This window comes from Ceratotherium simum, chromosome 32 (assembly GCF_057802395.1).
Source record: "Ceratotherium simum simum isolate JZ-2026a chromosome 32, ASM5780239v1, whole genome shotgun sequence".
Classification (NCBI taxonomy): domain Eukaryota; kingdom Metazoa; phylum Chordata; class Mammalia; order Perissodactyla; family Rhinocerotidae; genus Ceratotherium; species Ceratotherium simum.
The window spans coordinates 15,073,425-16,196,963 of NC_141931.1; the positions used below are offsets into that span (position 1 = coordinate 15,073,425).

The window sequence follows — 1,123,539 nt, forward strand, 5'->3', positions numbered from 1 at the left end:
AGAACTTCCCTAATACCTGGACAGCAATGGTAGGTGCACTCAGAAACTAGCTTCAGAGTAGTGGTTTTCTTTGTTAATTATTCCTTTTGTTTGTTTTGTTAGTTCTTTTGTTATTTTTGGTTTTGATTTGCTTTTGGAGTAAATAATGGCAAAAATCTGAATCAGGATGTAAGAAATCTTTTGCTGTAAGAACAGGCGATAACTTCAATTTGCCCATATAACAGGTGCATGGGAGGCCATGTTTATATAGTATAGTATACTAGCCACACGAGGTGGGGGGAATTATAGTAGTAATGCACATCTAATTTATGTATCTTTGTTAGTACTTACCAAAGTCTAGGTTAGAATATGGATAGCTATGCTTATTTCTCAGTTCCCATTTCTGAATTATAAGCTCCTTGAGGTCATATTGAGTGCTTGAGTTGTTTGTTATCTGATGGTCCTAATTCATATCTTACATATTATAAGTGCTGCTGCAAAATATTAGTAGGCTCTAATTAGTTAATTTCAGACTTAATAATTATACACTACAAATTATTTAATGTTGTCACTAAAATAAGCATTGTTAACATTCAAAAGCAATCAATGTTTGTTATGGAACATTCAGCATATTTAGAATATAGTGTAAGCCATAATAAGAAATAAAAAATTTTCAGAGCCTCACAAATAAGAGATGTATTTGTTCATTCAACAATAGTTCGCACTACCAGGGGTTAGGCAGGTCCTGTTCCAGGTGTGGGTGAAATGGATGAAGAATTCTGATGAGCCCCTGCATTCACAGAGCCTGTGTTTCATTGGTGGGAGATAGATAACAAAGAAAACAAACATATAAACAAAACTCAAAACAGCTGGAATGAGCATGTTCTGGCATAAATGTTCTAAAGTGGAAAGAACTAGATGTGTATGAAGCTTTTGTGGCTGGAAAAGGTGAGCAGAGGTTGAGAATAGTATATGCAGATGCTCATGCAGGCCATTGTTAAGAAGTTGAGTTTTTACTTTATGTACAATAGGAAGCCACTGAAAGCTTTTGGGTAAGGAGCTTATATGGCTTTACCGAAAAGGTAAAAAAAAAAAAAAACCCAGCAAGGAAAAACCACATCAAATCACACTGGCAAACTGGATGCTATAAGAACGATAGGTCAAAACTGGAAGAAAAGAGACCCAATAAGGAGGCCATTGCAATAATACATCTACCCAAGAGATGACAGTGGCTTATATTTAGGGGACAGCAGAGGAAAAAGAGAGAAGATGATAGATTCAAGATGTGTTCTGGAACTAAAACTAAGAGGACTTGCTGATCGAATGGACGTGGGGAGGAATCAAGAATGACCCTAGGATTTTTATTTGAATCACTAGGTAGACAACAGGTCTGTTTACTGAGATGGCAAGGACCAAAGGGCAAACAGTGTAGAAGAGACCTCTACTTGCCACACAGTGCCAATTCTCTCCTTCATCCTTGGTGACAGAATTCAGATTTTATTAAAGATGGAAAGGGCCCAGCTAAAATCCATTTTTGCCTTTCTTTCCTTGCAGCTAGGTATATACACATCGGCTGGGTTCTGGTCAATGAGATTTAACTGGAAATATTGTGTGAGATTTCTGGAAGGTTGTTTCAAGCTCAGTGATGTTCTCTTTTCACCCTTTTATCTTTCCCCTGTCTTCCTTCTTGAAACCTGGGCATTGTGCGTGGCAGGCCAAGACTACCATGGATACTGAAGTGATTTGAGGGTGGAAGCACCTGCCAAGATGGTGAATCAGAAATGTAAAAGGAAACCTGATGACCAGGGAGGCTTCATAGCAGCTCTGAATGTAGACCTTCAGACCTCTTTCATATGAGAGAGAGAAAATTTATATTTTTAAACCACTATCATTGATAGTTTTCTTTATTTGCTGCTGAATTTAATCTCCACTGATACCAACTATCTTTAGGAGAGTGGTGGAAAATCAAGAAGTATGTTTTGAAATGCTAATTTGAGATGCTTATTAGATATCCAAATGGGAGTGTCAAGTAAACAAGTGGATATAGAAATCTAGTCCTAAAATGAGAGACCTGGACTGAAGATACACATTTGGGAGATAACGAGTGAGTTAAAGCCATGGGACTGATAAGATCATGTAGGAAGAACGTGCAGGTAGAAAAGAGAAAAGGGCCCAGCACTGAGCCCTGGGGCACCCAACATTTAGGTATCAGCACAAGAGAGGGAGCCGGAGAATGAGGCTGAGAAAAGGAGTCCAGTGAGGTAGTAAGAGAATTCAAAGACTGTAGTTTCATAGCAGCAAAGAAAGAAAAATATACCAAGATTAGGGAGTTGTCAACTCTACTGAATGAACTGAGGACAGAATTGAACTGAATAAGGAAAGAAATTGTCTGTAGGATTGGCTAACATGGAAAACATTTTATCTTTGACAAGAACAGTTTCAGTGGGATGGGGGAGGGGGACTGGAGCCTGGATTGGAGAGAGGCAGAAGGAGTGCATGCGAGGGCTTTAGTTTCCTACAATGTGGAAAAATACATATCTTGGAAAGCCTCCCAACAGAAAACTTAGAAATGCTAGACAAAGTATAACAAACACCTTCTTAAACGTATAGCTAAGCTGCAAGAAACTAAGGAGAATCCCAAGGTGTAGACAATGAAGGGGGCTGAAGGGGGACTTAGAAACCAGAAGGATGAGCTGAAACTAAAACTGTGTAGTTACCCTTGAGTAATTTGCCAATCACCTTTTAAATTTTTTTCTTAAACCTTGAATACATACAAAAATATTTATTAAGTATTTGTAATGTATGAAAATAATCACAATAAAATGAACACTTACAAGCACCTTTAAAGGCTCCTTTCTGTCCCTTATAATTCACCCATTTCCTGAATATTTTATTACTACCTTCATGTTCTTTATAGTTTTATCAAATTGTGACCCCAAACAAGTAACTGTTTATAACTTGTTCATAGCAAGTTTCATTCTATATTTAAATGAATTCACAGTCTTTATGTTCTTCTGCAACTTGGTGTTTTTTCGGCTTAATAGTATTTTTCTGACGTTTATCAACATTGTTACATGAAGCCATAATTCAGTAACTGATGATGAAAGTAACACTGCAGAGCTGTGGGGAAAAGATGGTTTTGTCAAAAAATGTGTAGGCCAATTGCAAAATAAAAATGAAACTTAGCCCCTACCTCACCCAACTCACAACAAACAGGATGGTGGGTTCAAGAGCTAAACGTAAAAGGTAAAACAATCAAGGATCTAAAAGATAACACAGGAGAAAATCTTCATAACATCAGGGTACAGATACATTAAATTAGATGCAAAAACCACTAGCCATAAAGGAAAAGATTAATAAAGAGGACCACATTAAAATTAGAAATTTTGTTCATCAAAAGATTACTAAGAGAGTAAAAGAGTAGAGAAAGTATTGCAACACATATATCCAACAATGAGTTTGTAATGAAGAACATTCAAAGAATTTTTACAAATCAATAAGAAAAGAGTCTGACAACCCCATAGAAAAATTAGCAAGAAATCTGATTAAGAGCTTCGTAGGAGAGTTTAACTAAATGGCCAAAAATCATAAGAAAAGGTCTTGACTTCATTAGTCATTAGGAAAATGCAAATTAAAAGCATGTGTGGTACACAACAGAATGACTGCAATTTAAAATGACAATTCCAAATGTTGGAGAGGATGTGGAGCAACAGAAACTGTCACGCTGGTGTGATAATACATTGATACAGAAACTTCAGAAAGTTCATTGGCAGTTTGTATTAAAGCTAAGCATACATTTACCCTCATATATTATGTTTCCATTCTTAGGTACATACCTAGCAAAAATGCATATATATCAAGAAGATGTCCAAGAATGTTCATAGCAGCATTATTCATATAACCCCAAACCATCCAAACTAGAAAGAGATCAAAATGTCTACAAACAGTAGAACGGATAAATAATTTTTAGTACATCCATATAGCCAATACTTTACCACAATGAAAACTGCTGCAAAATGCAGCAAAATGAATGAATTTCACAAATACAATGTTGAACAAAAAGCAAGACACAAAAGAATACAAATTTATAATTCGATTTATTTAAAAAAGTACAATAACACACATATGGTATGAGAAGTCAAAAGAGTAGTTACCTTTGGGACAAAGGCAGGGGTAATGAGCGGCAGAAACCACGAGGGAGGTTTCCGAGGGACTGGTGATGTTCCATATTTTGATCTGAGTGCTCTTTATATGGGTTGTCTCATTCATTTCTGCAATTCTATCAACTTAGCATAGGTTCAAATATTATAGGTGTTCCTCAAATATGTTTGTTGAATAAGTTTTGTTGAATTTAAGGTGGGAGGCCTCATCAATGAGATTACAGCTGTTATATTATTTCAGCACTCCATAACATATACCCTCTATCGAAACCAAGAAACCAAAAGTGGTTAGATTGTGCTTTACATACCCTTTTTAAAGCAAGGAAATGTGGGTCAACCATATATATTCTCAAATTTTAAATATTTAAATTAGTAAATTCATAATTTCTGGAAAATTTCTTATTCAGATTATTTTTTCTCTGACCACTTCAGATAAACTAGGTAGTGGGAGTAAAAACATATACATCGGTCACTAAATTGGTTTCTACTGGGGGATAAGCAAGAACTAAACGATTTTTATGGAATTTCATGAATGCAATGTTCAAGTTAACCCTGAAAGTTGTAAAAGGTGTCAGGAGAGAAAAATAGGAAAGCTTAAAAATGTCCCTAAAATAATAAGGCTTCCAACTTCGCACTAACAGTTTCTAAAGAATAAATTGGAATTCTGAGGAACTGTTACAACATAACAAATGAGAGTTAAAGTATTTCCTTCTTCTATACCCTCTCAGAAAAAGAAACAAACAGAAAAGATTAACACTTCCTCAAGAACTACTAAGCTATAAAAATTCAGAACATTTCAAATTTATGAAATATTAAAGCCAGGAAGTATTGCACATGAAAAAAAATTATAATAATCTTTCATCTCCATAGTAAAAGAAGAAGATGGATTTCAAAAGGAAGGGGAAAAAACAAGTTTGCACTTTTATGCTTTCTTTCCCTATAACTAAATTTTAGGTTTTCTACTTGCAGGCAAAGAGTGGATTCTCTTCTGTATGATAAGGGTAAGGAAGAAGGACATCATCTGACCCTTCAATCATACTTCGAAGTAGACTCAGATTGTAGTAGTACTCTATAAACATTCAAACATATAAAGAGGCTGTTAAGAAATATCTCGCTGAGATTTAACAAAACTAATGCTCTCTAGCTACAGACCACTCTTCCAGCTCCACGCAGCCACCTCCATGAGGGTGCTCCTATTCAGAGGAACCAGGGGAGAGAGTGTAAATGATTTAGTTCAGTGTGATCATTAAACCCATTGAAAAATAATTCAAAGCACATGTTTTATCAATGGGTATCTATATTGTAATTTACTATTGTTAGTATTACTATGGAATGCACACTGTGAGAGGCAGCTAAGCCTCATACAATTTCTAGAGCTGGATTGAGTGTGAATCCTGCCTCCACCACTTATAATCTGTGACTTTGGGCAAGTTGTTCAACAACGTTAACTGTGAAAAGGTATTAAGACTGTATCTACCTCATAGGTCTATTGGGATCGTGATGGTTGATTTTATGTGTCAACTTGACTTGCCACAGGGTACCAAGATTAAATATTACTTCTGGGTGTGCCTGTGAGGATATTTCTGGATGAGATTAGCATTTGAATTGGTAAACTCAGTAAAGCAGACTATCCTCCCCAATGTGGGTAGGCATCATCCAACCCACTAAGGACCTGATTAGAACAAGAGGCAGAGGAAGGGGGAATTTAGCTCTTTTTGTCCGGCCTTACTGCTGTAGCTGGAACATCTCATCTCATCTTCTCTTGCCCTTCGACTAGGTTTACATCATCGGCTTCCCTATTTCTCAGGCCTTCGGAATTGAACTAAATTATACCACCACTTTTCCTCAGTTTCTAGCTTGCAGACAGCAAATCATGGGAATTCTCATCCTCCATACTGAATGATCCAATTCTTCATGATATACATATTATGAAACAGAACCAAATAGGAAATATGTACCTGGAGAACCCTGACTAACACAGGGGTTAATGAGCTAACACATGTGAAAAAAAATGCTTAGCATTGAGGCACCTAGACAGTCCTTGGTAAATGTTAATTACCATCATTATTTTTATTACTATTACTTTGTAACTTAGAGAGTAGGAACAGCTCAAAGACTTATAAACTTTGCCCTAAGAAAGGACAGACAAATTATAACTAACTGGATTTAAGAAATCAAAACATATCCTGGAAACTAGGGCTGTCGTGGGGGTTGAGTGTGGAAGAAAGAATCAGTATTCAGGAAGGCTTTCTCCATCACTTCCTGGTCTTTACGGGAGATATTCTACTAGCATGGAGGCATTCCCAACTCTTTCTTGTGCATAGTGAGAAAATAAATGGGAAACCTCAGTGAGAAGTCTCTACTTGTGAGACTGAGAGGTAACGCCTTGAGAGATGCATGATGATGATGAGAGAGCAATGGGGCAGAGGACCCAGGTGAGGCCACTGGGGGGAAACCGGGCCACACGTTCTGAGTCTGGCATCCCTCTAACAACTTTAGGGACTTTTAACAACATTTTGTCAAACTTACACAATGTCCTCTGCACCCTGTCCCCCGTCCCCCAGCCCCAGGTGATGGCAGATGCCTCAGGCCTTTCACTGGTAGGGTAGCAATGGGATTTAAGGCCAACCTCAGTATCTGCTTGAGTTCCTGACTCTACTATGCAACTTTTGCCAAAGACTTCAGGTTAAGGACTTGTGGTAGGAAAAAATACCTCATCAGGAGGAAAACTGCAAAGTGTGTAGACTTAACGAAGTTTGCCTTTCAGTAAAAGTAGTGGCAAACGGGGAATTTGGGCAATTTGTTTCTGAGCACTTGGGGCACAATACTCTCTTTGGTTATATATTACTGAAAGGACTTATAACCAGTGGACGGTGAAGGGTAGAGGTCTAGCCCAGTATCTGTTAAAGGTCTCCCTTTTTGGTTCAAAATGTCAGAACACCTTGTGAATATTTAAAAGGAAACACCCCTCTTGGATACAGATTCAAATAAATGACCTTATTGTAGAACAGTGAATTCTTCTTTGCCAGTATCCTGTCTCCCTTCTCCCTGCTTCCCATATACTTCCAGGTTCTCTTGTATACACTAATCTGTGCCGCTGTTTTAAGTAGAGTATGTATATAAATATACATTTTTTTTTGCTGGCTGGGTCGAGAAGGGAAACATGGGGTAAAAACAATTTATCTTTTTTAAAAAATTGTAAATTAACTCAATTTTCTAAGCTTCCTTTCTCCTTTTCTGTTTGTATTGATATAGAACTTGTTTTGTCAATTGAGTCAGTTGTGGTGAGACTGTTAAACCATATGAATAGACTGTTGCCAAACAGTCTTGAAAAAACAAGTATTTGTTCAACATATGAAAGCACATTTGCACAAACACCTCTCTATCAAATAACTGAGCAAATTCCTAAAATCTATAGCGGGATGTATGTTTTACATCAAGTTTACAACAAAACAACAGCAAAAAACCTAAAATGTATTGTACACCAGACACCATGCTTAGCGTGGATGTAGACACAAAGACAGGCAAAGACCTGTACTCTAGGTATGTCATAATAAAGTGAAGAAGTTAGGGGACAAGAGGTGTTTTCATTCCTGCTATTTAAAGCTGTGAACTTGGGCCATCTGCTTAATCCCTCTGGGTGGGCTTCCCTTTCACACAACAGGGTTGAACTGACTCACCTCTGTGGTTGTTTCTACCCTTAAAATCAATCTAACCAGAATGGTCTAATGTATGCACAGGAAATTTAGCCAATAATGTCAAAATACAAAGAATGTCAAGTGTGTGATGAGTATTATTGCTTCTATGAGAGTTCAGAGAAAAGAGTTCACTGCAGGCTGCGTGTTGGAGGGAAGGATTCCTGGAGGAGGCAGGGCTTCAGCTGGATATTGAAGATGGACAACCAGTAAAGACAGGATAGAGAGTTTTAATGGGTAAACATGGCGGTGTGATTGTGGGTGATAAAGACTGGAGACAATAACATGGAAAGAAAGTTTTGTTGATAGTTAGCACAAGATAAGTTGGGGGAAATACACTGCAGTTTGGCTATAATTCATCCATTCCCCACTTTTCTGTGAAAAATCTCAAACAAACAAACTAAGAAACATGCAGTGTTCTGTGGAATGGACTCATTCTGGTAATGGTATTAATTGTTTATTTTTGTAATTTTCTAATTATATTATGTATTTAACAGAATATGAAACTGAAAAATCAGATTTTATAATATTTTCTATTTTATATTTCTTCATACAGTAAATAAAATGCTCATTTTGTATTAATAAACTCCCTTAAAGTACTGGATAATATTAAATATCAAATGAAAACAACTAATAATAATTTTGTAATATATTATTGGTCTGTCATTCAACAAATATTCATTTGGCACCTACTATGTGCCAGGCTCTGTGGTAGGTGCTGGGACAGATACAAATAATAAATGCTCTCTGAATAGAATAAGAAACAGTGGTTTTGGAACCAAGAATAACTCAGTCAACAATAAAAACATAAATAGGTCTGTCTGATAACTGAAGAATATTGCAGTTTATATGGACTTCACCCCAAAGAAACCTGAAAGATATTTTTTACCTTGAATTATTAACCTTGAGTCTGTCTTGATACATAACTGTCAATTGCATTCAACAAATACATTTTCATAATTGTCAATGCAGACTATTTAAATTATATTGATTATTCCTAGCTTATAGAGGTGACCAAGCTTATCATAAACTATTTCAAAATATCCATTTATTAGAAGGAAAGGAATAAAAACTTTGGAAGTCTCATAAATGTCTATGAGTTCCCTTTTCCTTAACTACAAAATAAAAAGTTGGTGATAGAATTCTAACATCACTTCCTGTGAGAAAATTTTGTATCATGAATTTCACAGGGCATAAACCCAATCCCACCAATTTTCATAGTGTTTTTGGATTTTCCTCATAAAAACAAAAATGACAGCAGCAGGCACGCACAAGGCTAGCTGCCCCCCTTCTCAGGGAAGAATCTGTTAAAGGTGATAGACTCTAATGAAGACATGATCCTTCCACTTGGCCCCTACAACCCTTTCCTGCCCCACTTCTCAAGGACTTTGATTCTGTAATTAATTTCTCTCAATCAACAAAAATGTCCATCAGTTTTCTCCTACAAGTGACTAAATGTTCAAATTCTAATTATTTAACCAACGTGTTTAATGTCAGCATTAATAATGGTGGTTACTTGTGTGTGGGTGGGAGAGGATGGGGTCGGGAAGATGAGAGAAAGGGATGCAGACTTGGCAGGGAGGGAACAGAGATGGGAGAGAGACTTCTCACTATATGTCTTTTAATGCTTTTTGGTGTTTCAATCACATAATTGTAGCCCATTAACAAAAAACTAAACAAATATCTAACAAGAGCAACAGTAACAATAACATAACTGGAAAGAAAAAAATTGCTTCTTCAATCTCTATAGGATTATTAGAGTGGAGCTATGTAAGAGTTGTAAGATGGAGCAAAAGTTGCTGGTTATGTATACGTAAATTAAACAAGATACTTCACTTGTGGACTTTTTCCATAAAATATTTAGCTTACACATTTTTTAAATTTCTGCTTATCATGTTTTTAAATATTTACTTACTTGCCAGATTAACATGAGCCATCTTTCCCCATGCCAAATGCCTCAGACCATGTTGCTGTCATTCTTTATATCTACAGGAAGAACACCAACAGCATTTCTCCCAGCTTGAATTAAGGTTATATATTGCACTGCATACTTAACTGCTGTCTGGATGCTGATGCCAGCTGGAGCGGAGCTAGTGGCACTCATGGGTCGGGCTGGGCCGGGCCCGGCAGGGGCTGGCGGGGGCAGGTGGATGGGCCTGCTTGGCCACCCGGCCCGACAATGGATCAGGCTCCTGGGCCCATGGGCCTCGGGCCCTGAGGACACGAGGTTCTCTCATGTGACTGCTGCCACCTCCCTGGCACCGGCACCCTAGGTGCCGTGCACAAGAGCTGCCTGGAGAGGTGGCTTTCCGCGTCCAGCCCCAGCTACGGCGAACTGTCCCTCACACAGCATGCAGTACAGAAGCGACCCCAGCCCCTCACAGACTGGCTGAAGGACCCAGGGCCTCGCACAGAGAAGCGGAAGTTGTGCTGCGTGCCACCTGGTGTACTTCCGGTTCATCACGCAGCTGGCCGCCATCTTGGAAGGCTGTCCCTGTGTGGGGCCCACGACCAGCTCCGGCTCCAGGGCTCATCGCCGTCAACCTTGTCCTCTTCAGCTTCTACGACCTCTGGATGCTGGTCTCCTTCCGCCGCCATTGGCGGCTGTACTCCAAGTGCAGAGGGACCAACCAGAAACTGCGCTCGAAAAGTCGGAACGCTGTGGCTCAGAGGGCACCCAGCGCTTCCTGCTGGCGGCTGGACTCCTGAAGGAAGTGGCAGAGGAGATGCCAGGAGGCCAAGCTGGCAGGCCCGGAGGCAGCTGGTGATGCCCCGGAGTTTGGGAGGACAGAACTTCCCGGCCTTCTCTGCACGCCCCGAACGCCTCTTAGGCCAAAAGACGCCAAGCAGAGCCTATTCTGTGATCCCCTGTGAAGATATATTCACATCTTTTTTTTTTTTTTTTGCGCACTGTTGTACGTGAGGAGGACAGATGGACGTGGTCCTGAGCTTTGGACGGAGCAGGCACCCTGATCTCGTTCTGAGGTCCACTTGGCCCCCTCCAGGCCAGCAGCCGGGGCCATAGGTGAGTCGAGGGCGCTCACTGGGCTGCGAGGTTCCGCAAGCTTCCTGTGCTTCTCTGCACTTGGCAGGTTTGCTTTCCTGGCACCCTTGACTTTCTCAAGTTACACCTCAAAACCCACTCCGAATAAATAAAAGGACCCCTTTCTGGACAAAAAAAGTGTTCAGAGTCAAGAGCGACCGTACATCACTCAATATGATTTTAGGTGTGATAATTCGCGAAGAAAGTCAACATTTTTCAAGGGTTTTCTATTTAAAAACAAGTTCTCTTTCAATGTTTTCTTAAAGAAGGGAGGAGTCCTTCTCATCTTCTTGTTACGTATTGCTTTTCTAGTAAAGAAAACGTTTTAAGAACTTTTGCCATTCCTGGATTCAAAGAAAAGAGCTAGATAAAAATCACTGGGTTTCCGTGGCTGCTCTACTATCTTACTTCTCTAGAAAGTCTTCCATATGAAACTTCAAATACATTACATTTGTAGTATTATCCTTATTTTATGGATAGGGCAACAAAGGCTGAAGAGGCTAAGGGGCTCATCCGTGATCAGTAGGGAAATAAGTTCTCAGAATGGGCCCTCCCTCAGGCACTTTCCTGATGACATCTAACCGCAGGATAGAGAGAATGGTTTATGCAAATGTGGAAATGAATTCATCTACAAAGAGTTAATCAGTGCTCTTATTATTTGAGAGGTTTTACTACTCAAATATAGCGTTGCCCCACAGCCTCTGTTCAAGCTGAATCCTGTGGCTGGTATGTCTTCTCTCTAGTCAGAATTTTCCATTAGGCACCACAGAACAGTGTTTGGACACTATGAGTTTTCCAAGAGTCTAACAAAATGTCAGAAAATGGGAAAAATATACTGTGCTAATTATGTGGAAAAACGTCACAAATTGAATTAAACATTTAATTCATTGTCTACAAAATGTAGCATTGCAGCATCTTGTCAAATGCAATCCAACTTATATGATTATGTATAAATTATAAAGTACACTTTAATGTCTGATATGGGCACATTTTAAACATGTTTGATGTGACATTAAGTGCTTCAGAAAGCATCTAGAGCTTCCGAAGGACCTCTTCCCCAGGCCTACCTGGAGACCACTATTCATCTGTCAAATGCCAGCTCAAGTGCCACTTCCTCTGAGAGGCTCTTTATTATTCTGCATTTTTGCTTCCTCTAGACTAAAGAGGTAAGCACTTGTTTCTCTGTGTCCTGATGATGATTTGTTCATATTACTATTGCAATAGTTTGTTATAGTTTTTGATTGTTTGTTTGTTGGCTGGTTGGTATGCTTTAACATACTACCTGGATTCTTAATTTATCAAGGGCAGGGACCACGTATTACTCATCTCTGTATTGTAAGTATTGAGAAGAGTACAGGTAATATGGTAGGTGCCCTGCCATTGTTCACTGATTTAAATTCCTTTTCTGTGCAGATGCCAGAGCATCTCAAATCCTACAAGTACACTTTTACATTTTTGAGGGTCCACATATGCTTATTATAAAATGCACATAATCTGGGGATTTATATTGGAGTGTTTTCCTGGGGTCTTTTTGCCTACCTAATAGTTTTTCCTAGGACTAGGCAGACACAGAATGTTAGAATCATATTTGATCATTTAACTTTTCCTCAAAGGATGATGGCTGGCCTGAAACTTCCCAAAAGTGTCTCTCTCCTTCATTCTCTTTTTCTGTTTCTTCTCTCCATCGTAATATTTTTTTTTCTTTTTACTCCTTCCATTTTGGACCTGTCAATAAAAGGTTTTACCTGGAATCAATTTTATTGAGGGTTATTTGTATAAAACTTCAAAGACTCAATATTTTCTTTCATATAAATACCTTTTCATAATTTACTCATACTTCCAGGATGTTTGTTTTTTTTTTTTAGTGGAAGGGAAAAAAGCGAGAGACAGAGCATGCTTATCCTCATTCTTAGTATTTTTATGCTTATCCATTCTTGATTAATTACAATGATATGCTGCAGATGTCCAGCATAAACTAAATCATTTAATGTGTAATTATACCTTTTAGATGAATCCCAGATCTATTGCTGTTATTTTCCATGGACTGAAGCAGTTGTGTGCCTGAACAGAATTAAGTTTGCATCATCCTGTGCTGTGGGATATTATCTCATGGAAGACAAAAGTGAAATAGAAACTAGCTTGAGGGGAAATTGTTCTTATAATAGCAAAAGTAGCACTTTGGGAATGCTTTGAGGTTCCTTCAAAACAGGAAACTGCCAAATGCCACTATTAACCTATGTAAAAAATAAACTCCATTTTACAGATGATAAAACTGACTGTTCACATGATAGTGAGTAATATTGCCACTAGAGGAGTAGGTTTTCAAGAAATATTGTATCATGGACTTGGTAACAAAATACTGTTCATACGCTTTAACTTTCTTCATATAACAAGAATACTTATCTTTTAAACACAAGAAAAAAAATTTAGTGTTGAAGGGATAGAAGGATAAAAAGAAAAGAAAAGTGAATAGTATATTTTTTTGCTTCACTTTAAACTTCATATTGGCATAGAGCTAATAAGATGTGTGTTTTTCTATAAGGGTAACTATTATTCAAGACAGCACTTAATATATGTGGCTGAATTTTTAGAGGTAACTGTAACCTTTTAAAAATTTGGTTTAATGTTGTAGCAGCATCAGAATTTCAACACTAGCTGAAAAAAATCAATATCATCTATAATATATTCGAATTATTTAATTGAATTGTGCACTTAACACCTTCATTTGGTTGTAGGTTTTGAACCTTTGTCTCCCACTTGGAGATGTTTTTTTAATGAGATGATAAACTACTGAAGTAGTTTCAAGGTCAAAAAGATTGTGCATCAGAGCTGCTTTCCAAATGCAGTGTTTCATGGAGCTGTTTTATTGAGGTCCATGGTAAGTTCTAGAACAGAAGGATGAATGTTGAAGCCACTGAGTGGCAGATTCAATATAGCAGAGCTGTAGGTTAAGAGTCAGAGCCAGACTTGCAAGATCAGTTTCATAACTATACTTTGTGACTGACTTTAGGCAGGCAAGTCATAAGCCTTATAAAATGGGGACAATAATACCTGCTTCAAAGAATGACTTTATGAATTTGATAAAATGATATGTGGGAAGGCACTTTGAAAAGTGCAAAATTACACAGATCTCAAATTCTTTTTAGGTTTTCTCCTGCTCTACTACCTAAAGTATCAAACTTGACCTAAATTTGAAGTATTTTGTTAACCTACAAAAATGTTCCTTGAAGCACTTCTTTGGACTTAACTTCAAATACATTATATACTCTCTCTGGATGATTTAATTCGTTTATAGTAATCCAAGTAACTTCAAAAATAAATAGCAACATAGCTATCATTTATTGAGGCACCGTGTATATCTCATTTAATCGTCCACTAAAAACTTATGAAGTAGCTAGTATTATCTGCATTTTAAAAATGAAATTAAAATAACTTGTTCAAGAAAACCAGTATGTAAATTTTGTTTTCACCTTTATGTTGGTCTGGAGCTGCAGACTCTTATTACTTACTGTTTATTAGAATTTTTACTGGGATATCTAGGTTACTCATGTTTAATATATTTAAATCTAAACTCATTATTTTATTTTCCTTCTCAGATCAATTCTCTCTCTTGCATCCCTTAATTTAATTAGTCATATCAGTATCTACTTAGTTTCCCAAGCCAGAAACCTAGGGTCATTTTACATTCTTCCTTTTCCCTAAACCACTGTAGCCTAATAGTCGGGAAATTGCCAATTATACCATAAAAGTGTGTCTCAAAATCTTTCTATCCATGCAGTCATGTTTTTAGTCCAAATCCAAATAATTGTCCATATGACAGCCTTTACATTGGTCTCACTGCCACCAGTTATTCCCTGTCCAAAACCATCTATCACATTGAAACCAGAGTTATTTTCCTAAAATAATAATAATAAAAGTGTGGTCATGCCATTTCCTTGCTGAAATAACCACCATGGGTTTTCTGGCCAATATAGGCTAGAATCCAAACTCCTTATCAAAACATAATGTCCTTTATTAATTTGCCTTGACTTCTGTTTCTGGTCTTATTTCCTGCTTCCATATCATGTATCTCATGCCTCACCCTCATTAAACTCTTCTAGAAATTATCCAGTGTTTCTCTATTTCTGTGCTTTTGTTCTGGCTTTTACGTCACTGGACTTTCCTAATATTTCTTGCCTTAAAAACTCTCATTCATTCTTCAGACTAAGCTTACACTATCTCTTTTATTAAATCTTTCTTTAGTTCTCTGTCTACATGTATGTTTCTCCTGGTAGACTAACATCTTCTAGAAGATAAGACTCAAGATTTATTCCCCTACTCCCAGACAGCTACAGTACAGAGCATCATATACAGAAATATTTAATAAGTTTTGCTAAATAAGTGATTGAATTAATAGTCTATTTCTGAATACACTGGAAATTCAAAGGGCGATCAAAAGCATAGTTTATGTTAATAAAGTCTGGGCATATTTGTACTCAATAATATTCTTTATATATAGAAAGCTTAGGACGATTTTGTTATTTCCTTTTCTCACATTCCACTTTCTAAGCTGCACATGTTGTAGATTTACAATCTACAAAGTAGGAGAGTTAGACGATTGCTACTTTGTAGGAAAAATAAAAACAAATTATAGTTTAGGATATAGAAAGTCTCAAGAAAATGTCACTCCCAACCTAACAATGAAAAAAGCAACACAACCTACAAAGTTGTAATTTTTTTCAGCCTATTAGAAAGCTGAAGCTTCAAGGTAAACCAAGTCAACTGAAGTCCTTAGTTGTCTCTCGAAGGACAATGAGGACAAAAACTATTCCATCTTGACAGAATACAGGAGAAAGAAGTGGCCACCATACAAGCAGGTAAGAAGAAATCAGGTGATAGACTTCCAAACGACAGCATGAGGAGCTGTGCTGCCAAGATTCCTAGTGAAACTGGCAAAAATTATTAACAAAACAAAACAAAAACGATAACAACCACTTAAAAACCTCTGGAAATGGTCCCAAGGGCAAACAGCAAATGAAGAGACATCTATTCAAGAACATCTATGAAATTTCAGTGATAAACGTGAGAGTCTGTAGTATTTGAACCAAGACCACTGCCTTCCTTCCCCTCCCCGCTCAGTGAAGCAGAGACTATTGTACATTCTGCCTCCAAGAACACAGGGTTCCCTTTCCTCTCAGCTCCCAGAGGGAGGGCTTTCTTCCCAGGAGGAGCATGGGATCAGTGTTTCCCATTTTTGCTCTCAGCTACCTGTTACCGAGGCTAAGTCCTGTGTAAGTGCAATTGAGAGGTGGGGGCTCCCTTCTCCTGCTCAGCCCCCATTCATGGAACAGAGACTCTACCTTGGGTGCAGCACACTGAAATACTGGGGCCCTGATCCCTCTTGCCCCAACTGGGGAGGTGGTGGTTTCTCACTAGGAGAGTAAAGCCACGAAGACTCCTGCTCCCAACCCACCAAATGAGTTCCTAGAGCAGGGTGTCACTCAGAGAGAAAGTTGCCATTTTCTTCACCCATAATTTCAGAACATTTGCTCAGAGAACTTTTCTGGGAGGAGAAACAAGTCAAAAAATAGATTGGTATTAATTTCCTTCCCAGGAACTGACTTTATTTGCAACAGAGTGAAGAAATTCCATCCTAAAGGAACTCTCAAAAATAGTAGAGGTTTTGGTGAAGGCAATTGGGAGGAGATTCAAGCAACAGGCTAAACTGCAGGTCAGCTAGTTTGAAGAAGTGAACTGAGGAATAATACAGCTGGGAGGAGTCCTCCTGGCATCAGAACAAAAATCAAAGGCTTATCTCAGAAACTTCCTTCAAAGGAGTCACATTTCATTGGATTAATTTGTGGAACAATATATGCCCAGGGCATTATTTTAAAAAATAGAGCGATGAGCTGGTAATTGGTATAGTTTAACAGTTAGGGGTAATCAGGGAAAAGAGGTGAAAAGAGTCCTACTAGTACCACCATCATCCTAGTGTGACTGTGGGCATACCCAAAGTTATACCACCCAGAAGAACAGCATCAGAAGCTGACAGTGAGAGTGAGGGAAAATGGACTTCACTAAAATAATCCAGTCAGTCACTAGACAAACAAGTACTCAGAGTTGCTACAATATAAAATGGGTGTTATGTAAAATGTCCAGTTTCCAGCAAATAAATTATGAGACATAAAAAAACAGGAAAGTGTGACCCAGTCACTGGAAAAAAAATCAGGCAACAGCCTATGAGAGAGACTAGATGTCATATATATATCTGAAAAAGACTTTAAAGTAGCTATTATCAACATATTCACAGAACTAAATGAAACCATGATTGAAGAAGTTAAACAAGGTATGAGGACAATGTCACATCAAACAGATGATAGCAATAAAGAGGTAGAAATTCTTATTTTTTTAAATGGAAATTATGGAGTTGAAAAGTACAACTAAAATAAAACATTCACTAGAGGGGCTCAGTGTTAGATTCGAACTGATGGAAGAAAGAATAAGGAAACTAGAAGATAGAGCAGTAGAAATATGCAAGCTGAAGAACGGAAAGAAAAAAGAATGGAGGAAAATCATGAGAGCGTCAGAGTAATGTGGGAGAACATTAAGGATACCAACATACATGTAATGGGAGTACCAGAAGAAGAGGAGGGAGAGAAAGGAGCAGAAAAAATATGCAAAATAAATAAATAATGATGAAAACTTCCCAAATGTATTGAAAAACAATATTATACACACTCAAGATACTAAATGAACTCCAAGAAGGATAAACTCAAAGAGAGCCACAAACAGACATGTCATAGTACAAATGCTGAAAGTTGCAGACAAGGAGAAAATCTTGAAAATAGCAAGAGAAAAACTACTCATCACTTAAAAAGGAACTTCAATGAGATTGAAAACAGACTTCTTGGCAGAAAGAGTGGAGGCCAGAATGCAATGAAATACCATATTCAAAATGCTTAAAGAAAAACCTCTCAACCAAGAATCCTATATCCAGAAACACTGTCTTTCAAAAATGAAGTTCAAATAAAGACTTTTCCAAATAAACAAAAACTGAGAGAAATTTGTTTTTGGCAAATCTACTTTATATGAAACACTAAAGGTAGTTCTTTAAGCTAAAAGCCAGTGACCCAAGATGGTAATTTGAATACATGCAAAAAATGGAGTACCAGTGAAGGTAACTATGTAACTATAATAGATATAAAGAGTAACTCAAAAAATGTAGTGAAAAAAATCATTAAAGAAATTAAAATACTACGTTAGAAAATATTCACTTAATGCAAAAGAAAACAGTACAGGAGGAATAGAAGAAGAAAAAAGACATGAAACAGAAAAATAGAAAAAATAGAAAAATGGCAGATGTAAATCTATCTTGATAATCAGTAATTACATTAAATGTAAATGAATTAAACTTTCCAGTGAAAAGGTAGAGATTCTCAGATTGGATTTAAAAAACTGATTCCACTATATACCATCTATAGGAGACACACTTTAGATTCAAATATACAAACAGATTGAATTAAAAGGATGGAAAGAGAGCTATCAAACAAATAGCAACCACAAGAAAGGTGGAATGGCTATATAAATATCAAATATAATAAATTTCAAAATAAAAAGTGTTACTAGGGATAAAGAGGGACATTTTTACTGATAAAAGGGTCGATCTGTCAGCAGGATATAATGATTTTAAACATACATGCACTCAATAACAAAGTACTAAAATACATAAAGAAAAAACTGACAAATACAGAGAGAAATAGACAATTCAACAATAATAATCAAAGACTTGAATATTGCATTTTCAGTAATGGATAGAAAAACTAGACAGAAGGTCAGCAAATAAATAAAGACTTGAACCACACTACAAACTATCTAGACCTAACAGACATATATAGTACACCCTCTAAAACAAAGATAGAATATACATTCTTCTCAAGTGTACACAGAACATTCTCCAGGGTAGACCACCTGCTAGGCCATAAAACAAATCTCAATATCCTTAAAAGGATAGAAATAATGTGAAGTATGTTTTTTGACCACAATGGAATGAAATTAGAAACCAATAGCAGGAAAAATTTAGGAGCTCATATATATGTGGAAATTAAGCAACACACTCCTAAATAACCAATGGATCAAAGAAGAAATCAAAAGAGAAATAAGAAAATACTCTGAGATAAATAAGAATAAAGACAACATACTAAAACTTATTGGATGAGACTAAAACATTGCTTAGAGATAAATTTATAGTAATAAATGCCTATACTAAGAAGAAAGAAGGATTGCAAATCAATAACCTAAACTTTCACCTTTAGACACTGAAAAAGAAAAGCAAACTAAACCTAAAGCAAGCAGAAATAATAAAGTAGTAAGGATTAGAGCAGAAATTAACTAGAGAACAGACAAACAATAGAGAAAAATCAATGAAACCAAAAAGCTGGTTCTTTGAAAAGATTGATAAAATTGACAAATCTTTAGCTAGATTCACCCAGAAACAAAGAGACAAGACTCAAATTACTAGAATCAGAAATGAAAGAGAGGACATTACTACTGATCCTACAGAAATAAAAAAGATTTTGGTAGAATACTATATATACTTGTATACTAACAAATTAATTTAGATGAAACGGACAAATTCCTAGAAATGCACAGACTACTGAAACTGACTGCAGAAAAAATAAGCAGTACAACTGGACCTATAACACATGAAGAGATTGAAGAAGTAATTTTTTAAAAAAATCCACAGAAAAAGCCCAGATGGCTTTGCCACTGAATTTTACCAAACATTTAAAGCAGAATTAAATCTAACTATTCACAAACTCTTCTAAAATTTAGAAGAGGGGACACTCCCCAACTCTTTCTATGAGGCCAATATTACTCTAATATCAAAATCAGACAAGGATATCATAAGAAAAGAAAAAGACAGACCAATATCTCTTATGAATATAGTCACAAAACCCCTCAACAAAATACTAGCAAACCAAATCCAGCAATATAAAAAATAATTATACACCATGACCAAATGTTATTTATCCCAAGAACACAAGGCAGTTTCAACATTTGAAAATCAATCAATATAATATATTACATCAATGTGATAAAAAACAAAAATCACATGATCATCTCAATAGGTGCAGAAAAGGCATTTGACAGAAGCCAATCCTTTGGACGATAAAGGCACTCAACAAACCAGGAATAGAAAGGATCATCCTCAACTTGACTAATGGCATCTGTTGAATAAACACCCCTAATATCACACTTAATGGTGAAAACCTGGATGCTTTTCCCCTAAGATCAGAAAAACATAAGGATGTCCTCTGTCATCATTTCTATTCAGATTGTACTGGAGGTTTCAGTCAGGGCCATCAGGCAAGCAAAAGAAATAAAAGGCATCCAGATTGGAAAGGAAGAATTAAATTATCTCTATTTGCAGATGACGTCATTTTGTATATAGAAAATCCTAAAGAATTTACTAAAAAGAATTAATAAATAACAAGACAAACAATTGAACTAAAAGAAACAATTAGAACTAATAAACAAGTGTAGTTAAGTTTGCAGGATACATGATCAATATACAAACATCAACTGTATTTCAGTCAACTTGCAATGAACAATCTGAAAATGAAATTTTAAAAAACCTCATTTATGTTAGTATCAGAAAGAATAAAATACTTAGGAACGAATTTAACAAAGGAAGTACTAAACTTATACTCTGAAAACTACAAGGCAAAGGTAAAAGAAATTAAAGAAGATGTAATAATTGGAAAATTTCATGCTTATGGATCAAATACTTAAAAATTTTATGATGGCAATACTCCCCAAACTGATCTACAGATGCAACACAATCCCCAACAAAATTCCAGTTGACTTTTTTATAGAAATTAATGAGCTGATTCCAAAATTCATATGGCATTTCAAGGCATCAAGAATAGCCAAAATAATTTTGAAATTAACAAAGTTGGAGGACTCACACTTCTCTATTTCAAAAGTAACTACAAAGCTTGAGTAACCAAGACAGTGTGGTATGGGCACAAGGATAGATATATAGATCAATGGAATATAATTCAGAATCCAGATATAAACCTTCACATCTATGGTCAGCTGCTTTTCAACAATGGTGCCAAGACCATTCAATGAAAAAGCAATCATCTCTTCAGCAAAAATGGCTGAGACAACCAGATATCCACATGCAAAAGAATGAATTTGGTTCCCTTCCTCACACCATATACAATAATTTACACAAAATTTATTAAAGCCTAATTTTAAGAGCTTAAGCTATAAAACTCTGAGAGGAAAACGTAGAGGTAAATCTTCATGACTTTGGATTTGGCAGTGGATTCTTAGATACAACAGTAGGAGTAACAAAACAAGAAATAAATATATTGAATTTCATCAAAATTAAAAACTTTTGTGTTTCTAAGGACACCATCTAGAAAGTGAAAAGACAACCCTAGAATGGCTAAAAATATTTGCAAATCATGCAGATGTTGCAGAACATGAGGGTGAATTGGGAATACTGAGAAAAGACCTCTAGTACCTCAGGCCCCATTCTAAACACAAGGTACCAATAGCCAATTGCTCTAGGTATTTGAAGTCTGTGGCTAACAGAAGATTATGAGTAGCAACAAAACCCAAACAAGCCAAACTCCTGATTAGAATAACAACCTCACACGCTAGAAGCATGACTAAAGAAAAGGTATACTCATTTTCAGGCATAAATACTATTTACTTCAGTCTCTACTGTTTGACATAATGATATTCAGCATTCAATAAAAACTATCAGACAAGAAAAGCAAGAAAAACCAATCCATAACTAAGAGATAAAGTAGTAATCAGAAGATCCAGTTTCAAAATGACCCAGATGTTGACATGATCTGATACAGAATTTAAAATAATTATAATTAATAAAGATCTTGTAGAAAAAGTGGACAACATGTATGAGCAGATGGGGGATTTCAGCACACTGGAAGAAACTATTTTTTAAATGTCAAATGAGAATACTAAAAAGCAAAACATACATCATCAAGATGAAGGATTCCTCCAATGGCCTCATCAGCAGACCAAGCGCAGCTGAGGAAAAAATAAATAAATTTGCAGGTAAATCAATGGAATGTATCCAAAATGAAACTCAAGATAAAAACCATAGGGAAGAAAATAACCCAGAACAGAACAGAGCACCCAAGAGCTTCAGGACAATATCAAATGGTCTAACACACATGAAATTGGAGTCTCAAAAGAAGGAGAGAGAGAGAATGAGACAGAATCAGAATATGAAGAGATAATGGCCCCAGATTTTTCCAAAATTTATGGGAAAAAAAAGTCACAGATCCATGATCTTGAAGAACCTTAGCAGGATTAATTTCCCAAAATACACCTATACACATCATAGTCAAATAGCTAAAACTCAGTGATAAAAAGAAAAATTTGGAAAGTAAATAGAAAAATAAATTACATAGAAAGGAACAAAGATAATAATTTCACTAGACTTCTCATTCAAAATTATACAACCCAGAAAACAGAGTAACATCTTTAAAGTAATGAAAGAAAAATCTTTCAACACAGACTTTGATACTCAGCACAAATATCTTTAAAAATGAATGCAAAATAAAGACTTTTTTCAGGCAAACAAAAACTAAGAGAATTTATTGCCTCAGGCTTATGCTAAAAGAAATGTTAAAGGAAGTTCTTTAGAGGAATATGATATCAGATGGAAATTGAGACCTACCAAGAGAAATAGTGTAGTGGAAAGGGTAAAAATAATGTTAAATATAATAGACATTTTTCATAATTTTAATTGCTTTAAAAGTTAATGCAGAAGTAGTAACAAAGCATTGTGGAGTTTTGACATATACAAATGTAAAAAGTATGACAAAAACAGCATATAGGATTAAGAGGGAGGAAATGGAAGAATATTATTGGAGAGTTCTTACACTATACGTGAAATGATATTTGAAGGTTGATTGTGATAAGTTAATGATGTATATTGTAAACTCTATAGCAATCCCATAAAAAATAATAACTTACCTATATGATACAGGAAATCTTTACAATAAAATGTGCTATAATTTAAAAATACATTTCTGGGCCAGCCCGGTGGCACAAGCGGTTAAGTGCGTGCGCTCCCCTGTGGCGGCCCGGATGCAGATCCTGGGTGCACACCCACGCACCGCTTGTGAGGCCATGCTGTGTCCCACATAAAGTGGAGGAAGATGGGCACGGATGTTAGCCCAGGGCCGGTCTTCCTCAGCAAAAAGAGGAGGATTGGCAGATGTTAGCTCAGGGCTGATCTTCCTCACACACACACGCGCAAAAGAAATCATAAAAAAATATAAAATAAAATAAAAAATACACATTGTTAATTAATGAAGACCTGATGCTCTCTTCTTATGAAACATTTGTTATAAATTGAAAATACAAATGTTTTAATGTAAATCTTTAATCCTAAAATCAGTAAACTTTATCTTTTTTCATGCTGTATTCTTTCTACAAATTAAATATAAAATAACTAGGATTAATATAGTAAAAAATCTATGGAAAAGGTGGACAATATTTTGTTCTACTATTTATACCCACAGCACTATCAAACATGGTAGTAGAAGTTTAAAAGTATTTCGTTCTAAACAGCAAGCAATCAGATGAGGTCTTCTACTTTCCATTCCTTAGTATGGTAGGAAAAATAATAAACTTACACTATAAAATCAGCATCCAGGCATCATGTTTCCAAATATACCACCGAAAATCTACAGACAATGTGAAGAGCCCCAGGCAATAAGAGGAATTTTAAATGTAGAACCTTTAATGGGAGAAAGAACACTGTTCTTAATACTTTGTACTTCATTTTTACTTACACTGATATTTTGGATCCCAAAGACAGGGAAAATAGAATATTTGTCTTTTCAGTTGCCATAAAACACATTTAGTTTTAATAAATCATAAAAAGGAAGTTGAGCTTTTAATCCTAATATAAGCTTTCCTATTTTTTTCGACTTTCAAATTATAGTTATTGCTGTAATAATTGATAGAAACACATTAAACACTGGCCATTTTCTTGCATTAATTGAACTACATTCATTCAAATCTTTGGCTGGGTGATGATTTTATGCTCTGCATGGGAATGAGGAGCCACTAGGCTGGTTTTCTGAAATCCCTTTCTATCCCCCTTTCTTTCTTTTCAGTTCTGCCTCTAGATGCTGCAGTAGATCAAAGCTTTTCAAAAGCAGCAACTTGCTCATTGTCTTTCGAGTCATGGTATGATAGAGAGTGACGAAGAGGAACAAGAATGTTTGGAACAGCTACAATAGTATCTATTATGCATCAATCATAGAAGGATGAGCTGAATTGTGTGGAATTGATATGTGCCTATTGTCGAAGGTTTTTCTGTAACATCAGATAGAAATAATCATTCTGAGGCAGGTTTTCCTGGGAAAGATATCCTCTCTCTTTTGGACGTGCATTTTCAGTGTGGTAGGTGGTTTTGCAGTTAATGTAAGGCACATCAAATGAGTAATTCAATTTCAAAGAATTGATTTTAATTACTGTGGCAATACTAAATGATCAAGCATTGAAATGTATAATACTAATCACTGAACTGGCACTTCTTTGAATTAGAAATTGTCTATTTTCATATTTATATCTGGCAAGCAGCTTAAGTGTGGAGAAATGCAAATACTTCAGGGACTGCAAATGGGTATCTGCCAAATAGGTATCCATTAAGAGCGAAATGTCTAGTGCTCTTGAGAATCTTGAAATTCGTTTTTAGAAATCTCTAGGTCATAAAAATCCTACTTGGCACACACATAATTTGTCTTGTCTCCATACATAGGACTCAGGCGACTTTGCACCATTTTCTTCTCCTAACATTTATAATTTTAAATGAAAATGTTAAATAATTTATTCTAAATTTTTAGTATAATATGCCTGATTATGATGTCCTTCATCGAATGTCCTTCAAAAAGTGAAATTCCAAGGTCTTTTACTAACAAAAAATTTCCAGGGCATTTATTTTTGTAGGAAAATGTAAACATTTATTAAAAACTAGAGGGATTTTTGTAGCTTTATAGGCACTACAAAAAACATACATTTTCTAATAGGCACATAATTGAGAATGTGTATTAACCAATTTTAGATTAAAAAGGAAAAAAATCTGTGAGAAGTTGCTCTTAAGCTTCTCTGTAAGTTCCTTAATATTTTTTACATGTGGGGGAAAGACCTGCCTTCTAGACTGTTGGAGTGGATCTTCTCAAATAGCAGAGCTCCATGAAGCCAAGAACTATACAGACATAGAGGAGGTGACCTAAGAATTTGACCACTGGGAGCACTCCCTGTCTTAGCACAGCTGGGCAGGTGTGGAGAGGTGACTTCTTTCCATGATGGCCATAGTAAAGCTGTCTTAATTAGACTTGGATAGACTAAAGAAAGGGTAGCAAAAGAAAGGATTTAGCCTCAATCTTATGATTTGACACAAACCAGAATGATATGATCTCTCTCTCTCTCTCTCTCTCTCTATATATATATACACACACACATATCCATATATACCCATCTATATCTATACTATATTTATCTACATCTACATCTATATCTATATTGTTCTTGAGATCTCTAACTTGTATCTATAGTTTGTCCCATCACTACAAAGCTCTCTATTGAATTGCACATTGTCTAGACATAAGGACTTTTCCTTTCTCTCCATAAAAGGTAACACCTGTGTATAGACATGAGCTAGAAATATACATAGGCTTTAGTATGCTACTCACCTACCCGGACAGAATTAATGTCATTTAAATGAATACATTTCCTACTTACTACAGCTGGAAAATCATTACTAATTTGCAGGCACACTGACATAAATTATTATTATTCTTGATATTAATGTGATTATAATGTCGACTTCTATCATAAGTCTGCTTTAATTTGGTATTAAGTACTCTCGAGTTCTTGAAAATTGTTGCTATGTGCAGATTAACGATGAATAATATTGAGACCTTTATTTTATTTGTTTCCAAGTTTGAAACAGTTCAGTACTTTACACATTTGCATCTGAAACAAAAGTAAGGCCCTGTAACTTGATTTCTGAGGAATAACATATCTCCAAATCTTCCACAGAATGTTAGGAAAGTCAGAGTTTAGTGGAATTGTGTTCTTTGGGAACAAATACAATTTGGCAAAGTTAAGTGGAATCCTGTTCTACTAGATCAAATCTATGTAAAGTTTGGTAAATAAATATTTATTGTGATTCTTCATGCTTGATTTTAAAAGCGGTTTTAATAACTTCACTAAGTCATTGTTATTTAACCTTCTATGGGTGTTCATTTCTAAAATAGTTTCTAATGATATTTGCTTTTATCTTTCCTGCTCTTATAGTCTGTTCTTGTATCACGGAATGCTTTCTAAGAATCTATAAAAATAATGATATTTTCATGTTACTTTAATGGTTTTTTTGAAAACTTAACTTTTAATTGATATGATTAATCCCTAATAATGGACAGCATGTGGAATGTATCTGTAAAGAAGAATGAAGGAATTATTAGAAACCTGAAGGGAGAAATTTCCTAATCCATTCTTGGTCTGCTATCACAGGTCACTGTCTAAATAAAGATCTGAACTTTATATTCTTATTCTATTATATTCTCAACCAATTCTTAATATGTTTCCCATACCTATTATCTATGAGCTAATAATGTCACAAAAAATCTTTGCGGGTCCCATGTAACAGCCCTGTCATGGACTGAATGTTTGTATCCTCCAGAATTCACATGCTGAAGCATTAACCATATGTGATGGTATTTGAAGATTGTGCTTTGGGAAATAATTAAGTTTACATGAGGTTGTGAGGGTGGGGCCGTCATAGTGGGATGAGTGCTTTTAGAAGAAGAGACTCCAGAGAGCTCACTTCCACTGCTCTCTCCCCTCACACGAAGGGTTTATGTGAACACACAGGGAGAAGTCAGCTGCCTGTAAGCCAAGAGAAGAGGCCTCAGAATGGAAGATACCTTGCCAGCACCTTGATCTTGGACTTCTCAGCCTCTAGAACTGTAAGAAATAAATTTCCGTCTTTTAAGCCATCCAGTCTAAGATATTTTTGTTATGGCAGCTCGAACGGTCTAAGGAAAGCCCGTTTATGCTGCAGCTGGTTTTCTTTGGTTGTTAGCCACAGAAACTGACCCTGACCAGCTTAAGCAAGATAAAGGGATGTATTGGAAGGAGACCAGGGAGCTCTCAAAATTAAAGAAAAAACACAACAACCAAAACATGTGAAAGATTTAAAGAGTGTCTTTGAATATTATAGTAGTAGGAGTAAGGTCACCATCTTTCCAAGTATTTCCATAAGATGCCTCAGTCCAACCACCTTCCATTCTCATGTGTATTTGCTTAAGGTGCTCCCATCATAGAGAACTTAATTGGCCTGCTAAAAGTTAGTAAAATTTCATCCAAGATGAAGTCAAAATTATATTTTTCTTTGCTATCTTCTGGTTTTGTTAACAGCATACTGCAGGTATTATAATTGAAAAGGGGAATGATGGTTTAGAATAGCTTAAATAGCATAGAAATCTGTTCCTAGAAGATTTGAAACAATTTCCTTTGAAGCCATCTTTGCTTTTTATTTTCTCAATTCCTCTATGGTTATTATGCCATGTTTTCTGTCATCTCTTGAATCAATTTTTGTAATTGGAATTTCCCTAGAAATTCATTAATTTTATCCAGATTTTCAAATATCTTAGCATTCAAGAACACAAATTACTAATTTTTTATAGTGAAGGAATTTTATTTTTTCAGTTCTATTAAAATATAATTGATATATATCACTGTATTAGTTTAAAGTGTATAATATAATGAATTGATATATGTATATATTGTGAAATGATCACCACAATAAGTTAACATCACATCACATAGTTACATTTTTTTTTTCTTGTGATGAGAACTTTAAAAATTTACTCTCTTAGCTACTGTCAAATACACAATATAGTATTACAAACTAGAGTCACCATGCTGTACATTACATCGCCAAAACTTATTTATTTTCTAACTGGAAGTTTGTAGCTTTTGACTACCTTTATCTATTTCTCCCACCCTCCACCACCCACCTCTGGTAGCTACTAATCTGTTTTCTGTTTCTGTGAGATTGGTTTTTTTAGATTTCACATATAAGTGAGATCATTCAGTATTTATCTTTCTCTGTCTGATATTTCACTTAGCGTAATGCCCTCAGGGTCCATCCATGTTGTCGCAAATGGCAGGATTTTGTCTTTTTTTATGGCTGAGTAGTATTCTATTGTGTGTGTATATATATATATCTCACACCCTCTACCACCCGCAGATTGTATCTGAGGAAGCCCAGGTGTTGGACTTACTAGACAAAGACAAAGTGATTTTAAATATGTTGAAAGAGCTGAAAGAAACCATGTGTAAATAACTAAAGGAAAGTATGAGAATGATGTCTCATCAAATAGAGAATATCAATAAAGAGATAAAAATTATAAAATAGGACCAAATTGAAATTATGGAGATGATAAGTACAATAACTGCAATGAAAACTTCCCCAGCGGGGCTCAGCAGCAGATTCAAGCATGCAAAAGAAAGAAGTAGTGCAATTAAAGATAGGACAATTATCCACTATCAGAAACAAAGAAAAAAGAATGAGGAAAAATGAACAGACCTCCCAGACCTATGGGATACCATCAAGTACACCAACACAAACATATGGGAGGTCTAGAAGGAGAAGGAAAAGAGAAAAGGAGCAGAAAGAATATATGAAGAAACATGGGCGAAATTTCTCAAATTTGATAAAAAACAATATACACATCCACAAAGCTTAAGAAACTGTAAAACTCTTAGGAGAAAACATAGGTGTAAATCTTCTTGACCTTGCAATTGGCAAGAGATTCTTAGATGTTACATCAAAGCACAAACCACCACAGGGAAAAAATAGAAACATTGGACTTCATCATAATAAAAATTTTGTGCATCAAAGGATACTATTAATAAAGTGAAAATACAATCCACAGAAAATATTTGCAAATCATATATCTGATAATAGTCTAATATCCAGAAATACAAAAGACTCATTCAACAATAAAAAAAGTTCATTAAGAAATGGGCAAAATATTTGAATAAGTAATTCACCAAGGAAGATATACAAATGGCCAAGGAGCACATAAAAAGATGCCAAACATTATTAGTTGTTAAGCAAATCCAGATTAAAACCACAAGATACCACTTCATAGCCACTAGGGTGGCTATAATAAAATACATGGACAATAACAAATCTTTGTGAAGATGTGGAGATATTGGGACCCTCATACATTGATGCAACCTCTATGGAAAACAGTTTGGCAGTACCTGAAAAAGTTAAACATAGTTACTATATAATCCAGCAGTTATACTCTTGTATACACATAAGAGGATTGAAAGCATATGTTCACACAAAAACCTGTACATGAATGTTTATAGCAGTTCTATTCATAGTAGCCAAAAGTTAAAACAATCCTGATATCTGTCAACAGATGAATGGATAAACAGATGTGGTATATCCATACAATGGAATATTATTCCACAATGAAAAGTAATAAAGCACTCATACATGCTACATGATGGATAATTTTGAAAACATTATCCTAAGTAAAAGAAGCCAGATGTAAAAAGTCACATATCATATGATCCCGTTTATATTAAGTGTCCACAATAGGCAAATCTACAGAGACAGAAAGTAGGTTGGTGATTGCCAGTGGATGTGGTAAGAGGGGAATTGGGAATGACTGCTAACAGTATGAGATTTCTTTTGGGGGTTATAGAAATATTCTGGAATTAGATAGTGGTAATGGGTGCATAACATTTGAATATACTAGAAATCTTTGAATTTTACAATTTAAAATAGTGAATTTTATGGTATATGAATTATATCTCAATTAAAAACATTTAAAAATGCATAGTTCATGAATTATCACAAATATCATACTCACGTAACCTAACTCAAAAAAAGTAGGGCATTGTCAATATTGCATATCTCCTTTCATAGTTTTACCATCTGGACTTGCATACCTAATAATAATTCCTAACATATATGATATTTTTGCACTACCCTCTTTTACCCATATTATGCTTGTGAGATTCATCAATGTTGTTGCAGGTAGCTGTAGTTTGTTCAGCTTCATTGTTATATATTTTTCTATTTTATTACTATGATACATGTTATTATGTATATATATATGTAAACACACACACGATTGAGAGAGATTTGGAATTTTTCCTATTACAAATAATGCAGCAATCATCATTCTTGTATATGTTTCTCGGTGCACATATGTATGCAGTTTTGTTGACTGCATGTTTTACTGGATACGTATGTCTATTGGATGAATGTATGCATGCAATTCCTAAAGGGGATTAATTGCTGGGTTATGGGGTATGCATATGCTCAGCTTTAGTAGATAATGACAAACAAGTTTACACCATCACCAGCAAGTTTGGAGGGTCCAGTTGCTTCATTTCCTTGGTATTGTCAACACTTTGTATAGGCAGCATCCTTGCTATTTGCTCTTGTCTTAGCTCTGGCAGCCATAACAAAATATCATAGACTGGGTGGCTTAAACAACAGAAATTTATTTTTTACAGTTCTGGAGGCTGGGAAGTCCAAGATCTAGGTGCCTACAAGGAAAGTTTCATTCTGAGGCCTCTTCTCTTGGCTTGTAGGCAGCTGGCATCTTGCTGGGTGCTCACATGATCTCTTGTTTGTGTGCTTATGAGAGGAAAGAGAGAGCAAGCTCTCTTGGTGTCTCTTCCTAGGAGGTCACTAATCCCACCATGTGGGCCCCATACTCGTGACCTCATACCTAATGGTCTCCCAAAGGCCTCATCTCCAGATAACATCACATCAAGGGTTAGAGTTTCAACATATGAGTTGGGGGAGAGGGACACAAACACTCAGTCCATAACAGCAACATTTGGTATTGTCTGTCTTTTTAAATTTTAGCCATTCTGTCTGGATGGTGGTAGTAAACATTAGTAGTATATATTAACCTAATATCTAGTGGTACATTTAATTTGGATTTGCCTGATGACTTATAAGGTTGAGGATTTATTCATATGTTTATTGACTCATTTTCTTTTGTGAAGTTCATGTTCAAGTTGCTTGCCAATTTTTCTGTTGCTTTTTTGTTATGGATTTGTAGGGTTTTAAAATACATTGGATATATGAGTACTTTGTTGGTTTTGTGTGTTGCAAATAACTTCTCCACTCTGGTTTTCTTCTTTACTGTCTCTTAATGGTATATTCTGTTGAACAGAAGTTTCTACATTTAATGTCCAATTTATCAATCTTTTTTTATGATTTTTTTGATTGTTTAAGAAGTCTTTCCTTTCATAGAGATAATAATCAAATTTTTCTGTATATTCTAGGTCAGTCTAGGAGGTTTATTATTCTGCCTTTCACCTTTACATATACAATAAAATCCACCTAGAATTGATTTTAATGTAAAGTATATAGTGGGAGTCAGATTTCACTTATTTTTCTAAATGGAAACAAAAATTTCAGCCCTTCATTGAAAATGCCCTCCTTTTTACTCTGTTCCGCAGTGCCGCATGGGTAAATCAGGTACCCATATATATGTGTACCTATTTCTGGGATCTCTATTCTGTCTCATTGGTCTGTCTATCTTTATGCTAACACAACAATGCACTAATTATTCTAACTTTATATATGATATCCAGTAAAGAAGTTCTCATACCATATTCTCTCAGAGTTTCTTGGCTAAATTTGGCACATTGCATTTCCATATAAATCAGCTCTCAGGTCTTAAACATATGGCAGGAATTTGATAGGGATTAACTTTACAGATCAATTTGGGAAAAACTGAATACTGTATATCTCTCTTTATGCCTACTTTAATATCTCTCAATATTTTAGGTCATATACGTTTTTGTAAGATTTATTCCAATGTATTTATTTTTTAATTTATTATAAATAATTTCATTTAAAATAATTTATTTTCTCTTTGTTCCAGATACATAGGTATTCAATTGAACATTGTATATTAATCTTATATCTAACAAACTTGTTAAAATAATTTTAATAATTAACCTAGAGAATATTCTAAATTTTCTGTGTACACAATCATACTATCTGTAAGTAATGACAGTATTATTTTTTTCATTTCCAATACTTATATTTTTAATTTCTTTTTTCATGTCTTATTTTCTCATTAGGATCACCAGTAAACAGTTCAAATATTTTGAAAAAAGTGGTAATAGTAGCCATTCATAGCTCATTCCTAATATCAAATTGAAATCAATATTCCACCATTAAGTATAGTTGTGAGCTTTTTGTAGCTGCATTTTATCACATTAGGAAAGTTCTCTTCTCTTCTAAGTTTTCTAAGATATTTTTATTATAAACAGATGTTGTATTTACCAAATAATTTTTATGCATCTATTAAAATGATCGTGTGCTTTTTTTTCTCATTCTGTTAATGATTGATTTCTAAAATTAAACCAAACTTACATTCATGGAATAAATGTGAAAACAATAATATAGTATATTCATAGTATTTATATATTATGTATATTTAGTACTTCACATCTGTGTTTATGAGTAACATTGACCTAAAATTTTGCTTTATTGTGATGTCTTTGTCAGGCTTTGTGTCAAAATTATGCTATCCTTATAAAATGTTGGGAAGTATTACCTCTTTTCCGGTTCTCTTGAAGTGTTCGTATAAGTTTGGCATTATTTATTTTTTAAATGTATTATAATATTTGCTGGTGAATCTTATGAACCTAGAGTTTTGTTTGAAGGAAAATTATTAAGTATGGATGAGTTACTTTAATTGTTATGGGACTACTTAGGTCTTCTGTTTCTTCTTATGCTTGTTTTAGAAAATTGTATTTTCCAAGAATTTATTTATTTCCTCCAAAGTTTGATATTTTGGTATTTTTGATCATTAAGTTTTTTGTTTTTGGTTTTTATAATATCTTCATTATCCTCTTACTGTTTGTAGGCTCTGTGATGATTATACCATTTCCATTTCTGACATTGGCTATTTGTGCATTCATTTTTTTCTTTGATTTGTTTCTTTAGGTGTTTATTTTAATTTTATGATTTATTTCACCACAGGTTTATATTTTTTGTTTCATCAGGGGTGTATCACTCTTTTTAAAGAACCAACATTTAGTTTTATTGATTCACTTCATTTTATATATATTTTGTACTTTATTAATTTCTCACTTTATATACTTGAAGAAACTGGAGTGCTCACAAGGTAGAGAAAAGTTTTGAGGCCAGCACCTAGGGGAGGATAGAGGACACATTATCTGCAGTGTTTGTTATTCAGCTCTCTCACTGTCTCACTGCCTGGTCTCACTTCTTGCACTGTAAATATTTCTTAAATATTTCTTTATAAATATTTGTTGAACAAATTAATGATAAGTATAATTATCTCACAATGACTGATTTTTTTCTTTAGTCATTAGTTTCTGGTTAGTAATAGATTAAATGGTTACTTAATATCTGTTGTGAAAAAAAAAAACTGGATAAAGAAACTAGGTTTGTTATTCTTGATCTCTTATATTGGTATTTCTTTATTGGCCCCAAGTTATCTTACACTGACTGCAAATAATTATGCTAATTTCCTGAGCTGATTTCTTAGTAACACAACTCTGGACAAATATTATAAAACTCCAAGGAAGTTGTCTCAATAGGGGCCAGAACCAGGCCTAAATAATAAAATGTTTTAAAAATTAGACAACTAGAAAGCTCTTTATTATTGCTTCCACATTCTGGAGAAGAAAATGTGCTCTTTGGAGCACTTCACTCTCTCAGAATGTTTAATGACATGTATTAGTCTGAATTTTTAAGTGGATCCTTAAGTATTATAATCATTTATTTATTTATTTTCATGCATACTTTAACTGATTCATAGTTATAGAGTTCTTTAATTCAAGATATGGTATGTACCCAGTTTCACTGAAATTTTACAAAGTGGGTGCTTGTAGAAAGCAGTGCCTTTCAACTTGTAATTTTTTTTTTTCCTTTGGTGAGGAAGATGAGCTCTGAGCTAACATCTGTTGCCAATCCTCCTCTTTTTGCTGAGGAAGATTGGCCCTAGGCTAACATCTGTGCCCATCTTCCTCTACTTTGTATGGGATGCCGCCACAGCATGGCTTGACAAGCGGTGCGTTGGTCCACACCTGGGATCCGAACCTGAGAACCCCGGGCTGTTAAAGCGGAGCGTGCCGCCAGGCCAGCCCCTCTACTTGTAACTATTTAAAGAACAGGATCTTGAGTTTGATGATTACTGATTTTAGATATTAACCCTTGCATTGGTTTTTTAGAAACATTAGCAATGAAATGCAAAGCATTTTGCAAATTGATACAAAGAAAAGCATAATAACATTAAGACTCGCAAAACTGTCATTGGTTTGACAGTGAAAGATATACTTGAAATCTTATTTTTTAAAAGGCTTTTTGGAAAAGACCTCATATTCTTTTTATGGATTTTCTCATTTTTATTTTTAAGAATGAAGTTTTAGACTACTTATTGCAAAAGACATTGCCATGAATACAGTAGTTGGTTTATCTAAAGTACATGCCCTTAAGTGCTAGACACAGGCAGTTATTATTTAAAGGACTCATGAATCTTCAGTTCTTGGTGTGATAAATGTGAAAAATGATTGACAGTCAAGAAGATGAAAAGGGAAAAGCAAATTCTTACACAGATTTTTCAAGATGCCATTAAATATAGAAAAAGAAATAGACAAAGATGATATGGGTATAATAGAATGGTATATGACATTTATATGTCAAGAAAACACTATTAAAATGTACTTCTTTATCACATATATTTGCTGGTTTGTCTTATTTGTAATTAATTATTATAATGCTAAAATTAGTTGATTCTAGTTAAAATACACATACTGGGAAATATTTTTAGTGGTTATTAGATTTAGAGAGATTACTGCTGTGCTATTTATAGCAAAACATTTCAACACTTTTCTAAGCCAGTGCTGTCTGAGAGAACTTTATGTGATAATGGAAACATTCTCTGCGTTGTCCAATACGGTGGAGAGTAGCCACATGTGGCTGTTGAGGACATGGAATGTGGCTAGTGCAACTGAGGAAATGCACTTTTTATTATTACATTTAATTTCAATTCAATTAAATTTCACATTAAATAACCACATGTGACCGACTGCCATAGTATACACTAGGCTATTTACATTTATATGAGTTAAAACATGGAAAATATTTAGAACAGTATTTGCATCTAATTAGTACTTATAAGCATTTGTTGTTGCTGCTGTTATTAATGTAGCTATTGTTATTAATATTATTATATGCTTAAAGTATATTTTGGGAAATAGGAGGTTGGTCACATTAATCCAGTTAACAAATATTGTCTTAAATATTTGCAATAGAAGCTCTAAGAATCTGTCAGCAATACTCATTGGGATCCATTCTCCTGCTTTAAACAAAAAAAACAAAATCAATGGATTCTCAGTCCAGTGAGAAATTTGGGATGTTTCCATGACTTAAAACTAAGTTATACAATTTGTGAACTCAGTATACTTGTTGTCCCTTCTTCTTCTGCCTATTCTTAAAATCAAAATGGTGCAAGTTTGGACTTATATCAAAAAGTTTTCAGAGAAAGAAAGATGCAAATGAAAATAAATTTCTCATTTCTGAATCTCACATTAAATTATGAAAATAACATAACCACATACCTCTTCTACTTATTATATAACAAAAATCAGTTTCATTCTTTTAGTTTCATAGAATTGCCATATATATTTATAAAACCTCACAAAATGTTTGATTTAAACATTTTAGGGGGCATATAACTTGCACCTGAAAAAAAATTTAAATACTCTTAAGAGTACTGCAATTTCTAGTTCTTATTGATTTTCTGTCATTACTCACAATCTAGAGCTACCTATATGTCATGAATTCCCTCAGTATTCCTATGAAACAAGCCAATTTAAGTTGTATAATCATTTCTATTATCTCTTTTGTAAGAAATTGTTCTTTTCCTACATTCTTCATGTAGTGGCTTCGAGATGTTTACTAAGACCGTATCTGAATTTTAATTCACTGCTTCTTTAAGAATCCTGTAAGCTTAGGCAAAGATCCTGAATGTATTTGGATGATAGTTTTAAGCTAAAATAAATGCAACTTTCAAAAAGGCATATGTCCCACAATGCCAGCAGACAGACATAAACAACAAAAACCACAGATCCTCTCTTATGTGAGTTTTTCTGGGATCAGAAATTTTGGTGTCAATAGGAAAGCAGCAATTAGAAAAAGATAGTCATAGAGAACAAAATTAGAATGCAATTAATGGGATTCAAAAAATTAACTCAGATAAAATTTGAGATTAATTTATTGCAAGGTTAATGAAAAATATTTTTCTCCCGTCTGTACTCTCACAAAAGACAATAATATATTGCTAGTGAAACTTACATCGTCTACAACTGACCTTACGTTGAACTCAGAAATGTCCCAAATGATCATGTGATAGTGACTCCTAATCTTTTCTTCCTCTCTCCAAACTCTTTGAGAACAGAGGCTGGGATAGAATTGCTAATCACATTCTATCTGATCCACTAGATTGCAGGGAACATTATCACAAGAGAGAGGAACATTTCCCTTATTATTATTTAGAGCAGATGCTGACTGTTGCCTGCCTAATAGCTATGTCCCCTTCTTCGTCCTACCTGTACTCCAATTTTGTTCAAGTAGCTACCCTCATCTACTTGACATTAAGCTTCACAAGTCTGTTCTCAGCCCAGGGGTATAGTGAAGGGTGTCAGCCAGTCATGGTGGTCTCATCACATTTAAAGGGATTGGCTTGGCATGGCCTCCATGTCTACTCTGGAAGATAAGAAGAATACTGTTGCAGGGAGTGCATCCTGGGAAGGGTTTTCTCATTGGTAAAAAGTGACACAATGAGAAATGGGCCCTTCTCTGCCTCTGAACTTTATTGTGAACAAGATAATATTACAGCTAGTGTAGCCATCATCTAACCTGTAGGGGAGCCAGCCTGAGAACATAGCCTAGGAATTGAAACTTGTAAACAATCAGAGTCCTTGCTGAAGGCACGGAGCTGTTACAGTAACCAAACAGGTGGTGCCCTATTTCTCAATTTCCTGATTTGTGAGACAATAACTGCCACATTATTTAAACCATTTGAGTAGGGAGTTTTCAGTTTCCTGCAGCCCAAAGCTTCTTAACTCATATATTTTAACATTATTTTGTATCTATATAAAGATGGGTGTTAAATGATTATTTTAATGAAGGCAAGTTTAGGATGATAATTTATCATATTTTTTCCAAAATGCAGAAATAACTTTTACTTATGGTTATGTTGATTAGGATTACTATGATTTGTCCATTCCTGCTAGTGTGTATATTGTCAGTTCACCTTTGTTTCTAAGTTCTACGGCATGCAAATAAGCATTAAAACTTCTTTATATTTGGATTTGAAACAGTTTGATTAGTCTTCTAAAAAAAAACCATGATAAAATCAAAGGAAAACAAGAAACATAAGTAGAACATTTTATTAAAATATTCAGATATACAGTAAAGATAAGGTTCTGATTCAGATTCCATGAAAATATTCAGTATATCAGTAAGAAAATTTATTCATAAGTGTAATAATAGCACTAGTATTCTGAATCCCTTCTAGTTTTACTGTTACATAGTTTCTATCAGATTTCATGGACTAGAATTTTCTATAAACTACACATACTAGATCATACTTGATCTTGATGGTACTGTTTGAGATGATTAGATATGGTCTCCAGGCTTCCTGATGTTGTGCCATATACTGGATTTGAGAAGGAATATACAGAACTCTAAAGAAAAACACATTGAAAAGGTTAAAAATTTAGGCATTAAAATAAGAGACTTCTTTCCAGATCATGCAGAATGCAGCAAGTTTTTAATGGATTTCCACCAGAGTAATAGTTAAAGCATCCCCGACACTCTCTCTAACACCTATAGTACACACTGCCTGAACCACTGACACAGGCCTAGTCTCAGTGTGTGCCCCAAGTCCTCTGGACACAGGAGCCACTGCCTCATCCTCACATTTGGTGGGATGGGAGAATACAGTGGCCAGTGTCTTGACTGTCTCTTTCTGTGATGCTGGTTTCTCTAAGCCTACTGTATTTGATTATAGTTAGGTTAAACAAAACAAAACAAAACAAACAAACAAAAAGATAAGTAGCCCTCGCTTGGAAGAATTATGTTTTGCAGAATATATTAGAAAATCTAAAATGTGGAAAGTTCTAAAAGACAAACAACCTGATTTCTTCAACAAATAAATTGCAACGACAAAATAAGAGAGAGAAAATGGAACCTAGAGATTAAAAGAAACTTAAGAGACAGTCTACCAATTTAGATGCATGTACCTTATATGGATCCTGATTTTAAAAATACATTGACAACAACCTCCTCAACAAAAAGTATAAAACCGCCTACTTATTTATGAGACAGTTGGGGTTGGTTGAACTCTGACTGAATATTTGATGGTATCAAGGAATTATTATTAAATGTTTACATGTGATACTGTGGTTATATTTTTTAAAAGTTCTTATCTCTTAATGATACAACTGGAGTCTTTACAGGTAAGATTAAATGATATCTGAGATTTGCTTAAAAACTCTGACACCAAGAGTGAACCCTACTGTAAACTATGGACTCTGGGTGATAATGATGAGTCAATGTAGGTTCATCACTTCTAACAAATATACCACTCTAGTGTAAGATGTTGATAATGGGGGAGGCTATGCATGTGTGGGGGCAGGGGATATATGGAAACTCTCTGTACCTTCCATTCAGTTTTGCTGTGAACCTAAAACTGCTCTAAAAAAAATAAAGTCTATTTAAAAAAACACCACCAGGAACTCTGGTAGGTGGAGGGAATGAGTGGCAGTAGAGGTGTTGTTCAAGTTGGCTGATGGGTACATGGTGGTGCATTATACTGTTCTCAATTTCTGTATCAGAATATGAGAATTTTCTCTCAGAGTGTTTAGAAGAGTATTTTGGAGAAGTCTATTTGTCTGTTATAATGCCAGGGAAGGTACACTTTGTTTAATTAATACCAAGTTGTTTGTTTCTGAAACAGTAGGAATCAAAATAGCAACAGAGGTCAAGAGGTATAACAAGATTTCTTCTATAGCCATTCTTAATGGCAGGAAAAAAGAATGTGAAAGAGGAATAAATTTTTTTATTAGAATAGAAAATAAAAATAAATTGCTTCCAAGGTTCTCTAGAGTCATCAATTGCACTGCCATATGCATACATAGTAGAAAGTGTCTTGAAAGCACCTTCAAAGGTGGGGCTTTGATATGGACCTCCTCTTGTGCACCAGAGAAGCCATCTTCTCAGTAGAAAGTAAAGGATGCACAACACCTTCCTAGCAACTTTTTAATTACTACAAGTTTATGAATTATTAATATAAAAGATGCCAAATTTAAAACATTACATTTTAATTCCTCACAGCATTTGTATCTTTCAGATACTAAAGTTTAAACTAAGCTAAAGATAAAAAGATTAAATTTTCTTTTCTTTAGTAAAAATGAAAATAGGTTTATATTACACCTTCCTACTTTGCCAAAAAGATACATTAAATTTGATTTCTTAAATATGCATTTGTTTATTTATTATCCATTAAGTAAGGCTACATTTTCATTTTTACTCTAGGTCTTGATTGACTTGACGAGTCATCTAAACTAATTCTCTCTGTACTCTGGGAAATATGTTACTTCTTGTATTCATTCATACCAAAACAATACTAAAAGTGTGTATGACATCATCATCAAAGAAAACACAGAAATAAAAAAGTCAAGGATTGTGTTAGACTTCAACCACATCACCAAGGCTCCAAAATTACTAGAAACAATTTGATCTGACACCTTGTTACTCTTTTTCAATAAGAGTAACAACTGTTTATGGCCTATTTTCATTAAAAAAATAATAGGGGAAAATTAAAACTTGAGTTTTCTATATGTTCACTTTGACAAGGGACTGAATCTGATATAATATTTCTAAAATCAGATGTAAGGAAGCTTTCATAGATAGGAAGCGATGTGTCATGGGTATCCTATTTTATACCCAAATGAATGCTCATATTACCTACTTAAGAAAGAGATGAGAGAAATTTTACTTGCCATTTTCTCTCTAGCCTACTTCTTTCACACTGATAACGAGTAGCCCTATGGCCAAGAAAAATGTAGTGCACTTTAATTTCTCTTTTCTTCTTCTAAGTTATTAGGTAATAGCCCTCACTGCCACACCTAAATTTAAAGAGAACACAGCATGCTATCTTCCTTTTTGTCTTTGAGAATAAAATATGAAGGACAGTCAATGAATAGTTACTGTGAGTAGCTGACTAACAGGTTAAACTGACATTTTCCAGATTTGTCAGCTCTCTTTGAGTATGAACAGTGATCACAAAGCCATTTAACAGTGAACTGATTTTACAAGCAGATTGAAACTGTCCTGGAATGGAAAATTCTCATCACACATTTAGAGCGACTGAAATTCCTTTCCACCCTCAAATGGAAGAACTCCAGCAAAACATTCCTCTTAGCCATGATATGGAAACATGTCCAGACAACACTGAGGTTGTGTGTGTGTGTGTGTGTGTATGTTTGTATTTCTGCTTCTGAAACAGTACAGTTCACTATTTCCACTTACCTCTGTTTTCTCTGGGTTGCTCCGATTTCCATAAACTGGATTAACAAATGCACACCGAACACTTCCTTTAGTTTTACTTAAATCACAAAGGGCCATAGGAAAAAAAAAAGTAAGTATTGAAATGTACCACAGTACATTTTCAGGTAGAAATCTTTGAGAGAGACATTGTCTAGCCAGCATATTTATTTTTATGACTGTATTACCATAAGTAAAGACTTTTTTGCAGGACACAAAAGCAACCAAATTCTTGAAAGCAAAGGTAATTTGACCTTTAAATATTTAGATCCAAATAAACACAGGCTAATAAAAAAGTGGCATAAATTAGTCTTAAAATTGATTTCTTAAAATATTAAATAATACAAGGGGTACAATGTCGGAAAGAAAAATGTAATAGAAGACTGAACTGGTTAAAAGGAAAGGCCACTTTGAAGTCCCTTAGACTTGAAACGTGCCAAACCACCACACCCTAAGGACTATTTTCCATGACAGTGTCTGTCATATAGATCTATAGCACATGAGTCATAGTCTTTAACATCTTCAACAGCGAATTTAAATAAGAATGTTTTGAAGAGTTCTTTATGCTAGTGTTTCCTTTCATGAATCATAGACATGTCTTTGATAATCTCATGTATTAGTCTAGATCTGCATAATTTACTTTAACTGGGCCCCTAATTGATCATTTTCTTTTTATGCTTTAATTACTTGAGAGTCCATAGACTAATTAGAATACAACTAACCTTAGAATAGTTGGTCACAACTGATGAAGAAAAAAATGCCCATCGCAGGAACAAAAATAACATAACCAGATAACTAAATACACCCTATTAAAGACATAAGGAAGGATCCCATACATGCATACACACACATACACACACACACACACACACACACACACACAATGGAGAAGGGAAGATTCTCCATCATGGAAGGATGATTGCCAGTATCTTGAGGGCAACGAGGGGGAAAAAAATATACAATGCAAGAATACTTTTGCCTAATCAGAGTATAATGACAATAAGCTTATCAATAATATTTCCTTGAATCCTAAAACAAAAGGTAGTAAAGAGGAAGCTCACTGATTTGCTTTTGAAAACAAATTGTCAGAGGTATGACCTCTTATTTCCACTGCCAAACCACGTGTTCCTCTTCTAAAAAGTTAACAGTATTAGTGATCCCAACAGCATAATCTGGGTAATTGTGGCTGGCAACACATTCTGCCTATGGATTCAGCGTCTTCTAAAATTTGTGACCTCCACTGTTTCTATGCAATTGGCTTACATACTCAATAGCTTAACTAGTTCACCCTCACTGACTCTACATTTTGGTTATCCATGAAGATGGCCATACGGCTATTTTTATGGTTTATTTTTTGGGAAAAAAAAAAACATAGATATACTCTTAAATGATGAGGCAACAAGTATCTGTTAATTCCTTCACCACTAATTAAATACTTATGAGTTGTTCCAATTAAATTGAATATGTGATGTTTGATTCTTTGCCTTTTCTTCCTCCAAGACTAGTCAATGTTAAGTTCTCAGAGTAGTAAGCTCAGTAAACGGTATAGTTAGGGCATGAGCCTAGGTAGGGCTGCTCTCAAAGTTGATACTGGGTAGGGAGTAAAGGGCAGTTTTGAAATGTGTCAACATGTCAAAGCAAAGGCTGGTACAGGAGAGACTGAACATGGAGGTAGGGAATATCAAAACAAAATGGAAATTAGGAACTAGGTAAAGATGGGACAACCACAGGCACCGATAGCTCTGAAAAATTAATCTTGGCTGAAATCAGACATGAAATCAAGAAGCTCCAAGCGGAGCATGCTGAACTTGAGCATTAGGATAAAAAATGCTACGTTTAACTTATTGTATTTGTCAACAGGCAGATGGCTCTTAAGGAGCTGAGGTTTCAGAGAGTCTAACCATCTCAAGGAATCAGCAAGGAATTGACTTAAAAGTTCAGAGTAGAGGAAAAAAAGCTACATGGATCACATGATTTTTCCACAAAACTTATCATGCATTCACTTATATTATTATTAAATTCCTGCTACATCCAATATGTGCAGGCACTGTATAACGTGGCATTCTGAGTGGGCTAAAGAGAGATATGTCAGTGCCAAACTAGGATAATTTTGATGGGACTTTCCAATTTAACTTTAATGAGCATATGCATACCTCTCAAGGAATTCACTTCATGGCTTATTAACTAATGAAATTGTTTTGGTGTTGATTAAAAACACGGAAGTGTTTATAATAGATATCTGACATTATTGTAACTAGTCAATGAAGAAAAACAAAAAGAATAAAACAAAAACTCATCTATGTTGCATCCAGTAAACATGACTTTGAGGTAAATGTTTATCTTATATACTTTTAACAGCATTTTTGAATTATAATTCACACATCATGCAATTCACCCATTAAAAATATATAATTTGGTGCTTTTTCAGTAATATTAATTTTATTAATTTCATTATTAATTTTAAAAATTGTGATAAAATATGTATAACATAAAATTTGCCATTTTAACCATTTTTAACCATACAATTCAGTGGCATTCATTACGTTCATAGGATTGTGCAACTGTCATCACTATCTATTTCCAAGACATTTTCATCACCACCAGTAGAAACTCCGTAGCCATTAAAAAATACCTCCCCATTCTTCCCTTCCTCCAGCTCCTGGTAACCTCTAATTTACTTTCAGTCTCTATAAATTTACCTATTCTAGATAATTTGTATGAGTGGAATCATACAATATTTATCTTTCTGTGTCTCACTTATTTCACTTTGATTAATCTTTTCAAGATTCATCCATACTGTAGCACGTATAAGAACTTCAGTCATTTTTATGGCTGAATAATGTTCCATTGTATGCATATGCTACATTTGTTTATTCATTCATCTGATGACGGACACTTGAGTTGTTTCCACCTTTTGGCTATTGTGAATAATGCTGTTGTGAACACTGGCATATAAGTATTTATCTGAGTTCCCATTTCAATTCCTTTGGGTATATAACTAGGAGTGGAATTGCTGGGTCATATGGTAATTCTATTTCAGCTTTTAGAGAAAACACCAAACTATTTTCCATAGCAGCTGTACCATTTTACATTCCCACCAATAACGTATGAGGGTTTCTATTTCTCCACATCCTCACCAACACTGGTTATTTTCTGTTTTATTACTATTACCATCCTAATAGGTGTGAAGTGGTATCTAATTGTAGTTTTGATTCATATTTCCCTAATAACTAATGATGTTGGGCATCTTCTCATGTGCTTATTGGCCATTTATATATCTTTGAAGAAACGTCTACTCAAGTCTGCTTATTTTTTTAATTGGGTTGTTTGTCATTCAGTTGTAAGAGTTTTTATATATTCTTGGTATTATACTCTTATCAGATACATGATTTCAAATATTTTCTCTCATTCTGTAGTTTGTCTTTTCACTTTCTTGATAGTGTCCTTTGATGCATGAAAGTTTTTGATGAAGTCCAATTTATCTATTTTTTCTTTTGTTTTTTGTGCTTTTGGCATCATGTCTAAGAATGCATTGCCAAATTCCAGGTCATGAAGATTTACTCCTATGTTTTCTTCTAAAAGTTTTATGGTTTTAGCTCTTATATTTAGGTCTTTGATCCATCTTGAGTTAATTTTTGTGCCTGGTATGTAACTTCATTCTTTTGTATGTGGAATTCTAGTTGTTCCAGTACCATCTGTTGAAGAGACTGTTATTTTCCCATTGAGTGGACTTGGTACTCTTGTCAAAAGTCAATTGGTCATAGATGTATGGGTTTATGTTTGGATTCTCAATTCTAGTCCATTGCTCTATATGTACATTCATATGTCAATACCATACTCTTTTGTTTGCTGTAGCTTTGTAGTAAGTTTTGAAATCAGGAAGTGTGAGTTCTCCAACTTTGTCCATTATCAAGATTGTTTTGGCTCTTTGGTGTCCTTGCAATTCCATATGAATTTGAGTATCAGTTTCCCATTTCTACAAAAAAGGCTGTTAGAGTTTTAACAGGAATTGCATTGAGAATCTGTAGATCTCTTTGAGTAGTATTGACATCTTGACAATATTAAGTCTTCCCATTCATGAACTCGAGATGTCTTCTCATTTATTTAGGTATTCTTTAATTTCTTTCAGTAATTTTAAGTGTTGAAATCCGTCACATCCCTTGTTAAGTTTATTCCCAGGCATTTTATTCTTTTAGATACTATTATCAATGTGGTTGCTTTCTTAATTTCTTTTTCTGATTGCTCATTGCTGGTATTTAGGAGCACAACTGATTTTTGTGTGTTGATCTTGTATCTTGCAACTTTGCTGAAATCATTTATTAGCTCTAGTAGTTTTCTTTATTCTTTGGGATTTTCTATATATACATGATCATGTCATTTATAAATAGAGATAGTTTTCTTTCTTCCTTTACAATTTGGATTCTTTTTTTAAATTTCTTTTTCTTGTCTTATTGCTCTGGTTAAGGTTTCTTATTGATAAACACATTTATCTCTAGCTTGGTGGGGCCACAAAACCTTCACTAGTATAAAACTAAATTGTAATACTAGTGTATGGGAAAATTATTATGGCAATGTTTGGACAGTTTTAGGATAGAGTCTGATCACCACTTAATATGAACATCTTTAGACTAGATAAGTGAATAAACTTTTACCTAGGTTGAAAGAAAAACAAAGAGACAGTGAGCATAGGTATTACTTTGAATATTAAACAGTTGTCAGGAGGGTGACAAAGAAAGAATGACAGGACAATGCCTGAGTTATTTCTACTGACAGGTCTATACTTCAAAATAAATATCTATTTACACACATTGTATATTTATTAATTAATAATTTTAATCCACTTTTATAATTTGTTTTACTAAGTGTGTCCTATTAATTTATTTACTAAATTAATTGCTGTTTTTGGCTATCAATGGGTTATTTAATTTCTTTTTGTTTACAACAAGATATGTTTTTCTCTAATTTACTAGTATGTCATTTTGTGTGTCTGAGAAACTGGTCAGGCTTCTTAGTCAAATCCACCACACACCTAGTCCCCACTGCCATCTCATGGGAGTAAAGCTGTCACAATGTGTTCATATTTAAAGATAGGCTTAGAAAATGCTCAGAGAAAAAATGAGCTCAAAACTTTAGTACAAATTATAAAAGTAAGAGTGAATGTCATTTGAGAGAGCTGTGCATGATGAGTCCTCTTACATCTAGGTGGATTGTATTATAAAACTCTACTCTAAAATTGTCTACTAAAAAGTATGGAGAACTACACTTTCTGAAATTGGGGTAAAGGGATAAACATGATAATTTATTTACCAAAAGATATTTGCTGTGCATGTGTGTGTGGAGGAATATGCTCTTATGCTTCCACTAATGAAATGATTTCTATATATTGTTTTTGAATGCTAAAGAATATTCTAAGATCCAAGAAATGACCGTCCTGAGTTAAGTGCCTGAAGGAAAATGATGCTGTACAATGTAGTGACTCAGTCTTTAAGAAAGTAGAATGATATAGAATGTTGATTATGTTATGTATCATCTTTCATATTTATTTAAATTTATCCAACTTTTCTAGGGCACATACTATGTACTAAACACTGTGCTAGGTCCTGGGCTTACAAAGTTGATCAGTATATGGCTCCTGCCTCTAGAACTTCTTTTGGAGGGTAGCAGCTATTGGGTTTCTGTCTCTTAAATGAAATTACATGTTTATAAAGTGCCTACCACAAGAAGATGCCCACTAATAGTTGAGTGCTATTCTGTTTACCTTCTTTTCTTGTTCTTTCCTTCTTTTGTCATTTGTAGCTTCTTTTAAACTTCCTATTTCTTTCTCCTGACCCCAAAGCCTGCGATCAATGAAGGGACATTGGAATAAAGAAAAAGAATAAGGAAGTGTCAAAATTAGTAATAATAACAATCACTGTAGTACTGTCTATTTTTAAAAATAGGTTTATTAATTTAGAGCTAAAAGGATTTTTGCAATCCTCTTGTTCATACCTTTTTTACAGATAGGGCAACTGAGATTCTTCCCCCACTAGTGTAAAAGTCCTCTGGAGGATAAGGACATTGTCTGGTTTAGTCTTCTCTCTATCACAGCACCTACTACAGTACCTACTGCAGTGAGAATCAACTGAACGTTTATAGAAAGAATAACTTTATGAATATGTATAGTCCGAAGACTTAATGATGGAGCAGAATCCACTAACCCTCTCTGTTCTCTGTTCCCCCATGCCCACTCCCAACAGTAAACTTCATCAATACCCAGAGAGAACAGACATTCATTTTTACTCTTGTTATCATGGAACCACATTTGTATTTAGCTTTCTGTTCCACTTAGCCCAGGACTTTAAGTACGCCAGTAGCCTACTTTTGCCCTCTGTCTCTTTCCATTCTTTTTTCACTTGGTTAAGTGCCAACCCAGAGTAGAATACAATAGGTGTGGCCCTTCATCTCTTTCTATTTCACAAAAACTGAAAAAGTCATATGATTGGAGAAAAAATAATCTGGTATAAATAACCTATTTTACAATAGTTGAAAAATAAAGGTCTGTATTCTTCATATCTGATGTGTATTTCTGAAAAATGAAACATATGAAACATCCATGTATATAAATATCAGGGTCTTGAAATGAATTTTCAGGCTATGAAGTATTTGATTTGTTACTACTGAGGAAAAATATTTTCTCGCCATAAAAGTACATGTGATATATTTTTTTAAAAAAGGGTCCATCTAAATTATGAAATACAATAATTTCACTGGAAGTGGAATTTGTTTATTCTGAGAGTCATGCCTATTACATAAATTTTGCCTAGCCTGATTAATGGTGAATCTGGGGTGTCCTACAGAAGTAAATCTCAATTCTACTCTCCCCATTTCCAACTCTGTCATTTTAAACTCTATCAGTTAGCTTTCTCCAAATGTTTCCAGGCCTCAGACTTTGTATGAAGCCTTTCTGAGTGTGCTAATCTTTCAGATAAAAGGAAAATATATTACAAAATCCTAATAAAAATAAAATATTTTTCGGTTTTCACTTTTACTCATATCTCTTTTTCATATTCATTAAACATATTTATCTCTGTGAAGAAGATATCTTTTTAGAAATGTCTGTTTTTTTGTTTTTTTGGTTTTTTTTTTTGAGGGAGATCAGCCCTGAGCTAACATCTGTGCTAATCCTCCTCTTTTTGCTGAGGAAGACTGGCTCTGAGCTAACATCTATTGCCAATCCTCCTCCTTTTTTTTTTTCCTTCCCCAAAGCCTCAGTAGATAGTTGTATGCCATAGTTGCACATCCCTCTAGTTGCTGTATGTGGGACGCGGCCTCAGCATGGCCGGAGAAGCGGAGCGTCTGTGCGCGCCCGGGATCAGAACCTGGGCCGCCAGTAGCGGAGCGCGCACACCTAACTGCTGAGCCACCAGGCCGGCCCCTCTGTTTGTTTTTTAAACAGAGTAGTAATAATTTTTTTCTCAGTCTCATTATAAAAATTAATAAGTGATGCTCTCTTTTTTTTTTTTTTTGGCTTCCTGATTTTAGAACCTAGGGAAATGAGTTTTTCTGTTTGTTCATTTTTTTAACTTGCAGTAATAGGAAGAGATGGGTGCACTGTTTCCTATATAATTTTCAGTGCCACATGATTCACGTGTATCATCTTTCTTTTCTCAAAACCTTAGATAAGTTTTATTTTACACTTAGTCTCTGATCATTTCCAGTCCAAATTTTAGCCTGTTTGAATAGACTATTTTTAAGAAGAGTTACCACAAATTTTAAAATTTAGACACTATTTTGCTCTTTTTAACAGGACAGATTTATGGCAGTTTGCAAAGATAAGTACAATAGAAGAACATAAAACAAATAAGAAGTAGGTGGGAAGTTGGAGAAAGGGATTCTGAGAGCTAGAAAATAGAGTTGAGGCAGAGGTCGGGAGATGGACAGTACATAGATGGGTATCACGAGAGTCTATATATTTATTAAATGTAGGATGCAACTTTTGACTTTAAGATTCTCAAATTCTTGAAGTTATATTTGTTGAAGCAGGACCATCAGTTACATTTGTTACACTTTCAAAAAGAAACAAACCAGGTGCTTAGAAGCACATCTCCAACTCAGCAGAGAAGACATAGATTGCACACCTCCTGTTACCCAAAGTAACAAGTCCCCAACACGTTATTTTAGGAAAAGCCACAATGAGTTTCACTAGGTTGTTTCAACTAATATCTTTCAAAATGTTACATTGAAACAATGCCAAAGTTTGCTTCAGTAAAAACTCTCTGGGAGAAGGTGGCAGCAAGGAGGGGGATGGATTTTATGGAACCCTTGAAACACAACAGTGCCTTAGAGAATTTGATTTGGGGGGCAGTTTCGTATGTTTGTGTTTATCATAAAAAAGTCAACACCATGGTTACAATTTGTAGTGCATAATTATGGTGTGGCACATTAAATCTGTTATAAGAATCTGTAGGTAGAATAAAATTCCATAACATCATGAGGCATTATAAGAAACAATAAATTGAGTCTATTCAATCAACCTTTTCTCATTGAATGTATACTCCCATAAAATGCTGTATTATCTGACTACTGCTAAAGAAAATAGGGAAGAAATCCTAAGGAGTAGTAACTGGAAATTTCAGCTATATAATGGTCTCTACCTCTGGCAAGATGATGACTTTTTTTTTTTTTTTTTTTTTTGGTCAAGAAGTAAAACAATCTGGAAAAAAAAGGAAAGAAAGAAAAGAAGCAAGCCAATTTGAAAAAAAGCAGGGATAAATTAGGAGGGACTCTCCATGAGCTCAAGTTTTCATTTCCAAGTCTTTAAGGAACAAGCTGAACCAAATGTTTGGGTGAAAAAGTTCAGAGAGAATTGGGTTTGCAAACATAACAAGAAATGCCACAAAAGGGAGAGGAAAAGATTAATCATCCTGGGTCACACAACCAAACAACTGGGACACCAAATTTTGCTAAACTCATTCACATGATACAGCAGCTGCCATATTTTTCTCCTACTCTTTTCAGGCAGGAAATAAATATCACCGACCACAAAACCTGTCAGTGTTTAATGCGATCTTGCTGTGGCAGAGTGTTTAAATGGGAACATTCCCAGGAATATGGATGCAATTAGTATGAATAAAGCCGACCCAGGTTCCTGTAGCTTAACCTTAAGGAGACCTCATGCTGCCAATGGGAGTGCAGTCTCCTCTCAGCTTCTCCTCCTCTGAGTGCAGTGTTAGCACATTCACAACTGCCTAACGTGAACCAGATGCAGAGCAGGAGAGTCCCTTTGGAAATACATTTGATAGCGCACTTTGAAATTTTTCTTGAGCTAGTAAAATTACTAGGCATCCATCTTTTGGAAATAATTAGAGAGGAAGACAAAGATTTATATCGAAAGAGGCTCATCACAAATTATCATTAATAATGAAAAATTAGATACAACCTGTTGTCTAATAATGGAATGGTCAAATGATGATACATATACTTGAAAGAGCGTTGGCTAGCCCTTTCAAGTAATGCTTTAAAGAATATTTAGTGGTATAAGGGCAGCATTTCTCAAAGTGTGGTCTGTGGACTGCTGGAGGTCCTAAGACACTTTAGGGGCTGTCCAAATTCAAAACTATTTTCATCATAATAATAAGACCCATGGGTAAAAGATTCATTCAAAGTGCAAGCTAGATGAATTAATTTTTATTATAACAGACTTTTTCACTGTGTTGATATTTGCACCAATGGTGCAAATGCAATGGTGGATAAAAACTGCTGGTCCTTTAGCAGGAATCAAGACAATGCTATCAAATTGTACATTGTATTCTTCACCACCATGTGCTTGCGGGAAATTTTTTAACAAGTCAGCTTCCTTTAAAAATGACCTTGAGGAAGCAGCAAAATTTATTAATTATATTAAATCTCAACTCTTCAGTGCAAGTCTTTTTAATATTGTGGGAAGTATGCATAAAGCATAAAGCACTTTTCTGCCATATCAAAGTACATATTGTCTTGCAGAAAAGCACTGTGAGATTGAGTTGCATGCTAAACTGACCACGTTTTCATTGAGTAACATTTTTATTTGAAAGAATGACAGACAAATTATGGTTATTCAGACTAGGGAAATTGGCAGACATTTTCTTAAAAATGAATGAAGCAAGGCTGTTACCATCAAAGAAAACACCTGACGGTATCTCTTGCCAATGATAAAATTCACACTTTAAAACAAAAATTAGAACTTTGAAAAACTTTTGCCCCCCAGAAGCACAACGTCTTCCCAATCCTTTAAAAACTTGTCTGATGAGATTTTTTTTGTTATATTGCATATTGAAATGTTTCAACATTTGACAAGCTGCATCACTCACCAGACCAATATTTTCTAAATGAAAAATGCATGATGTTAACAAAATCACATATGGGTAAATGATGCATTCAAAGTGCAAGATAGACCAATGAATTTTTAATGTAACAATAGAGAAATTTTATTGATACAGTTTCCAATTCCACATTACAGCTACACTTTAAAAAACTACCACAATGTCAAATTTTGGTGTAGTATCAAAATATCCATGATTACCTGAAAAGCTATGAAAATATACCTCTTTTCAAAATATATATCTGTGTGAGGTTAATTTTCTTTATTATACTTCAACAAAACAGTATAGTGGGGCCGGCCCGTGGTTTAGTGGTTGGGTGCGCACCCTCCGCTACTGGTGGCCTGGGGTTCGCATCCCGGCGCGCACCGATGCATCGCTTCTCTGGCCATGCTGAGGCCGTGTCCCACAAGCAGCAACTAGAAGGATGTGCAACTATGACATACAACTATCTACTGGGGCTTTGGGGGAAAAAAGGAGGAGGATTGGCAATAGATGTTAGCTCAGAGCCGGTCTTCCTCAGCAAAAAGAGGAGGATTAGCATGGATGTTAGCTCAGGGCTGATCTTCCTCACACACACGCACAAAAAAACAGTATAGCAAAGGTTTTAATGCAAAGTCGATATGATTATATGGTGCCAGCCCTCACTAAAATTTCATTTTAGTGTGAGTATCTTTGTACTACTCAGCACTGGGGCATCAAATATGAGTAACACTCATTTACCTGGCCAACATATACTTTTCTTTAATAAATTTTTGCTAGCCAACTCTTTTGAAAGTATTTCCTTTCTTTTCTTTTCTCCTATGAATGTGATACCTCAAAATCCTACAGTTGGTAAAGGTCATTTTTCATAAAATGGTATTTATATTTTATATATATTTATATTACATATTTTTATATAAAATATATTTTCATAATCTGTTATGTTTGTTAACATATAGATTTATTATTATTTTTAGATGAATTAATAAATACAATTATAAATATTTCTTAGTTTTAATTTTTAATATGATAAATTTTGATAGTCATAACATTAAAAAAATCTCTTTGAGGTTCTCAATAATTTTTAAAGGTATAAAAGTATCTTAAGAGCAAAAAATTTGAGAATGAACAGTATAGGGAAATAAAGATAAAAAAATTTCATAGGCAGCAATTCAAATTTCAAGATGAAAAGCCTGTTGATGTGTGTGCATGTTGATAAAATGTTGGAAGAAGATACATCAAAATGGTAACAGTATGTATGTCTGGGTGGTGACATTAAATATAATTTGAAATTCTTTTCTGGCGCTTTGTTGTATTTCCCAAATTCTATTCATTAGGTTGTTGTGTATCAGGATCCTAGAGTAGGGGTGATTGTTTTACAATTTGGAAAAGATCATGAGGTGTTTCCCCTGCTTGAGCTCCTCACCTCCACCCTGCCCCAGCTCCTTGCAAGTCATCTGCCTAAAAGATAAGATCCACATCTCTCATGATCTTCACTTTTCCCATCTTTCCTAACTCCCCTTTTTTAGCATTTCTTCTCAAAATCTATCTGCCAACCCTGCTGCCCTACTTACAGTTTTTGGATAGGACATGTTTTTCCATAAGTCCTGCTTTGCTCTTAAATGCCCTCCTCATTGGCCGGAAACCTTTGCTAGCTCTGGAGCCAGATAAACCCCTTCTCTTCTTTGTACTCCACTGTGCATTGTGCATTTTACTATCAGCACATGTAATGCTTTCCTTAATTGGAATGAAATATTTTTCCATGTAAATTGCTCTATATGAAAACTCACTCTAATTTCCTTATTGAATTCTCTTAGACACATAATCTCTTTGGTTAAAAACTGATTGCAAGGGGCCGGCCCCGTGGCGAAGCGGTGAAGTGCGTGTGCTCTGCTGCTCGTGGCCCCGGTTCGGATCCTGGGAGTGCACTGACGAACCGCTTGTCACGTCATGCTGTGGCGGCATCCCATACAAAGTGGAGGAAGATGGGCATGGATGTTAGCTCAGGGCCAGTCTTCCTCAGCAAAAATAGGAGGATTGGCATGGATGTTAGCTCAGGGCTGATCTTCCTCACAAAATAAATAAATAAATAAATAAAAACTGATTGCAATATTGAAGTTAATTATCAGTCTTCGTGATTTCCCGTAGCAATCACATAGCAACTTCTTTGCTTCTTTCTAAGTCTTTTGACAGTTTGAAGTTGACCACCCTATGTAAGAGTCTGTCTAGTTGCATTTATTTATTTACATTCATGTCTCTCCCACTTGAATGTTAACTTCCTATTGCCAGAGCTAAAGTCTTTATTTTATAATTTATTCAGGAAACATTACTTGAGTCCCAAGTATGTGCCATGTACTCTATTACAGAGCTACTCAGAGTGTGATTTATGTATGATTCTGGTCTTATTCTGTTTATCGTTCCATGGTGAGATAAATACAAAATTGAGAATAAGTGTTTAGAAACATTTGTAGCAATTTGACAGAGTAAATTTATGTCTGTTGATGCTAAGAATAAGAAATTTGGACTAGCATTTTATGTGTCTTTTAGTTACATTTTTCCAATGATTCTTACAAAAGCATTGGTATGTGATGGATTGAAAACAAAACAAAACAGAGCTGGTCCTTCACCACACATAATTTGAATGACTGTTCTACTAACACTGAGTGTTCAGATATGAGTAAATACTCATTTGCCTGGCTGACCTCTACTTTTCATTCAATAACTTTTTGTTAGCTACCTCTTCTGAAAATATTCTTTCTCTTCCCTTCTCCTTATGAATGTGATACCTCAAAGTCCCACAGTTGGATGGGGCCAAGTACTATATAACTTTCTCCTATCAGAATCAAATATTTTTTCATGTAAATTGTTGTATATGAAAACTCACTCTAATTTCCTTATTGAATTCTCTTAGACACATATCTGTTTGATTGAAACTGATTGCAATGTTGAAGTTAATTATCAATCTTTGTGATTTCCCTTAACAATCACCTAGCAACTTGCTTCTATCTAAATCTTTTTAGAAAATTTAAAGTTGACAACACTATATGAGAATATGTCTAGAAAAATAAACAATTCATTATGACTCATGAATATTCACAAATTCCTTTAAATATACCACATTTTGGATTTATTAATACATTTAGTTAAAGTTTTCTTGAATCTATGAATAAGTTCAGCTTATAATGGTTAAAAATTAATAAAATCACATTTTCTTGTAGTGATTTTGAAACAACCTATTTCAAAAACATAATGAGAAATTGTAAGCACACGCAAGCACATAATTAGCATTCTACGCAGATTTCTTAAAAATAATCATTCCCTGCTGATCCTCAGTAAATTTCCCCCCATTTTTTCTTACCAGACCTATGTTTTATTGACACTAAGCATGCCATCTCTGTCACAGCTTGCGCCTTTATACAAGTTGCTCCATCTTCCTGGGGTGCTCTTCCTCCTTTCATCTGGTGGATTTCAATCCATGAATTCAGACGTGAGGGATGCAGTGCATCCTCACTAAATCCTTCAGCCTCCCTACCGTTTTCTCCCCCCTCTGAAGCAAAGTCAGCCTCTCCTTTACCCCTGTTTCTCCAGTGCTTTGTAGGAAGCAACTGCATGTGCTTAATATATACTTATTGAGGAATTGCTTTTATTTGCTTTTCTATGTGCCTTCACCACCCAAGTGTAAATTATTATTTATTTTTATATTCCCAGCACCTAGCACAGTGCCTGGCAAATAATATGTGCTTAATAAATGTTTGCCAACAAATACATGAATGAATCACTAAGAGTTTCCGATTTATGTGTTTCTTTTTTAAAAAGATGAAAATAAGCTTATGAAAATAAGGTCTTTTAGATTCTGTTGTCATTCTGTCCTTTGAGTCATTAACGAGCTAGAAATTCCAAAACAATAAACAGATTGTGGAACTTGTAGGAATGTCCTTAAGGACACTTTTAAGGAGAAGTTGTGTGAAAGATGATTTGAAAGCAGAAAAGTCTATCAGGAAGACGGCAAAGCAGTTATTGAAGGAAAATTATGAAGCTGCTCGCATCCTCACTACTTCCAAATTCCCTACCCTCTAGTAACGCTAATAAAGAACAACATTTAGAGTTCTGATTCTCCAGTCAAAGGTGCTGAATGTGTTTGCTGCATACCTTGGTAGAGCTATACGATTTACTAATAATACGCACCTCACTTACCTTTACTACCTTAATTCCTTCCTCATTTAAACAGGTTACCTCTTTCAAGCAGCAACTCTGATTTTCCTACAGCACTTTCATCTACTCTGATTGCTTGGATACGAGGAAACAAATGCTGCATAGAAATACATCTGGGACTGAAATGCTCTCTTCTTGCTATGCAAGATTTATCGTGAACAGAGAGAACATGATGAAAAGTGCCTTGAATCCTGCCCTGGGCACTATTTCTGCCGAACAGTCACCTGTATTAATATGGTGAAATGGCTATCAAATAGTTAGATCAAATAATTAGACCATGAGGCTGTTATAAAGTAAAGTGCTCTTTATAATTTTTGCACAGATTTTATTTCCTAGACTATTTGGAGTGTGTGTCCAATGACAATAGATTTGATACAACTTGGGATAGTTAGCAACAACAACACACACATGGACACATCAATGAAACTTGCATTATTCAAGACTTATATTCCCGATACACTGCCTGTAAACTGATTTGATATTGTCAAATAATATCTTAAATGATCAGGGAATTGCTTATTTAAAGAACCACTAGATATTTAGTAAAAATAGAAAGTAATTTTGAAATTCATGTGAAATTTCTAATTCTGTTCTTTAGATAAATATAAATATTACTTCCTTGAAAAGAGTTCATCTATACATTCATTTGTAAATGACTTCTCTAAGAAAAATAAAATGAAAGTAATATTATCCTTTTAGGTAAAATTGGTAATTAGATTACTAATTAGGTTGATTAGGTTGTCAGATGCCAGGCACCGTTTTTAGAAACTTCAGAGCAAAATCTGTCACACATACTGATACCCAAATTAAGTGGTCTAGTGTGAGGACAATATTGGGAGAGCAAACATAGTCAGTCTTTTAATTTTTTGATGCTCAATTTCTTCCGTGGATTAGGAATGCTTGTACTTGTAGGTGTTTAGTACTCGCTAATGTCCTTCATAATATTCTAGGATTTAAGCTTCTGATTATGGACTGATTTTGCAGCCCATCATGGACCCAATAATGACTCTGCCAAGGGTCATACTTGTAGGCATCATTTGGGATTCCTTTATTTGCTTTCAGCTTCCACGGAATGAAATGAACGTCATTCAAGTTGGATGGAAATTCTTCAAGAATACCCAACAATGATATCCCAACTTTCAGTCACCTGCAAGGATTCTAGTATGAATAAATTCTGGAGCATTAAGGCCAAGTAATATATTGCTCTGGAATATAAAATGTTCATTTGGGCTCCGACATCCTATTATAGACAGGATGAGAAATTCAATTTAACAAATATTTACTGAGATGAATTCCTAAATGCTATTTGTTGAGCTTAGGGATATAAATATGAATAGGACAAGGATCCTGCCATCAAGAACTCACAGTTTGTTATGGGAGACATCAAACTGAAAGTTAATGTGATGAGTGGAAAACAAGGCTGAGAAAAAAGTGATTTGGAAGCTCAGAGGTAGGAGTGGTTACTTCTGTCCCAGGTGACCTGGGAAGATTCACAGAGGACACCACTTTTGTGGTTAGCCTTTGGGAAAGTCTTCCCTTTTTTCTTTTTTGTAGTGAAGGAAGAAGTAAACCCAGCATTTCTGGAAATTTGTTTTATCTTCTTTGACCAATAAGTCTTGGCCATTATAGTCTGGAAAGATGGCAGTTGGCATAACTCATTCTATGTCTTGGGCATATTCAGCCCACAGAGCCTGAATTTCAAGACTTTGATATATTATTGTAAATCTACAGATCCCAGCCATCTGATTTTTCATCTGCCCAATGTGTTATTTATGATATGTACACCATGTGTTAGGCAAGGTGCAGCATAAACAAACCATGCTGTCCCTGCTTCCCAGAGATTTATCAGCAAATAGAATTACAACTGAGTCCCAGACATTGTTTTTAACCATCAGTCAGTCTTGTGGTCAAGACCACCATACAGATAGATTTGCCAAGAATCTGGTCTAATATTGAATTCTAAGTTAAGCACTTGTTTATTTTTTAAAACAAGCATTAACTGTCTCAGGGAACTGTAATGCAAAGATAAAGGTAGGACACCATTCAGTCAGATAAAAGGCATCCTAATAGCTGAAAGGCTTAATGCAGTTATATTACAACTAGGGAATAACTCAAGGCCCAGAGAAGCAAGCTCGATATTCTGTTTGAATCATGCAATTTTGGAGCTGGGAGAGAATTTTAAAATAATTAATTTATCAAGTTCCCATTATGTAGTAACATTATGTATTATGTATTATGTAACATAGGTTATAAGAAAGATTCATTTAGGCAACATAAACATTTAAATTTTATAGTTATGTTTGATATTAAAGGTATAATGAAAATATATAAATGGCACATCAAATCCATGATTTCATGAATATTATTGCTTAGGAGAGGGCTGAGTAAAACAAAAGTCTATTTAAAAATCAATCAATCAATAAATAATAATAAACCTAATATATAGTTATGCCCTAAATTGTGGGGGGTGGCCTATAAATGATAGAAGTTTGGGAAAAATCAATTTAGTTCAACTTCCTCATTTTATATATAAGAAAATGTATAATATCAAAATAGTTTTTTTCCCTTATTGCCCAAAACTGTCTTTCTTCCTGGGTTTTTAGATCTCTGTTAGTGGCATGATCAACCACGCAGTCACCTAAGTATAATACCCTCGAATCAACTTTGACACTTGCTTTCCTCTCACCTCCTCTATTAATGTCAGTCACCACTGCTCAGGTTCAAATTCTCATGGTCTCTCATCTAAACCTCTTGAACAGGCTTATGTCCTATAGACTGCCAATCTCTTTCTTAATCTTTTCTAATCTATTCTCATGCTCTGCATTCTTTTTTTAAACACAGATATGATCTTGTCATTCTTCTGCTTAAAAACACTTTCCTGGCTTGTATCAGTTAAGGCCCTAGCAGGAAATAGCTGACATAGTCAAAATGGGAAATTTGAGGAGTGTTTGATAAAGTGACAACTTGCAAAGGAATGGCTAGAAGGTAGAGAAACCATAAGGGTGGAGCAGTCAGCTGGGCCAATGACATCAGGCCTGTTACCAAGGTAGGCTGGAAGGAGGAAGAGGAAGGGGTATGGGAGAAGGTAGCTGTAGTGAGTGTAGGGGCTCCCGACAGACTTCTAGCAGCCAACTGGAACTTCACTGCAGGGAGGAGCCAGGGTCATAAACACCTGGCCCCCCTCTGTTCAAGATGACCCACTTTGGCCAAACAACATAAAATCAGATGTCAATGCAATCCTTAAAGGTCAAGTCTCCAGATCCACCTTCTACCCTTCTTCTTGTTTTGTGGAGAAGGATGGAAGGTGGATCTGGGGGAAAGACAGAAGATAGCCAGCACTCAGCCCTATATATATATTTTTTGGAATGAATTGGAATCTCCTTAGTAGGCATTCAAAACCCTTAACCACCTCTCTACAACATACTTTTCCAAGAGTAATTTATTGCTTTTCCTCCTATATTCCATAGTGATGTGAGTCATTTTTGAAACCATGAGTTTCCACATTTTCTTTTATTTTCCTCAACTCCATTTCCTCATCTCTGCCTGGTTTCTTTATCCTTCAAGTCTCAATACAAATGCTACTTCCCTTTTGCAGCCCTCTTAATCCATCCATCCAAATTGCTGGCTCCCCAGAATATATCACCTTCATGTGATATATCAAGATTTGCCCTGTCCATCACTCACTCCACTCTGAATAAGAGCAGCTCTGACTTTATGAAATCCTTGGCCACAGGGTAGGGAGTGGTACTCTTATGAGATGAGCAGAAATGTGACTAGTTTGGGACAAATACTCTTTTTCCTTTGAGTCCTCTCTTATGGGTGTTTTCTACCATTTCAGGACAAGAACACATAGGTGAGGATTAAGGGAAAAGTATCAGGGAACAGGCTGCATAGGCTTCTCTTGAAAATGAAGAAAAGGAAAAAGGAGGAGGAGGAATCATCACAAGTGGTCTAATCCCATTTCTAAGGGGAAGATTTCAAAACCTTGTTCTCAATTTCCCTTTTCTAGCTCAAAGTAAACATTTAGCAGGATTGGCAGAGCATGGCCACCATATGCACAGGAGACTGAGAGTGCAGACTTAGGTTCACAGAACTTAACAGCTGTACTTTTTGTGGGCAGATGCACATGTGGAAAGAGCAAAGGTATGCAAGTACTATGAAGGTACCCTGGTCATTGCCACTAATGGAATTCCAGTTTTCTGAGGCTAAGTATTCATTTCTGGGACCACGGCAGGCTCATCAGTGAGACTTTAGCTGCAAAAGCAGCTGAATGCCTTGAGGCATAGAGTAAGTGAGGTTTTGATTTTTGCTGAGGATAAATATTCATTACTGGGCCCAGGTTAGGCCTATTCAGGGATCTCAAACTTAGAAGAACAGCTGAACTTCTGCCTCCAAAGCTCCACAATATTATACAAGAGTTTGGTAGAGAGAATGTAATATTATAGGGATAGATATTTTATTTGTGGGCAGGGCCACTCATTCAAGAATCTCAAAGAACAAGAACATCTGTAACTCCCACGGGGCAATAGGCAGCTGGTCCAGCTTTTGGGATCTTAATAATCTTCTTTCTTAACACAAATATAGACAAAAATCATTCTCTCCTTTCATTTTATCCCCAAAGTATTTTGGTTCACATTTCTACCATTACACTCATCGTAGTCAACCATGTATTATAATTGAGTACGAGTCAGAGAGCAGGGGTATCATCTTATATATCTTTGAGCTCTTTCAAGGCTACCACATAGGAAGTCTTAATAAATGTTTGTGGACTTGAATCACGAGGCATTCCCAAGATCATATTCAGGTCTTATAATTTCCTACTCAGCAATCTTTCTACTGTTGCACCCACTTACTTACAATCCTATGCAATTATTTAGAAAATTTTCGGATCTAAACTTTAAAAAAAATTCTTCACATAGACATATTATTTCTCAGCATAACTAAATGAAATATGTTTATTTTTAACTTTTGTTAGTGTATTTATTAAACTAACACAATCTTTCAAGAGTAAGTGCCATAATGCAGGGTAATAAAAAGAAATTTATTGCCAGTTTTCCCCAGGCAAAGATGATATAATCTAAAGTAGGAAAGCAGTGGGTATTACGTGGCTTTAGGTAAGGTAAGAATAAATAGTTCACTATTTATTTATATCCTTTAATCTTGATTTCTCGGTATAGGTTTGATCATCACATCTACTTTCTAATACTACAAACAACTGTAGAAGGTTGCCATATTTGTTACTTCCCCTAAAGTGTCGAGTAAAAATATGGTGGATTTTGGACCATGGGTTTAGGTGTAGTGGATACCTTCCAGAGACCTTTCATGATGACCCCCATGCCCACCACTACAGTGCCTCATATGGGGTCCCTGCAGCCATGTTTGTACTATTGACCCTGCCCCATATCTCACCCATAGTTAATTTGACCAGAAATGGGATCTTGACCCAAGTGGGCTAATCAGAAGGTCTTCCTTTGGAATATGGAATGGGGACAAAAAGACAAAGATTTAGTCTCTCCACATGTCTGGAGACAAAATGAGTAACTAATATCCATCTCTAGGCAGCATCATTTTAAGTACACAGGGAGTAGAGGAAATATTTCTTCAGAGAAAATCACCAAGCAGAGAAGCAAAAAGAAGCAGAGACAAGAGGCAGAGGAAAAATACTGCTGGGTCCAGGCCTTCCTGAGGCCCAACCTCATTTATTCCTACCCTTGAGCTCTGAGAGACGTGTATTTTTATACTGAATTCTTTATTTTGATTAAGCCAGCTTGAGATGCTCTCTTCCTCTGCAATCAAAGTGTCCTCACTAATACATTAGGTGGCAAGTAGCTAACAGAAGGGTCACAGAATGTATAATAAAATCCAGGAACCAAATCTCTAAAAACAACTTTAATAGGCTCGTTGCTGTGCTTAGTATTGTGTGTGCATGTAGTGCTCCATCCTATGTTTTTAAAAAATTAATAAAAAAAGTTTCAAGTCACTAAAGGGCCTCTTATGCTACAGATTCTTTTTATAAAATATAATGAGAAATCTTAAGGTTAAGGTTTATTTAGAAAGGGTGATGAATTTCCTGCTTACATTAATTCCTGTGTATTTCAAAGTTTTGGTATTATTTTCAAGGTGAGTCACTGTTATTTCATTTAACCATCTCTTGGCCAAACTTTCTAACTTGTTTTAGAGCTTAAATGATTTCATGCAAAAAGACGTTTTAAAAAATTTAACGTGCAACGTTTTATTTAAATGTAATCAGTAGACATAAGAAATGTTTTTGGTGATATTCAGAAGTATTGATAATATTCAATAAAGTACAGATAGTCTTCAGTAGTCATGCATTGGGTACCAATTATGCATTCAATGCTAGATACTGGGGATGTCAAGAAAAGGACTAGTTAATATGGAAATAGTTAAGTAATAGCACTACGTAATAGTGCTATAACTGTCTTCTTGAGGACAACATTCTGACAACTCAGTGACTAACCCTGAAGGGATGCCAGGAAATTTTTGTATCAAAAATATATGCCAGGCAGAGGGTGTGAAAAGCCATGTGTTTTGAGGGAATAGTGAGACTTTTCCCAAGGGTGAGGTGTGGAAGGGTGGGGATGGTGGAAAATTAAACTTGGTACAGTGGTCTTTAAACATTGCCACTTGAATTCTCCCTAAAATACTTCAGAGAAACTATGCATCTCCTTTTACATTTTTAAGTTAATATCTAAAATTTTTACTATAAGTTTAGTGGTTATGAAGGATAAAATTTTTGAAATATTTTAGATTTAGCTCCTTAAAATTATGGAATTTATCTAGCATCTAACCTAAATAAGAAAGCTAGTCCTGCTGTCTATGCAATCAGCAAAATCAAACTTAATTTTCAGAAAAAGACTGACTTCATTGTTCAACTCAAATAGATATGTTGAAAGGTGTTCCAGGGCAATCATCTCAATTAATTGTGATTTCAACTTCTAAGTGGGAAAGAAGAGCGAGAGGGAGAGAAGAGGGGAGGGAAAGAGGAGGAGGAGGGGGAGAAAGAGGGAGAAACTTGGCAAAGATTTATCTCCAGCTCTTTTTTCAATATTGCTTATCTCAAATCTCTTCTTTTGCTACATGAGTCTCTTTTTGGGGGGCTGCGTTCTCAGATTATCCCTCTAGTTGGCCCCCAAGAGGGGATTCCCCTGCCTTCTCCCTTGTAATTTATTTTGGTAAAATGCAGGATAGGTGTGTGGTAAAGAGGACACCTGTGAAAGAAGAAATGAGAAAGGAGAAGCAGCAGGCCGAATGCACCTTCCGCAATCAGAAGAGAATATATGAGATTTCAGCATCTGCAAAAGGATCCCTTGAGACCCTTTGTGCCATATGCCCTTGAGAAGTCTCTGAGGCCTCGGGGTAAGCATCCTTCAGTCTAAAGACCCCTACTAGAGGGAAAGGTGGTAGCTCAGGGTTTGGTCTGCCCCACATTTGGGCCGAGGCCAGTCTGATTCCTTTGAGGGGCTCCTCTCTTCTGCCCCACTAGTGAGAACTTCATCACTGTGGCCTCTGGAGCAGAGTGTGCAGTGACTGATTCAGGGATCATTAACAGGACTGAGAGTACCATCTTGGGTGGTATTTGTTTGGGGCAGTAAGAGGGAATTAAGACCTTTTGTTTTGAGATTTTGGAAATCATAAGTGAAGGTACTAGGGAGAGGGAAGAGGACAGGAAGGGGAATCAGAGGGTCAGAGACAGAGATACTGTCTTGGAGCGCAAGCCTTGGCTCTCACCCGCCTCTGCTGGGGAGTAGAGACTATGACTTGGGTGACTGATTGATTGAGGCATCTCAAGAAGGTGGTTTAAAAACATGAGAGTGCTTCTTTTTGTTTTTGCAATCATTTATTTATACTATGTTCTATCAACCTTCCTTCCTGGTCCAGTTCACATATCTTGGACAAATTTCATAATTTTATGGTCACCTTTAATGATTAAAAGTTAGTTTTTAATGGTTAAAACTTAGTCCAATCCATTTTAAAGCTACCAGATAATATTAGATTCTAACCTCTGTTTTTCTCCTGATTTTTCCCCATTTTAGACTTGAGGTTTGATCATGGCTGCTGCTTGGAGTAGAGAGGAGGGTGAGGGTCATGGTCTGGCTCTGAAACACCTCCACCCCCACCCTTTTTCAAGGCTTAGCTCTGTGGTGTGGATACAGAGAAGAGGGGGAAATGGGAGGCTGGAAACTTCTTACGTAACTAGTCACCTGTCATTGGTATGGAGGCACCCCCCACTGCACAAGGGGTTAGTGTAGTTCTGACTTTAGTGGACTTTTCTTTTGCTGTGGCCTCCATGGTGATTGTGTATGGATTTCTTGTATGTAAGTGTTTGCGTGTGTGTGTTTGTGTGTGTACATCAACTTAATTTGGGCCCCTTCTATTATTGAATATCTTTTAAAAGAAAGGCAGTGTCAACCTTCAGCCCTGCCCCCAATGCCCTTTCCAGGAGGGGCATCACCTCACCTGAACTGGCAGCTGCCTGAATAACTCTACAACTCCAGTTTATCTCTGTTTTCTGTGCTTCTTCAAACGGACTGGAGAAGGAAACTCTAGGTTCTCTTCCATACCTTCAGAGCGTCATGCATAATTGAGATAATTCCCACCCTACCTCCTGCCCTCCTTTTGTTTCCAGGTACATTGTGCCACAGTCCTTTTAAGCCCAGCTGATACAGGATGCTCCTACGGCCATCCACTTTCAGAACGTTAATCAAAAATTGTCTTTATGTCTGTCTGCAAAGGGCACACATGTCAAATACTTCTAAGAAATTTTCTCTACATTCTGCTCTGATGCCGCACCAGACAGCAGATTTTTCACCTTTTTTCTAGGCATCACCAATCTTAACTAGTGATTCTGTTGGGGCCCTTCTATCATTTGACTTTGGGTAGTGCTGGTGGTGGTATATTCCTCTCTTTCCCTGGGAAAGAGTTCAAAACTGCTCACCCCAAATACTGCATTCCTCTAAAGACAATGATTTCAAGAACCCTTTCTCCTCTTTTCTTTCCAGTTCTTTCCTTGTATAGACTGGAGAGATGAAAGATTGGGTGATGGCAAGAGAGATGGCTCTGCTTCCTTTGGCAAGCCTCAGGGGATTGTGTCTGACCCCAATTATTGGTGGTCTCTGGCAGTTCATTAAAATGTGTGGTACTTGGGGCTACTTATTTAAGGAGTGTAGCCAATTTCACTCAATTTCTTGTGAATCTTGTGCAAGAGGGGTTGTTATTGTCATATTAGAGTTCTGGTTGCTCTGGTAGGATGATAAAAGCAGCTATATCTAAGATTTCCATCTCAAATAATGAAGTTACCCTTTATTCCTGGGACTTCAAAGGTAGGTTCCAGGATATGGAAATGATGGGCACTAATAGCTCATATGTTAAAATCAATGTATCTAGAAAAAAATTCTGTGGAAAATGCTAGCAAATGGTTGAAAGCATGGAAGGATCTAGAACTTGGAAAAGAATTTCAGTAAGAGAGGGAGATGGTCTGAAGCCATTAACATATAGAAGACATTTGAGACCTTGGAAATGAAAAACATCTCCCATGGAGAATTTGTAGAGTGGGAAGGGAAGCAGGTATAGAGGCAAACGTGGGGAATATCAGTAAGGGATGAGAAGAAGGAGAGAAGAAGAGACTAAAAATTTTTTTAAAAAGGCAGAGAGACAGAAGGAAGCATCAGAGAAGATGGACAAAGAAATTGGGAAAGGGAAAATAGAAATAGAGTTTAGCAAAGAAGGTGAAGAGTGGAGAGGAAGGTAAAGTATAAAATTGAAGAAGAATGACAGAAATGGAAGAAAGAAAGGATAGGTGGCTCTGTCAGGTTGTGACATAGTACCACCAACATTTGCCTGAGAGGTCTCTCACCAGCTCCAATGGTATAGGCTGTCCACCACGAATTTGGAGAAGGTGTGAAATTCAGAGTCTTTCTGAGTTCTCTTGCTGGTTGTGTTAATATGACAATTTGTTTGTATATTGTGATGGTTAATTTTATGTGTCAACTTGGCTAGGCTAAGGTGCCCAGTGGTTTGCTCAAACACTAGTCTAAATATTGCTGTGAAAGTATTTTTAGATATGATTAGCATTTACAATCAGCCAACTTTAAGTAAAGAGGATTACCCTCCATAATGTGAATGGGCCTCATTCAGTTGTTTGAAGGCTTTACAAGTAAAGACAGGTTTCTGGAAGAAGAAAGAATTCTGCCTCAAGACTGCAACGTAGAAACCCTACCTGTGTTTCCAGCCTGACAGCTTGCCTGGCAGATTTTGGACTCAAGACTGCACCATCAATTCTTACTTGAATTTCCAGCCTGCCAGCCTGCCCCACAAGTTCCAAGCTTGCCAGCTCTCACAAGTGCATGAGCCAATTCCTTAAAATAAATCTCTCTCTCTCAATATATTATATTAATATTATCAATTATATTATAAATGTAAAGTAATTATTTCATTAATATTAATAAATATAATTTGTATAATTAATATTATATAATATATATTAATATAGACTATTAATATATCTTATTTCTCTTTATATAGAGAGATATATGTTAATCTTAAGATTTCTTAATATATTAATGTATGGTAACCTATTATTAATATATCAATATGTTTTCATCTAATACAATATTTGAATATAATATTTATATAAAATTAATAAGGCATTAATATGTTATGTAGTAATATTATGTTAATATATTATAAAACATGTTATATAAAATATTAAGATTTTAAAGATATATGTATTAAAAATATATATACAGAGAGAGAGAAACAGTAGGATATCTATCTGCTTGTCTGTCTGTCGTCTCTCTCTCTTTCTCTCTCTCTCACTGTTTCTGTTCTCTGGGAACCCTGACTAATACATGTGTATATTCTAGCACAGAACCAGAATTTCACTTAGTAGCTTTGTGCCTGTTTTCACCAGAAGATTATAAACTCTCTTAAATCCAGACTGCTTCTTATTCACATTTGTATCTATGTTGTCTGGCATATTTTAGGCATGTAAGAAATAATTAAAGAATTAATAGATGAGTAAGATGTTAATAGTAATGGATTAAAATGTCATATCTTTTTTCTAATGAACACCATAGTTTTATAACAACTTTGCCTTAATTGATGATATCAAGATTGGTGTCTGCTCATTAACGTGATTGCAGGAGAATTCATCAAGTGGGAATCACACACAAGTTGGCACCAAGGAAAATGCCATTATCCAGTGCTCTGTGACACATTGGCATTGCCCCAGATCTAAATCTGTGACCACAATTTCATTAAATCTTGTTCTGAGCCCTTATCTTGTTCAGTTCTTGCAGAAGTCAATCCCTTTGATTGTTGGGGTGACCTGTATCCCATGCAGGTGATGGGAAAATGGGTATTGGGTAGGAAGATCCCCGGATCCTGAAGGGCACTGTGGACTGTGGGGTCCTCTTAGTTATGCAGGAGCCCAGCCTGCAGTTCCTTCAGGTACAGTGTTCTGTGCATTGTCCTCTGTTCTGTTCTGTGCTTGTCCTCTGTTCTGTGCATTGCTTAGCACATGGAAGTCTTGGCCTGGAACGTCGGTGCTTAGAGCAAAACCTCCCTGGACAAGCCAGGAAAGTATGGCTTTTGCAGTTCTGCTGCCTTTCCTGGACACCACCAGAAACTCGGACATCCATCCCCTCATTCTTTTTAATCTGTGGAGAATGCCATGTTCTCTTTTTTGATGTCATCAAAAATGCTCCTAACATAACCTAGAAAGTAAACTTAAGGCTTTTTACTAAAAAAGGAAGAGCGATTATCCTTAAGTAGCTCCTACTTTCTGCCCAGAAAAATAAATCCATAAAGTACGGAAACACTAAAGTTACCTGCATGTAATATGGGGTGAAAGGAAAATATAGCAAATGAACTGTTTCAGAAAATTGGTCTGCCACAGTATATTTTATTCAGCAATCAAAGGCATCACTTACCTTCCTGGCAGTTTTCTGTTTGCAAGAAAACACAAGACCGCAACTGTAATATGAATCATCAGGCAAGCTAATCCAATGCCCAGGAGAGTCCATATATCTGGAATTTCAAACCAATGAAAAAGATAAATATGCAGTGAAAAATATTAAAGACTCAAAAATCAAGTGATTTGTTTAGTTACCACGTCACCTACCATTCTGAGTATATGTGAAATCTGCAGTAGGAGGGTTAACATTGATGTGGCATCGATTTCCTTTCCATCCTTGTCCACATCTGGAAATGAGATAAAATGTGATCGTTGGAAAAAAAAAAGGAAATGGAAACATATTTTAGCAGTATTGTCATGGAATAAAATGATGAATGCCAATAAACAATGAGATACCAGGAATGTGGGTAACTTGGATAAGAAACCAAAAATGTTAAACCAAACAAAAACAAAATTAAATTTTATTATTTTCACATTATTGTCTAAGATGATGCTTTTTCAATATTTATCCCCTTCTTGACTTTATCTATAAAGTGGGAACCTAGGCTCTTTTCTTGTTTTCAAAAATTGAGTCACTTTTCATCAGTGTCCAATGTTACTTCAGTTTATTCATCATTAGTCTCAAACTCAAAGCTAGCATATTTTTTCTTTTTTATTGAGTTAACAACAACAACAACAAACACACAGATACAGAGAAAGATTGGTGGTTACCAGAGGGGAAGGAGGAGGCTGGCACATTTTTTAATAGTGAATGGATTTAAGTTCTTTCAGATACTGATGGAGAATATTTAAATTATAGATTAACATAAATATAAATCAGAGAGCATATTTATTTCTTACTACAAAAGGATGATCCTTTAGGAGCATAGATTTGGAATCAGGTTAATAATCTCATTGGATGTACCAGCAATCCTACTAGGATTTCATTAGCTTTGCTTTATTTAGGAACATACATAACGAAGCTTGTAATACTGGGAGAATTCCCTATGATATGGATGGCCTTCGGAAAGTTCAGAAATGGGGACTAGCTTGTGCCTCAAAGGGAGATGAGGCTTATTTCTAAGCAGTAATGTGTTAGAATTTTTCTAGTATAGTATGTGTTTGCATATAGGTATGAAATCTTATGTGCACATTCCTGTTTATCAGAAATAACAGGATACAAATTAAGAAGGATTTGGTTGAATTTCCTGCCAAGTTCACGGTACATGCTACAAAATAGGATTAGAAACTAGCTTTTGAATAGTGTGTTTAAAAGCTGTGTCTTAGAAGCAATGCTTCTTCAGCACATGGTTATTGTATTTATTCTCAATCTCTTGAATTTGAAAATTTGAATGCTCAATAGCAATTCCTTCACCAAAGCAATAGCTTCTTTAAATATAAAAAGTTTTGAGGTTCCAGGAGGTCCATAAGGATGCCTTCTTTCCTAAGTAAATATTCTTTCAAAAGTAGAAATTTAAGACAATTTGATTGTTTTGATGTCTCTGAAATTAAGGTTAAAATAAATTGTTGAAGATTAGAGTATTTGGTTTTGATTCTCACAATTCTTAAGATGTATTCTTTGTCCGTCCTCAGTTGACAGCGTGAATCTACATGTCAGTCTTTCACATGTGCATACACTGCTGTGGCCTAGAGAGAGAGGACACATTTTTTTCATTCTGGGCAATTTTCGCTCCTTTAGATTTTGACAGTGCCACTTCACTGGCATCAGGACTACAGTAATCTTCACCTTAGGCAAATTGTAGGTATTTGAATATGCCTATTAAGATAAATTCCAGTGGAAAGTATCTTGGAATACCAGTTAAAAAAGTAATGGGGCAAAACCCAAACCATATGGAGAAACAGTATGAATGCTATCTGTCTGTCTGTCTGTCTATCTATCTATCTTTCTATCTATCATCTGTCTATCTTCCATTTATCTGTGTATACATATTTATATATATAAAACGTGGTGATGAACAAATAGAGCATTGAGTGACCTTTTCTTTTGACGGTTCTTTGGGGAATTCAACTATACTGAAAAAATTTTGATGTAAATTTTATAGAAAATAGGTATAGATGCTATGGGTAAAAAGAAAAATAAAGACAGGCAACTTGTTTAGTTGATAAAAGTTTACCTGTAAAAATAAAAATAATAGGAAATAACCTTCCTTCCAATAGGTGCATAAATACATATCACTGAATTTTTGTTTATTTATTATTTTACCAAAGAACAATTATGTTAAAGAATAGATCAAGGTGATATAATCCTATCAGCTAACATGACAAAGTAATAGGAAGGAATGCATTTTAAGGATCAAAATCCGTTTCAAAATATGCTTAATTTTAATCACTTTTGGCCAGAAATTTTTGAATTTAAAAAGTATGAAGGAAATCTTGAGTTAGATATTTACACTACAAAATCCTTCAAAGAGGTTGATTGTTTTAGAGGAAACTGAGTATACTACGCCAAAATAGTTCCACTTAAGTCTATTTTGTGCATCAATCTGCCACCTTGAAACAAAATATTTTCTATACATATTTTCAAGAGGGCTTATCTTCTGTGAATTTTAATAGATTTCACTTAATTTTAAATATGAGTAGAAATTACTGAAAATTTAAAATTATACAGTAAAATCTGTGATTCAAAAAATTCCAGCCAATTAATCTGAATATTAAAGAATAAATTGTTCCTTGAAGTAGAAATTGCAATTTCTACACCAAACCAATTCTCAAAGCATCACTTCCTTCTCAATTATTTGATGTTTGTTAGATTAAAAATAATACATGCTGGGGCCGGCCCGGTGGTGCAAGTGGTTAAGTGCGCGCACTCCGCTGTGGCGGCCCGGAGTTCGCCGGTTCGGATCCCAGGTGCGCACGGATGCACCGCTCGGCAAGCCATGCTGTGGTGGCATCCTATATAAAGTGGAGGAAGATGGGCATGGATGTTAGCCCAGGGCCAGTCTTCCTCAGCAAAAAAGAGGAGGGTTGGCAGATGTTAGCACAGGGCTGATCTCCTCACACACACAAAAAATAATAATAATCATACATGCTGGGTCCAGCCTGGTGGCATAGTGGTTAAGTTTGTGTGCTTTGCTTCAGTGGCCTGGGGTTCGCGGGTTTGGATCCTGGCCGTGGACCTACGCACTGCTTATCAAGCTATGCTATGGCAGGCGTCCCACAGAGGAAGATGGGCACGGATGTTAGCCCAGGGCCAATCTTCCTCAGCAAAAAAGAGGAAGATTGGCAACATGTTAGCTCTGGGCTAATCTTCCTCACCAAAAAAAAAATAATAATAATCATAATAATACATGCTTAAAGTAATAAGTGAAGTTATGCCAAAATGTATGTTAAAACACAACCTTTTGCAATTTTGCAAAAAAACCCCCACAGTCTCCATTTGCAATTCCATCCTCTTGGTGTAACTAATATAACAGCCAAGTATGTCTTCTTCCCCTCCTTTCACCTTCTCACACACACACACACGCACGCACATACATATGCATCTATGGGTTTTATGGGTGTGTTTGCTGTAAAAGAAGCATCTACATCTCTCTGTAACTGGATTTGACTTTCAACAATGCATCATGGACTTCCGTAAGGTAAGCTGTGTATAGAAACAACTCATACAGACATTCAATTTTCAGAAATTAACATATTATGTATACATTTTTTAGTTCAATCCTTTTCCTGTTGTTGCTTTCTTCCCTCTTCTTAATCCCTTTCCGCCCCAATATACAGGATGGATGTGGAACAGGGGAAACAAAAAACGTTTGTTGGGTTGCAGAAAGAAGCGTGTAAGAATATTTAAATACATTTTCATCTTTCTTTGTCATATTAAAGCTCCTCTACGGATAATTCAGTGTTCAAAGTTATTGTAGCATTCTGATCCCTAGACTCTGTTAAAATCTCCCTGAATGAGGTGGGTCCACAACCCCTGTTAAACTTAACAAAAGGGAAGAAAATCACTTGTTTTTATTCAGAAAGCACCCATAAGCAAAAGGCATATCAGCAAAATCTGATTTATTTTAAGCTAATATGGGGCTGTGTGTTTTATCATATATGTAATGAGGATAAGCCTAATATTGGAGCATTTCAGCCTTATTTTTGGAACTATGGAAGTTTAAACTACTACCCAATGATAGTGCATATTGTGATTGCCTCCCCCAAATTCATTTAACCATCCATGCTCCTTCCCTTCCCTCCGCCAAATCATAAACATTTCTATGGTTTGGTTAGAATGAACCCCAACCCGACTCTAGGGTTATCTCATTCCCCTGATGTAGCGTTTTGCCTCAGGACCCTGTCCATCACCATATGGCAGTCCTAATCAATAGGCATTGGTTCATAGATAGACATGGACATAAGTTTTTCCAGTAAGAATTTTGTCACCAAGGTGTACATTTTGATGGATGTTTGTGGTAACAGACATCCTCTCTCCAATGCTGATGTGAAAAAGGAAGCAAGTAGCCTTGTTAAATTCAGGAAGTTCTCTTGCTACCGTTTTGCTACAAAAGCTAGCCTGAGGATAAAACAAACTGACAGGAAGACAGAGCCTAGGAAATCATTGGGAAATGGAGGGACAAACTTAATGGCATTTGCAAACTTCTCAATCAGTTCATGTTGCAAGCCTGCTCTGCATTTAGACTTCTTAGTTACACAAGCCAATAAATTCCTTTATCATTTGAGCCAGTGTGAGTTGGGTCTTCTATTACTAGCATGCACACAAAACTAGTTTTTCTACTTTTCCATTTTGATCCCTGAAGTTCTCCTCATTAAATAAATAATGCCTTATTCATAAAATATTTATTGAATGTCTACTATGTACAAAGTACTCTACTAGATATATAAAGGATGGACAAGACATCTTTGAGAATTTTTAGGAGCATAAACTTAAAGAAGAAATAAAAATCACACAAAAATAACTAAGATACAAAGTAGAAAATAAAATATATGAAATATAAGAAAGATTAAAAAAAGTGTCAAAAGAGAGGATGAAAGAATTGCTTCAAGAATCTTTATTTTTCTAAACCCAGAAAGAGAAAAATGTACAATCTCAACTAGACATGTATGGGACAGGTGATATATTAAATTATATTTATTCCAAAGAATGAAATGTTTATATATATATGTATTATATAACAATGTTTCATAAATCATCTCTACCTGATGGAATCTGAAAAGATACGTTCAAATTATGTTCAAACTGTTAATGGGAGCCTAAACTAACCTCTAGATTTCCCAATTGTTACTGCAGTATATTTTCTCAGCCATACTTACTCTAATCTCATAGTTTTTAAGGATGTAGAAGGAAAATCTCCTCAGAAGCAGCAAGCATTTTGAATATATTCCAGATTAGATTTATAATTTAGCATTATAGCAGTAGACTTATTTTTCTTTTTATTAGGCATTTTCACAGTGACATGTTATGATAATTAAAATCATGTATTATCGCTTTTGTTTATAGGAGTCAGTATCATTCTACATTTACATTCTATGCTTCAGAAAACTACAATATATTAAGCTCAATAGGAATTATGATTGAACACTTGCTATGTGCTAAACAGTATTCTAAATGCTTTAATATATCATTTATAATACAATACTGTTACAAGATAGGAATTATTTCCCCATCTCATAGTTGAGGAAACAAAGGCTCAGCAAGGTTGAACAGTAAGTCACCAGGGGTACATTCTGAATGAGATTTTAAACTCTGTCTCTTTGGCTCTTCCAGCGATGCTCTGTTCACTAAATGGTTTTCCTTCTCACAGTCTTCCTAAAATTGGAATATAGTTGTTTATAATGGTAGTTAACTTTACTATTTTTGTTAGGAGAGAAACACTAGGAGAAATTTCTCATCTTAATGGCCTGAAAATGTCCATTTATCACATTAAGCTTTACCCTGGAAACATCTTTAGGTATAGAGGAGGCAGAGGTGGTGCTGGGAAAAGAGTAAGTAATAGAGTTAGGAAACCTGGATTTTAGGCTGGATTCTGCCATTTTCTAGCTATGTGGATTTGGAAGAGTCAAATCACTTTTGTTTCCTATTTATAAACAGTAATGATTACAACTCACCCCACAGAATGTGTATGAGAATTAAATAAAACAATGCACATGAAGGTACATTGTTAACTGTAGAATGTTACCTCCGCCAAGCTGTTTGATACCCAGTCTTTTGCTTTCTAATATAAATCGTGATCATGACTGTTCCCTGCTGCCGTAATGCCCACGTGCCCTAAGAGACTGGCCCTCCAGGGAGCTGGCATCCCATCCTTGCCTGAGCATGGGTTAAGACTTATGCAGCAGTGAAAAGGCATTGCCACAGCTTCTATTTTCATGGCTAATTAATTATTCCATTTAAAAACCATTTTTACATCTGAGCATGCCTGGAAGTTCTTGATCCAGTTACACAGGTAGGGGAGGAAAGAGCAGGTGTTGAAGATGCTCACTGCCTGCCATGAACGTCGCTCTCCCCCACATCCCCTGCAGTTTCTACCTGCAGGAAGTACTCCAAGGGAGGAGACAGTAGTGCTGTCCCAACTCAGCATGAAAGCATCATCTCAGACCAAGCGTTTTCTGGGCCCCATGCTGAGCCTGTGCCCGCAGAAGGGGAGTAGGATGATTGAGGTAAGCCCTGAAGGAGCCATCCTTACTGTCATGGGTGAATGCATTTTAACAGAAAACGAGAAAGCAGGAGAAGCCACTAAATAATCTCTGAGCCACAAAGCTCTGAAATTCCACATTGAGTACCAGTGAGTAATTTGCTTGGACTAATTTCCTCCTTGACTAATTAGCTGCAGCATATTTTATAACATTTAGAAGTATTAGGGCGAGCCCACCCGAAAGAGAAAGATAAACGTCCCACTCCCTCCGTGCATAAGGGCCTATTTTCTTAACAAAACAGGAGAAAGAGAGAAATAAAATATAATTAGACTCTTTCAGCCAGAGCCAATACTCTAATCTTTCCTAAATTCTAACAGGTCTTCTGCTATTAGTAGGTTATAACTGAGGAGTTATGAAATAACTTATTTCTGGGTGCGCTTGGTAACACCCCTTCATCACTCAATGACACCTGGGACAAAAGCTCCTCCCCTCCTTACTGTCATCTGTGTGCCGGCCCCAGCTCATTTGTCTCATTGCCAGGAAAAACAAATGAGGAGCCACACATTTTCTAAGCATATGTTCATGGATTGATTTGGTGAGAACCGGCAGATGGTTTACTCTGTTTTTAAAAACTACGTGAGTTGTTCAAATAAGTTTAAAGTAATAAAAGGGCAAATTAAGTGCTAATGCGGAGGCATGGTTATTTCATAAAAATGTTTATTTGCATATTCAAATTTAGAAGAGATTATAAATGTAAATTAGCTGACCTGATCCAATACTTTTCGCTGGTTCAGGATAATGGAGAGAACACATTTGGTTGCATTTTTCCTACCAGCTGTGAAACTAAAGGGAATCGTAATCCTATTTTGAAATACGACATTCCAAGCATCAGAAAGGGATAAGAATTTTACATTAATAAGAGATGTATAGGCTAAAAACAATTTCTGAATTCTCATATCAATTCCTCCACTTTGTCATCTCAATCACCAAAGTTCCATCAATTTTTCTCCTAAATATCTCTAACATACTACCTTCTGCCCCATCCTGTTTCGGCAAATGGCCCTCATCTCTCTAATAGTGTAACAGGCTCCTAAGTGGATTTCCTGCCTCCAAATTGATGTCACATTGTATAACTTCCCAGATTCAAACCCTTTACTACTTTCTCACAGCTTTCAGAATCCTGTCCAGATGAAGTGGGGTTACACAGAGGCTCTTTTCTGATATGGCCTCTTGATGGCACAGATGGTTTGGTCTCAATTCTCCTTTTGCTCACAAACCCTTTACTCATATTCGAAGCCCCTTTTCTTGAGAGATATACTCTTTCACACTCTAGAACTTTCCAAAACATCTATTCTCATTGGCTAGAAGATGGCTTCACTCCCTAACAAGCTGGCTAACACATATTTATTCTTACGGACACAGACCAAGTAACATTTACCCCGGAAGGCTTCCTTTATGCCTCTGCCTGACTTAAATGTACCATGTTTGGTCCCATGGCACTCTGTAAACTCCTATGACAGCACTGAGCGCGCAGTACTGCAATTGTCAGTTGCCTTATAAAGCTTTCTAGACTATCAATTATTGAAGGGAAGGGCTATACCTGTTATACTCTTGTATGTTCCAATTAGCAGAATCTTGCTAATAGATATTTGCTGAAAATATTTGTTATTGTCACAATAATGGTAGTTAACATGTGGATAATGTGTTACAGTTACCAAAGCACTTTTATTTTGTACATATATTATCTCATTTCATCATTAAAACAGTTATTTACTATTTTAGCATGTATCAGAATCACCTGGAAGGTTTGTTAAAACACAGATTGCTAGGCCCATCCCCAGTTTCTGATTCAGTAGGTCTGGGGTGACCCACAAATTTCATTTGTAACGATTTCTCAGGTGATGCTGACTCTGCTGGTCTGGGGCCACACTTTGATAACCCCTGCCTTAGGACATCCCAGTGAGGTGAGGTGTTATTATTACCAATTTACAGAAGAGAAATTGAAGCTCAGAGAGCAATGTCTTTGTAAGTGGTGAATTCAGGTCTCGAAACTGCTTAGCTTGTGTTCTTGTCGTTGTACTGTCTGAATGTTTGTGAAATACTATATTCCCTTTCCTCACAAAAAGCAGTGTATGTATTATCAGATTCTGTCTTTAGGGGATGATCATTTGAAAATGCAAATCCCATGCTCTTGTGTGGCTTTTATTGCAATTTTTGCTTGAATTGGTAGTCAAGTTGCACAGAATTGCAAATGTAGGAAGGAGGCACATTCATACATTATTTCAAACTGTTACAGCACCATAGAAACAACTTTAATTACTTCAGAGTGGAAACAAAGCAGATAAAAAGTGTTCTTCTGTTTCCCTTTTGTTCAGACAGGTTGCTGTGGTGTTTTAGCTGATGAGATACTAAAAAATTAAAAGAGAAAAGTCGTAAGTTGATGTTTTGAGCTTTCTACTTCTTTTTTTTCAGGTGTTATAAAGTGATATTTCCCTGGAGTTGAATGGAAAAATAAAAAAGGAAGAAGAAATAGCAAGGAAACCAAATAATTCACAAACTGGGCAATTGAAAATTGGCTGCAAGTCAATAGAAACTAGTCTTGTTCTAAGCTGAAGAAGGCAAAGGCATTAAATTTTTGCTGTGGAGTATAGTACCAGCAAGAAATAGGTTTTTGAAATTTTTCTTCTGTCATCGTATGAAGTATGAAAGAATTTTCCTTTAAAATATGGATTCTGACTTAGTTCCAGCAAGAACTTATTCATGTTTTCTCTCCTTCACACTTAAATACACACAAAAAACACACATGTAAGCACAAAATGGTAAGGCTGAAAGAAAGAATAAGCAATGAATCGCTGGGTTCAGGAAAGGAAGGTCCACTAACCACAGTACCCACAAAGGCCAGGGTGAGAATCCATGGGTGTCTAAGACTCACTTTGACCTTTTGGTAAAGTAACAAGGCTCTTTACTTGCTCAGTAAAAAACAAGGAATCATCTAATGACTTTCCATCAAACTGAGAAACAAGTCTGAACTCTGCACTCTTTGTTCATGTGTATTTATTGAGGGCCTTCGGTTCGCTAGGTCTTGTTCTAGGTGCATCAAAGTCTATTAGACTATATGCTGTCTGACCTCTAAATTCACTCACTCGCAATATGGTAACGCTCTTCCCTAAACACACTAAGCTTGTTTGTGCGTCAGGGACTTCATGTTTTCTGCCTTTTTTGACTGTTAAGCAGTTTGCCCAAATCTTGGAATAGCTTGCACTTTCATGGAATTGTGATCTTGGCTCAAATTACACCCTCTCAGAGAGGCCTTAATCAATAAGTCTGTCTAAAATATATCACTGCCATCGTCTCTTCCCCATCCCTTTCTAGCAATCTGCCTACCCTAATTATTTTTCTTCATTGCATTTGTTTCTACCCCAATTTTATGCATACATGCACATGCATCTACATGTACAGATATAAAATAAATTTGTATATATATTGTAAAATATATATACATTACATATATATAAATATTTAAAATATATTTGTAAGTATAAATATTAATTTGTAAATATATATAGATTACATATAATGTATATAAAATAAATTTGTGATGGAGTGTACTTACAGAAACCTAGATGGTATAGCCTACTATACACGTAAGCTGTATGGTACTAATCTTATGGGAACACCATTGTATATGTGGCCTGTCATTGAGCAAAACATCATATGGCATATAACTGTAAAATAAGCACGTATTGGTGCAAAACTATAAAATACATATTTTCATTTGATTCACATCGCATATTTATATTAATTCAAAGGTTTTTTAAAATATAGATTTAAAAAATTTATTCAAGTAATTGTTGCACTATAGGTTCCATATTGTGTACCATACATTATGTACTAAAATATCCTTTTAAAAAACATTGTCTTATCTTGAAATAAAGATTTTATACTTGATTCATGCATTTAAAAATATTTATTGAGGGCTATGTGCTAGGTCCTAAGTGTTGGGATAACAGCACAACAGACAAAGTCCTGCCCTCATGGAGTATACATTTTATTGGTGGAGAAAGACAATATGCAAATATATAAGTAACTAGGTTTATGGTGGAATCAGAGAGGTTGCAGTGCCAATGAAGGACCAAGTTAGAGATAGCGAGTTTGGACAACTCTTTTGAGAAGTGTTACTATGAAATGGAGAAGATGAATTTGTTGGGAGCTGGAATAGAATGTAGGAACAAGTGAGGGTTGTCTTGCCTTCCTTTTTTAAAGGTATAGCTGTAAGAGCATAGTTGTTGATAATTCAGTAGATAAGGAGAGGTTGGTATCTAATAAAGACAGAAAGACTGAGGTAGGAGAAATTCTTGGGATGAGGAGAACAAATGGGTTCCAGAGCCCATGGGGGACCACGGTCTTTTCTGAGAGAAGACATGGAACATGAGAATGTGTCATTTGCTGATGGAATGACTTGGGAGTTCTCTGATAATGAATCTTTTAAAGAACTTGGAGGGTAGTTGGCAGAGATGATACTGTGGGGTGGCGGGCTTGAGGAGGAAAGGAAGAAGCATAAAATTAGAGTAATTTCTGGCTCTCAGAAAGCACTCAATCTAGAAACATAAAGGCATTTTCACACAGTGCTGAGTGCCCATTTGATGTCATAAATGTGTGTATGTTTTGTGTGTGTGTGTATGTGTGTGTGTGTGTGTGTGAACAGGGGGCTCTTTGCTATATTTATATTTTCATTAAAATATTATATGCATATTGTTCGAAAACTCAAGTTGTGCTAGAAGTCTTAGCTCCTAGGACAAATACTTTCAGTTTCTTTAATTGTTTTTTCTAATGTGAACCTCCACCACATGTGTGGTGTTTTTTAGTTTATCTGCTTGACTGTTATAGTTAAAAATTTCACTGCATCCTATAACCAACAGCTCCTTACTCACTGTCTCTTAGAGGCCTCCCTTCACCACTCAATATAATTAAACCCATATTCTGAGTTTATGATATTATCACTATGTAAATACTGCTGAGCCAATACTGTGCAAAGATTAACCATCCATTTACTTTTTTTGCTTCTTTTCTGGAGTTAATTATCCAATTTGTCTTAATTTGCTAAATTTTTTATGCTTTATGGCTAATTCTTAAACTCTCCAACCACTTCTCAATACAATTTTCTACCAGATTAACATAGGAGATAAACTATTAGTCTCTTTCTCTTTTTGAGACTTCCCAAGGCCCCCGTCCTTGTGCCAGCCTGGACCGCTTGCTCCCCAGGCCTGCTCTTCGTGAACTTCAGCCTGTGTCCTGGAGACCACTTGTCCTCTCCCTCAGTTTCCTCCCTCATTTTGCCACAGTGTGTGTGAGATGTTAATTTTTTGAGATCTTTTGTTTGAAATACTACACACATATTCAATTTTTAGTTTTGTTGGCTTTTGGGCTCAGGTTTGAAAATCACATACTCTAATAAACCAGAAGCTTTATTATCTTCTAGCTATCTCCATTATCTCCTAGCTTCCAGTATGTCTCTGATTATTCCTCATTCTTTGTGTGTGAACTGTCACATTCACGGTTAGTGTCGTCATCCCAGGTTTTATGAAATTTCCCCTTGGAGAGTATTTGTATGGTTCTTTTTTCATTCACTCTACCTGACACTTCATCAGTCTGGGGAAGTTTTTTGTATTATTCCTTTGACAGTTCTCTCCCTGCTCTATTTTCTCTGTTCTTTCTTTCTGGAACTCTTATTATTTGGATATTGAACCTCCTGAATTGATCCTTAAATTTACTTATTTGTATCACATATTTTCCTTGTCTTTATATTCTATTTTTTCAGAGAATGCTCTGATTTTATCTTCCAACATTTTTATTAATGTTTAAAAATTGCGAAAGTTATATATTAAATTTCCTAAAGCTCTTTTTTCTCTAATTATTTCTTTTTCATAGATGCCAAGTATAACACATTTCCTAACTCTCTGGGCACATTAAATAGAATTAAACATTTTTTTGCAGATCTCTGCATTGTTTTTGTTTCATATGAGTTCTATTTTTCTATTTGAAGTTGATGATTTATTAGTTTTATCTGTCTTTCATATTAGTGTCTTTCCTCCACATTTGGTTATTCTTAGCTTTTTAGGAGTATTTAAGAGTAAAGCCCCAAAAAGATGATCACTGGGTCTCTGACATGGGCCTAACTGGTTGACTGATGGGGGCCACATTTTTAAGGCAACAAGCCTCCTTTTCTTGGTGTTGCCCTATCATAGAATTTGTAGGTCTTTATTCTGGCATTCAGCCTCTCCATTGAGAAAGACTTCAGTCTTTCCCTTTGTGGTGGGAGTTTGGCATGGGGAAGATATAACATTAACTGCTGGTGTTCTGGGAGCTGTGAAGGCAAATGAAAAGGAAAATAGGGTTTTCTACATTAAACATACAAACAGGCAATTCTTGGAGCAGAACCGCATGTCTACTGTCTACTAACCTGCTCTTCCTTTGTCCACAGTCTTTGGCACAATTTCACTGGAGAATAAAGCTCCAGAATGGGTAGGTGCAGTTGAAGTTTAGATATCTAAGAACTCCTTATAGAGTTTCAACAAATTATTTTCCAGCCTAGTGCTCCATTCTACCATTGAGGTACTCAGCACCTCTAACCATTGGGCCTTCTAGGGTGTCTGTAGAGTGAATGCTCTCATGCCTTATTGGAAGCCCTTTCTGCAGGTGCTTAGGTTTCAGCTTGTGCCACTTAGATAAGTTACCCTCCACTTGTATCTTATCTTCTAAAATGTGATCAGCTTCTCTTGCCTTCTGTTGTCTATTCTTTGTTGCTTTGCCCTTATAGATTTATATTGCTTTTATTCTTTCTTGTTGTTATTTTAGTTAGTCTGTAAAGGAGACAGGGTAAATGCATATGTTCAACCTATCAGCTTTTATAATTTCCTTCATCTACATTTAGCTGCTCTGGTGTTTTCATAGAAAAGACAGGTAGTTGGGTTCATTCAGAAGTGGAGTGTTTCCCAAAAATATGCTTCAGAAAGAAATGTGAAAGGGAGTTGACAATATTACCCAGATAATATTTTTAATAATGGACCACAGAATTTAAGTTTGGTAAGAATGGAACTAAAAACATGATGAAGATGATGAAGAATGTAAAAACTAGTTTGGAGTCAACGGTTTGGGAATCTGACAAAGAACGGAGAACATCACAGTGAATATACTAGATAGATGACATGGTCTGGAAGTATAGGGCATTCTAGTCAGAAAGAGTGTTATCTGAAATCTAAATAATGTATCTGTAGGGGGTGACAATGTTCAGAATATGACCATGAGAATGAATAGATCTGCAAGTGTAGAAGAAAAGCTAACTGAGGAGAAGTCAGAGAATTGAAAGGGCCAAGAGTATTTTGATGATATACTCACTGACCCTTAGGTCATTAAGAATGATTACAGGAATGCAAATGAATACAGCTGAAAGCCAATATCAATAAATACAGGAAGACAGATGCCAGGATCAATGAGGAGTGGCAAACAGTAGAGCCAGATAGCACAGTCCTCAAGGGGCAGCCTGTTTTCTGTTATGGCAAGGAGATAAAGGAAACCATTCAAGAAGATGTTGAGGCTATGGGAAAGTTTGTTGACCAGGCATTTGGAGATCAGGGGACAGAAGGAAAGAGTCTGGGGAAATGAAGAGAGGTGGGGGCTTCACTTAGATTAGCAAATGTATTTTACAAAACGGGATTAAAAATCCTTGGTCATAATAGATGGTCTAGAAAGAAAAATGTAGAAAAGTTAAAGTTTAAGCTAAGGCCCTGAGTGCCTAAGTTTTGGTAGGGTTCAGGGCAGCTGCTCCATTCAGTAGTGTACGATGATGTGATGCCTTGGGGGAGGAAGGGAATTAATATAATCAATCCTAAATAGGTACCTGCTTATCTGCCAAGACTCTCAGTAATGGCCTTTGGATTAAATCTAAATGCTTGATGATATGTGAATAATTAATATTATTTAAAAATAATTTTTTGTAATGAAATGCAAAAAAAATGTTTATGATAAAATGAAAAGTACAAAAAGAAGCATTCCAATAGTACACAGACAGTATGATCTTAATTTTAAAAGTAAAGATACATCAACATATTAATTTTGATTATTTCTGAGGTTTTCTCTTTGATGCACTTCTGAATTTTAAAATTTTCAGTAAAAAATATGTTAAAATATTACTTTTTTATAAGAAAGGAACAAGAAAAAGCTTTAAAAATATATCACAATACCATCAATTGAATCTTTTACTTAGATGTGGGCTTACTTTTCTAAGAAAAAGTTACTGTACGAAACCTTCAGATTAATAAACCAGTAGACTTTGAGATACACAAAGGCCAGGACACTTTCATCCTAAAACTGAATTAAGACTTTAAGCCAATGATTTCCAAACTCATCATCAGCATCACTAAGAAAGCTATTTAAAAAAGCAAACAAAAAAAGACATCTCCTGGCCCCACCTGAGAATTCCTGAAGTGGGGGATCTTTCTGATGATTAGGCAGCATTTTGGAACTGCTTTCATAAAACAATATGAAATGAAAATTATATTAGATCTAATTTATCATTAAATTAAGAATCTAATTAGCAGGTAAATTGAAGTAATCGACATGTTTTTTCTTTTTTAAATTTAGAACTAGAGTCTCAGATGGAGTAAAGTCATTCCATTTTACTCCTCCAGCTAATAATAAGAAAAAACCCTGGACAAAATATGCATGTCACCTTCCAGAAGATTCTGCAAGGAAAAGAAAAGAAGCTGACTGGCTAGGGACCTCAAGAATGGAGGAAACCCCTGGGAGTGAGGTCCCTGTTGCTTTTTTCTTGTTTCTGATATATCCCTGCCTGAGCAGTAGAAAAGGCTGCAACCCATAAACACCCATAGGTGTAGTCAACAAAGCTTGTGCAGAGCCTGCCCTCTGCATCCACACAACTGGTCAAAGGTCGCCCAGCAGAACAGAAACCTTTCAATCATACTGACCTGTTGTCCAGACCAATACCAGAGAAGAAATCTGCCATTTCCCCATCCTAAAGGGTGAATTTTTCCAAAAGAGTCTGAAAGCAGTTCATCTTTCTCTCAGATTAAGAGTTTGAGGACCATTGTCTTTCTGAGGGTTGGAGGAGCCCTATGGGGGCTGCATGTAATCCTTACTTTGCAACCTGGGTTCTGCTCTCTCTTCTGAGATCCCGTTAAAAGTCCTGCTCGAGGGGCTGGCCCAGTGGTGCAGCGGTTAAGTGCATGCGCTCCGCTTTGGCGGCCCGGGGTACCCCGGTTCGGATCCCGGGCGAGCACCGACACACCGCTTGTCAAGCCATGCTGTGGCAGGCGTCCCATATAAAGTGGAGGAAGATGGGCACGGGTGTTAGCCCAGGGCTAATCTTCCTCAGCAAAAAAGAGGAGGATTGGCATTGGATGTTAGCTCAGAGCTGATCTTCCTCACAAAACAAAAAAAGTCCTGCTATGTGGTCACTGAGCCCAGCCACGATCATGCTCCTCTCCAGTGGGCTAACCTCTCACGGTAGATGAACAGTCTTTGAAAGTCTTCACCTTGGCTTTTTCTAGAGCAGCCTAGTCACCTCCTCAACCCACTGATCTGCAAACTAAGGGCTATCACCAAGAGTTCTCTGAATAATTTTGACCCATTTTCTTTGCCCTTCCTGCTTTTGTGATGGAGGTGACTTGAGTGACAGGCAAAGCCTCACCTGATGAGCCATAATCAGGAGTCATGTTTTACTAAGTTATACACATAACTGCCCCAAATAGTGCTAAAACACGAGCAGTTGGAAATTTTAAAACCTGACTTTTCTCTTTCTTTGGATAACTGGATGACGTTGAGTAAATCATTTAAACTCCTAACACCTTTGTCTGCAAATATTCACAGTATACTTTTAAGTCTCAGAAATACTATGACTACATAACTGCTTTAAGAGTGGGAAAATATTTTGAGTTCTTCAAAAAGAATGATACTATATAAATGCAACAATGTTTGATTTTGTTCAATGATGAGTGACGAATAAAAGGATTATTTCTCTCTTTGCTTTTTTGCTTCTGCAACCTGCTATTCTGAAATGTACTTGGTGTGCCTTGTCATTCCCCTTCAAAGAGCAGGTTAGGTAGAGACCAATGAATACTTCCATCTTAAAGGTCCTTTCATTTCCATTCAAGCCTCCATTTTGCCGTATGCACTTTGCTTCAAATGGTAAGTTAATCAACATGTGTTCAATTATAAATGCAATATAATGGTGGTATTGAATAGTACCGAATCGATAGCAAAAATACATGATAAAGGCTTGTCCACTTAATTTTTTTCTCCCTAGGACTTAGAACAGTATGTACTAATTATACTCTTTCATATTAAAGTAGTCTGTGATTGTATTAACAGATGCTACATTTTTTGGATACATTAAAAAAAAGGAAAGAGTGAAGGAATGAGCGTTACATTGAACCCATTTGTATGTTGGAAAGTCAAGTCAAAACCTCAAATTTTCTGTCTGAAGCACATATTTTGTCCATCTTGGTGCCAGCCATAGTGTTTATTAATATATGCATCATGGTTTCTCACAGTAGCAAGTGAGACTGTTTTCATTAGTTTGCTCTCTGTGATTATATTGTTGTTAACGTTAATTTGTCATTTGTTTTCCTTTTCACCAAGGAAAAATTAAGTGTGTTAGGAATGATAACATTGGAGTAACAGAAGTATCTACCACCTTGTCCCACATGGAAACAAAAGAACCTGGGGAAAGACAGTTTAATAAGAAAGTCCGATTGTAAAACAGTTCTTTAAAGAACTATGACCACTGTAGCTAGTTAGGTTTCTCTTTGTGAAAATGTAAGGAAGTAGAAAAACCTTCTAGAATTAATGCCACTATTTTGACAGCATGCTGTTTTGTTTGATTGGATGCTTGTGGGAGAAAGTATTCAGTGCTTTCAAGTGATTCCAATTCCTGTGGACTCTCAAAAACAAAACAAAAACAGAACTTTTTTTCACATGGAGAAAGGTGAAGGTAGCTTATAAAATAATTTGGGCATTTTGAAATGATACCTGACTACTGTAAATACGCCTAGTATCTCGTTCTTCCATTTTCAAACACTCATTATGCATATATAATCACTTTTTAAGAGTGTGTTTTCTCTCCTAACCTCTGAGGCCCATGAAGGCAGCAGTAATGTCTGTCTTGTTCCGTGCTTTTTCTCAGCCTGAGACAAGAGGTGCTTTGTGGTCATTCAGTATGCACGGTTTGAATTAAACTGTGCCGAATGCTTAAAACTTCTTGTATGGATATCTCTGATGACTCAGAAAAAGAAGAACACTCAGAAACCCAAAACTAAGATTGATGTTCCACCTGTTGCCAGAGACTGGGAGAAATTTCTTCAAATAACAAATCATGCAGATTAAGACAAACATACCCAAGCTTCGACATCTTGTATAAGCAGACTTTAATTTTAAGTTCAGAGTCTGTGCCTAGGAGAGAACAAAGGGTCATTTTGCTACTGCTAAGATGTGCTTTCCCTTAATTGTCTTTTCAGTGGGGGAAAGCTTTGGAAAGCAAGATGAGCTAAAGGTATTGATGGGGGCACATTATGTCCTGTGAGATAAAGTCCCCACAGCTCAAGTCACTGAAGGTGGGGATGGAGTCAGGGAGAAAATCCTCACACGAGCTCAGGCTATTCATTGTACCTTACACAATTCAGTGTCTGTTATTCATCAATTCAGTGGATCCAAGGGCTAATTAGCAGAGATAGGAGATTCTCCACTTTAGCACATAGAGTGGAGCTAAAAATGGGACTGTTTGTGCCCATCAACATACTCACTGTTTGATTTGAGATGGACTTCAAATCACCTGGGCATAAGTAGAGGGGAAACATGGGCACCTTATATACTTTGTTTATTGACCTCAATATATAAGGAAAAATAAATATGCCACCTTAAAAATTATGTTAGGAAAAGCTGAAAAGAACTTTATCCTAAAGATCCAGAGAATGATCTACTGTAAGAAAAAATACTTTCTATGAAGAAGACAATGGCTGAAGAGAGAAGAAAATGAAATGAATAAGAACAGGAATAAGATAAGGAAGATTATGTGGAAATTTAAAACAACAGAGTTAAAAAAATTAAAATATATTTTGGAGGTAATGCATATAGAAATAAACATTTCAAAAAATAGTTTATTGATGAAGAGAATAAACTTGAGAATCTCATCCAATATGTAGAAGATAAAGGTAATTACTTAATTTATTTGTGCTTTGGTTTCGTCATCTGTAAAATACATTAACATAAGAACATCTATCTCTTAGGGCTTAAATCACTTAATATATGTCAAAGTGCTCATAAATATACCTACTACATATTAAGCTTTCTATGAATATTAGCTATTATTAGCATACAGTGCTAATTATTAGAAACATAAAGGCTAAAGCAACTGACATATTGATAAAAAGTTAATCAATAGAGTAAATGCCAAATGAAATAGATAGGAAAGAGCTCCCATCCTAAAATAACACTGATGGCTAAAGAGCAAAAAGTAGGAAAATACATAGACTAGTCATTTTTACGGTCAGTTCTGCAAATAGGCAGTTTTCTACTTTGCCAATTAAAACGCTTACAAGATATCAAACCATTTGCCTTCCTAAGTAAACATTTGGCTCAATTGATTTTTCATTTCTTCATTTAAAAAATCATGATTGGGCCGGCCCTGTGGCTTGGTGGTTAAGTGCGCGCGCTGCGATGCTGGTGGCCCGGGTTCGGATCCCGGGTGCGCATCGAGGCACCACTTCTCCGTTCATCCTGAGGCCGAGTCCCGCATACAGCAACTAGAAGGATGTGCAGCTACGACATACAACTATCCACTGGGGCTTTGGGGGGAAAAAAATAAAATAAATAAAATCTTTAAAAAATCATGATTGTTTTTAGTGGCGTTCCTCTAACAAAATCAGTGCAGCCATATGATTACTTTCAGAGGTAAACCACCAAGAGAGACTTAGAGTGTTTTTCAACTGTGGCCAACACTACAGTGAAAAATAAATGCTATGAAATTAGAGGCTGTGCCAAGTACCATGGTTGGTAAATAGGAAAGAGTGGTAAAAATTCACACTGAAAGGGCCCTTTTTGCTCTTCTGGTCCACGTCCCTGCCCTTACCACCATACAAGGAAATTGGAGATCAGAGAAGTTAATGCATCAGAGAGAAATGACCCAGTGTGTGAGTGAGGAGCCATCAGAGCCCTTAACTATTGACCTTCAGAATCAAGATCTCTCTAATATGCCAAACTGCTCTGTGTTTTAATTAGCCTCTGTTTGAAAATGGAATACAAAGAGAATAAAATTTCCCTGACATACCTAACACTCATTGCAGTTCATTACACTCCTACCTCTCAGAATTAATAGTATCTGTGATGTTTGTACTCAAGTTTTGTTGTGAACTGGCTAGAATATCGATGATGTATATAATAGATCCTTGAAAACTGACCATACGCATATAAGATAGCACTATTATTTTGATTACGCATATGATTCTCAAATCTATTTTGATCTTTTGTAAAAAATCTAATATTCTATACTTTACCTGAGTATCAAAATAGAGCACTCACACCCCATAGTGTGAACTTTGTTGTTATGCCATTGAGTGAATTCCAACTCCTAGTGACCCTGTGTAGAGCAGAGTTGAACCCTGCCTGGTTTTTTGCATCATCCTCTCGCCTTCCAGTGCTCTATCAGAAAATGCTCCACTGCTATTCATAGGTTTTTCATGGCGAGTTTTTTTCGGAAGTGGGTGGCCAAGTCCTTCTCCCTAGTCTGTCTTACTCTGGAAGCTCCACTGAAACCTGTCCACCATAAGTGACCCTGCTGGTATTTGAAATACCAGTGTCATAGCTTTCAGCATCACAGCAACACACAGCCACAACAGTATGACACCCGAGAGACAGGTGGTGTGGTTCGCTGACCGGGAAACGAACCCAGGCTGCAGCAGTGAGAGTGCCAAATCTTAACCACTAGACCACCAAGTGTGAGCTTAGTCAACAAATATTAGCTGAGCCCCATGAGAGGAGCAGAACAGATACCAAAAAGTATAAAAAATAGCCTCTTCTCTTTCAAAACCTACCATCCATTTGATGCCTTATATCTAATAATAGAGTTTTCAAAGAACTTCTATACACATTATTTTACTCAGTTCTCAGAATAGCCCCATGGAGCAGCCAAGGCAAACACTGTCATCCCATTTTAAAGATAGAGAAATCAATGCTTATAGAAGTCTCACAGCAATTATAGCAGGAGACAAGAGCGCTTAGTGAAGTTCTTAGTGAGGGGATCATGGAGGTTTTTAATGATTCATGACTTGTACATTTTGAAATTAGTGGTATATTTAGCCAATTATTGAATAAGTGTGTATATAATCAGTAATACTTGGCTCCTCTTTCTTAATTTCTTTATTTCTAAAATAAAAAAAAAAAATAACTATACTTTACTGTCCTTGCCATTGTTTCTTGGTTCCTAGGCAGGGCTCCTCCTTGGCTAGGTTTGCCAGATCACCAGATACAGGGGCCCCTAACGTGGACACTGGACTGGGTTTCTTCTGGTAAGCCACTTTCACTGGGTTCTTCTGGTAAGCCACTCCGAACTCTGCACTCTTAAGAAAGAGAAAAGCAAAGGCCTGAGGATTGTGTGAGAGAATGTACATTGTGAGGATGTGGAAGAAGGAAATTAATTCAATGAAGAACACAAATCCAATTAGTGTAAAGGCCAAATCAGTGCACAAGGCAGAAGCTGAAGGCAGGTCAAAGAGAAAAAGGAGTGGATTAGATGATCCAGGGTGGCTGAACTACTGTGCCAGTGCACCAAGATATAAAGGGTCGAGGAAGGGAAAGACTGTGAAAGAACAAGGATGGCGGGTTTAACCTACAAATGGAAATTTGATAGTGGAAGGTAGTCAGTGCTCAAAAACATCACCAACCATTTTGGCCAAGCTTTATTTCACCCATATCTATATTGGTATAACACATTGATTCAGCAGCAACTCTCCTCTTAGATCCTATAAATTAAAAAAAAGAAAATATTTGGAGAGAGAGTTCGCAATAGAAAAGAACAGCAAGTGTTTGTAAGTGAGGAAAGCCAATTGAGCGGAAAAGATTGAGGATGTCATAAAGAGAAGAGTCCCAAGGGAACATATTTCATGAAGACGAGGTCAAGAGCGGTATTGGGCAATTTGATGGACAACTCTAAAGAATAAATTGTTGTCTGCTGTAAAATCGTCACGCTACTCATAACGCAGGTATACAGTTTGGAAACATTTCCTAGAACGCCAATTTTCTATCTATTTGGGAAATTTTTATAAGATTACATAGAGGCTACAGATAAACAAATGCATAGGGCTGAAGGTTAGTTTGGGTCAGACAGAAAAAACAAAGTTCACCATGTGAAATATTGCTGGAGTTTTCTGGACCACAACAGCAAAAGGAATACTGAGAATCAATGATGACAATTTAGCAAGAAGTAATTGGCCCTTAATATTATTCTAAATTCTATTTAATAAAGGAAAACATTTATTTATAGAATTAGAAATTGGAAAGTTTAGGTGAATATATCTGATTATTTTTCTCAGAAAACATTAATTATAAGAACAATATATTGGAAATTGTGAACAATATCAAATAAAGCATTTTAAGATACTTATTCTTACACTTCTATTTCTGCATAGATTACATCATGTTCACCACTCAAATACTAATTACAACCCATCACCACACACATGTACCGAATTATCCCTTTCACCCTCCTCCCTCCCCCCTTCCCCTCTGGTAACCACCAATCCAATCTCTGTCCCTATGTGTTTGTTTATTGTTGTTATTATCTACTACTTAATGAAGGAAATAGAAGTATAATGATGTACACCTGAAATTTTTATAATGTTATAAACCAATGTTACTGCAATAAACAAAAAATTAAAAAAATAACAAAATAAAAAATAAATAAGATACTTATTCTTTTATAGATATTTTTCAAATATGAGGTTATAAATGGTTAGCATAATTAAACACAAAAATGAACTGGAACCCACAAACACCCCAAGATGTATCAGGTCTAATATATCTGGGTCAAGAGTTCAGATACTCTGGTGTTTGATAAGCTTCACCCCTACACTATGAGGTAGCTTCTATTACAGGCTACAATTTACACATGAGAATATTGAAGAGCATGTAACTAACTTGCCCAAGCTCATGCATCTAGGTAGCACCAGAGCCAGGATATCAACTCAGAAACCCTGAATCCCAAATTCTATATACTTAGTCATGACACCCTACTGTCTGAAATCAAGATCGTACACAATTAAGGTAAGTGTATGGCCCTCTAGTAGAGCAGAGATGTGTGGAAACTGTGAGAAGGTAAATCAGAGATGTGGTAATAGGTCTTCCTATTAGAGTCACTACCTACCTTAAAAATTAAGTATTTATCCTACTGGTATTTTTTTTCGGCAAATGGATTTTTCATATGTCTAGATATATCTCACATAGCAATCATTCTATCTCAGTTAAGTGTAATGGGAATAATTTTGGATAACACTGTTGTTTTATCTCCACAAATATTCACAACTTCCTGGGATCTATAGGTTCTCTGATATCAACTGTAACTTCAAACCGTCAATAGTTACATTGAAGAAAGTCTAGCTCAGAATGCTAAATAATACAGAGAAATTGGGCCAGATATGGTCTATGAAATCACTTCTTTCTTCCTGAGTACAAAAGGGCAAACTCCTAGAAACAGACCATTCTCCCAATCTTACTGTAGAAATTTAAAAACTGTTCAATTTGCATTTCACTTTTAAAATTAATTTAACCAGAGACTGTGGGAGAACAACAAACCCCCCTCCCCAAACTGATGCCTATTTTTTTTTTTGATCTCAAATGCACTTCCTATAACTTTTGCACCTTTATTCTGTCTAAAAATTCTCACTATCTGTGATTTTTATCCCATAGAACAGGGCCAAGTATTAACCAATTGCATCATGTTTCCTGCTCTCTAAAATGAGTCTTTAGTTTCACATAAATTCTGTGATTAATTTAAAGTTATTATCAGAGGAAAAAGACTGATCCCTTTCTGTTAAATAAACAGGAAAAACTGGCAGTTCTTTGCTCTTTACCGAATGCAAATACCTCAAATCTTCATAAGACTTTTATGTAGCAGGTGGGGAAGGAAGCTGCAAAAGTCCATAAATATTCAAGGACTCAGCCCCAGCACACTGCTGTGCCTGTCTTTTACATTTCTTTCTTGCATCTAATTCTCTTGATAGTCACTTCCTGATTTCCTCTCTGTACGTGGATATTTTCAGCCTCAATTTTCACGCTGTCTCATTTTCTATTTTACTATAATGCAGCGACAAAGGTAGTTTCTTTCAGAAACTTTGTTCCCTAACTTCTTTTTCCTTAAAGAACATTGAATTTTAGATTCAACCAAAAGTTATTTGTTTGCAACTGGAAGTAAGTGAAAGCAGAGAAATGCAGCCATTTATTACAGCAGAGGTTTCCTTTCCAAAATATAGTGAGTACACGAAACTGCAGTATTCAATATGACTCTCCTTTTGGGTTCATCTATGTAGAGGTATGGATCATGGTCATTTGTCCCAGCCAAAGACAGCCTTTGTATCTGTTTTCACTGGTGCTTACCTTATAAATCAGCAAAGCACTGATAAAATTAAACGGGCCTTCACTTAAGGGCTTGAATGGTGACTATGTTTGGTGAAACGTCTTATGCTACACATCTTGTTAATAAGATGCATAAAAAAACAAATTTCTTTTTGATAAAATTTTTTCTTTTCCTTTTATTAATCTTGGTTTGGTTTTTATCCATCAGAATTTTTTGTTTCCACTCGAGGGAGTCTGCCATGGGAAGCATTACTCCTGCCAGGCGGATGGCAGTGCATGTAGGAGGTGATAAATCATTTTGTTATTTCAAGAAAATCACAAAGTCATCTGTTCTCACAGGAGACAATATTATGCTATACAGTCTATGGCTGCCTATTTTGTTTGTTTGTTTTTGTTTTTAGCGAGGAAGATTGGCACAGATGTTAGCTCAGGGAAAATCTTTCTCAAGCAAAAAGAGGAAGATTGGCAACAGATGTTAGCTCAGAGCCACATCTGTGCCAGTCTTCCTCTATTTTGTATGCAGGTTGCCACCACAGCATGGCTGGATGAGTGGTGTAGGTCCGTGCCCGGGATCCAAACCCATGAACCCGGGCCGCCAAAGCAGAGCATGCTGAACTTAACCTCTATGCCACCAGGCTGGCCCCTATGGCTGCCTATTCTTAATGCTGTACATGTCGTGAAGCCACTCAGTATATCAATGATAACCCTGCTCATTGTTAACAAAGAGCTTAATTAAACTTTTAATATGTGATTTAGTTCCACTTGGATTTACCCATCTGGGCGACTACGGGAATCTAGGATCCTTTCTTAGCAGCAAAGGGGTACTCAAATCATTTCTCCATCAAAGCTTCAAAAAAATAGAGGAGGGAGGAAAGACCTAAACAATATTTGTTTCCTTTCTATAATCCATAGAAGTCTTTCTTGTTCCACTCATTATAAAGTTAATTAGTTAATTAATTAATTAATTCAACCTTGGAATAAGTGTGAGAGCTGTAATGGTGAAAAAGAAGCAACGTTTATCCTCAGTTACTTGGTACCTCGGTTAATCAAGACGTACATGGGTTTAAGGGAACAACGTTCATAATTTGTAGAACATCCAAAAGGAGTCACAGCAAAATAGAGTGAAGTCTTTAGACAACTGAAAACTTTATCTTGCACAAATTCACATATATATTCATAACGACAATTAGGAGCCACAAGCAATGGTGTAGAATTCAAACTTTTTTATTAATAATGAATAAATTATATTAAAATGGACCACCTAAGAATAACTTAGATGTTATTCTGAAATTTAGATAGACTATTCAGAAGATGCCTTTGAATTATCTGCATAGAAGTAAAGGGGAACAAAGTCCCTGAAAAGCACTAAGAAAAAATTAGAAATGAACAAGAAAAACTTGAATAGAAGAGGGCAAATGAAATTTAATCTCTTTCTCAAGAATTCCTTTCTGCTACCTGTTTTTTTTTCTTGCTTTTAAAACTACAGAAAATGCAACTTTGATATGAGGAAAAAGTTATATCCAGTAATTGTTTAGGTTTATTCTTGCTAGGGATCCAGAGGATGCTTTGCATTTTTAAACTGAAAGTAATTTTCAGTACTCCCATTTTTAAGAAAGAGCACTAGCTTCTAATATTTACCCCATAGTTATTATTTTTGAAACACTTACTGTATGTATATCCCATGTTCCTTCCCAGTCCACTGAGACTGCTTTCTAATTAAGGTTGCTGATAGCATTCTAGTTGTTCACACATGGACATTTTCCATGCCTGACCTTCCTGGGCTCCTCACCTTCTGACAGTTCAGATGACCCTGGTTGAAGTTCTCTAGGATACTCTGGTTGAATCCTCCCTAGGATTTCATGACACTAACTTTCCCAGTTATCTTCCTTACTCAGATTCTTCTTTATATCCCTTTCTGCACTCTGCTCATTCTTTGCATTTATATACTGATGACTCCAAAATAAGACTTCTATTTCTAAATGTTAAGAGCTACCTGCTTAGGCAGTATACAATGTGATTGATAAACATTATCTAGTTCTTTACATTTATGAACCCTAGAGGTAGAAGTTATTCCAATTTTATAGTTGAAAAACAGAGGCTCACAGAGTTTAAGTAACTTGCCTAGATCCTACAGCTTGTAAGTGGTAGAGGGGTGACTCAAATCAAAGACAGTCCGACCAAGAGCTTCAGCCCCGGCCACCACGCTACACTGCTTCCAATCAACAGTCCCATATAAATGCCAGACACTCACATTGAACTTTCCAAGTGATATCTCCGTGTGGATATTCTACAGGTGCTTTGGGGTCCATATATCCAAGGTTGAATTCAACATCGTCCTGCAAAACCTTCTAACATATCTGCCTCTCTTATGTCAGAGACTGTTATTCCTAGCAACCTAGTTGTACGAACCAGCAACCTGAGTGTAATCTTAAGCCATTCATTTTCACTCATCCCTATATCTGATCAGTTTTCAAGTCTTGCTGACTTTTCTTTCACATATTTTCATTTTTGTATCTTCTTCTTTGTTCCCACAGTCATAGCCTTCATCCCAGATCTCATCTTTCTTTGTCTTAATTTGATTCCAGTAGCTTCCTAACTGATCCTTCTTGCTTCGGTGTAGTATTGACCTACACCTCATTCCCAGAGCATCCTCCATTGTGCATAGTGATTTTTATAACATTCAGATCCAAGAATGTCCCTCCCCATCTGTCCCAGGATAAGACTTACTCTCTTTATTGTGACATACATGAACTTTCGTGATTTGGATGTTATCTACCTTCCTTGCCTCTCTCACATGTGTCACGTACTTGAGCAGCACATTTGTGAAATATATCTTTGCACATTTGGTTCCTTCTTCATAGAATATTTAACTCTTTGCCCATTAAGTAAACATCTATTTATTTTTCAAGATTCACCTCGAAAGCATTTTATATAAGAAGTGAGAGGCTGAGCCCACATCACATTATAGAACTTGAGCACTTTACATACTTGCTTTTCCGATTTCCATGGCAGCTAAAATGTCAGCATATGACTTAGGCTCTCCCAAGGAGAGGCTCTCACCATAGACTTTGAATTTGGAGCTGGTGATGATGCATCATGGGCCTCCTCACTGGTAGTGCTGGCGGTTTCATCAGTTGTGAGTTTCTGGGACAATATTGTGGGATAGTGCCACAAGCTTAGCACTAGTGTTCTGTGGCAGCCACGGTGATGCTCCTTCACCATCAGTTGTGGGACATAAATTTGGTCGCTGTTCCTGGCTTCATAGCCGCTGAGCATTGTTTTCCAGCCCTCCAAGTGTTTCTGTGGATTATGCAATAGTTAAAAAATAAATTCCTTTCTACTTAAATCCACCAGTCATTTCTGTTGCTTGCAACTAAGAGCATTGATTGTCATGACCAGGCATGATTAAGCAAGCCCTACTTTGTGATCATAGCATTCTTTTTGCAGGGCTATTGTGCACATCTCTCATTATATTGTGGCTCTATTCCCCATCTGTCTTTCCCACTATATTAATCATTCTGAAGCTAGGATAATTGCCTTCTTTATGTTTCTATCCACATCCTATCACAGGTCTTGGTGTATAATAGTAAGTATAATAGCTCAGTAAGTGTTTGTTTGTTTGTTTTGAATGAGGAAACTATTTAATGAATAACTAAATAACTGTGATTCTGAGGTAGTCTGCTTTTCCACATTATGCTTTTTCTCCTTCAAGTAATGACCTTCTTTTAAAATCTAACAATGAAGCCTTAATAGGCTTAATCTACCTACACTGAATCTGATGATTTAAAGTATTTTCTAAAGACACATAGTTGAGAGATCAAATTATACTCCTGTGTTTAACTGGTAAAAAATGTTTCTGCAGTTTTGTAAGGTATAGGTCACCATAGGACATCCCAAAATATTCAAGGATGTCCCATTCCCAATCAGTTTTACTAACTAATCAACAGTTAACTAGAAACATCAATTTCCTAACCATGATCATTAACTAAAAAATTACTCTAAAACAATATATAAACTGTTTGGACTTGTGACCATTTAATTCACCCAAAATATTCCATTTGGGTCAAGAACAGAGACTATTCTGTGATATGGACAATGGGTTCTAGAGGTGATGGGGAGATTGGTTTTCTACTGACCACTCAGTACACTTAAAAACAGCACTCAGTGCATTCTGACGTTCCCAACACTCTACCACTGTTGGATAGATAGTCAGGCTGAACTGACACCAATTCTCACTCTCAGTAGGAACTGCTGCTGCAGATTTAACCTAATGGGAGACACAGGAGGCAGCTTGTGGAGGCCCAGGGGAGGCTCAGCTGACTTAAAAGATGCACATGAACTGGTTGGAAATCTGGAATGTTAAGAAATACCAAGAGGCTATTATAGAGACATTAGTTGAGGCTGCAATATAATTTTATTGACTTTACAACCATGTGTTACAATGATAAATTTCTGTGTCTATCTCCACCACAGTCTTCCTTGAGGATAAGAACTTTATTGGACTTTACCATTCACCTTCACGTCTCTAAGGATAAGCACTGTGCTTGGCACATTTTTACAAGTAAATAAGTCTTGACAGGATAAAGCCCATGTGCCAATTCCGCTTTCAAGCAGTTTAAAAGCTGCTTTCTGCAAGTCAACTCAAATTTTTCTATTACCCTGTGTGATGGTTTAAAGAGACTATTCAATAATATCCACTTTACCGTTTCCAATGACTTCTATATTGCCTTAGTCAGTTTCTCTTCTTTGTTTCTTCTAAGAGATGCTAAACAATACTCTGCTATGGTTTTGTAACGTGTTTAAAATTTAACAGTACCATGATCCGAGTTGACAACAATAACTAATAAACACATGTAAACTTAAAATTTTAATTAATGCTAATAGATGTGATAATGTTATTTATTAAACATAATAAACATCTAAAATATTTAATTGATTTTCAAAACTAATGTCTTTCTCAAATTCAAATACCAATATAGGGCTAACCAGATGAAAAGCAGAGAACCCAAAGAATGAAATGCTCAAAGCCATTTTTGTAAGAAATCTCTATCACAAGGTTTTTGAAGTAAAAATAGACAATATGAATTGGCCCTTGTGAATCTTGAGCCTAAATTGGCTCACAATCCTGCCTTTGCTTACTGCTAGTATTGTGACTTGAGATAAATTACTTCACTTCTTTAAATTTCAATTTTCTCATCCATAAAATGAGGATATCTATAGTATTACTTCATAGATTCATAGAGTAGTTTTGAGGATTAATTAAGATAATGCATAAAAAGTGCCCAGCAAATTGCCTGGCACTGAAAAACTTTTAAAAAATTATACCACCTAAATCATATAGATAACCTCCATGGAAACAAAAATGGGTCTACTCTTTGAGTGGAAGATAAAAACATATATTATCAGAAGTGTATTTTATAAAAATTCATGTAGAAAGGATTTTTATCACTCTTACTACAACATTAATAATAACGATAAGAGTACCTACTCTAGACGGAAGGCTTACTATTTAGAAAGAGCTATGACCAAATTCCTGTTGGCAATAAAGTATCAAAATATAGCTAGGAATACACAAAGGTATTCACCATCTACTTATATTGTTCATTTTTTTAAATAGAAAAGCAAATCAAACTTTTACTTCAGTTAGCCTGACTAGGCTTATCGGTTTTATTGATCTTTACAAAGAACCAGGTTTTGGTTTCATTGATTTTCTCTATCGAGTTCCTGTTTTCAAACTCATTGATTTCTGCTCTCATTCTTATTATTTCTTTTCTTCTACTTACTTTGGATTTAATTTGCTCTTCTTTTCCTAGTTTCCTAAGTTGGAAAGTTATATTATTGGTTTTAGATCTCCTTTCTTTTCTAATATATTCATCCAATGCTATAATTTCCCTCTAAGCACTGCCTTCACAAATTTTGATGTTATATTTTCATTTAGTATAAAATATTTTTCAATTTCTCTTGAGATTCCTTCTTTGACCCACGTGTTATTTAGAAGCATGTTGTTTAATCTCCATGTATTTTGGGATTTTCCAGTTATCTTTCTGTTATTGATTTCTAGTTTAAATCCATTGTGGTCTGAGAGTAGACATTGTATGATTTCTATTCTTTTCAATTTGTTAAGTTGTGTTTTATGGCCCAGAGTGTGGTCTGTCTTGGTGAATGTTCCATGTGAGCCTGAGAAGAATGTGTATTCTACTGTTGTTGGATGAAGTAGTCCATAGATGTCAATTACATGCAGTTTATAATTAATCCAGATTAATGGTGTTGTTGAGTTCAACTATGTCCTTCTGATTTTCTGCCTGCTGGTTCTATCCATTTCTGATAGAGAGGTACTGAAGTCTCCAACTATAATAGTGGATTCACCTATTTCTCCTTGCAGCCCAATCAGTTTTTGCCTCATATATTTTGACACTCTGTTAGGTGCATAATACATTAAGGATTGTTATGTCTTCTTGGAGAATTGACCCATTTATCAATATATAATTCCTTTCTTTATCCCTGATAACTCTTCTTGCTCTGAATGAAGTCTGCTGTATCAAAAATTAATATAGCTACTCCTGCTCTCTTTTGAATAGTGTTAGCATGGTATGTTATTCTCCATGCATTTCACTTTTAATCTATATGTGTCTTTATATTTAAAGTGGGTTTCTTGCAGACAACATATAGTTGGGTCTTGTTTTTTGATTCAGTCTGACAATCTCTATTTTTTAATTGTTGCATTTAGATCATTGACATTCAAAGTGATTATTGACATAGTTGGATTAATATCCACCGTATTTGTTACTGTTTTCTATTTGTTGCCCTTATTTTTTGTCCCCTTATTTTTGTCTTCTACACTTTTCTTGCCTTTTTAGTTGAACAGTTAAATGATTCCCTTTTCTCTCATTTTTTACCATATTGGTTATACCTCTTTTTAAATTTCTGTTAGTGTTTGTCCCGAAGTTTGCAGTATCCATTTACAGCTAATCCAAGTTCACATTCAAATAACACTATACTACTTCATTGGTAGTGTACCTTATAATAACAAAATAATCCTAATTCTCCCCTCCTGTCCCTTGTATCATTACTGTCATTTATTTCACTTATATATGTTATATATATATATATATATATATATATATATATATATATATATATATACAGTCATATGTCGCTTAACAATGGGGATACATACTGAGAACTGCATCATTAGGTGATTTTGTCCTGTGTGAACATGATAGAGTGTACTTACACAAACCTACATGGTATAGCCTACTACATACCTAGGCTATATGGTACTAATTTTATGGGACCACCATCATATATGCAGTCTATCAGTGACCGAAACATCATTTTGGAGCACATGACTATATATATATATATATTTGAATACATTGTTGCTATTATTATTTTGAACAAACTGTTATCTGTTAGATCAAGTGAGAATAAGAAAAAAGTTTTTATTTTACCTTCACTTGTACTTTCTTTGATGCTCTTCCTTACTTTGTGTAGATCCTAGCTTCTGGGCTATATTATTTTCCTTTTCTCTAAAGACCTTTTAACATTTCTTACAAGGTACATCTACTGGCAACAAATTCCCTCAAGTTTTGTTTGTTTGAGAAAGGCTTTATTTCTCCTTCACTTTTGAAGGATAATTTCACGGGGTACAGAATTCTAGTTGGTGGTTTTTTTCTCTCAACACTAAATAATTCACTCTACTGTTTTCTTGCTTGCATAGTTTCTGAGAAGAAGTCAGATGTAATTCTTATCTTTGTTCTTCTATAGATAAGGTATTTTTTTTCCTTCTAGTTTCTTTCAGGATTCTTTCTTGGTCTTTGATTTTCTGTAGTTTGAAAGTGATATGCCTAGGTGTACTTTTTTTGGCATTTATTCTGCTTAGAGTTCTCTAAGCTTACTGGATCTATGGTCTGGTGTTTGATATTAATTTGGGGAAATTCTCAGCCATTATATATCTTCTCCTTCAAGCTATGTGTATGTTACACCTTTTGTTGTCATCCCACAGTCCGTGGATATTCTGTTCTGTTTTTTTGAGTCTTTGTTTTCTTTGCTTTTCAGTTTTGAAAGTCTCCACTGATTATCCTCTAGCTCAGAGATTCTTTCCAGTTTACTAATGAGCCCATCAAAGGCATTTTTCATTTCTGTTGCATTATTTTTTTTGTTTCTAGCACTTCTTTTTGATTCTTTCTTAAGATTTCCATCTCTCTACTTACATTGCCCATGTGTTCTTGCATATTGCCTACTTTATGCATTAGAGCCCTTAGCATATTAATCAGAGTTGTTTTAAATTCTTGGTCTGATAATTCCAACATCCCTGCCATGTCTGGTTCTGATGCATGCTATATCTCTTCAAATTGTGTATTTTGCCTTTTGGTATGCCATGTAATTTTTTCTTAATAGCCAGACATGATCTACTGGGTTAAAGGAACTACTGTAAATAGGCCTTTAGTAACGTGGTAGTGAGGTGTATGGGGTTGGGAAGCCCCTATGATTATGTCTTAGTCTTTTAGTGAGCCTATACCTCTGGACTGTGAACTTCACAAGCGTTTCTGCTTTCTTTTCCTCCCTCAAGTGGGATAGGATGGCTAGAAGGAGCTGGAGTTAGGTATTTCCCTTCCCTCAGATCAGTTAGGTTCTGGTTAACCAGTTTCCCCTGAGGGTAGGCCTTCTTATGAAGAACAGAGTGCTCTAAAGTATTTCAAAATATTTCCTTTTCCCCTCCCCCTGCTGGAAGCATGAGGGGCGTTTTCCCAATATTTGTGGTGGGAACCTTGTTGAGCTCCTGGAGGTAAATCTCACAATATTGTGTGTGTGTAGGGGGCCCATGATGGGATCCCCCTGGAGTTTTCAACTCTCAGACTTCTTCACACTGAGCCTCCAGCAATCTGTCAATTAAAGTTCAGGTTTTCCTAGGCCAGCACTGGTTCCTGCAGTGGTTTCTGTTCTGTTCAACAGAAAAGTTGTTCACTTTATAAAACAAGGCCACGTTTTAAAAGGAAAAGAAAATTGGGGAGAAACTGGATCCGTATTTAACATAGCAAAACTGTGCTTTTCCTTATTTACATGAGCTACAAAACTTGCATTTAGTCAACAAAGAAAACGCAAATGAAGGAAAACCAGCATTTGTTTTTGTAGGAAAAAAGATATGCTGTTATTTAACATATGCTACTCTGAGTAACCCTCTACTGCCTGTATTTGCCTGTGTCTCCAATCTTGGGAGCAGCAGTTGGCCCTGTGTCCTCCCCTCTCCTTTGTCTCCAAGAAGAATTGCTGATTTTTCAGTCTGTTTAGCATTTTACTTGTTTTGACCTAGTCCATCTCAAATTTTTAACTTAGTATAGGTTCCAAATATGTGTTCTGCAGTTGTTGGGTGTAGTGTTCTATAATTATCATTTAGGTGAAGTTGGTTGATAGTGTTATTCAGATAATCATTAGACTTACTAAACTTTGTCTACTTGTTCTATCATTTACTGAGTGAATGGTGCTTAAAATCTTCAACTATGATTGTGAATTTGTCTATTTCTCCCTTTAGTTTAGCCACTCTTTGCTTCACGAATTCTGAAACTTTGGTATTAGTTGTACATGTATTTAGATCAATGAGTCTTCTTAGTTATTTTCCCCTTTTATCATCATGAATGTCCCTCTTTATTTCTTATAGCACTTTTTGTCTTAAAATCTGCTTTATCTGATATTAGTAGAGCCTTGCCAGCTTTCTCATTCTTAGAGATTACCTAGTATATTCCTTCCTATTCAGTTATTTTCAACCTATTTGTGTCTTTACAATTAGTGAGTATCTCTTGTAGACAGGATACAGTTAGTTTTTTATCCATTCTGAGAATATTCCTTCTTTTAGTATTTAGTCCATTTACATTTAATATGATTTAATGTAATCATTGATATTGTTCTTTGTTTTCCATTCATTCCTTCTTTTTTTTTTTCCCTTGGTTTTGTTTTCTTTTTGGTTCTTCATGCTTCTCTCCTGTTTTTGGATTCTTTGGGTTAATTGAACATTTTTTGGTTGTCCATTTTATTTCATCCATTGACTTCTCAACTACACTGTTTTTTTTTTTTTGGTGAGGAAGATTAGCCCTGAGCTAATGTCTGTTGCCAATCCTTCCATTTTTGCTGAGGAAGATTGGCCCTGGGCTAACATCCACACCCATCTTCCGCTACTTTATATGTGGGACACCTGCCACAGCATGGCTTGATAAGCGGTGCATAGGTCCACACCTAGGATCCAAACCTCTGAGCCCCTGGGCCGCCAAAGCGGAGAGGGCAAACTTAACCATTATGCCACCAGGCTGGCCCCTTAGCTACATTGTTTTTATTGTTTTAGTAGTAGCTCTAGGGCTACAAATGTGCATCCTTAACTTAATAATTTCTAATTAGGAAGGCTTCACACTTCTCCTTCCCACTTAAACTTCCAATTTCCCACTTCACAAATGTAATATATTCACAACAGTGTAAGTCTGGTTACCCATCTTACCTGGTCCTTTTACTGTTGTTATTTCTCTCACTCTACAGATTTCTTATTTCCTACCTTACAGTCTTACTGTTTTGCTTTAAACAGTTGATTTTTAAGGAAAAAAACATTGTTTTTTTGCATTTACTACTTATTTGTCATTCCTCATGCTCTTGTTTTTTGCCTATAGATGCAAGTTTCCATGTCATATAATTTCTCTTCAGCCTAAATTATATTCTTTTGCATTTTTTATAGTACATGGCAGCTGTTGACAAATTTTCTTAGCGCTTGTTTATCCGAAAATGTATTGTATTTGACCTCTGCTTTGAATGACACTTTTACTGAACAGTTTCTTTTTCTTTATTCACTTTAGATTTTGGTCCGTTGTCTTTTTGTTTCTATTGCTTCTGATAGGAAGTCAACTTTCATTAGTAATACTGTTTCTCTGTATATTAATGTGTCATTTTTTTCTGTAGCGACTTTTAAGATTTTTTTCTTTTCTCTTTAAGTTTGTTTTTCAGCAGTTTTACTATGATGTGTCTAGATGTGATTTTCTTCATATTTATCTTACTTGGGATTTGCTGAGTTTCTTGAATCTATAAATTGATGGTTTTCACTAAATTTCATGATTTTTTGGTTTTATGTCCTTAAATAATTTTATGATCACTTATTCTCTTCTTCTGGGACTCTTATTATAAATATGTTAAACCATTTCATATGTCATACTATCTAACAAGTCACTAAGGCTCTTTTTATTTTATTTGTCAATCTGTTTTTTTCTCCAGGTTTTCAGATAGGATCATTTCTATCCTCAAGGTCACTGAATCTTTCTTCTGCAACCTCTAATCTTCTCTTAATCCCATCCAGGGAATTTTCATTTCAATTATTGGACTTTTCAGTTTTAGGATTTCCATTTTGTTCTTTTTTCATAGTTTGCATTTCTCTATTGAGATGCCATGTCTGTTTACAAATTAAGACCATATTTTCCTTTAATTCCTTCAACATATATATGATAGCTACATTAAAGTCTTCATTAAATGAAACAACTGTAATATTTGGGTGTTGGTTTCTAGTGATTACTTTTTCCCTTGACTAGGGGTTACCTCTTTCTTCGTCTTTGTGTATCTGTATACTGGATGTTGTTGATTATATATTGTAGAGACTCTGGTCATCTCCCTCTGAAGAGTATTGATTTTTTTTATCTAGAAGATGACTCAATTATTGGTTGATTACCTTGAAACTTGTGAAGTCTTCATTTTAAGCTGTGTTAGGGCTGATCTATAGAAAGCCTAAGGAGTTCCCCATGTTCCTCTAACTTGACATGACTCAACCTTCAAACTTCCTTTCCTTGGCACATTTGCCAACGTTTGGTTTTAGGATTTGTTAGGACGGTCTAGATTAGGCCGTATTCTAGGATGTCGTCCTTAATCCTAAAATCAGGCTTTATCTCCTATCTGATTTTATGTGCCTCAAATGAATGCCAGTGGTGCTAACAAGGTGTCAATGAGGTCTTTCCACTGTGGCTGAGTTGGATTCCCAGCACCACATCCAGCATCACTTGACCTCTAGAATTTCTCTTCTATTTTTGGCCCCATAACCACTGTTCTCTGGTAACCCTTGAGTCGTTTCACACTGTGCATGTAGAGTCTAACTTTCACAGACTTCTGGACCTCTCCTCCTCATAGCCTCCTCCTATCTGGTGCCCTGCTTTGCAACTTCCAATAGCTTCAGCTGCCCTAATCATCATGTGCTGCTTAGACACCTGCTTTCTGTGCCACAGCTGTGAAATTATGTCCAGGCAGAGAGTTTATGAAATCATGGGGCTTACCTCATGGGTTTTCCTTCTCTCGGGGATTGCAGACTTGTGCTGCCTGTTAGCCCAATGTTTGAAAATATTTCATCATATATTTTGCCCAGTTTTTTCATTGTTTACAATGAGATGTCTGGTATCGGTTACTCCATAAAAGAGAGAAGCAAAAGTCCTAATATTTTACATAATTGATTAAATATTCCATTTAGTCTACTTCCTGCTAGTCTTTTTGATACATAGATATCTATATCCCAAGCTAAATCCTTCTTGCTTTACCAGTTCCACAACTTACTTGAATTTCCCTATGTAAATTAAATAACTATAAAAATTATATATTTGGTCTTTGTCCCCATTTCCCGACACAGAGTTTCTAAAACCCTTGGAATTTCCTGAGTAACAGGGTTGATAGGAGCGTCTTTTGGCATTCATAACAAACCTCTTTCAACCATATCTGAGTTTATGCTAATGAGATGACTCTTGGTGGGTCCCTAGATAGCTTCAGCATGGAGAATGGTTGCCAGAGGAACCAAAAGAACCAACCATGTGATTAGAGATTTGCAACTTTCAGCCCTGTCCCTGAACTTTAGGGGAGGGGAGAGGGACTGGACATTGAGTTCAAACACCAATGACCAATGATTTCATTACTCATGCCTATGTAATAGAACCTTGATAAAAACTCCTAAATGATGGGGTTTGGAGAGCTTCTGAGTTGGTGAACACATGGAGGTGCTAGAAAGGTGGCATACTAAGAGAAAGCATGGAAGCTCCATGCCCCTCTCCCATACCTTGTCCAATGCATATCTTCCATTTGGCTGAGCTGTATCCTTTATAATAAACTGGTTATAGTAAGAAAAGTGATTTCCTTAGTTCTGTGAGCTGTTTTAGCAAATTATTGAACATGAGGGGGTGGATGTGGGAAGGCCCAATTTATAGCTGGTTGGTCAGAAGCATGGGAGGCCCAGCACTTGTGATTGGTATCTGAAGTGGGGGCAGTCTTGTGGGACTCAGCCCTTTAATTTGTGTGATCTGATGCTAATTCCAGCTAGATAGTGTTAGAATTGAATTGCATTGTGTGAAACCTAGTTGGTGTTCTGAGAGTTGGAGAATTGGTTGGTGTGATGAAAATACCCACATAGTTGTGTCAGAAGTGTTGTGAGTAAAAACGGTTCAGATCTGGTTTACTTGGGACAGTCTTGGCTAATTTGTCCTGCCTAAGTTGTTCCCGTTTTCACATTCAAACGTGTTCCAGTTAGAATAAATTATATGGTCACTTTACTTACCTATTATCCCTGCTCAAGAGCAACACAATCCATAATAGTGACCTTCCTACGGAAAGCTTAATTGCCACGTACTCCCAAGGAGACTGTGCATGTGAAACTCCTTTAGGTTGGTTTTATTCAAACAGGTTAGTATAAAAGTGGTATGCTAAGGAGTATGCAAAACATGATGGAAATGTCATACCTAATTTTGGGACATCAATTAAACTCATAGAGTTTTTAGAAACATTATTATGTAGAGAGAAATACATACATAACATGGTATACATTGCAAAATTTGCTAACTTTTTAAAGATAAAGCTGAAAACTATCAGGAAATGTCACACTTGCAGTCAATTGCCTCAAACTGCCCCCCTAAACTTCTCCAGGGATGTGCATTTGTTTTTTTCTGCTTCTAGAGCTCTTTTGGTGAAAAAAAAGTTTGAGGAACACTTACTTCTAGGTCAACTGAGCACATTTTTCAAATCTCACCCAGCTTTTAAAAATTTTCTCTGTGCCTTTCCTCTGTCTGCCCAATCACCTCTCATAGGTCTTTCATCAGTCAGTGCTCAGCAGAGCTGTTACAACTTTTCTGTTAAGGACTACATCTATATCCAGCACATTTTATGTCTTAAACAGCAAAGCAATGCAAATTTCTGTCACTTTTACTCCTGAATCAGGAATAGTGAAAGGCTGTACAATAGGTTAGCTCTTTCAACACACAAAACAACTTTATTAAAAAAATGTGTTATTATTATTTGCTTTATTATTTGTTAAAGCACACATGTGTCAAACAGTGTCCTGAGTGCCAGAGACATAGACATAAACAGCACTCAGCCCTGTTATTGAGAAACTAACAGAGAAAGCTTTAAAACCTCCTTTAAATCTAAAATATTTTATATTCTACAAATATTTTGGGTCACTGGTTAACCAAAAGTTGGAAACAATGTAGTAGATGAGACAGTGGAATGAGTTTTCCTATTAATAATCCCAGCCAGCAGTCACATGCCAGTACCCTCCCTAATGACCTGCTGAAAAAGGAAATAGTAACCTTTGGATGTGTCTCAGAGAAAATAAAAAAAAAGAAGCAACAATGCCATGTTTTAAAAAGAAAAGAAAATTGGGGGGAAACTGAATCCATATTTAACATAGCAAAACTGTGTTTTTCCTTATTCACATGAGCTATAAAACTTGGATTTAGTCAACGAAGAAAATGTAAATGAAGGAAAACCAGAATTTGCTTTTGTAGTAAAAAAGATATGCTGTTATTTAACATACGATTTAGGAGTTAAGAAAATAATTTGACTCCTACCCATTTCTTATATACTGAATTCAAAGATCATTGTCTAAGATTTTACAAGATATAATGACACTATTAAACAACAAAAAAGAAAATTATCTAATAATGTCTTTCAATTAGAATTGACACATAGCTTATTCCAAGTTCTAATCAGTACCAGATAATTGTTTATATACCGCTATCAAAATATAACTAATTTTTACAGGATCTGTTACTTACCCAAAATGGACAATGAATAGCTTTATGAATTGTTGCTTTTTATATATGCACCAAGAGGCTAATTATGAGGGCTAATAGTTAAGAGAATGTTATTTATAGTCAGACAGACTGGGTTTACATTCCAACTTTGATGCTTATTAGCTGCATGACTTTGGGAAAGATATGTTTGATCCTCAGGTTCATCATCTGAAAACAACATCTTCATGGATTTTTTTTCTTAAAATTAAAGGAGACAGTAGTACCTGACCCATAGTGTTAAAAAATGATAGCCATTTATATTATTAGATGATATACTGTCTACTAACACAATTGTTTTGATCTCATCACGGGATCTTGTTATGAGATAATATCTTCTTAGAAGATGGTAGTCTTTAAGATGATCCTCAATTCAGTATTCCATCTTATTGCTTAGAATCAGATGCTGTCTTGCTTGTAAGCATAAAGTCATATAGGCATATATTTACATAAGTATAAATGACTCCCCATCACTGCACACGATCCGATTGAATGAACTGCTTCTTCTTGTCCGTCTCTGATGCCCATGAGCAAAGCATTTGGAGGCACGAGAGCCTACAACAAAGCAGACTGATAGGGCACTTGTAGTGAGCATCTGCTGGCCCTTCTTGATACAAACTTCAATGTCTCTTTCAAATGAATAATGATAAGGTTTCTTTACCTGATCAGGTACCTAAAATGAGTTCAGGAAGACCTCACAGTGTCCCTGGTTCCTGTACTTTGGGGATCTATAAGCCTGTAGAGCACTACCTTTAAGTTTTCTCCCTTCTTAAAATCAACAGTTTGGAGGGGAAGTGTTCAGTCAGGCAGAAACTAGTCAATCTGGTTTATTGAGGAGGGTTCATTAAAGGGAATTTTTATAAATGAAGGTAAGGCTTAGGCAAAGCCACAAGGGATGGAGCAGTATGTCAGTAAAGTGACAGTAGGAAGCTGAAGAGGAAGAGGAGAGAGCTCTTTCCTGAGCTCAGAATAGAGCTGTAGGGGAGGAGGAGGGGTCCCTGTCAGAAGCTATGTCTTGGAATGATACAGACAACCTGCAATGGCCCAGGAGGGAGGGGACCAGGGAAAATACTCTCATTCGCCTTCTACCCTCTGATCTCTACCAGCGCATCCCACTGGCGCAATTCAATTAGAAGCCAAAGGGCAAGGGAGCCTGTTGATACAGTCCGGGAAGGTCAGCATCCCAGGCACAGAGCGTGGGAACCGAGGGTGGAGAATAGATATGGGGGCCAAACAGAATATATGCTGCGAGGCGGGGACAGAATTGGCAGTATTTCTGGTGTTCACACGGCATACTAATAAATAAGCCTCTTTTAAAAAAATCCCAAGGTCAAATATTTAATGTGATCTGCTGGTGGGGTCAGGAGCTAAAATTAGAAGAATAAGTACTGATTTTTCCCCTCTATTGTCAGAATTAATATGAGCTTCCATTGTAAAAATATATTAAAATTACTGCACAGTTTAGTCAAGTACAACTCTGGTTAACTGAATAAATAATAAGCATAGTTTTATTCACGTATGCTTAAACAATTTTTATTTTACCCAGAATTTGTTGCACTGGTTGGTATGCGAAATTTTTCCTACAGTGGAGAAAATATACAACGGAAATGCAAAGGCAAGCTGGACTTGATCATTATCCACAAGAGGGTGATAAGACAGCTATGTTCAAACTCACTACCAAATTACTACAGCCACAAAGTCATAATATGAATCAAGTTCAATGAGAGCCTGAAGAAGAGAGAGATTTCTGAAGCCAATGGTAATACCTTTGCTTGCCTACGTTTGTCTGAGACCATGCCCTGAAGCCTATCAGAAACATTATCTCTCATGGTCTCCCTCTAACCTCACAACCTCATTCCCTCTCTTAGTAATACATGGATGCCAGTAATCTTTGATTCTTTCACTCTAGGCTCTAAAACTTGAGACATCTAACCTAGAACTTCAAATTTTAAAAATCCCATATCTTCTCATAGGAATGTTACCTAAATTGAACTTGACAATTTCTATGCAGGTTATGTTTTTGTTCTTAGATCTTTCTAAACTATTCAGAGTATTGCTCCTTGTCTTAGGAATAGGTTTGTCCAGTTGGATGATATGAGTATTTACTGTACCGATGATTTTTTTTTTTTTTTTTTTTTTGGTGAGGAAGATTGGAGCGAACACCTGTTGCCAGTCTTCCTCTCTTTTGTATGTGGGGTGCCGCCATAGCATGGCTTGACGAGTGGTGTAAGTCCACACCTGGGATCTGAACCCGTGGACCCGGGCCACCGAAGTGGAGCATGTGAACTTAAACACTACACCACCAGGCCGGCCTCGTACAGTACTGATGATTTTGATCTTTTTCCCCCACCATTCTATTCCATAAATTTCTAGCTTGTTTTTATATTATTTTACTTTTTAAACAATCTTTTACTGAGGAATGGGAAGTAACAGTGTAAGAGAGTCAAATATGCAGGTAGGCTGAGTTTTAAGTAAAGAAACTCAATATTCTTGGTTGGTTAGGTTAGCATTTCATAAGTATTTTCTGTGCCTCTAAATGGATTTTAAAAGTAGGGGCACAGAGTCCCAGTCAAAAATTTGCCCCCTCATTTTGCTAACTCTGGAGATCACAGAGTCTAACATACCTTCACAGAAAAGATTAACCACTAAGACAATTCAATAGATTTGTCTGGAATAGTCTGTTGTCCTGTTTCCACATTGACTCTCTCCAATATAGGGAGATGTATAAACAAACAAACAAAAGATGGTTTTGCTGACATAACCCTTAAAAACAAAGTATGTTAGGAAGTTTCGATAAATTTAGTTTGGAGGTGAGTTTGAAATATATCATTTGAAGACACCTTTTAAAAATACTCCCCAAATGACCAAGATTAGTTTTAATTTTGAGCAAAAGTATGTGTTAATATTTACTTCACTCAAAAATAATCTCTAATTCCTACCATTATGAGCTATTTTTTATTACCAGTAATAAAAGAACAGGGTTTAGGTGTATGGACTGTAACACAATTTGGTTCATCTAACCTATATGAGTGTTGAATTTACATTTTAACTCTGGGGAAGTCATGTCTAGTGGTTGGGAAATATTTGTAAAGTGCACGTGTAATTAAATTTAGACTGCTTGCACCAACATTAAAAATCAGCTAATGAGCTTGCATAAACGACAGGCAAACTCATATTAGATTGTAAATAGAGGAACATAGCTACAATGCTAATTCTCTCCTAATAAAGGATTTTCACTCCAAGAATGTAGCAAATGGTTTCTATCATTCCTTGAAGGTCTTACTTTTTCTATAATTTGTTGGATCTTGTAACCTGTAATGGAGAACCAGAACACCACAACCAAAATGTTCTAAACAAAGTCTAACATTGTACTGGGGAAAAAACATTTGTTCAACAAAATTATTAATCTGCCTCAAGACGATGTCTTTTGCTTGTAAGAACCATACTCTCTCATAAAGTATTATCGACTACCATTTCCTTTTATTATTTCAGATTGTACTTTTTCCCTTTGCATGTAAAGCCTTTGTCTGATGATCAAAAGGCAGTGAGTACACATATAATTATTGCTCGGTACTCTGATATGCATAGTTTACTTATAATATCTTTAGTGTTATTCATTATTCACTTTAACCATTTTATCTAACAATAAGATTTTGAATGTTAAGTCTAGAATGCCATTATGTATTATTTGGTGTTTATCAGATTCATAACACTACATATGCCATCATATAAAAACATAACCTACCATCATAGAGCCTATACTACATTAAATATACCTTTGGGATATTTAAGTCTGATAATTTTAGCCTTTTTCTCTCATTTAAGCCTATTTTTTCTTCCATGGAACCATTAATAAAAATGAACATCCAAGATAAATAAATACAGATGGCATTAAGATGATAATAATATGAATAGAAAGCAATTTCTGGATGATTTCTAGTTGGATATGAAAACCAAATGAAAACCATGTAGTACTAAATTTTTTTCAAAGACAAAACCCCATTATTCTGACAAATTTCTTCTCTGTTCTCTTTTTCTTTTCATTTGAAAAACAAAAAAAATTATATAATTTCCACATCTCAGCTATTTTGCTGTGTAATAGCATGAATACAGTTATTTCTGGATTGTGTAGAAAGGGGAAGGGAGGAAATTAGATAAGTTCAAGAAATGAAATAAAAGGAACTTTTTAACCACAGGGTAACAGTGACCCAGAGAGATACAAATTAGAATTAGATGCCATTGGACACCACATTTTCCAAAATAGTCTAGTGCTATGAGACTCCACAAAATATTTGATACAGAATGTAGTTAGAGTAGAAAGGAACATTAATAAAATGTTCAGTGTTCAATTTCAATTGCATTTTTTGAAAGACCCTGTAGACATTTATTTATTTAAAAAAATTAAAACATATTTTCTTTTCCTCCTCGTTCTGCTTTTTCAGGTTTGGAGACACTCTTGGATACTGCGATAGGAATGCAGGGAATAGCAGCTGAGGAATGGAACCCAATGAGGCAGTACCCCTGGTGGGCATCCCATTCAATGAGGAGTCACTGCAATACATATACGTTGGGGAGAAGGGAGGTGACAAACTAATTTCAATTTAATTTGCCCAGCTTTGTTGTGGAAATAACCTCCATCTCCACTCCCACTACTCCTGAAAAAATCCCATATATTATGATATATGTGATATACAGACACAAACCACACATTGACTCTTTAGGGCAATAGCAACTCTGAAGTTTAGTTAATGGCAACTCAAACTACATCTTGTCTTGTTGAAAACATTGAAATTGTATGCTGAAAATGATACAGGGGTTAGCTTCTGGCCAGAGGCACATGCATTGCAAATATGATCAGAGACGACACTAATGTTCAATCTTTATACATTCATACTCTCTTATTTAATTCCCTCTGCCAATAAAATAATTTGTATCTGTCATTCCTTACGCTGATTTATGGTGGAAGACTAGAGATGTATGGTAAGGTTCCTGGTGCACTAAAGGAATGGAACACTGAGATTTAAGTGACTCCTTCAGGGATACTGTGGAGAGTCCAACTCTGATTTTGAAACTCTGATATATATAAATTTGTTTATTTCCCAAAACGTATGGTGTGAGCTGAGAAAAAGTTGCTTTAAAGGGTATGGGAACATCCATGTGTGGTGGGGATCAAAGAGATGGGCCTGTTGATTTTGAGCTCCTTCATTTCAGCCATTTTCCTAATAAAAGATAGGAAGATTGAGATAGATAGAGATTGACTATTTCCAGCCAGTGTTCTAGACGCAAATATGCACATGAGTTTTGTCCATCTGATGTATACAGTTGAACCCTACTTGGTGGTACAATGGATCCTTCTTAGAAATACAAGCACAGTATCAAGACTAAATGTTTTTCTTTGCTTTATAATTTTTTTTTGGAGGAGAAAAATGTTACACATTTATATCATCTCTATCTGTCTCCATATTTGAACTTCTAGACCATTCTTCACCTATATTTCCTAACTCTTACTTTCTGTTTAGTTGTATGTCTTACGGAGCTCTGAACGCTTTCTTTTTTTTCTTTTTTCCTCAGATAAAGCAAAATTTAAGAATTTAGTTTTCATGAGGCTTCAATTAAAAAGAAAATAAAATCTATCCTGGTTACTCTGGTCACCCACATGACAAAAGGGAAGTTAAACTGTTTGCTGACATGTCTCTTACGGTTTGAGTCTGGGCTTCCTTCACTAGGAGTCTTGCCAAACGCTTAGCTTCCACAGACAATCTTTTGTGGGAGGTGACCTCATTGGAATCTGAGAGCAAAGGCTAAAAAAAATGCCATAATAATTGCAAACAAACCCCAGCTCTGGTGAAGGATTGCTTGGTTCACATTCCTGAAGTAGCTGGAAATATACTTTCCGGATAGTTTAATGGAATAGTAGGTCTCTTCTCTTGAAAACAACTCTTCTTCCAGACATTCAAGTTCCCGCTTACCGTACCGCCATTTTCCAAGTTCTTCAAAAAGCTTAGAGTCATCTTTGATTCTTCCTTCTTCTTTATCATCCCTCATTCATATTGAATTAATCAAGTTCTAAAATCTCTTTTCCAAAATTAATTTTCTGCTACTCTCTTAATGCAATATCACTTTACTTGTAAACTAACAGTGTGCCCGTAGCTTTTATGGTTAATTTCAGTCTCTAAGCCTTCTCTCCACTTTCATCCCCACCCCAATTTGTTTTGTCCTGTGCCTTTAACACACTTGACATGTTTTCATAATCTATGGAGAGAAACCAATAAGGAAAAAAAAGTGTCCTTCTGTATGTGATCTTATTCACTGCCTTTTTTAAACACCTACTTTACAGATCGTTGGCATTCCGTTTGTTGATCTGTTAGGTCTAAAGCTTTTGCCATCTCTCCTGAATTCTTTGATCTGTTATGTGATGCTCTCTAAGCACCAAGTGGTTCCTCTCTGGGAAAGTGATCTCCAACTTGTTTTGGAGACTGCGTCTACTTCCAGGCATACCAGTACTATGACTTAACCCCACGTGCCCCTCCATCATGTGGCTGGTATGTTTGCTGATTCATTTCTTATTTCTGTAAAGGGAAAAGGACCTTAACCTTCCAAAAACAGAGTTTTGACCATATGACTGATGTGGTTATACACCATTGACTCTGATTCTGGAATCAGGTAGACCCAATATCCAGTTTTGTCACTCACTAACACAGGGGCAAGCTGCAGAACCTCTCTATGACTAAGTTACTTTATCTGATAACAATTGATAAATTCAGTTTGTGAATATTTCACTTTTGATGTTTGCCTTTGTATTTAGAAGCGAAATTTGCCTACACATCCTGTGTTCTGTCCTTATCCATTGTTGGTATCAACATTATCCTAAGTCTCATAAAATGAGTAGAAGTTCTCTTTTCTTAAATAGTTGGTACAAAACAGGAATTATTGTCCCATGAAGATGTGGTAAGTTCTTCTCTTCTTCTTCTTCTTCTTTTTTTTTTTTTTGGTGAGGAAGATTGGCCCTGAGCTAATATCTGTTGCCGACCTTCCTCTTTTTGCTTGAGGAAGATTGTCCTTGAGTTAACACCTGTGCCAATCTTCCTCTATTTTTTGCATGTGGGACACTGCCACAGCATGGCTTGATGAGTGGTGTGTAGGTCTGCACCCAGGATCTGATCCCATGAACCCTGGGCTGCCAAAGCAGAGCATGGGAACTTAACCACTATGCCACCAGGTGGCCCCAGTAAGTTCATTTTTAAAATCATCAGATATGGGAGTTTGCTCTTTAATTATTTGTTAAATTAACTTAATATGTTTTCTTCGGTTTTCTAAATGTATGATATATTTCCCGTTAAAAGAAAAAGAACTTATCTGATGTCAATGGCCATTTGATAGGGAGACTTTGTGTATCAATTTATCTAAGGTGATTATTTTTGTTTCTTCATAAGTTATTTTTTGTAATTTAATTTTACCAGATAATTATCAATTTTATGTAGTTTAAAAATTTATTAAAAACATAGTAATCTCATACTTTAAAAAATATCTACTCTGTCTGTACATATATCCATTTTTTTCAGTCATGGAAATAAATTTTCCTTGTAATTTGGTCAATTTTTGCTATATATATTTTGATGCTGTGTTGTTATGTGCATTTAAGTTCATGAGGAATTGTTCTTTTATCCACCTTTATACCTATAATTTTTTTCCTTTTCATCTCTATTTTAAATGAATGTTTGCCTCATTTTTACTTTTTTTTTACTGTTACATTAGCTTTATTTTTATTAGTTTTTCTTGGATATATTTTCCCACCAATTTCTCTTCAAACTTTCTTTATGTATCTCTTAAAGCAGCATATAAGTGGATATTTTTTAAACCATTAATATAATAGATGCCATTAAGTACATAATTTTCATCTGTTTAAATGTATTGTGATTACTGATGTTTTCATATTTCTATTATTTAATTTTGTGCTTCCTATTTTACTGTTGCTTTTATTTGTTCCCTTTTTTCTCCTCATGGTTTCATTTCATTGGTAGATTGCTATTTATTTTCTCCCCTCTTTTTATTCTGTTAATATTGGAAGTTATACATATTATTTTTATTCTTTGGTGATACTCTTTAAATTTTAAAATATTTTCAGAACTTTATAAGCAGAGACTAGAACAGATATTTGTACACGCATGTTCATAGCAGCATTATTCACAATAGTTAAAAGGTGTAAGTAACCCAAGTGTCCATTGATGGATGAATGAATAAACACAATGTGGAATATACATACAATGGAATATTAATCAGTCTTAAAAAGGAAGGAAATTTGGACATATGCTACAATATGGATGAACCTTCAGGACATTATGCTAAATGAAATAAGCCAGCCACAAAAGAATGAATACTGCCTGATTCCACTTATAGGGCACCTAGAGTAGTTAAATTCATAGAGACAGAAAGTAGAATGGTGGTTGCCAAGGGCTGGGGAGGGTTGGGGAGTTATTGTTTAATGGGCACAGACTTTCACTTTTATAAGATCAAAAGTGTTCTAAAGATGGATGGTGGTGGTGGGCCGGCCTTGTGGCTTAGCGGTTAAGCGCACGTGCTCCGCTACTGGCGGCCCGGGTTCGGATCCCTGGCGTGGACTGATGCACTGCCTCTCCGGCCATGTTGAGGCCACGTCCCACATACAGCAACTAGAAGGATGTGCAACTATGACATACAATTATCTACTGGGGCTTTGGGGAAAAAAAAGGAAGAGGATTGGCAATAGATGTTAGCGCAGAGCCAGTCTTCCTCAGCAAAAAGAGGAGGATTAGCACGGATGTTAGCTCAGGGCTGATCTTCCTCACACACACACACAAAAAAGATGGATGGTGGTGATGGTTGCACAACAAAGTGAATGTACTTAATGCTACTTAACTCTACATGTAAAAATGGTAAATTTTATGCCATATATATTTTATCATAGTAAAATAATGAAAAAATATATTCATAACTAATATTTCTGAAACAAATCCTAAAGTAATTTAGAATGTCTATATTCTTCTGAAATGAAAAAGGAATTCAGCACATATTACTACCCTCTGAACTCTGTCTTTCCTTTTTTCAAGTTATTCCTTTCCAGATTTTAGTTCTGACTTTTTTAAGACAAATTTTAAAAATGAGTATTACTATTATTATTTTTTTGTGTGAGGAAGACTAGCCCTGAGCTAATACCTGTTGCCAATCCTCTTTTTGCTGAGGAAGATTGGCCCTGGGCTAACATCCATGCCCACCTTCCTCTACTTTACATGTGGGACGCTGCCACAGCATGGCTTGATAAGCAGCGCGCATGTCTGCACCCGGGATCTGAACCTGTGAACTCCAGGCCACCAGAAGTGGAGCAAGTGAACTTAACCACTACACCACTGGGCTGGCCTCAAAAAAATGAGTTTTATTTTTAAAGCTAATAGTTAATAAATTTTTAGAGGAGTTTTCCAATTTCTTTAATCATCATTGTTTGGTGAATCCTCACTTTCCCTTTGTACAAACTTTTCTTTTTGCTTAAGTACTTACTAAGGAATTATTTCTTTTACAGGAAAGTCTATGGGTAATAAATATTGCTAATCTCTGTATGACTGACAATGTGTTCATTTCACCCTCACACTTTATTTGAAATAGTTTACCAGGGCATGAAATTCCAGTTTGACAATTGTGTTTCCTCAGCATTTTCCCTGTTGTCATCTGGTATCTATAGTTCTGAGAGAATTCCATAGTCAATTTAATTGCTAAAACTTCTTAAGTACTTTGTATATTTTCTTCTGAACGTTTTTAAAATATTCTCTTTCCTCTGATATCCTGAAATTTTTCTACGACACATTAAGGTGTAGATTTTAGTCTTTTGTTCTGTTGTGCACACATCCATGCATGTGTATATAGCATTTTATGTGCTAAATTTGAAGTCATGATTTTATTTAAAACAGAAATATTCTCAACCACTTTATTCTTTCATTATTGCTTTTCTAATATTCTATTTTTCTGCGTTTCTAGAAATCATAGTGGCATATATTGAAGCTCGTCAACCTTTCATATATCATAACTATTCTTTCATATTTAAAAATTTTTTTTTTCTGTCTTGTATTCTGAGTCAATTTCTCAATAATATCTTACAATTTATAAATTCTGTCTTCAACTGTGTTCAACTTAGAATTGAATTTTATTTTAAATTTCCATGACTAGTTTTCAGCTTAATTTTTCTTGAATCATAGCTGCCTTTTTACTTCAAAAAAAAAAAAAAAAGAAACTTCTTTTGCTTTTTTATGGATTGTATTTCTTCCCTTAGGTTTTTGAGGATCTTTAATATACCTACCTAAAACTTATTTTAAATTGCTTTTTTCTTTTTATTTCTCTAGGAATATATTTCCCAATTGTTGATTTTGCTTACCGTCTCTCTTATTATTAGATTTTCTTCTTGGCTTAAAGCTTTATTTTGTGAGCTCACTCTCATTTGGAGTTCTTTCTCATGATTGTCCCCTGTGCAGTGACTTTAGATTTCTTAGATTCTCCTCCATTCCTCAATCAAGTTTTTTATTGTTTCAAGGCTCCTATGCTGTCATGGTACTAGAGATCTCAAATATGTAGTTCTTACTTCCATAGGTGGCTTGGTCCAAGTACTAGTTGCAAGGCAATCTGTGCTCCTTGCTATGACAGACATTCACCTTTAGAAAGGGTGCAGATCAAAGCTACAATTGCAGTTTTTTATCTTAATTTCATGGGGGTAGAATCTTGCTTGCGGACCTCATTTCGTGCATTCCTCCTCTAAGCTGGAAGTACTTCTCATGCTGATTCTTCTATAGGAGTCGAATGTCCAGCCGATTTTGCCTTTTTTTTTATAGTCCTAGAGCCAAATAGGTTTCTAGTATCAAACTCTTCTACGTTTTTATAGGTTATTTATAGCATATTATTATTATTTTTTAATTATTTTTTTTTTGAGGAAGATTGGCCCTGCGCTAACATCTGTTGTCAATCTTCCTCTTTTTTTCTTTTTTCTCCCCAAAGCCCCTGTACATAGTTGTATATCATAGTTGTAGAGTTGTAGCTCTTCTATATGGGATGCTGCCTCAGCATGGCTTGAGGAGGAGCCGAAGTAGAATGTGTGAACTTAACCACTACGCCACCAGGCCGGCCCATATAGCATAGTATTCTTTATAGCTGCGTGGTCATATTTGAGGACCTCTGGTCTAGTTCATCCTGCTCACTGTGCAGATGAGTTCTGTGGAAGACACTTCTGGGGAACTAGCCCATATTCATTCTCTCCTTTTTCTTGACCAAAAGAACCCTGAAAAAAATGCTCAGCTGGGGGCCGGCCCGGTGGCACAGGCGGTTAAGTGCGCACGCTCCGCTGCGGTGGCCCAGGGTTCACAGGTTCGGATCCCGGGGGCTCACCGAGGCACCGCTTGGCAAGCCATGCTGTGGTGGCGTCCCATATAAAGTGGAGGAAGATGGGCACGGATGTAAGCCCAGCAAAAAAAGAGGAGGATTGGCATGGATATTAGCTCTGGGCCGATCTTCCTCACAAAAAAAAATGCTCAGCTGAAAAACTATTTAACCTGTACATTGCACAAGCATAACTCTTGGAATATAATGAAAATAAAGTCCATTTTCTCTTCCATGGTCTTTAAATCTGCAACACCTAAATAAAATTCCAATAGACCTCATGACTTTCCTGCTCAGTTTAGGTAAATCAGCAATGTGATGGTTACACTAAGTGACAAAAATCAGTTTCATTTTGGTGAGTTGAACGCTCAATCTTATGTAATAATAAAAACGCCAAACTTTAAGTTGCATTTCTTGCCCTCCCTTAGCAGGGGCAAGCTTTAGGAGGACTGACCACAATCTGAGAATAGATGACTTGGCATTTTCTTCTTCCCTCAGCTCCTCCTCTCCCAAATGCTTTCAGTCCATCTGGACACGGAGTCTGGGGAAGGCAAGGGGAAAGTGGATAAAGAACATTCTTATCTGAGTTGTGCTTCCAGTTCTCTGAGCCTAGCAAGTGTTTAAAGGAGAATCTGTGGAATTTTCATAAGGGCTTTTTTGGAGTCTCTTTATTCTGGGTTCCCCTCAATTTCTGGCAAAACCATTTTGGGGAGAACTTTTACAAAAACCACCAGGCTGAGATTATTAATATGAGTAGAACATTCTGTCTCCAGGACTTGCATACTTTTGACCTACTTCTAAGGGGAGGCATGTGGTTGTTTTCCAACGCCCCAGCTACTGTTTCCCTCTGCCTTGCCATTGTAAGCCAACAGCCACAGCCAACCACCTTTAGATATCTCATGTGCGTGACAAACGCCAGTCCTACGAGCTCTTACAACGTCAGTGCTCTCTTGAGGAATACAGTGGGACTCAGCATGGCCAAGAAATCTTCATAAGTCCACTCCCTCAAAATTCTTCTCTCAACACTTTTAATAGCCTCAATGTTGCATAAGGGGTCTAAAAATCACAATCTTTCATAAGCTAATAACCTGATTGATCATTACACCTTAAAAATCTCCACTGACTATCTTGTCACAGTATGTTTCTTAGGAAATGAGATACATGTGGAAATTGTTAGGTGGGACTTCTGGTTAAGCCCCTTTTTCGCTTCTGCCCTAGCTTTTTTTGAGTTGTCTGGAAAAGGGAATATGATGTAGTACTGGGCCCAGAAGATAATGCGAGGAGAATCACAGATTTGGTTTTGGCATCCTTGAACAAGTAAAACAATGCCAGTAATCATTTATCTCTAGAATTTTTATTATATGAAAAATAATTTTTCCTTAGGTTTTTAAGTCAGTGTAGCTGGATGGGCTTTTTTTGTGTGTGTGTGTGAGGAAGATTAGCCCTGAGCTAACATCTGTTGCTAATCCTCCTCTTTTTGCTAAGGAAGATTGGCCCTGGGCTAATATCTGTGCCCATCTTCCTCTACTTTACATATGGGATGCCGCCACCGCATGGCTTGATAAGCAGTGCGTAGGTCCGTGCCCAGGATCTGAACCCGTGAACCCTGGGCCGCCAAAGCGGAGCGCGTGAACCTAACCATTACGCCACTGGGCCAGCCCTGGATGGGCTTTTTAAGTGGTACATATACTAAAATAGAGAGAGGTTAAGAGATTTACTAAGGTCACTCTGCAGGCCCAGACCCCCTTCTATTCTGCGGCCTGGGAGAAAAACTGCTATGGATTACATCTTATCTATGTTCCTCTGTTGGCTTTCTGTTAGATTTCGCCAATGGGAGAGAGAAGCTGGAGTTTGGAGGGTGTGGGGAGAGAGAATTTGGATACATTTTGTCTCTCTTCCAGCTTCTCTACCTCGGCAGTAGCTGCGTCCTTCCCCAACTACCACTCCTGCTATGAGGCCCTTCCGCACAGCTCCAGCTCTCACTGGGAACTGGTTATCCACCATCTACCCCTCATCCCTTCAATTTAGGTTTTCTACTCTTGCTAGTCTCTTGAAGTCTCCACATTCCTTCTTGTTTCATACCCTTGCTGACACCTTCATTAAAGTAAGTAGTCACTTCTTGGAAGTTTTGTTATTTGAGCCATCTGGGGTGAATTCTTTCTCTGCTCCATCTCTGACTGACACTGCTATGTAATTATTAGGTATAGTCAAGGCAGATCTTCTAATTCCAAGTCCAGCCTTCCCTCCCTTCCACCTCACAATATTTCATATACTTGATATTCAATGAGTGACTAATTGTTTTATATACTGTGATGTTTTACCATAAAAACAAAGAAACGTAGGCAAAATACTTGTCAATATAGATATACATTTGTTCACTAGGGTGATTTATCCTAGTGAACAATATACTATGAAAAGAATACATTATATACCATTCATCAACATATATCTTTTTTACGTATATAATTTATATTCCCTCAATATAATAAAAACTATAACCACAAGAAAAGGACAATGCATTATAATTTACATTGCTACAGAGAAAATTCTTATAAATCATTTTTAATTCCAACAAAATAGAAAAGAATAATATATGTAAAGCCTCATTTCCTACATGAGTGGCTTTATTCAAGCTAAACACATTCTCATTCTGACACTCTAACAAGAAAACAGTTTTTCACTTTTTATCTACCAAATAAAAAATATAATTGTTAAAAAATATTCTTATTCCAAAATTAGAATTCCCCTTATATATTCAAAAAGCATGCCACATTAGTCCTCGACATTGTTAGATGGTAGTGACACTAAAATGAAAAGATTTGCTGTGAAGTGATCTTACATACTTTCATTCTGGATCCCCAAGCAATAAATTCAAAAGGGATATATTTCTCTTTATTTAATACCAAAATGCATGTTCTTTCCTTTTATCTTTTTTCTTGTTGCTCCTGTGGTATTTGCTCCGATGCATTTGTGTGGTTGATCATTGCCCCACACATAAGGAGTGAAAATGCGCAAGCAGTTCTATCAACACTCTCACCATAATTCCTAGAAAATTATGTTTCCATACTGTGTGTTACATTTTCCAGTGTTCATGTATGTGACTTGCAGAATTCTTTATTTTTCAATACATAGTAAACAGAAGGATAATATGGACCTAGAGACTTAGAGATTATATAAAATCTAGCCACTGATCATGAATAGTTATAATTTAATCTTAAACTTGGAGACAAACAATTTCCCTTACCTTCTCATTCCTCCTGGTAAAAATAAGGAAAATAAACTAAGTCTTTCTATGAAGGATACAAAGGGATGCCCTCCATCTCAGAGTTACAGATGGACAGCAGATTAAGGCAATGACAAACATAAACTGGGGCTTTCAGAGGATAAGAAAAGTCCCACGGGGGTTTCAAAATTAAAATGCATTGAACTACTTAGATCTGTCAACATTTCACTAGTAAGACGGATAAGTTCAAAAAGTCCTACCTCATTTGCTAGATTTTGCTTCTGTAAGGCAGAGATCAGCCACCTAGCAACAGCACAAAAGATTCTACTCTGACATAGTTAAACTCATGCTGACTGAGCAGGAAGAAAAGCTATGTAGGATCAGGGCAGAGCTGGATGGCCTGCAGTTCCAGTGCCACTAGGGAGCCTGGTTTGGGAAATTGTGAAATTCAGTCTGAGGAATGACTTTTGTCAGTGTTCTTCAAAACTCAGGTCTCTGAGCGCCTCCACTGGGCTGTCTCTCTCTCTCCCATTCAGTAGCGTGCACTGGACACATACACACACATCACGCACAGCAAAGGAGGAAAAGATGTCATTTCCAATCAACTGCTACCCCATTAAAGCTCGGTTGTGCACACGCTAGGAAAACTGATAAAGTAAAAACTGTGTAGATTAAGAAGAAACATTTTCCTATGCAGCTATTTTTGGATTGGTGAAGTAGCGAGCTTTTTCAAGTTCCTGCTCCTTATAACATAGACAGCTATCTCTTGCTCTCTCTTTTAAAGCAAGTCCTTTGGCATTAGATACTGCCCCAGAAATAACCCACCACTTTTCTTCCAGGAGGAGAGAAATATCTACTTAACAGTCAGGTCATACCAGAGACTTTGGAAAATATCTGGATCACAAATCCCTGTCAGCAATGACCAGTGAACGAAATCTGGGCCATGTCCTTCCTTGGAGAATGCCCTCCCTGGATGAGTCAACAGGTTATTCGAGAGGCACTTACATCAAATTGTCAAAGCAATGAAGTTTTCAGCTGTGAAAGCTTATGGCTGGCATGGAAAGTCTAAGAACAATTTAACAGCTAAGTGTACAAACACATCACAAGGCTTTCTTTCTGGGAAAGGGGCAGAGAATGAGAATTAGGTATTACTGTGCTTTTCATCTTCATGACTCTTTTGGCATACGTGATGGGAGAAGAATCCAGCTTTGGGAGGGAAAGGGGAGGGAGGCTTGGTGAGAGAGGTTATTTGCTTCATCTTCAATCGCATTCCTCGTCTGTCTGGCTTGTTTGGCTCTGCACGAGGCAGAAAGTGTGTAATGCTTCCTGACAACAGGGGAGGACAACCGAGGGACAGGCACGTTCCTCTCGGAGACACTGTGAAAAGCAGCCCATTGGCTCTGCCTTTTACTGTAAGAGATGTTGCTATTTTTTAAATATTGCAAACGTTTTTAAGATCTTTTTTAAAAAATGCTTTTCTAAGTTACAAAAGCAGTACCTGTTAAAATAAAAATGCAGAAACTAAAATATGGAATTGCCCTTCCCCCAAAGCCAATCTCCTTGAGAGAGCACTTAGAATTCTTAATACTTTGATGTAGACTTGTTTTTCATTTTTACATACACACATTTACATACCTTCTCCCCGTGCATAGGATTTCAGTTTGCATATTATTTTGAAATTTGCACTTTTCACCTAACAATAGAGATACTTTTCTATGTCAGGATTTATAATCTTCCATTTTTAAAAATTGTTTCATAATATCCCATTACACTATTTTGCACCTTGTTGGTTTTCAAAATAGGATTACAGAATACCAAAATCAACACGTTTATCCATTTATTTCTTGTTAATTTGTCAGTAGGCTAGATTCCTAGGATTGAGGTTGCTGAGTTAAAGAGTGTGAATATTAAAAACTTGAATAGATATTGCCACTTTGTCTTTCCTAAAAGCTTTTTTCCCCCCAAATGTTGTATATTTAGTTTTCGTAACATGTAAGTTATATTCCTATAACCTGTGTATAAAAGGGCCAGTATTATCACAAATAGTGGATATTACTAAACTTTTTTTCACTTTGATAGGTAAAACCGGGATTTCAATGGTTCACTTTGCATTTAGTAACTTATGAGGTTGATATTTTTTCAGATATGTGTTGACCATTTATATTCCTTTTTCTATGAATAGTATTTGTCTAGTTATCTATTGCATAATTTTTATTGCTTTGAGGGAACACTATATATATTATAGCTAATCCCCGTCTGTAGTGTATACTGTATATCTTTCCTGTGACCTGCTTTTTTTAAAAAAATTTTCTTTAGGGTGTCTTTCACCATACTGCAATTTTAATTCTGTTTAAGAACCATCCGTGTGTTCAAATCTTCAAATCTGTTCATCTTTTCTTTTATGGCTTCTAGTAAGCTTATAAATGATTTCCATACTTCAAAATTTTAAAACATTCCCCTATTTTATATTTTCTTTGAGAATTTTTATAATTTTTCCCTGTTTATACCTTTAATAAATCTGGAATTAATTTCTTGTATATAATGCCAATAATAATTTACATTTTAAATAAATGGCTAATTTTTGTCCTAATCTCAATTATTAAATAGCCCAACCCATCCATTCTCATCAACTTGCAATGCCACCTGTTTTATACTAATTTCAGATAGCTACATTAACCTATTTGTAGACTCTTTATTCTGTTCCAATAGTCTGTCTATTTCTGTTCTAACTCCACAATATTTATTACCATGACTTTATAGCAAGCTTTAATATCAAGTACAGAAAATATCAATCTCTAATTTTAACTTTAAATTTATTTTTCCAGGTGAACATTAAAATCCATTTGTCTATTTCAAAAACAAACAAAAATCTAGAACACTAAAAATGTTCTTTGGGTAATTGTCATTTGTACAATATTGAATATTGCTAATTCTAGAAAGTAAGTTCATCCATTTTTTTTTGTATCCAGTTAATCAGATCTTTGAGTGTCCTTCATTTGAGCTTTTTAGTTTCCTTTATGTAGGTCTTAAACATTTACTAAGTGTAGGGCTATATATTTTATAATAATTGCTGCTATTTCAGAATGGAGCTCTTTTCCTATTATCTTGTTCAATTATTGTTCCTACTGGTGAAAAGGAAATTTATCTAGCCTTGCATATCTATCTTGTATCCATCTACCTTGCTGAACACTTTTTATCATTCTAATAGTGTCACAGTTAATTTGCTTGAATTTCCTAGGCTGTAAGTATTTGCAATAATATTTGTGTTTCTCCTTTTTCAATATGTTTAACTCTTACCTCTTTTTTCCCTGTTTCTTTGGCTAAAACCTCTTGAGCAAATAGACTAATCCCAGTGCTAGCAGACTTTTATTTTTCTTATTCCTGGCTTTAAGGGAAAATGCTTTCAGTTTTTAAAATAGATATACACATTTAAATTTTTGGAAGGGAGGGACTATATCTTTGACTTTTAAAATTTCTACTATGTCATTCAATCTACTCAACTTTAATATTTCTTCTTGGGCCAATTTTGGTGATTTATATTTTCCTATAAAACTGTCTCCTCCATGTGTTAGATTTGAAAAAAATACACCTGCATGGCCTCTCAAGCTTAGTGAATAAAATATATCTAGAAGCCCTCCTCTTTAAATTGGCTTTTTAAAACTTTAAAATGATTTTCAATTACAAAACATTCAAGTGTTATTATGAATATGTTTGTTAGTCCTTAGCACTTGAGTATTATGTTTGAAAAAATAACAACAGAGGCCACGATCTTAAATGTTTATGATTTGTCCTGTGTTCCACCTAGTAAAGAACTATTGTTGGTTGCTATGGAGATGATTTCGATGATGTTAAACAAGAAACTGGCAAACAGATTACTAGTGCTTCCCACTTAGATACAACATTTTAAAAACATTCCTAAGTAAATAAAACAATTATGAATTACACATTTTAGCAATACAGAACATCTTTTGAATTCATAGCTCCATCATGGCAGAGAACGTTGGTTTCTTAGTGAATGTGCATTTTCCTCCTCTTCCTTAGAAAGAGGTTAGGTAATTTATTCATAGTCATGGAGTCAGTAAGTGGTGGAGGGAGCTCACATCCAAACCCAGGTTTACCTGTTTTTAGAGTCTTATCTCTGTCCTCTTTTGTACACTGCAACAAAGTATGACTCATGCCTGTGGGTTCAGGGAAAGTTCTAGAGAGGACTTTACCTGAGTTGGGGCATAAAAGATGAATCTGGAGTTTTTCAGGTCGTCAAGGTGGAAAAGTGTAAAAGGGGAAAAAAGGAACAACATGAACATTCATCAGAGTAAAAGTGTGTGAAAGAGCAGCAAACCGCCAAATGCAAATAAGGCTTGTTCTAGATTTTCCACAGGCATTTGATTCAAATCTATATTCATAGAATCATGCAAGCCTAGAATCATGAGCCACCTAGTCAAATCTCCAAAGAGGCAATATACCACAGTGGTTGATAACCTAAGAGTATAGTCCCTGGTCAAAAGATTTAGGTTTGAATCTGAACTCCACTACTTTCTTGCTCTTTGTCTCTGGGAAATGACTTAATTTCACCGAGTATCATCTCCTTACCTGAGAAATGAGACACACTATCATTTGCCCTCTAGGTTTATATGAAAGCCAAAGGCATGTCAAACACTTAAGAGGTGCCTGACATGTAATATTAACAACACTTTTCAGATTTTTAACATTTGAGTCAAATGGAAGAAAACCTACAGAATAGTTCCAGTGACTATAACTACATTTTTTTCATTTTCTTTTAGCCTGCACCAGGCAACACCTTTCCTACACCTGGCCAAGGGACACCCCTTAACTGCTGTATATTCCAGTTGTACTCCATTGTGTGCATGCGCCATAGTCCATCAACCATTCTCCCATATGTGGTTCCCAATATTTTGAAATTATAAAAATGCTACAGTGAGTAAACTTGTGGACATGTATCCTACATAGTGTTGGAGTTGTACCAAGAGTATAAATTCTAGAAATGGAATTGTTAGGTCAAAAAGTAAATGAATATGTAGTTTTGTTAGATATTGCCAAATTCACCTCCATAAAAATTATACCAGTTTACATTTCCAATAGCAAAGTGCTTGTTTCTTCACATCCTTACCAACAAAATATGTTGCTCATTGGAGAGGTGGGAAATAGCATCTTAGTACAGTTTTAATTTGCCTTTCTCTTATGAATGAAGTTGAAATTTTTCGTATGTTTAAGCATAATTTCATATTTTTTTAAAATAATCATTGCCCATTTTTAAATATGATGTTTGGGCTTTCCCCATATTTTTGTGTGTGTGTATGTGTGAGGAAGATCAGCCCTGAGCTAACATCCGATGCCAATCCTCCTCTTTTTTGCTGAGCAAGATTGGCCCTGGGCTAACATCCATGCCCATCTTCCTCTACTTTGCATGGGATGCTGCCACAGCATGGCTTGACAAGCGGTGAATTGGTGCACGCCCAGGATCCGAACCTATGAACCCTGGGCTGCCGAAGTGGAGCGTGCACACTTAACTGCTACGCCACCGAACTGGCCCATTTCCCCATATTTTAAAATAGTTCTTTAAGTATCAGGGATATTTGTTCTTTTCTGAGATATATGATATAAGCATTTTCTCTCAAATTGCCATTTGTCTTTTGATATTGCTTATGGTGTTTTTTGTGCCATGCAAAACATTCCTTTTAAACAAAATTTTATGTAGCCAAATTTATCATTATTGATAAATAATTAAATAATAATAAATAAAATAAATAAAATAAAATAATAAAAATTAACTCCAAATGGATTAAAGACTTGAATGTAAGACCTGAAACTGTGAAAGTTCTAGAAGAAAACATAGGCAGTACGCTCTTCGACATCAGTCTTAGCAACATCTTTTCAAACACCACGTCTGACCGGGCAAGAGAAACAATAGAAAAAATAAACAAATGGGACTACATCAAACTAAAAAGCTTCTGCACAGCAAAGGAAACCATCAACAAAACGAAAAGACAACCTAACAATTGGGAGAAGATATTTGCAAACCATACATCTGATAAGGGCTTAATCTCCAAAATATATAAAGAACTCATGCATCTCAACAACAAAAAAACTACCAACCCAATTAAAAAATGGGCAAAAGACCTGAACAGACATTTCTCCAAAGAAGATATACAGATGGCCAACAGACACATGAAAAGATGTTCAAAATCACTAACTATCAGGGAAATGCAAATCAAAACTACAATGAGATATCACCTGACGCCCGTCAGAATGGCTATAATTAACAAGACAGGAAACATGTGTTGGAGAGGTTGTGGAGAGAAGGGAACTCTCATACACTGCTGGTGGGAGTGCAAACTGGTGCAGCCACTATGGAAAACAGTATGGAGATTCCTCAAAAATTTAAGGATAGAACTACCATATGATCCAGCTATTCCACTGCTGGGTATTTATCCAAAGAACTTGAAAACACCAATGCATAAAGATACATGCACCCCTGTGTTCATTGCAGCGTTATTCACAATAGCCAAGACTTGGAAGCAACCTAAGTGCCCATCAAGGGACGAATGGATAAAGAAGATGTGGTATATATACACAATGGAATACTACTCAGCCATAAGGAACAATGAAATCCAGCCATTTGTGACAACATGGATGGACATTGAGAGTATTATGCAAAGTGAAATAAGTCAGAGAGAGAAGGTCAAATACCGTGTGATCTCACTCATTAAGTAGTAGATAATAACAACAACAAAGAAACACATAGAGACAGAGATTGGATTGGTGGTTACAGAGGGGAAGGGGGGAGGGAGGAGGGGGAAAGGGATAATTAGGCACGTGTGTGTGGTAATGGATTGTAATTAGTATTTGGGTGGTGAACATGAGAACATGATGTAATCCATGCAGAAATAGAAGTATAATGATTTACACCTGAAATTTATATAATGTTATAAACCAACGTTACCACAATAAACAAAAAATTAAAATAAATAAATAAATAAATCATGCCTGGAAAACACCCTGAAAAAAAAAAAGAACAAAAAAAAAGAAGAAAGCTTTTTCCTACATCCAGATTATAGAGAAATTCACTGTGTATTTTTCTAGTGTGTGTATGTTTTCACTTTGAGTTCTGATCCACCTGAGTTAGTTTTTGTGTGTGTATCATGTGAGATATGGTTCTAATTTTATCTTTTCCCAAATAGCTAAGTAGTTGCCCCAGCACTTCTTTTTAAAAAGTCCATCCTTGGGACCAGCCCCCTGGCCTACTGGTTAAGCTTGGCATACTTCGCTTTGGCAGCCTGCGTTTGCGGGTTCAGATCCCAGGCACAGACCTACACCACCCATCAGCCATGCTGTGGTGGCGACCCACATATAAAATAGAGGAAGGTTGGCACAGATGTTGGCTCAGGGCTAGTCTTCCTCAACCAAAAAGCAGAGGAAGATTGGCAACAGATGTTAGGGCTAATCTTCCTCACTCAGGGCTAATCTTCCTTAGCAAAAAAAAATAAATAAATAAAAAGTCCATCTTTGTCCATGATTTGAGATGCCACATTTATAATTTACTAAATTTTCATATGCATTTGGATATATTTCTAGACTTTCTACTCTATTTCACTAATCTGAAGTGTCGATACTGGATGTGAGGGTGATCTGGCTGCAACATCTGTCACCCCATTGATCGCCAAGGTTGAAATGTCAATACTGTCTATTCAAGTACCTGTAACACATTGTTTTAATAATAAGAGCTTTATTCTATTTATGCTAGTAGCTCCTTATAGCTTGTCTTTTTCCACGTTTAACTAGCTAGTTCCATGTTTACTTCCCCATATGAACTTTAATATCGAATTATTCACCCCCACAAAAACTTCTGGGTATTTTTGTTGGGATTGTGTTAAATTTATAATTAACCTAGGGAGAACTAAGATCTTTATGAAGTTGAGTCAGCTATCCAGGAAGGGAAATGTCTCTCTACTTGTTCAAGTCTGTTGGGATTGTTTTTACCATATGTTTGCTTTTATTTCATTAAATTTATTCCTAAATATTTTATCTTTTTGTTTTTATTGTGAATTGGGTTTCTTTTTCTCCTCTAATTTTGTTTGTGTATATAGACTATTGATTTCTGAATGCTAATTTTATATCCTCCAACCTTACTTACGGAATTTTTAATTTTTGAATTAATTTTCTGGTGTTTTTTAGGTAACTATCATGATAATTTAACTTCTTTTCAAATCTCATGCTTCTGTTTTTTTTTTGGTCAAATTGCATTGCCTCCTTTCTCCCATATGATATTAAATATCAGTGAAGATAGTGGTCATGGTTGTCTTGTTCCTAATCTTAATGGAAATGCCTTTTGTGATTCTCTATTAAGTAAGATGCTGAATTTAGGAACAAGAAATTTATATTTTGTCATATTAAGGAAGTATCAATTGGATACCAATTCATATTTTCCTTAGTATTTTTTTTTTTGAATGGATATTGAATTTTGTCAAAGACTTTTTTACAACTCTGAAGACAATCACAATAAGTTTCTTTGTTTCTTTGCTTTCAGAAGTCTAATGCTCGATTAATCCCTATTCCTTATGCTTTGGTCTTTTTCCATAGAGGCCATGAGGATATTTCTCTTTATTTTAAAGTCTAATATTTTTACTAGGATATGTCTTGGAGTTGCTGGTTTTGTGTCAAACTTCCCCGGTAATTGTTGGCCCTTTCATTATGTAGTCTTCTTTCATTTCTGAAAGTTTTCTTGGATCATAGTTTTAAATATTAGTTCTGCTCCATTGTTTCGTTCTCCTCTTTAGGGACTCAAATTATATGCATGTCCTTTATCTTCCACTTCAACTACTTTCTCTTTGACTCTTTTTACTTTATCTCATTTTCATTCCTTTGGTTATTTTCCCATCTTTGTTCAAAATTCCTTAATAAATTTAATATGAATCTATCCTCCCTGGGGAGAATTGTAACTTAGTCTTTCTTTTTTATTTCATTTCTTTCCCGGGTTCAATCAATTCATATTTGATTTCTTACTGTTTTCTTGTACCTTTGTACTTAGACTTTGAATTTCTCAATTAAGATTTTTTTCCATATCCCTAAAAATGCTTTTTCTGACAATATTTAATTTAGTTTGGAGTTGAGTTTTGAAAATACTTGGAGTATTTTCTTTTTTGCTCCATGGTTTTTTTTTTTTTTTTGGTGGGGGTAAGGAGAGTGTTCAAAAGCTAAATTTTATTTTAAACAATGGCTTTGTATAGATGGAACTTGCATTTCTCTCTTCATTTCAAGCCTAGGGTTGGGGATTTGAGGTAGTTTACAAGATTCCTAGTTTAAGAGCACCCTCTTCTGTCATTTTAGCAAAGTAGAGTTTCTTTAATGAATGATATTTTTTTTTTTTGGTAGCCATTCTGTCCTACAAACTGGAGAGTAATTTCTTTTTAGTATAATGAGCATATCATATGCTCACTCAATATACTTCTTGCTGCCTACGTAGAAAGTACTCAATAGTTCCTTTGTGATTGGTAGTTTGGGTTATGGTGAGGTCATTTATTCATATCTCAATACATTTAAGAACATATTTAAAAGTACTGATACTTTTCCTTGAACTTTTAGGACTTTCCATTTGTATTCATTCACTCATTCTTCATTCATTGTATTATTCAAATAGCTCTTACAATGCCAGGTATGTATTAGGTACTAGTCATGAAAAGGTATAGAAAACATGACCTTTATTTTCTAAGACAATGATCTCCAAAAGAGTTTTTGAAAAACTTTGTAGTCCCTTTAAGTCAAATTAAAAAATTTTCACCTTAACATTAAGCAACTGCAAAGGATACACTCTCCAGGCTACTGTAAATGAAACTCTTACACCATTTTTTTAAATGTAGACATTGAAATGTAAATACTACAGTGATTGGCTACACATCATCTACCAACAAAAAATATAGGAAACAGTTCATCTTTAATACTTAGAAATGTTAATTGTTCCTTTTCCTCCTTAAACTAATATTTTGATTTCTCTTTCCAACATATTTTTATCCTAATTTAATATCTTTTATACCTTAAAGCCTATGATTATGTTTTCAAACTTTTCTGCCACAAAATATGAACGTATTTATTTTTAATTTTTCAATGACCTTAGTTATCCAAGAGTAATCCTTACAAATAAAACTAGGAAAAATTGGGCCAACCAAATTTTGATAGTCACAAAGAATAAAGTTTTACTGAAAATGTATTTCTTAATAGCATAAATAGGGCAGGTTTTCAATAGGTAGGTAGTAAAATAACTACTTATGAAATAACATGATGAGGGAAGCAATAGAGGAACCCAGAAGGAGGAATGAGCCATTCTCCCTGGTTGGTCTGGAAAAGGCTTCCTAGAGAAAACGCCATTTATATCGGATCCAAAGGATTAAAAGGCATCCTTTGGGCAAATAAGGTAGAAAAAGAAAACCGTAGGCAGGACAGTGAGTGTAAAGCTTGGAGAAAGAGAAGAATATGGCCTGTCCAGGCAACAGGTCCTTTTGGACATGTTAAATTTGTGATGCCTATTAGATATCCAAATGAAATCTGGTATCTTGTTGGCAATTGAATTTAAGAATGTGGAGTTCAGTGGGATAGGTTTGGGCCGCTGATAAGTTGTATTCAAAGTCTATAAATTAACCCAGGCTTAGATGAGATCATGTAATAAGTGAGGGTAGGCAGAAAAGAGAAGAATTTCAAGCCCTGGGGACTGGAGCTCTACAATATTCAGACATCAGGGGAAAGAGAAGGAACCAGTAAAGGAGAGTGCAAGGGATGCCCAGTGACACCCCAGAAACCACGTAAAGAGAAAGATTGATACGCTCTCAAATACTGCCACGTTGAGAAGGTGAGAAATGAGAAATTACCATTTTTAATGCCCTTTAAATTCCAGATTAAAGTGCCTTTCTAAGATAAGGCCTTCCTAGAAATGGTATTTAAAATTTCCAAAAGATATTTTTTTTCTTTTGTCATCACTCTAGTTTTAATTTCTCGTTTTAATAGATTAAATTGGCTGAGCAAAAACTTCTAGGATTTTTATTAGGGTGTTCTTTTTAGTTAAATACCTGATTATTTTGTTAATGTGTTCCATGGATATAAGGAAATAACATATATTCTTTGTTTGTTTTAAACAAAAGATGTGAATGTATATATATATTTTTATATAAATAACATTATATATATAACATATAAAATACAGTAACATGTAATATATATAAAATAACCTCTACACTTTGTTGTTTTAAACAAAGTGATATGAATATATATACATATGTACATATTTTTATTTTTGTTTTGTTTTAAATTTTTTTTACATTAAATATTCAGAATATCTAGGAATTTTTGCCATCTCTATTTTGTCACCATATTGTTTGATGCATAGAGATTTTCCCCACTGTAACTTTTTAGAGTGTGTCATTTTATTTTATTTTATTTTTTTTAATTTTTTGTTTATTGCAGTAACATTGGTTTACAACATTGTATAAATTTTAGGTGTACATCATTATACTTCTATTTCTGCATAGATTACATCATGTTCACCACCCAAATACTAATTACAACCCATCACCACACACATGTGCCGAATTAGCCCTTTCCCCCTCCCCTCTCCCCCCTTCCCCTCTGGTAACCACCAATCCAATCTCTGTCTCTGTGTGTTTCTTTATTGTTGTTATTATCTACTACTTAATGAAGGAAATCATACAGTGTGTCATTTTAATTTAACAATATAGCCTTTTAAAAATGTGCTCATACTATAATTTTGTGTTTTTTTGATAACGAGGTCACTACTCTTTATTTTTATTTTCATTTGCCAAACTTTTTGGTTCTTACCTTTTGTTTCAGTTCTTCTTCTAGATATATTTCTTGTTTAAAATCAAATATATATGAAATATAAATATATATGAAATAAATATATATTAAAATTATTTATGTAATTATAAGTGTATATAATTATATATGTATTTTAATTTGATACTGCTTCCTATTTCAATCTTTTAGCCTTGCTCACTTGATTTTCTTGTAACCTCTTTCCTGCCCTCCATATTAATTTGAGTGTATATTACATAACTCAGTCTATTTTTCTAACAAACAAATTGATATATCAAAATAATATAATAATCAAGCCTCGTTACATGAGGGATAATTTTCCTCTTTTGGCTCATGGTTTGCTTCTTCAGCCCTTAAACATGCCAAGCTATTGGTGTTTCTCAAGTAATGGAAAACCATGGCTCACCTAGTAGTTTCTACTCTTGTGGATAATTATAAAGTCCCAGCAACCCAAAATGACATTCTTATAGTCTCTCTTCTCTGAGATTATAGGTGAAACTTGAAGGTCCTTTCTCAAGCCACCTTAGATCCCAAAAGAAATCCAAAGGCTTTGATGATAGGCCTCCTCAGGGAATGATGAAATTTTTGTATTCACAATGGCCTGGATGAGAGGTAGGCTTTGGTCTTCTGTCCTTAATTCCTTGGGTGACAAAGACCAAGAACCCCCACTCCTGGGAATGAGAGAGTAGGGCTTGACATAAAGCCAACATCTCCCCACAGTGCCCTATATGTACTCCACACCTCTGTATTCTAAAGCATCTTCATTTAACCTTGAGTCCAAAAATGAATAACTGTATGTGACAAATGAACTGGACACTAAATTTAATTAGAAATGAATCTGACACTAAGTGCAATTGGAAATCATTTATATTGTTATTTGGCATTTCAGTAAGACATGTTATGCTTCAAATAAGGAATTGTGCAAGGATAAGCCAAAGGATGGCTATTGCAAGATTGTTTGTGAAAGCAAATATTTAAGAACCAAACAACCATTAGTAGTATTAACGAGGTTAATTAAATGATGACACACTCATACCTTAAATATTGTACACAACATAGTGTAAAAAAGAATGATATAATAATACTGATGGCTAGCATTCCTATAATATTTTTTATGTGTCAGGTACTATGCAGAGTGTCTTATATGTATTTACCCCTTTAAATCTCACAACTACCCTATGAAGTTGAAACACAGGCAGATTGAGGCACTCACCCAATAATATACATCCAGTAAGTGGTGGATCTAAAGTCATATGTACTGATGTGGAAGAACAACATGATATTTCACGAAGAGGAAAAAAAAAAAACCAAGGTACAAAGTGCATGTGTAAAGTATAATTCACATTTCTGTAAGAAACAAATGTGCGCTTGTGTGTGTACATGTGTTTGTGAAAGAAAAAACATCTTCAAATGGATATAAAGCAAACTACTAAAGAGTGGGATTTGGATGTTGGGATTTCTACCTTTGCCTGATACACTACTGTATGTTTTTTATAAAATTATTCCAATACACATATATTACTTTTGCAGTTCACAACTTTAAAGAAATAAAAATTTGAATGAAGAGACTACCACATCATAATATGAAAAAAATTCAAATGTCATTTTTTTCAGTCTAATATTGTATAGCACTAATTCCAAACATTTATTTATATTGATGGTAAGTACAGTTATTTAACTATTTGAGAAGTATTATTTACTATCAAAAATAATACATTAAAATATTTGATTGACTTTCCAGTTAGTGAATTCCTCCCTACATTTTGCTACATTGATTTCCTGTCTTGAGTCCATTGCCCTCTCAATCCTCCGGTCACATCTTCTCCCCCACATTAGAGTTTGCTCATTTGAGAGAAACAAGTTTTGGACGTCACCATCTGGATTTCAATTTTTGAAGTTTATTTAAGTACATGAGGATGTTTCCAAGAACACAAAACTCTTTGCTTGCTCAGCTGAGACCAGCCATAGTCCGAGAGCTTTCTTATCTATCAGTGTTAGAGAAGACAAAAATTCAAACTTTACTGTAAACAGTTGACACTAAATAACATTATCCACTCAGCTGACATTCAATAAAGTTTATTTATGGCATCATTCTCATTTTCTTTCAGATTTTAGAAATTAATGTTATGCATCTCATCTTTCCATCGAGTTATAGTTTGTGATAAATCAATTTCCATGGAAACTGATATAAGGAAAAGTATAATTTTGTTGAGACGCTGTGAAATAAATTATGTAATGAATTTGAGAGACAAAACACTTTGAGAATTAATAATTCAGTTTCAACAATGTTAAAACGGGGTCATAAAAATTTTTGTTGTTTTAATTGGTAGAAGTTTTTGCTTTTTTTAGGGATAAATAACTTTTCCTAAAACATGAGTGTTGACTCAGAAGGATATAAGGATTTAAACAACTATTAATCAGTGTTTTCCAGATACTTCTCTGTGTTTTGTTATGACTTGAGTATCAACCTGCAATCAGTTTTGTAATAAGCAAAGTAATATATCCATTGGTATGCTAGATTCAAAAGTCATAAACATAAATATAATGGAATATGCATCATTTCCTTTGGAATTTATGAAACTGTTTTGCACAATTCCCTAAAGGGTGAGAGAAAAAAATCAAGCAATCTTTGATATGCAATATAAATAATTCCCAAAAGAAATCACAAGGACTATTTTTGTTTATTTTTGCTTTAAGTATGCAAATATATTCCTTATCTGTACCTTAACTTTAACTACTCATAAACATCCATTGCATAAACCAGAAAAAGGTCTTATTCATGAATTAATTTTATCCTTTGTTGTTAGAACAGAGAAATATGGAATTTTAAATAAAAAACGAGAAAGGAAATACAGACACTAAGTTCATCTGAAATAGGATGATACTCATATAAAAAATCTTTTTAGAACCTGATATGAATATTAAAAACAAGAAATAATGAGCATTATTAAAACTATATATCCCATACAATATAAAATATTGAAAGACATAAAATCATGTTAAATAATTGATATTTTTCGAAAATACACTCACGTCTTCCTTTCTCTTATTCAGACGCATAAATGTAAATAGTGCCTTATCCACTATTTTTACCTTAATAACCACATGTTCATTGATGTTGTATTATATCAGCCTCAAGAAAAATCAGTACACCAACTGCAATAAATATTAAAAAAATAGCCAATGCTCCTTACCGACACATAGGACCGTTTTTCTCCACTACACAAGTCCCACCATTTCTGCAGTAATCTATTGGACACTCTAAAAAGAAGCATCACAAAAATCACAGTTAATTATGAATATTATTGGAAGAAGGAGGACATATTACTGTTACTCATTGCATTAAATCTAATTCCTGAGAGTAAATTGTTTCCTAGTTGCTAAAAGCACGATAATTCTCCTAGGCTACTTTACTGTACCAACACATTTGTTCAGTGGCTCCTGCTGCCCCGGATGTGTTCATTGTCTTCACATGCCCAAGTGGTTGACCACAAGAGAAGACTTTCTTCTCCCCTGGATTAGGTACAGTCTTCTTATTTAGAATATGTCTACATGACATATATGTAATAATACTGAAATTTTTTCTTTACTGAAACATTTCTTCAGTTCCACACAGTAGTCACTATGTCATGGCAGACAAATGCTTTGCATGAGTGGCCTTGTCTTTTTGATAAAATGTCACTCATGTGCATGTGCATGTTCTACCTCTGTGTTGCTGACAGATGTCAGCATGGCTCAAATTGATCCTCGTTGCCCTGGCCCTGCTTTTTTGCTGCTTGTCTCATTCTCTAGTTGTAGGTTAGCATGACATTTATTTTCAGAGGTGGTTTGTTTAGGGGTTAAAAAGAAGCCTAATATTTTCATGTAGTTATGACTGTGGAAGTGGTTAATGCTTTCAGTTCTTCGTAATGCTTTCCTTGTGTCCTCACTAAACAATCCTGATCCATTAAGGCCTGTCAATTTCCCTACTCGCTTAATCCCCAAGTTGGTCTTCTTGGTTTTTATAACACCTCCTGTCTTGCAGGATACCATTCTTGATGGAAATCTCCACTGCTGCTAATTTTTAATTCAACACACCTATTCTGAGCACTTAGTCAATGTCTGGCACTGGGCTAGGCACTGGATTTGTAATGGTAAATAATATAGGAAGTTTACATAGTTGTTAAGGCCACAGGCATCGGAGCTAGACCACTCTGGAATCTCAACTCCACTTATTGGCTGTGTAATATAGTGTAAGGCGGTTACTCTCTCTGTGCCTCAGGTTCCTCTCTGTCACGTAGGGTTAAAAACAGTACCTGTCTCATAGGACTGTTGAGAATGTTAGAACACCCAATTCATAGTACGTGTTTAAGAAATGTTGAGCTGTGTGTACAGTGATGGATGGTAATTAGTCTTTCGGTGGTGAACATGATGTAGTCTATACAGAAATCAAAATTTAATGATGTAAACCTGAAATTTATATAATGTTATAAGTGGATGTTACCTCAATAAAAGAAAAGAAGAAATGTTGACCTAAAATGTTGATACAGGTGCAGTCTCTGCTTTCATTGACCTGCCAGCCTCATGGAGGATGCAAAAAAGTGACTGGGGCATTAAAATACAGTATTAAAAGTCATCTAATTTGGGATGGATATAACAAGGGTGATGAGAGCACCAAGGAGACCACACAAGTCAAATCTGGGGAATAAGGAAAAGCTTTCCAGAAGAGAATCAGTAGCCATTTATTTGAGCAGTAGTGTGTGTGTGCGTGTGTGTGTGTGTTTGTGTGTGAGTGTGTGTAAAGGTCAGCATAAAGACCAGGAGGCCCAAGAAGAGAGCGTGGTTTATTTGAGGAATTGAAGGAAGTTCAGCCTGCTTGGATTGTTAATAGTAAGAAGAAAGTATGAGAGGAGGTCAGAGACAAGCAAGGGCCAGATCATATAGGCTCAAGCAAGAAGTTTAAACTTTAACCTAGGAGGCCAGGATTTTAAGAAGGTAAGTGGTGTGCTTCATGCTTTAGAAAGATAATCTTGGATCCAGTGTGTAAAGTCAACAGAAGAGCTAAGACTAAAATTTGGGAGCACAGTTAAGAGTCTTTTGTAATAATCCAGTAAGAAATGATGGTTGCCTGAACGAAAAGGGTGGGGTGGGAGGTTGAGAGTTGTGGGAATCTATGGCATATTTAAATGTTGGGATTGAAATATTTTAGGTGATTATTTGGAAGAGTCAAGGATGATGTTCAGATTTTTGGCTAGGCCACTGGCTAGTTGGCGGTTTCATTCACTGAGTTGGGGAATTTATGGGGGAGGAAGATGATACTGTGTTTTAGATATAAGGGACATCCAAGTGGAAGTGTTCGGTGGGCAGGATTTGCAAGTCTGAAGCCCAGATGAAATACAGGCTAGATATGTGGATTTGAGGAATCAGATTCCTTCCTTTGCCTTCCAGATATCATCACTTTTCAAGCTTGTTCCTCAAATCATTTGGAGATCGTTGTGTGAGGTGCTACGGGGTCACAGAGATACAGTCCCTATCTTTACAGGAGCAGACTGACCTTAGCAGAGAGAGAGAAACGATTCACTTGGGCAGAGAAAGGATGATGATGATGAAGGATAGTAGAAAAGTAAAGAGAAGAAACAAATTTTATGCAGGCAATATCCATTGAAAGAAAACTTTGGAGGAAAGAGCAGCTAGAGAGAGATCGTCAAGCCAGTCATTGAATGTTCAGAAGTGGATGGAAAAAGGCATCAGGGAAGGAGGAGGGTTGCCATGTGGGAACAAACCTGAACTATACCATATGTCTGGTATCCTTTTCATTTTCAAAAGTTTTCAGCGATTTGCTTTCCTAGAAGTATATTTCCCATCTTGCCTTCCCTTACTCCTCCCTATGTAACTAATCACAACAGGGCAGTTGGGTCCTGAAGATGAGAGTAGAGAGCGACACTCCTCAGGCATTGGGGGCATGCTCAGCTGAACAGAACAGATGGGAAATTTCCTTCACAAACAAGGAATTAGTGTGTTTGACTAAAAATAGCCCACCAATATAATAAAGCATAAATAGATACAAATCTTGTTAGATAAACATTTTTATGGTTATTTTTGGTCTTATGTACAATTTTAGTCTTCCTCAAATAAGAGTTTTGTTTTAGGAAAAAACCAGCAGAGTCAGATACTGTAGAGAATCAAAATGCACACAGCTGCACATTTTTTTTCTGGGGTCATTAATATTTACTTTGATTGTCGAGAGTAAGGCATAGGCTTGTTTTACATCAGAATGATTCTGTGGGAATCTAAATATGTATTTTCTTGCACTGGATAGTGGAGCACGGTGGAAAGTACACAGGAATTTGTGGGAACAAAGAGTGAATCCCGGTGTTTTGGAAGACAGATTTGTGGACTATATCTGTGAGAAATTTTTCTAAGTTTCTGCCTTAGACCCAGGTTCTTTATCCAGAAGATGGACAGACACAGTACAAAGTATTTTCAGCTTTAATTTACTCAGAACAATTTAGAGCAGGGAGCAGATGAAATGGGAAAGGGGATGGATACCACTAGTTAGTAATGAAGAGACTAAATATTTCCAGTAGATAAGTAGAAAGTTCCCTAGACGGGAACTAGGAATCCATGGGGGTGATGTTAGAATTAGCGCAAGTTCCCAGGCTCTTTAGCCACATTAAAGTCTCACTGCCTTGTACCCTCTTGCCTTGGTTATTATGACCACATGTCTGCAGGCCAACACAGCTCACAACCGTCTGTGAAGAAATATCATTCTGGAAAGAATTCACAATCAATCTCACTCTGGTGTATCACTTTGGACAAGCAGGAACACACATATAAGCTGGACAAGTGATCAATATAAAAACAAAACTCAATTTTAGGCTTAATTCTAAATAATTTGCAACTAGGCAACTATCTTCCCCCACCACCACTCCCATGTTTATAGAGACTTGAGAAGTGACAGCTATTACACGGTGGATTGTTGGGAAGAATGATAATCACATGAGTCCTTGTTTTCCCTCCGCGACACCTGGCTTAGTTAATAAGTTGTGTGTCTTTGGGCTAGGTACTTCAAGGACAGGGTTCTTCATGTGAGGTTTGTATCACCTTCCTTATAGAGCTGCTGGGAGGATAAAATTAAATTTATTTATAACATTTCTACACTAGGGAATGATATGCATAAAGTATTAAATAATTGTCCTCATCCATCTCTGTATACATGAGGGTTCTTTGAATTTTCCACAAAACCTAATTTCCATGACCATTGCTCTCTCCATTTTCTTCTCTTTTTCTTTTTCCCTCTAGCATGAGGATCACCATCTATTGAAGATCTGTTCTATGTCAGAGACTGTCCTAAGAGTTTTACCAGTGTTACCTCATTTAATCCTCATAACATTATGTGGTATATCCCTTACTTATCTTCATTTTACAGAGGAGGAAAGTGGTTAATATAATTTGCTCTAGTTAATAGCAAGGAAGAAGCAGAGATTAACTAAATCCTGGTCTTCTTTCTCCAAAGCCTGTTAGTCTAAAAACATCAAATGATCTGCTTTTTGATTCAGAATTTCTAAAATCCCTTGCAGTTCTTGATATTATGGGATCATGAACCCCTTTAAATCATATGGTGTTTATGCACTGTCATGGATTATATATACATATACACAGTAAACTGCATGTAGTTTCAGGAGCTTTACGGATTGTAAGAATCCACCAGAAAGCTTGTGAAACCACGCTCCCGGTGGGCAAAGATTCTTCTCTTTATCTTGAAATCCCAGGACAGGGACTGCAGGAGAGATTAACCATGGCTCAGAAACTTGAAATAGCTCCACAGTCCTTGCATGGGAAGTTTTTGTGGTTTGTTTTGGCTTAGTTTTTAAAACCTTCTGAAACTTTATTAAGCTATATATTATTATTATTATTATACTTATATTAAGTTATATTCATAATATCCCATCCTATAATTTTATATTTTTAGTTCCTTTTTCTAATTCTCCTTCAAATGGGATGATTATCCTAATTATAGTATCACTTCAACATAACTTTTATTAACCTCTACTACTGCAAGATGATGGGAAAAAAATTTCAATTTAAATTAAGCCAGACAAATTCTGTTCAATAATTTTCTGTTGCATAAGCGACCAAAACTCGAAAATAATATGCGTTTCTAATGTAACTTGGGAACGGACAGGCCTGGTTGAAAGATACTTAACCTACACTTCTGCTCTGCCAGGGCTTCATGTTCTTGTTGATGAGTTAAACTTCTAGGTGAGGGGAGACCAGATGCTCACCATCTGTTGTGTGACTGCTGGGAGAATTCCTGGATGCTGTAAGGATTGAGCTCATAAAAGTCTGTGAAATGCTGACCTTAAAGGAATATGACGTTTGGAAAGAAAGAGGAAGGCATAATGTGCACTGACACATCTTAGCATGGATTAGGCTTAAAGGCATTCTTAAAAACAGAAGCATTGACTTTATCCTATTTGATTGGCAAACTAAAAAGCACATAAAATATAAATAGAGAACACATAGTATAACATGGATTTTATTTCTGAAAACGGTTTTGCTAGTTCTTTATTTTGCTTTAACCCAATAGCTGTGGTAGTATGACCTATACTTTGTAAATGAACTGTAAATGAATTGGTGAGTGACCAAAATAGATACGACAACAAAAATGTGTTCTATGTTATTACCGACAGGTTGTCTATCACTCAGTATGAATGGCAGGTCTTCTGTTTTCCTGACCATATTTTTAAAGGTAGAATATGTCAAAGCAGACAATAAATCATAACATGTTATAATGTATTTGTTCTCAGATAGAACTATTCTGAAGAAAATCTCACTTTTATGTAAATAAATTTGGGTACTGGACATAAATGCTGTGTCTTAATAGTTTCAAAGACCAGAATTATTTCATTAATATCTTTCTTACTCTTGCTTTTGGGTATCTAATCTGATGTATAAGCATGCCTAGTAGAGAAATAATGCCAAAGAGCATTAATCTTTGCGTATTTTATGTGACCAGATTTGCTCACTTCTTGATTTCCTTTTGTATTCATGAAAGTCAATGCTGTGTGAGTATTCCTTTTCAGCAGCATAAAAAATAAGATATTTTAAATAACTACAATTTGATTATAATTATCATGGTTTTGTCACATCTCATAATGCTCTTCTCTCTTGAAAGATACAAAGGATATATTCTTACCTAGTTTTGATATGAAATATATCCAATTTATTTATAAAATATAAGATTAAATATCTTTTATCACCAATTTATGTTATCTTTCAGTTGTGACAAATTTATATTGCCCTTAACTATTATTTTATACTTCTCCTGCATGAAATAAAAATTCATTTACTCAGGAGAGATGTTAACAATGGACTATAATAAATTAGGGGATTTTAAAGTAGTTTTGATAAAAGTATAATCACAAATAGACATTATCAGCTCTCATAAATGTTCCAGGGTAAGAAGAAAGAAAAATGTTTAAAAATCAATCAAAGTTTAATAAATTGACTTTTAAACATGACTAGATCATGCAGATAGGGAGCTCTTATCAAGAAGTGGGAAAAAATTAAAATTTTTAAAAAATTAATAACATTAGATTGTGTAGGATTTCCTTATTATAGAAACCAAGCAATTTGCATAGAAGAGACCAATAATCTTAAGTTATATTGCATTAAATTAAAATTAAGTGTTTGATTTCTCTTTACCTCATGAACATAGTTTATATAGAATAAGCAGGAGTTTCATTATATTATATACTTGTAAACTTTTTATAAATGTAGCAGATAATGTTAATATTTTTCCTGCCCCCAAATCAGTAATATAAATTCAATTATTCCATGTTTTCCATTATTTAGAATTTAAAGTTTTAATATTTTATTGCCTGCGGGTTAAGTCACTGGCTTATATTACAAAGACTATTTGAATGGAAATGGAGTACCTGAGCAGCTGGACTCATCAAGTTGGAAATCCATGCAATTGGCAAAACCATCACAACGCCAGTGAGCTGGGATACAGCTGTTGGAGGAGGGGCACATCAAAGCTCCATTAGAACAGCTCTCATTGGCTGAAAAAAAGAATAATGATCCTAGTTACCAGGATGTCCTTTTTCTTAGTGAATTTCTTCTAATAAAATAATAAGACAGTTTATTGTTAATTTCCCCTCATTTTTCTAGTCATATTTAAATTATATACTATAGTTGTTTTTGAAGGAAGTTTCAATTTATTACATTGAAACTTTCTTCAAAAAGAAGTTTGCTGATAGAATCATTTCCCAGGTGTGCAGTATGTAGTATTATATATGTAAGGAAATACGTTGTACTTACTAGAATTGATTTTAGATTAGGAGTCAACTTTTACTTCAAGGCACACCTCTGTGCTTCTGTTGTTCCTCTAAGTCCCCTGATACTATGTGCAATTGAACTGACAGGGATTATAACTTGTTTAAATGTTCATCAATTTCCAACTGGGTTTTAAGTCAGGGGTAAACATGGGATCACCTGTTAGATCTGGGTGATGATGTAGGTCACTACAGCTCAATGTACTATGGCTATGTGCCTTTATAGCATTGTGTTAATGCATGATGTAGGTATTTTACTAATTTTAGAGACTCTTGTTGGGCTGACTTCAAGCGACAAGCATAAGTCTTGCTCATAAGACTTTGGTTGTTTCAGAAAAATGCCTTTACTGATGACCATCAAGAGTACTGACAGTTGGATAGCAATCTAGTTCTGCAATGTACTCAACCTCCCTTGGATGTTTCTCTCAGTTCCAAAACTGTATTCTTGTGTTCCTCCCTCTCATTCTCTAGTCTTTTTAGGATTACAACTTCCTATAAAGCAATAAGCTATGTCTCAGACCCCTTTTACGAGTTAGGGCTGAACCAGAATCCCTCATTCCTGGCTGCCATCATGTGTCTCTAGTCTCCTGATTGCTTGAGAACCTGGAAACCTGCAGGCCTGGGTTTCAGGTCTGATCTCTATTCTCTGGTTCTACTCTGGTTTTTTTCTATGCCGATATTTATCATGTCTTTGAGCCTTTTTATGTGACAGCTCTTCTATCTAGCATTGCTATGTGTTTGGAGTAGAGGAAAAGTGTCAAAGCATGAACCCACTGCACATCTTGTCAGGAATTCTGGATATATTTCAGAAGCACTAAATAATAATGATATTGGTCTACCTTGTTTCTCTAACCCTGTTCCTTTGAGTCCTAGGGTTCTGCAGAGATATATCGAAGGCAACGGTGAATAGCCAGGGCTTTCTGGTGTTTAACCCAAGTTCAACAAGAACAGCTCTGCTTTTTTCTGATTTACTTAATTGTGTCATATACAATATCTTATTTGAACATTTTAATCCAAACCTGTTGCTAAAAATTTACAAAGGATTGATCTGGGAAGTTACTTCTACTAGAATAAAGACAATTAAGTTCAAACTCCTCAAGATAAATGGATAATTTAGAAGACCCGGGAATAAAGATCCCTGTGTATGGGTCTTATACAGATTTTGTCAGTTATGCCACAAATTTTTCTTTTCTTCAATTATATTTATGGGCTGGAAGGAATTGTTTATTTGAGTTATCATAGGTTGTTGACATAATTTAGTTTGAGTACTGCCTATCAAACTTTATTTTCACATTGGACATACAAATAATGCTTTTAAGAGTATGTATTTCCATTGACTAAACATGCTAGCTTGGACAAATTAAAGTGATGCTCTTCATTCAGCAATCCTTCCTAAGGTGCTAGAACATCAATTCACACCAACAAATATTATTGAGCTGCCACTATATGTAAGACACTATGCTTGGCACTTCAACTGGAGAGCGCAGGGGAGAAATTTAAAAAAAGAATGACCAGAACATATACAACAACAAAAGCAAGAGAGCAATACAGGAGTGGTTAACAGTTCAAAATAATAAGAAAAGAAATGCCATAAGGCCAGACTTAGTTGGAAAAGCATTGGTATAGATAAATACTGTACAAACAAGAGGTTCCTTTAGCGTACAAAGATCTATAAAGGCTGAAAGTAAGAGTAGAGTCTTGAAATATGTTTTAAATTTTAATTTCTTCAGAGAAAAGCCATTTAGCTGAGTGGGAACAAATCTATAGATGAGGAATCAATAATGTTGATATTGGAACAGTGAGTAAAACCATGTGCCTTTGACTAGGGAATTTGTGTAAGGAGGTAGTGCAGATAAACCTATGAAACACGACTGAAACCAGATTGTAGAAATGGCTTGGGTCTTAGGAGAAGAGAGGATTTTTAAGCTTTTCCAAAGGGTTAAATAATTTTAGGATATACATTGACAAGATAAATCATATTGTAACTAAGTGAACAAGGAAACAGAATAATATTCCGATTTTCATAAGATGAAGAGATGTTTGTAAAAAATGAGTATGTATGTATATACATGCATCTATATATCCATGTATATATGTGTGTGTGTATGTGTTACTTATTTTTTGTCATCATTGTTTTTCATTGCAAGGGGCTGAGAGATCATATAAGATGATCATTTTAAGGTTTTAAATAATAATAACAATATGTTGAAATTTGTATACAAAGATGATAGATTCTACTCATCTGCTTGTAAAGCGTTATTGTGAACCCTTCTTCTCTTGGAAATGCAAATCCATCCATATTCCTTCACCCATTTTCCAGTGTGACTGATAGCTTATTTTCAAGTTGACTTTACCATGGAGAGTTCTAACTTGGATATAAATCCTCAACTTTGGCCCAAATAACATTGAAACACATAAAAGATATGTAAGAAAATAAATGGTTTAAATTTATTAAAAGTTTTACTTTTTCCTTTTTATAGAAAGTTAACAGTTTAGACAGTTAAAAATTGGCCTTTTACTTGATGAAATTTGAAACTAAAATCTTAGTCCCTGTGGCATTTTAAGTAGTATAACATTAAAGTTAACGGATATTTATCAATTTCCTTTTAAAATTAGGTGGCAAATAAATTATGAATGCAATTAACATTTACTGACACCCATAGAGCAAAGGACTTGTACTGAATGTAGGAAAACAAATTGAATCATTACTTTCTTTTTCTCCTCCATTACTAATACATATACAACAAAGGAAAATTCCAAAATTAGTCCGCATAAACTATATATATATAAAATTTATAGGAAACTCAGATTTCAAAATGTTTTCCTAGACAATATCTACTTTTGCCATATTCTCTTTCAAGTGCTATGGTTTAATGTCTATAAAAACACTTATTTCAACTATCATCATCCTAGAGAAATATTCTTTCTTACCAAAATAAGCTATGTAACACAGAGCATTTTGTGGCTTTTAGCACATTCACTCAGGTAGATGATACATTAAAGATAAACAATTCATGAATTGTTCATTGGAGTTACTTCCCTAAAGCAAAATTCATTTTATAGATTATGGTTGCTGCATAAGAAATATATACAAAAGTAAAACATGTATGACTGGATATGTATCCATTTACTCTTAAAATGAAAACTCATGTATGCAGCAGATCAACATTTCTAACATCAGAGTAACTATGGTCTTGTGCCATGAGGATGAAGGCTACAAGCCCTTCAAGGCATACGCACATCTGGCATTGAGCAGGATGGATACTTACTTTATCCTTGAACTTAATCTAGTTACTGTTCTTATTGCAGTATCTTAGCAGTTTGGATAATTTTTAAGAAAACTATAAAAATAATTTAATGGGGAAAGGATAACAATGTATTATGTATGTACTATACACTTTACCATATTCATTTAATCCTCCAATACCTCTGTAAAATAGACTTAATCAACACAATTTTAATATTAAATAAACTGAGGAATGCTTTTGCAATAAGGCGAGCTGTCAAATGTAGAGGGATGATCTTTACACTATCATTGAGAAGCACAAAGGAAAGGGCCAGCCTTGATGGCCTAGTGGTTAAAGTTTGGCACACTCTGCTTTGGTGTCCGAGTTCAGTTCCCGGGCACAGAACCACACCACTTGTCTGTTGGTGGCCATACTGTGGCAGCAGCTCACATAACACATAAAAAAAGAGGAAGAATGGCGACAGATGTTAGCTCAGGGTGAATCTTCCTCAGCAAAAAAAAAAGAAAAGCAAAGCACATAGGACACTGAGATCATAGCTAACATATTTAAAGGCCAATAGTAAAAATGTTGATGATAAAGGTTGATCCACAAATCTTAGCAGATGACCCATTCTAAATCTTCAGAAGTGGCACTGAACTTCATAGGACATACTGAATACTACTGGAATAAATTAAAGTTAGTAAGTAAACTATCCACTTCCTTATCTGTTTTTCACAGTTGTATCCATCATTGATGGAGAGCTTCCATGTGCCTCTGCTGATCCAGTCTCTACCTTCTCTACCTGCTCTGGGCCCTGGGAGGCTGAACTGGAAGGAAACATCAATATGCTTCTTTGCCTTCTACCTTACGGTTGGGTTTGGCTGATGAGCAGCAGGAGATTAATGTGGGGGAAGAGGCTGTGAGATTACCATAGGTCAGCTGCTCCTCTTAACTAAATGCTGCACCTTTTATCAAGTGGCCGTCTTTGGTTTCAGGTTCAGGCAACTGTTGCCTCCTCTTACACCCTTTGGTCTATGGGTGATAAAAGCCCCCACTCTTACGTTCCCTGTGGTTTCCATATTCATACTATTTCCCTAATAGATAATCCTTTTATTAAAATATATTCTCAAATTATATGATATCAATGCACTATCTATTTCTTGCCAGGATATTAACTAATATAACATCTGACGAAATTGTGAAATCTCCTTGGTGAATAGATTTCTATCAGAGGAATGCCAATGAGAAGAATATTCCTAGTTTTCTACTATTTTCCCATATAGTTAAACCATACTTATTTTTTCACTTTTTTTGGGAAAAGGAATATTTTTGGTAACAGAAATATCACTTCAGTTTATTTAAAAAAACATGATTCCAATGGAAGACAACATCAAATATGAATTATTTTTAAATGTTGAACTCATCCAAGGTTTGTCTAAACATTCTGGTCACTGAAACATTCATTTTTATTTGGAGGAATAAAAAGTCTTCAAATGTTAATTGCTATTGATTTCCCTGCCTAAAATTGTAAGCATCTCAGACCCCTTATTCCTACAACATTTAAACATGTGCCAGCCTCTCAAACCAAATCAACCAAACAAACCTCTTATTTTGTCCTACGTCTCACTCTAAATGCCAACTTTTTGAAAGAGTCGTCTTCAACTGATTTCTCTCTTGGCCATTTCCCGTTTTCTCTACCAAAGATTGACTTCACAATTCTGCCCTCCCACTACACAGGAAGTTCTCTCTCCAAGATCACTCAATACCACTTTTTGCTTTTACCAAGCTATATATTTTAGGCCTAATCTTACATGATCTCTCAGAGACATTCCAACCTGTGAAGACCCTCCGATACTTAAGGCTCTCTACCTCTGATTTGAGACCATCCCTCTCTCTTTGCTACCCGCCTATGACCACATCTCAGTGTCTTTCAATGTTTGGTTTTTCTTAACTGTCCTTTAGTTGTTCCTTAGGATTCTGTCTACCACCCTATCTTTTTCCTCTCTCTATTATCTCATCTACACCTACAGCTTCAATCATCAAGTACTGAGGGCCATGCATCTTTATACACTTTGCTTTACCTCTCTCCTGAGCTCCAGATCCATTTCTAAACACATTCTGAACCTTTCCCTGTGGATATGGCACAGATACCACAAACACAACACGTCTAAAAATGAAGCCATGATCTTCCCCTAAGACGTCCTTCTCCCCCTATTTTCCCCAGCTCAGGAAATGTCACATTAGCTATCCTGTTGCCCCAAGTAGAAACTTGGAAAGTATTCTTGATTACTTTCTCTTCCTCTTCCCCTGAATGTTTCTTAAATCTATTCATAATCTTTACGTCACATCATCATCTAATCAATCCCTTTATATTTCAACTGCAACATCGCCTAACCAGCCCCTCTTCTTCACTCTAATCCATTCCATGTATTACTTAAACAGTTGTGTATCACTGGCCTGATGGGTTAGGACCTTCAAGACCTAGTCCTTGCTTATCTCTCCAGGTTTATTTCTCACCACAAACTCCACTCTAGTTATACAAAATATGCTTCAGGTCAAACAACTTTTTCTCTATTCTTGGGACATTCTTCGCTGGAATCAAGCATCTCTACATTACTTGCCTAATAACTACTTGTCTTTCCAAATTTGGCTCTGCAATCACTTCTCTTGTTAAAGTTTCAGACTGCCTAGCACCATAGTTAGGGAGTACTCTAGGTATTTAATAATACTGTGTTTATCTCTGTCACAGAACTTATCACATGGTATTCCCAACTATTACTTACTAATCTCCTTCAGTAATATATAATATATCTACAACTTGAGCTGCTGCAATGTCATATTTATCTGTATCATCGACATCCAATACAATGTATGGCAAAGATTATGTTCTTAACGAAGGTTTGTGAATGAGTGAATGAATGTGAGTTTACAAAATACCATTCTAAATCAATAGGTGAGCCCAGAAAAAATTATGCCTTCAATTGTTTGGTAAATTGTCATCAGTGGATGCTTTTATCCTAATTTGGCTCTAGCATTTTGTCCATAGTTTATTTTCACACAATTTTCTCTACAGAGTCATAATGCAATTAAATATTTTAGAGATGGATAGAAGCAATTCTCACATGATACCAGTCTATTCCTAATGTGGACTTATTTCCCTTTAGGAGCAGAACTTCACATATTACTAACTCATCAAACACCAATTTTCCAACAAAAATGTCTAAAAGTATAAGGATACACTACTTTCCCAAACTTCTCTTTAAATAGCATTGTTATTTGAAGTCAAACATCATATGACTACATTGAACTTAATATGATTTCTATCAGCCAAATTACATTAGAACCGTGATGGGAACAGAGATGAGTAATTTGGCAGGCTTTCTCTTCTTCATTCACATCCATTTGTTTACCTTGCCTCTAAGAAAGTATTATAGGACCTGACAATTTGGCTTTTCACAGAAAGAATATTCAAGTGGGAAATGATAGGGAGCAAGAAAGTGAATCTCTAAGCCTAAACCAGGAAGAGAAGTTCACGGATTTAAGGCTAAAACTTTTAAACATACAAAAGCCATCTTCCTTTTTCTTCATTCATCTTCACTCCTTTTCCAATAGTTATCATAATTCCGGATGCCCACACTAAACAGTGCGCTGAAATAGCCTTATATTCTTTTCAATGTTTCCTTCTTACGGTTACATTCCAAACTGCTCCAAAAAATGTGGTCATTAAGATATGGCTTACGGAGCCCCATCACTGCAGCCCTCACCCAAAAATATAATATACATAGTATACTATAACGTCAAACCAAGCAAACAAATAATTAAAAATACGTGAGTGGTGCTTTGACTCCACCGTGATTATGTGCTCACCTTAAAGATATGTGTAATTAACTTCTTAACTAACACTCTTCCTTCCCTATCTGACAGACTAATTATAATAAAATTGAAAGTACAGAATGCAGGGCTGGGAGGTTATATGTATTCTCTCAAACTCTCACAGCCCTGTAAGCTAGGTTTTACATAGATGATGAGACTGACTCAAATAGCTTTCCCAAGATTGCTCAAGTAATAAGTGACAAGGATGAGATTCAAACCCATGCCCCTCGGATTTACCATTCCATGAACTCTTAACGTAACATCTACCCAGGTAGCTGTCCAGATCCAACCCCTAATACATCTATTCATTATAATGGATATTTGCCCATAACCCTTTGCTTGAGCCATCTTCACAAACATTTATGGCAGAAAAAAATTAAAATTACACATCTTCAATCCATTTCCACAAATATCTGTTAAGATGCTAACAATTACTTAAAATCATCCCCTATATGAGGGATCCAGATGTAAATAAAAAAGGAAATCAGATAAGTTTAATAAAGATTAGTGTGACTACAAACAGAATGTTTCCAGAAATGCTAAGCAAGGGCTACATGCTTTGTTTAGTAACATAACACGAACAACTATGTTATTGATGATACAATCATGGTAAGACTGTAGAGAACTTTGTTTTATCTGTCAAGTTCTCTCTATCATTTCCAAACAGCGTTTCTTCCCTGGCACACCGAGTTAGCGAAAATAACTCACAGCAGCTGGATTCATCTTCATTAAAGTGACAGTCGGGCACTCCATCACATAGCAGGAGGGATGGGATACACTCGTTGGTAGAGCACTGGAACTCCATTTTACTGCAGAGCTGAGGAGGGGGGCTGAGAGAACAATCTATTTCATCAGATCCGTCTATACAATCTTCCTGCCCATTACACTTCCCTGAGAGAGGGACACACTGGAGTGTGTAGACACAAGAAAATTGATCAGCTTCACAAGGTGACAGCTGTGTTGTGACAGGACCTAAAAAGAGAGCAAGTCAAGTCATTTTGGCATTTGGAGAGTTATCTCTCTGTCCACTGTTGAAACATTATAGGATACATTTATTCTTGGATAAACATGAAATATTTTAGTAATTTAAGTCAATTAATTTCCAATTAGGAATAATATAAACTCTATAAAACATACAAACATGATTGGAGAATATGCTTTATTGTATTAACCTCAGAAACAACATTCTTAAAAAGGGCATCATTGTCATGAAAAATGACACTTTCAAATTAAAGAAGAAATTTTGATTCATGTGTCTTAAATTTGACCACTAAATCCAATTTTCCTTGAGAGTAAAGATACTTTTACACAGTAAGTTAGGTACTTCAGAAAGCTGCACTCACAATTTTAGAATTCAAGGGAATTGTTATTATATCACTATACAGTTTATTAACTGTCTCTTAGTGGCCTCCACTTGGAGAATTTGGCTCCTGAGACGCTGGTCAAGGTTGAGTCACGGAAGCGGAGGTCTGCTATGGTTTTGTTGCTCTCCCCTTTGCCCTTGGGTCTTGATTACAACTCAAAGGCCACGTGCTGCCATATCTAAAGTGCAGATGAAATCACAGTTTAAGCCAGGATATTGCACTAGCAGGAATCTTGAAGATAATGTGGTTCAAACCCAACCAACTCATTTTACAGATGAAGACACTGAGGTCCATAAATTTTGAGTGTCCAAAGATTTGATGCCAAACTTTTAACACCTGAAACCATTCTGCAGCAATGGTTTAAGTCAACTTTAAGTCAAAACTTAAAGCATGAGCAAAGAGGGTTGACTAACTGCTGTTTCTAGAGGTCAGAGAATATATGTAAATACACAAGACTGTACTAATTTGCTGGAACATGAGTGGAACTGTTCTTATTCTCCATATTGTCTCTGTGACAGTTGTTGATGGGCTTATCAGTATATTAAGGGGAACAAAATAGTGGAGACCAGTTGAGGAATAGTTTATTTTGCGTTCTTTACATTTTTAAACTACTTTTATTTATGGATTGTATGAGACTGATACATCTAGAATATATTTAGACTCAAACTCTATGATCAAAGCCACGTATCTGAGACCTACATGGTGGTGCTTAGGGAGTCTTTGTTCGTGGAAACCAGCATATTTAACTGTGAGAGGGGTAAACACTGAGACGTTAGGGCCATGTTTTCGTCTAAGTCCCTAAGATCACAGCAGCACATGCAACTGCAGTGTAAACATTCTAACTTCAAACTTAGAAAGTAAATTGGATTTAAATTTATATATATATATATATATATTTTTTTTTTTTTGACTAACCCTGGTCAAATAAATAGTTTCTCTTCATTCTTTTCATCACATTAATCTCACATTTAAGGAAGGGCAGACAACCTTAATTTTATTTTTTTCTAAAATATTTTATGCACTAAACTTTTATCTTTATGAACTCACCAAAAGTTGCCAAGGTTGAATAAACTTTCTGCATGTGATGAAAATCTAGAACCAACTTCAGTGATACACCTACTACTTAGCTAAGTTACTAACCTTTTCTGAGAAATCATGAAGGAAATAATTTTCTCTATTCCAAGACAAGCACAAATTCCTTATGTTTCTGACCTTACTCAAAATACGTTGTGTTTTCTTATATTAGATATGCAAAAATAAAATTCTCTGTTTTATTTGGAGGTGGCAATTCCATTAAATTCCAGAATCGTTTACATCAAAAGGTATTCAGAACTCACTTGTCCTAGGCCATTCTTTACAAGAAAGCTGGTGAGCTTGTACCACCTATAATGAATTCTGTCTGGACTGCCCCAATTTTTCTATCAAGATGAAGGCATTCGTGCCCCCAGTTGCCAGGAGCTACCAGGTGACAGCTTCCCGCTGTCTAGCTCCATGAATTTTCCTCTAAAGTTACACACTCTCCAGGAACAGCTCCATGCATTGACTGCTGAACTGGGGACAAGATGGCCCAGGACCTGTGCCTCAATTTGGGACATCTGTGAAAGGGTCAGTGGGGCTCCAGAGCTCCCCATGGCATCAGCTGAGGCCCCCTATTGCACCTGCATCACAGCTCAACTCTCTCTCTGCCCAATCCTGCTTCCCTCACTTCACAGAGTGTGTTCTTGGGAGAATTTCCAATAAACCTCTACATGGGAATCTATGCCTCAGAGTCCACTTCCCTGGGAACCCAACCTAAGATACTATCCAACCATCAGAATGTATCTTGTTTTGAATTAAGTCCCCCCTGAATCACTTCTCAAATTTTCCACTGAAATATTTCTAATGTAAGAGGAACATGAACTTGTACCCCAAAGGAGAGTCTAAGTCAGCTCTTAGCCAGAAGCAGTTCTCCATAAGCTCAACATTTAAGTCTCTTGTTTTATCTAATGAAAATTCTGTATTCTAATACATCCAAGCTTTTTAATATAAAAAGGCTTCCTCTAGGTATTCAAATAAAATGAATACTTCTGGAAAATGCACTATGTTTATGTTCTGAATTGAATGCATTCTGCTGCGTACCCTCTTTGAGAAGTTAAGAAGGTTTTCGTAAAAATTTAATATCAATGTATTGATCTAGTGTCATCCGTGGAGTTACTTATTACAGACAATGTTCTTGCCATATAATCCTGTAAAAAATGAACAATATTAATTGTTGTTTTTTATAACCTGAAAAATCTTAACACCACCTTAAATGCATATTACTAAGAGAAAAAAGTCAATCTGAGAAGGCTACATATTGTCTGATTCCAACTACATGATATTCTGGAAAAGGCAAAACTCTAGATACAGTAAAAAGATCAGTGGCTTCCAGGGACTAGGGGAAGAAAGAGAGGGATAGGTGGAGCACAGGGGACGTTTAGAGCAGTGAAACTATCTGTCCGACGCTGTAATGGTGGATACATGCCACGCTATAGACTGAATGTTTGTGACCCCCAAATTTCGCATTTTGAAACCTAACCAATGTGATGGTATTTGGAGGTGGGGCTTTGGGAGGTGATTAGGTCATGAGGGTGGAGCCCTCATGAATGAGATTAGCGCCCTTATAAAAGTGGCTGGAGAAAGCTCCCTTGCTCCTGCCACCTGTGAGGACACAGCGAGAACGCACCATCTATGAGGAAGCAGTTTTTCGCCAGACACTGAATCTACCAGCAGCTTGATCTTGAACGTCCCAGCCTCTAAAAATGTGACAAATAAACATTTGTTGTTTGTAAGCCACCCAGTCTAAGATTTTCTGTTATAGCAGACTGAACAGATTAAGACATGTGTTATACATTTGTCAAAACGCAAAAAACTTATAATACCAAGAGTGAACCCTAATGTAAACCAGGGACTTTGGGTGATAGTGATGTGTCAATGTTGGTTCATTGATTGTATCCAATATACCATCCTGGTGCTGAAATATTGATCATGGGGGAGGCTATGGGTGTGGAGGGAGATGGGTACACAGGAATGAGGGAGATGGGTATACAGGAACTCTCTGTAATTTCCACTTAATTTTGCTGCGAACTTAATACTGCTCTAAACATAAAGTGTATATATATATATGTGCGTACATGTGTATATATATGTGTGTGTGTGTGTGTGTGCGCGTGTGTGCATTTGTAAATCTCAGTACCAATATCCCTGAGAACTTATATTCTAGCCTGTCACTGATATTTGATGCTTTTCTTTTGAAATTTCTATGTTCTAGTTTCTCTAAATCCCTTTTAAAATACAACATTTAAAATACACAACGCTTTAATAAATGGAGTATACATTGGTCAAGCCCATTTCTTACCACGCCCAGTGAGCTGCTTAGTGAGGTTGTGTAAAACCAATGGCATTGAGGTGCAAGGGCAGTGAATGCACAAGGAAAATTGTGCCAGATCAGTCCTAACCCTAGTTAACTTCCTTGGAAATACATATTGTTCATTTACATGAGGGAGTTACTCCGTGGCAGAGTGTAGCATGATCAGGTCGAAATTAAAACCTACATCAGGGCAGCAAACTGAAATAGCACAGTCAGTGTTGATAGTGTCATTTTCATATACCCCAAAGAGTACAGCTAGAATAGAAAGGATGAAAGAAAGTAAGAAAGAGAGACAGAGGGACACTCAGAAATGTTGGTGTCTGTAACAGAAGGAGAGAGAGAAGGAGGAAAGAAAGACACCAAGAAAATGCAGATTCATTTTGACAATACAATTTATTATATAACTTAAAGGTGTTTTGTTGTTGTTGTTAAGTCGATATTTCTTAGGCTATATCTGATTAGGGGTATCGTGTAGACCTGATGCTAGGGGCAGAAAGAAGAAAGATACTTCTATGAAATCTTAGTACATTTACACACACACACACACACACACACATACACACTAATATATTATATAGTAGCTTTAGGGGAATGTTTCTCAAATGGATCACAAGTCTCAAGTGCGTTAGAATCAACAATACAGTGTATTTCATGTTGTACTTTGCAATTCACTTACTCTGTATGCTGGAGCTGATACAAGCCTGTACCAACAACAAGTTAGGCTGACTCACTTGTATCCAACTAAATGTGCTTCTTCCAGTGGAGAAAAAGGGTGTGGATTTATAGCTATCTTCCGGAAATTGTACATCAGTCACTGCTCTCTTGTCTATATTGCACAAGTCCCATGACAAGCAGGGGAGCATTAGTGCTCATGTGTTTCAACAGAATATTGGTTAATAAATGTTGCTTTAGAGTATAGGAGATTTGTATGCAAGTTAGTTTTGAGAAAAGTGATTCTGAAACCAACAGAAAATCCCACAATCAAAGCTATGATGGTGCCATCAAGAATTTGCAGTTGCATCACGGCAACAGCATCTCACCAGGTCTTTACCCACTTTTTTGGCAGAGCTGTGATCTCACATTGAGTTTGGACATTCCAAGTCAGAGCTGGAGAAGTTCTAACTTCCCTTTGAGACTACAGTGACATCTGAATGTCCAGCAGAGTTAATGGCACAAAGTATGTGTTCAATAAATATTTCCTTAATTGATGAATAATTAATCAATGGTTTAAATAGTACTTTTACTTTCCCTGATAATTAGTATGATGTTAAATAACCAAAATGAATATAACCAAAATGAATAAAATAAAGAATGCATCAATTAATTGACTATTTCCATTGATTTAATAAATCACAAAAGTAATAGAGCAGACCAGAAAAATAGAAACTGGAAAGCTCTTTAAAAAAGTAACTCTCTGATGCAGTTGAATATAAATCTATAGTTTAGTAACTAAAGTTATCATTCATTCATATGGATGCTGTGGGTTTATACCAATTGTTTCAGAAGTTTGGCGGAATTTTATGTAAAGGATTTTTGCAAACAATGCTATATATAAATGTGTAAGAATAAATCTGCCCTTTTTGTTTTATAATAAATCTTAAGGAAGGGAAAAGGAAAATGTTTCAGAAAAAACTCCACCTGGGATAAAGGGTTTAGGAATTGTTAACTAACTTTCACCTTTCCGGTAACCAAGACGTTCTTCTGATTACCACATTCTACTTCATTTTGTGCTATGTAGACAGTCACAATTCCTGACATTATGGGTGTTTCTTTGTCTTCCTACATGATGTTGAGTTCCATTGTTCACTTAGCCTGGGAAGCAGCTGAAATATCTTTCTTATAGCAAGAAAAATTACTTCATACTGATAATTTACAGTGATATACAATATAACGTTCTCATGAATTTCATATAAGTTCAATAAAAGCCTGAGGTGTCTAAGGATAATCTGATGGATTTTTATCTTTATGATTAATATGTTTAGTGAAAGCAAAATTGATTGCCTGTTTTGAAAGGAAAAAAATATGTACAAGGGACTTCAGTTTTGAAGAGCAGGAATTAAGCTCTTGCCAAATATTGTCATACTCAATGACATAAATGGTAAAATGCTCATTGTAAAATATAATACATCAATTATAAATAAGCAATTGTTTGTCTCTGGCAGGTATTTCTTCAACAACATTCAAAAATATCACAAAAAGCTATTGAGAGGAGAAGATGGTCACTTTTTAACTTTAATTCCTAAGAACTCCAGGTTTGAGGTTTTTTGAATTATTATTTTATGTTTATATTTTCAAGTCCCTTCATAAAGTATAAAAACAGTTATTTCTTTTTTAATTTAAAAAATTGTCATTTCTGGGGCTGGCCTGGTGGCAAAGTGGTTAAGTTCGTGCCCTCTGCTTTGGCGGCCCAGGGTTCACAGGTTCGGATCCTCGGCATGGACCTACGTACCTCTTATCAAGCCATGCTGTGGCAGGGTCCCACATAAAATAGAGGAAGATGGGAGTAGATGTTAGCTCAGGGCCAATCTTCCTCAGCAAAAAGGGGAGGATTGGCGACAGATGTTAGCTCAGAGCTAATCTTCCTCACCAAAAAATAAATAAATAAATAGTCATTTCTAATGTGGAGTCATAAGAGAATCATTTTCTTCTTATTATTAAATTTCAACATCTAGTAGCTTAAATATTCCTGGAAAGATGGAATCTGACCTTGTTTGGACAAACGGCAATAGAAAAGTCTTGGTACACATAGAGAAGTGTGGGGAGCATGTGGACTAGATGACGAGTCAGGAAGGCTTGTTTGACTTGTCAGAAGGGCTCTGCAGAAGAGAAAAGTCAAAATTCTGACAGAAGGGATAAAAGTAGAGGAAATCTAAAAGTTTCCAGAAGTTGGATCCAATGCGGAAGCTGATAAGTAGCAGAGAACAGATGCCAAATAGAAAGTGATAATTATTTTCAAAGTGAATACCTGCAGCTAGTCAAGGCTAAAGCTAAAATAAATACAGGAGAGAGCTGACGGAAAGTAAGAATTTATGCAGGCACTCATATACGCATATATGCGCATTTGTGCCAATATTGTGTGTATGCACACGTACACACACACACACACAGGCAGCTTATTTGGAACCATGAAGCTGTTCACTAGTAATAGAAAGATTGGAGGAGAGAGGCTGAGCAGTGGACATTGGGCAGTGTAAGTCGGAGAAAACACAAGATTGTGGTGGAGGGGCGAGTGCCCTAATATCAGAGTTCTGTCTCTCCCAGCACGTACAGAGACTGCAGACTTCAAAGAAAATCAAGAATATATTTACCGGATCAGGGAAAATTAGGAGCTGAACAAACAGCACGTAGTAAGAGGCCCTCGAAGAGTTATCACTTTTACTCAGCATCAATATTTGCCACGATGATAGTGAACTCCTTCCTAAATAAAAATAGCGATACCACTGCAAATGGCTGAAATTACATAAATGAAGAATTTTCTGCCTTCGCATAACTCAAAATAATCTAAAACTTATGTGAATGTGGAAACATATATAAAAAATATGAAATGTTAGAGTGGTTGCTGGTCATTTCTTTCTTGTCATGAGGCCTGGAACCCAGAGAGACCCCAGTGGATTACAGATTCATTTCTATTTTATCATTTCCAGATGGTGCTATATGGTTCCTCGTCTGACATATCTGTGCTGGTGTGGCCTCTATTATATGCAATGTTGGACCAGGTTACGTACTTGGCCTAATTTAATGCTATTGTTCACTGATAGCTCTATCCCATATTAACTACAACTTTATTTAATAGTTAAAGAATTCTCTAATTGCTGAACTCTGGATTTCTAACTTTAGGGACAATATTATTAAATACATTCCTCTTTTAATTCGTGCTTCACATTGCTTCCAGTATACATTTCCCAAAAGAAGAATCCTGCTCAAAAGTGGTTTTCCTGTAAGGCTACAGGATTAAGCCCACTGTCCTTACAGGATTAAGTGCTACTGTCCTGTTGGTAATCCATGATGTGACACCTGATGTTCTACACCCCCCCCCACCAAAACCTAAAACTGCAGAGGAAATAATGAATATTTCAAATATGACAGTGTTATACTCTTTGCTGGTTGGGATGGGGCCAGGAAAAAAAATGTCATTGTCAATCCTGTGGGTGGGAAGGCTTTTACTTACAGAAATTGTGAGTGGGTATTTTGGCACCAATCAATTATTAGATCTTTGTCTTAGTGTAGAAGGCTTGAGAATAAAGAGTGTGAAGCAATCTCTCCATCACACACCACAAATATATACATTTAAAGGAAATCAAAAGAGTTTTAGGCAATCTGTCTGTGAGGGAGTATTGTTCAACACATCTCAGGAAAGTCAAAGGACAGATAGATGATTTACTGAGGCGGGCAGTAGGGAAGGCCACTTAGGAGTCAAATATAAGTCTATGGTTGTCTTTCAGAGACCTCCCAGCTGTAATGTCTCGACTACCTCTATTATCCAACAAAACAGAGAAAGCGGCTGCAATACCATAACTTCCAGTTAACAGAGCATTGGCACTAAAGACACAAAGGACAAATTTGGCACAAAGGACAAATATAGCTATGCTTAATGGAATCAATATTACTTTTGAAGAATATGAATAAGTAGCTTTAACTAAAGGTTGGAGTGTTGCATATGAATGCATTATTATTATCATTTTTAAAACCACATAGTTTTTAAGACTAATTTCTGCCTTTCTAATAAAAGAATTAAAAGTGGTTATTTTAGTGTTTGGGTTGTCTTGACCCATATGGAATCCTACAGGAGGCATGCCTAACATTACATTCATTACATTATAATCAGACAGAGCAGAAAGTGCAAAGGGCAGGGTCTGGATGTTTTGGAACTTGGACTGACCTCCTAATTGATCAGTCATATGCTCCATCCAGCAGGGACCACCCAGCCAGGCATCATTCCTTTGGACTCCTTTATAGCAAAACCTGCTTATCTCTCTAACCTCATGTTTTCTATTTTGAGCAAGTTTATATTCGCAAAAATGATAACTCATACATATAAACCCATTTACTCTTTGTTAAGCCAAGAAACTTGTTTTCTATTTTCCCACTTCAACTATTTCCACAAAGAGTAACCAGTCTTTTCTGGGTAAAATGTTCTCATATGTCAATAAGATGCTATCAGAAACGCTGGTCATTCTGTTGAAGTCACTTGTTTTTCAATTAAAAAAATATTTTCTTAAAACAGATTTTTTTGTGAAGCAGCATCACTTTCTTATTCTATTTCTCAGGCAACAAACAAACAAGGTTGTTTCCATAAAGTCTGGATGTTTCCCAGATAACAACATACATTCCAAGGAATCAGGAAACCCATAATAAAAGTAGACTCTAACAACCCAAGAGAACAAAACAAGGCCAGATTGACCTTGGCTATGAAAAGCTCCCAGAATCTCTCAGACACGCTTGGCCTGGTAAAACATTTGGCCTGCTGAGTACTTCTGAGGGAAAAGAAAAGAATCAGCAAAGGTGATGATAATTTCCAAAACTGACTAGGAATTTAGGAATTGATTATTGTTTACATACGGTAGGGAAATTACTAAGTCACCATACCATGTTTTATTTTATATATACATTATATTCCATATATGTTCAAGTATATATGACGTATATTTTACATACTCTCTCTATATAAATATATATGTTTATATGATAAATATCATTGTTCGCATAATAGTATTCACTTTTCAGACAGAGTGTTGGGACAATGATTTGTGGTTTATCTTCAGATCCAGTATGAGGCACTAGTCAAATCTAGCCTAACTTAGTATGATTTATACTGGGACTGATTTTTCCACGGTTGTCGTTTGGATTTATCCCCTCTAATTCAACAAAATTCCACCCAGCCTGATGACTAGCAGGAAATCAAGTAAGAACCACCTCACAGTGTAACAGTCAAGCTTCTCCACATGTAATCAAGAGGGAATCCAGGTCTTGCTATCAAAAGCCTGCTTGGTATTAGCTTTTAATGCCATTTTCTGGTTCTTGTGTTTTTTCTTTCAAATCTAATATCCCTTCCAGGAGTAAAGAGGAATTATCCCATCCTTTGACAAACTGTGAGGACTTCATGACCCGCAATAATAGATTTAAAACCTAATAATCTTCCACAAGCCAATAAGTAAATCAGGATTGACTGGTAATCATTTTCTTTAGCCTTTTGGACATTCATCACTATTCATTTTAATATGAGGCCCATGGATCGCTAACTGAAAATTATAAAAATGACTGATGCATTAAAACCATGTTTTAAATAATTTATCTACAATTGCTATAATGTCACTTCTGATATAAAGTGGATATCTACTCTGTATCATATACCGACTTGAAATTTATTTTATATTTTTTCTCAATCAATCTAAAAGTTAAAGATCACTCATTTTCACTAAAATTTTTTACAAAACACAGTAATGACAGTGGGGACTTTTCGATGTAGGGGAACTAAAAATGACAGAAATCAAGCTCTACATATCACAAAATACCATGGAAGATATGTTACAGGAGAACAGCAAACTTAAGGCTAAGAGAATCTGGAACAGAGCTTGGCTTCCTGTGGAGAGCATTAAGGATAAATTCTTGAAGAGGCAGGGTGTCTTTTTCTCTGCCCTTGAAAGTGGAGAAGGATTTACACAAGAGGAGATAAGAGGCAGGGCGTTCCCAGACAGAGAAGCCTTAGGACTAGAATGATGGAAATGAGAATATGGGCATGACTGGAGAAAGGCAAGACGTCCTATTTTAAGGGATCATTTCACAGGCAGATAAGACATGAGTTGTCCTAAAGGGTAAGAGACTTATTTAGTAGGCAATTAAGAGCCTCTTAGTATTTTTCTTCTTCTTTAGAACCTGTATGAATTTGTGTATTTTGATTAGTTTCCCTTTTATTTGCTCTCTCACCATTAGAGTAGAGATAGGGAATTTATTGTTGCTAGTCAGCTTTATAATTTGGTCCATATGTTTCAGAGTATTAAGTTTGATTATGATTTTTAAAAAAGAAGAGGAACGGTCATCGCTCAGAGATGGATGATGTGGAAATTAGATATAAAAGAGTAACTAATCAGACTTTGAAGTACGAACACATGACTTGGGTTTGGTCAATGGTATGCTTCCAACTGGCTCTTTTAATTTTGAAAGAGTGACACAGGGACAATTAGAAATTACTCATAGTGAAGGCTGGGGAGTAGATAGCCCAGCTTCCGAAGTAAGTATTCAAAGCCAGCAGAATTAGCCAGTTTTAGGTTCCAATTTAGTCAATCTTACTTGCTTCCCACTAATTTTTTTTTGTCTTAGATTCTCAGTTTTACACTTGATTTTTGGAGCTATCCAATATCATTTCAATAAACATATTTTCTGCTTAAGTTAGCCCAAGTCAGAATCCATTGCTTGCAATAAAAACTCTTTTTTGTTATTATAGTGAATAAGAAAGATGCAAAGTCTACTTTTCTGAAACTCACCCTATAATAGGGACTAAAAGATTAATTTAGTATTTATATCAGAGATTCTGATGAGTAATAAGAAGGCCTTGAATTAGAGTTTGAGCAGTAAAATAGAACTGAGACGGGAAAAAATAAGGCAAAATATATAGAATTCGCTGCCTGAGGTGTGTTTAGAGTAAGAAAATGGAGGAGAAAAAAAACTGGTTTCAAAGTGGATATTTAGAAAAAGATACAAAGGCACTGAAAAATTAATGACAACTCCTTATTGTTATTCATAACCAAAAGGTTTCTGAAGCTTTTTTTTCATCATACAAAAGGTATAAATATCCTTATAAAGGAAACTTATTATAAAGTTTTCAGTAGCAATATTCTTGATCCATAATGCTGAGTAATGTGCTCATTCTTTGTCTTGAAGCACAGCCTTAGTTTTCCTCCACTGCCCAGCTGGGAGAGAGGCGATGCCATTAACCCTGAGGCTCAGTCCTCTGTCTGTATGTGTGCTGCAGCCTGTTGTACCAGTTCACCAGAGCCGACTGTGTGCATCTCTTCCCAATTCCACCTTCAGTGATGTCACTCTGGAAACCTGAAGTCAACCATGCTGGGAGTACTTACACCAAGGAAATAGCCAAATGCTACAAATCAGGGCTTTTTTCTTTTTTTTTTGAGAGCTAGTTCACCAGCACACTACTCAATATTTCTCATGATTATTCATCGGTGGTTCAAGAAATTGCTTCTGTCTACTTGATGCTGCCTTCAAGTCAAATGAAATTGTCTTAGAACCACAGTTCTTGGAGCTGAGAGAATTTCAAATACAGTTTATACTACTTTAAACTTCCAGGTATGCATCATTATCCCAATATTTCCCTAGATTGTAAACTCCTGGAGAGCTAGTGATATTATTGTATTCATGTCTGTCCTTCCAATCCAAATCCAGGGCAGCTCACAGTAGATTCTTAATAAACAGTGACTGAATGAAGGGCAGACTTACTCAAGTTCATAAAAAAACATCGGTAGTAAGAAGTCTTCTGTGTCTAATTGCAATGACATTTCTGCTTCTACCTGTCTGTCCCAACTCCTAGATCCCTTTTAACTCCTTGCTTATTCTCTCTGGAGACTCTCCCTCTCTGTGCCTTCCTGATCCTCTTCTACAAGTACAGCCCTATATGATCATAAAATGGCAGAGTTGGAAAGGACTTAAGAGATCATCTATTTCATCTCTCTAATGACAAAACATGGTCTAAGGAATTAATATATACAATCTCAAAAATATACAAGTATTTAGTGGCACAGTCATGATTTAGAATCATGTCTCCAAAATTTTAGTCCAGTTGTCATCCTTCCACCACTCATTACAGCCACACAGAACCTGTTAGACAATTCACTAATATACTCTCTCTCTTTCCCCTCAAATGAGGGTTTGAGAACAAGAGTGAAAGCAGAGTTCATTGGTGGTACTAAAAGGAGATACCATATAAATTCAGTTGATGACAACTTTTATTTATTCATCTATTCATTTAACATATTTCTTTCTCTATTCATGGGACATATTTTTTTGAGTGTCTACTTTATAACAGAAACTCTTCTAGGCACATGGAACACATCACTGAAGATGATATAAGTGATGAAGATGATGAAGACAGATAAACATCTCCACCTTTAGATAATTTGCATTCAGGAGAATTCACCTGTCCTGGAAACGTTCCAGAGTAATACCTGCTGTTCAAGTCCAGAGATGTGAGACAAGAAGGAGAATCTCTATTCAAGAATGAGGTGAGAGCTATTGTTGTTTAGCAGTGATAATATAAACAAGGAAAACTTGTAGTTGCCTATTCCCCTTGAATTCCTTATGAATTTCATCCTTTATTTTGTTTAGCACCTTCTAGTTGCTGTCATTTTATATTTATCAAGTCAAGATAAAAAGACGCCCTAGGATAATATTTCTTTTCTTTGGAATCTGCATCACTCCCTGAAGATCTATTTTCTTTCAATTCAACGAAAAGAATCCAGTTGGAATTAATCCCTAAAACTGGAGTTTTCTCAGCTTTTGAACACATAGCAGCATCTCTTGTCATTTACCGTGTATTTATATAATAGACCATCAGAAGACTCAGTATATTTCAATTAGGAATGTTAATCAGTAGAAGATAAGATGTTTTAGGTTACTTAAGAATTATTCTTAGGTTTTTCTAAATGATTCCTCATTTTCCTGTAATAGTTACGCTACTCTTTTAGGAAAGGCACATTTCCTAAATCTTGACAATAATCATTTCATGGATGAGAAAAATCAAGACAAATGGGTAGTAAGTGGTTTAAAAATGATTTGAACCCAGTTCTTGATTATAAAGTAGACCTCATTGTTCCCTGCTGTATTAGTTTCCTAGGGCTGCCCTAACAAAGTACCACAAACTAGATAGCTTGAAATAACAGACATTTATTCTCTCATAGTTCTGCAGGCCAGAAATCTGAATTTAAGTTGTTGAAATGGCTGTGTTCTCTCTGAAGGCTCTGGGGAGAACCTAGTGAATTCCTTTCTCTTAGCTTCTGGTGTTGCTGGCAATCCCTGTCATTCCTTAGCTCATAGATGCATCACTTCAATCTCTGCCTCCTTCATCACATAGTGTTCTCCCTGTGTGTCTGTTTCTCTGTCTCTTCCCTTCTTATAAGGACACGGGTCATATTGTATTAAAGGCCAACCCTACTCCAACATGACTTCATGTTAACTTACATCTTAATTACGTCTGCAAAGACCTTATTTCCAAATAAGGTCACGTTCTGAGGTTCTGGAAAGGACGTGGATTTTGGGGGCACACTAGTCACCCAGAACACCAGTAAACTCCTATGCCGAGACAGTTTGCTTCCTACCTATCACTCCGCATCCAGTTGTGTCTACTGGTATTTGTCCTCTTATTAGACTTCTGACAAAACTATGTAGATATGCACCATATCTTCAAGCATCTTATAATTTGTCACCCACTGTTGTTTCAAATACTTTACAACACCCTATATAGTTTTAAGAGCAGCAGTGTCCTACTAGCCCTGTAAAATGTTTCTTCATCATGGAGAAAAATGTGATCTTTCTTCTTTCAAATTATAGAAGAAAAATAGAAAACACCTTCACTCTTCGAAACACATAGCTAAAGAAAACAGACTCTATAAAAATAAATACATTTCTCTGTTGACTCAGAATTGCTGGAGATGCTTTATTGCATCGAGGATGTCTCCATTTAGAAAATGCTGCCCTGGGAAACCTCAAGTAATTAAAGGGAGGATAGAGAAGTAATAATGAAGAAAGTAAAGATTGGTGGGGGTGGAGGAGGGGCTTCCATGATAGGGTGATCTTCTAAACGGAAAGGAAACTAGATAACTTGTAACGACAAATGCTCTGGTTCTATACTCCTTTGTATGATGGGAGAGTATGTTTTTTTCAGTGGAGGGTGGGGTGGGTGGTTAAAACAACAATAAACTTATCATCAGGTTGAAATGGAAGCAGAGAGTTAGCTGTTTCTAATCTTAGGATGTTAATCTGGACATGACAAAAAAAATCTAGTATGCTAAATGTAAAAATCCAGATGTCTTAGTATATAGAGAATATTATCCAATTAATCTAGCTGCCTTAGTTCATTTAATCTAGACTGAGTTAACTAAGGAAATATAGAAAAAGCTAGTGGTTTTGTTGGTATAGAATTTTTCACATTCTTTGAGGGCTGAATGGAGAACAACACACATAAATGAATACTGGAAAAATCTATTTCAACTTCTTTCTCTTGCTCTGTTCAATAAACATTCATTGTAGCAAGTCCTGCACTGCCAGAATTTTTGTATTTTTTTACTACTAGTTTTCGCTAGAAAACTGTGTCCCATTCTGGGCATTTTCATTCAATAAAAATAGAAAATTTGAAGAGAAATTTATTGAAATTTGATCCATTTTAAACTTTATGTGAAATTAATGCTTCCTTTATCCAGCACTACTGGAAAATTAAGTTTTCCTTGCTAAGTGCTAACACTTAAAAGATCATTTTTACTAAGTGTTTCTGAGGCAAAAATATATTATTGCTATTTTTTTCCTTCTTGAAAGCTTTAAAAATTCTATATGAGGAGTGACATTAGAAAGATAGCAGAATAGGAGGTTCCCACCTCACATCCCTCTCATGCCAAACAACAATCTGACAGCCATCCATGGACAAAATTGCCTTTGTGGGAGCTGTAGGATCCAGGTAGAGGCTGTGAAACCCTGGTGAAGCCTAAGACCAAGAAGAGTCGCTTCGAGAAGGCAGACCCATGCCCTGGCGGCAGGCTTACTGATTGTGGTTCCAGCTACAAACCAAAAGTAGCCCCGTTCCTCAATGGACTCATGTCCAGCCCTGGGTGGCTGCAGTCCTGCAACCAGTCGCATCTTCCAAGAGACCTGGGAGAAGCCATGCCCACCTGTACCCCTAGTAACAGGCCTACTGACCTTGGACTCAGCTGCGGTCCCTGAAGCAGCCCTGTGACCCAGCTCCAGCCCTGCTTTACTGCAGTCGAGTCAGTCCTGCCCACACAGGAACCCAGCAACACCCATCTTTGCCTCTGGAAGCAGGCCCACCAACATCAGTCCCCTGTGGACCCTGAAGCTGTCCTGTGACTCAGTTTCAGCACTGCTCTGCTGCAGTCCGAGGTTCATCCTGCTTGCCTAGGAAGCAGCGGGAGTCATGCCTGTCTGTGCCCCTGGTCACAAGCCCATTGACCTCAGTCTGACCGTGGCCCCTGAGGCAGCCCTGTGACCTGGCTTGAGCCCTGCTCTTCCACAGTCTGGAGGCAGATCTGACCCTTAGGGACCTGGCGAGTGCCACATGTATCAACATGCCCAGCAACATCTGAGGCCAGTTCTGCTGGCCTCAGAACTGACTGCAAATCCTGAAGCAGCCCTGTGGCCTGGATACAGCCCTACTCTACCATGGTCCTGGAGGCAGTCCTGCACACCCAGGGGCCCACCCAGAGATCTGATGGGAGACACACCATCCACGCCCCCAGTAACAGGCCCACCAATCTCAGATCCAACTGCAGATCTTGAAGAAGCCCGGTGACCCAGCTACAGCCCTGCTCTACAATGGTCATGGAGGCAGTCCTGCATACCCTGGGACCCACCAGGGACCCAGCAGGGGGCTACTCAGGGACACAGTGGGAGCCACACATATCTGCATGCCCGGTAACAGGCCTGCAATCTGCAGATTCAATTGTGGATTCAGTAGCGGTCCCATGACTTGGCTCAAGCCCTACCAGATTGTGGTCCCGAAGGCAGTCTCATCTTTCTGGGAATACAGTGGAGCCACACCCACTGCACCACTGGTCTTAGGCCTGCTAATAGTTGACCCAACTGTGGACCTGGCAGCAGCCATGTGACTTAGCTCTAGCCCTGCTTGACTGTGATCCTGAAGGTAGTCCTATCAGTCCAGGGACCCAGCAGGAGAATGCTTTTACCTGCCAAACTGGTCTGTAAAGACAGGATGAGATGTTTCCTCCTTAAAATGCACGGACATCAACACAAAGCTACGTGGATCATGAAGAATCAGGCAAACATGACACCACCAAAGGAAACAAATAAATCTTCAGTAACTGACCAGAAAGAAATGCATATATACAAATTACCTGACAAAGAATTCAAAATATACTCATGTGCCACGTAATGATGTTTTGGTCAATGACAGACCACATATACAACAGTGGTCCCATGAGATTATAATGGAGCTGAAAAATTCCTATCACCTACTAACATCATAACTTTGTACAAGAGAAAAGGCAGGAGAAAAGAAAATGGCAGGGGAAGAAAAATCCTCAAGAAAATTCACAGTAAATGGTGTAGCAGAAACTTTTATAGACCTCCACAAGCTCCTTAAAAAGTTTGAAAACATGGACCCCAACATTAAGAGGTTTTCATTAACAGAGAAGAATGTTTATGGTGCATTATCTGCTTACAAGCAAATCTATGATGAGAAAAAGAAACAAACCAAGCAAACCACCATGGACATATTTCTGAAAAGAGTGACACCTCCTTAAGAAAAGCCTCAGGTAGGTCCTTCAGGAGGCATTCCAGAGGAAGGCATGTTATCATAGGAGACGTCAACTCCATGCATGTTATTGCCCCTGAAGACAAGATGGGGAGGTGGAAGACAGTGATATTGTGTAGGCCTAGGCTAATGTGTGTGTTTGTGTCCTACATTTTAACAAAAAAGTTTTAAAAGTAAAAAAACAATAAAAATTTTTAAAAATTGTAAAAAGCTTATAGAATAAGGATATAAAGAAATAAAATATTTTTTCAGCTATACAATGTGTACTATATTTTTTTAAAAATTAAAAAGTTTTTCAAGTAAAAAAGTTATAATAAGCTAAGATTAATTTATTATTGAAGAAAGAAAAATATTTTTAAATGAAATTTAGTGTAGGCTAAGTGTATAGTGTTTATAAAGTCTATAACAGAGTGTAGTAATGTCCTCGGCCTTCACATTCACTCACCACTCATTCACCAACTTACCCAGAGCAACTTCCAGTCCTGCAAGCTCCATTCCTGGTAAGTGCCCTATACGGCTCTACTATTTATTATCTTTTATATCTGTATTTTTACTGCACCTTTTCTATGTTTAGATACATAAATATTTACTATTGTGTTACAGTTGTCTACGGTATGCAGTACAGTAACATGCTGTGCAGGTTATAGCCTAGGAGCAATAAGCTATACCATATAGCCTAGGTGTGTAGTAGGCTATACCATCTAGGTTTGTGTAAGTACACTCTATGATGTTTGCACAATGATGAAAATGCCTAATACACATTTTGCAGAATGTATCCCCATCACTAAATGATGCATAAGTGTAATTGATTTAAGGAAGCTCTGTGAGCCACAACAGAATACATAGAGACAACTCAACAAAATCAGAAATACAATGCATGAACAAAATGAGAGGTTCAACATAAATCATAGAAAGGAACCAATAGAAAAAAAAGAACTAAACAGAAATTCTGAGGTTTAAGAATATAAAAAATGAAATGAAAAAAATGCAATAGAGAGCTTCAATTACAGAAATGATCAATCAGGAGAAAGAATCTGTGAAATTGAAGACAAGTCATTTCAATTATCCAGTAAGTAGAGAGAAAAAAAGAGAATGAAAAAGAATGATGAAAGCCTATGGGATTTACGGTATATTACCAAATGAATCAATGTATACACTACATGATTCCCAGAAGGAGAAGAGAGTGAGAAAGGAGCAAAAATCTTATTTAAAGAAATAATGGCTGAAAATTTCCCAAATCTTGGGAAGGATATAGAAATCCAGGTTCATAAATTTCAAAAATCTCCAAATATGATCAACTCAAAGAAGACTACCCAGAGACACATTATAATTAAATCATCAAAAGTCAAAGACAAACAAAGGATTTTGAAAACAGCAAGAGCAAAATCACTTGTCACATACAAGGGAACCTCCATAAGGCAACAAGCAGATTTCTCAGCCAAATCTTTGCAGGCTGGGAGAGAGTTGGATGATATATTCAGCAGAAGAATACACATTTTTCTCAAGTACACATGGAACATTCTTCAGGACAGATCATATGTTAGGCCACAAAACAAATTCAAAAGATTGAAATTCCAAGTATTTTTTCCAAACACAATGGAATGAAACTAGAAATCAATAACCGTAAGAAAACAGGACAATTCACAAATACTTGGAAACCAAACAACACACTCTTGAATCATTGGGTCAAAGAGGAAATCAAAAGAGAATTTAAAAAATATCTTGAGACAGACAAAAATGAAAACACAATGTACCAAAAATTATAGGATTGAGCAAAAGCAATACTAAGAGGGAAGTGTAGCAATAAATGCCCACATTAAGGAAGAAGAGCAATCTCAAATCAACAACCTAACTTTAATCCTTAAGAAACTAGAAAAAGAAAACAAACTAAGACAAAGTTAGCAGAAGAAAGGAAATAATAAAGATTAGAGCAGAAATAAATCAAATAGAGAATAGAAAATCAATTTTAAATGATCAACAAAACTAACAGTTGGTGTTTATAAAAAAATAAACACGATTGACAAACTCTTAGCTGCACTTAATAGGAAAAAAATGAGGAGACTCAAATAAAATCAGAAATGAAAGAGGAGACATTACAATGTATGACTCAGATATAAAAGGGACTATTATAAACAATTATATGCCAACAAATTGTATAATCTAGAAAAAGTGGATGAATTTCTGGAAATATACAAGGTATCAAAACTGAATCAAGAAGAAATAGAAAGCCTGAACAGACCAGTAACAAAGAAGGAGATTTAATCAGTCATCAAAAACCTCCCCTAAAAGAAAAGTTCAGGACCAGATGGCTTCATAGGTGAATTTTCCAAACATTCGAAGAAGAACTTATACCAACCCTTTTTACACACTTTCAAAAAATAGAAGAGGAAACACTTTCAAATTTATTTTATGAGGCCAGCATAACCCTGTTATCAGAACCAGACAAAGACACCACAAGAAAAGAAAACTGTAGGTCAATATCCCTAATGAACATAGATGCAGAAAATCCTCAATAAATTACTAGAAAACTGACTTCAACAGCACATTAAAAGGGTCATATACCATGACCAGGTTGGATTTATCCCTAGGATGCAAGGGTGGTTCAATATACACAAATTTATCAATGTGATAAACCACATTAACAAATTATAAGAAAAAATCCACATGATCATCTCAACAGATGCCCAAAAATCATTTGACAAAGTTTCACATCCATTCAAGATTAATACTCTCAACAAAATAGACATAGAAGAAACTTATCTCGACACAATAAAGGCTATGTACGAAAAGCCCACACAGTTAACATCATAATCTATGAGGAAAAATGGAAAACTTTCCTGCTAAGATCTGGCACAAGGCAAAGATACCCACTCTCAACACTTCTATTCAACATAGTACTTACTGGAAGTCCTAGGCAGAGCAATTAGACAAGAAAAAGAAATAAAAGGCACCCAAACTGGAAAGGAAGAAGTAAAATTACATTATTTGCAGATGGCATAATTAGACATATAGAAAACCCTAAAGACCCCACAAAAAAACTTTTAGGACTAATAAATGAATTCAGTCAAGTTGCAGTATGCAAAATCAACATACAAAAATCAGTTCCATTTCTGTACAAGAACAATGAACTATCTGAAAAGGAAATTAGAAAAACCATCTCATTCACAATAGCAACAAAAAGAATGAAATATTTAGGAATAAACTTAACCAAAGAGGCGAAAGACTTGTACACTGAAAATTGATGAAGAAAATTAAAGAAGACACAGATAATGGAAAGATATCCTGTGTTTACGGATTGGAATAATTAGTATTTTTAAAATGTCCATACTGCTCAAGATGATCTACAGATTCAATGTAATCTCTGTTAAAATCTCAAAGGCATTCTTTACAGAAATGGAAAAAGAAATCCTAAAATTCACAAGGATCCACAGAAGAATAGCCAAAATAATCATGAGCAAGAAGAATAAAGCTGGAGGCATCACATTCCCTGATTTCAAAATATCTTACAAAGCTACAGTAATTAAAAATAGTATGATAGTGGTATAAAAACAGACATATAGACCAATGGAACAGAATAGAGAGCTCAGAAATAAATCCATGCATCTCACCACACACACAAAAAACTGTAATTATGTGGATGATGGATATGTTCATCAGCTTGATTGTGGTAATCATTTCACAAAGTATATGTATATTAAACCATCACATTGTACACCTTAAATATATAAAATTTTTGTCAAGTATACTTCAATAAAGCTGGAAAAAAATTCTGCGTGAGTTTGTTGGCTGTGTTCTGGCAACTGGAAGAAAAATGCTAATACATAACTAATTCTAATGACTCATTCTCACATGGTATAAAGTTTTTACCCTAGCACAGTTATAGAAAAATCAGATGACTGAACTACTGTTAAGATGAGCTCACCCGTAAAGGTTAATCTACCTGATGTTTCCTAACCTTGGCAAGTAAAAAGAGCTAATGTGTAATCTGTTTTCACATTTCTAGAAGAGTTTCCAAAACTGTTATTTATTTTAATAGCTATTTGAAAAAATGCATGATTGAAAATAACAAAACAGTCTATGCTATAGCTCCCATATTAATTCTTACAAATAATTTCAGTTATGGAAAGGTTAAAACAATTAGTCCAAAAATATCTAATTCCCGACTGTACGTATCATGATTTTATAACTTTTTTAAATAAAGTAACGTTATTATTTTTTCCCAATTACAAACAATACAGTTCTGAGCATTCATTTGTAAAAACAGAAAAAATACCAAGAAACAAATAAAAATCATTCATATTTCTATTTCTCAGAGACAGATATTATTATATTTTTAATGTTTTTACAGCTTTATAGACAGATACCTTTTATATACATAACTTATTAAAATTGGTTTCATACCTTTCTGTATCATTTCTCTACATTTAGCAATACATGCTTGTATATTTTATGTCTTTTATTGGCGATACATTTTACAGTCACCAAAATATTATGAATATTGTCTATTCTATGGCACATTTTTTCCATGGTTGAATCATCTACTCAGAGCACTCTTCCAGCTTTTCCATCATAGTAACACAAAAATCAGAGAAGAGGGTATTAGTACTAGCCCTAATGGATCAAAATTTCTTTAAAGCTTTATGCTTATCCTTGGCATTCCAGTCTACAAGTAGCTTTGTGTTTACTCCAAATGTCACATAATACTTATGCACCTTTTCTCTCCCAAACTTCAAGTAAATCCAATGAAGTTGTATCAGGTTGTCTGGTATTGCACCCCACCTGGCATGTCACTATGGGGGTCTGCCTATCCCAGTTTGAGAAACACTGGCTTAATTGATGGTTTTCTAAAAGCACCTTCCTGAATCAACAGTGAAGCATTGCTGTAAAAATGGGCGGTTGGTGGAGGCACTTGATATTACATAAAGTTACAAAAAGAAGACAGTTCACAGTTCAATGGCAAAGGTTTTACTGGTTTTTTAAATCATCCTTGGCAGTAGATTCTGTTCTATAACATAGTGGCAAGAACCAGCTTATATTTAGGCAAATGTTAGTATTGCTGCTCACACAATCAGTTATAATTGTTATTCTTATTATTTAAAATAATAGTAATTTTTCAGCCCAAATTTCAGAGTCCTTGTGTTAGGCTCTGGGGATGAAAGAGACAAGCTCTTCTTTCTCTTGAGGAGCTCAAAATTAGTGGGAAATTATGTGTATATGTATATATACCTGTACGTGTGTGTGTGTGACCAGAGCTAAGAACAAGTGGTGAAAGGAAAGAAACCGAAGATGTAGGACAGAGAATACTTGGATGGAACAATAACTGGGAGAAGTTGAGACAGGAAACGACCAAGAACAGACGTTTACTCTTAGAAACGTGTGGGTTTTTTTTCCTGAGGCTAATGGTGACAAGAAGAGTTCTGTTGTAGATGCAGGCACATTTGGAGGTGGAAAAGAGAAAGTTAAGGGAGTTTATCACACAAGGGCTCTATTTTCTAGTCAAACAATATAAGAACAACGGCAGAGTGAAGAGCATTCAAGGGAGTGGCTGGAGGATTTGAGGACTGTCCTAGCAAAGCAGGGCCAGGGAATGGGAAACACGTGTCTCGGACCCTTGAGTTCCTAGCTAAGGTAACAAACCAAAATTATTAGTGGTCCCAATAAGCATGACCAGCAGCAGCTTGGAAAATACAAATGCTTACAGTAACTCAATTTCAAAGATAGATAGAGCCATTATGACCAAACATGAGCTGGATACTTGTATTTATTCTCAGGGATAGTCTGACAAATAAACATGTTACTACATGCAAAGTACTTAGCAGAGTGCCTGGCACATAATTAGGACCAAAAATTTATGTAAAAATGAAAACATAGGACGTAGAATTCAAAGTGCTGATTGAGAATGGAATTGAGGTGTTAGATCATTATATCTGGGATTTTATGGAAAAAAGTATTAAGAGGCTGTTTTATGAGAAAAAGCAGGAAGCATTAAGTATCTAGAATTATATTTTTTCTTTTTAATTATGTTGGAAAACAAGTGTAAGAGGAGTAATCAAGAAGTAGAGAACATAACGATTAGATGAGATTTTCAACTCTAAATTTTCAGAGGAGATGATAAGGTCCAGAAGGTGACTATGAGAGTTGGTTAATGAGGAAAAATATTTATGAAGGTGACTAGCCTCAAAGAAGTCAATGTTTTATATAGGCTGAATCACTTGGAAGTTGAGATTGCCCACTATTTAGGATACAGAGGAAAACCATGAGAAGAATAAGAACACACATGTATGGCCTTGAAAGAGAAGAAACTTTTTAATAAGGCTGTAAGAACAAAATTTTGAAAGAGGCATCAAGTAGCTAGAAAGACAATGACCCTACTATCTAACATTGAAAATGTGAAGACTTTATAAGACAAAATATAGCCACTTAAGTAGAAGCATCTTACGCAGCAGAAATGCAGATTTCAGTTAAGAGCATGATTTCTTAGAAAAGGAGTTAATGACAAGGCTTTTGTTTTCCTTATGCAATAGAATGAGAATTCTAGATTGTAGAGTAGAAACAGTTAGCAAAAAGGAAATAAATGGCCATGGAGGGGCAAAGCTAACATGGATGGAAAAGACAGTCTGGAAAATGATAAGTGAGCAGAGGGATCTTTATCTTGTGCAGTTATTGCAAACATTTGGAAATAAAAAACGTAGCCAATAAAGCTATATTAATGGAACTAAATTGCCTCGGGTTTCTTAAAGAACTTCAAAGTAATTTTGTTGCCTGGAGGGCATGAAAATTTCACGGTAAAGTTTCACAGGCAGAAAAACTTTACCTCCTACAACATATAATGCTCTTTCTTCAACGTATGAGTAGGATTGGACCTGGAAAACAACGCAGTTCCTCAGACATTCCCAGTTCTTCTATATTTAGATATTAAAAACAGTACTTGTACATCCCATTTTCTGAAGGAATCACTTACCTCCAAATACACATTCTGGAGTAAAGGAGATGTCATCAAGGGCAATAAAGATGTCCTCATTTCCAGCCAAATCAGCTTCAAATGCCACCTTAAATGGACTGTTACTGGAGAGAGGTGCATGTGCGTACCTCCAACCAGTTCTTTTATTGCCAATCACTGACAATACCAGGATGTTTAGTCCAGATTCCTCAATGATATACACCTAATAATGGGGAAAAAACAAAAGAGAGAAAAAGCAACTCTTTATGGTTTGCATGTTAAGAGGTATATGGGCATCTAAGTTGTTCATGAAAGAATGAAGTCTGGCAGTGTGACAGCTCAACACCTTGACTATAATATTTTCTATATGTACAAACTGTGGTGATAAAGTGAGACTATGGGTGTTATATTTTATTTGGTTAATTAGACTTTGTCATATCAATTTCTGTGTATGAAATTCGACAGGGTCAAAAATTTTCACCATCTCAAGCATCTAAAAAGATGGAGGAGGTGTACAACCAGAAATTTTCTTTGCTAAAGAACTTCATCTGGACGAGATCAGGCATGTTCAGGGTGGTACGGCCATGGACCATACTACCTAAAGCAATCTATAGATTCAGTGCAATTCCAATCAAAATTCCAAGACATTCTTCATGGAAATAGAACAAGGAATCCTAAAATTTATAGCTAAAGCAATCCTGAGAAAAAACAAAGCTAGCGGCATCACAATCCAGGACTTCAAAATATACTACAAAGCTATAGTAATCAAAACAGCGTGGTACTGGCACAGAAACAGACACACAGATAGATGGAACAGAACTGAAAGCCCAGAAATAAAACCACACACTTATGGACAGTTAATCTTCAACAAAGGAGCCAAGAACTTACAATGGAGAAAGGAAATTCTCTTCAATAAATAGTGTTCAGAAAACTGGACAGCCACATGCAAAAGAATGAAAGTAGACCATTATCTTGCACCATACACAAAAATTAACTCAAAATGGATTAAAGACTTGAATGTAAGACCTGAAACCATAAAACTCCTAAAAGAAAATATAGGCAGTACACTCTTTGACATCGAATACCATGTCTACTCAGGCAAGGGAAACAAAAGAAAAAATTAACAAATGGGACTACATCAGACTAAAAAGCTTCTGCAAGGCAAAGGAAACCATGAACAAAATGAAAAGACAACCCACCAACTGGGAGAAAATATTTGCAAATCATATATCCAACAAGGGGTTAATTTCTAAAATACATAAAGAACTCATACAACTCAACAACAAAAAAACAAACAGCCCAATCAAAAAATGGGCAGAGGATGTGACCAAACATTTCTCCAAAGAAAATATACAGATGGCCAACAGACACGTGAAACGATGTTCAACATCACTTTTAGAGAAATGCAAATCAAAACTACACTGAGATATCACCTTACACCTGTCAGAATGGCTATAATTACCAAGACAAAAACAACAAATGTTGGAGAGAATGTGGAGAAAAGGGAACCCTCATGCACTGCTGGCCGGAATGCTGACTGGTGCAGCCACTATGGAAAACAGTATGGAGATTTTTCAAAATATTAAAAATATAAATACCATATGATCCACCTATCCCACTACTGGGTATTTATCCAAAGAACTTGAACTCAATGATCCAAAGAGATTTATGCATCCTAAGTTCACTATAGCATTATTCACAATAGCTAAGATATGGAAGCAACCCAACTGCCCTTCTGTGGATGAATGGATAAAGAATATGTGGTATATATATACAAGGGAATACTACTCAGCCATAAAAAAGCAAAATCATCCTATTTGCAACAACATGGATGGTCCTTGAGGGTATGATGTTAAGTGAAATAAGCCAGACAGAGAAGACAAATACTACATGATTTCACTCATATGTGGAAGATAAACAAATACATGGATAAAGTGAACAGATTAGTGGTTACCAGAGGGGAAGGGGGTTGGAGGGTGGGTGAAAGGGGTAAAGGGGCACACATGTATGGTTAGGGATAAAAATTAGACTACTGGTGGTGAGCATGATGAAGTCTATTGAGAAATTGATAAATAATAATGTACACCCAAAATTATACAATGTTATAAACCATTATGATCTTAATAAAATTACTGAAAAAAAAAAAGAACTTCACCCATGTCTGACTAAGGTTGTGTTACTGGAGATAAAGACAATCCTCATAATAAATGAATATGAGAGTACACAAGTCATTTCAGAAAGCAAAGTAATGTGCAGAAAATATTTAATATTTTGACAGACAGAACATCTTCCTGAATTAACTAACATCAATATTCAGAACTTTTTAAAGTGCAAGGGCTAATAGATTCAACATACAAGAAGTGAAATAGAAATAGAGTTAGCTTTGAAACCAACCACGATGCAAGTTCTAATTATTTTTTTAAACAGTAAAACCAATTCAAAACAAAATAAAAACTGCCATTTCCTAATGCTCTTCACAAAAATCTATATTTAAACAACAAAAAAGGTAAAATTGAAAAGATATTTTTTTATATTCTCTTTTTGCACCAAACTTTTACAGTTATCATTTCCCTAGATGCTATAAATACGCATATATATGGCTTATAATGTACTTCAGCAATCACTTACACAACCCTTTCTTTTGCATAAGAAAAATAAGACCTAGAGAAAAGAAAACACTTGGATAGTAATTTTATTCCATTGCAATAGTCTTTTTGTCCAATGACATTTCTCTCTACTGAGAAATCTTACTTTCTCACTTTTTTCTTAGCGTCAAAATTTATCTACAGATAATTTATCTAGTAAAAATTTATCCAAAATTTATTCTATCATATGGAGATGATAATACTACTCATCCTGTTACATACAATATTATATTGACATTCCAGAAATATTACTGAGAACCACCAAATAATCCAAACCCAGAAATTAAGCATATTGCCAATGTTTCTACTACAAAAAGTCCAAGGTTGAGTCAGAAATTCAACTGTTCATGGAAGTTAAACAAAACACCAAAAATAAATCAAGACAATAGATAAAAGAAAAATAGAAAAACTTTCTCAGAGTGTGGAAACCTGAAAAGTGAGACTTTAACACCAATATCTTGGATAAGCACATACTTCCTAAGCAAAAATCACTTTTTATATTGATTTTTCAATAAATGAAATAAACTAAGTTTCAATACACACGGAATTTGTGTCGGTTGAGTGTTTCCAGTCTCACACATGAGCAAGCACTTATCCCAAAGAGTCTTTAGCTCCAAGATTTGATGGATACTTAAGTTTTCAAATTCATGCAAATTTTCTCCATTTAAAAAAAAATTAAAATAAAAAGCTATGAAGTCTCCAATTCAACTTGATAACAGAATAACTCTACAAAATCAAACTAAATTTAGCTCTCCATTTTGCATAAATTCTGAGTTACAACACAAAAATTTAAAAGGGAATAGCTTTATTGTATTTATTTTGTAATTCTTTTTCTGATAAAATCAGTTCAGAAAACCAAAGTACGTGAAAATATAACCCAATACTTTCTGGGGTTTTTTTTTCCCCCAAATCTTAGCATATATGTGTTTTATTTATTAATGTATCCATTTTTATTGTTTTTACACTTCATCTTATTCTCTGCTTTCAGTCTTTTCAATCTTCAATCAATTCTACATGCTCCTGCCAAATCCCCTTTCCTTTCATTCTCTTTTTACTCTTCTTCTCAAAACCCTACCATGTCATGCCATGCTCTTCCTCGGTCCCATCATGAGCATTAATTCTCCAATAGATGTCTACCTATCTTATACCACTATTTCACTCTATTACAGTCCAAATTAAATCTCGTCAACTTCACTCACTCACTACTTAATTTCAATGAAACTTTTGACAAGTTCATGAGTTGTTTCAATAGTAGCATGTATTTATAATACCACCAATGTGTTAAATTGAACAATTGCTTGTTAAGTCAATGTTTCTGTAGCCACAATGGCCAGAGGAAAAACTAGGAGGATCATTTAAAGGCTCCATTTAATGCTGGGTTTTACTTATGGCCAATTGGAAACCCACTAAAGGCTAAAATTATAGTATGTATCTTGTCTTTCAATAGAAATAATATTCATTGTCTCCTGAGAGTTTTTTGTGATAACTCTCAGCAAAAGATTTATTTAAAAAATGTTTAAAACATCTATTACTTTGAAAAAGTAAAATGGCTAATATCCTAAAAAATATATACACAATTAATTTTAAGTTGCTAAGAGAGTAGATCTTAAAAGTTCTCATCACAAGAAAAAAATTTTATAACTATGTGTGGTGATGGTTAACTAGACTTACTGTGGTGATCATTTCACAATATATACAAATACCGAATCATGACACTGTACACCTGAAACTAATATGGTACATGTCAATTCTACCTCAATAAAAAAATTCTAATTTTATTTGTTTCTAATTTTGTATTCCATTACATACATTTTACTGAAAAGCAATTCATGTTGCAGTAATAACTTATTATTTGAAATAGCTTTCTGAAAAATCGACTGCTGGATGAATAATTGGGCTACTTCTATTTTGATATTCTAAATTTTGGGTGAATACATATCCTTAATATAATAATTGTCAATAATTGTCATATATTATGAAACAATTATTTTTACCCTGATTTTTATCATAAAAATAATATGGATTTGAAGAATATATAAATAAACATAATATATTATAATGAAGTTTATATATTATAATCAAGGTTACATTATATTCAAAGCTGATAATATAATCAAAGGCTGGAAAAACTTGAAAAATTGCTAAATCAAAATAGAGTCAGAATAAAATAATATTATATAAATACAAATATTATATTATCCAGTAAAATTTATATTAAGTTTTTTGAGGAAACAACTCAGCATTTATTTAGAATGAATATTCTTTTGGAGGAAAACATTCAACAAAAGATATGAAGAGGTAGTAGAAAATATGAGTGTTAATTATTAAATTCCAGGATAGTATGGATATTAGAGATCAGCTACTTCAATAATATCCATGTATCTAGGTTATCCAGGTGAAAAAGTGAAAGAAATCGATTAGTAGCTTTTCCTGAAGTTCCTCTCCTGCAGCTAGTCAGAAGCTCCATGTACCTACAACATTGAAGGCAATTCACTAGTCCTGATTTAGAGACTCTGAATGGACACTTCTGGATATCAGAAACACCTTATCCATTTCATTATGTATTTATCTCATTAAAGTTAGTGGGTGAACTGCATCAGTCAGAGGAACCTTGGCTTTACTTGGTCCCCAGATATTCTCACCTGTTCTGCTAGGAGTCTGCTCTTTAATCACCACTGATAGGGCAAAGCAATGAACTGAGCTACACTTAATCCTTAGCAGTGTACAGGTTCTCATGGTTTCATGTGAAAACACTCAAATTTTATATAAAAAGAAAGGAGAAGTCAAAAATAATAGAAAGGTAAATTTTCCTCAAAAAGAAGAGGTTATGGGTTTTAAGCTAATTTAACAAAGGATAGACATAACTACAATGTTGCCCATATGAATAAAAATTTAGCACATTCATATATATTATGTTATATGAACCCTAGTACATGTGTGGGTGTAGAGTAAGACTACTGACTGCCCTGTACAGATCTGGAATTAGAGATATGGAGAGAGATTAAATGATTCATTACATGTATACAGAACAGAATTCCAGTCTCCAGTATGGCATGTAGGGAGCTTGGAAGTTCTCACTCTGTTCCTCACAACAAGAAAAAAGCTGAATGAACTGAAAACAAACAACTTTTCTTAGATCCATTGGAGAATTGAGGTCACAGGACAATAATGATTACTACCCCCTAAACTGGAGAGAGACATAAGTGGACTCTGAGAATCAGAACTTACCAGAGCAGAAGCCCAGGGACAGAAACCCCTATAGAAACTGGTAGTGTGGTAGGAAAATCTAAACTGTAGTTGATGAATTGCTGGAAGCTCACTGTGGACAAATTTCAAAGTTAAACATTCTCAGAGGGATCCCATACTTTTGTGAGTTTGACCTTCAGGAGCACTATCAGGTTCTCATAGTGAAAATCAGAGAAAAATCCCCTCAAATTATTGGCAGGAGGAGGGAAAAAGTAGCTACTTTGAAATAGACGCAGAGTATTCTGTTCTTCTTAACAAGACCTGACTTCAAGACAAGCTATTTAAAGAGAGCCCAATTTACTGGGGTTTAGCAGAGCCTAACCCAATTGGAGGAAGGAAAATACCCAACTCTAGCCCTTGGTAGCTTTCCATGTAGGGGAAGAGAAATAACCAATCCCAGCCACCTCTAGCCTTCCTGTCTTACCTAAGGAGGGGAAAAAAAAAAAAAAAACTGAGAGGCAATTGTGAAAGATACAACCTAGGAGTACTAAAGGACTCACTAAAAGACTGAGATCTAATCATAGGCCTGTAGAAAGGTTTCCCTCACCACACAACTTAACAACACATAAGTAGGCTTCTGTGTAATAAGAGGGAAATACAACTGAAAGAACAGCATGTTTCAGACATTATTTAGGAAGAAATTTCTATGGAAAGCCAAAGACAACAGAGAAGATTAAAAAAAAAAAATAAGACAACAGCGGAAATTATAGCTTCTAATATCTATAGTTATAGCAAAGAGTAAACACAGACTAACCTGTAGCCAGATGAACATAAAACTCCACATTAAAGGCCTAATTCTTTCTACTCAGTACATCATGTCAGGCTGTCAAAAAAATTACAAGGCATACTAAAAGACAAAAAATGCAGTTTGAAAAGACAGGGCATGCATCAGAACCAGATTAAATATGGTAGAGATATTAGAATTATCAGACAGTAAATTTAATACAGCTATGATTCATAAGGTAAGGGTTGTAATGGGAAAAGTGGACAATACGCAGGAACAGATGGATAACGTAAACAGAGAGATGGAAACTCTAAGAAAGAATCAAAAGGAAATGCTAAAAATAAAACAAAACGCTTTAACAGAAATGAAGCATGCCTTTGATGGACTCATCAATAGACTGGCTACAGCAGACAAAAGAATCAGTGAGCTTGAAGATATATCAATAGAAACTTTCAAATCTGAAATGGAAAGATAAAAAAGACTGAAAAAATGGAATAAACTATCCAAGAACTGTGGGATGGTTACATGCATAATGTGAATACTAGAAGGAAAAGAAAGAGAGAAAGAAAAAAAGAAATATTTAAAGTGACAATGAATGATAATTTTCTAAAATTAATGATAGATACCAAACCACAGATCCTGGAAGATCTGAGAACACCAAGCAGGAAAAATACCAGCACTGGTATTTATCTACACTCAGGCTTATGATATTCAAATTGTAGAGAATCAAAGACAAAGAGAAAATCTTGAAAAAAGCCAGAGGAAAAAAACACCTTACTTACAGAGGAGCAGGAATAAGAATATATCAGACTTTTCTTCAGAAACCATGCAAATAAGAAGACAGAGAAATGAAATATTTAAAGTGCCGAAAGAAAAAAACTCCAACCTGGAATTCTGTATCCAGCAAAATTATCCATCAAAATAAAGGAGAAATAAAGATTTTCTCAGACAAACAAAAGTTGAAGAAATTTTTTGCTAGTAGACCTGCCTTGCAAGTAAAGTTAAGGAAGTTCTTCAGAGAGAAGAAAAATATCGGTCGGAAAATCAAATATACATAAAGAAAAGAAGAGTGTTAGAGAAGGAATAAATAAAGGTAAATAAAATATTTTATTTTTTCTTATTATTAAGTGATCTAACACGTAACAATTTGTTCAAAATAATAATAGCAAAAATGTATTCAGTGATTTTATTTTGGGGGTTAGTGAAGTAAATGGCAGCATACTATAAGAGATGGGAAGGAGGAATTGAGAATACTCCTGGTATAAGTTACTTGCCCTACACAGAAGTGGTACAGTGTTACTTGAAAGTGAACTTGGATTATTTGTAAATGCGTATTGCAAACTCATGGGCCAACAATAAAAAAAGGTTTAAAAAGAAGTATAATTGATAGGAGAGGAGAAAAAAGGAATCATAAAATGCTCAATTAAAACAAAAAAGGCAAAAAAGAGTGGAGAACAACAACAAAAAAGAAAGATCAACAAATGTAAAACAGTAACAAATATGCTAGATATTAATTCAAGTACCAATAATTACTTTAAATGTCAGTTTTCTAAACACATCAATTAAAAAAGATTGTCAGTGTGGATTAAAAAACAACACCCAACTATATGTTGTCTAAAACAAACCCAAGTTAAATGTAAAGGCACAGATGGATTAAAAGTAAAGAGCTGGAGAAATATATACAATGCTAACATTAACGGAAAGAAAGCTGGGAAAGATATACTAATTTTGGACAAAGCAGATTTCAGAGAAAGGAAAATTATCAGGGATAAAGAGGGTATTACACAATGAGAAAGTGGTCAATTCTCTAAGAAGGCACAGCAATCCTGAATGTGTAAGCACCTAACAACAGAACATCAAATACTTGAGGCAAAAACTGGTAGAACTACAAGGAGAAATAGATGAATCCACTCTTATAGTTGGAGACATGAAAATCCTTCTATCAGTAATTGACAGATCAGGAGGCAGCAAATCAGTAAGGTCATAGTTGAACTGAACAGCATAAATCAACTAGATCTAATTTACATTTATAGAATACTTCATCCAGCCACAGCAGAATACACATTCTTCTCAAAGTCACAGCGAACACTCACCAAGACTGACGACATTCTGGGCCATAAAATACACTGTAGTAAATTTAAAAGAATAGAAATCATATAACGTATGCTCTCAGATCATAATAGAATTTAACTGGAAGTCAATAACAAGAATATTGCTGGAAAACTCCAAAATACTTTGAGATTATACAACATACTTCTTAATAAAACATGGGTTAAATAAGAAGTCATGAGAAAAATTAGAAGTATTTCAAACTAGATGAAAAAAAAAATACAACTAATCAAAATCTGTGGGATGCAACGAAGTAGTGCTTAGAGGGAAATTTTATAGAATTAAATGCATATAATAGAACGTAAGAAAGATCTAAAAATCAATAATCTAAGCTGGTTCTTTGAAAAGAGCAACAAAATTGCTAAACCTCTAGCCAGGTTATCTAAGGAAAAAAAGAGAGACACCACAAATATAAACATCAGAAATGAAAGAGGAGCCATCACTAGTGATCCCCTGAAAGGATAATAAAGGATTATTATTAACAACTCTATGCCCATAAATTTGATAATCTAGATGAAACTGACCAATTCCTGGAAAGGTACATCTACCAAGATGCACTCAAGTAGAAATAGATAAACTGAATAGCCTATATGTATTAATGAAATTGTATCAATTATTAATGACTTTCCAAAACAGAAAGAACCCCCAGGCCCAAATGGGTTCACTGGTGAATTCTACCACACATTTAAGGAAGAAATTATACCAATTCCCTACAATTATATTCAGAAAACTGAAGCAAAGGGAACATTTCCAAATTCATTCTATAAGGCCAGCTTTACCCCAATATCAAAACCACACAAAGATATTACTAGAAAGGATAACTACAGACCAATATCTCACGTGAACATAGATAAAAAAACTCTCAACGAAATATTAGCAAATTGAATCCAACAATGTATAAAAGTTATACACAACCACCAGGTGGGATTTATTCCAGGTATGCTAGGTTGGCAAACATTGGAAAATCAGATTAATGTAATCAATCATATCAGCAAGATATAGCGGAAACTTCATGTAATTATATTGATAGATGCAGAAAAAGTTTATAATGAAATCCAACATCCTTTCATGATAACAACTCTTAGGAAATTAGGAATAGGAAGCCAACTTCCTCAACTTGATAAAGAACATCTACAAAGATGCTATAGCTATCCTCATTCTTAATGATGAGAAACTAGATACTTTCTTGACAAGATCAGGAACAAGCAAGGTGTCTGTTCTCACTGCTTCTATTCAATATTGTGCTGGCAGTCCTAGCTAGTGCAATAAGAGAAGAAAAGGAAATTAGAAGTATACTGATTGTGAAGAAATAAAAATGCCTTTGTTTGCAAGTGAAATGACTGTTTATGTAGAAAATCCCAAAGAATCAACAAAGAAAAAACCTCCTGAAGCTAATAAGTGATTTATAGAGAGGTTGCAGGAACAAAAGTTAATACACAAAAGTCAACTATTTTCTTATATTCCAGCAATGAACAATTGGACTTCAAATTAAAAACACAAAACTATTTATATTAGCACCAAAAGAGAAATATATTTGTATAAATATAACCAAAAATTACATGATCTATATGAACAACACTACAAAACTGATGGAAAAAATCAAAGATCTAAATGGAATACTACTCAGCCATAAAAAAAGACAAAATCGTCCCATTTGCAACAACATGGATAGGCCTGGAGCGTATTATGTTAAGTGAAATAAGCCAGAAAGAGAAAGACAAACACTGTATGATCTCACTCATATGTGGAATATAAACCAACACATGGACAGAGAAAACTGGACCGTGGTTACCAGGGGCAGTGGGGGTGGGGGGTGGGCACAAGGGGTGAAGGGAGTCATATATACGGTGATGGACAAACAAAAATGTACAACCCAAAATTTCACAATGTTAGAAACCATTAAAACATCAATAAAAAAAAAATCAAAGATCTAAATAAATGGATGATATTCCATGAGGAAGACTCAATGTGCTCAAGGTGTAAGTTCTTCCCAACTTGATGTATGGGTTCAGTTCAATCCCAGTCAAAATGTCAGCAAGTTATTTCAAGTCTATTGACAAAATCATTCTAAAGTGTATAAGGAAAGACAAAAGACCCAAAATAGACAACACAGTATTGAAGGAGAAGAACAAAGTCAGAGGACTGACACTATGTGACTGCAAGACATTATATAAAACTACAGTAATCGAGACAGTGCACTATTGGTGAAAGAATAGACAAATTGATCAACAGAACTGAATAGAGAGCCTGAAAATAGACCCACATAGACATAGTCAACTGATCTTTGATAAAGGAACATAGGCAATTCAATAAGGAAGGTTAGTCTTTTCAACAAATGGTACTGGAACAACTAGATCTACATGCAAAATAAGATTCTAGACACAGAGCTTCCATGTTTCACCAAAATTAACTCAAAATGGTTCATAGACCTAAATGTTAACTTCAAAACTATAAAACTTGTAGAAGACAACATAGGAGAGAATCTAGGTGACCTTGGATTTTGCGATGACTTTTTAGATACAAAACCACAATCATGAACCATGAATGCAAAAATTGGTAAGTTGGGCTTCACTGAAATTAAAAACTTCTGCTCTGTAAAAGACACTGTTATGACAATAAAAAGAACTCAGAGACTGGAGAAAATATTTTAAAACACTTATCTGATAAAGGACTGGTATCCAAAATACACAAAGAACTTTTAAAACTCAAAAATAAGAAAGCAAATGACCCAATTAAACAAGGGGCAAAAGATCTGAAAAGATACCTCACCAAAGAAGCAATATAGACGGCAAATAAGCATAGGATATGATGCTCAACATCATATGTTATCAGGAAAATGCAAATTAAAACACCTATTGGAATGGCTGAAATCCAAATCACTGAGAACACCAAATGCCCCCGAGGAGCCATAGGACCTCTTTATTGTTGCTGGTGGGAATGCAAACCAGTACAGTCACTTTAGAAGACAATTTTGCAGTTTCTCACAAAACTAAACATACTCTTACCATATGATCCGGCAGTTGTGCTCCTTGGTATTTACCCAAAGGAGTCAAAAACTTATATCTACACAAAAACCTGCACATGAATGTTTATAGTAGCTTTATTTATAACTCTCAAAACTTGGAAGCAATCAAGAGTTTCTTCAATGGGTGAATGGATAAACAAATTTTGGTACATCCATACAATGGAATCTTATTCAATGATAAAAGAAAAATGAGCTATCAAGCCACAAAAAGACATGAGGGAATTTACGTGTATATTTCTAAGTGAAAGAAGCCAATCTATGGCCAAGCTATGAAACTTCTAGAAGATAACATACGAGAAAATCAAGGTGACCTTAGGTTTCCCTTTTTATTTTAAATAAGAGATCAATTAATGGATAATAGTATGGGACAGACTGAGAAGATGCTATGGCTTATAGTGATGAGCTTCCCAGGAATAGAACAACAGACACAGGAGTGGTCCAGACAGACAGTGGGACAAGGAAACAAAGCCAAATGGGTAAGAGGCCCAAGCTCAGCCTTAGCTGCTGTGTCTGGGCCTCAGATCAGGCTCTGCCCTGGGGACCTGGGGGATGAGCAAGGCTGACAGGGGCCTCAGTTTTCGTAGAGCCCCCTCTCCTCACTCTTTCCTGTCCCTCATCAGCAGGCTGGAATCTTTTGCAGGTGGTATTTCTGGGGCTAGGGAATGGTTGGTCTGGGGGTGAGGGGGCAGGGGGTCAAGGCTCTTGGATGCTGCCTGGGGAGATAGGGGCCTGGGTGGTGGGGGTACAGCAGCAGCTCTGGGGGGAATCTGGTCAGGCACCTGGGTGGGGCACCGCTCGGCAGGACCCCTGTGTCCACGGCAGGCCCCCACCCTACCCACCACTCCAACATGGTGCAATAAATAACATTTCAAGTGTGATTCTAACCATATGAGTTTCTGGAAAAGGCTAAATTGTAAACACACTAAAAATGATCAGTGGTTGCCAGGCGTATGGGGAAGGTAGGGACAGACGAATAGGTTGAGCAAAAGGGATTTTTAGGGCAGTGAAGCTATTCTATATGATACTGTGGATCCGTGTCATTATACATTTGAGAAAACTCATGGAATGTACAACACAAAGAGTGAACCCTAATGTAAACTATGGACTAGTTAATAATAAAACGTTAATATCGGCTCACCAGTTGTAACAAACGTACCACAGTAATGCAAGATGTTAATAACACTGGAAACTTGGAGGGTGGATATGAGGGGATATATGGGAACTGTCTGTGCATTCTGCTCAATTTTTCTGTAAACCTAACTGTTCAAAAAAATAAAGTCTATTAATCTAAAAAAATTTATTTAAGAAAACCCCAAATACACACAGAACAGAATGATGGAGCTAGTATGAAATTTTCCTTATTGCTTTGATTCACTCAATTGCCTATTTCACTGGAAAAACACAAATGTCTCATTCATTTCAATGCCAGTTAAAATAATTATTCAAATGGTCGCTTGGTCCTCTAAACACATTTACTCACTCTCCCTTTCCTCCCTTCCTTCTTTCCATCACACTTTCTATTTCTAATTTGGACATTTAAGAAAGTCAAGTGGCACACCATCTCTAACTTTGCCAATGTCAAGTATTTTCTCCAACCCCTCTTAAGAGACCAAGCATCTTTGCCTGATCAGAGGCAAGAATTACAAAAGTACCAGGTACATTAAGCTATCAAATTAGGCACTTAAGAAATAAGTTGGTAACAGCAATTTTCTAGAACTGGGCTCCACAACACAGGTAATAAGAATGTCCTCACAGTGGTATAAAAGTTTCTTTAGGGGCTGGCTCTGTGGCTTAGCGGTTAAGTGCACGCGGTCCGCTACTGGTGGCCCCTGGTTCGGATCCCGGGTGCGCACAGACGCACCGCTTCTCCGGCCATGCTGAGGCGTCGTCCCACATACAGCAGCTAGAAGGATGTGCAACTATGACATACAGCTGTCTATTGGGGCTTTGGGGAAAAAAAAGGAGGAGGATTGGCAATAGATGTTAGCTCAGAGCTGGTCTTCCTCAGCAAGAGGAGGATTAGCACGGATGTTAGCTCAGAGATGATCTTCCTCACAAAAAAAAAAAAAGTTTCTTTAGGATTTCTCTCCTCTCCCCCTTTCTTTCATGTCTTACTATTCTTTCACTCCCTGTGCTCTAGCCACAAAGCTCCCTTTCCAATCCTCCTGAACACCAAGGACACTTCCAATTTGGGGCTTTGCACTGTTATTTCTCTCTGCCTGAAATGTTCTCCCATCCTGGCCCCCATGGCTCACAACCTCACCTCCTTCAAGTGTTGGCTCAAAGCTTACATTCTTAAGGCGGGCCCCCCTGACCACACCCAGCTCTACCAATCCTCTTACTCTGCTCTACTTTGTTACATAGTCTTTAAAAAGACTACCCAACTTATTCATCACCTTTCCTGTTTACTGTCTGTTTCCCCATTGTAACATAAATTCTGTCAGGGCAGGGAGTTGGTCTGTTTTGTTTGCTCGTGTATGCCTAGAACACTGCCAGGTACATAATTGGTGGTCATTTGCTAAAGAAGGGAAAAGTTAAAGATTAAGAACTTTAGGGTTTGAAAGGATCTTGGAAATTTTCTAGTCGAAAACTTCATAGGGGACTAGAGATCAAGTGACTCGCCAGCCAATGATGGCAGCAGAAGTAGAATCTCATTCTTCTCACTGTGCAATTTCTACTTTGGCAAATTCATCACTTTATTTGAAAAAGAAATTTATCTACTTATCGGCATTATTCACGTCCTGCCATGAGAGCTAGTAATGCTCTAATAACTATGTTTACAAATAATTCACACGAAAACATCACCACACTGGGTTTGGATGTCACTGAGTTATAAATAAGCTATAGTGTCTTAAAATAAGGACTTCACCATAGGTAAGTAGAGGAATGGGTGATCATTTAAAAAAAATGCTTAGAACAATCAGAATTTGAATTGAAGAACAATCTACATTTCAGCTCTGTCTTTAAAGTTGGAAGAAACAGACCACTCTTTTTTCTTTGCCTTTCTCATTTGAGATGGGAGATAGAGAATCCCAGTTTACTCTCTAACACCTTGAAGCAAATTAAGTGAGTTCACATGAAACCAAAGTACAAACTGTACAGGACTGTCCAAAGTTGGCTGCTGATTATTTGTGGTAGAGGGAGGCATTTCTGGTCATCTCTATCATATTTAACATAAAACTTTCCTTCGGTGTCTAATCTACCTAGCAATAAGAAGGCTGAACAGTGTTCTGGTCAGGGGCTAGGACCCGGATTCCAATTCTAGCTCTGCCAATACTAATTGGATGTCTTAGGCTAAATTATTTAATCTCTTTAAACTTCAATTTCTCCTCTGTTAAATGGAAGACATATTAATTCCTACCTGATAGGTCTGTTATTAGATTTAAATGAAAATAATGCATATAAAGTAAGTATCAACACTAAGTACATTTCGTTTTTACTATTATTCACGTGTTTGCTATCTCATATCATATACCACCTATTCTGAGAAAAGAGTCAATAGGATGAGTCATGTTAATGAGAATAACTGGGCCATTTCATCATGAGGATCTGACACTCTTGTGGGATTTAAATAACTATTTCAGGGTGTAATTTCAGGTTTTTCAGACTTTTTACAAAAGCATTGCTAGGGTCCTTGTAAATAAGGAGAATGAGAACCAGAGAGCTTTAAAAACTTTGTAAGTTTTCAGTCACTAGTCACTTCAAAAGCTGGGTCTGGGACACAGGTTTCCTGTTTTCCAGTCAAATTGCCTTTCCTGAACATCGCTGGTCTTTGATAAACATCATTGGCTGTACCAGAGGAGGCAGAACTGAGACAAATCACAGCTACTATGCTTGTGGAAATTGAAATGGCTGATTTGTATTTAGCTCTACAACATTAATAACCTCATATTCTTTGAAAGAGACAGACTATTTAGGAGTAATCAGAAATAAAGTGCCAACCAAATGCGTCTTAATAGCAGAACGACCTGTGTAGCATTCAACGTTAGCCTGTTAGTTTTTTCTCCTAACAAATACACTGTACAGATCACCTTCAAAATGCCTACAAAACACCTTCCCTCAAAGGGGAGGAAAATTTAGACTGTAAAACAGCAAATAGAAAAAAAAAAAAAATGGAACCAGGAGTTGATTCACTTTTCTTTCAGTGTGTTCTACAAAATTGTAAATATTTGGAAAAATGGTTTCTGGTTCTGATGGCTTACTGAAAACACAAGTTTACCTATTCTCCTCAAGAATGTTCCACTGCAAAGACAGGAAAAATAGTGAAATAAATTCACAGAAAAACTGGAAAATCAGGAACACAGCTACCAACATACAAAAATAGTAAGGACTTTCTGGAAGTTTATAACCAAATGGAAACTGTTTGATGAAAATACATAAACAAAACTGAGGAACTTGCAAACACCTACAGGTGAAAGAAAAGACCAACAAAAAAAGTGACTGTTACCAGCAGAATTCCGGAATAACTCAGAGATGGAGAACATAAAGAAGGAGCTATGCAAGTGTCACCAGCTAGTAATTCATCAAAGAACTCCAAAAAGGCCAAGTTGGTCACTTGTGTTAGGAGTTGCTGATTCTAGCATTCATACCTAGAACACACAGAGTGACTCAACATTGCTGAAGTGGGAGATCTGACACAGGAGTGTCCACGAGTGGGCACTGAGACCAAAGAGGTGAGGTGGTGTCCCTTGTACCTCATTCAACAGATAAACAAGTTACCAGTACATCAGAAATGTAAGTCCACTAGAAAACACAGCTCCTCCTTTACACTAGAGCACCATAAAACCAGAGACCTTGAATCAGAATCATATTCACTGTTAAGAGAATGAAATTTCTTACTTGGTCAGAGGCAATAATAAAATACATATAGTAATATATTCAATCTAGAATCATCCACATATATGAATGGAAAACCAATCATAAATAACCAGATGGTTGAGGAAAATTCTAAAAGAGGGACATTAAATTGAACAGAATACTGAACACCACGAGGAATATTGCTAATAGAATAAATGGGAAAATAAGGAAAGAAATACAATTAATTTCCTTGAGAGACTGGGGAGTCCATCATATCTATCAAATAGAACAGGCTAACATGAAAAAGAAGCTTTCAGCGTTCTTGGAAATTAACATGATTGCTGAAATAAAACTCCCAGAGGTGAACTGAACAGCAGAATCGATACAGATTGAATTCCAAGAAGTGAACTGGAAAACTGAACCAAGCCATCCATAGTGCCAGAGGACCAAGAGATGAGAACTTGGAGAATATATGTTAGGGAATATCAAACAAAGATAGATCCAGAAGTTTCCACGTGTGTCTAATAGGTTTTTAAGAAGGAGATAATCAACAAATTACAGATGAAAATCTCCCTGAGGTGAAAAATGATGAGGGCCCATCAAATTTCCAGAGGAACTTATGAACTCCAGAGATAAAAAGAATATTTTACCCACTTCCAGAGAGAAAAGTAGGATACATAAAAATCCTGAAGGAGAAATGATCAGACAGACATCTGTCTTCTACAAGGCCGATAGATAATGGATGTTAGTATACAATGTAACAATGCCTTCAATTATTTAAGGAAAAATAATTTTGAACCTAGAAGTTCATACCTAATCAAACTATCTTTCCAATATGGGTACGTGATGTTTTTTTCAGTCAGTCGGGAACTCAAATAGCTTAGCACTTATGCAGTATTTCTGAAATGTATATGAGCAAAACATGTTGTTACAGGCTGAATGTGCCCCCCGCCCTCAAAGTTCATATGTTGAACACTAAACCCCAGTACTTTAAAATGTGACTGTATTTGGGGATGGGGCCTTTAAAGAGGTGACTAAATTAAAATGAGGCCATTATGGTGGAGCCTAATCCAATCTTGCTGGTGTCCTCATAAGAAGAAGAAATTTGAACATAGGAAGACGTACCAGGGATGTGCACACCCAGAGGAAAGACCACATAAGGACATGGTGAGAAGGAAGCCATCTGCAAGCCAAGGAGAGAGGACTCAGAAGAAATCAAACCTGCCAGCACCTTGATTTTGGACCACTAGCCTCCAGAACTGTGAAAAAATAAATTTCTGTTGTTTAAGCTACCCAGTCTGTGGTATTTTGTTATGGCAGCCTGAGCAAACTAATACACATATCAAACAAAAAGGATCTAATGTAGCAGACTGTATACGAATTAATAAAGAGTAGTGAGCAGAGATAACTGTAAAACATGTAACTTTACTTGATAATTATATACCAGTGAAATTTAAGGCATTTTTAGAATATGACTGCCAAGAAAGTAGATGAATTATTTACATCCCAATTCTAATGTTCCAGCCAATTTTAATAAGTCATAGAGTTGTTTGAGAGGATGAGCCAAGTCAACAAAATCTTGCCAAAGGTCTTCTTTTATTTGAGGGGTGGGTAGGTTAGAAGTATGCAATTAATTTTCAACGATAATGGATAAACATTTTAAATGGATTTACTAAAAATTAAGTGTTCACTTTAGAAAAAGAGACACAGCAATTAAAATTTACAAATACTGGGAATAAGCAAGAACAAAGGATATCCAATCCACCCAACTAAAGACAGAGGTGAAGGGGAAAATAATGAAACAGGAAAAAAGACAAATAGAAAACACACAAAAATAGATCTATATTATGATGAAACAGTAACCACAACACATGTGAAAGGACTGAATCGATTTATAAAAAACAGAAGCTCAAATTACGGGAAAAAAATAATCCAGCCATATGCTGTTTATAACTGACATAATTAACGCCAAGTATCATGGAATACTTAAAGGGACGGGTAAGCCACTAATGAAAGTATTTCAAAAATGGTAAGAACGTCCATATTATTAACAGATAAGATTTCATGGAAAGTATAAAGAGGGATATTTAATATTGATAAAAGTTATAATTCCCCAAGCAGATATAACCGTCTTGAATCTTTATGCATTCAACAATGTGGCTTTGAAATATTAAGGATATTACATCCTTAATATTCAGGATAAGACTGAGACTGATAAAAACAAAAAGACAAACTGAGACTTTTATAATTATCTTGGAGGAATTGAAAACACCTTTTTCCTAAATTGACAAATTAAGTAGATAACAGTGAGAAAGGGTGTAGAGGATTATGATTTATCTCTGTGTTTCTATCATCTCTCTATGCATCTATCTATCTTTGTATCCAACTGAGAAGCAATCATTCTTTCACACATATGTAGAAAATTTTCAAATGCATATATGAATTTAAGTGTGATAATGAAAGCATGTCAAATCAACAGAGGGAGGGCACAGTGCTGAATCAATGGTGTTGGAAGAACTGGCTTGCTATTTGGAAAAAAATCATGAGTTTCTAACCTCTCACCATACATACGCAAAATGAATTATAAGTGGATTAATTAGTTAAATCTAGAAATTAAAATTATATAATAACTAAAACAAATAAGAATATTTTGCTATTTTATGACAGGAAAGAGCTTCCTAACTAAGCATTAAAGCCGGAATCTATAAGGAAAATAGAGATTGACAGATTTCATGAAATAAAAATGTAAAAGAAAAGTTGCTTTAACTAATTTGTTAATTTTTTTTTTTTTTTTTGAGAAGTCATATTCAGCTTGGGACCCAGACTTCTAAGCAAAGCTGATTTTTGGTTCTTTCTCAAGGTGACTTTGCACCTAGTCCGCTTGTAGGCAGGTGTAAGAAATACCTTCTTCTGCAAATTCCCACATCGCTGTCTTAAAACTGTGACTTGATTTTAATTTTTAGCAGTATAACTCTTCACCTTGAGGTCACTTTTCTTTTTCTGCTTTTATTACATTCTAAAGGGAAAGTCTATTTTGAAGGTCAAATTAGATTAGCTCCTTCTCTTGAGTGTCAACCTTTGCATTTCATGTAGTGCCTTCCCATCCTGCCTAATTTGTAATTTAATAGCAACTTATAGCAGTATTTTTGCCATTCTATGGTTTATTTTTCTATTGTCTGTAATAGAAGGTACACAGCACATCTCAGCATAGTTTTTTCTACCTGCACTATCAAAATATCTCTTTGCTGTCAAGTTCTACACACCCACCTTTGCTAAGCTTTTAACATAAGCCTGTGATTCTTACTATGTGATAGATGATGTTTGTGTGTTTGACACACTCTCCAAGGTGTAGCCAGGTGCGGGGTCCTGGGCGTCATGCAAACCACCTAGCAAAATGCCTGGCACGCCAGACACAACCTTACCTTTCTCTTCTATTCAATAGGACCTATCAGATTAAAATGCGGGACACTGAGGTTATACAAGGAGGATCTTGAATCTATTCTCAAAAAGGGAGGAAATCACTAAAACATATGTTGGTTCATTTTAACTATTGTTACCGCATATTACTTGTGTCACATCTTATAAATGATTACGATGCACCGGTGTGTGTGACACGCTGAGAACTGCAGCCACAGTACATTGCTTTCCATATTTCTGCTTAAAATAGTATGAAATGCTCAATTTTAGAGTATAAACTAGGTCTTTGCAAGTCTGAGTAGAGGGCAGAAATTTGCTAAGTATGCTCCACACAGCTCCTACACATATCTCTCTACATTTTATGCAGCGGATATTTGCATATATTATTATTTCCTCTGTTAAACACAATCTAGTGTTATTTTCCAAAGCTGCCATTGATAAGCAGTGTGCCGCCACTTGTGAAAACAATGACCATAAATTTCAGCATAAACAGGAATGAAAGAGACCCGGTTAGTCTGGAACATCAGTTAAAATGTGCGTCTAAAAAAGAATAAAATTATAGATGGAATACCGATAGTGCTTCTCAACAACTTTCATAATAACATAATATCATAAAAGGTCATTTTTAAATTAAGCATTAATAATAAAGAGAAATAATAAAATAAAATAATCTGATGTGTACATTGCCTTGAGGATATGCTATACAAACTAGTAGGTATTTAATTTTTGAAAATATATTTTTGTAAATATAAGTATATATTAAAGTTTTTTGAATATTTTTTCCCTTTTGAAAGTTAACATTTTTTCCTCATTTCTCTTTTTACTCAACATATGCCTGTAAGAATTTCTGCTGCACAAGTGATAACTACGGAATGGGCCAGGTCCTCGTCTAGGTGGTAACATCTCATGGTAATAACTAGAGCCTTTTGGGCAACTCATTAACAGAGGTTATCATTTTGTAAGTTATTACTTCACTGCACTACATGGTAACCTAGTGCCTTGATTAAGTGAATATAACTCTAAAATCTCTATTACTGGGAACTGTTTATGTACCATACTTCATTGTTTCATGATTCAATTATTCATCATTATCATATGATTATACGTGGGTGGTGAGGGTAGTTGCTGATTGGGGTATCAAATGTCCTTTCTAGGGCCTCTCAAAGTACCCAACCATTGCTGATGCAGTGTGCCATCTGCCCCATGCCCCAGAGGGTCCACGGTCATTCCGCATTTAAGAAACAAGGCTGAATTGGGGTGAGGCTCTTTTCATTCTCTGCCAAACTTCTTATTCTGAAGCTCAGGGTCTGGGGGCATCACAGGGAATAAATAGAATTTCCTCTTGCATCAGCCCCGAAAGGTCCGACTCTTCTAACAGGACAGCTGTAAGTCTAATGACAAACTCGAGAGGATTCCAAAACTGATCAGAGGAGGCCTCAATCAGTGTGGTAAAGAGGATGCAGTCTCGGTGGCTCTTATCCTTGGACTGCTCGTTCAAAAGTTAATCATTAGAAGTCACAGAACAAAAGGATTAAATGCTATGTTACATAGGCAATTATAGGTAAAACAAATACCTATAGCATCCTCCGCACCATCTCACACACGCTATACATTTGAGAACACACCTGACCTACTTAAATAACCATTATGCCATTTTTGTTGTTTGTAAAATTTGCAATTCAAACCAAATTTATATGAAAACAACAACACACAGAACACTTGCAGAATACCTTTTAAAGAACTAGATTTCAAATAACTATTGGTAAAAAGTAAAAGAGAATTTTGAATAATAAAAATATAAAAATAAAATGTGCCATTAAAATAACCATCTATTTCTGAGGGCAGGAAAGCACAGTAAGTTAAAACTATAGACTAGAGCCAGCAGATGTGGGGACACCCAGGCCTGCCACCTCCTAGCTCTATGACCTTGAACAAGTTCCTGAAGCTTTCTCTATCTCATTTTCCCCATCTCTTAGAACGTAGATAATGTCAGTGCTTGCTTCATTGGATGGTGTGAGGATTACGTCTATCAATATATGAAAAAGACTCCAAACAGTGTATGGCGTATAGTAACCATCTGATCCAATTCTCAGGTTTTTTTCTCTGCTCTTACTATCTTCCTAAATATCACACTAAAACAAAACAAAACAAAACTCGCAAGCACTGTGTCACAACAACAATGACTTCCTGAATGGAACATTGACATGCTAAATTCCATAGGTTTTAGCAGAAATTATTTAGGTCTAAAAACTCCTAACTCTAAGATAGAGACTATTTCAACATGGTAGTCTAATTGTTCTGAAATACGAACAATAGGCTTCCAGAAGCCCATTTAGGTATGTTAATTTGTCTGTTATCACTGAACGAATTTTTAGAAAGTTGCTCATTTTTTTCCAAGCAATTAGAAATTTCTATAAATTACAAAAAAAAATGTTATGAAAAGCATTAATTATAAAAGCTACCTATTCACTTCCTTTTTATGTCTTTAAAAAATGAGTCTGGAGTAATAAAAGGTTATTAGTCACTTTTAGCCAGCCCTGGCAGTCTAGTGGTTAAGATTCGGTGCTCTCACGGATGAGGCCTGGGTTCCTTTCCAGCTCAGGGAACCCCACCGCCCGTCTGTCAGTGTCATACCATGGTGGCTGCATGTTGCTGGGATGCTGACAGCTCTGCCACCAGGATTTCAAATACCAGCAGGGTCACCCATGGACAGGTGACCCATGACACCCGTGGACAGGTTTCAGTGGAGCTTCCAGACTAAGACAGACTAGGAAGAAAGATCTGGCCACCCACTTCCGAAAAATTGGCCATGAAAACCCTGTGAATAGCAGTGGAGCATTGCCTGATACAGTGCCAGAAGTGAGAAGACGGCTCAAAAAGACCGGGCAGGGTTCTGCTCTGCTGGACACAGAGTCACCAGGAGTTGGAATCCACTCAACAGCACTAAAGACAAAGTCATTTCTAGAGAAATTATCTTGTTCTGTGCTAAACTTGACCTCTTTTCATGGACATTAAATAACTCACCTGAGTTAGCATTAAATAATGGAACAAGCCGGAAGCTAGGAATCTGAACCACCAGAACTAAACAATCTCATGGCAAATTAATCTGGTTCAATTGGAGGTCTTTTGGCAATGTGGATCAAAAAGTGACCAGGACCATTTTAAGGAGTGCTTTTAATTTTATATGTAGATAGGTAATTGAAAGACAGAAAGAAACTGATCTAGAAAATAATGTTACGTATTAGTACTGCTCTGTAATTTCCTGAGCCTTTGAATCAAAGGATACTGATGCCTGTATGAACATTTTATTATTCTGAATATTATCATTTACTATTATGAGTATTATTCATTTACTATTAGGCTTCCCAGCTCCTATAAAACATTTGCCTTCTTATACAGGATACTTTGCCAACTTTGCAGGCTGGGATAAATCTGTTTGGCTTTTATCCTAAAAAATAATAGGAAATTCATAGTTGAATTTCACTTTGATCTCCCCAAGTGTACAAGGCTTCTTTCACTGCTTTAGCTTTACATGATGCCCTTCATTAATATACTAATAATATTAAAGCGTGCTTTATTTGGAAAATAATCTTAATACGCCAGTGAATATCTAAGTCTTGTTCATTATTTGTAGAAATTGTTTTCCAGTTTATCCTTATACTCCACTTTAAATCAAGCCACATCCTCTCTGTTCTGGACTCCTGGAAATCATCTGCCTGTTTCACCTCCACTTCTGGCTTCCTCCTAGCCACCATTCCTTTTCCATATAGCAGCCAGACAGATCTTTTAAATTTTCCAATGAGGTTATATTATTCCACAATTTAATACTCTCTGTTATGGACTGAATTTGTTCCCCTCAAATTCACATGTTAAAGCCCTAATCTCCAGTGTTTTGGTTTTTGGAGTTGGGGCCTTTGGGAGGTAATTAGGTCACGAGGCTGGAGCACCCATCAAGGGGATTAGCGTCCTTATAAGAAGAGATACAAGAGAGATGATCTCTCTCTCTCTGCCAGCTGAGCACACAACGAGAACACAGCCATCTACAAACCAGGAACAGGGTCCACACCAGAAACCAAATTGGCCAGTACTTTGATCTTGATCTCCTCAGCCTCCAGAACTGTGAGAAATTAATTTCTGTTGTTTAAGCCACCCAGTCCACAGTAATTTGTCATAGCAGCCTAAGCTGACTAAGACCCTCATCAATGACTTCCCATTGTTCTTAGAATAAAATCTAATCTCCTTACTCTCTCTACAAGGCCCTACATGTCCTGGCTCCTGCCTATCTGATTTCTCCCTCTCTCGCTTGTTTTGTTCCAGCTACACTGGCCTTCAAACACATTCCACCTTCGAGCTTTTTCATTAGCTTGTTCCCTCTGCCTAGAACATTCTTACTCCAGATATTCACAAGGCTGGCTCCTTCTTGTTTTTTAAATCTAAATACAAACATCATCTTTCTCAGAGAGAATTCTTTACCATTCAATATAAAATAATTCTCTCAGCAGACCATGAGTGAGTATTTATCACAGAAAATTGTTTTATTTGCTCCAGAGTATTGTATCATAAATTGAAATTTTCATATTTGTGGTTTTTTTAAATTTGTTTTCTATCTTCTCCAACTAGAGGGTAAGTTTTTCATCGGTTAATGTAAGGGGGACGAATTTAAACTCACTGGTATTCACTTAAAATTTTTTATTGTTTTACAAGTTAATATCTTCAAAAGATTTGTGTTTTTTGGGGGGTGGGCACTTACATTAGACAGGGCCAAGTTAGAAAGTATAAACTACTCTAACATATTTCAGACAGAGGAACTTTAATATAGGGAATTGGTTACAAAGTTTATGGAAGAGATGAGAAATCACCAAGGAAACAGTGAGGCATCCCATAGATGAGTAAGCGCAGGAAGCTGTTTTCACCCCTCAACTAGAAGATGAAAGGGAGGTAGTCACGGAAGCCGAGTTGCTGGAAGATAGAGTTTGGCAGGCGAACTTGGTGGAGGCAGGGTTTATCTGGGGGAAACTGAGTCATAGATGAGATGCAGTTAGAAGCTCAGCCCAAAAAGACAGAGAGAGAGGAGGAGGAAGGTTTGCCTCCTCTTCCTGTCCTCAGGTCTTTGGCCGGTGCCTTCCATTGGCTAAACCTATCCAGGAAGGCAGAGAGCAAAGGCGCCTGGGAAGTGTAGTTCTCTGGGATACAGAACAGAGCACAGGGGCAGGGAATGCATAGCCCTTCATACAATTTCATAAAATTTGCGCTGACAAGGAAGCACACTACCACAGTCTATAATCTGAAATCTCTTCGGAATGCCTTGCTGTTTTTATTGCCTCCTAGACCCTCTACTATGAAACTTCACCTTAGGTATTTTCTTTGCCATATCCTTTCTAAAGGATTTACGTAATCAGTGTAAGAAATAGTTTCAGATTAGCATAATTATAATCTCCCATGTGTTCCAGAACTATATTTGCTATTTATTAACTTGAGAAGTCATCTGTTTATGGCACATCTTAGAGCAGTGCCTCTCAGTCTGTTCAAATATGAAGACCCTTTAGAAATACATATTTTTCTTATTAGAAAGGTAATACATGTTGAATATAGAAAAATTATAAAATAAATAAGAGTAAAAAGTAATGAAAAAAATCTTTTCATTTTACCATCTAGAGATAATGAATCTAACCATGTTAATGTGTATTCTTCCATATATGTCTTTTCTCTCATAGATATATATATACACATACACGTATATGTATACACATACACACACATACAGATATAGATACCTATATAAAGAAATAGATATAGATACACACATATTAATACATTCAAAATTAGATATATATTTTAAATGGCATAAATATTTTAATACATATTTCTTAATATCTACTTCTGTTATTAATGAATCATAAACACTTCTCTATCACTAATTATTCACTCACAGAATTAATTTTTCCATAGTGTTTCATTGTAAGAGTGAATGTACTATATTTCACCAATTCCTAATATTTGGCATTCAGCTAGTTTCAAATATTTACTATTATAAACAATAACGAGATGAAAACCTTATAAATAAAACATTGTGCACATCTATCTTTATTTTCTTATAATATATTTTTAGATGTAGAATGTTTTGGTAAATAATATAAACATTATAAAGCTTTTAATTGCCAAAATGTTCTTCATAATTGCATGTCAATAGTAATGAATATCTATTTCTTCACACCCATACCACCAGTGGATGTTATCATTTATTTTATTCTTTTTTTTATTTTATTTTAATTTTTATTGAGGTAACATTAGTTTATAACATTATATAAATTTCAGGTGTACATCATTATATTTTGATTTCTCTCTAGATTACATCATGTTCACCACTCAAATACTAATTACAATCCATTACCACACACATGTGCCTAATCATCCCTTTCACCCTCCTCTGGTAACCCTTCCGCCTCCCCTCTGGTAACCACCAATCCAATCTCTGTTTCTATGCATTTGTTGTTGTTTTTATCTTCTACTTATGAGAGAGATCATACAGTATGTGACCTTCTCTCTGTGACTTATTTCACTTTATTTTTTTGTGTGTGTGAGGAAGATCAGCCTTGAGCTAACATCTGCCAATCCTCCTCTTTTTGCTGAGGAAGACTGGCCCTGGGCTAATATCCGTGCCCATCTTCCTCCACTTTATATGGGACGCCGCCACAGCGTGGCTTGACAAGTGGTGCCTCGGTGCGTGCCCGATCCAAACCCCGGGCCACCACAGGGAGTGCGTGCACTTAACCACTATACCACCTGGCTGGCTCCTTTATTTTATTCTTTTAAAATATCTTTTTAATATAAAAAAATAACAGGTTCTTCCTCATCACAAATCCAGATAATATTAGTTGGACTTTTGGTGTCAGTTACTTTAGAAAATACTTGCACAAATGTGAGTTCTCAGACCCCTTCTAAAAAGTGGTCTGTCTACCAAACTTGCCCATGCCATAACTACTGACAATTCTTTAAAATGCAATACATCAGTTGAAAACTCCTGCCCTAAAGATGTAGTAAAATATGGCACTGTTATACCCAAATTAGAAATTATAAGAAAGAAAAAAGGTGAAAGAATAGCATGTAACTGGAAAGCCTCCATTTAACAGGTAGGGAGAATGGGTTTCCACTTCATTAGTTCATTTACATATAAAAATATTGCACACTCAGGAAAGTTTTCAGTCTGGAAATAATTCAAGATTTTCCAGGGCAATAGTTGAGAAAGTGAGACTTGTCCCATTTACTGTGATCCATCAGTGACATAGGATACATGACGAAAACAGTTTCTTCTGGGTTTCTATAAAAATTAGGACTTTTTCAGTAGCAATTAACAAAAGGAGAATTTTACTGGCTCAGGCAAAGTAGGATCGAGGATTTAGACAGAGCAGGCCCCATTTTGTTTCTTCCTCTTTCTTTAGTTCTGAGTCCCTCGGTGTGTCAGCTTCTCTCTCAGACAATCTCTCTCCCCTTGTTAGGAAAGATGGCCTCCAAAAGCCCCAAATCTAGTTTACATTCTTAATGACTTGTAATACAGAGGAAAGAGAAATCCTCCCATAATCTGCATCAAATGCTGGCTGACTATGATTGGCCCTGCTTGGGTTACCTATGAAGGAAGTAAAAGAAAGCCACGGTGACAGTTGAACCTACCAAGACAATTTGGAGTAGGAGAGGGCAATTCCTCTATTAAAAAAACAGATATCAGGCTCACTACCAATTCCCCTCCACTAGCCTTTCCAGTAGACCTCTCTGAAGGCTGCCTAGAGTGTACAAGCATTGCTACACTCAACTGCTGCCCTCTAGTTAGAAAAACCAGTAATCACCAAAAGCAAGCTATCAGAAATCAAGACTTGAGGCCAACATTTCTATTTCAAAGACTGTTTACAGAAACATGGCTAAAAGCAGTGGGCCGTTTAACTGGGTAACTGAAGCAGGTGACTGTCTTAGTTAGGATCTAACATACAAATTTAGGGGGACAAAACATTCAGTCTATAGCCCTGACTGACCTGCTGGTGAACAGCTAAAGGATATAAGGATGCTGTTTTTGAATTAGGAAAGCAACATTTTGTTAACAAGTGACTGAAATCTGCTTGCTTTCTGTTGAAAGGTCTGATGGCCTTTCCGTTGGTATTTGCTTCCATGAGTAACATATAGCCATTGACTAGTGTTCTCCTCAATTGTAGCAATCTGTGTTTAAAAATGTCAGTAGAACTAATGTGTTGTGGAATCTCTTTAAGGCCAGTGGTTATAAATTACTCTGGATGAAAGTTAACGTAAGCAATAGGCTAATCTACTGAATATTCACATGTTGTATGTAAAAACAAGGAAAAAGATTCCAAAATTTTCACATGATCTTCATTTACTCAGATGTTTCCAACCTGTTAAAAATGAATCTCTTTCTCTGTTGTTTTTATGGGCCTTTCTTTAGGAAAACAGATGTTCATGTAGAATCAGTATAAATTCTCCATTTTCTTTACATGCTTATATTTTTACTTGATAAGAGCTCTCTTTTCTATCAATGCCCAGAATTGATAAGGCCTTTTTCCTTCTCTCCTTTCCCCACGTTTCTCCTTAGGCTTCTTTGGTGAACTGCAGAAAACCTGAGAAAGAATGCTGGGTAAGGGATATCAGATTTTTGAACTCAGATTTTTTTTTTTTTAATAATTTTATTTATTTATTTGTTCCCCCAAAGCCCCAGTAGATAGTTGTATGTCATAGTTGCACATCATTCTAGTTGCTGTATGTGGGACATGGCCTCAGCATAGCCGGAGAAGCGGTGCGTCGGTGTGCACCCGGGATCCGAACCCGGGCCGCCAGCAGCGGAGCACGCGCACTCAACCGCTAAGCCACGGGGCCAGCCCTGAACTCAGATTTTTTGCTAATTGTGTCATCATGGGAAAGTTACTAAGCCGCTTTGAGTCTCAGTTTCTTTATTGTAAAGTTGGGGATAATACACTATCTCATCAGGTGAATGTGAGAATTAAAACTGATAACACATACAAAGTTTATAATACATGACCCGAAAGATAAGAATCACTCAATAATAGCTGTTATTATTTACAAGGGACAATGTTTGACATAAAGTAAAAAATTCTAATTGTGTTTATTCAGACCACAAGTGATTGTATAACCTCAAGGTAATAACACTAGGAGCTGTGTTCTGATATACAATCTTTTAATTAGAAATCAGGAATTCAAAATTGGTTCATGAAGGTTGAACAGCTCATTGATCTTTCACACAATGAGAAGTGTAAATGCAGCAACATGTTTCTTTAAAGATATTTGTGTTTAATGCAGATTCTTGTCTTAAATTAGTTAAAAATGGAACAGGCATGTTGTTTTCAGAGTGAGCTGATATATGCCTAAAATCTTTAATTTGCTTTGCCCTCACTTTAGGGAAGAAAATTCTCCTTATCATTATCCCTCCCATCACATTTCTTTGTTGTCCCTGTCTAAGTTGTTGTTAGAAGATACATGTACAGCCAGCCCTGATGGCCTAGTGGTTAAAGTTTGGCATTCTCACTGCTTCAGCAGCCCAGGTTCGTTTCCCAGTCACGGAACCACACCCACCTGTCTGTCAGTTGCCATACTATGGCAGCGGCTCACACATGAGAACTAGAAGGACTTACAACTAGGATATACAACCATGCACTGGGGCTTTGGGGAGTAAAAAAAAAAAAAAAAGAGGAAGATTGGCAACAGATGTTAGCTCAAGGCAAACCTTTCCTTGCAAAAAAAAAAAAGAAGAAAATACATGTAGAATCTGCCCCTACTCTTTTATCTCTAGATAATCTTTTAAATAGCATGCAACATAATTGAATTCAGGTGGCAGGATGAATGAGATAAATCTTGAAGAAGATTAAGATGAATGACAGCACTGCTTGCCCAAGTCCCATTGCCCCAGGAAGAAACAAGAAATTAATGGAATCAGCATTGGTTTTGTGTGACTAACAACAACAAAAAAAAGTTTAAACCCATGCTGTGAACATTTCAGTGAAACACAAAGCTGTTTTCCTTCTGTACCTTTAATATCCCCATACTCCTTGGATCGACCATGTAAAACCAGAACCGGACAGTGCACATTCCAAGGCTTGCTGGGAAGTATTGGGAAGTAGTGACTCTTGCAGTGAATCCTTCTTCAGGGCCAGATGAGTTGACGTACAGGAAATGCCTGCCACTACCTTGAAATAGATGAATGCAACTTTTTCAGTGCAATGAAATGTTTTATCACATGAAGCAGAATGTATTTAAACCATGTAAAAATTTCACTTTTTTCCCCAAACACACACACACACACAATTAAACACAATTCATTTTCTTTTTGTGAGTCATATATCAATAAAATTTAATTCTTTTGAGCCAAGAAAAAAGAGTGTCACTATGATTATGTGATTCACACAACTCACCTGGGTATGTGACTGGTGCATAAAGTGATCAAATACTTGTGTTGACTCTGAAAGTGTATTCCTTTTCTCCTAATTTGCTTAAACCTATCTATCAATTTCAAGTAAATAAAATACTTTGTATGCTGAGAGTAGAGCAGGTATGCAGGGTATTTGGGGCTGATTGATATTGTATCTCATTTTCAGTTGCTCTGATTCCCACATTGAACAAAGTAGTGAATGGCGATAACTGCAAAGTGAAATGTAATTCTGAAAGTCACCACATTATTTTTTCTGAGCAAGAGATAACTTCTATTCTCCTCAACCGCATTAGTATGTGAAAGATCTCTCCATTTAAACACAATTGCATTTTTTTTCTGCAGACATCATTAAAATTCACTATAGCTACTATACCCTACATGGTTTTTATTGAGAGAGAATGAAAAAAATATATATATGTAAACACTTTCTTAGGTTAAATATTTGTTTGTAGTTCTAAATTGAAGCTATTAAAATATTTTCTAATTAAAAATATTATTTTTTCCTGTGGCATTTGAGTATTGTTACTGAGATATATGTTTTTAAATCATTAATTGTGTGTCAAGAGTACCAGAAGCTTCTTTTATGAAGCCTTCCTTTTTTTTTCTTTTTTTTTTTTGTGAGGAAAATTGCCACCTGAGCTAACATCTGTTGCCAATCTTCCTCTTTTTGCTGAGAAAGATTAGCTTTGAGCTAACATCTGTGCCCATCTTCCTCTATTTTGTACATGGGTCACCCCCTCAGCATGGCTTGATGAGCGGTGCATTAGGTCCGTGCCCGGGATCCAAACCTGCAAATCCAGGGTCGCTGAAGCAAAGCACACGAACTTAACCACTACGCCACCGGGGCAGCCCTTAAGCCTTCCTTATTAAGAGCTCGTTGTCAGGTAAATTTAGTACCCTCCAATGAATTGGTATATGTGTTACCTTTATCTCCTCCAGCATTTAATTCTTCAATGCAAGGAATATTCATGAACTAGACAGAGTTGAAAACAGAAGTGGCCAGAGTAAATTGCAACAGAGAGTTAGGTGATCACATCGCACAAAGTAATGGCCTGGCTTTTTGCCTTTTCATGTTTCTAAAGAACATTATTTCAATAAATGGATTATTGATAAATACAAACAGATGATAAATAAAGATAGAAATAAATAAATCCTGGTTATAGTCCTCATAGATCCTAAATAGATATGAGATTTTAAGGGATTATTTGATCTTATATCCGTTTTTAAAAAATTAATAGACTTCATTTTTTAGAGCAGTTTTAAGTTTAAAAGAAGTTGAGAGGGCAGTACAGAGAGTTTCATACACCCCCTCACACTCCACACCACACACAATTTGCCTATTATTAACCCCTTGCATTAGTGTTGTACAGTTGTTACAATTAATAAGGCAATATTGATGCAACTAAAGTCCATAGTTTACATTAGAGTTTACTCTTTCCCTGGTACATTCCATGGGTTCTGACAAATGTATAATGACCTCTATCCACCATTATAGTATCATGCAGAATAGCTTCACTGCTCTAAATCCCCTGTGGTCTATCTCTTCATCTTTTCCTCCCCCTCCTCCGCCCCACCCCAAACCTCTGGCAACCACTGATCTTTTTACTGTCTCCATTGCTTTGCCTTTTCCAGAATGTCATATAGTTGGAATCATACAGTATGTAGCCTTTTTAGATGAGCTTCTTTCACTTAGCATTATACATTTAAGCTTCTTCCATATCTTTTCATGGCTCGACAGCTCATTTCTTGCTATCACTGAATAACATTCCCTTGAATGGATCTACCAAGGTTTGTTAATCTAGTCACCCATGAAGGACATTTTGGTTTCTTCTAAGCTTTAGCAATTATGAGCAAAGCTCTTATAAGCATCAGTGTGCAAGTTTTTGTGTGGACATAAGTTTTCAACTCCATTGTGTACATACCAAGTAGCACACCTGCTGGATCTTATGGTAAGAGTATGTTTAGTTTTATAAGAAACTGCCAAACTGTCCTCCAAAGTTAGCTGTACCATTTTGCACTCCCACCAGCAACATATGAGAGTTCCTATTCCTCCTCATCCTCAGCAGCATTTGGTGTTGTCAGTGTTTTGGATTTTTGCCATTGTAATAGATATGTAGTGGTTTCTCATTTTCTTTTAATCTGCATTTCTATGATGACATATGATGTTGAGTATTTTTTCATATACTTATTTGCCATCTGTATAGTTGTTTGGTAAGTCATCTGTTCTGATCTTTTGTCCATTTTAATTGGGTTGTTTGTTTTCTTATTAAGTTTTAGGAGTTCTTTTTATATTTTGGGCACTATTCTTTTATCAGATATGTGTTTGCAAAGATTTTCTCCCAGCCTGTGGCTTGTCTTTTATTTTTCTTAACAGTTTTTTATGCAGGACAGAAGTTTTTAATTTTAATGAAGTCCAACTTACCAATTTTTTCCCATTCATGACTCATGGTTTTGGTGTTGTATCTGAAAACTTTTCACCAAACCCAAAGTCACCTAAATGTTCTCCTATTTTTGTCTTCTAGGAGTTTTATAGTTTTACATTTTACATTTAGGTTTATGATATATTCTGAGTTAACTTTCCTGAAAAGTTTAAACTCTGTGTCTAGATTTTTTTTTTTTTTTTTTTGGCTTATAGCTGTCCAGTTGTTCCAGCACCATTTGTTGAAAAGACAATCCTTTCTCCATTGACTTGCCTTTGTTTCTTTGTCAAATATCAGTTAAACATATTTGTCTGGTTCTATTTCTGGGCTCTCTATTCTGTTCCATTGGTCTGTCTATTGCTTTGCCAATATCACACTGTCTTGATTACTATAGCCATAAAGTAAGTCTTAAAGTAGGTACTGTAAATCCCTTGACTTTGTTCTTGTACTTCAATATTGTATTGGCTATTCTGGGTCTTTTGCCTCTCCCTATAAACTTTAGAATCAGTTTGTTGATATCTATAAAATAACATGCTCGGATTTTGATTGGAATTGCAATGGACATCAAGCTGGGAAGAACTGAAATCTTCAAAATATTGAGACTTCCTGTCCATATACACAGAATATCTTGCCATTTATTTAGATCTTTGATTTCTCTCATCAGAGTTTTGTATTCTTGCTCATATAGACCTTGTACTTATTTATTTAGATTTATACCTATTTCTCTCTTTCTTTGGCGCTAATGTAAATGTTACTGTGTTTTTAATTTCAAATTCCAATTGTTCATTGCTGGTATATAATAAAGCAATTGGCTTTGTATATTACCCTTGTATCCTGCAACATCGCTCTCATTGCTTATTAGTTTCAAGAGATTTTTGTTGCATCATTGAGGTTTTCTACATAATTACTCATATTGTCTGTGAACAAAGACAGTTATATGTCTTCCTTCCAAACATCAAGGAAAATAACCAAGGAACATGAATGTGAATTATTGCAGCAATACTTTCCTCAATATAAAAGAGTAGTAGTGGAAACAACTTGAAAAATTTCCCGCTGCATCAGTGAACTGTCTTCTATCCTCATTGTTCTATGAAATATATTGTATGCTAGCAAATATTGGATGAGGAAAATTGTACAAAATGTTTTAATTCAGCCATGGAAAAGTCTTCCAAGTTTTCTTTCACATTTCTTTCCAAGAATGTCACTTATTTATTTTCTTATTTAGAAAATAAAGACATATATGTGGCATGCACAACCAAGATACACTAGACTCCATCTGTGAAATCGGCTAAGAATTGTGGCTTATTCATTAATAATATGCATTTTTTAGATCCATGCTTTGATAAAATAAGAACATCTAGGTTTTCTCTCATCTTATTGCCTTTTACATCCTTGAGGATTTGCAATGCATTTAGACTACACTTTATCAGACAAGCTTTAAAACATTACAAGTAGCTATAATAACGTTTCTTATATAGTTAAGACTTAATTGAAAGTATGGAATCTATTCATCCTATATTGGATGTAAAGAAATAGCTTTGGCTCAGTTTCAAATAAGGTAAATTAATGTTAAGTATGTTTGTACAAAACTATTTTATATTTCAGAGCTCAGCTCTTAAACAGTATGACATACATGATGAAAACTAATGTACTTCTATCTCAAAAGCAGGTCATATTTAACTCAGACTTTAAATATATCTCTTTCCATGCTGTAGTGCTAACCTAAGGTTGAAAGTCAAATATTTAGAGCAGTGGGAAAAGAAGTAATTGTGTTCATAGACACAAATTTAACTCGTTTCACAAAGTTAGGAATTTTGATTTAAAACCTTCTATTTTAGTAAATGTATTCTTCTAACTGCATAAATACATTAAAACTTCACTAATGTAAATGTTTATTTAGAAGACTTTTAATCATATGATATTTAGCTTTAAAAGGTAAGTTTTAAGTTTGTACAGCACCTGAATTCAGTCTAATCAAGTTCTCTATTCATAGTCATTGCCTATAAGCTAATGTGACTCAGGCCACGAGTCCTTAGTGTCCCAGTAACTTTTTCACAGCACCCCAGCTGGGAAGCAATATTTGAATTTTATTTATGAAGTACGTAAGTCCAAACAACTTAATACGTATTAATATTCTAACAACATTGCAGGCATTTGAAAAACTAATACACACAATTGGAAAAAAATAATTTATTTCATTCCTAAATAGCCACAATTAAACTTTCTATGAGATTAGCTGCCTGTTGGGCCCTGCACAATTCCCAAGCCTTAAAATTGGTTGAACACCACCACCTCCATTTCCTAGTCCACATTTACTTTACCCAGGACCTACGTTTTTCACAGCAACTGCTGAAAACCAGCTTAGCAAAGATATGACATCACTGAAAAGAATGTAGGACAATCTAATGTCTGCATTTTAGGGCTGTATCGTGAAACTCAATGTAAAAAAATTATAATTCACTGGGGATGATTATAATCTATCATTTTCTGCAGCATATTTATTTCAGTACAAGACAAACAATGTTATGTAAGGCTCCACATCAAAGCTAGCAATTTCAATGATTAGGAGACTCTGGGTGAGTTTTACAAGTCTATCCCGCCTTGCCTCTTCTAATTTGCATATTCAATTTTGGTCTTAGGAAATCCTACAGTCAAACACAGAAATCAGAAGGTCAATTCCTGGCTGATATATTAATGCAGGTAAATGTGAAATTTTATCCATTTAAACATTTAAGAGTGCAAAACTATGATTGGCAATTTAGAAGCCACCATTGCAAATTTGGTCTTTGGGAATTTATAACTCTGGAACTCTAGCAAATCTACATTTGACTTTGTAAGGGGAATAGACTTGTTGCAATGTCATATGTTTTCTTGAGAATCATAAAGGTGAAAAGTTGCTTAGCCTCTTGAAATTATTAATAGAAATAAATGAATTATCCAGGAACTATGTACTGTATCACAAGTTTATAAAAGCTTACATTGAATTACCTTTTCAGAGATAGACTCATGCTTTATCTAGCAAGCTCAGACTAGACCCACTTTCAAACATTTATAAACTTTCAGTTGCTTCATTGAGAACTACCTATTTATATCTAGCAAAATCCTTGGGGAAGGTCAATCTAGCCTTCCACACAAAGTTCAGAATTTGTTAAAGCAGATAATAAAGCTTAAAATCTCAACTGCCACAACATATTTACAATTTAACGGTAAATCATTAAACCACTTCACTTCATTTACATGTGACTCTGTGGAATGATTAACAACATTCATGGGTCAGATTTTTATAGAAGCAGAATTTTTTGTTTGTTGGTTTGATTTTGGACTATTTTACAGCTTTCTATTGGCCATTTTAAAAGTTCCTTAACTCACACATGTTAGAGTAGAATGCACTCAAGTAAGTTTGTAAAATCTATCATACTTTAATTAAATACAACCAGATGTAGTACTCTGGAACATGGGCATTTATTAAATATGTCTGAATTTTATCTCTCCCCACACTGTTCGATATTTTCTGTACACTTTCAGCTTAATACTTTAATTTTGCTTGTACAGGTTTTATGATTACAAGTTCTTAAGGTTCTTAGGACACACATTTTATATTTCACATCTTAATTAGTTAAAATCAGGCACTGAATAGAAGTTTCTCATTGACATTCATTTTTTGAAGAATTGCACACATTGCCGAAAATTGGGGTCACTTAGTGTCAAATAGTGCAAATTCAGCATCAAAGTGTACTTTGTTCAAATCACCATTGTTACTTGACATTAGAGTCCAAAATATATCAGCTACATTCAGAACCTACCACTCTGATCACGGGCATTCTTTTTTTACTTTTGTGTCGGCAGAAGGAAAGATTCTAATTTGTCTTTTAGATGTTATTAGCTACAATCTTGAGTTTTTGAAAATGTTTCGTTGAGTTATTATGCCATAAGGTAATAAATTTGACATTTCTTTTTTAAAATGACAGTTAATACTTTTAAAAGAAAGCAATATTTTTACAGCTCTTGTTCCCTCAGAAGAATCATATTCACTTGCACTAGGGTCAAATCATGAAAGACAATTTCCCACTTCAAGTAATCTGAATGCACTCCCTGCTTTAAATTGTAGGCAATTTTAGTCTCTTTTTCTTGTTCATAAAATAAGGCTGCCTAATAGTTTTTTTTAAATGGGATGCAATATGCCTTTCTTTTGAAATAGCAAAATGCTCCCTTCTTCAGTCAGACTTAGCTGAGCTCTACATCCTCTATAATTTCTGCCTGTCCCTCCCTCTAAAATAGAAGGGCACAAAATGACTATCAGTTGAAATGCCCTCAATCTCTTTTTGTACTTTCATTTTTTCCCCCGGATTTTCAAGGTGCTGGCTATTTGTGTCTGTAAGTTTTAAAGGCTGTGAAATGTAAACATGCTCAGACAGAGAACAAAAGTTTCCTCCAAGTTCTCAAGATGGCAACCACAGATACAGTGCCTCTGAAGTCAAATGAAATTTTCTCATGGTATTTGATAGACATGTCTATCATTACATCATTTCTATTTGATTTTTGAAGGGCTGTACAATGAATGGATTTGGCCTTTCTTTATTTCTATCTTTTTCAACAGTTTATTCTTTAGGCATTATTTGCTTTTGAAAATAATTATTACCTATTTAAAAAAACCACTTTTCAGCAGAATGCCTCATTTTAATACTATTTACTATGACCAAATACAGCGCTATAAAGTTTTCCCTTTAGTAGGCCTTGATCTTATATAAAAATGAAGCTTCTTGCTGTGACATGCCAACATAGAGTAGATTCATCTTATTTCGAAAGCTTCTAATTTGCTCAGCAGCAAGTATATCTCAATCACATGAAGATGATATATGAATGGAATTAGTTGGCATTTACTATAAGTTGAGGTAAAGACAAGGATTCTGAAGCTCTTAATCCTTATGCTGGAAGAACCCCGAAGAACCTCTTTATGTGTCATTTTTTTGTCAAGATGCCTTTGGAAACATGCATTGGCTTAATAACATTTCTGTAACTTGATTTCATTTGCCAAATTGAGATTAAAAAGGGAACATGTTGCCTAGTCATGTAGGAAGAAAGAACTAAGAAAATAAATTGTAAACCATTTTCTTTAGGTAAGTGATAAGATCTTTGTTTACATTTCAGATCTATTTTACCCGAAAGAATGTGGAAAGCAAATAAGAACAGAAGAATATTTATTTTTATCGAAACAGAAAATCATATTATCAGATTCTTTTAATGAATATGTAATGAGCAGGAACTGAGGGCAAGGTTGCCCACTGGTTAAGCCTGCAGGCACTGGAGCTATAGGCTCTGATTCAAATCCTGATTCGGCCACTGGTTAGGTACGTGACTTTGGGCAGCCTATTTAAATTCTCTAGGACTAGAGGCAATAAGAGATAATTATAGTAGGTATTTTAGCCTCATGGGGTTGTGGTACAGATTAAATGATATACTACATGTAAAGTGCTTAGAACACAGTTGCAAATTAGTGCTACTCTCCTGGGAAATTGAGAGAATAGATATAGAGATGAGTCTAGCAGTAGAAATAAGGCAATCAATCACAAGCTATTGATTGGATAACTACTATATAGAAGGCACCATGTCTTGCATTTGGATGTTAGGGACATGGGCAAGTTATGGCTGGGAAAATATGAAATAGACCCAAAAGAATCTGACGGCAAAAGCTAACAACATGTATTATTTAGAAGACAGGCTCTCGGTCAGACTATCTGGATTGTAATCCAAACTCTGATACTTGCAAGTTTTATGACTTTGGGCAAATCACGAAATCCCCACTGTGTCTGACATTCATTATCTACCAAATGAGAATGATGATGATGATGATGATAATAATATACACAGGTTGTTGGGTTATTGTGAGCATATAATACCAAATATTGATGTAGATCGTAAATACTATGTAGTTCCACAGATAAAAGATGGCTTAGATTTGGTGGATGAGGAAAGACTATAAAAGATGTGTCACTATATAAGGATATTAAAGAATATAGTGCAGATGGTAGCAGACAAAGAAAGTCGTATAGGAGTGGCAAAAGACTATCCTAAAAAACACAAGGGGAGGAGACTTCTGGTTTCCAGTCCAACATGCAAAGCGCTTGGAAGGCATCAGTCTTATCTTCACAACAACAAAAAAAGCTAACAAACTAAAGTTAAAAAGTCTTCTTAGGGTCTGGCCCGGTGGCACAGCTGTTAAGAGCACACGGTGCGCTTTGGTGGCCTCGGGTCAGGTTTGGATCCCAGGGGCGCACCGATGCACCACTTGTCAAGCCACGCTGTGGCAGCATCCCATATAAAGTAGAGGAAGATGGGCACGGATGTTAGCCCAGGGCCAATCTTCCTCAGCAAAAGGAGGAGGAAGATAGAAATGGATAGGTTTAATGGTTCATGATTTTACTGGCATCGGATGTTAGCTCAGGGCTGATCTTCCTCACACACACACACAAAAATGTCTTCTTAGATCCTTCAGAGAAGAGAGGCCACAAGGCAACTGCTGACCCCAAATTGGAGAGACAGGCAGGCAGATACGGAGAATCACAACTTAGTGGAGCAGAACCCCCGGGGAAGGAATTACTGCTGGGGCCAGTCCTGGGCGAGGAAAATGTAAACTGTAATTAACAGATTGCTGGAGGCTCAGTGTGGAAAAGCTTGGGAGATAGAAACTCCAGGGAGATCAGTTTTAGGGGCACCCCAAAATTTTACCTCCAGGAGCCTTACCAAGTTCTCACAGTGAAGACTGGAGAAAAATTCCCCCTGTTTCTTTCCAGGGGAGAAGAAAAGTAGCCATTTTGAAGTTTGCCTATTTTTCTTAACAAGTCTAGATTTCCTATCTCACCTAAGGGGTAGGGAGATGTGAGAAGCACCTGAGAAGGTGACAGTGAAGGGCACAGGCTGACTAAAAGACTGTGATCAAGTCACAAGATTGTAGACTGCTCCCATTCTTCTGACCTTACCAGTGAATACCTTTCCACCTTAGCACCATATCCATAGGGCTCATATGTATTAGCGAGGAACTGCAACAAAAGGAACTCCATCTCTCAGACCTTATTTAAGAAGTCTCTAGGGAAATCAAAATACAACAAGGGAAACAAAAACAAGGACCCCAGAGGAGATTTTACCTTCTGACACCTACACCTACAGAAAACATTAAACACAACCTTATCCTGAGCCAGATAAACAAAAAACCTCACACTAAAGGCTTGTTTACCTTGGTTCCTTTTAACAAATACATCATGTTCACTATCAACAAAAAATTACAAGTCATACTAAAACATATTTGGGGAACAAGGACACAGAGTTTGTAGAAGAATAACATAAGAATTGAAATCAGAAATGCAATTTGGGGAAGAACATAGGAAGCCCTTAATGCCAAACTAAAAGGCAATGAAGAGCCTCTGATGATTTGGAGGACCAGGAGTCACCACTTAGGAATATTAATCCGGCATCAATGTGAAGAGTGGCCTGGTTTAGGAGAATATTTGCATGGAGATGAGTTGCCTCGACATTGCAATCTCCCAGGAGTAAATTAAGATGACAGAATTGCACATGCAAAGAAAGGAGAACATATAAATTGAGAAGGAAGAGCTGATAGAATTTGAAATTGAGAGAGAATTAACTGTGTTAATGATGATAATGTCAATAACAGAAACTGTAGGATCAGGAGGAGGAGATTCTTTCTGAAAGGAAGGTAAGTATGAGTCTGGATATGTTCTTGGAGATACTGGCAATTACCCAGCTGGCAACTGAAAATATCGGACTAGGATATGGAAATAAGGGCTGCATACATGCAACAGTTAACAAATGTTGAACACTGAGAGAATAAAAACTCTGAGCAAGCAAAACCTGTAGGAAGAGATGTAAAAGGGTCAAAGTCAGAATATTTGGTAAGACTCACATTTAGGTCTTAGAAGGAGGAAGAAAAACCATCAAAGACAAACATAACATTAGGACAAAAGAATCACAGATGAAAACCTTCAAGAAGGTGTGGATTGATCAGCAGTGTCAAATTCAACATAATAAGAAGAATCATGTCATTATGATTATGTAATCAATCAAGTCCTCCAGAGAGCTAGAATATAACTTCCATGAGAGTAGGGACAGTATTTGATAAACAATTATCTCTACAGTGTCTGGATCAGTGACCAAGAGTGGGGACCAACAATTATTTGTTGAAGTAATAATATTTTTGCAGAAGACAGTGTAGGGAACCAAAAAAAGGTGTGTGTAGTGAGGGAAAGGATACAAACAAAGTGTGGGGAATGGTAATTTGAGATAAAAGAATAAAAACAACAATACTTAGAAGGGAAGCAAGATTAAGGTTAGGTCTTTTTTTTTTTTGTCAAAGCAAGAGAGAATTGTGATGCTTGAAGGCAAAAAGTATGATATAGTGATAAAGAGGCAGTTTAAGGACACAAAAAAAGAGTAAATAGAAGGAGGCAAGGTTTTGAGAAGATAGAAATGGATAGGTTTAATGGTTCATGATTTTACTGAGAAATAAGGTCCATAAATAACTATGAATTTGGTAAATTCCTTTTAGAGAAACTATGATGCTCGGATACTTGTAAAATGATGGAATAATTAACTTGAAAGATTTTCAGATTCTTTATTCAGGGTTTAATGTTGTCCTAAGAATTCTAAAAAAAAAAAAATGGTTCACTAGCACTATTTTCACTGAATCCCATGTCTCACAGATAATATCTTTTGGCATTTCAAAAAAAGAAAGCATCTTCCGGGTCCTACTTGAAACAATTATCAAGTATTCTTGGAAGTATTTTAAATGAATGTAGACAAATAAACCGAGATAATGGAAAGAAAAACAGAAATTAAGATTATGTTTCTCCCCAGAGAGAGAAGAATTTGATATAAATCGGTTGGGGTATTGATTCAAATCACACATGTGAATGACTGGAAGGGCTTCATGGTTTGAGACTAGCATTGCTTTTTGGCAGCAAAATGGAAATCATTGTCTGATCTTGCAAATTTTTGAAGAAATAGAAAGGCATTATAGATGAGCTGGGTTTGTTTTTGTCTAAACATCACCAAAGTAGAGCCAACCCTCTGTCTCAGAGAAAAATAAAGGACACAGGAATGACCCTGGTCTAAACATTCACTATGATTTCACGAGAAGAAATGCTTTTATTCTAATTCTGGTTAACAAACAAATGATGTGTCATTTATTGTCTTTTTACAGTGAGAAAATGAAATCTACAAGACATATTCTGAGGTTGCCAGAAAACTCTCTTGGTTTCCTTTCTTGGTATTTTTGTGTATTTGGAGTGGAATATTTGTATTTCTAGAAAGTAACACAAGACAAGGAGAAAATAGAAATACTATTCAACTGTCAGAAGAAAATGGAAATTAAGGTAAACAAGAAATGTAGAAAAAACATACTTGTTTGTTTTGAGCCATTTGATATTGATAAGATGCCACCTTTTTAATATAGCAAAAAAATGCTAGCAATTCTTACATTTTTGTGTTTTAGTAGAGAAACTATAAATTATTTATCATTAAATTATCATAAAATTTATACATTTCAGGAAGTTTTGAAAAAGTCATATTAACTTATAGAGAATGATGGTTACTAATATAGGCTTTTGCTTCAGACAGACAGGGTCCCAATGCCTAGATTCTGTAAATGCTTCTGCGTGGCTGGAGGCAAGTTATTTACCCTCTTTGTACATCAACTTCCTCTTCTATAAAATCCTCAAGACAGTTGTGAGCATTAAACAAGAAAGTTGCATAAAATCAGGCTCAGGGGGATTGGCATTCAATGAATAGTAGCTACATAGAGTCGCATCAGTTTTTGACAATAAGACTTGTTCTATTTAGTTAGATATAACAATTCTCTATTTTTAGTAGCATATTATTCCTTAAAAAATAAACAATAACAACTAAAAAACCCTCTTCATTTGTACCGTGTGAAAGTAGACCATTTAGCAGTCTTTCATTCCAAACTATTTAATTAATTGCTGAATTAATATATTTAGAAAATATCAGAGCGAAATTATTTTTAAAAGATGATGTTAGTTTATCAGAAGATATAATAAAGTCATAAAAATATTAGTTATGCTATTTATTATTACTCATTTTATACTAACATTTTATGTCATTCTCCTGATAAAATCTCCTTTTATCTAGTGCACATATGTTTTGGTGGCATAATAGAAGAGAAGTCAAGGGCAAAGAAAAAGGAGGCACAAATTGGGGAAAATGAGAAAAAAATACCAACATTCATAACGTACTTACATGCTATCATGAATAACTTCACGTAACGAAGAAAAATATTGGCAATGAAAGAAAATTAGAATAATCACATAAATATTTTGTAGTTTTGCTAAACATCAAGGGGATCTATCTAGGGCAAGTCAAAGAAATGAACAGCTCTAAAGATTAAGTAGAACAGAGAAAGCTTTTAAAATAATCTGCGATAAATTCGTACGTGGTTACAAAAGGAGATCCCACATCATACCAGATCAGATTATGAGGATATGCTGTCTAGATACGCTTTAACAATTAATTAGACAGATATTAGATATGCTGTCTAACTCATTGTTAAAGCAGAGTATTCAAAGCAAATCAATGGTCCAGATGGCAGTGCCTGCCATGCTGATGGTCCTAGTTGTGGTGATGGTGGTGGTAGTGTGTAAGAGTCATGATGTAGTGATTGCCACAAAATTCAACCCAATTATGTAGTAAGGCAAAGTTCTAATCAAGAAGCTTCAGAATAGGACTGTCTGCTAGTGAAACAACTAAACATTTTACTAAGGAAAGCATCATTCTGCTAATCAGAATTATTGCAATATATTACTTATGAAAAATATTTAAGGCCATTACCTGAAAATGTAAATCCTATAAGAATTAATACAAAATGTATACATATAGATCTGGAATGGTTTTGTATAATTACTTACGGAGATAAGCCCTGCCATCACAGATGTATTATCACACGTTTGTAAATATTGTCCAAGAGGTCAGAGACTCTGCAATTTCATAATAACAATAAAATCTCAACTTTGAACTTTAACTATATATTAGAAAAAGAAAAACATATAAAAAATAAATTAAAGAAAATATAGAAATAAAGAATGACATTACTTCTTCTCTTCGAAAATTATGAAACAAGGTACTATCATATTTGAGCCATAATTCAGAAAGTGGTATTTTTGGACATAGAAATTGCTGATATCATAAGAAGACTACATGTTAATGTCGAATTGTTAGGATGTACTTTGTTAATATACATAATGTAATATTATGAAGATAATATATCAGATTAGGTTAAAGTATTATCATTATGCCACTTTGCTTTTTGTAAGTTTTTTTTTTTAAAGTACTTTTGCTTCAAGTGGATTGGAAGTTAAATAGATCACCTATGCAGTTCCTAGCAGCAAGTGTGTGAATTCATAAGCAAAAGACTGCCCATCTTCAAAAATATCCAGAGATGGGTACTTCTTGGTATTTCCTTAGTCTTTTCCAGTGTTTTATCCACTTCATAGACAAGAGTGTCTTCCCTTTGTGTGCTGTGATATAGAATAGGGCTATCCAATAGAAACATACTGTGAGCCACATCTGTAGTCTTGGAATTTTTAGTAGTCACATTTAAAAGAGTAAAAAGAAATAGGTTAATTTTTAGTAATATATTTTATTTAACCCAATATATCTAAAATGTTACCTTCTCAATATTTAATCAGTCTACAATTTATTATTGAGATTTTTTTTATAAATCCAATGTGTAATTTACTCTTATAGCATACCTTAATTTGGACCAGCCACAGTTCAAGAGCTCAATAGTTCCACGTGGCTAGTGGCTGTCACATTGGACAGTGTAGGCTACAGAAGGAAGTCTTTTGAGTCAGAGAGTTTGATATTCCAATCCCTCTGCTCTGTCACCCCTGTGACTTGGTCAAGTGTTTTAACCTTTTTAAGAATTTAGTAGCTTCTACATCACAATGTTTTAAAGGGATTAAATGAGATAACATATGCAAATCTTCTTTTATAGTTTCTGTCTCAGGACACATTTAACAGATGTTAGTTCTCTTCCTCTAAATTGCTCTGAAATTCCTCCTTATTTTGTTTGGGGAAAAAAAATCCTTTTGTTTGGGATTTAAGTGAATGGATAAGAAGGGCAACTATTTAACACCCATCCACAACCCTTCATAAAACTGGAAACAGTAATGCAGGCCCCCCACACTAGTGGCTACACATGAAAATTTCTTTAATTGACAGCCCCCCACCCCACCCCACCCCGCAACTCCTAAGCCACGCCCCCCTGGTTCCTGGCTCCTGACTGATCCTTCTTTTACTGCTCTACTTTTCCTTTTCTTCCCATAGCCTTATCAACTTCCAACAAAGTATGCACATTTTATTTATAATGCTTGATATTGGTTTTCTATCCTTCTCTACTACACTGTCAGCCACATGGCAGCAGAGATCCTTCTCTGATTTGTTCTACACGTATCCCAAGTACCTAGAATAGTGGTTAGCAAAAGACAGGCTCCACAAATATTTGCTGATTGAATGAATGAGTGAAAAAACATCTTTTCCCCATGCCAATGTATATCATTTCATTTACATGTCACTCATCTACAAAAACTCTTCCGTTTAGTGACATATTTTTAAAGTGGTGGCTGAAGCATCACACAGATCACAGATGCTGCCCTTTAACATTCTTTTCAGACTTTAATGTCATTATTGCTACCAGTAGTAGTAGTACATTAGTAATCAACTCCCCTTCAAGTATCCAAAAAACATACTGTTTCAAACAGTAATCTGTTCTGAACTGGTATCATAATAAATTCCAATGTATTATTTAAGGATCAGATAAAATAAAAGAAGGATTTACAAATCACATTCTTTGATATGTCTCAGTATCATTTGAAAATCTGGTGAAGAGATTATTTATTATGATTCTTACTATTGCTTTCATGTCTGCACTTCTCCTTTGTGGACAACTCCCTGGGTGTTTTCAAATATCCAGTTCTTATCCCATGCTACATGTCATACTGGCAGGATTTTTTCACTTGACTTAAATCACATTCATATTCTGTGGGAACCATTTTTTAAACCTCTTTATTTTGGAAAATTTCAAATTTATACCAAAGTAGAAAGAATAGTATAATGAACTCTCGTCTATCCAAAACCCAGCTTCAGAAATTTCAACCCATGGTCATGGTCAGTTTTGTTTCCTCTTGTTTCCTTATGTTCTTCCTTATTTCCCACCCACATTCTCAATAGCACTAGGTTATTTGAACATAATCCCGGATATCAAATGATATCACATTTAATACTTCAGTATATATTTCTACAAGTGTAGTACTCCTTTTTTTATAACTAATGTATTACACTTAAAAATTAAGTATATTTCCTTATTATAATTAAATATTTAGTCAATAAAATCATATTTTATATTAAGATGTATTAATATAGGTATATATATTGGCATATATACATAGGCATACAGTCATGAGTCACTTAAAAACAGTGATATGTTCTGAGAAATGTGTCATTAGGAGACTTTATTGTTGGTTGAACATCATAGGGTGTACTTACACAAACCTAGATGGTACAGCCTACTACATAGCTAGGCTATATGCTACTAATCTTATGGGACCATTGTCGTATGTGTGCTCCGTTGTTGACTGAGATATCGTTATGCAGTGCATGACTGTATATATATATATATATATTCCCAACTTTTTATATCATGTGGCACGTAAAAATGATTATGGTCATATGGCACGCTGGGGTAAATGGAGGGAGATGACTGCGGCTCGTTTCCAAATCAAAATCTTCCACCTGTGCATCTGATTGGCAGGTTTCATCCTAAGCACATGAGAAGTGGGGTGAGGTGGGGCTCATAAGGCTCGACAGTCAACAAATACAGCAACAATTTTCTAAAAAGCAGTGAGAAAATATGAGAAATGTCCACTACGCTGAGTTATCTATTTCCTCCAGGGATAACTGTTCTCTTTTCACATCCTTATCTTTCTCTTTCATGATATTGACTGTCTTTAATTGCTCGGTGATTCTTGGTTATCCATTGAAACTTTTGAATGAAGGCCCTTGTTGCTTAGTATAGGTAACAGGAAAGAATTTCCACTGCTGTTGTAATAGAACCGTTTTCCCGGCTGACTTCTCCTTTGGGGGGATGAAGAGCAGGTGCTGTATAGGTGGGCTGGGCACATAGACATGCAGGCTTCCCTACAGGGCAGTAGTTCTCAACCTTGGCTACACATTAGAATCTTATGGGGAGTTCTTAAAAATCTTGATGCCCAGGCCAAAATCGGGGGCAATTATATCAGAATCTTTGCGAGTAGATTCCAGATTTTAATAATTTTTAAACTCCTCAGATGATTCTGATATGTAGCCAAGTTTGAGAACCACTGTTCTTGGTTGTTAGGCCAAGGGGTAGGCAGGCAGGCAAACTGCAACACTGTAATTTTTATTCTTGGACAGATTTATCTTTCTTTATTTCTCTCTGCAAACCTATGGGGTTAATCCCGTGTAATCCCGAGCATGACTCTGCCTCTTTTTCAGGCTGTGATTATCCCATGATAATCCCTTCCCAGGCAGATGTCCAATTTTCTTTAGACAGCAGTTCTCTTATTTTATCCTAAGAGGAAAAAGCCACCTCTGTGAGCAGTTGTGTTCACAAGCAGTGGCCATGGGAGGGGAGCGTGAGGAGTGGGGTTAAGTTCTCAACTATCCCAGGTGTTGAGTGCTGTTTTTCAGTGAGTTACTCTGAAGAATTCTTCATAACCTTTCTTGGTATTTGTATTAGTCAGCTTGGGATGCCATAATAAAATACCACAGACTGGGTGGCTTAAACAGCAGAAAATTATTTTCTCACAGTTTTGGAAGCTAGAAGTCCAAGAGTGAGGTGCTGGCAGGGTTGGTTTCTCCTGAGGCTTCTCTCCTTGGCTTGCAGACAGCCTTCTTCTTGCTGTCTAGGAATCTCTCATCTGTCAGTCAGCAGAAAGCAGGGCTATCCACCCCTATCTTCGGAGGCTGTCTATCTTCCATCAATCCCATTTAGGCCAATCAGGCAGGCACCCTCCACAACCTTGTCAATTGCCCCAGCCCATCAGCCTTCCTTGAGGGAAAAAAAAAAGGACTCACATGGCCTTTCCTCTGTGTGTGGATGTCCCTGGTGTCTCCTCCTCTTCTTATAAGGACACTAGTCCTCCTGGATTAGGGCCCCACCATTATGACCTCATTTAACCTTAATTACCTCTTTAAAGGCCCTAATTCCACATGCAGTCACAGACTGCATTGGGGGCTAGGGGCTTCAACATCTAAATTTGGGGGGACTGGGTTCAGTCCATAACAGTATTTTTGACTTTGATCTTAGAATGTTGTGTAGCTTCCTTGGGAGGATCTATAGTGAACCATGTTTCCCTGGGCTGGGCTTTCTGCTGTTTTTACACCATTCATTCTGATCCCATTTGCTTTTCTCGTTTCCTTCTGGACTATCTCAAAAAGTTCTGGTCGAATGATTAGAATTTTTAAAAATGTGTTATAGTACAGTTATTATCTCTTTTTGTGTGTGAGTGTGTGTGCACAAGTGTGTGTGTGTACGTGTGTGTGTGTGTGAATAAGATTACCAGAGTGGTCTGGTAAACACGTGAGCGAGGCTTGGATTTTGTATATCTAACTCCATATCTCTGCCCAAGCCCCAACCCTTCCAAGCAAATGAATATGAGGGTCTCCGTCTATCAGAGACCAGGGTGAGAGGGTGATACAACCTAGAATGAAATAGAGGTTAAGTGGCCCCAAATATGCAGGTTAAGGAGATTCAGGCAGAAGCTGTATATACAGACGGGGCATGCTATAGTGATGACCTGGGAAAGGGCCTGGATTAGGGTCCGTGCACCAGGGGTTCAGTTCTGGCTTTGTTACTCATTATACAGACTCAGAGAAGTCATTTAGCTTTTCTTGTTCCTCATCTCTAACATAGGAATAATAATACGTGTCCTGTCTGCCCAACAGGAAGTACAGTTATCATCTGCCTAGCCTGCAGGGCTCTGTCAACCAAATATCAAGCACGTTATATTTATTGAACACTTAATGTTTTAAACTGTATTATACACATTAGAGCATTAGAATCACTCAGATCATTTGGGGGTATTTTTTGACCTTGGGCTGTGAATACAGAATTGCACAATCTTATATAAGCATGTGCGTTAGCTCAGGCAGCATATTCCATTCCAGTTACTTTACAAACATCTAGTTAATTCATACCCTCAGTTCCCAACACATTGTGTGTGGAATTTAAGGCACTCAGGAAATGCTTGTTGCATTAATTAATCCAAAAGACTTCGCTGTTAATAAATACAGATGGAGACAGATCCAAGAACATGAAACTGTACAAGTATTTATCAAGAGCTAGCAATCTTAAATGCTGGAGGAAATATAAGAATAGCAAAAGATGTGACTCCCGTCCTACCATAGTTTGTAGTCTAATTGTGGAGATAGTCAATTATACCATTAAAAAGCAAATAAAGTTATGAAGGAAGGGAAAAAAAGAGTAGCCTTTTGCATTGTACCTTTATTAATTCATGTCAGGCAAATATCACTCCTGCCATTAAATCCCATATATACTAAGGCTGAACACTATTCACATGCAGACTAGAGAGCGGATTAATGTTTGTAATTTCTCTCTACAACTTCGCCAATGGCTCCAAAAAGACTCACAAATAGGCCTGTGATGGGCATTGAAAATGTCCTCTTTATGTATCTGATTCTTCATCTTGGTAACAATAAGTGAAAAGAACCATAAATACAGCTTTAATTAACAGTGAGGTTGTGATGCTTAGAAATAGACCAAAGGCTCTTTGAATCTGTTGGCCTTCTCATAAAGAAGTTTGTTTTTCTCAGAGGGTCAAAATTAATTAATGTCCTTACATTTTACTTAGCAGCCTATTGTCTCAGAGATGCCTAAACAAAGTTCAATGAGCCGTTTTAGTGTATCAAGGATGATATAATCAGGCTGCTTTGAAGAGAGCACTCTGTAAAAATGTACTGTCTCAAGTAGTGATGAACAGGGAGGATAATAAAGTATTCTGTCAGAATGATTACTTTTCATTATCTGTGGATAACATTACTTGTATACAATATTGCATAAATAACCAGATTTGAAACTTTTTCATGTGGTCTTTAATGAACTTGCACAAGCTATAAAAGTTCAAAAAAGAAAACAAATACTGTCATTAATAGTCTTTAATTGTTCCACTAAAATGTGTCAATTGATCACTCGTGTTTGTCTTTTTGAACAATGGAACCTTTCTCATGTCCGTTGATAAATACTTTTTTACCTTTTCCTACACTGAGCCTACAGTACTTTGTGTACCACTGGTAACATTATACCGGCAGACCTACTCTGTGAGTTTCATATACTGTCTTAAGATAAGGAAAGATTGCTGCAGGTGTAATCTAAAGAACTCACAGGCATCTGTATCTAGATATTACTGTCTGGATCTTAGCAGCAAAAATGAAAATCTGCTTATTTCTCATAATTTCCCAAGGAAGAGAAACATATCTTTATCCTCAGGAATTATCATAAAAGTAATAAAGTTCCATCTAAATGTATATTCATTGTTGTGATGTTTATTATAGTGAAAGTGTTAGGAAATAATTTGAGTTTACCATTAGGTAATCTTATAAATTATGATATATCCAAAAAGTAGAATACTATGCTATAACTAAAGCTATGTTGCTAAAAATATTTTGTAACATATAAACTTGTTCACACTATATTTTCTACATTACTAGATCAAGTAGAAACCTACTTTTACTTGGAAATATATCCGTTAAGAAAGAATGGCAGCTACACAAATACAAAGCTTATAGGTGGTTATATCACTTATACCACTGGGATTACTAGAGAAGTTTTTCTTTTTCTGTTTATTTGTATTTTAAACATTTTAGAAAAAGTGATAATCCTTAGTAATGTAAAACTGATGAAAAGAAATATTAAAGAAAAAGTAAATATTAAGAGAGTGAAAAGTGGTAAAACTTAAAAATATCCACCACATTTTCCACAAACACATAAATGTGCTACCATCATGTATATTAGATCTTCTTTTCAGTGCAATTACTGGATTTAGTTACTTATTTTCGGATTTATTCTCCCTCTCCTCTACTCCAACCTTACCACGCATCCAACTAATCTATGTTAATAAACAAGTATGTATCCTTTACATCCTTTTCTCCACGCTCACATAGTTATTCATAGAAATATCTACGTACAGATTTATTCATATGCACGAATACAGGGGCATTAGTCATTCTTTGTTTTAGAAAAGTTGGATCATCCTATATAATCATTTTGCATATTGCTTTATTCCTTGAACAATACTATTTGGAAATCCCTACAAATCTAAACTCTCTCTTTTTTGTGGCTGCATAATATTGCATGCTGTGGATTCAACAAGTTACAGTGGACTCCAGGCTGTTTCTCTAGGTTCTCAGCAGGGGGTGATTTTGGCCTCCAGGGCATAGTTGGCAATTTCTAAAGACATTTTGAGTTGTCAAGACTAGGAGAGTAGTGTTAGCGGCATCTAGTGGGTAGAGACCAGGGATACTGCCAAACATCCCACAGTGCACAGGACAGCCCCACAATTCATTCAATTATGCCCAGGTTGAGATACCCACCAGGCATACTCTGATCTCAGGGCATTTGACACTGGCCGTCCCTGTGGCTGGAACACTCTTTCCTTAGGTATCCACATGGCTCACCCCTTCACCTCCTTCAAGTCTTTTTCAAATGGCATTTTCTCAATGTAGCCTATTTTGATCAACCCATTTAAGTGGCAATCCTCCTCCAACTCCAATGCGCACACCCATCCATTGGCCTTCCAAATCCTACCTACTCTACTCTTTTCTTTCTTTCCCCTCAACTTCTAATAAGCCATATAATTTATTTCCTGATCGTGTTTATTCATGATCATTTCCCTCCTTGCAGAAGGTGAACTCCACTGTGGCAACAATTTTTGTCTGTTTTATTCACCCATGTATTCCCAGGAATACTAGGACAGTGCCTAGCATTCAGTAAGCAAATAAATAAAGGAATCAAGGAACAAATAAATGATTTATGAATGATGGGCATTCATTTTATTTTCCATTTTTTCAACTACAAACAATGATGAAGTAAATGTCCTTATACACATGTGCTTATGTGTTGTTCTTTTTATTTGCTACGGCCAGAATGCTTTCCAAAATGGAAAATTTCCCATAACCATGTATGAGTATCCTTCTCCCGCCCCCCAATGCCATCTCTCAGCCACATGTAGGTGGCTTTTGAAAATCTTTTCCTGTCTTTTTCCTTTTTATATATTAAATCCTCCCAATTACTGACCTCAGTGTCTTGATTTTTCTATCCTGTTCTATTAACCTATAATCTAGTATCACTAACTTCATGTTTTTTAAGGAAAAAAAACACTTGGTGAACAAAGGAGAAAATATAACTTGGCAGGTCAAAAGGACTAAAAATACTCAATTTCAAGATGAATTAGAGAAAACTTTAAAATAAGAATGGCACCCACACTGTAATGGAACATCATGACATTTTCAATCTGCCTGGAATATATACATAATAAAAGTGTTGTTCTCTTTCCACTAGTCATAAAATGGCTGAGCCAATCTTGTATACTTTTCGTATGAAAAGTTATTTTAATTCCATATAATCTTGTTCTTTTTCATTGTGCCTATGCTTCCATTGTTTTGAGTAATATTGTATTAGTTAGGGTTCTCCAGAGAAACAGAACTAATAGGATATGCATAAATATAGAAAGACATTTATTATATGGAATTTGGCTCATGTAATTATGGAGGCTGTCAAGCCCAAAATCTGCAGTGTGGGCCAGCAAGCTAGAGAACTAGGAGAGCCAAAGGTGCAGATGAAGTCTGAAGACAATCTGTTGGGGAATTACTTCTTGCTTGGGAAGGTCAGTCGGTTCTGTTCTATTCAGGCCATCAACTGATTGGACGAGCCCCCACACATTATGGAGGGCAGTCTGCTCAAAGTTAACCAATATAAATGTTAGCCTCATGCAAAAACATCCTCCAAGCTGACACATAAAATTAACTATCGCAAATATCTTAGGTTATCCCTAAGAAAAGTTGGAAAAGTTTTATCCCTAAGAAAAGTTATCTCTAAAAAGAGTTATTTTTTATCCCTAGGAAAACTTAGATTCCTAAGAAAAGAAAAGTACTGAGTAGGCAAGACTTCAGGGTAAAAATAAATAAGATTACAAGCTTACCAATACTCTGACTCTATTAACTGTAAAATCATGAAAGATTGTATTCATCTCATATCACAGGGCAGGAAGCAAAACTTGTCAAGACTTTGTTGATGCTCATTCTCATCACCACTTACCTTTTACATCTTTCTCCCTGCCCTTCAGAGGGACTGGAATGAAATTGGTGGCCAGCTACTGGCCGTTGTGGCATCATGAGAACTCTTATTGTTGATAATTGTATACCTTTGCCTATTGCATGCGTTAATCTGAATGACCCCTACCTATTCCTTCCCCAATTGTCCTTAAGGACCCCTTCGGGGTAGAGTAAACACAATCTGTGAGTCTCTTAAAATATGAGTCACGGATTTCCCTATAGCAAACGTCAGTTCTGGGTCTCTTCAATAATTCAGGCATCAAAATAGAAGGGATTAACTGTCTGTTTATAAAGCCTTTTGTGCTCTCCCGCCACACAGATGTAAGGAATGCACTCTGATATTCACTCAAAAAGTTAAAGAAGATTCCTAGCCCAGTGGATTACTTGGTCTGGGTATCTCTACTAGATTTACCTGGTGTATGATCAGAGTCTGGACTCAATGCTTCAGCGGAAATTCTGCTGCTGGTGGCCCAGTCTAAGTCATCTTGAGAGTCTTGAGTGAGATTACAGGCGGTGGTCCAGTTTCCTGAAGTTGTTTCAAAATTGCAGCTTCCTGTTGTGCTTGTATACTGGCCTAAGGAAACAAAAATACTAACAGAATGTTCTAGAAATGTATATTGCACTTATTATGCTACATTTTCAATTATATTTGCATATTCTAGTTATTTATTAATAAATTTAAAGAACCAGGACATTCGCACCCATTGGTAATATCAATTGTACATCATAGCTTTTTTAATCACGAGGTCTAGAAGCAGTGCATGAATATTGTCATTTATCCATTAAGGAGTTATATGGATTGACTAATAATATTTATAGATGATAGATAAAACTGTCTACACATGAACAATAAATATAATGTTATGAATACAGATAATTCAGGTCAAATAAGTCAACAGCTTCAGTTGTCTGGATGTTTAGTTCAGTCCCTCTGTTCACTCTGGTGTTTGAATAGCATAGTCCATTAGGGAGGCAAAGCCATTAACTAAAGAAAAGATGCCTTTGGGGGAAGTAAACAGTATAGGACAAACCATCTCGGCGCACATACCAATCACCCATGTGCAACATTTCAGAGCTAGTGACTAAATAATAAAAGAAGTCTTCTAAAAGTGTTGATTGATAACTCATTAAAAATTAAGTTATTCACAATGAGAAAAATACTAGATAATAACTGAATGTCTACTACCAACTCATCTGTGAAAATTGCCATCATAACACCCTGATATCTGTTTTCATTTTTCTTTAATTTTTTTTGCACAGCAGTTATTATTTTTGAGCATTCACTGTAAAAATTGACTGTGTTGTGCAGACACAATGAATTATTGGGTGATTTAATCAGTATGAATCAACTGAGATTGTCATTTCTCTTTAGAAAGATGACGTTTGTGTTGTTTTTAACATTTCTTCTCCAGATGATTTCTAGTTCATAACTTTTTCTTAACATAAAACTAATATTGGCACATAGAAACTTCATCAGAAGAAAAACTTGCTGTTAAAATGGATGCCAAACATATAGCAAACAAAGCTTTAATATTTTTATAGAAAATTTTCTGGATCCCTGCGAGTATTTTCATAAAATATTAGCATTTCACTTCTCATGCATGATTGCATCTTATCCCTAAAAACTGGAATCATTTTTAATTATGTATATTTATTTCATTCATTCTACATGACTTATAATTCATTGATTATTATATGCTTACTTATGGGCTCTGTATATCCTTTTTTAATACTTATTATGCCAGCATTATGTGATACAGATAGGTTTACATTATTTGGATAAAAGTGAGAAATTCAGTTCTCCAGATGTTTAGCTAACACAGCTACGAACATGCATAACCTTCCAGTATATATACAAGACAGCCATTGTGTGTTCTTTAGAATGATGTCACACACAGGTTCTGAACTATTGTATTTCTGTGTAACTGACTCCTTTACACATAGGCCCTACAATTATCCTACAACCTTTTCCATTCTTTGTGACCAGCCTTGTCCTTCCTGTTCCACCTTATTTAACATACGACTTTAGCTGTGACTCTAAAGATATCTATACAATCAGGATAAATTCTCTCATATTTCATTCTCTCTACCTAAAATTACATCACTTTTTCTTTTCTCTTTTCTAGGGCTGATCTCAGCTTATGATCTCAACTCTTCATCAAACACTGCTATTAGCATTCCACAGCTTCATTTATTTCAAAGTTACACAACTTTTCCACACCCTTCAATCTCACATTTTCTACTAATTCCTTTCTTATAACCTGCAGAAATAGCCAAGGTGTCCCTCTTGATTTAAAATATATATATATATATATATATTTGCTTAAATTTCTCACTCTATATAATTTCACTCATCCTTTCCATGGCCTTTCACACTTTGATGCAGATGGCCCACAAATCTACAGCCATCATGAAATGCAGGTGTTTATCTTCAAATGCTTGCTGAACTTGGAATATGCAACTGTTACCTCAAACCAACAAGCCTAAAACAAACTCATCATTCACTTTTCCAAATGGGTTCTTCTCTCTGAGATTATTGATTAATTTCATAGCATGAATCTTCTCTCTCTTTTTAAAGATTCAACCTTTGGAGTTATCTTTGGTTCTACATTCTTCATTTCCATATCCAATCTATCACCAATACCTGTAGGTTCTCCCTTTGAGAACATGTTTAATTCTTTGCAGTTCCATAGCCCCTGTCCCAGTTCCATTGGTTCAAGCCCCTGGTTTATTTTAAGAGTTTCTTTTTAAGTGTAGCCTTCATCCTATCAACCTTACAAACCCAAAGCACATTAATCATCTGTAAGATTGTTCTTGCATTATTTCTCTTGCTCAAAATATTCAGATTTTTGCATTGTTTGAAAATACTCTCCAAAATCTCTGGACTTGCATACAATAACCTTTCCTTCTATGCAAAGTGTTTTTTAGGCTAAAATCTGTCTCATCCTCCAAATTCTCTCTACTCCAACCAAATTTTTCAGAAAATTACCTCTTGAACAAAACTGACTTTTTTTCCAACTTTTATATTTAGGACTACTTCTCTCTTTCTTTTTTGAATGTTTCTGTAGCAGTTGGCACTCATTTGTCAGTTCATTCCTTCCCACTCTTGTTCAGGACAGAACTGCAATTTTATCTGAGTATTCACCTTCTTTCACTCTGACATGTGTTTCAAGGGTGAAACAGCCTCCTCCTTAGCTCCAGATGTGGCTCATGGTTTACCTAAGCAATTGTGATGCAATGTTCTCTCTGTCCTTGTCTTGATTATAGGCATAGGTCCTGGGATGCAATTCTAGACAATGAGACTTACTGGGAAAAAGGCACCCAGAAAAAGTTTTCCTTGTCCTTAAAACTAAACCAAAAAGAAGAAAATCTATTTGTCCTTTTTCCAGGATATCATTGCAAAGAAGTGTTGCTTGAGACCGAAGAGATTATGTGGGGAGCTGACTTTGTAAGAAAGTCAGTTACCTGAAGATGACACAGCATAAAGAAGAAAGGAGTCCAAACAGTTCTATACTTTGGATGACAAAAGTGACTAAATTAACCAACTCTAGAGTGCCCTTGCTTTCGGACTTCTAGCTATTTGAGATAATACATTTTCCTTATTGTCTGTATCAGTTAGAAAGGCATTTGGGTTCCAAGTAACTGAAAACCCAAATAATAGTAGTTTAAACAGACAGGAATTAATTTATCTCAATTAACAGTAAGTCAGGAAGTTGTCAGTTTAAGGTTGGCATTGTGGTTCAACCGTGCATTTGTGAAGCACATATTTCCCATCTTTCTGTCATCTTGTCATCCTCATGCTCATTCCTGGTTACAAGGTGACTTCATTCGTGGGTACAAGGTTACATGGTTACAAGGTGCTGTACTTCCCAGTATCACAAATATTCAAGGCATTGAAAGAAAGGAAGAGGAAAGGAGGAGGAATTTCTCTATTCTGGTGCTTTTACTTTCTGAAAGAGATACCTTCTCAAAATTTCCACGTATATCTATTGGCCTCTGGTGGTCACAATGAAGTTTGGAGAAGACGGTATTTGCAACTGGTCACAATGCTGCCCCAAATAAAATCAGAGTTCTGTTTTTAAGGGACAAAAAAAAAAATTGGATAGGCAACTAGCAGAGACTATCATGCTGTCTAAACTGGTCGAGGTTGGAATTTCTGCTACAAGTATCTTAATATATCTTCTCTATTCTATCTAGCAAATCATACTCTTCCTTGAACGTCCAACTTATGTCCTATCTCTCCCTTTCCAGACCATGTCAGTTCTCAGAGCCTGTGTGTGTGTGTCTGTGTGTGTGTGTTTTATGGCACTTAACAACAAATATGGTTATTACATTCATTCAGAAATCCATCACATCTTTATTTTATATTGTCCTCTTAATTATTGTTTGCCACTGAATTATTGTAAACATTTTCACGTGATCAGGTATTATTATTGAACTGCATTATATACACTATAAGTGGTTTCATACTTAATTATTGAACAATGGATGATATGAAGACTTTGAAATATTTCTTGATGATGAATATTAGTATTTTCAAAATGGCTATTGATTTAGAAATAATATTTTCCAAATTGTGATCTTTATCATGATCCCTTGAATGGATTTTCAGGCATTACTAACACTCTTTTTAAACAACTGACATGTTCCCAGCAGTATAATATTAAGCCATATAGTTGTATGGTCAGTGTAAATATTGATCAACTACCTTATATTTTTTAAGAGATGGCTCCTCAATTATTATTTTTTTTTTTTAAAGATTTTATTTATTTATTTTTTCCCCCCAAAGCCCCAGTAGATAGTTGTGTGTCACAGCTGCACATCCTTCTAGTTGCTGTATGTGGGACGCGGCCTCAGCATGGCCGGAGAAGCAGCGCGTCGGTGCGTGCCCGGGATCCGAACCCGGGTCGCCAGCAGTGGAGCGCGCTCACTTAACCACCAAGCCACGGGGCCGGCCCTTAATTCCTCACATCCACATATCCACCTTATTTTGCCATGCCATAATGCATAACACAGGAATATTAAATAGTTTCTCCTCACTGTAAAATGGCTTCTTGGAGTGCTGCATTGAGAAGGATTTTGAAGGATCTGGGTAAGTGGAAAAGAATGACATGACTGAATAATGGTGTTTGTCACTGTGAGGGGCAGGAGAGAAAGTGCCCACCCACATGCTGTACATCCCTAGCCTAGAACACAAGGCACACAATACATGTTTTAGGTATAATTTCCTCCCATGAAAGAAAAGAGCACAGGGCCAGCCCCGTGGCTTAGCGGTTAAGTGTGCGTGCTCTGCTGCTGGCGGCCCGGGTTCGATCCTGGGTGCGCACCAACGCACCGCTTCTCCGGCCATGCTGAGGCCGCGTCCCACATACAGCAACTAGAAGGATGTGCAGCTATGACATACAACTGTCTACTGGGGCTTTGGGGGAAAAAAATAAATAAATAAAATTTAAAAAAAAGAAAGAAAAGAGCACATACTCTACTTAACTGTTTCTAAAAATAATTGGTCTCATTTATTATAAGCCATGTATTTTTGCAACAGGAGGTAGAGATGCAAACGAAAATTTTATCTTTGCTCATCACCTACAGTAAAAATTTAGTCAAGAGGAATAGCCGCATTTATTTTCTGCTGAGTATAAAGGACATATAAATAAGACATTCACTATGACTAAACATTTCAAGAGAATATAAAAATAATGAAATGGGAGAAGCTAACATTATTAATCCTAGAAGACCGAACAAATATACTCTTTATATTGTTTCATTTAATTCTCAAAGCACTCTATAGGATGAATGTTATTCAATCTACTACATAGATGAGGAAAGTGAGTCTCTAAAAATTTAAATAGTTGCTCAACAAATGAGGGGCAAAGTCAAAGTGAAGACTTGGGTTTAATAACGCCAAAGGTCAATTCTTTTGTTACATATCTCCAAAGGTCATTTTGAAAAGGTTGTAATTTATTCCATTATCCACAATAGATTATCTGACTTCAGGCAGGAATCCAGCCCTGATGCCTCCAATGTATCCAAATGACCATCAATATGAAATATTGATGAAGTCAGTTTGCAGAATCAATGAGCCACCTGTATATCTATGTGTGCTGTGTAGTGTTCCTTTCGGATATGAACAAAATGTATCAAGAGGTTTTAAGAAAAGTGACTATTTCATTTGTCAACATACCGCTTTTATTTTAATAAATTCAAATACTTCTTGCAGTTGTCCATCAAAGTTGTGGGTGACACTAACAGATGTGAGTATGTAATTGACTTCAGTTCCTGAAAATCAAAACTGCCTTTGCGTGTTTTCACATCAATACCTCAAATAGCTGTGGGAAAAATAAAAACCATATAAGGCAGCCTGAGAAGAAAAATGAGTGAAGCAAAAAGAACATGGGCAGCATTTGCATTTGAAAAACCGAAATATCCATACCTCTTTCTAATGTTTGTAAGCCTGTTTTTATAATGTGTATACAGATGTGCACACACACACAGGTTATTCTTCATATGATAGCACTTGTTATACTTTAAAATTAACCAGGAATCCTTTCATTTACTAGTAAGTTGTTTAAAAAGCAAAGAATATTATAATTTCATACATTTTCCCCCTAGTTTTTTTTCCACAGTAGAAAGTGAATTTTTAAAGCCTAAGACAATGTCTTGTTCATTTTTATATATCCAATGTTTAGAAAGTTGTTCCTAGCCCACACTAGGAATAGGAACAAATGGCAGAGTATAATTTTTATGTAAATATTTTCAATATATGTACATCTTTACATGACAGGAAGATAATTTACTCACTGTAATAACTTTTCTATCTGCCTGTGACAGCTGCCCTTTCCCCCCACTGGATTATGTATGTCAATGTCATCATATTCAAAGTATTTTTCCTTTAGAACCTTTATAAATTTGGTCAAATTTTTAATGTTTTACTGGCGATTATTAAATGCTCTACTTGTTATGTCTTGTGGGGACAAGTGGTGATTTCACAAATGTTTCAGAGCATTGTTTTAGAACTCCATTGAAATCAATTCCTTACAGTCAGTATCAAAAAATATATTTTTTGGTGCACTTAAAAGAAGCTAGAAATAACACCACGAAGTGTTATTCAATGTATATAAATTTCATTTGAGAATACATATATTATAAAGGAAATACATAATATTTTATAAAATTAAGATTATAATACTGTAGAGTTCATGCTATAGTTTAAAAAGTATCAATCATTTTTGCTTCCTTTTACACTTTGATATAAAATTAAAATATGGCATGAATGTTGAGAACATTATGCTAAGTAAAATAAGCCATCTACAAAAAGACAAATACTGTATGATTCTACTTATATGAGATGCCTAGAGTCACCAAATTCATAGAAACAGAAAGTAGAATGGTGGCTGTCAGGGGCTGAGAGGTGGAGAAAATGGAAGCTTATTGTTTAATGGGTACAGAGTTTCAATTTTGCAAGATAAAAAAAGTTCTGGGGATAAATGATGGTGATGGCTACACAACAAAGCGAATGTACTTAATGCCACTCAACTGTTCAGTTAAAAAAGTTAAAATGGTAATTTTTTTTTGGTGAGGAAGATTAGTCCTGAGCTAACATCCGATGCCAATCCTCCTTTTTTTGCTGAGGAAGACTGGCCCTGGGCTAACATCCGTGCCCATCTTCCTCTACTTTATATGGGACGCCGCCACAGCATGGCTTGACAAGCAGTGCATCAGTGTTCGGCCGGAATCCGAACCTGTGAACCCGGGGCCGCCAAAGCAGAGTGAGCGCACTTAGCTGTTACGCCACCAGGCCAGCCCCTAAAATGGTAAATTTTATGGTATGTATATTTTGCCACAATTTAAAAAAATAATAAATGCCAAAAAAATAAAATTAACACTTTAGAAGCATCATCACTATAAGATCCTGAGGAATAAAAATGATATTGAGCTAAAAATAAAACCTTCAACGTGACTTGGATGGTATTCCTCCCCATGAATGTGTGGCATTTTCCCATTGAGAGGTGGAGTCTATTCTCTTTCTCTAAATCTAGGCTACACTTTGTTATTTGCGTGACCATTAGGAAGAGCCAGGAGGGACATTCTGGAACCTCTGAGGCTAAGTCTTACTATTTTTTCTTAGGCTTTTGGACTGCTTGCTCTTGGAGCATGCACTTGGTAAAAGCCAATCCCACGCAAGACATCTGACTATCCTGTGACAGCCATGTCTTGGAAAGCCCAAGCCACATGGATTGCCCTGGAGGACGAGATTCCATGTTGAGCCAGATAGAAAAACCAAAGAGTACCAATGTGCCAAATATGGAGAGGCAAAGCCCTCTTGGAAGTGATCCTCCAGTTCCAGTCATACTGGTTTGAGCCATGTAGATCAGACACAAACTACCTAGCTGATTCCTTCCTGAATTACTGACCCACAGAATTGTGAGCAAAGTGAAATTTGTTGAGGCCACTAAATTTTGGAGTGGGTTGTTATGTGGCAAATACTAACTGCAACAGGTAGCCTGTGTGGTATCAAGATTCCATATAAATGCTTATCAGTAAGATATATGAAAAAAAATACTTTGGATTTAAATACATGCTTATGTTTTAAAATTACATACTTGGTTTTATATGTGACTTTAAAAAATCACTTGACTTAAAGGTTAAATAAAAAACCAATGTGGCTCGTCTAGTTCTCTTTTGTAATTGATAAAATCAATCATTAAACTAACATTTATTCAAAATGCTCATTTTTAGTCTCATCTATAAAATCAACCATTTATTTCTGGAAAAGGCTTGGAAACAGTAATGAAAACCAGTGAAGAAATATAGACTGCTAGTTCAGTTTCTGACAATTTTAATTCTGACTCCACACACAGTTCTATACCATGATATGATGGAAAATTTCTGTAATATAATTTGCTGTAGATTTGTTGCAGTTTTTAGTATGAGGATAAAAAGGATGAGAAGGCTGCCATTTGGATATTTGTATAGAGAAGTTGGAAAATGTTTTGGCTATTCTAAATCTACTCTAGTGTATGAAAAGAACATTTCTCAGTTATCGATGCCAATATGTTCCTCTACAAATAAAGTGGAAATCTGTGCTGAACTGGCAAGATTAGAACAGACAAATATACTTACCACAGTGAGCTTCATCAGACCTATCAGAGCAGTCTGGTTTATAGTCACAGACAAGATGGGATGCGATACACTTCTTGTTGTGGCACAAGAAATCAGTGGCTTCTGGGCAAACCTCAGAAGTCTCTCCGACTGGGGAAAATACAAAATAACAAATAAAAGCATTACTTTATAATATTTTCATTAAATTTGAATACTCCTTTTAGTCATTTTATAGATTCTGTACTATTAAATAAGTTAGTGATTTTAATAGTTGTCCAAGGTAGACTTCTAGACAACTCCCCCTCTCTTAGTCCCACCTCCAATTGTTCAGCAAGTTGTATAGATTGTACTTTCAAAACATCTTTTAATCAGTGAAGGGCTGACCATTCTCTATTACATAAACTCAAATTCCTAATCAAGCACCTACAGTCAACTCTATCCTATGACTGGGGGTTTTGCAAATAGGCCACTTGCTCGCCATTCTTGCATTTGTTCACATAGGCTGCTTCCTTTCCCTGCGTTGATCATTCACTCTTGTGCTCCTGGTGGTCTGCTCAACTTCAAGATTCAAAGAAACAGCTTCTCTCTCTACCCTTGTCTTGCCTTACTCTTTGTCATCCAAGATCCAGGTTGGACACTCCCTGTTTCATGCCACCTACGAACCTTTTATTCCTATATTAAATGCTTACCGCCTCGTATAAGAGCTGTTTACATGTCTGTCCATGCAGACTCCAAGTCTCTTAGAAACAGAAGTTTTTGCTGTGTTTTCTTGGGCCTAAAACAGCACTAATATAGAGCTTGTGCTTTACAAATAATAATTGAAGGCATAATGGCTTCATCTAAAGGGGACTTAGAAAAGTGAATTGACCTAGAATTTTCAAAGCGATTTGCATATGTGAATATCATTTCAACTGATACGAAGTCTAATGATAACACTTCACAGCTTCAAAGTGATATACATTAAAGATCTAAAACTTTTTTATCAAATTCAACAAATTAAACAAAGCTCAGCAATTCCTTTGATACATAGGTTATTATAGATTCAGGCTGGTGTACCTGAGGTGGGGGTAAGTTACTCAAGGTCAGGCAGTATTTCCGTGAAGGAAAATAGTAACACTCTAGAGATTTCCATAGTATTTCCATAGTCTTTGAATCATCCCATAATATAATAGCTAAAACCTGAATAATTTCCAGAAATAATTTGCCAGTAAAATGTAGTCTAAATATGGAGATTGAAGAGAGGGCATCTAAGACAACAGCAAATATTTCAACTATGGGCATCGGTAAGATGAAGAATTAAAAGGCCAAATTCATTGAGTGATTTAGAATCTTTTCCACATAATTTTAATTAACACTAGTGAGAATTAACAGTTAACCCAGGGCAATATGTGGACATTATTTCGTATGCAAGTCTATGCATTGGAGATTATTTTATTTTTCTCTGTCATGGGCTGTGGAGCCATATAATTATTCCACAGAGGAAATGTGTTTTGACTTATAATCTATAATTGGTTCTTTAGTTTTTTTAAATATGGCTAAAATAGACTACATCTCTAAAGGAGGTTTATTTCCTTAACAATATAGAATAGCAAAGACATGAAGAGAAATCAAGTCAGTGCTTTGAATTGCGGTAAACCAAGAAATGACTAGAATTTCTATGGTATTTGACTTGCTCCAAGAAAAAATAAAAAGAGCCTACAATTCTAAGAGAAGTAGATCTTCTTTAAGGCAAGAATATAGTGGTCAGACTGTTGTTAGAAAAACATCATGGTAAATAGAAAATGTGGATTATTTTTGTGAGAGTGTCTTCGAGGTGTTCAGCCATTTCTAATTTCTTCAGTTCAGTCAAAATGATAAAAGCAGTACCTATTAACCTGGTTGACAAATATGTGAAATAAAAGATAATCTCACACATTCTATAGCTAATGATATAAGAATGGAAAGAACATTGGTGCTCATAATAGAGTTGAAGGTAATCTGGCTGACAGAATATAGCATATGAAAAAGACTAGATTAAATATTTATTTTAGTTTAAAAAAAAGGTTGACAGAGACCTAAAGATCTAAAACTAAACCATGATAAATTGAAAAATCCTAGAAAGAAAAAAAGGCCTGCAAAATAATGTAGCCATAAGAAATGAATATTTAATCCAATAAAAGCATGAGGTATATATAGGACTAATCCACTATGGATTGGAACAAACTGTCACCAACCTGAAAGTGACCCAATTGAAAACCGGCTTTATTCTGCTTTGAAACAGAATTTACAGTAAAGAAGTCCTAGACCCCATGAATTTCTATTTAGATTAAAATAGTTTTGTACACAGGGTTCATTATGCAGAACTAGATATGATCATTCTGTAAATTATATTTGCAGGCAAACACGTGTTTTGTCATCTTCACGTGATGATATTTAATATGCTCTGAGATTTCAGACAGTAAATGTCATGTGGGCCCACATTTTTTAAGCACCTTCAATTTTCATGCAGAATACACTAACCCATGAAGGACATAAAAGACATAATGGGCACACTCCCCACCTTTGAAGATGAGGTTATTTAGTTGGTAACGTCATGTTTCCTTAGGATCCTCTTCATTGTGACAGTTTCTCAGATTTTCTGTTTTTGATGACTTACAATTTCTGTTTTCATGACTGGTCAAGTATTTTTTAGACTACCTTTCTACTGGAATTTGTCTGATTTTTTCCCCTCATGATTAGATAGGATTATGGGTTTTAGAGAGGAAGACTACAAAAGTAAAGAGTTATTTCCATCACGTCATGACAAGGGTACATAGTATGGACCTGACTTGGCACTGTCATGTTGACCTTGTTCATCTGGTTGAGGTAGTGCTTGTCATGTTTCTCCAGTGCAAAGTTACTTTTTTTCTATCCCTTTCCATATTATATTCTTTGTAAGGAAGTCACTATGTGCAGACCGCACCTATGGAGTGATGATCTATGATCCCCTCGAGGGCAGAGAATCTACAAAAATTATTTGAAATTCTTACGCGTGGGAGATTTGTCTTTTCTCTCCATTTACTTATTCAGTAACTTATTTATATCAATATGGACTCAAGGATATTTATTTTATAATTCGAGTCATAATACAATGCTACTTTATTTTGTTGCTCAAATTTTTCCATCTTTGTCCAAGGGGGGCTCTTTCAGTTGGCTCCTATGTTCCTTTGACATACCTCTATCAATGTAATTTTTTTTTGGGGGGGGCACACTATTTACCTTATTTTCCAGCACCATAAGTTGCTTCAGGTTCATCTCATATATTTCCTGCCCCAGTCCTGCAATCAGCCATCAGCCATTTCTCCAAGGAGCCTTGGTTCCTTTTACTGGAGAATGCTCTCAGAGACCAAGATCTGGGTAGTAGGTTTCTCCTTGCTGCTGGGGTATCATTGTTTCTATGCTGTGATAACTTGAAAAGTCATGCCATTTTTCAATTATGGAAAATTATCATTATTATAGTGTCTTTCGCTGAGTCTCTGTTCTCTACTTCTAGAACTCCTATTAGAAAAGTATTGGATTTACTCATTCTATCCTCAATGTATCTTAATAATCTCTGTTCCATACTTTTTTCTCCTTACATTGCTGTGTTGCATTCTGGTGAATAAGCTCACATTTATTTGATGATTTATTCTTCAGTTGTGTCTTTAATTTGTCTGTTTAACTTTTCCATTGATATTTATTTTCAGTTATAATTTTATCCATTTCTTTTTTATTTAGTATTCTGCTTATTTTTTTTTTTTTTTTCATGCTTTCCTTTTTCTGTATTATGAGCCCAATAGCAAGCATATGGTCCCAACACATAAATTTACACTGGCTTCTGCATTGTCCATGAAGTTTCAATGGTTCTAGTAGTTTTAATATTAATTGTGGTTTGGGAGTTCTCATTCTCATCATGGACTATTCTCTACGTGGTATGGCACAAGTTAGGGTTTTGGGTTTGTGCTGGTAGCTCCTGTTTTGTTTGTTTGTTTGTTTTTCTTTCATTTTTTTCAAGCCCTGGACAGACAACAAATTTCTTTGAGGATTCCCTGGAAAGAACCAGGCTTTGTGCAAAGCATTCATGTCTAGCTCTCCTGTTCTCATATAGGATTAAATCATCCAGTCCTCAGATACCATATTCTATGTCCATGCCCCCAAATCCTTTAGGCCACTGGGAAGTTAGCTTCCACCTATGATCTGTGTTTTGATTCCCCCCTTTTGGTTCTGGGACTGGTAGATTTTCTTTCCCTCTTTAAATTTCAGTTCAGAGTTTCAATAAATCTTTTCTAAAAATATTTTTATGTTTGTAGTAAGTGGGAAGCAAATCCCATGACATGATTTTGTTAATTCTCCTATAGTCTAATTTTCAACATAAATTTAATATTTAAAATCTGTTAGTATCTTGTATCATGAATTCTAAAAATAACCCAAGAAAGCCCCATAAAACAATTTTCTCCAAATAATGCTCCTTATTTAACATAAACTTTATGCTACTTGCATTTTGTCCTATAGTGGATCTACACTGAAATTGGCATATACCACTCTCTTTATCTTGTGTTCATATGAAAGTAAATGTACATGAGCATCTGGGTGCATTCATTGAAACGGAAACATTGAGATGTATTTGTAGTGGCTAGAAGAGAACTTTTACCTAAACATAGTTTCTTTTTACTTGTTAATATATGGATTTTCCTTGTTATTTCTGTTTTGTTGATAAAATATCTTTGGATAGTTTTTATTGTAGGTATGTTTCAAAAGTTTTATCTAGTGAAAGTTTACTTCTAGTTAAATGTGGTAATAGTGGACAGTAAATATTGACTGTGAATGGGCAGTCCAAGTACATGGACCAACGTAACAATCTGAGCCCCCATTTTTATAAAAGCTCTGTAACCTTAGGTAAGTCATTTAATATTGATCTCTAAATGAAAATAATAATAATCACTCTCTCATACAAAGTACTATATATGTTTACATCTAGTGATGTCATCAAGTTAGAATCTTTATTTATTCATCTTAGAAATATATCTTGAACAACTGTGACACCATGGTGGATATTGTAATGGTTCTTACCTTCAAAGAATTTATAATCTGGCAATAAAAACTTATTAGTAAAACAGTATGTTTAGTGCTATCATTTAAGATATTTATGGCTTGCTGTCAGAGGAAAATTAAAAGTAGCCCTAGCTGGTACTGGTATGTTAATAAATATTTAATGTATATTCAGTTGATGGCCTTTCAATGTACCTATCATCTTAGTAGTCATTTATCCAATTGGAAAGATAGACCAGACCACTCAACTGAGAGGAAGCAGTTCTTTTATGAATTTCCTTTATAAAACTACATTCTTCTCAGTTTCCTTATCAAGTAAGTTTGGCAACATATTGCAAATATGGAAGATTCAAATTTATTTGAAAGAAGGGCAACATTTGGGGTCAAAAAAGGAAAATAGGCTCAAGAAAAAATATTTTGGAAAAGATCATCGCCCCAAATCTTCCTTCACAGACGAACTACTTACGTCACTTGAGTGCTCTCTTGTTCTAGAAATACCACCAAGGGCAAGTTTGCAAATAAAAGGACATCTTAACACTGCTGACGACCAGTATTTTCAAATGTCCAGAAAATAACAACAATACCTTTCATATTTTCTATTCAACATGAGCCTCTAAAGCTATCTCATGTTAGAAAAATTGCTTGGTTTTCAGAAGGTCAATGCACATATCAGACAATTGATAACAACACATCTGAAACTGTAACCTCAGTGATCTCTGTGACAGCAAAGTTCAGTGTGTGTCAGAATTATCAGAAGTGTTATCAAAGTCACTGGACTATGTCTTAGTGCACAGCAAGAGCTGAGGGAAATACAAAAATGTGATCCACTTGTAATACACAGAGGCAAGGAGCATTAATAATGGACAATACCCTGAAGATCAACTGTTCACGTTTTTAAACAAAAAGGTGATTTTATCAACTGTTTATATATTTGTTTGAGAAAAAAATTAGATGTGCCAACCTCTTTTTTCAGACATGAAACACATATTTTTATCTTTAATTTTTTAGATCGGAACATATTTTAAATACCCAGTTTTCTTTATGGATTCTCCATGTAATTTAAGGACAATAGATTGCTGAACAGGCTATATACACGTCAAATCATTAGTTTGAAGGTTTAGACAAAAAACATTTTTAGAACAGCTAGGAAGAAGGAAGAGGAAATAAGAAGAAAGTAAGACACCACCAACAAAACTCAGAACTGATAAACCTGACAAAGACCACTATGCTTTTACGCCTGAAGAAACATTTGTAGTGGTTTGGTGATTTAGAACAGTCCTCAACCACTCCTCACCTCTTCAATTCCTAATACTCCACTAAAAGGACCCTTGCGCAGTAATCTTAATTTCGTAGCTACCATTTTAAAAGAAATCTCAACCCTTTCCATTCTGGACTTTACTGCTGCATCTGACATGCCAAAAATGCCTTCCTTTTTGTAACCCTCAATTCTTTTAGCTTCTTGGCATCATATTGCTACTTCTCTGCCACCTCTTAACCTTCCTTCTCCTCTCTTGACTCCTTTTCCAGTCCAGGCCATTAAGTGCTAGAGAGAAAATTGTGACCTTGATTCATTTTCCTTTGCTCTTCCTTGGGTGTCATATTTACTGTCATGATTTTATCTGCCATCTGGGGACTGATGACCTGATATCTATGCCTCAATCTGTATCTTTTCCTGTGTTTAGACACTTATGATACATTTTCTGTTGGATTTCTCTACAACATATCAGACATACTACACAAGACAAACAACGCGTACACTTTCTTCTCTTTTTTGCCTCCTACTTTATCTTCGTTTGCTTCTTGCCTCACAATAAACCTCACAATGCCCATCTGTGTATGGTCCACAGAAGCATAACATCTTTTCTCACCTATTTTTGCCTTTACTCACGTTATCACACCCTCATTCTTCCTTAGCCGTGTGGTGGAGATGGCTGGCTATTTACAACGTACTCTCACATTTCTGTAGTGTACAGTTTTTGCTGGGTAGTGACTGCTCAGACAGACACTTTATTTCTCAACTCCATCTGCAACTAGGTGGGGCCATAAGCATGTGTTCTAACTGGTGGAATGTGAGGAGAAGTGATATGCACATTTCCAGATGAGACCAAACAAGATAGAAAAGCGATGATCACTAGAGTGTACTTCAAAGGCCAGAGACTGAAAATCTGCCTGGGTCCCTGAATAAATGCATGAGGAAAGCTGCCCCCCCACCAATCTGTTTACCTGCTAGCTACTATAAAGTGGATAAGAAGTGAACATCTTAAATTGTGATACATTTTTGGATCTACTTGTTATAGGAGTAGCCTAGCCTAATATAACCAAATACAATGATGATTATGATGATGATGGTGACTCTGACTCTTATGAAGAATTGGTTACATGTCTCATGCTGTTTAAGCACATTACATATATTAACTTGTTTAATTCTAAACATAGTTCCAGGAGGCAGGTACTGTAATTTTTATTACGTAAATTACTAAAGTTCACACAGCTACTCAATAGCAAAGCCAGAATTCATGCTTTGAGTGTACAGCCTTTACTCTTAACCAATAAACCCCACACTTCCTCTCATCCTGCTCAAATGTCCAATCTTATAAGCCACAAGTTAAGTGTTATTTCTTCCAAGGCTCATCTATCCAACCAGCTCTCTTGGTGCCCTGGATAATTTCAATTATAGCACATGGAATTAAAATACAGTACAATGATACATTTTCTGTTGGATGTATCTACTATACAACAGACAAACTAAATATGCTCCTTCTGAAAAAAAAAAAGGAAGAATCCTTAAAGGAAGGAACTATATTATATTTATTGCTACATCCATAATACACAGCACAGATCCCAGGCATCTTTTGGTGATTAAGTAATATTTGCTGAACTGTGTTTAAATTTAGTAAAACTGCCTGGACTTTACCACTGCAATCAGAATAGGTGGCTGTTCAAACATAAAATAAATTCTAAACATGCTATGAGTACTAAGGATTAAGGATTGCATTTAATGAATTTAAAATACAGTGGGAAAAATCATTCCACAAAACTTTGCAGTTAAAAATGCTTATAAGAAAACCATCAACTACTGAAAATTACTGAGAGGATAAATAGGCTGTGTGATAATTATCATCACTGTCTAAGGTAATTTCTGAGATGCAATATATTCTGTGACTTTGATAGTCTATATAAACACAGCAAATGATGTAATTTATTGGTTGCCACACAGACAAGAAGGCCCGTGGTGTGTGATGACGTGAGGCAGAAAGCAAAGATAATCTAAAGAGACATGGGCCAAAGCAACATAGAGTGTTGAGATAATAAATGCTCTTCTTGAAGAAGACAAATTTGGTACGAGACATAAAATTGTAAGGAAAGAAAAACAAAATCACCCAAGGAAATTGTGATCATCATTAACAAGTGACTCTTCATTAAGGATGCTTGTCTACATACTGGATTCCAGTTCTAACTTGAAGAAGATCCATGATGGATGGAAGATGTTGTGTTTAGACCTAATTAAAATTTTTGAATTTCTATAGGGGAGTGTACACTTTGCTCAAGGTTTCTCTGTGCCCCACTGGAGGTGAAATTTGCCCACTGAAGCACCAATGTCATATATATCTAATAGGGAATGGCAAAAGGAGGCAGATTCAATTGCTTATTTAGCTTTTATCTCAGAATACGATTTCCTTTTCCTTTGTTCAGGTAACTTTTGCTTAGAATGTATACTGAAGTATTTGCTGACTGGTTAAAAATATTAATACACAGCAGGGATATATGCTTATTTAAATATATTATGTAATAAATAATTGATTCATTTTGACCAAATTGAAAACAACTATTTTTATATATCTCACCAACCAAGTTAGCAATTATTGTGCTTGTTTATTTCTTTCTTTCACAATCACTATGAAGTGATAGAAGAATCACTGAACGCAGAATCAATAAGCCTTATTTCTGTTCCCACATTTGTAAAACCTCCAAGTAACCTGGATTGAAATCACTCCAACAGTCTAGATTGCTAAGGTCTTCCACTCTAAAATTCTACGGAGGTTGAATATTATCCTGAAGACACTTTCTTAGTTAGTTCACTGAAAATTCTCTGGTTGTTTTTTAAAAATATAAATGCAAGTACAAAAATGCTGCAACAAGTAATCTAATATTATCATTTTCAGCTATCTAAACCACATTTCTCTTATGAGGAAAAATGTAAGATCAAAATTCCATTAAATTGTTGGGCATTCAAGAGTTAAAAATTACTCTAGTAGAGGGTCTCAAGCTATAGACATCCCCACTCCAGCACGTATATACTTGTATTGATCCCATATAAATAAGATGTGGGAATAACTGGAAAAAACAAAACATTAACACTTTTCAGTACAAAATAATTTTTTCAGTACAAAAATATTTTTCAGTACAAAAAAATAATTAGACGAAGAACTTAGGTTAATGAGATGAAGAGTTTGGAAGTGCATATTGAAATATAGAGACATATTTCTGAAGTGTACACACCCCCAAGCATGGGTCATGAATCTTCTGTTTAATGTGTAAGAACATATCACATGGATAAAAAACATGACAGTTAGAGCTTTGTAAAATAAGTGCTGTTATATGTGGCCTGGACTGATGTTCAAAATAAATACAAGATGAATGTGTTTCCTGGTTCAATGTGATTGCTCAGGCTATGGCTGTAGGTCCACCTCTAACATGCACAGTGTCTGGGGTAGACTCTCCAGTCTGTAGGTACAATCCCACCCTCATCTCCATAGTCATCACTTAGCTACCCCTGGAGCACAGGGTATGCATATCAGCAGTGCACTCTATCCGTGAGAGGACAGAACTGGGGCAGTGCCCTGCAAAGCCTCTGAAGCTGGCTTGCAGCTACATAATCAGAGCAATCTAAGATCCCAGATTTAGAACAGGGATCATGGGCTCCAAGCGGGCATGTCGTTTTAGCTCTTAACAGACTCCTCGCCAAGTAAGGAGGAGTGTAGCCTGAGGAGGGACATAAGGACCTCTAATACTCATTACCCAGAATCTTAAGGTGGCACTGCATGGCTGATTGACCTAAGGATAGACAGCTGATTAAAGATAGGTCTCAATTATTCCAGATTTTCGGGGCACAGGTGTCTAATGGGCACTTCACTGGAGCAAATTTACGTGAGCCCTGTTGCTTAGGTCCTTGGAGCTTATGCTTCCCAAGGATGGCTCACACAATTATTTCTTCAATTCTCTGATCCACCTCAGAATCTTTAACAAAAATGACCTTGATCTAAGGTAGGTAAAATTGGTTTCTAGTACATACACTAAAAAAGGATATAAGCTGCTAATTGCATCTATTATTGCTCTATCTTGGCCCCCCTCTAGAAGTAGGAGGGCTACAACAATAATCAATGATATGCGTAATAAAGAAAAACAATCCCACGTTAAAAGAAATACATGGCCTTCCTAAACATACAAGGTTCTGGAACCTCTTTGATGTTAATATCACTAATGGGCTTTAATGAAGAATAAGAGATTTTGAAATGCTGAGCAATCTGATTCAGACTTTTTAATTAGCCCGACTTGTCTATTATTTATGTAGTAAGGTCACGCTGCAAGATACTTTTACATAATTTTCAATTTACGCGCAAATTTCAGGGTCAAACAATGATCAAATTATGTTTTTCTGTATAAAATGAATATAAATAAGTCTAATCACAGTATAATATTATCTTTGACCCTTTCCACTGAACTCTCTCACATTTGTGAGATACATAAAAATTTAATCTATACTGTATTTTCGGTACAGTATTTCATCAGATCTTCAAAATTTAACAGGTTTACTGTGGACTGAAGATGATTATTGAAACTGGGACTTAAGATAAATATTTAGATGTACTTTGTAATTGTTAACAAATAGTTTAGACACAACAAAGAAAATTTAAAATATTTTTTAACAAAATTTTAAAATCCCCCTGAGTAAAATTTGTAACAACTGTATGATTTGGTTAAATTAATTAATCTTTCTGAGACTCAGATTCCTCATGTGACAAATGAAGATACTGAAGTTCCTATATGAATAATAGAGCTGTATGAACATTAAATGAGATAATGTATGTTAAGTTTTCAGTACATGCTTGACATTTAATAAATGTTCTATTAATGTTATTTTTTCCCATTTTTTCTTGATTCTTAACTACTTGCTCTCTCAGAAGCTTAGTTTCTTTATCTATAAAATGGCTTCTTATAAAATTTAGCTAAGATAAAATATATAAAGCTGGTAAAACTACTTGATTTATAGCTGTTGAAAGTCCTAATTCTCTTTTGCGTTCATCCGAGGCCAAGCATTCTTTCTACAACAAAATGTTGCTTTGAGAAAATATTAATAATATTTTATATTATCATTTACTTTCTAAATAGAGTTAGAAAATGATACCAGTAGTACTAGATAATATTAATTGTTGACTTACAACAGGCTGGGTACTGTTAGGTAAAACATAATATTTAAATTGCTTAATATGTTGCATAAGTTATTTTAAAGACAAGCTCACCAAATAGCACATTATGTCTTAAAGAATAAAGCAGGATGAACATCTTGGGAAAAGATGTACATTTTAAGTGACAAAACATTCAAAAAATGATGGTCTAATTTTCCATAATATACATTAAAATTATTTCAAAACACCTTTGTATCAATAGTGTATTTTACATTTTTAAATATGGGTAGAAAACCATTTTCTAACTTCCATTTTTGGCTGTATGAGATTTTAGTCACCCTATTAAGGCCATCTGAGAGGAAATATCTATGATGTATAATAAAATATTGAAATATATTTTTAATTGCAAGACTCTTCAAAGCCAGAAACGAAATGAATTTAGCCAACTGGAAATTTCTGCTGAAATCAGGAGACAACTTCATTGGCTTAGGGCCTACCCAGGGCAGGGAAATTATTGGAGGCTCCTACACAGAACTGAAACCAATAGGCTTAAACCTGCTGCATTCCAGTAAATGAGAAATAAATCTGTCTCTCAGAAGTGGTGGAAATATATATATATATATATCACCTGCATCTAAAATTTAAATGGAATAACCAATGCTAAACAGAGCCAAGATACTCCTGAGAAAGAAGATCAGAATCAAGAGACTATATACTTCAGATAACAAAACTTATTTAAACATTGTAATAAATAAGATGGTGTGGAATGGTGGTAAAGAGATAGACTAATAGACCATAGGAACATAACAGAAGACCTAGAACTGAGCCTCGTGTGTTTAGAAACTTGATCTTTGGAAGACTTGGCACACAGATCGGAAGGGAAAGAATGGACCAATCATATTTCAGCAATCTTCAGGTTGCATTATGGGTATGTCAAGATTTTGCAAGAGGGGTAAAGGCATATAGTTTTAAGGAAATCAATTTCTATATGTCCATTTTCAAATATTAAGCTTCCTAAAATTGATTGAATTTGAATTGAATATTTCTGGATCTCCTTTGCACACTCTGCCTCATACCCAGACTCCACACTTTGTAGAAGACAGAGCTTTGCATCTTTCCCTCTATTTGACATTCAAAAATATGTATGGGCAAATTGTGGCAGTAGAAATACGACATTTTTAGCTCATTTAAAGTCTCACTTCTTTTACTCTCTGACTATTTTCAAAGAATGATTCACCCAGATGGAAGTTTCATGGAATTGAAGGAAAAAAATTAGTGTGGAACCATTTATCACACAATGTTATTTGCTACCAATGCATTCATAACTAAAAATAAAGCTATGTTTTTAAATTCAGAAAGGTGAAGATATAAGTACAGATATAAATAAGTTTGATATTTTCAAGCTCTCATCAAAGTTGTCTTTGGAAGTTTGATACAAAATAGCAGTGCTCACAGTGAAAGCCAGGGAAGCACGCACATTATAGAAAAATGACAGTACTGATGTACTGTTAGCAGGTACTGGTTAAATGTTCATTCCAACACCTCAGAAAACTGATTCCTTGTAATGACATCGCTCTGCCTGATGAATGAATATGATAGTAGAAGCCACTGTTCAACAGATTGTGTCCAAAATTATGATAGATTAAAAAAAAAATCTATGCTTTAGAGTAAAGAAAATTATGTTACTACTGAGATTATAACAAGCAAATAAAAGCTTGCTGAAATCTGAACACTATTAGACACATATATTTGGATTAATATTGGGAATAGGGTGTATTTATAAATGTTTATATATTTGTATTTACATTTATAATTATATTTTCTGATGTAACTGCTGAATGCCTAAGCTGAAGGGTGTCCTTATTGCTCATATTCATCTCTTTACTTATTTAAAAAATATTTGCTTAAAATTCAACAGCAAAAAACACACAATCTGATCAAAAATGTGCAAACGACTTGAATAGATATTTCTCAAAAGAAGATATACAAATGGCCAATAAGCACGTGAAAAGATGCTCATCATCACTAATGCAAAACTAGGGAAATGCAAATCAAAACCAAAATGAAATACCACCTCATATCCGTTAGGATAGCTACTATAAAAACAAAGACCAAAAAAACAGAAAATAACAGATTTTGGTGAGAATGTAGAGAGAGAAATTGGAATGCTTGTGCACTGTTGGTGGGAATGTAAAATAATGCTTTCACCATGAATAACAGTATGGCGGCCCTCAAAAAATTAAAAATAGAATTACCATATGATCTAGCAATTCTACTTGTGGACGCATACCTAAAAGAATTGAAAGCAATTGAAAGCAGGGACTTGAAGAGATATTTGTACACCCATGTTCACAGCAGCATTATTCACCATAGCCAAAAGGTGGAAACAACCCAAGTGACCACTGACAGATAAATGGATAAACAAAATGTGGTATAAACATACAATGGAATACTATTCAGCCTTAAAAAGGAAAGAAATTCTGATATATGGTACAACACGGATGAACTTGGAGGATATTATGCTAAGTGAAGTAAGCCAGTCACAAAAGGACAAATACTATATGATTCCACTTATATGAGGTACCTGGTATGGTCAAATTCATAGAGATGGAAAGTAGAATGGTGGTTGCCAGGGGCTGGGGGTAGAGGGAAATGAGAAGAATTAAGAGAATTCTAATTAACCATTAAGAAATAAACAACTAAAATGAATCCAGGATATTCCCTCAGTGCAAAGCACAACAGATTAAAAAAGAAAATAAAATGTACCAGTATGTTGTAAAGAAAAAGAAAAAAACCCACAACCTTATGATGAATTTTTTTGATAGAGGACTTGGGAAGAAGAAATAACCAAAATATAAAGCATAATTAATTAAAGTAGACAAAATCTGTATGGTGATGAAGAAGTATGGTTCAAGGACATTTAAATATAAGCACTAAAATATAATGATGGATAATGGAAAATCATGAAGAATACTTAATTTCAGGGTGTTTCTTAAGCTTAATGACAAAGGCAAAACGATAAAGTAAAACCTTGATTAAATTAAATCAAATGGATCAAAATGTTCTCACTGAAAGTATTATAAACAATAAGAAAAGACAATGAAAGAGAGAAAAACATATTTACAACATATCTTATGAAAGCAGGTTTATATAATTCGTCAAGAAGGAGCACATCCAAATCAATACAACAGGGTAAACACCTTCATAGAAATTTTTGGCAAGGAAATGAAGGGGCGACTCTCAAAAGAAGAAATATGAATGACCAATATAACAAGCATACTGGTTAAAAAAGATTTAACCTCATTATTAATCATAGTTGTAATCTAAAACATTATATTATTTCATCTACTAAATTAGGAAAAGTTTCCTTGTAAAAAACTTAATGAAAACCAGTGTTGGTGACGATTTAAAGAAATAGATAAATTAATTTAACTAAACTAAAAAGGGAATCTTGATGGAAGAGGTGGGGGTTTAAGAAAGGTTTAAGGTGTTGAATTATGGAGACAGGGAAAGATGCCCAAACATTGAGCAGGACCAAGCAACAAGCACCTTAACAGACAGGATGTGGAGAAACAGAGCAAAGAACACTGGGTGAAGGGTTTGCCAGTGGAAATGTACATTTTATTTTTATTTTTTTTGTGTGTGTGAGGAGATCAGCCCTGTGCTAACATCTGCCAATCCTCCTCCCTTTTTTGCTGAGGAAGACTGGCCCTGGGCTAACATCCGTGTCCATCTTCCTCCACTTTATATGGGACGCTGCCACAGCATGGCTTGCCAAGCAGTGCGTTGGTGCGCACCTGGGATCCAAACCGGCGTACCCCGGGCCGCCGCAGTGGACCGCGCACACTTAACTGCTTGGGCCACCGGGCTGGCCCCAGAAATGTACATTTTTATGCTCATTCTTAATTGACAATATACATTAAAGTCATAATTTTGTATACTCCTAGGCTGAGAAATTACCTAATAGAAACTTGTGGTGGGTTATTAGTTCTCTAAAAAAATATCCATTCTCTTCCTCTTCCTTAGTTCTGAATAAATGCATTTCCTAGATTTCTTTATGGTTTGACCATACAACAAAATTTTGGCTAGTTACTTATAAGTCTAATTGATGTGCAACAGCTTCAAGGAAACTTTTATTTTATTTTATTTATTTTTGCTGAGGAAGATTCACCCTGCACTAACAATCTGTTGCCAGTCTACTTCTTTTTGCTGAGGAAGATTCACCCTGAGCTAACATTTGTTGCCAATCTTCCTCTTTTTGCGCGTGAGCCACTGGCACAGCATGGCCACTGACGAGTGGTATAGGTCTGCACCCAGGAACCAAACCCAGGCCACTGAAGCAGAGTGTGCCAAATTTAACCACTAAGGCAACCATGCTAGCCCAAGGAAACCTTTTAAAAGACAGCTGGCATGTGGTCTTTGCCTCTTTCCCCACCTTATTTTTTTCCTGCCGGCTGGATGGTAGACATAATGACTGGAGCTAAAGCACCCATCCTGACCTATCAACTCCCCCACGATATTTCATACACCCATCTCCCCCTCTCTATTCCTACTGCAACACTCTAGGTCAAGTCATTACTTTTTACTGACACCATTAGACTAGCCATCTGGTGGAATAATTGACTCATCTGTGTAATATCCTTCAATACTTGTTTGTGGTGGTATTATATTAATATTTGTTGAATGAATACTATTCTAAGAATATATTTTCAATGAGCCAATAGTGGACTTGTTTACCCCTCTCCCTTCGTCTGATGACTCCTCCTCATCCATATGGTCACCAACGCATGTTTGTATAACATGTCCCTGCCATCAGACTACATTTAACTGGTCTGAGGGTGGCCATATGACCTAAGATAGGTCAATTGGAGTCCTCTACCAGAGAATTTAGAAATATAACTAACGGGTTTCTTCAACAGTGTGTTAAGGCTCTTGAATCCTGTGGTGTAGTCAGGTTTTCTGCCTCTGTACGGTGAAGCAGAGAAAGCTAGTTCCACAGAGAGAGGGGACTGAAACACTGCAGAGAGAAGCAGTTAAAAGAGATAAGAAGCACAGAAGGATCACAGCCCAAGTTCCCTCTTTTCAATCTCTGGTGTTAGAACCTTCCTGAAGCTGGACTGTGTTCCTAATCTTGGGTTTCCTGAAATTCCTTGAATCCTTAAGTAAACTCCCTTTATGTTTGATGCTATTGGCAATTAAACCCAATTAACCTAGAGATTTCCCAGAAATTATCAAGAGAATGCATAAAGACCAAAAGACCAAAAGTGAAGAAACCCGTCCACATTTGGTTTCTTTTGTTGAGTTTCTTCCTGACCTTTTAATCAAGAATTTAAACACTATGTTTCCCGACTCCTCTGAGGCAACTTTCCAAACAATTTGTGTGATTCATTTTGTTCAAATCCTCAGAGAATCCTTTCTGTGTTAAACATCCTCATTTCCTCCGAAAAGGAGATCATGTATGCACTGGGTCTAATTTGACCTTGGCATTCACTAGATTTTCAACATACATGAGTTTCCTTCTACTGTCTTGATTATCACGCATCCCAAGGAGGTTTCTATAAAACAATGAAGTTTGTATGCGACTGATCAGTGGGGAAATTAGGTCAATACAACACAGAAGTTGTGTTGCTTCCCACATGATTTTTCCCACTACAATAATGTCTTGTGTTATCAAGGCACAGCAGATGAAAACGAAGTACAGTAACACAGCTGAGCCCAGAGAGCCATGGAGGGAGGCAGGGCTGTTGAGTTTGCATTTCACCCAGTGTTCCTCACTCTGTTTCTCCACATGCTCTCTTTTGGGAGTGCTTATTTGTTGTATGGTTTTTCCAGTCTTTGGTCACTTTTCCCTTGTCTCCATAATTCAATAGCCTTAAAATTTTTTTATACCACCCTTCCATTAAGACTCCTTGCCTCCCACCCAATCCCCCTTTTTAGGTAAAGTAATACATTTACTGAAAAGTTCCTCTATTTATTAGGATTTTTAAATGCTTTAAACTGTGCCAGTATTTTTATTATGGTTGCTTTTGTTTATATTAGTGTTGTATAACTTAGTTACCTGCGCTTATAGTGTCTTGCCCCAACTGTATTTTCTCATAAGCCCTTTTCTTGTGTGATTATTCCAAGTATGAGGTTTTTCAGAAACTCATATATGCCTCTGAGTGTACGTGTGTGTGTGTGTGTGTGTGTGTGTGTGTGTGTGTGTGCGTGCATGTTCCATCAAATATAATAGATAAGAAAATTGGTTTCTGGCCCTGGCTTAATATTTGTGCATCTATAAATACCTGTAGATTTTTAGCAAAACCTATTTCTTTATGTCTGATCCAACTGGATATAAATTTCTTGAGTTCCACATCTACTTATTGTAATTATACTTGTAGCTTCTATATATTATATATATTTGTTTCAGGACTGAAGAGTATATCTTTTAACTATAATGGAAACTGTAATGGAAAATGGAAAACATATATCATGAGTGTAAAATGGAAATCTTATTGATAAACATTAATATTCATTTTGAATAGAAAGTAATTAGTAAAATATAGTTCAGTAAAAATTGAAATGCAATATTGTCACAAATTCTCTATGCAATGATCTTACTGACCCAGATATTAAGTGTGGAAATGTTCATTGTAATTGAAACAAATTTTAATTAGAAATTACATGAACTGAGGATAATGTTAGTATTCAGATTTACAGTAGCCTTCATTCGAACCTAGGGATATTTCAAGAGCTATTTAAGGCTTACTAATATGTATGCTCAAGTAATCACTTTTTTCTTAATATTATGAATGAACCAAGTTATATCATTGTGTTTGTATTATAATCAAGTATAATCACATTAATTACAATATTCAGTTTATCATTATGATATGATTATAATTACATCTTTAAATGTAGAACATTTTGACACTGAAATGCTAATTTTATTGAAAGATAAGTAATATCTGACATTTTCTTGGTATGTAACAAATGGTTGATTTAAATACAATGTTAAAGTAATTAGATCCATGTGTTAAAGTAATTAGATCCATCCATGGCTTTGATTTTTTAATTTAAAATAGTTGATTAAGGATATAATAAACTCAATTACATAGTCTACTGTTTAAAATATGGGTATGGCACCAGGAATAGGAATCTATTCCCTGATTTTACAGGAAACAAAGAACTTCGCTCTAAGGCTTAATGAAGAATAACGTTGTCCATTGACCATGACAATGAGGCCTCTCTCCTGAGGCCTGTCTCAAACCAATCCAATCAATAACACAAAGTGAGGGCTATAGCTGCTGATGACTGGAAGCAGAGGGTTGATGCCACAAGGACTCTCTCCACCTCTTGGTTCTGAATTTTGTTTAGTGTCAACTTTATTCTCCTGACTAGTTTCCCCACAAGTCTGGAGCCAGGGATGCTGGAAGCTCTTTCTTTCTCTTTTATCGAGGTAACATTGGTTTGTAACGTTACATAAATTTCAGATGTACATCATTACATTTTGATTTCTGTATAGGCGACATCATGTTCACCACCCTAAGACTAATTACCATCCATCATCATACACATAGGCACTTTTACACCCTTCGCCCTCCCCTCTGGTAACCACCAATCTAATCTCTATATCTATGTGTTTGTTGTTGTTATCTTCCACATGAGTGAAATCATATGGCATTTTGGCTTTTTCTGTCTGACTTGAAATCAAAATTACAATGAGATATCACCTCATGCCTGTCGGAATGGCTATAATTAAAAAGACAATAAATAACAAGTACTGGAGCGTATGTGGAGAAAAGAGAACCCTCACACACTGCTGGTGGGAATGTAAAAGGTCCAGACACTATGGAAAACAATATGGAGATTCCTCAAAAAATTAAGAATAGAGCTACGATATAATCCAGCTATTCCACTTCTGGGTATTTATCCAAAGAACATGAAAACACAAATTTGAAAAGATATTTGCACTCCTATGTTCACTTCAGCATTATTCGCAATAGCCAAGACTTGGAAACAACCTAGTGCCCATCAATGGATGAATGGATAAAGAAGATGTGGTACATATGTACAATGGAATACTATTCAGTTCTTAACGTATTTAGAGTATTAGAATCTGAAACGTAAACATACTTCTGTCTCACATCTTCAGTTTGAAAAAACCTGCCAAGGATTGATATCTTGGTTGTAATTTCCTGTTGTTCATTAATTAAGCAACCACAATCCTCACAATGTGACCTAAAAGACAACAAATGTATTTGCTTCCAAGGTTACAGTGCTGGACAACCCAATGCCAAATACAACTCTATGTATGTATAGTATGACTCTATAATAGCCCTAACTAAATAATACTCATCTATGTAATCTAGGAAATTGCATGGTGTGTTAGGACTGACTAGATGATACGACAATTGAAAAATAACAGCCAAATCTCAAAACACCATATTTTTTGTCACCCACTATACATATGTAAAACAAGTTAGCAGAGGAACTTTGTTCTACAAATTTAGGGGAGCAGGCAGATGTAGACACACCATCTGGAAAATGAGGCGTCCTCTGCCACAGCAGCAGAAGGGAGACTTGGAGGGCTGTACACCAGCTTAAAATGCTTCGCCCTGGGAGTGACACTTGTTACTTCCTTGCGGCACATTGGTCAGATCTTCTTCACACGGATCCATTTACCCAAAAGGGACTGGGACACATGGGGAAAAAATGGGTATCTTACAAATAGTAAATATCTCTACCACATACAATAGGTTTAAAAAGTTTATAGTATTTGTTTATAAATCAATGAATTGATATCTTCCCTGTTGATGAAGAATCAACATTTTTGGATAAATAAAAATCAGTTACCTTTCTTTGACTGAAAAGTCAGAATGATTAACTTTTGCATCAATATATGGTATATATTTAGTAAAATATGCGTTTATATACTTGATTGATATGTAATTTGGAAGAGGAAATAGAATCAAGATATATATTATAGCAAAATATAAACATGACAATATATTTTGTTGATAAAAGATATTTGCAGAAATTTAAAGTGGCTACTACAAATAAGTCTATTTTTTCACTTGAGAACCATTGAGTTTTCCACCCAGCCAATAGATAAAGTTTAATTTCAAGTAGCGGGTTTAATTTAAAGACATGAATTAGCTTTGTATAAAGAGAACATTTAACAAATTATGTCAATTCTTGGCAGAAAATTTTAGCTTTAGTTACAAAAGCTGCATTGCAGTTTACAAAGAAACCTAGAATAAAAATAGTCAAACAGAATTAGATAAAGAAACTGCTGCGACCTGGATCCGGTTCAAGTTCTAGAACATTCGTACATAAGGTTTCTTTTCTTTTCCCTCCCTCCCTTTATTGAAAAATTTTCTGAACCCAAAATAAATTAACTCTGTAACAATGCAGTTCAGTAGAATATTAAAATTTTTAAAATAGGATTTACAATGTTTTAAAGGATTCCAACTAGTATGACTAGAACACTCCACTGTTAGGAACACTCATAGATCTGATATTACTTGTTTTCTTTCAGGAGCATTTGAAAGCATCAATAAACTAGATATGGCAGGTGTTGTGTGACTGCTTTGCCCTTAGGGTATTCATCATGATTTTAGTAGCAGTCTACGCTGTTATGTCTAAATACGGCTAAGTTTCTGTGCCATTAAGCATCAATAAGGAAATCACCCTGGCTGGTGCTATTTAGTGCAACCTCTGCGTGCCTCAATTTTCCAGGGTTGTACTGAGGATTAAATCAAATATGATTGTGATGACGATGATGATAATCATATCTAACATTTATTGAGTAGTTACCATTAAGAGATAGTGTTCAAAGCTCTTAGCACATATTAACTTGTTAAATCCTCACAATTACCCTATTAGGTAGGTTCTATTTTTATGGTCATAAAGAAACTGAGGCACAGAGTTGATAAGTACTTATTCAAGGTCACACAGCAAATAAGTGGCAGGGTCAGGATTTAAACCTAGGAAGTGTGAATCTAGATTCTGCTTGTTTAACACCTGTGCTGTGAGAAGATCCCCAGCACAGAGCAGGCATTTCTGATGACAAAGCTCTGCATGATGAAGCCCATCGTATCTCCCTACCCTTAGTCCCTTCTGCTCCAGCAACGTGCTCCCCTCCTAGTAAATGTGCCTCAATGGTCCTGAGGCCTGGAGTGCTCCTCCCTGAGATGTTTGCATGGTTGCCTCTTCTTTCACTTAAGCCTTTGCTCACCTTTGTTCAATATTCCAAGAGACTATTTCTGACCACTCTAATCAGGGTAATAATTCTCCATCACTGTTTCTCGCTATACCATTCATAACACCTATCACCACATGATATAATCTTACATCTAACTTCATTTATTATCTGCATCTGCCACCAGAATGTAAGTCAAGGCAGGCAGGAACTTATTCTGTTCTGAATTTTCACACAGATAACAAGACTTGAATAAGTGTATTCTATTAATCCATGTCTGTCTGTCCATCCATCCATTCATCCATCCATATACCCATTCATCCACCATTTAGCCACTTTTACAATATACAGTACTACATATTATCTAGCTATTAGTTCTTAAAAATAAAAGTCTCTTTTATGGGGCTGGCCCCGTGGTGTAGTGCTTAAGTTTGGCATGCTCCGCTTTGGTGGCCTGGGGTTCACGGGTTTGGTTCCTGGGTGTGGACCTACACCACTCATCCAGCCATGCTGTGCTGGTGACCCACATACAAAACAGAGGAAGATTGGCACAGATGTTAGCTCAGAGCACATCTTCCTTACCAAAAATAAATAAATAAGTAAAATAAAAATAAAAGCCTCTTTTAATTATTTCATTAGGGTGAGATGTTTCATTATTACTATTTTTTTCTACTCACTACCATATTCTTTTTTTCCTCTTTTGAACACTTACTTAAAAAAAAAACTGTAAGAGATCTAAATGCAACACTTGGCATGCTCATACGTTGAGCAGAAATACAGCTTTTCATCTAAACTAAGTGAAGAAGGTAAGTTTTGAAGTCAAATTCTACAGGGTTCTGTTTATAGATTTATGTAGCCATGAGCTTTATGTAGAGCAATCACTGTTTTGTGATCTCCCAAGTTCAATTTGAATCCAGACTGATGCTGCGCTGAAATCATTATCATCAAGCTACTATTTTCACTCCAGAACAATTACTGTTTAAAGGACACTTAGGAGTCATACATACAATTTTTAAGAGGAAAAAAATGAAAGTGGTTATAATAAAAAAGAAAGTCTTTTCAGATTATGTGTGAAGACAATGTACTAGACATCTAAAATTATAATGATGCTGGCTTCTCTCATTTTATTCCCAAGGTATTTCCTTCCTTTCACATTTAGGATTATTTGAGGAGCATGATGTATTTTGCTCTGTATGAATTTAGAGAGAGACAGAGTAGCTACTATGCTACTGTCTACTTAGAAGATTTTATTGACTTCTGGAAGCATTTTATATTCCCTAAATTATTGCTTCCTTTTCTCTGAACTGAAAACTGGTCACCATTCAACTGGATCTTCTAGATTTTTCAGTGGGAAAGGCAACATCTTATACATTTATTGGCTCCCACCCTGAGGTACCAGGTTTACCAGTGTCTTGGAGACAGTTCACAGAGCAATCCTAGAAATATAAGACACAGGGGTGTCACATGGGGAAGGAGAGGAAATGCTGGGAGTCAAGAAAGGAGCATTGAAAGGGGAAACGGAAAATCAATAAAGCCAAATACTGTGTAACACACTCATTTCAGCCCTGCTCTGAGGAGATGTGCACAGTAAGTTGCACAGAGCTTTCCACAGCCTAGGCAATCGATAAATGTTTGCTGAACATGTGAACAGAACAGAACCAGGTCTTAAGCATTGATATAAAAAGTATTGTGCTTAAAACAATGTCAAGTTTTTGCTGTTGTTGTTCCTTTATACTTTTGGCCAACAAATATTCAGTGATTACTATATTCCATGTATTCTTCAAAGCACTTTGTACCAAGTAAATGATTTAATCTTCTTAAGAGCTCTATGAGATGGAAGCAGTATTATTACCATTTTATAGCTGAGAAAAAGGAGACAAAGGAAGGTTATATAATTTGCCTAAAACCACAGAGCAGATAGCAAGTGGGTAAGCTAGGATTTGCACACAATGGTCTTATTGCAGAACTGGGCTTCCAACCACTGATATAAATGCTACTTAGTATTAATAGTAAACTCAATAAGTATCAGCTGGATTATTGTACTTAATAAATGATTGCACATAATAAATAATATTCTGACTGAAAATTCAATAACTATTTAAACTTAGAATTATACTTTTATGATTGTAATGATGAAATATTCCATTCTTTTCTTTTTTTTTTTTTGCTGAGGAAAACCAGCTCTGAGCTAACATCTATTGCCAAGCCTCCTCCTTTTTTTTCCCCCAAAGCCCCAGTAGATAGTTGTATGTCATAGTTGCACATCCTTCTAGTTGCTGTATGTGGGACGCGGCCTCAGCATGGCCAGAGAAGCAGTGCGTCAGTGTGTGCCTGGGATCTGAACCCAGGCCGCCAGGAGCGGAGCGCGCGCACTCAACCACTAAGCCACGGGGCCGGCCCCAATTGCATTCTTTTCTATATGAATTTTCTTCCTACTTCTCTGTTCTATAGAATGGTGGTTGCATTTTATAAGATTTTTGTACAAACCACTTTTAAATCAACTTGAACTTAAAAAGAGGAGATATAAAATACATAATCCATCACTTATTTTTCTATGAATAAGCTACTTGCTTCCTTGTTAATTTGTCCAAAATGGAGATATGCTTCTTAATGTGAGCCTGGATAGACCAAAGAATATGCCTATTCTTTTGCTTTATTTTTCTTTTTAGAAAAATACAATAAATTTGATAACAAAGATATCACCATGATGTATTCAGAATGCAAAGAAATAAAAAAGAATATGTCTTGTTTCACGTTGGTCATGTACTAAATATTATCTAATAAATTGAGTTGTAAGTTTTTGAACAGAAAGTAAAAAAACATGAAGCTCAAATAGTTTTCTTATTTGCAGGTAAAGCAGATAGCACCAAATATATATATCTCACATATATCCTCTATCTTCTTCCACTTTCACTCTTAACCATTTTAAACTTTGTTCTCAATTATTCTGAAATTTTAAAAATATGCATAGTTCCCAGAGCTGTCAGATAGTCCCAGGAAAATCTCAGAGACTGTCTATCATGATCCTGTCATTTTGCAAATGAGGAAACTGAGACTCTAAAATGACATGACCAAAGTTAGATGATTAGGGTCAAACCCCTGAAAAGGGTTATAAGTCTGTAGAAGCTGTATCAATCTATAAAAAATATGGTGACTTGCTTTTTGAGATTTCTTGGCTCCATGCCCCTCCTCCACGTTGATGTGAGTCTTCTTCTTCTTTCATCTGTCCCCAGTCTACTCAATTTTGATTCCACTCCCAGTAGTGTTTTTGTTTGATCATTTTTTGTTTTGTTTTATTCATTTATTGGCTCAGGAAGATTGGCCTTGAGCTAACATCTGTTGCCAATCTTCTTCTTTTTTGCTTGAGGAAGATTGTCCCTGAGCTAACGTCTGTGCCAGTCTTCCTCTATTTTGTACATGAGACTCCACCACAGCATGGCTTGATGAGCAGTGTGTAGGTCTGTGCCCAGGATCCAAACCTTTCAACCTCGGGCGCCGAAGCAGAACACGTGAACTTAACCACTATGCCACCGGGCTGGCCCTTGTTTTGTTTTGTTTTTTTTTAATGCAGGCTGCTGTCCTGTGAAGGAGTCTTGGTAGATCCATTTTGAGAGTGCATGGCATCTAGATTGCTCCAGCCCCATAGACCTTACCCCAGACCCCTTGGACCCACTTATTCTCTAAGTGGGTAAAACCCCTCCCAGTTTTAGCTGCCATTATCAAACTGCCTGACTGCATTTTCCAGTGAATCTCTGTGTGCTGTTCCATGATTCTCCTGACTTCTCTTTCACAGACATAAATACTACACAGGTCTTGTGGCTATTGGCAGTTTGTCCCCATTAGCCTGTATATTGGTTTTTTGGGGATGTATCTTCACTTAATTTTGTTGCACATGTTTGTTTTCCATGGCTCATTGACTTTGGTAACTAGGTGCTCTGACTCTTTTGATGTGAGGACTTGGGAAAATCCAAAAGCTGTTCTGCCACCACCACCACCATCACCACTACCATCTTTCCAGAATTCTCCCTCATTTCTTTTTTCTTTTTAACAGTTTTATTGATTTATAATTTATAATTTACATACCATTAAGTTCACCCATATAAAGCTTACAATTTAGTGGTGTTAATATACTTATGGAGTTGTGCAACAATCACCAATCAATTTTCATGACCCCATAAAGAAACCCCATATTCGTTAGCAGTCACCCCCCACCCCCAATTCCTTCAGCTCTAAGTAACTACTAATCTACTACTATCTCTACACATCTGCCTATTCTGGAGATTTCCTATAAATAGTATCATACAATACATGGTCTTTTGTGATCAGCAGGATGTGACTGAGAAATAAATATTAAGTCATTTTTAATTTCCTCATCTCAAATGGGAAACAGCAGCAATTCCATGACAGATTTTATGGTGACCTCTTTGCATATGATTTGAAGTTGGTTTCCTCATGCAGGGCAATAAAACATTTGAGAATTAATAAGAATGCTGATAATTGTAATAATAAAATGTAAAACATAAATTTTACTATGTGCCAAGACTATTCTAAGCACTTCATATATATTAACATATTTAATATTCACATATTTAATATGATGGAAGTACTATTATTATCAACCCCGTTTTATTGATGAGGAAACTAAGGAAAGGCGAAATAAAAACACTCACTCGAGCTAGTCAGTGGCAGAGCCAGATTCACACTCAGGTAGTTTGACTCAAGACTCCTTGTTCTTAATCACTATTTTATAGTGACTCTCTGATTTTTAGGTGTTTTGTCAAATACGATTCTCTTCTTCTCAGTAGGCTATAGTAGAAAACAACTTAGGGTAACTCATACTCTAAGCTCCTCCTCATCACCCATATTTCGTAGCACTCATATTTTATTGGCATATAATTTAAAATTAAGAAGGAAAAAATCATTATCTTTTAGCTCCATACACAATCTTTCAAAATTTCTCATAATGCTTTTCTTTTGCTTTCTATCTATCTTAACTAAAATATAATTTTAAAATCATTATTTGTAGCAAGCTGGGCTATTAAAAACCAATGGCTATTTTTCCTAAATATATTTGATATACAATTGACCATATTTAACTATAATTGACCACAATTTGCCTTTTTATTTTGACGACATAGAAAAAACTATAGACTTAAAAGTAGTTTATCACTAAATATATTAAAATATTACTCAGTAAACTGAGCGTTGGATTGAGTTGAACAAAATTAATTATAATCATGTAAATTCTCACAGGGTTTTAAGATAAGGAGGGGGGAGAAACATTGCAAAGTCCTACACGAAACCTGGCAATGTTGGAATAATAACTCTCAGTTTTCTTCTGTCCTGAATCAACCCACCTAGGAATCATTCGGCTTCCCCTGAGAAGAAAGGAATCTCTCTTGTCTAATGAAAGCTTCTTTCTTTCTAAAAGCTTAGAAAAAAGTTTTGAAGAATTTTTCCTTTTTAAGTTGCCAGAATCATTTCTAGATTGAGTGGCTATCTATAAGAGAAATTTAGCATATGACGAGGAAAGGTACTAGAAAAGAGTTGAAGAAGCACATTCTCACTTCTAAAATACCTTCTCATGATTTTATGTTCAGAACCCCATTTTCTGTTGTCCAGGCACCCTCTCCCAAACATCTCCAAGATCAAATACTGTCTCCTCCTTGACATTGATACTTGGAGCTCTGTGCTCCCTGGACCATCTGGGATGCAAGAATGCTGACTCGATGTAACATATATAAGGTGGCTGAGTAGCATCCACCTTTCCTGGAAACAAAGTGGAGAAAATAAAACTCTAAAGGATTAACTTCTAAGCAGAATCCTTTGAAGCAGCCCTGGTAATAAAAAGAGCAGATGCTGTAACATCATCAAAAACCAAAGTCACATTTTTGAACCGCCTCAGTGAAGTGATATTTTAATATAAGAGCAATGATATGATTAAATAGCATTCAAGTTTAGCTCTCCATCTTAGGGGCTTGCCTCCAAGTGACTCAGTGTAGAAAATCACAGAAGGCATATCTTGCATTGGCAGTATATATCACACAGTACCATTTTGGAAATCAGATGGAATAATTCCTCAGAAGGAACCCGGCCAGTTGTGAAATAGTACAAATGTATTTATAATTATTTTTGACATTTTCTGGGTAATTTTGTAGAGAATATCGAAGTATAGTCAAACTTCAAATTTAGAAGCAGGATAAATGACAGCAATTCTTTTAAGTTACTGTTCACTTGCTAGAGTAGCATTTTAAATCCCCTAAGCATAGCTCTCAACTCAAGTTCTGCTTGAATTGTACCTGGTTGAACCTATTTCTCACATATTCACTAACTGCCAGCTTTCTATCCCTTTTTTACTGGGTCGTATTTATTAATTTATATTAGACAAATGTATATAAATATTAGGCTTACACTTTAAATTGTGTTGAAAAATAAATTCAAAGGAGAACGCTTCTACATGTGGAATGGGGATGGTATGGAAGAAAGAGAGAAATTACTTGTGCATTTGAAGGATGGAGAAGCTATTATCTCCTAACTAGTAACTGTAAGTTCAACAATTATACAATCATCTCTTGCAATCGATTTTTAAGTATATACAAAATACATAATAGCAGAACATTTTGAAAGGTAAAATGGCTAGATTATAAATGTGCTTCCAAATGGATGCGCTTTCCAGAAACTCACCAGTCTCGCAATTTTCAAATTCAATGTCATCAATTGCAGCTCCTCCTCCTAGATCCCTTGTTCTGATACCTTGAAATATAACTTCAAAATTCCTTAGCTTTCCTAGCAGGATGACAGCCTTTTGCCAATGGCCACCAGAGTTCTGCTGGCTTTCTTGCCATACTTTTGATAGTCCTTTCTCTGTCTGAAAGCAAAGAAATTTGCATTAGGGAAATCATTAAACACAAAAGAAGAAGAAGAAAACAACAACCATTTAGAACAGAAACATTTGATCAGTGAAAACTGATTCAAGAAAAATTGGAATTCTGATCATTTTCATGTCGTGCTTTATCTCATCAAAACAAAGGCATATTATTCTTCTAAAGTATTTCTCGAAAGCAATACTAGCAGAAGTAGCAATAAACTTGTCTTGTATTTTCAGAGTCACCATTATTAGAAAGTGTTCTACTCAGTTAAATCCACCTCTCCTTGCATGTACACAAAATTCCCCATATCTGATGGGATCTGAACAGTTTACAGAAGCCCTGGGTTTATAGCTCTGAATACCCCTCGCCACCTCCTATTCATATTTTGTAATTATTGAGTTTGCCTCTTTCTTTAAAGAGCTGGAATAACTTACATAAGGAAAGAAGAGAGAGATGAAAGGAGGAGTATGTGTGAGAAATCACTTATCCCTAATGGATATAATAAAGGATTGTGGAGTGAATTGAGCACGGAGGGAAAGTGCTAATTTCTAAATTCAGTCCAATTTCAAAAATTCTATTATTCTATTATTTTGACTATTAAAAAATTCTCTTATAATATGATTAATATATGTGCATCAACTATATTTCTATACTAAATTCTTCAATTGCAAAGGAAAATTTAATTTTTCTAAAAAAACTTATGTAAATATCTCCTCTGAATGGCTGAGGTTGGTCTACCAGTAGTACAGTATTATAATATATGAATAGTCCCAGTACAACATAACATGACATGATGTATAACATAATCCTAATGACCAAATAAAAATGACACCTACAGTAAGACAAAATATAAGCCATTTGAGCACAAGGACAAGGCTTAGATTGTACACATTGTTCTTTGCTATTCCGGGCCTAGGTCCTCCTGAGAATTAGATGTTTTAATAAATCATGATGATGGATACACAGCAAGAAAGGTAAATAAATAAATATAGCATTATGTTTATGGTTAGCCCCAAATAATTAATATCTCAGGGTGCAGTATTGTGTTTTCATGATGAATTCAGAAGAAAAACTTTGTCTCTGAAACTCGTAATCAAATCAGTAGAATAGAGGGAGGTATGTAGTGGAATGGCATCCAGAAAATCAAGTAAGATGTTCCAACAGATTTATAGCATACAACTGTGAAATACATAATCTAAAGATATTTCTTTAAATATAGGTTAAAGAAAAAAAAAACAAATGTTTGAAGAGGGGATCCAAAGGAGTTACACATTCATAGGTTCATGCTTTTAGGGAACTAATATTAATAAATATGGCTGATGTCTTGTTCTGCTGAGGGAGGCACAGATAATCAAGTGGTTCTTCCTCTGCTGAATTACAGAGAGAAAGTGCTACTTTGTATCAGTTAATCTAAGATTAACTTTGCAAAACAACTAATAGTATATAGATAGATCTTTGAACATCCTTTCCAAAACAACAACAGCAACAAACCTTACACTCAGAGATTCATGTAACGTCTGCATTGAAGGGTATGGGAAATTCACGCCTAATTAATGGAGTTTCATATTTCTCTGATCACTAAAGAAGAGAAGCCTTTTTCAAGGTTAGTCTTTGACGCTCAGTGATGTCTTAGTGACTTGAAATCAAAGGAACGATTAGTTAAATTAAAGAGTAAAGTAGAGAGCATCTGTCTGACACATAGCAATATAACAGGCATGGATATAGACAAAGTCTGTCTTAATTTACACACTTAATTCACTTTGTTAATTTTTCCTATTCATCTGCTTCTGCAGTTTATAAAGCCGCTCATTAACTGTGTCAAGCCTCCAAAGAGTTTTCAACAAATACCATCAAAGAAGGTTGTGTGATCACTCTAATCAATAAAATGAGAACCATTTCTTAAATCTTACAACTGGGCTTCTAATAAAAAGCAGATTTGAATAATAAATTCATTGTGATTTTATTTGTAGGAAAAGAAAATGAGGGTGAATTCTTTTGTAAACCAACCATGGATCAACCTAATGATGGGTTACTGTAGAATATCACTCTAATATATTTGCTATTGTTCCACTTTGGATATAACATGTCAAATCTTATCTCCATAATTATCAAAAGTATTCATCCAAATGTGCGATGGAGATTTATTTATTTATTGACTTGTCCATCCAGTCGTTCATTTGTTTAGCAAACATTTGATGCTCATATAGTGCCACATACTACGTTAGACACCAGGAATAAAGAGGTAAAAATAAAGGGAGCCTACCCTGTGATGGTAATAATTATGAGAGTCATAAAAGTAAATTATAATAAAATTCCTATGGAAATATAAAACAGAGCAACTTTTTAAAAAGTTGTTATATATCAATCCCCCAATTTTAGCTCCACATACATTGTTGCTTTATTTGTTTACTTAATATTCTGATTTAAATTCTTTCAAAATTGAGAAAGAGAAAAATATCTCACTTCCAACTCATGCCTTTGCCACCACCAAAGCATATCTCTTGTATTCATGTGGACATTAAATTCAAGAACCCAAGGCAATAAACATACAAAAAGTGATTAACCACAATAGTAATAGTAAAAAATAGACATTAACACAAGAATGGTTAAATTATAGAAATTGAAAAAACACTGTCTTCTTGTAATTTAACCTTTTACCCAACATTGAATTGATTTCCCATGTATTGTGCATATTGATCCTTTATCGCATATTTGTTTTGGCAATGTGTTTGTCTTCGTAATTTAGGACAGTCTTTCCCTTCTGGGTCATGTAAAGAAAAACAATAAGAAATACTAAAAAGATAAAGCCACTTCAAGTTGTAGACATATATACATTTTTATTTTTTTAATTTTTATTTATTGTAGTAACATTGGTTTATAACATTGTATAAATTTCAGATGCACATCATTATACTTCTATTTCTGCATAGATTACATCATGTTCAGCACCCAAATACTAATTACAACCCATCACCACACACATGTGCCGAATTATCCCTTTCGCCCTTTCCCCTCTGGTAACCACCAATCCAATATCTGTCTCTATGTGTTTGTTTGTTGTTGTTATTATCTACTACTTAATGAGGGAGATCATATGGTATTTGACTTTCTCCCTCTGACTTATTTCACTTTGCATAATACCCTCAATGTCTAATATGGTTCTAAATCAATGTAAATGAAATAATTAAGGCATAAATATTATAAATGCGGGAGAGTAAAGACGTGTAAAGTGAAGTAAATTTTCTACATTTGAGTTGATTAAGTCTTAATGTTGCATTTTAATAGGTCACTTTTCATCCTCAATAATTTTTTGTTCTTTTGGCTTTCTCATACATTGATTCTTCCAAATGAATCTTAGAACAATTTAATGAATAACTGAAATATTTAAACATCGAAGTATTTTACCCTGAGATATCATTTATCTTTCGACTTGTTCAGGTCTCTTTTTATACCACTTGCTAAAATTTTATAGTTTTTTTAAAATAAATAAGTTACATACTTATTATAAAATTTATTTCTAGATATATTGCAATGCTTGTTACAATGGTGAATAAGATACTTCATTATTCTTTTCTGACTATTGATAATATAAAGAAATAATCAGATTGTCAGGATGGTGAACTAGCAATGGCTGGTGGATCCCTCACCCATTATTGATCCCGAAAAACTACAGAAACTACTGGGAAGGATGGCTTTGAGGAATAGCAAATGAAAACAAAGAAAGAAAGAAAGAAGCAGAAACTGAGAAACACCTGGAAGTCTATAGTTGTCTTGAACACCACTACCTTGAGTGGGGGGTGTGGCACTTTGGAGAAAGGGCAGCTGGAAATAGCAACAAGAATGTAGGTGGTAGGAGAGCTCCTGTACAGTCATCTTTCTTCCCCCTTGCTTGGAACAATGACTTCCAGACTATACAGAAATCACTAACTCAATTTCAGGCTGTAATATCTGTGAGATGTCAAGGCAGTTAAAAACCTTACTTAAGTGAAGAGGTGATGAGTCAACACTTCCTACCCAAGTCCCCTTAAAATTCTCAGGGACATGAATGATAATCTACAGAGTTTGCCGCCTACACTGGTGCTTCCCAATATTTAAATGCTCAAATAAGAACTCAAAAGAGAAAAGACACTGCCTAGTGGCAACTAATGGAAATGATCAATAGTTGTTCTGTGGGCCTCTCTGCCATGAGGCTCACCCTTCACATTTCCTTAAACTCACCTGACGGACACAGGCAAAGGGCTGGCCTTCTACTTTTTCCTAAATTGCCAGAGAGAGCAGGTCACACTACTATGGATGCATGAGTTCACAGGCCAAACTAAGATCTAAGAGGCCAAATAATTGTTAAAAGATGACAATAAACTGAACAACATATAACATCTAAAGCAGAATTTTAAAAACAGATGGAATCAGAGTTTTAAAAGGCTTCAGGCATATACTTAAGAATACAAGCAAAGGTATAGCAATATAAAGTAAAAAGAAGAAACCATAAAAGTAACTAAATAGAAATATTAGGTATAAAAAATATAATATATTGCATAAAGAACTAAATAGGTGTAAAAAAAAAAAGCAGGATGGTTACAAGTGAAGAATGAATTAATGAGTGGAAAGATCAGATTTTGAAACCCTCAGAAGGAGCAGGAAAAATGAAAAGAGTAGAAAATATAAAAGAAAATCTAGAGGATATTTTAAGGATATAAATAGAAAGGCCTACATATATATGAAAGGAATTCTAGAAAGATTAACAAAAGGAGAAGTGAAAATATTTGAAAAAATAATAAAATGATATTTCAGAAGTAAGAAAAGACTGAAAGAGATAATAGAATGACAAAAAAGATAGAAAGACAAAGGCACTTATGTATATTATAGTAAAATTTAAGAACATCAAAGAAAAAAAAGTTAAAAGCTTCCAGAAAAAGAAAAGGTCTAGAACTCGATGGATATCAGACTTCTTCATAGCAACCCCGGATACAAGAAGACAATAAACTAATACCTTGCATGTGTTAAAGGAAATTAACTTTGAACCTTGAATTCTATATCCAGTGATATTGTCATTCAAATATAAGGGCATAATAAAATTATTATCAGGTACACAAGACCTCAAATTTTGACATAAAAAATACCTTATCATAAATACTGGAGAAGGTGTTAAAATAAGAAAAGAAACCTAAGAGAATTCTGTAAGAGATATAGAGAGTAATAGTAGTCTTAAAATATAAAAGCTGAGTAAAAAGAATAGAGAAAGTTATAACAAATAATCCAGAACTAAAAATATAGACAATGTTAACATCATCAGTTCTTAGAGTAGTGGAAAGGAGCATAGGAGAAAGGAAAAGAGGGAAATAAAATTGTCATGAGAGCATTATAAATTGCTTGTCTAGTTAAGGAGAAGAAATTAATTTTGGTAAATAAACATCAGTATGGATTTTAAGTTAAAGGCAAAAACCATCATAAAAACAAAAATCAAATGTAAAACTTGAAAAAATATGAAACAGAATAGCAGTAATAGGCCTTACCATAAGCAACAATAGAAATATAAATAGGTTAAAGACTAATAATTAGAACATAAAAATAACTCCCAAAGTCAATAGAAAAATGACAGAAAACCAGAAAAAAAAGTGTAAGAGATATGCACAAACATTTTACATAAGGAGAAACTTAAAAAGAGCAAAAAGCATGTAAGGAGATGCTCAGACTTACCAGCAATCAGGCAACAGGTGGATGGACAGGTAAAATGTGATGAGTACACGCCACAGAGCATTTTGCAGCAGTAGGAAATAATCAACTGGACATATATATCAAAATAAAGATGGATGTTTAAGATGCAGATTGAGGGGAAAAAGTAATGAACAGAAAGCAAGTTATGACACACTCAAAACAACAGCACACATTTTGAAATACAGACAATAAATAAATTAAAAATAGACAAAACTATCAATTATTATATACTTATATTGTCCTTGGCTAATGTACTGGGCTCTAAATAGTTTTACTAATTTTTCAGTTTATGGTATTAGGATTTCTAATTAGACAATCATATTGTCTTTTTATTACATGGGTTTTATTTGTTCCCTGCTTTTATCTATTTCCTCCTTGGTGAGGAGGAAAGGGACATTCTTATTTAACTGGTAGTGAGTTTCAGTAATCCAAGAAGAAAAAAAATCTTGGATGGATGATGGTGATGGTTGCACGACCATGTGAATGTAATAAATGCCACTGAACTGTGCACTTAAAACCATTAAGATGATAAATTTTATGTTATGTATTTTTATTGTAATTCAATTTTTTAAATCACTTTAAGGACTCCTGTTGAGATATATTTAAAAGCAGAAAGAAAAGTGTTCTTAAAAAGAAGTTAACAATGATAAAGGGGTCAATTCTGCAAGAAGATGTACAATTCTTAACGTGTATGTGCCTAACAACAGAGCATCAAACTACATGAGGCAAAACCTAATAGAACTGCAGGGAGAAATAGATGAATTCACTATCGTACTTGGAGATTTCAACATCCCCTGTCAGATGGACAGATAGAGCAGGCAGAAAATCAGTAAGGACATAGTTGACTCAACACCATCAGTCAACTGGCTATAATTGACATCTATAGACTACTTCATCCAACAACAGCAGAATACACATTCTTCTCAAGCTCACATGGAACATTCACCAAGACAGACAACGTTCTGTGCCATAAAACACACCTTAACAAATTGAAAAGAATAGAAATCATGTAATGTCTGCTTTCGGACCACAGTGGAATTAAACTAGAAATCAGTTAACAGAAAGATAACTGGAAAATCCCCAAATACACGAAGATTAAACAGCATACTTCTTAATTATACATGTCAAAGAAGAAATCTCAAGAGAAATTTTAAAATATTTTGAACTAAATGAAAATGAAAGCAAAACATTAAAATTTGTACAATATAGTGAAAGTAGTGCTTACAGGGAAACGTATAACCCTGAATGCATATATTACAGAAGAAAAAAGATCTAAAGTCAATAATCTAAGTTTATACCTAGGAAACTAGTAAAAGAAGAACAAATTAAGTCCAGAGAAAGCAGCAGAAAAGAACAAAGATTAGAGCAGAAATCAATGAAATTGAAAACAGGAAATAAATAGAGAAAAATCTATGAAACCCAAAGATGGTTCTTTGAAAAGATCAATAAAATTGATAAGCCCTAGCCATGTGTACTAACTAAAAAGAGAAAATACACAAATTACTAATATCAGAAATGAAAGAAGGGACATCACTATAGAGGGCATGAAAATTAAAAAGATAATAAAGGAATACTCTAAACAATTCTATGCCCACAAATTTGATAACCTAGATGAAATGGACCAATTCCTTGAATGACACAATCTGCCAAAACTCATACAAAAAGAAATAAATGATCTTAATAGGCTTATATCTATTAAAGAAATTGAGTCAATACCCTTCCAAAACTGAAAGACCAAGCCCAGTTGAGTTCATTAATGAATTTTACCAACCATTTAAGGAAAAAATTATACCAATTCCCTACAACCTCTTTCAGATGTTAGAAGCAAAGGGAATAATTCCTAACTTATAGAGGCCAGCACTATCCTAATACCCAAACCAGAAAAAGACATCACAAAGAAAGAAAACTACAGACCAACATCTCTCATATCCTCAACAAAAAATTGGCAAATTGAATCCAAAAACATAATATAAAAAGAATTATACACCACAACCAAGTGGGATTTATCCTAGGCATGCAACGCTGATTCAATTTTTGAAAATCAACTATGTAATCCATCACATCAACAAACTAAAAAGAAAAAAATCATATAATCATATCAATAGATGAAGAATAAGCCTTTGCAAAATCCAACACCCATTCATGATAAAAACTTTAGTAAACCAGGAATAGAGGGAACCTTTCTCAACTTGATAAACACTATCTACAAAAGAAATCTACAGGTAATGTCATATTTAATGGAAGCTTTCCCACTAAGATTAAATATAAAACAAAGTAGTCCACTTTCACCATTCTAGTCAACATCATGCTGGAAGTCCTTGCTAATGCAAGAAGGCAATTAGGGCTAATGAAATAGAGGGTATATTGCAAATCTTTGTACCTTCCTCTTAATTTGGTTGCAAACCTAAAACTGCTCTAAAAAAAATAAAGCCTTTTACAAAAAAGAAACCACCAAAAATCTTAAAAATCTTAAGGAAGGAATGGGTAATTTGAGAACATGAAGGATTGGGGGATATTAAAAAAAATGATTTCAGCAAAAAAAATTCAAAACTGAACCAAACTATAGAATTGAGTCTTCTACAAGCCAAATATGTGACATGAAAGATGAAGTGGAGTTATTATCTCAAAATACAGTATTCGTAATACTGATGTGCCTCAGGCTCTGAAGTCAGACTGTCAAGTCTAAACCTGAGCTCTGCCCCTACCAGCAGTTATTTCATCTATTAAATGGAGAGTAAATGTGCTTATCTCGTAGAGTTGTTGGAGGATTAAAAGAAGTAATGTTAACAGAGCACCTACATTAGTTGTTGATGTTATAGTCTAATAAAGTACACTATAACGGTAAACGCAATATTACATTATATTGTGATGTTTATTAACAAAATGCAAAAATGAAAAATGCAAAAATGCAAAGAAATGAATATTGTGAGTGAAAAGACAAAGAGATGTGACTAGATTTAGAAAAATCCATATTTAAATACAGGAGTTCCATTAAAAAAGGGGGAAATAGATTGAGGAGGAGTAATAATCAGAAAAAACAATAAAAGAAAATGTCTGAGATAAAAACAACTCAAAACTTTTTTTTTTTTTTTTTTGCTTGAGGAAGACTGGCCCTGAGCTAACATCTGTGCCAATCTTTCTCCATTTTGCATGTGGAAGGCCACCACAGCATGGTTTGATGAGTGGTGTGTAGGTTGCGCCCAGGATCAAACCCGCGAACCTGGGCCGCCAAAGCAGAATGCGCCGAACTTAACCACACTATGGGTCTGGCCCTCTCAAAATTTTAAGATTAAAGCACATTCTGGTGAAATCTCTAAACTCCAAGTTTAAGAAAAAACATCTCAAGCTTCCAGAAATAGGAAGTACTTTACTCACAAAGAATGAGAATTACATTGGTATCAGGATCCTCTCAACCAAAACATTAAATATAGAAAACAGTGGAACAAAATTTTCAGGCTTCTGAGAGAAACAAAGCAAAAGCAAAACAAAACAAAGGACAAACAAATAAAAAATGATGATCCTAGAAGCTGGACCTATGCCAATATATCATTTCTGTGTTAACTACAAAGATATAAGCACAGTATTGTGGTCTTGTCCTTTTGAGGTTCTTGTCATGGAACTGTCTAGAACAAATCACACTCCCTTTGCCAATGTTCATAGCACCTTCAATGTTTGAAGAATCACTATATTCACTCCAGAATATTCCTCTAGAATATAATTGTCACCACATTCTGGAAAAGCCCAAATTGCAGAGATGGTAAACAGATCAGTGGTTGCCAGTGGTTCAGAAGTGTGGGAAGGAAATTGAATAGGTAGAGCACAGGGGATTTTTTAGGGCATCGAAGCTTTACTGTATAATATTATAATGGTAAATGCAAGACACTGAGCATTTATCAAAAATCATGGAACTTTACAGCATAGAGTAAACTTAACGTATGCAAATAAAAAAATTAGGAGGTTGAAATACCCCAGGAAGCAATGCAAAATGTGACAAAACAATCTGAACGTATTACAAATATATGAAACAGTCTGACTTAGGGGATGGAGGAACAAGGTGCTGACCTAAGTGAACTTGGAAACGAGTGGAGTGTGTAAGACTAAAGGCAAAAGGAACTTCACATAAGCACTGTATTCTAGTTGGTAAAGTTGTTTCCCATGAGCGTACGGGTTAACATTTCTAAACCACTATACATGTATACTACGATTGAACAATTAATTAAATGCATACAGGATGGTGGGAGCCAAGTTTTTCACTGCTGGAATGAGAGGTTACTGATAAGGGGAGAAAGCTAGAAAAGTTTATGTGATAATGGATTATAGTAGGAGACAGTATAAACTTGTATTTAGATTAATACAGATACAGATAGTTACGCACAGAAATATGTATAGTTCTGAGTATATACACAAGTTAGTATACACACACATATCTCCCAGCTCTGTCCGCTGAGAGACCCTACAAGCAACAAGACCGCATTCACAAGGAGCACACCTAGTGCCCAGATCTGGTTTCTAATACCATTTCTCAACAAAAGGAACCACATCTCCTTAGAGAAATGGCTGATTCTAGGACTGGCTCAGAAAATATACGTGAGCCTGGAGCATCTTATAGCATCAGAAAGTGAGAAAGTGTTTAAATACATAAAGAAATACCCACAATGATGGGGGTATGTCAAAGGGTCACAGGAGTTCGCAATACCCAAAGCCAGAGCTACCTGAGCAACAAAATATACAAAGTAGTATTGGATTATAAGTCACAGTACTAAATAAATATCAATGGGTCCATACCAATATAAACAAACGGTTGAATAAATAAATAAACGAGAATAGACAAATCTGTCCTGCTTAAAAGTTCCAAATAATTAATGCAGATACTCCACTCTTAAGAAGGGACATCATTACTTCTCACTCCTTCAGTGTGAGCTGCACGTAGCGACGTTCTTCCAAAGTTACCATATGAAAAGGGGGGAAAAGAGTAACCTCACAGTGGAGAAAACTACAAACACTACCTCAGCCAGGTGATCAAGATTAATATCACAGTAATATCTGATTTCGATAGTATGTACCTTTGATATAATATGATAAGAATGGCATTTTACCTGTGTGGTCTTACTCCCCAAAACACAGTTTTATCATGAGAAAATCATCAGGTTAAATGCTGACTGATGGACATTTTACAAAATACCTGACCAATACTCCTCAAAACCATCAAGGTCACAAAAAAACAAGGAAACTGACAAACTGTTACAACCAGGAGGAGGCTAAGAAGGCATGACAGAACAGAAAACAATAGAAAAATGATATTAGGGAAACACTGAGGAAATCTGAATTAAGTATGAACTTCAGTTACTAATAATGTACAATATTGGTTCATTAATTGTGACAAATGTGCCATACTAATGTAAGATATTAATAATAGAGGAAACTGGGGTGTGGAGTATACAGGACCTCTCTGTATTATCTTCGGAATAATTACATAAATCTAAAACTATTCTAAAATAAAACAGATTAATAGACAATTTTAAAGATCTGCTTTCTCTATATTTCATATATGATTATATCTATATGTATTAATATATATTAATTATTTTATGTAATTATCTCTTTATATATAGCTCTCTTTCTTTCACGTAATTCCCATGAGTAACTAGAATTTATCAAATCAAATCTGAGAAGGCCAGAAAAAAAATAACTATAAAAACCTTTTGACCTTTACTTATTTTTAAGATAATAGAGACAGCATAGCTTTCAAATATTCCAATTAAATGAAACTTTCTTTTTGTATCTGGTACATCCATGAATTTTTGTTGCTGTTATTTTTTTTTTCAAATTTCATCAATTAAAAAAAATTAAAACATTTAAACAAACATAATGCTCATAAAAGATTGAGCACATAAATGATACATAAAAAGATGAAATGCCATACAGGATCACTTTGAACCTAAAAAAACAACAAAAGAAAACTGATTTAATACATTTTTGGCTCTAATCACTGGCAAAGCAGCCTAGTTTTGTCTTCTGCCTCTGGACAAGATTAAAACATTGACTTTTTGAAGCCACATGATGATTTTACTGGTATTAAAAGCTTCCATAATTATAGTAAGATATTTTTAAAATATCTTTTAAGGGATGGAAAGACATGGCTAGAATTTAGAATAAAATATCTGTATCTAGCAGATAAGTATATATAATTCTAGAAACCATCTAAAATATTCAGTATTTAAAAAATTAAATACTAGAAATTTCTTTAAAATTGCAAGCATATTAAAATGTTTATAATTTATATATAGGTTAATGCTATTTTGAATTTTCAAAAAATAGAATGAAATCAAGTGTAGGCTATTTTAAATTTGCATAAAATCTCTCCCACGGAAATATCTTGCAAACAGCTATTATACTTGGAGTAAGATCTTTAGTCAATGGGAAGTTTCCCAACCTGAGAGAATAATTTTAAGGGTTAGATCAATATACTCATTGGGTAGACACGTGTGGTTTTAGATGTACATTCTGTGAAATCATTTTAAACAGATAGAATATCATCACATTTCTTGCTATGATAATGTTCCTTTAAATCCAAAACATTTATTTCCTGACAATTTTCTTACAAAATTTAGGCAACTGATGTGGGCCTCTTAGGTGAAGTAGACAGCTTAATGCAAAGTATAGAGATCAATGAAGATGAATTTGTATAATTCTTATAATTATGTTCATTTTTACTATACCAATGTTTCTGTTTTCCAGGGTTTCCAACTATAGAATCATACACTCATTTACATCATATAAGATAGAAGTTTTAGTTTCTCTTTCATTCGTACAAACACATAAATCTGATACAGATATACCCATATACGTATATATGTGTTTTTGCCATATCGCAGCTGGTGTAAGACCTTCAGGGATCTTCTTTTGGGATTAGGAGCCACATCTTAACACGATCTAGAGAAGTTCATGCATTGTTTACCCTCTGTTTATAGAGTGGTCACAAAGTACCCATGCATGACTTTCATTTGAGCCTTTCCATTTGCCACACAAATGTTAATATTTTTCTCCGTGTTCACAGGGTCATTTTCTTCCACATTCATCGTGGGAATAAAACAATACATGACAGCTGTCTTTAGCTCTTCAAATATAGTTAGTAGAGTTAAGGAATTTCCCTCCCACAATGGCTTAAAGCGAATTGTCATAAGTTGTTGGGTCTGGACATCAAGGGTGCCACAGCATATCTGATCCATGACCGTTTCTGTCATCCACTGAATGTGTGACTACAATATTCTTTAACCAGGAAAGCCAGAGGTGCTGGCGCAACATCTTGTGGGATAGCTGTTGCATGGACACATCTATGGTAATGGTAGACTAAATGGTGTCTGAATAAGCAGTGTGTATGTTCAACAAGCAGTATGACTGACATGCTATTAAACAAAATTTGGCCCTATCAAGTGATCTTATGAAATCAATGTCCATATTATAACATCAGGAGGTGGCTACTTCTCAATTAGCAGACAACACAATCTCACGTGAAAGGCGCTCAGTGGCCCTCTGCCCAACATCATTTCCTGCCAGGCTTCTCTTCATCCCTCCTGCTCCAGCCACACTCATCCTCCTTCAGTTCTCCAGTGGCCCAACCTTCTTCCTATCTCAGCACATTTATATGAAATGTTCTTTTTATTTCCCCCTTTCGACCTAGTTAATTCCCAGTTTCATTGGAATCATCACTTCCTCATGCAGCATTCATTGATCTCAACTATGTCATACCTCCCCACCAGAGACCCTGAGAGCACTGTGTACTGCTCCTTCATAGCACTTATTACACTTGTAATTATATATAGTCTTCGCTAGTGTGATGACTTGATAACTATTTGTTTCTCCCATTAGAAAAACAGAATATAATGCTGGGCAAAATCTGATAAATAGTACCTAGCACAGGGCCTTGCATATAGTAAAGCCCTCAACAAATAATTACAAATGGAATGCATATGTCTATGTATACATATTTGTGTGAAGAGGAAATAAAAGTGCATCACATAATTGAGACTAAATGTGTACTAATATAATGATTGTAATCTGAAAGTGTATTTATTATGCAGTATCCAAAATAATCCAATTTTCCTTTCAAACTGTTGGCAGGGGCCTAGGATATTGGGAGTTTGGGGAAAAAGAGAAGACCATATCAGGAATGCAATTACTGGAATTATGGAAAGCAATATCAAGTCATTATCTTTTTCTCTTCAAATGTCACCTTGAAGAAGCTTTCCCAGGACCTTCAGGTTCCATTCCCACTTATATCACATCACCCTCCTTTAATGTTTATAGCACCTTTCACTTCTCTTCTTTCCAATATCATCTTGTGTGTCTTTTCTTTTCTTTTTTTTTTTTGAGGAAGATTGGCCCTGCGTTAACATCTGTTGCCAATCTTCCTCTTTTTTCTTCCCAAAGCCCCAGGACATAGGTGTGTATCATAGTTGTAGAGTTGTAGCTCTTCTATGTGGGACGCCACCTCAGCATGGCCTGATGAGCAGTGAGTAGGTCTGCACCCAGGATCCGAACTGGCGAACCCTGGGCCACCGAAGCAGAATGCACTAACTTAACCGCTATGCCACCGGGTTGGCCCCCATCCTCTTGTGTTTTAATTATTTCACTAACTGTTCATTGTCTATCTTTTCCACCACAATTTAAAGTCCATGAGGATGAAAGCTTTCTCCATCTTATTCACCTCTGGATCTCCCATGTCTGAAACAGACCTTGGCATAGTGTAGGTACTAAAAAGAAATTTGTTTAACCAATGAATGCATATTGAATTTCAAGTTCATGAATTAAGATGTTGCATGGAACTGTTAGTACTGGCTGCAAATTGGCTCAAAGCTTCCCTAAAAAATTTCTACTGGATTTCAGATTCTTTCTCTGATATGGGTAAAAACTAATTTTAATGGGTTTAAATTGCATAATTTATTGTAATAAACATTTAAAAACTCATTAAAAGGTATGTTCTCTAAAGAGTGAGTTGCTACACTCATACAGATAAATTCCTGAGACATACTATAATTGTTCTAATCTTAGGTGATATAAAAAGGAGTAAACATTATCTATAATAAGGAAAAGCCATGGAGCTCACTGTTCTGACAATGTTACGTTCAGAATGACTCTTGAAAGGTCTTTACTATACTTTCTTTATAGAAAAGGCTCACTAACCCAATTAAAATTCCCAATCTATGATATTCAAGGTGATTTCCTACTTAGTGGTTGATGGCTGGTTTCTTCTGTCTTTCACACTACATTTGGTTCCTGAAGGAGAAAAGCATTCATATGGTTGAATATAGAAGAACAATGGGAAAAAATAAAAATGAGAAATCCTTAGGAAGCATCTGACATGAAGAATAATAAGAGGCAGCAAGGCCTGAAGGAAAACGCCAGTCATGAATGATTATACCTGTCCCTCGGCACGCTGCAGTTCACGAGGGTTGATAACCATTCAATGCAAACAGAAGAACAGCATTTTATGACAAAATTATTGAACATAGCTCACTCTTCTTTCTCAAGGCGAGGGGAATAATGAGAGAGAAAGTAAAACAAAGATATGTGTGTGAAACAGCAAATGTGGACAAATGAATGGCAAACTTCAAGCTAAGATCCTTGGACAAATTTTTCTTCCCAAAGGGACACCGGTATACATTGTTTATAAAGTGTCAATAAAAATCTTTCAGTAGAGTATTAAAAGAAATGGTCTCAATGCAAAATCCTCTGAAAGCCAATACTGTCTAATAGTAGACACAAAATAAAAGGTATAAAGGTGCTACTACTCAGAAAATGATATACTAAGTATGTATAAAGAATAGAAGAATTTTATTCCTCAAATAAACCATTGGCTTCATCAAAATAGAAACACTGTTTGGTGTTTGAGTCAAGTCAAAAATATCCAAACTTTTACTCTCAAAATATATTAATGAAATAAAAAGATACTTTGAAAAAAGAATTACAAACCTAAAATAAAGAGGAAGAGACAATACTAGTATGAGATTAAGTCAATAACAAAAAAGGTAAGTCTAGCCATCAATTCACATAGGATAGGAATTATGTAGGAAAAACAATGGTTTATTAATTAAAGATTAGAACCCCAACATGACAAAATTTATTCATTTTTCTACTTGCTCGACCCATGTGTTGAGCATTAAGTCTAAGTCAGGAACCCTTCTACTTGCTGGTAAAATGTTATGATGATGGAAAAAAAATTTTAAATTAAACTTATTTTACATAAACTCAAAGGAGGCATATTTAACTTGCTCACTACATTTTAATATTCTCTAATGCAGGTGAGGACAAATAATGAAATCTGAATAGATATGATTTATATGAAAGTTGTATTTTAATTTAAATCAATTATTATTAGGTATCTTTTATATGCCATTGAGTTGAGTGTCAAGAAGAAAAAGAAGTTGTGACTTAGTAAGATTACAAATAAATAGGAACAAAAGCACCATATGATTATTATACTTGAGTGTGACCAAATTCCATTATATTACAGAAAAAAGGTATAGTACTTTGGTGGAGCTGTGGTGAAATGAAGGGCTTGTGTGAGATTAGGAAGGTGTAATAAAGGGTGGAACATTTGAATTGGACTTTGAAAACTGAACAGTTTATCACCAAGTGCATGAAGTAAATGAGGACGTTCCAAGCAAAGAAAATCACACAATTAAAGGAATGGGTATGGAAGGGTTTGAATATTTTGGAAGCCCTGAATAGTCTGATGTGGTTAAAATATTAAAAGTGAGTTAAAGACTCCGAGGAGTCAAGAGTAGACATACAGACCAAGGCCATATTATGGAAAGTGTCTTTAACTCCATTCTGAGGATTTAAAACTCAATCTTATAGCCAATGGGAAGCTACTGACAATTGTCAAGTAAGAGAATAACTAGACCAGATCTGCTTTACAAAGATCTGATCTTTAATACAAAGAGGTGAAGATACTAGGCAGGATGGATTGATGGGAATTAATCCTGGAGGAATGGAGGAAAGAAACAGATGCAATTACACAAGTAGGTTGGGGTAGCATAGGGGTCTTCAAATAGGTATGAAATTTGGGGAGCAAAGGCTGAGAGGCCTGGGAGTAGGCATTGCTTTAGAATGAATGGGAGACTTGGGGTGCTGCATTGAAGATCTAGTTGAAATTGGATATCACAAATTTATAATGGAACTGAATCAATACATGTACATGGCTTTCTCAGTAGCACAAAATCAAGAACTAGAAATCAGATAAAGCTTGTTGAAAATATGGAGGTAAAATGTGTAGGGCAGAAATCAGAAAATTTGGGGCTACAGCATTTATCAGAAGAAGTCACACGCTTGGAGCCCAGGCTCTGGATACAGACTGACTCCAAATCTAGTTACATCACTTGCTAGTGGTGACTTTGGGCAAGTCACTCAATTTATTTTGGCCTATTTTCCCTTAGCTATAAAATGAAGACAATAGCAATACTCATTCACAGTGCTTTATTTCAAACCTTTGTGATCTATGTGTTTTATTGTGTTTTTTTTGTGAGGAAGATTAGCCCTGAGCTAACAACCATTGCCAATCCTCCTCCTTTTGCTGAGGAAGATTGGCCTTGGGCTAACATCGGTGCCCATCTTCCTGTACTTTATATGGGACGCCGCGACAGCATGGCCTGACAAGTGGTGCTTCGCTCTGCACCCGGCATCCGACCCTGCGAACCCCGGGCCGCTGAAGCAGATCACGCGCACTTAACTGCTACACCACTGGGCCAGCCCCTCAAATGTATTTTTTAATTCAGAATTTTTCAAATTTTAGAAAGATATTATGGTACACATACCATATATTAGGCGCATACCCAGCAAGTTTGTAGTATCAATTTCAGAATAAAATATGTGGATTCTTCTGAAGTAAAATCTATGCCTCTTTATGTTCAATGAAAAATATAAGACTACAAATAGCCTCATGTCAGTCTGTGTCAGGTTTTGAGGTCAAGTGAGTGAAAAAAATTTTTTTTTAATTTTCAGCCTTTTTAGATTTTGAATTTACGGATAGGGCAGCATATGGACCTGTAGCACCTAATACATAAGGTTGTGATGATTAAAAGGGATAATATATGTAAAAGATTTGAAGAACACCTGGCACATGGATTTGAAGCATGGAGTAGCTCTTTTGATGGGGATAATGGTGGTGATCTTGATGGAGAAGGAGAACTTGAGGTCATCACGAAATAGAAAAGAATGTTTAGTAATTTGAGAAATAAAATGACAGAAGGTAGTATTCAGACATTAGAACTTCAGAGTTAAAGAATCAGACTTAGAGCAATTTCAAGTAGTGATTTTTGAGCAGTTGCCTAGGTTGGAGTGTGAAGAGAAAGGAAAAGAGAAGGCAGGTAAACATATGCTTGTGCTTTCTAAAGAAGGAGTACCTTCGATGAAATTAATCAAACATGTAACACGCAGTGAAAGCTAGGTAAAATTTAGAGACCAGCCACTCGCCTCTTAATCGCCAGCACTTCATCTCCCAAAGCCTCTCTCCCCACTCCAAGAAGACATGAAGGTAGTCAGGGAAAGTGATATTGAGTCAAACTGTTCTTTATTCTGTCCACAAGGTGGGGACGGTGACCTAGAACAGTTGACGGTGGTCAGGGCTTCTGGACAGGTGAGAAGAAAGACGCCAAGTATTCACAGTTCCTGATGGTTCTAGTTCAGGAAATTATTGCATGTAACTTGATATCTGGTCTGCTTGCATATGTGTGTATATATATACATAGTTATACATAGTACACATATATATCTCATTGAAATGAACTCCTTCACGGGAAATTCCATCTTATTTCTCTGTGCTCCTCCATCAAAGATGTATAGTACAATATGACCTAAATAGAAGAGGCTCAATAAAGTGTAAAATAATTGAACCTCTTTTGGCTTCCATGTGTGTAGACACTATATATAAATTACCACAATATTAACAGTAATAGCTATAATTATACTAGGGTCTTAGATGCAATCTATATAATGCTAATAACTCTGAAAAGTACCTATTATTATTCCATTTGATAAATAAGAAAACTGAGGCTGGGTCGTCAGGAAACTTGAAGATGAGAACACATAGCAAGAAATATAAAAACAGAGCAGAGATTGAACCCAGATTTGTCTGACTCTAATGTCCACACTGCCACCCACTACCTGGAACCGAAGAGCTACGCTAACAAGAGCCCCTAGGCAAGACACAGTTTAAGCCTCTGCAAAGCCAAATGCAATATTTCTCTTTAAAAAGGTAATAACACTTGCTCTATAATTTATTATCTGGACATTTTAACTGCTGAAAGCCAGGGTAAGAACTAAAAAATGAAAGTTTGATTTGGTTTAGCCTTTCAATTTATTATGTATATAAAAAATATGAGAGCCATGCTCATTAAGTCTTAATATCACAAAAGAGCAGTGCGTGTCCCTTAAAGCTTTGGGCAAGAACACTGAGACCCAAATTCCCGCCCATGAGCAGTGGATTAATTACTCAGCAATAACTGACAAGAAGTTTACTGAGGGCAATAATACTAGATGGAGGGAATAATTATTGCATTTATTTCATGTCCTTGTTCCAAGGATTAAAAATGGAGATACTAGAGTAGAACAAGATAAAACAAGTGATAGAACTGTGGTTAAGAGAAAAGTCATGTGGTAAAAGTTAGCTGAATCCGAGTACACTGACCTAGATGCCGGCCATAGACAGTCCTCAGAACCATATTCATTAGTGAAAAAAAGCTGCAAGTACACACACAAACACACAGTTGAAAAGAGGAAGGTAATTAGAAAAATATTAGGAGAACATATTAAAAAGAATTAAAAGGACATAAAGCTCTAGCCATAGATTTGAGATGCCAAAGTTTCTTCTTATTTATCAAAGACTGAAAATTCCAAAACTACATGTGGGCTTAGCAGGAAAAAAGATCGTGACCAATTAGTGATGTCTTCCATGAGACTCAGTTGGGAGGAGAGTGCTGCCTTTTGTAGGTATTTCCCATCCCTTCAACTACATGGTAGGGGATGAATTAAAATCGCTCACTACTGTCAAACCTGATTCATATATATTTACTTTATTTTGAGGTGACTGGAGTAGAATGGAAACAACCCAGCTCTCTGCTAACTAGACATGTTTTTTAACCACTGTGGGCCTCATTTTCCTCATCTGAAAAATGAAAATTGTCATGTTTACCTTTCAGGCTTTTGTGAGGCTTAGAGATCAAGCATTTAAAGCTTCTAACGTGAGGCCTGGCATATAGAAGACATTAACATTTTACCAAGATATTCTCATACATAAACATTTACTTCAAAATAAATAGCCCAAACTCTACTATCACGGCTAAGAATAAGGAAAAGACTGATTTTTAAAGACTAATAAAAAGGGCTGAGGTTTACTTCATCTTGTCATTTAATAGCTATTTAAGGGCACATCACCAGTGTCTTGGAAAGCCACTGTGCCAGGTAACAAGATAGGGAAGACATGGCCCCCAATCATTTTTTAATGACATGATTAAATATGTAACTACAACATTTAAAAAGACAAATCCAAAAATAATTCATGACAACCATTAATATGCTTTTTGGAAAGTGGTCTGCCTGTTCCAATCCTATCCTCTTCCCCTTAGTTTTATTTTTCTCTTTATTTCACTCTTTGAATCTCTTGATATTCAGTTTTAAAGATCCTCCCTTTGTCAGCTAGAACTCCAGAATTCTCTGGTCCCTGATGTTAATCTGGTTGCTGGTATCTGCTGCCAAGCAAACTCAGCTCAGAATTTTATCGCTTTTGGACAAAGGTCATTTCAAGACTAAGAGAGCAAGAACTCACGTGATTTTTAAAGAAAATGTTAATACTTAACACCAAACACAATTAGAGGAGTTTCTGAATACAAAAGCAGGTAACAGTGAATTGTCCATTTCACAAAACCATTTAATTTGTTGTAATTAAAACACTGTAACATTGAAAATGACTTTAGCTTTGATTTTTGAAATATTCCACGTAGAGACAGATCTCTTGATAAGGTATATTTCTGTGTAGAACACTCGGTAATGCCTCTTTTTCAGTATTGTTTGAGTTGAAATGAGTTAAGATTATGTTAAGGAACAATTGGCATAATTTCAGAAATATGAGCTGGATTTCCAAAGTCTTGGTTTAATTCATTTAATTAAATATATATTCTAAAAAAAGTTTCCCTTTTTTTTGTTTTATTTTAGGCTGTACATGTTATATCCATCTCTTTGATTGGTTTCATTCATATTTTTACATGTCATCCCTGTTAGATTAATACCCAATATAAATGATCCATATGACATAATCATCTCACTTCATTCTTGTTATATTTGTCAGCCTCTTCCCATGTCACACGGTGTCCATTGTTATAATGGCTGTCCTTACGCTGATTGAAATCAGATTCCCTGCTGCATCCTGGCCTTCATGAACAGCAGAAGGAAGTGCTTCAGGGTGAGACGAAGCTGCCAAACATACAAGCCTCACTTCAGCTTTGTTAATAGGCTCTGGGCATCGTATGGCAAGGGAACACACAACCTTCCTCCCAGGGCCTCAATCCCTTGATTTTTCCTCTCTTCATTCTTGGCAGTAGGGTCCGTTGTCTTATCTCTTTCTACACATGACTGCCTGTCTTTGGGGTCCCTCAATACTCTGATATTCTTCCATGGACACTCAAAGTGCCACCTGTACTATACTTCTTGCTGCAGGAAGACTCATGGCTTAATGCATTTAGTTTAAACTTTGGCATCATCATTTGCATAGAGTACTTCATTGTATGGTGTTTGTTTGTTTTCCATCATTTTTGCATCATATTAACTTTAAAGCCTGTTATCCCTAAATCATGGTCACTTGAGTTAAAATAAATGACCTTAAAGACAGTAGAAATAATTATTATGATTTTTGTTCATAGAGTAGTAGTAAATTTCTGTCCCCAAAGAAACAAATTTAGAGTAAAACTTAGTAAATAGGATTGCATTTTACTATGGAATGTTGCGAGTGTACATTTTCTAGGTCTGTCCTCTGTTGGGACAACATAAACAATTACAACCCTATAAAATCTTCTAAGCCAGGCTTAGCTGAACCTCATATAGCAATTATTAGGCTTCACAAAACTTCTTCAATTGGAATGAGTACATTGTTTTGGTTGAATCTCAGTCTTTCATTCTAAGGGGCATCTTCCAACCTGACAGCATAACCCAGGCAGCCATGAGTACAGAGAGCACTGCAAAGGCTTGAGAAGCTCAATGGGGGCTTCTTTGGTTAGGAGAAGATTTGTTATGATCACTACAAGTGAGAGCAGAGCCTGTGTGGAATTGCCCTAATAATGATGGAATTGCCCTGAAGTGGGACAGAGTCCAGACCCAAACTACTTCTCTTGGGGGCATACTTGAAGCACAAGAGTGAAGAATGAAAATCCTATCATTATTCCACACTTTGCACTTCTCATAGAAATTTCCAACCCCATTAATGAGGCTTCATAAACTTCCCACATTGAAGGCAAATGGAAACTCCGACGAATAAACTCCAGGAAAGAATTCTAGACAGAAAACGAAATCTGGCTTAGAAGACCATATAATGTAGTGGTTATTTTATTGTTCCAATAAACCATAGATCCAGAGTATTCTACATCTCATCATTAGATACAAAAATGCAATTCTCATTTGTTAAATTTTACTCTAAATCTATATCTCTGGAGCCAGAAAGCAATTACCACTCTATCCACAAATATTATGGGGTAATAATTATCTTTCTCATTCTTAAATTCTCTCAGGCATATTGTCTCATAAGCCTTCAGGTTTTATTTCATGACCTCCAAATATTGTAGGTTTTCTGGTTTTTGCGTATGTGTTCCCATGTTTATTTTCTGTATACAGCTTTTTTAACATCTAAAAGATATTTATCTTGCTAATACTTTCATTATTGTTTGTTTTAAATTCATTTCTCATACATTGATTACTATGTTCTGGCATAAGGGTATTTTATTGATCATAAAATTGCAAATATATTGCATAGTGGAATTCCATCTCAGGGCTTCATAGTCAAATTTACTAAACAGTATTATTGCCAACACGAGGTTAGAAAAGAATATAAATGGGACAGAGCTCACATAGAAGCAGTAAGACTTCTTTAAAGGTTAAAGAAATGGATTTTCCTTTGCAAAATTTCTTCCTGGAAGAAATGCTGTTTTTCTACACCAGTATTTTTATCAGTCTTCTGGAGGATTTTGTTCATTACTGGAATCATTCACTGTTCATTGTTGTGTTTTAATTATTTTTTGTTGCACCATCAAAGGCAATTTGCTACAGATGGGTCCAGTCATATGCTCCTTCCATCCTTCTTCTTGGCACAAACACACTAACTTTGGCTCCAGCCTTTGAAATCCCTGTACCTAAGCCAAGCTCTCAACATGTCTTTCAAGTTGAGGGTTTTAACCCTGTCCTGGGCAAAAAAGCAAAAAGGTACAATAATAGCCTGTCTTTGAAGATTAGAGAGGGATGTGATGAATTATCAAAATCTTCTTTACGGACTACTGACAAACCAGCACTCTGATAGTGGAAAAGACATAAATGATATTTTTAACCATATTAATTTGACTGGAATATACTGGATATGTTAACTAGAGCAGCAATTAATTGTTACTGCATTTGGTCAAATTTGCAATAATAAAATATGTTTCTTTCTTATACCCTTCAGCGTGTAAAGCCTTTAAACATTCTCTAACACTAGAGTAATTATCCAGGAGCACATTAATTATAGGACTTCGATGTCTGTAATTTCTTGTACTTATTTCACTGTTGCCTCTAACCAAAAATTAAAAGCGTCCTCATTTAAGATTGCCTATCTTGTTCTAAAATGACCTTAGGTGAATTAGGTATTATTTGTTATTCCCTATTTAAGTTAGTGTGTTTCTTCACACATTTCCAAAGCCAGCATTATAATGTCAGTGCTTAGAACCTGAGTGTATCAGAGAGACAGTGTTCAAATCCTGGTTCTCATTAGCAAAGTTTCTGGAACACAGTGTGTGACAAATTTTAGTTTTAAAACACACACATACATAATGCACGTGCACACATACACAGAGACATCAGAAACATCTATGGTGACGGGAAAAGATAACAAGAGGTATTATTGTTTTGACAGATTTGAAAAGGGAGCCCTTTGAAGCAGTTGACAATACAGCAAGATCTTTCCCATTAGCTAAGCCTCTGTGCCCCACATATTCTTGGTAAGATTGATCTTTATCAATCTTTGAGAACTCACAATGGACCAGTGGACAGAGCCATTCTGCAATTATAACAGAGGGCACTCAGGTGAGTTATGTGAACAAAATCAAAATGAATGAAAGCTCAAAAAAGAAAAGTAGCCCTGTTTTGGAAGACGAAATGTACACATCTGATACCAGTGGTGAAGATGATTTCACAGCCCTGCACAGTTTGTAGTCTCTCATAGGAGGGATGTTGTGAGCCCCTGGTAATCCCACCATCTCGTCTGCACTACATTTATTGCTTATATTTCCATCCATAAAAATTTCTACAAAGAAAATGTATCCTTTTATTTTATAATATTGCTATCTAGCATGGAGGGCAAAGGGAGTAGTGCAGAGAAGATTCTAAGAGAGACAACAATAGGGCTTGAAAAATAACATGCTCCCTCCTCTAGTTGAAACTTGATTAAATGACTTGTAACCCAGACCATGATTCACCGATGAGCATTAGTTGAATATAGGATGACTTTAAGAGGACACTTATTCCTCTCTTCTTCATATTTCATGGAGGGAACGGTGATTCCACAAATGAGATACCAGAGAAACAAATACGTGTTTGCTCCTCTTTATGAAGATAACTTTTATCTTCCCACTTAAAAGAGGGCAGTGAAAGTAACACTTTAGTTTATATCTTCTTTTTATTTTTTCCTTTCCTAATAGCAGTATTGTATTTAGTCCATTGATCCATCAAATAAATATTTATCATGCCTGACCCTAAGCCTGTGAATAAGGAAAGTTCACTGCCTTAAAGAGCTCAGAGTCTACTGGAGAAGATAGCTATAAAATACAATACTAAAACTACTACAATTGAAGTATGAACAAAATGCAAAGTCTACTCTTTTTGGCCGGAATATTTCATAGAAGTGGTGGAATTGAATTGATTTTGAAGACGAAGAGGGATTTTTCCATTTGAAATAAGGAAGATCATTCTAGAAGGACCATGTATAAAATCATGAAATTGTAAAGGAACATGCGTTGTTAAGGGAAATTAAGTATTAACAGACCAGAGTGCCTGGAGTACAGACCATGTGGGAGTCAGGTGGCAGGGAGGTGTGAAAAGAAAGCAGTTAGCTGGAGAAGGTTATGCATGTTGAAACTGTTTGAGTGCATCCTCTAGGGTTATAGGAATCCACCAAATGATTTTGAACAATGAAATGAAATGAGCATGTATGTGTTTCAGAATCCTACTTTTTGCGACAGTATAGATAGCATAGATTTACAAGGAGGCAAAGTAGATAAAGAGCACTGTCCTAGGTTCTAAGAGAGATGTGAAGATAGAATGTAGGGAGACAATCTACATGATGAGGACCTGAGCTAAGATGTTGGCTATAAAAAGGGAGGAAATTATGAAAGGTTGATGGATTAAACTGATAGAAAATCATGATTGACTGACTTTGAGAATTGAAATATACATTTTTTTCTTACATTGGTGGATAAGGAGGTATCTTCTCCAAGTGACTCTGAAAAGAAACTTTTGATTGTGTTTAAAGTATAGAACATGACATTTTCATTTTGTAGTAATTTCAGTAATCAGAAATGTATCTAATGAAAGTCATGTGACCATAACAGTGTAGCTACCGTCCTGCTACGGAATTATGCTCAGTCATAGTAAACAACTTGGACATCATGGAAGACACTAGAAACAAACATTTGTTACAATTTTACTATATATCAGGCATCACAATGGATGCTGGAGCTTACTCAAAGATGAACAAAACCTTAACTCTAATCTCCAAAAAGCTTACACTGAAATTCCAAGGAAACTATAAAACATACCTTAAAAAATGGTGGATTAGGTTAAAAAACATAATATTTTAATTTCTTTCTTTAGTTTAGAATCTTCTAAACCATGGCATTTATGTTTGAAAGCAATATGTATGTATGTGGGTGTGGAGAGGTGCTATGTATTTTCTCTATCTATCTATACTATCTAGCTAGCTAGGTATCTGGGTAGCTAGTTGAATATGTCTATCTCCTAAGCACAGATATAAAGATAGTTTATCAGAGTTATTTATGGAGATCCACATTTATCCTAAGACTTTATATTCTTTGTGATGAAAATACTCATATGGGTTCATGAATATAAAGAAAATTGTCAACCCCTGGGGGTAGGGGTCTATGTATGTGTTCAGTATTATAAGCCTAGTGCCAGGCACATTATAGGTATTCTGTAAACATTTATTGAAAGATAAGGAAACAATATTTCTACTACATCACATATATACATGATGTGATATATACCTATGTACAGACACTCTGAATTGAGATCTCTACACTCTACATTGTGGTGAAGGAATGAGTAAAAATAGCACTCAATAACTGCTCTGGGCGTACACAAAAATGAATGATGTTAGTCTAGGAAAAACATATTTTATTCATTTGAGAATATTCATTAAAGCATATTTTATCCATTTAAAAATGTCACGTATTCTTAAGATATAGTTTTAGAGATTTCTGCTTGTGTAAATTATTATAGTAAGGTTAATTAACAACTTTACTTAGAAATAAATTTGTTCCACTGCCTAGAGTTAAGACTGCATTTGTTTTGCAGGGTTTATTTGTCCTGCCATATTGATAGATTAACTGAATTCAATGAGTATTAAGGACCAAATAGTTCCTTCTCATTGTGTTATGTGTCATAACAAATATAAAAGGGTAAAATTCAGTTTTAAAACTCTAAGTATTTACAACCACTCTGGGGAAGATAAGTCATGTACACCTGAAGGTATTATAAAGATAAGGAAACTTAAAAGCATGCACCAAAATCCAAGTTTAATTCAAATATGTTAAACTTATTGGAAATCCAATTTATAAGCAGTTTGATGTGAGACAAGAAACAAAACAGTGGACATTTAAAGCTATATGAAAGGACAAGATAACATAAGGAGACATAAAGAGAAAAAATAAGGAGGCGAGGATTCCATCCTGAGGTAACCAATATTTTACAAGTTGAGCAGAGACAGAACAGTTGGAAAAGAACCTGAAAAAGAAAAGATGGAGAAGTTAGAGGAAAACCAGGAAGGTATAATATCCCATAAGCTAAGAAAAGAAAAAGAAAGTGTTTCTAAGAAGGAATGGCCACAGATGTCGAGTGCTGCTGAGCAGCCAAGCAATTTGGGCACAGAAAAGTGTTAATTGGCTCTTGTGAGATGAAACTGGTAACCTTTCCAACAGAAGATTCAGTGGAGTTTTGAGGGGTGAATACGAGTTGGTTGAGGAGTGAATACAAGTGGAAGAAGTGACAGCAAGAATAACTTTTCTAGAATTTTTAAGGTGAAGGCAAGCCAAGTAAAGAGATGGTAACTGAAGTAAGAAATGAGATAGGTATAGGATTTTTAAAAGACGTTTCCATGCTGATTTGCTGATGTAGTGAGCAGGTGAGAGTGAAAACACAGGAGAAATGGCATCATAGGATGCAAGCATAGAAGAAAGACAGATTACAATCCAGAACACATACAGATGGTAACTGGAGAGGAATCATATGAGACAAGGATGGAAATGTTGATTGGTGCCAAACTGCTGAGAGTAATATGCAAGGATTACAGGGTTGATTTTTTTTTCCCCAGCTGGGATGATGAACTGCTAAATATATGAGCAAATGAGAGCTGTTAGAATTTACATCAATGAACATTAAAGTGGTGGTGGTTTTCAGGATGTCCCTGTGGCAGCCTCCGAAATGGCCCCCATCTGCACCTTCTGGTATTTACTGAGTTCTAGCCAGAGGCATCTTTTTGTAGTCCCTTCTCACATTGAATAGTGTCGCCTGTATAACCAACAGGTAATTGTGGAAATGATAGTGTGTGGCTTCTGAGGCTAGGTTGTAAAAGACGTTATGACTTCTGACTTGTTTCCTTGGGCAAATTAGTGGACAAGCAACATGTGTTTTCTTACAAACATATAAATAGTTTGTTTGTAGCCAGAAACAAACCACAGATCTTCCCTTGCTAAGATTATGTTATTTTTCCTTAAAAGCCCATTTCATTTGGTAAATAAATATTTGAGTGCCTCTCTTGATCAAGCCCAATTCTTGATGCTTGGAATCCATCTGTGAACAAATATACAAAAGTCTCTGACCACTTCAAAAAAAGTTTAGTGACCAGAGATCATAAGACCATGAGCGCACTCTTTCCTATCAGCAGTATTACATAGCCAAGGTTTTTCACTTCTTAAAATTCTTATATTACCCCAATTAAATATGAAAACTATCTTGGGATCTTTTTAAAAAATAATTATCATGTGGAAGTCTGCAGAAATTATGTGTTCTCTAGGATCTATTTCTTAAAAGAGCAAATTTATGAATTAAAAAAAAAATCCAACCATTAAAATGGCCTGGTAATTTTTCATGTTCTATTAAAAAATATCCTGCTTTTCTGTCTGGTCTACATGTAAAAATGGCATAGTTGATTGCCATTTATCATGTTTAAATATGCTAATTAACTTAATTAGCCTGAAGGCAGTATAATAATACATTATTTATGAAAATACAAATCACCTTAACTAACAGATTCTCACAAATTAGAGGGATTATATCTTTAAACTATTAATTTTGTCTAATAACTCAGAAGTAGGGAATCTCAATATCATTAACTATTTTTTGAAAAGTTCACATAACCAACCTTCATTTAAATGAATACAAATCTTATAGCGATCCAAAGGTATGATCAATGTCCAAATAGAAAAATCCTTTTATGGCTGTGTCTTACTAGGACGCGTGCTTAACTGACTGGCAGTCTATCTGGGTGGCTGTTAAGGCTCTTATCATCCCTGCCCACAACCTGCATATCTGTCCATCTCCTGCTGGGTATCCTTAAGTTTAGCTGTTTGATTCAGTAGACTGGGTGAGACACCCCTTCTTGCCCACAAGACCTGATGTGGAGGACTTCTGTCCATTCCAATCCTACTTCTTTGGTTTTAAAGATATGATGCTATTTTTGGTAAGAGTCCATAGTGCTCCTTGACCAATTCCTTAGGGCAGGTCACTAGAATCTCCAAAATGTCTTAAGTTTATACCCCTGGAGATGGGGAAGTGCCAGGAGTCTGAGTTTCCTAGGGAGGGACACCTGCCAATCAAAGGGCAGTGACATCAGTGTGAAGATCTGGGACTTTGAGCTCAGATATCTTCTGCTTGAAAACTGAGGTCTAACCAGAGACACAAAGTAAAACAAACAAATATGTAAGAGTAAAAAGGAGAAGACTGATGAGTCAGAAAAGATTTTCCACTGGGGGAGAAAACAAAAAAATAAAGACAATATAACAAAGTAAGATAGAGAAAATTATTCCAAGAGAAAAGAAGAAGGAAATTTAACCATGAAGGACTAGGGCCGGCGGTCAGTTAGAAAAGTTTGGTGTTTTCAAATAAAAACATTTGCTTCAATTACAATTCAAATAAATAAAATGCTTCTAATTGTTGGTGTGAGCAATATATACCAATACCAAGGGAAAAAAGTTAAAAGTGTTGAAATAAAATTAAATAAACAGAAAAGTACAATAAATGTTCCAGGACCTTGCGATTGCCCATGAATTCCCTTTGTTTTCCACATCTCTCCATTTACTTCATTACTCCCCAAATAAATATAATTTTTCTCAATTGCTAACATCCAAAAGTAAATCTAAAAACACATTTTACTCACCACATGTTTTCCATTTGGTTTAGTTATCTCTAATTCAACACATTTAAAAATGATTCTATTTACTGAAGATTATTTTGTCTGTCCCATGTGCTTAATTCTATGTTTTGGTGTCTAAAAGAAAGAAAAAGATGTTTTCTATACCTATTATTTTAATTTTAGATGTACAACTACATGATGGCTTCAATAGGGTTTTATACACTAGGTTGAGAAACAAACCGTGATTTACAACATTGTTTCTAAGTAAAAATGTATTGCAAGTTCCAACCAGCTGATTTACTGATGGTCTTTTGGAAAATAAATCATTTGTACATTTGGAGCTGCCTAGAATCAATATGAGACCTGAAGTGTTTGGCTTGTAATAAAGAGTTACAGTGTACTCAACATGCTTCTGTTTTTTAATATATTTATGTAGAAAGCTAGGCCATTTATAAATTTTCTCAAAAATTTCATAAGTACCCCAACTGTCCAGAAAATTGCTAGCCTATAGAGTTCTTGGAGGAATAGGTGATTCTGGAGAACCTGATTATGATACTGATTATCAATAGCCGTCATTAAGACCTCCTTACACTTCCTCTATAGACTGAAACTTAATTATTTCATCCTTTTCCACAACTTTAATACATTTCTGAGAGTAATTACCAAATTTTCATCTCCAACTCCAACATCGTTCTGGCCACAGCTGCACCATTCAAATTACAAGCTGCATGTCATATAAGCACTAAAACACAACCTAAAACTAATTCATCATCTTCCTCCCCCAAATTGGGTTGATCCCCTTGCCTGGCTTCCCTATTCTTCCTACTTGTCATTTTTACCCCCATCACTCAAATTAAAAATTTAGGATTTTTATACCTCTCTTTACCTGGCTTCCCAATTACAAGTCACGAACCACTTATTTAACAAAGTGTTTTTAAAAATTTATCACATATTTCCCTTCCTATTTGTGACAAAATGGTTTATCAATTATTACTTTATCACAGTTTTAAATTACACCTGAACAGACTATATCCTTTTTCCCCCTCTAGTGCATCCCATGTGCTACCATTAGAACAACAACCTTCTAGAAAAGGAGTAGAGATTATCTGTCCAGAAGTCTAATTACTGAACCCAGTATATTACCATATGAAGGTCTGTAGGGTCTAGAACTAGGAGACCTTTATTGAAAAAAACTACTAAATGATGTACTACATTTAAAAGGAAATTGAACTCAGAGGGAAGGAGTAAAAAGCTACGATGAGGAAAGAAATTGGTAAATACACTATTTAACAATAGAAACCTACTGGGCCCAGCCCAGTGGTGCAGTGGTTAAGTTCACGTGCTCTGCTTTGGCAGCATGGGGTTTGCAGGTTTGGATCCCGGGTGTGGACCTACACACTGCTCATCAAGCCATGCTGTGGCAGCGTCCCATATACAAAACAGAGGAAGATGGGCACAGATGTTAGCTCATGGACAATCTTCGTCACCACAAACAAACAAACAAACAAATCTACTGGCTTTGTGGTGGGGTAGAAAAACAAGAAGAAACTAGAGAATAATAACCCAGTAGATGGGTGTAGAGGTTGGGGATATAAATTAACGTTTTCTAAAAGTTTTATATATTTCATGATTAAAAAAGAAATAGTCCAATTAAATTGAGCTCACTAAATAAATAGAAATTTAGTATATAATTTTCAAAGAACAGATCAAAAATTGTGAATAAAGAGAATCTCTCAAAATCAAACTAATCGAAAGCAGGAAATTGGCAAAAGAAGCATAGAGCAAGCATAGTAAACTGAGTATTATTATTGAAGCATTAGTGTGCTTTCTCTGAGTACACAAATCTGTCCATGTCTCAGACCTAAATTTGAAGTAGTGTTGCAAAATGATAAAAAGTTAAAGGCATTTTGCAAAATTCCAATGCAAAATTATTAATAGCTCCCAAATTTCAAAACTATTTAACAGTAGTTCATTGTTATCAAGGGCTAGGAGGTCAGAGAGACTTAAAATCTTTGAGTCTCGGTTTCTCATTTGTAAAATGGAGTAGTTAACTGTTTCCTAATACTTTTAAGAGAATTACAATACATCATGTACATGATGTGCCTGTACACAGAAGGTACACCATAATTGGTATTTACCACCCGTTTCTTTTCAAAGATTTCAATCCATGTATATCAAGTGAGTTCAATTTGTAAGAATAAAATTATCTTCTAAAATATATCATACAGGAATGACTTCTTTTCTTTTTCTATAAAATGAAATGTTTGATCTACATAGTAGTAACTTTTAATTTACTCAATGCATTGTGTCTGCACCTAACCTTACTTTAAGAGAGAATAGTGACACACAAACCATGGAATTCCCTGGACGATGAGTATGATTGTTCTGGAGAAAGATGGCAAGACATAAGCTTCAGAGTAGAAATGACATGATCATTCTTTGGCTTTATGGTGGCTGACTCAGCCTCTTGGTGGCTCATTTCCCACATTGGTTTGTCATTTTTCACAGTGAGTTCATCATTTGCAGGAGGTTGTGTGTTTCAGTTGTGAGTGCGTCCCTACAGGCTTCAAGTGCAGCCCTAAATGTTTCAGTTGTCCTACATTTGTTTTAATGCTAATTTCTTAGCTCAGTATTTCTCCATCATGCAGATAGTATACAGAGGATTTCTCAATGAGGCATTTTACAAATCTGGGTTTTCGAGTTATTTCAGAGACTTTTTAGCCCCACAAAAGACTCCTGAAAGGCAAATTTATTTGTTGCTTTTCCTTGCAGGTTGGTGAAGTTTTTCTAGTACGCTTTTTATTGATTATTGATTGATGCAATTTATTCAAGGTAATTTATGGGAGCCCAAACCCATATGCCCTTCTTTAAAAGAGTGGATTCCATTTTAAACCTTTTTTTTTTTTTTTTTTTGTGAGGAGGATCAGCCCTGAGCTAACATCTGCCAATATTCCTCTTTTTTTGCTGAGGAAGATTGGCTCTGGGCTAACATGTGTGCCCATCTTCCTCCACTTTATATGGGATGCCGCCACAGCATGGCCTGACAAGTGGTGCGTCGGTGCGCACCGGGATCCAAACCGACAAACCCCAGGCCGCCGCAGTGGAGTGTGCGCACTTAACCGCTTGCGCCACCAGGCCAGCCCCTTAAATTTTTTAATACAGTCATGTATTATACAATTTACTTACACAAAGATCAATGTAAAATAAAGATATTAGAAAACATGTGTATACTCACTTCTCCCAAAACACTCATACTTTCTTTTACATTCTTTAACATAGTCCTATAATTCAACAGTACAATTTTCTCATACCAAACTCCAAATCACTGTTATGCTTAGAGAATTCAAAGAAAGCACTTAGTGTCCCTTGGTGGTTTGCCTGCTAGATGTTGAGTGAAGGCTGTGTGTGGAATTCATTAAACCTCTAAGTCCTACAAGTTGAGAGGCAGCCTGAGGTGATGGTTAGGACCTTGAATCCTCAAGCTGAACTGTCTGGATTTATACTCCAGGTCAACCACTTAGTAACTTGAGCAAGTTAATGAGTACTCTGTAACGTAGTTATCTCATCTGAATAAGAGCTTAATAATAACACCCTTTTCATAAAGTTATTATAAGGATTAAATGAGATCACATATTTAGTTAAAAGAGTGTTTAGTTAGTAGGAAGATATGAGTAAGACTTAGCTACCACACACTGTTCCATTGATCAACTGCATATTGCATACATTTATCAGTTTCCTATTATGTGTTAGGTAGTGTTTGGACAATATTAATATTAGAGAACACTGGGTTAATGCCAGCTGCTGCTCCTGCTACTAGTTTTAGAACTAGGTAATCTATTCACAAACACATATATTTTATTTATTTTTTTATTTATTTTTTTTCTTTTTTCTTTTCAAATGCACATGGAACATTCTCCAGGATTGATCACATATTAGGCCACAAAACAAGTCTCCATAAATTTAAGAAGATTGAAATAATACCAAGCATCTTTTCTGACCACAACGGTATGAAACTAGAAATCAACTATAGGAAGAAAATCAGAAAAGCCACAAATACAGGGAGATTAAACAAAATGCTACTGAACAACGATTGGCTTAACGAAGAAATCAAAGAAGAAATCAAAAAATACCTGGAGACAAATGAAAATGAAAATACGACATGCCAGAATTTATGGGATACAGCAAAAGCGGTTCTAAGAGGGAAGTTTATAGCAATACAGGCCTATCTCAATAAACAAGAAAAATCTCAAATAAACAATCTAACAATGCACCTAAAGGAACTGGAAAAAGAAGAACAAACAAAGCCCAAAATCAGTAGAAGAAGGGAAATAATACAAATAAGAGCAGAAATAAATGAAATAGAGACCAAAAACAATAGAAAAAATTAATAAAACCAAGAGCTGGTTCTTTGAAAAGATCAACAAAATAGACAAACCTTTAGCTAGACTCACCAAGAAAAAAAGAGAGAAGGCACAAATAAGGAAAATCAGAAATGAAAGAGGAGAGGTTACAACAGACACCTCAGAAATACAAAAGATTATAAGAGAATACTATGAAAAACTATATGCCAACCAATTCGACAATCTGGAAGAAATGGATAAATTCTTAGAATCATACAACCTTCCAAAACTGGATCAAGAACACATATATTTTAAATTATTCTCCTCATATCTTTACTTAGCTGAAAAGGGTAAGACGATGCAGTCTAAATAATATCTTCTTATAAGCCTGCATTTTATTTATTTATTTTTTTTAAATTTTTTGTTTATTGCAGTAACATTGGTTTATGACATTGTAAAAATTTCAGGTGTACATCATTGTACTTCTATTTCTGCATAGATTACATCATGTTCACCACCAAAATACTAATTACAACCCATCACCACACACATGTACCCAATTATCCTTTCACCCTCCTCCCTCCCCCCTTTCCCTCTGGTAACCACCAATCCAATCTCTGTCTCTATGTGTTTGTTTATTGTTGTTATTATCTACTACTTAATGAAGGAAATCATATGGTATTTGACCTTCTCCCTCTGACTTATTTCACTTTGCATTATACCCTCTATGTCCATCCATGTTGTCACAAATGGCTGGATTGCATCATTTCTTATGGCTGAGTAGTATTCCATTGTGTATATGTACCACAGTTTCTTTATCCATTCGTCCCTTGATGGGCAATTAGGTTGCTTCCAAGTCTTGGCTATTGTGAATAATGCTGCAATGAACACAGGGGTGCATGTACCTTTACAAATTGGTGTTTTCAAGTTCTTTGGATAAATACCCAACAGTGGAATAGCCGGATCATATGGTAGTTCTATCCTTGATTTTTTGAGGAATCTCCATACTGTTTTCCATAGTGGCTGCACCAGTTTGCACTCCCACCAGCAGTGTATGAGAGTTCCCTTCTCTCCACATCCTCTCCAACACATGTTGTTTCCTGTCTTGTTAATTATAGCCATTCTGACGGGCGTGAGGTGATATCTCATTGTAGTTTTGATTTGCATTTCCCTGATAGTTAGTGATTTTGAACATCTTTTCATGTGTCTATTGGCCATCTGTATATTTTCTTTGGAGAAATGTCTGTTCAGGTCTTTTGCCCATTTTTTAATTGGTTTGGTAGTTTTTTTGTTGTTGAGATGCATGAGTTCTTTATATATTTTGGAGATTAAGCCCTTATCAGAAGTATGGTTTGCAAATATCTTCTCCCAATTGTTAGGTTGTCTTTTCGTTTTGTTGATGGTTTCTTTTGCTGTGCAGAAGCTTTTTAGCTTGATGTAGTCCCATTTGTTTATTTTTGCTATTGTTTCTCTTGCCCGGTCAGACGTGGTGTTTGAAAAGATGTTGCTAAGACCGAGGTCGAAGAGCGTACTCCCTATGTTTTCTTCTAGAAGTTTCACAGTTTCAGGTCTTACATTCAAGTCTTTAATCCATTTGGAGTTAATTTTTGTGTATGGTGTAAGGTAAGGGTCTACTTTCAGTTTTTTGCATGTGGCTATCCAGTTTTCCCAACACCATTTGTTGAAGAGACTTTCTTTTCCCCATTGTATGTTCTTGGCTCCTTTGTCAAAGATTAGCTGTCCATAGATGTGTGGGTTTACTTCTGGGCTTTCGATTCTATTCCATTGATCTGTGTGTCTGTTTTTGTGCCAGTACCATGCTGTTTTGGTTACTATAGCTTTGTAGTATATTTTGAAATCAGGGAGTGTGATACCTCCAGCTTTGTTCTTTTTTCTCAGGATTCTTTTAGCTATTCGCAGTCTTTTGTTGTTCCATAGAAATTTTAGGATTCTTTGTTCTATTTCTGTGAAAAATGTTGTTGGAACTTTGATAGGGATTGCATTGAATCTATAGATGGCTTTAGGAAGTATGGACATCTGAACTATGTTAATTCTTCCAATCCAAGAGCACGGAATATCTTTCCATTTTTTGTGTCTTCTTCAATTTCTTTCAGAAATGTTTTATAGTTTTCAGTGTACAGATCTTTCACCTCTTTGGTTAAGTTTATTCCTAGGTATTTTATTCTTTTTGTTGCAATTGTAAATGGGATGGTATTCTGAATTTCTCTTTCTGCTACTTCGTTGTTAGTGTACAGAAATGCAACTGATTTTTGTATGTTGATTTTGTATCCTGCAACTTTCCCATATTCGTTTATTACTTCTAAAAGTTTTCTGGTGGATTCTTTAGGGTTTTCTACATATAAAATCATGTCATCTGCAAATAGTGACAGTTTCACTTCTTCCTTTCTGATTTGGATCCCTTTTATTTCTTTCTCTTGCCTGATTGCTCTGGCTAGGACTTCCAGTACTATGTTAAATAGGAGTGGTGAGTGGGCATCCTTGTCTGGTTCCTGTTCTTAGAGGGATAGCTTTCAGTTTTTCACCACTGAGGATGATATTAGCTGTGGGTTTCTCATATATGGTCTTTATTATGTTGAGATACTTTCCTTCTATACACAATTTATTCAGAGTTTTTATCATAAATGGATGCTGTATCTTGTCAAATGCTTTCTCTGCATCTATTGAGATGATCATGTGATTATTATTCTTCATTTTATTAATGTGGTGTATTACGTTGATTGATTTGCGAATGTTAAACCATCCCTGCATCCCTGGAATAAATCCCACTTGATCATGGTGTATAATCTTTTTAACATATTGTTGTATGCGATTTGCTAGTATTTTGTTGAGGATTTTTGCATCGATGTTAATCAGTGATATTGGCCTGTAATTTTCTTTTTTTGTGTGTTGTCCTTGTCTGGTTTTGGTATCAGGGTAATGTCGGCTTCGTAGAATGAGTTAGGGAGCTTCCCCCCTTCCTCAATTTTTTGGAAGAATTTGAGAAGGACAGGTATTAAGTCTACTTTGAATGTTTGGTAGAATTCACCAGGGAAGCCGTCTGGTCCTGGACTTTTATTTTTGGGGAGGTTTGTGATTACCGTTTCGATCTCCTTACTGGTGATTGGTCTATTCAAATTCTCTACTTCTTCTTGATCCAGTTTTGGAAGGTTGTATGATTCTAAGAATTTATCCATTTCTTCCAGATTGTCGAATTGGTTGGCATATAGCTTTTCATAGTATTCTCTTATAATCTTTTGTATTTCTGAGGTGTCTGTTGTAACCTCTCCTCTTTCATTTCTGATTTTACCTATTTGTGACTTCTCTCTTTTTTTCTTGGTTGGTCTAGCTAAAGACTTGTCAATTTTGTTATCTTTTCAAAGAACCAGCTCTTGGTTTTATTAATTTTTTCTATTTTTTTTTGGTCTCTATTTCATTTATTTCTGCTCTGATTTTTATTATTTCCCTTCTACTGATTTTGGGCTTGGTTTGTTCTTCTTTTTCCAGTTCCTTTAGGTGCATTGTTAGATTGTTTATTTGAGATTTTTCTTGTTTGTTGAGATAGGCCTGTATCACTATAAACTTCCCTCTTAGAACTGCTTTTGCTGTATCCCATAAATTCTGGCATGTCGTATCTTCATTTTCATTTGTCTCCAGGTATTTTTTGATTTCTTCTTTGATTTCTTCGTTAACCCAGTCGTTGTTCAGTAGCATTTTGTTTAATCTCCACATATTTGTGGCTTTTCTGATGTTCCTCCTATAGTTGATTTCTAGTTTCATACTGTTGTGGTCAGAAAAGATGCTTGGTATTATTTCAATCTTCTTAAATTTATGGAGACTTGTTTTGTGGCCTAATATGTGATCAGTCCTGGAGAATGTTCCATGTGCATTTGAAAAGAACGTGTATTCTTCGGTTTTTGGATGGAATGCTCTGTATATATCTACTAGGTCCATCTGTTCTAGTGTGTCGTTTAAGGCCAATGTTTCCTTATTGATCTTCTGTTTGGATGATCTACCCGTTGGTGTAAGTGGAGTGTTAAAGTCCCCTACTATTATTGTGTTACTTTCTATTTCTGTTTTTATGTCTATTAATAATTTTGCTTTATATATTTAGGTGCACCTACATTGGGTGCGTAGATATTTACAAGTGTTATATCCTCTTGTTGGATTGTTCCCTTGATCATTATGTAATGCCCTTCTTTGTCTCTTTTTACAGTTTTTGTTTTAAAGTCTATTTTGTCTGATATGAGTACTGCTACCCCAGCTTTCTTTTCATTGCCATTTGCGTGGAGTATCTTTTTCCATCCCTTCACTTTCAGTTTGTGAGTGTCTTTAGGTCTGAAATGTGTCTCTTGTATGCAGCATATATATGGGTCTTGTTTTTTTATCCAGTCAGCCACCCTATGCCTTTTAATTGGAGCATTTAGTCCATTGACGTTTAAAGTTGCTATTGATAAGTATGTACTTACTGCCATTTTTTTTTTTTTAATTTTTTGTTTATTGCAGTAACATTGGTTTATAACATTGTAAAAATTTCAGGTGTACATCATTGTACCTCTATTTCTGCATAGATTACATCATGTTCACCAACAAAATACTAATTACATACCCATCACCACACACATGTACCCACTATCCCTTTCACCCTCCTCCCCCCTTCCCCTCTGGTAACCACCAATCCAATCTCTGTCCCTATGTGTTTGTTTATTGTTGTTATTATCTACTACTTACTGAAGGAAATCATACGGTATTTGACCTTCTCCCTCTGACTTATTTCACTTTGCATCATGCTCCTCAATGTCCATCCATGTTGTCACAAATGGCTGGATTTCATCAAGTTTCTTATGGCTGAGTAGTATTCCATTGTGTATATATACCACAGCTTTTTATCCATTCGTCCCTTGATGGGCACTTAGGTTGCTTCCAAGTCTTGGCTATCGTGAATAAGGCTGCAATGAACACAGGGGTGCATGTACCTTTGCAAATTGGTGTTTTCAAGTTCTTTGGATAAATACCCAACAGTGGAATAGCCGGATCATATGGTAGTTCTATCGTTGATTTTTTGAGGAATCTCCATACTGTTTTCCATAGTGGCTGCACCAGTTTGCACTCCCACCACCAGTGTATGAGAGTTCCTTCTCTCACAACCTCTCCAACACATGTTGTTTCCTGTCTTGTTAATTATAGCCATTCTGACGGGCGTGAGGTGATATCTCATTGTAGTTTTGATTTGCATTTCCCTGATAGTTAGTGATTTTGAACATCTTTTCATGTGTCTGTTGGCCATCTGTATATCTTCTTTGGAGAAATGTCTGTTCAGGTCTTTTGCCCATTTTTTAATTGGTTTGGTAGTTTTTTTGTTGTTGAGATGCATGAGTTCTTTATATATTTTGGAGATTAAGCCCTTATCAGATGTATGGTTTGCAAATATCTTCTCCCAATTGTAAGGTTGTCTTTTCGTTTTGTTGATGGTTTCCTTTGCTGTGCAGAAGCTTTTTAGTTTGATGTAGTCCCATTTGTTTATTTTTTCTATTGTTTCTCTTGCCCGGTCAGACGTGGTGTTTGAAAAGATGTTGCTAAGACTGATGTCGAAGAGCGTACTGCCTATGTTTTCTTCTAGAACTTTCACAGTTTCAGGTCTTACATTCAAGTCTTTAATCCATTTGGAGTTAATTTTTGTGTATGGTGTAAGGTAAGAGTCTACTTTCATTTTTTTGCATATGGCTATCCAGTTTTCCCAACACCATTTGTTGAAGAGACTTTCTTTCCCCATTGTATGTTCTTGGCTCCTTTGTCAAAGATTAGCTGTCCATAGATGTGTGGGTTTATTTCTGGGCTTTCGATTCTATTCCATTGATCTGTGTGTCTGTTTTTGTGCCAGTACCATGCTGTTTTGGTTACTATAGCTTTGTAGTATATTTTGAAATCAGGGAGTGTGATACCTCCAGCTTTGTTCTTTTTTCTCAGGATTCCTTTAGCTATTCGGGGTCTTCTGCTGTTCCATATGAATTTTAGGATTCTTTGTTCTATTTCTGTGAAAAATGTTGTTGGAACTTTGATAGGGATTGCATTGAATCTATAGATGGCTTTAGGAAGTATGGACATCTTAACTATGTTAATTCTTCCAATCCAAGAGCACGGAATATTTTTCCATTTCTTTGTGTCTTCTTCAATTTCTTTCAGAAATGTTTTATAGTTTTCGGTGTACAGATCTTTCACCTCTTTGGTTAAGTTTATTCCTAGGGTATTTTATTCTTTTGTTGCAATTGTAAATGGGATGGTATTCTGAATTTCTCTTTCTGCTACTTCGTTGTTAGTGTACAGAAATGCAACTGATTTTTGTATGTTGATTTTGTATCCTGCAACTTTCCCATATTCGTTTATTACTTCTAAAAGTTTTCTGGTGGATTCTTTAGGGTTTTCTATATATTAAATCATGTCATCTGCAAATAGTGACAGTTTCACTTCTTCCTTTCTGATTTGGATCCTTTATTTCTTTCTCTTGCCTGATTGCTCTGGCTAGACTTCCAATACTATGTTAAATAGGAGTGGTGACAGTGGGGCATCCTTGTCTGGTCTCCTGTTCTTAGAGGGATAGCTTTCAGTTTTCCCTCATTGAGGATGATATTAGCTGTGGGTTTCTCATATATGGTCTTTATTATGTTGAGGTACTTTCCTTCTATACCCATTTTATTCAGAGTTTTTATCATAAATGGATGCTGGATCTTGTCAAATGCTTTCTCTGCATCTATTGAGATGATCATGTGATTTTTGTTCTTCATTTTATTAATGTGGTGTATTACGTTGATTGATTTGCGAATGTTAAACCATCCCTGCATACCTGGAATAAATCCCACTTGATCATGGTGTATATACTGCCATTTTTTAACTTTTTTTTTTTCTCAGTGTTTTAGTAGGCCTTCTCTGTTCCTTTCTTCTTCTATACAGAATTGATGGTCACTTTAGTTTGACCTCTGTCTGAAAGCTGTACTCTTAACTCCCCTCCTCCCTCCTTTTATGTTTTTGATATCATATCTGACCTCTTTTTTGTGTATTTGTATCCATTACATTCTAATCATGGAAATAGATAATTTTTCCTAATTGTGGTCTTCTCTTTCCCCCTTAAATCAGTCCCTTTAACATTTCTTGTCGCACTGGTTTCTTGGTGACAAACTCCTTTAATTTTTGCTTATCTGGGAAAATTTTGATCTCTCCTTCCATTTTGAATTATAACCTTGCTGGGTAGAGTATTATTGGCTGTAAGTTTTTTCCTTTTAGCACTTTAAATATATCATGCCATTCTCTTCTAGCCTGTAAGGTTTCTGCTGAGAAGTCAGCTGATAGCCTTATGGGGTTTCCTTTGTATGTAACTTGACATTCTCTTGCAGCTTTTAGGATTCTCTATCGTTAATTCTGGACATTTTGATTATGAGGTGTCTTGGTGTGGGCCTCTTTGGGTTTATCTTGTTTGGGGCTCTCTGTGCTTCCTGTACCTGGATGTCTGTTTCCTTCCTTAGGTTAGGGAAGTTTTCATCTATTATTTCTTGAAATAGATTCTCTGCCCCCTTGTCTCGCTCTTCTCCTTCCGGGACAACTATAACACAGATGTTAGTGTGCTTGATGTTGTCCCAGAGGTCCCTTAGACTGTCCTCACTCTTTTTAATTCCTTTCTCTTTTATCTGCTCAGCTTGGGTAATTTCTTCTAGTCTTTCGTCCAGCTCACAGATGTGTTCTTCTGTATCCTCTACACTGCTTTTGAGTCCCTCTAATGAATTTTTCATTTCCAGTATTGTATTCTACATTTCTGTTTGGTTCTTTTTTATATCTTCCATTTCTTTGTTGACATTCTCACTGAGTTCATCTATTCTTCTCCCCAGATCAGTAAACATCCTTAACACTCTTAGTTTGAACTCTCTGTCAGGTAGGTTGCTCATTTCTGTTTCACTTAGTTCCTTTTCTGGGGTTTTGTCCTGTTCCCTTACTTGGAATGTATTCTTTTGCCTCCTCATTTTGCCTCTTTCCCTGTGCTTGTGTCTACACATTAGGTAGGTCAGCTATGTCTCCTGCTCTTGGATAGGTGACCTTATGTAAGTGATGCCTTAGGAGGCTTCCAGTTTGCTTCCCTCAGTTCTAAATGTTCCACGGGTGACCCCTATGTGGGCTACGTGTGTCCTTCTGTTGTGGCCTGTTTGCTCTCCCTGTAGGCGCCCAGGGAGGCTGAGTTATGCTCCTGGCCAGCTGTTGTAATGCTCAGCTGCTTGTAGTTGTTGTAGGCCCTTCAGTCTCTTTATCATGTGTGGGGAGCCCATCACAGTTGGCTGCAAGTTCTAATACCACATTTGTGTTGCAGTATTTCTTTTAAGTGAGTAGGCCCCCAGCGTGGCAGGTTGTTAGGCTCAGGGCCTTACAATTGCTGTAAGCCTCTAGCCTATTAGGTCTCTTGTCAGCTCTCTGAGGATTGCAGCTGGGTGGGGCTGGCCTCAGGCACAGGAGCACCCAATCGTTTCAGGCTTTGGAAGGTGGGGCTAACCTCCTACGTGGGTCTTTGAGAAGCACAAGTCTTCTGCAGCTGACAAACCCTGCTGCCCACAGGTCCACACACACAGTCAACACAGTCCTGCCCCGTGTGAGCACCCCGACCTCCCAAGCGGACCCAGTCTCTCCACGGCGGGACCCCACACACTCTGCCACCACCCCACACTCTCCACCCTCTCCTTGTGCACGTCCTGCCCCACTGAATTCGGCTCAGTTGGCAGGCTGCAGAGAATCCAGTCACCAATCTATGCAGGCCCACACGTTGCCTGAGGGCTTGTTGTTGGGTGGGGCCAGTCTCTAGGGTGGGCTGCCTGCCCTGGCTGGGCTGGATTAAATTGGCTCAGACCCTGGGGCAGACCCTGGGCTAGTAGGCCTCAGGGAGAACTCCAATGGCATCTGTGTCAGCACGCCCACACCCCCACACCAGGCCACAACAATGGCCACCGCCAATGTCCCAGTCCCTGGAGAGGTCTCACCCCTCACCGAGATGCACTCAGGGCCTGTTAGGTGAGTCTCTTGTCACCAAAGCACTGTGCACCTTTCTTTCTGGTGATTTTAGGATGCTTTCTGGAACGGGTGAGTTTGTGCGCGGGCCCTTTAAGAGCCAGTTTTAGTTTCTTTGTGAACTGGGTTTTCTGGGGGTGCTCCCCAATGTTTTAGTAGCAGGCACAGTCAGATATTATGTCGCTGGTGTCGATTGTGCTGGGTCCACAAAATGCCCACAGCGGGGGCGCTCCCCGGCTCAGGGCCCCACGCCTCCAGGGAGGCTGCGTACCTGTGAGCTGCTCCCGGCGGCCGTGACGCTGGCGGCTTGTGAAGGAGGTGTTGTTTCTCTCCAGAAGGGAGTCTCTGCCTCTTCCACCTCAGCTAGGACTGTCCGTTGTTGCAGGAGTTCCTCTTATCCAGTTTTCAGTTCTGTCTCAGGGGTAATTTTTCCACGAGTAGTTGTAAATTGGCTGTGTCCATGGGAGGAGGTGAGTTCCGAGTCTGCCTACGCCGCCATCTTGACTCCGCCCCTGGGCTAAGCCTGCATTTCATACATTGAGAGTTGGTCCACACATCATCATAGATGATTGCCTACAGCATACTTGAAAAACTTCCTTCTTCCACTTGCCTAAGCAGGTGACCCAATATTCAACTTCTTCTTAATCAAAAAACTGTCCAACTTGATATCACACTAAATCATGTATTCATTAACAATACTTTTCTGAAAATGAAATTGTAGCACATTTACCAAAAAAGTCCAATTAAGAGAGAGCTAATAAAATTAACCTGTAAAAAAGTCCTTGTGATCAAAAATAACTTATCAAGAGAGGCTGTGTTGCTAGGAAACATTTACACCAAGAAGATTCTCTTTTTCAATGTTCTTTTACACAAATTCAATTTTTGGTAGAGTGGGTGTCCCAGTCTGTAACCTTTGAACTATCCCACAAGCTAAATGAAATTCTTAGAATATTAAATGAATGCCCTATTTGCTGCTGCTATGCAATATTTATTCCCAATTGGGCCTGGCTTAAAGTAGGTCCTCACTAAACACAAGGAAGGAAGGAAGGAGGGAAGGGAGGGAGGGATGAAGGGAGGGAGGGAAGGAAAGCAGTTCACTATCTTCAGTCTGCTCCCTTTCTCCCTGAATCTATTGCCTGGGTTATTTCCTGAAGTGTACAATGTTCACACTTAGCTAATAAATGTAATTTCGATTTCTGAAGGTCGAGAGCTAGGCCTGTGCTGTGCAATTCTTTTGATTTGAAATTCTTTTGATTTGACTACAGCTTCATCCCAAAGTGCAAATTATTTCACCTAAAATCTTAAAGTAGTGAGAAAAGTGTCTGTTTTCTACACTTGACATTCACGAGGACTGCTTTGAGGTTCTTTTATAGTGATTTTTAATGAGGTAAAAAAAATTCTAAACTGAACTTGGGTACAAAATATCAAACACCATTTGTCATACCACCAGCTAAAATCTAAAACTTGGCCTGGGATAACATAGACAATACAAAAAGCAGAGAGTATGAAAATAATACATTTGGAAATAAGAATTGCTGAAATAAGGGTTAACTTGACAAGAAACTTGAAGTAGACAGGGATATTATCTATGTATTAATTACGGCACACGGCTTGTAACAGACACAGAGCAAGCTACCAATTAACAAAAAGCTGGAATACCACAGGCTAAGATTATTATGGTGTCCATTTTGTGATAATATCTTGAACTATAGATTCTACAAAGCTAAATATAATGTCATAACTGAGAAGATGGAAACACGTTCAGATTGTACAACTTGCAGAGTAAGTTTAGCTGCATATAAGATAAAACAAAATCACCACTAGGATTTGAATTTAGCGCTTACAATTATTTTTAATTAAACTTCTTATTTTGAGATAACTGTAGATTCACATACAGTTTTAAGAAATAATAGAGAGATCCCAAGATACCCTTTACCCAGTCCCCCTAGTGGAAACATCTTGTAAAATTATGGTACAATATCATCCCAGGATATTGACATCAATACAGAGCATTTCTGTCACCACAAGGATCACTCTTATCCCTCCAGCTGTCCTTTTATAACTACACCCCTTCTCTCCCACCTCCATCCCCTCCTTAACACTTAGCAACCACTAATCTATTATTCATTTTTCATAATTTTATTGTTTCAATAATGTTATATAAATGGAATCATACAGTTTATAAACTTTGGGGATCATCTTTTTTCACTTAGCATAATTCTCTCGAGATACATCCAGGCTGTTGCATGCATCAGTTTTTGTTCCTTTTTATTGCTAAGGTAGTATTCCACGGTATGGATTTACCACAGTTCATTTAACCCACTGAAGGACACACGGGTTATTTCTAGTTTTTGGCTATTACAAATAATGCTGCTACAAGCATTTGTGTGTGTGTACAAGTTTGTGTGTGAACATAAGTCTTCCCTTCTCTGGGATGAACACCTGGGAGTTCAACGACTAGATCATATGGTAGTTTCATGCTTATTTATTTTTTATTTGTTTGTTTTTGAGAAACTGCCAAACTGTTTTCCAGAGTGATGGTACCATTTTATAGTCTTCTCAGCAAAGTATGAATGACCCAGTGTCTCTACATCCTTCTCAGCATTTGGTGTTGATATTCTTTATCTATTTTTATTTTAGCCTTTCTGATAGGTATGTAGCGATATTTCATTGTGGATTTAACTGATATTTCTCTAATAGCTAATAATGTTGAAAACCCTTCCACAATTTTTTTTTGCCTTTGGTATATTCTCTTCAGTGAAATGTCTCTTCATGTCTTCTGACTGTTATTTAATTGGATAGTTTGTTTAATTTTTTGATTATTAATACATTTCACTAGTGTATGATTTCCATCGTTTGAACATACCACGTTTTTTTGTGTGTGTGAGGAAGATCAGCCCTGAGCTAACATCCATGCCAATCCTCCTCTTTTTGCTGAGGAAGACCAGCCTTGAGCTAACATCCATTGCCAATCCTCCTCCTTTTTTTTTCTTCCCTTTTTCTCCCCAAAGCCCCAGTAGATAGTTGCATGTCATAGTTGCACATCCTTCTAGCTGCTGTATGTGGGACCCGGCCTCAGCATGGCCAGACAAGCGGTGTGTCAGTGCGCGCCCGGGATCCAAACCCGGGCCGCCAGTAGCAGAGCGCGCGACCTCAACTGCCAAGCCACGGGGCCAGCCCTACCACATGTTTTTAAATGAAGTATGCATTAGAAGGACGGAACATGTGATTCCTTGAAAAGATTCAAAGGAGGGTCAAACTGAAGCAAAGGAATGAGGCTAGGAACTAGAACATGCTTAAGGTGGGAATCCATGTGTGCAAGTGTCATATTTGATTTTCCTTTTGTTCTATGGGAATAGCCATCTTCAGTCATACTCCTATTGACTGATATTTGGGTTGATCCTAGCTTAGAGCTTTTACAAACTCTCTGCTTTGAATTTTTTTTTCATGACTCTTGAACAGACAAGCAAATACTTTTCTAGAAAATATACAAAGGAGGAACATAGCTGGGTCACAGGATTTGTGCAGCTTCAATTTCACTTCCTACTGCCAAGTTATTTCCCAAGATCATTACACCAATTTACACTCCCACCAAGAGTGTACAAAATCTTTCATTGCTTACTCTACATTCTCGGCAATACTTGGTATCACCGTTTTAATTTTTGCTCAACAATTGGGTATAAAATAATATCTGCTTGTAGTTTTGATCTGCATTATCCCTATTACTACAGGGGCAGAGCATCTTTTCATATGTTTAGTGGCCATTTGTACTTTGTCTAAGATGGAAAGCCTATTTATGTCTTTTGCTCATTTGTCTATTCTTATTTATTTATTTATTTTTAATTTTTGTTTATTGCAGTAACATGGGTTTATAACAGTGTATAAATTTCAGGTGTACATCATTGTACTTCTATTTCTGCATAGATTACATCATGTTCACCACCCAAATACTAATTACAACCCATCACCACACACATGCCAAATTATCCCTTTCACCCTCATCCCTCCCCCCTTCCCCTCTGGTAACCACCAATCCAATCTCTGTCTCTATGTGTTTGTTTGTTGTTGTTATTATCTACTACTTAATGAAGGAAATCATATGGTATTTGACCTTCTCCCTCTGACTTATGTCACTTTGCATAGTACCCTCAGTGTCCATCCATGTTGTCACAAATGGCTGGATTTCCTCGTTTCTTATGGCTGAGTAGTATTCCATTGTGTATATATACCACAGCTTCTTTATCCATTCGTTCCTTGATGGGCACTTAGGTTGCTTCCAAGTCGTGGCTATTGTGAATAACGCTGCAATGAACATGGGGTGTCATTTGTCTATTCTTTAGCAATTTTTAGGAGTTTTTTAATTTACCTCTAGAGGAAATAGGGTATCGAGGTTAAAAGTAAAGATTCTGGAGCTTAAATTTTGAGATTTAATCCAGGCTCATGTGAAGCTAGATTCTAAGATTAGTGTATAATCTAGACCAGAGGTGGAGACGTGAGTCTTCTTCAGGAAGAGAGACGCTTCCTCATTTAAGATAGGAAGCAAAGCTATACACGATTCTGGAGGTGGAAGGTGGACACAAGAGTTACACGTGGAAAACTAAAATATCATCTAAAATCATAGTAATCATTAGATTATCCTCCTCATATTTAGTGCCATTATGGAGAACTGGCACTCAGATAACAAAGTATGGGCATTGTATTTTTTCTCACTACAGAGCTACTAAATGAGTTGTCTGTAGCACTTTGTCACGTTAATGCTCTTCTATCTGCGAGATACGGTGATTATTTGAACATTTGTCATATGAGAGAAGTCTGGGAATAATGTTTTTTTAATGGAATATGTCGACATATCTCAATGCCCTTCCTTTACCTTAAAAACAAACATCTTAGTTTTACCTGGGTATTTATTTGTCATGAATAATCCACCTCATGACAGCATTCAGCTTTTCTAACGTTATCTCCTAAATGACAGACATCCTCAGCCAGGTTATGGGAGGCAAACAATAACAGCTTGTGCTCTAAGCTTAACGCTTGACAGAATCTCACCACGGCTCAGCTATCAGTGAACACAGGCGCAAAGTTCTACGCACACGCATCCAAACAGACAATGTGTGAGAATAAACACAGATAATGAGTTCTGGCATCAAAGAGAAGGACACTTAAATAGAAACACAAATAGAACTCCCTTTTAGAAAAGTGATGGATCACATATTTTTGGATGATATATATATTAATACAGTTTAATTTATTTTTAAGCAAAGAACAAAAATAAATATTCTGAATTTTGCCTTTTCTCCCTTTCCTATGTTCACTTTTCATTAGGAATTAATTAAAAAATGACCTAAAACTTACTAAATGCTTTCTAGCCCCCAAAGCACGCTCCTATCCATTATTATAGCATTTGAATGATCCTAACACTACTTTAGCTCATATTATGACCATCATTTTATATAGAGAGAGATGGCAACTTATAGAAGTTGACTGATTTGCCCAAGGTCACGAACAATAAGTGGTAGAGATGGGATCCAAGTCTGAGTCTCTCTCTCTGGCTACACATCCAGTGATCTTTTGTCACATCAAAAAGCCCACTGTGATATTCTGTTGTCTAAATATCTCACACTTTGGCAAATGAACTGATATGGGTCAGGGCGCCTTTTAATAGCTCCGGCAAATAGGAGGAAAATGCATCCAAAGTCAAGATCCATTGCTATGTTTAGGGGAGGGTGTTATCTGAAACTGGAGTCTATCTATACATTGGAAAGACACACCTTGTGATTCCTTGAAAGGCTCAAAGAAAGATCAAAAGTGAAGCAAAGGAGTAAGACTAGGAACTAATTTTGTTGCCCTTCCTATGTTCTAAACTTCTAATTAGATCCAAACCTTCTGTAAAATCTATGACATACGTAACATAAGCCTTATGTTGATGGATTTATTTTTTTGAATTAATAGATGGAATCAAAGGGGAATGTGGTTTTCTTCCTTTGTTGAAAACAGCAAGGTGATTGTAGCAGAGATGAAACCCAGAGTCTCAAAGTCCCAGATAGCAACTAGAACAGAATGGTCAATGGCCAAAAATATTGTTGAGAGTTGCAGGTAAAAGTACACAATGCTGAGAAGCAGCTTCCTGGTAAACAACTTATGGTGGATATAAAAATAATCTCAGAAATACTAGATAATGGTGACTCTTCAAAGGGGAAGAGAAGATGGACCTTCTTGTTGGATATAAATTTCTATAAAAGTAATGATTTTGTTCCTATAGCTCCTTCTACATTCTACTAGTAGTTCTCACTCCCTTAATCAAAAATAATGATGATGTTTCAAGTATTCCTACCAAATACAGAAATATTAAGAAAATTAGAGTAATGTGAATATATGCAAAAGACTACCAATGCCCCATCTCGAATCTCAATTATTTTCACAAGTTTTGCCTTTCACAGGATTGACTTTTTGTTGTCATTATGAAATACCTACTGAGTAAAATGCTAATTATCTTCATGAATACATATATAGTCATTTTATTTACTTGGATATATTCATAGGAAATTATAAGGAAAAATTAGTAAGTTTGCTTTCTCTGTGCATAGAATTTCATATATTTTCAAAGCGATTATCATATATGACAAGGTACAAATGGACTGAGTACTGTGTCTTTATAATAATTCTGATCCTAGCAATTCACACTGAAGTTATGCAATTTAACAGAACTTTTCTGAAGTGATAACTTAAAAAAAATTAAGTAATTTACATTATGTTTGTGCAAAATAAAATATAATATGGAGCTATCACTTCCCTGGAGATCTAGGAAAACAAAATGAATCTGCAGTAATCTATCAAGCATTCTGAGCCATGCACTGCCATTTATTTGGCTCTAGTTCACTGTCTGGCTATGTTTGCATTCATAAAATTTTCTTAGACATTTAATAGTGTCTAAGATACTCAGAAAAAGACCTTATATTGGGCTAGATAGTTTGGAAGGAAACAACAGGGAGATTTACAAGAAAGCAGGATATATCAGAAACTTCTAATAGGAAACAGAAGGTACTACATCTTAGCTACAAACAAATCATCCAGAAAATAAATTATCTAGAACTCCAGGTCAACACTGTGCCTTTAATTGTTTTACAAAGTATAAAAATGTTTTTCAAGTACTGAGATATCTGTTTAAAGGACTGTATGAGTTTTTTACTGATGTTTATTACTGAGTGGATAGAGTAGTAATAAAAAAGCATAAACGCACTCTAAAATTACCACTAACTGTATATCTGTAAAAATAAAACTGTTCACAATCTCTGTACATCTAAGTAAACAAAGTAAATTGCAAAAAAATTTCGTTTATACATTCCCATCATATTTTGTGCTCAAATGTGAAAAGAAAATAAAAAGGAAAAATTTTCCTCTACTTTGACTATTCCTGTGTCTTAATTTATATTCTGTTTAGACATTTTCTAAAAAAAAAAACCTCAAAAGGAACAAAGTTGCTTTGCAAAAGCTTAACTTGCCTAATACCATTTGAAGTATCATTTTCTGCTTTTCAATTTATGTTTGTGTATGTGTGTATGTTCTTTTGACTAAAAAGAAAAATAAGCTCCAATTCTAACGAAGCTAAGAAAGTCATAAATTTCAACATCCTACCTTAAAATTTAGAGCTTTTCTCAAAAATGATTTAAATGAAAACCTGAAAAAGTAAGTCTTCCTCCTCTAAAATAAGTAATTTTCTTACCATTCTCTCATCATTCAGAAGCCATATGCACCTCTAATTTCGGTGAGATTTTATTTGCTGAATGACCCCCAGTGAAGTCAAAGAGTCAAGATAACTCATTAAAAATATGACCCCTGAAATCCTTAGAGCTCATGAATGCTGATGAAAAGAAATCCATGAATTCACAGAAAATATTATTTTATCCTTCTTTTTAACCTCAAGTCTCTATGTCACCTCAATTGCTAGCACTCAGAATAATGATCCCTCAGCTCATAAAACTGAAGAACTAAGTACGCTCTCTTGCTACCAGCAGGTTAGCATAAAAGAGGACAAAGCGATATACAACGATCATCTGCGGGATATAGTAAATGGCACATCTTCAATGGAAAATAAAATTTATCAGTCTTTGTAACCCATAACAAAGTCTTCAATGAGTCATTCACGGAACTGCGAGTGTTAAAGCCTTGATACATATGGTCTGATCCATAAAGTAAATCCATAAATAGATGGTCTAATTCATAATAGAACAATAATTCAGCCAAGTCCACTCAATATCTTTCTATGTTTCCATTCTTGAGAGAGTAATATCAACCACAATACGATATAGGGTTTTAAATTAGGACTGCAAAAGTGGTGGGATTTTATATTGAATGTAGAATCTGTCTAGACTGCATAGGTAATTCCATCTTCAGGTCCTACGCAAAAGTTTTCCCCAAATCTTCCATTTTGTAAATTCTTTTTATTATATGCTTACGTATTTTTTTCCCTGTTTATATTTAAGCTCCTTAAGATATTGAGAATCTGCCTTATTTTTACTAACAAGCATTTTGTGTACCTACAATGAGCCTCCATTCATCATGGAGGAGACAAAAATAAATTGTACCTGTATCCTACCTTCAAGATAGTAGTAGAAAATGACAAGTGCCAGAAGAATGTAGAAAAAGATATGGATTTTAAAAAGTCATAGATAAGAGCATAGAAGATAAACGTGTATGGATAACACGGTTATATTTGCTCACTGAAAAATATTTAAAGAGAAAAACTAAGTTTAGCAATGGTGTTAAGTTGGAAAGCTTGCCCTTGAAAAAAATGAAGAATGATGTCCCTCACAAGAGGAAAAGGATACCTGGAACACCACGGATGGGACTTGTAGGAGATGCAAGTATGAGGATATAATATACATTTTTAATGGGGCCAAAAATCTTAGATATCACAATGGCTTGTGGCCTTCCAAAGCTCAAGATCACCCAGAAAAATTTTATTCTTCAATATTTGATTAATCTTGTTGGGGGTTTTTTTGTATCACATGAGCACACTGACATGGAGTGTTTGAAAATTATATAAAATGTATGCAAGATCAATGCTACAAAATGTTGGCAAAAAGATGGCTCTGATTAAAGAAACTTCTCTTGATTGATTGCTCAATCTTAAAGTCAGATCACAACAAGGCGCTATTGTGTGCCTATTGGCTGCCATTGACTGTCTTGTCATGCTGTGTGTGCTTGATCTTAACTGATTTTGTGGATGACTTGGGCTATAAGAACTAAATTAAAAATTTATATTTTTAAATTTAATTCTACAAAAATTATTCAACCCATCATGTCAATTGCTAAAAAGAAAATAATGTCAACAACGTCTGAATGAATATCTAGCAGCTAAGTTGAAATTTTTCTCATATCAAGCAGAAGTTAAGTTCATTAAAAAATAATCTTTTAAACTTCTTCTTCTTCTTCTTTTTTTTGTGAGGAAGATCAGCCCTGAGCTAACATCCATGCCAATCCTCCTCTTTTTGCTGAGGAAGACCGGTCCTGAGCTAACATGTATTGCCAATCCTCCTTCTTTTTTTTCCCTTTTACTCCCCAAAGCCCCAGTAGATAGTTGTAGGTCATAGTTGCACATCCTTCGAGTTGCTGTATGTGGGATGTGGCCTCAGCATGGCCAGACATGCAGACATGTGTCGGTGTGCACCCGAGATCTGAACTCGGGCCACCAGCAGCAGAGCGCACGCACTTAACCGCTAAGCCACGGGGCCGCCCCAAAAGTAATCTTTAAGAATTAAATTTTTCTATTGTTTTTCTTTTGCTGTTCAAAGTGCAATTTTGAATTATTTTTAAATTTGATTACACTGCTATTACTAGTGTTTATACAAATTACTAATTTGCCTTTATAATTTGTTACAATTTATTTAATGTAAGTACAAGTTAATAACTGTGGTTATAAAGTTAAAGCTAAAGATAAGTTGGTAAGTCAGAAACAACTGAAAATTACAAAAACAACAAAAGTAAGTAATACTCTGTTAAATACCAAAAATAGCTTCACAGTATCAGCTATACAAATGCATGATGTAAACTGCAAAGAGTTAAATAAATGCTTACTTTATTATTTTCACTAACATTATATATTTAATTACTATATGATAATTGGTAAATTCAAGGTCCACTAAATACATCTTATGCTTCTCTATCTTCAAGTGTTCTCTCACTTGAAATGCCCTCCCTTCTTTCCTCTATTTATCCAAATTCTTCTTATCTCTCAAGATCCGGTTCGAATTTCTCATATTTCTTCTAAACACTTTCAGTCCATAAATATTTTAACAGCTGTTAAATTCCTAGATATTAAATGGTTTGTTCAACATAGTCGGCATTTAATTATGTACGGCCTGCACCTCCACTCATTCAATTGGAAAATCTACTATATGTTATGCTGCATGTTAGAAACAGGACAGTGAACAGAGCAGATGCAGTCTCTGTGTCATGAAAGCTCCCTAGCCATTGGAGAAAGAACTGTATACATACACAGTCATCATGCAGTGTAGCAGGGCCACGAGACAAAGAATCAGTGGTATGGGAACACAATGCCACTCAATTTGGATCCACCCCATAAACCTCAGAAAGGTTCTGTTCCAGGAATGCAGCACAGGAAGTCATAAATCACCTTCTCAGAAAGAGAATAACTTTAGAAAGAGGACAATGAAATATCGAAGACCATTCAGGGTCTAATGGGAGAGCTCTGTTTCTGATAGAAAGACGGAGTGCCACGCTATTGCTTTTTGCAAGCAGTTAAGTCCACTCTAAACCCACAGGCTCCATGACAGCAAGCAGTGTATTTTGTAGAAGCTCACTAAAGATTTGTTTGAATGCATGCATTGAAGCAAGGGTGGAAGGAGTTGGGACTGAGCTGGCAACTCAGTACTTGCAGAGGAGAGTGTAGTCCATAGATTGTATACTGTCTATGTATACAGTTCTATTCTCCAATGACTAGGGATTGCTAGTTAGCAATAGACAGTCTAGGTTAGTGCGCAGTAGATCCCAAACGGCTCAGCTTTTCTTTCTTTATATCTTTCACATAATTCCATCCACAGTAGTGGAATCACAGCAGAATTTGCCAAACAGCTTATTTGACAAAATTCGTAGATTATTAGAAAATATTCCTGGCTTCTTTAGAAGATGTAGAGAGAAGCACTAATCTAGAAAATGCAAATTTAAGCCTAAATATTTCTTCATTGTTAAAAAATAGGTTTTAAACATTTGTTTTAACTAAAATTGACCAAAGATTTCAAATAGGATTGTTTCATATACTCATTTCTCCCAGACATAAGAATGCTAATATTATTGCCATTTTAATTGTTTACTTTGATAATACATATGAGGGTGAATCACATGGGTATTCTCTACTCCAACTCCATGATCTATAATTAGTAAACACAGATCACCAATCTTGTAGCAGCCTCTGAGTCAGGGATGTGAGTCAGTTAGAACGATCAGTCCACAGAGAAGCAATTCTAACCTATTCTGGTAGAGGCAAGTGAAAACTTCACAGGTAATTAACAGAGCAGCTGTTAAAAACAAATTGATGAGAACTTAATGAGTTCCACAAAGAGTTACTATTATGTGCAGAAGAGTATTATAATTTCCAGGCAATGTCCTAAAAAATGAGAAAAGAAAAAAGAAATGTTTTGTCATGAAAAATTCGTTTGAAACAGTTAAAATGCCATTATTACCAGAAAATAAGCAAAAGTTGAATTGAAATTTACTGTCACTCAGGATTCCTACGTAAGGCAGTTCTGTACACAATTGTGCCTATGAATTTCCTGTGGGCACATGAATGGTAACCAGGTGAAGCTATTGGCCAATTATATCTTAAACTAGGGAAGTTAGAATATTGTTTTTCTTCTCTTCCTTGTCTGATTTTATAATAGATAAAAAGTCAACAGCTGTGACTACTTATGACATTTGCAGAGACACCTTGAATCTGGGTGACAAATCTCTCAATGTATTAATCCACTAGCAGTTAGTTTGGAAGTTGCTGACTCTACTTGGCTGCAGGCCTGGTGTCTAGCGGCTGACATAGCTTTGCTGTGGCAGCTCCTAAGCCCATTTACACTTAGCCTGCTCTGAGCTTGGTTCAGACAGAACGTTATCCTCAGTGCTTTTACGTTCCAATTATTGGGAACTGGAGGTACTTTTTCATGCAAAAAATCCTACTCATATATGACGCATTGATTTTTCGTAATAAATAGATAAATGCAAACATTGAATATACAAGACAGAAACCCTTATATAAAATAGATACCTTTATAAAATTAAAAATACTCAAGGTCCCTTATATATAGAATGTTGGTTTTTAAGAGGGTTGTAACATGGGGGAAATACATCTTTATATTTACAAACTTCAACTAAATTTGGTATTTCCTTCAATTGTGAATACAAGCAACGAATCATAGGTATTAGTAGTACCCGAAACTCTCTCACCAATAATAATAACAGATGTTTTAATATCACGTTACAGTTATGTAGTGTGACTTTCTCAAAAATATCAATTATGCTTTTCGCCTTTTTGAAATAATGGTAGCTATTTCATCTTCCATTAGATCTTGTCATTTAACATACATTTATTAAGTTGCAATTTTGGATTTTTAAAATTATTTTAATAATTGACATTACTTTATTTCATTTGTAATTCTAGTATTTTATTTTATACATTTATAACAGTGTTCTGAGAAGTATTTCAGAGGTTTATCAGATGCCAAAAAGATCTGTGACACATACACAGACACACATACAAACACACATACACAAACACACACACACACACATGCACACAAGATTAAGAACCCCTAATATTGAAGAATTCTGTGTTTAATTTAGAATGTGTCAGTTTTCAAAGATCGAAAAATTGTCACGGACCAAGTCTGATCATACAGAAAAGCCACGAGCAAGACAGAGAGAGATGAAGAGAGGAAGACTCTGAAAGAACAGATGTTTGCAACAGTTTTAAAGATTTCAAGTTTGGGGCTGGCCTGTGGCTTAGTGGTTGGGTTTGTGTGCTCTGCTTCCGTGGCCCAGGGCTTGAGGGTTCGGATCCTGGGCGCAGACCTACGCACCGCTTGTCAAGCCACACTGTGGCAGGCATCCCACATATCAAAAGTAGAGGAAGATGGGCATGGATATTAGCCCAAGGCCAATCTTCCTCAGCAAAAAGAGGAGGATTGGCAACAGATGTTAGCTCAGGGCTAATCGTCCTCACAAACACACACAAAAGATTTCATGTTTGAATAATAATTAGCATAATTAATTAAGAGATTTCATCTAGCTAGTTTTATTCTTATAAAAATCAAATTACATTGTTTCTAATTCACTTTCCTCACCAACATTAAAACACAGCTATTAAATATGATTTTGAAATTTTTGAATTATATCAGATATAATGGAGAGTGATTTAGATAAACATAGTTACTTACTAGATATTGACAAATTAAGTTAGAAAACAAAAAATAACTGCAGAAATTGCAAAACACGAGTAGTCACCTCTCCTCTCTAACACCTGTGGAACAGGCCTGTGGATTTATTAATATGTAGAGATGGAACTCTCTAATTTGTATGATTTCAGAGCCACTGGAAAACTGTGATGGCCAGTAGTATCTCTGCCTCCTGGGTATGAGAATGTTTTAAATTCTAATAGCAGAAGTTGAACGTAGTGGTTAAGAACATGGATTTTGGAGTTAGAATTGGCTTTTAATCCTGATTATACCACTTACTACTTATGTGACCTGGGTCTCAATTTCCTGGTCTGCAAAACTAGGTCAAAATATCTACCTTGCAAATTCATTTTAAAGATTAAATGAGTTACTATATGTAAAAGACTTAGCACACTGTAGGGAAAAAAGGAATCAGTCAAGAACTGGAAGCTTGTCACAGGAGTAGTAGCAGTAGTGGGAGCAGAAATGTGAAAATAGAGGTAAAATAGCAGCAATTGCAGCCATAATAACATTCTTTAGAGCTGATCACACGATGCTCTTGAAAAGCAAAACCTCTTGAGATCAATTAAACTAAATAATGCTGCAGTGTTATTTAGTGTTATAAGATGCTAACATGCATCTTAACAGAAATCTTTTCTTCACGACAGAAGGGACTTCAGGGCACTGGGTACTTAGGGGTCCCAGTGGGTAGCAGCAGAGGCACCTGAACGAGGTAAAGGATGTGGGGAAAGAGGAGAGAAGTTCAAAAGAAAAATCGCACTTAGTCAAAAATGCACCCAGAACGAACACTGCCATGTTCTCCAAGACAACGAAAAGAAACCTTTATTTTAAATAAATAAGGGCATTGTGATCTTGTGGCAACTAATTTAATAAAACTCTGGGTCCGTTGATGTCTTGCGTGGCTATAGCTTGGAATGAAAAGATCAACTTTTCTCCCTTGATTGGGTCAAGGTCAATAACATGATATAGCCAAAATTACGCAGATTGCACAGGTGCTGAAATAATTCCTAACAAGCCAATAAAGTTCCAGCACTAAAAGTTTAGTTTAATTGATTTACAGTCCAAAATCCACATGATAACCTTTGAAAAATCAATTTTCTATATCCAGATTCTATGTATCCTCTCTCCATATACTCTACAACCTTTTCTCTGAAATAACAAATAAAATGTCAACAATCTGACTAAAATAGCATCAGATATTCAATAAGCTGAAGAGATCAAAATATGCCTAAATCTGAAAATCTGCCCAACACATTCTAACAGTTAGGCACTCGTAGTCTTAGCAATTAGTTGTAAATCTTCTCAGATTAGGACTGTGGTGAGAGCGAGGTTGGGGGGGGGTAGTGGTGGGTTGGGAAGGATAGAGAATGCTCACTTTTGTCAGTTGACCCTTATACACAACTGAGGCTCATTGTTCACTGGATTGAGGGTAAAAGCAGACCCAGAACAGCCAGTCTTCTAAGAAGGCAAAGGAATCTGGCCTTTCACTTGTTGATTTGACATTTTCCACTGCCTATTGAACAAAATCCGTATTTCCATGTTGAATATGATCTTTAGATAGAATTTCCAGGAAGTCAAGTATGAGAGCTCTAAATTAGAAATCAGAAGAATTGGATTAATAGCCTAACTTTTTTCTTAAAATACTATGTGAGCTGGGGCAAGAAATATAACCTCATAATCTTAGTTCCTTCATCTGTAAAATGAATAGCTTAGATTAAATATATTTTGAAGGACCTCACCAGCTCTAAAATTCTCTGAATCACTAAGCGAGACAAAGCAATGAACTAATTTAATTACAGTCTTTCAACATAACTAGGTTGCTCCTGAAATACATTATTTTTCCCCAGTTCTGGCTTGAATATATTATGTTTTCCATTAGTACATTATAATGGATAGCCCTGAATGCCTTCAGTCAAATAGACTCAAATTCCCTATAGCATGCAGTCATCTTGATTAAAATATCAACAGTTTATTACAGATGGAGTAGTTCCAAAACAGGATAATGCTCTTCAGGTAGCAGGTGTTCCTGCATTTTATTCAAATGGCTAGCTGAAAAGATGAAAAGGTCTTTTGTTTCTTGTTGAGGCTAGATAGAATTTTACCTATGAAAACAAACTGTTCAACACAAGTAAATTTAAAGATGCACCCCAAATCTTTTTTAGGATACTAAAATCTACATATTACTCATCATTAATTAACCCCATCAGAAAACAAGTGACTAGGAAAATAAGTAAAATTGATACCGGCTCAAGACAAGGTTGACATAAGGGAAGCCATGTTGTAGACAAGAAAAACTCTGTTGTAACTTTGAATGACCTCTGACAAACTAACCCAGCTGGATCTGCACCCTCCAGGAGATCTAACCGCTCTGTAGATTTTACGACTCCTGCTTGTGCATGTACCTCCCAGCTGTGACAAGACGATAACTTCGTTTTTTTGAGTTCCTTAGGAATGGGATGACCCCCGAACAGAGAGTCTATGCTGATAGCCTATCAGTGAAAACTGAAAGATCTGGTGTGGCATTCCCAGTCTGTAACACCAGAAGGTCAGCATTCCTAACCCCCTCCCCAGTAACACAATGGCCTATATAACTACTGTAAGATTCATGCCCCCTTAAGATGGTTCTTTTGGACATGTGTCGGCCATCTTCCCTCTGGCTGGCAAGCTGTAATAAAAAAGTCCTTTTTCTCCTACCACCTTCCCTCTCGACTATTGGCATGTCTTGCAGTGAGCAGAAGGCCTCACACTGGGCAGTAACAAAATTAAATATATTTGTAAAAACAAGTTAACTTTTATGTTGTAGAACCCATATTCTACCCCTGTGCACTTGTTTCACTTCTTATTTACATCTTGGATGGTCTGAAAAGCAATAGATTTAAATTTAATGAGAGGTTTAATACTGAATGTAAATGGGTTAAAAGGTAGGTAAAAATGATAAATGTTATCAAAAATAACTACACAATTTTAAAAATGAATTATCGATAAATTTGGAAAAAGACATGGCCCATATATTTTAATTTAGATTATCAACATCCAATCTTCCTCCATAGAAAGACAGAAAACAAACAGATTGTGTAACATTCTAATCCTAATTCTTATAATACCTGAGTTCAAGTCCTAGCTCATCCACTTACTTACAACTTTAGACTTACTACTTAGCCCATCTGAGCTTTGACTGATTCACCCATAGAATGAGGGCAGTGGAAAGATAGAGATCACAACCAGTTCCCTGGACTGAATCCCACTCACAAAGTGTCTGGCTTGGGCCAAGCAGCGAGTGGTAGCTAATGATCCTTCTACCTGGTAAACTCTTCAATCTCATTAAAATCTAGTTGTATTTTAAAAAGTAGTTATTTCTCTTAAAAAGTTCTCTTAAAAAGTACTTCATTTTATTGTGTGTGTTTCCATTTACAACCAAACCAAACTCCAAAGGAAAGAAAAAAATTAACGTTAATTTCTCAATAAAATATTTTTTTCCATCTTCTTGTAATTCACCCATTACTTTGATTTAAGACACAAAGATTACATTTGTTTCAATCACATCTCTTTAGTGAAAAGTAGTTCTCATGTGACTGAAAGCAAGAAATATAAAAGAAAAGTATAATATATACAATATGTAAAATGGTACTGCTCTTTGCTAAACGTTTCCTAAAACAGTAGCTTTGTTTTGTTGGGGTTTCCCTGAATTCACTCCTTTATTGCAGGAGTAGTTTAAGAATCACACATACTACCAGATGGGAAGGGGGTGGGAGGAGGGCAAAAGGGGTAAAGGGGCACACGTGTACGGTGATGGCTGGAAACTAGACTTTTGGTGGTGAACACGATGCAGTCTATACAGAAGCCAAAATATAATGATGTACACCTGAAATTTACAGTGTTATAAACCAATGTGACCTCAAAAAAATAATTAAAGGAAAAAAATAAGAATCACCCCAATTCATTCTCAGAACTATTATTCATTTTGTTTTCCTAAAAAAGAAAACGATCCCAAGCAATGACTATAGATCTCAGTACAATAGAATCTTCATTTCACTATTAGAGTGGAACATTCATCATTATCAGTGAGGAACACTTGTGGATGGGGTTAGGGGATGAATACATGAGTTTTGGAGGTAAACATACCTGGATTCAAATTCCCAGTCTGTTACGGACTGGCTATGCAGCCATAGGATGGTTAGGTTACTTCTATGAGACTTCTTTACCCCACCGTTAGTAAAATAGGGCCCACATTATTTAACTCAGAGGGTTGGGCTAAGAATTATGGGAAATAGTATGTGTTGATGTTCAATCAATGGTATATAGTTGGTGCTCAATAAATGGTATCTCTTAGTAGGTATTATTGTGATTGTGATCTGCAATCAATACTACCCTTTAAAACTATATGGTTATTAAATTATTGTACAATGGTTGCATGCCTGTTGCATCTGATTGCATGTATATATTTCAGATTTAGATTACAAATTCTCCAGACTCGACTTTAATGTCATGCATGTAATGCATAACAGCCATTCCTTCACAAGGACTGTCCCAAACAAGGGTTGTCCTGAGCCCAGCAGTGTCCTCTGGGAGGACATCCCTCCTTTCCTGCAGTCCCTTCATCCAGAGTCCCTTCTCTGAAGAGCTGAGAGGGACATAAAGACTAAAACCTCAAGGCTTGCTCTCAAGATTTTATAAACTATCTGTTGAAATAGAATAAGTATAAATGAACAGCCAGTGAACAGGAAGAATTTCTGGAGCTGGGAGGGACACTCAGAGAACGAATAATCATAGTGGGCAAAGGTGGTCAAGGAAAGTTTTGTGACAGGCTGAATCTACCAGATTGTGTGGGACTTGTTATGGAGGGAAAAGAGGGAAACACAGAAGGATGCGCTCCTGAGAATAGGCAGGGGAGACTGAGCTGGGGGCAACACATGCGTAAATTGGGACCATTTTAAAAGATGAGGAGAAAAGAAAAATAAATAAAAGGCAGAATCCTTGTCCCTATTGTGTTTGCCATCTGGCCAGGAGGCTTTCAAACTAATGAGCAGGGTAAACTCCAGCATGATTCCACACAGAGAGAAGCCTAAGTATTTTGTAATCATGATCAAAAATATGTATCATATTAACCGCCAAAATAAAATGATTGCCCTAAAATTTACAAATATCACATCGATATATATTATGAAAGATTTCTCTCCTTCACAATAAACGTCACTAAATAATAATAGGGGGCCGGCTCCGTGGCTTAGCGGTTAAGTGCGCGCGCTCTGATGCTGGCGGCCCGGGTTCGGATCCCGGGAGCGCCCCGAGGCACCACTTCTCCGTCCAACGCGAGGCCGAGTCCCACGTACAGCAACTAGAAGGATGTGAACCTATGACATACAACTATCTACTGGGGCTTTGGGGGGAAAAAAACTGAATAAATAAAATCTTTAAAAAAAAAAATAATAATAATAATAGGCATATACTTTTAAAATGAGTGTTTTTTTAAAAAAATACAGTAGGAAGACAGGTCTTTAAAAATGCTATTAAATGTCCACAGGAATCAGTTGGAGAAACCACAGGAATTCAACATGACTTGGTAGGAAGACTTACATCTCAAAATAGTTTAATTTTACATTTTACAGTTTGCTATTATAAGGGAGGTGAAATGTTAATATGAATGAAACAAATAATAAAAGCAAAGTCCACAGAGCAGTACCAAACCCTTCACATGGTACTTACCATATAATCAAGGATCACATTCAATAGAATACTAGCAAAACACTCCTGTGAGAACTTTGAACATTATATTTCAGTAAGTTTCCATATTTAAATATAAGAATAAATCACTGTGGTATTTGCTGCACGTATTTCATTAGGCAGACTTTTCTGCATTATTATAGAAGAGTCCTAAATTACAAAGTTAACTCAGGTTTCAGATAAAACATGCACTAGGCAGCCATTAGCCATTCAGACACACGAGCTCTTTGGTATTCTGGTCTGACATCTCCATCAGTGCTAAGGCACCTCACCCAAGCTCACGTGTGAGAAAACAGCAGTGGCCTCTAGAGCAGGTTTTTAAAGCAAGCTTTCTTGGAATTCTAAGTAGATTCTTGAAATGAACACACACACACAGAAACACACACACACATCACACTCATCTCCCTTTTGCTGCTGTTTTAACTTGTCAAAGAGGAAAGGTATACGAACCAAGTCTCATTAATATTAATACATACTTTGTTATTTTGCTTCCCGAACATTGTCACTTTGTTAAACTAAATTAAAGCCCTGACAGAAACATCCAATTAATCCTCAGTAAGAAAATGCATTACTATGTCACAGTTAATAAGCATTTCAGTGTAATCACACCCAGATCATTCTCCTGAGCGGTTCAGTCCTTTGCATAGTGTGCTTAGAACCAGAATGTCAGATATTAGTTCCCTTAATGATTGCTCATACATGAGTTCAAACGGATGGTCGCTCTCCTTTCAGATGTATAAATAATCTTTTTTTTTTTTTTTTTTTTTTTTTACTGAGAAGGATAGGGAGGGAAATACCTCAACAGAAAGAAGAAATTTACTTCTTAGACTAATTGTTATCATAAAAGGAGTCTCTGGGATTCTGTTATAACCAAAAGGTGTGATGTTGAGCTCAAAGCTGGTACCCAGGCCTAGCTTGCCAAACCCCATAGAGCATCTGAACCAGAAGCAGCATCCGTCTCTGAAGAAAGGAGGCTTCCTCTGGCCCAGTTAGCAGAGTTGTAATAAACTCCCTTTGGCCATGTGCTGTCTGCAGGAAACTTCACTAAGCTCAGAGGCATCACAGGCGAAGATCCTACCTTAATAAGAATCTGAATGGACCCTGCGGCTTTGGCAGATATGAAATACCAGAAGCTCATGGTGCAGACAGCGCTGGATTCTTGCCACACAGCACTCTTGAGGTGTGCTTCCTCGCCCCAAAGGCCCACTGGAGTAGCCTCCAGATATAAGAAGTGCCCTAGGAACAGGGAAGGGATTCAGACAGGACAGAAAGAACAATGAGGGAATTATTTTAGCTTTTCCATCTCAGTTAGGGTTTTTAATTACATTTCATATGATCTGAGCTGCCAAAGGCATTTCTATTTGAAACGGAAAAGAAATCTAATAGTCTTGCCTCTAGCTCACTGACAGAACAATTTCCAACTGTCTGTGCTTTTAGCAAAGGACTTCACAGTATGCAGATTAACTGATCTGTAGGGATATTGATGCCATTGAATCAACAAGATAGATATAGAAATCATTTAATGGACTCCCCACACTATCTAGTTATTGTAAAACAATGCAAAGATTGCCTATGAAATCTATATAAAGGAATAGGGAGAGGTTTCAAAAATTTAGTTATCTGGTGAGTGCGTAAACTACTGAGAATTTTAATATGCAGCATGAAAGGAAAGATACTGAGTTTATATCTGTGCATCCAAATATTCAAAACACTTTCAGTATGTAGAGCTGAATGTTTAAATGGGACGTAGACCTTCCTTTCTCTAGCTTGGTCAGTCTGTCTCAGAGAGCTTTGTTTTTAATAGGCCTGTGGAATTTCAATATTTAGACACCTTTTTCCTATTCTGTAGCATCCAGGAATTCAGGGTCCCTTATTATTCTGCTAATGTCCTCTGTTCCTTGACCAATGAGTTTGAGACTTGACTTCAGCTACTTACTGCAAAAATGAGCCATGCCCACCACCTTTAACATATGTGATCTTATAGTTGTGTCTGCACAGCCCCTCTACAGGTTTCAAACTGCTTTTGCTTCATACACATCATCTCATTTGGTCCCTACAATCCCTGGTTAGTACACAAGGCAGATTTTATTATCTCCATTTGCCAGATGAGAAATTTGAGAATCTGAAAATTTAAATGACTTGCTAATGATCAAATGGTTGGCAGAATTCAGGATTATTGATTACAAGTGTGTGTCTTTTAGGAAAGGTGCCTGATGGCAGCATACATTATCATCTATCTACAATTATCCGAGTAATATTAGATTTTGATTATTCACTGTTATGGGTTTAATTGTGTTCTCCAAAAGATGTTGAAGTCTTAACCCCAGTCCCTGTAAATGTGATCTTATTTGGAAATAGAGTTTTTGCCAAAATCAGGTTAAGATGAGGTGATTAGGGGTGGGCCCTAATCCAACAAGACTGTGTCCTAATAAAAAGAGGAAATTTGGACACAGAGACAGACAGGCATAGAGGGAAGAGAATGTAAACACACGAGGAGAAGGCCATCTACAAGTCAAGGAATGTCTGAGGCTACCTGAAGCTAGGAGAGAGGTGCAGAACAGATCATTCTCCCTCACAGCCCTCAAAAGGAACTAGTCCTGCTAACCCTTTGATTTCAGACTTCCAGCCTCCAAAACTGTGAGACAATAAATGCCTGTTGTTTAAGCCACTGAGTCTGTGGCACTTAGGTTATAGCATTTCCGGAAGACAAATACACTCAATAAATGTTTGATTTACTTGCTGTGGCACCACGGTGGTCTCTCTGGAGCTCTCCGGTTGCTGTCAGGGAAGACAACGTGATCCTCACGGTGAAGATGATTAGAGCAACTGTAACAACCTAATAACCTACCATTTTCATTTCCAAGTGTGTGGTCTTTGGGAGGCCTTAGGCTTTGATGAGAGCCAAGCCCCAAAATCCAATCAAAGTCTTCAGCCAGGGAGTTTTGCCAGCCACACCAGCCTTCCTCAAAAGTGCAGGAGCTACCACAGTCATTTTCATCAGTATAATCTCCACAGTCATCTACAAAATTACAGCTTTGCTCTTGTCTATAACATTCACCATTCTGACATTCCCGATAGCCAAGCGGGCAGTAACCTAAAAAATAGGGAAAAAACAAAAAAAGAATGAAGGAACACTAGTAACACATTAGTGAGGTTAAAAGGCAGGAAGAGGAGATTCACTTTAATATACTAGAAAGAAACATGGTATTCTTAGCGGTCTGAGGTACCTGACCCCACTCTCTCTCCCTTAATCCCCTCCAGAGTTCTGGCCTGTAGATCACTCACAAAGATCACTCAAATGAAAAAAAAAAAAAATGAAGTATCATTATATGGATCTAGGAAGTCTTCTCAAATACAGCATTTCTTGTAAGCTATGTTTAAGGATATAAATTAGATCTGAAAGCCAAAGTGAGGCTTTCTATTTTTCATCCTGAAACAAAATCTTTAGGGTACTAAGAGCTTATGTATTATGGGGCATTTGGAAGTACATTCCATTAGCATCCATGCACTCTAGTATTTATCAAAAACCAAACATATATATGATACTGTGTCAGAAGCAGGGGCATGAATATATAAGTAATATCCAACTTTCCAACAGATTTTTCTCCAAAATACATATTTACTTGCCAATTGTTTGGAATTATAAAAGCAATTTCTCTCCAAAGCAATGTCAACCATAAAGATTATTTTTACAAAACTTAAGATAAAGAGCAATGCTTTTCAAGATCTGAGTTTGAACTCTGATGCTGATACTTATCAGTTATGTGACTTGGATAATACCTACACTGTATGAGCTTTAGTTTTCCTACCTAAAAAGAGAAAAAATAATAGTAAAACCTAGAGAAGTTAAGCTAATTAAAGAGACTATTACTTATATCACCAGTGCCTAGAGCAGTGCCTGGCCCTTAATAGATGATTAACAAATATTAGTCAAATAAATGAATGAGTAAAATAAAGTGCTTTGGAAATGATAAAGCAGTTCAATATGCACATCCAAGGTATCAGTATTATATCGCTCCAATATTACAATAGAACATAACACCATGGTTAATAATACTACAGTAGGAAAAGTTGTTTGGAGATCCCGCTTGGGATATCAGCTCCACACTTGCTCTGTGACACTATAGTATCAGAAATTTTCTTTCTTCCCATCTTCCCCATCTGCCAGGTAGAGGAGCTGATAATATCACCCCATACTTCACTTCTAGATGGTAGCTTCCATGGCCTGAGGCAAGTTGTCTGGTGGTTGAGGATTGGTGAGGATTAGGAGTAGGAAATGATTCAGAGATTTACTGGAAGGTGCTCAGGGGGCTAGAAACTCCTGCTACTAAAATCTCATATAGAAGCTTTTGTGTCCTGGATTACTCTCACATTTGAGAAAATAGATGGGTAAGAGGAAAGAAATGGGAGGAGATGAATGGAACACCATGTAGAAACCACTGGAGAGAAGACTGGTGTTCTAAAGGCTCCAAGTCATTTTGTGCACTAAACTGGTTGTTCTTGGATTGCTTGTTCAAGATTGCCTAATTAAATGGCCTTTATACTTGCAAAGCCTTTGAAAATAAGTTTCAGCCATGCATTTTGCCTCTAACAAAACTTGCTTGTCTGGGTTAATTGCTAACATTTTCCTTTCTTGCAGTGTGAGATTAAATTATTTTTATTTAGGTGCCCAGTTCAGTTTTAGCAGATTGGGGGTAAGACAAAAGACCTTTAATGTTTCAATTACAGAGCTTTACTCAGAATCATAACATTAAAGCATTTTTGAGCCACAAAAATGGAGATCACTTACATTAACCCTCTCATTTATAGATGAGAAAATTGAGGATTATAGATATTAAATGACTTGCTGACTTTTCGAGAGCAGAGATGCAATTTGGACCCATGTCTGTTTTCTACAGAATTATTTTTCAAATCCACTGACTTGAAAAGAAGAGCAGTGATATATCAGGTCAACTATCACGAGACACCAGACCATCAAGGATTAGAAATGGTGTTGCTGAGTACCAGATGCATTATTTCTCACGGGACTGTTGAGAACCTGAGAAATTAGTAGATCATTTAATTTTATACAAGTTGGCATTTGTATTGATTTGTCAATTCCAATTTGTTTGAGGAGTAAAAACAAAACTGATTCTTAAGATGCTTTTCCCCAACGCAACTATATCAAGCTAAAATTTGATTCTTTTAAAACAAACAAGAAAATAATTTGGACGTGCTTCTAAATGGAAACACAATATAGACCCCAATATATTACACAGTCAATATAGCTAATATTTTAGAATAACCATAATAATTGAATTTTACATTTCTCAAATATAAATAGCTGCATAATTAAAAAATACAATAACTCAAATCTTACACAAGATTAATTTTGAAGAGAAAGCTCTTTACATCAGTAAAGAAAATCCCACTGCTAGAATGCATTCTACCCATAAAATAACACACAACAGCATTTTTTGATAAATATCAAGGGAAATTATCAGCTAATGTCATCTACCTATTTCCAAATTATTTTCCATGCCTATTGTTTTGTCCAAAGAAATCAGCTACCTAAGAAGAGGGTGTATATCTTTAAGTGATTTTGCTATTAAAGCTCTTGTGAAATCCTGTAACTTTGATTTTTACCAAAAAAAAAGTATTGTTTAAATTAAGCAGTGACTCTCTTGGTGGGAAGTTTAGTTTTGTAAAAAAGAACAAGTTATAAAAGTTAAAAACCTCCACCGTGACGCCAGCCCTGTGGTGTCGTGGTTAGGTTTGGCATGCTCTGCTTCCGCAGCCCAGGTTTCGTGGGCTTGAATTCCAGGAGCAGACCTACACCACTCGTCAGCCATGCTGTGGTGGCAGCCCATATACAAAGTCGAGCAAGATTGGCACAGATGTTAGCTCAGGCTAATCTTCCTCAAGCCAAAAAGAAAAGAGGAAGACTGGCAATGGATGTTAGCTCAGGGCGAATATTCCTCAGTAAAAAAACCCCAAAAATAAAAAACCTCCAACGTAAATCTTAAGAGACATCTGAAACAACATCCTGAAATCCAAACTCTGATTCTTTCCCTTCAAGCTTTCCCATTGAACAGCTTTCTTCATCTGTGTTAATGGCAAATGTATAACTCTAGTTACTCAGAGAAGAAAAATCCTATAAGGATCTCTGTGTAGTAGAGTCTGACTCCATTTTTTGATGCTTGACTTGATGGCTGACAGCTCCTCTCCTTGTGTTCCACTTCTGGGAAAGCGGATAAGAAAACAAAGGCACTCTCCCCGTTGGCAGGAGGTTCAAACCATGCAAGCCCCTACCTGCTCATAAGAATCCTCACCCTGGTCCCACCCACTAACCACCATCAAACTCTAAGCCAGTTTCCTTTCCTTGCTCTCTAAAATTACTTTTTGGCATGACTGGGAGCTACCCTGATCTCCCAGAAAGCCTCATTATGTGAGTAATAGACATTTTCAAACCCTCTTAGTGTGTATATGGTGTCATCAGTCTTAACATTGAAACCAAATTTTGGATGGAGGTCCATCTTATAATTGAAGATATTCCCTAGCCCTAGGAGCTGTAATAATAATATATATAATTTTTCTCTCATAACTCATATAATCTTTCAATGAATACTGTCAATTGTCAATCCTACCATTAGAATATAACTCATCACCTCTATGGTAATTATTTTGATCTGAGCCACTATCATTTTGTGTGATTTTACTGTAGTGCCTTCCTTCCTGATCTCTGTGTCCTACCCTTACCCTGTATGGTCCATTAAATAATAAAGAATCTTGGTGATATTTTAATATAAATTGAATGTCACTCCTCTGCCCCAAACTCTATAATATTTAAATATTAGTCCTCATTACAAGGAACCAGGTCTTCTTGGGAAAATGGTCTGTTGAGGTAAGGAAAAGAAAGTTCAAGATGGACCAGGAAATTTTTGTTTTTTAAAAGAAAATAATGAAGTGCTCAAAAATTTAGGGCATTATAATGAAAAGTTTAAAGAGCCAGCTTTTAGAGGAACTTACTGGCCAAATCAGACACAATTTGAGCACCAATATAAGTAATGAGAGGACTTTTGCTCCTAGCATATACACAGTAAGAAAGGGTGAGAAAACATAAAATTATCCTTTAGCCATAAACAACTAGAGACATGGGCAAAATACATGAAGCAAAGTATCCAGACACTGAACAACAGGAAGTACAGGATTGTGATCCCTTAGAGAAAGATAAAAAAGGCACATTCCATGATCACCCCAGATTTCTGCTTGGAGGCATTTTCTAGACTGTGGCTCCAAAGGGTCTGCTCAGCAGAAAACAGGGTTGCACTGAGTGGAGGAGACAGAGTCTGGGACAGCTAGAATTTGCAAGAGCGGGTGATGGAGGAAAGGGAGCTATGTAGAGAAAGAGATCACAAGATATGCTTAAGTCTTTGGCTGAATTCTAATTTTCATATTTTTAGGGTAACATCTACAAAGGGAGACAGAGAACAGCAATAACAATAATCAGGAGCAAAAAGCTAAAAAATCACCAAAGTTCACAGAGGGCCAGATATCTTTGAGTTTCTATCAGCCAGAGTGAAGAGTCTTTGGCGAATAAACAGGGCATTCAGTAAGAACTCCAGAAAGGGTACACTTCAGTAACGGGGCAAAGTAACTCTAGAAGGAAGTAGACTCTAGATCATAAATCGGCAAACTACAGTCTCAGGACCAAATCTGGCCTACCACCTGTTTAAGTAAATAACGTTTTATTGGGACTTAGCCATGCTTGTTTACATATTATATCTATGGTTACTTTCACACTAAAATGGCAGTGGAGTAGTTGCAGTCAAGACCATATGGCCTGCAAAGCTGAACGTATTCACCCTCTAAACATATTCTTCTCTTAACCTCAACTTGTTTTTAAACTAGATTGCTTTAAAAAGAAGACTAAAGTTTCCCTTACGTTTAAAAAAAATGCAGAAAAAATTTGCTGACTTTTATCCTAAACCTGTCTTTAAAAAAACTTACAAATAAGCCTTAAAAGGGCCAAACAGAACTGTGAGCAACTTAAGTGCCTTCTAGAACAAAGTTCAATGCTTTTTCAAGGAATATACCAAACTTCAGCTCTCAGCCACACGGAGTTCACAATGTCCAGCATCAAATTAAAAATTACTAGCATGTGAAGAAGCAGGAAAATGTGATCTATAACCAGGAGAAAAGTTAGTCAATAGAAGCAAATATAGACACAACAGAGAAGATGGAATTACGAGACAAAGAAGTTAAAGCAGCTATGATAAATGTGCTCAATGTGTTCCTCTACAATTCTACAAAATCTACAAAAAGCTGTGTGTACTAACAAGTAAGTTCAGCAAGATTATATTATCATCAATATACAAAAATCAATTACATTTCCACATGATATAAATAAACAACTGGAATCTGAAATTAAAAAATAAAAACCCGGTAAAATAGCATTTCAAAACATGAAATTCTAGGGATAAATTTAACAAAATACATGCTTGAACTTTGCAATGACAACTACAAAACATTGATAGGAAAAGAGACCCTAAATAAATGGAGCTGTATATCAAGTTTACCGATCATAAAACTCAGTATTGTTAAGAATTCAATTCTTTTCAAATTTATCTATAATTTCAATATAATCCCAATCAAAATTTCAACAGGATTCTGTAGAAATTAACAAACTGATTCTAAGATGTATATGGAAATGCGAAGCACCTAGATTAGCTAAAAAGTTGGCAGACTTACAGTACCTGGTTACAATACATACTATAAAGCTATAATAATTAACACTGTGTGGTACAGACTTATGTATATACAGATTGATCAGTGGATCAGATATATAGTTCAGAAATAGACTCACAAACATATGATCAACTGACTTCCAAAAAAGGTGACAAGTTAGTGTATAGTATTTTCACCAAAAATGCTTAAACTAAATCTAACTAGGAGAAATCAACAAACATAAATTAAGGGATCTACAAAATAAAAGGCCTATACTTCTCAAAGATGTCAATGTCAAAAAAGACAAAGAAAGGCTGAGTAATTATTGTAGATTAAAGAAATCTAAAAATATATGAAAACTACCATGATCCCTGATTGGATCCTGAACCAGTTAAAAAACAAAAAATTACATAAACGACATTTTAGGGGCAATTGGTTAAGTCTGAATGAGGCTTATAAATTGGATAATAATATTGTATCAATGTCAAATTTCCTGATTTGATCATTATACATGTAAGTGAATGTCCTCTATTTTACAAAACAGACTACGAATTATTTAGAGGTAAAAGGGCATAACGATGTCTGCAACTAATTCTGAAATGATTCAGAAGAAAGTAAGATTATACTTAAAACAAACGGGCAAGCAGATAATAATCTGTGTATCTGTATGAAATTTATGTATAAGTTCTCTGTATAGTTCTTGCAATGTATCTGTGAAATGGAAACTATTACAAAATTATTAAAAGTATAAAATTTTGAATGTTAAAAAAATAAAATCCTCCAATGGCATCCCATCTCACTCCAAGTAAAAGCCAAAGTCCCTAAAGTGAACTACAAGTGTTCTACAATCTTGTTCTTATTTTCTCTCTTTTATCATCACCCTCTAGCCAAAAGACTACCAGGCACACATCTGTCGTTGAACAAGTTGGGTTTATTATTTGTTGCAGTGATGGAGAACAAATACCATAGGGAACCACGGGGCAGTTTAGTAAGATGGTGTTAGAAATTACTTATCACAGGATTAGAGCTTTGGCTAGGTTATTTTGGGGAGGGTCCAAGGAAGTGGAGTTTTGCTTCAGATTGGGTGCTGTCAGGAGGCAGGGATAATTCTATGATTGGGTATCTTAATAATTTTTATCTAACAAAGTGAAGACTAGAATAGGCTAAAGTTATAATTGGTTAGAAACAGCTTTCACCCACATGAGTCAAGATAGGGGAATGTTTGTCATTCTTTTGGCTGAGACAATGTTTGTGTTTTGTCTGGTTCAGGAACAATTACAAAGTGATCTTGTTTTTATCTTGACCCACTGTGGTCCCAGAGTGGCTTTGTCTGACACTGATGCTCTGTGAAACTGTTTATGTTCAACAGGAGAACCACCAGCTCATTTAGGAACATCAAGGCCTAGCTGAGAGTACCAGGCCAGGTCCCAGATGTCAGGGGTTGCTTTTCTTTTTCTCACTTTGCAATTCTATTTATGTGGCAAGAGAGTTCAGTGGAGCAGCTAACTCTTCTAGGTGATCTGAGGATAGAAAATAGAACCCTTCTGGTTATTTTCTTTGCAGTAGATGAAAAATGGCAGACCAGTTGCTTTGGGAGATCTTGAAACATTGGAAAGGCCTTCATATTTGTTATTTTTCAAGCCTCTTGGTTTTTTCCCTTAGTAATTTGTAGCAAAAACTTGAAAATATGAAGGTGCTGTGAGATCTACTTTAATGTTAGCATAGAAGGAGATAACATATGAAAGGAAATTCCTTAAAATAGATGACAGTAGCCTTAAGGAAATGACAAAAAAAAAAAAAAAAAAAACAGGTAGAAGAATTGTGATTTGCATTAAGGAAAAATGGAAAACATGGAAGGAAGTCTAGGCAGAAAAGAAGCCTTCGGGCTTTAAGGAGAAAAGCCTAACAGTGGTTCCAACTGGCTTGCGACTGCAGTATGGCTGAGGCTGTAGCTCAGAGAACAGCAGCTGTCTGTGTTTTTGTGTTTCCAGGGCAATGCTTACTAGCCCTAGGCTGAGCCCTCAACTGGGAACAAATTGCAAATTGGTTCAAATACTGTTCCTGCAGCCTGCATCTCCTTCATTCCAAATAGTAGCAATCCAAATATTCAAAGAGCACTTTCTGCATTCTTGATCTGCATAACAAAATTACACTGTTAGCGCTTATGTTCATTCAAAAAGATATTTCCTGAAAGAATGGTTTAATCTTCAATTTTTTTCATTACTCAATTTTTGTGTGTGTGTGTGAGGAGATCAGCCCTGTGCTAACATCTGCCCATCCTCCTCTTTTTTTTTTTTTTTTTTTTTTTGCTGAGGAAGACTGGCCCTGGGCTATCACCCATGTCCATCTTCCTCCACTTTACCTGGGATGCCGCCACAGCATGGCTTGCCAAGCAGTATGTTGGTGCACGCCTGGGATCTGAACTGGCGAACTGCAGGCCGCTGCAGCAGAGCGCGCACACTTAACTGCCTGCGCCACCAGGCCGGCCCCTAATTACCCAATTTTAATACTTAACATTTAAGAAATGTTATGGTAACATTACATGCTAACATTCAACTAATTCTAACTATATATTGGAAAAGCACTCAAATGAGAAATCCAATGGTACCTGTAAAAATAAATACTCCTTAATGATTCTGACTTCGAGGAAATTTCTGATGTCTTGGGGGTGAACAATTTGTATACCTTGAGTATCTAGTGTATCATATTTAGAAAGGTAAGGTAGTGAGGTTGATCATTAAAAATAATTATTTTCTGAAGTTTTAAGTGCAACTATCAGGAATAACATGAAGACAGTATAGTGAGTTATTTTTGTTGTCAAGAAATGTAAAATATAATAATCTTTCATTGTCTTCCATTGTACCTGATAGAGGCTTTGCGTACTGAAGGAGAATTGATTTTGTCTAAGACATCACGAATGGAGCTGCTGCCATGAGACAGATCTGGAGCTGGAAGTATGATCTAGGGATAAATCTCAAGATCAAAATCACTTTAGGAAAATTATATTTTGTACTTTTATGCAGTCAAATTTGTCAATCTTTCCTTTTATGGTTTTTGACAATCCAATGTTAAATAAAATTTTCTCATATTTTTTCTAGTACTGTATGATTTCATCTTTTCTTTTTTAAAGATTTTAAACATTTGATGCACTTGAAATTTACTTTGGCATGTGGAATGAACGATAAGATTTCTAAAGTGAAAAAGAGGAATATATACACATGCACAACATACACACACACTGGTGTATTTATTGAGTCTCTCTGGCAAGACACATAAGAAATTAACAGTTCCTCTGGAAATAAAAGCATAAAGACAGAAGTCAAAAGAAAATGATTTTTTAACCTATGCCCCTTTTTGGCAATACTATGTGCGTGTATTTTAAACAAATATTTGCTTTATTTAAAAAGTAATAACAGGAGGCTAGAACAAAGACCTGCACACCGCAGGAACTCCTCCCAGGATAAAGAAAAGGTTGAAATAGTAAAGTTATAGTTTGGGAATCCAAAACAGGCTGAAGCTTCTTCGATGAGTATTAATCTGGAATGAGTGACAGGAATGTTGACAGTTTTCTGGACACCATGGTTTATGAGTAGAAGACTGAACACTCTCTACTCCAGATGGGTGTGGAGGAAATGTTGACATTAAGGGGAACCAAATTTCAGTCTGGAAAAGGAGATATAAGGAATTAAACGCTGTGTGGAGATACCTAACATCTATTCCAAATTTACAGTTGAGTATGAGTTGGGAAAAGTAGAGCAAAAAGAGAAGGTGAGTGGTGATAAAAGAGAATTTAGGAGAAGTCCAGTAGTCATCCTTGATCCTTGTTTCTCCATCATTTCCCATATTCAATCAATCGTTAACACCTTCCAATTTTACTTTCTAAACATCTCTTAAATCATCCACTTCTCTCAAGAGACACTCATCTTTCTCCTTGACTAATGAAATAGCTTCCTAATTGATTGCTCTGCATCTACTCTTGTCCTCCTGAAATTCATATCCTACATTGTAAGCAGAGTGATGTTTTCAAACTGCAAATTTGAAAGTCTTTAATGGCTTCCTATCGCGGTTAGGGTAAAGATCAAATTTGTTAACATGATGTAGAATCAACTCAAAGGCTACTCACCTTTCTAGCCTCATGTCTTATCATGCTCCCCCTCAACTCCCCACCACAAACCTACTAGCCTTCTTGCAGCCCCTCCTACCAGATACTTTACACATGTTGGGGCACCTGCCTCTAGAACTCTCTCTTTGAAAATCTTGCAGATTTCAGTTCAATCTCCACTTCTTGCAAGAAGCCTTGATTGGTCAACTCCCTCTATTATACCCTCTTGTCATATCAGGCAGCTCTTCCTCACAGGACTTTAATAATAGTATTGTACTTGTCTGCATGGTTATTTGCATAATGACTCTTTCCTCCGACAGGCTGTAGGGTCCGGGGCGGGGGAAAGAAACTGTCATGTAATTAGAAAGTTATATATTTGCTGGATAAACAAAAGAATGAATGAACAAATGAATAATTGGACTGAATAAAGCAAGGAGGACGGCACATAGTGAGTGAGTGAGAGTTTTCTAGGAGATTGTTGACGACTTGAAGATGAGTTGACATTTTGGTTGTCGAGGATGACAGGGATAGGGCTATGATTGAACTGATGAACTTTGACATACCAAGACTGAGGGTATTAGAGAAGGACAGTCAATCACCTGTAACCTATTTACTGTGAAGAAAAAGACAAACGTTTCTGGATTTCTTTCTTTCATTTGGATAGTGACAGCAGCTATTCAGTTTGTTCAAAATACACGTTTCCAATACTTTAAGCCAAGATTTCCCTATTATGTCTATAGAAAGAATTCTATAGCCACAATACCAATTTAATACTACCTTTACATAATTTGATCCTACAACAAAGCAATTTCCATTTGTAAACTTTGCTGACCTGGTTAAAACAAATTCTGTGTAATAAAACGGAGGCAATTATCTAATTCAAAGGGGAAAATAAAACAGACCATTTAAGCTAAATTCTATTAATAAGAAGTAAAACAAATCCACAGTATTTGTATGCCTAAACATAACTCTCAATTGTGCGGTATGCTATGTTTAAAATTAATTGGAATAAACTATGTTTGAATTTGTTTTAATTTACATATTTTTGGCTTTGTATATATTATTCATAGTGAGTAGAGTGCATTATTTATATTATTATCTAGTATGATACTAATTTATAATACTAATTGTATTAGTATAAAATACTAATATATATATATATTAATTATTAGCATCAAATGTATAAATACATTTGTAGGACATTAACATGTATTGTTTTATATTGCCCTCATCTCAATTCCCAGGGAGATGCAGAGACCAGGATCCTTTTGTGTACATGAGAAAATTGAGCTTGAGAGAAGTGTAAATGGCTTCAAAGTCTATAAATCAGCCAAGACATATTATCACAGCATATCATGCATTGGCAAATATTGACTATGCTGCTGTACTCAACTGTTCTCTCTGGAGAAGAATAATTCTGAATTTTCCTTGAAATTTACTGATGAGTAACCATGTATATGGCATATTTATAAAGAGAAAGGGGACTAGTTTTGAATTACTTAGAACAAGTTGAGAACTGGATGGAACACTGCAGGAATTGAAGTAATGAAAGTAATCAAAGGTAAACACAAATCATTTCCTCCTGACATTTTTTTAAAAAATACAAGAAAAAACTTAAGTGAATAACAGACAATTGATGTAAAAAAATATTTTTTTCTCTGACTGTCTGCTGCATAATCAAAAGGCCAAATAATTTTGATGAATATGTGCAAATGCCAGATAGTTTTAGCACTATAAATTCCACTTTTGGTGACAGAAGGCTAATTGCAGGAAGCAAAATAGTTAGCTATGTCACCGCATTAAGGTCAATTCACAGAACTTCAGTGATCTAAAGTCTGGTCTTAAATCAGCTCCTTTAACCTTTCTGTATAAAAATTATTCCATTACTGAAATAGTTATTACAACTGACCTCACTTACAAGGTGTTTTGAAATATAAATAAATGATTATAAGAGGTTTTGGAAAAAAAATGAATCAGTCCTTAAATAACTATATGAAAACAAATTCAGGTGAACATTTGCTTTGGTTAAAAAAATGAAACATTCATTAATAATTATCACTTTCATTATCATAGCTTTTCATTTCATTCCATATCATATGAAAGCATATCATATCATATTTCATTATCAGATATCAAATTAATTAAATGTCAACCAAGACCAGATATTTTATGCATACTATCTCTAACTCTCACAATATTGAAAAATAAATATTAGCTTGATTTTATACCAATATTAATTAACTTGTGCAAATTCACATTGCTGGCATATGGCAGAGTGGGAATTTAGACCCAAATGGATCAAACACTGAAGTTTGTGTTCTTTAACATTATAGCTCATTGCATAAAATCCTAGCCCAAACAGAAAAACTAAGAAATAACAAGAAGCAAAAGACTACGTTTCTCTTCTGATGGAGTTTATAAATAACAACCATGCCATACAGTTATAAATGTTCACTAATAATACAATCCAACATATGGTGGGAGAACTGAATGATATAAGTAAATGCTATGAAATATTGGTGACACCAGGAGATGTGGCACTGGGGTCACCAATGATGTCTCCACAGAGGAGTTGGGTACTAAACTGCGTTAAAAAAAACAGTAGGATTCACGGCAGAAATACAGAGGATAGGAAATGTCTTTCTAGCAATTGACAAGTGGCGTGAATAATAAGGAGAGTCATTAGTCACTTTCTGTTCGTGGATAAAAATTAAATCAATCTTGTTTGAGATGCAAACTAATATTTTTATGGCACATGATAATTTACAAAGCACTTTCATATGTGTGTGCATGTGTAGAAATATACACACATACACACATGTATACATACACATGTGTGTGTATGATCATACTTGTTCTGCATCAAACTTTAAAAGCAACCATGTAGAGAATAAACTAGTCAATACTGGAGCCGGAACTCAAAATCCATGTCCTCTCACTCCAAAATTACATACACAATTAGTGGAGACATGATCATATCCAGTACTCAGGTATCTGCTTCATGGTCAAAAATTTCCTCACTCCCCGTCTTCAGTGGGATTTAGTCTAAACTCCTGAGCACATCATTCAAAGACATTCACAAGCCAGTCTCAGTCCATCTTTCTGGCATCATTATTTCAAGCCCTCACTACCTCACATCTACCTTTCATTCACACCAGGTATCTGTCCATTCCTATAAACACACAGGGACCTTTACATATTTGAGTCATCGACCATGTTCTTCCTAGCTTTAGGTATATCTTTCTCTCTCTATTAAAAGGCTACTATTCCATCAGATCCAACTAATGAAACTTTACCAGATCCCTCATTCTTTAGGGAAAAACAATAAAGAAACTGGGTGTGGTAGCCTGAATAATGAACCATCAAAAATGTTCCTACCCAGGGGCAGACTCAGTGGCATAGTGGTTAAGGTTGCATGCTCTGCTTCAGCAGCCTGGGGTTCGTGGGTTTGGATCCCGGGTGTGGACCTACACACTACTCATCAAGCTATGCTGTGGCAGCGTCCTACCAACAAAATAGAGGAAGATTGGGACAGATGTTAGCTCAGGGACAATCTTCCTCAACAACAACAAAAAGTTCTTACCCAAATCTCTGGAACCTGTGACTACGTTACTTTACATGGACAAAAAAACATAGACGTGATTCTGGCAGAAGGATTTTGGGATGGGATTAGCATACTGGATTATCCAGGTGGGCCTAATATAATCACATAAGTCCTTAAAAGTGAAAGAGAGAGAGGCAGAAAACTGAAAAAGAGGCAGGAAAGCTTCAAGTTATGAGCAGGACTTGACCCATTATTACTGACTTTGAAGATGGAGCAAGGGGGCCACTAGCCAAGGAACGTGGGTGGCCTCTAAAAGCTGACAGCCAGCAAGGAAATGGGGACATCAGCCCTACAACCGCAAGGAGCTGAATTCTGCCAACAACCTGCAAGAACAAAGAGACATATTCTCTCCAAGAGCCTCCAGAAAGGAATGTATCCCTACAGACACTGTGACTTTCACTCAGTGAGACCCTTGGCAGACTTCTGACCTCAGAGCTGTGAGATAATAAATCTGTGTTCTTTCAAAGCCACTAAATTTGGGTATTTTGTCATGGCGACCATATAAAACAATACAGTGGGGCGTGGATGTTGTAATTAGGCAAATTTGAGTGTGAATCCCACTTCTCTTTATGCGATTTTGGGTAAGTCATGTTTTCATCGCAGTACATCATTTGTAAAAGGAAGATAATCTTACACAAAAAAAATGCATCTAAAATGCCAAACAGTGCCCTGGTACACCGTACATAGTAGACTATCAATAAATTATGGCTATTATTATTATTACCAATATTATTTTAATTATTATTTATTTCTTTTTTGGAGATCCTCGTAACACTTATGTTTATCACAATTCTATAACATATAGTATGATTGTTTTATAATTATTCATTTACAAAGATGTCTCTCCTATTAAACTGTAAGCTTCTTAACAGAAAAGCAAGAGGCTATGGTATTTATCTTTGCATCTCTAGAGACTAGAATATTATCACATATATAGTATCCACTCAATAAATGCACATTGACTGAACCAAAGTGGAATACCCATCTAAGAAGTTTGAACTCGATCTTTTAGCATAGGAAAGCTACTCAGTAATTCTCAGTAGAGGAGTGACGTCGTCAGAGTATTGTTCTAGGAAGTTTAAACTTTTTTTTTTGTTTTTTTTTTGTGAGGAAGATCAGCACTGAGCTAACATCCATGCCAATCCTTCTCTTTTTTTGCTGAGGAAGACTGGCCCTGGGCTAACATCCGTGCCCATCTTCCTCTACTTTATATGGGATGCCACCACAGCACGGCCTGACAAGCGGTGCATCGGTGCGTGCCAGGGATCTGAACCTGGGCTGCCAGCAGCGAAGCGCACACTCTTAACCTCTACGCCATGGGGCCGGCCCCAAGTTTAATCTTTTTCAACTGGAAAATGAATGGAAATTGGGAGTGACTGGAGGCAGTGAGTCTAGTTAGGTCTCAGCCAGTTTCTTTCATTTGAGATTTGACATATTAGGAAATGGACAAAGAGAAGTGAAGTGACTTACTTAAGGCTGTATTTTTAACTCTGAGGAGACAAAAGGCTAAAACTCATTTAAAAAAAATTCAAGTTCAATATTTTTTCCACGATAGCATTGCTACTCGTGGTTCAGAGTCTGGTGATGAACTTAATGTAGAACCCTAAAAAGCAATAACATCTGCCAGACAGCATCCACTTTCAAAGTATAATGGGAAATTAACTAGGGATAGTCTCCCCTGGTCCAGTTTAATTTCCAAGGAAGCACTGATTCTGAGGGTTAAAGCTGGGCATAAAATCACGTGAAGTTATTCCTGTGAGTCTATGCCCATAATAGTTTCTGGTTACATTAGATCTCATAAGACTTAATAATATTACAAATAATGAAGAACCAAGTATAAGAATAATTACTGGAGGCATTAGCTATATATAGGGATCATTCAGCCTAATAGAATTCTTTGAATCAAGGAAACACACCTCTCCGGAGCCAACACAGTGTCCATTCTCTCTATGTATCTGATTGAGACAAAGAGACCATGGGGATCTGCACCAGGACACGTAAGAATTCACCACTCATTATCTATGTTCAAACCTGAGTCAATGAGCCATCTAAACATTCTAATAACAATAAGGCGAACTGTTGTATGGCCTTATGATTGTTTTTAGAACAACCAAACCAGGACTTAAATAAACTAGCTATGTTTCACATATATTGAGGCAAGATATAAAATAAAAATATTCCTTAAAAAAACTTAAGATTCAATTTAAATTCAGCAATAATAAATTATAAATTCTTTTAAAATATATATCTTGAACTGGGGGACAATTCTCACAAGGCCTGGCATGGAAAGATGTGGAATGTAACATCTGATCCTGCCCTCTATGAGCTTAAAGTCTTCCTAGTAAAATGAGACATCATACATGAAACATAAAATAAACAATAAAGACTGTGGTCTGCTGATTACCGGTCTAAGGCAAGAGTAATAGTCTTTCAGAGTAGTTATTGGGGCTGGATGGCTGCTGCCACCCAGTGGACACCATCAGCTTTTAGTTTGACCAAACCATCAACAAACAAGTCCAAGCATCCTGAAGAAATCCCTGGAAGCAAGGTCCCAAGGTAATCAAAGGCTTCCCCTGTTATTGATCAAGGGGGAAGTGAAAGGCTTTAAAGATGTGCCTGTGACCTTTGTGCATAAGGAAGACATAACTGAAGCACTGGATGGGCTACCCTCTTGAATATACCATCTGCCTCTAAAAAGAGAAGACTGTTGAACCTTTCCAACTCTGTATTTAACACCTGAGTGGTTCCCAACCCAAGATGGGAATATCTGGGCACAATGTTACCTGGAAATCCTGTGAAAAGTACTTGGTCTCCAAAAGTTCCCAGCAGCAGGTCAGTATCTTGTTTTTCAAATGAATGTATTGGGTAGACCTATTGAGGAGGCAGTGAGTCCAATATCTAAAGGAAACCTCCAAACAGAAGCTGCCTCCCTTTGCCAGAAGCTCCAATCAGTGTAGTTACCAGTAGTAGATACCTGTAGTTCAGGGAGGGCCTTGGGGAATTTAGGCCCCAAGAGGAATGCTGCTGAGCCAGGCTGTTGCACTGCCTCTAACACTGCTTGCTGTTCAAGACTTCAGCTAAATTTGGCACATTTTCTGGTCAACTTATACAAAATCTCTTGATAAGGCAAATATTGTCTCTAATACCCAAACAGTCTGATTAGGTGCTGGACTTCCCTTTTGGTAGTGGGGGCCATAGGGCAAGTAAATTTTCCTTTCCTGTCTCAGGGATCAATCTTTGAGCCTCAGCCTGTATTGCTCCTCAGAATGTGACTTGGGTGTCAAGAATTGCGAAGGGTCTGAAATTTTACCCTAATTGCAAGCTAATAAGTTAGCCTGTCATAGTTTTACAGATACTATTAGAAAACACAAGACTCCTGGGTCAGAGATGAAGGACAGTGTATTATTCACAATAATAGGAGTGGCCAGAGTATCATCACTTTTTGTGTGTCTTAGTTCCCTGAATTTCAATTTCCACAGGGTGATGTGAAGAAGAGTATACGGTACCTATACAAATAGTGGGTTGCATTGCAGGAGAAGAACTCTGAACATAAGGAACCCAAATCTTTTATTAATGGGTAGTAAGCACCCCTGCCCTTAGATCTAGAGAGAGAAACTATCTCTACATTCCAAGGCTATTAGCAAACCTGAACTTTGCTTTGGAGCAAGACAATGTTTGTATCTTCCAAGGCCGTTTATTATAAACATCCACGAAAAGATAGTTCAAAGCAAAGAGCAGTGAGTGCCTTGTTTTGCAAACTGTGCAGAAATGCAAGAGATCCATGGAGAATTGTCTCCCAATATTGAGTGGTTGGTCTCTAATATCTCAACAGGATTAATGATCATTCCTGGGATCTCATGTGAGTTAGTATCAGCTCTAAAGCCATTGTCATCTATTTTTTTTGAGGCCTATCAGCATTATATCATCAATGTAATGGAGCCAATTATTCTGTAAGGGAGAGGGGTGATTTTTCTATGTTTCAGTCCATCCATTGATGACTGAATTCTCCACTGAATAGGAGAATTCAAACACTCTTGAGTTAGTGTGGTAACTGTGTGTTGGAGGCCCAAGGAGATGATGGCAAATTGATCTTGATCTGGTGCCAAAAGGATCAAGACAAAGACATTAGCAATGGCCACGGTGGTAGAACAGGTTCTCTCAGTTGTACATTTGATTCAGTTACAGTCACAATGTGTGGAATATCTGAGGCTACAGGAGCCACACTAAATTCAGTTCGTGAGAGTCAACAGTACACTTTTGACTAGCCACACAGGGTTGATATATTGAGATATTGCATCTTTCAACAAAGTAGCTCTGCTGTCTTCAAGTCGTTAACGAAAGCTGTGATCTCCTTTTCTCCTCCTGGATTGCTATACTGTTTTTTATATAACATGGGAAGCCTATTTGGTGGTCTGTTGGGCACTAGTCCCACTACTGCATCCCTACAAGATGCTCTTTGCAATCAGCAAAGTCTCACTGGGACTTGAAGAGCATTCGCAGGACAAGCAGGTAAAACACCAATGCCAATTACACGTTCAGCAGCATCTACAGTGGAAGACAAGAGTCTGAACCATCTTACCCAAATGGTTGCAGTTACTTCCCTTCTTGATTTTACTCTATGTCCAAATCCAGCCAATTGATGCCTGGCTCTCACCTCTCAAGAGAACCTGATATTCAAAGAGCATAAACGTTTGTATCTCTTACTTTTTGCCCCTACCCCGTTGTACTTTCATTGGAATGTAAGGCTTTCCGTTTCACCCGGAGATGGGAAACCTGAGGCCCATCCTTGTTCTCTCTTTTCCTTAAAGGCTGTCAAATCAGGATACTGGGGTCCAGGGTCAGATAGCCGAGGAGCTGAAGGGGTAATTTGTTCTAAGAACCACACCCTTGACTTAGTTTTTCCAGTAAAGGAAGATTTATCTCTACGGAAGAATTTGGTCCTATAGAGGTACCTTCTGTTTCAACCAGTTGCATAACTGCCTGATTGGCTTGGATTGCAGACTTTGCCTAGTTTAGGAAAAAATCTATGTTTATCCTGGGCATCTTTTTTTTTTTTTTTTTTTTAAGATTGGCCCTGAGCTAACATCTGTTGCCAATCTTCCTCCTTTTTTCCCTTTTTCTCCCCAAAGCCCCAGTAGATAGTTGTGTGTCATAGTTGTACATCCTTTTAGTTGCTCTATGTGGGATGCCACCTCAGCATGGCTTGATGGGCAGTGCGCAGGTCTGCACCCAGGATCTGAACCGGCAAACCCTGGGCAGATGAAGTGGAGCGTGCAAACTTAAACACTACACCCTCAGGCTGGCCCCTCCTGGGCATCTTTTGGCTCAAAATGATCATAGCTTCCTATAGAAGGCCTCCTGGTACAAACAGCAAATTTAGTGGAGTCCTCCATATTGGAGAGTAGAGTGGGTGGAGCATATCTTAAAACTTAGTCATTCTCAGTGTGAAGGACTCATGACCAGGACTGTCATTCTGCCAAATGATGCATCCAGAATGAAGCAGCTCTGACTAGCATCCTCTGTGGGATTTCATGGAATTTTACTGGGCTTGGAGAAATGTCCCTGTATTAGCTATAATATAGTCATAGAAACAGAAATTCAAACTAGCAAGCTTTGTTGTGGGGCAGATTATGTCCCCAAATGAAGCATGAGGTCATATGTGAGATGGCCTAGGTGCTGCCATTCGCCCTCTAAGAGCATAACCTTTCTCACTGCTTCTTCTCACAGAGGCACCAGCCAAGGCTCTAGCAGCTCTGCAATCTATTGTCTAATGTGGTCCTGGATTTCCTTTCTCTTTCTCTAATTACAGACTAGCATTTCAGTAGTACTAAAGCATGTTGACATCCAGTGATGGCTCTACATGTGCCACATCCGAGACAGCCAAGACCCAGGGCTCCACTCCTTTTGTAACAAACAGCCAGTTCCTCTCCCTCAGGGAGAGTCATATGAGACTGTCATATGAGAGTCACTTTATGGTCACCTTGACCTACTTAATTGCCTTTGTGACTAGCTACAGAGACTGTTCAACATCAATGGACAGTTTGGCACACTCAGCAAGAACATGAGTAGGGCTCACGGCAGACTTTCTCTCCCAACAATAGATTAAAACTGAGGAGTAGTGATTGAATTATTTGTAGAAATAATGGTAAAATGAAGTCAACTACTATCATATGATGCATGCAGTGATAAATCCTACTTTTCTGGATTTTAATACTACATATTGTAATAAAGTTGATAAACTTTGAGATGTCAAAGTAAAGCCAATATAAACAGACATCTGTAAACTTGAAAAATTCCTAAATTTTTAGTTAATAATAAGTTGATTTAATGGCACTGCTTTTTAATAAAGGATACAAAGTTAACACCAACATTAACTTAAGAATATATGAATTTGCTCTTTGCCTGAGGAGATAACCAATCACTATGTATGTGAGATGTGTTCATTAGACTCCCTGCTCACATGAAGTCCAACCCCAACACCCTTCTTGCCACCAAGAAACATGAAAAATAAACAAAAACCAGAAAGAAACCTCTTTTGTCCCCTTCCCACGTTTACTTCATAAGACAACTTAAACATACCCATCATCTAAGCCTCTTGTTCATATTACCTTAAGAAATACCCTCTCTGCTTCAAATGTTTACCATGGCACTCTAAATACTTAAGTTGAACTGCAATCTGATCCTAAGAACATTCACAATTTTGATGAGAATTGCTTGTATATGAATAGTTTGGTCTTGGAGCAGTCAGAATGTATATCGAAAATGAATAAAATAAAACAATAAACACTAGTCAAGCTATCACAAAATATTTTAAGTGGTGCCATAGACACCTAGAAATCCACTTTGAGAGCTGTGCATTTCATTCGACCAGCAAAGACAGCTAGGGAATCTTATGATTTATTTAGATGTGCTTCCAGAGCAATTCTCCAAGTCGTAAGGGCCATGATTCCAGTTTTACTATCCACATAAAGCATGTCTTATTTAAAGAGAAGAAGAGAGAGAAGGAGGGAAGAAGAGAGAGAAACGAGGAAGAATGAGTTTATTTTAAAAATTTATTCTTAGCTCTTTATTACTGAAAAAAACAATATTAACAACCAGGAATAAGGGTGACATAGTACACTACACCCTCATCAACTGTAGTCTCCCAGTCCCCTTTTTTCCGTAGCTTTTGTAGTTAAAGTTTTGATGTTTGGTGTATTTTACGGTTCCTAGTTCTCCAGGCACATGAGGCTTAATGCTATTTTCTGTTATGTACTCACTAAAGAGAAATATTTATCCTTGATAAACATGCCCATCATTTAAAGGTTCTTTCAGAGAAGGAAATGAATGACGGCATAACATCAAACAGGTATTTACATGGAAGCCTATTGACTGGATTTAGTGTATAAGCCAAACCACGCTGTGGTTAGTTTGTAAAAAAGAATTCCTGAGTACTCTTTCTGTTGCATCAAGTCACAGAGGAGCAATTCATTTAGTGTGACACTTCCTGTCGTATTCCTTTAGTGTTAGTTGTCTCTGGGCTGTGCACTCACTCGACGGGACAGCAAAAGAAAGTGCTCTTACTCCCAACAACGGATAGTAGAAAGTAGTCAGGAAACAATTTATTTTCACAAGTGACTGGAATTAACAGAATTTAGGTGAAACCGACACCTATTTAAAACTGATTGAAAGATGCATGAGAGCAGCACCTATTGTGATCATTTTGATAGGCTGTATTTTCATTTCAATTCAGTTCAAAACGTTTTTGAGCTGCCCTTGTGATTTCTTCTTTGATGTTGATTTATTTAGAGAAGGGGGACTTAATTTTGTGTATTTGGAATCTTCCAGATGTGATATTAATGCCTAATTAAATGCCATGGTGTTTAGAGAACATACTCTGTATGATTTCCATTCATTTAAATTTATTGAGACTAGTTTTAGGGTTCAGCATCTGGTTGAATGTTCTCTGTACACTTGAAATCTGTTTTTGCTACAGCTGCAGATAAGTTTTCTATTGTCATGCTATAGATTTCCACAAATTTGGCAGCTTACACAATATCCATTTATTATCTCAAAGTTCCGGTTGTTAGAAATCAGGACAGGCTATACTGGGTTCTCTGCTTAAGGTCTCACAAGGCTGAAATCGAGGTACTGGTCAGGCTGGGCTCTTATGTGGAGACTTTGGGGAAAATATTCTTGGAAACTGCGTCAGGTTGTCGGCAGAGTCCAGTTACTTGCAACTGTAGCTGAGGTCCCAGGCTCCTCGCTGGTTGTCAGTCAGGGACTGCTCTTCTGCTCCTAGAAGCCGCCTGAACGCCTTCTCAAGAGGCCTCCTTTTTTCTCAAAGCCAACAACGACTTCGACCCACCAGCCAGAGAAAATGCTCTGCTTTCAAAGAGCTCACCTGAGTTGGGCTCAGGGGGATAGTCTCCTTAAGGTAAACTGACTTGAGACTTTCATCACATAGGCAAAACACCTGGATTAGTGTTTGATTGAAGAAACAGGGAACAGGAATCTTGGTGAGGGGGTGGGAGGACATCATTAGAATTCTGCCAGTGACACTCTGGGTGAAGTGTCCTATCAATGTGAATTATAACAAAATGGTTGAGGTTTTTCAAAACTTCTATATCTTTACTGATTTTTCTCTCTTCTTGTTCTCTCAGTTACTGAGAACAGAACACTAAAATCTCCTAGTACAACTGTCCTTTTTCTATTTCTCCTTTCAGTTTTGTCAGTTTTTCCTTCATATGTTTTGAAACTTTGCTGCTGAGTACATACACTTTTACGAATGTGTGCTTTTTTCATGAGTTGACGCTTTTATGATCATGAAATTTCCCTTTTTATTCCTGGTAATGTTTCTTGTTTTGAAATCTATTTTATATGAAATTATTATAGCCATTCCAGCTTTCTTGTTATTAATGTTTGCATGCTATCTCCTTTTCTATTCTCCTTTTTTTAAAAGTTTTTGTTTCTTTATTTTTAAAGTGAGTTTCTTACAGCAGCATGTATTTGAGTCTTGCTTTTTAATCCAATATCTGCCTCTTAATTGAAATATTTAGAGTATTTAAAATTATTAGTGATTGTATTTAAATCTCCCTTACTAGTAATTGTTTTCTATTTGCCTCATGGATTCTTTATTCCTTGTCTTTCCCACTCTTTCCTTAGCTTCTATTTTGTATTTTTTACATTATACCGGCATTATTTTGCATTTTATATCTTGCATTAACTTTCTATTTGTTCTAACTGCCCTTCATTCCTTTTTCTTCTCCTTTTTATATCCTCTTTTGAGTAGTTTTTAGTAAGTTACTTTATCACCTCTTTTGGCTTATTAGTTTACTAACTTTTATTTTGGGGGATTCCTCTGATTTAAAATACGTATCTTTAACTTATAATAGTCTACTCTCAACTAATATTATCTCTGTTCAGAATATAAAGTAAGAATCTTACCAAAGAATGCTTCCTTATCCACACCCTCCCTCGTGCTTCTGTTGTCATACATTTTACTACTTTATTGTTGTTTTTGTAAATCCCACAATACATTGTAGATATTATTCCTTTAAACAGTCAATTATCTTTTTCTTTTTCTTTTTTTTTTTTTGAGGAAGATTAGCCCTGAGCTAACATCTGTTGCCAATCCTCCTCTTTTTGCTGAGGAAGATTGGCCCTGGGCTAACATCCATGCCCATCTTCCTCTACTTTATATGTGGGATGCCTGCCACAGAATGGCTTGATAAGTGGTGTGTATGTCTGCGCCCAGGATTCGGACCTGTAAACTCTGGGCTACTGAAGCAGAGAGTGCGAACTTAACCACTGCGCCACCAGGCTGACCCCATAAACAGTCAATTATCTTTTAAAGGCTTTTTAATGAGAAGAATATGCCATATTTATCCATATATTTAGCATTTCTGGTGTTCTTCACTTCTTGTTTAGATCTGACTTTCTAGATGATATCATTTCCTTCCACCTGTAGAAATCCCATGAACAACTCCTGTAAGTGCATGTAGGGTGAAGAAGAATCCTCTCAGCTTCTAAAAAAGTTTCAGTTTCATTTTGATGGCTGATTTTACAATCATCTCTTACATTGTTTCAGCAATTTGATTACTTATGTCTTAGTGGCTTTCTTTTTATTTAACCTTCTTAGCATCCACTAAGATTCCTGAATCAGTGGGTATATAGAATTCATCAAATATGTGGACATTGTGGACTTTTCTTCAAATTATTTTCTACCATCCCCTTCATTCTAGGATTCAACCTACCTGTTGATACCCTTGATATTGTCTTGTAGGTCACTAAAGCTCTGCTTATTTATTTTTTAATTTTATTCTCTCTTTCTGCTTTAATTTAGATTATTCCTATTGCAATGTCTTCAAGTTCACTGATCTTTTGTTCTTCAGTATCTAACCTTCTGTTAATCCTACCTATTGAACTTTTTATTTCATATCCTCTTCATTTATTATGTTTCATTTATTTTTTTCTATATATAGTCCATCTTTTCCTTATTATGTTCATGTTTTTCTTTAAAACTTTGATCATATTTATAATTAATGTCTTAAATTCCTTCTCTATTAATAATTCTATTATTTCTGTCTTTTTTGAGTACTTCTATTGATTAATTCTTCTTGTTATTGTTCCTTTTTTTGTGATTTTTTTTTTTTGCCACATCTAGCAAGTTTTGATTGGATCATAGGCATTAAAAATGGAACTTAATTGAGTGTCTCACTGTTTCTTTCATTTAAAGAGTCTGGCCTTGAGAGTGACATTGGCAAGATGGCAAAATAGGAAGTCCTAGCCCTTGTTACCTCACAGAAACACCAATTTAACAATCATATATGGACCAAAATACCTTTATGAGAAGTCTAGAACTCAGTTAAGTAGTTGTAGTACTCCAGACAAGCACAAAACAGACAACAGCCATGCTGAAATGGATAAGAAGAACAACTTCACTTTACTAGCATCAGCCCCTCACCAAAGCTGGCACAGTTCAGTACCAAGAGAGATTGCTTCAGCCTGCAATTTCTTCCTTGGGGTAAAGAGAGAGTGAAGCATGCATACAATGTTCTGGATTTTAGTGCACTGCCTGAGGGACTACTTCCTATCTCAGCTCACATGGAGCATTAATGGAATCGGCATAGTTTTGATGTCTGGAGGTGGCTAAAAACAAAGAAATGGGGCAGGCAGCTGGCAGCATGACTGTAAGACTGGGAGAAGGTGCGCAACCTTGTGGCTTCTCCCCTAGGAGGCAGGGAAAGAGAGGAGCTTGTCTCCAATATCCCGTCCTTTCAATGCACTGCCTTATGGACCAGTTTCTGTCTTACCTCACCTGCAGTGCTGAGGGAATTGGCATACTTTGGATGCCTGGGGGCAGCTAAGAATAAAGTAAAGGGGTGGGTAGCTTACTGCACCCAGCTTGGCTCTGCAAGGTTGAGAGAAGCGGCAAAACTGTGAGGCTTTTCCCCTCGGCAGAAAGGAGAGGAGTAGAGCATGCCCCCAACATCCTATCCTTTCAGCGCACAGTCCTAGGGACTGGTTTCTATCTCACCTCACCTGAAATGCTGATGGAACTAGCGTGGTTTGGCGGAGGCAGATAAAAACAAAGGAAAAGGGGCTGGCAGCTTACTGTGCCCAGCGTGGCTTTGCAAGATGGGGAGAAGTTGCAGAGCTCAAGGCTTCCCCACAAGGAAGGAGCGAGAGGAGTGGAGCATGCTTCCAATGTTCCAGCCCACAATACAGCAGTAAGGCACCAGAAGGAGCAAGAGATTACGGGATCCTAAAAAAAAAGAAACCAGAACATCCCTCTATTTAGCAATTTACACTCATAAGGCCAGAGAATACAATTCGTAGAAAAGATTTGAGAAGCTCCTAAGATCTCTAGGTGGACTCACTGTTGAAGGTCTTTCCCTATTGGAGCCAGACTATAACACTGGGAGAGGTGGCTGTTTCTTCCAATGAAACCAATACAAAGCTACAAGGAACAGGAAGATTCAAAGAAACATGATACAAACAAAGGAATAAAATAAATCTCCACTAACTGACCCTAAAGAAATGGAAATGTATGAATTGCTTGACAAAAAATTAAAAATAATTATCTTGAAGTGCAGTGAGTTATAAGAGAACATAGATAGACAACCAAATGAAATCAGGAAAATGATACACGAACAAAATGAGAACATCAGCAAAGAGACAGAAACTATACAAAGGAACCAAACAGAAATTCTGGAGCTGAAGAATGCAATAATGGACTGAAAAATTCAATAGGGAGCTGCAGCAGCAGACTTGATCAAGGAGAAAATCAGCAAACTCAGAGAGAGGTCATTTGCAATTATCTAGTCAGAGGAGCAAAAAGAAAAATAATGAAAAAGAGTGAAGGAAACCTAAGGGATATATGGGACAACCAACAAATGAACCAACATATGCATTATGGAAACCCTACCAGGAGAGGACTGGGAGAAAGGGGCAGAAAGCTTCTATAAAGAAATAATGGGTGGGGCTGGCCCAGTGGCGTAGTGGTTAAGTTTGCATGCTCCACTTCGGTGGCCCAGGCTTCCCAGACTCGGATCCTGTGCGCAGAATGACGCACCTCTTGTCAAGCCATGCTGCAGCGGTGTCCCATATAAAGTAGAGGAAGATGGCCATGGAAGTTAGCCCTGGGCCAATCTTTCTCAGCAAAAAGAGGAAGGGTGGCAATGGATGTTAGCTCAGGGCTAATCTTCCTCACAAGAAAAAAAGAAAAGAAAAGAAATGATGGCTGAAAATTTGACAAATCTAGGGAAACAAATGGATATTCAGATTCATGAAATGCGAAAGACTCTGACGAGGATCAATCAAGAAAAATCTACACTGAGACACAATATAAACAAATTGGCACAATTTAAAGACAAAGAGAATTTTGAAAGCTTCAAGGGGAAAAAATATCATCATATACAAGGGACCTCCCATAAGATTATCAGACTATTTCTTGGCAGAAACCTTGCAGGCCAGAAGGGAGTAGGATGATATATCCAAAGTGCTGAAAGAAAAAAACCGCCACTCAAGAATACAAGATCTGGCAAATATGAAGGACAGATACAGACATTCCCAGACAAACAAAAGGCGAGAGAAGTCATCACCACCAGAACAGCTGTACAGGAAATGCTAATTGGAATTTTTCAAGTTAAATTGACAGGATGATAAACAGCAACATAAAAGCATATGCAAGTATACAATTCACTTGTAAAGTAAATATATAAGGAGATATAGAATACTGTAATTCTATAATGGTGTATGTAAATCACTTTTAATTCTAATACAAAAGTTAAAAGACAAAGTATTTAGAATAACTATAACTACAAAAATGTGTTAAAGATACACAATATAAAAAGATGTAAACTGCAACATCAATAACATAATGTGTGTGTGCAAGGAAGGAGTAAAAGTGTAGAGTTTTTGTACACGATTGAAATTATCAGTTTAAAATAGACTATTATAGCTATTATTTATGTAAGCCTCATGGCAACCACAAAAAATTACCTATAGAAGATACACAAACGAAAAGAGGAAGGAATCAGAGATAGCATTACAAAAAACCAACAAATCATAAAGGAAGGCAGCAAGAGAGGAAAAGAGGGACAAAAGAACTAAAAGACAGAAAACGATTAACAAAATGGCAATAGCTAGTCCTTACCTATCAATAATTACTTTAAACATAAATGGATTAAAATGCCCAATCAGAAGACACAGTAGCTGAATGAATAAAAAAATAACATCCAACTATATGCTGCCTATAAGAGACTCAGTTTAGATTTAAGGACATACATAGGTTGAAAGTGAAGGGAAGAAAAAGAATATTCCATGCAAATGGTAACCAAAAGAGAGCAGAGGTGGCTATACTTATACCAGACAAATGGACTTTGAGTCTATTTGTCATAAGATATAAAGGTCTTTATATAATGTTAAAAGGGGCAATTCATCAAGAATATATAACTATAAATATATGTGCCCCCAACATCAGAGCACTTAAATATATAAAGCAAACATTGACAGATGTGAAGGGAGAAACAGACAACAATACAATAATAGTAGGAGACGTCAATATCCCACTTACAATAATGGACAGAACATCCAGACAGAAAATCAATAAAGAGCAAATTTGAGCAACACTATAGAGCAAATGGGCCTACAGACATACACAGAACATCCCATGCAATAGCAGCATAGAATACATGTTCTTCTCACGGACACACAAAACATTCTCCAAGATAGATCCACGTTAGGTCACAAAACAAGTCAACAAATTTAAAAATTTAAATCATACCAAGTATCTTTTCTGACCACAATGAAATGAAACTAGAAATCAATAACAGAAAGAAAGCTAGAAAATTATCTAATATGTGGAATTTAACACATTCTTGAACAACCAGGGGGCAAAGAAGAAATTAAAAAAGGAAATTAGAAAATATCTTGAGACAAATGAAAATAAAAACATAACATACCAAAATTTGCGATGTAGCACAAGTAGTACCAAGAAAGCAGTTTATAGTCATAAATGGCTACATTAAAAAAACACAAAAAAATTTCAAACAACCTAACTTTATACCTCAAGAAACCAGAAAAAGAACAAACTAAGCCAGAATAAGCAGAAGGTTGAGAGCAGAAATAAACAAAAGAGTCTAGAAAGGCAATATAAAGGATCAAAGAAACTAAGAGTTGTTTTTTTTTAAAAAAGATAAACAAAGTTGACAAATTCTTAGCTAGACTAAAAAGAGAAAAGACAAATCAAATCAGAAATGAAAGAGGAGACATTACAACAAATACCACAAAAATATAAAAGATGATAAGGGACTACTACGAACAATTATACGCCAACAAATTGGATAATCTAGAAGAAATGGATAAATTCCTAGAAACATACAACCTACCAAGACTAAATCATGAAGAAATAGAAAATCTGAACAGACCAATTACTGGTAAGGAGATTGAATTAGTAATCAAAAACCTCCCAACAAAGAAAAGCCCAGGACAGATGAATTCACTGGTGATTTCTCTCAAACACTTAAAGAATTATCATTAATCCTTCTCAAACTCTTCTAAAAAATTGAATAGAAGGAAATACTTCCAAACTCATTTTATGAGGCCAGCATTACCCTGATAGCAAAACCAGAAAAAGATACTATTAGAATAGAAAACTACAGGCCAATACCCTTGATGAATGTATATGCAAAAATCTTCAACAACATATTAGCAAATCAAATTCAGCAGCACATTAAAAGGATCACATACCATGACCAAGTGGAGTTTCTCCCTGTAATGCAACAACGGTTCAAATTATGCAAATAAATTAATGTGATATCCCACATTAACAGAATGAACACAAAAATCACATGATCATCTCATTAGATGAAGAAAAATCATTTGACAAAATTCAACATCTGTTCATGATAAAAACTCTTAACAAATTATATAGAGAAGGAATGTACCTCAACATAATAACTGGTATATACGACAAGCCCACAGCTAACATCATACCCAATGGCGAAAAAGTAAAAGCTTTTCCTTAAGATCAGGAACAAGGCAAGGATGCGTGCTTTCACCACTTCTGTTCAACATAGTACATCTCGGTTTTCAGATAACATCATCTTCTATGTAGAAAACCCTAAAGACTCCACAAAAAAACTGTTAGGAATTAATAAACAAATTCAGTAAAGTTGCAGGATACAAAATCAACACACAAAAATGAGTTGTGGTTCTATAATCTAACAACAAACTATCTGAAAAGGAATTTAAGAGACAATCTCATTTACAATAGCATCAAAAAGAATTCAATTCTTAGGAATAAACTAACCAAGGAGGTGATAGACTTGTACACTGAACATTATAAAACATTTATGAAGAAAATTTAAAAGACACAAATAAATGGAAAGATATCCCTTGTTCACGGAGTGCAAGAATTAATATTGTTAAAACGTCCACACTACCCAAAGCAACACACAGATTCAAAGCAATACCTATCCAAATCCCAATGCCATTTTTCACAGAAAAATTAATCCCAAAATTCAAATGAAGCACAAAAGACTACAAATAGCCAAAGCAATATTGAGAAAGAGGAACAAAGCTGGTGGCACCACACTTTCTGATTTCAAAATATATGACAAAGTTACAGTAATAAAAACAGCATAGTACCGGCATAATGACAAACATATAGGCCAACGGGACACAACAGAGAGTCCAGAAATAAACCCAGCATATATGTTCAACAGACTTTCGACAAGGGAGCCAAGAATACACAATGGGGAAAAGATAGTCTCTTCATCAAATGGTGCTGGGAAAACTGGATATCCACATTAAAAAACAATGAAATTAGGCCCTTGTCTTATACTATACACAAAAATCAAGTCAAAGTGAATTAACGATTAAACATAAGGCTTAAATATATAAAACTCCTAGAAGAAAGCATGGGTGAAAATCTTCATGACATTGATCTGGGCAATGGCTTTTTGGATCTGACGCCAAAAGCTCAAGCAATAATAGCAAAAATAGACAGGTGGGACTACATCAAACTGAAAATCCAATGCACAGCAAAGGAAACAATCAGCAGAGTGAAAAGGGAACTAACAGAATCAAAGTATAGTTGTCCCTTGGTATCCGCAGTGTATTGGTTCCAGGAACTCCCAAGGACACCAAAATCCTTGGATGCTCAAATCCCTTATATTAAATGAGGTAGTACAATTAACACAGTCAGCCCTCCATATCTGTGGATACAGACACGGATGTGAAACCAGCAGATACAGAGGGAGGACGGTATTTGCAAGCCACATATCTGATAAGAAGTTAATATCCAAAATATATAAGAAACTCCTACAAATCAATTGCAATAAAACAACCTGATTTATTGCAATAAATTTATTTATTGCAATAAAATACATTTTATTGCAAAATTTATTTATTGCAATAAAATAACCTGATTAAAAAATGGGCAAAGGACTTGAATAGACATTTCTCCAAAGAAGACATACAAGGGCCACAAGTATTGAAAACATGCTCAACAACACTAATCCAAGAAATGCAAATCAAAACCAAAATGAGATCACCTCACACTTGTTAGGATGGCCATTGTCAGAAAAAAAAAGATAAGTGTTGGTGAGGAAAAAAGTTCCTTTTTTCCTACCAGACACTGGTAATATGCACTTCCTCAATTGAGAAGGCCTGTCAATTTTATGAGTCTTTTCAAAGAACCAGCTTTTTTGGCCTTGTTGATTTTCTCCATAGGTTATTTGATTTCTATCTCATTAGTTTCTGCTACTATTATTTCCCTAACTCTTCTTCCTTGGGCTTAATTTGTTGTTATTTGTCTAGCTTATTGACATAGATATTTATATAATTTATTTTTAGACTTTTCCCTTTCTAATATCCTTGTTGAATATATGCATTTATAGCTCTATGTTTTCTTCTAAACATCAATTTGTCTGTGTAACACAAGATTTTAAATGTCATGTTTTTATCACCCAGTTTAAAACATTTCATAATTTTCATTGTAATTTTTTTTTGATCTACAATATGTTAGAAGGATAATGCTTAATTTCCAGAATTTAGGAATGTTCTAGTTACTTCATCTTATTTCTTTTTAGTTTAAGTAATCAAACATACTTTACATGAATTTTATTATTTGAAATTTGTTAGACTTACAGTAAAGATCAGCATGTTACCAATTTTGATAAATGTGCCATAGGTACATAATGTAGACTACATATTCAGATATGTTGGGTTCAGTGCTGTATATTTGTCAATTAGGTCAAGGTTTTTGCTCTTTTTTTTTTTTTGGTGAGGAAGATTGGCCCTAAACTAACATCTGTTGCCAATCCTCCTCTTTTTGCTTGAGAAAGATTGTCACTGAGCTAACATCTGTGCCAATCTTCCTCTACTTTATATATGGGACGCTGCTGCAGTGTGGCTAGATCAGTGGTGCGTAGGTCTGCACCTGTGATCTGAACCAGTGAACCCCAGGCTGCCCAAGTGGAGCGACAAACTTAAGCACTATGCTACCTGGCAGGCCCCAAGGTCAAGTTTTCAAATAATATTGTTCTGATCTTCTTTATGCTGCTTTTTTCTTTTATATCTATCAGATATGAGAGAAAGCGTTAAAGCCTTTTTACTATCATTGTCAATTTTCCTTTCATTATCTCAATTTTTGCTCCATATATTTTAAAGCTAGTGAGGTACATTCAAACTTAAAATTGCTTTGTTGGGCCGGCCCCGTGGCTTAGCGGTTAAGTGCGCGCGCTCCCCTACTGGCCGCCCGGGTTCGGATCCCGGGCGTGCACCGACACACCGCTTCTCTGGCCATGCTGAGGCCGTGTCCCACATACAGCAGCTAGAAGGATGTGCAACTATGACATACAACTATCTACTGGGGCTTTGGGGGGAAAAAATAAATAAATAAAATCTAAAAAAAAAAAAAAATTGCTTTGTCATCCTGAGAAATTTATTATTTTATCAATATAAAATAATCCTATTTATCTCTAATTAAGCTTTTTGCCTTAAAAATTACTTAGTTTGATATTCATAGGTACAGCAGTTATTTACTTAATTTTTCTAAACATTTTTCTTAATATTTGCATGGTATGTTTTCCATTATTGTATTATCAAATTATCTCTGTTTTTATGGCTAAGATGTATCTCTGGTAAGAAGCATATATTTGGTTTTATTTTCTTCTTTTTCTTTTAATTTAGTCTGACAATCTTTGACTCTCAATTGCACCAATGACTTCATGCTTCTCTAATGTAATTTCTGATATATTTGGGTTTATATCAACCAACTTATTATCATTTTCTCATTTGTTTTATATTTCCTTTTTTCCTTTATTGTCTTTTTGGGATTAATCATTTTTTATCATTATTTCCCCTCCACTTGCCTATTAATCATAAATTGTTTCATTATTATTACTACAACATACATCTTTGACATGTTACAATCCATATAATGCTATCATCTTAGGACAGTTTAATCTATTTATATTGTTCCCTTCTTTATATGCTTTTATTTCACAGGCATATAATTCCACATATGTTCAAAAATAATAAGAAAGTATTGTTTTTGTTGTATGTCATTATTCATTTTAATTACCAAATTCACACTTCTATTGCCCTTCGTTCCTTTGTGTGTTTCTGTGTTTCTGTCTTCTGCCTGAAGAAGTCTGTTTAATACTTTCTTAGTCTAGGTCTGCTGGCATCAAATTCCCCCAATTGTTGTTTGACTAGAAATGTTTTATTTGCCTTCACCTTAGAGGGATATTTTTTACTTTGTATAGATTTATAAGTTGCAGTTGAATTTTAACAATGTGATTCCATTAGTAGTTCTTTTCCCTGCACCTGACATGGATCTTATGCAATTTTCTGCATGTTGCTTTCCACAGATATTTTCTACTAACTTATACTTCAATGCATTGTATCCCCTCTTCATCTGTGTTCTTAATTTAATTGTTAAATTTTAAATGTATAATTTCCATCTGATTTTTTTTTACCAGATTCTGGCTATCTAGTGTAACCCTTCATCTGGTCATCTATACTCTTGAACATAAAGAGTTACCTTAAATCTGTATCTGATAACTCCAAAAACTAAACCCTCTCTAGGTCTTTATTTTGCCTATTTCTTATTCTTCTTCATTGGTTTGCCTTGTTACTTTATGAACTGCTGGACCCCATGGCTGAAAAACGGTAGAGAGTCTAGATGATATCTTCTATCATAGAAGATCTACCCTACCCTCTGGTTAAAAGAATCAGGGTCCAATCAAGAACCTGGCATCATTGAATTCCCAAGTTTGTCTTTCCAGCCATAATATTGCCAAAGTCTCAGATAGCTTCTCTGCCTTTAGCTGCAGGTCTATATGCAGATTCTCTCTTGCCCAGTTCCAAGAATTGAGAAATGTTATGAAGGGAAAACCAGCTTGTAGCACGTAAGCTCACCTATTTGTGATTCCCTTCTCTCCGAAATCTTGTCTTCTCAAATTCCAGTTTATTTGACAGCTCTCCAACACTTTCAGATAGATTTAAATTTTTTCCAGGCTAAGAACATTTTAGTTGTTCTTAGTAGGCGTATTGGTTTACTATAAGCTATTCCATCATAGCTAGACACAAACATCCTCTTCCTATTATTTCTGAAATTATTGTTTTTCCTCCTGTATCATCTCTGTTGATTCTTTCTGGAATTCATTTTAGGCGTCATTCCAATTTCCTAATTGTATCCTTTATATTTTTTATTATTTAATAATTTAACTGTTTACCTTTTTTTTTTTTGCTGAGGAAGATTTGCCCTGAGCCAACATCTGTTGCCAATCTTACTCTTTTTTCCTTTTTGCTTGAGGACAATTAGCCCTGAGCTAACATCTGTGCCAATCTTCACTTTGTATGTGGGTCGCCAACACAGCATGGCTGATGAGTGGTGTCGTTCCACGCCAGGGATCTGAACCCCCGAACCCGGGCCACCTAAGCGGAGCACACCGAACTTAACCACTACACCGTGGGGCTGGCCCCTGTTTACTCTTTTATTGCTGATAAATGTATTGGCTTTTTTCCTCAAATGTACCAGTTACGTTTTCTGCTTTTATTGCATTTTTAATTTGGAAAATTCTTAAAGAATTTTTTTGCTGTTATAGATGATTTCAAGCATATACTAAAATAGAAAGAATAGTATAATGAGACCTACATACAGACCACTTATTTTTTTTTTTACATGCTGCTGCTGATTTTGTTTAATTGAGGTATAATTGACATACAATATTATATTAACTTCAGGTGTACTACCCATCATTTACTTTTAACAATAATCAATTAATATTATTTCGCCTATACCCTTACCACTTTTCTTCAATACCAGATTATTTTAAAGTGAATCCCCAACATATCACTTCATCCCTACGTATTTTGGTATGTATCTCTCAAAGATAAGAACATTAAAAAATAACTCATACAATTTCTCCATCTAAGAATAAGATTAATATTGTAGTAACAGCAGGCAATATTTATCAATGTTTAAATTTCCTTGATTGTTCCATTACATTCTTTATCTTTTTTTGTCTTTGCTTCTTTGAACCATGGTATTAATGAGATTTTTCATTGCAACTAATTGATATTACTCATAAGTATTATTTCAATTTATCATTTCTCCCTCAATATTTTCTATTTTCATTTATTTGAGGATACCATGTTATTTGTCCCACAAAATTTCCCCAGTCTAGATTTGATATCCATGTGATGGTGTTTAATTTTCCCATCATCTGCTGTGTTCTGTAAACCGATCGTTAGATACTGATCATTGGTCAGATTCAGTTTCAATTATTAGCAAGAATATTTTGTAGGTGGTGTGTACTTCTACCCCGACGCACGTCATGTCTACTCGCCTCTATTTTTATGATATTAGCTGCCATTGATCATCATTGTTTAGATATATTAAGGGGTTTCACATTCTACGATTTCTTTTCATTTATTAACTGCAATACTTTTGTAAAGAGGAACTTTCCCTAATTAAGTATTTGATTACCACATGGTACAGATTGCATAGAGAAGATAGGATAAATGATTCTCTCTCTTTACTTAATAGTTTTGAACTAATGAGGTGGTTCCCTAGTATCCTCCAAAGGTCTCTCACACATACACACAAGCACACACACTATTATTGGTATATCAATTACCTAAATCAGTAATGATATATATTACTGTAATTAAGTACTCGGATTTAAAACCTTTGATATGTTTCAGGCATTGTAGTTGTTATACATACTGGTGCTTAAATTGTCTCAACTCTAACTAGTGGATCTTTACTAAAGTTTCTCCTGAGTCATTTTGACATGACTCTAAAAATCTTTGTTTGGATAATTTCATAGGACAAATTGTTTAGGCTCATCTTGTGCTTTTCCTGTTCCATCTCCAGAATCAGCCACTTCCCCAAGAAACCCTGGTTCTCTCTCAGTGGGAAATTGCATTTAGTGCACACAATCTGTGCCCTAGGGATTAGTAGACTTTCTTAATCTCAAATTTCTCTACTTCATTCCTGCCTAGCCCTGGTTTCATTGATTAAACGTTCTCTTAAATTTTGCTGAGAACTTGAATCAGAACCTTTACAAGATTATTGTTTCTTTAAAAAATACTATGTCATAAGACAATGTGGTAGTTTGTGTTCTTCCAGAAGGCGACTCAAGATAAGAATTTACATTGGAGTAGTTTATTTGAGATAATATTTGAGAGAGAAAGAAAACACCACTAAGGGAGCAGGGGAATAAAAAGGAAAGGTAGGCAGCCAATTAAGATGCATAATCAAGCTATTTGCCAGTGTGGGTAATAGGAAGTCATTCCCATTGAAGAATCTGGGGGCAAGTTCAGAGCATGTATCTGAGATATCTGGCCTCCTCCATCACATGGGGGCAAGAAAGCAAGGTATTTACACACCTGCTCACATCAGGCATGGGTTCAGACGGCTGGGCAGCCAGGCATTGATTTCCTGGCACTGTCTACCTGACCAAGTCAGCTTCTGTGGCTAGAGGAAGCTCACAGGCAAAGCAGTGTAGGTTCTGGCATTTGGAAGTCATACTCTGAAGTGGAAGGACAAGGGGATGTGGAGGGGGCACTGGCAGGGTCTACTCTAGATTCCTCGGTGTTATGTAATTCTTTGGAGTAGTGGACTCTTTTTCACGTGTCCTTTAATTTTAGCTCTCTCAGGAAGACATTCTAGATTATTGGCTAATAGAAAATGCCTTGTAGGCAGATATTGGTTTCAGTGTACCCTTGGGTGATTTAATTCATCTCTGAGATTGCTGAACGGTACCTACCTCATAGGGTTGATACTAAGATCAAATGAGAGAATGTTCATCTCAGAGACGGGCACAGAGTAAAGAGTCGATGGTTATTTGGCCATATTCCAATTCTTGTAGAGGGAAGTATAAGGATGTTCATACTGGGCGTTGTGATAGATTCTGTCAGAAACTGCATGGGTCCCTGGTTGATTTTTTAATGAATGATCCAGCAGCCTTGGGTAATGACAGCGTGTCAGCAGAGCTGGGGGCACAGGAAAAAGGGAGAGAGCTGATTTTTGAGCTGGTCTAGCTTAGAGCTTCACCTCTGTGCTGTAGAGGTTTTATTTCGTATTTTGCTTGTTGCTTATTTGGGTCTCCCCCACCCCCATGCTTGACATGGTAACTGAAATTACTTGTGGCCCTGTATTTTGGCCAGGTATGATTGTCAAAATTAATCATAAGCACCGCTGCACAGCCTCTCGTGTCCCATCGACACAAGCCCTCTAAATACCCCCATTGCCTCCTCTGTTCCAGCACCTTCCTCTAGAAATTAGCGGCTGTTAGTAGGTTTCTTCTGGAGTCTCTTCCACTTATGTCCTAGAGAAGGTGGTGTTGTTCACATGTGGAGGGCATGGGCTGAGCTACCCCTTTCTTCAGATGCTCCTCTCTGAAGTACATCTAGGAGAAATTCCTCAGCAAGTCTGGTATGGACACTCTGCCTGTATCCAGTTTCCAATGCTCACGTAGAGTCCTAGTCCCCCTGCCACCCATTCATATTATAGTGGCCATGGCAATAGCACCTGAAGAAGTCTTCCTTTGTGATTTTTTAAACCCATTACTTTAAAACATATTAATCAGTGCTATATAATTTTGTACCTAATTCTTCTCTGCTTATTTTCATATTTAGGACTTATCTTTCCAACATTTCTGCAAGTTCTTTGAAGGCCAGGGCATGAAGTTATTTTCCGTTTATCAAAGTCAAGCATAGAAGTGTTTGTAAAGATAGTTGTCAATGAATATTTCATTGATTATATTATGTATTCTTTTTGTCATTGAGGATAGGAGTTCAGCTACATTTAGCTGAGGTACAATACGCTCTCTTTGTTCCTCTAGAAAATATGACATATGTGTGCCTTATTTACCATTAACCCTACAGTCCCCATAGAACAGTTCATTTAACACAAAAAAGCTACAATAAATGGATCTAGCAATAAATACCTATCTAAATTGGTTTGCTATTCTAGTACTCATAATAAATAGTAGATTGAATATCACTATTATTTGATTTCAACATTTTGCAGATGCCATGTCAAACTATTGTACAAACATATTGGAAATCAACTTTGCTTAAGATGCTCTACAAAGTTATTATCGAATTACGTAATACTGTCAATTGTAAAAATCTTTACTGCACTGTCATTTATTATAGTCGAAAATGGCAATAACATACGGTATGTTTTCGTTCCTTCCTTCCTTCTTTCCCTCCCTCCCTCCTTCTCTCCTTTCTTCCCTCCTTCTTTCCTTCCTCCCCCCTGCTTCCAGATTAGACTGAAATCCTGAATTGAACTACCAATACATCTCTCTTTAAGACAAAAAATATGTTAAGAAATATATGTTGGGGGGCCGGACCCGTGGCTCAGCGGTTAAGTGCGCAAGCTCCGCTACTGGGGGCCCGGGTTCGGATCCCGGGCGCGCACCGACGCACCGCTTCTCTGGCCATGCTGAGGCCCTGTCCCACATACAGCAACTAGAAAGATGTGCAACTATGATATACAACTATCTACTGGGGCTTTGGGGGGGAAAAAAAAAAGGAGGAGGATTGGCAATAGATGTTAGCTCAGGGCCGGTCTTCCTCAGCAAAAAGAGGAGGATTAGCACGGATGTTAGCTCAGGGCTGATCTCCCTCACAAAAAAAAAAAAAAAAAAAAAAAAAAAAGTAGTATACATTGGATATATGTTATATATGTTAAGCCTTAGAGCAGTAGAATTCTCACAAACAAAATAGTCCTAATTAAAAGAGACGCCAACGGACACAGTTAGCACTAAAGACCGTTTAAACAAAGGACTGTTCAAAAGTAAAGATTCCTCCTGGCGAAGAAAAAAATGTATGGTGCTTCATGTCTCTGCATCCTGTTTCAATACCACCATCATTAACATAAACTTGAATATTACTTTGGAAGATAATTATGTGTAAAAATATCTGGGCCATAAAATCCACATTGGCTTTTCTACATATACCAGTGTGTTTGAGGATTCTTAGCTTCCCCTTTCATTTCCCAATAAGATTAGCTTATGAGAATTAGAAATAACTACTTCTATTAAGCACCATGATCCCTGGTAAAGACTCCCCAAAAAAGGAACTAACCAGATATTAATTATGCGTTGTGGGTTTTTTTTTTTTCCCTGCGTCTCACTAACTTTGTATCGGTGTCTTTAAGATCTCAGCACATGAGTAAGTTCTTGTTTTTGCACCTAGAGCAAAATGTGTATCTTAACATCTTTATATTCAATGCCACGAACATTATTTTTTGCCCATTTTCTTTACTTTCCATTTTTCAGACTATATTTTTGTATTTATGCACATTTTTCTGGCAAAGGAATTCTTAACTTTAACTTGTGACAGTAATCCCACGTTTATTGAACTTAGTAATAAGAGAAACCAGGCAGTAAGAGTAACTTTATGTGATTGAACTCATTCTATCATTCCTGCAGCAAACATTGATTTAGGCCTACTGTTTGTTCAAAACAATATTAAGCACAGTGGTTAAAAGTACAAAACATTCTATTTTAAAACTAGATTTCTCTAGTATATTGAGGATTACAACAGGAATTATTTTTGTCTACAGCATCTTGTTTACACTCAGCCATAAATATTTCTGATAGCTTTTTTAATCTGTCATGTCTGTTAGGAGACTGAATCATATGACTACATTTGAGTGGTCATGCTACACAGCCCTGCGTGGATGCAAAATATTTACTTGATGGCCTCCCTGAAAGGCTCAGTTTATTGTAGAAAAATAAAAGAAAACAGCTATAAAATTTGGCTGCCTCTTGAGTCCCTGGTAATTAAATCCCCATGCGTATGTTTTGTACGGAGTGTTGGCTGTTTTCAGCTTATTCTTGTGGCTTTCATTTCAGGTTTCCAGTCAATTTTTTCTGTCCTTTCGGTTTGGCGTGCCTTCATTAGGCAAATAATCCAGGCGAAAACGTTGTTCTGTAAGTGTGTTTATGCTTCTGTCATCTGTTAAAGGTCAATGTTTACGAAATTGTTCAATCCTTTTTTTTTTTTTAAATTTGTGTAACTTCCTGTTACATCTGTGTGCCTTATATACAAAGCAAGTCTGTGAGTAAGAAGCCACACATACATGAGCATCATGAAGAGAGTGAAATTAGCAAAAGTTTTTGGTAGAATACGCTTGGAGCAGAATTGTGGTTTTGCATCTGTTTTACCTCTCTTAATCTGTTTAACACTCAGTAAAATGTCTTGGGTAAAGCTGTAACCTACCAGCGTGTTTGTAAGGGCTAATCAAGGTAAATTTTCCAGTAATGTTGGTGATGTAGTTACCTATATTTTTTCTGCTCCTTTTCTTCTCACACCATTCATGTTGGGGAGGGTACATGTCTGTTATGACATAAGCCAGATTGCTCCAATCTAGTTGTCTATAAGGTCTCCAGATTTCTGGGGCCACTATTTCCTCTAGTATTTAGAAAAGAGACTAGATTAAGCTTCCATCCCATGTACAGTGGAAAATCCAGAGCTCTCCTCAACATTTCTCTGGATCATAAACATTTGTAATTAGTGGTTCCTCCCTACTGGTAAAATTATAATACTGACTACTTTGTTTGTTAAGCCAGAAACCGAAGATTTCTCTTGATTGCATCCCAGGTTCTACCAATCTCTATGTCCAGTTGCTTCTACCACCTAAATATCTCTTTAATTCATTTCTCAACGTAGTGGGCACTGATCAACTACTCTCTGACCTATTGTGTTAAAGAAAAATATCCAATACATGGGAATAAAACACAAAAGAGGACTGTATGTCCTTTCAGTATCATAGTGGGGCATTAACAGGCCCATCCAAAGATTATTTGATTTTCTAGGATAATGTACCATTTTCGGCTTTGCTATTTACTATTAAGGGATAAGACTGCAGGAAATTACATGGTAACTTGTAGACTTGTGACCACTAGAGATAGAGATAATTTCTGTCAAAAAAAATAGCTCCATAGGTTAGAGTTCTTTTCTTATAGGACATTAACCAGATTTGTCTCTAACTTTAAAACGAAAAAAAAAGACTCTATTCAGTTCCTCAAATGCTGTTTGAATCCATTTTAAGATCTTGCCAAGTTGCTCATTTATTAACTGGTTAAATAATTCTGACATTTATTCCTTCTATATTTCCATGCAAGTTGAGTTTTTAACTTTTGAAAATTATACTGTGATGACTGTAACTATCTTTGTTGCTCATTTTAGTCTGGGTTTCCACACTGTTGCTGGAGTGATATATCTAAGAAGCAAATCTCATCATGATGGCTGTTCCTTAAGACACTCCCATGGTCTTCTGTAGTCCTTATGATTATATGACTTACAATTTGGCTTCTGTCCGTCTTTTCTTTGTCTTATATACTTTTGTATTATTGTATTAGCTAGAATTTCCAGCACAATGTTGAAAGGGAGTAGTGAGAGAGGAGATCCTTGCCTTGTTCTTGATCTTAGCAGGAAAGCTTCTATTTTCTCATCCTTAATTATGATATTAGCTGTAGGTTTTTTGTAGATGTTTTTTATCAAGCTGAGGAAGTTCCCTTCTATTCCTAGTTTTGAGAGCTCTTATCACAAATGGGTGTAGGATTCTGTCAAATGTTTTTTCTGCATCTATTGATATGATCATGTGACTTTTCTTTTTAGCTTGTCGATGTGATGGATTATATTAATTGATTTTTGAATGTTGAACCAGTCTTGCATACCTGGGATAAATTCTACTTGGTCGTGGTGCATAATTCTCTTTATATATCATTGGATTCTAATATTTGCTAATATTTTGTTGAGGACTTTTACATTTATGTTCATGAGAGACATTGGTCTTTAGTTGTCTTTTCTTTGTAATGTCTTTGTGTTGTAATGTTCTTTTCCTGTAATGTCTTTGTGTTGTGTTGATATTAGGGCAATGCTGGCCTCACAGAATGAGTGGGGAAGTATTCCCTCTACTTCTGTATTCTGGAAGAGATTGCAAAGAATTGGTATAATTTCTTCCTTAAATGTTTGGTAGAATTCACCAGTGAAGCCCTCTGGTCCTGGTGCTTTCTGTTTTGGAAAGTTATTAATTATTGATTCAATTTATTTAATATATAAGCCTATTCAGATTGTCTATTTCTTCCTGTGTGAGTTTTGGAAGATTGTGTCTTTCAAGGAATTAGTCCATTTCCTCTAAGTTATCAAATTTGTGGGAATAGAGTTGTTCATAATATTCCTTTATTATCCTTTTCATGTCCATGGGATCTGTAGTGATGTCCCCTCTTTCATTTCTGATAATAGTAATTGCTACCAAAAGATTTAATAACATGTACTATGTCCTATAAACAAGTTTGTTTCTGAAAAGTGGTAAGAATCTATTATTGAGGAAATAGTATAAATTCTTTTCACTTTCGGAGAAACACTGAGTATCACTGAGTGGTAGAGGATGAAAATCTTCTACCTGATGGAATTTTATCATACAAGCCTCTAGATTGTTAGACATTCAAGTGAACCAGAGGCTCCTCCTCCCTGAACCTTCTGGTCAATTGAGATTGAGGGTTCCCTGAATTTATAATAACTCCCAGAGCAGACCAGAAAAGTTTATGGAAAGCACAAAGTACGTAAAAAGAGCAAAACCAGCATTAAGACCTTTATCTGAATTAAACAGCAGATGAAAATCCCAAGTTATTACTTCCTCAGTCTTATGTTAAACTCAAACATGACAAATGAAACTTTCTTACAAAAATCAGAGAGTTGTTAAAATTAAGAGACATAAATAAGAAAATATATCATCTAGGTTGTGATCATATAAACCTTAGCAGACAAGCCGGGAATAAAACCACTCAGCTATTCTGACTTTATGCCAACACATCTTTTATACTCTCTACTTTTCTCTTTTCCTGTGTCTCTCTCTCTCTCAAACAGAGAGACACACACAAATTTCAATCTGTCAAATAATATCTGATGTCCTATATCACACTATTGTACAAGTCTATAAGGCCTATTTTGAACATCAAACTTTACTTTCATCTATTTTTACAGATACTTAGGAAAATATATAAAAACAATACATTGTGAAAACTATCTTCATTTATTTGGATTTTTTTTTAACGTAGTAAGATCTAAGCCTCAACTATTTTCCTTAATTGTTAAAATCAGGGAGCATTTAAAAGAATAGATGCATTCTTGACATTAAGGGCAGTATTTTTAAGTTCAATCATCTATAAGCTATTTCTCAAAAAGTACACACACTTGAATATATACACGTACAAGATTTCTAGTATTTGTGATAATGTTTTAATAGATACCAGAAAATTCAGTTTAAAACCTCACTCAATTGAAAACATATGTTTTCCCCTGAACTCTTGCATTGCTTTTTGTTCCATAACATTAACAATAACCCTATTTTTAAGTGAGGTAACAATGAAAATTATAGAAAACAAAATACACTATGTATCTATAAGGAAAGCTACTTGGAGATAAAACATTTGGCTAACATGCCTGCAAGAGATCTAGTAACTAATTGACTCCTGTGAAAAGAAATTTATTGCAAGAATTTGCTCAGCATTCTCTCCTTCAGACTAGGTGCATTCATCATCTCCTTGGGAAATATGTAAATGATATTTACATATCTTCAATCTTTAATTTAATAGTATTAAAGTAACACAGTCATGGTATAATCTATATTGTATTGTTATAAATACTTTATTAAGATAAAATGGCTATGAATCCTAATATGTATCTGATATTATTTCTTTCATTAGCTCTGATTTCACATACATTAGTCCTTGAGATAAAAATGAAAGAGATTTTATACAGGAAAATTTAAACCAGATAAGAAGTGAAGTTGGAGCCAATTCTTCTTTCCTTTGATCATGTTCTTTCTGTTCCCTTAATTTTTTTTTTTTTCAAATGGTTGACAGTGGTAAAACCACTGGATAATATCCAGCTTTGGTATTAGAAAACATTTTAGAAAATATGAAATTATAATATTACAATTTATATAATCATATAATTTATGTAATATATAAGCTTAATTATTTACAACATAGTCATATATCCTATTTTGCCACTATACTATAAATTTACATGTGTATTTATTTCTGGGAACTTAGTAAATAACAAAATCCCATTCATAGTGGACAGGAAAGAAAAAGAAAAAGCAGAAAACTTTTTCCCAAGTTACTAATAAGAGGGGAGCACCACTGTTGAAAATCTACATCTTTCATATAAAACTCATGTGATGAAGGTTCTCTTTCCAAGAAATATAATGTGAAAGGTCTTTTGAGGTTCATGTCCAAACTAATAGATAATAATTTTATGAGTCATAGGAATAAATGTGTGGGAACAAAAAAATCATTTGTGCAGTGCCTGGAGATTAAGGCATAATGAGTTGTTAGGTTATAAGAAATCTGGTACATTACATTGTACAATATTATATTTTAAGTAGCTGAAACTGTACAGGGCTTGGGCAATGAAAGACACAGAAGTAATAAGCCAAGCTGTTGCAAGGAAACTAGATATTTGGTGGCAGCTGGGTCAGAAATCAATGATATTGGACACTCATCATAGAGAATCTTTTCCAAAGAACTAGAGGATTCACAAACCAAGAAACTCACAAGATTCAAGGCAATATTCTTTCTCTCTAGGAATGACTGCTCTGTACTGACCATACATGTGTAGGTGTGTGTGAGACCATCCTTGCGGTGTTGTGCAAGGTGTCTTGGCAAGAGGGAATTGGCCTAGTGCTTGATGGGCAATTGACAGGAAAATACTACTGCTGTAGTAGAGTATATCCGTTGGTTGTAGAGAATAAATTTCTCCTATGTAAATTCAAGGTCAAAATTTGAAGTAATGTTACTGGTTATATATGATGATTAAAATAAAGCAAAACAAAACCCAACTATCGCACGGCTTGCATTTAACTTTTCCATACTTTCTATCACATTCTGAAACCTCAAACAGTCCCACTGGGGTGGGGAAAGGATTCTTAACAACATGAAGCCAAACTATCATGATCTGTCTTTACCTCTTTTCTCTTAATCTAAACTTTCCCCATAAATGAACTTACTTTCTCACGCATGGTTTCAAGTACCATTGATATGGAGCTGACTCTAATTAAAATCTGTAGCCATCTTGTCTTTCCTGAGCTTTAGGCTCCCTATATCTAAGTGCTTAACATATTTCTCCACCCGAATGACCCTTAGATATCTAAAATTCAACATGTCTAGAACTCCCCATGTCCCTCAGCAACCACTTATTAAATTCTACAAAGGGGCCCAAGAGAAATCATAGGTTCATTATGCTCAATTCTCACTTGTCCATAGCCACCAATCTGTGTTATTTATACTTAACACTTCTCAAAAATATCCCTTCATCCTATCACACTACCTCAATTCAGACATCTATTACCTTTCATCTGGAATACTTTACTAGCCTTTTCCTTTCCTTTAATTTATACATGTTGTTATCCCCTTATATTTTTCTAATTAACAAATAAATTATATCACCCCCACCTTCCTAAAAAGTTTTATTGCACCCAAAGGTTTAAAAGCTCCATCGACCCCAAAGATGAATGTTCACACTCATTTACATGTCATTTAAGACCTGTTAACAACTGTATCCAAACTATCATTCCCAGGTCTCAGAGCAAACATGGGGGCACTTGCCATTACCCAAACACGTTCCCTTTCTGCATCCATATCTCTGAGCATTCCTTTCTTTCATTGTGGCATGACCTCCTTCACTTTTCTACTGCCCATTCTTCAAGTTTCAGTTCAGATATCACCTCTTCTGTGACACTTTACTAACCGCTCAGAGAGAAGTACTTCTTCCTTCTCTGTAGTCCCATGGTATATTGACCACACAACTTCCGCTTCACTAAACGCATTGAATTTAAATTAATTATTTTAATTACCTTAGTCCCCAACACATTATATGTGCCAAAAATGCTTTGAATGAATAAACAAAGAAATGAAAGAGTGACTGAACAAACAGTGTTTCAGTGTTGAAGAGAGAAACAGGAGACCTAGATTTCAGTCATAGATTTACTGCTAACTAGATGTGCAATCTTGGAAAAGTCATTGAAATGCTGTAGGACTCAGTTTTATTATCTCCGATATGCAAGACTTTTTAGGTTAGGTAATTTCTTAAGTCATTTGTGTCTCAATCAAAATATTATTTTATTCCATATCTTAAATCAGGAGATAAATGATTCATCATAATCTCATGTCAGTATCTTTCTCTAAGCGTATGAGTGACTCACTCTTTTACTCTATATGAGTTTGAAACCTGTTGGACCAGAGAGAAATGTAGTATGGTGGAAGAAAATGTTTAATTTTCATTAATCTAATGTATCTTATTTACTGGGATTCTATTTCATGTGACTACCCTAGTCTCATGATCAAAATCAGGTTTATAACATGTTTTATTCATTTATTTATTTTTCTGTCATTTCCTACTTTTATTTTTATTTTCTTTAATTGTGGTAACATTGCTTTATAACATGTATAAATTTCAGGTGTACGTCATTATATTTCTATTTCTGCACAGTTTAGATCATGTTCACCACCCAAATACTAATTACAATCCATATGTTTTAGATATTAGTTACATTTCTAGTCTTTTGGAAAAAGACTCATAGTTTTTCCTTTTTTCATTTCTTAATAAACGCTATTCTCCTTAGGCTGAGGAGTTAAGCTTTCAGAATGGTGTTATTTGTACATTCAATAAGAAGCCACATGAATTTAACTTCAACTCATAAGGATGTGTTTGGCACTTTTCTAGGCCTGGGGAGCTTCCTCAGAAGCTTGCTGTGGAATAGAGAAACAAGCAAATATGAATATTAAATAAAAATCTGATTATTAAAATGACAATTGTTTAGTGCTTGTTATATGCCAAGCAGAAGACAGACTAGAGAAATATGATATTGAAGAAAGAGGGGGAAAGTAAGAGGCTAAGACTGATTGGATCAAGGCAGGTATATTAGTCACAATTCTCCAGAGAACCAATAGGATGGATGGATGGATCGATCGATCGATAGATAGACAGACAGGCTGAAGAGAAGATTTATTATAGGAACTGGCTTACTTGGTTATGGAGGCCAAGAAGTCTTACAGGCTGCCATCTGCAAGCCAGAGAACCAGGAAAGTCAGTGGTGTAATTGAGCTCAAGTCCAAAGGTCTGAGCACCTGGAGGCCAGGTGTAAGTCCTAGTCTGAGTGTGAAGGCTCAAGAACCAGGAGCACTCATGTCCCCGGGCAGGAGAAGATGGATGTCTCAGCTCAAGTAGAGAGAGAACGAATTCGCTCTTCATCTGCTTTTTTGTTCTATTTGGACCCTCAAAAGATTGGATGGTACCCACTCACATTGGGGAGGGCCATCTGCTTTACTAGGTTCACCCGTTCAAATGCAAATCTCTTCCAGAAACATCCTCACAGACACACCCAGAAATAATGTTTTACCAGCTATCTGGGCAGCTGTTAGCCAGGTCAAGTTGACACATAAAATTAACTACCACATTAAGGTGTGGTAGAATGGTCAAGACAAAGAGCCCTGGAATAGGAACACCTGGGTTTGGAAATCAACCTGACTAGCTGCATAATTAAGACAAAGTTACTTAACTTTCTTAATTTTCAGTTTCCTCATCAGACAATTGGGATTAATGATAAATCCTACCTTAGAAAGATCTTGCAATGATTAAAGAAGGTTATACAATTATGCATGTAAAAGCTTAGCACAGTACCTAGCACACTATAAGTACTTAAAATTGCCTTTCTAGTTATTTATATTATTGCTATTGACACTGAAAGAGCACAAATTCTAACGCCCTTGAAATAACAGAAGAAAAAATGCATAAAAATAGAAGGATCACTCTCTATAAGTAGAAAAAGACAATAAAGATACCATCATCAGAATATATTTTGAAGAATCCTTGAAAGATCAAAAACAGGATCTGATGAATAAAGAATCAAACTGAACAAAGAAAATAACTTATGTAGAAAATATCTGGTGTAGAAATAGGGTGACAGAATAAAATAAGTCGACTGTTCTTAGCTGTGTTCTTATTTTTGAGATCGAGAATCCCTGTCTGCATACCTGTGGTTGCAGATGCTGCAGGTGTAGCTCTCCAGTGATTGTAAGGATGTGTAAGATGTACTGTCTGAGTGATGTGCTGATATTTTACAGAAGTGACATAGGTCTGAAACCCACAAGTGGGACTTTTATTTCCAGGAAATTATATAGACTTCAGATTCTGAAAACCTACTGCTATACAGCATCTAAAAGTGATTATTAAATATGAAGTTTAAAATTAAGTAAATTAAAAACATGCACACACACAGACCCATTTTTACAATGAGATGAGCCTTTAAGCATGTAAATGGAACCCACTGAGGTCAGGAAAAGAACAGGAAGAAAATCCAGCAGTGAGGCTCTAAATACACGGAGGAAATATAGAGAACCATGTGGACTACAGCAGTGTTTCCCAAACTTTCCTCCTCATGTCACATGCAAAAATTAATGTTATTTGTTTGCTGTGATAAATAGTTGAGGCTGCTTAATGTTGGAAGCAACCAGCCTGGATGCTGTGGCTCTCCCAGTGCAATGGACTGGAATGTTTGTGTCCCCCCAAAATTCATATGTTGAAGCCCTAATTCCAATGTGATGGTATTTGTGGGTGGGCCTTTGGGAAGTTATTAGGTCATGTAGGTAGAGCCCTCATGAATAAGATTAGGGCCCTAAAAGAAGGGGCCAGAGTGCCAGCTAGTTCTCTTTCAGTCATGTGAGGACACGGCAAGATGATGGCTTTCTGTAAACCAGGAAGAGGGCTCTCACCAGAATTCAACCATGCTGGCACCCTGATCTGGGACTTCTAACCTCCAGAAATATGAGAAATAAATGTTTGTTTTTATATGAAAATAAATTTTGTGTAAGCCAACCAGTTTATGGTATTTTGTTATAGCAGCCAGAGTTGACTAAGACACCCAGTCTCATTCTGGCTAACCTGATGGTTGAGGGGATCAATGGCTCAGCATGCTCTAACCTAATCAGAATGCACCCATGTACCATGAAGGACCAGTTGGGAAGCTTCAGCCTACAGCTTTGTAGTGAAGGAGACTAGAGTCAAACTTGGACCTTTGTAGCTGCAGGGAGCTATAAAAGAGACAAAAGCACATAAAGTTGGGGCCATGAAGAGCTCTACCCCAAAAGAATATACAAATTGTTTTTAAAAAGTAGGAAATCATTATGTTTTTTGGACTTTGATCCAGATGGAAGTAAAAGTAAAATTCCTTGAAAATTAATTGATATTAGCTATGCCTTATATAGGTATTTTTGACTGCCTATACTATTTGGCCAGTCCTTCAGAACAATAAGCTGAGAACCATATTTGAAACCACACCTGTCCCTGTGCTAACCCCAGGTGCCCGGCTGAAGTCAAATCATATCTCCTTGGAGAAACACACACTAAACTTAAGTCTCAAAGAAATCACACAAGTGACATTCTAACAAATATTAGTCTACAATCAAAATTCACAAAACATTTCATAAGCCAGTGTGAGCAGAAACAATCACCAACCATCTGAAATAGGTTCACAAAGACTCCAAAATAAATGTTACTAAAAACAGAATACGAGAGAAATGTATTTAATATATTTAAAAATAAAAGAGGAGATAGGAAACATGACTATCCAAAATGCCCAGGTAGTTGTTTAGATAAAATTTATAAAATCTAAATTTAAAATTCAGTAGAAAGACTAAATAGAAGATTAGACAGAGATAAAATAAAAATTAGAGATAGGAATATAAATCTGAAGAAATTATCTAGAATGAAGCAAGAGACAAGAAAGTGGAAATAAGAAACACAGTTTAACAGATAGGAATGTTAGAGTGAGAAAGCCTGGCAACGTCTAATCAAAATTCCAGAAGGAAAGGTGAACTAAATAAAAACAAATAAAAAGACATTTAGTGTTAAACACATCCTCATAAAACTGTAGCACACCCAAAGAGAAGATCTTAAAACAACTGAGAGAAAATATGTATTACTTACTTAGTAATAATAATAATGAACACTCAACAGCAACAACAGAATCTTGAAAAGAGTGAAATAACATCTTCAAACACTGAGAGAAAATAATCGTCACTCTAGAATTGCATGCCCATTAAACTGCCTTCGAGAATGAGGGCTTTTTAAAGACATTCTTCAGTAAATAAAAATTGTAAGTTTATTACCAAAACACCCCTAGTTAAAGAATTGCTAAAAAATATTTTCAGGAAGAAGTCAAATGATTCTAGAAGGAAACTCTGAGAAGATGGAAGAAATGTAGAGTAAAGAAAATGGTACAGTGAGGGTAAATATTAGAAAACAGTGACAACAGTAATGTCAAATTTTGATGTAAACATATCAAAATAGAAATAAAGCACTTGAAAACAACTACCTGTGAGTAGATAGAAAGAAAACTGGCGTTAAGCATTTTAAGTTTTATGTAATATTCTGAAGGATGAGAGAGATATCAAATTGTTTTAAACCTTATTATATTATGTATGCACATTAAAATTCTAGGATAAAGTCTAAATAAAAATGTATATTTTCCAAAAAAGGGAGGGATAAAAAGTAGTGTAAAGTAAAACTTAAATCGTTTTTTAAAAAAATAAAAATCTAAGCAATAAGCAAAACAAAACAATTCCTATACCTCCCATAGGTACGGGAAATGTTTGAATTCCATCCCATCAGAGTAGAGAAAATAAGTAGACCTCTAGGGAAGAAATACTTCCAAGGATAAAGAGAGCATTTTACAATGACAAAGGGTCATTTAATCAAGAAAACCTAACAATCCTAAGTGTATATGCACCTAATTACATAAAACAAAAAACTAACAGAACCAAAAGGAGAAACAGACACATTCACAATTTTAGTTGGGAATGCTACCACCTCTCTTCCAGTATTGACAGAACAAGTTTAAGGATATAGAAGACTTGAACTCATTATCAAGTAAATTGACTTAGTTAACATTCATAGAACACTACACCACAGGAGAAGAATACACATTTTTTTCAAGGGCATACTGCACTGTCACCAAGATGGACCATATCCAGGGCCATAAAAAATTTAAAGGAATGAAATCACACAGAGTATGTTCTCTTAAATAAATTCGAAGGAATGAAATGCAGAGTATGTTCCCTTAGAACAACAGAATTAAATTAGAAATCAGGGGGCCAGCACAGTGGATTGGTTAAGTGTGCATGCTCCGCTGCGGCAGCCCGGGGTTCGCAGGTTCGGATCCCGGGCGTGCACTGATGCACCACTTGTCAACCCATGCTGTAGCAGCGTCCCATATAAAGTAGAGGAAGATGGGCATGGATGTTAGCCTAGGGCCAGTCTTTCTCAGCAAAAAGAGGAGGATTGGCGACAGATGTTAGCTCAGGGCTGATCTTTCTCACAAAAGAAAAAAAAAAAAAAGAAATCAATAACAGATATCTGGAAAATCCAGCAAATATTTGAAATCAAACAACATACTTGTAAATAAGCCATGGATCAAGGAAGAAACACACAGATAATTAGAATATATTTTGAACTGAATGAAAATGAATACAGCATATCAAAATTGATAGGATACAGCTAAGAAGCAGTGCAGGTAAATATACAGCTTTAAATGTTTATATTAGAAAAATTTAAAAGGTCTAAAATCAATTGTCTAACTTTCTACCTTAAGAAGCTACATGGGGCCGGCCCCGTGGCACAAGCGGTTAAGTGCGCGCTCTGCTTTGGCGGCCCGGGGTTCGCAGGTTCGGAGCCCGGGCGCACACTGACGCACCGCTTGGCAAGCCATGCTGTGGCGGCGTCCCATATAAAGTGGAGGAAGATGGACACAGATGTTAGCCCAGGGCCAGTCTTCCTCAGCAAAAAAGAGGAGGATTGGCAGATGTTAGCTCAGGGCCGATCTTCCTCACCAAAAAAAAAGCAGCAGCAGCAGCTACAAAAAGAAAAGCAAATTTAACCTGAAGGAAGTAAGAGGAAGGAAATAATAAAACTAAGAGGAAATATCAGTGAAAGACAAAACAAACAACAGTGAAAAAGATCAGTGAAACTAAAAGCCATTTCTCTGTTAAATATCAGTAAATTGATAAAACTCCATTTACACTGATTAAAAAAATAAAAAGACAGATTACTAATATAAGAAATGAAAAAAGAGATACATTGCATGTTTTATAGACATTGAAAGGATAATAAAGGATTATATGAACATGTTTATAACAATAAATTTGACAATTTCGGTGAAATAAATTCCTTCAAACAAATTACCAAGTCTAACTCAAGAAGTAACAGAAGAGATGAATAGTCTACAATCTGTTAAATAAATAGAATCCATAATTAACAACCTTCCCACCCTCCCACAAAGAAGACTCTAGGACAAAATTTAGCTGGTGAATTCTACCACACTTTTAAGGAAGAAAGAATACCCATCCAAGACACAACACTCTTCCCTCAGAGAGGGAGCACTTCTACATGCATTTTATGAAGTCCATACTACTCTAATACCAAAAGCAGAAAAAGACATGACAAGAAAAGAAAACAATAGCTCAATATTGCTCATGAACATAGGAATATTTTAAATAAATTAGCAAATAAAATCCAGTGATATAAAGAAGATACAATACTTAATGAAAATGTTTATGTCAGGATGCAAGGAACTTGTTTGACTATCAGTTAATACAAATAACCATATAAACAAAGGGGAAAAAACACCAAGTCTTCTCAATAGATGCAGGGAAAAAATTGACCATGTCAAATATCTGGCACATAGAAGAGCTAAACTGTACATCTTCTTTTTTGTTTTTGTTTTTTTGTGTGAGGAAGATCAGCCCTGAGCTAACATCCATGCTAATTCTCCTCTTTTTTGTTTTTTTTTGCTGAGGAAGACTGGCTCTGAGCTAACATCTATTGCCAGTCTTCCTCCTTTTTTTCCCCAAAGCCCCAGTAGATAGTTGTATGTCATAGTTGCACACCCTTCTAGTTGCTGTATGTGGGACACGGCCTGAGCATGGCCAGAGAAGCAGTGCGTCAGTGCGCGCCCGGGATCCGAACCAGGGCCGCCAGCAGCGGAGCGTGCACTTAACCGCTAAGCCACGGGGCCAGCCCTAAACTGTACATCTTCTGATGACAGGCTTTGTGTTCTTTCAACTCCGCCAGAACACCATGGGCTCTCATTTTTTTCATCCCTTTGCCTGTGCAAATCAGTACTCTTTTCCATGGCACTATAGATATACTGATACAAAGCATCTGCTGATAAAGTGGTATAAAGGAAGTCTAGAAAACACATTCGGTCAAGCAAATCCACTTTTACCAGTGGATTCCATTTCATCCTCACCATCATTGTAATTATCATCATAAAGTGTATCTGATAAATTATAATGGAGAAATCTTTTATCTTTGATGAGGCTTTGTGAAAAATTAAGAATAGAACTACCACATGATCCAGCTATTCCAATTTTGGGTATTTATATAAAGAACATGAAAACACTAATTTGAGAAGATATATGCACCCCTATGTTCATCGTAGCATTATTCAAAATAGCTGAGACTTGGAAACAACAAAAGTGCCCATCAAGGGACGAATGGATAAAGAAGATGTGGTATATATACACAATGGAATACTACTCAGCCATAAAAAGATGAAATCCTGCCATCTGCGACAACATGGGTGGACTTTGAGGGCATTATGCCAAGTGAAATAAGTCAGATGGAGAAAGCCAAATACTGTATGATTTCACCCGTATGTGGAAGATAAAAACAACAACAACAAACAAACATAGACACAGAGAATAGGTTGGTGGTTACCAGAGGGAAGGAAGGAGGGGGCAGTATGCAAGGGGTGAAAGGGCACATAAGGACAGTGACAGATGGCAATTAGACTTTGGATGGTGAACATGATGTAATCAACACAGAAACTGAAATATAATGATGTACACCTGAAATTTATATAATATTATAAACCCATGTTACCACAATAAAAAATTAAATACATAAAAATGAATTAATTCCTTCCTTCATTAAGTCAATACATATTATTCAAGCTTCAATATGGTTCTATTTCAAGATACACAGGTGGCTTCCAATACAGAGTAAAATCTAGTGCTTGACCTCTAGGAATTTGAAGTTTAGTGTGAAAAAACCATGCACATTCAAAAACCTAAATAATTACACTTTTCTACTAAAGTGTGTAAGGTGTGGTAGGGACAGAAAGTGTCAATTCAATTAACTTTTAAAACCTGTATATCAAGTTTACTTTTATTATGAAATCCCTGATGATTCTTAGGTTGACAACATGGAGAAAATTGTGAATTAAATTGTATTGGGATTTCAGTGTTGGTAATTACCAATAATGTCACAGAGCTGGGCAAATCACTGCATAGAGTATTTACAAATCCACTCAAAGGAAATTACGTATCAATATTTATCAACTTAGGATTATTAATTTGTCTACAGATTGCTGGCAATACAAACAAAAGATGCAGAAATCATAATCTACTATTTCTTGGAATCACCACATTTAAATTATACTTGATACTTTCCTTTATCACATAGGTTCATAGTAACAAACTTGGCCCTAATTCATCAACAGTCAAGTGATGCATGGTGACTCATCAGTTGCATAACAATAATAATAACAAAACAATAATTACAACTAACATCTATAAAGAATTTACCAATTGCTAGTCACCTTCATAAATGTTTTACATATCTTATTCAATTTTCACAACAAACCTATTGGGTAGATCTGCATATTAACCCAATTTTACAGGTGAAAAAACTGATGAACAGAGAGTTAAGTACCTTGCTAAACATCACACAGCTAGTAAGGAGCACAGCTGAGATGTGAATCCACGTAATTTGGTTCCAAAATCCGTATTCTTAACCACTACGCGTATTGCTACTTGCTTAAAAGCATGAAATGTATTTTAGTAAGAAATTTTTAGTTCATTAAACATGTACTTGTTAATTTTTACTTAATGCATAAAAATCACCAGTGTATCTTTTAATTTTTTCCTTATTTGCTTTAAACAATAAAATGTCAAACCATCTTTTTATTTCTGAAATGACCTTGAGTTTTCTCTCCATTTTGGAAAAGTTAACAAACAAGTTATGTAGAAATGGCAAAGAAATTAAAGTGCTTGAACAATTGTTTTGGACTCAAACATTGTGCATAGTTTTGTTTATGCCTCAACATGAAATTTGACAATATGTTATACTTTGCAATTGACTATTTTGAACCAACAGAGAATCATGTTTTAAGAATAATAGAACATAATGTTTTATTTATCTTACCACGGCAATCTTCTCCTTATAACTTAAAATTTGAAAAGAAAGTCCATCTGCCATTAGTTTTTTCCTGATAAATCAACTTGGGCAGTCTTTTCATAAGAACAAAATGAGTTCCTCACTTTTAAAATAAGGTCACTTGACTAGGATAATATATCAACCCCTGGCTTTCAAATGTTTTTATTTCCAATTGTTTGTTCAGATAGTGCCCTAAAGAAAGTCAAAGAATATCCACCAAGCTGCCGTAGAGGAAGCAAGGTTGTGGTGACGCGAGACCTTCTCTTTTGACATTCTTTTGCCCCTTGTCGCATGTAATTGCTTCTTAAGGGGCTCCTCAGATAAGCAGGAACTCAGGGTAATACAACCTGAAAACCATTGTAATTAACCACACAATCATTAGCCCAGATTAAGTCAAGGTAGAAATTGGTGGAAATGAAATATGGAACAGTTACATTTTGAAAGAGATGAGGACAAAGACAAGAAAGAGATCTTCTTAAAATGCTTGGTAGAATATTCCAGTGAATCATCAGTGCCTGGAGATTTCATTTTTGGGAGCTTTTTAATCGTGAATTCAAGTTCTTTAATGGTTACAGGACTGACCATTCAGATTTTCTATTTCATCTCGGTTGAGTTTTGCTAGTTCATGGCTTTCAAGGAATTGGTTTGTGTATCTTCTTATAACCAGGAAATGAAACTTCTGACATCTATACCAATGGTTCTCAACCATGTTATGTATCAAATAACCAGTGTGTCTTTTTAAAAATATAGATAGCTAGGCTGTGCCTCAGGCCTTCCAACTTAGTAAGGGGACACAGGGGTGGGGGCAGTGTGGACAGAATGTCTGTATTTTTACAAGCCTTTGCAAGTGATCTTGGTATATCAACATGGTTAAGAACTATTATCTTAAAGTCCATTATACCTTTCTACGATTACAGTCTTCTCTTCTCCCAAGTTTCCCTGCCTCCCTCACTATAATAGAGAAATTCTTTCTTTGTAATAAACATTATACTAGATCAAGCTACACCATCCTATATCTGTGTATATCAGCTGTCTTTTTTTTATTCCTCTAGAGTTGCTATTGATGAATTTCATGTTGGCATACACTGAGAAACATTTAAAAACCTGAGATATTAAAGTTATCCATTGTTAGGAAGGTTGAAAGCATGCCAAGGGAACACACTATCAGATCCTGAACTAAGGTAAGTTGCATTTCTATTGAACTGGTTATTGGTTATGGCTCTGAATGTTATACCATCATAATTTTCTTTTCCCTTTGGTCAATAAGAAGCTTATAATAAAATTTCTGGTCTACCTGTGGAAACTGTACCTGTAGAAACTGTGCAGGGCTATAAGGCATGAATTTCTCTTTGTGATTCTTACTCCACAATGTGTTATTTTCTGACTGTGGCAAGGACTACTGTTTGTCCTCTGTATCTGTCCTTTACTTCTGTTTTATAATTTTCAGCTGGATACACGGCTGCCCAGAAAAGAATCAATTTCTCAGAAACATTTAGTGTGATCATGTGACTCATTTCTTACCAATATCATATAACCCCAAGTGTTCTGTGCAACCTCCAAAAAGGTTCCTAAGAGAACAGCTGGCACGCACCTCTTAGCCATCTTCTATACCTCTTCGTCCATCATTTCCTTTACCTCTTCATCCATCTCACCAGCACCATCTTGGATCATGAAGATTGAGACTGTGAAGGATTGTCTCAATGTAGGGCAGTGAGTTGCAAGAATCTTGAGTCCATAAACCCTTAGTCAAAATCATATATACATTTATACTTATGTATGTATATATGTGTGTGCACATACACTTAAATACGTTATTTAAATGCTTCCTGAAATCACTTATGAAATAAGATGCGACACTAAATAAAAACACATAACTGCCTCAAAAAATTTGCATAGAGCTTTAGAAAATATGCTAACTAGGTTTGTGATAGTGTGCAGAAAACAGCCCATCGCCTTTATGTTGGGTTTTGCACTAATCATCAAATCTGTAATGTGACCATTTATCATGAAGAATATTACATTGAAATTTATAATTTATCTGAAATAGGCTATAATATTAATATAAATTAAAATCTGAACTGTATACTCTAGCAAGATTATATAATTTAATTTCTAGTATACTAAAATATTCTCCATATTACAAAAAAATAGATTTCTACATCACTATTGTACCATGCATACAGTCTAAATAACTAAAGTGTTTAAAAAATAGCAGTGAGTGTTTACACATGCAGTCTAAGTCATTGAAAACATTTAAAAAGTAGCTAACGCATGCACATATTTAAATGAGCTTTCTTTGGAAAGGCAATAAAGATGTCAAAATTAAAGTCCCTTCACAAATAGCTTCTCAAACAATTTCCCAGTACAAACAAGAATTTATGCGAAGTGAGCAATAAAGAATTGCTTTTCATTCAGTTCAATTGCTTTTGCACTATCCAACGTCAAGGAGAAACAACTAGTCAAAAATTGTTTTGAATTGATAAATGTGTGTTCTTGTATATTCATTGCAAATCTAACCAATAGAAAATTCTGATTTTTCAATTTCCATGCTGACCTATCTTTTCATTCTGATGTCTGGGTCATTGCCACAAAATAGTGCGAAAACTGCCAAAGCTTCTTGGCTAATTGACCTTTATAATTTTAAGGAAAACACTGTGAATAATGTTCAGCCTACAGATCCAAGGGCAATTCAAAGAGAGGAATAGTATATATAAAAGTGTGAGAAACTTACATAAGAAGGCATTTCCTTAAAAAGTTTTATAGAAATCTTTTCCCTCATGCTTTACCTAGTCATTCTGTTTTTTGGGGTTTTTTTTTGGTATTTAGTACTTGCTAAAGTGCAAGAAGGACACCTTCTAAAAAAAAATAAGATCAACTTTTATCTTTCTGATCTGTCTACTGAAATAGTATAAATTTTAGCAATAGTTTATATTTTTCCAAAAAGTGTAAATTCACATTTTCTACGAATTTTAATATTTAAAAGCCCGCTTGAGGATAATGGTTTGGCCAGGGGAATTTAATTCACAAGAATATTCATTTTTTCATCATTAATGATCTTACTGAGATTATTTATGACGACTATAATGACAGTGAAAAATATACGGCCTGACTGGTAATCCCAGTATCAAGAAACCTGATTATTTTTTTAAAACGAGACGACCAGCTTATCTATTCATTATACATAACCTCTCTTATCTAGATAAATTTTCCTTTAAATTAATTTTCATTTTTATTAAAATAATACATGTAGGGAGTTTTAAAATTTGAGTACTACTCCAAGGAGCCCATGTCTCTCCCACATTAACTCTATTGCTATATTTTGGATAAATTCATTTTTAACTTTTTTATCTATTTTGCCTGATATTTTCTGCATGTGTCTATTTAAAGACAGAATTCTTGTAACTACTCCCTTCTCCAACACATATAATTTTCTCCCCTCATACATCCAAAAGTTGTTATAATTTTTGGTTAAATTCTTACTCAGTGTTCATATTATTATAACAATATAAATATTTTCTTTGACTTAACCACGTATATATTTAAGTTTATTATATTTAAGTTCTTATATAATTATTATTCTCCCTATACTTAATTATTTCCTATTTTTGTTTCACTTGATCGTATAATTGAGATGTAAAACTCCTCTAAATATAGTCAAATCTATGATGTAATTGTCCACTTGTACGTTTTCTTAAAGATGTTGCTTCTACCTCCTTACTCAACCTCGGATGATTGCCTTGTGGACCCCCTATATACCCATATCTTTGGGAATTCCCTTTGCCTTTCATTAATTTACTTAGGAAATAATGATTGAGCTCCAACTATGTGCCAGGCAGTCAACAAAGCAATTTAAAAAATGTCTGCCACCATGCAACTTAAATTTCTGTGAGAGGAAACATAAAATAAATATATACACACAAATGATATATATACTATGAAAGATGAGGTAATTGTAAGAAAAATTACAAGAAAAAAGTTACAGAACAATACTTTTCATTAATATATATGCAAAAATCCTCAACAAAAATTTATCAGCTAAAATCTAGCAATATATATACAGGATAACATACTCTAATCAAGTGGGGTTAATTCCAAGAATGTAAGTCTTGCTCAAGATTTGAAAATCAGTTAATGTAATATCCACAGTTAGATATTAAAGGACATATGTCACATGATTTTCTTAATAGATTCAGAAAGAGCATTTGACAAAATTTAATATCCAATTATGATTAAATCTCTTAGAAAATTAGGAATAGAAGGAAACTTCTTCAGACTGATAAAGAACACTACATTAAAAATGTATAGCTAACATCATACTTAACGGAGAAAGACAGAACGATTCCCCCTAAAATCAGAAGCTAGGCAAAATGTATCTGCCCACCACTTATTCAGCAAGAAAAATAAAGGCTTGAAGTTTGGAAAGGAAGAATAACACTGTCTTTTGTCACATGTGCCATGATTTTAAGTCCTAAAGATTTTATGAAAAGGTGACTAATAGAACTACTATGTGAATTTTGCAAAGCCATAAGATATAAAACTATTGTACAAAGATCAATTGTAGTTTTATATACTAGCAATGAACCTCTGTAAAATAAGATAAAACAGTACCACTAACAACAGCACTGAAAAAGAAAAAGTTGAAGATAATGTTTCAAAAAATGAACAAGACCTATAGAATTCAACTACAAAGCAGTACTGAGAGAAATTAAAGAATACTTGAATAATTGGAGAAATATGTCATGCCCATGGATAAGAAAATTCAGTATCATTCACACAACAATCCTCCCCATATTGACAGATAACAATGCTATCACCATCAATATCTCAGTAGACTTTAACATTTATGTAAAAATGTATAGGACATATAATAGGTAGTAAGATTAGATAGATAGATCAATAGAAGAGAACAAAGTACCAGTTTTAGATCTACCCTTATATGATTAATTTTTAACAAAAGCTTCCAGGCAATCAATAGGTATACAAGAGTCATTTCAACAAATCATGTTGAAACACTGTACATGATATTAACTCACGATGAACCAGAGACCTAAATATGAAAGCTAGGGCTCTAAAACTTATGAGAAAATATAGAAGAATCTCTTTGTGACCTTGAATAAGGAAAGATTCCTTAGAGAGGCACGGAAAGCAGCAACCATTATAGAAAAATTGATAAATTGGACATTTGTCACCATTAGAAGACATCTAAGGAAAAAGGACATTCATTGGAAAAAAAATATTTGCAATACATATGTATGCTGATACTTGTATCCTGAGTATATAACAAATATCTGTAACTCAACATTAAACATGTAAGTGGATAAAAAATGGAAAAAATGGGGGCCAGCCTGGTGACACAGCGGTTAAGTGCGCGCGCTCCGCTGCAGCGGCCCAGGGTTCACAGGTTCGGATCCCTGGCACGCACCGACGCACCGCTTGTCAAGCCATGCTGTGGCGGCGTCCTATATAAAGTAGAGGAAGATGGGCACAGATGTTAGCCCAGGGCCAGTCTTCCTCAAGAAAAAAGGGGAGGATTGGCATCAGATGTTAGCTCAGAGCTGGTCCTCCTCACAAAAAAAAAAAAAAAAAAAAAAAAAGGAAAAGCTTAAATAGACACTCCAGAGAGGAATATATACACATGACCAACAAGCATAAATAAAAACCATCAGGGAAAAATAAACTGAAACCACAATGAGGTATTATTTCATACCCACTAGAATTGCTAAGATTAAAAAGATGGACAACCCAAATATTGGGGAAGATGAGCAGCAACTGGCAATCTCATACATGGCTGGCGGTATATAAAATGATACAATCATTTTTGAAAATTGTTTGGTTGTTTCTTACAAAGTGAGACATACATCCATCCTACGACCAGGCAATTGCAGTCCTAGGTATTTACAAGGAGAAAACATTTCCACAAAGAGATACGTACACAGATTTTCATGGCAGCTTACTTCACAATACCCAATCATTTGAAACAACTCATATGTTCATCAACAGAATGAAGAAACACATTGTAATAAACTCACACAATAGAATACTATTCATCCATAAAAAGAAACAAATTAGTGATACACTCAACAATATGGATAAGTTCCAACAACCTTATGCTGAGCAAAAGGAGCCAGACACATCATAGATGGGAGGCTCATGACAGGCAAATCTAATATATGGTGATAAACATCAGATCATTGGTTGCCTCTGACCCAAAGGATGGGAGGCAGTATTACCAAGAAAGGGAACAAGGAAAATTTCTGGGATGATAGAAATGTTCCATATTTTGATGTGGTTTGGGTTACACTAGTGTATGCATTTGTCAAAGTTCATTGTATTACACACTGAAAATCTTCACATTTTACTATATCTATATTATACTTCATTTTAAAAAAGGAAATGAAAGGCTAAAATGAGAAGATCCAACATAAGTCTTACCAGAGATCCAGAGGCGAGAAAAGATTGAACGGGGGAAAAGCAATATTCAAAGACAAAGGCTTAAAATATTTCAGAATTCACGGACCACATCAATCCCCAGATTCAGCATGTTCACTGAATATCAAGCAGGATAAATGAAAAGAAGCCTACCTTAATTCACATGATTTAGTGGAATAACAGAGAAAAAGAGAAAATCTTAAGAGCAGAGGGGAAAAAGAACATTACTTATGAAGTAACGGCAATTAGACTAAGAGCTAATTTCTTGATCACAACAGAAGCCAAGAGATGGTGGGAAAATGTCCATCAAAAGTATCTAACAGAAAAGAATTGCCCAACTAAACCTGTATATCCAGTATAACTATTTTTCAAACATTATGTTGAAATTAAAGCATTTAAGTAGAATTTCTTATCAAAAGATCGTCATTAAAGGAACTTCTTATAAATAAATATATTTCAGGAAGCAAGCAAATAATCCCAAGAAGGAATATTAGAGATATAAGTAGAAACAAATTAGCAAAACAGAATCTAAAAAATTTTAAGCCTTTTTCCTTTATTAAAATCTTTTTTGATAAAAAGATTTCAAAGACAGAACATGTATATTTTGACACAAAATTTTATATTAGCAATTTTAGAATTTTAAATGATATTCTTATTAGACAATTTTATTTTGGTTATTTACCCTTATGTCTGTTAAAGCAGACAAGGTACATGGGAAAGACCAAATATAGGTTAAAATAAAAGCACATGTATATCCTAATTCCCAATATTCTTTCCAGAAAATGAAAGAAATGCCTCATGTGGAAAGAATCATAAATTGAATAAAGGACATTTTCTTGGAACAAAGATATGGTTAAAAATTAAAGTTTTTTAAACTGCATACCTCTCCACTGTTACATAAGTAGGGTACAGCCAATTGGCATTTCAAGTCAAGCTGAAATTTTCCAACATGTTAAATTCATTGGGACATGAAATATATTTGGTTTCATGCAATCATATTTTTCTTCCAAGAGAAATGTAATCTGCATTATTTTACTTACACACACCCATTCAAAATAGCTTATCATACAACCTTTCTGGATTTTTATTTTGAGCCCCCAAAATATATTTTGGGGGCTCAAACAGTAAAAATAGTGTAATTTTAACTTGATAACCAAGATAATGCCCATAATGTTGTAATTTCTAACTTTGCTTATAATATAAATATTTCAGTAAGAATCAAGTTTATGAAAAACACAAACATATACATTATGTAAGAGATTAAAAATGTAGTGTTTTGTTTTTTAGAGTTCCTAAGAACCAAATTGTAAATGTGAAAGAACATATTTAAGATACAAAAGTATATTTCTGAGAATTAAGCAATGACATCACTATTACCAGTCATTTAACTAGAAGTAAGATAATAATTATAAGCTGGTGTGTCAGTACTAAAATTTAAATCATTTTGGTAGTTATTCACCAAACATAGTGTAAGGTGCTACCTGTGCAAGGTTCACAGAACCTAGTTAATTTCACACTTGACTTTCATCACTATGACCGTAACACTTGATCCAAAAACAAGTGATTTCCAGTTTCCAATTCTTTCTTATGCTCTCATACAGAAAATGGTTTTCCTTTCCTTCTCATGCTCATAGTTTTTTTTTACTTCTGCACCCCTTCCAAAGCCTTTCCATCATCCCTATGATTGTGTTTGTAAACCAACTCCTCCATATTCTCCTCCAATTCTCTCTATATTACAGCCAGAGTGGTTCTTTCTAATTGGAAGTCATATCACGTCACTCTTCTGAAAACCTTGCAGTGGTTCTCCATTTCACTCAGCGGAAAAGCCAAAGTCCTTACAGTAACCTGCAAAACTTGCCTCCCCAATACATCTCTAATCTCCTATCCCACTACCTTCTTCCACCTCTAATTCTTCTCCAGCTATACTGGCCTTTTTTTTGTTTGCTGAGGAAGATTCGCCCTGAGCTAACATCTGTGCCAATCTTCCTCTACTTTATATGTGGGTCACCATATATAAAGCATAGTTGATGAGTGGTATAGGTCCACTCCCCAGGATCCAAACTCACAAACCCAGGTCACTGAAGCTGACTGTGCCAATTTAACCACTAGGCCATAGGGCTGGTACCTACTCTGGCTTCTTTTTATTTTGTGAGGAAGATCAGCCCTGAGCTAACATCCAATGCCAATCCTCCTCTTTTTTTTGCTGAGGAAGATTGGCTCTGGGCTAACATCCGTGCCCATCTTCCTCTACTTTATATGGGACCCCGCCAGAGCATGGCTTGACAAGCAGTGTGTTGGTGTGCGCCCGTGATCCGAACCAGCGAACCCCAGGCTTCGGAAGTGGAGTGCTCGCACCTAACCACTGCTCCACCGGGCGGGACCCTGGCCTCTTTTTATACAGGTCAGATATGCCCTGTCTTGGGAACATTCACCTTCCTATGCTTGGAATGCTCTTTGATATCTGATTGGCTAATTTGAAGCCTCCTTGAAGTCTTTTTGCTCAAATAACATTATTATGTTAATTTTTCAGTGTCTGTGTTTATCTGTATTATTTACATAATCCGATTAGATTTAGAAGTGAGGATCTGTTACCACTAGAAAAAAGGTCCTAGCAGTCCCCAGTACTCAGTTATAATTTACACATTACCTGTAGTTACCTGGAAAGAAGTAGCCATCTGTTAAAGGCAAAGCCTTAGAAGGCCAGGTGGTGGTTTCCACAGGACAGTGTGAAAGGCATAAGAAATTCAGGCACAACAGGAGTGAGTTGGCTGCCTTGGAGTTTATAACCAGATAGTTTACAAAAAGAAATAATTGGGTCACAACTTTCAATTCTTGGTTCAAGTCCTGGTCAGAGACTCAAGGCGTTGCTATGATGGCCCTAAAGAAACCTTTTTTTGTTTGTAGGCACAAGGCTGATGGAGGCAAAATTCAGATGCAGTGTTTGATTTGCCAGATTGCAGAATTACAATAGAGATTGAAATCAAGCCTGGCGGGCAAGGTCTTTTAAGTGAAATATGATGCACTGGCTGGGAAGAAGTTGGATCTTTAGAATCAGAAAGGCACATTTAGAAAATTCAGACAACTACAAGGGATCCAAACAATAAAACCAAACTTTTGGTACCAAATGCTGAGATCAGTCAGGGTTTAAATGCAGAGCTAAGCAACCGTGAGCTGCTGTCCCAGCTCTCTGGTGTTTGGGGAACCAGACTCCTTCTATCTTGTTGTTTGCTGAAGAGGCGATTCTTCAACCTCGTGAACTAAGATTAGAGCTTTAGCTCCTGCTATCACCTCCACATCCCAGCCAGTGGGAAGGACAGAAGGGAGAAGGAGGGAATGTCTCTTCTCTTTAATTGTACAACCTATAGATTGCATGTAGCATCTGTTCACATTCTATTGGATAAAATTTAGTCTCATGGTCCTCATTTGCTGCAAGGGAAACTGAGAAATGTGGTTTTGTTGCTGTTGTTGTTGTTTTCAACTCAAGACGGATTGAGAAGGTCAACATATAAAAAGCAATTATATTTCTATATACCAGTAATAGAAACAAATAAAATTTTTAAAAGATACTATTTGAAAAATATCATTTGCCATTATATCTAAAATGTTATATAAGATGCTCTTTCTATAAAAACTACAAAATATTTCTAAGAAAAATTCAAGATGACCTAAATAAATGCACCTACCCTTACCATATACAAGGTTAATATTTTAAAAATCAATTGCTTTCTATATCCCAGCAACAAAAAACAGAAAATGAAATTTTAATAAGATACCACTTACAAAAAATTATGATTTCATTAGCATAAAAATATTAAATATCCTTACCATAAAACTACATTATTGAATCTTTCAACCTACGGAAATAACATGTTTTCCCATTTATTGCAGCACAGAAATGGATAGCTATGTGCCTATTTAAATAGTGGGAGTTTTATTACTGCAAGAAGAAGAAGAAAATGGCTATTGCAGAACAAATAGCAGACTACCACACCTCCAATATTGGGTGGTTCAATAAAAAATGACATCTTGTTGGGGCCAGCCTGGTGGCACAACAGTTAAGTGCACGCACTCCGCTTCGGCGGCCGGGGGTTTGTAGGTTTGGATCCCAGGCGCACACCAATGCATCGCTTGTCAAGCCATACTGTGGCAGCGTGCCATATAAAGTAGAGGAATATGGGCACAAATGTTAGCCCAGGGCCAATCTTCCTCGCAAAAAGGAGGAGGATTGGCATCAGATGTCAGCAGTGCTGATCTTCCTCACACACACACACAAAAAAAGACACTTTGTTTAGATACCAGTGCTCACTTCTATGTACTGTAGTCAATTTGTACAATAATCATACTGTGGTAAAGCAGTATGAAAAAACAAATTTTAAATAAAAAATTCATTGGTTACCTTAACAACTAACGAGATATTTTAAATTGATACTATGCCAATATTAGCTAATGTACAATATGATTAACCATATGCAACATTATCACTACTTTCTACTAAAACATTCTATAATTTTAAGTAAGATGAGATGATGTCATGTATTTTCAATTGATGCATGGGATAAATAATGTAGGAGGAGCTAGTGAATAAATATTTATAAAACTGCTTACGATGTTATAGTACATCTGAAACTAATTTTAAATATTCTAAGCATACTGGCTAGCGTTTCCTGAAATGTTCTTTATAGAAGTTGTATAGAATTTTATACACTATCTGTTCTATAATATCTGAAATTGGCAGAAGAAAAATTTGTGAAATATAGTCACCACCAGCAAGAGAGAAATCTGGGGCATGAGAAAGAGGAGAGCTGGGCAGACACAGCTGCCAGAGTGAGGAAATGTTACTTCTCCTCGGAACAAACGTACAAAAAAGAATGGTTCCAGAAAAATTATTGTATTAAAGGAGAAAGGAGAGGCTGTGGAGTTAGTTATGCTGTTAGTTATTATATCTATGAACAGAAGACAGCTATTTTTACAATAGCCCAAAGTAGCAAGAAAGACACAGAGCTTTCCACTTTAAAAGCCCTAGTCCATCCCTGGCCATTCAAATCTGAACTCTCATAAGTCCAAGTGCTGGATAACCATATCCCCCATCGTGTCCCATTGAAAACTTCAACTAAGTATAGCCTCTTCCTACATACTGTTAGTAATGTGTTCCTGAAAACCAGATGTTCTGTTTTGAAATGCTATATCCATAGCCAATTTCCCATTATTTAAATGGGAAAATTATAATGCATTACACATTTACCCATTTATCTCCAACTAAGTTTTAAAAATGCAAATGAAACACAGTAAAATACCAATAAAGGTATTATGTTGATCACTGCATTTGCAAGAGCTGTAAATTCTTTTAAGCCAGTGATGTCTATCAGTTTAATTAGCTGCTCTTTTGAGTCTTCATTGTTGTCTTCCTTAGACTAATATTATATGTTTACATGAACGAATTTAGTAGTAAATCCCTCAGCAAGATATTCTAAGAGCTCTTCAGCTATTTTTTTAATCAACCTTTTCAAAGCCAGCTCTCCTTTGTCAAAACGTTGCATTCTCGTATCTTCTCTTACATTGTAATTTCTTTGTTTCACTTGCTTTGCTTTCCTCTCCACAATTTTCTGCAACACTTTCTCAATGTCTAGGGGCATTCGTTGTTCAAATTAGAAAAGGCATGACTACATGTGAGAGACGCTGATGAAACATACTCAGAATAAGCGCACAATGAAATAATGGCTCACGGTGCATTTGCTGCTGTGATGCTCCTCACCATAGCAACGTCCATGATGAACGTCCTCTATTGCCACTGCACGAAATTTTCAAAACATCTTTGTCTACCAGTTGTATCTGAAATGGGGCTTGAGATTTTTCCTGTACGATATAGTGCTTAAACAGTATTCCAGTGAGTCTGAGGTGATGTAAATATATTTTGCAATATAATATTAGCCTCCCCCCAACAAAAACCAGAGGAAGAAGAGAAACAGGCATTCTAGGAATTTACGTCTTAAATGGTAAGTGGTGTTCTACTGGGAAAGATTATTGTGGAAAACAATCTGAGGAGATTGCCTGTATATTTAAAAAGGAATTTCTTTCCTCTTGCCAAGTCATACTCGACCAAATCCTCAAGTTCTGTGAATTTCAGTACTATTTCTTTCTTTTCCATTGCTTATTATGAATAATAAATGAAAGCAGCATATTTAGCAATTAGACCTCTTGGGGCTTTTGTGAGAGCAATTTCTTTGAAGGGAACGGGCGGGGAGAAGAGACCTGACCCTTGCTTTGAGCAATAAATGGAACATGATGAAGGAAAAACAGCAAGTAGGCAATGCCTTTAAGAAATTTCAATTTATGCATAGTTTAATTTCATAATCTCCCCAGCAGGGAAGAGGACTGGCAGAAAAAAGGGAAATGACATTAACGGAACACCAACTACTGTTTAAAACATACTATATATTATTATCGCAATTATTTTCATATCACTCAGAAGTAGATTCCAATAGTTCCCTTTTTACAGACAAGAAAGATAAGAATTAGAGAAGTTACGTACAGCGGGCGATATTATATAGGTAGTAAGCAGTGCAAAGATTCAAGTTCATGTCTTTAAACTTCAAACACATGCACTTTGCAGTAAACATTGTGTAGCGTTCATTAAAATATAGAGCCAAGTACAATCAGCCAGATTTCCCTAACTCGGGACTCCAACTGAACTGCTATGCCAGCATTCTCATTAGTAGGTAGCAGGCTTTTAAACTACTGCCAAATATTTCAGAGAAATGAGTGACCTCAAAGAGGAGCTAATCTATTCAGCCCCTACTTCCTCACATACATTTTTTTAAGCAAAAGTCCATTACCACGTTACACCCCAAAACATATTTGTTGTATAACTCATATTTGGAAATAACCGTGGGGATTTAACACATACACACACAAGACTGATCCCTGCCCTTGTTATACGTAGAATTTTTATTAAATATCTGCTTATAATATAGAGAGTATGATGATAGTGGCTGTATTTGCATATGGACACTTAGAAGAGGAATCTTGGTTGTCTTTTTCTTATTAAAATTCATTAAACAATTACTTTTATCCATCATCATTTGGCAATTAACAAAATTGCCATCGAAATAAGCTCTTAAAATATAACTTCTAGATACTTAATGATTTAATAGTACTTTTGCTAATAAAGCCCTGGGTCTTATTTGACTAATTAGAATCACTGATTCCAGATTCAATTCAATTGCATCTTGCTAAATATATATGTTTTGCCTCCTCTTTTCTATTTTAAGCTGCTTTGATGGACTTGTTAGCCCACACACATGAATATAGATGAAAAGTCTGCGTGAACTAGAGTCATTTCCAAAAGTTTAATGGACGTAGCCACTGTTTGTGGAACACAGTGCCATTTACTCTCCTTCAGTTTGTGAAAGTTCCAAGTTAAGTGTTTTTGCAGCAATGAGAAATTAAGAATCATTAAACCAAATCATTTCAAAGATACACACATGTACACTATTCATGACACATCAAAAATATTTCATTATAGAGGTTTTCAATAAATGATAAGATTGAATGATTATTATGCAATGGAAAATAATTATATGCTTGCGATCTCTGCAAGAAAAATAAGTTTGCCAAAACAAATGGTAGAAATATGTTCTTAATAAAATGCAAACAGGAATGTTAGTAGAGATGCCCAAAATATACGATACTGTAAAATGAGACAATTTTTATTGAATAAATGCCTACCATATACCAGACTTTAGGCAAATTATATAGGCTCTCTTCATTCTTAACAGCCTAAGAACCTAAGAAATAGGTTATAGTCTCTCTGCTTTGTAGATGAGAAAACTGAGTCTCAGAGAAGTTGTGAAACACATAGCTAGTAACAAGGGAGCTAATATCAGTGTCTAGTCCACTAGAACATGGTACCTTTGCTTTCGCATTTGGCCTTGACGTACATTTTTGTGCTTCTATTTAAATAAGAATATAACTGCAATTCTTGGGAATTCACAGATTTCGTCCCGACTAATGGAACCCCATTGTCAGGGACAGACCCAAAAGCGCCCTACAGTATTCACCTCATCTCCTGTGCTGTCTGCTAGGGTAGCCACTGGCCATGAGTGGCTACTGAGCAATTGAAATGAGGCTAATCCAAATTGAGATGTGCTGTGAGTGTAAAATATACACTAGATTTAAAGACTAAGTGTGAAAACAAGAATGTAGAATATCTAATTAATATTTTTATATTGCTTTTATGTTGAAATAATATTTTGGATATATTAAGTTAATGAAAACATATTATTAAACTAACTTCACATTTTTTAACATAACTACTAGAAAATGTAAAATTACACATGTGGATTACTTTTGTGACTTTCATCATACTGCTATTAGATGTCCATGATATCACTGAACTCTTTTGTACCAGCTTTCAGGAAGATCAAAGAAAGCAGTTTGGCTTTTATTTGTTCAGAAAAAAAAATATATATACATACACATAACTATACATGTATATATGCACATACATACATATATACATGTATACATATACACACATACAGCCTTCCTTTAAAATGTCAGAGTCCTCTGAACTCACGATGAAGTCACAGTTTTTCAGAATCATTTCACAGTTTGAGTCTAAACAAAGTTGAGCTTTCCACTTTTACCAAGAGAAAAGCGTATACTTTTAGTTTCTGGAGGCAGTTCAAGGTAATCAAGTAGTTTATAGGAATGTTAACTCCATATGAATTTAATTTTCATCGGCTGCATTTGAATGTAAGCATCACAGCTGAGATAGCTATGAAAACATTAAATTATTTTACCTCAATTTTCGGGACGCTCCTAGTAATATAATTAAAGTCATTTGGTTTTTTTTTTCTTGGGGGAATCTTTCTATTGCACCTATTGCATGCTTTCAATGTATGTTCATTTTGGGAACACATTAACACAAACTCACATTCAAGGTGGTCACAGTTTCCTTTGTAATGTTATCTCGGATACTCACTACACGGGGTGCCTGCTTCAGCCAAATTACGCACCCACGGTCCACCTCTGCAGTCTGCAGGACCCCATCTCTGTCTCATGCCTGGGCCTGCCCATAGTGCTCTCTCTACCACATTCACTATTTGATCCTGCTGTGCTCACACTTGGCCTCCTTGTCCTGCAAACTGAAGGGATCTTTCCTTCCTACGAGCCCCAAGTGTGGTTCCAAACTCTTGTGCATCCTGTAAAGAAGTCTCAAATTAGATACCCTCAATTGGATGTTTTCTTTACCTTCTCTGCATTCTCATAAAGTTTTGTATATTTCTGCTGACACTTAATTATAGCCTACCTAATATTAGAGTTATTTGAGATACTTTTCCTATTTCCCTTCACCCTATTTAGATATTCTTAAGAGCAGAGATTCTCTTATTTTTTATTAATCAAAATTGAAATACAATACATTAAATATCATAAGGACATAAGAAGAACTCTAGTGTTATTGCTATGTGCCCTTAATTTGATAATTCATATATAATTTGTACCACTTAATAGATACTTTTTAATTTTCCTTGGGAAGATTTTTTTAAAAAATAACTTTATTCAAGATTTCACAGATTTAAGAACTTATCCCCAATAAGATTGTTTTATTCCTCTTGCATCCCACTTTGTAGTTGTTCAATAAAGTTTGAACTGGTTCAACATTGTGCTCCCTCACTATTTGGATGCTATAAGATTATTTTTTATTATGATCAAAAAATTACTATTCATAAGACCAGACCTGTACATGAGCTAATATAGCTGCCATCCAAACATGCTACACAGAATGGAATGGAAAGGTTTTTTTCAAGGAAATAGATTAGTCTGAGTTATCTGAAATGCTTTTGCCTTAAATGCACACAAGTATATTTATCCCTCAACACAGTCTTGAAATGTTTGTTTTCCTCTCTACTATTCCACATAGTGCTAGAAACATGTCAGGCAAAGAGCCTGTTTACTTGTCAACCGGGAAACATTTATCTGGAAACTTCCTCTTAGCCAAATTAAAATAATCCCTTTGAAATGCATGGGGAAGAAAAGGCAGAAATGGCAATGTTCCCCATTCCACCCAACATGTTAAAAGCCAGAACAAACAAATTAGTTCATCCTTTCTGAAGCACTTTTGTTTTCATTAATTATGAGATTCAATTTAGATTTCAAAAGAACCACACTTTGGTTTTCTACACTAAACTCATAGTTTAAATATTAATATGTCATATTATCAATTGACAAAATTTGCTCTTTTGTCATTTTAATAATGTATGCCGCATTTATTTTCATCTCATATCTCTAATATATTATATGGATTAATGATGCTTGCTATTTCCACTTGTTACAACATTGTCACTGTGTGTATTACATTGAACATCTACCAACTCAACATTCTAATATAATTCTTTAAACAAATAACCAAAAAATACTTTAGGTTAAAAGAGTATATGGACATAGTCAATCATCTAAACTATTTAAATATTTAAACTCAACCATTCAAATTGGAATGTCCCTCAGGCTGAAAGAATACAGTAAATAGCATAACCACAGTACTACTTAATAAAAATTGAATAAGTCTGTTTTTGATGTTCTTATATTTTTATTAAGAGTGAATTGATATTTATTAAGGATTTAATTCTGAAGCCAGACTACAAACAAAGGCATCTTCTCTTATTTTATTGATCTAAGAAGAAGCTAACTAAACAGAGAACTCAGGAACTTGTAAATATACCGAAGATTGGAGAAAATCTGAAAGAGAATTTTATGAGCAAAGGCTTAAAAGATAAGTTTTTAGATTCAAAAGTTTTTTTCTTTATGAAAGCAATACATTACTAGGTGTTTTATGTCATTTCTTTTCCATTTCCTTCCTTCCCACCTTCCACTCTGTAAAAACACCAAACAAACACAAATTAAAACATACCTGTTGGAAGAGGCACGGCTACTTCTTCCTTCATGGAGTGATGGGCTGATAGACAACTCTTTGTAAGCACAATGTCATCTAGCGCAATATCACCACCGTGGCCTTTCCCAACTCTACCTTCAAATTTGAGTTGGAAGTCCTCATCACTGGACAATGATAGTTCTTTGCGATGCCAGAAATTGCCTTGTTCTACAGTGAGGTTAAATAAGACCTTCGTTTGATTTGAGACTGATACCTGAATCAAGATGAGTGCCCCAATGCCATTTCCATACATGTGATAATGAAAAATTATCTGTAACCAAGAATAGGAATATTATAATTAGTACAATTAATTCCATCCTATTTTCAATTATACCATATTGCCCTCTCCTTTATTTACAGATTCCAGAAGGAAAATTAGATCTATATGTTCTACTGCTCTGCGAGTACTCTAACACTGAGTGAAATTAAGCCAGCCTTAAATCATATGTTGAAGCATACGGAAGATAATACAAGAAGGATCAAATAGAAATTTATTTGAAAAAATGAGCAGAGTTTCTTTCTGTGACTTCTAAAAGCATGATTCCTCAATAAACTCTTAAAGTCCACTCAAAGGAATAAAATAACATTAAAAAGTGATTCATTAAATAAGGACTTTTCATGATTAAGAAATAGCAAGGACTAAAGATGATCATTTTCAATCTCATGAAACTTAAATCATTTTCTTCAAAATAGCAGAGTATTCTATTGCTTACTCCATCATATTCTTGCACTTGAAACACATTTTCAGTTCTACAAGATTCTCAAGGCTCCTCTATATATAGCAAAACCACCAGAACAGCAATTACCCCAAATTTTACTTGAATTGCTAGAAACATACTTTAGAAGAGCAGCCCTGGGAGTTTTTGCTCTGAATAAAAATTAATAAAAGTATTTTCAGGGATAACAATTCAATGTTTCAAAGACAGAGTTTACCAGATTGTTAGTGATTGTTATGCAGAAGGGGAAAGACAGGGAAAATTCTAGGAGAAATAACAGTACAGGTTAGGAGCAACAGGAATTCAGAGCATTTTTCAACTTTTGTCTTGTCATTTGTATGAATGAGGGAAAACAGTAATGGTGGGTGATCTTCACACAGGAAAAAGACATTTCGGAAAGACTAGCAGTCATGGATATTATACTCTAGAAAAAGAAAAAAGGAACATGTTTAAAGGGTAAAGAATGTGATTAAACAGTTTATGCAATGCACACTTTAGAGAGCATCAAGAATAGGTAAGCCGTGTGAAGTGACGTTACTCAAATTTCCTAGCTGATGAAACTTTCAGGTATTATTCTACGACCCAAAAATGTTTCTTCCATTGATTAACCAATTAATGTTGGAAAACATGAGCTCTATGACCACTGTGATGTATCTGGGGACTGGTGAAACCTAGATTACTGAGTGGAGCAAGAAACAAAAGGGCCTGGGGCAGCCTCTTGCACAGCATCAACAAACACGTGAGGAAATGATCTGATGGGCATAGCACACATCTGTTTGGCTCCCTTGCAGTCACAGACACAGTCTGCCCAGTGTTCTGCCTTGTTTTATCTTCTTATTTGTGCAGCAAACATGAGGCATATATATATATTTTTTTTTTTGCTGAGCAAGATTTGCTCTGAGCTAACATCCATCGCCAATCCTCCTCTTTTCGCTTGAAGAAGATTCGCCCTAAGCCAACATCCTTTGCAAACCTTTCTCTGTTTTGTATGTGGGCCACTGCCACAGCATGGCCACCGACCAGCAGTGTAGGTCCATGCCCAGGAACTGAACCTAGGCCACCGAAGTGGAGCACACCAAACTTAACCACTAGGCCACTGGGGCTGTCCCAAGGCATATGTTTTACGTCACAGTAAATACTTCCTTATCTTTTTGAGGCGATTTTCTGAATGATACCATCAGGTTAACAGGCAAACAAACATATAAACACCTCCATTTCTACAGAGAACACTTGATGACAGCATAACCGAATCACAGGGCAACCTGAGTGAATAAAAATCTACGAAGTATTGAATTCTTCTAAAGAGGCATTTTTACTGGAAATTTTAGAGTCACTCAGAGGTTTGATCTCTTCCCTCATCAGTCTTTGTCTGCGTCCCTCTCACCGCCCATCTCTCAAAAGGAAGAAAAATCTCCAATTTGATTTTTTCTGCTTGAAGGTATTCCACAAGGTCAAGTGACAGAGAGGATTTTCATGAAAATTTGAGCGGTCACTCTGCTTACCTGATAAACATATTTTTTATATGAGAGACCCAATCATTCCCAGCATGACCTTTCCTTACATCTTTGTATTCAATCTATATCATAAATATTCAGAAAATGAGTCATTCATCATTAATTTTTTGACATTTCTTCTAGGCATACTTCATTATTCTCACACAGATGTTTAAAACAGTAGGGACTACAGTTCTGGGACCAAGGAAAAACAGAGATGGATGAAATCCTTAGTTACAGTATGAAAAAAAGTCTCTTGAACATTTTCAGAGGAAGTGTCTAAATAGAAAAGCTTAGAAGTCAGCTGGAATTTTATATATTTCATGTTTAATTTTTAATTAGCTTTCTTAGAACTAATTCACAATTTTCAGAATATCCATGGATATATATAGAGAGATTTTACATAGATTCAACATATGTAAAATCTGGTGTGTTTGGGCTTTATTTTTGAGAAAGTATCAAATAATTTGGAAGACAGCAAAAACAGACAAAATATATTTGATTAATACTCAGTTTTTTTCCAAATTAATTAAAATTTAATGTAATTCTGTATGATTTTTACATCCCTTCTGGACTGCTGGCTGACTTATGGCTTAAAACTCTGATCTGATCATGTCACTTTCTTGCAGAAAATCCTATCAAATGTGCCTGAGGAGATAAGAGAGATGAGATCACTCACTGAGAGTTAAACTATGAAATCAACTTAACGTGAGACAGAAAAACTCCTAAGACAAACTGAGAGTTTAACATGTCTTAAGACTGTGACTGTGCTAGGATGTGACAGCTGGTCAGTATGAAACAGAAAAACAAGCATCTGTGTAGGTACAGGTACAATTGGGCAGCCTTTGAGCAAAGATTTGACACGTCTCCTTTCGGGGGTTAGGGCTCTCTCTTGTGGAGACAGGTACACAAGAATATTATAATTTTTATTTTATTTTATTTTATTTTGGTGAGGAAGATCAGCCCTGAGCTAACATCCATTGCCAATCCTCCTCCTTTTTTTTTTTGCCCCAAAGCCCCAGTAGATAGCTGTATGTCATAGTTGCACATCCTTCTAGTTGCTGTATGTGGGACGCGGCCTCAGCATGGCCGGAGAAGCGGTGCGTCGGTGCGCGCACGGGATCTGAACCCGGGCCGCCAGTAGCGGAGCGCGTGCACTTAATCGCTAAGCCACGGGGCCGGCCCAGAATATTATAATTTGAAGATAATAAAGATATAAATTATGTTTTTATCTCCCAGTCTGATTCTTTGATCAGCTAGCATCTTTCTGGACGTAATTTACTTTCTCTTCAGTGCTCAAACTTTGGGGAACACACCAGTCAGAATACATGTATTCAGATCTTATGGAGATTGCATTTCTCAGTGTAAATATAAATAAATGGCACATTTATTTATGTATCAACCTCTCATAAGCAAGATTCTTGTGAAGTCATCTTTGACTGCTTCATTTATGTTATATGTAAAGCTGAATTTAGTTCCCAGCCTAGCTGACTCAAATCCTTTGTGGAATAAAAATAATCAAGCAAACAATAAATAAAGGAAAGTGGGAGACCCCACCAATACATAGTCATCATATGAGGGTGTTTGTCCCAAAAATCCATACAGCCTTATCTACACTTTTAATACTCTACAAACATTTTCTTCAAATTTCCACAGAATAAAAATCAAACCATCTTCTCTTCCTGCCTATTTTTAGGGCCAAGTTCAGTCCTTCCTTTTCCATGAAGACTTCTTCAACGTTTTATTGTGGCTCCAATTACCTCTAACATTAATTCTTGGAAATATTTAACTATATACCACTTGTTGTTGTTTAATTTTTTTTTTCTGATGGTGAAATTCCTATAATTCCAATAATTCCAAACTTCTTGAGTGGAAGCAACTGGTATTTTACTTCTTTTGTATTATCCATGGTATGGATAATAACCATGAAATTTTCTAATGGTTTCCAAAATTCCAATATCTATAGAATTTACCCATAGGATAAATTCTTCCAAGAGTTCTAACAATCCTTCCCTTTTATCCTTACTTCAGCTTTTCCCTCCCCAACATGTCCCAAGTTGAATAAATTCAAACTCATCTTTGGTCTGGTCCTGGCCATCCCATTTTCTGTATTTGACTCTGTCTATCAGAAGTTGCTCGTAATATATCTGTTTTTTTCATACCTTGCAGTCTTTGCTTCTTCTACTTATAACTGGGCTTGAAATTCTGGCTGTTCTCATGGGCTGCTGAAGGAACAAGCTCTTTATAAAGATGTAATGACCAGATGAATTTCGCAAGGTGTGATCAGCAGCTGGCTCTGTGCCTGTGGTGGGGATGCTGCTAGGTTTCAGATTCCAGTCAAAGTCGTCATCCTGCTCCTGCTCCCAGGAACAAAGATCAAATTCAAAATCACAGCGCCCACTGGAGGTACCTGGAAAACATTTCCCAATTTATGGTAGAGAGAAAAAGGAAATTAGCTAACTTTAAGGCATGCAATCCAAAATTACAGTGATCTTGCCGTATCATGCAGTATTCAAAACTTTACAGTATTACCCTGACAGCAACATTAAAATAAAATGTTTTAGTTTGTTACACACAGCTATTTCCATGGCTTATGTAAGTTTATTTCTCCACAAATAAACTGGTCCCAGTCTCAAAAATCAATGAGAAAATATTTTAGCATTACACACATTTCCTCCTCCAAACACATATTTGATGAACATAATTTATTTCTTCTCTCTTCTCATCTTAGCTTCTCAGGTCTTGGTAGGGAATTTAGAAAGTTTATTATTCTGCAAAACAGTTTGGCTTGGGAAATGCTGCCTAAAGCAAAAATTATTAGTCATTGTAATTATTTTTTAAACACATCCTCACTTTCGAGATAAGGAAATTGTGTAACAAAAGTAAGGTAAAAAGTATAATAATTTGAATTAATTTTTATTATAATACGTTGTAGAAATTAAATATGTTAAGTTGAATTAAATACCAACCATCTCCCAGGTGTTTTTAAAATATTTTATCACTAACATTGCTTAAGTTTCTTTTTTCCATTTCCAGGATACTAAGAATTATTGAGTTCACTTATATCCTTACTGATTTTCTGCCCACTGAATCTATCCATTTCTGATAGAGGCGTGTGGAAAACTCAAGCTATGAGAGTGGATTCATCTATTCTCCTTGCAATTCTATTAGTTTTTGTCTCATGTAGTTTGACATTCTGCTGTTAGGCACATACACATTAGGGCTTGTCATGCCTTCTTGAAGAATTGACCCCTTTATCGTTATGCAATGCCCTTATTTATTCCTGATAACATTCCTTCCTTTGAAGTCTGCTCCGTCTGAAATTAATATAGCTACTCCTGCTTTCTTTTGTTTAGGTTAAGCATGGTACCTATTTCTCCATTGATTTGCCTTTAATCTATAAATGTCTTTATATTTAAAATGGGTTTCTTGCAGACAACATACAGTTGGGTCTTGTTTTTTGATCCATTCCAACACCTCTGTCTTTTAAGTGGTGCATTTCGACCACTGATGTTTAAAGGGATTACGGAGATAGCTGGATTAATATTGACCATGTGTGTTACTGTTTCCTCCCTCTTGCCCTTGTTCTTTGTTCCTATTCTTGTCTTCTGCTATTTTTCCGCCTTTTGTGGTTTTCATTGAGCATTTTATATGACTCCAGTTTCTCTCCTTTCTTAGCATCAGTTACACTTCTTACACTTCTTTTCTTTACTTTTTTTAGTGGTTGCCCTAGAGTTTACATTTTACATTTACGAATACTCCAAGCTCACATTCAAGTAAGACTATACCCCTTCATGGGTGTTGTGAGTACCTTATAATAACAAAATGATACTAATTCTTCCCTCCCATCCCTTGTATCATTGCTGCCATTCATTTCACTTATATATGAGCATACAGAAGCATACATGATTGGATACATTGTTGGTGTTTTTATTTTGAACAAAATGTTATCAATTAGACAATTAAGAATAAGAAAAATAAAAGTTTTCATTTTACCTTCGCTTATTCCTTCTTCAAGTTCTCCTTCCTTTATGCAGATCTGAGTTTCTGACCTATATTATTTTCCCTCTCTCTACAAAACTTCTTTTAACATTTCTTGCAAGGTAGGACTACTTGCAAAAATTCCCTCAATTTTTGTTTGTCTGAGAAAGTCTTTATTTCTTCTTCACTTTTGAAGGATAATTTTGCAGGATACAGAATTCTGGGTTGGTGGGTTTTTCCCTCTACACTTATTTTCTTTTTTTGTGAGGAAGATTAGCCCTGAGCTAACATCCGATGCCAATCCTCCTCTTTTTGCTGAGGAAGATTGGCCCTGGGCTAACATCCATGCCCATCTTCCTCTACTTTATATGGGACGTTGCCACAGCATGGCTTGACAAGCAGTACGTCAGTCCACGCCAGAGTCCAAACCTACAAACCCCAGGTGGCGGAAGCAGAGCACACGAACTTAGTCACTACACCACTGGGCTGGCCCCAACTCCCCCTCCCTCAACACTTTGAACGTTTCATTCCATTCTCTTCTTGCCTGCATGGTTTCTGAGGACAAGTCAGATGTAATTCTTACCTTTGTTCCTCTACAGGTAAGGTATTTTTTTCCTCTGCCTTCTTTCAGGATTTTTCTTTACTTTAGGTATTCCCATTACCCATATGTCACACCTTTAGTAGTTGTCCTAAAGACCTGAGACATTCTGTTCTGTTTCTCTCAGTCTTTGTTCTCTTTGCCTTTCAGTTTTGGAGGTTTCTATTGGTCTGTCCTCCAGGACACATGTCTTTCCTCAGCTGTGTCCAGGCTACAAACAACCCCATCAAAGGCACTCTTCATTTCTGTTACAGTGTTTTTGATCTCTAGCATTTCTTTTTGGTTCTTTCTTAGTATTTGCACCTCTCTACCTACACTGCCCATCTGTTTTTCATGCTGCCTACTTTATCCATTAGAGGGCTTAGCATATTAATTATAGTTGTTCTAAATTCCTCATCTGATAATTCCGACATGCCTAGCGTGTCTGGTTCTGATGCTTGCTCCGTCTCTTCAAATTATGTTTTTTGCCTTTCAGTATGCCTTGTAATTTTTTCTTGATAGCAGACATTATGTACTGGGTAAAAGAAACTGCTGTAAATAGGCCGTTAATAATGTAGGGTGAGGGGAAGTATTCTACAGTTTTACGGTTAGGTCGCAGTCTTTTTGTGAGCCTATGCTTCTGGACTATGAACTTCACAAGTGTATCTCAGTTTCTATCTCCCCTCTTTAGTGGAACAGGATGGCTAGAGGGAGCTAGCATTGGGTATTTCCCATCCACCAGGTCAGTTAGGTTCTGATAACACCCTTCCAGTTTGGGCTTCAGTTAACTAGTTTCTCCTAAGGGCAGGCCTTGTTAAGTAGAACAGAGTGCTCTGGTATATTTCAAAATGGTTCCTTTTTCCCTCTTCCTGCTGGAAGAATGAGGGGACTTTTCTCCAATGTTTACTGGGGAACCTGTTTGAACTCCTGGAGGTAAATCTCACAATACTCTGGGGGTCTTTCTATGACTGGATCTCACTGGACTCTTTAACTCTCGGACATGGCCACACTGAGCCTCCAGCAATTCATCCATTACAATTACAGTTCAGGTTTTCCTAACCCAGCGCTGGTTCCTGCAGTGGTTTCTGCTCGTGAGTCTCTGCTCCGGTAAGCTATGACAACCTGTGTTCACCTGTCTGTCTCTCCAATCTTGAGGGCAGCTGTTTTCTCTGTGTCCTCCTCTCTCTTACGGATCCAAAAAGAGTTGTTGACTTTTCAGCTTTTTTCTTGTTATTAGGACAACAAGTGGTTGGTGACTTCCAAGGTCCTCACACACAGAATCGGATAGTAGGAATCTTTTTATAATTCCACTAGTAAGTTATAAAATTAACAATGTTAGTGAAGATGTTATAAAACCTGAGCATGTGTTATTAAGTGCTCATACCTTATAAAATTATATGTTTAGGATACTTTTCATATTCTTTATTTTTTAAGTAAATATGCATAATTCAGCATAAAACTAATGAATGATTAATTTAACCATAAGTTATAAAATATTCTATTTAGAATTCTTTGATAACAATAATTCTTTTTTTGTGTGTGTGAGGAAGATCAGCCCCGTGCTAACATCTGCCAATCCTCCTCTTTTTTTGCTGAGGAAGACTGGCCCTGGGCTAACATCCATGCCTATCTTCCTCCACTTTATATGGGACGCCGCCACTGCATGGCTTGCCAAGCGGTGCGTCAGTGCGCGCCCGGGATCCAAACTGGTGAACCCCAGGCCGCCGCAGTGGAGCGTGCGCACTTAACCACTTGCGCCACCAGGCCGGCCCCTACAATAAATCTTTATTCAGTTCCATTTGAATACTACAACTGAAAATGAAAATCTGTAAAATCAAAATTATATGTGAGATGGTGTCCAAAATCTAAAAATACTTGAGAAGAACCAAAGTTGCAACATGTCAGTATGTATTTAAAGATTTCTCTCTTAAAGAAAGCTCATTTGAATAATTGCTCAAATATTTTTAGGCAATTATATCTAAATGAGAGTAGAAATGATTCTGCCACCAAAACTCTCAGGTACCTGCTCTTCAGTGCCAAAGGAAGGCAGGTAAACGTCCTGGCAGAACCACAGCAATTTCTGGACAAAGAATCTGTTCCTATTATATAGGACTCTTGAAGACTCTCTAAATTGTGCTAGGCATCAAAACTTTGTTTTTACTTTGTGGAGACATTCTTATAGTTAGCGCAGGTCATATAGAATTGTCTAAATAACAAAACAAATTCTATGCTCTTTGTTCATTATTTCTATACCATTTTTGGAGTGAAGACTACTAAGATGAAAGTTAACTTTATCTAACTCCTGGCACGGAACTTGCCCAACAATGAAGAATGCCTTAAAATAATCATATGTAGTTTTTGAAAGAACTAAAAAATGGTAAATTTAAGAAACCCTCAGGACTAATATGCTCTTTAAAATAGTTGAATTTAACTGTCAGGCTAATGCTGACTTCTAATATTTTCAATGATAGAGAAAATTTTTCTGTCATAATTTCTGTCACCATATAAACAGGATGACATTTTCTACCCACTTGATAATTCAGTTTTGAAATAACATTTGAAACTTATTTTGGTAATTTACTTTTTCCTAGAACAGACTGTAATACTTATAACCTCTTTTAGTTCAGAATACTAAAGTTCTCTTAAGCATCCTTTCACAGAGAGGGCTGGGAAGTAAATCTCACTAAAATAATAAGGAACCCAAACTCAGCATCTTGTTTAGAATCTGAACTGTTGTCTTGGTTAAGAACTATAAAATGAAGTAACTAATTCAGTTGCCCTTGTGTCGGAAAATTTAGCAGCCCACGAGGACCAGATTACCATACAGACCAGAATCTAGAAAGGCCATTTGTATAAGGGAACGATGTGTGCAGTTAAAAAACAGATTTGATTTGCTTAAAAAAATCATACAAATACTGCTACATGACTCTATAATGTAAATTATCTTTTGCTTTTGATATTTACTATAGTTTTGAAGATATATTTCCTTGGAAAGTTTAATTCTAAAATATCAGTGGGGAAAACACAACAGGCAGGCATAAGTTGTTTGAATTTCATATCACTGTGGTGAGAGGGAACAACTTATAATTTCATATCCCACTATTCCCCATAGGTGCCAGGTGAGAAAAGCAGCAAACAGCCTTCTGTGCAGATGCGAATTCCTGGCATTTCATGGAGCAATTAATGCTGGTGCCAGACAGGTGTGCCATCAGGAAGAAAACGAACAGCTTTGTCTACAGCTGTATCATCAATCAAGCCAGTTGCTACCTTTCTAAATGCTACAATTTTTCCATCAATCAATATCTTTATAAGTATACAATATCTGTTTCATTTTAAAAGGACTTATTTTTGAAAGAACACACCCTAATTCCATTTAAGATCCTATAATCAAATTCCTAAAATTAAGATCTCACTATTCTTTTCATTTATTCATTCAATGTAAGTATATTGAGCATATTCTAACAATAAAGCACATTTAGGAAAATGGAAAAGTGACTGGAAAGGGGGCTACAGCGCATTGAAGATAACATGTGTCAGAGCCTGAGCATTCTCCTGATAACGTTATTTCATTTAATTCCCACATCATCTCTATATGATAGTTATTATGCTTATTTTGGTTGATGAGAAAGCTGGAGTTCAGAGTTAAAGTACTTGGCTTAGTGTTACACTGTAAGTAGCAGAGCTACGAGGTGAAGAATGAAGTGACAGGGCCCCTGTACCACTACTCCCCTTGATAATGTGGTGTGCAGTGGTCGGGGGTGGGGCTGCAATAAAATAAATCGACAACTACTACAGGATAAGAAGATGTAGGTGTCTATAAGGAAGAGCTCTTCCTCTGTGGGCAGGCAGCTACACGAAGATGGCAGTCATCCAGTTTGGCTTGATTCTTCTTGAGGTAGCATGGTGCAGTTCCTCACTTCTTTAATTGTTCATCTAAATATGAATGTCCTATGGATGTCAATTTATCATCCAAAGGGAGAAGGTTCTGAGTCAAATAAATATGATGAATCCTATAAATCATACCCCTCTTTGGGAGATTTAAAAATATACTAACATATTAAAGGATCAGAATTTCCACAATATAGAAACTATTTCTTTATACAACAAAGTATATTTCCAACTTATTTGACTAAGGAACTTATTTATTTACTTACTTATTTAGTAGAACTCTGAATATCTTGTAGATTACTACTCTAGTGATGCACAGGACAAGTTTTACAAACCCTGATATTAAAACAAACAAGCAAAAAGCATAATTAGAGAAGTTAGTTTCCAGTTCTGAGAGGGGCACTTAGCGGTGTGGCTTGGAGATTTTATTAGTTTCTTATGGCTGCTGTAACACAGCATGACAAAGGGTAGCTTTAAACAACAGAAACTTATTCACTCACAGTTGCTAAGGCTAGAAGCCTGAAATCAAGGTGTCAGCAGGGCCCTGCTCTCCGTGAGGGCTCCAGGGGAGAATCCTTCCTTCCATCTTTGTAGCTTCTGTTGTTTACTGGCAATCTGAGCGTTCCTTGGCTTGTAGACACATCCCTTCAATCATATGGCATTCTCCTTGTGTGTCCTCAAATCATCTTCCCTCTAGGTGTCTGTGTCCATATCTCCTTCTTCTCAAAAGGATGCCAGTCATTGGGTTAGGGTCCACCTTAATCCAGTGTGACGTCATTTTAACTCATTATATCTGCAATGACTCTATTTCCAGCTAAGGTCACATTCACAGGTTCTAGGTGGACATGAGTTTTGGGGGGTACTGGACCAACCCAGCACTGGAATATCTACTGTTTTTTAAGGTAAATTTCTTGGGCTTTTGAGGTATAAAATCCTATCATTAGAAAGTATTTCGTTATTTTATTTCATTTTATGTCCTACATATTGACCAGAACCACAAAAAGAGTATTAAATAATAATATTAGCAGTAGATATTCTTGACATGATCTTGATTTTAATGAAAATACTTCCATTGTTTCCTTCTTTAATTTGATAGATCATCTTTAACATGTTAAAGTAATATCATTCTATATATAAGAAATGGTTGTTAAATTTAACCAAATATTTTCAGTACCTATCAGCTTGTTATGATTTATTTTCAGTGATTTCCTTGGTTACATTAACAGTTTGTTACTTTAAAACATTATTAAAATGTTGTAAGATCCTCATCTCACAGTGTATAATTATTATATTACTGAATTTAATTTGCTAGCATTTTAAGTTTCTGCACATTTATATTCAGAGGGAGTTAGAACTATGGTTTTCTTACTTTTTCTAATTTTTGGAGGCTTCATTATCAGTGACATATTAGCTTCATAAAATAAATTCTATCATTTCAGATGATTGAATAGTTTCTTTGGGCATTATCAGTTCACTAAAATTTGATAGAATTCAGCAGTATCTATCCCAGGAGACAAAATTGGACGACATTTGTTGATATCCTTATTTGATAGTTAATGGTTTATTCAGGTTTTCTGCTTTGTTAGTTAATTTTGGTAATTTTTCTCCTAGAAAATTAACAGTTTCTTTGACATTTTCAAATAATCACAGAGTCTCCATATGCTTATTATTTCCCCTTTAGCAAGTCAACATTTATGTAATTATGTTTTTCCTCCTTTTTTAAAACTAAAAATTGGTGGAGTTTTGTCTATTTTGTCTACTTTTAAAAATAACATACTCTTGTATTTATCATTTCAATTGTTTTTCTTTTTTCCAAATTAGTAACTCTTTCTCCAGATTTTCTTAATATTACATTATTTTTTGAAATAATTTCAAGCTTACAGAAAAGTTGCAAGAATAGTATATCTCCCATCTTCTCTTTAAACAAATTCACAAATGTTTGTGTTTTCCCCATTGCCCTATCTGTATATGAATATGCATATCTACATATGCATTTTTCAGAAGCATTTGAAATTATATTGGAGATATTGTGCCATTTTATGCACAAACACTTTCATGTTTGTTTCCTATAAACAAGGATGTTTAACTACAGCAAAATCACAAAACCAGAAAATTTGACAATAATATAATACCAGTATCCAATCCACAGTCCATATTTATATCTGTCAATTCTTCTGCTTACATCCTTGATAGCTATGTTTCCCCCTGGTGCAGGATCAAATCCATTATCACACATTGCATTTAGTTTTCATGAATCTTTAGTCTCTTATATGCAAGAGTTCGTCATCCTGTCTTTTCCTCCTTAGTCTCGCTATATTACATGAGGACAAGCCAGTTATCTCAGAAAGGACTTGAATTTGGGTTTGAGGAATCCTTAGGATTAGATTCAGGTCATGCATTTTAGCAGGAATATTACAGAATAATCATGGATCCTTCTCAGTCCACCGTATCAGGAGGCATGATATTGATTTCTCCTAAAATCCTTGATGTTTACTTTGAACAACTGGTTAAGGTAGAGTCAGTCACATCTCTCCACCATAAAGTAATTATTTTTTCTTAAATAATTATTAATTTTTATGCAAATATATGTGACTATGAAAACATGCTGCCCTCATCAAACATTCAGCAACTAGTTGTAGTTCCCACTGATGATTTTTCTTTCTTTCCTTTCTTCCTTCCTTCCTTTCTTCCTTCATGGTAAGGACACTTAACATGAGATCAACCCTCAACAAATTTTAAGTCTGCAATGCAGTATCGTTAACTATAGGCACCTGTTGTACAGCAAATCTCTAGAACTTTTTCATCTTGCATAACTGAAACTTTATACCCATTGAACAGCAACTTCCCATTTCCCCCTGTCCCTAGCTCCTGGCAACCACCACTGTACTCTCTGCTTCTATGAGTCTGACTATTTTAGATACCTCATATAAGTGGAATCATATGGTATCTGTCCTTCTGTAACTGGCTTATTTCATTTAGCATATTCCAGGTTCATCCATGTTGTCATATATGGCAGGTTTTCCTTTTTTATGGCTGAATAATATTCCATTGCATGTATATACCACCTCTTCTTTATCCTTTCATCCATCAATGTACATTTAGATTGTTTCCATATCTTGGCTATTGTGAATAATGCTGCAATGTACAGGGGAGTGCAGCTATCTCTTCAAGATCCTGATTCCAATTCTTTTGGATACACACCCAGAAGTGGGATTGCTGGTTCATGTGGTCCACTGATGATTTTCTAACATCTCCATTCCATATAAGTTGATTTTCTACTGTGAAAAAGAGTTTTGCCTTTCCCCTTTTTGTTTACTTGTTTATGCATTTATATTACTACAGCCTCCTAGATTTGTATTTCATCCAAAGTGTTATAATCTATTATGATTATGTATTCTGGTTATAAAATTATTCCATATTAGGCTAATAGGAGCCCCTATAAACTGTCTTCTATGAACTTTTCAAATGTGCTTACCATTCGTTGATCACATCCTTTTTTCTTGCACAACAAAATGTTCCAAACTCCACTTGTATTTTGTCTCTTCTCCAGACTTGATATCCGCCTTTGCTCTAAAGAGCCCTGATTCTTTTTAGTGGAGAATGATATTTTAAATATCAAGATCATTTTTAGTAACATGTCATTGCTCCTAGGCCTTCTCAGTGGACAGAGCTATGAAATATATATATATATATGTATGCGTACACATGTGTCCATATATATTTCTATGTCTGTTTGTCTATCTATCTGTCTGTCTACTATCCATCCAACCATCCATCCATCCATCCATCCATCCATCCAACTAGCTACCTACCCACATATTCATCTATCCATCCACCCATCCATCCATCCACCATGAATTTATATGGATACCACCAATTTTAATCCAACATCACATTTTCCTATTTGTCACTCTAACCTACAACAGAAATAGCTTAGCACCAATTTTAATCAATCTTTGTATTTAACTGCTCAAATCTAGAATATGCAGAAGACATTCTAATCAGAAGTGCCAACCTACATCACTATTAAAAGCAAGCCAACTAATTAGAACTTGATATTTGTTCATAGTTTTTTAAGGTAAAATTTAAATAAAGTGCATGTGTCACAATCTGATGTTTTGACAAATGCATGCACAAAAACCACAAATGTAGAACACTTACATCACCCTAGAAAGTTCTCTCATGTTCCTTTCCATTGTATGTCTGTATATTCAGCATATACCTGTCCATTTCTACAAAGAGACTTTATGGGATTTCAGATAGGATCATATTGAATCTATAAGTAAAACTGGGAAGAAATCGCATGTTAATGATATTGGGTCTTCCAGTTTATGAACATGGTAAATCTCTCCATTTATTTAGGTCTTTCCTAAATTCTCTTGACAATATTTTGCAGTTTCTAGTGTAGAGGTCTTGCACATCTTTTATTAAATGTATTCCCAAGTACTTTATTTTTTTGACAGTATTATAAATAAAATTATTTTCTAATTTTAATTTCTATCTCTTTGCTAATTTGTACAATTGATTTCTGTCTATTGCCCTTGTATCCTGCAACCTTACAAAATTTACTTAAGAGTTCTAATAGTTGCCTTATAGATTGCTTAGAATTTTTTATGTAGACAACTGATTAATTTATATGCCTTTATACTTTTTCTTTTCAACTCTATATGCTTGTCTTTTCTTACCTTATTGCACAAACTAGGACTTTCAGGACAATTGTTAAATAAAAGGGGGGCTTTTGGACTACCTTACCTTGTTTCAAGTCTTAAGGTGAAATAATTCAATATTTCACATTTACGTGTGATATTAACTATATGTTCTTCACAGCTCTCCTTTCTCAGTTTGAGGAAGCTCCCTTTTATTCCTAGTTTACATCAAGTTTTATCATGAAGGAGTGTTGAATTTTATCCATGCCTTTCCTGCACCTAAATGAGAAGATCATGTGATTTTCTTCTCTATTCTGTTAAGGTGGTAAGTTACATTATTTGATTTTTGAACATTAAGTCAAACATATTTCTAGATAAAAAGTATTGTTAAAGATTTCACATCGATGTTCACGGGGGATATTGGTCTCTAAATTTCTTTTGTTGTAGTTGCTGGTCTGGATTGGTATTGGCATTATAGTGGCATCCTAAAGACAATTGGGAAGTACTCCCTTTTCCTTATATCCTGAAAGAGTCTGTGTAAGTTGATATTATTTCATGCTTAAAGCTTAATAGATTTCACCAATGAAGCCATCTGAGGTTAAAGTTGGGTTCGTGGAAAATGTTGTATTATGAATTCAATGTCTGTAATAGATATAGCTTATTAAGATTTGTTTCAATTATAAGTTGTTTTTAAAGGTATTTGCTCATTTCTTCCAAGCTGTTGAATTTTTTTAGAATAAAGTTATTATTCACAATAGTTATTCCTCAGTATTATTTTAATGTCAGTAGAGATTGTGGTGATATTTGCTCTTTCATTCCTGACATTAGTAAGTTATATTTTCTCCCTTTAATTTTGATCAGTTTAGTTATGGATTTATTAAATTTATTAATCTTTCAGAGAAACAATTTTTGGCCTTTTTAATATTCTCCTATTGTTTAATATTTACTCTTTTTTATTTTTTTCTTCCGCATAATTGCTTCATGTTTAATTTCTTTGTTTTTCAATCTTCCTAAGTTGGAAATTCAGATAATTGATTTTAAATCTTCTTCATTTGTAATATAAATAATTAATACTATGTATTTCCTTTTAACCACTGATTTAGCAATAATTGTAACCATATTTTATTCATCATGAATTTTAATTATCATTCATTTTGAAATACTTTCATTTCTCTTGTGATTTCTTCTTTGGATGCATGAGTTATTTTTCTGTCACTGTCAAAAAGTTGTAGATTTTATAAATATATATTATTACTATTCATATATAACATTTATGGTGTGATCAGATAACATACACTGTAATATTTAGTCCTTTGATATTTATTAAGATTTTTTATATTTATTGAGACATTGCCCCAGCATGTGGTAATTTTTGCTGAACATTCCACTCACATTTGAAAACAATTTGTAGACTGAGGATCTAGGGTGTGGTTTTCTCTAAACAGCTAAATTAGCTCAAGGTGGTTCCTAGTGTAATTCAGATTTCTTATATTCTTAACGAATAGTCTGCCTAGTTCTAAGAATTAATAACAGAGAGGTAATCAAATCTCTGACTATAATTGTGAATTTTTCTATTTTTACTTTAATTCTGTCAGGCATTTTGAAGCTCTGTTACACATACACATTTCCGATTGTTATATTTTCTTGATAAACTTGCTGCTTTATCATAATGAAATGTCCCTCTATCAATTGTAATATTTTTTCCAAAAGTCTATTTTTGTATTAATTTACACACTATGTATATGATATGTTTGCTGTTTTCAAGAGAAATGTTTTATTTTTTGGTTTATTTATTTGTTTGTTTATTTATTTATATTTTTGCTGAGGAAGATTCGTCCTGAACTAACATCTGTTGCCAATCCTCCTCTTTTTGCTTGAGGAAGATTTGCCCTGAGCTAACTAAGATTGGCTATCTGTGCCAATCTTCCCCTACTTTGTATGTGGGTTGCCACTACAGCATGGCCGCCGATGAACCGTGTAGGTCTGTGCCTGGGAACCGAAGCAGAGCGTGCCTAACTGAACCACTAGGCCATGGGGCTAGACCCTCAAGAGAAATATTTTAAATATAAAGTCACAGATAGGTTGAAAGTAAAAGGTTGGAAAAACATACACCAAATTGTTGCATCATGCTTTTTAAAATCCAATCAGAAATCTCCACATTTTAATTGGTGTGGTTAGGCTAGTTACATTCGATATAATTAATGTAATGGCAAGATTTACGTCTTTCATTTTATTATTTTTTTTATATGTCCCATTTCTTTTTTATTATTCTCTACCTTCTTTTCTGCATTCTTTTGACTATTTTTAGTTCTTCATTTTAATTCCTCTGTTAAGTTTTCAACTGTATGTCTTTACATTATATTTTAGTGGCTGGTCTGGTGATTGTATATGCATACTTAACTATCACAGTCTAGAGTTAATATTGTTCTTTGTGCCAAATTTAGGGACCTTGGTACAGTTTAATTCCACTCACCTACTCTTTGTGCTATTTTTGTCATATCTAACTACATATGATATAAAAGGTGCAAAGTATGCATGTTTTCTTTTAAAAAGTCATATATCTTCTAAAGAAGTTAATAGAAGAAAAGAGAAAATGTAGTCTTGTATATTTACCCACACAATTATCATTTCTAGTTCTCTTCCTTCCTTCTGAGGATTCAAGTTTCAATCTGGTGTCATTTACTTGCAGCTTGAAACACGTTCTTTAACATTTTTTTATAGTGCATGCTGATGTAAAATTACATCTCTCATTTTTCATTTATCTAAAAATGTCTTCATTTTTGAAGGATATTTTCACTAGATACAAAACTCTGCGTAGACTCCCCTCTGTGGGGGGAGGTCCTCCCTCCCCCTATTTTAGCATGTTAAATATATTCTTCCAATATCTTTGGGCCTATATATTTTTTTTTTTCTGATGAGAAGTATGCTATCATTGTTCCATTTTGTATAAATTGTTTTTTATTTTTATGGTGCCTTTCAAGATTTTCTCTTTATTTTTTATTTTTATCAGTTGAATTAGGAGGTTCTGAGGTATACTGTTTTTCATTTTCTTTATCCTGACAATCCTGATCATTTTAAGTAGATATTTTCCAAAAATTGGAAATTTTTTGATAGTTATTTGTTCAGATATTTTTCTGCCTCAAGTTTTCCCCTCTCCTTGTGTTGTTTTTTTTTTACACGTACATAAGAATGTTTCATGTTCTCTGGATCACTAAGGCTCTCATCAGTTTATTTTCATTTTTTTCTCTTCTTAACTAATTTCCAGTTAGTAGATCTGTCTTCAAGTTCAGTGATCTTTCTTCTCTTCCTCTAATCCGCCTTTTAAGTCCATCCAGAAAATTTTATTTCAGATATTGCACTTTTTTTTTTTTTTTCATTGCAGTAACATTGGTTTATAACATTGCAAAAATTTCAGGTGTACATCATTGTACTTCTATTTCTGCATGGACTACATCATGTTCACCATATGATCCAGCTATTCCACTGTTGGGTATTTATCCAAAGAACTTGAAAACACCAATTTGCAAAGGTACATGCACCCCTGTGTTCATTGCAGCCTTATTCACAATAGCCAAGACTTGGAAGCAACCTAAGTGCCCATCAAGGGACGAATGGATAAAGAAGCTGTGGTATATATACACAATGGTATACTACTCAGCCATAAGAAATGACGAAATCCAGCCATTTGTGACAACATGGATGGACATTGAGGGTATAATGCAAAGCGAAATAAGTCAGAGGGAGAAGGCCAAATACCGTATGATTTCCTTCATTAAGTAGTAGATAATAACAACAATAAACAAACACATAGGGACAGAGATTGGATTGGTGGTTACCAGAGGGGAAGGGGGGAGGGTGGAGGGTGAAAGGGATAATTCGGTACATGTGTGTGGTGATGGGTATTATTGCACTTTTTAATTCTCGAAATTCCCTTTGGTTCTTTTTCCTCCTCCTCCTTCATCTTCAGTTTTATTTCTTTGCTGAGATCCTCTATATATATTTCTTCATTATCGCTATATTTTTCTTTAACTCCTCAAACACATTTGTAATACCTGCTTTAAATCCCTTGTTTACTAAACCTAAGTTTTCCCTCATCTTGGGCTCAATTTCTATTGATTGTTTTTTTTTTTCCTCTCAAATGTGTGTCAAAGTTTCCTGTTTCTTGACATGTGTAATTTGCTTTTTACTTGTATGCTAGAATTGTAGATGATACATTGCAGCAAATTATCGTGTTCCTTAGAAGTGTGTTATAGTTTTTTCTAGCAATTAAATTCCTGTCAGATCTTTTTGGTCCATTCAGCCTTAGTTTTATTATTTGTTAGGTTAGGTGCAATAAAATTTTCAACTTAATTCTAGTTTATGCTCCTTATTCATAATTTAGGGTCGTCTTGTGGTCTCATTCGAATGCTTGAAGTATTGGTACCACATTTCAACTCTGGATGTGCTGGAACTTTAATGTGTCCTCAAATTTCATGGTTCTGGAAAAACTACTTAGTCCTCAGTCCTGCAGCATGTCATCTCTCTGTATGGAGCCTCACTCTGTGCCCATACAGCCTAACTCTTATCCAAACACTTGTGATTAATCCCCACAAAATCTCCTAGGGCAGCCACTTTGCCCCGTTCCCTTATCCCAGATACTCAGCCACTTCGGCAGTCAGGAATTCTAATCTCTCTCTTGGCTTAGTGACCCTGCTCCTATTTTAGGGCTCTACCTCTGCTCCGTGGTAGAAAAATTTCCTCATGCAGAAATCTGTGGCAATCCTGGGGCAATCATGGAGTTCACTTTTTGTATTCCCGCCTACCAAGGATCACAGTTCTATGCTGCCTGTTGTATAATGCTTAAAAAGATTTGCTGCATATATTACATCCAAATCTATAGTTGTTTTTGACAAAGGATAAGACCAGTACCAGCTTTTCTGCCATAGATGGAAGCATAAGTCTCCCACAACATTATTTTATGTTCTAACGTCTTATGTTTTCTGATTCTTTTATTATTAACCTGTTTCAATAATAAGCATTCCTAATATACACACACACACACAAATACACACAAACACACATACACAAGCATTTGTGAGATAGATATAGATACACACCCCTCACGGCAAAAGTATGCATTCATCTCATATGTTATGATAATTAAACTTTTCATATTTATTTATTTATTCATTTATTTACTTATTTTTATAGCATAGGGACCACGGAGCACTTTCAGGCTCTGCGTGATGGAGTTCCAGACAGGACATGCATGATCCCTTTTATTTCTTCTTCCTTTCTTATCTCTAGGAAATCCCACCTTGACTTTTTTTTTTTTTGAGGAAGATCAGCCCTGAGCTAACATCCATGCTAATCCTCCTCTTTTTGCTGAGGAAGACCGGCTCTGAGCTAACATATATTGCCAATCCTCCTCCTTTTTCTCCCCCAAAGCCCCAGTAGATAGTTGTATGTCGTAGTTGCACATCCTTCTAGTTGCTGTAGGTGGGATGCGGCCTCAGCATGGCCGGAGAAGCGGTGCGTCGGTGCGCACCCGGGATCCAAACTCGGGCCCCCAGTAGCGGAGCACACGTACTTAACCACTAAGCCACGGGGCTGGCCCCTCATATTTAGTTTTTTAATTGTCACTTAAATATACTTTTTTATTGTGGTAAATTAAATACATTTTTATTTCTCTTTTATTCAGTATTTATTTAAAAGAGTATAAAATTATGTATCTGACTGCCTTGGCATTTTAGCATAAACTTTTTAATTAATATTTAGTTTTACTGGTCTACATAACTTCTATATGCAACGTATTAAATTAATTGTTTCCTAAATTGTGACAGTTTGTAAATGTACTAAATATAATTGAAAGAAATATTTTAAATTTTTAGGTTCAGAGTTCCATACATAGGTATTAATCTAATGTTATTTATCATATTTTTCAAATATCATGCCTTTGAAAATTAATTAATTAATGCATTTATTTATTTTTGTTTATCTGATCAGCAAAAACTGATAGAGGTATTTTGAAATATGATTCAACAATTGGATTTTCAAATTTTTCTTGTTATAATACTAACAGTTTTGTTTTATATATTTGGTTATCTTATTTGAGGTAGAAAGCTTCAAATTTATATCTTTATCTTTATTCTCGATTTCACCTTTTAATGTTCAATAATTTTGATTCGGAAATTAATGTTGAATTGACTACTCTTTCATTGAATCATAAATCTCTGTCCATGTTTTTAAGCTATTTACATCAATATCTACACTTATTAAATGTTCACTAACAATACTCTTTTTATATCATGATTTACTGATCAAGTTCTTAATTTTAATTTATCTCAATTTTAAGTAGCTTAAATACTTTTAATTTTATGAAAGTGATATTTTTTATATGTAGACTATTATTTATATTACATATGTCCCATTGTCTCATTCATCACCAATTATGCATAGTATTAATTTTCATCCTCCATCATATCTATTATTTCCTCTCAGTCTTTTCATCTCATGGAACATTTCTTCTTTGTCCTGAGAAAGATTTCCAGGTTTGTACTCCTTGGCCACAATTCACTCTTCCATAATGTCATTCAGGCTTATTTTTCATTTAAGATTATAATTGTTTTTCTTATAATTCTTCCTTATCTTATTCAATTTCAGCTTAATATTTTTTCTTCCTTTTCTCTTTTACTGCCATCTACTCATATTTCACACAATCTTTAATTTTTTATATGTTTAATATTCATGACATATATTTAATTTATCTGGGTTACTGTAATAAATACATTTCAGAAAAATTACATCCCTCTGATGTTCCTAATTTTTGTTGTTCCTTCACTAGCCCCCATTTAGATAATATCTCAAAGCTGATTTTGTCAATAGAGTATGAGGCCTTCCTTTGCCTCATTCAATATTATTAGTTGGTTTGTAGAAGCCTTTTCTCAGAAGTATACCTGGAGGTCATGAACTGTTCATATTCCAATTTATAGTTCACAGTAGATTATAATTAGTGTAACCTTTTATAATAAAGCAGAAATATTTCTCACCTCACTTCCTTGTCCTATGACTCTTTAATAAACAGAACACAAAACAATCATAACAGCAACAACTCAACAGACCAAGAAACCTATACTTATCAACTTGCACCAATTCCTAGGATCTTCTTGACTCTGTGCCTACCCTATACTTGCACTTCAACTGCCAATGTTCATCCTTGTTATTCCTGTATGAGCCAAAACACAGCTTCTGGACATATTTTATATAATCTTGTCTCTTACTTCAGGGAAGAAATTTTTGGGAGGATGAAAGAAATTATAAATAGATCTCCTTTTGTTAAAATTATAAGAGAAAAACTGACTCAAGTTAGATACTAGTTTATGTTACTTTAAAAAAACTTGTTATCTTTATATCGACCAATGAAATTCAAAAGCAATGTATAGATATATAATTTTATTTTCACTTTTGTATAGGTAGAGAAAGCACATTTGATTTTTTAAAACATATTTAATTGAAGGCAGATATTTGGAGGGTATGAACCATGCAAGTAGATTGTCTTTTTATGCTGATTATATTAGTTTGGATGGGCTCAATGACTGGTAGAAACTATGATAATTAAATTTTAATATGACTAAATGGCAAATCCTGTCTTTCAGTTTAAAATGTAAATGGTTGAGATAGGTGCAGTACTAGGTGAGTGTAGGTGGGGGATATTAACACCAATACATGTGAAAAGTAATTTCCAAACCTATATTTCCATCACTTTCTGAAAACAACACATATTGATTACCAATTACACTCTTGTTATTACATTTGACAGAGATTTCCCAGTACTTATTTTATTTGATGTTTGCACATTTGACAATGTTGCCTACTTCTTCCTTTTAGAATTATAATTTTCTTTGTCTTCTATGACACCAAGATCTGTTTATTTTTTTTCTTTTCCTTCTAGTTAGTCTCTTTCTGTCTCCTTTGTAAGCATCTTCCTCTTAAATATTGGTGTTATTCAAGGTTTGATTCTATATTTCTTCTGTTCCCAGTGTATGTATCCTTCCTCTGTGATATCATCCACTTAATGGTTTTGATTACCATTATACATTGATGGTTCTCAATTCTATGTCTCCTGCAAAAATGCCTTTCCCAAGCTTAAGACCTACTGAACATATCTCCATTTGGAAGATCCATAGATACCTCAAACTCAATAAGTAAAGTGAAATCATGTCCTTTAAAACCTCCTCATCCTCTTGCTTCGTTAATTAAGAAGAATGAATGAAACTGCCAGTTAATCACTTGTCCAACCTAGAAATCCTCCACAGTCAATTAATCATGGAATCCATAGATTTTTCCTTCCAAATATTTATTCACTCCTCTCTGTCTTCACTGAATGCCCTTGATACCATTATCTCCTGAGGGGAATACTGAAATAGTCTGCTGACTGATCCCCCATCCCCAAAATTATCTCATCTACACTCAGACTGATTTTTCTAAAATCCAAATTTGGTTATATTACTCTTCTGTTTAAAATCCTAAAAAGGCTCTCTGTTACTCCAAGTTAAAGCACACATTTCTTCATATGGACTACCAGGTACCCCTGCTTACCTCTTTGGACTCATTTCTAGCTAGTGTCCACTCTCAAACCAAATGCTTCAGACATGCTAAGCTTTCTGTCCCACAAACTCACCATGATGCTTCTTTCCTCTCGGGCTTTGCTACCACTTTTGTAATTTCTACCATCTGAAACCTTCTTTACTTATTCTTTATTAAACCAACTCTCTATTCATTCTTCTTAGACATGGTCAACAAAAGACTAAGTAAAAGAACAAGAACTAAACTGCTAAAATTCTAAGGCTAAATGAATCTGTTATGGTAGGCCAAACAAAAAAAAGGGAGACAGTATTGTGATGGTCTAACCATCATTACAGTACTATGGTATTTTCTGAATATTTTATTCCCATGCTTAAGGGAAAATTTGAGACTTGAAACCATCCAATGAAAGGAAGACTAGATAATAGGAGCCTAGAACTATGATATTAGGGAATTCAAGAATACTTACACTGACAGCATGACTACAAACAGGAGAGAGGGGAATCTGAAAATATATGCAGAATCAATGGTATCTGTTTCTAATACTTGAAGTTTTGTGTATCATGAAGACGTACAAGTGTTAAGAAATATTATCATCAAAAACCCAAACTATGCAACTATAGAAACACTGATTCAATATTAGGAAGAACATCTTTATATCAAGGATGCCTGACAGTTGAAAAGGCTTTCTATGTGAGACAGTGTCTTCTCTCATGAAAGTGTTCAAGCAGGAGTTAGGTGCTTCTTCCTTCCCACCTCGACTATCTACCAGGTCAGGGAAGTTATAGAAATGATTCTTTTATTGGTTGGAGATTCATTCATCAGTTCATTCAATAGCAATTTAGTAGATGTTAGGGCTAATTCATCACTAAACATGTCCTAGTGGAGTTCTCTCACATTTTAATAGGATGTGAAAAGTGCTAGGATAGAGATAAAAATTTTGTGATTAGTTGTTATTGAGTAAAAGTGAATCTTTCACAGACATCTTAGTGTTAGATCCCTGTTTCAAAGAGCTTGGCTAACTTCTTTTATCCTCTCTAACTCCATGATTCTTTGATTTTGTAATTCAATTGCTTGAACTTTACCTCATATTTTTACTAATTGTTTACATTATATTTATAAAAGGGTTAGTAGCTACAACTATTATTTCTCAATGTTTCTTCTTTATTTAATTAATTGATATTTTCAATAAAAATGAATATTAAAGAAAAGAGAGAGAAGACACAAGTTACCTATAGCAGGAATAAAACAGGGGATATCACAGACCCTGTGGATATCAAAGGATGATACGAAAATACTACAAACAACTCTACATGCAGAAATTTGACAACTTAAATAAAATAGATCTACTCCTTGCAAAGGACAAACTTACCAAATACAAAATAATGTGAGTAGCATATAACTATTAAGCAAACTGAACTCACAATTTAAAAATTCCTGAAAAAGAAATCTCCAGGTTCAGATGGTCTCACTGGAGATTTCTACCAAATCTTTAAGGTATACAGATCAGAAAGGAAGACTTAAAACTGTCTCAATTTTTAGATGACATGATTGTCTACAAGGAAAATCTAAGGAATGTACTATTAAACTCTGAGAACTAATAAATGAGTCAGCAAGGTCTCAGGACACAAGATCAACATACCAACCTAATTATACTTATGTATTCCTGCAATGAATACATAGAAACCAAAAATTTAAACATAATACCATTTATAGTGCTTAAAACAATGAAATACTCAGGTGTAAATTCTATAAAATATGTATAGGACTTGTATGCTGAAGTCTACATAACACCGATGAAAGAAATCAAAGAAAATCTAAATAATAGAGAGATAGACTGTACTCATGGATTGGAAGACTTGATATAATAAGGTTGTTACTTCTCCTAAATTAATGATATACATGTTTAATGAAATTCTTATCAAAATTATATCAATATTTTTAATAAATTAGGACATAATTTGTCTAAAATTTATGTGGAAAGTCAAAGGAACTGGAATAACTAAAACAATTTTGAAAAAGAAGTATAAATTGGAAGGAATCACTCTACTCTATTTTTCAAGATTTATTATGTAGCTTTAGTTCTCAAGACTGTGATAGTGGTGGAGGAACAGACCCTTGGATCAGTATAAGAGAATACACAACACAGAAATAGCTTCAGACAAGTACAACCACCTAATTTTTGACAAAAGTACAAAAGCAGTTAAATGAAGGAGGACAGTCTTGTTAATGGTGTTGGTGAAACTGGATAGCTATGGGCAAAAAAAAAAAAAAAAAAAAAAAAAAATCTGGACCTAAACCTCACCTTATACAAAAATTAACAAAATGGATCATAGACTTAAATGTAAAATATAATACTATACAACTTTTAGAAGAAAAAATATCAAAGAAAATCTGGGACCTAGGACTTGGTGAAGTGTTTTTAGACATGATATCAAAAGCATGATCTCTAAAAAGAAAGATCAATAAATCGGACTTCATCAAAAGCAAAAATGTTTGCTCTTTCCCTGTTAAAAGAATGAAAAGACAATGTAAAGTCTGGGAGAAAATAGTTACTACTCACATATCTGTCAAAGGATTTATATCTATAATTTATAAGAACTCTCAAACTCAATGGTTAAAAAAAACCTAATTAAAAAATGGGCAAAAGACATGAAGAAACATTTCACCAAAGAGAATAAACAGATGGCAAAAAAACACATGAGATGTTCAACGTCACTAGCTACCAGGGAAATGCCAATTCAGGCCATGATGACATATTACTCCACACCTATAAGAACAGCAAAAATAAAAAAAAAAAAGTTACAATACCAAATGCTCACGAGAATGTAGAGAAACTGGATCTCTCATACATTGTTGGTGGTACTATAAAAGAGCACAGCCACTCTGGAAAATAGTACCATGGTATGCTATATCCATACCAGAGAACACGACTCAGCAATAAAAAGGAACAAATGATTTATATGCATAACATCTTGATGGATATCAAGGGGATGATGCTAAATGAAAAAAAGTCTCAGAAGGTCACATTCTGCACGGTTCCATTTATATAATTTTCTCAAAATGACAAACTATAGAGATGGAGAACAAAGCAGTGGTTTCCTAAGGTCAGGGCTGGTGGGAGCAAGTGTAACTCAAAAGGAGTCCTCAAGGGAGATCTTTTTGGAGATAGAATATCTTGATTGTAATAATGATTTCATTAATTTACACATGTAATAAAATATCATAGAACTGTACACACATATTGAACCAATGTCAGTTTTCTGATTTTGATATTATACTACAGTTACACAAGATGTAACCACTGAGGGAAGCTGCATGAAGAGCACACAGGATTTCTCTGTATTATCTTTGTAACTTCCTATGAATCTATTATCATTTCAAAATTCAAAGTTAAAAAATTAATGTCATTTATCAATTATTATTAGATGACGTCATTAGGAATTTATGATCAAGTGATTTCCTTTGCATTTCCTTATTCTATGAAGTAACAATAATAAACTCTATAAACACCACTCTCTAAACTGTTTCACGGAACAATTCCTTCATCAAGAGTATATTTATTTCCATACAAAAAGGATTTTGGGGGTAATTTGGAAAAATCCTAATTATAATATAAACTTTTTGAAAATTCACAATGCACAAATTGATCCAGAGAAGGTCTTCACACATAATTTTTTCTTCCCTGATAACTAGCTGATTTCATAATTTGGAAAATATTATCGTAACACATATCACTTAAAACACTTAGTGAGAGCAAGGACTAGTGCTGATAATTTTGGAAAGTCAGTGAAAGCTTTCTGAGCTCCAGTCACTCAGCTACAGGTTGCAATAATGAATTCCTGAAGCTTAGGAGAGCTGACCCCTCACAGGAAGCCTGGTTTATTAAAGTTGTGATACCTGACCTACTTTCTAACACAATCTCCCAAAGAAAACAAAAGCTACTCACAGTCCAAGATTTATAAAGTCTCTGAAAGCACGCTAGTGGTTTTCAAGGTGATGTATTGCTTTTATGAAAGCCCATGTTGGGATTAATATTTAGATATGACTAAATTATATCCCTTCACCCCTCCAAAAGCACTTCGCACTTATTCTCACTCTCCTTCGTAATGTGAATGTTTGTGTACCTATCTCTTTTATTAGACTAGGAGATCTGCAATTATTCAGGTAATATCCTGTTTTTCTTTGTTTTTGCTCCGGGACCACTTATATTGGAACTTATCATGTTTATCACAATAAATAAGTGAAAAGGAAATGTCATGTATGTAAGTGTTAACTACAAAATGCTTCATTAGGTTTTATATGATTACTGACTAAGAATGAAGTAATTTGTCTAGGTCAGTAGTTTTCAGTGACCAGGACGATGGATGCTAGTGCACGGTGGCCCTCCCACAGGGACACTCTACTCTACACTTTTAAATTCATTTTTGCCACCACTGAAGCCAAATTCTGATATGCTAAAACGTTTCAGATGGAGCATTGAGTTGGATATGGTAGCGAGTAATATATGTAATAATTTTACTGTGATTAGAAAGTAACATATATATCATAGCATCAAACCATAGCCCCTCTCCCCCAAAATTCACCTGTTTACTTAAAAATGAGAGAATTCTGCCATAGCAAATGAGAGAGGGCAGTCAGGATATAAAGAAGTCAACTCAAAAAATGAAATAAAAAAGTCCTGGAGGATAACTGTGTAGAGAAATTATAGTTATGCATTTCTAGAAACCAAAGGACATTGTTACTGACCTGGTGATAATATAGAAAGAACTGTGTTTTAACTATTGCTGTCTGTTTAACTGTTTCTTTAAGCTTTTTTTTAATTCATTCAAATATACTAGATATCACTTGGCTTGACCTATTATTGGTTTTCATCCTTTATCCAGACGTCAATTTTTCAGTGAGAAATTCTCTGACAACCCTATTTAATACTCTTACCACTACTCCAAGCATTTTCTTTCCCACTTTCCCTATCTTATCACTATGAAATATATTGTGTTATTTTACCTATTGTTTTATGTTTGTGTCCTCATCCAAACAGAAGCTCCATGAGAGCAGAAAATTGGTCTGTATGGTTCACTGCATTATCCCAGTAACTAGAACAAAGCCTGGCACATAATAGATACTCAAATTTAAAAAGATTTCTCAAAATCTCCAATAAGTATATCAGGCAATCAAATACATACATAGCCATTACACCTTGACTTGAGTATAACTGAATCAATTAAATCCATAACGAAAATACATAATGATTTTTTAAAAATTTAAAACACAAATTATTGCCAAAGTCTAGAATTCTGATATATTTGTATATGTCAATAAAGAAGTAAAGAAGAAAATAATAGCTCTCCCTTCTCACCAGAAAACCTTTTCAAAATTCTGTATTGTTTAGATTAATGCTTCTCAAATTTTAATGCACATATTAATCACTTGAGGATCTTGAGAAAATGCAGTTTATGATTCTGTAAGTCTTGGGTGGGTGTTGAATTCTGATTAAAAATACTGTTTGTCCATGGACCAAGATTTGAATAGCTGAGTTTAGATAATTTTTCAGCAGTGTTAAATTGCACATTGATATGACATAAAAAAATGTTATTTTGAAGAACATTTCACACAGTAAGAAAAAAATGCATTTAAAAATATTTGTAATGACTTTAGTAATGCTGCTATTAAGTAATTGAGTATAAGAGTGTGGTTTACTGTTTATCAAATATTCTCTCACCAAGAGGGAACCCTAATGAAAATTACAACTGTGGGTAATAATGATGTCTCAACGTAGATTTATTGATGGTAACAATGTATCATTCTGGTGGGGGACACTGATAGTGGAGAGGCTGTGTGTGTATGGGAGCTCAGTTCTGCTGTGAACCTAAAATTGCTTTTAAAAACAAAGTCTGTTAAAAATAAAATTAAAGGGGCTGGTCCGGTGGCATAGCGGTTAAGTTCGCATGCTCTGCTTCGGCGGCCCGGGGTTTCACAGGTTCGGATCCTGGGCGCACGCCGACGCACCGCTTGTCAAGCCATGCTGTGGTGACGTCCCATATAAAGTAGAGGAAGATGGGCACAGATGGTAGCCCAGGGCCAATCTTCCTCGGCATAAAGAGGAGGATCGGCAATGGATATTAGCTGAGGGCTAGTCGTCTTCACACACACACAAAATAAATAAATTAAATTAAAAAGGCAACCTACAGAATGAAAAAAATAATTGCAAATGATATATCATATATTTGATAAGGGCTTAATATCCAGAATATATAAATAACTCCTACAACTCAACAACAAAAAAACCAAACAATCCTATAAAGAGATGGGCAAAGGACTTCAATGGATATTTCTCCCAAGAAGAAACACAAATAGCCAATAAGCACAAGAAAACATGCCAAAAATGATTAATCATTAGGGAAAGGCAAGTCAAAACCACAATGAGATTCCACTTCATATGCACTAGGATGTCTATAACAAAAAAAATAAATAAATAAAATGGAAAGTAACAAGTGTAGGCTAAGTCCCAGACAGCCTTCAAGAATTTGCTTAAATATCTTTCATCCAGGCCTATTCTTATCATGCTCCTTAATATTTTCATTTGCCCTCCCTCTATTTATGATCTCCCTTAGTTTATTCTATATTTTTCATAGCACTTATCATCTTTTAACAAACTATGTAACTTCATATATATGTGTTTGTGTGTGTGTTGTATGTGAGCATAGAGAGAGAGGGAGAATATTTTCTGTTTAACTCAAGAGAATGAGGAATAGGATCTTTGTTTCTTTTACTAATGTATACTAGGTGTCTCAAACACTGCTTGACATGTAATTGCTTAATAAATATGTGTTAAATCAATTTAATATGTCTGTCTTCTCAATTTCTCTTGATCATTCTTGACAGGGTTTTGAAAATTTTATCAGTCTTTTCAAGTCTTCTCTATCTTACATTTGTGTTCTATTTCATTAATTTCCACTATTAGCTAATTAGTTTCTAATATAAGGATTTAAGTCTATAAATTTTTATCTAAGTACTAGCTTTGCCAATTCCTATAAGTTTTTAATGCATTATTTTTATTATTATTTAAAACATTTTCTAATTTTACTATGATTTTTCTTTGGTGGGGAGGCATCTGTTATTAAAAGTATCTTTCTCCTAACCAACAAATATTTTCTAGCTTTTGACTTACAATTGATTTCCAGCCTAAGTCAACAGACATAATCTACGTCACTTTAATCTATTTAAAATTATTGAAATTTGCTTAGTGTTTAATAATATAATCTCTCTTTTCTTTGGTAAATGTTCTGTTGTGCTTGAAAAGAATAGATAGCTGCAGTTGGTAAATACAGATTTAGATATGCCTATTAGGTTCAAATTACTTCATAATTATGTTAATCAAATATCCTGCATCCTTACTAATCACAGTGCAAAATTAAATTATTTTGAGTATGCCTGAGATACCTTAATTGTGTATCAACAATAAATATGCTAATTAGAATGTATAGGAAAACAAAAAAAAACAGTTGTTTTCCAAAGGAGCCTCTATATCAATGGCAAAGATATGTTCAAACAGAATTTTAGAGTTCTCAGATACACAAATCACTTTCTTCTTTGACTATGTCCTATATTTTAGGCATGTTATTTATTTTATAAAGCAAAAATAACATTTTAATTTTTCTGCCAGATTGTGCTTTCAGAATCTATATTGATCTACAGAAAATTAAAGCAGCAGGTACTGTTGTTTTATAAAAGATTATTTTCTTCTCCTCCATTAGAAATAGTCTATGTCTTTAAAAAGAGTTGAATTTTTTTTCATTCTTTCTGCTATTCCTAGGTGGCATATTTCTACTTAAGGATATTTCAGAAATTTTCTTAGAGCCGTGATACATATCTTTACTTAGAATTCTCAAAAAAAAAAAAAAAAATCCCAAAGATGGTAGAACTTTAGCCAAAATTCTCAGCTGATTTTCAGCCAAACTTCTGAAATCAGTTGCCATGGTGATTTAAACAATTTTTTCTTCCTATTGTTCTGGGTCTAATTACAGCATCAAAGTTTACAGTACATGCAGGATAATAATACCACTCATAAATCATATAGCAGATTCTAGCCATTCTATAACTAAAATGTAACATTTAAGACCAGTAGCATGGAAATACAGTTGAATTTTTAATAATACATAATAAAAATAAGCAATGCTGTATAAAAAGTAACCGCGCTCATATAATGAGAACCAATATCAAAATGTGGGTTTCTTTTAAGGTTTATTCTAACTTTTTGTTTGTTTGTTTATTTGTTCTAAGGAGCTGAAAAAGTTTTCTTCTTCTCTTGTAATATCTAGAACTAATTCACCTTCTTCCTCCAGTCTCACTGATAAGAGTAAGCCCACTCAAAACTTAAAGTGATTTGACAATCAGTTCACCAAAATGCACCTTCTGGAACAACTTTCCCTCCAAAGGCTTATTATTACTTCTGCCTTTATTTTCTGTACAAAAGAATGATGAAGACGTAAGTTTTACTACATTTCTGCCCCTCTGAGTATCTCAGCATCCTTTTCTAAAGACAGATAGAGGATTCTTAGAAATACTAACAACATTAGAACCTAAATACAAAGAATTCAAGGAAAATTTAGCCAGAAATAAATTTATACTTTAAGTCCTGAAAAATTTCATTATTTTGGAATGGAGATACATTGGCAACATTACAAATAAAATTCAAAAGCAAAATATCTGCTCTGTTTGACTGTTAACCTCATAAGATTTGTGTGATGTTCATAAGAAAATGGCAAGGAAGAAATGTAAAAGCATCTGATGCAGAAAGTAACTAAAAACGCAGCAGAAAATATTCATGAAGTGAAGATAAAAATTAATGCAGAATTCAAGATTAGAGAGATAGTTTTGCTTGATTTACATATGATAATGGTCATTATAAAAATAATTCACAATTGAAGGAACAAATCATTACATGATGTAAGTAGGTTTCTATATCTATAATGTTTTTTTTTTAAGATTCAGTTTTACACAGAGGTGGTATGGTAGCTTGCGCGAAGCAGTGAATCATAAGTCAAAGTACTTGAGTTCTAGGATCAGCTCTGTCAGTACCAGTTTATGAACTTGGACAAAATCTTAGCCACTCTTGTTGTTAGCCTCATCGTGGGATACACTAATAATATCTGTCCCACATACCCCTCGGGGCTTCTGTAAAGATCAAGTGGAGATTAGTAGATAAAAGGGCTTTGAAAGTTAAAAGTTCTGTATAAATGTGAGCTCTTATTATACTGAAGTTGTCCTTGATATTCCACATTTGGTTTCAAGAGGCAAAAAAAATCAATCTTAATATTCTAGCTCAGAAATTATTACTAGTAATAGTGGAATAATTTGTCAACCTTCATTTTGACAATTTGTATTCACCTCATTTGCAATGAAATGAGGTTACAATTGGACAGTGTTGCACAGTTTTACAGACTTACCCGAATGAGAACATATGGCCCATTTAGCTAAGGGTATTTGAATAGGTGCTGTTTATTATAAGTTGATCTCCTGCAACAATATTACATAGCTGACATGTATCTCCTTTAGGAAATCACTTTGTCTATTTTACACATTATCTGGGGATTTATTTTTTGCTTTTTTTAATAGCTTATCACATCTCATAATTTACACAAAGAAATAACAACCTTCTGAAATGTGTCAAAGCGTAAAGGTTTGTCAACCTTGCATGAATTGACTTTGATGAATGTTTTGCTTGTCTTTTTTCCAAAAATTTCTTTCCTATGGAAAATATTTGTTTCCAGTCTGTTTGTCTTTGAAGACATCTATTTTCCAATTTATCTGCAATTACTTCACACACACACACACAAAGCCATCAACTAGTTTTAAATGACTTATGATTCTAAACTAAGTATTGAGAGGGAGAAAGAAATGGATTTAAATAGTTAAATCTCCTTATTTGCCTCCGCTCCTGAGCTATACATACTCTGCATGTTTCAGCAGTTAACACACCCCATAGAGCAAGGTTGTGGGAGATAAAGGCACAAAGTTAGGAAACAGAATACTTCCACTTACCGCAAATGAAAGTTGACTCATCTGAATTATCAGCACAATCGTTCACAAAATCACACAGTTTGTCCTTTGCAATGCAGTGCTTGTTAGCACATGTGAATTCTTGAGCAGTACACTTTCTGTCTGGGCTAAGGAGGGGGGAACAATCTTGAAAGGAAATATCATCCACTGCTACATCTCCCATGTAACTAATACCACGTTTTGCCCTGAAGACTATCTAAAAGAAAAAAGAAAAAGAAAGAAACAAAAGCTAATTTCAGCTGAGCTGTCCATCAAGAATTCAAAACTTGGGGCAAACATGAAATATAGGACACCAACCTGAATCTGATAAAATGCCTCCATAATAAAACTGACTCAGAAAGCTTGAGGGTTACCTAAGATCTGTACCATCCTCAAACCTAAGAATGTGGGAGTGATAACACCACTGCATCTTGTCTAGATTTTTAGGATAGGTGTCCTAGAAAATTGGCAGGAGTCACTAACCCATCACTGCTGCCTCTACAGCTCTCAGACCCAAAACCAGACCAGCTCGTTTCTTAGAGCTTCATCACACGTGGAAGCAGGAGGCCAATCAGGCGGCAGAATGTACGAAGAGAAAGACGATGCAAGGCAATTCTTTACTTTATTTTGACCAATTCTTTCCATTCCTCAGATCTGTCCACTCCAACTATTTGAAAGTGAAAAGGTATCAGACCTCAATACCATGAGTTTTTTAAATTGGCCACGTCTTTGGAATTGAAATGATTTTGAATGTCTTTGATTAATGTATGTAATGAACAAATTCTCATGTGTGCCATTGTTTGACAGTGAGATCCCACTTGAATTAGAAGTGATGAAAAATAATAACAGGGGTCACTAAAGTTTTCAGAAATTCCAACTTCAATATGTAATTTTGGAATAACAATGGCTATTCCAATGCTTGGAATAACAGTGAACAATGTTTCATAGAACATAAATAGTCATATATTGTTTAGTTTCAAATTTCTAAGTGAAACTAATTCAGACTGTTTCTATTAAATTTCTCTGCAGGCCAAATACATATTTGTGTGTTAACCTAAGAAATGTTCATATATTTTAAAGTAAATTTAGAACAATTAGAGATGAGTTAACAAGAAATACAGATTTGCCTCAGTGATTTTATACAAAATATTTATTGTTCAAACTCCCAAACACCTTTTGACCAAATCTAAACAATTATTTTTTTGAAAGAATTAGTTTTTCTTTAAGATATGTTATGGTTTATACTATTGTGTAAAAACCGAGGTGTTTTCCTTTTAAGATGAGAGGATAGAATAATTGAAAATCATGCCTCTCACATTGTCAAAAAAAATACAATTTCTATGTAAATTTATATATCAAATTTACATAAAAGGAATTAATTGTTGCTCTTCATAGCAGACATGCTAGAAAAGAAAGTAAATTAGTAAGATAGAGTAAGAGCTTGGAAGTGATTAAGAAGAGGTGAAACTAGAAAGAATTATAAGGATTACAACATTTTTTATAAGGAAAATTGAGCCCAAGAAAAACATTGATACACAAATTGAAAAAGGTACTCTATCATCTGCACATCTAAAAATTTACATATGTGATGTAGTGCTCTGTAGATAAGAAAACAGATAACTCAGGGAGTGTTTCATTACTAATTTTTTTATCTGCTATCCTATAGACACAATCTCAGTTGCCTGCCACATCTCAATGATCAAATCCTCACTTATATCCCAAAGCTTCAAACAATGTTGGTTGAGATTCCATAGACTTTAATATTGAATGTGATGAAACTTTTTTTAAAAGAGCAATTACGATATATATTTTTTTCCAGTAGAATAAAAGCATGGTCAATTATTTGGGAAAATTGGGGAAGCAATATGTCATAGCAGTTAAATTATGGACTCATAGATGACCTGCTTGTATTTAATGCCTGTCTCTGCCATTTTGTAGTAAAAAACTAGGGAAAGTTACCTAACTTCTAGGTCTTTCTGTATTCTAATCTATAAAATGGAGATAATGATAGTATGTGCCTCATACAGTTATTGTGAAAACTAAAGGAGTAAATATTTCAAATTTATAGAATAGTACTTAGCACTTAGCACATGCTATGTATGTGATTGCTCTAGCTATAAAAATTATTATAATTAAATATGCTGTTTAAATTTAGGGTTCCAAAATAAAACAGTGAAAAGTACCCAGTGCTGCTTCAGCATATAATTTCTAAAAATATCTTATACTTTTACTCAAAGGTTAGAGGCACTCATCTTTCTGAGGCTAAAGGGAATGACATTGTAAAACTGGAAGCATCATCAACAGTATGCTTGGCTCATGGCTCTATCTCCAGTGCATAGAAATATGCTTTGCACATAATAGGTGCTTAATAAGTTTCTACTGAAGGAATGAATCACATAAAACATAAAATATTCATAAGCCATTAATATTTAGTTTTAAGATTCAAACAACATGAGTATATGTCTCTTCAATCAAACTTCAATATGTGAAAAATTATTTCAGAAAGGCTAAATTAATAATTGATTCCTCTTGTTTAAATCCTCTTTAATGTTGTTTTGAACATGATTTTACTATACAAATATTCTACTTGCCCAGAACTAGTTAAGAATTCATTGCCTAGGGTGGAAGCATATGTCTGGCAGCAGCAAAACCTTCTATATGTTCTCTGAGGATGCTTCTTGCTTTACTTAAAAGATCCAGGAGGTTGAACAGGTGGAATCATTTTAATAATAAATTTCATATTGTGCAAGATCATTAAACTGTTGTCTAATATTTACTTCTTCAAGTTGAATTTATTTCTTATCCATTTCCTAAGTTATCTACAAATGACTCATAAGAAAACTGGATTCCAGTGAGAGGCTGAAAATATATAGGATTTATTACACTTATCATTCCAAGAAATTGGGGATAATGTATCCACGCCTTTATACAACTGTGTTTATGACTATGCTTCCACTGGAGTTGAGAGGGGCTGATCTATCAGACATAGCACATGATTGCAGATATTGTTACTGAATATTAACAGCAAAATTGGCTACTTCTGCTGCATATACAGAAGACTGGAAACATAATAATTAGCAAAGATATTATATCTTCTACGTAGAGATAAGTGGTTCTAAATTCATGGAATTAAGCCCTGTGCAGTTAAGACTAAAAAAAAAAAATTTCTCTAACATAAATGGGTCTAGATTCTCATTCTCCTTATCCAATCTTAACAAATTTTAATAGCTGAGCCTCATATTCCAAGAAAACCCCCCTTGAACATAAAAGTAAAACAAAACAAAAACCCATGTACATCCATGGAGCTCTTGTTTTCTTGATAATCCATAAAAAATAAAATCCATACCAAGTATCTTGGCACATAATTATTTTCAGTTTAAACACTTTAATCTACATACTACTTGTTCTTTTCTTTAACTGTTAGATATGTATAGGTCTTACTCTCCTAATACTATTGTAATCTACGTGAAGACAAATACAGCACCACAGTTTTGTGCCTCCTCAAAATATTTTTTAATTAAGTCAGTCTATTATCTCTAGTAAGGTTCAACAATACAATGTGCTTTCAAAAGTCTGTCTTTTTATTCAGGTGTGAAATAAATTAATGTAATTACTCTACAGTCTCTGAGAATATATTTGTAAAATAGAGGGAGGTGTTCTTCATATGTGGGAGTGATCGGAGTGGAGCATGGTTGTCATTAAAATTAAATGTTCCTAGAAGTAAGGTTGTCTAATCAGGAGAAATTAGGACATTCTGAAATTATAAATATTTTATAGAAAATGCTATATGGAGTGGTAAGAATTCATACGACACATCAGAAAGAAAATGGAAGGAAAAGAAGACTATGAGAGAAGGAAATAAATAAGGATTAAAGAAAAACAATCAACAAAACTCCTTCATCACCCAACTACTTGGATTACAAACCTGTATAAGTGAATGAATGCCTAAAAACACTTCTACTTTTTTCCACCGTGAGCCTTGCTGTCCACTTTGAGCCCACAATTTAGAAGTAATATTGTCTTTCTTGCTGAGTACCTGCAGAGATAAATTAAGTAAGAAGTGCTGAAATATTTTGTCTTGATAAATTTTAAACATGTAGAATTTTCCCAGTGATTTCTTTTAATTTTAATATCAACATGAAGTCCCTGAGAGAGAAACTGAGACATTTTTCATTAGATGTCTTTGTTTCCTATGCAGCACTGAGTCCCCAGGGTACCTCACAAGCTTTGTGTAATAAAGACGTGCATAAATATCTGTCAGTCAAGTCTGGGCACCATTTAATTAAGAACTCCTAACTACAGTCACTTTTTAAAATCTGATAGCAGTAACAATTGGAATTTTATATATTAAGTAATATTCATGTGGTTGAATGAAAAGCACAGAACTACTTACTAAAACACTCATTTGAGAATGAACTTCCTCATCCTCTTGGGTTCATTGGGGGCAGTGATGTTACAATGGGAGCCCGTTCAGTTTTAACAGCACACACAGGTGACATGAGTTGGCTCCTACTCATGCTGCGCCAGTAACAGATCCCTATCCAACAGCCTTGAAACCAACAAATTCTCACCAATACTGTATCCTCATTCTAAAGGAAAATTCAGATTAGTCTCAGCAGGCGGATTATCATGGCTCTTCATTTAGAATGCTAGAAAATGAGCCATCAAGAAAAGAACTGAAGAGAATAGGCAAGAGCAGAACAACTCCATTTTTTAAAATAACTGACTTAGACGGTTTATTTAATTATTTTGCAACATTACTTTTTACAAAGACAATTTGTACAAGCAAAGAATTATTCGGGTAAAGGGTCTGTGAAAGTTTTGACTTTTGAAAGTAAAGGTAACTTTTAACGGTTTCATTATCTGTTTTTTTAAATTAAATTCAAATGGTTATTATGATAGAATTAGAGTTTCTAGTGTCATATAAAAAGTAATATGTGGCTAGCAAAAGTATCACCAAATCCTTGGTCCATAAAATTAAGTTAAATTAACATATTGAAGTCAAGAAAATATAATTTATAAAAGAAATAAAAACCATTTCTTAAGGATACTAAAAAGAATAGGAAATAGACCTTCTTTGTATGAATACCACTGTACATACAAATCACTAAGGAAAATGTGTTCATGTGATATATTAATGCAACACTTAGTGTTACTTTTATTCACAAAAATAAGAATCATGTGTATTACCATTTCAATTATTTGATAATTACTTATAACATTTTAATACTGTTTTATAATTTTTAATCTACTAATACAAAATCTTATTCTGAAAAAAATGAAAGCATATTTCAGATAATTAATCAATCACAAAATGTTCCAGGTAAACAATTCTCATTTTTTCTGATGAAAACCCTGCAGTAAGCTGTATTGAGTGCTTTGCCTAAAACCATTTTTAAAAAGTCAATGTAAAATAAACGATAAATTATAGCTTCAATCCATAAGACTATTTGAATGCTTTTAGAGTATTAAACAGGCACACATACATATATACAAACAAGTTTAGTGTTAAATTGTTGGTAAGAAGTCTCGCCTATAATAAAGAGGTCAATTCTTTTAAAATTGATCATAAATTTAACATATTTCCAATTAAAAACACTAACAACATTTTTGAATTAAGATGCATTTATCTAAAATTTATTTGGAAGAATTAATATTTAATATGGCCAGGAAAATCCTAGAATAAAACAGTAATAAAATGAGGTGAAAGGCACTTAATATTAAAATACAATCAAGCTACTGGGAAAGAAGTGGTTAAACAGCTGGTCTCCAGTCTCTTTCTCTCTCTTTATGGGAGAAAAAGAGCAGGTGACCCAAGTGTAACCTCATTGCAAATACGGTAAACCTGGAATTCTTGGTAAACAAATTAATGATGTTTGACAGGAGGAGAGTCCTTATCTATGGCTATTTTCAGCAAGATATCCCTGTTCTAAAATTGCTCATGGTAAACAATTCCAGAATTTTAGGATTTATTTTTCAGACATGTCTTCCCAGAAAATGTTACATAAGCTATGAAACTGAGTATAAATGGAGATGCTTCAAAACTGAGTTGACTTCTTCTGTGTAAATGATGTGTCTGTGCATATTACTTACAAACCTTATGTATTATATAAGGCATGTCCAATGTGGGAAAACAGTATCTAGGGATCTGCATTCAGATTCCAGATCTCTCTCTGTTTTGCCTGTATAACTTGGTCTTCTAAAAGAAACCAGGACCCACTGGAGAAATAGTTAACACCAGGGATGGAAATTAGTGTGGAACATCTTGGCCAGAAAGGAAGGAAATGCTCAAAGCCTGATGTGGTTGTCAAAGAGACACGGAAGTCAGCTTAAAGAGACTCCTATGACTAAATCCGGGACAATTTAAGAACCAACCAATAATAATAGTAATATATGACAACAAATTGAATACAATAGGAACCCATGAGTCCACACTGATATAAATCAGTACATGGGATCAATAAATGGAGAGATAATGTTTTGTTTTGCTTTTTACAGTAGAAAACTGACCTACACATGTAGACGGAATAATGAAGTTAGAAAATCACAAGGCAATCATCGTAGTAAAATTAATTCCATCAAAAATACTAAAGGAATCAAAAACTAGTGGATAAAATTGAGTTGAGATCAGGATTTTACACACTCTAAAAATATCTCTTCACAAAATATTTATTGATAACAAAGGGAGCAAAAGTACTGAGACTGATAGACATTATGTACTAACTGATGGGATGCAATAAAAAGAACACAATATTGGTGATATTACAGAAAAAAAAAGCTTAACATTGAACAAATCCAAATTGAGGCATATTCTACAAAATTATTTGCTTATAATCTTTTAAAATATAAAAGTCATAAAAGTCTAGGGAAGATTAAAGAATTATTCCAGTTTGAAAGACACTATAAAGAAATAGCAATTGGGTGTAATATGTCATCCTGTACTGAATTTTTCCTAGAAAAAATGCTACTGAGACAATGGGCAAAAGATAGGGTCTCTGAGTGAAGAGTATATTGGAGTTGTCTGTGAGATTCTTGCAACAGTTCAAAACAGTTCAAACAGTAAATTTGAAACAGTTTAATTTTTTTTTTTTTTTTTACAAAGAAACCATTTTAAAAAGACTACTGGAGAATGTAGAGCCACTTCCATCAAAGAGAACAAGTATGCACATTCAAATATCACCAAAGTGTGTATAATTCATATGATTGTGCTATTCTCAGAACATTGACACTGAAACCTACAGGAAACATTTCAAGTATAAAATGGTATGACACAGAAGCTGTAACCTCAGACTAAAGACAATAATTATAAATTGAATAGTAAAAGAAAAATGCTATTAGACATTCAGGTCCAATTCTGCTAAAGCTTTTTTTCAATCATACCATTTTGAAACTAGTGAAGTGTTGATAATTGTTAATTTTCATTTATTAGCAGACTATATTTTAATACTAAATTATGCAGTATGAATTTTTATAGAGCAAATTCAGAAAATACAATTGCCTAAGCAGTACCTGGAGAGAACCAACCGTGGCACCATTCATATGAACCCAGAACACCAGGGTACATTTTGGTCCTGTGCGTGAAATAACAGGAGCGAGGATGTCAGCTATATCACCAAAGTGTCCATTTGAGCTATCAGCATACAGGTACCAGCCATCCGTAGTATTTCTGGGGAAAGTGCAATGTGTTTATTAGATTTTAAAAGAAGAAAATCATAAAATACAACAGTTTGCCATTGACTATATTCTATTGTTCTATAATTTTTCCTAAAAGTATAACGATATTTTATAGCATAAAACTCATAACCTTTAGCAGAAATAATTCTACTATTTTGATTTTGAGTCCATGTATCAATTGGTACAATGTATACAAATTATGGTAAAGGCTGAAATTACCAGGTCTAATCTGTAATAACTTGGTTGATTTTTTTTTTTTTGCAATGATATTGCTAATACCCTCATCAGCTTTGCAGAGTTTATTTTCATGTGGGTAAAATGAGACCCTGAAGCACTGAATACCTTTAGAAGAGGCATAAAAAGAACAAAAAATATACATCAATAATTAAAGCATGAAAAAGAGAAAGGAAAACTGGCCTGAGGTTTTACTTCTACGAGCCTTCTATGAAAAGGCTTTCAGGTTCAAATTTATTCTCTCTCTATTGATTTAGGTCAGCTTTACCCAACATATTTTAATAAGCTAGTAGATAATTTTTAAAGTGTGTCTTCTCTTTCCTAGCCTCAAATTACAGAGGAAACATAATAATGTAAACAACTAAACAGCAAACTAATCTTGGCATAAGGGACAGAGTTTATGCCTCACTTAATTATCATTCAAACAAGAGATAATAAAACATTAATGGCATGCTAAGTAACACGCAGGTTTTTGAAGTATTAAATAAAGAAGTGATTCCTCACAATTTGGGCATTCCGGAACTCTTTCTTTGATTAATTAGATTTCTTACCACTAAATAGGATACTATACTAAATACTATAGAGTTTAAACTTGCTGCTTATTAAAACCATTTTTATTTTGAAAGTTTTATCAATTTTTTCAGGAAAAAAATAAGAATCATTAATAACAGATAGATGTAGAGAAAGAAGTATTCATTCGTCACCACGTACTTATTGAGTCAATCTTTCCAGTACTGCCAGCGGCCGTCCAAGGCCCTGGGCATGTGATTGTGAGCAAAACACATGACAGGGTTTGGCACCTGGCTTCATCATTTACTAGGTGGGCAACATTAGGTAGGTTATTTAACCTCTCTAAACATATTAGTTTCTCCGTTTATAAAATGGGATAGTTACATGTATGTCTTAATAGAAATTAGAAATAAAATAAGACAAACTTCTAAGACAGTACTCAGCCCATCTTATATATTAAATACATGGTAGTTGTGAGCTGCAGTTATGTTTATGTCATTAGTTGTTGCTAATGGAACAGAGTTTAGTGTCTGCAAACCACAGAAGGAAGGTATGAATTAAGATCGTTTTAAGAGGCAGAATTATTATATTAATTTGTCTGAATTGTGTCCCAATGAGTAAGCACTTCCAGCTTTGTCCCTTGTGTGCTTAATAACCCAGGATTCCAAAGTTACCAAGAACAAAGATGACTATATGGCCACCTATACATTCAGGTATACAGAGTCAACAGAGAGAATAGTCAATAGAAAAGAATATGCACATTTTTATATGTGTATGATTTATCTAATTTGTAAATCTTTTCTTAAAGCAACTGTCAAGATTATTTGTAATTTCGTTATAATTTATCACAGAATTATTTCAATGTATCTAAATGTCCTCCATTAAATTGAGCTCTGCTTCTGAGATATAGCTTGAATTGTCTATTCTTCTCCAATTTTAATGCCACCGCCTTAAGTCAAACTCTTGTCATCTCTTACCTAGAATAATAAGCCTCCTAAGTTGTCTTCCCAGTTCTGTTGATTCATTCTATCTATTCTTTCACCCATCACTTCTAAAAAATGGAAATTGGATTATATTACATCCCAAAACCACTTCTTTTTTGTTTTTTAATTTTTAATTTATTTTAATTTTTCCCCGAAAGCCCCAGTAGATAGTTGTATGTCATAGCTGCACATCCTTCTAGTTGCTGTATGTGTGACGTGGCCTCAGCATGGCTGGACAAGTGGTGCGTCGGTGCACGCCCGGGATCCGAACCCGGGCCGCCAGTAGCGGAGCGCGCGCACTTAACCGTTAAGCCACGGGGTCGGCCCCCGAAACCACTTCTTAAAAGCTGCTCAAGTTTTCCCAATAGACTTAAGGATATAATAAAAATATTTAATATGCCCTCAAATCTCTACATAACCTTGTCCCGCCTCCCAATGGGAATGGCAGTGGGGAAGAGATGTGCCCAATTTGCTCTTACGAACCAGTGCAATCTGATTCCAGCATACCACTGTGTATATGAATTCTAAAACTCACTATTATAAAGACATAAATTCTTCACAAATTGGTCTACAGATTCATTAAGATCCAACAAAATTTCAATAGACATTTTTTCCCAGAAATTGACAAACTGATTCTAAGTTTCATAGAGAAATCCAAAAGACTAAGGATAGCCAATTTTATTGTGAAGGAGAACAAAGTTTGAGAACTTACTCTACCAGATATCAAGATGCATTATAAGGGTAAAATAATCAAGGCAGAGTGGTATTGGAGTGAAGATGACAAATGGGCCAGAGAAACAAAAGAAATAATCTTGAAACAGATCCATATACATCTGGATACCTGATGTACGAAAAATTTAGCTCTTCAGAGTAGCGAAGGAAAGGACAATCTTTTCAATAAATTGACTGAATAAATTAAGTAGCCATGTGGGGAAAAAATGAGCCTTGACTCCTATTTCACAGCATTCAAAAATAATGAATTCCTTGGGGCCAGCCCTGCGGCCTCGTGGTTAAGTTCAGTACGCTCCCCTTCGGCAGCCCAGGTTCAGTTCAGGGTTGCAGGCCTACGCCGTTCATCAGTGGCCATGCTGTAACGGGGACCCACCAACAAAATAGAGGAAGATTGGCAATGGATGTTAGCTCAGGTCAAATCTTCCTCAAACAAAAAGAGGAAGATTGGTGACGATGTTAACGCAGGGTGAAACTTCCTCAGCAAAAAATAAATACATAAATAAATTCCAGGTAGATTATACCTGGAATGTGGAAGGTAAAACAATAAAGCTTGTCTAAGATAATGTTTTCTTGATGTGGGAGCCATAAAAAATTTTTAACAATATATAAAAATTATTACCCACAAAGGGAAATATTGAAAAATGGGACTGTATTCAAATTAAGGATTTCTGTTTATCATAGATAGCAATATGATGATTAAAAGGCCAACCAGTGAATGGGAAAAAACATTTGTATCACATTTAATGAATATAACACTTTTTGATTCCCGACTATATACTATGCACTATGTCAGACCTTCAGTAGTGTGTGTGTGTATGTGTGTGTGTATATATAAAGTTAATAGATCTGGAGATCAAGGAGAAATAAGGGACTAAAGGTCACAACCTTGGCAACGTTGAAAGCATCTAATCAATGGTTCTTTAACTGGAGATCCCTGTATTAATTTTGCAGAAACTACACAAGGAAAAAATACTAATGCTTAATTTCCCCACTCTAATACAATTTGAGGAAACTCAGTCACAAAGATAAATATGAAATAAACTATTAAGTAATTCTTTATAATTGTATGTCCCTGAAATATCCCCTCATCTGCAAGGAAAAGGAAAAAAGGGAGATATGTCAAGACATCAATTTGGAGAATGCAAAGCACAAAAGTGAATTTGTGTTTTTACGTCCTACTATAAACACAGTACCAGTGTACCAGTATATCATTTGGTCACTAGTCTCATATGCATTAAAAGGGGGCACATGATGTATGTATGATTCCTAAAGGAAAAATGAAGAATTACACAAACACTTGCCTGTGTCTGGGATGAGATTATTCAAGCATATACCTGCAAAGGAAATCAACTACCCTCCTGAGATGAAGACAGCAGTAATGATCACACCTAACAATGCTGTCACCCATAAAACATCAGCATCTCTCTACTAGCCTTCAAATTGTCTTTTCTCATACAGGGCAGGAAGTAGGATGTTTTATTGCAACATACCTTTTCTAACAAAACATATCACAAATCACAGTAGTAAAGGTTTAAAGAAAGTAGTGTTACACAGCCAGGTGTTGCAAAAGTAAAGATTCCGGGTAATGATGTAAAGTCATTAAAAAAGTCGTTATAAAAGTGATCGGATCTACAGTCCATGCAATTTCAAAGAAAGTCACCTAGGCCTCATAGGATAATCAGTTTCTAAAATCTTACTATCATACAGATTAAGCAAAAGATACTGACATTTCCCCCCCTTATTTGAGAATCTCCTAGGTATTCACCTAATTAAACTAGTAAGAAAAAAAAAATACTCTTGTATGGACAAATCAAAATATTTTTGAGTCAGGTCAACTGACCTTTGATCCTGTACATCTACAGTATGAGAGCCATATTCTCTAGGCTTATTCTTTGTGTTGAGATACACCCTCTGACTCATTACGATATTGTAGGCTGTTTTAACATACTTGATGGGATATGATCTACTAAAAGTTGTCATGAACTTTATTAGCTTCATGAGCAGCAGAAAATATAAAGTGTTCAATAGTATAATTCTTCTAATGGTTTCCACAGTATTACCCCAGTATCTGTAGTAAACCATCCTTGCTGTGTGGAACTGCTCCCCACCCCTCCCACCAACTTCACTGCATGAGAGGCACAAAGTCCCTGGCCCTACAAAGGAGTAGGCTTCTTACTCAAGCCAGACCAATCAGAGTCCTTGTGTGGGATTTTTAGAATATAAGTTAAAGGGAAAAGGAACATTCCTTCTTGGGTGTCACATCTCCTTACTAGCTGAATCCCCAAGGTTTGAAACTAGCTCTGTCTGACTCCAAAGCTCCACACATGCCCTCTACTCTGTGCTTTACTATTATAGAAGAGACCAAAAAAAATCTTCTATTTGACGTTTTTGGTCCTTTCTAAAATACACATCTGATCCAAAGTGATCATATCCACATCTGATACAAAGTGAGGCCTTTGAACTAAACTATATGTTATTGGACTACAAGTAAATAAGAAGCTTCAGTAGACTGTACATCGATTCACTACACACACTGCCCGGATCAGCTGACATTGTTTTTTTCACAGCAAGATTCTCTTTTTTAAGTTTTTTTATTGAGGTAACATTTGTTCATAATAATATATAAATTTCAGGTGTACATCAATATATTTCCATTTCTGTGTAGGCTACATCATGTTCACCACCCAAAGACTAATTACCATCTGTTAATATACACGTGTGCCCTATTTCCTTGATAAGGGAAGCAGTGAGTTAATCTGCATTCTGGTGCAAGCTCTTCATCTTGGCATGTATTTGTAACTAACAGTTCACAGACTGGCATTTTATACTGCACTGGTATGTAACTGAAGTCAGAGGATTTTTTCTGTAGAGGCCATATAGTAAACATTTTAGGCTTTGTGGGTCATACAAACTCTGTTCCAACCATTCAGTTCTGTCTTTGTAGCATGAAAGCAACCATGGATTGCTGAATGGATGGGTATAGCCATGTTCCAATAAAACTACATTTACAAAAATAGGCATCAGGCCAGAAACAGCCCACAGGCCATAGTTTGCTTACCCCTGTTCTACGGATAAAGTCTCAACTCATCAGGAACTGAAGAGTGACTTTCTATACCAATAGCTGGCGTCAACTTTCATATTACTTTACTCAGAAACCCAGGTTTATTCCCATTGTATGTGTTTATGCAATTACTCGAATATATCATATACTTCCTTTTCTCTGTGTCTCCATTATATTGGTCTTTCTTCTGGGAACACTTATAACCTCTGCTCTTAGTCTTCCTCTATACTACTTTGATTTATCCTCCACAACATATCGCAAATAGGTTTCTAAGCCTTCTTAGATTCCTAGACTCACAATTTCATAGCATTTTATACATAACTTGTTAAATACATTCTTCATATTAGATTTTCATTCATTGAATATGAAGCTGTATGCCCCATGAGACCGCAAACATATCAAGGCACAAATTTTAACTTATTTATTACAATATCTAGAACGACTTGTAGAGCGACTTAAACTCAATTGGTACTCAATAAATATTTGCTGAATCTATTGCTAAATAAAAGTGGTAGAGAATTCGTGCTTTTCTATCTGAAAAATCTCCTTTACAAATACAAGCCATTTCAATTTTGAAAAAGGGCATATAATTTTAGCACAGTACTTTTGGATTTCTCATTCCTAGTCTCAAGAAATAAAAATGAAGTAACTACATTTGTTGAAATTTTACTTAACCACCTGGGGGTTTGACCAACCCCAAATTCAATAACAAAGGTATCAAAGCCAACTATTTTAATTAAGAGCACCCACAGTTCCTGTTTCAACATTGTGTGACATTCACTGGAGAACAACTCTTTGTGAGGCAAGTAGAAACATATTAAAAAAAATAAAATCTTATAAATTAAAAAGGCTAAGAAATTACACAATGTAGTTGTATTTATTTATCTTCTAACTCCAAAACAGGATTTTAAAAGGCTCACTAAAGTAAGTATATTCTTTGTAAAATAGATTTTAGGCCAAAGAAACACTGGCTTCTGAGATGTATAAAATAAAATAGTGGAGGTTTATAGATCAGCCTTTAAATTAGGAAGCCTTCAAACTAGGGAGTATTAAATAAGAGTTTGTCATTTAATACTCCCAATTAACCCGAGAAGGCAGGATTATAATCATTACTACTTCATAGATGAGATAACTAAAATTAAATTATTTGCCCGTAGTAATTCCTTTGGTGAGTATTGAATGTCTGGACTTAGATCCATCTCCCCATGTTTTACATTCTGATATAGTTCCCCTCTAAGTGTGGTGTCTGAACCAACAGCATCAGCATCACCTGGGGACTTGTTTTAAATGCCAATTCTTGGGCCATATCTCAAACCTAGTGAATCAGGATATCTGGGGGAGGCCTCAGCAATCTGTTTAACAAACTCTCCAGTTTATCCTGGTGCATGCTGACGTTTGCGACACACAGCTCCAAACCACTTACATTAACAGTTAAAATGGTATTTACAATTCCAAGTTGCTAAATCAAGAGGCTAATCCAAAAGGAATACCTAGAAAAATAGACAATCAAGCTTTATTCTTCTTCCCAAAATAAACGATCTGAGGAAAATAAATAACTATGTGATTAAAAATTTTTTTGACTTTTTCTTTTGCTGAGGAAGATTTGCCCTGAGTTAACATCTGTCAGCTATATTTCCTCTATTTTGTATGTGCGTCACTGCCACACTGAGGCTGCCGATGAGTGGTGTAGGTCCACACCCAGGAATCGAAACCAGGCTGCCAAAGTGGAGCGTGCAAAACTTAGCCACTAGGCCACTGGGCCAATCCCTTGACACTAGTTTTTAAACACCTCATTTCCATTACATGCTGTGTAGAAAATAGGTCCCATCTTCCAGTAAAAAAAGAAAAAAAAAAAGCTAGTTGCTGGAGGTATGGGTTGGATTTCTTTTTTTTTTTTAGATTTTATTTATTTATTTTTTCCCCCCAAAGCCCCAGTAGATAGTTGTATGTCATAGCTGCACATCCTTCTAGTTGCTGTATGTGGGACTCGGCCTCAGGATGGACGGAGAAGTGGTGCCTCGGTGCGCGCCCGGGATCCGAACCCGGGCCACCAGCATCGGAGCACGCACACTTAACCACCAAGCCACAGGGCCGGCCCTGGGTTGGATTTCTTAGTTAAGTGTATTTGAGAAACACAATGCACAACACCAGAGGTACCATTACACACACACACACACACACAGAATTTGATAAAAATAGCTCTTCTGGAGTTGTGTAACTAATTGTTTGTTATACTCTCTCTTTTTTTAACTCACACATTCCTAATGTATTTGACCAAAAAAAATGTCTGGCACATGATAAGCACTCAATAAATATTTGCCAAGTGAGTGAATGAAAAAAACTAATGACTTGTTTTTCAGAATCACTTGATAAAAAATGCCTTCTAATAAAAATTTTTGACCTAACTTTCAAAACAAATTAGAATAATTGAAATTTTGCAGAATTTTAAAGTAATTTTAAATATTAAAAAATACTTCATAGTTATCAAAAATGATATATTGAAGCATGAGTTTATTCACATGATACTGTGAATCAGAACTCTATTTGTTTCAGACAGAACAGACTTCAAAGCAAAGAAAGTTATCACGGATAAAGAAGGGTACCAAGTAGTGACAAAGAGGTCAATGGTCCAAGAAGACATAACAATCTTTAATGTATATGAGTCTAACAGCAGAGCATCAAACTATGTGAGGCAAAATCTAATAGAATTGCAAAGTCACATAGATGCATCCACTCTCACAGAGAATTCAACCACACTCTACCAGAAATGAACACATACAGCAGGCAGATGATTGGTAAGAACATAGTTGAACTCAACATCATCAATTAATTAAATATAACTGACGTATATAGACTACTTCATCCAACACCAGCAGAATACACATTCTTCTCAAGCTCACTTGGAATATTCACATCTAATAAGAACTATTAACCGAAATGTACAAAGAATTCTTAAAACTCAACAATAATAAAATAAACAACCCAATTAAGAAACAAGGCAAAGATCTGAACAGACACCTCACCAAAGAAGATATACAGATGGCAAATAAGCATATGAAAAGATGTTCCACGTCATATGTCATCAGGGAAATTCAAATTAAAACGACAATAAGATACAGCTACACATCTATTAGAAGGGCCAAAATCCAGAACACTGACAACACCAAATGCTGGTGAGGATGTGGAGCAACAGGAACTCTCATTCATTGCTGGTGGGAATATAAATGGTACAGCCACTTTGGAAGATAGTTCAGCAGTTTCTTACAAAATGAAACATACTTTACCATACAATCCAGAAACTGTGCTCCTTGGTATTTACCCAAAGGAGTTGAAGCTTATGTCTACACAAAAACCTGCACATGGATGTTTATAGCAGCTTTATTGATAATTGCCAAAACTTGGAAGCAACCAAGATGCCCTTCAGTAGGTGAATGGATAAATAAACTGTGGTACATTCAACAACGGAATATTATTCAGTGCTAAAAAGAAATGAGCCATCAGCCTTAAAAAGACATGGAGTAACGTTAAATGCATATTTGAAAATATGTGATAGAAGCCAATTTGAAAAGGCTACATACTGTATGATTCCAACTACACAACATTCTGGAAAAGGCAAAACTATGGAGACAGAAAAAGGTCAGTAGTTGCCAGGGTTTGGGTGGGGAGAAGGGAGTAATGAATATGCAGAACACAGAGAGGTTTTAGGGAAATGAAAATACTCTATTTGATACCATAATGCCAGATACGTGTCATTATACATTTGTCTAAATCCATAGAACGTATAACACCAAGAGTGAACCATAATGTAAAATATGAACTTAGGATGCTTTTGATACATCATTGTAGGTTCATCAATTTTAACAAATGTACCAGGATTAATTCTAGAGAGTAGAGCAGGGTTCATCTAGCAGATAAAGGAAGAATCTATATACAGATACAGAGGCCAATACAAAACAAGGCTTGATATATCACAGATGCATTATAAATAGAAATGAGGTGAAAGACACAAAATGCTTGACAAGTTTCAATCTGTTACACAAATGATATAGTAATTACTTTATTGATTTCAATGTCAGGCAAAAATGAGTTAAAAGAGAATTCTTAATATTTCCTGAAACGATACAATCCAGTCATGTTTGTAGGAAATACCTTTATTTATTAAACTGACCTGATCTTTAAAAAATTTCTTTTCAGAACTGATCTCAAAGGCTATTTATTTTAACTTTTACTTGTAACCTAATTGGAATTTTGAAAGTTCCATTTAATGCAACTAGCAAAGTGGATTCTGCTCATTAGGCTACAGATTCATGATTTTATTCAATTTTATGAAATGGACTTATAAAATTATGTAATTGTGAAATTCCTACTAAGTATAAATAGATATAAGATACAGCCAAAATTTATTTTAATAAGTTATATAGATGAAATCCTGGTAATAGAAAGGATTAAAATGGTTATACACTCCTTCTCCCCAGAGACAACAATTAAAAATATTGTATAAAATATATAAAGTCAACTTTAAAAACATAAACTTAAAAATTTCCAAAGCAGACAAAAATCAAAGGAAAGCTTAATACAAACACATACATACACAAATCTGAAACTTAAAATGATAAGAATAGTGAGTTTGTGACTTTTTGGTCTGAGAAAATTGACAATCTCCCTTACCATTTGGCTATGCTTGCAGAAAATGACACAACTACAGTCTAACTAGCTACAGGTACCACAGATCAGAGTTCAGCTGAAAATTTAAAGGAGAAATCCTGGAAAGTATAAGTACAGCAGATGGAATGAGACTGAAATTCAGAGAATAAACTGCTCACATCCCTGACTGACAGCTAAACTACACAGGTTCAGGGAAACAATAGGAAGCATGCAAAAATGAAGGCAAAGACCAGAGAAAAATCTATGCTCAAAGAGCCAAATCTGCAAAGTTGAAATTTTTCTTAACTGAATACATTTTCAACCATATGTAACTCATCCAGCAGAGGAAGAAAGCTTTAAGCCCTTGTGGACTTGAAGTTTTAGAAAACAGAGTCTGAAACTGACAGAGCAGAGATAAAGAAGGAATTCCTAGAAGGAAGGGAACCACAGAGAAGATGAGCTCGATCTCTGTCCAAATCCTTGGCTGATCACCAAACTGCACAAAAAAGCAACAGTGGAAAGCCATAAGAACAGAGCAGAGAGATTAGCAGCTGCATACGGCATAGGAGGTAAAGCTCACCATTTGAATGCAAGCAAATTAACTCCTTACTAGAACAAGAAACAAAAATCTTCCGATGAACATGAAGGAATCCAAAGTCACTAAAACCTATTAACAACAATATCCATTTTTCAATGAAAAACTGCTGGACATGCAGAGAATGTGTAGTGTAATCATTATGAACTAAAAAATAAACAGCCAATAGAAACGCACTCCAAGTGAGGGAAGATGTTGGATGTATCAAAGATTTTATAGCACCTATCATGGATACATTCAAAGAATTAAAGGAAAATGTTCAACAAATTGAAGAAAATTATGGTACCAATGAATGTACAGATAATCTCAAGAGTAAAATGGGAACTCTAAAATAAATAACCAAATGGAAATTCAGAGGCCAAAAACTACAATAGTTGAAATTAAAAAATAAAATGCTACAGGGGCTCAACAATAGATTGGATGTTGCTGAAGAGAAATCAGTGAATGTGACAATACATCAGTAGAAATTATCAACTCCAAAAACAGAAAGACAAAAGATTGACAAAAATTGCCACCACCTCAGATACCTGTAACTCAATATGAAACAATCCAATATAAAAATGGCTGAAATAATGGCTGAAAACTTCCCAAGTTTGGTGGAAAACAATGTACAGACCCTAGGAAGCTCAACAATAGAAACGTCATAGTCAATCTATTGTAAGCCAAAGATAAAGAGAAAATCTAGTCAACAGACAAAAGGAAATGACATATTTGATACAGAGAAACATCAATATGAATAACAATAGATATCTCATCCGAAATGATTGAAGATATTGAAATGATAGGTCCAAAGTGCAGATGGAAAACAAACAAAAAAGAATTCTATATCCAGTGAAGCTCTCTTTCAAAATTGAAGGGGAAATAAAGACACTTTCAGATTGAAAAAAGAGGAAGAATCATTTGCCAGCAAACTTTCACTACAAGAAATGCTAAAAGAAGTTCTTCATGAAGACTGAAGAAACAACATAAGCTAGGAATTAAGAGTTTTTGAAATGATAAATATGTTTTAAAACGTAAAATTATATGTATATATAATTTTTATAGATTTTATTTATATATAAATATATATTTTAAATTATATATGTAATGTATATATGTGTGTGCATTCCTTTTTTCTCTTAGTCCTGCTAAAAGACATATGACTTAGCAAAGCAAAAATAATAACACTGTTTCAAAAGGTCTATAATTTATATTGACATAATATATATGACAACAATAGCACTAAGAATAAGTGGGAGTAAATAGAAATAAATAGTACCAACTCCCTACATTTTCCCTTGAATAATTCAATATTAACACTAGGTACATTGGGATAAATCCAAGATGTTTATTGTAATCCCAAAGCAATCATTAAAAATTGCAAAAGAGATATAGCTAGAAGGAAAAAGAAGAAAGTCAAACAGAATGGTAAAATTTTTGAATAAAAAAAAGAAGACAGGAAAGATAGAAAGAGGGAATTTAAAAAACTGAGACAAATAAAAGAGCAAATAGCCTAATTAAAAACATAAATATAAGCATATCAATAATTACATTAAATGTAAATGGAATAAACATACCATCAAAAGACAGAGATTGTTGGATAGAATAAAAAAGCAAGAAACAACTACATGTTGTCTACGAAAGACACATTTTAAATACAAAGACAAATGTAGACTGAAAATAAGTAGCCGGAAAAGGAATACTGCAACCTATAAGCACAAGAAAGCTAAAGTGATTAAATTAATACCAGATATAACAGAATTTGAGACAGAAGGTGCTACTAAAAACGAAGAGGGAGGCTCCAGTGTCAAGATGGTGGCATAGGCAGACTCTGAACTCACCTCCTCCCACAGACACAACAAATTTACAACTACTCTTGGAACAATTACACCTAAGAGAGAACTGAAAACTGGACATAGAGGACCTCCACAACAAGGGATGGTGCTGACTGAGGTAGAAGAGGCAGAAATTCCTTTCTGGAGAGAAAAAAGCCATCTTCTAGTCGCAAGACTTCACGGCTGGCTGGGAGCCACCATAAGGTATGAAGCCTTCCCCTGAGGAGCGAGGGATATGAACAGGGGAGCACAATAAGTAGCTTTTGGAATCAGCACAACCAAGACAAGTGTCATAATGCCTGGCTTTGCTGGCCATTAACTACAACAGGGAATATCCCCCAGAAAAGCTATGGGACATAAGGGGAAAGAAAAGCCTGCTCTTAAACGGCCCACACACACATTCATCCATTTTGGAAAGCAACCTAAAATCACCAGAAAGAAAGGTCCCAGGGCTTTGGTTTAAAGAGACTCACCTGATAGGCTCTGGGAGCATCTTGGTGAGAGGTGAGGCCTCCCCAGGGACTGAGACATTGGCGGCAGCCATTATTATGACCTAGTACAGACATGCTAACACAGACGTCTGCTGTGCCATTGGAGTTCTTCCCCTGGCCTGTTAGGGTAGAGGTCTGCCCCACCCACTAGAGCACCAATTTAATCCAGCTCAGCCAGGGCAGACAGCCCACCCTAGGGACTGGTCCCCCCCAACAGCAAGCCCTTAGGCAACTTCTTGGCCTGAATAGGCAAGGTGCCGGGAATCTCTGCAGCTGGGTGAGTGGGTCCTCCTCTGTGGGGAAGGGCATACACAAAGGGCAGGCCTACACTGGTGGAGTGTATGGGGCCTCTACAGCAGGGCAACTGGGTCTGCTTCAGTTGGTTGAGGTGCATGCACTGGGCAGGACTGTGTTGATGGTGTGTGTGGTCCTGTAGGCAGTGGGGCCTGTCAGCTGCAGCAGAATTGAGCTTCTCAAACAGCCACATAGGGGATCAGCCCCACCTTCCAAAGCCTGAAACAATTGGGTGCTCCCATACCTGGGGCTGGCCCCACTCAGCTGCAACCCTGAGAGAGCTGACAACAGCCTTGCAGGCCAGAAGCCTACAGCAATTGTAAGCCCCTGAGGCTAGCAACCAGTGACACTGGTGGCCTACACCATTAACAGAAAAACTGCAATAGAATGTGCTATTAGACCTTACAGCCAACTGTGCTGGGACTCCCCACCCCCAATAAAGTGACTGAAAGGACTATAGCAGCCACACACAGCTGAGCATTACAATCAGCCAGCCAGTGGGACAGCCTAGCCCCCGGACACCTGTAGTAAGATCAACCCTGCCATAATAGAAGGATACATGTAGCCCACACAGGGGACGTTCCTGGAACATTTGGAACTGGTGACGAGAGGGAAGAACATTGCTGGGTCTCATAAGGCATCTCTTATATATGGCCACCTCTCTAAGAGTGGGAGATGTAGCTGACCTACCTAATACATAGATATAAGTACAGACAAAGAGGCAAAATAAGGAGACAAAAGAATATATTCCAAGTAAGGGAACAGGACAAAACCCCAGAAAAAGAACTAAACAAAACAGAAATAAAACAATCTACCTGACAAAGAGTTCAAACAAAGATTCATAAGGATGCTCGCTGATCTTGGGAGAATGAATGAACTCAGTGAGAACATCAACAAAGAGTTGGAAAATATAAAAAAGAACCATTCAGAAATGAAGAATACAATACTGGAAATGAAAAATTCACTAGAGGGACTCAGTAGCAGAGTAGATGATACAGAAGAACGGATCAGCGAGCTGGATGAAAGACTACAAGAAATCACCCAAGCTGAACAGATAAAAGAAAAAAGAATTAAAAAGAATGAGGACAGTCTAAGAGACCTCTAGGACAACATCAAGTGCACTAACATCTGTGTTATAGGTGTCCCAGAAGGAGAGAGAGACAAAGGGGCAGAGAATCTATTTGAAGAAATAATAGCTGAAAACCTTCCCAAGCTAAGGAAAGAAACAGACATCCAGGTACAGGAAGCACAGAAAGCACCAAACAAGACGAACTCAAGAGGCCCACACCAAGACACATTATAATTAAAATGACAAGAATTAAAGATAAAGAGAGAATCCTAAAATCCATCAGAGAAAGGCAACAAGTTACATACAAAGGAAACCCCATAAGGCTATCAGCTGAGTTCTCAGCAGAAACCTTACAGGCTAGAAGGGAGTGGCATGATATATTTAAGGAGCTGAAAGGAAAAAACCTACAGCCAAGAATACTCTACCCAGCAAGGTTATCATTCAGAATGGAAGGAGAGATAAAGAGTTTCCCAGACAAGCAAAAACTAAAGGAGTTTATCACCAAGAAACCAGCCTTAAAAGAAATGCAAAAGGGACTTATTTAAGTGGAAAAGAGAAGACCACAAATAGCAACAAGAAAATTATCAAAAAAAAGAAAAGCAATAAAATCACTGGTAAAGCAAATATACCATAAAGGTAGCCGATCAACCACCTATGAAGCTAATATGAAGGTCAAAAGACAAAAGTACTAAAATTACCTATTTCTATGATAAGAGGGTAATGGATACACATGCACAAAAAAGAGAGATTAGATATGACACCAAAAACATAAAATGTGGGAGGAGGGGAGTAAAAGAGTAGAGCTTTTAGCAAGCAGTCAAACTAAAGAGACTATCAACTTAATATAGAGTGTTATATATGTAGGTTATTATGTACGACCCTCATGGAAATCACAAACCAGAAAACTATAATAAATACACAAAAAACTAAGAGAAAGGAACCCAAACAAAATACTAAAGAAAACAATCAAACCACAAGGGAAGGGAGCAAGAGAAGAAGAAAGGAACAGAGAAGAACTACTAAAACACTCAGGAAAAAAGTAACAAAATGGTAATAAGTACAGTCTTATCAATAGCTACTTTAAATGTCAATAGACTAAATGCTCCAATCAAAAGGCATAGGGTGGCTGATTGGATAAAAACAACACCCATATGTGTGCTGCAGACAAGAGACACACTTCAGAACTAAAGACACTCACAAACTGAAATGAAGGGATGGAAAAAGATACCTCATGAAAATGGCAATGAAAAGAAAGCTGCGGTAGCAATATTTATCTCAGACAAAATAGACTAAAAGCAAAACTGTAACAAGAGACAAAGAAGGGCATTACATAATGATAAAGGGTACATCCAACAAGAGGATATAACATTTGTCAATAGCTATGCACTCAACATAGGAGCACCTAAATATATAAAGCAATTATTAACAGACATAAAAGGAGAAATAGACAGCAACACAATAATAGTAGAGAACTTTAATACTCCACTTACACCAATGGCTAGATCATCCAAATAGAAGATCAATAAGGAAACATTGGCCTTAAATGACACATTAGACCAGATGGACTTAGTAGATATGTACAGAACATTCCATCCCAAAGCCAGAGAATACACATTCTTTTCCAATGCACAAGGAACATTCTCCAGGATGGATCTCACATTAGGCCACAAAACAAGTCTCCATAAATTTAAGAAGATTGAAATAATACCAAGCATCTGCTGACCACAACAGTACTAAACCAGATCAACTACAAGAAGAAAATTGGAAAAGCCACAAATATGTGGAGATTAAAAAAATGCTACTGAACAACGATTGGGTCAATGAAGAAATAAAAAAATACTTGGAGACAAATGAAAATGAAAATATGACATGCCAATATTTATGGGATACAGCAAAAGCGATTCTAGGAGTGAAGTTCATAGCAATACAGGCCTACTTCAACAAAGAAGAAAAATCTCAAGTAAAAAATCCAACAGTGCACCTAAAGGAACTGGAAAAAGAAGAACTTGGCTCAAAATCAGTAGAAGGAAGGAAGTAATAAAAATGAGAGCAGAAATAAATGAAATAGAGACTAAAAAAGCAATAGAAAAAAAAACAATAAAACTAAGAGCTGGTTCTTCGAAAAGATAAACAAAATTGACAAGCCTTTAGCTAGACTCACCAAAAAAAAAAGGAGATAAGGCCCAAATAAATAAAATTAGAAATGAAAGTGGAGAAATTACAATGGACACCTCAGAAATACAAAAGATTATAAGAGAATACTATGAAAAGCTATATGCCAACAAATTGGATAATCTAGAAGAAATGGATAAATTTTTAGAACTACACAACCTTCTAAAACTGAAGCAAGAAGAAATAGGCAATTTGAACAGACCAATCACCAGTAAGCACTGGAAACAGTAATCAAAAACCTCCCAAAAAATAAAAGTCCAGGACCAGACAGCATCCCTGGTGAATTCTACCAAACGTTCAAAGAAGACTTAATACCTACCCTTCTCAAACTCTTCCAAAAAATTGAAGAGGAGGGGAAGCTACCTAACTCATCTTCTGAAGCCAGCATTACCCTGATACCAAAACCAGACACGGACAAGACTAAAAAAGAAAATTACAGGCCAATATCACTGATGAACATCGATGCAAAAATCCTCAACAAAATACTAGCAAATCGAATACAACAATAATTTATAAAGATCATACACAGGCCTGGTGGCTCAAGTAGTTATGTGTGCATGCTCCACTTCAGCAGTTCAGGGTTCGCTGGTTCAGATCCTAGGCATGCAGTGACATACCGCTTGTCAGGCCATGCTGTGGCAGCATCTCATATAAAGCAGAGGAAGATGGACATGGATGTTAGCTCAGGGCCAATCTTCCTCAACAAAAAAAAGAGGAGGATTGGCATCGGATGTTAGCTCAGGGCTAATCTTCCTCATACACACACAAAAAAGATCATATGCCATGATCAAGTGGGATTTATTCCAGGGATGCAGGGATTGCTCAACGTCCGCAAACTAGTTAACGTGTTAAACCACATTAACAAAATGAAGAATAAAAATCACATGATCATCTCAATAGAAGCAGAGAAAGCGTTTGACAAGATACAGCACCCATTTATGATAAAACACCTGAATAAAATTGGTATAGAAGGAAAGTACCTCCACATAATAATGGAAATATATGACAAACCCACAGCTAATATCATTCTCAATGGAGAAAAACTGAAAGTTCTCTCTCTAAGAAAAGGAACCAGACAAGGATGCCCACTGTCACCACTCTTATTTAACATAATATTGGAAGTCCTAGCCAGAGCAATCAGGCAAAAAAAACTAAATAAAAGGCATCCAAATTGGAAAGAAAGAAGTAAACTGTCACTGTTTGCTGGTGACATGATTTTATATATAGGAAATCCTAAAGAATCCACCAAAAAACTTTTAGAAATAATAAATGAATACAGTAAAGTTGCAGGATACAAAATCAACATATAAAATCAGTTGCATTTCTATACACTAACAAAGAAGTAGCAGAAAGTTAAATTAAGAATACAACCCCATTTCCAATCTCAACGAAAAGAATACAATACCTAGGAATAAACTTAACTGAAGAGTTGAAAGACATGTACACTGAAAAGTGTAAAATGTTGTTGAAAGAAGTAGAAGACCTAAAGAAATGGAAAAATATCCCATGCTCTTGGATTTGAAGAATTAACATAGTTAAAATGTGCATACTTCCAAAGCAATCTACAGATTCAATGCAATCTCTATCAAAGTTCTGATGACATTTTTTACAGAAATAGAACAAAGAATCCTGAAATTTATATGGAACAACAAAAGACCCTGAATAGCCAAACCAATCCTGAGAAAAAAGAATAAAGCTGGAGGTATCACACTCTCTGACTTCAAAATAAACTACAAAGCTATAGTAATCAAAACAGCATGGTATTGGCACAAAAACAGATACATAGATCAATGGAACAGAATTGAAAGCCCAGAAATAAACCCATGCATCTATGGGCAGCTAATTTTCCACAAGGGAACAAAGAACATAAAATGGAGAAAGGCAAGTCTCTTCAATAAATGGTGCTGGGAAAACTGGACAGTCACATGCAAAAGAACGAAAGTAGACCATTATCATACACCATATATAAAAATTAACTCAAAATGGATTAAGACTTGAATGTAAGACCTGAAACGATGAAAAATCTAGAAGAAAACATAGGCAGTATGCTCTTTAATATCAGTCTTAGCAGCATATTTTCAAGTACCATGTCTGACTGGGCAAGGGAAACAATAGAAAAAATAAACAAGTGGGACTACATCAAACTAAAAAGCTTCTGCACAGCAAAGGAAACCACCAGCAAAATGAAAAGACAACCTAACAATTGGGAGAAGATATTTGCAAACCATATATCTGATAAGAGATTAATCTCTACAATATATAAAGAATTCATACATCTCAACAACAAAAAAACTAACAACCCAATTAAAAAACGGGCAAAAGATCTGAACAGACATTTCTCCAAGGAAGATATACAAATGGCCTACAGGTACATGAAAAGATGTTCAACATCACTAATTATCAGGGAAATGCAAATCCAAAAGACAATGAGATATCACCTCATGCCCCTCAGAATGGCTAAAATTAATAAGACAGGAAATGGTGAGTGTTGGAGAGGATGTGTGGAGAAAAGGAAACTTGCATACATTGCTGGTAGGAGTGCAAACTGGTTCAGCCTCTATGAAAAAGAGTATGGAGGTTCCTCAAAAAATTAAGAATGGAACTACCATATGATCTAGCTATTCCTCTGCTGGATATTTATCCAGAGAATGTGAAAACACAAATACGTAAAGATATATACACCCCTATGGTCACTGTAGCATTATTCACAATAGCCAAGACTTGGAAGCAACCTAGGTGCCCATCAAGGGATGAATGGATAAAGAAGATGTGATATATATACACAATGGAATACTACTCAGCCATAAAAAGGACAAAATCTGGCCATTTGTGACAACATGGCTGGACCTTAAGGGTATTACGCTAAGCGAAATAAGCCAGAGTGTGAAAGTCAAATACCATATGATCTCACTGATAAAGAAAAGGTAAAAACAATAACAAAGAAAGACGTAAAGACAGAGATTGGATTGGTGGTTACCAGAGGGAAAGGAGGGAGGGAGGAGGGTGAAAGGGGTGGTCAGGCACATGTGTATGGTGATGGACGGTAATTAGTCTTTGGGTGGTGACCATGATGGAATCTACACAGAAATTGAAATATCATGATGTACACCTGAAATTTATATAATGTTATAAACCATTGTTACTACAATAAAAAAGAAAAACAAAGAGGGATACCTTATAACTATAAAAATTTGAATATATTAGAAACATATATCAAATAGAAATAAGTATGTTATTAACACAGAATTTTAAAATACATGAAATCAAAACTGACAGAAGTTAAGGAAGAGACAACTCCACAATCATAGTTTCAGACGTTAACAATCTTTGTCAGTAATCGCTACCAAAAGTGGATATTAGAATCAGTAAGAATAGGATAGGCTCCAGTCAAGATGGTGGTGTAGGCAGACTCGGAACTCACCTCCTCCCGTGGACACAGCCAATTTACAGCTACTCGTGGAAAAATTACTCCTGAGACAGAACTGAAAACTGGATGAGAGGAACTCCTACAACCACGGACAATCCTAACTGAGGTGGAAGAGGCAGAGACTCCCTTCTGGAGAGGAAAAACGCCGCCTTCGCAAGCCGCCAGCGTCACGGCCGCCGGGAGCAGCGCACAGGTACGCAGCCCTCCCTGGAGGCGCGGGGTCCTGAGCTGGGGAGCGCCCCCGCTGTTGGCATTTTGTGGACCCAGCACAATCGAGACCAGCGGCATAATATCTGACTTTGCCTGCTACTAAAACACTGGGGAGTACCCCCAGAAAACCCGGTTGACAAAGAAACTAAAACCGGCTCTTAAAGGGCCCGCTCGCAAACTCACCCATTTCAGAAAGAATCCTAAAATCACCAGAAAGAAAGGTGCACAGTGCTGTGGTGAAAAGAGACTCACCTAATAGGCCCCGAGTGCATCTCAGTGAGGGGTGAGACCTCTCCAGGGACTGGGACATTGGCGGTGGCCATTGTTGTGGCCTGGTGTGGGCGTGCTGACACAGACGCCATTGGAGTTCTTCCTGAGGCCTGCTAGCCCAGGGTCTGCCCCACCCGCTAGAGCGCCCATTTAATACAGCTCTGCCAGGGCAGGCAGCCCACCCTAGAGACTGGCCCCACCCAACAACGAGCCCTCAGGCAACTTGTGGGCCTGCATAGATTGGTGACTGGATTCTCTGCAGCCTGGCAACTGAGCCGACTTGAGTGGGGCAGGGCATGCACAAGGAGCAGGTGGAGAGTGTGGGGCAGTGGCGGAGTGTGTGCGGCTCCCACCGTGGAGAGACTGTGTCCGCTTCAGGAGGTCGGGGCGATCACACGGGGCAGGACTGTGTTGACTGTGTGTGTGGACCTGTGGGCGGCAGGGCTTGTCAGCTGCAGAAGACTTGTGCTTCTCAAAGACCCACATAGGGGGTTTGCCCCACCTTCCAAAGCCTGAAACAATTGGGTGCTCCTGTGCCTGAGGCCAGCCCCACCCAGCTGCAATCCTCAGAGAGCTCACAAGAGACCTAAAGGCTGGAGGCTTATAGCAATTGTAAGGCCCTGAGCCCAACAACCTGCCATGCTGGGGGCCTACTCACTTAAAAGAAATACTGCAACACAAATGTGGTATTAGAACTTGCAGCCAACTGTGCTGGGGCTCCCCACACCTGATAAAGAGACTGAAGGGCCCACAACAACTACAAGCAGCTGAGCATTACAACAGCTGGCCAGGAGCATAACTCAGCCTCCCTGGGCGCCTACAGGGAGAGCAAACAGGTCACAACAGAAGGACACACGTAGCCCACACAGGGGTCACCCCTGGAACATGGAGAACTGAGGGAAGCACACTGGAAGCCTCCTAAGGCATCACTTACATAAGGTCACTTATCCAAGAGCAGGAGACGTAGCTGACCTACCTAATACACAGACACAAGCACAGGGAAAGAGGCAAAAGGAGGAGGCAAAGGAATACAGTCCAACTAAGGGAACAGGACAAAACCCCAGAAAAGGAACTAAGTGAAACAGAAGTGAGCAACCTACCCGACAGAGAGTTCAAACAAAGAGTGTTAAGGATGCTCACTGATCTGGGGAGAAGAATAGATGAACTCAGTGAGAATGTCAACAAAGAAATGGAAGATATAAAAAAGAACCAATCAGAAATGAAGACTACAATACTGGAAATGAAAAATTCACTCGAGGGTCTCAAAAGCAGAGTAGAGGATACAGAAGAACGGATCTGTGAGCTGGATGAAAGACTAGAAGAAATTACCCAAGCTGAACAGGTAAAAGAGAAAAGAATTAAAAAGAGTGACGAAAGTCTAAGCGACCTCTGGGACAACATCAAACACACTAACATCCATGTTATAGGTGTCCTGGAAGGAGAAGAGCGAGACAAGGGGGCAGAGAATCTATTTCAAGAAATAATAGATGAAAACGTCCCTAACCTAAGGAAGGAAACAGACATCCAGGTACAGGAAGCACAGAGAGCCCCAAACAAGATAAACCCAAAGAGGCCCACACCAAGACACATCATAATCAAAATGTCCAGAATTAAAGATAAAGAGAGAATCCTAAAAGCCGCAAGAGAAAGTCAAGTTACATACAAAGGAAACCCCATAAGGCTATCAGCTGACTTCTCAGCAGAAACCTTACAGGCTAGAAGAGAATGGCACGATATATTTAAAGTGCTAAAAGGAAAAAACTTACAGCCAAGAATACTCTAACCAGCAAGGTTACCATTCAAAATGGAAGGAGAGATCAAAATTTTCCCAGATAAGCAAAAATTAAAGGAGTTCGTCTCTAAGAAACCAGTGCTACAAGAAATGTTAAAGGGATTGATTTAAGGGGAAAAGAGAAGACCACAAATAGGAAAAATTATCTATTTCCATGATAAGAACGTAATGGATACAAACGCACAAAAAAGAGGTTAGATATGATATCAAAAACATAAAAGGAGGGAGAAGGGGAGTTAAGAGTACAGCTTTCAGACAGAGGTCAAACTAAAGTGACCATCAATTCTGTATAGAAGAAGAAAGAAACAGAGAAGGACTACTAAAACACTGAGAAAAAAAAAAAAGTTAAAAAACAGCAGTAAGTACATACTTATCAATAGCTACTTTAAATGTCAATGGACTAAATGCTCCAATTAAAAGGCATAGGGTGGCTGACTGGATAAAAAAACAAGACCCGTATATAGGCTGCATACAAGAGACACACTTCAGACCTAAAGACACTCACAAACTGAAAGTGAAGGGATGGAAAAAGATACTCCACGCAAATGGCAATGAAAAGAAAGCTGGGGTAGCAGTACTCATATCAGACAAAATAGACTTTAAAACAAAAACTGTAAAAAGAGACAAAGAAGGGCATTACATAATGATCAAGGGAACAATCCAACAAGAGGATATAACACTTGTAAATATCTACACACCCAATGTAGGTGCACCTAAATATATAAAGCAATTATTAACAGACATAAAAACAGAAATAGACAGTAACACAATAATAGTAGGGGACTTTAACACTCCACTTACACCAACGGATAGATCATCCAAACAGAAGATCAATAAGGAAACATTGGCCTTAAACGACACACTAGAACAGATGGACCTAGTAGATATATACAGAGCATTCCAGCCAAAAACCGAAGAATACACGTTCTTTTCAAATGCACATGGAACATTCTCCAGGATTGATCAGATATTAGGCCACAAAACAAGTCTCCATAAATTTAAGAAGATTGAAATAATACCAAGCATCTTTTCTGACCACAACAGTATGAAACTAGAAATCAACTATAGGAAGAAAATCAGAAAAGCCACAAATACATGGAGATTAAACAAAATGCTACTGAACAACGACTGAGTTAATGAAGAAATCAAAGAAAAAATGAAAAAATACTTGGAGACAAATGAAAATGAAAATACGACATGCCAGAATTTATGGGATACAGCAAAAGCGGTTCAAAGAGGGAAGTTTATAGCAATAGAGGCCTATCTCAACAAACAAGAAAAATCTGAAATAAACAATCTAACAATGCACCTAAAGGAACTGGAAAAAGAAGAACAAACCAAGCCCAAAATCAGTAGAAGAAGGGAAATAATAAAAATCAGAGCAGAAATAAATGAAATAGAGACCAAAAAAACAATAGAAAAAATTAATAAAACCAAGAGCTGGTTCTTTGAAAAGATCAACAAAATTGACAAACCTTTAGCTAGACTCACCAAGAAAAAAAGAGAGAAGGCACAAATAAGTAAAATCAGAAATGAAAGAGGAGAGGTTACAAGAGACACCTCAGAAATACAAAGATTAAAAGAGAATACTATGAAAAGCTATATGCCAACCAATTCGACAATCTGGAAGAAATGGATAAATTCTTAGAATCATACAACCTTCCAAAACTGGATCAAGAAGAAGTAGAGAATTTGAATAGACCAATCACCAGTAAGGAGATCAAAACAGTAATCACAAACCTCCCCAAAAATAAAAGTCAGGACCAGACGGCTTCCCTGGTGAATTCTACCAAACATTCAAAGAAGACTTAATACCTATCCTTCTCAAACTCTTCCAAAAAATTGAGGAGGGGGGGGAAGCTCCCTAACTCATTCTAAGAAGCTGACATTACCCTGATACCAAAACCAGACAAGGACAACACACAAAAAGAAAATTACAGGCCAATATCACGGATGAACATCGATGCAAAAATCCTCAACAAAATACTAGCAAATCACATACAACAATACGTTAAAAAGATTATACACCATGATCAAGTGCGATTTATTCCAGGGATGCACGGATGGTTTAACATTCACAAATCAATCAACGTGATACACCACATTAATAAAATGAAGAATAAAAATCACATGATCATCTCAATAGATGCAGAGAAAGCATTTGACAAGATACAGCATCCATTTATGATAAAAACTCTGAATAAAATGGGTCTAGAAGGAAAATACCTCAACATAATAAAGACCATATATGACAAACCCACAGCTAATATCATCCTCAATGGTGAAAAACTGAAAGCTATCCCTCTAAGAACAGGAACCAGACAAGGATGCCCACTCTCACCACTCCTATTTAACATAGTAGTGGAAGTCCTAGCCAGAGCAATCAGGCAAGAGAAAGAAATAAAAGGGATCCAGATTGGAAAGGAAGAAGTGAAACTGTCACTATTTGCAGATGACATGATTTTATATATAGAAAACCCTAAAGAATCCACCAGAAAACTTTTAGAAATAATAAACGAGTATGGTAAAGTTGCAGGATACAAAATCAACATACAAAAATCAGTTGCATTTCTGTACACTAACAACAAAGTAGCAGAAAGAGAAATTAAGAATACCATCCCATTTACAATCGCAACAAAAAGAATAAAATATCTAGGAATAAACTTAACCAAAGAGGTGAAAGATCTGTACACCGAAAACTATAAAACATTGTTGAAAGAAATTGAAGAAGACACAAAGAAATGGAAAGATATTCCATGCTCTTGGATTGGAAGAATTAACATAGTTAAGATGTCCATACTTCCTAAAGCCATCTATAGATTCAATGCAATCCCTATCAAAGTTCCAACAACATTTTTCACAGAAATAGAACAAAGAATCCTAAAATTTATATGGAACAACAAAAGACCCCGAACAGCTAAAGGAATCCTGAGAAAAAAGAACAAAGCTGGAGGTATCACACTCCCTGATTTCAAAATATACTACAAAGCTATAGTAACCAAAACAGCATGGTACTGGCACAAAAACAGACACACAGATCAATGGAATAGAATCGAAAGCCCAGAAATAAACCCACACATCTATGGACAGCTAATCTTTGACAAAAGAGCCAAGAACATACAATGGGGAAAAGGAAGTCTCTTCAACAAATGGTGTTGGGAAAACTGGACAGCCACATGCAAAAAAATGAAAGTAGACCCTTACCTTACACCATACACAAAAATTAACTCCAAATGGATTAAAGACTTGAATGTAAGACATGAAACTATGAAACTTCTAGAAGAAAACATAGGCAGTACGCTCTTCGACATCGGTCTTAGCAACATCTTTTTAAACACCATGTCTGACCGGGCAAGAGAAACAATAGAAAAAGTAAACAAATGGGACTACATCAAACTAAAAAGCTTCTGCACAGCAAAGGAAACCATCAACAAAACGAAAAGATAACCTTACAATTGGGAGAAGATATTTGCAAACCATACTTCTGATAAGGGCTTAATCTCCAAAATATATAAAGAACTCATGCATCTCAACAACAAAAAAAAACTACCAACCCAATTAAAAAATGGGCAAAAGACCTGAACAGACATTTCTCCAAAGAAGATATACAGATGGCCAATAGACACATGAAAAGATGTTCAAAATCACTAACTATCAGGGAAATGCAAATCAAAACTACAATGAGATATCACCTCACGCCTGTCAGAATGGCTATAATTAACAAGACAGGAAACAACATGTGTTGGAGAGGATGTGGTGAGAAGGGAACTCTCATACACTGCTGGTGGGAGTGCAAACTGGTGCAGCCACTATGGAAAACAGTATGGAGAGTCCTCAAAAAATCAAGGATAGAACTACCATATGATTCGGCTATTCCACTGTTGGGTATTTATCCAAAGAACTTGAAAACACCAATTTGTAAAGGTACATGCACCCCTGTGTTCATTGCAGCGTTATTCACAATAGCCAAGACTTGGAAGCAACCTAAGTGCCCATCAAGGGATGAATGGATAAAGAAGATGTGGTATATATACACAATGGAATACTACTCAGCCATAAGAAACGATGAAATCCAGGCATTTGTGACAACATGGATGGACATTGAGGGTATCATGCAAAGTGAAATAAGTCTGAGGGAGAAGGTCAAATACCGTATGATTTCCTTCATTAAGTAGTAGATAATAACAACAATAAACAAACACATAGGGACAGAGATTGGATTGGTGGTTACCAGAGGGGAAGGGGGGAGGGAGGAGGGTGAAAGGGATAATTCGGTACATGTGTGTGGTGATGGGTTGTAATTAGTATTTGGGTGGTGAACATGATGTAATCTATGCAGAAATAGAAGTATAGTGATGTACACCTGAAATTTTTACAATGTTATAAACCAATGTTACTGCAATAAACAAAAAATTAAAAAATAAAAAATAATAAAATAAAATAAAATTTCAAGAAAGCAAAAAAAAAATATTATGATAAAGAAATACTAAATATGATGAGAATGAGATTTCTTTACAAAATGGTATAGCAATACTAGGGCTGGGTACAGTTTTCTTATACACAGTGAGATCAAAACGGTAGCAAGGAAAAAAGAGTTAAAAATATCAAAAATCCAAAGACCAGGATAGAGAATTCGGATGGCAATCAAGACAATAGAGCCAAAATCTATAAAAATGAGGGAAAGACACATCATCACTTAAAGACACAAAGTGCAAGAAGGCCAGTGAGAATCTGTGCTTATTCACATGAGAGAAATAAAATGTAAAAAGAAATCGAAAAATGAAAATGAATTCAGCTGAAAAGAAAATAAATACATGAGGATTTGGATAATATCATCCAAATACCAAGAATGACAAATTGAGTAGCTTCTGTACAGTCTTCTTATACATGACTTACACTCATCATACTATGTACAGTATACAATTATGCTGAAAGAGAATTTTTTTATAGTCTTTGGGAACAACAGGGAAATGTTAAGGCAGCTCTTGTACCCGCTCTTAGAAGGAAGGCTAAGAATGCTAAACTCAGTTCAACCCTCATGAGTTTCAACTTTAGGACAGTAGGATACAGCAACTGTTGGTGCCCTGTCTTTGAACCCTCCTGCCCTTGTTGAAAGCTGTCAGAAGACAGAACTCCTACTGAAGAGAAAAAACGTTCAAAATAGAAACTTATAAGATAGCTATCATGAAAAAGGCGCTGTGGACAGACTTTAATATTCAATCCAAATAAATATCAGAGAGCTATGCTTATAAATTAAAAACAATGTATACTTGACAATTAACACACTAAGCAATTTAAAAAGAGTATAGAAAAGAGAAAGTAGAGGATGCTACATTTTCATTTTCATTGAAAATTGGTAGTAAAATGCAAGCTATTGGCCAGGATAGTAAACATCAGTCCAAGAAAAGACTGTAGAAGATGTCAAGACAGCACTCAAGTTTTTCACTCTGTGGAATTTGGGAGCTAGTTAGCGAAGAGAGGAATTAGAATAAGTGACCTACAGTAGTTTGCAAGGGATTAATGAAAAAAATGGAGAAAGAGGAAAACCATATACTGAGGATTTGGGCATAAAATTTCTCTGGGATAATTAAAATCTAGAAACAAACAAATTGATAAGTATCAAGAGAAGAATTTGCCATGGTCCTAGCTGTTACCTGTTAAATGTTTGTGCTTTAACAAAGCCAGCAGGGGAGTAATCTTATCCCCATTTTAGAGATGGGATAATTGAAGCCTAGAGAAATCAGTAACCAGCTCAGCTGTGCTCAGCAGAGACGCTGTCTCTGATAAGTTAGAGACAGCGTCTGAACACAAGCCATCTAGTGTCCTAAAGGTTATGTACTTTGCCACTATGCCACACTACTACAACACTTCTTATTTTGTTGATATAAAGAAAATTTCCCAACTAGTAAATGAAAAATAATAAAAAATGTTTACAGACAATGCTAAATGTACTAGTATCCTGAATTCTTAAGAGAGGATCATTAAATATTAGAGAAATTTAGTTGATGTCACAGTAAAAGCAATAAAAAGCCTTGGGCTTAAAATGACTCCATAAATGCATCCATTTTGAATGATATTTTGTTAATAATATGTAGTATATACTAACAATGTACTATACTAACAAATATATGTTTGTATACTAACAAATATATGTAACAAAAACAAATGTTAATAAAAATAAATAAATATTAATAAAAAAATCAGTAAGAATATATATAATCTGAATTAAACTATCTACCATCTTAAATTAATTGAGATTTATAGGACATTATATGCAAATTCATAATACACATTATTTTGAAGGGCACATGGAACAGTTACTAACATATGTTGGGCCATAAAAAGTCTGAATAGATTTCAAAAGACTGAAATTTTACAAAATATCATCTTAGAACACTTTAAATAAGGAATAAAAAAAAGTAAAACTTCTAGAAAAAACCTAGAAATGTGGCAATTAAACAACTTATTTCTAAAACATGAATGAGTGAAAGAGAAAATCACAGAGGAAATTATATGATATTTTAAACTGAAGGATGATGAAAATAAAGCACACCAAAGTTTGTGGGATAAAGCTAAAACAGTATTTAAAGAGAAATTTGTATCATTAGACGCTTTCACAGAAAAGAAGGTCACGACAGCACAACGGTGAGATCGGAAGTTCTAGCCCTTGATCCCTCACGGAGACCAAAAACCAACCAAAAAATTGACTGAAAGTAAACTTATTGGAGCTCTAAAACATAGAAAGGTCTACAGCACCAAACAAACGCCCAGTCAAGAAAAAGCCACATTCAAAATGTTAGGAAATTTTGTGGCATTTTTGCTTACGCTGGGCCACATTCTAACCTGTTTGGGGCCTACCTGAAGGATTGGTCTCTCTATCACCAAACTCAGTCAGGTTGGAAAAAAGTGGTGTAACTTGAACCTGAGGCAGGGAGAAACAGCACGTACTGCCTAGGAAAGCTGTAAAGAGACTAAGAGTTGCAGATGCCTGGGACAAAAGATTACACATGGAGACAGACATGCAATAGATCATCCAAGAGCCTAAGGAGAACCTGAGGGAGGATCCTTAAGACTTTTAAAAGCATCTGTATATACGGGGAATCAAAACAACAACACACAGGCTCAGGCAAGATGCATGCTCAGAGAAGAACTGAGAAAACCTTAAGCTTTCTCCTGGGGCTGATCTCAAGCCTCAGAACATGCCCAACTAACTAGCAAAGACTTCCCTAACACAGAGCCATTCTGCAAATGGCTGCTTTTTCACACGCCCAATTTTCAACAAAAAATATCACAAGGCATAAAGAAACATAAGAAAAGGACTGTAAGAGAATATGCCAACACACTGGATTGCCCAGATGAAACAGGCAACCTACCAAGATTGAATCATGAAGAAATGGGAAATTTGAACAGACTTATAACAAGGAAGGAGATGAATCAGTAATCAAAAACCTCCCTACAAAAAAAAAATCAGGACCAGATTTCATTGTCTACCAAATATTTAAAGAAGAACTAACACGAATCTTTCTCAAACTCTTTCACAAAATTGAAGAGGCAAGAACACTTCCTAACCTACTCTGAGGCCAGTATTACCCTGATAGGAAAGATAGACAAAGACACAAAGAAACAAAAAAACTACAGACCAATATGCCTGATGAATAAAGATGCAAAAATCCTCATCAAAATACTAGCAAGCAGAATACAGTAGCCAAATATATATACACCATGATCAAGTGAGATTAATTTGTAGATTGCTGGGATGGTTTAGCATACTAAAATCAATTAGTACCACCCACCACATTAATAGAATTAAGGAAAATAGCCACATAATCATCTCAATTGAGGCAGAAAATGCATTTGACAAAATTCAACTCTTTCATGATGAAAACACTCAATAAACTAGGAATAGAAGTAAACTACCTAACATAATAAAGGCCATACATAAAAACCCACAGTTAACATCATACTCAATATTGAAAAACTGAAAGCTTTTTCTCTAAGATCAGGAACAAGACAAGGATGATCACTTTCACCATTGCTATTTAACATGTTATTAGAAGTTCCCAACCAGAGGAATCAGGCAAGAAAAAGAAATAAAAGGCATCCAAATTGGAAAGAAGGTAGTAAAATTATCTGTTTGCAGACAACGTGATCTTACGTTTGGGAAAAACTAAAGATTCCACACAAAAAAATCCTATTAGAACTAATAGACGAATTTTGCAAAGTTGCAGAATACAAAATCAACATGCAAAAGTCAGTTGTGTTTTAACAGTAACAGTGAACAATCCAAAAGGAAATTATGAAAACTATTCCATTTACAATCACACTAAAATACTTAGGAATAAACTTAACCAAAGAGGTAAAAGACTTATACACTGAAAACTATAAAACATTTCTGAAAAAATCTCAAGAACACAAATTAATGGAAATACATCCCCAGTTCATTATTGGAAGTCTTAATGTTGTTAAGATGTCAGTATTAGCCAAAGCAACAGAGTCATTGCAATCTCTACCAAAATCCCAATGATGTTTTTTACAGAAATAAATAAATCCATTCTAAAATTCACATGGAATCTCAAGGGACTCTGAACAGCCAAAATGATTTTGAAAAAGAAGAAGAAAGTTGGAGGACTCACACTTTTTGATATCAAAGCTTAAGATTAAGCTACAGTAATCAAAACAGTGTAGTACTGGCATCAAGACAAACATAGAAACCATTGGAATAGAACAGAGAGCCCAGAAATAAACTTTCCATATGTGGTCAAAGGATTTTCAGCAAGAGTACCCAGACTAGTCAATGGGGAAAGGACAGTCTTTTCAACAAATGGTGCTGGGAAAACCGGATATCCATATGCAAAATCATGAAGTTGGACCTTTATATCACACGCAGATATTAATTGAAACTAAGTCAAAGCCCTAGATGTACAAGCTATAAAATTGTCAGAAGAAAACCTAGGGGAAAAGCCTCCTGACATTGAATTTGGCAACAATTTCTTGGAGATGACACCAAACACAAAGGCAACAAAAGAAAAAATATATAAACTGTACTACATCAAAATTACAGCTTTTGTGCATCAATGGACACTATCAACAGAGTGAAAAGTCAACCTTAAATCTGAGAAAATATTTGCAAATCATATCCTAAGAGATTAATATCCAGAATATATAAAGAACTCCTACAACTCCACAACAAAAAACAAAAACCAAATTCAAAGTGGGCAAAAGACTTGAATAGACATGCAAATTACCAACAAGCACATAAAAATGGTCACTGTGCTAGCATTGGGGAAATGCAAATTAAACCCACAATGTGATATCACTTCACACCCACTAGGATGGCTATTATAGAACAACAACAACAACAAAAATAGAAAATAAATGTTGTCAGGATGTAGAGAAAAGGAATGCTTGTTATATAAGTAAAATTTTATGTTACATATATTTTACCCCAATAAAACAATTCAAAAAAGATTCATTTGAATAGGAAGCAAATTCAAGTTATTACATTTTTGAAGAAAAGCATTAGTTCTATTCACATCCAATATTTAATATCTTCCAATACTTTGCTTTACTTCTGTTACCATTATTACATAAAGAAAACAAAGACTTTTTATCTTAAACATCATATATATAAAAACACCCTAAAATCCCCTCTAATTTACATGGTATATCTTACCAACATTATCATTTCCTATAGGTTTCATGACATGAAAAATATGAGAAGCACAGCTATATTCAAGCCTCTTTTCCTATTGGTTGGCTAGTTAACTTAGTTGTAGGAATAGAGGAACTGAAAGTCAATGGAGAAACGGCAGTGAGCAGAAAGATAGTGCTCTGTTTCCAAAAATTAGTGTCTGTAATGGAGAGACAAGAACTGCTTGGAGATACCTTCCTGTGAAAAGCAGTTTTGCTTATTCTATAATCTAAAATCAGCACAAGCCTGCTAGCTTAGGAGCTGAAAGAAATGTACAAGCAGTGTATGTTAACAGGCAATAGGCTTGTCAGGTGTAAATGACAATCATAAGTAGGCAAATGAGTCAAGGTTTTCCAGTCAGATTCTGACTCCTTCAATGTTACCAGGGTCTGAAAAAAATTGAGAAAGTGTCCTATGCTCAAAATTTAAATGATTCCTGTATTTGAATATCCACGTCGGGAAATGCCTTTCCAGATGTTAAAGGTTATGCTGTGTTAGATTTTAAACACTTCCACTCTTGCACCATTTTTTTTTAAAGCCGCACTGTGCTGAACTAGAGATTAAATTAGTAATAGAGCATGAGTAAGTAACAGCTATGAAGTCTAAAACTACCTACTCTACCGTCATACACAGAACTCTGGCCCTCAGATTTATATATTCATTGAGAGAGCAGATAAGTTGGTCCTAGTTCTTAACCTCCTCATGATCACATTTATGTGAGAGGATTCACCTTGTGCCATTTCTTCCCTGTGCTTTGCCACCAGAGTTCAACAGCAGTACTTGAATACCTTGTATACTTTGTTAAGGCTGATCATGAATTATCACTCTTTGACCTTTACATTATTTTACAGCTTTGCTCATCAGCAATTGCTGTTATTGGTTATTTATAGCATTGCTGGTCTATGATGGAGAGGCCAATCTAAATTCTGAATATATAAAAGATGCAGATCATGTTGGAAGTATTTTAAAATGTAAACAAATATCACCATAGTATTTTCTGGCTCATTCTCTGTTTTTCTAATAGTATAAGTACAGAATGTTACAACTGGAATCCATACTAAGACAATGCTAGTAATGAAAGGGAAATGGTACAAGCTATAACAGTTAAGCACTGTTAAAAGAGAAATCTTTTTTGATTTAAACATGAACAGTGAATGGGTCTAGTCCAGGATAATTTAGGAGCATATTTTTCCATTTCATAAAAAGTATATCATGTCCTTTCATTTTACACTAGGCTTTGAAATATGATGATTCTATTGACTGCAACTATCGGATGTTCATATTTATATGTTTTTGAAATTTTGTTGATAAAAATTAAATTACTGAATTTAATTTAAAAATAATTTAATAATAAATAAAAATTTATAAAATCATTTATTTTTTAAAAATCTACTTTTTCTAATTAACTCACTAAAACCTTTCCCTGAATACTATTTTGTGTTCATGACATTCTAGCCAACAATACTAATGTGTTTGCTTAGAAAACTTTGTGTCCAATTTAAAAGACACTGAAAAGTAATCCCTGGAAGGAAATTTAGATCTCTACTTTAAAAAGAATATGAGAAAATTTAACTTCATTTCTTTATTTATTTTTTTTGTGAGGAAGACCAGCCCTGAGCTAACATCTATTGCCAATTCTCCTCCTTTTTTCTCCCCCCTTTTCTCCCCAAAGCCCCAGTAGATAGTTGTATGTCATGGTTGCACATCCTTGTAGTTGCTGTATGTGGGACGCTGCCTCAGCATGGCCAGACAAGCGGTGTGTCGGTGTGCGCCCGGGATCTGAACCCAGGCCACCAGTAGCGGAGCACATGCACTTGACTGCTAAGCCACGGGGTCGGCCCAAGAAAATTTAATTTTAAACCTAGTGATTTCCCCAAAGAAATTCTAGCTCAAGACATTTTTCTGTGACTTTCTTCTATTTTACAAGAAACTTCATACATCTCATGTAAAATATATCCAAAGTTAATAAAGTAAAATATCCGCGCATATGAGTTAAGAACATAATTTATAAAGAAATAATCCATGAAAGCATTAAAATTCTATCTATAGCACCTTAGAAAAGAGAACTAATTTTATCCTCAAAATTTTATTATTGTCACCAATCTCCTTTGGCTTTGCCTTCAGCTTCTCTTTATCTTTTAAGAACACTTCTCTTTTGGTACAAATATTAAATATTTCAACTTTGTTGTCTTTTCATCATTCATGATGCCCCTCTTTTCTCACACTCACCTGAGATGAGATCAGCACTATACTAGGTGTTGACTAAAACAGTCAAATTAGCACCCTTTCCCTTGAGAGACTTACAGTATCATGAAGGAGTTAGACAAGTAAATTGATATTGATGGTATTCTGGGACTTGTGCTGTAATACAGATAATACCCAGAGAAGAAATATTTGAATTAGACTGGAGAAAGCAATCAGGGAATGTTTCCCAGAAGAGTTGACTTTCAACTAAGTTTGGAAAGATGGTTAGGAGATTGTTGAACGGGCACCATGGCATGAGATAGAGTCATATTTATAGAATAAATAGATTTGTTGGATGGATGGGAGAGTGGGCTGATGATGAGGCCAAAATAAGAAGGCTGAGCCAGAAAATAATAGATCTGGATGGATGTGTTAACTAATCCTACTGTGGTAATCATTTTGCAATATATGCATATATAGAAGCACTACTTTTACACTTTAAACTTACACAATGTCATATGTCAATTATTTCTCAATAAAGCTGGAAACAAAAAAAGATCTTAAGACCAAGTTAAGGAGATGAAGGACATCTACTTAGAGGTCTACTAGCACCTTAAACTAAAGAACAAAAAAATAAAATCAATCAGGCATCTTTTTCTGTTTCCACAGAAAGTTCCTAATTGGACTTCTGCCAATCCAGATTTCCAAGTTAAAAATTAATAGTGCTTTTTAGTTTTTCACCTGGCATTTCCAATTAATCATCAATTGTATCACGTTTACACTGTACACATATCACATCAACTTACATAGTCTTTCTATCGTCCTTCCTAATTTTAATCCCTACTCATCACTTGCTCAGAATATTTCAACGAGAGAGCTCCCATGCACAAAGTGATGCACTACTCCAATCAGTCCCTGTTACCAATAACTTCTGTAAGAAAGGAAATCCTCGCATAGCCTTCCCTTCATCAACTGTCTCTTTTCCATCACTCCACTGTTTGCATAATAGCCTCAGCTCTGAAGGTCTCTATAGAATGCATCACCCAGGTTCCTTTAGCTTCTGACTTCTGATTAGATTTGTCTAACGTAAGACACTAGCAGGAGATTGGAAGGTGAGAGGAAAGAACGTTCAGGGTAGTTATTCCCACAACCCCAATCCCTTCCCTCTCTGCCTCACCATGGTTCTGGCAGGAAGCTATACTCTTAAAGCCTTTTCTACCTTGGGGCAATGCCTCTTCTATAGCTCCAGCTTTCCCTAGATTCCTATAACCCAGTCTCCTTCCTTTGTCCCTTCAGGTTTAGGGATAGTAAGGGCTTCCTTCTGTGGCTAGTCTTTGGGTGCAGCACCAACCCTGCCCATGACCAGGTTGACATCATAGAGGCGAACAGTATACCTGGCAGTATTTGTCCTGCTGTAACTACTGGCTTAAAACTCATTTTTCCTATTATACTGTGAGCCCTTTGAGGGTAGAGGGGTGTTTTTTTCTATCTCAAGAATCTCAGGTTTTAGTACAATGTTTGGAATAAAAGATCCCAGCTAATGTAAATTTCCAAATTCAGAGAAAGAAAGAGATGCAATTCAATCTTAATAAAGGAATTATTTTGCACTAAGAATGTGATAAATCAAGGACAGCTGAAGTAAGAAGGCAGTGCAATAGGTTAATACTGTATGGGGCAAGACTGGTTTTGTTGGTTTTAGAACGTTAAAAGAATGATGCTACACTTTGTAATCTGGATTTTGAGCTTGTACAAGTCAGCATTATGAAAGACAAATGAATTGGAAATTATAAGGTTTAAGGTTTTTCTATTACCATAAATCTAAATTTAACAGTTGTTATATCATTGCTAAGTGAACCAGAATTTCTTTTGATTTTGCTTGCCAAATGGATTTCAGGAGAGGTAGATTCTGACAGAAGAGATGTGTGGGACATAAAATTTTCTTTAGTGAAGAGATGGCAATCAGAATAGAACTTGAGCTTTCTCCAATGTGGTGACTTTGACATTTTGATTAGAGCCTTCAAAGAAGAACAGTCCCCAATACTTAACGATCTATAATGTCTATTATTTTCTCTGGTTCATTTTTATTAAAAAACAGAAGGAATTTTTACCAAAACATATCTATTTATATTTTTGGCTATATTTATATCTGGTCATATTTATGTCTCTTAAATTGATTTATTACATGTGGGATTCTATATAGTATACCCAAATAGTGGTACTATGGACCACTATTGTTAAAAGTACTATGGACCACTATTGCTAAGTATTACGGACTGTTATTGTTAAAATCTATGGAAAGTTTCATGGATTCAGTTGTCAAAGTCATTCAGTACATAAATACTAATGCTATGAATCATGTCCAGTTTATGGAACCACTGAAAGAAATAGAGGGCAATGAATTTAATGATTGTATGTTCTTTGCCAAAACTTGTTGCGAATAGTGGAAGAATTCTATAAAGATTTAATGTACTGTTAACTCCAGTTCAAGATTTTCTTGAAACAAAGGGAATGTTTACCAAATAACCAATAATCAAAGAAAAAACTGGCAGTATGATTTACTTTTTCTGACCTATATTACTATCACACTGCATATGAACAAGCTAAATTTGAAACTTCAAGAAATAAAAAAAGTTTAGTTGTAACTTTGTGATTACATCATAAAGGTGACAAGTACAATAATTTATGTTGAAACTGAAGCTTTTCATAATACAAATCAAGAATAGTGACATTCTATGCTTTTCAATATAAATCAACATGCAGGTTAATTTAAATACAGTTGTAGCATTGTTTCAATTGTCTACAAATCCACAAGAAAAAATTGAAGAATGTTTTGCTGACATTGATGAATTTAGAGTTGTTTTTCAGTTTCTGATATAGTCATTTGAAATTGATGTTAGTAACGCTAAGTTGATGAAAGGATTTGAACCAGTTTCTTAATATGATGTGAATATGAAAGGAAAATACTATTTTGATATTGGACCCTTAAGTACATTTGGAACAACATGAATCATACTTTTTCCAACTTAAATTTTATAAAGTCTAGATAGAGAACAACTATTTCCAATGGAAATTCAGTGCTCAAATTGCAACGTGGAATGTAAAATTCACTCTGGATATTGAAGATTGATTATAAAAAAGGCACACAAAATGTCTCAATTTTATATTGAGTACATGTTGAAATGAAAAGTTTGTATACATTGAGTTAAATAAATATTTTGTTAGAAATAATCTCATCTATTTTTATTTTCGTGTAATGTGGCTACTAAAAACTTTTAGAATTACATGTGTGGCTTGCAGTATTTCTATTGCACAGCACTAATATAGAATTCTACATATGTGAATTAGTTCACTTGTTAATTCTATTGTTAATTTTTCTATATATTTACTGATTTTTGTCTGTTTAATCTCTTTCCAAGAGAGGTGTGTTGAAATCTCCCTTTCAATTGGGGATCTATTTATATCTGTGTCTTCTGGTCATTCTGTGAATTTTTATTTTTATATTTAAGGATAAACTATAAGAGATACACAAACTTAGAACCGTAATCTATGTTTGGTGGAATGAGCGTTTTATCATTATAAAATGACCTTCTATCTCTAACAGTGTTTTGAACCTAATGTTAGTACTGTTATACTAGCTTTCTTGTTTTGGTCTTGGTATGGCATGATATTTTTTTTTATTTTACCATACTATTTCCAAACTTGCTGAGGCTTTTTTATTTAATATGTTTGTCTTGTAAGCACCATATGGTTGGGTTTGTTTTGTTTGTGTCGCCTTTTAGCCAGTCTGACTATCTTTGTCTTTGACTTTAGTATTTAGTTCAAACATATTTAATCTATGTGTTGCTACTTTAGGGTTTAATTCTACCTTCTTATCATTTTTACCTCTTTGTTTCAACAGTTTTGCATTTCTCATTCCTCTTTTCATTCCTTCCACTGAGTTAGCCAGAATGTTTTTTTATTCCACTTTCCCCTCTATTCTATTAGCTTGTTACAAAATCTTTTATTTTTAACATCCTTTTAGAGATTAAAACATGTATCCTTGATTTAACGGAGTCTAAAAAAATTCATTTCTCGTGTATGGAATATGGGAGTCTAAAATAAATTCACCCCGTCCAGCCTTTTCTTTTTTTTTGCTGTGGAAGTTTCGCCCTGCGCTAACATCTGTTGCCAATCTTCCTCTTTTTTGCTGAGCAAGATTCACCCCAAGCTAACGTCTGTTTCCAATCAGCATGGCTGCTGACAGACAAGCGGTGTAGGTTCGCACCTAGGAACTGAACCCAGGCCACTGAAGCAGAGCGTGCGGAACTTAACCACTAAGCCATCGGGTCTGGCCCCTGCTTATTTTTGATAATAGCCTTATTGAAATATAATTCACAAACCATAAAGTTCACCCTTATCAAATACACAATTCAGGGGATTTTTAGTATATTCACAGAGTTGTGAATCTATCAAAGCTACTTAATTCCAGAACATCACCCCAAAAATTAACCTCCTATCCATTAGCATTCATTTCACATTCCACCTTCCCCCATTTTTGGTAACCACTAATCTACCTACTCTCTCTATGGATTTGCCCATTCTGGACATTTCATATCAATGGAATCATAAAATATGCGGCCTTCTGTTTGTCTTTTACTCAGCATGTTTTCAAGGTTCATCCACATTGTATATAACAGAACCTCGTTCCATTTTGTGGCTGAAGTTGATATACCACTTGTTGTTTATTCACTCATAACCTCATGGACATTGGGTGGTTACCACACTTTAGCTATTTTTAATAATGATGTTATGAAAATTCATGAACAACTTTTTGTGTGAACATATATTTTCAATTCCTTTGCTATATACCTATGAGTGGAACTGCTGAGTCATATGGTTATTCTTTTTGACTTTAGGAACTGCCAGACAGTTTTCCACATCTGCTATATCATTTTACATTACCACTAGCAATATATGTTCCAATTTCTCCACATCCTTACCAATACTTAATATTCGATTATTATTATTATTACTGCCATCCTAGTGGGTGTGAAGTGGTATCATATTGTGGTTTTAATTTACATTTCCTAATAACTAATGATGTTGAGCATCTTTCATGTGATTTTTGGCCATTTGTATATCTTCTTCAGAAAAACATATATTTAAAAACTTCTCCCATTTTTAAAGTGGGTTATCTGTCTTTTTATTATTTAGTTATGCAAATTCTTTATGTATTCTTATATAATCCGGGTATTAGGCCCTTACCAGTCACATGATTTGAAAACATTTTCTCCCATTATGAGTGTTGTCTTTTCATTTTCTTGATTGTGTCATTTGAAGGATAAATGTTATAATTTTTGATGAAGTTCAATTTATTATTTCCTTGATTGCTTGTGCTCTTGATGTCATAACTTAAAAGGGCTGCCTGATTCAAGGTCATGCAAATTTTCACCTTTCTTTCTAAGAGTTTGATGGTCTTAGCTGTTACATTTAAGACTTTGACCTAGTTTGGGTTAGTTTTTGTATATGGTATGAGGTAGGGGTCCAACTTTATTTTTTTGCATGTGAACATCCTGTTGTCCAGCAACATTTGTTGAAGAGACTATTCTATCTCCATTGACTAGGCTTAGCACCCTTGTTGAAAATCAGCTGGCCATAAGTGAATGGGTATATTTCTGGGTTCTGAATTCTACTCTATTGGTCTATATGTGTATCCTTATTTGTGTACCACACTGTCTTTACTATAGCTTTGTAGTAAGTTTTGAAATTGGAAATTGTGAGTCTCCCAACTTGAATTTTCTTTTTGAAGATGTTTTAGCTCTTTAGGATTTCTTTCATTTCCATATAAATTTTAGGAGCAGCTTGTCAATTTCTGCAAAATCCAGGCGAAATTTTGATAGAGATTGCATTGAATCTGCATATCAATTTGAGGAATATTGCCACCAAAACAATGTTAAGTCTTCCCATACATATATACAGGGTGTATTTCCATTAATTTAGGTCTCTCTAATTTCTTCAAGGACATTTTGTAATTTTCAGTCTGTAAGCCTTACACATCTTTGTTAAATTTATTCCTAAGTATTTTATTCTTTTTGATGCTATTGTAAATGGAATCGTTTCCTTAATTTCCTTTTTTTGAATTGTTCATTACAAGTGTATATAAATACAACCAATTTATATATGTTAATCTTGTATCCTGCAACTATGCTCAACAAATTTATTCTAACAGTTTGTTTTTGTGTGAGTGTGAATTCCTTAGATTTTTCTATATATACAAGATCATGTCATTTGTGAATAGATATACAGTAGTCCCCCCTTATCCATGGGGGATACATTCCAAGACCCCAGTAGGTGCCTGAAACCACAGATAGTACTGAACTCTATACATACTATGTTTTTACCTAGTCATACATACCTATGATAAATTTTAATTTCTAAATTAGGCACATTAAGAGATGAACAACAATAACTAATAATAAAATACAATAAGTATAACAAATACTGTAATAAGAGTCATATGAATGTAGTCTCTCTCTCTCTCAAAATATCTTATTGTACTGTACTCACCCTTCTTATGATGATGTGAGATGATACAATGCCTATGTGATGAGGTGAACGATGTAGGCATTGTGACGTAGTGTTAGGTACTACTGACCTGATGATGTGTCAGGAGGAGGATCATCAAGCCATGATGATGTTGATGGTTGGATTTCAGAAGCAGATAATGTCAATGGTTGGGGATCAAATAAAGGGATGATTCACAAGACAGAGCAGGATGGTGTGAGATTTCATCATACTACTCAGAATGGCACACAATTTAAAACTTATGAATTGTTTATTTCTGGAATTTTCCGTGTAATATTTTTGGACTTTGGTTAACTGCAGGTAACTCAAACCATAGAAAGCAAAACCACTGATAAGGGGGGACTACAGTAGTTTTACATCTTTCTTTCCAATCTGGAGACTTTTATATAGTTTTCTTGCCTAATTGCACTGGCTAGAACCTCTAGAACAATATTGAATAGAATACATCCTTGTCTTATTCCTGACCTTAGAGGAAAGCAAGCAGTCATTCATAATTAAACATGATTGTAGCTATGTGTTTTTGTATTACCCTGTATCAGGGTGAGGAAGTTTCCTTCTGTTCCTAGTTTGTTGAGTGTTTTTATCCTGAAAAAGGGTTGAATTTTGTCAAATGCTATTTCTACATTTATTGAGATTATCATGTGATTTTGTCCTTTATTCATAAGATATATAATATTAATTGATTTTTGTATGTTAAAACAATTTTACATTCCTGGGGCAAATTCTCCTTGTTTATGATTATAATCTTTTCTATATGTTGCTTGGTCTATTTGCTAGTTTTCTTGAATATTTTTGCCTTTATATTCATAAGAAATATTGCTCTGTAGTTTTCTTGTTTTGTGATGTCTTTGATTTTGGTATCAGGGTAATACCAGCCACACAGAATGAATTAGGAAGTGTTTCTTCCTTTCTATTTTTTAAAAAAATTTGGCAGTAACTGGTGTTAATTCTTCTTCAAATTTTGCTGAAGTTTACCAGTAAGTACTCCGGGTCCGGGCTTTGCTTTATGGGAAATTTTTTTGATTACCAATTTAATTTCTTTTCTTGTTATAGGTCTATTCAGATTTTCCATTTTTCATTGAGTCAATTTCAGTAGTCTGTGTGTTTCTAGAAATCTGCCCATTTCATTTAGGTTATCTAATTTGTTGCCACACAGTTGTTCATAATATTACCTTAAAATAATTTTTTATTTCTGTAAGGTTAGTGGTAATCTCCCTTCTGTCCATTCTCATTTTAATAACTTGAGTCTTCTCTCTTTTTTCTTGGTCAGTCTAGCTAAAGGTTTGTCCATTCTGTTGATCTTTTCAATGAGTTAAGTTCTGGTTTTACTGATTTTCTTTATTATTTTTCTATTCTCTATTTCATTTATTTCTACTCTAATGTTTATTGTACCCTTCTTTCTGCTTGCTTTGGGTTTAGTTTGCTCTTCTTTTCCTAGTTTCTTAAAGCAAATGGTTAGATCATTATTGAAATTATTCTTCTTTCTCAATATAGGCATTTAGAGCTAGACATTTCCCTAAGCACTGCTTTTGCCATATCTCATAACTTTTGGTGTATTGTGGGGGCTTTTTGTATTCACATATTTTAAAGTACTTTCTAATTTCCTCATGATTTCTTCTTTGACTCACTGATTCTTTAGGAACATGTTTTAATTTCTAATTATTTGTGAATCTTTCAAATTTCCTTTTGTTATTGATTTCTAATTTTATTTCACTGTGGTGAGAGAACATACTTTGCACGATTCAATCCCTTTAAATTTATTGCCTCCAACTATTGCTACTGAATTGTCGTTTTCTCCCTTCAATTCTATAAGTTTTTGCTTCATGTATATCAGGCTCTGTTATTAGGTGCATATATAAATAGTTTAATTGTTATAATATCTTGATGGATTGACTACCCATTCAATTATCATAAAACATCCTTCTTTATCTCTAACAGAAAATTTTTGTCTTAAAGTCTATTTTGTCTGATATTATTTTAGTACTCTTGCTCTCTTTGGGGTATTGTTTACATGGTATATCTTTTTCCATCATTTTACCTTTTTGTATATCTGAATCTAAAGTGTATCTCTTATACACAACATATAGTTAGATCATGCTTTTTTTAAAACCATTGTTCCAATCTCTGCCTTTTGATTGGAGTGTTTATACAATTTACATTTAAAATAATGACTGATAATGTAAGATTTATGTCTATACTTTTGCTATTTGTTTTCTGTATGTCTTATTTTTTTTTAGTTTTCTAAACTTCTATATTTTGTTAAATAGTTATTTTCTAGTATACCAGTTTAATTGTCTTGTTCTTTATTTTCCTAAATATTTTTATATTTTTGCACTCTTTGCTTAGCAGTTGATTTGGGGATTGCAATTAACATTAGATATTAAAATAATGTCAGCTAAATACCCACTTAATCTGAGTTATATACAAAACTTTGCTTCAATATAGCTCTTTTTCTTCCCACCTTCTATGTACTAATACTGCCATTCACATTATATCTTTATCTCTTTTAGCCCATCAACACAATTTTATAATTATTGCTTTTTGTATCTCTTTTACCTCAAATAGGAGAAGAAAAAATTATAAACAAGCATACATTATACTGTATTTTATACATACCTATGCTTTTACCTTTATTGGTGTTCTTTATTTCTTCATATGGACTCAAGTTACCGTCTAGCGTCCCTTTATTCCAGGCTGAAAGACTCTGTTTGGTATTCTTTTAGAAATGGTCTGCTAGCAATGGATTCTCTCAGTTTTTGTTTATCTAGCAACGGCTTAATTTCTCATTTGTTATTAAAGGATGGTTTTGCTCGGTAATACATGGTTGAGAATCTTTCAGCATGTTTTATATATCATTACGCTGCCTTCTGGCCTCCATGGTTTCTGATAAGAAGTGAGTTGTTAATCTTATTAAAGATCCCAAAACATGATGAGCCACTTTTCTCTTGCTGCTTTCAAGATTCTTTCTTTGCCTTCTCCTTTCAATAGTTTGACGACGATGTGTCTTGGGGTGGAATTCTTTGAGCTTATTCTACTTAAAGTTCTTTAAGTTCTTTGATGTGCAGATTCATATTTCTCATCAATTTGGAAATTTTTCAGCCATTATTTCTTCAAATATTATTTATGCCCATTCCTCTCTCTCCCCTCCTCTGGGATTCCTATTATGTTTATGTTGGTGTGCTTAATTAGGTATCTCACAGGTCTGCCTTAAGTTTGCTGACTTTTTCTTTTGCCAGTTCAAATTTGCTGTTGATCCCTTCTAGGGAACTTTTCATTTTACTTATTGAACTTTCAACTCCATAATATCTATTTGGTTCTTTTTAATAAGTTCTATTTCATTGATATTTTATATTTGATAAGACATCTCTCTCTTTTAATTCTTCAGACATGGTTTCTTTTAGTTCTTTGAACATATATATAACAGCTGATTTAAAATCTTTTTCTAGTAAGTTCAATGTCTGGGCTTCCTGAAGGAAAGTTTCTTTTGATTGCTTTATTTTCCTGTGTGTGAGCCATACTTTCCTATTTTTTGCGTGTTTCTTAACTTTTTGTTTAAAACTGGACATTTTGAATAATGTGGAAACTCAGGAAATCATACCTCTTCCCCTAGGCTTTGCTGTTGCTTCTGTTTGCAGTCATTTTGTTGGTATTTGTTTTTAAGTAACATCATGGAGCAATTCTTTAGAATCTTTATTCATTGGTGTGTGCAGTCACTGAAATCAGCCTGGTTAGCTTTGTGGTCACCTAATCATTGGATAGAGATGTCCTTAAATGCATTGAACCAAAACAGCTTCTAGCCTTTGCCAAGAGGCTCTGTATATGTTTTGGGGCATGCTTACAATGCTCTAGTAACCAGTTTATTTGCCTTTGCTTCCACTTCCTGTTTCTACAGGGCCTTCTCAGGTATTTTCTGGGCATGCACACAGCCTTGTGCGTATGCATGGCCCTCTAGATTCCCAGGAATATTGCAGATCATTTCAAAGCCCCCTATGGACCTCATTCCCCTGGTTTCTTTTTTGAGTCTTTTGGTCAGCCTCTTGTTTGCCACAATTTGTAATAGTCTCAGGTAACCTCTAATAATTGCAGCTAATTATTTTCAACAACTGCCTCAAGAATAAGGCTGTTCACACAGAGCAAGCTCTGAGTCAGGTCAAATGAAGAGAAGCCCTGGGAAGGGAATTTTTCAGCAAGCTGTCAGTCAAACAGTAATAATTATCTGGGGATTGAGTTTTTAGGGAGATCCAAACCTTTTCTGCCCCTCAAGTCTCTACTAAACTGTCAGTTTTCACAGCAACAGAGATTGTAAGGCTGTGGGTTTTCAAGTTGATTGTGGATTTGAATAGATTAGGATGGGATTAGGGCATTAGTTAGTTTTCAGAGTTCTGAAAAATTTATTCAATGGTTTTTGCCAGTTCGTATGAAGAAGCAGATTCCCAGAGGTGCTTATCATGCCATTCTGGAAGTGCTCCCTACTCCTGGTTTTTTTGGGGGGGGTTGGGGGGAGGAAGATTAGCTCTGAGCTAACATCTGATGCCAATCCTCCTCTGTTTGCCGAGCAAGATCGTCCCTGCGCTAACATCTGTGCCCATCTTCCTCTACTTTATATGGGATGCTGCCACAGCATGGCTTGATGAGCGGTGCGTCGGTGTGAGCCTGGGATCCGAACCAGCAATCTCTTGGGCCGCGGCAGCAGAGCGCGCGCACTTAACCGCTGTGCCACTGGGCCAGCCACCTTACTCCTGCTTTTTATGCTATTAATTTTGTGTATTTTAATTATTATTTATATATAATAAGGCTATAAACATTATTACTTTATATAGCCAATATTCACTTAAATTAATTCATACATTTATCTTTCAGCTTTTCATTCATTAATGCATTTCCTTATTTCCATCTAGGATTGTTTTCCTTTTGGCTGTAGAATTTCCCTTATTATTTCCTTTAGTGTGACTCTGCTGGTGACAAATTCTCTTGGTTTGTCTGCAAATGTTTTTATTTTGTTTTCGTTTTTGAAGAATATTTTTACTGAGTGTAGAATTCTAGGTTTATCCTGTTTTCTTCTGTTTTTACACATTGTGCCTGGAACTAGGCAGAGCATCTGAGGCTCTGGATGATATCTTCCTCCAGAGAGGATAAATATTTACTTCCAGCAGGCAAAATATCTAGCAGCAAATCACCTTCCTTCAAATGTGGAGAGAACTGATGGGAGCTGGGCTTCCTAAAGGAAAGCTAAAAGCTCTGTACTTCTTGTTAACCTCCCAGCCTCCCATGCTGCCCAGCATCTCAGCCTCTCTTCTAAGACACTATTTACTTTTCTTTCCCTTTTCTGGTCCTGCTACAGTGAAGGAAGATACTCTTCAAGGTTCTACAGCCATGCTCTTCTCTTACAGCTGAGTGGTTGCATTACTCCTTTGGCATCCATGATTTTCCATAGTCACGGAGAACACACACACTCTTGATGGTCTGCATTTCTCAGTACAATAGAATGTTCCCTCTCAGATATTTTCCTTTCTTGTCTTTCTTATCTGTTGTGTTGCAAGTCATCTCCTTCTCCTGAGATCCTCATTTCTGTTTTTGGCACCACCACTCCTCCAGTCACCAAGACACTGATCTAGGAATCAAACATTTCCCTGCCAACCACTGCTCCAAGTTATTACGTTTTTATATAATGAAACTAATGTTTATCATTCCTCCATGCTGTGTATAACCACCACTTTATTGTTGCTTAGTGAAATTCTGTGCAGCCCTTTAAGGCCAGCTCAAAAATTACTCTTCTCATAATACTTTTTTTCTTTGTGCATTATCAAGCCTCCCACCTCTGTTCCCAGATAACATTGCACCTTCTTTATGGTCCTTTTAGTCTGTTTTAAATGATACCTAATTTTTTAAATTTGTCTTACCTGTACTTCTAAATTTTAAAATCCTGAAAGTCCTTCTGTTACTTGCATAAAGTATTTCTCATAACTGGCAGGCAAAATATCTCTTAAATTGCATTTAAACGTGTCTCCAAAAGTAACATTTCTTAGGGAATATAAAATGACGTTATGAATATAGTTTATACATCTATGAAGCTGTGTATGTAGTCACTACATTCTTATAAAAATTTGACTAAATAGAGACAATTCTGAAAAACAGCAATGATGATAGTTTTTAAAACCTAGAATCTGAACCCAAACCTTATTATCCCAGAAATTGCATTAATTGTACTGTTATGTCCACAAAAAAAAATCTAAATACTTTTAGTTGGCTAAAGAAAATATCATGTATATAAACTCTCTTTTAATCTTATGATTGTAGAATTTTAAGAACTCTTTTTAATTATTTTATGCTGAATAATAATAATGAGAAAATTGGAATTACTTCATAGAGATGAAAACAATTATAAGTAAATAATAAACTATTCCAATTAAAACAAAGTTCACAGGGGGCCGGCCCGGTGGCGCAAGCGGTTAAGTGCGTGCACTCTGCTGCAGAGGCCCAGGGTTCGGCGGTTTGGATCCCGGGCACGCACTGACGCACTGCTGGGCAAGCCAAGCTGTGGCAGCATCCCATAGAAAGTGGAGGAAGATGGGCACAGATGTTAGCCCAGGGCCAGTCTTCCTCAGCAAAAAAAAGAGGAGGATTGGCAGATGTTAGCACAGGGCTGATCTCCTCACAAAAAAATAAATAAATAAAACAAAGTTCACAGAACTAGTATATTTCTAATGAGACCATTATTACTTGCACTTCCTTAATTTAATTTTTATTATTTTTTAAATCTCAGCTTGTTCTCAAAATGTAATGCTATTTGCAAAAATATATATATAGTGTAACAACATAAACTAAAAGGTACACACGCACACACACACACGTATATATGAGAGAAGAGCAAAATAAAATAGGGGTTGAGACACTAAATGGAGCCATGGGTAAAACTAGATCACAAAACGCATTCTATACGTTTCACAGAATCACTAACATTAGATTAAAAATTTGATTCTAAGCTCTCTATGAGCCAATATGAACAGGGAAGTGCAATCAGTAATATAATTCAGAGCCTCAAGAAAGCACAAAACTAAACCAATTGTTCAGTAAAATTCTAACATGTGCTCTTAAACTGGAAACTAATTTCTCACAAAGGCCTTCATAAAGGAAACAAGGTATAATTTAATTAACAATTACTTCAGTCACAAGTTTACAAGAAATAATGAAAGACTTCCACAGGACTATTTTATTTAGCAAATACTGGTATATATCAATTCAATAAATCAATACATGGATAACCAATAAGATAGTTAACTGCACCCTTTTATAAACCAATCCTAACTTATCATGATATCATAATGTTGGCTCTTGGCAAATATCAGTAGCCAGGTCTTTATAGTGAGCATATGTTTAAAGCCAATTTCTGTTAATTCTTAAACGCTGAGGGAAAGCCAATAAAAATTCCAAATAATCTTAAATTCTTTCTGAAAGGTTTCAGCGCAAGATGATGAAGATCTCAATATTTGTCTCGATTGGAAAAATCATGCCAAAGCCTGCTTGTTCCTCACATCAAATACCCAACTAGGAAAGTCAGATTCTCAATTTGCCAAGTAAGAAACTATAAAAGCATTTCAGAAGAAAAAAATAACTTGAAATTTAAAAGAACTGTAATTCTGGGGAAGAAAAAGTTATCTTTGTGGGAAAAAGGTATAAAAAAAGAGTCCAGTCATGCGGATGCATACCCAAGAAGCTGATAACGGTGACAAATTCATCAAAGAAAGAAGGCCATTTTTCAGAGCCATTTCTGTATGAGAATCAAGGCGAGAAATACTCCCTGGAGCTTGTGTTCTGGGCCTGGATGTCACTGTCGTTTAACAGTGCCTCCAGGTAATTTCAACGTGCTGCCAATTTTGAGAACCAGATCTTGGCTAAACAAATGGTCCTCAAAGTGTGGTTCCCACCAGCAGCATCAGCACCACCTGGGAACTTGTTAAAAATGTAAAGAGTCCACCCCAGACCTACTTAATCAGAAATTCTGGAGTGAGCCCAAGATTCCTGTGTTTAAACAAGCTCTCCAGGTGATTCTGATGCATGCTTGAGAACCACGGGACTAAAACAATCCCCGGCAAAGCAGAATGAGATTACCTGGATTGGTTTATACCAACAAAATGTGGGTTCTGGACATTAAGAAAGAAGGCAGGCAAGAATGGTTTGGGGCGTTGGACATTTCTTGGTTATTGTTTTCTCTCCAGGTTGCCACCACTAAAAGCACTTCACCTATCTTCTCTTCCTGTTCATTCAGAATTATTCATAGAGTACCAGTTTTCTGTCTCTCCTCCTGTGGCATAAAACTGCAATCAAGTCATGTCATAAATCTTTCAAATGCCTGGCTTTTAAGCAAGAGAGATTCATAAGAAGATGTAGAATGGTGTTTAAGAGCACAGACTTTAGCGTCTGTGAGATTGGGATTTAAAGGTTCAAGCTCTCAAGCTTACAAAATGGTGTGCTCATAGGCAAGCTGGTTAACATCTTTAAACCTTGGTTTGTTTGTTTGTAAAACAGGAACAATTGTACCACCTCCAAAAGTTCACTGGGAGGATTTAATGTGATGATGTATGAAAGGCATCCACACAAAGGCTATCACATAATAAACACCCAATATGTATTGCTTTCATTTCTAAGACACTTCATTACATGAAAGCCACCACTGTTCATTTATCAGACCTCACTGTTAGTTTTGTGTAGCCAGAGAGGACATGCTGGAGAACACATACCTACTTAAATATCAGAATTTACTTAAATTACAAACTTGGCATTTTCCCCCATTTTCATTCACAGCATTCACTTAACTGTTTAGGTATTATTCTTTGAAATAGGCAAATTAAAGGTTTTAAGCATGAAAAATAAATATAATTTATTTTTATTCTATTTAAAATTTACTACTGATAAATAAATCATCTGAAGTCTCTAAAGAAAAATGATTTAAAGAGGAAATAATTGAACTAAAATAGTACCCTTCTATTAGCCAATACCTTTAGATTATCTATGAATTGGTAAGCACATTTGTGTTAACACCTATTATGTGCAAGATTATGCATTGGTTTTTTTTTGTGTGTGTGAGGAAGATTAGCCCTGAGCTAACATCTGTTGCCAATCCTCTTCTTTTGGCTGAGGAAGATTGGCTCTGGGCTAACATGCATGCCCATCTTCCTGTACTTTATATGGGAGGCCGCCACAGCATGGCTTGACAAGAGGTGCATCTGTCCACACCCGGGATCCAAATCTGTGAACCCCGTGCCACCAAAAGTGGAGCACGCGGACTTAACCCCCACACCACTGGGCCGGCCCCATGCATGGTTTTTTAATAATTACATTTAATGTATTTTTATACATGCTTTTAAAATAAACAATATGGATTCAATCTATGGAAAGAGATGTATTCATTTGTGCGCGAAAAGATAATAGTTATTCTGTGTTCTTTATTATGTGAAACACTGAAGGCAAGCTTCCATCCTTTGGTTGTTGGGCCTTTAAAACAGCACAAAAATATAAACAAACCTTTTTTTTTAATAAACTATTTTTAGTCTGATCTGGCCTCCTTGATAAATAAGGCGAAACTACTTTTCTTGGATAAGGTCGTGAAGAACTTGAAGAACGTGATTTCTAGATAGCAACCTTACTGAAACAAACCCATGAGATCAAGGAACTATATTTTGAATTTCATTATGACTGCAGCTCTAAAAGATAGACTTTGTAAGATCAATGTAAATAGTACTTGGGAGAAAAAGTCTGTGCCAAATAGGATGACTAAATGAAAACTACCTTTACTCCCAGTTTATGGTTTAATTTGAGTATCATATAAACATTCAGGAATAATTTATGTTCTTAATGTCAGAGATATTTGGAGGCTGCATTAAAGTCATATCATTCTGCAAATAAATATCATTTTAATGTGTTAAACACAGGCATCAGATTTAAGCAAAAACCTTCACACCATACAAAAAAAATGCACTAGCCTCCATTACTCGTATTTCTATGCCTACTGAATGAATACAATGTAGGAGAAAATGTGGGAGATAATAGAGCCTTCTTTTCTACTCTACTAAAGCTCACTGTATATTTTTTATACAGAGCCTTGTGTAGACTTTGTTAACTTTTTTCAATTTAGTACCTCAAAATCCACAGAAAAGTTTAAGTTCAATTTAGTGAATTTCTTTTAAATGGACAGAAGTTTAAAAACCCACTTTTATGGTAATCCCTGGCGACTGAAAATATTAAAATAAATTAATAACGTTTATAATGAAGGTTAAAATGTCAAATTGAAAGTAGAACTAAATCAAGCAGGTGTGGCTAAAGAATGTTTCTATTAGAATAAAATTACCTAAGAGGTTTGAATGCAGATTACGGTAAAAGATGCATTTAGCTAACTAGGAAGGCATTTTATAAATTAAACTCAAAAGAAGCATTTTCAAAGCACTTTTCTTAAGTGCTGAGATCTAGTAAAGACATGAAAGGAAAAATATTAAGTTTAGAGGATTCTGAGACTTAAAACCTAGTAGGAGAAATAAAATAAACCCAGATGGATATAAGCAGAAAACGCCATTGACAGAATTAACGCTAAATATCTGGGCAGTGAGCCATAAAATATATTAGTGAAAGAAATTATAACTCTAAAGTCAGAAAAAGAGTTCTCTCTTTCCATCTCAACCACCCTTTCTCTCCACTTGCAGATATAGCTTACTTGACAAACATTCTAAAACTTAAATGACACCATTTCCTTTCTGACATCTTGATCACAGCAAAATATGACCTCCAACATCCCCAGCGACTTCTAGTTAAGGTTCTCATCCGACTTAATTCTGATATAAACACTTAGCAGTCTTAAACCTTAATATAATGACATTGCTTTGGGAGATCTATCGAGTTATTTTCTAGACATATTCTGCCCATAATATTTTTTTCACGCTATCTCCCACTGCCATCAAAGATATGATGCCAACCTCAGAAACAAAGTTACTTTTACTTTCCCTAGAGTGATAACTTGTCTTCATCTTTTCTCAGCAGCACCCTTTATTTTTGTGAATTTCCTCTAGTCCCTTTTAGAGACCCATGCTCTTCTCATTATGCTTGATAGTAATTCATAGCATATTGGGGGTGGAATATATGTTACAAACAAAGCATAAAATTCTTCTCTAATACCCTAAAAGAGGCAATCATTCATCATCAATGGTAAACAAAATGGCATTGCCTCTGCCCTCCCAAGCCTGTGGTCCAGGGAAGACACACATGGTCTTTACTTTCCAGAGATACTGTTTCTCTATAGTTCATGTCAATAAAACCCCTTCAATAATTTCAACTAATTTTCTTACTTGCAGCTTTCTTTCTTTCTCAATCCTGTCTACATATGGATACTAGAATTAATTTTTAATGCACTTCTATTATCTTCTGACTCATTTGCAGAAAGAACATGAAATGGTTCCTGTATGCCCCACTCCCTCCAAAGCCCAGCCAATATTAAACTCCTTAACATAGTATTTCAGGCTCTCTACAATTTGATCCACTATATCCTTCCAATCTTGTATCATAACACAAGAACTAACATTTAATGTTGCTTTATGAGACATGTACTTTGATCATTGTTTTGCATACATTTTCTTACTTGTGGCTGACAATAACCAGATGAGATGTGTACTCTTACGGCATTTTTTTCAGACGAAGAAACAAATGCAGAGAGTTTACACCATCACCTAAATCCACATACCTAGTGAATGCTGGATCTGGGGTTAAACCTAGTGTTATTTGATTTCAGAACTTGGGCACTGTAAGCTAAATAATGGCCCCCAAAGATATCAGGTCCTAATCCCTGGAACCTGTAAAACTTGTTACCTTATATGGCATAGCCTATGCAGATGTGATTAAATTGACAATCTTAAAATGTAATGATTATCCTAGATTATCTGGATGGACCTTAAATGCAGTCACAAGTCTCACACGAGTGAGGCAGAGGGATATTTGACACAGACAGGAGAGGAAGAGGCAATGTGACCATAGAGGCAGAGAGTGCAGTGACGTGGCCACCAACGAAGGAATGGCAGCAACCACCAGGAACTGAAGAGGCAAAGAATAGATTCTCCCTTAGAGCCTTTGGAGGGGGAGAAGCCCTGCCAATACCTTGATTGGCCCAGTAATACTGATTTCAGAATTTTGGTCTGTGGAACTGAGGGAAAATTAATTTCTATTGTTTAAAGCCATCAAATTTGTGATAATTTGTTACAGTAGCTATAGGAAGCTAGTACAGGCACTGGAACCCTACTCTACTCCGCTGCCCATAGGCAAATCCCCTGGTTCCCAAATCAAAATCGATTTGATGGGGCCGGCCCAGTGGCGCAGAGGTTAAGTGCGCACACTCCACTGCGGCAGCCCGGGGTTCGTAGGTTCGGATCCCGGGCGGACACGACGCACCGCTTGTTAAGCCATGCTGTGGCGGCGTCGCATATAAAGTGGAGGAAGATGGGCACAGATTTTAGCCCAGGGCCGATCTCCCTTAGCAAAAAGAGGAGGATTGGCAATGGATGTTAGCTCAGGGCTGGTCTTCCTCACAAAAACAAACAAACAAAAAATCAATTTGAGTAGGAATTAGAGAGTGATGGCCACAGGACCGGGTTCAAGGGCATTACTTCCAAGTCTGTAGCGGCCTGGATAGAGAAAGCAAACAATCCAACCCTGAAGGAAATGGGTGCCCAAAGGCTGGAAATACTCTTCAAAAACAAGGCACCAAGTTAGAGTCAAAGAAGTGTCAAAGAAGACTTAGGCTGAGGATAACCCTAAAAACCTGTGTAGGCTTCATTTTCACATACTGAAAGAAAAGTTGGTTCTTGAACTTTGCAGGGCTAATCCCGCAGGATGGAGATAACTGGTTGTGGCTGAAGGGAGAGATACCATGTAAAGCAGACTAGTAAGACAGGTTGGATGAATATAGTCACATGGATTCACTGCTGGGTGAGCAACCACAAGCAGGAGCATGGTTTAATGAAATAGCAACATAAAAGCAGATCCCTAGCTACACGTGACAGTGACAGAGCTTTGTCTTTGACTGATTCTACTCAAAATAGTCATCAATAAGTGTTAGAAACAGAAAAACACCAGGATCAGGATGGAGATTTTGTCACCTAGGGCTATACATCTTTCAGCGACAAAAGATAGTTAATTAAGCCAGATCGAATCTATTAAAAAGTGTTAAATAAATGATTCATTATTAAGGAAAAAGAATTTTTTTCTCATAACGTTCACCAAAATAAATTGTCAGGTGAATTTAAGACATAATTGCAAAACACTGAAACTGTGAATTTTATAAAAATTTGGTATAGAGAAGGCCTTTCTAAGAACTACAAAAAGGTAGTGACATCAGCAAGATGGTGGGATAAATCATTCTTGTCCTGCTCAGAGAAAGACCAACTAGCAACTATGCATAGACAAGATTCCTATGTGAGAATCCCAGAACCAGGGGTGACGCTAAAACACCCCCACTGAACCACAAAAAACAACGAAAAATGCATTTGAAGGGCAAGAGGAGTGGTTTCACTTTGACCCAAGCACCTCTCTCCAAGGCTAGCACAGCACGGCACTGAGACGGTCCCCCTGGGCCTATGGTTTCCCCACTGGGAAAAAAGATCCCAAGATGAGCATACAGCATCCCTAGTGTTATGGGCACTTCCCAGGAGGCCCACTTAGGTTTCGCCTCATGGGGATCACTGGGGGAGTAAGAGGGGCTAGACTGCCAGGGATCAGTTAGAGATGGAGAAGGGAAGAGGAGCTGACAGCAACTAATGCAGAGATCACTGTGAACCACGTTCCTGCTGGCAGCAAGGCCTGAGCAGAGATCGCAGCCAGTGGCTCCTCCCATTTGCAGAGCCAAGATGATGACCCCATCTGACCAGAAAGCTCAATTAGCCAGGTTTGGCTCTGGGTCCCCAGCCAAAGGGCCTTACCAGTGATAGAGCCCATTTAATGGCTCACCCAGACAAGGATGCAAGTTAGCATCCCTGCCCAAATGTAGAGCATAGCCTCTGGCCCCACTTGACCAGGGAGACCTACCAGTGTACCCTGGGCAGTCCCATAGCCCAGGCTATGACCCCACCTGGGTAGGAAGCCAAGCCAGTTGCTCTGTCCAACTGTTTAGCATAGCCTCCAGCCCTGCCTGAACAGTAACCATGAGCAGCCTCAGAATCCAGCATACGTCTGGACACGGAGCACAACCTATGGCCCTGCTCAGCAGTGGAGACCAGTCATGGCCCTGCCCATTGCCGAGCATAGCCTGAGGTCCCATCCAATCCCAGGTCCTTGATGGTGGCCTAAGCTAAATGCTGAGTCAAGCCAGTGGCACCATCTAGATGGGGAGCACAACCTGGGGCCTCACCCAACCAGGGCCAACTTCAGAAGCCAGCCTGCAGCCCTGCCCAACAGCAGAGTTCAACCAGCAGCACTAATGTGCCAAGGAATGTAGCCTGTGACCCTGGCCAACCAGAGGGGATTGCCGAGCCCAGCTAGTGGTCCCACCTGACTATGGAGCCAAACCAGCAGCCCCACCTGATGAGAGAGCCCAACCAGCAGCCCACTTGAATAGCAAGAGCCAAGCCAGCAGGCTCAGCCAACCACACAGCTCATCCAGCAGCACCCCCACCTCAGAGAATAGGTAGCAGCCTCACCCAACTAGAGGTGCTGACAGCAAGCCCTTCCTGCCTGTGGTCACTACCATCTAACCCATCCAGAGCCCCAAACTGAGCTGAGTATTATCAGTTTAAAATAGGATGTTATAACTATAAGACAGTTTATGTAAGCTTCATGGTAACAACAGAGGAAAAATCTGTAGTAGATAAACAATACATAGACATATAGGAATCAAAGCACACCACCACAATAAGTCATCAAATCACAAAAGAAGACAGCAAGAGGAAGATAACAGAATAAAGGATCTATAAAACAGTCAGAAAACAATTAACCAAAATGGCAACAGTAAGTCCATATCTATCAATAATTACTTTAAACATAAATGGATTAAATTCTCCAATCAAAAGACATAGAATGGCTGAATGGTTAAAAGACAAGAAACAAGATCCAATGATATTCTGCCTACAAGAGACTCACTATAGTTTTAAAGACACACATAGCCTGGAAGTGAAGAGGTGGAAAAGACATTCCACACAAATGGTAACCAAAAGAGAGCAGGGGTAGCTATACTTATATCAGAAAAAGTAGATTTTAAGTTAAAAATAGTCACAAGAAACAAAGAAGGTCACTGTATAATGATAAAGGGATCAATTCATAAGGAAGATTTAACAATTGTAAATATTTATGCACCCAACATCAGAGCACCTACACATATAAAGCAAATAATAACAGAACTATAAGAAGAAATAAACAGCAATATAACAATAGTGAGGACTTTAATACCCCACTGTCAACAATGGATAGATCACCTAGAGAGAAAATCAATAATTAAACAGTAGATTTGAACAACACTATAGAGCAAATGGACATAGCAGACATATACAGAACATTCCATCCAACAACAGCAGAACACACATTCTTTTCAAGTGCACATGGAACATTCTCCAGAATAGATCATATGTTAGGCTTCAAAACAGTCTTAACAAATTAAAGAAGATTGAAATTATATCATGTATCTTTTCTGACCACAGTGGTATGAAACTAGATATCAATAATAGGAGGAAAGTTGGGAAATTCACAAATATGTGGAAATTAAACACATACACCTGAACAAACAATGGATCAAAGAAGAAATCAAATGGGAAATCAAAAAATATCTTGAGACAAATGACAATGGAAATACAACACACCAAAATTTATGGGAAGCATTAAAAGCAATTTTAAGAGGCAAGTTTATAGCCATAAACATCTACCTTCAAAAAAAGAGAAAGATCTTAACCCACCTTTATACCTCAAGGAATAGGGGAAAAAAGAACAAACTAAGCTCAAAGTTAGCAGAAGGAAGGAAATAATAAAGATTAGAGCAGAAATAAATGAAATATAGAATAGAAAAACAATAGAAGAAATAAATGAAATACAGAATAGAAAAACAATACAAAAGACCAACAAAACTAAGAGTTGGTTTTTTGAAAAGATAAACAAAATTGACAAACCTTTCACTAAACTAACCAAGAAAAAGAAGAGAGAGGACTCAAATGAATAAAATCATCAATGAAAGAGAAGACATTACAAGTGATACCACAAGATTCCTAAGGATCAGAAGAGCCTACTATGAACAATTATATTCCAACAAATTGGATAACCTCGAAAAATGGATAAATATCTAGAAACATACAACCTACAAAGACTGAATCTGGAAGAAATAAAAAATCTGAACAGACCAATAATGAGTAAGAGATTGAAACAGTAATCAAAAGCCTCCTAAAACAGAAACATCCAGGACCAGATAGTTTCACTGGTGAATTCTACCAAATGAATTTAAAAAAGAATTAACACCAATCCTTCTGAAACTCCCCCAAAAAACTAAAGAGGAAGGAATACTCCCAAACTCCTCATTTTATGAGGCTAGCATTACCCTGACACCAAAGCCAGATGAGGACACAAAAGACAAGAAAACTACAGGTCAGTATCCCTGACGAATATAAATTGAAAAATTCTCAACAAAATATTAACAAATCAAATTAACAGCACATTTATAGGATCGTACGCCATAATTAAGTGGGATTTACCCCTGGGATGCAAGGATGGTTCAACATATGCAAGTCAATAAATGTGATACACGCATCAATATAATGAAGGATAAAAATCACATGATCCTCATAATAGATGCAGAAAAGCAGTTGACAAAATTCAACATCCTTTCATGATAAAAACTCTCAATAAATTGGGTACAAGCGGAACATAACTCTACATAATAAAGCCCATATATAATAATACTACAGTCAACATAATATCCCATGCTTATGGGATTGGAATAATTAATATTGTTAAAATGTCCATACTACCCAAAGCAATCTACAGATTCAATGAAATTCCTATCAAAATTCCAATGGCATTTTTCACAGAAATAGAAAACACAATCCTAAAATTCTATAGAGATATAAAAGACTCCGAATAGTCAAAGCAATAATGAGAAAGAAGAACAAAGCTAAAGGCATCATACTTCCTGATTTCAAACCATATTACAAAGCTATAGTAATCAAAACAGTATGGAACTTGCATGAAAACAGATGTATAAATCAATGAAACAGAATCGAGAGCCCAGAAATAAACCCACGCGTATATAGATAAAGGATCCAAGTTTACTCAATGGAGAAACAATAGTCTCTTCAATAAATGGTGTTGGGAAAATTGGATATTCACATGAAAAAGAATGAAGCAGATCCCTATCTTTCACCACTCACAAAAATTAACTCAAAATGGATTAGATTTGGACCTAACAACTGATTCTATAAAACTACTAAAAGAAAACATGGGGGAAAAGCTCCTTGATACTGGTCTTGGTAATGATTTTTTGGATACGAGACCAAAAGCACAGGAAATAAAAGCAAAAATAAACAAGTGGGACTACATCAAACTAAAAAAGCTTCTTCAAAGCAAAAGAAACTGTCAACAAAATGAAAAGGCAACCTACAGAATGTGAGAAAATATTTGCAGACCGTATATCTGATAAGGTGTTAATTTCCAAAATACATGAGGAAATTCTACAACTCAATAACAAAAAAACAAATAACCCAATTAAAAAACGGGCAAAGTACCTGAATAGACATTTTTCCAAAGAAGACATTCAAAAGGCCAACAGATACATAAAATTGTGCTCAATATCTCTAACCCTCAGGGAAATGCAAATCAAAACCACAGTGAGATATCAGCACACATCTGTCAGAATGGCTATCATCAAGAAGAGAAGAGATGATAAGTGCTGGCGAGGATGTGGAGAAAAGGAAACCCTTGTGCACTGTTGGTGGGAATGTATTTTGGTATAATCATTATGAAAACAGTGTGAAGGCCCCTCAAAAAATTAAAAATAGAACTATCAAATGATCCAGCAATCTCACTTCTGGGTATATATCCAAAAGAAATGAAATCAGGATCTCAAAGAGATATCTGCACCCTCATGTTCATCGTAGCATTATTCACAATAGCCAAGACATGTAAAGAACCTAAGTGTCCACCAACAGATGAATGGATAAAGAAAACATGACATGTATATATATATATATATATATAAAATAGAATATTAGTCAGTCATAGAAACAGGAACCCCTGCCATTTTTAACAACAGGGATGAATCTTGAAGGCATTATGCTAAGTGAAATAAGTCAGACAGAGAAAGACAAATACTGTATGATGTTACTTATATGTGGAATCTACAAAAGCCAAACTCATAGAAACGGATAGCAGAATAGTGGTTGCCAGGGGCAGGGGGTAGGGGAATGGAGGAAATGGTTATAAGATGAATAGGTTCTCAGGATATAATATATAGTATGGTGACTATAGTTAATAATAATGTGTTGTGTACTTGAAAGTTGCTGAGAGTAAATCTTAAATGTTCTCACCACACATACACAAAAAAGGTAACTATGTGAGGTGATGGATGTGTTAACTAACCTCATTGTAGTAATCATTTCACAGTATATACATATAACAAATCATCACATTGTACCTTAAACTTACACGATGTTATATGTCATTTATATCTCAGTAAACCTGTGGAAAAAATATCATTGGGGGAAAAAAAAGAATAATAAAAAGATGAACTATAAAGGATGTAGTTGGTAGACATTACTACGTACAACCAAAGAATTTTGAGACGTGAAAATATGATAAATGGTAACAAAAGGCCAATAAAAATTTGGAAAAAATCTTTGCATCATTCATAACAGATAAGAAAATTAACTCAACGTTTTAAAAGATCTTATAAATCAATAAGAAAAAAAAAAAAAAGCACTACAAATTGAAAACCGAAGAGCACAAACAGGAAACACACACACACAGACACACACACACACACACAGAAATACACCTGGACAAGGCACAAAGAAAAAAACAGATTACCTTCCTCAGCATTAAAGAAATGAAAAAATACACAATTAGCTGCTACTTTAACCTATCAAATTTGAAAATATGAAACAATAATTAAATACTCAGTGTTTGGCAAACATACAGAAAAATAGACACCCTCATGTACTGCTTGCAAAAATGATACATTTTGGAGAGTGATTTCAAATTATGTCAAATGTTTTAAAATATAAATAATAATTAATATAAAAATTCTACTTTGCATTCTTTTTACTCTCAGGACAGAATCTGCAATGTGTGCAAAGCTGTATACTATTCAGTGAAGACCTATTAAATTTGTGTATAATCAAAAGCATCCCATAAATCAAATAGTGAGGAACTGAATTGGTGAATTATGGTGCATCCATTTAATGCAAGGCTACTGGCCCATTAAAAAATATTGATAAATAGTTGCTTACAGAATGTATATAAAATTAAATGTAGATGAGAAAACAATATGGTTAATATGAACCAATTTTTATTAAAAATAGATATGCATATATGTACAGTGCTTGTATCACGGTGGTAGAATTACGGTTGATGTTATCGTTTATCTTTCTTATCTATATTTAAATGTTTTCCTACAATAAAAATGAATTTCTTCTTTTGTGGTAAGAGAAAAGGATTTTTGTAGCAATAAGAAAGTTAAAAAGTTCTTAAAGGAATCGGTATATGGTCTTTGCCCATAGTATTATTTTAGTTCATTTGTATTATCCAATAAAATTCAAAGTTAGAGAATCCCTTCAGGTATTATTAAAAATAGATACAGAACCAAGATAGACCTGTAGACCTGAATAGCTTGTTATCTGAGCCTGCACAGCGGACTTCTCTTTCAGCAAGTAACCTTTCTACTGGGCGTTACACATCTACTCAGGCGTCTGCTGGTTCTGTGTCTGATTAAGCTTTCTACTCTCACAGAGTAGGTGCTCAGGAATTACATGCCTAACATAAGAATGAATTCTATGCCTAGTCACGGCTACCTCTGCACTTTCCAGGCCGTAAAGATCTTTGATTTGAGTAATTGGTGTATCTGCAAAATCACTACGTCAGAAGATCATACTGATGTTGTAAAAATGAGGCATATGTGACATTGTATGTTCATATGTTCAAGTCCTTGTCTTAACATAGAAGCTAAATCTAATTTATCTTTACTTAGTTGAATTTACTTATATTTTTTTCCTCTAGATTTTGTATAACTGTAACAATTCTGTGCAGGAGTTGGAATACAAATATATTTACTTCATTTTAATATGGTTAAGGGGAAGGCACATTTAAAAATGCTATAATAAAAATGAGCTTTTAATTTTTGAATGCAGTTGTAAACATGATATAAAAGTTATTATTTTACTACTAAACAGTGGTCTTTGGTAACATAATGTAAAATCATATACCGTACTATGAATATATTCTTAAAACTTTACCTTGCATAGCAAATGTACTACCTAACCACTGCATATAAATTATTTTACGTAAGTTTTGCAAGTGTTATTTTCACCACAGATTTCTCTTAAATTCTATGTTTTCAAGCCACTGTAATTAATTTTTTAAATTGCTTATCAAGCTAAAATATACTGGAATAAAAATAAAATAAAAATAAAATAAAAGTGATTTAATTCACTTAAAATAATTTATTGATATGTTTGCAAATTCAAAGAATAGATGCTTAACTCAAGGACAGTCTAAAATAAAGCAAACTTTCTTATGTTTTAGAGGTACTATTATAGCTAATATTCAGTTCTGTAGCAACACTGCCAGAAATGCCGCTTCTCACCAGTATTAAAAGAGTTAAGAGAAAATTACTACAGTTAATTTAGATTTTGACTGTTTGCACTCCTACTTTAATTTCAGCAAAACTGTTTCTAAAGCCTCATGTTTAACCATTATTCTAGATTTATAAAACTAGATCTTTTAGAAATTATATTGAGAGAGTGTTAAGACATCTAAATTGGCCCATAAAATATTGGCTTATTTTCTTACCAGGGAAGGCTCTGAGAAAGCAATAATTCTGGTATTTAATGTCTAAGAGACTAAAGCTTTGAAAATTGTTATTGTTGCAAAGCAGAAAACATTAAAATATTTTCAGTTTTCCTGAAGCTTTTATCCACCTTTATACTCAGCACTTAGATACATTACGATATGCACAGTTATGTCACAGAGACAGTTTGCATTATTTATGTGGCTTTTAGTTTATAATAATGTCAAGCCTGTACGAATGCATAATACAGAGAGGAATGTAGGTGCATTTGCCACAGCGGGGGCTGTAACTCATTTCCACCTGAAAGAAAATGATCAGTATTATGAAATAAAAAGAAAAATCTAAGAAAAAGTACCTTTACTTTACAAATAAGCAACACTCTTAAGAAATTTTGTTCTACCTAATCAGCATTTTGAATGAGATGGCTCACATTCAACTAGTTTCTCAATAATCAGTAAGCAAATCCTAACATCCAATATATTTTAAAATATCTATCTTTTCCAGATGATCATGTGATTGGTACATCTGGTTTTGATCCGACAGAAAGACTGGGGTCATTTTGATTCGAGTTAAGAGAAGAGAACATGTAGGCAAAAAGGTTTGAGAAAAAAATGTTGGATATTATACCATGAATGAGGCAATGTAGAGGGTGTCTTGAAACTACATATCTTTTAGATTAACTCAGGGTAACGAGTGTTCTCCCAGACTATTTCTTAACTATAATGGTGACTTTACAACACACAAATTTTATTTTATTTTTAAGTGCAATTACCTTAGAACAATTTTGTTTGTCTGTTTCTTGGTTTGTCCTGAAACATTTTGTACCAATTTTTTTTTTCATTAGTCACTGGATTTAGAAAAAACCAAATCTACTCTGATCAAAATTGGAATTAGGGGGTGAGAAAGCCACCCTCTGTCTTTCAGCAATACCTTCCCCACTTCTACTGTGGAGGCATCTAAAGGTGAGGTTCTAGAACCATCTAGGAATTATACTAAAAATATAGATTCCCAGCTCTTTTCCCTGAGATTTTGATCCACATGTTTCAGAATCTGCATTTAAATATATTGCATATACATAAATTTTTAGTGGTCTTTGATCCACATTTTGAGAAACTTCCCTGAGGCTTCTATGAGCACAGTTAGAAACCATTAACCTAGGATATGCATATGTATTCCACTAGACAACATCCTATATGAAGAATGAAGCGTATAGGACTTAATTTTGCCTGAGGGGATGACTTCATCCTCCTAAGAAATCTTAATATTAAACCTTATTTAACCAGTAGATGAACATTTAGTCAAATAAAATGAATTTGAGGGCCAAGGACTCAAAACTTTGTTCTCTTTGGCTTCCAGTAGTAAAAATGGACAAATTGGGTCAAACAAAGGCTTTTCCTATGAGATAAAAATAATCATAAAATGTATGGTACCTAGCTGGCAACCAATTTACGTACTATAGTAAAATTGCCTGGGCTAAGAGACTTGGCCAATTAAATTGATTGTGGAGGTCAGAGTACAGGATTCTGAGAGGTTATAAAATTACAAACTAGAAGGAATCATTACACAACACTTGCAAACCTACAATATTCTAAACATATTTAAATTTAAATTAGCTGCAAAGCTCAGATGTTAGGTGATCCAAGTATCTTGACTTGATAAGCAAATAACAATTTTTTTAAAAAAATTCTCAGCTGAGTAGGCTTAATGTTTTGGCAAATTCCCTAGTAGGTCCTGGAGTATGAATGGGTATACACTCATTTTTCTCCTATTATTTTTCCAGATTATGTTTCTTATTCCAAAATACTAAGAAAATAACTTGAATACTAAATGTTCTCTCTCACTGCATAAGTTAAAGGAAATGGAAATTTCATCCAAACTCAATCTCAAAAGAACATGCTAATTGCAACTGATGATATTTATATTGAATGGATTTTATTTTTCACTGGACTGTAGTTGAGAACAATATTTATTTCTATATGTGTTGATTTCAATCCCAGGAAAAAAAACCATGCCAGGTGCCCTTAGCTGGGCCCTGCTGAGCAGGATGAAGGGAAAATCCACTCACCAAGCCCCATGCTAAGGCCATGGCTGCATAGAAAAAGCCCTAGAAAAAGAGATCACTTTTTCTAATTCATATAAAAATATTGAATGAACTAGCTGTAAGAAGTGTTGTTACCCTCCCACAAACAAACAAGTAAAAAATGAAGATGTAACCCTTATTTTAGACCACAGTCCTTTAGATGCAAGGACTAGTCCATTAAAGTGCGAACACAAAAGGAGAGACTGTCACTTGGAATACCTCTTTATTTAGCTTTTACCATTTCACTTTCATGATGAAAAACACATGTTATGACCTTATCTAAGACTCAACTATACAATGAAAACTTCCCTACATATTCTAACACCACCGTGACTTTTCTAGACTTTTTATTGCTTCGTTAAGTGTATGAAGTAAGAGAATATTTTGAAATACATTAATGTGCTTTTCTTTTACACTTGCTTATGAATAATCTTTACCAACCTGAGCCAGAAGAAATCTTTGCCTTAGGGAGAAGTGGGATCATGTAATGTGAAGAGAAAGAAAGAATTGGCGTAGAACTTTTTGATTTTCAAAATTGGTCTTGAAAACTATTTCAGACACAGTGGTCTTAAAAACCTGGCTTTAAATTTCTGTAGCCAGACATCTGAGGGTGAAAAGCATTTTCTAAATTGGAAAAGCTTCCCTTTAAATATAAAAAACAAAATCTGGAAAACTGAACTTGGAATTTTACTATAAACCATAGAGTAGGATATATGATGCGTAAGAACTATTTCTTACCACAAAGTAAAAAATGTCAAATGCTTCTTGGCTGAGGAAGGAGCCTAGAGAGAAGGGAAGAGGAAGGCTAGAGGAGATGTAAGCTCAGGGATGGCTCTCTTCTCCACAATCCATTGTCATGTAGAGCACATCTATTAAACATTATCTGAATATTAAGTATTCTTATCTAAAATATACTTAATTTTTTGCCTTGTAGCTTATAATTATAAAGCATAAATATATTGATCCTAATCATCAACAAATAATTATTGAGACCTCTTATAGACCAGTCACTAAGAAATAATGCAGTAAGTTGGGAAATCACAGACTCTGCAATTTGTCAGGGAATTTGCAGTCTGTTGGAGCAGTGGGAGTAGGGGGAGAGACAAACAAGTTAAAAGCCAATTATATTACTGGGCTTATAATGCGTTGTCATATTTCTCTTTACACCTTTGCTATTTAGAAGTGAGATTCTAGTCTGCCTTTTTCTTTACGGAAATATAGATTATTAATGAGGTGTAGTCTATTTGCATGAGCCACAGAAGCTTTCTGAAATTACCCTTTGCTTTTTTTAGGAGTCAGAAGGAGCCCAGGGAAAATTTGTATACTGAAATTTCAAAAATTACTTGCCATCTCTCAAATGTGATCCAAACAGAGCAGTATTAATATCTGGTACCCTATATACTTTGGGCAATTTGGTGGCTAATGTTTAAATCAAATGATGGTAAAACTGGAACCATTTAAATAGAACAAAAACAACAACAAAAGAGAGTTCAGAAAAATGGGGTGAAAAAGTCATCCCAGGAAAGGAAAATCATTGTACGCTAAAGATACTGTGACTCTCTTTCAGTACAAGGTCATGTCGGTCAAGGCAATGATGGACTGGACAGTGGATACACTGTTAGTTCTCTTTGCAGCAGCCGCCATAGAAGCTGGGAGTCATGAAGTTCTAACTGTGGAGAGGTGTGAGGGCATAAAGGTTTTGAAAAGATTTCCTGTAATATAAATGGGGATTCCTTTGTTGTCTTCAGTAACATTTCCTTGAAATAATTAAAAGGAAGGATAGGATCTTATAGGACAGTGAGTACTCAATATATTTGTGGACTACAAAACAGGGAAAAGGTATGAGTTATTGAACTTTGAAGGAAGAGAAAAGACCAAAATAAATGATGATAAAGAGCAAATATTGGAAGAAGCAAGGAGCTGGAAAAGGAGGAAAAGGAGAAAAGGGATTTGGTGGAGGGAAGAGTAAATAGATAATTTTAAAATAACATATTAACAGTGCTTTCCAATGAGTGTCGAAATTACAAAACACTTTACTTACTTATGCTATTCTCTAGTTTCTGTGACTTTCACAAGAGCATTCACTCCTTTTTAATTAATTTATTTTATTATTATTATTTATTTTTGCTAGGAAAGATTTGCCCTAAGCTAACATCTGTTGCCAATCTTCCTCTTTTTTTTTTTGCTCCCCAAAGCCCCAGCACATAGTTGTATACTCTAGTTGTAGGTCCTTCTAGTTCTTGTATGTGAGCCGCTGCCACTGCATGGCTACTGACAGATGAGTGGGGTGGTTCCACACCTGGGAACCGGACCAGGGCTGCCGAAGCAGAGCGTGCCAAACTTTAACCACTAGGCCATCAGGGCTGGATCTCACTCTTTTTTTTTTTTTTTTTAACTTTTTTTTTTTGTGTGAAGAAGATCAGCCCTGAGCTAACATCTGTGCTAATCCTCCTCTTTTTGCTGAGGAAGACTGGCTCTGAGCTAACATCTATTGCCAATCCTCCCCCCCTTTTTTCCCCCAAAGCCCCAGTAGATAGTTGTATGTCATAGCTGCACATCCTTCTAGTTGCTGTATGTGGGACGCAGCCTCAGCATGGCCAGAGAAGCAGTGCGTTGGTGCGCGCCCGGGATCCGAACCCGGGCCGCCAGTAGCGGAGTGCGCGCACTTAACCGCTAAGCCACGGGGCCGGCCCTCACTCCTTTTTTAATTGAATATTTTTTTCAATTTTATATGAAAGAATACACTTAGCCCTCTTATTCTGTAACTTAAACATTCATCTTTACAACAGCACTGGCCTGGGGTAAGGGTAGTGGGGCAGGAATTTGGGGATTGCTTAAGAAACAGTTCCTAAGAGATATATTCAAAATATGTGGTCACTTACTTTGTATGATCCACCAATGGCCTGTGGTTCTCTTCCCCATGATGAATACTGGATCCATTACCGAGTTCCCACCTGAATGTGTTTGAATCTTGAATTAAATTTTCTGGAATTGGCTGATACCATCTACACAGGCTTCCTGTTTCAAAGCTGCAAACTTCCATAGCTTGAATAGGATGGAACAAAGACAAGATGAGTTAATCACAATAAATGTATCAATAAATGGCAATTTCTATCTACAGCAGCACTTTCTTACTCTTGTTTTTTTTTTTTTTTTTAGTTATAATCTAACTTTTCAGCATAATTAAAATAATTAAGCAAATGGTTTGTATAATCACTAAAAGAGTTTTAAAGAAATCTGGGTGTATTATATTCAAACATTTATAGTAACTGAAATATTGGAATAAATGTATAGACTAAAAAATCTGCTTTTATAAGGAAGTGGGATTTTAATTAGCTCCTAAAGCAGCAATTTAAGCATCGCCAGTCTCTTCTGACATAACACTTACACTGCTTGCATGATCTCCAAGTTTAAATAAGTCTGTCCTTTTTCCACAATAATATTACAAAGCTAAACTTTAGCTCAGCTCTGATGGTTTTATTCCAAATTCCTTAATTTCAAAGCAACAAGATTTACAATAATTTTTATATTGGACCTCTTTCCTTGAAAGTTTCCAATATTCTTGTAATGATTGCATTCTAATATCACACAAAATTATAAGTCCAGTAATTTTTTAAATACATAGATTGTGTGTGAAAATGCTCTCTCTCACATACACTCTCTCTCTCTCTCTGAATGTGTTCATGTGTCTATCTGTCTGTCTTAAATCCTCCATGGATTGAAGGAAAGATTCAATTCAATGAGTTCTTGTGTATACTACAAAAATCCTGGTGTGCACTCTAGCTTTTAAATGGCATAAACAGTGATGGCATACCACTACCACCATTTAGAAACTTGTGTTCATGATTTAATGTAAAATTTGAGATGGAAACACTCTATCAAAAAAAAAGTTATTTTAATCATGACGTTCAGGTGTCTTATTTAATCTCTGATATTAATATTGATCATATAATTATATGTATCTTATAAAGGATTTAGGATTCAATAGAATCCTATTCTTTATTGTTAAAAAAAATAAGAATTGTAGACTTAAAAAAAAAACAATTGGAGGGTATAAAGTTTCAGCCAAGCAAGATGAATAAACTCTAGAGATCTGCTGTACAACATTATACTTACAGTCAACAATAAGGTATTGTACACTTTGTTAAGAGGGTAGGTATCACGTTGTATTATCACCACAATAAAAAAATTAGAAACTTATACTGTAAGACCGAAGATGACAGGCAGATTTATCATAATATTTATCTTACAATGAGATAGTAGAGGCAAGATCACACAATTTGCTCAAATAAAATGGTGATAATTTAACTTACATTTATTAAAAGATAAATAAATATCTTTGTGATTTAAAAATAATAATTTAATAGTAGACATGCATTCAGGACATTTAAAAAACTTATCACAACTTCCCATCCAATCATAAATGACATCACTAAAATTGCAAAGTTGAACTAAAAAGAAAGTCAGTATTCACTAAAGTGTAATTCAATAATTACACTCATTAGGTGTAATTAACTAGACTGTGTGTAAACTTTTACAAACACTCAGCTTACATATGATCACGAGAGAGGATCTTAGTCTCTTCCCATGAGAAAGACTGAATACCCCAACATCATTATCATTCCTTATATTATCTGCCATCTGTGATGCACGGTATATATATATATATCCCTGGCCAACTTGAGTTAATTACTGTCCCATCTCATTCACAGAGTGAGTCAGCTTTGATTTTATGAGTTTTTTGGTCTACATTAGTTAGTTAATTTATTTTATATTTGTATATTAAGATGCATTTTTTCTGGGTTAAAATAATAAATATTAACTTTGATTTTTTTAAGTTGTAGAATTTCTTGACAAGGCTGACAAGGTAAGACAAATTAGTGTCACTACACTCTGTATTATCTGTATGTTCTGAACCCTTAATATTATCAAGATATTTGAGAAATATATAGTACAGTAAATTCACATATAGCTCAATAAAGAGCAGAGAAGAGAAAACATCACAAAGTGTTCACTCCTATTTGTCCTGTGCTTTGCCCATTCAGACACAGATTAATTTTTCTCCTCTCAGACTGTATCTTTGGTTGAGAAGTTCACTTTTAAATTAAATAATTTGCCTTTGATCCATTCTGGAAAAGCCGTGGACTGGCAGATGCCAATAAATGAAAACTATCTTTAACAGGACACAGATGTTGACAGGCCTGTGTGCATTAGAATTGGTTTGCTTATGAACTCTGAATATCCGACATAGCATTCACTTTACATGTGCATTTTGGCAATGGCAAAATTTGAACGAATTCATCTAATTTGAGGGTATTATAATGCTTCTTCCCTAAATATTCCTATTTCATGAGTGTGAGGAGTAGAACAGAGACAAACAGGGGGATGGATAGAAGAGCTAGTAAATCATAGTCCTGGCGCCAAGTCAGGTCCATGAAAACAAGTGTTTTGAATCCAAAACATTAATTTAAAGACACATACCTCATGTTGGGCATGACAGAAGAATGCATGCTGACACTTCTACTATAATTTTCTGTACAAATAGCTTTTATGTTAAGAAATTGCTCTAAGCCAAGTTGAAAATTTCTAACTAGGACACCAGCCTTGCTACTTAGAGATTATGCTAGTATTTTCTTATCTTTTTTATGCCTATATTTAATACAAAACTTAGGAATTCACCTACCGCAGGATGATTCATCTGATTTGTCAGGGCAGTCATATCTAAAATCACATTTCTGCATTTTCTCAACACAGTGACCACCAGACCTGCAAACAAATTCATTGTCTGTACAGTTGCGTGGAGGTAATGTTACTGTAACTGAAGTTTCCGGTGGAGTTGGGAGGTCCACTGGCAAATTACCTTAACAAGAAAAAAAATACAGGTATCATTTACCAGATTTTCCATTTTTTAAAGATTTTACATAAAAAACTCTTCTATGAATGATTCACATTCAATATTATAAAGAATACTTGATAGTATTTGCTAATCTGCTGAACTTCTTTATGTAAGCAGGTAAGTTGGGGTTCTTGCTCTTAGCAATGGCAAATAGTTCTGGATATCTTTGATTATAAAAATAAGTGAAGGTACAGAGGGAAATTGTTGAAAAATTATTCACAGCTCACTGAATAAAAGGAAGGCTGAAAGGACTTGGAAGATCAGCAGGAGCCAAGGGAGTTCCAGATGCTGGCATCAGGAACCAGAGTCAAGATCTGGTTAGGCGCCGGCCCCGTGGCTTAGCAGTTAAGTGCGTGCACTCTGCTACTGGCGGCCCGGGTTTGGATCCTGGGCGTGCACCGACGCACTGCTTGTCTGGCCATGCTGAGGCAGCATCCCACATACAGCAACTAGAAGGATGTGTGACTATGACATACAACTATCTACTGGGGCTTTGGGGAGAAAAAGGGAAAAAAAGGAGGAGGATTGGCAATAGATGTTAGCTCAGGGCCAGTCTTCCTCAGCAAAAAGAGAAGGATTGACATGGATGTTAGCTCAGGGCTGATCTTCCTCACAAAAAAAAAAAAAAAAAGAATCACTGCTAAAAAAAAAAAAAGATCTGGTTAAACCTTCTAGTCCACTAGATAAATAAACATTGTTCTTTCACTGCTACAATGAATCGGACATCTCCTCATCTGCGTGCCACATATCCTCATATATTCAAAATTCAAGGTTTCAAGAGAGACCCAAGCCAGAAATATTCATCTAGAAGTATTTAAATAATTAAGATAATCATTTCTGAAATTACAGAGTTTAGAAGAAAGTCATAAAAGTTAATTTATACAGTAAGTTATTCAATATACATTTATTAACAACATCCCTGTGTCATGTACATGGTAGGTGAAAGGTATTTAAAGCCAAATATGCCATCACCGCCATAAAATAGTTTACAGACGAGTCGATAAGGCAGTTAAGTAAATCTTTCATTACAGTTTCGTGGGATAAGTTTATAATAGAGATTATAACTCCATAGAAGAAGGACACCTATCCTTTTACTCTTGGATTCATAGCACAATTCACAGATCATGGCGGGTACACTATCATTGTGAAATGAGTGAATACATACACAGATGGATGGAAAGATAGATGGATAGGTGGATGGATGGATAACAAAGTAAATGAATGAATATATGGAAAAATGGAAGATTGTACAGAGTATTAAGAGAACACAGGAAAAGCAATATCAGATGAGAGATGGGGAAGACTGCCTGCCAGGGTGATGTTTAAACTAAGTTTTTAGTTTCAAAGGATGACGGGTTGCTGGCTAGATGAAGAAGAGTACAAGGTCTTTTTAGGCAATGAGAAAATACATGTGTGAAGGGAGGGAAATATATTGGTCCATTTTTTTTTGTTATACTGTAAGAGTCTGGCATGGAGAATATCTTGTGATATAGTATGAATGCGTGTGATGGAGTTACTAGATATGGGACTAGAGAGTAGACAGTTACCAGATCATAAAGAGCTAAAGTGGGACCAATTTAGGAGTTTGAAATAAATACAAAAAGCTGTGGAGAAATGCCAAGATATAAAATTTCCACTTCAAGAAATACTTTTCTGGCATTAGTGTGGGGAATGACTTGCAGGTGGCTCCGACATGGAGCAGAGCGAACACTTAAGCTTTTACTTTAATTCCAGGCAGCTAATAAACCAAAGCATAGATGGTTTGTAGGGTGGAAAGCAAAGACCTGAGCAATGTTAAACATCCAGTATCTAGAGGACTAGGGATTTGGGTGCTGTTGAGAATTTGAGGAAAGTCCAATAAATAGTACTTGATTTCTTAGCTCAAGTTTTGAAGCAAATTAAGAACTAAGAGTGAAGTGTATGGCAGATAGTAGATCAAAATATCGACTTTTTATGATGAAGTTGATACTGAAGAAAATGATCTATATCTGTAGACAAGTGGTCTTTTAAAGCATGAAACTCAGAAACAAACAGACTCTCTAAGTTACAACCTGTGCTGGAAGCTTTCAACCCTCTTTGTATGGAAGCCTACCATTGTGAACTCCAGCAAGGAGGTGTTGAGTAGATCTCCTGCATCCTTCGGCGTACTAGCTCCAAAAAGAAAAGACGATACTAAGGGAAGAGTATGCACGCTCAGGCTCTCGCTGCAAACTCAATAATCCATTGTTGTTTTTCCATAATTTACATTAGGGTTCACTCTTGGTGTTTTACTTTCTATGGGTTTTAACAAATGTATACTGCTAAGTTTCCACCATTATAGATCATACAGAATAATTTCACTGCACTAAAAATCCTCTGTGCTCTGTCTATCCATTCCTCCCTCCCCCAAGTCCCTGGCAAACATTGATCCTTTTATGTCTCCACGGTGTTTCCTTTTCCAGAATGCCATATTGTAGTTGGAATCATACAGTATGTGGCCTTCTCAGATTGGCTTCTTCCACTTAGTAATATGCACTTTAGTTTATTCCACATCTTTTCAGCTTCTTTTCAACACTACATAATATTCATTGTCTGGATATACCACTGTTTATTTATCCACTTTCATACTGAAGGGCATTTTGGTTGATGGGCATCTTTTCATATGCTTATTGCCATCTGTATATCTACTTTGATGAGATGTCTTCAGATTTTTTGCCCGTTTTTTAATCTGGTTGTTGATTTTCTTACTGTTGAGCTTAAAGAGTTCTTTGTATATGTTGGACAACAGTCTTTTGTTAGATATGTCTTTTGCAAATATTTTCTCCCAGTCTGTGGCTTGTCTTCTCCCTCTCTTGACAATGACTTTCATAGATCAGAAGCTTTTAATTTTAATGAAGCCCAATTTACCAATTATTTCTTTCATGGATCGTGTTTTTGGTGTAGTATCTAAAAAGTTATCAATATAATCGAGGTTATCAAGATTTTCTCCTGTGCTATCTTAGGAGTTTTATAGCTTTGCGTTTTATATTTAGGTCGATAATCTATTTTGAGGTCATTTTTATGAAGGGTGTAAAGTTTGTCTCTAGATTCACTTTTTTTGCATGTGGATGTCTAATTATTCCAGGACCAATTTTTGTAAAGACTATCTTTTCTCCATTGTGTTGCCTTTACTCTTTTGTCAAATATCAGTTGACTATATTTATGTGGGTCTATTTTTGACCCTCTGTTATCTTCCAATGATCTATTTCTATATTCTTTTAGCAATACTACATTGTCTTGATTACGGTAGCTTTATAATAAGTCTTGATGTCAGGTAGCATGAATTCTCTGACTCCGTTCTCTTTCAATATTGTGTGGGATATTCTGGGTCTTTTGCCTCTCTATATACCCTATAGAATTAGTTTGTCTATATTCACAAAGTAACTTGCTTGGATTTTTATTGGGATTGCATTAAATCCATAGGTCAAGTTAGAAAGAACTAACATCCTGACAACAGGGAGTCTTCCCTCATGCATGTTTTTGTATCCTTATCTCGAACAAATATTTTGTATTTAAGATATACACTACTATTTTGTGTCTTAGAAAATTTTATATAAATAGTATTCTTCATACTTCTTTTGAACTTGCAATTTTTGCTCAACATATTTTTCAGATTTATCTCTACTGACACATGCAGAATTAATTCATTCAATTTCACTGCTTTAGGGTATTCAATTGAATGAATACCCAGAGTTAAATATTTATTGTATGAATAGTCTGTAGCTGGTGTATCTCTTCTCAAGCAGGATAGTAGGATTATTTATACACCTGTCTTATTTTAAAGTATGCTACAATGGACATCTTTGTACATTTCTCTTTGTGAACACATGCCAGAGTATTTTCAAGACAAGGCACCTTGAAATAAAATTGCACAGTTATAGGGTATGTGACTAGTCAACTTAAGTAACTGTTTTCAAAAGTGGTTTTACCCATTTCAACCCAAAAATGTGTACATTTGTCATATTCTCATACTCCAGCCAACACATGACATTATCAGATTTTGTAAATGTTTGCCACTGTAATGGGACTGATATAATAATTCCTTGATATTTTAACTTGTATTTCCTTAATTATTGAGACTTATTTTTTAATTTTAGGGGCCACTCAGGTATCTTACTCTAGCTTTTGAGTAATGTTCACACCCTCTGCTCTTTTTTTCTATTGAATTCATTGTCTTTTTTTAATTAATTTACAGGTTTGTATCCTACATACTCTATACTAATCCTCTGTCATTTATCTAGGTGACAAATATGTTCTCTTTTCATTTTGTATGTTGTCTTTCAAAATAAAAAATTCTAATTTTAATGTTTTTTAAATTTATTAATCATTTCCTTTATGGTTTGTGATTTAAAGTTTCACTGAAAAAAATTCTTCCTTGTTCCAATATCATAAACACATTTTCTATAATTTTCATAAATTTTGATAGTTTTACTTTTCACATTTAGGTCTTTACTACTTCTGGACTTTAGTGTTATCTATCGTCTATAAGAATCTAAATTCAACTTTTTTCATATGAATGGCCAATTTTTGATCTATTAATCTATTGAGCAACTGAAACTTTTCTCACTTATGTTTTATTATGAAATGTATTATACATATATAAGAATGGATATAAAATATATGCCCAGTTTAAAGAATAATAATAATAAAAAGAGTTGCCATAAGTCTACCATCTAGCTTATGAAATTAAAATTCACAGTTTTGTACCTCTGTGGTTTCCCTGCTGATTCCATACCCTCATTGCCATCTCTCCAGGTTAGCAGTACACTGAATTTTGTGTTTTTCATTTCTTTCCTTTCATTTGCTTTTATCTTTTTTCTCATTTGCATATATACCAAATAATCTCTCATAGTGGCTACTTATTACATTATGTGATTAAATGAGTTAACATTGTGAAATTCTTAGAATAGTGACTGTATACATGGAACACCATGCAGGCCCTTGTTAAATAAATAAAATGTTGTTTAGATTTGAAATTTAGATTTATGGACTCATTCTGTATATAATCTTCTACAATTTGATTTTTGTCTCAAAATTGTGCATTCATCCCTCCATGTTAATGTATGTTCTAGTACGGCTATTTTGACTGCTGTATAATATTTCACTTTATGAATATATGTTATTTAACTGTTCTACCATCACTGGTTTTTGAGTTGATTCTGTTTGAAGTTTTGTTTGTTTGTTTTGTACATTTCTCCTGATGTATCTAGGAGTGAAATTGCTTGGTCACAGAGCATGCACAACTTTAACTTTACTAGATAATGCCAAACTGTTCTCTAAAGTGACTGCATCAATTTTTACACTTCTCAACAGTGAATAAATATTCTGGTCATATTACATACTCATCATCCATTGGTATAGCTACACTTACCCATGTGTTTCACATTTTCTCTGCTGTCTATTCCTCATTTGCATCTCAGCCCTTGTTGAGCTTGTTTTGTCTCTTTCTGATGTTCACATTTGCATAGTTCATTGGTAAGAGTCTGATGAAGTAAAATCATTTTTTATTTGTTTGTGGATGTTATCCTCCGAATGCCTTTGTTCACCCTCATTCCTGAGTTTTGCTTTGCTCTGGACTAACAGTTATTATTTCTCAAAACTTTGAAAATAGTATTCAACTGTCTTCTGACTTCCATTATTCCTGTTGTGAAGTCAGCTGTCAGTCTAATTATAGTTCTTTTTAATTGTATTTTAATCTCTGGCTGTTTTTAACATAATCTTCTCTTTTTGTTGTTGTTTTCCTAATTCATTTCCATAAGTCTAGACCTGGATTTTTTCTCATTATAATATTTTGCATGAGGTCCACTAGGTTTCTTAAATTCATGCCCGATGTTAATTCTTAGCCAATATATCTTTGAAAATTTCTTCTCCTCCATTTTCTTTATTCTCTCCCTGGAACTCCATTGGCTTTTATGATCTATCCCTCGAGTAATTCTACCTCACCCATTTTCCCTCATTATATCTATATGCTGCACTCTGAAATTCCTTTGTAGCTATTTTCCAGTTGACTAATCACAAAACTGATGTCTTTCAGCTATTTGATTCATCCACTCAGATTTTTATTTCATTGATTTTATTTATCACTTCAAGAAAGCCAATTTTATTTTTTTCAAAATTTTCTCTTTTTTTTTAACCATGTCATGCTATTTTCTTAGGGTTTGGAATCCTTTAATATTTCTAATTATTTGTTTATTAGTTTTCTATGTTTGCATAACAAATTTCCATGAACCTTAGAAGTTTAAACTAATAAACGCTTACTATCTCACACAATTTCTGTGAACCTGAAATTCAGAAGCTTAGTTTGGTGGTTCTGATTTAGGGTCTCACTAGTTTGCCATCAAGATGTCAGCCAAGGCTGCAATCATCTGAAGGCTTGACTGAGGCTGGGGGATCTGCTTCCAAGGAGACTTGTTCACATGCCTGGGAAGTTAGTGCTACTGGTAGGAGGTCTCAGTTCCTGAATTTTCTCCATAGGTCTGCTTGAGTATCCTCTTGACCTGGTGTCTGGCTTCCCCCAGAGTGAGTGATCCAAGAGAAGACAGCAGAAGCCTAGCTTTGGAAATCACAAACAGTCATTGACACGTGGGTCATTAGTTACAAGGTCAGTCCTACTCAATGGGGGAGGAGGCTGGTACACAGGGCATGAATTCCAAGAAGTAGGGATCATTGGAGGCTATTTAGGAGGCTGGCCACTATAATTTGCTGTGCTTGATTTTTCTGTGAGAATCATTTATCACCTAGTTTGTAGAAGAGTCCATCTAGATCAACTTTGAGTTGTTTCTTTTGGAACCCCATTGGCACCCCTTCCCAGGGATGGTATATCCCTCTCGCCCTCCTTTCCCTTTTCCTTCTTCTCATCCATCCCGTGTTCTGTTACTCCCTAGCTCTGGCAGTCACATTATGTTTTCTGTTCTATTTTTCCATACTCTCTTTGTTTCTCTCACCTGGGAATTTCTCTTTTTTAAGCTCAGCTTGACATTTAAATGAATGAATGTTATACTATATTTGACATCTCTAAGTATATGTCGTGTTATAGTTTTCAGATCATCTTGTCTGCTGTATTATTAAAACCAGCAGTCTTAACTGCATCTTTGGCCCCGGTTTCAATATAAATTAGGAAAGAGTCTCCCTTAAGAAGAAACCATGGACATGAATGGATGTCTTAGAAAAAGGGGTTGATGAGTTGATACTCAGCAAAAATAGAGACAACTCATTATCTATCTCAGAAATGATCCAGGAATGATAGGTAAAAGGACCACTACAGTCATGTGCCACATAACAATATTTCAGTCAATGATAGACTGCGTATTCGATGGTGATCCCATAGATTAGTACCATATAGCCTAGGTGTGTGGTGGGCTATACCATCTAGGTTTGTGTAAGTACTGTAGGGGAGGAAGAAATTTTCCTCTACCTTCTAGGTTCTTCTACCTGGTCTAAGAATTAAATTGACATGAGACAGATTAAAAGGAGAAAAACAAAAGTTTGATAACATGTATACATGGGAGAAACTCAGGAAAACCAAGTAACTTGCCAAAATGGACAAAGCCCTCACCTTAAATACCATCCTCACCTAAAGACAAAAGAAGATGTTGGGGGTGGGGAGTCAGGGACTTCAAAGGGAATGAAGGCAGGTCACAGGTGAAAAGGATCAAATATATGGAAAACAAATGTTTGGCCACACAGAAACAGAAGAAAACAGAGGGGAGCCCAACAAATAGGCTTTTCTAGGTTCCTCCCTGTTTACCCCCTAGTTCATATTATGCTAAGGTGATAGTTCACTTCCTGAGACAGGTTTTTTTATTTGAATTCTTTTGGGCAGTTAAGGGGGAGATAACAAGAAAAACCTTTTGATTCTTTTGTTTCTTAAACATAATCAGCCTAAAATAATCCTCATGTTAAAGAGGCACAATTTGGGGTGGCCAATTTTGTTTGTTTTACATTCTGTCATGTTCACACAATGACAAAATCACCAAATGATGTATTTCTCAAAATGTATCCCTGTCATTAAGCGATGCGTGACTGTACTCTAAAAATGTAATTGTAAGATTCTGAAATTCTTTGTTCTTTCTTCATTACTCTTTGTTATTCCACCAGAATGAGTAAATCTTAAAAACCAAATAAGTCCAATATGTTTGTATTTTAGAGCACCAAAAGAGCAAACTGAGAAAAGTATTTCTTACTCTGGACTAAAACTTTGGAAATGGTGGTGTTTGTAACATGGAAGATGGAGTTGTAGCTGATTCCTTGGGAATTGCCTTGTAGAAATAAAACAGAGCCCAGAAACATGGTGATGCCAAGACATTGTTTAGAGACTAAGGCATGGCAAGGACTGCAAGGTTCCTGACACACACTCCAGTCCTCAAAGATTAGACTTTCATCTAAGAAACATGAAGTCAACTTGTTTTACTTCACAATGACTTAGAGCAGTATTTCCTAAAGTACCATCTTCTTAAATCAGGTGATACTAAAAATGACTTCATGCATTATATAGATAAATTTTATTTTATAAAAAAATATGAATTGTGAATAATTTTAATGGTAAAATATACCTAGAACAATAAGTGAGTCTTAAATCAGTTTGAGCTGCTATAACAGAATACCATAGACTGGATGGCTTAAACAATAAACATTTATTTCTCACAATTCTGGAGGCTGGAAGTCCAAGATCAGGGTGCCAGCATGATAGGATTCTTGGTGAGGGCTTCTTAACATGGACTTCCTTGGTGTGTGCACACAAAGAGAGATCTCATGTCTCTTCCTCTTCTTATTAGGGTATTAATCTCATCATGAAGGTGGCACCTTCATGACCTAATCTAACCCTAATTACCTCCCAAAGATACCACCTCCAAATGGCATTATATTGGGGATTAGGGCTTCAACATATGAATATTGGGGAACACAAACATTCAGTCCATAGCAAAGCTTAGAATTGTTTTTGCCTATAATTGCATTGAATGGCTAAAATTGGTAGCGATGATAGAGTTAAATCTCTTTGAACAAAAAATACTAAAAGCTTTGCAAATGAAACAAAATTGCAAAGGTGAAATGCAAATAACTGAAGTTTGCACTCACTAAGAAGCAGAGATTAGTCTGATCTTCTTCCACAGCCTTGAGCCATAGGGAAACCAACCCACCTATACACCTGTCATCTTAAGTAGATGACTCAGACTCCAGATGGACTCAGTACTCTAACTCCTCGCTCTGTGAACTCCTTGTAACAAATATGATATAATTCATCCTACACTAATATAATCTTTCTGACAAAACAGATTTTCCAGCTTGTTTTATACTAGACTTCCTTCCCTTCAGCCATTCCCATACTGGTAATTAGGCAAATAAAATCAATATTTTAACATTTCTACTCCTTGATAAATTATTACCAGCTTTAGACATATCATAACTGTATGAATTACTTGTCTAATATGCATAGCTGTCCTTTATTCATCTCCAGGTAACAATGCCTATGTTTTTCCTGTGACTTCTGATGTCAAGAAATAGACTTAATTTAAAAATCTAAAAGTCTACTCAAAGTTTAAACGTAATAAATCTTCAGAAAATTGAAAAATTTTAAATGTCTATAGCTCCAAGGGAAAAGTGTAGATTTTTGCTGTTGCACTTAATGCAATAACAGAGTTATATCCACAAGCTGAAACAATTACATTCAGCATGATCGTACTGAAGTGTCTGTGTTAGCTCTACTTTCTACGAGAGTAGGTTTTACTAAAATATAGCTGTTCTTTGTACATGATTTATAACAACTGTGATACAGCTGTTTGCTACATATTATACACAGTGCCTTTTTTTCCCTATCCCAACAGCAAATCAGCTCTTTTGAAATATTATTACTTAAACACATGCATTCAATGAAATTTTCCAGGTAGCACAGGTATTTTCCATCTTTACAGGCTTTGCACTATGTTTGAAAGTGACTACAAATAGACTGAAGTAGCAGTTGTACAATTTTCAAGCTAAAATCTAAGTATTTTAACAGCCTTATCCATTTTGAGTATTTAGCATTTCCCTCAATTAAAAGATGACAAAATTTTAAAGTTTTAACTTTAAAACAGGTTAAGTTAGTTATTTGTCTAAGTTTGTTTTCTAGAAACACAATAAAAATACTAAGTTGGAGGGACATAGGCTTTTGCCAATTTTTTTCCTACATATATGCTAAGCCACTTTGCAAGACTACACCAAAGACGCTAAAACCAGGATATTTAAGATTGTAATCGCCAAGTCTCAAATTTCTTGATTTTTGCCTTGAAGACGTCTATTAAACTTCAAATATTTCAGATAATTTTGTATTTCCTTCAGAGTCTATATTTCCTTTAGAAAAATATGGAAGAAAGAAGAACCTCAAAACAAAGTGCTTTCCTGTACTGCATCATTCTCTGACAAATATAACGGACACACCAAATAGCTTAATACTATAAGGTGAAAAGCTGCAGGTGACATCTTCAAAGTGAAGACAAAGCACCCTCACTTTTCCCCTTGCCTTTTTATTCACACTGAAACAAACATTACTCTTTGCAGAAAGAATAGAGACCTGAACAGCATTTATAAATAAAGCCGGTGAGATATTGAGGCTAATGAGGATGGATGCCAAAAATTCAATCAACTCAGTCACTTTAACAACAACAAAAACCATTTGGTGGGTGGGGGAGGACATCATAAAATTGCTGTTAAGCATCTTGTAAATAGTTACCATACTGTATCAACTTTAAGCCATCATCAGTTACAAGATATGCCACTGACTTAGTAACAACTTTCCTGGGAAAAATAAAACTCTAATACCTTGGATACTAATATTTATTCTAAAAATTAATAATTTGAGTAGCTAATAATTTTAATATGCATGCTGAATTCTGAAATTTTAAAATAGGATGAAAAGTGCATAGGCAATTTTTTTTCAGATTGCAAACAGTATGTCATGATGCCATGTAGTCATGACTTTATTTTTCCAAATAACCCATCTATCTCACCAAAAATCCTTGAGGCAAGAAAGAAAACTGTCATATGTGTTCTGTTGGAGGGAACATACTGCTTGCTTTTCTCACGTAGGATGGAAAGAATAATGTGAAACAGATACTTCCTCTGGGATACTTGTTTTTAAGTCTGAATATCTGGCAACACTCCTTACTTAATAATCTCCTCTGAAGGTCTGAGTCAAGGTGAGAGGAAAGCTATTGAACCTTGCCATCATTCTCCATCATTATCTACTCTGGGAATGGACAACATCATACACTGATGCAAAGAATCATAGAATTCTACTGTATGGCTAAGTTTACCTACTTCCCCTAGAAATGTAATTAATCTTCCCTAAAAAGTCTTTTCTCTCCTGGATTAGTTTTAAAATAAGAATCCAGGGCCCAGCCCGGTGGCGCAAGCGGTTAAGTGCGTGCATTCTGCTGCGGCGGCCCGGGTTCGCAGGTTCGGATCCCAGGCGTGCACTGATGCACTGCTTGTGGAGCCATGCTGTGACGGCGTCCCATATAAAGTAGAGGAAGATGGGCACAGATGTTAGCTCAGGGCCAGTCTTCCTCAGAAAAAAAAAAGAGGAGGATTGGCATCAGATGTTAGCTCAGGGCTGATCTTCCTCACCAAAAAATAAATAAATAAAATAAGAATCCATATCATCAAAGCATTAAAACAAAGGAAGTATGATCCAAAATTGAGAATGGGATTTGAAAATTAAGTTAGAAACAATTAGAAGTTAGAAAATGAGGAAGAGTTGACCTGGAAGAGCTAATAATGATGTTCTAGGACAAAGCAAAAAGAAATTAGAAATTAAGTCTATGGCATAAAGACTATTGAGGAAAAATTAATAAAAGCTTGCAGTTAAAAAGCTTACCCTTCCAGTCAACACTGTTTTGAACCAGGGTCAAGGCAGAAGTAATGGAAAAACCAGAATAGATATGAGAAATATTTTGGAGTTGGAGTCAGCAGGATTTGCAGATGGGCAAATTTAAGGGGAGAGTCAAAGATGACTGTGGAATTTCAATCTCAGGTTGCTAAGAATACTGATGTCATTAAAAGGAACAAGGAATGCATGGGGGAAAGAGAGATTGATTTTGAGGTAATAGGTAAAAATGAAATTACTCCACTTTAGTCACTTTTAGCATAATATAAAAATTACAGATAAGGTACAAATCTGCTTGTTGGAGATTAGGTCAATGTTTTCTGTTTGTGTATATATGTTTTTCAGTGTTTATTAGTTTTGTTTTGTTTTAGCCAAAAAGGAAACATGCTGTAGATAAATAATCAGTTTATATTAAAAGCAAATCAACATCTGTAAGTGAACCTAGATGCATTGATCCCACCTCAGCTAACATGATGTCATGAAAAGAAATTGACTGATAATCATCAAGAGCAATATTTTTATTAAGAGCCAATTTTTACTTTTATTTTCATCTTGTGACAAGATTACATTAAATTCCTGTATGAAACCTATGGCCACAACAGACTTTGTGGCTTCAACCCAACGTTTCTTTTGTTATGAAGCCAACATTAAAACCACACAGTTCAGACACTTTTTAGAATTCCATATTTTTCTTCCAAAACTTGAACCAGAAAATCAGGACTAATGGTCTGTAACTGATATTTCACATCTCTGCCTTTGTTTCTGGCAGCTCTTCTCCCTCCAACTTGGAACCATCAGCCACAGAATGTGTTTAGCTGGATAATTGGAGCAGCAACAGTATAAATGGTGACTTGTGCTGCCTTTCTGTACTTTTTTTTTTTTTTTTGGTCTTCTCTGCCACTCGGATCACAGTGATTCTCCCTAAGCTCAGAGTGGAAGGCGATTTGGGAAAAGCTCTGGCCATTGAAATCAGACAAGCTTAGATAAAAGTCCTATTCCCGCTCTCAATTGTGTATTCTCCTCCAGGTCACTTATGCTCCTTAAGTTTAATTTTTCACACTTGTAAAATGGAAATTGTATTCTCTTCCTTGTGAAGTTAGTGTATTTTATGAGCAGAATAATAACAATGGTTAACATGGTCTAAGAAGCAGACATTGTATTCTGCCACTTTATAGCTAGGTAACCCTGGGCAGGTGTCTCCTTCTCAGTTTGCTCCATAATGTTGGGAAAACAAAGGCATCAATTCTTTTCAACATTCAACATCTATTCACCAACAATGGACCAGGTACTATTCTAGACTCTTCAAATGTGATCGGATTATACGAGACAATACATAGAGTGGTAGTTGGTATGATTGTGCCCATTTATCAGCTCCCTCTCATGTAAGGATTTTCTGTATTCCCTACCCTTGCCAAGTTCCCTGTCCATGGAGCATACTTCCCTGCCCTATTGTTAGGTTTGACCACATGGCTCACTCTGACCAATGGACATGAGCAGACATGATACATACCATGTCCCAATAGAAGCTTTAAATGTGCTTTCTTTTTCCAACCCTCTGCCCTGACAACAGAATGTGTCAGGTAGGGACTTGGTCCTTCAGCTTTGGTCCCAGATAGGACACACGGAACAGAGATACAGAGCTTGGGGCTACACAGAATTATAAGGAGCTCTGAACAAGAAATATATATTTTTGCTATTATTGTTCTATGCCAACCCACACACTTAAGACCAAGAAATAAATGCTTGTGGTTGTAAGTCACTGAGATTTGGCTTCCAAGTAAAGCTGACTGACACATAACATAGTAGCTTGCATATAGACATACTTAAAGTTTTAGCAATAATAATAACTAAAATATATAACACAAGTATATAAAACATTTAAAAAGATATAGACATCACTCCATCTATCCACTCATCCATCCAACAAATATCTATTAAGTACTACTAAGTACCACATACTATTCAAGCTGCTGGAGACAAGGCAGTGAGCAGGTAAAATCTCTGCTCTTATGCAGTTAACATTACAGTGGGAAAAATGGAAATTTAACTATAAGGGGGATAGGCATTATGGAGAAAAAATAACTCAGGGAAAGAAGATAGAAAATATCAGATAAGGAAGAGACTGTGTGTGTGTGTGTGCGCACGCGCGTGTGCATGTAGTGTAGTGTTCAGAGAAGGCTTCTCTAAATAAGAAACTTTTGAGCAGAGGCATAAATGCGTTGGAGCGCTCCAGGATTAGCCGAGAGGCCTTATGGTTGAGAGAAGTCAATTAGAGGCACACTTGTGGAAGGTGAAGTCAGAGAAGTATGAGAGGATCAGTCATGTATTCCTTGGAGCCCATTGGAAGAAGTTTGACTTTTGCTCTGAATGAGATAAGATGTCCTGGAAAAACTCTGATGATAGGGTGACATAATCTTATCTAAGTTTGAAAAGGATCATTCTGGCTGCTGTTTTGAGAATAGATTCAATGGTTCAAGGGCAGAAGCAGAGAGATTATTTAAAAAGCAGTTGCAATAATCCATGTACAGACAACGGTGGCTTGGGGAGAGCAGTGAGGGCACTAAGACATAGTGGACTCTGGATATATCTGAAGCTGGTGGCTGACAAGCTTTGTTAATGAAGAATCAGCAACTAGAAATAAACTGTCATTTACTGAGATACGGCGGCGTGGAGGAATGGCAAGATTGTGGGGCAACTGGTAATGAAGAACTTACTTTTAGAAATTGAGAGGTAAGGGTAAACTTGTTCAATTCTGATTTCCTTCTTGCTGGCCTTCCAGAGAGGGACTGGCTTTCTACAGAGTTCCATGGAAACCACTACACAGAGTGGTTAAGGTAATTAATCTTGCCAGAACGATGAGGTGGAGGGTCAGAGCTGCACCACCCAGCTACGAGGGAAAGAGCTGGAATCCAGCCCTCTGATTATGCCTGGGGAGAGGCTGGTGCTCTTCAGACCAACAACGCTATGGTGACAGAGCAGGGCTGAAGGTTAAGTTTTCAGCATATGAGAGTGCTCTCTACATGGAGTATTGCAATTGCTTTTTAAATTACCCAGTCCCTGGTCTCTGATTACTCCAGAAAGGAGATTGTGTCCCCCTTGTCATGCAATTTAATAGCCTCCAGCCTCAGTGCCAGAATCATCCTCCAAGAACGTGATATCCAGTCCTACTAGATCACTATGCACTGCCCGGGATGTTTCCCCTAGGGTGTGTTTGTTTTAGGTTATTTTCCGTTGTTACCTTTGAGATGCCTATTAGATAACCAAGTTGAGATGCTGAGTAGGTGGTTAGTATGTAAGTCTGGAGTTTAAGAGAAAGGTTGAAAATGGAGAGATAAATCTAGGAAACATGTGTTACTGTTTTAATTGAAAGAAATCTATAATATGGAGAGGAAATGGTTGAAAACAATCCTTAAGAATATTTAAAGTGCAGCCTGAGAATAAAACATCACTGAAGGTAACTGAGAGGTTAATAAAGTCTCCAAAACAATGTAATTATAAGGCAAACAGTTGGTTATTATAACTCTCAAATACAATGAAATTACAGTTTAACTTCAGACATGATTTCCTAATATTTCCCATGTGATGAGAGGTAAACACGACTGATCCAAACCTCTTTGCCATGTTTGCAAAGATTTGAAGACTAACTATTAGCAAAGATTTACAACAATTGTTTCCAGGGTTATTACATTTGAAAGAATAGAATTGAGAGTATTTCCAGCACAATTTTGGATGACATCTGTGCTGTTACAGGAGGTGCAATCAAGAAATATTGATTTCTTTGGCAGTTTTTTCAAGTAAACAAGTTTGAAAATACTCATATACTGAAATATTCTTCCTTACCAGGGTAGAGGGTACAGTCCATAAATGACAAATCATCAATTGCAATGTCGCCAGTGAAGCCATCTCCCACTGAAGCCTCCACCAAAATCTAAGAAAAATATAAGAAATTGGCTGTCATTGTGAAGGGAATTAATTTATGGAATCTCATGGTTGAAAAGGAATTCAGAATTTACCTAAAGAGAACTCTCTTCTGAAACATTAAAAAATACTTTGCAATAGTCTCCATAAGTAGGCATCCTGTCTGGACCTGAATATTTCCAGTAATAGGAAGTTCCATACTTTATTGGGCCCATTAGACCTATGAAGCCCATTCTCTTTACGGTGAATTTTGATTTTCTGAAATGTCAATATTTCAGATTGATATCTACTTCCCTATAACTTTCAACCATTAGTTCTAGACTTGCCCAGTTTTCTTCTGATCCTTAAAGCATTTGAAGGCAAATTATTGTCCACTTTCCCACCTTTACCTTGGTAGTTCGTCTGTTTCCAAGGTTAAACCTCTTCATCCTTTGAGAAATCCAATTTGATGCCAGAGGTGCTTACTAGAATCTACATTGAAGAGCTTTAAAATTTTTCTCACCCACCAACCTTATTCTGTAACACTTTGTGAAACTGGCTAATCGTTATTAGATCTTCAGTACCACATTAATCACAGTGCACTCAGATGACATCTGTGCTGTTAACTGGAGCTACAATTCCACGAAAACTCCAGTAAAATATGAAATACTGACAAAGCACTCTAGGATATGGCAGATTGTGATTAAGGCTAAGATTTACTATAATAGAATTAATCATGATGAATTATTTTAATACTTATGCAAATATGTTGCATACTTACTAGGAATCCTGCTATAATTGAATAATGAAGAACTTGAAGCAAACTCAAACTTAAAAAATATGTTCTTTTTTTCTACTATTTTATGAACATAGGTTTCAGTTTCATTTATCCTCACAAATGCTATAGGTGGGAGTTGAAATTTTATTTCATTTTTCAAATTCTATCTTCCATTAAAAGTTCTGTTATACTTTATTTATTGATGGCCTAGTTAAAGAAGAGAAAGTTTTAAAAGGTCAAATTACTGACCTCAAGCCTCTTGACATCTTCCTCCAACTTTCTAGTCTTTCTTGAGAACTACCAGAATTTTCTCCCTGATTTGTCATTAAGAAAATTAATCAACTTGGGAAAGATTTATGCATCTAACTAATGGGCAAATGTAGTCCACCTAATATTTCCTGAGAAACATTTAATGGTGCTGTACAATATCCTGCTGCTTTACAATGGACCACTCCAAATATAAAATGCATTCTTCTTTTCACCACCAGCACGATTCAAAGAAATAGCATAGGCAAAGAAAACAAAAATGCAGAAAGAATACTCAGAACAAAACCACACAATTATTCTAATAAACAAAAGCCAGCAGTCAGAATTTGGCAGAACATACTGTAAGAAAATACCTTTTGTTTCATAGAAAAAAAGACTGCACTTGGGTGAACAATAGGAAAAAGTCATAAGCAATGACTAATAAATTCCTTAGATCAATATGTGTCTATCCTACTGCAATACGACATAGAACATGCTAACAAAAGGCTCATAAGATGCAAGAAAAAAAAAAACTCAGATAAATAAGAACAAACACGGCTACACCACTCATGATCATGTTAGTTTATTAATGAGAAGGGATATAAAAGCAACATCAGAATCCCAACATTTATGGAAAGCATAGTTATTGTATATATAAATATCTGTATGCTAACTTTAGGGATATATTTACAGATACACAGCTCCACTCTAGGTGTGTAAACTCAACTGTTCCACAGTATTCCTTTTGTTGTCTTTATGTAGTCACAAATTAAAGAATTCATCATTTCTGAAAATTACAACTTTTCTCATTTTGGGCCACACCAGGTAACCAACATTTCCAAGTGGATGTTGTCTACACAAGGCTTATTTGTATTGGAATTTACTTCATGTTACATGATAAGCATTTTGATATTGCTTCTATCAGCATTCAATGCCAATGGGAAGACAGAAATAATCAAGACAGAAGATAGCTGGGTCTTGAGCTAAGACACAATTTAATCATAATTTTTACCAAAATATCTTCAATTTCTAAACCTTCTAAATGTTAGCATGCTTGAGAAATAATGAACAATAGTTTCATGTTGAGATACTAAAAATATCAATTTGTATATATAATTGCAGTCGCAGCCTCTTTTGAATATTTAATTAAGCTAGTCATTTAAAAAAAAAAGTCTACTTGATAACAAATCACATCTTGAGAAAAAGTTATGAATGTTAAGGTTTAATTCTACTTTTGTCCTATATTTAATTTAGCCTTGCAAAGAGCTTTGCAAATTATCCCAAGAAATTAGTCCTAAGAAAATAGTCACCAAAAAAAGCAAATCAAAGTGTCTCTATTCTGGAAAATTCACTATCATTTCTGGTGTTTTTCCCAGAATAAATGGAAGGACATTAAAACACAAACGTTATTGCATGCAAGGCAGCACTGCCATTCTGGAAATTAGGGAAGCCAAATTTTACTCCTAAGTTTCATTAGTACTTTACTGAATGACTTAAGGGCAATTGAAAATCCCAGTTTGGTCTAAATGACCTGCATTATCTGTAGAGGCCAATTCTACTTAGACTAGAACTATCATTGACTTGGAAATTTTACAAAGTAATCCAGCTCCTCTGAGTTGTTCTTTTCATGGGCTGCTGCATGCTTCAAAGAAAGATGGAGTGAACTTAACTACATTGAACTTTCAGTTCTAATATAACCAAAGACTCAAATATTAATAAAGCTTTGGAGGCTTGCCTGAACTCATTTTCCTCAATATTTAGGAAACTGAATTATTGACCAAAATGTTTAAATGATATGGGAACTACTGTCATCATATATATGCAAGACACAATTTAATCATAATTTTTACCAAAATATCTTCAATTTCCCAACATATATGTTGTAGGCTCTATTAAGTCATAAGAAAGAAAAAATGGAAGTAATTCAACTGACACCTACTTTAACTATCTTGTATTTGGAAAAAAAAATAAAGTTCCAGCATAATATATCAATTTTTAATATAATGTATCTTCAGAAAGACTCAAAAAAAAGGAATTCTTGTTTAAAATATATAAAAAAGCACATATCCTATGCAGAGCAACTGGAACTCCAGAGCATTGCTGATAGGAATCCAAAATGGTTCAGTCACTTTGGAAAACGGTTTAGCAGTTTCTTATAAAATTAAACATACACTTTCATATAATGCAGCAATCCTATACGTAGGTATTTGTTTACCCAAGAGAAATGAAGACATGTCTAAACAACAACCTCCTCACAAAGTTTATAGAAGCTTTACTTAGGAACTCCAAAAGCTGGAAACAATCCAAATATCCCTCAACTGGTAAACAGAAAAGCACCTTGTGGTAGATCTATACAATGAAACACCGCTCAGCAATAAACCGAAACAAACTAATGATTCATGCCACAGCATCTGTGAATCTCAGAAGCATTATACTTTTGAAAGTAAAAGAAGCCAGATGCAAAAGGCTACATACTTTATCAATCCATTTATATAACATTCTAGAAAAGGCAGAACTATAGGGAAAGAAATCAGACTAATGCTGCTAGGGGCTGGGGGAAAGGAAGGGAATTGACAACATAGAGGAAGGGGCATCTGGGGGGATGATGGAAATATTTTCTCTTAGCTGTGGCAGTGGTTACATGATTGCATAAGTTTGTTGAATGTCGTAGAGCCACTCACCTAAATAGGATGAATTTTACTTATATAAATTATATCTCAATAAACAAATAAAAAACGTTCATTCTATACTTATTGCCATAAATCATCGATATCTCGACTATTACTTTTACTGTTTTCTAAATTGCTAGTTTATTGTATGGCATTTTATAATTAGCATATACTAATCTCAGGTATCTCAATGTAGTTTTCAATTTGGCTATGAAAAATCTTCTCTTGCTATCCACTAATAATTTTCCAGAGAGCAAATATTTATGTTTTCTCTCTTTTTTTGTTTTTTGGTGAAGAAGATTCACCCAGAGCTAACATCTGTTGCCAATCTTCCTCTTTTTCCTTGAGGAAGACTTACCCTGAGCTAACATCCATGCCAATCTTCCTCTATTTTGTATGTGGGTTGCTGCCTCAGCATGGCTGATGAGTGGTGTAGGTATGTGTCCAGGATCCGAACTGCAAACTCAGGCCACCAAAGCGGAGTGTGCCAAACTTAACCACTAAGCCACGGGGCCGGCCCCCTATGTTTTCTCTTATACTTCTTAATGGTGCCCACTTATTTTCATTTAGTATTCCCATAATTTAAAATGTAGAAAAGAAAAAAATGAAGAGAAAAACTGTCTTTTAGCCTGTTTTTACAACTGACTAAAAGCTGAAGTCGTCAAACTCCTACAAACGCATTTGGATAACTATCCATTATTTTACCACATAACGTACAATTTCAGCGGCTCCTAGAAAGTCAACTAAGAATCTCAACCTTTCTAGGCTAGTACTTAGGGAAATATTTGCTAGATTCGACATAAAAAGGTTTTTAATCACCTTTGGAAATTTTTATATAACCCTGAAACCAGGCTCTATGAAATAATACTCAAATTTTTGTCTGACAAATTCTATGTTTCTAACTCTCTGTCTCTGGCCATATCACACACAAAAAAGTGCAGAATAACTAGAGTTTTCCAATTATTATACTACACATATGAAAACCATTTATCATTAAAACTGGGCCATAAAAACCATATCTAAACTGTGCATACATTGAGCACAAAAATGGATAATAAAAGTAAAATTGTGGCACTAGTAGAGATGAAATAAAATGCTGGGACAAATAAGTAGGGCAAGTACTACAAAAGAATTACTTAAAAGAAAAAATCTGATGTCTACCTCATCTGAGTTCCTATTTTGAGAAAAAAATCATGGCAAAATTTTTGTTGATCTTTTGGCATTCTGGTGTATTTCTTCTTAGCTAATGTCAGGCTTTATAATATATGCCTTGCAAAGAATTTTGATTCTCAATGAGTGTCTACTTTGGCATTGTGCCCAGTGTTTCCATGGTTACCAAGGAGGAAAAAAAAAAAATGTCATCCCTTTCTCCCAGTTTCTCACCATCTAGGACAGAAAAGACTAAACTGTGACAACCTGGCTCCCTGGAGTTTAGTTTAACCCAGTCGGTGCTTTCAAGTAGAATAGGTTGCCAAATATTTTAAAAGCAGGATATTTCAAAACAAGATCTTGTCCCTCAGTTGCCGTAGTCTCCGTTACTCCCTATTATCACCTAACCCTAAGGTTGAGTGCCAGGTGCCATTTATTATTTGACACTTGACCTACTTCTCTCTATTCCTGTCCCTTGCCTGGTCCCCATAGGCATCTGGGTTTGCAGTTCCTTGGCATATTGGGTTAGAAACCGTGAAGGCTCTGAGACTTTACCCTACTCACAAGCTAACAAGTTAACCTACCACTATTTCATATACGTATACTGACAGAAGACACTAGATCTTTGATTTAGAGAGACAGCCAAAAGCATCAGCCAGAGAAATACCTTCCATTGGTTCCCTAATTCCCACAGGGCAACATGATGAGGGCCAGATGTTTTCCTGCATGTCCAGTGGGTTGCACCATAGAAGAGGAACCCCGACATTAGGAGACTCTAGCTGATTTAGGCTGCTGGCACATCTGTTCATCTTCCCGGGGAAAGAGAGAGAGAGAAAGGTGGGAAGGAGGGAGAGAGGGTACTTACTCTGGAATGTAAGCAAATGTCTCAGAGGGCTATTCAAACATACCCTTTGCTTAGAGGCTGAACTATGCAAAACACAAGAAATCCACGGAGAATTGTCTCCCAACAGTGCAATTGGATGGTGCTACATGGCTGATATATTTAATTAGTGGAATCACTATGAGCCCTTAAGGTATGTGTAAATTGAAATGAGTATATCAATTCAGCTTCCCTTCTCTTATATAATACCACATTTTATACTATTCTGAACTGAATGAGTGTAATTTATTAGAGTCTTTCAGAGATGGCCGCCCACTTGCTGCTAGCCTAGCTCGTTTTCCACCCACAAAATCTTTTCCCATCAGGGGTTCTGCTGTGTTGATGGTAGAGATCTTTTTTAAAATCAAGGAGGGGGGATGTGGTTGAGTCATTCAAAATTTTATTCACATTTCTTTATTTATATAGAATTCTTTCTGTTATTCTTCTTGAGTGAAAGAGACAGAAACCTAAAAAAAAAAAAAAAAAAATCTCTAGGTATTCAGGTTACATGAGATTGATTTGCTTTCCATGGTTTTTAAAGGGTTGGGAAACCACAACAGTTATTTCAGCTACATTTCTATGTCATTTAGAGGTAGAAGAAGGGCCAAATTTGGGGTAAGTTTTTTTTACCTCTCCAATATATAACAGAGCCTTTCTGGAATTTGTCTAAGTGGATTTTAAAAGGGATGAATGTTGATCAATTTGAAACTAATTTGCTACTTGAAACTCTGCAAACTCACATGCTATTTTAAAGCATCCTCTGGGGACTCATATACCATGTAACCCATTTCACATCTCATCTGTTATTTTTTTTTTTTTTTTTAAAGATTTTATTTATTTTATTTTTTTCCCCCCAAAGCCCCAGTGGACAGCTGTGTGTCGTAGCTGCACATCCTTCTAGTTGCTGCATGTGGGACTCGGCCTCAGGATGAACGGAGAAGTGGTGCCTCGATGCGCACCCGGGATCCGAACCCGGGCCGCCAGCATCGCAGCGCGCGCACTTAACCACCAAGCCACAGGGCCGGCCCTCATCTGTTATTTGAATGAGAACAAATAGTTCTCAATTTCTCCAGTCCTAAGAATTTATATGGAACCTATTTGATTGGAGGTTACAAAGCAGCATAACTAAAAAAAGCCTGATCGATATTAGAGAGAGAAAAGCAAAGAGGTTTTAGAATATTGATTAAAAAATTCAGAAAATTGTGTTTTTATCTTTTAAAAAACTGAGGCAATAAGGATTAATAAGATTTTAATAGAATACAAGGTAATACTGTCCAGAGGATTGGTTCACACATGCCAAAGTTAAATTCCTATTTAAGACACATAGTTCTAAAATTCTTCAATGTTATTTTTTTTCAATCAACAGATTCATTTTTTATCCTCCACACCATTAAAGATAATATTTCAAGAAAAGGTAGTGGAATTGTAGTTTATTATTTTAATATACAATAAGTCATTTTACAAAAATAATCACATGTCCCTCATTCTACTTGTGAAAGGAGGCTCCAAATATACCCCTACTTCTATGTGGCAACTTAAAACTGATCCTAAAGCAAAAAAATACAGGTCATAGATTTAAACTCAAACATTTTTAACCCACATTTATCTTTTGCTCTAGATCAATATTCCATAATACTCATCCAGTAGTTATTGTGAATTAAAAATACCATTTAGATGTTACTTCCTCAGAGAAGCCTCCCTTGAGCACTTAAGCTGAAGCTATTTTCCTTTACAAACATCTCATAACTTTTAATTAGATCGGTTTTTGTGCATTTTAATGTTTGTCTGTCTCCTCTAGGAGACTTTAGGACAATATCCACGAGGCTCACTGAGGGACGCACAGCGCTGTATACATAGCACCTAGCACAGTGATGAGCACATAGAAGGCACTCACATATTTTAAGGAAAAGTAAAATTTCTAATTTCAACTGAACCTATTGATGTTACTCTTGATATCATACCATATTTCTCACATATTTCACATGGCACACGATTATCAAATAAACCAACAGGTACAAAATACATTGAGTTTTTCCCAGTATTTCACATTACACATCTAAACTGGTGACAAATCCTGCTTCTTTTTTCTTTTACATTTCCCTGTGTCTTTCTCTTCCTTACACAGCCTTTGTTTCCAGATTTTAATTCAATTTCTACCTATACTTATACGGTTTTGATACCCTCTTCCTCCTTTTTCCATTCCTAAATTGACTGAAATCTACATTTCCAGATCCTTCCCTTTAATCTCCAGCTATTTCTCAAGCATCACTTTTTATCTAGAATAATATAAATTTCATTTTCTAGAGGGATTTCTTTTAAATGATCTATATGTATTTGATAGCTGTATCAGTTGTAGGCAGTCTTGCAACATTTTTTAAAAAATCCATAATTTAGGCACTGAATGGGGTCTTCAAGAGCATTTAGAATTCAAAACCCTTATTTTCCATGTGAATAAGTGAGGCCCAGAAAGCTTAAATAATTCACCCATAGGTCTACAGATAGACTCTGTTGTTAAAATGATATCCAAAACATTCAAAAAAGAGTCTATACCAGTGATGTCAGCAAAATGGCAGCAAAAGACATTCCTCCTTTTAATCGCCCCTTTTAAATTAATGAATTAAACATCAATAAATGAACAAGAGCACCTTTGTGGAGGTTTCTGGCCTTTGCACCGTACTCCAAGGGACCCAAGAAGAATCTCACTCACCAGTGTAGCTGGTAGGCGGTAGACAAGCCTCCATACAGGCTGCTGAATCAGAGGAGCCAGAGAAACTGCCTGGACCCCTCTCACTGCTGTGGAGAAAGGATAGGGTGAGTGCTAAACTGGGGAGGCATTCACCCAAGAGAGAGAATTTGGAGAAATTCAGCCCTTCCAAAGGGAGAATCCAACACACTGTTGGAGAAAAAGGAAAAAAAAAAGAAGAAAAATATGTTTGGTTGCAGTGGAGGTACGTTTGGTCGCAGAAGAGGGGTAAGAGAAACTTTCCTGGTACTGCCCCACCCCCAAGAAGGTACTGATCAGGGGTGATTTGTCTGACAGAGGCAATTTCTCCAATGAGGAAAGAGGAGGCAGTGAGAGAGGACCTGGCTCACCCAGCTGGATAGGATGCAACTGGAGAACCCCATTTCTCTCCACCAGCACCCAAAGTACTAAAGTGAGAGCTCTACAACTGGGGGGAGGGGAAGGATATTGAGAAAGAGGCAGATAAGAATTTCAAATGGCCTTGAAGGGATTGTGCTCAGCAAAAAGTCCACCCACCTGCCTCTGGGAGTGCCACCTATGGGGATTTCCCTGCCAGATCCACAGGTGTCCCAAACTCACCAAGTGCTAGACTCATACTTCCCCACAATCTGCTGACGGCTCCTTATGCACACTCCTGAGTGCATCTGCAAGAGCCAGCTCCAGTGGACAGCGAGCATGCTCAGAAAATAGGCCATGGTTGGCAAGCAGGGGAGAAATCACTCATTTGAGCTAAGTGCCACCTTTCGGAATACAAGAGAAAGGTTTCTAATAGCCAGCCTAGTGAATTGTAAGAACCAAAGAAAACATAAAAGCTTAGTTAAGGAGATGTCTGCTATTTCAAATGTGAAAGCAGAAGTGTATAGCTACAAACAATATGAAAAATCAAGGAAATATGGTAGCACAAAAAGAAAATGACAATTCTCCAGCAACTGAACTCAAAAGCATAGAATACTATGATCTAACTGATAAAGAATTCAAAATAGTTGTTATGAAGAAATTCAATGAGCTACAAGAAAACTCAGACATTTCAATAAAATCAGGAGTAAATTTAATTAACAGAGGGAGTTCTTTACTAAAGAGACTGAAATTATAAAAAAGAGCCAAACAGAAATTCTAGAGCTGAAGAATTTAATAAATGAGATGAAGAATGAAATAGAGAGCATCTGTAGCAGGGCAGACCAGATAAAATAAAGAATAAATGACTTGAACGACAGGAATATAGAAATACAGTCATACGCTGCTTAATGACATTTTGGTCAATGATGGACTACACATATGATGGTGGTCCCATAAGACTAATACCATATAGCCTAGGTGTATAGTAGGCTAGACCATCTAGGTTTGCGTAAGTACTGTAGGAGAGGAAGAAATTTTCCTCTACTCTTCTAGGTTCTTCTGCTTGGTCTAAGAATTAAATTGACATGAGACAGATTAACAGAAGAAAAATAAACAAAAGTTTAATAATATATATAGATGGGAGAACCCCAGGAAAACCAAGCAACTTGCCAAATATCTTAAATACCTTAAATGCAATCCTTAGCTAAATACAAAAGAAGATGTTGGGGGTGGAGAGTGTCAGGGACTTCAAAGGGAAGGAAGGCAGTTCACAGGTAGGTGAAAAGGAGCAAATGTCTGGAAAACCAATGTTTGGCCACACAGAAACAGAAGATCACAGAGGGGAGCCCAACAAACAGGCTGTTCTAGGTTCCTCCCTGTCTACCACCTAGTTCATGTTATGCAAAGGTGATAGCTTGCTTCCTGAGACAGGTATTTTTTTATCTGAATTCTTTTAGGCAGTTAAGGAGGAGATAACAAGAAAAACTTTTTGATTCTTTTGTTTCTTAAACATAATCAACCTAAAATAATCCTCAGGTTAAAGAGACACATTTTGGGGTGGCAAATTTTGTTCACCTGACACTCTATGATGTTGGCACAATGACGAAATCACCTAACAATGCATTTTTCAGAACTTATCTGTGTCATTAAGTGACACATGACTGTAATACAGTTAGTAGAGGAGAGGAAACTAAGATTTAAAAAGAGCGCAGAAAACCTACAAGAGCTATTGGATTCCGTCAGAAAAGCAAATGTCTGAATAATTGAGAGTTCCAGAAAGAGAAGAGAGAGAGAAGAGAACAGAAAGTTTATTTAAAAAAATAGTAGCTGAGAACTTTCCAAATCTGGAGGAAGAATTGGACACTCAAGTCCACGAAGCTAATAGAACATCCTATTATCTCAATGCAAAAAGACCTTCTCCAAGACACATTATAATGAAACTGTCAAAAATCAATGATAAAGAAAGAATCTTAAAGGCAATCAAGGAAAACAAGAAAATAATCTACAAAGGAACCCCTATTGGACTATCAGCAGATTTCTCAGCAGAAACTCTGCAGGCCAGGAGACAGTGGAATGACGTATTCAAAATGTCAAAAGATAAAGATTCCCAGCCAAGAATACTTAGCCAGCAAAGTTATTCTTTAGATATAAAGGCTTTCCCAGACACGCAAAAACTGAGGGAGTTCACTACCACTAGACCTGCCTTGCAGGAAATGCTGACAGGAATTCTTCAAGCTGAAATGAAAAGATGCTAATCAGTGACATGAAAATACATGAAAGTACAACACACTGGTAAATGTGAAAAATAGACAACCAGAATTAGAAAATTGTAACTCTATATTAAGATGGTGTGTTAACCACTCAATTATAGTATAAAAGGTAAAGGAAAAGAATGGTAAAAATTGGTATATCTATTATAAACTGTTGCATTACAAATGCATGATACAAAAAGAGGTAAATTGTAACATCGATAATATAAAAGAGTGGAGCCTTTATAAGTGTTTGAAGATAAGCTGCTATTAGCCTAAAATTGACTATTTTATGCAATTTACAAGGTACCCACAAAGCAAAAAACTAGAGTAAAGCCAAAAACAAAGAAAGGGGAAACAGAGGAGACCATACAGAAATTATATCCAACATTAGAAGAAACGCTAATTATTGATGCAATAGACGTGTTAGTTAATGCTACAATGGCAATCGTATTGCAATATAAATGTATCAAATCAATATGTCGTACACTTTAAACTTACCCAATGTTTTATGTCAATTATATCTCAATAAAACAAAATAATCTTTTAGTCTAAAAGAATATGGACCAAAAAAGTCCAATTCTATAATCAAATTTTTACTTTTTATTTTTCTTTTTACTTTTATTAGGCTTCTAATCTTTTTTACTAATCATATAGTGACGATAGTTAAATGACAAGGGAAGCTATTCAAACAATACAAGACCAATTTAGACAGTTCTTTGTATTTAGATAATTATTAATTCTGATTACAAATTTGTAACATCTACTAAGTGATTAGTACTGTAATATTATTAATATAATATCTTCTACATATGTTGTACTTTAATTTTTTCATGGCATGTTAATAGGTAATTGCACTTCAAAGTCTTAACATAGATGAACATGCCCTATATACTATTAAAATATCACTTTAGTTAAAATAATTGCTTTTGAAACCAATGCTTTTAATGACATTCTGTCCTTTAAAAAGTTATAGTATGCCATTTGAAATGTATCTAAGTATTTGCTATTGTCAGGTGCATGTGCCCTTTGCAATTACTCTTCAAATTCGACTTCCTTGAAATAAAAATCTGATTTTAAAGTTTCATCTCTTCTTACTTACATGTGGAAATGGAAGTAATCATCTAAACCATTTAATACCAACACGGTATTTGAGGGTATTTTGCTCATTAACTTTAACATAATGAGTATAGTAATGCAGCTTAGGGGGAAAAAATCTATCATATCAAAATCCATAACTTCACAAATATTTGTGCTTAGGATAAGGCTAAAGTATATAACAGACTTTACCAAACTGCAGAATTACAAAAACAGCTCACAGGAATATCCATACCTGTTGCAGAGCCTTTAACATACTAAGTAAGTATCCCTCCCTAATTGCTTGGAAAGTGGGTAATTTTAATTATAGAGATCTAGAGCAAAATTTACATATATTTTATACCCTGGGAAGTCCTAGCAGCCCAAGTTATGCTTGAATATTTAAAAGATATTTTATTATTAAGTTATATTATTACTTAATGTAAGAAATATTAAGAGAATATTCTAATGAAGCTACTAATTTTTGATCATGCTATGGATCATTAATTTCTTAGTTTTATTTTTTTTCTTGTTTTGTAAAGATGTGACAGCTAGTTCAAACTGCTCTTTCACAAGAAAGTTATTTGGCTTTCTATGGAAAAATCTTTATCAATTCAATTTGCAGGAAGAACTTTCTGGATCTTGAGTTTGTGAGACTGGATGTATTATGTAGACTGGTTGGGAAAAATAAATTTTCCTGAAGAAAAAAATATACCTATTTGCTCAAAGTTTTGCAAGAAATTGTTCAGAAAAATTTCACCTAACAAGGTGCCAGCCCTTCTCACTAGACATATTTGCGTGATAGGATTCTCCATGTTGGTCAATATCAAAAAAAAAAAAAAAAAAGAAATGAAACATCACTGATACAGAGCCACATCTCCATATTAAAATAAGTGATGGAAAACATTCCCTTATTTCTAACTGATGGTATTGCTCACTAACATTTTTTTCCAAACTCGTCAAGCATTGAATACAATACAATCAAATATCAATTTCTGAAAAATTAGTATATTACTTCCCCTTGAAAACGAGGAATGAGTTATCAAAACCTCTCTCATTGCACTCTGGTGGCCCAGCAGGCCAGCCCTTTGTCCCAGAAACGCCTGAGGAAAATATCCAATCACAGACACCTCAGCTTCATCTGACTTGAGAGAGAAACCTGAGCTCCCATTTTCGTTTTTGCTCTCAGGTCTCCAGTCTCCGCCCCGGGCTTCGTTTTAAGAGGATGAGTCAGTCTCCAGCAGTGCCTCAAATCAGAACTCACTCCAGGTCAGAAATCCCAGATCAATTAACATCTGGGGTTTTCTCCTTTATATCCAGCCACTCCATAGCAGAAGAAAATAAGAACTATTGTCTCATGCCAGCCTTTTCTTGGTGTCTACTCCTCAACACAGTCACCTCGGGTCTGCTTTTCAGTGACCGGGGCAGTTTCCCAAGAAACTGAATATAAACCAAAAATGCCAATGTATTAATATAAAATAAAAACATAATTGGAAATGTGCCTGAATATTTATGCCCACTGGTCATCAAATTAAGGTTCTCAGGAGAGGAAAGTTACTTGAACAAAATCAAGATCAGAAGTATGTTCGGTGAACAGATAAAGTAGAAGAGAATATTCTGGAGAGATTGTATCAGCAGGCTAATATGGTCAGTTGTTCATCAGATAGAAAGGGATAGAGTCCTTTGTATAGAACTAAAAACACAGATAAAATCTTCACAATTCACAAAAGCTCGTATTAGGAGTATAAAATATCATAATTTGTTACAATTCAATTATCTTCCATTAACTACATTTAAGTTGGCATCTTTTTAATGCAACTTAAAGAGAGACTATAGATCCCATGATGCTATTTACAAGATAAGCTAGAATGAATAGTCACACTTACAATTCATTTCAAGGTATTTTAAAAATAGATTAAGACATTAAATAATTGTGGCACTTAATTTAGACATCATTTAATCTAATATTTTCCAAACCTGTCTTATCATCAGAATCACCAAGGGTTTTTATGAAAAATACAGATTCTTAGAAACTCCTCTGGAGTTTCTGATATAGTGCATGTAGAGATTGAGAATCTGTATTTTTTTCTAAAGACTCCAAATGGTTCTGATAATTAGGAAATTTTGAGAACTACTAATCTAATCCAAATTCTGTCCTTTTAAACAAAGGACAAAGTGGATTCCTAGAGAAGTAAAGTCCTTTGCCTGATAATTGAGATATTTTATACACACACACACACACACACACACACACAGATAAACGCCCTAGAGATGTATTCTGCCTGATAACCGAGATAAGATATAGTATATGCATGCCTCTTAAACCAGATTTCTGTCTATTCAACCATGCTACCAGGAGAATATACATTATACATAGGTTTATTTATTTTATTGCTCAAAAGGAAATTTTTATTATCTTTTTCCTAAACTCTAGAGGATCCCTAGTTGCATAGTGTAGCCACTTGTATATCAACTGAAACCTTGAGAGAAAATTATTTTCAATTCTGATGAACTCCCTGTAAGTTTCTACTACCTAAGCATCTATTTGCTTTCTCTAGTTCTCCCCCACTACCTATGCTAAAATAATACTGCATCTCATAGTGAGCTCTCCATATTTAAGCTTACGTGGAATATGACTGAGTCTCCTTTAATGACATTTCGGTGTTGAAACAAAATTAGAACTAGCACAATACGGAAGCCACTTAGTATAGAATTTATTTAAACCTGCTTTCATTCCTAGGCTTTTAAAAGTTATGCTTGGGCAATGCTGCAAGCTCACTGATACAAATCAGGAATTACCTTAACACAATTTAATGTCAGCTGAGATACCCTTCTCACTGCTTCTGTCCTGATTGTCCTGGTTCACTGTCCCCACCGCGGGAGGTACAGACAGGCGTCCACATGACAGGGACAAGCTGTCCTTGCTCTTAATTCACACCCAAGGCCATGATGTTTTCAAATGTGTTAAAGACCAAGATACAGAAAGAATAGTCTATATTTTGTCTGGCAGATGAACTCTGCAATAACTGAGTCTCAAAGTAGGTCTAAAATCTAAGTATGCATATCAAACAGCTTGGTTTCTGAGTTGCGTATTGACATGGCTGCTGGTTCTACAGAAAATGCAAGTAAGCAAATGGCCTTCTAAAAAAGTCAGTAGCCCTGGAGCTCTCCTAATTTTGAATCACATGGAAATCAAAGCTTCACCTTTCACTAATCTCTTACAAATTAATTTTACATAAAATTATCTAAGCATGCAAGGAAAGGTAAGACATCTGAGGAAGAAGTCAGTGGGGGGATAATTGTAAATCATATGTGTACACAGCATGATGTGATGTGGTAATAAAAAAGAATGCATCTAACGTGTTTTAAAGCATGGACAAAAGGACTATTTTTAGAAAATCAGATATTAGTTTAGGACACATTTTTAGATAGGAAAATGGACAGTCAAAATGTATAGATTATTAAAAGTGATTCCTTCTGCTTAATTTAAGGGTAGAACATTCACTTTCACAAAATTCGTAAGTCTTAGGGCTAAAAGTGAGGTTTCCCTTCTCAAACACTCACTTTCACACTTTTTTACATCTCATTCATCCTTGTGTTAGTGACCTCTTTCCAACCTATGCTATTAAGCCTCAGAAAACATACATTTTTGTTTTCAACCTCATCAGAGAACCATTACTCCACATCTTAGCCTTCTGAATCAGCACTAGACTGGTTCTACCCCAAGCTTGTTCTCAGTATCTCTTCCTAAAACTCGATGATCGGGAAGAATTGATACATTCCCAATATACCTTTCAGTTTATAATCAGTGTGTTCTGTCTCCAGGCTCAGAGAGAAAAGTCCTGCAAGTGTTGGTTGTCTAAATATGCAGCCTTTTAAACAAATCTCAACAAATCATAATGCTTGGAAATGTTCAAAAGTTATGTTCAGATTGGTAATTGGTAATGTGGTGACACTGAAAAAAAAAAACAAAGAATCATGTCTAAGGATGACATGCAATTTCTAAGATCACCACCAACAACAAAAATCCTGCCTCTGTTATAACATTGAAAGCATATAATGATCTTGTGGAATCCACAGTGGCTGGTTATAAAGATCAACGGTCAGTAAACTTGTAAACAAAGTTTTGGATTTTTCTTTAATTGCGTGCCTTATAAAAAAAGTTATTTTTTTAACTGGAGCACAGCCATAACAATTTGGTTTTTATTCTAAGTTGCTTTTGTACTACACTGACTCTGCTGAGTGGTCATGACAGCAACCTTATGGCCCAGAGACCTTACGGGAGCCTAAAATATTTACCACCTAGCTCTTGACAAGAAAGGTTTGCAAATGCCTGGTATAGATTAAAACTGCTTTCACTGTCAGAATCAATAACACAATTAAAAGCTCCTTTCACAATCTTTAATTTTTTAAACAAATAATTTAAAAATATAAAAATATCTTAAAAACAAATCACTTAATGTTAAGTAATCGAGACTAACCTGTTTTAAAGCTGCCTTTTTAGGAACCATACTTCCTTTCTATCAAAGTAAAGTTTAAGAGCTTTGCACTCACCTCAGTTCTAAAACTGGAGAAAATGTGTTAAGAATATTTGTAGATCCTTTCAATTTTAAAAGAGTCCTAACTAAACTCTTGAAAGGCAAAATATATTTTACTTAATATACTCTTAGGTGAACTCTACTCTCAGATGAGGCTTATAAAACCGAAAGATATATCTGAAATTAGATTTTAAAGTATTTTGGAAAATTATAGCTTTATCTGTAAAGTCAAATTTTCTGTATAATAACTTTCCTTTTTATGTGCTTTTGGTGGTTTTGTAGGTAGGAGTCTAGGTTTTGGAGATATAAATGGAATATTAAAATATTTTCCCTAACGTGAGGCAAAATATTGAAAGCAGGCATTTTATTTGAGAAGTTAACTCAGGAAGCAAGGGTGAGACCAGAGTGACACAGGGAAGGAAGGAGGAAGGCTGATTATAAGGATGACTTATCTGCTTGGCTATTGCTGTGTTGGAACCTAATGGGCCTTCTGAGCAACCCTATGAAATATTCTAAGAATTGTCAATCTGGGAGGAGAAAAGGGCTTCACGCCCTAATAGTCATGGGTGGCCCCATTGGCGTAAATTCTGCCAGACTTCTGGGTTGCAGCTGCATGGACATCCCTCCTCATTAAGTGACCAAAGTCATGAGTTGTGGGCCAGTCCAGGCAAGTGTTGTCCTATCACACCAGCACCAACTGGTCAAAGCCTGAGATGGAAACCCGTGCTTGAAGAGCCATCTATTTCTTCTATCTACTCTTTGGTCTTCACACTTCAAACATTCTCCTTGCATGATATCACCAATATGGTGATTATCCCAGATCTCTCTTCACTCCATACTTCTGCCCTAAACTTTTATTTTTTTCCCAACCACTGGTTGGAAATTTCCACTTTGATATCCGATAGAAACCTCAAAGCTTTAAAATGTCTTAAAATAATTCATCACTTCCCCTAAAACTCCCTGTCCCTTTCCTCCTCTACTCTATATTTCAACTGTTGGCTCCTACTGTTGTTCCCACCAGAATCCTGAATTATCCTTGACTCTTGCCCCTCATTCACTCCACACTTGCAAGCCTCAAAGACATTACTTTCTAAACATTTCTTGAATCCCTTTATTCCATCTGTGCTAGCTTATGTTCCCAGCTGAGGCCCTGATTGTCTCTTATCTGGACTAATTATACATACATACATATATATATATATATATATATATATATATTTTTTTTTTTTTTTTTTGTGCGTGAGGAAGATCAGCCCTGAGCTAACATCCATGCTAATCATCCTGTTTTTGCTGAGGAAGACTGGCTCTGAGCTAACATCTATTGCCAATCCTCTTCCATTTTTTCCCCAAAGCCCCAGTAGATAGTTGTATGTCATAGTTGCACATCCTCCTAGTTGCCGTATGTGGGACGCGGCCTCAGCATGGCCAGAGAAGCGGTGCGTCGGTGCGCGCCTGGGATCCGGACCCGGGCCGCCAGTAGCGGAGTGCGCGCACTTAACTGTTAAGCCACGGGGCCGGCCCATACATATATATTTTTAACAGTAGCCCTACTTCAAACATGTCCTCCTTGCAGCCAACAGAGTGGTGTATCTAAAAGTCCCTTCTCGTTGGTTCAATTAACTGATTAAACCCTTCAGTGGTTCCACAAAACTTGCAGGTCATTGCATTCATTCTTGACCATGACATCTGAGACTTTCCCTGATCCAACTTTTGTCTACCTCTCCCTGCCTCAAACTTTACGCACCATGAATTCCAGAACTGCTTAGTAGTTCTTCACATGAGCATGCTGATTCTCATCTGTGTACACTTGCATAGCCCTCCTGGTCTCCTTAATTCCTGTCCCCCACCCCCAACTCACTCCCTCTCCTATTAACACTTTAACATATAAGTCATACAACACCTTCCTTGATACCACCATGCTGAGTCAGAAGTCACTCCTTTTTTTATTGTAATTATTTGCTTTTATGTCTCTGTCTCACTTTGTCCCCTTTAGAACATGTGCTCCATGAGGACAATGACCATCTACTATTCCTGTTTGTATCCTCAAGTGGCATAGTACCTAGGACACTGTAGGATCTAATATCAGTGAACAAATGAATATGTCAATAGACGTGAATTAGCACTTAAATAAAAAGGTTCCCTTTGAACTAAGTTAAAATTCACACAGAGAGATTATACTCAACAGTTAATGTTTGTTGTTTATGTTCCATTTCTTTCGGGCCATTAATTCATTACTTATTTTCAGTATATCAATACTTTTTGCTGATATGAAAAAAGATAGAGGAACTAATGGCCCTCTCTAAAATATGTAATAGTAGAGCTGTTGATGTCTATCAGTAAAATTTGAATCATCGGAAAGGAAATTAAGAACATAAACTGTGATCTTAAATGTGTTTTAGGAGTTCAAAAATAAATGAAATTCATGGTAGCTTATAGAAAAGTTAAGAAAAGCTTTTTTAAGATGTGATAAAGCTGAATTTTAGTTTCTTAATAACAACGGTTTTTGTGACTCACAACATACAAAAAGAAGTAAATACTTCAATCGTGAATTTAAAAAATGGAATTGGTTGAGTTCTATAATTAGAAACAATGTATAGATCATTTCATTATTCCGATGAAGAATTAGATCATTAGAAGATTATGTAACATCTGCAAGGTCACTAGGTCCCTTAGTAGAAAATTTAAACCTTAGACTCCAGGTATTCTAATTCCTGGCTTGATGTCAGTCCCACTTTATCATGTCATTTCCCCTATACCTCCACAAATAAAAGGTGAGAAATTACATTTGCTTTCCATGTACAGCACCAAATACCAACCTCAGCATAAGAGCGTAACTAACGTGTATCTATCAAAAACAAAACAAAAAAATTCCGTATTAAAAGCATCTCAAAGTAATTTAATATAACTAATAGTGTAGTCTAACAGGAAAATCTCTTACAAAGGTATTTTTCCCTGAAAAAAGGAACAAATTGAAAAAAGATAAGTTCTTTGTAACCATGATGCAATACAAGCTAATTCATTTTAATCCAATGCTTTGAATTGAAGCAAATTGACTTTAGAGTTATTCTCATTTTTCATTATAACCTTGTTTTTCATTACATTACACTATGCTTCACTCTAATATGAAAATCAATTTTTCATCTTAACACATACTGGAAACACAAGGGGTCACCATGTCAGAAATCAGTAGGAAGAATATTTGTTTCCAGCTAAATTTTTTTAAAGCTTCTTAGAAAGCTTTTTGAATTGAACAGTCTTATTCGAACACGATGATTCTTCCACATCCCAAGAACTGGGGTCTGTGAGAAAAAATAAGAAGCATCTTAATGATGACAAAGCGTTAAAGATAAGATGCCATTAACTAAACGTGTGGGGGACAGGCTGACTGCCTGAACCATTTTGTTCTGTCTTTGGAACGCTGAAAAAGCACGAAGTAAGAGGGTGGGAGCCGCATATTCATTTATTTGGGCATTGTCACCACTGTATTCACTGAAATTCATCTACATGCTTACCTATGTGCTTTAGATTCTAGCTGATACAGTGAAAATTAAAAGAAATTGGTCCCTGTTTTCTGGGTAACTATAGTTTAAGCGCTAATACTAGACTAATAATTTATATAAAACTTACATCCATAAAAGAATGTTCCCGGTGACTGTTGCCTAGGTAAACACCCCATTTCACTCTGTGCAAAAAGTCACACACTCTTGTCACTTTGCCCTAGTTTGAGTCCAAGAGAACTTTTACTTTAAAGGCAATTTAGGTTTGTAATTAAGAACTTGAACTCCGGAGCCAAACTGCAAATCTTAAAAACCTAGTTCTACTGCTCAATGTTTTAAAAAATTTTTATTTTGACCTAATTTTAAACTTATAGAAAAGATGCAAAAATAACACAAAGAGACACCTCATGTCCTTTCCCTACTTCCCCTAACGTTAATGTTTTACAGACCGCTGTCCCTTATTTTCTCCACGAAAGAGTAGAACCCTCCTCTTAGTGTTTTGGGGAGATTATAAAAAAGATAATATACAAAACACAGCACCTGGCACATAGAAACTGTTAAATACAACTGTGGTTAACAATTTTGTTTTATGACTACATGAGTAAAGCTTTGGTAGAAATAGAAACTAGAAGGAAACACAGAAGGTGAAGCTCTGTGATCAGGCTTTAGGCTTCTGTGACTAACTAGGGTTATGGCCAGATCCTAATGGAAATATGTCTTAGGCCAGATTCCCTGTAAAACAAATGTGAGACAGAGATTTGGGTAAAGAACTTTTACTGAGGAATTCTCTTGGAACCAACAAGTGTAGGGGAGTGAAAGAAGCAGGATTGAGTGGAAGGAGCAGTTAAGCTGTGATGCAATCACAGCAAAGGCCTCAGCCAATCACACAGTGAATTGGATGGTCCATCAGAGTTGTCCTAAACTGATGCAAGAATACTGAGCTTTTGTACTCTGCATTGGCTGTTCTTCCGATATGGACTGCCTCCAAGGAGGCCACAACACCTTAGCAAGTCAACTCTCTGTCAATCTCTCTCTCAAGAATCAGCTGGGAGGCATCAGCAGCCAACTCTCCCAGAAGACTACTTCAGAGAGTACTTCCAGAGTACTCTCAGTACTTCAGAGTACTTCCCAGAGGAATACTCCAGTCCTACAGAGGATTTGGGTTGTGCACAACAGTATCCACAATGAACTATTCATGAGAACCTGTGTGTGGGCAGAGTTAATCCATGGCCAGTGAATCAAATCTACATCACCTATTCTGTTAGGTGACAGAAATTTAAAAAGATAAATTAAAGTCCATATACTAATCATCAAAGTCTGTTAAAACATTTGTCTTTTGCTATGTTTTGCTTTGCTTTGTTCATTTGTTTAAGAACCTTTAGAAAGCAATAATTACTAATATAATATGGAGTAGGGCAGAGTTAGGGGAACAGAGAAGCTAATTCTCTCCCACTTCTCAGAACTGGGGACTACTAAAGACCCAAGGAAGCAATGTGTTATCAAATATAGGTGGGACACAAGCAAATTTTTAAATAATTAGATTGATTATTGATAATATATTTTGGTATAAATTTCTCCTCAAAAAATTTCAGAAAAAAATATTTAAAGCTATAATCAGTTCCCTTCTAAGAAACATACAGCTTTACTATACCAGTTTATTTTTCTTTACCTAATATTTTCTGATATATCATTACATGGGTTAAAGATATTCAGTTCATGCCACCATGAAGAGCACACTTAATTTAGGCAATACAAATTCTTTTAGCATGTTTACTTTATTTCAAATGCAATAAGAAAATTACGTGATAACATAACGGTAATGCTAAAAAAAAGCCACTAAAAAACATTTGAACTCTTCAAATGATACACACACACATACACACATTCCCCATGCATGTCGTTTTCAAATAAAGTCTTCAGGAAGTTGTTTCATATATCTTTTATAGTTAAAAAAAATGTATATACTGGGTATTTAAAAACCATGCTCAGATTGTTAGAAGTGTAAAGTAATTTAACCAGAGACTACAATACAGAAGATACTGTAGCTACATATAGCCTAGGACGGTTCTAATTGAAATTTATTGGAAGAAGATTCTAACCTTTTCTTCAGCCCTTCCAAGGTTTGCTACTCAGTATATTTCTACAGTATAAAAATAATCCCTGCTCTGCAGATTATGTTCACAGAAGAGCTCTAAACAGTTTTATAGACTTATTTAAGTATAATTTACATATAATAAAATCCACCCATTTTAAGTGTAGAGTTAAATGGGTTATGGCAGATGAATATCATCATGCAAACACAACCACGATCAAGATATAGAAAATTACATCATCACAAAATGTTTTCTCCTACTCCTTTGCATTTAATCTCCCCTATATCAGACCATAGGAAACCACTATTTCTCACTATAGTTTTGTGTTTTCTAGAGTATCCTATTAGTGGAATCATACAATGATCTTTGATGTCTAGCTTCCCTCACTGAGCATAATGTTTTTGAGATTCATCCATATTGTTGTCCTATCAGTAGTTTGTTCATTTTTTATTGCTGAGTAGTATTCCATTTATAGACCTACCACAATTGGTTTATCTAGTTGATGGATGCTATTGGCTATGAACTTTCTAGTACCAGCCTTTGTGTGCATATGTTTTTATTTCTCTTGGGAAGGAGTGGAGTTGCTTGGCCATAGGGTTGGTTGTATGTTAAATGTTATAATCAACTGCCAAACTCTTTTCCAAAGTGGCTGTGCCATTCTGAATTTCCACCAGCAATGTGGAATACCAGTTGCTTCACATCGATATCAACACTTGATATGGTCAGTTCTTTTCATTTCAGCCATTCCAGTGGATGTAAAATGGTACCTCAATGTGGTTTTAATTTGCATTTCCCTGATAATGAGTGATGTTAAGCACCTTTTCATTTGCTTATTGGCCATTTGTATATCTTTTTTAGTGAAATGTCTGTTAAAATATTTTGCCCGTTTTATCAGGTTGTGTGTTTTTTCTTTATTGAGTTGTTTTACTTATTTATATATTCCAGATACAAGTTCTTTTTCAGATATACTTGAAATTATTTTCTCCTTATCTGTAGTTTGCCTTTTCATTTCTTTTTTTTTTTTTTTTTCTGGTGAGGAAGATTAGCCCTGAGCTAACATCTGTTGCCAGTCTTCCTCTTTTTGCTTGAGGAAGATGGTCCCCAAGCTAACATCTGTGCCAATCTTCCTCCACCTTGCATTGGGGACACTGCCCCAGCATGGCTTGATGAGCGGTGTGTAGGTCCGCGTCCGGGATCTGAACCCGTGAACCCCGGGGGCGTGGAAGTGGAGCGTGCAAACTTAACCACTACTTCACTGGGCTGGCCCCCTGCCTTTTCATTTCTTAATGGTGTTTTTCAAATAGCAAAAGATTTAATTTTGATGAAGTCCAATTTATGATTTTTTTTAATCTTTGTTTTTTCTTTTTTTTATTTAGGAAATTGCTGTCTGTATCAAGATCATTAAAATATTCCCTATGCTTTCTTCAATAAGTTTTATATTTTTACATTTACTATTATGTATACGACACATCTTGACTTACTTTGAGGTTATGGTATGAGGTAGTGCTGATGTTCATATTTTCCATTTAATATTCAATTTTAACAGCACCATTTTTCAAGAGACTATTATTTCCCTATTGAATTACAACTGGCTATGTAAGGGTGGGTCTCCCTCTAAACTTTTTATTCTGTTTCATTGATATATATATATGTCTTCTTTATGCCAATACTATGCTGTATTGCCTAAAACAGCTTTATAATATGTCTTGAAATCTGGAAAGCTAAGTCCTCCAACTTCATTCTTCTTTTTAAAAAATTGCTTTGGCTAATCTAAGATCTCTGCACTTCCATAAAAATTTTGGAATCAGCTTTGCAACTTCCCCAAAAAGGCTTATAGAACTGACTGGGATTGCATTAAATCTAGAGATCAATTTGGGGGTAATTATTATCTAATAAGTATTAGGTCTTTATCTGTTAACTTCATATATATATATTTCCATTTATTTAGGTTTTCTTTAATTTCACATATCAACATTTTATAAGTTTCAGATCTGCACATCTTTCATTAAATTTATTCCTAAGCATTTTCTTATATTTGATGCTATTGTGAGTTGATTTTTTTATATAATGTAATTTTCCAATTGCTTGTTGATTGTATGCAGAAATAGAATTAATATTATTTATTGACTTTTTATCCTAAAACTTTGCTAAATCCATTTATTAGTTTTAGAGCCTTTCTGCAGATTCCTAGGAATTTTCCATGTACACATTCATGTCATCTTAGAATTAATGTAGTGTTTTTCTTCCTTTCCAAAATGTGTGCCTGTCCTTTCTTTTTTTTTTTCTTTCTTTTCTTCCTTCTTCACTTCTTTCCTTCCCTCTTATGTTTCTCCTTTTTGCATTAGATTGTACTTTCAGTACAATATTTAAAAGTGGAGAGAGAGAACATCTTTGCATTCTTCTCAATCTTATGTAGAAAGAATTAAGTTTTTCACCATTAATGATGTTAGATGTAGATTTTTTGTAAATACATGTAATCAGTTCGAAAATGTTCCCTTCTATTCTTAGCTCGCTGAGAGTGTTTATTATAAAAGGGTGCTGCATTTTGTAAATTCTTTTTATGCATCTATTGAGATGTTCTGCATGACTTGTCTCCTCTTTTCTAATAACATGGTAGATTTTCAGATGTAAACCCAAACTTGCATTACTGAGGTAAACCCCATTTGGTCACGACATATTGCCATTTTTTAATATTGCCAGACACAATTTGCTAAAATTGTGTGAAGACTGTCATATCAAAGTTCACAGCACATACTGGCCTCACATTTTCTTCTCTTGTGACATCTCTGTTTGGTTTTGGTATCAAGAGAATACTGGCCTCAGTTGGGATACATTTCCTCCTCCCTTTTTTGAAAGACTTTGATATAATTAATCAGTTAATATATCTAGGCCCCGAGATTTCCTTGTGTGAAGTTTTAAATGTGAATTAAATTTCTTTAACTAATACAGAGCTCTTTGAGTTTCCTATTTCTTCTTGAGTCAGTTTTGGTAATTGGTGTTCATTTCATCTAAGCAGTCCAATTTATTGGCACCAAGTTCTTCATAATTCTCCTTTAGTATCCTTTAAATTTCAGTAGACTCTGTCACTATGACCCCCATAACTATTATTCAGTTCTATTACTACATTGACCTTTTATCATCCCATTACATGAGAGAAAAAATAGGCAGTTTGCTCTGGCAACCCTGAGGGAAGAAATGCCTTTCTTTCTTTATTTAGAATAATTAGGCATGAATATAGAGGAAATGCTCTCAACCATTTAGCAAAGGGACAGAGATCATATAATGTTTATTCTAGTTTAGTTAACTTTCAATTTTTATTTTTCAACTTAATAATAATAACTGTTATATTTATTATTATTACATATTTATTATTGTTGTTGCTAACATTTGAATAATTACCATATACCTGGCTCTTTTCTAAGCATTTTACATATATTAATATATGTAATCTTCACAAAAACTATCCAAAGTAGCTACTATTATTATATCCAATTACAGGTGAAGAAATTGTGGCACAGAGTGGTTACATAATTTTCCCAAGTCTACAGCTAATAAATGACAGAGCCAGGATTTGAACTTAAGCAGTGTTACTCCAAAATCCATATTGCATCTTGTTCAATAACTTGAATTTACTCTATAATGCAGTAAAAAGCTAAATTTATTGTACCAAAAATACAACTTTAATCTCAGCTACTTAAAATGTAAAATAAAATGAACTCACATTTTACACCAAATAGTAGTTCCAAGTTGATGTGGAGTTATCACATTGCATAAATTGTAGTAGTAGTGTAACGAATCTAAGTATAACACTACAAATTGTAGTTCCAGGATGCCTCAGGTTCACTTAGATAGAATGACACTCATGTGAAGCACCTACCTCTGTCATTAGCGGTTATTGGAGCAGAGATAATGCATGGAGTTATGGAGGAAGCTGTCATTACCTATGAGAGACAGAGGTAGCAGAGAAGCTGAGAAACAAGCAAGATAAATCTTCAAATGTTATCAAATCAAAGATCAGAAAGCCAGGGACAGCAACATAGGAGGACTAATAGAGTCTTGGAGGTCAAAGCAAATAGTTACACACTGCATTTGACAGAGAAAAATAAAGCCTTCTCCTACGACAGAGCCTGGGTGCTCTCTTAGTGGATTGTGATTGCTTTTGACCGTGTTATAATTTAGATGAAGTTACAGCCAGGGACACTGTGGGCGAAGGTCTGCTCTGTACTGACTGAAGCAATGACACGAACACCGCAGTTAAAAGGATAATCAGGGTCCTGCCCCGTGGCGAAGCGGTTAAGTGCGCGCGCTCCGCTGCTGGTGGCCCAGGTTCGGATCCCGGGCGCGCACCAACGCACCGCTTCTCCGGCCATGCTGTGGCGGTGCCCCATATAAAGTGGAGGAAGATGGGCATGGATGTTAGCCCAGGGCTGATCTTCCTCACACACACAAAAAAAGATAATCATACTCCTGATACATATAAATGAAAATTATAGAAATCATCTAATGACAGAAAATATACGAACATATATGTATTTGCATATATACATATGTGAATAGGACAGTGAATTTAGAGACACTAAAGTATAGAAATAGCCTATACCTGATAAAAACAGGCTTACATACAAGGACATGCATTCCAGATTTTCCAGAACAGTCCTCATTTCGAATAGCCTAACTAGTCTCTACAAACCTCTCAGATGTCCTGGAAATTTCAATGGTTCCAAATGCAATGCAATTCCCATAGACAGCAATTCACATAGAAATTGGGAGGCATAAAGACCTCTGTTAGATATTCAGTGTAAATAGATGCTGTAGGTCCATCATAGAATTCCCCAATAGATCATAAGTTTCAGGTTATGGGACTGACTTCCACTTTTTACTTTTTTTAGGACTTTTCTCCATCTTCATTCTCTGCTCTTAACTCTCCTGGAGATTGGTTCAGGAATCAATAAACATCTTTAACCTTGAACATTTCAGAATTGCATTCATGCATATTTTGTTCTCCCCTTGGCAGATGGCTTTATATCATAAAATGTAAAGAACATCTTCTATGCAAGGACAAAGCAGGCCTAATAATTTTTAAGTTCAGTAAAAACGTTCAAGCTGGTAACAAGAAATATTGTGTTTCCAACACAAATAATGACATAAGAAAGCAAACCAGAATGTGTGTTTGGGTAAAAAAATTACTTGGAAGATCTATCTTGAATTCCATTTCAAGAAATTAGTTTTCAAAAGTTTACAATCAGATTTCAGTTTGGAAATAGTTGACAATGCTGTTTCGAAAATAATTTCAGAATAGCCCCTAAAGCAGTTCCAAATGGCAATCCTGATATAAGTGAGGGCAATTTTGTTAAGACCAAGAATATTGAGCTTCTTTTCAGACACTGAAATTCTGGGAAGCACTAGAATAAAAATCATCTACGATCTCCTTTTATCTGATAAAGGAATACTTTTACTAAAAATTTTAATAGAAAAATTTGGATATGAACCAAAACCATCAATCTGACATGTTTAAGAAAGAAGAAAGTATTGTGTCCCTAACCTATAGTGAGTTGATGTGTTCCATAAGCAATTCTGGAAGGAGACTGCACTCAGAGCATAAATTGGTATAGATTGCTTTGCTCTCACAGATAGCGACACAATATTTTCTGCTGAATGAGAAAAAGTTTAAAGGCGTAAATCAAGATAAAGCAATCATCTGACAAAGAATTACAAAGAGGTCCATACCTTTTTCTTAGTGAACACTATGGCACATTGATTTTCTACTGAAGATAAAAGCCAAAATCATGTGTCATCAATAAAAGCGAGCAAAACTGTTTGGTTCAATACGTTGTATTGTTAAAAAAAAAAAAAAAACACTTGCAGAGCAAAGGCGGATCTGAAACATTTCACATGATTAAAACAAGTTTGGATTGGCAGAGAAAGACACATTAGAAAGACATTTCATAGAATTTATTCCTAGGGAGCGAGCAATACGTCAGAGGGGAATAAACTTTTGCTTTTGTTTGTCTAGGTAGATACACAGATCCTATCTGAATAAGAAGATTCACATCTGGTGTGCTACTTGAAAGTATAGCATTTAGCAAAATAATTCAGCCCTGACAATCTAACGTACTTTTCTTCATATGGCAGCATCACGTAAGTGTAGTATTTAATTTTGTAAAGAGGAGGCCAGTAGGGCAGCTGTTAGCATATCCAGCACTTTCGCGCAAATTCCAAAATGGCAAATAAACCCCATCACTGAGATTTCAACCCCACTCAGAGCCTCTCAGCTGGACAGCCTCATTGTGGCAAAACTTGCAAAATCAGACATGGCAGCCCACCACGGTGGGTCTATGTTTACTCCCTCCATTCTACCAAACCTAGCCAGAAGGCAGGGTGAAGGGCTGTGGAAGTACCCATGAGCAGAAAGGGCCCAAATGGCTTGTATATGCAACACCAGGGACAAAAAGAAAAAAGCAAACAAAAACATAGTTACATGAAGTTTCAAAATAGTGCATAGACTGAGAATGGATAAGAGACACACTACAATTAAAGCATTCATTCCTACTAGTATTTTTCTAACCCAGTTTTACCAACCAATTGGAAATTTTTAAAAATTCAACCCAACAACCCAAATCCTTCTTTCTCTTTTTCTCTTTCTTTCTTTGCTTCTTTTCAACATGGCTTATATAAATATTTGGCTATTACTATAGTACATATTAATTTTTATGATAACCCAATGCTTAATGACCCATAATAATATGCTATTGTAATTTTGAATGGTCAAAAATATTAGATGCCATTTAGTATTATAGAAGTCATAACAAGTAGAGTAGGATTTAAATAACAGATTTGTTAAAGAATTCGACTTGTTTTCTGGCCCATACACTCTTGTAATAACCTCTACCTAACCTTTTCTTTTCTCCTTCTCTAGTCACACGTTCTTCACACTGGAAACTAAGCTCATCACTTTGCATCAGGGTTTGATGAAGAGTTGACATAATAAGCTATGGTTATATTTGAATTCAGCTGAAGAAGATGGCCTATGAGAAACTTAAGACTGTGAAACAAGATTTAGTACGCTGTTCAGTAGGGAACAAATCTGAGTGTATGGCTTCAAGCCAGGAGACTCCATCCAAAACCTTTCAATGCAAATTCTAGCAAACTATACACACTTGGGAAAAAAAAAAGTTATATGAAGCCACATATATTATTCATATTTTTAGCATTTCCGCATATAATTTCACGGAAAGTGGGATCAACTTAACGTTATTAAATATGGTCCTGTTTTATTTACAACAAAACTTGAGAAACATTTTTTTCTTAGGAGTACTGAAAAATGATGCACCGTTTAGAATTTAAAGGCATATCCCGCAAATGAAAAAATAAATTATGATTATGAATAAGATTTTTTCAAACCTTGCACCACAAAATCCACCTGGGAAAAACTTCTTTTACTTTATTACTGAAGGATGTTACCAGAACACAATGGAACTCTTTCAGATTTAGTCAGAAAGTTCTGTGGCATTAAGAGGTCTAGCTAGAGAATCTATTCTTTGAAAGCCATGTCCTCTCTCCAGGCCTACCTCAGACACAAAAATACACTTCAGAAAAAGAGGTCATGTTATGAAGAAGTGAGCTGAAGATTGTAAGTCCTGGTTTCTGTGGTAGCAAAGAAGTAATAAGTTGGATAAACTACACTTTCGTAACACTTATCAGTGACTACCATTGGTACTGAATCCATGCCAAGAAATTCAATCCTACAAGAGAAAAGCAAAAGGGAGACAGATTTCAATTCTGTATCAGAAAACACTTTCTGTCAATGTGTCCAAAGGTAGGATGGAAAACCTCACGAAACAATAAATTCTTAAGACTGGAGGTACAGAGTACATCTGGGTCAAATACCTGGTGAGAAAGTTCTTGAGCTAATTTTAACATTAAATAATTCCAAATGTAATATCCTATGATGCTGATATAACATTTGTGGTGCACAACCAATAAAGGCAGCTGAAAACATTGGATAAATAGGTGCTTGTGTGAAATAGTTACTTTTCATTACATACCTAAGTATGTAATGAAAGTTTAAGTAAAAATGAGACATATAGATGAGACCAGATTTGATAAAGAATCTTAGTGTGTTTCCTGTTAGAAATTGTTTCCTGTTAGAAAACCTTTCAGAAGGTCAGTAGCATGCTCAGTATTATAAGAGTTGAAACTTCTTTGGAAGTTATAATTTAAAATTTTCTTCAAAATAGTTGTGATAAAATGTCCTTTCTCTCATTTTCATTCAACAGCCTCTACAATTGATCGGCTCAAATACCTTTCCTTGTTGCATTTGAATGTGACCCTCCACATAGGATGCTCTGTAACAAGTTGTGTTGCTGTGCTGATTTTTCCTGGAAATTTTATGCTGGTGGTATAGACCCAGGAGAAAGAGTGGTATCTCCTATCCAAAAGGCATGCTGGGAAAAGGAATTAGCAGTGAGTTCTAAAAAATTCTAAACCACTTAAAAAAAATGAAACAAATCTCATTGAACACGTTAGTTAAACCAGCCTAAATAAAGTAATGAGAATGCTTCAAAAGGAAAAGATAAATAGACTGTCCAGGTTTTAAAATTTTAAGATTGCCAATCCAAGAGAGATCTAGGATAACAAGTACAGTAATCTGTATTGAACCCAGAGTTTTAGAGATAGAGTTAGTTACATTCTTCTGGTGGTACTGTTCTAGAATAAATAGAACACTGCTTGTCATATCTGGGTGTCTCCCACAATATTAGTATGTAGAATCACAGTTTTACAGGCACTATTTCACCTTCATATCCACATTTCCAAGAATATACTAGTTGAAATGGGAAATATCCAAGATAATATCTTTTGGAAAAGGAGACATAATGTTGACATGCCCTAGAGTGGCCATATACAAACCATTTCTCTGCAGCATTCTCTGCAGAAATATAATTTCATTAAGATCAATGTACCATATAATAATTTAGTACAGTGTTTTATTAATAGTAGATAGTAGATTATTATATAATTAGTATAAAAGACCAGCACTGTATTATGTCATAATTTTTTCTGCATCACGAAACTCTGGAAATATTCTCTAAGATATATTTAGAAAAAGTGTTCAAAAATAGGTACAATTTCACCAGATTCATATATTTTGAAAATTAGCCTTTATGAATAAATAAATCATTCTCCATGGCACATAAATCAACCCATTTTTCAGACCACTAGGGTAGCATTTGGAGCAGTCAAAATTATTAGATTGCTGAACTGTGATCTTATTGGAAAAATGGTTTACTCAGGGAATCATTGGAATTATTAATCTTTGATCTGTTACATATTGAATTTGAAGATCAAAATAGTCAAGATAATAATATTATATTTTTCAGTGCACTATGTCCTAGTATTTTTGTTTCTTATTTAACATGTAACTATGTGGATTCTGTTGATTAAGGGTATTACAGTGTCAAGATCATTGAGTTGGGATACAGGAAACCTAGAGTCTAGGCTTTGTTCTTCAATTCTTGTAAGACATTAAAGAAGACAGAGTTTCTGGATATTAATTTCTTTACCTGTAGAATGAACAGGTTGGACTAAATAATTCCTTTCTGCTTGTAAATGTTCTAATTATATGACTAAGCTTCCACCTAGAAAACAAAGTCTATCTCTTGTACCAATTAATGATGGAAATGAAGACCGTCATGTCTTGTGAAACTGCCCACATAAATATTAATGTCAACTGCTCTGAGGGGCTTAAGTGCATGTGCCACAGGAATTTTGAAGCATTATAGAACTAAAAATTAGAAACATAACAATCTTCAAATTTTTAAGAAGATTTAAATAATTTATATGAACACAGTAGCCTGTTCACAAGAAAAGAGGAAGGCGTAGTCTTGGTATATTCAAGGTCTAACCAGAACTTTACGACTTCAAAGTAAATCCAGTGATATTCACCTATCATAATGAATATGAGTAATTTTTAGGTAACAGTTTGATTTCACATTAAAAATGTAAATAATAATAAGCCAAAACATAGGAAATCAATAAATTGATCAAATATTGAAACTGAAATGAAAATTCAAAATTATTGAAGCCTCTTATATATATAAGCCAATCATTGTTGAAATACTCTGACATAACAGCTCCATAGTTTCAAATTACTAAGAAACTATTATTAATAAACAATTAAAAAAATTAAGTGCAAAAAATAATGGACGGAAAGTAGTCCTGGCTTTCCACTTACTAAATATGACTTCAACCATTCAGTCAAACAGTAATTCAACAAACATTTACTGTACATCTTCTAGATCCAGGCACTGTGCTAGATGCTAGGGCAACAAAGACATGGTCTTTGCATTCAGAGAATTCCTAGTTAAAATTAATAAATACATGTGAAGACCGTATGATAATGTTATGTCTACAAAGGGCACAGGGGAATGAATAGCCAATTCTCTTAAGGCATATGGAGTTCTCAGGAAAGCGTCATGAAAAGGTAAAACAAACTGAAGTGAAACCTAACCTGAATCTGAAAGTGATGAGTGGGTGTCTTCCAAGCATGTTTGGAGAGGGAAAGGTCCAGGATGGAGAAGTCTTCCCAAGCACAGGAAGAGAATGAGCTCAGTGCACTACTGGAAACTTTTGACACACAGGAATCAGGAGTAGACTTGGGCATGGGAGGTGAGAAACACAGGAAGAGACATAGGAATTTGGACTTTAAGCCATAAGTCATGGAAAGCCACTAGACGGTTTTCTAGTAAGGAAGTACAGAGAGGATATTTGCATTTTAGAAAGATCAATTTCCCTTCAGTGAGTAGGTCTAAGAATGCTGGTAGTAAGACCAGTTAGAGAGGACTATTACCACTAGCTAGGGCTGGAGATGAGGACCTCAACTAAAGTGAAATTAAGGAGAAGAAAGAGGAGGGAATGGATAGAAGAACAATTGGCTTAGTCTCTCTTCATTTCTATTACTATCTCTATAATATGGGGATTAAAAAAACTATTATTTGAACCTGAGCTATTATTCTTACCTCAGGATTAAATAAATAACATTTTAAGGCAATATCTGATGTTCAGGAAATATTCACTAAGTCTTGAAAACAGGAAAGAAGAAAGGGAGAAAGGAAGGAAAAAAGAAAGGAAGGAGGGAGAGGAAAGGAGGAGGGAGAGAGGAAAGGAGGAGGGAGAGAGGGAAGGGAGGAGGGAGAGACGAAAGAGAGGAGGGAGAGAGGAAAGGAGGAGGGAGAGAGAGAGAGGGAAGGGAGGAGGGAAGAAGAAAAGCATAAGGAGGAGGGAGAAAAAGATACGGGATCTCATAGTCAGTTAACAGAAGCTCCCTCAAGGAACTGTTTTTTTCAATATTCTGCCTTCCTCACATCACTGACATGGAAAGAGGTAGTAAATAACTGACCAAAGTCAGAAAGAACAAGGAAAGCACCACACCTGTGAAGAACTACTAGAAAAGATTAGAAGTAACAGTCTATGTGCTTGCAGAGGTCCAGGAAGAGCACCTATGACAAATAGCCAAACTAGAAAAACTTCTGGATTCACAGGGCATTCGGTAGGATACACAGAAGTCTGGCCTCAATAGTGGGAAATAATTAGCCCTAAACTAAGCACGAATCCAATCTCACCTAATAAAACTTAAAAGCAAGACCAGAAAGGATCAAACTCTTTCCAACTAACTTAAATGCATACCAGTACAAAGATCAAGATATTTATATATATTTACAGCACTCAATAAGATAAAATTCACATCTGGCAACCAGACACTAATTACCAGGCATACAAAAATAAAATGGCAGGAAAGTATGACCCATGATGAAGAGAAGAATCATCCATTCAAAACTAACCCAGAGCAGGTACAGATGTCAGAAACGTCAGTCAAGGACACTAACAATTATTTTTTCCAGCTTCATGGAGGTATAATTGACAAATAAAAATTATATATATCTAGAGGTTACATCATGATGAGTTAATACTCAGATACATTGTGAAATTACCACAATCGAGTTAATTAGCACATCTATCTCATATAATTATCATTTGTGTGTGTGTCTTTGAACAGTGAAAACACATAAGATTTACTCTTTTAGCAAATTTCAAGTACACAATACAGTATTATTAACTACAGTCATTCTGCTGTACATCAGCTCCCCAGAACTTATCATTTTACCACTGAAAGTTTGTACCTTTGACCAACATTTATCTATTTTCCTCACCCTTAGCCCCTGGCAACCACAAAGCTACTGTTTCTATGAGTTTGAATTTTTAGATTCCATGCATAAGTGAGGTCATAGAGTATTTGTCTTTCTGGGTCAGTCTTAATTTACTCAGCATAACATCTGCTAGATTCATCCATGTCAAAAATGATAGGACAAGGGGCCGGCCCTGTGGCTTAGCGGTTAAGTACGTGTGCTCTGCTACTGGCCTGGGTTCGAATCCCAGGCACGCACCGATCCACCGCTTGTCTGGCCATGCTGAGGTGGTGTCCCACATACAGCAACTAGAAGGATGTGCAACTGTGATATACAACTATCTACTGGTGCTTTGGGGAGAAAAAGGAGAAAAAAAAAGGGGAAAAAAAGGAAGAGGATTGGCAACAAATGTTAGCTCAGGGCCGATCTTCCTCAGCAAAAAGAGAAGGATTGGCATGGATGTTAGCTCAGGGCTGATCTTTCTCACAAAAAAAAAAGGCTTTAAAATGATAGGGCATCCTTCTTTTTTAAGGCTGAATAATATTCTATTGTATATATATATACCACATTTTCTTTATTCATTCATTGGTCCATAGACACTAGGGTTATTTCCATATCTTGGCTATCCAGAATAATGCTACCATGAACATGGGAGTGAACATATCTATTCAATATCCTGCTTATATTTCCTTTGGATATATACCTAAAAGTGGGATTGCTGGGTCATATGACAGTTCTAGTTTTAATTTTTTGAGGAACCTCCCCACTGTTTTTCCATAATGGCTGCACCAATTTACAATCTCACCAACAGTGTACAAAGTTTCCCTTTTCTCCACACCCTCATCAACACTTGTTCACTTTTAACTTGATAATAGCCATCCTCACAGGTGTAAGATGATAGCTCATTGTGGTTTTGACCTGCATTTCCCTGATGATTAGTGATGTTGAGCACATGTTTATGCACCTGTTGGCCATCATATGTCTTCTTTGGGAAAACGTCTATTCAAGTCCTTTACCTACTTTTTAATAGGGTTATTTGTTTTATTGCTATTGAGTTATATGAGTTCCTTATATATTTTGGATATTAAAGCCTCATCAGATACATGGTTTGCAAATATTTTCTTCCATTCTGTAGGTTACCTTTTTATTTTGTTGACTGTTTCCTTTGCTATGCAAAACCTTTTTAGCTTGATGTAGTCCACTTATTTATTGTTGTTTTTCACTGTTCTCTTGGTATCTTATCAAAAAATCACTGCAAGACCATTGTCAAAGAGGTTTTTCTCTATGTTATCTGCTAGAAATTTTACGGTTTCAGATCTACATATAAGTCTTTAATCCTTTACGAGTTAATTTGTGTGAGTTGTATAAGATAATGGCCTAATTTCATTCTTTTGCATGTGCATATTGAGTTTTCCCAGTACCATTTATTGAAGAGACTATCCTTTCCCCTTATGTATTCTTGGTGCCTTTGAAAAAGATTAATTGACTGTATACGTTTGGGTTCTTTTCTGGGCTCCCCATTCTGTTCCATTGGACTATATGTCTGTTTTTATGCCCAATCCATGTGTTGAATATAAGAGCTTTGCTCTATTGTTTGAAATCAGGAGCAGTAATGCCTGTAGCTTTGTTCTTCTTTCTCAAGATTGTTTTGGCTATTTGGGGTCTTCTGTGGTTCCACATGAATTTTAGGATTGTTTTTTTCTATTTCCATAAAAGTGCCAATGAATTTCAATAGAGATTGTATTGAATCTGTAGATCACTTTGATTTATGGACATTTTAACAAAATTAATGCTTCCAATTCATGAAAACAGGATATCTTTCAATTTACTAGTCTTATAAATTCTTTCATCAGTGTCTTATAGTTCTCAATATACAGATCTTTCACCTTCATGGTTAAATTATTTCTAAGGATGTTATTCTTTTTGATGTTACTGTAAATAGGATTGTTTTCTTAATTTTGTTTACAGATAGTTCATTGTTAGTGCATAGAAATGCAACTAATTTGTATATTGATTTTATATTATACAACTATACTGAATTTATTTACTAGTTCCAAAAGATTTTGTCGAGTGTTTAGGGTTTTCTACATATAAGATCATGTCATCTGCAAATAGAGACACTTTTACTACTTCCTTTCTGATTTGGATGCCTTTTATTTCTTCTTCCCACCTAATTGCTCTGGCTAGGACTCCCAGTACTATCTTGAATAGATTGGTGAGAGTGAGCCTCTCATTGTCTTGTTCCTTACCTTAGAAGAAGAGCTTTCAGATTTTCACCATTGATTTAATGTTATCTTCGGGGTTGCCATATGTGGTCTTTATTATGTTGAAGTACATTCCTTCTATACCTAATTTGTTCAGAGTTTTTTGTCATGAAAGTATGTTTAAATTTGTCAAATGATTTAGCTGCATCTATAGAGATGATCATATGATTTTGTCTTTTTTTGTTAAAGTAGTGTATCACATTCATTGATTTGCATATGTTGAACCATCCTTGCATCTGAGGGGTAAATCTCACTTGATCATGATGTATGATCTTTTTAATGTGCTTTTGAATTTGTTTTGCTAATATTTAGTTGAGGACTTTGTATCTATGTTCACCAGGGATATTGGCCTATAATCTTTTCCTGTAGAATCTTTGTCTGGTTTTTGTATCAGGGTAATGTGGGCCTCGTGAAATTAGTTTGGAAGGATTCTCTCCTCTATTTTTTGGAAGAGTTTGAGAACAACTGGTGTTAATTCTTTTTTAAATGTTTGGTAGAATTCACTAGGAACACATCTGTTCCTGGACTTTTCTTTGTTGACAGGTTTTGATTACTGATTTAAATCTCCTTTCTCATTATTGGTCTGTTCAGATTTTCTATTTCTTTCTTGTTAGGCTGTATGTTTCTAGGAATTAATCCATTTCTTCTGGGTTATCCAATATTTTGACATAATTGTTCACAGTAGTCTCTTATGATACTTTGTATTTCTGTAGTATCAGTTGTAATTTTTCCTCTTTAATTTATGATTTTATTTATTTGAGTCTTTTTTTTCTTGGTGAGTCTAGCTAAAGGTTTGTCAATTTTGTTTTTCTCTTCAAAAAACTAGCTCTTAGTTTCACTGGTCTTTTCTATTGCTTTTCTAGTTTTTATTTAATTTATTTCTTCTCTGACCTTTATTTCCTTCCTTCTGCTAATTTGGGGCTTATTTTGTTCTTTTTCTAGTTCTTTGTGGTAAAAAGTTAGGTTGTTTATTTGAGATGTTTCTTTTTTTCCTTATGATATGCATTTATCACTAAAACTTCTCTCTTAAACTGCTTTTGCTGCATCCCATAAGTTTTGGTATGTTGTGTTTCCATTTTCATTTGTATCAAGATACTTTTTGATTCCCCTTTTGATTTCTTTTATCCATTGGTTGTTCAGGACTGTGTTGTTTAATTTCCACATATTTGTAAATTTTCCAGTTTTACTCCAGTTATTGATTTCTAGTTTCATACCATTATGGTCAGAAAAGATACTTGATATAATTTCAATCTTTGTAAATTTGCTAAGAATTGTTTTGTAGCCTAATAAATGATCTATCCTGGTGAATATTCCATGTGTGCTTGAGAATAATGTGTATTCTGCTGCTGTTGCATGAAATGTTCAGTAAATGTCTGTTAAGTCCACCTGGTCTAATGTAGTTTAAATCAAATGTTTCCTTATTGATTTTCTGTTTGGATGATCTATCCATTGTCAAAAGTGAGGAATTGAAGTCCCCTGCTATTATTATATTGATGCCTTTCTCCCTTCAGTTCTGTTAACATTTGCTTTATATGTTTAGGTGCTTTTCAACGTTGTGTGCATATATATTTACTATTGTTATATGTTCCTGATGAATTATCCCCTTTTTCATTATATAATGATTTTCTTTGTCTCTTGTGACTGTAAGTCTTTTTTACCTGATATAATTATAGCCACCCTGCTCACTTTTGATTACCATTTGTATGGAATATCTTTTTCCATCTCTTAACTTCTAGCCCGTGCATGTCTTTAAAACTATGAGTTTCTTGTACACTACATTGCTGGATCTTGTTTCTTGATTTTCAACCATTCAGCCACTCTATGTTTTTTGATTGGAGAATTTAATCCATTTATATTTAAAGAAATTATTGATAGGTAAAGACTCACTATGGCCATGTTGTTAATTGTTTTCTGACTGTTTTGTTGTTCCTTTATTCCTCTCTTGCTGTCTTCCCTTGTAATTTTTTGTACAGGTATGCTTTGATTCCTTTCTCTTTATATTTTGTATATATAGTAGAGGTTTTGTTCTTTGTGGTTACTATGAGGCTTACATAAAACATCTTATAGTTCTAACAGTTTATTTTAAGCTGATAAAAACTTAACTTCAATTGCATTTTAAAACTCTACATTTTTACTTCTTCCTTGCCTCCATATTTTATGTTATTGATGTCACACTTTACATATTTTTATATTGTATATGTATTAACAAATTATTGTAGCTATAATTATTTTTAATATTTCTGTCTTTTACTTTTATACTAGAGTTAGACTAGATTTATACAACTCCATTACAGTATTAGAGTATTCTGAATTTGACTAAATATTTACCTTTACCAGTGAGTTTTACATTTTCATATGTATTCATATTTTTACTCACCATCCTTTTGTTTCAACTTAAAGAGCTCACTTTAGCATTTATTTTAAGCAATGTAGTAGTGGTGGCAAACTCTCTTAGCTTTTGTTTGTCTAGGAATGTCTTTATCTCTCCTTCATTTCTGAAGGACAACTGTACCAAGTATAGTATTCTTGGTTGGCAGTGTTGTTGTTGTTGTTTTTTTCCTCACACTTTGAATATATCATCCCACTCCCTCCTGGCATGCAAGGTTCCTGCTGAGAAATCCACTGATAGCCAGGTGGTGGGAGTTCCCCTGTATGTGACAAGTCACTTTTCTCTTGTTGCTTTCAAAATTCTCTCTTTGCCTTTGACTTTTGACAATTTGACTATAATGTGTCTGGGGTCATCTTTGAGTTGAGCTTGCTTGGAGTCCTTTGAGCTTCATGTATATAAATAGTCAAATCCATCCCAAAATTTGGGAAGTTTTCAGACATTATTTCTTTATAAGCTTTCTACTTCTTTTCCTCTCTCTTCTCTTTCTCTTTCCCATAATGTGTATATTCATTCTGTTCAATGGTGTTCCATAGGTCCCCTATATTTTCTCCACTCTTTGTCATTTGTTTTTCTTTTTGTTCCTTTATTAGCTAATTTAAAATACTTGTCTTTGAGTTCACTGATTCTTTATTCTGCATGATTCAGTCTGTTGTTGAAGCTCTCTACTGAAATTTTCATTCTGTCATTACATCCTTCAGCTCTAGAATTTCCATTTGGTTCTATTTTTATGATTTCTATTTCTTTATTAAACTTCTCATTTTGTTCATGCATTGTTTCCCTGATGTCATTTAGTGGTGTATCTGTTTTCTTTTGCATCTCATTGAACTTCTTTAAAATGATTATTTTGAATTCTTTGTCAGGCAATTTGTAGATCTCCATTTCTTTGGAGTAATTTTCTGGAGCTTTATTAGTTTAGTTTGGTAGTGTCACATCTGTCTGTCTTTATGACCTGTGTAGCCCTGCTTTTGTATCTGTGCATTTGAAAAACCAAACACTTTTCCAGCGTTTACAGACTGGTTTCAGCAGATAAAGACCTTCTCCTGTCAGATCCTTAGACTGACGATGTTACCTCTGGGATAACAGTTGAGAGGGATTGGAGTTGGGTCCACAGTGGGGTTTGCAGTTGTCAAGCCTGTTACCAGAAGCTTGAGCTGCCATGGATCTTGTGTAGTCCCTGACTGAACAGTGCTGCCTCCAGGACCCTGATCAGTAGGGCTGGCACTGGGACAAGGGTATCCCTCATGGTCCGTATTTGGGCCCATAGATGGTGGGCCTATTACCAGGTGTGCAGACAAGTATGGCTCCCACGTAGTCCCTAGAAGATTCCTACCAGATCACTAGGAAGATCCCTGGGAGGGAAGGACTGGCCGCTGACCATGGCTGTGAGGAGCTGAAGTTGAGTTTCAGGGCCACTTCAAGATCTGCAGTCAGACCAAGGTCTGTAGACCTACCTCCAGGGGCACAGATGGGCATCTCTCCTGGTGGGCCCCTGAGCAGGCAGTTTCACTTGCAGACCTTAGCTGAGAGATGCTGGAGCTGAGTTACAGGGCTGTTTCAGGATCTGCTGTCAGACTGAGGTCAGTGGCCTATCTCCGGGGACACAAACATGACTCCTGGTGGGTACCTGAGCAGACAGGACTGCTCCTAGCCTGTGGCTGGATCCCAAAGCTCCCACAAAGGCACTTTGGTCCATAGATGGTTGCCAAATGATTTTTATTGAGGGGGGATACAAGCAGGGTACCTCCTATTCTGCCATCTCATTGATGGTAGCTAGAAAATCTAAAACAGTTATGAAAACTGTATCCTCTATGTCCTAAAATAGAGACAGAGCAGATAAAATAAAGGTCCAAATCATATTTTAGAGATAAAATTTACAAGGTAGGAGATGATAAATACACTGGAAGGGATTAATAGATTAGGCATTGAAGAAATAATGATAGACACTATCCAAAATAAAACACAGAGGGAAAAGAGAGTTAGAAAAATAAAAACTGAACAGAGCAATGGTAAGCTGTGAAACAACTTTAAGTAGCTTAACTTACATGTAATCCAAGTTCCCAAGGGAGAAGAGAGAGAGGAGGGGAAGACTTTGGGGACTTCGAGTTATTCAAAGCTTCCTTAGATACAACACAAAAGCGTGATCTATAAATAACATACTGAAAAGTTGGACTTCAAAACTAAAAAGAATCTGGTCTTCAAAAGAATCTATTAAAAGAATGAAAAGACAAGCTACAGAGTGGGTGGAAATACTTGTAATTCATATAGCTGATAAAAAGGCTTGCATCCAGAAAATATAAAAAAGCTCAAAACTCAATAATAAGAAAACAAAAAACCCAATTTAAAAATTGCACAAATGATTTGAACAGACGTTTCAAATTACACATTCATTTGGCAAATCGGCACATGAAAACTTGTTCAGCATAATTAACGCTAGGGAGATGCAAATTAATACCACAATGAGATACCACTATGTACTTGGAATGGCTAAAATTAAGAAGACTGATAATAACAAGTACTGGCTAGGATGTGGAGGAACTAGAACTCTCACATTCTGCTAATGGAAATAAAAAATGGTAAACTTGAAAAACAGTTTAAGAGTCTCTTAAGAAGTTAAACATACCTCTACCATATGATCCAGCCATTCTTTCCTGAGCATTTACCCAAGAGAAATAAAAGCAGATGACCATATAATATTTATAAACAAATGTTCATAGCAGACATATTTATAATAGCCAAAACTACAAGCAACCCAAATATTGATCAATAGGTGAATGGATAAACTGCTGTATCCATATAACAGAATAATACTATTCAGCAATAGAAATAAATGAATTATTGATACATTCTGTAACATAAAATGAATCTCAAAATAATAATGCTGAATGAAATAAGTCATAAAAAGTGCATACTATACAATTTCATTTATATAAAAGTTTGGGAAGTATAAATTAATGTACACTGACAAATAGTAGTTCACTGGTTGTTAAGAGATGGAAGTGAGGGTCCAGAGTGAGGTATTCCAAAGGGACACGACAAAACTTTTAGAAGTGAAGCATATTTATGTTTTAATTATCTTGATTGTGGTGATGGTTTCAAAACTTTCAATATGTATAGTTTATTCTATGTCAATTATACCTCAATAAAGCCCATAATAAAAATCAATTAGAAGGTTAACCTGAAGTTTTAGATGTAATGATTTGCTGAGCCTTTACTGACATTGTCACACATAAGAGCAGCGACTGATTATATCAACTGACATTAATAAGCCAAACAGTTCCTATACTTGCATCTACAATCTAGTCCTATCCTGTGTATTTCATTTTAAATGAATAATCCTGATAAGTCTTTGAATTTTTCTTTTAAACAAACATTTAATGAGTACCTGTTATCTGCTGGGCATGATATTAGGTAATTTCACCTACAATATCACAGTTGATTAAAAGGTTGGTTGTTATTGTCACTCTTGCTAAGTAGAACAGAAACAATGGATATCCATTATTCACTGAAGAAAAATATCCTGTTACTTAAATTGGACCTAATTTTTACCACCTTGAATGATTACTCTACACAGCATGCAGAAATTTTATTTGAACTTTTCATGCCTGAATTTCATTTAAAAAATAAAAAGCCCAAAAGAACCTTAGATAAAATCAAACGGAACACTCCATATGTAACCCAGGATGGGTTTCAAACCTTAATTTTAACGCTTTAGCTTCATAAAAGGATTTCTTGGTTAGTTCCATGTTCATCTGACTGTGAAGCTGCTCCCATGCCAAGGTGATTTTCTCCTGCAAACTAATTCTTGAGTAAATATCATAAGGAGAGTTTATCTACTAAATACTAGTTTGGTCCAAATTACAATTGACCTGATCAGGCATTAAGAATTAATTTGAAGTGGATGAGCCATTATTAAATTAAAGTCAAAGAAACCTCTTTTCAATTTCATTTCATGTGATTGCACGCCTCTTACCATTGTGGCTGAACAGCAAGATACCACTCTGCATAGGGTGGATTAGTTCTCATGCTTTCAGCTTGTATCTGGACAAATGACCAATCTCAATGTGTTCTCTACTGAGCCAGGTACAATGTGCATCTATGACTGTTAGAAGCTTTCAAAAGGTGGCCTGGAGCTAAGTTCTTGGCTGTGAAACTGTTAGCTCAAGACATGTAGATAGAGACAGTGCTTAAAATTTGGTTAACTGAGAGAAATTTATACATGCAAAAAAAAAAAGTTTAGTCAAGATAGGTAAGAAGTTTCTGGCAGTGTATTATATGTAGATCTAAACGGCCAGAGGGAGAAAGAACAAATATTCAAAGCTCCTACATGTTACAAGCTGGAAAGGGAACAAATGTGAATTAATAAGAAACTCTGGGTCCAGTCCAAGTCCCAGTTCTGCTGCCCACCAGCTATTTGGTCAGGGATAAACAACAGCCTCTCTGAGTTTTTTTCATCGTATCTCTAAAATTGGCAAAAAGGATCTCTGACTTACCCACTTCAGGGAATTGCTGAGAGAATCAAATAGATAACATATGTAAAAGTCCTTTACAAAACTGTAAAGGCCACATAAGCATTTTAACTTGCTATTGCAAGTTTGACTTTTAGGAGAAGATAGTGAAATTTAGAGTAAAGAATATTCCTTCAGAAATAAGGAGATTTAGACTCAAACTCTAGCTCTGCCCCAGAGTAGGTGTGTGATTTTCCTGCAAAGCAGGCACGCTTCCTGGATTTTGTTGCTTAACTATAAAATGTGAAAAAGTCAAATGAAATCTTCACAATAACAGATTTAAGAATCTGAGCTTTTTGTAGAATAGCAGAGATTGTGCCAAGCCCTGCTGAATTTTTCAGTAGAATAAGCACTTAAAATCAGAAAGACCTGCAGCTGTTTCCAATACCATGGGTCCATCTGTAGAGATTTTAATCACATATTATTGGGAGTAGTCAAGGAGGAAAGCAATTTAACAACCTTTGGTACATCCTTAATTAAATGATAAATGTATGTCAAAGTAACTTTGATCAAATTCCACTTGCTTTTAATTCAAGAGTATTGTGATCTTTCATATTCCTTAGACATTCTGATGCATTTCAAATACACATTATGAAACCCATGAAACCCATTATCCATACCTGAAAAGGCTGCCTGCTAGAAATGTTGAGGTGTTTCCTTATCCATCTGTTGCCTTGATCCCCGAATATCTGCCATAGCAGCTGTCCCCTTGTGTTACTCCAGATTCGCTGGTAGATGACCAGCCCATAAATGTGCTTTCCGAACATGTGGTAATGTAAGCGGAAGGTACAGCCCTCTGTGTCAGTGGCATTAAGGATTGGGCTGAGTAACGCAGCTCTGTTTTGGAAAACCTGTGGCTCCGAAGACTCTATGTAGAGATAATGTCCTTTAGCTGTGCCCAATGTATTATCCTTCATTGGTCCTGTATTAAGTGTTGGAGTTGGACCCTGAAACCTGGTCCAATCAAAGTCATCTTCTGTATCTTGTTCCCAGTTACAAATTCCATTTTCAAAGTTACATTGTAGTTCAGGTACTGAAATTGTCATTAAATAATAGTAAAAGATAATTAAGGACAAAAATAACTATGATTAAGAATACTAGTAGACACTTTGCTCCTGTCTAATGCAACATTAAAGTTTTTAAAGAGTGAATAAATCCTAGATAATACATGAAGTAATCATATTTTATGGACTGAAGGTGGACTTACTTTGGCCATTATTTCCCAAATACCTTTTATGCCCATCTCTTCTCCACTTCTATTACCATAACTCTAGGCAAATGATCAGGACCCCACGACTGGCTCACTGCAACGAACTTCTGACTCAGTGGATTTCAACCTTAGCCGAATGTTCCAATCACCAGTAAGCATTAAGAAATAAAACAAAACACGCCAAAGCCCAGAACTCATTTCCAGAGACGTTGATTTAGTTGTCCCAAATGGTGTAGCCAAACATCAGGATACTTTATCAACTCCCTTGATGATTCTAACAGGCAAAGCTGAGAACAGTCATATTGTAATAGGTCTCAATCTTTCAGAATCGCCTGGGCTGCATGGTAAAATTTCTTACTCCATGGGAAAGCCTGCACAAATACTAGTTTGTTAGATATGGGGTGAGGCTCAGAAATCCGTATTTTTAACAAATACTCAAGATGATTCTGATGCAGGTGTTTTCCAGACCTCACTCTGAAAAACTCTTCCCTCTGGTTCCATCCTGCCCTATTTCCAAATGCCCCTCCACACCAGTGCCAGAATGATCATCTTTCAATGGCAGTCTATCATTTTCCTTCTCTATTCAAAATCCTTTAATATATACTCATTTAATCTAAACAAATCTAAACTCCTCTATCTTTCAAGCTTCATCTTTCCCAAAGAAAAATAACTTTTTGTTCACCCCCAACTATCCTTCCTCCAGCACACGCCATCTTCCCAACGTGTCATTTTTTCCGTCTCCGTTTATGCCTAACGTTATGTCTTGTGCCTTGCCAATTATTAGCTGTGTCTCCTCAGTGGACGTCTTCTCTTCTCACTGGACTGTGGCTCCTTAAAGCTGGAGCTTTTAAACTTCTAACTCTCTTCAGCCCCCAGAAGAATTCAAAGCACTTATGAAATATTGACTAGTCCTTTATCTATTGAATACTCTACCTTAATTTCTAAGATAATATAGGAACATATTCATTTTTCAAGATACAGGGATTTTGTCCACACCAAGTATTTGTTTAGAATAAATGGGATCGAATGCACATTTGACATTACGTGGGCAGAAGGGACAGGATTTAGAATTAACGAGTACTCCCACATTTTAGCGTCATTTACATAAGTTAATATTTTGAAAAAATAAATGTCAGCTGTTCTTTAACTATTCATCTTAGTAACTGCACTTGGCGAAAAGGTGAACGAATACTCTGAAACAATAAATAAAAGCGTATGTGAATAAACGCAGCCAGGCAAGAACAGATCATCTCTCTCTAAAAACCACAGAACAGGAGCTTAGACCTAATGAAGGGAATCAAGTGAGCAAATGTCAAATGGGAGATGAGCTTTTGTTTGATATTTCCTCACTTGTGACTAATCAAGCCCAGCTGTGACGTGAACTGCGGACCCACAGCGTACTTTCCAGGTGTCAGTCTTTGGCTATGGAGCAGAAGGAGAATGTCAAGCTTCTGAGTTTCCTGACATAAAGCTGGCAGTAAAGCCGACGGATTTTTATATCGCCTGTCTTCATAGTGACTGCATGCTTAACCTTTACTTCAAAAGAGGATACATGTAACTCCGCCCTTAAATAAAAGACCATGTCCCTAAACATACTGTAGGAATATAGCATAGATTTCTGGATGTTTAATGCATTCTGTGTAATAAAGTAATATGTCTAGTTGGAAAACTGTGAGAGAAACTGACATCTAATGACACTACTATTTCCTTTCATTAATATTTAGTCATAAAAAGTATTTTGATATTATAGTTACACTGCCAATCCCACTCTACTAAGTTAATCCCGAGAAGTTTGAAGGATAATTTGCTTATTTTTAGCAACAGATCATTTTTTAAGGAGTGAGACTCGGAAAGCTTAAAAAAGATGAAAATGCTTTCTAAATTTACAAAAATAAATTATCTTTAGGACAAGTTACACTTCTTATAATAGCCATTGTGGAATTCATCAGTTTTATTTATATCCATTCAAGGTATTGCTTGTGTAATGAGATTCATGGTAATCCTGACTTCAATATGCCTGACGATATTGAAGATCACATATATGCAAAACTCTCTACAATGATTTATATGTAAATTTCTTAATGTGATGTTTCTTATGATGTACCAAGCATTTTATGGCTTTATTTCAGTATATAATTAGCCTCCCAGTTTAATAGGCACATAACTTGAATTTTAAGAATTGGTGCTATTTATGGACAAGGAATGATGCAATATTTTTTTTTCTCACTGATTTTTGTAATTAAAAAACAACAAACTGGTAGCTTCTGATTCATTTTCAGGAGCAAGTGCATTAAGCAGTATCTTGAGCTAGGTTTATTAAATTGCAAGACATATGCAATCATCATTTTTGGTATTTTAAACCAGAAACTCAGGACTTATATTTGACACCATGCTCCTTGCTCCCTACAGCCAAAATATCATCAAATGTCCCTCCTACATGTTTCCCCAAACTTTAGTCCCTCCATCACTATCACTGTAACACAGGCTGCCAACCCCTCTCCCATGGACTACAGCAATGGCCTCCTAATGGAAATCCTAAATCCGTTGTCCTCTAATCCATTCATTACACCACATCCACAGTGACATTTTTAAATATGCCAATTTTATTACACTACTTTCCTTTTTAAAAACCTTCGAATGGAGAAAAACTTCTTTAATATGGACTACAAAGATCTACAAATCTGGCCTCCTCTACATCTCCATCCTTACATTGCATGCTATTTCTCCTTCGTCTCCTTGCTCCACCTACGCTCGCTGTCTTCCATCTGCCATGCGGTCACATATCACGGCTTTTGCATACATGCTTTGACTTATTATTTTTCAGATCTCAGCTAAGTCATCACCTCTAGAAAGCCCAATGCCATTATTGCATAAAGTCACAGCACTTCTATTTGTAACTCCTGTCCTCCATTTTATATTTATTTTTTAGTTATCTATCTTCTCATTTAGACTGTAAGCTCCATGAGGTCAGGGACTCTGCATAGTTATGTTCATCATTCTATCTCTAGTATCTAGTTCATAAATATACATAATAAATACTCATGGCTTGACTAATTAATCACACATAACATTCATCAACTTTGGAACAATACTTAGTGTCTTTGGCTTGATTGGCTAGAAAACGGTGAACTAATCAAGATCACCACTATCAAAATGAGTAAGAAGGACCAAAAAATTTACTTACCACAGTCAGACTCATCAGCATAATCCCCACAATCATCCAACAGATCACATAATCGAAGCTTTTCTATGCAAGCTCTGGTATGTGGACACCAGAAATGATCTGGCCCCTCGCAGCTCTCCGCGGGGAGGGGAAGAGTACAATTTTCAAATGCAATGTCATCGATAGCTGAGACCCCATCATAAATGCCAAGACTGACTTTGTGTAGTAACAAATGGAAGGGCTGAGTAAGGCGCCCAAGCTGAATGGTTGCCTGTGACCACTGGTTGCCCTGGTTATATAATACTCTCCAGAGTACCGTGGATTCATTGGAATTTCCCACTCGGAGCAGTAGCTCAGCTGCTCCCACTGCCAGGCCATAGTTATAAAACCTGGAAAAGAGCAAACACAGGAAACGGGAATGATTTATGGGATAGACTGAATACTTAAATTTTAGACTCTTCTACTTGGTCAACAGTTAATTAATAATTAGTTATCATAATGGATGCCTTTATTTCTTGCAGTAACTGTGGTGGCCTGTGTGCAAGAGCTTATCTCCTGAGGTGCATACTCTGGTTCTCAGGACCCTGGAAACCTTTCTCAAGGAGTTCAGTCCAGAACAGAGGAGGAGTTAATTAAACTATAGTTCATCGTTGGAGGGAAAGAGTTCCTTTCATCTTAAGAAAGAACACAACAAATACCAATAATGTGCTCCTAAGTAAAATGCTAATTGTGTGACTAATGCAATAGCTATTTTTAAAGCAAAACTAGGGACAAATCATAATGTCTACTAAATGCAGAAATATGCCTGCAACCTACAGGCTGCTAGGGTAGTTGACCTTTGTTTTTAATATTTACCAGAAGGAAAGTGTGCATCCAGGACCTGTCTGGCTGAAAGTTGGGCTCTGGAGTCTAGCAATTTGTGACAAACTGCTGCTTTTCTTCAGAATGAACATAAAATACCCTATTGGGATACAAAAGCAAATCATAAGTTAACCTACTGGATTCTAAAGTGAGACATCTCTTTTTTAACCCTACACTAAGTTCCACATCCAACTAAAATTAAGACTCTACAAAAATTAAAAATCTTAGTCAAATTTGCTGTTATTAAACTATTATCTACATCTAGGTCAAAATTATGCCAAAAACAATTGGTAATTTCCACTTAATTCAACCAAAAATATATCTGTACTCCATCCCTGCTACCCACAAAGGAGTTGTTCCATGTTGACAACATAAGTATAACTGACAATATTTAACTGTGCTACCATTTGTTATAGTAACATAGAACCTTAACTGCTTCTCTTTCTCCTCTCAGACCTGACCAAAGGTAAACTGAAATAGTTACAAAAAGTGTCTGCTTGTTTCTTACCTTGAGCTGTGTTGTGAGTATGATCCTGAGGGGGGGCCTGTTCCTCAAAATCAGCAGAAAGGTTACTTCTAGAGCTCCATGTCCAGTCAAAGTTGTCACCACTAACTGCTTCAAACCAACCACAGCTATTTGCTTCAAAGTCACACATGGAAACTGAAGAACAAAAATGTGGCTCTTAGCTTGGCTCTCCAAAGTGCTCACACACTTTAAAAAGGATCAGGTTCAACGGAAATCACCTTGTTATGCTTCTCTAGGTACATTAAAGGACACATTTGAAGAAAAAAAGGATCCTATCTGATCAAAACAGAAAACAAAAACAAAAACCCCGAGTTGTGCTTTTCATACTGGAAATTGGTAAATGGCAGAATTATCAATTTAAGAATCCAATTTTGGGGGCCCAGCCTGGTGGCATAGTGGTTAAGTTCATGCACTCTGCTTCAGTGGTCCGGGGTTCTCAGGTTCAAATCCTGGGCATGGACTGACACACCACTCATCAAGCCATGCTGTGGTGGCATCCCACATACAAAATGGAGGACGATGGGCACAGATGTTAGCTAAAGTTCAACCTTCCTCAGCAAAAAAAAAAAGAAATTCAATTTTTTTTCAAATACTCTTTCTAAGAAACAGCATCATTCAGCCATATTGCTTATAGAATTGTCAAGGTCTACCTAATTTATTCTGATACTCCTGTTAGTTTCTCTGCTGCTATTACATCATCTGGAAGGCTTAATTGCTCCCACAAAATATTTTACACTAAACCATGAAAAGTCGCTACTTCTAAAAAATTTAGTATTTGAAAAATCCAGATCCATTATATTTAAATTAAGTTCACCTCTGATTTTTGTAGAGATTAATATTTCCCAAAGCATTGTATGCGTCAACTAATTTGTGCAGGGCAGAATAATTTGACCCACTTTCCAGGTAAATATGCAGAGAAATAGTCAACTTCCACAAAGACATTCTGGAGGAGGAAGAGAAGAAAAGAGGAAAAAGAGAAAGAAAAGAATGGGAAGATTTAATAATAGCATTGAATTGTAGCTAATATTTATTGAATACCTTATGTAATAGCCCCTGTACTGAATGCTTTATATAGATTTAACTTTCACAGTAGCCCTATAGGAAAGGTATTCTTATAGTTCTTTTACAGACGAAGCAAGGAAGGCTTAGGGAAATTATTATCTTAACCAAAGTCATATGATTAGGAAGTTATCGAGACAGATTGAAATCCGAATATTCTGACTCCTAGTCTAATATTCTTTCTGCAACTGTTGACAACTGTTAATTGTCATGAGAGCAGAAAAAGGATAAACCAAAAAGGCATAATCTGAATTTCCTTAGTGTGGATGTTCAGCTGTTACTACATATCCCAATGCAAAATGAGGTTTGCTTCCATTGATGATTATTACACTGGGATCTTTGGCCACTGATTATTTCTATCCAAGGATATAGTAATAAACTGCATAGATTTCCCCTGTAAAACAACTTAGGAAATAAGCAAAAAGTTTAGGGGATAACAGTATGAAGTAAATCACTCAATGAGATTATAAAATTTAAAATTATAAGGGCATTGTAACGTAATGATAAGTCATTTTCAATTTGGAAAATGCTACTGCTACATGGGGAAGAATGTGAGGTGAGTAGTAATGTTATAAACACTTCTGATTTTTTAAAATTTTCTATAAAATATCTGATTTCATAAATACATTTGCTTTCTATCAGGTTTCCTGGCCCAAAATATGGCCAACAGAGTACTTTCAAATTTTACCAAAAGTCACCAAGAATGTATGAATACACTTAAAAATAAATACTTTTAAAATGTTGCATCAAATCTAATAAGCAAAGGATAGCTATACTTCAGTTTATAGAGACCATCAGAAATCAGTAAAATAAGGAAAATACCGCTATATTTAGAATAAAGATTTCTCAAGTAAAGTTTAGAAATCTGTGGTGAAGCAAAATTAAATGCTACTCAAAAGTGAAAAATAATAATGATAATTATGAAAAGTTAGGGATAAATGCTAAGAATATTTGTTTTTGTATTTTTAAAGGCCATCTCTATTTATAAATACATAATATGCAAATAACCCATAAATATACACAGATTCCAGGGGTTTCAAACTATATAGATGTGATTTCAATCCCTGGGAAAGCAAATGTTTTTGATTCCTATTTCAGACAATCCAAAGAACAGGATCCAGGAGTTCTTATTATGCAAGTAAAGAAAGAAAACAAATTCTGCTACCGTATAATATCTATCCTGCATAGCTACCAGAAAGGAAACCTTATCATCTGCTAACCAGGGAGATAGTGCTGCGGAAATAAATGAATATTCAAACAGTAGTAAAATTTAAGAAGCTATTGCAGCAATTTTGTAGTTCTCTTATATAAGGTCCTTCAAAGATAGAGATTTTTAACAAATGATTATGCTGCTAACATTCAAATATGCCTTTCTAATATACTTTGTTCATATATGTTTAGATTTCTGTACACATTTAAAAACTCACTTCAATTGATCAGAGACGTAATAATCAGAAGAAATTAATCTTCTGGCTAGCCATTAATCAAATATATACCTCATTAGCACAGCTTTTGAAAATTATGTATTTTTCTTTCTGACTTAGAAATACATTATCCTGGGTATGTTTTAGTAATTGAGGTTCAAGGATTTTTCACTGTTTCTGGAGCATCATTACCAACCTTCTCAATTATCATCCTCAGAATCAACATAATTTGCAGGAACAATCGCAGTTACCACTTACTCAGGGTATACTGTGCACCAAGCTTTGTGCTGGGGCTGTTACATCCATAATAGGATGCCTGTTGACATAGAATTTATAAAAATTATGCTTGTCTATTCTACGGCTATGGGTAGAAAAGCTAATGACTCTAGAGCAGCTTTTAATTATTTTGTATAAAGTTACTCTTGTGGCCTCTATTAGTTATGTAAATATAATTACAGTAGCTGCCTCTGGGGAAAGGGTGTTAGGGGATATTTGGTGGACTGACAAATCGATCCATCACCCTACACTATCACTGTCATTTTTAAAGCTCTTCATCGAGGCAAAAGAAGATGAATTTATGTAGGAGCCAAGGAACCTTATGAGGGGAAAAAAATTCCAGAATCAGACTCTGTCTCATTTCAGATTCACTGTCTTAAAACTTCTTTGATGCTTGGGATGATCCCTCCAGAGGTTCATATGTAAAGAATAAACATGAAATGTACAAAAGGGAAGTGTGGGCGGATAATTTGGGCCCCAGACAAAGACTTGAAAACTTACAGGAGGGTGCTCCTTGGTATCTACTCAAAGGAGTTGAAAACTGGTGTGCTCACCAAAACCTGCACAGAGATGTTTATAATAGCTTTGTTCATAATTGCCAAAACTTGGAAACAACAAAGATATCCTTCAGTAGATGAATGGATTATGGCATATCCAGACAGTGGAATATTATTTAGCACTAAAAAGAGGTGAGCTATCAAGCCATGAAAAGACGTGGAGGAATCTTAAATGCATATCATTAAGTGAAAGAAGCCAATCTGGAAAGGCTACGTACTGCATGATTCCAACTACATGACATTCTGGAAAAGGCAAAACTATGAAGACAGTAAAACGATCAGTGGTTTTCAGGGGTTGGGGGAATGGGAGGGATGGACAGGTGGAGCACAGAGGATTTTTATGGCAATGAAACTACTCTGTATGATACCATAATGATAGAAAGATCTCATTATACATTTGTCCAAACCCATAGAATGTACAACACCAAGCGTGAACCCTAATGTAAAATTATGGACTTTGGGTAATTATGATGTGTCAGTGTAGGTTCATCAGTTGTAACAAATGTCTCACTCTGGTGGGGGATGTTGATAATAGGGGAGGCTATGGGTGTGTGGGGGTAGGTGGCATATGGGAAAACTGTATGTTTCCTTCAATTTTTCTGTGAACCTAAAACTGCTCTGAAAAAGAAGTCTTCATAATTAATTAATTAGTTAATGTAAATGTTATAAAGAAGAAAACAAAAACAAAATTTAAGGACGAAATATGTCCTAACACATCATATGGTTGAATTTCACACTCCTTCTGGTCTTAGCCACATAGACAAAAGATGCCCAGGTATAGGGGAAAAAAGAGAAATGGCTGAATATGTAAGTGGTAATTGTGAAAAGTTAGAAACCTAGAGGCCAGCTGATGGCCACCACTGTGGTTTACGAGGAGATCTGAACCACAGAGACATAAACGCAGTGTGGACGACATCCATTCAACACAAATGTCATCTTATTTGATCCTCATGAAATATAGAAAATATTATCATCCCCATGTTAGAAAGAGAAACATGAAGTTGAAAGAGGAGTAACATAATTTCTCAGTACTCATTATTATTGACAAAATTTCAACCTAGGCCTGAAGTCAAAGCTTGTGCTCTTAAAAAATTATACTGCTTCTACTAGTTACAAAGTAATAATAGGGACCGGCCCAGTGGTGCAAGCGGTTGAGTGCACGCACTCTGCTGTGGTGGCCCGGGGTTCGCCAGTTCAGATTCCAGGTGCGCACCAACGCACCACTTGTCAGGACATGCTGTGGCAGGCGTCCCATGTAGAGTGGAGGAAGATGGGCATGGATGTTGGCCCAGGGCCAGTCTTCCTTAGCAAAAAGAGGAGAATGGGCAGATGTGAGCTCAGGGCCGATCTTCCTCACAAAAAAAAAAAAGGAATAATAATGATAGCCAACATTTTATGAACAATTTTATATGCCAGGCACTGTGTTATGCGTTTTTAATGCAAGATCATACGATATCTAAATGTGGATGATCATAGGACATTCTCTGGAAGTAGATTTTAAACTATATAATAATGCTAACTATAAGTCCACTAGATCAACTCTCCTTGTTTTTTCTTAAGCTTTTTTTTTCCCTCTAGAGTTCATGACCATCCTGAAAGTTGAATGAAGAGGACAAAAGGTAATTGAGTATTCTAGCATGTTGGCTTAATTTCATTGAGGTTGTGCTTTATTTGATTAAGCAGAGGTTATTACAAACTACCAATGTATTAATACTATATATCCTATTGTAGAACATGTTCTCTACTATAGTATTTCTTCGAGTTTCAGGCTTTTCCATGCATTCAAATTGTTATATATTTGGAGTTATGATAAGGTTGAAGTAATTGAACTCTAGACTTCATCAATAGCTAATATTCATTAGTTATTTAAAACACAACATACAAAATAAGGGAGTATTTGCAAAAGTACAACGAAACAAAAAAGATGTCTATAAAAATAAATAGAAATAATTAAATCTTTTAAAGGAATACCAATGCATAAACAACTAAATAACATTTGACATTCAAAATTATTGTATTTGAAATAAGAATGATTAATTAAATTATTCTACATATGGTTTTAAGGGTTTCTATGATCTAACCAATGAAGACACTATTGGGAGACAATTCTCCATGGGTCTCTCATGTGTCTGCATGTCTTATAAGCTGGGTCATTAATTGTTCCTTTGTTTCACACCACCCTTTCAAGGATGTTTAAGTAGCCAGCAGCCATAAAAAATAGGGATAGTGACTCAGTCTACAACAGAGGGCAAGTTATTATTCTATACAATATAATAAAGATATCTCCCTCTAAAGCAAAGGTCAGATTAGTTTGTTTGAAGCTCATTATAAGAGATCTGGGTTCCATAAGCTCAGGCTTTCCTAGCTGTGATGCAAATTCATTTCATATGTATGGCTCCACCTGGGCCCCTCTGTGTTGCCCCTGGGACTCAGGAGGTAAGAGGAACCAGGGCAAACATGATGCTCATGCTGTTTGTTACGCCATCAGTAATAAAGTCCTTTGTCTCTGACCCACAAGTCTCACCTCTTCCACCAACATCCATGAAACTATGCAGGCTAACCTGTTAGCTTACAAGTAGGGTAAAGTTTCAGACCCTTCTCAGTTCCTGACACACACTACATTAAATACTATATGTATAGTGCCCACCACTAAGGACCTTAGAATCTAGTGTAGGAAATTAGAAGCAAATAAGCAACTATGATAAAATAATAACTATCATGTACTCATTCATTTATTCATTATTCATTCATCTGACAAACATTTATTGAGTACATGCTACACGTTTGGCACAGGGATAGGGTCTAAGAACACAACAGTGTAAATAGGGCAGAAGAAAACAAACAAAAAAAAAACAGTTCTCTCCTCATGGAGTTTAAATAATGGGAGTGAGGGGGTATGGACACTAGGGGAGATACTGAAAAAACAAGATAAGTAAGATATGTAATCCATTTAATGATATTAGGGCTAAAAAGAAAAAGAAAATAAGGAAGGAAAAAGTGTTATAGAGAAGGGTTGAAAATTTATAGAGGGTGATCAAGGAAGGCTTCCTAGAAAAGTTGGCAATTAGGTAAACTCCTGAAGGAAACAGGTGAGGGAGCAAGGTGTGTGGCTCTGTAGGTAAAGAATATTCAACACAGAGGGAATAGCAAGGGCGAGAGCCTTGAGGCAAGAGCATGCTTCTCATGTTCCAGAAATATCAGAGACCAAGGTATCTCCAGGAGGGTTAGAGAAGGAGAGGCATAGATAAAGCTAGAGAAGTAATTTTAATTGTTTGGCTTTAATTTTGAGTGAGATTGAAAGCAATTAGGATGTTTTAAGCAGAGGAGTGACAAAATCCTACTTAAAAGGATTCCTGTGGTGGTTGTATTGTGAAAAGATAGAAGTGGGATGGGGCAGGCAAGAAAAGAAGCAGGATTATATCCAAAAATCTAGACAACACATGGCAATGGTCTGCGCCAGGGTGGTAACATCGAAGATAAGGATGAGCCATTCTGGGTATGTTTTGAAGGTAGACATGAGCGGATTAACTGATATCAGATACGGAGTATGAGAAAAAGAGATGAATCAATATGACTTCAAAGTCTTTGACCTGAGCACTTGAAACAACGGAGGTACCATTTATTAATTGAAGACGACTTTGAAGAAACACGTTTTAGGGGCTGAGCTAACATCCATGCCAATCTTCCTCTACCTTGTATATGGGACGCTGCCACAGCACGGCTTGATAAGAGGTGTGTAGGTCCACACCCGGGATCTGAACCCGCGAACACTGGGCTGCCAAAGCAGAGCGCGTGATCTCAACCACTATGCTACTGGGCCAGCTCCTAGTTTCTTTTAAATAGTACTTTAGAACAAACTTGTTGTTGTTGTTTTATGATGAGCCCTGTAAATAGCATATGTTAAAATATTTATGAGTAATTATGGGTGCATACTGCTCTGATAGAATTATATGGTATTTGTGGAATATGTAAAAGTTATTTTTCCCAATGTCAAATTGTTTATTATGAAAGAAAGAACAAAGAAAAATATACAGTATGTCTACATCTATATATAATGTACAAATAGATGTATGTATAAGGTACAAATAGCTAATAACAAAATATCCACTTAGTAACTCTTTACTCTCTTTTGTGTAGATTATGTTAATATTAATACAATTTTTGCATTTACATGGCTTCTAAAATTTTATTAATAGGTGTTATAACAGGTTCAATATATCCCAATTAGTAATTACTATAAAATATATTCACAGGATACTAAGTCAGAAATGGATATATGGTCACACTTAATTACAAATGGTCTTTCATTTTTAGTTGGGAAAGGAAAAGAGTGAGGGAAGTTGAAAGAATCAGAAAAAGCTACATTTGAACTCTTTAGGGTTCTCTTAAAATCAGTGAATTACTTATGTCAATATGTTTTTCAATTTGAGGTTTCTCCTGAAGCTAAAGCTCGAAGAGGTACTAACTCACTTATCCATGAGGATGAGAAATCCCTAGAAATGCCGGAAGTCCCACAGTGAATTCTGAGAGGCCAACATTATTCCACCAAATAATCAATATAATTGTAATAACAACCCAAGGTGTAGGCATAAAATAACTTATAACATCAGGCATATATAATCATGTAATACAAAGGAAACATTACGTAGTGCTACATTATGAGAATATTAATAATATGGACTTGACTTGCATCTTAAAAATGGGTAAGATAATAATAAATGTGTCTCAGAGGAGACTGGGGAGCAGGATATCTTGGATAGTGAAATGTCTCTGAATTTTAACAAAATAACCTGAGTTTCAGCTTACGCCTGTTTTAGCTCTTCATATAATTGGGCTCTTACCAAGAAGTACAAAATGTTGGAGATCATTAGCTTAGTGTGAGGAAAGATATATATTAACTGAAAGTAGGTATGAATAAAAATTTAACAGGGTAGAAAAAAAGTTAACTCAAAAGAAATTCATCACTAATTTCTGCCTATTCTCAGGCAAAGAACAGTAAGTCCTTTTACAAATCACATTTTCGGTTCATCTATATTACCATAGTATATATTTAATGTGATTATTATCTCAAAAATTATTCTTCAAAAGTTTGGGTTTGTGAGATGAACATAAGTTTATTACATGTTCGTGCTATGATTTATTCTAGTTCTGTGGAAGCAGGCACAAAATGAGAGGTTACTGGATGTTTTTCCACATAAATGTGATGAAGCAGAATCTCTGTTCTTATTCAACAAAAGGGAGGGAGTTCTCTTTGTTTCTATTTCTGAACCGGTAGGGCTTTGTGATGTGCTTGAATTATTTCTTAAGAGAGAGCTAGACTAAGATATTGCTACCTTACTCTAAAATACTGTTAACCTTATTCAGATTTAAAGAGAACTTAAGAATAAGAAAGATAATATTTTTCATAAGTAACTAAAAATTTCAGTAGTAAATTAAAATTAAAAAGGAAACATGCACATTAAAAATACCCAAGGATATTTTTAGTCTAAATAGTCTAAATACAGTAATAACACAAAATAAAAATCTGAAAAATGATGTCATTTTAAATCTTTCCTCTCTTGCTAAATTGTTTTTCTTGAACACTCCTGATGCCTCAAATACCAATAGTATGAACAGTGCCCTCTAAAGTGCTTGTGTGTGTGTGTGATGAACTGAAAAAAAAGTGATGAGAAAAACTTGCAGGTTGCTTTTTCTTTGAAAAACTAAACACTCAGAATATTCTCTTTATAATGGAACTCGAAGTGGTCTTTTGAGCAAGAAAGATAAGTTTTGATTTCTAAAACGTTGTTCCAGAATTCTGCTCTATGCATGTACTGTCATGGATATAGCATGAGCTTTGGAAGAAAATGAGCTCAAGGTGGAATTTTGCCCCTGCTATTTACTGGAATTGTGATTTTTGTTGTTAGTTAATCTCTCTGAACTTCAGTTTCTCCATCTGTAAAATGACAATAGTACCAACCTCAGATACAACCTCAGATAAAATACAATGATATAGGACAGCGTCGAGGGCTAGACAAGCTCGCCTGGAAATCACAGCAGGACTGTAATGTTCCTCTGTTGAACATAAAGATTTTCACATATCACGAACCTCAAACAAGATCATTCTGTAGACGGAGAAAACCGAAGACAAAAAGAGGACCACTCTGTAATCATATCTGAGCACAGGCAAAAAGATCACTGTGCAAATTCAAAAATTGCTCAAAGATCCCACTCTTCTGGCTGACGTGAGTGACTGCTGCGTCTTTACCAATTACAGTGTTAGTTCCATTTCTCTCCCACCCCAAATAAAATTTGTTGAGATGGGCAATCATAGAATTATCCTGTTTCTTGAAAATACCCAATCCAGAGTGAATTCCTGTTACCTTGATCTTCCTACAAATCATGCAATACTGCCCAAATCCTATAACAAGTTCCTACTAACACTTTCTTGCTGAGATGCCCCACAGGTCCCCTTGGTAAGCCATTTTCCTTGTTCAGCAAGTATCAACAAACCCCAACTTTGTTACAGGTGTTTTATCTATTGTCTTTGACTGACGGGCATTAATACCCTCCGGTCTGTTCTCAATATAGAAAGCACAGTGATTCTGTCAAGTCAGATCCTATAAGTCCTCTGTTCAAAATGCCCCAATGGCTCCCCGTCTCACTCATTTAAAAGTCAGTGTCCTTACAATTACCTGTAAGGCCTTAGCTGAATGGTCCTCAATCTTGGTTGCATATTAAATCACATGGAGAGCTGTAAGAATTACTAATGCCTGGGTTCTACCCTCAACAACTGTAATTTCATTGGCCATGGCATCCAGAGTTTTAGTAGTTCTGTAGGTTCTTCTCAAATGCAGCCAAGGTGAAGAGCCACAGTGATAGATGGGCTGCTTATTTCTCCGACCTCATGCATCACCTATTATTTTTTCCCATAATCACTCTCTTCCAGCCACATCAGTCCACTTGCTATTGCTCGAACTCACCAGATATGCTCCTGTCTCAATTTCTTAGTTCCTTCTTTCTGCCTGGAACCCTCTTCCCTGAGATATCCTCAGGGCTTGTTTCCTTACCTTCTCAAGTCTTTGCTTTAATCACCTTGTCATTGAGACCTACTAGGACCACCCTATTTATAATTGCAAAGGCCTCCCCTCCATCATTCCTCCATTGCCTTTACCCACCTTTGATTTTTCTATAGCATATATCCTCTCCTAAAACAGTATGAATTTACTCATTTACTTTAGTTTCAGTATCTTCCCTATTAGGAAGAAAGCTCCAATTGGAGAGGAATGTCTGTCTGTTTAACTTATTGTGGGATCTCAGATAGTGCCTGCCATAGAACAGGCACTCAATACACACTTGTCACAAGCATCAGTGACCTTCCTTTTTCCAGAATAAAATTTTCTCATTTCTTATTTTCCCCCAAATTCTCAGCTCTATTACAGAATTAGACCTACTTAGTTGGTACCCCAATACAATCCTACTTATCAGTCCATCCATTCCTAATTTTTAGTCTCTTTTGTCACATTTCCCTAATTGTGAGTTTCTCCTTAAGTTCAGTATTTGACCCTTTAAATTTCCTTACTTATATTTCTATTTAATTACCTCTCTCAAAAGAGAGAGGTAGTTAAATATGCATTTTAATTACTTCTCTCAAAGGAGAGGTAATCATATATGCATACTTCATCTGGAATAGAAAACTTCAAGTAGTGTTGCCATGACAGAGTTTTAGTTAAAAACACTAGATCTTACTCTACACTTTCTCCTTAGTAAACCCCATCCAATATCAAAGCTTCAACTATTTTACTTATGTCAATGAACCCAATAATTATTTCTCCAACCCACTGCTCTTTTGTTAGTGCCAGAAGTGTCCAAACTACAGACAATTATGATCTCCTCCCTCAACCCTACTTCCTCTCTCTCACTCGCTCTATGTCCTGTCAAGAGAAAAACTGAGAAGTATTACTTAAAACATCTCTTTTCCCTTTCTTATAAAATTCAATCAAGTGTTTCTTTATTCTACCTTATAAATTTTTATTATGATGTATTTCTACATGTCAGTTCAGTCCATGATTATCTCTCAGCTTACTCTTAAATCCTTCTAACTGAAACCATTACTTCCACACTCTCCTCTTCAATTCATTCTACACACTGCAGCCAGAGAATAAAGATTTAAAGAACTTAGAATTCAAATTTGATCATGTAACTGCTCTAAAATCCTTAAATGGCCCCCCATTATTTAGTAGAATGTCCAAAATCATTAACAAGGTTAAGCTAGTCCCCAACAATCTCTACCTCTACCACACATACTAACTATGTGTCCATAGGAAGGTCGCAACATTCATTCTCTTTGTGCTTCACTTTTCCTAGCCATGAATTAGTTAATATATATAAATGCATTTCAAACAATGTCCAGTACAAAATAAGTAAGTACTTTATTAAGTGTGTGATAATATTTATATTATTATCATATGATCTTTCAGGCATCTTTAACTCTATACCCGAAAGAGAGAGGTTTAAATCAACAATAGAAGGAAGTGTAAATTTCACTATCTACAGTGGTGAAGTTCTGCAACGCAAGGAGACAGGGACTGCTAAGAAAACTTGGTGTTGAATACAGGAGGATCATTATACTTCCTTATACTTCTCATCACACACATTGCTACCTGAAAACAGAAACAAAATGGACAAGTATAATAGATGTGGGAGAAAAGAGAAAGACTAAGTAGTTTGGGCTTTACAAACAAAAAAATGCCACTTCTAATTTATAATTTTCAGAGTGAAGAACAATGATCTCACTGAAAAATAAAATCCAAAAGAGCTCAAAGTAATGACAGAAAAAAAATCCACTCTCTCCATGGACACCACTAATAATATAATTTATTGAAATTTAATCTTAAATAATCATAGGAAAAGACTTTCTTATTAAATACACAGATTTTGTTCTCACTAGAATTTTTAACTATAAAAGAAGAATCCTTTATATTTTATCTCTACTATCTTTATTATCTACTTTATCGTTTTATCTCCACTATCTTGAATTTCTCTGATCTAACAACGTAATTATCTACAGCAAAGATTAATCAAAATATCATGGGTTATTTACCAGATTTTACTTGTCTACAGAAATATTTTTCACTTTTGCTCTCAGTGATCAATGGCTACATAAATGAGAATGAATGGGCTTTTTCTCCACTTCTTGGTTTTATGTTACAGAAATGATGAGCCTTCACCAAAAACAACTTCCCATTCCAGTCTTTTAAAATGACCTCTGTCTAAGGAGGTTTTTTTTTTACTGGAAAACTGTGTCTGGATTGTAATTTGAGGACAATATGAAGAAGAGAATGAGAATCCCGTGTAATAAGAAAAAACAACTAGATAGCATTTTTCCCACAAGGACTTATTTACTGATAGGCATTTAATAAAAAGTAAAAGGCTCAATAATTAGCTAACTTAGGTTTATTTTGAGGTACTTTTTTTTCCTTTGTACTCAAGCCTGTAGAAAAGAGCACAAGAGAAAATAGCAGCTTATTTTCACATCTTTTATTAAAATAAAAAGCAATTTGTGGTAACAGAGGTGGCATTTTAGGAGGCCTTTAATTTTATAATTAAGTTTAAATATGCCCAATCTCAGCAAAAATACCTTCTCAAAAGAGGAGAAGGGGGGAGGGAGGAGGGCGAAAGGGGTGATTAGGCACATATGTGTGGTGACGGACTGTAATTAGTCTTTGGGTGGTGAACATGAGGTATTCTACACAGAAATAAAAATACAATAATGTACACCTGAAATTTATATAATGTTATAAACCAATGTTACTGCAATAAAAGTGAATAAATAAATAAAATAAAATAAACAACATTTTTTCAGAAAATATGTGGAAAAACACAGCTCCAATTAGAAGACACGCACATACACACACAAACATACGTTCTACAGGAGCAGAAGAAACACAGCTACAGGAAATTCAAGCTTTCTCCCAAAGCATTTCTGTGATGAAAGAAACCTGTAAGCCTCAATGCAGAATACAACAATTATTATTGGAGGGTAATGACTTAAGAAAAATACATGGAGATGGCTTCCAAAGCATCAACAAATATGAAATCACCTAGGCTCTAATCTCCATCTCAGCTATGGAAATGCCACTTTTTAATACACACATTTCTATATTTGGCAGATATAGTAGTTTGGGTAAAATATACAACCAGTATTTAAGTTTGAAAAAATAAATCAGAAAAATAATAAATCACTCCTCTTTCCTATACTGCTCAACCTGTCTGCTTAGGCTTTATTGAATTCAAATACTAAGTATTGACTTATGTGGTTTTTCCCATGAGCAGAGAGAAAAGTAGAAAATGAGAAATTGTTTAGATCTACTTTTAAGAGAAAAAGCACATGCATTTCAGGCTAAACAGTTTTCAGATAGAAAGAAATTACCGAGCTCAGAAAATGTTTTTCAGGAATATTAAAATATATGTACAATATATGCAGTTGTTTAAGAAAATTTTGGCTTTCTTACCTACATTACATAGGGTAGATTAGAACAAAATAATTTATATACATCCTGTTTATCCAATGTGGACATGAGAAAATGTATCCTGATACTATCCGACACAGGAAATCTTCATTTCACAGTGTTTAAGTTACTTTCTGGGACTAAAGCAAGCTCTATGTAAAGTAGTATTACCTATTTTAGTCTTTGAGAAAACTAAATATTTGTTCACAAAAATGGGAACTTCTGAATAGTATCTTCATGACCATGAGAGAAAAGAAAGCAAATTTCAAAATGTACTTCAAGCACAGCAAAACTGGAACCCTTCTCGTTTGCTGGTATGACTGTTCATTAACATAAAAACCTTTAGGCAAAAAAATTTGGGAAAAATGCACTGTGTCATTAAATAACCATTTAAACCAAAATTTCTACTTTTTAGAATCTATTCTAAAGAAATAATTCAAAATAACAATTTTAATCTAAGAAAAATAGAAAGATACCCTTAAAAATGATGACAGTGGCATATTGATTTCAAATAATCTGTGCAGGAGAGATGCACTTTTCAGAATACTGGGATTATTTGAACACACTTGGCCACTGACCTTGCTTTCTGCCTCCCACTTGGGCCCCCAAGCCAGTTAGGGTTTGTTCTACTGATGCCAAGTTGGGTTTGAGAGTCGAGATAATTGTAAACATTCTGTTAAATGGAAATATACAGATTATGTGTCAAAGTTCTTCATCGAGGGCAACATAAACCCAGGTATAAAATCACTCTGGCATGAACTTTCCTGATAATTCCTGTAATTCTACCATGCCCAGACAAAAATCTCTTCCAACAGTGCTTTACCCTGCAGCCCACCCCATTAGGGTCTGAGGGCCAAGGGAAGTTCTGCTGAGAGATGTTGTATCTGCCCCGCCACGTAGTTACTTCAGTTCTTCAGTTACCATGAATGAATACTGGAAAAAATTTAACATCATAGTCAGTGTGTGATATCTTTAACCTTCAAAAAAGAAAGGAAATAAGCAAGGAAAGAAGGGAGGGAGGGACGGAGGAAGGAAGGAAGACTACTTGAAATTCTGTACACCTAGGTTGCAATTTAAGTAATTGTAGTTTTCAATTATAACATAAATGAATAAGAAACATTCACTTAAATCATCCAAGGTTATCAAAATTCTGCAAAATGTCATAACCTCTACATATCCCAAATATCATTTTTTTTTTTTTTAGGAACCATTTTTGTTTTTTTGAGGAAGATCAGCCCTGAGCTAACATCTGTGCTAACCTTCCTCTTTTTGCTGAAGACCAGCTCTGAGCTAACACCTATTGCCAATCCTCTTCTTTCTTTTTTCCACCAAAGCCCCAGTAGATAGTTGTACGTCATAGCTGCACATCTTTCTAGTTGCTGTATGTGGGACGCAGCCTCAGCATGGCCCGAGAAGCAGTGCGTCGGTGCGCGCCTGGGATCCGAACCCGGGCCGCCAGTAGCGGAGCGTGTGCTCTTAACCGCTAAGCTACGGGGCAGGCCCCCAAACATCTTTTTTTAAATTCAATAAATTTTTTCTCTCTTTTACCAAAATTGGTTAAAACTTTGTACTTTTTTATAAAAAGTTAAAGATATTTCAGAGATGTTGAGAACCTAAATTCATAGTAAGTTTAATAATTCTTTTGAGGTAAGCCATAATCCATCTTATCTGAAAGAAAAACTGATAATCAAACTGAGTTAGAGATGGTTGTGAAAATTAGAATAAATTGCATTAAAATACTAATATTTGAAGTTCTAGGATAGCAATGTTCCTATTGAGCAATGTTCCTATTGTTTATGAATACAAATCCTGAGGGTGGTATTGTCTTTTTCTCCTTATAGGAAACTCCTGTTTTTTCAAGCAATTAAGTTCTCTATGGGGAAATTGATATACTAGTTGGTTCAGTGATAGACTCCCAGCCTAAAATCCTTGTGCTTCCTTCTCTCCTTCTCACTGCAAAAAAGACAAAAGACTCCTAGTCTTACTCCTCTAAATTCTTCACTATACTTTTACCGCATCTCAACTCTGCCAGAATCGTTAATGCATGGATTCATAAAAATAGGATGAAGAATCAGCATTTCTATGAATAAACAGATTCCCAGCATAAAATTAGTTCTGCAAAAAAAAGCAGGCAAAGAAGCGACAATAAAGGCTAACTGGCTTCAAACTGATCATGAGAGCAATTCTTTGTTTCTGGCAAGTATCATTTTCAACTTAATGATGACCTTGAAAGGACAGAAAGGCTGTATAATGTGTGGTTGAGAATGTGGGTTCTGGAGGCAGATTGCCTGGATTTAAAATGGAGTTCCACCAATCACGAACTATACAACATTAAGCAAGTGTGCCAGTTATAAATTTACTGTATCTCAGCTCTAAATCCACCCTTCTTTGCCCTGCTTTGAGACACTGGAGCTGGACTTCTCTTTTGAAAAGCTCGTACAATGTTAGACTTTGTTAGTAGAGCACAGAATGGATACCACAAAACACAGCAGAGGAAGGAGCTTCTCTTTTTGGTTCCACTGAACTTTTTTTTTGCTCTTGGACCATGACTGCCAGCAATGTAAAGCGACCCAGTTACAGTCACCATTCAGTGAGTTCTGTACGCATCCTAGCAGATAATTTCTTCCTTGGCTCACTGGCTGTTAACCAAATCTAGCCCATAGCATCCCAGCAAATTTCTCCACCTTCCAGTGGGTCCCAGTCACACCCTCTCCAATAAAGTCTAAATCTCAGTGCTGGGGTGTGGGGAAAAGCACTCATCTAAATGTATGTATTCCTTCCTTGGATTCTCTGTCTCAGCCCTAGAGGTAGCAGCTGCTCCTCACATTTGTTAATTCTTTCTTTTTTACTGTTCTCACTTACATTTTTGTAGTTAACCACTTCTTTCCAGGTAATAATTCTTTATATTACATTTTCTCTGTTCAAATTACTAGTGTGATGTCTGTCTCTTGAATGGACACTCACTGATAAGAAAGTCTGTAAAATGAGGATAATTATACTGCCTATCTCTTAGATTTGTTTTGCTAATTAAAAGACCACGTACATTTGGTAACAGTCTTAATGTATACCAGAGACAGGCTTAGTATTGTTAATCCCAGGTAGAACATTCAATAGATAACTCTTCTGATATAGTAAGAACCAAAAATACTTTAAGAAATTCCTGATTGGGCTCTAGTTCAAGATGATGATGTAGCAAGATCCTGAACTCACCTCCTTCCACAGACAAACCAAATTTACAGCTACATATGGAACAATTTCCTTTGCAAAAAACCCCCAAAACTAGCTGAGCGACTCCTACACATTGGGCAAACGAGAAACAACCCACATTGAAGCAGGAAGGAGAGGCTGAGACACAATCTCGCCATAAACCCAGCTTCCGGCACAGCAATCCGCAATCAGGAAGGAACTCAAAACACAGAGCTTCTCTCTGAGGAGTGAAGGGTTGGAACCCCACATTGGGCACCCCAACTTTAAAGACCTGCACCTAAGAGACAAGCCCCCAAGCATCTAGCTTTGAAAACCAACAGGGCTCAAATCCACAAGACCCACAAGGCTATAGTGAACTAAGAAATAGCTCTTAAAGGGCTCACATGCTCAGACCCACTTGCCCAAAGATACCAGTGGAGATGCAGTTGAATGAGGTGACCAGACTTTATGTGAAAGAGGCTTATATGCTTATCTTCAAGTCTGACAGGCAGACATTTACTTTAACATATATCTAGGGGCCTGCTAGGATATTCTCCAGGAATGGAGGCTGGCAGGCACCATTTTGCACTCACTTCAACTCACTGGTACCTCCTGGAAATGAGTTTGTACCCTCCTCTGGGGCCCCAATTGTTGTGGCTGCTGCTCAGGGGACACTTCTAGGTCATCTGGCTCTGGCAGCCAGCAGGGCTTATTCTCATGGGACCCATAAGACTGTAACCAACAGAGAAAAAGTTCTTAATCAGCTACCATCCCCAAGGCACGAGAGGCAACAGACCGAGACACCCAGTTTTTCTGTGAAAAAGACTTATTAGCTTATCTTTATAGCTGCAGCCTGAGGAGCAGGCTTCTAATTAAACAAATATGTAAGGATCAACAGTAATCCTCTCCAGAGACCTCAGAGGATGGGCAATATCTCTGTGCTCTCCTTCTGCCACACTCTAGAACACCAGTATCTCTCAGAGACAAGCTCATATATATGTCTGGTGCCCCAGTTTTTGTGGCTGCCACCCAGGGGATGCCCGTTGATTGCCTAGCTCTGGTGGCCAGTAGGGCTTGCGTTCCTAGGCCCCATTGGACTTTAATCAACAGAGAGACAGTTTTTGGCAGGCTGCCACCCCCAGGGCACTGCACAGACAGCAGAATGAAACACACCCCCAGTCTTTCAGTGAAAGAGAAAGTCCTATTTGCTTGTCCTGGAGCTTTGGCCAGAAGGGTAGGCTTCTGGTTTGGCACACATATAGAGGCTTACTGTGGTGCACTCCAAGAATGGAGGCCAGTGGGTGCTATCTTTGCACTCTCCTTCTGCATGGCTCAGGTTGTCAGCATCTCCCTGAAAGGAACTTGGACTCTCATCTAGCATTCTGATTTTTGCAACTGCTGCTAAGAGAACACCTCTATATTGCCTGGCTCTGGTGGCCAGCAGGACTTAACTTGCAGTAGCACAGGACTATATATTATTTGCATATTTTAAAAGCTGCTGCCTGAGGATCTGGCTTCCAATCAACCAGAATCTAGGTGCTGACTGAGATCCTCCCCTTTGGGACACTGACAGGTCTTGGCACACCCTCAACTACTGGGAGTCAGTAAAAATAGAATAAGCTGCTTGGACAATCACAAAGGTTTGAGAGAAAAGCAAGAGCTAGGGCAGGATTGAATGATAAGGCTCATCTCCTACATGAGGACATTCCTTCAAGACTGGGAGAGGTGACTGTTTTATGTAATGCATAAAGCCAATACAGAGAATCAAGGAAATTGAATAAATAAAAGAATATGTTCCAAATGAAAGAACAATATAAAACCTCAGAAAAAGTCCTTAATGAAATTAAGTTAGGGGCTGGCCCCATGGCTTAGCGGTTAAGTGCACGCGCTCCGCTACTGGCGGCCCGGGTTCGGATCCCGGGCGCGCACCGACCCACCGCTTCTCCGGCCATCCTGGGGCGGCGTCCCACATACAGAAACTAGAAGGATGTGCACCTATGACATACAACTACCTACTGGGGCTTTGGGGGAAAAAAAAGGAGGAGGATTGGCAATAGATCTTAGCTCAGAGCCGGTCTTCCTCAGCAAAAAGAGGAAGATTAGCATGGATGTTAGCTGAGGGCTGATATTCCTCAGAAAATAAAAAAAAAGAAATTAAGTTAAATGATTTACATCTTAAAGAGTTCCAAATAATGGTCATAAAGATGCTCACTGAAGGTGGGAGAAGAATGAATGAACATAGTGAGAACTTTAACAAAGAGACAGAAAATATAAGAAAGTACCAAATAGAAATCATAGAGCTGAAGAATACAGTAACTGAAATGAAAAATACACCAGCGGGCTTCAAGAGCACACTAGATGAAGCAGAAGAAATGGTTAGTGAACTCAAAGACAAGGTAGAACTCAAAGACCAATATTCACATTATAGAGGTCCCAGAAGGAGAAGAGAGAGAAAGAGGGGTAGAAAACTTATTTGAAGAAATAATAACTGAAAACTTCTCTAACCTGGGGAAGAAAACAGACATCCAGATCCAAGAAGACCAGAGAGTCCAAATAAGATGAACTCAAAGAGACGCACACCAAGACTATTATAGTTAAAATGTCAAAAGTTGAAGACAAGCAGAGAATCTTAAAAGTGGCAAGAGAAAAACAACTTGTTACATACAAGGGAACCTCCGTAAGACTATTAGCATATTTTTCAGCAGAAATTTTGCAGGCCAGAATGAAGTGGCGTGATATATTCAAAGTGCTGGAAGAAAAAACTTCCGAATAAGAATACTCTATCTGTAAAGTTGTTCTTCAGAATTGAGGAGAGATAACGAGTTTTCAAGACAAGTAAAAGCTAAAGAAGTTTATCACCATTAAATCAGCCTTACAAGAAATGTTAAAGGGACTTCTTTAAGCTGAAAAGAAAAGGCAGTCATTAGTTTCCAGAAAACACATGAAAGTGTAAATCTCACTGATAAAGATATAGTAAAATTTAGAATAATCTAATGTTGTAAAAGTGGTGGATTAATCATTTATAAAGCTAGTGGAAAGGCTAAAGGACAAAATTAGTAGAAATAACTATAATGACAATAATTATTTAAGAGACACAAGATAAAAAGATGTAAAATGTGATATTAAAAACATGAAACATGTGAGTGGAGAAGAGTAAAAATGTAGAGCTCTGGAATTCATTTAAACTTAAGTTATTATAAACTTAAATAAACTGTTATAAATATAAGTTGTTATATATAAGCCTCAGGGTAACTACAAAGCAAAAAGTTATAGTAGATACATAAAAGGTAAAGAAAAAGTAATCTAAGCATACCACTACAGAATATCATCAAGTCACAAAGGCAAAATGCAAGAGAATAAAAAAGGAACAGAAGAACTGCAAAAAAGCCATAAAACAATTAACAAAATGGCAATAAGTACATACCTATCAATAATTACTTTAAATGTAAATGAACTAAATTCTCCAATCAAAAGAGTGCTGAATGGATTAAAAAAAAAAAAAAACAGAAACACCCATCTGTTACCTTCAAGAGACTCACTTTACATGTAACAACATACACAGACAAAAGTGAAGGGCTGGAAAAAGATATTACATGCAAAAGGAAACCAAAAGAAAGCTGGAGTAGCTGTACTTATATCAGACAAAATAGATTTTAAAACAAAAACTGTAATAAGAGACAAAGAAGGACATTGCATAATGATAAAGGGATCAATCCAATAAGTAGATATAACACTTGTAAATATTTATTCAGGGAACATGGGTGTTCATAAATATGTAAAGAAAATATTAACAGACCTAGAGTAAAAATAGACAGCAATACAATAATAGTAGGGAACTTTAATACCCCACTTTCAACAGTGAATAGATCATCCAGGCATAAAATCAAAAAGGCAGCATGAGCCTTAAATGATACACTAGAACAGATGGACTTAACAGATATACACAGAACATTGCATCTAAAGCAACATAATACACTTTCTTCTCAAGGACACATGAAACATTCTCAAAGATAGACCATATATTGGGAAATAAAACAAGTCTCAATAAATTTAAGAAGACTGAAATCATATCAAGCATCTTTTACAACTACAATGTTAAGAAACTAGAAGTAAACTACAAGAAGAAAACTGGAAAAAATCACAGATATGTGGAGATTAAACAACATGCTACCGAACAACAAATGGGTCAAAGAAGAAATCAACGAGAAATCAACAAATATCTTGAGACAAATAAAAATGGAATACACATACCAAAACTTGTGGAATGAGGCAAAAACAGTTCTAAGAGGGAAGTTCATAGCAATAAATGCCTACCTCAAGAGACAAAAAAAGTTTCAAATAAACAACCTAACTTTACAGCTGAAGGAACTAGAAAAAGAACAAATTAAGCCCAAAGTTAGTAGAAGAAAGGAAATAACAAAGATCAGAGTGGAAATAAGTGAAATAGAGACTAAAGTGTCAATAGAAAAGATCAATAAAACTAAGAGCTGGTTTTTTGAAAGGATAAACAAAATTGACAAACTTTTAGCTAGAATTACCAAGAAAAAAAGAGAGAAGACTCAAATAAATAAAATCAGAAATGAAAAAGGAGATATCATAGTTATTATAACTGATACTACAGAAATATAAAGCATCATAACAGATCACTGTGAAAAATTATACAGCAACAAATTGGAGAACCTAGAAGAAATGGATAAATTTCTAGAAACACACAATCTAACAAGACTGAATCAAGAAGAAACAGAAAATCTGAACAGATAATTAGGAATAAGGAGATTGAATCAGTAATCAAACACTTCCCAACAAACACAAGTCCAGGACTAGATGGCTTCACTGGTAAATTCTTCCAAAGCATTAAAGAAGAATTAATATCAATTCTTCTCAAACTCTTCCAAAAAATAGAAGAGGAAAGAATATTTCCACTCATTTTTGAGGCCAGCATTACCCTGATGTCAAAACCAGTCAATGACACCACACAGACAAAAAAATTACAGGCCAATATCCTTGGTGAACATAGATGTTCATCACACATCTCAACAAAATATTATCAAACCAAATTCAACAGTACATTAAAAGGATCATACAATATGATCAAGTGGTATTTATTCCAGGGATGCAAGAATGGTTCAACATCCACAAATCAGTCAATGTGACACACCACATTAACAAAATGAAGGAAAAAATCATATTATCATCTCAATAGATGGAGAAAATTATTTGACAAAATTCCACATGCGTTTAAGATAAAAACTCTCAACAAAGTGGGTATAGAAGGAACATACGTCAACATATAAAGGCCATATATGACAAGCCCACAGATAACATCTTACTCACTGGGGAAAAGCTAAAAGCTTTTCCTCTAAGATCAAACACAAGACAAAGATGCCCACTTTTGGCACTTTTATTTACCATAGTATTGGAAATCCTAGCCAGAGCAATTAGGCAAGAAAAAGAAATAAAGGACATTCAAACTGGAAAGGAAGAAGTCAAACTGTCACTATTTGCAGATGACATGATATTATATATAGAAAACCCTAAAGACTCCACCAAAAAATGTTAGAACTAATCAATGAATTAAATAAAGTTGCAAGATACAAAATCAATATACAAAAATCTGTTGCATTTCTATACATTAATAACAAATTATCAGAAACAGAAATTAAGAAAACAATCACAATTGTATCAAAAAGAATAAAATATCTAGGAATAAATTTAATCAAGGAGGTGAAAGACCTGTACAAGACACTGGTGAAAAAAACTGAAGACACAAATAAATGAAACAATATTCTATGCTCATGGATTATAAAAATTAATGTTGTTAAAATGTCCATATTACTCAAAGCAATCTACAGATTCAATGCAATTCCTATCAAAATTCCAATGGCATTTTTCAAAGAAGTAGAAAAAAAATCCTAAAATTTTTATAGAACCACAAAAGATCCCAAATAGCCAAAAAATCTTGAGAATGAAGAACAAAGCTGGAGGCATTTGGCTACCTGATTTCAAACTATATTACAAAATTATGGTAATCAAAACAGTATGGTATTGGCATGAAAACAGACACATAAATCAATGGAACAGAATAGAAAGCTCAAAAGTAAACCCACCCATATATAGTCAACTAATTTCATACAAAAGGAGCCAAGAATATATAATCAGGAAAGGACAGACTCTTCAATAAATGGTGTTGGGAACACTGGACAACTACATGCAAAAGAATGAAGCTGGAACACTATCTTGCACTATACACAAAAATTAACTCAAACTGGATTAAAGACTTGAGCATAAGACACGGAACCACAAAAGTCCTAGAAGAAAACATAGGCAGGAAGCTCCTTGACATTGGTCTTGGCAATGATTTTTTGGATTTGACACCATAAGCAAGGCAACAAAAGCAAAAATCAACAAGTGGGACTATATCAAACTAAAAAGCTTTTGCACAGCAAAGGAAAGCATCATCAAAATGAAAAAGCAACCTACCGAATGGGAGAATATATTTGCAAGTCACATATCTGACAAGGGATCAATATCCAAACCCAGTCATGTGTTGCTTAACAATGGGGATACGTTCTAAAAATTGTGTGATTTCATCAAGATGTGAACATCATAGAGTGTACTTATACAAACCTACATTGTGTAGCCTACTACACACCTAGGCTGTATGGTACTAATCTTAGGGGTCACTGTCATATATGTGGTCTGTTGTTGACCAAAATGTCGTTATGTGGTGCATGACTGTATATAAAGAACTCACATAACTCAATAGAAAAAAAAATATGTTTAAAAAATGGGCAGAGGATCTGAATAGACAGTTTTCCAAAGAGGACATACAAACGGCCAAAAGGCACACGAAAAGTTGCTCAACACCACTACTCATCAAGGAAATGCAAATCAAAACCACAAAGAGATATCACCTCTCACCTATTAGAATGACTATTATCAAAAATATGAGAAATATCAACTGTTGGCTAGGATGTAGAGAAAGGGAACCCTTGTGCACTATTTGTGGGAATGTAAATTGGTGCAACCACTATGGAAAACAGTATGGAGGTTTCTCAAAAAATTAAACATAGACCTACCATATGATCCAGCAATTCCACTTCCGGGCTGTGATATCATGATTTATAATAAATATAGATTTGATCTTTATTCCCATTTCTGGCACAGAGTTCCTATAATCCTTGGAATCTTCTAAGTGTTGAGAGTGCTCAAGATGTCTTTTGTTATGTTAATTAATTGACTTCTGGAAAGCACCTAAGGATGGAAGCTGATTGCCACTGGAGCCAACCATGTGATTAGAGGATTAGAACTCTCAGTCCCACCCCCTGACCTCCAGGGAGGGGGAGAGGCTGGAGGCTGAATCAATTGTCAATGGCTAATGACTTAATCAATCATGCCTATGTAATGAAGCCTCCATAAAAACACAAAAGGATGGAGTTCTGAGAGCTTTCAGGTTAGTGAACATGTGGAGGTGCTGGGAGAGTGGTGTGCCTGGAGAGGGCATGGAAGCTCTGCATCCTTTCCCCATATCTTGCCCTATGCATCTCTTCCATCTGGCTGTTCCTAAGTTGTATCATTTCGTAATAAATTGGCAATCTAGTAAGCAAAATGTTTCTCTGAGTTCTGTGAGCCACTCTAGCAAATTAGTTGAACCCAAAGAAGATGTCTTGGGAACCTCTGACTTATAGACAGTCAGAAGTACGGAAATCAACCTGGACTTACAACCGGCATCGGAAGTCTAAGGAGGGGAGTGTGGGAACCTCCAATCTGTAGCCAGTCAGTCACAAGCACAGGTAACAACCTGGGCTTGGGACCCATGTCTGGAGAGGAGGGGGCAAGGTGGGCAGTCTCGTAGGACCTAACCCTTAACCTGTAGAACCTGATGGTTCCAGGTAGATAGTGTTGGAAGTGAGTTGAATTGCAGGACACCCAGCTGGTGTCCTGAGCATTGCTTGTCGGTGTGGGGAACCCCACCTCCTCGCACTGGAACTAGGTCCAAGGAACCCAAAAGATGGATAGTTACCCAAAGAATTTGAAACACTAACTCAAAAAGATATATGCACCCCCATGTTCATTGTAGCATTATTTACAATAGCCAAGATAAGGAAACAACCTAAGAAGTTTCCATGGATGGATGAATGGATAAAGAAAATGTGTATAAACTGTAAATACATATATGGAACATATGGAATACATGTATATATTCCATATATACAATGGAATATTATTCAGCCATAAAAAAAGGAAATCCTGCAATTTGTGACAACATGGATGGAACTTGAGGACATTTTGCTACTTGAAATAAGTCTGACACAGAAAGATAAATGCCATATGATCTCACTTATACATGGAATCTAAAAAAAAAAGGAAACAATAGCAAAAACAAAAACCAAGCTCATAGATACAGAGAACAGATTGGTGGTTGCTAGAGGCAGGGGGTAGAGGGTTGGCAAAACCGGTGAAGGGGCTCCAAAGGTACAAACTTCCAGTTATAAAATAAATAAGTCATGAGAATGTAATGCACAGCATGGCGACTATAGTTAATAATACTGTATTGCATATTTGAAAGTTGCTAAGAATAAATCTTAAAAATTCTCATCACAAGAAAAAAAGAATTTTGTAACTATGTATGGTGATGGATGTTAACTAGACTTATTGTTATGATCATTTTGCAATATATACAAATATCATTACTGTAATCTGAAACTAATATGTTATATGTCAATTATACCTCAATAAAAAAATAAAAATTAAAAAAAAATTTTTAAAAATTTCAAAAAAAACCCACCAGTTAGCAATTATACTCATAAACACTTGAGTTTCTATGAAGCATTATCTTTAGAGGGCAGATTTATAAGGTCACATAAACATTTTTATGAAAAATGATAAACAGAACCATCTGTATGTAAACACTGGCCAAACATCTATTTAATAATTATGAGCTGGATAAAAACTAGACACATTATTACATCCAACATAAAAAATCATGCTGATGATTACCGTATTTGGTCTTGATAAGATATGCTCAGTTAACCATAAGGGAATAATTTAATTTAACTAAAAACTCTAGTTGGTCTTTTTGGTTGTTGTTGAAGAGAACAGTGAGAAATTCAAGAGTATCTCAATATCTTTAGAATGTACCTGATCTGGTGGAAAAAAAGCACCAAACAGTGCCTAGCACATAGTAGGCACTTAATAAATACCTGGTGAATAAAAATCAATCTGTTTTAGACTACTAGGGCTGGAACATCACCTACAATTCTTCTTGTAACCTTGCTTAGTTTGGCTGAGAGACTAAGCTAAATTGAACTAGGACTCTCATGTCATTTAGGGCTTCACTCAGTTGGAAATGGAAAATATTAAATCTTTTATCGTTATAGGTCATTGGGAGTTAACTCCAGGAATTTCTATCCAAAAATGATTAGTTTCATATTATAATTTTATAAATATACAGGCAGAGTAAAAATTAGTATATTATAAACTGAGTTTCAAAAAAAAATAAATTCCTGCTGAGAAATTATCTGCCTTCTATAGAATACATTACCCAACTCAGAGTTACAATAAACACTTTGTTTATACCTCTATTCTAGTTCTAACTATTAAATCAATGAGTTTCTTACCTAATAGACTAAGTTTCTCGAGGGAAATGACCACACTTTATTCTTTACTGAATGTATTGGTATCGGGTAGATGCTCAATGAAGGATTTTGGTGAGTCACAGCACGGCCACTTTGCCAATGTATTGGAACTCAACAATGTCCCTGATTTTTCTCATCATTCTGATCTATGTTCTGCACGGATTGTTGGCAGGGTCTCTCCAACTCTGTGCTCCACCATGCCTCACGAATATGTTCATGCCCCACCATTGTCTTGACTGAAAACTGCCTTGAGTTTCACTTCAGGAATGGATGGTCAATAAAGTGTGATACTCCTACTATAATCTTCCCTTTTGCCTGTCTTCATTGTCTTCAATAGCAGTTATTTAAATACTTTTGCAAAAGCTTGTCCACCAACATCCCCCTTCTCTTCCTTCTTTATTAATTTTCCAGGGATGCTAGCATAACTTGAGAGTCAAGTAAGTATAAGGCAGAAAGAATGGATACACTGCCTTGGAGAAACTCAAAGGAGACTCTCACAGATTTAAAAATATATAGGACTAGCCATGATCTATAGTTTTATGACCAATTTATTCATAGGTGCACTATAGTTTGAAAGAACATTCTTAAGCATTATGTAGTCCCCTGCCATTAATTGTACTGGCATGGCAATTGTTTAGAATAAGAGTAGGCGAATATTCTTACCATCTCAAAAAGAATTTAATAAAGGAATGTTTATAATACATTCTTGTTCTTGTCTTTTGAGTTCTATCCTGCATTTATTTATACTCGAACACAGCAAAACTAAAAGTTAAAGAGATGTCTTCGTTCATTGGTTTGCTTTCAACTGCAAGTCATTGCAGTTGTGTAGAGGTCTCAGTTCTGACTGTCTTCGTTAAACGACACTCACTTGAGTAGTACGCACTTTACATTCAGAGAATAAATATGTACACACATCTTAGCCCAGTGAATCAGTTCTTTCACTCACCACAGTTGGCTTCATCTGCTCCATTTGGACAGTCAGATGTAAAATCATAGACCCTGCTGGATGAAATATCGCCTGCATCCTCAATCGGCATGAATCCAGCTTCAAAATTAAGAGATGGAGAGGATACAACATCTTCTTGTCCTTCAATAAATAAATGGAATGCTTAATTGCTTCATGAACACTAGTTTTCAAATATGCAGAAGAGGAAGCTGGATAAAAGGCCAAATCAGAGTACAATTTGCTCTTTTCATCATGTGTAGGGTGCTTCAAATGTAAACAGGTTAATACTCTCAGGATTGCTCTGAAGTACTACAGCCATTTGCAGGCCAGGCTTCAAAGGCTTTAATTCAAGTACAGGGTCTCAGTAAATCTCGGGCCACTCTGTCCCCCAGATACAACATAATTCACTATCCGTAGGTCATGGCACATTTTTTAACTCCCCTTCCAGTCTCGTCCCTAAACTTCTGCCAGGTAGTAGCACTAAATTCCATACAGGAGATCCTATAATTGCCTATTAGACAAATTTGCAAAACTGTAAGGAAGTTTTTTTTTTCCTTTGCATAAAACCATTGGTCTTTCAGGAATAATTTATATAATTTTGGCCTAATTAGAATTAGCTCTAACCAATCGAGCTGGTGTTCGGATGAAGCACACATAAATGAGTTTTGAGTTAATTTATGAAAAGAATTCTCTGTAAGTAAGATCAAGCACTCTCAGAGACTTCTGCCAAGGTTCATTTTAGTGATAATTTAAAACCTTTAACCAGACTTTTGCCTCCAATTACATTCTTTTCAATGTCAACTTTAATGCCTTCCTACTATTCCAATTCTGGTGATGTGGTATGTGATGAGGAGAAGGAAAATGTTTAATTAAATAACAGAAATAGGTAATGCTAGTTAACCCTCCAAAACTCATTAATCATTAAATCTGCTGCCTTACATTCTTCACTGTCTATCAGAACTACACACACACACACACACACACACACACACACACACAGCTTTAGAAAGGTTTATTATAAAATCAGGACACACATTCTGAATAAAGTAAATACACATTAACACAATATAAAGTTAGCACATAGAATTATACAAACTCGCCAATGAAAGATGTCTTTAATAAAGGACCTTTAATTAAAAGTTCTTTAACTCGGGTCTCAATTCAGAATTGTTTCTCCTATATCATCCTCAATTAGTGTATTTAACTCTGGTGAGAATGCAACTTTTCCTCTCACTAAATATGTTGTTTAAGGAAACATAACTTCCGACTATATGATATGCCCGATTTCTACATGCAAGTATTTTTCATGTATAGAGATTAAGAAAAATGAAATGTGACAGTTTTCAGGTAACATTTTTAATACTGTCTATTGATTAATTGAAATCTAATTATAGCGGTGGTCAAAGAGAAACATCTATTAGTGTTCAAATGACAAAGTAACTGCAGGCACAATGTATCCTGTTTCAACGCACTCTCAGAACCTAAGTAATGGTTAAATTTTCAAAAATGCCTATTCGACTATTTGGGGTCCATTTTTATGACAATCTTCCTGTCCCTTAATTGAAATTCTCTACAAAATAGTTAGTCAAAGAATTAGCCAAACTTCATCTGTTTCTTGAACATATTATGTTTTGAATTTAAACACAATTTTAGGGTCAAGTTTGAAATTTTTGGCTGGCCTTAGTCACTTTTCTAAACACGATAATTTTTTTGAACTCCTGGGTGATTCTAAAACATGCATTTCATTATATATTCATTTGAAGTGCCAAACAAAATTAAAATAGAATTGAATTTTTATAGAAGTGTTCTTATAGAAGTGCAAAATAATTAAAATTCATAATTTTTATAATTAAAAAATTTGTATGTGACAATTTTAGCCTCAAGCATAGAATATTATTGGAAGCGAGCCTATAGCCTAGACTGTGATATATTGTATTTTTACCTTTTTTTTAAAAAAAATGTTTTAGTTTTCAAGGATGTGTGATATAATCCACATCCTAGTATTAGGTATTAGTGAGTCATATTATTGAAGGATTCTAATATATTTTATATTTTGATATCAAGGAGAACTAATTATGTCAATATTCAAAATTACAATAACCACAAGAAAAAACTTACCTTTGTTTTGTATACTGGTACCTGGAAGTGACTTATATGAAATTTCACATTCTTGGGATATAGTGATGTCATCTAGTGCAACGGTAGCATTTGATGATAAAATAGTAGCTTCTAAAATTAACTATAATTACAGAAAGATAAACTATTAAAAATAAACCATAAAAGTGTTGAAATAACTTTCTAGACCCAAGATGGAGGCTCTCCTGCCCCAGATGATAATTTTTCTGTCCTTGTTAATGCTCTGGTTGATCAGAAACTCAGTATATTCAGTCAGCCAATTCCCAAACACCAAGGCAACTCGAGACTCTTTACTACTTATATTCCTGTTCCTTCTCACCCAGACAAGGTTGACTATGTGGCCCCAGTCAACCAGATATTTTCTATTTTTCCCTTCCTTGTTCTTTGTTCTTTATCATATAAAAGCTTTCTGCTGTCTGCCCCATTTTACGTTTCTCTGAATGGAGACTGTCCGCTTCATGAAGTGTTCAATAAAGTCTGTTTGTAGCACGGAAATTGTCTTCTTTAATCATTTTTTAACAAAAATAAAAGTCTTACAATCATATTTCTTTGTGTAGAGAAGCTCATTTGCATCTGTGCCATCTTCCAATCTAATTTTAGAAAATTGTTTTGACCAGAACATTTAAATTATAAATTTATAAAGTCATAACTGCTTTGACAGCATCTTATGTAACCTTAATATCTTAGGTAACCTTGTTTCCATTAAAACTTGTAACATTCATCACTACTGAAGGGCTGCCTTCCCATTGGAGCCATTAAGAGTCATATGCATTTAAAATGAGCTCTTTGGGGTAATCAACTGTGTGCTTTACAACTCAATTTAATTGAGATATGAATTCATTTGTAATGGGTCTGCTGGAGGCAATGATTCATTTCCATATCAGAATATTTAAATACATATATATTATGTATACATATACAGAAACCTACTTAGTGAGGTAAAGCGTACAATCAATAACCGTATACAGTGGTTAATAATATTCATATGCTAAAGCACTTGGAGGTATCTAAGTTTAATTTATTCTAACACTCTGAATAATGATGGATATAATTTGTTTTCTTTCTTGTTAATCACTCGCATTATTCTGTTGCTATTCCACCATCTTAAAAAAAAGGAAAGAAAGAAATTATGTCTGGAGTCTTAAGGAAGCATAGCAGGACCACCAGTCCAGGACACAGCTAGTAGGTGTATCTCCATCCTGATAACAGGGAGGATCTCTGATCTCAAAGATCTTACAACTTACTTGGTAAGACACATTAACAACCAAACTACACCATAAGTGCTACACAAGAGATATGCATAAGATACTAAGCGAATCAAAGAAAAGCACTTCATTATTTCTGCCAAGAACGTGAGGCAGAATTTGAAAAAAGATTGGGTAAAGAGGTCTTAAACCTCAGTTATAATTGCTGCCTAAGATTTTGCTACTTTGAGAAACTGGTAACATTACAAGCAAAAGCAAGGAGATGTGAAAGTATATGGCACATTTAGAAAATTCTGGGTGTCATAGGATGATGGGTTCAAGACACAGTACCCCAAAATATCGCACCTTGGCATACTAAATATTTTAAGTGAAGGAATTTGAGAAATGGCATATGCAGGATGGACATGCCCTTCTCCTAAAGCAGATCCTAAAACCCTCATGTGAGAGGTGCCCTCCTTATACCCAGAGACATCCTTATCTCCAAAGACAAAAGGACACAGAGAAGAATCCAGACAGGCCATGCTGTTTCTTCCAGTTTACCACACTAGCTCATACTCTTTGCCCTATCATATCTTTCCATGACTGTCCACATTCATCAAGCCTAGCATCAAACCATCAAAAACACTCAGGTTTAACTGTTTCTTTGGGTCTTCGTTTCCTGACGAAGGCACACATGCCAGGTAAAACTTAAGTAATTTTATATGCTTTTCTCACGCTAATACGGCTTTGTCAGTTTAATTTTCAGACCCAGCCAGGGACTCCAACAGAGTCAAGGAAAAAACTTTTTCTCCCCTACATAGAAGTATAGAATTTTAAGAGAACAACAAATTAACTGAATAGTAGATGGATAGTGCTGATTGCACGAATTGGTGCAGTCCAATTGGAGAACAATTTGATGTCATCTATTAAAAAGAAAAATAACATAGATTACAAAAATTAATCCCACTTCTCAGTGTTTACCCTAGAGAGATACTCCGAGGCATAAACAGGAAGGCCTGTGCAGGAATGTTTACTTCAATGTTTTGACAGCAAACGAATAGGAACAACTTAAATGGGAATCAATAAATAAATGGTGATATGGACCATGTACTACTAAGCCAGTTAAAAATAATATCTATCTCTATGTGCTAATAGGGAAAGATCTTCAACACATGTTTCTGAGTAAACAATTAAATTACAGAAGAAAATTTATAGCACGACACCACTTAGGCTGAAAATACACAACAGTTTAGATTTCTAGATATATGTGGTACATACGTACATATTAAATAAATAGAAAAGGGTCTAGAAGTAAAAATAAATTAGTGTCTATACTTATGTCAAGATAAAACTATGATGGGAGGTGAGGGTGGTCATGAGGGACTATTGCTTTATCTTTTTTATACTTTATAATGAGATGTATATAATTTTAATGATTTTTAAAGTTCTGATTAGAGCTACTTTCTGTAGAGTCTTGGCCAAGAAATTTGGCCTTCATACAAGAGGCAGAAAATAATAACAGATTTTAAAGAAGGATTTTGATGAAATATAGCCAAGATTTGTAATTGAGGAATATATTATGCTTATACTATTAAGTTACTGTAATTTATTTTGGACAGCTTTAATTTTGAAAGAATTCTTCTAGTATTCATTATTATAACACATCTTACACCAAAGTCAGTTAAGACACAGATGCTTAATTCTTCAGACTCATTAGACAAGCATTTGTTGACCACTATATTTGAAAGACTATGCCACTCAAAGAAAAGCTGGAGAAAAGACAGAATGTTTGGGGCACTTCTCTGTGCCCTTAGAGAGGTACATGCTCCTATTCTTTGAGTAGAGTGCATAGGCCCTGGGATGAGCTAAAGTAGAACTATTATGATAGGTCTTTAAAATACGGTTACATCATTTTGTTGGAAGGGAAACACTAGCCTCTTTTAGATATTCACGTTAAAATGCAACTATAAGACAACTTCCAAAGCAAAACAAAAATGATATGAGGTCATCTACACCTCTGCTTGCTTACTTCTATATAATTAAATTCAAGACTACACGATGAAAAATTATAATTCTACCATTAATTAAAATCCTCCCAATTTAAACAGAAAAAAAATATTACTTCCCCTAAAAATGTATCTTACATCTGTAAATAACATGATCTGATGGTTCCAAAATTATCTTCACTATTCCTATTTTGTATTGCTTGTTTTAACTAAGCTGATGTTATTTTTTAATAAATTAAAAGAAACTAATTAATTAATATTGATTATTAATTGATACTGAGAGGTTGCTCAGAATAGATGTTTCACCCATGGATGAAGTAAGACTAAAAACCTCATTTTATAATATTCTCAAGGTAATTTGAGAATTTAAATTTAAATTATATGTAGATATCTTTTCCTTCCAAAACTATTTTTCAGGCTCTTGCTGATTTTGTTTTATTCAATTACATTATATTACTCCCTACATAAGCAAAATCATGTCTTATTTTTGCTTTCAGGAACCACAGCAACTTGGAAATATTGTTTACAATCAAGTGATTACTTTTTACATCTGCAAAACCGAGAGAAGCTTTTCCAGAGAAATACTCAACCAGCATATTCAGATTTTGGTTCTTTGATACTTTGTTTTAAAAAAGAATAACAAGAACGAATAAATATGAATCTAAGAAGAAATGGAGAAAGTAGGAATATAATAAGAAGAAATAAAGAAAAATTGGAATATAGTAATTTTTAAAGAATGATGGTGGTATTAATAAGATCAACAGATAACTTTTATTTAGTGCTTACTACATACCAGGGACGTTCGCTTGTTTTAACCCTGTGAAGATGGTGCTATTTTCATCCTTATTTTAAAACAAAGGAAACAGAAGCTTAGAGAGTTGAGGTAATTGGTTGAAGGTCACATATCAAATAAGAAAAGTATGTAACCTGAGTCATTAATAATTATGCTCTACTGCATCAACTCTAATGAAATAAAGAGATAACTGGTCTTTAGCAGATGCTGAAGGACAGAGCTAGCCGGCAAAACAAGATTTAATGAGGCCCTAGATTAAGAAGGCTGAGGACACAGCAATTTACAGAGACTAGATCAGCTTTTACTTTTATATTATAAATCTTACCCTTCACTGAATCTTCAAATAATGTCGGGAAATTGTTATTGATTTATATCATTGACTCTGATAAAGAGTGAACATGGTATCAATCATGGTGGAAAATTTCACAAAAGGGTCATTTTAAAATGAAATCTAAAATATGACACAATTATGTTTTAATGGGAAACTCAAAGAAAGTAGATCAACTGGAAATCAATGGACGGTACTCAGAAAAAGTGCCACTTCTAGATATTAAAATGAAGAACAGTAATTAGGTAAAAAGAAACTATAAATAAATATATTAGTGTAAAAAGCTGAACATATAAAATGAACAGGCCAAGTTAAAACAGATCATAAAGAATATTATTAGCTATTTGACTTACACTCTTCCAATAAAAACTGCACAGGAAATGGAAAGAGTATTGAAATGTTGGTAATTTGTTGTTCTTACAGAATAAACAGTAAGCCTCATCCTTTTCCACCAGGAAGAATGAAATCCCTACCTACCTAGGCGTGCTTATTTCCTTAGGAACTCAAAGCAATTTGCACTCTGTCGTGATGTCCACAAGAGACATCAAAAGGACCACAGTCAATCAGATTTTCACAGCTGCAAGGAAACACAGAGGTCGTACAGCCTGAGGTCTTTGTCCTTTCCGATGTTTGGATTGGATTGGATTACGCTGTATAAATATGTTCAGAGTGTAGTCACATTGAACCGCTGGCCAGACGATGACTAAGGTCACTTTTAAATGATTCAGTCCACTAAACTTAAAGTGCCAAGGAAGGCTGTTTTCAAGAAGATGAACTTCATACACTTGAATATTTAAAAGCTAGATTGACTATTTGTAGGTATAATATCCTTTCCATTTGTTGTTGATAAAAGCATGAAATAGAACTGCACCTTGCTAGAATCCTCATGCATATTTCCATACTTTTGAAAATATACTTAGAGGAATCAGGTTAAAATCAACATAATATTATGTTTTTTTCCTGCAGAGGACAAGAATGGAAAAGAAAGGGGTACAAAGAGGATAAAAGCGGCATCTTTATAGGCAAACATTAACATTATAAGCAAACAAAATATTAACATTAGTTAATTCTGAGGTATGAGTACATGGGTGTTTGCCTCTTTCTATATTCTCTACTTGTTTGAACTATTTAATAATATATATAAGTAATATTAATGTGTTAAATAATACTGTGTGTATATATCTGTGTGTGACTGTGTATTTACGTATCTTGCGTGTGTGTATATGTGCGTGCATGTGTGTGTGTGTGTGTGTGTGTATAAAACTTGGACTGATTCACACCAGAATGTTAACACAGGCTTGCAGTTTCTTATCTCAAGTCTTTGGGTCCAGCTGGGTTTTGAAACGTGAATGGTTTAGAGTTGAGAATGTTACTATAACACCTATTGTGTATATTACATGATACCCCCAGGGACATGGGGGCAGCACTCTATAATCAAACTCATCACTAAATGAACTGCCTAGAGACCTCACACTGGTTTGGGTCAGGTTCAATTTTGCCTCTAAATTCATTTTTCAAAAGCTTATCGCTTTCCAAATTTGAATTTTCCAAATTGCTGATTAGAGATTGTAGACCTGTAATGGCCTCTTTAATGGTGAAATGTGAGAGAATATTTTTTATTTTTCTTTTTATTCACCTGTGGTTTCTAAAACAAACTTGTACTACAGCCAAGTAACAGGATTGAGTAAGAAGGAACAGAGGCACAGACTAAAACTCTTCTTCTCAGGGGTGAATTAAACATAGCTGAGGCCTAGCAAGAACCCAAGACCATTCATTCCCCTCAAAGGACATCATAATTAAGGTGAGGCTCATGGGTGCTGACTGGGAGCCCCCAACTGGGGAGAGAGAAAAGCCAACATGTGGCGCTGAGCCCCCATGGAGGGGAGTGAAGGGAGAGAGGAGAGCAGCAGAGCAAGGCTGCTTTAGAAAGATCACAAACCTGTGGCTGCCAAATTATGACATCCTGTCTAACCACTGGTCAATCTACTAACTGGTTCATATGCCCCAGATAATAAAGAGTAGTCTCAGTTTGCACTGCAAAGCAAAACAAAAACTAAAACCCCAAAGGAAGAAATATTAAAGAGAAAAATCTACACTGTGCTGAATCTCTTCAATAATAGTGACAGGTTAAGGAGTGCCTCCAGGCTGAGAAAGGAATGGCATGCATTTCAATGCATAATATTTCTCAAATAGCTAGTTCTAACAAAAGATGTTCCGTTTTTTTTTTTTTGTTTTCTTTTGTTTTTTATTAAGATTTTTAGAGCAGTTTTAGGTTCACTGCAAAATTGAGGGGAAGGTACAGAGTTTTCTCATATACCTCCTGCCCCCACACATCCATAGCCTCCTCCATTATCAATATGCCCCACCAGAGTGGGACATTGTTACAATTGCTAAACATACATTGATACATCTTAATCACCCAAAGTCTGTAGTTTATATTACACATCACTCTTGGTGTTGTACATTCGATGGGTTAGAACAAATGAATAATGACACGTATCCATCATCATATTATCATACAAAGTATTTTCACTGTCCTAAAAATCCTCTGTCCTCTGTCTCTTCATCCCTCCCCTCACCCTTCCCCTCACCCCCACACCCACTGATCTTTTTACTATCTCCATAGTTTTGCCTTTTCCAGAATATCATATAGTTGGAATCATGCAGTATGTAGCCTTTTCAGATTGGCTTCTTTCATTTAGTAATATGCATTTAAGTTTCCTCCATGCCATTTCTAGGCTTGACAGCTCATTTCTTTTTAGTGCTGAATAATATTCCATTGTCTGGATGTACCACAGTTTACTTATCCATTCACCAACTGAAGGACATCTTGGTTGTTTCCAAGTTTTGGCAATTCTGAATACAGGTGTTATAAACATCAGTGTGCAGGTTTTTGTGTAGACAGGGACACTTTGTTTTCTTCCCAATATGTCAATTAACAATAGACTCTGAGAGATATTAATCGATTTCATTCTAACTAAAAGTAAATCTAATGAAAAGAATTTCATATAGACTATAAATACATGAGGCAAGGGATCAAACTGCTTTGATTTTGTTTGTCCTGTCACATGTAATAGACATTGACACTAAAATGATTCCATGACTGGCCTTTACGTCAAATGTTTTCCAAATGTTAAGAGTTCCTAGATTCACTATGTTTTTGTCCGCTAGATACGGGAGTGGAATCATAAATATGATCCTTGAGAATCAGGGGAGTATGGAGACCTTCACTGAGTGAAGGAATCTCTAATCATTGAGCCCAGAGTTTTGATCAAGAGGAGCCTCCCTTTCAAAATAAAGAAGGATACTGACATTTATTGAGTGTCTACACTTCCCAAACAATATGCAATAACCACAACAATAACAATAGCTAACTTTTGTGTGTTTACTTCGTGCCATATTATTTTCCATGTGCTTTACATGTATAAACCGTTTAATCCTCATAATAATTCCACAAAGTAGGTAATACTAATAGGAGTCGATGTTTATTCCCTATCCCTCCTCCTTCCACAGGCAAGAACTTCCCAGCAGTGACACTGCTGTTAACTGACCCCTTACTGTTTCCCATGGGAGAAGGAGTATTTAACTGATTGGTGATGTTAGAAGAATAAGCTTGGCATGCTTGACTCATCCTCTTCCTCTCTTATTCAATACCCCATCCCCCACCTTTTGGGAGCCAGCCTGTTTTCAGGAGGCACGCGTTCTGATAGTCTCTCTGGCTAATGGTAAAAGGTTTCCCTGAAGTTTTCGCTAGCAGTCAGCTGTTCTCTGGGTGAATCAGTTTATCCTGAGGTGAAGTTTTATTTTAAATATATGACTGCAGATTCTAAAGGCATCCCCTCCAAAATATTTTGCTCTCTATCTGTTAGACTTCTATATTTATCTCAGTTGGTTCAGAAATGAGTACCAGATGAAGTGTGTTATTTATCAGGGGCTCCTAACACCCCAAGAATGATCCTTTTACCTCCCCATTTATAGAGGAAGAAACAGAAGCATAGAAGGATTGAGAAACTTCCCTATGATTATATACCTGGGCTTGAACCCCAGGCTCCAGAGCCCATGTTCATGGCCACCATTTTAGCTATATTCTCTTTAATATTCAGATTCCCCTGAAGTACTGCTTTCTCTATCACTGTGGTTTTCACAGACTGTGAAATTTGAAGCTCAAAGACGTAATTTGTGCAGTCACTCACCAACCCATGAACTGAGCAGAGACCAGAACTCAGACCACCTAACTCTGAAGGCAGTGTTTTCCACTATATTCCACGATCCAAGCTAGTTTATAAAATAGCTCTTTTCATAAATCATCCAGAAGTGAGTCATGTCCAAGAGGGTGGAAGTTGGGGCACCCATTTGATAAGCTACAGTTGCCTTCTTTTATTATGAACCAAGAAAATAACATAAAAGGTTGATACAGCCCTCAATATTAGTGGGCAGTAGAACATGAGGCAGTAGGATTAAAATGTGACTGCAGTCCCAGTCAGATTTTTTCACTACCTCATGTAATCCACCATCCTCACTTAAAAAACCAAATATTTTCCTGTTAAATTACTCTTCTCTCTGCCATCCTATGCAATTCTTATCTCCACTTTTGCTATACTTCCACACCAAAGTCTTCAGCACTTAGTCAAGATAACCTCTTTATTCATCCCTGATTGTGAATGTGCTTTATTAACAGCAGATAACTTTATGGGATCTATGTGTTATATTGCTGTCTGAAAAGATTAGCATTAAATAAGCACCTTCTGCTGAATTGTATTAATTTTTTATGTGCTCACCTGAAAAGGCAGAGTAGATTCTCCAGCCTTCGCATAGAGATCGATTTTTGCTCGTCTCCACTTAGATTCAGAGATTCCAGTTAGAACACCCTGCTTCTGCAAATTTCCATCCAGTGACGTTCTTGTAAAAACTGAGAGATGTGAATGCTGAGACAGATGATACCAAAACCGCACCTATTGAAAAATGTTTTTGAATGATTTAAATATTCCATTTACCTGTCTCCAGTAGCTTTACTATAATTAAAGATATCCCAAACTACTTTGGCGTTAAATATGATCTTCTCAATTCTCCATTCCTCCAAATACGCAAGCCCAGAAAATGCTGAGTACATTGTTTGCCAACCTTTGTATCTCCCCTTAAGAAAAGGCTCAAGGCAGCTGCACTAACTGGTCTTAAGACATGCCATAGAGAAGACTAAAGAAATGGGATGCTAGCACACTCCCAAGACGTGTTTGAGGACACTTATTTGTCCACACTGTAATGGGCAGTACCACTCTGCATCCACAGAAGTTTCTCAGGACCCTTCTCTCTTGCTTCTTATATCGGGCAGGATATACATTCTGACTCAAAGTTACAAAATAAGGTTTTACTATACATTCTCCTTGATGTCTCTAACACCAAACCAAGTAAAAGTTTTCTTGAAAAATTTTCTTGGGTAAAAGAAAACTGTAATGAATACTTTTCATTAATTCCTTCCTATCGTGACACTGTCAAAGAACTTGGGAGCTCATATGATATCGTTAATAATTTAATCTAAGTAAGAAAACACTCTTTCTGAGGCTAGAGGGCCTTGATCATCTCACCTCCTACTCACTATCAATGATGACATAAACTACAGGTTTGACAGGTTAACTAGGTAGTGAAGAAAAAATAGAGAGAGGATTATGTTAGGTGCTGATAGCAGTAGCTATAACACGGAATTCAGGACTGTCATTTATTCAATCAATATTTACTGAGTATTTACTAAGTACCAGGCAGCGTGTGAGCTGAAAATTAATTCCTTCAATGGTTGGATGATTCACTCTATAAAATATGTCAACAAAAACTCCATAAAAAACAAGTTCAGACACACAGCAGTCAATTTTTTTTCATCTCCTTATGACATAGAGAGTTCTAAGGCTGCATGTTTGAAAGAAAAACACGACATTCGGAGATGAGACCCCTTGGAAATGAAATCCTTCTCTTTGGATTCAAAGTGACTCCTTTTCAGTTTCACTATATTTTAAATTCTTGATTATTTTTTTTCATCATGGTGCTTTTATTCTGTTACATGGACAGATATTAGTGCATATATAGGCTACCCATTTATTTCATTGCTGGTCCCAATTTCAGTGGAGATGAAAGTTGACCAAATTTCTTAAAATGCTCTTTTAAAAAATTGTTCAGTTTAAAACATCCAGCATTCTCTGTTCCCACGTGGTACACATTTTTTTCAATGTCTACTTAATTGCCACGACTTGATTGAAAAATTCTTTCTGGTTGTCAATTTCATTTTAGATTTCACTACCACACTCACCTAAACTCAGACCTTCACAGGTAAGCGAGAAATGTAAACTCAAATGGAAGTGTTTAATTAAATTCTATGAAAATGGAGGATTTATGTTCCTCAACTACAATTAAATTTCAGATCCCTACTGTAGTTTCAGCAGGTTCCAAGCTTGCAAATATGCAAAACAGAGCTTTAAACCTAGTTGTACAAGAGCTGTGCATGCTCCATCAGAATCTCAAGCTGTCAAACTGTCACTCTGTAAGTCACCAGTGTGAAGTTATTTTAATAGTGTATGAAGAGTAAATACTAAAGGGATCCATATTCAACAGGATAAGAGCTGAGAACTTATATTTAATTTACTATTTTAACAGAATTGGCATTGTAGAGACTTAAGGAGAGTTCTTCAGTTTATTATAGATCAAGCAACCTTCCATAGTCTTTTCAAATCTAACATTGGTCAGGGTAAAATCAATGAACATTATAATTTATTAATAGTTATTAATATTAATACAGCTGTAATTTCAGATAGGCACTCATCAAGTGTGTAAGCTCTGTGGCTCTCATTCTGGCATACATTGGTAGTAAAACACTAAGTCATAAACTCAAAATCATGATGCACGTTGTGAACTCTTCACAGAACCTATTATGGCAATGTGTATTTAGTAGCTATTCAGTTAATATGCATTGAAAAAAAGAAGGAAGAGGTGAGTAGGACTATTAGCATCAGTGCTTAAGTAAACATCTATAAACTTTCACACGGAGAGAATGAGAGAGAGAGAGAACCTGCTCTGTGTCAGGAGATGTACAGGGATTTGGTGTGCTTAGGGACCTCAGAGTTTTATGGGGGAAAGTAAAAAGAAAAGGAACAATCAAGTATAATGTGTATAATGACAAAGGTATAAAAATAGCGTGGCTATTTACAGGTAAATTAATTAAAATTAAACAAAATGAAAAATTCAGTTTCTCAGTTATACTCATCACACTTTAAGTGCTCATTAGTTATACATGGAGGTGATGGCAGCACCATTGTGGAGTGAGTTGTTCCTTTTGTCTCTCCCCTCTGCAACGAGTAGGACATCCATAGACCAAGAAAGAATTCTCTGCACAACACACTAGAATGCCTGAAAGAGCTATACATCTATACATCTGAAGGTGAGTGGACTAGACCTCATGTAGGCAGTGGAACCAGGGGAGCAGTAGGGGAGCAGTGGTGGCAGCTCTGATACCAGAGGCTCCAGGAACTGTGGCCACACCTGCAACTAGAGGCCCCAGGAACTGCCGTAACACTCATGAATGGAGGCCCTATGAACCCAGGCAGCCCATGCTTCAAGAGGCACCAGGAACTGCTGTGGCACCTGTTAAGGGATGCTCCAGGAACCGTGATGGTACCTACGACCCAGCACCCTCCCTCCCTGAGTGGCAGTGCCTTTGACCTCTTCCTTCCCAGCAGTGGGGGCTGCATCCAAGACCCTGGTAACCCTGGCAGCAGTGGCAGTGCCCATGACCCGAGGTTCCAGGAACCATGCCAGCACCAGAGACCAGAGGCTCCAGGAACCCCAATGGCACCTGCAACATAGGTACCCCTCCCCCTGTGGTGGTGGCAGTGTTGCCCACAACCCCTGCCCACCCAGCAGCAGCAGCGACACTTGCAAACCCAGACCCCCAGCAGCAGTGGTGCCAGCACTCCCAGAAAACCCAGGAGTAGCAGCACAGGTGGCACATACAGCAGCAGAGCCAAGGATATGGAGAACCCGCTAACAGTCACAGCAGAGCCCACAACCCCAATCCCTCCCAGCTGCAGCAGCACCCATAACTTTGCCTCCAGCACCTGTGGCAGCAGCACCTATAGACCCAAAGAACCTGGCCATGGCAGATGTGCCCATGACCCCAGCTCCTGACCCACTCTCCCCCTCCCCCTACTGCAGTGAGGGAATCCTCAACCAAGGCAACCCCAGAAGCAGCAGAGGTGCTTGCCAGCTTGGTGACCCTGCTAGAAATGCCCATGACTGCAGTGACACCACAAGCAGCAAGGCACCAGCAACCTTGGAGGCACAAGCAGCATAATGAGGGCACTGATGACATCTCTGGCAGAAGCAGTGGAGGGTGAAAAGCGTAGACTCTCAAATACAACCAGAAGCAGCTCAGAATCAAAGTAAATAAAGCCTTGCCCAAATAGGAAAGGTGTTTGCTACCACAAATGCAGCAGCAGAGGAACAACTCATCAAGCACCACAAAAAACTATAGTAACAGGTATCACAAAAACAAAATGACAATTCTCCAGAAACCAAACTTGAAGTCACGAAATATTGCACTCTAACTTAGAGAGAATTCAAAATAGCTGCCATGAAGAAACTCAATGAGTTACAAGAAAACTCAGAAAGACAGGTCAGTGAGCTCAGGAATAAAAGTAATGAACAGAAGGAGTACTTCACCAAAGATACTGAAACTCCAAAAAACAAAACAAAACAGAAATTCTGGAGCTGAATAACTCAATAAATGAGATGAAGAATAAAGTAGAAAACATTGCAAATAGAGCAGACATATGGAAGAGAGAATTAGCTAGCACAAACATACAAATCTAGAACAGATTCAGGTGGAAGAGAAGAGAGAACTAAAATTTTTAAAAAATGCATTAATTCTATGAGAAATATCCAACTCAATTAGGAAAAGCAACATAAGGATAACGGGTATTTGAGAAGGAGAAGAGAGGGAGAAGGGAGCAGAGAGTTTATTTAAAGAAATAATAGCTGAGAACTTCCCAAACCTGGGGAAGGAACTGGATATACAAGTACGTGAAGCTAATAGAACTCCTAATTATCTCAACGCAAAAAGGCCTTCTCCAAGACATACTATATTCAAACTGCAAAAAGTTGATGACAAAGTAAGAATATTAAGGGTGGCCAGGGAGAAAAAAACAATTACCTACAAAGGAACCCCCATTAGGCTATCAGTGAATTTCTCATCAGAAACTCTACAGGCCAGGAGAGAGTAGAATGATATACTCAAAATATTAAGATAAAAACTGTCAGCCAAGAATACTCTATCCAGCAAATTTATCTTTCAAATAAAGAGAAATAAAGGCTTTCCCAGACAAACAAAAGCTGAGGGAGTTCATCTCAACTAGCCCTGCTTTACAGAAAACATTGAAAATAGTTCTCCTACCTGAAACAAAAAAAATGAAAGATATACAAAGCTTTTAACAAGGTGATAAATACAAAAATATAATGAGAATATTGCAACTTTACATCAGAATAGAATAGCTTTATAACACAAAAGCTAAAGAGAAAGAAAGCATTAAAAATAACTACAACCACTTCAATTTGGTAACAAACTCACAATACAAAAAGGGGAAATTTGTAACAACAAAAACATAGAAGGGGAAGAGGAAAAGTGGGGAACCTGCACAGGCTTATGGAGATAAGATGCTATCAGCAGAAAAACGACTACCTCATCTATGAGATCTTTTATATAGACTTCATGGTAACTACAAAACAAAAATTCAGAGCAGAGACGCAAAACATGAAAAAGTGGAAACTGAGACAGACATCACAGAAAACCACCAAATTGAAATAGCAGACAGAAACACACGGAAAAGAAACAATGGCAATACAGAGCAACCAGAAAACACAAGACAAAAAAGCAGTATTAAGCCCTCATATATCAATAATCACCCTAAATGTAAATGGATTGAATTCACCAATCAAAAGATACAGAGTGGCTGGATGGATTAAAAAACAAAACCCAAGAATATGCTGCCTCCAGAAGATCCATCTCATCTCTAAAGACAAACATAGGTCCAAAGTGAAGGGATGAAAGATGATACTCCAATCAAATGCCAACTAAAAGAAAGCGGGCATAGCCATACTTACATCAGACATAACAGACTTCAAGCCAAAAAAGAAACAAGAGACAAAAATGGACATTATATAATGATAAAAGGGAAAATCCACCAAGAAGGCATAACATTTATTAATATATATGTACCTAATATAGGAGCACCAAAGTATATAAAGAAACTATTAACAGACCTAAAGGGAGAAACTGACAGCAACACAATAATAGTACAGGAATTTAATACCCTACTTACATCAATGGATACATCATCCAGACAGAAAGCCAACAAGAAAACCTTGGTCTTAAATGAAACACTAGATCAGAAGGACTTAATAGGTGTATATAGAACATTCCATCCAAAAAGAGTAGAATATACATTCTTCTCAAGTACACATGGAATATAAGCAAAGATAGACTATATTTTGGGACACAAAATAAGCCTCAATAAATTTAAGAAGAATGAAATCATATTAAGCATCTTTTCCAACCACAATGGTATGAAACTAGAAATCAACACAAGAAGAAAGCTGGAAAAGTCACAAATACATGGAGGCTAAACAACATGCCACTGAACAAATATCGGATCAATGAGGAAATCAAAAGAGAAGTAAAAAAATATCTGAAGACAAATGAAAATGAAAACACACATACCAAAATCTATGGGATGTAGCAAAAGCAGTACTAAGAGTGAAGTTTACAGCAATAACAGACTATCTTAAGTAACAAGAAAAATATCAAATAAACAATATAACACTACACCTAAAAGAACTAGAAAAAGAAGAACAATGAAGCCCAAAGTCAGTAGAAGGAAGGAAATAATAAAAATCAGAGCAGAAAGAAATGAAATAGAGACTAAAAAGATAGTAGAAAAGATCAACAAAACTAAGAGCTGGTTCTTTGAAATGATAAACAAAATTGACAAACCTTAGCTAGACTAAGAAAAAAGGAGATAAGGCTCAAATAAATAAAATCAGAAATGAAAGAGGAGAAATTATGGATACCACAGAAATACAAAGGTTTATAAGAGAACTCTATGAAAAGCTATACTCCAACAAACTGGATAACCCAAAAGAAATGAATAAATTTTTAGAATCATACAGCCTCCCAAAACTGAGTCAAGAAGAAATAGAAAATCTGAATAGTCACTAGTAAAGAGATGGAAACAGTAATCCAAAACCTCCCAAAAAACAAAAGTTTTTTGGGGGGGGTTGGACCAGATGGCTTCTGCAAAACATTCAAAGATGTAATACTTATCCTTCTCAAACTCTTCCGAAAAATTGAAGAAGATGGGACACTTCTTAAGTCATTTTATGAGACCAACATTACCTTGATACCAAAACCAGACAAGACAACACAAAAAAAGAAAATTACAGGCCAATATCACTGATGAACATAGATGCAAAAAAATCCTCAAAAAAATACTAGCAAATCGAATACAATAATATGTTGAAAGGATAATACACCATGATCAAATGGGATTTATTCCAGACAGAAAGGAATGGTTCAATATCTGCAAATCCATCATGTGATATACCAAATTAACAAAATGAAGAATAGGGGTCAATCCCACAGCATAGTAGTTAAGTTCAGCACACTCCGCTTAAACGGCCCAGGTTCGTGGGTTCAGATCCTGGGCATAAACCTACACCACTCATCAGCCATGCTGAGGCAGCAATCCACATACAAAATAGAGGAAGATTGGCACAGATGTTAGCTCAGGGTTAATCTTATTCAAGGAAAAAGAGGAAGATTGGCAACAGATGTTAGCTTAGGGTGAATCTTCCTCACCAAAAAAAAACAAAAACAGAAACAAAATTAAGAATAAAAAGCACATGATCATCTCAATAGATGCAGATAAGGCATTTGATAAGATTCAACATCCATTTACGATAAAACCTCTCAATAAAATGAGTATAGAAGGAAAGAACCTCAACATAATAAAGGCCACATGTGACAAACCCACAGCTAACATCATACTCAATGGTGAAAAAATTAAAGCTATTCCTCTAAGAATAGGAACAAGACAAGAATGCCCACTCTTGCCACTCTTATTCAAAATAGTATTGGAAGTCCTAGCAAAGCAATAATGCAAGAAAAAGAAATAAGGCAACCAAATTGGAAGGAAGTAAAACTGTCACTATTTGCAGATTACACAATTTTATATATATAAAACCGTAAAGAATCCACCAAAAAACTATTGTAAATAATGAACGAATACAGTAAAGTTGCAAGGTACAAAAATCAACATACAAAAATCAGTTGTGTTTCTCTACACTAAACAGGTGCTAGCAGAAAGAGAAATTGGGAATTCAATCCCATTTACAATTGCAACAAAAAGAATAAAATACCTAGGAATAAATTTAACCAAGCAGGTGAAAGACCTGTACACTGAAAACTATAAGACACTGTTGAAAGAAATCAAAGAAGACATAAAGATATGGAAAGATATTCTGTGCTCATGGATTGTAAGAATTGACATAGTTAAAATGTCCATATTACGTAAAGCAATCTACCGATTCAATGCAATCCTAGTCAGAATCCAAAAGACGTTTTTCACCAAAACAGAACAAAAAATCTTAATATTATTATGAAACAAGGTAAAACTCCAAATAGCCAAGCAATCCTGAGCAAACAGAATAAAGCTGGAGGTATCACACTCCCTTATTTCAAAATATACTACAAAGCTATAGTAATCAAAACAGCATGGTACTGGCAGAAAAATAGACACACAGATCAATGGAACAGAATCAAGAGCCCACAGATCAATGGATAGCTAATTTTCGACAAGGCAGCCAAGAACATACAATGGAGAAAGGAAAGTCTCTTCAATAAATGATGCTAGGAAAACTGGTCAGCCACATCCAGAAGAATAAAAGTAGACCATTATGTTACACTACACACAAAAATTAACTCAAAATTAATTAAAGACTTCAATGTAAGACCTGAAACCATAAAACTCCTAGAAGAAAACATATGCAGTACACTCTTTGACATCTGTATTAGTAGTACTTTTTTTTTAATATGTCTCCCCAGGCAAGGGAAACAAAAGAAAGAATAAACACACTATACCAAACTAACCAGCTTCTGCATGGCAAAGGAAACCACGAGCAAAAGGAAAACAACAACCTACCAATTGGGAGAAGATATTTGCAAATCATATATCTGATAAGGGATTCATATCCAAAATATACAAAGAACTCATATAACTCAACAACAAAAAACTAATAACCCAATTAAAAAATGGGCAGAAGTTCTGAACAGATATTTTTCTAAAGAAGATAAACAGACGGCCAACAGGCAAATGAAAAGATGTTCAACATCACTAATTATTAAGGAAATGCAAATCAAAACTACAATGAGATATCACCCCATGCCTGTCAGAATGGCTATTATTAAAAAGACAAGAAATACCAAGCGTTGGAGAGGATGTGGAGAAAAGGACACCCTCGTACACTGCCGGTGGGAATGTAAAGTAGTGCAGCCACTATGAAAAACAGTCAGTATGGTGATTCCTCAAAAAATTAAAGATAGAACTACCATATGATCCAGCTATTCCACTTCTGAGTATTTATCCAAAGGACATGAAAACACTAATGTGAAAAGATATATGCACCCCTATGTTCATTGTAGCATTATTCACAATAGCCAAGACTTGGAAGCAACCTAAGTGCCCATTGACAGATGAATGGTTAAAGAAGATGTGGTATATATACACAATGGAATACTAGTCAGGCATAAAAAAGATGAAATCTTGCCGTTTGAGACAGCATGGATGGATCTTGAGGGTATTATGTTAAGCGAAATAAGTCAGACAGAGAAAGACAATTACCACATGATTTTACTCATATGTGGAAGATAAACAAACAAACATGGATATAGAGAAAAAATGCTGGTTACTAGAGGAGAAGAGGGTGGGAGGAGGGCAAAAAGGACAAAGGAACATCTGTGTATGGTGACGGATGGCAACTAGACTTTTGGTGGTGAACACGATGTAGTCTATACAGACGTTGAAATACAATGATGTACATCTGAAATTTATACAATGTTATAAACAAATGCTACTTCAACAAAAATTTTTTTTAAAAAGCTATATATAACTAGTGGCTACCACAATGGACACAGGAGAGGAAAAAATCTCCATCATCACAGAAAATTCTATTAAACAGAACTGTAAAGCATATGTGTTGAGATTATACAATCAGTTAAAATTTATTTACTACTTATTATTTTAAAGGAAATAATTTTCTTTATTCTTTAAAAAACTTAACTGTTTTTTATTTAACTATAAAATGTTAATATTAAACGCTCGGTTTTATTTCTCTTGGGTTTTCACTAAGGCATGTTTTATATATAGTGTGACTATGCAAGACCCTGAATTCAAGAGAATTTCATGTGGTTAAAGAAGTTGCCAACAAAGCAGTTCCTTTAACTACAAATTAGAGAAAAAACATAAAGCTCAAATTATTTTATTTTTTTAATTTATATTCTCTGATTTTATATTATTCATATATTTTTAAAATATTAAATCATTCATTTTACTATAAAAGGAAAGGACATCTTATCAGGTTGATTTAGACTACGAGTCACTGAGTATAGGTGAATGACCAAGCGGGAGAGCATGGGGACCTCAGCCCCACTACTTGGTTTTGGGGTCTCCAGGGCCCTTTGATGACCCCTGGAGGACTGGTCAGTCTACAGAGGAGTAATTAGGCTCTTTGATACTTAATTCTGTGATAGACATAACAGGATATTACCCAGAAGTTTAAAACGATTTCTTCCTTATTTCTCTGTTTTCTTTTTCATTTGAGTTTGATCTGCCTCCAACTAAAACTCTACTCTTCAAATTTTCTGCTTCTTTCCTCAACTTTCCTGTGGTCTTCGTTTTGATTGCTTCCCTTTCCCAGAGCACCTTGGTCAGATCTTCATGTCCTTTCTCAGTTGTAATCCAAAACCTCAGGTACCTCTGCCTTCTCTGCTTCATGTTGGACCCTATCTGGTATTTGCTACACCTGTTATATCTTCACAGTTTAGAATAAGAATAAGAAGATCTGGAATAATAAAAATAGAAAAAAGAAATAAAAAAAGAAAGAAAGAGAGAAAAGGAAACAAGATATCTATAGCTTCTCAAAATTCAGCTGGGAATAAGTCCGTGTTGCGGAGAGGGATCATTCATCGCGCACACACACACCACACACACACACACACACACACCCCCTCATCATTACCACAGCGATTTTATGACTCCTAGTCGTAATTATGTTTTTGCCTGAGTATTCTTTATCTGAACAAGCTTAAGTAGAAGTTTGGAATCTTCAAGAAAATATAATGTTTTCCTCATTCAAATGATGCATCTCCATGTGTTCTGATCACACATAGTTGGAGAGAGTACCTGATCAACCTTTCCCCCATGAACTGTTGCTTCCTCTAGAATCCATCACATACTCTAACATCTATCCCTGGATTAAACAAAACCATCAGGGAACAAAGCGTGACTGCACCATTCCAAGTCCCACTCCATAATTCCTTTTTTTCTAAATTTCTCTTTTTTATTCTTTTTTCTTTTTATTCAGGCAACATTGGTTTATAACACAGTATAGGTTTCAAGTGTACAACACCATAACTTGACATCAATATATACTTTCATCATTCTACTTGGGCAAAGTTATAAGACATGGCCTTTCAAAAATTGTTGAGAGAGTTGTTGTAAGTAGGTTACTATCATTATAATGTACTCATCCTCTTGTAGCACTTAACGCTGAATTGCTATCAGTTTAATTGTCCCTCATTAAACTCTACATTGTGTTAGGGCAAGCACGTATTTAAGTTGTCCCTATTGAATTTCCAGCATTAAGGGCTGTGAGCAGCAGGTGTAGGTAAACAATAGGTGTGTCCCGAATCAGAGAAAGAACGTTTACATTGGTATCTTCGTGAGCACTCAGGAGAGAAGACTCAGAAGAACCATTTTTGTTTTGTTTTTTTCTTTTTACTTCTTTGAATCAGAACCAAATCATGACTCATATGTCTCTTTGCCTTGGTTGCTGGAAAACTTAGATTCAAATGTGTAGCCCAGGCCTGATAAGCTTTATTTTTGGAACCAACCATCTCACTTCATCCATCTCTGCCCTGATATCTTCATTCACCTTTTTCTTATTTTATGAATTTTTTTAATAAAAAATATTAAAATAAGTACAAAACAGTTGGGAAATTTAAAAAAAATAGGTGAACACAGCATTGAAAGCAGAAACTTCATATTATCAATTGTCCTGTATTTAATTGTGAAGTCGTAAAATGGAGATAGTATGTCTGTTGTACAGTAACTCAAACATGAGAACTCATAAAATATTAATCCACATAAATCCCCTTCATATTTCATATCTCCTAGTTAACTGAAGACAGTAACAGCATTTCAACACCAATAAGAAATGATAGCTTCTGGATCCCACATGTTCTGTTTGTTCTGTATCCTGATTATTCCAAGGAAAAATGCCAAGTTTCCACCAGTGACTGAAGGGACTTTTGAAGGTTTTAAATTAAAATCCACATCTTGAACAATGATTAGTTGCAGGAACAATTGTGCACGTTGATACCATGTGTTGGCTATACATAAAGTACAAGGTAGTTCATGAAAAACAACCCTAAAAGTATGCTGTTAGAAAAGGACCCTCAAAAGAAAGCTTCATGTTCCTTTAAAGTCCTTTCAAAAGAATATTCTTAACTGTATTAGCCTGATATGATTGTGTAGGGGGAAAAAAATCATAGAATTTCATAAAATGAAGGCTTTAATCACATGAAAGTGCTCAACTTAGGTTATCTCACTGCCTCACTTTACCATTTTATAATGAAGAACATTCCCTATTCTGTGAATACAGCTATTATCAATATGTTCCATTTAGGAAGACTGGCTGGATTTTCTGATTACTCAAGAAGATAAGAATTTGATTTGTTCCCTTATTCTGTAACTTTTATGAAAGAAAGTATCACACATTACCACAGACATAAAAAATAATATTATATTCTTAGAACTCTCCTTTGGAAGAGAACATTAGCTATGTGTATCTCAGACTATAAATAACCTTCTCTAACAGTCTAATACTACTTCCTACGCTGGAAAGTATTATAAAGTAATCCAAATATCCCTCCCTCTAACTCAAAGATTACTAACATCCAAGCAGATGTAGACAAAAGGGAAAAAACAAATACTTCTGGCAGTCTTGCCAACAACCAAGGCAAACCACTAAATCAACGTCTCTGAGGCCTTGGGAGGTGGAGGATTTGGTTCTGAGAGATAAACCATCAAATGTTCTTTGCTGTCACTGAGGCCCCACCTAAGCAACTTCCCACAGCTAAGCTCCAAATTTAAGCAACAATAGAGAAAAAAGTCCTCAAATGGAAACGATCATAAATTAAAACGCGATCTTGATGACCACAAATTAATGGCTACCAGCATACTACAACGAGAAAAAGAAATCTTTAAAAAGAAAAAAAATATATGAATTCTCAGCGAATCTTAGAAATTTCTAATAAGCTCATAACATTTGTTTTCAAATTTCTGTAAAAGAAACAGAATTAACACTTTCTATCCGTTTGTATTCAATGTCTTTTATGTATGTAACAATAGTGATAGCATTACTTCAGTATGTGACCTTGAATTAAAGCTAAGGAAGCTTGTAAAGTACTTTTAAAGAGCGTGGAAATGCTTCAGCGGCTCTCAAAAAATATATATATATCTATCACATAGGATTTAATTAAAATGAACCGAAGGTGGGAGTGCATTTGGCTGAAATGGAAGTGGAGTCCAGAGAGCTGTTTTAATTCTAATTCCCACAGAAAAATGGGCAAGAAAACCCAAGAAAAAAAAAAGGGAGAGAGGAAAATCTATTAAGAGTTCTGGGCACTCCCATTCAGACTTATATCAAGTGGAACGTATAATTAGATTTATACCTCTGAATGATGTGTAATTTATCACCAGGAATGCCTGAGTAAACTGCTGTACCCTCCATTTACAGGCAATGAATTTAGTGTGAGGCAGTATTGATTTCATCATTATTTTCTGATAACCAAAGGGAAAAAAAAAATGATCTGAAATCCTAAGGGCTTAGAGACACGTTAGAATGCTCTAAAGGACTGAAAATAAGGCATGCTGAACAGAAGCATCTAATTTAGGGGTTAGTTTTACAGAAAATAAAGGAATTATGCTTAGTGAATTCCTACTATGTGCCAGATACTTTGCTAGGTGCCGTATTTAATCACATTTTAATCCTCTTAACCATGTGAAGAAGGTATGCTAATACTTAAGTGTCCAGTTTAGACACTGAATCTCAAAGAGAGCATATAATTTGTGGCAGAACTGAGATTCAGAAAGTGGCAGGACTGAGGTTTGAACCAGATCTGTCTTACTCTGAAGTGTTCTGGCTTTCTTCTCTACTGTGCTGTTGAAATGGACTGTGTATTTTATCCCTTGGTCCGTGTCTACCTGGCACCAGGAGGACTAATTGAAAAAATTTCAGAAAATAAAATTATTTTTTCTGCACATATTTATCTGTCTTTATTCATCCTTTCATCTTTCGTTCAACAAGCACTGATTTACCTGATTTTATTTTACTCACTTAACATTGTTGGCCAAAACGGCACATAGTTTTGGCAACGTGTATCCACAGCTTTAAATCATGGAAAGAACTACGTGGAAAGAATACAAAACGACAGAAATATTCTTTAATAGCCCCCAAGAAGAATGGTGTAAGTTATATGATATTCTTTAATAGCCCCCAAGAAGAATGGTGTAAGTTATATGTTGCAAATAGTCTTTTGGAAGCACATGATATTTCACATTGAAATAGCTCATACAAATCTCTCAATTCATCGTGAAAATAGTAATAAAATGTAGCAGGCATTTACTAGCATGAGTAACCCAAGACTTACAATCTACCACCACAGATCGGCCAATGGAAATTCCACAAATTGGTTACCTGACATGGGGTAGAGGCAGTAAGTGATTTTGTGAGAACAGGACTTCCAAGCTTGGCCACGGCAGGTGACTGATGTGCCCCAAAATAAATAAACGATCCTGCAAAAACAAATGTAAAGTGATGTGGACACATGTTCTATTGTACATTTAGTAGTTCTTTGCTCTAGGATCTTATCCTTGCACACATTCAAATATAAATCAGATAAAGAAAATTACATTTTTACTTATTTACCATTAAGCTCTGTAGATAACCAAAAGCACTCTCATATGGATAACAGTAAATATCTAAAATAAAATCCAATTGATTAAAAACAAGCTCTTGGGCCGGCCCAGTGGCTTAGCGGTTAAGTGCGCGCGCTCCGCTGCTGGCGGCCCAGGTTCGAAACCCGGGCGTGCACCGACACACCGCTTCTCCGGCCATGCTGAGGCAGCGTCCCACATACAGCAACTAGAAGGATGTGCAGCTATGACATACAACAATCTACTGGAGATTTGGGGAAAAAAATAAATAAATAAAAGCTTTAAAAAATTAAAAAATAAATAAAAAAATAAAAACAAGCTCTTGATCTAAATCCTCTAAACAAATATTTTTATTGGCTTAACTCATGTCATAAATAGAGTTTGGAATCAAATTAAATGAAGCTTCTAAGCTAACAATTAGATATTCAACACACTCTTATGAAATTCCCAGGAGAGCTTTATTCTTAAGTTTCCTTACAACATGCTGAAGGATACAAGCCTATGGAATGAGTTTGGTTTCTCCTGGGGCTTACATGTTTGACATTGTTGTCTGTGCTAGGGGGAATGAAAGCTTAATTAAAGATCTAATCTGAACGTTAACAAAATAACTGCTTTTAGATTTTAACTACAGTGGACGTGCTCACGGCAAATGTACAAGGGGATAACATCTCTTAGCAGCTCAAAGGATCACACATTCTGAACTGCTGTCAGGGTAGCTTCACTGAATACTGAAAACTTACAAGGAAGGCTATGCTGAACAATATCAAGGTCTGATCTTGCCCTTTGATAATCACAAAGTGATGGGCAACTTGGAAAGCCAACTATTTTGACTGAAAAAGACCACCTTCAGAAGGTGATTTTCCTAGATACAGGTCAATGCTGACTGCACAGAAAGGAGAGGATTTCAGAATTGAAATGCGTGATTTTATAGATACCACTACATGTTTAACCAAACCACCAAGGCGGCCAGTCAGCAGAGTCATCTCTGATTGGGAAAAACAGAATCCAGTTTATACGAGCTTTAAATCTCAAAACCAACAGGGAAGGATAAAGACTATACCATTCCCTAATTCCAAACTAAGAGTGATGGAACCAGTGTATATAAGCTCATTAAATTCTCTATGTTTCACCTATAAAGGAAGAGAGTAGGAAAAGATGACTTTGAAAAACTATTCCAGCTTAAAAATCCTCAGGTTCAAATACAACTCAACTGAAGACTTTTAAAAGACTAATCAAACTTCAAAAAATTAACAAATATTCAAAGATCTTACTCCCCCAATCATTTAAAAACAATATATACAATTTCAAACAAGCAGTTAATGAAGGATGAAACATATAAACACTAAAACTCTAAAATCTAAAAGAAGTAAAAGGTTTGAATCAATTAGCTATACCACAAAAATAACTGGAAAAGTTCTGAAAAAAAATCTTCCAAAAATGTATAGCCTCACAGCTGAATTTTATTTAATTTTTAAAGAACAAATATTTGCAACATTATTCAAGGGAATCTCAGGTCTTAGAAAAATATGGACAGCTCTCTGATTCATATGATGCCAGATATCTCTAACTTAAAAATAATGAAAATAGGAGAATAAAAAAATAAACTACAGAGCAATATCACTCAGGATCCTAGATACAGAATTCTAATTAAAATGTTATCAATTACATTTAAAATCCTTATCAAAAAGAAAAAATATGTCCTGACCAATCAGAGCTTTCCAAGAGTGGAGGTTTGGTTTAATTTAGCAGCTCTATCAACATAGTCAATTAGATCCACAAATTAAAGAGTAAAATCATAGACTCATATCAACAAATATTGAAAAGGCAATGAAAAACCAGCCATTCCAAATAACAAACCTTAATAAAATATTAAAAGAAAACCATTAAAGACTAATGATCAACTGCAAAATAAATAACATCCTAAGTGGCAAACAACAAAACTATTTTAATTAAGATGAGAAACTAACTAGAAATTTCTGTCATTATTATTAGAGATAAAATTAGATAATATTAATTACCTTAGACTAATATTATCTTAGATGTCTAGTGAATGTAGAAGTCAAAAAAATAATATATCTAATAAACGTAACAGAAAAGTAGAGATAGAGTTCTCATGTTTTGTTAAGAATATAATTGTAAAAATAGAAACCCTCAGGGAATCTATTATTTTAAATAATGACAAGTATTAATAAGAGAATTTGGTAAGGTAAATGGAAACAGAGAAACATTTTTAAGTTATTTTTATTAACTTAAGCAATAAGACCCTAGACATAAAAACGGTGGGAAATATTCTCTTCATGATAACATTAACATAAAAATATGTAGGGATAAATTTAGACAGAGACAGAACTTATAGGAAGAATATTATAAAACCTTGCGGAAGGCTAGAGACCTTCTCATTAAATAGAAAGAGATAACATATTTTGAGATGAAAAGATGATAATATAAAAATATTAAGTTAGTGAAAATTGATTTGGAAGCTAAATGCAATCCTAAAAGTATTTTAACCAAATATTTGGAAAACGAATAATATTGTCTTAAAATGTATGTATGCGAGTAAGGGGTAAAGAGAATCTGAACTCTGAGCCCAGACCCAGGGACTTTTAGGAACATGGCTCTGGATTTATCTTCTTACAAGCCTGCTCTGCAGAATGTACTGAGTTAAGAGAACCACAGAATTATAATATACCAAGGAGATTGTTCCTGATGATCTGAATCATTCATTGTAAAACTCAAATACACCCACATATCCCAGAGGGGTTACACAACTAACACAGTACAAAAATTAAGGAATGGATGGGTCAGCCTCCCTGAGTTAAACTGTTCATGCCAGCCTCAACCTCATCTTTTGCAAAGTATACACCCCCTTTTAATGCAACAGCCCAGGAGGGACTCCTTACATGCTGTTAGAACATTAGAGACCAGACTTTATAATAAATATAGATACAAATATCATAAACAAATATTACAATATAGAATAAAGAAATAAATCATAAATAAAATAAATATAATCCAATGAGATTTGGTTCAGGAACGCAACGGTGGTCTAATATTTGAAAAACTATTCACCTTAAAAACAAAAAAGATAGTACAACAACCATATGATTATCACAATAAACAGTGAAAAAAGCATTTGACAAATTTTAACATGCATTCATTATACATATATATATCTGTATATATATATATATATATTTATAAATATAAACTTAACATGCTATGAATAGAAGGGAACATCTTTACCTGATTAAAAAAAACAACCTTTCAGCAAATATAGCACTTAAGGTTGAATTATTACAGCCTTCCCCCTGAGGAAGGAACAAGACAAGTATAGCAGCTATCACCAGTTCTAGTTAACATTTGCCAGAGGTCCTAGCTAGTGCATTGAGACAAAAAATATATATATATAGAAAGCTTAAGATTGAGAAAGAAGAAAATAAAATTGTCATTATTTCAGACAAAATGTGAACCTAAAAAACCAAAAAAATATATATATATATAAACTCCTAGCTATAATAAAGTTAGCAAGGTTATTGAATATAAGATCAATATTTTAAAATATAATTGCATTTCTATATACCAACAACCAAAAAAATAAAAAGTTTTTTGAAAGTAACATTTATAATAGCTGCAAAAATAACAAAAGCCTAGGAAAACATTAGCAAAAGATTTTTAAATTGTATACACTAAAAGATTTAAAATACTATTTAGAAAAATTACAAAAGATTTAAATAAATTGAGAATGAGAAACATTTGAAAAAATCATTTTTTAGTGAAATACAAATAAAGGGTACATATGAGAAATCATTTTATATCCAAAAATTGGAAAAAATTTTAAGGGAAAAAAATATAATGCCTATTTCTGGTAGGCAAATGGAAAAAAGCACTCCTATTTTGCTACTGGAATTTTAAGTATTAAAATCTGGGGGAAGTACATATCTTTCTGTAAAAATATAGGAACCTCACTCCCAGTTATTTATTGCATAGAATTAAAAGCACCCTATATAAGAAAGTATGTATAAGGATGGACTTTGCATCATTGTTATGGTATTGTCACTCATTAGGAGGATGGCTAGATACATTATGGCATATCCAGACCAAAGCAATTAAGCAAACAAACAAACAAAAAGAATTAGGTTTCTTCCACTGCCAGGTAAGCATGAGTATCAGGGACCAGATTTGGTCTTCTATCTTAATTAGCAAAAAAATCAGAACAATATGTATGAAATAATGGTCTTCAAATGTAGGACAATGGGAATGTAGGATCACAGGATAATGATCTCTAAGAGAGAGGAAACAAATGAGCTAAGCCATACAACTATCCCAGCTCACTGCCTAAATGGAGTTTCCAGATGCCATGTAGGAAGGGGGAAGCCAGAAAGACTGTGGTGCTCTCATCAAGCTGAAAGATGGAGCTAGTACTCTGGGGATACCCAAGTGGCTAGAGTTCATAAGGCAGAGTACCAAGAGGAGAGGGCTGCAAAGAGAGAGAGTCCCAGAGATCTGCAGAGAGTACCCCCAGAGTCTCCATCTGAGTACTGACCAGTGCATGGATGTGAGGACACTACATGAGGATGGAGGAAAGACTTCTGAAAAGGGCAGCTAGAATATTTCCCAAAGGTCACTAAGGGCCAGAAATAATAGGGCTTTCTCACCACCAGAGTGAAAAAATTAATGTATTAGGGATTGGATAGAGTACTCAAGTCAAACGAAAACTCATGTCGGGACAAAAACCTGTATGCAAATTTTGTAGAATATTAATAATCACCAACATTTAGAAACAACTCAAATATCCTTCAACGGGTCAATGGATAAACAAACTGTGGTTGATCCATACACTGGAATACTACTCAGCACTGAAAAGGGAAGGGACTACCACTGCAATCAACAACATAGATGAATCTCAAATCCTTTAAGCTAACTGAAAGAAGGCAGACTCAAAAGGCTATAGACTGTAAGATTCTATTTACATGACATTCTGGAAAAGGCAAAACCATAAGGATAGAAATCAGATCGGTGGGTGCCAGTGGCTGGAGGTGGGAGAGGTGTTGACTACAAAGTGGCACAGAATTTCAAGGGCAAATAGAACTGTTTTATATCTTGATTTTTGTGATGGTTACACAATTGTACATGATTGTTTAAATTCAGTGAACTATATACTAACAAGGTTGAAGTTTACTGCCTCTACATTATAATTTAACATCAAATGAAAAAAAGAGACTATACTTGATGACTTGGAGGAATTGCCATGATCTATCTTTAGTGAAGAAAACAAGGTAGGGACAGTAGTTATAATAGGATCTCATTTTTTGGTAAAATAAACAATCATAAAAATACTTATAATTTCACATGTGTACATATCTACTATGTATAGATGTGTGCATGATGACATGAGCACAGATAAAAGCATGAGATAATTAACACGAGTTGCCTGTCTGGATGTTTAACAAGGTAGTTAGGAATTGAAAGTAGAAACCAACCAAAAAAGGAGGGTAGGAATATCAAGGATTTACTCAACAAAGAAAAGCTACATAATGTCAACCCATTCATCTTTTTTGTAAAATTACATATGGGAGTCTGTATGTATGAGAAAAATACTGGAGATTAAACAGTTTTTTAAAAAGTTGTAATTTATAAACACAAAGCTCTAAGAACATAATGGGCTGGAGTCTTTTGTATTAGATATGGAAACTATAAGATTGAATCTGCTGCATTCCCCCAGACACTTCCATTTCACTCACTCCTTTCTCTTCCTAGTACTGGTTTTTTTCTCCTCCTCATTTGTGATTTAAGACCACTAGTGATTATCTTAAGGTTTGATAATAACAATCACAGGTAAAGAAGTGTTGACTCAAAGACTGAGATATTTCTTTGATTTGTCCTTTCTAAAAAGAGAAAGACTACAAGTTCTTTGTCCCTAACATTTTGAATTATAGCAGTTGCCTGCAGTTTTATCAGTTTATTCTTATCTTTTAACATTGTTTACATCACAGGAAAATAAAAATGGGTCTTTCACTATTTAACAAAAGGCCCTTTTGGAATCCCTTCTTTTTTATCATAAATCATAATTTAGTGGTAATTATAAGATGGCAAGAGTCTGAGGTGAATTATAAACGTGTTTTCTTACTGTCATAGCCCTGGTGGTATTCCTACTAGAATGGACAACAAATATCTATTAATGTTTATTGAGCTCTTACTATATGAAAAATCTTAACAGGTATTATTTCATTTAATCCTCATAATAATTTTACATGGAAGGTACTTTTATTTTCCCTATTTTCTAGCTAAAATAACTAAAGCACAGAGGTATTTAGCAAATTTGGGCGGCATCGACACCCTGACAAACCTGGGCAGCCAATGCTCTTCACTACCCTGCAATGCTAGATGTCACATAAGGCCACCACACACATTGTGTGAATAGCTTCCTTTTAGGAACCAATGCCTTGTCTTAGACCTTCATCTCCTCTCATTGATATTCAACCCATTCATGCTTTTTCTACTCCAGTCTTTCAACCTCTCCAAAGTCTTTTCCCTTTTAGAAAAAATCTGATTGGTCACATGCTTTCATATGACTAATTGGGTCACCATTATCCTCCAGATAAAATTCAAATTCATAGGCACTCTCTGTAGTTGCATTCCTTCCTTTCTTGTTTCATCTTTCCTATTCTCCCTGTCCAAACATGCACATCTCTCAACCAGAACTACTATACCTACATCTCTTCTACCCCCTTTCAGGATATTTCCTCTGATTAAAATACATTCCCAGGATGTCACCCTGGTTCTGCTATCTCTCCTTACTTCTGCCTTCCTGGGTACTTTTCCTTTCTCCTCAGTGCTCGGTTCAGGAGTCATCTCCTTCACTAAGGCATCTCAAATCCATCTGAATCACCCTCCACCCCCTATAAAGCATTTATCATATCTTACTGAAAATCTTCCCTTATCTGTTTCAGTTACTAGACTTGGACCACCTCAAAGGCAGGGACCATGGCTTCCATCTGTGCACACCCAGGTCTAGTTTATGGTATGTACTCAATAATGGTTTGAGAAAAGAAGAAACAAAACATCTAGAAGCTTGGAGAAAATGTATTCTTAATATATAGTTCCAATAATTAGTAGTCTCCTTTCTCTTTTAAACTTTAAATTTAATCCACTCTGCCACAAAATCTTAGAGAAAAAATAAGACTCATTGAGCACAAAAGCAAAAATTAAGACCTTACTCCACTGTCAAATAACGAGTTGAGTTTATAGTTTTAAACAACAGATAGGTGACCAAAGTCTCCCTCCCTAGCCCCTAACATCCTCTCCCACCAACCCCAATTTCCAATGGCTATAACTAAAAATACAGTCAATGCTATTAGCTTTGGCATACTCCTTTGGAAATCTCAAAAGTGAAACAAATAGAATAATGTCCAATGGAGTTATGTGAGCTTAAAGAGGATCTACAGTACAGCTGTGTTACTATAAAGTTTTATGATACTAATGTACCTGGGCAACAGCACCTAAACAAAACAAAAGAGAAAAATAGAACAGAACCTTTCTGTTTTCCTTGGAGTTTCACAAACCCTTATTGGAATGCTATGTGTAGTTACGGTTCCTCTATTTTAAGAGGATATGTAAAAATTGTAATGGTGGTTAAAATATATATGAGGAAAGGGTAAGATTGTTTGTTACAAAGAAGCCATAAGAGTGATTAAATTGCGTTCAAGTATTTGTAGATTTATTTTATAGATAGTGCTAAATCTCTGTTCTCTGTTCGCAGAGAGAAGATTAAACTATTTTTCTTTCTGTTTTGCAAAAACTGGATTGCTCTAAAAAGGTGAGCCTAGTGTACATGATTCCTGGCAACCAGAGAAAATTATCAGAAGACTTTAAAAAAAATGTGACAACAAAATGTTGGTTACTAAAACAATGCTCCTTTCAAGAAACTCAATTAACTACAAATTATTAAGCTGATCATGAGAGTTTGAGCCAAGACAAACCAGAGTTCCAAGTGTATAGTCTATAGATAGAAATACAATATAAGAAAGACAACTAATTTTGGCTTTTTATTTTAAGAAGGAAAATGTCCTACCATGACTTGTGTTTGCTGTGTGATCAGCATCAGGAAGATGGTTCTCCTCACTGGTCAATCCTTTCATGAATTCCCAGTGTGAATCTTCCATAAGAAATGGCTCCCAGCCGCAGAAACCAGACTCAAAGTCACACAGGAGATGATTTGCTGTAATACATGGAAAAGAAAACAGGTGAGGAGAACTGAAGGAGGCCCATGCAGGGAAACACTGACTCTCTATTAGCCCATCAATGTAGGAGGTCAGAATGATCATTCCACTTTGTAAAGAATATTTTCTTTTTTTTTAATTTTTCATTTAATTATTTTTTTTTATTTTATTGCAGTAACGTTGGTTTATAACATTGTATAAATTTCAGGTGTACATCATCATAATCTATTTCTGCATGGATTACATCATGTTCACCACCCAAAGACTAATTATAATCCATTACCAAACACATGTACCTATCACCCTTTTGCCATCCTCCCTCCCCCCTTCACCTCTGGTAACCACCAATCCAATCTCTGTCTCTATGTGTTTGTTTGTTGTTGTTTTTATCTTCTACTTATGAGTGAGATCATACAGTATTTGACCTTCTTCCTCTGACTTATTTCACTTAGCATAATACCCTCAACGTCAACCCATGTTGTCACAAATGGCTAGATTTCATCGTTTCTCATGGCTGAGTAGTATTCCATTGTGTATATATACTACATCTTCTTTATCCATTCATCCCTTGATGGGCACTTAGGTTGCTTCCAAGTCTTGGCTATTGTGAATTGTGAATAATGCTGCAATGAACAAAGGGGTGCATGTATCTTTATGCATTGGTGTTTTCATGTTCTTTGGATAAATCCCCAGCTGTGGAATAGCTGGATTCTATGGTAATCCTATCCTTAATATTTTGAGGAATCTCCATACTGTTTTCCATAGTGGCTGCACCAGTTTGCACTCTCCCACCTGCAGTGTATGAGAGTTCCCTTCTATTCATATCCTCTCCAACACTTGTTTTTTCCTGTGTTGTTATTTATAACCATTCTGACGGGCGTGAGGTGATATCTCATTGTAGTTTTGATTTGCATTTCCCTGATAGTTAATGAGGCTGAACATCTTTTCATGTGCCTGCTGGCCATCTGTATATCTTCTTTGGAGAAATGTCTGTTCAGGCCTTTGCCCAATTTTTAACCGGGTTGTTAGTTTTCTTGTTGTTGAGATATATGAGTTCTTTATATATTTTGGAGATTAACCCCTTATCAGATACATGGTTTGCAAACATCTTCTCCCAATTGTTAGGATGTCTTTTCATTTATGATAAAAACTCTGAATAAAATGGGTATAGAAGGAAAGTACCTGGAGAAGTCAAGATGGCGGCGTAGGCAGACTCTGAACTCACCTCCTCCCGCGGACACAGCCAATTTACAACTATTCTTGGAAAAATTACCCCTGAGACAGAACTGAAAACTGGATAAGAGGAACTCTTGCAACAAATGACAATCCTAATTGAGGTGGAAGAGGCAGCAACTCCTTTCTGGAGACGAAAAAATTTCACCTTCGCAAGCCGCCAGCTTCACAGCCACCCAGGAGCAGCCCAAAGCTAGGCAACCCTCCCTGGAGAAGCAGGGCCCTGAGCTGGGAAGCATGCCTGCTGTAGGCATTTTGTGGACCCAGCACAATCGAGATGAGTGGCATAATATCTGACTTTGTTTGCTACTAAAACATTGGGGAGTACCCCTAGAAAACCTGGTTCACATAGAAATAGAAGCCAGCTCTTAAAGGGCCCACATACAAACTCACCCATTTCAGAAAGCAACCTAAAATCACAAGAAAGAAATGTGCGTAGTCCTTCGGTGAAAAGAGACTCACCTGATAGGCTCTGAGTGCATCTCAGTGACAGGTGAGACCTCTCCAGGGACTGGGACATTGGCAGCGGCCATTGTTGTGCCTTGGTGTGGGCGTGTTGACACAGACACTGGCAGACGCCACTGGAATTCTCCCTGGGGCCTGCTAGTCCAGGGTCTGCCCCACCCAGTAGAGCACTCATTTAATCCAGCTCATCCAGGGTGGGCAGCCCACCCTAGGGAAAGGCCCCACCCAACAACAAAACTTCAGGTAACTTGTGGGCCTGCATAGATTGGTGGCTGAATTCTCTGCAGCCCAGTGACTGGGGGCAGGGCATGCACAAGGAGTGGGTGGAGAGTGTGGGGCAATGTTTGAGTGTGTGGGGCTCCTGCCTTGGAGAGACCAGGTCCACTTCAGGTCTTGGCGTGTGCACGGGGCAGGACTGTGTTGACTGTGTGTGTGGACCTGTGGGCGGAGGGGCTTGTCAGCTGCAAAAGACTTGTGCTTCTCAAACAGCCACATAGGGGATCCACCCCACCTTCCAAAGCCTGAAACAATTGGGTGCTTCTGTGCCTGGGGCCAGCCCCACCCAGCTGCAATCCTCAGAGAGCTAACGAGAGACCTAAAGGCTGGAGGCTTATAGCAATTGTAAGCCTCTGAGTCTCACAACCTGCCACACTGGGGGCCTACTCACTTAATAGAAATAGGGCAACAGAAATGTGCTATTAGAACTTGCAGTGAACTGTGCTGGGGCTCCCCACACCTGATAAAGAGACTGAAAGGCCCACAACAACTACAAGAAGCTGAACATTACAACAGCTGACCAGGAGCATAACTCGGCCTCCCTGGGCACCTACAGAAAGAGCAAACATGCCACAACAGAAGGACATATGTAGCCCACATAGGGTCACTCCTGGAACATTCAGAACTGAGAGAAGTACACTGCCGGGCCTCATAAGGCATCACTTATATAAGGTCACTTCTCCAACAGCAGGGGACGTAGCTTACCTACCTAATACACAGACACAAGCACAGGAAAAGAGGCAAAATGAGGAGGTGAAGGAATACATTCCAAATAAGAGAACAGGACAAAACCCCAGAAAAGGAACTAAGTGAAACAGAGATGAGCAACCTACCCGACAGAGAGTTCAAAGAGTGTTAAGGATGCTCACTGATCTTGGGAGAAGAATGGACGAAGTCAGTGAGAATGTCAAAGAAATGGAAGATATAAAAAAGAACTAATCAGAAATGAAGAATACAATACTGGAAATGAAAAATTCACTACAGGGACTAAAAAGCAGAGTAGAGGATACAGAAGAGCACATCTGCGAGGTGGACGAAAGACTAGAAGAAATCACCCAAACTGAACACATAAAAGAAAAAAGATTAAAAAGAGTGAGGACAGTCTAAGGGACCTCTGGGACAACATCAAGTGCACTAACATCCGTGTTATAAGTGTTCCAGAAGGGGAAGAGTGAGACAAAGGGGCAGAGAATCTATTTGAATAAATAATAGCTGAAAGCTTCCCTGATCTAAGGAAGGAAACAGACATCCAGGTACGGGAAGCACAGAGAACGCCGAACAAGATAAACCCAAAGAGGCCTACACCAAGACACATCATAATTAAAACGTCCAGAATTAAAGATAAAGAGAGAATCCTAAAAGCCACAAGAGAAAGGCAAGTTACATACAAAGGAAACCCCATAAGGCTATCAGCTGACTTCTCAGCAGAAACCTTACAGGCTAGAAGAGAGTGGCATGATATATTTAAAGTGCTAAAATGAAAAAAACTACAGCCAGGAATACTCTACCCAGCAAGGTTATCATTCAAAATGGAAGAAGAGATAAAAAGTTTCATGGACAAGCAAAAATTAAAGGAGTTTGTCACCAAGAAACCAGTACTGCAAGAAATGCTAAAGGGATTTATGTAGAAGACCACAAATAGGAAAAATTATCTATTTCCATGATAAGAGGGTAATGGATACAAATGCAAAAAAAAAAGATGTTAGATATGATATCAAAAGCATAAAATTTGGGAGGAGGTGAGTTAAAGAGTAGAGGTTTCACACAGTGGTCAAACCAAAGAGACCATCAACTTAATATAGATTGATATATACGTAGGTTACTGTATATGAAACCCATGGTAATCACAAACCAGAAAATGATAATAAATACACAAAAACTAAGAGAAAGGAACCCAAACATAATATTAAAGAAAACCATCAAACCACAACAGAAGAGAGCAAGAGAAGAAGAAAGGAACAGAGAAGAACTACTAAAACACCGAGAAAAAAAAAGTTAAAAAATGGCAGTAAGTACATACTTATCAATAGCTACTTTAAACGTCAATGAACTAAATGCTCCAATTAAAAGGCATAGGGTGGCTGACTGGATAAAGAAACAAGACCCATATATATGCTGCATACAAGAGATACACTTCAGACCTAGAGACACTCACAAACTGAAAGTGAAGGAATGGAAAAAGATATTCCATGCAAATAACAATGAAGAGAAAGCTGGGGTAGCAATACTCCTATCAGACAAAACAGACTTTAAAACAAAAACTGTAACAAGAGACAAAGAAGGGCACATAAAGATCAAGGGAACAATCCAACAAGAGGATATAACACTTGTAAATACCTATGCACCCAAAGTAGGAGCACCTAAATATATAAAACAATTATTAACAGATATAAAAAGAGAAATAGACAGTAACACAATAATAGTAGGGGACTTTACCACTCCACTTACAACAACGGATAGATCATCCAAAAAGAAGATCAATAAGGAAAGATTGGCCTTAAACGACACACTGGAACAGATGGACCTAGTAGATATATACAGAACATTCCACCCAAAAACTGAAGAATACACATTCTTTTCAAATGCACATGGAACATTCTCCAGGATTGATCACAAATTAGGCCACAAAACAAGTCTCTGTAAATTTAAGAAGATTGAAATAACACCAAGCATCTTTTCTGACCACAACGGTATGAAACTAGAAATCAACTATAAGAAGAAAATCAGAAAATGCACAAATAAGTGGAGATTAAACAAAATGCTACTGAACAAAGATTGGGTCAACAAAGAAATCAAAGGAGAAATCAAAGAATATCTGGAGACAAATCAAAATGAAAATACGACATGCCAGAATTTATGGGATACAGCAACAGCAGTTCTAAGAGGGGAGTTTATAGCAATACACGTGTATCTCAACAAACAAGAAAAATCTCAAATAAACAATCTAACAGTGCACCTAAAGGAACTTGAAAAAGAAGAACAAAAGAAGCCCAAAATCAGTAGAAGAAGGGAAATAATGAAAATCAGAGCAGAAATAAATGAAATAGAGACTAAAAGATCATTGGAAAAAATTAATAAAACCAAGAGCTGGTTCTTTGAAAAGATAAAAAAAAGAATGACAAACCTTTAGCTAGACTTACCAAGAAAAAAAGAGAGAAGGTGCAAATAAGTAAAATCAGAAATGAAAAAGAAGAAATTACAACGGACCTCAGAAATACAAAAGATTATAAGAGAATACTATGAAAAGCTATATGCCAACAAATTGGACAATCTGGAAGAAATGGATAAATCCTTAGAATCATACAACCTTCCAAAACTGGATCAAGAAGAAATAGATAATTTGAATAGACCAATCATGAGTAAGGAGATTGAAACAGTAATCAAAAAACCTCCCCCAAAATAAAAGGCCAGGACCAGAGGGCTTCCCTGGTGAATTCTACCAAACATTCAAAGAAGACTTAATACCTATCCTTCTCAAACTCTTCCAAAAAATTGAGGAGCTAGGGGAAGCTCCCTAGCTCATTCTACAAAGGCGATATTACCCTGATACCAAAACCAGACAAGGACAACACAAAAAAAGTAAATTACAAGCCAATATCACTGATGAACATCGATGCAAAAATCCTCAACAAAATACCAGCAAATCGCATACAACAATACATTAAATAGATTATACACAATGATCAGGGGGGATTTATTCCAGGGATGCAGGAATGGTTCAACATTGGTAAATCAATCAACGTGATACCCCACATTAATAAAATGAAGAATAAAAATCACATGATCATCTCAATAGATGCAGGGAAAGCATTTGACAAGATACAGCATCCATTTATGATAAAAACTCTGAATAAAATGGGTATAGAAGGAAACTACCTCAACATAATAAAGGCCATATATGACAAACCCACAGCTAATATCATTCTCAAGGGTGAAAAACTGAAAGCTATCTCTCTAAGAACAGGAACCAGACAAGGATGCCCACTTTCACCATTCCTATTTAACATAGTACTGGAAGTCCTAGCCAGAGCAATCAGGCAAGAGAAAGAAATAAAAGGGATCCAAATTGGAAAGGAAGAAGTGAAACTCTCACTATTTGCAGATGACATGATTTTATATATAGAAAACCCAAAGGAATCCACTAAAAATCTTTTAGAAATAGTAAATGAATACAGTAAAGTTGCAGGATACAAAATCAACATACAAAAATCAGTTGAGTTTCTATACACTAACAATGATGCAGCAGAAAGAGAAATTAAGAATACAATCCCATTTACAATTGCAACAAAAAGAATAAAATACCTAGGAATAAACTTAACCAAAGAGGTGAAAGATCTGTACACTGAAAACTATAAAACATTGTTGAAAGAAATTGAAGAATACACAAAGAAATGGAAAGATATTTCGTGCTCTTGGATTGGAAGAATTAACATAGCTATGATGTCCATACTTCCTAGAGCAACTTATAGATTCAGTGCAATGCCTATCAAAGTTCCAACAACACTTTTCACAGAAATAGAAAAAAGAATCCTAAAATTCATATGGAATAACAAAAGACCCTGAATAGCTAAAGGAATCCTGAGAAAAAAGAACAAAGCTGGAGGTATCACACTCCCTGATTTCAAAATATACTACAAAGCTATAGCAACCAAAACAGCATGGTACTGGCACAAAAACAGACACACAGATCAATAGAATAGAATCAAAGCCCAGAACTAAACCCACACATCTATGGACAGCTAATTTTCGATAAAGGAGCCAAGAACATACAATGGGGAAAAGAAAGTCTCTTCAACAAATGGTGTTGGGAAAAATGGACAGCCACATGCAAAAAAATGAAAGTAGACCCTTACCTTACACCATACACAAAAATTAACTCCAAATGGATTCAAGACCTGAATGTAAGACCTGAAACCATGAAACTCCTAGAAGAAAACATAGGCAGTACACTCTTTGACCTCAGGTCTTAGCAACGTATTTTCAAGCACCATGTCTGACCGGGCAAGAGAAACAGTAGAAAAAATAAACAAATGGGACTACATGAAACTAAAAAGCTTCTGCACAGCAAAGGAAACCATCAACAAAAAATAATGTTTTCTTATTATCAGAATAGTTTTACTTTTTCCAACCTCACAAAGTTTTACATGTGTTTGCGAGGCACGCCCATCTATATTTTTCTATGTATGAGTCTAGCACATTTCCTCCCGGTTGGCCATCTCCATTATATTTAATGATGCAAGGTGAAACTCTACAGCTTTTCAGGGAGTAACTACTTCACCTGCCAAGATGAACAAGATTCACCTGCTGAAATGGTGGTAAAAAAAATCTATTTGAAAGGAAGGAATGTAAATTAATTCTGGACACCTGAAGAGCTTGAGATCACACCTTGGTATTCATTCAATTATGCTATTTTAACAATTTCTCAAAGAAAAAAAAATGTGTAGCCGCTTTGGAATTGCAGACAAATTAGATATTCTGAACTTTGCTTTATTTCCCTCTTAACATACAAGTAAAAAGTTGGAAAACACTTAAATTCCTACCTTTATCACAAAAGAACTAGTTCTAGAGAAAGTCAGGATTTGGGGTAAGCTTTACAGGTGTCTTTCCCAGCTTTGTCACCAAATTAGTGGAAAAAAACAGCAAGTTGCAGAGGACTGGGCAGTAAACTAGAAATTTTAACAACTTAATTTGTGCTTTCAAGAAATTGGTTTTTATGTGCTTAAATTTGCTTTTCCTAAAATTAGAATCATAGTATCGGCCTATCTTAGAAAGTAGTTTGGGGGATAAAATACAATTAATTTTAAGCTTAATTCCTAATATTCCTCTTTAGGCAGAGGCATTTTTATATTAGTGGGAAAGAGGACAAAATAATTCTTGGTCAGAAAACACCTAAAGTTTTGACAAGCTCCCTAACATCATAATGCTGCTATCTTTACTAACAATAACAATTGACATGTTACCACTGAGCTCCAAGTATGTGCCAGGTATTTTGCATATGTTGCCATTAGTCTTCACAAATACCCTCCACAGTAAGTGTAATTATCCCCAAAAGAGAAAAATGGAACTTTACCACTAAGCAACTTGCCTATGGTAAATTTTAGTAAATGGAACATCCAGGCTTTGAACTGATGCCAAAGCTTATATTTTGAAGCCTCCCTAAACCAGGGACTCTGTCTTATAATTAAAAAGACTCCATTACCTATACTTGCTCCTAACCATTATTTTCTATTTTAAATAATATGACCAATTTGACTGGTATATTGAATAAGCTCACTATATCTTAATAATCAAAGGACCTCCAAATTTCTATAAACAGGGATGCCTGATTTCATGACCAGATATTTCATCACTAACGTGTCACCTCTTAAAACACTGAAGTGCACTATACAAATAACGATGCCACTTAAATTTTCTCTATATGTAAATTAAATGTTTAGATCTCAGAGCTATGCTTGTTTAGACAATCATATAATGGATATATAATGAAAGGTATTTTTTCTTTATAAGCAAATATTATTTTCTCCCTTAAATGGATTTCCCAAAACATAAAAACAAGCATATTAACTATAGTATAATAAAGAAAAAATGTTGTACACTACCTAATGGTGAATCAATATGACAGGAAATGCCATTCACTCATATACCTAACTGGAAATCTGCTTCTGAATATGTTTTTCTTTTCTCAGCTCTGGCTACAGAGTTTTTAGGTTACTGCTATTGACAAATACTCCTCAAAGGAGTCTCTTCTGGTTTTTGACATAGTCTTAAGCACCTGTGACCTAGCTGTGACTATCTCCCTGGGCATCCAGGACTAGTTTCTTGGTCCTCTGTGAACTTTGCCACCTACTAGGCCACCTCCTAGCTCTTCTAGGTCAAGTGGTAGAGTGCAGAAATATGCAAGGTTTGAAATACATACTTGACCTCTAAAATGTGCTTAAAAGTTCCAAATTCTTGGTTGTGAACTTGGTCAAGGAACTCTTCCACCTCCCCCTCAAGGGTCCCCTCAATTCTTAGAGACACAATTCCCTGGAACACAAAATCTTCCATGGGTAGAGTGACCACACATTTGGATTGGCCCAGGATTGCACCAATTTATGCCTGTTGTCCTAGCATAGTAATTAATACCTCTCCTTTTTCCTCTCAAGTGTCCTTGTTTGGGCAATAAATTCAATATTGCCCTATCAGGGCAATAAATTATACATATACACTGATACACAAAGGAAGCAAGTCCATGCAAATAACAACTTTATTCACTGCAGATGGCCACTGAAGTAACCATCCTATTCCCCAACTAGGCAGTGGTGTGAAATGACTATAAGACCAATGAGTGTGGATATGGAAAGTACAACAGGACCCAAGCATCACCAACCCTTCGACAGACCCTTCACAACTGTGCCTGTGTCACTCAACTGCAAAGACGTGAAGAAGGTTTCAAGACAAAATAATTTTGGATTGAATAAATGTTGAGATTTGGCTTTAGCAGAAAAGTTCAAAGCATTTCTTTCATTACCTGGATGTCTTATCAGTTAAAATGTCAATCATTGCACTTTGCACAGAAAACTAAACACTACTGTCCTTTGAAAAATGAGAATTTTTAAAATCTATCACCATAAAGATATGTGAAAGCAAAATGATGCAATCACCTCTGTAAAAATCTTGGTGCATTGCTATTGTTACCCATGACCTCTGTTCCAGTACACTTCAAAGGACTTTTTTTAAAGCTAAGTATTCTAGAACTTAACTGCACTATAAAATATAAGTCAAATTCCAGCCACCAAAGTTGAAGTTCTTCCATTAATATTTCCCCTACACAATTCAAAAAGTTTAAGGTGGAGTTATAAATATTTGAAGAAAACCAGGAGGGCCAAACACATTCTGGCAACTAATAAATGCTTTATGATACCATATACATTAAATGCTGAATATTTCTAAAATCTAAAAAATCATCTACTCATATTACAAACAAAATGTATTCATTATAAACAGTGGTTTTGATTATTTGGTTGCTTTTATTTAAAGTTCTGTGATTATAGAACATTCACCATTTCTAATCAGAGCATGAGATATACCACTGTTCATAATTTTAGTGAAATTTCACTGAGTTCATCAGAGTAATATTTTTAAATTATGACAAAGCTTTCTCTTGCATATTTAATCACTGCAGCATATTGGCAGGAGGGAAAGAACTTCATGTGGCAGCTGAGGAAAATTCTGCAGGATCATGAAAATTAAAATATTTATGAATCCTCCAGTTCAGAAGTAAATCAGTTCTCTATTATATAAGAAAATGATATATATGGGAATGAATGGAGAACGTTCCATTCAATAGGCATATATTAGATTTTAATATGATTATATAAACATTTTGTTAATATTTATTGAGAAACCACAAAGATATTTTCTCCACTAAACATACATATTTATTTTTCTTGCCCTCAGGAGGTATTTCAGTATTCAGTAATTTTTTTCAAAATATGAAAGACATCCACAGACAGTATCACAGTAAAAATTAAATTGCATTGCATTGGATTCTTGGTTTTAACTTCTTTCACTTGAATATTGTACCAACTTCTCCTTTTAAGTTTCACAACTTATTTTAGCAATTTTAATGCTCTAAAAAGTCCTACAATTAAAAGAACTTTTCTCCCACAGAATTTTCCAAACTGCTTTGAACACAGATCTATCCATCCTTCCATTCTTTTTGGAACACACAGACAGTCATTTTCTATATGGAAATTTCTATATGGAAATTATATATATATTTTTTCAAAATTCTATTGTGGTAAAATATACATAGCATAAAGTTAACCTTTTTAACCATTTTTAAGTGTACAGTTTGGTGGCATTAAGTACTTTCACACTGTTGTACAACCATCACCATCATGCAACGCCAGAACTTTTTCATCTTCCCAAAGTAACTCCATACCCATTAAACACTGACTCTCCATTTTTCCTCGCCTTGGCCCCTGCCAACCACCATCCTACTTTCTGTATCTAAGAATTTGACTCCTTTAGGTAGCTTATATAAGTAGAATTATACAATATTTGTCCTTTTGTGACTGGCTTATTTCAGCTAGCATAATGTCATCAAGGTTCATCCATGTTGTAGCATGTGTCTGAAAATTAGGTACATTTTATATGTAAATTGTTCAGCTGGACAATGTACACCTTTAGATATGTTTGGCACATATTTTAATTATTTTATTAGAAATATTTAAAAAATATATTGCATATGTATTTTATTCTTATTTTATACAGTATTTATTTTATACAGTATTTATCTTTCTGTGACTGGCTTACTTCACGTAGCATAACGATTCCACTTATATGAGGTATCTAAAATACTCAAAATCATAGAAGCAGAGAATAGATCAGTGGTTACCAGGGCCTGGGGGACAGAGAAATGAGGACCTGTTGTTCAATGGGTATAACATTTCAGTTATGCAAGATGAATCAGTTCTAGAAATCTGTACAGCATAGTGCCTGCCGTCAATAATACCATACTGTGCATTTGTCAATTGTTTTGCAATACTTTTATTTAAAGGCTTTGTCAAAAACCCAGCCTTTCATGAAGTCTTTTGAGAAGGGAGAGGCAGAAAGAAGGGGCATGGAAACAAGCTCACTTGTCTGCTCCCCTAGCACACGTTGGGCAGGACCATTTATTAGATTCATTTAAATGATGTATTTGAAGCTGAAAGCGCTGTCCCAGGCTGGGCATTCGCCTTGCATCTCCCTCATAGATGGCGATCATGGAGCCTTTAGGGTCCACGTGGCTAAGTCTTACCAGGCAGGGGCATCTAGTCTGATTACAGCGTGGGCAGGGGTATCCTCCACTCAGCAAGGGTTATGAGACTTCCGACAAGTTCTGCAACAGGGCTTGAAGTGAACGTCGTCAGTGCCCGTACACTCCCCGCATAGGCACTTGCCCATCGGATGCTGAGCCCTTGCAGCGGTGACAGCCGTGTCTCTGCTCCAAGAAGCGGCCCGGGCCTCCCGGCGCGCGCCGGCGCCGCCTCCTCGCCGTCCACCTGCCGCTCGCAGCGCGCCCGCACCGCGGCCTGGGCCTTTGGGGGGCCTTCCTGGCCGACACCGCTCCCCCTCGGGGCCCCTGAGGTGGTGGCCCTCGCTCTCCCTCCGGCGCCCGGGCCTCTGCCCGCCGCCGCGGTCTCGGCCCCTGCCCGGAAGGCGGCGCGAGGCCCCGGGCGAGTGCCTGGCGGAGGGCGCGGGCGCCGCTCCGGGGCCGCCCTGCTCCGAGCCCCGCGGCGGCTGCGGGGTGCTGAGGCCGGCGGGGGGCCGGGGTCGCCGCCCCGCGCAGCACGGCCCCGAGATGTCGCGGAGCGGGGTCGCCTGCATGGAGGCTGGGGCTCGCCTGCGACAGGAGGGCCATAAACGGTACCCGCTGGTAGCTGTCGCAGTACTCGACGGCCGTCAGCTGCCCGGGGCCCGGGAAAGACGACGCGGCCGTCCCCCCCGGGGATGAGGAGGAGGAGGCAGCGGGAGGGCAGCCCCCGCCCGCGTGCCCTTGCCCTTGGCGGCCTGCGGGTAGAGGTACGTGAGCGCAGGGGGCGCACGCCGGCACGTGTAACCGTCCAGCACCTCGTACCCCCAGGGCAGCCGTAAGCACAGCCCCGCCAAGTTAGGAGGGTATATCTCATGTTGTGTACTTACTACAAAAAAAAAAGACGCGAGGAAAACTTTTGGAAGTGAAGGGTATGGTGATGGTTTCACAGGTGTATGCATATGTCCAAACTCATCAAATTGTATACATGAATTAGGTGTAGCTTTTCCTACATCAATTGCACCTTAATAAAACTGTTAAAAAAAGCTATCGTTTGTTCTTTTAGTAATGCTCTTAGGGATTAGTAAATACTGAGAGTTTTTGCTTCTATCGTGAAAGGTCTCTGACTAGTTTGCCTTTTCTTAAGTCTATTTTTTTAATATGCCATCTGTTTTCTCTCTCAGCTGTCTTTTCATTTCTGAAGCCTCTTGGGCACAGTGGTTCTCAACTTTAATATGCAGACGAATCACCTGCGACATTCTTAAATGCAACGTTTGGTTCTGAAAGACTGGGCTGTGGCCTGAGGTTCTGCGTTAACAAGGAGCTCCCAGGTAACACGGACGCTGCTGGTTCATGAGGTACACCACGGAAGCAGCACTCTAGCAAAACCCACGTCCCCTTTATAATGAACTGCTTTTGAAAAGGCACTGAGCTAGAGGCTCAGTCAAGTACATTTGTTAAAATAGTATCTAAAACTAAGAGGAATTTGGTAACGAAAGAACACCTGAGTGAGTGTGCCTTTTGGGGAAAACACGCTGACGATAGCATACCAATGGACAATATTCACAAGCTAATATTTACTAAGTCTCCAGAATATGGTATTCCTGGTGCTGTTCAAATTATATATATGATCTAAACCATCCTAGAGATTCATCCCAAAGTAGGATAAAAAGAAGATATAAAAGCATTTCTTCTTGTGTTTCATAAACCTGGAAATTCTACTTATAAAAAACTTTGTTTTGGGGCCTGCCAGCTGGCGCAAGTGGTTAAGTGGGCGCGCTCAGCGTCAGGGCCCAGGGTTCGCCGGTTCCGATCCCAGGCGAGCACTCACGCACCGCTTGTTAAGACATGCTGTGGCGGCGTCCCATATAATGTAGAGGAAGATGGGCACCAGTGTTAGCCCAGGGCTGGTCTTCCTCAGCAAAAGAGAGGAGGATTGGCATTGGATGTTAGCTCAGGGTTGGTCTTCCTCACAGAAAAAGAAAAAAAACAACTTTGTTTTACAAATTAAAATTTGTAAAATATAAATTTAAAAATATGTGTAAAATCTTTCAAAATGGTTTTAAATTTCAAAGGGAAGCCTCTCTTATTTTGTAATAATATACATATGCATGTGTATATATATGCATAAATATATTAAATACTTTGGTGCAGAGAATCTTGTAATGGTATATCAATTCTAAAAATTCAAGTGCTATATGAATAATTTCCTTGAAGCAAAAATGATTATACAAATATTTCTATGAAATACTCAGGTTGACATCAAAATATATAGATATACAGGGGCCGGCCAGGTGGCGAAGTGGCTAAGTTCACATGCTCCACTTCGGCAGCAGGGGGTTCACAGGTTAGGATTCCTGGCGAGCACCGACGCACCGCTCGTCAAGCCATGCTATGGCAGGCGTCCCACATATAAAGTAGAGGAAGATGGACACGGATGTTAGCCCAGGGCCAATCTTCCTCAGCAAAAAGAGGAGGATTGGCAACAGATGTTAGCTTGGGGCTAGTCTTCCTCACCAAAAATATATACCTATACATATATAGGTATATATACATCAAAATATATAAATATTTTGTAATATGGCTACATTTTTTGGTCATATGTCCTATATCAAGTTTATCTCAATTAAGTAAGCATGCTAGGTTTTCTTTGATCAAATGAGGTTACATTATTTGGAAAACTTAACAGACTAAGAAGTAAACACTATTTGTCGATAAGCACAAACATCTGTCCCTTCCCTGCATTCACACAAAGGAAATAGCAGAATGGTTTCAAGGTATACTCTACTGGGAAAATGCCAGATATTTAATCAATGAAACTTCAATAAAGGAAGAGAAATGGGAAAATATGTCCAAAATCAAATGCTAAAATATCTACTAATACTTCAATTCGATTAAGAAAATCAATTAAAAGGAGAGCATAAAGAACCCTTTACTATAGGAAAAAAAGGGAGAAAAGAAGGGTTTCAAGATGTACAATCGAATAGACAGGAAATGTATTTACTTTCATTTATTGAAATTGAGATTAAGGCCAATTGTTAGACAGGTGAATTTCTCCAAAAGAAATGAACCAAATTGTCTGTAAAAAATTTAAATAGAGCACAGAAAGGAATCTCACACTTATATTAGAGAAAATGTACTGTTCTCATGTGTGTGTGTGTTTTTTTTTTTTTGAATGATAAAAGACAGCACCGAAAAACTTTATCCAAATCATATTGGTAAGTAGATTATTTTGTTTAATTCTAGTGTTTAAAGGTAGGTGTTTGAGGAATTAATGGAACTGCTATTTACAAACAAACAGGTAGAGGATTTCTCCCTTGCTTTCCCATCTCCTCTTTCTTACATCCCTCTCCATTGCTCTTAATAAAAGCCTTACTCACCCATCGACAGAAGCATATTGTATAAAGAGCTTTCCATTAAAAAGATGGCATTTATCTTGTTGCAATATTTTTCTCTTGCTCAACCAAATACCTCACTAAAATAAAACACTGCAGCAAAATAAATGTCAAATTTTTAATAATTAAAAAAACCGACTCTTTTGCACTATAGGAATTGGATTCATTTAGTTGGAATTCATCATTTCTAAAGAGACATAGTATCTTAGTTGCTAAGTTACCTCATCTGAGAACCATCATGTGGGTTGTAAATTAAATTATATTTCCTTTTAAATATGACTAGGCTTGCATAGTAATGGGATTTCTTGTCATTACTCCTATCAAAGACTCTCCATACAAGGCCTAAAAGGCAGGTGTTGGGTCTTTTCTGCCCAGTCAGGAAGACCAACTGTAAGAGGCTGCCATGCAGCCCTCTTCCTCTTTACCCCCCTCCTCACAGCTTTCTACATAATTGGTCAGAATGGAAAAAACCCTATATTTAATAAATGTTAGCAATTCGTAATATGTCTCCAAAGGGAAAAGTACAAAGAGACTCCCACCCATTTTCCTCTTTAACACACATTTACACTCACACACACACACTACTAATCACAACTATTCATTTATTGAACAAACAGAGAGGTTTTGCAGTGTTAGCAACAAGCACCAAAACATTAAATTACCCTAGAGACTCCCACAACGAACCGTGCTAATAGCTTCAGAATGAGAATGCACATTTATTTTATTTCATACATATTCACTTGACCTTGCTCAAAACAAAGACTATTTTAAATCCAACCACAGTCACAAATGTGTGCATGTGAAAGAGTAAACCGTTAATTGACTTACAGCAGGTCACCGGGTCTTCATCGCTCTCATCAGAGCAGTCCTGCCGAGAGTCACAGACCGATTCTTGGGCGATGCACTGGCCGCTGACACAGGTGAATTCATCTGCGGAGCAAAGCTTTCTGGATGGGGCCTGTGCACAGGCATAGACCCAGAGCTGATCGAGCCCAATAAATCCTTCCTGGCTCAAAATAGCCCCTTCAAAAATAATCTTTAGGAAAAAAAATGAACAATTTATGAGTTTATAATCTCTTTTAAAAGAGAAAAAAGAAGGATAATAGAGATTAAATAATTATTGAGAAAAATGCCTGTCTAAAGAGCAAGTTTTATCAGTTAATTAAAAGTTTCTATTTGAGAAGCCTGACCCACATGGGTAAGACTGATGGGCACATTAAATCTTTCCCTGGGGCCTCTGAGAAACCACCCAAGATCAGATGAGATGCAGTATCCCACATAACCATCAACAATGTCCCTGACAGCAAACATGTTACTTGATCATTGTCTTCACAGCTCTCTTTCTTTAATATTCAAGAAAAAGAATAAGTATTGTCATTACTTATACAAGAGCTATAACTGCATCTGGTTTTTTAACTATTGAAAGTAGTATTGGAATGCATGAAAGGAAACAGCAAGCAAATAGTAAGGGACACAATAGAAGAATAGAAAATTTAAAAGAATAAATATAAAAATCTATTAATATTCATAGAAGAAGAGTTTCTCCAATAATCAAAGAAGTGCTGCTTAAATGAAATAAATCTCATTTGCTCCAATCAAATTGATAGCTTTTCTAAAGGTCTACAATATTAACAAGTGAAACAACCACATTCTACTCGTCAAAAAGTCTCTTCCAGCTTAAAGTTTCTGAATAGATTTTCTTCTTTGTAAAAACACGAGGGATATATATTTGTTTGTTAAGAATTACTTCAGATCAAGTTTCAGTTTGCAGATATATTTAACAATTTAGTCTAGAAAATAATATTAAATTTAAATCATATCTAATAACAAGACAACTTTGTAAGCTACTGTACACTTTCTCCATAATGAATATTATAGTAAAAACATGTAAAAATTATTAGACCTACAGCTGTATGTTTTCATAGCAGCAAAAGATCAGATATGCAGAAATGATATCAGTTTGGGTTTCAAAAACTGATAATTTAAACTTAGATCTCAAAAGTCTGCCATTATCGAAAAGTTAATTAATGTGCACTTGGAAACCTAGAATAACTCCCAAATTATTTTCTTTATATTTTACTTTGTTTTATCTTTGAGTTAAATAACAAAACTTATATTCAGTTTATGTAAAAAGTACGAAATTCCAATCATGTCGTACCTCTTTCAGAAATAAAGAGAGATATCAGCTTAGAAAAATTAAAATAGTGTCAAAATGTTAACTCAATAGGCAATCATGTAAACCTCAGCTTTGCTGAGATTGCTACCAAAATGCTGTGGTTCAGAAATTCCAACATCGGCAGTAAACGGGATTCTAAAAATTTGTACGGTTACAGTTCAGTATCATTGGGGTTCTCCCTTTTAACACCTAGAAAAATGTGTGAGTGTGGTATTAGCATAAAGGAATGAAATTGGTTTCAAAAGCCACACAAACAATCAGTCTCAAATTTTACACTCACACTCCAATATAAATATATTTATACACTCTATATACAAAACAAAATGAATGAAATTTTAAATAAAGTACTGCACTTCAAAAATAAAATTCTAATTAGCAATTAATAATACCAGCTATTTAAATGTTGATCCCACTGTCATTTCTATCTTTCAATATTGCCATTGTATTGTATTAGAAAAGAAGGAAGTAACCGGCAAAGATTTAATATGAAAGTAAAAAAATGTTATCAGATATAGATTTTCTGCACAATCTCAACTCTCTATACAACACAAAATCCCAAGTTAATTTTTTTAAGAGACAGCATTCCCACTGAACATATGTATATTTCAGATGTGTTTCTGTATAGGTAGAGTTATCCATGTGTTATAAAGATGTGAACTACTGCATTCAAAACATTTGCATATACTCTACTGATTTTCAATGCTACTTTATTATTTATCTGCTTCTTAATGTAATTTGCTTCCCTGGTTGCACTGTATGGTGCTGAGGGGTGCTAGGCAGGCAGCCCATGGAGAATGAGGAAGCTTTAAACAAGAGTGTCACGCTCCGGCTCCTTTGCTCAGGGGAAATTTGGCCTGAGAAGGGCTAGGTACAATGAAAACAAGTAGGTAATTGCTCTCCCTAAATATACAAGTCTACATCCCTAATTTAAATGCTAATTTAAGCTTAGGAACAGGTGATAAATTCACTACTGCAAAGCTAAAAATTAAAACTTATGATAAAAAATTTTGTTTTTCCCTTTTATACCTTAAATGTCTTCAGTCTTTCTGGTATTAACACGTCTGCTTTCACCCATTTTCTGTGAGTTGATGTGTTGTATGTCCAAAATATTTCTTCTTCCTTTGATTCAAAGAAAAAGACATTCCTCATTCCCCAAATTCTACTCTCATACTTACGTATGTACTCTCTTAATTACATTTTAGTAGAGTTTACCCTACCTATATGATATGAAGTACTAGGGAATCTAAAGTATTGGTGAAAACCTATATAACATCTTTTAAAGGAAAAAGAAGAAAATGGGGGTGGAGATGAATAGCTAGAGCACAGAGGATTTTTAGGGCAGTGAAAATACTCTGTATGATACTATAATGGTGGACACGTCATTATATGTGTCCAAACCCACAGAAAGTACAACACCAAGAGGGAACCCTAATTTAAACTATGGACTTTGGGTGATAATGATGATTCAATGTAGGTTCATCAGTTGTAACAAATGTACCACTCTGGTGGGTGATGTTGATCGTGGGGGAGGCTGCTCATGTGTGGGACACAGGGATAGACTGGGAAATCTCTGTGCCTTCCTCTTAATTTTGCTGTGAACCTAAAACTTCCCTATAAAAATAAAGTATTTTTAAAATAACAAAGAAATAAAGCATGTCTATATTAGTAAAGCTTCTTATTTATTTATTTTTTTGGGTGAGGAAGGTTAGCCCTGAGCTAACATGTGTGCCCATCTTCTTCCATTTTGTATATGGGACGCTGCCACAGCATGGCTTGCCTAGGTGCTAGGTGCATGCCTGGGATCTGAACCTGCGAACCCTGGGCTGCCGAAGCAGAGCACAAGAACTTAACCACTACACCACCGGGCTGGCCCCTAAAGATGCCTATTTTTTATGATGGAGAGTAATGACAGAACAAAAATTTGAATGGAATCTTAAATAAATTACTGTACTTCAAATGAAATTCTAAATAGCAATTCATAACACCAGCTATTTAAATGTTGATACCACTGACATCACTACATTTTGCAATATTGCCATGATATTAGAAAAGAAAGAAATGACAGGCAAACACTTAATATGAAAGCAAAAAAAAGATTATCAGATACATTTTTCTGCACAATCTCAACTTACATATTTTTTTCTATGGGAGAATTCATTCCAAGTTCCAAACAACCAAACAATACAGTTATTTTCTGGAGATTATATTTCTTTTTGACTCTCTTGTCATTCTGTCAAAGACCTTTTTATGTTTTCCAGAGTACACTATGTCATGCATCTCTCTAATGGTCATTTTCCAGGTTGCAAAGTGCATGCAAAATTATGTTACTATATGCCATGAGGTAAGACGCTAAGTAAAAGTCTATAATGTACTCCAAATTTTTGCCTACAGAATTGAGCTTTATGATTTATGACTATGCTTTCATGCTTTGAAATAATCCCATTTTTCTTCAGATTTTTATCAAACATTCAAGTTAATTTAACATTTGCCTGGTAAAGATAGACCAGATTGTTCATAATACTTACCCACAGGATACATTGATTTTTCATGTACCAATATAGTGAAAATGCAGAGGATGGCATCCGTACCTCTCAGGTTGAACTCTGAGACGGTCTCTGAGCCCTCCTTCTACTGTGAGATAGAAACTGCACCAGAAGGTGACATCCATTTGCAATTCAAATGACACATGGCACTCATACTTTTTCAGACTCTCCTTATTAAGCATTTATTTCCTCACTCAGCTTCACTTTTTTCATTCATACCCAAGATTTTCTAAAAATGAATCTATTTTCAATCTAGTCCTTTAATCTCTGTTTTCTACTCCAAATTACCAAGTCTTAAATATTCAGAAGATAGTCTAAACCCACTAAAATGCACTTCATTTCATTACTTATTCATATCAACCGTTAAGACTTCCACAAGACAGTGAAACGCACATGTTAGACATATTTTCAGCTGATAGCTTCCAGGTCACATCAGGATGAACTGGAGTTATAAAAAGTTGAGACATACAACTAATTTTTCTTTCAATAATTTACTGTGCAACTTCCTTTATTTAGCAACAAAACACTTAATCCTCCACAGATGCTTTTAGTGACACTGCTTGGCAAGTTGCATTCATCATGTCTCCTCACTTTCATTTTATGAGAATAATTTAGAGCATTGCGCTCTTTTTTCACAATGACTAATTGATTCCCCTCTGTTCCACCTGAAGAAGAATGCATTTACATTTTTTTGAAAAATGAGCCGAACTCTTTCTAAACTTAAATGGCTTTCCATATACTAAGTTAATGTTATATTGTGTATGAAATCCAGATTTCTCTACTACATTTTCCTGTCTGACAATACAAGCAATGAAAAAGAAAAAGAATTTATCCCGACCAAATGAAATCAGCTTTCATTTTATTTCTGTCCTTGCTCTGAGACTCTTATCTGGTTACTTTCAACAGGTGTCAATGTAAAAAAGAAACCCTCAGCTCAGAAAAGCCTTTTAAGTGATGTTCTATTTTCTATTATCTTAAAATCAATCAATCAATCAATCAAAATTCTAAAAGTGTATTTGCTCCCCCAGACCAGGATCAAGAACGCCACTTTACCTTTCAAGAAAAATGTTTATCACTAGATCTTTTGGATATCTCAGCTTATCCTTCCCTTTTCCAGTGAAGAAATCAAAGGTACCAAATGCGAGGTTTTTTTGTTTGCTTGTTTTGTTTTAACTACTTTGGATTACATGTGGGGATAGGACCATGTACTTTGGTAAAGACTTTCCTTCAAAGACAGCTTGTGGTGGCTTTAAAAACTGCATCATACAGGAAAAGATACTTTCTAAGACATTCTCTTTCCTGCCCCAACTATGCATTCTTCCTATTTGATAGTGGGAATTTAGAAAATATGTAAAAGGTACCCCACTATCCTTGGCTCACTGACATGGAAACTCTCCTCAGGATAAAAGATAGAATTGCTGCTATAATTATTACCTTACAGATGATGGACACAGACCTAATCCCAAGAATAATAAATGACACAAACTAGAACTGCTACTTTTTATATAACAATGTGCCTCTATCCTGTGATATGGCCCAAGTTCTAACGTTCTCTAAAAATAAAGAAAACGCCCCTTAGCGTTCCCACGAGATAATTCTTGGTTTACTTGCACATATTCTAATGATTGTTTTCTTTATCTATTCATGGAAGATGTAAATTATCATTTTCATCAAGAGCTAATTTTTTAAATGATAAAAGTCCTTTTTCAGTTTGTGATAAAATATCAAGGTGTGACTTAAGTGTACTTTGATGCAGATTTTCGCATTGGTGACCAACATGTATTGGTTGGTCATGTATAGATGCACGTGTTACATGTATAGCAGAGTGTCAGAAGAGATGAGATACTGTCTTGCAGAATACTGGATAAACTAATGAGTCAAATATTAGTCAACACTCTCTGTGATGTACACCCATTTGGTTCGGACTAGTACACTAGATCAGTTCTCCATGATTAACTTCTTCTTTTCTTATAATGTGGGAGATGGAATCTTGATAACTCTATTCTTATTATACAATATGGTATCTGAAGCCAATTTGTTTCACTGTTTTCTTGTACAGTCCCAAAGCCACCAGAGGAATGATATTTCTCATTTTCAGTAATTCATAATTCCATTCTACATATATTAAAACTTAAAATCCATCACTGATGCTCAGGGCAGATTAAATAATCCTCAGAATTAGAAGATATATGATACAAATTTTTACTTAAATTTAGGATAAGAGCTCATTCAACATTTAATGAATATTAATTAATTACCTTCCACATGAAAACCACTATCTTAGGATCATATATTTTTTAAGCATCTTGAAGTATAATATAAATGCAAAAAAATTTTCTAGAATTTTTTTCACTATGTCTTTTTTGAAGAAGGAAATTGGAAATTATCAAAGGTTGCAAACTGCATGGAGGCTCATTGGGCTTAGTATACATGGCACAGGTGACAGTAACTGCAAGATTAATGAAACATGAATGGTACGACCCATCTGGATAAAGTTTAATCTCTTTTTCTTTTTTTTGGTAAAATTTCCCCCATATATCTGGAAAGTCTGGAATACTACAGAAAGGGCAGGGAGATGTTTTAACCCCTCCACCCACCCCACACCTTACGAAATTGAATGAAATATATCAAAAAGATTCTAGAGCAGTGGGCTGCCAAATACTGCTACAAAAATGTCACAAAAACATAACCTAGTTACAGAATGCTAGAAATTACATCTCATCCACGTAACAAAAGAAAATGTACTAGGCCATCTAATGGGAATCCTCATCCAACCTTATGCCTTAGAACTCTGTGAATATTCTGGAAAAGAAGAGGTAGCAGAAAGAAGACTAGACATGATGAAAATAACACAAAAAGAAAAGGAGAAGTGATGTGATAGAACCAGGAAGAAAAAGAGAGCATTTCTCTTGAATTTTCAAATATATTGGTAATAAGTATTCTGATACTTGAGGATTAATTATGGTGGCACTTCAAACATCAGCGGAAAATAGAGCAGAAGAAAATGCTATTGACAGGTGGTTAGTGGCACTTGATAAGTACAGATGATAAACTTTTGTTGAAAAATGAATCTGGCATATGTCATGTGGAAATTTCAACTGGATTTATTCAAAGCATCCTGAGCCAAAGGAAACTGACGAGGATGCTTTTACTGTCTTCCTTTTCCCAGTGTCAGAATTCCTGCAATTATTGTCAAATGTTTCCCATTTCTGGAATGACTGCTGTTTATCCCTGTGATTTCTTTGCTCCTATCTATAAATAAATTCTTCTTCTCAATAGAAATTCTCAAAGTGTCTCAGGTATTTCCCACCTGTTGAGGATTGTTTTCAGCTAAAATTAGGTGAAAACAGCATAATTTGTTTTATTCACTAGCATTACAACTACAACCTTCACTCTACCCCCTATGCCATTTTTTTTTCACTCAAAAGACTCATTTGTCTGTATTTAATCAGGAATTACCAATCTTTAAATTTGTATCTACTTGTACCAGAATAAGTAATTTCCTTCCATCATATTTATAGCCTTAATGATATATAGATCTAAAATCCAAAACCGATCACATCAGAACTTCAATACACAGCTAACAATACAGAATCCCAGATATCTCATTTTATTAGACCTATAGCTTCTTTAATATACTTCCATGGATTTTAACAATTTTATGAAATAATATTGTGCAAATTATCACATTAACTTTTGTACATGACAGTATGTCCTAAACCAGCTTCTTAATACTTCTTCTTAAAGATATAACAAAGTCAAGTTAAAGAATACTTAAAGCCTACACACAACTGAGAAATATAAACACAAGTTGCCAAGAATAGAAATTTCATTTCTTCAATGAATTTGAAATAAATGCAAGTTTCTTCTCACCTTATTATTATACAGTCCTACTCGCAGAATGCTGTTTTCCATGGAGTAATAGAACTGAAGATGGCAGCTCGTGCCCAAGCAGTGACACACAGAGCTATTTAGATAAGACTTGCTGTCTAAATGGTTAAGAGCAGAAGCATGCTGAGCCCCTAACCATATATAGTGACCTGAAAAATAAAGGAAAAGGAAGCAATTTAGAAAAAAATTAGCTGCTTTCTGTTTGAATAGAATTATTGTATTTCTGGAGTTTTCAAAACCAGGCTTGAGACATAAATATTTTTATGTTTATTTTTAGTTTTCCGGGCCAGCCCCATGGCTTAGCGGTTAAGTGCGTGTGCTCCGCTACTGGCGGCCCGGGTTCAGATCCCGGGCGCGCACCGACACACCGCGTCTCTGGCCATGCTGAGGCCGCGTCCCATATACAGCAACTAGAAGGATGTGCAACTATGACATACAACTATCTACGGTGGCTTTGGGGAAAAAAAAGGAGGAGGATTGGCAATAGATGTTAGCTCAGAGCCAGTCTTCCTCAGCAAAAAAAAAAAGAGGAGGATTAGCATAGATGTTAGCTCAGGGCTGATCTTCCTCACAACAAATAAATAAATAAACACTACTTTAAAAAAAAATACAATGTTTTAAAATGATTACATCAACTACAAATTATGGGTTTACATTTCCATATGTGATTTCTGAAATGCATCAAAATCTGTTCCTAATTCCTGAAATCACAGTTTCATAATAGTCCCAATATGAAAATTCAATACTCTTATAAAAAGAAATCTACTGATATAAAAATCTCTATGCCACCAAATTCTTATTTTCTTTTAAATGTCACAATGCAATCTTTCTTTAACCAAGAATTCCTCATCTTTCTTCCCAGAATTCTTTTCCCTTTTGATTATTTTCTTTACTTTTCACAGAAAACCCTTTATAACTTAAGGGAGTATAATTTAAACTGCCTTCTTTATAACCAAACTACATAGAAGTATCAGATACCTCCAGTCCTATTAAACTACACCTAGGGATTGTGTAATGCGTAAAAATATTGTCAATCAATGTGTCCCATCTGACTCTTAAAACCAATTTGAATTGTTCTTAAACTTAAATAACGTAGACAATGCAGACATACAAAGATATCTCTATGATTTTACTACTTTAGTTGTCAAAAATAAAGTCTTTCCAATGTTTTATTTCTTTGTAAGTTAGTAAATATTCCTGCAGCTTCTAAAAACTTTGAATTTAAATTAAGTGAAACTCTTATTTACTAGAAATGATACACTTTAATCAAAACAGCACAGTAAGTTAATACTTTGCCTCTGACCCATACTCAAGAAAATGATAAATAAAATGAAAACACATTTTTACAAAAGCAGAGACAGATCAAAAGCAAAATAAAACATCTCAAAAACTGAGGAAAGAACAGATATGCCACGTGATGAGCAGGGCTGAAACCACAGAACTTTGGGACTTTGGGACTAGAAGCAGGCTAGGGTAGCTTGAATTTTGACTCTTTTAAATGTTGCAAAAAGCTGAAGGAACCGAGTCAAATCTCAATGAAGTCAAAGACTAGGCCTGGGGAACCCTGCTCATAAACTGAGGTAAGAAATATACAGACCCTCACTGCCTTGGGCTATGGCTAAATGAAAGGACATGCAAAACTCCAAGCATTATCACGAAGTACGAAACCCTACACTAGTATCACTACTCAGATAAGGTCTTGGGGAGCAAAGTAACACTATGACAAAAGTGCTGAAGAAGGAGGTGGGAACAAAGAAAAAGAACGGGAAAGAATGGAGAGGGGTGGAGAAAGAAACAAATCTCATTAAGAAAGAGCCTGCAAATTTTCTGGTTTTTGGACTAGGATTTAAGGAGCTTGGAAGTTGTTACTCCTGTCTACTCAACAAGAAAAAATACGAACAAACTGAAAATCAACAACTCTTCTTAGATCCATGAGAAAAGTGAGATTATGGTGCAAACCACTGCCCCGCAAATGGGTGATTATCTGGATACAGATAATCACAACTTACTAGAGCAGAAACCCAGGAGCACAAACTTCTATGTAGCCAGTACCAGGGTAGAAAAACCTAACCATGATTGAGGCATTGCTGGAGGCATAATGTGGAGAAGTTTGAGAGTTGAACGCTCCAGGGGAGCCCCACCTTAGGGAGGATCCCACACTTTTGTGAGTTTTACTTCCAGGAGCCCTCCCAGGTTCTCCCAGTGAAAATCAGAGAATAATACCCTTGTGCCTGCAGCTGGGGGAGAGGAAAAGTGGTCATTTTGAAATACACTTGGGTTCCTCTCTTATTCTTAACAAGGCTTCCACTCAAGAAAAACTATTTCACCACTGCCTAACTGACTGGCATTTGACCAGAGCCTAACTGACCGAGGAGAAGTGAAATATCACCTCTAGTAGGCCCTAGTCTTCCACATAGGAAAATACCCAGATCCAGCCCCTCTAGCCTTCCTGTCTCACCCAAGGTCAGGGGTGAGCACTTGTGAAGGTCATGGAGCAGAGGTACAATCTCACTAAAAGACTGAGATCTATTCATAGGAGTATAGAAGCTTCATCTCCCCTCACAACTTACCACCACAACAAAAGGCGTCCTGTATAATAAACAAGGGGACATTACTGAAAGAACTGCGTCTCAGATCTTATTTAGGAAGACATCTCTAGGGAAACCCAAAGATAACAGGTAAGACAGAAACAAGGACACCAGATGAAATTTTAGCCTCAGACATCTATGGCTACAGCAAACAGTAAACAGAACCTAAACCTTAGCTGGATAAACATAAAACTCACACTATAGGCATGTTTAACTTAATTCCTTTTACACGGTACATCAAACCTGGCATTCAACAAAAAATTAGAAGGCATAGTAAAAGACGAAAAACATAGTTTTAAGAGAAAGAGCAAGCATCACAGCCAGACCCAGATATGGCAGGGATGCTGGAAAATTAGACTGGGAATTGAAAACAACCATGATTAACAAGTTAACAGCTCTAATGGAAAAAGTAGAAAACATGCAAAAAAGACAATGTAGGCAGAGATGGCAATTATAAAAAAGAATCAAAAGAAATGCTACAGATAAATAAAACACTGTAACAGAAATGAAGATTGCCTTCAATGGTGTAATTAGTAGACTTGATATGGCTGAGGAATGAATCTCTAAGCTTGAGAATATATCAATAGAAATTTCTGAAACTGAACAGCAAAATGGAAAAAAAAACAGTGAAAAAAAAGGAATAGAGTATCCAAGAACTGTTGGACAACTACAAAAGGCGTAACATACACATAATGGGAACATAAGAAGGAAAAGACAGAGAAGCAGTAATTGAAGCAGCAATGACTGAGAATTTTTCCCAAATTAATGTCAGACTTCAAACCACAGATCTAGGAAGCTCAGAAAACACCCAGCAGGATAAATGTCCAAAAAACTACACCTAAGCATATCATATTCAAACTGCATAAGATCAAGGACAAAGAGAAAATCTTGAAAGAAGCCAGAGGAAGAAAACATCTTACATACAGAGAACAGCGACAAGAATTACGTTGGACATCTATTTAGAAACCGTGCAAGCAAGAAGAGCATGGAGTAAAATATTTAAAGTGTTGAAAAAAAAAAACAACCTAGCATTCTATATCCAGTAAAATTATCCTTCAAAAATGAAGGAGAAATAAAGATTTTCTCAGACAAATAAAAATTGAGGGAATTTGTTGCCAATAGACCTGCTCTGCAAGTAATATTAAATTCTTCAGAGAGAAGAAAAATGATATAGGTCAGAAACTCAGATCTACATAAAGAAAGGAAGAATATTAGATAAGGAATAAATGAAGGTAAAATAAAATCTTTTATTTTTAATTTTCTTAATTCATCTAAAAGATAACAGTTTGTTCAAAATAGTAATAGCCACCGTGTATTTGATGATTATAGTTTATGTATAAATGAAATGAATGACAAAAATGACACAAAGGACAGAGGGACAGATTAGGAATAGTTTGTTATTATAAGATAGCTGTACTATGTGAAGAAGTATGGAGTTATTTGAAAATGGACTTGGGTTGGCTGTAAACATATTTTGCAAACTCTAGAGCAAGCACAAAAAAATGTAAAAAAGGAAGTATAATTGACATACTAAGAAAAGAGACAAAAAGAAATCATATAAAATGCTCAATTAAAACTACAAAGGCATAACAGCAGTGGAAGACAAAAACAGAAACAAAGAGAAGAGCAACAAATAGAAAACTAACACTCACGGCCACCGTACATGTATTTAACAGGAACTCGAGAAGACAAGAATAGAGGGACTGAAGGACAATTACATGAAAAGAATAACATGTAATTTCTACCAGTGATGAAATATATACATTCTGAGCATTGAAAAAAATTAAATAAAAATATACCCACACCTGCAGTCATCATAGTGAAATTTTCAAATATTAAAGATAAAGAAACATTTTCAAAATCTGCACAAAGTTGAAAAACAATTAGATGAGCTCAGGCTTCTCAATGATGACAGTAGATATCAGGAAATATAGAAAGGCTATCACTATGTATTTAGAAATGAAATAAACAGACTTTCATTCTAACATTGTATGACCAGATAGATTATTGTTTAGGAGCGAGGCCAATTTAAAAACATTTTAAGTTCACAAATACTAAGCAAGTTCTTCTCTATAGATCTTTTCTAAATAAAAGAACAATTAATTAAAAAGTGAACCTTTGCAAGAAGAAAAAGGAACCAAGGGCGTGAAATAAAAGAAACAATGGTGAGTAAACAAATTGATAAAAATAAAAGACTAAAAACCAAAGACCTTACGAGACACCCCACCAAAGAATATATACAGATGGCAAATAAGCATATGAAAAGATGCTCCATATCACTTGTCATCAGGGAAAGGCAAACTAAAGCAACAATGAGATACCACTACACACCTATTCGAATGGCCAAAATCCAGAACATTGACAACACCAAATGCTGGAGAGGATGTCGAACAACAAGATCGAGTTTCATTCCTTGTTAATGGGAATGCAAAATGGTGCAGCCACGTTGGAAGACAGTTTGGCGGTTTCTTACAAAACTAAACATATTATTACTATATGATCCAGCAATCACAGTCCTTGGTATTTACCCAAGAGAGCTAAAAACTTATGTCCACACAAAAACCTGCACATGAATGTTTATAGCAGCTTTATTCATAATTGCCAAAACTTGGAAGCAACCAAGATGTCCGTTAGTAGGTGAATAAACTCTGTCACATCCAGACAATGGAATATTATTCAGCGCTAAAAAGAAATAAGCTATCAAGCCATGAAAAGACATGGAGGAACCTTCAATGCATATTACTAAGTGAAAGAAACCAATCTGAAAACGCTCCATACTGCATGATTCCAACTATATGGTATTCTTGCAAAGGCAAAACTGTGGAGACTGTAAAATCTACATGGAAGTAGAGAAAAATAGCTATTAGTTTCTGCTGTAATAAAGTTTTAAATTACAAATTAAAAAAAAAAACTACCAATACCCCCCCCTCGAAAAAAGCAATGGAGATAAAAGTAAACAGAAATCACAAATTTAGTCAGAATGAGAGGAGGAAACTCATCGACAATACCGCGGTGACAAGGAGAGCTATTAGGCTTGGGAAAAGCCTTTTAATATTTTCCCTTTTTGTTCCCACGAAATCTATTATCTCCTGATGATAAGAAAATAATTACATTTATGAAGTTAAAATAGTTAACCTAGTATAATTCTCCCTTTACATTGGTGATAATATGATTGTTTTTTCACTTTCAATACCTATGGCATAATATAGTTTCAATAAAACCTACTCAGTATGTTCATCAAGATGCATGATTAAATGTCTTCATACTGGTCACAATAAATCACAATTCTGAAAACAATATATAAAAAATATTATTTTTTTATTTCCTACCTTCATCATCAGTACTTTGATTCTGTGGAGGTGTAGATTCTAACACAGGAACTTCTCTTGCTTTTGTGCACACCCAAGAAATTTGCCCAGCAGATGATTCTGATGCCCAGTCACACATGTCAAATTCAAATCCACAGGCCTGACACACTAAAGAGAGGAGAAGAAGATCTTGGTGGACTATCACAGTCTACTAGAGTGTCTGCTTACCCATGGTTATATGTTGAAATTGTAATCAAGGCTTAAACACACACACATGCTAATTCATATCTGGAAAATCTGATTCAATAAGTCTTACAGTATACCAGCAACTCTATTTTTCAAAAGTTCTTCAGTTGATCCAGATGGGCATCCTTCCCAAATGAGAACCATTGCCATAAAAAAATGCAAAGGGGTTTCCACTTTGCCTTGTACCACTGCCTCAGTTGTGATTTTTTAAATGGCATAATATCTGACTTTACTTACTTTATGGAATTAAGTTACTTAGTTTAAATCATTTACTATTCATAATCAGACTGAAATTTTACATAATGTATATGTATATGATTCCAAGATGGTCTTTAATGGAACTGTTTTGCAAAACATCACTTTAAATTGACATATTTAATATCTTTCACTTTTTGAATAAACCACAGACTTCTAATAACACTCCAGGTAAAACTAGGATATTAGCGTCAACGAAGCTTGGCAAGTGAGCATCCCCGTTAGTGGTCTGAGTCTCATAAACGGCCTAACACACCAACAAGGCAGGCATCTCAATTTAACACTTACACCTCAATCCTTCATCTGTAGACTGAAATCTGCAGAGACTTGTGTCTGGATGGCATAGTTCCTGCTCAGTATTTGATGCTTCTTGACATGGTAAAATTTCATCTGTTAAATTTAAATATTGGAAGGAAGTGAGATGCAGGTATTTCTTAAAATATATTTCTTAAAATGTTAGCATTTGTTCTACAAAGTGCCCTTCACCCAGTTCCTTGCTATGGCAGCGTCTCCCCGTAGGCACACAGAGAGAAAGACAGAGACAGAGAGAAAATAAAATAACCATTCCAACGCTTCTGGATTTTAATCAGATCTCTGTGGTAAGTGCCAGGCCCCCAAACCAAATCTTCCACGTCTCCACAGAAGTAAGTAACTTGACTTAATGTGGAAACGAAGAGCCATTATTAGCAGGATAATTGTACATGTGTCAAATATAACACACAATGTGCTTTTTAACTGGAAGCTGGATCTGCCTGGAACTGTTTCCTTTCTACCCTCACAAATGGTGCCTGTTTCTCCCCCACAGCCCTTCCAACACAGGACTTGAAGGTGGACTGGGTGTCCTTCCTGCCCCTGTTGCCACTTCCAGATAATTCTCACTCTCACCTTCCTAAATACCCGAGCTTTGAATCTCTTGACATCAAATGATATCCCTCACTGTGCCAGCTTGTTGCAGACTGGTGCACTTAACACTGGTGCACAGTGTTGACACTGGTGCACTTCCCCTCAATCCTTGAAGATTTTAGCTCTTGGCTCATTGTCATTCTTTGTCATTTCTATATTCACTTTCATCTTCCTCTTAATTTCTTGATTTTTTTTCTTATTGATAATGTTGAAGGAGAACTGTTGATGAAAAATGACTTCCGCCACCACTCCTCTGAGTATTATTATTACTAACGATGATAAAACTTTATCTTAACAACAAGTGGTCACTCCCCAACCATCATCCCTACCTTTCCACTCATTACCTCTAGTGGGTCAACTCTGACAATTTTTTGACGGCACCAGGCCCTAGGAGCTAATGGTCCTACAATTTTCCAATTCCTTTCATCCTCTATCATGTCCTCATTTCCTTTCTTATGGATGTCAGACAATGAGTCATTCCTGGCCTTTCCCATGCTTCCCCATACTCTCAGGGCAAAACTCTGGTAAGTACAACCCTCCATGTAGTGTAAGTGCCTGACAATTAGCTTTTTTGATTGTAAGTGCCTGACATTAAGCTTTTGATCAGTGTGATGTCTATTTCAAAGACGTCCATCTCAAATAAACATGTTGCTAGCTACACAACTGGATAAAGAGCCAGATCACCCTGTCCATGAAGCTCCCATTTTAGAAAGCCCAGGGTGACCTAGATAACTGACTGCTTGAGTGACCCCACTGTTCCCTTTCCATATTTTAATTCCTGATCTTATGTTTTAAATTCACCAATAAAGAGTGAAGTCCGGAAACCCCAGGCACACCACCCTTGACCCTCATAAAGCAGAACCCTACGACCTCGCTTGCTCTCTTTCTCCCCACGACCTTATTATGTGGCCCTTGGGCATGCCATGTACCCTCCAGGACCTATGAGTAATAAAACCTTGGTTTTTCAAATTTCCCTGGTGGTTGTTGCTAAGGTGTGTCTTGCAATCATAACAAGAACTACAAGGGCCGGACCAGCCACAACATTGGCTCTAGTCAGGGAAATGTCGTGGGGACTCACACAAGTTCAGTCATGCATCACTTAAAGACAGAGATACATTCTGAAAAATGTGTTTTTAGGCAATTTCATCTTCATACAAACATCGTAGAGTGTACTTACACAAACCTAGTTGGTTTAGCCTACTACACACGTAGGCTATATGTACTAATCTTATAGGACCATCATCATACATGAGGTCCGTCGTTGGCCGAAATGTCATTATGCAGCGCATTGCTGTAGTATGGGCCAGGTGAGTGCCCCAGAGATTCCTAACTGATATCCTCACTATCGATAGGCTGAGACCCATGCAAAATACTCCACCTACTCCAGCCTGCCTCTGTGCAGCCGAACATGACTGAAGAAGAGACCACTACCATGCTGACTGAAGGGACTTCATATTTGTGATTACTCACTTCAGCGCATTGTGGCCGCTCCACTACATTTTCCTAATTCTTCTTTTCCTCCATTCCTAGACAGCTAGTCAAAGCCCTCTACCCCCTCCTTAACCGTCTATCTCCTCCTTCCCCCTCATCATTCTCAACTTCATCTTGCTTCACATTTCATTGGGAAAATGAGAGCAATCAGAAGAAAACCTCACAAGTCCTGCCACCAGTCTACCTGCACCACTGCCCACATGCCTTTCCTCCTGGAACTGTGGGTCAACCAGCCATGCTCCTCTCTGGGCCCACTCTTTTCATTTATTCAGAAAATGCATCTCCTCTTGCCTGTTTAAGGAATCATTCCAGCAATTTCCTCCTCTCTTTTACATCAACATGTTTTCTTTCCCTTCAGCACACAAAGCGGCCAAAATTTCACCCATCTTAAGAAAACCTCCAGACCCTACAACCCCCTCCAACTAACTTCTCTAAGTTCTGACTGTTCTCACTGACCCCACACCAATTCTTTTCCCCTCATTCTCTCTTGAACCTGTTCCAATGGGGTTTTTCCAATTTTTTTATCGAGGTAAAAGTCACATAACACTAAATTCACTATTTTAACCATTTTAAAGTGTACAATTCAGTGGCTTTATACCTTCACAATGTCGTGCAATTATTACCACTATTTAATTCCAAAACACTTTCATCACTCCAAAATAAAACCCCATACCCATTAGCAGTCACTCCCCATTCTCTCCTCCTCCCCATCCCCCAAGCCTCTGGCAGCCACTAACCTGCTTTCTATCTCAATGGATTTGTCCATTCTGGACACTTCATATAGATGGAATCATAATATATGTGGCCTTTTGTGTTTGACTTCTTTCACTTAGCGTAATGTTTTCAAGGTCCTTTCATGTTGTAGCATGTATTATTCCTTTTTTTAACCCTTACCACTTCACTGCATATAGCAATGTTGACTTCTATATTGCTAAATATAATATGTAATTTTTCCTCCCCAACGTACCTGACATATCAGTAACATTGGACATAGTTGGTCACATCCTCTTTGTCCATCAGTAAATCTTTGCTTTATCTATAAAACACACCCAGAATCTCGTTACATCCTACCGCCTCCACTACTGCTATCAACTCTGGTTAAAAAGAACGTCATTCTTTACAGTAATTTGGATTATAGTAATAACTTCTTATTTTGCCTCCTTGTTGCTGCCCTTGCCACATTATGATCTTTAAATATATATCAGATGTCTCACCTGCTCAAACCCTTCCACGGGTTTCCATGCTACATGAAGTAAATGCAGAAGTCCTTAGCATGATCTTCCTCACACAAACTAGGCTTACTCTTGTCTTGGGAACTTTGCCTTTACAGTTCCTTCTAATATACACATGGTTTGCTCCCTCAACTCCTTGGCTCTTTTGCTCAGATAATATGTTCTCCATGTGACCATGCCTGATTACTCCATTTAAAACTTCATCTCACCCTCATCTGTGGCACTTCTTATCATGGTTTTCTGTTTTATTGTTCCCCATAGCACATATCACTGCTTGACAGAAAACATATTTCTTATTTATTTGCTTAGTGTCTTTCTCCCTCTAAGTAAAATGTTAAGCTCCATGAATGAAGGGATTATTGTTTGTTTTTTCACTGCTATCTTCCCAGCGTCTAGAAAAATTCTTTGCACTACATAGGTGCTCTATAAATACTTGTTTAATGAATGAATAAATAAATGTCCTAAGAATAGTTCAACAGAATCATTTAAAATATCATAGGTGCTATATAAATTGTTTACATTTTTACTTGGAATAAAATTGAAGCAATTGGTTATGAAAATGATTTACAAATAACATTTATAATCTGGTTTCTTCTAATGGGAACTGCAAATGATGAATATGCAAAGCCTCTTAAACGTAAGATTCACTGGAAATAAAACTGCATATACAATTAAGGGAGTATGGGCAATAAATGAAGCTAAGATTACACAATAATAATTATCATGAAACAATTAAAACTGTAATTTTTGTAGATTCGTATAATAGCTACAAATCTTCTGCCCCCTAGAGCTACATAATTAAGTACTGGCCACAGTTCAATTAAATGTTGTATATTATCTCTAATTTTTCACCATTTATACAAGACAAAAAACCCTGCAAAAGTACTGTAAATAAAAATAGCAAAACAGTCAAGTATAAATTGCATGGATTTAAAAATGTAGCCTGTGTCAATTGGTATCAAATATCTTTCACCAATGCCAATCACTTTTACTACCTTTGACCCCAAAACTGGAATTCGCAACCATAAAAACAGTGGTATATAGGTATATGCTGTGAACTAATTAATCTCCTAGACAGGTCTTTTTATTTTAGTGCATTCAATCTCAGAGCTCAAAGCTATTTAAAGATGTCAATTATTTATATTTATATTCATTTTCTCTTCCTCCCACCTTCTCTCTCTTATTCTTACATTGCACCACAATCTGGCTGTAGAAAATTACTTTGGGGATATTAAAATCCTCCATCAAAGATACACGATCAGCAGGATGAAGTTTGCCAACCATTTCAAGGTCCTTATACCAATGAGGCCACATGTCTAGAGCCTGCGATCCTTCAAATCTTATCTTGTACAAACAGGTTATGTGAAATTGGCCAGATTCTCTCAGATGGTAGAGAATGAAGTCCAAATCTCAAGGCCATTGCAGTCAAAGTTATGATTGACATCCACTTTTGACTCCAGGGGCTTTAGACAATTTCTTTGTAAATTTTCTTAAAGTAGTAATGGATTTCAATAAACAGTTATTGGATCTTAAATGGTAGCTAGAAGTTAGTAAGACAAAAAAGGTAACTAGGTCCTTAGTTATTTAACTAGATAATATGTATGTATCATTCAGATTCTCATTAAGGGATGATTCGTGTATTTGGAGCTTTTATAAATGAGACTAAGAAAAGTCCTGGCAAATCAATCTAAAAATATTCACAGAATATTCACAATATTCTGATTATGAGCCACAGCATGCGATCTTTACAAAAAATTATAAGAAGAAATTTATTCAAGAATCAGTGATTAAGCACATTCTTATTTAGTCACAGTCACAAACCTTGATTTTTTTCTTTTCATACATGCTACTTTAGTAAAGTCTAAATAGATCCTCCTTTCAATGAATGTATAGTGAATTTTCTTATCTTGGGAAGGGGCTGTAGTTAGCATGGTACTGTTTGAAGGTGTGGGAATAGTCTAAAAGATTTCTCTAATATTAGAAAAAGAATTTAGTTTTATTGTCCAACTTGCAAAATGTTCAGAAGCCATGAAAATACCTATACCTTAAGTATTTTTATAAATAAAGTTGTTTACATTTTTATAGTAAAGAGAAATATATATATAGTAAAACAATAGAGTTAAGTGTTTTCTGTAAAGATAACAGTACTTAGTAATCTGTGTAGTAGCTTCCTTACCATCAGAATGTTTTAAACTTTAAAAAGTTACTATTCTTTTTTTAAATTTATTTTTTAATTCATGTACAATAAAACTTATACCTTTGGGTATTCAGTTCTGTGAGTTTTGACAAACATAGAGCCACGATCTGCCAATCAATCAATATTCCATTTATTCAGGCATTATACTAATGTCTTTCACCAGTATTTTGTAGTTTTCAGAACACAAATCCAGCATATATTTTGTTAGATTTATATGTAAGAATTTACTTTGTATTACAAATGGTGCAATTTTTCTAATTTCAATTTTGAATTGTTCATTGACATGATACAGAAATACAATTGACTTTATACTGACCTCGTATACTGCTACTATGATAAACTCATTTACTAGTTCCAGCAGCTTTTTTTTAAATAAATTCTGTGATATTTTGTGCATAGACAATCATGTAATCTGCAAATGTGGATAGATTTATTTCTTCTGTTCCAATTGTATGCCTTTACTTATATGTCTTATCTTTTTTTTTTTTTTTTGTGAGGAAGATCAGCCCTGAGCTAACATCCATGCTAATCCTCCTCTTTTTGCTGAGGAAGACCGGCTCTGAGCTAACATCCACTGCCAATCCTCCTTCTTTTTTTCCCCAAACCCCCCGTAGATAGTTGTATGTCATAGTTGCACATCCTTCTAGTTGCTGTATGTGGGACACGGCCCCAGCATGGCCGGAGAAGTGGTGCGTCAGTGTGCGCCTGGGATCCGAACCCGGGCCGCCAGTAGCAGAGTGCCCGCACTTAACCGCTAAGCCACGGGGCCAGCCCCTATATGTCTTATCTTATTGCATTGGCTAGAACTTCCAGTATGTTGTTGAACGGAAGTGGTAAGAAAGGACATCCTTGTCTGGTTCTCAGTCTTAGGGGTGAAGCATTTCTTCTTTCATCATTAGGTATAATGTTAGCTGTTGGGTTTTTCTACATTTCCTTTATTAGGTTAAAGATGTTCATAGTTTGCTGAGGTATGTTGAATTTTGTGAAATGCTTTTTCTGCATCTACTGAGATCATCACGTGCTTTTCTTCTTTAGTCTGTTAACACGGTTAATTATGCTGATTACTTTCCAAACACTGAACCAGCTCTGTATTTCCTGGATGATTGTGATGTATTATCTTTTAAATATATTACTGAATTCCATGTGCTAATATTTTGTTGATGATTTTTGTGATAGAAATGTTGGTCTGTAGTTTTCTTTTCTTATAATATTTTTGTCCGGTTTCAGTGTTAGGTCAAAGCTGCCCTTACAGAATAAGATGACAAATATTATCTTCACTTATATTTTCTGGAATAGAATGTATAAAATTGGTGTTATTTCTTCCCTAAATATTTGATACAATTTTCCAGTGAAACTATGTGGTCCTGGAGTTTTCTTTAATGTAAGATTTTCACTACGAGTACTATTTCTTTAAGAAATATAAAACTATTCAAGTTATCACATTCTTCTTGAGTGGCTTTTGATCGTTTGTGACTTTCAAGGAAATTGTCCATTTCATATAAATTTTTGAATTTATATGAATAGAGTTTCATATAAATTTTTGAATTTATGTGAATAGAGTTATTTGTAGTATTCCCTTATTACTATTATCCTTTTAATATCTGTAGAGTCTTCAGTGTTAACCCCTGTTTCATTATTGATTAGGTAATGTGTGTCTTCTCTCTTTTTTTCTTGATCATCCCAGCTAGAAACTTTATGACTTTTATTTACCTTTTCAAAGAACTAGCTTTTGGTTTCAATAATTTTCTCCATATTTTTCCATGTTCAATTCCATTATTTCTTATCTTTATATAAATATTATTTTCCTGCTGCTTGATTTAGCTTTAACATATTCTCCTTTTTCTACTTTGTTTAGACAGATAATTAAATTAATGGCTTGAGATAGTTTTTCTTCCTAATAAAATTTTTATATCTATTAATTTCCTTCTAGCACTGTTTTAGCTATATTACACAACTTTTAATGAGTTATATTTTCATTTTCATTAAGTTCAAAATACTTCACTATTTTGAAGTACGTTTTATTTAAACGCGTGGCACTTAATTTCCAAATAATTGTGGATTTCCCAGATTTGTAATTTAATTTCATGTTGGTCAGGGGACATATTTTATATGATTTCAATTGTTTTAAAATTCTTAAGGTTGGTTTTGTGATCCCAAGAGTGCCATGCTAAGCCATACTACAGCCTGGAAAATTCAGTAATATTGATCCTGTCTTTATTTAACATTTTAATGTTTTGTTCATCATTCATTTTTTTCATTAATCGTGATTTTTTTTTTGGCTTTCTTTCCACATATTTTATTGATTATTTGAAGTAATAAAAATTTTCTTTTGAGATAGTAAACCAGCATATTTATTTAGGGAATCCCATCTCATGCCAAGTTACTTGCCAAGGAAGGTAACAAATATAGTTACTTGTGATTTTCAATTCAATATATTTTTTTTTTGAAAACAATTATTTTTTTGACTTCTGAATCTTTTTTTTTTAATTTTTTGTTTATTGCAGTAACATTGGTTTATAACATTGTATAAATTTCAGGTGTACATCATTACACTTCCATTTCTGCATAGATTACATCATGTTCACCACCCAAATACTAACTACAACCCATCACCACACACTTGTGCCGAATTATCCCTTTTACCCTCCTCCCTCCCCCCTTCCCCTCTGGTACCCACCAATCCAATCTCTGTCTCTATGTTTTTGTTTGTTGTTGTTATTATCTACTACTTAATGAGTGAGATCATACGGTATTTGACCTTCTCCCTCTGACTTATTTCACTTTGCATGATACCCTCAATGTCCATCCATGTTGTCACAAATGGCTGGATTTCATCGTTTCTTATGGTTGAGTAGTATTCCATTGTGTATATATACCACATCTTCTTTATCCATTTGTCCCTTGATGGGCACTTAGGTTGCTTCCAAGTCTTGGTTATTGTGAATAACGCTGCAATGAACACAGGGGTGCATGTATCTTTACACATTGGTGTTTTCAAGTTCTTTGGATAAATACCCAACAGTGGAATAGCTGGAGCATATGGTAGTTCTATCCTTAATTTTTTGAGGAATTTCCATACTGTTTTCCATAGTGGCTGCACCAGTTTGCACTCCCACCAACAGTGTGTGAGAGTTCCCTTGTCTCCACATCCTCTCCAACACTTGTTGTTTCCTGTCTGGTTAATTATAGCCATTCTGACGGGTGTGAGGTGATATCTCATTGAAGTTTTGATTTGCTTTTCCCTGATAGTTAATGATTTTGAACATCTTTTCATGTGCCTGTTGGCCATCTGTATATCTTCTTTGGAGAAATGTCTGTTCAGGTCTTTTGCCCATTTTGTAATTGGGTTGTTAGTTTTTTTGTTGTTGAGATGCATGAGTTCTTTATATATTTTGGCTATTAACCCCTTATCCGATGTTTGGTTTGCAATTATCTTCTCCCAGTTGTTAGGTTGTCTTTTCATTTTGTTGATGGTTTCCTTTGCTGTGCAGAAGCTTTTTAGTTTGATGTTGTCCCATTTGTTTATTTTTTCTATTGTTTCTCTTGCCCAGTCAGACATGGTGCTTGAAAATATGTTGCTAAGACTGATGTTGAAGAGCGTACTGCCTATGTTTTCTTGTAGAAGTTTCACGGTTTCAGGTCTTACATTCAAGTCTTTAATCCATTTGGAGTTCATTTTTGTGCATGGTGTAAGGTAAGGGTCTACTTTCATTTTTTTGCAGTTGGGGAAAACTGGTTATCCAGTTTTCCCAACACCATTTGTTGAAGAGACTTTCTTTTCCCCTTTGTATGTTCTTGGCTCCTTTGTCAAAGATGAGCTGTCCATAGATGTGTGGGTTTATTCCTGGGCTTTCAATTCTATTCCATTGAGCTGTGTGTCTGTTTTTGTCCCAGTCCCATGCTGTTTGGTTACTATAGCTTTGTAGTATATTTTGAAATCAGGGAGTGTGATACCTCCACCTTTGTTCTTTTTTCTCAGGATTCCTTTGGCTATTCGGGGTCTTTTGTTGTTCCATATAAATTTTAGGATTCTTTGTTCTATTTCTGTGAAAAATGTTGTGGGAACTTTGATAGGGATTGCATTGAATCTATAGATTGCTTTACGAAGTATGAACATCTTAACTATGTTAATTCTTCCAATCCCAGAACACGGAATATCTTTCCATTTCTTTGTGTCTTCTTCAATTTCTTTCAGCAATGTTTTATACTTTTCGGAGTACAAATCTTTCACCTCTTTGGTTAAGTTTATTCCTAGGTATTTTATTCTTTTTGTTGCGATTGTAAATGGGATGGTATTCTTAATTTCTCTTTCTGCTACTTCGTTGTTAGTGTATAGAAATGCAGCTCATTTTTGTATGTTGATTTTGTAACCTACAACTTGACCATATTCGCTTATTACTTCTAAAAGTTTTTGGTGGATTCTTTAGGGTTCTCTATATATAAAATCATGTCATCTGCAAATAGTGAGAGTTTCACTTCTTCCTTTCCAATTTGGATCCCTTTTATTTCTTTCTCCTGCCTGATTGCTCTGACTAGGACTTCCAGTACTATGTTAAATAGGAATGGTGAAAGTGGGCATCCTTGTCTGGTTCCTGTTCTTAGAGGGATAGCTTTCAGTCTTTCACCATTGAGGATGATATTAGCTGTGGGTTTGTCATATATGGCCTTTATTATGTTGAGGTAGTTTCCTTCTATACCCATTTTATTCAGAGTTTTTATCATAAATGGATTCTGTATCTTGTCAAATGCTTTCTCTGCATCTATTGAGATGATCATGAGATTTTTATTCCTCATTTTATTAATGTGGTGTATTATATTGATTGATTTACCAATGTTGAACCATCCCTGCATACCTGGAATAAATCCCACTTGATTATGGTGTATAATCTTTTTAATATGTTGTTGTATGCGATTTGCTAGTATTTTGTTCAGGATTTTTGCATCAATGTTCATCAGTGATATTGGCCTGAAATTTTCTTTTTTTGTGTAGTCCTTGTCTGATTTTGGTATCAGGGTAATGTTGGCTTCGTAGAATGAGTTAGGGGGCTTCCCCCCTCCTCAAGTCTTTGGAACAGTTTGAGAAGTATAGGTATTAAGTCTTCTTTGAATGTTTGGTAGAATTCACCAGGGAAGCCGTCTGGTCCTGGAATTTTATTTTTGGGGAGGTTTTTGATTACTGTTTTGATCTCCTTACTGGTGATTGGTCTATTCAAATTCTCTACTTCTTCTTGATCCTGTTTTGGAAGGTTGTATGATTCTAAGAATTTATCCATTTCTTCCAGATTGTCAAATTGGTTGGCATATAGCTTTTCATAGTATTCTCTTATAATCTTTTGTATTTCTGAGGTGTCTGTTGTAATTTCTCCTCTTTCGTTTCTGATTTTACTTATTTGTGCCTTCTCTCTTTTTTCCAGGTGAGTCTAGCTAAAGGTTTGTCAATTTTGTTTATCTTTTCAAAGAACCAGCTCTTGGTTTTATTAATTTTTCTATTGATTTTTTAGTCTCTATTTCATTTATTTCTGCTCTGATTTTTATTATTTCCCTTCTTCTACTGATTTGGGGCTTTGTTTGTTCTTCTTTTTCCACTTCCTTTAGGTGCATTTTTAGATTGTTTATTTGAGATTTTCCTTATTTTTTGAGATAGGCCTGTATTGCTATAAACTTCCCTGTTAGAACCAATTTTGCTGTATCCTATAAATTCTGGCATGTCGTATTTTCATTTTGATTTGTCTCCCAGTATTCTTTGATTTCTCCTTTGATTTCTGGGTGACCCAATCGTTGTTCAGTCGCATTTTGTTTAATCTCCACGTATTTGTGGATTTTCTGATTTTCTTCTTATAGCTGATTTCTACTTTTATACCGTTGTGGTCAGAAAAGATGCTTAGTATTATTTCAATCTTCTTAAATTTATGGAGACTTGTTTTGTGGCCTGATATGTGATCAGTCCTGGAGAACGTCCCATGTGCATTTGAAAATAATGTGTATTCTTCAGTCTTTGGATGGAATGCTCTGTATATATCTACTAGGTCCATCTGTTCTAGTGTGTCATATAAGGCCAATGTTTCCTTATTGATCTTCTGTTTGGAGGATATATCTGTTGGTGTAAGTGGAGTGTTAAAGTCCCCTACTATTATTGCGCTATTGTCTATTTCTATTTTTATGTCTGTTAATAGTTGCTTTATATATTTAGGTGCACCTACATTGGGTGCATAGTTATTTACAAGTGTTATACCCTCTTGTTGGAAGGTTCCCTTGATCGTTATGCAATGCCCTTCTTTGTCTCTTTTTACAGATTTTGTTTTAAAGTCTATTTTGTCTGATAGGAGTATTGCTACCCCAGCTTTCTTTTCATTGCCATTTGCGTGGAGTATCTTTTTCCATCCCTTCACTTTCAGTTTGTGAGTGTCTTTAGGTCTGAAGTGTGTCTCTTGTATGCAGCATATGTTTTATCAAATCAGCCACCCTATGCCTTTTAATTGGAGCATTTAGTCCATTGATGTTTAAAGTAGCTATTGGTAAGTATGTATTTACTGCCATTTTTTAACTTTTTTTTTCTCAGTGTTTTAGTAGTCCTTCTCTGTTCCTTTCTCCTTCTATACAGAATTGATGGTCTCTTTAGTTTGACCTCTGTCTGAAAGCTCTACTCTTTAACTGCCCTCCTCCCTCCTTTTATGTTTTTTATATCATATCTAACCTGTTTTTTGTACATTTGTATCCATTACCCTCTTATCATGGAAATAGATAATTTCCCCTATTTGCAGCCTTCTTTTTTCCCCTTAAATCAGTCCCTTTAACATTTCTTGTGGCACTGGTTTCTTGTTGACAAACTCCTTTAATTTTTGCTTGTCTGGGAAATTTTTGCTCTCTCCTTCCATTTTGTATGATAACCATGCTGGGTAGAGTATTCTTGGCGGTAAGTTGTTTCCTTTTAGCACTTTAAATATATTGTGCCACTCTCTTCTAGCCTGTAAGGTTTCTGCTGAGAAATCAGCTGATAGCCTTACGTGGTTTCCTTTGTATGTAACTGCTATTTCTCTTGCGACTTTCAGGATTCTCTCTTTATCTTTAATTCTGGATATTTTGATTATGATGTGTCTTGGTGTGGACCTCATTGCGTTTATCTTGTTTGGGGATCTCTCTCCTTCCTGTACTTGCATGTTTGTTTCCTTCTTTAGGTTAGGGAAGTTTTCATCTATTATTTCTTGAAATAGATTCTCTGCCCCTTTGTCTTGCTATTCTTCTTCCAGGACACCTATAACATGGATGTTAGTGCCCTTGATGTTGCCCCGGGGGTCCCTTAGACTGTCCTCACTCTTTTTAATTCTTTTCTCTTTTACCTGTTCAGCTTGGGTAATTTCTTCTAGTCTTTTGTTCAGCTCGCAGATCCATTCTTCCATATCCTCTACTCTGCTTTTGAGTCCCTCTAGTGAATTTTTCATTTCCAGTATTGTATTCCTCATTTCTGATTGGGTCTTTTTCATATCTTTCATTTCTTTGTTGACATTCTCACTGAGTTCATCTATTCTTCTCCCCAGATCAGTGAGCATCCTTAACCCTCTTTGTTTGAACTCTCTGTCAGGTAGGTTGCTCATTTCTGTTTCACTTAGCTCCTTTTCTGGGGTTTTGTCCTGTTCCCTTACTTGGAATGTATCCTTTTGCCTCCTCATTTTGCCTCTTTCCCTGTGCTTGTGTCTATGTATTAGGTAGGTCAGCTATGTCTCCTGCTCTTGGATAGGTCACCTTATATAAGTGATGCCTTAGGAGGCCTGCAGTGTGCTTCCCTCAGTTCTCAACGTTCCAGGGTGTCCCCTATGTGGTCTACGTGTGCCCTTCTGTTGTGGCCTGTTTGCTCTCCCTGTAGGCACCCAGGGAGGTCAAGTTATGCCCCTGGCCAGCTGTTTTAATGCTCAGCTGCTTGTAGTTGTTGTGGGGCCTTCAGTCTCTTTATCAGGTGTAGGGAGCCTCAGCACAGTTGGCTGCAAGTTCTAATACCACATCTGTGTTGCCGTATTTCTTTTAAGTGAGTAGACCCCCAGTGTGGCATGTTGTTAGGCTCAGGGTCTCACAATTGCTATATGCCTCCAGCCTTTATGTCTCTTGTCAGCTCTCTGAGGATTGCAGCTGGGTGGGGCTGGCCTCAGGCATGGGAGTACTCAATTGTTTCATGCTTTGGAAGGTGGTGCAAACCCCCTATGTGGGTCTTTGAGAACCACAAGTCTTCTGCAGCTGACAAGCCCTGCCACCCACAGGTCCACACACACAGTCAACACAGTCCTGCCCCGTGTGGGTGCCCGAACCTCCTGAAGTGGACCCAGTGTCTCCACGGTGGGAGCCCCACACACTCCACCACCGCCCCACACACTCCACCTGCTCCTTGTGCACGCCCTGCCCCACTGAAGTGGGCTCAGTTGTCAGGCTGCAGAGAATCCAGTCACCAATCTATGCAGGCCCACAAGTTGCCTGAGGTCTTGTTGTTGGGTGGGGCCAGTCTCTAGGGTGGGCTGCCGCCCTGGCTGAGCTGGAATAAATAGGTGCTCTAGTGGGTGGGGCAGACCCTGGGCTAGCAGGCCCCAAGGGAGAACTCCAATGGCCTATGTGTCAGCCAGCCCACACCAGGACACAACAATGGCCACCGCCAATGTCCCAGTCCCTGGAGAAGTTTCACCTCTCACCAAGATGCACTCAGGGCCTATCAGGTGAGTCTCTTTTCACCAAAGCACTGTTTACCTTTCTTTCTGGTGATTTTCGGTTGCTTTCTGAAACGGGTGAGTTTGCACATGGGCCTTTAAGAGCCAGTTTTAATTTCTTTGTGAACCAGCTTTTCTGGGGGTGCTCCCCAATGTTTTAGTAGCAGGCAAAGTCAGATATTATGCCACGTGTCTCGACTGTGCTGGGTCCACAATATGCCCACAGTGGGAGCAATCCCAGCTAAGGGCCCCGCTCCTCCAGGGAGGGCTGCGTACCTTTGGGCTGCTCCCAGGTGGTCGTGAAGTAGGCAGCTTGTGAAGGTGGCGTTTTTTCTCTCCAGAGGGGAGTTTCTGCCTCTTACACCTCAATTAGGATCGTCCTTTGTTGCAGGAGTTCCTCTTATCTAGCTTTCAGTTCTGTTTCGGGGTAGCTTTTCCACGAGTAGTTGTAAATTGACTGTGTCCGTGGGAGGAGGTGAGTTCAGAGTCTGATTACACCGCCATGTTGACCTCTTTCTCAATTGTGATTTTTAATGTATTGTATTAAAATATTATTTACCTTAATTAGCAGGTGTCTTAGTCTGCTCGGGCTGCCATAACAAAGTACCGTAGACTGGATAGCTTAAACAACAGAAATTTATTTTCTCACAGTTCTAGAGACTGGAAGTTCAAAATCAAGGTGTCACCAGCAAATTGCCCTGAGTTGCTTAAAGGAAGTTTCAACAGCTCCTCAAAGTAGTTGGGAAGTCCTTAAAATACTTTTTGTTGTGCTTGCTTGAGACAGAACATTGTCAAATAGCCAAACCACAGAACCAGTCCAGACCAGAAAGGTCCAAGATGGTGATAGGGTGCCATAGGCAAAAGAAGACGTGTGCAAAAAGTGCTGTGTGCAAAAAGGGAAGATCTGTGCATGCCCCAAGACAAAAACTTCCTCATGCATATTCATTTCCACTCCAGATAAAATACACCTGCTCTCCTTGTTCAGAGAGCCATAACTTTGTGAAATTATTCCCTATGGTCTCCATTTTGTTTACTGCATGCTGTAAATAAAATTCTGTTTTGTGTGACAACTACTTCTGGTGCAGTTTGACTAACTTGCCAGGGAGCAGCCTCACTTTGGTCTGATAACAAGTGTGCCAGCATGGTGGAGTTCTCATAAGGGCTCTCTTCCTGGCTTGCAGATGGCTGCCTTCTCACTGTATCATCACATGACAGAGAGACAGGGTGAGGGAGAGGAAGGAGGAGAAGAAGTGGGAGAAAGAGGGAGAGGGAGAGGGAGAGAGACAGAGACAGAGAGAGAGAAAGAGAAATCTCCTTTTCTTATAAGGTCACCCTCCTATCAGATTAGGGCCCAAACTTTACAATCTTATTTATACTTATAAGACTAATTATCTTCCTAAGACACTATCTCCAGATACAGTCACACTGGGGGTTAGGGCTTCAGCATATGAAATTTGGAGGGGCACAGTTCAGTCCGTAGCAGCAAGTTTATAGTGTCTCCTTAAATTTTGCTTCAGGGTGAGTGTCTCACTTGCCTTTCTGTAGTGTTGCCCCTGGACCAAGGCTATGGTTTATCTTAGTGAATGTTCCATGCGCACTTAAAAGAATGAGTATCCTGCTATAGATTTTTATTATTTTTCATAAATGTCAATTATATCAAGTTGGTAGATGATGTTCAGGTTGTCTAAATTATTTACTTATTTATTTTTATTGAGATATAATTGACATGTAACACTGAGTAAGTTTAAGGGGTACAATGTGTTGATTTGATACATTTATGTATCATAATATGATTACCACTGGAGCATTAGCTAACACTTCTCTTATGTCACATAATTATTATTTCTTTTTTGTGGTGAGAACATTTAAGATCTAGTCTCTTAGCAACTTTGAAGTTTATAACGCAACATTGTTGATTATAATCATTATGCTGTGCATTAGCTCTACAGAAATTCAGCTTCTAACTGCAGGTTTGTATCCTTTGACCAACATCTCCCTAATTCCCCCATTGCCCCCCTCAGTTCCTGGTAATCACCATTCTATTCTCTGTTTCTACAAATTTGACTTTTTTAGATTCCACACATAAGTGAGATCATACGTGTTTGTCTGTCTGTGTCTGACTTATTTTACTTAGCATAATGTCCTCCAGGTTCATCCATGTTGTTGCAAATGTCAGGATATCCTTCTTTTTTAAGGTTGACTAATATTCTATTGTATATATATACCATATACCATTCATCCATTGATGGGCACTTAGGTTATTTCCATATCTTGGCTATTGTGAATAATGCTGCAATGAATGTGAAAGTGCAGGTATCTCTACAAGATCTTGATTTCAATTCCATTAGATATATATCCAGAAGTGGAATTGCTGGATCATATGGTAGCTCTATTTTTAATATTTGGAGGAATCTCCATACTGTTTTCTATAGCGGTTACACCAATTTACATTCCCACCAACAGTGCACAATGATTCCCTTTTCTCCACATCCTCGCCAACACTTGTTATCTCTTGTCTTCTTGATGATAGCCATGCTAACAGGTGTGAGGTGATATATCACTGTGGTTTTGGTTTGCATTTCCCTGATGATTAGTGATGTTCAGCATCTTTTCATGTACCTGTTGATCATCTGTATGTTTTCTTTGCAAAAACGTCTATTCAAATGTTCTGCCCATTTTTAAATTGGATTATCTGGGTTTTTTTTGCTGTTGAGTTGTATGAGTTCTGTATATATCTTGGATATTAAACCCTTATCTGATATATGGTCTGCAAATATTTTCTCCCATTCCATAGGTTGCCTTTTCATTTTGTTGATTGTTTCTTTTGCTGTGCAGAAGCTTTTTAGTTTGATGTAGCCCCACATTTTTTTTTTTTTGCTTTTGTTGCTTGTGCTTATGGTGTCATATCCAAAAAATTGTTGCCAAGACCAATGTCAAAGAGCTTTTTCCCTCTGTTTTTCTCTGAGCTTTACGATTTCAGATCTTATATGTTTAAGGCTTTAATCCATTTTGAGTTAATTTTTGTTAGTTGTGTAAGATAGGGGTTCAATTTCATTTTTATGCATGCAATTATCAATTATCCAGTTTTCTCAACACCCTTTACTGAAGAGTCTATCCTTTCCCCATTAAGTAGTCTTGGCTCTTGTGAAATCTTAGTTGATATTATATGCACTGTTTTATTTCTGGGCTCTCTATTCTGTTCCATTGGTCTATGTGTCTTTTTTTAATGCTAGTATCACACTGTTTTAATTACCATAGGTTTGTAGTATAGTTTAAAATCAGGAAGTATGATGCCTCTGGCTTTGTTCTTCTTTCTCAGGATTGCTTGGGCTATCAGGGGTCTTTTGTGGTTCCATGCAATTTTAGGGGTTTTCTCCCCATAGCTTTTCTAAATTCTTGCTGACTTTTTTTGCATACTTGTTCTATCAATTACTGAGAGATGTGTGCTCAAGTTGCCTGGTAATTGTGGATTGGTTTATTTCTTCTTTTCATTCTAACAGTTTTGCCTCACATATTTTGGAGCACTATTGTTAGGTGCATACATATTTAGGACTGGTCTGTCTTCTTCTTGAATTTATCCTTTTATCATTATATAATGTCCCTATTTATCCCTGTTAATTTTCCTTGTTGTGAAGCACACTTTGTTTGATATTGATATAGCCATTCCACCTTCCTTTTGATTGCTGTTGCATAGTGAATCCTTTTAAATTTCTTTACTTTTAAATAATCTGCATCACTATATTTAAAATGGGCTTTTGAATATAATTAGTTCTCATGCTATATCCAATCTGACCTCTGACTTCTAAAAGGAAAACTTAGACCACTTATATTTAATGTAATTATTGTATGATTAGAATTAGGTTAGCAATTTTATTATTTTTCAGTTTGTCTCCTCTATTTTTACTACACTTTGTGCTCTTTACAACATCCCCTGCTATCAATTTCTGCTTTTATCATCTATTTCCCTTTGTCTTCTAGTGGATTATTACAATATTTTATATTTTATGTGTTCGATTTTAATGTGTTATTGTCCTTTACTTGTATCTGTTTAGTGTTCACTCTAGGGATAATAATGCACAACCTAAGTTTAACAATCTACTTAGAGTTTGTTAGTATTTCAAATAAAATGTAGAAGTCTTAAAGCTATGGAACTTCTACACTCCCAACTTTATGCTATTCTTATCATATGTGTACATCTACACACTCTCAACCCACCAAAGTGGTGTTCAAATATTTGCTTTCAACAGTCATATGTATATTAAAAGTCTTTAGAGGAGAAAATCATTCCACTATATTTACTCAGGTATTTATGATTTCAGTTGTTCTTCCTTTATTCCTAAAGATACACTTTTCCTCTGGTATTTTTTTCTTCAGCATGAAAAATTTCTCTTAGCATTTCTTTTAGATCAGGTCTTCTGGTGATTAATTCTATTAGATTTCTTTCATCTAAGAATGTTTTTATTTTATCTTAATTCCTGAAGGATATTTTCAATGGATATAGAATTCTGGATTGGGGATTATTTACTTTTAGCATTTTAAAGATGTGTCACTGTATTCTGCCTTCCATAGTGATGGGAAAACTACAGTCTCTACAGAAAACGATCTTTCCTTTGTGTCTTTCTTTGTCTGATTCTCCTCTTCTTATAGGGAGACCAGTCATATTGGATTAGGGCCCACGCATATGACTTCATTTTATCTTAATTTACCTCTTTAAAGGCCCTATCTCCAAATACATTCACATTCTGAAGTACTAGAGGTTAGGACTTCAACATATGAATTTTGGAGGGAGGACACAATTCAGCCCAGAATAGTCACTAAACAAACAGCAACAATAAAAACAATGACCACAACAGCAATAACAACATCATGTTCCTGTATGTCATGTGTTATTTATCTCCGGTCACTTTCAAGAGTTTTTTCTTTATTGTTGATTCTCGCAAGTTTGATTATGATGTGTGTAGGCATGGTTTTTATTTCAGTTTTCTTGATCGGGTTTGCTGAGAAGTCCTTGGAATCATGGTAGCCATGAAAACCAGCAGCCTAGCAGCCTGGAGTTTTGTCTTTATGTGACCTGATTCAGAGCTTGTTCATTGCAAAGAGCCTCTTCTCAGCAGCACCCATTTGACATCATAGCTACCTGAGACAGTTGGGACAAATTGGGGAAAAGGGAACTGACCAAAAACCTAAAGTGAAAAGCCATGGAATGAGATGTCCACAGGGAGCTTTAAAAAGCTCTGACACATTCCAGGATATCTAGGAAGCAAAGAGAAAGCGCAAGTCTGTGCACATGCCCAGGAAAGACCCTTGAAGACCCCTCTCACCTGTGGGTGAACTCGAAGCTCTGCACAAGCTAAGTAAAGGCTAAGGCAGAGTTGAAAAACTACCTGACACGGCATTGAAGGTATGCTCAGTGCTACACTGAGCCCCTCAGCACTGTTACATTTTAGTTCATTACTAAAGTAATAAGAGATTATTATATTTGAGCAGTTATTAATTTATCCTCCCACTGATTCTCCCATTGTTAGAATAAAAGCTTTAAAATATAGCTTTTATTATTATTTAGGTATGGAAAGGTCAACAGATCATAAGAGGGACTGCCACTGAAAAGATAGTTTGTTATACTCACAGACCCCAAGAGGAGGGGGCACACCATGCCACAGGGTGGGAAGCACCAGGGTTGGTCAGGAGGCTGAGGGAGATGTGGGAAATATGGGCAAGAGCCTTTATTGTGGTTTCTGTGGGAAGGAACTGGTGAGGTAGGGTGAGCAGGCTTGGGATTGGCTAGTTTGAACAATTTCAGTGGGCTCTGGGGCAGAGGTGCTGTCTCTAGTTGTCTGGTTCCTTGCTTTTATGGGCTGCATTGCCCCCTCCCACTCGTCTGTTGAAGTCCAAACCCTCAGTACCTCAGAATGTGACCATATTTGGAGACAGGCTTTGAAAAGAGGTAATTAAGGTAAAATGAGGTCATATGGGTGGGCCCTAATCCTGATTGGTGTCCTTATAAGAAGAGTTTAGGACACACAGTGGGAAGACCATATGAGACACAGGGAGAAGATGGCCATCTACAAGCCAAGAAGACAAAAGAAACCAAACTTATTGACACCTTGATTTTGGACTTCTAGCCTCCAGAATCATGAGAAAATAAATACTGTTGTTTAAACCCCCCATTCTGTGGTACTTTGTTGTGGCAGCCCTAGAAACTAATACACTGACCCTGGGGTGATTAGGGCAGGTGCTAGTGGCCAGAGTGTGAAAGCCTGAAGAGGTGGTTGGGGTGTGGGCTCTGGATTGATTGGTTTGCATTTGAAAAGTATGCTGTAGGGTGAGCAGTTTTACTGTCTCTAGGAATTGGCTAACCCTGGAAGGGACAATTTCTTTAGGGTCAGCAAGGCCCCAGATGTCAAAGCACCAGAATACAGAAAATAGAAGACATGGTTTATAAATTGCTCCCTAGTTACAAAAAAAAAAAGAACAAATTTTTGAAAGCACCCTGGTTTGAAGAAGTAAAAAAATAAAGCCATCTTGTCAGTAAACCTAAATATCTTAAACAGAACTGGTTCTATAAACCATAATGACTTACCAAAAGACAGATATATTAGAGCATTCATTTCCAAATGCTACTCATTTCCAAGTACTATATTTCTGCTATAAAATGACAAAAAAGCTTATGTTTCCACTAAAATATGGCTTGGCCCAGATTAATTCTTCTCAGATAAAATCACATTATACAGCTTGAGGACATACCTTCATTTTTGATATTAAAACAAAAACCTAAAAATAATATAATATTCTTAGCATAAATGTAAGTACTGCTAAAAAAATATTCCCATGATATTTTATTTAAATCTGCATTTTATGGAGTGGAGCACATGTGGCTCAGAGGGAAGAAGAAGAATTCATCCAAATTCCCAAACATTTGATATTTAAGTAATTACACGTGTTCTTTGTACAATCATTTATTCAACATATATTTATTAAATACTTGCTCTGTGCTGGAGATCCACAAATGAATAAGACAGTGGTAACTGTGCCCTCAAGAAACTCAGCATTTAGTTGTGGAGATAAATCAATACTGTGTGTGTGTGCGTGTGTGTGTGTGTGGAGGGATTTTCTGTAAGTGAAAGCTTCCCAGAAAAGAGACCTCAACACAGTCTGGAAAGGTAAATAGTAGTAGGGCAGGCCAAAAAATAAATCATGAAGTGGCAGAGGGAGTAAGGTTTGCAAAGACACCCAAGAATGAGATGACACTGTGTTGCTGAACTCACAAGTAGTTCTTTTTGGCCAGAGTATGGGAATTCTTGGGGGAATTCTGAAGGAGGAAGTTGGATTGGTGTGCAAGAGCAGGATCGTGGTGAGTTTAAGTCATGATAAAAAAATTTGAACTCCATCCTGAAGGCATTACAAGTTATTGATGGATTTAAACAATTTAAAAATTGCTCATATTTGTATGTTAGAAAGTATAATCTTGTGGCAGTGGATAGTAGAGTTTCTGGAATAGACTGAAACTGGAATTTTTAAAAATCCAAGGGAAAAAAAATGTGGGCTTAAACAAAATCAGGGTTGGATAAATAATAATGATAAATAAGAGGAGACAATTTGAGAAATATAAGGACATGACCTCACTAATATTTTTTAACCAAATTAATATAAGGGGGAGAAAAGGGAAGAAGAATTTAGGAATGAGTCCTTTGAGGGAACAAGCGAGGGAACCGATTTTGAAAGAAAATTTTAATTTACTCCTAAATGTGCTGCTGATGACTTTCTGTAGCAAATAAGTTGGCTCACTCAGCTCATAAACCTGTTCTCCTCGACCACCTCTATTACAGAGGCTAAATATAAATACTCAATTTTTTTTTTTTTTGGTGAGGAAGATTAGCCCTGAGCTAACATGTGTTGCCAATCCTCCTCTTTTTGCTGAGGAAGACTGGCCCTTGGCTAACATCTGTGGCCCACTTTATACGTGGGATGCCTGTCACAGCATGGCTTGATGAGCGGTGTATAGGTCCATGCCTGGGATCCAAACCTGCGAACCCTGGGCTGCAGAAGTGGAGTGCACGAACTTATCCACTATGTCACCAGGCCGGCCCCTAAATACTCAATTTTAATTAGCCTCCTTAGCAGCTAAGGTTATCTGTGTGACAATCATCTAGCCAATGACATGGCCAAAATCATTGCCCTTTCCCGTTTCTTCCTTCTTCCTGCTCTGAATGTGAGATGTACAGAGCTTCAACAGTCATTGTATAAACATAAGGTGACAAGCACTAGGCAAACACCAAGGAAATCCCTTATTCCTCAACTTTAACAGTATTAAAGTTGAAGAACCTATGCCATAACTGTCTAGCTCCTCTGTTTTCTTAAGTCACTTAAGAAAACTTCTGTTCTCGTGCATCCAAATACATTCCTAATTCTATCCTCCATTGGAGTAGGATTTTCGGATGGAGATGTCCAGGAGATGTCGGGTTGGGTCTGCTTACATGTCTCAGATACTGCCCCCTGACCATCACCACCAGGACAGAATAAGACTGAAACTACTAATTCTAGCTGGAACTCTGCCCCAGGGCAGTCATGGCCAAGTACAATAATCAACACGAGACCAGACCTTGTGGTTCCCAAATGCCAGTTCTATTCTTAAACTTGGGATTGGCTGGCTTCACAGAAATGTCCTGAGAACCTTATTTAAAATGCAGACTCTGTCCTCAGTGATTCCCATCTAGCAGGTCTGGAGTGAAGCCCAGAATCAATCACTCCTCCATGTGATTTTGATGATTAACTAGGTTTAGTCTATCATGATAGTGCCTGAACTTGACTGGAGAGCCTCATCTGGAAATTTAACACTACATAATTTTACCATCTCTCACATTCCTACTATTTACAAAATGCAACTCCATCTAAGCAACAATCCTATCCCATAGTGCTTTATCCTTTTTCTCCAATATTAATCCTTATGCTGCTGTGTTTTCCTCCCAAAAGTTTAAATATGCCCTCAATCCTCACTCTATTGAAAAAAACCTCCCTGTACCCTCAAAGAACATACTATGTGACCTTACCTGAACATTAGCTTTCTCCATAAGGAGATCACTTCCTTTACAGCTTTCCCAAAGAGTGACATCATTTTCCAATGCCCCATAAAACACAAGGCCTAAAATTAAAGTTACCATTCTTCTAAATCCCCAATGTTGCTTCTACACAATGACTTATTCTTCCATGTGTCAAAACATCTTGGTTCATGATCCAGCTTATGGCCCTGTTTCATCCACGCAGCTCTGCTTTCCATTTTCATTGATGACTTTGGTCTTGGATATCAAAGTCTTCTCTAGCCCCAAATCTTGTAATTTTGTATAAATTTAATATCCATGTGAAAGGCCTAGCCAATAACCAGCTTTAAATCCATGCCTTATCTTCAGTCAACTTTATTTCACACTACCTCAAAAATAATATGGCTATAACATTATCTAGAACTATTGTCTTAGAAATTGTGGACTCTAATATTTTTCTGTTTGGCCACAACTTTTCCTTGAATGTCCAACTTTCTGATGCTCTCACTCACACTACTATTGCTTTTTTACTTCTATAGTGATTTTATAGAGCTCTTTTGAGTGCTTAATAAAAAATTTGGCATTTGTCTTCTGAATATTTATTATGGCCCATCTACATTGGCCTTTGTCCTGGTATATGGATCATTGGTAATTAGGGAAGTGGCTTTGGTTCCCAGGGCCAAAGATGGAGAGAAAGTTCACATCTGAAATGATAGCAGAGACCTATTACAGGCAATCTCAACTCCCAAGCACAACCCAAGCATGTTCCTGTGTAAATTTGCAACACAAACAGTTTCAATGGCAGCAGCCAGTTCCTAACTTCCTGACAGTTCAGAAAGTCCAGCCAATAGCTGATTTCACTGCCTTATTCTCCTTCAAGGGTGATTAGCTAGACTGGCTAATAAATAGAACTAGTTAGGGAACATTTCATTTGGCAAACTCCAATTTCTGCAGAAACTATAAAATTGAGATATATAAGGACATTGCTGAAGGGATCAGAGTCAAGGACTAGGTGTCTTATTAAAAATCAAGCATAAGCTGGCTGTGCTCTGGACCCAGGAATACCACACAGGGCACCAGAAGAGGGAATATTCGAGGAGATTTGAATAGCAGAGGAGTCAGTACAGTCTGTTTTCCTGGAGTTAACCATGTATTCTACACTGATATATTGCATCCCTTCTGATAAGGCCAATAAATGTTATCTTGTTTTAGTGAACAAGCATTGAAGGTTATACTTCAATTATTTACTTCCAGGAATGGGTGTGGGTTATAGTCTGTTCCCTTGATGTTCTCCATTTCAATTTATCTATATTTCAATTCTTCATACAGTGATTTCTTATCTAATATACACTGAGAACTGATAATACAAAGATGAAAGAGATCTTTATGTGTTCCAGTGTTAGAAGGGGCTGTCATCAGCTCCGATAAAACTCTAACTTGGTCTGGGTGGTAAGAGATACATACCTGTAAGCTCCTGTCACACCAGCAGGAGTGCTGTCTAAAATCCAAGCACAATACAGACACCCTTTATCAAGATTCTTTGGTCTCTCTTAGGTAGACCAACCCATCTCTTCTGTTCTTGAAATATTACTTACCACAACTACTATATCTTTGTACCAAATTAGAATTTAGAATCGTCTCTATAAAATAGCTATCTTTATCTTGCTATATCATACAGTATAATAAAATTTAAAAAGGAAAAAAAAATCTATCAACTACCTGATATATATATGTAATTCTTGCTTGATTATTAGACTAAGTTAATTTTATCCTGACCAACTTATAATTTTAACATTGAACCTTTCTATTGAGAACAGTGTGAATGCTGAATACTATTCAGTTAACATAACCAAGGGAACAATATGGATACATTTTTAGATCTGATAAATGTGGTTTATTGATCTAGTTGTTTCAGTCTAAACAGAAAACCGATTATAACTAATATCTCTCTCTATTTTTGTATTTTAGTGGAATAGTCAAATCGATTCTCCAAGAAGACAGTTTCAAGTCTATGGAGGCCAGTTTTCTCCTAGTCTCCTAGAAGGCACCGAGTTCTCTTGGTAAGATTTAACTAGCCAGGGTAAACATTGTTACAAAGCTTCAAATTGGAGACTAAATTATTCCCTTTGGCTCTTCATAGTATCAGAGTCAGTAAAAAATAGCCTGTCTTCACTTCTAGCATAGATCTAGTCACTGTAATACAATGTATTAGAACAATGGAAAACAGCCTATTCCAAAACATCAGGCAAAAATAAAGAGCAGATCAAAGTCATCACAATGTTTAAATTGCACTGAATTTATTATACACAATAAGGATAAAAATGAGAAAGAGTTCTTACCATTTGCAGGCAAGCAGCTTGAACTGAAAGATATATCATCAATAGCTATGACTTCATCCTGTTCATGAGTTGAAATTATTTCCCCTTGAAAAAGAACCTGCACAAGAATAACAAAACAAAACAAAAACATAGAGCAAGGAACATCACTGTCTCGCAGTCTTATAGCAGAGATCCTACAAACCACAAACATGTCACTTCCCAGGAGAACTTGGGTGACCATGCCAATTCCAAGTGGAGAGAGATCCAAGCATCCCTCTCAAAGACAAGAAAATGTACAGTCATCTCTGAATCTCCCATGTCTAGCATAGGTTACGTAACATGCTTGTGAAATGAAGCAACATTCATGTGGTTTCTTCCCTATAATCCTCTGCATTTGGTTCCTATGTGTTCATACTATTTAGTATTTACCAGCTCTTGGACCCAGACTCCATCTTGATCTCTGGTTCATGGCATTTTGCAACTGTGCCCCATTTCCACCTCTGGCTCTCTAAATTTTATTCACAGTCTCGCTTTGGATGCCCTTGTGTTATCCTCTTGCACATTTTCTGCCATTATCTAAATATAGCTTGGGACATAGACTGAAAACGGTTGTTCAGTGACTTATTGTTAAAATGACTGAATGTTATATTGTGACGTGGAGCCAGCCTAAGTCTGTACCGAGAGGAAATACTCCAGTATAATGAATCTGAGAAACTTAGAAAGAAACTACTCTCCAATTTCCTAATTACTTACATCAATAGAAAATTGGTGTGTTGGTGGAGAGTATTATCCCACCCTCGCTAAGGAATACCAATGATGTCTGAGGCTTAATTCATGGATGCATTAAACTTGTGTGCATTGGTCAGCCTTGCTTATAATATAAACATTTTATTATTTCAAAAAGTCAGCACTGCTTTTTAGCTTAACAACTGGTCTGCATGCAGGAAACACCAGCAGATCATTTTGCTGTGCTGCATTCTCTTTTGTCTTGTCCAACATGATATACTAACATATTTCCTTTCAAACCAGATGCTATCTACTAGTCTATTAAAAATATGATGTGAAACATCCACAACCTATCAAGCAGGTTTGTCCACATGTAACCCTAAGAAAGTCATCTTTTCTTTTACATAAGATGGAATAACTGTGTGACCACTTATAAATGAGGACCATGTTGGAACAGGCCTATCAAAGATCCTGGTGTAGGGATGGTTTTATGTGAGGAGAGTACAGCATAGTGATTAAAGTATATATTTGGAACCAGACTACTTGGGTTCAGATCCCAGCTACAACACTTAATAGCAACAGGACCTTGGAGAAGTTGTTTAACATCTCTGTATCTCAATTTTCTTCTTTGTGAAAAGGTACTGATAAAAATAATACGTTATTGCCTATGTAAGGCTTATGCAAGGATAAACAAGTTATTACATGTACAACAGCACTTGGTATATAGTTGGAATTAAGTAAGTGTTAGCTGTTATTATAACATAGAGTTATTTAAGTATACAAGCTACAGTCGTCCTTCGGTATCCACAGGGGATTGGTCCCAGGACCGCTGGGGGGTACCAAAATCCACCATGCTCAAGTCCCTCATATAAAATGGCTAGTATTTGCATCTAACCTACGTACATCCTCCTGTACACTTTGGCATCTCTAGATGACTTATAATACCTAATAAAATGTAAATGCTATGAAAATAGTTGTTATACTGTATTTTTTAGGGAATAATGACAAGAAAAAAAGTCTGTACATGTTCAGTACAGACTCGCCCTTCACCGACGTTTTGATCTGTGGTTGGTTGAATGTGCGGATGCGAAACCCGTGGATACAGAGGACCAACTGTAATGTATGAGTAGTGTGTTTATAGATTAAAAAATCTATTCTCTACAGATTGATATTTTATTCCTCTTGCAAGCCCTTTCACATAGTTGCATTCCTTAGTTCTTGCTGAGCTAAGCAGACACCTGTTGTAGCCATATTGAAAGAGAGAAGTAGAAATGAGGTTAACTAATCACAAGTTTCCTCTGTTTTCCTCCACACTTTCCTCCCCAAAAGACCATTCACCCTCAGGATTTCAACTCTCACCCAGGCAGATGAAACATAAATTTACATCACAAATGTCAACTTTTCTCCTGAGCTCTCCTCCCATATTTCCACAGCCTGCTGGACATTTTCACTCAAATGACACAACATCACTTCTAATTCATAATATTCTTTCCCCTCAAACTGGACCTCTCACCTGATTCTCTTTCTCTGACAATGGTAGCAGAACACTGCCACTCTTCAATGCACAAATATCCAAAACGACCTTTAGAATCACTTTCTCCCCCAGTCCCATGTCCAACCAATCAAAATCTAAGCCCTCTTCTCTTTCCATTCCTATTTTCGATCCTATATTTTCATACCTGATCTAATGAAGTAGCTTTTAAATTACCTTCTTACCTTCAATTCTCTTTATCAGAGTATGCAATCTGTACAACACATTTATTTGATTCAATTAAATTATATGTTACCTTGGTATAACTGAAGAAAATTTAGTGTGAAAACTGGCCACCATTTGATTCCACCAGCCCAGCAAGAGGAAATGTTTTTCTTAGGGAAAGAACTATTTCTCTAAATGTAGGGGAATTTACTAATGGGTGTGTGTTGATATGAAACATCAAGCATAACTAGATAATCTAGTCAAATATATTTAAATAAAAATATTTTCCAGGGATTTTTGTTGGGATCCTGTAACAAGAGATGGGTTGAATTAGCTAAAGAAAGTGGGACTCCAAGATGACTTTAAAAAAAGCCAGGTCCTACGGTCAGAGGCTGTATTTGTGTATGGTAGTTGTATTTCTAAGGAAAGTGATGTCTAACATTCCTTGTTTTCTCTAAAACCTTGGCAAATAAGTTGTTCCAAACATCTGCCTCATTTTAACTGTGTTGGAGAAATAAAGAAAAGAGCAACAAAGTAGCAAAATAAGAGCAGATCACAACACAGATAACGGAGTTAGGAGTTTGGCAACATCACAGAAGTCAGGGACAGCCGGCATTGATCCAATGTAAACATGAGACAGAGTCCTCTCACCCCAAATATTGTAAGAGAAGATGGCCTCTGAAGGGAGGCAAGGGGTCACCGCTCAAGACACTTGATTTAAATCTTTGATGACACTTTGACTGTAGGTGAATACTAGACATAAACTCACCTGGATTATACTAGTAAATACATGAACAGAAACTCTTGTAGTTATATTTATCATATTAGAGTTTTCTTAATTAGTAGTATACGTTCAATATTATTTCTTAAGCAAACATATCAAACATAAAAAGATGCCAGTAATGTTTTCCTCATCATGTGTTCACATAATAAACATTCTTGAATTAAGAGGTAAAATGGCTGATTATGATTTTGAAAAGTTTGAGAGTAGAATTTTCTTTTAAGAATTTTTATTTATTTTTATGAATAACTTATCTTTTGCCCATATTAATCAAGTCTATTGTTTCTGAATAGGAGGCTGCAGAGAACTCTCCAGCGTTTCTAAATGGAATATCAAAGAAATGACAAGTAGATAATCACGTATTAAAAATGCTTCAGTAGCTTTTAAAAATGCAGGCACTGACTTCTCATTTAGTTTAAGAATCCAAACATTCAACTTGAAAACCGTAGTCAATTATATGCTTAGTAACATAGTATTCATTCCTTCCTACCCAGAAAACTAATACATCAGCTCCCTTCGAGAACAAAAAAAAAGGGGGTGAGGGAAGAGTTCCCTTGAATTTGAGACTAAATTTCTGCTATATATTTAGCCTAGTTTATTCTTTGCTTCCACGAATATTTTAGGACAATAGTAAAATTAATTGCTTATGTGTGCAATTTTGAAAAATGTGATTGCAGTTTATCGGTACCACACAGTGCATAATAATGTTGCTTCATCCAATACAGCAGACAAAAGAATATTTAATAAGTCATGCAACAGATTTGACGAAATCTCGAGGTTGGATTTTTTTTCTTCTATGTCTTATAAGTCCTTATAATGCTTTAACATGGTGAAAAAATTATCATGGCTCAGTGACTAAATGATTGAGATTTGAAATCAAACTATTCTAGGTTCTAATCTGGTATGGGATTTAGTGGGTTACTCCACTCTCTAAAGCTCATAATCATCGTGTGAACAATGGAGTAAATTATAGTTCTACTTCAGAGAACTGTCATGAAGAGTCAATAAGATAACATAAACAAAGGACTAACTGCAGTGCCTTAAACATAGTAAGTGCTCAGTATATGCTAGATGTTATTATTCCTTAAACATCTTCAGAAACTTTCTGAAATGCTGCCATCTTTGTTGACTAAATGCCTAAACACCATTTCTTGTTTATGCAGCAGTACTCCCTCAGAAACTAAACATGCTTCAATTTTATTAAGGGACAGACCTAGTACTTTACAGATGAAGGTTAGAGCTGGCGTTTGGGGGGTTATAAAGCCCTCATGTGAGAGCAAGATCCAGAGGCTTTCTCAGAAGCCCATGCTAAGCCAGGTCCAGCTGGGACTAGATTCTCCTGCTTGGATATTTCTAAGGAAGCATGAATGGCTTCAAACTATCAGAAGGCAGCATGGAGGGGGAATTGCAGAAAACAGAATAATTCTCAGAGGCTTGTAAATTGTGAAGCAGCAGTTATTGTCTGGAGATGCTGATTACAAAGTGCCCTCAAATAAGCCCCTCGCTAAAGCTTTTCAGGAACCAGCTACTAGATGGTGGCAGGCAGTGTTACAAGCACAGCACATCCCCGTGACCCCGCTAAACAAAGGCAAATGAAGATGCTCACTTGCTGACAGGACAGAACTAAAACATACCTGCAATCTCAAAGATTGGTACAGCCAAAAGATCCCAAGAGAGTCGTATGGTTTCCTAATTTTTACAAAGCCTTTGAGGTGGAAGCACCGTTGTCATATCAGCAATAAAGTATTTTAGGAAACAAATTGCACATGCATTGGCTTTGGTTGAAGCCACTGCTGCATTTTAAAGCACTCAAGTGAATAACTTCGCTGCCTCAGCTACAGCTGAATTGCCCTGGAGATGATATATTTGAGAGTTTTAAGTTTTATATTTAGCTACTGCACATATTTAATCATCAACCCCCACAATGTGCTAGCTGGGAATGGACAGCTGAGAAAAACAAGGAAGTTATTTTAAAAGGTTTAACCTACAAGATCCAGTAGGTTCCAGCTCTGCCCAACATCCAAATCTCGGTTGCGCTACTAGTAAAGACCTTGACCTAAAGATGGAGATAGTTAGAGATAAGAAGGCAAACTTGACAAAAGTAGTTTAAGACTCTTTTACCATCCACTCTGTTTCAAAGTTGGAAAATATGTGTAAATACTGATAAAGTTTATACCTAGACAAGATTCCCATGTCAGTCATTACAGTTTATACAAGCATGCAGATAGAAGGGACTTCAGCACGTTCATCCTTCAACATCTAGTCAATGTGACTCAATCCCTTCAGAAGCACACTTGCCTCTGTTTCGTTGCTTGTGTTGTTATTGAGAAAAGACAGAGAGACACTGGGGAGTAAGAAAAGAAGTGTAAGAAATAAACTAGAAACTTCTCTAGCTGTTAATGATACCTAAACATCCACAACAAATTAGTTGCATTATTGGTGTTCAGAGTTCTCGTTCTGCACACCACTCCACACCAAAGCCAGGAGCACATAATGTCTTGTCCCCATGTTTGTCAAAAATCTTCCTTTTGCAAACCATATATCAGATAAGGGGTTAATATCCAAAATATATAAGAACTCATACAACTCAATATCAAAAAACACATAAAATGGGCAGAGGATCTGAATAGACATTCTTCCAAAGAACATATTCGAAGGGCCAAAAGGTACATGAAAATGTACTCAACATCACTGATCATCAGGGAAATGCAAATCAAAACCATAATGATACATATTTCACACGTTAGAATGGCTATTATCAAAAAAACAAGAGAGAATGTGTTGGCGAGGATGTGGAGAACTGTGCACTGTTGGTGGAAATGTAAACTGGCACAGACACTATGGAAAACGATATGGTGTTCTTCAAGAAATTAACAATAGAACCACTATATAATCCCACACTCCCACGTCTGGGTATATATCCAACAGAAATGAAATCACTGTCTCAAAGAGATATCTGCATTCCCATATTTATTGCAGCATTATTTTCACAACAGCCAAGACATGCAAACGACACAAGTGTCCATCAATGGATAAATGGATAAAGAAAATATGCCATATACAAACAAAGGAATAATTCAGCCATAGAAAGAAGGAAATCCTGCCATTTATGAGAACATGGATGGACCTTGAGGGTATTATGCTAAATGAAATAAGTCAGACAAAGAAGGACAAATACCGTATGATCTCACTTAACGGGTTGAAATTAAAAAAGCCAAACTCATAGAAACAGAGAATAGAATGGCAGTTGACAGGGGCTGTGGGGTGGGGGAAATGGGGAAATGTTGGTCAAAGGGTACAAACTTCTAGCTGTAAGATGAATAAGTTCTGGGTATCTAATACGCAGCATGGTGACTATAGCTAATAATACTGTATTATATACTTGAAAGTTGATAAGAGAATAGATCTTAAATGTTTTCACTACATGAAAAAAAAATTGTAATTATGTGAGGGGATGGATGTGTTAACCAACTTTACTGTGGTAATCATTCCACAATATATACGTGTATCAAATCATCACGTGGTACACCTTAAACTCACACAATATTATATGTCAACTATATCTCAATAAAGCTGGAAAAAAAATCTCTTAACATGGTACTGGGAACATTCTCTGAATCCCACTTAGTACATCCCAAGTGCCCCAAGTAAGTCTTTGTTAAATAAGTGAATCAGTCATTCATAGGAAGACTTAAATGCCTGATGGCTTAAGATCCTTCCCCACACACTCACCAATATTTGATTTCAATAGAGTACAAAGCCTTAGATGACAGAATTGTGTTTCTAACTATACAGTTCTTCTTAAGTTCTATTGTCTAGGTATCATTGAACCATCTACTAAGTGATTTTCTTTGATCTTCTTTGGATCCCCGTGTAGTTTACAAAAGCCTGAAAATTCCAAACTACCATGATTTTATGACAAATCAATCAAGAAAACGTGCCATTCTTATAATTGTTTACATAATAGAGATTCTGCTCATTCTCCCATCCTTCCTCTTGGCCACTCCAAATAACTGAAGTTAAAATTAAATCCAGGGGCTGGCCCGGTTGTGCAAGCAGTTAAGTGCGCGCGCTCTGCTGTGGTGGCCTGGGGTTCACAGGTTTGGATCCCAGGCGTGCACTGACGCACTGCTTGGCAAGCCATGCTGTGGCGGTGTCCCCCCACACAAAGTGGAGGAGGATGGGCATGGATGATGGCCCGGGGCCGGTCTTCGTCAGCAAAAAAAGAGGAGGATTGGCAGATGTTAGCACAGGGCTGATCTCCTCACAAAAAAATTAAATTAAATTAAATTAAATCCAATTCAATCCCTATATTTAAGCAAGTGCTAAATCTATCACATATCAGATGATTTTCTACTCTGTATCAAAATTATAAAATTGATTATTATATTATTCTAATAATATATGACAAAGGATACCTACTTGGACTAAATTGGTCCACAAACCAGGTTTAAAATGCAAATTCATTCAGAATAACATGTTTTAGGATTCCATTTTTAACTGGAAAATTTTGCTTAGCTGTCCCAAATGCCAAAATATGTAATACTTTTCCAAGAACTTCTGTAACAATCATTTGATTATAATTTCCACCACACATTGTTTTATTAGGCTGTATAAATAAGTTTGTCTTTTATAGGCTTGCATTGGCTTTAACTTAAAATTATTTTGGAAAATAATGGCTGTATTGAATAATTTGAGTTTAACTATGAAATAAATATGACAATGATTCCACTTCAACAGCATTTGGAATTAGTATTTAAATCAAACAGTCTATTTCCTCATATCCAACGTTAACTCTTCTCTCTCAAAAGCCTGAGAAAAAGTCTGGAAAGGAAGTGATTTTTGAGAATAAAAAATGAAAGGAAAGAGGAAGTTGGAGTAGTAAGAGACAGAGAGAAGAAAATGGAGGCAACTCAAGAAATTAAGAAGAGAATTAGAAGGTTTTATTTTACTAATATATCAATATTTCTTAATATCAGCTATAGTTTTGATACATAAATTTAAAACTTTTTTTTTATTTTTATTATTATTATTTATTTGGTGAGGAAGATCAGCCCTGAGCTAACATCTGTGGCCATCTTCCTCTATTTGTATATGGGATGCCACCACAGCATGGCTTGATGAGTGATGCATAGGTCTGTGCCCGGGATCTGAAACTGCAAACCCAAGGTTGCTGAAGTGGAGTGTGCAAATTTAACCACTATGCCACCAGGTCAGCCCCGTTTTTAGTTTTTTTTGCTGAGAAAGATTTGTCCTGAGCTAACAGTGTTGCCAATTTTCCTCTTTTTTTTTTTTTTTTTTTTGTTGTTATGTGAGCCACCGACACAGCATGACCACTAACAGACAAGTGGTCTAGTTTCATGCTCGGGAACGGAATCTGGGCTGCCAAAGCGGAGTGCACCAAACTTTAACCACTAGGCCACTGGGACTGGCCCTGAAACCTTTTTTTAAAGTGTCTTTTAGGGTGACCGGCCATCCCAATTTCCTGGTACTGTTTGGTTTTAGCACTTGAAAGTCCTGGCAAATCCCTCTGTCTTTGGCCACTGGGACCGTTAGTCATCCTACTTTTAATTCACCTGGTGTTAAAAATCTGTATCTTGTCATTTTTCCTTCAAAGACATAGTTAGAAAATACAACACACACACCTGAAATCTCTGGGAGCTCTGGATTTTGATGACATTTCTCTCCCACTGATTTTGGAGCCCAGCTGTGTTTTGCCATAAATGCTGAATAGGACCACCACGTGTAGTTTGAAGACCAGCTGTTAATTTGCCACTCCCTTGGCTGGAGAAGTAATAAAATGTAACCTGTGAAAAATAATTAATGTCCAAACAATTATAATAAAGAAGTTCCCAAATGTGAAAAGTATTTAAAGTGCTGTGTGCTTTCAAATACCTGACAAGCATGTTGGCTATCTGTCGGAAGAAAAACTCTGCTTTTTAAATTTGAGAAAGTAGAATTCACTTTGGAGACCAAGGAGAGGAAGTAGGCTGTTGGAAACAAGAGTCAGCGTGTTAGATTCAGAGCAATCTCTGGTAAACTTACTTACTACATCAGGCAATAATTCAGGCCTATATCCACATTAGGTAAATATGTTTTTGTTTAAAGAAGCAAAATGGTCTGACTGAAGTTTTTACTTCATTATATTCCCCAGTGAAATAACTAACTGTGATTATACACTCTCTAACACCATTATGGGCTGCAGTGCATAACCCAATTTATCTCATATAACATAGAAAGTTATAACCTTACAAAGATAGTATCCAGAGAAAACATTATACTGGGACTCTCCACCAAAATAAGCAATTCAAAGAAGAATTCAAAAGAGATCACTGTTTGCTATGCTTTTCTCCAGAAAGAATTGGATCAAATAGTTCCAGCCTTTCCCAGGAAGATGGAAAACAATACTGAGCCCTGCTGCTGTCCTGTACACTGCAGTACAGACCATGCCAGTGGACTGTTACTGTTTAGACGCCTATAAAATAAATGTGGAACATTCACTGGGTTTTCATAGATTTCCTGCAATGCTTGGCAAGGTTATAGTGTATAATCTGGGAACCACTGTTTTCTGCTACTCTATTTGATGTGCCACTATTTGTCAAAAGGAATGAAAAAAGTGATGTTGATGATGATTATGATTACATATCTACCTAAGGTAGTCAGTGGTATTTTAAAGCTGGATTTGAAATCAAATTTAATCATCACATCATTGAAAGAATCAATAGTAAAATTATGAAACCTAAGAAACCTCTTCTTCCCTACTGTTACTCTAAAATTGTACCCTAATTAAGCAGAAGAGTGACATTAATGATTGCTTATAGATACAGTCAGAGGAATAATTCAAATCCCTGCAATAACAGAAAATTGTCCTGAGAATGTACTCCCTGGAATAATTATATAAACATAATTCAGATGAAAAGCTAGTTTCATGGTGATACAAATGGACTATTATTAGTTTGCTCTTGCTTCATATTCCACAGGTAAAGCAAATTTTAAGCAAGTGAATAATCAAATAAGCATAATTAGCCATATGGATATACTGTTTTAGGTTTAAATAATATTATATTAGTAATACAAATGGCAATAGTATTCAACAGACCTTAAATTATTGTTTATAAATATTCAGCTAGTAAAAAGCATCCATGAGATACACAGGAAAAATTATTTTCATTTGTCAAGGAAATTACTTAAATTAATCACATTTATTTTAAAAAGTTTGGTCTTAAAAATCACATTTGACACATTAAGCTATTAAATAATAGAGTAGTATTTGCAATAAAATTTTTCAAATCACACATGAATAAATTATGTAGATACTTTAGCAGGGTGTTTTATAAATATAAACTGTGTCATTTGGTATGTGTTATGACACTGTAAATTATTCTGTATTTTGTCAAAAATTAAATAATGGTTAATCTTCAGGTTATCATAAAAAGTAAAGTTTTAAATTCAGAAACAGCTTGAGATCCTTTGACATTTTCTCTAGTCATCAACTTTCTTTTCATGGGCAAAAAAAAAAACGTGTTCAAAACGCACCCAATAGCAACATCTGTTTTCTACATTTAATTCCAACTTTAGTGACAACAGCAAGCATTTTTTTAAATACCCACTCAATTTTACCTTTCTCCCTGTACTATGAGTATAGAATATCTTTATTTCACAGATGGATATGTTCCTTAGAGAGGAATACCACCTTCTAGAAAGTTCTTTTGCTTTCCATAAAACTGTAGTCATCATGTCTACGAGTATAATAAAAAAAGCAGATTCTTGGCAGCATAACTTTTTTGCACATGCCCATTCTCTCATTTGACACCCCATCCTGCTGCTGGCTCTAACAATTAAGAAGAGACTTATGAAACTGATAACAAAAAATATATCCAGTGTTCTCTCTACACACCCCTCTTACTCCTTGAAGGAGCCTAGTAACATAAATATCACGTACACACATCATCATCATTGTCATCATCATATGTCTCCTATTAATCTCTACACCACATTCATTTCAGTGTATTTATATGATTCATAAATTCCCATTTTACGCTTGCATCCATAAAAGCAACTGCCTGACATTTCTTTAACACATATTTAAAATAATCTTCTAAGAAAGTGTTAATAATTCAAATCACAAAATAAGAACACAAACAGCATGATTTCAATTATAATCTTAAATGTTTGTATTAAATGGCTTTCAAAAATATTTTTTTCTCAGTTGCTGGGTAAGTGTTAGAGTAAAATCCCAACATAAATCAAGTTTGATGACAAAAAAAGGAAGTATATAAAATATGAAAGCAACAAAAACAATGAATCAAGTTTTGAGGGCTAAATCCACTAACTTTAGCAGTGAATTCCACCAACCTTGATCCTCAGGAAAGATAAGGCAGAATTTTCAGTCTCACTTTCCTCAACTATTAATAGGCAGCCTTGTGTTCCCTTCATTTTCCAAGTTCTAAATGATTAATGGGAATGAATATGAGCAGGAGAAACATAAATCCTATTGCATGCTACAGAGTATCCAACTGGCTCAAAGGAACTCAAAAAATGGAATATTTTGATAGTGAGATAATATCAGTTCTCAAGAACATTTCCCAAAAATCAGGCTGCAGGAATGGATCATCACGACAAGGTCCAAGGCCTGAAGCAAAAGTTAAAATGTCAACACTTTTGGAAAGGGAAAAATGTGTTCCTCTATGACAGAAATATGGCCCAGTTCAGATAACAGAGAGGAAATAATAGTCTTAGATACAAATTTTCTCAACTTGGTCATTTCTATTTATTAAATTCTGTTTACACTGAATCCTAAGTTTTGTCTCATACACATTCATTAAATTAACAAGCTCAAAGCAACCACCTCATATTTGCTAAAACTGTATCTCTTAAAGGATACCCTCAAAGAGCAATCCCTTATAATTGCTAGCAACTTGTAATTGAATGCTGCCATATCAATTTAAGTCAGCTTCAGTGATAAAGAGCTAGGTGAGTCACTTTAAGAAATCATAAAACATGCAACATGAGAGTGATGTTAATGAAAATGCCAATGTAAAGACTTCTGAAAATTTTCTCCTCTGAAAGCAATGAAAAAATTGGCAAAAATGGTGATAGCAAAGATTGGGGTAAACTGGAGAGATTTCACTCAAGAAATGGCTGGATCTCAGTAAAAACAATGAGTTTTATGGTTTTTTTAATTTTCTTTATTCCAATTGTCCACTCTCTAGCTCTCTAGTAACTTTGAAAAATAGTAGCCCAGGGCCGGCCCCGTGGCTTGGTGGTTAAGTGAGCGCGCTCCACTGCTGGCGACCCGGGTTCGGATCCCGGGCTCGCACCGACGCGCTGCTTCTCTGGCCATGCTGAGGCCGCGTCCCACATACAGCAACTAGAAGGATGTGCAGCTATGACACACAACTATCTACTGGGGCTTTGGGGGGAAAAAATAAATAAATAAAATCTTTAAAAAAAAAAAAAGAAAAATAGTAGCCCACATTCCTGGTGGAGCATGGCATCCACAGGAATGAGCAGAATAGAGCTAGAGCTCTTTCAAAGCCTCATTACCAAATAATTGTCATATTTGACAAGTCTGGTGTTTCCTGAAAGACCCTACTAACCAGGCTGTCTAAAATTGGTCATATGAATAACTTGTCCAGTGCAAAAGCCTTCTTCATAGCAGGCATTTGTTGAAAACAATTACTGACAAGTGTTTTAACTTTACAGTTGCCTGAGGCATTATATAATAGTTGAGGCTAACAACAGACTAACAAAAAGCTTAAAAGAAAAGCTGGGGAATAAGATGTCCTATAGGGGCTTTGAAACATTCCAACATATTCCTGCAAATCAAGATGGACATGTGCATGCGTAGGGCCGTGCACATGCTCTGGAAAGACCTGGAAAGGCCCTAAGCTCTCATGTCTGACTGACTTTGAGGATCTGTGGAAGCAAGAAGTGAAAACTAAAACAGAGTTGTCAGCTGCCTGGGTGAGTGTTGAAGGAGCACCCCAACATGTACATAGAGTCCCTCGACAAACCTGGGAAGATTTATTGGTTCCAGGCATTTAAAGAACTGTCTCTCCAATCATTAGCTGACCACCAAGCTGAACAAGCAGAGAATTCAGTGGCCATACATGACAAGAACAAAGACTTTACAGAATTAATTCAGAAAAGTCACCGAACTAAAAACAGCAACAAATACAGCAAACAGCAACAGCAGCAAACCCTGGAAGGAAGGCAATCGAATTTCCAGATTTGCCAGATTATATTGATTTAAATGTCCATGTTTCAAAAGAAATTGTGGGAAATGCAAAGAAACAAGAAAATGTGGCCCATACAGACAAAAAAAAGCAATCAATAGAAAGTGTCTCTGAGGAAGTCCAGACACTGGACCTACTAGATGAAGACTTTAAATCAGCTATTTTAGATATTTCAAAGAGCTAATGGAAACCATGTCTAAAAAACTACAGAAACCATGAGAATGATGTCTCATAAAATAGACAATATCAATAAAGAGAGAGAAATTACAAAAGTCAATAACTAATTACTATAATTGGTTGTTATAATTGATAAAAACTGGTTGTTATAACTAATAAATATTATAATTCAGTGTTGATGGGCACACAATATATAAAGATGTAATTTGTGGTGGTAACAATATAAAGGTGAACAGAATGGTGCTAGATAGGATCAAATTTTTTTATATACTATTGCAATTAAATTGGTATTAATCTGACCTAGATTGTTGTAAATTAAGATGGTAAATGTGATCCCTAGGGCAGCCACTTATAAAGTAATTCAAAAGCACATAGTGGAAAAAATGAATTAATATGATACACTAGAAAATATCTAGTGTATAACACAAAAGAAGACAGTAATGGAGGAACAGAGTAACAAGAAAGACATACAGAAAACAAGTAGCAGATGGCAGGTATAAATTCTACTTTATCAGTAATTATGTTATACATAAATGGATTAAAGTCTCCAATCAAAAGTTCAAGGATGGCATATTGTATAAAAAGATGATCCAACCATAGAATGTGTCTCTCACTTGAGATTCAACTACACAAACAGCCTGAAAATAAAAGGATATAAAAACATAACATACAAACAATAACCCAAAGAAAGCTGGAAATTCAGGAAAAAAAGAGATTTTAGCACAAAAAAGGTGTCATTAGAGACAAATAAGGACAGATTATAATGATAAGAGAATCAATCAATCAAGAAAATAAAACAATTATATGGGGCTGGCCCAGTGGTATAGTGGTTAACTTCACATGCTCCACTTCAGTGGCCTGAGGTTCCCAGGTTCGGATCCCAAGTGCAGACCTACGCACTGTTTATCAAGCCATGCTGTGGTAAGCGTCCCACATATAAAGCAGAGGGAGATGGGCACAGATGTTAGCTCAGGGCCAATCTTCCTCAGAAAAAAGAGGAGGATTGGCAATGGATATTAGCTCAGGGCTAATATTCCCCACCAAAGAGAAATAAAGAAAATAACGATTATAAACATATATGCATCTAAAAACAGAGCCCTAAAATATATGAAGCAAAAGCTAAGAGAATTGAAGTGAAAATAGACAATTCAACAATAATAGTTGGAAACTTCAATACTCCACTTTCAAAAATACATAGAACAATTAGATAGAAGATCAGTAAGGAAATAGAAGACAAGCAACACTATACACCAATTAAACCCAATTAAACATATAGAACACCTCAACCAACAACAGCAAAATACACATGCTTCTATAGTGCACATGAGATATTCTCCAGGGAAGATCATATTTTAGGCCATAAAGCAAGTCTTGATATGTTTAAGAGGATGGGAATCATACAAGTATGTTCTATAGCCATAATGGAGTAATTTGAGTCAATAGCAAAAGAAAAGTGGGAAATTCACAAACACATGGAAATTAAATAACACATTCCTAAGTAACCAATGGGTCAAAGGAGAAGTCAGAAGAGAAATTAGAAAATACTTGAGATGAATGAAAATGAAAATACAATGTATCAAATATATGAGATGCAGGTATATTAGTGCTTAGAAATAAATTTATAGCTGTAAATTACTAAAGTTTAGGAAAGTTTTAAAGTCAACAATCTAACCTTCTACCATATAAAGTTAGAAGAAGAGCAAACTAAACCCAAAGCAAGAAGAGGAAGAAAATGATAAGTATTAGAGCAGAAATAAATGAAATAGAGAGTAGACAAACAATACAAAAACAATTAAATAGACCAAAAGTTGGTTCTCAGAAAGATCCACAAAATTGACAATGCTTTCACTAGACTGACCAATAAAAAAAAAAATAGAAGACTCAATTTACTAAATGAAGAGTGAAACAGGGGTCGGAACTTTTAAACTTATAGAAATAAGAACTATAGGGTAATATTATCAACAATTGCAAGATAACAAATTAGATAACCCAGATGATGTGGATAATTTCCTACAAAAACACAAAACTGACTCAGGGCCAAAAATGACTCAAGAAGAAACAGAAAATCTGAATAAACTGTAACAAGTAAAGAGAGTGAATCAGTAACCAAAAAGCTTTCCACAAAGGAATTCTCAGTCACAGAAGGGTTAACTAGTGAATTTTACAAAACACGTCAAGAAGAATTAATAGCAATACTTCACAAATTCTTGCACAAATTAGAAGAGGATAAAACACTTCCCAACTCATTCTATGAGACCGTTATTACCTTGATACCAAAACCAGACAAACATATCACAAGAAAAGAAAACTACAGATCAATATCCCTCATGAATATAAATGTAAAACACTAAACAAAATACTAGCAAGCTTCATCAAGCAAGATATAAAAAGGATTATTCACCATGACCAAATGGAATTTATCCTAGGAATGCAAAATTGGTTCCACATATGAAAACCAATCACTATAAAACACCATATTGATCAAGTAAAGGCCAAAAACGATCATCTCAATGATGCAGAAAATACATTTGACAGTCTAATACTCTCTCATGATAAAAACATGTTAGTATGATATCAACAAATTAGTAATAAACATATTAGTATGATATCAACATGTTAGTAACAGAAAGGAACATGCTTACTTGATAAATGGTATCTACAAAAATCCCTCAGCTGACATCATACCTGATAGTAAAAAAGTAAAAATGTTTCCCCTGATAGGAACAAGACAAGGATATCTGCTACCACCACTTCTATTCTACATTGTACTGGAGTTTCTAGCCAGGCAATTAGACAAAAAAAATAAAAGGCATCCAGAATGGAAACAAAAAGTAAAACTATCTCTATTTACAGATAACATGATCTTGTATATAGAAGCTCCTAAGGAAACTCCCCCAACAACAATAACAAAACTATCAGAGTTAATAAATAAGTTTGGTAAGTTTGTAGGATACATGATCAATATACAAAAATCTGTTGCATTTCTATGCACTGGCAATGAACAACCTGAAAATGAAATTAAGAAAGTCTTGTTTACAATAACATCAAAAAGAGTAAAATACTTAGGAATAAATTTTTAAAAAGAACAAATTTCGTACACTGAAAATTACAAAACAATGTTGAAAGAAATTAAAAAGACCTAAATAAATGGAAAGACATCATGTGTACATCAGTTGGAACACTTAATATTGTTAATACGGCAATAGTCTCCAATTTTATTAACAAACTCAATGCAATTTCTCTCTAAAGTTCAATTTTTGCAGCAATTTATCAGCTGATCCTAAACTTGTATAGAAATGGAAAAAAAAAAATCTAGAGTAGCCCAAAAATATCTTAAAAGAGAAGAACAAAATTGGAGGACTAACACTTCCCTATTTCAAAACTTACTAGAAAGCTACAGTAATCAAGACAGCATGGGATTGGCATAAGTATAGACAAAAAGATCAATGCAGTAGAACTGAAAGTCCAGAAATAAACCTATGCATCTACAGTCAATTGATTTTTGATCAGAGGCCACGACAGTTCAATGGGGAAAGAATAGTTTTTTCAACTATGGTACTGAGACAACTGGATAGCCACAGGCAAAAGAAAGTGAATACCTCACATCACATACAAAAATTAACTCAAGATTGATTAAAGACCTAAATGTAAGACATAAAACTCTGAGAAGAGATCATACACCTACGATTAGGCAATGGTTTCTTAGATATGACTCCTAAAGCAAAAGCAAGCAAGCAAATAAATAAATGAATAAATTTACTTCATCAGAATTATACAGGCTAGGGCAGGATGGGCAAATGGCATTAATGGAAGACAGATCTTGAACTCTAGGTGTGCTCCAAAAAAAAATGAAAATGGTGGCAAGAATGAAAAGTTAAACATATAGGTGAAAAACTAGAGGAGCTGGGACTATGTAAAAGAAAAAAGAGAAAGCCCTGGGATTTACCCCAAATCAGGCTCAAAGTGGTTAATGTCAAAGTCAAATCAAGAATCTAGGTCTCTGGGCTTCAAATTTAGATTTTTTTCCCCAATCTACCAGGTAAAAGGGAATTTTATTCATTCCAAAAGTTAATTACAAGCATGAATGGACAATCAAGAAATTATAAGACTTTCTTTTCCTAAAAACTTCAAAAGCTAGTATATTCATTTTCTGTTGCTGCCGTTACAAGTTACCATACACTTAGTGACATAAAACAACACAACTGTTATTATTTCACAGTGTCTATATAGGTCAGAAGTCCAGGCGCAGTGTGGCTCAGATGATTCTTTGCTTAGAGATTCAAGAGCCAAAATGAAAATGTTGGCTGGTTGTGCTCCTTTCTGAAGGCTCTAGGGGGATGAGTCAAGCTCATTCAGGCTGTTGGCTAAATTCAATTCCATGCAGTTGTAGAACTGAGTTCCCTGTTTGCTTGCTGAGTGTTAATAAGTAATACTTCTCTGCTTCTAAGGCCCCTGCGTTTCTTGTTTGCCACCCCCTTTCTCCATCTGCAAAGACGTCAGCACGGGTCAAGCTCCTCCCATACTTCCAATCTCTCTGATCTTCTCTTCTGCCTCATCTCTCCTGCCTTCCTTCTCTGCTTCATCTGTCTAACTTCCTCATTTACCTTCCTCTTTTACTTTTAAGAACTCATGTGATTCTATTGGGCCCAGTCGAATAGTCCAGGATAATCTTCCTATTTTAGGATCAGTCGATTAGTAATCTTACTTACATCTACATAGTCCCTTCACAGAAGTACCTAGATTAGTGTTTTATTGAATAACGAGCAGATAAGAATCTTGGCAGGATGTTTAAAATTCTGCCTACCACAATTAGGCAGACACTAATTTGGTTCTCTTGTTCCATTTGCTACTGTTTAAGGTATTGACCAAAGTCCATAAAGCCCAAAGTAGTTGAGTCCCTGTAAATTCTTCTCCTGTAAATTCTTCCTTGACTAATTCAATTGTAGGACACATTGAATCAATGTTTGTACTCATCGCAGTTGCCAGACTTCATTTGCAGAAAACCAAAATCTGCTGTATACGTTCCAACCATTTTAATTGGTAAAATTCTCTGCCCACTTTCATTTGGCAGAATCTCAGTCTACTGACCCTTTGTCTGTGGTTCAAAAGATATATTCTTTGAAATTTGTATTGTATTTATTTCAATATACTATTATTTGATTTTATGTATTTCTGTTGAGTATAGATTTTTTGCACTTGTGGTTGAATTAATATGAAGAATATATACCCATATAAATTTAACAAACAAACAAGCCATCTGCCTGTAAGGATAAAATTCTTGCCAAAAGGAAAGTAAATGATACATCAGGAAAAAATTCTATATTTCTATGGAAAAATTACAGAATTTTTTTTTAGCTCTAATCACTGGAATAATATTATTTAAAATGTTTGACAGCTTGACTACTTATGTTATGTGGAGAAATTTCATTGATGTCATATCAAGTAATTCAAATAATCATCTAAGTGGTCAACTAGGATTCTCTGACTAATATATTACTCTGAATTTGAAATAAAACAAATGGGAAAATAGATATATCATCTGATAAAAAATAGGCATCAAGTCTGTTGAAGAACTATGAACACCTCATAGCTTACTCATTTAAAATGTGCACACATGCAGGCACACATCAAGGGCCTTGCTATTATTAGCTTGACAAACAAAGAATTTGTGGAAGAAACTAAAGCTCTGCAAAATACTACTTGAGGCAGAATGAATCATTAAGTACCAAATGTGTTTGCCCTTGAAATTCTTTACACAACCCCTCAGCCACTGCCACACATCCATCCCTGTCTCTCATTCACAGCAGCAGAGATAGGATTGTCAACTGTGAAGGAGTTTGGGTAGAGGAGGCAAAAGAGATAAGGAAATAGTACTGATGAGCAAAATAAGTAAACTTTGGGTGACACGATACATGATGTTCCCAAATTCGCTTACAGCCTAATCTTCATTTCCAAAGACAGTACCCTCTAGTACTAGTAGATTGCTATATCATTGTCTGAGCACACCAAATATCTCTACATGGTTATTTCAATTTGAAATATCATTTCTTTCATGTCCCTGTTCATTGAAATACCACTTATCGTTCAGGTCTTTTCTCAAATGCTCTTCTCCTTTCCAGAGACAGAATTTGCTTACAGCCACAGAGCAATTTTCTCAGAATGACATGATAGCACTTTTAAAATTTCTTCTTATTTATTCTTAAATAATTAACTGTGTTATTCTCAAGAAGGCTTTCCAAAGAGATCATAAACACCTTTATATGCAACCTGTATCTTAATAGTCTTTATAATATTCACAGCATTTATTATGATGCCTTACATACACTGAGGTTAACAAAAGCTTTTAAACTGAAATTAACAATTGTCACAACCATATATAAATAAATGTACTTAAATATATAGCAAATTTTTTATTTTTAATTATTTTTTACTTTTAAAATAGTATAACTACAACACTGAAAATGGGACAAGTGGGAAAATATACACCATAATTCCATTTCACTAACACAAATCTTATCTGTATTTTTATTCTAAGAAACAAGCTTATCTCTTCCACAAATGGTATTGGGAAAACTGGACAGCCACATGCAAAAAAGTGAAAGTAGACCATTACCTTACACCATACACAAAAATTAACTCAAAATGGATTAAAGACTTGAATGCAAGACCTGAAACCATGAAACTTCCAGAAGAAAACATAGGCAGTACGCTCTTCGACATCAGTCTTAGCAACATGTTTTCAAGCACCATGTCTGAGCAGGCAAAAGAAACAATAGAAAAAATAAACAAGTGGGACTACGTCAAACTAAAAAGCTTCTGCACAGGAAAGGAAACCATCAACAAAACAAAAAGGCAACCTAACAATTGGTGGAGGATATTTGTAAACCATACATCTGATAAGGGGTTAATCTCAAAAATATATCAAGAACTCATACATCTCAACAACAAAAAAACCAACAACCCAATTAAAAAATGGACAAAAGATCTGAACAGACATTTCTCCAAAGAAGATATACAGATATACATGGCCAACAGGCACATGAAAATATGTTCAACATCATTAACTATCAGGGAAATGCAAAACAACACTACAATGAGATATCACCTCACGCCTGTCAGAATGGCTATAATTAACAAGACAAGAAACAAGTGTTGGAGAGGATGTAGAGAGAAGGGAACACTCATACACTGCTGGTGGGAGTGCAAACTTGTGTAGCCACTATGGAAAACAATATGGAGATTCCTCAAAAAATTAAGGATAGAACTACCACAGGATCCAGCTATTCCACAGCTGGGTATTTATCGAAAGAATGTGAAAACATGAATGCGTAAAGATACATGTACTCCTGTGTTCACTGCAGCATTATTCCCAATAGCCAAGACTTGGAAGCAACCTAAGTGCCCATCAAGGGACAAATGGATGAAGAAGATGTGATATATATACACAATGGAATACTACTCAGCCATAAGAAATGATGAAATCCAGCCATTTGTGACAACATGGATGGACATTGAGGGTATTATGCAAAGTGAAATAAGTCAGAAGGAGAAGGTCAAATACCATATGATCTCACTCATTAAGTAGTAGATAAAAACAACAACAAACAAACATGTAGAGACAGAGATTGGATTGGTGGCTACCAGAGGGGATGAGGGGAGGGAGGGGGGCAAAAGGGATAATTAGGCACATGTGTGTGGTGATGCATTGTAATTAGTATTTGGGTGGTGAACATGAGAACATGAGGTAATTGACGCAGAAATAGAAGTATAATGATATACACCTGAAATTCTTACAATGTTATAAACCAATGTTACCGCAATAAACAAACAATGGAAAAAAATCAATTAGAAAAAAAAGAAACAAGCTTACCCACTATAACAAAATGTCCTTCTTAATTGAAAACTTAGGTGAATTTTTAAATAACAGCATAATAAATCTGATCCTTTTACAGAATCAGGGTATACATCAAGGTATGCTTCACTTTTGTTTGCTACAAAAGTGAACAGTGACCAGTAAAATTAAGATTATAACTTATCTGTGTGTTGTTAGAGGACACATTTTACCCTTTACTCATGTATCCCCAATATTTCTTATTGTTAGATGTAAGGATGCTCAACTAATGTTTATTAAACATAAGGGATAGTAAAATATGACCTGCAGACAAATTCCACGTGTCATTTGATTTTGTATGGCCTGAGAGCTAAATGTTTTTACGTGTTTAAATGGTTGAAAAAATTCAAAGGAGGAATAACATTTTCTGGCATGTGAAAATTATATGAATTATAAATTCCAGTGTCCATAAATAAAGTTTCACTATAACACAGTCATGCTTAATCATTATGCATGGTCTATGGCTACTTTCACAGTGCAATGGCAGAGTTGAGTAGTCGGGACATAGAGCCAAAAATTATTTACTATCTGGTCCTTTAAAAAAAATATGCAGATCCCTGGAATAGATGAGCTATTCAATTAGACTTTCTCAGGTAAGAACAACATAGATATTCACAAATGACATTGGCAAAACATCCACACTCACACATATGTTATCCTTGTCACATTGTGAGCTTTTAAATATGTATATGTGGCTATGAGAATGACTGTATGACTTTTTACTCTTCACATGCAAACATAGGTATAAGGTTTACGTCTCCATCACTAGACTGCAAATTCACTGGAAATAAGAGCTGTGTTCTTGTCCACTATTATATCTGCAGGTCCTAGAATAGTATATGGAGAAATGTAAATACTCACTGAAAAGTTTTTGAAATAATAGATACAAAAAAATAAATGAACATTAATTTTTCACTGACTTCAAAATAAATAGATATTAAGAGTATACAAGCTGCAAAAACTTGATCTAGAGAGTGAGGATGTGAGGTTCCTTTCTCTATTGTTAGTCGTTTGCTGTTTATTCTCAATAAAATAATCCAAATAACTGTCTAAGTAATGCAGCTTGTCAAGTATTAGGGAATGGACTATAGTTCCTAGTGCCTGTCAGAAAGGGCAGGATAGAGCACTTTAGGACATGCTGGCATTAGAAAACTCAGCTTAAAAAACCCGGTGATAAATATAATGCTTATATTTAAAAACATGAAAAACCTAAAAGTTGGGACCTCAGTTGAGGCTTTAAAGACAAAAGAAAAAAAGCATATTTTTATGGGAATAGAAACTTTGAGGAAAGGATCAGAACAAGTTGGGTTCCCTCAAGCTTTAGCCTGAGGTTAGGCTGCAGTTGCAGCTGATGTTGTACTAAAACTCTCATAGAAAGGCTGCTGTCTCCTTGCCTGAAGAAGCAGAGAAAGGAGCTCAGGGCAGCCAGGTTCACCATAAATTAAGAGAAGAATTCTAGAAAAAAGAAAGCCAGAAAGAGGGGTGTCCCATGTTCTATGAATAAACTCTGCCCAAATCTCTAGCTAAAAATGAAACATGCATATGCAGGAAGCATATCTTACAGCTAAAGCTGAAAGAACTAAACTGATATCTGAACTGCTACCCATAACAAACCAAACAAAGTTTTCAATATGAGTCTAGGAAAGTTAATTACCCACTTAAACAAAACAAATCATCAACATTCTCTTAAGGAATATAACAGAATCCAGATTCTCCACAATATTAATACTCACAATGTCAAGTATACAATCCAAAATTATTTGACAGACAAAGAATCAGGGAAATATGACCCTATCAGGGGAAGAGACAATAAACAGAGAGCAATTCTGAGATAATACAGACAAGAATTTTAAAACTGTGACTATAATCATGCTCAATGAGGTAAAGGAAAATATGCTCATAATGAATGAAAAGATAAGAAATTATAGTAGTGAAATTAAAAATAATTTAAAAGCAACCAAATGAAACCCACACATCTATGGACAGCTAATCTTTGACAAAGGAGCCAAGAACATACAATGGGGAAAAGAAAGTCTCTTCAACAAATGGTGTTGGGAAAACTGGATAGCCATATGCAAAAAAATGAAAGTAGACTCTTACCTTACACCATACACAAAAATTAACTCCAAATGGATTAAAGACTTGAACGTAAGACCTGAAACTGTGAAAGTTCTAGAAGAAAACATAGGCAGTACGCTCTTCGACATCGGTCTTAGCAACATCTTTTCAAACACCACATCTGACCGGGCAAGAGAAACAATAGAAAAAATAAACAAATGGGACTACATCAAAATAAAAAGCTTCTGCACAGCAAAGGAAACCATCAACAAAACGAAAAGACAACCTAACAATTGGGAGAAGATATTTGCAAACCATACATCTGATAAGGGCTTAATCTCCAAAATATATAAAGAACTCATGCATCTCAACAACAAAAAAACTAACAACCCAATTACAAAATGGGCAAAAGACCTGAACAGACATTTCTCCAAAGAAGATATACAGATGGCCAACAGACACATGAAAAGATGTTCAAAATCACTAACTATCAGGGAAATGCAAATCAAAACTACAATGAGATATCACCTCACGCCCATCAGAATGGCTATAATTAACAAGACAGGAAACAACATGTGTTGGAGAGGTTGTGGAGAGAAGGGAACTCTCATACACTGCTGGTGGGAGTGCAAACTAGTGCAGCCACTATGGAAAACAGTATGGAGATTCCTCAAAAAATCAACGATAGAACTACCATATGATCCAGCTATTCCACTGTTGGGTATTTATCCAAAGAACTTGAAAACACCAATTTGCAAAGGTACATGCACCCCTGTGTTCATTGCAGCCTTATTCACAATAGCCAAGACTTGGAAGCAACCTAAGTGCCCATCAAGGGACGAATGGATAAAAAAGCTGTGGTATATATACACAATGGAATACTACTCAGCCATAAGAAACGATGAAATCCAGCCATTTGTGACAACATGGATGGACATTGAGGGCATGATGCAAAGTGAAATAAGTCAGAGGGAGAAGGTCAAATACCGTATGATTTCCTTCATTAAGTAGTAGATAATAACAACAATAAACAAACACATAGGGACAGAGATTGGATTGGTGGTTACCAGAGGGGAAGGGGGGAGGGAGGAGGGTGAAAGGGATAATTGGGTACATGTGTGTGGTGATGGGTTGTAATTAGTATTTTGGTGGTGAACATGATGTAATCTATGCAGAAATAGAAGTACAATGATGTACACCTGAAATTTTTACAATGTTATAAACCAATGTTACTGCAATAAACAAAAAATTAAAAAAATAAATAAATAAATAAAAGCAACCAAATGAAAATACTTACACAATACCTAAAAATAATTTTTTAAATCATCGGATGGGCTTATCAGCATAATGAAAATGACAAAGGAAAGAATCACAGAACTTAGAGATAGATCAACTGAAATTGTTCAATGTGAAAAACAGAGAAAACATAATCAAAATATATGATGAGACCCTCAATAAGAATATGTTAGACCTGTTGTCTAACACATTGGTGATTGAAGTCCAAGAAGAAAAGCATAGAGAGAATAAGGCAAAAAAAAAAAAAAAAAAAAAAACCTGAATAAATAAGGGCAGAATACTTTCCAAGGTTAGTGGAAAAACATAATTTCAGATTCATTAAGCTTATTTAATCCAAGCAGGACTTAAAAAAAATCTTATGCTTAGGCACATGATAATAAATCAAATCTTCAAACCATCAAAAAAAATAAAGATATATTAAAATAGAGCAAAACAATAATTTGAATAATTGTCAATATCACCTCAGAAACTAGGGAGGCCAGAAGATAGTGAAATAATATCTTTAAAGCACTAGAAGAGCCAAAATGCCCATGAAAAATTCTATATCCAAGGAGACTATATTGCAAGAATGAAGAGAAAATAAAGACATTTTCAGAAAAGGAAAACTAACATAATTTATCATCAGCAGAACTGGACTGTAGGAAATACTAAAGAAAATTCTTCAAGCTAAGAGAAATGATACTAGAGACAAACTCAGAGACTCAGAGGAATGAAGAGTACTGCAAATAATAAATGTAATGAAAGAATATTTTCTTCTTAAATTATTTCTAATAATGTTTAGAGAAATAATTATAACATTGACTTGTGGGATTTATAATGTATGTAGATTATAGATGTAATACATGTGAACATTATAAAATAAAGGTCAGTGAGAAAGGAACAAATGGACCTATATTTTCCTAAGTTGTCTACATTATATGGGTAGTTTTACAATGTAGATTTTAAGTAGACTGTGAAGAGTTAAGAGTACATGCCATAGTCCCTAGACTAACCACTAAAGTTAAATGTTAACATGTATACCTAAAAAGTCAATTGAAACAGAGTTTTTTTAAAATATTCAAATAATTCCAAAGAAGGCAGGAAAGGGGAACAGAAGGACCAAAAACAACAAGCTCAAACAGAAAACAATAAAATGTAGACATAAATCCAGCAATACCAATAATTACATTAAATAAAAGGGATTAAAAATTCCAATGCAAAGAATTATCAGAACGGAATCAAAAGCAAGATTCAACTATATGCTGTCTTTAAGAGACACATTTTTTAGGTATAAAGACACAGATAGGTTGAAAACAAATGAAAAGAAAAAGTATACCATAAAAACAGCATAAGAAAGCAAAAGTGGCTATATCAACATCAGATTTAATAGACTTTAAGATAAATCTTATTGGCAGAGATAAAGAAGGACACTTTATTATAACAAAAGGGTCAATATATGAGGAAGGCATAAAAAACAATATGTATTTACATCTAATAGTAGAGCTTCAAAATATACAAAACAAAAATTAACTCACATAAAGGGCAAAATAGACAATTCCAAAATCATTATAAGAGATTTTCACACCCTTCTCTCAGCAATTGACAGAACTAATCAAGAAATCTATAAAGACAGATGACTTAAACACTATTTTACAACCTTAACTTAATTGATAGTTATAGACCACTATACCCAATAACTTCAGACTACACATTCTTTTCAAATTCACATAATATTTTTGCCAATACAGATTATATCCTGCATCATGAAATAAATCTCAAAATATTTTAAAAGATTGAAATAAAAGAATGTTCTCTCAGGGCCGGCCCGGTGGCGCAAGCGGTTGAGTGCGCACGCTCCGCTGTGGCGGCCCGGGGTTCGCCGGTTCGGATCCCGGGCGCGCACCGATGCACTGCTTGGCAAGCCATGTTGTGGCGGCGTCCCATATAAAGTGGAGGGAGATGGGCACAGATGTTAGCCCAGGGCCAGTCTTCCTCAGCAAAAACAGAGGAGGATTGGCAGATGTTAGCATAGGGCTGATCTCCTCACCAAAAAAAAAAAAAAAAAGAATGTTCTCTAACCAAAATGTAATTAAATTAGAAGTCAACAATAACACGGAGAAAACCCACAAATATTTAGAAACTCAACAACACACTTCTAAATAATCCATGGGTCAAAGAAAGAATAAATCACAAGGAAAATTAGAAAATGTTTGAACTGAATAATGAACATATGATATTTAAAAATTGGTGAATCAAAAATACCGCCTTAAGAAATAAGAAAAAAAAAAAGAGCAAAGAAAATCCAAAGTAGAAGAGAAGAGAAATACAGAGGAAAGGCGAGAAAACACAATTAACCAACAGCATGAATAAGAGGAATTGATGCTACACATTCTACAGACATTGAAAGGGTAAGTAACTATTAAGAACAACTTCCTATCAACAGGTTTGACACAGTAAAACATAAGAGACAAAAATGGATTTCATAAAAATTAAAGACCTACTCACTAAAAAATAACAATAAGAAGATTAGTACATATTCCACAGACTTGGAGAAAATATTTGTAAACATAAATCTTACAAAGGTTGGGAATCCAAGATATATAAAAATATATCAAAATCAAATATCAAAAAGTATATAAAAATATATATCTTGGATACATAAAAATCCAAGATATATAAAAACTGGTCTCATTCATTGCTGGTGGGAATGCAAAATGGTACAGCTACTTTGGAAGATAGTTTGGCAGTTTCTTACAAAACTAAACACACTTTCACTATACAATCCAGAAATCAAGCTCCTTGGTATTTACACAAAGGAATTGAAAACTTATGTCCACACAAAAACCTGTTCATGGATGTTGATAGCAGCTTTATTCATAATTGCCAAAATGTGGAAGCAAGCAAGAGACCCTTCAGTAGGTGAATGGATAAACCGTGATACATTCAGACACTGGAATATTACTCAGTGTTGAACAGTAATGAGCTATCAAGACGCAAAAAGAGGAGGAAACTTAAATGCATATTACTAAGTGAAAGAAGTCAATCTGAAAAGGCTACATACTGTATGATTCCAACTATATGACATTCTAGAAAAGGCAAAACTAGGCGGGGAGTGAAATGATCAGTGGTTGCCAGGGGTTAGTAGGGAGGGAGGGATGAACAGGCAGAGCACAGAGGATTTTTAAGGCAGAGAAATTATTCTGTATGGTAATATAATGATGAATACATGTCATCATACATTTGCCCAAACCCATAGAATATAAAACACCAAGAGTGAACTGCAATATAAACCATGGACTTTGGGTGATAATGATGTATCCATGTAGGTTCATTGATTATAACAAATGTACCACTTCAGTGTGGGATTTTCATAGTGGGGAGGCTGTGTGTATGTGGGGTCAGAGAGTAAGTATGTGAGAAATCTCTGTGACTTCTGCTGAATTTTGCTGTGAATCTAAAACTTCTAAAAAATAGAGCTTATTTTATAAACAAGTACAACTCATTCATAAAAAGACAAGTAGCCCAGTAAAAAAAAAAAGGAAAATATGTGAGCAGAAAATTCACAAAAGAAGGTATATAAATAGTCAATATTCCCATGTAAAAGTGATCGATATCAATAGTTACCAGGAAAGTTTAAATTCAAACCACAATGAAATACCACTATACACCTAGTGGAACAATCAAAATGAAAACAGTAAACACCAAATATTGACAAACGTGTAGAACAATGAGAAGTCTCATATATTGTCAGTGGGAGTGTGAAATGTTACAACCATTCATTGACACAGTATTTCACTTCTAGGTATTTACCAAAGAGAATTAAAAACATAAACCTTCACAGGGGCTGGCCTGGTGGCGTAGTGGTTAAGTGCGCACACTCCACTTCAGCAGCCCAGGGTTCACAGGTTCAGATCCTGGGCGCACACCCACAGACTGCTTATCAAGCCATGCTGTGGTGGCGTCCCATATAAGGTAGAGGAAAATGGGCATGGATGTTAGCCCACGGCCAATCTCCCTCAGCAAAAAGAGGAGGGCTAATCTTCCTCACACACACAAAAAATAAGATGGATTGATGGATGGAGAAAGGGATGGGTAGATGAATAGATACTTGATAAAACAAATATAGTAATTGTATAACCTATGTGGTGGGGATATGGCTATTCACAGTAAAATTTTTTCAACTTTTTAATATGCTTGAAAATTTTTATAATAAACTGTCAGGGGAAACAATTATACAAATAAAAAATAAGTGGGCACATAGACCCTATTTATAGCTTACTAGGGAAAATAGAGTTAATATGGCCATGAATTAAGAAACACAGTGTAGGTAGATGAAACCTTTATGTGCTACCCAACAATCCCACAGACCAAAGAAATGCCCCAGCAATGAGTCACCACAGGTATGGCTGTGGAGACTAGCAAAGGCATCCAGTCCTAGGCTAAGAACATCACACCCTCCTAGAACAACATTAAAAGACGGGTGCTGTTTAATAGTGTGTGTGTTTCAAAATATAATACATGGATTTTAGATCCAATTTAACAATTGGTCAAAATAACAAAAGTTCTAATATTCCCATTTAAACCTGATTTTAAACACTCAAATGAGAAAAATAATCTGTGGTATAAAGGGAAATGTTAACTTTTCAAATAAATTATTTTTTATCTTTGATAACCTATACATTTTAGATTTATAGTGGATTATACATTTTAAAAACCTCATGCATCACCTTTAATATTAGCTGAACTCCAAAATTATTTAGAACTCTTTATATTCTTACAAGAGTTATAAGAAAAACTCTTATATTCCATTCTTTTTTAAAAAAATAAAGTTTTACTATCATTGCAAAGATGTGTTTGCATTGTGTACTATTTAAATGTAATGCTATATACTTTTAAAAGTCAATACTACATTTTAATCACTCTGTCCTGAGCTTGAGAAGACTTCAAATATTGACATAGTGATGTGTTTAATGTTCTAATAGATTTTCAACCTTAGTTCTGAAAACTTCTCAAGGCATTGATTACACCATGAAAAATATTATTTTGGAGCACTGGCAAATTATTTCAAGAGTAAGTTAATCAAAAATTTTATTAATAGTCATGAAATAAGGATTTTCTAATGGAGTCAAGATTCCAACAAGACTATTTTTCCATAAACATTTTCAAACAGCTAACATTTAAAAGCAGAACATTTGCTTATTTAAAATTATCTCTTGAGAAATACTCATATTTTAACATTTAATTGTAATTACAAAAGATGCATCACTATTATTAAAATCACCCACCTTCAGTAATTAGGCCAGGCCATATTTCGCCCCACTTTCTCTATGAGGCTTGTATTATTATTATTATTCCACTTTACAGAGGAGGAAACTGAGACCATTCATCTAGCAGGTTGACAGTGCCAGTATTCAAATCCACCTAGTCTGACTCCAGAGATCTTAAGTCAATCCAAGTGTCACAGCTAAAACTGTGTCTACCTATATTAACATCTCAATTTTGATGTGAATTGCCCCTATTTTATCTCATGGCTAGGCTATCAAAAAATTAGCATGGCAAAATGAGAAAAGAGAAGGAAGAAAGAGGGAAGAAAAGGAGGAAGGAAGGAAAGAGGGAAGCACAATGACAGAGATTCTGATGTTGTCTAACTCCAAGGTAAGGAGTAAGCAAGAAGAAGAGAGTAAGAGCCACATATAAAAAGGAGAAAAGATCGGGTATTCTGCCCATGAAGAAGACTAGAGTAAATAAATGTATGCTGTAAAAATTCTTCTAAGTAAAAGGAAGAAACAGTGGGGAGAGTCCAAACGAGAGCAATTCACAAGGCATTGCAGTGGCTAAAATTTGGGAACCAGATTCAACATCATCATCTAACATAACTGAATCCACAATAAAAGTTTTATACATTGCAGTGAGTCATTGGTCCTGTTTGTGAAGCTGGTCCCTCTTTTTGTGATAAAGTTGGCTTGTTCCTAACAATTATTAAAAATTCTTTTAAAAAAGTATTTTGACATCAAAGCCAAGCAAAATAAGAAACTCCATCTTACTTAGAAGTTGAAGCGAGGAACACCAAAATTATTCAGAAATGTACTAAATACTTACTTTTTTTGAGTGTCGGATATTTTATAAGTTTTTACCAACAATATCTCATTTAGCTCTTAAATCAACTACCCTATGAACTAAGCACCTTTATTCCCCCTCTTAAAGTTGAGAAAACCAAGGCTTAAAAAAATTAATTGTTCAAGATCATATAGCTAGTAAGTGTGGAGTCAGGATTCTAATCCACAAGTATTTATGTAAACATTTCCAAATAATTAACATCTAAAGCCTGAACACGTGCTTGATTTAAATTATCTCTAGGGAAATACTCATATTAACATTCAATTGTGTTTACTTGAGAGAAGCATCACTTTTATTAAAAAATCACTAGCCTTCAATTAGTTATACCAGGCAATATATTACCTCTTTTCTTTTCATGTATAAGCCATTAGATGAGAGCAGACATGGAGTCAAATTGTGCTCACTGAAATATCTTAATCACCTGGCACAAAATGGTGGCAGAAGTTCATTAGTTGACAAATAAACAAATGAATAAATGTCTGGTTCCAGAGCTACCTCAAAGACTAGTAAGCAGCCCACTAGAGTTTTCTAGTCAGCCTGAGAAAACAAGTGTTACTAGACAGAGTTGATATCAGTCTAGCCAAATGCAAAGAAAGTAGACCAATTAATCTGTGTAGTATTATCATGTTTAAATTTTACAATTTCTATAAACAGTCAAAATAGCTGGAAAAATCCCAATTATTGTCTCGATAGACTTTGAGACCCCAGGAACCCAATTATGAGAATCCAATGTGATATTTTAGAGTCATAAATATCTTGAAAATGATTACAGAATGCATAAAATTAGATATTATAATTATTAATATCTAAATATCAGCTAAGATTCTACTGTCTTAACTGACCACTTGACAAAAAAAATGAAAGAAAGAAGTTCAAAGCATTTACCAGACGTATCACCATTGTGATCATAAAACGGAGGAGACAGACCAGTCATCCCGTTTGTCTTTGTCCAACCAAGTCTCAGACTCTGATCTTGTGTCATACTACAAAGCCCGTCCTCAAAATCACATCTTTCATAATTCGAGCCTAACGAGAGAAAAAAGAAATTAGCGTTCAGCATCCCATTGGGCTTCTTAAGAAATAAGGCAATAGTAGAAAAAGAAAGCTTAGCAACAAATGACAGATATAGATTAACATAAGGATTATTTTTCACATTTTAAGTCTACTTTATTCATGCAAAGGTTTTTTTGCATACAACATTCTAATAAATCACCACACACAACAATCAATGTGGTCAAGCAGAAAGAATGCCACCTGAGGTCAGAAGACTGAGGACATAATCCTGGTTTTTTTTCTCTTATTAACTGAGTGCCTTAGCTAAACCACTCAACCACAGCAAGCCCTGTTCTTCACTTGTAAGATTAGAATAATGACCTCATGCTCTGTCTCCCTCAAACAACTGCTACTAGGATCTAATGACATAATGAATATAAACATACTTTACAACTCTTAGGCACCATAAAGTGCTGGAATTATTATTAAGGTCACATCTTCAACTCTACCTCAATATACCTGCCATCCAGGCATATCAGAATTTCAGGTTTGGGCAGACCAAATCACAGAGGCCTCTCTGAAACTCAACTATCTGCGGATGCTGTGATGGACCCCTGGAATCAAGCATAGCACCTCCTTGTTGAATCTCAATGTTCTGGAAATTCTTAGTGCTTTTATCACAACAAAGGCATTTTCTGGCTCTTTTTTTTTTCTTTTTCTCTGGATGTAAGTGATCCAAGAGGTTATTCACAATAACCACGCAGGCAGGGCTTTATTCCATTATTCAACCTCTGCAAATGTCACTCTCTAAAAAACAGATTGTCGGGGCCGGCCCCGTGGCGTAGCAGTTAAGTGCGTGCACTCAGCTGCTGGCGGCCCGGGTTCGGATCCCGGGCGTGCACCGACGCACCGGTTGTCAGGCCATGCTGTGGCGGCGTCCCACACAAAGTGGAGGAAGATGGGCATGGATGTTAGCTCAGGGCCAATCTTCCTCAGCAAAAAGAGGAGGACTGGCATGGATGTTAGCTCAGGGCTGATCTTCCTCACAAAAAAAAAAAAAAAAAAGATTGTCTCACCCACAAATAGCCCCTACCTGGGTTGTAGTCGTCAGCAGCAGTGGAGATTTTCCTTGACAAGTTTGTTCTTGCCCTGCTGGTTGCATTAGCCATAGTGGGAGTAAATATACTGGTTAACAGTCAGTGCTTGGCAATCCAGTTACGAAAACATAATTTTTATTTAATCATATTTTGGACAAAATATTATTTAATAATAATAACACATATGTCTGGTGCATATTCTTGAGATCATCCACATGAGTACTGAAAGCTGCTTTAGAAATGTCACATTTAAACAACATTAACTAAACCTGCTTTATTACCAACTGTCTATTTTAATAGTTTTACTCCTGGAGTAATTTTACTCCTATTTTGAAAGGTTTTACCAACCAGCTATTATTCTGTAATCATTACAGGGATTTTAATAGCTACAATTTATTGAGGTGGTTTGTTCTGTGCTAGGCCTTCTACTTATCGTAGTTTATTTACTCCTTACAACAACCTTAGGAAGCAGGTTTTCTTCCATTTTAAAAATGAGGAAACTTAGATAATGTGTTAGAGACACGAAGTAACTTGCCCGAGATAGAACAGCTGCTGAGTGCTGGGGCCAGGATTGAAACCCAGGCCTTTCTGACCCCAGAGCATGAGCTCTTAAAGCTCTGTTCTCAGGCCTAATTGTTAATTCACTGTCCCATTTGTATCAAAGACCCAGAATTAGAGGTCTTTCAGAGTTACTAGTCAGCCTGAGGAAACCAGCATTTCCAGCTGGAATTGATGTCATTCTATCCAAAAGCTAAGAAATTTGATTAGTCTATGAATCATATCATGGTTAAATTTACAATTGCCATAAGGCCTTTGAAATATTTAGAATAGCCGGAATACCACAGTTATTACCTCCTGGAACCCTAGTAGTCCAGGAAATCTGGTTGAACAAAAAATGAACTAAATTATATAGTTATTCATATATTTATATACGTGTGCATGTCATTCAATTAGCTATGTATGTATCTGCATAAAAATATGTATCTGTTTTCAAATTTCCTTTAGTTCCCAGAAATTTCTACAACAATCTGTAACTGTAAAATATTCTGAATTATTTTTATCACCATATTTCAGCAATATGTGTACAAAATGTACACACATTCTCGCATAGGTGTCAAACATTTTTTAAATACGATGAAATTATCTTGCATTACAATTACTTAGTGAACAACTGTTTGCAATGTTCTTTGTTCTTTTTAATACACAAGGATAATGATGATGAATTCTCGATGTATTAGAACGAGAAAAACAGCTAAATAAAACATTTTTCCCTCTGAGCAGTCTCAACAGGGGTTCTTTTTGTTATAAAATGAATCTAATGAGCATACATTTTCAACTAATTCTTATAAAAAAAAGCAATCATGAGAACTTCAAATAACTGCTGGATTATTCAAAAATGCATCAGAAAATTTTCTAAGTATTCATTTTCTGCCCACTAGAGAATTGTATATTTTAAACCATTTGAACAATTTTCCTTGAATTGTGGCTGATTTGCCTTTTAATTCCATACGCCACATATCTCCACTTGAATCTGAAACGATTTGCTATACTAAAATCTGCCTCCATGTAGATTTCTTCTACCACAGCCATCACTAAATTGTGTTGAGTAATGCCACAGATAGACAGTATATGGAACAGTAAGGGGTGGTATGCAGGAACCCATGTTCCTGGGCCTTTTTAACTTATGGAATTTATTATTTTGTTTTTAATTTCAGGATCCCAAAGGTCAGATGTATCATAGTCTAAGAGGGAGGGTATCTCCATGTTGTGATTTGAGGTTACTTGGAAGGTCTAATTATCTCCTGAATTGGTTTTCACAGTGCCAGATTCTCTCATTAAAAATTCACTGAAGACTTCCTCATACATTCAATCACTAATACCATAATGGGAAAAAAATATTAAATTATATTCCCAAGTGATAGTTAACTTAGGGCGTGTTTCTGAGAAAATGGGATGGAATAAAGTTTTAGTCGTGGTAATGGTGAAGAAATTGGTGCAGAACTCAGGATTAACTCAGTAAAGTATGGTATGGGTAGATCATCACAATATAAAGCTCTTAGAAGACAGAGAAAATGTAAGAATTAGGGGCCAGCCCCGTGGCTTAGCGGTTAAGTGCATGCGCTCCGCTACTGGCGACCCAGGTTTGCATCCCCGGCGCGCACCTACGCACCACTTCTCTGGCCACGTTGAGGCCGCGTCCCACATACAGCAACTAGAAGGATGTGCGACTATGACATACACCTATCTACTGGGGCTTTGCGAAAAAAAAAACAAAAAACAGGAGGAGGATTGGCAGTAGATGTTAGCTCAGAGCCGGTCTTCCTCAGCAAAAAGAGGAGGATTAGCATGATTGTTAGCTCAGGGTTGATCTTCCCCACAAAAAAAAAAAAAGAAAATGTAAGAATTAGGAAAAACCTAGAAAGGGCGAGGTAGAAGATATTAAAAGCAAACCACTTATTTCACAATTTTGCCTGGGCCTATATTAATAATGCACATCTCTGTTCCTCCTAAAAGGTCTGTGAGGCACAGCTGTAGTCTTTACCTAATGATAAATTCTGCTTTTTTTTTGAAAAATTGTGGAAAAATATACACGACATAAAATTTATCATTTTAACCTTTTTTTTTTTTTAGTGACGAAGATTGGCCCTGAGCTAACATCTGTTGCCAATCTTCCTCTTTTTGCTTGAGGAAGATTGTTCCTAAGCTAACATCTGTGCCATTCTTCCTCTATTTTGTATATGGGATGTCGCCACAGCGTGGCTTGATGAACAGTGTGTAGGTCTTCACCTGGGATCCGAGCCCGTGAACCCCAGGCTGCTGAAGCAGAGCATGGGAACTTAACCACTATGCCACCAGGCTGGCCCCCACTTAAACCATTTTTAAGTATACAGTTCTGAGATATTAAATACATTTGCATTGTTATGCAACCACCACCATCATCCAACTCCATATTTTTTTTAATTTTCCCCAACTGAAACTCCATACTCATGAAACAAGTACTCCTTCATTCTTCCTTCCCTCCAGTCCCTGGCAACCACCATTCAACTTTGTGTCTCTATGAATTTGACTACTCTAGATTCCTCAGATAAGTAGAAAAATACCGTATTTGTGCTTTTGTGACTTGCTTATTTCACTTAGTATAATGTCCTCAAGGTTCATCCATGTTGTAGCGCGTCAGAATTTCTTTCCTTTTTAAGGCCAAATACTATTTCACTGTACGTATATACCATATTTTGTTTACCCATTCATCTGCTGATGGACACTTGGGTGGCTTTCACCTTTTAGCTATTGGGAATAATGCTGTTGTGAACATGAGTCTACAAATATCTGTTGGAGTCCCTACTTTCATTTCTTTTGGCTATATCTTCAGAAGGAGAATTGCTGTATCATATGATAATTCTATTTTTAGCTTTTTGAGGAATTGCCATACCATTACCACAGAAGCTAAAAGACTTTACATTCTCACCAACAACACACAATTGTTCCAATTTCTCAACATCTTTGCCTACACTTGTTATTTTCTGGGGTTTTGTTTGTTTGTTTATAATAGCCATCCTGATGACCGCAAGATGGTATCTCATTGTGGTTTTGATTTGCATTTCCCAGATGATTAGTGATGTTGAACATCTTTTCACGTGCTTATTGGACATTTGTATGTCTTCTTTGGAGAAATGTCTATTCAAGGCCTTTGTCCATTTTTGGATCAGACTGTTTTTTGATTAGTTATGCGTATTTTTATGTACTCTGCATATGAATCTCTTATCAAATATATGATTGGCAAATTTGTTTCCATGCATTGCCTTTTCATTCTGATAGTGTCCTTTGATGCATAAAAGTTTTTCATTTAAGTCTAACGTATCTATTTTTTCTTTTATTGCCTGTGATCTTTGGTGTCATAGCCAAGAAATCATTGCCAAATCCAAAATCATGAATGTTTTCCCCTAAGAGTTTTCTTCTAAGAATTTTATCATTTTACCTCTTATATTTAGGTCTTCAATCCTTTTCGAGTTAATTTCGTGTAGGTCCAACTTCAATTTTTTAGCATGTGGATATCCAGTTTTCACCATACTATTTGTTGAAAAGACTGTTCTTTCCCCATTGTATGGTATTGGCATCCTTGTAGAAAATCATTTTACCATATATGACAAGCTTATTTCTAGGCTCTCTCTTCTATTCCCTTAGCCTATATGTCTATATCTATGTCAATTCCACACTCTGTTAATGACTGTAGCTTTGTAACAAGTTTTGAAAACAGGAAGTTTGAGGCCTATAATTTTGTTCTTTTTCAAGATTGTTTTGGCTTTTTTGGGTCCGTTGAGATTCCATATGAATTTTAGGATAGATTTTACTCTTTCTGTAAAAGACATTCTTGGGATTTTGATAGAGATTACATTGAATCCGTAGATCTCTTTATGTGGTATTGACACCTAAATAATATGAAGTCTTCCAATCCATGAACACAGGATGTTTTTCAATTTATTTATGCCTTCCTTAATTTCTTTCAGCAACAACTTGTAGTTTTCCATCTACATGTCTTTCATCTCCTTGGTTAAGTTTATTCCTAAGTATTTTATTTTGTTTGATGTTATTTTATTTTCTTAATTTCCCTTTCACATTGTTCATTGTTAGTGTATAGAAACACACTGATTTTTGAGTGTTGATTTTGTATCCTGCAACTCTGCTGAATTTGTTTATTTAACAGTTTTATTGGTAGAATGTTTAGGATTTTCTACAATTTAAGATCATGTTTTCTGTAATAAAGATAATTTTACTTGTTCATTTCCAATTTGAATGTCTTTTATTTCTTTTTCTTATCTAATTGCTCTGGCTGGGACTTCCAGTTCTATGTTGATAGGAACAATGAAAGAGGGCATCCTTGTCTTGTTTCTGATCTTAGAGGAAAAGCTTTCAGTCTTTCACTAGTGAGTTGTGATGCTAGCTGTGATTATGATGTCAGCTGTGGGTTTTTCATATGCCTTTATTGGGCTGAGGTAGTTTCGTTCTATTCCAAGTTTATTAGGTGTTTTTATCTCCTTCCCTTTTTGAGGGAAGTTATGTATTATATAGTCATAAAATTTTGTATACAATTCATCTTACTGTTTAGAAAATGATTTCCTTCATGTAGATAACATATAAAAACATTTTCAAAAAGAACTATCTCCCTTACTCTCATTTAATGTAAAAATTAATGGTCAATTCCTGCAAAGGACAAAGTGAATCCAAAAGATTACAGTTAAATGAAAGTAAAATTTAACTATTCTCACGAGTAAATTTCAATGAAAGATTGCTATTATTCGGCCTGGCAATTGGAAAGTATTAATCAGTTTTTATCAGAGAAATGTTTGTTATCTTTCACACTGAATTAATCTTAATATTTTCATTAAGAGAGAAACAGGAAAAACCCTAACTCACAAAGGTGTATGATATCAGATGGAATTAGCACTTCCATAGCTCATAGCAGAATTATCCAATATTACTTAGGTTAGATTCTTGTCATACAGTTGCCTTTATTCTCAAGTCATTGAGAACATCTTTGGCAAGAATTGTGTCATTCATGTTATCTATGTCAAGGAGAAAAGGATTTCCGAACCATGTTTTAACTTTAACATGGTTTCAGGGTTAATAGTCTTCAAAGGAGTTCTCCAGTGTTTTTAAATATCTGGTGGTTTCTGCAGAAATATTGACAAAACATGGCATTCACTCCTGTCTGCAGCAGTATTCATTCGAGTATTACAAATGTTGCATAGCTATTTACATATAATTCTTTATTCCAGAGTAGCAGCTGGGCCCAAAGGTCTTATGGCTTTTCAGTAGTTTCTATAGTGGTGAATACACAGCCTTTAATAGAAAGTTATAGCTCTTGCATGAGAAACTCTCCATCAAGTAAACTAATTCAGGAACAAATGAACTCCTGTCATTTTTTTTTTTCCTAAATAGGTTTTCAATTTCTCTCAAAATAAGTAAAATTTTTCTTCCAAATCCAATCAAGCATTTCAGGACTTATTCACTGGAAATTCACACTTATTTTTAGGTAATAGAGAACACTATATTCTAATCCTATTTCTTTGATGGAAACTTATTTAAAAGCTGTGATTCAAGGTCCTTGCCTTCATAAATTTGATAACTTTGACAACAGAATGCAAGCCTTCTCTCTCAGGATTCTTAGCCCAACGTTTAGAGTCACCATGCGCACGTACAAATGATGTTTATTGACAAACAGAAAAGGTACATGGATGACAAGCACGGCAGGAGTTCTATCTATGAATAGATATCGGCATAAGAAGACACTGCGCTTGTGGAAGAAACAGTTCACCATTTGATGTCACCAGGTGTCTTTGAAATTTTCAAAGGTAGCTCACAAACTGAATGTCCTTCTTGGATGATGTCAATTTGCATACTTGAGTCACAAGATAAGAGCAGACTTCATTGCAAGACTGAATAGTTTTATCCATTTCCATGATGAAAGAAATAGTGCAGCTGACAAATTCAGCCAGTCAGTAAACTGGTAATGTCTATCAAATATTTATTGACTCTATGTGCCAACCAGTCTTCTAGGAAATGGGGAGATCTAGGTAAATTTCTTGCTCTAATGGAGCTAATATTTACTTTTTCATGACCTCCTACAAAATATTAAATAAATTATTGGCAGCTCTGGAAGGATGACATCATTTCATAAAGGCATGCTTAATTTTTTTTTGCTGAAAGTCTCACCAAGTTACATGGCTCAACCAAGTTTGCCCTAATTTTTATATGGCTTCTTTTGTGGAATCATCATGGAAACACTGTAGGATGGATCAAGATAAAATCCAGTAAAGTTTTAGCTTTTCCCTTGTGAGAAAGATTCACCATCTAGCCAATTTCCAGAATGCACTAAGGATGCTTCTTCAGTTTGTTGCTTTCATGTTTTCACAGGCAAGAAGCACTACTACTTCTGTATAATGTCATACTCAGAGATGAAAGAACAGTCTACATTGCATATGTTTCATCTTTTCTTCCACATTTCCACTGCCCAGTATGAACAAACACAGTCCACAACTGTGAAACAATTCTAGACATCAAAATCTATTAAGGAAAATGATTTGTGTTACACAACTGTGTACAACAGCATCCAAGTCTTCCAGTAACTGCCAAGAGTGAAACATTCCCGATAGTGTTATTTGACATGAAAAGTATTTTATGAAGATTGTTTTAAAAATAGCAGAAGGAATCTAATAGACACACATACAAAAGAAAATGCCCAGTTCAGGGTCTCTCTGAAGCCCATCCTTTGGAGCAAGATTAAGATCAGCTCTCTTGCAAGAAAAATATTGTGAAAGGAAAGAAAAAGTTAGCATAAAATAAATAACGCCCTTGTAAATATGTTTATGTTAAGTAAAATAAAATGATAAAACCTCAAACAGACAAGCATGCTATTTTATTATTGGTCAAAGTGGGTACTTCTAATTTCCATTGGATATCATTTTCTCACTGGAAAATTTTCAGACTCTCCATCAGCAAAACTTTCAACAAGGAGTTTGTAAATTCATTTTCTCTGCATATAAAGGTTTGCATTCTTTGTTAAAATGTCCAAGTCTTCTTGGGTTTGTGATTCCAGCATTCTTGACTCCCCTTTCCCTAAGTTTTATCTTCTATCTCCTCTGGTTTTGCCTCTCCCAGTCATTCTTAGGCATGTGTTATAGGCATTTCATCATAAACACTGAAACCAGTGTGCAACTCTGTATGCTCAGGTTTTATTCTATCTTGTTGTAAAATCTTGTACCGCTCTGTCCATTTTATCTAGCTTTTCTATTCCATTCCATTCTCCAGTATATTTTCTATTCTATTCTCACAGGTACCTCATTTTCCAATTCCCCCCAATAGAAGCATCCTGCAATTTGTGCAAATCATACATAATAGTTCTGAAATTATTTGGGTTGACAGTAAAATAAAGATGAATAAAATTGACTATATCCAAATTTCATTGCAAGTTAACAGTTTGAAAGAGATTTAGGTACATATTCTGACATTAGTAACTAATGGGTAATTTTATTTAGAAACTTTTAGTATATTTTATAATATCCTCTAAAGTTATACGATGCATACAAACCAGATTTCATAATCACTGTTCTAAGGCCCTGGGTTACTCATATTTCAAACATGGTATGGATTGGAAGCCCAATTTGAGTCTTAGGTCACCATTAATTAGCTGCATATCCTTGAGCTATTAACCTCTTGGCTTAGAGCCTCACCTCCTTCACATTTACACAATGAGGCTATTGATTTAGAGGAGCTTGAAGACTTTACTCCTCTAAGATTTTGACTACACACCAGAAAAGACCAAAGGCTCTACAGAGACATTAACGCCAAATGGTACTGATGAGTCTGTCCAATGCAATAAACAAAAAACATATTTTGCTATTTTTCGTTGAGCACCTGATTCAGTTATTGCATGAAATGAGGACTGAAAACCAGAGCATGCAGGTAGGCAAAGACTGGAGTCTGTGAAAATTTTAGGTGTTTTTGTACAGATGTTGTGAATCTAGAACCTAGAACCCTCTTTGGTCATTTCAAGGACTGGAATCCTAGAATGAGGACCTGTTCCCTTCTGAAACCAAATTAGAATATTTTATCCAACCCAAGAGAAATGGAGATTTCTCTGGGCCTGCCTAGAAATTAGGACCCAAGTTCCAACTTTCAGAATTAAGGAGATGGTTCTTCATAACCTGACTGTTTGTAATCCCCAGTGCAGCCACAGGGTTAGGATTCCCATGCCGTGACTTCCCGGTTCAACCACTACACTGTATACTCTAGAAAACTCCACAGTTATGCCTGTGATGTACAGAAGACCTTGAAGGTTCAGTTTCATTACCAGAAAAAACAGGCAACTGTATTATGAGATAGCATAAGTACATGCTACACATATATCTTTACTTTTGATTCAAGTAGACACGTCAATTAGGCTGTCTGATCTTCAATCAGTCCTTTCTCCCTCTGGTCCCCCTGCTCCTCTTTTCCCCACCCACATGACCACATGTGTATTGTATATACTGATTCCCTCCCTCCAGGCTTCTTGTTCCTTCTGCACAAACCTGCAGGGTCAGTATCACATTCTAACTGCACAACATAAGAGCCTGCTTTGGCACTTTCAGAATCTTCAGGGTAGATCACTTTGGTGACAAACCTTGAAATCTTAATAACTCTGTTTTTCTTTTCCTCACTTCCTTGTGTGTGACCTGTTTCTGGTCATTGCCTCTAAGAAAGTTAGAACTATTATAACTGGAATGCAAAGAGAAACAGACATTGTTCAATTTTGAATAAAAAATTGGTTCTTGAATAGCTAAAGGAAGGTCTGAATGATGCAGGGCATGGACTTAAAGCCATAGAATTAGAGTTGAATAAAAACACAGTGAAAGAGGTAGATCATTCCATCCCCGGAGAGGTTTGGGGAGGGGAAGCGGTCCCAAGAAGGGGAAATGGGCATGACCTTGCAGCAAGTAAGTTTGAGGGGGAAGGAAGAGAAAAAAAGACCTCGGGGTACTACATAAAAAGGGGCTGTGTTAGCCTTGCGTGATGGCCAAGTACTTTCTGAGTCCGGTGTCAGAGAGCAGCAGAGAAGCTGAGCCCAAACCTACAGACAAGCTATTGCATTCAAAGGATCACCAGCACAGGGGAGTCCCACGAGCTGTAGACTCTACACGTGATACCCAGATGGGCAGCTGTGATGGAGAAGGAAAAGCACCATCCCCTGAACTTGGATAGGACTGGACAATGACAGAATTTACCCCCACTACACATTTGTCTTGCTGATATTGTCTGCTTTTGCTAACATAAGTTTGACTTATTATTTTACTAGCAAATTCTTAATCTCTTTACTTTGGATTACAAAAAAACATCTGCGACGAAAAGGAAAACAAAAGCTCTTTTCATTAGTTTTGAGGAAAAATAGAAAAGGGAAAGAGAGAAAAGGAATTCTGTTCTGCATCATGTGACCTACATGTCTAATATTACCTTGCTCTCATTTCTAGAATAAACACAGTATGGCAGCTAACAGGAAAGTTGTTTATTGAAAGCTACTTATTAAAGCTATTTAAAAAGACCATTTTATTCTGATTTTTTAAAATATATGCTATTTTAAAAAACTTGAAACATAAACATGTACAAAAAAGTCACATATAAGTCCAACACCCAGATATAATTCCATCTACGATTTTATTCGCAAAGCCATACTGTATTTTTATGTGTATGTATTGATCAGGAATTATAATTTTTTCCTTGACAATATATCATGAGCTTTTTCCCATTTTTAAAATAGCATTGGAAATTACGACAGATGGCTGCACAGATGTTCCTGGTATACATGTATCATAATTTATTTAAGCACTAACCTAATATTACAAAATTAAATTCTGTCCCATTTCCACTATCTTAAATAATGCTGTGATGAGACTTTTACATAAACTCTAATTATTTTCTTAGAATAAATGCCTAAAAGTGAAATTATTAGTCAAAGGGCATGAATACTTTCAAAATCTTTATTCATATTTCAAATATACTATCAAACAGGTAAGAGTTTAGAATACTCCTGCCTGCAGTGTGTGAGTGCTTGTTTCCTCATACGCTTTGCAGCCATGGACATTCTTTTTTTAAATTTATGTCTATTTAATTTTTAAAATATTGGCAGCTTTTTGTTTCTAATTGTGATTTAGGATTAATAGTAAAGTTGATCACTTCATCATACATGGTTATTTTGTGTGTGACTTGCCTTTTCGGGACTTTTATCCATATTTCTATGATCCATCTTTTCTCTGATTTATTTACCTGGAACAGAATTATTTGTCAGATATATTGAAAATATTTTTCCTCTTTCATTTTACTTATAATATATACAATATAATATAATACAATATATATAATAAATACAGTCAGTACAGTACAGTGATTAGTATCAAGAGTTCTGGAATCAGACAGAATTGTTTGTGAATTTCAGCTCCTCCACTGAACAGCTCTGTGTCCTTTGGCATTTTATTTTACCTAATCTGAGCCTCATTTTCCCAAGCTATAAATTGGGAAAAATAATAGTTCCTGCTATTTTGGTGTTTGGTGAAGATTAAAAGAGACACTGTACGGAAATTTCTTAATAGTGCCTGGCATATAGTAAATAGTGTATACTGATTTAAAATGCCACCATTATTTATTAAATATATTACATATATGCTTAATATTTCTAATAATCATATTCTTTCCTAATGAAAACCTTTTATAATGTTGGAGTAGTTTACATGATACACTCTTATAAACCTATTAATGAGAGTTATTCCCCATTATTAATCTTTTTCTTTTCCTCCTTCCTAGCTATTCTTACTCATTTTTATAGATGAACCTCCAAGTCACTTTATCAGGTTCCAAAATGTATCTTCATTAGATTTTGTGTTAGAATTTAATTAACATGTAGATTGATTTCATGAAAAGGTACATATTTACACTATTGAAACATCCCATTAAGAAACAGTCTTGTCATGAGTCTGTCTTCTGTACGTCTGTAATTTTTTCTAATTTTATTCAGCTAGGCTCTCCATATTTATTATTAGATTTCTTACATATATGATTCTATTGTACTATGGACTGAATGTTTGTATCCCTCCAAAATTCATATGTTGAAGGCCTAATCCCCAATGTGATGGTATTTGGAGGTAAGGCCTTTGAGAGGTGATTGGGTCATGAGGATGGAGCCCTCATGATGAGATTCGTGCCGTTATAAGAAGAGACAATAGAGATGACCTCTCTCTGCCATGTGAGGGCATGGCAAGAAGACAGCTGTCTGCAAACAAGGAAAAGAGCTCTCATCAGACACCAAATCTGCCAGCACCTTATCGTAGACTTCCCAGCCTCCAGAACTGTGAGAAATAAATGTTTGCTGTTTAAGCCACCCAGTCTATGATATTTGTTATAATAACCCAAACTAAGGTATGTTGCTATGGTGAATAGGATTCTCAAGTATTTTTATTAGCTGTTTCATGACAATATGCATAAAAATTTTGCATACAATGCAGTACTAAGATAAATATTGCACACGAAGTCTCACATTTCCCTCTATTGATGCTTTAGCATCAAACACTTCAATGAGCCAATTACTTTTAAAAGTAGTTGATATTTATGTCATTCTATTAAAGAAATAATGTTTTATTTAATATCATCTGGTTAAACACTACCACCTCTCAGATTTTGAGAATGTACCACTAACATAATCTTCACACATTTCACCTATAAATTTAGATTTATATGAAGTAAATATATTTTGAAAAATTTCTTGTTCCTCAATTCAAAAAGTTTGTAAAAGAAATTAGGTAAAACCTCAAAGCTTTATGACATATTCCATCAAATCAAAATATAAAAATGGATTCCTATCTCCTTATAAAAACACTAGAATGAATGGAAAAGTTTTTAAGTACGACATGTAGGTTGGGAAAAAGTATCCGATTAACTGAATATATTTTTCTCTTTTGAATCACATTAAATTTAGAGTAAATTTAGTTCTAAAATGAATATATAACAGCTTATGTTAATACTAACTTCAGGTATGCAAAAACAATTATCTAGAAATATTTTCTGGCAACACTTCAGTGGTAGGGATCCATTGCATAGGATATATCTCAACACTGTATCAGTAGCACATTTTTTAATCTTCTGGTTGATTTGGATTTGAATGGTAGCAACATAAGTAATACAATCGTCTTTATTGTTAAAAAAAATAAAGCAGAATAAAACCTTTGTACATCAAATAGTTTTGAGCAATTGCTAGAAGAGAATCTAGACTATCTCTGTACTTAGTAAAATGACTCTGATATTAAAATAAATAAATAAACAAGTAAAAATGAAAGAGAATGAAGAAGACCAGGAAATGGGGATCAGCACGGAAGCAGACTATGCAACATTTGGAACATGATTAAAAAAAAAATACCCAGACCAGTACCACAACATTTGTTTCCCTGGCTCAGGATATCAATAAATTCTAATAAAGAAGAATTCTCGTCAACACTAGAACTAAACAGTTGTTACACCTAAAAATTATTTTTCATGCTCACTATATATTAAGTGCTCTATATCATGTGTAAATAGAATTTATTCCACTGTGAATATTCTGTCTTTCTACACCTAATATCTTAAAAAAAAAAACTGAGTTAAAATAACAACCGCAAGTATTCTTAGAAAGAGGTCCATCATGTAAAATAAGAAAATTCTCAAAAACCTATTAATACAATCAGTTGCATCTGAAATGCAACTTCAACTATGCCAATATCATTAAGAAAAGTCAACGTATTAATCTATTTCTTTAAAGGTCACACCATTGGGATGTTAAAGACGAGCACAGATTGGTTTTTTTTTTAAATGTGACCACTTTAATATCATTATAAAGTTAGCTTTAAAAAAAAATCTCATCTGTAAGGTTAGGATCACAAATTTCCAAGAGAGAAATTGCTTGGCCACCATTATCCCTTCACAATATTTTCCCCCTAGTGTGGTGTACAAAAGAAACTCATTCTTTAAAGTGATTCTCAATTTTATCTACAGGTTATGGTCCACATTTTAAATAAAATACTAAAGTGGAAACTTCCCAGAAATGAAAATGAAAAGTGAAAAAGCCAAAAGGTGATCTCCCAATGTAACATTTAAAATGAAATCTGTTTATTCGACAGATCTGTTCCTTTGCTTTCCTCTAAGGCTGCAAGTTATTAGAATTTCTTATGCAGCCAAGACCTTTCCCACTCAGCGGCTTTCTCCTTCTTTCACATTAACCTTTTCCCTGAAGCAGGACCATGCATGTTATCACAGCAAGCGCGCTAAAGGAAGCCTCAGAGATTAATAACGGAAGGGACTTTGCTCTTCTTGTCAAACCAGCCAAGTGGTTCCTCTTTACTGCTCAGCAAAGATCAGTAAGGGCTTTCCAGGTCAGGCCAGGGAAAGGGCAACAAGCCCACATTTAGCCTCTCTGGGGAAATTGGACAAATATAAATGAATCCTTGTCTTTGGTTATGCTTTGTACTTAGCAGTTACTAGGTACTAAGAGCATAATCGCCATCCCAAACTATGAGAGAAAGATCATTAGCCTGTTTTTTCTATGGAGAAGACAGTTTTCAGGAATCATTTCTCTCGTTTTTATGTAATAACTGAATATGTAAATAGAAGGCAAACAACAGCAAAATCGAATATGTAGAACCTTATTTTAGCAGAAGAAAATGAAGAATTCTGTAAACACTAATTAATATAGTATCTGAATAAAACATAGAAAATATGTTTGAGGAAAGCTTTCTAAAATAATACAATGCATGCCTCCAGATAATTGAGTCAATAGTTACTAGTGAATAGGTAAACAAGTTGTTGTATATTCAGGCAACAGAATACTGCTCAGCAATAAGAAAGAATAAACTACTGACATGTCCAAAAACATGGATGAAACACACAAACACACACAAAAAATAGTTACTATGAACCAATAATGAACCCATTTAACTTTATGAAAATGTTTACGAAAAGTGACTGTTTGTAGCAATGGCACCAGTCTCCACTGGTGAAGTGCAGTGTTCCTTCAGGATGTGATATTGCAAAAGAAACTACAAAAGCATACGTGTCTTCACCCATGTCTTCCCTTGGTGAATGGTTTCCTTTTTATTAATATTATACCAGTCAGCAAAAGAGTATTTTCCCACCAGTGAGAGGCGGTTCATTTCACTTTACAACCTCTAATAATAAAATGGAGGCTCAAGATCACTCGATTAGTAGATGGTTTACCCCGGATACAAATCTAGGTCCTGTACTCTCCGAAGCTTGAGCTCCTTCCTCTGCCCCGGAATGAAAGGACACAAGCCAGCGATGAGCTCTGTGTGGCATCGGTTCCAACTAATCTGGTAGTAGCATCTTATAAGCAAAAATAAAATCTATTCATCCAACCTAAAATACATTTCAAATATTTTCATACTGAATCCAAACTTAAGCTCATAATTTCCATTGTAGTATTTTAAAGCTGCAGTAATGAGCTTCCTTTGAATTTTACTTCCCTAATATAACATTAAAAGCTACATTTCTGCATATCACGCCTTCTTTATAATCAGTAAAAACTGATTTAAAATACATTCCATTCAGCTGGAATCTTAGCAATTTGATATTGTCTAATTACAGTAATTTTTATATATGGACCCATCTCTTTATTGAAAAGTATATTTTAGCTTCTGATTTACATTAAAGGCAAATAATGAAATCCAGGCAGGGCCAGGCATCCAGCAGAATCTCCCTGGGCTGCTCATTAGCCCCTGGTTTGAAGGTGCACAGGGAACAGAAATTGGAAACAGGAAGGAAATGGCACTTACATTGCTGTTCATCGCTCTTGTCGCCACACTGATCTGTGAAGTCACACACATTGTCAGGAGGCAAGGAGACCCCATTCCTACACTGAAAGGCTTCTGTTCCCCACTGAACCAGGGTAAAGATGAAAACACAGGAAATCCAAAGGGCACGAAAAGCTTCCTTCTTCGGGAATGCTAACATTCTGGCAAGGCAGTAGAGCGTTACCTGAGATGTCTATCAGGGATCAGGCAGTTGTAATAGGTGAGTCCGTAATTAGAAACATTCTTTTTGTTTTCTCTATTCTTCGTATTCCAGATCTGCCTTGTATGACTGGATACTATTGGTAACTATCTGCAACTCTAACAAATGACTCCCAAGGCAGTTCATTTACTCTTCTGGAGGAGTGTCTTTAGAAAATATTTAACTTGAGCAATTGTACCATTTCTATATCTAGCTAAAGATGGATGTTTATTGCCCTAGGTATACTATGTTTAAACAACTTAAGGCTTTATGATCATGCTATCTCCTGAAACAAAATTTTAAAAAACAAAGGGCAGGTACATAAATGGGGGGGGAACACAACAAAGTTATAAGTAACATAGAAATGTTCTGTATGAATTCTTACACTTAATCATATTCGTGTCATTTAAAACATTATTGTAGTTACTAAAATGTATTCAAAACTTTCAGGTTCAATTATTAGAATTGCTCTGTGAGAATGAAATGCTTATCCTATATTATCGAATAGAAACCTCGCATTGCTCGTTTAGATAAAGTGAAAACAACAGGATTTTAAAAGTTGAATGAATAGTGGAGATCATTATTTTACAAATCACATAACTTGAGTCCAAGAAAGTTAAGGGATATTTCTGAGGAAATACAGTAACTTGGTGTTAGAAACTAGAATTCAAATGTCCTACTGTGGAGTGCAGTGCACTTTCTTCTATAGCACACACATTCTCCTGTCAGTTCATCTTAATTTGCTTTTACAAGGGAAACACGTGATTTCAGGATGCATATTCAAGGTGAACAGTATACTGAAGTTCAGAACACACTGACGTATTAACAATAAAATTCTATGAAGCTGAATAATTATAGAAATTATATGAAGTTGAATGTTCAAAACATTCCTTTATATTTAATTTCTTAAAGGCATATCCAAGTTCTCTTTCAACTACTTTCTTTTAATTTGTGTGATATAACTGCAGGAGACAGACACCCCATAAGACTAGAGGAAGCAATTGGAGAATGTAGAGTAAAAAGGACCACAGATGAGGGACAGAGAATACATCTGCTCATTTAAAGAAAATGTTGGGAAAGTCGATTTTCCCCGTATTCTAGAAAAAAAGACCTAATAAAAATATAAAGTTCTAAGGTATGGGCATTCAGGAATCTGGAAAGAAAATGCATATTTTCTCCCTACCACTGAGCACTCCACATAATCTAGCATTTCATTGCTCTGTGCTTCATTCCAATTTCAGAAATACTCATTCTCCCTACCTTTCTGTTTTATAAATGAATATTAAGTAATACCTTGCCAACTTCTCTCTCTTTATGTGTCCCTTAAATGTTGATTATCCCTGTGGTTCCACGTTGGTGCTCCTCTCTGCTCAGATTATTCTTTTTTCTAGGCTTTCTCTTCATGATCATAATTTCAAGTATTATCTATACATTGTTGTCTCCCAAATCTATATCTCAAGTCCTGATACGATATGCTGCTCAAATTTATATTTTAAGTTTTCTTCCTGAGTATACACATACACACACACACACAATGCAAAAACAGACAGCCTAATTGACATTGTCTAGTTGAATCAAAAGCTAAACTCGTCTTCCTGTCCCCCATCCAACCAACCATCTATTGCTCCCATATTCTATATTTCAATGAATGGTACCTTCTTCTGTCCAACTTCCCAAGCCAGTAACCTATATATTGGTCCTGGACTACTCCCATCCACTCTACCTACCAATCATCAAGTCTTGTACATTCTACATTTCAGTTGAAGACTCCATCAATTGTCCTCTCAGCAACACCCTGAACCAGATGTTTCTGCTATCTACAACTTATTTTCCATTCTTCAGGCAGAGTGACCATTCTAAAGCACAAACCCACTCCTACATATTTCCATCTGAAATCAGTACAAATGTCATACTCCTTAGCATGGCTTACAAACACAGTTTACCTTTTGAGATTTAATGCCTATTGCACTCTCCCTCATGTTCTCAGTCACAACCTCACTCAACTATTGCACTGGCAGTTTTCTGAACATGCCTTCTCTAGACGCCAGATCTGAGATCCCTTCTCCACCCCAATCACCAGGTTAATACTAATTATTCTTTATTTTCCAGCTTGGAGGACTTTCTCTAAGGTATCTTGGCTGATTCTCCCAGGCTGAGTGAAATTTCATTCCTGGGTTCTCTCACAGCCTTCTGTTCTCATTCATCTCAGCACCTACAGGTCTGGTATGGTCACTGCCTGTTTATTTCCATGATTCCTCCACTATTCTGTAAGAATGAAGCAGGACTGTGACTTTTTCACTATCGTATCCCCGGTTACTAGCACAGTTCCTGGCAGATAGTAGTTGCTCAACAAGTAATTGCTAATTGAATGGAATTGACAGGGGCTTACACTCATTTCAACTTTTGATAGGCACGTGCAATGATGTGCAATGATGATGTGAAATTTAAAAATGCCACTACATAAAAAATATATAATTCTTGTGTTCAGTGTTGCCTTTCCATTTCTAAATCTTGTGCCATTTTAAAAGTCCTTTTAGATTTTGAAATTGTAATTTTTTGTTACATGGGCAACGCACTCCACCATCGCTCCATGCTAAATAAGTAATTGATGGTATCATGTCAAAGCTCATTTCAGATTTTCCTCTTTCAGAAAGAAAAGAAGGAAAGAAGAGAAGAAGGGAGAGCGTGAAAAAGAAACAGAGGAATAAAGGAGGAAGAGAAAAAAAAGACAAGAGGGGGAGAGGGAAGAGAAGCAAAAGGGTATAAAGATGCAGGCAAACAGAGACATTTCAATTTTATATCCTGATTCTGAATTCAGGTCCTGTAACATTTTATATGTTCACTATTTTCCATTAGGAAAAAAAATCACATACTTTATTGCTGTCATTTTGTTTATTGCTTAGTTTCAACCAGGAAACTCCTTTATTAACTGTTACTGCCTACAAAAAATAACACTACCCTATACTGTTTCAAGTGCCATTCATCATTTAGACAAGAAATGAACTGGAATGGTGGCACTCTAAGTAAATCAGTATAATCCAGTAGTATAATATTTTATACGGCAAATTTATATTTTGTTGCCAGAAGATAAAATTATTTTCGACCGATAATTTCTTTTTCACTTTTTCTCTACACGTACCAAAAGGGGAAAGGAATAAATTGATGCAGATAGCAACCAGGGTTGTTTTTATCCAGTTTATTGAGAAGAGAAAAAAGCCTTATAGACCCCAGTGCTCCAACACAGTGCTGGGTGATCCTACACATTGTCTCATTCTGTCCAGACTCCTTCTTGCATTGTTCTCTTTTTTACTTTAAAAATTATTTCTCAGATGTCCAAGATCATATGCTTATTAAATCATGGCACTTAGATAAGAACCCAAGATAGAAAAAAATGACTATGTAATTTTAATTGAATTATGTTGCCAACAATTTTCACGAGAGATTAAAAGGCCGCTGGGTGGGACTTCCACAAGGCAAAATATTCAGAAGTGACAGAGCAAATGCATTTAAAGTAAACACATTGTTTCATCTGTTTTAAAAGATTGAGCACCTACTTTATGCTAGACATTGGGGGTGGGGGGTGGGAAGACAGGAGAGATACAATGAAGAATAAGACAATGTCCCTGACTTAAAAGAATTTCCTACCTGGAGAGGGGGTATAAGACATTTGTAAAAATTGTACACACACTGCTTCTAGTTTTGGCTAAAAAATAGTGGATTACATTTTCTATTTAAAAATTAAGCCAACTCTCAAACTACAAAAAGTTAGATGTTGGATGGAGTGGAATATAACACGCTTTTAAATATATAACTGAGTCCTGAGTCTGTAAAATGTAAAGCAAATCCCAAGAGTTGAAAGAGAGATAGGAAGAGATAGAGCCTACACAACAGAGTTTCTTACTGAATGACCGTCCTAAAGAATCTTTTAAGGAAAATTCCAGAGTTAATGCAAAATAATCATTGAAAGAAGGTATGAGATGCAACAAGAAATGGTGAGTAAATACTGAAGCTATGTTGCAGGTAAAAGTAACCCAGAACTCTAATCTTGAAAGATGAAGTGGGAAAGGTAATAAAAAGATTTGGATTTACACAAGATAGGGAAATAAAGCAGATATCCTTGCATTAAGCGAGAGGAAGTATATGCTAGGGAAAAAATTCCTAGCACCTTCAATAAGAATTCCTATAGATTATGATTATCCAAATAAGAGTTTACAGTGAAAAATTAACTGACAAATGATAAACAAGTCTCTACGACTCAGAGCCAGCACAAATAATCAAATAAACAAAGGCATGATTAGATACTCCAAAATTTTATATATTGGCTTATGTGATAGTGGATATAAAATAATTATGTATCAAATATTAAAAGGATTAAATTTTTAAAATAAGCACAAAGAAGAAAAGACTAGGCATGATTTTGTAAAAGTCACCAGGAAAAATATAACCCTTGAAAATAAAAACAAAGTATATGGTATAAATAGGAAAAAAAAAAAAAAAAACAGAAATGAGTCAAGAATTTACTGACTGGGAAGACAGATATGAAAAAATTATACAAAATGCAACATAGAGATGTATGGAATATGAAAAAATATAGTTTAAGAGCCTAGAACATAGAATGTAGGATCCAACGTATGACTAAATGAAACTTATAGGGAAGATAAAAAAGAAAATAGGGATGGCAACATTTGAAGTACAAATTTTCCAGAAATGAAGAAAGTCATGTATTATAAGGATTTGGATGACTGTAAGTACCTTTAATCCCTTACTGCTCCCCCTCCCATCTTCTCCTGATAAAAGAAGCAGCCCTTCCAATTATCCCAATTCTCTACAATCTCTTGCAGAAAATGAAAGGAGAGGGACCATCTTCCAATTCATTCTGAGGACAGCATTACCCTAATATCAAAACCAGACAAAGACATTAAAAGAAAGGAAAGTTACAAACCAATATCTCTCATGAACATAGATGTAAAAATCCTCAAAAAACTATCAGCAAATCAAATCCAACAATGGATAAAAAGAATTATACACCATGATCAAGTGAAAGTTATTCCAGGTATGTGAAATTAGTTCAACATTCAAAATCAATTAGTATAATTCATCACATCAACAGTCTAAAGAATAAAAATCATATGATCACTTCAATTGTTGCAGAAACGGCATTGAACAAAATCCAACACCCGTTTATAACAAAGACTCTAAGAAAACTAAAACTAGAGAGGAATAATCAACTTGATAAAGAACATCTACCTCCAGCTAACATTCTTAATGGTAAGAAACTAGATGTGTTCCCCTTAAGATCAGAAAGAAAACAAGGATGTCCCCTCTTGCCATTCCTATTAATATCATACTAGAAGATCTAGTTAATGCAGTAAGACAAGAAAAGGAAACAAAAGATACACATATTGGGAAGGAAGATATAAAACTGTCTTTGTTCACAGGTGACATGATTTTCTATGTAGAAAATCTCTAAAAATCAAAGACACAAAAGATCCTGCGACTAATAAGAGATTATAGCAAGATGCAGGATACAAAGTAAATATACAAACCTTAATTGCTTTTCTATATACCAGGAAGGGATAATTGGAATTTGAAATTAAAAACACAAAACTTTTTATTAGCACCAAAAAAATGAAATATGCAGATATAAATCTAACAAGATATGTACAAGAGTAATATGAGGAAACCTACAAAATTCTGATGAAAGATATCAAAGAAAATCTAAATAAATGGAGAAATATCCCATGTTTATGGATAGGAAGACTTAATATTGCTAAGTTGACAGTTCTTCCCAACTTGACGTATAAATTCAGCCCAATCCCAATCAAAATCCCAGCAAGTTATTTTACAGATATCCACAAAGTGATGTTCAAGTTCATATGGAAACGCAAAGACCCAGAACAGTCAACAAATACTGAAGAAGAACAATGTCAAAAGACTGATGCTACCTGACTTCAAAAAATTAGTGTAAAGCTATAGTAATCAAAACTGTTTGGTACTGGTGAAAGAATAGACAAATAGATCAAAGGAACAGAACATAGAGTCCAGAAATAGACCCACATAAATATAGTCAACTGGTTTTTGACAAAGGAGCCAAGACAATTCAATGGAGAAAGGATAGTCTTTCCAACAAATAGTATTGGAACAACTGGACATCCACATGCAAAAAAAAAAAAAAAATTAAAATAAACACAGATTTTAGACCTTTCACAAAAATTAACTCAAAATGGATCATACACCTAAATGTAAAAAGCTTAACTATAAAACTTCTAGAAAACAACCTAGGGGAAAATCTAGGTGACCTTGGGTTTGGCATGAAAGAAAAAAATAGATAAATTTGACTTCATTAAAACCAAAAAATTCTCTCTAAATGACTCTGTTAAGAGAATGAAAGGCCAAGCCACGGACTAGGAGAAAAATCTTTGCAAAACACACATCTGAAAAAACACTTGTATCCAAAATAACAAAGAACTCTTAAAACTCAACAATGAAAAAACAAATAATCTAATTCAAAAATGGGTAAATACCGTATGATCTCACTCATTAAGTAGTAGATAATAACAACAACAAACAAACACATAGAGACAGAGATTGGATTGGTGGTTTCCAGAGGGGAAGGGGGGAGGGAGGAGGGCGAAAGGGATGATTAGGCACATGTGTGTGGTGATGGATTGTAATTAGTATTTGAGTGGTGAACATGAGAACATGATGTAGTCCATGCAGAAACAGAGGTATAGTGATGCACACCTGAAATTTATACAATGTTGTGAACCAATGTTATGGTTGCAATGTGAACACAATAAACAAAAAAATAAATAAAAATTGTCAAAAGAAAAATGGATTATAGACGTTAATGTAAGACCCGAAATTGTAAAACTCCTGGAAGAAAGCATAGAGATTAAGCTTCTGGACATAAGTCTTGGCAATACTTTTTTGGATTTAACACCAAAAGCAAAAATAAACAAGTGGGACTACATCAAACTGAAAAGCTTCTAGACAGCAAAGGAAATGACAACAAAATGAAAAGGCAACCTATGGAATGGGAGAAAACATTTGAAAATCATATATTTGATAAGGGGTTAATATTCAAAATACATTTTAAAAACTCATACAACTCAATAGCAAAAAACACCAAAGAATCCAATTAAAAAATGGGCAGAGGAACTGAACAGACGTTTTTCCAAAGAAGATATACAGATGGCCAACAGGTATATGAAAAGGTGCTCAACATTACTAATCATCAGGGAAATGCAAATCCAAACCACAATGAGATATATTTTACACCTGTTAAAATGGCTATTATAAAAAAAAACAAAAGATAATGTGTTGGAGAGGATGTAGAGAAAAAAGAACACTTGTGCACTGTTGGTGGGAATGCAAATTGGTACAGTGACACTGGAAAACAGTATGGAGGTTCCTCAAAAAATTAAAAGTAGAACTACCATATGATCTAGCAATCCCACTTCTGGGTATACATCCGAAGGAAATGAAAACAGGATCTTATATCTGCACTCCCATATTCATTGCAGCGCTATTCACAATAGTCAAGATATGGAAATAACCTAAGCATCTGTCAACCGATGAATGGATAAAGAAGATGTGGTATATCAATAGAATATCATTCAGCCACGAGAAAGAAGGAAATCCTGCCATTTGCAATAACATGGATGGACCTTGAGGGCAATATGCTAAGTGAAATAAGCCAGACAAAGAAAGACGATTACAGTATGATATCACTTATATGTGGAATCTAAAAAAGCCAGACTCATAGAAACACTGAATAGAATGGTGGTTGCCAAGGGCTTCAGAGTGGGAGAAATGGAAAAATGCTGATCAAAGGGTACAAACTTCCAGCTATAAGGTGAATAACTGCTGGGGATCTGATGGATAGCATGGTGATTATAGTTAATAGTGCTGTGTTAATAATAATTGAAAGTTGCTAAGAGAGTAGACCTTAAATGTTCTCACCACAAAAAGGAAATGGGGGCCAGCCCCGGTGGCCTAGTGGTTAAGTTCAGTGTGTTCCAGCTTTAGTGGCCTGGGTTCGGTTCCCAGGAGCAGACCTACACCACTCATCTCTCAGTGGTCATGCTGTGGCAGCATCTCACATACAAAAAGAGGAAGATTGGCAGCACTTGTTATCTCAGGGCAAATCTTCCTCAGCAAAAAAAAAAAAAAGAAATGGTAAATATGTGACGTGATAGAGGTGTTAGCTAACACTATGATGATGATCATTTTTCAATATATAAATGTATCAAATCAACACACTGTACAACTTAAACTTCCACAGTGTTGTATGTCAATTATATCTTCATAAAGCTGGAGAAAATTTTTTTAAAATGAGCAAAAGATATGAACACACACCTCACCTAAGATATACAGGTGGCAAATAAGCATATGAAAAGATGCTCAACATAATATTTGTCCAGAGAATAGCAAATTAAAACAATGATATAATTCTACATGCCTATTAAAATGGCTAAAATCCAAAACAGCAGGAACTCTCCTTCATTGCTGATGGAAATGCAAAATGGTACAGCTACTTTGGAAGACAGTTTGGTAGTTTCTTACAAAACTAAACATACTCTTAGCTTATGATCCAGCAATCACACTCCTTGTTATTTAACCAAATTAGCTGGAAACTACACACAACTCCTTCACATAAATATTTACAGCACTTTATTTATAATCACCAAAACCTGGAAATAATCAAGATGTCTTTCCATAGCTGAATGGATAGACAAATTGTAGTATATCCATAGATTGCAATATTATTTAATGATAAGAAGAAATAAGCTATCAAGCCATGAAAAGGTATGGAGGAAATTAAATGCTTATTCTAAATGAAAGAAGTAAATCTGAAAGCTATACATTGTGTAATTCCAACTCTATGACATTTCGGAAAAGGCAAAACTATAGAGATAGTAAAAAGATCAGTGGTTTCTAGGGGTTCCAGGGAAGGAAAGAAGGGAGGAAAGAATTGATGGAGGACAGAGAATTTTTAGGTGTTGAAACTCTTCTATATGATACTGTAACAGGGGATACATGACATTACACGTTTGTCAAAACCCATAGACCTGCTCACCACAGAGTGAACCCTAACTAAACTATGGACCTTTGGTAATAATGATGTCAATATTGGCTCATCAATTGCAACAAATGTACCACACTAATGCAAGATGCTAATAATAGGAGAAACTGTGGGATGGGGCAAGGGAAAGGGGAAACCTCAGAACTCTCTGTACACCCTGTGCAGTGTCCAATTCTCTGCAAACTTAAAATTGCTCTAAAAGATAAAGTCTATTAATCCAAAAAAAATTAGCATGGGTCCAGGAACTGAGTAAAGGATCATTATTTTTATAGGGCCAACCACCCTCAACCTCTGCATCTCCATTTTTGCCTTTTCTGTTGGTAGCTGGTAAGCAGCACCCTCATTGGCGGCCCATCTGTGCTTCCCACTAGGATGCCAAGCTCTACTAACCATGTTCACAATTCCCTGTGGGTCAAGGCCCCCTGGCTGCCCCTCTGACCTTGAGGGTCATTATAGAGCCTCAATTGCAGCGTCCCGGCTTCTGGCACTTAGAACATGTCGCCTGGTCTCTGTTACTTCAGGGCCCCATCATCTTCTCAGATAAGAATGAGCCCAGTTCTGTGACCACTTCTATCAGAAGCTCCTGCAGAGGAGAGTCACCACTGAACTTGGTGATGCTGGTGTTCCTTTCACAAGCACATTCCTCATGGTCCCGGTTAATGATGTATCCTCTGGGCTGTCTCAGAACCCTCTAGTGTCTCCCACAGCTTCTATCCTCTGCCTGGGAAACTCTAGAATTTCCACTTCCCTTGCCTTTGGCCATCACTTTCTCCGGGCTTGTAAGAGCCACCTCACCCCATCCCCAGGCTCTGTGCTAGGGTTTTAAATCCTGCGTTCCAAAGAAGTTCTCCCAGGTCAGTGAATTACTGCTTATTCAGCCTTACATTCTGGCACCTTCCAAATCCAGTTCCAGGGTTCTCTTTAGGCTCTGGATGGTATACATGTGTGGGTAATGCTTGCAACTTACCTGGTGTATCATCTCTTTCCTCCCTTATCAAGCCCAGCACATCCACAGCCAGGTTATGCTGGGATTTAACTCTAGTCATGGGCTTGGCAGCCAAGGAGAGGAGGAGAGGACTGCTCCTGAGGAGGACATCTGTTGCCTTGCAGAGAGATCTCTGCAGCATCTTGCAGCATGGGGGAAGTGCTAGCTCTTAACGGGCCCCTCCTCTACTCTCCTCCATTCCCCCAAAGGAAGGAAGGGGAGAGAAGGCAGTGGGGTGGCATGTGGGGAAAGGGGCACCATCGACAAGAGAGAGTGTCAAGATGCAGCTGCTACAGCCCCAACAGGCGCCCCTTGGAGCCTCTCTGGTGAGAGACTGAGGAAACAAATGGACAATGGCCAGACCATATAGGACAACAGAACTCTGACCCACCACATATGCAGCAGCCCGCCCAGGAAGCTAAACCACAACGACTGCAGCCACTGGCACAGAATGGTTAGGACTTGCTCAATGACTGCCAACTTCTCTCCTTTTTTTGCTCCTGCTTTCAACTGAGGATCAACCAGAGAAAGTCAAATACGCTCCCCAGACCAATCACCTAACATGCCTTACTTTTAGTTAGCTAGTCCCCCTCCAGCTTCCCCATGCCAACAACATCCAATCAGGTCATCCCTGAAGTCCTCCCTTTTCTCATTATAAAGCTTTCCTCCTTCTCTGCCTGCATTTGAGTTTCTGTGCAAGCGATGGCAGCTGACTCCCTTGCCATAGCAAACTTGGAATAAATAGCCTCTGTTTGTTCTCAGTCAGGTGGTCTTTGTTTATTTCCACTCCAGTAAGAGGGTTACCATCCCTGTCCCCCACTTCACTCTGGCTGTCCTGCCCACTCTGGGAGAGAGGATGCATCAATGCAGGAACTTGGAGATGCATTAGATGTGTTTAAATTATAGATTCTCAGGGTGTCCTGCAATTTACATTAATTCTAGCTGTACTTTTCACCAACACTATAGCACTGCCAGTTTGGGGAGGGGACAGCCAGCTTGAGTAGGGGACGGCCAGTGCACCTGCTGAGAGTAGCTCATGGCAGACCCCCAGCTCACTCTTATGCCCACAACCAGGATCCCCCCATACACCCCACAGCACCAGGGCAGAGGAGAGCAGGACAGAAGGTCAACCTCTCCTCACCTCTTGATGATACCACACCATCTATAAGTTCTGAGGGGTCAGGGCATGCTGCAGAGCAGGAACCCTCAGGGGTGTCCATGTGGGTGTTCTTATCCCATGTTTCAGGGTCTAACGTTTTCCCAGCCAGGACCATGACCTTAGAACAGCAGGCCTGCCTTGCCTGAACATTTAAACGTCTCTGGAGCTCTGCAGCTGTAACTAGTAGGCGCCAGTTTCCTGCCCAGTCATGCCCATGCCCACTCTTCCACTGCTGGCTCTCACTCACAGCCTTGAACTGCTTGCTAAGGACCTGCGGTTTCTCATTATCCCTCTGCAGGGCACCAATACCACTTAGCAGTAACGAGCCAACTCTGCCGTCTTTGGAAGCATTGCTTTCCCCTTTCTTTCAAATACCCTAATCCTTGCACCCTCAATGGCCTTTATTTCCCAGGTCACTACTGATAAAATCTTTAGCAATTGGGCTATCACCTTGTGCCAGGGATTATTTTTGCCTCGCATACCATTTGGGGGGGTGTCCATTTTACCCACAGCTGATAAGTGCACCAGTCCCAAACCTCATCTTACCACCTGTTTTCTTAGACCAGTGTCAATCCCACTAGTTATCCAGGTCTCGTAAGAGCAGCTGCTAAAATAGAGGACAAGAGATTGATTGGGGGAGGCTTGGAAGCTGCAGAAGGAAGAAGAGTCTTCTAACACCTTGGAGAGAAGAGCAAGGGGGATTGGATAGCAAGAAGCTGGAACTATAGCACAAAGAATTTTCCAGAAACCATCCTTTAACTGTTTAGATGTTATAATCAAGCCAATGAAACCACCATAGAGAAAGAGTTTTGTGTTAATAATAACCATTTTTTTCCCAACTAAACAAGTAATTTTTGCCTTTGAGACTTGAAAATGTTCTGTTGACAATTTTGTTCCCACAGGACTTGGGCATATAGTGCAATGTCACATTCCTAGTTGAAGAAGAGCCATCCTGGGACTCTGGAGTAATCAAAATTGTATGATCTCTCAAACTGTGGCTTCTGTTGCTTTCCTCCACAGTGGGTGGGTGTTTGTTATTATTGGTTTCTGCCATAAAATAAATACTACCCTATAGAGAGCTAACTGTGCAGAAGTGAAGAGAGTGTAAGAGAGGCCAGATTTCCAACAAATGTTAGAGTTTCTCTTTTCAAGACATCTATGAGCACCCAGTTAAACTTTTTCAGCTGCTTCCTGCTCAGGTCATTTCACATTTTGACTATTTTCAGTTCCAGTAGAAGAGACAACTTGCACCAAAATAATACTCCTGACCTGAGTTCCTCCCCAGAAAAAACAGGGTTTAAATGCTAATGCAGTCTTTAAATTTCTGTGGTCCCTTCATCGCCCTCTCTCCCTGAAACCCCTTTCCCTCACCTCCCATCTCTATCACTACCCAGGGACAGAACAATGTAAACGAGTTTAAGGTCAGCTCTGTTCAGAATTTGGAAGGTGGTCTCTTCCCCTTTTCCTTCCTCCATTTGGTTGCCTACATCCATAGTCTTATGTCACTGCAGTGCCCCACCTAGCCTTCTACACTCTCAACACCCAGTTACCTAATCTCTGCACTGTACCCTCAAAAATGTCTTTTTGATATCTGCTAGACACTAAGACATTCACTCTCTGATTAATTAATTCACATTAAAAAAAAAATGACCTTCTAGAGAACCTGCATTATTTAACGGAGCTTAGTGTGTTGAATTTCAAACAATAGTGAACAGGGTCAGGATTTCTGGCTCTTTGGGGGAAATAATTTCCACAAGAGAGATTACTCATAAAACCAGACTTAGTCAATGTTGCCCCACAGATGAAGAAACTGCTTCACAATATCAATATCAGTAACACAAGAGTTATTTCAGCCTCAGTTCTTTCGGTTGCTAGCAACAGCTTTATTCAAGTTTCCTCCAAAGACGGGTGAGAAAGGAGGATTTATTGGAAATATGCATTAGGATTGGAGTTATTCAATAAATCAGTTTTCAATTGATTGCCCAGCACTTTTCTAAGTATTAAGGACATGGTGGTAAACAAGTCAGACAAATTTCATATTTTCATGTGCTTATAATCTAATAGAGGAATCATCTAATGAAAAATTAAAGTTAGTAATATAGAAAGAAGAAAGAGAGAACAGAAGGAGGGAATAAGAGGAGAGGAGAGGAGCGCAGAGGAGAGGAGAGGAGAGGAGAGGAGAGGAGAGAAGAGAAGAGAAGAGAAGAGAAGAGAAGAGAAGAGAAGAGAAGAGAAGGAGGAAAAGAAGGAAAATTTCAAGTACTCTTAAGTCCTATGAAAAAAACAAGATACGGTGATAGAAAGCAGATGGCGAGGTGATTTTTCAGAAGGTGTCATTTAAGCTGAGACTTAAATACCAAGAGTCACCCATGGGAAGATCTGGAGGAAGTATATCTCAATCAAATAGGACAGCAAATGCAAAGGTCCTGAGGTGGGAACAGATGTGAGTTCCCTAGGACATATAGAAGAAGGAAAGGTGTGGTACCTTTGAGGAACAGGCAGCCTGTCAGTGTAACTGAGCACATGGAAGGAGGGGAAGAAGGGCTAGAGATGAGGTTAGAGAGGTGGGAAGTAGCCAAATTACATAGGGAGTTTTGCCTTTAATGTATAAGCGAAAGAAAGCCATTGGGGTATTTTTTCACAGAAGCAGTTCATCATCCGATCTACATTTCAAAAGGCAGTTTTGGCTCCAGTTTGGAAAATGGGTGGGAGAGGAACAGAAATGGCAGCAGAGTCATCAGCTAGAAGGCTGTGGCAGGATACAGCTGGTGACACAGGGCAGTCTGGGCCGGAAGGGAGGAGTGGATGAGAAATTCAAGACCTGAGAGGGCTCGGCAGATGAGTGCCTTCTCCCTCTCTCTCTCTCTCTTTCTCTTTGGACATGTGGATTTCCTCAGGCTGTAGAGTTGCTTCTTTCCCCTCTGTCCTGGGAGCTTCAGCTGCTTGCTCATAGATTTTGTTTCCTCAACTGTTCATCTGTAGCTTGAAGATGACCCCTCTCTAGATTTCAGGAACTTTCAGTTTTAGTTTCATCTCTTCATTCATTCAGTCTCTACATTGATTAATCCATGTTTCTGAAATGGAATGGCGCAGCTCTTCTTTTCATGCCAGCACAGCAAGACATATCAGCACCATCCTACTGACAGGTTAATCTGGTCTGAGGGGTTGTCCACAGCCCTAGTAGCTGCCTCAAGAGAGAAAGGTCATAGAGTCAAAAACATGGCCCCCTGGGAAGCAGAGGCTGAGGTCAATGCAGAAGAGGTCAGAGTGCCCCCTTATTCTCCTCCCCAAGTTCACCAATCAATTTATTCCTTTCATTTACTTATTTAAATTTCTGGAAAGAAAGAATTTGAGGGGCTTATGAGACCAAATACTTTATTAAATAAAAAATAGGTCAAATACCCTAAAAAAAATAGCTATAACAAATTTGAATACTGCATTAGCTCCAACTTACCAACAACAACAAAAAAACTAATTATTGGGCCAATGTCATACTAATCACTGTGAAACTACTCAGGAGTCATTATTGAGGAAAATTAAAGCATTTTAACATTGCAAATGCTATCTGTCTTGTCTAAAACGTCCTTGTAAGTCATTTGCCTGAATAACTCCTGCTCATGTCTCAAGACTCAGTTTAACCCTAAAATCCTCTGAAAACCATTCCTGACTTCTTCTGCCACCGCCTAGTTTGTTTGTTTCCATGACAGCCGGCTTGCATTTCTAGACTGCATGTTATAGACTGTATTTTGATAGTGAGCTTCAATATTTGACCCTCTCTGCTAAATTGTGACCTCTTTAGGGCTTTGAATTTATTCATCTGTTTGCCCTTACTGCTAAGTATAGCATTCATCAAATATTAGTGTCCAATAAATATTCATTGAATGTATACATGAATGAATAAGCATTACATTATAAAAATAACTGCCTCTGAGTCTCAGTGGGTTTTTTAAATTTTGCTTATTTATCTGTCTAGCATACATTTCCCCCTTTTGGTGATAGTACACTATTTTTTTTTTTTTTTTTCTTTGACAAACCACTCAAAACTAATTCTAAGCCCCTGTGGTTTCACAGGATTTGGAGGTTTTGACAAAGGACTTAGTCTTGGGCAATCAGACCAGCCTACCCTCCTGGCCACAGTGATTGGTTTGGGGATAAACATATGACCCAACCAAGACCATGGAGGAGCAATTCCCAGACCAGAAACTACCAGAAAAGAGGCGCTCTACTCTGCTAAGGTGGCTAAGCTGAGACAACGTAGGCCAGATTTTCTGGTGGCCATCTTGGGCACGATTTGAGGAGAATCTCCCTAAGGATGAGACCAACACAGATGTTGGCTGAGCCAACAGATGAAGATGGATAAATTTCTGTGACTTTGGTTAAGTCCCTAAATACAGCCATGCTGAAAACTGAATCTCTCCCCGAGATTCTTCACTTATATCAGCTCAGAGAATTTTTGGCTTGATTGAGTTTCTCTCCTAGTCAACCAAAAATGTTTGGACTAATACATACAGTTTTGTTTTTTCTTTTATTGTATTTAATATTGATTTTGAATTTAAAGAATAAGATAAAATATTGATTTCAAAATTAAGGAAAACGGCATATTTTAAAATAAATCTCTCCTCGTTACTCTCTCTTCACTTAGTTTTAAGAAAGCTTTATTTTATAATTGTTAAATTTAAAGATCCATTTTCTAAAAGTTATAACCAAACCATGGATTTATCTCATGGTTTTTAATATACGCCTACTTAAAAGAATGCTTTGTATAAGATAAGTTTATGTTAAGCTATAATGAGAATGCCAATAGAGCTCTCATGGTCTTGCTGGAAATTCATTGGAAATCGAGTCTCATAGCTGAATAAAATGTTTCTGTTGGAGTTAAAAGTGACTCTCTGATAGAGTAAGATGGTAGAGAACCCAAGAAAAATAGTAAATGCAAGATTAAGGATACAGCACTCCTTCTTCTATTAGGGGGGCCCTCCACATAAAATTGGTTTAAGGGCTGGCCCAGTGGCATAGTTTTAAGTTCACGTGCTCCACTTCAGTGGCCTAGGGTTTGTGGGTTCAGATCCCGGGTGCAGACATAACACACCGCTCATCAAGCCATGCTGTGGCAGCGTCCTACATACAAAATAGAGGAAGATTGGCAACAGATGTTAGCTCACGCCCAATCTTCCTTCCCACCCACCCAAAAAAATTGGTTTCATTGTGAGCAGAGTGGTCAGCACATGGCTTAGGCTGAGCAACCAGCAGGTGCTCATTGGCCCTTAGATCCTAGAAGAGGAGAAACAAGAGTACTTGAGGTCCAAGTATACGCCTAGGGACCTCAGGCTGAAACAGCAAGCAAGCTCAAATAGAAGCCTGTCCACATTTCCCACAATCAAGACAACGCATTCATATAAGGGCTAGGATTTGCTAAGGTGGAGAAATTGGAGAAGTTAATCATCTACAACATTATTTTATCTGAGTTTACCTCATTTATTTAATTCCGTATCAAACTGTGAATGGTACCTAGGGAAAGAACACTCTGTTTTAGGATGATAGATATTCTCAGGTAAAATCTATACCAAAGAAAGCTAGTGGGTATATGAAATCCTTACACTTGGCAATACTGAATTTAAAAGAAATTTAAAATAAAGCTCATGTAAGGTTACAAAATCTTCACAAAGATATTCTACATGATTTAGAACAAACTGAATCCAGTCTTCTCTCAATTATTTCATTTTGTACTTAAATTACACATGTAGGCCTCTAATACAGTTCCATTCTGCCACTTAAAAATTATTAAATATCTAGGGCCAGCCCAGTGGCATAGTGGTTAAGTTTATGTGCTCTCCTTCGGTGGCCTGGGTTTCGCAGGTTCAAATCCCGGGCATGGACCTATACACCACTCATCAAGCCATGTGTGGCAGTGTTCCACATATAAAATAGAGGAAGATGGGCACAGATGTTAGCTCAAGGCTAATCTTCCTCAGCAAAAAGAGGACGATTGGCAACAGATGTTAGCTCAGAGCCGATCTTTCTCACACACACACAAAAAAGTTATTAAATATTTACCATTTGCCAAGCACCCAGCTTGGCATTGGGCATACAGAGCTAATTATGTCATTCTCCCAACTTAACGGAAATAGCAGTAAATACTCAAGAACTGCACACCAATTTATTCCATAAAGGATGTATTTTAATGGATTCAATCTATATTCAGAATCTATCTGGAAATCTGTTGACGCTACAAAGAATACTTCATTTAGAAGGATATCAACACCACTATAAACAGCTATCACCTCTGCACGTGGTATGGCAAGGACAAATGAGATCCTCATTTCTATCTTTCAAAAATTCCTCCAAATTGTAGGTTATGGATAATTTTCACTTAATGTGTGTGATTTTTTTAAGTTTCTCAAATAGTAATAAATACATATTTTAAGTCAAAATTTTATATTTCAAATTTTATATCACACTACACAGTTAAAAGTACAATATAAAATCTAATCTAAAGAAATGACAATCATTGCAGCAAGGAAAGTCTGATTAGTGCTGAGAATCTGGGTTCTAGCTCGGGGGAGACACTTATATGGCATCAGATTTATTTTCAAGGGATGAAATATAGTCTCAAAGACTCAAATAGATCACAGGAAGGAAGTTTGACTTCATCACCATCAACGTTCCTACATAACCCATCTGTTGAAGCCCAGGACTCCCTCTGTCTCCTTGCTATAAAAGCCAATACATTCAGTTCTAACAATGTGCCCAGAGCAATACTTTCAAAACTTTTGAATGATTTAACTCCACTGAGTGACATCAATAGCACTCTGTACACAAAACGCAGCCAGCTATTGAAACCAGGAATTCACCAGACCAAATGAAAAGAATCATAGAGCTTCTTAAAGTAATGATGCTTTCAAAATGTTCTTGAAATAGGACTTTTGAACACGTCTCTTAATATCAGAATGTTCCAATTTTCTTTATCCTTCCCACTTGTTTAACTCAAACGGAAAATCCATACTCTGGTCTTAGAATCCAGAACCACTATTGCTGTAGCTTATTTAATCAAAATAGATCAGTCTATATTTTTAGTTTTCTGTTAAATCCATAAAAGTCTAAGACTTCCATTCATACATAAGGTTAGCTCTGCACCCATTTGGTAGACGGCAGTGACATAATCAAAGCCTCTAAATCAGATTTCCAAGTGTATTGAGACAACTCAAGGAAAACTTTCCAGTCAGTCATCTTTGCAGAGTCTTAAAGCTGGCAGGTTTTTGAATACGGCTGCCACAATGATGCCTTGCCTTGTATGAATTTGATGCTAATTATCAGAGTGCACTGTCATGGCCCTCTTGTCTACTCCCACTAGAATTGAGGACAGGGGTGAGATCTTCATCAATGTATCTTTAGTGCATGACAGAGTAATCCCACAGAAAAAGTACTCACAACTGATAAACAATGCGGACTCCCCAAACTGCAGGCTAGGGTTTGATACCCATCCAGGAAAATATTTTAGAATAGTTCAAAGAAAGTGTGTAAGCCATTAAGAAGGAAAATAGTCTTGATTTCAGCTAGTCTTTTGATAACCTCTGATATTACTGGGATTTAGCTGAGAAAAATGTGTGTTTGATGTAACTACAGTTATTTAGAATTCAGTTCTTGTTTAAAAAAATTCCAAGGAGGGGGCCAGCCCGGTGGTGCAAGCTGTTAAGTGCGCGCACTCCACTGCAGCGGCCTGGGGTTCGCCAGTTCGGATCCCTGGCGCGCACCAACACACCGCTTGTCAACCCATGCTGCGGCGGCGTCCCATATAAAGTGGAGGAAGATGGGCACAGATGTTAGCCCAGGGCCAGTCTTCCTCAGCAAAAAGGGGAGGATTGGCAGATGTTAACTCAGGGCTGATCTTCCTCACAAAAAAAAAAAAAAAAGTTCCAAGCAATTCCAAAATACACGATGTCACAGTAAAAGTAAGTAGGTAATTGCACACTACTCTACTCTGCTTTGACCTCTCCAATGACTGAGATGAGGGACTTCTGAAGACATTCTCCAATAACCAGAAGCTGTGAAGAATAGCTAATAATTTAGATGACAGAATCAGGTTCCTAACTTAATGTCTTATATTTAGCTTAAAAGATAACATTTTCAATATGTGTTAAAAAAAATTTCACCCAGGAAGTCCACTTCTGCAATTTCCTCTAAGGAGAGGGAAAAATCGTTCAAAAAATTGTGTATAAAATTTTCATCCCAGAGTTTCTTAAAACAGGGAAACATACAAACAGTGCAAGAGTTTAATAAATATGATACACTTAAATAATTTAGTTATTGAAAAATCATTATATAGATTAGGGGTTGGCAAACTATGGGCTGCAGGGCAAATTTGGCCCATGGCCTATTTTTGTACAGGCTGCAAGCTAAAAAGTGATTTTTACATATTTTAAGTGCTGTAAAACACAAAAATCAATAACCACAAAACAAAACACAGAATACTACGAACCAGAGACACATGCGTCTGACAGGGCTAAATGAAATATTTGCTATCTGGCCCATTATAAAAAATGTTTGCTGACCACTGATAGAGACCTGTAAAAATTGACATGGAAAGATGTTCATACAATAAATAGTACACAAGACACATGCATAGTATTTCATCTCATAAAATTCTGCAAATGTATGTGTATACAAAGAAATATCTAGAACATAATGAGTACAATTCTGACAGTGGTAATTTCTGGGTTATGAAATTGTACTTTTTCTTTATCCTTTTCATTTACAGGTTGATTTTTAAAGTAATATACATGTATCATTTTTGTAATAAAAGGTTATTTTCATTTTGAAAAATAGAGCTACCCAAAACATAGTAAATGCTAATACTTATTAGCCTTCTGTTATACGCCAGGAACTGTTCTCAGGACTTGACATGCATTTACTTACGTGAATCCTCACAATATCCAATGAAATACACACTTTTCTAATTTTATTTTCAATTTCAAAACTAAAAATCAGAGAGTTAATTAGTTGTCCGGGTTTGCATAACTAGTAAGTGGCGGAGCTGGGGTTAAAATTTCAATAGTGCCGTTCTTAAGACTATGTGTCTAACCACTAGACAACACTGCCCTACAAAGACATGGGTCAGATGTGGCCCCACAGCAACACTTGGGCAAAACTCCTGGGTCTTTTTTGAAATTAACTTGTATACAATTTAGTGTGAAATATGGCATCTAGGAAAAGATAATTCAATCTTTTGTTTTGTAAATAGCATCCAGGACCAAAGAAGTTATAATTCTGCTCCCTAACTAGAGTGTCTGATGATACTTTCAGAATTGTATTCAGTTCTATGTCCTGCTTGGGAAGAAATATCGACAATCTGAAGCATTTCAAAGGGAGAACGAAAGAATAGTCAGGATGGTAAAGTGACTCATATGTTTGTCCTAAGAGGTTTAGCAGAAGAAGAGATAAGGAAAATCACAAAACTGTCTTCAATGCTTGAAGGTCATATATAAGGGAGAGCTAAGCCTTGTTCTCTATGGCCCCAAGGGGTAGACATAGGACCATTAGGTACAAGTCATGAGGAAGTAGCTCTTGCTCTAATATATCTAAGAATGTTTTTTCTTAATACCCATAGCGCAAGAAATGAACTGTTCACGTTAGTGGTATGTCCCTTCCCCAAAGCTTTCATAAGAAAGAAGGCTGGGGCATGATTGATGGGAATTGGGTATGCTGACTTTTGGAGAGCAGCCACAAATGGCGTTGTAAAATGGCAGTAGGCTAAAGGGCAAAATTGCTCCACACACTAGATATAACTTGGTAACACAAAAAGTCGACCAAAGAGAGCAGCATTTTCAAACTTCATACTAGGAAATATCCATCACTGGAGAAAAAATAACCATCTCTCTGTTCCTGATGAGGATGTCAGAGAAATTGCATTTAATTTTAGGAATTTCAGTTCCTCAAGGATATACATAAGGCAGAAGGTGAGAATCAAAACCGTCCACCCCAACACTCAGCCTGGATGCTGAAATCCAGACCACATCTTACTGTCTTCATCAACATGGCTCCACTGTCTTTTATCATCTTCATTAACATTTCTTTACCCTTCCAGGAGTGCCCTTGGGTTTGTACCCTAAGATTCCTTGAGTTTCTGCCTCAAAATCCTCACCTTTCTGTTTCCTACAACTCTGAACTGTTGTATCATAATTCTTACTCAATTCTAATCAAGTCCTTACACAGAAAGACCCGCCTTAGGCCAGATTTCCAGTTCTCTGAGACATTGACTGTCAAAGCTCTTCGGGGTGGTTTTCTCCCTTGCTGGGGAAAGCAATCAATTCAGCTTTGTCTTATCAAAAAGTTTTGTTGTCATGTTTGGGGGGCAAGCTTTTGACAAAGGCAGCTACAGAAGAGTGGCACCAAATAATAATAATCACAGAGAGAAGGAATTACAAATCAATATATAAGAAAGATTAAAGTAGTAAGTATGAGCAACTTGGCCACAGCACAACAGTGATGGACCCTCTGATGTTAAGGTGACCAGTTCAAAAAATACATGATTATAAATAAAGAAAACAAATTAATTGTGTGTCCATGTGTGTTTGTGTTCAGAAAAAAATGGAACTTGGATTACGCTACTTTTGTTATCTAACAAATGACTGAAACTCTTATCCCCCAAATGACATATGGAAGACCTGGCATTGTAGACTTAAAGATAGAAGTTAAACAAATAAATCAGACGTGGAATATGCCAAATGTTGTGATTAAATCTTGGTGGTGCACAGTTCCTTGACATTTGCTTTTTTACCCTTTGTTCTTTGGCAAGAGTGCAGAGGTAGGAGTGGGAGGAAGGGAGCCATAGGACAGGCTGCTTGTTATTATTACAAAACTTCATAGAATGGAGCTTTGCAAAAGCTTGAAAGAGAACAGAAAGAAGTTCAAGTGTATAATAAAGAATGTTTTTTTCTTCTTTTGCTCTCCAATGGTAAACAAAGACACGTCTGGTATTTCTCACTCTATTCACCATTCTATTTTCTCTTGAAATACTTTTGCTTCAACCTTTCAAAGGCCTAGATGTGTTCAGAGTTCTTAGAATTATAGTTGAATAAAATCCAAAGTCAGAGAATGTAAGATGTGTATGGTATGGGTTTGCGGTAAGAAAGCATGGGTCAGAGACACTTGCAGCAAGACATTGAAAGATACTTTCAAGGCAGATGATTAACAAAAGCAAGCAGGACTGAGAGAGAAACCAGAAAGAGTCACTAACCAAGGTAAAGATAAGTTCAAATCACCAATAAGAACTTGGAATAGCACCTATCTTGAAGGCAAGACATCTATAATTGTTTAACTAGAAAGTAGAAAGTAAAATTAGGAAAGGAAAAAAATGCCATCATTTATTATGTGTGGGTATGTTGCAGAAACACAGAGAAATTGCTTATAAAACAATCCAAAGGTGTACAGGGAGTGTAATTTCACACAGTAGATAGATACAGAGCATCCAAGCTGAAATAAGACTGTAGAATACGACTGCTGTGGACAATTCTGGAATCTAATGAAAAGATAAATAACATTCTTGTCAAGGCTATATTTGGAGTATTTTACAGGAAAAGGTGAATGGTATTCTTTGCTCACTCCCATTCTTAGAAAAATTGTGAAGGAGTAAGCACCAGGGGATGGAATAGTAAAGTTGACTGTGATAGGAGAGCCAAAAAGTGGGAAAGAGGAAAGAGCTGATCCACTGGATCTCCCCTCCAGGCAGTGTTAACACCTAGTGGCTTGCACAGCATGGATGGGTATAGCATAAGCAGAGGTCTCCCGTTGGCAACAACAGAGAATTCTCTTACAGTGTCTTAGTCCATTTGGGTTAATATAACAGAATAACCACAGATCAGATGGCTTATAAACAACGGAAATTTATTTCTCACGGTTCTGGAGGCTGGGCACTCAGAGATGAAGGCATCAACACGTCGGATGTCTGGTGAGGACTTGTTTCTTGGTTCATAGACAGCCATCTTCTTCATGTCCTCACATGGGGGAAGCGATGAAGGAGCAATCTGAGGTCTCTTTTATAAGGACACGAATTTTATTTGTTATGGCCTAATCACCTCCCAAAGGCCCCACTTCCGAATAACATCATCTTGGGGGTTAGGTTCCAACCTATGAATTTGTGTGGGGCACAAATAGTATGGCAAGCAGGAGGCAAAAAAAAACAAAAGGTGCAGGTTGAAGACAATGCAGAGCTGGAACAAAAGAAAGTGAGTTGAGGAGGATCTGAAATGGTACCCAAGAAAAGCTAATACAAACAGAATTGGAACCCGTGATCCAGGAGGGAGAGCACCAAGGTAGTGAGGAGAGAGAGAAACTTTGACTCTTGGACCACTCCAGTGTTTGGAGGTCAGAAAGATAAGGAACAAACGTGGCAAAGACACAACAGCTGGGGAGGTAGAATGAAAGCTACTGCAGTGTGGTGTTCCAGAAACTAAATTAAGGAAGGAATTCAAGAGGAGACTGATCACCTATGTCAGATGCAGCTAAGAGATCAACTAAGAAAAGAACTAACCAATGGATACAGCAATAAAGGGAACGTTATTGGTGACTTTGTCAAGAGCGGCAGGCGAGAGCCTGCTTGGGGTTCGAGACCGAAGCGGAGGAGAGGAGTTTGGGAAAGTGCTTATAGGTAAGTCTTTCCAAGAGTTCTGTCCCAGTGGGAGAAAAAAGTGGGAAGGCAGCTGAAAAAAGATGCAGGGTCAAAGGAGCTAATTTTTTATGAGTAAAGAAATGACAACATGTTGGTATGTGTATGAGAATAACCCCGAAGAAAGGGAAAATTTAATAATGCAAAAGTGGAGAAAATTGCTGCCAGATTATCCTCGAGTGGGTAAAAGGGGATACACTCCAGTGCCCAGGGAAGGAGTTGCAGGGCAGTTGATCTGTGTTCCCTGGAGATGAGGCAGAGCATATACGAACACAGACTTAGGTGGGTGTTAACAGTGTAGAGCATAAGGAAGTTCTCTTTGGATTTCTTAAATTTTCTTAGAGTTGTAGAAAGCAAAGTCATGAGCTGAGAATGAGCACAGAAGAGGAGGTACTGGAGGCTCAAGAGAAAGGAGATGTATAAAATAGTCCTGCAAGAGAGGAGGGGGAAAGTAAACACACTAGAGACAACTGTGTGACAGCAGGGCAGCACTCAGAGCCCACCGGAGATGACATGGGGTGTATGGGATAGACTCGGGAGCCAGAGAGCTGATTGAGAACCAGCCTCCATCAGCTTCGACCTATGAGATCTGGGCAAGTTAGTTAACCTCTCAGACCCTCTTTTTCCTGCTCCATAAAATAGGGATAATAACAATACTTTCCTCATAGAATAGAGGGTTAGAGATGATGAGATTATATATATATATATATATATTGTTGTCAGAGCAACTTTAGAAGAGGGACCCAAGCCCTAACAGACTATGGGATTTTTCTAGTGCTTTATGGCAAGTTTCTTCAAATGCTAAAATACATTTGCCTTTGCAACTTTTCTATATCTTTTTCTCTATCTATTCCTATTTTATTCTAGAACCTCATGACATTCACACATAGAAAAACACACACAAAAAAATCTTCTATAACCTTTCCTTAGGAAAAAAAATCACTGGCAAAACGTATTTTTCTAAATTGAAGAAAGAGGCATCTGAGTCAGTCAGGAGAAAAATGAGCGATGAGCTCTCAGAAGCTGAAAGGAAAGTGGTGAGTCCACCGAGTAGAAAGATCAATGGAGCCCTGGAGGGAGAAAAGAGAGTGTCAGCAGGGGCCACCCCCGGCCCATGCCTGAAACAGAGATTTCCCTGAAAAATATTACGAAGATGAACGATGAACCACAGGGGAGGCAGAGCCCTGAAAACAAAAACCACCACCAAAAACTCCTTGAAAAATAGTCAACCCTTAAAAAGAAAGAAACCTCAAGTCTGAGAGAAAATGATTTGCATTGTTTTTCCTGCAATACATAATACAATGGGCTCCACTCAAGCAAACATTCATTCCATCCCACTCAAGCAAACATTTCATCCTGAAAACTTCCAAATGATAATGCAGTTACTCTAATTTCAGCTAAAGGAGTCGATTAAAAAGGAAATTAGGGGCCAGCCTGGTGGTGTAGTGGTTAAGTGCATGTGCTCCACTTCAGCGGCCTGGAGTTCAAAGGTTCGAATCCCGGGTGTGGACTGATGCACCACTCATCAAGCCATGACGTGGCAGCATCCTACACACAAAATTAGAGGAGGATGGGCATGGATGTTAGCTCAGGGCCAGTATTCCTCAGCAAAAAGAGGAAGATTGGTGACAGACCTTATCTCAGAGCCGATCTTCCTCACCAAAAAAAAAAAAAAAAAGGAACGTAAACTTTTCTGAACAGGTTTATATTCTTGCTGGATAATAATTTACCTTAAAAAATGTAGTTACAGTTTCTAAAGAGTAAAAATGTCATTTAAATTCAATCTGCTGCTGGGATTGTAAGGGAGCCTGTGTCGCTGTACCCTCGAGCTGCCTTCCTTTCAACTGGAGAGAACGCCAGACCGACGTACAGGCTGCAGTCTCCCTGGACCCCCATGCTGGAGGACAGCCTTTCACAAACATAATCAGTTTTAAAATATGCAAACTTCTGCCTCTGTTTACAGAGGGATAATGTGATTTTCTAACTTAAAATAGCAAAAATAAGTTCTATTTCCAGAAGAATTCACTACCCGACTACTTCATTTTGAAGTCGAGGTGCCAACATGCATAATGCATAGGTAATTTATGTGGGTTCTACACATTTTAATTGCCAAATTCAAATTGAATGAACTATATTAATGAAAACCCAAGCAGTTGCAGTAACCCTCGGCTTAATCCATATTTAACAAGTATTGACAGGCATTTTTTTTATTAGGAAGGCAATAATCACACACCATCTGCTGCCAGTTAAATGGAACTAATTCAATTGTTAAATTACAAATGTAAAGGACTGAGTTATAAATATGTTTGATTAAAATGGACCCTGCACGGATTTCTTTTGGTGGCGTCTGGTGCAGCCAACTCTCAATCTTTTAAGGGTGAATAATTCAGTCCCTTTCCTTCTTTCTCCCTTATGCTTTGCAATTTCAGTGTATGCGCACTTTTGCCAGAGAATGGGAGGAATAAGTGATGAATATGCACGCATCCCTGCCAGGTGTGTGACTCCACATGAAAAACAATAACACCACATGTTGTTTGGACTTGTTTTTAAATGACAAAAAAATGACCAAAACACTATACCGTCATGAGCCCCCCTATGGTAAATACAAAACAGTATTTTTTATTGTACCATATAGTTTTCAGATTAGTGAATTTCTAGACTTACAGACATATTTAGTGGATGACATTGTTATCGATCACTGCTTCTTAATTTACTTAATTCTGAGTTCATTTATGAAATTTACATTCTCCCTGAGTCAATTTATAAAAATATCTAAGAATCGAACTTTAGTTAAACATAGCAGATAGTCTCTTTGATTCCTAAGCCACTAATATGAGGATAAAAGACAAAAAGATATAAATGTAAAAGTACAAAGAGCTTAGGAAGGAATACAATAGCAGAAATAAGAATTCAACAAATTTTGAAAGGTGGAGAGGAGATGGAGAAATTGAAAATGGCTGAGCAGAGAAGAGGAGGAGAAAAAGTTATTAGTCTCACAGAAATCCTAAGCATTTCAGCCATTGGAAAGCAGAGTCAAGTTGCAGGAATAAAAATTAAGACTTTACTAAAAGCCTGTATACAAATCTTAAACTCTCAGATCTCTCCCTAACCCAGCACAGACAGGCTACTGTCCCTCCCTTATTCTAGCTCTTTCTCCCTTCATTCATCCCATAGAAGACCAAAGATTGCCCTCTAAAAAATCTTACCATCTCCAATTAGCATTTAATTGCATCATTCACAAATAAGTCCATCGCCAAGGACCACTAATACGTTACGAAGGCTCAGTGCTAGATACTCTCCATTTGTCTCTCCAGACCCACCCCCCCTTCCTTGTCTACCCTACAATGTGACCCGGGAGGCTGAGCCTGAGAGGCCGCATCACCCAGGCTCCTGCCTCCCAGGTGGATTAGGTGAATGGGAGGCACCAGCCAGAGATTGCAGGTGAAGAGGAATTTCTCTCCCTGCTGGGCCACGCTTAACAGTAGCAACGTTCCTCTATTAAACAATATAATAGTGATTTTTTTTAAAAGTAGCCACTTTCACACAGCCCTCTCCTCCAGCTATAACTATAACTAGTACTGTCTCCAGGTCCCAATAATTTCTCCCTCCTCTTGCCCTTCAGGCTTAGGGGTAGTCACAGCTCTTTGCTGTTGCTAACCTCTCGTTTTTCACCATCCCTTGCTGTTTAACCTTCAATCTGCAGGCTTCAAAGAAGCCTTTCCATTACTTTGCCTAAGTATGCCAACTTTACCCACCAGGATCCTAACTAATACAGCTTCTAACTTGAAAAAGACAAACCAAGTCAAACAAGCAGAAAGGGACACCTTTTCAGAAAAGGCTAATAACTAGGAACAGAAGACATAAAAAATATTGGGGAAATAAGGGAAGCTATTAAGATAGTACATCTAATAAACCACAAGAACAGAATTCTAGAGAAAAGAAACAACCAGAGAACCAGAAAACTCTCTTCGAAATTAAAAATTTAATTAACTGAAATAAAAACGTAATTGAGACGATAAAAGATACAACAATGATAACCTACCAGGAAGTAGAACAAAAAGACCAAAACAGGAAAATGGGAGAGAAAAGATAAGAAAATTTGAGCATCGACCCGGATATCCAAAATCCCACTAATGGGTGTCGTAGAAAGAGAGAGAAGAGAAGACAAAGAAGTGAATTATCAAGAAAATAATATAAGAAATTTAATTTTAGGAATAGACATCAACTGAAGAGCACGAGTGTCCAGACCAAAAGGACCCACAGTATTATGAAATTTCAGCACATGGAGCTTTTCCAAATTAAATGAGATGAAAGAGAAATGACACTAAAGGCAGTGCACTAGAAAATTAATGCAATGTATGATCCTGGGTCAGGAATTGTTTCTTCTTTTGCTATTAAAAAAAGCATCTGCAGATTAGATAATAGTATTATATCAAAATTAACTTTCTCATTTAGAAAATTTTACTGTGGTAAAAGAATGTCCTTGCTTTTAGAAAATAAAATCTCAAGTATTTAAGGGAGAAGGGACATAGTGTCTGCAACTTACTCTCAAATGGTTCAAAATAAATAATAATATGTATATTGATATAGAGACAGAATGATAAAGCAAATATAAAAAATTGGTAACATTCAGGGATTCTGAGTGAAGGATGTACAAAATTTATTTGTACAATTTGTGCAAAATTTTTGTAAGTTTGTAAGTTTAAAATTATTTCAAAATGAAAAGTATATATATATATATGATATATGTACATACATATGTGTCACATATAAAAACTTATTTGGCTATATATATTCGAGTCAGAAAAAAAATGTTACATAAAAAGGATTGAAATGGCACTGGACTTCTCAACAGCAACAATGGGGGTGTCAAAGCAATAAATCAAAATTTTGAGAGAAGATTACTGTCAACTTAGAATTTGGAACCCAGTCGAACTGTCAATCAAGTTTTAAGTTTCAAATAAAGATATTTCAAAGCTTGTAAGGACCGAAGAAAATTTATCATCGATGCTCTTTTTTGTAAGACGCTACAATAGAACATGTCAAGAAAACGAAGAAAGGAAGACATGGGATTCCAGAAATAAGATTTCTAACACTGGGGCCAGACAGCGGGAAGTCGGTGGATGAGAGCTGTGCAGCGCACCCAGAGAGCAGTCAACCGGGTTGAAAGCAGAGGATAAGGGCTAGAGCAGGAGGTTTCCAGGGGAAACTGAAAGGAAATTGTGGGTTAATTGAGGTGTTTGAATATTTGGAAAATGATTGGTCGACTGAATATTTGGTGGAAAAAGGAGATGGGTAAAGAGAAAACTACACAAATGACAAGAAAAAAGAGACTGTCATTAATTCCAGAAACAAACCAAAGCGTGTGCTGGAAAAAAACATCAAAAATATTCCTATAATAATGATAACGTGAGCACTGACTACTGTGCAAGTGAAAACTATAATACGATTACACCAAGATGATGGGGTGGTGGTAAATGAGTGAGGCGGAATGAGAGAGGCATGTTGTCAACCACCATAACAGGAGCAAATAAAGCCTAAAACTGATAATCAAGAAATAACATTTACGTGTTGTTTAAAAATATGGATGTAAATGTCAGAAGAAACAGCAACAGAGTTAAAAGTTATTGCCTTTGTGGAAAGAGACTAAGTGTTGAGGGCATTAGATTGGCAGACCCCTGTTATTTAGGGTAAGCTTGGCATTGTAACATTGAGTGTACATATTACTTTGGTAAAAATAAAATTAATTAAAAAATAAAAATCTAATGACTAAACACTCCTTATATGTCCTATCATTTATAGTAAAATATATTTATATTTTTATTATTTGTATCTATATCTAAATTTCATTATCTTCAAGGAGTTTTGTGAAATAAATAACCTGTGGAATGTAAATAACAACATACCTTGAAATCACCCAAAGCCATGCTCATCTGTTCATACGTCCTTAGATTTTCCAGAATAGTCATAATTCCAAATATTATATCACACTATTCTAAGTATGCTTATGCTTGTCAGATGATATAATCTTATTTTCTGATTGAAAATTACGGTTACTCTAAGTTTATCTTTAAATTATCACTCATCTGACTTAGGCATATCAAAGAACTTAACACTGTGCTGAACATTTTACACAAGATACAGAAAAATCTATTGCCTACATCTTCAGTGTGATAAAGGTCACCTTCAGACAAAACAATCATCGTGCTGTTTTAGCCTTGGCATTTAAAGCATTACAGCTACCGTTCTAGAAATATGGATCCATTTTGAAATCACCTGCCACAAGTTTGCTTAACCTTTTCAGATAGCTAAATCATAAGGTGTGTTGCGAGTGCAGTGAAGAGCTTTAAAAGAGAATAAATAAATGGTGGATGATGAGACAAGGCAGAAAAAAAGAAACAACAATGCTTTCCTACCCATGAAATTCTCTTAACCAAATGAAATGGATTATCCACACTTTACAGATGAGGAAAGTGAGGTTCAGAGAGCAGTTAACTTGTCAAGGATCATACACTGATTTCATTGAACAATTATTAAGCAGCTACTGTCTACCAGATACTGCGCCACCACACACTAGGAATACGATGGTGACAGTTTTCAAGGAGCTTAGCGCGTCAGGGAGAACAGATAGGAAATCAGTAATGGAGAAACTCTGTACTATGGAAGCATTCCGGAGAGCCAGCTAACCCAGGACTTCCTAGAAAGCAAACTAAACTGAAACCTGAAAAACAAGTAGGAATTAGCTAGGCAAAACAGGTTGGCTTTCATTCAAGTAAGATTGCTTTAGTATTTGTTTACAAGCATTTTAGAGGACACCAATATATACAATGTGTGTTCCCATCTGTTATGGACTGAATGTGTCCCCCCCAAATTGAAGCCCTAACTCCCAATGTACTGATATTTGGAGGTGGGGCCTTTGGAATTTTATTAAGTTTAGATGAGATCATGAGGGTGGGACCCCCACCATGCGATTAATGTCCTTATAAGAAAAGGAAGAGAAACCAGATCTCTCTCTCTCTCCTCACCATGTGAGGTCACAGCAAGAAGGTGGCTGTCTGCAAGCCAGTAAGAGAGTTCCACCAGGAACCAAATAGGCAGGCATCTTGATATTGGACATCCAGCCTCCAGATCTATGAGAAATAAATTTCTGTTATTTAAGCCATCCAGTCTATGGTATTTTGTTATGGCAGCCTGAGCTAATATATCATTCTTTTTTTTTTTTTTTAAGATTTTATTTATTTATTTTTCCCCCAAAGCCCCAGTAGATAGTTGTGTGTCATAGCTGCACATCCTTCTAGTTGCTGTATGTGGGACACGGCCTCAGCATGGCTGGAGAAGCGGTGCGTGGCTGCGCGCCCGGGCTCCAAACCCGGGCCGCCAGTAGCGGAGCAGCGCACTTAACCACTAAGCCACGGGGCCGGCCCCTATATCGTTCTTGATAAAACTCAAAATCTACCTAGGAAGGCAAGATAGAGCCACAACACAAATTAATAAGTCAAAAAGAGGCAGAATTGGATACAGTGAAGAGCACTGGCTGCTATAAAATGACCTGGTTTTGAGTCCAAATTCTTCAAGTGACTGAATCTTTCCAAGACAGAGTTGTCACATCTCTAAATTAGTAATCATATATACTTCGCAGAGTTGTTGCAAGGATTAAATGAGCTAATGAATGCGAAGTTCCTGTAAAGGGCTTGAGAAATGATAACCATCACTGTTATGATAATTATGAGATGATACTCAATTATATGCCAAATAATTAGTTAGTATAAAAAGCATGCGCTCACTTTTCTCTTCAGTGTCTTTGTTCTTCCTTCCCTTTGGAGCACACTCCCCCCAGCTCTCCCCAGGCCCACCCTCTTACCATCTTCCAGATCTCCAGTTCATATTCCCCTGCTCTGAGAATTTCCCCGAGTCTAGGGAAGCCTCTTCTCACCCCTCCTCAATGACACTATCTCAGCCCCATATTTTATAAGCACTTGTTACCACATGAACTTACCCATTTTAATTGCATACTTTTATTATCTATCCTCCTAATAGAATGCAAACTTCATGAAACCAGAGGCATTTTCTTATGCAGTGCCCTCTCCCAACACCCAGAAATAGTACCTGGCACATAGAAGTGACTCAATAAACATTCTGAACAAATGAATAAATGCTTTTGGATTAAGAAGCTATAAATCAGATATAGAGAATTCAATGGTTTCATGGGGAAGTTGGCACCTATGTAGAATCTTAATAGTATCTGTGGGGCTTTACCCCAAGGAGAATAATATTCTGTCCAGGAAGCCAGTGCCCACAATTTCGGTAGCTGTCTCCATATAGAATTAAAATTTATCTTAATCCTGACACACAGCATGTTTGTGTGAAATCTTTATATCTCACCCAGTAGTTCTTTACAAGGGACAATAGCATCCCCTTAGGGAATATTGTTTTATTTTATTTTGTTTTGGCTGTGGGGCATTTTTTGACAAATACATACAATGCACAGTACCCATAGAGTTTTGCCTGCACGTGAGGCCGGAGAGTGAGGGACACAGGCTGTCCTGAAATGCACTGGGCAATCCCTCATCATGAAGAATTACCCTGAAAAAACCACCAATAGTGCTCCCCTTAGAGACACTGCAGGCCTAACTTCATTGCTTCCTTTGCTGCTGAGGCTAAGAACCCAAAAATTTGGGGCTTCTCTATTTTGAACTACTGTACCCACTTGCTCTCTGGCTAAAGAATTCTCTTTCTTCTGCCAACATATTTACCCTTAGCCAAGAAACATTTCCTAAACTGCCTTTTCCAAGAATTCCTCACTTCTGATTAAGGTAAACCTCCCAGTTGTATATCTCCTGGCTTTAAATCTGCAACATTTTAGTAAATATCTGACAAATCAATTTTTTCCACAATCTATAGTCTCGAAAAGAGTTGAACTAGCGGCATTATAGCTCTTAAACAAAATTTTAAAAAATAAGGTTTTTAAAAAATGAATATACTGAATTGGTATTAGGATTTAGGTAGATGCAGACAGCAGGAAGAGGCAATGTAATCAGGTATTCCATTTACTCAATACAGATTTTCTTGAGCCCCTAAGGGTATAGGCACCGGGTTAGGGATATAGGTGAGATAAGCATGTGTCTTAGTCAGTTTGGGAACTGACTAAGTTCCCAACAAAATGGTATAACAAAAATACCATAGACTGGGTGGCTTAAGCAACAGACATTTATTTCTCACTGCTTTGGAGGCTAGAAGTCAGAGACCAGGGTATAGTATGGTCAGGTTCTTGGTAAAGGCCCTCTTCTGGTTTGCAGGTGGCTGTCTTCTTGCTGTGTCCTCACATGGCAAGGAGCAGAGGAAGCAAGCTCTACCATGTCTCTTTTATAAGCACACTAACCCCATTCATGAAGGTTTCACTCTCATGTCCCAATCACCTCCCAAACACCCCACCTCCCAATAGCATCACATTGCAGGTTAGGATTTCAAAATATGAATTTTATGGCGGGGGCACAAACGTTCAGTCCATAACAGCATATATGGAATTTGGTCCTTGCACTAATGACATTGGGAGACAACTCTCCATCAGTCTCTCATGATTCTGTGCATCTTATGAGCAGAGGCAGTAACTGCCTTTTTGTTCCAAACAATCTCTTCAATCTACAACTATCTTGTAGAGTGAACAGCCCTGGAAGATAGAGAGAACACAGGGCAGGTTTGCTGATTGCCCAGTATGATAATATAATGTCTCTCTCCAGAGCAAAAATCTAGAAGACTCATTTGCAGTCCATTATAAAATATTCAGATTTCCTAAGTTTAGAGTTCCTCAACTGTGACAAAAAGCCCCTGAGTACACAGTATCCACCTGGGCTTCTCTGCGTTACTCCCACGGGACTTGGGGAGCAAGAAGAACCAACAAAATGTGAAGCTCATGCTGCCTGCTGTGCCATAAGCATTAAAGTCCTTTGTCTCTGACTCAGGAGTCTCGTGTCTTCTGCCAGCACACAGGAAATGGTGAATTACTAACTTGTTAGCATGCAATTAGTATAAATTCTCAGACTAGTCATAGTCCTTGACAATGTGAAACAGCAATTACAGTATAAACTAGCATATAGCATACACCTTGAAAAAATAAAATTGTGTCAGAGGTGAGCGGAGGAAAAAGATGTCCTCAGTAGCATTTGAGTAAGATCTCAAAAATGAATGTTTAAATGTATTTTTTAAATACATTTCAAACAGGAAGAAATGTCATGTGTAGAAGCACAGAACTAGGAAATACAATACAAGTTCAGGAAGTGACAAATAATTCTCTTGGCTGGACTATAGAGTTAATGAAAATAGAGCTAAACATAAAGGCATTGCTTTGTGGCATGCAATATTTACTCCAAGGACTTAGACTGGAAAATCAATGATCTATTGCCCTCAGAGGCCACTGAATAGCCTAGAATTTGTCCCTTCTGCTTTTGGAAATATTCTAGGCTGGTTCCAAGATAGAGATTAGTTGCATAATTGACTCTCAGATCACATCAATTCTCATTTAGACAACAGCAACAGCCTCCTAGCTGGTTCCCCAACTTCTACATAGTCCTACCCACCACCACACACTCTTGTCTCCACAAATAGGTCAGAAAAATCTTTTTAAAATGTAAATCAGATCCAATCACTCCTGATTTAAACCTTCCAAGAACTTCCAATCATACTTGGAATAAAATCTAAACTCCTACCAATGTAGCCCTGGTCTACCCCTCCCTCACTCATTCTATTTCAGGCACACTGAACACTTGTACCAGCTTTTCCTTATGCTATGTAGTCCTTTCTCATTAACCTTTGCAAAACTATGCCCTGAGTTGTCGAATGCACAACCTGTGCAGACATATTCAACATCCCACAATCACTCTCTAGCTCACTTTCTTGATGTATTTCGTCATATCTCTTATTACTATGTGATATTTTCTAGTTTTTATTTTTGATTGTTTATTGTCTGTCTCTCTGTATTGGTCAGGATTCTCCAGCAACACAGAACCAAGAAGAAATTTGATGGATGATAGATAGATGGATAGATAGATAGATAGATAGATAGATAGATAGATAGATAGATACAGATTTATCATGAGGAATTGGTTCACATGATTAGGGAAACTGAGAAGTCCCTTGATCTGCTGTCTGCAAGCTGGAGACCCAGGAAAGCTGGTGGTACAGTTCAGTCTGAGTTCAAAGGTCTGAGAACCAGAGGAGCTGATGGTGTAAGTCTCCATCCAAGGACAGAAGAAGACCGATGTCTCAGCTCAAGCAGTTTGGCAGAAGGGGCAAATTCTCTCTCTCTCTGCCTTTTGTTCTATTCAGGCCCTCAAAGGATTGGATGATGCCCATCCAAACTGGGGAAGGCAATTTGTCCCACTGAGTCCACCAATTGAAAGGCTAATCTCATCTGAAAATATCCATACAGATACATCCAGAAATAATGTTTAGCCAAACATCTGGGCATCCCATGATCCAATCAATTCGACACATAAAATTATCCATCACACTCCCCCTACTTAGATATAATCTCATGATACTGTTATTTTTGTCTTTCCCGGGCCCCATAATATCATGTTACGTATGCTATTAATATTTGCTGGATGAATCAACAAGTACTGCATTGACTGTTGCTATTTTTATCAATCCTATTATTTGGCATCCATTCACAATATATCAGACAAAAGTTACTCTCAGTAAGAGGCAAATAAATAATTTGCCAATTCGAAAATATACTAGATAATGAAAGCCTGAGTTTGCTTTTCTCAACCAACTGGGAATGTCACGACTTTAAAAGGCATGTGTTGGTTCCCAAGTTCACCATATAGTTGTAAATTACTATGGTTCTAAGAGATACAAGTGGAAGCATAGTCATCTATGTTTCCAATATAAATTATAAGTAACAGGACTCTAATAGAAAGTAATATGGTAACAGAAAGTTTACTTTAAATTACTATGGAATAATAGCTTGGTCAGACTAATCTTCCCGCATATTTTAAACTCTGGAGAAAAATTTTGTATAGCTAGCTAGATACATAGATAGATAGATAGATGTAGATAGATATATGAATATATAGATATCTGAAGGCACTAGAAAATTCAGTGAGAAACCAGAAAGGAACGTGTTCTTAAAAGCTGAATAGCAAGGGCAGAGATTTGTGATTTTGCAGTCTTTTTCCTGAGTGCACTTCTCAGACTGTGCATTGCTCAGATGTGCGTTGCTCAGACTAATTGGCTTGAAGTGTCAAAGAACAGAGTTAGGGGAAGAGTAACCATATAGTTGGAGTGGGGATGGAATTCTGAAAAAGGAGAAGAGGGATCCATGGAAGTGATGAGCCCCAAAGTCTAAATATAAAATTCATCCTAATCCTTGGCTGACTTCTTGACAAGAGCCATTACCTGGGTTGGGAGGGCAGGTGGTAGTGTCAGGAGTAGACTGCCTTGGAAGGGACATGAGTGAACTTTCTAGGCAGATGAAAATGTTTCATATTATGATAAAGATGTGGTTTACCTAGGTATATACATTTGTCAAAAATACACATAAGATTTACACATTTCAATATATGTAATTTTACATGAAAAAAAAAAAAAAAGAATTGAGCCCCAACTCAATTCTTATTGAGTAAGGGATAGAGAGGCTAGATGCTGTAAGAGTGGCAGAATGATGATCATCGTTGAAGCTGGGTGATTAACACAAGGGATTTATTATACTATTGTCTTGACTTTGTATGTTTGATATTTATTATATTAATTTTAACTTGTGTAATGATTCATTTCTATGTGCTAGGCGCTCTTCTCAGTTCTGATGATAGAGCAATTAATGCAACAAAGATCACTACTGTTATGGAGGCCACATTCTAGTGAAGGAAGATACAAAAACAAGTAAATAAACAACAAATAAGTCAAACATAAAGTATAACAGGTGGTCATAAGTCCTCTAAAGAAAAAGTGGACAGAGAGGGGAAATATCAAGTAACAAGAGCCAGTGATACAATTGTAAATAGAGTAATAAAAGACTCATTGAAAAGGTAACATTTGAGGAAGGCCTGAAGAAAGCAAGCAATAGATGAGAGGAACAGAAAAAGCAAATGTCCCAAAGTGGAAGCACACCTGGCGTGTTCAAGGGGCAGCAGGTGGGGAGGGGAGCAGGTCATTAAGGAACCCTGTAGGCCGGTAGAACAATTTTGGCTCTTAATTGTTATGAGATGTGAAGCCATTGAAGAGTTTTAAGCAGAGTAGTGACATGATCTTATCTACATTTTAATAGACACTTTCTGCCTCCCGTGTTGGGAATAAATTTAAGAAGGCCAAGGTGGGAGCAGGGAGAACATCCAGACGAGAGAAAACCTAGATAAGAGAATGTTGGTTCGGACCAGTGTTGCAGCTATGAAAGTTGTGAGAGATGGCCAGATTTGGGTCATAGTCTTAAGTTAAAGCTGCCAAGTTGTGTGAAAGAATTATCTCTGAAATTAAGAATGACTCCCAGATATTGCCCCGACAACTGTAAAGACGGAGTTATCTTTTGAGGAAATGAGAAAGACTGTAGGAAGAGTAGATTTGGGGATGAGCTCCATCCTAGGAGGGTGAGGTGAAATCCTAGCAGTTTTAAACATCTGTCATGGTTCCCCCCTAAAGGCACCACACCAGATCTGACAGGCTTTAGGGCTTTCCAGTTCTTTACAGTGGAACTCTGCAAGGCAAACCAAATTTTTATTATGTCTTGTCCAAAAGCTCCTCCCCAAAGAGGGTGAAGGTGGGGCATTTAGAATGGCATGAAGGAGAAAGGAAATCCAACTCTGCTCCATGGAAAGCAAAGGCATGTGACTCTCAAATTTCAGACTGCAATTATTTACTGTCCAAAATGTAGTTTTAAATTCCTAGTGCATGGGAAGAAGGAAGTTAGATGAAAACAGTTTTAACAGATGGTGGAAGCAAGAGTGTATAATGCAGAGAATTCAGAGGAGTAGAATACCAAAAAGAAAGAAAGAAAGGCAGGAAGTCACCAGGATGATATAAGCAAACAATGCTTTCCTGTCATTTCAGAGGCCTTGTGGAAAACAAAAGCTAGAGGACCTTGTCCTAACATTACTTGCAAGTTTGCCTCTGATGGTTGTTGGTTACTTATCAGCAGTCATTTCAATCCTTCTTCTTCTTCCTTTTTGGCTAAGAGTTTTCCCATGAGAGATACCAAAAATATCTTCTATCTCTACATTGTTCTGCTTCTGAATGCTGTTGTGTTGGTATCTAATGCTCGAAGCTGCACAGCTATCCAGTGATACATAGAAGTGATACCCAAGGATATGAGGAAGACATAACCAACACAACGAGGATGTCACAGAACGATGGAAAGCACGTGGGCCCTTGATGACCTTTGTGCCACTGAACCAACTCTAGGACTTTCTATTTCTGGATTTTTTGTTATGTGAGATAATTTCTACTGTTTAAGCCACTTTAGTTAGGTGTTCTATCATTTGTAACATAAAGCATTCCACCTGAAGTACTTCCTCTGTACCAGTGGTTCTTAAAGTGTGATTTCCATACTAGAAACATTAGTCTCACCTGGAAACTTACAGAACTACAAATTCCCAAACCATACCCCAGTTTCTGGAGATGGGGCCTAAAATCTATTTTAACAAGCCCTCCTGGTGATGCTAATGCACCTACAGTTTGAGAATCCCTGCTGTGTACTTTAATGAGCAGGATCAAATGGAAAAGAAAATTTTCACTCGATTCCCCTAAACTCTAATTCCAAAATGCAGGTTCTGTCAGGGCAGGACTGAGAATCTACTTCAACTGAAAGATCTGTGCTTACATCTCAGAAACTGCAAACAGTAAATCGATGGGCATAATCATGAAAAGTTTGAAGCAACTGTGGTCTTTGCTACAGGCTTATCCTCCTAAGCATAATTATTCATGACAGATATTGAAAACTCAGCTCCTGGGAGAGGGAGGTATTAAGTCCTACTACAGGCTCAAGAACAGCCCTGCCCCTCACCATGCCACATCATGGCCAAAGCTAATTTCACAGCCATCTCTAATACCCTTTCTATACGCATATTTTATCTACTTCACCTGTAATCCCCAAATTTGGTCCCCTACTATTAAATTTATATATCAGTTGCTGGCAGCAGCTGTTTCTAAGCATGGCCAATCATATTCCATACATTCTGAATTTAAAACATTTGAAACTAATTTAATGGTTATGTCTAGCATTAGACATTTTAAGTGCAGCAATAAACTCTTCTTTCTTTCCTGACTGATGGAACATGTAATACAGTTGCCACTGTGTGTTTGGACTGTCAAGATGATTCATTATATGCCATATAAAACTTTTTAAAAGAGAGAGCAGGTTATGTCAAATGATTTGAATAAAGTCTAAATCCAAGGTCATCAAGGTGCTTGAGACACCTTTGAGAATTAATTGAAATTCAAGTATATTCTCCGAAATGATTTGAAGTCTATTCCCAAATACACAAGTTGTCTGAAAGCAACAACTTGACACCGCGCTAACTGAGCTTTTAAGCAATTATCAGTGACAGCTGTAGCTCAGGGATACGCCAAGCAAGACCTGCACGCAGCCTACTTTTGAATTCTTTCAGCTGAGTTACTGAATTAATATTTGACACAGTTCAACCAGCTCCACTCTGTTTGTCACAATGGGGCCCCACGATGCAAAATCCACTGAGAGCCTAAGTGCCAAGCTCTGTGGGGAATAAATTCACACATATCACCTCACACACATTTTTCACCATATTTACAGAAGAGGAAACCAGAACTCAGAGAAGGTAAAGAGTTTTACCACAACTCTAAGACTAATGATATTTGAATTCAGATGTCTGATTCCAAAGTGCTTCTTCCTTGTATCTCACATTAGGATTCTATATATAATAATTGGCCTAATTCTTAAAACCATTTTGCGCTGTGAGAAGCCTATACCTTAATGTGTAAGAAACTGAACATCTTCCATGTTCTACGATAACTTTTATAAAGAGCTTCCTATTGTGACCCAGTCCTCAACTAAACCATAAGTGGTTACATTAATCTTCAGGACCCTCCCACTTCCTTTTTTGGGGGAAAGAGAGCAGAAAAAGAGTGGATAAAAAAGGAAAGCAGGCAAGGACCCAGGCACTCATCCAATGCCTACCACGTAGTGGCCATGTTCCCTGTTCATTTTTGCACGTTAACTCATTTAACATTATTCTCCCCCCTACCAGTGAAGTAGATATTTGTTCCAATGCTGAAGCTGAGTCTTAAATTGATGAGATAATTTGCCCAGAGATTACAGGCCTACTCAGAGGTAAAAGTGGGATTAAAATTTAGTTCCGCCTGATCCCATTACACCATTAAGACAGATGCACTCCCTCCTCTCTCTCTTCCTGGAATAAAACTCTAATGATAGAATTTCAGGCAACAGAGCAAGCCTCCTATTCCCCACTGTAGACAAATGCCTCCTTTAACCACCCTGGCTTTGGTCCTAATTAATACCAAAAAAATATATGACGGCATCACTCAAAATCTTCATTTTTAGCCAAGCACTTGAACTGCTAGTTTTCCTCTGCCTCTGCTGCTGAGCTCTGTGGTTGGGTTTCACCATATTTGATCTCCCCTGATCAAATCTTTCTGATAAATTCACTGTGAACTAAGGATTGAAAAGAGGAAAACAGCCAACTGAAGAAGAAGTTTATAGCATTGTGATTGGAAAACTAAATGCAAGTCCCTTACAACACACACATTTTATTTAAAATGCAAATATTAATTACAGATTGATTTACTTTAAATATCACGTAGGCATTTTCACTAAGAAACTGCTGGTTTGAAACCCATTCATTCACTTACCAGACAGAAATTTTTCAAAATCTAGGATGCATTAAAGGGCCTATGTTATATGACAGAGTAGGAAAATTTTCGTTGTAATTTTTCCTCATTTTAGTGAGATTCTCAGCAGTTCTCAGTGCTGTATTTATCAGTACATATTTATCAAAACAAAAAAAGGTTTAGTCCTCCACATACAGTTAATCTGCAATGATTGTCAAATGTGTTCTAATTGATTTAATGCCCATTAAAATTCTATTTTGAAGTATCAAACATCCAGGCATGTAATAAATAAATGATCAGTCATCTAGCACAACCAGAAAAATCACATTGATTATAAATTATTCAAAATGAAATGGTGTCTCAGCAAAATCTTTAGACCATCTCTATCTGAGAATTAGATAAATAAGGAGGAAGAAAATTAAAGGTTTTAAACGGATTTTCATGGTCAAATTGGCATTATGCGTCAAACACCCATTAATAGTTACCAGAAAATAATAGTAAAAGAAGCCAAGTATTTTATTACTTTTACTATATTCAACTGAAGAAGATAAAATCAAGAATATCCCATTAAAATTATGAAGATTATTCATTTTGAGGTTATATGTTAGACCAACTACTTTTCCAGGAATCTAATAAGCTATGAAATGAATCTTGATAATCCTGAAGATATTTTCAAGAAAACAACAAGATGAATTTAGTGCTTATGGAAAAAAGAAAAGGAAGTAGTCACACAAAGCTTAACAGAGTTTAAGCATTTAACTCTTTAAAATAAACAACAAAGAATAAATATAGATATAAATAGATTATATATCGGAGAAAGAGAGGTAGTGAGATAGAGCATGAAAGCATAAAATATGGAAACATATCAAAGATTTGCCATATTTGACCATATTAAGTGTGGTAAGGAACTGATCAGATGACAATTTGCAAAACTGGATTGGATGAATATAGTGGGCACGTGAAATGGGCTATGTACTTGCTAGATGATAACTTCTTCAATTACTACTTCTCATGGGTTACGCTAAATGCACAGGCATATTCAGTGAAAATCAAAAACACAAATCATATGACATATTCATGCACAGGGATTGATGAAAAAGCTGCGTTAATGCATACTATTCATTGCAATTTTTTCCAGCACATATAAATATTCATTGCTTTGGGCAAACTCACTTCCGCATGTCCTTTAGGGATAGCTTAACCACATCTGGCTCAAGAGGTTCAATCTGTGCCTAAGGTTGGGCTTAATAGGTTATAACTAATAGCTCAGAGAAGGAGGAGTGACTCATTTCCTGTCACTAAGATGCAAGAAGTTTATTGTGGCTTCTAAGAAAGATGTTTATCCACTCTGTGAGCGAGTTTCCAGAAGGGCCCTTCTCTCTTCCTAGTGTTGACAAGAAAACACAACCCCAGGAATGGTTGGCGGCATCATTACTCAAATAAGGAAAAATGAGAATAAAGCTGACACTGTCAAAGGAAGATTGGAGAGATATATATGAACTCAGTCCTTGATGAACTGAATGAGCCACTGTATCAAACTGGGCTCAAAGACCCTTTCACCTTTGTACTTTCCTGATACATGAACCAGTGAACTCTCCTTGCTATTTAGGCTAGTTTGAGATGGTTTTCTCATACTTAGAAGCAACTCATTAAAAATGACATACTCACTTTACAAAGTGTTAAATCAATCAAAATATTTATTTAGCTTCTACTTTTAAGGAACTGAACTGAAAAAGGAACTGAAATTTATGAAAATAAAAAAAGTCATACTTCCAGACTACATCCAGGCATAAAACAGAAAAACTCTGCATCACTCAGCTTTTATTAAGTTACATGATGGTAACAAACTACCCCAAGATCTCCATGGCTTACCACACAGGATTATTTCTAACATCTGTTACATGTCAATTGCGGATCTCCCTCATATTGTCTCCATTCTGAGCATATGTGGTTCATTCTGAGCATGTGTTATCTTCTTTCTGTGAACATGGTGCAATGGTGCCACTCAGACATGGAGCCCAGCCTTCAATCTCACCAAGCAGTGGAGCCCAGCATGTGACCCTGCCCAACTGCTGAACATAGTCTCCAGCCTCCCCAAATGTGGGGTACATTTGAAGGCCTTCCCTAACCAGAGAACCTAACCAGTGATCTCAGCCAAAGGAACAGCACAGCAATGGCATACCTGATCACACAATCCAGCCTGTAGGCCTGTTCAACTTTGGAGCACAGCCTGAGGCTCCAACTGACTATGACGCCTGGTCTGTATCCCTGCCTGAATCCAGTCAGTGAAACCCTTGAGTCAGGGAGCACAGCCTAAGGCCCTACCCACTCAGGAGCAATTGTGAAGCATGGTCCACAGCTCTGCCCAATGGTGGAATCCAACCAGTGGCACTGCCTTGCCAGAGAACATAGCCTGCAACCCTGCCCAATCAGAAGTGATTGCAGAGCCCAGCTAGTGGCCCCTCCTGACCACAGAACATAGCCAGCAGCCATGCCTGACCTGGGAGCACACCCACTTGAAAACAGAGCCCAGTCAGCAGGCCAACCCAACCACAGAGCCCAGCTAGCAGTGTACCCCCTCTAAAATCAGAGCACAGGCAGTGGCCTTGCCCAACTATAGACCATGATAGCAACACTTGCCTACTCGCAAATGTTACCAAATGACCCATCTAGTATCTCAAGTTGAGCTAATGGTGAAGGTCTTTCTCTTCTGAAGTGAACCTATAAAATATGGAAAAGGAGACCACTTACACAAATGCACAAATACCAATGCAAATATATAAGGATTGTAAAGAAGCAGGTAAATATGATACCACCAAAGACAACTAATAAAGCTCTAAAAAATTACCCTCAACAAATAAAGATCTATAATATATCTGAAAAAATTCAGAATAATCATCTTAAGAAGTTCAGTGAACTAACAAGAACACGCAGACATATAACTAACCAAAATTAAGAAAACAATGCATGAACAAAATGAGAAGTTCAACAAAGAAACAGAAACCATCAAAAACAAACAAAAATCCTAGAGATGAAGAATACAATGGCTGAACTGAAAAATTCAATAGAGTACTTCAACAGCAGACTTGACAAAGAAGAAGAAAGAATCAGGGAACTTGAAGACATGTCATCTGAAATTATCCAGTCAGAGGAGCAAAAGAAAAAAGAATGATAAAGAGTGAAGAAAGCCTATGGGATTTATGGGACACTATCAAGAAACAATATATGCATTATGGGAATCCCAGAAAAAGAGAGCAAGAGAAAGGGACAGAGAGTTTATTTAAATAAATAATGGATAAAAATTTCCAAAACTAGGAGAGATAAATGGACATCCAGATTTATGAGGCTCAAAGGTTCCCAAATAGTTTGAACCCAAAAAGTTCTACACCAAGACACATTATAATAAAATTGTTGAAAGTCAAAGACAAAGAAAGCATTTTTGAAAGCAGCAAGAGACAAGCAACTAGTCACATACATGGGATCCCCCATAAGACTATCCATGGTTTCTCAGCAGTAACTTTGCAGGCCAGGAGAGAGTGGGAAGATATATTCCAAACATTAAAAGAAAAAAACTCAAGCAAAAATTCTATATCTGGCAAAGCTATACTTCAGAAATGAAGAGGAAATAAAGACTCCTCAAACAAACAAAATCTGAGGAAGTTCATCACCACTGCACCTGCCTTACAAGAAATGGTAAAGGGCATTCTACAAGCTGAAATTAAAGTATGCTAATTAACATCATAAAAACCTATGAATGTGTAAAACTGATCAGTAAATGTAAACGTAGTCAAAGTCAATATTGTAATGGTGGTCTGTAAATCACTTAAAACTCTAGTTTAAATTTATAAAACAAACATAATAAAAGTAAATATAGCAACAATAATTTGTTATTGGATACATAATGTAAAAACGATGTAAATTATAACATCAGTAACCTAAAATGTGAGATTGGAGAAATAAAGTTTAAAGTTTCTGTAGGCGATTAAGTTTATTATCAGCTTAAAATAAGATATTATAACTATAAGATATTTTATGTAAGCCTCATAGTAAACACAAAGGGAAAATCTGTAGTAGATATGCAAAAGATTATGATAAAGAAGTCAAAGTATACTGCCACAAAAAGTCATAAAATTATAAGAAATACAGCAAGAGGGAAAGCAAGGAATGAAGGATCTACATAACAATTAGAAAAAAAATAACAAAATGGCAATAGGAAGTCCTTATCTATGTATAATTACCTTGAATGTAAATGCATTAAAATTTCCTAATCAAAAGATCTAGAATAGCTGAGTGGATACAAGAACAAGATCCAAAGACACACTGCATACAAGAGACTCACTTTAGCTTTAATGTCACACATATACTGAGAATGAAGAAATGGAAAAAGACATTCAAAGCAAATAGTCAACCAAAGAAAGCAGGGGTAGCTATACTTGAAGCAGACAAAATAGACTTTAATCTAAAAATGGTTACAAGAGACAAAGAAGTTCATTATATAATTGTAAAGAAATTAAATCATCAAGAAGATATAACAATTGTAAAAACTTACGCATCCAAAATAAGAGCACTTAAATATATAAAGCAAATACTAACAGAACGAAAAGGAGAAATTAACAGCAATACACTAACAGTTGGGGACTTTAGTATTCCACACTCAACAACAAATAGATCATCCAGAGAATCAATAATGAAACAGGAGATTTGAACAACACTATAGGCCAAAGGGAACTAATAGACACAAACAGAACAATCCATCCAACAGCAGGAGAATACACATTCTTCTCAAGCACACACAAAACATTCTCCAGGATAGATTATAAGAGAGGTCACAATAAAACTGTTAGCATATTTAAGAAGACTGAAACCATATCAAGTATCCTTTCTGACCACAATCTTATGAAACTGGAAATCAGTAACAAGAGCAAACATGAAAAAAATAACAAATATGTGGAAATTGAACAACTCACTCTGGAACAAGCAATGGATCAAAGAAGAAATCAAAAAGGAAATCAAAAAATATCTTGAAATAAAGTAAAACGGAAACACATCATTCCAAAACCTATACAATGTTGCTCTAAGAGGGAAATTTATAGCAATACACACTTACTTAGGAAAAAAGAAAGATATCTAAAAAATAACCTAACATTACATCTCAAGGAACTAGAAAAGAAGAACAAATTAAGCTCAATGTTAGCAGAAGGAAGTACTAAAGATTACAACAGAAATAAATGAAATAGAGAATAGGAAAACGTTAGAAAAGGTTAATAAAATGAAGAGTTGGTTCTCTGAAGATAAACAAAATTGATAAGACTTTAGCTAGACTAACCACAAAAAAAGAGAGGCCTCATATAAACAAAATTATAAATGAAAGAGGAGATATTACAACAGATAGCACAGGAACACAAAGGATCATAAGAGGCATTACTATGGATGATTATGCACCATCAAATGGACAACCTAGAAGAAATGGATACATTCCTAGGAACATACAACCTTCCAAGAGTAAATCAGGACGAAATAGAAAATCTGAAGGGACAAGTAACAAGTAGGGAGATTGAACCAGTAATCAAAAACCTCTGAAGAGGGGCTGGCCCTGTGACATAGTGGTTAAAGTTCTGCAGGCTCCATTTCAGAGGCTTGGGTTCATGGGTTTGGATCCAGGGCACAGACATACACCACTCGAGCCATGCTGTGGAGGCATCCCACATACAAAGTAGAGGAAGATTGGCACAGATGTTAGCTCACGGCTAATCTTCCTCAAGCAAAAAAGAGGAAGATTGGCAACAGATGTTAGGTCAGGGTGAATCTTCCTCAGCAAAACAAACAAAAAAATCTCTAAAGCAAGAAAAGCCCAGGACCAGATGGTTTCACCAGACATTTAATTCTACCAGACATTTAAAGAAGAATTAATGCCAATCCTTCTTAAACTCTCCCAAAAAATCGAAGAGGAGACAACACTCCCAAATTCATTTTACAAGGCCAGCAGTACCCTGATACCAAAGCCAGATAAGGACTCTACAGGAAAGGAGAACTACAGCGTAATATTCCTGATGAACATGGATACAAAAATTCTCAACAAAATACTAACAATCTGAATTCAACAGCATATTGAAAGACTCATACACCATGATCTACAGGGATTCCTTCCTGGGATGCAAGGATGGTTCAATATACACAAATCAATAAATGTGATACCTCACATTAATAGAACAAAAGATAAAAATCATACAATCATCTCAATAGATGCAAAAAAAAAGCATTTGACAAAATTCAACATACATTCATGATAAAATTCTCAACAACTTGGGTATAAAAGAAGGTATCTCAACATAACAAAGGCCATACAGAATAAGCCCACAGCTGACATCAGACCTGACAGTGAAAGATTGAAAGCTTTTCCTCTGAGATCAGGAATAAAACAAAGTTGCCAACTTTCACCACTCCTATTCAACATAGTACTGGAAATCCTAGCCAGAAAATCAGGCAAGGAAAAAAAATTAAAATTAAAAAATTAAAAATCTTCTTTTATTTTATCCAAATAAAAGAAGTAAAATTGTCTGTTTGTAGATGACATAATTTTATATAGAGAAAATCCTAAAGACTCCAGCAAAAAAACTGTTAGAACTAATAAATGAATTCAGTAAAGTTACAGGATAAAAAATCAACATATAAAACCAGTTGCATTTCTATACACTATCAATGAACTATCTGAAAAAGAACTAAAGCAAACCTATTCATAATACCACCAAAAACAATAAAATACTTAGGCATAAATTTAAACAAAGAAGTGAAAGACCTATACATTGAACACTATAAAAAACTGATGAAAGAAATTGAAGGAGACACAAATGAATAGAAAGATGTCTCATGGTCATAGATCAGAAAATTAACATTGTTAAAACATCATTGTTACCTGAAGCCATCTATAGATTCACTGCAATCCTTATCAAAATTCCAATGGCATTTTTTACAGAAATAGAACAAACAATCCTAAAACTTTTATAGAACCACAAAAGACCCTGAATAGCTAAAAGAATCTTGAGAAAGAATAACAAAGCTGGGGGCATCATACTTCCTGACTTCAAATAATAATAACAAAGTAATAATAACAAAAAATAATAACTTTCAAAAAGTAATAACAAAGCTATGGTAGTCATAACAATTTGATATTGGAATAAAAACAGACATATAGACCAATGGAATAAAATTGAGAGCCCAGAAATAAACAAGTGTGTATATGGCCAACATGTATATGTATATATTTGACGGGAGAGTCAAGCATAATCAATGTGGAAAAAATAATCTCTTCAGTAAATGGTTTCAGGAAAATAGATATCACAAGTAAAAGAATGAAAATGGATCCGTATATTACACTCCTCACAAATGTTAATTCAAAATGGATTAAAGACTTAAATGTAGGACCTGAAACTAAAAAAGTCCTAGAAGAAAACATAAGGAAAAAGCTACTTGACATTGGTCTACTCAATGACTTTTTAGATAAGACACCAAAAACACAAACAAAAAAGCAAAAATCAACAAGTGGGATTACAACAAACTAAAAAGCTCCTGTACAGCAAAAGAAACAATCAACAGAAGAAAAGGCAACCTATGGAATGGGAGAAAATATTCACAAATCATATATCTGATAAGGGGTTAATATCCAAAATATATAAGGAACAAATATACATCAACAGAAAAAACCACATAATCTAATTTTAAAAAGGGGCAAAGGGAGGAGGAAGTCAAGATGGCGGCGTAGGCGAACTCTGAACTCACCTCCTCCCGCGGACACCGCCAATTTACAACTATTCGTGGAAAAATTACCCCTGAGACAGAACTGAAAACTGGATAAGAGGAAATCCTGCAACTAAGGACAATCCTAATCGAGGTGGAAGAGGCAGAAATTCCCTTATAGAGAGAAAAAACGCCACCTTCACAAGCCGCCAGCTTTACAGCCACCCGAGAGCCACCCACAGGTACGCAGCCCTCCCTGGAGGAGCAGGTACCTGAGCCGGGAGTGCCCCCGCTGTGGGCATTTTGTGGACCCAGCACAATCGAGATGAGTGGCATAATATCTGACTTTGCCTGTAACTAAAACATTGGGGAGTACCCCCAGAAAAGCTGGCTCACAAAGAAATTAAAACCAGCTCTTAAAGGGCCCATGCACAAATTCACCTGGCTCAGAAAGCAACCTAAAATCACCAGAAAGAAAGGTGCACAGTGCTTTGGTGAAAAGAGACTCACCAGATAGGCTCTGAGTGCATTGCAGTGAGAGGTGAGACCTCTCCAGGGAATGGGACATTGGCTGCGGCCATTGTTGTGGCCTGGTGTGGGCGTGCCGACACAGACACCATTGGAGTTCTCCCTGGGGCCTGGTAGCCCAGGTCTGCCCCACCCACTAGAGCACCGATTTAATCCAGCTTAGCCAGGGCAGGCAGCCCACCCTAGAGACTAGCCCCACCCAACGACAAGCCTTCAGACAACTTGTGGGCCTGCATAGATTGGTGACTGGATTCTCTGCAGCCTGGCAACTGAGCCCACTTCAGTGGGGCACGTGCACAAGGAGCAGGTGGAGAGTGTGGGGCAGTGGTGGAGTGTGTCGGGTCCCACCGTGGAGACTGGGTCCACTTCAGGAGGTCGGGGCGTGTACACAGGGCAGGACTGTGTTGACTGTGTGTGTGGACCTGTGGGTGGCAGGGCTTGTCAGCTGCAGAAGACTTGTACTTCTCAAAGACCCACATAGGGGGTTTGCCCCACCTTCCAAAGCCTGAAGCAATTGGGTGCTCATGTGCCTGAGGCCAGCCCCACCCAGCTGCAATCCTCAGAGAGCTGACAAGAGACCTAAAGACTGGAGGCTTAAAGCATTTGTAAGCCCCTGAGACTGACAACCTGCTATGCTGGGGGCCTACTCACTTAAAAGAAATACTGCAACACAAATGTGGTATTAGAACTTGCAGCCAACTGTGCTGGGGCTCCCCACACCTGATAAAGAGACTGAAGGGCCCACAACAACTACAAGCAGCTGAGCATTACAACAGCTGACCAGGAGCATAGCTCAGCCTCCCTGGGCACCTACAGGGAGAGCAAACAGAAGGACACACATAGCCCAAATAGGGGTCACCCCTGGAACATTGAGAACTGAGGGAAGCACACTGCAGGCCTCCTAAGGCATCACTTATATAAGGTCACGTCTCCAAGAGCAGGAGATGTAGCTAACCTGCCTAATACATAGACACAAGCACAGGGAAAGAATTAAAATGAGGAGGCAAAGGAATACATTCCAAGTAAGGGAACAGGACAAAACCCCAGAAAATGAACTAAGTGAAACAGAAATGAGCAATCTACCTGACAGAGAGTTCAAACAAAGAGTGTTAAGGATGCTCACTGATCTAGGGAGAAGAATAGATGAACTCAGTGAGAATGTCAACAAAGAAATGGAAGATATAAAAAGGAACCAATCAGAAATGAAGAATACAATACTGGAAATGAAAAATTCACTACAGGGAGTCAAAAGCAGGGCAGAGGATACAGAAGAATGGATCTGCGAGCTGGATGAAAGACTAGAAGAAATTACCCAAGCTGAACAGGTAAAAGAGAAAAGAATTAAAAAGAGTGAGGACAGTCTAAGGGACCTCTGGGACAACATCAAGTGCACTAACATCTGAGTTATAGGTGTCCCGGAAGGAGAAGAGCGAGACAAGGGGGCAGAGAGTCTATTTCAAGAAATAATAGATGAAAATTTCCCTAACCTAAGGAAAGAAATAGACATCCAGGTACAGGAAGAACAGAGAGCACCAAACAAGATAAGGGTGGACCCAAAGAGGTCCTCACCAAGATACATCATAATCAAAATGTCCAGAATTAAAGATAAAGAGAGAATCCTAAAATCAAAGAGAGAAAGAAAGTTACATACAAAGGAAACCCCATAAGGCTATCAGCTGACTTCTAGGTGGAAACCTTACAGGCTAGAAGAGAGTGGCACGATATATTTAAAGTGCTAAAAGGAAAAAACTTACAGCCGAGAATACTCTACCCAACAAGGTTATCATTCAAAATGGAAGGAGAGATCAAAAATTTGCCAGAAAAGCTAACATTAAAGGAGTTTGTCACCAAGAAACCAGTGCTACAAGAAATGTTAAAGGGACTGATTTAAGGGGAAAAGAAAAGACCACAAATAGGAAAAATTATCTATTTCCATGATAAGAACGCAATGGATACAAAGGCACAAAAAAGAGAGGGGAGTTAAAGAGCAGAGCTTTGAGACAGAGGTTAAACTAAAGAGATCATCAATTCTGTATAGGAGAAAGGAACAGAGAAGTATACTAAAACACTGAGGAAAAAAAAGTTAAAAAATGGCAGTAAGTACATACTCATCAATAGCTACTTTAAACGTCAATGGACTAAATGCTCCAATTAAAAGGCATAGGCTGGCTGACTGGATAAAACAACAAGACCCATATATTGCTGCATACAAGAGACACACTTCAGACCTAAAGACATGCACATACTGAAAGTGAAGAGATGGAAAAAGATACTCCACGCAAATGGCAATGAAAAGAAAGCTGGGGTAGCAATACTCATATCAGACAAAATAGACTTTAAAACAAAAACTGTAAAAAGAGACAAAGAAGGGCGTTACATAATGATCAGGGAACAATCCAACAAGAGGACATAACACTTGTAAATATCTACACACCCAATGTAGGTGCACCTAAATACATAAAGCTATTCTTAACAGACATAAAAAGAGAAATAGACAGTAACACAATAATAGTAGGGGACTGTAACACTCCACTTACACCAACGGATAGATCATCCAAACAGAAGATCAATAAGGAAACATTGGCCTTAAACGACACACTAGAACAGATGGACCTAGTAGATATATACAGAGCATTCCATCCAAAAACCGAAGAATACACCTTCTTTTCAAATGCACATGGAACATTCTCCACGATTGATCACATATTAGGCCACAAAACAAGTCTCCATAAACTTGAGAAGACTGAAATAATACCACGCATCTTTTCTGACCACGACGGTATGAAACTAGAAATCAACTATAGGAAGAAAATCAGAAAAGCCACAAATAGGTGGAAGTTAAACAAAATGCTACTGAACAACGACAGGGTCAACTAAGAAATCAAAGGAGAAATCAAAAAATACCTGGAGACAAGTGAAAATTAAAATACGACATGCCAGAATTTATGGGATACAGCAAAAGCAATTCTAAGAGGGAAGTTTATAGCAATACACGTGTATCTCAACAAACAAGAAAAATCTCAAATAAACAATCTAACAGTGCACCTAAAGGAACTGGAAAAAGAAGAACAAACAAAGACCAAAATCAGTAGAAGAAGGGAAATAATAAAAATCAGAGCAGAAATAAATGAAATAGAGACTAAAAAAACAATAGAAAAAATTAATAAAACCAAGAGCTGGTTCTTTGAAAAGATAAACAAAATTGACAAACCTTTAGCTAGACACACCAAGAAAAAAAGAGAGAAGGCACAAATAAGTAAAATCAGAAATGAAAGAGGAGAAATTACAACAGACACCTCAGAAATACAAAAGATTATAAGCGAATACTATGAAAAGCTATATACCAACCAATTCGACAATCTGGAAGAAGTGGATAAATTCTTAGAATCATACAACCTTCCAAACTGGATCAAGAAGAAATAGAGAATTTGAATAGACCAATCACCAGTAAGGAGATCGAAAGAGTAATCAAAAACCTCCCCAAAAATAAAAGTCCAGGACCAGATGGCTTCCCTGGTGAATTCTACCAAACATTCAAAGAAGACTTAATACCTATCCTTCTCAAACTCTTCCAAAAAATTGAGGGAGTAGGGAAGTTCTCTAACTCATTCGACGAAGCCGACATTACCTTGATACCAAAACCACACAAGGACAACACAAAAAAAGAAAATTACAGGCCAATATCACTGATGAACATCGATGCAAAAATACTCAACAAAATACTAGCAAATCGCATACAACAATACGTTAAAAAGATTATACACCATGATCAAGTGGGATTTATTCCTGGTATGCAGGGGTGGTTCAACATTCGTAAATTAATCAATGTAATACACCACATTAATAAAATGAAGAATAAAAATCACATGATCATCTCAATAGATGCAGAGAAAGCAGCTGACAAGATACAGCATCCATTTATGATAAAAACTCTGAATAAAATGGGTATACAAGGAAAGTACCTCAACATAATAAAGGCCATATATGACAAACCCACAGCTAATATCATCCTCAATGGTGAAAAACTGAAAGCTATCCCTCTAAGAACAGGAACCAGACAAGGATGCCCACTGTCATCACTCCTATTTAACATAGTAGTGCAAGTCCTAGCCAGAGCAATCAGGCAAGAAAAAGAAATAAAAGGGATCCAAATTGGAAAGGAAGAAGTGAAACTCTCACTATTTGCAGATGACATGATTTTATATATAGAAAACCCTAAAGAATCCACCAGAAAACTTTTAGAAGTAATCAACGGATATGTTAAAGTTGCAGGATACAAAATCAACACACCAAAATCAGTTGCATTTCTATACACTAACAACGAAGTAGCAGAAAGAGAAATTAAGAATACAATCCCATTTACAATTGCAACAAAAAGAATAAAACACCTAGGAATAAACTTAACCAAAGAGGTGAAAGATCTGTACACCAAAAACTATAAAACATTGCTGAAAGAAATTGAAGAAGACACAAAGAAATGGAAAGATATTCTGTGCTCTTGGATTGGAAGAATTAACATAGTTAAGATGTCCATACTTCCTAAAGCCATCTATAGATTCAATGCAATCCCTATCAAAGTTCCAACAACATTTTTCACAGAAATAGAACAAAGAATCACAAAATTTATGTGGAACAACAAAAGACCCCGAATAGCTAAAGGAATCCTGAGAAAAAAGAACAAAGCTGGAGGTATCACACTCCCTGATTTCAAAATATACTACAAAGCTATAGTAACCAAAACAGCATGGTACTGGCACAAAAACAGACACACAGATCAATGGAATAGAATCGAGAGCCCAGAAATAAACCCACATATCTATGGACAGCTAATCTTTGACAAAGGAGCCAAGAACATACATTGGGGAAAAGAAAGTCTCTTCAACAAATGGTGTTGGGAAAACTGGATAGCCACATGCAAAAAAACGAAAGTAGACCCTTACCTTACACCATACACAAAAATTAACTCCAAATGGATTAAAGACTTGAATGTAAGAGCTGAAACCTTGAAACTTCTAGAAGAAAACATAGGCAGTCCACTCTTCAACATCAGTCTTAGCAACATATTTTCAAGCACTATGTCTGACCAGGTAAGAGAAACAATTGAAAAAATAAACAAATGGGACTACATCAAACTAAAAAGCTTCTACACAGCAAAGAAAACCATCAACAAAATGAAAAGACAACCTAACAATTGGGAGAAGATATTTGCAAACCATACATCTGATAAGGGCTGAATCTCCAAAATATATAAAGAACACATGCTTCTCAACAACAAAAAAACTAACAACCCAATTAAAAAATGGGCAAAAGACCTGAACAGACATTTCTCCAAAGAAGATATACAGATGGCCAACAGGCACACGAAAAGATGTTTAACATCAGTTAACTACCAGGGAAATGCAAATCAAAACTACAATGAGATATCACCTCATGCCCGTCAGAATGGCTATAATTAACAAGACAGGAAACAAATGTTGGAGAGGATGCAGAGAGAAGGGAACTCTCATACACTGCTGGTGGGAGTGCAAACTGGTGCAGCCACTATGGAAAACAGTATGGAGATTCCTCAAAAGATTAAGGATAGAACTACAATATGATCCAGCTATTCCCCTGTCCATTGCTGGGTATTTATCCAATGAACTTGAAAACACCAATGCATAAAGATACATGCACCCCTGTGTTCATTGCAGCGTTGTTCACAATAGCCAAGACTTGGAAGCAACCTAAGTGCCCATCAAAGGACGAAGGGATAAAGAGGATGTGGTATATATACACAATGGAATACTACTCGGCCATAAGAAACGATGACATCCAGCCATTTGTGACAATATGGATGCACAATGAGGGTATTATGCAAAGTGAAATAAGTCAGAGGGTGAAGGTCAAATACGGTATGATTTCACTCATCAAGTAGTAGATAATAACAACAACAAACAAACACATAGAGACAGAGATTGGATTGGTGCTTACCAGAGGTGAAGAGGGGAGGGAGGAGGGCGAAAGGGATAATTCAGCACGTGTGTGGTGATGAGTTGTAGTTAGTATTTGGGTGGTGAACATGATGTAATCTATGCAGAAATAGAAGTATAATGATGTACACCTGAAATTTATACAATGTTATAAACCAATGTTACTGCAATAAACAAAAAAAATTTTTTTTAAATTAAAATTAAAATTTTTTAAAAAAGGGGGCAAAGGACCTGAATAGACATTTTTCCAAAAAAGACATACAAAGGGCCTACATGTTCATGAAAAGATGCTCAACATCACTAATCATCAAGGAAATATAAATCAAAACTGCAATGAGATGTCACCTCACACCTGTTAGAAAGGTTATTACCAAAAAGACAAGGGATAACAAGTGTTGGCGAGGATGTGGACAAAAGGGAACCCTTGGCACTGTTGGTGGGAATGTAAATTGGTGCAGCCACTAGGGAAAACAGTATGGAGGTTCCTCAAAAAAGTGAAAATATAACTACCTTATGATCTAGCAATCCCAATTCTGATTATTTATCCAAAGGAAATGAAAATACTATCTCGAAAAGATATCTGCATGACCCGTGTTCATTCTAGCGCTATTTATGACAGCCAAGACATGGAAATAACCTAGGTGTCCATCAATGGAATAATGGATAAACAAAACATGGTGTATATATATACACACAATGGAATATTATTTAGCCACAAGAAAGAAGGAAATCCTCCCACATGCATCAACATGGATAAAACTTTGGGGCATTATGCTAAGTGAAATAAGTCAGAGAAAAACAAATAATTTGTAACCTCATTTATGCATGGAATCTAAAAAAACTGAACTCATAGAAACAGAGTAGATGGTTGCCAGGTTGGGGGATGGGTAAAAGTGGTCAAAAGGTACAAACTTCCAGTCATACGATGAATAACTTCTGAGGGTTTATTGTACAGCATAGTGACTATAACTAACAATCCTGTATTGTTTACCTGCAAGTTGTTAAGAGAGTAAATCGTAAAAGTTCTCAACATAAAAAGAAAGTATGAGGTGATAGATGTGTTAACTAAAAAAAAAAAAAGAATAAACATATTTTCAGAATACCATAGACATAAAAAGGTCATACAAATCTGTAGAAGAAAAGACACGTGTATGTATATATATATATATATATATATATATATATATATATATATATATATATATATACACAAAGAATTGGGAGCCAGAATGGCATGAGATTTCTCAACAGCAACCCTAGAAGGTACACGTAATTTCATCAGTGCTTTAGAATTATGAAGTGAAAATAATTTTTAACCTAGAATACTATGTAACACTATACACTCAAAGTTAAAGGAAGAAGAAGGATATTTTCAAACAAACTTTGCGTCTGAGGCAATCCTTCTCAAGAATCAAATAAAGGATATGCTTTACCAAAGGCAAGAGGAAAACCAAGAAAGATGACATGGGAAGCAGTAGTCTATACGAGAAGGAAGTGAAATTTCTGGATCATATATGACAACTGTAGAGCAGGCCTAGAGAGCAGCAGTTTGCATCAGAGGAGACAGGTAGAAGTCTCTAATCTCTAGGAGTTATGTCCCCAAGGGAAAATGGCGGCGGGGGGCAGCACAGACACCACTTGATGTGTTTGATTATATTGAAAGAACTTTTACAGTTCTGTCAAAAACTAGGCCAAAAAACAAAAAAAAAGCAAGTATATGCCAAGAAAAACAAAACTGTACCTCAAAGCAAATATTATCATTGAATGCAATATAGTTCACTCGTCAACAATATTTACATATTATCAATACTATCATATTAACAATATTATCAGAGCATTGGGACAGGGAACTGCCTTTTTAAATCATAATCCTTATGGTACTACTTGACTTTTAAATATTGTCCAGCTATTTTTTGATTAAAATATTTAAATTTAAATTACAGAAAGTAAGGAGAACAATTTAAATGCTTCAAGTTCTTTCCAAGATTTTCATTCTATTTCAAATGAGCTTAATTTCCTGTCTCTAAAATGAGAAGCTGAGCCAAATTATTTCTATGTTCTTTCCCAATTCTGTTGTTTATTCCATGAGTCTATGTGTCCACAGATATGATTTATTTCATTTCACTGGTGAAGAACAATTATGAATATGTAAAGAAATAAACTATTGAATACATTTTTTTGAGCTATTTTCCAGAGTTCATGCTTGCTGTGTTAACAGATTGTTTTCAAGACCCATCTAGGCATCATCCTTAGATTATTATTGGCGTAATGTAGCTAATCTTCATCTCTGCACTCCAACCTTTAAGCAGCAGCATATCCTTAAAAGCTGATGAACGTTTGTGAATTTCATGATAGAACAATCTTTTAAGAAGAAGATGGCTCCCTGGGATACGAAGTAGTTCTCATTTTCTGCACTTGCCCAGATTCATTCTAAATGACTTTTAAGACATTTTTCTTTCTCTGAATTTATAGTTATATTTTTGAAAATGAATTTGGTGCCAAAACTAATGCTATAGAGAAAGCCCTGATTGGTTTATGACAAGGTGAATTCCAAAATCAAAGAAGCACAATTTGCTTTTTCACATTAAAGGTCAAATTTACAAAATGCCTCTCAAAGGCACAAGTCTGCTTGTCAACTTTATCAAATAAGATCTGGATGTATTGATTCAATCATTTTGATTGGTAACCCAACTCTTCAGTATATGTCCTACCAGGAAGATTACCTAATGCTAATGCTATATTACATTCTCCTAACAAATATTAAAGCTGGAAGGGCAGAACCTATTTGTCATAGCTGTGCATGAAATCTTTTACAGTACACAAGCTTCAACTTTCTTATATAAAGCATCTTAGAATCCAAGAGCAATTATATCTGAACCTTCCCACTGAGAAAACTAATGCGATATTCTAGACATGATCATTTGAATTTTGCCCATATATTTTATGGCTGAATCAATCAACCTGTTTTAACTTAATGAATAGAGATGTCAGCATTTTTTTCCTTAAAATAGAAAAGAATTTTTAAAACACAATGGAAATGCATCTGATGTGTATTTGTAGTCAAAATGTCTTAAGACAAGGTAAAAAGTACTATATCTTATTTAAAATATTTTCAACCTGAAACAGAAATTTAAACAATCAGAAGAAATGTAAAAGCTAGTATTGAAGTCGTATTTCAGCATCTCCTTGGTAATATTCTATACTTAGTGAGGCTTTATAGGGCCAAGGTTAAACTCTCTGCATATATTCCTAGTATATTCCTCCTTCAAAAATAAATCACTGCCGAGCCAGCCCTGATGGCATAGTGGTTAAAGTTTTGTGCTCTCTGCTTCAGCAGCCCAGATTCGGTTCCAGGACACGGAATCACACCACTCATCTGTCAGTAGCCATGCTGTGGCAGCGGCTCACACAGAAGAACTAGAAGGACTTACAATTAGAATATACAACTATGTATTGGAGCTTTGGGGAGGGAAACAAAAAGAGGAAGATTGGCAACAGATGTTAGCACAGGGAGAATCTTTACCAGCAAAAAATAAATAAATAAAAATTAAAAGAAAGAAAGAAATCACTGCCCACTTGCTTCTGTATCATGCTAAGCAAGGTAAGATGTGAAATTTGATGCTAAAGCATTCTTCAGCTCTGAAATTTGGGACTTGGAATAGTTAGGTATGTGTAGCTATTAAGACTGTTTTCATTGTAAGAGTAAAAAACTTGAATAAAATTAGTATATTTTTTAAAAAAGGAAGTTATTGCTTCTATCACTGAAAAGTCTAATCCAGAGTGTGAAGCACTGTCACAGGACTCAGTTTCCTTCTCTCAGCTCTGCCTTCCCCTGTGTTGGCTTCATTCTCAGATTTTATCATTGGCTCTTAGAAGAACCAGTTATTCATCCTTCTTGATGGCAGAGGTCCAAATGGGGCAACAAAAGCACATGCTTCCCTCCCCCAACAGTCCTAGCAGACACGTCCTTGGCTCTGATTGGTTTCAAGTCCACCATTAAACCAATCCCTATGGCCAGCGAATATGGTGCTTGGAGGAGCCAAGACTGACTTAGAGGTCTACCACCTCAGCACATAGTCTCTGTCCCAGGTTCCCACTAATATTTTGTCTTTGATCCTATTTCCTGACACAGAGCTCCCAAAACCCTTGTAATTTCTTGAGTGATAGGAGCGTCTGACACAGAGCTCCAAAATCACTTGCAATTTCCTTGGTTCTAATGAGGTGACTCTGTGGGTTCTTGGATGAGGGCTGATCCTCAGAGAGACCAAACCACGATTAGAAGCTTGGAACTTGCAGCCCTGCTGCTGTCTTCCAGAGAGGGTAGAGAGAGAAGAACTGAGTTACTATTGAGTTAATAATTAATTAAATGGCACTAAATAGACTGTGAAAAGGATATTTGTTTACAGTATGAGAGCTGAAACAAGAAGACAGAGCATTACCTTGATCAACCTCAACTGGGAACATGAGCTTCAAGTGACTCAAAGTTTTCACCCCTCTGTGCATGTCTACAAATGATTACAAAGGCATGGTGAGTATGATTTGCAGGTTACAAATAAATTTTAGTAAGTAGGCGAATTTGCAAATATGGTAACCATGAATAATGAAGATAGACTGTATCTCCTATCCATGACTTTTTTGACTCCTTTAACATTTTATAATGCCCTTGTTTTACTATCCACTATGTAAGCCAACATTTTATTTGTTCTAAATTTATTTCTCTCAAAACTTTCATAGTCATCTATTAGTTATTCCTCTCTGCTAATTTTTAAGATTTGAACAAAGCATTGTTTCATAACCCAATTCCATTTTGAGGAAACTAGAATGATGTATATTTTCATATTTGTTAATATATGACATATTGTCTTACTCTAGCTTTTTAGCTGCCATTTGCTCTGTTTCTGTATTAATAGTTCATTTCATGCTGCAAATTGGACAATGGTTGAAATTTTTAGGCTTCTCTAAAGTGGCAGCTTTGCAGTGCTTGAGGCTAAAATGCGATTTGCATGATATTACATGTACAGATGGGAAGCTAAGCTGGAATTGAAAGCTTATTTGTAAGGAGCTTCTGCAGTACCGTCTCTTTCTTCTGAATCTAGATTGAAGACAGAATCAACAGATGATGGAAACTAGAAGCATGGGGTCAAGTACCAACTTCGAAGTATTTCAATCCTCTCCATAATAAAGATAATATTTTTCTCTTAACTGTATATTTTAGGAATAAGAAGAGCCACCAAACTATTAAAACCTTGGGTTTTTAAAAATTGAGTCTCAAAATCCATTTTAACCCCCGCTGTAACTCTTTTCCAACTGCCTGTGCTAATTCAGGATACAGGGAAAAAAGTGAGAAAATATTTAATATCTTAATTTTCAGTAAAAAATAACCTAGAATTTTAAATATTCTACCCTTCCTATTTACCAAACTATTTATTTGTAAAAGATTAAAATAGTTACCTTGTGTACAGTCTAGATTGTATGTTGAAATAATAGCTTTAAGAGATGTGAAGAAAGATCTTTTGGCTGAAATGGTGTTAACAGACTTTCTTGAATTTTCTTCATAGCTCCTGACTGTTTTTTAATAGCTTTCTTTTATTCTTTCTCCCTCCCACGGACACATGCTATTTGTTTTTTGCCTGGTGTCATTTCACTTGCCACTTAGTAAAATTAAATTTCTATCACTGAGAAGCAACAGCATATCAAAGTTCAAATTTATGTTGCTTTATCTGTGTTCCTTGTGTCTGAACCTTGGCCTAATAATCCACAGCACTAACTATAACCGCAGGGGAGACCAAGATGGGGATAAGGGTTGAGTTAGTGTTGTAAAAGATGAAAGAATCAAAAGCAGCATTGATAGTTACTTTCATTTTAAGTAACCAGTCTGTAGGTGGTTCTTATCTAAGTTGCAATCGACCAGTTATTAAACTTGGATGTTCTGTTTTTACATGTTTCACTATTTGGGGAAACTAATTGTTCTCTTTGTTTGCTGTTGAAAATTCAATCTTGGGAATTACCATGAAAATTATTATTTTAGATTTCAAAAGTTGTAGTTAAGAAAGTCAAATAAATTTGAAATAAGAATGTATCTGGTCTATATTATCTATTACATAGAGGACATCAAAGTTGAGGGTATAGTGTCATAAGGACAAAATATCAAAAGAGTTCATCCCACTTGTCTTTCAACCCTCACTCACGTCTGTCCCTCTATCATCAAAAGCAGGTAGTGGTGTACTGGCACTGGGTCCAAGAGCTCAAAGGTATGCATCTCTTCCCAAACCCACCTTCAATAAGTTCACAATGGTAGCTTGAAATTGGCCATGGCAGAAGAATTTACAACTCAGAAAATCAGAAATGCTACAGATCAGGAGGGTTTTTGTCCTTGGATACTCAGTTGCTAAGCATTTGTCAGCACACCACTGATGTAACTTATTCTAGAGTTCTTAAAGGCAGGAAATGTCCATCTCCCAGAATAGATGGCTTCAGGAGGGAGTAAGACCATGGCTCAGTAAATGCATTTCTTAGGTGTTAATCCCTCTGATTTTTCCCTTCAGCCTACACAACGTAAAAATCACAAATTGCCCCACAGGCAATGGAGTAATTATTTATGTGATCGAAAATTACTAGACAGATACTACTCCTGAGTGACTGAACCAGAGAGCCAGACTCTTTTATCTTGTTGATGTTCATAAGTGGCCTCAATCTCATAGTCCAAGACGACAACGTCCACAGTCCAAGCAGCAGGATGGAGGAACAAAGAAAAGAAGGAGAAGGGCACGGACCTGCTGTCTCCTGGAAAGGGTGCCAGAGGATTATAACCTATTACCCAGAACTTGGCCACACCAAACTGCAGAGGGAGCGGAAAAATAATTTTTATCAGCTATTTATTTGTATCTATTAAGATTACATGATTTTTCTCCCTTCATATACTAGTGTATAAAACTATATTGACAGATTCTCTAATGTTAAAATTAAATCATTCTTGAGTCTCTGGGATAATTCTATTTGATCAGCATGTATTTTTCCAATATATTGCATATAATACATTGAATTATGTTTGCTAATATTTTATTTAGGATTTTTGAGGATTATAATGACAATATATGTAAAGCAATTAGAAGAGTGTCAGGTGTATGAAAATATTACATAACTGCTAGCTTTTATTAATTCATAAGTTAGCTAGTCATAATTTTTTTCAAGATAACAGCCCTTTAACTGTGTTGGTAAGTTTTTTTAACTTTATTTGAAGCACTTTATCTAAGTTTATATAAGCATATTATTTAGGAGTAGATTTCTAGGTATCAATTTAAATTTTACACAAAAAAAAGATGCTGGTTTATTCATGGTTTTCTCTTTCTTCTCAATAAGTTTTTGTAATCCATATTTTTCTAGAAAATTGTATATTTCATCTGTTTTCAAACTTGTGAGAAAAAGCTAGTCATAGTGTTTTCTTATGATTTTTGAAATCCCTACAGTGTCTGAATGTATGAGCCCTTTTTCACTCCTAAACTATTTACCTGTCACTTCTCTCATTTTCTTGATAACTTTTGATGGCATTTTCTCTGTTTCATTGGTGTAAATGATTTTATTGCTTTCAACCATACTGTGTTAAATCTCATTTTCCCACTGGTTTCTGGTCCCTTTAACTTCCTGACCAGATTACATACAATTTAAGTTAGTAAACAATCATATTTTGATATTTATTTGTATTTGTCCCATTTATTTATTTTTAAAATATTTAATCTCAAATTTAGTTATCCCTATATTTATTATTGTTGTTGGAGTAATTCTTATTGCTGTTTGTCAATGGTTAGATGGAATTACTCATACTGACTAGAGCTCTTTACACATGATTGCTTCTTGAATCCCACTTCTTATTTCTGGGGTCAAGGTCCTGCGTATTGAAGTATAGTCTTTAGTAGTACTTTTGGCAATTGCCTTAAATTAAAAAGAAAAATTCTCAGGTTATGCTTAGTTTATTATTTTTTACTACACTCTTAAATGATATGTTAGCTGAGTTTTGAGTTTATAAGTTTCCAACTTACAAAGACATTGTTCCTGTTGGGAGACTCGAGAGATAAAAGACTAGTATCAGTATAATTGTCATTCTTTTTAAATAATTGTCTTTTCTCTTGAGTTGCTTTTTCTCCTGTACCTAGTACAGTTTCATTGTAGTGTATTGAGGTAGGATCTGTTTTATTTATCTTATTTAAGAATCAGTGAGTGTCCAGTTTAGATTCTCGTCTTTCTTTCATTCAAGAAAATTTCCATCCATTATCTCTTTGAATACTGCCTCTCTCCTATTCCCTATTTTCTCCCTGCAGACGTCTAATTGATTATATTTGGTGATCTATTCATAACATTCATATATTTTAATCTTTCATATTTTCCATTTCTTTATCTTTCTGGAGTCTATTCTGAGTCCCTCAGCTACATCTTCTAGTTTACTAATTCCCTCTACAGCATTGTCTAATATTCTCTATAACCATTAGGTTGTTAATTTCAGATTCTATCAGGTTGTTGATTTCAATAAATATATTTTTCCTTTCTAGAAGTTCTGGTTGGTACTTATAACAATATTGTCTATTCTTTCTTCATAGTGTTCTGTTCATTATAGTTTCAATTTTTTTCGTTCCTTGAAGAATTTCAAACTTATATTGTACACTCAGATTTTTATTTCTAATTTTGAGAGTGTCAATTCTCCCATTATTGTATCCATTGACTGTACCTTCTGATGGTTCCTGTCCTTGTGAGTTTGTAATTTTGTGTGTGTGTGTGTTTGTAATTTAATTGTGAGATTACCCTTTATGCAGGTTCCTTATTGTGGAAGACCAGTGTGACTTAGTTCATGGATATGTCCATATGTAGACTGTTTTCTCCTTCTTTTTCTGAAGATTCAGATATTTCCCCACCTCTGGATTAATGTTTGTGTTTATAGCTTACCATGGGTTTTCCACAACAAACATATTGTGTAAAATCAAACCTTACTTCCAGGTTTCATTGTTTGACTGTTCTTAGGGAAGTTTTGTAATTTTTTCACCAAGAGTTTGAGATATCACTGCTTCTCCATGTTCCTTAGCTTTTCTATTCCACTTCATAGACTGGGAAGCTCTTCCAATATCTTGACTTTATGCAAATTGGTTGCAACTCTCCACTTAGTGTAAGACTAAGGCCATAAGCTCTGTTCCCATATTCTGGTTAAAATTAGAGCCTCTCTCCTCAAAGGCCTATATCCATGCCTAATACTTTATGGATTGTTTTAACATCAACTATAATTTACAACTATTCACTTCATTTTTGTCTTTTAAATCTGGAAATGTCTCCCACCTTTCTTCTTTTCTCTTGAGTTTGGTAATATTTAAAATTTGCTTTATTTTATCCACCATTTCTATGTACTTGTACCAGGAAAATAGGTATGCACCAGCTCAGAGCATCCTGTTTCCTTAACACAGAGTTCCTCTTTTATAAAAGAATTTTCAGAGTCCCCATTTCATAAAACAGCCATTCAAATCTGTGGAGAGAAGTTCAATTGGCAGACACCATGTTATATTTGGAATCACCCCACCCTGTAATAATTGCTCTAATTTGTAACTGGGTCAAGCTTCTCTGTCTGACTGGCTCTTCCTTTAGGAACAGTTCTCCTGGAGGAAGCATCTCAGTCCCTCAGGCAAGTAGGGTAATAACACACATTCCGTATTAGTTCTCAGACATGTCTGAATGTAGTTTGTAGACAAAGTATAAGCTCAATCTGGGACCCTTCTATACACAGAGATCATCTCATAAATAAAATACATATGAAGAAAGTTAGTAATAAGAGTCCTGAATCAAACAGTGTCCATTACAGTACAGAGGAAAAGAGATAAGACAATATGAACCAAAAAGGAACAGAAGGAAAAAGAATACTGTTAAAATTACGATCTTAGTCACTCTGGTTAAATGATACCACAAAAATTTCTTTAATGAGAAGGAACTAAACAATATTAAAATCCAGTACAGGTCTTTTTATCTTTCAATCTGGTCTTCTTTTGGGTTTCTCTGTGAATGACTTTATCAACTTTCCAGTTGTGCGACCAAAATCCAACACTATTGAATTAATCAGTCCTTGGTTATTGGTCATAATCAACCTATGCATAACCTCACTTTATTTAGTCAATTTAAAAAATGTAATGACCAGAGGCTGGCCCGGTGGCACAATGGTTAAGTTCGCACACTCCATTTCGGCGGCCCAGGGTTCATGGGTTCAGATCCTGGGCATGGACCAATGCACTGCTTGTCAAGCCATGCTGTGGTGGCGTCCCATATAAAGTAGAGGAAGATGGGCAGGGATGATAGCCCAGGGCCAATCTTCCTCAGCAAAAAGAGGAGGATTGGCAATGGATGTTAGCTCATGTATATATAATGACCAATTTAATTTACTACTCAAATCAAGAACTAGCAAATTAACAATAACTTAAATCTACCCATGAGCTTCTCTCTTATACCATCTCTCTTTCTCCCCCTTCAAACCCTTCTTGGTGATAACAACTAATCTCAATTTATGCTAATAGTTTTCTTCTATATATGCCAAAACAACATATTGTTTAGTGTTTCTGCATGTTGCACTGTATATCCAGTCCGCAGTCTTCTGGGACTTGATTTTTTTCTTTCAAAATTATACAACAAATATTATCTATTCTGTTATTCACACTTGAAGTATTCCATAGGGGGAATATACCACAATTTATCACTATTTGAAGAATATTTAGGTTTTTTCTAATTTTTTGCTCTTAAGGACAGGAACATTACTTTGCATATCTCCTGGTGCATCTTAGTAAAATTTTCTCTTGAATATATAGCTAGGATTGGCATTATTGCATTATAGGGCAGGGGATTAAAATAGAATAGCCAATGATTTTAAGTAGCTTTACTACAAGCATAAGCGACCAGCAATTTATAGCATCCGGCTAATCCATCTCTCTAACACTGGCAATTCTCAATTATTGCCACTATGAATTTCTCCTGTGAAATATCTGTTCATATATTTTACCCATTTTTATGTTGTGTTGTTTGTAGTTTTCTTCCTATTTGTAGCAGTTACTTAAATAACCTGGTTACTAGTACTGTGTCAGGTATTCATAATATAAATATCTTTTCCTAGATTGTAGCCTCTCTTTTCAGGTTCTTCAAGGTGTTTTTGGTAAATAGAGGTTTTTAATTTTAATGTAACGAATGTACCCATAATTTCTCTGCTGGTTGGCTTTTTTGTGTCTTAAGAAATCCTTTTGAATCCTAAAGCCAGCAGGGCATTTCCTTATATTTTCTTCTAAAAGTTTTAAAACTTTTCTTTTGATATTTATGCTTTTAATCCATTAGGGACTGAATTTATAGAATAATGCAATGTGAGGATCCAATTTTATTTTATGTTTTCATATGGTGAACCAATGTTTCCAATTTCATTTATGTAATAGTATCTCCTTCACTATGGATCTGTTTCGTCACCTCTGCCAAATATCAACTTCCAAATATGCACGGTCTGTTTCTAGTCATTCTATTTTTTTTCATTATTCAATTTCTCCATCTCTGTGCTAACACCACGCTGTCTTAATTACTATAGCTCCATAAGAGTCTTGCTATATGGTCAGGCAAGTACTTCACTCTGTTTTTGGAGTGTTTTGACTTTTCTTGACCCTTTGTTCTCCCATATAAATGAGAAAATTTGTTTACCAAGCTCCATGAATAACTCTGCTGGAATATTTACTGGCCCTGGGTGGACTTTATAAACAGATTGGGGAAAACTGAATTATTAATGATGTTAAGTCTCCTCATCCATGAATTTGGCATAACTCCATTTGCTGAGTCTTCTTCGAGGCCTTTAATAAAGTTTTACACATATATCTTGCTAATATTTTGCTAGGTTCATTTGTATGTATTTTATAGTTTTTGTTTCTATTATAAATCATGCTTAAGAAAAACTTTTGACTGGTGAATAAGCCTACAATTGATTTGTTTATATTGACTTTATATCCAGTCATCTTGCTAACTTTTCTTTTAGATCTAATAATTTGTGAGTAGATTATTTTAAATTTTTTTAGGCAAACAATTATAACAAGGAAATCCAACAATAGTTGCATTTCCTCCTTTCTAATCTTTATGGCTTTATTTTTCTTGAGTTACTGCATAGCTACAACCTCCAGTAAATCATTGAATATAAATAATGACAAGGGCATATCTGGCTTTTTGATTATTTTTAAAGGAATGCTGCAAATTTTTTCACTTAGAAAGATGATTGTTGTGTCCATATAATAAGTGCTATATATGTATTAGCAATATTTATTGACATTTTATTGTTAGCTAATTTTACCACTTTGACTTCATTTTAAAGAGCTGTATTCCATTCTTTCAAATGAATAATTTCTATATTTATCGCTAGTATTTATAGTAAATATAATGTTAGTATTTACGTATTAGTATTTATAGTATAGTTTGGTAAATACTATATACTATAGTATTTATAAATATTTTTGCCTGATTATCATCCCTCCTTTCTTCTTCTGAAATACAAATACTCTTTCTTAATGGAGAATGCATTTTAAGTGATTTATATGAGGATGAAGTTTCACCTACTCCAACCACAGACCTGAATAACAAGTTCTTCCAAGCCATAGTAATTGTCAGCCAAATAAGAAGCCACCTTAGCTGGAACAACAAAAAAGGAGCATTTATCTCCTTCTGAGATCAGAGGTGCTAAGGACCACGTAAACCTGGAGTACAAGGAGTCATCTTGGCTAAGATGTGGAGAGATCTAATAATAAGTGACCAAGAAGAAAGTGAAGCTGGAAAAAGGAGAGTGACAGTTCCCTGGTCCAATAATGCCTCAAAAATAACCTCCACTTTTTAGTTACATGTGCCAAAAACTCCTACCCACATCTACCACTTTTATCTCCACCATTGATTTTCATTTCTTTCGCTTACAGTCAAAAGAATCCTAAATAGCACACTGTTATTAGTCTTTTTATATCCCAATAGTCCATAAATTATGAAAACAGAAGCCATATCTATTTCTACTCACCATCGTATCCATAGCACCCATCATAATGGCTGGCACATAGCAGACAGTTCATTTTTTAATGTATCAATGAATAGACTAAGTATGTAAAAATTGTATTTACTTTTCTATATAGAGTGTAAGCTGACATATTTTGTCATATCAACCTAAGTTTCTTTTGAAAACTTAATATTTTATGCACAACACAATAATGATAAAGAATAGATTTTTATGAAGCTTTCTCTATTATTTTATGATTGGCCCTCCATGCTTTTTCTCCTCCTTTTACTTGAAGAATGTAAACTCTTATTAGTGGCCTTGTTCTTTTCTACTTCAAGCATTCATTCAACAAGCATGTACCCTATACCCATATGACACCATGTTAGATACTCCAAGGGACTTAAATTGAATACGGCACAGTTACTACCTTCAAAAATCATCCCTATGATCTTCCCCATGAATTCCGAATGTCTTCTGTGTACCTCAGAGAAACAAAGAGCAAGTGGGGAAGAGAACTGTGGTTACCAAATGCCTTTCTAGTAATCCAAATAATAAACAGCTGTAGGTATATGATCTTGCCTAAGACAAGTGCAAAAGTAACGAGCAAAAACAACAGCTAGAAAAAAAAGTAATGTGAAGATGAAGACGTAAAAATAAAGAGAAATTAAGACAGTCAGACATATGCAATTAGAATGGAAACAGATGCTGAATTACCAACAGCATCTTTAAAATCACATTTTACAAACAGCCCATCATTTCTAAAACCTTAATCTATGAGCATCCTTTTCCATACAAATTGCCTATATTTGGCTACAGTTAGAGGAGTCTACATTTATGCCAGGAGACTCAAGAAAGCAATGCTCTTACACTGCATTTAAGCTGCTGTTGTTGTTGCCATTATTAATTTGGCCATTTATATGGGTGAGGAGAAATACAGCCTGCAAATATTGAACCTCAATTTCCCCATCTCTAAATGAGAAATGCAGAATGTCCAACATCCTAATTCACATTGATGTTGGGGAAATTAAATAAAATGATGCATTCAAAAGTACAATATACACACAGTAGACTTGATGCAATTAAACAGTGAAAACAGAGAGGTCACTACATCAAGAGAAATATGCTCTATTAAAATAAAAGAGATGTCGTAAGTTCTGTGTGCCAAACAAGACTTTTTCCAGGTTATTGTCAACTCCAGAAGCTGCTCTTTTCTTCTCCAAATCCTACAAACTCATCCCACTGGCACAGCAGAGATGCAGACAGAAATCCATAGTGGATGGAAAATCCATTCCTAGGATGTCAGGCTGCAGGTACTTCTCAGGGACTTGAGTGAAGGAGAAAGAATCTTCTTATGAACTATCTTTGCTCATATATTCACAAGTCATCAGAACAAAGGAGACGTGTTTGGCTGACTCGTAGCAACCTGCAGAGACTCCTTTGTTAGATGAGCACTGTGTTCTCTGGTGGGGCCACCCCACTATCTTGCTATAGGTGCCCAGATATGTTAAGTTAAAGCTGAACTTTCCTGCACATGCATTAAGAGTTTACAAAAATAAGGGACAAGACTGTATGAAGAAACGGGTCAGAGGATGATAGCACAGGAGCAGGACTGCAGAAGTGGAACCAGAGCAGAGGCAATACTGCATCACCCACTGGCTATGAATTCATTAAAATGTCCATAGTACCCAAAGCCATCTAGAGATTCGATACAATCCTTAGCAAAATTCCAATGGCATTTTTCACATAAATATAAAAAGCAATCCTGAAATTTTTATGGAACCACAAAACACCCTGCATAACCAAAGCAATCCTGAGAAAGAAGAATAAAGATGGAGGCATCACACTTCCTTATTTCTAACAATACTACAAAGTTATGGTACTCAAAACAACAAAAATGAGCTTGAAATGAATTAAATACTTAAACATAAGACCTGAAACTATAAACTCCTAGAAGAAAACACAGGAAAAAAGCTCTTTGGCATTGGTCTTGGCAATGATTTTTTGGATATGACACTAAAAACACAAGCAATAAAGGCAAAAATAAGTAAATAGGACTGCATCAAACTAAAGAGCTTCTGCACAGCAAAAGAACCAATTAACAAAATGAAATTGGAACCTACAGACTGAGACAAAATATTTGCAAAACATATATCTGATAAGAGGTTAATATCAAAAATATATAAGGAACTCATATAACTCTATAACAAAAAACAAACGATCCAAGTTAAAAATGGACAGAGGAACTAAACAGACATTTTTCCAAAGAACACACACAAATGGCCAACAGGCGCATGAAAAGGTGCTCAACATCACTAACCATCAGGGAAATGCAAATCAAAACCACAATAGAAATATCACCTCATACCTGTTAGAATGGCTGTCCTCAAGAAGACAAGAGATAACAAATGTTGGCAAGGATGTGGAGAAAAGGGAACCCTTGTACACTCTTGATGGAAATGCAAATTGGTACAGCCACTATGGAAAACAGTATGGAGGTTCCACAAAAAATTAAAAATAGAACTACCATACAATCCAGCAATCCCATTTATGAGCATATATCCAAAGGAAATGAAAACAGGATATTGAAGAGATATCTGCACTCATCATTATTGCAGCATTATTCACAGTAGCCAAGATATGGAAACAATCTAAGTGTCTGGAAACAGATGAATGGATAAAGAAGATGTGGTATATATACACAATGGAATATCATTCAGCCATGGGTAAGAAGGAAATCTTGCCATTTGTGACAAAATGGAAGGAACTTGAGGGCATTATGCTACATGAAATAAGTTAGAGAAAGACAAATACTGTATGATATCACATATATTTGGAATCTAAAAGAGTCTAACTCATAGAAACAGAGTACAATGGTGTTATCAGGCACTGGGGGTGGGGGAAATGGGGAGATATTGGTCAAAGAGTACAAACTTCCAGCCAGAAGATGAATACATTCTGGTGATCTAATGTGCAGCATGGTGATAATAGTTAACAATATTGTACTATATACTTGAAAGTTGCTAAGAAAGTAGATCTTAAATGTTCTCACCACAAAAAGAAATGGTAATTATATGACATGATGGAGATGTTAGGTAACGCTATGGTGGTAATCATATTTCATATAAGTGTATCAAATCAATACGTTGTATACCTTAAACTTACTCAATGTTATATGTCAATTATATATCAATAAAGCTGGATAAAAAAGTATTTGTTATATATGAGCATACGTATATGTATATATACTTATACGTGTGCATAATATAGATACATGTGTATATATGAATGTGTATATATACATATTTATATATATATTCATGTTTTAACTGATTGATAAATAAGCTAGTTAATCAGTAAAAATAAATAGAGCTTATTTCATTGAGTAGACTCAGTCACTCAAACTAATTATAAGGTTGCCTTTAAAATTCCTACAGTAAAGAGCACCTCTATATTTTTTTCTTAACCATGTCCTATATGCAGTGCTGAAATTACAAATGGCATATAGGCATTACAACCTTTCAGTTGTCACATTGGGATGGTGAGAATATTCAGAAGGGGGTCTAGATAGCTTGGAGGGAGAAGGGAGGGGAAGAAAGGATCTTTAGGAGTATCAGGGAAGCAGCCTTTTCACAACCAGCTCAGAAGAATTTGAATATTTCAACAACTAGTATGCCTGGGCCAGTATGTACCCTATATGCATCCTCAATGAACAGCTGCAGTGAAGATCATAGCACCCAGAGAAGACAAACCAAATAAGAGGCCCCTTACAGCATGATGACTGAATAAGGCCTGGCCCTGCTTGGGTGAATTATATTATATAAGAGAGCCTGTTATATGACCCAGCAGGAAAACAATAAAATATTCACTGTAAATACATAAACACAATAAAAACATGCATGTGTTGCCTGAGTGTTCTGAGGAAGAAAAAAAAGAAAAAAATACACACTTAACCCCCCAGGATTAGAGCTTGTGCGTAAATCTTTTTCCAACAATGATGATGCCCCAGTGCTCGTTTCCAGACTCCTGCAAATTCCCCCGCAGCAATCAGCTGCATCCCTTCACAAAGGGACCAAGAGAAGGGTTCAGCACATCTTATGTTCCAATAGAGGCAGACCCTGAGCAAGTATTCAAGTGCCAATAGTTTGAGAGGCACAGGAAATTCCTATTGGAGAGCAGGGATGCAACAGCAAAGGGAAGGCAGCCAGAAAACGCTGTGTCACCAAGCCAGCTAGCAATGTGGGTGAGAAATGATTGAGAACACATCCTCCGCATTATCCTCCAGAGGCTAGGATGCACACATTATCAGCCAGTGGTGGAGAGCTGCTGAGGGTAGGAGAGCATTGACTAATTTCTTGGCACTTTCCAGACTGCAGACTGAGCTGCCTTTGGATGCTTCAGAGAAAGCCTCACATGAGTTACGGACAATGGCAGATAGAACACAACCTTCAGGCAATGAAGTAGTGCCGCAGCCAGCTCAGGCTGCCATAACAAAATACCACAGACTGGGGGGCTTAAACAATAGAAATTTATTTTCTCACAGTTCCGGAGGCTAGAAGTCCAAGATCAAGGTGCCAGCATGATCAGTTTCTGCTGAAAGCTCTCTTCCTGGCTTGTAGATGGCCACCTTCTCACTGTGTCCTCACGTGGCTAGGAGAGAGGGGGAGGATGAGAGAGAGAGAGCACGTGAGCACATGAGGGCAAGTTCTCCGGTGTCTCTTCTTAAAACGGTACTAATCCCATCATGAGGGCCCTACCCTCATGACCTCATCTAAACCTAATTATCTCCCAAAGCCTTTATCTACAAACACCATTACATTGGGGGTTGGGGCTTCAACATATGAATTTTGGGGGGATACAATTCAACCTATAGCATTGGTAAGACCCTCAAAACATGGGCAGGGTGCAGGCTACAAGCATATTTCCAAACCTAACTTGGCCACATGGAAACAGGCTATGATCTTGATCCATTAGCCTTCTGGTCTAACCATACACAGTCATAAGATACCAACCTTTGCATCAAGGGCAGACTTGAAAATTAGCCCTCTCTAAAGTGATTACAATCATACTTTCTCAAGAATATTTTACTTACAATTATTCAGAAGTAGAATGAACTGAATTACAATGTCCCCAATTCCCTATGCAAATGTAAACTTCACAAGAATTAAGTGGAATTTTTTTAAAAATTCTAATTAGCAATGAACATTAAGTCTTATCCTAAAGATTATTCCTTTTTATGATAAAACAAAACTACGTAAAAATATCAATGAACATGGCTGAAATTGGAAAATCATTCACTGTGTAATAGAAGCACCGAATGGATTTGTAGATGGAAACTAAATGAGCTGGAAATGAAGGAGTAATGCACGAGGGACGTTCTTCTTTACATCATACGTTTCTTGTGTCTGATGGAATCTGAATTGACCACCTCTCCAATATCTCATGAGATGGAAATGCCAGCATAGAAGAAAAACGCTAGAACTAAAATGCTTACTGCCCATGGTATTCATTTAACTCTTATCATATGAAGGCTTAGAGCATCAGTTATCTTTCCATGCACAAGTGTATTATCTTCCCGCAATTAAACTACAAACCAAGCTCCTTGATGATTAAGGTCATATCTTAACAGATCATATCTTTCGTTTTTGTAAACTGCATAACTTGGGGCTGGCCCCGTGGCGTAGTGGTTAAGTGCGCGTGCTCTGCTGCTGGAGGCCCGGGTTCGGATCCCGGGCACACACCGATGCACCACTTGTCAGGCCATGCTGTGGCGCATCCCATATAAAGTGGAGGAAGATGGGCATGGATGTTAGCTCAGGGCCAGTCTTCCTCAGCAAAAAGAGGAGGATTGGCATGGATGTTAGCTCAGGGCTAATCTTCCTCACCAAAAAATACAATAAAATAAAATAAACTGCATAGCTATTTTAACAGTAAAGCAATTAAGAATACTCAATGAAGACCCTTAGTGCAAGCAACCTAACATTGTGTACATTTTTTCTGTCTTCCTTTGAATATTCTCATCCATATTCACAGTTTTATAGTTATCATGGTAGCTTACATATAATTTTATGTTGCCAGGTTATTATAGTATCTTCAAATATTCCATCAAGTTGATTTAACAATTTATATAACTGTTTCCCTTTGTCCCTAATTTAGTCTTTTTCAAAATGTTTATATTAGAAATAATTTTTCTACAAGCCACTCCATGCAAATAGATTTAATTTATTTTAAATTATGTTCATCGGATATGTTTCTAGAGTGGGATACATTTCCTAAACCAGTGCCATGGTCTGGAACTGCTTTGTACACAGTAAGCGCTCAATAAATGTAAAACACAAAATTTAAACTACTTAAGGAAGAATAAGAGTAGTTATGAATCTATAGGGATCCACTTAATAGGAAAGCTAACAATTGAAAGACTGGAGTGGGACCATATGGCTCTTACAAAGCCTGCTAATTGAACCCATTGGATGAAAATAAATATTTTGCATTACCAGGAGAAAGAATGTAGGATAATTTAATAAAATTAGGAAAATACCCTCAAAGTCCATCCATATTGTCACAAATGGCATGATTTTGTCTTTTTTATGGCTGAGTAGTATTCCATTGTATAGAGGGTATTATGCTAAGTGAAATAAGCCAGACAGAGAAAGACAAACACCATATGATTTCACTCATATATGGAAGATCAACAAACACATGGATAAAGAGAACAGATTAGTGGTTACCAGAGGGGAAAGAGGTGGGGGGAGGATGAAAGGGGTAAAGGGGCACACATGTATGGTGACAGATAAAAACTAGACTATTGGGGGTAAGCAAGATGCAGTCTATATAGAAACTGATATATAATAATGTACACCTGAAATTTACGCAGTTATAAGCCAATATGACCTCAATAAAATAATTTTGTTTTAAATGAGGATAATATAATTTAGTTTGAAAACCTGAAGATCAAACCCTTATAATGGTTTTTACAAGGTAATATAGTGTCACCTTGGTCTGGGACATATCACTCAGCAGGTTTTTGTCCTCTGACCCAAGTCCTGGCCCTCTACTCAGTCACCCTTTAACCTGCACCCCAGGGGCTCTGCCTCCTCTGCCTCCGCCTCTTCATGTGGCTCCCAGCATTTCAGAATTAGTGGTTGAGAATCTGTATTCAAATACAATCAAAATTCATCCCTTCAGGGGAAGTTCTCTCTATTCTCCTCTGTCCAGTCCAAGAAGAATTAACCAACCAGACAAACAAATTTAGCAGCATTTTAATAATGTCTCCTCCCTCTGCTCTTTTAACTCTGTTAATTGGAATTGCAGATCAGACAGGGTGGAAGGCAATATTTAGACAGGTCAGTAGGAAAAGTACGTTTTGATGAGTAAGCAGGACCTCCTTCATGGAAGCTTTCCAGATACGACTTATACCTGATTGCATGGCCTACCTGATTTTGTGTAAAAAACACTTATTTTCATTTAGGGTCTATTTGGTATCTCATAAACAATTCTAAACTAATAGCATAAAAGAAATTTAGAAGCCCCTTCACCGTATTTCATAGTCATTATACTTACAGGTAGATTAAGGAGGCAGAATAAGAAGCTAGCTGACTAAGGAGAATGCAAGTAGGCCCAGGGGCCACTGGACAAGAAAAATGGAACAGGTAACTGTAGATTGCTGAGTGGCATGAATTTTATAGCCCTTTTGAAAAACAATTGGACAGTAGCTATCAACAGATGTTTAAAATTTTTTCCTTATCCTTTGATCTACTAAATTTACCTCTAAGAAAAATCCTAATAATCTCATACATAAAAAGTGTCACACCCAAAACATCCTTCTTAGAAATATTTAGAATGGGAAAAACAATTATAAACAGCTTAAAAGTCCATGTACACGTATGAATCTTGGTTCTGCCACTTTCTAGCTAACTACAGACTGTAGGCAAATCACTTAACATCTCCTGTGTCTCAGTTTCCTAATCTGTAAAATGGGAATAATAATATTAACTACCTCATGGCCTCATAGGATTTTTGTGAGAATTATATGAGCTAATAAATGTAAAATCCAAAGAGGATGTAAAGATAGCAGATAAGCACATGAAATGATGTTTAATCTCCTTCGTCATTACGGAAATGCAAATTAAAATCATGATGAGCTACTACTCCACTCCTATTAGAATAAATAAAATTATATTTAATACTAAATGCTGGCAACTGGAACTCTGAAGCTTTGCTGGTGGGAACTCTGAAGCTTTGCTGGTGGGAATGAAAAATGGTACAGCCACTCTGGGAAAGTTTGGCAGTTTCTTACAACATAAACATTCAATTATTATATGGCCCAGCAGTTCCACTCCTGGAGAAATGAAAACTTATGTTGCAAAAAAATTGTATGTGAATGTTTATAGAAACTTATTTATAATCCCTCCCCAAACCAGAAACAACCGATATGTCCTTCAACTGGTGAATGGGTTTAAAAAAAAAACATTGTGGCATAGCCATGCAATGGAATACTATCCAACATTAAAAAGGAATGAACTATTAATACATGCAAAAAATTGCATGACTATTGAAGGTATTAAGGTGAGTGAAAGAAACCAGTCTCAAAGGGTTATGTACTATATAATTCCATATATATGATGTTCTTAAAAAGACAAAACTATGGTGAGAGAGAGCAGATCAGTGGTTGCCAGGTGTGAAGGTACGAGGAAGGTTTGACTGCAAAGGGGTAGCACAAGAAGGGTTTCTTTAGAGGATAAGGAACTGTTCTATATCCTGATTGTGCTGGTAGTTACACGAATCTATAGATGTGTCAAAATTCACAGAACTGTACACCAAAAAGTCACTTTTACTACATAATTTTTTTAATCAAAAATAGTAAATATAAAGTGCTTAGAAAAGCATCTGACACACAGTAGGTGTTATATATGTGTTAGATATTTTAGACCATATATCAAATAGGATATTAAGCATTAATTTAAAATTATATTTACAATGGCCACATGATAATATGCAAAAAACTTATGAAATCACGTTGTTTGGAAACATCATTTATCTACGTAGTATAATAGCAACAATAGTATAAAAACTGTAGAGGTTTCTTTTGTTTTCTTTCTTTTTTTCTTAAGACTTTTTTTTTAGAGTAGTTTTAGGTGCACAGCAAAATTGAGGTGAAGGTACAGAGATTTCTCATATCCTCCCTGCCCTCTACACACGCGTAGCCTTTCCCATTATTCACATCCTCCACCAGAGTGGGACACTTGCTACAACTGATGAACCTACATTGGCACATCATAATCACCCAGAGTGCATAGTTTACATTACTGTTCACTCTTGGTGGTGTACATTCTATGGGTTTTGTTGGACAATGTATTATGACATGTATCCATTTTTATATCATACAGAGTATTTTTACTGCCCTAAACATCCTCTGTGCTTTGCCTATTCACGTCCCTGTCAACCCCTGGCAACCACAAGTCTTTTTCATTCTCCACAGTTTTGCGTTTTCAAGAATGTCATACAGTTGGAATCATATATTATTATGTAACCTTTTCAGATTGGCTTCTTACACTAGTAATATGCATTTAAGTTTCCGCCATGTCTTTTTGTGGCTTAAGTTCATTTCTTTCTATTGCTGAGTAATATTCCATTGTCTGGAGGTACCAGAGTTTATTTATCCATTCACTTAATAAAGGGCAATTATGAATAAAGCTGTTATAAACATTAGTGTGCAGGTTTTTGTGTGGCCATAAGTTTTCAACTCCTTTGGATAAATGCCAAGGAGATAAAAACTGTGTTTTAAAAAAAATACTAGCAGAGAAGGATATAAAATGTTAACAGTGTTGATGCTTGGATAATAACTCACAGCATGATGAGGAAAGAGCTCTTCAAGGAAGTAACATCAAGGGGCATCGATAACAATACAGACTGAGATGACTTGAATATCTCTTACTACTACAAGTAACCATAAATGTGGATAAATTACAAGAATTATTTTTTTAAAAAAAGAACTAACAAAAAAATACTACTCAAGCTCAAACTATAGAAAGGAAACTCCCAAGACTATATCAATTCCAAGATAGTATCATTGAATTTATACCATCTTATGAGATCAGGTATTATTATTATTCCCATTTTATATATGAATAAACTGAGGCTCAGAAAAGTTGAATAAATATTCCAAGGTTACTTTAACGAGTCTAGTGGTTGTCAGAGCTGGGATTTGAACCCTAGCACTTTGGCTCAAAAGACGACAATCTTAAATACTACGAGTAGACCTCTCTATCACTTACTGGTAAATCCATTCATAAAATAAAATCACCACAATGAGCAATGAGATACCACTTCACATTTATTAGGATGCATAGTAGCTTAAAAAAAAATGAAAATAACAGGTGTTGATGTGTTGGCGAGGATGTGGAGAAATCAGAACCCTTTGTGCATTACTGGTGGGAACATAAAATGATGAAGCCACTGTGGAAAACAATTTGGCAATTCCTCAAAAAGTTAAACATAGAATTACCATATGATCCAGCAATTCCACTCCTGGGTATATACTCAAAAGAACTGAAAGTAAGTACTCAAACACATACTTATACACCAATGTTCATAGTAGCATAATAGAAAAAATGTGGAAACGTCCCAAATGTCCACTGATGGATGAATGGGTAAACAAAATATGGCATACACATACAATGAAATATTACTTAGCCTTAAAAAGAAATTAAATTATGATAAATGCTACAACATGGATGAACCTTGAAGATACTATGCTAAGTGAAATAAATCAGACAACAAAGGACAAATATTGTACGATCCTACTTAGATGAGGTACCTAGAACAGGCAAATTCATAGAGACAGAAAGTAGAAAAGAAGTTACCAGAGCGTGGTGGGAAGAGGGAATGGGGAGTTATTGTTTAAGAAGTACAGAGTTTCTATTTGGAATGATGAAAAAGTTCTGGGATGGATAGTGGTGTTGTTTGTGAACACACTTATTACTGCTGAATTGTACACTTAAAAATGGTTAAAATGGTAAATTTTATGTTATGTGTATTTTACCACAATGAAAATAAAATCTCAAAAATAAGTAAATAAAATCACATGGGTCCTGAATAATTAACAAAAGTATTGCTTTGTTCTTGGAGAACACAGATAACTCAACTTGGTCAATATATTAAATTAAAAATGAGATTATTCTAAAATACATATTGTTTAAGTGAAGATTGTGATTTTTTAATTATAAGGGGTTTTTTCCCCCAATATCTAATATTGCATCTTTGCCTATTTGATAATGGAAGTTTGGAAGTTTGGAAAGGGGGGGAGAGAAAGAGATAGAGACAGAGACAGAGACAGAGACAGTGAGATCTCCAGTGTAAATAGGGGATAAGAGCTTAGATAGATAGTAAAAACAACCAACTCAACCTGGCATAAGCAGTAAAAGCCACTTATTTTGCCAGGTAACTGGAAAGAGCAGACGTGGGCAGAAGTCAAGGTCAGCTTAGCAGGGTCAGTTCAGCCTGGTTGTGCCTTTGGGTTTCCCTTGCCTCCCTCTCAGTGTGTTTCAGCCTTGGCCTCACATTCTATTCCAGAATAGACAGAGAAATAGGAATATTCTGTCCGTGAAGTCTCTAGCAAATCTATCTTGTAAGCTTATTGTTTCAGATTATATCACAAACCTACTCCAATCCCTGGCCAAGAAAGCATCGTAAACTAACCAGCTGAAACTTCCCAGTTCTGAACCTATCACTATGGCAAGAGTGATCAAATTACCTTATGGCCATAGATTAATAAGTATTCCCTTTCTTGGAGTTGGAGTCCATGCTCAAGGGATCACACTCACATCCCGTGACTACTATATAAAGGGAGAAGGATAGAATGAATGCCGAGAAACAAGCCCAGTGATACCGGAAATTCTTCATATCTTGGTGAAAGAAGACAGTCACTCTAGTCCAGAATCTCTGGTTTAACATGAACATTTATCACATAACCACCATGTTCTCTTTCTAGGCATTGCGGACATACCTGAACAAGATGGACACAGGGCAGGCCAATGGGAGAATGAGAAATTAAACGTAATTATACCAGTAAATAATTGATTCCATTTAGATAAATGCTAAGGAGGAGAATCAGGATAGTGTGAAAGCTTCTAAATGAGGGACTTTACCTGTTATACATGTCTTCATGTTCTGGATGACAACAACTCTAAGCTGAGCTCTGTAGGATAATAGATCAGATAGCCTGTGTGAAGACTCAGAAAATCAGAGGCTTGTTTTAGTACCAAAAGATGACGACTGTATAGATGATGAGGGAAAGTCCACCCATAGTTTACTTCCTAAGCACTTAACAGTTTTTGTTTAATTATAGTCTGTTACTATTCATTGATTTGCATGATTTTGTTTAATGTGTATCTTTCTCGTTAGATGAGTTCTTGAAGGCAAGGACTCTTTTTATGTTGCTTACCACCATATATTAGCATGTAGTCTGACACAAATTAGATGTTCCACAAATATTTGTGGAAGGAGGCAAGGAAAAGAGAGAAGAAGGGAGGTAAGGGGTAAGTAGCCTGAAACACTAGGATTTGAGGTTTGGCCATTTGACATACAAATTCCAACACAATAGCCACTACACACAATGGAAAAAAATGATACAGAATCAGGTAAAACTACCAACCAGGAAACTGTGCAAACTTAACCAGATCCCATATAGTTACTGACACAGTATCTTAGCCTCAAAAACAAAAGATCTCATGAAGGGCATACACTCCCAACAGGATCCAGTGTTCCCTGTCCAGCTTAGATTATAAAAATGGAGTCTTGATTCCTGAGGTAGAAATGGACCAGATACAAAATTAGAAAATAAAACTAAATAATACCAATTTTAATTTTTTATACTTTAAAAAGGGGGCATCTCAGGAAAGAAAATAATATCCAAGCAATTAAACAAATAATGAGTCAAGTGCTAAGTATACCTCACAACTTGAGCATAGGAGCTCTTAAGGTAAATTAGAAAAGCAGTGAATTACTATGAAGGAAGTTAGTGGAAGATGTTTTAGCAAAGTACCCTAGCTGGAAGATATCTGTGGCTGATACACTATCAGATCACCAGAACTGAGGGATCCCCCAATTTTCTGTTCCTAATTCTACCTTAATTCCAGTTCAATTCGCCATTATTTAAATATCACATTAGGTTTTAGATTTTTTATATCAAATGGACTTCTCAGTGAAATTTGTCTAAATGTCTTCCCAAAAAAGTCCATCCTACAATACCTGTGATGGCTATTTTTATGGTACCTAAAGGGAAAGATTCACTCTGAAAGTTTGTTTCATTTTCATTTCAGTAAAGCCATGAGTAGCATAGAGCAGATTGCTTCTAACTTTTCATTTTTAGATATAATCTCTTAATCTTTGCCTCTCTCCCTATCCGAAAGGTTACCTGTCTCAATGGTTTAAAAAAAAAGTCAATAAACTCATGTACCCAGGGATCCTCAAAGAATTGATACATTTCTGAGAGAAATAGGAATCCATGCTCAAGCGTAGCAAGAGCTGGGCCTTGGTTTAATACAAGAAATGTTACAAGAAGTTAAATAAACTTAACTAGTTGGCAGCTCTCATAAGAAATCTGTTGGAGGTCATTATATATTGGGAAATTGTGGAGTAGGGTTATGGGGCTAGACCTTGAAACTTCATTCTGAACTGAATAAATGTTTAATAAGTTGATGGATGATGACAACATTAGATGTCGGATGGAAGATAATTCATGAGTAAATTACCCATGAGCAGTTTTGTTGATGGAGTGAAGGCAGGAGGGAGAGACTTGTAATATTGGCAGTAGGCCAAAGGCCAGAGAAAAAAATTTTGGACTATTTCAAGGTAATGTTAAGAAATATGGAAAGCTGAGACAGAAAGGATTCATACCAAGAAAGTGGAGATGATTCGTGCTGTGAATTTAGGGAACCAGTAGAGCAAGGGGAAAATTCCAAGACCAAGAATGTTTTAACTGCGGCCAGCCTGATGGCGCAAGCGGTTAAGTGCACGCGCTCCACTGTGGCGGCCCGGGGTTCACAGGTTCAGATCCTGGGCGCGCACCGACGCATCACTTGTTAGGCCATGCTGTGGCGGCATCCCACATAAAGTAGAGGAAGATGGGCACGGATGTTAGCCCAGGGCCAGTCTTCCTCAGCAAAAAAGAGGAGGATTGGCATCAGATGTTAGCTCAGGGCTGGTCTTCCTCACAAAAAAAAAAAAAAAGAATTTTTTTTCAGATGCAGAAGCAATAAGAAGGTGAAAGTGTGTCATACAGATTTAGGAACAGAGGAATAAGTTGAAGGCATTGTGGTTTGCAACGGACATTTGCCCTTCCTTTGGTTTCCTCTCTATTTTGTGCTTTTTTTCTCTCCCTATGCTTTCTTATGTTTTGTTTTTCTCTCTTTCTCTTACATCTTTGAAACTCTAGCTCATATCCATGTTATTATTCAGAGTATTTGTTGATTAAACAACGCATTATTAACTTTTGAATGGCAAAAGTAGTTTCAATGTTGCATATATCATTCTATTTTTTTAAAAATTCTTTTTGCTAGTATAGGACATGACCCTATCTTTTATTTTTAGTCTTTGGATAAATGACTCTCAATAGATATTTTGTCTTTTTTGTTGTTGTTTTTGCTGAGGAAGATTCGCCTTGAGCTAACATCCACTGCCAGTCTTCCTCTTTTTGCATGTGAGCCACTGCTACAGCATGGCCACTGACAGACAAGCAGTGTAGGTCCAAGCCTGGGAACTGAACCTCGGCTGCTGAAGCGTAGCACGCCAAACTCAACCACTAGGCCACCGGGGCTGGCCCTCAATAGATATATTTTCTACCTTTCTTCTAGGCATCTATAATGAAATTATTAATTTATAATAATTTTTCTGATCACATTTTCTTATAGCACCAAAAGGAAGACCCTCTGAATTAGTACAATATAGAACTGTAATATTTCTAAGAAGGGTATAAAACTCTAAAAATGTCTCTTAAAATAATTTATCATTTTGTATTAATACATTCCTGGGACTATTTGACTCTAAGCATTAATTAAAGACAATATAACACTTTAAAATCATTCTTATACCAACACTCACCTAAATTCAATCATTGTGAACACTTTCAAATGTGTAAAAGGGAAAAAAAGTGGAAAAGCATGTAATCTTAAAACAATAATATGAGGTAAATTCTGGAACCCATCCAGACTGCCAAAATCCCAATTTAGAAGAAAGTTTAAAAACTACAAAAGTATTATGGCTTTCCAAACACAGACTTGACGCTGGATATTTAGCTATTCGGGTTTGAGCTATTCACAGTCATTCCACCCCTCTGCATGTGGGATGCCACCACAGCTTGGCTTGACCAGCAGTGCGCAGGTCCGCGCTCAGTATTTGACCCCAGTATCCGAACCCACAAACCCTGGGCTGCTGAAGTGGAGTGCATGAACTCAACCACTATGCCACTGGGCCAGCCCCCTATTCTACCTTTTTTGACAATAAGAACCTGATTTCCTGTTATGACATTATTTCTTCCCTATTATGATAGAGTGAGGAAGGAATTTTAATCAAGGTAGAACTGGCTGAGGCTTCTTCATTCCAGCCATGATGACCAGAGTAGAATGTCCTACCTTGTCTAATGTATGGGTGCTACTACCAGACCACAACAGCTGTCCTAGTCTCCATCTATTACCAAACCCAGTTCTCTAAGGTTTCCACCAATCTGGGAGCTCCTTGATATCCTTTATCCTTCTCGTAAATTCCTTTTTCTTTTGTTTTTAGGTGTGTCAAATTGGTTTCTGTTGCTTTCAATTGAAATAGGCCTGTTTGAATCAACACTTGAAAACAGATATTTCTATGAATTCTAATATTGATGATAATGAAATCATCATTTACCAAGGGGAAATATAGAAATTAATCAGAAAAATCTTAACATCCTCACCATGAACAAAGTATGATATCAGTTAGGCAACCCAGAATGCTTATAGAAGTTGGAAGCAGCTTATAAAAGAAAGAACAACTCTTAGATAACTAGAAGGATGTGACTCAAGTCATAAACTGCAGGATGAAGAAGACCAGGCAGCCATAGGAAATCAACTGGATCCAAGGAAACGTAAATTGCCTGTCAGACTAATATCATCTCTAAATTCATACCTACCTAAAGGATAGGTAAAAAAGATTCACTTCCAAAACCTAATGTCGATGTTGTTTTACTTGTCAAGTTTAAGATTTGTCAGAATATCCTATACATTTCATAAAAGTAGCAAACGTAATTTTGAATCCGTCGTAAGGAAAAATAGAAATATACACATGCCAAATTCATCCTTATCATAATGCATTAGCTCTTCACGTCCCTATAAGAAACTTATTGATAACTCTTGATGACCTTCACATTTGAAGTAGCGTAGACAAACACAGCAATCGATTTCAATCTTCTCTTCTTCCAAGAGTTTAAAAATAAAACATAGTGATTAATGTGATTTAATTTTCTTTCTTTTTGATAATCAATCTTTACTAAAAGGACCAAGAGACATGTAAGAGAGGAACAATGAAATGAGAAAAGCATGAAAAATTCACAAACTATACAATCATCTGCAGCAAATTGAAAGTTGCCTATAAAATGGCACTCTTTTATTCAGGAAGAAAAATTTAAACAGAAAAGGGAATTATTCAAACAATCATGCAGCTGCTATGACCATATAGCATTGTCTCCTACTAATATGGAAGTCTTCTTAGAAAAAATAATACAACTGAATGTTTAGCCCTGGTTGAAGATCAAGTCCTTAATAGGGCCTTAATAGAAATATTGAGATTTTCTTTTTGGCTTTATGAGTCTGAGTTTGTGAAGTTAAAGATTCTAAAAACTATTCTTATTATTTCACAGACCCAATTTAGCTAGAACACAAATGCAATTGTTATCCTACCTTAATCTTACAATTCTCTAAGACAATTTCTTCAACAATACTAGGTCAGACTCCTTCTCTTATGAAACAACAGAATCTTAAAAAGCCAGTAAGAATGCAATTCTATCTAAGTCAGAGAAAAAGTGAAGACTATTTGCTTCCTATGTCTACATAGATGACATCCAGACAACGTGTTAAAAAATAATTGCACAAAAATGGAAAAACTTCTAGGCCTAGAATCTTTCCCTCCAAAATTGTCAGGAGCGGGAGACAAGATAGGAAAATCTAAGGTAATTGGAGAGTTCATTCAAAGATATTGATCTATAACCAAACCCCAAAATGTCTAGATGATGATTTCCATCTATTTTCTTCATCTTTTTAAAAAAATAAATTCCTCTAAGTAGAAATACTGGGGCTAACATTCAAGGAATTACTTAAGAGGGTGTGCTTGACACAGAAAAATTTTTATGAATATTTTAACTAAATATTTAAAGCCTTTCACAGTAAGATTTACTAACATTTGGCAATAGTGTGCCAGGTCATGGTCATACTCTGATCCTTGCCATTCTTTCTCAATTAATGAAAATGTAAGGCTATTTGATTACTCAAAATATAATTTTAGTGCCATATTACTAAATACTAATGGAAGTAAAAAGTTTATAAATCGCTATAAGTTTAAGTGAACAAAGTATAGGATTTTTCTATCAGATTTTTGTCATCAACACTATGTAAAAAAATAAATGAGATCAGGTGTAAATGACAAAGAAATAGAACATTCAAAAGAGCTAAAACCTCAAAGTGCCTGGATGTTTTCATTCAGAAAGCTATCAAAATGCCTGTCATTGAACATTTTGGTCACATTTTCAATTCAGTATCTCCAAGTAGAACAATCACCAGAGTAAGGTATACAAAATGGTTTCTATTAAAATTTCCTATTTTGACTAGCATATAACTCCCTTGAACAATCTCTGCTGATTTTACGCTTTACCTTTCCTGGTTATAGATGAATGATAAATCTTAGAGATATGAAAATCCTTTTAGCTATAATTAGTTTTACTTATTAGATTTACTATCAAATTAACAGACTCAATATGAGACTTTTATCTTCTTTTCCCATTTTTTTTTTCAAATTTCTTGGCATCAGTAACAGAATGAGGCATCGATAGTTTGAGGAAGAAAAATTAAGTAGGGAAGATAATGAGAATATATCAGGTATAAACAGAGGTACCATTAATGTTTAAAGGTGGTAATATGTATCATATGACTTTCCAACTGGAGTCAATAAAACTAGGAAAATCTATGCCATTCATTCATCATACAAATGAGGACTTAATAATTGCAGAACAGTATTCCAGGTGTCAGTAATTTATATACAAAGACTGATAAAAACCCAGTATGGTTTTCAAATAGGACATGTTATATCCTGATGGACTGAATGAAATGTAAAGTCACTTTAAAAGTCATGCTGTCCCACCTTCTCAAATGAAAACAACAATGCCCTCAGAGTTCAAGCGACTTGCCCAAGACAAATTCTCTGTTTAACAGATGTGAACATTTAGGGACATCAAGAATGAAAAGTTCCCTATTGATTTCAAATAATTTACCCCCACCTACGCAACCCTCACTTTGAAATCACTGAGTTTTAGCTTTCTATTTTTTTTGCATGAGGCATAGTTAAAATAACTAGTTGACGTTTCCAAAGAAAAAGGATCAAAAATATACAAGATACGGAATGAACAAAATCCATTGCATTGCTGTCATTTTGAAATAAAGACTCATCACCAGAAACCAAAGAACTGGGTTCTGTTATGTAGAAGCACTTCTTCTGCTCTTATATTAAAGGAGATCTGAGCTCAAGGCAGAAGACTCAGGAGGAGGAAATAAGGGGAAGGAGGTGTGGCCACACTGCAAATAAGGAGCAGGTCTTCACTTCCAACAGAGGGGAAAAAGTTGCAGATTTTCCTCATCTCTCGTCAAAGAACAACGACGACAAAAAAAAAAAAACAGGAAATATCTATCTTTGCAAGTTTTAAACTATCTTTTTAAGTTTTATTCAGGGTTTACTATGGCATATAGATTGATTAGTCAATAAAGAAGGGGTCTTTATAAATAATTGAATGTTTTCTCATTGCATAAATGTGTCTTTATAAATGTCACCAGTTGCCTTGCAATTTCATCATTTTTCCCTTGCCTTATCAAGACCAAGGTTCTGATCATTGTTCGCCATCGGTTTTCTGGACAACAGCTTGTCTCCCTTATCAGAAGGTGAATCAAACCCTGCCCCATTATTCAACCTTTATCTCTGGGGCTGAACTTTTCAGATAAATCAGGTCAAAAGTAAATGCTAAGGGCTTGGGTGTCATTAGGCCTTTTTCCCCTAAGACCTACTTACACACTTAACACTCGTTTCCACACCTATGTCTTTTCTTCAGGTGTGTCTTCTGGAACACTCTACCTACTGCCTAGCCTAATACGGCTTATCTTTGGAGTGAACACCATGGTTCCTGATTATATCTGCCCCATACTCCCTAAATACACATTATTTTGTAATTTAATATAATTTCTTATCTTCACAATCAAATTATTCATCTTATTTTGTATTGCTGAGTGTCTAGTATGGCAGCAAACAATTAAGAAATACTATTTGATTGAATTGATCTCAAGGTAATTCTCCATTGCAGCCATTTTGTTTCCTGCATGCATTTCCAGACCACGCAATGTGGTGGCCTTATTTTATTAAACATGGGGAGTCAAATTATCTCCTTCTTTCTAATAAATATAAATTTTAAATCTTTATCTTAACATGGTTTTAAATAAATTGCCATTCTACTTCTCTTCAGAATTATTTGAAACCCTCCTGCTATTTTTATTCCCAGAAAGGGCAAGTCTGGTAAAGATGGCTTTTTTCTTTTTTCCTCTTCGCTTCACCACTATTATTACTCTCTTTCTCCTTTAGATATAAGTTTGGGCTGGCTGACAAGACAGCTCAAGTGATGCGTGTGTGTGTGTGTGTATGTGTATGTTATTTGGGAAGACAATATGTAAAATATAATTCTACATTAGCCTTAAGTAATCCTTTTTTATTTGAGTAAATTCCATATAGATGCAGAATATTAAAGACATTTAGAATTTAGATAAGGCTGGTCTTTTTATTTTTCTAAATGTTTACAAAGACATTTAGAGTATAGATATTGAATGATTTACTTCGAATTGATTGTACTGGAGGAAAAAACTCTTTATAAGCCTAGACCTAGATATATATTTCATTATGCTATTTGTTTCTTGATTATGAATAAAGAATGATATGATAAGAATTTGCAAATCCATTGGAAATATTTTATGGGAGTGTCTGGGGTGCTACCTCAAAGAATTCCAATAAATCCGAAAATTTTGAAAAATCACATTAGAAATAGTAGAAAATTACAACTTTTAACGTCATAGAAAGCTATAGTAATTGCAATTAATATTGTTACATGCAGTTAAGCAGAGCAAAATTATAATCTTCACAATGCTCTTGCCCACATTTGACAAACAAAAAAGTAAGACACACAGCAGTTGATTACTTAGAAGGATACTGAAGCTTGAAGCACATGTATTAAATTTGGGCAGTCTTGGTGAAAATGAGAACTGGTTTCCTCATTATGCAATCTGACATCCTTCATCTAAAACTAAATGAGATAATAAAGTAAGAGAAACGAGATATATTTTCTGCATAAAGAACCACATAATCCCTTCCTTTATTTGAATAATAGATTCATAATTTTATTCCAACTATTCTGTGAAACCTTAACATGCATGATAATGCCACATGCTCAAAACATACGTGATATTTCTGTTTTGATATTATGTGCACAAGTATTCACATGTTTTGATTTTGGTCTAGTCATTTTTACAGAGTTTTTCATGTGCCATATACTATAAACTAAAGGAGTATAAAGAGATGATTTTCCAAAAATAGGATGACAAGTAGTTTTTAACATAAAACTGAAAGTCAAAGAGACTGAACTGATAATATTTAATGCACCTACTAAAATGTACTAATATGTATTTAGTTAAAGTAACTGAAATGTACGATTCCTAGAATACCTCATTTAGAAATAGGATTTTTAATTCCTGGAGATAAATACAACTAAAGAATCAACTCAAATTTGAAAAGATTTCATAAAAATATATAATGTAATTGTACACTAAAAAGAGTTACTTATTTTGCTTTATTCTTATATTTAAAATATTTTCCAAATTCTGAAGCAAAATGGGTGACAGGCACATGATGTTCATCATATTATTCTCTATACTTTTCTGTATGCTTGAAATCTTTCATTATATAAAAATATTTTTTAAATACTTTCAAAATTTTCATTACACAAGTACCAACAAGATCTCCTACTTAGAATTTTATAAATGATTATACCTTCACTTTTAAATATTTAATACAAAATGTAAATATAAATTTCATGTAACATAGTATATTATACCTAGTATATTATACTTTTAAGTGTGAACTAGCAGACACATCCTGACCCCGTCAACCTTACCAGTTCTCCCTAAAATCCTTAAAAGCAAATAAGAAGTAAAAAAACATTAATCAGTTTTCTAAGATTATTGAGTGAAAAAGCTCTTAAAACCTAGTTACCTAATTTTCTCCTCCTTTACAAACCCTTTATGAAGTCACAAAACATAAATTTCTTAATTCAGTTCAACAAACAACACTGAATAAAGATAAGGACCTTGTCTCTAGGAATTCAAAAGTTAGTGGGGCCATCAACTACTGTATCAGCAGATACTCATGGAAGTGTTTTCATTAACTAGATTTTATAATCGATCACTCATATTAAAGAGAGTTCACTTTTATTGACCTATATACTCTAATAAAGTTTTAAAAGAAAAAATATCTATCTCCAAATCCAAAATAAAGAGAAGCGTGATGCCCCAGCAGCTTTGGAGTTCTCAGTCTCAACAGCTATAGATGCCAAGTGGGGACCTTAGGCTCCAGTAGAAGGACGGTAACACCATCCTCTTTCTTCTTCCAGCTCAATCAGCACCATTGTAATAAGCTCTACATTAAATCCCTCTCTGCTCAAAATACCTAGAGTGGTTTCTTTTCTCTGACTGGACACTACTAACTAATAATACTAATATGAAGTAGATTCATTTGTTTTATTTTCAGTTTAGCTGGGTAGTTAGTGAATGTGAAAGAACATAGAAAAATACCAGTTGCATTACAATTATAGATTATTCTTATTGTCCTTATTTTATAGAAACTGCATAAATATGAATGGAAGAATGCAAAGTCAAAAAAAGAGTAAAGTCTGGAATAAACAGCAATTGCACAATACGCTATATTCCAAACAATTTATCTTCAGATTAAAAAGACAATGAGCACTGGCGGGCTCTTCTCAAAATGATTCTTGGGTGAGTATCTCCTCACTGACAAGCAGCCCTTCAAACAAAACCCTTGTCGATCAGAATAATTGCAAAACCCTTAGCTCTTCAACACACTGCATAATAGCTGCCAGGAAAAGAGCAAATCTAAACACGTTAATATATGTGAAATAAAATTCTACATTAAAAGTAAGGGGGGAAAATCAATATATTTAGGTAGGTCACTGAAGGTTAATATTACATTCGAAAGTTCTAATGGAGTGTGCAAACATGGAATGGATTGCTATTATTCTATGAATTTTTCTTATTGACAGTTTATTACCTAAAAAATATTGTGATCACATTTATTATTTTAATAACCCTAGCATTCACTTTTGATTGATTTAATATAACATTTATTGATTTCCTACTATCAGCTAGGAATTCCAAATATAAAGACAACCAGAATAGTACATTCATCACCTTAAGAATCTCAGAGCCTAATCATTTTCCCTTTAAACAATGGTCTTCATAACCATGTTTGAATTTTAAATTTTGAAAATGTGACACATTTTTGAAGCAGGAGATCTTAGTTTATTTTCAAAAATTAACATTTTACTTACTTTGAAGAATCAAGTTTTTACTTACCCAACAAATTATTAAATTTTAAAATAAAGAGGAAATTTATCTAACATTGAAGTGTTTGTAGTAAAACTCATGCCATTAAAATAACATGTAAAGTGATAGATATGATGAAAATCCAATGATCTAAATTACTTGTCATTGCTTGTAAAAGATATTTATAGTAAGAAACACTATTTGGAAAACAGATATTTCCTGTCTTTTTCTATGTGGCCAGCACTGTGCTAGACACTGGGGTACAAAGGAGAATGATACAGTTCTATCCCGAGGTATACACACAGTCTAATCTAATCTATCCTTACATGTAAAACTAGTCACTTTAAGACACCTCAGGAAGAAGAACACGATATTTTTATTAAGAATGATAATAATTGACTATCATTTCCCATACAAATTCATTTCCCATACAAATTCATTACCAGATATGTCTAAAACACAGAAATTTTCTATTTTTGCTTCTCTTCAACATTCTACAAAAGCACATTTTTTTATTACTCTGTTTAGCTTATTTTTAAACAAATACATATTATAAAACTCAAAAATTGCAGCCTTTTTGGCAGAAAAGGCAAAGAAGAAGAAAATGTGGTTTAAAAGAGAACAAAACATCACCTTGAACCCGTCCTAATTGCCCATTGTTGCTGAATTTTAATTCACTTCAGCGACATAAAAAAGGAAATACCTGGTCATTTTAACCAGGTGTTTTGAGTAACTTTTACCTATACTCATTGCCAGTTTCCAAACAAATAGTTTCAAACAAAACAAAACATTTTTCCACACACTTAATCCTGAGTCTACACAGTCCGTGTTACCATCGACAGTCTTTTTTTTCACATGTTTTTGTTGATCAGTGATTTACATATAATTCTAGCCATTGATAAATGAGTACTAATCACAAAGGTGAGCTTTACTATGAATCAGTTGATCAGGCCTTGTTGATTTCTTCTAAACACATAACAGTTACTACGTGTTTAAAAGAAATTGCATTAGGCAATGAGCTAGAATATTTGTAATTGATTTATTTCACAGTGTGAACTGGGTGAGTTACAAATAGAAAGCATTTATTGTTTGATTGATAGTTCATTTATTTTAAAAAAATGTCTGACTTCAAAAAATGCTTTTTGACTTTTCCTTCCCAAGATACTTTAGGGCATATTTCATAATTTATGGTTACTTTGGCATATTAAAAGTCTGTACAAATTCCTCTTCTGGTAATGGCAGAGTGGATGACTCTCCCATAGATAACAATTATAAACTCCAGACAAAATACAAATAAAAATAATCATTCTAAGTTAAGGGAGTGAGCAAAACTTTCAGAACTTAAGGAGAAAACACTTTTGAAAGAGAGTAACTATACTGGGTGAAATTTATATTCCTGCAGCTTTTTCTGTGAGGGCACTTCCCAATCTGAACAGCTCAGTATAATTGTGAACTCAAAAGACAGAGTTCAGGTCTGAATGAGAAACCCCCCAATGAAAAGAGCTATAAAGGAGAAGGATTAAATCTGTTTATAGACTTTACTCAAATCCTTTGCTACACTTACTCCAGGGGACCAGGTGAAAGAAATATTTGGAGGTTCAAAGAACTGAGGGGAAATTTCAACTGCTTGCTCACCAGAGAGGGACAGAATTAAGAGTTGCAGTTCAGCTAAGTTAACTGCCTGCCAGGACAAAAGCCAATATTCTACATTGAAAGACAACAAAATCCAGAGACCCTACAATATACCAACCACAATGTCCATTATACAACAAAAAAATTACATTAAAAGAAAAAGCAAAACAAAAACTGTCCCATAGTAAAGAGAAAAACCAGTCAACAGAACCAAGTCTAAGATTACCCAGATACTGAAATTAGCACAGACTTCAGAACAGCTGTGATAAACATGCTCCAAAATGTAAGGAAAAGTATTTTCAAATAAATGAATAGATGACAAATATTATCAGAGATTTGGAAGCTATAATAGTGAGCCAAATAGAAATTATAGAACTGAAAATTGCAGTATATAAAATAAAAATTTTTGCTGGATAGTCTTAACAAAAGATTTGAGATTGCAAATGAAAGGCACAGCAAACTTGAAGAGAGATAGAGTGAAATATTCCAATCTAAGGGAAAGAGAGAAAAAAATATTTTAAAAAGCATTGGAAAAAATCATCCCTACCGAAATTTCAATAGCATTTTTCACAGAAATGGAATAAACAATACTAAAATCTGTATGGAAACATGAAAAACCCCAAATAGGCAAGGCAATCTTCAGAAGAAAGAACAAAGTTGGAGGCATATACTTCCTGATTTCCAACTTTATTACGAAGCTATGTAATCAAAACAGTATGGTACCAGCATAAAAAGAGGCACATAGATCAATGGAGCTGAATAGAGAGCCCAGAAATAAACGCACAGATATATGATCAATTAATTTATGACAAAGGAGCCCAGAATATACAATGGGGAAAGAATAGTCTCTTCAACAAATGGTGCTAGGAAAACTGGACAGCCACATGCAAAACAACAAAACTGGACCACTATCTTACACCATACACAAAAATAGAATGGGTTAAAGACTTGAACGTAACACTTGAAACCATATTACTCCTAGAAGAAAACATAGGCAGTAAGCTACTTGACATCAGTCTTGGCAATGGTTTTTTGGATTTGACACCAAAAACAAAGTAAACAAAAGCAAAAAAAAAAAGCCAAACAAACAAATGGGACTACATCAAATTAAAAAGCTTCTGCACAGCAAAGAAAACCATCAACAAAAGGAAAAGGCAACCTATTGAATGGAAGAAAATATTTGCCAATCATATATCTGATAAAGGGCTAATACTCAAAATATATAAAGAACTCATACAACTCAATAGCAAAAAAAAAAAAAAAAAAACAATCCTATTAAAAAATGGGCAGAGGATCTGAATAGACATTTTTCCAAAAAAGACATACAGATGGCCAACAGGTACATGAAAAGGTGCTCAACATCACTAATAATCAGGGAAATGCAAATCAAAACCACAATGAGATATCACCTCACACCTGTTGGAACGGCTGTTATCAAGAAGACAAGAGATAATGAGTGTTGGTGAGGATGTGAAGGAAAGGGAACTCTTGCACAGTATTTCTCTCTCTGTGTCTGGCTTATTTCACTAAGCATAATGACCTCGAGGTTCATCCATGTTGTCACAAATAGCAGGATTTCATGTTTATTTTACTGCTGAATTGTATTCAATTGTATATATATATATACACCACATTTTCTTCATCCATTGATGGACACTTCGATTGTTTCCATGTCTTGGCTGTTGTAAATAATGCTGCAGTGAACATAAGGGTGCAGATATCTTTTCAATTTACTGTTTTAATTTCCTTTGAATGAATACCCAGAAGTGAGATTGCTGGGTGATATGGTAGTTCTAGTTTTAATTTTTTGAGGAACCACCATAGTGTTTTCCATAATACAGTCCTAGTAACAGTACAAGGGTTCCCTTTTCTCCAAAATCCTCAACAAAATACTAGCAAACGGCACAATTCAATACCACATTGAAAGGATCCCATACTGTAATCGAGTGGGATTCATTCCTGGAATGCAGGGGCAGCTCAGCAAACACAAATCAATAAACGTGATACACCACATTAACAGACTGAAGGATAAAATCATATGATCATCTCAATAGATGCAGAAAAAATATTTGACAAAATTCAACATCTTTTCATGATAAAAACGCTGAACAAATTAGTTATAGAAGAAATGTACCTCAACATAATAAATGCCATATACGACAAACCCACAGGTAACATCATCATACCTGACGATGAGAAGCTGAAAGCTCTTCCTCTAAGGTCAGGACTAAGACAAGAAGGCCCACTCTTGCCACTTCCATTCTGCATAGTACTGGGAGTCCTAGCCAGAGCGATTAGGCAAGAAAAAGATATAAAAGGCATCCAAATCAGAAAGCGTCAATAATTTTTAAAGTATGTAAATAACGCAAAGTATGTTCCCTGGACACAGTGGAATTAAATTAGTAATCAATAACAGAAAGAAATATGAGAAAACCCCAATAATTTGAAAATTAAACAATACATCTTTAAATAACACATGAGTCAAAGAAATCACAACGAAAATGAGAAAATTTCTTGAACGGAGTGAAAAAAAGTCACAACATATCAATATTCCAGTAATGCAGCTAAAGCAGTGTCACCTGGCCCTTGTTGCATTACCCTCAGGAATTGGGGCTCAGAGAACTTGGGCCAGAAAATTATGAAAGAATGGCTACTGCTATTGTTGTGAGTAAAAAACTGTCCTTTGCCTCTGATCCAAGAGACTTGTATCTTCTTCCAGCATCTATAAAACTGTGGCATGCTAACCTATTAACTTAGAAGTAGGGTAAAATCTCAGACTGTTCACAGTTCTTGACAGAGAACTGTAAAACAGAATCCAGAAATAGATCTAGTGTCTTTGAGAAGTTACTGTTTGACAAAGGAGGAATTTTAATCCAGGGGAAAACTGTGACATTTAACAAACAGTATTAGAACAATCAGCTTTCCGTCTGGAAGAAAATTAAAGCAGCCCCATTCTTTCATCATATACATAAATAAATTTCAGAAGGACAAAATACTTAAATGTAAAACATAAAACAATAACATTCCTGCATAATATACAATCTAAGAAGATTTTCTTTACCATGGACAGAAACCCAGTAGCTGTAAGAGATAAACTTATGTGAACTATAAAAATTTAAAAATTTTTATGATAGAAGATACCAAAACCTAATGGATGAACAGCAGATTTTTAAAATATCACAATGCAAACAAAGGATTAACACATAACATAATATATTATAATAATATAATATACTATGAGTTCTTATAACAGCCAAGAAAGAGATAAACTACATTGTAGAAAATGCACTAAGGGTACGGAAAGGCAATTCACAGAAGATCTCATCCAAATGACACAAAATGTATTGGAAAAAGATGTCCAACTATGGTAGCATCAAGGGAAGCGTAAATTAAAGTTACTGTGAAATATCATCTTATTCTCATAAGATTGGCAAAAGTTAAAAAATATCTTATAATCTCTTGCAGGTAGAAGGTAAATGAGTGTACTCTCACACCCTTTTTGTAGAAACATGGCATCTTACAACCCTCTGAAAACCTTTTGGAAAGCAATCTATCAACAACTATTAAAATTAAGACTATTGTACCCCTTCAACACAGCAACCACATAAAGACATACAATTGCAACACTGCTGATAGTGGCTAACATTGCAAACAAACTGAAATTCCCATCATGGAGGGAATACTGGACAACTTATAGTATGCTAAACCATGATATAATGTGTAGTCAATAAAAAGAATGAATGAGAATTTGAATTTGGAGAGATTTCCACACTGCGTTAAGCGAGAAAAGCAAAATGCAGAAAACTGTGTATAATATCATGTAACTATTATTCACGTGCATGTATATGTGCATTTCATATGGTTATTGAAGCAGGAAGAAAATAGCAAGAACATGTTGTTAGCATTGGATATCTGCGGTGGAGGTGGAGTATCAGCGTGATTTAGTGGGAGGGGAAAGAAAAAGGGAGGAGGAGCTCAGCAAAAAATAGAGCGAGATGCTAATGGAATAACATGAATTTATAGAATGCACACGCATGCGTGTGTGCACACGTATGTGAATAATTTAACCATCAAACAACAGAGGACTGTTTGAATAAATTATCAGAAAATAATAGACTCTCTGAATCATTGTAGTAAAGGGGGAAATATATTCATTTCAAGTAAGTGATCTGGCTTTAAATTTTGCCTCTGCTAGTTACTAGCTATGCCACTTTGGACAAGGTAAGTAACCTCCTAGATTCTCAGTTTCTTCATTTATAAAATTTCATTAGAAATACAATCCATCATCTACTTTCCAGGGTTGTTACGAAGGCTTAATTCTATAATGTACATACAATTTTAATACATTTTAAAATTTGCACTGCACAACTGTTATTATTGTTTTAGAAATATGTACATTATAGATTTCATCCTGACACTTTCATAAGCCACTAAAACTATCACTAAACAGAAATTATCCAGTCTTTCTCCCAAAGTAATGATGTCACCAAAATGGAAAATAATAATAATCATAAACATATAAACATATAACTGTTGTACTATAAGCTTCTCCTACAACCACCACCATTGCCGTTACCAGCTACCCTCCCAAATTTTAGGTTAAATATAGGGCAGCCTGAATTTCTCCCTACAGAAATGTTAGTCATGCACAATTTGTATTTGACCTTGTCCATAAGAAAATGAAATATTTAACACATATTATTCTGTGTGATTCTACATTCCTGCACCTCAAGGGTAATCACTGGGAAGAGAGGCAGCACACCTCAGCACAAGTTCTCCCAGTGACCACTGGCACCAATGGCTATGCTCATCAGCCCCAGGAAACTTCCCGGGCAGCCAGCATCAGCAAAGTAGGGCTGGAATAGCAGTGAAGAAGAGAATGTGTACTGCATAGGAGAAGGAAAGCCTTGCTCTGGGGACACTTCAGGGGACTTGCTAAAGTAATGGGGCAGGGGTCCTGAGGCTCTGTGTGAGCAGGTAATGTTGAGTCAGCAAATAAAGGATGGTCATTTTTGAAGTGACCCCATTCGAGCCCTATGCTACCTCATGTACGTTTAACGGGACTTGGAGAAATACAGGATACATTATGCAATATTTCTACATTTTTTTCTTCTAAGAATCAAAATGTGGTTCCATTATTTCTTAGAGACATAAATTTTTAGGACAAAAGAGTTTCTATGTATTTAATGTATTTATCCACTTGGAAGCACAAATATAGGAGACTGACTTACATAGTTCTAGTGGTAATATTTATAGTTAATAAAAGAAACCATTTTCAGCTTTTAAAACTATTTTCCAGGATGACAAAAAATGATTGCTAATATGCTATCTTGCTTTAGACTACATTTTTTCTTGTCAGTGGCAATGAAAGCATACTGTTTTTTATATGGAGCAGGTTTAAAAAGATGTTTTCCATATTCTTAATTGAATTTGGTGATTACATAATCATCTCTCCTCTAAGGGAGACCAGTGGCACTGTATTTTTTTTCCCCACTCTCTGAACTAAACTCCTACAATCAAACAGGGGGAGGCAAGGCAAAAGAGTATATTCATTTATAAGTAAAATAAATTGAACCTTGACTTATTAGGAAATGCAATTTGAGAACAGAAAAATTATTTTCTTCATATAATAGCTTGGCATTTCTCATCGTTGCATAAATCTGTTCCTTTTAAACTCTTAGCTTTTAGGCCTTGGCTGCTCTCATTATAGTTAGGAAAATTGTCTTCAATTACATGACCCCAAACAAGGCCCTGGGCTCTTTACAAATCCATTTCTAATGTGTTGATCTTTATGCTGCACCTTAAGGATTCTTATATCTAAGACTAAATGGAACTGCATAATGGCAGAGAAATGTTATTCCCAGCATCTTAGAATGGTTAATGATTATATCTGTCTCAATGTCACTTTTAAATGATTCTATTTCTATTTGTAGATCCCAGAAGGAAATAACCACATATGCTAACTTTTAAATGACCCCACGCACTAGTTATTACGACATCAACAACACTCTAAAAAGAAAGGATAAATATAGAATAAAAGACAGTATTCACCCGATATTACATGCTGTTCAGTTCCTTAGCTTCTACTTCTTATCAGATGCCACTTTAAACCAGTAAGAGGGACAAAAGAGAATTGAAAGAAACATGCCCTTTGCTCTTTCCTGATTCAATTGTAAGTCAAAATGTCAAGTTTTGGGCACAAAATGTTGCTTCCAAAGGCAGAAAGCAGTAAATTGAGAGACGCATTCTTCTTCTTGGATTTACATAAATTTTTTTTTTACTATACACACTTTCTTTTCCTTACAATGAAAAATAAAATTCCAGATTTTCTTGGAATGTATTTCTATTGAAAAATTAAATGTGGGCATAAATATATGTGTGAAAAGTAATGTTTGCAAAAGTGAAAACTATACGCACCCTCAATGCCCATCACGAGGGTTATATTAATAAATTTTGTTACAAGCATATGGTAAAATACTATGCAGAATTAAAATCATACTGCATTTGTATTGTGATAGGTTGCATTAATGACCTCAATTTTTTGCATCTCCGTGTTCTCATGCCCTTATTAGTACATTCCCACACTGATTCTGGCCTTGGCTTCGTGATATGCTTTGCTCAATGGGAAAGCAGCAAATTGGATGCAAACAGAAGCTTAACAAAACCCTTGTATGTTTCTCCATCAACTCTTGGATCTTTGCCTCCATAATTATAACATGCATGAGCTAGCCTCTTGACAGATGTGAGATATGTTGAGAAAAGTCAAATTTTCCAGGTGAGGACATTACAGACCAGCCAGCTCCTAGCCCATTTGTCAGCAGATGCATGAAAAAAACCAACCAAGATCAGCCTGGATTGGAAGAATTATCTAGCTAAATGATGGACTCATTAGAAATAACAAATGACTGTTGTTTTAAGTCACTAAGTTTTGGGGTTTTTTTTTATTACACAGCATTATTGTGGCAATAGATAATGAAACATTTACTAATGTAATAATCTCAAAGATAATCATCAAGTCATAAAAGCAAGTCACAGGAAAATGATTATAGAATGATTGCATTACATAAAAACTAAATCTGATTTGTATATTGAAAGTAAAGATCTAGTCTAGAAGGATATACATTAACATTTACAGTATTTATCTCTAGAGAGAGTAGTAGATTGAATATAAAGGATAAGGTAGAGAGATATGTAGATGAGAGATAGGTTTTCCTTGGCCCTCTTAGAGTCCCTGACTAGGTCTGAAAATTAAACTGGCAAAGACAGATTAACAGGAGAAAAGCACACGTATTTATTGAACATAAGTTTTACATGATATGGAAGCCTTCATAAGGAAATAAACACCTGAAGAAACAGACCAGAGTATTTTTATGCTAGGATTGATGAAGAGCGGACAGTTGTGGAGGAATATGATAGGTCAGACAGAATAAAGTAAGTGCAGTAAACTGGGAGAAACTTAGCAAGGCCTGTTTGTTCAGAATCTTCTAGGTGTCTCTTTGTCTTCAGAGGTAAGGATGCTCCTTTCCTCTGAGTATAGGGAGGGCACCTCTCACCTGAGGGTTTTATGATCTGTTTCAGGGGAGAAGGAAGGGGGAAAGTCTGCATCTGCTATTTTCTCAAACTCCTTCAGCTTGAAATATTCAATAAGCCAAGGTGTCATATTTTGGGGTAGTGTGTCCTGAACCCCTCAGATATCTTCCTCCACCATATAAAATAAACAAAATCATATTTATTTAAACACCTTTGGAATCCACCAACAAGGCACATGAGCAAACAATAACCCATGTGATAACATTTCAAGAAAACCAGAGATTATTTTTCTGCCCCTAAACATTATTTCATCTCACTTATTCTGGATCATTGAAATTTTGCATTAGAGAATCATTTAATTAGCTTAAAGAATGTTCCTTTTAAAAATCTAAATCCTTAAGGAGAAGGGGGTGAAATCTTAACGTAGGAATAGTGAATTTGTCCTTTGTTAGCTCTGTAATGATGACTGCAGTAAACAACTTACTTTGCAGATTTGTGGGAATCAAATTAAGATACTAAATATGGTAATGCCTTGCACAAAGCCTGGCTAAGAGTAAGAGAGGGATAAACATCCTGTTGGTCATTCTGGCAAGTCTAGTCATGTTATAGCAGATTCCCAAAGCCTTTGTAATGACTCTGAAAAAGGCAGCTCAACAAGCTATATGTATCTAAAATATTACTGCCAGATGGAGCTGTGAGACAAACTTTCAATTAGGTTTTTCCGTCTATCGTTTTCTGTAATAGGCCCTAACAATCAAAAATCAAGCAAAATAAAAATAAATTTCTCCCCAAAATTCACTCCCTAGGTCGGAAAAAAAGTTAAAACCAAAACACAACTCATTAAACGATGTATGAAATGCAATAACACAGTTATGACCAGGGTGCTATGAAATTAGCCAACACAACAAAGCCAGATTTCTAGACCAGTGCTATCTAATATGGTAGCCACCAGACACATGTGGCTAGTGTGACTAAAGGATTGAATTTTTTATTCTATTCAATTTTTATTAATTTAAATTTAAATAGTCACATGAGGCTAGTAGCTACCACATTGAAGACTGAATATTTAAACATGTCCATCACTACAGAAATTTCTATTGGACAGTGCTGCTCCAGACTACTGGTTAGCAAACCTTACCTGTATAAAGGCCAGACAGTAACTATTTTAGATTCTGTGAGTCATACAGTCTCTTTCACAGCTTTTCAACTCTGCCACTATAGTTCAAAAGCAGCCATATGCATGCATAGCAATGCATAAAAAATAAAAAAGTGTAGCTATGTTCCAATAAAACTTTATTTATGAACACTGAAATTTGATTTTCATATAATTTTTACATGTCACAATATTCTTCTTCTTTTGATTTTTTTTCAACCATTTAAAAATGTAAAAATCATTCCCAGCATCAGGCCATACAGAAAACAGACAGCAGGGCTGATTTGTCCCACAGGTTGTCCAATCCCTGCTCTAGACAGTCAAGGAATGCATCCCAGAGGGGTTTTATTTAGTTGAAACTTGAAGAACTAGAATTCACCAGGATAATAACGTTCTGGAGAAAAAGGAGGAAGAAAGGAAGGAAGGAAAGGAGAAGGAAAAGAAAAGGGAAGAGAAGGAGGAAGAAGAAACATATAAAGTTACAAGGATGAAGGAGTATAACACATTCAGAGAACTACAAATAAAACTGAGTGTATAAGACGTGACTTGAGAGTGGCTGGAGATAAGTGTGGGAAGCCGGGACAAGAACTATCATTGCAGTATCCTCTCTTGTTAATTTTTGAGTTCAGCTAAACTGTCAACCCCACGGGACTATAATGGACTACAGTTGGCACAAAATTAATCTAGAAGGACATGGACATGCCAACAAGCAGCACGTGTCGAGCATATTCCTTCAGAAGTCCTCACAGCAGTACAGAGTTTAGTCTTTTTTGGTCCCACCCCAACCAACAGTCAGGTGCTAAGGAATGAGATCTTATTGGTGGATTGGGAGCCATATCAGTTTCATAGCCCCATGACCCACATAGAAACCAATATGTCTTGTTACAGTCCTATAGACATAGCTTTCAGGGGTCCAAAGAGACATGTCCAATTACAAGCATCACCACACTCAAGGAGCCCAGAGCTGTGGTTTTCCACTCACAATTCTAGACTAGATGCAGGATAGCATGATTAAGAATTTAGTGACTTCAGTCACTGAAATACAAAATATGCGTAAAGGAATACTGCCAAAAGTTATATTAACTTTACAAGAGAAAATAAATAGCAATTCAGCACCATTTCCAAGAGAAAAACACAAAGCAGTCTTGATTTGTATATATTATGTGATATCTTGACCCAGAAAGAATGCTTAGCTCTCAGCTTAGAGCTATCTAAATATGGAGAATGGTGCTACAAATTATCTTCACCTAAATCAGAGAATTTTATGTTAGAACTAAGGAAAGAAGATATTTTTATGTTCAACTGCTCACATACAGGACAGATCTCCATAAACCCAACTTATTTCATGTAGTAATTTAGAGGCCCTTCTCATTAATAGGAAAACCAGTGATGGATCTGATGCCGAGGGAAAGATCATTCCTGGTGCTTAATTCATGTGCCTGTGCACACCCCAAATGGTGATGGTTTTCCTTTCGAATAACACATATGCTTTTCCCTTGAAAAGTGCCCTTTTTTATAAGGGATAAGCATGGTCATTGCCTTAAAAAGGCGCTAGAAAAGTACAAATATAAAAAACAGACAGTATTCTTCTTCTAGACCATAGTTACTTAGATTAGTACTTTCCAACCATTTTCCCATCATGGAATACATATAACATGGTCATGTTTGCAAGGAATACTGGAGTAAACGGAAAAGGCCATTCCTTTTATAGTCTGGCAACCCTACAATCCACTTCTTGGGAACTCTGCGTTAGATTACACATGTAATTTTCACTTTCTAGTGTCTCCCTAGCTTCCATTTCATTCAAGACCCAAAGCCAACCACATACTCTGTTTGAGGAAGGATTGTTTAAGACTGAGGTGCATGGGCTCTGATAAATATCCCTGGACAATTACTAAATCCATCCCTTTTCTGTTATTTCTCCATTTGTAATACACTTCTATGCCCTGAACATCAGGTCAGGAGAGTGGAGTTCATTCAAAACAAGAAAGGTTTTCTTTTAATTAATCCTTCACATGGATTCATTAATCCTTCATGGATTCTAGAAGGATGCACAACTCATCTGTTGTATCCACATAGAGTCCACCTGGAAGAGGTTCTCTACACTATTCAACTTGCCCCACCAGAACCTTAACAATCCAAGGAAGAATTCCATCTGGTTTCCCAGGGTCACCCAGAAAAATGGCGCCTTCACCATGCACTTAATATTAGAATGGAAGGGAGGTACAGCCCATAACTTCTCCCAAAGTTCCACTGACAGCTAACGTATAGTATTTGGGTCTTCACAGATGTGTGGAGCAACCTTTCACTACAGGTCCATGCCACACTGAAATCCATAAATCGCCCTATTCAGTTCAATCTATCTGCTTCTTACAAATCTGATAGGCCTACATTTTAATATTTCCAAATTTTCTCTTTCCTCCATTCTCTGTTAAAAGGGGGACATTTCTATGTCCTACAAGGAGTTGTTCACTCAGCTGCTTTTCCTCCCTTGTCAGCAAAGATAATCTGTCTCTATCAAACTTGCTTTTTTATTTTTTTAATTTTTTTTTGGTTATGATTGCAACACCCTAAAGAATGTGGAGAATGAGAATGAAAGAAATAGGAAGAAGACTGTAGGAACTCAGAAGAGAGGTTAATTTCAATATATAATAATATTAATTTTTTTAATCTGGGAGAGAATGGAGATTGAGACAAAGATTTACATTGGGGTTCCTGGCACATGTCACTCCTAGGGAGTTGTTGGTAGGGGGTGCATAGTAACACAATCACAGCCCCTGCTCACAAACCTCAAGGTTTTCCGAGGGTTCAATTTCTTCCCCTTTGATATTTCCATGTGTACCTTACAATGGGGACGTGTGCCCATGTCAACAACTCTCACTGCTAAGCAGCAACATTCATGAGCTGTTTCTCTTTGCTACCACTGATGCAAACAGAGGACTGCAAGGGGGAGTCTATAGACCACCAGGGAATGAATAGGCCCTGTAAGAACTCTTCTGCCAAAACTGGAAATTAGAAGGCTAATGATAAATGTAAAACTCATAAAATCACCTTTCTCTAATAGAAGCAAGTTGAGCTATTACTATTAATTGTGTTTCTAGCTTCTGCAAACTTAATGCTTTAGCATCTGCCCCACATGCATATGCTGGACATGCCTTGTTCTGGACAATCTGATAATATGCCTGAGTCTCCTTTCCTTGGCCTCCTGCCTCCCTCAGCATCCCGTCTCCTCGAAAGGAGTCCTCCTCCCAAGGGGTGCACTTTCCAAATACAAACCGAACAACTGAGAGTCCACACCCCAACCACCTTCTTCATTGGGCTTTCACACCCCAGGCTACTATACACCTGCCTTAATCACCCCAGGGCCAGGTACGGAACAACTAGGGACAGCACCTATGCCCCAGAGCCTGCTGAAAAATTATTCTCACTAGCCAATCCTAAGCCTACTTACTTGCCTCACCCATTCCTCCCTACAGAAACAACAATAAAGGCTCATGCCCACAGTTCCCCCCTCCCTCTGCCTCATGACCAACCCCAGTGCTTCCCTGTGTGGCCCCCATGTCTTGAGAACTGTGAGTAATAAACTATACTTTTAATAATTGTTTCCTGACCTGTTAATCTTACTATACCTCCAATTTTCTATTAATACAGTATATTTTAGAACAGTGCTCACTCTCACTATAATACAGCCTTGAGGAGAGAGTAATCACAGTGACTGGAAAGAAAATGGAAGGCTGGTAGGGAGCACCCTTCTTCCAGGTGGCCTCATGCGGTAAGGCATTATCTCTTCCTTCAGAAGGACAGAAGAGTGCATCCAGAGTCAAAACACTCAAGTCGCACAAGCCCAGACTGGCTCCATTGTTTCTCTAACTTCTCTGACCGTCAGTCTCCTTGACTGTAAGACGTGAATAGGACAAATGGTTCCAAACTCATGGCATGTGTGAGAATTAAAGAAATAACTTCTGCAAAGTTTCTGTTACACTACTAAGCACCCAGTAGGTACTCAATAAATGGTAAATATTATTACTGGTATTATTAATACCATCATAATGATTCTTTTTAAATTTTTGTTTAATGTCTCTCTGCTGAAATGGTAGTTAGATAGTGAAATGGTAGTTGAATGAAATGCTAGTTAAGCTGCAACCAGGCCCCAAATTTCTGAATTACTTCAAAAATTATAAAAATCATGAGTCTTTCATCAATGAAAAAACACAAGATTTGTCACTTCACCTCACAAATACTCTGATTCGTTTTCACAATAACCAGCCAGCTTGTCATGTTACAGCCAACGTAACACGTAAATTGTTCACCCTGAAAGGGAGAGAAATCGTAATGATCGTGACAAGGCTAAGAACCATCAAGCATTCAGTAATAAAAAGGCATGAACATAACTATGAAATCTTTTAATAAAACATTTAAACATCAATAAGTCTCAATCAAAAATATCACAGAATACAGAATCTAGGTATGTATAGTATTGGTGTGATGGCTGATCGTTTCCGTGCTGTGCTGGTTAATCTTATGTGTCAACTTGACTGGACTATGGGGCACTCATATATTTGGTAAAATATCATGCTAGGTGTTTCAGGATGATATTAACATTTAAATCGATAAACTAAGTAAAGCAGATTGCCTTCCCTAATGTGGGTGGGCCTCATCCAATCAATTGCAGGCCTGAACAGAACAAGAATAGAATAATAGGCCTGCCTCTACCCCGGGTAAGAGAGAGTGCCTCCTGCCTGACTGCTTTCAAAATGGGACATCAGATTTTTCCTGCCTTTGGACTCAAACCGAAACATCAGATCTCCTGGGTCTCCAGCTTGCGGATTCGCCCTGCAGGTCTGGGGACTTGTCAGCCTCCATAATTGTGTGAGTCAATTCCAGTCAATAAATCTTATTTGTTCTGTTTCACTGGAAAACCCTGACTAATGCAGATGCCCAAGAGCATGTAATAATAATGAGAAGAAATAATCACAGAATGTTTACCATATGCCAAGCACTGTTCTAAGCCCTTTATAGAAATTTCCTCACTCCTTATAAACAATCCTATGAGGCAGGTAACTATCAATATTTACAGTAGAGAAAACAGAGGAATGAAGATATAGAATAACTTTTATCAGCTATACAACCAGAATTTGAACCTATGCATTGTGGCTCCAGAATTCGTGCTTCTAACCATGATGGTGTCCTCCCTCTTCCGTTGGGAAACAATATACTTGGACCATCAAAAGACAGACCATCAGGGTCTGGCCCAGTGGTGTAGCAGTTGGGTTCTCACGCTCCACTTTGGCGGCCCAGGGTTCGCAGATTCGGATCCTGGGTGCGGACCTACACACCACTCATCAAGCCATGCTGTAGTGGCATTCCACATACAAAATAGAGGAAGATTGACACAGATGTTAGCTCAGCAACAATCTTCCTCAAGCAAAAAGAGGAAGATTGGCAACAGATGTTAGCTCAGACCCGATCTTCCTCACCAGAAAAAAACAAAAAAAAAAAGACAGACCATCATGGGAAAACAGTTCCACTATGAACAATTCTGTGTGACTTCAGCCCCATATTCTTGTCTTTTAAAAAATAACTGATAGGAATTTTGTGAGAATTACATATTCAATTCATAATGGGAACGCCTACCATATTTTCCTAACATAGGGCTAGTACTTAATGATTCTTACCTCCTTTTCTCATGAAAAAGAAGTAATGAAATCTTCTTGTGAACGAAATCTCCTTGATTCTATTTTCATAAACATAGACTACATTAACCTACGAGTATTTCTGCTCACCAGAAAGCAACACACTGCTATGTTCTTTCATCCTTTGCTCTTTTGATGATATAGCTCCCATATACTTTGAAAATTAGCAGTAAACATAAAAGCAACTCAATTTTAATACTTACATTTCTATCAAGTTACACCATGCTTATGTTATAAAAGAAATTTTCATAATTTCATTATCATGAAAAAATGAGAAAGAACTTGCATTCTTTTTGTGTGTGTGTGAGGAGATCAGCCCTGTGCTAACATGTGCCAATTCTACTCTTTTTTTTTTTTCTTTGCTGAGGAAGACTGGCCCTGGGCTAACATCCGTGCCTATCTTCCTCCACTTTATATGGGTCGCCGCCACAGCATGGCTTGCCAAGCAGTGCGTCAGTGCACGCCTGGGATCCGAACCGGTGAACCCCAGACCGCCGCAGCGGAGTGCGCGCACTTAACCACTTGCGCCACCAGGCTGGCCCCAAGAACTTGCATTCTTATATTAAAATAACATACGTTCTCTAAGGGCTCTAACTCCAGCTTCACAAACGTGACAGATTATTTTTTTATTCTATTTAGACTTTATGTGGAGAACTTACTTGCCAAACTATATACAAATTGCATTGTTCATTATTCCTTACAAGTCAGAAACTACACAAGCTCATAATTTTTATAGCATTTGAATTGATACCAGTAGCAGTAATGTTTTGCATACTTTGCATTTCTTTACAGAAAAGTGACTGCGTTAATATCACTAGTACATTTTCATCCCGAGAGCAGTCCAGGATAGCCATAGGCTCACTTGTCTACAGTTAAGGAAATGCCAGTGTTTTCCTTCACCTTTTTATTCTTGCTTGGCTTAAACTTGAATCTGGATATATAAGCAAATGTAATTCTTTCTTTTTTAACAGCTTTATTGAGATATAATTGATATACAATAAAGTGGACATATTTAACTATATAATTTGATACATTTTGACATATGTATATACCTCTGAATAATCACCACAACCCTAATTACCACAATAAAAAAAATTAATACGTCCATCACTTCCAAAAGTTTCCTTCTGCCCCTTTGTAAATCTCTCCCCCTTTTCGGCAGTCCTCCCATTCCCAAATGTGGTGGATAGACTCTAAGGTGGCCTCCTATTGTTCACATCCTTGTATAATGCCCTCCCCTCGAGTGTGGGCTGGACCTGTGACTTGTTTCTGACCAATAGAATATGACAAAGGTGATAGGATGTATGTGATTCCGTGTGCATGATAATGTAGGTGGATTATGATGTCCATGTAATATCTCCCTTGCTAGCTTTGAGGAAGCAAGCTGCCAATATGTATATCGCCATATGGGAAGGGCTAGGAGGCAAAGAACCGAGGGCAGTCTCCAACCCAAAACCAGAGAGAAACTGATGCATTCAGTCCAGCTGCCTGCAAGGAACTGAATGCTACCAACAATTACATGACCTCGGAAATGGATCCTTCCCCATTCTAGCCTCAAAGAGAACTCAGTCCTGGCTGACACCTTGATTGCAGCCTTGTAGAGGACCCAGAAAAGCTGTGCCCAGATTTTTTTTTTTTTTTGGTAAGGAAGATTGCCCTGAGCTAACATCTGTTGCCAGGCTTCCTCTATTTTGTATGTGGGACGCCACCACAGCATGGCTGACGAGTAGAGTAGGTCTGCTCCTGGGATCCAAACCCAAGAACCTGGGCCGCCAAAGCAGAGTGCAGGGAACTTGAACCACTGGGTCACAAGGCCGGCCCCATGTGCCCAAACTCTTAACCCACAGAAAGTCTAGGATAATAAATGTATGCTGTTTTAAGCTGCTAAATTTTTGGTACTACTGTTACACAGCAATAGATAAATAACATACCAGGCAACCACTGATCTGCTTTCTGTCATTGCAGATTAGTTTGCATTTTCTAGAATTTTATGTAAAGGAAATATTGAGTATGAACTCTTTTTTTGTCTAGCTCCTTTCACTCAACATAATTATTAGAGATTTATCCTTGTTGTTGGATATATCCATCGTTCACTCCTTTTTACTGCTGAGTAGTATTCTATCATATGAATACACAACAATTTGTTTATCTATTCATTTGATGATAGGCATCCGGGTTGTTTCCTCTTTGGGGTTATTACAAATAAAGGTGCCACGAATGTTAGTGTACAAGTCTTTTGATGTATATACACTTCAATTTCTCTTGGGTAAATAGCTAGGAATGGAATGGCTAGGATTATATGGTAGCTTGCACTATTTTATATTCGCACCAGCAGTGTATGAGAATCCCCCCACCCACATCCTCACCGGCACTTGATATGCTCAATCTTTTTAAAAGGCGTATAATAGTATCCATTGTAGTTTTAATTTGCATTTCCCTGAAGACTAAGGATGTTGAATACCTTTTCAAGTGCTTATTTTCCATCTGTATGTCTTTTGTTTAAATCATTAGCCCATTTTTTAAACTGGGTTCTTTGCTTTCTTATCATTGAGTTTTGATACTTCTTTATATATTCTAGTTAGAGGTTCTTTATTAGAAATGTTATTTGCAAACATTTTCTCCCAGTAAGACTTTTCATTCTCTTAACAGCATCTTGCAAAAAGCAAACATTTTTAACTTGATGTTCAGGGGGCCGGCTCCGTGGCGTAGCAGTTAAGCATGCACGCTCTGCTGCTGGCATCCCGGGTTCGGATGCTGGGCATGCACCGCTTGTCAGGCCATGCTGTGGCGGCATCCCATGTAAAGTGAAGGAAGATAGGCACAGATGTTAGCCCAGGGCTAGTCTTCCTCAGCAAAAAGAGGAGGATTGGCATGGATATTAGCTCAGGGCTGATATTCCTCACAAAAAAAATAAAAATAAAAAAAAATAACTTTGATGTTCAATTCATCAATTTGTTATTTTACGGATCATGCATTTGGCATTGTATTTAAGAAATCTTTGTCTAACCTAATCACTAAGATTTTATTCTTTTGCTTTATTCTATAAGTTTTACAGTTTGGGGATTTACATTTAGTTCAATGATAAATTTTGAGTTAATATTTGTATATGGTATGTGGTATTGATTGCATATGAATATCCAATTTTTCAGCACCATTTGTCAAAAAGACTATCCTCTCTCCATGGAACTACTTTTGCACCTTTGTAGAAAATCAGTTGTCCATATATGTGTGATTCTACTGCTTGCCTCTCTATTATGTTATATTAATCTGTTTAACTTGGACTAATTCTTTTCACTACAAGCAGATGCTTATTCTTAACAATATAACCTCCACCTACCTCTTCAAACCTATCTCTCATTATTACCCATGCCAAACTCTCTGGTCCCATCAAACCAGACTACTCATCTCCAAATAAATCACAATTCCAAGGGTTTTAACTAACCAGTGTTATCTTTCTACTTATATAAACCATGCCACTAATCAAGTTCCAACTCTGCCTTGAGACCTAACCACATCAATCTTCAGCAACGATGATTTACTCTGAATCCATGAGGCCTATTGCCTGTGTTTTGCATCTGTACTTCATATACGCAATTGAGCATAGTGATGACCTTATCCACTCTTCCATGAAAGCAGTGACCGAGTCTGCTTCTGGTCCCTATTGTATCATAAGGACCCAAGGTAATGCCTGGCAAATAATAAGTGATCAACAAATATTTGCCTTCCAAAATATAACTTTCTTTTGTATTTCTAACACTTAATGCTAGGTGGAGATCAGGTGATGTATATGATGATGATTAGTAATCTAAAAGAAAAATTAGAGAAGAAAGAGAGAGATATAGCAAAAGAAAAGAATAGGATTGGTGAGGAAATGCAATGACTGCCTTTTTCTCCAACAACTTAATGTATATTTTTTCCTTTTATTTAATGACCATTGATATCATTTGATATTTAATTAAGCCCTGTTTTATAACAGAAAATACTAGGTGATTTGTCCATATTGTTGAACAAAATATTTAAACTCCCTTCTATTTATATTTAGATCTTCATACCTAAGAGCCACAGGACCTAAACTGTTAAAAATCCTTAAAAAGCTAACTTATCTCAAAACTGTAATTTGTGCTTTCTATCAGGTCAGATCGATACACATCTATCGAGTTCTCACTATATGACAGTCATGTTTAGGTGCTGGTGATAGAAGATGAATAGGAATGGTGATTGTCCTTAAGGAAATTTAGTTGCGCTGTGGACTTAGAAACATAAGTAGACAATTCTAATACAATGTATTAAAGTACAATGAAATAGAACACCTTCAAGGACTTAAAGCCTACGTACTAGGCAAGTAGCTATGTACATAGCTTTGTCTTCCAGGTTTTACCAGAAATATTTTCACATGATTTGGTATTAGAAATCTGTCATCCTGCAGAATAAGCCCAAATTCAAAATGTCTAAACTATAAGATAAAGGAATTTGAGAACAAAGTCAGGGGGGGAAAAAACCAATATAATTCTTCTACTGTCACCATCCTCATGGAGTCCTGTCTCTACTCAATGTAAAAGGTCCCTACATTCTGTTGAATGGCTAATGATATTGAAATGAGGCATGGAAAAAGCCTTCAGATTGTCCTAATTGGATTTCTCCGAAGTTCAATATAATAAGTTTAAAAAAACAATACATGGAAATTTTGCTTCCTGTAGTGTCAATCAAAACTTCCCTGCAGAGAAAAATGAGAAGGCTGCATAAAAGTTTTTTAAATATCTGGGATTGGCAACAAATGGCTAATGAGGAAGTGAAAAATTGCATGGCTGAGACCTGGATAAAGAAAAACATCCAAAGAGGTAAGTCAAGCATTTAAGGCTATTTTATCCCCTGGGGATATTTCCTAATTCCAGAAGAGGCAGATAAGAGCTAGAGTAGCTGAGCAGGGCTTTACGAAGATTCATGGAGCTAGGGGACCAAAAATTGGAGTTCAAGACCAACTGAGAAGGGAGACCAACCCGAGTGCTTTTCCATGGTCTTTCCACCTGACTTGAGCCTGTCACATCATGTTAATTGAATTCCAAGAGGAAGTATCTCAAAGATAAATATGCCAAGAGTCCCAGGTGGAAGCTATGAGGTTTCTTATGACTTTGCCTCCGTAGTAATGTGGCGTTATTTTTGCCATATTCTGCTGGTAAAAACTGAGTCACTGTGTCAGCCAAGACTCGGGGGTAGGGGAATACACAATGCTGTGAATACAGGGGGACATGATTCACTGAGAAGGGCATCTTAGGAGACTACTTACTATAGGAGAAACTCAGGTCATAGGAAATTACTCAATTGATTGACAATCCCAGCTGAGCTCCCAACCAACAACCAGCATCAACTGCCAACCATATGAATGAGCCACCAAAAACACCCAGCCCAGTTTAGCCTTCAGATGATTCTAGCCCTAGTCATCACCTGACTAGAATCATATAAGAGAACCCAAATGAGAATTCTCCAGGTAAGCCCAGTCACCACAAAAACATGAGAAATAATAATAAATTGTTGGTTTAGGGCATTAAGTTTTGTGATGGTTTGTTATGCAATTAGATAGCAGAAACACCTTTCATTGTCCAGGCAATGAGAATAAGATAACAGTGTATGCTATAATATCCAGAGTAACAACTAAAAGAATAAAGAAATGACTAAGTAAAAGGCCAATAGGGAGGGAAAAGAGGGATAATAAAAATAACCAATCTAGACAAACTTGAGTTTATAGGCTATTTCACAGCAGGCCAATGCTCCTGCAGCAATAAATAGGAAAAAATAAATTATTCAAATCATATTTTTAATGATATTAGGAATCTGTGGAAGCAAAGAGTTAGATGAAATAAAATTCTAAGGAGAATTCTGAGGAGAAGTACCCAGGAGGAGAAACTTTCTCAGGGGAGCTAATAACATCTAATTATTTTCCCCATGGAACGTGAGGTAATTTCAGTTGTAAACTAAAGACCTGGTTTGTCTAAGCTTCAGGTTTGCCTAAGCACAAAGCCTCTAATGGTGAAAATGTAAACTGGAAAAGCTTTGAGTAATCACGGAAGAAATAGTGTGGAAAACTGAAAACCTGAGGGTGCTAAAACAATAGCTGCTGTATTCACAGGGCACTTTCTTCATTCTGACGCTGTAAAGGTGTAAGGGGACATAGATCAAAATCTCCTAGAGGCAGACTGAAATTTTCTTAGTTTCTCAGTGCTTAGGAAACAAAAACTTGCTTCAAGCACATTGTTAAGTTTCTCTTTAAATATTTGCCAATTTTTTAAATATGCAGGGTATGAGCCTGGAGATTTGGCTCTAAGCGTAGAACGGGAACCACTACAATCTTTCACACCTGAGAAAAATAAGACCATCCAGGCTCTAAACGAGAAGTCTGGGAGAGCCATATCCTAGAAACAAAGATAAGCCAGAGGTTGATTGTGTTACTAAAACTCAATCTCAGCTTCAACCCAGTTCAATTTTGAATTGATTGACATAAGACTCTCATTCTATCTGCTCAATAGAGGAAAGAGAGAATCCTCTCTGGTGGAAGTTTACAACACCAGGAATATCTATGGTTCTTTATATGTCCAACATATATAAATATTCAACATGTAATAAAAAATCTCTAGAACTGCAAAGAAGTAATAAAATGTTACCAATTAAAAAAAGAAATAGCAGACAATAGAAAAGAGCATACAGATAATCAAAATATAAAGTTAGCAAAGACTTTAAAATAACTGTAATATATTAAAGAAATAAAGAATAGAGGGATAAAATAGATAAAAGAATGGAGAAATTTGATGGAAAATTGGAATCTATAAAAAAGAATCAAATGGACATTCTAGAACTGAAAATTGAAAAAATAGATAAAATAAAGAACTCAACTGATTAGTATAATAACAGATTGAACACAGCAGAACACAAGAATAGTAAATTGTAAAGAAAGTCAAAAAAAAAAACTAGATGAAGCAAAAGAAAGAAATGAAAAAAAAAAAAAACAGAACAGAGTATAACAGGCAAATGGGAAATGCTCAAAAATCTATCACATGTATAATTGGTATCCCAAAATGAGAGGAAAGAACAGGGCAAAAAAAATATTTGAACAGACAATACATGAACTAATTCCAAAACTAATGTGAGATATCAAGTCACAGATCCAAGAAGCCCTGTGAATCTTAAGCAGGATAAACCAAAGGTAAAGAATAAAGTTTAAAAGTCAACAAAGTGGAAAAATATACCTTCAAAGGAACAATAATAATTATAGAATACTTTGCAATAGGAATAATGAAAATAAGAAGGAAATGGAAAGGCATCTCCAGAGGACTAAGATAAAATAACTGACAACCTAGAATTCTACATCTAGTGAAAATAATTTTTAAAAATAAAGGTTAACATAAATAAATGTGCAAATGACGACCGAGGGCTGGCCCGGTGGCTTAGCGGTTAAGTGCCCGCTCCGCTACTGGCGGCCCGGGGTTCAGATCCCGGGCGCGCACCAACGCACCGCTTCTCTGGCCATGCTGAGGCTGCGTCCCACATACAGCAACTAGAAGGATGTGCAACTATGATGTACAACTATCTACTGGGGCTTTGGGGAAGAAAAAAAGGAGGAGGATTGACAACAGATTTTAGCTCAGAGCCAGTCTTCCTCGGCAAAAAGAGGAGGATTAGCACAGATGTTAGCTCAGCGCTGATCTCCCTCACCAAAAAAAAAAAAAAAGACTACCGAGCTTATTTATTTCCTACAGCCACAAAAAAAGAAAAATTAATGAGGGTTCTTCTGGCAGAAGAAAAATTATTCTAGAAGGAACAAAAGGAAATGGAGATCATCAGTAAGAATAAGTACAAATGAATACTGAGTGTATGTGAATATATAAATAAATTTGAATACTATGTAAGCAATATATATGAATAGTGAATATGTATAATTGCAACAGAATATTGACTATAAAAAGTGATAATTGTAATATTTTGTGAATATTTAATTATATGTGTAAAAAATGCAAGAGAATAATAATATAAAAGTAGGAATTAGGTGAAAAAATTTTAGAGATTCTAAGATTCTACCAGTATTAGGGAAATGGTAAAATTAATACTTTGTATTAGTTGGTAATAAGGAAATGATGCATAATATCATTTCTATAGTATCAATAAAAAGAATATTAAAAGAATGTATAACTAGTAGTAAAGGAAAGATGTTATAAAAATATTTAATTAATAAAAGAAGGAAAATAAAAAAACATAAAAAACGTGGATCAAATAGAAAATTAATAACAATATAACTCTAAATCTAACTATATCAGTAATTAAATTAAATGTAAATGGACTAAATAATCCAAGGAAAAGACTAATATTGTCAAACTGGATTTAAAAACTTAAATAACAATTTTATGTTGCTTACAAGAGACTGACTTTATTTTTTATTTTTTTAGTTTTTTTGGCGAGGAAGATTGGTTCTGAGCTAACATCTTTTGCCAATCCTCCTCTTTTTGCTTGAGGAAGATTGTCACTGAGCTAACATCTGAGCCAATCTTCCTTTCTTTTGTATGTGGGACACCACCACATCATGGCTTGATGAGTGGTGGGTAGGTCCATGCCCAAGATCCAAAAATGCAAAACCCAGGCTGTTGAAGCAGAGAGCACGAACCAGGCCGGCCTCAAGACTGACTTTAAATATAAGGACCCAGAAAGGTCAAAAAATAAAATGTTAGGAAAAGCTATACCAGGCAAACCCCAGACAAAAGAAATCTTACCTTTTATACAAAAATGTAGACTTTAGGGCAAGAAATATTACTAGAAACAAAGAGAGTTAGTTCATAAAGATAAGGCGTTCAAAGTGAAGATATCACAAACCTAAATCATTGTACATTCAATAAAATAGCTTTAAAATATATGAATCAAAGAGAGAAGCTAGACAAATTCACAAAGTGGGAGATTTTAAGATAAATTTCTCAACAGTGGATAAAACAAGCAACAAATACCCAGCAAGTATAGAGAGAGGATTTAAAGTACATGTCTAATAAATTGTAATTTATTATTGTATGGAAGAGCGGATTCAAACCTGAAGGACACTCATTTTCTCATTTTGTGTGAAATACAAATACAATGCCCATTTTCACAGTTTTTGTGAAATATTGGCAAAGATTAACCATATTTTAGACCACAAGATAAATCTCAACATATTTCAAACAATTGAAATAATACTGAGTAAATTAATAACAAAAAGGATTACTGGAAAAATTTCCCAAAAGTATAGAGGTTAAGCAAATAATTCTAAATAAACCACTGGTCATATAAGAAATTAAATGGAATTTAGAAAGTATTTTACCAGACTGACAAAGAAAATACAAAATGTCAAAACTCATGCAATGCTGCTAAAGCCTTGCTTAGAAGAAATGCATAGGTGGAAATTCATATTTTAGAAAGAAGAAAGTGTGACAATAAACAAACACATAGGGACAGAGATTGGATTGGTGGTTGCCGGGGGGGAGGAGGGGAGGGAGGGGGGTGAAGGGGATGGTTCGGTACATGTGTGTGGTGATGGGTTGTAGTTGGTGTTTTGGCCGTGAACATGATATAATCTGTGCAGAAGTGGAGGTGTAGTGATGTACACCTGAAATTTTTACAATGTTGTAAACCAATGTTACTGCAATAAACAAAAAATTAAAAATAAATAAATAAAATATAGATTAATGAATATTAAAAAAGAAAAGAAAGTGTGAAAATCAATTAAGTAAACATTCTTCTCACAAAGTTAGAAAATTAATAGAAAATTAAATCAAAGGAAGAAGGTGGAAAAACCTATAAAACTGAAAACAATTAAATAAAAAACAAACATACAGTAAAGATCACCAACAAATCTCAAAATCACTTCTACGAAAAAACAAATAACATTGATACACAGTTGGCAAGACCAATTGGGAAAAAGAGCAAGACGGCTCAAATAAACATTTGAAAAGGAAACATTGCTACAGACCCAACCAACATGTAAAAGATGATAAGAGAATTTTATGAACAAGGTTATACCAATAAATATGAAATTTTCAATGAAGTGGACAAAATCTTTGAAAAATTCAACCTAACAAAACTGACACAAGAAGAAATATTAAAGCTGACTGATATCATAAAAATTTGAAGAAAAATAATCCATACTTTTAAGCTGCCTACACAGGAAACTCCAGTTCCAGATGACTTCACCAGCAAATTCTACCAAACATTTAGGAAATGCATACCAATCTTATATTTATACTTGCAGAGAAGTGGAGGAGGGAGGATGGTGAGTGGAGGAAAGAAACAATTTCCCATATCGTATTATGAAATTGGCATAACAATATAAAAACATCATATGGACATTACAATACTGGAAAATTATTGGCCAATCTCACTAATAAAAACAAATGCAAAAAATGCTAACAAAATGTATGTAATCTGAATCCAGCTGTGTATAAAATGGATACTATAATACAATGAAATGGGTTTGTTTCAGGAATGCAAGGTTGGTTTAAACACCAAAAATCAATGAGATTTATTTACTACATTAACAAAATAAAGAAGAAAAATATTTGATCATCTCAATAGATACAAAAAAAGAATTTGATAAAAGTCAACATGCATTTATCATTTAACAAATGTTTAGCAAATATAAAACAGAAAGTAACCTCTTTAAAGTGAAAGAGTGTTTACCTAAAAACTCCACAACACCATACCTAGGGATGATATAGACAAAGCTTTCCCTCTGAGCTTATGAACAAGAAAAGAAGGCCCAAATCACTATTTTAAGTTAACATTTCACTAGAAGTTCTAGACAGTGTAATGAGGCACGAAAAATAAGCATTGGAAAAATAGAAAAAAAATTATTACTCAGAAATAACTTCATTGGATATTTAGAGAATCCAAAGAAATCTACAGCTTAATTATTAGAGTTAATAAATGATGTATCAAGTTTGCTGGATAAAAGGCTAACATAAAAAAAGTATTTCCATGTGACAGCAACAAACAATAGAAAATGAAAGCTCAAAAAGAATCATTTACAATGGTAACAAAAAATATCAGAAATTCATAAATCCAACGAAAGATGTTAGATTTCATTAGACTCTACATAGAAAACTATACAAAACTCTGCAAGACTCTACATAGAAAACTATAAAACATTAGTGAGAGGAATTTTACAAGATCTAAATAAACGGAAAGAGCTATTGTGTTCACAGACCAGAAGACTCAATATTAAAAGATGCAATTTTCCCTAAATGAATCTATAGATTAAATGTGATCACAAAAAAATTCCAACACTTTTCTTGTGGAAATAAATAAATTGATTCTAAACATTTTAGCCAAGCCAAGAGCCAAGGATAGCCAAAACGCACTTCAAGAAAAAGAGCAAGTTGAGAAGATTCACAATGCCAATATTAAAATTTACTATAAAATTAAAGCAATTAAAGCATTGTGGTGTTGGCACCAGGATACACAAATAAACTAATGGAACAAAAGAAAGAACGCTAAAACAGTCTCATCTTTACACAAACACTTGATATGTGACAAAGATGGACACTATAAATTAGCGAGGACAGGAGGGTCCTTTCAATAACTGGTGCAGGGCAAGTAAATATCCATTTGGGGGAGAAAAATAAAACTCAACATACTCACAAAAAAATTCCAAGTGGATTGCAGATCAAAATGTAAAATATAAAAGACTTCTAGAAGATGATAGAGGAGAATATTTTCATGACCATAAAATATGAAAATATCTCTTAAACAGAACAAAAAAGCACTAACCAAAATGGAAAAGAGTGCTAAATTAGACTACATTAAAATGAAGAACGTCTTTATATCAAAAGACAGCACTGAGAAAATGAAAAGCCAAGTCACAGAGTGGGAGAAAATCTTTGCAACAGATATAGCAAAACAAATAGCTCAAATCCAGATATAAAGGCATTCTATAAATTAAGACAACTCAATTTAAAAATGAGCAAAAACTAGAACAGGCACTTCACAAAAGAAAATATCCACGTGAACAACAAACATGGGAAAACATACTTAACATCATTCTCACCACCATTAGTCATCAGGGACATTAAAATTTAATATTACAATGAAATACCACTAGCCATCCCCCAGAATGGCTAAATTTTAAAATGCTGACAGCACCAGATTTTGTTGATGATGCAGAAAAATGGGAACTCGCACATAGTGCTGGGAAAACTGCAAACTGGTAAAGCCACTATGGAAAACTGTTTGGCATTATTCACTAAAGTTGAATGTATCCTCTCCTTATGATCTAGTAATTCCATTCTATAGGTATATAGCCAACAGAACTGCCTATGTATGTTTACCAGGAGACATGTACAATAACGTTCATATTGGCATTATTCATAATAGCAAAAAAAATGGAAACATCCCGAATATCCCCCAAAACGTAGAATAGATGGTGATATATTCATATAACAGGATACAAGAAATGTATCTATAGATACATTTATACATTTCATGAAATGTATAAATGTAACTATAGCTAGTCACAAAAATTTGGATGAATCACATCAGCGTATTAATCAACAAAAACCACACCCACATAATACACAACAAACATAAAATTCCAATGATACAAACATACCAAAGCTAATAAAGTTGAAACTAAACTATAGTGTTAAAGGTCAAGAGTGTGGTCACTTTTAGAGAGGAAATAGGAAGATTGAGAGAGGGCATTCAATAAAGGGTCTTGTGTGATGTTGGCAATAATCAATTTTTTACCTGGATGGTGGTTATACTACACTTTGTGGTAATTCATTAAGCTGAGCACTTATAATTTGTTGGATGTGTTCTGGATGGGTATGTCAACAGAGAAATCTCAAAAGCCATATAGATGGATTTGTTTTTAAAAGATAACATTTCTGATTTTAATAAATGAGCTGAAATATTAAGCAAAGATTTATGAAATAATTATTGAAGCAGACATCTTTTTGGCAGACAATATAAAGGCAACAAGACCATATGGGCTGTAGAAACAAAGGATGAAAGAGGTAAAGTTCCAAGGGAAGACAGCCAGCAGTGGAAGATGCTTATTAAATGAAGCAAATCTATGAAATTTTCTCTATATCAAGTTACAATATAGCAACGTGAAAATAAATTGAGGTTTTTAAGTAATCACCTAAGAAAAATGTGTTTTATGAATTGCTTTTCTCATCTACAGAAATTCATTTGACTAAGCCTGGTGACATAAATAAATAGGCCGTTGGTATCTAGTACACAATCACAAAATTTGGGGCTGAAAATTGTCTATTTATTTGATCTTCACAAAAAGATATCACTTTTAGAAAGCAATATAATTTTGATCATGTCAAATATCTAATTTTCTATTAGATTTATTATTTGAACAATTGTGTAGGAATTTTGCTTAATGAATGCTAAAAAGAAGAGAGAGAGAGAGAAGCTTCATAATTATTCAGTTAGAACTTTGTGTAACTCCTTAGTGGAAATCCTGATTACACAAATCAGGACTCCAGAACTCTAGGTCTTCAGATCTCCAAATCAAACATGTCAGGCAAACTTTTTTCAATTTCCAAAATAACAATAATAATAACATTTAATTTCCTGGCACTGTGCTGCAGAAGGGATATAAAATGAAATACATTGCAACATTATAAAGTGTGCTATGTTTAAATGGAGTTCTGATCATCTAATTATTCTCAGGAAAAATAAACTTGTGATACTCTGGGAAATATATGCAAAAGCGCAGACTATGGTTAAAATTTTAATTAATTTAAAACAAAATATTTTAATCTTATTTTAGAAACTTCTTTCTCCCTTAATCATTCTCTCACATAAATAAAAAATAAATTACTTGCATTTATGAAACATTGTATAACTTCTAAATTATGAGTTCAATTGAGTTCACTATGATTTACACACATCCTACTTTTCATTTTTATCCTGTTTTTTTAAAGAATTTCAATTTTTTATCATTAGAAGTTAGTTTGTTACCAGCAAACAGAATGTCTTTTATAGATTACATTTGCTCAGACAACAAAAATATAAGGTTCTTGGGCACTAAGTCCAGCAACAAAAAATGTGTGAAGACTCAATTTGTAGATTTTTTAAAAAATCTTACTAGAACACAGTAAAGGAGACCTACATAAGGCAAATCATTCTACTATTATTTTGATCAATAAAAGGCTAGTATCCACAATATATCAAGAATTCTTACAAATCAATTAGGAAAAGACACATTAGACACTAGAAATATATTTTTTTGTTTTGTTTTTTTTTTTTAAAGATTTTATTTATTCAGTTTTTTCCCCCCAAAGCCCCAGTAGATAGTTGTATGTCATAGGTTCACATCCCTCTAGTTGCTGTACGTGGGACTCGGCCTCGCGTTGGACGGAGAAGTGGTGCCTCGGGGCGCTCCCGGGATCCGAACCCGGGCCGCCAGCATCAGAGCGCACGCACTTAACCGCTAAGCCACGGAGCCGGCCCAGAAATATATTTTTTTAAAAAAGCAAATACAGGAATTTCACAGAAAAGTAAAAAACCAGTGAAAGATTCTTGACTTAATTAGTAATCATGGAAATGTACATCAAAACCAAATAAAGACATCATCTTACAATCACTAGATGGGCAAAAAATAAGTCGTCTAACAATATTGTTTTGGCAACAATGTGAAGTCATGGGGATCCTTATACATTGCTGATGGGATGAAAACTGGTAAAAACCACTTTAAAAAGCAAGCTACTAATTTCTTAAAAAGTTGAAAATATGCACATCTTATCATCAAGCAATTCTGTGCCTAGGTATATGACCCACAGAAATTTTTGCACATGTGCATCTAGACAGTATTATGAGCCAAGCAATACTGTTAGTAATATGAAAAAATAACTGCAGACAGTTCAAGTGTCCAACAGAAAAATGGAAAATTATGAAATATTCATACAAAAAAATATTCTATAGCAGTGAAAATGATTGTCTTACCCATGAATTAATGGTATTTAGTCTCACAAATATTGTTTGAGTTTTTTCTTTAAAAAGGCATTTTAAGAAAGCTTGCAAAAAAAGCAAAATAAATTAATATAATTTTTAAAAGGAATAGCAAACATCAAAATCAGAATAATAGTTACTGCTCAGAGCAAAGGTGTAAAGGGTAATGAAGAACTGTTATTGATGTTAAAGTTCAATGGTCAGCAGGCTATGGCCATAGGTCAAATCTGACCAGCCACCTGTTTTGTAAATTTTATTGGAACACACACATTTACACACTACTGCATAGTGACTTTCCTGCTACAAAGGCAGAATTGAGTAGTTGCAACAAAGAATGCATGGTCCACAAAACCTAAATATGTCCTATCTGGTCCTCTACAGAAAATATTTACCAACCTCTGTTCTAGTTCATAAATTCAGTTTTAGGTTCTTGGCTTACTATGCTTCGTAATTTACATAAATATTACATTTTTTTATGTGTCATTACATAATTTTTTTTAACTTAATATTCTTATAGAAATACACTTTTAGATTAGATTGCTTGAATTGACATGGCTTTATATGAATGTGGCTGAGGGGAAACTGCATCATGCCAGTACTCCTTTCTAAGGTCATCGCATAATTACTTTTCATTAGAACAACCATGCAACTTACCTGGTCCCGATCATGGGGAAAATCAGCAGACTGGGCCTAACATAAATTAGAAAGAAAGAATTACAATAACTGATGCTATAAATAGCTGGTGTATTAGTTTCCTAGACCTGCCATTACAAAGTACCACAAACTGGGTGGCTTTAAACAACAGAAATTTATTCTCATGCTTTTGGAAGCCAGAAGTCTGAAATCAAGGTGTTGGCAGGGTTGGTTCCTTCTGGAGTTTCTGAGGGATAATCTGTTCCATGTCTCTCTCCTAGCTTCCGGCGGTTGCCGGCAATCTTGGGTGTTTCCTGGCCTATAGACACATCACTCTGATCTCTGCCTCTGTCACCATATGGCCATTTTGGGTTTTTTTTTGGTGAGGAAGATTTAGCCCTGAGCTAACATCTGTTGTCAATCCTCCTCTTTTTCCTGAGGAAGTACTTTACATGGGACACCGCCACAGCATGGCTTGAGAAGTGGTGCATCAGTCCGTGCCTGGGATACGAACCCGCAAACCCCAGGCCACCAAAGCAGAGCATGCAAACTTAACTGCTATGCCACCGGGCCGGCCCCATCATATGGCCTTTTCATAAGGATACCAGTCACTGGGTTTGAGACCCTCCCTAATTCAGTGAGAACTCATCTTAACTAATTACATCTGCAAAGATCCTATTTCAAAATAAGATCACATTCTGGGGTTCCAGGTAGACATGAGTTTTTGGGGAAAACTATTCAACCCAGTATAGTTGGTGTGCCTCAAAGGAAGGAGTTGTAATTCTATACTAGGATATAGATAATTCCTAAAATCATCATTACAGTATTGGCAAGTACGTTGTTCAGGGAAGAAACCAAATGGATGGTAAGGCCACCCAGACATTAGCACCAAAGGAAGCCATTCCCACTCCTAGACTGGAAAGATAAGGGAATAGATGTTACCAGAGTCCAGGGATCAGAATCACCCAGCAACTGCTAAAGCAACAGTGAGCCCACCAGGCAGAAAGGGGGACAGAGCAGCTGGCAGAGGTAGATCACAGGTGGGCACCAGGGACAGAGCAGGCTAGGGTACCCTGGCTTCTTCCCACTTGCCCTCTAATGCCTCACCCAGCCTCCCATTTGCCAGGCCCAGCTGGAAGCCAACATCACCTGGAAAAAGCAGGCTGTAGATGTTGACCTCTACTGCCAAGCTAGATCCAGGACAGAGAAAGGCTCGGAAGGGGTCAGAGGGCAAACAGGCCATGGCCAGCCTGGCAAGCATGAAGAAAGATAAAAAACAATTCCCCAGATGCTACTAATTTGGATGGAAGATTAAAATCAAGCATTTTAAGAAAGTATGCATAGCCTCAAATGGCATGGCCACTCTGTTCAATCTTCTCACTGAGAGGAAATGTTGCTTTATCATCAATTCTTAGAAAATTGACAATTTAATAAAACTTAGGAACTTAGGGAAATCCTTAAGACAGCAAAGTACATTTTTTAAAAAATGTTGACTACTGTGTTCAGCTTAATATGATAAATAGGATATTTTTTTTTTTTAAAGATTTTATTTATTTATTTTTCCCCCAAAGCCCCGGTAGATAGTTGTATGTCGTAGTTGCACATCCATTCTAGTTGCTGCACGTGGGACGCGGCCTCAGCATGGCCGGAGAAGCGGTGCGTCGGTGCTCGCCCGGGATCCGAACCCGGGCCGCCAGCAGCGGAGCACGCGCACTTAACCGCCAAGCCACGGGGCCGACCCGATAAATAGGATATTGACCTAAAATTCTAAATACCTGTTTTCTAATTTTACCTCTTCCCTGGGCTTTGAGCTTATATAAAAGCATTTTCCATAGGAGAAGCCACATTAAAAAAGTAAATAACTATTAAAGTCTCCTTTTCCCTTTTTCTTTCCTCCCCATTAGAATTAAGGAAAGTAAGGAGACTGAAAATACAGTCGTCCCTCAGAATCCCTGGGCGATTGGTTCTGGGACCCACCAGAGGTACCAAAATCTGTGGATGCCCAAGTCCTTTAGTCAGCCCTCCGCATCTGTGGCTGTAAAACCTGAGGATATGGAGGACCAACTCTATACTCCTCCTGGAAAAAAATCCGTTTATGCATTCTTACTCAAACTTTCTAAGCAATGCTAAAGTATTTCAAAGCATTTTGATTCTCCTGTAGAAGTGCAGAAGGAATGTTTTCACCATGCATTGATTTGATAGAGTATGGAAATGTTATCAACATTGATACTTCGTGACTAGTCTATAACCTGAGTACCATTCAATCTCTCCATTAAGAAAAAACTAAAAAAAAAAGAGCTTTTGGGACCATTCCAGCGGCATAGTGTTTGAGTTCACACGTTCTATTCAGCAAGGGGTTTGCAGGTTTGGGTCCTGGGCGCAGACCTACACACCACTCCTCAAGCCATGATGTGGAGGTGTCCCATATGCAAAATAGAGGAGGACTGGCACAGATGTTAGCTCAGCGACAATCATCCTCAAGCAAAAAGAGGAAGATTGGCAACAGATGTTAGCTCAGGGCCAATCTTCCTCACAAAAAAAAAAAAAGAGCTTTGAAGAAATGGATTGACTCCAAAGCTATTCAGACCTTCCACATTTGGGGCAGATGCCAACCCTTTGCTGCCTGCCCATTTAAAACAATCATTGATACCTGAATAGCTTTGATGCAAACCCATCCCCAGAATAATGGCACAGAAAATGATTAGGATTGTCGCGATTTCATTGGATCTTAGCGAGGGCAATCTATCCCATGCAGAAAAACTGAACACAATGAAATAGATAAGATCTGGACTTTGTTGGAGAATTTGCAACCTGGAACATAATTAACAACAGTCTTGGCACACAGTACAGAATTGTCCAATAGTCTTTGGGAAATAGCAAGGCATTTATTTAAAGCTGTCCTTCAGATCTTAAAGACTTTGCAGAATCTGTAAGCAAGAACTCACAGTGTGGGATCCTTCACTAGCTCAGCTTTTGCTGGTCATTTGCCTCAATCTCAGTAAAAGCACAAACAAATGGCTATACACGCGGTTCACATATTGTTTAATAATGACATTTTTGAAAAACATCAATGAAATATCTTTTAATAAAAATTGTCCAGAAAAAAATGTCATTTAGACAATTCACCGTCAAGCGATCTTGAAGATGTTCTTAAAATTTAAATAAATAACAGAATTTCATGCTTCAGACTAAAAGAGATGTGTTTGAGTATTGCCCTCTGATCTCCAAAGGTATAATTGAAGCACAAATTAATGGACTTTTAAGCCCAGTAAAGTGCTTTCTTTCCCTTTTATTTGCGGAAAGATATTGCAGTCACATTTGCTTTTACAAAAAGAAAAGTATTCTGAAAGTAAGAAGAGCCAACTCATAACCCATTTGAAGGAAATGGGTTAAGGAAATATAATTATAATTTGTTGATCAAACAGGAAATTTTACTATGCATTTAAGCATCTGGTTACACAACAAACAATTAAGCATAATCGTAATATGCCTTCAATTTGAAACTGTAGTTGTTTTGAGGGGTGGCTTGCCTAGCCAGATATAGGCTCGTAGAGGTTAGGGATCCAAGCTTTGGAGTCAATAACATCTGGATTAAAACTGCATTCTACCATTTACTATGTGTGTGACCTTGGGAAGCTACTTAACTATGCATCAGTTTCATTATTTTTTAAATGGGATCATAATTGTATCTCATGTGTTTCTTCTAAGTAAATGACATAGTGTATAGAAAGGGCTCAGAGCCTGGTACTGAGTAATTGCTCAGTAAATTATTTTATTACTGTACTATATTGTTATTGAGGCATACATTTGTAAAATTGCTAATTGCATGGTTTTCTCAAACTGTGGCTAAAACATGTGACTTCAAATGTCAATCAGGTCGGTTGAGTTGAAATGTATGTCCTTAAAATATCTGAAGAAAATCTTTTATGAAAGGAGAAAACTCAACCAATATTATTCTGAGAATTGTTTGCTGTTCAAATTCTCAGAAGGTTCAGGGAAAGAGGTTGGGTTAACCATGCTGGGCAGGGCAGGGCACCAGAAGTAAGGTGTTAGCTTAGCAGTTATTGAGTGGACAATGTGAGTTTAGCAAGAGGGGTGGGGAGAAATATCTGGGGGCCAAGGTCTTGTAAAGGTCACAGTGGAAAATGTTTCCTTCATCAGAGTCTTTATATAATTTTACGATGACAACAAAATCATTACTTCACAACTACTGAACTTACACTAGAGAACCAACTACAAGTGAAGTTAATGTAACCTTAAATACACTGCAGTAAAATCTGACTACACTGTGGTTATAATTATTAGGGCTAATGCAGGAAAAGGTAGAAGCAGACAGAACAGTTAGGAAATGAATTGTGAGAAAAACAGTTTCAGCAGAACATTTAAGACTGGAAGGAAGATGGAAGGGATGCTTTAAGGTGAGAGAATAATTCCTTCATGAGGTTAAGGGTGAAGCCCTTAACCAGGAATGGCTAGGGGTACCCATTCAGGTTATTGTCTAGGTAGTTTTGTTTGTCTTTCTGGTCAGATTAAGAGCACAGATGCTGAGTCAAATGTAAGGGTTTGAAGACCTTGCACTAACCCTCACAGCCTAAGTTTTCACTCTTGCAAAGTAAGAATAAAAATACCTGTCTCATGGGACTGCTTTGAGGACGAAAGAAGATAACGTATGAAAACCCTAGCACAAATCAGTAGTCACTCAAGCGATCACTATTATTTCATTCTGTGTCAGCCATTGATGCGCTTCTATAATTCATGTCGAACCTCTTACATATGCGTTTGAAAGGAATAATAAAAGACTCTTCACCTCTTGCATTTCCTAGATTCTCAAGGATAATGCAAGAGCTATTAGGAACAAAAGTAACTGGAAGCAATCCCTTCATTTCTCTTCTAGTAATAATTCCTAGGGGAATAATATGAAATATTGGAAAAAGTTTATGTACAAAGACATGAATATGCTTAAAAATTATGCTTACCAGGAGTTGTATGCCAGAGGAAAATCCTAATATTGCCTGAGAAGAATAAGGCTTGAAATTTTTTCTGCAGTCCCAACTAAGCTATTTTAAAATGCATAGAGAAAAAGACAAGACAGAAACAAAAATGTGCTTTGAAACTGACCTGTAACTTCTGTACAAAGCCTCCTACCACAGGCTTTCTTCTGTGTGAGGTGAGGTTTTCCAGACCTTCTTAGCTCTAGGCAGGGACAGCCAATCTTCCCGGCCAAATGTTGCCTGAAAGACTCTCTTGCATTATTCAGAATCCACTGCTTTACGACTGTTTCCTATCATTTCAATTACACATAGCCCGGCTCTAATGGCTGATATTAAAAGCTGTGCTGCTGCTACAATGGGGCATTGGAATACATAAAGTTGTATTTATCCATGCAGTAGAATTATTTCTTCGTTCTTTGAAATTCTCGAAACAACAACGAAAACCAATGCTGCTCTCAATTCCTTCTGTTCCCACTCTTTCAAGAATTTCGCACACATAGACTATTGAAATGGCTTCAGCACCAGTGTTCCTACTAACAGACTCATCTCCTTCACCCAGGAAATAAAAGGTCCTAAACCAAGGTTTTAATTATAGTATTCTCACAAGAGATGCTTATTTCCTAATTAACAAAACCTATAGTTCACACAATTTTGCCTTAGATTACAGTCTCAATTTTTCAGCCATCCCTCTCCCCAGAATATGAGATCTTCAATCAATCTGAACTCCTCTCCACTCTCCGGTCATAAGTATCTCTTCACTGCCTCTAATTTTGCTCACTCTATTCCTTCACATTAAAACACCCCTTCCAACTTTCTTCTCAGGCTTAAATATTCTGCTCAAACTTGTGCTCACAATTAGCTTTCTAACTCTTCTCTCTGCTTCTGCATTTGACTGCACACCCACTATTCTCCACACAGTGGCCAAACTGACCCTTAGCAATTAGCTCAGCTCACTGCCAATGACTGTGATGACTTCAGAATAAAATCTAGAGGACGTATGAAGCATGAACAATCCAGTCCCAGCCCACATCTCTCTCCAAACACCCCTCACTGTCCTCAGCATCTCCCTGCTCACTCCCTCCCCTGGGCCTTTTGCTGTGCCTCCAGCACTTCAAGCTCATTCCCACCTCTGAGCCTTTACACGTGCTTTGTCCTCCAACAGAAACATTCATGTCCCTCCTCCACTTACTTCCCAAACTTCCCAAGGCCTTCTCCTTCACATAATACAAGTATCTGCTCAAATGTGACTTTTTTCAGAGAAGCCTTCTCTAACTACCCTGTCTAAAATAAGGTCCTTCCCACCTCTTGGTCACACTTTATTCCTTTCCTTAACTTTTTATTTTTGCAACATTTATTTGTATTATTTAGAGCATTTGTTTTCTTATTGAGAGACTAAATATACAGAGAGTAGCTAGATCATATGTAAAAATAGAACTCTGACTCACAATGTGTAGTCATCAGCCCAGGAAGCCAACCTATTATCTACAAATCAGACTTGTAGGAAGTTAGACTACTATCTCTAACAACCATTCCAGGAAGCCAAACAGTAACCCCTGTAACAAATTGGCCCAAGATGACCAAGATTTGATTAATAACTGATGGCTTCCCTAATTTTTGACGCTGCTTCCAACTTAGGGCCAATGGAGAAAGCCAAATATGCACACTTAACCAATCACATAGGGTGTCTACTTCATTAGCCCACCTACAGCTTCCCCATGCCACAGCCTCCAACCAGGGCATAGCTGAAGCCTTCCCTTTTTCTCTACTATAAAGCTTTTCCACTCCTCTGCCTGTCTTTGAGACTCTGCCAAATGCAAACGATAGTGGTGGCTGACTCCCTCACTATAGCAAGCTCTGAATAAACAGCCTTTGCTTATTCTTGTTATTTTCATTGGTTTTCATTTATTCTGCATTGCTAACAATCTATCTCAGTCAGGATATAAATTCCGCAAGGATGAGGCATGTCCATCTAGTTCACCACTGATTCCCCAGCATGTAGAATGGTGCTTGGAACATATGCTAGATAAAAATGTGTCAAATGAATAAATGAATGAGCTTTCCTGAATACAACAGCCAGAATGCACCCCTTATTCCTCTGTGGTCCCCTATAATCTAGCCTCTATCACCTGTGGACCCTATCAGACTGCTTTATAGCATAGCACCTTGTGTCCCTGTACAGTCTTCTCCTAACTGTAAATTACCTGAATACAGAGAATAGTGTATATAATTCTTTTTCATGGTAATAGCTCATGCTATCCTCTGATCATGTCTCTGAATGTTTTCTGTATGTCAGGCTCATCTCTAAACAAGACTGTTCTCTTTTCTGTTCTCCCTTAATTTATGGTGTGGCCTTGGGTGAGTCAGAGCTTCTCTGAACTGTAGCCTGCTTGTTCATAAAAGGAGACGGTTGAACCACATGATCACCAAAGCCCATTCTAACTCCAACAAGCTATGATTATCTTAGGGCCTGAAGGTAAAAGACCAACAAGGCAAAAAGGGTTCATGTTTCCAAACGACTTTCGGTTTGGTTGTTCCATTGATATGCGAGTTATAAAGTCAGTTGTTATGCACTGCAGGTAAAGCTTATTTATATTCAGAGCATTGGGGAAGTTTCCATGTAAAACACAAGAAATGTTTGGCATGCCAATGAAGTTTCTGTCCTTTGAGGACAATCCAACTTGAAAAACAGGACAACAAAACCAAAGAATTACTAGAGGTAAAATGTGTCAATCTTGTATGTCTCAGGGCAAAGACACTAATGGGCTTCCCATCAGACATAAATAAAGTCCTTTCGTGCAGATATGATTTTACAGTACCCACCAATCATGCAGCACAAACAGCAAAGGAAAATGCATTAGTATTAGAGGTAGAATTTCCAAGACTTTTGTGTTTAAATTTTTCTTTAAAAAGCTACCTAATATTAATTCACATGTTTTCAGCATATATTTACTGACTACCGACTCTATTCAGCTCTGGGCTCTGCATTACTGGCTACGTGAATTTGAGCAAGTTACTTAACTTACTTGTGCCTTAGTCTCCTCATCAGTTGAATGGGGATAATGATAGTACCCAATTCATGGAGTTGTTGTATGGATTAAATGAGTTAATACATACAAAACCCTAGAACAGGAACTAGCACATAGTTAACAATATTGAAGTGATTTATATTATTATTGGTGTTACTGCTGTTCTGTTATTGTTACTTTTCCACACAAGACACTCAGCTAAATGTGTTAGAGAAGTAAAAAGGAGATCATAGAGAGAAGGGAGGGATGAATAGGCAGAGCACAGAGGATTTTTAAGGCAGTAAAAATACTCTATATAATACTATAACGGTAGCTACATGTCATTATACATTTGTCAAAACTCATAGAATATGCAATACCAAAAGTGAACTCTAATGTAAACTATGGACTTGAGGTGATTATGATGTGTCAATGTAGGTTCATCAAGGATAACAAATGTACCACTCTGGTGGGGAGGTTGATAATAGGGGAGGATCTGCATGCGTAGGGGCAGAGAATATATGGGATCTCTGTACCTTCCCCTCAATTTTGTTGTGATCCTAAAATGGCTCTTAAAAAATTGTCTTAAAAAAAGACATCGCAAAACTTAATTTCCATGTCTTGCCTCTCAAAAACTTTAAAGTCACAGGAGATGAAAAAGACTGTACTAAAAGGTGAAAGTAGTAATGCCATATGAGAGATAAAGATAAAATGCTATAAAAATTAAGAAAAAGAAAGGATTACTTGCATAAATTTTCACTATAGCCCTTACCACACCATGTGATTTTTTTTTTTACATGCTTTCTGTCCCTCCTCTCCATCCCCATTGGACTAAATATCACCTGGAAAGTAAGGACCATGGCTAATTCATCTTTGACTCACTTTGCCTTGCACGGAATACAATATAAAGGAGGACTTCAATAACTCTTGATTTAATGAGAGTAAGTGTGACTAAGCTCAGATTCAGATAGAAAACACTTGACTGTAAACTGGGCATCCACACAGAAATGTCTAACAAGGAGTTAGAAATAGCAATTAACTAAAGTTTCTTGAGTGAAAGAAGGGCCACATGCTGAGATCTGTGCTTTAAGAAAATATTCTGATAGCTGTCTGTATGATGAATTGGAAAGAAAAAATAAGTCAGGAGGCCATTTAAATTTTCTAGTGTAAAGAAGTTTAACTCAACATATTTTCAATTTTCTCTGAATTTTATATCTTTAATAAGATTTACAGGAAACACGTCAGTTCCATCCTTGGAGTGGTATTACTTGGTTCATTATTAAAATAAAATCAGCATTCTAAATGTGAGGCCCTTCAGCAGATACTGAATTACATCCATTCTAAGAGAATATTCTTGTTGTAGATACTGTCAGAAAGAAGGATCTTAGAACAGAGACTTAGCTAAGAAAATATTATTAGGGATTCCACAATTGAGATTTTCTGTACATCTAGTCTTCTCTAGGAGGATTTGTCTATAATCTATAGCCTTTAAAAAATAATTTAGGGCAATAACTTCATAGTCATAGAGTGAATAGAATTAATAAATCAGCCTCTTCTATCCTGCAGACACTGTAGAAGCTGTGGTTAAAGTAAAATGTCCTCTCTTAGTGATATCTATCTACACTGCCTCCCATAATTCAGAGATATTTGCACCGTACCTTCCCACATTGCAAGGCAATTATTTATTTCCTTTATTTCCTCCTTCCCTGGGAGCTGAGAGTAATTGAAATGTTGGCTCCTTATATTTCTGACAAGATGATGAGACTTTTGTTTCTGGACATTTGGGAAGACTCTGAACCCACTCCTCCAACCTACTGCATAAAAAAAATAGATATTGGACAAATTACAAAAATCATATTTTTCAAATACATTGCTAATCTAAAAAGAAAGTCTGGAAAAATCCCCAAAGGCAAGAAATAATGATGATGATAATAATAATAATAAGCTAAAAGTAGAGGGATAAAGAAAATATGAAGCTGGAAATTTTCTGGGGACAAATGCTAATCACAAGAGTCCAGAGCTTTGGGGACAGAAATCTCACCAGGCCGGTGACTGAGGATAGAACTCTGGGCCTTTACCAGGATGGAGACTGCTGGTTATAAGCCCCCACACAAAGAAACAACTCTACCAGGATGAAGGGATGACCAGGTAACTTAGCCCTGCAGCAAAGGGAGCTAAGAAGCAAACCTGTCTCTCCCAGCCTTGGCTCCAGGGTGGAAAGAAGGAGAATGAAGAGGAGGAGGAAGGAGGGTGGAGGAGGAGGAGAAGGAGAAAGAAAAAGAAAAGAAGAAGAAAAGTGGTCTCCCATAAAATTTTAACCATAGATCTGCTGCCACATGTCCCTTGGGCTTGATTTCATATGACATGTTTGATTCGGGGAAGTAGAAGCCAACGTATTAATTAAGTGGACCCAGGATGATCACACAAATCCTCTCTGGAGGAAAGCCCCCACAGGATTTTCCCACAGTCAGATACTAGTCCAAAATAATTATCAAATACTTAAGAAAATAAGTTATCTTGAGTGAGAGCCAGTAGAAACAAAAACAACAAATTTAGATCCCCAAGGATTCTAAAACCAGAATACACAGAATAGAAAATAATCAAGGAATAAAATGCTTAAAGAAGAAAGAATTGAACCATAGCCAAGGATCAAGAAGATATTAAAAATGACCGAGGCAATTTGACAAAGAACCAAGTAAAAGGTCTAAAAAAAAAAAAATGTAATCACTGAAGTTCAAGACTTAAGGGAAGAGTTAAACAGCACACGAAATAAAAGCAAAGAGAAAATTAATGAATCAGAAGATAAATCTGAAGAAATTATCCAAAGGCAGCATGAATAAACAAGAGAATCTAAGAGATACAGAGAATAGAATGGGAAGATTTAACATATATCTAATCACTGTTCCGGACAGAAAGTATAAAGAGTTTGAGGGTAAAGAAAATATCTAAAGAATGATGTCTAAGAATTTTCTAGAAATGATAAAACATAGAAATACTCAAGAAGGATTTAAAAAAATAGAAAATCACAGCCTAGATACATCATATTAAAAATGCAGAAAGCCAAAGACACAGAAAAGATCCTTTAAGAAGTCATGAAAAAAACAAAATAATAAGCCAAAGCAAGATAAAGATGAGAAGTATAGGAGAATTAAATGAAATAGAAGTACAAATATTTTCAATTTATCCCTGTCACACCAATGAGCATGTACTCCCCGTTGAGGCCCTCTGGAACAGAAAGCCCCAAAACCGACCCTCATAAACATGGAAACATGATATAAGACAGAGAAGTCATTGCCATCAGTCGGGATGATCTGGAGCTTAAATAATAATGCTGGAAAAGGGATTAATAAAACAGTGATGCTGGAATAATTGATTAAACACATAAAAAAACAGAAACGGGAACTCCATCTCACACCATACAGAATAATCAATTCTAGGAGATCAAAGACTTAAATGTGAAAAGAATTTTTTTATAATTTAAAAAAATATATAGGTGAATATCTTCAGGACCCTACAGTAAGGATGTTCCTTAAACAAGACACAAAAGCATAAATCACGATTGAGAGAGAAATAAACTTGGCCCATTAAATCTAAGATATCTTTTCGTCCAAAGATATTTTAAAAGAAAATGTAAAATCAAATATCAAACCTAGAAGATATTTTTGCAATTCATAGAGCATAAATCAGAATACATAAACAATTCTCACAAATCAAAAAGGAAAAGATAAACAACCAACCGGAAAAATGGGCAAAAGGAGAAATACATGCCTAATAAATAAGTGAAAAGATGCCCAATCTCATTTTTAATCAGAGACAGGAAAATTAAAACCATGAGAGAATGTTTTCCACACACCAGATTGGCAAAAATTTAAAAACTTGACTTTAGCAAGCAGTGATAAATATAATGAACGACAAATAATGCATCGTTAGTGTGACGTAAACTGATTCAACAATTTTGGAAAACAACTAGGCATTATTTTGCAATGCAACTTGCCTGTGACGCACATCACACTCTGCTTTAACACTTATTCAATAATAAAATTGTTTTCTTTCTCTTCTACCTTCGTGAAGAGATACCTTCGTGGCAGGAGATTTCGTTTTTAATTACATTTCCTCAACAACAGCAAAAGCAAATCACGGAAAAATACAGAGTAGGACACCATTTATAGATTGTTCAATATCAAAAATTAATCAATATATTGTTAAAGATACATACATATTTTTTTAAAATGCTACTGAAAATAATGGAATTATAACACAAAAATCAGAATAGATATTATTGGGAAGGGGTAGAAGAGGGTTTAAATGGAGAAAAGGTACCCAGGAAGCTACAATGTTACTGATTTTATTCTCCTTCTTAACCTGGGTGGTGAGTACTTTGATACTCAATTTAATATTCTTTGTACCTTTTATAGACTGTTGTTTGGGTTCAGTTTATGCGACACTCAGTCCACACCTGGCCTTGCTGTCTAGACAGAGGAACCCTCTGAGGTGACAACACCTAGTCTTTCCTGTCTCTCTGGACACAATTCATCCCTGCCTCACCACACCCCTTACTGTACCCCGGTTCCACCCTGGACGCCCCCTGTCATTATTGAGACGTGATCAATGATGCAGGACAGAAAATGCAAGGGAGTTGGCACTCTGACAAGATAAACTTTAACAAATGGAAGATAGGGCCCAATCGATAAATTCTTTTTTCCTGCCCCCTGAAAGACTATTTGTTGGACAGTAGCTTCCCCAATAAAGCTTTAGCACAGAAGCTTTGCCTCAGGCTCTATTTTGCCAGGAAACTCGACCTAAGACAATTTTATATAAATATTTTTAAATTTTTATGTAAATATATATATAGCGTTAGGAAATGGTAACAAAATAATTTTAAAACAAAAATAATGCTAACAATATAGGAAATGATTATGGAAAAATTGTCCCAGGGAAAATGAAATCCAGAGAACAAAAGGAACAACTAACTACACAGCTCTAGAACTGGATGGAAGGTTGAGATAAGAGGAGAAAATAATAAGATGAAAAAAATAAGAATTTGGGCAAGGGACCTCATGTTTCATCTTTCATTGTCAGACAGAAATCTTGGCCATTTACTGAGATTGAGAGTGGCAAGGAGAAAATTGAGAATTGAAGGAAAGAGAAGAGTAGTCACCATACGTGTGGTACACTGGGCATCCATAGAAAGCATCAGTGGAGGGCAGGATGAGCTGGTCAATGGGACTCTGAAATGGCAGGCTCTGTACTTCTCTGACTTCCACTAGCAATGATCTGTGGTTCCAGAACAATGGTTAGGCAGCAGTGGCCATGAGGAATGGAAGTTATCCAAGGGTACAGTCCAAGTGTATAGTCTATGGTCATAGATCAGTGCAAATTGAATGACCTGCCAAGATGGCAAAGTAGCTTGGAGTTGCTAATGCCTTTTCCCAAAATTCAATCCTGCAGAATGTATAGAATCAGGAAGCAAACATGGATTCCAGAACTAACAAAAAACCAAATCAAATAAACAAACCAAATGTGAGAAACTCTTGGGGAGAGTGAAAGCTGTCTTGAATTGGCGTGTGTGTAGGAGGCAGGGTGGGAAGGTGAGTGACAGCTGCAGGAGGACGGCACAGAGGAAAGCTCTTTAAATGTTATTCCTAACACTCCCTTGCGTTGCCCTGGACAATCATTGCATCTACACTCACTGCAGAAATTAGCAGAACAGCTCAGGCCTCTGGAGCTGGTTAGGGAGGGGGCAATCTAAGCAGCACAAAGACCTGCTACAGAGTTAGGAGTTGTTAAGAGATGATGCAAACAGGTATGACCTGACCAGCTGCCTACTACATTACTCCTCCACTCTCTTCTGGTCAAGGCCCAGGGGCTGGAGGAATAACACCTAGGTAGACTATATGGCCCAGTGCTCTTTCTCTGTCAAGGAGTAAAGGTGGTTCTAAGGGTGGTTATTCCAAGTTGAGTTCCATAATGACTGGTGTCCTCTAATCTGGGGTGTGGCCCCTCTCCTCTCCCAACAGTCTCCCAGAATAACAGAGATAAGGGCCTAGATTTCTGGCTTTTCCCAAATTCACATTGCCAGAGGGAACCCCAGAAAAACACACACAGGCAAAAATAACTAGATAACTGAAGCTTAAAATGACCTCAAATTAAAAAGGTGAATTAGCAACATATAAAATCTACAGCAGAATTATTGAGTCAGAAGGACCAAGAAATTGAGAGTAAAAAAATCTTTGGAAACATATTCAAAAAGATATTCAAAATTTGAAGGGAGGGGCCGGTCCCGTGGCTTAGTGGTTAAGTGGGCGAGCTCCGCTGCTGGAGGCCCGGGTTCGGATCCCGGGCGCGCACCAACGCACCGCTTCTCCGGCCATGCTGAGGCCGCGTCCCACATACAGCAACTAGAAGGATGTGCAACTATGACATACAACTATCTGCTGGGGTTTTGGGGAAAAAAAAGGAGGAGGATTGGCAATACATGTTAGCTCAGATCCGGTCTTGCTCAGCAAAAAGAGGAGGATTAGCACGGATGTTAGCTCAGGGCTGATCTTGCTCACCAAAAAAAAAAAAAAAAAATTTGAAGGGAGAAAAAGTAATAACAAGTAGGGCTAAATGTATTATTAATTATTAAAAATAATAAATATTTGAAATAATGAATAAAATACATAATGCAAGCAGTAAGAGGAATATTCAGTAAGAAAGGATAAAGAGGTAGAAAAATTTTTTCAAAGGTTAAGAATTTGGAAATAGATGTGCCAAGACAGAGATTATAAGAGTCCTAGAAGAAAAAAAGTAAAATATTGAAGGGGTAAAGTATTGAAGAAATAATACAGATAAATTTCCCAGAATTAAAGAGGGTTAAAAGACTGTAGATCAAAAAGGTTCACAGAGTGCTAAATATGAGAGATAAGAAAAAAAGAACCCACAGTAAGACAAATAATAAGACATTTTAAGAACATCAAACAGAGGGAAGTCAAGATGGCGACATAAGCAGACTTGGAACTCACCTCCTCCCGTGGACACAGCCAATTTACAACTACTCGTGGAAAAATTACCCCTGAGACAGAACTGAACACTGGATGAGAGGAACTCCTGCAACAACGGACAATCCTAACTGAGGTGGAAGAGGCAGAAACTCCCTTCGGGAGAGGAAAAACGCCGCCTTCACAAGCCGCCAGCGTCACGGCCGCCGGGAGCAGCGCACAGGTACGCAGCCTCCCTGGAGACGCGGGGCCCTGAGCCGGGGAGCGCCCCCGCTGGGGGCATTGTGTGGACCCAGCACAATCGAGATCAGCGGCATAATATCTGACTTTGCCTGCTACTAAAACATTGGGGAGCACCCCCAGAAAACCCGGTTCACAAAGAAACTAAAACCGGCTCTTAAAGGGCCCGAGCACAAACTCACCCGTTTCAGGAAGCACCCTAAAATCACCAGAAAGAAAGGTGTACAGTGCTTTGGTGACAAGAGACTCACCTAATAGGCCCTGAGTGCATCTCGGTGAGGGGTGAGACCTCTCCAGGGACTGGGACATTGGCGGCGGCCATTGTTGTGGCCTGGTGTGGGTGTGCTGACACAGACGCCATTGGAGTTCTCCCTGAGGCCTGCTAGCCCAGGGTCTGCCCCACCCACTAGAGCACGGATTTAATCCAGCTCAGCCAGGGCAGGCAGCCCACCCCAGAGACTGGCCCCACCCAACAACAAGCCCTCAGGCAACTTGTGGGCCTGCATAGATTGGTGACTGGATTCTCTGCAGCCTGGCAACTGAGCCGACTTGAGCGGGGCAGGGCGTGCACAAGGAGCAGGTGGAGTGTGTGGGGCAGTGGTGGAGTGTGTGGGGCTCCCGCCGTGGAGACACTGGATCCTCTTCAGGAGGTCAGGGCGCGCACACGGGGCAGGACTGTGTTGACTGTGTGTGTGGACCTGTGGGTGGCAGGGCTTGTCAGCTGCAGAAGACTTGTGGTTCTCAAAGACCCACATAGGGGGTTTGCCCCACCTTCCAAAGACTGAAACAATTGGGCGCTCCCGTGCCTGAGGCCAGCCTCACCCAGCTGCAATCCTCAGAGAGCTGACAAGAGACCTAAAGGCTGGAGGCTTATAGCAATTGTAAGGCCCTGAGCCTAACAACCTGCCATGCTGGGGGCCTACTCACTTAAAAGAAATACTGCAACACAGATGTGGTATTAGAACTTGCAGCCAACTGTGCTGGGGTTCCCCACACCTGATAAAGAGACTGAAGGGCCCACAACAACTACAAGCAGATGAGCATTACAACAGCTGGCCAGGAGCATAACTAGGCCTCCCTGGGCACCTACAGAGAGAGCATGCAGGCCACAGCAGAAGGCCACACGTAGCCCACATAGGGGTCACCCTTGGAACATTGAGATCTGAGGGAAGCACACTGGAAGCCTCCTAAGCCATCACTTACATTAGGTCAACTATCCAAGAGCAGGAGACGTAGCTGACCTACCTAATACCTAGACACAAGCACAGGGAAAGAGGCAAAATGAGGAGGCAAAAGAATACATTACAAGTAAGGGAACAGGACAAAACCCCAGAAAAGGAACTAAGTGAAACAGAAATGAGCAACCTACCTGACAGAGAGTTCAAACAAAGAGTGTTAAGGATGCTCACTGATCTGGGGAGAAGAATAGATGAACTCAGTGAGAATGTCTACAAAGACATGGAAGATATAAAAAAGAACCAATCAGAAATGAAGAATAAAATACTGGAAATGAAAAACTCATTAGAGGAACTCAAAAGCAGAGTAGAGGATACAGAAGAACGGATCTGTGAGCTGGACAAAAGACTAGAAGAAATTACCCAAGGTGAACAGGTAAAAGAGAAAAGAATTAAAAAGAGTGAGGACAGTCTAAGGGACCTCTGGGACAACATCAAACGCACTAACATCCATGTTATAGGTGTCCTGGAAGGAGAAGAGCGAGACAAGGGGGCAGAGAATCTATTTCAAGAAATAATAGATGAAAACTTCCCTAACCTAAGGAAGGAAACAGACATCCAGGTACAGGAAGCACAGAGAGCCCCAAACAAGATAAACCCAAAGAGGCCCACACCAAGACACATCACAATCAAAATGTCCAGAATTAAAGATAAAGAGAGAATCCTAAAAGCCGCAAGAGAAAGTCAAGTTACATACAAACGAAACCCCATAAGGCTATCAGCTGACTTCTCAGCAGAAACCTTACAGGCTAGAAGAGAGTGGCATGATATATTTAAAGTGCTAAAAGGAAAAAACTTACAGCCAAGAATACTCTACCCAGCAAGGTTATCATTCAAAATGGAAGGAGAGATCAAAATTTTCCCAGATAAGCAAAAATTAAAGGAGTTTGTCACCAAGAAACCAGTGCTACAAGAAATGTTAAAGGGACTGATTTAAGGGGAAAAGAGAAGACCACAAATAGGAAAAGTTATCTATTTCCATGATAAGAACGTAATGGATACAAATGCACAAAAAAGAGGTTAGATATGACATCAAAAAACATAAAAGGAGGGAGGAGGGGAGTTAAAGAGTACAGCTTTCACACAGAGGTCAAACGAAAGTGACCATCAATTCTGTATAGAAGAAGAAAGGAACAGAGAAGGACTACTAAAACACTGAAAAAAAAAGTTAAAAAATGACAGTAAGTACATACTTATCAATAGCTACTTTAAAAATCAATGGACTAAATGCTCCAATTAAAAGACATAGGGTGGCTGATTGGATAAAAAAACAAGACCCATATATATGCTGCATACAAGAGACACACCTCTGACCTAAAGACACTCACAAACTGAAAGTGAAGGGATGGAAAAAGATACTCCACGCAAATGGCAATGAAAAGAAAGCTGGGGTAGCCGTACTCATATCAGACAAAATAGACTTTAAAACAAAAACTGTAAAAAGCGACAAAGAAGGGCATTACATAATGATCAAGGGAACAATCCAACAAGAGGATATAACACTTGTAAATATCTACACACCCAATGTAGTTGCACCTAAATATATAAAGCAATTATTAACAAACATAAAAACAGAAATAGACAGTAACACAATAATAGTAGGGGACTGTAACACTCCACTTACACCAACGGATAGATCATCCAAACAGAAGATCAACAAGGAAACATTGGCCTTAAACGACACACTAGAACAGATGGACCTAGTAGATATATACAGAGCATTCCATCCAAAAACCGAAGAATACACGTTCTTTTCAAATGCACATGGAACATTCTCCAGGATTGATCACATGTTAGGCCACAAAACAAGTCTCCATAAATTTAAGAAGATTGAAATAATACCAAGCATCTTTTCTGACCACAACGGTATGAAACTAGAAATCAACTATAGGAAGAAAATCAGAAAAGCCACAAATACGTGGAGATTCAACAAAATGCTACTGAACAATGACTGGGTCAATGAAGAAATCAAAGAAGAAATCAAAAAATACCTGGAGACAAATGAAAATGAAAATACAACAAGCCAGAATTTATGGGATACAGCAAAAGCAGCTCTAAGAGGGAAGTATATAGCGATACAGGCCTATCTCAACAAACAAGAAAAATCTCAAATAAACAATCTAACAGTGCACCTAAAGGAACTGGAAAAAGAAGAACAAACAAAGACCAAAATCAGTAGAAGAAGGGAAATAATAAAAATCAGAGCAGAAATAAATGAAATAGATACAAAAAAAATAGAAAAAATTAATAAAACCAAGAGTTGGTTCTTTGAAAAGATCAAGAAAATTGACAAACCTTTAGCTAGACTCACCAAGAAAAAAAGACAGAAGGCAGAAATAAGTAAAATCAGAAATGAAAGAGGAGAAATTACAACAGACACCTCATAAATACAAAAGATTATAAGAGAATACTATGAAAAGCTATATGCCAACCAATTTGACAATCTGGAAGAAATGGATAAATTCTTAGAATCATACAACCTTCCAAAACTGGATCAAGAAAAAGTAGAGAATTTGAATAGACCAATCACCAGTAAGGAGATCGAAACAGTAATCACAAACCTCCCCAAAAATAAAAGTCCAGGACCAGACGGCTTCCCTGGTGAATTCTACCAAACATTCAAAGAAGACTTAATACCTATCCTTCTCAAAGTCTTCCAAAAAATTGAGAAGGGGGGGATGTTCCCTAACTCATTCTACGAAGCCGACATTACCCTGATACCAAAACCAGACAAGGACAACAGAAAAAAAAGAAAATTACAGGCCAATATCACTGATGAACATCGATGCAAAAATACTCAACAAAATACTAGCAAATCACATACAGCAATACGTTAAAAAGATTATACACCATGATCAAGTGGGATTTATTCCAGGTATGCAGGGATGGTTTAACATTCACAAATCAATCAACATGATACACCACCTTAATAAAATGAAGAATAAAAATCACATGATCATCTCAATAGATGCAGAGAAAGCAGTTGACAAGATACAGTATCCATTTATGATAAAAACTCTGAATAAAATGGGTATGGAAGGAAAGTACCTCAACATAATAAAGACCATATATGAGAAACCCACAGCTAATATCATCCTCGATGGTGAAAAACTGAAAGCTATCCCTCTAAGAACAGGAACCAGACAAGGATGCCCACTGTCACCACTCCTAATTAACATACTACTGGAAGTCCTAGCCAGAGCAATCAGGCAAGAGAAAGAAATAAAAGGGATCCAAATTGGAAAGGAAGAAGTGAAACTGTCACTATTTGCAGATGACATGATTTTATATATAGAAAACCCTAAAGAATCCACCAGAAAACTTTTAGAAGTAATAAACGAATATGGTAAAGTTGCAGGATACAAAATCAACATACAAAAATCAGTTGCATTTCTGTACACTAACAATGAACTAGCAAAAAGAGAAATTAAGAATACCATCCCATTTACAATTGCAACAAAAAGAATAAAATACCTAGGAATAAACTTAACCAAAGAGGTGAAAGATCTGTACACCGAAAACTATAAAATATTTCTGAAAGAAATTGAAGACGACACAAAGAAATGGAAAGATATTCCGTGCTCTTGGATTGGAAGAATTAACATAGTTAAGATGTCCATACTTCCTAAAGCCATCTATAGATTCAATGCAATCCCTATCAAAGTTCCAACAACATTTTTCACAGAAGTAGAACAAAGAATCCTAAAATTTATATGGAACAACAAATGACCCCAAATAGCTAAAGGAATCCTGAGAAAAAAGAACAAAGCTGGAGGTATCACACTCCCTGATTTCAAAACATACTACAAAGCTATAGTAACCAAAACAGCATGGTACTGGCACAAAAACAGACACACAGATCAATGGAATAGAATCGAAAGCCCAGAAATAAACCCACACATCTATGGACAGCTAATCTTTGACAAAGGAGCCAAGAACATACAATGGGGAAAAGAAAGTCTCTTCAACAAATGGTGTTGGGAAAACTGGATAGCCACATGCAAAACAATGAAAGTAGACCCTTACCTTACACCATACACAAAAATTAACTCCAAATGGATTAAAGACTTGAATGTAACACCTGAAACTATGAAACTTCTAGAAGAAAACATAGGGAGTACGCTCTTCGACATCGGTCTTAGCAACATATTTTCAAGCACCATGTCTGACCGGGCAAGAGAAACAATAGAAAAAGTAAACAAATGGGACTACATCAAACTAAAAATCTTCTGCACAGCAAAGGAAACCATCAACAAAACGAAAAGACAACCTAACAACTGGGAGAAGATATTTGTAAACCATACATCTGATAAGGGCTTAATCTCCAAAATATATAAAGAACTCATGCACCTCAACAACAAAAAAACTACCCACCCAATTAAAAAATGGGCAAAAGACCTGAACAGACATTTCTCCAAAGAAGATATACAGATGGCCAACAGACACATGAAAAGATGTTCAAAATCACTATCAGGGAAATGCAAATCAAAACTACAATGAGATATCACCTCACGCCAGTCAGAATGGCTATAATTAACAAGACAGGAAACAACATGTGTTGGAGAGGATGTGGAGAGAAGGGAACTCTCATACACTGCTGGTGGGAGTGCAAACTGGTGCAGCCACTATGGAAAACAGTATGGAGATTCCTCAAAAAATCAAGGATAGAACTACCATATGATCCGGCTATTCCACTGCTGGGTATTTATCCAAAGAACTTGAAAACACCAATGCGTAAAGATACATGCACCCCTGTGTTCATTGCAGCGTTATTCACAATAGCCAAAACTTGGAAGCAACCTAAGTGCCCATCAAGGGACGAATGGATAAAGAAGCTGTGGTATATATACACAATGGAATACTACTCAGCCATAAGAAACGATGAAATCCAGGCATTTGTGACAATATGGATGGACATTGAGGGTATTATGCAAAGTGAAATAAGTCAGAGGGAGAAGGTCAAATACCTTATGATTTCCTTCATTAGGTAGTAGATAATAACAACAATAAACAAACACATAGAGACAGAGATTGGATTGGTGGTTACCAGAGGGGAAGGGGGGAGGGAGGAGGGTGAAAGGGATAATTCGGCACATGTGTGTGGTGATGGGTTGTAATTAGTATTTTGGTGGTGAACATGATGTAATCTATGCAGAAATAGAAGTATAATGATGTACACCTGAAATGTTTACAATGTTATAAACCAATGTTACTGCAATAAACAAAAAATTAAAAAAAAAAAATAAGAACATCAAATAGAAAGTTCTAAAGCCTTTCAGAGGGAAAAAGCTGATCATCTACAAATGAATAAAAAATCTTATCTAGATTCAAGCCCAAGAATTTGCATTTCTAACAAGTTCCCAGGTGATATTAATGCTGCTGGTCCAAGGACCACACTTTGAGAACCACTGTAATATATTTCACTCAGAAATTGAATATCAAACAGCAAAAAAAAATCAGAGATATAAAATATCTGAATAATACAAAATAAGCAATTAAATATACAGAGAATCCCATATCTAACAGAGTCCACATTCTATGGGACATTTACTAAAATAAACTATGAGGCTCATTATAAGGAAACCTCAATAAATTTCAAAAAATAAATATTGTGCAGACTCTATTTTCCAACCATAATGAAAAAATAAATAAAATTTAATTTCCTTAAAGTGAAACTGGTGGTGCTGGATTGGAGTCAAAGATATCATGGTGTTTTTGAGATAAATGAGATGAAGAGAGAGAAATGCAGATGTGTGTATATACATAAGTTACTATACAAACATGTATTTCCTAGTTCTATTTACCGAGAGGCATTAGAAGCAATGACACTCCAGTAAAAACGAACACATCTGGTACTCCAATCTTGGTTTCCAAAGACCATTCTCCAATAAAAGGAGCAAGGCTCCCTAGAAAACTGGATGATTTCAAGGTTAGGCAAAGAAAACACAAGATAAGTCTGGAGCATCTTGCTGTGTCAGAAAGTAAAGAAGTGTGTAAAGAAAAAAGGACGGTAGCACGTCAAAAGGCATAGGAACAAATCTGAAAGACCTTCCAAAGGCCAAAGTTACAATTTGAGCAGCAAAAATAATGACAGTATTGGATTATAACCCAAAGAATAAAATAAATGTCCATGAGTCCATACTGGTATAAATAAATAAATGAACTACATAAATAAATGGGGGAAAGGATAACTCTTCCTTGCAGAAGCAATCTGATTAATAAACGTAGAAGGAATGACAGAATTAGAAAATCGCCCTTAGAATAATAGGCAAGATCCACCGAGGAATGAAAGAGTGGGCAAATGTTTAAGCAAAAATAGGATATTTAGATAGACTGAAAGTATCTCCCTCTAAATACTTAGTAATTTCAAAGGGAAAAATAGTTACTTTTACACTAGAAAGTTCTGACAACCACCTTAACCAAGTGATCAAAGTTAATATCACCAGTAATACGTATTGACATTATGGACCCCTGAAATTATGTTCTGATACCTCTGTGGTATCCTACCCATTTATGCATAATCTCATTCTAATCATGTGGAATCATCAACTAAACCCAGATTGAGGGGCATTCTACCTCGTGGCTGACCAGTACTCGTCAAAACTGTCAAAGTTACAAAAGACAAAGAAAGACTGAGGAGCTGGAGCAGATTGGAGGAACTTAAAAGAGACAGAACGATTAAATGCGATGAGGAATCCAGGATTAGATCCTGTGAACAGAAATAGGATATTACTGGAAAACTGGTGAAATCCAGACAGGTTCTGTATGTTAGTTAGTTAGTTAATACTGTACGTAGGTCATTTTCTTAGTTTCTTTTTTTTTTTTTGGTGAGGAAAACCCGCCCTAAGCAAACATCTCAGCCAATCTTCCTCTATTTCATTATGTGGGTCACTGCCACAGCATGGCTGATGAGCGGTGTAGGTCCATGCCCAGGATCTGAACCCACGAACCTGGGCCACCAAAGCAAAGCGTGCCAAACTTAACCACTGTGCCACCAGGTGGCCCCTCATTTTCTTAGTTTTGACCATTGCTCTGATCACAAGATGCTGACATAGGGGGAAGCTGAGTGAAGGGCATCCGAGAATTCTCTGTTGTATTTCTGCAACTCTTCTGTAAGTCTAAAATTATCTCAAAATAAAGAATTAAATATTAACTCTTAATGAAGTCATATCCAAAACCTCAACAAAATAGAAAATTATTTTATTTTATTTTTTTTTATAATTTTATTTATTTATTTTTTCCCCCAAAGCCCCGGTAGATGGCTGTATGTCATAGCTGCACATCCTTCTAGTTGCTGTATGTGGGACGGGGCCTCAGCATGGCTGGAGAAGTGGTGCGTTGGTGCGCGCCCGGGATCCGAACCCCGGGCCGCCAGCAGCGGAGCGCGCGCACTTAACCGCTAAGCCACCGGGCCGGCCCTAGAAAATTATTTTAAATGTATAGCTGTGCCCAGAATGGAACGTGAAACACTCAAAGGCATTTTTTTCATTTTTAAATTAATAATAACCTAATATATACATCAGATTTTAGCTTTCACAGCTTTTCCACCCATATTTTGCAACAATTCAAAACCAATAGAAAACCTAAGAGTAAATATATAAAGGTTTTGTGTTACCAAAATATTGAAAGTAAAACTCTAGAAAATGTTAAATAACAGTATACAGTAGGCAGCCTTTGTCATTCTTATTCCCACCCCCACCTACTTGCTTCCTGCCTGAGAACTCTCCCATCAGCACCCTCCAGCCGCGGCTGGTTGGGCCTGGGGTAGACAATGAGCCTGAAGAAGGCAATCCATTGACTGGACTGAATCACTCAGACCCTCTCTCTCTCCGGTAATATGGAATCCAGACACCAGACACTCTAGTATTTCATTGATGCCAAGATGCACATTTTTGCACATTTTATCATTTTTAAAATCACAAGGCATCTTACAATAGCTTCTGCATCATATTTAATAGACAGTATTTTTTCTTAGTAATACATAATGTAATGGTGCATCTTAAAGTATTCGGGATATAGAGTACAATATAGTATGTGTCTCTTGAACACTTGGGTGGGAGACCACATAGGTCTGGTGCTGCTATGAAGAGAAAGGAAAGAATGAAGCAAACATATGGAGGAAATACAGAGATGAGAGACCTTGTGGCCCCAGAGAAAGATAAAGTAATTTTTCTGTGAGATAGCAAGAATTGCTGCTTTGGCTCCTGGTAATACTCCACTTCGCTTATCTAACCTTTTGTGTGGCACTTTCATGATTAGGTTCTGCAAGTTACTTTCATATCCTTACAATAACCCCTTTTCTTACTAAAAAATATACACTAAAACATGTAGGTTATTCAAGGACCCCAAAAAGATTAGTAAATCAGCCAAATTTTCCAGAATTTCTGGAAGAAATTTGTCATATGCATTGAATGTGTCTAATGTGAAAGGTGCTATGGTTTGCTGTCCATTCATCTTATCAAAGTTGTTATCACTAGGACAAAGCTGGCCAAAGACCACAAAAGGATGTTTAAAGATGAAGCTAAATCTCATCAAGAAGGCGCAAAGGCAAAAATAACAAAGAAATTAGGAAGAAAATGCAAGCACATAATTGTGTTCTACACAAATTCAATTAATCTGCTAAAATGAAGAATCCAAGGATTATGTGTTCTCTCTTTTAAAAACACCGCTGGAGTAGTGGATGCTTGCTTCCCATATAACATTCAAGTTTCTAATTTATTTTGTGATTCTAGTTTTTCAATTCTATAGACACGGAAAATGAATTCCACATGAAGTTAACATATTTGGTAGCACTGTTTTTATGGGTTGACTTGTGTACTTGAATTTAGAATTGGGCAAATGAAAAAGATTCATAGGGCACAAGTCATTGATACTTGAGTGTTTTTTTTTATTATATACTCATATGCTTATGATAAATAAATGACAAGCAATAGGATATATTGGAGTATATGAGGAAGCCATTTGGGTTAAATCTAATTCGGCCTGAACTTGTTTTTCCAAAAGGGCCTGACGCGGCCTGTTGTGCATGCATTGTACATCTGCTTTACATATTTACTATGTCCAAAAGACAAGAATGATGCCCCTAAAGATAAGGATGTAACTTCCCCCACATTGGCATTTCCTTAAGGATAAGCATCTCTCCCTAAACTAAGGACTGATTGCTGAACTCTGGTACTCACCTTGTGACCACCCACGTTGCGACCACCGACTTGCTGTGTTCATCAAATTGCTGTGCCAGCAAAGCAATCTTGTGACTATTATAAAAGGGACATTCCTGTCATATGTGACGTATGCTCTTTGTTCCCAGATGGTGTGTAACCACTCTGTACACCCCACTTCTTTGGTGCCCTTCCTTCCTTAAGGAAGGGAGGCCCTTGGCTAGTCCTCAGATCTGGCTCCTAATAAACTCACATCAATTTTGATTTATAGATTGGTTATGGATTATTTGTGTCAACACTTACTTATAAATACCCACATGACATCATTACCACGGAGACTGGGAAGGGTACTGTGCAACATACTTTTTGCATACAATGTATCTTGCATAACAAAATAAAAAGAGCAGCATCTCAAAGACAGTGATGGAAAGCCAAGTGAGCAACTAAGGTTCTCAGTGTTTGGGAATACTTCCAAACTTGAGCCTTCCTGCCTTTGTCTTGTTGTTGTTGTTGTTGTTGTTTTGATATCTTGGCTCAAGTTACCAAAAAGCACAGAGTCTGAGACAGGAATTTGCATGCAGCTAGTTTATTCTGGAAGGTGATTGTAAGAAACTGAAATGGGAGACTGAGAAGAATAAAACAGAGAAAGTATAATAAGAAATATATATTTAGTCTTTGTCCCCCATACTGACACAGAGCTTCTAAAACCCTTGAGAAGTTCTTGAGTGATAAGAACTATAGGAGCATCTTTTGTTATTCATAACAAGCCCCTTTCAACCATACCTGGGTTTATGATAATGAGGTGAATCTAGGTGGGCCCCTAGATAGCTTCAGGATAGGGCATGGTTGCCAGAGGAACCAACTATGTGATTAGAGGGTTGGAACCTTCGGCTCCATCCCTGGACTTCTGGGTGGGAGAGAGAGACTGGAGATTGAGTTCAATCACCAATGGCCAATGATTTAATCCATCATAAAACCTCCATAAAAACCATTAAAAATGGGCTTCAGAGAGCTTCAGGGTTGGTGAACACATTGAGGTGCTGGGACGGTGACACACCCAGAGAGGGCACAGAAGCTCTGTGCACCCCTCTCCACTTGCCTTATGTATCTCTTCCATTTGGCTGTTCCTGAGCTGTATCCTTTATAATATACCAGTAAACATTAAGTAAAGTGTTTCCCTGAGTTTTCCCTGAGCCATTCTAGCAAATTATCAAACATAAGGAGGTGGTTGTGGAAACTCTTTATAGCCAAGTGGTCAGAAGTACAGGTGGCCCAGACTTGCGGGTTCATCTAAAGTGGGGGCCCTCTTGTAAGACTGAGCCCTAATCTGTGGGATCTCTGCACATTCTGGGTAATCAGCGTCAGAACTGAATTGAGTTGTAGGACACCCAGTTGGTGTGGGAGAATCAGCTGATATGGGGAAATAACCCCACACATTTAGTGTCAGAAGTGATGTGAGGGTAAAAACATGTAGAGGGAGGACAAACCCATCTAAATGCACATTAATGAGCTTACCCTGCTAGCCTACCTGAATGCAATGCAGAACTGTTTACACGAAGAACACAAGAGGGAAGTATTCATGTATAGGTCTCTGCCCCATTGGTGAATGGCTTCCCCAGGAAGCGTGAATTCTCTCACCCTTGCAGGTTTATGCATAGGTGCAAGGGGTTGAGTGCATTTCCATGGACATCCCGCACAACAGTAGCAGAGAAGTCCTGAGGCACAAATATTAGGTCACCTGAGACAACTTTCTATCAGGTTGTATCTCCATACAGCTGTTGTCACAAGAGGTGAGCAATACTGCTGACCTCCTATCCCTCTTAACTATCACATCAATTACATTCTCAAATATCTGCTGTATTTATTTAATAAAGTTCCAAATCAACCATTTAAAAAATAAATTATTTCTTTCACTATCCAATAAAAAATAGCAAATGTAAATAAGTATAGCAAAAGTAAACCATCAAAGCATTTTCTCTTAACATAATTGTGCATGATGCTGTGGTAAGCAGTTAGTTGAAAATGCAATCCTAAATCATTATTGGATATGGCTGTGATCAAAAAAAACAGCCTGTGATTCACAAGACCCTTTCAACAGATGAATATTTCTCTACATTTATTCTGTTAGTATAAAAAGCATACCTAAACTTAACATGTACCACCAGGAGGTGGTTTTATGCCAATAATGAAGAGCAAGGAGAGCTATACAAAAGTAAAATGGACTCCTTTGTAGAATAGAGAGCTCCATATTGGGGCCGGCCCCATGGCGTAGCAGTTAAGTGCGTGCACTCTGCTGCTGGCGGCCCGGGTTCGGGTCCCAGGTGTGCACCAAGGCACCGCTTGTCAGGCCATGCTGTGGCAGTGTCCCACATAAAATAGAGGAAGATGGGCACAGATATTAGCTCAGGGCCAGTCTTCCTCAGCAAAAAGAGGAGGATTAACATGGATGTTAGCTCAGGGCTGATCTTCCTCACAAAAAAAAAGAAAAGAAAAGAAAGCTCCGTATTCGTTCAGTGAATTATGGTATCCTGATATATTAAGTGAAGGAAATGCATAAGTAACCAAATAAACCCTAATAGACATGAAAATGCCATCACAGGCGAGTGCTAACTGTCAGGAGAGCAGAGAGAAGTGTAAAGGAATTAAATACATCAGAGGAATTCAAGAAACATTCACGGAAGGTGACCAGGTTACAGGCTACCCTCACATGGCCGTCTCTTCCTCCTCAGGACTCCTGGAAGGAGATGGGTCGGAACAGACACCCTTGTGATTACAAGACTCTCAGGACTTAGCTTTGGCTAGTATTTCAGTGCCCAATATTAACTCAATCTCCCCCTTCTTTGACTCATATTTTCTCCCACACAAAAAAAAACAAATCCCATTTTAGAATGTTTCACATCAGGTTTATGTATCTTCCAACCTTAACTGTTCTAAAGCTGTATTTGTGCTACAGCTTCTGAAATTGTGCTTCAGTGAACATTTTAACGGACTTGTGGCCATTCTGTTCACTCAGTTTCTCCTACTCTACTTCACTATCACAGAGCTGCTTAAAAACCATGCTACACACTCACTGCTGACATTCGCAGAGCCCACTCTACCCCATTGTGTGGAGTGCTTTCTCTACCTTGATTGTGACTCCTGCCCTTTCGTGTTGAGGATGCTTATCAGCGACACTGATTAGAATGGTGAGAATGTGCTCATACATAGTGTGCTTACATTACATTTATCAAAGACTGACCACCAGCTCTGCTCTAGGCTTTCCTTTTGAAGATATATTTACGTCACGTGGAATGAGAATTCCTCAGTAGTGTGTTTTATTTTTCTTAATTCAAGTTGTATTGCATATTTTTATGAGAGTCCTAAATACATTTAAAGATAGGTGACAACAAAGAGACGGCATTTTGCTTCTGTTTTATAGTCTTTTGTCCACTTGCTTTATTAGAAATTCTTACATAAATAACTGAAACAATGACTCTAATGGTGAGGGAAGATGTAATGGACAATTAATTTTTTTAAAGGAAATAGATAGATATCAATCAAACATTGGGAATGCTATTTACAATGATGCATGGTATATTGTCAGTAGTTCAGGAACCATCTATAGGATGTTGTAGTTTTAAAACATGGCCTTCAATTTTTTTACACACCTCTCATTGAAAGCTGGTGTCTGTGTCTGCACCCCTTGAATTGGGGCTCTGTGAAAACTTGAAAAATAGAATATAGCAAAAGTAACACTGTTTCTGAGTGTTACTCAGTATCTGTTTCTGAGCCCAGGCTTTACGAAACTAGCAGCTTTCACTTCACGTCTCTTGGGATACTTGCTCCTGGAACCCAGCCACCATGCTTTGCGGAACTCCAAACAGCCCATGGAGAGGTCCAGGTAAAGAGGAAAAAGATCCCCAGCCCACAGCCCACTGACTGAGTTCCCAGACAATGGCCTGTACCAACTTGCTAGCCATGTGATAGTGCCATCTTGAAAATGGATCCTCTAGCCTGTGTCCAAGCAGCCCCAGCTGATGATATCCAGTAGAGATGAGCTGCCCCCTGTGTCAGGCTCTGCCCAAATTGCAATCCATCAGAAATGAAAAAAGTGGATTGTTGTTCAAGCCACCATGTTTTGGGGTGATTTGTTATACACTAACAGAAATTAGAACATAGAATTTTATAATATACCTTAAAAACTCCTAAATCCCACACAAAAGTTAAAAGAAAGAAAATTAAAAAGTAATAAATGCATATACATTTTACATGCATATATCAGATATATTTTATATACATGTATCAGTTGTAGAGATGTTCATGTGTTCTCGTTATAAACGAGAAAATGGTCACCAAAAGGTTGAGAGATTTGCCCAAAATTAAGAATTTAATGAGCAGAGTCATCAGGATTAAAATGCAACCCTCCAGCCTCCTGCTTTGATGTTTTGCTAATATGTTGTGCCCCTTTGCACACGGCCTGTGTTTGAAAGGCATTTGTTTTCTGGGGTAGGTCTGCACTTAATTGGCATTCTTTAAAAGAAAACTCCAGCACTAATCATGGCAAAGGAAACTCACATTACATTGGACGTCAAACGCATGTCTCAGACATAAACATCTATTTTAGGATCCAAGTTCCTTCTCTAAGCCTTGATAAGTAGTATTTATTAATTATTGGCAACAAGACGCTATCCAAACATCTGGGCAGTGCAGTCAATTATACCATTAAGCAAGGAAAACAGAACAGCAAAACTCCAGCAATAACAAAAACAATGGCCAACCAATTAAAATTTTAAAGGTTAGCGAAATAAATATGTCAGATGATTGGCTCTCATTGTTTGCAATTTGAGAATCTACTGACCCATCATTGAAAATCAATTTAAAATAGATCCACCTACCATCTCAGAAAATATCACTTGATGTTTCCATTCCTATGATAAATTTACTGAGAAGAGAACCTATGTAACTGGTATTTCCTACAGTGCTTGCACTTAGTTAACACCCAATAAATATATAACAACAAAATCAAAGAATAAAATGCCAAGTGGAAGAGGTTAGACAAACCTGATAAAGTCAAACACACAAAGGAGAAAACGTGAGCAGATCGTAAATCTTGTGTGTGTACTCAACTGAAATACCTGCAGCACTGCTCAGGGCTCCCTTCCACACCACAGGAAACTTTCTGTCCTTCCAACTAGCAAAATAAAATAAATATTTTCCCCTCTTGTTCCAATGTTTTGACATATATGAATCAAACGAATATATAAATCTAAAGCATAGTTCACGTTTACTGGCTATTCTAGCCAAAAATTCTCAGCAGCCAATAGACAATCTTCAGGCCTGGATGGATGACAATTTCTTTTTTATATCAAATTTCTCTCTAAAAACAACTTCTCTAACAGTAATGACAGATATCTGTTTTCTGGGGATGTTCTCTGCTTTGATTTCTCTGCCCTTAACATGACTGTGTCTTGTCTGTTTCCAAAAAGTAGTTCGGAATGCATTTGAGATATTTGTTGACCAAGTTTCTCCCATAAATTCTGACTACTAGATGTAAAACACCTGTTACTAAGATTATACCAGACGCTTCATGATTCGTAACAATATAGTGGTTAAGAATTCAGGATTCAGAGTCAGATAGACCTTGGTTTGAATCCTGACTCTATCTTCTATTAACACTACGACATGGAGCAAGATACTAAGCCTCTCCAATGTGACGTGTTTTTCTGAGGATTAAATAAGAAAACAATTTTGAAGACTTTTTTATTCGCCCATGCATGAAGAAACAGCCCAATTAGCAATAAGATTCAATCTTGTCTGTCTCCAAAGCCCTGATTTTCCCTGTTGCATAATACCATTTCTAAAAACATTCACTGAAGTGCATGGCACGGAGTTATTATTCTATGCACAGATTTTTTTTTATCAGCCTTTAAATATATTGTCATTGTAAAACTTTTTGAAAATTATCACATTTTCTAGAAAATATAGCAACATCAGTCTAAGTGCTTCTCATGAGAAAACATCCACTCATAATCATTGTTGGAAGACAATTCTCCAAGGGCCCCTCACAGCTCTGAATGCCTTGCAAGTGAGGCACTGACCGCCCTTTGTTCTGGACTCTCCTTCCAAGAATGTTTGTATAGAAAAAACAGACTTGGAAAATAGAGATAATTTCTCCAGAAGCAAAGAATAGGTTTGCTACCTTGGCAAATAGAGACAGTATCTCCCTCCAGAGCAAAGGGCAGACATGCTTACTGCCCATTATAAAATATTCAGGTTCCCTCAACTCAACCTCTCCTGTAATGCAACCCATTGTGTTTGCAGGTGTCATTTGACTCTCTTCACTTCACCTACAGGAACTGGGGCTCAGGAAACTGGTGCAAAAATGCTGATAATATGCCTACTGCTATGGCTATGAGTAATAAACAGTCCTTCATCTCTGACTGGGGATGCTTGTGTATTCTACCAGCAGCCATCAAACTGTGAAAGGCTAACGTGTCAGTCTGTACGTAGGGTAAACTCTCAGACCATTCACAGTTCTTGAAAAAAACTTTTATATATTTGAATATTATATATATTATTGTTTGTTACACTTTTGGCCTCTAGAACTCCAAAACTATGGCAACAATCTACTAAAGAAGAAGGTACACTCTAAATTCAAAAGATTTCAAAGAGTGGTAAGTCATAGGGAGCAGGACAGAAGATTCTGGCTCTGTGTGACCGCTAATCTCACTGCCAGCCCTTAGAAAGGGTACTGGTAAAAGAAGAGAATACTAAAAACTCTTATTATTATTGTCAATCTGGAAAGAAATCTGTCAGGAGAGAGCGATGGAAACCCCAGAAAATGTTTAAAAAAAGAAAAAAAGCTCTCAGGAGAAAGACACCACAACTACCATAGGATATCCAGGGTTGAATTGTGTCCCCCCAAAAGATATGTTAAAGTCTTACCCCAACACTTCAGAACATGACTTTATTTGGAAATAGTGTAGCTTCAGAGGTAACTAGTTAAAATGAGGTCATACTGGAAAAGGGTGGGCTTCTAGTCCAATATGACAGGTGTCTTTATAAGAAGAGAGAAGATAGAGACACATAGAAAGACAGCCATGTGACAACGGAGGCAGAGACTGGAGAGATGAATCTACAAGCCAAGGAACACCAAGGATTATTGGCCACCACCAGAAGCTAGGAAGAGTCAAGGAAGGATTCTACCCAAAGTCTCAGAGGAAGCATGACCCTGCTGACACCTTGATTTTAGACTTTTGACCTCCAGAACTGTGAGAGGATAAACTTCTGTTGCTTTAAGGCACTCAGATTGTGGCACTCTGCAATCCTAGGAAACTAATGAAATGACTAAAGTGAAGGAACAGTCTAAACCCTGGGGACTACACCCATGAGAACAGCACATACAAAGGTGCATAAAGCCCAAGATGAGCTCTCCTCAACATCTATCTCCATCTACCGTGTCCACCTGCTCCATCCTACCACCACTCCAATGAATCAGAAATGGAGTAAGACAAAATGTGCTGTTCTTCCTCTGCCAAGCAGAGAAGATAGGTCTTAGGTTAGTGTCTTTTTCTCACTCCCCACATCCAATCCATCATCAAATCCTACTGCCATCCAAACACATTCAGAACCCTTCCACCCTCACCAACTCCACCACAATCACCTCCCCCACTTCCACCAGGGTGTCTCAGCTGAATTCTTGCAGCAGCTTTTTAACTGATCTCTCTCCTAACCTCATGTGCCCTTAGACTCTATTTCCATACTGCAATGAGAGCAATCCTACTAAATACATGTCACGTCATGTCACTCTGCTCAAAATCCTTCAATGGATTCCCATCTTTCCCAGTACAAAAAGCTAAGTCCTTACAAGAACCACAGGGCCCCGCATAATCTGGCCACCTGCTACTCTTTGACCTCCCCTCCTATGGTTCTTCCTCTACACTGTCTTCCTCAATGATCCTCGAACATGCCAAGCCTGCCCCCATCTCATGACGTGTTCCTCTGCCTAGAACACACTTCCTCCAAACAGATAACTGCATGGTTTGTTCCCTCATATTCTGCAGACCTCTGGTCAAAAGATCCTTTATCAGAGTCACCTCCCTTAACCACTCAAAAATGGTAACCCTCTCTTCTCTACACGTCCTCCTTATCCTGCTTTATTTTCCTAATACATGTTTATCTATATCTACCTAAGATAGAGATAATTGGTTTATTGATATATTGGCTTCATTTCTGGTTTATTGGTTCATTTCTGGTTCCTCCTACTAGATGGTAAGCCACTTGAGGTCAGGGACTTTGCCTGTTATGTTCACTACTATATCCCCAATGCCTAGAACAGTGCCTGGAACATAATACCCGCTGAACATATATTTGTTATTAAATAGGTGAAGATGAGTTCCATGTACTCTCTAGTGGATATCTTCATAAGAGTAACTGGAAGATCTGGACAGAGACTTCTGACATGGACTGAGTAAGATGAAATGTGCTGTGGTCAAAGAATAAAAATAACAATAAAAGAAGATAGGAATATAACCTATAGTTCTCAGGAGAGGGGTGGCAAAAGACAGAGAGTATGTTTTATTGATCTTTGAGTCATAATTGTTGCTTAATAGACATTTGTTGGATTAGCTTTGTTTTATAAATATCACACATTTTGTTTTTTTCATTATAGCAATAGTCAGGTCAAAGTGGCAATTTATATTTTCCCTTGCTATAGACTATAATATAACTTTTTTCTCCCTCAGAAAAGAACCAATGTTTCTAATAATTTACTCAGTTATAATCCCATCCAGTTAGTGTACAATATGGAAAAATTCACCTTCCATAAAAATTGATTCTATATGACAATGTCATAAAAATAATGTTAATATCTAAAATGAATGCAAATTCAGCAAGTAGCTCTCCTTCAAATTTGATATTTAACCAAACATAAAGTATATTGTATATTTTCCTGGTAATTATTTATTAAAATGGCTAATGTGTTAAGTAACGCTCACCAATAATATAATCCATTTTTTCTTAGAGTTAAATTTATCTTTCTTAACTCTCATGCTCTTTAATAACTACACATATAGTAAAACAAATGTTAATATTTTACATTTAATTTGCATTTTCATTAGTCTCATAAGGATGTATGATACCCCTCAAAAATAATTTTGAGGCATACAGGTAGGGTGTAGAATTTGCAATCATGTTCTTCAAATTAAGTTCTGAAAGTTTTTGAAAAGAGTAAAATTTTTTTTTTTGTTTATTGCAGTAACATCGGTTTATAACATTGTATAAATTTCAGGTGTACATCATTATACTTCTATTCCTGCATAGATTACATCATGTTCACCACCAAAATACTAATTACAACCCATCACCACACACATGTAATGAATTATCGCTTTGACCCTCCTCCCTCCCCACTTCCCCTCTGGTAACCACCAATCCAATCTCTGTCCCTATGTGTTTGTTTATTGTTGTTATTATCTACTACTTGATGAAGGAAATCATAAGGTATTTGACCTTCTCCCTCTGACTTATTTCACTTTGCATTATACCCTCAATGTCCCTCCACGTTGTCACAAATGGCTGGATTTCATCGTTTCTTATGGCTGAGTAGTATTCCATTGTGTATATATACCACAGCTTCTTTATCCATTCGTCCCTTGATGGGCACTTAGGTTGCTTCCAAGCCTTGGCTATTGTGAATAACACTGCAATGAACACAGGGGTGCATGTACCTTTACAAATTGGTGTTTTCAAGTTCTTTGGATAAATACCCAACAGTGGAATAGCTGGATCATATGGTAGTTCTATCCTTGATTTTTTGAGGAATCTCCATACTGTTTTCCATAGTGGCTGCACCAGTTTGCACTCCCACCAGCAGTGTATGAGAGTTCCCTTCTCTCCACATCCTCTCCAACACATGTTGTTTCCTGTCTTGTTAATTATAGCCATTCTGACGGGCGTGAGGTGATATCTCATTGTAGTTTTGATTTGCATTTCCCTGATAGTTAGTGATTTTGAACATCTTTTCATGTGTCTGTTGGCCATCTGTATATCTTCTTTGGAGAAATGTCTGTTCAGGTCTTTTGCCCATTTTTTAATTGGGTTGGTAGTTTTTTTGTTGTTGAGGTGCATGAGTTCTTTATATATTTTGGAGATTAAGCCATTATCAGATGTATGGTTTGCAAATATCTTCTTCCAATTGTTAGGTTGTCTTTTCGTTTTGTTGATGGTTTCCTTTGCTGTGCAGAAGCTTTTTAGTTTGATGTAGTCCCATTTGTTTATTTTTTCTATTGTTTTTCTATTGGTGTTTGAAAATATGTTGCTAAGACCGATGTCGAAGAGCATACTGCCTATGTTTTCTTCTAGAAGTTTCACAGTTTCAGGTCTTACATTCAAGTCTTTACTCCATTTGGAGTTAATTTTTGTGTATGGTGTAAGGTAAGGGTCTACTTTCATTGTTTTGCATGTGGCTATCCAGTTTTCCCAACACCATTTGTTGAAGAGACTTTCTTTTCCCCATTGTATGTTCTTGGCTCCTTTGTCAAAGATTAGCTGTCCATAGATGTGTGGGTTTATTTCTGGGCTTTCGATTCTATTCCATTGATCTGTGTGTCTGTTTTTGTGCCAGTACCATGCTGTTTTGGTTACTATAGCTTTGTAGTATATTTTGAAATCAGGGAGTGTGATACCTCCAGCTTTGTTCTTTTTTCTCAGGATTCCTTTAGCTATTTGGGGTCTTTTGTTGTTCCATATAAATTTTAGGATTCTTTGTTCTATTTCTGTGAAAAATGTTGTTGGAACTTTGATAGAGATTGCATTGAATCTATAGATGGCTTTAGGAAGTATGGACATCTTAACTATGTTAATTCTTCCAATCCAAGAGCACGGAATATCTTTCCATTTCTTTGTGTCTTCTTCAATTTCTTTCAGAAATATTTTATAGTTTTCAGTGTACAGATCTTTCACCTCTTTGGTTAAGTTTATTCCTAGATATTTTATTCTTTTTGTTGCAATTGTAAATGGGATGGTATTCTTATTTCTCTTTCTTCTACTTCATTGTTAGTGTACAGAAATGCAACTGATTTTTGTATGTTGATTTTGTATCCTGCAACTTTACCATATTCGTTTATTACTTCTAAAAGTTTTCTGGTGGATTCTTTAGGGTTTTCTATATATAAAATCATGTCATGTGCAAACAGTGACAGTTTCACTTCTTCCTTTCCAATTTGGATCCCTTTTATTTCTTTCTCTTGCCTGATTGCTCTGGTCAGGACTTCCAGTACTATGTTAAATAAGAGTGGTGACAGTGGGCATCCTTGTGTGGTTCCTGTTCTTAGAGGGATAGCTTTCAGTTTTTCACCATTGAGGATGATATTAGCTGTGGGTTTGTCATATATGGTCTTTATTATGTTGAGGTACTTTCCTTCTATACCCATTTTATTCAGAGTTTTTATCATAAATGGATGCTGTATCTTGTCAAATGCGAAAAGAGTAAAATATTTTTTAAAGCAATGATTTCAAACCTTGAAATTACACAAACTAACATAGAATTCAAATGTGTGGCTAGCAAACACACGGCCAATGGGTATGTTCTCCATTGTGCAGAATTCCTATCGCCCAAAGTTAATGTATAAACTTGTCAAATACACTAATGAGCTGGACACAACCGCATACATCACAAGCCTAGCAAGGCATTTACAAGTACATAAACTCTTGGGATAAATTATTTCCTTGACTTCTTGGATTACAATGTTATTGGAACTTGGCATTTGGGGGAATTGGAACTTAATGAACTTTAGATGAACTGGGATATGGGCGGTTGCCTCAAATGAATCATTGTGACAGGGCCTTCTTTCCTTTCTTCTCTTTTTTTAAGAGGAAAGTGAGCTCGGTGAGAGTTACAGTTCATTTCAATCAAAAGCTCAATGAGAATTTGCAAGGTGAGTGGGAGTATGAGACTGTTTTGATGAATAACTAAAAGTGTTCGTTTGCTGAATGCTAGATATCCAGCAGTTTGCCAAGCATCTAGAAAATAGAACCTTCCATAGCGTTCTACAAAATAAACTTGGAAGTAATTTAGAGTATAACATTTCTTCAAAACAATTCATCAGTCAAAAGCAACCTAACTTCCCACAGGTACACTCAGCATCAACCGAGGGAACTGCCATTTGGTACTTGGGCATGAGTAGAAGGCTTGCTTGAATTTCTAAGAAAGGAGTTTGAAGGCAAAATAAAATGGTGCAATTGCACAATTCTGGACCTCAAATCAAGAGGTACAAATTCTGACACCAACTGACCCCTCTAAGAAGAATTTCATCTCTAAGTGATAATTTCCATATACCCAATGTCTGATTCAGAATATCACAATTCTAACAAAGGAGAAAAATTGTATTCTGCCACCTACTCATTTCATTTCCCCTCCTTCCTTTTCTCCTTTCCCTCTTCCTACCAGCACCGAGACTATACGTTTGCATCCCTATCCATTTACCTTTGAATTACAGGGTAACAAGGCTGCCATTTTAGTCCCAGAGCAGGCACGGAAACCACTGCTAATCACATAAGCAATTCATCTGAGTGTACGTCACATAATATCTGAATATCCGTGGTGAACTAAAAAAAATAAATCAAGAGGAACATCTTCTTCTGCTCTTCTTTACTCCAGATAAAAGAACAATGCTTATTAATGACTGAGATATTACGTAATTTAAAGTAGCATGATGATCCAGTGGACGCGCTCCAGAGACAGCCAAGCTCGTTAGAATTCAGCGCGGCTGAAACAACGTCTAGCCGGCAGTTAAAAAGCCTCCAGTTTTATTCCCCTGAAAGGCTTTTCAGAGGCTGACCCTGCCAACTTGTACTAACGTGTTCAATCCTACACATCATTCAGTTATAAGCGTCTTAAACACAAGCAGGCTAGAGTCTGTCCTTAACTTCCGAATTCTACTTTCATTTTGACTTGGCCGCACAGACTACAGGAGAGAGAGAGCCAGATAGGCCACTATTCTAGATGATGTTGGTGCTGTCACACAAATGTTTGCTCTCCTTGTGGGATGTTACATCTAGAGATGGAGACCAAAAGGTTACAGAGGGATGCGGCTAGCCAGTTAGACTATATCCTTTTATGACATCACTAATCATTCCAAATTATTTACAAATTGCTCTCCCCACCAGACTGTACCAGTTCTGGACCCAGAGCCTCTGGGTTAGAATCCAGCTTCATCACTCTTGGGCAAGTCACTTGTCCTCTGTGTAACTCGGTTCCCACATCTGTAACATGAACATAATAGTAACCTCATGGGATTGTTGTAATGATTAATTGAATCAATTCTTATAGAATGAAGCCTATCAAATACTTGGTGGTGGTGTGGAAGGGGACCAGATCTTCTTTGTGTCTGTACTCCCAATGACTCACCTAGTGCTTAACTCACAGGAGAGACTTGAAAAGTGTGCCAGTTGTGTAGCCTTGGGCAAGGCATTTAACTTCTCTGAGCTGTGGGAAGAAAAATGTGGTGGGGATGTGGAAGAAAGAGAGCAGAGATGAAGCAAGACTGCCAAATATCAGCAATTCTTGAACCTGAGTTCCACGGGGTCTCTTTACACTATTTTCTTGATTCTTATGTATGCTTAAATATTTCTATAGTAAAATTTAAGCAAAAACAATTATCCGAGCCTCAGTTCTTTCACCTGTAAAATAATGATAACAACAGCTTTCTTGCAAAGTTGTGGAAAGGATTAGAAATATGTGCAGCACAGGTAAGGGCTGGACAAATGGTAATCACTATTTTTATTCCTCTTACTAACTGATGAAGTAAAGTGTTATACCAATTCGAACCAGTAATATCTAAATGCTGGCATCTTGTTCCACAGTCCATAGCTTAGTTTTTGAAAGGTCTGGAAGCTCCGTCATATCAATGCAGCAAAAAAGAGCTTCTAAAAACCTGACTAAAACTAAACATGTAAAAATTAATAAGTAAACCTTACACAGGAGATGCTGGAGTCTAAGTAGTTAAAGAAGTAGTTAGTAGTCAATTACTAGTCAACTAGTAGTTAGAGAAGCCAAAAACTCAGGAGCAATCTGATCCCAACAGGCATTTCTTTCATCCAGGAAATGCACAATAAACAAGAATTCCCTGTAACTTCAGTATCTTTCTGTCTGTTGGTCTGTCTGTCTGTCTCTCTCTTACTGCAGGAAAAATGTTGCCAGACTCTTAGTTTCAAATATCCTTTTTTCCAGGCTACAGATCGCCTCTCTTTCTTCAGATGAGTTAATGTTAGCAATTAAGCTACATCTGTATTTCATTGCTCAATCCCTCCGGGAGTAAAAACAGGAAACAAACAAACTAAAATCTCATGTCAACTCCTTCCCTTTCTACATACTCTCCTACCTTCTCTCAAGCTTCCCCTTCACGGCATCATTTCTTGAGAAAATATCCTGCATGTGTCTCCATTCCCTCACCTCCATCTCCTCTTATGCATTCTGATTTGGCTTCCGCACCTCATCGAAACTACTCTTCACCGCAGGGCACCAATGACCTCACTGCCTATTAAATGTCAATAATATAATAATTCAGTCTTAGAGCTTTATTATCATGTGTCAGATCTCCACAACATTCCATACTGATGACCCCTCTCTCCTTTCTAAAGCCACCTGTTCCCTGACAGCACACGATTCTGGATATTTCTTCACTTCCTGGCCTCACCTTTGCTGGCCCATCTACTCCTCATTGCCGTTAGATGTCACAGTTTGGCTAGGCTCAGTTCTACCCTGTTCTTTCACCATTAGATGGTCTCTTCCTAGATTCACCAGCATTTCCTAAATTGACATTTTTCATCCAAAACTTTTCTGTGCCTATTTGAAATCTCCTCTAATATGCCACAAAGTTACTCTGCAACATATACAAAACTGAATTCATCATCTCGCCTCAACCCAATTTGCCTCCTGTGCTCCCTGCAAGACACCCAGTTCTACATGCAAAAAAATAGTAGTTTCTCTGACCTTTCCTTTTCCTTGATTTCTTCGTTTCATATACATACATATACATACAAGTGTGTACTTATATCTGTCAGTGGTGTGCGTGTGTGTGTGTATGTGTGTGAGTGAGCCTCCTAGGAGCATTGCTGGGTAGTTTTGAGAGCCTGCTTGAGGATTATGATAATTAATTTAAAGTGAAATCAATCAATAGAGTCTCTGGTTTGCTCTAGAAACATTCTGCTGCTCAGAGCAGGTTACAGAGGTTGAACAGCTGAGTTTAATTGGTGTTGGGTTTTGCAAGGTGAGTATAACAGAAGAAAAGGGCAAGGGATTGGAGAATTGCAAGAGAGTGACTATAATGATGGATCATGAAATCTAAGTTGAGTAGTAGAAAAGTTAATATAAAAGGGAGTGATGATTGATAGAAATAATGGTGAGATCAGCAGATTAGAGGTCTCCATGAGGTCAAAGGAAATGAATGGAACAGATTGCAGATCATGAATGGAATGCTTAAAATCAAGGAATTGAGAGGCCAAGTTTTGAGGAAGTGGAATAAGTATGTTCAAGTCATTGTTAATCATGGTAGGGGAGAAGGCATTACTAAATCAAACCCATTCATTTGTTTCACCACTGCACGCCTAGTAAATGTTACCATGTCTGGAAATGTCCAATAATACTCACATCAGTTTAATACAACATATATAATAACGTTTAAATTCATCTCTAAAGGCAGGACCAGAGTTATTTCTAAATTACCTATAACAGTATTTTTCTTACAAAAAAGAGAACAACAACAAAAAATAAGTATATTTACTCAGGATAATATCAATGTTCACTGGAGTCTTACATAAAAAATAAAATTAAAATGCACATTACAGAGAAAACATGGCTATAATATGCACATTAGCAAAATTCTGGATGTGTAAAAAGTCTGGGAGAAATAAGTAAAAATATAAGTCTAAAAATTATATTCTTGGGGCCAGCCTGGTGGCATAGCGGCTAAGGTCGTGCCTTCCACTTTGGTGGCCTGGGGTTTGCCAGTTCAGATCCTGGGCGCAGACCTACTCACCGCTCATCAAGCCATGCTGAGGCGGCGTCCCACATAGAAGAGCTATTACTCTACAACTATGATATACAGCTATGTACTGGGGCTTGAGGAGAAAAAGAAAAAGAAAAAGAGGAAAACTGGCAACAGATGTTAGCGCAAGGCCAACCTTCCTCAAAAAAAAAAAAAATTATATTTCTGTAGTAATCACCTAAAAGGCAAATGTGGATAAGCAACATAATTCTCAATATATTTTATTCTTCAGAAATACCTTACATAGGGCATTGTAAAAGAATGATACCTCCTCTAAGGAAAAAAAAAAAAAGTACAGAAAAAAAACTCAAGAATTTGCATTCCTAGTAAATAGTCCACTATGGTATGGAAAATGTGGCTTAATGCCCCTCACAAGGCAACAGAAACAATCATGTTTACATTTTGTTTCTTTTTAAACTAAAAATATCTGAGTTGGCAAATTATTGAATCATGTGGTAAAAACTGTATCACGAAACTGGCCAAGATATTCTGGCACATTGTGAATATATTCCAAGCGCTCATAATTGTATTATTTCTGGTAAAGTGTTGCAATTATACTTTTTTTTTTTTTTTTTTTTTTTTAATTATTTTTAAAGATTTTATTTATTTATTTATATTCCCCCCCAAACCCCCGGTAGATAGTTGTATGTCATAGCTGCACATCCTTCTAGTTGCTGTATGTGGGACACGGCCTCAGCATGGCCGGAGAAGCCGTGAGTCGGTGCGCGCCTGGGATCTGAACCCGGGCCGCCAGTAGCGGAGCGCGCGCACTTAACCGCTAAGCCACGGGGCCGGCCCTGCAATTATACTTTTACTAAAAAAAGAACAAGAAGAATTTTCTGGAAATAAATATGGGTTTTGTTTTATATAATGAGCAATAACATTTCAAAACAATTTTAAAAAACTACAATGCTTCCCCATCACCTCTAAAATACGGTTAGCTCTAAAATAAACACAGATATACAATTCAGTTATGTTAAGGTATTTCATACACTCTTCAAAATTCTCTAAATTAGTGTTATTAGACTGAGTGTCAGGACTATTGTCTAAATTATCTAGCATAGCACATACCAAGACCAGCAGAATAAATGTAAACAAACATTTTTTATTAATGATGATATAAAAGTTTAAGCCTATGACTTTCAGACAGAATTATCAGTTTTAAATGTCTACAAGAATGTTTCAAAAGAAGAGGAATTATTCTGTTACCCTACAAGCATATCCTTTTAAGTAGAATCATCCTTTTAAATTGCCAGACCATGGGCCGGCCCCGTGGCTTAGCAGTTAAGTGCGTGTGCTCCGATGCTGGCGGCCCGGGTTCGGATCCCGGCGCGCACCAACGCACTGCTTCTCTGGCCATGCTGAGGCCGCGTCCCACATACAGCAACTAGAAGAATGTGCAACTATGACATACAACTATCTACTGGGGCTTTGGGGGAAAAAAATAAATTAAAAAAAAAAAATTATAAATTGCCAGACCTGGACAATAAAATATGCCAGGCCAAACCCCATCTATACAGATAAACTCTTCAAAATGTAGGTTTTGCACTGCTTTAAAAATTTTTATTTCAATGCAACTGTAACAGACCAACAGTAGGTGTGAAACCCAAAGGCGTGAGCACCGTATCTTATCATTGCTTCCCCTGAAGCTAAATCACAGAAACAGCGCTGAGAGCACACACACTGATCTTTCCTATTTTTGAGACTACATGAGAAAAAGGTATTTTTCTAAGGTAACTAAAGTCCAGTCATAACATTTTTCATTTAAACTCAACATCTCAAATTGCAACCTGGAGGTGAATCATAAAATTGCTATAATGCCTTTAAGCCTCATATTTCTCAAGGAGATGGGCCAAAATGTCCAATTTATAGAGTAGTATTTCACAGGTATCATGATGCCCTTGCTTAAACAGAAATGAAAACCTTAAAATGCAAATGACACTTTGTGAAATTTTTTAAGCACCAAAAGGGGGGTTGGGGAACCACAGAGATTATAGAAGTGAGAAAATAAAGTGGTTTTCCTTCAGATGTCAGGTGTTGTTAGTGCTACTGAAGATATAGTATCAATCATTCAAAAATTCTTTTTAAAAATATATTCTAAATTTTTAAACATAAAACTTAGAGAAAATAGCATGTCAAAAATAAAAATCAGGGGGCCGGCCCGGTGGCGCAAGCGGTTAAGTGCGCACGTTCCGCTGCGGCGGCCCGGGGTTCTCCGGTTCAGATCCCGGGTGCGCACCGACGCACCGCTTGTTAAGCCATGCTGTGGCGGCGTCCCATATAAAGTAGAGGAAGATGGGCATGGATGTTAGCCCAGGGCCAGTCTTCCTCAGCAAAAAAGAGGAGGATTGGTATTGGATGTTAGCTCAGGGCTGGTCCTCCTCACAAAAAAATAAAAAATAAAAAATAAAAAAAAAAATAAAAAAAAAATAAAAATCAGGGCCGGCCCTGTGGCTTGGCGGTTAGGTGCACGCGCTCCGCTGCTGGCGGCCCGGGTTCGGATCCCGGGTTCCCACTGATGCGTCGCTTCTCCGGCCATGCTGAGGCCGCGTCCCACATACAGCAACTGGAGGAATGTGCAACTACGACATGCAACTGTCTACTGGGGCTTTGGGGGAAAAAAAATAAATAAATAAATAAAAATAAAAAATAAAATAAAATAAAAATCATATTTTCCCTCCCCTTCCATCATTTCACTACTCGTTATCAGAGAATGGAGAGAGGAAAGTTAGATTTTAAACCAGGTAAGTTTTGCTACTTACCCCTAGTTCCCAACAATGTTTTGGTGGCCCTGGGCAGGCGTGTCATGGGGAGGGTGATTTACGGCAGGAAAGTAACTAAATGAAAGTAAAGAGTCACTTATGATTCTGGCCCACCCTTTGGGGTCCAAGTACCATAGAAATATTGTTCTTGAATTCTGCTCATCTGATATTTAAGGAACAAAAAAGTAGATGTCCTAACTAGATAGCTCATATGTATTGTGGGACTAGTAGGTTCTAATCACAAGGCATTACCATTGTGTAACTATCACCAAGTATTGTAATAAAAGGCTTTGACTAATTTATAATTTTAATTAAATTTGAATTTATTTAATTTTGTTATTTTTAGACATTCCAGCTGTTCCTCCAAAATAACATATGGAAGTAGAGAAGAAACTAGATATGAATAAAGCCTTCAAACACACTTGATTCACACTTGCGTCACATCCCATACTAATTCTCTGAGAACAGATTTGTCTTTCAAATTTTTTTTAAAGTATATAGTCTGCATTTATTTCTAATTGTTTATATATGACTGCAATGTGACACTAAAACAGATGTTTCAGCTGAGACTCCAAAGTAGTGTTTCTCAGTGGAGATACTATTAACATTTGAGATAGAACAATTCTTCAAACCTGGTCCACTGAAATCCAGCCTTGACATCTCTGAATTGGAGCAGAGGCAACAGGGATGGAATACCAGAGGGCTGGGCTTTCAAGGAAAAGACATTTGACCAACACATCACTCCCTGCTCTGTCTCATCCCTCCAAGTCCCCTACCATGTCCCCAGGCAGCTACTGATCTATGCTCTATTACTATAGGTTAGTTTGCACTTTTTAAGAATTTTATATAAATGAAATCATATAGTATGTAATATTTTTTATCTGGCTTCTTTCACTCCGCATAATTATTTTGAGATGAATCAATGTGTAACAACTGTTTATTCTGTTTTATTACTGAGTAGTATTCCATTATATGAATACACCATAATTTGTTTATCCCCTCATAAGCTGATGGACATTTGGGTTGTTTCCAGTATTTGGTTATTACAAATAAGCCTCCTATGAACATTCACTTACAGGTCTTTGTATAGATATGCGCTTTCTTTTCTCTCGGGTGAGTAGCTAGGAGCAGAATGTCTAGGTTATATAGTAGGTATGTTTTAACTTTGTAAGAATCTGCCAGTTTTCCAAAGTGGTTGTAATATTTTCCATTCCTATCAGCAGGAATATGAGAGTTCCACTTCCTTCACATTCTGCTAACATTTGCTATGGTCAGTCTTTTCCGTTTTATCCATTCTATTAGATATGTAGCAGTAGCTCATTGAAACTTTATTAACATCGCCCTAAGCATTAATTATGTTAAGGATTTTTTCATATGTTTCTATGCCAATTACATATCTTTTTTGGTGAAGTGTCTGTTCAAATCTTTTTCCCATTTTTATTTAGGATATATGCTTTTCTATTGAGAGTTGAGTGTTCTTCGAACACTCTAGATAGGAATCCTTTATTAAATATATGTGTGCAAATAATTTCTCTTAGTCTGCTGCCTTATCTTTTCATTCTCTTCACTGAGCTTTATTAAGAGTAGAGGATTTTAATTTTTATGAAGTCCAATTCATCAATATTATATTTTATAAATCATGCTTTTAGTCTCATAGCTAAGAAATTTTTGCCTAACCCAAGGAAAAAATACTTTCTCTTACATTTCCTTTTAGAATATTTATAAATTTAGGATAACATTTAGATCTATAACCCATTTTTTTTGTGTGTGAGGAAGATCAGCCCTGAGCTAACATCCATGCCAATCCTCCTCCATTTTTTCCCTTTTTCTCCCCAAGGCCCCAGTAGATAGTTGTATGTCATAGCTGCACATCCTTCTAGCTGCTGTATGTGGGATGCTGCCTCAGCATGGCCGGACAAGCGGTGTGTCAGTGCATGCCTGGGATCCGAACCCGGGCCACCAGCAGCAGAGCATGTACACTTAACCGCTAAGCCACGGGGCCGGCCCCGATCTATAATCCATTTTGAACTGATTTTTGTATATCATACAAGGAATGAAGTTCTTTCTTTTTTTTTTTGCATATGTATATCTAATTGTTACAGCACAGTTTGCGGAAAAGATGATCCTTTTTCCACTGATCTGCGTTTTCACAATTGTCAAAAAACAGTTGACCTCCAGATTCCATTCCAGCATGAAAGGAGCTTGGGAGTTGTCACTCCCATCTCGCAACAAGAAAAAAGCTTAACAAACAAAATGCACCATCTCTTCTTAGATCCCTCAGAGTACTGAATTCACAGGGCGAACTGCCATCCCAAATGTTACAGAGACAGGCAGGCAGATAGAGGGACTCACAACCAGAGCAGAAGCCCAGGAATGGAAAACTCCACAGGAACCAGTACCAGGATAGGAAAATCTGATTGTAATTGACAATATCTGGAAGCTCAGTGTGGACAAATTGGAGAGTTAAAAACTCCAGGGGAGGCCCAGCCTTCACCAGGAACCCACGCTTTTGTGAGTTTTACCATCAGGAGCCGCACCTGGCTCTCACAATGAAGATGAGACAAAAACACTCTCATGCTTCCAGCAGGGGGAGGGAAAAGTAGCCATTTTGAAATATACCCACAGCACTCTGTTTTTCTCAGGAAGGCCTGCCCTCAAAAGAAACTATTTTACCAGAGCCTAGCTGACATGAGAGTTGGGAAATACCCAACTGCACCCCACTCTAGCCTTCCTGTCTCACTGAAGGAGGAAAAAAAAACAATTTGTTTTTTTAGAAAAGCTTGTGAAGTTTACAGCCCAAGGCCACAGCCTCATAAAAAGACCAAATGGTAGCACTACAGAACACTTCCTCTTCCCCAACACCTTGCCACCATATCTATAGGGTTTCTGTAAAATAGCAGGGAAATACAACTAAAAGAATCGTACGTTTCAGATATTTTTTAAAACAAAGTCTCTAGGGAAACCCAAAGACAGCAGAGGAGACCAAAACAAGGACATCAGAGAAAGTTCAGCCCCTGACACCAACATCTAAAATAACAGTAAACACAACCTAACCCATAATCACATAAACACAGAAACTGACACTAAAGGCCTGTTAGGCTCAGTTCTTTCTGCCTTGTACATCAGGTCTGGCTTTCAACAAAAATTGTAAAACATACTGAAAGATAAAAAGAAAAATTTGAAAAGACAGAGCAAACTTCACATACAGACTCAGATATGGCAGAGACGTCAGAATTACAGATAGAGAATTTAAAACAACTATCATTAATATGCTGAAAGCTTTAAAGGAAAAAATGGACAACATTCAAGAACAGATGAATAATGTAAGCAGAGAGGTGGAGACTCTGAGAAGGAATCTAAAGGAAATGCTAGATATCAAAAATTCCATAACAGAAATGAAGAATGCTTTAGATGGGCTCATCAAAAGAGTGGATATGGCCAGGGAAAGACAGTGAGCTTGAGGAAATGACAATAGAAACTTGTAAAACTGAAATGCAAAAAGAAGAAAGAATAAAAAAGACAGAACAGAACATCTAAGAACTTTGGGACAATTACAAAAGGTGTGATTGATATATATATATATATATATATATATATATATATATATATATATAATGAGAATACCAGAAGGATCAGAAGGAATAAAGAAAAGAAGGTAAGAAGGAAAGAAGGAAGGAAGGAAGGAAGGGAGGGAGGGAGGGAGGGAGGGAAGAAACATTTGAATAACGACTAAGAATTTCATGAAATTAATGATAGAACAAAGTCTCAGATCCAGAAAAACACTAAGCACGATAAATTCCAAAAAACCTACATGTAGGCATATCATGTTCAAACTGCAGAAAATAAAAGAAAAAATCTTGAAAGAAGCAAGAAACAGGAAAAATCTTACCCATAGAGGAGCAAAGATAAGAATTACGTCAGACTTCTCTTCAGAAACCATGCAAGAAAAAAAGAGAGTGGAATGAAATGTTTAAAATGCTGAGAGAAAAGAACCACCAATGTAGAATTCTGTATCCACTGAAATTCTTTCAAAAGTGAAAGAGAAATAAAGATTTTCTCAGACAAAAAAAAGAGTGAATATTTCATCAGTAGACCTGCCTCACAAGTAATGGCGTCTTAGTCCTTTTGGGCTGCTATAACAAAAATGTTACACGCTGGGTAGCTTATAAACAACAAACATTTATTTCTCACAGCTCTGGAGGCTGGAAGTCTGAGATCAGGGCGCCAACACGGTTGGGTAAGGGCCCTCTTCTACATTGCAGATTTCTCATATAAAATTTGATACATTGTGCTTTCATTTTTATTTAGTTCAAAATATTTTCAAATTTTCCTTTTGATTTGTTCTTTGACTCATGGGTTTAGAATTGTGTTATTTCCCAAATATTTGAGGATTTTTCAGAGACCTTTCTATTAGATTTCTAACTTAATTCTGCATAGTCAGAGAATGTACTTTGTGTGACTTGAATCCATTCAAACTTATTTTAACTTGTATTATGGCCCAGAACATGGTAAATCTTGGCAAACGTTCCATGTGACTTGAAAAGAATGTGTATTAAACCCTTGTCGTGTGGATTGTTCTGGAAGTGTTAACTAGATCAAGTTGGCTGAGAATGCTTTTCAAGTCTTCATATATAGCCTTGCTGATTTTCTGTATAATTGTTCTATCAATTATCCAGAGAGAGGCACTGGAATCTCCATTTTCAATTATGGATTTCTCTCCTCCTTGAAGTTCTGTAAGTTTTTTCTTCATGTATTTTAATGCTCTGTTACTTGGTAAACAAACATTTCAGATTGCTATATCCTTTTTATGAAATGACTCTTCATCATTATGAGCTGACTTTATCTATCCTTGGTAATATTATTTTCTCTGATATCCATTTTGTCTAACATTAATAGAGACACTCGGTTTTGACTAGTGTTAACATTGTATATCTTTTTCAACCTTCACTTTTAATCTATTTGTGTCTTTATATTTAAAGTGGATTTCTGGAAAGCAAACTATAAATTGGGTCTTGCTTTTTTATCCAGTCTTACAGCCCCTTCCTTTTATTGGGGTATTCATACCATTTACATTTAATGTTGCTATTGGTATGATTAAGTCTATCATCATGCCATTTGTTTGCTATTTGCCTCATCTGTTTTTCTGTTCTGTTTCTTCTTCTTTTTGGAGAATTCTTATGAATCCATTTTATCTCCTGACTTTAGTTATAACTTTTTGTTTTGATATTTTGGTGGCTGTTTTAGGGTTTTTAGTCTACATCTTCAACTTATCACAACCCACTTTCAAATATGCCATGATATATATAACACAGGGCAACAACTTTACAACAGTGCCCTTTAATTTCTCCCCTCCAGGCATTTATCCTACTTTTGTTACATTTTTACTTATATATATATTACAAACCCCACAGTACATGATTATTTTTGTTTAAACAGTCAATTATCTCTTCAGAGGATTTAAATAAAGAAAAGATCTTATGCAATGACTGATGTAGTCACCATTTCCAGGGCTCTTTATTCCTTTGCTTGGAATTTTTAGAAATTCTTAGCTCTGTAAGTCTACAGTTTTCAACAAATTTGGAAACGTTGCAGCCACTATTTCTTCAGGTATTTTTCTACCCACCTCACCTTTGGGAACTACAATTACATGTATGTTAGGTTACTTGAAGTTGTCCCACAGCTCAATGAATTTTTTTAATTCCTTTTTCTCTCTTTGGGCTTCATTTTGGATTGTCTATTCCTATACCTTCAAGTTCACTAAGCTTTTCTTCTGTGATATCAAATCTTCCATTAATCCAATCCAGTGTAGTTTTTATCTTACACATGGTAGTTTTCACCTCTAGAAGTCTGATTCAGATCTTTTTTCTATCTTCCATGTCTCTACTTAATTTTTTGAACACTTGAAATAGTACATACTTTAAGACTAATTATTCCATACTACTGAGGTGAGACCTTTCTGAGTCCTCTACCCAGTGCCCCATAATTGTGAAGTTTTCCAGTCTGGCTGATGGAACAGGCACTACTCTGACATTAACTGATTGCCACATACTGCTCATGGTAGTCCTTTCAGATGGTTCCTTCCCTGGACTTAGGTCCATTGTCTTCTCACATACGTACTCTGATCAATACTCTGCTAAATACTCAAGAGGGTCCTTGCAGATCTCAAGGGTTCTTTCTTTGTGCCACTCTCTCTTCTCTGGAACTCTGTCCTGTGGGCTGTAGCTGATTTGGTCACCTTGAACTCTCAGCTCTATTTCTTCAATTCAGTGCATCCACTGGATTCTACTTGAGTCCCCCCAGCCTGCACTACAGCCTTGAAATGCTCTCAAGGCTACTATACCAATCCTGGGGCTCACTTGGTTTGCTTTCTGTCTCTCAGTCATTGCTGTCCTTTACGCCTGCTGTCTAATGCCTTCAAAATTGTTGTTTCATATATTTTGTCCAGTTTTTTGTTGTTGTTGTTTCAGGAGGGACAGTAAATCCAGTAGGGACAAGACATTTTTAATTTCAGAAATGAAATTCTGCTTACAACTTAACTGATGGCAGGATTTTCTATTTCTTAAGAGAAATCAGATAAGGGCTCCCAGGGTTTTCTGTCAGGGCAGAGGACAAATGAGACCCATCAAGTACATATGATGAGAATATTAAGGAAAAGATGAAATTACCTTTTCATTACATCCCACAGATTGTTCTTGTTCATTGTACCAGTTATTCAACTACTGGAAAAAAATTGATGACCCTCAGTATGGGATTTGCTCATTTACGCCATCCGTGACTGCTATTAGTATAACTGCAGCTTTCCTCTATTCAATGATAATTGCTAAACTTTCTCACAGAATGAGGCATTTACTTTCTTCTTGTAAAGTTTTCCAGGCAACATTTTCTGCCCATCAGTCACCCCTGGAACTTAAAGGGAACCTGCTAGACCCTGGTCGTATTTACTGCTCACACAAAAGGATTTGATAATGGGATCAGGCTTCACTCTGCAAGTTGTTTCTGCACAGTCACAGATAAGGGAATCTTTACAATATTGCCAAATTGGATTTTAGTGTTCCACACACTGTATTTGAAATTCCTGTAACATAAACTTAACTGGTCTGTGTCTCTGACTATATGGAACCCTTGAATAAAAGGTTTCAGTCAAGGACTTTTTTTTTGTACTGCAGAAATAAAAATATTTTTCAAGGCAAGAAAAACATTTATTGGTAGGCTTCTTATTGTATAAAAAGGGACCCTTGACTACTTTCCTTGTTTCTAGATTTTTCAGAATTTTTACTGCACTTAAAGCAGCCTCGAAGTCTTTAAACACCTGATGCTGCAATGAAATACCTATGAAGTACCTATTTAGTGATGGGCACTATACTGTGCACCAAGAACACAGAAATGAAGTAAATCAGTTCTGCCTTTAAGATGCTTACAGTCTGGAGTGGGTCTCACAGTTATATAGGCAAATAAGTATGAAATTATAAAGATTTGTTTTGTTTCCATAAAAAATCATACCCAAGATGAGTTATTATAGAATTTAAAAGTTGTGTAATAATCAAGTTAAAAAAATCACAGAAAGGGGCCAGCCCCATGACACAGTGGTTGAGTTCAGCCGGGTCCACACCTGCGGCCCAGGTTCACGGGTTTGGACCCTGGGCACGGACATACACCACTCATCAGCCATGCTGTGGCGGCGACCCACATACAAAATAGGGGAAGATTGGCACAGATGTTAGCCCAGGGCTAATCTTCCTGACCAAAATAAATAAATATAATTTAAAAATTTTTAAAAATCATAGAGAGCTCACTTATTATCATTCCTCTTAAACTCTACCAAGCAGATTTTCAAATCTTCCACAGGAAAGTGATATCAGACCACAGGGCTGGCAAACTAGAGCTCAAAGGTCAAATCCCACCTGCCTCCTGTTTTTTTATAAATAAAGATTTATTATAACACAGCCATGTTCACTCATTTACATATTGTTCAAGGTTGTTGCCTCCTACCACATCAGAGTAGAGTGGCTGCAACAGAGATCACATGGTCCCCAAACTGAATATATTTACTATCTGACCCTTTAAAGAAAAAGTTTGCTAACTCTTGCATCAGATGATTAACTGTCAGTCCTCTATCTAAACAAAGAGCTCTACCTAAACTAAGATTAATGCTTGGCTGCTGTGAAATCTGCAGTAAAGGAAATTAAACAACCCGCTAGCCAATTTTATGTTCAACAGTTTGACAGTGGCTTTTGTTACACATAGCCCAGGTCTTTTTTTCTGGCTTGTGTAATGCCAATTGCCTTTATTCTACCCACAGTGGAGGTACAGAATATTTGACCATTAAACTCTTGCTAAAATCCTCCATATGTTTTTATCACCTCTTCCCTCAAAATCCAAGATATTTTGAGGTTCTTAGAGTTGTCACACTGGGAATGGCACAGTGAAAACCTTGACTCCAGTTCCCCCGGCCCTATGACTCCCCAAGTACGTGATTCTTAGTCAATCTTTTTCTTTGCATTGCTCTGATTTGGTAAATGTCATCAAAAAGTATCAGTTATTTCGAGTACTATTTTCTTGAGAGATTTTCTTGTGTTCTTTTTATAAGAAGGGAACTACTATCTCAGTATCAATTTCTCACATTCTGCTTTTCTAAACTGCACCTTTTGCCAATAACACAGGTATTCTCATTTGTTTACAGATACTTCTTTGAGATACCTAACAATTTAGCCATGACATAGCAGATTTCTTAATGCCATTCAATTTGGAACTGTTTGCATGAGGTAGAGCTGCATTAAAATGTTATCGATTACTCACAAGTAGATTGTTAGGCAACTGAACAAGCTACACTAACTTAAAGTATCAAACAATCTAAAGAAGATACGTTCAAAAGAAAATAGTTAAGAACTATAAATAAACTTTAAAAATAATGTCATTAATGTTAACATAGGGGTTTCTCATAAAAGTATAGTGGAGAAAATGTTTTTCTATATTTCTGTTTGGATAGATTCAAGTGGGCAGTTGTCTTAGCTAGTTTGGGTTGCTGTAATAGAATACCATAGACTGGGTGGCTTAAACAACACACATTCATTTCTCACGGTCCTGGAGGCTGGAAGTTCGAGATCAGGACACCAGTATGGTAGGGTTCTTGGTGAGGGCTGTCATCCTGGTCATGTCCTCACGTGGCCCTCCTTAACGCGTGCGGAAAGAGAGAGCGATCTCCTGTCTCTTCCTCTTTTTATAAGGGCATTAAATCCGCACGAGAGCTCCTTCCTCATGACCTAGTTACCTCCCAAAGGCTCCACCTCCAAACACCATCACATTGGGGATTAGAGTGTCAACATATGAATTTTAGGGGGGACACAAACAATCAGCCCATAGCAGGAGTAATTAGCTGCTGAGATGAAAATACATTTCCACAGGAAATGTCCATCTCTACAGGCCCCATATTTACAGGTGAGCTTTATTTCGATTTCACTTAAGTTACTCCCTCCTCAAATCACTTCTAGAATCTGAAAGTCTACTTTCAAAAATGAGATTGCCTCCAGGATCCTCAGCTGAAGTAACAGAAAGAGTTCAGATTTCTATCTATCAATTTGGGTCAGTCAGCGAGGAAGCTGACTTGCCTAGTGGCTTATTTCCCAGGCTTAGCCGCTGTTGTCTTTAAATGCAATTAGAGACATTAAACACCTTTTTGAGTTTTCAGAGGGTTTTATGCAATTGCTCTTGTAATATTGTATTTTAAACTGTGCCATGTCTAGTCACTGAATTATTTATGTTACTTCTTAGAAAAGTCAAAAATACATTCTGAAATTCCCAAAATAAAAAGGCAGAGCTAGTTTTCTGGTTTGCGTTATTTCCTTATTTCAAGACCAAGGTAATAGGATGCAGTCCAGCTAGATTTTTTTGGTTACTTTTGCATTTTCACATAGCAAAATGTACATACATTATATATAATAATATACAATAATAAAATAAATGCCATTACTCCAAATGCTGTCAATTTTTTTTTCAGGAAGATTAGCCCTGAGCTAACATCGGATGCCAATCCTTCTCTTTTTGCTGAGGAAGATTGGCCCTGGGCTAACATCCATGCCCACCTTACTCTGTTTTATATGTGGGACGTCGTCACAGCATGGCTTGACAAGCTGTGAGTCGGTGCACACCCGGGATCCGAACCTGCGAAGCCCGGGCTGCCAAAGCGGAGCGCGCACACTTAACCTCTTCACCACTGGGCCAGCCCCTTAACTTTTTTTAAATTAATACCTCCAGAATTTTACCCACAAAATACATTCTGCTTATTTGGCAATAAGTTTACTTTCCATTACTATTTCTCTTTTGAACTCCCGTTTTAAGTAAATATTTATCTTTTTCAGTTTAAGTACTATTAAAACTACTGAGAAAATCCATTGCTTTATTTTCTTGTCTTAGCCCTCTGATTAGAACAGCTTTAGAAAAATAGAGGGAAAAGAGGCAGCACTGACTGCTTTCTGACAATTTTATACGTAAGGACACGGTATCCATGACAAAGAAAGCATCAGGTAAACCACTAAATGATCAATGTTGCCTTCCAGTCCCTCACTCTAAATACTGACCACTTCAGAAATATCAAGAAGAAATATCAATGCCTTCTGGCGTTGCTTATTGTCTTCAAACTGATTTTTTTTTAATGTCAAGCCCATCCACTAGTATTGGATTCATATTCCAAAAGACGTGCCCAAAGAGTTTTATTGGAAATATTAGCAAGATATATCCGTATAGGAAAATATAAGTCCTTTTGTTTCTAGTAGTATTTACTGGTGCAACTCTGGGATAATAGCTTTCACTTTAGAAATTATTGTTATATCTAAGGATGGAATTTATTAATAAGAAGAAGAAGAGGAAGAATAGCTATCATTTAATAAGCACTAAAATGTGCCAAACTTGCACTAGGTACATTAATATATAATATGTATTATACATTAATATATATAATACATACATTATATATAATATATAATCTATTTAATCATCACGGTAATCCTGGTAACAGGTTCCTTTTTACACATAAAGAAATTGAGAACCAAAGAGATTAAATAAAATGATCAAAGGAACGTAGCTGATAAGCCACTGAGCTAGAATGTGCATTAATGCCTGTGTCTCAAATCTATGTCAACCTCTGCACATTAAAATGCCTCTCATTAAAAATATCTGCACTTAGTTTTAAACTTTTAGTGGGTTCTATGTTAATGCCAAAAGAATAGGCTAAACATTTCAGGGTAACCCCTCATAATGTCTCTAAATTAAAATAGTACTGACTAGTTTAGGAAATTCAAATGGCAAGTGTATCTTCAGAGGAACCAGAGACTACTATGAACACTCTTCACTTAGTTTACCACACTGAATGTAAAAATTTAGAGTGTGAGGCTAGATGTCTCTTATTTGGAGTTTTAGAAATTTTTGTAAACTATTCGACATTTAGCAGGCCCTCCTGAGAGATCTACTGCCCCTTGGCTATTTTGCTTAGTTCTGCTCTCATTCCTCTGTAAAGGCATCTTCTAGATCATCTCTACTGAATTCTAGAAGGCAGCGCTATAATAAGTCTGTGAATCCACACAGCACTAAGCATTGAATGTAAGCAGAATAAATAACGTGTTTCACAGGTGTATTTGTTATTATATTTCACATATATGTAGATTTTAGTGATTAATACACTACAAATTATTTGAAAGTACTCTTAAATTCATAGCATCTTTGTCATGTCAACAACCATAAAATTGATAAGATGAATGTCTCTATTAATTTCTTTCTTACTTTGAAAAGAATTCCTCATAGTGAAAAAGTTGGAAACCACTACACTAGTCCTTGAACAGCAAAATTTCCATTCTACCAGGTTTATCATTGTTTGAACAGTAAAAGTAGTCTAATATCTTCTCTGTAATTGTGCAAGACTACAGCATTAGACAAAAGAAAAAAACCCACAAGCAAAAAATGAAAACTCCCCCAAATATAAGACCTCATCAATGGCACCCAAGAAATTAACGCAATAACTTGAAAAAAAAAGGTCTAATATTGACTCCTAGGATACCCCTCTGTCTCCTCTCCCAGCATAAACAATATTCATTGTGGTCACCCCTTCACACAAAGAATTGAGATGAAGACTCTGAAAAGAAATGTAGTCTGGTCTGTGTTTTTTCCCAGTTATTTGCATGTGTTATTTAAAGGACTTAGCAGCATTACAGTGAGGCATGGATATTTTAGGCAAAATATTCAAGAGCCACTCTTTAATTAACTTCACCAAAGACACTCAACATTATACACCAGTAATTAGAATGTGAGCTATTTGCTCTGTACTATTAAAGAATGTCAAGACTTCCATTATTTATAAAGCTGTATTTTTTCAGCTTTTCATTTCACTTGCTCAAATTGGTTCTGAAAATATATGTAAAAGTATCTAGCTCCACCATTAAGCAAAATCATTTCAAAATCTCAGTATGGTTCATTGCTAGCAATGGTCACCTAAATAGATACTCACTTCATAGCAGAAGTGATTAACCTTGATGAAATGTCCCTCCATAGTCATTTGAGACACAGAATGTTGGCTGTTGGCTGACCTTCGATACACATAAGTTCCCTTAGTCTTTTAACCTAAACCAGTAGAAAAGTTAACTTCAGAGCTAGGCCTGTCTGCCAATCACAGCTCCATTACCTACCACTGGCTTATTTAAGACAAATCGTCCAACTTCTTTGAACCCCTCTCCCAATAAAATTTACTTCATGTCTAATGAGAATGACATGAAATAATGTTTCTTTACACACAATTGACATAAAATAGGATTTAAGACAACATTGTTTATAGCCCACCCCCATACCCACTCTCCTAAATGCTCTATACTCACATCTCTTCCTCAGTTCTGAAGATTTTGTTCAGTCTGTAGTGCCAAGTGGCTTTGACCTTGCCCAAGAAATATGGGGGCTGGCTGGTATCAGCTAGAAGGAGGAAGAGCCAATGAAATCATTATCACAGATCTTGCCAGTCTTGTTTGTAGCAGTTCTGTTTATTTGTGTAGTTCATCCTCAGTAGAGGATGTTTATTTTCTTTGTGTGTGTGTGTGTGTGTGTGTGTGTGTGTGAGGAGATCAGCCCTGTGCTAACATCTGCCAATCTTCCTCTTTTTTTGCTGAGGAAGACGGCCCTGGGCTAACATCTGTGCCCATTTTCCCCCACTTTATACGGGACGCCACCACAGCGTCGCTTGCCAAGCAGTGCGTCGGTGCGCGCCCGGGATCCGAACGAGCGAACCCCCGGCCGCCGCAGCGGAGCGTGCGCACGTAACCGCTTGCGCCACCGGGCCAGCCCCAAGGATGTTTATTTTCAAGAAACATCCAAGTAGGTGCTAGTCACAACATGACAAGATGAAATTTACAGTTGTTTCAAATCCAAAGAGCTAAAACATATATATTTGTGTGTGTGTGTGAGGAAGATCAGCCCTGAGCTAACATCCGTGCTAATCCTCCTCTTTTTGCTGAGGAAGACCGGCTCTGAGCTAACATCTATTGCCAATCCTCCTCCTTCCCCCCCCACCCCCCCGCCCAAAGCCCCAGTAGATAGTTGTATGTCATAGTTGCACATCCTTCTAGTTGCTGTATGTGGGACGCGGCCTCAGCATGGCCAGAGAAGCGGTGCGTCGGTGAGTGCCCAGGATCCAAACCCAGGCCGCCCGTAGCGGAGCGCGCTCACTTAACCGCTAAGCTTTTCATTCACAATAACATAGGTTAAATTACAAATAAAATTATTGCTACAAATAAGTGTTTCTGGAGTTCATAAAAGCTAAAAGCTGAATGTTTTGATGCTGTGAACCAGATATGCAAAAATCATTCACAACTCTTATTTGTTTAAACCACTATTAGTTGAGTTTTCTGCACTTATAAGTGAAATTTATCCCAGCTGATGCAGGCTAAATGGAAAATAGAACTAAGTTTAACAGAAAAGAATGGGAGAGACCTCCAGGTAGGAAAAACAGCAGGAAACATACCGTATCCGAGAACGAATGCCTTGTGTTTGGAGAAAAATGAACAAAATAAATTCACTGAAGCCAAGGATATACAGGAGGTAGTAATAGATAAAATAGGGTTTCATCTGTGGGAAAGAGCCCAAATACATAGGGTCTGAGTGCCAGGACAAAGAACGGGAAGTGGGGACTCATTAAGGGTTGATAGGGGAAGAAAGAAAGGCTTTATGTATAATACAGTATAGGATAGGATAGGATAGGTTAGGATAGGATAGGATAGGATAGGATAGGATAGGATAGGATAGGATAGGATAGGATAGGATAGTGGTCTGCAAGGGATTTTTCAGTTGCTGAGTCTACGTCTATATGGAGCTGGTATTTGTTATTTTTAAAAACCTAGAATGACACAGCCATCCAGCGTCTATTTCTAGTAATTTGCTCTTTGGAATCTGTGAAGCAGCCCTCACTCAAGCCCTCTAGATGGTACTCAAGCCAGAGCAATACCAGCAAGAGGCCTCAAAATAAATAAGTATATAAAAAGCAAGGATGTATTTATCACTTAGACACTTCCGGTCTTTACTTGATACAGAAACTCCTTACTTGCTGTTAGCTCCCATATTACTTGTAACAATAACTAATGCTGTCATGGCAACAACCAATCCCAGCTTCCCCTGCACCTGAAGAGCAGCTCAAATTTAACTTTATCACTTTAACCTCTATTCTACACATGGAGGAACATATGGGTCTTAGTTTAGGTCCCCCTAGAAGCAGATGCTGATACAAGTTGTTTGAATATAAGACTTTTATTTGGAAAGGGAAGGAACATCCGTTGGGGAGTGGAGAAGTCAGTCAAGGAAGGGAAGGCATTCAATAAAGAGGGTTCCTGGGGCTTAATCCATTGGAAGAGCCTTGATGTAACCTGAGGGGAAGAGACCTGGTATATTCATACACCATCTCCCATCAATCATTGCCTGAGAGCCACCACTGGGTGATATCAATTCTCCTGCACTTTGGACCAGCCAAGGACATAGGCAGAGCTATGCTCTTTAGCTTCAGATAAAGTCCTCTAGCAGACCATGGCATTTGGAAGTCTAGTGGATAGCACTAAAGTGGTAAGACCTGACAAATACAGGTGAAGAACCAACAGCAACCACTAAAACATGCTTAAGTTGACCAATGACTAAGAGTCCAGGGACCATTTTAAGTAGCAAGGATCTACAGAAACCATAAAATACAAGGATTAAGGACTCATCAACAGAGCATAAGACAGATTTTCCTTCCTGTCTGGATATGGAACCCAAGATGACCCCAAAAAGTAACAAAGAGGGAGGATTCAAGTGAGACTTGCTTTAACTCCACAAAGTATATGATAGTCTGATGGCAACAAGAGCCCTTTTAGACTAAAGTGAAAAATACTAGTGAAAATCACAGGTGATTAGGATTATTCCTTTCACTTTTGGCAAACCCAGTAAAAAGAAAAGTCAAACTATGTGATCTGGATGGCAAACAATAGATCAAATACTAAGATTAGAATCTAATATCTTCATAGCTAGGCAAGAATCAGGAGAGAAAGCCAGACTTGGTTCCTCAAATATGCTGTGACTTTTAACACCCCTAACTTTTTCTTCTCTATGTAACAAACACTAGTATAATGCTTAGAATGTACTCAGCACTGCTCTTTGTGCTTTGTAAAGAAGACTCATTTAGTTTTCCTAACAACCCTATAAAGTACTTACCACAATTTATCACCATTTTACAGATAGAAGCATAAAGAAGCTAACTATTTTCAAGAAAAATCTACCTCCAAAGTATTTTCTTTTAATCATTGCAGTCTTCTGCCTCCCTCCAAATAAGAATTTGGTCAATGTCAGGGATAGATGATCAAGCCCTGAATCCCTATTACAAGTTTTTGCCTCCTTATAACTATCATTGGTGTATCCTCAGCTTGTAAAGGGAGGGTCGGGAGAGAAAAACTGAGTCTTCCGGCAAATGTTCATAGCTAGGCTAATTATAATAGCTACATTAGAAATCACCTCTATCTTGAAAGTGTTTTGTACACCAGAAATAGGATCAACTGGCTAAAGCAAGAGTACAGTAATTGCACACTGGAGAATCTTGAATGCCAGCCAACAATTTAGTCTTTATTATCCTATAATCACAATAATAAAGAACCATTAAAGGATCTGAGAAGGAAATTAAAAGCATGTACATGTGGTCAGGTATCAGTTTGAGTAGCAAAAATAGTGGACAAGTAGTAGTCAGTGGCAGGCGAGAGAAATTCCAGGAAACGACAGCTATCTGGAAAAGTCCACCTCTTCACAAGGGTCAGGACATAATTTCTTTTATTCTAGCCTTCTAAAATGCAAAAATCCTACTAAGCAATAACAGTTGGCTTCACTTTGAAGGGAAAAGACAGCATTTTAATGTGACATTCTGCATTTTAATGTGAGCATTCATAACCATGGACACCAAGTGGCTTCTCCGAGTCCTTGAATTCATTATCGAGGCAAAAAAGAAAAATGCTATTGTCTTTCAGTAAGAGCCACCTGGTAATACGTAGGCCCACATTCTTCCCTCAAGGATGTGTGCTGGCTAGACCCTGAAGTGTGTTCAATGGCTGCTTTTCCACGTCTCCACTTGACAGCCATACACTTTTGGATAGTACTCACTTTGGTACCAATGGCTTAGGGCTTGGTAGCTTGAGTTATGTGCCTCTAGTGATAAAATTTCTATAGGTGATTGCCATTCTCACTTATCTTCGCGTTTTTCTACCTGAGAACATATCATAGAAGTGCTTCTCAGAGCTGACTACATTTCAGAATCCCTGTGGCTTTCTTCCACACCTGCGCAATCTCCAATTCCAGAAATTTTGATTAATGAGTTTGGGATAGAACCTGAGCATGTACATTTTTTTCAAACTCCATGGGCGACTGATGCACAGCAAGGTGGAGAACTACGCCACTGCAATAAAAACGAGGATAGTAGTTAACAATTTTTGCATGCTTGCCATGTGCCAGGTGCTGGGCTGAGGGATTTACATGTCTCAACTCATTTGATCTCCATAACAACCTTCTGAGACTGGGACTATTATTATCTCTATACTTCAGTTAAGAAATCTGAGGCAGTGATAAACCGAATAACTTTCCCAAGGTCACATAGGAAACGCATGGTAGAGTCAGGATTTAAACCCAAGCAGTCTGCTATCAATATACATACACATGTGCCTTACACAAAATAAGAAAAAGCAATTTCTTTCTATAGCCCACGTGACGGCTTAAAGTTTTAAATCTTAAAATCTTAAAGCTTAAAGACCTTAAGATTTAAATGACCTTGGCTCGAACCTTCACTGTATTATCTGTGGAAAGTCTAATGACCTCCCCAAGATTTCTGCACAGGGTCTTACAAGTGGTCATTTCTGACTCTAAGCTCTGGCCTTCACTGAATTAATTCAGTTCAGGGAGCATCCTGCCCACTGCCTTGCACTTGCCCATGTTTCGTTCTTCATTGATCCATGAGACAACCATACATGATAATCAGCCACTTCCCACTATTTAAAAAAAAAAAAAAAAAAAAACTGAACAAGTTATAGCAGGTTTAACAGAGTAGTTAAACTTCTTTGTAGCAAACTTCTTTACAGATTTCTTTAGGGAGACAGAGCGCTTATTGTTTTTTAATTACAGCAAGACAAACAACTTAAAATCGAATAATGATGCCCTTTCATTAAAATTTCCCCAGCCACTTACCATGCCAGTTACTCAGCCATACTCTGTTTTCTTTTTTCTCTCTCCCCTCTACCCTCTCCTTTTCTCTTATCCAGTCTTTGCTTTCTCCTCACCCCTGGATTTCTCTTCATCTCTAAAGCAAAAAGGTTTAGCAAGCTCATCGATTGCCTCAGGTGTATTCTTTCGCTATTACCTGCTTTCAAGTGCTCACATTTCATCATAAGTGGCTTATTGAGTATTTTCTTTAGCAAAGGTAGTGATTTCTCTGAGTGGTATCCTGTCATGCTTTTTTTTTCACCTTTACATCCCCTCTCTTTGCCAGAGACGGCACTGTGTCAATAGTTATACCAAATAAGTTTGAGGTGTGGTCCCTAACCAAAGAATTGAGAATTCAGATGGCGAGGCAAGACACGTGTAAGACAATTTGATAAAGACTTAATATATAAATAAGTGTTCAAGGGTATAGCAAACTTGGAAATTCAGATTAAGAGAAAAAATAGACCAGAGATGTAGAAGAAAATATTACAGAGAAGAAAAACAGGAGTGAGCAGATTAGAGACATGAAGTGGGAAGACACTTGTGTCCCAACCCAGATCAATTCAATAGGAATCTCTATGGATGGGACCTAGAGTGTAATGTATTTTTAAAACTCCCCAAGTGATTCTGATATAGCCATGGTTGACCATCACTGGTCTATTCAGTGCCTCATGGCTTGGCCAGTCAGGGAAATGTCAAGCAAAGTAATAAAATGCAAATTTCTGACATGGGATAATTTCCCAAACTTTCTAATTGGCCTTTACATTATACACACAATAGGCTTGAAATACTGCATTTTATGTGCTTTACTAAAGATCCAGTATATTCTAAATTATAATCAGAATACGGGTGAAAGGAAATCTCCTGAATTCTCATCACTTAATCTTATTGTTCACCTCTCTTCTAGTTAGTACAGCAATAGTTAGAGCAGCATTTGGAAGTGGATACCTGTCAACTAACCATCAGGTGGACCAAGTTTTCCACTTAAGAGAAATATTAGGAAGGCACTATATTACTTCAGCTTTCAGGGATTGTGAATTAATATTGGTAGAAGAGGGACAACAGCAAAATCAATGTGATTCCAGAACAATGATGGAATTTGCTTCCAGAACAAAATTAATGGGCTTCAGACAAAGCCTCCATGAAGGACTTCCACTTACAGCTATGGAGGACTAGCTGGTGTCAGAACATTTGCTGCTAAAAACAACTAGAAAACTCGAGTAGAATACTAGAAACAAAAACCAAAAAAGCTGAAGGCAAAGTGCCACCAAGGCAGCAAGGACTTGAGGGACCAATATCCCCAAAAAAAGGGAAATACGAGGAGATAAGGCCCAAATTCATCATTATATTTTCTCTTGAGTCATTGGCTTTTAAAAAGTGGTGAGCAGGAGGCTGAAAAGCCAAACAGGAAGCAGCGACTCAGAGGCTGAAAAGCTGAGCAGAGGTCGGCAGAGAGTTCAGTGGTCTCAGTGGACTGAGAAAATGGAAACCTGGGGCTGAGAGCCCCCCCCCCGGGGGGGAAGAGCCAAGTCAACCCTCCCACCTTTCCCTGAGGACTCAGGAGGGGCTCTGCTATCAGAGTCAGAGCAACGGGAAATAGGAAAGCTTTCACAAAAATTTAAATATAGCTGCAAATCAGCTCAATCCCAGATGAGGTTGAGGTATTCTTCCCCTAAACTTCCTTCGTGCCAGAAGCAAAGGTAAATTCTCTCTGCAGGAAGGTAACGTGCAGAGCCTCAAAATCGCTCAATTGTTCACACACGACAACTACAAGAAAGAGTCATCTCTGTAAAAGAGGGATAACAAAATTCACCCTGTTCTCTAGTTAGGAAGATTGTAGAAGAGGTCTGTAAATTACCTGGCACACAAATGCTCAACAAACGACAGCCCTAATAATTGACATTGAGAAAATACTTAGAAAATATGTCATGTTAAAAAAATGCTCTATTTTATTCTTTCTACCAGAGACATTGGAGGATTAAGAGATTAATAATTTTGTCTCTGTTATATAAGGGAAAAAGATGTGGGGCCAGCCTGGTGGCATAGTGGTTGAGTTCGCACGCTCTGAGTCTCTGGCCTGTAGTCCACAGGTTTAGATCCCAGGCGCAGACCTACACGCCACTCATCAAGCCATGCTGTGGGGGCATCCCACATACAAAGTAGAGGAAGATTGGCACAGAGGTTAGCTCAATGATGATCTTCCTCAAGCAAAAAGAGGAAGATGGGCAAGAGAGGTTAGCTCAGGGCCAACCTTCCTCACCAAAAAACAAAAAATGATGTGCTGGCTTTATGGTTAGATTAACATTAGCATTGGAAACCAGAGATGGATACTTTCCCTTGTCAGTTCCTCAGCAGGCAACCAGAAGTCAGCAAAAACGACAGTTCCACCTTAATAAAACAAGCACAACTTGAAAAGCACTTAAACCTTACCTTTATAGCCACTGTCACCATGTCAAATCTCAGGCTGTTCTGTTTATAACTAAACAAAATTTCTGCATACAGCGTCGCAACCTAATGTTTCATAATCAAGGGAAAATAATTACCTTTCACTATGGGTGTTCCTTAATGACTGAAAATGGAAATGCATTATCCATGCTTTTAAAGCCTCGATATTGTACCGCACTTAGAGCATCAGAACATAGTGCTGATATTAGGAATTAAATGCACTTCAAATTTATAAAGTGTTTTACAAACATTTGAGTTCTTATTTCCATACTCTTAAGTAAGGATTGTGTTTTGATATTTATACACTAAAAGCTTCTTAAGAATATGAAGCATATGAAATCTAAATGTCACTAGCAGCCCAAGAAATACTAAATTTGGGTAAAATTAAGGCTAAATTTAGCAGACATGGTGGTTTCAATGTTACCTGTGCCATTTAGTCATCAGCTTTTTAAGGTGACTTTAAACTAGACATGAAATATCCAAATGCTATTTTGAATAACTGTTCCCAAGATTTTAGATATGCACACCACAGCCTGGAAAGTGTATTGCTAAAACATAAAAAGTTCAAAAAGAAAAAAAAAATGAGACTAAAAAGTTTTCTCCGACTCCTTCCCAACACCGGGCTCCTTCCACATTCCTGCCTCACTGGGACGCAGCAGGGCAAGTCCTATGACCCGCGGCCCTTTTCTGCCCCGACACCAGCATCTTGTTCCTCTGTTTCCACATCGCCAGACCATACAGGTTTGACAGCATCTTCAACCGGTGGTACCCAGGGCTGAATCACTTCTGCAAGGAGCTGCCCATCATCGTCTTGGGCTGCGAGACTGACCTGCACAAGGGTAAGTGGCTGGTGAAGAGGCTGAGGGAGAATGGGATGGACCCCGTGACCGACCCCAGGGGCCAGGAGATGGCGAGGGCTGTGGGCGCAGTGCCCCACCTGGGGTGCTGGGCCCGGCTCCACCAAAACGTCCGCGCCGGCTTCCAGGAGGCGGCCGAGGTGGCCCGCAGCGCCGCAGTGGCAACTTCTGGCGGTGGATGACTCGGAGCTCTTGCGAGGTGACCTGACGGCCTGGGGCCCTCCCTGCGCGACCACCCCAGCAGCACGCGAAGGAGCTGGGCGCTGACCTGCCGCCAGCTGGCTGCGCTGGACCAGTCTCCTCCAGGCTGTGACAGCTGAACCGCATCTCCAACAGATGGGCCCCGGGCTGGGCTCCTTGGACTGGAGTGAAACCCCTCTGAGGCTTCAGGAAGGGAGTTCCAACCCACTGGCCCCGTAGTCCCGGAGTCCCCTAGAATCGCTAACAGACACCCGGCTCCCAGCCCTGGACCGCACACCCTGGAGCGCCACCTCGCGGCTCTTCCCGGGGCTGCACCTTCAGGACCTGGCCTTCCTAGGACTCGGGCCAGGACCCACACTCTGCCCCTTCCTCCACCGCTTTGCACATCCCAGCGGTAACCGCAACAGCTAAAATGACATCACTTGTCCAAAAAATTTTTTAATGGAATTAGCAACCATTTATTTCACAAAATAAACAACTGTTGCTAACTACTATGCCACAAACCCTACATTGGTAGCAACACACTTGAAAGACACTATAAACGGGCTGGAAGAATTGTGATTATCTGAAAATCATACATAGTGTGCTTGTAGTTCTTATTCTTGAGCTACAATAAGATATTCCCAGAAGTAACGTGTCCTCAAGTACAGTAAAGTTATTGTACTCCATATGATGAGTTTCTCTTTCTCCAAGGATGGAGAAAATAAAGATAAAAATGGAGAAAAATGAACAGTTGCAAGGAAGGTCCATGACCTCTGATGAGTGCCAATAAAGAGAAGATCTGAAATACAGAACAAAGATATATAATTAAAAGGAAATGACAATTGCATACATTGGCAACTTTAAGTGGCATTTGTTATATCAGGCCAAATTTTTTGATGACAGGAAAATGAAATATTGGATCCTTGATTTTTAAACAGTTTCAAAAAGCCACTGACATATTAAAACATATTCTGAGACTTGCAGACCACTATATGATATGATACGATAGCAGTTGAATAATTCAACAAGTGGACAATTTTTGGCTGAAACACCATTTTTTACTTTAAGAAAATTCAGTTTATAACAGCAACAAAAACTATAAAATGCCTATGAATTAACATGAGAATTGATGTACAAGAGGTATATAAAGAGAGCTATAAAAGTTAAACTTTATTAGTGAACACAAGACAAGATCTGAATATGTAGAGAATCATACCATGTTCTGGATTGAAGGTAAAAATATTGTAAGCCCATCAACTTTCCTCAAATAAATCCATAGAAATCAATGCAACCTTAACCAAATTCAAACAGAAATTTCATGGAACTTTACAGAGAGATTCTAGAATTCAATTGACAAAGCAAATGAGCAAAATAAGCAATAAAATCTTAAAGAAATAAAAAAGAACAGTGGAAGTGTGATTCATTTGACAACCCAAATACCAAAACATAACAAAGAGTTTCAGTACCTAAGACAGAGTCTAATTGTCCTAGGAATGGTGAAGTAGATAAATGAGCCAAAGACTGCAAAACAGACCTACCAATATAAGAGGAATTAATATATGATAGTATTGACTTTTCAGATAATGAGAAAAATAACATTAAAATAGTTGACTATCCACTTGAAAAACTAAAGATAGATCACTATGTCACACATTTGCAAAAATAAATTCTTCATACCAAAGATTTAAATGTAAACAACATTACACACTTCTAGAAGAAAATATAGAAAATTATATATTTTCATAGAGAAAGCCTTCTTTTTTTTTTTTTTTGCTGAAGAAGATTTACCCTGAGCTAACATCTGTTGCCAATCTTCCTCTATTTTGTATATGAGCCACCATCGTGGCATGGCTAATGAGTGGTGTAGGCCCCAGAACCAAAGCAGAGCACACAGAACTTAACCACTAGGCCACCAGGGCTGGCCTTGAGAAAATCTTCTTAAACAAAACTAAAACCCAGAAGACATACAAGAAATTTTACAATTTGACTTAAGAAAAAAACAGATTTTGAACAACAGAAATCCCTTAAAGTAAAAATAGAGAATGAGGATTATAGTGTATACAGGATTTCTAAAAATTTATTTTTTTAAAAAATAGAAACGTCTTTAAGACATTTGAATAAGCAATTCACAGAAGAATAAATATAAGTTTCAGATAAACATATAAAACAATTATCAAATATTAGGAACTATGGGAATTTAAGTCTAATGTCAACTTGGCATAAATTGAAAAACTAATAAACTCCAGTGTTGTCATGCCCTTACGCTATTGGTAAGAATACAAAATGTCACAACCATTTTGAAGGACATTTGGCAAATCAATCAAATTTAAAATGGGCACGGATACAGATCCAGGTACTTCAATTCTTCAAATTTACCCCCTAGAAATCCTTGAAGAAATGCACAAGGAAATGTGCGCAAAAGCATTGCTTATAACAAAAAATTAAAACAACTTAAATGTCTATCAATTAAAGAATTTTTATCTATCGTGATAATCCATTCTATGGGATTATATGTAGATGTTAAAAAGAAAAAGGGAGACCTATGTGTTCTAACATAGAAAATTCTCCCAAAACGTAAGTAAAATAATTGAGGTAACCCACAATACGTACATTAAAATACAATTTATGTTTAAAAAATATAGACATATGCACATATATGCAAATTAATAGACAGCTATATGAAAATATAACACCAAATAATAACAGTGATTAATCTTAGGGAAAGGTAAATGACTAAGATCACCTAATTTAAACCATGCACAGACTAAGCGGTAACAAGTTATAGCCAACCTACTTCATAACATTGTAATATGTACCTAGCAAATCTTATACTGTCAATAAAATTATTATTTGATACATAATACACGTGTAACTGATGCAGTATATTGACTTTTTTATTAACAGAAGAAAAGCAATACCTACATGCATTCACAAAAATATAATCAATAAAACTAGTTTCTTTGATTTTTCATTTAAATTCCCAGTCTTTTAGAAATATATCTGTGATAGTTTTTCCACATGAATAAATAGCTATATATGGAATCAAATGAAACTAAGCTTAAAATTATCATCCTCATCAATTCTATAATACTCTGGCCCAAAATTAATCTTACAAAAGGTAAAGAGCAAGCCTATATTTATCCTAAAAATGGTTATTTTGCTTTTGTAGTTTGCAGACACTCATAAAGTAAACTTAAATAATAAGTGCAGTTTTGCAGAGTTATTTGTTTTAATCAATTTTTTCAAGGCATTTCAAAAATTTGCATTGGAAGAGTCTGCCATGCAATCTAAGCAGAAGTCTATGAGAAAGGTAAAAACAAACCATTCAATTAATTTATCCCACTGAAGCCTATCAGAATTACTCAGGGAAACTGAGGAACGGGCAAAAAAACTATACAAAGCTGTTCACTTCGTCCCATCAGACCGAAATGTCCATTCAGGTGTGATCAGAGATGAACTATCGTTTCCCTGAAACAGTCCCCTCAAACATCCTGGTTGCAGAATTCCCAGCAATCTCAAGATGTTACATCTGTATCCCCTGTTCCCAATACTCCCCTTAGGAAAAATAATATAGAAGTGGTGCAAATTGCCTTAAAGATAACCGAACAAATGTTAAATTGCTCCCTGGGGCAGTCAAATCAAGGCATTTTCATAGTCTCATTGGAAAGGAACAAAGGTTTGAGTTTCACGAGTGAAAGGCCTGTTATTGGCAGTTAGTTGGCCAAGACAGCTATCTGTGTGGTCTTAAGTACTCTCTCTGGAGTTTATTTTCTTGTCTCTAAAATGGAATGATTTGACTAAATGACCTCTAAGGTAATTTCAACTCTAATAGTCATTGAGCTTACGGGCCAAGCCTTCAAGGTTGAGAGCACCAGAGAAAGGGCATTACAGTTATGTGTTGCTTAAAGACAGGAATATGTTCTGAGAAATGTGTTGTTAGGCAATTTCACTGTGCGAACATCACAGAGTGTACTAACACAAACCTAGGTGATATAGCCTACTACACACCTAGGCTGTATGTACTAACCTTATGAGACCACCATCATATACACAGTCCATCCTTGACTGAAATGTCATTATGCAGTAAACAACAGTACTGAGGAAGTTGAAAGTAGAACTTGGGTTTGAGGTGGTGGGAATGAATTTAGTTATCAGCTAGTTTCAGTCAGTATCAGTTTATACTGCATAACAAACCACCTGAAAACGTAGTGGCTTCAAATAACAAACATTTATTATTCTTCATGATTTTGTGTCTTGGCTGGGTGCTTCTTTTGGTCTGGGCCAGCTTACCTGGGACTGGATGGTCTAGAGCAGGAGTCAACAAACCTTTTCTATAAAAGGCTTTATAGACCGTGTGGTCTCTGTTACAGCTACTCAACTCTACTTTGGTAGCACAAAAGCAGTCATAGACGATATGTAAATGAATGGGCATGGCTGTGTTCCAAGAAAACATTATTTACAAAAGCAGATGGTGGACTGGATTGACCCATAGACCATAGTTTTCCAATCCCTGGTGTATGTGGTTTAACACATGTCTTACTGGTTAGCTCAACATCAGCCAGGGCACTTCAGTTCTCTTCTACATAGCTTCTCATTCTCCATCATGTTAGCCTGTGTTCATTGACATGGCGTACTTGGAGTTCCAGATGCATTGAGATAGCAAGCTCTATTACATAGCATTTTTCAACCTTCTGCCTGTGATATATTTTCCCCATTGGCCAAAGTGAATCATATGACCAAACTCTGAGTCAAGGAATAAAGAAATAGACTCCATCCTTTGATGGGACCAATGGGCAAAGTCAAAGTATAAAGTGGTATACATACAGGGATGGAAGAAATTTCTTCCCTTTTTTATAATATGCCACAGAGAACCCTATAAAATATATCAGCAATGAATCCAAACTTCTAATCATTTAGATTTAACTCACTCTGAGCCAATTAGAAAAACAATGTTTTGAGATGATGTAAAATATACAGTATTTCCCCTAAAAATAATTTTAATCCTACTATTATTTCAAGCTTCTCCACATGGGAAGAAATATTATTACCTGAGGAATTCCAGAGTTCCTCTGACAATATAAACTGTAATTTATAAAGTTTGTGGAGATGAGACCCTTAAAGAGTAGATTAATAAAATCTTTTTAAGTTGGATTTTTTTTTCTCCAGTCTTTATATGAAAAGAGATGTCTATAGCCTACAGCAATAAGAAAAGAGAACATTTATCAACTGAGACTAAATGCACACTTCACTCCATCATTTTGACTCCAGTTTGATATCTATCCTCCAGGCAATAGAGGCCTGAAAAGATAGAGGCAGCAAACACTACAGAAACTGGTATTATTTTAGAGCAGAAAAGTATCTGAGATTGTGGTAAAAAAAAATGGAGAAGCACCCTTAGAAAGCCAAAGGTGTGATGCTCCCCAAACATTTTGTCAAAAATATAGAAATAAAAGTAAGAATGTTTTAGTTATTTGGTATGGATTTCAAAATAATAAATGGAGTATTAGGGCAGCCATGGTTGAATCTGGTACTAACACACATTTTTAAAAATAATTTTGTTTATATTAAAGGGGACCAATAATTTGTCAGCAACAGAGAAGCATAAAGATATGCAAAATAGAGAGGCATTTGAAACAAAATTGGAAGTTTCCTGTACAAGAGAGAGATGCTTTCTATGTTTGGCATGATTTTATTTGTCGTTCTCAAGATTAGCTTTGTAAGAAAACCGGCCCCTACCTTCTAATTCTCAGGAGGGAAAAATAAATCTTTAGGTAACACTTTCAGAGAAAAAGCAATCAACATTCTTAAGCAAGAAAAGAACAGTGTAAATTATTTTGTAGATTACCAGTTGGGGGGAGGTCAGAGAAGGGAATGAACTCACTTAAATACAGTGGTTCTTAAAGTGCAACCCTTTACCAGCAGCATCAACATCAACTGGGTATTTGTTAGAAATGCAAGTTGTCTGGCCCCACACCTACTCAGTGAATCAGAAACTGGCGGTGGGGCCCAGAACTCTGTGTTTTAACAAGCCCTCCAGTTGATTTCGATGTATGCTAATGTGGAGAACTACTGTATTAGAAGATAATCCAATGTGATTATTACGTTAAGAAGAACCACTAGAAGCCAATTATGTCTGATGATTTTAAACTATCTGCTTTCAGTAATCTTCATGGCCCATTCACTTTTTTTTAAATTATATATTCAATCAGGAATCTCTAGTTATAGGAACATACGTTGACTACTGACAACAGGCTTGATTGGCAAATCGCCATGCTGTGAATGCCTCTCTCATTTCTTATTCAAGTTAGGGGACATCAGTGTAGCTGAGGAAGCATCAGTTAAATGAAGAGTTAAGACATGGAAAGGAGATAAAACTCCATTTCCTTTTCTAAGATAGTTTTCAAGAAGTGTGCACTTCCTGTGACTCCAGGGGATCCATTTGGATGATAAGAAGAGCAACAAAAACTTGTCATTCTGCCTTTAGAGCACTGAAATCACACAATATAAATCCAGCATAAATATATGAAAAATATATATATTTTCTCACTTACCCAAAAAAGTACAAGTGGTTTTTTTTTTTTTCCGTTAGAGAAGAAGCTAAAGGGAAACAGACACTTGAAAATGTTAGAGAAAAAGACATGGAAAGGAAGGCAAACTAAATGAAAAAGCAAGTTAGCAAAATTTAGGACAAAATGATGGATGGAGGGTAAACTGAACATAATATGGAGCATGAAAGAGATCCAGAAGTTCAGAATTCTTTTTACTTCTGTGGCAGGCTCCCATGAGTTTACAATTGTATTTAGTTTTGCTGCTTTCTATCTTCATGGAAGAAGTTGCAAATACCCAGGATGTTAAAGGTATAGATAACCTGCTCTTTTCCAACTAGACCTCCGTCTCCAGCCACTTTCTACATTCTAGTCTCACTCTTGAACATGGTGTTTTGGTAGAAATATATATTTCATAGGACTTCCCAGCAGAGAGTTACTTAATTGTAATCACTTTCCAAATACTTCTTTACCTAATGAAGCATGTGGGGGACATTTCCAAGTGCATTCACCAGCCTATGAAAAATCCTAAGCTCAAATAATGTACATGTTGATGGAGTTCAGGAAACCAGAATATGGGGTTCACTTCCTCAAATTTGGCACCTTGGCATATTGAATATTTTAAGCTGAAGGAATTGAGAGAAAGGCAAAAGAAGGAAAGTCATTCTGACCTTCCACTCACCCTTCTTACCTGAAACAGGTTATAAAACCCTCTTGTGAGAGACACCCTCCTTATACCCGAAGGAAAAGGGCATCCTTGTCTCCAAAGACAAAGGGACTCCAAGGACAATCTTAGCAAACAGACTTTGCTGAGTTTCCTCCAGTTTACGACAGGTACTCTATACTCCTTAATATGTCACATTTCTACACGACCACCCACTCTTCATCAAACCCCGCATAAAAATACACAGTCTTCAGGTCTTCATTTCCTTCTGAAGGATCCCATGTCATGTAAAATTTATATTAAATACATTTGTATGCTTTTCTGCCCTTGCTAGTTAAAATTTCAGACCCAGCCAGGGACCCTAAGAGGGTTGAGGCAAACTTTCTCCTCCCCGACAAGGTCATAGAGACTCATGAGGGAAAAGGTCATCTCAAAAGCAAAAAATTGGTGTTTTATGGATGTATATTTTATACAGTTGATTGTCTAGAGCCGTAACTAATCGAGGTAGTACCTTGATGACTTTTACTGAGAGTATGGCTTCCTGGAACAAAGGCAGGAATGAAGGCACTTTACTTATTTAGATTACTACAAACCTATAGCAAAGTACCACTAACTAGTTCTAGTTTCAAATATTCAAAACTGAAATTTCTCTTTCCAAAGTAAGTCTCAAAATTGGAAATGATATTTTATGTAGAATTATTAGAGGAAATGACCCAATACTATGTGTTCCTTTCATAATGCATTGAAAGATTGATTTTTACATCTTTCAAAAAACAGAGAAGCTATAAAACATACACTAATAAGAAAGTTAAAATATTTCCTGATATATTATATTGTATAACTAGCTTATGGCAAATAATTACTTGCTGATTTTTAAAGCATTATACATGAATCATAATAATCTACCAACTGTACAGACACTAACAGTATGATTTCCACAAAACCCATCTGAGAATAAGAATCAGAATTGTTGCCTGAGAGCTCATACTTAGTCTAGTAGTATCTATTTAAAAATTAAAAAGCAAAGGCATGATTTTAAGCTCAAACTATGGGTGTGATCAACCACTTATAAGTCTGATTGAACTTGTTGAAATGAAAATTTCTCAATTGATCAGGTTTCTAGTCTTTTTACAATTTGCATCAACAACTAAAATCTAAGTTATGTGTGCTTTTTGTGGAGAGGAAAAGATGTTGAAGTTGATAAAAATCCAAAAGATCAAGTTATGTGGGATGCAGTGAAAGCAGCACATAGAGGGAAATTTATAGCATTGAATGCATATATCAGAAAAGAAGATCTAAAATCAATAAAATAGGCTTCCACTTTAGAAAAGTAGAAAAAATATAGATCAATGAAATGCAAAGTAAGCAAAAGAAAAGAAATAATAAAAATTAAAGTAGGGGCTGGCCAGGTGGTGTAGTGGTTAGGTGCACATGCTCTGCTTTGGCATCGGTCCAGGGTTCAGAGATTCGGATCCAGGCTGGACCCAAGCACCGCCTGTCAAGTCATGCTGTGGCAGCATCCCATATAAAGTAGAGGAAGATAGGCAGGATGTTAGCCCAGGGCCAATCTTCCTCAGCAAAAAGAGGACAATTGGTATCAGATGTTAGCTCAAGGCTAGTCTTCCTCACAAAAAATAAATTAATTAATTAAAGTAGATATCAATGACATTAAAAACAGAGAAGATAAATGAGATCAAAAGTTGGTTCTTTGAAAAGATCGATAAAATTGATAAACCTCTACCCAGGATAACTAAGAAAAAAAAGAGATGACACAAATTATTAATATCAGAAATGAAAGAGGAGTGATCACCATTAATCCCATGTACATTCAAAGGATAATGAAAAAATATAAAACATGAGCAAATCTATGCCTCCAAATTTGGTAGATGAAATGGACAAATTCTTTGAAAGATGCATTTTACCAAAACTTACACAAGAAGAAACAGATTATTTTAATAGGCTTATATCTATTAAATAAATTGAATAAATTATTAATAATATTCCAAAACAGAAAGCACCAGGCCCAGAGGAGTTCACTGGTGAATTCTACCAAACATTTAAGGAAGAAATTAAACCAATTCTCTACAATTTCTTCCAGAAAACAGAAGCAAAGGAAATAGTTCCTAACTCCTTCTTTTTTTTTTTTAAAGATTTTATTTATTTATTTTTCCCCCCAAAGCCCCAGTAGATAGTTGTGTGTCATAGCTGCACATCCTTCTAGTTGCTGTATGTGGGACGCGGCCTCAGCATGGCCGGAGAAGCAGCGCGTCGGTGCGAGCCCGGGATCCGAACCCGGGTCGCCAGCAGTGGAGCGCGCTCACTTAACCACCAAGCCACGGGGCCGGCCCCCCTAACTCCTTCTATGAGGCCAGTGTTATTCTAATACCAAATCAAACAAAGACGCTACAAGACAGGAAAACTACAGACCAATATCTCTCTTGAGCACAGATGCAAAAATCCTTGACAAAATATTAACAAATCAAATCCAACAATTTGTAAAAAGAATTATATGCCACAACCAAGTGGGATTTATTACAGATATGAAAAGCTGGTTCAACATTGAAAATCAACTAATGTAATTCATCACATCAAAAGGTTAAAGAAGAAAAATCATATGATTATATCAATAAATGCACAAAAAGTAATTGATAAAGTCCAAACCTTAGTCATGAGATAAAAAAAAACCTTTAAGTAACCAGATGTGGTGGTTAATTTTATGTGTCAGCTTGGCTAGGCTATGGTACCCAGTTGTCTGGTCAAACACCAGTCTACGTGTTCTGAGATCCCCTGAGAAAGAAGTAATTCTGCCTCCAGACTGCCTTTGGATTCAAGACTGAAACATCAACTCTTCCCTGAGTCTCCAGCCTGCACTGCAGATATTCAGTCTTATCAGCCTCCACAATCACATGAACCAATTTCTTTAACATATACATATGTATATATGTATATGCTTATATGTGTATAGCCTCTTGGTTCCTTTTCTCTGGAAAACCCTGACCAATACACCAGAAATAGAGATGAACTTCCCCAACTTGGTAAAGTTGATCAACAAAAAAACCTACAACTAACATCATACTTACTTATGAGAAATTACACGTTGTCTTGACATGAGTACAGCCATGTTTGGCTGCTCCATTGACCTACCACCAGCACAAAAAGAAATATAACAGCTGCTTTCTGTGTGATGGGAACTGGCCCTTCTCCCATGGAGATAGTTGCAATGTGTAAAAATTTCAAGGCCCTTTGGGCACCACAGCCTGGGACAGACTGGTCATCTGTGCCTGGCTGGGACGATAAGCAGGGTAAACAATGCACATACACAACTACTGGGCTGGGACGATAGTCAGGGGTCTCAGTGCACGTGTGCCACTGATAACCATTTGTGCATGGGAACACTAAATGCTTGCTCTGTAAACTCTGTAACTGCTTAAATAAACTGCTGAAAACCAAGGCCTGGTGAGAGTCCCACCTGTGGAAGGGACGTCTTACCCAGGACTTGTGATTCCCGCCCAGCCGTGTAGATTGACAGGACTCTCCCGGCAGTGGGGCGTGGATGTTGTGAGTAATTGATTTATTGTGAAGTAATTGATCTGATGTGTTCTCTTTTTGGTCAACCTGGTGTTTCTCTTTCCAGTTGATTTGTGTCATTTCCCTTCAGTCGATCTGGTGTTTCCCTTTCTGATTGATCTGATGTTTTTCCCTCTTATTATATGACCTATTTGAACCTGCTGCTATCTCAGCTGATGTGGATGTTTTCCCTTTCCAGACGAGCTGGTGTTTTTTCCCTCTTATTATTTGACCTATTCAGATCTGTTTGCAGACTATCGCCTTTACTATCCTCTCTATAATAAAATATACCTTCAGTCCATTTGTTTGGAGTGGAAAGTTTCTTTTACGTCTCTGATCGAATCCCTGAACCTCTCATAACCCATGTTTTCCCACTAAAATCAGGAGCAAGGCAGTGATTTCCACTCTAATTTCTCCCATTCAACATTGTACTGGTAGGCCTAGCTAATGCAATAAGACAAGAAAAGGAAATAAAAGGTATATGGATTGGAAAGTAAGAAATAAGACTATCTTTGTTCACAGATGACATGATTGTCCATATAGAAAATCCCAAAGAAGCAACAAGAAACCCATGGAGCTAATAAGTGATTACAAAAATCAATTGCTTCCCTATATACACAATGATCAACTGTTATTTGAAATTAAAAACATGATATCGTTTACATTCACATCAAAAAATGAAATACTTAGCTGTAAAGCTAACAAAATATGTACAAGATCTATATGAGGAAAACTATAAAAGTCAGATGAAAGAAATCAAATACCTAAATAAACGGAGAGATATTTCATGTACATGGAGAAGAAGACTTGGTATTGTTAAGATGTCAGTTCTTCTCAACTTTATGTATAGGTGCAGTGCAATCCCAATCAAAACCCCAGCAAGTTATTTTGTGGATATCAACAACCTTATTCTACAATTTATATCGAAGGCAAAAGACCCAAAGTAACCAACACAATGTTCAAGAACAAAGTTAGAGGATTGATACTATCTGACTTTAAGACTTACTATAAAACTACAGTAATCAAGACAGTGCAGAAGCAGCAAAAGAATAGACAAATAGATCAATAGAACACAGTAAACTGACCAGAAATTGACCCCACACATATAGTCCACTAATCTTTGACAAAGGATTAAAGATAACTCAATGGAGGAAAGATAGTCTTTTTAACAAATGGTATTGGAACAATTAGACATCCACATGCAAAATAATGAATATAGACACAGACCTTATACTTTTTATGAAAGTTAACTAAAAATCAACTATAAAACTAAATATAAGCAAAGCTATAAAACTCCTAGAAGATAACATAGAAGAAAATCTAGGTGACTTTAAGTTTGGCAATGACTTTTTAGATACAACATCAAAGCCACTATCCATGAAAAAAAATTAAGTTAGACTTCATTAATTAAAAACTTCAGCTCTGTGAAAGCATTAAGAGAATAAACAGACAAGCCACAGACTAGGAGAAATTATTTGCAAAATACGTATCTGGTAAGGGACTGATAACCAAAATATATAAAGAACTCCTAAAACTCAATGATAGGAAAGCAAACAATCCAATAAAAAATGGGCAAAATATATGAACAGACACCAAACCAGTGAAGATATACAAATCCCAAATAAACATGTGAAAAGAGGTTCAATACCATATGTCATTAGGGAACTGCAAGTTAAAACAGTGAGATACCTCTACACACTTCTTAGAATGGCTGAAATCCAAAACACTGACAACAGCAATTTGGCAATTTCTTACAAAGTTAAACATAGTCTTACCATACAATCCAGCAATTGCGCTCCTAGATATTTATCTAACTGAGCTAAAAACTAACGTCCTCACAAAAACATTCACAGAAATGTTCATAGCTTTATTCATAATTGCCAAAACTTGAAAGTAAACAAGATGTCCTTCAAATTTTTCTTGTATGTATTGTCTGTTCACAATCTGGCCCATATTTTTCTATTAGATTGTTGGTCTTTTGAAGAAGTTTTTTACATATTGTCTGCTATATATGCTTCTCATATTTTTCTCCAATGCATAAATATGTTCTTATGTTGCATAGGATGTTCACATATTATCTGTGATATATATAGTGCATATTTTCCCCCAGAGACTATCAATTGCTTTCTATTTTGTTTACGATATCTTTTCCCGGTAAAATATATTCTGTTTTTAATGTGCCCAAGTTTGTCTTTCTTCTTCTCTATGATTTTTGTCTCTCTTCCTTTTTAATTTTTTTCTACTATTTCTTTTTGCAGCTTGTTAAATTAGTAGGGTCATTATAATTTATAATATAAACTGGGACATTTTTGAGTATGAAAGGGGGTGCCAAAATAATTAAAATAGTATAACTTCTGAAACTTTTATTTATTAACTGACAAATTAGTTTCTTTATATTGATGGGCCTATAAAAATAGCTCTTACAAAAAACTATTTTCAAAAGAAAAATGATTTATAAAAATAAAATTAGGGCATATCCACATACATTAAAGCAAAAGTAATTGCTTTATATTATCTCAACATTATAAAAAATCAGAAAAAATATTCTTAGTACATATTGATGTACTTTAATCCATTTCTTAGCTGTCTCTCTCTCTCATAAAATGTCACCAGTATTTTTCTAAAAATATTTTCTGCAACGTCTTAATATTTTAAGTTTTTCATAATATTGCTTACAATATTTTTAAAATTTGCATTTTTTGATTAATAAATATGAAATTGTTGACAACTCCAATTAGCTCTTCTTGATAAACTACAGTATTTTAAATTTAGAAAATAGTCTCTTTACAGTTTCTGAGGAATCTGTTAAGCTCAAACCAATTCTACTAATGTAGAATATTTCCCTTCTAATATTTAATCAAAATGTGTAAATATTTCATCCCAAATATTGTCACAAATATTATCCTTTTGCCATCATTTAAAGTATCTTTCTTAAATAAATTTTGAAAGATAAAACACATTAAGCAGATTGCCTTTATTTAGAATTATTTTGAATATTTAACCAACTTTAAATGCCACAAATTGTTGGACTTCATAAACTCATTTCATTCCAAGAAAGAATACGAATGTATCCAATTAAAATAGTAATTCCACCAAAAGATCTTTTTTTACACAAGTCAAGATATTTCAAAGGGCAATTACAGAGTTTTAAAATTAAATTGTATACAATTTACTCTCTTAGTCTTGCATTTGGTCAGTCCTCTACTTTTGTGGGGATTTATTTCAAAGTCTTCTTTTTTGCAAGTCTTGTTTTCAATAAATGCTGTTTGATAAAAGTTGTTTTACCAAAATCAATAACAACACCTAGTCCAGAATAGACACTCAAAAAAACTACCTGTTGGTTGGACAAATAAATAAATCTATCAGAATCTGAGTAAAGTGTACTAAATTCTGTAGCTACAGTTGTAGATTTGGTCATTTCTTTCTTACAGTTCTGTCTGCTTTGGTTTTATATTTTCTGAGGCTATGTAGTTACATAAATGTGGTTTATGGCATATCTTCTTGGCGGGTTGTCCCTTTTATCAATACAAAATTTCCATCTTAGCATTCATTGGTTTTTCCTTTGAATACTATTTTGTCTTATATTGTTACCCCACCTTTTTGTTATAATTTTTCCATCCTTTTATTTTCCAAACATATCATTTGCTTTTTCAAATATGTCTCTTAGAAAGAGTTTCTCTATTATTTCATTTAATCTAAGACCCTCACTGGCTATATATACACCATTATATTAGTTACCTCTGCGAAAGGAAAACCTCTGCCAATTAGTATTTAAATATGTATGCAATAATAAATACAATGTATATTACAAATAAATATAATGTATAAAAACAAATAATGTATTTCTTATAACTAAAATTTTGCACTTATTGAAACAACTCTTTTACAAATACAATATTTATAAATTGGTAATTTATATCAACCATATGCATGCCTAAAAAAAAGGAAAATATAAGCAAAATAAAATGGTAAAGATATTCCTGAAACAAAATTTCTTCACATTCAGAATCCAATGATCTTGAATCACTTTTTACTTATAGTTGTTTTTTTTTTTTATTGAGGTATAATTGACATATAACGTTATATTGTTTTCAGGTGTTCAACATAATGATTCAATATTTGTATACATTGTGGAATGCTCATCACAATAAGTCTAGTTACCATCCGTCACCATACAAAGTTAACTTTAGATTTACTCTCTTGGCAACTTTCAACTAAGCTCTACAATATTATTGACTATAGTCACCATGCTGTACTTTACATCACCATAACTTATTTATTTTGTAACTGAAACATTGAACCTCTTGACTCCCATTTTGAGTTGTTGATATTCATGTTTTTCTATACTATATTGTTCTCTGTGCTATCAAGAGGACTGGTGAGACAACATTTATTAAAGTGTTTCAGGGGCCAGCCCGGTGGCATAGCGGTTAATTTCCCGCATTCCACTTTGGCGGCCTGGGGTTTGCCAGTTTGGACCCTGGGCACGGACCTACTCACCACTCATCAAGCCATGCTGAGATGGAGTCCCACATAGAAGAGCTATGACTCTACAACTATGATATACAACTATGTACTGGGGTTTTGGGGAGAAAAAGGAAAAAAGAGGAAGATTGGCAACAGATGTTAGTGCAGGGCCAATCTTCCTCAAAAAAAAAAAATGGAGTTTCATTCTTGTCTCCAGAATTTCCTTCCAAGCTGTTGACACTCATTCAGCAAGGTTTGATGTCCGTGCTTTCTTAACCTTATCTGAAGATGTCAACAGAAGGGTGTCAAACAGGGCAGACTTCGATTTCTTTCAAGTGATTCTTAATGATTTGTTTACTGAAACATCAAAAGGATTGCTATTGCCCAGTTATGCCACCAGGAATACCAAGCAAGTGGCACAGCCTAGTGACACCTACATCACAAATGTTGCCTAGACATGTTACAAGATATTTCAGAGTTGTCAAATATGAAAATAGTGCCCATCTTAGAATCAATGACATATAACGGTTTGTTTTATTTTCTTTAATGAATCTGAGATTGTGCTAGTGGATTTAAACATATTTCTATTTATAACTATTACTGATATACATGGACAGATTTCTGCCATCTTATTTTGTGTGTGTTTAAAATGATAACAAGAAGTTTTAGCCTCTATGCAATCCATCTCAAATAATTTTCCAAAACCTCTTTTTTTAATTCCTAATGCATTATTGAAAAAAATCAAAATATCCTTTAATTATTTGTTGTATCATAATAGCTAACTTCCTAATGAAATCTAAATTTCTGCTTCAATTAGTGATGGAAATTAAAATCATCAAGTAATTATTGTTTGATGATACTTAGATGGAGGGAAAATACGTAGCAGGAGGGAAACCACACTATTCCTGCTTTCACTGTAACCTATGTACCTCATAAAACTAAAAGATAAAATTTATGAATTGTGAAGTGTCTGTACTAAGGAGATTTCTAACAACAAGAATGTACTCCTTGTAGGAATAAAATTGATTACACCAACTCTTTACAGTGAGTCAATTTAATTCAAATAAATCTCTCCTGAGCGAAATACTTAATATTTCACCTCAAAGTGGATTTAATTACCTGCCAATTTTACTTTTTGAATAATACTCACAAAAAGATAAGATTTCAAAAACATTATAAAATTTTGAATCCCAAAATGAAGTTTTATTCGGGTGCAGCTTGGAGACTAAATGCCCCCTACCGACAGGAATCACTAAAGTGACAGTAGTTACTCTATTTTCCAACACTGTTTTTCAGGAAACTTTAGGGCAGAAAACAAGGTCATTTTCTTAGAGAAAAAGGCAGTTTTACTCTAATGATTTCCAAACCCAATCTTTCTTCAAAGGAAGAACACTCCACTCTTACATACTGTTTATGATTATTCCCCAAAAACTGCAAAGAATGATGTGAAGAAAGAAAGGATTATTATTGCTGCTTTGACTATTATTCTCTCTGCTTACTGTCTCTGCTAAATGTGCGAGACAATGAAAAACTTTAAGGAGTTGTCATTAAACAAGCACAGAGAATGAACAAACTATAATGAAAAATAATACCCATAGGGCAATTTTTTGCTCTCAAAATCAGGATCTCATTAAACGTTGTCTAACTTTAATAAGTTTGGTAAGTTGAAAAATATCTTTTCTGTTATCTTACTATATACCAAATATACTTTATACAGTATGGATTCACTGACTACCAAAAGGCACAGAATCTCCTAAGATAGACAAAATCTTTCTAAGATAGAAAGACCACTGTATACTTTTTTCTACAAATATTTCAAGCATAGGAAATGAGAAAGTATTAGGCCACCCTTTCTTTAACTATTTTGGATTGTAGAAAATAAGTAGGCTGCCTATTTTAGCCTTCAGTGGCATGACCTAAATTACTTTTTCAAGCTTGGAGACTGAAAGAGAGGAATAAGGAGAAAAGCTGTTTACTCTCACAGACAACCCAGACATTAAAGATGATATCAAATGGCCCAAGTAAGGTGAAGTCCCTTATCTTTTCATTTTCAGAGTTCCAGAGTGGTCTTATTCCAAGTTATTAAGGAACCCATGATCTGTTCCATTAAATATGACAGAGAGTTCACCAAAAATAAAGATCACACAACTACCTCCTTCAAAGTAAGGTTTTGTTTTATTTTTCAATGTATCTACATTGCCTTGCATAGAGTCAACTTGTAACATTAATAAATATTTGATATCTGTTGTTTGTTGAAAGAATTTTTAACTGAGCTGACCCAACTACCTAGGAAAATGGAGACTTGCCTTCTCTCCTCAATTTCTACCTCTTTCACACACACACAAACACATACACTCCAAGGAAGTTAGCAATTATCATTTTACTTTGTTAATTCTCTCTTTTTTTAATAAAGCAACTACATCCCCATATGTCCTCACTTGCAGATTTCTACAGTTTTCTAATTATGTTTCCAGAGAGTCAAGGGGAAAGAGATTTTGGTTGAGGAGCATGCCTGTTTGAACTGCATTGTAAATTGCCTCTGACAATGACATTTATACTTGCCAGAAATTCAGTTGGGCAATATGACTACTGGGGCAGTGTAAATTTATGCAAGCCTATATAATTGCTGAGGGTGGAGGAAGGATAATTGCGCTAAATGTTTGATGAGAAAGACAGAAAAATGACAATCCCATCTAGTCCTCAATATGCTGAGTTCCCAGTTATCAGGATTTGAAGCTGAGCGTCACAATAAAATGAAAAAAACAACAACAGTGGTGAGCCTCATCAAGAATTACCACCCAGAGGGAGAAATTAAGGCCTGCTAAAGGTAGGTGAAGAATTGGTCCTGGGGATTCAGCCTGGGTCGAAATCAGAATAAAAGACAAGATTGAGGCTGTGCGATAGGGAGGGTGAAGGGATGGGGTAATAACAGGAACAGCCAGCACGCCAGAACAGCACAGGGCAGGCAGTTTTGAGCCAATGGAGCATGGAAGGTTTTTCATTTTCTTTTAAATGGACCACTGGCCAGGGGTCCCAATCCTACATGTGAAACAGAACTCAGGATTGACACCTGGCTCCTGGACTTCAGATGTGACAAAATCAGTTTGGTAGACCCATGGAGGGTTGTTGTGGGCATGAGGGGACCAGATCATCGTTGACATCAATGCATTTGGACTGATTCCTCCCTGTTGCTGATTGAGTTAAGGGATAGTCTTTAGTATTCGTGAAGTCTTGGCTCCCAAAATAAATATCATTTTATGCACTCATCCATTTAGTTGAGCTTCACTAGGCCTTTCCAATTGTGAAATGAAGATTTTACTGTTACTAGATGGTGCACATCAGAGGCAGGAGCTTTATGGCGTGAATGAGAGTTTAGAAATAAATAAAATCTAAATATAATTATACGGTTATGACTGTAGAGGTGTTTTTTCTGAGCCAAACGACATTCCAGCATACTCATATTGAATGCCACAAATTTGAATATGTCCACATTTGATTTTATACCTGAAAAGTTCCTGCTGAAAGATAGTAAGATATTTTGTCTTTTTCTTGTTATCCTTTCAGTTTTTAGTTAAAACCCTATTGGATTTTTGATTATTTATTTCCCTTACGTGATCTAAAAGTTAATAATAACAATGTCATAGGTCAAACAATGTGTTGGAAGCACATTGATAGATGATAGATAGATAGATAGATACATAGAGAGACAGATAGAGATAGATAGATACACATATAGATATAGAAGTCTATTTAGTTTATATCCATCTGATCCCAGTTGATTCTAATCTTATATTCAAGTCAGATTCCCCCCATGAAACACATAATATATATCCTTGTTAACAACAAGCTTCCATTTTGATTTTGCTCTCCCTAGACTATGTGGTCAGAGTTGTATCAAGTTTGAGGGAAATTGGCTAACAAGAAAATACATCAACCTCGTAATCACTGCCTCCACCTCTTTTCACCTTAAGCACAACTACAATTGTTCCTGTTACGGGATCCAAGACCCACTCTCTCATGTACACTTCTTCCTGTAACTGTGGGATCCTGGGAAATCCTGAAATAACACAGACAAGGTGGATAGTGGTCTTCATTCTGAATCTTAAGATCTCTTGATCTTCCAGTTTTATAGAAGCAAGAAAAAAGTGGTCCCAAGTCCAGATCAATGATATAAAATTTGAAAAGTTTAGCTGTTCTTCTCTTTATTCACTGTATTAGTTTCTTCTGGTTGCTACAAGAAATCACCACAATCTTTGTAACTTAAAAAAAAACAGAAATTTATTCTTTCACAGTTCTGGAGGCCAGAAATCCAAAATCAGTACCACTGGGCAAAAACCACAGTGGGAACAGGGCCACACTTCTTCCAAAGACTCTAGAGGCGATTCATTGTTGCCTCTTCTGGTGACTGCCAGCATTCCTTGGTGTGATAGTTAATTTTATGTGTCAACTTGACTGGGCTAAATGATGCCCAGAGAGCTGGTTAAATATTTCTGAATGTGGCTCTGAGGGTACCTCCGGATGAGATTACATTTGAATCAGATTGAGTAAAGAAGATTGCTCTCACCAGTATAAGTGGGCATCATGCAATCTGTTGAGGGCCTGAATAGAACAAAAAGGCAGAGGAAGGGCAAATTCATTCTCTCTGCGTGAGCCGAGATGTTCATCTTCTCCCGCCCTTGGACATCAGCACTCCTGGTTCCAGGGCTTTTAGTATCAGATTGGGACTTACACCATCAGCCCCCTAGATTCTCAGGCCTTTGAACTTGGACTAAATTATACCACTGGGTTTCCTGGTTCTCCAGCTTGATCATGGGACAGCAGATCATGGGACTTCCCAGCCTCCATAACCACCTGAGTCAAGTCCTATAATAAATCTCTATTGTTCTGTTTCTCTGGAGAACCCTGATTAATAGACTTAGCTTATTGCCACATCAGTCCACTCTCTGCCTTCTCCTCTTCATCTGAGTATAATCTTCCTCTGCCTATCTCTTATAAGGACATTTGTGATTGCAATTAGGTCCACCCAGATAATCCTGGATAATTTCCACATCTCAAGATCCTCAACTTAATCACATCCACAAAAACCCTTTTTCCATATACAATAACATTTCCAGGTTCCAGGGATTAGTATCTAATACCTTTGGGGACCATTATTATTATATTATATTCACGTTGCATAATCTTTCAAAATTCTCTTCAAATTCAACCCCTCCCATTAACACAAGAGCCCACATCCCATAATAAGAGCAAAGAATCCTATTGAGAGAAGTGAGATGATAATCTCTGCTCCCATTTCAGGGATGTTTGTCCTCAGGAAATCCATCTAATGATTTTGCCTTTTTCATATAGACTCTTTGTTTCTTCCAACACACAGCTACAGCCAATTAGTTCTGAAGCAAACAATTCTGTGTTCTAGGCACTCTGACATCTTCAGACATCACTGAAGTCAGATCAAACTGGTTAAAGGTGAAGATCTCCCCCCGACCCCCCAACTAATTCTAACTATATGATCAGCAATTACCAAAGGGTTCACCATGGATTGCTTATGCCCTAAAATGTTAATAGATGTAAATGGGGGAAAATATGCCTCATGATCAAATTAGTTTGGAAAACTCCAACTTGAAAAAATGTTAAGCACTCATTTTACTATGAGCCTACTGAGACCCTTCAATGGGCTGATGTATGTTGGGATTCTCCTAGAACGGGTTAGTGTATGTAGCATTTTCGAGTCATGGAATCTTTTTTTGAGGGATTAACTTCAGGGGACAGTGAGGATGTGTAGAAAATTGTCTGTGAAACACTAATCTAGATTGCACAAACATTACCAAGTAAACATAGGGTGGTTGTAGCTATAAAGAAATGCAACTCCCCCATGTTCTTTGCAGCATTATTTATGATAGCCAAGACACAGAAACAATCTAAGTGTCCAGCAATGGATGAATGGATAAAGAAAATGTGCTAAATATATACAATGGAAAATTATTCAGCCATAAAAAAGAAGGAAATCCTGCCATTTGTGACAACATGGATAAACTTTGAGAGCATTATGCTAAATAAAATAAGTCAGGCGGAGAAAGGCAAATACCATATGATCTCATTTACATGTGGAATCTAAAAACAAACAAAAAGCAAACTCAGATACAGAAAACAGGTAGGTGATTGCCAGAGGTGGGGGCTGTGGGTGGGCAAAATGGGTGAAGGGAGTCAGAGAGTACAAATTTCCAGTTATAAAATAAATAAGTCATGGGGATGTAATGTACAGCATGGTGACTATAGTTAACGATACTGTATTGCATATTTGAAAGCTGCTAAGAGAATAAATCTTAAAACTTGTCATCAAAAGTAAAAAATTTTTCTATGTCTGGTGACAGATGTTGACTAGACTTATTGTGGTGATTATTTTGTAATATATACAAATATTGAATCATTATGTTATACATCTGAAATTAATATAATGTTATATGTCAATTATGCCGTAATTAAAAAAAAGAAAGAAAAGAAATGCAAGATGTTAAAGAGCTGTAGGCATTCTCTTTTAGGAGCTTTAGAGAAGGAGAACAGAGTCTATGGCAAGTTTCAAATATTGCCCAACTAGCCCTCCACCTCTTTAAGCTAGATATGCTGAATATATCTACCCAATTTCATTTAAGACACCTGTTTTAACTTGGCATGTGTGGTGGTGTCCCTCTGTAAATAATGAGAGTAATCAAACTCTACTAATTACAAGAATTTGCCGTCGGGTACCTCAATATGTAGGCCTAGATAATAGCTGAAAGTGAGTATTTTCTGAGAGCTCTGTAGGGTGGCATGACAGTTTTTTACTATATCGGGCCAGAGAGGATAAAAATATTCAGAGGTCTCCTGTACCTGGAAACTCAGTTCATCCTGGGACTTGTCTACTCTTTTCGGGGAAGTAGTCCAACCGATGAGGAAACCATGAGCATAGGAAAACCAACGAGCCTCCTTTCTGTCAACCTCTAGAGGTCAGTGGATAAGTCTTTGTGACTGTAAGATTATGTTGCTAATCAATACAGACAATAATAAAAATAAGTATGAGGATGTTACAAACATTACAAAAATCTTTCATGTAATGGTTCCTTGGATTACCTGGAGAAAAAAGATCCAATAGACTCATTCAAAGAGATGTTAATCCCTGGAGTACTTAGGACAATGGCCTTTGTAAGAAAGCATCATCGGAGCCCTTGTGCCTTAGGAGTGCATCTGACCAGCAAAAACCCTGTAAAAGCACTCAGATGCATGCAGGAAGAAAAAACAAGGAAAATATGATGTTATTTTCATTCTATCCGCATATTTCAAAAGAAAACAACCTGACAGCAAAGGTGAGATGAGAAGAATCACTGTAACAGACAGGGCCAGCTACGTAATTTGCAAGGCCCAGTGCAAAATGAAAATGTGGGACCTCCAGTTCACAAAGCTGGCGAAAAGCTCTCTGCTTTCACCATCTGTCTCTTGACCTGCCATGGTGTTTTTCATTTGCTATTTAATTTTGCCTCTCTTGGGAGAGTGGAGACCACACGGCCCCACCCCACAACTGGGCACATGGGATGCATCCCACTCCCAACCATCCCAGCGCCCACGCCATGGCCCCTGCTGGAAGTGGAGGCATCAAGACAGTTGCTGGGAGGAGCAGGGAGCAGGTGCCTGAGCATCTGTCCTGAGGCAGCACCGAGGTGAGAGGAGGCGGAACCCCACCTGAACCAAGGCTCTGAGCCCCTGGCGCGTACTCCATTGTTCCATCAGACCTCACTTACATAGCACAAATTCAAAGATTAAATTATTAAGAATTTCAAGATGGCAATTGCAGAGCATTGATCCCCAAGTGCCTGCACTGGTCACGCATCCATGAAGCAGGTCCTGGTAATAGAGGGTTGTCCAAGCCGAGGGCATATGGACTAATTAGATGATGACAAATGAGAGCTGACTCAGCCAATGGAAATGGCTACTCTGGCACAGGAAAATCGTCCTTCCACATCTGTCTCTACTCTGGTGAGCTGCCAGGGAAAAATAAATAAGATTTAACCAAATCTGCGATGAAAGTGAGACTTTTGGGAAATGCTTCCACTTGGTTCTTTTTTTTTCTGATTATTAGTGACACATTTAATAAATATCTTTCCCACTACTGGATAGCTATAAAAATGTTTAGGAAGTAAATCTATTCTTTTTACCTCTTTCTACCTCTTATCAAGCCACTTATTATTTTGTTCACTGTAGCAGTAAGGAGATCCACAAATTTTAATCTAATTTTGGTTGAATTTAATTCCCCCACTAGTTGGAAGTAAACAGATAAAAAGAATGTACAATTATGTATTTGGTATATGCTAATGAGCCAAAACAATTTTGCCTGGTTATTTCATATCTCTGCTGGGGCGATCTAGCAAAGTCTTTTTACATTGCTGAATTTTTTTCATCTGCTTCGTAAAAATTCACAGTACAGGAATTGAGACCCATAAATTTCACAAAGAGGGCAGTCAGTGATTTTTTTTAAAAATGTAACTTCTCTTTGCCAAACTCAGAGAATCTAAAACACGTTCAATAAATAATCAAAAAGATTAAGTCCCCAAAGCTAGAGGAGACTGTTAGTAACAAAGGGCTGCTAACAAGAATAGAGAAGTTTTATTACAACTTCCCACAGTTCTTTCAAAATTATGACATGATTTATAAAGTTCTGACAGTGGAAGAATGTAACATCGAATGTAGTCTTATTAACTGTAAAGCATCTAATTCTTGAACAGATGCTTTATCCCTATTCAAGCACGTCCAGAGGCTAATTCAATACCACAGGGTTTAATTTGAGGGAAAAAGACAGTACTTTTTTGTTCTTAATAATATCATAGTTTCAGCCTGCTCGGCTGCAGTTTTAAGAAAAGGACACAGAAAAATAGCCCTGTTTGAATCCCAGCAGCAAAAACACCTGAAGGGATGAATCCTTCCCAGGGCTTTTGTCTGTAATTATTTTCAACCCAACTGTAGAGATCTGGAAAGATCAACATATAGTCTAAAGTGTATCAAAAGCATAGTGAAACTGAGTTTCTAAAGGGGCGACATTCAGCAGGAGACAGGATTGACAATCTTGGCAGAGCCAGCTGATAACAAAAGATTCCTGGAAAGAAAAATAGGGATTGTAGTCTTTAGAAGGAGCATTTCAAAGTAGGCTTAAATTGTTTCCTTTTAATTTCAAGCAAAACAAAGAGAGTAAATAGAATTGTTGACTTATATTTGGCAAGATTAATACACCTACAAGGACAAACAAAGGTGAATCGCAGTTGTTCACTAGATATGTTTCAGAGGAAATGTATGTTTGTTTAACAGCTGTGTCTCCTTAATCAACATCATTAAAGGAAACATTAGGTGGCCCTAATTATACAACGTAATTCTAAATTCTAATCTTTCTTGCAGTGTTTCACATCCCCCAACTCTGACATGGAGCCCTTTATTAACTGCTTTTTACCCTGTGGGACATATCACTACGTTGAATATAGGAATATTCTAGAGGAGATTATCGCCTGTATCAGAGTCCTCGTCATGAAGACTCTTAAGATAAAGTTCTCTCAGGTCCATGTACACAGCAGAAATATGCATATATGACATTAAGCCAATTCTATGATTATTAAAGAATATGTAACCATCATTAGTTGTCAGGGAAATGCAAATCAAAATCACAATGAGACACCACTTCAACAATGAGACACCACTTCATGTCCGCTGGGATAGCTAGAATAAAAAAATCAGATAATAAGTGTTGGCAAGTATGTGGAGAAATGGGAACCCTAATATTCTAGTGGTAGAAATGTAAAATGGGGCAGCCGCTTTGGAAAACAGTGTGGCAGTTCCTCAAATGACTAAACATAGAGTTTTCGTATGATCCAGGAATTCTAGTCTTGGGTATATACTCAAGAGAAATGAACCATATGCCACACAGAAACTTGTCCACAAATGTTTATGACAGCATTATTAATAATAGCCAAAAGGTGAAAACACCCCAAATGTCCATCAGTGGATGAATGGGTAAACAAAATGTGGTATGTCCGTGTAATGGAATATTATTGAGCCAGGAAAAAAGGAATGAAGTACTGATAACATAGTACAATTAGATGAAACTTGAAAACATTATGCTAAGTGAGGGAAGCCAGTCACAAAAAACCACATACTATATGATTTCTTTCATATAAAAGTACAGAATAAGGAAATCTATGGAGACAGAAAGTAGATTAGTGGTTTCTGATGGCTGAAGGGTAAGGAGTAAACTGAAGGATAGAGAGGTAAAAACTAAAGCGTGTGGGGTTTATTTTCGAGCTGATAAAAATGTTCTAAAATTGACTGAGGTGATGGGTGCACATATTTGTGAATATACTAAAAACCATTGAATTGTACGCTTTCAATGTGTGAAGTGTACTGAGTTATATCTCAAGAAAACTGTTGAATGTTTTCATTTAAAAAAGAAGAAAATCACATAACCTATTTTATTTCCTACTACAAAGAAGTCAGAGTCAGATTTCTGCACAACTTTGGCAAATGTATAAACTCGATAGATTATGTTTTAAAATACTAATTTCATCCCAGCTCTATTTTCCATTTTCTTACCCTTGTCTTTTCATCTCTTCCACCACCCACCCTATAAGCTTGATTTGTTCATGTATTTATTTTGCATCTATTTCTTCTCTAGGTAAACTTGTACACTGCCTTATTTTCTCTCTGGAAGGATTACACTATTAATTATTAATTAAACTGTTAATATTATTAATCTAATTTAACTTTGTTCTTTTAACCAGTTGGTTTGGGTAAACCGAGTCTTATAGCAACAAGATATACCGGATTTGCGATTTCTTTTTAAAGGAGACAAAATTTAAATTCATACAAAATTTAATTTGTCGAGTTTCACCCATTTGAAAATCTCATCTCCGTTTCATCACAGGGTAATGGTTTCCCTTTGTGGATAATATTTTAAGAACACTGTTTATGTCTATACTATCTCAGGGAATTCTGTACATTTAAAACAGAATGACCAGAAGAAGGCTCAAAACCATTCATCCGGATGCAACTATTAGCTTAAAGAATAGATTGCTGAAACTACTCCTATTTTTACCGGGTGCCTTGATTCTTTCAGTTTTCGCAGGTAAAGTAATCTGAGCACAACCTGCTGTAAATTCAGTTTGCTATTTTTATAAAAGTATTGTGTAAAATTAAATATAACTTTCAAGTAAAAGTATAGTGTATAAAACTTAAATGGAAAAAAATTGACACTATTTAGCCTTTTTTCTTAGGAACAAAGTTGTACAAGAATAAGATTTTTGTCAAAACGGTGAACGTCTGTACTACCACACTTCAGTGCTTGGAAATCAGACCTCCTTTCCTGCATTCCAGCAGAAGACAGGAAAAGCAGGCTATGAACTTCATAACAGTAAGCATGAATAAACAGCACGTATTACCACATTTTCTTCAGTTTGCCAATTTCAACCTCATGTCTGATTTCATAAAAGCATGATGCAGAGATTCTCCTGAAAGGATGTAATTAACCCTAGTTGCCAAAGTAGATGGCACTTTTATAATTTTGATTTTTCACCCAATATAGTAAAGCTTTTCATGTTAGCCACTTGTAAGTGTGAGAAATGTTAATAAGGAAAATTGAATAATATTGAAAATCCAGTTAACATACTCCCTCTGCTGGTTAATATCTGTCATCCTCAAGCATAAGGACATTCAAGCTCATCATCTGTTCCTCACAGCTGTGGTTCCTTTACACATCAGATTTTCTATTTCACACTTCCTTATAAAGAACCAAGTTACCTAAGTAAGCTATGAACGAACAAGCAAATGTAAACTTGAAACCACAGGTTTTTATTGAATTGTATACACAAAACCTTCCTTCTTGCCAACTTCCAACCACTTTGAAGAATGTGATAGCACTATCATATTTTTACCCTCTTCTCTTTCACCTCCTACAAATTAACCTGGTGAAAAAATACTATTTTTTCTTCATTTACAATATCCACTTCTAAAAGCTTTTATTAAAGTCTTCCTGCTTCTAAGATAACCAACTACACGACCTCTGATATCATAGAATACTTCCTAAAATATCTGGAACATTAAATATAAAAATTAAAATGCACACAGAAAATTATTCCTTGCATTCCATCCATTAAAAAATTCATCTTCGGCTAATTAATGAGCAATATCTTCCTTTTATAGCATTAATCTCCATCCCTACAGCTGCCATCCTAGCCCAGGTCATCTCCATTTCATAATTACATTCCTGGCTCCAAACATTCTAATTACACTGCTACCAGGAAAATTTCCCTAAACCAGGAAAATGTCTCTAAACCCAATGTAATAATTTCACTCCCCTGCTCATAAATTGGTAGTCATTTTGAAACAAACCACTTATGCTTTATTTTCTCCATTAGCTTTTAAGGAAGTTGTAAATCCTTAAAATTCAATACAGAATTTTGCATTTGTATACATATGCATTGCTCCGAAGAAAGGGTTGCATATCTTTCATTAGCTTATCAAAAGGATTCATGACACCCCCTCCAAAATGTAAGAATTCACTTCTTCTATGTGTCTGCATATACTCTGCCCCTCTACACACACATTAATGTATATATTACATTGGCCCCTTTGTTCTGCTGGGTGCCATACCTAGAAAGTCCTCCTTTTCCACATCCATCTATCCAAGGCCTGTCCTTCCTTCAGGACACGTGGTAAAATACCACCTCCCGTATAAAGTTTATTCCAACTGCTTTCTCAAATCTTATTACCCTTTAAACAGCAGCACCCTATTTAGCACTTAATTATACTCTAATAATTTTCCAATTATGATCAAATAATCATTTCCTAATATTTGTGTCATGCATATTGGTTTTATTTTCCCAACTAGACTGCACACATTTCTATCTTATCACTTCGTATGTCTTTTTCATCCATTCGATTGTGAACTCCCTGAGAGCAGAAAGCACATTATTCATACATCCATTCCCAATATCCAGTATTGCATCCAGTGTGGAGATTCCCTAAATGTTTGATGAATAGAACTATTAATGCTCTGAAGGGGACAAAACATCTCATTATTTTGCTTCCTTCAATTATACAGGTATTCCAAAATATACTGGATTTAAAAAAGATTTTGTGAAAATATTTACAATCTAACCATTTCCTTACTTGGAAAATAAACAAAGAATAAAAGAGTTTCACTTTAGATGTGCTGTGGCATGTCCTGGAAGTTATAAGGTCTAAATACTTTAGTCTGGAAGGAAGATGCATAGTTCGCTACAAAACATTTAGAATTACACAAAAACAATGGATGGCAAGAGATAACCCAAGATCTTGGTTTTGTGGAGACTATATCCATCTTTCACATGGATGATGTCAGAGCCTGGTGGTAAGTGCTCAGGTTACAAGATATAAAGTAATGTCTTATCACATTGTTTTCTTTTTGCCTGGAATGAAACAATTTGCCGTCTCATTAAGGGCTATTCTATGTAATATAAATTTTTGCATTAAAAAGATATGAGAAACAACAACAGAAAAAGGCAGAATGCAAAAGATCTCAGTCCTCGTTTAAAAACTTGAATACATTAATGCCAAACAAAATTAACCAGTTATTCTCAACCCTGAACACCATTAGAATCAACTGGAAAGCGTTCAGAAGAATACAAGTACCGGGACTATAGCCCCAGATTTAATTACTCTGAAGCACAGTCTATACATATTTTCTTTTTTTTTTTGGTGAGGATGATCAGCCTTGAGCTAACATCCCTGCTAGTCCTCCTCTTTTTGCTGAGGAAGACCGGCTCTGAGCTAACATCTATTGCCAATCCTCCTCCTTTTTTTCCCCAAAGCCCCAGTAGATAGCTGTATGTCATAGCTGCACATCCTTCTAGTTGCTGTATGTGGGACATGGCCTCAGCATGGCCGGAGAAGCAGTGCGTTGGTGCGCGCCCGGGATCTGAACCCGGGCCGCCAGTAGCGGAGTGCGCATACTGAACCACTAAGCCACGGGGCCGGCCCTATGCATTTTTTTTTAAGCTCTCCAGGTAATTCTAACATAAGGTTGGATTTGAGAAACTCTGACATAAACCTAATCAAAATTGTATGTAAACAGTGTTTTCTGAGACAAATTGTACAACTCAGTAAATTAAACTCTATAATTTAGATTCTGGGCATGAATGAGAAAAGGGGAGTGTAGGAGAGAAAGAACTATTCCCCCACCCTCTAGGTCCTTCTGGCTGGTCTAAGAATTAAATTGACATGACAAGGAATACCAAGAGAAAATCAAACAAATTTAATAACACATATACATGGGAGAAACCCAGGAAAACTGGGTAACTCGCCAAAATGGTGGAAGCCACTACTATCTTCAGCTAAAGACAAAGCAGGATGTTGGGGGCGGTGGTTTGGGACTTAAAAGGGGAAGAAGGCAATTTACCTGGAGACAGAAAAGCAAATGTTTGATAAACAAACGTTGACCACGCCTTGCAAAGACAATGAGAGATGGAGAGGACTTTGATTAAAAGGCCTTTGTTGGTTCCTCCCTGTCTATCACACCTAGTTTATGTTATCCTATAGTTATCTTACGGTATTAGCTCCTTCCTGGGACAGGCCCTCTATCTTAAATTCTTTTAGGCAGTCCAGGGGAAGGTCAAAGTTTCCTTCCGAGTTTTTTGTTATTAAAAGTAATCAAGCTAAAAAGATACATTTTGGGGTGGCAAATTCTGATGCTGCACAGGAGGGAGGGAATTAGGAAGGAAAACAGAAAGAGAAGATTAGAAGTGTCACAAAGGAAGTAGAAGGTACTAGAGAAGATATGATATGGTAAAACTTTGCTTCAGCCATCTTCTGACCAACAATTAGAAAAAAATATTGCTCTAGAATTCTACAGCTTCCCAGATGTTAGTCTGAAGTCTACTGGCTCTTCAAAAGATCACTTTATTAAATTGTCTCATAAATTCTTTCTTCCAAAGTACCTCAACATTTAGACGAATAGTTCTCAAACCTAGCTGAATCATGATTCAATTCAGATTTTTCTTTTAAATACAGATTTCTTGTCCTGCCTCTGAAATATTCTGATTCAGTAAAACTGCAATGGGGTTCAAGAGTTTATATCATCAGATGTTTACCAGGCATGTCACAGTCAGGACTGAGAGCTACCGACCTAGATTCCTAGATAATAAGCTACTTCAAGGCAAGAGTGTGCCCATTTCTGGGGTTCTCAAGTCGACTTCTTCAAAATACGCACATTCAGACTCAACCCAAGAGATACTCATTCAACAGGCAAAGAGTTTGGGCTTAGGCATTCGTATTTTTTAAAGTACCATAAGTAATACTGAAGTACCTGAATTTGAGAACCTTAAGGATAATACATTGTAAAATTTTAATGAGTAGTTGTTGAACACATCAAAGAATGATTGGGTATAAATCCCTGTGGCTTGTGTCCCCTTTTATTCTTACAACTCACCTTGTTTTTGATGTGTAATAGTTTTTTTGTATCTATTTCTCATTTTGGGTACACCAGATGCTCGTTCACAAGTATTGGTCTCTTAATTCCTGGGAAGACTTGAGGAAAACAAAGACCTAATCTGGGTTGTTACATAGCTATTTTCTTCATGAAGCCCAGATTCCAAATGGCGGTGGATAATGTCATGCCGCAACCCTGGCTGAAAGGCATATTTTGTACCTCGGTGAAACTATTGAAGAATCTTGACTTTAGGAATATCTTGGAACCAAAAGTATGGCTTGGTCATCCCTCAAGTCCAGCATCAGTAAGACAGCCAAGTATTTAAATAATATGCATCCTTATCATTTCATCCACTTGCCAAATCAGAATCTTGGGACCAGGGGAGGGTATCCTGGGATTATGTATTTTTAACAAGAATTTGCAGGTGATCTATGATTAAGTAAGATTTGGAAACACTGAACAAGCAGAAAAATGAAAATCAGCCAAGACATGAAGGGAATGTAGAATAAACAACCAGTGCTTAATCCAGTAGATAAGGAGAGGCAGTTGGTCATCGCATTACTTAATGTAGATTGCAAGGCATTAAAACCATGCCTTAGATGTAAAGTATAAGGAAGAGAGTATTTCACCAGAACATATGGAATAGTAAAGAAGCACAGTTTTTAAAAGTAACGTATCATTCTCATTAAGTCTACCCATTCTCTCTACTTCAAGAAATCATTTCGACTGGCTAACAATAAAACCACCAATACATGGATATCAAATAAAATAAAAATGTCAGTTTATAAAGATGGAAGATAGCAATTAATATCCATAAAACTCTGACTGATGAAAAGTGTAATAAGTGAACTCAAAGCTTTGCCTTGAGCTCCTGGCAGTAAGTAATGGGGAAATTTTGATAGGTCATCTAGCTCTCATTGTCTTCTGGAAGAAAGCACATCAGTTCATCAGGAGAAACAAACTTTTTCTTAAATCTGAGTTTTTGGAAAAGTTTGTCCCAACAGTCTTTGTGTAAAGAACATTGAGAATGTAATGGGCCATGAATTCTAAAGCAGTAAAGAATAAAGAATGTGATTCAATGTACAGCTATTTTTTTGTTCCCCCCCAAAGCCCCAGTAGATAGTTGTATGTCATAGCTGCATATCCTTCTAGTTGCTGTATGTGGGACGTGGCCTCAGCATGGCAGGAAAAGCGGTGCGTCGGTGCACGCCCCGGGATCCGAACCTGGGCCGCCAGCAGCGGAGCACACACACTTAACCGCTAAGCCACGGGGACGGCCCCTGTACAGCTATTTTTAATATCAAAGCTTCAGTGAAAGCAAAGGGCATAGTGCTAATGATTTTGTAAAGGTATTTGGACTTCTGGTAATTTCCTCCAATGGGAGAATGATTAATATCACATTATGCTCAGAAAATCTTGAGAAATTAACGAGTCCATTAAGTCCGTGTTTCCCTAAGTTAATCATATGTAAGAATCACATAGAAGCTGTTAATAAGTGTAAATTCCTATTCTGCTCCCTAGGACCTCTGAGTTGGGACCAGGAATCTACATATAGAACAAATGATTCTCAGATGATTGTGGAGAATCACCTCTTAGAAATGCTACTTTCAAAAATCAGTTGCCGGTCTGGCCTGGTGGTGAAGTGAGTAAGTTCGCGCACTCCGCTTTGGCGGCCCTGGGTTCACAGGTTTGGATCCCAGGCACAGACCTAAGCACTGTATATCAAGCCATGCTGACGCAGCGACCCATATAAAGTAGAAGAAGATGGGCATGGATGTTAGCTCAGGGCCAATCTTCATTAGCAAAAAGAGGAGGATTGGCCACATATGTTAGCTCAGGGCTAATCTTCCTTAAAAAAAAGAGAAATCAGTTGTCACTGCTAGAATTTTTCTGTTTCAAGATAGAAGAACCTAGTGAAGTTCTGGCAGGTACACTGGTTGAAAGTAAGAGGAACCACAGTCTCTAAGATCAGTTTGTCCAAGTATGGCCATTCCTCTTCATAGCTTGCTAAAAATACATATTCCTAGGACCCACTCCAGAGCCGGGGAATCCCTCTCCTAGTGCTGGAATGCAGGAATCTGCATTTTAACTAATACTCCTGGTGATTGTTTGCACAAGAAAGTCTGAAAACCTTTGTTCTAGCTATTGCACATATAAATGGGGGAGAAAGGATGAAAAGATACTTTATTATGAGAAGTAAAATTCCTGACTTAAATTACGGCCACAGGGGAAGCCTGCTAGAGGAGTTCTCACAAGTCAGGCCAAGATTTCATAGAGAGTAATTTCAGATTTGTTCCAGAAATCAACTGAACCAGGAATCAACTGACCATTGCATCATCCATGATGAATAATTAATCTAAAGTTTCCAGCAACTTTCCACTCTAGGAAATGTCCTAATATAGCATGAGTTGGCATCGCAGACCTACGCTTCCAAATATAATCATCCTTCCTCTGAAATCTTTCTTAAACAACACCAGAGCCAGAGTGACTTTCCAGTTCATCTAATTAAATCCTTTCAATTTGCAGATGGAGAAAGCTGAAGACCAGAGGTCATGTCCAAGGTGACATGACCAATTTTGGCACATTTAGCTCAAAGCTTTGGGCCCTGGCTAGTACCATAAAGCAACTCCTTCTATTACAGACTTGCTAATGCAAACCAACTTAGTTATTGGCTTTTTATTTTTTTTTAACTAAGGCTTAATTTAGGAGTTATGAAAGCAAGAGATAATGCTTTTGTTGATCTAGCTACTCTCTTTACCCACACCCCACATTCATAAGCTTGGCACTCTGAGTAGGACTGAAACCTGGGCTTTTGAACAAAATGAGCCCAATGGTCTGCTTGTTGATCCTGAGTATGGCTTTGACCTTTGTGTTGTCATGTTTTAAAGCCAGGTGGCTCTAGGGCCATCAGGAACCTACTTCTTCATAAAAACAGTTCCTTCCTGACATTTTCTAACAATACTACCCAGCTTTCTCGATGGAAATTAATCCTGGCTGTAAATGAGTTTAGCCCCAAAAACCCAAATATAGATCTAACCCTGACATTACACATTCTGACTTCATATTTGAAAAGAACTCAGAAAGCAATGATGCTTTTTCTCTAGAGTTTTTATCTGCAACTATGTTTTCCATAAGTCTTCCTAATGATCTACAAATCTGCTTTTAAAAAATGTCTTCTAAGGAAAAACTCAGAGTAAACACTAATTATCTTCCTGAAACATTTTAGAGAGTTTGCGCATATCTGTAGACACTTCTTTTCCCTTTTCCCTTCATCTGAGCAAGCCCTTAAGAGTTTGATTGGAGGGATCCTAAAAGCCTTCTAATGGCGGCTCTGAGGAAGAGAAGGCACACATTTCAGGAAGACAGACTTAGCAAACAAGCCCCTGCACTTAACAGAGGATGAGAAACTCTCATACCAGAAGTGCTGTTTCAGTCTATTCAAGGAAAGGACTTTTGATTTTTGGGTTTTTTTTGGTGACGAGGGTCAGCCCTGAGCTAACACTAGTTGCCAATCTTTCGCTTTTTGCTGAGCAAGTTTAGCCCTGAGCTAGCATCTGTGCCCGTCTTCCTCTTTTTTGTATATGGGACGCCACCACAGCATGGCTTGATGAGCGGTGCTCAGGTCCACACCTAGGATCGGAACCCGCGAACCCTGGTGCCGCCAAAGTGGAGCGCGCAAACTTAACCACTATGCCACCAGGCCAGCCCCAAGGAAAGGACATTCTTACTAAAACTTAAGGCAAAGGTGTTGTAAACAGACATCCCTTGTTTAGATCCTTGGAATTTAAGAAAATCTACCAAATGGAACAATCATAATTAACAAACTTTGCCTGCCAAAAAATGTTGAAATTTGGTGTGATTTCTGTAGTCTTGATAAAAAATTTGTCAAGTAAGATAGGTAGAACAGGAATTTATTTTTTAAATTTTTGATTTGTTATAATTATATTTTTTAAAATCCATTTACATTTCAGGAGATACAGCCAAAATAGTTTTCACTCAATAAGATTCATTGGTTATATACTAGTTGGTATGCACCGTTTACCATATACCAATTGGAAAGAATTTTTTATATTCATTCAACAAAGATTTTCTGTAAATTTTTTTGCTTCTGGTACTAGGAATACAAAGGAAAATAAGATCTGAGCTCTTCTTGTCAAGTGTCTGTTGACATGTAAGAAAATAATTGCAGTTCCTTGCGGTAAAGTGCTAGAAGATGTTTAGATGCTAAGTAAGCCCTCAAAACAATCAGCTCCTTTCCTGGGATGAAAACAGAGATTTATTTCCAAGTCCTCTCCAAACTAATATTTATAGCATAAGGAGTTGATGAGGATATGTACAAATCTTAGATGGCTTTCCCAGCAAAGAAAAAGCAGGACTACGTCTCAAAGGCAGCATCTCAACAGACTTAGCATGTTCAGAAGATGATTAATATCTTGGTGTGTGTGTCTGCGTTGAGGAAGGAGGTGGTGGGAAGGGAAGGAGATAAGGGAGGAAGAGAAGACAAATGCCAGATTATAAAGGGCTTCATATGACCGGAATTCTACACAATGATATTTTTTTTAGCTTTACTCCATAAGTGTTGAAGGTGAAAGAGCGTCTAAACTGAAGAAGTAGTGGGGTTAAAGAAGATGAAAAACGTGTACAAGGTGTTTATATATCTGGTTGTAATAGATGATAAACTATTTAGTTTAACAACAAATATGACTAAGTTTCTAAACTTAATACACCCGTGAACAAAGGTAAATTTAGGCAATCTTTCACTTTTACTCTCAGTGGTGAATTTGATTTAAAACTATAAATTTTGGGACATTTTAGGGACAGCAAATGACAGCTATCATGTCTTGAAGCTAATATTTATGCATTCACTGAACTTTGGTGCTTCTATCCTTTCAGGCCTGTAGTCAATCTCGGTTCCACATTTTTACTGTTTTATATTCTGGCTTCTACCAGCATCTTAGTGCAGTCTGGCTTGCATGGGTCCTGAATCATCCCTCTTCCTTAGCATCATCTAGAGACTTCCTCTGGAAGGCAGTTCAGGTGAATGTCAACTGAACACTCATCTAAAAATAAAATAAAAATACATAAATATGTATTGAGAGCTTTAAAAATTGAACTGTAAACACCCAATGCTAAAACAGAACAGAATATAAAACTGCAATTTTGTAAGGGCTTTTCAAGGTCTTAGAGAAGTAATTCGTATAAAGTACAGATTGAAAAAATATGGACTTCCAATCAGGCTCTTCCAGGGCTAGATTAAGTTTCATCCTTCAATAGATAATGGATCAGTCACAGATATCAATCTCCACCTACTTTACTACCCACAACACACACACACACACACACACACACACATACATACATGCATGCACGTGTGTGCACAGTTAAGAGAAAGTTATCAGGGCTGTTCAAAATCATAATGTAAGTGAGATTTATATTTTCTTTTGTTATTCCGTTGATTCTTCAACATTTTTCTCTTTCACTAACGTATTCTCAGTCCAAAACTGCCAAGTCTTCTCTTCCTCTCACACCCTCAATCATATTTGTTAGCATATTTTATTGGCTCTACCTTCAGAATATATCTAAAATCTAACCTCTCCCCACCACTTCCATTTGTACCTCCTTTTTCAGAATTTTGTGATAAAGAATCAGGAGAATGATAACTAGAGGGATGGGAAGAAAGGAGGTTTTATGATGTGTATACAGTTGGCAGAAAGAAGATACTAGAAAGGAAAAAATAACACTATTGTGTCATCACATCAATAGTGTATTGATTAGGTCCTGGCAGGAAGTAGATGACACACTCAAATTGGGCAATTTGAGTGGAAGTGGGGGGAACCAATTACTACCTCTAGGACTGAAGAGCCAAAAAAAGGAGGAAATGTTAATGTAGAAAGGAAGCCACTTGGAGAAGGCTGCCTAACAGGAGCTATGGCCTTGGGTCACAGCAAGACCATGACAATCCCCTACAGAAGGAGCTGGGGGGCGGGGTGGCAGGTGAAGTATAATTATCCTGACCTTGTGCTCTGTCATCCCTCTGATGACAGCCACTGCACATCATTGTCTGAATTTAACTGGAAGCAGGAGAATAAAAATACCCATTGATATAGTCAAAACTGCTCAACTTCCTGATAATAACTCTCTGTAGAACAGGCTACGGAGGAACAAATGGAAGATATCCAGCACAGTTAGCATCTTCTTTATTTCCCTTGTTACTCCATTAATTCAAGACCCTATTTCATCTTCCCTGATCTGCTGTCTTCTAAAGATCCGCCTCCTTACTCCTAGCACACCAAACAATCCTGCCTTCTACTCCAGAAGACGCTATCTCTATCTTCCATGGATGTTCACTCTACAAAGAGCCTTGAAAACAGTCCAGAGGAGCTAGGTTCTCTTAACTATCATCCATCAGAGTTCTGGTCCCTGGTCCAATATGGCACACAAAAAGCCCAACTCATCTCCTTTCTGGATTTCCATGGTACGCTATAACCCATGGCAGCTTTTGAAACTATCAAAGGTGGAGACCACCACTTGGTATCTGAAACTAAAAACTGAATTCATCATTTACCCAAACAAGGGAGAGTTATGCTGACCAGGCACAGTATTTTGGGCAAAGGAAATTGCTGATTTTATATAGAATTTTGAGGAAAAATTCATTTCGGAGTTGTGTTGTTTGTGTTATCAGGAATGAGTTGATGTAAACATGATTTTTATTAGTTAAGAGATGGAACTGGGTTAACATCAGCCTTAGAAGGATGTTTATTGGAATGAGTGCACCATCAATTGTCTGACTTTCAAAGTGTGAAGCTGTCATTCATGCCTGGCTTTTAGATGTGTGTGCTTTTAGAAGTGGTTTGTCATAAGTCAACTAAAGAGCTTTAAAACCAAGTCTGTTGGTTACTTATTACCATGGCTATAGAATTGTCATTGACTGATTAAAGAGGTTTAAAACTAATTTTGTTGGTTTACTAGCTACCTTGAGCATAGAACTATCAGCCTTTTCCTTATGTTTATCTAAAGAGAAATCCTATTCTTATGAGACTTTTGGCTCCATGACTTCCCAAATCACATCACCATGGGCTAAGGGCCCATAATCTTATCTCATATCTGAGATACCCTTTTCCAAGTCTCAGATATGACTGTACTTCTTTGGTGTTATACAACTGATCAGAGCAAATGAGTTAACTTCAAATGAAAGAAACTGCTCTAATTTAACCCAAACTACTAGAACAACTATTGTGCCATCCACTTTCCCCTAGTACAAATCAGAACCTATGCCAGAGGATATTCCCTTTCATGGCATCTCTTGGTCCCCAATCCCAATATAGCACATCTCCTGCCACTATTCCGTCCACCTCAACCATGCTCAGTCCTCAGAGAGCTAAAGGCTCTGACAATAAGATAAATGAACTGCATTTCAGCAAGTCTGAGAGAGGCACAGTACCACAATACATAGGTCTCCCAAAAGAAAGGAGGCCATAAATCAATTCTGGAGTGATGTTCATCTCAGAGTGGTGCAATTCTGGAATGCAGAATTCTGGAGAGCAATTCTGGAGTGATGTTCATCTCAGAATATCTGCTCTTTACAGCCCTGATGGAGTACAAATATTTAACTAAACTGGAGAGCCCATGCTACTCTGCCTCAGGTTCCCTTCCATCTCTCCCACCATCCCCTTTGCACATCCATCCTGTGTTCCATGAGACCCTCTACATCTGGGCCTACTGGGAGTCTCCTTCATAGTCACAACTCACCCATAGAAATTCCATGTTAGAGAACTGAGAATCTTAATAAGGCTGTAAGTTGTAAAATGAGTTTAAGAGAATTTTAGGATTTTAGATCCTAACCCTCTATCACTTTCTTCCCATTCTTAGATTACTAGTAGGAATAAATTCAGTTCTGTAAATCTTCATAAACTCTTACCAGTTTATCTTGCCAATTCATAATCACTAAGTGTTCCCATATACTTAACAGTATAGGAAGCACTAATGTTGTTAGTGGACATAACCCATCATTTTGCCAAATATACGCACAGCTCATCAGCCAACTGAATTCTCCACTGTAGTTCGGTGTCCCAACCCATTGACCTAACGCTCCTTGGAATAGCTTTGTGCAGACAACACAGAGACCTCAGCTAAACGCTGAAGGTGAGTGATATGAAAGCAGCATTATAAAATGGTTATAGAACTGGGACCCTAAGTTAAATTACTCTTAAGTCCATTGCGTTACATTAAGTCATTTGCAGAAGGCTGAGCATAACTCTGAGCCTACATATGCTCTGTGGAGCTATTCAAGTGAAATAGGAAGCATATTTTCTGCCCTAAAGCAGTATATAATTTAATGGTGAAAAATGAATAAACAAATAAAAAACTAAATAATGTGTGAAAAAGAAAACCTAAGTGTAGCTAAATACAATTACCCTTCCTTCAGTTCTCAAGTCAAATACCAGTTCTTCAAATTTTCCTGACCACCATCAATTTCGTTTTGCTCTCAGAGCACTGCTATAATTCCCTTCATCTGATGCCCCCAGTTGTTAACTCATGTACGTCTGTGATTACTTGATGAACGTCTGTCTCTGTGCTGGCCCGCAGTCTCCATGTAGCTGGAGCCCATGCCTGCATTTTGCTCACCATCTAACCCCCCAAACCTCGTCTACTGCCTGGAACCTAGTAGTATTACTCAATAAATATTCTGAATGAGTGATTGAGTATAAAATGTCTCCATTATATTTTTATCACCAGTTATATCTTTGAAAGAATATCCAATGGTGAAAATAGGCCACTATTGTACTGGCACTAGCTTATTAGGAAAGCCTAAAATGTCACTTCTCTCTCTCTCTCTGCCTGTATTTCCTCAGCACTAAAATGGGGATTAAAAACGCCTGACTGGGGCCGGCCCGTGGCTTAGCAGTTAAGTGCGCGCACTCTGCTACTGGCGGCCCGGATTCGGATCCAGGCACGCACCAACGCACCGCTTCCCCGGCCATGCTGAGGCCGAGTCCGGCATACAGCAACTAGAAGGATGTGCAACTATGACATACAACTATCTACTGGGGCTTTGGGGGAAAAAAAAAAGAAAGGAGGAGGATTGGCAATAGATGTTAGCTCAGAGCTGGTCTTCCTCAGCAAAAAGAGGAGGAGTGGCATGGATGTTAGCTCAGGGCTGATCTTCCTCCCAAAAAAAAAAAAAAAAAAAAAACGCCTGACTAACCCACCTTTCCTTATATGGTTGCTGTTCTGGTTACTATTGCTACATAACAAACCACCCAAAACTTAGAGGCATAGAACAATGATTTTATTATGCTCACAGATTCCATAGGTCAGGAATTCAAACAGAGCATAGTGGACTGTGTTGATTCTGCTGCAAGATGTTTGCAGCCTCCGCTGAGAAGACTCGAAGATTGGTGATGACTCAATAGCTGGGAGCTGGAATTTTCTGGAGGCATCTCCACTCACATATTTGGCGACGGATGCTAGTTGTTGACTAGGAGCTCAACTGGGCTGTTGGCTGGAAAACCTACAAGTAGCCCCTCCAAGCGGGCTAGTCTGGACTCCCTTGCATCAGAGTAGCTGAATTGCAAGAGGGAGCATCAAAAGAGAACCAGGAAGGAGCTACAGCATCTTTTATGATCTAACTTCAAAACTCACATAGCCTGACTTGCACTTGTACAGTCCCAAGTCCCCCAGGTTCAAGGTGATAAAGTTTATAGACTCCACCACTCAATGGAAGGAGCATCAAATTCACATTGTAGGAAGAGCATGTAGATGGGAAATATTGTTGTGGCATTTTTGGAATATACAATCCGCCACAGTTCCTTTGACAATCAAAGAGGGTACCAGGAGATATACCAAACTGCATCTTTGAGAGTTAATTTTTGTCCAAATTATGACTCTTTGTTAATTTAACAAAATCTTTGAATTATGCATTTCTGAGGCTCCCTCATGGTCCCTATTCACATCTTTATGCTGTGGCATTGGTTCTTGATGGAAATTCAAATCCTAAGAAAAAACTGGAACCCTAGTTTAAAAAATGGACAGACATAAATCACCAATTAGAAGTGAAAAAAATGGTTAATAAACATGAGAAAATCATTAACTAATATATGCAAATAAAACAATAAGATGATTTTTATCTGCCAAATTAGCTTAAAAATGTCAATGTCAGAAAGAACTCTATCTCAACTGCTAGTAGGACTGGGTATTATTTATATTGATGTGTAACAAATTAAACTAAAATGTAGCAAATAAAACAAAAACTATCTATCATCTTACTCAGTTTCTGAGGGTCAAGAATCCAGCAGTGGTTTAGCTGGGTGGTTCTGGCTCAGGAGCTCTTATGAGGCGGTCATCAAGGTGTTGGCCAGGGCTATAGTCATCTGAAGGCTGGACTGGGGCTGGAGAATGCTTGCAAGATGGCTCACTCATACGCTTGACTGGAGGACTCAGATTCTTGCTGGCTCTTGGCAGGAGGTCTCGGTTCCTTGCTATGTGTACCACTCCTTGGGGCCGTTTAACATTCTCATGATATGGCACCTGGCTTCCCAAAGAGCCTGGGATCCAAGACAGGGCAAGGCAGATGCCACAACGTCCTTTATGACCAGCTTTCATTTCCGTAATATCATATTGGTTCACACAGGTTGACTCTATTCATTATGAAAAGGACTACACAAGGGCATAAACACCGGACGTAAGTATTGGCATAATCACCAATTAAGTGGTATAACCACTCTGGATAGCAATTTTACAATATGTATTCAAAAGCCTTAAAAATGTTTCACAGCACAAAGTTGGCTTTCAAAAGATGTTTGTTCCAGGAATGATTAAATGAATAAACAACCCAGTAGTTCCAATTCTAGGAATCACTCTAAGAAAATAATGAGATGGAGATGACAAAGATTTATATATCAAGATGTTAATTGTGCATTAATTGTAACAGGGATGAAGTAGAAATAAGCCAAATGTCCAAATAACAGAACCATTAAATAAATTATAACACATTGTACCTTGATTGTTTTGTAGTTATTAAAATTTAAATTTTCAAAGAAGTTTAATGAGATGTTCCTGATATAATGTTAAGTGAAAAATCAATGCAGAGTAGAAAACAATAATGAACTATGATCCCAATCAGTTGCACTGATATGTGAAAATAAAGAACACAGGAATGAAGTACAACAAGGAGTTAACAAGAGCTAATTCCAGGTTGTGTGTTATAGTTTTTCTCTCTTCCTTCTACTTCTCTGTACTTTCAAATTGTCTATATTGTAAATACATTATTTTTATAATCCAAATAATATTTATTAATTGTTGGTTTATTGCACTTTCTTCTCATCAGCTCATGCAGCCCTACGTAACTTTGACAATAAAGTCGAAGTTAAACTTTTGCACTTTTCTATTATGTTAATATTTTAATATTATATACATGGAGAAACTAACTATATTCCTTATCTTAAGGTCTACAATCACTAGAAAATCAGCAATAAACATAGCAACTTAGACTATATTTTTGCTATTATAAATCTGGTCTGGTTTTTATTTGCATGTCACAAAATGATCTATTCTGGAAAACATTGCTATTTAAATCAGAAATCACTGTCTGAGCAAATATACAACGAATACCATTTGGAGACAAACAGACTTTGGGGTTTGTTTTTTCTTTCTTTTCCTTTCTCTAGATAATTCTAGTCATTTGAGACTACAAATAATCAGTCTGGCATTTTCCCTCCCAGCAATTCTGAAGTTCACTTTGCCTGTTCCGTCTCCGTGTTATAGAGACACTAGAGCCTTTCACCCAGAAACTCTAAGTCTTTTTACAAATGCTTGTTAAGACACATATCCCTGCAGGGAAATGAAATAATTTGATTGCATATGGTAACACAAGCAAGAGTTACGCGACCAACAGAAATGCCAAAGAAAATTTTGAAAAGCCCTGGAAAGAGGAGGCTTTTTTCTGAAAGACCAGCCTCTTTCATCAAGAGTCTTTAATATTCTTGTCTTCCTCTGCAAATAACCACAAATGTAAGAAAGAATCTTTGCACTGGAGTATCCAGTATATCCAAAACATCTCAATACAGCAAATGAAAAATTCACTTTTCTTAAAAATAAGAGCTATCATCTTCCATTAAACATTAATAAGACCATTTTCTGTTCTTCCTTAAAAATAAAAGTCAACCCATTCTTGTTAAAATAAATAAATACATCCTTGCTGTATCCTCCTTGTTTGAAATAAAATATGCTTCAAACTAAGAACCAAGTTAAAAGAAACTGTAGTTGGATCAAGACCAATAAAATGTTTTCTTACATCCATTTTGAGGTATTTAATATTTTCTCTCTCCCATCATTAAGCTCTCAACAACAAGTCCATTTAAATAGGACATTAATTAAAATGCTCTAAACTTTCATCAATGTTATTAGTTATTAGTATAAAACTGCTGGCATTTTTTAAAAACTTAAAAATTTACCCCCAAAAAAGATGGAAATAACATATTTAATAACAGATGCCAAGTGTGAGATTGTCCTCTTTTTGAAATATAACTCACCACCCAAATAAAGAGTAAGAACTGCAGAAGTGATAAAAATACTTTTCTCTATAGGTCTTTTCCTGTCTTCAAAACATAAGGATTGAGCGCTCTTATTACAGCAAAGCTTAAAACAGGCTATTTATTTGCACATTAGTTAAGTTACCCAAAAGCTTTTTGGCAAATTGCCCACTTTATAAAGGAAAATGTAGGTTTTGCTACAAAACCTACAATCAACTAATCTAACGTGAGTAAAAGTCCTCATTTGGGTTCTGCGTATCGTATGAGTCAATCATTTACACTTTCAATCGCAAATTGCATTTCAATAAATCAACACGTCAAAATACAAAATTTATGTCTGGAAAATATAAATGCTTATCATTTTAGAGGCGTTTGAATAAATAGATTTATCTCTGCTCTTTTAGAAGTAAATCAAAGAAAGCCATTTTTAAATTTATTTCACATCATTGTATTTTTTTTTAATTTTATTTATTTTTTCCCCAAAGCCCCAGTAGATAGTTGTATGTCATAGCTGCACATCCTTCTAGTTACTGTATGTGGGACGCAGCCTCAGCATAGCCAGAGAAGCGGTGCGTCAATGCGCGCCCGGGATCCGAACCCAGGCCGCCAGCAGCAGAGCACACGCACTTAACCGCTAAGCCACGGGGCCAGCCCGCATCATTGTATTTTAAAAGTGTATTATCTGTCCTTAATTCAAACAATATACTATGTTGAATAAACAATTAAAAGCTATCCCTTGGATAGCAATGATGCTGCCTGTCTTCACATGCAATATAGAATTTCCAAATACCACGTAAATTTCTTCATAAACACTCCTTTCACCCATCCCAGAGGCAATGGGATTTAGCAGTTAAGAGCACAGACTGTGTAGTCGTGTTGTCTGGTGAAATGCAGGCTCTACAACTTAATAGTTATGTGCCATGGAGAAGTTACACACTCTCTCATTGTCTCAGTTTGTCATCTGTAAAATGGGGATGATTATAATAGGACATACTACATAGAGAGGTTTAGCAAGGAGTAAATAGGTAATATAATAAAGGACTTACAAAAGTGTCTGCCACATCGTAAGTGTTATGCGTTAGCTATTATTTTTTCTGATCATTTCTGTTCTCGTTGCTACAACTTTAATCCAAGAATACTTCTGATCCCCCAAGATTGCTGCACCAGCCTCCCAACTGGTCTCCCTACCTTCTCACTTCTCTACATCTAATATATTTCTTATTTTCAAGAAATTAACAAATAAATTTACCTAATCACAAGTCCCCTGCTCAAGTAACTTTCTCAATTCCCAATTTTCTCCAGAATAAAGAAAAAACCTCTCATCTACAGGGCATCCCACAATTTGTCTATAATGAGCTCTTCCAATGTTATCTTTCCCTATCTATTATACACTTTGGTTCAACCAGGTTGCCTTCCTGTCTTCCTTCAGCCTCCGAAGACTCTGCTCTGCTATTTCTCCTCTTTGAATGTCCTCCCACCACCACTCTGTCTATGCAACTCCTATTCATCCTTCAAAACCACTGAAGTCCCAATTCATTCACAAAAACTCCTTGTGTGACGATGAGCCCACACTGATGTGACCTGCTACCCACACATAAACACTAAAATTCTTTATCTGGGATGTTCATTTGGGTCCTTTGTCATATATTGCACTGGATTTCAGTATTTCATGGTCTAATTCCTATGTAAATGTAAGACAGCACCATCCCTAATTTTTAGCATTCTTCCCAATTAGCCTGCTTCTCTGAGGATGAGAACTGTGTTTTACTCATCTTTTATTAGAGCTACAGCCGGGCACATAACAAGCACTACACGGAATTGATTTAAATATTTATGATCCCTGTCTAGGCCAACATCATCATATTAGCATATTAACATCTTGTAAATAACAAAAAAGAGGGAGGGGCTCTGCTGGGAAAGCTCATGAAATAGTGCACAAAATTCGCTAGTTGATCACCCGAGGTTTGCATCTGGGGCAAGAGGGACATGTTAGAGCAAATGTGGCACCTGTGAGCCCTAGCAACTGTCTCGCTGTCCCGTGGGGAATTCCTAACGGTCTGGATTTCACCCCGTCGTGTTACGCTAATCCCTGTCAAAGGTGTGAGGCTGTGACTGCAGTGGCAGCGCTGTGACTATTTTAACTTATTGCTGTCAAATGACTAGATTGTCTGATTGTTTTTCTTTCTATTTGTCAGGTCGTGTTTGGTCAAACGGATTAGTAGTTTGGGCATCATGAAGCCAGCACCTTTGGGTCTGTCAGTGCCCTGTTCCCAGGCCCTGCAGAACATCAGGGGGAACGTTGCACCTCCACCAACTGCCTGGCCAGCCACCCAAAGGATGACAGGCATTCTCTCTAATCTGCAGCCTCAGGGATGGAGATGCAACACTTCCTCCTCTAAGTCCCTTCCAGCGTCTTCCCACATCATACTCTCAGCAGCTCTTTCCCAAGAGAACCCTAATTTGCTAGAATGTTCAGATTGTGCCAAAAAGGTAAATGGCAAGTAGAGCCAAGGTTATTTTTATAATTGAGGGATCTTATGGTGGAGGGTTTGTGTAAAGGATTAACAGATACAGAATTTTTAAAAACTATTATTGAAAAATAAACTTGTTAAGCCATAGTTGCTACCTGTCTGTCCAGACAACCAATGTATCCACAACCCTTTCTAGAAGGCTTTGGAGCCACCATTTCAATTATACATATTTCAATAATATATTTCAGGATTATACCATTTTAATAATTTAGCATTTATTTTCTCTTCTTCACCACTTTCTTCTGCTTATTTTCCTACTGGCCATCTATATTCCCTTTATGTCCTCAACTCCCTTTAAAGTCTTGAACTATAACTTGTTTCTGGAACAGTCTCTTTCTATCTAGATGAAGACCCAAACTGAAGTTGAAGGATGGAACTGTGTCCACCAACTGGCCATTATGCAGGAACAAGAACACTCAACCTAAGACAAGGCAGAAGGAGGCCTGCAGAGAGTAATTGCAGAGCTGTGAGTCTTGGGAGAAGGCTTAGCAAACCACACCAGGTATGAAGATGCCATCTAGGTGGGATGTTGAAAATCTGAGGTGTGCAGACCATCAAGTGAAGCAAAGGCCAAGAGAGTCACAATGATAAGTCTGATCACCCCAGATCATGGTGAGGTGATCACCGTCATGGAAGATGATCAAGGATAGAATAACAGCCACTTTCTGGAAGTAGAACTGGAAAGGAACCACCCAACCCTGCCACCTCCCAAGACATCAGGTTCAGTTCCCAACTGGATGCTTATGCCCTGGAGATGGGGAAGAGGACTCGTCCATTCTTTCATAGACTAGGACCAGGCAGCTGCCTGTGCACCCATAACAGACATTCAAGGCAAATTACCTGAGTGATGTCCATCATCCAGCAACAACATCGAATTACCTTGTGTTTTTGAGTAAACTGTCTCCCATGCCCGGAATTTCAAAGTCCACCGCTTACCTTGGGAAAACTGCATTTACTCAAGTGTAACTTTCTGCGTTTTTGCCCTGCGTTTTTGAGTAAACTGTCTCCCGTGCCCAGAATTTCAAAGTCCACTGCTTACCTTGGGAAAACTGCATTTACTCAAGTGTAGCTTTCTCCCTCCACCTCATGGATAAGCTCTCCTTCCTCTGCACTCTGGTCATCATCACATTGTAGTAGAGGTATATATTTGTTTGTCACCTCAATAGACTGAGAGTTCCTTGAGGTCAGAAATCATATTTTTTCATCTGTGTATCCTCAGAAATGCCTTACACATTGTGCTCCATACATGTTGATGAGCAAATGAGTAAAGCAACGAATAAAAGAATGAAAGGATGAATGCATTCTTGAGCATTTGTGGTTTTGACAGAGAGACAACCATCTGTTACTGAACACTGCTGGGTGGGACTGAGAGCTTTGTGAGTGGGATGAATCGATGATGTGGAATGCTGCCCTCTCAAGAACCTGAGCAAAGAGCAGGGCTGCCTGCAGACACCAGGGTGTACATCAGAAACACAAAGATGACACTTGGACAGATGCAAGTACTGACACTCCCTCTAATAACAGTAAGACTTGTCAGGAAACTATAATCTCTTTCCTTTTCTTCCTGCCTCCAACCAGAGTTAAGGAATGAGTAACCACACACTGCTGATATTTCTCATTTAGGGCATTTTATACTAGAACGGACTTTCCTGCTTAGGAAGCAAGTCCTTTGTGAAATGATTGCAACCATATTCTGTACAGCAGAAAGCATGTTCTCACCATGGAGCTAACAATAGTGCCACCTCTAAGGCCAGGAATAAGAAATTAGTTTAAACTTCTCTGAGAGAACTGAGATTAAAGACAAGAATAATTAGTCTTTGGGGGCTAATCTGTTCCACAACTTTGAATGAGGGAAAGAGAAAGATCTCAAGTCAAGCCTCTGCAGTCAATGATTTCAAGTGCAGCAATGGTGTTGTACCTTTATTAATGAGTTTATTTGTTGTTGTTGTTGAGGAAGATTCACCCTGAGGTAACACCTGTGCCAACTTCCTCTGTTTTGTATGCGGGTCACTGCCACAGCATGGCCGATGAGTGGTGTAGGTCCACTCCCAGGATCCGAACCTGCGAACCAGGGCCGCCAAAGCAGAGGGCACCGAACTTAACCACTACACCACAGGGCCGGCCCCAATGACTTTATTCTTACACAATACACGGGGTTATATAAAAATGGTTGTGCTTTATAAAGAGGAGAAGGGAAGATTGCTACCAAAAAGCAAGGATCTGATTTTTCTCACTAGTTTGCTCAATGTTTCTTAAAAATCGTGTTTAGGAATGTCTCATTTAACTCCCCCACCTCAGAAAGTACCACTCACTTTTGTTCTTTCCAACATCAGTCATCAGACTACATCAGAGAAATTAATAAGTCCAGTAATACTGTCAAGCCTAAATCATAGAAATGAATTAATGGTATTATTAGACCTTACTTTTTGCATATATTTCTTCATTTATCCATGAATGAAAAAATAAAGTTTTAAAAAGTTTAATATTATAACTTAGAACATAAAGGACCAATAGCAAAGTCTAAATACAGTCCAGATTCTTCATGTCCAACGTAAAACACTCCCTAAGTGAAATAAACGTATATGTGTCCTTTGATTATAACAAAATTAATTCCAGCATTGTTACTCTGTATTACAGGTTAGAAAGCTTGGGCTCAGATTCATTAAGGAGGATGTCTGAAGCTATACAGTTCACATGCAGTAGAACTTAGATTTGAACTTTTGTCCCTTGAATTAGTAAAATGCAAGTGAATAGGGAGTTCTGGCAGATGGATAAATCAACTTTTATTTGACTATGGACATTATTCAAATTCTCTAGGGTTTTTCCTACAAAATAAATAAGAACATGATTCATCATGAAGGTTAAAAATGACATAAACAAAGTTCCCCAAATGACGTGAAGAAGCAAATAGGTTCAAAGAAAGACTTTGCAACCATAACAACAAAATTTAGTATATCTCTTTGGGCAGTATTTTCCAAACTGTGCTCTTCAGAACAATAGTTTTGCAGGATATTAAGCAATATTATATGGGGGAAGAAAGGATTCCACAAAAATCAGTTTCATTTCTATACACTAACAATGAATGATCCAAAAAGAAAATTAAGACAATAATTCCTACTTAAAATAGCATCAAATTGTATTAACTAACTATATTGTGATAATCATTTCGCAATATATACATGTATCAAATCATCACATTATACACCTTAAACTGACACAATGTTATATGTCAATTATATCTCAATAAATTTTGAAAAAAATTTAAAAATAAATATAATAATATAGCATCAAAAAAGAATAAAATACTGGGGTCGGTCCAGTAGGTGCAGCGGTTAAGTACTCACGCTCCACTGTGGCAGCCCAGGGTTCGGATCCCGGAGCGCACCTACACACCACTTGTTAACCCACGCTGTGGTGGTGTCCCATATAAAGTAGAGGAAGATGGGCATGGATATTAGGCTAGGGCCCATCTTCCTCAAGAAAAAAGGGGAGGATTGGCATCAGATGTTAGCTCAGGGCTAGTCCTCCTCACAAAAAAAAAAAAAAGAGGAGGAAAATACTTAGCAATAAATTTAGCAAAGGAAGCAAACACTTGTACACTGAAAACTACAAAATGTTGCTGAAAGAAGTTAAAAAATGGTATCAATAAATGGAAAGACATCCTGTGCTCACAGATTGGAAGACTTAATATTGTTAAGATGTCAATACTACCCAAAACAATTTACAGATTTAATGCAATTTCTATCAAAATCCCAATGACTTTTTTTTGCAGAAATAGAAAAATCGATCCTAAAATTCGTATAGAATCTCAAGGGACCTAAAATAGCCAAATCTATTTTGGAAAAGAAGAACAAATTTGGAGGTATCACACTTTCTGACTTCAAAACTTACTACAAAGCTACGGTAATCAAAACAGTGTGGTACTGGCATAAAGACAGATATATATTCCAGCAGAATGGAATAGAGATCCCAGAAATAAACCCTCATATATGTGGTCAAATGATTTTGAGAAGGGTTCCAAGACCATTCAATGGGAAAAGGAAAGTCTTTTCAACAAGTAGTGCTAGACAAACAAGATATCCACGTGCAAATGAATAAATTTGGACCCTTACCTCACGCCATATTCAAAAATTAACTCAAAATGGATCAAAGAGCTGCTTCTCACACACTCCTTTGTATTTCGATAAATGACACTCTCATCTTACCAGTTGCTCAGGCCAGAAGCCTCAGTCGTCCTTGTCATCTCACTTAATGTCACACTACACCTTCAATCCAGCAGAAGACCTACCAGCTCATCCTTCTAAATAAATCCTGAATCTGACCACTTCCACTACCTCAAAGCTATAGCTACCTCTCCTCTGTACAGAATTACTAACTGGTTTCCCTTTTTGCCTTCTCCACTTTTTTCCTTCTCCACTTTGAAATAGTCTATTTCCTCACTGTAGAGTCATTCCTCTAAAACAAGCCAGATCATGTCCCTCCTCTAGGCAAAACCCTATGACGGATTCTTACCTCACCCTAAGTAAAAGCCAAAGTCATTACAGTGGTCTAAAAGTCCTACCCCATTTGTGTCCCACCACCAACCTTTTTGACTCATTTTATGCCATTCCCGACCTCACTCACTCTTCTCCAGCACATCTGCTTCACTGCTGTCCCTGGACAATACCCAGAATGCTTCCATCTCAGCACCTGGGCACCTGCTATTCTTTCACTTGGAAGTTCTTCTTCCACATACCTACAGGCTTGTTCCCTCTTCCCATCAGGTCTTGATTCTAATGTCTCAGACTTGGAAAGACCTTATATGACCACCTTATATGAAACAGGTCTGACCACAGTGTTTTTAGTTTACTTGGTTTTTTTTCTTACTGTGCATATCAAAATTTGAAATTTTGTCCATGTGTTTCTTTACTTGTTTAGTGTCTATCTCGCTTCACTAGAACATAAGCTCCAGGGGAGTAGAGACTTTGTTTTGTTCAACACTATATCCCCAAGAATAGAGCCTGATGCATACAAAAACTTCAAAAATATTGTTAATGAATGAACATAATTACTGTTACATTTATACACATAATTTAGAACTCCTGTAATTTACAATTTACTTCATTACTCCAACTAAATCCTTAAAATTGAGTATTATTATTTTGATCATAAATGGCCATAGCTCAACTTAGTGAACAAAAATTAGCTTTCAAATTGCAATGCAGCCCACTAAAGGAAAAAGAAATCATCGTATTGCTCCTTGCCTTACAATTTAGATGAACCCTCGTTCTAGTGATGTCTTGGTCATTTGGACTATGAAAGAATCTGGAAAAAAATAGATCAGTTTTCAAAATCTTGCCAGTCATTGGTGTTTTCTTCATGGTTTAGCGACAGACAAGTGTAGCTCTGACTTTACTGATCTGGAACCATTGTTACCACAGTCATGCTCCTGTGTTGTGTTAAATTTCTGGTCAAGTAAATTTGTTATTTTTCTACCCACTCTGGGTACACACTGTGAATCAGTAACATCTCCCCAAACTTCCTCCAATCCAAAACACACAAAAATATACTTGTAGTTGTTTCTTTTTGTTTGTAGATTCTTTCCACGCCTGTACAAAATCAAACTCTGCACAAATTGTGCAATTTTTATGCCTCAGCCCAATAATATGTTTTATACTGCAAATGAGGTGTCCTCTCTGAACCATTTGGGGTGTCCATTCTCACACAAGAGACTGTCCTCAGAGTCAACCCACCAGAGCTGGTCTCCCAGGGTGACACAATGTTCAAACACTATGTTCATGTCTTCTTCATTCAAAATGTAGTTCTCATATTTTGGCTAAGACTAATACACTAACTGATTCAGGCCAAGGTATTATGATGAATAATAACTTTACATGGAAATTTTGAAATGAGAAATATTTTTCAGCACTACTCCAATCATACCACGTAGGGAGTTATTTATTATAACTCAACATTATAAGTGCCTTCTCAGGAAGCAAGCAGAATGTGACTGAGTCCAGCATGAGACAAGCAGTTAGACAAATTATAGCCAACCACTGAATGGAATATTGTGATCATTAAATATGATACTCATAAAGATTATAAGCAAGATATGAAAATATATATGGTTTTAAGTGAAAATCATAGATATAAAATTGCATGTAACTTATTATGTCTGTTAAAAATAGGCATGGATTTAGACAAGAACTGGGAAAAATGCAATTTATATATCAAAATGTTCCAATTTCTTTCTTTTAAATTTTTTTGTTAATTTCATAGCTGTTTTAAGTTAAAAAGAATATAATTTTATGGAATGTCTTTAACAGTGTTAAGTAATATGTTCTGTCTTCTAGATTTCCTTTTGTAACTGCTTCTTATATTCTTCGAAATTAAAAGTCTCATATGATGATATTTTGGCTTCTAATCTAATATATTTTATGATATATCACAAAAAGTCTAACAAACACCTTGTTTACTAAAAGTGGAATATTTTTAACAAATGAAATAGCAAATAACACTCATTTTTACATTAATTTTGTAATTTACAAAGCTCACTTGGAGAATTTTAATCATCTTTCTGTTGTAATAATTATTCCATTATAACTTTATTGTCATAAGCTTTAAGGGTACCTTTTACTGAAAACAATTCTTATCTCAAATAATCTTTAAAATTATTTATTTATTTTGACTGCTGCATTCACTGCTAGAGAACATATCTTTATCAAATATTAAAAATTATCTATAATTTTTCCACCCTTAGGATTTATTAGAAATGGCAGATTTAATTTAATTTCTGTCAAACTGTACCTTGAAGAGATACACATCACAAAAATCCTATGAAATCTTGAATTTTTAGCAGTAAAATGTATGCCTCTGACTGACATTTTATTTTGGCTGCAAGTGATTTTGATAAGCACTAAATATCCAATAAAAGAATTGACTCCAAAGTCAGATTTAGACAATTTGGCCACAGAGGAAATACTCCTAATGCATACTTGTTTCAGAGCAGTTTAAACACCTTCCCCCAGCATCCTTCCATAAAATAACAAAGTACCGATTCTACAAAACTAGGTTCCAGAAAATAATTAGATGTAGTTGAAAATAAATCCTCCCATTGTGACAAACTGATCTAAGAGTACTGGTCTTGTTCAATCCCGTATCCATTATTTTTGGAGTAGGAGAGATCTTCAACGATGTTGCAGAGGAAGTTTCATAGCAATCATGTCTCTCGGCAGCAGTGGGTCAGTTTTTCAGTATAACTCCAAGCAGGAAGAGACTCTTCTAGCAAAAAGCATTTGGAATGGGCCTCCCAGCATTACCCTGCATGAGCTCAGCAGAGGAGCACAGAATTCTCAGGGTGAAGAGTCACAGAGCTGATTAATCGTAAAGCCACAATCACATTTTATAGATTATAAACAAGAAAAGCAAATGCTTCCAACCGATACACTAGAAACCATTTACTATTTCTTCCATTTGTTCATTGAAAACAATATTTATTGAACACCTGCTATAGGTCAGGCACTTTTCCAACACTCAGACTATAACTGCAAAAACAAAGACAAAATCCTTGCTATTAGAGATTAGCCTACATTCTACTGGAGAAAGGCAACAATCAATCAATGGAATCAATAGATAATTAACATTGATATGCGCTCTGAGGAAAATAAAGGTGAATCAGAGGATAGAGAGGAATTAAAAGGCTTGCAGAGCTCCTGTGTTTGATAGAGGTTCAGGGAAGGACTCTCAGATTAGGTGACATGACACTGATAGAAAACCTGAATGAAATGAGAGAGTGAGCTACGAGGCTATCGGATGGAAGTGCTTCAGACAGAAGCAGCTCCATGTGCCACAGCCTGAGTAGAATTAGCATGATTGCGATGCCACACGGAGGCAAGCTTGGCTGAAGTAGAGTGAGTGGGGCCAAGTAGAGGGGGTAAGAGATGCAGACAAAGAAACAGGTAAAGGCCGTTTCATAGAGAACATTATTTGCCATGGTAAGCACTTGGGATTTCATTCTGAGTGAAGTCAGAAGCCATTATTAGGGCGGAGGTAAGGGGTGATCACAGAGCAAGAGGGTAAGCTGAGAGACACCTTAGAAACCTATTGCAATAGACCAAGTGAGAGAAGATAGTGTCTTAAACCAAAAATATTTAGTTGACAGCTCAAAATTAGGATATATTTTGAAGGTAGAGTTGACAGGATTTTCTAATATTTTGAGATACAAGGTTTAAAGGAAAGATAGACAACTTTTTGAGAGTCACATCTGTGTCAAGATGAGATAACCCAAGTGAGTGAATATAGACAGAGAAGACCAAAGATCCAAAGATTATACCCCGAGAGTCTCCAGTATTTAAGTCAGAAAGCTGAGTAGGATCCAGCAAAGAAAGCAGAGAAACAGCAGTCCAATGAGGCAACGATCCAAACAAAAAGAAGATGATATTCTGACGACCAAGTACAGACATACTTTCAAGGAGGAAGGAGTAAACGATGATGTTAAATGCTGCTGCTCAGTCAGTAAGACGAGGAATGGAATTGACCACTGGATTTAGCAACATGGAGGACGCGGATGAGAAACAGGTGTAGAATGAAGCAGAAAGATTGGAGTGGGTTCTGTAGAAAGTGAGAAGACAGAACATGTTGACAACTATTTCAAAGAAGTTTACTGGTGAGGGAGGTAAAGAAATTGGACAAGAACTGGTGGGAGATGAGGGATCAACAGTAGGTTTTTGGATAGGAAATATTTCAAGCAGCTTTCGTATTTTCAAAGATGTAAAAAAATCCATCCTTATATTACCCCTTGGCAAATATCAGAGTTATGTAGCTTCATTATAAAGTCAATACACAGCTTCATTATAAAGTCATTATGAAGTCAAAGAAAAAAAAAAGCCTAATGGGTTTTTTTCTCAATCCTACAATTTCCGTGGCACTCTTTAAAGCATATTTTTTAAGGAATCTTTAAGGTATATTTCCTTTATAAAAATGCCAGTCTATTGAAGAAAATACATTTTTTTAATTCTTGATATAAGATCAACTAAACATAAAATTGAACATTTGGCTTCCCACAAAAAATAATAAAATTATTCATGAAATGAGAAATAGAGAAAGAAAATTATTGTTTTACCTACTGTGCTTCTCACTTTCAGGAGAGAGAAAGTTTCCTGCGAGTAACTTCATTAAGAATATTTAACCACACAATGAGTGCTGTTAAATGTATGTAACCTGGATAACAATTGATTCTATGCAGCTTTCTTTGATAACAATCTTCTAAAAAGAAAAAAGCTTAGGACATATGTTGTAATTCTTTGAGTGAATTTCTACAGCAGATCAATGTCATATAAAGTATCAATCTAACTTTCTGGCGATCTTATATTAGAAAATCTAGAAAATGGATGATTAATTTAGCTCTTGGATCAGTACATCTCAGACTTCTTCAGACCTACACGTGACCCTCTGAGGGGCTTGGAACAAGCCTACCTACAACTGGAGAAGAGCAGGCACCCAGTATCTCTGCAGACCCCCAACCCATCTGTAACAACACCAGTTGAGAAGAACCTTAGATTCTGACTCTCAAACATGAATTGTCTTAATCTGTCTTTTGAGAGAAAAGAACAGTAAAATCCATACCAGACTCTCTGACAAATACCTAAGATACAGAACGAAGAGATCACATTTGTTTTAAGTATCTTATATGCCAGGGACAAAGTTGAATTGTTGCTGTAAGATTTTAGAAACTTGCCTAAAATTCTCCTTTAGAAGAAGGGAAACTCCAAAAGCATCTGTGGCAAGGAAAAAAGTTGTCCTTTCGTGGCAGCTTCGGATTGACTTAAATGCTGAGATTAAGGGAATCATCAAGATGATCTTCCAGGATTACAGAAAAGAATATTATAACTTCTGTTCACGTTTATTGTTATTTGTTACTACACCATTTTAAAATTTCTATTTTGTGTCTGTTTCGTAATAATCACAATATTTAGTAGAGTTGTACATTGATATAATTTATCAATACATAAATCTGTAGATTATAGAGGAGGTGCTCAAAAAAATACCATGACATGGCATTCAATCAAAAAGTTCAGAGATGACTGCATAGGTGTAGTCTCAAAATCATGTTGGCTTGGGAATGTGTAAAGGCTAGTGTCATCTAGATACCTACCACCTTGGCTGAAAATAGTCTGCGTGGCACTCTAAAACATCACATTTTTGAGGAGTATCAGAATAAAAAAATAATAAAATTAAATAAGTATTTCCTCAAAAAAAAATAAAAGATTCCAGTACATCTACCTTTGGAGAGGTGCCGATGGTTTAAGGCCTTATAAATCGCCATGGGGAGAGGTATAAGAATTTCCACTATACTCCAACTGTTTTATTCATGTACTTCTACAACCCATCATATTTCCAGTGCTTAGAACAGTGCCTGGCTCACAGTAAGTGCTCAGTAAATATCACTTCCAAAATGAATATTTCATTGAGCACTGACTACACACCAGACAATGTCTAACATAGCAGTTCATGAACAGAATACCTGGGCTGAGCTGTGTATTGTGGAAATCTTATACTGATAAATTCTACCAAAACTTTTTTTGTTGTTGCCGTAATTGGATATTGAAATACTATCTGGGAACACTTAATGTACAGAATCACTTGCTTTTTATAAAATGCCCTTTCAGAGTCATTTGCTTCAATCCTCGTCATTCAACATAACAGCTTAAAAAAAAAAAAAAGCCAAACTCATTGAAAAGGAGAGTAGAAAAGTGGTTGCCGGGCTGCGGAGTGGGGGCAATAGGGAAAGGTTGGTAAAAGGGAACAAACTTTTAGCTCTAAGATGAATAAGGTCTGAAGATCTAATGTAAAATATGGTATAATATGTATTGTATAATGTGTATTGTATAATTTGCTAAGAGAGTAGAACTTGAATATCCTCACCAAAAAAATGTAAAAGACAAATACGTGAGGTGACGGATGTGTTAATTAACTAGTTAGGAGGAATCCTTTCAAAACATATACATATATCAAATCACCACGATAGAAACTTTAAATAGCTTACAATTTTATACGTCAATTATACCTCAATAAAGCTGAATTTTTTTTAAAAAAACAGCTGATTCTTGGACCCATTCCCATTGGGATTTAGCAACCTCCTCAGTGATCATCTGCTCACCCTTCCACACCAATGATTGCTGCTTATGATGCTATACCTCTTTTGTTGGAAATATTAAAAGTCTTCTCAAAACAAAATATAAAACTATAGTATTTTCTCCAAAATGAGACACTATTACACATGTTCGTTTTTCTCTGCAGAGTATTTTTAATTTGTTTAGACTCTAAAATAATGCAAGTGTGTCTCCTACACTTTCTTATGTCTTCAGAAGATTTATAACAATGGGAAAAGTCTTTTGCTTAACTTTTTAAGACTATATCATTTTCTTCCAAGCAAAACCAAAAGCGAGCACCCCAATAGGACACAAAGCCTTTTCAATTTAATGATTATACAAGAATGAGTCTAAAAGAGGAACATCTGCAGCTGTGTACCATGCAATGACGAACACTGCTAAGGTCAAGATTCCAGAATAAGTTGCTTACGTCAGACAATCCAGCTTGTTCTGGGAAAGTTAGAGGAAGAACGAAAGCCGATCCTGAAGCTGAGAAAGGATTCTGCAGCTGAAAGATAAAGAATGTGAAGGACATGAGAAGATTGTTATTTACACTCCTAGAACAAGGCGATTTCTAAGCCCAGTGAAGCTAAGAGCACCCACAAAAACGAAATACCGTCAATGCCCAGAATTTAGTCAAGTATATTTTATCAAGTTCTACTAGGCAGTGTGAAATGAATTCACAGAGGGATTACAACCCACTCAGATGCTTTAGATCACCAATTTCCCCAGTGTTTCACGTTGGAGGATCTTTCAAATGGACAGTTTCCTAGGAAGCTTGGGCTTTCACATTTCTTCACTGTGAATGTAGATACATATTGAATAGAGAAAAATCATTAACAAGAAACAGCATCTGTCCTTAATACAACAAAGCAAGGTTGTTTCGGATTTTGTACTGTCTAGAGGGATAAACATATTATGTCAGTTAGAAACTGATGGATGGTCTTTGTTCCTTAGTACTCACTTGGTTGCAGCCTAGATGCTCATGAGTCTTGTGTCTGAGCCAGGACATAAGCACATACCTATACAGTAGCGCCCCCTTATCCGCAGTTTTGCTTTCTGTGGTTTCAGTTATCCGCTGTCAACCCTGGTCCAAAATATTACATTAAAAATTCCAGAAATAAACGATTCATAAATTTTAAATTGCTCCCACCATTGTGAGTAGCATGATGAAATCTCGTCCCACTCTGTCCTTCCTGGGACGTGAATCATCCCTTTGTCTGGAGTAGCCACACTGTATATGCTACACAGATTATTCACTTAGTAGCCATCTTGGTTACAAGATCAACTATGGTGATATAGAAGTGCTTGTGTCAAGTAACCCTTATTTTACTTAATAATGGCCCAAAACACAAGAGTAGTGACGCGGGCAATTGGAATATGCCAAAGAGAAGCCTTAAAGTGCTTTTTTTAAGTAAGAAGGTGAAAATTCTTTACTTAATAAGGAAAGAAAAAAATTGTACGCTGAGGTTGCTAAGATCTACGGCAACTTTTAGTACAGTATATTGTTATAATTGTTCTATTTTACTATTAGCTATTGTTGTTAATCTCTTACTGTGCCTAATTTACAAATTAAACTTTATCATAGGTATGTACGAATAGGAAAAAACATAATATAGACAGAGCTCAGCATTATCCTCGGTTTCAGACATCCACTGGAGGTCTTGGCATGTATCCCCCACAGATAAGGGGAAACTACTGTACACACACAACTTAGTATGTCTAACATAGCATGCTAAATTTCAAAATACAAAGCATTCAGGGACAACAAAAACAAAAGATTACCTTTTGGAAGTGATTCCATTCAGATTTAGAAGGTTAACATAAGCATGAATGGTTTACTATCAGAGAAGCAATCTTATTACAAGTATTATTTGCAAGGCCCACGAGTTTTTATTATCACTTTATCATGGGGATACTTGTAAGGGGCTGAGGCAGTGATAGGTAGGCACAGCGACTTGAATGCTTTTCTCTGAGTGTTAGTCATATTTGTATGCCTTGTAGTACTTTACAAAAGTTAATGTCATGGGTACTCAATGAATACTTTTTAAATTGCATGGAATAAAGTCAATAATGACATAAATCATTTACAGATCATGGTGTTCAGAGAGGCCAAATAGGCCTGATGAGTCAAGGATCAAATTCAAAACTAAACAATCTGTCAACATTTAGTAATGTAATTGCCCATGTCTTCTCTAGCTCAAAAAAATAATACCTTCACGAGAAGATGCTTGAGATTCAGACTTCAAGAACTTTGCTGTAATGGCCATGGAAAGCATTAGAAAGAATGTTCACACAGATGGAGGTGCAGAGTGCTTAGCTCAAGCCAAAGCCGGTGTTCCTAATGGTCTCTGCGTTCTAAAGGGTTATCCACCTTTGGGCAGACTTCTCTCCCCCATCATTTAGTGACAGGCAAGCAATGTAGATCATACCTTTGGGACTGAGTAGATTTCTCCATATGAGCCCTTGTTGAATATCTGAGATCAGGTATTCAGCTTTTCTGTTGTGGAGTATCAGAATAGCCTCTCACTAAGTTCCCCACCACCTGCCCTTCAGTTTGCCTACGCATTCACCACGTTTATCCTTCATACCTGCACACCTGGGCTCATCACACACACTTCTACTAAACCCCTCAGATTCCTCAATTGTTTCCCAAATGTCACTATACTCCTGCTTCTGAGCCTTTCTTTGTGCCATTTTTTTTCCTAGAATGCCCCTTAAGACCTGAAAATTCCTATTCATTCTTCAATACCCAGGTCTAACATTGCCCTCATTATGAAGTCTCAGGGCTTCCAGGCAGAATAAACCAGTCTTTTCTTTGTTTCCATAACATTTGGTATCTGTGTCTTGTAGTGAGATATTATAGTTGTCTTTCTTTCTTCCTAGCTTGATTTTAAAGTCCTTGGGAATAAAAAGATTCATTCATTCAACAAATCATTATTATTATTATATTTATACAATTATATTTATTATAGCTATTATTCAGTACCTACTAAATGCCTGGCGCTACTCCTGGGGCTGAGGATACAGCAGTGAACACAACAAATGAGATCCCTACACTGTTGGAGCTTGCCTCCTAGTCTGAAGAGAGAGACAATAAACAAAATAAATAAATGATATGATAGAAGGTGATAAGGGCTACGAAAAAACATTAAGCAGGGAAGCAGGATAAGGAGTACTGGGGCTGACGGTTGCAATTTTAATTTGGGTGAGCAGGAGTGGACTCACTGAGGTAGCAATATTTGAGCCAAGATACAAAGAAGATGAGGCAGAAAGCCATGCAGATCTCTAGAGGAAGCATACAGTAGGCAGAAAAAAGAGCAAGTGCAAAGGCCCTGAGGTAGGAGCACACCTGGTACATTCAAGGACCATCAAACAAGTCAGTGTGACTGGAGAGGAGTGAACTAGGGGAAAAGAAGTAGGAAATAAAGTGAAAGAGGTCATGGTAGCCAAATTATTTAGAGCCCCTTAACCCATCGTACAGGGTTAGCATTTTCTAAGTGAGAAGTTAGGCCATTGGAAAGTTTTGAGCAACAAAGTAATTTGATGCTTACATTTTAACAGTGTCGCCATGACTGCTATGTATTCATCAAATAATTTTATTTCCTCCCTGTGTCCACAGCTCTATGCAATTTCCCAGCTTCCTTTGCAGTTAGATAGGACCATGTGACTGACTTCTAGCCAATGAGAAGCAGTCGGAAGTGATGTATACCACATCTAGTCCTGGCCTGTAAGAAAACTCAAACTCTGTCCACATTCTCTGCCTCAAGAGAAGACTGCAAAAGAGTACTCCACGTCATAGAGAAAGACAGATCCACCAGATGAGAGAATCCTGGGTCCCTGAAGGACCATATAGATCAGCCTCCACCAACTCACAGTCATGTGAGCAAATGATCCACATGTGCTGCTCTAAGCTACTGAGATTTTGGAGTTGTTACAGCAGTTAATGTCATGACTGACACAAAGGACTATTGCAATTATCCAAGTAAAATATGATGATGGCTTGGATCAAAGTGGTAATAGTAGTAGAAGCAGTCAGAACCTTGAGATAGCTTGAAAATGACCCAATAGAATTTACTGACAGATTGTATTTGGGATGTGAGATTAAGAGAGGAGTCAAAGGTGACTCCCAGATTTTTGGCCTGAGCACCTGGAAGGGTGGAGCTGCATCTACCTGAGCTGTGGAAGACTCTGAGAGCATCAGGCTATGGGGAAAAAGAAATGTAAAGTTTGAGATCCAAGTACAAATGCCATGTAGGCAGTTAGACAGAGAAGATTGTAGCTTAGGGCCAACGTCTGGGCTGGAGATACAATGTAATTTTGGAGTTTTCAGCATAATAGTAAAACCACAAGACTGTATGAGATCTCCAAGCTGCTGGTGTAGATGCAGAAAAGGACCAAGGACCAAGCCCTGGTGCATTCCAATTTCCAAGTCAGGGAGATGAGAAATACCAAGCAGGTAAATGGGAAAGGAAAGCCAGTGATGTAGGAGGAAGCCAAGACGGAATGGAAACCAAATAAAGAAAGCGTTTCAAAGATGACAGAGTAATTAACTGCATCAAGAGCTGATGGCAGATCACCTAAAAATATTATCATCCTTTGACTTTTTAGCATATTATCTGATATATAATAAAAATGAATAAATATTAATAAATTTTGGATGACTTTAAATAATAACTATAAATTTGCTTCAAGCAGTGGGAGAACGGAAAGAATGGCACAAGGGACACACGAGTCACAAATTATGCTTACAGGAAGTGATGAAATGAAATTCACTTAAAAAACTATTCTTTAATTAAGTGGTCATTTCACCAATCCCCAGCAGCAAGATGTATTTTTATTAACTAAATGGTAAGAGGGATTACTTATTTTTGGGGAGGGAAGTTTGCAAATTCACAAAGTACTCAATTTTAAGCATTGTGGTTTATAATCTCAGAAATATCATTTTTTGTGATGATAGTTATTTTATTTCGGAAAAAATAAATGGCTGTTGTTTCTTAAAAGGGTGGCCATTTGAAACTATAGGGAATGGCTTCAACTTTATGTGAATGGGTAATTATTTCTTCTCTGATAGCTACTATTCTTAAGGTTTCCAATCATTGCATACTTCCAATTTCCCTTTCTCCTTAATTCTCTTTACTATATTGAAAATATAACACTGAATTTCACACTGAACAATTCCTAGGGAGTTAATACAAAAAGTGAGCTAGCGTTGGCAGAATGTTGATAATAAAAGAAATATTGTTTAGAGGAATTACCTATTTACACATACACCAAGACATAAATGATATCAAGAACTGATGAATACTAAGAAACTGACAAAATTAACTTAATTCAACAAAATAAAAAATAAACAAGTAAATGTAAAACAAGGTCAGAAAACTGTAGATATACCTGAACTATAAGACTAAGCATTAGTATTCAGTTACCAATTCTATAGGTAATAAAGTTATAAAAATTGGGCCACACTTGGTGGCATAGTGGGTAAGCTCACGCACTCCACTTCGGCGGCCCAGGTTCCGTGGGTTCGAATCCCTCGCGTGGACCAACACACTGCTCATCAAGCCATGCTGTGGCAGCAACCCACATATAGAGGAAGATTGGCACAGATGTTAGCTCAAGACCAATCTTCCTTACCAAAAACAAACAAACAAACAAACTGGGCCACAAATTAATCCTACAGAGTCCTGATGGCCAACAATCCCTCCAAAGGAATAATGCTTAAGTCTGCAATGCCCCGTATGTGCCTTGGGTCTTCATACTTGGGCTGCTGAGTGGTATGATAGATGACGTCTTCAACTGCTTCCCAACTACTTACAGTAAATGCAAAAATATGGGCATCTTGCAGTGTAATTAATTAGAGGGCATATGCAAAAGAAATTTTGTAAGAAAACCAATACAACGTGGACAACTGCTTAGCTCTTTGATGCTCGGACTTAGTTCACAGAAAAGAATGGGTTGCTTCAAATGATCCTCCGTAGAAATGATTTGTCTCAGGAGGGCTTACAAAAATACTAAAATAATTTCTTGAGAATTTATTGTTTGTGTGCTGCCTTCAGCTTAACATCTCTCCCGACTGTCCTATCTATGATTGCCAATTTCTTGGAGATAAGATCTCTGCCATTTTAATAGAATTATGTATAGTGTTTAGCATGGCATCTTGCAGAGGCAAAGGTTTTCAAAATGCAAAAACAGAAGCATTCATTCATCTAAAAACTTTCTCTGACAAGAGAATGATAGAGTGCCTCCTCACCACTAAGATGGTTCCTTCCTCATTCTTCACAACTGGCTGGATCTCACGATGCTCCTCGATTGTGACATAACGGGAGTAAATGGAATGGATCGAGATGTCCTGAAATTAGCATTCCCACTTTGGACCTTTAGGAAACTACCACTAAGGATTTGAACCATAAGTCTTTTCTACAACTTTAAGCTTAAGCTGTAGGCTCCTTTAGTCCTTGCCCCATAAATTAAATAAACTTGAGCTGAGGTGAGAGTTGAGCCTAAAATAGAAAAGCTAATTTTTTGAGTACCTATGTAACAGTCATCACACATAGTTTACTTAATCGATACACATAACCACCCTATTTAATAGGTAATATTTAACTCATTTTAGATTCAAGCTATTTAAAATCTGTAGAGATACAACTTTTTTTATGGAATGACATATCTGTCAAATAGTAGAGCCAGACTCAATCTTCAAAACCTATGCTCATTCTACAATATCCAATATTGCTCTCAGTCTTCCATATTATTTTCTGTTCAGAAATTTAAGTAATGCTTATCAAACCAATACTTTTTTAGAAATAGAGCCTGATATAAAATTACCATGCATCTAATATTAGGAATATTACTGCTCAAATTTGTTAATACCACTACAATATCTGAAATTCACAGGTTCTATAAAATAAAGCAAAATTATTATGAGGTCAAACTAGGTATCAAATTCAAGAATATTGAGAATAACTTGTCTATTGAATACAGGCTTAAAACTGGCATGAGTTGAATAATAATTAAGTTAAAATTTTCTCTCTTTAAAATCTGTCATTTCTGAAATATTATTTCACCAACCTAGAGAAAAGAAATGAATTGTTTTTTCTTCTAATATCACAACTGTCTCAAAAGATTTTCTTCACAGCTACCAAATTTTGCTTCATGTAATTTTGAGGTAATTTTGAAATACAGATACAATTTCTAATGTGAACCATTAACAAACAGTGTAATCTTTGCAATATAATCTCTTGTTCAACCTAAAAATCTTTGCATTGCAATCTCATTGCAAATGGACCTCAGATTATTCAACACCACCAAAACAAAATCCAGGATTTTCTGATGTGTTTTGTGTTTACTAACTCTTTTTCAGCTTGTAAAAACAGCTTTAGACCCTGTGATGTTAGCAGACTCTATTGCTTTCTTGGCTTGTAAGCTTTAATAAAGTAAGCAGCCATGCTGAAGAGGCCCATGTGGCAAGGAATGAGGTCAGCCTTCAGCCAACAACCATGTAAGGTTGGAAGTGGATCCCTTCCCCAGTCAAGCCTTCAGATTAGATCCAGCCCTGACGGAAACCTTGATTTTAGCCTTGTGAGAGACCCTGAAGCAGGGGACCCAACTACGTTATGCCCAGACTCCTGACCCAAAGAATTGTGAGATAATAAATGTGTATTATTTTAAGCTACTAATTTTGTGATAATTTATTACAAGGCAACAAATAACTAATTTACACAGGTACTATTACCTAACCTCCACCTACCTCTCCACCAATTCAGAAAGTGTCACAACTAACAAGCAGAATAAAGAAAGAGAAATCCACGTCACAATGAAACTACCAAAAACCAAAGAAAAAGAAAAGTTCTAAATACAACAGGAGAAAAAAAGACCCTCATAGGAATGATAATTACATTAACGGCTGATTATCATTTGTGACAATGGAACCAAAAGATGGTGGAATTATATGTATGCTAACAGAAAATAGCTGTTAGAATTCTAAACCCAATGAAAAACATTTAAGCACATTTATTGATGTATAATATATTTAAAATGAACTGCAGGCATTTAATGTGTACAATTCAGTGAGTTTCTATACATTAGTACCATTGTGAAACCACTGTCACAACCAAAGTACAAAATATTTCTATCACCCTAAAAGTTTCCTCAAGCCCCTTTACAGTACATCCTACCCTCTACCACTAGCACCAGACAACCACTGATACATATTTTTTCTATCATAGCATGTTCTATTCTTTTTTACATGAATGGCATCATACAGGATGTATTTTTTGTGCCTGGATCCTTTCACATAGCATAATGATTTTGAGGTTGATTCATCTTATATTATAAGTCAATGTTTTATTCTTTTTTATTTCTGAGTAGTAATCAGTTTTATAAATATACTGCATTTTTTTTAATTCACTGGCAGACATTCAGGTTGTTTCCACTTTTTGGCTATTGTGAATAAAGCTATTGTAAACATTCATCTTTGTGTGGATACGTTTTCATTTCACACCTAGAGTGAAATGTCTGGATCATATGGTAGGTGTATGTTTACTTATTAAAGCAAGTGATGGTCTAAAGTGGTTATAAGCATGTGAGTTCCAGGTGTGCTTTGCATCGTCACTAACACTTGTACTCTCAGTAATTTTACTGTCAGCACTTTAATGATATATAGTGCATTTTCCTAATGATGTCAAGCATTTTTTCATGTTTTATTGGCCGTTGTTTTCCAAAATATCTGTTGAAATTTTTTGCCCATTTTTAAATTGGGTAGTTTGTGTTTTTACTTCTTAATTAAGAGAGACTTTATGTATTTTCTGGATATAAGTCTCTTGTCAGAAACCTGTATTGCAATACTTTATCCAATTCTATGATTTGTCTTTCATTTTTTTAGTGGTGTTTTTTGATGAGCGTAAGTTTGTAATTTTGATAAGGTCCAATTTATAAATTTTTTTCTTTGTTCTTTTTTTTTAAACAGTTTTATTTATTTACTTATTTATTATTTGTGCGTGTGTGTGAGGAAGATCAGCCCTGAGCTAACATCCACGCTAATCCTCCTCTTTTTGCTGAGGAAGACCAGCTCTGCGCTAACATCTATTGCCAATCCTCCTCCTTTTTTTTTTCCCAAAGCCCCAGTAGATAGTTGTATGTCATAGTTGCACATCCTTCTAGTTGCTGTATGTGGGACATGACCTCAGCATGGCCGGAGAGGCGGTACGTTGGTGTGCACCCGGGATCTGAACCTGGGCCGCCAGTAGCGGAGTGCGAGCACTGAACTGCTAAGCCACGGGGCCGGCCCCCAATTTTTTTCTTTGGTGGTTCACGCTTTTTGTGTAATATCTAAGAAAAATTTCCTACTCAAAGCTGCAAAAAGATCTTATCCTGTTTTCTTCTAGAAGATTTTTACTTTTAACTTTTCCATTTAAGTCTATACTCTACTTAAAGTTAAAAAATTAGGGGCTGGCCCCGTGGCTTAGCGGTTAAGTGCTCGTGCTCCGCTACTGGCGGCCTGGGTTCGGATCCTGGGCGCGCACCGACCCACCGCTTCTCCAGCCATGCTGAGACCGCATCCCACATACAGCAACTAGAAGGATGTCCACCGATGACATACAGCTATCTACTGGGGCTTTGGGGGAAAAAAAAGGGGGAGGATTGGCAATAGATGTTAGCTCAGAGCCGGTCTTCCTCAGCAAAAAGAGGAGGATTAGCGTGGATGTTAGCTCAGGGCTGATCTTCCTCACAAAAAAAAAAAAAAAAAAAATTAGAAATTTATATGCTAAGCAAGTACTACCCAAAAGAAAGCTTGCATAATTGCATTAACACCAAACAATTTGTTTATAAACTAAGAGAATTACTAGAAACAGGTCAATTCATGATAAAAGGTTCAATACACATGGAAGAGTATCAGTTCTAAAATTATATGCAATGGGCCGGCCCCGTGGCTTAATGGTTAAGTGCACACGCTCCACTACTGGCGGCCCAGGTTCAGATCCCGGGCGCACACCAACGCACCGCCTCTCCGGCCATGCTGAGGCTGCGTCCCACATACAGCAACTAGAAGGATGTGCAGCTATGACATACAACTATCTACTGGGGCTTTGGGGGAAAAAAATAAATAAATAAAGATTAAAAAAATAAAATAAAATAAAATAAAAAAATAAAATTATATGCAACTAATAACATAACTTCAACGAATATAAAGCAAAAAATTGTATAAACACAATGGGAAATTGTAAAAATCTACCAACATAGTAGAATGTTTTTAATACACTTCTCGTATTAATCAATAGATAAATCAGGTACCATGTAACAATCTAGCCCAAATGAAAGTGCAAAACGTGTTCCTAAAACCCATAGGTCAAAAGAAACCCCTCAAAAAGATTCCCACCAAAAATTCCATATACAAAAATATCTGAAGCCCTCCACCATCATGGGTTAATCATCTCATTATCCTCTTACTAAAAAGTCCAACCTTTTAATATCCCTGAACCGGCAAGGAAATATGATTGTTTTTGTTTGGGTTAGTATAAGTAACACAAAGTGCTACAACAAACAAATCTAATAAATCTCAATTGATTTAACAAAATAAAAGTTTATTTTTAAATTGTGTTACAATCCAGTGAAGGGTTCCTTCCATATGGTCATTCATGGACCCAGGATACTTCCACCTAATGGTTCCACCATCTCACTGGACTTTAAATCTGTTGCTATATCTTCTGCATCTATCCAGAATTCGAGGGGAGAAAAAGAATGTAGGATTGTAAGAGGTTTTTATAGGCCTAGCAATGAAGTGGCATGCAAACTTCTACAGGATGTCGTCACATGGTCTGACATAATTGCAAGGGAGGCTGGAAATTATCATCCAATAGTGTGCCCAGGAGGTAGATAAAATGGTTTTAGGAAATGTATAGCAGTGTCTGCCACAACACCCCACCATCCTTCCTGACCGTAGAGCAAACAATTCTATCCCACTCTCTACAAATGTTTTCTATCTGTATTATCACTTGTATGATATGATTGTATGACTCCTTTCCTAACCTCTTAAACTCTTTTCCACTCTATGTCATTGATGCTTTCAGAACTCCTTCCTAAAGGAAGTGAGTTGCAGTAAGGAAACAACTAAGTAAAAACTGTTACTTTTTTTTTTAATTTAGGCGTAATCTCCATACAGTTAAACCACCCTTTTAGCGAACAAATCTCTGTGAGTTTTGAAGTACATATAGTTGTGCAATCTGCACCACAATAAAGATATAGAACAGTTGCGTTACCCCCAAAAAAATTCCCCTTTCCCCTTTATAGTCAATTCTTCCCCCACCCTCAGCCCTTGGTAACTACTGATATTTTCTGTTATTTAATTTTGTCTTTTCCAAAACATCAAATAAATGGAATCACATGGTATGTAGCCTCACAAGTCTGGATTCTTTCACTTAATTTAGTGTATATAGATTCAGCCACATTTTTGCAGGTTTCAGTAGTTTGTTGCCTTTATCGTTGAGTTATACTCCATTATACGTGACACCAAAATTCCAATTCATAAAGGAAAAATAATGATGAATTGGACTTCCAAATTAAGAACTTCTGCTCTTTGAGAGACATTGTTAAGATATTTAAAAGATAGATACGCCATAGACTAGGAGAAAATATTTCAAATAACATTTCTGATAAAGGACTTGTATCTGGAATATATAAAAAGCACTTAAAACACAATAATATTTTAAAATTAATTAATGGGCAAAAGATTTGAACAAACACTGCACCAAAGAAGATATATGAATGGCAACAAGCACATGAGAAGATGCTCAACATCATTAGCCATCAGGGAAGTGAAAATTAAAACTGTAATGTGATACCACTAGACACCTATATAATGGCTATGATTTTTTGTATTGACAATACTAACTAATTCGAAATATGCAGAGCAATTGGGCTCCTCTCAGTTCTTAGTGGGACTCCTCTCAATTCTTAGTGGGAATACAAAATGTACACCCACCCAATCTGGAAAACATTTTGGCAGTTTCATTCAAGTCAAACACACATTTACTGTACAACCCAGCAATTGTGCTCCTAGCTATCTAAGTGAAGTAAAAACAGTTCATATAAAAACCAGGATACAATTGTTTGTATCAGCTTTATGCATAACCACCAAAAATGGAAGAAACCCAAATGTCCTTTTACTGAGGAATAGATAAACCAAAACTATTATTTTTCAATGCTAATTGAGGCCATCTGGGAGCATATAACAAGAGTTTCAAAGTTTGGTATATGGACAACTTATCTTATATTAAACTGTAATCTTAATACTATAACGTTGTTTTAGAAAGTAAAGTTTCCTATTTTGTTTTCATTTTCCCATTTCAGCGTACTATCAGTTCTCTTCAAGGAAACAGTGGAAAGAGAAGAAAGCCCACGTCTATTTGGCGAATGTGTGAGACTGAAATATCTATTAGGCCACAAAAGATTGTGAGCAAGATTACTCCAGATGAGACAGTCAGTCATTGGCACTAAGCAACTTCAACTGTGTGTCCTAGATTCCAAAAGCAAAGTCAATACTGAGCACAGTGCTTCTTTAAAAGCCCACAAAGGTCTTATTGACGTCTGGGCTCTCACAATGAACATCCATTTCTCAATCGTTAGGCAAAAGTTGCATCCAATACATTGTTAGTAAAATAGGCCAATTTTAAAGACAATATTATATGTGAGCCATTCAGACTTTCAACATGCCTAGGCATAAATCTAAAACCAATTGGGGTTTTTTTGAGGAAGATTGGCCCTGAGCTAACATCTTGTTGCCAATCTTCCTCCTTTTTTTTTTCTTTTTTCTCCCCATAGCCCCAGTAGACAGTTGTATGTCATAGTTGTACATCCTTCTAGTTGCTCTGCGTGGGACGCCGCCTCAGCATGGCTTGATGAGCAGTATGTAGGTCCGTGCCCAGGATCTGAACCAGTGAACCCTGGTTCACTGGGCCACTGAAGTGGAGCGCGCAAACTTAACCACTACACCACCAGGCCAACCCCTAAAACCACTTGTTAAATGCTTGTTAAATGTTATCTTTGTCACCTTTAAGTTTATTGAGACATAATTTACATATAACATTATATTAGTTTCAGGTGTATAGCATAATGATTCAATATTTGTATATATTGTGAAATGATCACCACAATAAGTCTAGTTAACATTCATCACCTCACATAGTTACAAATTTTTGTTTGTGTGATGAGAACTTTTAAGATCTACTCTCTTAGCAACTTGCAAATATACAAGACAGTATTGTTAACTATAGTCACCATGCTGTACGTTACATCCCCAGGACTTAATTACCTTATAACCAGAAGTTTGTATATCACCCTTAATTTTACATGTTATATTTTGATTCATTTCATACTTTTTGTTTCATGTATAATTTTTCTCTAATTATTATGGAACATTCCTAATTTAATTCTCCACAACATACTTGCAGAAGTCTACATTATACATTACTAAGTGAAAAGCTTGTCACTCGCATGTTGTAAAACCTTTGACAAGACCTACCTCTAATCTGGTGACAGAATCCTAGGGAGTTGGTTGGTCAGAAATCAAAACAAAAAAAGGACTGAATTCCAGAGAAGAAGTGTGGCTGATGAAAGATGGAAGGTTCTCCACTATATTTGAGGACCATCAAAACGGTTCAGGGATGCACGCTGGTGCTGGGGGATCAGTTTTACATCCTAAAGTGAGTTCTCGACAGCAGAAAGAGAGTGTGAAAAGGATAAAGGCCGTCATCTCCTATTGCAGGAGAGTGAAGTCCAGCCATCTCAGTGGCTGGTCCCAGGGACCCATATGGAGGCAACTGGCCCAGGTAACATCAGAAACTGAGCTGTGGAGAAGCAGTTAGCACAACCATCAGAGCAGCATTAGTGGGGCACTGGCATTAGCTCCAGGCTTCCTATTCCCGGGGGCCCCTTAGGCGAGCACTTCAGAAGTGTGACAGTCCTGACATCAATAGGAACCAAGAAGATACATGGCAGTTTATGAAACATCTCAAGGACCACCATTCCCACCTCCAGACAGAGGAAGACTTTACACAGAGGCCAGGTTCCAGCGATTTGAGCTGCAGGGTGCCAAGTTCATCCATATCCGATTCTTAAGAGTCCCAAAATCTCGTGGCCAGGAGAAACAACTGCTAGAATAGTAATATTTTATTGCTATTTAGTGTTCAGCAAAAAGCAGACAGTTCATTCAAGTATTTACTCTAATTATATACATGGTAAATAGCTCTCAGAAAATGTCACCCTAAGCAGTCTTGGGCATTTCCTCACAACTAAAAGAAGTCCACATTTAAAAAGAGAGAGCACCCAGTGTTAATTTTCCCATCACTTCTTATATTCTTTTTTAACTTCTATAACGTAACGGGAAATTAATTGCATTTTAATGGTAAAAAAAATTGAGTAGCAAGTAATCGATTCTATTTTGTCAGGTTGAAAACGTGTTTGTTGAGGGCACAAGATGAACAGTAAAGGTTAACACACTCTTTTGATTTCTTTTAATACTCAACTCCACTGACTTAGGGTTTCTCCACAGATAAAACAGCAGATATTTTTCTACCAAGGTGAACTTTCTCTTAGAATTTATTGGGTAAGATTATGCAAGAAAACATAAGCAGAATTCCCTGGATGGACGAATCTTTTAGAAATAAAAATGGATCATCTCATGTTGTCAGAAGAATTTGAAATTAATTCTAAATTGCATCCATGTTATAAAAAATAGTATGTGGAGGGGCCAGCCCAGTGGCGCAAGAGGTTAATTGCACATGCTCCGCTGCAGCAGCCCAGGGTTCGCTGGTTCGGATCCCGGGCGCACACCAACGCACCGCTTGGCAAGCCATGTTGTGGCAAGCGTCCCATATAAAATGGAGGAAGATGGGTACGGATGTTAGCCCAGGGCCAGTCTTCCTCAGCAAAAAGAGGAGGATTGGCAGATGTTAGCTCAGGGCTGATCTTCCTCACGCACACAAAACAAATAGTATGTGGAACTATGAATTGACTGAATGACTCGTTTTTTTCTTGGACAAAACCATCAGAAAAACAACATTTTCAGGAGGTAACTTACCACACCAGTTAATGACAGTCTTTAAGGTCAGTAAATTTGAGTTGAAATTCCACCTCCTAATAGCACCTCAAGCTACGTATGTCTTCTTTAGCAATTTACTTCTTTTCTCTAAACTTCACTTTTCCACCAAGAAGAAGACAGTATTAATACCTGCCTCACAACTGAGCAAGTCAACTAATCTTTGTGAACTGCAGTTCCTCCAGCTGTAAAAGTGAGCTGTTAGTACTGGTCTCAGAGACATTGTTAGACCTAAGTGAAACTTGCTAAATCACATTAAATGTAAAGAACTATGTAAGTATCATAATTGACTTGCCTCATGTTATTTGTGGAATATGGTGGTGTATAAATTAGTAAGTAATTAAATACTGTTAAAATTAAATAAAGGGGCTGGCCCGGTGGTGTAGTGGTTAAGTTCAGCATGCGCCACTTTGGCGGCCCAGGTTTGGATCCCAGGCACAGACCTACAATACTAGTCAGCCACGCTGTGGCGGCAACCCACATATAAAGTGGAGGAAGATTGGCACAGATGTTAGCTCAGGGCTAATCTTCCTTAGCAAAAGAAAAAAAAAATTAAATACAAAATGTAGACCAGACTTGAAAATTCTCTGAGCAGACAAAACCATTTGTTTTTGGCAGGGGTGGAAAACTTTGAGATGATGTAAATATTCTACTTCTAATTAAACATTTACCCACTCGTTTTAACACCTGAAACTATTGTCAATGTAGTGGTTACCAAATAGCGATTTTCAAAAATTTTTATCAGTTCTTCTATAGCAATTAATTTGCAATATATGTAAATCTGATTGGTTTTTTTACAGGTATCACAATGATTTTTTTTAAGACTTTATATTTTGTTTTATTTTTATAGAGATATAGCTGACATCTAACTTTATATTAGTTTCAGGTGTACAACGTAATGATTTGATATTCATATATATTATGAAATGATCACCACAATAGGTCTAGTTAACATCTGTCACCATACATAGTTGCAAATTTTTTTTCTTGTGATGAGAATTTTTAAGACCTACTCTCTTAGCAACTTTGAAATATGCAATACAGTGTTGTTAACTAGAGTCACCACGCTGTACATTACATCCCCATGACTTATTTATTTTATTGCACTTTTGATCACCTTCACACGTCACCCACCCCCAACCCCTGCCTCTGGCAACCACCAGACAAAACCGTTTAAGCCACATAAGCAAAACTAAATCTAGCTTATTTCATGAACATAAGTGAAACTTAGCTTAGGTTATTTCTAGTAAATGCCTCTGATAATCATAAAAGAAATTTAAGTCATCTTCCTAAAAAACGGTATAAAATAATCACTTTTAATCAATCCCCTGCCATCTGGAGACTCCCATTGAAATAACCAATCATTGTAAAGTTTAAATAACTTCCTCATTTTCACTTTACAAGCCATCCTGTAACTCTATACCCCTGAGATTCATATCTGTTTTGAATTTGAAAGTTCCCAGTTGGAAAACTGTTCTTATATGCACAATAAACTCTCACTAAATACTATTTTATTGATCTGGTGGTTTTAATTTTGCTATTTCTGGATTTTTGACAGTACATGTAATTATTAACATAATTAGTAGAATTACCTAGTCAACTGTCAGACAGGATCTCAGGCTGTTATGCAAATTAGAAAACCTGATTGACATTTGGAAATGGCCTGATTTAAACTATCCTTGCCTTTTTATCATTGAGAGGGTTTGTTGTGAAGGAAAATGCCCACCAGGCAACAACAGACACATCCATTTTACCTCCTGACCTGGTCAAATCTGAATGTAGGTGGGCATGTGAGGTAAAAATGACGCTGAACTTGGGCACCATTCTTATTTCATTGGTTTTCAGCTCAGGTTTCTTCCAAGAGAAAATTTACTTTTTATTGCTTCATCTCTGTTTCTCAAACCCTAGAGTATAATATTTCGAGAGACTTTTGCACAGCAATGAAGCTTTTTTCCACAGAGAAACAATGTATCAGACCTTTGTTGCTGTTCTGACATATTCTTTATATCTTTTTCTCCTTCAGACACCAACACTAAACTAAAGGGTGGCTTATTTAAACATCTTTTTTCATATCACACATTCATGCAGAACACTTTAATATAATTATAATATATCTGAAATGTCCATTTTTAATATCCCTGTGTGACACTATTCACTATTATCACTTTTATTACAGTTGTTAAGGATGAGAAGTTAATCTTAAACAGGACGTTAAGGTACCATCCAGTCATCTTACTATAGACGCCAGAATTCACTGTGCTCAGGAGCTGGCAGATTCCTGATATTTAAGTGTCTTTGGGGGTCGGCCCTGCGGCGTAACGGTTAAGTGCTCGCTCTCTGCTGCTGGCGGCCCAGGTTCGGATCCCGGGCGCGCACAGACGCACCGCTTGTCAGGCCATGCTGCGGCAGCCTCCCATATAAAGTGGAAGAAGGTGGGCACAGATGTTAGCCCAGGGCCAGTCTTCCTCAGCAAAAAGAGGAGGATTGGCATCGGATGTTAGCTCAGGGCTCATATTCTTCGCACACACAAAAAAAATAAGTGTCTCTGCCTGAGCACGATGTCAACTTTGGAACCTGGGTAAGGCAGTATAATAACATATTTAAAGATAGAATACTTTTAATTTTTTATAATGAAATATTTAATACATAAAGGTATACTATATACATAATATAAAGAACAATAGTAAACTAGGCACAATATAACCACCACCTCATTGATATAAAAATATCAGTATTTTTTTTTTTTTAATTTTTTGTTTATTGCAGTAACATTGGTTTATAACATTGTAAAAATTTCAGGTGTACATCATTGTACTTCTGCATAGATTACATCATGTTCACCACCAAAATACTAATTACAACCCATCACCACACACATGTACCGAATTATCCCTTTCACCCTCCTCCCTCCCCCCTTCCCCTCTGGTAACCACCAATCCAATCTCTGTCCCTATGTGTTTGTTTATTGTTGTTATTATCTACTACTTAATGAAGGAAATCATACGGTATTTGACCTTCTCCCTCTGACTTATTTCACTTTGCATTATACCCTCAATGTCCATCCATGTTGTCACAAATGGCTGGATTTCATCATTTCTTATGGCTGAGTAGTATTCCATTGTGTATATATACCACAGCTTCTTTATCCATTTGTCCCTTGATGGGCACTTAGGTTGCTTCCAAGTCTTGGCTATTGTGAATAACGCTGCAATGAACACATGGGTGCATGTACCTTTACAAATTGGTGTTTTCAAGTTCTTTGGATAAATACCCAGCAGTGGGATGGCTGGATCATATGGTAGTTCTATCCTTGATTTTTTGAGGAATCTCCATACTGTTTTCCACACTGGCTGCACCAGTTTGCACTCCCACCAGCAGTGTATGAGAGTTCCCTTCTCTCCACATCCTCTCCAACACATGTTTCCTGTCTTGTTAATTATAGCCATTCTGACGGGCGTCAGGTGATATCTCATTGTAGTTTTGATTTGCATTTCCCTGATAGTTAATGATTTTGAACATCTTTTCATGTGTCTGTTGGCCATCTGCATATCTTCTTTGGAGAAATGTCTGTTCAGGTCCTTTGCCCATTTTTTAATTGGGTTGGTAGTTTTTTTGTTGGTAAGATGCATGTGTTCTTTATATATTTTGGAGATTAAGCCCTTATCAGAAGTATGGTTTGCAAATATCTTCTCCCAATTGTTAGGTTGTCTTTTCGTTAGTTGATGGTTTCCTTTGCTGTGCAGAAGCTTTTTAGTTTGATGTAGTCCCATTTGTTTATTTTTTCTATTGTTTCTCTTGCCCGGTCAGACGTGGTGTTTGAGAAGATGTTGCTAAGACTGATGTCGAAGAGCGTACTGCCTATGTTTTCTTCTAGAAGTTTCACAGTTTCAGGTCTTACATTCAAGTCTTTAATCCATTTGGAGTTAATTTTTGTGTATGGTGTAAGGTAAGGGTCTACTTTCATTTTTTTGCATATGGCTATCCAGTTTTCCCAACACCATTTGTTGAAGAGACTTTCTTTTCCCCATTGTATGTTCTTGGCTCTTTTGTCAAAGATTAGCTGTCCATAGATGTGTGGGTTTATTTCTGGGCTTTCGATTCTATTCCATTGATCTGTGTGTCTGTTTTTGTGCCAGTACCATGCTGTTTTGGTTACTACAGCTTTGTAGTATATTTTGAAATCAGGGAGTGTGATACCTCCAGGTTGGTTCTTTTTGCTCATGTTTGCTTTGGCTATGCGGGGTCTTTTGTTGTTCCATATAAATTTTAGGATTCTTTGTTCTATTTCTGTGAAAAATGTTGTTGGAACTTTGATAGGGATTGCATTGAATCTATAGATGGCTTTAGGAAGTATGGACATCTTAACTATGTTAATTCTTCCAATCCAAGAGCACGGAATATCTTTCCATTTCTTTGTGTCTTCTTCAATTTCTTTCAGAAATGTTTTATAGTTTTCGGTGTACAGATCTTCCACCTCTTTGGTTAAGTTTATTCCTAGGTATTTTATTCTTTTTGTTGCAATTGTAAATTGCACCACCTCATTGATATAAAAATATCAGTATTTTTATATTTTCCTCTTTGCCGCTTTCATTTATCAATTGCATATTCTCTCCCTCCTCAAAAAAGCCTTTTAATTTTGTGAACTCTTTGTATTTGTATTTAAAATGATGTACTATTAATAACTTACAATTGAAAGACATATGAAATACTCATGGGAAAAAGAACATAATATCAAAACTAACATCTAGGCAGCTGGCCCGGTGGCACAGTGGTTAAGTTCATGCGTTCCACTTTGGCGGCCCAGGGTTCATAGGTTCTGATCCCGGGCACAGACAGATGCACCACTCATCAAGCCATGCTGTGGCAGCATCCCATATACAAAATAGAGGAAGATGGGCACAGATGTTAGCTCAGAGCTAATCTTCCTCAGCAAAAAGAGGAAGATTGGCAATGGATGTTAGCTCAGAGCCAGTCTCCCTCACCAAAAAAAAAAAAAAAAACTAACATCTAAAAGCTGTTACTTCTTCAAAAGTAGTTTTATTTTTAAATCCAATTTTAATATTATAAATGATATGCAGAAAATTTGGAAGGCAGGGAAAATTATTTACAAGATAAAACAAAATTTACAGTAAAATATATTTCTTAAAGGTATTTAATTTTTTTCCTAGTTTTATTGAGTTAAGATTAATAAAAATTGTATATATTTAAGGTGTACAACATGATGTTTTAGTGTAAGTATACTTTGTGAAATGATTACCACGATCAAGCTAACACATTTATCATCTCACATAGTTGCCTTTTTGTGTATGTGGTGAAAACATTTGAGATCTACTCTCTTAGCAAATTTCAAGTATACGATACATCATTATTAATTATAGTCACCATGCTGTACACTAGGTCTCCCAAAGTTATTCACCTTATAACTGGATATTTGACCAGGATCTTTGACCAGGATCTCCCCATTTCCCCCATCCTTCAGCCTCTTGGAACCACAGTTCTACTCTCTGTTACCATGGATTCAACTTTTTCGATTTCTCACATAAGTGAGATCATACAGTATTTGTCTTTCTATGTCCAGCTTATTTCACTCAGCATAAGGTGCTCCAGGTTCATCCATGTTGTTGCAAATGGCAGGATTTCCTTGCTTTTTAAGGCTGAATAGTATTCCATTGCATACACACACCACATTTTCTTTATCCACTCATCCGTCAATGGACATTTAGTTTGTTTCCATAAATGGCTACTGTGAATAACACTGCAATAATATTTAAACATTTTTTATGCAACTTATTAGCACCCAGTCCAAATTACCCAGTGCTGCCTTTTTAATAGAATTCTACCTGTGTCAGACACAATATACTTTGAAGCTTAAATGCTACTTTTAAGCATTTAAGAATTAATCCTTAATTAATCACAGATCTGGCACTCAAAACTTATGCCAACATAATGTAGTAAAAGAGTGAGAAGTGCAAGATCTGAGCTCTAGTCTCAATAATCAATTAAATTCTACAGGGGCGGAGTCAAGATGGCGGCGTAAGCAGACTCTGAACTCACCTCCTCCCGTGGACACAGCCAATTTACAACTACTCGTGGAAAAATTACCCCTGAGACAGAACTGAAAACTGGATGAGAGGAACTCCTGCAACAACGGACAATCCTAACTGAGGTGGAAGAGGCAGAGACTCCCTTCTGGAGAGGAAAAACGCCGCCTTCACAAGCCGCCAGCTTCACGGCCGCCGGGAGCAGCGCACAGGTACGCAGCCTCCCTGGAGACGCGGGGCCCTGAGCCGGGAGCGCCCCCGCTGGGGGCATTTTGTGGACCCAGCACAATCGAGACCAGCGGCATAATATCTGACTGTGCCTGCTACTAAAACACTGGGGAGTACCCCCAGAAAACCCGGTTCACAAAGAAACTAAAACTGGCTCTTAAAGGGCCCGCGCACAAACTCACCCGTTCCAGACAGCATCCTAAAATCACCAGAAAGAAAGGTGCACAGTGCTTTGGTGACAAGAGACTCACCTAATAGGCCCTGAGTGCATCTCGGTGAGTGGTGAGACCTCTCCAGGGACTGGGACATTGGCGGCGGCCATTGTTGTGGCCTGGTGTGGGCGTGCTGACACAGACGCCATTGGAGTTCTCCCTGAGGCCTGCTAGCCCAGGGTCTGCCCCACCCTCTAGAGCACCGATTTAATCCAGCTCAGCCAGGGCAGGCAGCCCAGCCTAGAGATTGGCCCCACCCAACAACAAGCCCTCAGGCAGCTTGTGGGCCTGCAGGGATTGGTGACTGGATTCTCTGCAGCCTAAAGACTGAGCCGACTTGAGCGGGGCAGGGTGTGCACAGGGAGCAGGTGGAGAGTGTGGGGCGGTGGCGAAGTGTGTGGGGCTCCCACCGTGGAGAGACTGGGTCTGCTTGGGGAGGTCGGGGCACTCACATGAGGCAGGACTGTGTTGACTGTGTGTGTGGACCTGTGGGCAACAGGGCTTGTCAGCTGCAGAAGACTTGTGCTTCTCAAAGACCCACATAGGAGGTTTGCCCCACCTTCCAAAGCCTGAAACAATTGGGTGCTCCTGTGCCTGAGGCCAGCCCCACCCAGCTGCAATCCTCAGAGAGCTGACAAGAGACCAAATAGGCTAGAGGCTTACAGCAATTGTAAGGCCCTGAGCCTAACAACCTGCCACGCTGGGGGCCTACTCACTTAAAAGAAATACTGCAACACAAATGTGGTATTAGAGCTTACAGCCAACTGTGCTGGGGCTCCCCACACCTGATAAAGAGACTGAAGGGCCCACAACAACTACAAGCAGCTGAGCATTACAACAGCTGGCCAGGAGCATAACACAGCCTCCCTGGGTGCCTACAGGGAGAGCAAACAGGCCACAATAGAAGGACACACGTAGCCCACATAGGGGCCACCCCTGGAACATTGAGAACTGAGGGAAGAACACTGGAAGCCTCCTAAGGCATCACTTACATAAGGTCACCTATCCAAGAGCAGGAGACATAGCTGACCTACCTAATACGTAGACACAAGCACAGGGAAACAGGCAAAATGAGGAGGCAAAAGAATACATTCCAAGTAAGGGAACAGGACAAAACCCCAGAAAAGGAACTAAGTGAAACAGAAATGAGCAACCTACCCGACAGAGAGTTCAAACTAAGAGTGTTAAGGATGCTCTCTTATCTGGGGAGAAGAATAGATGAACTCAGTGAGAATGTCAACAAAGAAATGGAAGATATAAAAAAGAACCAATCAGAAATGAAGAATACAATACTGGAAATGAAAAATTCATTAGAGGGACTCAAAAGCAGAGTAGAGGATACAGAAGAAAGGATCTGTGAGCTGGAAGAAAGACTTGAAGAAATTACCCAAGGTGAACAGGTAAAAGAGAAAAGAATTAAAAAGAGTGAGGACAGTCTAAGGGACCTCTGGGACAACATCAAGCACACTAACATCCGTGTTATAGGTGTCCCGGAAGGAGAAGAGCGAGACAAGGGGGCAGAGAATCTATTTCAAGAAATAATAGATGAAAACGTCCCTAACCTAAGGAAGGAAACAGACATCCAGGTACAGGAAGCACAGAGAGCCCCAAACAAGATAAACCCAAAGAGGCCCACACCAAGACACATCATAATCAAAATGTCCAGAATTAAAGATAAAGAGAGAATCCTAAAAGCCGCAAGAGAATGTCAAGTTACATACAAAGGAAACCCTATAAGGCTATCAGCTGACTTCTCAGCAGAAACCTTACAGGCTAGAAGAGAATGGCACGATATATTTAAAGTGCTAAAAGGAAAAAACTTAGAGCCAAGAATACTCTACCCAGCAAGGTTATCATTCAAAATGGAAGGAGAGATCAAAATTTTCCCAGATAAGCAAAAATTAAAGGAGTTTGTCCCCAAGAAACCAGTGCTACAAGAAATGTTAAAGGGACTGACTTAAGGGGAAAAGAGAAGACCACAAATAAGAAAAATTATCTATTTCCATGATAAGAGGGAAATGGATACAAATGCACAAAAAAGAGGTTAGATATGATATCAAAAACATAAAAGGAGGGAGGAGGGGAGTTAAAGAGTACAGCTTTCAGACAGAAGGCAAACTAAAGTGACCATCAATTCTGTATAGAAGAAGTAAGGAACAGAGAAGGACTACTAAAACACTGAGAAAAAAAAAAGTTAAAAAATGGCAGTAAGTACATACTTATCAATAGTTACTTTAAATGTCAATGGACTAAATGCTCCAATTAAAAGGCATAGGGTGGCTGACTGGATAAAAAAACAAGACCCATATATATGCTGCATACAAGAGACACACTTCAGACCTAAAGACACTCACAAACTGAAAGTGAGGGGATGGAAAAAGATACTCCACGCAAATGGCAATGAAAAGAAAGCTGGGGTAGCAGTACTCATATCAGACAAAATAGACTTTAAAACAAAAACTGTAAAAAGCAACAAAGAAGGGCATTACATAATGATCAAGGGAACAATCCAACAAGAGGATAAAACACTTGTAAATATCTACGCACCCAATGTAGGTGCACCTAAATATATAAAGCAATTATTAACAGACATAAAAAGAGAAATAGACAGTAACACAATAATAGTAGGGGACTTTAACACTCCACTTACACCAACAGATAGATCATCCAAACAGAAGATCAATAAGGAAACATTGGCCTTAAACGACACACTAGGACAGATGGACCTAGTAGATATATACAGAGCATTCCATCCAAAAACCGAAGAATACACATTCTTTTCAAATGCACATGGAACATTCTCCAGGATTGATCACATATTAGGCCACAAAACAAGTTTCCATAAGTTTAAGAAGACTGAAATAATACCAAGCATCTTTTCTAACCACAATGGTATGAAACTGGAAATCAACTATAGGAAGAAAATCAGAAAAGCCACAAATACGTGGAGATTAAACAAAATGCTACTGAACAACAACTGGCTTAACAAAGAAATCAAAGAAGAAATCAAAAAATACCTGGAGACAAATGAAAATGAAAACACGACAAGCCAGAATTTAAGGGATACAGCAAAAGCGGCTCTAAGAGGGAAGTTTATAGCGATACAGGCCTATCTCAACAAACAAGAAAAATCTCAAATAAACAATCTAACAATGCACCTAAAGGAACTAGAAAAAGAAGAACAAACAGAGCCCAAAATCAGTAGAAGAAGGGAAATAATAAAAATCAGAGCAGAAATAAATGAAATAGAGACCAAAAAAACAATAGAAAAAATTAATAAAACCAAGAGCTGGTTCTTTGAAAAGGTCAACAAAATTGACAAACCTTTAGCTAGACTCACCAAGAAAAAAAGAGAGAAGGCACAAATAGGTAAAATCAGAAATGAAAGAGGAGAGGTTACAACAGACACCTCAGAAATACAAAAGATTATAAGACAATACTATGAAAAGCTATATGCCAACCAATTCGACAATCTGGAAGAAATGGATAAATTCTTAGAATCATACAACCTTCCAAAACTGGATCAAGAAGAAGTAGAGAATTTGAATAGACCAATCACCAGTAAGGAGATCGAAACAGTAATCACAAACCTCCCCAAAAATAAAAGTCCAGGACCAGACGGCTTCCCTGGTGAATTCTACCAAACATTCAAAGAAGAGTTAATACCTATCCTTCTCAAACTCTTCCAAAAAATTGAGGAGGGGGGAAGCTGCCTAACTCATTCTATGAAGCTGACATTACCCTCATACCAAAACCAGACAAGGACAACACAAAAAAAGAAAATTACAGGCCAATATCACTGATGAACATCGATGCAAAAATCCTCGACAAAATACTAGCAAATTACATACAACAATACGTTAAAAAGATTATACACCATGATCAAGTGGGATTTATTCCAGGTATGCAGGGATGGTTTAACATTCGCAAATCAATCAACGTAATACACCACATTAACAAAATGAAGAATAAAAATCACATGATCATCTCAATAGATGCAGAGAAAGCATTTGACAAGATACAGCATACATTTATGATAAAAACTCTGAATAAAATGGGTATAGAAGGAAAGTACCTCAACATAATAAAGACCATATATGACAAACCCACAGCTAATATCATCCTCAATGGTCAAAAACTGAAAGCTATCCCTCTAAGAACAGGAACCAGACAAGGATGCCCACTGTCACCACTCCTATTTAACATAGTATTGGAAGTCCTAGCCAGAGCCATCAGAGAAAGAAATAAAAGGGATCCAAATTGGAAAGGAAGAGGTGAAACTGTCACTATTTGCAGATGACATGATTTTATATATAGAAAACCCTAAAGAATCCACCAGAAAACTTTTAGAAGTAATAAACGAATATGGTAAAGTTGCAGGATACAAAATCAACATACAAAAATCAGTTGCATTTCTGTACACTAACAACGAAGTAGCATAAAGAGAAATTAAGAATACCATCCCATTTACGATTGCAAAAAAAAGAATAAAATACCTAGGAATAAACTTAACCAAAGAGGTGAAAGATCTGTACACCGAAAACTATAAAACATTGCTGAAAGAAATTGAAGAAATCACAAAGAAATGGAAAGATATTCCGTGCTCTTGGATTGGAAGAATTAACATAGTTAAGATGTCCATACTTCCTAAAGCAATCTATAGATTCAATGCAATCCCTATCAAAGTTCCAACAACACTTTTCACAGAAGTAGAACAAAGAATCCTAAAATTTATATGGAACAACAAAAGACCCCAAATAGCTAAAGGAATCCTGAGAAAAAAGAACAAAGCTGGAGGTATCACACTCCCTGATTTCAAAATATACTACAAAGCTATAGTAACCAAAACAGCATGGTACTGGCACAAAAACAGACACACAGATCAATGGAATAGAATCGAAAGCCCAGAAATAAACCCACACATCTATGGACAGCTAATCTTTGACAAAGGAGCCAAGAACATACAATGGGGAAAAGAAAGTCTCTTCAACAAATGGTGTTGGGAAAACTGGATAGCCACATGCAAAAAAATGAAAGTAGACCCTTACCTTACACCATGCACAAAAATTAACTCCAAATGGATTAAAGACTTGAATGTAAGACCTGAAACTATGAAACTTCTAGAAGAAAACATAGGCAGTTCGCTCTTCGACATCGGTCTTAGCAACATCTTTTCAAAACCACAACCCTTTTCAAACACCGGGCAAGAGAAACAATAGAAAAAATAAACAAATGGGACTACATCAAACTAAAAAGCTTCTGCACAGCAAAGGAAACCATCAACAAAACGAAAAGACAACCTAAAAATTGGGAGAAGATATTTGCAAACCATACTTCTGATAAGGGCTTAATCTCCAAAATATATAAAGAACCCATGCATCTCAACAACAAAAAAACTAACAACCCAATTAAAAAATGGGCAAAAGACCTGAACAGACATTTCTCTAAAGAGGATATACAGATGGCCAAGAGACACATGAAAAGATGTCCAAAATCACTAACTATCAGGGAAATGCAAATCAAAACTACAATGAGATATCACCTCATGCCAGTCAGAATGGCTATAATTAACAAGACAGGAAACAATATGTGTTGGAGAGGATGTGGAGAAAAGGGAACTCTCATACACTGCTGGTGGGAGTGCAAACTGGTGCAGCCAGTGTGGAAAACAGTATGGAGATTCCTCAAAAAATCAAGGATAGAACTACCATATGATCCAGCTATTCCACTGCTGGGTATTTATCCAAAGAACTTGAAAACACCAATTTGCAAAGGTACATGCACCCCTGTGTTCATTGCAGCATTATTCACAACAGCCAAGACTTGGAAGCAACCTAAGTGCCCATCAAGGGACAAACGGATAAAGAAGCTGTGGTATATATACACAATGGAATACTACTCAGCCATAAGAAACGATGAAATCCAGGCATTTGTGACAACATGGATGGACATTGAGGGTATAATGCAAAGTGAAATAAGTCAGAGGGAGAAGGTCAAATACCGTATGATTTCCTTCATTAAGTAGTAGATAATAACAACAATAAACAAACACATAGGGACAGAGATTGGATTGGTGGTTACCAGAGGGGAAGGGGGGAGGGAGGAGGGTAAAAGGGATAATTCGGCACATGTGTGTGGTGATGGGTTGTAATTAGTATTTTGGTGGTGAACATGATGTAATCTATGCAGAAATAGAAGTACAATGATGTACACCTGAAATTTTTACAATGTTATAAACCAATGTTACTGCAATAAACAAAAAATTAAAAAAAATAAAATAAAATTCTACAAGCTTCAGTTTCCTCATCTATAAATGGATTTTTACCAAGACTTAATATATACATTAGATATATGTTAGATCTAATGTGTATAACATATATTATAGATATATAACATAAATGTGCATTTATATACAAAGGTAAGATTAAACGGTTTAGTTATCTCTAAAATTTCCAAATTGCTCTTGAAATATCATAAATTATGTCCCAAATTACTTCCCTAATAGGTTATAATAATAAATGCAAAAATAAAAGCCACTCAGAACCATCAGAATTCATTTGTTTAGCACCAATTATGAGACATGCTCTGTCCTAGGCTCAGGAGATGCAAAGATGAATTGGACTTCCTCCTGCCTTCAGGTATCTCAGAAACATTCTCTCTCTTATTGCCGTAAATACCACAAAGGTTTGCAAGGATTGCACACAACCACTCATTTCTTGGGGAAGCAAGATGAGCCATAACAAAGGACTTAACAATGTCTAGAAACGTCACAATATTTTTGCTTGATTTCTCCATTACTGAGCACCACACGTTGATTTGGAGAGGATCTTCCCCTGAGTTATTTGGCGCACCCTATTTTCCACTCTTGTGACTGATAAATGGCCCCCTACAGAAGTTTTGTAGCAGTTCCAGAGAAGGAAGGATTAATTTGCCCTGTGGGCTAGAAGCCTGATAGCTCACCTTCTAAGACCAGGACTAGAGAAGTGGCCTGGGGTCCTCACCATTCGTTATGTAGTCTCGCAGTTAATTTCTTTTTTTTTTTTTAATAAATTGTTTATTATGTGACAGACACTTTTTTTGTTTTTTTTGGTGAGGAAGATTGGCCCTGAGATAACATCTGTTGCCAATCTTCCTCTTTTCGCTTGAGGAAGATTGTCCCTGAGCTAACAACTATGCCAGTCTTCCTCTATTTTGTATGTGCGACCCGCCACAGCATGGCTTGATGAGCAGTGTGTAAGTCTGAGCTCGGGATCTGAACCTGCAAACCCCGGGAGACCAGAGCAGATCATGCAAACTTAACCACTATGCCACCAGGCCAGCCCCCTCTCAGTTAATTCCTTCTTTCTGTCCACCATCATTTCTACCATGCAGCTGTCTGTGCTCATGACCCCCTCATCACCTGTGGAGTGGGGAAAGGGATTGCTACAGACTGAGTTGTGTCCCCCACCAAAAATTCATATGTTGAAGTCCTAACCCCCAATGTGACTGTATTTGGAGATGGGGCCTTTAAAGAGGTGATTAAGATTAAATGAGGAACAATTCGGTACATGTGTGTGGTGATGGGTTGTAATTAGTATTTTGGTGGTGAACATGATGTAGTCCACGCAGAAATAGAAGTACAATGATGTACACCTGAAATTTTTACAATGTTATAAACCAATGTTACTGCAATAAACAAAAAATTAAAAAAAAAAAACTTACAAATTCTTTATTTCTGGAATTTTCCATTTAATATTCTCAGAATGTGGTTGACCACAGATGAAACTGTGGAAGGCAACACCACAGATAAGGGGGGACTACTATATACTGATGCCTGCAATTTACTGTGAAATACATAAAAAAATAAGATGGATGAATTGTTGTATAGTTATATGATAAAGCAGAGTAAAATGTTAATGATAGAATCTAGGTGGTATCTATGTGAGTGTTCACTATGAAATATATTCAATTTTGCTGTATGTTTGAAAATTTTCTTAATAAAATTTTAGAAAATAAAAAAAAAAAGATTAAATGAGATCATAAGGGTGGGGCCCTAATCCAATCTGACTAACATCCTTATAAGAAGGAGAAGAGACACCAAGGAGACCTGCACACAGAGAAAAGGCCATGTGAGGACACACAAGAAGGCAATCATCTGCAAGCCAAGGAGTGAGGCCTCAGAAGAAACCAAACCTGCCAGCACCTTGACTTTGAACTTCCAGCCTTCAGAACTGTGAGAAAATACATTTCTGTTGTTTAAGCTACCGGGTCTGTAGTACTTAGTTATGGCAGCCCTAGCAAACTAATAGAGGAATTCACCAGGTTTGGGAGTCAAAGCGCTCTTTGAACTGACACAAACAGTGCCCTAGTTTGAGCCCCAGGCTTTATTCCCACCTCCATGGAACCAGGTGCCTTCAATTCCTCCAGATTCTGCAGAGTGGTGAGCGAAATTCGAGTCATTGGCGCCTTCCTGCGGGCAATTAGGTTTCACCCTTTTACTCTCTGCTAAGTCAATTTCTATTTTCATTTCGTGTGGTTGGGGGCTAAGGTTACCATTAGTGCCCTCAAAGATGAAATTCCAGTTTCCATTTCTTGCTCTCTGTGTTTGGGAGGTGACTTCCTAGAGGAGAAGGAGAAATAACATTTTACAACCTGATTGCTTAAAACCAGAAATTCTGCTCAGCCCCTTTCTCATAGATTGTTGTAACTTGAATTTATTTGATTCTTTGTTATGTTTAACTTATTAATATTTTGGTAGTAATTTTGTCTTTTTTTAATGAATAAACTTTATTTTTTAGAGAAGTTTTAGATTCATAGCAAAATTGAGTGGAAGGTAAAGAAAGTTCCCATATACCTCCATCCCCACACATGCTTAGCCTCCCCCACTATCAACATCCTGCACCAGAGTGATACATTTGTTACAATTGAGGAACCTACATTGACACATTATCATCAAAAGTCTATACGTAACCTTAGGGTTCACTCACCGTGTTGTATTCAATGGGTTTGTACAAACATATAATGACATATATCCACCACTGTAATATCATAAAAATAGTTTCACCGCTCTAAAAATCTTTTGTTTTCCACCTATTCATCCATCCCTCTCTCCTAACCCCAGGAAACCACTGATCTTCTCACTGTCTCCATAGTTTTGCCTTTTCCAGAATACCATATAGTTGGAATCATACAGTATGGAGCCTTCTCAGATTGGCTTCTTTCACTTACTAATATGCATTTAAGGTTTCTCCACATCTTTTCATGACTTGATAGCTTATTTCTTTTCAGCGCTGAATAATATTCCAGTGTCTGGATGTACCACAGTTTATTTATCCTTTCTCTTACTGAAGGACATCTTGGTTGCTTTCAACTGTTGACAGTTATGAGTAAAGCTTCTATAAACACCTATGTGTAGGTTTTTGTGGCTATAAGCTTTCAACTCATTTGGGTATCTACCAAGGAGCACAATTACTGGATTGTAGGGTAAGAGTATGTTTAGTTTTGTAATAAACTGCCAAAATGTCTTCCAAAGTGGTGGTGCCATTTTGCAAAGCCGCCCCCAATGAATGAGAGCTCCTGTTGTTCCACATTCCCACCAGTGTTGGGTGTTGTCAGTGTTTTGGATTTTGGCCATTCTAATGGGTGTATAGTGGTATCTCATTGTTGTTTTCATTTGTAATTCTCTAATGATGTACGATGTTGAGCATCTTTTCATATACTTACTTGTCATCTGTACGTCTTATTTGGTGAGGTGTGTGTTCAGGTCTTTTGCTCATTTTTTAATAGGGTCAATTTTTTCTTATTGTTGAGTTTTAAGAGTTCCTTGTATATTTTGGATAACAGTCCTTCATCAGATAAGTCTTGCAAATGTTCTCTCCTAGTCTGTCGCTTGTCTTTTCATTTTCTTGACATTGTCTTTTGCAGAGCAGAAGTTTTTAATTTTAATGAAGTCCAGCTTATCAATTATTTTTTTCATGGATCATGACTTTGGCATTGTACCTAAAAAATCATTACCATACCCAAGGTAATCTAGAGTTCCTCATTCTAGAAGTTTTATAGTTTTATGTTTTACATTTAGGTCTATGATCCAATTAGTTAATTTTTTTGAAGGGTATAAGGTCTTGTCTAGATTCATTTCTTTGCAGGTAGATTTTCAGTTGTTCCAGCACCATTTGTTGAAAATACTATCTTAGCTGCATTGCACTGCCTTTGCTTCTTTGTTAAATATCAGTTGAGTATATTTATATGGGTCTATTTCTGGGCTCTCTATTCTGTTCCACTGTTATATACTATACTGTGCCAATACCACAATGTCTTGACTACAATGGCTTCATAGTAAGTCTTGAAGTCAGGTAGTGTCAGTCCTCTGACTTTGTTCTTATCCTTCAGTATTGAGTTTGCCAATCTCAGTCTTTTGCCTCTTCATATACTTTAGAATCAGTTTGTTAACATCCATAGAATAACTTGCCGGGATTTTTATTGGGATTGCATTGAATCTATAGATCAAGTTGGGAAGAACCGGCATCTTAACAATATTGAGTCTTCCTATCTATGTATATGGAATATCTCTCCATTTATTTAGTTCTTCTTTGATTCCCTTCATCAGAGTTTTGTAGTTTTCCTCATATAGATCTTGTACATATTTTGTTAGATTTATACTTTAGGATTTCACTTTGGGTAGTGTTAATAAAAATGATAATGTGTTTTTAATTTCAAATTCCACTTGTTCATTGCTAATATACAGGAAAGTGATTGACTTTTGTATATTAACCTTGTGTCTTGCAACCTTGCTATAATTGCTTATCAGTTCCAGGAGTTTTTTTGTCAATTCTTTCAGATTTTATACATAGACAATTATATTGCAATTATATTGTTTGCAAAAAACAGTTTCACTTCTTCCTTCTCAATCTATATACCTTTCATTTCCTTTTCTTGTCTTATTGCACTGTCTAGGACTTCCAGTACAATGATGAAAGTCAGTGGTGAGAGGTGGCATCCTTGACTTGTTCCTGATCTTAGCAGGAACAAGTTTCTCATGAATAAGTATAATGTCAACTGTAGATTTTTTGTAGACATTCTTTATCAACTTGAGGAAGTTTCCCTCCATTCATAGTTTTCTGAGAGTTTTTATCACAAATAAGTGTTGGATTTTGTCAAATGCTTTTTCTGCCTCTATTGATATGATCATATGATTTTCTTCTTTCACTTCTTGATGTCATGGATTACATTAATTGATATTTGAATTGAACCAGGCTTGTATAATTGGGATAAATCTCACAGGATTCTTATACATTGTTGGACTAGATTTGCTAATATTTTGTTCAGGATTTTTGCATCTATGTTCATAAGAGATAATGGTGTGTAGTTTTCTTTTATTGTAATGTCTTTACCTGGTTTTGGTATTAAGGTGATGCAGACCTCATATAATGAGTAAAGAGTGTTCCCTGTGCTTCTATTTTTTGGAAGAGATTGTAAGGAATTGGTATAATTTCTTTCTTAAATGTTTGGTAGAATTCACCACTGAACCCACTTGGGCCCAGCACTTTCTGTTTTGGAACGTTATTAATTATTGATTTAATTTCTTTAATAGATATAGGCCTATTCAGATTGTATATTTGGTCTCTTTTTTGCTTTTTTATTTGTCCTCTATTAGAAATTTCACATTTTCTCATCAATTTGTAAAAGTTCTGTACTTCTTTTTCACAATTCCTGTGCTCTGGGCCTTTGGAAGCATTGATTTTCATGCATGCAGAACTTAACTCGTAGCTTCTTAACTCTAAATTTTCACATTTATATTCCCTAGAAATCTTAATAGTCAAGTTAAAATTACCATATCAACTGGCTGATGCAGTTCCTTCAGGTTCCAGGTGAGAAGAGGTCACAAGACCAGGCCAAAGAAAAAATATGAAAGAAAGAAAACTAACATTTGATGAATATATAAGGGACACAATTGTAATTTACTTATTCAATAGGTACTTACTGGGTGTCTAATACACGCCAGGCACTGTGTTAGAAGCCAGTGATTCAGGCTTTTTCACTGCCTGACCACCACCATCATGGGTCACACACATGCTGCCAGGAAGGGGCTGTCTCAGTCGGCTCTGCCCTGTTTCAGCAGAGTTCCCACCTCGTTGAATTTGATGTCTGATGACATGAAGGAGCAGATCTACAAACCAACCAAGAAGGGCCTGACTCCCTCACAAATCAGTGTGATCCTGAGAGATTCATGTGCTGTCGCACAAGTATGTTTTGTGCCAGGCAATGACATCTTGAGAATCCTTAAGTCCAAAGGATTTGCTCCTGATCTTCCAGAGGATCTCTACCACTTAATTAAGAAAGCTGTTGCTATTCATAAGCAACTTGAGAGGGACAGAAAGGATAAGGATGCTAAATTCCATCTGATTCTGATCGAGAGCTACATTCACCAATTGGCTCAATATCATAAAACCAAATAAGTCCTCCCCCAAACTGGAAACACCAGTCATCCACAGCCTCTGCTCTGGTTGCGTAAATTTGTCTATGTACTCAAGCAATAAAAATCATTGTTTAACTAGAAAAAAAAAAAAAAAACAGGGATTCAGACAGCTCTCCAAGAGTTTATATGCTTGTGGACATGACAAACAATACACACAGAAACAGAGAGTATGATATAATAATTTTAGTTTTTGATATGTGCCCTGTAGAATGCTCAAGGAGATTAAAGAGATAGAGAGAGGTTGGAAAAGAAACATGGTATTTTAATAAGGCGTCAAGCTGGGCCATTCTAAGCTGACGACATTGAAGCAGAGATTTATAAGAAGTGAAGGAACAAGCCATCTCATTTCATCTTAGAAGAAATAGCAAGTGAAAAAGCAAAATCCTTGACCTAGGAATGAGCTCGGTGAGCTTGGGGATAGCTAGAAGGCCAGGGAGGCTAGAATGGAATTAAAGAGAACAGTGGAAGGAGAGAGGTAGAAAGGGCCCAGAGTGTACAAGTCATTATAGGCCGTGGTAAAGAGTTCAGGTTTTATCCTGAGGGTAGGGACAAGTAAAGATGTACCATGATTCAATTTTACTGTTTAAGTGGATAATGGACTGCTGTGTCGGAACGAGGGGTAGAAATGGAAACAGGCGGACCAGCTGGGAAGAGTTTGAAAGAGTTTATGCAAGTGATTATGGTGACCAGAACTAGGGTGGAAGTAGAAGAGATGGTGAACCACTCCTTAAACCAAGTAGTATTATGATATCTATTTTACAGATGAGGAAGCAGAGACTAAGAGAAGCTAAGTAGCCCAGCTAATTAGTAGAGAAGTCAAGGTTCAAATCCAGTCTTGCCATTACAGTCCAAGTTCCTCCTTCTATATTCCTGACTCCAATGCCATTATCATTCTTGTAATATGTGCTTAGCCCTCACGTGAGCAGTACACGCTCAGCCTTTCCCATTACACTGAGCAATCACAAGTAATCATTTTGTCTCTCATTTAACAGAGTTTTTAAAGATAAGTCAACTTGTGCTAAAGTCTGTGATATAGTTTAGCATTGCAGTTTTCATTTCAATTTCTTGTATATCCATTTACCCTGTAAGGCTTTTATTCACACTGATTAGGTAGCAGCCTATTTGGAAAAGCTGAGCCCTTAACCAGTGGGACCTGATTCTATCTCCACATAGATAGTGTCAGAATTAAGTTAAATTTGTAGGACACCCAGTTAGTGTCCACTGAGAATTGAAGAATTGCTAGGTGGTGTTGGAAAATGTTTCAGACAGCCCTACCAGACGAACACAATACCTAATCAAAGATGTATCTATCTCTATTCACCACCACTCCCTACCTGACAGCATCCACTCTAGGGCAAAGCTCTGCTTTCTTAAACTATCCCCAAATCCCTAGCACAGGCCCAAATACTGTAAGTCTTTTCCTACTACTTCTTACTGAAACATCCCACTGTCCCCAAGGTATATAGTTCTGGCTACATCTATAGGTGTGTTCTTGGTGGGCTTTGGCTGGAGGGCATGGACAGTGCCTTGAGTTCATTGAGAAGTGAAGGGGAGGAAGACTCTCCTCTACCCACTATGGGTCCTTTCTGGCTGGGCTACTAATGAATTTTTTTTTCTTTTTTTTTTTTTCTTTTTTTTTAAATTTTTGTTTATTGCAGTAATATTGGTTTATAACATTGTAAAAATTTCGGGTGTACATCATTATACTTCTATTTCTGCATAGATTACATCATGTTCACCACCAAAATACTAATTACAACCCATCACCACACACATGTGCCGAATTATCCCTTTATCCCTTTCACCCTCCTCCCTCCCCCCTTCCCCTCTGGTAACCACCAATCCAATCTCTGTCTCTATGTGTTTGTTTATTGTTGTTATTATCTACTACTTAATGAGGGAAATCATACGGTATTTGACCTTCTCCCTCTGACTTATTTCCCTTTGCATTATACCCTCAATGTCCATCCATGTTGTCACAAATGCCTGGATTTCATCGTTTCTTATGGCTGAGTAGTATTCCATTGTGTATATATAGCACATCTTCTTTATCCATTCGTCCCTTGATGGGCACTTAGGTTGCTTCCAAGTCTTGGCTATTGTGAATAACGCTGCAATGAACACAGGGGTGCATGTACCTTTACGAATTGGTGTTTTCAAGTTCTTTGGATAAATACCCAGCAGTGGAATAACCGGATCATATGGTAGTTCTATCCTTGATTTTTTGAGGAATCTCCATACTGTTTCCATAGTGGCTACACCAGTTTGCACTCCCACCAGCAGTGTATGAGAGTTCCCTTCTCTCCACATCCTCTCCAACACATGTTGTTTCCTGTCTTGTTAATTATAGCCATTCTGACGGGCGTGAGGTGATATCTCATTGTAGTTTTGATTTGCATTTCCCTGATAGTGAGTGATTTTGAACATCTTTTCATGTGTCTGTTGGCCATCTGTATATCATCTTTGGAGAAATGTCTGTTCAGGTCTTTTGCCCATTTTCTAATAGGGTTGGTAGTCTTTTTGTTGTGGAGATGCATGAGTTCTTTATATATTTTGGAGATTCAGCCCTTATCAGATGTATGGTTTGCAAATATATTCTCCCAATTGTTAGGTTGTCTTTTCGTTTTGTTGATGGTTTTCTTTGCTGTACAGAAGCTTTTTAGTTTGATGTAGTCCCATTTGTTTATTTTTTCTATCATTTCTCTTGCCCGGTCAGACATGGTGCTTGAAAAGATGTTGCTAAGACCGATGTCGAAGAGCGTACTGCCTATGTTTTCTTCTAGAAGTTTCATAGTTTCAGGTATTACATTCAAGTCTTTAATCCATTTGGAGTTAATTTTTGTGTAAGGTGTAAGGTAAGGGTCTACTTTCATTTTTTTGCATGTGGCTATCCAGTTTTCCCAACACCATTTGTTGAAGAGACTTTCTTTTCCCCATTGTATGTTCTTGGCTCCTTTGTCAAAGATTAGCTGTCCATAGATGTGTGGGTTTATTTCTGGGCTTTCGATTCTATTCCATTGATCTGTGTGTCTGTTTTTGTGCCAGTACCATGCTGTTTTGGTTACTATAGCTTTGTAGTATATTTTGAAATCAGGGAGTGTGATACCTCCAGCTTTGTTCTTTTTTCTCAGGATTCCTTTAGCTATTTGGGGTCTTTTGTTGTTCCATATAAATTTTAGGATTCTTTGTTCTATTTCTGTGAAAAGTGTTGTTGGAACTTTGATAGGGATTGCATTGAATCTATAGATTGCTTTAGGAAGTATGGACATCTTAACTATGTTAATTCTTCCAATCCAAGAGCACGGAATATCTGTCCATTTCTTTGTGTCTTCTTCAATTTCTTTCAGAAATGTTTTATAGTTTTTGGTGTACAGATCTTTCACCTCTTTGGTTAAGTTTATTCCTAGGTATTTTATTCTTTTTGTCGCAATTGTAAATGGGATTGTATTCTTTTTTTTTTTTTATAATTTTATTTTATTTATTTTTTTCCCCCAAAGCCCCAGTAGATAGTTGTATGTCATAGTTGCACATCCTTCTAGTTGCTGTATGTGGGATTCGGCCTCAGCATGGCCGGAGAAGCGGTGCGTCAGTGTGCGCCCGGGATCCGAACCCGGGCCGCCAGCAGCAGAGCGCGCGTAATTAACCGCTAAGCCACGGGGCCGGCCCTGGGATTGTATTCTTAATTTCTCTTTCTGCTACTTCGTTGTTAGTGTACAGAAATGCAACTGATTTTTGTATGTTAATTTTGTATCCTGCAACTTTACCATATTTGTTTATTACTTCTAAAAGTTTTCTGGTGGATTCTTTAGGGTTTTCTATATATAAAATCATGTCATCTGCAAATAGTGACAGTTTCACTTCTTCCTTTCCAATTTGGATCCCTTTTGTTTCTTTCTCTTGCCTGATTGCTCTGGCTAGGACTTCCAGTACTATGTTAAATAGGAGTGCTGACAGTGGGCATCCTTGTCTGGTTCCTGTTCTTAGAGGGATAGCTTTCAGTTTTTCACCATTGAGGATGATATCAGCTGTGGGTTTCTCATATATGGTCTTTATTATGTTGAGGTACTTTCCTTCTATACCCATTTTATTCAGAGTTTTTATCATAAATGGATGCTGTATCCTGTCAAATGCTTTCTCTGCATCTATTGAGATGATCATGGGATTTTTATTCTCCATTTTATTAATGTGGTGTATTACGTTGATTGATTTGCGAATGTTAAACCATCCCTGCATACCTGGAATAAATCCCACTTGATCATGGTGTATAATCTTTTTAACGTATTGTTGTATGTAATTTGCTAGTATTTTGTCGAGGATTTTTGCATCGATGTTCATCAGTGATATTGGCCTGTAATTTTCTTTTTTTGTGTTGTCCTTGTCTGGTTTTGGTATGAGGGTAATGTCAGCTTCATAGAATGAGTTAGGCAGCTTCCCCCCTCCTCAATTTTTTGGAAGAGTTTGAGAAGGATAGGTATTAACTCTTCTTTGAATGTTTGGTAGAATTCACCAGGGAAGCCGTCTGGTCCTGGACTTTTATTTTTGGGGAGGTTTGTGATTACTGTTTCGATCTCCTTACTGGTGATTGGTCTATTCAAATTCTCTACTTCTTCTTGATCCAGTTTTGGAAGGTTGTATGATTCTAAGAATTTATCCATTTCTTCCAGATTGTCGAATTTGTTGGCATATAGCTTTTCATAGTATTGTCTTATAATCTTTTGTATTTCTGAGGTGTCTGTTGTAACCTCTCCTCTTTCATTTCTGATTTTACCTATTTGTGCCTTCTCTCTTTTTTTCTTGGTGAGTCTAGCTAAAGGTTTGTCAATTTTGTTGACCTTTTCAAAGAACCAGCTCTTGGTTTATTAATTTTTTCTATTGTTTTTTTGGTCTCTGTTTCATTTATTTCTGCTCTGATTTTTATTATTTCACTTCTTCTACTGATTTTGGGCTTTGTTTGTTCTTCTTTTTCCAATTCCTTTAGGTGCATTGTTAGATTGTTTATTTGAGATTTTTCTTGTTTGTTGAGATAGGCCTGTATCACTATAAACTTCCCTCTTAGAGCCGCTTTTGCTGTATCCCATAAGTTCTGGCATGTCGTATATTCATTTTCATTTGTCTCCAGGTATTTTTTGATTTCTTCTTTGATTTCTTTGTTAAGCCAGTTGTTGTTCAGTAGCATTTTGTTTAATCTCCACGTATTTGTGGCTTTTCTGATTTTCTTCCTATAGTTGATTTCTAATTTCATACCGTTGTGGTCAGAAAAGATGCTTGGTATTATTTCAATCTTCTTAAATTTGTGGAGACTTGTTTGTGGCCCAATATGTGATCAATCCTGGAGAATATTCCATGTGCATTTGAAAAGAACGTGTATTCATCGGTTTTTGGATGGAATGCTCTGTATATATCTACTATGTCCATCTGTTCTAGTGTGTCATTTAAGGCCAATGTTTCCTTATTCATCTTCTGTTTGGATGATCTATCCGTTGGTGTAAGTGGACTGTTACAGTCCCCTACTATTATTGTGTTACCATCTATTTCTCATTTTATGTCTGTTAATAATTGCTTTATATATTTAGGTGCACCTACATTGGGTGCGTAGATATTTACAAGTGTTATATCCTCTTGTTGGATTGTTCCCTTGATCATTATGTAATGCCCTTCTTTGTCGCTTTTTACAGTTTTTGTTTTAAAGTCTATTTTGTCTGATATGAGTACGGCTACCCCAGCTTTCTTTTCATTGCCATTTGCATGGAGTATCTTTTTCCATCCCTTCACTTTCAGTTTGTGAGTGTCTTTAGGTCTGAAGTGTGTCTCTTGTATGCAGCATATATATGGGTCTTGTTTTTTTATCCAATCAGCCATCCTATGCCTTTTAATTGGAGCATTTAGTCCATTGATGTTTAAAGTAGCTATTGATAAGTATATACTTACTGCCATTTTTTAACTTTTTCTTTCTCAGTGTTTTAGTAGTCCTTCTCTGCTCCTTTCTTCTTCTATACAGAATTGATGGTCACTTTAGTTTGACCTCTGTCTGAAAGCTGTACTCTTTTTTATTGATGTTTTAATGGTTTCTAACATTGTGAAATTTTGGGTTGTACATTTTTGTTTGTCCATCACCACATATATGACTCCCTTCACCCCTTGTGCCCACCCCCCACCCCCCACCCCCCACCCCCACTGCCCTGGTAACCACAGTCCAGTTTTCTCTGTCCATGTGTTGGTTTATATTCCACATATGAGTGAGATCATGCAGTGTTTGTCTTTCTCTTTCTGGCTTATTTCACTTAACATAATACGCTCCAGGCCTATCCCTGTTGTTGCAAATGGGACGATTTTGTCTTTTTTTATGGCTGAGTAGTATTCCATTGTATATATATACCACATTTTCTTAATCCAATCCTCAGTCGAGGGACACTTAGGTTGCTTCCACTTCTTGGCTATGGTGAATAATGCTGCAATGAACATAGGGGTGCATAAGCCTCTTTGGATTGTTGATTTCAGGTGCGTTGGATAAATTCCCAGTAGTGGGATGGCTGGATCATAGGGCATCTCTATTTTTAATTCTTTGAGGAATCTCCATACCGTTTTCCATAGAGGCTGCACCAATTTGCATTCCCACCAGCTGTGTATGAGGGTTCCTGTTTCTCCACATCCTCTCCAACATTTGTTGTTTTTTGTCTTGGTGATTATAGCCATTCTAACGGGCGTGAGGTGGTATCTTAGTGTTGTTTTGATTCGCATTTCCCTGATGATTAGTGATGTTGAGCATCTTTTCACGTGCCTATTGGCCATCTGTATATCTTCCTTGGAGAAGTGTCTGTTCATTTCCTCTGCCCATTTTTTGATCGGGTTGTTTGTTTTTTTGTTGTTCAATTGTGTGAGTTCTTTATATATTATGGAGATCAACCCCTTGTCAGATGTATGTTTTGCAAATATTCTCTCCCAACTGGTTGGTTGTTTGTTCATCTTGATTCTGGTTTCATTTGTCTTATAAAAGCTCTTTAATCTGATAAAGTCCCACTTGTTTATTTTTTCTTTAGTTTCCCTAGTCTGGGTAGGCATGTCATCTGAAAAGATTCCTTTAAAACCAATGTCAAATAGTGTGTTGCCTATATTTTCTTCTATGAGTTTTATAGTTTCAGGTCTCACCTTCAGGTCTTTGATCCATTTTGAGTTAATTTTTGTGAATGGCGATAGCACATGGTCCACTTTCATTCTTTTGCATGTGGCTGTCCAGTTTTCCCAACACCATTTCTTGAAGAGACTTTCCTTTCTCCATTGCATGTTCTTAGCTCCTTTGTCGAAAATTAGCTGTCCGTATATGTGTGGTTTTATTTCTGGGCTGAAAGCTGTACTCTTTAACTCCCCTCCTCCCTCATGTTTCTGATATCATATCTAACCTCTTTTTTGTGCATTTGTATCCATTACCCTCTTATCATGGAAATAGATAATTTTTCCTATTTGTGGTCTTCTCTTTTCCCCTTAAATCAGTCCCTTTAACATTTCTTATAGCACTGGTTTCTTGGTGACAAACTCCTTTAATTTTTGCTTGTCTGGGAAATTTCTCATCTCTCCTTCCATTTTGAATGATAACCTTGCTGGGTAGAGTATTCTTGGCTGTAAGTTTTTTCCTTTTAGCACTTTAAATATATTGTGCCATTCTCTTCTAGCCTGTAAGGTTTCTGCTGAGAAGTCAGCTGATAGCCTTATGGGGTTTCCTTTGTATGTAACTTGACATTCTCTTGCAGCTTTTAGGATTCTCTCTTTATCTTTAATTCTGGACATTTTGATTATGATGTGTCTTGGTGTGGGCCTCTTTGGGTTTATCTTGCTTGGGGCTCTCTGTGATTCCTGTACCTGGATGTCTGTTTCCTTCCTTAGGTTAGGGACGTTTTCATCTATTATTTCTTGAAATAGATTCTCTGCCCCCTTGTCTCGCTCTTCTCCTTCCGGGACACCTATAACACGGATGTTAGTGCGCTTGATGTTGTCCCAGAGGTCCCTTAGACTGTCCTCACTCTTTTTAATTCTTTTCTCTTTTACCTGTTCACCTTGGGTAATTTATTCTAGTCTTTTGTCCAGCTCACAGATCCGTTCTTCTGTATCCTCTACTCTGCTTTTGAGTCCCTCTAATGAATTTTTCATTTCCAGTATTGCATTCTTTATTTCTGATTGGTTCTTTTTTATATCTTCCATTTCTTTGTTGACATTCTCACTGAGTTCATCTATTCTTCTCCCCAGATCAATGAGCATCCTTAACACTCTTAGTTTGAACTCTCTGTCAGGTAGGTTGCTCATTTCTGTTTCACTTAGTTCCTTTTCTGGGGTTTTGTCCTGTTCCCTTACTTGGAATGTATTCTTTTGCCTCCTCATTTTGCCTGTTTCCCTGTGCTTGTGTCTACGTATTAGGTAGGTCAGCTATGTCTCCTGCTCTTGGATAGGTGACCTTATGTAAGTGATGCCTTAGGAGGCTTCCAGTTTGCTTCTCTCAGTTCTCAATGTTCCAGGGGTCACCCCTATGTGGGCTATGTGTGTCCTTCTGTTGTGGCCTGTTTGCTCTCCCTGTAGGCGCCCAGGGAGGCCGAGTTATGCTCCTGGCCAGCTGTTGTAATGCTCATCTGCTTATAGTTGTTGTGGGCCCTTCAGTCTCTTTATCAGGTGTGGGGAACCCCAGCACAGTTGGCTGCAAGTTCTAATACCACATTTGTGTTGCAGTATTTCTTTTAAGTGAGTAGGCCCCCAGCGTGGCAGGTTGTTAGGCTCAGGGCCTTACAATTGCTGTAAGCCTCTAGCCTATTAGGTCTCTTGTCAGCTCTCTGAGGATTGCAGCTGGGTGGGGCTGGCCTCAGGCACAGGAGAACCCAATTGTTTCAGGCTTTGGAAGGTGGGGCAAACCCCCTATATGGGTCTTTGAGAAACATAAGTCTTCTGCAGCTGACAAGCCCTGCCACCCACAGGTCCACACACACAGTCAACACAGTCCTGCCCCATGTGAGCGCCCCGACCTCCCAAAGCAGACCCAGTCTCTCCACGGAGGGAGCCCCACAGACTCCGCCACTGCCCGACACTCTCCACCTGCTCCTTGTGCACACCCTGCCCCGCTAAAGTCTTCTCAGTTGCCAGGCTGCAGAGAATCCAGTCACCAATCTATGCAGGACCACAAGTTGCCTGAGGGCTTGTTGTTGGGTGGGGCCAGTCTCTAGGGTGGGCTGCCTGCCCTGGCTGAGCTGGATTAAATCGGTGCTCTAGCAGGTGGGGCAGACCCTGGGCTAGCAGGCCCCAGGGAGAACTCCAATGGCGTCTGTGTCAGCAGGCCCACACCAGGCCACAACAATGGCCACCGCCAATGTCCCAGTCCCTGGAGAGGTCTCACCACTCACCGAGATGCACTCAGGGCCTATTAGGTGAGTCTCTTTTCACCACAGCACTGTGCACCTTTCTTTCTGGTGATTTTAGGATGCTTTCTGAAACGGGTGAGTTTGCGCGTGGGCCCTTTAAGAGCCGGTGTTAGTTTCTTTGTGAACTGGGTTTTCTGGGGGTCCTCCCCAATGTTTTAGTAGCAGGCAAAGTCAGATATTATGCCGCTGATCTCGATTGTGCTGGGTCCACAAAATGCCCACAGTGGGGGCACTCCCCAGCTCAGGGCCCTGCGCCTTCAGGGAGGGCTGTGGACCTGTGCGCTGCTCCCGGAGGCCGTGAAGCTGGCGGCTTGTGAAGGCGGCGTTTTTCCTCTCCAGAAGGGTGTCTCTGCCTCTTCCACCTCAATTAGGATTGTCTGTTGTTGCAGGAGTTCCTCTTATCCAGTTTTCAGTTCTGTCTCAGGGGTAATTTTTCCACAAGTAGTTGTAAATTGGCTGTGTCCACTGGAGGAGGTGAGTTCCGAGTCTGCTTACGCCGCCATCTTGAGTTCCTGGGCTACTAATTAAATTGACATGAGATCGAATAGCAGGAGAAAATCAAAGCTTTATAACACGTACACACGGGAGAGACCCAGAAAAACTTGATAACTCGACAAAATGGCAGAGGTTCTCATCTTAAATACTATCTTCAGCTAAAGACAAAAGAGGATGTTGGGGGTGGAGGGAGTCAGTTATGGGAGATTACCAGAAAAGCACAGTAAACAAGAGTAAGGTTATTATGCAGATTTAAGGCCTCACCTTCCACATTGATAAGTTTCTAGAGATGAGGTCATCCCCCCTTCTTCCCAGTACAGAGACGGAGACATCTTTACAAACGGAGATTTCCCTTACAAATGTAAATGTTTGGCAAACAGAACTTTGATAAGAATGGGTTTAGCAAGGACACTCCCAGTCTATCCATACCCAGAGTTATCTATGGTGATGGCCTGTCCTTGGGACAGGCTTTCTCTCTTAAATCCTTTTAGGCAATTAGTTGGGGGGGAGGTCAAAGTTTCTTTCAGAGTCTTCTGAGCCTCTATTGTCTTCAGCTTGAAATAATCTGCATACCAGAGTGGCACATCTTGGGGCGGCCTGCCCTGAACCCCACCAGAGGTTAATGAACTCTCCTTTGTTAAATACTCTCAAATGCTTATATTCATCAGTTATGCTGAATTACAAAATATTTTCCCACCCAAGTAGTTCCAGTGTAAATCTAGGGAACTCACAGCTTAAAGAGCTACCCCACCATCTTACACTCCCATTCCACAAAAGACAGCCCCAGAAGGGTTGTCTCTGGATTGTCTCACTCTTTGTTGGTTCCACTATCAAGCAAGATGTCAGGTGCTTTGTGTAACTTATACTATTTAATAAATGCTTCCAGTAACCCTGTGAACCAGACATTAGCTTCCTCAATTTTAAGTGAAGGCTACACCAGCAAAATAAATGCTAAGACAAAATTTCAACTCAGTTCTAACTCCAAAGCCCACCAGAGATTTCCAGAAGACTTTGTTAACATAAAATATCCATTCCAAAGGGCACTTCTAAATTTATAGAAATTACTCACTTGCTGTTAGGGGTAATTTGCATTCTTGAGTAGCTCCAGACCACACTGAAGAAGTAGCAAAGGGAACGGAAAACACACTGGGGTCACATTCAACAAACAAACAAAAAGATAGTCAGCAATTCCTTAGCTCCTTTTTTTCTTTCTATAGTCGTATGTACTACTTAAAAAGACACCATGTTGGGTCAGAGAAAATAGACACAATGCATTGGTACATAAGCTGCTTTTACAGATTAGATATTTTATAGATTAAATTAGCTATTGGAAGCTTTCATAAAATGAGTATTCAGTAAAAATTTTTTGAAAGACTGAATAAACAGTTTTACATTTTCACGCTTCATCTTCACAAAAATCCTCTGAGATAAAGAAAGGGGAAGTGGCCTCCAGGAGTGATTCTCATCAAAAGATGTTATCTTTCAATTTACTAAGGGTAAGGGAATCATTTCTAAAATTTTTGCTTCAAAGACAAAGGCATTTATTTTTTTCCCACTGCTTACAGCATAGCTTCTTTCATATCAAACAGAAATAAAATTTATCATTTTATAATGTAGCACTCTTTTCTTTGATCAGCTTACTTCTGAGCGTCTCAGAAAGGAATAATAGAATGACACTTGGAGTATAATGAATAACATCAATTTTCTATGAAAAGAGAATTTCAGTATGCATGCTCATATTTTTATGAAGTACAAAATCGTAGTGGTGTAATAATAAATCATTTTGTAAAATTACTGAGTTTTTCATTTAAAATCTTCAGAATTAAAACAGCTTACAAATGTTTGTGTGAAAGATGACATGACTGGAGCCATATTAAAATAGAGCCAGAGCAGCCATTTCAGAACTGCCTTGCACGTCTTGTTTTCTTTATCTTCCAAACTGTGATACTGGCTCAACACAAGGTTGACGTGAGGGAAGCCATATTGTAGAAAAGAAACCCTATTGTAACTTTGAATGACCTCTGATTCACTAGCCCAGACATGTTCCATGGATTCTATGGCCCCTCCCAACTGCTATAAGTTGCTAACTTGGTTCTCTTGAGTTCCTTAGGAATGTGATAACCCCTGGGGCAGAGAGTCTATGCTGATGGCCATCATCAACAACAACTTAAAGATCAAGGTAGAGGGCATTGCTCCAGTCTCTGATGCACATCAAGTAAAACAAAAGACTGCCAGGAACTAAGACTAGATGGATGCCCCCACCCTGAGACCAGATGCCTCTACCCAGTAATCAGATGGATGTCCCCACCCTGGGACCAGATGCCTCCCCCAACTCAGAGACTGGCCCTTTATATAACTGGCTATAGCCTTTGTTCTGTAAGATAGTTCTTTGAGACATTAGTCAGCCATCTTCCCCCTTGCTAGCAAGCTGTAATAAACTTCCCTTTCTTTTCCACCATCTTGCCTCTTGATGATTGGCTTTTGTCTCGCAGTGAGCAGATCGTGCCCTTTGTGCGGTAACAACTGGACCAAACTGCCAACATTCCAAGAGGTCAATAAGGAAAAGAATATCCTGTTTGCAAGGACTGATGAAATTGGACTTGCAGATGACTGAATTGCTAACCAATCAATGAAGTAAAAGTCTAGCCTTTTGCCTGATGACCAAATCTCAAGCCAATCTATGAAGTACAAACCTAGCCTTACCTCATCTAGCACCAATGAACTCTTCTTTAATATAACTCACCTCATCCTCCCCTTTTCCCATAAAAACCCTAAGCCTCTCTCCTGTAATCAGAACACAATTCAAGTGCTACTTGAATCTGTGCTTCCTGGGCTGCAGTCCTAACAAACTCCGAATAAGCTTCTTTTTGTTTCAGTTTACCAGAGTCTACCTCATAATTGGTCAACATTTTATTACTATTCCCTGTTTCCTCAGGGTACATCATATCCTGCAAATGCTTAGAGAGTGGTAGGTGCTCTGACTAGATGCCCCTCCTAGACGGTTTACACAAGACTCCAGGTCAACATTCTAACAATGGAAGGAGCGTCCACTTATTTTTAAGAACATGTGAATATTTTCTCTGCCTGATTCCAAATATCATCATTAAAATTTCAGATTTGTGGGGCCGGCCTGGTGGTGTAGCAGTCAAGTGAGCATTCTCTGTTTTGGTGGCCCGGGGTTCGCAAGTTCTGATCCCAGGTGCACACCAATGCACCGCTTGTCAAGCCATGCTGTGGTGGCATCCCATATAAAGTAGAAGAGGATGGGCATAGATGTTAGCCCAGGGCCAATCTTCCTTGGCAAAAAGAGAAGGATTGGCATTGGATGTTAGCTCAGGGCTAATCTTCCCCACCAAAAAAAAAAAATTCAGAGTTGTGGGGAACAGAATAAGTCCATGAAGTTCACCCAGATATTTTTCAGGCCATGAGAGGGTTCCCTCACAGAGTAAGCAAATCTTGACTCTGACACCCACCAAAACACTAGTTTATCAAAACTTCACACCCTGGTGGCCTGAAAAAGTCACTTCAGCTTCCAAATATAAGTAAATTACTCCCAGTCCTAACACTGAGAAAAATTACAACTGAGAGGATTTCATTGAAACTGAGGGCCAACTTGCTTTAACTATACTCAGTTGTCTGTGTGCAAAAGTAGATAGATAATGCATTACTAAAGCCCACACTATAGGTAACATCTCTGACACTTGGGTCACCATGGTAATGGGTGGGGTGCTTAAGTTTTTCAGGAACTGAGAGTCAACTCCTTGTCCAGTTCAGGTTGGTTAAGACCACTGACTCATCAACTGGGCCTGCGATGATGCCCAATAGGTGACCCTTTGATGTCAAGGGGCTGAAAACTCTACCTCAGATCACACTGATGCCACCATTTTGTGAACATGCATCCTATGAAGAGCCATGAAGCTTGACTGCGCTTGTGCAGAACATCGATTACCTCACTTCTCCTTACCTCCAATCATCTATCCCCACACCTCAGCCCACCTTGCCCCTTGATCCCATAAATATCCCTAATCCCCATTTTCAGGGAGGGGGATTTGCAATTTGTTCTCCCATCTCCTCACTTGACTGCCTTGTGAATAAACCCTTTCTCTGCTGCAAACTCATCGTTTCAGTGATTGACATATCATGCAGCAGGCAAAATGAGCCTGGTTTAGTAACATCATGTCTTGAGGTCTTTTAAGTAAAGATTTTCACTTTTATGTAGCATGTTAATATTTCTGAATGAATTCTGAACCACTCTTAATACTTCTTTTCTTAAATTTGCTACAGTAAATTTAGTCATATTCTAATAGAGAACGAAGTCACTAGACAGCAGGCTTCTGTCCCACTTTGATCCATCTGACTGTGGAAGTAAGGAGTTCCTATACAACAAAACTGTGTATAAATCTAGTCACATTGAGAACAGTATTAGAAAAACAATCTATGGTTTGACAAAGTTCCCCTAAATCTAACTAAAACATCATAACTGATAACATGATTTCAAAGGATTACTGAATTTGTAATGTATAAATAAATTAGTGCAGCTTTACTAAGATTAAAATGATCTATGAAGGTAAGACTATGAGTAAGGATGCCATTTTTAAACTGAAATTTTCATTTTAAAAATACATAAAGGAACTAGAGATTTCTGATACAATAATTATTTGGCATGTGCAAAATGGGCCTTTACATTCTAGAATTCTGGGGTTGGGGTAGACAAAATGAGTGAAGATAGTCAAAGGTACAAACTTCCAGTTATAAAATAGATAAGTCATGGAGATATAATGTACAGCATGGTGACTAGAGTTAATAATACTGTATTGTGTGTTTGAAAACTGCTAAGAGAGTAGATCTTAAAAGTTCTCATCACAAGAAAAATAATATGTAACTATGTGGGGTGATGGATGTTAACTAGACTTATTGTGGTGATCACTTCACGATACATACAAATATCAAATCATGTACACCTGAAGCTAATATAATGTTATATGACAATTACATCTGAAAAGAAAATTCTAGAATTCTGGACACCAATTTCTCATAGATGGCACATGGACTCTGGTGCATGCATGTACATCTCTCCCTCTCTCTCCTTGACTCCCAGAGAAAAGTATAGTTAATAAGCAACAGGTTCAATGTCTGCTCAAATTTATAATTTGTTAGGTAGTGAGTAATGGGGATTATTCTCACATTGGCCGTACATGATCTAGAGAAGAACAGCAAAACTTCTCAAAGAAATAAATACTGGAAAGTAGGAAAGTGAAGTTCTTGGAAGTCAGATTATTCAGCTTTGTGAAGATCTCTCTAAATTTTTCACTTCTAAATGCTCTCTGGGTTCTGTGAGGCATTAAGTAGCTAAAGTGAAGCCGAGAATGACATGATGATGCAGACACTTGAGACTAAGAAGGTGACAAAATCTTGATGCCTGAAGATCCGCAAAAGCCAAGTGGCGATTGAGTCGCAGAGCACAGTAAAGCCTTGCTGTGGATTCACTGAGCCAGGAAGTAGAGCACTGGTAGGAGAGCAGGGACAGATCTACCACTGTCAGGACGCTCTCAAGGCTGGCTGGAATGGAGGGCGTTTGAGTGACAGTTGGCTTCTGGATGTAAGAACTTTATTATCAGGTAATAAAATGGAGTGAACAGCCCAAGAGGTCTCCTGGAGAGAATCTGTGATGCATATTTGAAGGGATGTTCAGGTTGGTGCCTTTCAGCCTCTCTGCAATGAGTGTCAAGGAAATTAAGAGAGGCCCCCAAGTAAAACCATTGGTAGAAAAGAATAGTACCAAGGATTTGCAGCTTCTGCTGGCTCAGATGAATGGAACTGGTTCTCTTTTTTCTATTTTAAATAGGTCATTTTGTTTGATATAAACTCAGTGCTTTATATATATATGTTGAAAATTCCCACAAAGTAAGAAAAATTCTCTAAACATCCAAATTGACCCACGGGTTACGTAGCTCTCAGACAAGAAAAAGCGTGCATTTCTTATCTGTTATTGAATTGGGTGTGCTGTGTTCCCATCTTCTCTTTCCAGGGTAAATAAAGGATAACATCAAGTTATATTTATGAAGTCTGATTTTCCCAGTGTCTAGGCAATTCCCTGGGAGAAAGGCATGGACTCTTTCAGGCCTTCATGGCAGTACCAATTTAAAAGCCTCCCTAATGATTTTGACTTTTTTTGTGTGTGTGTGAGGAAGATCAGCCCTAAGCTAACATCCATGCTAATCCTCCTCTTTTTTTGCTGAGGAAGACCGGCTCTGAGCTAACATCTATTGCCAATCCTCCTGCTTTTTTTTTTCCCCCCAAAGCCCCAGTAGATAGTTGTATGTCATAGTTGCACATCCTTCTAGTTGCTGTATGTGGGATGCCACCTCAGCATGGCCGGAGAAGTGGTGCGTCGGTGCACGCCCGGGATCCGAACCTGGGCCGCCAGTAGCGGAGCATGAGCACTTAACCACTAAGCCATGGGGCCGGCCCCCTAATGATTTTTAAAGTTAACACATCATCTGCAAATACCAAAAACACTAACCGAATTTAAGGAGCCACAAAAGTATCTTGGTTACTTTCTACGTTGGGCTAGAACAATTCGTTCTACCCAATAAATTAAAGATTTTGACCCCAAAGCTCCAGGACAATAAGCATGTGATATTTTATAAAGAATTTTCAATAAATACTTATGAGTTTTCACAAAATAGTAATTCACAAAAAAGAGTTGCTCAATCATTCTAAGTTGCAACAATAATTGAAGTTACAGTCCCTCTGAACCATTTATTACCAAACCATTGTGTGCCAACCATAAAATTCAGATTCACAATGTTTTTGTGGTTACAGCGAATTTTCCATCCACTGACTTTTTTTGAACAAGAGTAAGAATAAAAATGTTTTTCCTGTGCTTACAGTGGCATAAAAGAACACGGAAAAATAACACATTTTCAAATGCACTTCCATCACACTTTCGGCCTCTAATAGTAGCATCTGTCCACAAAGATGACATTTTGTCTGTCTTGTTTGTCTTTACTTTAAATTGTTTGCCATCACAATGTCAATCAAAAGCAAATTTACACCCCAGACACATGCAAAGCATAGGTTTTTCCATAGTATTTTTGAGGATGAGTCATTTTTCTATCAGCCAAAGTCTATACAGGTTTATTCACACTGCAACAGCAACTCTCTTTTCAGAGTTACTGATAGCCATAGTTACCTTCAGTATAGCAGGATTGTTCCCTCCTAGACTGCCATTCACAAGTTTACCAAGCCATAGAAAGGCTTTTAGTACCAATTTTGTCCCTTGGTAGATCCCAAAGGATATTGTCACCATCTGAGAGAAAAGTGAGAGAGTTTTCTTATAAAAAGTGTAGCATTGGTGAGCCAGCCCTGACAGCCTAGTGGTTAAAGTTCAGCGTGTTCCACTTTGGCAGCCCAGGTTCAGTTCCCGGGCATGGAACCACACCACCCATCTCTCGGTAGCCATGCTGTGGCGGTGGCTCACATAGGAGAACTAGAAGGACTTATAACTAAAATATACAACTATGTACTGGGGCTTTGGGGAGGCAAAAAAAAGAGAGAGAGAAAGATTGGCAACAGGACAAATCTTTCCCAGCCAAAAAGAAAGATCAACATATTAAAAATAAAAAGTGTAGCATTGGCAAAGCCATCCCACAGAATATCTTGCCTTTGTTAAAATCTCAGACCCCTTTGAGAATCCAAGAGAAAGTTTTGAATAATTTCCCGAGAAATAAATACACGTAGGGGACACTCACAAACGTGTGTGGTTTCAGGAGTTCACAGATTCCTGAAGTTCACTCACAGACCCCAGGTTCAACTCCTGCCTACAGCTTTTGAAATGGGTTCAGTTCCCCAAGGAGTTTATTGTTTGTCAGTTTCATTTACTCATATCTGCACAGTGGCTTAGGAAGGTGACCAGTGGACAGAAGACATTTGACTCTACTAAAAATGGCTGTTCAAAATGGCTGGAGTTCCATTTCCTTATAATCAGTCCTCAACTGTATATTCCATTTCTCCTCCTTAATTATCATTAAAGACAAAGCTTGAGATAGTCCCTTTCTGCCTCCACATACAACTCTTATTTTTAGAAACTTTTTCTCCCTTCCGAGAGACACTTAATATCAACTTTAGCCATGTTTTACCCCAGCCTACACAGAGAGACTCCCTCTCCAGCACTCTGGGGATTGCCCACTCACTGCATCCCCAACTTTTTCTTTAGTGGAAAGTTTCCCCTTATTCAATATTAACTGCTGGTTAAACACACAGATTGGCTGTCTCACTATGTGCCTCCCATTACTCAGTTTTCCTGGTACATCTAGAAAGTATCAGTTACATCTAGACAGCATCAAAGAGTCACTGCCAGGCCCTCTGTTGATGTCTTTTCAGGTCACAGACCTGTCTCTGGGCCTCGACAATGAGAATAAGAATGCTCTTGGCTAATCCATATATCATGTCTATCCTCCAACCTCTGTTGAACTCCCTTCTTAGCCCTTTTTCATTTGTATTGTACTGAATTAGTAATTTGTATTGCCTGATTGACTAATCTGAAGAGATCATGTTCATACTAAACCAGTACTATTTTTTTTCTAGACACAATGGTCTACTCTTACTAGGTCAAAGGCCAGAGGAACCTGATCTCCTAGGAGTTGATAACGGTAATTGCCAAACTCACTGTGTATACTAAGTAGTTGAAACACTTTACTACTGTGTAGTATCTGTGGGTTGCCAATTAACCAACCAAGGAAGGAAGAAATAATTTACTCATTTACTCATTCAAGGAGTATTTATATAGCTCCAGACTTGTTATCAGTCTGGAACTATGGGAGAGGGAAGGAGAGACAGACAATGCCCCTCCTCTGTGGAGATTACACTCTTGTGGAAGGAAGACAAAAAAATATATAGAGGATTGAACAAGATCATTTCAGATAATGAAAAATAGTATTAAAAAAATCAGGTGATGTGATGTTGACTGGGATCAAAGGTACTCTTAGGTTTGAAGAGCAAGGAAAACTTTACTGCTGAGATAACATTTGAGCAGAACCTGATTAAGCAGCCAGTCATGCAAAAGTCAAGGAGCAGAGCTTTCTAGGCAGAATGAACTGCGAAGGCAAAGGCCAAAGGTAGGAATGAAGCGGGCAATTTATCCAGGAACAGAAAGATGGTCTGTGTGATTGGAACAGAGTGAGCAAATGCGAAAGTGTCATGAGATGAGACTGGAGAGAACGGGTTCATTCTTTTCAGCTTCATAGCGAGAGTAAGGGAGTTTGGATTTTAAATACTACAAGAAAAACCACTGGAAAGTTACAGCAGAGGGTGACATAATCCTGTTCACGTTGCTGGAAACTTACTCTAGCTGTTATACGCAAATAGACAGTAATGGGGTAAGAGTAGATGCAGGAAATGAGAGAAAACTAAACATAACTTCGCTGTACTAAGGAGAAACTATTATTCTTCACCCAATTTTGAAAAGTGATTTTTTGGCCTCCTAACAATACAAATCCTTACAACAAAAATCACTGCCACATCAAAACATTATAAAGATAAAAACTCAAGTGGGCACCACTGTCTCATGAAATATTTTTGAAAATCAAATCAAAACAGGGAACTCTTTTGGCATGACCTTGTCATCTGAAGTGTTCTTTGTAGGTCTTTGAGCATTTAACTCTCATGTGCAATTACCTAAAGCTAACAGCTGCTTCGAAGGTTTTATCAGTGGATTCATTTGATATAGAACATATAAAATATGACATTTTAGTTGTGTTTTGACTACAGTTTTGAAACTTTAAAGCACAGTAGATTCCTTATAATATTATGGAACTGGATGCAAACGTTTAGGAATCACCTGGTATTTATGCAGAATGGGAGTCTATGTCTGGATAAAATGGTTTCTACAGCTATCGTTATGCTTCAGTCGTATTAATTGCATTTTGAATAAAAGAAACAGCAGATATGGCTCGTAGGGAAAAAACAGAAAAGAAAAAATACAAGAATGTGTTGATGTGATACAAAGACCTATTTTTCATTCATCAGCCCTGAATATCTGAATCTTCCAGATCCACAGCTGAGCTCTTGTTCTAGAATGTTTGGTATATTTATGTTTGCCCCTCCTTCCACTTTCAGCATAATTATTCCCACGTTTTAATCATTGTCTACTGCCCAGTGCACCCCCACTCTATTTTAGTGGATTTTTCTCACTGCTGGGATAGAAGCAGTTAATCTGGAATTTTGACGGTTATTAATGTTTTAGATATTTCTCTGTCCTGATAACAGGGACATTCAGAAACCCAAATTATGATGCAATGATATAAATATCATTCTAATGGAGAAACATCACTGAATGCTCTAGAAGCGTAATGATGCAGGCCCCCAAGCTCTGCACAGATCCTACCACTAAGCCCTACACATGTCTCACATGGAAAGTTACCTGTATCAATCACCATTGCCATCGCTATCATTCCAATACATGGTAGATGCTCACTACTTGACCATGGACCAGCTAGATGAGAATCAAGCATGGAACAAATACCACCAGATTTTTCTTCCCTAAAATTCAATCTTCCCTAAAAGTGCTCTCTTTGTAACTTTAATGACTTCTTCCTCTTACCCAGTCCTTTTCCACAGATCCCCTTTCTAAAATCTCCACTCTTACTATGCCAAACAACAAAAGGAACAAATTCAGCACTGTAAATTTTTTAGCTAATTTGCTAGCTATTTGCATAATTCAGATTTGACGAGTCCAAATAAAAAATTCAATTTCTGTCTCTGATGACACATAAGAAAAGCCAAAATATGGTGAAATGGTGGCTTTGTCAATGCTTAATGAATACCACATAAAGAGAATATCTTGATTTTTTTTTCCCCGAAATCAATAGGCACACTCTTCATTTTTATATTAATCCATTCATTAAGCCTGAGAATTGCAGATTAAGGCTTTCAAGTCTCTATACTCATTTCCCAACCTGCTTTATTTGGTGATGTGTTTTCCGTAGACATTGAGCAATTGTCAGTCATCCCCACATTTCATCAGCTCCCTGCGAATAAGTTATTTGCTGACATGCCGATCTATTAAGTAATGTATGAAGAAAACCACAAGCCTGTGTTTCAATGAGTCATAAAAAGCTTGAGAAAATCCAACAAAGGGTGATGAGCAAGGAAAACCTAATTAGCTCAAGTGAAACTGACTCAGACAAATAGGCTGATGTGCCCACTCCACCCAGATCTGATTTTCTGGAAAACAGGCTTCCATGGCTGTTTCAACTATGTTTACTTTTGACTTTTAAGCCACATTTGTGAGTGTAGACTGTCACAAGCCCAGCCCTTCAGAGCCCAGGGTTGGCGTGACTTGGGTGACAGAGAAGATCATCCCGGCAGGAAAGCCAGGCCTGGCTCAACAAGGCTGTTCTCACAGTCAAGCCAAATAGGGCTCCTACCAGGATGGGGAGAACGTTGCCTACTACCCCAGGAGCCACTGAGAAGACATAACCAGCAGGTGGCAGAATTGGTCCTAATTGGGATGTCAAAGTGCAGGTCTGGGCTAGTTGGTGAAACAGAAAGAGGGGTCAATGTGGGGCAGCTTGTGTCCATTTTAGACCCTGCTTGGGATGAAAAGTTTTCTTCTACCCACATGGGGGTGACTTCAGGAACCACTGGCCAAGTAAGAATTATATTTTAGACTGAAGGAAATCCTTCCCAGGACCTCTGAAGCAGCACTTGCGTTAATGCGCGAGAGTGTCTTAGGGCAGGCTAACAGGAGGAAACCTGAGAACCCAGACATAAAATATAACCAACATTTGCCTCAGGAGCCTTAATAGGAAATTCTTCAAGACTGAATCCCAAGATGGCTATGTGGGCCTGTCTGGAGTCCTGTTTGTTGAAACCTGCCTCTTCAAAATAACAGGTTGCTCCTCTCCTTCTGTCCCTTTCCTCTGGGGAGGGAGGAGCACTGAGGCAACTAGGGGGAGGGGAAGAGGGGCAGAAGTGGTGAACTGAGATGACAGCAGTGTGGTCGGGAGATTGGGATCATCGACGGCGTTGAGCAAATAAGTCAATATATTGGATCAACGGAAGCAGGTTTCTCACTGTCGGACAGGAATTTACTGATGCAGGATGATGGAAGGTCATAAGAACTCAGGTGTTGAATTGGAATGGGGATTATTGGGGTGAAATCATGACTTTTAAATATGTACATATAAATTAGAAACAATATAGAAATAGACATTGCTATATTTGTGTTTACACGTGTGCATACGTATGTATACACATGTATATACATACATGTATATATATATACACATTTTTTTTTTTTCCTAGCTGATTCTAATTGTGGGGAAGGGAAAATACAAGATGAGCATCTTTTGGGCCAGAAAGTAAGGAAATTCTCAAGATGTTTTAAACAAAACAAAACAAAATAGAATGGGGTCATGTGAAGGGGCTACAGGAGTCAACCAGAAAAAGCTCTCAATTCCCAAAGCTGGAAGAATTTGAGCAATGAAATAAAGTAGTAATGGATTATAACCCAAAGAAGGAAATAAATATCCATGATATAGGTAAATGATTGACTACATAAATAAATGGGGACAAAGAGACAAATCCTTTTTACAGAAGAATTTCAAATAATAAATGTAGCAGGAATGAGAGACTAGAAAGCCATCATTAGAATTTCACAGTAATTATTGCTGTAGGCAAATTCCACTGATGGATGCTAACATTAGTGGGCAAAACGTTAAGAAGAAACAAAATATTAGCATAGCCTCAGAGTATCACCCATAATATTTATTAATTATCGTGGTGCCTTTTAATTATTGTGATTCCAGGAGGTGGAGCTTAATTACCCTTCTTTGAGTGTGGTCTGGATTTAGTGATTAGCTTCTAATGCATAGAACATGCAATGGGAAAAATAGTAACTTTGTAGGAGAGACACCTAGCAGACACCACCCTGAGTAACCAAGGTTAACATCACCAGTATGAGTCGGGTTGATGTTATGTACCCACTAATATGTCAAGATGAAAAAGACATGTTGCCTCTGTGGTATTCTTCCCAAAAGTCCATAAACCCAGTCTAATTAATCATCAGATGTCATCAGTCAGACACAAATTGAGAGATGTTCTACAAAATACCTGACTGGTACTCTTCAAATGTGTCAAAGTCATGAAAAACAAGGAAGGATAGAGAAACCCAAAAGATTGAAGGATGCTAACGAGAATAACAACTAAATGCAATGCAATATTCTACATCGGATCCTGGAAAAGAAGAAGGACATTAGTGGAAAAGCTGGTCAAATTCTAATCATCTGTAGTTTAGCTAAGAGCGTTGTTCCGATGTTAATTTCTTGGTTTTCATCACGTATCATGGTTATGTAAGATGTTAACATTAAGAGAAGTTGGGTGAGGGGTAAAAGGGAACTTTCTGTACTGACTTTGCAATTCTTCTGTACATCTAAAATTATTTCAAAATTCAAAAATTTTTTTAAAGACTAGAAAAACAATCAAGCCACTTAGTATTTTACAGTGGGAAAAAAACCACACACACAAACTTCTTTGGCTGCTCAAATGCTACTTCTTGTCACTTTGTTTTAAATGTCTAATTAAAATTTTTTTTCTAATTTTAAATATTTTTTAATTTAAAAGGTTGACCTGGCTCAAGAGAATGAGAAGACAAGCCACAGACTGAGAGAAAATATTTGCAGAAGACATATCTGATAAAGGATTGTTATCCAAAATATACAAAGAACCCTTAAAACTCAACAATAATAAAGCACATAAACCAACTAAAAAATGAGTAAAGAATTGAACAGACACCTCACCAAAGAAGATATATAGATCACAAATAATCATATGAAAAGGTGCTCACACCATATTTCATTAGGGAATTGCAAATTAAACAACAACGAGATACCATTACATGTCTATCAGAATGGCCAAAATACAAAACACTGACAATACCAAATACTGGTGAGAATGTGGAGGAACAGGAACTCTCATTCATTGCTGGTGGGATTGCAAAATGGTAGAGCCATTTTGGAAGAGAGTTTGGCAATTTCTTTTACAAAATTAAACACACTCTTACCATACAACACAGCAATTGTGCTCCTTGGTATTTACCCAAATAAGTTGAAAACTTCCATCCACACAAAAAACTGCACATGGGTGTTTATAGCAGCTTTATTCATAATTGCCAAAACTTAGAAGCAGGGGCCAGCCTGGTGGCGTAGTGGTTAAGTTTGCCCACTCTGCTCTGGTGGCCCGGGGTTCATGGGTTTGGATCCCGGGTGCATACCTACACACCACTCATCAAGCCATGCTGAGATGGCGTCCCATATACGCAATAGAGGAAGATTAGCAACAGATGTTACCTCAGTGCCAACCTTCCTCACTAAAAAAAAAAAAAAAACTTAGAAGCAACCAAGATGTCCTTCAGTAAATGAATGGATCAATAAACTGTGGAACATTCAGACAACAGAATATATTATTCAGTGCTAAAAAGAAATGAGCTATTAAACCAAGAAAAGGCATGGAGAAACTTTAAATGTGTATTACTAAGTGAAAGATGGTAATCTGAAAAGGCTCCATACTGTACGAGACCAACTATGAGGCATTCTGGAAAAGGCAAAACTTTGGAGACAATAAAAAGATGAGTTGTTGCCAGGGATTGGGGGAAGGGACGGATGAAAAGGTACAGCACAGATGATTTTTTTTGATAGATTTTATTTTTTAGAGCAGTTTTAGCTTCACGGGAAAATTGAGAGGAAAGTACACAGATTTCCCATATACCTGCTGCCAGGGCACCTGCACAGCTTCCCCCACTGTCAACATCCCCCACCACGGTGGTACATTTGTTACAATTGATGAACTACACTGACATGCCATTATCACCCAAAGTCCATAGTTTACATCAGGGTTCACTCTTGGTGTTGTACATTCTAAGGGTTTGGACGAATGTGTAAAGACGTGTATTCACCATTATAGTATCCTACAGAGTAGTTCCACTGCCCTAAAAAATCCTGTCAATGTAGGTTCAAAGATTGTAACAAATGAATCACACAGGTGGTGTAGGATGATAGTGGAAGAGATTGTGCATGTGTGGGAAGGAAGGTTTGGGGGAGCTCTCTGAAATTCTGCTCAACTTTGCTGTGAACCTAAAACTACTCTAAAAAAATTAAGTGCATTTAAAAAAAAAAATTGACCTGGGATAATAAATGAAGAAAATTAACAAGAAAAGAAAACAACTTAATCCTTATTAATAAAATAGTACATTTACTGGAACACAAAGTTTGCTGTGTGTCAGACATATTCGAAAAGCTTTGTATCCATAACTTACTTTATAATCACATTTCTATGAATAGCTACTTTTGTAATGATTCCTTTACAGAGAAGGAAACAGACTCGGGGAGGTCTTGCTAAGAACACAGAAAAGCAGGAGACAGGTAAAGGCTAGTTCATACTTTCTAGTAAAACAAAAGACAGAATACTCCTTAAAAAATTAACTTTTTTGGCTTAAGAATTGTTAAAAGATAAACTGAGGCACATTAAAATTTACAAGAGTTTATTGGGCAGCACCAAATGGAAAGACTAAGAAGCAAGGCAAGGAAACTATTTGATTGGCTCTAGCTTAAGAGGTTGCCTCATTTGGCAAAGCCTCATTGGCTGTTTGTGATTAGCTGTTCTTAAATTTCCTTTTCTCAGATTCAAGTGTGTTGACTCGGGCTTAGGTTTCGATTTGTTTACATAGGCTCCCAAGGCATTAGAGCCACCTGGGTCTAATGGTCTCCTTGTTTAATTACTTTAACAGAATATAGCTGAATTTGGGGGCATTAAATAGAGTCCCATTCACAACAACACCTTGAAATTTTATATTTCTTATACTAAACTATAATGCTGACTGAAGAAACAAATTTACATGGCAGTACAACAGTCTCAACAGAAAAACCACATTGTTTTTTGTGGATTCAGAATGCAGTTTTTTTTCATATATAGTACCTTCAACTTGTGCTTCTTATAGATTTGTATTGCAAGTGCTGAAAAATGGAGCACTGTTTCGAAAGAATGCCTATTTTATGCTAATATAAGCGAACAGCCACTAATTAGTTTATACTATCAACATTTGACCCAAGGCAAATTTGATCTACAATGTTTTTATTCAAAACTAATCACAGAAGAAGCTCAAGTCATTAGACTATATATTATACAGAATGTTCTCTTTGCATCTGTCATTTAGAATATGTAAATGTAATTAATACCTCAGCAAGAGTAAATAACCTTAACAGACGACACAGCACCCCCCCAACCCCACCCCACCCCTGTCCAGAGTGGGTTACAGCAGGTCTAATGTGAGTCAAAGAGAAAGACTAGGTAGGGTTGGCCAAGTATTTTTGTGAAAGGCAACCGTTTAATCAACGGTAAAGAAAAAGAAGGAACAGGAGAGGGAACAGAATCGAAGGAAAGAAGAAACAATGACTGATTTTGCCCCTTCTGGTTCTTAACTTTTGATGGCTTCTCATTATCAGTAAAATAAATTCCAAAGCCCTTAGCATGTCATGCTATTTCTCTAAGAATCACTGATTCCTAGGCTGCATTGCCAGGCATGATTCCATAGGTCCCAATTTCACAGAATTACTCAGATTCACCAGACTCCTTCTTTGCTTTCTGGCCTCAGTGCTTTTGCTCTTGTATCCCTCACCTTAAAAGATCCTCATTCAAGATCTAATGCAAAGGCCACTCTGGCCAAAAAGCTTTCCCAGATCATATTTCATTCTCCAATTGAAATTTATCTTTCCTCCGTCTTCCTGTATTACCAATGCATTTTATACACATGTAAGAACACTTATGACATCCTGCCTAATGCAGCCATTAGCTGAGACTGTCCTACCTCCTTTGCAGGGCTGTAATCGGAGAGCAGAGAACACATCTTAGTCATCTCGTACTCCCCAGCGCACCTATTGCAATGCCAGACACATAAAAGAATCCTAGAATCTAAGCTCAGAGTTGAAAGGAAACTTAAAGATCAAACAGTAAATGTTGTAAGGTGTGAAGAAATGCTTGATGCAAGAATGATGGAGGAAAGATTGAGGGGAAAGGCTAGGAAAAGAAAATTAGAAATGGCAATAGCAATAATATATATTTATTAATAGCTTATCATGTGCCACACAATTCCAAGCCCATTATGTATATTATCTCATTTTAATGTTCATGACAATTTAACAAGGTAGGTATTGTTATCATTCTCATTTTAATGGAGAAGCAAACCAAGACACAGAGAGGTTAAATAATTTGCCCAAATTTGAGCAGTTAAGGCATGATGGAGCCACAGTTCAAACCCAGGAAGTTTGACTCTAATGTCTATACTTGTCAGTAAAATACAGTTCAGTCAGTAGAGGGGCGTTTCCCATACACCACAAAAAGGAACGTTCAGGAACGGGTGAATGAAATGAACTTTCCATCCTACTACCCTTTGGATGCCCACACTAATTACACTGAGTATCATTATCTTGAAGTTAAAATCATTCCCCAAAATGGCCAACATTCACATAATGTTATAAAACATTCATATAATATGATATTTTCAGAAAGCACGTTTCTGTGATTTTTAATGCACAAATCCCCATGAAAATAACACATTTGATAACCAGCCCAGCACTGTGGAGGAAACACAGTGAATTTAATCCAAAATATGTACCCAGCCATGGGGGCCCCTTTGGTAACGCTTGCTAGAAAAAACACATGTAGTTTTCATTCTCTATCATCTGGCCCTAACATGGATTTTGTTTTTTCTGCTTAGTAATAATTCAAAGCAAGTTGCCTGTAGGAACAATTTTTAAAAGACTAATTTTTTATAACTTCGATGTTAAGCAAATTTTTCAAATTTTCCCATTCCAATCAAATCTCAATAAAATATTTACAAACTACTGAAGCTGATAGTTTATTATTTTTCATTTTTTAACCAGAATGGAATAACACTGAGTATTGATGTCATGTACATTCTCTGTGGTCACAACACGGACAAGTTGTTAAGTCTATTCGACCTTTGGGGATTTCTGCGTCAGTTCAGTTTTCAGAAATATCCTTAAACTCAGCCCAGTGTAATAGTAGGGCAAATTTTAAAGTTGAGTATGGAAATGCCTTGGAAACTAATATAAGAAGTATTTGACAAAGAAGAAAAATATGTCCTCAGTTCATCTTCAATTAAACAAACATGCACACACACACACACACACACACACACACTTTGCCCAGACTCCCTGCCCACCACTGTGTTGGGCCCCCCCAGAAGCACCACTCACACTATAGTCTAAGTAAATGCTCCTATCCTTTGTTCTTCCTTCTCGTTCTTGCTTATAGCCTCTTCCATTAAGTGGCCTCACAGTGCCCTGATTTCCTGGGAAAACCAGATCCCTTTCGTTCACATTATACAACAACCATGACTGATTCAGAGCTTAAAGATCTACCCTTCCTGCTTTCTTCTTGCTTTTTTTGGTGAGGAAGATTAGCCCTGAGCTCACGTCTGTTGCCGATCCTCCTCTTTTTGCTAAGGAAGATTGGCCCTGAGCTAACATCCATGCCCATCTTCCTCTGCTTTATACATGGGAGGCCTGCCACAGCATGGCTTGATAAGTGGTGCCTAGGCCTGCGCCCAGGATCCGAACCTGCGAACCCTGGGCCTCCCAGCAGAGCACGGGAACTTAACCACTAAGCCACCGGCCAGCCCCTACCTTTCCTGCTTTTTAACAGGAGTAAAAAAAAAAAAAAGTACTCTGACAGGATTAGAGCCTAACACTTTACTTCAGCATCCTTCATCCCCTGTGTTTCTGTCGGTGAGGAAATGTGGTGTAGCAAGAGCAAAATGTGCTGGAGAACCAGAAGACGTGAGGCTAAAGGCCAGTGTCACTGCTTATCAGTAGCTCTCAGCCTCAGTTTCCCCATCCTGGGGCACTGTATGGATCGTTGATTCATTCATTCAACTCATGTTTATAAAGCTCCCACTGTAAAATGAGACTGATAATAATACTCTCTCGTGGGGCTGTGGGGAGTTTCCAGCAAGCACACACACGTAAACATTTAGCACAATGCCCGTGACACTCAATTAATGCTAAGCAGTATTATTCAATATCTATAAAGTTACTCGGAATTCCGTCTCTAAAGAAACTGCCCTGCAACTTACTTCCTGTTTACAAAAGCTCGCATTTACTCTTCTCCAGGTTATCACTACCCTCTCTCCCACCAAGATGACAGGACTCCAGATGTTGCTTCTCCTTTCTCAAATTACAGCACACCTTGGATGCCTCACTCTCGATCGGGATTAATAGGCTCTAATTGCAGACATTATCCCTGCGAATGGTGCTACTTCCTGATAAATGAGCTGCCCTCGCAGGGTGTCCTGCCACGACGTGTAGATGAGCACGGGACAGCAGCGTCATTCCACAAATCACTCTGGCACCCAGGACTCGGTTGATGGCACCTGGCAGTCTCCTTGTTTCAGGACACATGGCTTCGCCAGCCACTGATCGTCATCAAACAACACACTCTCCCATTTTTCTATAGTTTGCTTTCGCAAAGAGATCCTTTCTAAAATAGTCCAATTGATTCATTTCCAAGCCACTGGCAAACATAATCACACAGTGCAGACAGAATAATAGAACATTTTGGTAGCTCTCACGTTTTCTGGGATGAAATGAGGAAAAAATAAAAGACCATGTTTTGACTAAAGTTTGAGAATGACAGTTTCCGGGGTCAGAGGGCAGACACACACGTGGCATTATGGTGATATTTTTTACAAGGATTTTGAGCGAATCTTTTAACATTCACACTGGAAATGAAGCATCATCTCCACCACAAAATTTATTCTACAACTGTTGAAAGCTTGAGCATTTAACCTCTCAACTTCCCCAGCGTGTTAATATGTCGCAGATGATTCTAAATAAATAGAATGGCCAGGTACTTGGCTTGAGCCGAGTACAGTAAGCTCAACCATCAGAGAAACCTGAAAAAAAGAAAATAATGCATTTGATCCAGTTCATTCTACAGAACGTGGACAATATTGAAGAGAGCAGTCAGAATCAGAAAGAAAACAATTCTTTTACTCTTCCTGCTGAATTTGGAAATCTCTAGTGAGGGACTCGATCTTTTCTGCCAAGCTCCTCTGACTGTGATAAGATGCTGTTGTCGAAGTTAGACTCTGGAGGATCCATCTGCCTCCAGCCATACCGGCCTTCTTTCAGTTCCTCCAACTCATTCAGTTTTTCCTCTCCTCACAGCCTTCACATTCACCATTCTCTCAGTCTAGAACATTCTCCATGCCCTCCCCTACCAAGCTAACTCCTACTTATCCTTTAATTTCAACATAAACATCATTCCCTCATAGTGATCATCTCAGACACAGTGTCCCCCTGACCCAGGTTTCCTTCCTCACACCCTTAAACTGTCCCTACGACCCACCACTCCCACCACCCCACCTCCTCTGTAATGTTCTTCACACTTGTAATGATTTGTCAGCGTGGCTCTTTCCCATGGCCTATATGGTCCATGACGACGGGGCCCAAGTCTTTATCCTTGTGTCCCTAACACTTAACATAGAGCCTTGCACATTTTAGGCACTCGATAAATGTTTGTTGAGTTCATTTATTAACAAATGAATGAATGAATTCTGCATTTTGACGCACTTTTACAGGGTGGGCATAAATTGGCACCAGGAGACTGTTGCTTTCAGAAACATGACATTACAGGGCTTTCCCAGTCTCCTCCAAAGAGTATTCCATGTCTAGACACCCCGGTGTATAAGTGTGGCCTAAAAGATAAAAGTGAAACCAAAAAGCCCACCTTTCGTACTGGACTGTTTCCACACCAATCAAGACTAAGAAGCAAGTTGTTCTTCATTAAACACATGGTTCTTTATTAAAGCATATACTCCTGCCACTTGTCATTTTCTAAAGAGCTGAAGGAATCCAAGAATGCATCTATATCCTAAAAGAAAAACAAACAAGCACACAAAATACTACTAAAAAGTTTTGTGCACAAATAAACGGATGAGATGGAAAATGAGCAGAATATGCAAGTGGCACTGATTTCCACAGTACAGATTGCAAATAGCTCCCCTCTAGACTATGTAATCAGACCATTGTGGAAGAGGAGAAAAGTGTTCACCTCACTAGGGAGAAAATGAAAAGACACAAAGAACCTGCCCTACAAACTGGACTAGCGATATTGTCTCCATATCTACAAAGCAGTCAGAATACTTAAAAACTGTTATTCCAATGGACACACTGCTCTTTGCATTGTGACTATTACTGGATACAGTAGCCAGGATATGAGAGGCTACCCTATGGCAACAAATAAAACCTGAAATCTTTGTGGCTTAATACAAGTTTATTTCTCCCTCTTGTCGCATGCCTCTTCTGTCTCGGGGGTCTCACCATCTTCTGGCTTAAAGTTTAGCCAGAATATTGGGGAAAGAAATCAACCCAGAAATAAAACAGTTTACTTCCCTTCCATTCCAGTGGACAGAATTAGCCACATGGTGAATCTAACTGTAAGACAAGATGAGAAATGAAGAGGATCCCATGGATATGGGTGAATATTAACAGTCTCTACCACAGTATATTTTGGTCTTATCAAGCAACCTTCTTTTTGATGCATGGTCTTGATGATTTAGCTAAAAGAACTTTTATGATATTGTCATTGGATTTGGCCCAAACACTTTTTAAAAATACTCTCAGAAACCCATAGCTTTGCATTCGTTTTCTTTGGCATTGGGCTCCACAATATACTTAAGGTATTGTATTACTTATTTTTTGTGTGTGTGAGGAAGATCAGCCCTGAGCTAACATGCATGCTAATCCTCCTCTTTTTTTTTTTTTTTTTGCTGAGGAAGACTGGCTCTGAGCTAACATCTATTGCCAATCCTCCTCCTCCCCCCCCCCAAAGCCCCAGTAGATAGTTGGATGTGATAGTTGCACATCCTTCTCGTCACTGTATGTGGGACACGGCCTCAGCATGGCCAGAGAAGTGGTGCATTGGTGCACACCTGGGATCTGAACCCGGGCTGCCAGTAGCAGAGCACGCGCACTTAACCGCTAAGCCACCAGGCCGGCCCCTGTATTACTTATTTATTCCTACATAACAAATTACCTCAAAGCTTAGCAGCATGAACAGCAAACATTTATTATCTCACAGTTTCTGTGGATCAGGAATTTAGATGTGGCTTAGCTGTGTACCTCTGGCTCACAGTCTCTCATGAGCTTGCAGTCACACTGTTGGCTGGGGTGAGGACACATCTGAGTTTGATTGGGGGAAGATCTGCTTCTCAGCTTGCTCACACGGTTACAGGCAAGATTGAGTTCTTCACAGGTTGTTGGACTGAGGGTCTCAGTTCCTCACAGGCTGTGGCTGGAAGCCTCCCTCACATCCTCACACAAGTAATTCTCCACAGGACAGCTCACAACATGGCAGCTGGCTTCCTTCACAGCAAGTGAGCAAGAAAGTAAGAGAACAGCCAAAGATGGAAGCCACAGTCTTTTGTAAACTAATCTAGAAGTGGCAGTCCTATTTGTCATATTCTATTCATTAGAAGTGAATCTCTAGGTCCAGCCCACATTCAAGGGGAAGTGATTACACAACCCTAGGAGGCAGGGATTACTGGGGGCCATCTTAGAGGCTGCTTACCACTGATGTTCCTCTAGCCCACCTTATTTTTGGTTATCCTATTTCAACTCTTTTATTTTGTTTCTTAGTGCTATGAATCAGGTAAGTTTTAGAACTCTGGGTTTGGTGTTCTTCTCAGGCCAAGTGAACATAGATGTTCCATGTTCCATGTTTCATAGATGATGGAAATCGTGAGAATGAATATATGAAACCTGTAGTAGATCCAAGTTGTATAGTCATCTAAAAAGTAAGAAGTATAGCCTTTCTTCAGTTATCTAGCGCTGTGTTATGGTATGTATACTTTCCTAGTTAATCTTTTATAGGATTTGCTGGTTTTTAAAATTCCATCTGATACTGCTCTGTCAAGTAAAATATCTTTGGATAAGTGAAGTGGCCCATTAGCAAAATTGAATGAAAGCATGACAATTTATTAGCAATGACATTTAAATGATATTTCCACTCATAGAGAACTTTGTGACCTGTATCAGGAGGTAGGTTATATGGAGTAACAAACAATCTCAAATTTTAAATGGCATGCAACTACCAAGATTCATTTCCTGCTCCTGCTACTGGGCCTTCAGAGCTGAGATGGTGGGAATGGAGGGGGAGAGAATTTGCTCATTGTTATCACTATAAGACTCAGGCTGAGTGGGGAACACCACCACAAATGTTAGTCACCACGCCAGAGGAAACAGAGAGGTCTGGAAAGTCTTGCACCAGCAATGAAAGGTTTGGCCCAGAAATAACAGGCATCAGTTCCACTCTCAATTCATCCAGAATTACTGACATGGCTTCTCAGCCACAAGCACTCAGGAAGTTCAATTTTTTCACGTACCCAGGATGAGCGAGAACCAGAAATGTTTGCAAACAACACTAATGACAACAGCCCTTCCACCCCCGTCACATCATCACATGTTACTTTGAGGAAACCTTTTATCTTTATTTCCAACTTGAAGGTCAAATAATTCTATTAATATATTCAAATTTGTGTTTTGTAACAATAACAATTAATATTCTTTCTAACACCCTATATATTCTTGGAACTGCCATCCAAACTTCTTGGACCTTTGGGTCTTCAGATGTAGGTTTTGATGAGGACTAGACACATTTGCTTTTGTTACCAGTAATCTCGAATTGAGCATCATTGGTATTTGTGCAAAGTCTGATAAATGGGGGCCTGTGTCTCTTAAGACCGAAATTAAGATATCATTGGTTTTTATATGTTCTCTAAGTTCTAAAATATCATATGATATATAGATACTTGAGATGTATCAAACAACACAACACAAGGGCTAACTAGCTTAGAATTTCTTTAAAAGTACATGGTTTTAATCTCTGAGAATTTTGACAATAATATATATAGTTGTATACAAAGTATAAAAATATAGAATAGATAATTTTATAATAATTTGTATCACTCTTTACAATAGAGTTTTTGTTTTTGTTTTTTACTGAGGAAGATTCACCCTGAGCTAACCTCTGTTGTCAATCTTCCTCTTTTTGTATGTGAGCTGCCACCACAACATGGTCACTAACAGACGAATGGTGTAGGTCCGCACCTGGGAACCAGACCCAGGCCACTGAAGCAGAGTGTGCTGAACTTAACCACTAGGCCACCAGGGCTGGCCCTACAATAGCGTTTTACTTTCTGGTCTCCATGCTTACTCTAGTTTTCCCCCTGGCCTATACTCTATCAATGTGAATATTTTAACACAAATTCAGATTGTATTGTAACCATCATAGACCAATTCATCTGGTCCTATTGTATCCTATTGTATCAATAACAAAATGTCAATCAAAGTTGTTTTGTGGGGCAATGACCAAAAACTGCAAGTTACGCAGCTAGAGCATGCTCAGAAGATGGAAACCTTGTCCTCAGGTCACCATGAGCCACCCAGGAACCAAAAGTTCCCTAACTACAGAACTCAATGTGAAGAGAAAGCAGAATGGGGAGTCTAATAAGAGGCAAGGCGTCCCTTGATTTGTAGCACTCCAGGCTTATAAAATTGTTACACTCCCACCCTCCAATCAGATTCCACCGTGTTAGCATTTTGTATGACCACTCCCACTCCCAACCCCTTAAAAGTCTGTCCCCCTTTCCGCTCGGGGAGACAGATTTGAGTTTTGCCTCCTATCTCCTTGCTGGTGAGCCATGCAATAAAGCTCTTTCTTCTCTCAAAAGCCAGCACCATAGTTTTGGCTTCTATGTGCATCTGGCAGTGAGCCCTTGCTCTGTAACAATATCATTCCGTGTTCACAACCTTCCAATATCTCCCAAAAGACTTGGAATAAAAGCCAAAGTCCTTACCATGGTTTCATATCTGGCTACATTTCTAATTTGTTATTGTATCACTTCCCCATTTTGGGCTCACCGGAATTGAATCATGTGGCCTCCTCCAGGGTCATTGCACTCACCAAGCACGAGCCTCATGACCTCTGCCCTTGCACGAGCCTCATGACCTTTGCCCTTGTTGCCCCTCTGCACTTTTCCCATGGGTCTTCACATTAGTCTCTCCTTCACTTCATTAAAATCTTTGCCTAAAATTCAAAAGATCCATAGAGAGACCTCCTCAACCAACCGTTCATTTCCTATTACTTTCTCCCACTTTTCTTTATAGGGTGTGTCATTGACATTATACTATATATTTATTCATTTATTCTTCCCCCTAAAATGAAAGCTTCATGAAAGTAAGGATTTTGTCTGTTTTAGTGACTGCTGCATTCACAGCACCTAGAATAACAGGACCCAACGGGACTTCGAAGATTCATTCAACAAAGTCATTTTAGAGAAACTCAAATCTAAAAGAAAAGTCCAGAAGGCAAGAATGTTTTTTTCCCAGCACCGTAAACCATACACCTAATCAAGTCTAACAATAACTATCTGTGGTTGAAATGAATGAATAAACGCCTAAATAAGAAAAGAATCAGTGTTCCTGATCCTTAAAATATGAAATAAAATATTTTTCCCAGCTAATACCTTCTAACTGCATGCCGACCAGGAAAAAACAAAAAACTAAAACCATGCAATTGGAGGAAGCCTAGCAAAGCTTTGAAGGGCATAAAGAGATTGAAAATTTGAAATTACTCATCTCTGGCCTAACCTATAAGCAGAGCAGACCTGAAAAGCTCTTAGTGGAGCTAGTCTAATCCTGTAATTCAACATTGTTGAATTCTTTTGAAGAAACGACTTGAAATTCATCTGATATCATAGCCAGAACCTAGATGAGAAGGAAATTCCTGGTGTACGTGCCCCTCCTCCCTGTTCTTCCACCATGACAGAAAATGCTCATAATCATAGTGTTCTTTCTCTTCAAACCCAAACTCGGCCCCAGAATCCTCAGCCAGGTTCTCGTAGAAGCCATAACTGTCAGTACTATAGATGACATTTATTTGTCGTTGTTGCTTCTATTAGTCAGTCTTAAGCAAAATTATCAGACACTGAGAAAGCACAAATTATTACTTTTTTCTGTACCTAAAACAAAAAATATAGAATCCAGACTTCAGTATAGGCAAACCTACAATCCAGAAATTAGTCTTTATTACTTTATCTCCATATTGGTGGATAAAGAGTTATCTTCATTTTGGGAAACACGAGACCCAAGATTTTTGTGGAGGAAAGATGATTACTCAAAAAGAAAGATTAAACTTCAACTCTTGAGTACATCTCCTTAGATGTTTCAGATCAAAGCTGTGAATGTGACACGTATTCAAGTCCATTCAAATTCATAAGTATGTATTGAATGTCCGCTGTATGGAAAATGTATTCCCTGGTAGAAATAGGTTATTAAGAGATGAAAGAAAACTAATAGATCCCGAATAGCAACTATATTCAGAGATCACATTTCATAATATAAGGGGCCTGATAGAAACCCCATCTTTCAGATGTGACCAATCCAAAATTCCTAATAACTAAGCCAGGTCTATTCTACAGTTTATTTTTGAAATTTCTTTGGGAAAAAATATGTCAGTAAGCAAATTTGCAACATAAAGGCAAATATAAACAGCATTTCTAACCTACGTAAGAGAATAATTTTCAAGGACTCCAGCAACATTCATTAAGTACCAACAGTAAATGTCAATTAACAACAAGTCTTATCTATCCATTAAATCTGGTCCAGCAGGATCTACATTTTTGGCAAGATAATTAGAAATTTATTCAAGATAACATAGCAACTTGAGAACACCAGATATTTTGGATTTTTCAAAAATTCATTGCTCAGATTTTCTACTAACGTACCTTGCCTCTTCCCCCTGTGACTTTGGACTGATGAGGTGGATCTGAACAGAAGAAAGTTTTAAACATGTATTGAGTCTTTCAGTTACCAAATCACTAAGAACTTTCCGCCATAGGAAATTGTCATTTAAATAGCCAAGAGGAGTCCACAATGCAAAATGAAGTCCTGTCCTGCCATCTAGAGGACGCACACTAACTGCCTAGAAAACATTTTAACTCTTAATGGTCCTTGAAAAATAAAGGGAGATATTCTGTTAAAAAAAAAAGGGGGGTGGGGGATTTGGGAGAGAGCTTGTATATTTTTCTCTATGACACTATCAGATTTCACCACACACAGAGAAGAAAATAATTTATTTGAAAAAGTCCTTTTTAAAAAGTATGGATTAGATACGTACACAAGTTGAGTTTTTACATCTTGCCAAATTTGCTTCGCCCCATCTGGCCTCCAAAGCCTTGGCCACTTGCAAATGCAGAACCACAGCCACAGCTGCATCTCCTAAGAACACTAGCTTGGCCACTGCAGGGCATCAGCACGGCCTTCGTTGTGCCTGCCATGGTGGGGTAATCATAGTTATTTTGGGCACCCACGTTTGACCTAACTAGACTCAATCTGTCAATTGTTCAAATATTTCTGATGATATTCTAACTTGACTCTCCCCAAATAACTCATCCCAGAATTCCTAATATTTTAAGATATAGGCTCTCCCAGCATTTGCCCGTGTTCCTCTCCTGATACCCACATTTAAACGCCTCTAGGGGCCGGCCCGGCAGCACAAGCGGTTGTTAAGTGCGCGCTCCACTGCAGCTGCCTGGGGTTTGGCGGTTCAGATCCCAGGCGCGCACCGACACACTGCTTGTCCAGCCATGCTGTGGCGGCGTCCCATATAAAGCGGAGGAAGATGGGCACGGATGTTAGCCCAGGGCCAATCTTCCTCAGCAAAAAGAGGAGGATTGGAAGGTGTTAGCTCAGGGCCGATCTTCCTCACAAAAAAATAAATAAAAATAAACTCCTCTAGAGTTATTTGCTAAATGTCAAATGACAAATAGAAGAAAAAAGGAGGAGAGAAGAAGAAGGAGGAGGAGGAGGAAGAGGAGAAGGAGAAGAGCAACAACAAAACAATAACAACAAGAAAGAACGAGGAGAACAAGAAGAGGAAATAAACCCCTCAACTTCTTCTGTGACTTGGGTTGACTGACTGGCAGCTTTCCCCAGCGCACAGCAAGGAGCAGGAGGGGGCAGGCCAGAGAAAGAGCAAGACAAGAAGGAAGGAGAGAAAGAAGAGAAGCGGAAGGAAAAAGTGAAGAGGAAGAGAGTCAAGAGAAGGATGAGAAAGGAGAGAAGGAGAAAGAAGAAAGAAGAGGATGAGAAAGAAATGAAGAAAAAAAAGAAAAGAACTCCTAGAGCCTCTCCTTTGCTAACTACACATTATATTGTTAATGCTTCAGCTGAAACCATCTTTTTGGGATTGTTTTCAATGTAATGTTTCAGTCCTATGTTTAAGACTTTCAAAATTACCTTATCTAATATATACCCAGTGTTAAACAGTATTACAAATTGCAATGTGGCATTTTACATTTACAAAGTACTTGTTTTTCAGAGTATGTTACAACGTTTTATATATATATATATATATATGTATTTTTTTTAAATCAGAAAACAGATGGCTATCCCATATACTCAAAGAACTTCATAACTGAAAGGGACAGTAAAGATAATCTACTTCAATCTCTTCATCTGTTAGTAGAAGAAACTGAGGTGAAGAGAGATTATACAACCAGCTTATATAGAATTTCCCGTGGAATATCTGTACTATAATCGTGGATACATGACATTATGCATTTGCCAAAACCCCTAGAACTGTGCAACACAAAGAGTGACCCCTAATGTCAACTATAGACTTTGAGTGATAATGATGTGGCAACATAGGTTCACTGATTGTAGCAAATGTACCCGCACTCTGGTGCAGGACTGATAGTAGGGAAGGCTGTGCGTGTTGGGGGAAGGAGTATATGGGGAATCTCTGTGCTTTCCACTCTATTTTGCTGTCAACCTAAAACTACCCTTTAGAAAAAAATCTATTAAAGAAAAAAAAAAGGAAAAGGTACCCCTGGCAACATTTAGGTTCTACATTCCATTATACTTGCTTACTAAGAATGTATAAGACTTTTACCTGCACCCAGGGTATTCCCAATCATTCCACTTGTTGGGTTGGTTTGTATCTCATTCACTCTCACCACTAGCCTGGACATAGTCACCTCAAAGCCTAGACTTCATAATTTTCTAGGCTCTCAGATTGTGGTTTGCCAGGCTAACTCTTTCCTATTGTGACTCCAGCAAGCTTGGATTGTGGTGGCTAATGTTCATTTTTTCTACATGAATTCCCAATCAACGTTAGTTTGAGGACTACTTCTTTTCCTTTCCCAGAGTTCTGCCCAATCCCTGATAAACTCAGCTCCAGCCTCTCCCCTCCACCAGCTCTCTCCCCCCAGTGAGCTTGGTCCTACTCTCAACATTTCCTGCAGAAATAACAAATAACAGTCTCACTTTGTTGAAGGAAGAGGCCGTCAGTCAATATATGTGAAACAGATATTTCTTCCAAAGCGAGGAAGAGTTGGACTTGTAAGCCAGTGATTCCCAAACTTTAACATGCCTCAGACTTGTTGAAACACAGATTGCTGGGCCCTCACCTCTAGAGTTTCTAACTCAATAGGTCTGGGATGGAGCCTGAGAACTTGCATTTCTAACAAGTTCCTGGGCAATGCTGATATCATATGTTGTGAATCACTCTTGTAAGTGTTAGTCTCTATGCACAAAGCAAGAAGTGATCTTTTATACAGTTTTGGATGGAATTCAAGGATTGAGAGAGTTTCAGACTCTTCATCAAAGCCCCCCAAAGTGGAAGCATGGTCCCTGTGTTACTGATGGGGACTTCTGAAGCATCGAGCCATCACTGACTGACTGTCAAAGGCACATGCACTGATGTGAGGCTGTCATTGATTGATTGGCATTGGCTTTAGTCTTGTGCTTACCTCTGGGGAGTATATCAAAAGGACAGTCTTCTTTTCTTGAATCTGGAGCATAAAAACTTTTCATTCTCACCTTCATGGGCACATACTCAGATTGCTTCTCTCTCTTCAAAAGCAGGGGTATCCTGTTTCTCTCAAAAGACAGTGCATTAAAATTTGCCTCTTAGTGGAAGATATCATGAAGGGAGTCTCACTAGAAATGCAGGCATGTCTGCAGACAAGGCTCCACCAGGGTCGTTGGAAATTATAACTTATTGCTATTAACATCCACTGCTACTGAAGATTTCACCCAGTCAGTAAAATTTATCAGTGCTGAATTGTTTTGATTCTCTTTGTTTTTCCTTATTAGCTCAGATCTCAGCAATCTCTATGCCACAGGCTCCAGGAAATAAAGAATATGGTTGGGAGATCAAAGCCTTTTTCCCCGTTAGATTTCTCCTATTCACAATAATGTGTGTACCCATCACTGGGGAGTTCTGTGGGTTTTTGGGGAAAGGATCAGCTGTACCCCTAGCCCACTCTGAGAAACCTTTGGAGGTGGCAGATGGTCTTAAATATGCTGAATGAGAGTTTTAGCCATAACATATGAAGATGGTCACTTCTAGGGAGGAATACTGAGTGAACCAAGAGGACAATGACAAGTGCTGGGTACATGTGTTCACTTTGTTGATTAAGTTGTACACATTGTTTTATGCACTTAACGTAAGTTATGAATTCACCAAAAAGCAAATTATAACATTGATGATGAAGGAACAAAAAAGAACGGGTTTCAATGGGAGCTGCTGGTTTTGCATTTTGTTTTGTTTTTGAGCAGGGGAATTCAGAGTCCCTACTTAGCTCCATCAGGCATATAGCTAAGAATTCCCCCAGAACGCAAAGTCCTTCTCCAAGCCTCTTCTGAGCACAGGGTCTCTGTTCTGAGTCAAATTCTCTCTGCTAGCCAAGAGACTTCCATTACACCTATGCATCCCTGGACCTCTGTTTTGGGCAAAGTCCATCTGTAGGGAATTCTTTCTCTTTTGTTCTGTTAATAGGAGGAAATGAAGCCAGAGCTCAAGTTCCTACAACCTTCTCCATGGTGGTAGCTTCAGAATCACATGTGTCTGTTTTGAATCCTGGCTCTGCCACTTCCTAACCTTGTGACGTTGGGCAGGTGACTTTACCTCTCTGAATCTGTTTCCTCACTATAAAATAGGAATACATACATTTACCTTCACGAGGTTGTTGTAGAAAAATTAGTTAATATAATAGAGTGGTTAGCGTTGGGCCCGGTGTGTGGAATGCTCAAATGGTGGATGTTACCATTAGCTTAGGACAATTAGTTATCTGATCCTCTCAAACACATTCTTAAATACTGTGGCTTGCATCTCACCTATCAACCAATTCCACAGTAACTGTCTATACTTGGCTTCCCATCTCTTGTTGGCTCAGCTACCGGATCCAGTGGCAGAAATGGTCCCATTTCTTGGATAGGCAGAATTCAATCAGCTGTTATTTAAATAGAATATGAAAATAATTCAGAATAGAATCAACTAAAAGATTACATGATTCCTATCAAGTATAAAGCATCCTAACCTTGAGTTACAATGTCATCTACCAAAACAAGGTGATTAATTTGAAAGCAATGGTAAAATAACCAACCCCACTTGGAAGGCAGGGATTCTCCATCATTATAGAACTCAATTGTATTTGTTTCTGTTGCAGAAGAATCCTTTGGATGACTACAGCACCAAGTCTCCAAATCCCCACAAAAACCTCAGGTCAAAAATCTCAGCCTACTGGGAGGGGAAGTCAATTTTGTTTAGGATTATACAATTGTTTTCTTAGTGGGAAGGGACTTTTTAAATAAAGAAAGGTCTTTTAAACCAAGAATCAATATATAGAGGATGAAGTAAATCAAACCCATAGTATACTGCCTTTATTTTAGGTTTAAGAATAACCTACGCCTGTTTAGTATGTACAGTATATCATAGATTTGTCATATTAAAGAATCTAAGGGCCAGCCCTAGTGGCCTAGTAGTTAAGTTTGGCGTGCTCCACTTCGGCAGCCCAGGTTTGGTTCCTGGGTGCAGACCTACACCGCTGGTTGGTGGCCTTGCTGTGGCAGTGACCCACATACAAAATAGAGGAAGATTTGCAACAGATGTTAGCTCAGGGCGAATCTTCCTCAGCAGAAAAAAAAGAGAGAGAAAAAAGAATCTAATATACTAATTTAAATACTGGAATTTAAGATTCCAACTTAAAATGCATAAATGGATAATTGACTTTAAATTTGTTTTAAGTTAAAAGAAAATTTTCTAAGTGTGACTATTAAGAAAACAAGGATCTATTACATTAAATACATTCATCAGATTTACTAAAATTATCTAAATATATGTGAAAGTTTAGTCAGATTTGAAGTATTTAAAATATTCAAATATATTTTTAAATACACTCAAATTGTTTGACAATTTAATTAACTATGTTTAATAATGGACTAATAATCTCATTATAAATAACTGTTAAAATGGACTGAATTAGCTATTAATAGGTTTTAATAGTTTTAACAATTACTTATAAATTGAACTTAAAAATATAAGGCAAAATTAGGTTTTAAAATTTATAAAAAGAATTAATTTAGTACCTAAATCATTTTTTCTGGGTTTAAAAGCCATGGAAACCACAAATCGACTGTTTCTTCCAAGTAAAATCTCTGCTAGACTTTCTCTAGGTCACTGATCTGTAATAGTTTGGGAAATGAACGTGGTCCTCTATGAGTCTCCTTCTGGTGCTATAACAAATTACCACAAAGTTAGTGGCTTAAAACAACAAAAATTTATTCTAGAACTGCACTCTAAAATCAAGGCAGCGGGGCTGCATTGCTTCTGGAGGCTTCACGGGACAATCTGATTCCTTGCCATTCTCAGCTTCCAGAAGCCTCCTGCATTCCTGGACTCCTGGTCCCTGCTTCACCTCCCTCCAACATCTTGCTTTTGTGCTCACCTCTCCCACTCCTGATCCTCTTATAAGGACCCTTGGGATTACACTTAGGCTGGCTTGGATCACCCCCATCTCAAGATCCTTTTACCAGGTAAGGTAGCATAGTCACAGGTTCTGGGGATGGATCAGTACTTCATTCGAGCTGAACAGCATCCTGAACCAAAACAATCTATCCTGCTGGCACGTGACCACTTTCTGAATCAACTGTAACTTGGAGTAAGTTCAGGATAGTAACCAAACCACTGGCCAGAGAGTTCTCGAGTTTGGTTTCCCAGCAGCTACTGATTGCAGGAGATTCTTTACATGATCAGCCTAGTTTGAACCACCCTGGGTTTTGAAATGGCAAGTCAGAGAGCCTGATCAGCACTAGCTAGTATTTACACTGGACTTTGTGGGCACCAATAAAGGTCCCTTGGTTGGTTGATTCCCTTCCCTGAAGCCCATTTTGTAGCCCATATTTTGATGTTCCAGGGTTTTAATAAAATGAAAAAAATATTTTGTTTTAAAAATTAATCCAAAATTTAGGAATAAGGCAAAAAGATTACGATGCCCTTTCAAAGCCATACTAGGGCCTTGTCTACCAAGTCCACTGAAAGATCATCTCATTTTCTAGAGGAAAATGTAACTCTGTTTGACTATTTATTAAGAGTTAGGGTCCAGACTTTGCATAGTTCAATGGTAACATGTAGATAATTAGTAAGTTTGCATGTTTTTCAGGTGTATACTCAATTGGATCTATTTTGTAGCCTGCTGGTTCCTTAATTATTGACAAATAAATCCTTGACAAGTGCACACTAAATAATTATATGAGTTGTTTTTAACTTTTTAAAATTTTACTTTGACATCAGGCTTCTCTGTTAAGGAAAAACAAACAAAAAATTCCACACCTGTGAAGCATGTTCTAAGCAAGATCGGGTTAGTGATCAGAAAACTAGACAGATATTAAGAGAACTACACATCAATTATATATGGAGGCTATCTAGCTTTCTGCTAAGCAAATTTAACCATGTGATTAGCCAAAACTCACTCACTGATGCCCCTGTATTTGACCATCTGTAAATTAAGAAGTAGTGTTAAAAACAGGTGGAATGTTTTAAAAAGACATTGTTAAGAGAATGAAAAGGCAAGCCACAGACTGGGAGATGACTGCAAATAACATATCTGATAAGTAGCTTACATGCAGAACAAACAACTCTTGAAACTCAATCATGAGAAAATCTAGGTAAAAAATGAGCAAAAGATTTGAACACTTTGCCAATATATAAGGATGGCAAACAAGCACCTGAAAAGATGCTCATCATCATCAGAGAAATGCAAATTAAACCCACGAGACACCTACTACAATGTTTAAAATCAAAGAGTGACCAGGCCAACTGTTGGCAAGAACATGGAGCAACTAGGACCCTTGTACACCAATAGTGACAATGTAAAATGGTACAGCCACTGTGAAAAAGTTTGCCAGTTTCTTAAAAAGTGTAATGTAGGGCCAGCCCCGTGGCTTAGCACTTAAGTGCGCGCGCTCCACTCCTGGCGGCCTGGGTTCGGATCCCGGGCGCGCACCAACGCACCGCTTCTCCGGCCATGCTGAGGCCGCGTCCCACATACAGCAACTCGAAGGATGTGCAACTATGACAAACAACTATCTACTGGGGCTTTGGGGGAAAAAAAGAAAAGGAGGAGGATCGGCAATAGATGTTAGCTCACAGCTGGTCGTCCTCAGCAAAAAGAGGAGGATTAGCATGGATGTTAGCTCAGGGCTGATCTTCCTCACAAAAAAAAAAAAAAAATTTCAATGTACACTTACCTATGTCTCAGCCATTCCACTCCTAGTTTTCTTGGTTTAACCAAGAGAAATGAAAGCAAATGTTTATACAAAGACTTATCTGCAGATGTTCTAGCAGCTTCATTTGTAATAACTAAAAACTGCAAACCACCAAAATGTCCACTAACAGGGAGTGGATAAACAAATTGTGATACAGCTATACAATAGAATACAACTCAGTGATAAAAAGGACTGAACTATTGATACACACAATGAAATAAGTTACAAAATAATTGTGCTGAGTGACTGTGTAAAATCCCATGAAAGTAAAATATAGCAACTGAGTGGTTATCTGGAGGTAGGGAGTGGAACAGAAGAATTACAAAGGACAGTAGGAAAACTGGAGTGATGGATATGTTCATTTCTTGATTGTGGTCATGGCTGCATGGGTATGTACACACATCAAAGCTGTTCAAATTGTACACTTTAAACATGTACAGTTTATATGTTAATTATACCTACATAAAGCTGTTAAAAAATAGGCAGGATGAAACCTTATTGAGTTTGGATGTTTATTAGAAGAAACTGGAATGTTCAGCTACTGAAGTCTTGTAGTGTAGCAGAACTCTTAAACTGAGGTATCTGAAATTCCCTTTCGGGGCCAGACCCGTGGCATAGCGGTTAAGTGTGCGCACTCCGCTGCTGGTGGCCCAGGGTTCGGATCCCAGGCGTGCACCAACACATCGCTTTTCAGGCTATGCAGTGGCGGCGTCCCACATAAAGTGGAGGAAGATGGGCATGGATTTAGCTCAGGGCTGATCTTCCTCACAAAAAACAAAAAAAAATTCCTAACTTTCTATACAAAATTTGTAGCTTTGCACACGTGTAATTTTTAAACATAGATATCTTTCATCACGTTCTCAGAGAAGCCTTTGAAAAAAGGGAGTTAAAAATCACTGCTTTTAAGGAATCTAATTAATGACTATAATGGAAATTTGTTGTCCTACACAATATTAGTTTCAATCTCAATTTTTTTAATAAGAACACAATTTAAGTACTTTTGATGCAAATAATCCATAACCAATCTATAAATCAAAATTGGGGTGAGTTTATTATGAGCCAGATCTGAGGACTAGCCCAGGGCCTTTCCTCCCCAAGGAAGGAAGGGCACGAAAGAAGTGGAGTGTACAGAGTGGTTATATACCATCAAAGACCCTGTATCACATGTGACTGGAATGTCCCTTTTACAACAGTCAAGAGATTGCCTAGCCGGGACAGTGATTCACACAGCAATTGAGGAACATAGCAGGTAGCAGGTCTGTGGTCTCAAGTTGGGTGGTCACAGCAGGTCAGCAATCAATCCCTAGCCTAGGGAGAGATGCTTATCCTTAAGGAAATGCCAATGTGGGGGAAGTTACATCTTTATCTTAAGGACATTTGTTCTTGTCTTTGGGGCATAGTAAATACTTAAAGCAGATATACAATGCATGCTTAACAGCTAGGTCAGGCCCTTTTGGAAAAAGAAGGTCAGGCCGAATTAGTTTTACACCAAATGGCTTCCTCATATACTCCAATATATCCCATTGCTTGCTATTTATTTATCAGTACGTGCAATGTGTAGAGAATCCCAACTGTATCTCACAACGGAGCACACATTCCGACACCACCAAGCAATTCAATTCTGAGCAGACACTGGCTGGGTATCCTACAATTTAACTCGGACACTATCTACTTGGAGACAGCATCAGATCCCAAAGGTTAAAGGGTCAGTCCACAAAACTGTCCCCCTCCACTTCAGATGTCAACGGAAAGTCCAGATTATCACCTGTGCTTCTGACTGGCTATAGATTGGAGGTTCCCACAATCCCCTCCTTGGCTTCCAATAATTTGCTAGGGTGGCTCACAGAACTCAGAAAAACATTTACTTACATTTACCAGTTTACTATAAAAGATATTATAAAGGATACAGATGAACAGTCAGATGAAGAGGTACGTAGGGCGAGGTCTGGAAGGGTTCCCATGGAACTAGGGTGCACCACCCTACAAGCACATGGATGTGTTCACTAACCTGGAAGCTTATCAAATCTTGCTGGTCAAGAGTTTTCAGAGCGTAATCAGCAGCACTCCACCCCCATCCCACCCCTTCCCCTTTTGTAGTTGGTGAGTAGGGCTGAAAGTACCAACCCTCTACTCACATGGTCTTTCTGGTGACTAGCCCCATCCTAAGGCTATCTAGGGGCCCCACTCTAAGTCACTTCATTAGCATAAACTCAAGAGGCTTTTTATGAATGACGAGAGACACTCCTATCATTCAGGAAATTCCAAGGGTGTGAGGAGCTTTGTACCAGAACCAGTGGACAAAGACCAACTATATTTCCTATTATACCACGCACACCCACTTGGATTGCCTTCCTACTGCCCTGGGATTCCCCTTCTCTGGTAAATGTACCTTCTGCTAGGCCACAGTTATTTAGACCAGAGAGAGTAACTGACCCAATGGAGGCAAATGAACAATTTCCCTGGGGAATATGAAACTGTAACTAAGAACCTAATGATAATCTGACTTCTCCCTTGTACAAAAATAAAACTGTAGGAGCTATTAGATTTGGAGATTATCTGTCCTGTGAACTAGGAAACAAAAAAATCCAGCCCAGTGAAAGACTGAGAAAGAAGAGATGAGTAGGAGAAAGATAACCTCCTGGTTTTTCCTCAGTTGTCCTGGGTCTCTGCTCCCAGCCTATTCCAGAAATCTAGTTGTACCCCAGACCTTGGGTTCCATGAACACCTACCACATAACCACATCCTTATAATAAAATTCCCCTCATTGTTAGCTTAGGTGGGTTTCTATCACTTGCAACAAAAAGGTTGTTAAAACAGATTTTTATCTTTAAAAGAAAACACGAGGTTCACATCATATTGGAAAAGTAATTATTTATTATGACAAAAATAAAACTGTCGACTGAAGACAAATGAATGTTACACTGTATTGCACCATGATTGCAAATGAGCCAAAATCTGTCTAAAAGATGAACATTCCAGAGCAAACAGCATCCTTTTACTTGGGTAAGCAGGCATGCAAGCAACTCATTATAACATAATTGTGGAAATAAAAAATCATAAGCACCAGCAATCTAAACTTAACATATAAAAGAAGCATTTTATGACAGCAATGAAGCTATTAAAAAATTTAAAACATGTTTTTTAAACCCCACCATTAGAAGAACATGCTTTGAAGCATTTTCAAGAAGTGATGATGTGAATACACATCAATTTATTTGCTCTTTTAGTTTTCTTTATTAATGCTTATAAATTGGCCCAATAGCACACATTTCAGTTGCCTGGTTGGGGTTAAGAAGCACAGTTTGGGGCGTGAAGGACATTTCTTTCCTCTGTACAATACCAGGGACTCACAGAGAGATCCAACTCATAATTTTGGCCTTATTAACTCCATCTTCTGTTTGAGCAAGCTGATGAGCTAAGACATTGTTACAGCTTTGCAGAAAGCCTGCAGCTTGATGGATAACAACAGTTCGTGTTTAAACCTTAAGAAATGAACATAAACATAAATACACACACTTAAAGTAGTTTTACATTCTGAGGCAAGAAGTTTTTACACAGGGGCTGCTGTTTCCTCTTTAATGCTCTAAAGCACCAATTTATGTTAAGATGGCAATGTGTGATTATAATTATCATATTCTGATGAGAATAAATAAAAGAGCAAGGCTGTAATTGAGTTTTTTTTTAAACCATGCTCTGTGCAATAGATGAATAGGGTAAAATTTATGTAACTATTACATAATTGGGAAAAATCATAACCGTCATTTTATTTCACACTTTTAATGAAATAGCAGCTAATTTTTTTTAAATCAAAACTAAAAGTTTTCATAACTACACTGAATGGTTTACTCCAAGAGAACAAACTAGTCCCTGAATTTTTGGAGGGAAAATGTAAGAATATTAACATGATTATAGTTTCTTATGAACAGGGCCAAAATATGCAAATAATGATACATAGCCAAGAGCAACTGATAGTCATTTGATATCTCACCAACACTGATGGAAATATATTCACAGTATAACATAATCGATCAAATTTTAAGGTTTTTCCTTTCCCTTATTTGATTTTAATGAAACTAGTTAAATATTGACTGAGCCCTTGCCTGTGTGTTTTAATGAAGAAAATATGTGGACCTGCTATACCATGTTAGCCCTGCTGGTGGTAAACAAGGCTAAAACAAAACGTAATCCCCAAGGAATGCTTTCCCTTACCTGTGAATTTTGTGTATTTCAAATACAGTTTGGGTGAAGGGGGTATTTACGGGATGGTGTAACATCCCACAAGCTTGAGCAAAGCACCTTATGGATTGAAAAATGAGGTAATTTTCTAATTAAAATTTTACAAGTTTGTGCAAGAGAACATTTCCATTCTTCTAGAACTCTGTTTTCTATTCCAAAAAATATGCACAGCACATTTTATTTTTTCTCCATTTCTAGGATAAAATGTAGATTATAGGTTTAAAAAAATACAGAAGATGTCTCTATGTGACTATACTTCCAAATTCTAAAAACCTGATCAGTTTTCAGTCCTTTGGTCACATTAAAAATATAGGCCATCCGGTTCTACAGTGAGAGACTGTACTTTCTAGTAATTTTAAGTGCCTTAAAGGGCAGAAATTCACACAGTTTTCAATCAAATTTTCTATTAATATCTTTATGAAGATTTTTCTAGTTCATATTTATCTTTACTAACAAGTGTTTTGACTTTTGTTTCTAGGTGTGCCTCTATACCTCCAAATTAACATTTCCCCAAAATTTTACCAAACCATATACATTTAAAGACGGCTTTAGGTCTGTTGAATACATTATGTTTTCTACTTTAAATTTAAAATGGAGGAGTTGCAAATATTATTTTTTTTACTGGCCTTCTCTACTTAGCTTTGGCCACATGGAACTCTTAGAAAATACTTTCGGGGAACCTGACTTTTGGATTTCAGTCCTCACAGTAATGCTAAATGAATAAGGATGAGACATTACTGAAAAAACTAACCTTGAATATAAACTACCCTAAGATTTATACAGACATTTGTAAAATATTGACATCCTGGCTGCACTATCCTTTCAATACTGGAAAGTCAAACAGAACTGGAGTTTGGGGTGGCAACTGAAGCCAATAAACTCTGAACAAACTAACCACTTCTAATTAGTAAGAGCCCGGAAAATAAGCAAGGTATTCTCTAGAAGAGAGTATTTCCAACACACGCTGGTATTTTATAACCAGCTTAAGATACTTTCTTGCAATATGGCTTATTTTCTCTTTTGTATTGTCATTAGCTATTAGCTCAATTTAAATTGAGTAGCAGTTACTGGTTGATACATTGTTTTCTTATTTGATTGTATCCATATACTAAATGAAAATGAGGTGAGAATCAAATAATAGCTAAAAATGAATTTAATTTCCTATTATGTGCCTTTTGCTAGTATTTTTTTGGGTTTTCAATTTTAATATAGTATACAAGGATTCAGGATTTTAAAACCAAAAGACATGTTGGAGCGCTCGTCTGCTTAAGTTCCTCGGTTGGGGAAAAATAGGAAGGCCAGGGACAGTAACTGTCTAAGGCCAACAAGACAAATAATGGCCAAATTAAGACGTAAATCCTCTTCTTTAGACAGTCAGCACAATATTCCACTAGACACAAGTTACCAAGCTGTATCTTGAAGTGACTTAACCCTGACAAAATATAAAAGAGCCTTTAGAATTGAACTAGATGTGAAATGTCTTGGATCCAAAGCCATAGATGAAAAATTACATTTCATCAGTTGGATTTCAAAGATAAATGTCAATGGAATTTATCCATCTATAGGCATAATACCAGTACATTTTTTCTAACGATATGGTTGTATATAGTTAAGAATTAAATGAGTGCTAGTCAGAAACAATTCTGTTTATAACTTGTCCTAAGATACTACACCAAAAGATTTTTTTTAAAAAATAAAGCTTTTACTGTTTTCTTTAAAATCTTCTTTGCTTTGTGATTCCCCGTAACTCTTCAGAGAATATTGTTTACAGCACTGCCTATATCACTCACTGTTTCCATAGGAAAATAATTATTTTCTCTTTATGCTATAGATAACAAAAGTTAATTTATGCTTAATCAAAATGACTATGGCTATAGGGGCAGTGCCCATTTAAAAATTATTTAACAATGAAATGAATTTATTATTTTTATTCTAATGAATACAGAATAAAATTATACCTTCAAGCATACTAACACAGAACCTAAGAGCAAAAATTATGTATTTAATCATCAGTTTTTCAATAGATTATATACATGCTATGTCAGATTTTAAGGAATTAAATTACACCAACAATACAAAATGATGCATATGTTCCCATATAAAAGGGTCTGTTAATTCTAAGAGTTCTCAGATGGGCTTCAATAAGAATGATGGGTTTAAAATGCAACATGTTCAAAATTAAGAAAAAATGTCATATTTGAACTTACAAGGGTAAGCAGTTACATTTTAGTTATAACATATTGAAAAGATTTGTTAAAATTTAGTTTCTTCATCCTCAAATTAAAAACAAAATGTAGAATAATTTCCCGAAAGCAATGTGGGTGGGTCCCTTCCTTTTCACTACTTACTAGAAACTTTGCTAGGCAACTTGAAGGGTTGACAGGGAGGGTGAAACTCGAATTACGTCATTGTTAAATTAATTAGCTGCTAATCTGATTTCTAAAGAACAGGTATAGTACAAAATTGAGAACTCATCTCAAAACATGAATAAAGGCACTAATCACAAATTTACATTTTTCATCAGACAATATCTTATAGTCCGTTGGTTTACAATGAATGTCAGAATCAATGTTTTAGTATTAGATACTTGCTTGGGTTAAAACATTCTCTTGGAGTAAAGGATAATCAGTTTCTATATTATTGTAACAGGAAATAATCTAAGGAGAACCTATAAAATACTTTTAAAAATTCTCACATGAATTTCCTAACTGAACTTTTCTCAATTGTTGGCACAAAATCTAGCTGAATGCCAATTTCATCTTCAACACACAGCTACATAAAGCATTTCTAATCCAAAACTAACAAAACGTGTTTTAAAAAGGATTTAGAAAATTAAAAAAAATTGTGTTTTAAAAATTAAATAGCAAACTTGAGTCTATACTAGTAGTTGTTTGACAAAATACAATCAACTATTAAAAACACTTTCAATATAATGCTGATGTGGTAATATAAAAAATAACCATATAATTTGATAGAAGAAAATTGAGCCAGCCAATCCTACTAGATACAAGACGACAAATTTCATAATAAGAACGAATACAGGAGTATTAAATATGCTTCTTCTCAGGACAGAGTTAAGAGAATTATCCTCAGAATTTATGGCTAAACCACACAACAAAGATAGAAATTCCAGCAAAGTGTGCTTTAGGTAAATGATATTTTCATAATTCCTCTTACTCCCCACCCCACCACCACATACACACCACAAAGCATCCATATTGATTTATGTCTGCTTTTCTCCCATGTTCTTGATTAAGGGTTATATTAAAAACAAAATTTATCCTCTACCTGGTACAGAATTACAAAGAAAAAGGTTCAAAACAAGGTTAATAAACAACTAGTTCCCAAACTCCAGAAAACTTTCCTCTGGCCATTTCTCAGTCCTAGAGTGTGCTACCACTAAATAGAAATCAGAAAAATGTTACCACATTCAACTAATTAGACTAAATATAAGAAATCAAGTATACCTGAAAACAGAGCAAAATTTAAACTTACAATAAAAAATATTAAAATTAAAATTCCATTTTTGAACAGGTGTTTTGATAGTCTTATGAACACTGAATCCTACTTTTGACCCAAATGAAAACAAATACTGCAAAAATGAAGTATTATTCTCTAAGTAAGCATTTTATCCCTTTCATTATAGCAAAATGATACATTTGAAATAAAGAGGATCAAAATTATAATACTTGTCCTCCCTCTTAAGGTACACACTATTAATTGTTCACATTAGAAAACTGTCTTGAAAATTTTTTAATGCTATCCAATAAATAAACTTTTGATAGATTATGACTTTTTCTTCCTAAATATTTTTTAAGTCATTAGTGTATTAACTTTGAGTCTCACAGTAATATTGTAAAAGCTAGGATTAAATTCAGCAGTTTCCTAGAATCCAGCAAAAGATTTTACAACAAGAGGCATAACCACAAAGATAGCAATTGTTTCAAGCCTATTACACTACAACCTCAAATAGATTTAAGGAAAGTCACATGGTTTTTTAAGTAATATACTGCTGGTGGTAGAAATACTATTACAGACACAATTTCCAATTTTAAGAAATAAAATGAACTGTTTATACTTCTGCTTTAGCTAACGCCCAAAACAGATGTGATGTCCCTTGCAAATGGAATAGTGGAACGTTTTGCTGATAAAGACATTTGTAATTGATACTAAAATATATTCCGAGTGTCTTGTTTTAGTATTAGTGCTGGTATGCTTTAATAACTTCTGACAGTTATTATATGCATTGAATAATGTGACATTCTTAAAATACCAGATTTATCCAAAATATTTATTATCAAAGTTGGACCTTCAAATCACTATTTTACCAATCAATATTTTACCTTGATTAGTTTTTAACCAAAACTAACCCCACGTTGCAGGCAGAAAAGTGAATTTAATTCTTTTAGATAAATAGCCTACTTAATTTCCACGCTAATAGTAGCTTAAAATTATTCCATGACTTGCAATAATGTGGGGGAAGCTAACTCACTTAAAGGCAGTTCTCGTGATGTTTAATCTTTCTTATATATATCTTCTAGGCAGATTTCTTTATAATAAATTCTGTCCAAAAGATATGTGGTTTATAAAGGAAGCAAATCTTCAGTGCTCGTTAAGTTTGCAAGCACTACCTGATGATTTCCACTACTACACTGTCAGACCAGTTAATTATCTGGTGGGGGCAGGGGTGGTCAGGAAATGAAAGAAATTGGTCATTAAAGTTATTACCATACTTCAGAAAACATTAAACATATGACAAACATTTCTTACAAGGCAGTCACTGAATAATTAGAATAAGCAGTCAGAAGAATCCTGTTGCTGAAAACACAGTTACACATTATGTTCATCCAACTGAAGATTAGTGCATTAAAAAAAAAGTTAAGAAAAAATCTTTTATGTTCCAGTTCAGCTGCACTTGATTCAAGTGTTGCTCATAGAGGTTTGTGTTGTTATAAATTAAACATGCTGCTGCCTTAGCAGCCAAAGTACTAGGAAAAAATGTTCATGTCACAGAATAAATAGAGCAGTCTCTTTCAAGCAAAAAAGTTATCTCACACCAATCCGGGAAGTCATCCACTCCAGACCTTGGCATAACCTAAAACAAAAGACAGAAGTATTTTCAAAATGAAAAGCTTTATACTTAAAAATTGAAAGCATACTTACTATTTTTAAGTCTTACCCAAAGGTTGGTATTATACACACTTAAGTGACAATATTCAGGTGACACTATAGTAAGTGGAATTTTTAAGTAGAAGATTCACTTAAAATGATCTTAATCAGCTGAGTATGTGGGAAATTGCGTCAGTCTCATCTTGAAGATACAGCTTTGGTGGTTTTGCCACCAAGACTGCAAATGCTCCTCCTCGCCTTTTAAGATTAACTAAAACCGAAACCACTATAGAAAGACAACAGGAACTTCACTTTACCCTCCTAAATTCTAAAGGATAGAATGCTTACGGCCCAGTCTTAAAAGTATAGGTCAAGGGGCCCACCCAGTGGCACAAGCGGTTAAGTGCTCTCGCTCCACTGGGGCAGCCTGGGGTTCTCCAGTTCAGATCCTAGGTGCACACCGACGCACTGCTTGTGGAGACATGCTGTGCCGGCGACCCATAAAAAGTAAAGGAAGATGAGCACGGATATTAGCTCAGGGCCAGTCTTCCTCAGGAAAAAAAAAAAAGAGGAGGATTGGCATCAGATGTTAGCTCAGGGCTGATCTTCCTCACAAAAAAAAAAAAGTATAGGTCAAAAAAGTCTACATATAGTTATTATATTACAAGCTATTTCCAGTATGAGAAAAACTAGCAGGTCAGGTTGATGTGAGGATAAATAAGTTCCTGGAAATAAACTGGATAATCTATGTATAACCCACTGGGTTCCCCTTGGCCTACTACATCCAAACTCCAGTTCTTAGAAAAGGAAGAAGACACTACAATGGCATTTGTCTGAAATGTTTATTGTCGAGAAATATGCCTCCCCAAAGGACTCCTGAAAATAAAGGAGATATACTCTTGTGGAAAGCTGGGAGCTTAGGCTTAATTAAGCCCTTGTAGAAAATGTGACATTTCTTTGAAGCTTCTTCTTTAATTCAGGCGACATTAGTTTTTTCCCAGTTAGTAAACGATGAAAACAAGAAATAAATAACAGCTAAAAATTTGGATTGTGAAAACTTGATTCAAAGGTTTGTTATTGCCTTTTTCTGGTAAAACATTCTGTGTATATTAAAAGTTACAAAAAATTTGTCAGTAACTTTGTTAAATTGTAATTTAACAACAGTAATTGACTAAAATTATTTCAGCCCTGTAAGCCTGAGACACAATATAAACAGTAACTTTAATTAAGAACAAAAAAGGAACAAGATCAAAGAGGAAAACAAGTTGGCCTAAAAAAGCTGAAAGAAGTCACACCTGCCCCATACTGGTTAGCACTTACCCTTCTCCCGTCAGAGCACAGCAGGACTGAATGTGCCATGGGTGATCCTTAATGGAGCTAAGGGTGAGGTATTTGGAGATTTCAGCTGCTGTCATGCACCCCTTCATGTCCTGTTTATTCGCAAAGATAAGGACCCCGGCTTTCCGTAAATCCTGCAATCAATAAAGAATATTTCCAATACACGAAACACCACGATGCAGTTAAACTAATGAAGCAGGAGGGGGAAATGTGCCCTACTGGACGATTGTAAGAAAATCCCTCTACTTTAACATGATGAGCTACTGATATTTGATTTCAAAATTTTATTGAAATAAAAAGAAATTATCTCAACCACGATTGAATGATTCACTCTAACAAAGACAGATTAATTAACATAAGCTAGATAATTAAAAGTTATTTTTCTATCATTGGCCAAAGGGGTCAAACGAAAAGTAAAATAAACCTGAATCTTAAATACTGGCTTAAAACTATATGAGCCAAATATGTTGCCAAATACCACAGAGATTCTCCAAAATTTAAAGGAGAGTACTGAGGGTGAGGGCTGGGCAATACTTATTACTTATTAGTCTTTGTATAACCTAAGCTCATTCATTAATGTTCACTGCAGCATTTTGTGAACTATCAAGATATCAGAACTAACCTAAATGTTCATTAAGAGAAGAACGGATCAACTGTGGTACAGTCATACAGTGGAATACTATATCGTTGTTAAAAGGCATGAACTAGTAAAGCTGTATGTACTAACATGGATAAGTCATAATGTTGTGCTAAAAAATACACCCCAAACCAAGTTACAGAAAGATATATACATATAAGATATATATATATATGTATATGACACCATTACATAAAGTTTTATGAACACAGAATATAATATTCTGTACTATCAGCAGGTACATAAAAATGCAGTGAAAGTACAAAAATATGCATAGGAATGTTAATCATTACTTTTAGGACAGTGGGATTCTTTTAGGATTCTCTGCGAGAAAAAGGAAGAAAATCAGATTGTAGGGGTCTCATAAGATATTTAATATCTTATGTTGAAAGGTGAGTGCATGAATGTGTTTTATTATCTAAGCCTTTTGTATATCTGAAATATTTAGAATTAAGTGATCTCAAACTATTCAATAAAGAATTTTCAGTTGTTATAAACTCTTGGGGAAAAAACACTTGAGTTTTCCTCTTTCTTGACTCAATTTATCAGACTTTTTAAAGAATGAATAAAGTTTTAACTTTGAAAAATTCTTTCAATAACAGTAGTAGTCTACAAATTAATATATTGAGTTTTTTTTAAGTTTCAAAAAGTAATGATAATTTTTGACTTCAAGACTTCATTAATTTAATACATAAAACTTTGTTAATGAAATAACAGCAGACCATATTAATCTCTCTAAAAAAGCAAAACCAGTATACAGATACCTCACTCCATTGTTTATGTTTGCTTTCAAAATTTACCTCGTGAGCCAACATTCTGTATAATTCTTCTTTCGTGATAGCTAGTCGTTCCCTGTCAATGCTATCAACAACCAGAATGATGAACTAGAAGACAATTAAAAACAAAGAAAGAAAAGTGAATCAGATGTTGAAGTTATCTGCAAAACTACTCTCAAGTGATAGAAGTACTTTCTTCACACGGCATCATTATTATAAGTCTACTGCTTTTTCATCATAAAGAGTTTATATTATACTGAATCACATCAAGCAGTAAAATCCAAACGTTAGTAAGAAAACAACTCATAACTTCAACAAATAAAAACCATCCCCAAGTTTATGAAAAAAAGTGATATCTGAATACATAATACTCCATAATACTAAGATTTATTTTAAAACGCAGGTAATAAAAAAGGAATTTTTAAAAAGAAAGTCAGGCCCAGCCCCGTTTCGCAAGCGGTTTCGCAAGTGGTTAAGTGCGAGTGCTCTGCTGCAGCGGCCCGGGGTTCACCGGTTCGGATCCCGGGCGCACACCTACGCACCGCTTGTCAGGCCATGTTGTGGAGGCATCCCATATAAAGTGGAGGAAGATGGGCATGGATGTTAGCCCAGGGCCAGTCTTCCTCAGCAAAAAGAGGAGGACTGGCAGATGTTAGCTCAGGGCCTATCTTCCTCAAGGAAAAAAAAAAAAAGATAAAAAGAAAGTCAGAGTAATTTAAATAATTCTCTAACACTTTAAAGTGCTCTACAATCATTCACTTAAGCAATCAATACTTATGTATAAGACGGTCTCCTGCCTATTAGAAAGAAGTACACAAGCTAGTCTGAAAGAAAAAGAAACACATTTTTAAAGAAACATTTAATAATGAATAAAACTGTTACATAACGATATCAACAATAAAAGCACAAGAAAAAATGTGCTAAATGGAAACATATATGCTTAGGTGTTAATAGTATGCTAAAGCAGATGCAGGAGAAATTGAAGGAGAGACAAGAGAAAAGAAAGCTGTTGGTAAGGGTGAAAAAAGGTGGGTCTTACAAATAAAAAAATAAGCATCTTTGGTAAGAAAAATAAGAAGTGATAGTGAGAAACGGCCCCTAAATCGAACATCTTACACAGAAGAAAAAGTTAAGAAATGAGATTAAATGGGTTGAGGGTTACAGCAGAGGAGTGATGCAAAATAAATTGAGACAAGGGTAGAATCAGATTACTCAGATGACCTTAAAATTAGGGAAAGAGACCACTCGAGTAATGTGAATATAAACTGAGAAGGGCTTAGACAGGGACAAAAGGAAAGAAAATTGAAGGGATAATATAAGAAACATGGCAAGTTACAACGGACAGAATGTGGGGTAGTAACTCTAAGTTAATAAGACAAAGGTGTGAGGAATTAGTCAACAGCTATAACTCCTTGTATTTTAATGGCGACATTTCAGCTTTTGGATGGCTCCTCAATGGAAAGAATTTAAGAAGCAACACAAGGGTGAACAAAGCGGTCAGGGCACCACCACATGGATAACATCCCTAGCTGGAATCTAAGACTGCACATGCTATGTGCTATACTGGTGTGCTGCAATGAAGGCCAAAGGTTCTTTGTGATAATTTTGAAACCCATACGGAAATAGTTTATTAAAGGAACATTTCATGCAAATAGCGTCAGTAATAATGTATTTCTTTCTGGACCCATACTAAGTCTTCTAGAGTTTAAGTAATTTCAAAAACTACCCCTTTGTAATTCTATAAACATACACGGATCAGCTAGAATCAACTTTGACCTATTCATCAAAGAGAACTGCTCTTTTCACACCTGGAGTTTATTACGAACTTTGAAAAAGTACTAACAGCTATGCTGTTTAAACAGTCACATGCTAAAATGTTCTTCCCCTACTGTCTAACATATTTTAGTTTCAGAATGTTATTTTACTGTAAAAATATATATTAAGCTAACCTATAACCACAATATTTGCTTACCAACCTATTCTCCCCTGCAAATCAAAAAAATTAAGCATTACCACAACTGCTGGATATCTATGATATGCCATCTTGGTTTGACTAGTCACACACTGCAGTAGAATATATACACACATACACATATGCTACTACAATAATTTAAAAAGGCAACTTATTCACCAAAAATTCCTGGCATCCCACCTCCACCTCCTCCATATCCATCTCTAAAAAGAACCACTCAATTTTTAAGAGGCTTCATTTTAGAAAAAATTATTGGTTAGGTGCCCTTCTTTGTGAAAAATTATGGATGCAACTGTACATTAATATTCTCAAAGAAACCTTTCAATAGCACTGCATGATTTAAAAAAAAATCTGCCTCTAAGAAGAAATGAAAACAGAAATAGAAGATATTCCAGATCGTTTTCCAGGTTGGCTCTGAACTAGTAAAATAATGAAATAAGTGACAGAGAACTCCGGGGAGTGGCCTGCAAATCCTTTTTTTTTTTTTTTCTGAGCAAGATTAGCCCTGAGCTAACATCTGCACCAATCCTCCTCTACTTTTCATATGTGGATTGCTGCCACAGCGTGGTCGACGAGCAGTGTAGGTCCGTGCCCAGCATCCAAACCTGCAAACCCAGGCCGCCAGAGAACATGCCAAACTCAACCACTATGCCATGGAGCTAGCCCCCCATTTGTTTTTTAATTAAAATATTATTTCACCAAAATTTTGAATGTTCATTTTTGTAATTTGAAAATTGTGTACTAAATTATGCTTAAAATACTTTATTCCTCCCCTAACCAGGGCCTCTTACAAAGCTGGGAACAGTTACATAATTTATCCTAGTGTCTGATTTCTCCAACAATGGAGACACTGCAGTATTCCCATGAAGATGACCCAAGAGCCTGCATAACAATAAGCACTCGAATAACAGCTCCCATTCCTCTTTCTACTTGCCTTTTCTCTTTCATTTGAAAATTTCAAATTCCTTACAAAAAAGGATCTTATTAAAAGGCAACTGTCGATACGCCTTACGTACAGCCTATCTATTTTCTGGGTTTACTCTTTGGTTCTTTTTATTAAAATTCAGAAGTAATTTTAGCATACCTCTGTGTTTGAGTAATACGTGTTCCAGGATGACCGCAGCGACTCCTGACCACCAATATCCCACATAAGAAAATGAGTGTTCTTCACAACTATTTCTTCCACGTTGCTTCCTATGGTTGGAGATGTATGAACTACTTCATTCATTAAGCTGTTGAAAGACAAACACCACAAAAACTCTGTTGTAAATCTTGAGAACCTGAAGCAAGTTTTATCTCTGCACTTTTAATATGAATCAACCTTCCTCATTTGTGTCAATGACAGTAATCATTAGCATCAAAAATAGAACCTTGGAGAACATTTGTGCAAACAAATATCTAGACAAAGAACAACTCTTGAAGGAAGACTGTTTTTTGTTCTTTTAATGGAATCAACTACAAGCTTGATCTTGATAGAGGGGAACCATGTGGTGTGAGTTTGCATTTCTGTGGCCAAAATTCCAATACCACCATGCCCTGTTATCAGAGCAGAACCGATGCCCCATCCTGAAAGAGCAAGTTTCTGGGTGACTGTGACATCACAGTAGGCTATCTATAATTTTGAAGACTGTTTATGTGAAAAAATTGAGACTTGGTTCAGCCATAAAAATTGGTTCAGACTCTTAACCTAAACTGCAGTCTTTAAAAGATAAGGCTATGGGCAAATGAAAATTTTAATTAAAATTACCTATACATATATTGACAACACTGATGATCATACCACATTTATTGTCATAATCCTTGGTTAAGCTACATTACTTCATTCATTCAACAAATATGTATTTGCGTTTAAAATGCCAGTACTGTGTTGAAAGAAGCTTGCAATTCTCTCTTGGGTTTTATATATATTTTTGAAGCTATATGCAAATTTGTTTCAACAACCGTGACAGGTTTCTGAAATGTTTATATTTGGTGTTTAAAGGCCAAGTCATATTAAAATACATAAGGACCATTGAATGATGTTTTAAAGAAAAACAAGTAGTTATTCAGCTCTGAAATAACAAGCCATAAGTTAGTAGTTTTTTAGCAAAGTAGCTGAAAAATATATTAAGGATTGCTTAAGTGAAGTATTTCTGGAAAGCTGTTAGCTGATTTACTTAAGATGAGGTGGCAAGAAATAAGAGCCACACACTGGTGCACTGTATTTTATAACTATTAGTTAAAATGCTTGGGACAGAGATCCATTTCCATTGCTTAACAAGGATCATTTCATTGGCACTGAAAGGATAAAGGGCGGTTCTTTGACAAGTGGACTGATGGGCTGTTAAAATTTCCTTAAAGTAGTAATGTATTTATTTCTCTGAAAGTCTCAAGCATCTCCCTGTTGCAGCTGCTAACGCAATATTTTCAAGGGTGATCTCCATTTCTTCTGATTTGACAAGTCTGGCTATGTTCAACAATTCCGGAGCCATTAGCAGCAACTGCTTCCTGGAGAGAGCAATCTATTCGCATGAACCTCAGTGTGGGAAGAATGAAGCGAAATGCACATTATCATCTCACTCCAGCATTATAATTTGTGCTTTATTTTTTTTAGTTTAATATTAACTCTTTCTTTCAAGGCCAGAAAACGACGAGTGTTTGGGAAGGCCTTACAAACATACAGTGGTTTATCTTGTTCACTTTTTTATAAATTTTGTGTTTGGTAAAATACAAACCATATATTTAAGTTTTTCCATTATATTCTAATGGTATCTTATTAATTATACAAAATTAGTTCCAATAATTAAAATAACGAAAACTGTTTAAACAAACACGCATACTTACAATTGATAAAGAATGGTGGTTTTCCCTGCATTATCCAGTCCCACTATAATTACTTTGTGTTCTAGAAAAAGAAAGCAAACCATAAACATTTAACACTGCTGCATACTACAATTACATGCTTTCAACAATGATTATTAGTTAGCTCTCTAATGAGAATCATTCACTGGATATTTATTACTGGATTGTTAAATACAGAAAGAAAGAGAACTTGATGATGCCAAGACTATCTGCTCTAAGTTTGATATTCTTTATCTAGCTCTCTTACAAAAAAATGTGGGAAATGGGTAAGAAGGAAGCACAAGAGAACTTTGTCACTTACACTAAGTTTGAGGGGAAAAATCCAAATACTAATCTTGCCAAGACATTATGACATAAAATGTAAGTTTAAAAAAAGAGTGCTTTACACACCTGCTTGCCATTTCTACTAATGAAATTAACTTTTCTATCATTGTTTTTACACCTGCAAGTTTTCCCACCAACATGTACCAAGATATTTTCTTCCTTCCACTTAAAAATCCATTTTAAAACATAAAACTGAAAAGTCTTCCCTGTCACTAATAAGACATATTTCCACCAGTTTTTCATTCTTTCCATTAATTTACAGATAAATAAGCAACTAGTCTTTAACGCTTTTTCAATCTGGATTTTATAACTCTTTCGACCAGATACTATTTCTGCTATCTGTACAACAAAACCTCTTCAGTCCTCTCCCGACTTCTGGTGCACACACTAAATAATCACTTCTTTCATAAGTAGTTTTTAAGGCCTAATTCTTCTATTAAGTGGTAGATGTTCTGAAACCTCCTTTGAACACAGAAAACACTCCAGATATCATCTTTTCTAGATTTTAATCTATACAGAATATATTAAAGATTCCTCTTCTCCAGAGCAGAATGCTTAAAAAGCTACTAAGGAACCTCACCAGGGTATGTAAGGCAGTTGCCATCAGAACCACAACACAATCAATTGATTTGTAGCCAGTGATGTGACACATTTCGTATCAGAACCCTACTCCTCTTGTTAATCTCTGACGAATGTCAAAATTCTGATTATACATCTAATCAAATACCATGTCACATTCCTACTCTAAAGTGTTAATATTGCATCATCAAAAAGAAGGGCCATAATTCACAGACAAGTTCTTAGGTGACAACCATCTCTGTATCTTCTAATGACCTGCATGCTGCAGGTACTGCATACAATACTGCAGGACAAATGACACGGTCCTCTGGAAGGCCTATTTGCACTATGGCAGAAGCTGCTTTGTAAAAAACAAAACTTGTTTGCCTATTATAACTCACTATAATTCTCCTTTTTTGACTTTCTTGGTTCGTATCCCCTAATTTCTAATGGAGCCAGTCTTGAAGTACTACCCTGGTTTTCTCTCTTTTAGTACAAGAACAACAGCACTCTCATCAGTGGAGGAACAAGCATTCTCAATTTTGGTGATAGCTGGAAACCACATGCCCAGCAGCTGGAGACCACAGGGTCCGGGCAGGCATGAGAAGGAACCCACTAGTCTAGAGGTAAGTTCACCTTGGGTACACATACTCCTGCTGGTAGAAAGGAATGGAACGAATGTACCAGATGGTTCATCTGGTTCTATTGTTCACTGTTAAGGGAACTCAATGAACACTCAGGGCCATTTTTAAACAGTCCTGCTCCTTGCTTCACATTTTGTATTATGATGATGATCACAGTATTGAAGACGTGATGGTAAAATTTATAAATAATGCATCCCAATTTGAACTAAGTCAGGAGTGAAAAGAGTATGAATTTCATGAAAGTTTCATAAAGTTTCAATTGTTTGATTAACTTAAGGTCTTTTCAGATTCCTTTTTTATCTCACTGATAGAGAATTCTAGCAATTAAGACAAAATACAATTTCAACTCTGTCTTATAGTAAAGGTATGTACATCTATCCTTTAGGTAAACCGAGACTTATCTTCTGATGTTAAAATTATCATAAAAAACCTGAGAGTGTGTGTGTGTGTGTGTATATATATATACATATATATATATAACAAAACATTATCAACAGAAAAGAAACAGCTAAGCACTTTTTAAAAGCATGAAATAACCAAGGGTTTATTTTAAATCTTTTCTTTGAAAAATCTCTTCAACATCAACTGTACTAAGAGTGAAATCAAGTTCAAAGGGCTAAAAACCCAAGTTTTTACTAAAAAACCAAGTACAAAATAAAAGCTGTTTGTATCTGTTGCATAACTAATTCCTTCTTCTTCCTTCAATGCCTCCATTGAACTTAGCTGCTACTTGAGTATGTCAATGACCAAAGACCACAAATGCTAGTGAGGAAAGTTTTTACCTATTCAAGGAACAATGAGAAAAATATGTAAAATGACATATACTCTCCTTACCGTAAGGAGAAAATTGAATTAATACGTTGCTTTAAATGTCCACAAGTGGTGTCTAGATTAATAAAGTCACTTGAAGATATTATTGAATCAGAGCTGTCTATCAAATTTTCACATCAATCTATACCAAAAGCATTACTACCATGTAGTGGTATATGATATTGCCTGATGTTAAAAAGGGGCCTTCATGGTGGAAAATATGAAAAAAGGACTCATGCTTGTTCTGTACTGCCGTCTTTTTGCTTGGGCATAATCAATAGGCCCTATACAGATCTTATTTTGTGTACTGAAACAGAAAAAATCCACTAAACTTGTAACTGTGGAGCAGTTTCCTGCAGAGCGGCCTTGATATCACTTCCTTCAGCTGTCACAGTTAACCAAAGCAGATATGGAAAGATGCTTATAAATGTGTACTATTTGTATTACCCAGCAATAATTTTCATTTGTTTACCTAACAGGTTAAAAAAAGAACTTTCAAAATATATCAGTTATGGTTCAAGTCAGTGTCAATTAAGGGAAAGGATCAATCCCAAAGGTCAAATTTTGAATCACTGCCAATCAGATGAACATTAGACATTTAATATCATTTTTACTTACAAAGCAAGGAGTAGAGGTTTCCATTTCACTGGAATTGAAATGCCTAAAGTTCTAAGGACAAAATTATACAACCATACTTTTATAACTGATCCTCAACACGTACGTGTAAGCCATATATTCTTAACTTCTAACACCTCAAACTACTCTCCATGAAGATGAAATATTTCATTGATAGACTGAAAGTCAGTCAATTCTCAGCTAACCTTAAATGAGGCAAACTATAACGTGGATAACAGTAAATTCTTTATTTAGAATGGATTGTAGAAATATAATTACAGAAAATTTACCTTCTTTATTGTTTTTCAGTATCATTATTAACATCAGTATGTTGTCACAGTAAAAGCTGTCCATGCCCAGGCGACAACTGTATGTGTTAGCAGTGGAGTGCGTGCAACTTACGAACTTTTGTGAACAGCCAAATAATTCTGGGCTAAGACATTGCCATCAAGCATCAGAGTTAGAATGAATCACAGTTTTTACAATGTGCTGGACACTACTGAGATGGTCACACTGGGCATCATATTTCACTAGGAATCTCTTCCAGGAGACGAAGCAGCAACTCTCTGCCCCCCAAGAAAGGTCTGAGAAAGGAGAGTACTTCCAGTGTTACTCATCTATGCATCTCCAGAGCCCATCAGAAAGGACGCTTATTTATACTAAATGAAGGAAAAGGTCCAACTGCAGAGTTTTAGTTTACTTTTGATCAAGTGTTAGCACAGCAGTTTCTCTGTGGTCTTGGCTATGGTGTTTGTTCTCTTGGATCTCCTTAAAAGCTGGCTCGTATTTTTTTGAGAGCAGGGCATAAAGACGTAAGATGATACAGGATGAGGCTTCACAAGAAAATTAGTAAGAGCACTTGCTTGTAGACAAATACAGGTAAAATCCAGCAAACAAGAAAAATAATGAAGAAAGGAGCTTTAAAAAAATAAGTTGGGGCCAGCCCAGCGGCGTACTGCTTAAGTTCGCACGCTCCGCTTCAGCAGCCTGGGGTTTGCAGGTTCAGATCTCAGGAGCAGACAATGCGTATCAGGCCATGCTGTGGCAGGCATCCCACATATAAAGTAGAGGAAGATGGGCACAAATGTTAGCCCAGGGCCAATCTTCCCCAGCAAAAAGAGGAGGATTGGCAACAGATGTTAGCTCAGGGTTAATCGTCCTCACCAAAAAATAAAAATAAAAAATAAGTGGAAGAAAAAGTAAGAAATTTTCTCCCTTTAACCAAGTTTTTAAAAATTTTTACTAAACTCAATTCATAGTTTTAGCATAGACACCAAATGAAAAGAATTTGTAGTTTTAGTATAGAATACCAAACAATGCAAACAGACTAACACTAGAGAAGAAAAGTATTAGAGAAGCACTAAATATTGACAGTGTTAATAAATTGTGAAATAATGTGTCAACATTTATTTTGTTAAAATTGGCTATTGTTAAAATGTGTCATAAAATGACCAACTTTTAATTTCAAGACATAAGAAAGACCAAAAGATATCATGACCTAGGGATAGCTACCTTCTAGATAGTATATAATATCTGCACTAACACTGTCATGTTGACAAGAGCAAGTCTTACATGAACACAGAGTATGTAAACAAATTTATAACTAAACAAATAAAAATGCTCTATGCTAGATTCAGTAACTTAGCAAATTTGGGATATTGCATACATAGAAAATAAGTCTGAATTATTACAAGCGGTAGGTAGTAAATAAAAGTCAGGGGATGTAATATTACAACCTGAGACCTAAAGGCCTGGACAGCAATGATGAGCACTCAAGGAAGTGTGGATCTTGAAAAAAAATGAATAGCCATAAAAAACTTTGTCCTATATTATACTGATTACAGAATCATAATATATTTTAGTTTGGAACAGACTGCAGAACTTGAGACCTATTCCTTCCCTCCCACCTCTTCATCAACAAATGTGCCACCAAGAAGGCCCCGCTGAGGAACCCAGGTCTCTAAAAATGCACAGAACTACTGGCCTGGGCCACCTTGCTTATTTCATAGATAAGGAAATTGAGGTCCTATGAAGTTAAGTAATTTGTTCTAGTAAACAGTGGTAAAAGCTAGCATTTGTTTCACTGCTCTTTTTGATATAAAATACTGACTCCTGTCCCCAATTCGGTAGCTTCTCCCCACTCCCACCACAGTACTCATATTCCTGGATGTATAAGTTTTGTTAAGAGAAGTTTTGTAAATCTGATGATTCAAGATTTATTGAGTTCATTATATGCCTGACTGTAATATTTGTGATTAAGACAAACAAGGCAAGGTCTCTACCCTCAAAAATCTTAAAGTCGGGTATGTAAACAAGCACTTATAATACAGCATCATCAGTACAAAGCAAAAGACACAGAGATATCACATGGTAACATTCTTAAGTATAAGTGAGATCTAGAATCCAACTCTTAGCCAACGAAATGTCAATAATAAAAAGGAACATTCTAGAGTATCAGTCTAAGTGTTTTACACACATTATGTAAGTTAATCTTCACAACCATTCTATGAGAAAGTGATACTATTTCTCATTTTACTGATGAGGAAATTGAGCCTCAGGTTAAATAACTTGCCTAAGGTCATACTGCTGGGAAGTCTGGCTAATGGTTTCCCAATGTGATGCCTCCCCACCTCTGTGACAAAATTGAGTCTTAAAGTCTTGCAGTAATAAATAAGAATAGCTTATTGGTTACCTTCCGGAAAACCAGGGAATTAAAAACAAAGAAAGATCAAAAAGTCTAAGCAGGTAGAACACTCTAAGGTCACTGGCTAGGTTGAAGTGCCTAAGAAAAGATCAAAGATCCTCCCCTTTCCCCAGCTCAGTAAACAAAAGCAATTATGAGAAAGGCTTCAACAAGGAAATACTGAAATTGATCTAACATATGCAGTTCTCTAGAGAATTCAAATGCCGCCCAGGGGAAGGTTACAACCTGGAAGGCAAATGTTAAGGAGCACAGACAACCTAATCCATGGTTTTCAAACCTGTTTGACTATGACCACAGTTAAGAAATATATTTTGCCTCATCACCCAGGATACACAAAACTGAAACAAAAGTTTCACTAAACAGTACCTTTAATGAGATACATTCTGATAGCTTCTATTTTAGAACATTCATTCCTTTTTAAAATGCTGGTCAACTGACTAATGGGTTATGCTAGGCAATTTAGGGGGGGAAAAAAACTTGTATTTGAAAAATAGATCTATATAATATCTACACTTATTTGAAAAATACAAGTCAACTGGGTGAGTACAAAAATATGAAAAACTTACAAATTTAAGAAACTTAGCAAACTCTAAATAGGATACATACAAAGAAAAGCAAAGCTAGGCACGTCATGGTCAATCTACTGAAAACCAATGATAAATGGAAATCTTGATGGCAGCAAGAGAAAAATGACAGGCTACATAAAGGGAAGTAAAGATATGAATATTCAGGGCCAGCCCGGTGGCGTGGTGGCCTAGTGGCTAAGTTCGTGTGCTCTACTTCGGTGGCCTGGGGATCAAGGGTTTGGATTCCGGGCGCGAACCTGCACACCACTCACTGGGTCATGCTGTGGCAGCGTTCTACATACAAAATGGAGGAAGACTGGCACAGATGTTGGCTCAGGGACAATCTTCCTTGAGCAAAAACAGGAAGACTGGCACCAGATGTTCACTCTGAGACAATCTTCCTCACCAAAAAAAATATATATATATATATATGAATATTGGCTGACATCTCATCAGGAAAAAAATGGAGGCCAAAAGCCAATGGAATGACAACTTTAAAGCACTAAAAAAAAAAAAAAAAAAACTAAGATGCTACATGCAGCAAAAATATACTTCAAGAATAAAGGCAAAGGGGCCAGCCCCGTGGCTTAGCGGTTGGGTGCGCGGGCTCCGCTGCTGGCGGCCTGGGTTCAGATCCCGGGCACCACGCACCGACACACCGCTTCTCCAGCCATGCTGAGGCCGCGTCCCACATACAGCAACTAGAAGGATGTGCAGCTATGACATGCAACTATCTACTGGGGCTTTGGGGGGGGGGGGGAAGAATAAAGGCAAAATAAAGATATTTTCAGATAAAAGAAAATGAAGAGCATTCATCACCAGAAGAGCCACACTACAAAAATATTAGAGTTCTTTGGCTTCAAGAGAAATTATACTAGATGGAAATTCAAAACATCAAAAACAGTAATGTGGGTAAATATAAGAGAAAATTTTACCCTCTCAAAACTTTAAAGTACATGTGACTGTTTATAGCAAAAACTGTAACAATAATATTGTGTAGTTTATAACATATGTAGATACAACACATATGACATATAACCTGTAGGGTTATGAAGCACTAGGGGAGGGAAGACTACAACTATACAGTCTCAAGGTTCTTATACTTTACAATGCTATATTATTAACTATAAGTAGATTGCAAAAAAGTAAGAATGTACGTTGCAATCTCTAGAAGGACCATAAAAATAATGGAAAAAGGAACTGCTAAAAAAGTCAAAAAATAAAATGTTAATTCTAAAAAAAAAAATAATTAAAAAAATCAGTTAATCCAAAAGAAAGTGGAAAAGAGGAATGCAGATGGGACAAAGAGAAAATAGTACAATAGCATACCTTAATATCTAACAATAACATAAATCCAACCACATCAATAAATTGGACTAAATATTCCAATTAAAATTGGGCTAAGCATTCCAATAAAAATAGATTAAAGAACAAGATCCCACTATATGCTCTCTAGAAGAGATACACATTAAGGTAGAGAATACCTGAACAAGACTAACAACCACATTAACCTAATAAACATTTATAGAACATTGCACACAACTGCAGAATACACACTCTTTTCAAGCATAGATGGCAAATGTACCAAAACAGACTATATAGAGAGACTATAAAAAAAGTCTCAATAAATTGGAAAAAAATGTAAATCTTACAGAGTATGTTTCTGACCACAGTAGAATTAAATTAGGAACCAAAAATAAGCTGTCTAAAAAATAAAAAATATTTGGAAACTACAACACACAAATAATCCATAGGTCAAAGAAGAAATCACATATGAAAAAATAAAAAAAATTTCAAACTGTATAATGAATTACAACATATTAAAATTTGTGGGATTAAGCTAAAGCAGTACTTAAGAGGGTACTTATACATTTATAGCTTTAAAATGTTTATACGGAAAAAGAGACAAAAACAATCACACACACCCCACTCTTAAGAAGGGGCGGGGAGGTAAAGTAAACCTAAAGTAAATAGAAGGAAGGAAATAAACAGCAGGAATTATTAAAACAGAAAACAGAGAAACAATAGAGAAAATTAAAATCTTTTCTTTGAAAAGATTAATACAACAAAGTTGGAGGAATTTTGGACTTCTAAATTTACTATGAAGTAGTACAGTAATCAAGGTGTAGTGTGGCATAGGGATAGACATATAGATTAATGCAAGAGAAGAGAAAGTCCAGAGATAAGACACATTTATATGATCATCTTAGTTTTGACAAAGGCTCCAAAGCAATCCATTGGGAAAGAAAAATCTTCAGTAAATTATGCTGGAACAAGCAGATGCTCATGTAAAAAAAGTAATGAATCCCAACCCCTACTCACATCATAATCCCAAAATAATGTGAGATGGCTCATAGACCTAAGCATAAAAGCTAAGGCTTCTAGATGAAAGGAACAGGATACAGAAAGCAACAGTTATTTAAAAAAAAAAAAAAATGAGAAATTACACTTCACCAAAGTTAAAAATTTCCACTCAGCAAAAATCTCCATTAAGAAAAGGAAGAGGGAAGCCACAGACTAGGGGAAAATATTCACAAAAAATATATCTGACAAAGGACTCAATTCCAAAATATATAAATAATTATATATAATAATTATTTTAGACAAATTGTTTTAAATGGGCAAAGGATTTGAACATTCCACAAAGAAAGATACATAAATGGCCAACAAGCACGTGAAAAGGTATTCAACACCCAACAATCATCAGAGAAATGCAAATTAAAACCAAAATGAGATAGGACTACACACCTCACAGAATAGCTAAAATTAAAAAGACTGGCAATACCAAACGTTGGTAAGGACGAGGAACAAGCAGAAGCCTCAAAGATTGCTGGTGATAGTATAAAATGGCAGAACCACTTGGGAAAACAATCTAGCAGCTTCTTATAAAACGAATCATATATCTACTCTATAACCTAAAAATTGCATTCCTAGATATTCACCTAAAAGAAATGAAAACATGTCTACAAAAAGTCTTAAGGAGATTCATAGTATCACAACCTACCAAGAGGCGAATTCATAAACAAACTGTGGTATATTCATGCAATGGAATTACTTACGACAGATCTATGGGGAAAGCTTCCAATGTGGAAGGCTAATATAAAAACAAATGGAAACAAAAAATTAGAGTGCAGAAGAAAATTTCAAAGAAACTTAGAAGACACAGCATTATGAGACAACGCCACAAGAAAAATAAAATCCCCTAAAATTTAGCAAATAAAAAGTTTTTATAAATTAAAAATATGATAGCAGAACCAAAATATTCAATAGGATTGGATGACAAAAGAAATATCCCAGAAAGTAGAACTCAAAAAGAAAAGACAGTAAAATGGAAAGAATATTTGATCATCAGTTTAGCACAATATGACAAATAAGATTTCCAGAAAAGTAGAGGAAGAACTCAAGAGAAATTACAAAAAAAAAAAGAAAAAGATTTCCTATAACCAAAAAAAGAGCAACTTCATGTTGAAAAGGCAGAGGACCTAGTACTATGAACCAAAAAAGACACATAACAAGGCACATGCAAAAAAATCATAATTAGAATGATACTGGTCTTCTCAACCATACTGGAAGCTGGAGAACAATGACAATACCTTCAAAATTCTGAAAGAAATGTTTTCCAACTCAGAATTCTACACCCAGTCCAATTTTAAATAAAAAATGAGGACAGGCCAATACATTTTCAGGCATGTGGAACTGCAAAAAAATGATCCCTATATACCTTTGCAGAAAATTTCTGAAGGATGTGCTTCATCAAAGTAAGAGTAAAGCAAGAAAGACGTAAATTCTAATAAAATAGAAAAGCAAAGGAAATTCCTTGAATGATAGCAAAGACAAGTTAAGAACAGGGTGTACTGGGCACAGAGGGAAACCAGTCCAGTTGGGAGCAGGATGGAATACTGAGGGAGCCAGGGGAGGTTAAGTCATCTGACAGGTGTGAAGTGGAGAAACCTGTACAGAGAGCTTACAGAGAGCACGAAATGACTTAGTCAAACATACAAAGAAACTAAGGCAATGAGATGTTGTAATTATTTACTCTGGGGGGGGGGGGATGTTATAGAAAAAAGGGAAACGTAATTATAGCACACTGTGGCTCAGCAGTAACAAACTTTTATAGTCACAATAAAGAAAAGGCAAGAGTGTGGACTGAACCAAAAAACTATACTGGGATGATGAAGGAAGAGGGACATAAAAGAACAAAGTTCTCTTCTATCATAATAAGAGAAATGATTAGTACACCTGAAACTAAAGTTATATATCAATTATAACTCAATTGAAAAAAAGACAAATGACAATGTTTAAAATTTCCACATATGCATATTACGTAGAAATACGGAAGTATATGCTGGAAAAAAGAGATTAAAGCGATTTGACTAATATATATATATCATTTTAAGACTTTAGCACTATATAACTTTTTAAAAAGAATGTATATGTGTTACTTTGACATAAAATTTTATGTTTAACAAAACAAAAAATTCAACAAAAAATTTTTTGTATTGGGGATAAAATGGTGAGTAAGACAAAGTTCATGCCTCAAGGAGTTTAAACCAGTTTTTTTAAAAAAGGAATGCTCAACTTTTGAGGTGAGTTTAAAGACATCATAGACACACACATATATATTTTATACAAACACATATACCATCACACAGATATATAAAATAATGTCTGTAAAGAGAATCAGATTTTGAAATTATTTCCTTCATTGATAAGTAAGGCAAAGCAATCAGTCTTCTGGCTTAAAATTAAGCAATACAAAATTGCAGAGATTATGTACTTTACAATAGGTTTACTCAGACAATACATGCTTTAGTACACTTACTTCCAAAAAGGTATCAAATTTATGAGACGCTTGGTGCTCTAAAATGCTACAGGAAAAAAAGGTGAGTGTGAGGCAAACACTGGAAGAAAGATAAGGGAAAGGAGTATTTAAGGTAAGATAAAAGCAGTTCTCAACTCTGGCTGCACATCTGAATCATCTTGGCATTGATGCCAGGCCACTTCACCCCATTCTGATTTCACTGGTCTGAGGTGGGGCCTAAGGTGTATTATTTTAATATGCAACCAAGACTGAGTGATTTGAGTGTCTCTGACGTGTCCCAGTGGTGAAAATAGAAAATGCTGAGATTGCCAGTTAATTTTGTTGACAGAAAAGTAAAAACACAAGACTAAAGTATCAATCTGATCACATTTATTCCCCTGCTTTAAAAATAGCATACAATAACCAAACTCTTCAACAGCTCCCATGGCTTGCTCTATGGAGTTGAATGTCTTAGGCCACATACAAGACCCTCTGTGATCTGGTTCCCCTGGCTACCTCCCCAACCTCATCTGCTCTACCTCCCCACAGGCAAACCAAACTAAACTATTTTCAGCTTCCTTCAATGTACCAAACTATTTCATTCCTTTCCTAGTTGCATATTATTAGTCCTTCTGCCTAGAATAACATGCCCCATAAACTACTTATCATTAAAGTCCAAGTGTGCCTTTTTCTGTAAAGTCTTCTAGGAATCACCAGACAAAAATTAATCACTGCCTTCCTGGTGACCATTACCACACTTTTATACATATCTGTTAAATAATTTACCACACTGCATTTTTTTGTGTCTGTCTCAATTACTCATCTTTGAGTATGAAAGCAAGTTACTCTATTTTTGTGTCTCCCATGCCTAACTCTGAAGACTGGCTTATGGCCTATGCCTAAATGGTAGTTGCATGAATGAATGAGAAAAATTTACAGAATAACCACTAGTTCTAAACTTTCAACAGGAAACAGAAAGGGAAAGAAAAATAAAAATTGTAAATAGTAATGGGGATTTCGGAGGACTGAACAAAAAAGCAGCCCATGAATTTCATCATCTTCTGAATTTTCCCTCTACATCCTACATTCCCTTCTAGCCTGATTAAGGAAGCCCCCGAAAAATGATAAACAGCAGGAACAAAACAGAGAGGGGAGAAAGCAGAATGAGTCACACAAAGAGAACCAATGACTTTGGTAATGTTTTATTTCTTAAACTATGGGAAAAGATAAGCAGGTGATTATTGTATTAATCTTTATACTGTTTAGCATGTCTTAAAGCGCTGCTTTACATAGTAGTGAATTTATGTAACAAGAAATAGAAAACATAAACTGCTGAAAAAATAATGTATTATATCCATAAGGAGTTAAACTCTGGCCACTCTGAAATCACATGAAAAGTGATATCTGTGCTAACTGCATATATACACACACATATGTCTATGTCAATGCATATACCTACCTTTATTTATAACCTTGAAAAAGACTATTTAGTGTTCTTATCAATCTACAGAACAAGGGAACTAAAGCCATTTCATTCTCTCCATGACTTAAATTCAGAAAAAAGATACCACACTAGCAGTAATAAATTGGTATCATCATAAAACACTGGATTGTATTATGTCCGGGTATTAATCGCAAAATGAAATTAGCTGAATTTAAAAACTAGTTTCAATTACTAAGAAAACATTCTGTGAAAAGAATGCTTCAAACTTTACCTACTGTCGGCCCCTTTTTTGTCTGGGTACTTTCTTCAGGAGAAGTCACTTCTCATTCTCTGGCTCAGAACAGGTTTTACAACTTCCTGACCCTTTGGACTTGCAACTTCTAGATGTCCCATAACCAGTTCTAGACTAATGACGGATACCCGATATCCTACACAGAACCAAAAGCATTTAATTTTCTAACGTCTAAGAAAGCAATAAAGGGTTTAGGATGAAGATTTCCGGAAACCCGTGTATGTCAACAGGACAACTCATTCCCAAGTCCTAGAGAGCAGGCGAAATCAGAGAGAACGTGAAGGCGCATTGACTTCAAGAGCAGGGGGGAAACAAAGCAGCAATAGTAATTAAAAAAAAAAAAAAAAAGTTGACAGGTTTCTGGACGGACACTTATCCTGGGGCGAGACATAGGATGATCAGAGATGGAAAAGGCCCTCAAAACGCCTCCGGGTATCACTAGGTGCTCTCCGCTTTGCTTCGCTAAAACCCAAAAATTCTTAGTTTGGATCCCGGGACACCAAATGCCTCCTCCCAGACTCCCCATTTCCCCCCCCATCACGCCTCTCCTGCACCCTCTCCCAGCCTGAAATGCTCAGTTTCCACCCGCCCCCTGGACACAGCCCTCCTCCGCGTCTCAGAACGGCGGTGTCCACGGAGAGCCCTGCCTCCGGCTGCCCCCTCGGTGCCCAGACCCCCTGGCTCGGATTCGAGCCGTCGCGCAGCCCCGTCCTCCTCACCTTGGTTACAGAAGAGGCTCCACAGTTTAGCGAAGATGAGCCCCATCACGAGCACCTGGCGGGCGCGGGTCCCTCGGCAGCAGGTGCCGCTGGGCCGGGCCGCCCCCGCCGCGCTGGCTGCGGGGAACCGAAGAGAAGCCCACTGAGACCACGCGGCGGGGGCACTGGCTGCCCGAGAAGCCTCCACCGGCCGCTCAGCTACCCCTCAGCAGGCGCCCCGCCGCGTCTCTACCGGATCGTCCTTTGTTCGAGCCCAGTGAACCCAACGCCGACCCGTAGTCCCCTCGGTCTGAACCCACCTACCCACCACAGCCTCCACCAGCCCCACGCCCCGCCTCCGCCCCGCCTCCCCGCTCCCTCCCAGGACCGCCCATCGCCGGAAGGACGGCGTCTACGTCGGCGCGCTTACGTCAGCCCACGCCTTCGACGTGGCGTTTCCCCCAGTTTCACTTCCGGTGGGCGGGCTGCGAGCTGCCCCTGCGTGGGAGGTTGTGCTGTGCGTGGGTGGCGGGGGTTTCCCATGATGAGCGCTTCCGCGCGTCACTGTTGAGACGCGCTTGCCGGTTCCCTTTCTCGAGTCTCTGCGCTCTGGCAGGTGCCTCCCGGCCTCCGACCCTGGGGCCGTCGGCACTTTCTCTAACCGAGCAGCCGCCCTTTTCCTCCCCGTCGGAAGTGTTTCACTGACCCCTTCCTGTCACAATTTTTAATATAGAGTTTTGATATACAGCGTGTTTAACTTTTTTCATATCTCAAAGCCTGACAATAAAAATATTTTTTCTGTTTTTATTTTAGAAAACACACTATTTAACTTCGACTGGTATCTTCCAGGTGACAGTTCGAGTCATCTCACCATCAATGCCTTCCATTCACCAAAAAACACGTCTGTGTCTGTCAGTCATCGGTTTCCCAAAACCAACATCGAGATGTGGGTCCTCGGCGTGAGGCTCCCAGCAATGGGGTCGTTTCCCCCTGGTTTTGAGAAAGCCTTTTTGATTTAGTATGTTGTAGACATGTTTGAAATATCTTTCTGTGTTCAGACATTTGGAACAAGGAGAGTTCTGTCTTCAGTTTAATCTCCTTTATGATTAAAGATATCTCTAATTCTGGCTTTATTGTACATAGAGAAAAGTTACTTTGATTGCTTAACGTTTAATTTATACAAAAGTTTCATGTGGCAGTATATTTGGTGTTCAATTTTAGATTACTACTCCTGTGATACCATTTAGATGCTCTTTTGTGTTCCTCCGACAGGACCAGAACCCACAGTTGACTGACCAAAATTGCCTCCCAAGGCTCAGGGAGCATAGTCTAGGAAGAAGTTATCATCTACTGCTTTGTAGGAGCTTTCGCTGTAATTGAACGATTGGAATATAGGAACCTGAAAGTGAAATGTCTGAGCTATGAAATTTGTACTTTCAGTTTTCAGAGAATGATAAAATCAGTGTTGTCTAGGATATAGGGAATTCCCAGCCTAGGATCCTTTGTGTTTACATGGTCCGTTAATAAGATAGTTGCTTGCAGCTCAGAATACAGTTTTCATAGAAAACATAATCTGTAGGTAAGTTTCTCAAAAGCCTCTTTAACCCATAAATAGCTTATGTTCTTAGTCCTGATATCAGGGGCTATGGCAAAGGATAGTGGGGGGGTGGGGAATAGGGTGGGTCTTAGGATAAAATTTTAATTAGACAAAAAGTTAGTCTTTGTTATTTTTATGCTTTCCATTTATACCATCTGCCCAATTCCTATTGCCTCTTTCTGTAGGCAATCCATTGTCTTTCTACTGTAGTGACACCCTTCTCCAAAATTATAGTCCAAAAGAGCTTTCCTAATGAAAATGCTACATGGATCAAAATTGCTGCATATGGCAAAATTATGTTTATTTTAGAAATTTTGGAAAATATTATGTAGGTGGAAGAAATAAAATTTGCCTGTGATCCTGTTCTGCAGAGATAATGCTGTTAACCTTTTGTATTTATATTGGGTATCTTTTTTTCACTTGTACTTTTATATATATTAATAATTGGATTATGCTGTATATGCTGATTTAGATTCTGCTTTGTTCATTTAATAGTTTCATGAACTTGTTATGTCATACATTTCCTATATTTTTAATGATTTTAAAGTGTTCATGGTATGACGTTCCATTGTTGGATATTGTTTCCAATATTTGGTTGCTATCAAGAGCAACATTTTTACTATCCGTGTTGCTAAATCTTTGACTATTTCATCAAGTGAAATTGCTAGGTCAGTAATGAAGTGCAATTTTGGGGCTTGAAAAGTAGCTAAACTCTAAAAGCCAGTGTTGAGCTTAAGAGTAATGGTCTCAAATAGAGAACTGGTGTTCTTAACCTCTGATGTCCCCTCATTAGTCCTGTTGTTTGTCTTCACTGAGTGCTCGTTATTGCTTCACAAACATTTTGTTCTCTTCAACATCCTACCTGTCTCTACTCTCCCCTCCTTTGTTACATGGTGACTAGGCTTTCCTCAAGTCTTGCTCCTCTTAACGTCCACTTCACAATGCAAGCAAAACTCCTTCCTATGACTTCCTTCAAGCTACTGACTTATTTTCCCTTTGCTTTCAGACTTCTTGAAAAAGTAGTCTGAACTTATAATTGTACTTGCAAAACTTTTATTCACACTACATCCCATCATAGTTTGGCTACTACTTTTACCATTTTACAGGCTTATTTTGCTATATTTTGTTGATTTCCTTAGTACTAAATATAGGCCTTTTTAAAAATTCACATCTTCTTCAACTTTTCCTTAGCATTTGGTCTTGCTGAACATCCACTACTTTTAGAATACTCTTAAATTGAGTGATGTTACCTTAATGATGATTTTTTCTCTTTCTGTTTTGCTGGACTTTTTTTGGCCAACCCCTTAAATATTGGGTGTACTGTGCATTTATCCTTAATCTAATTTTCATTTTGCATTCTCCCAGGTTATGTTCCCCATTTTTATATCTTTACTTAACATCTATGTATATCTATATTCTGATAACTCCCAAATATATCTTCAACCATAAAATCTCTCTAAAGTTTTAAAGTAATTTATCCCGTGGCTTCTTAAAATATTCCTCTAGAAAGGCTCCAGAAAACTCAAAATCAAGATGTCCAAAACTGAGCTACTACCCCAAATTCCAGTGTATTTGATCTTATAGTGGTTTCAGCCCCTCTTTTTCGGTCTGGGTCCAACCAGGATAAAGAAGCCACATAGTCATTTGAACAGTGAAAATTTAATATAAAAAATTAGTATCATTTTTTAGTTTAATATTTGAAAAACCCTATTTTTGTAGGGGATTAGAATAACTAGGGATTGGCTAGTAATAAGTAAAGAAAACTCTAAAATTTACATAAGATTGGTCGATTTAAGGAGCAGCTGATCCTCTAGGACTGAGACAGAGCAACCCAGGAAGAGTTCTCCACCCTCAGGCTGAGGGCCTGACATTCAGTTGAAGAGGACGTGGCCTTGGCTCACTGAATGGCAGAGAAGCCACTGGTGCCACAGCGGCTGAACTGGATGGAAATCTGCCCACTAGGGTACCAGGGAAAGCTGTTCATGGGGATGTGTCCTACTGGAAAAGCTGCTACAGAGCTGCCCAGTGAAGGAGTGGTGCCATGGGAAGCTGCTGGCTACTGCTGGCCACTGTGCACTGCGGGAGCCAGGCGGAGCCAGATGCTGGAGAAACTTTGGGTGTTGCGAACAGAAGCCTGCACGCTAGAACCAGGAGCAAAACCTCTTTCCTCCTACAGTATCTCTCCCATGTCCTCTACTGACAAACCTTAACGGTGTGCCAGCTGGCAAAGGAAAAATATTTAAAGGGCCCCCATCCATGTTCACCGCAACACAAAGGATGAAGAGGAGCTGAGAGACGACAATTGATAACCAGAGCATCTATTGGAGCCCTTCTCCTTCTCCATCTCTCTACTCCACCAGTTTCTGCAGATGTCTATTATCTGTGATTTGTTATTTCCGTCCTTCTTGGTCAGGGCTTAGTTCAGGCTCACACCATTTTTCTCTTGTTCCATCAGTCTTCTCTCATCCAGTTTATCTTCTTTATCTTCTATTTTCTTCCTATAAAATAAAACTAATCATATTACCTCTAGAATTAAATTGAAACAAGGCTCTTCACAATTTGGCGATAGCCCGCCTTTCTAGTCTCCTCTTCCATCACTAAACTTTCTATTTCATCTCAGACATTCCAGGTCTTTTGATGGCTTTTTGTTTGCCCCCGCCCCCAAGTCTTCCTCCCCCAGAATTTTGCTAATTAGCTGTTACCTCAGTTAAGCCTCAACCTACTTAGGAAATTGGTTGCTCTGTGTTCTGTGTTCTCTCACCACTTGTTTTTATGTCTCTGTAATAGCAGTTACCATGTTGTATGATAATTACCATGCTTATATGTACCCTATTTCTCTGTATGTTCCTAGGACCCGACACCCAATCAGTAAGGGGAATAATTCTCTTTCTTAGTTAAGAATCTGCATTTCCCTTTTGAGGTCTATGTATTGTAAACAGACTTTTTGGTTTCCCATTTTAAAAGATAATTTTTGAAAAGTAGCTCTTGAATATTGTAGTCCTTCTGTTTCCATTATAATAATATGCTTTACATAGTATAGTTTTTAGTAGTTTAAAAAGCACTTTTAAGTGTTTTATTTCATTTTGCCTTTAACTGTCTTACCACATATGTTAAGATAAGTAGGTGAGCAAGGCATGATCTCTTCTCTTGATCCATTCTATCTCGTTGTGAGATAGGCAGGGCATATTTCAGAGTCATTTTACTAGTGAGGAAATGGATTCTAAGAATGTGAATGACTTGTCACAAAGCAAATAAGTGACAAACCCATGAATGTCAATACAGAGCTGTATAATCCATGGATCTAACTTTATATCAATCGTAAGAAGTTGATACATTACTTGTTATGTTTATTTTTGCTCTCCTTACTGAAGTTTTAGCTGCTGGGGGCTTGTAATTGTTACTGGTCTTTAGTGTCTTCTTATCAGCTCATGTGGACAAGAAAATAATTCACCTCTACCCAATTTTACTTACTTTAGAACTGTTGTAAGGTGAGTGCATTTTCTTGCCTGGTTTTCACACATTTTGACTTTGTTCAGTTTCCCTCCTTATTAGAAGTTAGATGTGGGTCATAATAGAACCTCTCGGTTCAAAGAAGGATCTCAGGAGTGAGGCCCAAGGAGTGAGATCTCCTGTGGTGACAGAGCACACTCTTTCTTTGTCAAATGGGCTTTTGTTTATGGGCATTAGGGACTGGAGGAAGCTTTAAAGTTCCATGGACTGGTGATTCACACCATTGGGAATATTTTTTCACCTTTGTCAAACCTCACATCACTGACTTCAGTAAAACTAGAACTATAAAGATATTTACCCCAACTTATTTTTTAAATATTAAAAAGGGAAAGCAATACATTTTTTGGGTTTTCAAAATCTGTATTCTTTCAACTGCTGAGTACTCTTTTGTTTTGTTTTGTTTTGGTGAGGAAGACCAGCCCTGAGCTAACATCCGATGCCCATCCTCCTCTTTTTGCTGAGGAAGATTGGCCCTGGACTAACATCTGTGCCCATCTTCCTCTACCTTATATGGGACGCTGCCACAGCACAGCTTGACAAGCGGTGCGTCGGTGCACGTGATGAGTACTCTTTAAGTTAAATATCTTGAGAATAATGCTTACTTGGTTGACTTAATCTTTTATAGCCAGTGCCGAATTAGGGACCTTGGATTATCTGAATTTAAAAATTGGACAGATCAGTAGATAGTCTACTTCCTGGATTTTGTAAAGGCAAAAACATTTCTTCCAATTGGCGTACATCTCATGTCTCGGCATGGCCCTTCTTTGAAAATAAATATGGTAGGTTAATATATTTTTTGTTCCAATTAAAATAAATCATTGTAATACTGTTAATAATTCTAATAGATACCATTTATTAACACTTATCATGTGCCAGGGTCTTTCCTGAATTGTTTTCTTTCTTTCTTTTTTGTAACTTTTCACATTGGAATAATTTTAGATTTACATAAAAGTTGCAAAAGTAGTACAAAGAGTTCCTATATACTCTTCATCTGGCTTCCCCTAATGTTGACTGCTTACATAACCATGGTATATTTGTCAAAACTAAGAATCAACATAGCCACAATACTTTAAACTATAGATTTTATTTAGGTTTTACAAAATAAAATTTAATTTAACTAAATCACTAGTTTGTCCACTAGGGTCATTTACTTTTCCGGGATTTAATATAGCAATAGTACATAGCATTCAGAATAGGGAGCGTTGTGAGGGTTTGTTTTTTTGTTTTTTTTTTAATTTTAGATGACAAATGTTTATTGGATTCCAGGTAACATACTAACCACTGAGAATATATTGAAGAAACAGTCATGGTCGCTTGTTTTATAGAATGTCTATATATTTTCTTATTTGAGTCTGGTAACAAACTGGTATTATAAGTGAACAGTTTGTTTCAAAGGGATGTCAGCTTTTAGGATGATTTTTAAACAAGGAATGTTAGGGGCTTATCAAAATATTTGTTTTATATTGATGGAGGACTAGATTTTTAAAAATCAATTTAAGATATAAAAGCCCAGGAACAAAAAAAAAATGTGAATATTTTTGAGACACAGGTTTGATTTGAAGCTTTAGTTTGTATAAACTTAATTCACTTACTAATTCTTCATTCTTCTTTTGCCTTTATTTCATATAAGAGCTGTAGCATAAATAAAGATTCAGGAGTGAGAAAAAATGAAAAGTTTTTGAGCTTGGGGACTTGGACTAAAAATCTGCTTCTATTTTATTATTTTGTATAGCTATACTACTTCCTTCCTGAGAGGAACCCTGAAGCTTAGTGGTTAAGAGTGAGGAGTAGACTAGGATCAAACTCAATCCTGCCACTAATGACTATGGTATTATTTCTCTAAATCGCTGTTTTATCATAGGTAGTGTGAGGGATAACTCCTCATCTCACTTTGGAGGATCAAATGAAATAATCTAAGTGTTGATAATAATAATAATAGTAATAGCAATAATAATAATAATAGTAAGTGTTCAGGAGAGTAAAATTTTTGTTACTATCATTGTTATTATAGTATTACTATTATTACTATTGCTCTTCTAGTCTGCATATTTACGTTTCCTTTTAAGGTTGTTCCTCTTACTGCCGGCTGATTTCTTGGCTTAGGCAGGCGGAGTATTAGGAAGGGGTTTCTTGACTTGACTGTAAGGAAAAATCCCTGAATCCTTACTGGAATACAGGGATAGATGAGAACCACTTTCTCTTGTTGCTGCCTACCTTTTCCCTGGGAACATGGATGTAAAGTAGGATGGGGCCCATTAGTTAAGAGTAGGAGTTAGGGGGCTGGCCTGGTGGCATAGTGATTAAGTTCGCACTCCGCTTTGGCGGCCCCAGGTTCACAGGTTCGGATTCCGGGCGAGAAACCTATGCACCACTTGTCAAGTCATGCTGTGGCAGCATCCCATATTAAATAAAAGTAGAAGAAGATGGGCACAGATGTTAGGCCAGGGCCAATCTTCCCCAGCAAAAAAGAGGAGGATTGGCATGGGGTGTTAGCTCAGGGCTAATCTTCCTCACACATTCACCAAAAAGAGTAGGAGTTAGGAGAGATCACCAGAGTTTTCATGGCTCACAGCTGTGGAAGGCACTTTCTTCTTACCCAATGACTATGGAAGCTTTAAGAGAGAAAGATCACAGGACCTCTGGTTTGCAGTGTTTTATCACATTGTACATTAGAGTTTTTGAAATTTTCTCTAGGAAATAGCAGTTCTTTATCTCTTTATGCTCTTAACGATAAGTAACTTAGCTAAAAAAATATATCTTTTATCTCTTGTTTAGAATTTCATTTCATTGGCAGCTATATTCCTATATCAGATAAAAGAGATAATCCAATAAACAAGTGATAGTAAAGAATTGTAATTAGATTAGCAGTGCTTTTAGATATTTATAAAAGCAGAGTCATATATGGACAAATAAAAGACAAAACTTGTATTTTGGCTTTTTAATATTTGGTAAAATTATTATATTTAATGTGACTTTTTTCCCCCTTTGGTTTGGCCATGAGAAAATTTACTTTTTTCAATTTCCCTCCAGGTTACTTAGATATATTTAGTACTTTACATTCCTCTTGCTTGTACAGACAACATTCAGGAACTCTTAAAAGCATTTTGTTCAGATCTTCAGTATTGGCCAGGTAAGAAGCAAAAACTATGTTTATTTTGAAAAAAATAATAGATTTATTTAATGTATTCTGATTTGTCTTTCTTACTGATATTAATGATTATAAACATTCATTTTTAGCTCATAGTAGAAATTATAGAATATTTAAAATCAATTAGTTTGGGTATGTGTGTGTAATTTTTAATCTTGAAAATATAAAATAGGAGCTAAATTTTGAATGTGAGTGATGAGTGCTGCAGTAAATCAAACTCTAGGGAACTTTTCTACACCTGCTTGGAAATAATTAACTAAGCACATTTGTTTACTTCCTCTCATTTTCAAAATCTCATTGTAATGACAGAAAAAATATAAAAATGATAGAGAAGGTAGGGCAACAGCAGAGAGTCTTCATCAATGGACCAGAAATTTGAGGACTGTCTATAAGTTATGAAGTAGGTGACATCAAATTGATAGCAAAATCAAATATGAATTCATTCATATTTATTTAATACCAGGCACTAGTGACTGGTGTCAGGTGATAGTGATATTATAAATGAAGAAGAAAGATGTCACCTCCCTTCTTGGGATTCACAGTAGAGTGACATGAAGGAGATGTGTACTGCTGTTTCCAGTAGAACGACAGAAAAACCCCAAATCCTGAGTCAATAATCGTGGGCTCTTGGATGGTTGATGTAGTAAACAGTTGAAAAATTGCCAAAAGTGGGCCAACTGCAGAACAGTTATGGCTTGTAACTGTTAGGCTACAATTGGCAACAAACACCTTTGTAGTAAGGTGTGTGTGGAGAGGGGTCTGTCTTTGAAGATTCCTGGTTTGAGCACTGATGACAAAGAAAGAAACAAGACAGTACCCCAGCTTACTTTGGACTTGAGTCATACACTGAAGCTATCCTGCTCATTCACCGTTAAGTCCGTGTTTTGTAGTCTAAATACATTTACCACCTTGGTAGTTTAGGGGAAACCCATCTACAGTTAGTACTGATCACTGTATTCTTCTTTATGAATACAAATAGATTAGCAATAATCTCCACATTTTTGAGAAAAACTTGTAGTGTGAAAGAGAAGCACCGAGATGAGAAATCAGTAATCCTCTGAAGAAATGGTTAATGCAGAAGACAGAAGAATACTTAAGAAGGATGCTATATTTTTAAATATTCATAGAAGACTTATAAAAACTGAGCATGTATTAGAGAATGAAGAATATCTTAATAAATTTTCAAAATGTAATAACTAAGAGGTTAGGTTCTCTGATCACACAATAAAACTAAAATCACATTAACAGAAAGGATAGCTTAAAAATACCTAAATACATGGAAATTTGAGATACATTTCTAAGTGTCGTGTGGCTGAAGAGAGATCGAAACTGAAATTACAGAGAGTCATGAATCACAATGAAATCTGCATATCAAAATCTTTGGGTTGAGGACAGAGTGATCCCTAGGGCATTGTAAAATTTATTAGAAAATAAGAAAGATGGGAAATAAATTGATTAGACATTCACTTTGAGAATTTTTTTTAAAGAATGGGAGAAATTAATATGGATAAAACAGACATTAAATGAATGTAAGAGCAAGAAACAGTTTTACTGTTAAACCAAGAACAAGTTTAATTTGAAAAAAACCTAAAATAGAACAACCTAACAAGTCTGATTAGGAAACAATGAGAAAATACAAACAATGTGAGAAGTGAAAAGTGGGAACTGCTACAGATAATGAAGATTTTAAAATTACAAGATGGTGTGTATAATTTTATTTTGTAAATAAAAATTTGTTGAAAGGATGATCCACGCTATAAATTAGCAAAATTGACCCAAGAAGAGGTAAGACAATAAATATAAAATTTGAAAGATAATATTTTTCAAATATAATCCTTTAGCCCCAGAGGCACTAGGCTCAGATGGTTTTATGGCTTTCTGTTTTCCAAGATCAGAAGTTTCCTGTTATTTAAAGCTTTTTTAATAAAGAAAAGGATAGAATAGGCTTCTGTTTATTCCGTGAGATTACTGATACTAAAATATTAATGCAAAAAAAATTACATCAATTTCACTAAGTAATATAGATACAAAAATCCTAAATAAAATCTAAAAAAGCAAGTATAGAAGTGTGCTAAAAAATATGATTAAGGAATATAGGAGTGATTTAACATTAAGAAGTATATTAATTTATCATGTTAATTGATTAGAGAAGAAAAACAATATCATTTCAGTGTATGATAAAAAGGCATGTGATATATTTTCATTGCTATGCTTCCTAAAAAACTCTTAGCCAGAATAGAAGGAAAGTTGATTTCTTAAAAATATCATGATCTCATTAATATGAGAAACAAGATGTCTAATATCCTGTTTTTGTTTAGCAGTAATTTGGAGGTTCTGAACAATGTGGTTACAAAAAATGGACTTACATATAAATTAATGGAAGAGGGAAAATTATAATTAGTAGGTGATAAGATTGTTTACTAGGAAATTCAAGAAAATCAACTGAAAGGCTGCTTAAGTAGTACGAGTTCATTCCATTGGTACCATATGAGATAAATGCATAAACATCATAGCTTTCTTATATTGTAGCAACAGGTTTTATTTACAATTTCTTCAAAACCCTGACAAGGTTTTTGAAGAAATTTTTTTAAATCTTTTACCCTGACAAGAAATCTGCAGCACGGCACAAATACATATGTGTGTGTGTATGCACGAAATTTTACTGAAGGAAATAAAAGAAGACCTGAATAAACTAATACGAGGGAGTACCATAATCCTCTTTGGAAGGACTCAATATTATAACAGTGTCAATTTACACCCAAATTTATTAATTCAATGCAACTCTAATCAAAACCCTAAAGACTTATTATGGAAATCGAGAATTTGATTTTAAACTTGGGTGTAAAAAAAGGGAATCAGATTCTTTTCTTATATCTTAAAAAAAAGTTCCAAATAGGTAAAGGTCTGAAAACAAAAAGTTAAAAGTATTAGATGAAGTGAGTAGACTACCTTTAAAATCTTCGTTTGGAGATGAGACTCTAATCAAAACACAATGCAGAAAACACTAAAAGATAGGGCTACATTAACCTTGTAAATTACTGTATCGCATAATTTAAAAACAGACACATTAAAATAAATGTTTGAAATATGCATAACGAAAGGTTAGTATGTACAACATCCATATTCTCCTGCAAATGAAAATGGGAAAATGGGCAAAGGTCATTAGTAGTCAATTCACTAAAGAAATAAAAGTAGTCAATAAAAATAAAAAAGTTTTTCAAAATTTTCCCTCACTTCTAATCTGAAATGCATATTAAAACAAGGTTCCAGGGCCGGCCCCGTGGTGTAGTGGTTAAGTCTGGCATGCTCCACTTCAGCGGCCTGGGTTCGTGGGTTCAGATCCCAGGCACAGACATGTACCATTTGTCAAGCCATGTTGTGGTGGCGACCCACATACAAAATAGAGGAATATTGGCACAGATGTTTAGTCTTCCTCAAGCATAAAAAGAGGAAGATTGTCAACAGATGTTAGCTCAGAGCGAATCTTCCTCACCAAAAAAAAACAAACAAACAAGGTTCCATTTTGTCCATCACATTTGTACAAATTAAAAAGATTTGTATTATCCAGTGTTGGCAAGGGTATGGAGAAAAGGAAACTTACTTTCACTGGTGGGCGTATAAACTGATAACAGACTTTTAGAGGGTAATTTCTTAGTGTTAAACAATTTAAACCTCACAGTTTCACTTTTAGGAATTTAGTATACATGTGCTGAAAGATAACATGTACAAGAATGTTTACTGTAGTATTATTTTTAGCAATAAAAAAACAGGAAACAACTAATATCCATAGTAGGGAAGTGGTTGAATAAATTGCTGTACTTTGATAAACTGGAAAACTATAAATAGCCATTAAACTGAATGCCCTATCTGACCTGTTCTGAAAAATGTCCATGATATGTTGTTAAGCGAAGGAAGACAACAGCAAAAAGTTATATACTATTTTTATAGAAAGAGCATGTGTTTAAATACATAGACGTGTAGTCGTGGAATTGTTGACAGTGGTTACTTCTGGGGAGTGGGGTTGGGGTTTGAGGAATTAGGAGACACTGACTTTTATTTGATACTCGTCTATGGTGTTTTAACATTTTAAAATTACCAAGAAAATATAAAGTTATTTGTATAGATTCAATCCATTTTAGTGACTTTAATGACAAGCATGTTAAAGTGTCAGGCAAAGAACTGTGTTAAAAAACAAGATAGTAAACTAGGATGTACAAGCATGGTGGCAGAGTTTTAAATCTTAGGCTTTTTTCTTTTCTTGTAAAAATTTACAATGAGAAATAAATGTGATACTGTTTTATTCAGTTTTCATACAGTCTTGGGGTTTTAAAACTTTGAAATTAAGGACACAATGTCTACAGTCCACCTCTGAAAGATTAGCAGGAACACAGCATATAGCACCATCATTCGTCAGGGTAATTCCACTTTTTTTGTGTTCAAAAAAGCAGCAATTTTCACGTTATTAAAACAAGAATCTTCAATGCCTGATTTCTTTTGTTGGCTGATTGGTTTTCTCCCATCTTTCCGCTTATGATAAAGGGTGAATAACCTGTCTGATCATTACATTTAAAACTCCTCTGGGTGCCAAACTTTTCTCTCCACTTGCCTATTAGGCATCCCCTCTGATTTTTTTTCCTACCAAGCTACACCTGTATATGTGTTCTCTGTGTATAAGTAGCATCCACCTAAGCTAGAAACCTGGTGATCAACTTTGATTTTTCCATCTTCTCTCACCTCCCACATCCATTAATCATGGAACTCCTGTTATCCACCCTCTTAAATATTTTCTAAGTCTCTCTCCTTATCATTCCCAGTTCCACTGCATAGGTAGACTATAACCGTTCTTGCCTGGATTAGTCTAATAAACATTCATTTAGTCTCCTTGCCTTTAGTTTTGCTACCTTCACTCCAGCCTCCAGACTGCCACCCACCAACCAGTCTGTCTAAAATGTATTAATGCAATAATTATATTCCTCTGCTTTGCTGTCAGACTCCTGCTGTGGTACACAGGGCATTTCATCATTTGACTCCTGCCTACCATTTTTCTGTCCTCATCTTTCAATGCACTGCCCCCTCTGTACCCCTACCCTCCTCCTTTTGACATTTTAAAATCCTGTCACACAAGAATGCTTGCAGTTCTTGAGCACTAAAGGCTGCTGTTTCACACCTCTGTCAAATTGTTCGTGCTGTTTGTTCCCTGTGGTTTAGGTATCCCATTCTCTTTAAAGCCTTTCCTGACTTCCTTAGGAAGCATTTATTTTACCACCAGAGCTATGTACTTCTAACATAACATGAAAATGATTTCAAAAACTTAGTTAGTTATGTATCTCATTGGTTATTTATCTATATCTTCAGAACTTACACAGGGCCACGTATATGCAATGTGCTCAGTAGACATATAATATATTAATGAGGTTTTTTCCTCTAGTAGAGATAAAGGAGTGTGAACATCAAGCCATTAGAACCCTAAGTCAATATGTGACCTATTAACTGTTTTCAGTATGGTGTTCTTTCAGAGAGTTTCCTTATGTTAAATGATTGAAGCAGGTATAAGGTCCAGTTTTAGTTTCCTAACCATTGATTAAGTGATTTATTGTTGAGGTATAATCTAATTCTTCATATTGACAATGAAAATGGAAAATTCTAGAATTTTAATGAATTTTTTTGTGAGTGGTCACAATATTTCTTGGGAGTGTTATTGTCTATATAGTCAACCAATACTGATGTGTTGTTTGTATATTTAGGGATTTCTTTTGTGGGACAGAGGAGAGTTTAGACAAACTCCTGAAAACCAGAAACATACCTGAAGCTCACCAAGATGCATTTAAAACTGGTTTTACGGAGGGTTTTCTGAAAGCTTAAGCACTAACACAAAAAAACAATGGTGTGTTGATTTGACACCATCCATGTTTGAGGAGAATATTTGAAAGGAAGTCCTAGTCGTACCTTCAAGTGATTATAAATAACTTTTCTAACAATTATCCAACTTTCTGTTGGTTATATTCCACTATATTTGTAACTTAAGCTGTGTGGAAATGGAAATATGTGCTGGCACTCGCACTTTATCAGGTGAGAAACCAAAGTTAAGGACAGAAGCGTGAGTGACTTCATGAAGTTCTTGGCAACAGGGTGCTGAAAGGAAATCATGGCGATTATGCAAAAGAATGCCTGGTTCCAAGATTGCATGTGATGAAAGGTGATTATCATCAGTTTAACCTCATGTTTGCATTTCATTGAGCTGTCATTTCTCATTAATGTCATTTGATCTAAGGCTTTTACGTTCTCCTCCAGATTCTCTAAGATGAACTTGTCTAATTCTCTTTGTTCTACTGCTATTTGGCATTTATGGACTCATAAAAAACCCATTTTTATCTGGTAAAGACTCTTTTTATTTATCTGACTTATTGTTTTTTACTCTTTTAAATATTCATTTCTTTTTCATAGTCTACCTAAGACTTAGACAAAGAAAACATTCATGTTTATAGTTCTAGGGTCTAGGCTTTCAATTCCTAAGTGAAGACTTCTCAGATTGGGTCACTTTGAGGTTGTTTTTTGCATGGAAGTAGAAAAGTTTTAATCTGTTAGGATTGCATACCATCTGCATTGTCAGAGGGCTTATTATATTCACATTGCTTTGTGGATTACAAGATAAGTTCCTTCAGACACTACAAATTCAAGTTTTACTTGTTTTGAGAAAATAATTAAAATTTTGCTAAAGTTCCAAGGATTATGTTAAGAGAGAGTGAAAATGTTATTTCAACTTCTAGTAGTGGTTAGTTACCCAGATTTTTAGAAAATGATTCTTTACCAGAACCTGCCTAGTGCCTTTTGAGTTACTATCTCTTCCCACACCAAGGATAATCATTGTCCTGTCTAGCACCATATATTAGTTTGGCCTGTGTTTGAATTTTATATAAACGTAATACACATAGAAAGTATGGCTGCTATCACCCAACATGATATTGGTGAGATCCGTCCATGTTGTTATATGGAGTTGTAGTTCATTCATCCTCATTGCATAATATTCTATTCTACAAATACCACAATGCTGTATATTTATTCTACATTAGGTGGACATTTGGTCATTTCTAGTTTCAAATAGTGCTGCTGTGAATGTTCTTGAACAGGTCTCTTAGTGAGCATATGTACACATTTCTCTTGGGCCTAGGAGTGGACAAAGCTTTGCTTTTAACCATTAACTTTATAAACATTTTAGTAAATTTTTAATAATTTAATCAGAATAACTTTAAAGACTATTTCAAGCCTAACAAAAAATCTGCTTACTCTTCAACAATTATATATTTCCTGGAAATAGTCCTGGGTAATTTTCTGGAAATCTAAGATAGTCATAAGTTTAATTTTAGATTTTCAGAAGGCCCTTTGGCCCAGAGATATGTGTCAAGTTTTAGTACGCTCCTTCCTATGTAGTTTCTTTTTCACTCTGCACAATGTACTTGAGTTTTTTTTCCCTCACTGAGAACTATTTAAAGTTGTCTAACATGAGGTTCCAAATTGACTGCCAGTGAGCTGAATTGGATTAACAAATGTATTATTTGGCCAGTGTAATTTAAAATAAACAAATATAAATGAGTATATACACAAACACATTTTTAACTTAAATTGGTAGCCAACATTTTTACATTGGAAGATTTCACCCACAAAAAGATTTCTGGTATTTTTATTCCTTGGAAAACTAAAGTCTGGAGCACTAGATCTCTATTCCTTTGTAGAGCCAAATCGAGATTGTTGCCCTCTTAAAGGGACTATGGCTTTTCTGTTCAGCTTATTACCCCCACTATTGCTTTACACCTGGCCTTCTGCATTCCTTTTTGGTTTCATTTTGGCCCTAGGTGTTTACATTTGTGACTTGCAGTTGTAAGCAACCTAGGAAAATTGCTTACCATTTCTGATAGACAGCTTTCTTAATCTTATAGCAGAGTTTTTAAAGTTGAGCTAATGTTCTACTTGCCATCTTTCTTGGCCAGATTGGGCTAGGGATCACAATTCTGCAAAATTTTGTATTTGGGGGTTAAGTCTTCTAAACATCTTTTGCCATAACCATTTACAAACAATGTCGGTACACCACAGCTTAATTTTAGTGATTGTCCCTTGGCATTTTCTAGAAACTGAATTGTTTATAATCTAGTAGTAATTCCTTATAATGAAAACAACCTCATAATTAATCACAAATTAATGTTATCACTTAAACGCAGACCACCTTATTGTTAATATATAGTAAGTCCACATAATTTGCCCTTGAAACTTATAACCAGGTTCAAAAAGTTCTGGATTTGAAACTTGGCTAGGTGACTCTTTTTGTTTACATCAAATGCCATTGACACATTTAACTAGAATTTTGAATGTAACAGTCCTTGTTAACTGGAGGAAGCACTATTTCTTGAAAATGTAAGATGTTAAAAACGGCTTTTGTTGAGATATGTAAGAAGATTTTTCATAATTGAAAATAAGGGTTAGGAGAGAACCATTTGGTTGTGCATTTTCTCTACTTCTTTCACTGAAACAAGGAGAAAGCAGAGTTAATTTCCAATTAAATCTACTATGTTCAAAGAGGATGCCTTGATAATCTAATCAGTATTTAAAATTATTTAGTAAATTGTGTCATTTTAGGTGGAATAAGCTAAACAAGAATTACAGGAAGTTGTTGAATTCTTGAAAAATTCACAAAAATTTACTGTGCTTGGAGGTAAACTTCCAAAAGGTAAGATATTTCCCCTTTACCATGACTTGACATGAAAAAATACTGAAATATATTATTAATTTAATTTTTGTCAGATTTAACTGATTAAAGTTTAGTTCTTAATTGCTATTTTACAAATAAATGCTCCTTCTGACCATACCGTTCTATAACTTATTTTTGGTAATTAAAAATTTGATATAATTTCAAACTTTAATTTGCAAGAATAGTACAGAGAACTCTTTCCATACTCTTAACTCAGACTCAACAATTTTTTTTTTTTTGGTGAGGAAGATTGGCCCTGAGCTAACATCCATGCCAATCTTCCTCTATTTTGTATGTGGGTCACTGCCACAGCATGGCTTGGTGAGAGGTGTAGGTCGGCACCCAGGATACATACCGGCAAACCTGGACCACTGAAGCGGAGTGTGCCAAACTTAATCGCTATGCCACTGGGCCAGCCCCTTAGACTCAACAGTTTTTTAACATTTTGTCCCATTTGTTCATTTGCTTTCTTTATATACATGTATTTTTTAACTATTTGAGAATAAATTGTAGATATCATGCTCCTTTATCCCTAAATACCTCATTGTGTATTTCCTAGGAATAAGGATAGTCTCTTTACATAACTCCAGTACAATTATTAAAATCAGGCAATGTAACATGGATCCAAAGCTGCTGTCAAATTCACGGTCACATTCAAATACAATACTACCCCGTTATGCTTGGTTTCGCTTCCTTTGGTTTCAGTTACCCACGGTCAACCATGGTCTGAAAATATTAAATGGATAATTCCAGAAATAAACAATTCATGAGTTTTAAATTGATCACCACTCTGAGTAGCTCGATGAAATCTTGTGCCATCCCGCTCCATTCTGCCCAGAACGTGAATCATCCCTTTGTCCAGCATACCCACACTGTAAATGCTACCTGCCCCTTAGTCAGTCACTTAGTATCAGTCTCAGTTAGGTTATCAGATCTGCTCTTGTGGTATTGCAGTGCTCCTGTTGAAGTAACCTTTATTTTACTTAGTAATGGCCCCAGTGCACAAGACTAGTGATGCTGGCAATTCAGATATGCCAAAAAGAAGATGTAAAGGGCTTCCTTTAAGTGAAAAGGTGAAAGTTCTCACCTGAATAAGGAAAGAAAAAAATTGTATGTTGAGGTTGCTAAGATCTACAGTAAGAATGAATCTTCTATCTGTGAAATTGTAAAGAAGGAAAAAGAAATTTGTGCTAGTTGTGCTGTTGCATCTCAGACTACAAAAGTTACAGCCACAGGGCGTGGTAAGTGCTTAGTGTAGGAAAAAACATAGTTATTTGGTACTATCCGCAGTTTCAGGCATCCACTGGGGGTCTTGGAACTTTACCCCCTTGCATAAGGGGGGACTACTGTATCAGCAGTGGTCCCAATAACATCCTTTGTAGCGAGGTCCTCCCATCTCCCACACCCACCCCAGGTTCAGGACCCAATCTAGGTTCACGCATAATATTTTTCTTTAATCTGAAAAAATTCCTCAGCCTTTTTTTTAGGAGGGTGGATCTTTTATGATCTTAACAGTTGTGTAGAGTATACACTATTTGTAGAATGTTCCTCAATTTGGCTTTGTCTGATTCCTCACAGTTACTCAATATGATTTTTAAAGACTGTGACGTTGTGATTTGTAATAAGAAATAATTTGGTCTTCGTGCCTGTTTCTGACACAGAGCTCCTAAAACTCTAGGAATTTCATAAATACTGAGAGTGATAAAGGTGTTTTTTGTTATATTAATGAGGTAACGTTTGGAGCATACCTAAAGATGGGGGCTGGTTGCCAGGGGAAGCAACCATGTGAATAGAGGGTTGGAACTTTCAGTCCCACTCAGGGGAGAGAGTCTGGAGACAGAGCTTAATTGTTAACAGCCAATGATTTAATCAGTCATGCCTAAGTGATGAATCTACAGAAATTGATATAACGATGATTTAAACCAGTTGGGAATCACAATATCATGGCAATACTAGGATAGTCTTAAAGGTATTTTCAGCTTTCCTTAAAAAGAGTTGTTTTATTTTAAAATGCAGCATTAATACAGTTTTGTTGCCTTTTTAAATGTCTGAAAAATGAAAAATTTATATGTAAATCATGGAATTCTATTATTCCAACTTATGAAAAACTTACTGTTATGAAATTTTTCAAACATATGGAAAAGTTAGAAAGAAAGCTGTAGAAATTACTTTACATCTAAATACTTTGGTATGCATCACCTAAGAATAAGGATATTGTCCTAAATAAACACAATAATTTATCCTACCAAATTAAATTAAACACTATTTCCTTAATATCATATACTTTCTGGCCTTTTTTCAACTTTTCACCCAATGTCCCTAGAATTAAAAAAAAAATTTTTTTTAATAGAAAAGCATCAAGTCAAGGTTTGTGCGTTACATTTGGTTGTCTTTTAATTTGTTTTTATGTGAATTTTATCTTACTTGTTTAGTGATAAATGTTTATCATCCTTTTCCTCAATTTTCTGTCTTGTCTGTGGCTGATGTGCAAACTAAATGATACAGGAAAATCAGTTATGGAGAGGATCCTGAAGGGAATCATTAATGGAGACGAATACGTTATGCTGTGTTTCACAGTATCGGTCATTGACGTGTCTTCAAACTCAGAACTACATAAATTAATAATTATTTGTTTTAGAGGTTCATATCAGGGTTTTTGTTTTTGTTTTTGCATTTTGAATCATTCTTCTTTACTTTTTCTTTGAGGAATTCTTTTGGTTGGACCACCGGGGACAGGAAGGACACCTCTTGGTGGAGCTGTGGCCGGAGAAGCCGATGTTCCTTCTTATTATGCTTCTGGATCGGGATTTGCTGAGACGTTTGTGGGTGTGGGAGCCAGCCGCGTAAGAAATCTTTTCTGTGTGTTTTAGTATATCTTTCATGCAATATGAAATTTTAGGGAAAGAGGATTTCTTGCCCTTTCTTTGCCTCGTGAATACGATTGATAGGCAGCTGAAATAGCCACTGTGGGGTTCTGGTTTCGGGTAACTTAAGGTGTGAGCTAAAACAAACTGTCGTTTTTTTCCCCAAATAGTCAGAAGAGCTAGCAGAAGTGATAGATGAGCTTTGGGGGCTGCTAAAAAGCTTTTTTTCATTTTATTCATCAGTTTTACAGTATGTAATTAAAGAGTAATTGGCCTCAAATCTGACTGTCTGATATTTGTACAGCTAGGAAGAATGAATACTCATTTTTTTAAATTTTATATCGTTCTGTATGGTATAGTTTTTTTTCTTTTGAAGCTACTGTTCTTAAATAAGTAAAAAAAAAAAAAAAAAAGAACTTTTGTGTATTTTCTCCTAAAAGAATATTGGCTTTTGACAATGTTATAGGTTTTTAATATTTATGGTTTTGTTAAAAAAGTGTTGATTTCATTAAACTTGTTTGAATCTTTTCTGTTTTCATAGGGGAATTAAAAGCACATGCTCCTTGTGTTATATTTATTGATGAATCAGATTCTGTTAGTGGCAAGTGAAGTGCATCTCCAATGCATCCATAGTCAAGGCAGACTATAAATCAACTTCTTGCGGAAATGGATGGGTAATTGAGAATTCCTCTGTGTGGAATATGGTAATATTTTTGGTAACATTCTAGAGATGCGAAAAATGTCATATTTAAAGGCAGTAGAATAGTCCCTCGTGCAAGAAGTCAAGACAAGCTTTTCTCAGTATTGTATTGTTTCCATTAGTAATGGGATATAGATGTATCAGCTTCTCTTAATTGGTGATATTTACATCTTTTGTCATTTATTGTGTCATACTTATGACAGGAAAGTAATGATTCCTGCTGAAACTAATGGCCTATTTGGAGATGTAAAGGGGAGAGTACGCTGGTTCCCACCTAATCTGTGACTAGCTTTAAGCGTTGTGGGAGATTAAAAAGCTTATATCGATTTTCATAATATAAAAAGCAAGAGGTGGGGTTGCTTTGAAAGGAGTAAAAAGACTTCTTAAAGTCATACAAGACATTCTGGAATCAAATAGGAAGTCTAGGAGCAAATAATTTGAACTGGTAAACTTGAAAAATATTTTTCAAAAATTAGTTGGGTAACCAAGCTTTCTGTGGCAAGTCATCTCTTCCTAAGTAGAACAAATATTGTGAAGGTCTATAATCACAGATGATTTGGGGATTTATTATTAGCACTTTTATTGAAGTGCACTGGCCGAACATTCATTCCTTTTCAAAAACAATTAGAGATGTCTTATTATTTGGGGCATAAAAAAGATCAATCCCTTCTCTTTGCTGTTATTAAGTTTAATGATAAACAGTTTTGTGTAGAGCATTTCTGTATGTGTCCTGTTTTAATTTTAAATTTTTTTTAAACTCAGTGAAGGAGTTATCATCATAGGAGCCACAAACTTCCCAGAGGCATTAGATAAGTAAGTAGTAGAAAATTTTTGTGAAGTTCTGATACACGCTAGAACACGGATGAACGTTAAAAACATTATGCTAAAAGAAAGAAGTCTATCACAGAACATCACATATTATGTTACTCCATTTATATGGAATGTTGAGAATAAGCAAACCATAGTGACAGAAAGTAGATTAGTCATTGCCGGAGTCTGGGAAGAATGGGGAGTGACTGCCAGTGGATATGGGGTTTCTTTTTGGGGGGATGAAAATAGTCTAAAATTAGATTGTGGTGATAGTTGTACAACTTGGAATATGTTAAAAACCACTGAATTATCCACTTTAAATTCTGTGATATGTGAATTCTGTCTCAATAACGCTGTTAAAAGAAGCTTCTGACAATTTTTTGGGGGGTAGAGAGCATTTTTAAAATAAAATTTACTATAGTATTAAATTTTTGTTGATTTTATTATAGAAGTTATTCCTATTTTCATTTGATCTAATAGTTTGTCTTTGCCTAAGACTCTACTTTAACATTCTATATTTCAGCAGTTAAGATGGGGGTGCAGCTCTCATAGTAGACTGCTATAGGATTATTTGTTCCTTGACTGACTGACTTGCGCGTGTATGTTTCTGAGGGATGTGTGCTCTCTAGATGCACCCATATATCTATCTGAACCTTTGTTATGCCTTCTGGTTATTGAAACTGTTATTTGAGCCATGTTTTACAAGGAACTATCTGATCATTTATGTTAAAACTCCATCTAACCTCTGGTTGCCATTGTCTTTCCATCCTCAGTGTGTCCGTCCTGTGTAACTTGACCTTCAGCATAGTCAGTTTATCAATTTATTAGTGTTAGTCCTCCAATTTTCAATTTTCTTTTTCAGGGCTATTTTTCTATTATACGTCCTTTGTATTTCCACATGAATTGCGGAATAAGCTTGTCAATTTCTTAAAAAAAAAAGTATGCTGGTCTTCGGAAAATTCCATTTGGATTATGTTGAATCTACCAATTAATTTAGGGAGAATTGACTTCTTAAATATACTGAATTTTCAACCCCTGAAGAGAGTATCTCTCTCCATTTATATAGGTCTTTAATTTTCTCAGTAATATTTTGTAGTTTTTAGTGTACAGTCCTTTCCATCTTTTATGAAATTACCTGTATTTCTTACCTTTCAATGCAGTTATAAATAATATATTTTAAATTTTAATTTCTGATTATTCATTGCTAATATATAGGAATACAGCTGATTTTTGTTTATTGATTCTGTATCTTCCAACATTGCTAAACTCATTTATTAGTTCCAGTATAATTTTTGTAGATTCCATCAGATGTTCTACACAACCAAAGGTTGTCAAACTTTTTCTTTCTTAAACTACTATCTTACTAAAGATAGTAAATATTTAAGACTTGTGGCCAATACATTCTCTGTCACAAATAATCAGCTCTGCCATTTACCATGATAGTAGCCATAGACAGTACATAAATTAATGGACATGGCTGTATTTAGGTAAAACTTTATTTACCAAAACAAGCAACCTGGCCCAGAGGTTGGAGTTTGCTGACTCCTATTATGTCATCATGTTGTCTGGTAATCAATACAGTTTTACTTCTTCCTTTCCTTTCTGGATGCCTTTTGTTTCTTTATCTTGCCTGATTACACTGGCTAGAACCTCTAGTATGGTGCTGAATAGAAGGAGTAAAACAAGTCATTCGTGTCTTGTTCTTGATCTTATGGATCACCATTACGTAGGATGTTAGCTGTAGATCTTGTCATAGATCTTCTTTATCATAGTGAAGAAGTTCCCTTGTATTCCCCGTTTGCTGAAAGTTTTTAGCAGGAACAGATGTTGAATTTTGTCATGTGCCGTTTTTTAATCTACTGCTGTGACCATATGGTTTTTCTTTCTTAGTTTGTTAATATGGTGAATAACATTAACTGATTTTTTTTTTAATTTTTTTTCTTCCCCAAAGCCCCAGCAGATAGTTGTATGTCATAGTTGCACATCCTTCTAGTTGCTGTATGTGGGACGTGGCCTCAGCATGGCCAGAGAAATGGTGCATCGGTGCGTGCCTGGGATCCGAACCTGGGCCTCCAGGAGCGGAGCGTGTGCACTTAACCACTAAGCCACAGGGCCGGCCCAACATTAACTGATTTTTGAATGTTAAACCAACCCTGCATTCCTGGGATACACCCCCATTTGGTCATGACCAGTTATCCTTTTAATG

At 36.3% G+C, this 1,123,539-nt stretch overlaps 2 protein-coding genes and 2 pseudogenes across 7 annotated transcripts; 2 read left to right on the top strand and 2 right to left on the bottom strand.

Annotated features, from left to right (window-relative positions):
- Window positions 1–4,155: 4,155 nt before the first annotated feature.
- Window positions 4,156–10,602, top strand: LOC101397753 (E3 ubiquitin-protein ligase MARCHF2 pseudogene; annotated as a pseudogene).
- Window positions 10,603–37,389: 26,787 nt separating this feature from the next.
- Window positions 37,390–884,130, bottom strand: MALRD1 (MAM and LDL receptor class A domain containing 1). 6 transcript variants are annotated; one of them, XM_087420775.1, is made up of 44 exons: window positions 883,944–884,130; window positions 840,687–840,781; window positions 834,453–834,551; window positions 818,530–818,638; window positions 729,278–729,418; window positions 706,532–706,626; window positions 706,282–706,443; window positions 697,455–697,551; window positions 671,859–671,960; window positions 671,091–671,237; window positions 665,156–665,322; window positions 659,766–659,858; window positions 657,392–657,599; window positions 641,269–641,415; window positions 632,959–633,056; window positions 618,669–618,842; window positions 609,562–609,682; window positions 607,444–607,584; window positions 579,850–580,002; window positions 579,336–579,441; window positions 578,502–578,869; window positions 574,728–575,140; window positions 530,456–530,543; window positions 514,525–514,701; window positions 511,724–511,886; window positions 444,853–445,009; window positions 441,269–441,379; window positions 437,347–437,560; window positions 407,811–408,058; window positions 403,419–403,710; window positions 331,213–331,458; window positions 329,443–329,600; window positions 266,036–266,219; window positions 237,737–237,865; window positions 229,029–229,190; window positions 205,382–205,539; window positions 175,399–175,600; window positions 150,887–151,150; window positions 142,680–142,805; window positions 135,954–136,020; window positions 67,237–67,316; window positions 67,046–67,142; window positions 40,549–40,624; window positions 37,390–37,700 (listed from the first exon to the last, which is right to left on the bottom strand). In XM_087420775.1, exons 5-44 carry the CDS (start codon window positions 729,372–729,374, stop codon window positions 37,599–37,601), a joined length of 6,390 nt encoding a protein of 2,129 aa, XP_087276901.1. In that variant the 5' UTR covers window positions 729,375–729,418; window positions 818,530–818,638; window positions 834,453–834,551; window positions 840,687–840,781; window positions 883,944–884,130; the 3' UTR covers window positions 37,390–37,598. The 6 variants fall into 6 exon arrangements, with proteins under 6 accessions (XP_087276901.1, XP_087276899.1, XP_087276900.1 ...); XM_087420773.1 differs by lacking the exon at window positions 834,453–834,551; XM_087420774.1 differs by lacking the exons at window positions 834,453–834,551; window positions 883,944–884,130 and adding an exon at window positions 868,498–868,852.
- Window positions 884,131–1,024,599: 140,469 nt separating this feature from the next.
- Window positions 1,024,600–1,024,998, top strand: LOC101406188 (small ribosomal subunit protein uS15 pseudogene; annotated as a pseudogene).
- Window positions 1,024,999–1,072,455: 47,457 nt separating this feature from the next.
- Window positions 1,072,456–1,100,265, bottom strand: ARL5B (ARF like GTPase 5B). Its single transcript, XM_004425311.3, has 6 exons — window positions 1,099,986–1,100,265; window positions 1,086,491–1,086,551; window positions 1,084,752–1,084,899; window positions 1,081,720–1,081,803; window positions 1,080,265–1,080,416; window positions 1,072,456–1,078,930 (listed from the first exon to the last, which is right to left on the bottom strand). Exons 1-6 carry the CDS (start codon window positions 1,100,029–1,100,031, stop codon window positions 1,078,882–1,078,884), a joined length of 540 nt encoding a protein of 179 aa, XP_004425368.2. The 5' UTR covers window positions 1,100,032–1,100,265; the 3' UTR covers window positions 1,072,456–1,078,881.
- Window positions 1,100,266–1,123,539: the final 23,274 nt, after the last annotated feature.

Bases quoted from the DNA above. Each gene is read 5' to 3' on its own strand.
- MALRD1 (XM_087420772.1), bottom strand. From the start codon at position 730,554: ATGGCTAATGCAACCAGCAGGGCAAGAACAAACTTGTCAAGGAAAATC. The intron at 579,442-579,849 runs GTAAGAAACAAG...GTATCCCAATAG, and splicing joins TACTCACAACACAGCTCAAG to GGTATTTTATGTTCATTCTG. The intron at 331,459-403,418 runs GTATGTTTTAAT...CCTATTTTTTAG, and splicing joins AGCCGTGCCTCTTCCAACAG to GTTACTGCCCGCTTGGCTAT.
- ARL5B (XM_004425311.3), bottom strand. From the start codon at position 1,100,031: ATGGGGCTCATCTTCGCTAAACTGTGGAGCCTCTTCTGTAACCAAG. The intron at 1,080,417-1,081,719 runs GTAAATTTTGAA...TATTGATTGCAG, and splicing joins ACAGAATGTTGGCTCACGAG to GATTTACGGAAAGCCGGGGT. The intron at 1,078,931-1,080,264 runs GTAAGTGCTAAC...CTTTTGTTTTAG, and splicing joins TGTGCTCTGACGGGAGAAGG to GTTATGCCAAGGTCTGGAGT.